Here is an 884,019-nt window from a genome sequence, read left to right as displayed (position 1 = left end):
GGGTCTGGCATGGATTCACATGCTCATGAATATCCCCTGTCGTCAGGCTGGGAATCCTCAGTAAAGAAAAAATCAGTTTGTTTCATTTATGAACTGTCTTTCTCCTAACAACCAATCACTGAGCTCTGGGTCATACTGCCCCCAGCCAATGACTGCCCTCTACCTAAGCCCCTCCTCTGGCAGCCATCTTCAGATTTATATTGCACGTTCAAGTGTTGGGAGTCCTCCTGCTTAGCTCCCAAGCTTTTTTCTGCGTTTTCGCTTTTTGGAAGAGTTGTACTCTATTTTTTGGTCAATTGAGCCTTGTACTCAATCGATCATCCTTCCGATTAACTGGGACCATTTTTCAGATTCTTTTATGCCCCTCAAAGGTGAATTTCATCGAGTTTCTTTGTGGGTGCTTCCAGAAGACTCTTCAGGCCTACGCCGCGTGGGCCGTGTCGAACGAGAAGAGTGGTCCCCCCTCTCCAAGATTTGGTCCGACTGCAGCCTACGGAATGTTTTCACGGAGGACAAACATTCCCAGTGCCTTTACTGCCTGCACCCGCACAACAAGGAAGATGTGTCTGCCATGAATTCAGGCTGCGCACTTTGAAGGATCAGCGAAGACGAAGACGATTGAATGAGTGGCTACAGACCAAGGCCTCTTCGCTGGGTGGAACCCAGGAACAGGCCGGGAAGTCCTTTGAGGGCGCCAAGCTGGACAAGGGTCCTGGCCTGACCGTGAAGGCCCAAGTACACCAGACGAAGATGCCCTCCATCGAGGTGGTGGTAGCGTCCCTCTCGAAGTCCCTCAGGATGACCCTCTGAAGACAAGAGTTTCTCTCCCACCTAGGAAGGAAACAGCGTTCCAGCCCATCGAGAAGACCCCAGAGAAGAAGATGCCAGTCATCTCCCCTAGACCGTCCCCTCTGGACGCGAACAAAGGGGGGGAGGCGGTGAATTCCTGGAGGATGAGGAGCTCGCCTCTCTCCAGATCATCCAGGAGGTCGGCAACGATGAGGAAAATGTCGGGATCATGCCCTACGACGAGGGCGCTGAGGAAGGAGACAGAGGGCGACAACGAGGGAACCATTGAGGAAGACGTGTCTCTGGATCCTGCATCCTTGCCCCAGAAGCCTCCTACACCACTGCCTCCTCCTATACCGCCCAGAAGCCTCCTACACTACTGCCTCCTCCTAAAACGCTGCTGCCTCACAGAGATTTGTCGGTGGACATTCTGCAAACCATCCATACCCCAGTGACGGAGATACAATCGAGGATGCCGGCGAGGCTGCTTCCCATTACCCCAGCGGCGCCAGTGCTACTCACTCTCTGTCAGGAGAACCGGTGTCCAAGAAAAGGAAGAGGCACCCGGTGAGCCTTGCCACCTGTCGCCTCCCTCCCCTTTGCCCTCTACTGTGGATACAGGATCGGACACTGCGATGACGACTGGCACGGAAGATGACGGCGGCGGCGGCATGGGGGTCCTACTATCGCCCCCGCCCAGATCCTCGCCACCGGACGAGATCGGCTCGTTCCATGCTATGATTTCCAGGGCTTCAGAGCTCTTCCAGCTCGCTCCTGAGGAAAAGGGATTTTTATACCAGCGCTGCGAGGCGAAGGGAAAGACCATCCTGTCAGTCCCACTCTTGGATGATATTTGAGACAAAGGACTGGAGCTGATGAAGAACCCTGCCACAGCACCTGGGAAGCGGGACGGCTTTGAGAAGAAATATAGGGTTCCGGACTCTGCACCCAAGTGCTTGCGGGCCCAACCGTCACCAGACTCGGTGGTATCAACAGCAGCCAAGAAGATGTCGTCCAGTTCTTCATCTTTGGCAGCTTCGGCCCTACCGGACAACGAGGGGAAGAAGTTGGATGCGATGGGACGAGCAATCTACTCTGCAGCGATGACCATCAAGGCCGCTAACGCCCTCGCTATTGTATCGCGCTACATCCGGGAGCTGTGGTTCAAGCTCGCACCTCTGCTAGACTTCCTCCCCAACGACAAGAGGTCAGAAGCGTTGGAGATTCTGCAAAAGGGCTAGGTGGCATCGGAACACGCCATCACAGTGGCTACGAACATCGCCGACACAGGTTTCTGCTAGATGGGCAACAGCATTTGCCTTTGTTGCCGTGGCTGGCTCAAGGCCACAAACTTTTGACAATGGGTCCAGACAAGGGTTTTGGACATGCCCTTCAAGACAATCTGTTCGGGAAGGCAGTAGATGAGTGTCTTCAAGCCACCAAGGCGGACACAGAGACGGCATGTGCATTGGGCACGCTACAGCAACGGCGGGTGTCTTTTCGGCCCTCAGGAGGCAAGTCACACCATTCTTCGAAGGGTTACGGCGGGGGCTCTTCTTTGTACCGCCAGCCCTCCCAATTCTCACCCCAGGAGACCAACAGGGGCCACTCCAAGACTTTTGGTGGTGGACACTGTTGCCAAGGACCCGCAGCCGGCCCATCGACCTCCAAGCAGGAATGAACCGGCCGTGATGTCGGGGCCCCCACCCGTGCACCCCTGTGGGAGGCCGGCTGGCAAACTTCATCAGCGTGTAGAAGACCATCTCCACCAACCGTTGGGTCACACACTAGAGTTTCAACGGAAGTGTCCTCCAATACCATCGGTGGGCCGGCAGGAAAATCGCGTCCCTCAACTGCTGTTGGAGGTTCAGGCCATGCTAAAGAAGGGGGCGATAGAGCTAGTTCCAAAGCGACTCCGGGGCTCCAGAGTTTACTCACAATACTTTCTAGTGCAAAAGAAGACCAGGGGCTGGAGGCCCATTCTCGACCTATGACGGCTGAACAAATATATGAAGTCTCAAAATGTCTGCATGGTCACGCTTCAACACGTGCTGGGACAGCTAGAAGAGACTTTCTGTCGTTGTTGGACCTGGAGGATGCGTACTTTCACATCCCCATTCACAAGGGACACTGCAAGTTTCTGCGCCTTGTCATCCAAGGGAAGCACTACCAATTCAAGGCCCTTCCCTGCGGACTGAAGTCAGCGCCAAGAGTCTTCACCAAGTGCCTGGCGCCGGTGGCGGCTCATCTGCGACTGCAAGGGATCCATGTATACCCTTACTTGGATGACTGGCTCATCAGGGCCAGCTCACAGAGCAACGCCGTTGACCACACAGCAAAGACTGTCCACCTACTGATGGATCTGGGGTTCTCAGTGAACTATGCAAAGTCCTGATTGACTCCCTCGCAGGACGTGATATTCCTTGGATCACGGCTCAACACAGTGTCATGCCTAGCGTCACCGTCTGAGGAGACCGTAGCGGCCATCTTGGTCAAGGTGCAACGGCTGCTCGCTCTGAAGATCGCCACAGTGAGGGCCATCAAGTCCCTGCTCGGCATGATGTTGTCATGCATTTACCTCATCCGACTCTGCAGCTTACGGGTGCGCCCACTGCAGGAGTTCCTCAACGCCCGTTGGATCCAAGTGTCCAGAAGCTTCCAGGACAAGATCGCTCTCGACGAGGGGTTCCGTCGGGCAATACGGTGGCACAGATTTCCAGGCCCCACTGCACCAGGAGACGGTAACGACGGACGCTTCCCTGGAAGGATGGGGAGCCCACACCGGAAGTCTCCACGCCAGAGGCCTGTGGCTGCCAGAGGAGAAGTCCTTGCACATCATCGTTCTGGAGCTACAGGTAGTCTTCTGGGGCCTCAAATCGTTCCTGCCATCCCTCAAGGGCAAAGTGGTGAGGGTCTTCACAGACAATACCACCACAATATTTTACATCAGGAAACGGGGACACAAGGTCCCCTGTGCTCTCCAAAGAGGTGCAGGACCTATGGCATTGGGCTGTCGCCCAAGGGATGTTCATCCTGTTTCATGTGGCAGGAGAAAAGAACATTGTCGCCGACTCCCTGAGCAGGGAGCTTCGCTCTTGTCATGAGTGGGAGCTTCGGCGGGACCTAGTGGAGAATCTGTTCCTCAGATGGGGCAATCCCCAGATCGACTTGTTACGTCGAGTCATCAGTCAACAAAAACAGTGCTGGTGCACCGGCGTGGCTGAGGCAGATCTGGTTCCCGGATCTTCTCAGCATGTCAGCTTCCCCACCAGTCAAGCTGCCAGTGGTCGCGGATCTTCTCGCCAGGGAAGGAGGCGCCATTCTTCACCACGATCCAGGGTCTCTGAACCTGAAGGCATGGATCCTGCTGTGCTAGAATTTGGTGGCTACGATCTCCCGGCAGACTGCAAGGAAGTTCTTGCCAATGATAGAGCATTGTCTACTTTGAAATGCTACGGACTCAAGAGATTTACTGTTTGGTGCCGTTCCAAGAAGATCGACCCTCTGAAGATCAAGGCCCCTCAGGTGCTTCCATATTTGCTGTCGTTGGCCAAATCGGGACTGGCACACGCCTCCAAGGTTCATCTGGCGGATATCTCCTGCTACACTAGATCCCCATCCTTGTGGTTGCACCGATTGGTCAAGGAATTCATCAAGGGACTATTCTGCTTGTTCCTGCCAGTGAAGGCTCCGGCCCCGGCGTGGGAGCTCAATGTGGTGCTTAATAGGCTAATGGAACTGCCATTCGAGCCTATGCATTCTGTACCACTTAATTATTTTTGCGGAAAACAGAGTTTCTTGTGGCCGTCACCTCTGCATGACGAGTGGGGGAGATCCAGGCCCTCTCCTGTAAACAACCTTACTTGACTTTCCATGAGATGAGGGTGATGTTGCGGACGCACCCCTCCTTTATGCCCAAGGTGCCGTTGGACTTTCATCTAAACGAGCCCTTGGTGTTGCCTGTGTTTTTTCCGACGCCTTAGTCGCCGTGTAAAAGGACTTTGCACTCGCTGGATGTGGCTAGAGCGCTGAAGTTCTATATGGACCGCACAAAAAGTTTCCGGACGACATCGCAACGTTTTGTGAACTTTGGCCCTGTGAACCATGGGAAGGCCCTCTCCAAGGCTTCCATTTCCAGGTGGCTCTCCGGCTGCATCACTCATTGTCACCGTTTGGCAAACCAACCGTTGCATGGCAGTCCGAGAGCCCATTCGACCAGAGCGATCGCTGCTACAATGGTGTTCCTGTCTGGTGTGCCCCTGCTGGACATCTGCAGGGCTGCTGCGTGGAGGTCGATGCATACCTTCACAAAGTTCTACTGCGTCGACAGGGATTCCAGGGAGGAGTTCAGAGTCGGCCACGCAGTGCTGTGCAACCTGTTTGCTTGAAGGTGAGCCTGGTGAGGAGGTAAGAGATGCTTGTGTTGAGCCTTGCCACCTCCCGTGGTTGTGCATGTCTCGGGAGGATAGCTCAGTGGCAATGTGCTCGCCTTGGAAGCAAGACGACGTGGAGCAACACAGGTTCGATCCCCGCGTCCATGCTTAGAAACCTCTGGATATTAAGTGTGTTATAAATAACCTATCATATCATATCATGTGTGTACTGATATGTATTCTTTATTCATGAGCCTGTGAATTCATGCCAGACCCCATGCTGGAGAAGGAACAAGTTATTTACCTGTAACTGTTGTTCTCCAGCATGGGTCTGGCATGCATTCACATGCAAATCCTCCTGCCTACCCCTCTGTGGCTCTGCTCTCGGTCCTACTTCCACTTTACGTGCTACCAAATCTGAAGATGGCTGCCAGAGGAGGGGCTTAGGTAGAGGGCAGTCATTGGCTGGGGGCAGTATGACCCAGAGCTCAGTGATTGGTTGTTAGGAGAAATACAGTTTAGAAATTAAACTGAAACTGATTTTTTCTTTACTGAGGATTCCCAGCCTGACGGGGAATATTCATGAGCATGTGAATCCATGACAGACTTATGCTGGAGAACAAGAGTTACAGGTACTTGAAACTGTGGTACCCCAATTACTCTTTGACTCCATTAAAATGCACCAACTGCCGACAGTTTCAAATGGCATACAAATCAATAGCAAAAGGTATCCACCATAGACTTGGGAGAAAAACAAGTTGATTAAACAATTGGCAGAATACTGTGCAACATGTAAATAAGATATTAAACAAGCCCAGTCCATCTATTGTTTAGCTACTCTATAAATGTTCTACTACCCCAGTGTAACTGGTTTAGCAGAGTTAGTCGACGGGTCGTCGACGGATCCTTCTTGAGTGAACTCTGTTTAAGGCAGGAGCCACGGATTGTCGAGATTCCTCGAAGAAAAGGGTGAACTATTGTTTCGAGGCAGCAGCGTCGGTTCTTGCGGTGTTCGTCGACAATCGGTCGTGGATGTCCTGCGAAAATGAGGCGTGTGTTGCACCTGGACGACGAAAGTTTGTTGCTGCAAAGCGTCAATGAAGAACGTAGGCCCACCGGCAGATTCTTCTCGGTCCGGCAGCGACCTTGACATTCTTCGGCGGGACATTGCGGTCGAAGTGATGAGCAAGGGAATCCTTGATTCAAAGTGTTCTTGGGCAATGCAGCATTGCGGCTCTGGTCGACGATGATGGTTGTCGACGGCGATGGACTTCAATGTCTGGGTGCTTCGCTTCAGATTCCTCTGCGGTCCTCGTTTCCAGTCGGCAGCCTTTTGATGACTGACTTCCAGGGAGCCTTGGTGAAGGTTAGCTGGTGCACGGTGATCCCTCGTAGCTCAGGAAGTGGTCTCGTAGCCAGGTCCTCTCTTGGATCAGTCCTCAAAAGCACGACAGCTATCAGATTGCGTCGAAGGAAAGCAGCAGTAATTCTTCTTCCGGCTCGGCTTTGAGAGTAAGCATCAAGTTTTGACTTCAGCTTCTGAATGATTTCCATCAGCGAGAGGTTCCCAGATATACTGTTTGGTCGCCCATTCACTCTGCTGGGTCACACCCGGGCAACCAATCATTCAGAAGGGCATTCAGGTAGGCAGGCAGCCAATCAGACTCACAGTACATTCAGGCCATTCACTTCCCTCCAGAAACTCACAACAAGGAATGTGTATTGGGACAAGCACCCTTCCTTTCAGCACTCCACACTGCATTCATACCAGTTTCAGGCAGGGCTGTCTCATTCATTGTGTCATACACCAGAAACCGGACACCCATAACATGAAGTGCATATTTGTCATACACTCCATTCACCCAGGTCCCACCCCAAAGGTGTACTCACAACATACAGTCACTGGGAAGGCTCCAGCCAGTCTTGCCTGGACTTCCCCCACAATACCATATATGGAACTTCTCCACCCAACAGCCAGTCAGGGGAAGGGACAGGGGATGGGGCTTCCCAGGTCTTTGGGAACACAAGGTAGCCGGTAATAAAAAGCAAGAGGTCATGGGGGCCATATTGTCTCCTATCAGGAATCAACTGATTCCAATGGCAGGGCCTTGGTATCCCAAAATGGAGGATACTCGGGGCACCTGTCAAATTCAGCATGGAGCTACCACCAGCCCATACCCTGCTCTGTGGGCCACACACAGGTGCCCAAAAACATACACTAGGGGTACAGGGTTGTACCCCCACCCATGGGTGCCATAAGGTTATCCCAAGGGTCTGTTCACCATGACCAAAAAGAGGAAGAGCTGCACTGCCAAGAGTCCAACATGGACTCCTGTGCAGAAAACAACACAGTACACCACATGAAAAAGGACTACAAGGACAGGGGGGCCCTGTCCCTCCAATGCAGTTCCAGCATCACACTCGGACACCGGCAACATACTGAAAAAAATATAAACGAAAAATTGTAGTGTTTATCATCAATACGCACTTTGTCCTCTCAGTGTGTTTATATATCATGTTTTTGTAATCAAAACATCTCTTATATGTTTTTTGACAAATTACATTGTTTATTCATTCTTTTCACTTGTTTACGAGTTTTAGACTGGCTTTATTTCAGAGGTTTTTTGGGGATACAATTCCATGAATAATAGGCCTGCTCCCTTGTTTTACCTGGTGTCTTGAAGTATAAATGTACAATATATGAGACACCTCCAATGCCCACCTAGAAACCAGTAAGTTAGTTCCTTCTAAATACAGGGCAGGATGCAATACCCATATAAAAGCCTGGACATTATATTCTTATTACAGGCTATTTGTGACATCACTACTGACCTGTAATAAGGAAATGATGTCACCAATGCTCTGTAAATAGTTATTACATTTGAGTTGTGACATCACAGTGCCTGCTACTTGAGCCACCACAGAGCATATTTCCAGGTGTCATCACAGCACTTAATTAAAGCCAGGACTAGCTTTTTATATTTCTTTGTTGTAAAATAGCTTTGTGTGACACTTTACAGCAATTAACATATAGGAAACTGTTTATGGTAGTATGTTTATTTTGGGCACTGATGGAGTTAAACAAATAAGAGCATTTTATTATTTACTTTAACACACAAAGGGCCTCATTACAAGTACGGCGATGCAGTAATAAAACGGCGGTAACGGAGTGGTAATTCCATTACCGCCACATTAGTGCACCACCGTACTAGAAGTATAGCAGTGAAGTGAAGGATTCACTGGAAGTGCACGAAAGTGTGCTGTTGGGCTCAAACTACTTGTCGTTCTGTCCTGCTGCTCCTGCTTGGTTTTCTTCATTTGCCTGCAGCTCTAGTCGCTGAGATCAAGGGCACTGTTTGCTGCTGGCCGCTTGCTGCCGTAGCACGGCAAAATCCATTTGGTCAACTTCCAAATTTTCTTTTGGTCCCGCCTCCTGGTGGCCGCCTCCTGTCTCCCAGAAGCCCTTATCAGCCTGGTGCACGCGCACCAGCGCGCATGCGCCCGAAGTGCACCAAAGTGTGCTGTTTGGAGGTGTGGTGGTGCGTCTAAAGGTGTAACCTTTATTAGTGAGCATTCTCTTTGGTTGCCAACTTGACTAAATGTATATTACTTGTTTTCCTGTAAACGCAGTTACTGTGTCACCTAGCGCATGTTTTTGTTCTTCTAGTAGGTGGCAGACTACTAGAAACAGTGTACGCAGCAATCACGTAGTAACTTTCTTTGATTGGTGGGCTCTGTGTTTTGTTTTTTAAGAACTGGGGCTTGGAGACTGTGCCACACGGCTCTGACGTGTACTGCTTGTTTCTTAGGTCTATACCATAAATGCATGTTACTTGGGCCTCATTACGACCCTGCCGTTCCGGAAAGAACGGTGGCGGTAAAAATGCTGCCACCGTTCTTTCCGGACCGGCTGATTCAGAGTCCTGCAGGCGGGAGGTGTCACTTCCGCCAGATCTGACCTGGCGGGAGTAACGCCACCCGCCTGCAGGCGCAAATGGAAACACCGGCTCCGTCATAGACGGAACCAGTGTTTCCATTGTCCCCACCCCCATGGAGTCCTATGTGACTCCATGGGAATGGGGACTTGCAGAATTCCGCCTCTGGAATTCCCGGGTCATCGGGGTCATAATGCCCCAGTGATTCTGGGAATCAAGGAAGTGGAATGGTAATACGGGTCCAGCGGTAGCCTGCCAGTTTTTCCGGCACGGTTACCGCCGGACTCGTAATGAGGCCGACTGTGTTTTCATTTAGTGGCAACGTGTACATTTAGTGTCGTACAGCATCACCTCAATGGCGTGACCGCCACCAGTTGAGTCAGAGTCAACAATGGTAGGCAGTCTACACAGCGTTAAGTGTGTTCAAATGCGTTCAACTCGAACCGAAATGAGCACTCCTCCCCCTACTCAATTGTATGATTCCAGGGCTGATTTAGGTATTTAGAGTTTCTCCATTCCACTGCCGACACAACGAGCCATGCACTCCACTACTACTCCCTATAGACAGCAATCCTTGGCCGTTGAACCTAATGATAGCATTTGTACACATACTATTCCTGCATCTGTGTGAAATCACGTTCAATTTCTCAATCACACTCCAACTTCGAATCACTCATTCTCAGGTCATGCTCGTTTTGGGGGAAGGGTGGAATCTGGATTGGCCACCTCAAAGTCTGATTAATGTGCTGATGAGCCCTTCAACAATAGTATTTCCGATGTTTCCATTTTGGCTCCCACCTTACAAACTGAATGGGGCAAACGCTGCAGAATTTCTCTGGGGGCTGCATCCCCTGCCTTGATTTTGCCCTCTGAGGTTGCGGAAATCTGTGCACATAACATGCGTGGGGGGGGAAAGCTGAGGACTATTGCACTCTTCAGGGCAGACCGCCCCCATCCATGGGGGAGCACCCCTGAACAAGTTCTCCAACTCTCCCGAGCAAAGCTTCCTCTTCTAGAATCGTCTCCCAAGTTTATGTCTATTCACAAGGGGGAGCAAATGATGCGGCATAGGTCCTTTTTGTAATAATTCTGCACCTAACACATCGGTATGTCCCAGCGGCAGCCCCGAATCTTGTGTAAATTCTGATGCTCTTTCCTTTCCTGTTATTTCTCAGATTCTGAATCTTCTCGATAAGGGCCACGACCAGACTCATGTTTGGCTGTACAACATCCAATCCTCCATTTCAGATCTCACAGCTAAATTAGGTAAACTGGAGGGTTTTATGTTGGTGCAATCAAACTCTCAGGCTGAAAGGTTCTTTATCTTGGATTCCCTTATCGAAAAACTCAGGGTGAAGACTGCTATGACAAACACGTGTAAATCTACTCAAACATCCAATGACACTGTCTTGAGTGCACCACCTACGAGATCTTATGCCGATGCACTGTCTGTCAGTCAACCAGATATTGTCTCACTGAAAAAATCTTCTACATCTGCTCTACTGTCTGCAGTGCAATTGAATGCTGTCAAGTTAGACAATGTATTTAGATATTTAATTACACAAAAATCCAACTCTCAGGTTGACTCCAACGCACCTGAGTTTGATAATGATGAGTTTGGTACCACAAGCAAAGCGCAAGACTACTCTTCCTGATAGCCCGTCATCCGTTATGGAGATTTTGGATCAAATTGGATCTACAACAGGGGAAGATAAAATCCAAAATGAGACTTGTGCTGCTATCGACTCTTCCGACTCTTGGGCGCACTTATTTTTGTGCAAAATGAGAGGAGCGCACGCAAGGGCTCTTAAATGAAAGAATGTGTTCAAAGCAACAAAAAAAACTAAAATAATGTATCGGTACAAGAACATTTTTTTTTTTTTACCACCAAGTAAAGTGCTAGGCTGCAATTCCAGTACAAAAAAATCTATGTAACATTTCAAAGGATGATGTGGTCATCGATGTAAATAAACTAAACAAAGAGTCTAAAACCATACTCCATATTGACCCTCAGGCCAGTGAATGTAAAAGACACCTCATCAATGAACTGGCTGAGGCTTTGACCTCAAATTATCCGTTTACGTTGGGTAATAGATTCTGGGCCTCATCACGACTTTGGCGGTAACCCTTAAATCTGGCGGTCATGCTATTACCGCCGGATTTAAGGGTCTGCCAAATCAGGGCTTCGGCGGATTTCACCCCAGGTCTGAGCTGGGGGAAATCCGCCGAAAATGTGCGCTATTACTGCTGGCGGGAAATCCGCCGGCGGTAAAAGCGCGAAAATGCCCCATTGAGCCCAATGGGGAATGGGGCATTCCCGAATGTGCTCTATGGGGTATGGGGATTAACATTACCGCCGAACTCGTGATCCGGCGCTATTAGCGCCGGGGGAGTTCGGCGGTAGGGGTAATACCGCCGGCGGTAATACCGCCAGCGGTAACGCCCAAGTCGTGATGAGCCCCTCTGTCTGGTAAAAACTCATCCATCCTCTCAATCAAAACAACGCCAACTATCTCACTTTTACCCGATGGCTAGCAATTAACATACAAGCGTTTCATCCTCTCATCACGCTTTTGATGTGAGAGTGCTGGCTACCCCCTCACATAGCATCCATGATCAACAAACAACACTAGATACCTAAAAGGTTCCTTTGCAGGTTAGCATGACGACTATCCTGGCCCCGAAAACTGACTCACTGAATTCGCAAGCCACAAATCTGGGGTTCGTTGGAGCACCTATCCCCTTGGTGCAAGTTGATCCCCAAACTCGTAGCCGAGAGCGTGACGCTGCGCAATTACCTCCTATGGCTAATACCTGTATTGATTCCAATGTAACATTTACTTTTGTTAGAACTCAGGTTGTCGGTCAAACTGGTTACTACCAACATGATGCATCAAACAAGGATGAACCTCTTTTAGATACACCCAGTATTTTGGGATGGATCAGCGACCCCAAAAAAAATGGTCCCCAGAGACTAAATCAATAATTTCTATTCAAAACCTTTCTTAAAATCAGATCCACATTTCTGGGCAGCTATTTTGTATACCAAATTTGATTATATTCTCAGAACCAACATCTTTCCTGCTTGGCGCAATGCTATAATCATCCCCATTTTAAAAAAAGGTGACCCTCAGGACCTTGCAAATTACCGGCTCATTGCCCTTATGGATACATCAGCAAAGGTGTTCGCAATTCTCAGAAAACATCTTGGCAACTTCATTCATGAAAATGACATCCTCTCAAAATTCCGGGTAGGAATTCGGAAGGCATTGGGAATTTTTCTCAATGCATTCATTGTTGCTCACATTATCACGAAGTGGAAAACTTTTCATTATGGTCCCATTTACATCTCTGCTTTAGGTTTATCCTCTGCCTTTGATTCAGTCAAACGGGAACTGTTGTGGAGTAAGATGCTCAAGTTTGGTTTTCCTTGCTGGCTTGTAAAGTTGATTGCGATGCTACATCTTAACACCACTTTCCAAGTTTGGGTAATGCAAGATGGGGCCCTCTCTCCACAGATTCCAATAATGACCAGTGTTGAACAAAGGTTCAATCTTGCCGCAACGCTCTTTAATTTATACATCTGTGACATGGATATTCTGTGGTACGATTCTTCTATGTACTCAGTAAGACTAGGCATGTTAAACCTACATTGTTTGTGTTAAGCGGATGACGTCATCTTATTCGATAGGACCCCTTCTGGCCTGCAGGCGAAACTCAACAAATTTCAAGAATATGCCATGATTTATAATCTTCGGGCGAATTCTGTTAAATCGAAAATCATTACCTTCGCAAATGGGAAAAAGAAGAGGTCTTATCGATGGAAAATTGCTGGCATCCCAGGAGATTCGGTGAATACTCAGATATGTAGGCTAGTCCTTGTCCGACTCAAACTCAATCAAGTCTTGATCCACTCATCTTAAAGAAAAAGCGCACCCATTGACGTCTCAGATGAAAGTTATATTTAACAAATACTGCACATTTTCTCTCTTACCAATCATTGATTTTTATCTAATGAAGGTGGAACCAACTTTGTTTGGGTTGGACTTATGCCTCCTTAACTTGGATACAGTTCTTAACTGCATCCAATCACAACTATGGAAACACACTCTGGGTTTGGCTGCTGCTGGTTCCATGTCATTTCATAGCGGGATGTTTTTTCGCTGGGTTTTTTACCGTGATTTTTTCTTTCAAAAAAACCCATCGAATTATTTATTTTTGGGGGGGGACCCCCCCCAACTCTCCCGTTTTCTAAAAAATGCGATGGGTTTTTCCGGCAAAAAATTTGCAGTAAAAAACCCCACGAAAAAACATCGTACCCTGCTGCCGTGCCCCAATCGATTATACGGCACAAATTGGGATTTTCATCTCGCTCTTCCAGACTATTATGGCGTCGACTATCAACGTATGCTAAAATTCTGGTTCCTGCCCGTAATTCTCTTTACCGCGACCTTAATAAATTACTGGTAGATGGCAATCCTCTGTCTATAGTATCATTTGCAGTGCAAATGAACCAAATACCGGCAAATATTGACTCATCACTCGACAACCTGAGTCAAGGTCTCCCGAGCGTAAAACGCAAATTGTATGAGTGGGTCTGGATTAAAACCATTAATTCCAATAACTCATATAATCATATAACACCTACACTGAGTATGTGATGTTTCAAAGAAAAAGAGAAGATCGTTCATCGTATATCTTACATTTTCCTTGTCACAAGGCAAGAATGTCTTACATGTGTTTTAAATTAAACCAATTTCCCACTCGTGAACGTTCCAAACACTGGCATGAGGCCTCTAGGTCTGTCGCGGCAAATAGTTTTTTTTTTTTTGCATGGATTGTGATCACCCTGAAACATTAAAACATCTTGTTTTATACTGTCACTATTTTGAAGACGTCAGACAGACGCTACTAGGGATGTTTTATCCCGTAGCCACGGAACTCACACGAGAAGCATTTTGGGAAAGATGCCTACAAGGAGACAGCACTCGGCTGCTCTTATCTTTAATCAAACTATTGCATAAGATTGAAGAAGCCTTGAGTGAGGCAAACGTAATTTCATCATAACCCACTTAAAGGGGCATAATTAACTTTATTATTGTCAAACGAATTGTAAATTGTGTACTGCATGGAGGTGGAACATGGACTTGCTTTTACTGTGAGCCTCATTGTAAATAAAATTAGTATGAACATTGGTCTGAACAAGTTCTAGGAAGATTTAGTCATGTATCTAACGCCTCTTTCTCGAGGTAGTACTGGATGGTAGGATGTTTTGATGTTGTATTTTTTACACAATCTGGTTACCAGTGGTGATCTCATTCGCGGTAACCCTTTTAACATTTGTTATGTTCTGTATTTCCCTGCGCACAATGTGTATCTGATGCTGTGACATCCTTAGGAAAGAACAACGGCTGATATATTTCATGATGTTCATGTAACCCCTTGAGAAATGTAATGATTATTACCTTTTAATTTAATGTTTTTATTTTTACTATACAACGTATGTTTCATGTCATTATATTCCTTGTTATGGACAATGTTGTTGTATTTCGTGATGTAAATGTAAATTGAAAAAATAGTCCATAGGCGCCCTTCTGCGAGAACAAACATGGCTAAATGACCTGTTCTTTTCTAAGGTACCCACTCGAGAGTCTGCAGCCACACTTTAGCTCACTGTACCTTTCACATTAGGGAAATTACCATTTGCATATCAGTCTTTGCAGTCCAGCACCAAAATGCTATGGCAATTCTCTTCTGAACAAGAGTACCAACAGCAACCCCATACACGTGTTTCAGCCTTGTTGGGCCTCATCAGTGAGGTGGAGCTGTGCCTCAGAGCTCCACCTCACTGATGAGGCCTGAATTTCAAATACATTTCATGGTGAACTTTGATTGTTCTACTTTTCACAGTTTGTCATTAGTTCATATAACTTTTATTGCTCGCTAGAAAAAAGTACCCCTTCTCTGAACGGTTTCTGTGGACAGACATGACAGCATTTTCATCAGTTGTTGAAAATCAATGATCCTGTAGGTCTACGTTGCTGTTCCAATTCGCTGATCACTTGATGTGCCTTGCACTCTGAAGTAAACTACACTGAGAATGGGCGTGTGTGGCTAGCTGACATACTCTGGAGCAGACGTTGAGGGGAGGCAAGATTTGGTATGCTGCTGTATACTGGGACCTACTGTGCTTTCTGCCCACCTGTTGCCTCACTCTGGCGTGGTGCAGTTTGTTTAGGTGCGTTGCGGTGGAAATGTTGCAGAAACTGTGCATTCTAGGGTTGAGGTCCGGCCCTTCTACAACCACATTGATGTTTCGCCGATTTCAGGCAACCATCTCATGTGTGAAGGTGCTGGAATCCGGGAAAAGGGTTGGGGCAGTCCAAATGTCATTTAATGTGTTGTAGATTTGTGAAACAGTGTGGAATTGTGGCGTTTGTGATCTTTTTCAGGTGCCCTTCACTGCCACACGCTCGTACTCCCTCCATCCATCTACGTTCCACACGACTGCAGTGCACAGATAAGCACAGCTGCTCAGTCTACTCACTACAATTCAGCCACCAGCCACCGAAGAACTGTCAGCCTTGCCTCTGTGCATCCCTCATCTTTGGTCTTCTGACTTGCCCTTTCTGTATCGCTGCTAGAGATACTAGCATTGCATGCAGGACACTTTCACGCCACAGCCCGCCTGGCCACCCGTTTCATCTGGCATTGGTCAAATCTCTTAACCTGCTATTTCGAGCTCACCCCTGCCGCCGGACTCTCTCCACTGGCTGGACTTCCCTCTCGTGCTTCTGACTTGTCTGCTCCTTCCCTGCTGCTAAGTCGCCTTTTCCCCCCGCACCTCCAGCTGTTGCCCTCATCCTCTGTTGCTGGAGCAATGCAATACCCCGCTTGGCAACCTGGGTGACGTTGTGCACTGATTCGTCTGCACCTGTCTTGCTGCTAGGCTGCCTGGTTAGTTCATCGTGCTTTGTGAAGTTTCTCCTTCTCTCTCCCCCTCTCCCATCTCCCTGCCCTCTCCCTCCATGGTGCTCTCAATTTCCCCTATTTACTATAACTGCTACTCTATCACCTATCCTACCTCTCTTTTGAAAAAGCCTGGAAAGAAAAAGTTCCAAAAAGATCTCCTGGTCTCCAACCCAGGACTGCCCATCGCAGACACCTATGTCAACACTTCTTCCAGGCAGACTGTCTCAGGCATCCTCTTTGTCGTTCTCTCTCCGGACCTATGGACTCCCCACATGATCTCTGTCCTCTCCCCTTTCTCTTCATCGCCCTTTAATGGTGGCACCAGATCGGACGTACTCTTGGCATGCTTCTTATCCTCTAGGTGCATCATTAATGTCTATCAGAATGCCACTCTCATGGCTCAGGGCTCTCAGCCCAACCTCCTCCTTCTTGATAGTAGTCTTTCGTGTCTCATCTACTTCCTCCCTTCACCTGGCAGTCCTCTGTCTGCCACCCCTCTTGCCCCACCCCTTCACAGATGGGCATACCACATGCCAGTAGCCCTTCTCGGAAGACCTCCAAAGGTGGTAAGCAGCTTATCCTAGCTACCTTCCACTCTTGCTCTGCTGTTAAGCACTCATCTGAGATCTGTCTTCGTCTTGAAGACTTTGACGTTCTCACTCTCACTGAGACATTGTTCACTGCAAGCTCTGTCACTGCTTTTGACACACTTCTCCCTGAGGGCTACAAGATCCTCTCTAAGCCCAGACCTAACCGGTCTGGAGGTGGAGTGGCCTTGATCTTCCCTGATTGGGTCCCTGCTACCATCATTCCCACTCAGACCTACTATTCCTTTGAATGCCTGCAGGAGCCCTGGTCTGGTCTTCCTCTTCCTCTCTGAGTGGTCTAACCTCTCCTCTTCTTACCTCCACCTCCAAGCTTCTCCTTAGAGACTTCAATGTTCACCTTGACACTCCTGATTCTGCCACTGGATTCTTCCGCAGCCTCTGTGACTTTCCCTCACCATTTGTCCCTCCGGTCCGACGCACTCAGCCAGACATACCTTAGATGCTCTCATCCCAGCAGACATCCCCATCTCCAACCCTCTTGCTACACCTCTCTCCTGGTGTGACCATGTTCTCCTGTCCTCTCACCTGGGTCTCTTAGGTCCCCTGCATAGCCTCTGCCTGTATTGCCAGTCTCCTTCTCCGTCATTTGACTGATGAAGCGAGTGTCAGTTGCTGCTTTTGCCACCACTTTCATTCCCCCTCCCACACTGTCTCTGCCCTTGCAAATCTTCACCTCTCCATCACCAACACCCTGCACATCAATGCCCCTATCATGAGGATCCGCATGAAGCCTGCCTCTAAGCGCAACACCTGGTATGACTCCAATCTAGCCTCTCTGAAACGCAAGTGCAGAGTTGCTGAGTGGAAGTGGTGGGCATCAAGCACATCCTCTGACAGACTGGCCTGCTGCCTGCTCTAAAGGCAATACAGACTCTCCATCCGCTCGAAGAAGAGGGCCCATATCCAAGCCTGCTTTGCTGGGGCAACTAATGGCACGGGCAAACTGTTTAAAGTCTGCAAGGAACTTGCCAATCTTTCTGCATTTTCCACTTCTCCCCTGCTATCCCTGACCCTCTGTACTTCACTGGCCTCCCACGTCTCAACCAGAACTCAGGACATCCTGTCCTCGCTCTCCTCTACTCCCATACACCTTCCCTCCCCAGCTCTCAGGCCTCCCTTGGCCCCCCTTTCCCCTTCCCCCTTCCCTCTTCTCTCCTACTCTCCTCTTTCTTACCCATAGCACCGGATAAGATCTACAACTCCGCTATGATCTTCCGGAACCATCAAGGACAACAATGCCTCCTATGCGCCAGCCTTGGCCAATTTCTGTAGTAACTCCTTTGCGATAGGCTCCTTCCCATTACTCCTCAAGCACTCCCTTCTGCATCCTCTCCTCAAAAAGCCCTCTGCAGACCCCTCCTGCCCTGTCAAATACCACCCTATCTCAATTACCCCCTTCCTGGGGAATCCCCTGCAGAAGATGGTCATCTCTCAACTGATCCAACCCACTGAATCTATTGATTGTCTCCACAACCACCAGTTTGGCTTCAGATCAGCCAGAGGCACGCAAACTGCTCTACTGAACACCCATGAAGACTTGCTCTCAAATCTCGATTTTAACTCTTTCCGTTCTTATCCTTTCGGAGCTTTCCTCTGCCTTCGACACTGTCAATCATACCATCCTGACAAATCAGCTCGGTGACACCGTTGACGGCACAGGCCTGGCACTTTCGGTTGATCGCATTCCTCAACGACTGTCCTTCCCAGTTTCAACTGGGCCCTTTTCTCTCGCCTATCACACTCTCTGCCTATGGCATTCCCCAAGGCTCTCTCCACTTCCCCTGGCTCTTCAACATCTACCTTGCCCCTCTGGCCCACCTGATCTCCTCCTTCTCTCCTCACTTCCAGTGTTATGCAGACGACACGCTGCTCTCCTTCAAGTTTACCTCAACTGCCTCCTCTCCCGCCCCCCCTCTCATCCCTGACTGTCTGATGGCTATTCAGGCATGGTGTCCTGCCAATGATCTCTGCCTTAATGCCAGTAAAATTGAGATCCTTCTCATTGGGACCCCTGCTCCTTCCTTCCCTCCTACCCTCTGGCTGCCCTCTATGGGTCCCCTCCCCTCACCCTCCTGTGAGGCAAAAAACCTTGGCGTCATCTTTGACTCTTCTCTCTCCTGCTCTCCTCACATCGAGGACCTTGCTAAGAAGGCCCACTATCCGCTGCACCTCCTCGGAGGTATTCTCCCTTTCCTCACCTTCCCCCAGAAACTCAATGTCTCCAGAGCTCTGGTCCTCTCTAGGCTGGACTACTGCAAAAGCCTCCTCCTCAATCTCCCTTTATCCTCCCTTCGCCCCCTTCAACTAATCCACAATAGGACTGTGAGACTTATCCATGGCTTCATGCCCATGGACCGCATCTCTCCACCCCTAAATATCTCCACTGGCCCCTGGTTGCTGCTAGGATCGAATTCAAGGCCCCCTGCATCATCCACAAGGCTTTCTGGGGCCTGCGACCCTGTTAAATTCAACTCTATCTCGCTAAATACCTCCTTGCTAGAGCCTTTCTGTCTTCTAGCTCGAACTCTCTGCAGTTGCTTCTCTAAGCAGAGAGTAGAGGGTAGATCTCTCTCTCTAGATGCCGGGAGAAGACACCCCCACTACCAGCATATCGACCACCCAACCAACAAGCGACCGCAAGGAGATTCAAGCCGCGAGCTGCCGAGACCGTTCAACCCAAGACCATACCCGGAACGAGAGCACGCCAAGCCCGCCACCAACTCCAGACCACTGAACAATTCCGGATTCATCAGAGCGGTCGAAAACCTGCAGGTGGACCAGGCAGACGAAACATATGCCAACCAAGAACAAATATACCACATGCAAGCATATCCCGAAGAAGAACGCCAGAGAGAGGATGTCGCCAGGGACCCATACGAAAACCCGCTGATTGAAGAACACCTAATGGAACAGGCACACTATGCAGAATACGACCAATACAGCAGGGAATACGTTCGACTCATCTCAGAGGCCTCAGACAACAGCACGGCACCCAGAGTGACGGTACACCAAGGAGGAATAGACACACCATTCCTGGTAGACACGGGCGCAACTCTTAACGTCATGAGCCACCTGACATACGAACATATAGCAAACAAGTTCCCGTTGCAGCCGTCTCACGCCCAAATATTCCAATGGGGTGCAACACAGCCACTGACTTCAAAAGGACAATTTGCATGTGACCTCATCCACAGGGGCAAGAGAGCGCAGACAACGATACACGTCATCCACAGTCCGGCAACGGGCAGATGCCTCCTGAGCCACAAAACAGCCATCGCCCTATGCCTCATTGACATTCACTACGACGAATCGGAAGCGATTCAGGGTGTACCGCCCAACTCCTAACTCATACAGGCCATCCACCACAGTGCCCTAAACATCAAAGACCTGAAATCTGCCTATCCGACCCTATTTGAGGGAGTGGGCATGCTCAAGAACAATGTCATCAAACTACACATCGACCCAAAGATACAGCCAATACCACAGCACCCCAGACGAGTGGGGTTCCACATACAAGCGAAGGTATCCCACGAGCTGCAGACATTACTGGACCACCATATCATAGAAAGGGCAACAGGACCCACGCCATGGGTGTCTCCACTTGTGGTCGTCCCCAAAGCAGACGGACGCCTCCGCCTCTGCGTGGACATGAGGATCCCCAACACAGCCATACAGCGGGAGAGACCCCCTGACCCAAATATCGAGGATATGTTAATAAGACTCAACCAAGCCACAAAATTTTCAAAATTGGATCTCAACCAGGGATATCACCTCTTGTCATCGACCCCGCATCCAGACCTATTACCACATTCACAACCCACAATGGCCTATTTCGCTACAAACGGCTCAACTTCGGGATCTCGTCCGCTGCCGAAATCTTCAAGGAAACCATCCACAGACTAATCTGCCCTGTCACCAACGCGTTCAACTACAGCGACGACATCCTCATATTTGGTGTCACCCAAGATCAACACGACACAGCTTTACACCAGGTTTGCAGCATCCTGCAAGACGCCAGACTCACACTAAACAGCCAGAAGTGCGAAATCAACACACGCACCCTATGTTTTGTCGGCCACATTTTTTCAGACCAAGGAATCAAGGCGGATCCAGACAAGATCTGCGCCATAACGAACCTGCCCAGTCCAAAGGACGTCTCTGAACTCCGCTCATTCCTGGGCATGGCAGGATACTGCGCGCGTTACCTCCCAGAATACGCCTCACTCACGTGCCCACTACGGCAGCTACTAAAAAAAGACCAACCCTTCCTGTGGACAGATCAATGCCAACAGGCCGTCTCCACCATAAAACGAGAGCTGGCTGCCAATCGCCAACTAGCGTACTTCAATCCTCAATGGCGGACCGAAATCACTGTGGACGCCAGCCCAGTGGGGCTCGGTGCGATTCTAGCTCAATCGGATCCACAAAACAACGCCAAAACCCACATCGTAGCGTACGCCAGCCGTACGCTCCACCCCACCGAACAAGCATACTCGCAGGCGGAGAGGGAGAGCCTGGCGGCCGTATGGGCATGCGAGAAGTTCCACCATTTCATCATCGGACAAACCTTCACCCTTATAACAGACAACCAGGCCCGGCTGGCCCACTTTGGCAATCCAAGAATCAAAATGCCTCTGCGCATTGAACCTTCCCTTTAAAAAAATATCCTAAATGCGATTGGCTGGGGGGCCAACTGGGCCAGGTCATAGGATAGGTTTGCGCTTGTGCGCGGACTGTGAGAGGTGCACTGTGTGATCTTTGTGTGAGATGTTTATCTTATTATAGCTTTTTCTCGGTGTTGGAGAAGAATTTAAGAAGCAGGCACTGAGCCTTCACTAACCAAAAGCAGGTGACTTGGTATTCTCTCCATAGCCATCACATAGCTCTCAACCTTTTTTGCCAGCAAGGCAGGTGAAAATACCCGATTTTCTTTTTGGCGGTGGTTGAAAGGCCCATAGAAGTGAATGGGCGTATGAGGGACTTGGCAGTTGATTCATCTGCTTTCAAGGCGAGTGACACCCGCCAAACGTGGGTGAGTTGAGAGCTATGCTTATCAGCATTAAGTTGCTGTAGGGTCACAGCTTCTGAACGGGAGGAGGAGAAGCGAAATGTAGAGATAGAAGAAAGACTGACCGTATGTCCCGGGATTAGAAAGGAAGATAACTACAGGAAGATTGCTGCGGGGGGTTGGGCTGATGTTCATTGGCAGCTGAGGGGATTGGGCCATAGGAGCAGAGAATGTGAAGATCCATGGTGAGAGGTGGACAAGGGCACCAAAAGGGGAAGAAGGGCATAGATAGGTGGTGAAGTACACAAACTAAAAGACGTTTACACAGGGAGATAGGGGATGAAAGGGGGATACTGGGCGGGTCGGGTGTACAATCAGACAGACACACAGGAGCGATTAAACAGGAGATGACAGATGGGGCAGAGAGAGAAATGGTCTAAGTAATGGAAATAGGGAGTGGGTTACAAAAAGAAGCCCAGAGTGACCTATGCAGACGGCAAGAGAGAGGAGAACAGAGAAGAGAAAGTGCAAGTTAGGGAGAAGGAACAGGTGGGTAGCGGGTCGATAGGCAAGTATGACAAGGTCTCATGTTTGCCCAAAGGGTGAGACTAAGGAACTCTGGTGGGTCGGGGGGGGTGAGGGGAGTCACATGCTCAATAATGCAATTCCTGCAAGTGTTGAATAGAGGGGATCGCCAAATACCCCGGTCTTCCTCAGGAGATTCAGTTGGTAAGCGGCTGTAAGGTAGGACCATTATATTGGCTAAGGAAAGATGAGCCTAGTGAAGAGGGTGTAGGGTCCTGTTCAGGTTAGCCTTTCGTTCCCAAAGGGGAAAAACACAAAGAAATGAGATGCCACGAGGATTTGGAAAGTTTCTAAATGTTAAGCAAGTTATTCCCTGGACTCTACTCTATTTGCCTTTCTGTGCGCTGAGCAAGTTTGTTGATTCAGAGCACATTTTGTATGCACGCCTGGCATTAACCTCAAATGGGAGCTGAAAGTAAATCCTTCAACAGCGAGGGAAATTACAGAACCTTGCGTACATTCTCACAGCGTGCTTGTGAACAGCTGGAGATCCTGCTTACCCATTTACCCATGAACTAAGGGTTTGGAACGCAGGTTCCTCGGAAGGCCATCATGACATACCCACCGGACCTTTACATGGTGCATTTTAGGGAGAATTTTCATTTCCGTGGCAATTCCCTTTAACCTTAGAGACCCCCAGCAATTTTGCTGGACTCAGGGCTTTTTAAGTTGTACTCCTTAGAGAGTGGGGCCTTTTTCTCACTCACTCATTTGTTTTCCTGATTATGATTTTCTACGTTTCTTACTGTTTTATGCAGTCTGGTAATCTCCATAGGCATTTACTTTTGCATTGTGACACACAGCACCTTTTGTGCAGTGCCACTGAGAAGTCCCATTGACTTCTCTTAAATGTTGAACTACATTTTCTTGGGTGAACTACTGTTCCCAAGAATAGTAAGATGATCCCTGTGTTACTTGACATTACTTTATGGGTCCAGCACACACCGCCCTATGTGGAGTGCTGGGGCGGTTACATAGTAATTCCATTGACCCATTCCTCATGTAACATTTTGTTAGACTAACTCACTTGATTGGCTGGTGGCAGTGGTTTCTTTTTTTCTACCAAGTGACATGTATCTGCAGGCGCAGGCTGATACCTCAGCTGCAGTGCTGCACCCAAGGGTGACCATTTATCACAAAATGGCCCCTGTCTTCTTCTTTCGCCATTGCTTCTTAGTTAGTTTCTTCTAGGCTTTTACTCTGTTGTTTGCAGCAGGTTTGAGTCCTTTGTGTAGTTTGGCTTCGGCAGGCTTCAGCCCTGAAGCCCGCCCAGTTTCCAGTGTGTCTGGAAAGGCAGGAAGTGAGGGGGGAGGGGGGTTGGGGGGTCCTGAAACTTCCCAGTCCTTTTGTCTCTAGGTGTGTCTGAGTGAAACTAGTTCCAATTGACAACCCTGCTGTGTGATGTGACAGCCTAAGGCTGTGAATGAATGGGAACTTGCATAGTGAGGTTTTTGGGACTAGAAGCTGTCTACCATCCGAAGCAGAAGATGAGAGAAGCCGCCAGTAGCACCCTTCTAGACCGCTAAGTGCCTGGTGAAGCCCTGCAGCTGTGCTGACCCCTGAATCGACAGGGAAGACCCGTAAAGGACGACTTCCTCCTTTAGGTTCGTGGGACCAACCAGCCTCGGGACACACTCTATTATGCCGCAATCCCCGACTTGCTGAGACTTTACAAGGCTGCAAAAGCCCAATACCTGGGGTACCTCAACCACTTGTGAGTGCATTGTCTTCTGACGTCCGAATCCGGACAGATCTTCATGGGCATCCAGAGGACCCTACAGAAGGAAGAAATCCACGTCCAGAATCTCCCCACCAGAGTCCAGGACCAAGGGATCAAAGAAATCATAACCAGAGCTTTTCATTCTTCGTTGGCACTGAGAAAAAGGCGCCAAAACCACAAAGAGCTGCTGAATCGATGGAAATACATTGCTGCCGAGTCCCTCTCTTGAGTGCTGCCACAGGAGCCCGCCAGACGTCCTCCCTTTTGTCACCATGACAAAGGACCAAGAACAAGGGTCTACTGCATTGCAGCTGGAACACTTTCTTCATTTTCATGGCACTGTGGGGTTTGGGGTATTTGATCCTTTTGCCATTTGGGGTTCTTCCTATCTTGGGGAGTGCGATTTAACCCTACACTAAGTTGACCTCAACTTACCTGCATTGGCCTTACAGCTTGTGCTTTCTAAAGGTGACTCCTCTTGCGTTGCTGTGATTTCTCTTTTGAACACTGACTATTTGAGAACGTTTTTCTAAGATGAAGAGCATCAGAACTTTGGCTTTGTCCATTGACTTTGGCTGTCCTGGCTCCCTAAAGGCCTCCTTCTGAACCTATTGGCTTTGGCAGTGCGTGTTGCCTTACAGGTTTTAAATGTTGAACTCTTTAATGCTGGGATAATAGACTGCCTGCATTCCTCTGCATCACTTATCAGTCTGTTCTGATCTAATCCTAACCTTTCCTTCCTTGGCAAACTCAATATTGCAAAGGTGTTACTATATAAATGCTATACTGACCTCAAATGATGTCACCTCAAGGTACTGGTACATGTGGAACATATGAATGAATTACTCACCTGTTTTATTGTTCACTTTTTTAATCGAATCCTAACTGAGAATTAATGTTACAGCTAATTACTGCTTTTTAAAGACTGCTTTAAATATCTTTGTGTATAAATAAATAAATATTTATTATATAACGTGTTTAATTGGATACTTGTATTTACTGGTTTCATTGCACAGCTCTACAGCACACAATACCCCTCTTAAGATAAGCCTGGATGCTCAGTCATACTACCAACTTGTGTAGTACAGGCCTATATTAAAATCTGAGTTACCTATTACCAAGAGATAAGTCTTGTGTAGTCCCACACCAGTTGGACTGCACTAATTCTTATCTAACACTGGTGGCAGCGGTGGGATTGGTGTAGAGAGGTTGCAGTGACTACTGGTTGTACTTGTGCCCAAATAAACCATCTACAAAGTTGTTAAATCACCAAAACACTGGGAGTAGGCCCATAACCCATATTCCCAAACTTGATATGGAAATTGATGAAACTGATCTTCAGCCTGGTCATGTAAGTCAACAGTCTCCTATCGTGACCCCTGTGGGTCACAATCTAAGCCCAGAATATCTATCTCTTGTGAAAGAATGAGACTGGAACTAGAAATCAAGAACATTGCAGTACAATCTAAAGACAAAGAGAGAAGGCTCAGAGAGAGGGAAATGCAGCATGAGTATGATGTGAAAAAGATGTCAATTTATTGTGCTTCCTTCACAGGGTCCTCTCGGTCTACTAGTCTCAGGAGACCTCACCTACCAAAAGAGGCTGCAAGTATGTATGTATGGTCCTAAACTTGATGTGTTGGGAATCTGTGGGAATGATTTAGTTGCATGGATCATGTCTGGGCTCCCCCAGAATGGTTGTGATGCTATTATGGAATTGAGTGCTACAGAGAGGAAAGATTATGAACTAGTCAAACAGGCACTTGATACCAGATTTGGGAAGACTCCTTCTCAATACCTTAAAAGGTTTAGAGACCATAAATGAAAGATGGTACCCATTGGGCTACCTGGGTTTGTGAAAGCCTGAAGAACTAAGATTGTTGGGTGAAAGGATACAAAGTAAACTCATTTGAAGAAATGAGGAATTTGTTTTTACTAGAGAATAGTTTTGATGCCTGTTCTCCTGAGCTGAGATAGCACTTGGCTGACTCTAAGGAACTTTATCCCAATGACTAGCTGAAGCTACTGATTTATGGGTAGCCAACAGGGCCACTCATAAAGATTCCGCTGCAACTCAGAAAAAGGATGAGGGGGAAAAGCACAAGAAAGATAGTAAAGACAAGTCTAATCCTCCACCACCTAAAGAGGGCCACAAAAACAATAATGGTACATTTCATGGAAAAACCTATAGGGCTAGTGAAGCCTCTGGGGCCAAACCAGAGGAAGGTTACCATAGACCCCCATTCCAGAAAAGCTTTGGTAAATGTGTGGTTTACAGGTTTAGTTACCATGTGAAAGGGGATCCCAGATGTAAGGGTAAACCTTCAGGGGCCCACACTGTCTCCTTAGCCTTCACTCCAGAGGAGGAAGCTCCTATGACAGGTGCTCACTTGTACTCACTAGCTGATGACCCCATTGGAGTTCAAGCTAGTGTTACTTTAGTGTCTTTGGGTCTATGGGAGCAGCAGAATATAGATGTGTATAACACCATACCTGACAACACAAAAGAATATTATAAGGACAGTGTACTTGTAAATGGCCAGGATACTCTTGCCATCAGAGACAATGGGGCCAACATTACAGTGGTTGATGAAAGCTTCTTCAAACCTGAGGATGTAGCTAAGGTACCCAAAAGTGTCACTAAACTTGCTGGAGGCCCTATCCAAACGGTTCCTATTTTGCCAGCCCTCATCCAGTGCAATAACATGACTGTATGAATTCCTGTTCGTGTGCAATCTGAAGTACCTAGGAAAGTTCTGTTGGGGAATGACTTAAAAACTCTTGGAGTAGTCTCCAGTATCCCAGGCCTCGCCAGCAAAAAGAAACAGGAGCTAACAAGATTAGCCAGAGAGGCAACCTTAAGAGACTCTCAGTTGGAGGTCAGGGAGGAATCCAGTACCTCGAACCAGCAGACAAGCCAACCTTCCACTTCTAGACAGAAGAGAGAGACCAAGGAGAAATCCAGAGTCTCTGGAAAGAAAAAGGGCTTCACACCCAAACCTGCTCTGAAGACGAGGACTTCCCCGAGAGGACAGTCGCAGGTCACCCCAGTGACCCCATCCCCAGTTTGGACTGAGTGGATGGACGAACCAACTCCTGAAAATCCAGCTACCGGTGAAACAGAATGGGAGGAGATCCTTCCCTGCTTAGAAGATCTGGATCCTAGAGACCAGCCTGAGCTGCAGACTTTGCTTGCAGATGGTGGACCTTCTAGGGCAGATTTCAGCAGAGGACTAAGAGTGTTCCTCTCTACAAGGTCTGAGACAACAGACAGCTTCTCAGCTGGAAGGGCAAGAGCCAGGGAAGGATGGACTCCTCTACAGCGAGCCTGCAGAATCTACCCCAGGGGACTTTAGGTGACTGGTAGTACCCCAGGAGGCGAGATTTAAGCTACTACAACTACCACACGAGATACCTCTGGCTGGTCACTTGAGCGCCAAGAAGACCAATGAGAGGCTTTCTCTGTACATCTACAAGCCGAAGATGGGTGCAGATGCTGGCATACATTGTAGAAGCTGCCACACCTGCCAGACCTCTGGCAAAAGCGAATCCAAGAATGTGGCACCTTTTAGTGCCCCTCCCAGTGGTGGGAGTTCCTTTTGATAGGGTGGGGATTGACATTGTTGGTCCCCTAGAACCTCCTACTTCCTCAGAAAATTGATTTATATTGGTTGTGGTAGACCATGCTACCAGGTACCCTGAGGCTATACCTATGAGCACTGTTACTGCCCAAGCAGTGGCTAAGGCTCTCCTTTGTATTTTTACTAGGGTTGGGTTTCCTAAGGAAGTTATCTCTGACAGGGGAACTAATTGTATGTCCCACTACATGCAGACCATGTGGAAGAACTGTGGAGTAACTTACAAGTTCTCAACTGCCTACCACCCTCAAACAAATGGGTTTGCAGAGAGGTTTAACAGAACAATGAAGAACATGATTGGTGCCTTAGAAGAACTACTGAGAATAAAGTGGGACCTTCTACTGCCATGCCTTTTATTTGCTTACAGAGAGGTGCCTCAAGCTGGAGGGGGTTTCAGCCCCTTTGAGCTCCTCTATTGTCATCCAGTCAGAGGTCCTTTGACCCTGATTAAAGAGGGTTTGGAGACTCCCCTATCTCTGAAGCCAGTCTGTGTCACTGACTATATGCTAAACCTGAGGAGGCGGATGGTACCTTTGATGACAGAAGCAACAGAAAACCTGAAAGCTGGTCAGGCTCTGGTCAAACATTGGCATGACCAGAAGGCCAACATGGTGGAGTGTACTCCAAACCAGTTAGTATTGGTTATGGTTCCTACAAGGCAGAGGGCCTCACAGGACAAATGGATAGGACCCGTCAAGGTTGTAGGCAAACTTGGAGAGGTGAATTATTTAGTGAACTTGGGCAACCCCAAGGAGGCCCCTAGGGTCTTTCACACTAATCGTCTGAAGACCTATGTCTCTAGACCAGAACTGGGAGCTTTGCTTCCAGCCCCTGGTCAAGAGGAGGAGGAGAGTGAGCCTCTCTCTGATCTCCTCAGGGGACACCCTTCAGATGAGACAATTTAAGGAGTCCAACTCTCTTCAGATCGGACTCTGCAGCAACAGGAGGAGTTTAAAGTGTTTTCTCTGACACCAGGCTTGACCGCTTGGGGCCAGCAGGATATTCTCACTGGTGACAGTCTTCCAGTTAAAAGCAGGGGCTACAGAATGTTTGATCATGTCAGAACTCATATTATTGAAGAGGTTAACAAAAAGCTTGACCTCAGGGTTATAGAGCCATATACAAGTCCATGGGCTAGTCCAGTTGTACTAGTACCAAAAGCAGGAACCAATGAATTGAGATTCTGTGTGGATTATAGAGCTCTAAATGCAGTCACAAAGACCGATTCCCATCCTTTACCAAGGACAGATGAGCTGGTGGACAAACTTGAATCTGCCAAGTTCCTCAGCACATTTGACTTGACTTCATGCTATTGGCAAATGGCACTGACAGACCATGCCAAGGAGAAAAGTGCATTTTCCGCCCCAGGAGGCTTACACCAGTATAATGTTATGCCTTTTGAACTAACAAATGCACCTGCTGCGTTCCAAAGATGGTGAACCAGGTTCTGAATGGGTTAGAGGACGTCTGCATGGCATACTTGGATGACATAGCAGTGTTCAGCCCCACTTAGGAAGACCGTCTTCATCACCTTGGATATGTATTACAGGCTCTTGAACAGGCCCATCTGACCATAAAGGCAAGTAAATGTCAAATTGGTCTGAGCAAAGTGATAGAGGTAGAGGTAGGAGGTGGTGAGATTAGGCCCCTGTCTAGCAAAGTACAAGCTGTACAGGACTGGGCCACCCCCAACTCAAACTCAAATGAGCCTTTCTTGGTCTCACTGTGTACTACAGAAATTTCATTGGGAACTATGAGACCATAGCTTCTCCCCTGAATGTCATCTCCTCTCCACAATTTCCTAAGAAGGTCAGATGGAATGAGGAGTGTGCCAGGGCATTCGCAGGGCTGAAACAAGCTATCTGCAAAGCTCCAGTTTTACAAGCTCCTGATTACAACCAATCCTTTATAGTACAAAAATATGCTTGTAATACTGGGATAAGTGCAGTCTTCAGTCAACTGGATGAGCAAGGCAGAGAACTCCCTATTTGCCTCATCAGTAGGAAAGTGAAGAACTGTGAAACAAGGTGGGAAACTATAGAACGTGAGTGTTTTGCCATTGTGTGGTCTTTGAAGAAGTTTAGGCCATACTTGTACGGTTCTACTTTCCTTATTCAAACAGACCACCAACCCTTGAGATGGTTAATGCAAATGAAGGGGGGAAATCCTAAATTACTTAGATGGTCTGTCAGCCTCCAAGGGTTTAATTTGACCATTGGGCATTGGTCAGAATGCAATCACCCAAAATGATGATGGTCTCTCAAAGTATGAACGAATGGAACAAGAGATTCAGCCAGGAGTAAATTAAATCCTCCTGTGCCTTAGTCTGGGGGGGGGACGAGTGTTAGGGAGAATGTTCATGTCTGTGCCTATTCCCTTTAACCTTAGAGACACCAGCTCTTTTGCTGGACTCGGGGCTTTTTAATTTTTACTCCTGAGTGAGTGGGGCCTTTTTCTAACGCACTCAAGGCCTAACTCTTTCCCAATCCCAAAAGGAACGCAAGTCCAGACAAGTAGTAAGTTCAACTGAGGTTTATTACAACCAACAAACCACAGGGATCAAATGCACGGAGGTGATTCCAGGCACAGCTCAAAGAGCTCTGGTTCGCAGGCCAGTTTTCATAGCTTGTGGCGTCACAAAAGCATCATCCCCTGAGCCCTTCTACAAAATCCTATCTCCATTCCGGATAGGCTGCAGCGTGGGCGTTCCCTTATAGCAGCCCTATAGAGGTTAATAGATTGGCCCGAACCATGTCAGGTGTCATGCCTGGATTTTGCCTTAAAATTGTTACTTACTAAATGTTACCGTATGTGGACCCACTGATTGGTCAGTGACCCCAGCTACCCTCTCCTAGGGCCATAAACTGTGATCGGCTTAGCCGTGAGTCCCCACCCCCGGGACAAAATCAATTCCCAGCTCGGACTGCATCTGTTCACAGTGCTGTGTGCAACTTTGTATCTACGATGTATCCGTGTGTGGACCATTGTCGCCGTACGAGTGCTCCATTCCCATCGCACAACTGTAGCTCGCATGTAACAATTTTGTTACGATCACCGTCTGGTCCGTGAGACGGTTGTGCTTCTCAGCCACCAACTCTTGGGTCGCTCTCAGTTCAGCTGGGTCACGTGCCCAGAGACCGTGCCTGTGAATTATTCTGAATTTAAGGAGAATTATGCTTCTCCACTGCCGGCATTACTTCATTTCAGGGTAAAAAATGTCACTTTGCAACAGTGCAACCTTGGCAGTGGCCTTGTACCTCACTGCGGTACTTCTGCTTGCACAGCACTCCGCGGGCTTTACGTTTTCCGAGACGATTATGGCCTACTATGATTTCCTAAACCATGGCCTGGTTTTTGCTGTTTGTGTCTTCCATATAGCATCCATAGATTAGTGCATCATGGCTCTGTCTGGTCCCGTGGGTGCTCCTGCCATTCCATGGAATTAGGTGCATGTAAGCATCTGCAAGCCTGTAGACGTGATCTTCTTGCTTCTGGAGTTTCTGCATTGCTGTGATAAGCTAGTGGCAAAATAAACATGCAGGCTGTATGTAAATGTTACCGTCCTCTAACTCCTAGAACTGTACGCATGTGTTCTTCATGTATTTGGGTGCAAGTGTGTGTCCCGAATGTGCGGATGGCACGTGTGCTTCATGTCTGTTAGGCTGCTAGGTCGTGTAGTCTCTAACGACTTGAGGCATGGCTTCTCAGCACTTTTGTCGATTCTGTCCATATAGCTGTCTTTGGTTCCGTCTTGCGCATCTTCATCCACCCTGGGTAATGCTCGTACCGCTCCAGGGTTGTAAGGACGGCTGAGAGGATAGTTCTCATGGTACTTGAGGAATCGGCAGCCATATTGTCTTTGGTTCTTCTGTCAGTTGGGGTGTCTCTCGGGACAGGGGGAATAGTTTGATCTCCTCTCTTCAGTCCCCCCTCTGGTCGACTTGTCGACCACACCACCATCATTTCCTCTATCATCCATCAACCGCCACACCTTTGTTATTCCTGCGAGATATCCATAGTAGTTGACATGATCTTCAAAGGACCAGGACATGTAAACAAATCCACCTTCGGGCTTGCACCATACCCATTTCCGTACGTACTTCTTGGGTTTGCGTGGGTTGTCTACCTTTATTCCAGGCTGAAATAGGTCAGATTCTGCTATCTTTTGTCTTCGCCTTTCTTTTTCTTTTACAATATTGTCCATTGCTTCTCCTGTCTCCATTTCCATTAGGAATTGCATTCCTATTGCTTCTTCTACCGTCTTCTTGCACCTGCCAATACATATCTTGATCCTAGACAGGGATGCTACTCCCAGTGCTAGGGCTCCAGCTATCACCTTCAGCCCATCCGCCAGCCAGGACGGCATCCATGACCAGAGATATGCGAACCAGCTCTTGTCCGTCCCTGTTCCTTTCGCATCTTCTTACATCTTTGCATGCATCTTGGCCAATTGGGTAACTGTCTGAGAGTGTTCTGTTGTCTTCTTCGTTGGCGAGTATGAATGTGTAACAGGAACTTTCTATTTTTGCACAAACTCCTCCTTCCATAGCTGTGAGGAAAACCAGAACATATCTATTTTGGAGCGCCACCAACCGTATCGCTCTGAGCTCTTCCTTGATTGCGCCAGAACCCATTCACTGTTGAGTTTATGGTTACCATCAACTCCAAGTGAGTGACCTGCAACCATTTGCCATTTGCATATGTCTGTACTCCGGGTATTAGTGATGCAAAGAACATTTGTGTTCTGCTGAACAGTCTGTGGGATGCGGGTACTTCGTCCAGTGCTGCTTCTGATCTTCCCCATAAGTAATTCTCTTTCTCCTCACCCTGCTGAGTGTTTTCTGCTGGGGGGACGTTGCTTGTTTGGACCGACAACATAACTTGCAGTGATCTTTTCTTCCTCTTATTGTTTTCCATTTCCAGAAACTCATTTAGCTTAACGTACTTCCTCTGTGCCACTAAAGAGGGCATGTTGACGTGCGCTAGGGAGCACACTCCTCCCCAGTCGGTGGCAGCTTGTCGTGTGCTTTGCACCCGCATGCCAAGTAATTGTTGTCCATCAGCGCTGCTGTTCCTGTACCCATTTTCGGTACCGGCTCTATCCTCTGGCATCCAACATGTTCCCCACTTCTTCAACTCCGTTGTGTTGATAGCAGAGAGCGGATGTTTTCAGGGGAACTATAGGCAGTGGGGCAGCTTCATTGTCTACCCATGTCACTAGGGCTGGCTGCGCTTCTTTCCCATTCATTGAGACATCTCTCATTCTCTTCTTGCACCTTATTCACTGCTGCTTTTGCCAGTGTCAGCGCCTTGATTCCCACTACCCTGTCTTCCCATCCATCCTTTGTATATACTCTTCCATAGATCAGTATCTGTGGTCTTTCCCGGCAACGAGGTTCTCCTCCCACTTCCTTTACTCTTGATCAGTGTGATAGTCTTTGTTTCTCCTTTCTCTTGTCCTTCAGTTATGTATTGCAACCCCTCACTGAGCTTCCAGTAATTGTTCATCATGGGTAATGTTTTGATATAGTTATCTTGATATGGAAAAGTCCCCTTGGACAACCATCGCAATGTGGCGCTTCTCCCTTGAAACCTTACTCGCGCCTGGAACATTGCTGAATACACCAAGCATTGCGCTCTTGCTGCAGGAATTTATGTTGCTAGGGAGGTTCTGGAGGCACTCGTGGCATAGGGAATTAAAGACCAGACATAGCAGCTTTCCCTTGTCGTATCCTTACCAATTTTAAACATGTGCGTCTACCACATGTTATTCGTTATGTGTGCTGTGTCTGAGAGATACGTGTTGACTCCCTTCATGTCTGCGGCAAAACACTGCTCTTACCTCTCCTTACCTTATCAGCAGTGTTTTCTTGTCCATCTGACATGGTTGTCCTTGCTGCTTGGATTGAGGTAATGTTAGTAAGGGAAACAGCAGTTGCATGCACAGAAGAATAGCACTGTACAAAAACAGTATACAACAGTCCAATGGGTATTAGGAATCCCACAACAATTATTTCAATTTTTATTTCATTCATTTTAACCACTTATACTGTCTTGTGAGCAGCTGAAGAGATGATAAAGTTGCCCACCTGAAATTCGCAATAAAAGCGTTATTTTGTTAGTATTTGTGAGTATAAGTCAAGCTCCACTAACTAAATAATAGTTAAGTGCCCATTTAAAGACCTCATCCTCCCTAATTTTCTGTATGGATGAGTGATGTAATGTGGCCAGGACGGGATATGCCCTACGTTCAATTTGATGGTATGCTTGGCCCAAATATTCTATGAATGCCAGATAGTATAACTCAGGGGATTGTGCTCTGAAGTGTTTGGGTCTTCTTATAGCATGGATAAATTGATTGGAAAATACTTGAGGATGATCAATGGGAGGTTGTCATGATGCCCGCTCCCGGGGAGCCGGTTCAAGTCCTGCGTCCCCGAAAGCGGACATCCAGTCCCCAAGCAAGGACCCAGCAACCCCATATAGGGGCCCTTTGGACAGTGTCCTGTCGCCTATGGCGCCAGGCTCATAAAAGACATCAGTCCTGGTGCCATAGGCGCCAGGCTCATTATGGGAGTGCTTGGGTGCACTTACCTGATGCAGACCATGCTGCAGGATCCCGGCCTCCTTGAGGCCTGAAAGGAACTACTTTACCTGTGGGACTAATTTACCATCCGGGCGTGGTCGGGGAAGGATACATACCTGATTGGAGGAAGGATACATACCTGGAACTTCTTCCAAGGCTATTTAAACCCCACCCGAACAGCCACACGTGCTTTGTGTTGTTCTGCATCTAGCAGCTGGACGCTCACCGTGTCTGCTCCTGCATCCTGACTTCTGCCACGCCTGCCAGCATCCTGGATCACCAGCAAAGGAAGAGAAGAAGAGAACAGAAGAAGGAAAAGTCCTTACCTGCTAAATCCGCATCCCGGAGACATCTCGCCGACAATCCTGAAAAGGAAGACTTTTATTTAAAAGCTCATCACGTCGATCGCTGCAGCGCCGCATTCCACTCACCTTTACAGGGCGCCTCCATGTTCAGCAGCGATCATCCGGATTTGCAGTCACGCCCCAGCGCCTAGGGAAAAAAAGACCAGAACAAAAGGTGAGAGAGAGAAGGGAATAAGGAAAGCTAAATCTCCATGTTAAGACTTACCTGTTGATTCATTCCCTCTTCATTTCGGGTCCGCGCCGCATCCTGGCATTTCCGGACCCCGGCCCCTAAGGGGAAAAAGAGACGACAGCGTTAATGAGCGAATGAAAAGACATTACCAAAAAACGCTCATTAAAGACTTACCTGATTTCTACATGGATTTCACCTCTCATTTCGGGTCGGTGCCTGTTCCCCGGCATTCCGTACCCCGGCCCCTATGGGGAAAAAGACACTAGCATTAGTACATTAATGCATGGACACAAGGGGAACCTCTTATCAAAAAACTAACCTGGAAGTCAAGCAAGTTTGGTTCTCACCAATCCGAAAATCCAGTGAAGTAACTGGATACCAACGGGCCCCTGCATCAGAAGCAGGATGGAGAGCTCGTCCTTCCAGACCCTAAGGTGAGACGCTACGAGGAATCACAGAAGGGTTTCAAGGAGGGTGAGAGGGAAAAGTGGGAGGCCGATTGCATTACCCCGCAGACAGTTAACCCCCTATTTTCGCCTACAGAAGGATACTTCTGCGAGCCAGACGAGCCAGATTTGGGGGCCCGGTCCAGTCCGTCTTCCGAACCCTGCGCATCACCTTAGAAGAGGTCACAGCAGCGCGAACCAGGCCAGCACCTCCGTGGGAGTCAGGTGAGCGTTACAGAGGTAACATCAAGCTACTTCTCTAACACTTATCAATAGTCGCAACAACCTGCATGTGCGAAAAAAATGAAAAAGGGTTAAATCGTGTTACAGCTGTCAAAGGTGCATAATCTACGTGTGCGGGAAAAGAGACAGTTTAAACGTGTTACTGCTGTTGTATGTGCACACGTAGTCAGGTTGTGGCGTTGGCTTGGGCATACATTTGGGTGCGGAATGGGCAGTGTTTCTTAGGGAGAAAGTTGCACCAATAATGGTATTTCGGTAGTTTAGGAGCGTCTGACCATAGGATGGCCAGTAGTCTCTAGTTCAGGGGTATTTGCTGCATTTGCGCTTTCTTGTGGATCGTTGGTAGGTGTAGCGTTGGCCATGTCGATCTCTGCAGTTGTGCTTCTGGGTGAGGCTGGTGCTTTGTAGGGCTTGATGTTGTGTAGGTGGTGCCAAGTAGTCTTCCACTCAAGGCGTACTGCTCTGTTGGTGACCGCTTCAACAACGTGAGGTCCGGTGAACCGGGGTGCGTTCCAGCGCCGGGTAAAATTGTGTAACAGGACAACGTCCCCTACTTGCACTAAGGGGTCTGTGGGGGTTTCCTCCTCTGTGTCCTCAGTGTTCTCCTGCATGCTGTTCTTGGGCCTGCCCTGGATCTGCTACATATTCATACATTTCCTGACCTAAAACTTCGGCAGCATTCTCACAATCTTTCAGGGCCCTAGTGGCAGGAACCAATGGGAGATGCTTGCACCGCCCCATCACCACCTCATAGGGCGTTAAGTGGTGGTTGGACCCTGGCTTGTTGCGCAATTCGAATAGTGCTGGTGGCAAACATTGAAGCCAGTTTTTCTTGGTGCTCTGCTGGTTTTTAGCAATGCACTCCTTTAGGAGGCCGTTGAGTCATTCCCATGTTCCATTTGCTTGCGGGTGGTACGCACATGCAAATTTGTGTTTTATTCCCAGTAAGGACATGATATGTTGGCCATTGTCAGACCTCAAAACCTCAAACGCCCCATGTTGGGAACACTTCCCAGACCAGAAATGTAGTAGCTCGGAGGGTGTCAGCATAGGAACAGGGTCCAGCTTCTATCCATCTTGAAAATGGGCAGACAACTACAATCCTGTATCGGTACCCTTGACATACCTGGAGCATGTCTACGTAGTCAACATGGAGATGTAGGAATGGGCCTTCAGGTTTAGGTATGGCTCCTCTCACAACTCTCGGGATGTGTCCAGCTGTGAACTGCTGACACGTCAGACAGTTACTGGAAAAATTTGCCACATGTTCACTCAAATTTGGACAGAACCAATTTTCTCCAATGTGTGTTGAAATGACTTCCTTCTCTGTGTGTGTTGGGTGGTTTAACTGTGTCAATGCTGTTTTCAGTAGTGTAAGTGGCATGACCACCTTTACAGTGTTGTTTTGTCACCATAGGGCGTCTGTAGGGGACATCGAGCATCCCCTCTTTTCCCAGAGTTCCTTTTCCTCCCTGGGTGCAGCTCCTTGCAACTCCATAATTTGTGTCTCTTGTAAGTGACACAAATTATTCAATACCATTTGCCTTAATTCTCATGAGCTCCGTGTTCTCTCCTTCAACTCCCACAGCTCTCCGAAATATGATGCACATTGTGCCTCATAATCTGCTGCCTCGTTTCCTTTGGATATTGGCACTTCACCAACGCTAGCTCCTGTGGGTATGTGATCACTTCAATCAGTTCTCCCAACAATAGTGCATGCTGTACTGGTGTTCCATCTGCCTTCCTGAACCCCCTCCTGAGCCATCGGGCCAAGCCAGAATGGACTGTGGACGTGACGTATGCATTGTCCGAATATACTGTCAATCTGTTGTTTATACTGTTTTGTAGGGCTAATATGAGAGCCACTAGTTCTGCTTGTGCTGAATAATGGGGTGGCAGCCTGGTACTCACCACTACCTCACTTTTCCCATCATCTTAGTCTAACCACAGCAGCTCCTGTTCTCCTAATCCCATCACTTTGATCAATTGTCGATGAACCATCAATATAAAGGACGTCTCCCCCCTCCAGTGCATCTTTCTCCACCTTGTGTGTTTCGCTGAACAGTTCTATGTTTTTGGTGCAATCATGTGACCAATCTCCTGGTTGGTATACATCTGCCATGAAAAGTGCTGGATTTACAGTTTTGCATCTTACTATCTTCAACTCTGGTTTGATAGTATGATCTCGTATCCTGATGCTCTTTGGGTTGTCAATGTGCTCTTTGGCTTGTGTAGTATTGCAAATAGTGCATGTTCCACATAAGGGTTTGTGCAGCACCCCATTGTTATTGTTGATGCCTGCGCTACTGTAAAAGCTGCGGCAGCCAATGATTGTTCGCACTGATAGTGTCCTCTCATTACTAGATCAAGCTGTCCACTGTAGTAAGCAATTGGCTTATGGCCCATGTTCATTTTCTGCGTCAGTACTGCTTCCATAACCACACCGTTGGTGTGTGAAAACAGGAAGAATTCTCTTTTGTAATCTGGGGTAATCTGGGGTCCCTAATACTGGAGACTTTGTGCTGAAGACGGGCCATCAGATCATGCAAACAAAATTGAGTCAACTGAATGTGTTTCTAAGTTGGGACCCAGAAACAGTTTACTGTTGACGAATTTAAGGGAGAAAAACAAAGAGGGTGTATTTACATTGAAAGTGTATCCCTCACCTCCCCACTAACTCTCTTGCTTTGTGATGACACAATCCAACTCAGATACTTTCTTATGTCATTGCTTCAGCTATTAAGAGCTTGAATAAATGGTATATTCTGCATTGTTTTTTTAAGTGTTTTATAATGCTTTTTTTATATTGTGTACATTATGATTAAAATATGTATTATATGTGAAATCTCTGTCTAAATAATTTATGACAGCTCCCTAATGTTGTTGAGTGTGGACTTTCACACCATGTGCGTGTAAAGGTGGGCAGCTGTTTTGTGGAACCCTTTGTATATTACTGTAGTTTGGTCCTCCTCCACACAGCCCCCTAAAAAAGAGGACCACCCAGCTCTGTATCAGTATATTCGGTACATAACGCTGGTCAAATCTTGTGAGTCTGGGTGTAAGGGTACTGAAAAGAAGGCGTTCTTTAAGTCGATCATAGTGAAGCAGGTGGCTTCCGCTGGAATGCCACACAAGATTGTTGCACGGTTCGCTGCTCCTGGGTACTCTGCTTCTACAACATCGTTAAGAGGGCGCAAGTCTTGTATAAAACGCCATGACCCCCCAGTTCGCCTTGTGTACGTGGTACACTGCAGTGTTGCATAGAAAATCTGATGGTAACAAGATGCCTCTCTCAATGAGGGCTCTGATCGTTTCATAGATGCCCTGATCTACCTCCTTGGTTTAGGTGTATTGCTTTGCTCGTGGTAAGATTGCTCCAGATTTGAGTTTTATCTTCACTCCTCCTATGCTCTTGATGCACCCCACATCATAGGGACTTGTGGTCCATAAACTGTCGGGTACCTTTGCCAAATCCTCCTCCCAAAATGGTGGCGGTGCTTCTAGTGCCATTGCCATTTTCTGTGCAACTTGTCTGTACGTAATCTTCAACCAGAACTTCACACTCATTTCCAACACCATCTCTGTCTCCACCCTTTCGTCCAAGAACAGCTCCTCATCTGTTACTGTGGTGAGTCTACATGATATGATATAGCATTTATAATGTGCCTATACACAAATGTTTCAAGGCGCATTTCTGCCACTGCAATTATTGCCCTCCATGCTCTCTCTTGCGTGCACTGCAACCCAGTCTTCCCTTGCCACAACTGCTTCAATGTCTATAGGCACGATTGTTCCTCCTTTCTCATCTAGTGGTGTCTCTGGTCTAAACAGGTACTCACCTGGCATTCTCCATGCCTTCCCTGCTATTCCTGGTATCCAAGCAAGTGCCACGTCTGTCCCATACTGTAATATTTCTGGGTCTACTGGCACCCCCCTCTGTATTGTGTTCCCACAATATGCTTGGACGATCTGTCTTGCTGTTAGAATGTGTATTCCTGGTGTGGAACATATTATGCCCTTCTCTTTGAAGGAAATGGTCATGTTCAGCCTGCTCATTATGGCCCATCCCAGTATGTTTACAGGTGCTTGTTGGGAATAGAGTAAGGGTAAAGATAAGTCGTGATCCCTGATAGATAAGATGTTATCAGGGAATGGAACCACTTCTCGAGCCCCAGAGAATCCTTGAGTGTTCATGGCATTGTCGGACAACGCAAATGTCCCTTCCCGAATGCATGACCTATTTGCACCAGTGTCAACAAGAAAGGAAAAGGTGTTGTCCCCTATTGCTACCCTTATGCAAGGTTCCTCCACAGGATTAGGTGTGACCAACAGGATGGGACACAACAAGCTTGCAAGAATAGTAAGATGACACCTGTCTTACTTACCTTTACTTTATGGCTGGTGGTGGTGTTTTCTTTTTTACTATCAAGTGGCATGTATCTGCGGGCTCATACCTCAGCTGCAGGGCTGCACCCAAGGATGACAATTGTCCCAAAATGGCCTATGCCGCCAGGCTCATACACCATGAAAAACAATGTGCTTGGGATCTACTTTATTGTATTGTCAGCCAACATGGAGGCATCCACATAGCTTGGTTCCTAAGAACCAAGCTATGCGGTCTAGTGTTTTGGGTGTGGTAGCCTAGGACTACTTTGCTTGGACTATTTTGTTGGGGCTATTTAAATCATACCTGAGCAAGACAACACGCTTCGCGTTACTTTGCAGCTTGCAACATGACGCTCACCGTGTCCAGCTATTCCCTCGAACCTCGGAGAAGCAGAACCTGCAAGGAAACAAAAGGAACATCATTAGCAGCAGCATCTTACCTGCAGTCTTCATCTTTAAACACTCGCATCTACTGAGAACAGCTTCCTCGAATCTGCACGCCTCCCGGATAGAACGACCTGAAAGAGGAAGATAGAGGCAACATTAAAGAAAGCAGTAGAGACATTTACAAATTACAAACTGCTCAAAAGGCTTACCTGGCTGGGCGCCTCTCCGCTGGCACCACTCCGGACATTCCACTCGCGCTGAAGAACACCGCGACCTACAAGGAAGGAAAACACAGGTTAGCAAAGGCAAGACTTTGCAGCGCTGCGCATAGCGCTTACTTACCGCATCATAGTGCTCTTAATGGGCCATCATTTACCAGCGGGGCTCAACCAAGCCAGTTCGCTGCGCTGAAGCTCCGCATACCTAAGGGAGAAAAAAGAGACATTTTAAACAAAGAAAGGCATGCATGATAGCAACAAAACTAAAGAACAGCAATAAGACCTACCTGAACAATATCAAACGGCCGGCGTCAGTGAAGTAACTGGACTGCACTCGCCCATGAAAGACAATGTGCCCCTGCAAAGAAGGCAGGACGGAGAGCACGCCTATTTCTACCACAAGACAGAACCTTCCCCGCAGACCACATCAGGGCAAAGCTGAGAAGCATACCAGCGAGTAACCCGGCTGGGTGGTGTCCCTGTGGATACCAGGTGAGCGTAACTGATACTGGGCATACCGAGTGGAGGAGAGGGAGCACACAAGAAACCCCAGAGGAGGCTCAAGGGGCCAAATCAGCAGGAGGGGTGGGAGACGGTCCACAAGAAAGGAAGCGACAGGAAGGTCTGGTCGGCTGGGGGGAATGCCAAGCGATCCACAAACTCAGAATAAGTTAAAGATCGCCACTGCAAACGCCAATTGGAGAAGAAGGAGGTGGTTGACTCGCCCGATAGACTATCAGCAGGCTGAGGAGAGGAAGCAGAAGGAACCCAATGGAATCTCCAAGGGGGTTTAGGACTCCCCACAACGTGTTTATATGGGGAAATACGAGCCGGGAGCACTGGACACTTCGTCCTAGGGCATGTAGCAACCCGGTTCTGACCTCAGGGTTTTTTAAAATTTATTATTTTATTTTGGGGGAGAGAATAGGGGGGGCTTACCAGTTAGAGGCGACGAGATGGCCTTTCGGTAGAACACAGAGCGCAACAGGAAAATGGGGCGACCACAAGGAGCCCACCCATCAATCATTCAATGGACACACTAAATAAGATCCTGGTGACAGTACTCTCGCAGAATGTAAGAGGCATGAACACCCCCATAAAAAGATCCAAACTGGACAGGCAAGCCTGGAAGCAGAAAGCAAACATCCTACTATACCAGGAAACACACACATAAAGAAAAGTGAAAAAAACTTGTTTGAAGATAAAAGGGCCGAAACATATCTTCCAGTCAAATGCGGAGGGAAAGAGGGCAGGGGTCCTGGTGGCCATAAAAGACATCCTGAAAGCACAGATCCATGGCCACAAAACCGACAAGGAAGGGTGATATGTCTTCCTGAACATAACGGTGGAGGGGAGGCGGATCACCCTGGCGTCGGTCTACGCCCCCAATACGGGCCAAGAGGCATTCCTAAAGGACATGTTGGCAGCTCTCGAAGAATTTGCGATGGGTGATATTGTATTGGGAGGAGATCTGAACCTGGCTTGGAACCCCACTCAGGATAGGACGGGTAGAACTAGCGAAGGCTCAAAGGCCCCCTCGTAGGCACTGAAGAAGTCATTAGACTCCCTCTCCCTCTTTGACGCCTGGCGAGCAAAACAGGGGGATCGGCAAGGCTTCACGCACTACTCTCATGTACACAAATCTCTATTGAGAATAGACTATAAATGGGTCTCCACTGACCTTCTAGGTACAATCGGGGAGGTGGAGTTGGGCCCCATTGTCCTCTCGGATCACTCCCCAATAACTTTGTCCTTAGCTCTCAAAACCAGGGGGGGTGGAGTATGGGCCTGGCGGTTCCCCTCGGAGCTCCTACAAGACCCATTACTGGCGGAGGAAATCCAAGAGAAGATAGATACGTACTTCAACGAAAACGACAGGGGGGAGACCCCGCAAGACACTGTGTGGGACGCCTTCAAGGCAGTTCTGCGAGGTGAATTAATAGCCTTGAAATCCAAGAGAGATAAACAACTTGCGCAATGGGAAAGGGACCTCGAATCACAATTGCGAGACGCGCAGAGGGAGGCAGCGGCCAACCCCAATAGAGCCAAGAGGCTGGCCATGTAGCACATCCAGGGCCAACTGGAGCTCCTTCATACTCGGAAGGTGGGCCATTCACTCATGAGAGCGGAACAAGATATTACATCCTCGCCAACAAGGCGGATGCTCTACTCGCTCGCCAGCTCCGGGAGATGACCAGGAAGAGATCCATAATGGCGCTGGTGGATCCCTCTGGTGCCCGGAAAACGACCAACGACGAAATGGGCGAGGTTATGAGCCAGTAATCCAAAACAAGAGGACCAAGAAATATATCTCCAGAATGTACCCCTTCCGCAACTGTCTGAGGAGGCCCGCGAGGCATTAGACCAGGACATCTCATTGGAGGAAGTGCTGCAGGCACTCCCCAACGCGTGGGACTCCCCAAGAACAAGGCACCGGGCCCGGATGGGTACACCGACGTATTTTATAAGAAATTCCGACATACCCTGGCCCCCAGACTTACAAGATTGTTCAACACCTTCAAATCTCGGGGTAATATCACACCGTCAATGAACGAAGCAAAACTAGTGCTCTTTCTGAAGCCGGATAATGATCCCACCCTTCCAGGATCATATAGACCGATTGCTCTAATAAACCTGGATGCAAAGCTCTTTACTAAAGTCTTAGCTAACAGACTGACAGTACACTTGCCCTCTCTGGTGGATGCGGTCCAGTCAGGTTTCGTCCCCACAAGGCAAACCGCGGGCAACACTAGAAGAGTGTGCCACATAATAGAAAAGGCCGAGCGCACGGACATAGAGGCTATACTAGTCGTCCTAGACGCCGAAAAGGCGTTCGACCAAGGCAAATGGTCACAGCTCTTCCGAACAATGGCACTCATGGGCTTTGGAGACTCCTACATGAGGATGATGAAGTCAAATTACAAAAGTCCCTCTCTACGAATCGCCGTCAACAGCTTCCTGTCCAAGACTGTCACGCAGACGAGAGGCACTAAGCAGGGGTGCCCGCTGTCCCCCCTTCTGTACGCCCTGTTCCTAGAACCTCTCTTAGCGAGGATACGACAACAGCATCTAATTAAGGGAATGCAGATTGGCGGGCTGGAACACAAAACCATGGCATTTGCCGACGACATGTTGTGGGCTCTGACGGACCCCGCCCAATCCCTACCCACACATATGAGCGAGTTGGAGGAATTCGGAGCCATCTCAGGCCTCAAAATAAACAAAGGCAAATCAGAGGTATTGAACTTGTCGGCTGACGCCGTGACCATTTTAAGCCTGACTCAGGAACAAGGAGAGAAGCTGGCACGGGACAGTATAACCTACCTCTGCGTCAAAGTCACCTCCAGGACAAGGCAACTGTACACTGCAAATTATCCGGAATTTCTCACCCACCTTCAAAAACTGCTGACAAATGGACGCCACTATCTACCTCGTGGTGGGGGCGCATCGCGGCGGTTAAGATAACGATTCCCCCTAAAGTCCTGTATTACTTCCAGGCCCTCCCAATTAGGCTCCCCAGGTCATTTTTTCGCTCATTAAACAAGTTGGCATCCGCATACGTGTGGCAGCGCAGGAGACCGAGGGTAGCAATGGCCACTTTGACAGCAGCAGTGAAGGAAGGGGGTCTGGCTTTCCCTCACTTTAAGAGGTACTATGAAGCGGCGCAGCTGCAAGTCATCAAGGAGTGGGTGGCAGATTTCCCACAGTCCAAATGGGCAAAGCAGGACATAGCTGTGGCCGGGGGCCCGCTCTCGAACCTCCTGTGGTCCCACAAAAGGTACAGACACGCGAATACCCGATTAAGCGAGATATTGAGCACTCCTCTCAATGCGTGGGACTCGGCAGTAAAGAGGGGAAATCTGACGACACATCCATCTCCATTTACGCCGCTTTTCCACAACCCTGACTTTCCACCGGGGATGGACCCGAAGGCCTTCATGTCCTGGAAACAGGAAGGCTGTACTAGGATTGGCAATATGTACAAAGACAGGTCACTCAGGTCGTTTGAAGACTGTGTTCAAGAACTAGGTGTGGCGAGGGCAGAGAGGTACTGATATGTCCAACTGAGTCACTGGCTATCCACCCCGATCAATGAAGAAGCGGGAACGAGAGACCTTATGAAATTTGAGACCTATTTGATATCAGATCCAGGTACGTGCAAATTGATATCCAGTCTGTACGCTCACCTGAACTCGCAAGGGGAAGAAGTTAGATGGCTATTTATGAAGAGGTGGGAGGGGACGCTGGGGATGAAAATTCCACGATCCCACTGGGAAGAGACATGGAAAAGCGTCACTACACTGACAAGATCCATTCACCTGAGGGAAATGTGGCAAAAAATTCTGCTGCAATGGCATCTAACACCAAAGAGACTGAAAGACATGTATTCTAATATGGATGGTTTATGCTGCCGTGGATGTCGCCAGGAAGGAGATTGGAAGCACATCTGGAGAACCTGCCCGAATATCACCAGTTTCTGGAAAGAGTTCAAGGCTCAAGCCGGGAAAATGGTCCAAGGGTCTGAAAAACTTCGGGGACAGAGTATGCCTGGCCGGCATATGGGACCCCACGCAAAAAAAGCACACCAAGCGCCAACGGAAGGTGGTCATGGTCCTGGTGGTGGCTGCCTGGCTGGTGATAGCCCAAGGTTGGAAGCAACAGATGCCCCCGACACAACTCCAATGGCTTAGAAAGGTATGGCACTTTGTAACTATGGAGTGGATGTCATGTAAACTGCAGGGAGTCACCGAGAACTTTTAACTGGACTGGGGCCCAGTTCTCCAATACTTACAGAGTGACTATATGCTCCAATGGTGCCCCCATAACATTTGTATCCTTAATATGTTTTAAAAGTGTAACTCTGTGCTGATTTCAAAAGACTGGTAGCTATGTTCTAGTCGTCTCGTGCGTTAGGGAAAAAGGGGGAGGGGAGGTTGGAGGAAGGGGTTAGGGGGGGGGTTTATCGATGTTGATTCATGTTATGTCATAAAACCAATAAAAAGATTTTTTTTAAAAAGTATATCTCTCCACAGAAACTCACAAAGGCTAGTGGCAGATCCCACTGCCCCGGAAGACCATGAGAAACCTGTGTGTCACTCTGATGGGGCTGTACCAGTTCACCGTGCTAGCATTTGGATTGCGTGTCATGTGTGCTACTTTGCAAAGAGTGAGGAGTGTAGTGTACCAGATCCATCAAGCATACATGGGAGGAGTGGGGGGGAGAGGCAAGGGAGGCGGTTACGTCGATTACTTTGTCATCTACATTCACACCTGGCCAGACCCCAAAATCATCTCTACCTGGTCGCTTGCAGTTTTAGGAAAGGATGGCTCACTGCTAACCCAGCAAAATGTCATCTAGCCATGTTATCAGTAAATAGCCGGGCTCCCTGTTAGGTTTAGAAGCAGTGCATCACCTTTCATGTTCATCTTTCATGTTCATTGCCTTTTTATTACTGTTCATGTTTTGCTAAAAGAATCTCTAGCCATACATCATGATGCCTGAGGTTCTAGTTCTGTGAATGTTTACCCCTGACCTGGGTTCTAGAATGGTTTTAAGTTAGTTGCAGTTGGAGAGAGCAGCCAGGAAAGCTGTGTCTACTGTTTCTTGGATTTTACTCAAGAAACTCCTTTCTTCTGTTTCTACCACCTCCGCCTTCATTTAACATTGGTGACGAGGACTTCAGCTTGGCGTGCGGCACCTTGGAGCTACTACCCCGCTTCATTATTTGTCCCCAGCTGTGTTTGCGACCCTGCGAAGGAGTAGGAGGAACCGAGAGGAACGAGAAGGAAGGAGCCCAAACAGCAGACACTGGACCACGACCCTGCCCTCACGTCCAGGGTGCGCGAGAGATCAAAACCGCTTGGCAGGAGGGGCTCGCTCATGCTCGCGTGTGGCCGGCGAGTAGAGGAGGGGCTTGCTCTTCATCAAGATCTCTCGTGTGCGGCTGTACGAGGCCTGCACCAATCTGCAGGAAGGAGGGGCTCGCTCACGTGCGGTCACGCGAGGCCCCTCACCTCATCTGCTTCAACTGCTGCCCCAATCTGCTATGCACCACGTTGGAGTACTGGAAGGGGGCCTGGCTTATCTCACACACAGTCACCAGCCTGCCATTCTGGGTATTGTGACCTCAGTTGCCTAGCAGCAACTGTTTACAAAGGAAAGTCTTCTCTAATCAGCTACACTGGGGGAGTGACCTCATAAAGGCTAAGACAGCCCCATCCTGTAGAGGCTGCAGGATGTTCCTTCACCATTGTGACATCACAAAGCAATCTTTTCTTCTGGCATAAGGGACTACTAGTGCAATTGAAGCCAGATTATTTTACTGTGATAGTATATCAAGAAAGGACACACACACACCCTGTTAGCCAGTGAGTCAGAGGTGATGGCTGCAGCCATCCCCCCACCTGCTCCTTTCCTGGCCGAACCAGGCCGACCTCCCATCAGATGGGATAAATGGAAGGGCATATTTGAAAACTATGTGATAGCCATAGGAGGGGACAGATTTAGTGCAGCGAGAAAAAAAGCCCTGCTACTGCACAACTTGGGACCGGAAGGACGTAGCGTATTTGATGGACTTTCAAGAAATCAGAATAAGGTTGCAGGAGAGACAGATGAGTACTCAATAGCTCTTAAACAAATAGAAGAACACTTCAAGCCTAAGAAAAGCGTAACATTTGAACGTCACACATTTTTTCAACTGACTCAGAGAGGCATCAGAGTCTGTCGAGTCGTATATTGCATCACTCAGAACATTAAGTCATACCTGTGACTTTGAGACATTGACTGATTCCTTGATAAGGGACCAGTTGTGAGGTGTACTTACAGCATGATAGTACAAGAAAAGTTATTGGCCAAAGATGTTACCCTGGAACAGGCGGTTGAACTTGCTAGGAGGATTGAGCAGACCACACAATATATTAAAGAGATTAAAGTAGATAAACAAGCGTCACACGCCATGTGTGCAGTCGGACCAAGGAAGAAGTCGACTCCTGTCACAAACAGAAAAGAATGGTGGAACCAAAGATGCAACACGTGTGGTAGTCCCAAATATGGTTCCAATTTTCCAACCTGTCTTGCCAGATTTGTGGATTGGTTTTAAATGCAAATGTCACTTTGCCAATGTGTGTAGAGACTCTTCAATTAACATGTTGGAGCAGAGGGAACAATATCGTGAGATGAACTGGGCAAGTACGAGTGCGCCAACTGCAGCACCAACTCAGGAAGTAACACCGAGATATGTTTTTCAAATTTCTGCTGTGTCAGGAGAACAGAGTGGACCTGTTGATGAATTCACAGTTGATGGGTATCATATAAAAATGAAGGTTGACTCATGAACCATTATATCAGAAGATACCATGAAGAACAAGTTAAAAAAGGAGCTGAACATTCTTAAACCAGCCAATGTTCAGCCGTGTGGGTATGGTGAATCTGCCATTAAAATAGTAGGACAATTCCAAGGAGAAGTATCATACAAGGGCAGGAAGTGCACAGCGGACATTCTGGTTGCAAGAAAGGGTGCCTCACTACTTGGTTGGGATGAGCAGAGGAAGCTAGGAGTGAGGATACAAGCAAGTGCGTTAGAACCTGTGACCATAGCGGAAATGGACGACAGGTGGTCAAGAGAGTTTGCGGAAGTCTTCACAGATAAACTAGGAAAGCTCAAGAACTTTGAACACAACATTAAACTCAAAGTGAATGCCCAACCAATGATACATAAAGTGAGACCGGTTCCCCTGAACATGAAGGAACAACTTCGGGAGAATTGAGTGATCTGGTTCAGAAGGGGGTGATTGAACGCATTGGTGGTACAGAATGGCTTTCCCCTGTTGTTGTTGTGATGAAGAGCAACGGTAAATTGAGACTCTGTGTGGACCTTAGGGGGTTGAACAAGAACATCCTTGTTGAGAGACATGCACTCCCCATCATAGCAGAGACTCTGGCCACACTGGGAGAGCCCAAATGGTTTTCCATAATCGTAATTTACTTGTCTGCTTCATACCATCAAGTGCCTCTCTCTGAGCAATGTCATCATTTACCAACATTTGTTATGCCTGAAGGCACATTTAAGTTTTTCCGAATGCCTTTTGGATTGGCTTCGGCCGCTTCCATTTTTCAAAAAGTGATGGAAGAGGTTCTGAGAGGCATATAAAAAGTGACAGGGTTTCAGGATGACATTTTAGTATATGCTGAGAATGAGAATGAGCATGACAGGGTTCTAAGATGTGTATTGGTAAGATTGAGAGAGGCAGGACTCACAGTAAAAAGGAATAAATGCAAGATTGGTGTCAAAGAGGTATAGTATTTGGGACACAAAATTTCCTGTCATGGTATATCCCCGAAGAGCACATTGGTGGAGAGTATATGTAAAGCCCCAGCACCAATTGACAAAGATCAGTTAAGATCATTTATCGGACTAGAAGAATTTTACCACAAATTTGTGAACAGATTTACCTTCATTTCGTCTCCTTTAAGATATTTGCTCAAGAAAGGTGTCAACTTTAAATGGTCGGAGGATTGTCAATTAGCTTTTACAACCATAAAAGAGGGCATTGCCAAGGCTCCATCATTAGGTGGTTTTGTGTCAGGAAGAAAGACCACACTGTCGGTAGATGCCAGCCTCTTAGGTTTGGGTGCCACATTGTCAATTTGACTCAGGAAAAACGGAGCATGTTATAGCATTTGCTTCAATGACCATTGAGGGGGGCAGAAAGGAACTATTCAGTAATAGAGAGAGAAGCACTAGCAGAATCTTGGGCGATACTTCATTTCAAGTTTTTTTTATGGGGCCAAGAATTTCAAGTGAAAACGGATCATAAACCTTTGGTTCAACTCATGAGCAGCTCTGATTGGGCCAAGGGTTCGCCCAGGATTGCCAGGTGGATGGTAGGTTTGCTGAGTTACAATTTTAGAATTGGCTATATACCGGGTAGAGAGAATGTAGTTGCCAACTGCCTATCTAGACCTCCTGTGGAGAATGAGGACATGGGTGACATATCCAGAGAACAGGATTTGATTATAGCTGAGGTTGCGTGTGATGCGGTAAGCAAGAGTGAGTGGTTGGAAGCAGACAAAGATGATGCTGTTTTGAGCAAACTGAAGATGTGGACTACCTGGGGGTGGCCCAATAAGGACAATTTGTTGAGGTGTTATGACAGATATTTTGAAAGGAAATTGGAATTAAGCCTATCTGAGGATGGTTGTAGGCTTAGGAGGGGAAGGACGGTAGTACCCCCTTGTGACATTAGACCCTGTTTGGTTAATTTAGCTCACCAAGGACATTTGGGCATGGGGGGCCCCAAGAGATTAAGACAGTCATTCTGGGCCAGGCATGGATAGCGATGTTGAAAAAAAAGTCTGGTTTTGTAAGGAGTGCGAAAAAAGTGACAAAGGGAAATGTGTGAGAGAAGTACCTCTTTCTCCTGTGCAAGTACCCGGTGAACCATGGGAAAAAGTGACCGTTGATTTGGTGGGTCCTCTACAAGGACTTGTGATGGATACAAATATTTGGTGGTGATGGTAGATTATCATACCAAATGGCTGGAGAGGAGAGCACTTAGAGAGGCTACTACCATGGAAATGATTACATTTTTTGAGGACATATTTTACAGGGAGGGATTTCCCACAGAAATAATAACTGACAGCGGAGTACAATTTTGCTCTGACAGGATGATGGAATTTCTAGGGAAGTTTGGTATCAAACATCTTTGCATTCCACTATAATCATCCTAGGGCCAATGGTTTAGTCGAGAGAGCCAACAGGTTTATACAAGGGGGAGTACAACTAACGTTCAGTGCAGGGTTGGAGTGGATGAAGGTTCTCAAGGAAATGTTATGGAGTTACTGTACAACTCCTCACTCTACAACAAAGATATCTCCTTTTGTGTCATTAAAAGGTAGACAACCTGGCACCAAGCTATGTCCGGGTTGGCTGGAGATGGCAGCATGTGTGGCTGTGGATCGTCAAGAAGTTAAGAGACTGATATTGGAGGCACAAAATGCATACAGAGATTTGATGATGTTTCAAGAGTTAAGGAAGTAGAGTTTGAGGTAGGTGATTTTGTTTTGATAAAAAAAATCATCGGTTAGGCTCCAAATGTGTGGAGAGTAAGTACTTGGGACCTAGAAGGATTGCGGCAGTGCGTGGAAATGTGGTGATTTTAGAGGGAGGCGAGTGTTGGTCTAAGTCAAGGTTGGTCAAAAGTTCATCCAATGTCGGTGAGGGTGATGTTATGGATAGGGGTGAAGCTGACTTTAATGATGAGACCATGGTGTTAGGGAGAATTCTCTGTTTAGGCTGAATTTCCTAACCTAGTGAGTCCCCCAGCAGCTTTGCTGGATTTCTTGGGTTTATTTTTTTTTTCTCCTGCCAAGAGTGAGACTCTTTTTCCCTCACTCTTGGACATGATTTGAGTGTGTTTCCTTGACTCTAAATGTGTTTAATGGGCTATGGGGTCTTTTACTCCATAGGGCTTCATATGTTTTTGTGATATGTGTTACACAGCACCCTCAGTGCCGTAACACAAGGGTGTCCTAGAGACCCCCAAACATAGACTCCATACCCTGGGACTGACTACTGTCTCCCAGGGCATGTAAAGTCACCATTGACTTTACTAGTCTTAAATTCTCAACAGAACCAGTACAAACCATCTTATTGTGGACGTACTGGTCGGGGCAATTTGATTGCCCCGGGGTCTGTTGTATGAGGGGGCACGTCTACGTCCCCTCTGATCGAGTTTTGGCTGGTGGCAGTGAATACTACTTGTTATATTCGACCGCGAATATTTCTCTATGGGATTTTCCCATTGTTCGAGGCTAATACTTTTTACCATAGCCTCGGACATACCGCCGGGTTGTTTAATTAATATTAATTCTCCGGTTGGTAGTTTTTGCTGAAACTCTGTTCTAAAATGGCGTATGTGTTCGCTTCTGTGACTCTAACCCAAAGTTGAGCCCATTGTTCCACTTTTGGCAGGCTTCTACACAGAAGCCCTCCAAAGTGGTGCCATTCCGTCTGGGTACCACAGGGGGTGTGGGAGGGGGTTTTAGGCAGCCTGGACTGAGTTGCCTTGCCAACTCATGTCGCACTCTGGTGTGATTGGCCCAAGTGGTGAGCCGCCCCGCTCACCACTTAACATGTTTGAGTGACAGCTAGGCTGAATGAATAGGGGTTTGCTGCATAAAAGCAGGGTCTTTGGGACTGGTTCTTCAGAAGTCGCCACAGGACCTAAGAATCCGACGAGGGAGCTGCTGAGCCGGCCTGCAACGACGACACCACCGGTGGAGCCCTGCTGAACCGACTCTTCACTCCCAACGACAAAAGAGATCTCCATTCCGGAGAGTCTTCTTCCTTCGACTGGTGGGGATAACCAGTTTTTCTTCCTTTTTCGCTTCCTGGAACATCTCGTGGCCGTCCTACCTGTGCCCAGCACTCTTGGTAGCTGGAATACCATGTTTTTACCGCAACTGCGAACAAAGGGTTCTACCCTGTGGCTGGGTAACTCCATGGCTGGCCTCATCCCTGGCAGTGCAACGACCTTCATCTTTCCTCTTCGTTGAGACCTTCTCTTCCTCGAGACGACGCTGTGACTTGCACCCACTGCCAGGAACATCTGCCCCCGCTGGAGGATCCTTTCCACTTAAGGTACTGTGTTCCGCCCGGCTTCCCTTGCAACCGATTGTACGAGGTAGTTTTAGCCCTCGGCTCTCGATCCTAGTTAGCCTGGGACACCCTAACTAATCTTTTCTAAAAGTTCACTTCCTTCTTTAAAAACTATTTGCAAGACTTTTTGACTCTGTCTAACCGTGTGATCCTGCACACATTTGTGCCTAACTCTCTCTAAGAGCGGGCCCGGCCTTTGGACTTTGGCCCACCGATAGACTATGCCTTTCTTGCCTTGCTCTAAACGTTCTAAAGTCTGTGTGTTGTGTGTTTTCCAAAATCTCTGCCTTTTTCCTCCCAATTCGTTAACTTATCAGAGTGCCATCTTTAGTTAAGCGCTCACCTCTGTCTGGAAATAAGTGGTGTTAACTAAGACTTGTCTGATAGGGAATTTGTGGAGTTATAGTAATAGTAACAGTGTTTTTGAAGTGGTTTACAATATTAGTGCTGGAGTGTTTCTATAAGTGTGTCTTTTTAAATAAATAATTATATACCTTTTGATACCAAAGCTCTTGTCCGTGTTTGCTTGTGCTATTGTATCTGAGTGCCTATTGTGTATACTTTACATACTGCCTAACACTTCTTGAGGGAAGTCTGACTGCTCAGCCACAGCTACCAACAGTGAATCTGTGTGGTGCAGACTGCTACCAAGTGGGTTTACTGCCAACACCTGTAGTCCTAAATCTTTTGCAGTGTTCCCAAAGGGAACTGCACAGGTTTCTGCCTAACACTGGTGTACAGCGGTGGGATTGGTATTGAGTATACATTTTAGTGTGCTTTAAGATACCTTAGTGCAACTAACCACAAAGCTTAGCACTGAAAAAGTAATCTTCTAACCTGTTAACTATGGAAAGTTATAGTCAAGAGTCCCTTGCTACAAAAACTGCTGATTGTTTAATAGTTCTCTGTAAGCATAAGAATCTCCTGACTAAGGGCACAAAAATGGAGTTAATAGAAAGGTTGTTAGCTAACAAAAGTCTGGATGGTGGTTCAGAGGAATCTAGCACCCCAGCAAATGTAGATCACAGTGAAGAAATTGATATTGACCAAATTATTGATAATCTTGAGTCAGAACCAGAAGGGGAGGAGGATAATGAAGTTGTCTCTCCAGGGCTCCTGTCTGCTCTGCCTGCTGTACCTACTGGGCCTTTGCCAGGTCCCACACTTAGTCCTCAATACTTTGAACTGGAAAAATGAAGCTAGAATTAGAGTATAAAAGGATAAATGCTCAAACAGAACAAAAGCAACAAGAACTGAGGCTAAGGGAAATGGAGCTCAAGCATGAGCTAGAAATGAAGAAACTGTCGAAAATTCTTCTCTCTCTGGCTCCTCTAGAAATTCCAGTCCTAAAAGACCCCAGATGCCAAAGGAGTTGATTAGTATGTATGATCCTAAGTTGGATGTGTTGGATTGGTTGTCTCTGTTTGAATATAATCATGGGCTCCAGAACATCACAGGCAATGCTTTACTTACCTGGTTGTTCTCTAGGCTTCCCCCTGTTGCAACTGATGTGGTAATGGAATTGGGGGAGGAGGATAAGCAAGAGTATGAAAGTGTGAAACTAGCTTTAATAGCTAGGTTTGGGAAGACCCCTTCCCAGTATCTTAAGAGGTTTAGAACCCTCAAAATGCATGATGGTACCCCTTGGGCTACCTGGGTGAGTGAAGGGTTGAAAAACTTAGAGGGATGGATTAAGGGTTACAAAGTGAACACTTATGAGGGTATGAGAAATCTGTTTATGTTGGAGTCAATTTATGATGCCTGCTCTCCTGAGCTCAGACAGCACTTGGCTGATTCAAAGGAACTAGATTCCAGAAAGCTAGCTAAGGCTGCTGACTTGTGGGTTGCCAACAGGGCTACTCACAAGGATTCTGAGGTAACTCAGAAAAAGGACGGGGAGAAACAGCCTAAAAAGGACTCCAAAGAGAATTCTAATACTGCAAATTCCAAAGAGGGCCCCAAACAAAACCATAAGGGTAAGCCACAGGGAAAACTGAATCAGGCTAGTGTACCTTCTGGTCCAAGACCAGAAGGAGGTCAGAACAAGCCTCCATTCCAGCGAGCCTTTGGCTCATGCTATGTTTGTAAGGCCACTGACCATGTGAAAGGAGATCCCAGATGTAAGGGTAAACCTTCAGGGGTCCAACTTGTCTCCTTAGCCTTCGCTCAAGAAGAGGAAGTCCAAATGGCAAGTGGAAACTTTCTATTACTAGCTGATGAACCCATTGGAGTCTCAGCCAGTGTTTCTTTAGTCTCTCTGGGGTTGTGGGAACAACAGAATTTAGATGTGTATAATTCTATCCCAGATAATACTAAAGAGTATTATAAGGACAGTGTCCAGGTGAATGGTCAGGAGACTCCTGCCATTAGGGACACTGGGGCCAGCATAACTGTGGTGGATGAACCATTTTTCTAGGCAGAGGATGTTGCTAAGGCACCCAAATGCCTCACCAAGTTAGCTGGTGGGCCTGTGCAGATGTGTCCCCAGTTACCAGTTCTCATCCAGTGCAATGATTTGACTGTCAAAATACCTGTCAGTGTACAATGTGAGGTGCCAGGGAGGGTACTGTTGGGTAATGACCTGAAAGCTCTTGGAGTTGTGTCACATACCCCCAGACCCCCTAGTAAACGGTTAAGGGAGTTAACTCAAACTGCAAGGGAGAAAACCTTAAGAGGTTGTTCTGAGGAGATGATGAAGAGAGATATCACTCCTTCTCCACTGGAGAAAACTACTGCAGTCGTAACCAGATCAGGAGCCAAGGGACAACCCAAGACTCCAAGGAAACAGCCAGCAGCAAGCACTCCAGTGCTCCCAACAAGGACTTCCCCCAGGTTGTCCAAAGTTACACCAGTAACTCCCCCTCCAGCTGAGGCTGAGAGGGTGGTCCAACCCTGTGTGGTTGAACTAGACTCTGAAGAAGAGCTGGTAGGAGGCCCAGACCTTATTGGAGATTTGGATCCAGCTGACCATCCTGAGCTGCAGTCTTTACTGGCAGAAGGTGGATCCAGCAGATCAGCTTTTCGTAAGGGCCAAAGAGAATGTCCAACTCTAGAGGGTCTCCGCCACCAGGCAGCTTCTCAGGCTGATGGGCAAGAGCCTGGGAAGTACAGGTTGCACTGGGAAGATGGCCTCTTCTACAGTGAACCAACTGAGTCTGAACCTGGAGACTACAAGCGCCTTGTAGTACCTCAAGAAAACAGACAACAGTTCTTACAACTAGCCCATGAGATACCTTTGGCTGGTCACTTAAGTTTTAAGAAGACCAAGGAAAGGCTCTCTCTCTACTTTTATTGGCCAAAGATGGGGGCTGAAGTATAGAAGTATTGTAAGAGCTGCCATACCTGCGAGACTTCTGGTAAGGTTGGTTCCAAGAATGTGGCACCTTTAGTGCCTCTCCCAGTTGTGGGAGTCCCATTTGAGAGGGTATGGATTGACATTGTTGGTCCCCTTGATCCCCCAAGTTCCTCAGGCAACAGGTTTATACTTGTTGTAGTAGACCATGCTACTAGATACCCTGAGGCAATCCCTATGAGGACTGTCGCAGCCCCGGCTGTGGCTAAGGCCCTCCTTGGTATTTTTACCAGGGTTGGGTTTCCTAAGGAAGTAATCTCCGACAGAGGATCTAACTTTATGTCCAACTACATGAAAGCCATGCGGAAAACCTGTGGAGTTACTTACAAGTTCTCGACTGCTTACCACCCTCAAACCAATGGGTTGGTTGAAAGGTTCAACAGAACCATGAAGAGCATGATAGGTGCTTTAGAAGAACCCCTTAAAAGAAAGTGGGACCTTCTACTGCCATGCCTTCTCTTTGCTTATAGAGAAGTCCCTCAGGAGGGAGTAGGTTATTCTCCCTTTGAACTTCTCTATGGTCATCCGGTCAGAGGTCCATTGGCCCTGATCAAGGAGGGGTTGGAGAGTGCTCCTTCCCCCAAGCCAGTCAGAGTGACTGACTATGTGATAGGTCTCCAGAGGAGAATGTCACACATGATGGCAGAAGCAAGTGACAACTTGAAAGCTGGACAAGCCCTGGTCAAACATTGGCATGATCAGAAGGCTAACATGGTTGAGTTTACTCAGGACCAGCTAGTTCTAGTTATGCTTCCAACAAGGCAGAGGGCCTTGCAAGATAAATGGATGGGACCCTTCAAGGTTGTGGGAAAACTTGGAGAGGTCAACTATCTGGTGGATCTGGGCAAACCAAGGGAAGCTCCCAGAGTCTCCCACACCAACCGCCTCAAAGCCTATGTCTCTAGACCTGAAGTAGGAGCCTTGCTTCTAGCTTCATCAGAAAGGGTGGAGGAGAGTGAAGCTCTACCTGACCTTCTTAGAGGCTTACCTTTGGACGAAAAGGTTGAAGCAGTTAATCTCTCTTCAGATCTGACCCCTGAGCAACAGGAGGAGTGCAAATCTATGTTAAATCAGTTTGCCCCCCTGTTCTCACTTTCACCAGGCTTGACCCCTTGGGGACAACATGATATTTTCACTGGTGACTGTCTGCCAGTCAAAAGCAGAGGGTACAGGATGTCAGAACATGTCAGAACCCACCTCAAAGGTGAGGTCAAGAAGATGCTTGATCTCGGGGTAATAGAGCCCTTTACTAGTCCATGGTCTAGCCCAGTGGTGTTAGTACCAAAGGCAGGATCCAAAGAGTTGAGATTATGTGTGGACTATAGAGCTCTTAATGCAGTCACTAAGATTGATGCCCACCCTTTGCCAAGGACAGATGAGCTGGTGGATAGACTTGGCTCAGCCAAGTACCTCAGCACATTTGACCTTACGTCAGGCTATTGGCAAATAGCCCTGACACAGACCATGCCAAGGAGAAAACTGCATTTACGACCCCAGTTGGCTTATACCAATTCAAGGTTATGCCTTTTGGACTGAAGAATGCAACTGCTACATTTCAGAGGATGGTAAACCAAGTTCTAGCTGGGATGGAGGACTTCTGCATGGCATACTTGGATGACATTGCAGTCTTCAGCCACTCCTGGGGGGAACATGTGAACCACCTTGGACATGTTTTGCAGGCTCTTGAACAGGCCCATCTGACCATAAAGGCTAGTAAATGCCAGATTGGACAGAGTAAAGTGGTCTACCTTCGGCATGAGGTAGGAGGTGGAGAAATAAGGCTTCTGCTTAGCAAGATAGAAGCTGTGCAGAATTGGACAACACCTACTACTCAAACTCAAGTGAGAGCCTTCCTAGGCCTCACTGGGTACTATAGGAATTTCATTGAGAACTATGGGACCATAGCTTCTCCACTGAATGTCATCTTCTCTCCTAAATTCCCCAAAAAGGTAAAATGGAATGAGGAGTGCAATCAGGCATTTGAAAACCTAAAGAAAGCTCTGTGCCAAGCACCAGTACTGGGAGCCCCTGACTACCACCAAACGTTCATTGTACAAACTGATGCTTCCAATGTAGGTATAGGTGCAGTCCTTAGCCAACTGGATGAGAAAGGTAGGGAGCACCCCATTTGCTTCATCAGCAGAAAGCTGAAGGATCCTGAGACAAGGTGGGCAACAATCAAAAGAGAATGCTTTGCTATTGTGTTGGCTCTGAAGAAGTTTAGGCCATACTTGTATGGTTCTACTTTTGTCATTCAGACAGACCACCAACCCTTGAGATGGTTAATGCAAATGAAAGGGGAAAATCCAAAACTATTGAGATGTTCAATCTGCCTGCAAGGGTTTGATTTCACCATTGAGCACCGGTCAGGGTGTCACCACCAAAATGCTGATGGTCTCTCTAGGATGTATGTCATCGACTAGAGGTATGAGATTCATCCAGGAGTGGATTAAATCCTCCTGTCCCTTAGTCTGGGGGGGGCGAGTGTTAGGGAGAATTCTCTGTTTAGGCTGAATTACCTAACCTAGTGAGTCCCCCAGCAGCTTTGCTGGATTTCTTGGGTTTATTTTTTTTCTCCTGCCAAGAGTGAGACTCTTTAACCCTCACTCTTGGACATGATTTGAGTGTGTTTCCTTGACTCTAGATGTGTTTAATGGGCTATGGGGTCTTTTACTCCATAGGGCTTCATATGTTTTTGTGATGTGTTACACAGCACCCTCAGTGCCGTAACACAGGGGTGTCCTAGAGACCCTCAAACATAGACTCCATACCCTGGGACTGACTACTGTCTCCCAGGGCATGTAAAGTCACCATTGACTTTACTAGTCTTAAATTCTCAACAGAACCAGTACAAATCATCTTATTGTGGACGTACTGGCCTGTTGTTCGAGGGGGCACGTCTCCGTCCCCCCTGATCGAGTTTTGGCTGGTGGCAGTGGAGACTACTTGTTATATTCGACCGCAAATATTTCTCTATGGGATTTTCCCATTGTTCGAGGCTAATACTTTTTACCATAGCCTCGGACATACCCCGGGTTATTTAAAAATATTAATTCTCCGGTTGGTAGTTTTTGCCGAAACTCGGTTCTAAAATGGCGTATGTGTTCGCTTCTGTGACTCTAACCCAAAGTTGAGCCCTTTGTTCCACTTTTGGCGGGCTTCTACACAGAAGCCCTCCAAAGTGGTGCCATTCCGTCTGGGTACCAGAGGGGTTGTGGGAGGGGGTTTTAGGCACCCTGGACTGATTTGCCTTGCCAACTCATGTCGCACTCTGGTGTGATTGGCCAAAGTGGTGAGCCGCCCCGCTCACCACTTAACATGTTTGAGTGACAGCTAGGCTGAATGAATGGGGGTTTGCTGCATAAAAGCAGGCTCTTTGGGACTGGTTCTTCAGAAGTCGCCACAGGACCTAAGAATCCGACGAGGGAGCTGCTGAGCCGACCTGCAACGACGACACCACCGGTGGAGCCCTGCTGAACTGACTCTTCCCTCCCAACGACAGAGGAGATCTCCATTCCGGAGAGTCTTCTTCCTTCGACTGGTGGGGATAACCAGTTTTTCTTCCTTTTTCGCTTCCTGGAAAATCTCGTGGCTGTCCTACCTGTGCCCAGCACTCTTGGTAGCCGGAATACCACGTTTTTACCGCAACCGCGAACAAAGGGTTGTACCCTGTGGCTGGGTAACTCCACGGCTGGCCTCATCCCTGGCAGTGCAACAACCTTCATCTTTCCTCTTCATTGAGACCTTCTCTTCCTCGAGACGACGCTGCGACTTGCACCCACTGCCAGGAATATCTGCCCCCGCTGGAGGATCCTTTCCACTTAAGGTACTGTGTTCCGCCCGGCTTCCCTTGCAACCGATTGTACAAGGTAGTTTTAGCCCTCGGCTCTCGAACCTGGTTAGCCTGGGGCACCCTAACTAATCTTTTCTAAAAGTTCACTTCCTTCTTTAAGAGCTATTTGCAAGACTTTTTGACTCTGTCTAACCGTGTGATCCTGGACACATTTGTGCCTAACTCTCTCTAAGAGCGGGCCCGGCCTTTGGACTTTGGCCCACCGATAGACTCTGCCTTTCTTGCCTTGCTCTAAACGTTCTAAAGTCTGTGTGTTGTGTGCTTTCCAAAATCTCTGCCTTTTCCCTCCCAATTCGTTAACTTATCAGAGTGCCATCTTTAGTTAAGCGCTCACCTCTGTCTGGAAATAAGTGGTGTTAACTAAGACTTGTCTGATAGGGAATTTGTGGAGTATATAGTAATAGTAACAGTGTTTTTGAAGTGGTTTACAATATTAGTGCTGGAGTGTTTCTATAAGTATGTCTTTTTAAATAAATCATTATATACCTTTTGATACCAAAGCTCTTGTCCGTGTTTGCTTGTGCTATTGTATCTGAGTGCCTATTGTGTATACTTTACATACTGCCTAACTCTTCTTGAGGGAAGTCTGACTGCTCAGCCACAGCTACCAACAGTGAATCTGTGTGGTGCAGTCTGCTACCAAGTGGGTTTACTGCCAACACCTGTAGTCCTAAATCTTTTGCAGTGTTCCCAAAGGGAACTGCACAGGTTTCTGCCTAACACATGGGAAGAGAGGCATATGTGAGTGGAATGAAATGAATGCTAATGAATGCAATGAGGATGGTGTAAGCGCAGGATTAGAAACGTGTAAAGGTAGAGCTAGGAAAAGGCCAATACGTTTCAAAGATTATTGTTGTGAGTGAAATACTTAATTCGTTGTAAATGTAAAGGGAGGAGATGTTAGGTTTTGAAGCAGTGCATCAGCTTTCATGTTCATCTTTCATGTTCATTGCCTTTGTATTACTGTTCAAGGTTTGCTAAAAGAATCTCTAGCCATACATTATGATGCCTGAGGTTCTAGTTCTGTGAATGTTAACCCCTGATCGGGGTTCTAGAATGGTTTTAAGTTAGTTAGAGTTGGAGAGAGCAGCCAGGAAAGCTGTGTCTGCTGTTTCTTGGATTTTACTCAATAAACTCCTTTCTCCTGTTTCTACCACCTCCACCTTCATTTAACACTCCCCAACTGTGGAAAGGAATGATACAACCTAAGAAGCCAAAGTGGAATGTATCCAGGAAATTCCCAACCACAAGACTGAAAAGGCGCTGCATGTCTTTTTGGGCCTTGTCGGGAAATACAGGTGCTTCAGGCAAGCAATGCTCATATAAAAGGCTGTAAATAATGTTCTTATTACAGGCTAGTTGTGACATCACTACTGAACTATAATAAGAAAATGACATGACTACTGCTCTGGAATGGGTTATTACAGTTGGGTTATGACATGACAATGCCTGCGACTTGAGCCAGCCTAAAGCAGAATTCCCATTGTCCCTGCAGCACATCATTAAAACCACAGCACACTTTTCAAATTCCTTTCTTGGAAAATGGCTTTCTGTGACACCTTACAGCCATTAATGCATAGGGAACTGTTTACAATGGTATGTTTATTTTTTGCACTGCTAGAGTTAAACACAAGAGCAAGAATAGATCTGCATGTTACTACTTATTTTAAAGCACAAAACCATTTTTGGATTCATTAAATTCAACTGCTTTAACAATTTTTCTCCAGCACATTAGAAGCTGCATATTCGCTTTTTTTAAAACCCAGATTCTAAATTGATCAAAGATGAGAGGTAGCTGTGGTAGATAAAGCCCAATCTCAGAGAGACAGGTTGTTGGGAGAGGCGAGTGTGGATCTTTGTAGCATTCGTGCTACACGGAAGACGCTTGCCTGGTTGTTGAGACCTGCCTGGCTGCACCATGGTGTCCTGCATTCGAGCCTGGTGTTGACGGAGCGAGCATGAGTTCCATGCTCGAGGGATCGAACTGGAATGTGGGTTTAAGTTACAACAGTTCCCAGCCGCTGTTGTTATGAGCTGCCTCCCTCCTCTTTCTCCCCCATACTATTATATATATATTCCTTGTTAATAAACACCTTAATTATATAACAACCTGGTGTCACGTCCTCTACCATCCCCATATTACATTTGGCGACGAGGAGCAACTCACCGTCGGTCTGCTGGCTGCTGTTCCGCCTCATCCCGTGCCACTCCGCTCATGCCCGAGCGTCGTAGCGGCCCCAAGCAGATGTAAATGGAGGTAACGCGCATTTCATTTAGTACTTTCGTGTGAAGTGCCTCGCCTGCGCCTGTTCTGCTGCACAAATTCACCCACTTCGCCATGCACGCCCGTCCAGCTCTGCAATCCGCTTACAGTTATTTCCTTGTTTAATCACATCGTCCGCCATGCGCGCATGCGCGATGATGCATTTCGTTTAAAGAGTGTGTTCATCACGTGTTTTCCGACACGATTGAGTTAAAGTGATACACACATCATTGATTCACGCTGACTCTGGCTCCCAATAGTGAATCACTGTGTATACGCTGCACTATTGATTTTTTTTTTTCAAGCAGTCACAAGGGAAGTCTTAGTGATATTGCAGCTGGAAAGCAACTTTTGAATGTGGATGTGCATACAGTGAACTTTTCAGTGCTTTTGTAGTTTGCATAAAGATCACCCCAACAAAGTACACCACAGTGATATACAATTATGGCATTTAGCAGTGTTCCCCCGCCTGCATTTTTCATGCCTGACACTGATGAACCAGGCATTCCATGGAAAAGATGGATTAAATCATTTGAGCACTATGCTGGAGTGGTTTGTGGCCCCAATTGTAGTGCAGAAAAGAGGAAATCACTCTTGTTGCATTGTTTAGGCCCGGCAGGCCAAGAAAAATATGAGACTTTGCCAGAATTGTCAGCAGAGGAAGGCGCAGACATAAGTGAATTTGAACGAGCAGTCATGAAGATTAGCAAACATTTTGAAAAGAAGATAAGTATCATTTTGGAAAGATACACATTTGGTAAGAGGACACAAGAGGAGGGAGAGAGTGTCGAGAAATTCATAACTGCGTTGAGGAAACTTGCCAAGTCATGTAATTTCAACGAACAGCTCGATGAGAGATTAAGGGACCAGTTCATGCTGGAGTGTCGAAGTGCAAAGGTCAGAGAGAAGCTCTGGTCAGAAAATGATCCACCCCGGATGTTGTACTTCGTGTAGCGAAAGAGGTGGAACATACTGAAGAATGTGTGAAAGAATTCGAGAACAAGATGAAACATATGCAGATGGAGGCCAATAATGGTAAACCCGCCAAAGTGCTCTGCAATGTCGCGGAAGAAACTGAGTCCATATCTATGATTAATAATGCTTCTGGCAAACGGAAGATGCCAACTAGACAGTACAGTCCGTCTCAGCCTGACAAAGAGAAGCATAAGACTAATCAAAGGGGATCCTTTAATGACTGCACCAGGAAGGATAGTCCTGATAAACAATCAACAAATTCAAGAAGAAGACGACAAGGGAGATGCTACAGGTGTGACAGCGTCAATCATTGGGCAGATGATCCAGAATGCCCAGCCCTAAAAATTATATGCAGCAAATGTAGAGGTAAAGGTCATTATTCAAGGTGTTGCAGATTCTGCATTACTTCCACTAATTGTATAGGAGGTAATTCGGACAGTGATAATAATTGTGGAGAGGAAGGTGAAGAATGTGTATTTGTCAAAACTGGTGATGATGATGAAAAAGTCTTGGAAAGTCCCAAAGCCATGGTTTCAGTTGATGGTGTTGAATTGAATATGCTGATTGACACCGGTGCAAAGTACACATTACTGCCCCAACATTTATGGAACAAGGAGAAGCATGAATATCTGCATGAGACTGATATCAACCCTAGAGTTTATGGCTGAGTGAGAATTGAGACCATAGGTTGGTTCTGGGGGAAGTTGAAATTTAAAGATAGGATGGCCAAAGGCAAAGTTTACATCACTAGCGTGGGCAGGACGCCACTTTTGAATTGGACTCACCAGAGTAAATTACAAGTCCAGGTGGATTCTACTGCTGAAGAATCTGTTTTTGCCATTAACAATGATGTGAGCGAACCGGGAAATAGCCGTAGCAAAGCTAAAGACAACACCATGGGTGTCATGCAAGCTGTTTTTCGTGATGGTGTGGGATGCCTTCATGGTTATGTACACAAAATACAATTGAGACCAAATCATAATCCAGTTGCCCAGAAATTGAGGAACGTTCCCTTGTCCATGCGTGATGAAGTCAGAAAAGAGATAAGAAACATGGTGGAACAAGGAATCATTGAAGGGATTGATGCTAGCGAATGGGTTTCGCCACTTATGGTCATAAGAAAGAAGTCAGGAAAACTCAGAATTTGTGTAGATATGCGGGAATTGAACAAGTGTGTTGTTCCTGACCGACATCCGCTCCCCAACATACAAGAAGTAATATCCACAATTGGGCCGTCAAAGTTTTTTTCCACTTTGGACTTGAATTCTGCATATCACCAGATTAAATTACATAAGCAATCCAGGCATCTCACAGCCTTTATTACGCCGGATGGCCTTTATCAATTCAAGAGAATGCCATTCGGTTTGGTGTCTGCCGCATCGGTTTTCCAGAAGATAATGCACAACCTGTTTGAGGGCGTACCTGGTGTAATTTGCTTCCAAGATGACATCCTGGTATATGCTGACAATCAAAAGTCACATGATGAGAGACTTGAGTATGTATGCGAGAAGTTATGCAGGGCAGGGATGACTTTGAGCAAGGATAAGTGTAAAATCAACTGCTCGGAAATTGAATATTTAGGGCACAAGATCTCTGCTGATGGAATTTCTCCTAAACCTCAATTAGTCAATACCATAAATGAGATGCCCAGACCATGCAACAAGGAAGAGGTTCACACATTTATCGGAATGGCGGAATACTACTCCAAGTTTGTTTGTGACTTTGCAATTCACACTGTTCCTTTACGTGAACTACTCAAAGGGAAAGGTTTTGAGTGGAACAGCGACTGCGAAGAAGAGTTTAATTTCATTAAAGCTGCGATAGGTTCAGCTCCAGCGTTGAAGAACTTCTGCAGTGACAGGAAAACGATTATCACAACCGATGCCAGTTATGTTGGCCTGGGAGCTGTTGTCACACAAGAAAATAAAGGGTGTGAAGTTTTAATTGCGTTCGCTTCAAGGTTGCTGAAAGGAGCTGAATTATCATATGCTGCAATTGAGAAAGAAGCGTTGGCGATAAAAATGGCAGCTGAAAAATTCAGGAGTTTTATATGGGGCAGCGAAGTGGAATTTCACACTGACCATAAACCGCTGTTCAATGTGTTCATGTCAAAAGGCTTGGACAAGGTTTCTAACAGAATCAGGAGGTGGATGATGCTTCTTCAGGAGTACAATTACACAGTATGTTACGTGCCTGGAGCTAAGAATGTCACAGCTGACCGTCTGTCCCGTCTAACAAATATTTCTGAAATCACTGATGGGGAAGATGACATGGAAGTTGTACTAAGCATAGAAGCAGCATTGATTTCGAAAATGGAATGGGACAATGCTGAAATTGAAGATGAAACATTTAAATGCTTGAAGGATCTACTCAACAGTCAGGGTCCATAGAACAAGGCTAAATTCTAAGAGGCAAACCTGATGGCATATTGGTCAGTTGCTGAAGAATTACATGTGCACGATAAATTTGTCATGAGAGGAGATAAGATAATTGCTCCTCCAAGTCTACGCCAGAGAGTGATTGAACTGGGACATGAAGGCCACCACGGTATTATAAAAACTAAACAAAGGATAAGGAATGATTTCTGGTGGCCTGAATGCGATCTGCAGATAGAACGCTACATCAGAGACTATATCCTTTGCAGTAATAGTGAAAATAGCTGTATAGGTGTGAAACATCCTATGGTGATTACTGAGATTCCAAATGGAATGTGGAAGGATGTGGGCATGGATATTCTAGGCCCTGTGAGTAGCAATGGAGTGCAGAAATTGGTTTTGGTTGTTATTGAACTACTCACCAGGTGGGTGGAAGTGTTGATTGCACCAAGCATTACGGGGAGAACTGTGATTGAATTTCTTTCCACTGTGTGTGAGAGAGAGGGGTACCCAGGAAGTATTCTCACTGACAATGGTACACAATTTAAACCTAAAGAGATGGCAGAATTCTGCAATAAATATTCAATTGAACATAAAAAAGCGCTATATACCACCCCCAGACTAATGGAACTGTAGAGTGTTTCAACAAGATATTGAAAGAGACTATTAGAATGGCTTGGTCTAATGGTATGAACTGGGAGGAAGCAGTCAAGGAAAGGATAATTGCCCATCGTTTCACACCACATTTCACCACAGGTCTTTCTCCTTTCGAGTTAAGTAGAGGAAGGAAGGCTGACACTAAGTTAGCACCATTGTGGTTAGACAACAAAGGTAATGGGGTGGAGAAGGATAAGATTAGAGAGACACAATGGAAGAATAAATATCCATGATAAGGGAAGAAATTGCTGACAAGTATGATAAGGCCTCTGTGGTGGGAAAGTTGGTCAGGATATATCTTCCTCCTGCTCTTAGGGAAGGCCCTTGTAAGTGGTCCAGGCCAGCCAGAGTCATAGAGGCATTCAAACATGCTGTCAGAACGGAAGATGGTAGAATCTGGAATGTTGAGAGGATATGGGTATGTGGGGGCAGTAAAGTTGGCGGTGGTGGTGACAATGTCTGTTTGGGTGTGAAGGAATTGAGTGAAGGGTTCAACTGTCGTGGAAATGTTTGTGGAGTGAAAAGTATGAGAAATGTGAATAGGTCAAAAGTTGTACTACTGGAGCGGTGACGTGCGCGGATGTTCTTTGCGTTTTTCCACGTACATGTAGTACTGTACTTGTAGTCTTCCGCACAAGATTGGCATTACTTGGGTACTTCCTCGATTGACTCTTGAAGTGTCTAGGATTGAAGCTGGACCTTTCCTGATTGCTTCAGCTGTAACCCCGAATATCTTAATACAATTAAGCGACTGCAGCTCAATTTTGCTGTTTATGACCTTGAAAAAAGTTTATTTGCACCTCAGCAGTTTGTGGATTCTTCTCCACACAGCACCGCTGTACATCAGATTCAGTACGACCGTGTTTATTTCAGATTACTTTGCTCCTGAAGAAGGGGTTATTCCCCGAAACGCGTAGAGCATCTGATCATCTGAGTTCACTACCACGAAATTCATCATTTGAAAATTTGGATTGTATATTATTATTTCAGTTGCTAATTTGTATGTATTCTTCTCATGATCAATGGCTTATTTCTATGTATTGAATGCCTTTATTCCTTTATGTTGATTTGAAGTGATTTTTACAGTACTTAGAACTGTTTGCTTTGATTAAAGTCTGACTTATTAGAAGATTACACTCTTTTTTCATTATTATTGACTGATAGTGTATCAGTATCAATAGTGTGCAGGGGACGGGAGTGTCTCTAGATGTAGACACTTTTCCTTGTTTTAGTTTTTGCACAAACCCCGTGTCAGGGTTTGTATTCCTCCCCAGCACCCGTACTTTCTGAAGTTGTTCAATCTTTAATGTACATTTGTTAATTTGGTGTGCACCTATCTAAACCCTTCGTTGTTGGCTGCACCATGATGTCCTGCATTCGAGCCTAGTGTTGACGGAGCGAGAATGAGTTCCATGCTCGAGGGATCGAACTGGAATGCAGGTTTAAGTTACAACAGTTCCCAACCGCTGTTGTTATGAGCGGCCTCCCTCCTCTTTCTCCCCCATACTATTATATATATATTCCGTGTTAATAAACACCTTAATTATATAACAATCTGGTGTCACGTCCTCTTCGATCCCCATACTATAATATTTCATGAAGGATCAGAACCTGTGAGGAGTTTAGTCGGTAGGAGCTGGGATTGGCTGGCTTCCTGGAGTACCCTAGACACTGAACTATATCAGGGGTTGTGACCATTCCTATATCTGGCCTGCCGGCATTTTGGATTGTAGTTGTGTCCCTCTAACCATCCAGACAATGATTGTCCTGACCTGTTGGCTGTGTGGCGTCCAGCATCTGAGTTATGGGTTGGAAAGACCTTGGGTAAGCTTTCTGTTATTTCATGTTCATTGTTGGCAGTGTGCAAGCAGGGAGTATGGTAGCTAGCTTGCTTATTTTCTTTTGCTGGGGGAATACAGGAGTACGAACACTACTTCCTATATCAACCTCTCTGAGTTTGTGAAGCTGTTACTGAAAACATTATACCCGTTGACCGCTGAGTACAGTCCCTTTGATGTGCTGGGTGAGCTGGAAATAGTAGAACTGTTCACACTGCCATCGTTCAGCAAGTGTAAAGGATTTCCTTTAAAGGGAGAGTCTATCTTTTTGATCTTGCTGGTACGAGCTTCAGGGACTGTCTAGGCTGGGCGAGGTGACTCTTTTCCTTTCACCTGCAGACTCTTGCCAGGAAATAGTTGAGTTTTTAAGGACCCCAGGACAGTTTGCCCTAATGAGCCAGCATGATGGGGAGGGAATGAACCCTTGGCACTGGCCTGCAGAGTGGCAATGTAACTCTCCCCTACTATGTGTTGGGGACCAGGGCACAGTGACCAATGGGTGTTCCCCATACTACCCCCAGGTCCAACTTGTGCTAGCCTAGGGTGACACTCAGTCCGCTAAATCATTCTGGGGTCTCCCAAGTAAAGCAGTGGGCCTCGTCTTATATCTCCTCAATTTCCCACTGCCCCCCCCCCCACCCCCAACCCCTGGTTTTTGTCAGCCAGGTAACTGCTGAGGTAGTCTACATTGGTTTAATGGAATGATTATCTGCTCACTACCTAGAATGTATAGGGCTGGAGGACCAAGAACCCCCATGACCCATTGTTTGGTATCCTTGCCTCTTGCTAGCCAAGTCAAAAGTACCTTTTCAGATTATATTTTAGGGTAGCAATGTCCTAGCGGATGGCCAAACCTAGTTCCACAGCAGCTTAATATTCCTCACGCTCGGTTTGAGCTTCCTGCTAATAAACAGCAGCAGGGATTTCTCCAGCCTTGCCCTCAATCCCAGTTGTGAAGCATCCATCTGCAGGATGAATGGATCTTCAAAATTTGGCATGATCAATTCGGGGGGGGGTGCTGGCATAGGTTGCTCTTCAACTGGCCAAAGACTTTCTCGGTCGCATCAGTGCAAGTATCCAGTTAAACTTCAAGCCTTTAAGTTGGTCTCTGAGGGGTTCAGCTATAGTTGAAAGGTTAGGCATGAAGCACCTATTTAAGCCGACAAGGCCCAGGAAGGCATGTAGTGCCTTTTTTTTGTTGGGAATTTTCTGGATACGCTTGATGTAAGACCATCGTTTTCCCCAGAACTCAAGATTTTGCCAGTGACAAGGTCAGATGACATTTTCCTTGCTTGACGGCGAGACCTGTGTTCTGCAAACTATGACCGATGAGGTAGAGATGATTTTGGGGGTCTTCCCAGGTCTGACGGTCATCAAGGTAGGCTGCTGAGCATGCCTGGTGAGACTGGAGCACTACACCATCACAGAATCAAAACACCAGCACAGTGAACTGGTACAACCCCATCAGATTGACCAAAGCTGTTTTCTCTTGATCTTCCATCCATTCGATCATTTTGTCTACCTGTGGCTTGAGGTACATAGTAAACTTTCAAATCTCATTGACCTTGTGGAAGTCCATGCTGAAATGCCAGTTTACATAGGACTTAGACACATGATCAATTGTTGATGACCAATGGATCCGTGGCAGTTTAATGACAGACAGTTGAAGCAGCTTCTGCACCTTTCCACAGGCTTCTGGCAGGTGGCATTGTTGGTGCCTGACAGATTTTCCTGCAGCGTTCTCAATTTGATGGATGAAGGCATGGGCATCCCTGGCCATTCACAGAGGACAACTGAGGAATTGTGGATAAAAGTCCAGAGATCTTCTCTTCTGCTGGGAAGTCTTCTGGAATACGCTGCTCCAGATTGTCAAGCACTGGTGGGTTATTGGGGTGTAGAGCTGTCCTGAACAAGAGTTCCTTGGGCTTCTGCCAGTCCTTCAACTAGGTCACATGGTTCACTTGACTGGTCGTCAGCCAGTTCCCTTGTGTGGTTGTGATTGCTGAGTACTTTGGTGTTCTCATGACAAGCACCAGGACTTCCATGTTAAGCATCTCTGCTGAATGCCCCGGGGATAGAGGCATTTCCTCTTTTCTTTGCTGACTCACAGCTCCTGTTTGGCACAAAGGTAGATGGCCCACAACTGAGCTTGGGTGGCTTGATTTATTCTTCAGACACACTGCCATGGTCATCGCTGCCATCCCAGCCTCTATTCAGGACATCCAAGATATTGTAGGGGTTCTGGCTGCATACCAACTTAAAAAGGGAAAGCACCAGTCAATGCCTCTGTGTATTTCTGTCAGCAAAGAGGGCCAACTGGGGTAGCTCATCAGTTTAATTTGCATTCAGACACCAGCTTCCTAAGAAATTTCTTTAAGGTCTTGTTTAAATGTCTTTCAAGGCTATTGATTTGGGGTTGGTAAATGGAGTTGTGAATGGTCTCAGCCTGTAACAATCATTTCAGCTCAGACATGACTCTGAACATGAAAGAAGTTCCCTGGTCAGTAAAGCTCTCCTTGGGTGACCCTACCTGTGAGAAGTAGGGCATCAAATGTTTGATCCTGCTTTGTGCTGTATTACTCCTTGTGGGAAAGGCCTCGGTATCCTGGGTAGCATCGTTGAGTATGACTACAATATAATGGATCCTGGACTTGGATGGGGGGGGAGGACCTATCCCATCCAATTCTATTCAGTAGAAGGCAACATGAGTGATGGGCATAGATTGGAGGGAAGACAACATCGTAGCATGAGATCTAAAGGTATTCAGGGCACTGTGAACAGAACTTCAGAATATCTTGATCTATGCTGGGCCAGCAATACCAATAATCAGCAGGGGGTAGTAGGTCTACCAGGGAGGAATTCAGAGCCCGTCCAACCCATGAGGTGGACAGTGGCAGCAAAGCAGGCCCCAATTCCTGCCCCTCCCCCTTGTGACAGCATGTATGTTTGTAGACCCTTCTCTCCAGCCTCACCTCATAGTTCAGTTCAGGAGCCACCAGCCTGATGCAGAACACCGTGAACAAAGTCAGAGCAAGAGAGACAACACCAGTGCCCCTCAAGCAGACCGGCAAAGAAAAACCACAACGAGAAGCCACAACACTGCAGAGCAATGGTAGAAGAGAGAAGATGCACACAGACACAGTGCAGAGACCCATGGCCTGGGACCAGCAGAGTTACCGCTCCACTAACCCACCAGGGAAAAAAAAGAGGGAAAGGGTGAACTCTCACTTCCCAAACTTATGGGGAATAAAGCCAGGAGCACGAACTGGGATACTGAACTTTCTACACCGCCATCTCTGGTACACAGCAAGCCGGTGCTGGGTCAGGATCTGGGGCTTAACCCCCAAATGTATCAATTTTCCTCACACAAACACACCCCAGGTGGGCTAGACGGGACCAGATTGACCAAGTAAACTGTCCAATCCTCCCAGGTGGAGGGAGATTTAAGCAGTGAACCGGAGCTGTAGGAAGTTTAGGTTTTTCGGGTGGAGTCAGCGTTGGGCAGACTGCAACCAAGACACCAGCAGGAGGAAGAAGGGAGGGGTTGCATGTGGAGTAGATTCACTGAGCATAGCCAGTATTCACTTAGTAGTGGAAGTGGTTCTGCAGAGTGAGTGTGCATGTTTGTATGGCGAGTGAGTAGAGAAGGGAGTGTCAGGAGGGAATGTGAAGTTAATGGGACAGAGTGTGAAAGAAGTGTTTGTGTAGTTGGTCGGAGGAGAGTAGTATTGGGAGTAGGAGAATAGTTGTGGGAGGAGGACAGTAGTAGTGTAAGCAGAGGAGAGGAGTAGTGTGCAGAATGAAAGTAGTGTGTAGGAGCAGAGTAGGAGTGGGGAACAAGGGGAAAGCAGAAGAGAGGTTGGGTGAGTGGATTACTGTGGAGGGTGAGCAGTAAGAATAGAAGACAAAAAGTGAATGTGGGCAAGAGTGAACAAGCCTGAGTACAAAGCTCTATCCCAAGTCCCTATTAGAATGTTAACCCTTGGATAGAGCAGGGAATTAGGAAGCCCCTAAAGGAGTTTAGATGGCCTGCACTTAGGGTACCACCCGTCATCTAAAATAGTGATTAGACAGTAGAGATCAATGTTCGGTAGCACTAACCGGGATTTATGGACACCTGTGTTAGGGAAAAGGTTCAATACAAGACGAGAGAGAGCGAGAGAGAGGGCTTCACTAAGAAAATAAAATCCCTTGAACTGTCTCTAAGACTAGTAGTGATTTCTGTGCCATCTGTGACAGCATGCGCAAAAAGGTGCATGGGAAGAACAAGCAATAGCAAAGCCAATAGAATAAGGGAATTTCTACAGAGTCCAATAGGAAAATACACTTTAGGCGTTTTGCGGCTGAGACATAATAAGGGTGTGGTCAACGTTATTCATGTTTATTGTCCATTATAGTTAATTTTCTTTATTTCATTTGTTCCTCATGCTTCCCAGGCACATCACAATGCAACACAACATATCCAAATCATACTTTACTATAATAATTTTTAGTCTATAACCTTGGCTACAAAAGATACGGAATTCATGGGAACTAGGCCTATGCAGACTTGCCTTTCATTTTCCCCTGCATTACAATCTAAAAGTCAGTATTCATCAGCAGGGCCGGTCTTTGCGTCAGACAGCTCAGGCGGCTGCCTGACATCAGTCACCCTCTAGGGGAGCTGCACCAGCAGTCCGCAGTGCCAGTGCTAGAATACACATGTAACACGTTCGTTTCCTAACATTATAAAAGTGAATGTGCCTGTTTATTTTTATAATGTTAGGAAACAAACGTGTTACACATGTATTCTACCACTGGCACTGCTGCAGGCTGCAGCTTCGGCCCTCAGACATGGACGTCATTTAGGGGTCGCCAGAGGTCGGGTGGCTTGCTTGCAACCCCTGGCTTTGGCTTTGCGACCCCAACTATATTGAAGAAAAAAAACGAACGAAAACGGAAGCTCGGATCTTCTGTTTTTGTGTCTGTTTTTTAAAAATCAATATTAGGGATCCTACTGCCAGGTCTGCAACGCTGGGGCAGGCGCCGGTGTGTCTGATTTCAAGAGTCCTGTTACTTTTAATGGTTGCCTAGCAACCACGAAAATTACAGAGCCCCTGAAAGCACGTGGGGGAAGGGGGGCAGCAACTTAGAGAGGGGCCACCTGCCTTGGACTCACTCACTCAGCTACTCGTACTAGGGCATAGCATTAACAGTACAGCCTCACCCACCCTCAGGCACAGGGACATGGCACCTGGCATTATGGTGCCTCTGGACAAAATGAGTCAAGGACTAAACGTATACGGTATGTAGCGGTTCATTGCTGAATGCATTGATGCACTTGAAGGCCTTCTTGTTGCATGATGGTAGTATTAATGTGCAGTTCAGCTGTGGTGAGGAGGGTGTTAATGTACGACCGAGTCCATCTATCGCACACATTAATAAGTGCATTTGTTGCAGCTGCCGTTTTAATCAAGTTTTACAAAATGTATCTTACTCCAGAAACTTGGGTCTTATTTTTTCATCAAGTGTTGCGTAGCTTGACAGCCAAACGAGCTGCTTTTCAGTACATAGTTTGAAAGAACAAGAGGTGACTGACGCTTGCAGGCATCTCGAAGAAGGTCATTTTTGTAGGTCTCATTCCTGACATTTTTATATTCTTGTATCTTTCACCCCAAAAACATATTAGAGAAAGTGTTGGTGGGTGTTGGTTTCGCTTTTCTGCTTTCTCCAGTGAAACCAAGGTATTCTCGATCCTCCGTACACTGACTGAAATCAGAGCTCACAATAGCCACTTTCTCAGCAAGAGGCAAACACTAATTGATTGGGGGGCCTTACACATGTGGTATGTTTACACACAGGTCCTGATTACATGGTGGCTCACATTTAGGTATACGCTTTCTATAGCACCCACTATTTACATCTGCTGATATGCAGCAAGAACCACAGCCAGCTGAATATGTGTGAGCCAAAAATGTTTGTGGGTGTGAGAGAAGTAGGGAACCCTAAAGCAGAATGCTCCAAAGACAGCTCAGCAAGTTAGGTGACTGTTGCTGAGATCTTATATGTTTAGACCTGCCTGTTAAGCCTATGGCTTTTTAACAATTCCTGCTGTAAAATGTGTTGTTTTGACATAGAGATGGGTAAGGCTTGCTCACCGCTCAGTGTAGGAATTTCTGCCACATACTGAAAATCACTATTTGGTTCTTCCCCTGTAGTGGAAATCAAAAGTTGGTTCCCATGAGTAGGGGGAGGGTGGTTGAGGGCCTAGTGTCTGAGAAGCTGTCATGGTAGATGGGGGTGGGTTACACCTCCCAAAAAGTACAATGGTATCTGGGCTTGTGGGGGTGTCGGTGCTGGGTGGGGTTGCACACTGCCAGCAGAAGCCTATTGTATGGCCCAATGCAAGTTAAAGTGGGACATCACTATTACTACTGCCAGGGCTTCGGTAGCGAATCAAATGCAATTTGCAGTGCAGTCTTCAGTGAACTGCTTTTTTGGCTGCATGTATTTATACAGAGGCATACTGACACAATGCCATTTAAAACGTCTCCCATTTTTAAAACACAATCTAATTCTCAGTTGTGATTTCACATAATTGCAATATTGATTGCATTGCAGCATTAGCATACAAATTACTTAATATCTCATATTATTTATGTGGCAAGACTATGGCAGCCATCAAGCAGTGTGTGACAGTTGTGTGAGACCTCCTGCTGTGTTTGGGTTTATGTATTCAGAATGCTTAGTAAAGGGATAGACAGCAGACTATAGAAACTATAATGAACTACAGAATTGTAGCCAGATTGCAGAAATGTTGCGCAAGTGTAAATTTGCAGGGTACTAACAGTAGGGCAACCTTTGCCCTTGGGCACAAACCCATTATTTAAATGCATGTTTTGCACCAGGGCAAAGTTTGCTGTATTGCTAATACGGAATGGTATTAGCACTAGGGCAAACTTTGCCCTGGTGCAAACATGCATTGAAAGTATGTTTTTGCAATAGGGCAATTATTGCCATAGTGTTCATACCTTGCAAAATTGCACTTCTCATGGTGCACATTTGCTTTGTCTGCATTGCTAGGCTGGAGTCTTTATTTGGCCAGGCCACATTACTGCATATGTCCAACATTAATTTTGCAGCTATCACTCTGGCATCTGCTGTGATGCAGCCTAGCGGCAGGCCTGGCCTGGCTTTCTGTCAGTCAGCCGGCTGTGGCCATCTTCATTTGGTCTGGAAGCCTCAGCTTGCCTTTCACGAGCCGCCCTGCTGACTTCAGTGAGAGGGATAGGAAGGTGCAGCCCAGTCATTGGTTGGCAAACTATAAACAGCAGAGGGTGGTTCTATGTCTAGGCTAAACCAACCATTAGCTCTGCAACATGTATAAGATAGATCAGTGGGTTGAGTGCTCGCTGCTACAATGTGTGTGATCTGCAAGTTGCGGGTTCAAATCCACGCTAGGACAAGTCAGTCTTTCATCCTTCTGAGGTCAATAAATGAGTACCAACTCAGGTTGGGTGGTATTGTATGTATATTTGTTCTTTATAAAGCGCTTAGGCATAAGTGTTATATATTAACATATTATCATTACCTCTTATTAACCCACCACTTCTAACCAGCCACACCATCTTACGTTCTCCACCAATTGTCCATTAATTACTACATTTTTTCCCCCTTTCCCATTTTGGATTATTTTGTACTACACATTTCTGCCAAGAACTCTAAAGCTCCCTTGGACATTGATTTGTAGCTCGGAAAGTAAATCAGGCAGGATGTTATGTGGGACTACTAGCATACTGGCAGAGCCAGCTTGGACATGTTTTACTATAGTATGATTACTGGCATTAAAGCCAACATGAGTATGTTCTTATATGGGAACACACCACATATTTTTGCAGTCACCATGGACCCCACACAATTGCTAGTGAGGAATGTGGGCTAGTGGAGGCCTTGGCTCATTATGTTGGCTCAGTCTCCATGTGGCCTGGAGCCAAAGGGAGGAAATTAATGAGGGTATCTCTCTCTCTCTGCGTTCCTTGCCACACTTAATTATGTGAGAACTGTCTAACAAATGAAAATGCTTCACAAACCTTCCAACAGTGCTATGAATGTGAGTGGATGCCATGGGTGAAAGAGACTATGAGTGTCGGACGGCCACAGATCTGGACGGAGACACGGAGATGCCTGTGTGGCCCACCTGGAGAGAATACAGAGGTTTATCGCCTTGCTTCCAGAAAGCAATGCCAATTAACCAATTAACCAATCCACTAACAATTCGCCCCTCTGCATACACCTCTGAAACCCTAACCAAACACAACCACAAGCCTACAACACAACAATCCGCACAAATTTCACTACACTGCAACAAACAAACAAACCACACATAGATTCGCACAACAGCACACGACTTCCAACATTTGTTGCTTTATTCACTTCCCCTGGCCCCGAGTGACGCAGGTGCCGCTGGCGTGCCCTCCTCAAGGTTATGCGCGCGCACTGACACTGACAGTGAAGTGAGGATTGATTGGGGCTGGCTGGTGTTGTCGGGCGCGGCCAGCAGTAACTACAGCCTGCCGAGGCAAGCACACTTCTTTCCTCCTGCTCCCGTCCTCGGAGATATTGCTGCATAGGCATTTTATTTCTTTTAAAATGGTATTGCGGAGAAGATTGGGCCAACCAAGAACAGCCTCTGAAGGCCACAAAGCTAGACACTTTTGTCAAGGCTCAAGTAGTCATGAAAAAGGAAGCGAGCACTGGTGGTGGACTCTCCTCAGGAGATCAAAGGGCCGGTTCATGGAAGACCTGGGCAGAGTGTCACCGTCAGCACATCTTAGACAGTTGCAAGTTCCAGTGGGGTTGGATTGGTCTGTCTGTCGGCCATTCGGCCCTGTCCGGGCTGAGCCGAAATCACTACGAGGGTGAGGCCCTGGGCGCCCGTACCACGCTTGGGCCGGTTTGGGGTTTACTACGCCCCCCCTAGTTCCCGCTCCCGAGCATATTATTTGTCGTTCCCTCTTTCCTGGGCATGCACTGCTGACTGTATTTAAGTGCAGGCGTTTCATACATTTCACAATTCGCTCAGACTTGTCTTATACTCTTCTTTGTCGTTGTGCTTCTTTTGTTTGGAATAGCAATCACGCTAGTCTAACGAAATAAACAAACACCTACACGAACGCACCTCCCGAATGATGGTGCGAAGGATGGATACAAGCGCTGGACCTAAAGCTGAGCGAAGTCTGCACAGCAGCTGGCTTAGGAAAGCGACCCAGGAACTACAGTAGAAAGACTCAGCAACTACAGTAGAAACCGTCTCCATGGACGGTTGGCCCGTCTTCCGTATAATGCAAATACCCAGACTTGCAGAATGCATGCTTCACTTTCTTTCTTCCAGTGGGGGCGACATGCTGTAGCATCAATTCATGCCCTTTAAAATACCCAGCACAGTGCAGCTTCTGATATCCTTTAACACAAACGCTGGGAAATGGCCATGACTAGCTAACAACTTATTAATTAAAGCCAGTTCTCTAAAGAATGGTTCAAGTGTTGGGGAATCACCTGCTCACACTTTCTGTCGTGTGACCAACCTGTGCTCAAAAGATGTTTCCGAGCGTGGGGCTCTTGATGCCATTTGATACACCAGCAGCTAAACACACCTCGGGCAGGCAGCTCCTTCTGCATAGTCCATTTCTCTCCCAAGCTCGGGACAATGCTCTTTACCATAATGGAGAATGTGAAAAAGCGCAGGGCTGCAAGGCTGGGGATTGGGGGTGGAGGGCAAAGCGCACTACGCTTGGGGTACACTGGAGATGCTGCCCCTGATACCCGCAGTACTCCAAGTCCCTTGAAATGAAATTCGACTATACACTGCACAATGTGCACGGGCCGCTGTTATTCAAACAGCATGCAACTAGTCATTTGCATTAAGTAAACTTAACGATTCCTAAGAAAAGGTTGCCTTGCACCCTATAAGAATTTGATTGGTTTTTGTTTATGTTGGGATGGTAGACATCATTTTTGTTTGCGATCTTACTGTTTCATGGTGCTGTCAGGAGCTAAAATGAGTGATCACGAAGGAAACATTTAAGAATTTTGAGAGTTCACGAGCATGAGTGAAACAACCCCAATACTCGAACTACCATTTCTCTGCCGCGGTAATGCACTGCAGTGTGTTTCAATGTAAAGTCCACATTATAATGTCATAATTTTAGAACACCACCTCTCCAACATTTACATTGGGAGCTATGTTGAATTCTACATGAATGTCAACTCTCTGCATATGTTTAAAGTTGATTTTACCACTCACATGGAGTAGTGATATTGTTTACGTGTGTCCCTCCTAAATATATTTAACTTCCTGTGAAATATTTGATGCAATACATATTGCATAAATGCATGCATTTTAATGCTGAGATAGACGGGCTTGTACAGCTATCGGTGGGTAGGTTGCTGGTGCTTGTTCTTGGAGGTTCGAGTAACACTGTTCAAAACCAGTTCATCGCCTTTTAAGGGTGGCTAAATGTCTGAGGTCATACGAATGACATTATTGTAGATCTGAAATTGTCGATTCTCTGACCTGAGTCACAGCAGCAAACTGGTCAGTGTTACTAAAAATGAAGAGCAAAAGCAAACTAACATAACCAGGCCTGTTCAGGTTTGACCCTCTTATTGCCGTTTTCTGAGGTTCATGAAATTCAGCAGATGCCAGCATTGAAAATTATGTTAACTCATAGTCCCCACTCCCGCTGCTCAGCTCATGACACATGCATGAGATCACAGGTCGGGGAGTGCCAACGATGCTTCCCGCCTGGGGTGCAATCTGGTGCAAGACCGGCCCTCGCTACTGCACTCACCCATACTCAAAAACCTCAAAATTATACACGTCTTGCATTGATAGAACCAAACATGATGCATCAGCTTAACTTCTATCATATTCTACAATGGCCTAAAATCATTCAAAATACATTGTTGAAATAAGAGTCCTAACAGTCCATGTTGCAACTATACAACATAAGCATCCTGCAAAGCCTAAAAATGTTAGTTCTAACCTTCCAGCTAACATAATGCAGGATAACCTACACAAAATCAGCACTTCCCATCTTTAGTCCAACGCACAAGGCCACTTCTTGCAACCACTACCATTTCTGAAATTCCTCAAATGGTTAAACCTCCCCAAGCATAGGTATCTCAATACCACAACAGTTATACATGTTAAATGATTTAAACGTCCTCCAACACACCCACAGCAACCTTCCATCCACAGACACTGTCTGACTCACACAGAAACACTGTTTGCTCATGTCCCATTTTGCTACATTCCCAAACATACCACTGAATGACACTTTACATTGCTAATACACATGTACCATCATGCCTCACGCCAAAACCCGGGTACTACTCTCACACATACTCACAACCACAGGAGGCATGCACACCAACATACCTTACACAGGAACAGATGAACCTCCGGCGACCTGATGGAAAAGAAAGCACAATTGCCCCATTATCAAAAGAAAAACACCATTCTAATTGACATTCACTGTGAACAAATTGAAAGCACAAGAAATCAGAAAACCTATGTTGACATGGGGGAGAACAGTACTAGGGAAGCTATGACAACATAGGTTTTCTGATTTCTTGTTCCCCCAGGGAATAAACCCAGGGGGGAGTAAAAGACACTGCCCTGGTAGGCACCCAAGGGGAAGTAGAGAGACTGTCCTGGCAGGATGTAAGAGAGACTGTCCTGGCAGGCACCCAGAGCAAGCAGAGTCGCCATCCAAGGGAAGCAAAGGTGCCAACTATTGGTTGGTGATGCACCCATGTCAAGGAAAGGTGCCAAAGACTGTTTAGTTGCTTTCCAGGAGAAGTGAGGGTGCCAGAGACATTTGCCAGAGACTAGCATTCATTCTACTGGGAAGTAAAGGTACCATGGATCTGAGTTAAATACCCAGGGCAGACAGTTGTGTCATGAACCTTCTCTGTCGAGACACACCGACTGGAGGTTCCGGACACAAAGCAGCAATATAAAGCAGCTCACTATTGCGGTAGGCTTGTAATTGGAAAGAGCCGTATTTGCGGTATGGGTATTCGTGTGGGTTTGCAGAGCTATCCGGACAACGCTGGGGGCTCCAGAGACGCAGCTGCAATAAAACGTCAGGCCCAACAGTTATTGGAAATACTCGTGTTTGTGCTCTCAAGCATTAGTTATATTATATTCAAAGTGTTACTGTTGTGTCGTATTTCCATGTGATGTAACCCAAGATGCACTATGTATATTTAGAGAGCAAAGGTGATACCACTGAATGACACTTTTTATCGTTTGAGGATTTGCAGGATACGAATGCAACATGGACTTTTAGGAGTTTTATGTGAACAATGGAATCTCTATAATTTTAGGTCACTGTAGAGTATTGTAAGAAACAATAATAGGATGTTGAAGTGTTTATGGTTCCACACTGCAAGTCATGCGCTAAGTTTTGAAGTGTAAGGCATTGGTGGATATCTATGATGTGTTGAGTATGGGTGGGAGAAGTGACCCATTATTCTGGTGTCTGTGGGGTGCATGCCTTTTGAGGTTGCGAGAGTAGTACCCATTTGATGTTGTGTAGTTATGCTGAGTTTGGGTGAGAGTAGCAACCCATATTTTTGGTGGGAGGCATGTAGGTGCATGTTTATCATGTTGTTGAGTACGGGTGAGAGTGTTAGCCCATTGAAGTAACAGCTGTGGACAGGGCCCTGCCCGCATGCTGTTGGTAGTACGGCTGTGGTTGGGACGCCTTCACATCACGTTGTCAGTTTTTACAGTGTCCAGTGGTGAGACCGTTGGGTTTAGCTGGACGGGAGTGGTTCTCATTCCCAAGAGTTGTAATAAGTATACAGCTCCAGAGTTGGAGTACCTGGATGGAGTGTATTTGGGGGGGGGGGGGAGAGTTAGCCCCACCATGTCAATATAGGAGTTCTGACTTTTTTTGTGCTTTCAATTTGTTCACAGTGTTTGCCAATTTGACGGGTCTATTCTTTGTTATAATGGGGACATTTTAGTTTCTTCCATCAGATCGCAGACGTTCATTTTTGTGTGTAGAAGTGTTGGATTTAGTTTGAGATCCAAAGTGCCATGGCTCAGTTTGTGTGGCCACCCAACTGAGGTTTGTGAGTGTTTTCTTTTGATTGGAATACTACTGTGTCTGTTGCCCAGGTGCGTGTGTAGTGCATTTGGGTCTGGGTATGCATCATGAGTGTATGTGGGTTGTGAGTCTCAGATGTTCATTGTCAGAACCTCTTGGATTGGTTGTATCTGGAAACTAGTTAGATTTCTTGTTTTGGTGCAGTGCGACTACGTGTCAGTCCATATAGGGACCATTTGTGCTTGTAGGTGGCAGCTCCAAGATCCATTAGTGGCAGTGGTGGATACAAGGTGTTCGGTGTTGTTTTGAGGGTTCCTGGTTGTATGTTTGGTCACCCAAGGTGGGGCAGGCAGTGTTCAAACGTGGCAGGTTTGAGGCTTTCCGGTGGCAGCGGTGAGTGGGAGGAGTTCTGTTTTGTTATGTTGGTTTGGGATGGTAGTTCTGTTGGTGTGGTCCCTCTGCCAGTGCGTTAGTTACGCCTGTTTGAGTAACCCTCCTTTGTATTTGGAATCGGGTTGAGCGCGTGTTTTGAGGTATGTGTCCGTTGTTTGGAAGAAAGCGAGGTGTGTTGTGTTGTGTCTGGTTAGGTGGAAGGAAGGGAGGTGCTAGGAATCGTATTCCTATTATATGTTTATTCCCTGCTTTATCCTTTTCCCCTGAATGAATGCTGTGTGTCTGCAGGTGTGAGGTCATGAATTGAATGCCTGGAGTGTGAATGACTGGTGTGTTGAGTGTATGAGATTCCACCCAGGGCAGTTGATAATGATGTAATCTGGGTGGTGGGAGCCAGTGGGCTTCCCTAGTACTGTACTTCCTATCTCCTTGTGGTGAAACCTGATTAAAGTAACCTGAAGATCGCAGCCTGGCTACCTGAGTATCCTTCATTAGCACCCTGACAGCAGGTCATAGCACTTTCCTAACTAGTCAGTAGCAGCATTTTGTACACATGACTTTGATCATGGTTAGATTGGGTGTTGGTAAGAGAGGAGTGTGTGTACTGGATACCACAGCTGATGTATCGGCTTCATTTGCGGTTGGATTGTTGATGCACTGGTGGATGTAGGTTACGTAGGTTGTGCTGATCATCTTCTATACAAGGAATGGGCCCCATGCATTTTTTTTCTTTTGTGATGTTCATGTGCTTTACGATAGTCATCATCGACCTCATTCCAATGGATTTGCACTAGATGGTTATTCAATATAAATGTTCCCAGACTTTGAGATGGAACATCTGAAGGTACATGCATGGAGTTTTATTGAAGAAGGTGCGTAGTATCTACTGTGGCTCTTTTCTGGCCAGTGTACTTTCACTTCAAAGAAATGCCAACTGTCATCTGTTTTTTCATTTTTGTGCACTTCTTCCTTTATAGTGATGGATTGTCGACCCAAATGATGATGTCGTCACTACTCAAGCTTTTTCTTTTCAAAAAGACAAGTGAAAAAAGACAATGCTGCAAAAAATGGAAAAGTAAAAAAAAAAGAAAAGAAGTTTGATAAACTTTATCTGTTTGGTGACTTGTTCTCCAGGTTTACCTATTATACCCTATTTTCTCTTGTTCTCCAAGCTTACTTGACCTTCCCATCCTTTGTTTTGCATGCAACTATTATAATGTTCTTTGTTTATTTTCACCCAGTTTATATATTCCTGTTTTTGTTTTTTGTAGTGGTATTTTCTTATAGTTTTATATATTGCTGTTTTTTTTTCAATCCAGGTTGGATGAGGGTCATAAAAATGTGTATCAAATTGTGCTTATTAAAGTGTGGGTGTCATTGAACTGATTCTGTTTTCTTTTTTTCAGATAGAAGGATATTGTTAAAAATACATGTAGAGCCGTGACTACGATCCAGCCCAATGAGCATTGGCATTTGGAGACGCGTGCAACCGCAGCAATGACCGGGGGTGTCCTAGGAGCAATTTCGATGACGCATACCCGGGGCTAAAGCTGTAATGTGTGAAAAGTGCATTCTTCACGTACTTCCTTTTTACTGTGTCTTTTGCTATAAAGATTTTTGATTTTTTTGGTAGCCGCGGCTAAACATATTTATTGGAGAAAAAAGGTAAAATGTGGAAAAGTTTTTAAATATGTATTGAGTGTAATGTTTGCAAACAGTGTAATATTCTAAATACTTTTTAATCAATAATAATGCATAGAAGTGTACATACTTGAAAAGGGTAAATAAATATTCAAACACAGTTTGTTGAAAACAGGTTTATTTGGAAGGGGATGTGGTTGTGGGTTTACTTTCTGTTTTAGTTAGAACCCATGATACATCTTGTTCTATAGCCACATTTTCTGGATTTTTACTGTCCATGATTACTCTTAAATGTTCAGTGTTCTTTTTCATTGTTTGCATGTCTTTTTTTGAATATTCACCATTCATTCTTTTCATTCTGTCAAGGAATCCATAATTAGATTGGGGGTCCTTGTTGTGGTGTTTCCTTTTTGAATCTTCTAGAGACTTGCATCACTTCTTCATCTGTTTGAAAATATATGAAATATTTTTCAACAATTGAAGATATAATACACTTTCAAAATATGTGTGTTGGTTGTATACACATTTGATAGTTTGATAATAGGTAGATAAATGTGTTTGGTGACTGATATTTGTTCCTGTAAATGTAATTGTTAGACTCATTTTACATAAATATATAGAATGTACTTACACAATCCTGATTGTGGTGTATTTTCTTCTGGAGCATTGTTTTCAGTGTCTTCTTTTTTAATCTTTCTCTCTAGTGTAATTCTCCTCCAGTCATTCCATGTACTGTTCCATTTTTGTAGTGGTACAGAGAATCACTTCTTTTGAGTTCAGAGTTAGAATTTGGAATGGAGGAAGATTAATGAAGAGAGAAGGTGGAATGTTTGTGTTTGCTTTTTGATTGGTTGTTCATTGTTTGTGTGGTGGGTGGCTGCCAATAGGATCTCAAGTACCTCAGATGCTGTTAAATTTTATAGAGCCTTTGTGTATAATGTATTTTCTTTGAGTGATGTTGATATATTGCAATACAATTGTAGATAATATTGTATATTAAGAGTTTTTGTACATAGTACATTTTTATTTTGAGAGGGTGAGGTGTACCCTTAGGAAATAGTGCCGTTTTGGGGTATATGTATTGCTTCATTTGATATTTGAAACATGGAGCCAATTTCAGAAGGAGCGGAATCTCTTTGACCAGAAGATTGTGGAAACATTTTTCGGAATGGGGTTAATAGTGATGTTGAGGACGTAGGTGATCAGTTCTCAAAGCATTGGCATACAAGGTTATTTTGGTTTTATAATAATATTTTAGATGGAGTGTTTGAAATGAGAGGTATATGCTATGATTGTGGAGACATTTTTGACAGGGAACACAGGTTTTTTTCTTTTTGGGAAAAGACAATCATCTAAAGAAAGAGCGCAGACAAGTTTTTCAAAATGTTTTGGATCATCATAGAGGTGAAGAATATTTTGCTGATTGAAAATGTTGGTGATATGTTGGTAAAAGAACCCAAAGGGTCTTTTAAGAGCCACCCAGAGAACTGTTTAAGTATATTGGAAAAGGAAAATACATTTGATGCCCTTTTTTAAAGTAGCTGCAGTTACCGTAGTAGCCAATGGAACGTTGTGTCGTGTCAGGCCTATTGCAGCCGCAGGTACCAACCACGGTAGAGGCTATAACTGTGGTTACAAGTAAGCAAATGGCACGTCGTGTATTTATGGTGGGTGTAGCCGCGTTTGCGACTATCACGCTTTAGCTGCAGGTATAACCATTCCAATTTCGGTGCATCGATCATGTTGTTACATCGATTGTATACTACAGAATTTCACATGTGTTTCTGATTTCATGCCCTCATGTGTACCTTTATGATGTTTGAATTGTTAGAGCTTGTCAATATGTCCTTTTGAATCTGTAAAAATGGTACAGATATCCGCGACTACTGGCAGTTGACGCGATTCGTGGCTATGAACAAGCCAATCGCATGTCGTGTTTTTTGGCTGTCTTTGATAGCCGCAGGTACCAATCGCAAGACAGATCATAGCCAAGGGTGCGGTCAAACAAATGGCACGTCGTGTATGTTTGGTGGATGCAGCCACGGCCATAACTATCGTCTTTTTGGCTGCGAGAATAACCATTCCAATTTCTATGCATTCATCATGTTGTTCCATTGATTTTACACCACACAATTTCACATGTGTTTCTGATTCCATGCCCTCATGTGTACCTTTATGTTGTTTGACTAGTTACAGCTTGTCAATATGTCCTTTTGAATCTGTAAAAATGGTACAGGTAGCCGCGACTACTGGCAGTTGACGTGATTCACGGCTTTGAATGAACAAATCGCACGTTGTTTTTGGCGGTCTTTCATAGCCGCGTGTATGGATCCTTCACTATACCAGCGACTATATCGGGTTGTATTTTGGTGCAGTGATCACATTATATTATGGATGTTATGGATGTTTTAGCTCAGATTTGTACATGTGTTTCTGTTTAGATGTTCTCACCTGAAGGCTAATGTGAATTGATTTTGAAATCTTTGTAATATGTGTTTTTGAGCACATTAGAAAAATGTTCGTGTAACTGCGTCTATAGGTGGGTTTTCATTGTGTAACTGGGGCTATAGCCGCCGTTATGTTATTGTGAAAAATTAGGAAAAAAATAAGTTTTCTTTTAATGTAGTCTGTAAATATTGTATAAAGTATTCTTTGAAGGATTGTGTTGGGATTTATTGATTGATATAGCTTGTAATAGAAATGTGTTTGTCATTTTACTTGTTTGCTTTCTACAATCCCTTTTTTGTGCCAAAGCTATGAGTGACATTTGTGTGAAGTTGTGACAGTATGATTCGAGAACTCAGAGTGTACACATGTTCTGTGTTTGACTATGGTGAAAGTCTATTTATTATTTGGAGCAGCTGAAGGTGAGTCATAGTGTGTTTGTATATATTTTATGTACAGTTTGAATTATTGTATTTGTAAGATAACTGAAGTATGTTTAGGTGTCTCATTTGATCAAGTTCATGAGTATTGTCTGCAAAGTAGGGTTCTCTATATTTTAGTTCAGTGTTTATAGGAGAGTGATGAAGCAGCATGACATGGGATGCTATGCCTATGTTTGCCCGAAAATATATTTGCAAATAAAGGTTGTTTCTCAGTGACATTGGAAGATGTGCTATGAATGAGGGTGCATAAGAAATCCTAGTGTGAACCAAGCAGTATAACTCTACGCTTGACAACTATTGTTGCTGTGTGTGTGCTTTGCAGTTGGATGTTAAGCGTTTTTTTGTGACCCTATATTGGTGATTTTCAACTGTGTTAGAACTGTGGAAGTGTGAAATTACGAAGTGAAGATGGTGAACTTATAGTGGCTAAGTGGATAAGGTTTCATAGTATATGGCCATTTTTTTATACTGCAGGATTGTCACTGTCATGTAATTGTCAGTAGTGATTTAGAAATAATAATGAACAATCATATTTGGCATTTTTCCAATTTGCTTGCAAACGGTGTGCTTTGGAAATACAGGAATCTATTTGGGTTCCATGCTATGCAATGCAATATGTTGTTATGCACGGCACTGACATAGAGAAATGTAAAATTAATGGGGAAGCACAGGGGGCTGGAGCAAACAGTAGTATGGATGAGGTTTGCTAACATGGTTTTCTGGGTCTGCTTAGGTCACATGGCCTTTGCAAGTTTAGTGCAGTGGGGATGGGCAGGGAAGGGAGGACATACATGTTGATATGTTTTGTTGATTAGTAGTAGTGATTAGTTTGTTGTTGAAATGTAGGATAATGGGTCTGGCTGTTGGCCCAATGATAGTTGAATAGATAGAAACGGGTGAGGCATTTGACTTTACATGTTATTGGAGGAGGATGTCTAAGAAGGACTGATTAAATGGGTGTTAGGAGGATGAAGGTTGTGACAGAGCACAGTTATGTGAGTAGCAGTAGACTGAATGTTGTATATCTGGAGTTGACCTACAGTCCTTAAGCAGAGGGTTGTGAAGTGTGAAAACTGGAGCTGGGTGGAGTAACTCTTTTCCAATGCATTATTTTGCAGTTTGTTTTCTATTGATGCATTCTTTATGAATGGTTTATTTAGTGCTTGTAATATGTGTATGCTTTATTAATTATGTTATGTAAGAAATGGGTAGTGTGGTGTATACGATTAGCTCATTTTTCATGTAGGTTTATCATTGAAAAATATATGGTCCTAAGCACAGATATATTCAAAGTTGGCAAAGTTAATGGTCAGAGACACCTCTGCTTCCTTGGAGAGCATGTGGCAGTCATGCCCCACCTACTTAGTGGTGGAGGTTATTTTTGTGGTTTAATGTGCTATATTTGGCATTGCAGGCAGACCAAATGGCTGATTTTCCAGCATCTGTTGTGTCAGGTTATCTACATCCTGTTTTTTCTAAATCCAGTTTTCTCTGTTATGGCATGTATTGGGTTTTGACATATCACACCCTTTTATTCTGGATGTGGTGTGGATGTCGAATGATTATGGTATGTAAGAAATGGGTAATGTGGTGTATAAGATGGCAAATTAATGGGGGTGCATAGTGGGTTGGGGAAATAGTATTATTGATGAGGTTTGTTAAGAACGTTTTCTGGGGCTCGTTAGGGCATATGGTAATTGAAACTTTAGTATAGTGGGGATGGACAGTGAAGGGAGGACATACATGCTGATATCTTTTTGCTGATTAGAGGTAGTAGCTATTAGTTTTTAGGGGAAAGGCAGGATAGTGCATTAGGCTATTGTAGTACTATGCTGAAATTGGTGGAATCAGGTGAGGTAGTTAATTGTGCATGCTTTTTGTTGAGGATGGCTAAGGAGGAGTAATAAAAATGGTGCTGGGAGAAGCAAGAGTGTGGTAGGGCTTAATATATTGTACAACAAATAATTCTTTATATTGTATTTGTCAATGTGGAACAGGGGTGTGTACGATGGGCATAGAGGCTTTAACCATACATGTCATCCTAAACAGTTCTTATTTAATGTACGCTTGCTAATCACAGGCATCTAAGCAGACCATCCTGAAAAATTGACGCTTTTCCCTGGCTGTTATTATTGATGGATTGAACTCCTATGCTGGCTGCCCTCTGAGGTGTCTACTACAGCATATGTGGTATTTCTGCTTCTGGTACGAGCATTACTGGAATCAATGGTACATTACTGGTTTTCTCAAATTCAATTTTGTTATTTTTTACATCCAGTAATTACTGTTACTGCATGGGTGGCAGCAAAGGTCTTATCATCCAGTACAACATATGGTATTAGTATCTAGCGCCTAGATGCCTTCAGGCCATAGTTTGCGCTTAATTACAATTTAATAATAATAATAATTTACCAGATTGATTTTCTGCAGACATTTTATCACCATCATCTTTGAGTAAAGCTCTGAGTACATTGTTTTCACCTCTCTTCATGAATAGGTGACAACATTCCTGAGAATAAAAGCAGCGTAGTTGAAAGAGGATAAGCAGTCAGTAGTCTCCTTGTACTACCCAGAGCTGCGCTGCCCTGTCTGCACTTACTCAGAGCATTTGTGCCCTGTTTTCCCCTCCCCTCCCCTCTCTTGCACTTCCTCCCTCCTTTTCTGTTTGCACTTTTCGTTCTTGGACTTGCATGATCTGAATGACGCAAGGCCTAGTAAGATATTTTGTCTCGTCTTCCCACTGTCTTCCCTCCCTTGTCTTGTCGTGCCTTGAAACACTTGTGTATAGGCGCGTTATAAATGCCATATCATATCACTTGAGCCCTCCACCTTAAGCAGGCACTCACTCTTGAACCTCAGAGTCACTCCTGCGTCACTAACTAGGTTTCACTTACCAAGGACACATGCCAGTTGTCCCATGTGTGTGGCCATGAATGCATCCAGGGTACTGTTTCACAGTACTATGAAGCCCTGTGTGGACCTAGGGATACTGCTGAAACAGGGTGTTCAGGTCATGTCTGCATCACATGTAATCTGTACTTTTAGGGTTTGCTATTGTTTACAGTTCTGGAAGACAGGCTTCCTCCAATGGGTGACACACATGGCATATCACACGTGTGCAGTTCAGGAAAACCTTGGTGTTTGTGAACTGGTCAATGATGTAAAATCATCTTTTTATATCATCTGTTGTCCCTGGGATTTTGGGTAGCCATGTGTGCTGTTGCATGGTGTAGGGAAGCTATTACCACCTTTGTCATTATGTGTGGAAATGTTAGCTGTATCAGGTCATGAACCATGCCAACAGTGTATTGGGAGGAGTCTGTTTAAAACAATGGTGTGTAGCTACCAACTTCAAATGGTGTGACATGGCAGTGTGTATATTTCCTTTGCATTCAAGGTCTCTCTCAATGAGTTGAAGTATGTAGATGATGGTGGGCTTGTCCAGCTAATACGGTTTCCTGATTTCTTTACTCTGTTTGTCCCTATGGGGACAGTCTGACCCATAGTATGTGTGGCCATCATGTTCTCCTCCTTACTTGCAGGGCCTTCTGTTGCATGAATGTTACCTCTACCTTTACTTCTAACTTTCAGTATTATGCTGATGACACACGGCTCTCTCTCAGGCTACCCTTAGCCGCCTCCTCCTCTTCCTCACTCATCCCTGACTGTCTATCCGCAATTCAGTCCTGGTGTGCTGCTAATGGTCTCTGCCTGAACGCCAGTAAGACAGAGATTGTACTCATTGGGACCCCTGCTCCCTCATTCATACTGGCTGGCCTACCTTGGCCCTGCACCCTCACCTACCAATGAGGCAATACATCTTGGAGTCATCTTCAACTCCACTCTCTCCTTCTCTTTGCACGTCTCAGCCATCTCTAAAAAGTCCCCCTATCAACTGCACCTCCTCCAAGGTATTCTAGCCTTTCTCACTTTCCTCCAGAGGCTCACCACCTCAAGAGCACTGGTTCTCTCTAGGCTAGACTATTGCAACAGCCTCTTTCTCAACCTTCCTACTTCTACTCTTGGTCCTCTACAACTCATGCAGAACAGAACCGCAAGACGTATCCTTGGCCTAAAGCCCAGGGACTGCATCTCTCCTGCATTGAAACCCCTCCACTGGCTCCCTGTGGCTGCAAGGATCAAGTTCAAGACCCTCTGCATTATCCACAAGGCTTTCTGGGGCAGGGTACAGCACTATATACAATGCTCTCTTCCTAAATACTCTCCCTCTAGAGTCCTGCGCTCCTCCTCCAACTCTCTGCGGGTGAGCCGCTTTCACAAACAGAGATTTGGGGGTAGATCTTTATCCTCTGCAGGCCCCTCCCCCTGGAACAGTCTCCTTGCCTCTCTCCATCTTGAGCTGGAGCACCTTAAGTTCTGGAAACTCCTCAATACCTTCCTCTTCTTGTCCTCCTCTCTCCCCCCCCTGCTAACCTCCTTCTGATCTCTCCGCCCTCCTTCTCCTCCCTAACTCTGTTCAGCTTTTTCTGACTGGTTGCCTGGTTCACCTCCAGGGCCTTACAGGTCCCAGGCGCCCGCACCGGTCCTTGAACTTGCCTCCACGCCACGGCACTATGTTTTGCATTATTGCACTTCTGCTTGCGCTCCTGAGCGAGGCAACCCATCTGCACATAACCCCAGTTGGACTGTATGTGTTGCTCCCCGACCCCCTCTTCCTCACAGCTCTGTCTGTACGCATACATGACCAAATATATTAGGACTAGTATGTTTGTTTTTCCTGTCCCCCCGCTTGTCCCCCCTCTGTAGCTTGGTCGCAACTGTAACACTTCATGCACTTGCACTAGGAGAAATGCAGTCAGGCCAGGCCTAGTATGCTAGTTCTCTGTTCAGATCATTCAGAAACTTCAAGGCCTAAGAATGCTTCCTGTACTCCTTTGTTCCCTTCCCGCCTTGAAGCACTTTGAAGCACTCCACCTGTGTAAAAGTGCTGTATCAATAAACAATTACAATTCTGCCTTCGAATCAGTAGGGACAGCTGCACAAGATACAGCAGGAGGGTTCCACCAGTTTGTATGGTACTCTGAGTCTTCTCTGAGGTGCAGGTAGGCTTCTCAAGTCCGCAGCAGGTCAAGTGAATGCACCTCTGCTGCTTCGTTTTACAGCATGTGACAGTCCTGCTCACCTCCTTAGTGGTGGAGGTTATTTTGGAGGTTTATTGTGCTATATTTGGCATTGCAGGTAGACCAAATGGCTGACTTTCCAGCATCTGTTGTCAGGTTATCTATATCCTTGTTTTTTCCAAATCCTGTTTTCTGTGTTATGGCATGTATTGGGTTTCAACATATCGCACCCTTTTTTAATGTGGTGTGGATGTCGAATTATTATGGTATGTAAGAAATGGGTAGCATGGTGTATACAGTGTCAAATTAGTGGGGGGGTCATAGTGGGTTGGGGGAAAGAGTATTATTGATGAGGTTTGTTGAGAAAACCTTCTGGGGCTGGTTAGGGCATATGGCCATTGAAACTTTAGTAGAGTGGGGATGGACAGTGAAGGGAGGACATACATGCTGATATCTTTTGCTGATTTCCAGTAGTAGTTATTAGTTTGTAGGGGGAAGGCAGGATAGTGCATTAGGCCATTATTATGCTGAAATGGGTTGAATCAGGACACATAGTTAATTGTTCCTGGTTTTTGTGGAAGATGGCTAATGAGTAATTAAATGGATGCTGGGAGAAGCAAGGGTGAGGTAGGGCCTAGTTATGTGACTACTAATATACTTAATCCTGTGTACTTGGAGTTGTCGTTTAGCTCTGAGTAGAGGTTTGTGAGGGGGCGTGACTAGGCAGCCATGGAGTAGGCTGCAATCCCGGAGAGCTCCATGATCCGTTTCATAGATCCGTGCAAGCGAGTGCAGCTGGAAATCGGATTGCAGCCCACAAAGGTACACTAAGAGTGTATGAACATGCCGGGAGGAGATTAAACTCCGGCGGGATGTTTGAGACAAAGTAGGAATAGTTAAGCTACTTTGATTCTCGGACAAAATCGACATCAAAATGGCGGAAGCGGCACACAAAGAACATCTGAGGGAAGCGCCCCGAGAACGAAGAGGCAGGCAACTGTGACACAGAGCAGCCGTCAGCCCAGGAGCGGATGGACAAGGCAGCTCTGATCAGTGACACAACGTACGGCTTGCACCGTGCAGCTCTGGCGAATCGGGAAGGCTGGGAGCCCCCAGGGAGCATAACAAAGGACCGCCACTGCCTCAATGGTAAAATGCAGCGCGGGCGGGGGCAGCGCTGAAATTACGGGATGATCGCGAGCCAGTGGAGTGCAGAAAGGGACCGCTGCAGCTGGAGGCAGAGCCTACACACAGCGCAAGCTCCGACACCGCAACTCACATAAAGTGAGCAGCTCCGGTGACGGGGGATGGTCGGGAGCCCCCACGAAGATAAAGGGCCGCGGCCGCGAGGCAGCACAGCCGGACAACAGCCGCGGTCAGAACCCCGTGGTCCGGCCATGACATTGAAGCATTTACAATAATGGCTGCTGGCTCACAGGGAGTACGCCGCAGCGTCAGCATCCACTACGTGAAGCGGGCAGCTCCGGGGGCATGGGGTGACATGGGGCCCCTAAAAACATTATAAAGCACCGTAGCTGGAGGCCATTTGCAACGCGAATGAGGAGCAGTTGCCAGCCCATAAGCAGCACATTGTGGCAGAGGAATACAGGACAAGGCACATGCAGCTTTGGGAGCAAGGGACAGCTAGGAGCACCAACAACATCACAATAGACCACGGCTGGGGGCAATATAAAGCATAAATAGCAAGAGGTCCCAACTGGGGTGAGCTGGACAACGGACCTGCGGCTGCCTCGGAGGGAGGCTCAGGGGCCCCCGTCAGCGATCTGTAGCTGGGCACCAGTGCAGCACAGGAGCCCAGTGGAAGCGCACGCACAACTGGGCCCCGATGCAGACCTAGGACCCTCATAACATGTGGACATGGCAGCAGTGGGCGAACCGGCCCTGAGTGCGGTCATTGGGCTGCGGGCACGGGTGTGACTCTACTGGCACCATGGCACCGATGAGGACGTGCCCCACTTGATTGAAGGCCAAAAGAGGAGGACACAGGTGCTGGGTGCAGACGGTACTCTCTGGCCCACGCAAGAGCTGGAAAGAAGGGGAGGGAGACGCACCCAGAGGATAGCGCCGCAGAACACCGTACGGGTGGGCAGGCAGCACCCGTGACCAGGCGGTATCCGGGGCGGATGATACCGATCCCACCACGTCACCCAGCAAGGCCCACAAGCACCTGCGGGCGCGGCCACTGATCTACACCAGCAGGAGCCGGGGCACATAGTCAAAACAGAACTGCCAGGGCATAATCACGTGGGAGGGCACAATCCACTCCAGACACAGATCAAGCAGCATCAGGAACCCCCCCCAAGTTGGCTTGCTTGGGACCCTTCACCGACTGGGGTCTGATCCGTTGGGGGCTCGCACAAGCAAGCCCCGTAACATTAAGATGGCCAACAAACTGGCTAAAACAAAGGGCAAACAGCCCACGCTGGATGAATACACCAGAACATCGCCAGTGGCAGAGGGGGCCAGGAGCAAGGACAGAATCCCTACAGTGGGCACGGAGGCCACAGGCAGGGATCAGCAGATCCTCGCAGCAAACGCAGACCTGAAAGTGGCATGGGAAACCAAACTGGAGTCGGCCATGGCCGAGCTGAAGGCGGCTCTGGATCTCAAAGTTGGGGCAGTACAGGAGGAGGTGAATCTCCTCCGGCAAGACGTTAGAGCGCTGGCAGAACGTACAGGTGACTTAGAGAAGGAGGTGGCCCCGAATACAGCTGCATGCACCTCTCACAAATCCTTGCTCCACGTCCTGGAACAACGCGTGGGCAACCTGGAAAGCAGGGCAGAGAAGGCAGAGGGACGCGCCTGGAGGAACAACATCCGCATCGTAGGATTGCCGGAGGGAGCCGAGGGACACAACCCCACGGAGTGCATAGAATCAATGCTGCTGCAAGAGATAACTGGAGGAGCGCTGACTCAGGAGTTTGCAGTGGAACGGGCGCATAGGGCCCTCATGAGGAAGCCACTACCGGGGCCCCCCCACCAGGCCAGTAACTGCCAAGATCCTGAATTACCAAGACCGAGAAAAAATCCTCGAGCATTTCCGGAAGGGAGGCACGATACAAAGGGCGTCGGCAAATATAACGGCATACCCGGATTACACCCTGCAGGTGTAACGCAGACGCATGAACTTTGGTGCAGTGAAGAGAAGATTGCGAGAAGCAGGCTATAAGAACATGCTGATCTAGCCTGCTAATCTGAAAGTGTTCCACAAAAATAGAGCACTGTTTTTTGATACCCCGGAGGATACGAAAGACTGGCTGGATGCGCAGAGTTGTCCCCTGGAATCGGGGATCCAGGAAGAAGGAGATGCAGATAAGTGACATGGAGACTGCGGTACCCAGGGTGTTGCAGGCTCAAACCTTGGGACTAGAATATAGGACAGGATATAGTCTGCTGATGCAGTGCGACCTGGGCTGCGCACATATGATACTTTGAGCAGGGGCACTCAGAATAACACATAGGAGCCTAACGGGACCAGCCCTCACACCCCCACGAATAGACCAGTTAGGTTACCGGTAGGACGGTGATGCCCTGCTGGGTTCCTGACCTGGGCTTTCCGAGGCAGGACCAAATGCGGGGGAGCCTGAGATCGACGGGATGGAGCTGGGCACCAGTTGGGGTCGGGCAGGGATAGGGGAGGGAAGGGGCGGTGTGCAGTGTTTTTAGTTGGGATGGGAGGGGGGGGGGTTAGTCGGGGAGTTTATGTTGGGGGAGGGAGGGAAACGAGCCCAGGTTCATGTCAAACTAGACGGGAGAGAGAAACCGGGAGGGGAGGATGGGGAACAAACTAAGCATGGCGATGGGTAGCCTTAAAGTTGTAACCTGGAACGTGAGGGGCCTCAATAGTTACCTGAAGAGGAACAAAGTGATGATGTACTTGAGAAGGCTGAAAGTGGATATTGCACTGATACAGAAGACCCACCTTACTCAGGAGTAATTAGAAGTGGTCAAGAGGAAGTGGAGAGGGACTACCTTGGGAGCCATATATTCAGCTTATGCGAGGGGGGGTGGTCACCTCATGTACCGTTGCAGTTGCTTCAGTCCACAGAGGACCCAGATGGTAGAATGATAGTGGTGCACGGGATGCTGGAGAATAGAGAAGTGAGCATTATAAACTCATACTCCCCTAACCAAGACACGGCGGCCTATTTTAGGGCCCTATATGGCAAAATTAGCCCCTTACTGGGTGTAGCGATTATATGGGGCGGGGACTTTATTGCACGTTACACCCCAAAATGGACAGGTCGGATAGCAAGCTAAGTAGGCCCACCCCCGCAGTGAGAGAATTACATGCCCTGCTGGGAGACTTCGGCTGGAGGATATCTGGAGACAGCTACACCCAGAAGACAGGCAGTACTCACACTACGCGGCCCCCACACAACCTGCATACAAGACTGGACTATATGTTTGTTGCTTCAGAGCTGGTAGGAGAAATTATAGGCTCGGAATACAAGGCCAGGGTGCTTTTGGACCTCAACACGGGGAGTGTGCCATCAGAGGGAACCTTATGGGAAGCGTTCAAAGTGGTAGTACGGGGTACAGCCATATCCAAATCCAGAGGGCTTCAAGGGGGCATAGAGCGTGAGCTGCAGGAGACAGAGACGGAGTTGGAAGAAATAATGCAAAAGGGGAGCGCCTCACAGGAGGATGCCGAACGAGTGAATTTGTTACAACAAACTAGCAGGGAGCACTGGGACAGACTATGTAACTTGAACTACAAAAAATATATCAAAAGGCAACACGCGGGTGGTGACAAACCAGGAAGGCTGCTAGCATGGCTATACAAAAATGAAACACGAAGACCAGTGGTCGGGGAGATAAAAGGGGAAGATGGCCAGACATGGGATACCCAGGAGGGAGTTAACGAAGGGTTCCTTAGATTCTATAAACGCCTCTATGAGGACACGGGGGAGGAGATGGGCCCGGAGATTCAAGAAACACTGGAAGACATAGGTTTGCCTAAACTAAATGATGAGGAACGGGAGGACCTCAATGCCCCAATCACACTAGAAGAATTAGAGACAGTGTTACAGCACCTACCCACGTGTAAGGCTCCGGGGTCGGACGGGCTCCCAAGTTAATTCTACAAGACATACAGGCAGAAGGTACTCCCCCCGCTGCTCGCCATGTTAAATGAGGCGCTTGAAAGAGGGAGGCTGCCGGAGTCCCTGAGGGAGGTGGTGGTCATACCGCTCCTGAAACCGGGCAAGCATAGCACAGACTGTGGGTCATACAGACCCCTATCGATGCTCAACCAAGATAGCAAAATCCTTACAGCTACGCTGGTGTTGGGGAGAATTCTCATTCTATGGCTAATTTCCCTTACCTATAGAGTCCCCCAGCAGCTTTGCTGGATTTGAAGGGTTGTTTCTTTTTACCTGCTACGAGTGAGACTCTTTTTCCCACTCTTAGGCATTTCTGCTATGTGTGTTCTAGGCTATTTTTGTGTTTAATGCCTATGGGATTTTCTCTCACCCATAGGAACCATCTATATTCACATGTGTTACACAGCACCCTCAGTGCAGTGACACAGGGGTGTCGTAGCGACCCCCAAACATAGACTCCATACCCCGGGACTGACTACTGTCTCCCAGGGCATGTTAAGTCCCCATTGACTTTACTAGTCAAATCTTATGAACTTAACCAGTCCAGCCCATCTTACTATGGAAGTACTGGAAAGGGTTAATAGTTTTTCCCTTGGGTTCATTTTCGAGGGGCTACCTTAAACTCAGGTCGCACTCTAACCTGATAGTGTGGAGGGTCTCCCGCCAAGAAGACCACTCCACTGTGTGAGTGACAGCTATGCTGTATGAATGGGTCTCTTTCTACATAAAAGCAGGGTCCTGAGGACTGGAAGAGCAAGACGCCGCCACTGGAACTATGGAACCGAAGGGGAGAGAAGCCATAGACATCTTCAGCATCTACACCACAGGTGAAGCCCTGCCAGATCGTCTCACCACTTTTCTTCCACACGACGAGAGGAGATCTTCATCGAAAGAGCCTTCTTCCTTTGAGCTGGTGGGACCAACCAGTTCACCTATCGCTTCCCCGTACCTGCCTTGGTCGAATCGACAGTGCCCAGCACTTGGAGACCGGATAGCCAGGCAGCTATCGACCCGGACCGCGATTAAAAGGAGCGTACCTTTTAAACTTCGTTTGGCAGCACCGCGGTTGGTTTCATCCCTGGGTAGTGCAGTGACTAGAACCTTCCTCCACGATGAGAGCCTCTCTTCCTCTGCTGGACCCCTCGACCTGCAGGAACTACCAGGAACAACCGCCACCGCAGGAGTCACTTCTTCACGTTTAAGGTATATTGTTCCACCAGGCCTCCCTTTCCCCGTGGTAGCCCTAAAGGTGTTTTAAATCCTTTATCTACTTGTTGGGTTGGCCGCCCTCTCTCTTAACATTGTCTTTCGCCTCGCATCTACCTTTTCAATATTCGTCTACCAAAGACTTGACTTCAGCTACAGAACATTTTTGCTCCTAAGCTCTTGGTCCTGTACCACTGACTCTGGCCTATTGACTCTGGCTGATTTGTTAGATCTGCTCTCACTAGATTGATTTTCAATGAGAAATGTGTTGCTGCACCTGAATCTTCTAAACCCCTCTTCCTTCCTACTGTTTTAACTTGTGGAATGCCATTTTGCTCATTTTTCATTCACTTATCTTTCTGCTAAAGTGTTACTGTGCATTACTTGTTCCCAAAACTTCAGGGAAGTGTTGCTAGGAGTTGTCTGAAGATATTTTGGTTTAACTTGTGCTTTCCCTCCCTTTCATTAAATTGCTAGAGTGCCATTTGTAGTTGGTTTTCACTGTGCCGTTTTGCTCAGTTTTCACTCTACCGCAAACTTGTCTACAATTGAATAGGGAGTTGGATATTCTTTTCCTTGACTAAACTTAACTTGCTTTATTAACTGTGATTCATGTGTTGAACTAGATGTGTATAAAATAAATATATATTCTCTTTTTGATACAAAAGCGTTGGTCAGTGTTTCCTTGTTGCATAGTCCTGTGATACCTATTGTGTAAACCCTGTATACTGCTCATCTCCCTCTGACTGCTTAGCCACAGCTACCAACTAAATCTTTGTGGTACAGACTGATACCAAAGGGGATTTATTGCTCTCACCTGTAGTCCTAATCTGGGTAGTGCTCCCTGAGGGAGCTACACAGGATTCTGCCAATCAGCTGGCAAACAGACTCAAACGAGTCATAGGCAAACTGATACACCCTGATCAAACAGGCTATGTCCCGGGTAGGAATATAACCGACAATCCTAGGAGACTCCACCACATTATTGAACAGACAGAGAAGAACCCCAGGGAATCACTGGACACCATTAAATACTTCGACTCTGTGAGATGGCCGTGGTTATTAGCGGCGCTGAAAGAATACGGGGTGGGGCCGGGGTATCTGAGGTAGGTCAAAATGGTATACAGCTCCCCGATCGCAAGGGTTAAAACTGGTGCAACAATCTCTGACGAGTGGCAACTTAGTAGGGGCACTAAACAGGGCTGCCCCTGGTCGCCCATGCTTTACATCCTCGCTCTGGAACCTCTGGCAATCTGCCTCAGACAACAGTATGGGGAGATAGGGATCCCAACGAAGGGAGGATCACACCTCATATCATTGTATGCCGATGACATGCTGCTATACTTGCGCTTCCCAGAGGAGAACCTACAATATGTCCTGGAGGTGATGGAACGCTACGCCACCCTCTCGGGCATCGCTGTAAACCCCAAGAAATTGAGCAAGATCCCCTTGGGTAGATACAGGGGGGCTTCGCATAGGAACCTACTGGTCTTGCCGATACCTTGGCAGACCAGGACATTCTGATATCTGGGAATCGAAATATATCACACGGCCGAGGAGGAGCACAAACACAATACGGAGAGGGCAATGGAAGGCATCAAGAACAGCAATGGCTTTTAGTCCAAACTACCTCTAGCCATGGTGGGTAGGGCGGCCTTGATCAAGATGGTGGTCCTTCCGAGATTGTTACACTATTTTATGAACATACCGTACATGCCCCCCAAACGCTTTTTTGTGAAACTCCATAGCCTATGTAGGGGCTTCATATGGCATAACTCCAGGAATAGGGTGGCCCTTTGGAAGTTGCAAAACTTGTGTGAAAGGGGGGGTATTAATTTACCTACCTTCGAGATATACTACCTGGCGGGACAGCTCTAGTATGTGGCCAGATGGCTGTCCGAAGAAGAGATGGCGGAATCCAGGCTTTTGTGCAGGGATACCGCTCCCTTCTTTCTAAGAGAGGTGGTGTGGTTGCCCAAACCAATGTTGCAGGGATGGGCAAGACTGCTGACACTGGGCTGGGAAATATGGAGCAAAACATAGCTAAGGGTGGGGAACCTGACCCCATGCTCCCTGCAGGTGCCGCTAGTGGCGCTATGTGGGGAGGACTCGCAAATAATAAAAAGGATTTGCAGATACTTGGTGCCGATGGGCCTTGTGACCCTTGGAGATTTAGGGCAAGAGGGGGAGGCACAGGATTTCCAGAGATTAATGGAGGATACCCTGGTGCACACAGGTCAATATATCGCCCATACAAGAATTGTCAAACGAGTGCGAGAGAGGTGGCCTGGGGCAGCGCAAGCGGAGCAACCTGATACAGCCATCGAGACGATGCATGATGTATCGGAGGGTGGGCACAAAATGTCCTGCATATATGAGCTATTGATGACTAGGGTGGGCAATGAGCTACTCCATCTGAGGCGGGACTGGGAGGAGGAGGTGGGAGAACCTATGCTGGATGGACAATGGGCTAGGGCACAAAGGTACCACAAGAAGGTGTCCCAAAACACGAGGTTGCAGCAGATCCAGTTATACGTTACCCACAGGGCATATATGACCCCTAGAAAAATTGCCAGATTTGGAAGTTCAGTGATACAGAAATGCCCAAGGTGCGGGGAGGTGGAAGCTGGGATGTTACACATGTTTTGGACTTGCCCAGAGGTAGGGAGATTCTGGATAGAGGTTAAGCTACACCTGGCCGGAAAAGGGATCATACTGGAGGTGGAGTCAGCGTGGGCATGCATGTTGGGGGGTTTTGCCAGACCACGCAACCTTAAGCACATTAGTAAGATGAAGGACCTGGCCTACATCCTGGCCAAACGAAGAATTGCAATGGGCTGGAAGGCAGCCCAACAACCTAGAATAGAGACATGGTGGGCTGACCTCCTAAAGTGGGCAGATGCAGAAACGGCAGTCTGGTATGAAGCAATCAGTAGGGGAGGGGAGGAGGAAGTAGGACCCCTGATAGCTTGGAGACAACTGGTAGCCACGATGGTGGGACCCTCCCAAGCCGAACTTAGTGAGGACAGCATGAGGGAGAGTGATGAGGAAGATAATCCCGGAGACACACAAGCAGTTGGCATTGAATCAGGGGCTCAAGTTAAAGGGGGCGGGAGGAGGAAGGACTGTGACGCACTACCTGTGAATTTAACGATGTGATACAAATGTCCTCATTGGTTGAAATGTTTTGTGTTGTTTATAAAAATAATAAAAATTGTTAAAAAAATAACATTTTTTTTTTTTAAAGTAGAGGTTTGGGAGGCGTTTAAGGGCGCTACTAGGGGACTTAGCTATTCAAACTGTAGTGATAGTGGGGATGGGTAGTGGGAGGAAGGGTGGACATGCAGATATCTTTTTTTGAGGAGTAGTAGTCATTTTATTTTAAAGGTTACTTTTTTAATTATGGTGGTCAATTTGGAACCGTTTTCTTTATGTTTGCTGTCATCTAAAAAGGAACCATTGTCTTTTTGATTTAAATCGTGGTGGTATATTTTATTCTGGTGGGAGGTGTACTCACTTTAGTATATATCTGGTCAGGAATAAAAATTAAAACAAATAAAATTATCTGCACCCAGAAAAATTCCCATGGTGTTAATAACTATTACACTTGCGCTGGCGGGCAGAGACAGGCTTTTCTGTTCTGCAGCTTTGAGTGAGTGTCTTGTTTCGCTTCGCCTTACAAATCCTGGGGTTGGAGCCGTTAAAGTCCATCTCCACCCGTAAGCCTGGGCTTGAAACTTATATTTTATATTGAAAATGCAAAGAAACACAATGCGTGAACATCATTTTTTTTAAAAAAGGTTATACAGCTTTATTGTAAGATGCCAACAACAAGCTATAGGAACGGGTCATCTGCAGGGAAGTAGAGTTACACAGTCTCATTTTTTTTTTAAAGTAGTGTTTTTAAATCTGTAGCTACAAATCCTGCAGATAATGCAACAATTTCTAGTGTTGAGTATAGTTTTTAAAATGTTGAAGTTGAAACAAGAGATATGCTAACACAAAGTTTTGCTGGAACCGATAATGTTTGTATTGAAAGTAAAAAAAGAAAAAAGGTTTCAAATGTGTTACTAGCTAGTAAAAAAAGAAAGATATTTAGAAAAAAGGCAGCAAATGTACTTTGAATTTGAAAGAAAGAGAGGAATAAGGAGATATATATATATATATATATATATATATATATATATATATATATATATATATATATATATATATATATATATATATATATAGATATATATATATATATATAGGAAAATGTATCACCCCTGAGTTTTTACCAATCTTTGGAGAAGCGTGAAACCAAAATCTAAATATGTGATAAAACGTTTTTTGCAAAAGAAAAAAGTAGTTGTAATCATTGGGAAAGCTATTGATAAGAAAAGAAAATTGTTCATTTTCGTAATTAGATAAACTTAAGAAATTGCTTAAGGTGAATACACCATTCTATACAAATATACAAACAGTTAATGTGTTTACACGTGACAACTTTTGTGACATCTTTGGTGGAGAGCGGAAACACACTTATTACACTGAAAGATTTTTTAATGAAGAGAGTTACATTCAAGGAAAGAATGTTCCAGTCGCTATTGATGAGAGTAGCTATGAAGTCTGAAATGGTGTGATTTCTAAAAAAGAAGAAATCATACAGTGTAATAATACAGAAATGGAAACTGTAGATTAGTCAAAAATGAAACGAAAGAAGGATTGTGAGGTATGGACTTGCACTCTTTTGTTCCATATTGATACGTTTTCTTGTAAAGTTTTAAAGAGATTTTTACAAGTATTGCACAAAAATGATAACAATCAAAGTCAGATCAAGATGCTATAAAGAATAGATGACTGTGAAATTTGTGAAAAAACGAGCATTGTGGGTCACTCTCTAGCTTGTCTTTTTATAAAAGTATATGTAAGAGTCAGTTTAATCATATACGGATGCTCGCTGCACATCATACTAAAATGAGATACTTCTAGTTAAACTGTATGAGTGTAAAACTCCAAGTATGTCTCTTGCAGTTTTAAATCAAATACTTTTAGCTGGAACTGTAGAAAGTTTGTCTCTACAATGCAAATGATAAATAGGATGCATTTAAGAGTATGTGTACATAGATAAAACACTTACAGGAAGGGGAAATGATGATCCTATGCTTTCAAAGGATCAGATTTTTCAACAGTATAAAAGAAGTATTGCAAATGTTGGAGTTATTTTCTACTGAAAGACCTGATGTTGTTTGTGTATCCTGTTGACACACTTTGTATAATTCTCAAGTGTAAGTAGTGCATGTTGAGAACAAAATGAAACACACTATAGAAGATGTTTGGAAAGAACTTTATCTGCATTTGTTTCTAGAAGAACGATTTGACACAATTGAGCAACTTTATGTTTGTAGACATTGTGTTGGATTTTATAATCAAACACGTATTCTGCCAAGAAGTGTCTTAAACAATATAGTAGTGCCCGATATCCCTCTTGTGCTTCAAAAATTGAACATGTTTGAAGTGATTACATTGCATCCTTTTCAAGGTATTGTTAGACTGCAAACAAAGATGTCCAATCTGCTTAAGAAGTCATTAGTTCTTTAGTGCAAGGTGTGAGAGGCAAAGTTGTGTATTTACCTCTGAATTTGGAAGAAAATGTTGATACTCTATGAATGAACCATGACATTGCAGATTCTTTGTTTTAGTAAATGGTGTTGCCACTAAAGATAAGAGAATTTGGCAACAGTTTATCGATATTGGAAAAGTGAAAAACGCATTGGCATTTCTATTGGAGCACAATGATTTATACAAAGGCAGTCTGATTGTACCAGACTGGTCTGTTTGATCAGTCAACAAACAAAAGTAGTGAAGGTCAGTTTCAACGTCTATCTGTTGCAGAAGAGAATAGTTTGTATGAACATTACACTATTCATCCTCTAAACTCATGTGAAGTCATGGGTGACAGTTTCGAATTGTATCAAATGAAAGTAATGAAAGGTGCACCAATTAGTATCTGGGAAAAGACATTAGAAGCCCATTGTTTTCCTATGCTTTTCCAACTAGAACTGGATGGATATTGGATGATTGGAAGGTGTGAATCTCGCTTCAGAATGTCGTTGTTTTTGAATGTATTCAGAAGATTCACGATTCAGCACCAATGTTGAATATATTTTTCACTTTTTGTATGAAAGTGAATTTTCAACATTGTCATGCTGTTGCTCATATACTTCAGACCAGAACTAGATTTCCACATCTTTCTGCATGTGAGATGCTGCAACAGGTGAAAGAAAAAAATGAAGTTTTAGAGGTCAAACTTACAAATATTCTTGCTACAATGAGAGGAACTAGATGCATGCAGGTTAGTCTATCTACCACTCTGCTATTCATACCCTCTGTCTCCTTACCTCCCGCGACTCTAGCTCGGCTTCCCTCTGCTCCCTTGGCTGGCTTCCATTTCACTCTCAACTTAAATTTCACTTTCTCTGCCTTGTCTTCAAATCTCTCCATGGTCTTGCCCCTACCTCTCCTCCCTCCTCTCTTTCTACACTTCCTCCCGCTCCCTTCGCTCAGCTGATCACTTCCTTCTGATTGTACCTCCGTCCCCTTGTGCCCCCTCCCGTTTCCGCTCCTTCCAGCTCCTAGCTCCCCTGCACTGGAACTCCCTACCTCTCGCAATTCATTCTATTCCTACTTTCTCCTCATTTCGTAGCTCCCTTAAATCTCTACTTCTCCATCCCCGCCTTGAAACTCCCTCCCCTTCTTGCTTCCCCTACTTGCTTTCTGCTTCCCTTGATTTTCTCCCTCCACTCCCTAACCACCGCACACTCACCCTTTCCCCTCTCTCCTCCTTCTCCTCCCCACCTCTCCTTCTCCCTCACATTCCCATTGCTCTTCTCTCCCCATTCCCTTCAGTTTAATTGCTCTTCTTACTGGTTTGTTGATTGATTCATACTGTAATTTGCTTCTACCGTTATATTGTTTTATGTACCAAGTTGTTCAATTGTGCAGCGCTTTGGCATAAAGCGCTATATAAACAAATAAATACAAATACAAATCATCAGAAACTTGGGATCTCCAACCTGGTTTGTGACTTTAAGTTGCACTGAGTATGGTTGGGATGATCTTGCAGAGTGGATTCGGGAAACTAATGCAGAGAATAAAAACATAGAACACCTGACACCAGGAGAATTGTGTTCTATGGACCCTGTAAGTGCATCACAGTTTTTTAATCACAGATTCTTAGCCATTACACTTTATAGGTAATAAAGAAAATGGTCCACTAGGCCCGGTAGAATATTGCTTTTGGAGGCAAGAGTACCAGGCATGTGGGGTTCCACATATACATATCCTGTTGTGGATTAAATATGCTCCTCAGTTTGGTAAGGAAAATTAGGCTTTGTGGTGGAGTTCATTGAAAAATATGTTCTATTCCAGCTCAGCACGTGAATGCTGATCTATGGAATAAGGTGGAAAGGTTTCAAAAGCATTCATGTGGAAAGTATTGTCAAAGAAAATACAAACGTAAAGACAAGTACTATGCTCAGTGCAGATTCGACTTTCCAAGGCTTGTGATACCAGTTGCTCGAGTGAATAGTTTAATGTCATCTGTTCGACACCACGTTACTCGTAAGTCACAGAGAAATACCTATCATTTAAAAAGAAATAAGGAATGCCAATGTATTAATGATTACAATCCTGTCATTGCTCGGCTATGTAATGCAAATAGTGATGTATAGTTTATTGCTGATAATTCAACAGCTGTGCTCGTTATGTTACAGCATACATGACAAAAGCAGAAAAGAGCAATGCAGCTGAAGTATGGGCAAATTTATCATCAGATAAGTCTCAGTCAGAAACTTGTAAGTTTTGATTTGAAGATGCGTTCACATAGAGAGTGTGGTAGCTATGATGCTGCAGATCAGCTAACTAGTTTGCCTCAGGATGGACATAGCGTTAATGTAGTTTGGCTAAGTCTTGGAGCAGCTAGTACTAGAAATCGGGTATTGAAGCCTTTGACTGAAATTAAGCAGTTTGCTGAATCAGCACCTGACAGTACAGAGATTTTGAAAATCAACTTGATTGATACATATTATCCAAATCGATCTGAATTGTTGGAGGCTCTTTGTTTATATGAAGTAGCACAACGCTATTCACATAGAAATATTGACGCAAACAGTGACAGAGGATGGTTTAAAGTGCATGCATATAGTGGTTGTCTAGTGAGACATGAAAAGGCAAGTCTTTTTAACACATGAAACTGTTTGCCAAAGTGCAGAGGAAAAGGAATTTATTTTTGGTATTTTGCAGTTGTTCTTTCATGGCGTGCAGAGAGTGATTTACTTGGAAGTTTTGAAACTTTTCAAAAATCATTTTTTGCTAATGAAATGCTTAATTACATATCCAAAATTTGAGCAGTATTTTGAGTTGCTGGAGAAAGAACTAGGCCACGAACAACTTTTGGCTACTGAATTGGCAAAAGACACTCCTAAGGGCAGTCAAGATTCTGCAGCAGGAAGTCAAAATGTTCTTGGTGGGGCAATTATTCCAACTGATGTTGAGTTTGCTATGGATGAAGTAAAAATTGTAATGCAACAAAGTTGCAGATGTGAATTGTGATGAAATTGTTAGTAAACTTAATGTATTGCAAAAAGAAGTTTATAATAAAATTAAAGATAGGTTCTTAAATGGTTTACTGCATGACAAGCGTGAATGCTCTTACAAAGCGTGAATGCAATACAAACATGTATTGTTGTATGTTAGTGGACAAGCACAAACGGGTACATCTTTTTTAATTAATGCAATAAGGGTTATGATCTAAAATGTAACAGATTCCTCTTTTTCATGTATTGTAACTGCTCCAACAGGTTTAGCAGCATTTAATGTAGGAGGTGTTAATTTACATCGCCTAGTTAATGTTACTAGTGGAGCATGACAACAAACTAAAGTATCAAAAACTTGTATCAAGTGCAGCACAAAACGTAGGAAAAGTTCTTAGAACATTAAATACCTTGATTGTAGATGAAGTAAGTATGGTGGCTAACTTGATGCTAGCTTTCATTCACTTACAAATGCAAGAAGTTTTGAAGACTGACTACAACATTTTGTTTGGAGGTAAACATGTACCTCTTTTTGTAGACTTGTTACAATTATCTCCTGTGAAAGGTCAACCAGTTTTTAGAATGCTGAAATCTAAGGATTCTCAAAAGAGTATAGAAAGGTAATTTTAACCTTTTGGAATTGTTTTGAATTCCAAGAACTTAGCATCAATAGGAGGCAATCTGGAGACTTAGAGTATGCAGAAAAGCCTAATAAGTTTTGTATAGGTATTCTTGAGGAACATGTGAAAGCAGTCTTAAAGGGAAGACTGATTTCTAACATGTTTCCTGTAGATTGCAGTCTGTCTGATGTTCTGTTGACTCTGAAGGAAAGACTTTTGTTTGTGTTCCTTTGATGTGTAACACGTTTAACTCTACAATGCTACTATCAGAGAAGCAAAATATTGTAGAGATAAAATCATGTGATGTTTTAGATGTCATGTTACGCCGTTAGTGTTGGCTAAGAGAGCAAAAGCTCGATTAGGTCAACTAGAGAATTCAATTTCTAAAACAGCAGTTCTGTAAAGATTTTTAAAACTGCATCAATGCTCGAGTAATGTTGAAGAGGAACTTGAATGTGGAAATTGGTCTAGTCAATGGAGTGATGGGAAGAGAGATTGCATTTTACACTTTTCCTCACAGTAAAAGTATTGAACATGTTGAAGTTAAGCTTGATTGATCGTGTAGAAGGAACTCAGTTGATTTCTTGGAGCTCTGCACGTTTCATGCTTTTTAAGTATACCTTTGTGAAAAAAAGCACAGTTTCCATTTTGCTCTGCTTATGCAATAACTATTCATACATCACAAGGGTTGACTTTAGAAGCAGCACTTATTGACACTGATCATAAAGTGTTTAAAGATGGAATGTCAAATGTAGCTTTGTCACGTGTGAAAAATATAGGTTCATTTTTAATAAACTTTGATGAAAGAAAGTGACAGCTGACATTTCTTGCAATGAAGAATTTAATAGGTTGTGTGTACTGTATGCTCCTCACCTGAACCTTATACCTGTACCTGTGAAGGACAATCAGTCCTTGTAAGACTAAAAAACAAAAGAATTTAATGGAGTTGGAGAGTCGTTCAGCTGTAACATACTCTCATTGCAGCGTTAGTAATGAAACAGGAGTTGAGCGCTATTGTAATGCAGCTTTGTGTATGTTGTTTCAAATGACTCCATTGATGCAAGAAATAGCTTCCACGGCAGAGAAGCAGCTATGTGTTGAAATTAAAATATCTGTAGATGAAAATCCACAAAGTTTACATTCAGCAATGTCAATCCGAAATGTAGTAGCTGTTGCAAGTGGAAATCAACAATTTTCTCAAAATAATTTAATTTATTATTAATGTGTTATAGCTTAATATAAGCTTTTCACATAACATAAAAAATTACATTTACAAACAGTTAATCATTAAAACAGATAAATAAAGAAATTAGTATAATAAAATTAAAAAAAAAAAGTGGATAGATATGAAAGAAAAATAAAAAAGAATAATGAGAATAAGAAAAAGAAAGCAAGAAAAATACAAATTCAAAATTAAGAATGTTTGTCTAAAAAGAAAAATATGTGCATAAGTCCTTAAGACCACCAATAGATGAGTGTTGGTTCTTTTATGAATCAGAACTTCAAGCCCAGAGAGCGATTGCTGATGGTAAATTAGTAAACTATTTTTTCCCTAGAAATAGCATTCCCATGGAAAACATCCCTGAATTAGCAGTTTGCTATTTGTTTATGCCCAATAATTTCTCAACATTCGTCCAGACATTATACATTGCAGTGTATAATTTCATTCCTTTTCCCTTTGCATTAACGGCTCTTTGCCAGAATTCGTTACTGCCAACATGTTCCAAGTTATGGACATAATCTACATAGAATATTGTATAGACCTTTATCATAGCAACACATCTAGTAAGGACATGTTTGCCCGTTTCAGATTCCATTCTGTCCTTGCACAACCTGCAGTAACGTTCAGGTGGGGGAAGATTATACTTAATCCCACTTATAGCCAGTACAGGTAACTGGTCAAGCCTTAGCAGTAGAATGAATCGTCGTAGATGTGGCAAGGGGCATGGATTCAGATATGGTAGTGGTTTCTTGAAAGTGTAGTTCATGAATTGCACAAATTTATAGCGCTTTAGGTCTTTCAAATGCGCAAAGTTGCTGATCCAATCATGTAATTCTGTTTTCTTGGCTAGCGCTCTCAGCAAAGGAGTGGAGACCACTTGTTGTTTTTGGGTCCAGCCAATCGCTTCAAGATAGTTGATGATGTTCTTTTTCATAAGAAAGTATGAAGACGCTTTGTTGATTTCACAATGAATCGCTGCTAGCAATAGATTGGCTGTATCAGATGTTGCTTTTAGATATAATTCAGCTCTTTTCCTAAGTACTAGAGACTTCCAGGAGATGAGGCCGAGCTCTAGTCTAAGGATGGCCATTGGAATACAGCCCGGGAGACCCAGTATTTCTTTCCAGAATTTTCCTTCAAGGATTTGAAGCCAGTCAAGGTCTATCAGTTGCAATGCCTCAAGGCCGTAGATTATCATTGGCGTTAAGACCTGAAGGTAAAGTTGGCGTGCTGCCCAGATAGTATAACCACAGTGGGATGTAGAAAAACGATGGATAAGTGCTGTGACTTGGGCCGCTCTTGTGATTCTGGTTTGTTTGCATATAGTGTAGTGCCCCTTGGGCTCAAGCTCGACACCCAAATATCTATAAAATGGGGTATAGTTAATTGCCGTCCCATATATGTTTAGACCGACTCGTGCTGTCTTCTTGGAACTGAACATCACCATCTGAGTTTTGTTCAAATTAATAATCAACCCATTTGATTGAGTATAGGACCATAATGCCTCTGCTGATCTTCGGATACCGCTAATAGTGTGGTCCAAAATGACTAAGTCATCAGCATATGCTAGCACCACGCAGTGATCAGATCCAAAGTTTCTCAAAATACACAGGATAGTCAAGAATTTTTAATGAATGTCTTTGAGATATTAGTGAAAGAAACTGTTAATGTAGATAGGTATGTAGGAATTAGTTACGAGTGGAATCATATGTGTCCAAAATGTGAGAAAGGGTATTCTACTCCAGATCTTTGTGAAAGATTTGTGTATATACATGTGCCTGATTAGAAAAGTGTAAAATGTTCTGATCTTGTAACTAAGCATTCCATGACATGCAATGCAGTGACTGTGGTTGTAATTTACAATCAACACTGCAAAATGAAGTTTTAAATAAGTATGTATTGATTATGTTTCAAAGATAAAAAGTAGATGGTAGGAAAATTACCTTGTCAATAATTAATTTTGTAAATAGTCAAGTTTCTGTTAGTAAGAACACTTTTAAAACATGTGCAATTATGTTTCATGAGGGGTTCCATTGAATCTGGACATTTCACAACATAGGTGCATACAGAAGTAGATTGGCTTGTTTGTAATGACTCTATAGTCACACACCAACTAGATTGCCAAATGGTTCAAAGAATGCTTACTTAATGTTGTTAGAAGCAATGATTTAAAATACATGTGCAATAGTCTTTGTGAATCATTTACAATATGTGGACGACCTCATCCTAATAGACCAGACTCAGATTCGTCTACAGCACCAACTCAACGACTTGGAACGTTACATTGAAGCTAATGGCTTAAACATCAATATAACCAAGTCAAAGTTATTGACCCTGGGAGGAAGCACAGGCTGGAAACCTTAGCGACACATTTGGCACTTGGAAAAGGAAACAATTCTGGAGGTGGCCTCACTGAAATTCCTAGGTGTGGAACTGAGTAATAGTGAGATGGGTGTGTCTCTTGAAAATATGCTGTAGAGCCGAGTAAAGAAAACAGGTAATACCAGTTTTGAGCTGTGGTTCAGAAGCACTCTTGGCATTACCTTACACCATCTGTCCCAAACTCGGAGGGCTTTTTTGGAGGCAGGTTCTCAGCCTGACTATTGCCACGCCTGTTCAAGCCGTAAGAGTAGAACTAGGCATTTACCCATTCAATGTGGCTGTGGTGTGGAAGTCCTTGGCCCTTTTCAGTATATGCTTGAGTGCTGAAGAAGAAGGCATCTTTGCAACATTGAGAAAGGTCTATGAGGGTCCTACAGAGCTGTTTCTAGACGAATGGAGTAGGATATGCACTCTACACCTAGAGAGTGTCAACGCTACTGTACATGTCCTTCTGGAAAATCCAACATTAGTGAAGAAAAAATGGATGGACTTAGATTGGATTACCTCATTGGAGGCAAGGAGCAAATGTAAAGTCTATGGAAGGCCTATCCCGGAAAATAGGGCAAGAGGTATATTAGCAATATACTTGACTAAATTCCCTAGTGCATACCTTTGACAGCAATCTTTGCGCTTCAGACATAATTTCCTACCTACAAGAGCAGTTATATAAGTTAGGAAACAAACTGCAGAGAGAAACTTCAAATGCAGAGTGTGTGGCGCAGACAATGAAACCCTCAACCACTTAGTTATGTTCTGCCAAGCCTTAAGGGACCATTGCACTCGACTGCTGGAAACATTCTTTATGGACTACAGATCACTGGATGCTGACGCATTGTGGTACACACTGACAACGGGGATAAAACTATCATTGACATTGGCCTTACTTACATTTCTAAAAACTGTCTTTGAAATCATAGAGGGCTACGATGTATGACCTGTGTACCAGCAGAACCCTCAGGAAAAACGGGCGGTTGCTCTAGGGAGATTGTGTGATGTGAAACCGTAGAACACTATTGCTTCACACCCCGCCCGGGCAATAAGGCCTGTTTTGATCGTTTTGATCTCTTGAACTCCGTTGTTAACTTCTTTTTTTTTTAAACTTTCAAATTTCTGTATTTTTTTTCATTTGTTTTTTTTGTTTGTTGTAGAATCGTATATATGTTCCAATGGTAAAGGTTTGGTTTCAAACTAAATGCCAAATTTAAAAAAAATTGTTTAAAAAGATCCATTCTCAAAATAATGTTACAATGTTGGCATGTATTCATTTATTTCTTTTTAAAACTGAAGACATAGTTATGTTATATGTCTTGGTTTCCTGGTGAAGGTTGCATAAAGTAATCTGTAAATTAGTCATCATGTATACATAAAGTAATCTTTCTGTAATGTTGTAACATCTGTACATTATAGTGAAATGCATTTATTGGTGTACAAACTATGGGTGTTGTAGGCAATTCTTTTTCGAATTTGCTGATGCAAAAAGTAGTTTGTAATGACTTAAATGTTAAGTATTTAAAATAACAGAACAGAGTTTTTTTTCTCTATAGCATGATTTATTAACACAACTTCGTAATGGTTGTATACTTGGAATACAATCAGTATTCATTTCGTATCATAATGAGAAAAAAACCAAATAATTTTGTATTTATTTTGTTATAATGAACACAATAGTATCAATGCAGTGGTGATAGTGCATGGTATGAATGGACTTTACCATTAATATTAAGTACATTTAATTTTTGTTCAGAGTTCATATATGGAAGAAAGAGGCAAGGACATAGAAAGGTATTTGGTAGGACTTTGCATAAATATATATGTGTAATTTATATATGCGCACACAAAGAATTGTTTATTTTTTATAATATTATTTCTAGCTGCGGTTACGGTATTAGCCAATGAATAGTGGGATTTTTTTGGGCGCAGTTAATGTAACAACTAGAGAGTGTTTAATCGCAGCTCTGATAACCATGGCTACAGGCAACAATTGACAATTTTGAGTATGGAAATTGCAAAAAATAAATTACAATAGCTGTTGTGATATATTTTAGCAGTCTGTGTTTAATTTTACCTATTTTTGTAACATAAAAGGTGGCCTTGAAAGGGCCGTTTTGGGGGCTGGAAAGAGGTGATTGGAATTGGGGAGGAAAATACATAAGGATGAAACATTGCAAAGGGAATTAAGTAAAATCCAACATATAGTTGTTTTTTTAATGTTATTTTTTTTTAGAAAAAGGGGGAAAAAAATGTGCCACTTAAAAAAAAAAATACTAAGCATGACAGGTAATCTGATGTTCAGCGATTAACTTTAGCCATTGCTCAATTGTGGGATCATCCTTGACTACCCATTTGCAGCATCTTTTATACATGACTTGCATCCTGGAATGTTTGGGTGTCGGTAACAGAGGAGTCATTGTAGTGGATACCACTGCTTATGTTGAGGCTTCATTTCCACTTGGCGTTGTTGCTGTACTGATGGATGGAGGTTAATCAGGTGGTGCTGATACAAGGAATGGATCCCATACATTTTTCTTTTGTGATGTTCATGGGCTTTACTATATTCATCATCGACATTGTCCCAGTGGACCCTCACTAGATAGTTAATCATTATCGATGTTCCCAGACTTTGAGACAGAATAATGGAAGGCCCACAGTATCGAGTCTCATTTCAGAAGATGCACAGTACCTCCTCCACCTCTTTCCTGGAGTGGTGTTCCTTCACTTTAAAGAAGTGCCAACTGTCATTGTGGTCATAGGCTGCGCAACAGGGGGCGCAAAGCTAAAGTGGCTTTAGCTGAATTTCCAGGGTTTTGTTGCATTAAGTTCTCACCTGAACATCCCTCCAACTAAAAATGTTTTCCTTGACTTTCAAGGGTTTTGTTACAATGTATTGCTCACCTAACGTCCCTGCAACTAAAGTTCTTTTCTTGAGAAAAAAAAGATATATATATTACACAGCCACGCTAGTGACTGTGTAGTTATGGTTAAGTTGCTGTTTCCATAGGAGGAGCACTTTTTGGGCATGTTATAACTCTGCTCCCCCTGGACGAATCCAGACCAAACTTTGCAAAAAAAAAGTATATGGCCCACTATGAATTTGTTTACAATGTTTGGTGATGTTTGGTCCAGAGGGGGGAAAAGTTATAGGGGGGCAGGGGGTGGAGTCCAAAAACGTATTTTTTCCCATAGACTGAATGGGGGGAAAACTTTGCGTATGCCTACAGCCCAAACCGCTGGACGGATTTTCACCACATTTGCGGCAGGGGCTTGGTCCTGAAAGCGTGCTTTTGTAAATTTGGTGCCAATCCATCCAGTAGTTTTCTTTAAAATGACCAGAAAGTGTGTCTCAAAAATTAGTGATATCTATGTCCGCTCCGTGGACACACTTCCCTGTTCGCTCTGCGGATAAGATACCAATTGGCTAATCCGTAGCGTCATGTCTAATCCGTAGCGTCATGTCTGCGGACATGTGGGGGCTTCACTGATTAGATGTTGAACGGCGTGAAGTGCGTCAGATTCTTTTGCTGCGCCTGCCATCTTTCATTCGTGTTTTGGTGTACGCGGACATCGCCGCAAACACATATTTGCACTTGTTAACCTTATGAAATACTGTTTCAGAAGGTGAGGGTTAATGAGGCTTGGATGGGATGTGGCAGCAGGAAGTCAAAAAGTGGGGTTTATTGTCACCAAAGTCATACGGTAAGTTGGAAGTTGCTGGTCAATATAGTGTCCACTAAGTACAGGCGAAGATTTACTGTGTCTGTGGTACAATGTATTTAAAATAATATTGCAGTCAGACTGGCGTCCTAGAGTTTGAAATCTGAGGCAGTCACCTGCACTGTTTGATGAAAATAGCGGGTCTACAAGTCTATGGGAGTACCAGTTCTCATGCATGCATTCAGATATGTTGTTGCAAAGTCAGAATGTGTTTTCATTCCGAGTGAAGGTCACTTCGTTTGCTTTTTTGGTTGCGAGCTCAGTAGGCCCACGCATCTGACTGAACCCATAAGGGTCAATTGTTTTTTGACCTTGAGCCACAGGGAAAATTCAGTAAGAATGCAGGGAGTGAAAGTTTGGAAAAAATACCATTTAATAAGGTTATGTATTCAAAACGTGTGTAAGACTCACGTAATATCAGTTCAAGAAGATTCTTTGGTGCACGTACATTGCTGTCTGAGTTTAACGAAGACCATGGAGACAGTAAATATCGTGTACGTTTATTTTTGACGACTCTACACCGGAACAAGTTTTAATTTTGTATTACCACAATAATAATTTGGCATTGTAACTGAGGTACTATATTTCTGTGTAGTTGTCATTTTTTTTTCTTACTTATGGAGAGTGCAGATTCTCACCGTTTGTAGACTATCACTAGGTTCACTCATGTTCACCGCTATTATTTCTTTAAAATGTCATGTATGACCACATCGATTTTTGTGTAGCAGTTTACACGTTATTTTGGTCTTTTTTGAAATTGTATGATGAAGGTTGGGTATTGATACGTATTTTCTGTTACGTTTTACGAACAGCTACATTCTGCCGTACTGTGATTGCCATGGATTCCAAATGCTAAGTGATGGTTTCTTTGCACACCAGATGCACGTACTCATGACCGGCTGCCTAACCGTTACGGTTTTGTGGGACGACCGGCCCGGCCCCATTTGTCCATACGCTGGAGTGGCCATTAGGAGTAACATAACATGTTTTATGGTGGTGTAGGCCGAAGTTCATGCCGACGTCTTAGAAATCACTGTGCGCCCGAAGCGGTTGCTTTATCGAAAGCAAATACTTTGCGTATGCGAAAAGAACAACGTGTGCATCACGATTAACATTTTCAAAGACGACCCAAGAAACAAAGTTACTATTTGATTGAAAATGGGAATAGTCAGATGGTGTCAAACAGTTTATTGTGAAATAAAAGTACTTTACAAAATCTAAAATGTTAATGTTTTCTTTTAAAAAGCAGTTTATTATTTCAAAATGTAACGTGCTATGTTGTATGTCGCTGTGTGTTCATTTTCAGGTTCTGCGTCATGGCACATAGTTTTGCTTTTTGCAGGCTGCCATGGAAAGTGAAGAGGGGCCATGTATGGAACAACCGCCTTCCCTTTCTATGGTGGCCATCTTGGAAAAGGATTTTGTTTTGTAATATGGGATGCCACAGGCGTCCCGGATTATAACGCGAAATCCTATTTTTTAGTAGCACACATTACTGCGTTGCAAATCTAGATTGTTAATGGCAAATCTTATTGCATCTATGTCCTTTACTGGGAAATATAAAGTAGATGGAGTGTATGCGACTTTTTAAAAAATATATGTTTATACTGTGAAAGGTGGTTCTTAAAGGAACATTTACTTTGTTTACGGATGGCTTTTATTTTTGGAAGGACAGCTAATAAGGACATTTGCAAACGGAAATGAGGAAAGAGGCACCAAACAGTAATATGAGGGGGTAGGTGGACGGGGAAAATGTTGTGCGTTTATTATTTGAAAGGTAGGGGCAGTGTTTCTGATGCTCCTTCATTACAGCAGTGGTGCTGTTTCTTGGGGAGGAGGGATGGGCTTAGCTCATGTCGTTTTCAGATAACAAGACCTTTTGCTAAAAGTATGTAATGTGTACTGCATTGCTAATGGCTGACTACGAATAAGTGTTGGAGCTGTGCAAGGGAAATGTTGAAGGTGGACGTTCCTACATCAATATAAAATGTATTTCCGCACTGTCCACGAGGCATATATCTTATTGTTAAGTGTGTACGGATTCTCGGACACGTCACCGAACTGTATGCCAGCATATGGTCATGTGGCATTCTCCTCAAGGTGTGCAATTAAGTCAGAAGTTACTTTACATTATGGTTACGTGCCACTACTACAAACCGATGACCTTTAGCAAAAAAACTTTGTTAAAGGGACGGTATGGTTAAGTTGCCCTACTAAAAACCTGTGAAATTCAGTAAAAAAAACGTTGTTAACAGGACGTTATGGTTCGCAGTAAAACCAAAAAAAACCTGAAATTCGCCAGTAATGGTAAGCTAAGCAACCATAACTCACACCACCACCGTGCACTGCTAAGACTACCACCCAGGACATCAAAGATGACATCACAAATGTCATTGATGACATGACTGATGACATCACATGTGCATTTAGTTTTCATGCACAGCCTCCACAAGGGATTGTCATTATAATATTGGCAGAAAAGTGTATGCCAAATAGTTCATTAAGCAATGCATTGCTATAAATACCATTGCATTACTGAGTTCTTTCAGTACATGAAGGAAATCATGAAGAAACATAGGCATTGTCTGCTGCATGCACCATAGAGGTGCAATATTCAAAATCTTCCCATGTTGAATAGTACAATGACAAATGCTTCCATTACATATTTTTGCATACTGTGCAACATAGGTTCCTATGAATGCTTCCCTTACTGCACAATTGTACTATTACACACAAAACATAAAGAGACCACAATGCATACAAATAGAAGCATATACAGGGACCGTAAAGTAAGCAAAGAAAACTGCAGTATTACCAGAAAGTGTTCATAACCAAACTAATTAACTTCATGTACAGAAAAGATTCTTGTGTTTCAAGATTCCTTTTTCTCCTATGTATATGTGTCATATGACGTAACTGTACCGTAAAGATGTGTTGTAAGAACATATGAGAAGGGTATGGTCTACAAATATAGTATTTTTTATTTTTTTAATTCCTGACTGACAGTGAAGAAAGCCACCTGGCTTAGATATGTCAGTAAAAGCAAAAGGATGAAGCTACACATGTGATGTCATCAGTCATGTCATCAATTACATTTGTGATGTAATCTTTGATGTCCTGGGTGTTAGTCTTAGCAGTGCACGGCGGTGGCGCGAGTTATGGTTGCTTAGCTTACCATAACTGGCGAATTTCAGGGGGTTTTCGGTTTTACTCCGAACCATAACGTCCCGTTAACAAAGTTTTTTTTTTGTAAATTTCATATGTTTTTAGTAGTACAACGTAACCATAACGTCCCTTTAACAAAGATTTTTGTTTACTGAATATATATCTAAATATATTACACGGCCTGCAGTAGCAGCCATGTAGTTATGGTTAAAGAAGAGCACTTTTTGGGTGGTTTATAACTTTGTCCCCCCTGAATGAATCCTCATCAAACTTTGCAAAGAAAGTATATGGCCCGTTAGATTGATTATGCAAAGCTTAGTGAGGTTTCATGCCGGGAGGGCAAAGTTATGGGGGGGGGTCCAAAACTGTGTGTTTTTTTCCCTTAGACGCAATGGAAAAAATGTTGATCATGCCTACAGCCCAAACTGCTGGATGGATTTTCATCAAATTCACGGCAGGAGCAGTGGTTTGGTCCCGAAAGTGTGCTTTTGTAAATTTGGTGTAGATTCGTTCAGTAGTTTTTTTTTAAAAAGGCCAAAAAAGTAGGTATGAAAAATTAGTGACATCTGGGTTCGGTCCGTGGACTCCCTTCCCTGTTCAGTCTGTGGAAGAGCCTCTGATTGGCCCAGAGGGCGATTTGAGGTCCACGGACATGTCCGCTGATCGGGTGGTGAAAAGCATGAGATGCGTCAAATTTTCTGAAACGCCCGCCATGTTTTATCCGCAGACAGTCGCAGCTGACTGCGGACATGGCGGTGGGGAAAAAGTCTGGAAAACACTTTTGGGACTGTCTGGTGGTGGAAAGAGGGGCTGGGAAGGGTGGTGGAGTGGAAAAAAGATGATATGGGGCTATTTTTATAGGTAGAAAAAGGGCGTGCAGCTGTCCTGGTAGTTCGCGGACACTGAGGTAGTCTGCGGACAGCACCGTGAACGAGCAGCTTGGAAAACACATTTGAGGTTATTTGATGGCTGAAAGAGGGCATAGAAAGGGTAGGGGAATACAAAGAAGATGACGTTGAGCTGTTTTTACAGATGAAACTAGGGTTTGGAGATGCTGCTGAGTCTGCAGTCAATTTCGGGGTCCGCAGACATCATTTCAATTGCAGGAGGTTCTGGACGAGTTTTATTAGTTAGCAGTGTATTGTTCGTACTTGTTATATGGTTAATTGTATTGTGGTGGTGGTGGGAAGTGGCCAGATTCTGGGGGGCATGGCTGTAGGCCATAACACCAAGAATATGTCCACTGGCCACAACCACCATGGTAATATTATGTGTATAGTAAGTATAGGTAATGTAGTAGGAGTATGGCCAGAATCACCACAGTAGTAATATTTGTATAGTAATTATAGGTAATGTAGTGGGAGTGTTTATAATATGGTTGAATGATACCATTGAACTGTATATGGCACTTATGATTGTAGTACAATTGAGGATAGTGCTTATACAATATGTATTTGATTATACTTGTTATGGTTGCTTAGTTCCATAGCGTTATGAAGCTGGAATCTCTGGTCATTTTTTGTGGAAAAAACAGTATAATGTGTTAAGCAGCTAAAGAACGGAATGGGCTATGTTTGGAAGAATACATGTACTGTCTATACATTAAACTGGGACACTCTGAGTGGCAATGAAAAAGTGGTCTACAAATGTATTTTTTCTGCTTTTACTTTCTTTTATGAAAAAGGGACAAAGTGCTGCTTTTTACTTTCATCAAAATGTTTCTGAAAATATTTTTTTCAGAAACATTTTGAAACGCACAGCATTTAATGTTTATTTGATATAAATATGAATTTTTGAATCATTAATCCAGTCCTGTTTTTTTTTTTAATTCTGGGACATGTAGTTTTAGTTTTATAATGGGAAAAGTGGAATTGGAAGAATGCAAAGGATAAAATGACTTCATAAGCACCTTCATAAGATTGGAGTGGGTGTTGTTGGGATGTATGCATGTTTTGCCAACATATTAAAGTGGCACACACTAAGTGGCATTTGAAAATGGTCTACAAATCTATTTTATCTGCTGTTACTTTGTTATATGAAAAAGGGATGCAGTGCTGCTACAAACGGACATATGCATGTTTTAACTTTCATGAAAATCTTGTAAAGTAGAAACATTTTGAAACGCACAGCATGTTATAGGTTTCATTTGATATAAATGGCACAGTTTTGAATGTTGAAGTCCAGTACTGTTTGTTTATTTGTATTCTGGGGCTTGTAGTTAGAGTTTTAGAATGGGAGAAATGGAATTGGAAGTCAAAGCACAAAGGAAAAAATGAAGACTTGATAGGGAACTACAGATTGGAATACGTGATGTTGGGATCTATGCATGTACTGGCAATTTATTAAACTGGTATACAGTATGTGCCACTTAAAAATGGTGTATAAATGTATTCTGCTTTTCATTTATTTTATGGAAAAGTAACACAGGGTGGTGCTATGAATGCCCATATGGATTATTTAACTTTTATGAAATTGCTTTGAAAAAGAAACCTAACCTGTTTAAAGGTAGTGCATTGCAATTGTTTACTGCTTTATGTGAGCAGGTGCTGATGAATGCTGCAATGGATGGCATTTGAAAGAGAGGTTAAAAAATAATATACTTATTGAGAAGCCTATTACAAGGTAAGTAGCAGAAACCCTGTATATATTTGTGAAAGAGTTGAAGAAAAAAATATAAGCATACCTCCACTATGTTTTCTTAGATGTAGATCTTGTTGTTTCCAAATACATTTTTTCTCGATTTGCTCAGAAACCGATGTGGATGTGCTTGCGTTTATTTGGTTTGCAAATGGAAAAAGCGAGGCGCAATGTCAATAAAGCTATGTGTGCTTCTTTGGGAGATGTTGGCACGACATCTTTTCATAAAGAGAACATTCATTCGATATTGTCAACATTTTTCTGAGAGATGGAGTGCATCTAACTGATTTGGGCAATCAGATTTTTCTGGTAAACGTTCAAAGTGCATTGAAGCAATTTTTGTGAATACACCAGTGTTTTGTTTTGAAGAATCTTTGTTTGTTTAGTATATAAAAACAAAAAAAGACAAAACCAAGAAACCACAAAAAAGGTTCTTTTAAGAGCCACCATTTTTGCGCGAAAAACAATTAAAATGATTTTCATGCCCCCCCCCGCCTGGAATTTTCAAGATGTCTTTGGACTACCGCACTGTCCATGGACTCTACAGGCTGTGAAGGGGCCTGTAATTATTTTTCTCAGTTCTATTTTTTAACAGTGAAAGGCGGCTCCTAAAGGAACCTCTTTTTGTGTTGTTTTGGTTTTGTATTTTCAGGGGCTTTTTTTGCAACAGAGGCAAGGTAGGGGAGGGAAGGGACACCAAGCACAGGGACGAAGGGGCAGGTGGCAAGAAGATGATGTTGGGTGGGCCTTAATCAGGTAGGTGGCAGAGATTCTCATGCACCTTGACTGCGACTCGAAAGCCCTCCAAAACTGCTCCCCCTACAGAAAGTGGCAGTTGGTGTGTGGAAGTTTAATATTTATAGGGTTACATGTAAGGTTCTAAAATGTTATTGCTGGATGGATGTGTGACTGTTCAAAAGCAGGTAATGATGCAGTGTTGTAAATATAAATGTAAAAAGGGTAGAAGGGCTATATTGTGCAATGGTGTGAACGTGCTATCTGATGCCTGGTGTGGAAAGGGGGCTGGCTGCAGAGACTGTTGATAGTTCCATTGATTATGGTCGTTGTTGTATGCTAGAGAAAGGTATTTGGGACAGAACACAGTTTTTATGCTTTTTTCTTTTTCTCTAGTATACAATTGTCTATTATTTCCATTAGCATAGTGTATAATGCTTATGTTACGCTCACTCAGTCTCTGCGGAGGCGTTGAGGCACGGTTGCAGCCCTCCCAGGAAGGTGATCCTCCCCGTCTGATCTCTCCCCCTGCGGATAGGCTGTGGACTGCAACAATTGGTGACTCTGCTCCTGCGCGGATATGAGAAAATGTGAGTCCGCTGCTCAGTGACTCTGGTACCTCTCAAACCCTTCTACCCAAGGTGCGATTTCTGTGGGCATGTACCAACCCATAAAGCTCACCTGGTAATTATTGATGGTGAGCTCTCCGTCCTGCTACTTCTGGCGGGGCGCTTGTTGATGGGATCTTGTTCCTTCACTGATCCCTGGTGAGTAATAGTCCAGTCCAACTGCAACTATTCTTCTCTTGATTGGTAGTAAGTGTTTCTCAATGTCTCTTGTCTTTTCCTCTTTCTTGTCTTTTCCTCTTTCTGTTTTCCCCTTCCTGCTTTCAGTCTTGTATTATTGCTCTCAATTTTGTCGTTATTTCCTTAATAACGTTTTCTCTTCTGTTTTCTTCCCAATAGATGGAATTGCGGCTCAACAGCAGCTGTGGAGGTGCGGAATGCGGCCGGGAGGAAGATAGATGAAACCGCGATGTCCGACAAAAGGTGAGTGATGGTTTAAGGAAAAGCGCGAGATGAGATGGGTGCGTAACCTTAAACTCCATGTCTTTTTAATGTCTAACCTTGCTTTTTGCTTTTTCTTGCAGGTGTTGCGGTCACGGACGACGCGCGTAGTGCTGCAGTGCCTAGAAGAAGATTTCAACATCCCTGAAGTCTTGAAGGTGAGCTGCAGTGTTAAGATGCAGAGTTCGGTGCTCCGGAAGATTTGAAGGTGAGCTGCGGTGCCAGGATGAAGAGTTCAGCGCTCCGGAAGATTTGAAGAAGACGTGCACAGGTGAGAGTAGATTGTGAAGTATGGAGGCAGGAAGCAGGATTTCCAAGGTAAATTCAAATCCCAGGCGGCGGTGAGCGTTACGCTGCATGGATGTGCAGAATAACCCAAATGTCTACCTCGTGGATTGTATTTCAAATTTGTTTATTGGCATTTATCATAAAATCAGTAGCACATAGCCGGTCAATCGTGCCAAATGAAGCTAACTCTTTGCAGTAATATCTTAGTGAACAAAGGTGAGGGGGGGATGGGAGGAGGGGGGGAAGGGCGAAAAGAAAAAAGGGGGGGGGGGGAAAGTAGGGGGGGAGGATAGAGAGTGAGAGGGGAGAGGGAGGGCGCAGGGAAGAGGGGGGGGTGTTCCAAACAATAAACAGTAAACCAATAACATTAACATAAACCGTCTCCGCATCTAGTCTTCTTCGTGCTTTTGCCAAGGCTTCTGTAGAGGGTGGTATGGGGGGGGGGGCTCTTGAGTGCAGCAGTTTCCATAGGTGTTTGGGGGCCTCCCACATGAGTTTCTAGGTTTTGCAGTTCAGCACAATCTAGCTAGTGCCTGTTCACGGGGGTTTATCGTCCGAGGGGTATGTGATAGTTCTAACTATCTCCCTCCATGCTTCTAGGGTGGAGCTGGAGTCATCGGTAGATTTGGAAACGCTGTCCTCCCAAGCCTTAGTTTCTGCATCGGCCCATCTGATAAGTTCGCTGTGCCAGGCGCCATGTCTGGGGCCTGTTGGTTTTTTCCAGGACATGGCGATATGTCTTTTGGCCAGAAGGCACGATAGGTCCATTAGTTTCACCATGTGCTTAAGTTTGGCCGGTCTAGAGTACGTTCCTAGGATGCATTCTTCAGGAGTCCATCTGTATTTGGAGGCTCCTGCCTTCTCAAGTGTTAGCTTGACTTTTGCCCAGAAGGATTGTACTTTGTTGCACTTCCAGAACATATGTGTGAGGTCAGCCCCTTCTGCCCTGCACCATGGACAGTCGGAGCTCGCATTCCTGTTGAATGTCGCCAGTCTGTGCGGGGTGAGATATGTCCGATGCAGGACATTTAGTTGTATAAAGCGGAATCTGTGGTTTCTCGACACAGCCTTAGGGAATATTAGCGCCCTGGACCATTCTGCCTCCGAGAGTTCTCGGCCAATGTCCGTTTCCCATTTGTTTTTCAGGGCCTCTCCCTTTGGGTTGGGATTATCGTTGAGGTGGCTGTATATTTGGGAGACCGGCCGTTGCCCCTCGCCTAGGTTATATAATAAAGTTGTGAGAGGATCAGACTCAGGTTCTTCTGGCCAGGTGTCCCATTTGTGTCTTGCTGTTTCGCGTATCTTTCGGTACCACAAGTATTGACTGGTGGGTATTCCGTCTACATTGTGTAGTGTGTTGAACTCTTTAAAGGAGCCTTCTTCATAGAGATCTCCCCACGTGTAAACCCCCTTCTTCTCCCAGGTCCTGAGATGTAACAAGTCCAAGTCTGACCTACACAGGTCCCAGATCAGTGGTATCTCTGGGGAGTACAGGTGTGTTAGATTCCTTAGTGATTTCGTTCTATGCCAGATTTGTTTCCCCAGAGTGGCTATGAAGGGTGTGTCTTTCAGCAGGTGTTGTGGCGCCCAAATGAGTTCTTTAAGTTGCAGTGGAGGAATCAGGGACTGTAGCAGGGGAGTCTCGGATGTGATCTCGTCAGCTAGCCATTTGGACACAAAGCTAAGCTGGGCTGCTAAGTAATATTTTTCGAAGTGCGGGAGTTGGGTTCCACCTTGAGCGTGTTGCAGAACTAGTGTGGAGTGTGCTATTCTGTGCCTGCCCCGCCCCCAAATAAAATCTCGTGTTATGGACCCCAAGAGGCGGAAAAATGAGCTCTTGATGTAATATTGCACATTTTGGAACCTATACAAGAGCCTAGGGAGGACTATCATTTTGGTCACCGAAATTCTCCCCATTGCCGACAGTGGGAGCTTTGCCCAGAAGGACATTGATCTTCGCAGCGCGGGTATTGCTGCATTAGTGTTATTTTCGTGCATCAATTGGGGGGTGTGCATAATCTGGATGCCCAAGTAGCGGAACCTGGTGGTCTGCCACTGTATCCCTAGTGTTGGAAGCTCCTCCGAGCATCTGTCCCTAAGGCCAGCTAGTGGGAATAGGCAGGATTTTGCCCTGTTGAATTGTATGCCTGAGACTTTGGAAAAGTTATCAAGGACGTCCAGCATGGTTGGGACGTTGAGGTGGGGGTCCCTGACGTACAAAAGCACATCGTCCGCGTACAGTGAGATTATGTGATCTGTCGTCCCTAGCCTTATTCCAGCATCGAAAAATTGTTTCCGAAAATAGATAGCTATGGGTTCTAGTCCCAGTATGTAAAGCATGGGGGACAGCGGACAGCCCTGACGGGTACCTCTGCATATCTCCCAAACTTCTGACACATGTCTCCCAGTTTTTACCCGTGCTCTTGGTTCGGTGTATAGTATTCGGATCCACCTGATAAAGCGTGGGCCAAACCCGAATTCCTTCAGAACTGCTAATAACCACTCCCAGTATATGGAATCGAACGCCTTGATGGCGTCTAGTGACAGCAGGGCGTAGGGTTCAGTGATCGTATCAGTTTGTGCAATAACATGTTGAAGTCTGCGTAAATTCATGGTTGTATTTCGGCCTGGGACAAACCCACACTGATCTGAGTGTACGATGTCTCCTATCTGTCTGGACAGTCTCTGAGCCAGGATTGTGGTTAACAATTTAACATCGTGGTTGAGCATGGCCAGCGGGCGGTATGAATCGCAGTGCTCCGCTGGCTTGTTCGGCTTAAGAACTGGGACCACTAGGGTTTCCTTCATGCTGTCGGGTAAGATACCTCGCTCGTATATTTCCTGGAAGACCTCATGTAAGAGTGGTGTCAAAGAGGAGCTATAAGTTTTGTAGAATTCCGAGGGCAACCCATCGCTCCCCGGGGCTTTAGCCGCAGCTTGTGCCTTGATCGCTTCGGCAATGTCCTCTGTTGTAATATCTGCCTCTAGTTCCTCGGCCTGCTCAGGGGAGAGCCTAGGCAGCCCTATCTCGTCTAAGGTGTCCGCTATGTAGTCCCCAGATATTTCTGTTTCGTGGGAGTATAGGTGTTCGTAGTAATTCTTGAAGGTGTCATTTATTTCCTGTTGAGTCTGGTGTGTATTGCCCTGTTCATCTTGGATCAGGGTAATGGTGTGTCTGGGGTGCTCCTTCCTGCAGAGCCAGGCCAGGAGCCTACTAGGTCTATCTGCTTCCGTGTGCGTCCTGTTCGTTCTGGTGGCAAAGTCGAACTTAGCGAGCCTATTCCAAGCATTCGAGCATTCTCCGCGGAGTGTACGAAGTCTGCCTTCATGCTGTTGTTGGTCTATGGGGTCCGTGCTAAGCTTCTGAATCTCCGCCTCGCCCAGCTCTAATTCCTTGCGTAGCGATCTTCTGATGCCACCCGCTTTCGCCAGTATCTCTCCCCTGGTCACCACCTTTAGGGCCTCCCATGTCGTGCTTACATATTCTACGCTTCCCTTATTTAGCTCTATGTAGTCGTCTATCGTGTCCTGCAGTTCATCTCTGAATGCCTGGTCCTTCAGGGCCGTTATTGGCATGCGCCACATAGGGATGGGGGGCCTGGGGCCAGCACGATTCCAATTTACAGTTAGGGGGGAGTGGTCTGAGATCGTTCTTCCTAAGTATTCTGCTTCTTCCATCTGGGATAGGTGTTCCCTGCCGACAAAAATGTAGTCTAGCCTTGTGTGGAGGCCATGTGGGGATGAGAAGTAGGAATAATTCCGTGTATGGGGGTGTAGTTCTCTCCATATATCAGCCAGTTCTAGTCTGTCTATCAGTGTGTTTAGTGCTGTCGAGGCTGCCATAGTGGTGGTGGGCGGTGGTAGCGACCTATCTAGCATGGGATCTCGTACACAGTTGAAGTCACCACCCCAAATAAAAAGGCAGTCTCTGTGTAGGGTGGTTATGTCGTACATCGAGGCCAGGTATGCCGGGATGCTAATGTTGGGTAAGTAAGAGTTCACTATGCATAGCTCTTGTTGTTCGATGTGTCCCCATACAATCACATACCTGCCCTCAGGATCGGTAATAAATTTGGATAGGCGGAAAGGGAGCTGGGGGTGGATCCATGTGTATACCCCTCTAGCATATTTCGAGTAGGCCGTACCAAATCCCTGTCCCCCCCAGTGCTCCTGGAGTTTGCCCATAGATGTCGTTGTGCAGTGCGTCTCCTGTAAGAGCGCTATCCCAACCTTCTTCCTCTGTATATATGACTTAATTCTATTCCTTCGGAGGTAAGTACCGAGGCCCCTTACGTTCCATGTCATTATTTTCGTGTTTCCCGCCATTCTGTTTTAGGTTGGAGGTTACTGATCTCAATGTTTCGCAGGGAGGCTACCCCCAGGGTGTTGCCCCCTCCAGCCCACTCCCCCTCATTCAGGTTGATACATTCTGGAGACTTACCAACGGTTGTAACTTTCATCTGAACGGATGAATAACCAAAAATGTCTAACTGCAAACTGCCCCCAGCAGTTGCTTCTAACTTGCAGCGCTCAGGGGCTCCCGGGCCTTCTGGGCCTCTCCAGGCCTTTCTGCGCGGGTGGTGTGTAGGCATTTGACCTGCACTTGCCGTGGAGGGGCGTGTCAGCGGTGTGTTTGCTCGTGGTTCTTCGTGGTCCTGCCCGACGTAGCTATAATCTCAGTGCGGTCCCTTGTAGTATCCGGTTGAGTGTCTCATCATCAATGTGGGACATTTCATGGGTGTACATTTTGTTGTCCATTTCGCTCCTATCTGTTTTCTTGAGGGTCCTCTCCATTCCCGGCCAAGTTGTTGTGCTCCATCCACATGGTTGCCGCCTCCGGGGTCTCCAAGAAGATTGCCTTCCCTTTGTATAAGACTTTAAGGCGAGATGGGTAGAGCAGCATGTATTTTATGTTAAGTGTTCGTAGCCTGGCTTTCACTGGTATAAAGGAATTCCTGGCTCGTTGTACCGTAGGGGTGTAATCAGGGTATACGACTATTCTGGAGTCCTGTCTTCTAATCGCTTCGCCTTCCCTGGAGTGGCGTAGTATTGTTTCCCTGTCGCGGAAGTTGAGGATTTTTGCTATTATCGGGCGCGGGTGCGACCCCGGGGGGGGACGCTTTTGGAGAGATCTGTGGGCACGCTCCACTGAGAACCCCTGGGAAAGTTTCCCAGCTCCGATTTCTTGTAGGAGCAATGTCTCTACAAAGTCTGTGGGGTCCGAGCCTTCCATGTCTTCCGGGACCCCCAGGATCCTGACATTATTGCGTCGTGCGCGGCCCTCCGCATCCTCAGATCTCGCCTCCAGCCTCGCTACTTTCAGCTCCAATTCCGTTACCTTTGCCTTTAGGTCTGAGGTGTTAGTGACGTTGTCTCGCAGGGTAGCTTCATTCGTGTTTACTCTCTCCGTTAGGTTGCGGGCATCTTGTCGCATGAGTTGCATGTCCGCCCTCATTTCCCCTATTTTGGTTTCGATAGAGGTGCGCAGTGCTGCAATTGCTTGAAGGACCACTGTGTCCTTGGGTTCCGCCTCCGGCTGCGACTGCGCTGCATTGGGGTCTGGGGCCTGTTGTAACGGCTGTTTGGGCCTGACCGTCGTGTAGGAGTCCATTGTCGTTGACAGTTTTGTCTTCGCTTTAGTTGGGGGCATCTCTGCCTGTAGATCCAGTGTTAAGTAGGGTACAAGCTTGCTTTGAGCCACGATTTAGTTCCTGTCGTGGGCTTATGCGTCGCCTCAGATTGCGGCTGTGGGGTGCAATCTTCGTCTGCGTGTGCAGCCACCCAGTTGCAGTGGGGAGAAGTTGCTCCGTAGGTGTCGCGAGCCTTTTCCTGCTCGCGGCAGTCAAGGGATAAAGTGTGGCCTCACTGGGGGTGGGAGTGGCGGGGGCCGCAGCTTGACCTCCTCGGCGGCCGCACGGACCCTGGACTCACCTCCCTGCGCGGTAGGCCTCCGCGGACGCCACAGTCTGCGTTCCGTTCTCCAGCTCCAGGCGCCTCTCCTGCTCCTCCTCTGGCTCAGCACGACGGGGTCGCGTGGTGTGTCTCCCAGTCTTTCCAAGCGGTACCGTTGTTTCGCCGCCTTTCGCTCGTGGTAAGGCTTCCGAGGACGCCGGCCGAGGAGAGGGGCACCCGCTCGCCCAGGTGTCCGCCTCTCGCTCTCAATTCGCACCGCGGCCCAGCCACACACTCAGCCAAATCTCCAGCAGTTCGGGGGTGGGTCTTCACAGCGTTAGGATAGGGCAAGCGGGAGGCGGTCTCCGCTGGTCCGTCCGGGTCTCAGAGTCTCTTCGTCCGGGAGCTCCAGTCCCCCTCCCCCATCAGCGCCACGGGCGCCGCCATCTTGTGGGGCCGAGGGGCGCCTCTTCGCCGGTCCCGTTCTTAGGCTTGCCCGGCTCGGTTTTTCTTGGGAGCAGGTTCCGGGTAGGGGGGAGAGGCTCCCCTTTCCAGATATGTTGTTTTTGGGCGCTTATGGGGTAGTTAGATCGGCGCAATTTCACCCGTACCAGGATCGCGGGCAGGAGCTTCTCGAGCACACGTCTTCACGGCATGCTCGCTGGCCACGCCCCATACCTCGTGGATTGTAGCCGCTTATATAGCTGTGAGCGTGGGCACGCCCACTAGGCCTGGCTTGCCTGCCACTCCCTAGTGAGTCAGCACGTGCAAGGCAACCCAGTAAATGGCAGCCCCACCCAAGAGTACACGTGGGGCTGCTTTAAATGATGAAAGTGCCCATGTTAAATGCACCTTGCACCCGGAATGAGGTGCTATGCTTATAATAAAAGCATTTTGTCCCCAATAAAGTTTTCTTGTTGTCTGTTATTTATGAGCCTGGCGCCAAAGGCGCCAGGACTGTTTCCATCCGGGCCCTGTGTGTTCTTGGCCTGATGACCATGACAGCTAATGAGAATGTTGGGATTTTCTTAAGTTTTACTACTTTACTGAAAAATGGAAAGTAGATGGACTCTAAAAATAGAAGTAAAAAAATAAGCTTATAAACTGTGAAATGTGGTGCTTTTTTGTGTTAAAACTTTTTTCTGCAGGAAGAGGTTAGGAAGTAGGGTGTGTGAGGGGAAATAAGAGAAGGGACACCAACCAGAGATATAGAAGGGCAGGTGGATAAGGGAAGATGATGGGCGTGTGTCTTGTCTATTATCCTGCTCAAGATATTAGACAAGATAGCCTACCAACAAATCCAAAAATTCCTTGAAATAAACCATCTCTTCGGTATTCGGCAATCAGGCTTCAGACCCCAACACGGGACAGAAACAGCCCTTATCGACCTGAAGGCTCAAATTGACACTCTTAGAGACAATTGGAAAACTGCGTTATTGCTTCTCCTTGACCTCTCCGCGGTATTTGATCTAGTTGATCATAAAATCTTATGCAATCACCTGGACTCAGCTGCCCACTTTTCCCATGAAGCCATCGGCTGGATCGAGTCATTCCTCAGAAACAGATCCATGCGTATCGTCTCCACCACAGCTGCCGCTGACCCCATCCCCATTACATGCAGAGTCCCCCAGGGTTCATGCATCTCCCCTACACTGTACAACGTGTTCACAAAGCCCTTGTTTGATGATCTAGATGGTCTGGGTATCACGTACACTAATTATGCCGATGATACCCAGATCCTCATCCCGTTGATGGGAGATTACAACCATGATTTGGCCTTGGTGAACAAGGTGTACCTCATCATCCAGGCATGGATGGCTTCCCACAGTCTATGCCTGAATGATGACAAGACTGAACTCATCATACTTGGCTCCACTGCAAACCTAACCAAATTGGACCACAACTACACCAGTTTCATTATAGACGGGGACCCGATCAGAGTAGGTAAGGAAGTGAAAACCTTAGGGATTTATATTGACTCCTCCCTCACCTTCCACAAATAGGATAGCACCATAGCATCCTCCACGGCCTACACATGTAAGCTTATAAGGGCAGCCAAATCCTTATCCACCCAGAGCTGCATTACATTAGCCAGAGCCCTTGTACTATCTAAACTGGACTATTGCAACGCCCTCTACGTAGGAGCTAGCAAACAGGTTACTAACAAAATACAGACGCTACAAAACAACGCTCTCAGAGCAGCGCTCAGCATCCCCAAGAGAGAACACACCTCTACTTTAGGAGAGCCCATAACTGGCTTAACACCACAGACAAAATCCTGCTCAAAGTAGCTTCACTAACACACAAATGCCTCAACAACGCTGCCCCCGCTACTTAGTCGATAGAATAAGCAAACACACTTCCATTAGACCCACCAGAACTTCCAACGCCAATCTACTCACAGTCCCCAGGTTCAAACGCACCAAAATGGGTCGCAACAGTTTCCAGGTGAAAGCAGCCCAACATTGGAACTCCCTACCACCCTCTCTAAGGACACCCCAAACCTACACACACTTTAGACGCATATATTGGATAAAGAGCAATGACCGCTAAGACCATCCAACCCACCACTGCTACCCAATATGTAAATATGTATATGTGTAAATTTGCAAACTCTTGCCTTCATCATGACTACTGTAACCTTCTTTGATCTCATTGTAATTACTGTATTGCATTGTAATGTGTAACCAAGCTGTGAATAAGCTTGTTGCTCCTGCGCCCTCATACCCTTGGGTCTGGTGCGCAATACAAATGAATAAACAAAACGTACTAAACTCATGCTACTTCATTACAGCCTCGAAAGCACTTCGAAACTGCCCCCCCGCACAGGGGTGTATTGCAGTAACTACATAGTACTGTTGTCTTGGCAAGACATGGATCTATTGCTTCTTTCATGGCTTACACAATAGCTGGTGGAATGTTATGCCCCACACGAGTAGCCTGTGTCGTGGTAGTGTGGGTTGAGGAAGATGAGGTAGTGGAAAACAGCCTACTAATTACTGAGAAAGAAGAACAAGTTACTCTCTTACCTGGTAACGTTCTTTCGATGGGATGGTCCGATGACGTATTCCATATCTATGACAGTAATCACCACAGCTGTGCTTCTTCGCAAAATGTTTCTGCGTCCTGCATCGATGACGTTGATACGCCGTCCTCGAGGGCCTCCGTCGAGCTGATGTCACCGGATGTTAGAAGTAGGACGCATGACGCCTGTAGCCTCAACTGTAGTTTTTTCCCCAGAACGTGTGGCACCAAACCACTGCCAGTATGACCACACAAAGCCTTGCGGAAACGTAAGCTGCAATCGCATACGAAATTCTGTAGCGGGGCAGGTAGGGAGGGAGCGATATGGAATACGTCGTCGGACCATCCCATCGAAAGAACATTACCAGGTAAGAGAGTAACTTGTTCTTCGAGGGGATTGGGTCCTCCGACGTATTCCATATCTATGACAGACTCCCAAAGCAGTACCAACGTATGGAGGAGGGAAAAAGAATTTAGAAATTTAGAATGCCCAATCAAATTGCAGAGTAAAGGACCGGCTTGCCAAAGGCCAGATCCTGCCCATGGATAGAATCTAGGGAGTAGTGTTGTACAAAAGTATGGACCGAAGCCCACGTGGCTGCTTCACAGATGTTACGAATAGGAACACCCCTCTGCAGGGCAGTAGAGGCAGCCATACCCCTAGTAGAATGGGCCCGTAAGCCTACCGGAGGGTCCTTACCTGCCAGGTGGTAACATTCAGAAATTGCCAAGATAATCCATCTAGACAAAGTCTGCTTAGTCACAGCTTGTCCCAAACGCCTTCCAGCGTAACCAATAAAGAGCTGATCGTCCACTCTGACCCGGGACATGCGTGAAATGTAGAAACTTAAAGCTCTCCTAGGATCCAACCTATGGAGCCTCTCATCTTCCTTAACAGGATGTGGAGGAGGCTAAAATGCCAGAAGAACAACCTTCTGGCTTAAATGAAATTCCGACACCACCTTCGGAAGAAAGGAAGGACGAACTCTAAGGACAACCCTGTCCATATGAAACACAGTGAAGGGTGGCTTAACTGAAAGTTCCTGCAACTCACTCACTCTGCGAGCGGAAGTGACTGCAACTAAAAACATAGTTTTAAGGGTTACCAGCCTCAAAGGACAAGAATGTAAAGGCTCAAACGGAGCACCCATAAGAAATTTCAGAACAAGGTTCAAATCCTAACGAGGCATCTGGAAAGGTGACGGCGGAAACATATTAGTGAGTCCTTTGAGAAACTGAGAAATTAAAGGAATTTTGAAATAGGAACACTCCTCAGACGAGCACTTAAATATAGACAGCGCTGCCAGGTAACCTTTAACAGTACCCACTTGCAGGCCCCTGTGGGCCAACGAAAGCAAAAAAGACAGAACCACAGGAATGTCACATGAAAAACGATCCACATTCTGAACCCTGCACCAGTCGCAGAACTTTCTCCAATGGCAACGGTACAGGGACTTAGTCGCCGGCCAACTGGCCGAAAGCAACACCTCCATCACGTCTTCAGGGAGGTCCCGATCCTTGTACCTCAACCTTTCAGAAGCCAAGCGTTAAGGTTGAGGGACCTGACCTCTGGATGGAGAACCTGACCCCCCTCCCGTGAGAGCAGATGATCTCGGTAGGGAAGATGACGTGGAGGGCAGATGGACAAGTCGAGAAGGTCCGGGTACCACGTACTCCGGGCCCATGCCGGAGCAATGAGGATCATCCGGGAACCGAACCTCTGTAGCCGCCGCAGCACTTGCGGGATGATGGGGACTGGAGGAAAACGCATACTACAGTGGGAAGGACCACCCCACCACGAACGTGTCTCCTAAGGCTCCTTTTGGAGGAAATTCCCATGAGCAGAACCTTTCGCACTTCCGGTTGACACTGGAAGCGAAAAGATCCACTTGAGGGGTCCCCCAAATGGCGAAGTTCTCCAGGAGAATCTCCTGAGCCAGCTCCCACTCGTGAGAGATCACGATCTGCCTGCTCAGAGCGTCCGCCGTCTCGTTTTCGTCTCCGGCCAGATGAACTGCCGAGATCGAAACTTCCTGCTGGATGGCCCAGAACCCAAGCTGCATCGCCTCCCTGCACAGAGGAAGTGACCCTGCCCCCCCTTTTTGTTGAGGTAGTGCATGGCCACTGTGTTGTCCGTCAGAATCAGGCCATTCTTCCCTCGCACAGTCGGCAGAAAAGCTTTCAGGGCAAGCCTGATGGGCCGCAGCTCCAACAGATTGATATGGAGTCTGGACTCCGACGGAGACCAACGACCGCTGACTGTCAACTTGTTGGCATGAGCTCCCCATCCCGTGAGGGATGCCTCCGTCACGATCGTCACCTCTGGCCAGGGCAGCCAAAATGGAGCCCCCCTCATCAGATTGCCTTCGACGGCCCACCACAGAAGGTCCCGAGCGACCGAGGGTGGCACCTGGACGGGGTCCGACATCCTGCTGGAGGACTGTGACCACTGCAGTTTGAGGGTCCATTGCAGAGATCTCATCCGCAACCTGGCCTCTGGCTCCAGAAGAATGCAGGATGCCATGAGGCCGAGACAACCTCGAAAACTTGTGCATCATCTGCTGAATGTGAAGAGCCCTCACCTGGGGAGGGAAACACTGCCCCAGGGATGTGTCAAGCACTGCTCAGATGTACTGGAGCCGCTGTGTTGGCATCAAGTGGGACTTCTTTAAGTTGAGGGAGAAGCCCAGCTTGTGAAGGGAGTGGCAGGTGACGGACATATGATCCAGGACCTGCTCGGGTGAGCGCGTCCTGATCAACCAATCGTCCAAGTAGGGATAAACGTGAATCCCCCCTTTCCTGAGATACGCTGCCACCACCACCATGAGCTTGGTGAAGACCCTCGGGGCGGAGGTCAATCCGAACGGCAGGACAGGAAACTGAAAGTGCGAGTCACCAACCGTGAACCTCAGGTATTTCTTGTGCTTTGGATGGATCGGCACATGAAAATAAACGTCCTTGAGGTCGAGAGACACCAACCAGTCTTGAGGTTGAAGGGCCTGGAGGACTTGAGAAAGAGTAACCATCTTAAACTTGTCCTTCCTGAGGAGTTTGTTCAAACCGCGCAAGTCCATGATGGGTCTCAATCCCCCGTCTTTCTTCGAAATCAAAAATTAAGGGGAATACCATCCCTTGTTCCTCTCCGTTATAGGCACCAGTTCTATAGTGCCTTTCTCCAGCAGGGATTGAATTTCCTGCGCAAGGAGCGGATCCGGACTCTTCAAAGAGAGATTCCCTGGTGGATTGTCGTGAGGCCTCTGCCGGAAAGGAAGACAGTAGCCGTGGGCTATAATCTCCAGAACCCACAAATCCGAAGTAATGGCACGCCACTCTACCAGAGGCTGCGCCAGCCTTCCCCCAACCGGCGAACCATGGGACATGGCCTCATGACTGAGCTGAAGTGGCTGCAGCAGTGCCTGAGGGCAAAGAGGCAACTGCCCGAGCGGCCTTGGCACCTCGAGTACCCTGTTTTCCACCACTGGCACTCCTACGGTGGCCCCTTTGACTAGCAGCTCCTCTCGATTTACTAAAGGACGAGTAATATCGAAAGAAACCTCCCATCCATTGTTGTCCCCTAGGACGAAAAGGCAGAGGTTGGCGAACTACAGCGCCCAACGACTTCGCTGGAGCTTTGGAGGTCTGCAACCTCTCAAGGCTCTCGTCAGCCTTGCTGCCAAAAAGATGTTCACCATCAGAGGGCATGTTGAGGAGCCGAGCTTGCACATCAGGAGCAAACCCCGACTTCCACAACCACGCAAACCTGCGTGTTACGGTGCTCGCCGCCATGGACCGGCTGACGCAATCAACCATGTCCAGACCCGACTGAACGGACTCACACCTGGCGTCCTTGCCATCCTGCAGGATAGCAAGAAAACCATCCCGGTCCTCGCTGTCATGACCGCAGCCTCTGAGGAGTCAGGTTTAGCCCAACTGCCTCGGAAGCTGGGTCACAACTTCATTTCCAGGCACCCATCGGCTCCCATAGGGGCCTTATGGACCTTGTCCTGGCGCCAGTGGCGCCAGGCTCATAAGGGGACCCAGTCCCGGCACAGGATGTGCCGGGCTCATGATGTAAGGAATGGTGCTTGGGTGGACCTACCTGCTGCAGACCATGCTGCTCACTCACCTGCAGGATGAAATCCTCATCCATCCATGGCTGGAACTACTTTACCTTCTGGGTGAGCCAGCACCACTCCCTGGGACTGGATACTGGAACTATTCTGGAAGCTGGGACTTCTTACCTGGGCGAGGCTGCCGTGGAAGGAGACACCTAAGCACTCCAGTAAGCTATTTAAACCACGCCCGATCAGAGCAACGTGCTTCGCGTTATTCTGCAATAGCAGCAGGACGCTCACCGTGTCAGCTCCAGAGAATCTTCAACTTCTGCATCTGGGGAAGAGAAATCCGCAATCTTACCTTCTGAAATACCATCTTTGTCTTCAGCAGCATCTGAAAAGGGAAAAGAACACCAGGTTAGCACGAGATAAAAACCAGCGCAGCACTTACCCAGTCCATCGGTGCATCTCAAGCCACGGGCTGCAGCTTTCCATTTTTCCGGCACCCTGTGGAAGCAAAGACATTGGTTAGTAAACCTCCGTGAAACTTTCCTTACCTGCGCTGCATTCTTCTCGCCTCCGCCGACGCTGCTACTCGCATCTGCAAAACAAAAGGACATCATTAAGAAATACAAAACTCCATCTATAAGCACGTGTTTTGGGCAGCGCTCATCTTTCTCACTCCTCGGCGCATTCCTCGACATCCATTTTTCTACCCAGCTGCTTCTGCGACCTGAAAAAGGAAAAGAGACATTAAGAAGTGCTGTTAACTTCGAATTGACATTTTCTACTTACTTTCCTGCAATACCTTCGCCATTCCAGCGCTCTCCGGACCTCCATATTCAAGCAACCGCCGTTCGTGCTGCTAACAACGGCCTAGCTCCAAATCTTCATCCTCTGCAACCAAGAGGCTGGACAATTAACCAGTGAAGTAACTGGCTTCGGCGCCCCTGCACAGACGCAGGATGGAGAGCTCCGCTTTCACCTACATAAGGTGAGCACATTTAGCCTACGAACTACTTGGGAGTACCAGGAAGGGGAGGCAGCTTACCCAGTCAGGCTTATATATCCATATTAACCCCTTGCTCTCATAATTGCAGACACCTCACCCTTCAGATCAAGATCTCAGTGAGGAAAGGGCCTTTCCAAGGTGGCATTCGAGGCCTGCGCGTGACCCTAGAAGACTCCGAGAACCCCCAGCCCAGACCTGCGCCTTCGAGGGATTCAGGTGAGCGTTACAGAATGCGAAGCCTACCGCAATTTTCCCACCCAGGCGCAATGGAAACCTCGGACACAGATCAATTGGCTCAATTGCTTGGGGAACTTAGGGCAGAAGTACACGCATCTCGCCAAGAAAAAAACTCTTTACGAAGGGAGTTGATCATTGCCAAGGAACGGACGGATGATCTGGCCAGACAGTTGCTACAGGCTCAAGCGGGACAGACGCCACTGCCTACCTATGGAGGGGGCGGCACTCCTACAACCTCAAGTAATCCGGTGCAAATTAATCTGCCAGGGAATGTGCCTTTGGCCCCGCCCGAACGTTTTTCCGGTGATCCAAAGCGATATGCAGTATTCATCAATCAATGCCGCTTGCACTTTCTGTGTAGACCCGCCGCATTCCCAACGGACCAAGCCAAGGTAGCGTTTGTACTTTCCTATCTTAGCGGTAGTGCTGCAGATTGGTCCATTCCTCTCGTCACACAGGATGACCCGCTCCTCTATAACTTTCAAGACTTTCAGACCAGTATGGAAAAGTTGTTCGCAAGACATTCACAGGGGCAGGCCTTGGACAATGAACTCCTGTCACTCAGACAAGGTAATCAGGATCTCCTGGCTTACATAGCGTCCTTTAATAGACTGGTGGTTGAGACCAGGTGGCCTGAAGATAAGAGAATCACGCTCTTCTACAGAGGTCTACGTGGGGAACTTAAAGACGTTTTAGCACAGGTGGTTAATCCGCCGCAAGACTGTTCAGATTATATCGACCTAGTCCAATTAGATCATCGGCTACAGAACAGGAAGACCGATCGATCCAGATTTGAAACCCGGGTACTTTCAAGACCTCAGAGCTCCGCTAAAGGGAATGACTCCGTGGAACCAATGCAAATAGGAGTAGTAAAAGGACCATTAACTCAGAAAGAACGGGAAAGAAGAAGGCAATTACAGCTGTGCCTATACTGTGGGAATTCTGGACATTTCCTCCGTGATTGCTCAGTGAAATCGGTCAAGAAGACCGTAGGAGTTTCTGATAAAAATGCTGAGAAACCGGAATCGGGAAACGACCTCGCCCGACAAGCGTAGAGGTCCGCTTGCCGAGCGTTAAAACCAGTTCCTTGACCTCGCATTTGGTAATGCCTATGGTCCTCATAAGTCCCAATAGACCAGATCGCATGCATGCTATCAAAGTATACATTGATAGCGGAGTAATCGGTAATTATGTGGACCAAGACTTGGCTACCAGGATGGATCTTCCCCTACGTCCCAAGATGGTAAAGGACGTAATCACTACAGTGGATGGTACTGAAATAGCTTCCGGACCAGTTTCTCATACCACCATGGAGGTAACGTTGTTATGTCAAGACGGACATCAGGAGAAGATCGTGTTTGATGTAATCAAGGCCCCGCAGTTTCAGGTGATTCTGGGAATGCCTTGGTTGGAAAAGCACAATCCTCAGATAGACTGGCGAGCCAAGGTAATTCGGTTTCCAGAATGCGCTTCAACCTGTTATCCTCAGCCCGAAATCAAGCTAGCAGCCATCACTTCCGAGGACCCGCGATTACCTCTGGAATACCAAGAGTTCAGCGACGTCTTTCAGAAAGATCAAGCCAACACCCTGCCTCCGCATCGGTCATACGACTGCCAGATAGACCTAATACCTGGGTCCACCCCTCCGTGAAGTAGAATATATGCCCTCACTGAACCAGAAAACCTCCATCTCAGGTAATACTTGGACCAGTACTTGGCTAACGGATTCATCCGCCCCTCGAAATCCCCGGCTTCCTCAGCTTTGTTCTTCGTCCCGAAAAAGGAAGGTGACCTAAGAACTTGTATCGATTATCGCGCCCTGAACCAGATTACAGTCAAAAACCGATACCCGTTGCCCTTGATTCCTGAATTATTGGACCAGGTAAAAGGCGCCTGCATATACACAAAGTTAGACCTCAGAGGAGCTTACCATTTGGTACGCATTAAGGAGGGCGACGAATGGAAGACGGCCTTTCGCACTAAATATGGATTATTTGAGTATCAAGTAATGCCCTTCGGACTATGTAACGCACCGGCCGCTTTCCAGTTTTTCATGAATGATGTCCTCAGAGAACTTATTGATGTGTGCGTAGTCGTTTATATAGACGACATCCTGGTATACTCAGCCTCAGAAACTGATCATCGTAGACACGTCACAGCGGTTTTACAGAGACTTCGCCAACACCGCTTGTTTGCTAAACTGGAGAAGTGCACCTTTCACGCAAAGGAAGTGGAATTTTTAGGGTTCATCTTATCACCCAACGGAGTTCACATGGACTCAAGAAAAGTGGATGCTATCACCAAATGGCCTTCCCCAACTTCCGTGAAAGGTGTACAGAGCATGCTGGGCTTCGCTAATTTTTACCGAAGGTTCATTCCTGAATTCTCTCGGGTAGTCCAACCTATCACGGCTCTTCTGAAAAAGAATAAAAAATTCGAGTGGACTCCAGAAGCCGAACAAGCCTTCCAAGAATTAAAAGCCAAATTTATCTCTGCTCCAGTCTTAAGGCATCCCCGTCCAGAACTTCCCTACATCGTCGAGACAGACGCTTCCAGTCTTGCAATGGGGGCAGTGCTGTCACAAAGAGACCCCGAAACACACCAGTTACACCCTGTAGCCTTTTGGTCTCGCAAATTTTCGGCTCCTGAGATCAACTACACAATTACAGACACAGAACTCTTGGCAATTAAGTCCGCCTTTAAGGCCTGGCAGCATTATCTTTTGGGAGCCCGGCACATAGTAACTGTAATCACGGATCACCGTAACCTCCAGTACCTGAAGTCAGCTAAAGCTCAATCTTCGAGGCAACTACGCTGGGCTTTATTCTTCGCAGAATTCGATTTTGTAATCACATATCGACCAGGCGTTAGGAACGGAAAAGCAGACGCCCTTTCCCGGATAGGGGTAGACGAACTTACAGCTAATCCGGAGCCGGTGCCAATAATTCCTGAACAAAAGATACTAGGAGCAATCAACACACTATCCCTCGAAGAGATTAAAGCAAGGGTCAATCAACTCATAACTCCCGAAGATTCATCGAATTGGCAATTGAAAGGAAAGGATTTTACAATAGATCAGAACCTATTGTATTTCCAAGGAAGACTATTCTTACCCTGCGCCGACTTACAAAAACAGGTCATCATTGCTACCATGATTCTCTAATGGAAGGACATCCTGGAGTTGCCAAAACCTCAGAGAAAATTAAAAGGCATTTTTGGTGGCCATCTTGGAGGAAAGATGTTAAAAAGTTTGTGGCTTCTTGTGGTATCTGCGCACAAAACAAGAGTCAGAAGGAAAAACCAGCAGGATTACTACGTCCAATAGACATTCCACCAGGCCCTTGGCACACGCTCTCGATGGATTTTATCACGGATTTACCCCCTTGCTCCGGATACAACACAATTCTAGTGATCGTGGACCTTTTTTCAAAAATGGCTCATTTTATCCCACTGAAGGGTTTACCTACAGCTTCCATTCTAGCCCGAGAATTTCTTGAAAACATTGTCCGGTTGCACGGTTTCCCTTCAGTACTAATCTCTGACCGAGGGAGCCAATTTATTTCCCATTTTTGGCTGAGTTGTTGTCGTTTAGCACAAATTGATGTACGACTTTCCACCAGCCATCACCCTCAAACCGACGGGCAGACCGAGAGAACTAACCAAACTTTAGAACAATATCTGCGCTGCATGTTGCATCAATCCGAGGGTACTTGGAAGGATGTCCTTTGGATTGCTGAATACGCTTACAATAATTCAATCCATTCTGGGACGGGAAAAACCCCTTTTTTCCTGCTGTATGGAAGTCATCCTCGAACCTCAAATCTGGACCCACCTCAAGCTCTCGGAACACCTGCTGTTGACCATCTGCATTTGACGATAACCCAAGCATTTAAAGAAGCCACAGCTCATCTTCAACGAGCTAAAGAATCATACAAAAAAGGAGCAGACCAACATCGAAAAGAGGCTCCTCAATATCAAAAAGGAGATCAAGTCTGGCTGTCCACTAAACATTTATCTTTAAAAGGGCCACGCACCTTCAACCCAAGATATTTAGGACCCTACTCGATCACGGCCGTGATTAACCCAGTGGCTGTCAAACTAGAATTACCTACTCGAATGAAGATACATCCTGTCTTCCATGTTTCTCTCCTGAAACCTGTGCAACCCGGAACCCGTTTGACTAAACCTCCTGAGCCAATCCAAGTTGACGGAGAATCCGAATTTGAAATTCGAGACATCTTGGACTCCAAAATTTCCAAATCAAAACTATACTACCTGATTGATTGGAAGGGATATGGACCCCAGGAGAGATCTTGGGAACCCTCAGAATATGTACATGCACCTCGTCTAGTCCGAAAATTTCATCGGGCTTTTCCCAACAAGCCAAAACCCCCGGAAAAGACAAGCTTGAGAGGGGCCTTGAGGGGGGGTGCTGTCATGACCGCAGCCTCCGAGGAGTCAGGTTTAGCCCAACTGCCTCGGAAGCTGGGTCACAACTTCATTTCCAGGCACCCATCGGCTCCCATAGGGGCCTTATGGACCTTGTCCTGGCGCCAGTGGCGCCAGGCTCATAAGGGGACCCAGTCCCGGCACAGGATGTGCCGGGCTCATGATGTAAGGAATGGTGCTTGGGTGGACCTACCTGCTGCAGACCATGCTGCTCACTCACCTGCAGGATGAAATCCTCATCCATCCATGGCTGGAACTACTTTACCTTCTGGGTGTGGCCAGCACCACTCCCTGGGACTGGATACTGGAACTATTCTGGAAGCTGGGACTTCTTACCTGGGCGAGGCTGCTGTGGAAGGAGACACCTAAGCACTCCAGTAAGCTATTTAAACCACGCCCGATCAGAGCAACGTGCTTCGCGTTATCCTGCAATAGCAGCAGGACGCTCACCGTGTCAGCTCCAGAGAATCTTCAACTTCTGCATCTGGGGAAGAGAAATCCGCAATCTTACCTTCTGAAATACCATCTTCGTCTTCAGCAGCATCTGAAAAGGGAAAAGAACACCAGGTTAGCACGAGATAAAAACCAGCGCAGCACTTACCCAGTCCATCGGTGCATCTCAAGCCACGGGCTGCAGCTTTCCATTTTTCCGGCACCCTGTGGAAGCAAAGACATTGGTTAGTAAACCTCCGTGAAACTTTCCTTACCTGCGCTGCATTCTTCTCGCCTCCGCCGACGCTGCTACTCGCATCTGCAAAACAAAAGGACATCATTAAGAAATACAAAACTCCATCTATACGCACGTGTTTTGGGCAGCGCTCATCTTTCTCACTCCTCGGCGCATTCCTCGACATCCATTTTTCTACCCAGCTGCTTCTGCGACCTGAAAAAGGAAAAGAGACATTAAGAAGTGCTGTTAACTTCGAATTGACATTTTCTACTTACTTTCCTGCAATACCTTCGCCATTCCAGCGCTCTCCGGACCTCCATATTCAAGCAACCGCCGTTCGTGCTGCTAACAACGGCCTAGCTCCAAATCTTCATCCTCTGCAACCAAGAGGCTGGACAATTAACCAGTGAAGTAACTGGCTTCGGCGCCCCTGCACAGACGCAGGATGGAGAGCTCCGCTTTCACCTACATAAGGTGAGCACATTTAGCCTACGAACTACTTGGGAGTACCAGGAAGGGGAGGCAGCTTACCCAGTCAGGCTTATATATCCATATTAACCCCTTGCTCTCATAATTGCAGACACCTCACCCTTCAGATCAAGATCTCAGTGAGGAAAGGGCCTTTCCAGGGTGGCATTCGAGGCCTGCGCGTGACCCTAGAAGACTCCGAGAACCCCCAGCCCAGACCTGCGCCTCCGAGGGATTCAGGTGAGCGTTACACTCCCCTTCGGGAATATGATCATCCGCTAAGGAGATACAGTTCCACAGAGTGTGCGGGAAACGAGACAAGGCACAAATGGAGTTGGCAGCCTGAAGCGCCATACCCCCAGAAGAAAACGCCTTCTTCGCCCAGGCGTCAAAACGTTTGTCGTTCCTATCAGGAGGGATGTTAGGGTATGACGCCTGCTTTGCGGGGGCCATAGCCACCTGCACCACCAAACTCTCTGGAGTGGGGTGCGTGGTCAAGTAGCAGGGGTCGCACTGGCTGGGCGATATTTCTTTGGCAAGGACTTGCTCACTGCCGGGAGACTCACCGGAGAAGTCCAAGCCGCAGCCATCCTTCTCTGCAAGGCCATTTGGAATGGCAGTACTGGGTCAGTTGGTGGACCTTGGTCGAGGATATCAGTCAGATCATCCTGCTGAAAATCCCCAGGGGCGGCAGACCACCCTAGGTAATCCATGACCCTCGACATCAGGCACCGGTAAGAGGTGTCAGCATGCTGCCAGGCTCAGGCCTACCAAACCTCACCTCCAGAGAGGTGTCCAGCCCACTGGCGTCGAGCAACGACTGGCACAGGTCCTCAAGTTGGCTATGACCAGAAAGGAGGCCATCAGTAACCTCTGCAGGAACCTCACCTTCCTCAGACCCCTCAGAAATATAATCCAAAGGCTGGAAAAGGAACAAAGACATGTTTAGCCTTGGCCAGAGCCTTTCTGGGGGTTCCACCGTGCCACGTGGTACCCCCGACAAAGCTGCCTCGAAAGGCGTCGATGGAATCGGCGTCGAGCACGGCGCCAACAGCTTCGGCGGCGTCAACACAGGCCTCGAGGGCGGGGACCTGGAACGGGCATGCCTAGAGCAACCATCCTTGTCCAACCGGGACCTCGAAGGCACCCGGTGGTCGCGACGACTGTTCAAGCCCGAAGGCGGATGAGCGGTGTCTCTAGTACGGCCACGGCCGGCGTCCTCAGACTTGAAAAATCGCCAACATCTCCTTTCGGAAGGAATCCCATTCCTCAGGAGGGGAATGCTTGTTGGGACAAACAACCCGCCGATGGGCAGAGTCCTCGGACGAGGGCGGGGAAGGTGACCTGTGATAGCGCTTCCTGGAGTGCCTCGAAGAGGCAGAGGAATGGTGGGACCGACTCCCAGACCGAGAACCCCCGGACTCACCACGACGATGTGGAGAGTCACCCCCCGAATCATCCATCGACAGACCAGTGGAACGCGACTTCCGGGGCTTGGCCACCTTACCGACCGACAGCTTCTTCTTATGCTCCAGCAAGGCCTTCGATGTGAGCGATTGGCAGTCGACACAGTCATCCGTATCATGGGCCTCCCGGAGGCACCAGAGGCAAGCGTTGTGCGTATCCGTCAGCGACATCTTGTAGCCGCACACCCGACACTTCTTAAACCCAGACCGCAGGGTTGAAGAAGCTGAAGACATCATACAATGAAGAAACAGGTTCGAAGAACCGAAAGAACAGGATTCAGTAGAATCGAGGCGCGCTGAGATCTCTGAAGCGAACACGTTCACAGAAAAAACGGAACTGAGGCTACGGGTGTCGTGAGTCCTACTTATAACATCCGGTGACGTCGGCTCGACGTAGGCCCTCGAGGACGGGGTATCAACGTCATTGACGCAGACTCCGAAAGATTTTCCGAAGCAGCACAGCTGTGGTGATTACTGTCATACATATGGAATACGTCGGAGGACCCAATCCCCTCAAACTAGCTTTTCTCAGAGCATCACAGTGGTTTGATTTAGTGTGGCAGCGCATAGAGGTGGTCCCGAAGAAGTACTTCCCAGGTTGTTCGTGACTGAGTATAGCTTTGCAATCAGTGTATTTATTTCACTTTGGTAGCTTGAGCCTTTTGTACATCACCAACAGTGGTAAAGAACTGCCACACCCATGATTTTTTCTGGGCACTAGAGGTAGGTGTTTCCTCTACTTGGTCTTCTCGGTGGTCTTTGATTTGTGCATGGCTGTGCATCTTTCGTTGTGTAGGTCCTGCAGCTGGTGGTGGTGGCTCCTGTGGAAAAGGGATGGGAATAACATGCCATTTTGGAAGTAAAATAGCAGTTCTGCTAATATTGTTTAAGGATGTGTTTTCTTCTGGATTGCAGCTCACAAATCTGTAAGAAGAGGCCTAGGAGCTGTGCAAGTGTAAACTTTCACCTTGAAACTTCCCAGATCAGCTGAAAATGCAGTTAGGAACTCTTAGTGAAGTGCGGCCACGCTCGCAAACACGTCATCATGCCACCTGCGTGGTCATGTGACACTGTCCGGAAAGTCCACGGCGAACACAAAAACTGTGGAAAAAGTTGCAACAAGTATATGTAGAAGTGTTAAAGAGGATGCTAGAAGAACTAGTTACTCTTACCTTGTAACGTTCTTTCGATGGGATGTTCCTCCGACGTATTCCTTATCTTAGATAGAAATCCTTCAGCTTTGCTGGCCTCGGAAAATTTTTTTCGCCAGAGGGCGCTGCGCGTCGATGATCGCCGAGTCGATGACCCTCGACGGCCTCCGTGCCGACGTCGACGTCATCCTGCCTATAAAGGCCGCGCGCAGCGTCCGTTGCTCAGTTCCGTTTTGTAGTCCCCAGTAATGTTTTTGGATTAGACTAATCACCTTGAAGGAGCATAGGCTGCAAACCCACAGGAAGTCATACTGCGGGGATGGATGGGAGGGTCGATAAGGAATACGTCGGAGGAACATCCCATCGAAAGAACGTTACAAGGTAAGAGTAACTAGTTCTTCGAAGGGATTGTGTCCTCCGACGTATTCCTTATCTTAGACTCCCATAGCAGTGGTATTGTGACTGGAGGCGGGAGTAATAAAAGTTATGTTACCCTTCCAGAATGGACAGAGTGTAACACAGCCTTGCCGAATCTAGTTTCTTGACTAGAGGAGGAATCCAGGCTATAGAATTTGGTAAATGTATGTGCGGACGACCATGTGGCAGCCGCACATATATCTCGAATTGGCACCCCTCTTTGAAGGGCTGAGGATGTTGCGATACCCCTGGTAGAATGAGCCCTTAGATTTTGAGGAGGCTCCTTTCCTGCCAATTTGTAGCACTCCAGAATGGCTAAAATAATCCATCTGGAGATGGTTTGTTTTGTTATTGGAAGGCCCAACTTATGTCCTGCATAACCTACAAAGAGTTGGTCTGCTTGTCTGATCTTAGCCAATCTGCTGATATAGAAGCTCAAGGCTCGCTTAGGGTCCAGCCTGTGCAGTCTCTCTTCCTCCTTCCCCGGATGAGGAGGAGGGTAGAAAGAAGGTAATATAATCTTCTGAGTGATGTGAAACTCCGAGACTACCTTCGGGAGGAAGTTAGGCTTCACCTGAAGAACAACTTTGTCCTTGTAAAAGATTGTATGTGGAGGTTTACACGATAAGGCTTGCAACTCGCTAACCCTTCTAGCAGATGTCAATGCTATTAGCAAAACAGTTTTGAAGGTGAGAAGCTTCAATGAACAAGAGTGTAGTGGTTCAAAAGGGGCACCCTTTAGGAAGTTTAAAATTAGGTTTAAATCCCATAAGGGAACTTGAAAAGGTTTCGGGGGATAAACATTAGTTAATCCTTTTAGGTATTGTATTACCAATGGAATTTTGAAGTATGAAGGCTCCTCTGCAGTGCGCTTAAAGATTGATAGCGCTGCGAGATAGCCCTTAATTGTGCCAACCTGTAGGCCTGAATTAGCCAGGTAAAGTAAGAATGACAACACCATAGGTGTACCACAAGAAAAGGGTTCAATATTCTTTTCTCTGCACCAGCTGCAAAATTTGTTCCAACGGCAGCGGTATAGAGTTTTAGTTGCCGGCCTTCTGGCCGAAAGCAACACCTCCATAACATCATCCGGAAGGTCCCAATCCTTGTACCTCAACCTTTCAGACACCAAGCGTGAAGGTTGAGGGTCTTGATGGCTGGATGGAGAACCTGACCTTCCTTCTGCGAGAGAAGATCCTCTCTGTATGGCAGTCGAATTGGAGGGCAGATGGACATGTCTAGAAGGTCCGGGTACCACGTTCTCCTGGCCCAATCCGGGGCAATTAGGATCATGGTCTTCCGAAACCTTCTCAACCTCCTGATCATTTGAGGAATGACAGGGACCGGAGGGAACGCGTACAGAAGTGGGAACTCCCAGTCCACTACGAACGCATCTCCTAGAGCTCCTCTCGGGGGAAATTCCCTTGAGCAAAATCTGTCGCACTTCCTGTTGATACTGGTGGCGAACAGATCCACTTGAGGGGTTCCCCAAAGGGCGAAGATCTCTTGAAGGACTTCCTGAGCTATCTCCCACTCGTGAGAGACTGTGCTCTGCCTGCTCAGAGCGTCCGCTGTCAAGTTCTTCTCTCCGGCTAGGTGAATTGCCGATAGAGAGATTCCTTCCTGAATTGCCCAAAACCAGAGCTGCATCGCCTCTCTGCACAGTGGTAGTGAGCCTACGCCTCCTCTTTTGTTGAGGTAGTGCATGGCCACTGTATTGTCCGTCATTATTAGGACGTTTCTTCCCCGTACAGACGGCAGAAAAGCCTTCAGCGCTAGTCTGATGGCTCTCAGCTCCAACAGGTTGATATGTAGTCTGGACTCCGATGGAGACCAACGACCGCTGATGGTCAAGTCGTTGGCGTGAGCTCCCCACCCCGTGAGTGAGGCATCCGTGACTACTGTTATCTCCGGCCATGGTTGCCAAAACATTTCTCCTTTCAGGATGTTCTCCCGACAGGCCCACCACTGAAGGTCTCGGGCTACTTTGACCGGGATCCGAAGGAGATCTGTCATCCTTCCTGAGAACTGTGACCACTGAGTTCTCAGTGCCCACTGGAGGGATCTCATTCTCAGGCGAGCCTCCGGCACGAGGAATATGCAGGATGCCATGAGGCCTAGCAACCTCAGAAAGTCGTAGGCTGGGAGATATTGGGCATTCTGAAATCTGATGACCATCTGCAGAATATCTCGAGCCCTCACCTCTGGTGGCAAGGCTTTTCCCAGGGAAGTGTCCAGGACTGCTCCAATGAATTGGAGTCTCTGTGATGGTATCATCTGTGACTTCTTTAAATTGAGGGAGAAGCCCAGCTTGTGAAGGAAGTGGCCAACATAATCTAGTTGTCTCTGAGCCTGTTCCGAAGATACAGCTCTGATCAACCAATCGTCTAGGTAAGGGTAGACATGAATCCCTTCCCTCCTTAGACTTGCAGCCACAACCGACATTAGCTTGGTAAAGACCCTCGGGGCGGAGGTTAGCCCAAATGGCAGAACTCGAAATTGATAATGAGAGCTGCCAATTGCGAACCTCAGGTATCTCCTGTGCCTGGGATGGATCGGCACATGGAAATAAGCGTCCTGGAGGTCTAGAGATACCAACCAGTCCTGAAGCTGGAGGGCCTGAAGGATCTGAGAGAGAGTCACCATCTTGAACTTGTCCTTTCGGAGGAATTTGTTCAATTCCCGTAAGTCTAAGATGGGTCTCAGTCCTCCGTCCTTCTTCGGTATTATGAAGTAGGGGGAGTACCAACCCTTGTTCCTTTCCGCTACAGGTACCAGTTCTATGGCACCTTTCTCTAGCAGGTCTAAAACCTCCTGCAAGAGGAGCGGATCTGGAAGCTTCAAAGGGTTGTTCCCCGGTGGATGACTCTGAGGGATATGTAGGAAGGGCAGGCAGTAACCTTGGGCCACTGTCTCCAGAGCCCAAGCATCTGACGTAATAGCCTGCCATTCCGTCAGATGGTGAGTTAACCTGCCCCCTACTGGTGTTCTGTGAGGGGAGACCTCAGAGTGGTTTTGAAGCGGCTGATGCAGTTGCCGAAGGTAAAGTGGCTCCTGCTCCTGCGGGTGCGGCTTTCTTTCCCCTACCCCGTCCACCACGGGTAAATCTTCCTTGGCCTCTTTGAGCCGGTCGTCCCCTGCCCCTTCCATATGAGGAATAGTAACGAAAGGACCGTCCTCTCCACGATGATCCCGAAGGACGAAAGGTATTCTGACGGATAGCAGCTCCCAATGACTTGGCTGCTGCCTTGGACGTTTGCAGTTTCTCCAAACTGTCATCCGCCTTCTTTCCAAAGAGGGTAGAACCGTCAAAGGGCATATTCAAAAGCCTGGTCTGCACGTCAGAGGCAAAACCAGACTTCCTCAACCACGCATGCCTGCGGATTGTGGTACTTGCCGCCATGGCCCTGCTGATACTGTCAGCAGAATCTAGGCCAGTTTGTAGGGTCTCGCACATCGCATCTTTACCATCCCTGATGATGTTTAAAAATGCGTCCCTTTCCTCTCCTTCTTGGAGGCAGTCAGCCGCTGATGAAGCGCACTCCCAAAGGGTGTGGCTGAACCTAGCGAGCGTACAGGTCGCGTTAATAGACTTTAACGCCATGCTACAGGCAGAAAAAACCTTCTTAGCCATGGCATCATACTTTTTGTCATCCCTATCCTGCGGAGCAGTGGGGTATGCAGATGTGCTGCCTGATGAGGTTGCAGCCTGTACAACCAAGCTCTCAGGAGTAGGGTGTTTTGACAAATATTCAGGGTCAGAACTAGCCACCCTGTATTTTGTTGACAGTTTTTTATTTACTGCCGGGATAATTTCTGGCGTTTCCCAGTTTGTCAAAATCCTTCTCTGTAGAGCAGAGTGAAATGGAACCACAGGATCCTCCTGTGGGCCCTTGTCCAGTATGTCAGTGAGGTCATCCTGCTGAAAGGCAGGAGAAGGTGCAGACCAACCCATAAATTCTATGATTCTAGACATCAGAGCTCTATATGGAGTCTCCGCATGTTCTCCTGGGTCTGGTTTGATAAATTCTGCTTCAGGAGAAGTGTCCAAGCCACTAGCTTCCTGAAGTGCATCCTGAAGATTTTTTAATCTTCCTTCCTCAGAGGCGAAAGTCTCTGGCTCTGGTGATGTGGTCCTCTGTAAATCAATATCTTGGTCTGAATCCTCCCTTTCCTCAAAAATCGAGGTTAAAGGGGGATACATTGGTTTTTGGAATGGTATAAACCCCATTTCCAATGCAGAAGGAGCCATCATCACAGGCCTTGAAAACGTCGATGTCGTCGACACCGACGTGAAAGTACTCGAAGGCGCCGTGAAAAGCGTCGAGAAATGTGTACTAGGCCTCGAAGAACTCGAAAGGATCGGAGTCCTGCTCGAGAACGACGTCGACGTTCTCGGCGTCGAGTCGGAGGTCTTTTGTCTAACCGTTGGCTGTGGAGTAGCCGTGGTTCTTTCCTTCACCGGCGTCGATATCGGCGTCGACGTCGGCGTCGACTCGATCGACTGATGCGCCGATGAATCCTTCGACAACGGCGTCGATGGCGCCGACCTCTGTTTCGAAGGAGTTTTCGACGATGGCGTCGATGATGCTTTATCTCCCGATGGCTCGAGGCGCTTTCGGGTTGACTTTTCCGCCGGGTACTGCGACTCGCGGCGTTTAGATTTTTTGGGTTTTTTACCCGGGGTATCACCCTCAGCTGTCTTCGAGGGGGACGAGGCCGCTTTCTCGAAGACGCTTAGCATCTTTTTCCTGAATTCCTCCCACTCAGCTTGCGAGCTGCGTTTTGTGGGGCAATGAACTCTCTCAGGAGAACTCGACGAAGATGACGAAGGGGATCTCCTACGTCTCTTCTTCGAGTGTCTCGATGTCGACGAGTGGTGGGAGCCACTTCGTGATCTAGATCGAGAGTGTTTTTTATGGTGAGGAGACGAACGTCTCGACTCTACCGAAGAAGCTTTCGAGGAAGTTAAAGTTGACCTACCTCTCTCGAGCTTCCCCCTACGCTCCTTCAAGGCTTTCGCCGTCATGGAAAGGCATTCCTCACACTCCGAACTCTGGTGCGTGATTCCCAGACACCACAAACAGACCCTGTGAGGGTCCGTCAACGACATTTTCTTCCCGCAGTCTCGGCACTTTTTGAAACCGGACCGAGGGGTCGTCGGGTCGGAGGAGGATGCCATCGATATCGAGGTAAATAGTAGTTATTATATACGTTATCTTGACGAGAACTGAGCAACGGTGTTCCGAGGCACAACGAAGCGCGGAAAAACGGAACTAAGCAACGGACGCTGCGCGCGGCCTTTATAGGCAGGATGACGTCGACGTCGGCACGGAGGCCGTCGAGGGTCATCGACTCGGCGATCATCGACGCGCAGCGCCCTCTGGCGAAAAAAATTTTCCGAGGCCAGCAAAGCTGAAGGATTTCTATCTAAGATAAGGAATACGTCGGAGGACACAATCCCTTCGAAGGTGAGGAATGGCAGAGTTTTAAGGTGAAACTTTCTAAACTGGAGAAAAATGTTCCTTTATTGGGGTAAGTATGATATTAGTAAGTAGTGGCAAATTAGGGTGCACTGGTAAAACCCATGAAATTCACTGAAAAACCTTTGTTAAAGGGACGTTATGGTTTCAATTAAAACTGAAAAACCCCAGAAATTTGCCAGTTATGGTAAGCTAAGCAACTCTAAATCGCGCCACCACCGTGCACTGCTAAGACAAACACCCAGTACATGAGACATCACTGATGACATCACATATTGAAATAATTTTGATGAACAGTCCCTACAAGGGGTAGTGTTTATAATGTTGGTAACAAGATGTCAGGGTTGATCAGGAGATCTGTATTAAAGAACGTTCTCATCTAAAGAAAACATTGGGCCTCATGAGATCGGCGGTAGCCGTGCCGGTATCATTTTTTTTACTAGTGCCCACGAATGGGCAATTATCGGGTCATTACGGCCCCGCCGGACCCGGTAATTGCCTATTCGTGGGCACCAGAATAAAATGCTCCCTGTTCCCATTTGAGCCCAATAGGGCAATGGGAATGGGGAGGTCAGATGCACCGGCGCCATTCGTCAATGGCGGCGGTGCATCCGACATGTTTTGCTCGCGGGTGCCGGCACGCCCGCCAGGTCAAACCTGGCGGGCGGGAAGGCACTCGCGAGCAGAACTCGTAGTTTGCCGGTCTGGTAACAACGGTACCAGCAAGCATACCAGTATCGTTGTTACCGGACTGGCAAACTTATGAGGCCCATTTTATTCGAGTGGTGTTGTTAATACAGGAATCTAATCATACATACACACTGGCAATGGTTGCAGCATGTACCAAAGAAGTACAATATTTTTAATCTGGTAATTTCCAATAGTACAATAATAAATGCTACCTTAAAGTTTTGTGTAATGTTAAACATTGAATAAATAGTAAACAATTTCAAACTCTCGACACACTTGTGTTAGTATATAAAATACATATAAAAACACAGAATGCATCCAATGTTAGAGCCACTTAAAGAGAAACTAAAGTAAGGTGTTGATTATCATGTACACAAACGAATTGTGTGTCTGAGGCCTGCTTATTGCCCCATGTATGTGCATGATAAGGTCAAATCATACTCTCTAAATAGTCCTTTAAGAAGATATAACAAGGTTAATATGTATATGTGTAGCACCTTCTCAATGTTTAAAATTCTCATTGACAGTAAAAAGAAAACCTAGCTTATACATATGTAAAGAACTCATGGTGGCAACACTAAAGACTGACACAAGGCGGGATTCCGGAGCACAACACATGCTCAAGCTTTCCCAGCACGAGACTACAGTTCCGCCCTCAGGTATCAGAACCGTCTGTGGTTAAGTCTCTTTCCCACAAAAAGTGTCTTGCCTCCAAGGACCTGATGTGTTCAAAATAACTAACCAAAAAGTTCCTTTCCGTATGTACGTTTGGTGATGACTTTTCACGCCTGGATCTTCCGGGCTCAGACCCTTCTCGAATGTAGGCTTCCCTCTGTCAGGTTCTATATGGCCTTTCGTTGTACAATTTCACCTGTTGCATTCGTAAGTCTTAATGTCTTTTCAAACAATTCACTGTGGACATCCCTCTTTCGGGTTCACTCTTTGTCAACACTATGTTCATTGTGGCATCATGCTTCGCCCTGTTTGGTAGGCATCCCTTAGTCGGGTTCACGTTTGCCAGCCTCAAAGTTCCAGCTACTTTCAACCTATTCGGGATTCACTTCCCTTCGTCTTCCAATTACTTGCTGGTCAAAGACTTTCGACTGTACAGGGGGGTTTTGCAAGACCCCTGTATGACCACTTTGACAGTTTCCCGACGGATCTCCTAAGGCCTTCTGGTATCGGTAGTTTCACGCAAAGGGTAATCAACCAGTATCTCGCCAGTGAGCACTCACGTGGTGCCGTACCCCTCTGCAGCTGGTTTTCCCATAAAATGTTAAGTTCTTTGGACTTCTCTTAATTTGTCCTTTGCCACTTTCATTCAACACAGTTCGGTTTCTTATCGGTTCTCTCCTCGACTCATGGGCTATGATGAACCACTTGGCTTTTCTCGTCTCTGGAGTCCAGGATGGTACCACGGTAGCAAGCGCCTCTCCCGGTCCTTCTTATCAGTGTAGGAGGGCTTTGTGTACCGTTGACATCTGCTGCAACACACGCGGGCCATTGTTAGTGGTCTTATAATTACTTCCAGAGAGGCTTTGCAGGTTTGGGTCAGAAAGGGCAAGGTTACTTCTCTCTTTGTCACCCCTTCAGTTCTTGCCGCCTTTCTCCTCATCTTGAACTGCCTTACTGGGATAGCTGTGTCATTGTGAGGCCTGCTTTGCTCATGGTGTGCTCTCATGCTCCACCTTTTATCCCTGTGGGGAAGAGAAAGGGCCATCGGATGTCTGTGATTCTGGTAGATTGCCTGACCCTTGTGTTTTGACATGTCAGGTAAACAGCTCTGGTGTTAGTCAGTTGTCTTTCATGGTGTGAGAAAGTGTTTGTGTCGGGAAAGGGAGGGGGGGCTAGAGTTAGAATATCCTACGTGGTAGGATGGGGAAAAGGTGTTATGAGAAGGGGAATACCGCGTCTCATCCGTCGGTGTCCCACTTCCACTCCCCTAGGTCCTCCCACACTGGTCCACCCCAGGAACTGGATCCAATACTGATAGCCGTGTCCTGGCCACCTGGGTGACAGATCCCGGGGACAAGTCAGGGAAACACCTTCAGGTTTCTCACACGTCAGTGAACAAAAACAAGTGGCCCAGATATGTGATGTCATCAATGACATTTGTAATGTCATCTTTCATATACTGGGTGTTTGTCTAAACAGTGCACGGTGGTGGCGCGAGTTATGGTTGCTTAGCTTACCATAACTGGTGAATTTCTGTCGGTTTTTGGTTTTACTTGTAACTAACATCCTTTTCACAAAGTTATTTCATTGAATTTCATTGGTTTTTATTAGTACAACTTAACCATAATGTCCCTTTAACAAAGTTTTTTCAGTAAATATATATATGACATGCATTACTCACCGTAATAGCATTTCTGATGATTGTATCTACTTAGATTCACATGATGTGTATATAGTCCGACATCAACGATCTTCCTCCCCCAATTTATTGCAAGAATTCAAAACCAAAAGAGCCAGAGGATTAGGCAGATCTTTCCAGGCATTTGCTCCTTCCTTCTGAAACGCCCTTCCACCATCTGTCAGAGGGATTTCAAACTTGAGTCATTTGCAGAAACTCACTGAAGACACATCTATCCAGCTAAACCTGTGGACTTTATTCTTTTTCACCCAGGGCACTCTAGATTGCCTATTGTCCTGTTACTTTGTCCACTTTGCATCCATGTCTTGCCCTGATGCCTGCAAATTTTCAGCGCTATAGAAATAAATAAATAAGATAGTGGAAATCGCAGAGTATTGCATCTTTCAAAGATCAAAATGGGATGTCAACATAGGCGTGACTGTAATACTATTCCTAACGTGACGTGTAGTGTACCCAAAATCCCTCGCGTGTCGAGGTCCCTCTCATTGTGTTTTTTTCTGCTGTGAAGGAGCCTATAGTCAGCGTGAACGAGTACAGAAGAGAGAATGTGTAAGAAGTCCATGTTCCTTCTATTCCACGAGGGGAGGAACAGGTGGGCGCATGTGAATCTAAGCAGATACAATCATCAGAAAGGCTATTACGATGAGTAATGCATTTACTTCTGATGATTGTGAATCTGCTTAGAATCACATGCTGTCCATAGACTAGCGAGCAGCACCCAGAGATGGTGGTGGGATGTGGAAGGAACAGTAGCAAAGAGATGAGATATCTTAGCCCCGCTTGTCCCACCTGAGAATCAGACCTAGAGTGTGTGTATATAGGCGGTAGTGTTGTGTAATGGTGTGTACAGAACTCCAGGTTGCTTCTTTGCAAATGGAATCAAGAGGAACATTTGCAATGAATGCTATGGTAGCCCCTGTGCTTCGAGTAGAGTGCGCTCTAGGCATGAAGGGTAGATTTCTCTTGGCAAGAGTGTAACAGTGTGGTGCAGTTTACAATCCACTTACAAATAGCTGATTTAGAGATATGGGTCCCTTCTCGACCAGCTGCCACTGAGATAGATTACCGCTCTCCTTACATCCAGTGTGTGGAGGATTCTTTGCACCACGTTAGTGGGGTTCTGGAAAAAGGTGGGTAGTTCTATGGACTGGTTTACATGGAACTTGAAGATAAATGTGGGAGCAAAGTAAGGGTGTGTGCGCAAAACCACCTTGTCTTTGTGAATCGTGACAAATAGGTCTTCAACTGAAAGGGCCTGCAGTTCACTAACTCTCCTTATAGAAGTGATAGCCACCAGAAATGTGGTCTTGTAGTTGAGTGCTTTAAGGCTAGCCTTGTGCATAGGTTCAAAGGGAGGTCCCATTAGTCTGGAAAGAACAACATTCAGGTCCTACCCGGGAGCTGGGTTGGAAAAAGGGGGATGAAGTCTTTTTACCCCTTCCATAAAGGCTTTGATTACAGGAATTTTCCACCATGAAACCTTGCTCTGGGACGTGGTGTATGCCGAAAGCGTGGCTAAGTGGACTTTAAGAGAATTGAAAACGAGTCCTGAATCTAACAGGTGAGTTAGGTAGAGGATGATTTATTTAGGTGAGCATTCAATAGCATTGATGCCCTTGCCATTACACCAGATGACAAAGCGCTTCCATTTGCTGGAGTAACAATGCCTGTGTTAGGTTTCTGTGCTTCTCCGAGTATGTCCAAGCATCTTTGAGGGAGCTGAAGGTGCCCAAACTCTATGACATCAGGAGCCAGGCTGCTAAATTGAGAGTTTGAGGGCATGGATGTAGTGTTTCCCCCTGGTCTTGAGACAGCACGTTGTACGGCATGGCAGCTTCCTGGGAGGGGAGACTGACATTGCCATGAGATGGAAGAACCAAGGCTGGCGGGCCGACATAGGGGCCAGCAGAATTATCCTGACTGGTTCTTGGTGCATCTTGTGCACTACTCTGTTGAGCAGGGGAATCGGAGGAAAAGTGTAGACAAATTTCCCGGACCATGTTATCAAGACTGTTTCCCTTGGAACGTTTCTGAGGGCACCTGGAGGCGTAATCTGGGCACTTGGTGTTCTCCAGAGTGGCAAATAATTTGATCTCTGGGAAGCGCCATTCGTGATCTTCGGGTAGGGGGAAGTCTCTGCTGAGTATGTCCGCCAGAAGATTGAGTTCCCCTGGAACATATTGTGAAAGGAGGAACATGTTGTGTTTGAGAGCCCACTTGTATATGTTCTGGGGCATTTTAGACAGCCCTATAGAGTGAGTTCACCCTGATTTGTTTAAGTAATACATGGCGCGAGGACTAGAACTGTCTTCCGCTGGAGGTGTGTCTGGAAGGCCTTCAGGGCCTTGAACACTGCTAGCAGTTACAACGGGTTGATGTGATTGGATGCTACCGCTGGGGACCACACGCTGTCTTTTGAGGGAGGTGGGCGCCCTGCCCCGGCAGCGATGCGTCTTTGGTGAGAGTGACTTCTACTGCGGGGTGGTGAAGGTTTTCCCAGGCAGAAGGTTTCCCCTTGACCACCACTGCAGAAACTGAAAAAGGGCTGCCGAGACAACCACTATTGTCCCGCTGGCCTTACACCATTGGCTCGAGAGCCACTCTTGCATGGGTCATGCGCAGGTGAGTGTGAGGAACTAGGTAGACGCAGGAAGCCATCATCCCCAACAGTCGCATGGCTTTGTGAATGGTCACCTGGTGACTGGCTATTTAGTGAGGGGTCTGGAACAGCACGTTTTGAACCCTCTCGTTGGAGGGAAAGACAAGGCTGTCTTTGGTCCAGATTAGAGGCCCCAGAAACTGTTTGACTTGATTGGGGTCTAGACTGGATTTTTTCTTGTTGATAGAGAAATCTAGATTTAAGAGATCTACCGTCTTCTGGGTATTTGTTTGGCATGTTCTGTACGAATCCTCTGTTATGAGCCAGTCGTCGAGGTAAGGATAGACTTTGATGGGCTGCCTGCAGAGGTGAGCAGCTTCTACTGCCAGTACCTTTGTGAATACCCGTGGTGTTGAGCCAATACCGAAGGGAAAGAACCTTGAATTGATAGTGGGTGTCCTCTATCATGAACCTGAGGTACTTTCTGTGTGCTAGCAACATTGAAATATGAAAGTATGCATATTTCAAGTCCAATGTGGCCATGTAATCCCCCTGCTGCAGCAGTGGGATTACCTCCTGCAGTGTTGTCATCCTGAACTTTTGAGGTTTGACATACTTGTTTGCCGGGCGCAGGTCTATAACAGGGCGCATGGTGAGATCCTTTTTGGGTACAAGGAAGTACACTGAATAAATAACGTGTTTACCTGGAGAATGGGGATGACTTCTATGGCGCCTTTTCCAGCAAGACCAGAACTTCGTCCAGCAGGATGTGCAGGTGTTCTGGCAACAGGCGTCTGCTTCTTGGTGGGTGGTATTGAGGTGGCCAGAGAAAAATCGATACAGTACCTGTGGGCAAAGGTCTTTAGTACCCACCGGTCTGATGTAATCCCCTCACAGGAGTGGATGAATGATGACAAGCAACCCCTGACCAGGAAAGCATGGAAGGGGACCCAAACCAGCGATTCATTCTGAGGTGGAGGCCGGGGAGCCTCTAGGAGTACAGTTCCTGCCTATGTAAGCACCTCTTTGTTGATATTGGCTGTTACCAGAAGAGCCATATTGTCCCCGGGGAGAGTGGGAAAAAGATTGCCCACGAAAGGACAGGTGGGAGTTAGAGCCGCCACGCTGGTGGAAGGGTTTAGCAGTGATCTCGCTAAGCGACTTTAGTGTTTTGTGTTCTTTCTTTGTCGTCCCCAGGGCATCATCAACAGCCTTCCCAAAAAGGTTGGAGTCCTTCACTTGCTTGCTGATCAGAAGGCCTGAATTTCAGGTTTAAAGCCAGAGTTCTTGAGCCAAGCGTGTCTTTTAAGTAAGGTCCCCTGGGCTAGGATGCGTCCAGCAGTCTCAGCCGAGTCCAGAGTGTTCTTCAATATGTTAGGGGTGACTTGTCTGGCTTCAGCAGGTGTGATCGGGTGGGTTCTGGAACATCTTGAAGGCCATTCTGGACTAGGCTCTATTGCACAACACTGTAACTTGCCAGGAGAGTGATATTATTTGCAATCCTTGTGGAGTAGGCCGCAGAGGCGGTGATCAGTTTACCGAGGGCATAAAGCTTTTTACAGCCTTTGTCCGGAGGGGCTTCTGCCAAATACAGTGGAACCCTCGCCCTATTCAGAGTGGTAGTGACCACCAAGGAATCTGGTGTAGCATGACCCCTCATGTAGAGTGGTCAGGGACTACACCGAGGCCTTAGGTGCTTGTGCGCCCCTGGACGGTGTGTCAACTGTGTGTTTTTTAGGGTGAACACCCTTTCCAGAGAGATGCCGAGTCGCATGCCGCGAAGAAAGATGCGCGGAGGGTGCCCAAGCGCGAGGTTCGGAAGTCGCCGAAGTTTTCAGCAGCCCTGTTGCCGTTGTGCGCTTCTTCGAAGAGGGCTTAGGGGTTGTGTGTTTTTGTATTTGTGGGGCGTGGGTGCCCTTGTCGCCAGGGTAAGAACTCCCCTGTCTGTCGGGTATGGGCATTTGGGAGCCTGAAGGCTCTGCCGAAAGGTCGATGGCTTCCCGTTCAGAGCCATGGCTGCCAATGGATTCTTTGTTGTCCGAAGCGATGGCGCCAACGGCGGAATGGCTTTCGGCGTGCATAGCATAGGCCACCCACTATTTAGTCCGCCCGTCTTTCAACGTTTTCGGTCAAAAGAGCTTACACGACTTGCATGAGTGGTCTTGAGGAAGATACCGATTGCAACGGCGATGGATGTCCTTCCAAGGAAGCTTGCTGTTACACGACGGGCAAAATTTAAAGGGCGTCCTCTCTATAGCAGAGGGTAACGTCAGCCATACCAAAAGAGAAAGAGAGAGGAAAAGGAAATACATTCTTAGAGAAGAATAAACCCAGGTTCCCACTCTCCCAACTGTAAGTGCCTGGCCGGTCGTCGAGCAGTTCAAAATGTCTTCGGTGGCAGGAAGCCCACGAGGAAGTAGTCGAGAAGATTAGTCAGGATACTAGACGACCGTAGGTCACGGGGACAAAGTTAGCAATATTAACTCTTGCGAGCTCCGCATAGGCAACCAACTTGGTTGGCGGAAAAAAACAATCTGAGAGACCTCAATGCGTGAGGGATTTTGGGTACACTACACATCACGTTAGGGATAGTGTTACTGTCAAGCCCATGTCGATGTTCCCTTTTGATCTTCGAAAGAAAGATTCAATAGTCCGCAATTTCCACTAGATGGACTATATACACAGCATGTGATTCAAAGCAGATTCACATGCATCAGAAATATACATATTCACTGAAAAAATGTTAAAGTTTAGTTAAGTTGCCCAAATTGATTGCAAAAAAAAACCCTAAAATTCAGCGCATTTGGGAAGTTATGACCAGCTTAACTCGGCAAAATGTCAGCCAAAACCCATCGTACGAGTCAAAAGTTATTAGCAAATAATATTTCGGATTTCCTATGGTACTCAACATGACACTTAAATATAGTGCCTTGGTTGCTGCACTATAATATATGGTCTAAATTATGAGTCTGATGCTTTAGTGTAGCAATGGGTACTATATGCTTGGATTCCATTAGCCTTCAATGAAGCATGATATCACTGCATGTGAGGATTTCAGGTATATGAATCAATTATAAAGATATGTAGTTTATGTGCCTCTCTCATGTAAAGTATCAAAACATGCTGTTGTTGGCTAAGTAATGTCACCATTATTAATTGCATTAAAATGTTGTATAATATTCCAGTCAGACTGCTGTCCCGCACAAAAAGACAACTAATTTCTCAGTGCGTCCCTTAAAAGCTACTTAAATACATTAACAATAAGACAATGAAATGAGAAGTCATTTTAAAAAGAAGCATAATACTCTTGGTTAATGAGCCGGAAAAAACTGTCTTGAAGCTGTAGTTAGGATTAATGTCTTTAATAGGAAACATAATACTTTGAATAAAGAGAGGTAAACGTTGTTTTTCAAAAAAGCACACCGGCAGTAAACAATCATCAAAGATTGTATCTTTATTAGCCTACCACATATTCTCCTTTGCAAGGTTTCATGACAACACAAGTAGGCTCTTATTTCATTAAAGGCATGGTCTAGTAAAAAAATGTATTTAAAAAATAGATAGGCAACATAAAAAAAAAATACTAGCATTCTCTTTTTTAAAACTTCCTATGTAAAATTTTGAGCTATTCAAGCTCAAAATTCGCAAAAGCAAGCACATGGGCGCATCCATTTTGTGAAATGGATGCCCTCCTGTGCTGGCTTTTGCTTTTGCGGCACTAATGAAGGAAAAGCCAGCCAGCTGTAGTAAACAAAAGCTACCGCTGGGTGGCTTTCCCTTCATTAGTGCTGTACGCGGAGGACGGGGACCGGAGACCAGAGCAGGAAAGCTGCAGCTGAATCTCGGTAAGTGCTATTTATTTAAAAAAAAAAAATAAGCACTAGCTGCGTTTTTTTTTCTAAGTTTTCCGGGCTGGAGGAGCCCGGAAAACTTAGAAATAAAACCGCAGCTTTAAAAACGTTGTATTTATGTTTGCGGTCGCTTTTGAAGCGACTGCAAACATAAATACGTTATTGTGTTGGAAAACGCTGCGGTTTTTCTTTCCAAGTTTCTCAGGCTCCTCTGGCTCGGAGGAGCCTGAGAAACTCGGAAAGAAAAACCGCAGCGTTTTCCAACACAACCGCGTTGTTTCTGCCTGAATCTGCTTTCCCATTTGGGGCTCTCGGGCTCCTCCGAGAGCCCCAAATGGGAAATCAGCTGTAGGCAGAAACACTATGCGGCATGTAAACACAACCGCGTTGTGTTTCTGCCTGCTGTGGCTATCGCTTTGGGTCTCCGGTGCTCCCCAAAGTGATAGCCACAGCAGGCAGAAACACAACGCGGTTGTGTTGGAAAACGCTGCGGTTTTTCTTTCCGTGTTTCTCAGGCTCCTCCAAGCCGGAGGAGCCTGAGAAACTTGGAAAGAAAAACCGCAGCGTTTTCCAACATAAATGCAACGTTTTTAAAGCTGCGGTTTTATTTCTAAGTTTTCCGGCTCCTCCAGCCCAGAAAACTTAGAAAAAAAACCACAGCTAGTGCTTATTTTTTAAAAAAATAAATAGCACTTACCGAGATTCAGCTGCAGCTTTCCTGCTCTGGTCTCCGGTCCCCGTCTTCCGCGTACAGCACTAATGAAGGGAAAGCCACCCAGCGGTAGCTTTTGTTTACTACAGCTGGCTGGCTTTTCCTTCATTAGTGCCGCAAAAGCAAAAGCCAGCACAGTAGGGCATCCATTTCACAAAATGGATGCGCCCATGTGCTTGCGTTTGCGAATTTTGAGCTTGAATAGCTCAAATTTTACATAGGAAGTTTTAAAAAAGAGAATGCTAGCATTTTTTTTTTATGTTGCCTATCTATTTTTTAAATAAAAATGTTTACTAGACCATGTCTTTAAGCTCATTCAACTGAGAGAAGTCTGAGAGAAGTCAGCCATGAATGCACTGTTTATAGAAAGGAATAGCTGTGGAACTGTGGCAGGAAAGATGGCAATGTGCCACATGACTAGAAATAGAAGAGACGTTTGTCATCAAAAGCAGAATCAGCCCAGTGTCAGCATTTCCGAGCAAGTTGTAGCAGCAATTCTAACGTGCGCTTATAGCAGATCAAAATCCCAATGTTTTTTCCGTTATTTAAACTAATAAGGACTGAAGTTGTTTCTGCCTACTGGTCGGTTGGCTACGGCGGCTTTCATTCACTTACGGCTGGACATAGGAACATGATATTTTCATCTGCTGCTTCAAGTCCTATGGCAAAGAAAGCACTGGTCAAGTGTACATAGTAATCAGGGAGTCACAGTCACTATGGGAGAGGAGAATTAGCAGGCCCTTCAGTAGACCCGGAGGTATTAGCTCACCTGGACTGTGCTGGGTGATCTTATACCTTGAAGAGTCTTTGGTATCATAATACACCATAAAGATGAAAGGGGTTTGTGCGAGAACACATGTGCGTGGATGTGTGCTTGCACTTGTGTTGGAGTGAGTGATAAGATTGCCATGTAAACAGTAAACATTAAAACATAATATTGCAAGTCAGGCAACCCCTAGTGGTCTATGTTCCTGGAACACAGGTTGCAGCAGACATAGTGGACGTTGGCCACTTCCCTCTATGGCTTTGCGTGGTGTAAACAAATAGAAATCATAGCCTAATCTCCAGACAGGGAGATTCCAATACTACAACCCCAAAACCCCAGATCGATGAATAACTTAAATGGCTTAGTTAGGAAAACATTGCTCATTGCTTTTGTGAATCTGAGGTACGTAGCTCTCTGGCAGTCAGGAGTGATCCACAGGATTATCCTGGTAATGCTGGCAGTTTAAATATTGGGAGGAAATGCAGTGTGGCTAAATATGTTCAGTTTTGAATGGGGAAGGGTTGGACTGTCGATCATGCATCGCACTCTGGATGATATCAGGACATGTAATCAAAGCACCTCATACCATTTCAGCCTCTACTATGAGATAGAGGCAACTATTATCAGTCCCTGTACACCGAGGAGAGCAGGGGCACTTTAAAAACACGGCCTACAGAGTACTCGTCCCACATTCAGAACAGCTATGAAGTGCAGTGTATGAGTGCTTGATTGGCCTCCCCTGTCCAGTCACTGGTGGTGATTCAGATACAAGAATGTTCTCACCAATAACATTTATAGAATGCGTATCTAAGCTTAAAGGTCGCAATATAATCTAACATTTGTGGTCAAAATTAAGCAAATGCACCCAGCAATAATTTTCCTACTTGTGGAAAGTAGCAGAAAGGTTTTACATCAGTCCCGATCACATAAGGTTTTTTGAAATGCCATGAAATGGTTTTCCCAGTTTCTTGTCAGTTTTAAAGGGACCAGAACAAATGGGCTTGGCTGCAAATGTATTAGAGGCCCTATTATTAAGCAGCTTAAACCAAGACAACAAAACCGAGCACACATACAGATTCTGTTTTCTGTTTGTGCAAACAGGACCAAAGAAAACATGTATTTCTACTTTGTCATTATGAAAGATGGGACTGAGTCTAAATCAATTTCTTTTTATGTCATCGAATAAACATAGGTATAACAGTACAGGGATCCCGTACACCAGTAAGGAACTTGGGAGCAAATCGTTATAAAAACAAAACTGTTGCTTCTGTATATAAAAATTTAAACTAAAATGATTTATACCTTTATGGTGAAGGTTAATAGCATTAATTGGCACTCGGGGGGGGGGGGGGGGGGGGGGGGGGGGGAATGGGGCGCAGCAAATCAGGTTCCACGGATTACAGGCTAAAAGCTGCAATCTCAGCCTGCGTTCCACAGAACCTGCAGGCTGCCATCTTTCCCGTGTCTTCTAGCCATATCAATTTGTTTTTAAAATCCTAACCCCCCTCCCCACTTACCTGACTGATGCTGCGGCACCTGCTGGTGCAGCAGCTTCCCTTTTCTAGGTCATCATGGTCATAGAAGAGGGGCTCTGTACGGAGTCCCGCCTTCTATTGCCATGGCAGCCATCTTGGTAAAGTATTTTCCTTCATTTAATGGGATGCGCAAGGTGTCCTGTTGAATGAAGGAAAATGCTTTTTTTAGCACCACGGGTTACCGTTTTGGTAACCTGGGGTGCTAAAGGCATTGTTCCCTTGTTCCAAGGGCTGAACGTGGGGTAACGGCCCAGTGGCCTCGGTATAGGCCCTTGCTTCGCTTGGGCCTATAACTTGGGCTGCTGGGCTGTTACCCCCTGTTCCAGCCCTTGGAACAGGGATTAACATCATATTAATCTTTCTTTAATTCAAGCTCTAAGAGTCTAACGAAGAATCTGACAATCACTACTTCATTAATAGTTTCTTGAATTTAATTCATGGTATAGCAAATGTTAATTCAGTGTATACAAAGGTCCATCTATCTCACAAAGATAAGAGAAAAATTATATCCAAAAGTGCACACATCACATCTAAAAACATCCAAACATTCCAAAAGAAAAAGGCAAACGATAAAAGTCTGGTTGATTCTATAATGCTATCTAATTCCTTTATAACTATGTTTTGACATAATCTAATTAACCTGTGAACGCTGTGTAACAAATAATGGCACAAGAGTAATTTAGTTACAAGGCGTATAACATTCAAGAAACTATTGATTGTCAGATTCTTTGTTTCACTCTTCGGGATTGAATTAAAGGAATAATGAATGCTATTAACCAGTGAATTGGTTGAATTTTTTATATTCAGTAGGAACAGTTCTTTGTTTTTACCGAATAAACACAGAACACAAATTAGACTGCTTCATGTTTGTCCCAATGCAAAAATCTTCATGTAGTAGGGACTGGAGTGAAACAAATATGCCCCATTCCTACAGCAAAACTGCTGTGAAGTGTAATTGCTCAATTTGTTTGCACTTGTGCAAATGAGATAATCTCGCCTGGTTTGCCCTCAGGGAACCTCGGTCAAGAAAATATATCCACTTCATTTCACACAGAATCGCGAGTAAATGCACTAGACACTATGCCAGTTTGTAAAAGCAAAAGTTTGGCAAAGTTGCGAATTTAGACCTTTGACAATGAATGTACAGGGTCTAAATTCACAATTTTGTCAAACATTTGCTTTTATAACCTTTGACACTTCGTTACAGGCATGATGCTGCATTTGATTGGGAAGTGCTGTGTGCCTCAAAAGATGCTTCTCTTGCCATTGTTTTATTGCCATTGTTACCATGCTGTGATTGGTTTTGAGAAATAGTTCTCTGGAAGTTCCTGTTTCTGGATAGTTGCTCTGAACATTATACTGTGATCCATGGTGAGAGAGGCTGTGCCCTTCATGCCATAGAAAAACATATCCTCTTTGACTAGGAGACAAAAGCAGATCTGATGGTAATGCAAATCTTAATTGACAATCACATTATGATAAAGAAGCAAAGGTGGGCCCTTAGCAAAGAGGTCAAAAGCATCACAGATAGTCAAAGCAAATGAAAAGCGTAGTGCGCAAGTGTAGAGATGACGGTCAAGCCAAGCAACGATGAAACCACACTGGAAGTGGTCTTGTGAAGCATGACCCTCGCTTTGCTTTAGCACTTGAACATTGTTCATCCTGTGGGCACTTGGCTTGAGAAGATGGCAACATCCAACTAGCTTGGCACCATTTTGTTCACCTCTGTTCTTACACTCGTTGAACTCTTCGGACCTTGTTAGTCGTGAGGTTAGTTTGAGTCATGGCTGAAATGAGAAATCAATAAAACTGTTATAGTTACACACTGAGGTACAAAATAATGCATGTTACACAAAATATATTTACACACATTAAACCAACCTGATGTGTGGCCAATTAGAAATGTAGCACATATGACAAGGAAAAGCATTGCTAGGTCACTGAAAAAAGACACAATGTGTTGTGTATGGAATTACCCGCCTAAAGCCATGGATACACAACAGGGCTGCATCCTCGCAACCCTCTCTACAAAGCCACGTCGCTGCACTCATCTGTGTTTTGTGCACTTTGACCGATCTGCCTGCCTCTCTGGACTGAAGCCTGACTTGCGTGGAGTGCAGGAGCAGAGTGTGGTCTGTTGTGGCTAATTCGAAAATGCAGCGTGAAGCAGTGTTTCTTCAGTGGTTACTATGGCTCAGGTGGAGCCATTCTCCAGACAAGCTTCATTAGTGCAACTCCAGAGGTTTGAGCGTGGAGTGCAGGAGCAGAGTGTGGTCCACTGGGTACCAGAGGACATTTGAATTGTAACCTCCATTCCCTTGACCCTAGCGAGTTGAGTTTGTGAATAACGGACCCACGGTTAGTTCAAGCGGTGGGACCAACGGACGACAGGTGCTCGGGAGCTTGATTGGTGTGTGAGAAAGAAAAAACTATGGACGTGGCAGGGGCTTCCCGTACCAGGTATAAGTTACGCTTGCTAAGTGATAGTATTTATTTTTATTTTTTTTATTTAACATTTATCAAGCGCTCACACAGCCAGCAGGCATCGAGGCGCTGTTACAGGAATTGTTTGTTTTTCTTAGTTGCGTAATTGTGGGGTTTTTTTTGTCTTAGTTACGTATTTATAACGCGCTTAAACACCCAGAGGTTTCTAAGCGCGGACCCGGGGATCGAACCGGTTGTTGCTTCGTGTCGTCTTGCTTCCAAGAAGCGCACGCTTCCGCTGAGCTATCCTTCCGGGACGTCATCAAAGCACCCCAAAACTAGTATAGCAAGCAACTCGAGATGCCAGCATACAATTTGCAGTGGCAAGTCTATTGTTCAGGTAGAGGAAGCTGAGCTCCATTGTGCCCCTTTGAACAGTAAGGATACAGCGGACACAGTTGGTGGCGTGTTCAATGAGATTAGTCAGCTTCCCAACACGGCTAACGCTACTAGCAAAGAGGTGGTGGTGGTGGGAAGGTCTCTTGATTCCCGCAAGTGACTCCAGCGTTGTGGGGAGCATTGGTAACATTGTGACGCATGCTCAAATAGCTTGTGTGAGGGACAAGACTTTGTATACAAGCGACAAGGGTGTAACAAACTCATTGCCATTTCAAAGATAGATTTGAAATGGGGGACAATTGCAGCTTCTATTGCACATCCAGCCTTATCTGATTGGGTATCTCTGAGGCCAATATTGCACAATGAGGCAAAGACTGGCTTTGATCTTGAGACTTGGGTACAGGTGTGAGCCACAAAACTTGTGGCTGCCTCTTACCTCGACTGTTCACAAAAATCTAAATCCTCCTCTGTCTAAGAGGACAATGGAGTTACCCCCAAAACAACACTTCTTTTATAAAGGTGCCAACGAGAATGGCAAGAAGGCCATCTCAACGAAACTGCCAATGATGTCCAAACCAGCAGAAGGTCCGGCTTTAGAGATTGCAGACTCAGTTATGCCAGAAACTATGCAGCAAATGAAACATCAAATAGGAGAGGCATGTTACCTACAGCTATCCCCTTGCACGCTAGTCCTACTATTAATCTAGATCCAGCAACGCGCCCCGCAAGTGCTTTAATTGGGGAGGAGGGACAGTGTAGAAGTGAATCCTAAAGCCTGCAGAACACAGGCAACCATGGGCTGGCGGCCTCTTTGATAGAAGAGATTGTGAGGATTACGGAAATAATGGAATCTGACTTAAACTCATTGTGAGATCTGAACAATAGGCCCTGTACTGGCGAAAGAGAATTAATATTTTCCTCATGGCACTGTCTGAGGGCCCTCATCGGGGGAATATTGTCACAAACAAGAAAGGGATCAAGATGGAATTCCCGCCATAGGACAGCTGACTTCAGCCCGTTGGACCACATGAGAACGGGTATTGACGCAGGGATTAAGTCTACACTGGCTCCATTCCTCAAATTAGATGAAGCACTGAATGAAAATGTAAAGGATCACTCAGCCATGCTGGCCATGCTCCACACCAAGCTGATTTTCATCGAAGGCTTTGTATCGGCAGTGCAGGGAAACCTTGATAAAAACTCGGAACAGACTCCCGTTCCAAAGTCTTTTGGACCCTATAATGCAGGAGCGCAATGATCGAAAAGAGCACAGATTGTGCTCAGAGGAGTCAAAAAGAGTGGAATCTACCTCTTCAAAGCCCATGTCTAATTCTTTGAATCCAAACTCACATGAATCTGAGCAGAGCGTTAGACAACCCTGTTGTGGGAGAATCAAACCTCCATTGACTAAGATCAGAAGGGGATGCTATAACCACTGCACCGCCTATCTCAATTGTTGACGCTCTCCAAGAACTCCCATCTATTGAGACACTGACTCATGAAATGGGTTTAATAATCACGGTTGATTCGCCTCATAATACATCAATAGTGAGAGACTATCCCATTTTTATGGGGGAAGAAAAAGGAAATGAGTGTCAAAACAACCTCAATCAAATGATTCAAGGACATTTTTAAAGGAGTCTGAGGATCCTTTAAGTCCGAAAGAACCATCGATGAGTAAAGGAAAGTCAGCTAAACTGATTGAGGGAGTGTTCGACCTTGTGGGTAGAGATGAAAACCTCAGGCTCTAACCACAAGAACGGTAACAAAAAGGTCAACTCACCCACGGCTTAGATGCCGATCCAATTGAACCTTTAAACCCATTCAATTGAGGAGGAAATTGAGAGGGGCTTGATCGTGCAAGATCGACAAATTGCACTGCTAGAGTTAGATGTTCAGTTGTGTTCAACATCTGAAGAAGACATCCAGCCAAAGGCTGTAATTCACAAAGTAGAATCAGCTAAACACAATGCAACATTTAAAACACTGGAACAAAAATGACAGGCTGTAACCAAATTGCTGATTACTCAAGGAAAATGCAAATGCTTAATAACTGGCCTTAATGTGACATTTGAAACCCTAGAGCAAAAACACCCGGTGACAATGAAGTTATGTGCGGGAAAATAAATAAATCCATCAAGACCTGGCTGCATAGAGGATCCAGGTTACCAACAAAGATTGGGACGAAAGCCGCATATTTCAAAATTGTTGCATTAGGTCAAAAAGATAGTTAAATATAAAGGATGCTCTAGTGTTAAATTGTGGAAATGTCTTGAGGTTGCTCCACCATATGCCTAAATTAAGGTCAATAGGTACTAGGGATAACGAGTTGGTGGAATGTCCTAACGATAACCAGCAAATAGGGTGTTGCTGCATTTGTCATCTAATTTGATAAAATAAATACTTTTGCAGGAAGCAGCAGGGTTACTCCACTTGGTTTTTACTTGAGGAAGCGTTACCCAGAATTGCACCCGGTCTTAGATAAGGAACAAGTTACTTACCTGTAACTGTTGTTCTCCAGCATGGGTCTGGCATGGATTCACATGCTCATGAATATTCCCCGTCGTCAGGCTGGGAATCCTCGGTAAAGAAAAAATCAGTATCAGTTTAGTTTCTGATCTGTCTTTCGTAGTAGTAACCAATCACTGATCTCTGCGTCATACTGACCACAGCCAATGACTGCCCTCTACCTAAGCCCCGCCTCTAGCAGCCATCTTCAGATTTGGTAGCACATGAAGTGGCAGTATGACCAAGTGAAGAGCCGGAGAGGGGTAGGCGGGAGGGTTCGCATGTGAATCCATGCCAGACCCATGCTGGAGAACAACAGTTACAGGTAAGTAACTTGTTCCTTCTCCAGCATGGGGTCTGGCATGGATTCACATGCTCATGAATAAAGAATACATAGCAGTGCACACATGCACAACCACGGGAGGTGGCAAAGGCTCAACATTAAGCATTACATCAAACTCAACATTAAGCAATTCTTACCTCCTCACCAGGCTCACCTTAGGCGAACAGGTTGCGCAGCACTGCTTGGCCGACCCTGGACTCCTCCCTGGAATCCCGATCGACGCAGTAGAATTTCGTGAAGGTGTGCGTCGACCTCCACGTAGCAGCCCTGCAGATGTCCAGCAAGGGCACACCAGATAGGAACGCCGTGGTAGCTGCGATCGCTCTGGTGGAATGGGCTCTCGGACGGCCAGGCAGCGGTCGGTTTGCCAACCGATGACAGTACATGATACAGCCGGAGAGCCATCTGGAAATGGAAGCCTTCGAGAGAGCCTTCCCCTGATTGACAGGTCCAAAGTTCACAAAGAGTTGTGACGTCTTCCGAAAACACTTCGTGCGGTCCACGTAGAACTTCAGCGCTCTAGCCACATCCAGCGAGTGCAAAGTCCTTTCAGCCGGCGACGAAGGCGACGGGAAGAAAACAGGCAACACCAAGGGTTCATTGAGGTGGAAGTCCGACGGCACCTTGGGCATGAAGGAGGGGTGCGTCCTGAGCACTACCCTCGTGTCGTGAAAAGTCAAGTACGGGGCCTTGCAGGAAAGGGCCTGGATCTCTCCCACCCGTCGTGCGGAGGTGATGGCCACAAGAAATGCTGTTTTCCACGACAAGAACTTCAACGGAGCCGAGTGCAGAGGCTCGAACGGAGGTCCCATGAGCTTGGTCAGCACCACGTTGAGCTCCCACGCCGGGGCCGGAGCCTTCACCGGCGGGAACGATCTGAACAGTCCCTTCATGAACTCTTTCACCAGACGATGAGACCACAAAGACGTCCGCCCCGTGGTTCTGGTGTATCGGGAGATCGCAGCAAGATGAATCTTGATGGACGCGTGCGCCAGTCCAGCTTTGGCCAGCGTCAGTAGGTACGGCAGTACTTGGGGAGCCGTAATCCGTAGAGGGTTAATCTTCTGTGCGTGGCACCAGACAGAGAACCTCTTCCATTTGTGCCCGTAGCATTTAAGAGTTGAGGACGCCCTGGCCTTTGCAAGAACCTCTCTGCAGTCGGCGGTATGTCGTATCCTCCAAACTCTAACGCTGCAGGAGCCAGGCCTGCAAGTTCAGCGACTTCAGGTCGTGATGGCGCCTCCTTCCCTGGAGAGAAGATCCGCGTCCACTGGCAGCTTGATTGACGGGGACGCTGACAAGTCCAGAAGGTCCGGGAACCATATCTGCCTCGGCCACGCAGGTGCGACGAGGATCATCCTGCACCGTGACCTCTTGAGCTGGTTGATGAGCCGGATCAGCAATGGCAATGGAGGGAACGGGTATAGAAACAGGCCCTCCCAGTGGAACGAGAAAGCATCGCCCATGCTCCTCGGCTGGGGAAACCTGCTGGCGAACCTCCGGCACTTGGAGTTCGTCGCCGTCGCGAACAGATCGATCTGGGGAGTGCCCCACCATCGGAAGAGGCGGTCCACTAGATCCTGTCGTAGTTCCCACTCGTGGCACGAGCGCAGCTCCCTGCTGAGTGAGTCGGCGATGGTGTTTTTTATCCCTGCCAGATGAAACGGCACCAGAAACATCCCTTGGGCGACGGCCCAATGCCACAGATCCTGCGCCTCCATGGACAGGGCTGGGGACCTGGTTCCGCCCTGTTTCCTGATGTAGAACATGGTGGTGGTGTTGTCGGTGAAGATCCTCACCACCTTGCCCTTGAGAGACGGAAGAAAGGACCTGAGGGCCCAAAACACTGCACGGAGCTCCAGGACGTTGATATGGAGAGACTTCTCCGTCGGGAGCCAAAGGCCTCTCGCGTGCAGATTTTCGGTGTGCGCTCCCCACCCTTCCAGGGAGGCATCCGTGGTCACTGTCTCCTGGTGGCCGGGGGTCTGGAAGTCCATGCCCGCCGTCAGATGCGCGCGGGTGCCCCACCACCGGATCGCTCGTCGGAAACTCTCGTCGAGTGTGATCCTCTCCTCGAAGCTGCCCATCGTCTGGATCCAGCGCGCGTCCAGGAACTCCTGCAACGGGCGCATCCGGAGCCTGCACAGGCGGATGAGTTAAATGCAAGAAGACATCATTCCGAGGAGGGACTTGATGGACCTCACTCTGGCCGCGTCCGCAACCAGCCTCCGCTGCACCTTGCCCAAGATGGCCCTCGTCCTTTCCTCCGACGGAGAGGCCAGAAGCGACACTGTGTCGAGCTTCGCTCCCAGAAACAGTGCGTCTTGCGCGGGCACCAGGTGGGACTTGGCGTAGTTTATGGAGAATCCCAGGTCCGTGAGAAGTTGGACGGTCCTTGCCGTGTGCTCCACGGCGAGTTCCTTCGTCTTTGCTCGGATGAGCCAGTTGTCCAGGTAGGGGTAGACGTGGCTCCCCTCTCGGCACAGCTGCGCCGCCACCGGTGCGAGGCACTTGGTGAACACCCTGGGTGCCGACCTCAATCCGAAGGGAAGGGCTTTGAACTGGTAGTGACGCCCTTGGACCACGAACCTGAGAAACTTTCGGTGTCCCTTTAGGATGGTAATATGGAAGTAGGCATCCTCCAAATCCAACGACGACAGGAAATCGCCCTCCTCCAGTTGACCCAGGACGTGTTGGAGGGTGACCATTCGGAACTTCTGTGCCTTGATGAATTTGTTCAGTCGTCGTAGGTCCAGGATGGGACGCCATCCTCCCGTCTTCTTCTTCACGAGGAAGTATCTTGAGTAAACTCCGGAGCCCCGAAGCCTCTTTGGGACGAGCTCGATGGCGCCCTTCTTGAGCATCGCCTTTACCTCCAAGAGAAGTTGAGGGACGTGATGTTCTTTCCTGGCCACAGGGGGGACGCGCGGGCACCTCTTTAGAAACTCGAGCGCGGGACCCTGAGCTAGGGCGTCCAGCACCCAACGGTCGGTGGAGATGGACTCCCACACGCTGACGAAGCTCGCCAGCCGGCCTCCCACCGGGGTGCTTCGGTGGGGGCCCGACCCCAGGGCCGGTTCAGTCCTGCTTCGACGAGGCCTTGCCGCCTTGTCCTCCTTGGCGACGACGGCGGGGTCTGCCTGACTTGCCTCGTCCCCTGTAAGCTTCCTGCGACGACGAACGGGCCGCTTGACGGTAGGTGGAAAATCCGCCGCCGGAACCTTTGGAGGCACCCTGTTTGCCTCTGCCGCTCCGAAAGGGCGGCCGCCGTTGCTGGGGAACCCCAAGAGCCCGGGCCGTCTCCGTGTCTGCCTTGATGGCTTGAAGGGAATCGTCCACTGTTTTCCCAAACAGGTTGTTTCCGTCGAACGGCATGTCCAAGACTCTGGTCTGCACGTCCTGACGGAAGTCAGTAGCCTTGAGCCATCCACGCCGCCTAAGGCACACGCCGTTGCCCAACTGGCGAAATCCAGTGTCAGCGATGTCCGTCGCAATCGTAATGGCGTGGTCCGACGCCACCTCTCCTTCCTGCAAGATCTCTAGGGCTTCCGCCCTCTTGCCGTCCGGTAGGAAGTCCAGCAGGGGGGCCAGTTTGTACCACAACTCCCTGTCGTAGCGGGCTACGATAGCCAAGGCGTTGGCCGCCTTAATCGTCGTCGCTGCAGACGAGATGACTCTGCGTCCCATCGTATCTAATTTCTTTCCCTCGCCGTCCGGCGGGGAGGTCGACGTAGAGGCCGCGCCCCCCCCCCGCTTTCTTCCTGGCCGCCGTGGAGACGACCGAGTCCGGGGTCGGCTGTGCCCGAAGGCACAAGGGGGCCGCGTCCGGGACCCGGTACTTCTTCTCGTACCGATCCCTTCTAGCCGGCGTCGTGGATGGGTTCTTGAGGAGGGCGAGGCCCTCATCCCAAATATCGTCCAGTAGAAGTACAGAGAGGACCGTCTTCCTCTTGGCCTCGCGCCGTTGATAAAGGAAACCTTCCTTCTTCTTCTCTTCCGGGCAGAGCTGGAAAAGCTCGGATACCCTGGCGATCATGGAGTGAAACGATCCAATCTCGTCGGGCCGGGAAGCCCGGGTGGGAGGTGACGACGGCAGATCCTCGTCGTAAACCTCGTTGTCCGTACCCGTCGCGGCCGTGTCAGTCCCCGTATCATCCCCACGAGTCGTGGACGGGGAGGAGGGCTGAACAGGGCGCGATGGCTGAAAAGGTGGTGGAGGATGAATCCTTCTTCTCTTAGGGGGAGGGCTCCCAGAAGGGCCTGGCTCCGGGTCCCCCGTCGGGAGCGGTTCCTCCGCTGGTGGTAACGGCAGTCTCGTCCTTATCTCCGAGCACAAGGACTGTATAGCCAATAAAATGGCCGCCGAGTTGTCTTGCGGCACTGGTTGAGGGGAGTCCGACGGGCGGTCAGGGGCCCCGTCGGCACCCTCGACGTTATTGTCGTCTCCTACGTCGGGGTCCCTCCCGACGGGCTGGTCTTCTTCCACGCCAACGCCGTGGCTTAAGACTTCGATCAGCTCTTCCTCAGAGGTTGAGGCCGAATCCACGACGACCTCCTGCCCCCCCTTTTTCTTCTCCGTCGGAGGTTTCACGGGGGTCCTGTCGATGGGCATAAAAGAGGACTCCCTCCGCGGTGGCAGGGAGACTCTGAGCCCCGAGGTCGCCACCACTGGTGTAGCCTCCACAGGCTGAGCCAGGGCCGCCGCGACTGTCTCGATAGAGGCCTTGGCCGGATGGATTAAGGCTTTCACCACCTTAGGTGCGCTCACCGCCTTCTCCTTGGGGGGAGGGTCACTGCCTCGCTCCCCCTCCGATGGGGCCTTCGAGCTCGACCGGGGTCTCTCCAGGAGCTTCGCCGGGTGCTCGGCCTTCCTCTTACCCGAACCAGAGCGTTGGCTCGTGGTTGATGGCGCCGGGGAGGATGCGCCCTGCCTGGCGTGGTAGAGCCCGACCGTTCGGCGCTCCCGGTGCCAGCGGACTCGCGGTGCTTGGCCTTGTGTTGGACCCCCGTAGCCGGGGCGTCCTCAAAGGTCTTAGAAGACCGCTCGGAGTTCTTCTTCTTCTTCTCGCCTGACGGGCTCTTCCCTTCCAGCCAGTTGGCGAGACGTTGATGGCGGTCCTTCATGGTCCGCTCCGACATATTGCCGCAAAACGCACAGTCCTTCTCCACATGCGTCTTGTCCTCATGTAGGCAGTAAAGACAAAGGGAGTGTTCGTCCTCCTTAAAGACATTCTGAAGCTGGCATCCAGGGCAGACCCTGAACAGCTTTCCGGGCGTCGAACTTCCCTTCTCCTGGGCCATGTCCGAGATGGGCCTGAGAAACTTCTGGAGTCCTGAGTCCTCCAAAAGCGTGGCTCGACGAAATCTTCACCCTTGAGGGGCGTAGATGAATCCGACACGGGTCCCCGTTGATCGGATGAAGAAACGGTGGAGCTTGAGGCTCTTTTGACCGAAAAATAGAAGTTTTTTGAGAAAAAACGTGAAAAAATAGCACTAACGCTCGAGAGCAATAGCACGAGGATCCCAACACTTGAACGTGCGGTAAAAATCTGAAGATGGCTGCCAGAGGCAGGGCTTAGGTAGAGGGCAGTCATTGGCTGTGGTCAGTATGACGCAGAGATCAGTGATTGGTTACTACTACGAAAGACAGATCAGAAACGAAACTGATACTGATTTTTTCTTTACCAAGGATTCCCAGCCTGACGACGGGGAATATTCATGAGCATGTGAATCCATGCCAGACCCCATGCTGGAGAAGAAGGGGTTTTATGATAAAGAAAAGGAAGAGTTGACCAGAGTTTTAGCGGCTTAAGAAGATGATATGCCCCTTAACATAAGGTAAGGGTTGGCATAGGAGAATAGCTAAGGATGATATACTGAGTGAGAGAATTCCCTTTACCATAACAGTGCGTGGGATCATGATGGTGCACAAAGAATGGTGGAATGTAAGGGAGAAGATCACAGAGAATTAAATGGTGAAGAATCCTGGTTATGGTTACGTCAGGCCTTGTAATTGAACAAGAATACAAATCAACTAAAGGCCATTTCGGACACCTGAGCAGGTTAGTTTGGCATCCTGGAACATAAGTGGCTTCAAGCATTTGTTTGCTTGGGCTGAATTCCAATTCAAGTTTTTTGCGATCTTGTGTTTCCAGGAAACCTCTCTTTGAGCTCTGCCACTTGTCGACAGAAACTCTGTTTGGCTTCGAAACGCTGCGTAGAATTGGAGGAAGTCTCGATCCACCAGCCCAACCGGTTTATACAAATACTGGTTATTAGGAAAAGTTACCACGCCCAATAAGGGTGTATGGTACGTAATCTGTAATCTATATTGGAATCCCAGTGGTATTACTTATCAAGACTTTATCGAATCCTTTACGGATACTCTAGATAAGTGTATTGAGCTTTTACATGCTCTGAATATTGTAATTTGTGGTGATTTAACTATTGCATGCATATCGGTAAAAAATTAGATAAAGGAGGATGATTAGGTTCCTTTAAGTAAAGGTGATAAAAGGAGAGCGTTGTGGTTGAGAAAAGTGGGTAGCAGAAACCAGCACATGCTAAATGGGTCAACTGAAGGCGATATCTGGATCATTCGAAGTGGGAAAACCAGAGCGCAGTACTTGATTATATTTTTGTGAGAAGGAATTCTTTACCTATGGTATCTAAATTCGAAGTGCTACAGTCAAATATCAGTGATCACACCATATTAAAGAAGACTTAGCCCTTTGGGAGAGTGGCTGTGAGATTTGTCTATGCAGCAAACATGGACGTGACAAAAGGGTGCAATCAACGAAAGATAAATTCACAGGGCATTGCTTCTGTTGTTCAGAAAATGTTGATAGGTTTCAGGGGAGCTACGAGCCTGAACCCACTATTTTCCATTGAATAAGCACCATTTGTGGTAGACTTTAATTGTCTCTATGGGTTTGAGCAATAGGAAATAGTTAATCTATAAGCATACTTACAACCTTGCCCTGATTACAGCTAGAAGGGAATTTGAAGCTGATTTAAAGCAGATAAAACTGGATTGGGGCCCTGAGAGGCCAGGCCTCTTAAAAAGCCCAAGTCATATTTACATAAATTGGGTAATAGCTCATAGGAGCATTATGGCACAGGATGATGCAGAAATCGTGCTAATGAGTTTGAGATATAAACTTGAGAGATCGGCAAAATGATCAATTCCATTGGAACGCCCAAACAGGCTATACAATTGAATGTAGTTAAGGAGGAGGCTTGGAAAAGCACTTCTCTGATTTTGTTTGGTATACCGAAAGCATCTTGTAAACCTTTGGGGGATGCAGGTTTGGCTGATTGGTCTTTCCGATACGATAAGGATAATCTTATAAGAAGAGCTAGAAACTCAAAGGTTCTTGGCCCTGACGGAATAACCAATGTGTTGCTAAAGGCTCTGGCTTGGGCAGACTTCATTATGGCACTGTACATGGAGATCATTGGGGTCAAGAATGTCCCAGTTTCGTGGAAGACATCCATCATTGTCCCAATCTTCAAGCAGGGGGTTAGGAAGGATCCCAAGAACTACCGCCCTTCTTGATGTGGTGGGCAAGCCGTTAGCTTCCCTCCTTTTGGAGAGATTGTCAGAATGGGTTTTGATCTCCAAGCAATATGATCAACACTAGTCAGGATTTAAAGATTAAATGTCTTCCTATTAAACATCTTCAAAAGAGAGAGAGAGAGGACATATTTTGCTTTTGGCGACCTCGAAGAACCGTTTGACTCGGTAGTCAGACATCCTCTGGGCAAAATTAATGAATTGGAGGTGCCCTTTGTGCCTTGTACAGGCGATTAGGGATACCTCTCTTAGGGTAAAGCTAGATAGTGTGGGATATATATCACGGTCTATAGAGATTATGAGAGGACTGAAACAGGGATGTCCACTAGCTTCTGCGCTTTTCAACGTATTTATATCCAAGGACGGATGTTCTAACCTTTTCTTCTTCGCAGGGTCCGAGTTCGTGGATGCGGAGTGCGGTGCTCCGGCGTCGCAATCAAGATCACTGATGTCAGGAGATGAGTCTGCAGATGAAGTGATGAAGCACCGGTTTCCTGGAGGTGAGTGGTGAAACATTTATATTAAGCCAAACACCTAATACAAATAAAAAAGAAGCCCCACCTACTGCAGTGCACTGCGTCTGTATAATCCCAACCTACATGCACTGTAGCCTCACTAAATGCTTCCCCCAGCCTGAGCACTGTTACCTGGCTGCACACTGTCACCTTATATAGACTGCTGTCTGATTGCACTTCCTCATTCTTTGCGCACTAGGTCCAATTGCATCCCCACATCCTATCTGGTCTGAAACATGACTCCCCTTTCCTCAACCTCTGCAGTGCAAACTGAAAAACTATTTCCAAGATCTGGGCACTGGAGTGTCTTGGTTGCACTCTCCCATCTTCAGTACGTTACAGAATTACTGCAAGCGCCAATCCGCCGTACAGTGCAGATTAGCTGCACAGTGTGTGGGCATCAGGCTGCAGGTTCCCAACCTCTTTTCACTGCCATCTGTATTCTGCCATACTTTGCACAATTATATCTTTCTTTCTGTGCACTGCAGATTAGTTACAGTCACTGCATCTTCCAGCCTGGCTGCACTTTACAGCTGTATGAGCTCCTCTGGGTGCAGATTTAAACTCTCTTTGGACAACTACCTGTTTTCTTCTATACCCTGGGCATTACCCAGCGGAACACATTTCTATAGTATGTTGAGAAGAATTCGAACAATTTGTCCCTTCTCCCAGGAGGGGAGTCACTCCCTTTGAGGCTAGTTAGGTGAGCTTGCTAAGCAAGACCCTCCCTAGGGGTTTGGGCAAGTGGGAACTCACTGGGAGTGACTCCCCTCTTGAGAACAAGGACTCCCATTCCAGCATGTGACTCCCATGTAATTAAGGTAATGGTGAACCTCACCTGAGTGCCATATTTATGAAAGACGGACATCGTTTCGATAATTCGAATGACGTGTATATGACACGAGCGTCTTGTGGCTGGAGAGGTAACTCCCTCGGTGAAAGGAGAGCAAGTGATATGCAGAGGCGAGCCCCTGAAGCACCTATGTCCTGGGGAGTAGAGCTATTTTAAAGCCACAAAGCCAGCGCTGATGAGCTTAGTGCGAAACTAGCTAGCTGGAGGCTTGTCGGGAGGTGTCTTGACTAAGCAAGAGGTTCCGGTCAATGCGAGACAGAGGACAGAAAGACACCGCCTTCCCGGGTGGCGTGACCTCTGAAGACCAGTGCTGGGCCTGGTGGCCAGCAACCAACTCCAATACACGAAAGGAAAGCGGAACGCGATCTCCTGTTGACAAGCGTTTCTTCCCACCACGAGAGACTCTACAGACCAGTGGAGGCAAACGAAATACATGACGGCGGGTTTCCAGAAGCATAGTTTGAGGAGCCAGGTTAACGCGGATACAGAGGATTCATGTTTTGGCTATAAACTTTTATTGAAAATAAAAGGGGTTGGGAAAATGCCTTGCTATCCTTAATCTAGGAGTAGTTTCCCTACCTCAACAAAAACGAATGATCTGTCCTTTGTCAAGATGTCCAAAAATAAGTATATGTCCTGTGTCTATAATCCTATTCTAGCCCTCACACTCTAAAACGGATTCTAAGGTGCAAAGGAAAGTGCCTCTGTTCTTTAAAGTGCACAAATATTCCAATCCAACACAAAAGTATACCTCCAAACAAAAATGATCAAGTTCTTTAAATCCCAAGAGGACAACTCCCTCCTCTTGCTAATTCCACAATTCCGTGGAATAGCTCCCTTACCTAGGTCTCTCTTTATATTTAAGACCGTAAAAAAAAACACTCAAGGATATGTGTTCTGTGATGAATCCTACAGACTCCCACTAAACCCTGCCTAAATCCTCCTCCCAGGTGACCAGGGAAAGGCAGACGCTTTCTGATCCTGACCTGGGGGGTGGTGTTCTGTGGGAGGATAACCTGGGAGGAGACAGGGCCCGGGGGAATGAGGAGGACTCTGTGGGGTGGGACACGTTATTGATCTTCCTCTAAGGAAGACATCTCCTCCACACCAAAGTCTGTAATGGCTTGCTGTCATAACAAACCTTTTGTTCCACACATTATACATCTACATGTGAGTAAAAACCATCACAAATCCCTAGGCATTGGAAGAAATAAAAACCCTTCCCAAGCCCTGGAGACTTAAAAAGCTAAAAACTCCCCCAATTCCCAAAGGTACAGTGAAAGGAAGTCTGTGAATGTAAACTCTAAAGAACTTTATTCCTATTTACAACCAATGCTGATCCTTATGATATTTCTTTAAGAATAATATGGGGAACAGAAATGAGTTTAAGAATATAAATCAAGCCAGAAAAACTAACTTTGCCATTAAGGACTTCAAGTACCATAATTTCCTAAGTACTGGGAAGAAGAAGAGGGCTAAAGAGGAACCATGCTGCAGGAGTGGTCAGATTAATAGAAATTACCCACACCATAGGGAGACAGAGGCTTAAAAGTCCCCCTCAGGAGCAGGCCATTGTTGAGCAGCTCGGGCAAAGCAAACAGTGTGATTTGTGTATGCAGCCAATACAGAAACTGGAGGAGGCAGAAGACACTGGGGCCACTGTTAAGCAGCAAATAGTAGCCGGTCCTGAGAGGGCCTTTGCCTCCAGAAGACTGCAGAGGCTGCGGGAAGCGAAAGCAAGGGAAGCTTCCTCCCAAAGAGGCTGTCTGTGTCTGTGGTGGCTGGCAAGCATCAGAGAACCTCCAGAGCAGCGGCGCTGATAGTGGGGCTGAGGTGGCTATAGCCCTGGGTCTTTTTGTTGTAGCCCTGGATAGAAGCTCAGGGGTGACAACCAAGGACTAGCTAGGCCCAAGTCCTGACATTCCCAACAGTGGGGTAGTCCAGGAACTTTTCCAGACCTAGCAACACCCCTGCTCCAGCGCAAAGGAAGCTTGTTTTCCAAGTGGCGTGGGTGACGGGAGACCAGGAGTAGAACTTTGCTGGGTTGTGAGGAGCCACTGAAGCAGAACACCTGTGAGCAGCAAGGGGATTGGACATGCACGTCTTTCCCACTGATCGTGTCCGCGGAGCGCTCCCAGACCGCTCGCGTGCTCAAGGCAGGGGGTTACCAAGTAGAAAACACTTGCGTATGAGTGGAAGTGATACTGAAAGTAGTTTTGAATACCGAACTATCAGAAAGCAGTGAAAGCAATATTGGTTAAAGCCAAATGACTGACTTTACACGTGGGAGTTTGTTGAGATCCCAGCTACCCGATGGGGCAAAGCTAATGCATACAACCCTTGCCCAAGCCAAAAGAAACCAAAAGCAAAGCAAAGCAAATCTAACATATATTGCCAAACGGCAGAATGGGACTAATGAGAGGCCCAAAGTTTGTTAAGCTTGTTGCCCATATTTTAAGAAGCATATAACAAAGCTGGTATAAACCCACATTGCTAAAGCCAAGGAAGAAGCAAAATAAGAGCTTATCATTGTCAGTGTTTGGCTACTTATGCAGTGGGAAAACAAGAGTGGCAAGAAGGCTGCCTTTCTGGAAAAGGTTATTTAGAAGGAGATGAGCATAATTTGAAGAGGAGTGTTAAATAGCACTAATGTAAATCTTGTTTACCATTTGGAATTGTTAAAAGTTTGATGTCGCAAAATAATGAACATTTTAAAGTTGTTGTAAAGCTGGTGATCCTAACCACAGAGGCACTTACTGTTTGTAAATTGCTGTTTGGGCAGGGGAGTATACCTGAGTGGCAAATCTTTGAAGTCATATGCCTGGCATGGGAGTAAACCAGGTAGAGATTGATAAAGTGCTGTAAAAGTGGTGCTGACAAAGAATGTATGTGGCAAACATCCTGACAAAGACAATTTATGTTGCTGAAGAAATAACTGTATAAAACTGCTGCAGAGGAGTTACATTGACAGACTAAGAAAATGGGCCTCATCACAAGTCCAGCGGTAACCGTGGCGGTAAAACTGGCAGGTTGCCGCCGGACCTGTGAATTCTACCGACGCCTGGCTTGCTGGAAACACCAGGGCATTAATTGTAAGTCCCATTCCCATTTGAGTCCCATTGGACTCAATGGGAACCACGGAAGCACCGGCACCGTTAATAACAGTGCTTCCGTGAAACTCTGCGGGCGGGTGCCTTTCGGCCCACCAGGTCAGGCCCTGCCCGGTGGGACGGCACCCACACGCAGAGTTGTACTGTGCCAGTCCAGTAACAACAGTGCTGGTAGGTTTACTGGAACCGTTGTTACCGGACCGGCATAGTTAGAATGATGCCTAATGTCCCTTATGTGAAGAGGATACGCGTGAATCTTATTTTTCTCAAGGAAGAGAAAGAACCTTCTATTTTCTTTGTTGAATCACTGGAGTGTTGGAACTTTCTGTTGTCGAGTTGTAGTAAAAAAGAACTGTGTTGAAACTTTGTTACAAACTGGGATTTCCTTGTTTCTTTTGGGAACTGTGGAGCAGAATCTTGCTTGAATCTGTGGAAGGGGAATTCACCCAGATCATAAGGAGAGACTGTTGTCATATTGTGTAAGTGTGTAGGACAGTTATCCTTTGTTATAGTGTTTCCTTTAGCTTGTTTCCGGCAGGGAGTTTGTCAGGATAAAAGGACATCTTTTGAAAAACCTTCACTAAATTGTCCGCCTCACATTTCGGACCCCTCACAGTTCCCCTTGGGTTACTCCTTTTTACTGAATTCACAATTTAGTTGCAGGTTTCAGATTCACAGGTTACTTGGTATATACTCCTCTGCTAGGTTCCTTTCTTTGACAATTTACAATGTCAAAAGGTATGATTCTTCCTTGTGATTCCTTCCATACTCTTCACTGTGTTTCACATGCTTGACTTTGCCTGGTTCACTACCCTCTCAGAACTCAGAGGTAGTCTCTTTTCCACTTATTGCAATCTTCAGGTCCTGTACCTTCTGCCAGGACTTGTTTTCAGCCACCTTTTCTTTTTATCCAAGAAATAATGTAATTATATGGTTGGCATAATAAACCTGGTTTCAAAAAGTTAAGAGTCAATATTTCTTGGGTCTTTTATGTACCAGGTTCCTCCTCCACTCTCAAGACCTTCTTAGTTCTGTGCTAGTGGTTCAACAACCCGTTCAGCAAAAGGGTTCTAATTATCTCACCCTCTCTGCAGGCTTCGTTCGGTGTCTTGCGTTTGTTTTTTCAATGTGTTGCACTCCGCTCGGTAATCTAGTAACCCGTTTAACTAACACAGGCTTACCGGTTGGTTGGAGTGTTTACTCTGCTTCTCCGGTCCTTATCTCCTCTGCAGTTTGGCTTGGCAAGCCGTTGTTTAACCGCCATACTCTTCGCTGTCAGGTAGGTTCCTGCTACATCACACAGTGTGGTGGCGGGCTTCTAGCTCTTTGGTTTCTTGTTCAACGGGCAGGTTTCTTCTCTGTACCAGTTCCTACAGTGCTTCCACCTCCAGCAGGCTGACTGACATCTGCCTCAACTGAGGCACAGTCCAGCCTCTGCAGCTCTCCTCATTTATTGGATATTTGTAAGGGGCCTATACAAGTGGTGTTTTTTAGGTGCAACAAGACAACAAAAGGGGGGGGGACAAGGGAGAAAGAAACAATAACGGCCCTACTAGGCCTTGTGACATTCGGATTGTGCAAGTGCAGAACAAGAAGTGCGAGGGAGGGGGTAGGTGGGATGTGCAGGTCAGTACAGAAGGAATGCTAAGGTGGTAAGGGAAGTGTGAAGGGGCGGGCTGCAGGTGTAACTGGGAGGCCCAAGGACAAGTTCAATGAAATGCAGGTAGAGCGCCAGGAAGGGTGGGGAGTGGACTTGGCCGAGAGGGCGTGGGGCCCTGTATGACCTATAAGGGAACCACTCATAGATAAGGAGGAAGGAGGAAGAGAAAAGAGGGTCTTGAGGAGCTTTCGGAACTTAAGGAGATCTGGCTCAAGCCTGAGAGGGGCAGGGAGACCATTCTAGAGGGAGGCTCCTGCAGAGGTGAGACGTCTACCCCCCACTCTTTGCATAGAGAAGCAACAGATTTGCAGAGAGTTGGAGAGAGCAGACCGAAGGGATTATGCGGGAGGTATTTAGGGAGAGAGAGTTGGATGTAACAGGGTACCAGGCCCCAGAAAGCCTTGTGGATGACACAGAGGGTGTTGAATTTGATCCTAGTAGCAACCCGGGAGCCAGTAGAAAGAAATTAGGGCTGGAGAGATGTGGTTTCTGGGCTTGAGGCCAAGAATAAGTCTTGCATTCATATTCTGGATTAGTTGAAGGGACAAAGGGAGGAAGAAGGAAGATTGAGGAAGAAGATGTTACAGTAGTAAAGCCTAGAAAGGACCAGAGGTCTGGGGCAAGGTGAAGAAAGGGAGAATACCTTTGAGGAGGTGAAGATGATAGTGGGTCTTCTTGGCAAGGTCTGTGATGTGAGGCGAGAAGGAGAGAGAGGAATCAAAGATGACACAAAGGTGCCTCACAGGAGGGAAAATGGAGGGGGCCCATAGAGGGCAGCCAGAGGGAAGGAGGGAACAGGGATCCCAATGGAAAGGATCTCAGTCTTACTGCCATTAAGGCAGAGATCACTGGCAGCGCACCAAGACTGAATGGCAGTCAATGGAAGTAAGGAGAGAAAGAAGAGATCAGATACGGAAAAGGGACAAGGTGGATATTGAAACATCAGCTTGTACCTCAGCTGTCGCAAGTTTACATCTCCAGGCACAATAGAAAAGCTTCTAGAGAGTAGACCATGGAGATGGCTTCCCGGTTCTAGTCATCTGCATTACTCCGTTCCTCTTCCTCATGTCAGTCAATATTTCATGCCTTTTAGGAGGATGCTGCTGTTGTGACTCCCAGTGAATGGTTACTCCCTACCTCTTCCTCGTCTCAGCAGAGGATTTTTAATTCCTAGTGTGATATTGTGCAATGCCTTCAGTGGGTCTAATAAGTGGCCTAGGGGGGAGTCACAATACACCATTAGGGCATGGGGGATAGAGGGAACATTCCTAATAAGAAATGGAGGGTATGTGGTTTCCTCCAATGATGTTACGTCTTCCCCTGAGGGTCACCTCCCCCATGTGATCCTCCCTCATATAGCCGCCTGAAGTAAAGGGGACTATAATTAGAAGTAATAATGTATGTTTATTTTCCATACAATATATAAATGAACTAGTAACTGTTAATAAGTAAAGTACATATAATAGGGGACATGAAATGCAAACGTCTCTTTCCTCCTTCGCCTTTCCAACTGTCTTCCTTAGTGTTCCACACTGGAATCCTTTCTCCTCCACCTCGCTCTCGTCCTTCGTGCATTCTTCATGTGCTAGACAATGTACACATGCTGTGTAATGTAGATGAAGACACTACACCACCCCAGGGTCAGGATCAGGTAGCAGCTGCCGTCCCCTGCCACATGGGGAGAGGTTACCCCCGGGAAAGAAGTGATGAAAACATCAGATTCATCACAATAGAAACCGACACAGGTACAGAACCCAAAGCAAATGTAACGGGCACAAAGCCCCATTGAACAAGAGAGCAAACAATATGAACATTGCACTGAAAGGCTGGAATAACCGCCTATACTCCGAACAGTTTAAAGAACATCACGGGCACATGTCCCTTCTGATACATAGAGAAAAGGGATATGAACAATATAATACAAGGCTGGATTAGCCGACAAAGCACGCCAAGCTAAGAGAATGAGATAGGCACACAACCCTCACTAAATAAGAGTGGGAAAAGACACAAACTGTATATTAAAGTTAAAGTCACCGCCAAGAGTGTCAAGGGGGCACAGCCAGAGGACCCAGGTTGAGATAAAAGTACAACAGACATCATAGAGCATAAATCACAGCGAGCGGTGTTACTCGACTGGGCAAGAACCCTTATGTTAAATTGTATATTGAAAGATAAGACTTTTTTAAAATCACAGAGCTAACAGATTTTGGAAAGTCCTATCGTTACAAAGATGGGAAAGAAAGAGGTGTAATTTCCAGTCGTCTTGTAGAGATTGGAACATTTATCAATAAGAAACGGTTCCCTCATAAGATGGAGAGAGAAACCCTTACAGATGGTTGTTTTTCCAAAGGAAGTTTTGGTAAAAAAATTGTGAAGACAATCTACCAGCACTTTAAGACTGAAAAATAGTCAACTAAAATTGGGACAGGAAGAAGTCCATACCGAGGAATTTTTATAAAGTGGTAGGGCCACTTAGGATTCAGACAGAAGACTTTATGGACTTGACGAGCACCCTAGTTTTACTTTTGTTAGGTAGGGAATTTCCCTCATATTTATAGGGTTAGGCTTTTTACTTTTTATTTAAATAAAACCACAATTAGTCTGAGTCCTTCTGGTTCACCACACTGCACAACCGCATCCTGACTGCAATCTTCGAACCTCTTTGCACTTACACCTGGCTTCATAATCTGTTAATCTCAGCATCTTTGTGGCACACTCACACACTTTGTACCACCCCCACCCTCTACACTAGGACTGTGTTTAAGTCTCACATTCTCTGAGCACTGCACCACAGTACGCAGAGCGTGGCAGAGCACATCCAGTCTATACTGGATGTGCTCTGCCACCCTCTGCATACTGTATTGGCTTTTCTCTCCTACCAGATGACACACTCACATTCTGTAGGGTTGACACCTATCCTGATCAAAAGAAAATCTACAAAAAAAAACGTAGAGTTTTCAGCCAGCATCTTCTGTCCCATACAGTTCAGTAGCAGTTTAGGTTGTCTAAAATGATCCCAGAATGCAACAACTTTTGAACATGGCAACTGTGGAGTTCTGTGATTTGCAGCCTGGCTGGATTCCCCCTCGCCCCTGTACAGTTCAGCCTGGAAGTACTTAAAAATAGTTAGCAGGTTAAACAAGGTTTCTGTGCACTGCTCCAAATTTCTTTTTGGAATTATGTCGTGAATGCTGCAATCCCTCTCTCTGTGGGATTCCTGCTCAACAATACTGACATTTCCACAAAATGTGACTATTGTGGGTGCCCTTGCACAATCACTCCATAGAGTATTCAATATGTTAATTCATGTATAATGTTATTAATGCTGAAAGCAAAACTTTCCTTCAATTACATTTACTATGAACTTTTAGTCTTTAGTGGAGTTCATCAAAGTTAATATAACAAGAAGGGGTGGGCAATCTTATCTATCCGATTGACCAGAATGGTACAACAAGGAGAAAGCTAAACTCAATTGATAAAAGATATATACCAAATAAAATGTAATAAACAAGGAATGTAAAGTTGATATTGGTTAAATTATGAATTAACTGATCGTGCAAGTTTGCAGGAACTTTGACGCACTAAAAGTTAATTACAAAGAAAAAATGGAATTGAAATAAAATGTTGCTTTCAGGCATTATATTTGAACTTTGATGGACTCAATGAAAGACTAAAAGTTAATTGAAAATTCAATTAAAGGAACGGTTTGCGTTCAGCATAACACAATTATACATTAACATATTGAATTATCTATGAAGTGATGGCACAAACCCCCCACCCCAATAGTCAATGTTCAGTTTGTAAGTACTTTGCCAAAGCCTTGAAGTACTTTACAACTCCCTCTCTATTTGAAGCCTAGCAGCAATAGCCCATTCCCAGTCCACTGCCGCAGCATGAAATCAGCATTTCAGCCACACAGCAAGGCAGACTAAGTGCCTGCTAAGAGTTAAGATGGATTTCCAAAATCAATCATAGAGGTGCATTTTGGGAGGCCAACGTAACAGGGAGACACTGAAGCCTAACCAAACCCAATCCAGGTAAGGTAGCAGAGCAGGTAGGTTTGGACTCCGAAGGGGGGTGGGGGTGGTCTAGGGCGATGAGTCCACAAAAAACACCACCATTAATTACAGGTACACAGGTAAGTACAACATATACAATGATTTATTACACCTTTAAAATACACACTAAGCAACTAAAACCTCTAGGCAAATATTGCCACACACTTAATATAAAACACAGATATATATACATTCACCCTTATAAGAAAGACAACCTTTGATTCAACAATTACTGTAGCACAGGTTAGTACTAAGAAGCATGAAATTCAGTAAAGTCACTTTAGAATAACAATAAAACAGTTTCTTAACTCTTAGTAAGCCAAACCCCAAGCTGGTTTGGGGCCTTGTGCCCTACAGTTCTCAATTTCAAAGATATACTTTTCAGGAAGGTTTACTATGTGACTGGACAAGGACAGTGGTTATGAAACAGTTCAAAAAGGTATGTTGAGTTCACCCAAGTAACTCACTCAATCAATCCCAGAGATTAGGATAGGCCTTGAACGGTATCCTTGAATAGGCCTCCATTGACCAAAGTCAGGACAGAGTGAGATGGGGACTTTACACCCACGTAACCCTATGGAAAACAAGAGGGGGGCGAAAGGACAGGGCATGTTAACTTACACCCCGTCCCCCCGCCGCCGAATCCCATTTGTCCAGAGACCACTGCTGAGGTTCCGAATTCCGTTGGTGACACATTCCTCTGTGCTTAGTCCCATCAAGAGGTCACTGTTGGCGTTGGGATTTAGCTTCGTTCGGTCGCAATGCTTGAATCAATCTCAGTCCCAAGCATTCAACTGAACACCCAGACGAGGAAAAGATTACGACTTCTGCAGATCAGGCGACCCCGGGATATCTCCAGGGAGTGAAGAAGACAGGTTGGAACGGGAGTTACAAAGGGTCAGGTGGTGACAGGCGATATTCAATGGACGAACAAAGGAGCAGCAACTGCACGGCTTCCGTTATACAAAAGGTTGAAAATGCAGGATAAGGCGTTTTGTGATACAAGCTGAAGATCCTCCAAGTCTCAAAAATGAACTTGGAACAGCGACTGTTGCAGTGTGGTAGCCCAGGAGGAAGCTGGCCAGTCCACTAGTTGGTCCAGGGACACCTTCCATTGGCTAAGAAGGCATGGATTCTAGAGCAAGGGTTGAGACTGGTTGTTGCAACCGGTCTAGGAGTCGAAGCACAGACGAGGGCCTTTTGAGAGGAGGACAGAGGAGCATATTAGGAGTTATAAAGATACAACGGGATAGGGCCCAGCGCTACTTGCGTTACCGCAACTCGGTTCGGCACCGATAAATGGCCACAAATTGAGAATTTTACCCAAAAGAATAAGCCAAAAGACATGGGAAGAAAAGCAGAAGGCTTGACTTACCTCCAAAAAGTCAGATCTGACACACAAAGAAAGAAGGTTCCATATAAGTCGATGGGGGAAAATCAGCAAAAAGAAAATCTTTCCTAACACTCTCACCCCACCCTTAGGAACAGGGGGGGGGGTCTAATCCATCCATGGATGGTATCCCTGTTCCAGTGGGTTAAAGATCCCCGACAGCCCATCAGCATTGCTATGTTGAGGACCTGGCCTATGCTCAATAGTGACATCAAAGCCTTGAAGACATATGGATCCCTTGACCAATTTTGGACTCTTCCCCCCCTTCATGGTCATCAGCCACTTTACCAGTTTATGGAAAGTGTGTGTATGGTGGCGTCCCAAAGTGGTAGGGTCTCGGCTTCTTAAAGGCCCATACAATGGCAAAACACTCCCTTTCCACCTTGGCCCACCTTAACTTCCGATCCTAAAGCTGGTGGCTGATGAAACGTATAGGGTTTTGCTTGCCTTTGTAATCTAACAGGGATTACTGCCCTTATCAGAGGCATCAGTGTGTACAATAAAGTGTCTCTGGTAGCCAGGTGACCTGATAACTGGGTCCTTAAGCCCCGAAAGGTTTTAGGCTTCTTTGTAGTGGCGAGTGCAGTTCAAGTGGAAGCTATGGGGCCATAGAATATCATGAAGTGCCTGTAATACCCAGTGAAGCCTAGAAAAGCTCTCATCTGTGTTTTTGCCTTGTGGAGGTTTCCCTGTCCTGTAAAACTTGTACTTTATTGGGTAGAGAATCTTAACAAATGTGGCATTTGGTAGACTCTATGGTCAAGTGGGTCTGTTGAAGAGCCTGCAACACAATCTTAAGGTGGTTCAAAGTATGGCTCAAGACTACAATATCATCCAGATATGCCATTTAGAAATAATCTAACCCATTCTGAAAGTGGTTAACCAACCTTTGGGAAGTGCCAGGTACATTCATTAAGCCAAAGAGCATTACCCTGAACTGGTAAAGTCCCACAGATGTTAAGAATGCTCCCTTCTCCTTGGCATTTTCTGTTAGGTATATTTGACAATAACCAGCAGTAAGAGCAAAAGTAGCAAGATACTTCCAGGTTGTCCAGTAAATCATCGGTTTGTGGAGGGGATGAATATCTATCTTGGTGACAGCATTAAGAGCTCTATAGTCCACAGAACCTCAAATCTGTGGTGTCTGCTTTTGGTACCAGTAGCACTAGACTTGACCTTGCACTGTTAGAGAGCTCGATCACCCCTAGATCCAACATCTTAATGGCCTCTGACTTGATGTGTGTTCTGAACCTGCTGGACATCCTATATCCCCTACATTTGGTAGGCCCACTATCCCCAGTGTCTATTTCATGCTCACACAAAGGAGTCAGGCTTGGAGTTGGTGAGGACAAGGGGGCACATTGTTTAAGCAAAGTTTGCACCCCTCCTTGATGTTGCAGAGTCAGTTGAGGGGACAACTTGACACCCTCAATGGAGCCATCTTAAAGGCTGCCTTGGAACAGTTCAGGGAGAGGTTCAGGTTCTGATTCCTCTTCCTGCCTGTCTGAAGCCAGGAGCAGGGCTCTTATTTCAACTCTTGGGATGAAGCCTTCAATCTATTTATGTGGAACACTTTAGGAGACTGGTTAGGTTTTCCCAAGATTCACCCAATAGTTAGCCGCAGCCTTTCAACTATCCGGTAAGTACCTGTCAACTCTACCGTTAAACAGTATTAATCAGAAATGCATTACTCAACGTAATAGCATTTCTGATGATTGTATCTGCTTAGATTCACATGCTGTGCATATGGTCCGACATCCAGTGGTAACCTCAGAGTATTGCATCTCATCTTTCGGGGACCGAAAGGGGACGTCGGCATAGGCGTGTCTGTAACAATATCTCTATCGTGACGTGTAGTGTACCCAAAATCCCTCACGCGCCAAGGTCCCTCCGATTGTATTTTTTCTGCTATGAGGGAGCCCCAGGCTATTGTGAGTGAGTACATAAAGGGAGAAAATAGTAAGACGTCTATGTTCCTTCCACCCCGAGCAGGGAGGTAGGGGGGGCGCATGTGAATCTAAGCAGATGCAATCATCAGAAATGCTATTACGGTGAGTAATGCAGGTCTTCTGATGCTTGTTAATCTGCTTAGAATCACATTCTGTGCATAGACTAGTGAGCAGTAGCCCGAGTTTGGTTGGGTTACAAGAAGGAACAGTAGAGAAAAGATGTCTTAATACTGCTTGTCCCACCTGAGAGTCAGATCTAGAATGAGTGTCTAGGCAATAGTGTTTTGTAAAGGTGTGTACAGAACTCCAGGTTGCCGCTTTGCAAATAGACTTGAGGGGAACATTTGCAATGAATGCTATGGAAGCCCCAGTGCCCGGAGTAGAGTGTGCTCTAGGCTTGAAGGGCAGTTCTCTCTTAGCAAGAGTGTAACACAGTGTGATACATTTGACAATCCACCTTGAGATCATTGATTTAGAGACCGGATCTCCTTCTTTGCCAGCTGCCAATGTAACGAAAAATTGGTTTGTTTTCCTCAGTGGTTTAGTTCTTTCCACGTAGAACATGACTTCCCTGCGCACATCTAGTGTGTGTAGGCTTCTTTCGGCCATGCTCGTGGGATTCTGGAAGAAAGTGGGTAGTTCGATCGATTGGTTCACATGGAACTTCGAGATGAATTTAGACACAAATTTGGGATGAGTGCGCAGAACTACCTTATCCCTGTGGACTGTAACTAAAGGGTCTAGGACAGAAAGGGCCTGTAGTTCGCTAACCCTTCTAACAGAAATGATAGCCACTAAGAAGGCTGCCTTGTAAGTAAGGTTTTTTAGACTTGTTTATGCATTGGCTCAAAGGGAGTCTGGTTAAAACCACATTTAGATCCCATCCAGGAGCTGGGTGAGAAATGGGGGGAGGGATTCTCTTAACCTCTTCCATAAAGGCCTTAATAACTAGTATTTTTCACTATGAGACTTTCTGTTGTGACGTGGTGTAAGCTGAGAGAGCAGCAATATGAACCTTTAGGGAATTGAAGACCAGTCCTGCGTCTAACAAATGGGTTAGGTACAACACGATGTGTGTGGGTGAGCAATCAATGGGATTGACGCCCTTGGTATTACACCAGATGGCCAAGCGTTTCCATTTACTGGAATAGCAACATCGGGTGTTAGGTTTCCTAGCTTCCCTGAGTATGTCGATGCATCTCTAAGGGAGCTGTAGGTGTCCAAACTCTATGACCGAAGGAGCTAGGCTGCTAAGTTCAGAGTTGGTTCGCATGGGTGTAGGGTCTCCCCCCTGTCCCGAGACAACATGTTGTACAGGCAGGGTAGTTTTCCTGGTGGGGAGAGGGACATTTCCATTAGATGAGCGAACCAGGGTTGGCGGGCCACATGGGGGCCACCAATATCATGGTGACTGGTTCCTGGTGCATCTTGTGCACTATCTTGTTGAGTAGGGGAGTCGGGGGGGGGGGGGGGGGGGGAAGGGGGGCAGGGGAGCGTAGACAAATTTCCCTGACCATGTTATCCAGAGTTCGTTCCCTTTTGGAGCGGTTCTGGGGGTACCTGGAGGCGTAGTCTTGGCATTGGGCGTTCTCCTGAGTTGCGAACATGTCGATCTCCGGGAAGACCCATTCTGCAGAGACATTGGAGACGATGGGCCTCATTACGAGTCTGGCGGTAACCGTGGCGGTAAAACCACCTGGTTACCGCCGGACTCATTACCATTCCGCCTCCGTGACTCCCGGAAATACCAGGGCATTAGGACCCTGGTGTCCCGGGAATTCCGGAGGCGGAATTCGGTAAGCCCCCATTCCCATTGAGTCCGATAGGACTCAATGGGAATGGGGAAGTGGAAACACTGGCACCATCTCGTGATGGTGCTGGTGTTTCCATGTCTGCCTGCAGGCGGGAGGTTTTCAACCCGCCAGGTCAGACCGGGCGGGAAGATCACCTCCCGCCTGCAGGACTCGGGATCGGGCAGTCCGGAATTAACAGTGGCGGCGGGTTTACCGCCACTGTTAATTCCGGACCGCCCGACCTGTAATGAGGCCTGATGTCTTGTTGCAGATGGCGTTTGTATTCGTATGTCTCAGGCCAACAGTGTTTCAGTGCCACCATCCTCGCCTCTGTGGGTAGCTTCATACAATACTGCTGTTTCAGTTTCAGCCCATTTCAGAAGGTCATGCCACCACACTTCTAACCTAGGTCTTTTGCTCGTTTTCCACCCCATAGCTATTTTGCATTTGACCAGAATATAGGCCAAGTCTTTAAGTTTACAGACATGCTTCATTTTACGTTGCCTAACAAATCCCCCCCAGCATGCACGCCCATATTGATTCTACATTCACATTAATTCCTTTCTCAAATAAGCGATGGGACACCTCCTCCCAGAATATCCGAGATACATGTTACACTTGTGACAAATATTATCTGACAAAACGTGCACGTGACCCTCCAGGACAATAAACACAACATTTTTTCCAAACCCAACAAAGGTGTCAACTATCATTGATGAAAGAACCTTGAGTACTAGAAATTGAAATAGGTGAAAACCGGATCCAGCACCATTGTACAACAGGGTTCCAACCCCCAGAAAAGTATATGTTTCCAAAACTGGGACTGCAGGAGCTCTGTCCCTTGGAACCCTATACACAGGCAGCAGGATATAGGTTTCCAAAACTGGGACTGCAGTAGCTCTGTCCCTTGGAACCCTATAAACAGGCAGCAGGAGTGACAACAAGCAGCTGATAAATATCTGTAATTGATGGATAAACACAAGTGCTTATACTAGCACAGAGATCCACAGTTCTGTTAAGATCCAACCACACAACTTAACTACCTGTCAACTTATCATGTAAAGCTCTAGGCCTTATGGGGTTCCGGATCTGGATTTCTTGGTCTGGGGTAAAATGAACAAGAGAAGCTTCTGGTCAAACCAGTGTTTCACAAGTTCTTGAGCAGCCTTCAGCTTATCATTGGCCTGAGCCATAAGGGCCATCCTCTTCCTCAGTCCTAGCACATAGTCCACCAAATTGAAGGTTTTAGAAGGAGTGGGGGCTTCCCATTCTTCCTTTACTATGGCTAGGGATCCCCTAACATGGTGACTAAAAATAAGTTCAAAGGGGCTAAAGCCAACCCCTCTCTGTAGGCAAAAATTAAGCATGGTATCAGAAGCTCCCACTTCCTACTGTGGGGCACCTCAAGAGAACAAATCATGCTTTTGGAAGTTCGATTGAATCTCTCTACTGGATCATTGGTTTATTGATGGTAGGCAGATGAAAATGTATACAACGCCCCATGCTCCTTTCACATGACCTGCATATTGTTAAATATAAAGTTGCTGCCTCCATCAGACACAACTTCTTTAGGGAAGCCAACCATAGTAAAGATACCTTACAATGCTCTAGTAACTGACTTGGCAGTCACTGTTTTAAGTGGGAGGGCTTCAGGGTATCTGGTGACATGTTCAGCAACCACCAGGATAAAACTGCTGCCAGGTAATGTTGGAGTATCAAGTTGACCAACAATGTCAATCCCTACCTTGTCAACTGGTACCCACACTACAGTGAGTGGTACCAGTGGTGCCTTGATCTTTGCTCCACTCTTGACAGACAACTAGCAAGTAGTGCAACTCCTGCAATTACCAATCTGGACCCCCTTCTCAGGTGGGTAGAAATGCATGGCTGACCTCCCCTTAGACCTATTGATCCTAAGATGGCCTGCAAGGGAGACTTGATACACAACCTCCAGGAAGAAGGGTCTCACATACTGAGGGAACCACCAACTTCATATGGTCCTCTCCTGTGGACTGTATGGTTTCACTATACAGTAACTCACCTTGCCAGTAGATCCTATTTTTCTCAAGGTATTCATCCTCCAACCTGGTGTAACGCTCACCTGGTTCCCACAGGGGCGCTGGTCTAGTCTGGATTGCTGTGGCCTCTTCTAGCGTGATGCGCAGGACCCGGAACACTGATTGGACAGGACCTCCAAATCGTGCTTGCCTGGCCCGTAGGAATATCCTTCTGCAGATGAGAAAGGGGATTAACAGTCTGCAGAATAGTGTGCTAGCTCCCCCCTTTCCCCCTTCGTTCCTCTCTAACTTCCTCCAAACCCCGGTTTAAGCTCACCTTATGGTTTGGAAGGATGAACTCTCCATCCTGCTTCTGGTGTAGGGGCGCGCGTTCGTCCAGTTACTTCACTGGTTTTCAGAATGGCGCTGGCAAAATCCACTTGACTTTCCTGAGCGATGCGCCGTAAGTATGAAAGTTCAAAGTTCAAGTGAGGCCCCCTTTATGTTGTCTTTCTAAACTGTGATCTGTCCTTTATTTCAGGTGCAGAATGAAGGCGATGCGTCGAGGGGTTAGACTGCCGAGGTGAGTAGTGATGAGGGCGATCCCTCTAAATGTCCTTATCATTCCCCAGAAATGTCTCTTGTCCTTACCCCATAGGGGCCGGGGTATGGTACCTGCCAACGGGACGGCGCCGACCCGAAATGTGGAAGAAAAGCCGGTAAGTATTATGGCTGTTAATCGGGCTTTCCTTCTGTGTTCCTTCTGCTCACCTTTTGTTTCTTCCTCTCTCCCCTAGGTGCAGAGATGTGGCGTCCGATGCTGACAGCCGCGATGGAGCCGGGAGATGTCTCGAGGACAGCTGAGTGAAGCGTGGCGCTGCAGCGAGCAACGCGATGCTTTTAAATGGAAGTCTTTCTTCAGGGATGCTGGCGAGAAGATTCCGGATGCAGGTAAGAAGTTTGAAATAGTCCTTGGTTTTCACCTTTCTCTTCTCTTCCTTCCTTGCAGGTCTTCCAGGTTCGAGGTGGGCGTGGCTGGAGTCCAGGAGCAGGAGCAGACACGGTGAGCGTTAAGCTGCAGGAAGCAGAACAACGCGAAGCATGAGCTGCTGTCTGGGCGTGGCTTAAATAGCCTCCAAAGAAGTCCCAGGTATGTATCCTTCACCAACTAGGTATGTATCCTTCCCTGGCCACGCCCGAGTGAAAAAATAGTCCCTATGAAAAAATAGTCCCTTTCAGGTCTCAGGGAGGCCTGAAGCGTGCAGCATGGTCTGCATCAGGTAAGTGCACAAAACGCCTCCCTTTATGAGCCTGGCACCTATGGCGCCAGGACTGATGTCCAACATGAGCCTGGCGCCAAAGGCGCCAGGACTGAGTCCAAAGAGCCCCTATAAGGGGCCGCTGGGCTTTTACCCGAGGGCATGATGCCTGCTTCCGGGGGTGCTGGGCCTGGCCTGGTGCTCCGGGGGTAGGCATCATGACAGCACTCCCCCCCCAAGGCCCCTCCCAAGGTCGTTCCTTCTGGAGGTTTTGGTTTGTTTGGGAAATTCCGATGGAACCTTTTTACCAGCCGAGGTGCATGTACGTGATCACTGGGTTCCCAAGACCTTTCCTGAGGCCCATACCCTTTCCAATCAATTAGATAGAAAAGTTTTGATTTTGAGATCTTAGAATCCAAAATGTTCTTCACCTCGAATTCAGGCTCCCCATCTATCTGAATCGGTTCTGGTGGCTTTGTTAATCTAGTTCCTGGGTGCACTGGTTTCAAAAGTGACACATGAAAAACGGGGTGAATCCGCATGTTAGCTGGTAGATCGAGCTTGACTGCCACTGGGTTGATTATAGCTTTGATCGAGTAAGGGCCTAAATACCTTGGATTAAAAGTTCGAGGCCCCTTGAGTGATAGGTGTTTGGTAGCCAACCATACTTGATCCCCTATTTGGTATGGAGGCGCCTCTCTTCGATTCAGATCCGCATTCTTTTTGTATTTCCCTTTCGCATGTTGCAAATGTGCAGTTGCATCCTTGAAGGCTTGAGTAATCGTAGAATGCAAATGTTCCACTGCGGGCATTTCAAGGCTCAGAGGTGAGTCCAAGTCTGAAGTACGAGGGTGATGTCCATATAGAGTATAAAAGGGGCTCTGACCAGTTCCAGAGTGTATCGAGTTATTGTATGCATATTCAGCCACCCATAAAATGTCCTTCCAATTACCCTCCGATTGGTGCAACATACATCGTAGATATTGTTCAAGGGTCTGGTTCGTTCTCTCCGTCTGACCATCGGTCTGTGGGTGGTGGCTGGTCGAGAGTCTTACGTCAATTTGTGCCAGTTGACAACACTTTTTCCAAAAATGAGAAATAAACTGGCTTCCCCGATCGGAGACTAGTATGGATGGGAATCCAGGCAAACGGATGATATTTCCGAGGAATTCCTTGGCAAGAACAAAGGCTGAAGGTAATCCTTTCAACGGAATAAAGTGGGCCATTTTGGAAAATAAATCCACCACGACCAGAATATTATTGTAACCATTACAAGAGGGCAGGTCCGTGATAAAATCTAGTGACAGGGTGTGCCAAGGTGCTGGTGGAATGTCTAAGGGCTGAAGAAGACCGGCGGGTCTTGTCTTTTGACCTTTGTTTTGGGCACAAACTCCACAGGACATCACGAAAGATTTAATATCCTTTCGCCAGGAAGGCCACCAGAATTGTCGTTTAACCTTTTCCTCTGTTTTGGCAATGCCAGGATGTCCTTCCATCAGGGTATCATGATGACGGGAAATAACCATTTCTTGCAATTCCTTTTCTGGCAAAAATAAGCGTCCTTGGAAGTAAGGTAAGCCATCCTTGACTGAAAAGTTAGACCCCCTTTTGATCCAATCCTGCAAGGCTGAAGAGTCCAGGAATTGTTTCACTCGTGCTTGAATGTCTTCAAGGGTTTGTAAAGTGGTTATCCCCAAAATTCTTTGTTCGGGAATTATCGGCACAGGTTCTGAGTTTGTGTCTATTTCTTCCATTCCAATTCGGGATAGAGCGTCCGCCTTACCATTCTTATAGCCGGGGCGGTAGGTGATTACAAAATCGAACTCAGCAAAGAACAAAGCCCACCGGAGCTGTCGAGACGATTGAGCCTTGGCAGTTTTTAAATATTGTAAATTTCGGTGATCAGTGATCACGGTGATGGTATGCCGGGCGCTGAGGAGATAATGCCGCCAAGCCTTAAAGGCGGACTTAATGGCTAATAGTTCCTTAACGGTGATCGCATAATTTATCTCCGGCGGTGAGAACTTTCTGGACCAAAATGCTACGGGGTGCAGTTGATTGGTTTCAGGGTCTCTCTGAGACAGGACAGCTCCCATGGCTAAGCTGGACGCGTCGGTTTCGACTATATATGGGAGATCGGGACGCGACTGCTTCAAAATAGGTGCGGACGTGAACTTAGCTTTCAACTCCTGAAAGGCCTGTTCGGCTTCCTTGGTCCATTCAAAACGTTTATTTTTTCGCAAGAGTGCAGTGATGGGTTGCACCACACGTGAAAACTCCGGGATAAACCTGCGATAAAAGTTGGCAAAAGCAAGCATGCTTTGGACACCTTTCACCGAACTAGGTGATGGCCATTTGAGGATGGCATCCACTTTCCGTGAATCCATTCGGACCCCTTTAGGTGTCAGGATGAATCCGGGAAACTCAACCTCGATGGTATGGAAAACACATTTTTCCAGCTTGGCAAACAGTTTGTGCTGGCGCAGTTTCTCTAGGACGGCCCTGACATGCTTTCTGTGATCAGATTCCGAAGAGGAGTACACAAGAATGTCATCGATATACACGACAACACAGACATCGATGAGTTCCCGAAGGACATCGTTCATGAAGAATTGGAAGGCTGCAGGCGCGTTGCACAACCCGAAAGGCATCACCTGGTATTCGAATAGTCCATATTTTGTACGGAAGGCCGTTTTCCATGCGTCGCCTTCTTTTACTCGTCCCAGATGATAAGCCCCCCGGAGATCTAACTTGGTGTATACGCTAGCGTCCTTCACCTGGTCAAGGAGTTCAGGGATCAGAGGCAGAGGGTAACGATTTTTAACAGTTATCTGATTCAATGCGCTGTAATCGATACAAGTTCTAAGGTCGCCTTCTTTTTTAGGCACGAAGAACAAAGCTGAGGATGCCGGGGACTTTGACGGGCGAATGAAACCATTGGCGAGGTATTGATCTAAATATTGTCTCAAATGCAGATTCTCTGGTTCAGTAAGGGCGTAAATCCTGCTACAAGGGGGTTGTGCTCCGGGCACCAGATCGATTTGGCAATCGTACGATCTGTGGGGAGGTAACGTGTTGGCCCGTTCCTTTTGGAAGACGTCCTGAAAGTCTTGGTACTCTGGAGGTAGTTGCACGGGGACAGAGGTAACTGATGCTAGATTAATCTTTGGATTTTCTGGGTAGCAGGTTTGTGCACAATCCGGGAAGGTTATTCTCTTCGCTCGCCAATCAATTTGAGGATTATGTGTCTCTAACCAAGGGATTCCGAGAATAAGCTGAAACTGTGGAGCCTTGATTACATCAAACACAACTGCCTCCCGATGGCCATCCGGACCTACAAGTGTCGCCTCAGCTGTGGAATGTGTTACCGGTCCAGAGGCAATTTCGGTTCCATCTACTGGTGATGACATCTTTGTTGGTTTTAGGACGCAGAGGGAGGTTTATCCTAGAGACCAATTCTCGATCCACATAGTTTCCTATAGCCCCGCTATCGATGTATGCCTTTATAGCATGCAACCGTTTAGGCTGTTCCGGATCTACGAGGACCATTGGCACAATGAAATGCGAGGTCTGAGAGTTCGTTTTCAAGCTCGGCAAGCGGACCCCTACACTTGCCGGGCGTGGTCGTTTCCCGATACAGAGTTTCCATGGATCTTATCAGCGGCTCCTACCACCTTCTTGGGCGGCTTAACCGGGCAATCTCGTAGAAGGTGTCCAGAGGACCCACAATAAAGGCATAATTGCATCTGTCGTCTTCTTTCCCGTTCTTTTTGAGTTAGGGGTCCTTTAACCCCTCCGATTTGCATAGGCTCCGAGCCATCAGCCCCCTTGGGGTTAGCGTGGGTCTTGGCCAACACCCGGGTTTCAAACTTGGACCGATCTGCTTTTCTGTTTTGCAGCCTGTGATCCAATTGGACCACTAAGTCTATATATTCAGTGCATTCTTGGGGTGGATTTACAACTTGTGCCAGGACATCTTTAAGTTCTCCGCGTAGACCTTGATAGAATAACGTGATTCTTTTATCCTCTGGCCAACCAGTTTCCACAATTAGTCTATTGAAGGTTGCAATGTAGGATAGAAGGTCTTGATTGCCCTGTCGCAGAGATAGAAGTTCGTCATCCAGAGCCTGTCCCTGGGAGTGTCGAGCGAATAACCTTTCCATGCTTGTTTGAAATCCTTGAAAATCACGAAGAATCGGGTCATCTTGAGTTACCAGTGGGACTGACCAATCAGCAGCACAGCCGCTGAGATATGACAACACAAAGGCTACCTTGGTCTGATCATTAGGGAAGGCCCCAGGTCTGCATAAGAAGTGCAAACGACACTGATTCATGAATACGGCGAATTGTTTGGGGTCCCCAGCAAAGCGTTCAGGTGGGGCCAGCGGAATGTTTCCAGGTAGATTAATCTGCACCGGGTTACTGGAAACCACAGGAGCGGGGTTCCCCCAGGAACCGGGTAAAGGAGTTTGTCCAGCTTGACCTTGCAAAAGCTGTCTAGCCAGGTCCTCAGCTCTATCCTTTATTACAATCGCTTCCCTCCTGAGGGCACTAGTCTCTTGACGAGCGGCGTGTACTTCGGCCCGTAATTCCCCCAGTAATTGGGCCAACTGGTCAGTTTCGGAAGTTTCCATAGCGCCTGGGTGGGAATTTGTAGGAAGGCTTCGCGTTCTGTAACGCTCACCTGGTTCCCACGGGGGCGCTGGTCTAGTCTGGATTGCTGTGGCCTCTTCTAGCGTGATGCGCAGGACCCGGAACACCGATTGGACAGGACCTTCAAATCGTGTTAGCCTGGCACGTAGGAATATCCTTCTGCAGATGAGAAAGGGGATTAACAGTCTGCAGAATAGTGTGCTAGCTCCCCCCTTTCCCCCTTCGTTCCTCTCTAACTTCCTCCAAACCCCGGTTTAAGCTCACATTATGGTTTGGAAGGATGAACTCTCCATCCTGCTTCTGGTGCAGGGGCGCGCGTTCGTCCAGTTACTTCCCTGGTTTTCAGAATGGCGCTGGCAAAATCCACTTGACTTTCCTGAGCGATGCGCCGTAAGTATGAAAGTTCAAAGTTCAAGTGAGGCCCCCTTTATGTTGTCTTTCTAACCTGTGATCTGTCCTTTATTTCAGGTGCAGAATGAAGGCGATGCTTCGAGGGGTTAAACTGCTGAGGTGTGTAGTGATGAGGGCGATCCCTCTAAATGTCCTTATCATTCCCCAGAAATGTCTCTTGTCCTTTCCCCATAGGGGCCGGGGTATGGTACCTGCCAACGGGGCGGCGCCGATCCGAAATGTGGAAGAAAAGCCGGTAAGTATTATGGCTGTTAATCAGGCTTTCCTTCTGTGTTCCTTCTGCTCACCTTTTGTTTCTTCCTCTCTCCCCTAGGTGCAGAGATGTGGCGTCCGATGCTGACAGCCGCGATGGAGCCGGGAGATGTCTCGAGGACAGGTGAGTGAAGCGTGGCGCTGCAGCGAGCAACGCGATGCTTTTAAATGGAAGTCTTTCTTCAGGGATGCTGGCGAGAAGATTCCGGATGCAGGTAAGAAGTTTGAAATAGTCCTTGGTTTTCACCTTTCTCTTCTCTTCCTTCCTTGCAGGTCTTCCAGGTTCGAGGCGGGCGTGGCTGGAGTCCAGGAGCAGGAGCAGACACGGTGAGCGTTAAGCTGCAGGAAGCAGAACAACGCGAAGCATGAGCTGCTGTCTGGGCGTGGCTTAAATAGCCTCCAAAGAAGTCCCAGGTATGTATCCTTCCCCAACTAGGTATGTATCCTTCCCTGGCCACGCCCGAGTGAAAAAATAGTCCGTATGAAAAAATAGTCCCTTTCAGGTCTCAGGGAGGCCTGAAGCGTGCAGCATGGTCTGCATCAGGTAAGTGCACAAAACGCCTCCTTTTATGAGCCTGGCACCTATGGCGCCAGGACTGATGTCCAACATGAGCCTGGCGCCAAAGGCGCCAGGACTGAGTCCAAAGAGCCCCTATAAGGGGCCGCTGGGCTTTTACCCGAGGGCATGATGCCTGCTTCCGGGGGTGCTGGGCCTGGCCTGGTGCTCCGGGAGTAGGCATCATGACACCTGGGAACAGGACTCTCTTCTAAGGCCTTCCAGAGATGGACAACCTGCCTGACTCTGATCAAATTGTTCCCTAGAGTGTCTCCCGTCTTCAAGTAAACTCTTCAGTTGTGGGTGATCTTGGGGACTGAATACTTCAGACAACCCTTCTTCCTCATCAGATTCAAGGGTTTGGTCCGATACCCCAAGTTGCTTAGTTGTAGGTATGCTAGGAGAGGAACTCTTCTTCCCCTTGTCAGGGGTTTTGACCCATGTTCGAGTTATTATGCTGCAACATTTGGTGCTGTGGGCTTAGGAAATCCAAGATGGCGGAAAAGCCCACATTTGCGCCAGGATCCAGGAAAACCGTGCAATTTTTGCGCACACCAAAATGGTCGCCTGACCTACAACCCACCAGTGCGAGCGTGATGGGCCAGGAGTGCCATGGGTGAAATGTGTGCAAAAGGAAAAACAGCAGTGCCGGTTGGCTCAAAAAGCGCTTTGAAATCACCTTTGTTTCTCTGAAAGGCAAGCTAAAAATGCCTATTTTAAACATTGCAAGATATTCAAAAATCTCACTGAACACCAGCAGACATTTGGCAGAATGTATTCTTGTGTGCATACAAAATCTGGAAAGATGAAGAGCCCTAAATAATGTTCATAATGAAACTGGCTGAGCCGTGGATGTCAGCAGCTGAAGTGAAATTGGACTGAAAGACACTAAAATCTAAATGTTTAAAATAAATGAGTGACCTACTGTTGAGTGTCACATAGTTTGCAACTGTTAAATGTCATAGTTTTGAACTTAGAATCAGCGTTCTAGCTGCATGTGTAAACATTCTAAGTTTGATTTGGATGAAGAAAAACTGGGAACAAAAGTGACATTTAGCTGAAGCCTGGCTTAAAGAGATTGAATTCTGCCTGGCAACTACCCCCGACAGGAGTTGAAACTTGCTCAGCCACTCTTTTCAGGCCTGGCTGCATTCTGCTGCCCCCACCAAAAGGAGATGACACCTCCCTGATTGGATTAGGGGAGGAGCAGCTGGGGACTGCAGGAAACTGAACAATTAGCCTTGCTTGGCTCAGGCAAATGTTAAATTAGGGGGGGGGGGGGCGTAAGTGGCTTCCTCTTGAGAGAAACGGGGAGGGGCAGTGCCTCTGTGAGCAACTTGAGTTGGAGGAAGTGGACAAACCAGAAATTCCACCATGTGCTTTGGGAAACCACACCCCTCTGGGCCAGAGCATAATTTTAAAAAAGATGGATAATTCATGGTACAGACTTGTCAAAATTATACAATTAATATAATTATTCTTGTGATTTTTCTGTGCACATTTTAGGAGGTGTTAGAACTCTGTACCATGTTCTGAGGCAAAACCCCATGAACTATGGAGATTGCAGACACGATGTTCACACTAGAAAAATGAAAATTTACTGGAATATGTGTAGAGAGGCGGTGTACATCTGTGTCATTTTTGGTAAAAATCCAATATTGGTAAACCAACCAAAAAGCGCAAAATGTTGTCATTTCTTAATCCAAGCTCTTGGAAACATCAGAGTTGGAACAGAAACTACCTTATGTGATATATGATGTGTATATGTAATGTCAACCACTTGTGTATCTGGGAAATGTGTTTAGTTATGAAAATGATTTTCTAAGGTAAAAGCAAAGGGGAGTGTTCTTTCTGTTTGCCATAAAGATGATACCTGATGACTCACTGCTCCCTTCTCAAATCAGGTCAAAGAGAAATCCTTGACCTATCAAATCATGAGTGGGGTGGGCAAAGAAAGTTAGCATCCACACCCATTTTCAAAAGACATCAAAAGAGCCACTGGAAGCCAGACAGGGACATTCATTTTCCAACCTTCAACTGAATTTCTGCACAGCACTCTGAAGGAGAACTCCAAGATCCAGAACCTCACTCCAGAACTTAAAGCAGAGAGGCCTGGACCACCAGCTAAATCCTTTTTCAGCAGGCCTTCAGAATCCAGCAATCCAACCAAACTATTCTACAGCCGGACGAGCTGTTGTATTCTTGCCAAGAACTTTTGCCGGAACCGGTAGCAGACCCAGAAAGAAGTGCCGACAGCAGAACCACAGACCAGATCAGAACCAGAGAGACCAGAACAGGAGAACCACAGACCAGACCGCAGTGAAGTGCAGAGAGAGCTGAGCTGAACCAGAGAGCTGTGACTTCAGAACCACCCACCCAGAGTCCAGTCCAACCTGCTGACCAGACCCTGACGGCCTATTTCAAATTCATAGTGTGAGTACTTAGCCAGAACTGTGCAAAACCAATCTCTTAGCTTAAAATAATCTGATTCAAAACATTTAACCTGTCCAAAACTGCATCATAAAATCATGTGTCCCTTCTCCGATTTTAAACTTGTAAAAGTGTCATTTGCCATTTTGAATCATTATTTCATTTCTGAAAATCTACCTTCACAAAATCGTCCGTATCTCTTGTGCTAGAAGCGAGATTTAACTTTCATTTGGAAACTATTCATTATACCTTTTCCGTAATAACGCTCGACGCACTCGGAAAAAGTGCCGCGATTTGCGATTTGGCTCAAATTTCTTCACTTGTCAAAATAGCAGCTTCTTGCTTTCCTTTGCTGAAATTCGTTTGCAACCTGACAATCATTCATAGAGCATTGCTAAAGTGATCCTGAACTAATTTAAAGTGGCTATCACCCACCCATAATCTCTTATAGGGAATTAAAAATCATTTTTAGCATATCTTTCTCTTCTTTGCAAACCACATTTAAAGTATTTTGCCTGTGTTTCAAAATCATCCCTGGTGCTATAAGCTTGCTAGGGGGGAACTGAATTCGTATTGTACTGTGATTGTATTCCTGAAGACTGTGTGTGTTACTTCCATCTCCTTACATTGCATAGGGGGGGGAGTGAATTGTCAGAGAAAAAGTGATCATATTATCTTTTGCTGAAATCATATCAAGTTTATTTCTGTACTGCCTTTTATTCATCTTTGCATCTCCTTGAAACCAAAAAGCATTCTCAGTTACCTTTTCCACCCTATACTAACTCTTGAGTAATTAAATCAGTGTGTTAGTGTAACATCACCCAGTGTTGATCACTGTCATATTCTTAAGCGTGATATCAAATATTAATTTATTATAAAAGTGCAATATATATATATATTGTTTAATTTTTCCAATAAATCTTTTAAATTGCAAAACAAACCTACTTCTTGGCTCAGTGAGGTCAGGGGGATTCAAAGAGAGGGGCGTTATATAAGGGTTTATCATCCAGAGTATAACTTGTCATAAAAATATATAAATAAGGGCTTCCCTTGGGCGTCCCAGACGAGGCACTGACTTAGTGGGATTGCTGAATTGAAGTCATTTAACACCCTTTATAGGAACCTTTAACTGCTTAGCCTTGGGTTTCCCCTTGGGCTTAGGCTGCCCCTTACGCTTGGCTAAGGTACTGTTCTTTGTCTGAGATCTTGAACCAAGGGACACTAGACTAACCTCTTAACCAACACCACTGGGAAAAGAATCTGAAGAGAAGGATTCTCCTTGAGAATCTATCTCTCTTCATAAGGGAATGCCAGATTCACAGAATTGATCCCTAAGGTCTTACCCTTAATCAACATCTGGGGTCCCCCTTCACATGGTCACTTGCTCCACCCTCAGGTCCTTTGTGTGTAGGAAGCTTACTGTGACCAGATTCCTGTTTGGAAAGATAAGGCCCACTACCCTTCACATGAGCCCCATGTGACGTATTCCCCTTACCTTTTGTGGGCCTTATGGGATGCAGGTTTTTCAGTAGCCCACCCTCTTTCTCTTTCCGCTTTCTTCCCTCCTAATGCTTAACAGAAGCACTCTTGTCCTTGTGGGACACCCAGAGGTCAGCAGCATTGGCTAGTTTGTCTAGGTCTAACTCCATCAAATCTGCCAATGCTGTTTTAGCTCAGGGAAAGAAGCAAAAACATGTTCTACCATAACAAAGTGGTTACTTATTACCTTCAACCCAGCCACATCAGTTCTTCAGAGAATCATTTACATGCAGGTCTCAGGAGGATAGCTCAGCAGCAACGTGCTCGCCTTGGAAGCAAGATGACACGGAGCAACATGGGCTCGATCCCTGGGTCCGCGCTTAGAAACCTCTGGGTATTAAGCGCGGTATAAATAACCTATCATATCATATATCATAGGTGACCCAAGTGATTTTCTTTTCTCTTGCGTTCTCTAAACCTCTTTAAGTACTGGGCAGGAGCCTTCCCACACTTTAAGAGCAGAGCCTGCTTTAAATTTTCAAATTATTTCAGTCTTCGACAACTTTATAATAGCACGGCAGCCATTTTGGGACAGTCTGCTGGCTGAGAATACAAGCCATCTTGTCAGACTGATTCACCTCTTGTACATTACAAGCATACTCAAATGGAGTTAACAAATCAATAATGCCATTTTTCTCATCATAATTATTCAACAGATCCTTAGGAAATCTTGAATGAGGAGGAGGAAGACGACAACCCAGGACCGTACACAGGCCCTTTGCATTAGCCTGAAGACCCATTCAGTCTGGCCATCTCCAGCTGAAATGCTTTGTTGTTCTCTTTCACAATTGTATCTGACTCCATCTTCGACATCCTATATTTGAGTTCTGTTCCTTTAGCCTCAGCTCCCCCTTCTCAAGCCTAATATAACCTCAGCCTCATAAGAAGTAATAGAGGATTGAGAAGCCCCCTCTTCAGATTCACTAGTGCTTTCTGTGGTTTCCAAAACAAGAGGGCCTACTGCTAGGCCCTGCCCCAGCATCATCTACACCACTAGCAACAGGTAAAGCACTTTTCCTAGCTTCTTGGTGCTCCATCAGTTTCTCCACTAAGTCACTTTTGTTACCAAAGGTAGGTAAACCCTTCTCTGCACACAACATTTTCCAATATTCAACTTTGTGCATGCCAAGAGTAGAACTACTGTATGTCTACTTACTGTAATATAGGTTATGTAACTTTAACAGGCCTACAACTTTCAAAGACTAGAGTTTTGTATACCAAGATTTATGTTATAACTCCAGTGAATCTACACTTAGTGCAAAAGACTGTATCCCACTTTACCACCAATTGTTGGGATGGATTTCCAAAATCGACTCTAGGGTGGATTTTGGGAGGCCCACCTATCATGATGAACAGGGAGACACTGAAGTCTAGCCAAACCCAATCAAGGTAAGGTTGTTAGGAAAGATTTCGTAATTGTAGGTAATTTTCCTTCCATGTGGCAACCCCTAAACTTTTTGCTGTTGTTTTTCACCTTGTTCTCGACTTTGCCAGAGAAGTGCAGCCTTCTGCCGCACTCCTCTGGGCTTTCGCTCCATTCTTACGGGGAAACTGACATGCCCTTAAGACAGTCAGTACCGGGAAACGCTGTTTTCCGTAGTTTCTTTTATCATGTTGCGGCTTTTGTGCAACATGAAACAGGAGGGCACTGTAAGCTAAGTTACTGCTCTCTTGGGTCTCTAGCCTTCTACAGGCCCTAGATACTCGTTTAGGATTGTAACTGATCGGTGCAAGTGATTCACGGACAGGAATGGTGGCAGCGATCGTTTGTGTTTTGAGCTCCTTTTGGCGTTTTAAGCATGTTTCTCGCGCTTAGCCCAAAATGGTGGCCTGGCTCCCAAAATGGCCAGACCACGAGGCTCCTTTGTCCTGTCCGCTGACCGTCTTGCTCCCTTCACCTTCCCCAGGTCGAGCTTGGGCATGTACTTTCCCACAAAACATGGATGCTTTTGCGGGCTTCTACAGGCCTTGTGTGTGCCTCCAGGTTGTGGGCTGGGATGTCTGGTCCCAATACACATCCTGGGTGCCAGAGAGTCTAGGGTGGTGTGAATGCCTGGGACCACCGTGGTCCGTGATAGGTCCACGTATGGTGTGAGTGTTGATGAGCGGATCTCCCATTGGGTCCCCTCCGTTTTGGCGCGAAGGGAACCGTGGATAAGAGGGGGCTGGAAACACCACTACCATGTCGATCTCCTGAGTTCTCACAAACGAAGGAATACAGGAGCCAAGTATCCTGCAACCACGAGGCTGAACCGAGGAATCGCTGGTGACCCGCTGAAGGACTGCTCCTCTGCACTGCTGTCGCCTTGTGAAACCCTTTTTACCTCTGATCGAACCAGAAGGCCTGTACTGGTACTTCGACCCTTGGAATAGCGGGGACAGCTATACTCGGCTTCTTCACCATCTCCTGCTCGTAAGCCTTCGGAAGTGTCTCTGGGCCATCCAGCAGACTGACCAGCCTACACAGGAGTCTTGCTCTGTAACCGCCGCCAGGTTGTGTAGTATTTCGAGTCCTTGTCACTCTCACACGATTCGTACACTTGGCGTTCCCAGGTCTGAAGTGAGTAGTGTACATTTGGCTCAGATGCACACGGCCGCTCCGTTGCCCTGCTGTGGTAACAAACTGTGCGGGTTCACTTCGTTTGGGACATCTTCAACTCAACTCTGCTGCTGCAGACTCAACACGACGACGAGACGTCCCCTGCTCTCCTGAACCTGCCAGCGACTGAAACTGACGCAGAGAAGCCTGGGTCTGCTTGCATCGGGGACCGGTGAGTAGCATAGCTAGGAACTGGTCGCCCTCCTGCAGGAGCCCATAGCTTTTCCCCGCTGTGTCAAAACAGCACGCCGTTCCGTACTCGCGCTCTGCTTCTGCCCACAGTGGAGGCTGCGCTTGAGTCGCGGAACTCTGTTCTTCTTCATTTGTGCACTAAACTGAACTGCCTGATTTCCCTCGAAGAGACTCCCCTTTTTGCCCGTTGGCACCAGCGTGTGCAGGTACTTTTGAGCACAAGGCTCCACTCTTCGTAGGGCTCGGACTTCCTTTTAGTTAGGTGCCTCTGAAGGCGGACTGGGTCTAAGCATTATTTCGCACTGCCTGTTTTCCATCCCTTTTAGGTGGACTACACATTTCGTGCATCTAACGCTTGAGACTTGTTTGTATTTGTATATATATTGTATTGGTATGGTATGTGTTGGTTTACTAGAGTTGTATTGTGATTTCTCGCTACGGTCATTGTTTTAAAGGCCTTGGAATAAATGTGTATATATTTTTAATATAACACCTGTTTGGAGTAGTTTGTAAGTGTCCTTGCTTTGTGTGCTCATTGCGGGCTTTCAGTCACCCTCACCCCTCTTGAGACCTAGTCTTGACCGCCGCGATCGCTACCCTGATTGGTCTGGCTTGTCCAGAGGTTACCCTGTTCCAAGTAATTAGGTTGGCCATTAGGTTGGCCTTCTGAACTTCGGCGCCGCCAGGACAGAGTTCAGAAATCCGTCTTAACAAAGGTAGCAGAGCAGCAAGACTTAGACTCAGGAGAGGCGTAAGAGTGGTCCAGTGCCAAAATTAGTACATGCAGAGAAAAGAACATCACCAATAATTCTGGTTAGCCAGGTAAATTCAAAAATATACACAGATTAGGCCTTTTAAATACACACTAAGCAAATAAAACCTCTAGGCAAATACTTTCTCACACATACTATAAAACATATTTACATGCGCCTTTAGGTGAAGAAGGAAACCATTTGATTCAATAAGGAACAAGTTCTTTACCTGTAACTATTGTTCTCCAGCATGGATCTGGCATGGATTCACATGCTCATGAATATTCCGTCATCAGGCTGGGAATCCTCAGTAAAAGAAAAAACAGTTTCACTTTCACTTACAAACTGTATTTCTCTTCTAAACCAATCACTGTACTCTGAGTCATAATGCCCCCAGCCAATGACTGCCCTCTCCCTAAGCCCCTCCTCTGGCAGCCATCTTCAGATTTGGTAAGCATGTAAAGTGGCAGTATGACCAAGAAGACCCACAGAGAGGTAGGAGGGAGGGTTTGCATATGAATCCATGCCAGACCCATGTTGGAGAACAATAGTTACAGGTAAGTAACTTGTTCCTTCTCCAGCATGGGGTCTGGCATGGATCCACATGCTCATGAATAAAGAATACATAGCAGTACAACATTACACAACCATTGGAGGTGGCAAGGCTCAACAGAAGCAATTACTCTTACCACCGGAACAGAATCACCTCAAGCGAATAGGTTGCGTAGCACTGCTTGGCCGACTCTGGACTCCTCCCTGGAATCCCTTTCAACGCAGCAGAGCTTCGTGAAGGTGTGCGTGGACCTCCACATAGCAGCCCTGCAGATGTCTAGCAGGGGCACACCAGATAGGTATGCCATCGTTGCAGCGATTACTCTGGTTGAGTGGGCTCTCGGACGGCCGGGCAGTGGTTAGTTTGCCAACCAATGAGTGTGTGATGCACCCAGAGAGCCACCTTGAAATGGAAGCCTTGGACAACGCCTTCCCACGGTTCACAGGACCAAAGTTTACAAACGTTGAGATGTTTTCTGAAAAATCTTTGTGCGTGCCACAGAGTACTTCAGAGCACAAGCAACATCCAGTGAGTGCAAGGCCCTTTCAGCCGGTGACTAAGACTTCGGAAAAAACACAGGCAACACCAAAGGCTTGTTGAGGTGGAATTCCGAATGAACCTTTGGCATGAAGGAGGGGTGCGTCCGCAGCACCACCCTCGATTCGCGGAAAGTCAGATATGGTGGTTTGCAGGGTAGGGCCTGGATCTCACCCACCCACCTGGTAGAGTTGATGGCCATGAGAAAAGCAGTTTTCCACAACTGCAACTTGAGAGGGGCCTGATGCATAGGCTCGAAGGGAGCTCCCATGAGCCTGGTCAGCACAGCGTTGAGTTCCCATGCCAGGGAAGGCACCTTCACGGGCAGGAAAGATCGAAACCTCCTTGAAGAGACGATGGGACCAAAGAAAAGATCTTCCTGGAGACAAGGAGTAGAGGGAGATAGCCGCCAGATGCACCTTGATAGAGGTGTGCGCCAACCCTGTCCTGGCCAAGAAAAGCAAGTACGGAAGAATCTGCGGGGCCGGGACCCTCAGCGGGTTGATCTTCTGAGACCGGCACCACGTAGCAAAACGTTTCCACTTATGACCATAGCATTTAAGAGTTGATTACGATTTGGCCTTGGCAAGGACCTCCATGCAGTCCGCCGGCAACTTTGTATCCTCCAAACTCTAGGGCTGCAGGAACCAAGCCCTCAGGTTCAGCAATCCTGGGTCGTGATGAAGGATTGCACCTCCTTCTCTGGTGAGTAGATCTCTGGCAGCTTGACCGGAGGGGATGCCGACAGGCTGAGAAGGTCTGGGTACCAAATCTGCCTCGGCTACGCCGGGGCGATGAGTATATTCCTGCCTCTGCACTGTTTGAGTTGATTGATGGCTTGCAGCAGGAGAGTCAATGGAAGGAACGCGTACAGAAACAGGTCTTCCTACGGGAAGGAGAACACGTCCCCCATGCTCCTCGGCTGGTGGAACCTGCTTGCAAATTTCTGGTATTTGGAGTTCGCCGCCGTCGCAAACAGAACGAACTGGGACTTTTCCCACTTGATGAAGACGCAGTCCACCTGGTCCTGCCGAAGTTCCCACTCATGGCAGGAGTGGAACACCCTGCTGAGAGAGTCTGCAATGGTGTTCTTGACTCCCACCAGGTTAAATGGGGTGAGGAATATCTCTTGGTTGATGGCCCAGTGCCACAAGGTCTGCACCTCTTTGGAGAGCGCTGCCCCCCTGCTTCCTGATGTAGAATATCGTGGTGGTGTTGTCCGTGAAGATCCTCACCACCTTGCCCTGCAGGGATGGAAGAAATGACTTGAGGGTTCAGAATACTGCTCGCAGCTCCAGGATATTGATGTGGAGAGCCTTCTCCTCCGGCAGCCACAGGCCTCTGGTATGCAGACGTCCGGAGTGGGCTCGCCAGCCCTCCAGGGAAGGGTCCGTGGAGACCATCTCCTGGTATGGGGGTTTTGAAACCCTGTGCCCCGGACGATGTTGGATTGTACGCTCACCACCTTATCGCCTGACGGAACTCCGCGTCAAGAGGGATCTTGACCTTGAAGCTTCCGGACACTTGTATCCAGCGAGCGTCCAGGAACTCCTCAAGGGGTTGCATCCACAACCTGCAGAGCCGGATAAGGTAGATGTTTATGTTTTAAAATGTATAAAGCACTTCGCTGACTAAAATACAAAGAACACCACAACATGGACAGGCGTAAGGAATAATATGATCATGTAGGATCAGTAGGATAGCTTTAATTTCCTGTTCCTGGGAGAAAAGAGCAGTCTTCAATTTCTTCTTAAAAACCTCTGTCAAGGCTATGGTTCTCAATGCCGGCATAAGGGCATTCCAAGCTAATGGGGCCTCTATGCTAAATGCTCTGTTGCGTGCTTTATTGGTGTTGCAGCACGCTGTGTTAAGGAGGTTAGTGTTATCCGATCTTAAAGACTGTGTGCTAGGTTATTTTTACAATGGCTTCCATTAAATAGGATGGCATTTGGCCCACAAGGCATTTGTGGGTTAAAATTAATAGCCTAAACTGCACAATGGCCTGTATAGGGAGCCAGTGAAGACTCCTCCTTGCTTCGGACATATGGTCCCTCCTGTGAAGGCCCTTGACGACCCTAACCGCCTGTTTTGAATGACCTGGAGGTGTTGAAGTTCTGTTTGAGAAATGCCCACTAGCAAGCTACAACAATAATCCAGTTTGGAGTCTATGATGGCCTTGGCTAGTGTCTCTGAATTTTTCTCAAGAGATTAGAGGGCGGAGATGGCGAAACAGTTTGATGAAATAAGAGGATGACGAAATCCAACTATTCACCTGGGCCTTCATATTTACGTTCTTATCAAGAAGAATACCCAAGGTCTTTACCTTACTCTTCACCTCAATATTGCAACTATCTATGTTGAAATTCTTGTATGTCAGACCCAACTTCTCAAGTTTAGAATCTGAGCCAACAAACATGAGTTCTGTTTTTGAACTATTGAGGGCCAGACCATTGGCCACCATACAGTATTGTTTCTTTTGGTACACCTTGTTAATATAAATTTCATCATCACAATGCGAACCTGAGATGGGAATGACGCATTGCGTGTCGTCAGCGTAGTTCGCAAAAACAATCCCTTCACCTTCCAGCATATCAAAGAATGGGATCATAAAAATATTATAAAAACACGGGGAGACACATGCTCCCTGTGGAACCCCATATAACAGAGTGGTTGGTTTGGCTTCTGCCAGGTCACTTACGACTCTCACCTGTCTGCCACACAAAAATGAGGACATCCATTGAATCGCCTTGGTGGAAAAATTGGCAGTATCCCTTAGCCTGGTGGACAAGATGGTATGGTCCACCAGGCCGAAGTGCCGAGCAGCGACTTGATGGTCCGCACCGTGGCGGTCTTCAGTGACAACAGCCGTTGAACTCTCCCCAGCATGGCTGCTACCCACTCCTCCGAAGGCGATGATAGACAGGAGACCGCGTAGAGCTTGTCTCCCAGGAACAGTGCGTTCTGTGATGGTGTCAAGCAGGACTTTGGATAGTTGATGGAGAACCCCAGATCCGTCAGTAGTTGTATGGTCCTCCTTGTGTGTTCGACGGCTACCTCCCTTGCCTTGGCCCAGACGAGCTAGTCGAGGTACGGGTACACGCATATCCCTCGTAGACGCAGATGGGCTGCCACTGGTGCCAGGCACTTTGTGTACACCCTGGTCGCCGAATTTAGGCTGAAAGGGAGGGCCTTGAATTGGTAGTGTCTCCCCTGCACTACAAAGCATTAAAAACTTTAGATGGTTCCGGTGGATGGGACGTGGAAGTAGGCGTCCTCCAGATCCAACAACGTCAAGAAGGAACAAGTTACTTACCTGTAACTGTTGTTCTCCAGCATGGGTCTGGCATGGATTCACATGCTCATGAATATTCCCCGTCGTCAGGCTGGGAATCCTCGGTAAAGAAAAATCAGTATCAGTTTCGTTTCTGATCTGTCTTTCGTAGTAGTAACCAATCACTGATCTCTGCGTCATACTGACCACAGCCAATGACTGCCATCTCCCTAAGCCCCGCCTCTGGCAGCCATCTTCAGATTTGGTAGCATGTGAAGTGGCAGTATGACCAAGTGAAGAGCCGCAGAGGGGAAGGCGGGAGGGTTCGCATGTGAATCCATGCCAGACCCATGCTGGAGAACAACAGTTACAGGTAAGTAACTTGTTCCTTCTCCAGCATGGGGTCTGGCATGGATTAACATGCTCATGAATAAAGAATACATAGCAGTACACACATGCACAACCACGGGAGGTGGCAACAGGCTCAACATTAAGCAATACAACAACTCAACATTAAGCATCTCTTACCTTCTCAGCAGGCTCACCTTAGGCGAACAGGTTGCGTAGCACTGCTTGGCCGACCCTGGACTCCTCCCTGGAATCCCGGTCGACGCAGTAGAATTTCGTGAAGGTGTGCGTCGACCTCCACGTAGCAGCCCTGCAGATGTCCAGCAGGGGCACACCAGATAGGAACGCCGTGCTAGATGCGATCGCTCTGGTGGAATGGGCTCTCGGACGGCCGGGCAGCGGTCGGTTTGCCAACCGATGACAGTACATGATACAGCCGGAGAGCCATCTGGAAATGGAAGCCTTTGAGAGAGCCTTCCCCTGATTGACAGGTCCAAAGTTCACAAAAAGTTGTGACATCTTCCGAAAACTCTTCGTGCGGTCCACGCAGAACTTCAGCGCTCTAGCCACATCCAGCGAGTGCAAAGTCCTTTCAGCCGGCGACGAAGGTGACGGGAAGAAAACAGGCAACACCAAGGGTTCGTTGAGGTGGAAGTCCGACGGCACCTTGGGCATGAAGGAGGGGTGCGTCCTGAGCACTACCCTTGTGTTGTGAAAAGTCAAGTACGGGGGCTTGCAGGAAAGGGCCTGGATCTCTCCCACTCGTCGTGCGGAGGTGATGGCCACAAGAAATGCTGTTTTCCACGACAAGAACTTCAACGGAGCTGAGTGCAGAGGCTCGAACGGAGGTCCCATGAGCTTGGTCAGCACCACGTTGAGCTCCAACGCCGGGGCCGGAGCCTTCACCGGCGGGAACGATCTGAACAGTCCCTTCATGAATTCTTTCACCAGACGATGAGACCACAAAGACGTCCGTCCCGTGGTTCTGGTGTATCGGGAGATCGCAGCAAGATGAATCTTGATGGAAGCGTGCGTCAGTCCAGCCTTGGCCAGCGTCAGTAATTACGGCAGTACTTGAGGAGCCGTAATCCGTAGAGGGTTAATCTTCTGTGCATGGCACCAGACAGAGAACCTCTTCCATTTGTGTCCGTAGCATTTAAGAGTTGAGGACGCCCTGGCCTTTGCAAGAACCTCTCTGCAGTCGGCCGGTATGTCGTAGCCTCCAAACTCTAACGCTGCAGGAGCCAGGCCTGCAAGTTCAGCGACTTCGGGTCGTGATGGAGGATGGCGCCTCCTTCCCTGGAGAGAAGATCCGCGTCCACTGGCAGCTTGATTGACAAGGACGCTGACAAGTCCAGAAGGTCCGGGAACCATATCTGCCTCGGCCACGCAGGTGCGACGAGGATCATCCTGCACCGTGACCTCTTGAGCTGGTTGATGAGCCGGATCAGCAACGGCAATGGAGGGAACGCGTAAAGAAACAGGCCCTCCCAGGGGAATGAGAAAGCATCGCCCATGCTCCTCGGCTGGGGAAACCTGCTGGCGAACCTCTGGCACTTGGAGTTCGTCGCCATCGCGAACAGATCGATCTGGGGAGTGCCCAACCGTCGGAAGAGGCGGTCCACTAGATCCTGTTGTAGCTCCCACTCGTGGCACGAGCGGAGCACTCTGCTGAGCGAGTCGGCGATGGTGTTTTTTATTCCTGCCAGATGAAACGGCACCAGAAAAATCCCTTGGGCGACGGCCCAATGCCACAGATCCTGCGCCTCCTTGGACAGGGCTGGGGATCTGGTACCGCCCTGCTTCCTGATGTAGAACATGGTGGTGGTGTTGTCGGTGAAGATCCTCACCACCTTGCCCTTGAGGGATGGAAGAAAGGACCTGAGGGCCCAAAACACTGCCCGGAGCTCCAGGACGTTGATATGGAGGGACTTCTCCGTCGGGAGCCAAAGGCCTCTCGCGTGCAGATTTTCGGTGTGCACTCCCCACCCTTCCAGGGAGGCATCCGTGGTCACTGTCTTCTGGTGGCCCGGGGTCTGGAAGTCCATGCCCGCCGTCAGATGCGCGCGGGTGCCCCACCACCGGATCGCTCGTCGGAAGCTCTCGTCGAGTGTGATCCTGTCCTCGAAGCTGCCCGTCGTCTGAATCCAGCGAGCTTCCAGGAACTCCTGTAACGGGCGCATCCGAATCCTGCACAGGCGGATGAGATAAATGCAAGAAGACATCATTCCGAGGAGGGATTTGATGGACCCCACCCTGGCCGCGTCCGCAACAAGCATCCGCTGCACCATGCCCAAGATGGCCCTCGTCCTTTCCTCCGACGGAGAGGCTAGAAGCGCCACTGTGTCGAGTTTCGCTCCCAGAAACAGCGCGTCTTGCGCGGGCACCAGGTGGGACTTGGCGTAGTTTATGGAGAATCCCAGGTCCGTGAGTAGTTGGACGGTCCTCGCCGTGTGCTCCGCGGCGAGTTCCCTTGTCTTTGCTCGGATGAGCCAGTCGTCCAGGTAGGGGTAGATGTGGATCCCCTCCAGACGCAGCCGCGCCGCCACCGGTGCGAGGCACTTGGTGAACACCCTTGGTGGCGACCTCAATCCGAAGGGAAGGGCTCTGAACTGGTAGTGACGCCCTTGGACCACGAATCTGAGAAACTTTCGGTGTCCCTTTAGGATGGGGATATGGAAGTAAGCATCCTCCAAATCCAACGACGACAGGAAATCGCCCTCCTCCAGCTGACCCAGGACGTGCTGGAGGGTGACCATCCGGAACTTCTGTGCCTTGATGAATTTGTTCAGTCGTCGTAGGTCCAGGATGGGACGCCATCCTCCCGTCTTCTTCTTCATGAGGAAGTATCTTGAGTAAACTCCGGAGCCCCGAAGCCTCTTTGGGACGAGCTCGATGGCGCCTTTCTTGAGCATCGCCATCGCCTTTACCTCCAAGAGAAGTTGAGGGACGTGATGTTCCTTCCTGGCCACGGGGGGGACGCGCGGGCACTTCTTTAGAAACTCGAGCGCGTGACCCTGGGCCAGGGCGTCCAGCACCCATCGGTCGGTGGAGATGGACTCCCACACGCTGACGAAGCTCGCCAGCCGGCCTCCCACCGGGGTGCTTCGGTGGGGGCCCGACCCCACGGCCGGTTCAGTCCTGCTTCGACGAGGCTTTGCCGCCTTGTCCTCCCTGGCGACGACGGCGGGGTCTCCCCGACTTGCCTCGTCCCCTGTAGGCTTCCTGTGACGACGAACGGGCCGCTTTACAATAGGTGGAAAATCCGCCGCCAAAACCTTTGGAGGCACCCTGCTTGCCTCCGCCGCTCCGAAAGGGCGGCCGTCGTTGCTGGAGAACACCAAGATCCCGGGCCGTCTCCGTGTCCGTCTTGATGGCTTGTAGGGAATCGTCCAGTGTTTTCCCAAACAGGTTGCTCCCGTCGAACGGCATGTCCAAGACTCTGGTCTGCACGTCCTGCCGGAAGTCCGTTGCCTTAAGCCATCCACGCCGTCTAAGGCACACGCCGTTGCCCAACTGGCGAAATCCAGTGTCAGTGATGTCCGTCGCTATCGTAATGGCGTGGTCCGACGCCACTTCTCCTTCCTGCAAGATCTCTAGGGCCTCCGCCCTCTTGTCGTCTGGTAGGAAGTCCAGCAGGGGGGCGATTTTGTACCACAACTCCCTGTCGTAGCGGGCTACGATAGCCAAGGCTTTGGCAGCCTTAATCGTCGTCGCTGCCGATGAGATGACTCTGCGTCCCATCGTGTCCAATTTCTTTCCCTCGCCGTCCGGCGGGGAGGTTGACGTAGAGGCCGAGGCCCCCCCCGCTTTCTCCCTGGCCGCCGCTGAGATGACCGAGTCCGGGGTCGGCTGTGCCCGAAGGCACAAGGGGGCCGCGTCCGGGACCCGGTACTTCTTCTCGTACCGATCCCTTCTTGCAGGCGTTGTGGATGGGTTCTTGAGGAGGGCGAGACCCTCATCCCAGATATCGTCCAGTAGAGGTACAGCGAGGACCGTCTTCCTCTTGGTCTCGCACCGTTGATAAAGGAAACCTTCCTTCTTCTTCTCTTCCGGGCAGAGCTGGAAAAGCTCGGATGCCCTGGCGATCATGGCATGAAACGATCCAATCTCGTCGGGCGGGGAAGCCCGGGGAGAAGGTGACGACGGGAGATCCTCGTCGTAAACCTCGTCATCTGTACCCGTCGCGGCCGTGTCCGTCCCCGTATCATCCCCACGGGTCGTGCACGGGGAGGAGGGCAGAGCAGGGTGCGATGGTTGAAAAGGAGGTGGAGGATGAATCCTTCTTCTCTTAGGAGGAGGGCTCCCAGAAGGGCCTGGCTCCGGGTCCCCCGTCGGGAGCGGTTCCTCCGTTGGTGGTAACGGCAATCTCATCCTTATCTCCGAGCATAAGGACTGTATAGCCAACAAAATGGCAGCCGAGTTGTCTTGCGGCACTGGTTGAGGGGATTCCTACGGGCGGTCAGGAGCCCCGTCGGCACCCTCGACGTTATCGTCGTCTCCGACGTCGGGGTCCCTCCCGACAGGCTAGTCTTCTTCCACGCCAACGCCGTGGCATACGACTTCGATCAGCTCCTCTTCAGAGGTTGAGGCCGAATCGACGACAACCTCCTGCCCCCCCTTTTTCTTCTCCGTCGGAGGTTTCACGGGGTCCTGTCGATGGGCATGAAAGAGGACTCCCTCCGCGGTGGCAGGGAGACTCTGGGCCCCGAGGTCGCCACCACTGGTGTAGCCTCCACAGGCTGAGCCAGGGCCGCCGCGACTGTCACGATAGAGGTCTTGGCCGGGTGGATCACGGCTTTCACCACCTTAGGTGCGCTCACCGCCTTCTCCTTGGGGGGAGGGTCACCGCCTCGCTCCCCCTCCGATGGGGCCTTCGAGCTCGACCGGGGTCTCTCCAGGAGCTTCGCCGGGTGCTCGGCCTTCCTATTACCCGAGCCAGAGCGTTGGCTCGTGGTTGATGGTGCCGGGGAGGATGCGCCCTGCCTGGCACCCGTAGAGCCCGACCGTTCGGCGCTCCCGGTGCCAGCGGACTCGCGGTGCTTGGCCTTCTGTTGGGCCCCCGTCGCCGGGGCGCCCTCAAAGGTCTTAGAAGACCGCTCGGACTTCTTCTTCTTTTTCTCGCCTGACGGGCTCTTCCCTTCCAGCCAGTTGGCGAGACGCAGATGGCGGTCCTTCATGATCCGCTCCGACATATTGCCGCAAAACGCACAGTCCTTCTCCACGTGCGTCTTGTCCTCATGCAGGCAGTGGAGGCAAAGGGAGTGTTCATCCTCCTTAAAGACATTCTGAAGCTGGCATCCAGGGCAGACCCTGAACAGCTTTCCGGGCGTCGAGCTTCCCTTCTCCTGGGCCATGTCCGAGATGGGCCTGAGAAACTTCTGGAGTCCTCCAAAAGCGTGGCTCGACGAAATCTTCACCCTTGAGGGGCGTAGAAGAATCCGACACGGGTCCCCGTTGATCGGATAAAGAAACGGTAGAGCTTGAGGCTCTTTTGACCGAAAAAGAGAACATTTTCCCATGAAAAAAGCGCGAAAAAAGCACTAAAGCTCGAGAGCAATAGCACGAGGATCCCAACACTTGAACGTGCGGTAAAAATCTGAAGATGGCTGCCAGAGGCGGGGCTTAGGGAGATGGCAGTCATTGGCTGTGGTCAGTATGACGCAGAGATCAGTGATTGGTTACTACTACGAAAGACAGATTAGAAACGAAACTGATACTGATTTTTCTTTACCGAGGATTCCCAGCCTGACGACGGGGAATATTCATGAGCATGTGAATCCATGCCAGACCCCATGCTGGAGAAGTCTCCTTTCTCCGGTTGGCTGAGTATGTGATGCAATGTGACCATCCTGAATTTTTGGGACTTGCGGTACCTGTTGAGATGCTGCAGGTCCAGAATGGGCCTACAGCCCCTGGTCTTTTTTTACTAAGAAGTATCTGCAGTAGACTCCGGAGCCCCAGAGTCGTCGTGGGACTAGCTCTATCGCCCCCTTTCTTAGCATGGCCCATAACTCCCGTAGGAGCTGAGGGATGTGCTGCTCCTGCCTGGTGACTGGGCGGGGGGTATCCACCGACACTATTGCTGAAACTCCATGGTATGCCCGTGGGCGAGAGCGTCCAGCACCCATCTGTCGGTGGAGATCTTTTCCCACACGCTGACGAATCCCGTCAGCCGGCCTCCCACCGGGGTGCATGGGTGAGGGCCCGACGCCCTGGCCGGTTCAGTGCTGCTTCGGCGCCTGCATACCGCCTTGGGGGCAACAACGGCACTGACCACCTCCACCGAAAGCTGGAATGGCCTCTCTAGGCTTCCTGGGTCGTGGACCGGGAGGGCTGACGGTACGAAAAGGAGCCTCCACCAAAACCTTTTGTCGATCTGACTGACTTTCCTCCAGAGGAGCGAAAGGAAGAGCGGTGCTTTTGGAGAGTACCCAGGGCACAAGCCGTCTCCGTATCCATCTTGTTGGCCAGCAAGGACTCGTCAACGGCCTTCCCGAAGAGGTTGTCTCCATCGAAAGGCATGTCCAGCACCCTCGTCTGGACCTCCTGGCAGAAATGTGTGGCCTTCAGCCAGCCTCGACGACAGAGGCAGACACCGTTTCCCATCTGTCAGAAACTGGTGTTGGCGGTGTCTATGGCCACTGTTATGGCATGGTCCATAGCCACTTCCCCCTCCTGGAGGCGTGCGATGGCCTCCACCCGCTTCTCTTCGGGCAGTAACTCCAGAAGAGTAGATGACCTTTTTCACCATGGCATCCAACTTCTTCCCCTCGCTGATCGGGGGGACTGAGGATGATGACGAGGGGTTAGACCATCTGTTCCTCACAGCCGCCAACACCACAGAGTCCGGCGACGGTTGTGACCGTAGGCACTTGGGAGCGGACTAGGGCACCCAGTACTTTTTCTATAGCCTATCCCGCTTGACCGGGGCCGTGGCAGAAATCTTCAACAGGGCCAGGCCTTCCTCCCACATGTCATCCAGGAGGGGCACCGCCATGATGGTCTTCCTCTTGGCCTCGCGCCTCTGGTATAGGAGTATTTATTTTTGGTCTCCTCGGTTGTCAGCTGGAAGAGAGTGGAAGCCTGGCAACCATGGCATGAAACAACCCCACCTCATCCAGTGGGGATGTTCTCGGCTGCGGCGATCTGCCTGCCGTGACGATGTCCTCGTCCATTGTCGCTGTGGCAGTGTTCGTCCCCGTGTCCGGATCCCTCAGGGGGCAGGGCACCTGGCGTGGGTGTGGAGGTTTATCAAGGGGCATTGGATGGTGCGTCCTCTTTTTTTTCCGTCAGAGGCTGATTCCAGGGCCACAGATGCCAGGCCCTGCAGCATCCTTTTCTGTATTTCTGACACCAACATGTGTAGGGTCGAAAGGATGTCCAGAGATGCATCCCTCGGCTGAGCAGGAGCGGTCGGCATACTAGGCCCTGTGACGTCGTCGTTTCCGCTGTCGTCATCCTCCACGTTCTCGTGAATCGTGTGCACAGACTCCTGGTCTTCCTCGTCTGAGGACGAAACATCCATGTCTTGTGGCTGGACTGGGACCTCATTAACCCCCCTCGTTTTGCACCCTGAGTGGTCGGAACTGGGCTCAGCGACTGCCTCCCGGCTCGAGGGTAGGGACACCCTGGGCGCAACCGGGGGATTCCTTCACAGGTTCAGCCGCTTTGGCCTTCGATAGAGCAGCCGCCACCATGTCAATCACCGACTACTATTTGTCCTGTGCTGCCTGGGCCTTCTTGGGCAGGTCGGCCACCTTTTCTTCCACCCTAGGCTTCTCAGGCTTCTCCCGCATCTTAGCCGGGTTGGCCGATTAACTTTTTAAGGAGGAGCTTGATCGATGGCTGAAGATGGAGGCAAATGGTGAGGTAGATCGCGACCTGCCCATCGCGGGACGCGCTTGCAGAGTGATCCCGACGGAAACTGACTTGCGGTGCTTGGCCTTGTCTTGGGGCCCCACGGATGGAGCGCCCTCAAAGGACTTAGAAACCCGCTCCTCGGACCGGCCGGTCCTGGGTTAGGCATGACCTTGCTTTGGGCACAGGGCAGAGGCCTTGACGCTTAGACATGCCGCCAGTCTACTGTGACGATCCTGCATCGTTCTCTTGGAGAACCCGAGGCAGATCTCTCAATCCCCTTCTTTGTGGTCTGGGTGGAGACAGTAGAGGCATTGAAGGTGTTTGTCCTCCACAAACAAGTTCCGCTGTCTGCATTTAGAGCAGAGCTTGAAGAAGGAACTTCCCTCCTTCTCCTCCATCATGGTCGGAGGTGCAGAGTAGGCCTGATGGACTTCTGTAAACTTAGGAGAAAACTTGATGATACTTGCCCTTGAAGTGCGTTGAAATGCACTGACAACAGGTTCCCCGCTTGTCGGCCGATGAAGAGAAGAGTTCACAGGCTCAGTTTTGAATAAAATAGGACTTATTCCTCGGAAAAACCATGAAAACCGTAGAATAGCTCACAGAGCAAAACTTGAGGACTGCCAACGCTTGAATGTGCGGTAAAAGCCTGAAGAGGAGGTGCTTGGGGAGAGGGCAGTCATTGGCTGGGGGCAGTATGACTCAGAATACAGTGATTGGTTTAGAGGAGAAATACAGTTTGCAAGTGAAAGTCAAACTGTTTTTTCTTTTACCGAGGATTCCCAGCCTGACGACAGACAATATTCATGAGCATGTGAATCCATGCCAGACCCCATGCTGGAGAACCAGTGTTACACAGGTGAGTACTCAGAAATGACATTCAGTACAGAGAATTTGGAATAACAATAAAAGAGTTCCTTAACACTTTGTAAGACAGGAAAGAGTGAGATAGGGACAGGACGTTACGCCTATGTAACCCTAAGGAGAACATGGGATGGGAGAGGGGGTCCGTATTCCGTTGGGGATAAAATCTTCTGTGGTAGGTCCAGTCGAGGTAGGGCAAGGGTTTGCGGGAGCAAAGGTCACTTTCATTGTCAGGATTTAGTTTCGATCAGTCACAATGCTCGCGTCTCGATTCCAGATACCAAACACCCAGGTGATAAAAATTTGACCTCAGGACACCAAGGAGCGAGTAAGACGGATTGCAATGGAGTCACCACAGTCAGTCAATCAGTGACAGGTGATCTTCAATGGACGAACAAAGCAGCAGGCTCTGCACGCTTACATTTCTGCAAAAAGGCTGAAAATGCAGGAGCAGGCATCTTGTAGTACAAGTGTGAAGATCCTCAAAGTCCAAGGATGCACTAAGAACGGCAACGGCCACAGCGAGGTACCCAGGAGAGAGCTGGTCAGTCCAATGGTTGGCCAGGGACACTTCCTAGGGCTAAGAAGGCACGGGTCCTCGAGCAGGGGGTCGAGACTGGTTGTTCACACAGTCCAGGGGTCCAATCACCGTCAAGTGATTTCAACTGAGAGTCTGCCCAGTTTCACCTTGGTAAGGATCTGCACTATTCAAAGTGGCAATGGCTAATGCCTCAGACTGGGAAAGCAGGAGCTTTCCCTGGGAAAGGGCTTTCCATACTATGTCAATTCCTGACCCGAGAGAGCAGGAAGAAGGCCAAAATACAGGTAAAAACCTAGTAGCATGGCCGTCTTCGAGTTGTAGACTCTCTTAGTAGTCGTCATTTGTGGTTAATGCAAAAGTGCACAGGTAAAAAGAATAAAACACAGTAGAACAATATACGCTGCCTCCAGCCTATCTTAGGCACATTGTAAAAGTAACCAAAAAGCCAACACAGAAAAAGTTAAGGATACAAAGTATCCTAATCGCACTTCATTTTAGGGTGATGTGTGCAATTATAACAATACAAGAAATCCATAAAGAGAGTATCTTAGTCTCTCAGTATTGATAGTCTTATAGACTGATCAGTTTCCTCAAAAAATTCCAAGAGCCAAAGACAAGGAAAGTAAAGCAGAAGGCTTTACTTACTTCCAGTAAGTCAGGTCAGGAGTGCGAACAAACAGAAAGCATGCCACATAGAACCTATGGGAGGAAAGTAGTAAGAAGAAAATAATTCCTATACACTGCAGCCTGGCTGTACTCTCACCCCCGTCATGCTGCAACACCACGGCACTAGCGTCCTCGCATCTGTGCACTGCAGAATATAAGTGCGCGCCCACACACCCATCAATTCAGACTGACGGCACATTCTCAGACCCAGTTCATGGCAGCAGCTTGATTGCAGTATCCCAGCCTCTGTGGACTGCAGCCTAATTGTATTCTCCCACTCACCCCTCTCATTATTCCGAAATCGGGAATCGAGTTGGGTAAATGCAAAACCTGTTTCCGCGGTACTTAAAAACAATGTTTTTTTTTTAATATTGGAAAAGCTAAAAGTTTCAGCGTTTGCATAAGCATGGGGTAAGAATTTCCCAGGCACCACAATAATGGTACTATATATGGTCATTCAATGGCAAGCGATAGCAAATGATGTTACTACCTGGGAATATTATTACAGTGCCTAACACATGCCCATACATTGCCAATGCACATGCCAAAACTGTTGGCTTTGATAATGCTTGTTTTTATAAGAAATTCCGTGCAAGAACAGTAGCAAGGACACGCACATTGCTAATAAATCAAGAGGCTAAAGGCACAATTGGTTAAGACTATTTTTATTACACGAGGAACTGGTTTATCGCTCCAATTAAACTATTACCCTTCAAAAGACTGCTAAGAAATCTCTTGAGAATCGCTTTAAAAGCAAAACAATAGATCAAAGAGATGCCAGGGGGATTGTTTTGGGCTGGGGAGGATCAGGAGTGGAGGGGGCGTGGAAGTGAAGCAGCCGGCAGTGGAAGGGAATGGACATTAGGATTAACACGGCTATGTGCGGCCAATGGATAGGTGAAAACAAACACCCACAGGCTGTGTTCACTCTGCTCACATCCCATCTCCCCCCCATTGTTCACTTACCAGATCTGTAGTTTTGATTTAAAGGTAGCGTTTAGAGTGCCACCTAAAAGCCAAAACTGAAAATGTTTGACTATTCCCCGTTGCCACTGTTTGTCAGGGCACAATCTGCTCAAACCTGTGAAACCTGAAAGTTGCATGCCTAAATCACACGGTTTGGCAATCTGCTTCTTTCATCCTTTCGGAGGTTGATCAAAGAAGGTCCTCTAAACAGGGAATATTAAGATACCTCATGTTCACAATGCAAAAACAACACAATTGTGGCAGTAAGTGCTTTAAAATACTGTGTATGATTATTGATCACAGAATTTCATTACATTTTGGTGGAAAGGCCAGAACCTGTAGGTGATGTGGCCACTTCCTCAATAAAGCAACACATCATCTAGAATGTCGAATGCGGACTTCGAACACACCTGCAAAGTCCAGTTGGTACTGGTGGCTGCGAATTGAAAATGTGATCGATCCATGGGTGTTGTTCTGATATTCATTTTCGATGTAGTCACTGGTCACTGACCCGGACGTCCCCTGCAGAATAAAACATATCGTCAAGCAATTTCATTATAATAGTTTCCCCCTTATTCTTAGGCTGGAAAAAAAAAAAGTTTAGAAGGTACCCTTTAAAACACTATTGACTTTTATAAAACTACACACAAAAGGTATTTTACTTCTAAATGGAGGGAAGACGGATATGTGACAACTCATTGGCTGCCGACTCATTGACTGACCACAACGCACAGCCATCTCACTGCATGTCATATCACTGATGCATTTTTCTGTTCTGTCTTTAATGCCAGACTACTGCTTTCGCAGCCAAGGGTTTGCTCGTTCTTTTTATGTTACAGGCTCAATGCGGGCACCCCTTCTGTGTACTGTCCCACCTTTTTTCTCAGACAGCTTTCTTTGGCATGCTGCCTCCAAACCCCTGTTTTGACATCTCTATCCCCATACCCTTCTTTGCCACATTATCATTGGAGCCAAGACCCCTACAAAGAAGTGCAGCCCCCTTAAGAGTCCAAAGCGACCGCTGCAGCCAACAAGCATTGCCTCCAGCCAAGTCCTGGTGAAGCACGACTCCTCTGTCCTGATCTCATGAAAGCACTCGTTGTTGCTTTGACCCCTGGACAGGTTGGAACAATCGTTCTCGATCCCTGCCGAAGGATCCGTGCCTGCTGAGCGGCCTTTTTTTTTTGTTGAAACTTTATTTATTGATGTTAATGTTAAAGGATATTTGTACCGCCCACTATCACCACCGAAGTGGTCCCCTGGCGCTCTGGCGGCTCTGAAAAAGGGGTAGAGGGGTGAGTTAGTGGGAATAAGCTGGAAAAGTGCAAGAGAGCAGTGATGTGCTGTTGGCAGCCTCAGCCCGGTGGGTCCGTTGGCTGGGCTTGGGGTGTTTTACGGTCGGAAGTCGTCGTGTGCTGTTGTGCGAGTCTATGTGTGGTTTGTTTTGTTGTTGCAGTGTAGTGAAGTTTGTGCGGATTGTTGTGTAGTAGGTTTGTGGTTGTGTTTGGTTAGAGTTTGAGAGGTGTATGCAGAAGGGTGAAATTGTTAGTGGATTGTTTTATTGGCATTGCTGTCCTTGCAGTTATGTCTAGGTGTGATGCTTGCTATCTTTCACCATTCCATCCGAGTGTGGCACTTGCTAATCTTCAATATCATATCTATATGTGAGGCAGGCTAGTGATCACGATTCCATCCAAGTGTGGCACATGCTAACATTCATAATCCTATCCAGATCCGGTGCAGGCTAAAGTTAAGAATTCCATCTAAGTGTGGCACATGCTAACATTCATAATCCTATATAGATGCGGTGCAGGCCAAAAGTTAAGAATTCCATCTAAGTGTGGCACATGCTAACATTCATAATCCTATCTAGATGCGGCGCAGGCCAAAGTTAAGAATTCCATCTAAGTGTGCACATGCTAACATTAATAATCTTATCCAGATGCGGCACAGGCTAAAGTTAAACACATTTACAGTCCAGCCATGAATAGAATTGGGCTGGTGGTAACAAATCTCTCTAAGTATGCATGGTGTAAGTCTAAGGTAGTCTACATTATGGAAAGGTAAGGTAGAGTGGCAGGGCTTTCTGGAGTAGAGTAATTGCTCTACACCCCACCCACGCCACACTTACAGTTTTTTGTTGGTGTCTGTTGGCTTCATTGGCCTCCCCTGCAGACACCTGTAGACACATCTTGGAGCCGCCTCAGCTGGAGCCGCCCTTTGCCTTGGGGCCCTTAGCCGCAGAGGGCTGCATATGGTCGGTGAGTTTTGAGTAGTCACCCGACCAATGCAAGGGGGAGGTTACAGGGGGCGGGACAAGCAGAGGGGAAGCAAGCTGCCGCGGGTGTTAGGGTGCAGCGAGGGGCTCGCAGCCCTAAAATGGTGGCATGGGGGGCAGGGGCACGAGAAACACACATACTTACCTGGGCCAATATGGAAATGGCCCAGGAAGCGAAAATGCCCAGGGTTAGGCCCTCCATGGCATCCTACTGCACATGGCCAATAAGGGCCAGGGGAGATCACAGGGGGCGGGACAAGCAGAGGCGAAGCTGCCGCGGGTGTTCGGTGTAGCGAGGGGCTCACAGCCCTAAAACGGTGGCATGGGGGGCAGGGGCACGAGAAACACACATGCTTACCTGGGCCAATATGGAAATGGCCCAGGAAGCGAAAATGCCAGGGGTTAGGCCCTCCATGGCATCCTACTGCACACGACCAATAAGGGCCAGGGGGAGGTCACAGGGGGCAGGACAAGCAGAGGGGAAGCTACCGTCAGTGTTAGGGTGCAGCGAGGGGCTCACAGCCCTAAAATGGTGGCATGGGGGGGCAGGCGCACGAGAAACACACATGCTTACCTGGGCCAAGATGGAAATGGCCCAGGAAGCTAAAAACTGCCCAGGGTTAGGCCCTCCATGGCATCCTACTGCACACGGCCAATAAGGGCCAGGGGGAGGTCACAGGGGGCGGGACAAGCAGAGGGGGAACTGCTGCGGGTGTTAGGGTGCAGCGAGGGCTCACAGCCCTAAAATGGTGGCTTGGGGGGGCAGGGGCACGAGAAACACACATGCTTACCTGGGCCAGGATGACAGTTACAGATGACATTCTCTGACAGGTTTGTTAACATGCATTTACAAACATTTTTTACAGTTACATTTTACACATTTGGCATAGGCCTAGGAGAGAGGCTTTATGGTCTGATACCATATCACACAAATACATTCTGAATGGAGCCCAAATGTCCTTGGGGCGACTGGTTTTTGATAGTATTAACACATTGTTCCTCACATTCATTTACAAATGCCAATTCCCGAAGGAACTGTTCTGATTTTGGCGCCAAGGGGCTTTTCCAATTTTGCAGAATACATTTTTAGCTCTTATACAAGAAACATTAAAAAGTCTTCTAGTGGTTTCTGCCATTTTTCCAATGTCTCTGAACAGATATTTCGGTGGGGTGAGAGGCTGGTATTTGTGGTATCCCTTCAATAATATCTGCCACATCTCTCCAAAATCGAGTAACTACTGGGCATGACCAATACATATGGAATGATCCGGCCTGTTACTCCCCACATTTTGGACACTCCCCTGTACAATCTTCCGTAAAAATTTAGCAATCTGACGGGTGTATAGTGAAGCCTGTTCAACAGTTTGAATTGGATCAGACGGAGACCTGCATTTAGCGCTACAGCTTTGGTAAACTGACAATGCTTGGACGATTTCTCCTCTGTTATTGTCCCCCCTGCCCCCATGTCCCTCTCCCATTTACTTTTGACGTTATTCATTGTCGGGGTATGTGTCTGTATTAATGAGTATAATGTTGAAACTCTGGAGCTTCTACCAGATGTCGCAGCTTGCAGGCATGCATGTGGGGGGGAGTCCATCAGGGAACAGTGGCCATCAAGCATTGAACACAGCTCTCATACAATGATATTGGAGCACCTTTAGTGGTCCCCTGCCAACTGCATTTCTGAAGTCAGTCACAATTACATACTTCCCATTGGGGAACATGTCTCGCATTTTGAATTCTTTATTTGGATCCCATGTTTTTTGAAGCGCTTCGTCGAATGTGGGGGAGATATCTGGGAAGTTCCACAATGGGACTTCCGGGTCATAGGGTGTCTCTCTCTGCAATCTTCTATAGATCGCCCTCCAAGGCCGCACCGTCACACTCACTGGGTCAAATTGGCAATGGTCTTTATGGCATGAGCTGAACAGAACGGACTGAGGTCAATCGGGGATGCTACATAGCGTTCTATACATATGTGGGGCAAAGTATCTGCTGGGTTGTACCAGTGCTTAACCAATTGAGCCTGTGCAACTAAATAATAAAGTTCAAAGTCCGGAGCTGCAATGCCCCCGGTGCCATAGGGCTCCACCATCTTCTCCCATTTCATTTTAGCTGTCTTTCCATTCCACACGAACTCAGAGGCCATAGAGCGGAGTCTTCCAAAGAAAGTTCTGCCCAGCCATATAGGTATGTTGCTAAAGAAATAAAGACGCTTGGGAAGAGCCACAATTTTTAGGATGGCTATTCGGCCGTATAGTGAGATGGGAAGTTTGGTCCAGATCGGAAATTTTGTAGTGAATGATTGCAACAATTGCTCGTAGTTGTCTGTATATAACATATGCTTCTCCTTGGAAATCAATATACCCAGGTATCGGATGTGTTGTGTAGACTACTTAAGCCCACAGGTGTTTGCCGGGCATTTAGTAGTTGGGGTTAGTGGGAATATTTCGGATTTGGAATTAATAATTCTATACCCTGAAAATTCAGCAAAATTATGTACATCTTTCATAATAGGTGCCAAGTTTGATTCAATGTTCCGGATATATAAAGGTGTGTAATCTGCATATAGTGATATTGATTTGGTCGGACCTGTCATTCTTATACTCTTATTGCCGTGTTTTTGTCTTATAAATGCCGGCATTGGTTTAATAGTTAAAGCAAATAATATTGGAGAGAATGGGCAGCCCTGTCTTTTACCCCTTCCTAGTAAAAACATTTCAGAAATCGTTTGGTTCGTGAGAACCCTAGCTCTAGGCGCTGTGTATAATAATCAAACACACTTAATAAAGTAAGGGCCCCCTCCAAACGCTTTCCGTACTGCAAATAGGTATCCCCACGATACAGAGTCAAAAGGCTTTTCAGCATCCAGGGAGATCACAGCAGCACTTGCACCCTAATCTATTTGTGCCATGACCCCGAAGAGTCTACGCAGGTTCAGGGCAGTGGATCGAGTTGGTACAAACCCACACTGATATGGGTGCACCAGGATAGGCATACTGGGTAGCAACCTGGTAGCCAGTACCTTCGCAAATATCTTGGAATCGGAGTTGATTAATTATTAAGGTCTGTAGGAGGACATGTCCTGCATCGGTCATCTGGGTTTTAATAATACAATGCTTACGGCCTCTCTCATAGATTCCGGTAGTATATTACATTCCAATGCCTCCTCCCATACCTCCCATACCTTTAGCAATACAGGGGCGAGCTTAGTCTGGAACTCTTTATAGAGCTGAGCTCCCAGACCGTCTGAGCCCAGTGATTTTCCCCAATGATAGGTCTTTAATCGCTTTAACTATCTCCTCACAAGTAACCGGCTGTTCGAGAGCCAACTTGACCTTTGAGGGTAGCTTCAGGAGTTTCAGCTCGTTAAGATAATCGCGTATTTCAGCAATTGATTTAGTGTCCTGATTAGAATATAGTTTGGTATAAAACTTTGTGAATTCCCGGTTTATCCCATCTTCCCTCGTGATCACAGTACCATCCGTAGCCAGGATGCTTGTTGCCTTTCCTTTTTAATTAAGTTGGCCAATGCCGTCCTGCTTTATTCCCCTCCCCATATCTACGTGGCCTGGCGGGGCTGCGATATACTGCATTTCCCTGGAGGCCAGTGTATTGAACTCTTGTAGTGATTTATTAATATCAGCTAATATGTCTTTATTGTGAGTGTAATTGTAAATGATCTCTAGGATCCGCAGCCGTGATTCGACCCCTGCAAGTTCTAGTCTCAGACTTCAAAAGGCCTGCAGTTTCAGATAGAAGGACCCTTCTCACCCAGACCTTAAATGTCTCCCAAAGATTGGAATACTGAGCAACCGACCCCTCATTGTTAGTAAAGAATTCTGCAATCTCAATGTATAAGGCTTCCGCTATATTCGGGTCAGTCAGGATATTCGCCAGCATCCTCCATCTTCTAGCTGGCTTGGGAGATTCAACCAGCTCCAAAGTTAGTGCTATCGGGGAGTGATCTGAGAGTGCGCGGGGGTAAATATCACATTTCATCAATTAGTTCAGAATAGAGGAGGAGAGGAGCCAGTAATCAATCGGTGATTCTGAATCATGGACAGAGGAATAGTACGTGTATTGTTTCTCGTGTGGGTGTAATGTTCTCCATGCATTGATCAGTGATAACCGTGTTTGCATTTGTTTAAGGGTGATGGCTGCCTTAGTGGGTGGCCTTTTAACCATGGAGGATCTGTCACAAGTAGTATCCAGCACTGTGTTGAAATCACCACCCCATATTATCCATGCTTCATTTAATGTGGTGAGTATATCAAGGATACCGATGTAAATCGTCTATATTAGGGCCATAGGTATTAACCAGGGTGATAGGTTGCCCTGCTACTGCACCCAAAACAACCACATATCATCCCTGTGGATCTATTTCGCTACCTGCGTATTGAAATTCCAACGATGGATGCATCAGAGTGAGTACCCCTCTGGCCTGTGTGGAGTAATCTGTGTGATAACGTTGTCTGCCCCATTTCGGAAGAATATTGGCATTGGATTTCCCCTGCACATGCGTTTCCTGCAACATTAATATATGTGGGAAGTGCCAGGTAATGTAGCCCACGCACATTCCAGGACAAAAGGTTAATTTTTAGTCCCTCGCCTGTCGATGATCTGCGTGTCATTGTATTCAGTAAATACCTCTGTGTCTATGTACCAATTTTTAAAGGAGTTGCCCTCCACACTGACATGACCATATTTTTTAGAACCTTTAATTCCCACTACTTGGCTTGGAGTTCCCATCACATTCACTCCCCCCCTGAAAACCATATACAGAACTCCCATCCCAAACTCCCCCCCCCCTCCACCACCCGCATCATCTGTCCCAACTAGACGATGGTCCCATTTAAACTTGTGGAGCTTTCCTGAGGTTGCCATGTTGCTGCTACATGGCTGTCCCAACCAGGGCCCCAGACCTGATTCTAAGGATCAGGCATAGAGCCACCTACTAAGAAGTATTTCAACCAGTGTGAAGGATATTGTTATTGATATTGTTCATGCCACTGGGTCTCGTCCTTCCTCTTCAGATCCGGTCTGTGGTCTCTGGGGGGGAGGTTTATAGAGGCATCAATGTAGGCCATAGCAGCAGTGGGAGTCTCAAAGAAGTGCACTCTTCCCCCGTGTTGGATCCTTATTTTTGCAGGGAAAATTAGGGCGTATGGTAACTGGCACGGCCGAAGTAGCCTCTTCACTGGCTTGTAGTATCTTCTATTAGCTTGAACACCTGCAGCGAAGTAAGGGTATGTGTGTATACGGTTCTCCTCATAATGGAGGGTGCCCTGTTCCATAGCCATTTTAAGTATCGTGTCTCTGTCTCTATAGTTGAGGAGGCGGGCAATGATCGTGCGGGGTGGCGCCCCAGGTCTGGGCACAGGGGCTAGGGTGCGGTGGGCCCATTCAACCACGAATTGTTCCGAAAAGGATTCTGCGCCAAAGAGAGATTTGAGGAAGACTCAATATGGACTTCCATTGTGCCTTTGCCAAATTTCTCCGATACACCCACAATACGAATATTGTTTCTTCTAGATCTAGATTCAAGATCATTGCATTTATTCTGCATCTTAGAGAGGGCACCTTTTAATTGTGTAATGTCTCGGCTGTGTTGAGTAATCGGGTCTTCATTGGAGCTGATTCTGCCCTCCGCTTCTGTAATGCGTGAGCTTTCCTTGTCCACCCTAGCCTTGAGGGAGCCGATGGTAGCAACAATGTCGTCCAGTTTGACGATAACAGCTAAGAATCCGTTCTGTACAATCATTGTTAGGCGATCCTCCCTGTCACCACCTCCATTTTCAGTTTGGGTGTTGGATGCTTGTGATGTTTCTCCCACAGAATCATGTAACTGATTGCTCGTAAACAAGTCTATTGGCCCTTTCTTCTTTGCACCTGCTCAGTTCGTCATTGCTTCTGTCATGGCACACTTCTGTACTTTGTATTACGAAGCAGGTGGGCAATGGGTGTTTCAGTATCAATTATTCCTGCGTCGGGAAGGGTGTCCCTCTGTTGCCGCCCGTATTCCGCCTGCAATAGGGTCTTGCCGAAATGTAGAATTGTCTCCGGTCAGCGGGCAGATATTACCAGTGTTAGTGGGCTAATTGTGTCTCTCCGCAACCCTGTCCACTGGTGGTTTCAACGTGTTTTGTACAGTAGCCTAGGATTATATATGTCCATCTGGATTCTACTAATATATATTGTCTTTGACACAGCAGTCTACAATGTACCTTTCAACCCAAGAGTCCATACGAGGAGGTTCAATGTTGTCCTTCTATGTGTATTGCGAATCAGGGGCCCTCCGCGGTGACCACATGTCGGGATTCACCCTGCCCCTGGTCTGAAGTGGCTGAACCTTGTTCTCTCTATTTCCAGGTGTAGAGAATGGATTGTATTCTCCCACGTCACACGGTCAACCAGATCTTTGCTATGTGTTTGCGCCACAATTAATCGTTGCGTTCTCGTGGTTATTATTGCGCCATTGGTTGTCACTGATTTCCAGAATATTATGCCATCGGATTTCTCATTCCTCTCATTTACTTCTGTTGTTTCAGCACTTCGCGTTAGCAGACTCCCGTGTATCAATGCTATGCCTCTCCTCTATCCATAGGGATTAGACAGTTAGTCGAGTTGAGGTTCAGCCAAGGTGCCCAGCGTGTCGAAAACCTTTCACTAGGTATTTGGTTGTCTTGACCACCAACAGTTTTATTAATGTTGAGTCAGGCACACCATGCAGCCATCTGTCGTTTCAGCCCCAAGGACAGGATAATAATAATAATATATCTCCAATGGTGTTGTAGCCTCTGCGGAAGGGCCGTTCCGCAGTCCCCTCACCAGTGTCTCAGCTCGGCCTCAGCTCGTCTCTGCCCGCGTATCATTTGTTTTCTCGCAGCAGAGATTAGGGTTGTTCGGGCAGTATCAGTGTTGCGGTACCACAGTTTACAAAGGTTTATTGTGCAAGTATGGCAGTAGGAGTACTTTACCCTACGTTGTTCTCACTCTCCTCTTTACGCCGGGTGTCAGCGTTTTGTCTGAGGTGCACCGCTCCTCCAGCAGCGACCAGTGTCTGGGCTACACCGATCTCCACCGTTCGGCGGCCTGCAGTCAGCAAAACAGATGATAAGTTGGGGCGTTGCAAAAGGCTGCCGGCAGTTCACAAACTCCCGCAGAGCGAGCCGAGGCTTGGTTTGTCGATTGTGTGTCCGCACTATGCTCCGCCCGCCCTTTCAGCAGTGGCACAACGGGCCTTACCACAAGGCCGCCGCCAAACTCCTTCTTACTGTACCGGGCGGCTGTGCCAACGGTCACCGTGATTCTCCCCTCACTCCGCACAGTGGGATGCGTTCGAGTCACTTGGTGCAGACAGTGTCAGCCATGTTGCTCCAGTGGCGGTCGGCCCATCCAGATACCAGGGCGTAGACCGGTACGGACATCGCTTTGTGCTCTTATCTAGGGGATGGGGGCACGGTGGCCACACAGGAGTTTCTTTGTTCCGCTGACTGGTGTTGCCAACGGTCAGTGCTATGCACACAATGTTCACTGTTTCTAATGGGGCATTCCAGTCGATTGGCCGCGCAGCAGAGTCGGCATCGCTACTTGCTTGTAGCTCCTCCCCCTTACGGCCTGTTGCCGGGTATTTTCAGCAGCCGCTGGTGCTACACTGCTTGGTTACCGCAGACGGATCGCGTTACACTGCAGGTCCGGTCAAATGTTTCCACAGAGTTTCTCGGTCGTATCTCTCTGATTTTCCCCAGGATTTCTGCACGTTGTACCTTAAGATCTCAGTTGTTAGTGCATATAAGATTTTAGCTTGTAGGTGGCTCCAAAGAAGGGTAAATATTAATAGGATTAATGTCGGGACGGAGCTCTGAGATTTAGGCAGCCATCAGCTCAGCGCGGAACAGTGCCCTGTGCCTGATGAGCCTTCTGATGTTTCCCTGCACCATCCAGGGACAGGCCAGCTCTCTCATGGGCTACTTCGCCACAGCCATCACTGTTCCTAGTGTATCCTTGGAACTTGGAGAATTTTCAACTTGTGCTACAAGACGCCTCATTTTTCATTAGTTTTAGTTTGTTAGACAGGGACACATCCTTGTTAGGTTAGGGTAAGAAAGGAGTTTGTCTCTGTTAGGGAGAATTCTCAATTCTGTGTTAATTCCCTTCTACCTTAGAGACCCCCAGCTCTTTTGCTGGACTTTAGGACTTTTCATTTTTATCCTGGAGAGAGTGAGACCTTTTTCCCACTCGCTCATGTATTTTTCTTTGATTTGAACCCTGTGTTTCTTTCGGTTTTGGAGTCTGACAAACTCCATAGGTATAATCTTTTTGTTTTGTGGCACACAGCACCCTCAGTGCAGTGTCACAGAGAAATCCTTTGGATTTCTGCTAAGGTTTAAATACCTTCTCTTGGATAAACTACTGTTTCAAAGAGTAGTAAAGTGAAATTGACTTTAATCACTTTTTCTCTTTGTAGACCCAGCACACACCATCTTAGATAGAGTGCTGGATGGGTTACTTAGTATACCGTTTGTCTACCTTCTCAAGTAACATTTTTATGTTACCCTTTCTACAATTAATGGCTGGTGGCAGTGGTTTACTTTTTCCTACCATTGTGCGTTTCTACCGCAGGCTGCATTCGCAGCTGCAGTATTGCACCCACGGGTGCCCATTTTGTCAAAATGGCCCCGGTCTGGTTGTTTTTTCACTATTTCTTGTTGGAAAGGTCCTTCTTGAGATTTACTCTGCGTGCCAAACCAGGTTTGGTCCCTTTGTTCATTTTGTCTTTGGCGGGATTCACTGGTGAAACACACCTATGGTTCCAGTGTGTCTGGCAGGGCAGGTTCCCAAAGCTCCCTGTGCTTAGTATCCTTGTTTACAGGAATGCACCCAAAAGGTGATTGGCTGGCTTGCTGTCCATGGAGGACAACCACCCAGCTGTGTGAGTGACAGCTAGGATGTGAATGAATGGGAGAGACTTGCAAAAAAGGCTAGGTCTTTTGCAATGAAGTCAGAGTCAAGCACTGGATGAAGGAACCGAAGAAGTATTTGGAAGAGAAGCTTAAAGCACCCTCCTGGACTGTTGGTTTGCCCGGTGTAGCCCTGCTGCAGTGCTGCACCTCCGAATTCCTAATCGACTAGAAAAGCCCGGAAAGGACTTGGGTTGGTGGGACCAATCAGCCCCAAGATGAACTCGACTGGAACCTCTCTCGGCTGGCTGTACTTCTTTGCTGCTGCAGGAACCGAGTGCCAGGGGACGGGAACACCAGAATAGAGGGCATCGCCTTTAATCCGGACCCGAGCTCCAGGAAGATCTTCAAGACTCCCTTGAAGGAGGACTATCCAAGCCTTAGCCACCTCAACAGATTTCTGGACCCCAGAAGCAAGTAAAGTCCACAAGGTGTCCAAGAACTGCAGTGGTGCTATTTGTGAGTAGCTGAAACCACAAAGTGCTGCTGATCTGAATTGTGCTCATTGCTGCTGCCGATCTTCAAACCGTAGTACAGGAGTCCCCAGACATCCTCCCTCTTGTCCCCACGAGTGAGGCCAAGGTACAACAGGATCTGCAGGACTACAACAGGAACAGAAGCCAGCTGGAACCTTTTCTTCAGACTCAAGGTATTGTGTAACTAGGGGTACTTACCTCTTGTTGTTTGTAGCTTGCTTGCTCTCACTGGAGACTAGCATTTGCTGTCCTTTGCAGAGTTGCTTGCAGCTTTGCCCATCACAAGCCTCCCAGCTTGTGGCCCAACAGTGATTCTTTTTACAACAAAACTCTTTAACATTGTGCAAGACTTTTGTGCTATCTTCAAGAAGTGCCTCAGTTTCCCTAGACTTTGCTCAATTGACTTTGACTGTCCTGGCTCCCTGCAGGCTCTTCTTACCCTCTGACTTTGTGTTTAACTGTTCCTCCAAAAGGAGGGTGTGCTTGAACATTGCAGGTAGGCTGCAACTGCTTGTCTTGGCACGCATTAAGAGTGAATTAACATTGTATTAGTAATCGATTGCAGTCAGGATACTGGGATACTATATTGCACAATATATCATGAAAACCCAAAATATGGTGCTATACATCATTTCAGATTTGACGGCTGCTTTGGCGGTGGGTACATGCGTGTGTTTAGCATGCACGCAATGAAACACCAATGTATTTGAATGTTCACAATGTATATTGCATCAATGACATCCAAAATTGGCTAATATAAGGTTATTCCTGTCAACACTTTTTTCTTTTTCTTCCATTTGTTCTTCTCAATGTATGGCCAACTTCACCCGATTGGGATGATACTTTGTATCCTTTACAAAATTGCAATCTAAATCTCCTGCATTATGTGCTGTCTTTATTTTGGTAATTTGTATATTGGTTTTTATACAACTGTATCATTGAATTAATTTATACTACTGTTGGCTAAAACTACTTCACCCCATATGCCTTTGGATTGTCTTGTGACTATATATTTACGACTTTTTGTTTTAAACACATAATTGCAAATTTGTATGTAACCTATGATTTTGTGAATAGTAGCCTGGAGGAAGACCGTTGGGTCAAAACACGTGTCAGCTATAGTCATCCTGATATTTTGTTCTTTGTGCATATTAAAGCCATTGCAATTGCGCAGTGTGGCTGTGTAACTTTCTACATGTATGCTTACTTTGGATACTGAGGGCGCAGGTTCCATCAGCTCACAACCACCTGCAGCAGGCATCTACCTTTTGGTCGAACTGAATTACGGTTAACTAATTGCCTTTGGCACAGACCAGCGCACTGGGCTCCAGCGTGTTGCCCTGTATGGTTTCTATTATTTGAATACATGTCACTGTGAAACTATGTTGCAACCGTACAGCTCACTTTGACCCCTCTTGAGATAAGTCTGGCTGTTCAGTTACTCTACCAACTTGTGTAGTACAGACCTATACCAAAGGTTGGGTTGCCCATTGCCAAGAGGACAAGGCTGATGTAGTCTCCCACAGGGTTACTACATACAATCTTGCCTAACAGTCTCACCCCTTTTTATTTAATAAAATGGCAATTTGTGAATTAAACTCGTGTCCGTCTCTTGTTTCTGACCCCTAACAATTCCCACAACCTGTCCGGCCACCGTTTTGTGCCTCAGGGTCAAAGCAGTGTGCACAGATGTTTTGAGTTTCGGTGTTAAAACTGATTTTTTAGATATATGCTTGCTTAGAGACACATTCGATTTTGTCTTTGACTTGTGTTTGTTGTGGGCAGCCTTGGGGATGCCAGGGGTCATTGTCACAGCTCGACCTGATTTTAATGATAAATCCTGCCCTTATGTGCTACTTTTGAAGCGGATGCCCACTTCTACGGCCTGAAATATTCTGCTGTAATGGTAGATTCACCCAACCTCTTTTTCGCCAGCATTGCGTAGGCTGCCCACCATTTCGTTTGACACTCCTTAAGGGTAAATAGTGGTGGGGTTAAAGGCAGTCTCTAATCAAAAGGGACTAAGAATGCAATCTATTTGCCCTGCCAACTATCCCTACTGCTTTGCATTTCGACGTGATACTGGTGTCCAGCGCTGCTATCTTCACTGATCTTCTTGATACACCAAATAGGCCTTGATGGCTAAGGTCGGTTAAATCAAATAACAGGGACAGAATGTTTTGCATCCAACCTTAATGGTGTAAAGAAACAATCTGAGGACGTTGGCACATGCAGGATCATGGTTACCCGAACACAGAGTTGGGATAGTGTTGCAGGTAAGCCCCTGTTGATGCCCATTTTTGAATTAAAAAACAAAACACAATGTAATACTCTGCACCACCCACTAGGTGGCAGCCTATGCAAAGCATGCGAATGTAATCAGATTTGAAAGCATCAGAAATACATATATGGCAAATATACTTACCAGTAATATTATTTCTGTTGCTTGTTTCTGCTTAGAATCCAGTAAATTGTAGGTAAGTTGCATGCGCCGGACAGGGAGGCATGGGGACACAGACGGCACTGGACTTGTGCGGAGGCCTTTGGTGAAAGGCCCCGGCTACACATGCTGGCTTGACGCTGGTGGGCGGGATATAGTTGTTGTAGGCCAAACAATGGCTGCATCAGGAGCAGTAGAGGCAGGGCATAGGTCCAACAGATTCAGTAGGCAGATGACCACTTCTTTTGCTTAACAATTTATTGATCAGTTTCTGGTAATACCAGATTACAAATATTTTCCACTTGTTGAAATAACAGTGTCTGGTTTTAGGCTTCCTTGCTTCTCGTAATAATCCATACATCATGTCAGTAACTAAGTGTCAAACCTCCAGAGCCAGGCTGCTTAGATGGTTATCGAAAGGTTTAGGTATGTTATTTGTTTGTTCTTGTGCGTGAGAAGATCTTGGATTCGAGGCAGTTTGATTAGTGGGCATGGAGTTGTCAGTACCAAGGTTGCCTTGCTCACATTGCTCCAATGAGTACTGTGTCATTTGAGAATTAACTTGCGGAGCAGCAGTATAAAAGTATGCAAATATCCCTGACCAGCTCATTCACAGAACATTACATAGGTACCCTGATTGTGGGTACCTGGATGCAAGGTATGGGAATTTTTTGTTCTCGCCTGTTGCAAACAAGCCAATTCATGGTTGTTCCCTTGTTGGAAAAATCAGTTTGAGTATACTGCTGTTGAGTTCTGGGATGAATCAAAGGAGTTTGTCACCTCTCCTGCATTGGGCAACCTCCTTTGGGGCTAGGGAGCGAAGCCTGTCTAAATATGCAGGTGCAACGTCCTAAATTTAAGAGTAAATATAGGTTTCACGAATGTTATTAACATGAGTGTTTCTGGCATTTTATTGAATTAGGTTTCGTTTCTGCCGCACTCTAGAGAGTCTGAGACTGCCAAGCACGCGGCAGAGTAGATGGGCAGCACAAATAGTAGTCATTGTCTAAAGAATTAGGTCTCTGCTATACTTTCTCATGATACCTTTCCCAAGAGATTCGAACACACTATGAAATAACTGTTTGCGTCCTTGGCATAGGCAGACCAGTATGCGATAGTCACGAAGACATTGGGCTTCATTACGGGTCTGGCGGTAGGCGTGCCGGTAAAACCGGCAGGTAGCCACCGGACCCGTAATGAATTACAGGCACCTGAGTTCCCAGTGCCACAGGGTAATTCCAAGTCCGGTGGCAGGGAAGTTAGGTGCCGGTAATTCTGTTAGTCCCCATCCCCATGGAGTCACGTAGGACTCCATGGGAATGGGCACTGGCACCGGCCGGTGCTCCTGTTAGAACTCTGCGAATGGGTGCCGTCCCGCCTGGCAGGTCTGACGATGGCAGGCGGGACAGCACCCACCCGCAGAGTCGTACTGTGCCGGTCCGGCAACCACAGTGCCGGTAGCTCCTTAAGAGTTTTATGTCGAAAGAGTCTACATGCCGCGCACCGCGCTTCATCGTGGTCAAGGGCTAGACAATGATTGCACTTATCGTGCTTGTCCTTCCATGGGTATCTGACCGTGCAAGAGGGGCAAAACCTAAATGGTGTCCTTTCCATAGCAAATTAAAATGATGACCAGACCTAGAGGGTAAAGAGGGGGAAAGAGGAGACCTAGCGAATGATATGACCACCCCTACCCCACTCTCCCTACTGTGTAGGCCGGCCAGAGGGCCCGGCCTCTTGCTTGACTCTGCTGCCGGATCTTAGGTGTCGAGGTCCACTGCCGTCGAAAGTTCCCACAGTCTTAGTCGCAGTATTTGAAGCACTGTCGAAGTGACTTTAGGGAAAATAACCGACAAAGTCAGTAAACAAGGATAAACAATGTCTCTTATGAAGAACTCCGCAATGGGGCGACCAGTTATCTGGGTGGAAAAAAACAATCTGAGGGACCTGGGCGCATGAGGGATTTTGGGTACACTAAACGTCACGATAAGGATAGTGTTACAGACATGCCTATGCCGACGTCCCCTTTCTGTCAAGATGCAATACTCTGCGGTTACCACTGGATGTCGTACCATAGGCACAGCATGTGATTTTAAGCAGATTAACAAACATCAGAAGTTGAGTATACGTTTTGTATGAAATACATTGTTTTTATTTTTTTTATTGTTTGTGAATTGTTGTGGAAAACCTTCTCTTGGGGGTAAATACAAAGTTGTATATGAAGTAATAGTCCTATGATGAAAGGACAGGATATCCCTCAGTTCTAGAACGAAGGGACCTTGAGGAGGTTTGAATAACCTTGTCTCGAGGTAAGGAGACATAATTGTGTAAATACATGTGTTTTATTGTGATATTATTAGCAGCTGTGCACATACAGGTGGTTGCTGTCAGGTATTGTTAGTAATTGTGTACATAAAGGTGTTTGTTGGCAGGTATTGTTGGCAATAATGTAAACAAAGGTGTTCAGAGTTTGGTGGTGTTAGCAGTTGTGTGAATAAACAGGTTCGCTATTAGGTTGTGAGTCTTGGAGATAAGAGCGATTGATGTATTTGGTAAGAGGAAGGCCACTGAGCCTGTGCTAGTAGACTTTGTTTGAGCTCGGTTAGAGCCTCATGGTAGTATGGAGATGCCATTGGGGAATATGTGTAAAGTGCTTCCAAAATATAAGGAAAGGATTTTAAGTATCATAAGGAATGGGCTCAGGGTACTGTAAGTAAAATATCTATACCATGGCCAGAGGAGGGCACGCACGACAAGAGCTTATTAGAACATGTGCATACATACATGCTATCAACCTATAAGGGAAACAATTACAAAATAGATAGGGCATTTTAGATTTATGAAAAATGTTTGTGGAAGAAGACAGTGTCCTCGATAGTGGTGGGGAGGGGTCCACCCTGCAGACAGAAAAGTAACCGCTCCACCACCCCCATATGGGTCCTATTCCCAGCAGTCTGCTGTATGGTATACCAACCCTCAGTTTTCTCCCCCAACCGAAGATGGGAAGGGGACACCAGGGACGCCTCATGACGCCACCAGAGACCCAATGAATTTAGGAATTGAGAACAAGGCTCACCGGCAAGTAGAGACAGCAGTGCAAAAGGCAGAGCAGGAGCCGACACTTGTTAGGCAAGAAATTATGTAGTAACCCTGTGGGAGACTACACAACCCTTGTCCTCTTGGTATTAGGTAACCCATCTATTGGTGCAGGCCTGTACTACACAGGTTGGTAGAGTGACCGAGCAGCCAGGCTTATCTCAAGAGGGGTAAATGTAGAGCTGTAGCAATAAAATCCACAAATACAAGTATCCAAGTAACACCTACACCTACACTCAAGGTTTCTAGTAAAATAATTATTTATTTAACTGTCAGTTTTAAATAAGCATTCTTTAAAAATGGCAATATATGCAGCAATCAAGTCAACTTTAAAATACTTTCTTAGAATCAACACAAAGCAAGTAGATACGCTTTAGAGATGCTTCATACACATGTCCTACACCCTGAGGTGACTTCACTAGCTAGGACAGTAATGGCATTTATATACACTTGTGCACTTTGTAAATTCTGAGGTTGGTGGAAAGGTTAAAAGGAAGGAAACAGGTTAAACAGGTCCTCAGAGCATGTGAGCTCTTTAACGGGCCGATTCATGGAATAAATGTGCGCCGAAAAGGGGAGCGCAAGCGTGAAAATCGCAGCGCAAGCGTGAAAATCGCAGCGAACGCGTGCCAAAGCCGCGCACATCGATTAATGGATTTTAGTGCGCGTGTAAATCCTGGCATGTGCGCTAAATTCGTGGGTGGCGCACGCGGGCGCACACGTCATTAAACGGCGTGCGCTATGCGCACAGGGAAAGCGCACATAGCGCAGCGCACCCAACAAAAATGGGCGGACACGAGCCGTAACACGCGGGATGGGGAACAACGCGTGAAAATGTGGGCGTTTCGGGGGAAGTACAGGAGGTAAATGCTCGCAACGCTCACACGCGCACCAACAACACGTATTCATGGAATCGAACAAGGGAAAGGCGTGCGCCAAAAAAGACGCGCTAATCCGGAAACACGTACGCCAGCAGGAAGCAGGCGTAAGCGGCCCCGCGCAGCATAAAAGTGCGCGCAAACAACAAACAAGCTCAGACGCTACGATGAATATACCGTTCCTCGCAGCAGTGGTCGTGGGACACCGCAGGAGGAGGAGGATAGCCAGGCCCCGCATTTTTTTACCCAGGACCAGCCTTTTTGGGATGCCTTATGACCAGGTGTATAGGAGGTACAGGTTTCCACCACACATAATCCTAGACCTGGTGAGGGAGTGGGAGGATGACCTCACATCACCCACCCTGTGCTTGCAAGCACTGAGCCCCTTGGAAAAGGTGCTCAATGTACTGCACTTCTTGGCTACTGGTTCATTTCAGCGGACAAGTGCCATAGTGGGGGGGGGGGGTCTCACAGGCCACACAGTCACGGTGCCTACACCAGGTGCTGGCAATCATCACTGCGCGCCTCTCAGTCCGCAGGCACATATACATGCCCAGAACACCTGAAGAAAGGCAGGCTATTGTCCAGCAATTTTACGGGGTGGCACACTTCCCCAAAGTCCTAGGTGCCATTGATTGCACCCATGTGGCTCTATGTCCACCCAGGGCCACTGAGCACATCTATGAGAACCGCAAGCACTGGTATTCCATCAACGTGCAGGTTGTATGTGATGCCAAGGGAATCATCACCTCAGTATATGCCAACTATCCAGGGTCCAGCCATGATAGTTTCATATTCAGAATGTCACCCCTAAACCGGGACCTGGAAGCTGGCCGGCATGGCGACACATGGCTAATTGGTGAGTATAAATGCCTCTGCACATGCATGCATGTCAGAAACTGAGAAATGGGAAAACCCCACTAATGACAACCATTATCACCTCCCCAGGGGACAGTGCCTACCCTCTGAGCGCCTACACGATGATGCCAATTCGGAACCCCACCACACCACCCGAGGTAAGATAGAACACAGCCCATATTGCAACCCGGGGCATAGTGGAGCGCACATTCGGAGTGCTCAAGTCACGTTTTCGCTCCCTTGACCACTCTGGTGGGCAGCTGCTATATGCGCCCCCAGTAGTGTGCAGGATCATAGTGGCAGCATGTGTCCTGCACAATGTTGCAACCCGCCGGGGTGTGCCGGTGGACATGGTGGTGCCCCCACATCCCCAACCACATGCACGGCCGCTGCACGCGGGAGGTGAAAGGGCACATGGTGAGGCAGCCCGTACCCAGCTTGTGGCAAATTACTTCACCTAAAATCCCACCCCTGCGGAGTGCACACAGGCCTGGCACATACCAGCTGACAATCAATGATGATGACAAAAGGGACAGTCAAATGTCACAACCATACCAGCCTGAGATTGTTCACCTGGAAGTGTTACATTGTGTGCATCCCTACCTACTTAAAAACACCCAATGCTGTGTCACAAAAAGACACATATTCATGCAGAAGGAATGACTACCCCCTTGCAAAATACCACATCAAAATAGTACCATGTCACCCAACCCCTCCCCATCTCAGCGACCCAACACACCATGCCATGGCATGCAATGTGAAAGCAACCAAATGAATGCACAACACATGACACAAGTGTCACAAAGTGCACTGTCCATAAAGTAAACAGGCCACAGACAATATGCGCTCAGCAATTAATAAGAAACAGCACACATGAAAAAATACTTACCAGTAACACAAAACATCAGTTCAGGATGAAACCGTGTCAATATGTGACAGTAAAAAATTGAAGTAGTGCAAGTCTCACAACGCGACTAAGGCAGCACATCGATCCCTTCCAACTGCAGAGTGTTGCTGTCAGGCAAATGTCTCAGTGTACTGCATACAACATGAACTGCATCTGCAAACGAGGTGGCCTTGTGAAGACATGAAGAACCTACATGTAAATAAGGAGAAAGACATGGATGCACAAGCACATATCAATACAACATGCAGTGTAGAATCCAACAACAATCCCCACTAGGGATGTACACACAGTTTTGACTACAGACTGCCCACACAACTCATGGGAGCCCAATGTCACTGTGTAAGTTACTGTCACTTGGTCACACCCTTTGCAAGCCCATGGAAAGGGGAAGAAGGAGGGGTGTGTGTGTGTCAGGAAACCGCCTTGAAACACTCGCGCCTTGAAACACTTGTGTATAGGCGCGTTACAAATGCCTTATCATATCATATTATCATATCATAACCAAGCATCTAACCCAAAGACAGGACAAGCCTGCATGTGCCCAGCTGGAATACACAGTGGATGCCCACGAGAGCCACACACTGTAAAAAAAATATATAAAAAAGAAATGGCCATGTGTGGACCAGGGGGGGGAAGGCCACCCAGGAGGTTCGAGGTACAGGGTGCACCCCAACACCCACATACGTGGATGTTGAGAAAAAAATAAATACCTCCATGGGCTCATGGTCTGCACGGCTACACTACAGTGGGAGAACTGCCGTTGCTCTCTTCACCCTCTGCTGCTATATCAGGAGGTGGCCGTGATATGGGAGGCAGCCCATGCAAAGCCCTGGTATGGTCCTCCATGGCAGCAAGCATGCGGGTCTGGAAGGTTTGGTTCTGCAGGATGATGGTACAGAGATCCCCATGCAGCACCTCACGGGTTGCCCGCATTTCTGCCTGCATGACCTCGCGTGATGCCCGGATCTCCGCACGGATTGCCTGGAGCTCAGCCGAGAGTGAACGTGTGAGCTGCTCCAGCTGCTGTTCTGACCTAAAATTCCGGGAAGCCTCAAGTTCACCCAGAGTATCTCTGAGGAACCTGTGTTCTAACCTCACGGCTTCCCTGTGGGCCTGTGACTCTACAGATATGGCTTCGCGCAGAGCCTCCAGTCCAGCCAACATGGATGCCAACATGTCCTTCCAGTGTGAGTGGCAAATGGAGTCTGTTGCCTGCTGCTGGAGCACCATCTGCCTTTCAGGGGGGAGAATGGAAGTGGCCACCCTATCCATTGCCTGAGCCATCATTTCACACAATGCTCCCTGTTGTGCTGCAATACTGTACATGGAGTTCTCCCACACTGTATTGCCTGGTGGCGCACGGCCACCGCGTTGACGGGCACCACACCTGTTTGGGGCAAGGCGATCTGCAACTTGCTGTGCTGGCACTGCCTGAGGCTGCAGGACTGCATTCCTCCTTTGATCTGCTGGCCCAGGAACAGGAGCAAATATTGTGGAGTGTGACCCTGCATCTGTAACCGCCAAAGGCGGATTTACCAACACTGAAATCCCCATAGAGGGGTCTACCCCCGGTGCAGGTGGGATGGACAGAACAGCATCCCTGCCAGAAACACTCACCTGCGACGGCACATATGTCTCACTGTCCGATTCAGCACCTGATTCATAGAGGTCTGCGGAGGTGTACCCAGAGACACCCCTGGACACCACGTCCTCCAGTGGTGCCTGGTTGTGGCTGTGATTCCTCCTGGGTCTGCACCATCTCCTCCCCCTCAACAGCATCAAGTGCCTCATCACCTGCAAAAACATGAAAGAGAACAAATGGAAACAGGCATGGGTACCATAGCACACACATAGGCCTGACGTGGCAGAGATCCAGTACATAAATTACACATGTCCCACATGACTATAACCATGGCATGCATGCACTGTCAATGAGTTGGAAGGGGAGGCAAGAAGCAGACACTGAGGACTCCAAGATGGAAAAGCAACACATGTGCTGCATGCTGGATAGCACTGGCATCACACATTAGCCTGTGAGTGGCATGTCCAATACACATATGACACATGCCAGCACACAGATGGCACATAGCATAGCCATGGTACATTTGACAAGTACAGCCATATGGTAGGAAATAAGTACCGTCACCCATCCATGTGAGATGGACATCATGAGATACAACATGCAAAATAGTGTAACAAAACACGCATGTTATCCAAAAAACAGAGTGACTACACTCTGTTAGGAAAGGCGTTTCTCAGTTAGCCCCAATTAGGTTGCTTATCTTAGATTCACTGTAGAGTATATCAAAAAATGTTAATCAAAAAATTCTCAAAGTAATGTTTCATAGCAGGAAATGTTTAATGCACATTCCTGAAGTATCTGCTGTTACAGTATATCTTTGTAAATCACACAATGAGTGTTCATCTGAGATTGCCCATAATACTCTGTTGCCAATGCATTTCGGTTAAAACCTTCTTCAGGGCGGTATTATAGCAAAACTGATATTACATGACTTATATAGCAACATTATTAACAAAATGTATCACAATGCACACAAAGCGATCAAATAAGAAAAGTATTTACAAAAACACATACCGGTTCGTGTACCACATCCGCATATATAGATAGTGGGGAGAATAAAACAAAAAAGCATTCTAATTAGTTTACTGTCATGATTATGCCTGTTCCGTTTACATTTCAGCCTTAAAATGCAAGTCATACCTTAGTCATGCCAAGAAACGTTAGGATCGTGAAGTTGTACAGTTGCACAACGAGTAAATCTACAAGAAAAGAATAGATGTAACTCTAAGTGGCCCTCGCGGACATCAAAGGATAAAGCTTATTTAATGCTGTGGATAGCTGTGCTTACCGAGCAGCTTCAAAGACGTGTGTGCCGAGAGAGCTGGATCTAATGCGCTCGCAATTGCTTTCGTTTTAACCGTTTCCATGGAGACGGTGCGAGGCGTCGCGGTCCGGTTGGAGCACGTACACCTCGCGCCCCACCCCCGGGTGTAAGCCCTGGGGCGGGGATGTCTCCATGGTAACTGGCGTTTGGACGAAGCCCACGTGTCTCTGGCCTACATGTGCTGTTAGTAACTGATTTGCGTTCAGATTGAAACGCGTATACGAATCGTTTCGAATGCATTTACTGAGGGATACACGCATCAGGGTAATTCAAATGGTGACAATGATAGCGTTATAAGTATAATAGGCCCTGTTAGAACAAATCAAGGTGCCTGGGGTATGTGCGCTATATTGTGAAAGGGAGACAAGTTGCTGTCAAATTGTGTACACAAGGTTCAGCGACCAAAACTAAGTCTGCCCCAATTCGAAAATGTTAGGTAAATGTAAATACTATCTGGAAAAGCAGATAGATATTACCAATTTTACATTAAGCTAATATATTTTACTTAGATCTATAATGGGCCAACAAGTAGATAAAAATATGTGCAAGTGAAGTAAAAGTTGTTTACAACGTGTGCAACCATAGTGACAGAGGTAACAATGTTCATTCAGAAAGTTCAAAAGTTGCAACGCAAATAAGGTAAATATACATCTGGCATATAACTGGGAGCCTTAGAAACAAGAGACAGAGGGTCCACATTTACATGAAAGAATGTCAACAATATTGTTTAGTTAATTCAATTACTCCGAATGGTTCTACAGAAAACACATGTAGTTTATTTCTTCATTGAGTCCCTTTGGAGTAAGGGAGCCAAGGCGGTCAATCCAGAAGGTTTCTCTCTGGTCCATCTTCCTTTGGAAATTCTCATGCGTATCGCTTTTAGAAACCACTTCTAAAATTACAAAACGGATCTGGGCCAAGTTATGTTTCCTCTCATCCCAATGTCTTGATACCGCTGAGTTCGGATTGTGGTTCCTTATGCATGATCTGTGTTCATTCCATCTAGTTTTGGCTACTCTTAATGTCTGACCCACATAGTACAGTCCACAAGGACATTTAATGGCATAAATTACATTGAAGGAATCACATGTAGCAAAATTCTTGAGTCTGATTGTCTCCCCTGTATGGGGATGTTTAATTGTTTCTCCTTTAGTTACTTTTTATTCTCCCCATTATCTATATATGCGGATGTGGTACACGAATCGGTACGTGTTTTTGTAAATACTTTTCTTATTTGATCGCTTTGTGTGCATTGTGATACATTTTGTTAATAATGTTACTATATAAGTCATGTAATATCAGTTTTGCAATAATACCGCCCTGAAGAAGGTTTTAACCGAAATGCATTGGCAACAGAGTATTATGGGCAATCTCAGATGAACACTCATTGTGTGATTTACAAAGATATACTGTAACAGCAGATACTTCAGGAATGTGCATTAAACATTTCCTGCTATGAAACTTATTACTTTTTGAGAATTTTTTGATTAACATTTTTTGATATACTCTACAGTGAATCTGAGATAAGCAACCTAATTGGGGCTAACTGAGAAGCGCCTTTCCTAACAGAGTGTAGTCACTCTGTTTTTTGGATATTTTGTGTTTGAATAGGTCCTAGTGCTACAGGACCTTTTATGGAATGGCTGCTCCAGGCAAAAATATCTTGTGAATATACTTCAACATATTTTTTCATCATCAAATACAACTACTAAGAGGGCGCTAGAGGGCCATCCAAGATGGCTGCCTAAGTCTCAGCTCCCGTGTAGCCCCGCGTCAATCCTGCCTGATCCTGCGGTTCCTGGCTCTGCTGTGCCCCGGAACCCCTGTTCCTGAAGTGCCTGCCTCCTTAACAACACTCTCATGAAATCTGGAGAAAAATCGGCGCTCCCTGCCCGAAAATCGGCCCAAGCGGCCCGACCGCCGAACTACGCAGGGCCGGCCCACTCGACTCCACGCTCCCAGGACCGGCCAGTCTAACTACATCGAGCACCTCCCGTGCCGTTTACGGAGAGTGTGACCAGAGAGAGGGAGAAGAGCAGCAGCGGGCCCCCCCCGGCCGGTGACGAACCATCGGGTGAGCCTGACCTTCCTCTCTCCCCCACGTGCAGCGGAGACAACAGTCGGTGGACTGGACTGCCTCATCGTCCGCCCCCATCGGCTCCGGCAGCCGGCTTCCCAGCCGTGGGCCGTGGAGCGTAACCTCACCCCCCCGCTGAAGAAGGCGGTGAAGAACCAGAGGGAGCAGCAGCGACACGAGGACATCTGAGCCCGGCCTCCTCCACCGAGCCCGTCCGGCGATCGGTGCCCGATCAAGAGAAGCACTGGAAGTGTGAGCCCAGTGCAAATCGAATACAGTTGGCGGCGTCCCAGGGCTGCCGGGAGGTAAGGAGGGGTGGAGAAACTGCGACTCTCCCCAGGAGCTGCCCCGAGTGGTGGGGGCCCGCTCCCCCAGCTAAACTTCCACAACAGTCCCCGCAAGTCAAGGATTGTCGCTCGGAGCCCTTGAGGTACCCTGTACTACTACACAAGGGTAAGGGCACTAGACTATCCCCCCTCCTCCTCCTGCGCTAGATTTACCCAACGGTAAACATCCCGGTCATCTATCAAAGGCACCCTATGACTGTCGGCCCCCCATTCTAAGAAGCCCATAGGCGGGCATCCCTCGTCACACATCAGCCCCACAACGAAGCTATTCGTGGAATCTGCGCCACCGGAGGAGGGCTCCAAATCCTGTATTGCCGCAAATTTTACACCCAAAGGTAGTCCCCAAGAGAGGTGAAAGGACACAGCAAGACCCCCGCATCCCAAATTTAAGCTGCTTAGATCCCGCAGCCGTGATGGGGAAATACGATAAATCACAGAGGAAGCTGAACTTCGAAAGTGGCACGTCCCCTAGGGCTCTACCCCCCCCAAGAAGACCAAGCTTCTTCATCTGTTTGCCCCCAACAGGAAGAAATCGAGGAGAACCCCTTTGAAATAAAAGAAATCCTTCTGGACCTGAAAGATGGCATCGGCAGTTTGAGTAACAAAATGGACGGCCTAGCGTCCAAGGTCGATCTCCTACAACATCACATGGACTCCCATGCCGAACGCATGAACGAGATGGAGCAAAGGGTGTCGGATCTCGACGATAGATCGGCAACCCTAACCAACAGAGTCTCTCAGCTGGAAACACAGATGAAACTAACCACTGCCAAGTGTGAGGACCTAGAGGGTCGATCGAGGCGGAACAACCTGCGGATAGTCGGAGTGAGAGAACAGCAAACGCAGGAGAAAATGGAAGACTTTGTGGAATCTCTATGCTCCAATCTATTTGGCCGGGAGGCCTTGTCCCAACTATTTATCATTGAGAGAGCCCACAGGATTCCCGCAACGAGACCAGCACCAGGCGCCCCTCCCAGGCCAATAATTGCGAGGGTGTTGAATTACAGGGATCGCGACGCCCTGCTCCGCCTCGCCAGGGAAAAGGGCGAGTTATGCTACGACGGGGACACAATCCACCTCTATCCCGACTTTTCCCCAGCAGTACAGCTACAAAGGAAAACATTTGCTAGTGTCAAACAGAGACTCCGTAACAACCAACTGCCGTATTCAATGCTCTATCCAGCACGCTTGAGAATCCAGCACGGGGGGAGGGTCCAGTTCTTCCAAACCCCGGACGAAGCAAATCTGTTCCTCGATCGCCTAGGTCTCCCAGATCAGAACCAGGCTCGCCCTAGACCTCAAAGAGACAGGAACCCCAGGAATCCTCCTTAAAAGGCACTTCAAAGCTATGCACAAAATGCGGCACAGCAGCGCAGAGTAAACCAGTTCATTTACAGCAGTACGAGTCGGGGCATGGCCACTTGGGAGGCCCCAGGTGCCCCCAGCACAGCTACTGTTCAGTTACTGTTTGCCTACGTTGAGTCGATACATTCGGGTTGTGATTTAACGCCTCGGCATGGTGACTCCATGGGCCTATTTGGTTTTGGGTTGGGTAATGCAGAAACTCCCGGCGGGCCAGTTTGAGGTTGCCCGCCCAGGGGAGAGTTACGTCTCGGGCCTGTTGAGGTTAGCCCGTTGTTCGAGCCCCTCGATGCCAAGGGGAAAGTTAAGCGCCACCGGATCTCGTCTGTCCGGCTCCTCGCCCGCTCCCTACCCGCTGCCGAACCCGTCGCCACACCGAGGCCCACAGCCCGGAAGCAGGGACCCCAACGAAAAAACGCAAATACCGCCAGTCCTCCGCAACCCATGTATCCAGAAACACGGCTCGATATAAAATCTAAGTCGCCCCATTCAATGTTGTAACATGGAATATAAGAGGCGGCAACATTCCGGCTAAATCCAGAAAAATTCTGCAATACCTAAGGCGCCACGAAGTGGACGTAGCATTGATTCAAGAGACTCATTTTGCTCATGGGAAGGACCACCAGTGGGCCAGAAGCTGGGGCTGCCACAGATACTTTTCATCTTACTCCATATACTCGAGAGGAGTCGCTATCCTTATACGCAGGCGGCTCAGCTTCCGGCTACTACACACGGCAAAAGACGATGAAGGCAGAGCACTATTGGTGAGCGGCATTATCGCAGGTCAGAAAGTGACATTTGTTAATTCGTATGCACCGAATATAGATGGCCCCGACAACTTTGGCTGGGTGCTAACACAGCTCTCGTCGCTCAACCTGGCAACAATCGTCTGGGGCGGAGACATGAACACAGCGTTAGATCCTGTAAGGGACAGATCGATGACCACTCAACATCCACCCTCCAAGGCCAGTCTCCAGATAAAAGAAATTTGTAGAGCATTTGACTTACAAGACTCGTGGAGAGTCTCCAATGGGGAACAGCGCGAATACACCTTTCACTCGACAGTCCACAATACAAGCTCCAGGATTGACTACTTCTTCACCTCAACAAACACCCCTCTATCATGCGGCCGGTGTTCCATCCACCCGAGAACACTCTCAGACCACTCGCCAATCCTTCTTAAGCTCAAACCTGCCAACCCCGCTCCACCGCTACAGCGTTGGCGCTTTAAGCAGGGATCACTAAGGGACGAGGTCTTTGCTTCCGAGCTAAGAGAGGAGATCGACATGTTCCTGGAGGCCAACCTGGGGTCGGTCCCCTTAGCAGGCACAATCTGGGAATCCTTAAAATGCTTCATCAGAGGAGTCTTCCTCGCCAAAGAAAATGGCATTCTCAAACTTATTTGAAGCGAGCTTACAACCAACAAAAATAAATTGAAGCAACTCGAGATCCAGAATCCGAACAAAACCAACCCGCAGTCAGCAGCAGCCATAAAAACGGAACTACAGAAATTCAACGCAACAGCGGAACGTGAGGTTAAGTTTCTATACCGCACCAGCCAAGTCCGTCAATACGGTGAGGGCCAGAAACCAGGAGCTCTACTGGCAAATCTAATCAGAGCCGACAACAAGCAGTCCCAAATAGAAAAGATCAGAACCAGGCAAGGAGAGGAAGTCCACACGGATGAAAAGATAGCAGAAGAATTTAGGCTCTTTTATCAAGATCTCTACAGCGCCAGGCTCCCGAAAGACTCGAACCTCCCGCTGAAATACTTAGAAGACACCGAACTCTATTGGGTCGAGCACCAACTACGCGAACCTCTGAATGAACTGATTTCACAGGAAGAGATCCAAGCAGCTATAAAAACCCTACCATCCTCCAAGGCACCAGGCCCTGACGGCCTAACGGGTGAATTCTATAAAGCCTTTGCAGAAACCCTGGCCCCCCTGTTGGCAGCTGTATATGAGGAAGCATTGGAGTGTGGGTCCCTTCCTCACTCCTCCCGCGAAGCCAATGTCATTCTACTACACAAATCAGGAAAACCTCCGGAAGAATGCGCCTCGTACCGCCCGATCTCATTGCTTAATCTGGACAATAAAATCCTTGCCAAAATCCTAGCGAATAGATTGATGCCCCCGATGCCTGCCCTGGTGCTAGCTGACCAAGCGGGCTTCATACCAGGCCGCAATACGACCTTCGGCATCCGAAGAATGTTTGGAATCATCGAGGCTCTTGACCCAGCAGACCAAGCAATCGCAGTCCTGTTAGACACAGAAAAGGCATTTTATTCGGTAGAGTGGCCGTTTATGTTCCTGGTTCTCATCAGGATGGGGTTGGGGGCTCGCTTCATCAAGCTGGTCTCCCTCCTATATACCAATCCACAAGCTAATATCATAGTGGGCTCGGCAAAATCATCCTTAATAAACCTACAGCGTGGCACAAGACAAGGTTGTCCTCTTTCGGCACTAATATTCGCTCTGGTAATGGAGCCACTAGCCTCCAATCTGCGGAAACTCTGTCAACAGAGGGGTCTCATAATCGGCCCACACAAGCTCATAGTATCCCTATACGCCGATGACGTGGCCCTATATATACGAGACCCAGAGGTTAATCTGAACCCAGTCATGCGGGAAGTCATCAAATTTGGGGCGGCCTCCGGATTGAAAATTAATCATTCAAAATCAGTCGTCTTCCCACTGACCCGAGACACAAAACCATTTGCCGACGACTTCGGACTCATGTGGAGAACCACCGGGGTTCGATATCTGGGGATCCAACTGTCACTAGACCATCAAGCAGTGTTCCGGGATAACTATGAAGAGGTGCTCAAATCCCTGCACGACAAGGTCTCTCGCTGGAAGACACTACCATTGACACTCTGGGGCAGAACCTAATTAGTCAAAATGGTAGTATTGCCAAAACTGCTGTACCTCTTCAACAATATACCGCTGTTACTACCACAAACCTTCTTGAAAAGGCTCAAAAGCTTGGTTCTTGAGTTACTCTGGGCTGGCAAACCAGCTAGAGTGGCGTATACGATACTGACACTCCCTGTGTCCAGCGGCGGCCTGGCCCTCCCCGATCTTGAAAAATATTTTTGGGTAGCCCAGGCGCAATACCTCAGCCACTGGTATGCAACGCAAACAATCCGCCCTCATGTACTGGTGGAACGAGCCCTGACGACTCCCAACTTCCTAACTGCAGTGGTCTTCGCCCAGATCCCCGTTCCCATTCGCACGATGAACGTGATGCTCACAACTTACAAGGTCTGGAGGACCGTGGCAAAGAAGTTGGGGGTGCACACAAGGTACTCTCCCCTCTTGCCAGTCAAATTTATCCCTGGGATCCCTCTGACATCAGAAAAAGTGTTTCACCAGTGGGTTGATAAACTGCACATAAGATCCCTAGGGGACCTATTCACAGAAGAAGGTTTCATGGCACCAGACCAAGCCAAACAGAAAGGGGGCAACACTGCGCTAGATGTGTTCCTCTACTTCCGAACTCGCTACACCCTGCAGACCCACCTGCCAAACTTCCCGCGTCAACCACCTACATGGCAATTGTTGCACGATGTCATTCAAGCGCAAGGAGACGGCAGGTTGGTGTCGCAAATATACAAAACTCTGACCACTGGAACACCCCCCGTCAACACTGGGGCGAAAAACAGATGGGAAAAAGCGCTAAACACAAATATACCAGAAGCAGATTGGAGCTACATATTGAATCAGACTCAGAAAATTGCACTTAATTCCCGGCTCAAACTTATTCATTTCAATTTCCTTCACCAAACATACTACACACTGGAAAAAGCTACCAAACACCATCCCGTAATCCAGTCAGAGTGCAAGAGATGCAGAACCATAGCCGCGAGCTTTATACACATGGCTTGGGAATGCCCCGAGGTAGCGCCCTTCTGGAACAGGGTGCTAGATACGTCAACGGCAATCCTGGGAGAAGCAATACAACCGAGATGCACGGCTGCCCTGCTGGGGATGACCAGGCTGCTAACAGCTCCTTCGAGGAAACTGGCCGGAGACCTACTAACACTAGCCCGCAGGAGAGTCGCCCTGACATGGGGCCGCGGCCCCCCGCCAACCTACACAGCCTGGAGAAAGGATCTACTCTACTACCAGGATGTTAAGGCAGACTTCATTAAACTCCTTCCTCAGCACGCGTGCCCGCCCGACATCTGGGGCCCGCTGATAACTTTTCTGATAAACGAAGATGAAACCTCCTCAACTGACACTTCGGAGTCCGGCAACACACCCTGATACAGTCTGAAGTCAGGCCAATAATCCCCGGAGCGAGGACCCAGTGGGGCGAACTGTTGCTAACCAGCATATCTGCCTTGAGGCGGGGGGGGGGGGGGCGGGCGGGGGGAACGTGGGGGCAGGGATGGAGGGGATCTAAGTTAACGGCGCAAAGTTGATAATCCACCCTAATGTGGGTGTGTATTTGTTCGGTTTGTTAAATACCAAAAATAAAGGTTTTAAAAAATACAACTACTAAAAAGACAATTCATAAGTGGTGCCCTCCTCTCTCACTTCATTTTACAAAACACGCATGTGCCACATGCTGCTACAGATCCAGTGTTCAATTATACAGTGATGGCAGGCAGATGGATAGATCAATGGTTGGTCACTTCAACAAGACAGAAGACAACAGTCATGTTCAACATTCAAACAGGGCCCAACAATGATTGTGTGCAGGCCATTACTCAATCAGCCTGAATGGTTAAATCATTCCCATAACAAGGTAATAAATGTGGGCCATTGTGGGGTGTAATCTATGACAGAAGCATGTCACATTTGTGGCAGTAGGGCAGAAAAATGCATTGTAAAAATGGCAAGGATTGAAACAATCAGGCTGAAAGAACAGGAAAACATTTTGAACAATGTTGTTGCAAGATGACAGTTGAAGGGCAACTGCAGTAATCTGGTGCAAATTGGCTACTTTGGTCAGAACGGATACTGTCATACCCAAACCCAAGGCCGGGGAATGGTTTGGAGGAACCACATGGGTGACCCATACCAGTTATGACTACACACCCTCACCTGGCACTCAATCCGAACACATCACCCAAGCAACATACATATGGATTACACACACATGCATCACACACATGTATGGGCACTCACCGGACAATGCTTCAAGATCTGGTAGGTCTCCCACGCCTCGGATCTGTTCCTCTGTGACGAAGGTTCCTGCGACAGACTCATGTTCAGTGAGTTGGTCGTCCTCTGGTGGAGACCCACCGCCAGTCACCAGAGTAGAGGCATGATTGGAAGCCAGCTTGTTCTTTGCTCTGTGTTTCAGGTCATTCAACCGCTTGTAGCAATCATCAGCTGTGCGCCTCACAAATCCAAGGGCGCTAATGTGGTCCGCGATGGTCTGCCAGTGTTCACGTACCAAATCACTCCGTATCAAGCTGGCCACGCAACAACACACGGAAGACCACGCTCCTGCCCAGAAGGCCGAATTACTGCCCTCCAGAGCCCCGAGCACGCTCCCACCTGCCATCTGCTGCTGCCCCTGAAGCTTGGCCAGTTCCAACTGGTGATCCCTGTCTTTCTGTTTTTCTGCCTGTTCGATTTTTAGTTTGGCTATGCTGAATTCAAGCTCCTTCTGCCTAAACCGCAGCTCTTGCTTCTTGAATTCAAGCATAGCCTCCCCATCAGCACTGGCAGAGGAAACATTAGACATCTCATCCTCCCTGTCCTCGTGGTCGCGGTGGATCAGTGCAGCGGCAGAACCGTCGGTTCTACCAATGAGAGCAGCCCCACCTCCTTCCGCACTGTCCTCAGAAGTTATAGCATCAAGCTGTGCTTCTTGCCACGCCATGATTCTTTGGATCATATCCAATTTCGTGCCTTGAGAGGAAACACCTCTCTCCGCACACATCTTTTTCAATGTTTCTGATTTGGAAGCATTTAAAGTTAACAATGTATTTGTTTCCATACTGTTAGATAGGACTATGGCCTTTTTAAAGTTATACTACAACAATTCACTACGTGTCCTGGTAGGAATAACTTGAAATGCCTTAGTTCATGCGCAACACTGGATACCTTCAGTCGTATCCCACCGCTGTACACCAATTGAGCACCACATAGGCCACAAGTGCATCTAGTTCGGTGTCATTGAAGCTAGGCTTCCTTGACGTGCCGGAGTGTGTAGCCGTGTCTGGGGTCCCAGCCTGTACCGCAAGAGCACCCTTCTTCCTCTTGAGAGGTGGTGCGGATCCTGAGTGGCTTACGCCACTCTGGTTGGTAGGGGCAGAAGCTCAGGTGGACTGGATACTGTAAGTTTACGAAGGCACAATGACCAAAGGTCTCGGAGCAGGCATTGGCTGCAGGGTGATGTTGGCAGGACCAACGTCGGTGTGATGGACTTGGACAGACACAGTCCCGGCTGGGAGACTCGGAGCTGGGGTGGATTGAGCTGCAGCTGCCCCTGCAGCCTCCTCACTGTGGCTACTTGGGGCAGCAGATGTCATTGCTGCCCCAGATACACGTGGCCTGGTGACAGCAACTTTCACCACCACACGTGGCTTAGACTTGGTGACCTGGAAGTCAGCCTGGGAGCCATCCTGTGCCGGTTCAGTTGACAATATGGGCCGGTTTAACAAGTTAACCAGGGCTGAGCTGGGATGGTGTCAGCTACATTTCCCACAACCATTTGGGGGTGGGGGGCATAGGTGGCCCCCATTAGTCCTTCACACACTGCCCGCTTGGGCCACCCTGCACATCCTGGCCCCCACCTTTTGGAGGTCGGCCACCTTTGCCTCCCTTACTGCTTGGTCGCCTCCCAACCATGGCACTGATGATGTTGTGCATATGGGAGTTGCAGTAAACAATTGTTCTGGGCAATTGGGGTGAAAGGGGTAGGGTACTAGATGGTATTCGTACCCTAGTGCTCTAGCAAGGCTGTCTTTGACCCCTGGGGGAAGATGATGGGTCACGCAACGGACAGGCACCCGGAAAACAATATCAAACGTGCATGCAACCCCTGGTACACTACGTGCATGGAAAAATGAACCCGCACTACGCTGTGGCACCCAGAAACACAAAAATAAGCGTACGCGTGATACACGCAGCCTACAATGACCTCTGAAGGGGTACGCAACACACGGGGGCAACCACAGTTGGAAAATAAGTGATCGACTCACCGTCTGCCTGGAAAAAGAACGTGAAAAAGACATGCGTGTGTGCGTTGGCAACACCCCCGCCAAAAGAAAAAAAGTACGCAGTCTGAGGAAACAGGGAGTACGAACTGGAACCGTTGTGAAGTAATCGCGTGTGAACTGACAAGAAGTACAAGAATCACCCGCTCGCTCTCCACAAATAGCATGTATGAGAAAATGGCGTCATACGCGTGCCTTTTGAGCCAGCCCACACGTGCAACGTCACTTAAGCGCGTACGCGCTAAGGCCTTTTCCTCCAATAGCACGCTGACATGCAGTTTTCTCACGTGCTGATTCAGTATGCACCCGTGTTGTGGGAAACGCCCGTGCGTGTAACATCGCAGACGCGCTTACGCGCTAAGGGCCTTTCCTCAAATTACACGCTAACGTGCAGTTTGTTCACGTACCAAATCACTCCGTATCAAGCTGGCCACGCAACAACACACGGAAGACCACGCTCCTGCCCAGAAGGCTGAATTACTGCCCCCCAGAGTCCCGAGCACGCTCCCACCTGCCATCTGCTGCTGCCCCTGAAGCTTGGCCAGTTCCAACTGGTGATCCCTGTCTTTCTGTTTTTCTGCCTGTTCGATTTTTAGTTTGGCTATGCTGAATTCAAGCTCCTTCTGCCTAAACTGCAGCTCTTGCTTCTTGAATTCAAGCATAGCCTCCCCATCAGCACTGGCAGAGGAAACATTAGACATCTCATCCTCCCTGTCCTCGTGGTCGCGGTGGATCAGTGCAGCGGCAGAACCGTCGGTTCTACCAATGAGAGCAGCCCCACCTCCTTCCGCACTGTGCTCAGAAGTTATAGCATCAAGCTGCGCTTCTTGCCACGCCACGATTCTTTGGATCATATCCAATTTCGTGCCTTGAGAGGAAACGCCTCTCTCCGCACACATCTTTTTCAATGTTTCTGATTTGGAAGCATTTAAAGTTAACAATGTATTTGTTTCCATACTGTTAGATAGGACTATGGCCTTTTTAAAGTTATACTACAACAATTCACTACGTGTCCTGGTAGGAATAACTTGAAATGCCTTAGTTCATGTGCAACACTGGATACCTTCAGTCGTATCCCACCGCTGTACACCAATTTGTTAAGACGGATTTCTGAACTCTGTCCTGGCGGCGCAGAAGTTCAGAAGGCCAACCTAATTACTTGGAACAGGGTAACCTCTGGACAAGCCAGACCAATCAGGGTAGCGATCGCGGCGGTCAAGACTAGGTCTCAAGAGGGGTGAGGGTGACTGAAAGCCCGCAACGAGCACACAAAGCAAGGACACTTACAAACTACTCCAAACAGGTGTTATATTAAAAATATATACACATTTATTCCAAGGCCTTTAAAACAATGACCGTAGCGAGAAATCACAATACAACTCTAGTAAACCAACACATACCATACCAAAACAATATATATACAAATACAAACAAGTCTCAAGCGTTAGATGCACGAAATGTGTAGTCCACATAAAAGGGAAGGAAAACAGGCAGTGCAAAATAATGCTTAGACCCAGTCCGCCTTCAGAGGCACCTAACTAAAAGGAAGTCCGAGCCCTACGAAGAGTGGAGCCTTGTGCTCAAAAGTACCTGCACACGCTGGTGCCAACGGGCAAAAGGGGGAGTCTCTTCGAGGGAAATCAGGCAGTTCAGTTTAGTGCACTAATGAAGAAGAACAGAGTTCCGCGACTCAAGCTCAGCCTCCACTGTGGGCAGAAGCAGAGCGCGAGTACGGAAAGGCGTGCTGTTTTGACACAGCGGGGAAAAGCTATGGGCTCCTGCAGGAGGGAGACCAGTTCCTAGCTATGCTACTCACCGGTCCCCGATGCAAGCAGACCCAGGCTTCTCCGCGTCAGTTGCAGTCGCTGGCAGGTTCAGGAGAGCAGGGGACGTCTCGTCATCGTGTTGATTCTGCAGCAGCAGAGTTGAGTTAAAGATGTCCCAAACGAAGTGAACCCGCACAGTTTGTTACCACAGCAGGGCAACAGAGCGGCCGTGTGTATCTGAGCCAAATGTACACTACTCACTTCAGACCTGGGAACGCCAAGTGTACGAATCGTGTGAGAGTGACAAGGACTCAAAATACTACACAACCTGGTGGCGGTTACAGAGCAAGACTCCTGTGTAGGCTGGTCAGTCTGCTGGATGGCCCAGAGACACTTCCGAAGGCTTACGAGCAGGAGATGGTGAAGATGCCGAGAATAGCTGTTCCCGCTATTCCAAGGGTCGAAGTACCAGTACAGGCCTTCTGGTTCGATCAGAGGTAAAAAGGGTTTCACAAGGCGACAGTAGTGCAGAGGAGCAGTCCTTCAGCGGGTCACCAGCGATTCCTCGGTTCAGCCTCTTGGTTGCAGGATACTTGGCTCCTGTATTCCTTCGTTCGTGAGAACTCAGGAGATCGACATGGTAGTGGTGTTTCCAGCCCCCTCTTATCCACGGTTCCCTTCGCGCCAAAACGGAGGGGACCCAATGGGAGATCCGCTCATCAAAACTCACACCATACGTGGACCTATCACGGACCACGGTGGTCCCAGGCATTCACACCACCCTAGACTCTCTGGCACCCAGGATGTGTATTGGGACCAGACATCCCAGCCCACTTCCTGGAGGCACACACAAGGCCTGTAGAAGCCCGCGAAAGCATCCGTGTTTCGCGGGAAAGTACATGCCCAAATAAGGAAGGCCCTGGGTCGGCTCGACCTGGGGAAGGTGAAGGGAGCAAGACGGTCAGCGGACAGGACAAAGGAGCCTCGTGGTCTGGCCATTTTGGGAGCCAGGCCACCATTTTGGGCTAAGCGCGAGAAACGCGCTTAAAACGCCAAAAGGAGCTCAAAACACAAGAAACGATCGCTGCCACCATTCCTGTCCGTGAATCACTTGCACCGATCAGTTACAATCCTAAACGAGTATCTAGGGCCTGTAGAAGGCTAGAGACCCAAGAGAGCAGTAACTTAGCTTACAGTGCCCTCTTGTGTCATGTTGCACGAAAGCCGCAACATGATAAAAGAAACTACGGAAAACAGCGTTTCCCGGTACTGACTGTCTTAAGGGCATGTCAGTTTCCCCGTAAGAATGGAGCGAAAGCCCAGAGAAGTGCGGCAGAAGGCTGCACTTTTCTGGCAAAGTCGAGAACAAGGTGAAAAACAACAGCAAAAAGTTTAGGGGTTGCCACATGGAAGGAAAGTTACCTACAATTACGAAATCTTTCCTAACACCCACGTGCCCTGCTATTTGGTGCCTGCACGTCAGCCATCTGCAGGGGTCCAGTTGCTGTGACCACCCCTGCTGGAACAGAAGAGGCAGGGGGCTACCAGCTTCAGTGCTGCAGAAGTTGGTATCCTGGTGGAGCAAGGCCTGGGGCATTATGATGCCCTCTTTGGAAGTTCACGTGCCGACAATGAAGGACGGAAGAGGATGTGGACGGACATCGTGGCCTGCCATCAACGTGGAGGAGGTGGCAGCCCGCGACTTGTAACACGTCCGGAAGCGCTGGGAGGACTTCAGGTCCAGGACCCTCAGCAAGGCCCGGCGTCTCCTGAAGGCAAAGCATGCAAAGGGGCGCCGGGTCCGCCTTACCAACATGCAGATGAGGGTCCTGGAACACATACACCCAGCGCTCCACCTCCAGGTCCTTGGGAGGCAGACCCGTCCAGAGTCGAGCGGTAAGTGTGCATGCGTACTGATTGGATGCTGTGCATGTTGAGGTGTGGCAGGTGTGTGCAGGTTGCACATATGTCTTGGAAGGCCCATGTATGGATGTGTATGTACAGGGACATGAGCCTGCCTCCTGAGAGTCCAGTCATGTGTGAGGCACATCAACGGTGTATGAGTACAAAAGCATTATGGGCAAATGCATGTTGGGGTGCACACATGTTTACATATCTGTGTATGTACCATGGCATGGTTGGGGTGTGACACATGGATGCGGGTTCCACCTTCATGTACGTGCATGGTGTACATGTGTGTGTGAGGGTATTTGACATGTGTGCCACTGTGATACACCATGGATGCATGTGACACTGACATGTAGGAGGCTGATTGGCAGATGTGACATGGATGCCGAGGATTTGACTGCAACAGGTGGTGTAGATGTACAGATGTATGTATGTCTGGTGGCGTGTGTGCGTGTGTTTGCCAATCCCCGTGTTGCATGTGACGTCAGGCTAACCTTCGGATGGTCATGGTGTTGTATGTGTATGGATGGTGCTGGCTGCTGCAACATTCCTGTTCATTTGCATGTGTTTGTCGCTTGAAATGATATGTGTGTTGGGGAGTGTGATGCCATGTGTGAAGTTTGAGACTGCCACTTATCTGCAACTGCCATGTGTGTATCAGACCATTGTACAGTGCCCGGATGCCTGTGTTCTGTCTCTCCCTGTCTGCAGCGTCAACTGATGAAGAGGGCGGAGACGGTGCTGTGGAGCACGCAGGCAGGGATACAACCGCTAGCCGGAGAGGCAAGGCCCAGCTCCCCTCCCAGGTTGCCATCTGGTCGGGGAGTGAGGAGTCTGGTGCCGCCTCCGCGGCCGCAGCTGCCGGGGGTAGGTCCAAGAGGCGGAGGTCGCAGGTGGACTCCTCGGCAGCAGATGGGGCAGCTGAGACCCCACAGGGTCCTACGCAGGAAGATGGCACAGAGTCATCCAGGTTGGTGGGGGGTTTGGTTGAGCAGGCGGCCATGGAAGTCACACACACACGGGGCCTGGAAGGGCGGATTCCACTGGTGCCAGTGGTGCAGTCCAGGGGCAGGGAAAGGAGGCAGCACAGGCCACCGCGGAGGTGCCTGTGTGTAATCCTGTTCCCAATCCTGTGACTGCATCATCCGGCACCAGCAGGGATGCCTTCGTCCAGACCCATTTTCGGGGAGGGGATAGCCGCACAACAACTGGCCTTCCTCTCCCTGCGGACATGGCAATCCGGGACCGGCTTGAGCCTGTCCTGGGTGGGGTGGCGTTGCGAGTTCGTGACATTCAGGATGACATGCGGGGTTCTCGCAAGGACAGCGCACGTCATTTTGAATGTCTCGAAGACCACGTCAACCTACTGGGCGGGGTCACAAGTGCTGGGTTCCTCCGTGTGCTGGAGCTTCTGCCGACCCCCTCCTCAACTGAACACCATATGCGCCGGTCGTCCTGTGTGCCATCTTCCTGCCCAAGTGTCACCCGGGCACCTTGTGGAGCTGTCCGTGACCCAGCAGCCAGGCTGGTGGAGGACACATCCCTGCCACAGTCGGGAGTCTGAGGTCCAGCAGGGGTGGCCACCCCAACAACTGGACCCCAGCAGGAGGATGACATGCAGGCAACAACAGGCAGGGCACATGCACGGCAGCAGCAGGCTGAAGGTGGGAGCGATGATGTCTCAGGGCCAACAACATCAGAGGGGCAGGCATCGGCCGTAGGGCCGGAGGACCCTGGATTGGGAGCGTCTTCCGTGTGGCATCGTTTGGAACAGCAAATAGATGCGGAGCGGCGGTGGGCCGAAGAGGCACGGCTCACAATGGTCAGGGCAGAGAACTCCATGCGCAGGGTGCTGAGGCGGGCCGAGTGCCTCGAGGCAATTCGCAGGGAGTTGGACATGGCATTGTCCCTGCGAAACCTCTGGGCCATGGAAGAGGCCCGCCTCCAGAACATAGACGAGGAGTTTGATGATGCCCTGCCCCGGGAAATCGAAAAGTGAGCTGTCAGACTAGCCCGCCACCATTGTATGTAGTTTGTAGTGTTAGTTTTCATTTTTGTTTTGCTTTATTTTGGGGTGATTGGACTATGCCCCACACTTTTGTATATAGTTATTTCCTAGGTCGTTTTTTTATAGGTTTCATTTCTTTCGTTGGGCTCATGGACCCTGGATGAAATGGTTGTACATAGTTGAACAGTGGATTTATGAGGGAATTTTATTTTTTTACTCCACATGGATCAATGGATTTTACAATTTGCGTTTCCTTTGGATTTGGTTTGGTGGACCGAGAGTTTGGACACATTTTCTTTTGGATTGGTTCTTCATATTTTTTTAGTTCTGTTTTAGACATGCATTTCATTTCATGTTTGAAATATTTTTCATGCTTTCATTTAATTTCATTCATTTATTTCATAATACATTTTGATTTATTACTTCCATGTGTGGTATTCGCTCATTGGGTTACTGCATGTGAAAATGTGGATTTACACAATCACTGGCACCCAGTGTGTGTGTGTGAGGGACATGTATTGATATGATATATGATATGATATGGCATTTGTAACGCGCCTATACACAAGTGTTGACTTTTGGTTTGTGTCATGAAATAGGCATTTCAGTGTGGGGTGGATTGAGGACTTGATTGCCTCTCAAGACTGGGGTGGCATGCTTTGGGATTTTGGTGGACATAAGGCCCATGATTGTGCATCTTTGAGGTGTTGGGGGTGGGGGGGTCATGAGTCGGGGCCTGCTGACAGGTGCCCGTCAATGCTGGGTGGGTGGGGGTGCAGGGGGACATGAGTTGGGGCCTGCTGGCAGGTGCCCGTCAATGCTGGGTGGGTGGGGGTGCAGGGGGACATGAGTCGGGGCCTGCTGACAGGTGCCCGTCAATGCTGGGTGGGTGGGGGTGCAGGGGGACATGAGTCGGGGCCTGCTGACAGGTGCCCGTCAATGCTGGGTGGGTGGGGGTGCAGGGGGACATGAGTCGGGGCCTGCTGGCAGGTGCCCGTCAATGCTGGTAGGGTGGGGGTGCAGGGGGACATGAGTTGGTGATCACTAGTGCAAGGTGACATGTGGGCTGGCTGGGGGGCATGCCCATGGTGGATGGGCTGCCTGCGGGACATGACCAGGGGTGCAGGGTAGTCCCCTGTGGTGTGGGCTGCCTGCAGGGGCTGGGGAGGGGATGGAGGGCACACCTGGGAGGACCCACACTGCCAATTCACGTGTGAATCTCCCTGCGCACCCCACTGGATTCACGTACCCCGCTCAGACAGCGAAATCACATGTGAAACTCCACGTGCACCCCTGAAATACACATACCCAGCTCGCCCAAGGCCTATCGCGTGTGAAACTCCCCGCGCACCCCAGAAATACACGTACCCCGCTCTGCAAGTGAAATCGTGTGTGAAACTCCCCGCGCACCCCAGAAATACACGTACCCAGCTCGCCCCAGGCCTATCGCGTGTGAAACTCCCTGCGCACCCCACTGGATACACGTACCCCGCTCTGCAAGCGAAATCACGTGTGAAACTCCCTGCGCACCCCAGAAATACACGTACCCCGCTCGGTCAAGGCCTATCGTGTGTGAAACTCCCCGCGCACCCCACTGGATACACGTACCCCGCTCTGCAAGCAGAATCGTGTGTGAAAGTACTCACGCACCCCTCAGAATACACGTACCCCGCTCTGCAAGCGGAATCGCATGTGAAAGTACCCGCGCACCTCTCAGAATACACGTACCCCGCTCTGCAAGCGCAATCGTGTGTGAGACTTCCCGCGCACCCCAGAAATACACGTACCCCGCTCACCCAAGGCCTATCGCGTGTGAAACTTCCCGCGCCCCCCAGAAATACTCGTTCCCCGCTCGCACGATTGCAGTGTAGCAGCCCTGTTAGCTGGTCCAGGGTTAGCGCGTCCCCTTTGCGCTGCATTGGGGATTCCAATGGTTTTTCCTTGCGCAAGGGGTGTTCTTGGGGGCGTAACTGCCGCGGCGGGATGTTCTCTGCGCCAGCGCTCAAAATGGCTTGGCAATTCCATGAATACGTGGTGCGCCAGAATGCTGTTTAGCGCACACGGCTGGCGCACGCTGGCGCACGCTCCCTCTCTGCGCTGCTTGCGTGCACTGCCTCTGCGCTGAAATCTATGAATTACCCTGTAAATCTTCCAATGAAGTCTAGACAAAAACCTTTCCCACCAAATATTAGTTTAAAACCAATGTTTAACCTATGAGGGACAGTAAGAAAGAACACGTTACTTACCTGTAACTGTTGTTCTCCAGCATGGGTCTGGCATGGATTCACATGCTCATGAATATTCCCCGTCGTCAGGCTGGGAATCCTCGGTAAAGAAAAATCAGTATCAGTTTCGTTTCTGATCTGTCTTTCGTAGTAGTAACCAATCACTGATCTCTGTGTCATACTGACCACAGCCAATGACTGCCATCTCCGTAAGCCCCGCCTCTGGCAGCCATCTTCAGATTTGGCAGCACGTGAAGTGGCAGTATGACCAAGTGAAGAGCCGCAGAGGGGTAGGCGGGAGGGTTTGCATGGATTCACATGCTCATGAATAAAAGAATACATAGCAGTACACACATGCACAACCACGGGAGGTGGCAACAGGCTCAACATTAAGCAATACAACAACTCAACATTAAGCATCTCTTACCTTTTCACCAGGCTCACCTTAGGCGAACAGGTTGCGCAGCACTGCTTGGCCGACCCTGGACTCCTCCCTGGAATCCCGGTCGACGCAGTAGAATTTCGTGAAGGTGTGCGTCGACCTCCACGTAGCAGCCCTGCAGATGTCCAGCAGGGGCACACCAGATAGGAACGCCGTGGTAGCTGTGATCGCTCTGGGGGAATGGGCTCTCAGCCGGAGAGCCATCTGGAAATGGAAGCCTTTGAGAGAGCCTTCCCCTGATTGACAGGTCCAAAGTTCACAAAAAGTTGTGACGTCTTCCGAAAACTCTTTGTGCGGTCCACGTAGAACTTCAGCGCTCTAGCCACATCCAGCGAGTGCAAAGTCCTTTCAGCCGGCGACGAAGGCGACGGGAAGAAAACAGGCAACACCAAGGGTTCGTTGAGGTGGAAGTCCAACGGCACCTTGGGCATGAAGGAGGGGTGCATCCTGAGCACTACCCTCGTGTCGTGAAAAGTCAAGTACGGGGGTTGCAGGAAAGGGCCTGGATCTCTCCCACCCGTCGTGCGGAGGTGATGGCCACAAGAAACGCTGTTTTCCACGACAAGAACTTCAACGGAGCTGAGTGCAGAGGCTCGAACGGAGGTCCCATGAGCTTGGTCAGCACCACGTTGAGCTCCCACGCCGGGGCCGGAGCCTTCACCGGGGGGAACGATCTGAACAGTCCCTTCATGAATTCTTTCACCAGACGATGAGACCACAAAGACGTCCATCCCGTGGTTCTGGTGTATCAGGAGATCGCAGCAAGATGAATCTTGATGGAAGCGTGCGCCAGTCCAGCCTTGGCCAGCGTCAGTAGGTACGGCAGTACTTGAGGAGCCGTAATCCGTAGAGGGTTAATCTTCTGTGCGTGGCATCAGACAGAGAACCTCTTCCATTTGTGTCCGTAGCATTTAAGAGTTGAGGACGCCCTGGCCTTTGCAAGAACCTCTCTGCAGTCGGCCGGTATGTCGTAACCTCCAAACTCTAACGCTGCAGGAGCCAGGCCTGCAAGTTCAGCGACTTCGGGTCGTGATGGAGGATGGCGCCTCCTTCCCTGGAGAGAAGATCCCCGTCCACTTGCAGTTTGATTGACGGGGACGCTGACAAGTCCAGAAGGTCCCGGAACCATATCTGCCTCGGCCACGCAGGTGCAACGAGGATCATCCTACACCGTGACCTCTTGAGCTGGTTGATGAGCCGGATCAGCAACGGCAATGGAAGGAACGCGTATAGAAACAAGCCCTCCCAGGGGAACGAGAAAGCATCGCCCATGCTCCTCGGCTGGGGAAACCTGCTGGCGAACCTCCGGCACTTGGAGTTCGTTGCCGTTGCGAACAGATCGATCTGGGGTGTGCCCCACCGTCGGAAGAGGCGGTCCACTAGATCCTGTCGTAGTTCCCACTCATGGCACGAGCGCAGGTCTCTGCTGAGCGAGTCGGGATGGTGTTTTTTATCCCTGCCGGATGAAACGGCACCAGAAACATCCCTTGGGCGACGGCCCAATGCCACAGATCCTGCGCCTCCTTGGACAGGGCTGGGGATCTGGTACCGCCCTGCTTCCTGATGTAGAACATGGTGGTGGTGTTGTCGGTGAAGATCCTCACCACCTTGCCCTTGAGGGACGGAAGAAAGCACCTGAGGGCCCAAAACACTGCACGGAGCTCCAGGACGTTGATATGGAGGGACTTCTCCGTCGGAAGCCAAAGGCCTCTCGCGTGCAGATTTTCGGTGTGCGCTCCCCACCCTTCCAGGGAGGCATCCGTGGTCACTGTCGGCTGGTGGCCGGAGGTCTGGAAGTCCATGCCCGCCGTCAGAGGCACGCGTATGCCCCACCACCGGATCGCTCGTCGGAAACTCTCGTCGAGTGTGATCCTCTCCTCGAAGCTGCCTGTCGTCTGGATCCAACGCGCGTCCAGGAACTCCTGCAACGGGCGCATCCGGAGCCTGCACAGGCGGATGAGATAAATGCAAGAAGACATCATTCCGAGGAGGGACTTGATGGACCTCACCCTGGCCGCGTCCGCAGCCAGCATCCGCTGCACCTTGCCCAAGATGGCCCTCGTCCTTTCCTCCGACGGAGAGGCCAGAAGCGACACTGTGTCGAGCTTCGCTCCCAGAAACAGTGCGTCTTGCGCGGGCACCAGGTGGGACTTGGCGTAGTTTATGGAGAATCCCAGGTCCGTGAGTAGTTGGACGGTCCTTGCCGTGTGCTCCACGGCGAGTTCCTTCGTCTTTGCTCGGATGAGCCAGTCGTCCAGGTAGGGGTAGACGTGGCTCCCCTCTCGGCACAGCTGCGCCGCCACCGGTGCGAGGCACTTGGTGAACTCCCTGGGTGCCGACCTCAATCCGAAGGGAAGGGCTTTGAACTGGTAGAGACGCCCTTGGACCACGAACCTGAGAAACTTTCGGTGTCCCTTTAGGATGGTAATATGGAAGTAGGCATCCTCCAAATCCAACGACGACAGGAAATCGCCCTCCTCCAGTTGACCCAGGACGTGTTGGAGGGTGACCATTCGGAACTTCTGTGCCTTGATGAATTTGTTCAGTCGTCGTAGGTCCAGGATGGGACGCCATCCTCCCGTCTTCTTCTTCACGAGGAAGTATCTTGAGTAAACTCCGGAGCCCCGAAGCCTCTTTGGGACGAGCTCGATGGCGCCCTTCTTGAGCATCGCCTTTACCTCCAAGAGAAGTTGAGGGACGTGATGTTCTTTCCTGGCCACAGGGGGGACGCGTGGGCACCTCTTTAGAAACTCGAGCGCGGGACCCTGAGCTAGGGCATCCAGCACCCAACGGTCGGTGGAGATGGACTCCCACACGCTGACGAAGCTCGCCAGCCGGCCTCCCACTGGGGTGCTTCGGTGGGGGCCCGACCCCACGGCCGGTTCAGTCCTGCTTCGACGAGGCTTTGCCGCCTTGTCCTCCTTGGCGACGACGGCGGGGTCCGCCTGACTTGCCTCGTCCCCTGTAAACTTCCTGTGACGACGAACGGGCCGCTTGACGGTAGGTGGAAAATCCGCCGCTGGAACCTTTGGAGGCACCCTGTTTGCCTCCGCCGCTCCGAAAGGGCGGCCGCCGTTGCTGGAGAACCCCAAGAGCCCGGGCCGTCTCCGTGTCCGCCTTGATGGCTTGAAGGGAATCGTCCACTGTTTTCCCAAACAGGTTGTTTCCGTCGAACGGCATGTCCAAGACTCTGGTCTGCACGTCCTGACGGAAGTCAGTAGCCTTGAGCCATCCACGCCGCCTAAGGCACACGCCGTTGCCCAACTGGCGAAATCCAGTGTCAGCGATGTCCGTCGCAATCGTAATGGCGTGGTCCGACGCCACCTCTCCCTCCTGCAAGATCTCTAGGGCTTCCGCCCTCTTGTCGCCTGGTAGGAAGTCCAGCAGGGGGGGCCAGTTTGTACCACAACTCCCTGTCGTAGCGGGCTACGATAGCCAAGGCGTTGGCCGCCTTAATCGTCGTCGCTGCCGACGAGATGACTCTGCGTCCCATCGTGTCTAATTTCTTTCCCTCGCCGTAGAGGCCGCACCCCCCCCCCCCCGCTTTCTTCCTGGCCGCGGCGGAGACGACCGAGTCCGGGGTCGGCTGTGCCCAAAGGCACAAGGGGGCCGCGTCCGGGACCCGGTACTTCTTCTCGTACCGATCCCTTCTAGCCGGCGTCGTGGATGGGTTCTTGAGGAGGGCGAGGCCCTCATCCCAAATATCGTCTAGTAGAGGTACAGCGAGGACCGTCTTCCTCTTGGTCTCGCGCCGTTGATAAAGGAAACCTTCCTTCTTCTTCTCTTCCGGGCAGAGCTGGAAAAGCTCGGATGCCCTGGCGATCATGGAGTGAAACGATCCAATCTCGTCGGGCGGGGAAGCCCGGGTGGGAGGTGACGACGGGAGATCCTCGTCGTAAACCTCGTCGTCTGTACCCATCGCGGCCGTGTCAGTCCCCGTATCATCCCCACGTGTCGTGGACGGGGAGGAGGGCTGAACAGGGCGCGATGGCTGAAAAGGAGGTGGAGGATGAATCCTTCTTCTCTTAGGGGGAGGGCTCCCAGAAGGGCCTGGCTCCGGGTCCCCTGTCGGGAGCGGTTCCTCCGTTGGTGGTAACGGCAGTCTCGTCCTTATCTCCGAGCATAAGGACTGTATAGCCAACAAAATGGCCGCCGAGTTGTCTTGCGGCACTGGTTGAGGGGAGTCCGACGGGCGGTCAGGAGCCCCGTCGGCACCCTCGACGTTCTCGTCTCCTACGTCGGGGTCCCTCCCGACGGGCTGGTCTTCTTCCACGCCAACGCCGTGGCTTAAGACTTCGATCAGCTCCTCCTCAGAGGTTGAGGCCGAATCCACGACGACCTCCTGCCCCCCCTTTTTCTTCTCCGTCGGAGGTTTCACGGGGGTCCTGTCGATGGGCATGAAAGAGGACTCCCTCTGCGGTGGCAGGGAGACTCTGGGCCCCGAGGTCGCCACCACTGGTGTAGCCTCCACAGGCTGAGCCAGGGCCGCCGCGACTGTCTTGATAGAGGCCTTGGCCGGGTGGATTAAGGCTTTCACCACCTTAGGTGCGCTCACTGCCTTCTCCTTGGGGGGAGGGTCACCGCCTCGCTCCCCCTCCGATGGGGCCTTCGAGCTCGACCGGGGTCTCTCCAGGAGCTTCGCCGGGTGCTCGGCCTTCCTCTTACCCGAGCCAGAGCATTGGCTCGTGGTTGATGGCGCCAGGGAGGATGCGCCTTGCCTGGCGCCCGTAGAGCCCGACCGTTCGGCGCTCCCGGTGCCAGCGGACTCGCGGTGCTTGGCCTTCTGTTGGACCCCCGTCGCCGGGGCGCCCTCAAAGGTCTTAGAAGACCGCTCGGACTTCTTCTTCTTCTCGCCTGACGGGCTCTTTCCTTCCAGCCAGTTGGCGAGACGTTGATGGCGGTCCTTCATGGTCCGCTCCGACATATTGCCGCAAAACGCACAGTCCTTGTACACGTGCGTCTTGTCCTCATGTAGGCAGTAAAGGCAAAGGGAGTGTTCGTCCTCCTTAAAGACATTCTGAAGCTGGCATCCAGGGCAGACCCTGAACAGCTTTCCGGGCGTCGAGCTTCCCTTCTCCTGGGCCATGTCCGAGATGGGCCTGAGAAACTTCTGGAGTCCTCCAAAAGCGTGGCTCGACGAAATCTTCACCCTTGAGGGGCGTAGACGAATCCGACACGGGTCCCCGTTGATCGGATGAAGAAACGGTGGAGCTTGAGGCTCTTTTGACCGAAAAAAGAGAAATTTTTCTGAGAAAAAACGTGAAAAAAGCACTAACGCTCGAGAGCAATAGCACGAGGATCCCAACACTTGAACGTGCAGTAAAAATCCGAAGATGGCTGCCAGAGGCGGGGCTTAGGTAGAGGGCAGTCATTGGCTGTGGTCACTATGACGCAGAAATCAGTGATTGGTTACTACTACGAAAGACAGACCAGAAACGAAACTGATACTGATTTTTTCTTTACCGAGGATTCCCAGCCTGACGACGGGGAATATTCATGAGCATGTGAATCCATGCCAGACCCCATGCTGGAGAACTTTGACTTATTCCATTGACTTTGGCTGTCCTGGCTCCCTAAAGACCTCCTTCTGAACCTATTGAATTTGGCAGTGCTTGTTCCCTTACAGGTTTTAAATGTTGAACACTTGAATGCTGGTATAATTGACTGCCTACATCCCTTTGGGAGAATCTAACTGTTCTTATAACCCATCAGTATGTTCTGATCTAACCCCAACCTTTCCTTCCTTGACAAACTCAATATCGCAAGGGTGATACTATATAACTGCTTTACTGACCTCAAATGACATTAGCTCCGTGTGCATGTGTAACATATGAATGAATTACTCACCTGCTTTATTGTTTACTTTTTTAATTGAATCCTACATTGAGATTAATGTTACAGCTAATTACTGCTTTTTAAAGAATGCTTTAAATATCTTTGTGTATAAATAATTAATTAATGTATTATAACTTTTAAGTGTGTAAGCCTTTACTTGGATAAATGTATTTACTGATTTAATTGCACAGCTCTACAGCACACATTACCCCTCTTAAGACGAGCCTGGCTGCTCAGTCACACTACCAACTTGTGTAGTACAGGCCTATATCAAAAGATGGGTTACCTATTACCAAGAGATAGTCTTGCGTAGACCCACACCAGTTGGACCTCACGAATTTATACCAAACGATGGTGGCAGGCGGTGGGATTGGTTTAGAGTGGAATATTGGAAGATACTCTGTGACTCTGCGCCAAAATATTCAAGCTTAGCTTGAATTGTATAACAGACCCTTGATTTTTCAACCTTGGTTAGATTTTATTGCATTTCTAGCCCTTGATAACATGTGTTTGGAGTAGACAATGAGAGTAGAGCCAACTCGAGTGACATAGGAGCACTGAGGAAGGAAGTCTGGGATTAAGCCCAAGATAATTATCCACCACCATATTGACTAAATATATCATGAACAATCTGGAAACATTGTGATACAATTTGATTGGTTAAATACAGTTTGTTTCGTCAGCCCAGATTTGAAAAAGGCTCTGAAGCCGAAACACGTGTTATCAAGGGCTAGAAATGCAATACAATCTAACCAAGGTTGAAAAAACAAGGGTCTGTTATACAATTCAATACAACTAAGCGTGAATATTTTGGCGCAGAGTCACAGAGTATCTTCCAATATTCCATTATAACTTACAACGGTTTAGGCTTTGTACCGTTGACTCCGATGAACTACGACAATTGATAACGGTATTATGAATACCAGATTTTGGATTAACTTCAACTAATATGGAGAATAAGGAGTCGCCCACAGGACCAGCTGTATCAAAAAGCCAAACTCCCATGATTGGTGTAGAGTGGTTGCAGTGACTACTGGGTGTGCTTGTGCTCAAATAAACCATCCAAAAGGCTAGCTCCACCAAAAAGAAAAGTAATATTGGAACTGAAAAAGGGGACTGAGTTTAAAGGTATAAATAATGAGGGGATTTAAAAGTTGTTAAATCACCAAAACCTGGCAGTAGGCCCATAACCCCTATTCCCAATCTTGATATGGAAATTGATGAAACTGATAGTTTAGAGCTTAGCTCCAATCTGCCAAATGGGTCGGAAGATGAGGAGGATCCCCAAGGAGTGAGCAACTCCCCTCTTCAGTCTGGTCCTGTAATTCAACAGTCCCCTATGACAACCACTGTGGGTTACAATCTAAGCCCAGAATATCTATCTCTTGAAAGAATGAGACTGGAACTAGAATTCAAGAAACTTGCAGTACAATCTGAAGACAAAGAGAGAAGGCTCAGAGAGAGGGAAATGCAGCATGAGTGCGATATGAAAAAGATGTCCATTGATTTTGCTTCCTTCACATGGTCCTCTCGGTCTGCTAGTCCCAAGAAAACTCACTTACCAAAAGAGGCTGTAAGTATGTGTGATCCTAAACTTGATGTGTTGGATTGGTTGAGTACATTTGAATTCACTAATGGTTTGCAGAATATTTGTGGGAATGATTTAGTTGCATGGATCATGACGAGGCTCCCCCAGAAGAACAAGTTACTTACCAACTGGTAACGTTCTTACGATTGGATGTTCCTCCAACGTATTCCACATCTTTGACATGTAATTTCCACAGCTGTGTACTTCGGAAACTTTTTCGGCAGAGGGCGTCCTGCGTCGATGGCGTGGGGTCGATGTCCCTCAAAGGCCTCCATCGAGGACGACATCACTGGATGTTATAAGTAGGACGCATTGCGCCCGTATCCTCAGTTTTTTTTCCCCCCAGAACGTGTGGCACCAATCCAATGCCTGCTTGACTGCACATAGCCTTGCGGAAACGTAAGCTGCAAACGCATAGGCAATTCTCCAGAGGGGCAGGCTGGGAGAGCGATGTGGAATACGTTGGAGGAATATCCAATTGAAAGAACGTTACCAGTTGGTAAGTAACCTGTTCTTCGAATGGACTGTGTCCTCCAACGTATTCCACATCTTTAAGACTCCCAAAGCAGTACTAGAAAATGGAGGAGAGAAAAGAATTTAGAGTACCCAATCAGATGGCGGAATAAAGAACCGCCTTACCAAAGGCCATATCTTGACCATGGATCGTATCCAGGGAGTAATGTTTAACAAAGACGTGGATAGAAGCCTATGCATCACAAATATTCCTAATGGGAACTCCACGTTGGAGGGCTGTGGAGGGAGCCACGCCCCCAGTGAAATGAGCTCGCAACCCTTCAGGAGGGTCCTTAACCGCCAATTGGGAACACTCAGTAATGGTGAGGATAACCTACCTGGACAAGGTCTGTTTGGTAACAGCCTGACCCAATCGGTGTCCAGCATATCCCACAAAAAGTTGATCATCCACTCTGACCCTGGACACTCTAGAAATATAAAAGCTCAGAGCTCTCCTAGAATCCAACCTATGGAGTTGCTCCTCTTCCTTACCAAGATGAGGAGGATAGAAAGAAAGAAGAACCACTTTCTGGCTCAAATGAAATTCAGATACTACCTTAGGTAGAAAGGAAGGACGTACCCTAGTACAACCCTGTCCTTGTGGAACACAGTAAAGGGCGGCTTAGATGAAAGTGCCCGCAACCAAGAACACTGTTTTGAAGGACAATAACCTCAAAGGACAAGAGGTGTCAGATGAGACTTCTTGAAATTGAGGGAGAAGCCCAGCCTGTGGAGAAGTGGCAGGTGAGACCAAGGAGATCCAATGCTTGCTCACGAGAAGGCGCACAGATCAACCAGTCATTCAGGTAGGGGTAGACGTGAATCCCCCCTTGCCTGAGATACGCTGCCCGCACCACTATTAGCTTGGTGAAGACCCTCGGGCTGAGGTCAATCCGAATGGCAGGACCCGAAACTGAAAGTGCGAGTCGCCAGCCGCAAACCCCAGGTACTTTCTGTGCTTGGGATGAATCGGCACATGAAAGTAAGCATCCTGTAGGTCCAGAGACACCAACCAATCCTGAAGTTGAAGGGCCTGGAGGACTTGAGAAAGAGTGCCCATCTTGAACTTGTCCTTCCTGAGAAGTTTGTTCTACCAACGCAAGTCCAGGATGGGTCTCAATCCCCCGTCTTTCTTCGGGATAAAAAAATAAGGGGAATACCAACCGTTGTTCCTCTCCGCCACAGGCACCAGTTTTGTAGCGCCTTTCTCTAGCAGGGTCAAGATCTCCTGCACAGGGAGCGGGTCCGGAAGCTTCAAAGAGAGATTCCCCGGTGGATTGTCGTGAGGCCGCTTTAGGAAGGGAAGACAGTAGCCGTGGGCGATTGCATCCAGAACCCACGCATCTGAAGTAATGGCTCGCCACTCTTCGAGATGCTAAGACAGTCTGCCCCCAACCGGCAAACAATGGGACATGGCCTCATGACTGTTTAGGAGCGGCTGCAGCAGTGCCTGAAGGCAAAGAGGCAGCTGCCTAAGCGGCTTTGGCACCTCTATTTCCCCGACCACCACAGGTACTTTTACGCTGACCCCTTTGACTGGCGGCTCCTCTCGTTCTACCAAAGGAGGAGTAGTAACGAAAAGAACCTACCCTTCACTGCTGTCCCCCTAGGACGAAAAGGCAGAGGTTGACGCACGGCTGCGCTTAAAGATTTTGCTGCCGCTGTTGAGGTCTGCAACCTCTCGAGGCTCTCGTCAGCCTTGTTGCCAAACAAATGCGCACCATCAAAGGGCCTGTGAAAAAGACGGGCTTGCACATCCGGAGCAAAACCGACTTCCGCAACCACGCAAATCTGCGTATAACGGTGCTCGCAGCCATGGACCGGCTAACACTGTCGGCCGTCTCCAAACCCGACTGAAGGGATTCACACATGGCATCCTTGCCATCCTGCACGAGAGCAAGGAACCCATCCCTTTCTTCCTCCTTCGTAAATATGCTTAGCCGCAAGAGAAAACACAGTTCCACAGAGTGTGTGAAAATCTTGCCAAGGCACAACTGGAGTTGGCTGATTTCAGCGCCATACTCCCCGCAGAAAACACCTTGCGTGCCCAACTGTCGAAGCATTTGTCGTCCCTATACGGAGGGATGGTAGGGTACCCCACCTACCTCGAGGTGGCCGTAGCTGCCTGAACCACCAAACTCTCAGGAGTGGGGTGAGTGGATAGGTGGCTGGGGTCGCTACCGGAAGGGCGGTATTTCTTGGTTAACGATTTGTTAACAGCCGGAAGAGATTCCGGCAACTGCCAAGCAGCCACCACCCTTTTCTGTAAGGTTAGATGAAAAGGTAACACCAGGTCAAAGGAAGGACCATGATCTAAAATGTCCGTGAGATCATCTTGCACAAAATCTTCGGGAGGACTGGACCAGCCCAGATACTCCGAGACCCTAGCCATGAGTCTCCTGTAGGACGAATCAGCAGGATTCCCAGGCTCAGGCCTGCCAAATTTCACTTCCGGAGAAGTGTCCAAGCCACTACCATAATGAAGAGTTTGTCTCAACTCTTCCAGTTGGCTATCCCCTGAAAAGACAGGAGCCCCATCAGGCTCAACAGGGTCAAGATCAAAATCTGACCTCTCCTCCTCCTCATAGATGTCATCCAGTTGGAGCAAAAAGTCCTACCTCGGAACAGCCGTGGGCCTGGAGTCCATAACAGGCCTCACAGCAGGCCTCACAGACTTGGACACAGCCTTCCTAGGAGGATCCACAGCAGTAGGGATCTCCAACGGCAAATTTCGGGCAAAAGACCTCAAAGTCATTGAGGGTGCCGATGGCTTCGGCGTTGACAGTTTCGGCGTTGATGTCGACACTGGTGCCGACGGCGCCGTGGGCTGGCCCAATGGCAAAGCTTCGACCTCTGTATCCAACAGACGTGGCGCCGACGGAGTAGACGCTGACCTTGAGCCCTTAACAGGTTTCTACGGTCTCACTGGGGACGAGGACCGAGACCTGGAAGCACGTCTCTTGCGACCATCCTTGTCCGAACGGGACCTCGAAGGTTCCCGAAGAGGATTGCGCTGAGGACCCAAGCCCAAAGGTGTGCTAGCCAAGGATCGAGACCATTCCTTGCCAGCTTCGTCAGAAGGCGTGGACGGAACTGTGCCTTGCAATTGGAAAATCACCAACATCTGCTGCCGGAAAGCAGCCCATTCCTCGGGGGTCGAGGACTTAGTCGGGCAAACCACTTTCCTCGCAGCGCCATCCTCAGAGGAGGACGGGGAAGGCGACCGGTGATGGCGCTTCCTAGACGAGGAGGATGAATGGCGGGAACCACTCCGGGACCGAGACCCCCCAGGAACCTTCCGACACACAGTCACCCCTCGAATCATCAGTGGACATACCCTTGGACTTGGATTTACGGGACTTACTGGGCTTGGAACACCTACCTACCTGAAGCTTCCCTTTATGCTACCGCAAGGCCTTAGCAGTCAGCGACTTGCATTTGGAACAGTCGTCGGTGTTGTGACTCTCGCGCAAGCACCACAAACAAATGCGATGCGGGTCGGTGATCGACATTTTAGACTTGCCGTCCCGGCAAGTCTTGAAGCCAAACCGCGGAGTCGGAGGGGTCGAAGAAGAAGACATCTTCACAAGGAATATCGTGAGGCGCGCTGAGTCTCTGAAGCAGACACGTTTCCATAAAAAACAGAACTGAGGCTACGGGCGCCGTGCATCCTATTTATAACATCCAGTGACGTCGTCCACGACGGAGGCATTCGAGAGACATCGACCCGACGCCTTCGATGCAGGACGCCCTCTGCCGAAAAAGTTTCCCCAAATACACAGCTGTGGACGTTACATGTCAAAGATGTGGTATACGTTGGAGGACACAATACATTCAAATGGTTGTGATGCTATTATGGAATTGAGTGCTACTGACAGCAAAGATTATGAACTAGACAAACAGGCTCCTTCTCAATACCTTAAAAGGTTTAGAGACCATAAAAAGAAAGATGGTACCCCTTGCGCTACCTGGTTTTGTGAATGCCTGAAAAACTTAGATGGTTGGGTGAAATGATACAAAGTAAACTCCTTTGAAGGCATGAGGAATTTGTTTTTACTAGAGAATATTTTTGATGCCTGCTCTCCTGAGCGGACACAGTACCTGGCTGACTCTGAGGAACTTGATCCCAAGAGACTAGCTCAAGTTGCTGATTTATGGGTAGTCAACAGGGCCACTCATAAGGATTCTGGGGCAACTCAGAAAAAGGAGGAGGGCAAAAAGCACAAGAAAGATAGTAAAGCTTAATTCCCACCATCCAAAAGAGGGCCACAAACATAGCAAGGGTAAATTCCATGGGAAACCTGGTAGGTCTAGTGAACCCTCTGGTGCCAAACTAGAGGGAAGTCAACAAAAACCCCCATTCCAGAGAACATTGGGGAAAATTATAAGTTACTCACTGTAGTGACTAATGTACTCTTAGTCCATACTCCCCTTTCCTCCATACTTATGGGCGTGTACGGGAGACGGAACCTTTTTCACCAGAAAACACCTTCTTCCCCTTTAAATTTAGAGGTGCGCGGGGGTGCGGCCCAGGGAGCATGCGCTTCCCTGACTCCGCCCTCCGGTGCCACACCTCAGGCCCCATTGACGCGTCGACAATAGATTTAACATTGCCTAATGACACCAGTATTATTAGGGGGGAGGTTGGTGGGACGTATGGAGGAAAGGGCACTATGGACTAAGAGTACGTTAGTCACTACGGTGAGTAACTTATAATTACTCTTACGTCCCGTCCCCTTTCCTCCATACTGTATGGGCGATTACAACTGATTGTAGCCCCAGGGTGGAGAGGAGACCCTCCTCTTAAGCAAATAGGTTCCTGAGAACTGCCTGTCCGAATGCCGCATCAGATCTAGAGCCAGCATCCAAACAGTAATGCTTATAGAAAGCCGAGGGAGGCCGCCCTGCTTATGACTTGCCAAGGGACATGGCACTGGAATGCGATGGCCGTTGCCTTGGCCCTGACTGCGTGGGCATGCATGTTGGCCGGAAGCGGCTTGTGCTGGCCTTCGTAGGTTTCTGTGATGACAGAGACCATCCAGCGGGATATGGAAGCCTTAGAGGCCTGATAGCCTGGTCTTGTACCTCCAAAAGTGACAAGCAGGGAGTCTGATTTGCAGAAGCCCTTGGTCCTGTTCAAGTAGAATTTCAGGGCACGGCTGACATCCAGGCAGTGCAGCACTCTGTGCTTCGTCCTTGGGATCGGGAAAAAACATAGGAAGGACTATTTCCTCGTTCAGGTGGAAAGCAGACAAAACCTTGGGTAGAAATGCCGGGTGCGTCTGCATGACTACTTTGTCCTTGTGAAAGGTGGTATATGGCTCGGAGGCGACGAGCGCCTGGATCTCGCTGACTCTACGAGCCGAGGTAAGGCCGTCTTGATGGTGACCAGCCTGATGTCCACGGACACCATTGGCTTGAATGGTTTGTGCGCCCAAGACTATGTTAAGGGCCCACACAGGGTGCGGCCTCTTGATGGGCGGGAAGAGCCTAGTGAGACCCGTCAGATGTTTCTTTACAATAGGGTTGGAGGAGGAGAAAATGCCTTCCTCTGAGTTTCTGTAAGCCCCAATGGCTGCAAGCTATGTGCGGCAGGTGTCAACCTGCACCCCTGAATGAGCGAGGTGCGCCGAAAGGGAGAGCACGTTGTCCAAAGTGAATGCCAAACGGGTCAATTCCCTTGGAGTCTGCCCAGTGGCAGAATCTGGTCCATTTGCTTTTGTACTGGGCCCTGGTAGCTTTGCTCCTGGTGCCCTGTATGATCTTCAGATTGGCCTGTGAGAGGCTAAGGTGCCGAAGCGTTATCTGCTCAGGTACCACGCTGTGAGGGCTTGTTTCCCTGGCGCAGGGTGGATGACTCTGCCCCCCCTGCTATGCCAGAAGATGTGCTGGGCCTGTCGGAATGTGAATCAGGGGCACCTCCGAGAGGCTGATTAGCTCCGAAAACCATGGCCTGTCCGGCCACCATGGAGCTATCAGAATGATGAGGAGTCGGCGAGACTCCTTGATTTTGCAAAATACACTGTGGATCAGGGGAGTATGCGGAAAGGCGTAGGCTTTCATGCCGGTCCACTGGAGGTGAAATGCATCGCCCAGAGAGCCGGGGCCCTGACCTTGCCAGGATGCGAACTGGGGACACTTCTTGTTCTGCCAGGTGGCAAAGAGATCCATGTGGGGGTGACCCCACCTGTTGAAGATCTCCTGAACAACAAGGTCGTTTAGCTGCCACTCGTAATTGTCCGCTCCCAGCCTGCTGAGCCTGTCCGCTTCCACGTTGGATTCCCCTGGGAGGTGGACTGCCGTGAGGTAAAACATGCATTACTTACCGTAATAGCATTTCTGATAATTGTATCTGCTTAGATTCACATGCTGTGCATATGGTCTGACATCCAGTGGTAACCGCGGAGTATTGCATCTTGTCTTTCGGGGACCGAATGGGGACGTCAGCATAGGTGTGTCTGTAACACTATCCCTATCGTGACGTGTGTAGTACCCAAAATCCATCACGCGCAGAGGTCCCTCCGATTGTATTTTTTCTGCCATGAGGGAGCCCAAGGCTATAGCGAGTGTGTACATAAAGAGAGAAAATAGTAAGACGTCTATGTTCCTTCCACCCCGAGCGGGGAGGTAGGGAGGGCGCATGTGAATCTACGCAGATACAATTATCAGAAATGCTATTACAGTAAGTAATGCATGTCTTCTGATGCTTGTTAACCTGCTTCGAATCACATGCTGTGCATAGACTAGCGAGCAGTACCCGGAGTTGGAGGTGGGTTGTGAGAAGGAACAGTAGAGAAAAGATGTCTTAGTACTGCTTGTCCCACCTGAGAATCGGACCTAGAAAGAGTGTCTAGGGAATAGCGTTTTGTAAAGCTGTGTACAGAACTCCAGGTTGCCGCTTTGCAAATGGACTCTAGGGGAACATTTGCAATGAATGCTATGGATGCCCCAGTGCCTCGAGTACAGTGTGCCCTAGACTTGAAGGGCAGTTCTCTCTTCGCAAGAGTGTAACATAGTGTGATGCATTTGACAATCCACCTTGAGATTGCTGATTTAGAGACAGGATCCCCTTCTCTACCAGCTGCCACTAAAACAAAGAATTGTTTATTTTCCCTCAGTGGTTTAGTTCTTTCCATGTAAAACATGACTGCCCTGCGCACGTCTAGTGTGTGAAGGCTTCATTCGGCCATGTTAGTAGGTTTCTGGAAGAACGTGGGTAGTTCGATTGACTGGTTCACATGGAACATGGCGCAAACCTGGGGTGTGTGCGCAGAATTACCTCATCTTTGTGGTCTGTAACAAAGGGGTCTAAAACAGAAAGAGCCTGTAGTTCGCTAACCCTTCTGATAGAAGTGATAGCCACTAGGAAGGCTGTCTTATAAGTCAAATCTTTCAGACTTTCTTTATGCATAGGCTCAAAGGGAGCTCCCATGAGCCTGGTCAAAACCACATTCAGATCCCACCCAGGGGCTGGATGAGAGATGGGAGATGGGAGGATAAATCCTCATAACCCCTTCCATAAAGGCTTTAATTACTGGTATCTTCCACCACGACACTTTTTGCTGTGATGTGGTGTAGGCTGACAGAGCAGCCAAATTAACCTTTAAGGAATTGAAAACTAACCCAGAGTCCAACAGGTGGGTTAGATATAACACAATGTGTGAGGGTGAGCAATCGATGGGATTGACACCCTTGGAATTGCACCAAATGACAAACCGTTTCCATTTGCTGGCATAGCAATAATGTGTATTAGGCTTTCTCGCTTCCCTGAGTATGTCCATGCATCTCTGAGAGAGTTGCAGGTGTCCAAACTCTATGATCCCAGGAGCCAGGCTGCTAAGTTCAGAGTTTGTGGGCATGGGTGGAGGGTCTCCCCTCTGTCCTGAGACATGTTGTACGGGCAGGGCAGTTTGACTGGTGGGGAGAGGGACATCTCCATCAGGTGAGCAAACCAGGGTTGGTGGGCCCACATAGGGGCCACCAGTATCATGGTAACTGGTTCCTGGTGCATCTTGTGCACTATCTTGTTGAGAAGGGGAGTCTGGGGAAAAGCGTAGAGAAATTTCCCCGACCAAGTTATCCAGAGACCGTAACCCTTGGATCGGTTCTGGGGGTATCTGGAGGGGTAGTCTTGGCATTGGGCGTTCTCCTGAGTAGCGAATAGGTCAATCTCTGGAAAACCCCATTCTGCAAAGACGTTGGACAGAATGTCTTTGTGCAGTCGCCTTTCGTATTCTTCTGGCAGAGGAAAATATTTGCTGAGTACGTCTGACAGAAGATTGAGTTCCCCTGGAACATGTTGGGACAACAAAAACATCTTGTGTTTGAGAGCCCATATCCAAATGTTTTGGGACAGCTTGGATAGCCCGGGAGAGTGTGTGCCCCCCTGTTTGTTCAAGTAATTCATTGCTGTAGTGCTGTCAGTTAGGATCAGCACTGTCTTCCCTTGCAGTTGCAACTGAAAGGCTTTCAATGCTTTGAACACCGCTAGTAGCTCCAGTAAGTTTATATGGTTGGATGCTACTTGAGGGGACCACGCTCTGTGTGCTGTCTGCTGAAGCAGGTGAGCCCCCCACCCTGTGAGAGATGCGACTGTCGTGAGAGTGGCTTCCACTGCAGGGGTGGTGAAGGTCTTCCCCTTCAAGAGGTTTTCTCTTGACCACCACTGCAGAGAGAGAACGAGGGCTGGTGAGACAACTATCAGATCTTCCCATTGTCCGCTGGCCTGACACCACTGGCTGTTGCGCCACTCTTGCATGGGACGCATTTGCAGCCGCGCGTGGGGCGCCAAGTATATACATGACGCCATCATCCCTAGCAAATGCATCGCTTTGCGTACCGTCACCTCCCGACTGGCTACATATTGAGGAATCAGAGAGCATGTTCTGAACCCTCTCGCTGGAGGGGAAGACAAGGCCGTCTTCCGTCCGAATTAGCGCTCCCAGAAATTGTTTTACTCGGCTGGGGACTAAGCTGGATTTCTTTTCGTTGATTGAAAAACCGAGGCTGAAGAGGAGATATACTGTTTTTTGGGTGTTCGAAAAACAAGCGTCGAAGGAGTCCTCCGTAATGAGCCAGTCGTCGAGGTAAGGGTAAACTGGGACTGATAGTCTGCGCAGGTGTGCTGCTGCCACTGCCAGGACTTTGGTAAACAGCCTTGGCGTTGAGGCGATGCCGAAGGGGAGCACTTTGAACTGGTAGTGTTTGTCCTGAATCATGAACCTTAGGTATTTTCTGTGCGCTGGCAACATTGAAATATGAAAGTATGCATCTTTCATATCCAATGTTGCCATGAAGTCCCCTTGTTTCAGCAGTGGGATCACCTCCTGCAGTGTTACCATGCAAAACTTCTGGGGTTTTATAAACTTGTCGCTGGGCGCAGATCCACAACAGGACGCATGGCGAGATCCTTTTTGGGTACAAGGAAGTGCACTGAATAAATACCCTTGTTTACCTGAAGAATGGGGACGGCTTCTATGGCGTCCTTTCCCAGCAGTGCTTCCACCTCTTGGATCAGGATCTCCAGATGGTCCGGTGAAAGGCGCCGTGAGCACAGCAGTCTGAACTGTGGAGGTCGGGCGAATTCCACACAATAACCGTGGGCGACCGTCTTTAAGACCGACTGGTCAGAAGTTATCCCCTCCCATGCCTTGAGAAAAGATGTTAATCGCCCCCCGACCGGGGAGACATGGGAGGGGACCTGGACTTGGTGGTCATTTCTGACCAGAGCCTGAGGCTCCTCTGGGATTGGGGCCTCTGACTCTACCTGTGCCGCGTTTCTGACCCCTTGGGGGGTAGTAGGTAGGGCTTTCGGATGCCTAATTCATGTTGAAGTTACCCGTGCCGTAGTTGTTCTGACCGGCACGGGCTTGTCCTCGAAAGGACCGCCAAGAATTATTACCCCTCTGGGAGGAGGGTTTTGGTGTAATCTGGTGCAAAGACCTTATAGTCTTGTGCTCCTTCTTGGCTGTCTCCAACGCTACATCCACTGCTTTCCCGAAGAGGTTAGTCCCCTCAATGGGTTTGTTAATAAGAGAGGCCTGGGTCTCAGGTCTGAAGCCCGACGTGCGCAGCCATGCGTGTCTTTTTGGAAGAGTACCTTGTGCTAGAGTCCTGCCTGCTGTTTCTGCAGTGTCCAGGGTGTTCTTCACCACATTCTGATTAACCAGTTTTCCCCCCGGAACAATGGCAAGAAGCTTTGTTCTGGCTGGTTCAGGAACCTCCTGGGGGCCTTCTTGAAGCAAGTTCCATTAGGCATCATCATAGCTTGCTAATAGCGTAGTATTATTAGCAACCCCAATAGTGTATGCAGCTGCTGACGTGACACGTTTGCCCAGGGCATACAAACTTTTAGACTCCTTGTCCGGTGGTGATTCTCCCGTGGCAAGGGGTACCCCTGCCCTCTTTCGAGTGGTAGTCACTACAAGTGAGTCAGGGATGCCATTCCCCTTGATATAGAGAGGGTCGGTAAGGGAAGGCCAAAATAGTTTTTCGACTCTTGGGTTCACTGCTCGTGTCTGAGCAGGTGTGACCAAAGATGGAGCTACCCGTCTCCGAACAGAGTTAAGGAGGGGGATGGATTGACTCGCTGGAGGTTTTTCTTTAATAATATCCTCCACAAAATCCTGCTCCGGTACCGCCTCTTGAGTGGCAATTTTGAAGAATTCTGCCGCTTTTTTCAACGTGGAGTTGAAAGCCATTTGATCATCCACAGGGAGGCCTGGCGAGCCGGAGTGGATGGAGGAGAGTCCAGGACCAAAATATCAGAGTCCTGATCTTGTTGTGTCCAAGGGTTTTCACCCTCCTGCTGGGTCTCCTCCAAGTTGTCTGTCGTGTCCTGTTGATCCTCCTCATAGTTTTCGAGAGAGGACGTTTCTTCTTCCTCATTATAGATATCTCTATAAGTATCCATATGGATCAAGTCTTCTTGTTGGAAAACCTGAAACTGATCTACTTGAATATGAGGGTTAGGGTCTACCTGTGCTTTTTTTCAGGGCCGGATGATCTGAAGAAGTGATGATCCGCTCCAGCCGATCCATACAACCTTCAAACTTTTTTGTAGTCCATTTAGAGGACCCGAACGGGCCGGCGCGAGGAGAAGTGACATTCTCCGCACTTTGGCCTCGACGGGAACCTCTAAGGGTGTAGGAGAGAGTTTCTTGACTATCTACGTAAGTCTAATCGGAATCGGGGACATAATCCGCTGAAAACGTTCCCGCGGATTGACCCATAATCTTTGGCGGAACCGGGATAAGACCCACCGCCGCTGCGATCCTTCCGATGCTACTTTGGATAGTCGCTGAATCGAGAGACAAAGGCTGCGATGATTTGTCAGCAGCAGAAGGACCGTCCGTGCCATCAGGAGGTTTAGCGGACGGGTTTCCGGGTAGAGGCCTAGTCGTATTTTTCGGGCCTATAGAGGCCTTGGAACTCGTCGAAGTGTCGGGCTCCTGACTTTCGATGTGTGTAGGATTAGGAGTAGAGCCCTTGGTCTTTTTTGTTTGCCCAGTCGCCATGCGCTGCTGCGAATGCGGGGAAGGCTGTGGAACAGAGCGATCTGGGGGAACCGGCGAAGTTTTCGGCAGCCCCGTTGGCGCTTTCACCTTTTTCGACGCAACCATCGAAATTGGTGTAGGGCTTGTGTGCTTAGTGTTACGGTGCGATTATACGCCCCTGTCACCGGGTGTGGTCCCTGTAGCAAGACCAGAGTCGAGCCTGGAAGGGTCGGGCGTGGCGGTCCTAGAAGTGTCCGCCTCAAGGTCTATAACATCCACATTGGACGTTTGGTCATCCGAAGTACCCCCGTCACTTTCGGTTGGTGTGGCGGTGGGGGAGGGGGGGCTCCACACGTGACATGCCGTAGACGGCCCACTGCTTTACACAGCGCTCCTTAAGGGTCTTGGGCCTAAGGAGTTTGCATGCCGCACACCGCTTCTCGTCGTGCTCTAGGGGGAGACGAGCGTTACACGTCCTGTGCTCGTCCTTCAAAGGATATCTGACCCTACACTTAGGGCAGAATCTAAAGGGAGTCCTTTCCATAGCAAAAGGGAAGGATGACCAGACCAAAAGGGAAAGGAGGGGAAAGGAGGAAAGACATACTAAAACAATATGGCCACCCTGACCCCACTCTCCCTACTGTATAGGTCGGCCAGAGGGCCCGACCACGTGGACAATCCGGCCGCCGGATCTTAGGCGCCGAAATCCACAGCCGTAGACGATTCCCCTGTAGTCTTCGTCGAAGATGTTGTTATTGGCGAAGTGACTTAACGGGGAATAAACCGACAATTCGGTAAAATAAACAATGTCTCTAGTAAGAGCTCCGCTATAGGGCGACCAGTTTTCTGGGTGGAAAAAAAAAATCTGAGGGACCTCGGCACCTGAGGGATTTTGGGTACTACACACGTCACGATAGAGTGTGTTACAGACACGCCTATGCCAACGTCCCCTTACGGTCCCCGAAAGACAAGATGCAATACTCTATGGTTACCACTGGATGTCGGACCATATGCACAGCATGTGATTCTAAGCAGATTAACAAGCATCAGAAATGTCGTTTTCCAGGGCACACTCCCACATGCTGATCGCCAGTCTGCACAGAGAAGGGTATCTGGTGCCCCCCTGTATGTTGACATAGTACATGCTGGTCGAGTTGTCTGTCTGGATGAGGACAACCATGCCCCTGAGAAGAGGTAGGAATGCTCGGAGCGCTAGCCGGATGGCGTTCAGCTCCAATCAACCGATGTGGTATTCCTGCTCCTGTCGAGTCCAGGTGGCGTGGACCGAGAGATCATCCAGTGTGGCTCCCCAGCCCTCGAGCGAGGAGTCTGTGGTGATGGTGGCCTGCGGAGAGGGCGGTCGAAAGGGCTTGCCCGTCCATAGGTTGCAGTCCCTGGACCACCATGATATGTCTGGGTGGAGAGATGGAGGAACGTTGATCATCTTGGATTGCGAGCCCCACTCCCGATTCCATGAGGCCGCGAAGTGCAGCTGAATCCTCCTCATCCTTAGTCTTGTGAGCGGCAAGGCTAATAGGAACGCTGCCAGTAGACCCAGGAGATGTTGGTACCACCATGGCGAGGTCACTTCTGTGCTGAGGAAGTGGGCGGTGGCCCTCTTGATGGCTGAGATTTTGTCCTCCGACAGAAATACCTTCTCCGAGCACGTGTCCCAGATGAGGCCAGGAATGTCAGAGTCTGCGTAGGCTGCAACTGTGACTTCTTGAGATTGAGCAAGAAGTCCAGATTGTGCATTGTGTTCATAAGGGCATGGGAAGAGTGGCGAACTGCTTCCGGAGAGGTAGACCTGACGAGCCAGACATCGAGGTATGGGTAGATGTGGAGGCCCTGCGCTCTGAGGAGGGCCGTCACAGCATTTGCGAGTCTGGTAAAGAACCTGGGGGCCGAGTTGAGGCCAAAAGAAAGGACCTTGTATTGAAAATGGAATCCCATGATCCTGAACCGTAGGAAAGAACGATGGGGCTGGCAAATCGGGACGTGTGGGTACGCGTCCTTCAGATCCAGGGAGCACATCCAGTCTCCCTTGTCCAATGTCTCTGCTATAAAAGCTGGCGTAACCATCTTGAATTTTTGCAGGGGTAAGGAGAGGTTGAGAAAAGGTCCAGCACAACTCTCAGGCCCGCCTGGTTCTTCTTCTTCTGCATGTTGAAAATCCAGGAGTAAAAGCCAAAGCCTCGCTGGGAGGTTGGGACTTCCTCCACTCCCTGGCTCTCTATGAGCGACTGGATCTCCGCCAAAAGAGTTGCTGTCTCAACCTGTGGGAGTGGAGGGGAGGAGAGGCTGGGATAGGAAGGCGGTACCCCGTGGATACTACAGAGAGGCTCCAGGGGTCCGTGAAATTCTGGCGCCAGAAGTGTGCATGGAGAGCAAGCCTGCCCCCCACCGGAGACACGTGGACCCGAAGGGGCGTGTCATGCTTTCTTTCCCTCGGAGGCTGTCGCTGAGGAGGGCGACTGGAAAAAGCACTTACTGCCCCCTGCCCCCCCCCCTATTTTGTTGTTTGCGCCGGCTCTGGGACAGCAAGCGGTCCGGCTTCCTGGATCTGCTTTCCTGGAAGCTGCGGATCCCTTCATATGTATGACCCCTTTCTGAGCGCTGCTGAGATTGGATGTACGATTTGGGCGTGGTCTTTGTAAGGCTGGATAAAGACTTAGCTGTTTGTGAGCTGTTTTTCTTCTTGTCCAGCTTTTCGTCCGATGAGGAGTGGAAGAGGCTCCCCCCCTCCCCTCGAACGGTAGATCTAGTATGCGTTCCTGGACATCGGGGTTGAATTCTGTTGCCCGGAGCCAGGCTGTTCTTCTCATGTCCGTGGCCATACAGATGGCATGGCTCGAGGTATCAATATGAGCCACTGTGGATTCCATGAGGTCATGCTCCACCAGCTTGGCTTCAGCTAGCCCCGCCTTAAAGCGTGACTGGCTCTGGGTGGGGAGTTCCTCCTGCAATTTCCCGCCATGATCTTTGGTTGGCGGCTGCCAGCGCGGCATTGGCGTTGGCTTGAAGTAGATGAAAAGAGGCGTTGGAATAGAGTTTCTTGCCATACCCCTCTTCTCCTCCTTGTCTAGCAGCGCCACAGAGGAAGAGGCTGAGGATGACTGGGGCTTGGAGTATAGTGATGCTGCAGCGATCACTGAAGAGTGTGGCTGAGGATGGGCCGAGAGCAAGAGTGTATCCCCCTCCACCTTCTGTACTTGGCATCCAGGCGTCGATTGACCGGCTGGGCTGAGTGGGGTTTGCACCAGCCCTTCTTGGCCAGGGAGACTACATCAGTCTGCAAAGGAATCCGTGATTTGGCAGAGGGGCGTTGCGTGAGGACTTCAGCCAGAACCCCCTCTGCCGGCTGCTCGACCTCGGGTTGGGGAAGGCCCAGGTACTCTGCCAGACCAGCAAGACGTTCGTGGAAGGCCCTAGCTGAGGATGGCGTGTTTGGAGGCTGGGGTATTAGAACTGCAGCCGGAGGCTGAGGAGGCGGCGGAGGTTGCAGAGTTTGCTGTGGAGCCGAAGGAGGCGGCTGCTCCGGGGCCCCGACGGAGGCGTCTGTGGTGCCGCTAGCATGGTGGGAATGACTTCCCTGATGCAGTCTTTGAAGATAGCCCCCATCTGAGGTGACCTCAAGAGGCCGCTGAACTTCTCGAAGAGGTGGCAGGGAGTGCCGAAAGGGTAGCGGGGGCTGCTGGAGCGGCTGCATACCCTGTCCATATGGAGGCAAAGGAAAGCTGCCCTGCGCAAATGAGGGGTAGACTGTAGGCCACGTACCTGGTTGAGGCCAGTCCCACCTTGACACTCGTTCTTTGCTGAATTCCTGAAATGGCGTCGGACAAGTGCCTCTTTCTGGCGCGGCAGCCATTTTGTCGAGCTGCCTGCCATGTACCTGCCACGTGGTGCTCGGCCCGCTGGGCCTGGCCTCGTCCAAGACTCTTGCGTGTGGATCATGAGGCGTACCCCGCTCCTCGGGCCTCGGCCCGGTAGGTGTGACACCCTCGACCAGGGGGTCGGTAGAGCTGAGTCTGGGCGTAACCCCTCGGATGTATTGCCGGTATTAGGGCATAGCCCCTCGGCCATAGTGCTGGTAAAAGGGCGGAACCCCTCGGCAATAGTGCTGCTAAAAGAACCTTCTGGTTCCTCAACACTGCGCCCGGGAGGATCAAAGGATCCCTCAACCCGAAGTCCGGTAGCTGAAGCAGCCTCGGTGCACGTGTCGGTAGAAGGACCTGGCCGGTCCCTCCCACACGGAGAGTCCCTGGGAAGGAGTCTCCCTTGCGGGAAGGACCTGGCCGGTCCCTCCTGCGAGGGAGAGTCCCTGGGAAGGAGTCTCCCTTGCGGGGTGCGCTGGAAAATATCAGCCCTACCTTGGGCCTGGTTCGATGCTTCACGAAGTTCTTGAGATCCTCTGGAGGCGACCTCTGGAAGAGCTCCCTCCACCTGGCTAGTCTGTTCTTCAGCGCCTTTGAGGACAGCGAGTCACACGCTGAGCATGATTGCCAACCGTGGTCTGGGCCAAGGCAACGTAGGCAGAGGGCGAGGGGGTCGGACGTTGGGAAGAGCCCGTTGCAGGATGGACACCTGCTGAACCCTTTAGAAGTCGACATGCGCCGGGGAGGAGCATGACGCCTGAGGACCGAGTACCTGAATGATAGATAAGACAAAAAAGAAGCATCCGCGTGTGGAATTAAATGGCCGAAGCCAAACCCAGGATCGCTGGTGAATTTGGCCCGTTCGTGTCGACACGGAAAGGGGGACTGAGGTGTGGCGCTTTAAAGAGGAAGACGTTTTTTTCTGGTGAAAAAGGGTCCGTCTCCCATCCCTTGGAAGGGACGCCCATGCAGTATGGAGGAAAGGGGACGGAACGTAAGAGTATGTTTTGTGTGTGGGTCTGTAGATCATGTGAAAGGGGACCCCAAATGTAAAGGTAAACCTTCAGTTGGCCACACTGCCTCCTTAGCCTTCATCCCTGAGAGAGAAGCACAAATGGCAAGTACACACTTTCAACTACTGGCTGAAGACCCCATTGGAGTGCAAGCCAGTGTATCTTTAGTGTCCCTGGGTCTGTGGGAACAGCATGTGGATGTTTAGAACTCCATTCCAGAAAACACTAACACATATTATAAGGACAGTGTTCTTGTAAATGGTCCAGAAACCCCTGCCATCAAAGACACTGGGGCAAGCATTACAGTGGTTGATGAAAGCTTTTTCAAACGCGAGTATGTAGCTAAGGCACCCAAAGGCCCTATCGAAATGATGCCTATTCTGCCAGCTCTCATCCAGTGCAATAACATGACTGTTAGGATCCCCGTTAGTGTACAGAATGAATTGCCAGGGAGAGTCCTCCTGGGAAAAGAGTCTAGTACTCCCAGGCCTCCCTGCAAAAAGAAGCAGGAGCAAACAAGATTGGGGTGAGAGGCAACCTTAAGAGACTCTCAGTTTGAGGTTAAAGAGATTTCCAATACCTCCAGTCCACAGGAAGGCCACCTTTCAAATTTCAACACAAGAAAAGAGACCAAGGAGAAATCCAAGATCTCTGGGAAAAAGAAAGGTCTTAAACCTAAACCTGTACATAGGACAAGGACATCCCTGAGAGGACTGTCCCAGGTCACACCAGTGACCCCTTCCCCAGCTGATGCTGAGTGAGAGGACCAACCAAATCCTATGGAATCAGCTACTGGTGACACAGAGCTGGAAGAAAACCTTCCCTGTATTGGAGATCTGGATCCCAGAAACCCTCCTCAGCTGCAAACTTTACTTGCAGAAGGTGGACCCTCTAGGGCAGACTTCAGCAGAGGACAAAGAGAGTGTCCCTCTCTAGAAGGTCTGCGCCAGCAGACAGCTTCCAAGCTGGAAGGGCAAGAGCCAGGGAAGTATAGGCTTTACTGGGAGGATGGCCTCCTCTACAGTAAACCTATTGAGTCTACCACAAGGGACTACAGGAGACTGGTAGTGCCCCAGGAGTCGATAGGTTCCTACAGTTAGCACATGAAAGCCCTTTGGCTGGTCACGTGAGTTTCAAGAAGACCAAAGAGAGGCTATCTCGGTACTTCTACTGCCCAAAGCGGGGGCTGATGTAGATACATTCTGTAGGAGCTGCCACACTTGTCAGACTTCTGGCAAGAGTGGAACCAAAAATGTGGCACCCTTAGTGCCCCTACCTGTGGTGGGAGTTCCTTTTGAGAGGGTGGGGATTGAAATTGTTGGTCCCCTAGACCCTCCAACTTCCTCAGGCAACCGATTTATATTAGTTGTGATAGACCATGCCACCAGTTATCCTGAGGCCATACCTATGAGAACTGTTACTGCTCAGGCAGTGGCTAAGGCCCTCCTTGGTATTTTTACCAGGGTAGGGTTTTCCTAAGGAAGTCATCTCTGACAGGGGATCACACGTATTGTCCCACTACATGCAGACCATGTGGAAAAACTGTGGAGTGACTTACAAGTTCTCAACAGCCAACCATCCCCAAACCAATGTGTTGGTGGAGAGGTTTAACCGTACTATGAAGAGCATGATAGGTGCTTTAGATGAACCCCTTAGAAGAAAGTGGGACCCTCTACTGCCATGCCTTCTCTTTGCTTATAGAGAAGTCCCTCAAGCAGGGGTTGGTTTTAGCCCCTTTGAATTTCTTTATGGTCATCCAGTCAGAGGCCCTTTGGCCCTGATCAAGGATGGGTTGGAGAGTGTTCCTTCCCTACAGCCAGTGAGAGTAACTGACTATGTGCTGGGCCACAGGAAGAGGATGGCACTGATGATAGAAGAGTCAGAAAACCTGAAAGGAGGTCAGGCTCTGGTCAAGCATTGGCATGACCAGAAGGCCAACACGATATGATATGGCATTTATAACGCGCCTATACACAAGTGTTTCAAGGTGCGACGAGGCAAGGGCAGGGAACAAAGGGAGGACGGACAACGATCCTACTATGCCAGGTGTCATTCAGTGTGCAGTACATGGGAATAGATAACAATAAGTAAAGTAACGGCTAGCAAGTGTCAAGTGCATGGTTTACTTCAGACCAGCTTGTATTGGTTATGGTACCTACAAGGCAGAGGGATTTACAGGACAAGTGGATTGGACCCTTCAAGATTGTAGGCAAGCTTGGAGAGGTCAACTATTTAGTGTAGTTGGACAACCCCAAGGAGGCCCCTAGGGTCTATCACACTAACCGCCGAAAGGCTTATGTTTCCAGGCCAGAACTACGAGCTTTGCTTCTAGCCTCTGATCAAGAGGAAGAGGAGGAGGAGGAGGAGGAGGAGCGAGCCTCTCCCTGATCTCCTCAGGGGACAACCTTCAGATGAGACAACTGAAGGAATGAAACTCTCTACAGATTTGACTCTGCAACAACAGGAGGAGTGCAAGGCTCTGTTGAATCAGTTTGCCTCCCTGCTTTCACTGACACCAGGCGTGACCCCTTGAAGCTAGCATGATATCCTCACTGGTGACAGTACAGTCTCCCTGTCAAGAATAGGGGCTACAAAATGTCAGATCATGTCAGATCTCACATAAAGGAAGTGGTCAAGAAGATGCTTGACCTTGGGGTTAAGGAGCCATCTACAAGTCCTTGGGCTAGTCAGTTGTGCTAGTGCCAAAAGCAGGAACCAAAGAGTTGAGATTCTGTGTAGACTATAGAGCTCTTAATGCAGTCACCACGACTGATGCCCATCCTTTACCCAGGACAGATGAACTGGTGGACAAACTTGGTTCAGCCATGTTCCTCAGTACATCTGATTTGACCTCAGGCTATTGGAAAATAGCTGTGACAGACCATGCCACGGAGAACACTGCATTATCCATCCCAGGAGGCTTATACAAGTTTAAAGTTATGCTTTTTGGACTTAAGAATGCACCTGCTAAATTTCGGAGGATGGTGAATCATGTTCTGAATGGGTTAGAGGACGTCTGCATGGCATACTTGGATGACATTGCAGTGTTCAGCCCCCACTTGGCACGAGCATCTTTAACACCTAGGATATGTTTTGCAGGCTCTGGAACAGGCCCATCTGACAATAAAGGCTAGTAAATGTCAAATTGGTCAGAGTAAAGTGGTCTACCTTGGACATGAGGTAGGAGGAGGTGAAATTAGGCCATTGCCACGCAAAGTACAAGCTGTACAAGACTGGGCCACTCCTACTACTTAGACTCAAGTGAGAGCCTTTCTAGGTCTCACTGGATATAATAGGAACTTCATAGAGAACTATGGGACCATAGCTTCTCCCTTAAATGTGATCTCCTCACCCAGAAGGTCAGGTGGAATGAGGAGTGCACTAAGGCCTTTGAAGGACTGAAGAATACCCTATGTCAACCACAGGTCTTGAGAGCTCCTTATTACAACCAATCCTTCACTGTACAGACAGATGCTTCTAATGCAGTGATTGGTGCCGTTTCGAGCCAGCTGGATGAGAAAGGCAGGGTACACCCTATCTGCTTCATCAGCGCAGGAAGCTGAAGAACCGCAAGACAAGGTGGGCAACTATAGAATGTGAATGTTTCGCCATTGTGTGGTCTCTGAAGAAGTTTAGGCCACACTTGTATGGTTCTTCTTTCATTATTCAGACAGACCACCAACCCTTGAGATGGTTAATGCAGATGAAGGGGGAGAATCCAAATGTTGAGATGGTCAATCAGACTCCAAGGGTTTGATTTTACCATAGAACAGAGGTCAGAGTGTAATCACCAAAATGCTGATGGCCTCTCCAGAAAGTATGACAGACTAGAATAAAAGATTCATCCAGGAGTGGATTAAATCCTCCTGTCCCTTAATCTGGGGGCGGGTGACGAGTGTTAGGGAGAATACTCATTTCTATGCCAATTCCCTTCAATCCTAGAGACCCCCAGCTCTTTTGCTGAACATAGGACTTTTTAATTTTAATCCTGGAGTGAGTGAGACCTTTTTCTCACTCTCTCATGTGTTTTGACCTGATTTGGATTTTATGTTTTAACTGTTTTTGGAGTCTAACAAACTCCATTGGCATCTACTTTTTGTATGGTGACACACAGTACCTTCAGTGCAGTGACCCAGAGAAATCCTTCATAAGGTTTAAATACCTTTTCTTGGGTGTACTACAGTTCCCAAGAACAGTAAAGTGAAATTGACTTTACTTAACTTTTCTCTTTGTAGGTCCAGCACACACCATTTTATGTGGAGTACTGGGGGGTTACCTAGTTGCCCCTAATCCTACATCCTCATGTAAAATGTGTATGTTACCCTCACTACTTTAAATTGCTGGTGGCAGAGGTTTCATTTTTCCTACCATTGTGCTTTCCTACCGCAGGCTGAACCCTCAGCTGCAGTACAGCACCAATGGGTGATCATTTCGTCAAAATGACCCTGGTCTTCTTTTCTTGCCATTTTCTGTTTGTGAGGTCTTTCTTGGGTTTTACTCTGTGCGTCGAGGCAGATTTGAGCTCTTTGTTCGTTTTGCCTTTGGCAGGCTTCAGCCCTGAAGCCTGCTTCTGGCTCCAGTGTGTCTGGGAAGGCAGGATGTGAGGGAGGTTCCCGAAACACCCCTGTCCTTTGTCTCTAGGAATGCCTGAATGCAACCAGTCCTGATTGGCTGGATGGCTGTCCTTGCTGGACAGCGACCCTGCTGTGTGATTGATAGCCTAGGCTGTTCATGAATGGGAGAAACCTGCTTAAAAGGCAAGGATTTTGGGACTAGAGGCTCAGTTGACCACTGGGAGAAAGACATGGCGAAGAAACCGTGAACGAAGCTTACTGCATCCTCCTGAACCTTTGAATTGCCTGGTGAAGCCCTGCTGCTGTGCTGAAACTCCTTTTTCAATTCGACAGAGAAGCTCTGGAGGGGATGACTTCTCACCTTGGGTTAGTGGGACCAACTAACCCTGAAATGAACTCCACTGGACCATCTTCCCCAACTGGCTGTACTTCTTCATTGCTGCAAGAGCCGAGTGCCATGGGTCGAATAATCAGTAGTCGAGTGAAACGTCTGAAATCTGGCTAGAAGCTCCAGGAGTCTCCTAAGCACCCTCCACAAGCATGACGGCCAGAGCTCGAGTCCCCCTCCCCAGAGTGCAGGACCCAAAGAGTGAAGGAAGCCCAACCGGTATCCGAGATCCGCGACGGTGCTGTTTGGTAAGCGCTGTAACCGCAAAGTGCAGCTGAACCGAAAAGAGCCCGTAGCTGCCAACGACCTCCAGATGTCCTCCCTTTTGTCCCCACGACTGAGGCTCAGAAACATGGGGTCTGCACTGCTGTAGCAAGACAGGATCCAGCTGGACCACTCTTCTTCAAACCAGAGGTACAGTTTAGACTTGGGGTACTTAACTCATTGGGCCTCATTACGAGTATGGAGGTAGCCATGGTGCTATTAGCGCCATGGCTACCCCCATACCGCATACCGGGTCCGGGTTCCTTGAATGAAGAATTACCAGGTCATTCCAACCTTGGAGGACCCGGTAATTCCTCATTCAAAATACCAATCCCCATCCCCATTCGAGCCCCATAGGGCTCAATGGAAATGGGGAGGGAGCTAATAATGGGCCCGTTAATAACGGGCCCGCTATTAGCTCCCTGGTCCTTCAGCGGCTCCCACTAAACCAGCCGCCCTCAGCGGGACCCGCTAAAGGACCTCGTAATGCGGTGGTAAGGGGTTAACGGCATCGGCATCCTTACCGGCGCCGTTAACCCCTTACCGCCGACCTCGTAATGAGGCCCATTGTCTTTTAGCTGTGCTATTCTCAGTTGGGAATTGCAGTGGCTTACCTTTAGAGTTGATTCTTTGCACAGGCTTAACCGCTTGTAACCATACAAGTGGTTTTCTACAAACTCTAACTTTGTGTAAGACTGTTTCTAATCTAAGAAGTGCCTCAGCTCCATAAACTGTGTTCCAATTGACTTTGGCTGTCCTGGCTCCCTGAAGACTCTTCTAGTCCATTGACTCATAGGTGGTAACTTGTTTTAGACTGCTACTGCTGAGAAAGGCTTGTCTAACCTTCATTGGAAAATGTAGTTGTCCTCACTTATACTGAGAACCTGTTTAACCTTTTCCTTCCTTAAATCTTTCCTTTCTGCAACCTCAGAATCTTCAAAGTAACTAGTGTGATATATAAATGCCATTACTGTCCTTGTGATTGAAGTCACCTCAGGGTGTAGGAAGTGTGTAAGAAGCATATCCAAAGAGTATCCACTAACTTGTTCTGATTCTGAAAAGTAATTTTAAATTATATTTACATTTTTACATGAATTGCCTTTTTAAAGAACACTCATTTAACCCCTTAAATGCCAAGGGCGAGCTATCTCGTCCTTGACATTACGTACGCAGTGCCAAGGACGAGATAGCTAGTCCTTTTTGGCACTCTGTCGTTTTGAGCGATCCCTGCAAAGCAGGGATCGCTCAAAACTGTAATCCAACCCCCGGGCTGTGTGAGGGGGAGGTCCCCCCTCACTGCCAGGGGGCTGGATTGCCTTCAGTTTCACGTCGGCTTGCGTAATGCACGCTGGCGTGAAACAAAGTAAATTCACAGCGGCAGCCATTTTCGGCTGCTGCGGTGAAGAGAGAAGGTGAGTGCCCTTCTCCCTCTGCCTCGCTCTCCGGCTGTATTTCAAGCCGGAGATCGAGGTAGGTATTGTTGGAAAGGGGAGATTCTCCCCTTTCCAACCATACCCTTTGTGTAGCATTGCTGCTCACGGATCGGGCGCAGGGACTCAAGATGGACTCAAGGGGAACATTTGCAATGAATGCTATGGATGCCCCAGTGCCTCAAGTAGAATGTGCTCTTGGCTTGAAGGGTAGTTCTCTCTTAGCAAGAGTGTAACAGAGAGTGATGCATTGAACAATCCATCTAGATATAGTGGATTTTGAAACTGCATCTCCTTCTCTTCCTGCTGCCACTGAGACAAAGAACTGATTAGTCTTTCTCAGTGGTCTGGTTCTTTCCATGTAGAACATGACAGCTCTGCACACATCAAGTGTATGCAGACTTTTTTCTCCCAAATTGGAAGGGTTTTGAAAGAACGTTGGTAGTTCTATTGACTGGTTTACATGGTATTTTGAGATGAATTTCGGCGAAAACCTTGGGTGCGTGCGTAGAACCACTTTATCTTTGTGAACTGCTAAAAACGGGTCTAAAACATAAAGAGCCTGTAGTTCACTTACTCTCCTAATGGAGGTGATAGCTATTAGGAAAGCGGTCTTAAGAGTGAGGTCTTTAAGAGTTGCTTTGTGCATGGGTTCAAAGGGTGAGCCCATGAGTTTGGTAAGTACCACATTCAGGTCCCAGCCGGGAGCTGGGTTTGCTATCGGAGGGTGTATTCTCTTTACTCCCTCCATGAAGGCTTTGATAACTGGGACTTTCCACCACGACACTTTAAGCTGGGAAGTGGTGTATGCAGAAAGTGCCGCTAGGTGGACTTTAATGGAATTGAACACTAGACCTGAGTCCAGTAAATGGGTTAGGTACAGGACAATGTGCGTGGGGGAGCAGTCAACCGGGTCGATGCTTCTTCCTCTACACCAGATGACAAATCTCTTCCATTTGCTAGAATAACAGTGACGAGTGTTAGGCTTTCTAGCCTTCCTGAGGATGTCCATGCATCTCTGCGGGAGTTGTAAGTGTCCAAATTCTATGATCTCAGGAGCCAGGCTGCTAAATTCATGGTCTGAGGGCATGGATGCAGTGTCCTGCCCTTGTCCTGTGACAGCATGTTGTGCGGGCAGGGAAGTTTCACTGGGGGAGATAGAGACATCTCCATCAAGTGAGCGAACCATGGCTGCCGGGCCCACATAGGGGCCACTAGTATCATGGTAACTTGTTCCTGGTGCATCTTGTGCACAATCTTGTTGAGAAGGGGAGTCGGGGGGAAAGGCGTAAGCAAATTTCCCTGACCATGGAATCGATAGACCGTTCCCCTTGGATTGGTTCTGGGGGTACCTGGAGGCGTAATCTTGGCCTTGTGAGTTCTCCAGAGTTGCGAACAGGTCTATTTCTAGGAATCCCCATTGTGTGAAGACGATGTCTTCCTGCAACTGCCATTCGTACTCTGAGGGAAGTCTCTGCTGAGTTCGTCTGCTAGCAGATTGAGTTCCCCTGGTACATGTTGCGACAGTAGGAACATGTTGTGTTTGAGAGCCCACTTCCAGATATTCTGGGACAGCTTGGACAGTCCTGGAGAGTGGGTGCCCCCTTGCTTGTTGAGGTAGTACATGGCTGTGGTGCTGTCCGTAAGGACCATCACTGTCTTCCCTTGTAGGTGTTCCTGGAAGGCTTTTAGTGCCTTGAACACAGCCAGTAGCTCCAGTAGGTTTATGTGCATGGATGCTACGCTCGGAGTCCACACTCCGTGAGCAGTCTGATGGGATAGGTGAGCCCCCCATCCTGTGAGGGATGCGTCTGTGGTTAGAGTGGCTTCCACTGCGGGTGTGGCAAAGGGTTTCCCTCTTACCAGGTTTTCCTTTGTCCACCACCGTAGCGAGAGAACCAAGGCCTGCGAGACCACCACTAGATCGTCCCATTGTCCGCTGGCCTAACACCACTGGCTGTTGAGCCACTCTTACATTGGGCGCATGCGCAGGCGCGAGTGAGGTACCAAATAAATACATGACGCCATCATTCCTAGCAAGCGCATCGCTTTGCGCACCGTCACCTCCCGACCTGCCACATATTGGGGGATCTGAAACAGCATGTTTTGGACCCTCTCGTTGGAGGGGAAGACAAGGCCGTCCTTTGTTCGAATTAGAGCCCCTAGTGACTTGGCTGGGGTCTAAGCTGGACTTCTTCTCATTGATGGAGAAGCCCAGTTGGAACAAAAGGTCTACAATCTTTTGGGTGTTTGAGAAGCATGTCTCGTAAGAATCCCCTGTTATGAGCCAGTCGTCGAGGTAAGGGTATACTGTGATGGATAACCTGCGCAGGTGGGCCGCTGCCACTGCCAGTACTTTCGTGAATACCCTTGGTGCAGGTGCTATGCCGAAGGGTAGCACTCTGAACTGGTAGTGTTTGCCCTCTATCATGAACCTGAGGTATTTTCTGTGCGCTGGCAACATTAAAATATGAAAGTATGCATCTTTCATGTCCAGATTTGTCATGTAATCTCCTTGTGATAGCAGTGGGATCACTTCCTGTAAGGTCACCATACAAAACTTTTGGGGTTTGACAAACTTGTTCGGTGGGCGCAGATCTAATACAGGGCGCATGGTTCGATCCTTTTTGGGTACAAGGAAGTACACTGAATAAATACCTTCCGTTACCTGAGATAGAGGCACGACCTCTATAGCTCCTTTTTCCAGTAGCTGGTCCACTTCTTGGAGAAGGATGGCGAGGTGTTCTGGTGTCATGCGTCGTCCCCTCGGGGGTCTGTATGTTGGGGAACTGTTGAACTCTATACAGTAGCCGCGGGCTACGGTGGATAGTACCAAGCGGTCTGTTGTTATTCCCTCCCATGCTGGAAGAAAGGATGTTAACCGGCCCCCGACCGGCGATGCATGGGAGGGGACCCGAATCTTCGCGTCACTTGGTGTTGTGGTGGCTTGGGACCCTCTAGGGGTGGAACCCCGGCCTCTCCCCTTGCCACGGCGTTGACCTCTCTGATTGTACTGGCCACTATTAATTTGGTAGTTGTTGGCAGAATATTGAAGTTGTTGATTCTGTTGCTGGCGTTGGCCACGAAAAGAATGCTTGTTGCCAAATCCCCGTCTGTTAGGGGGCTTTGAGATTTGGTCCAAGGTCTTTATGGTATCAAATTCTTTTTTCGCATTTTCCAGTGCATCGTCCACTGCCTTTCCAAAGAGGTTAGACTCTTCAATAGGCTTGTTAATGAGCGCTGCTTGCGTTTCCGCCTTAAACCCGGAATTGCGAAGCCAGACGTGGCGCTTCAGCAGAATTCCCTGTACCAAAGAGCGGCCAGCTGTTTCCGCTGCATCGAGGGTATTCTTAACGATGCATTGGTTGACCAGAGACCCTTTATTAACTGTAGCCAGCAATCTAGTTTTTAGGGGTTCAGGGACTTCCTCAATGTCCTGCTTAAGCTTTCCCCATTGCACATCAGCGTAGCTTGCCAGCAATGTGTTATTATTGGCAATTCTAGTTGAGAACGCTGCCGAGGTGGTAATTCTTTTGGCTAGGGCATAAAGCTTTTTCCCCTCTTTATCCGGGGGTGCCTCTCTGGTAGACAGTGGAATCCCAGCCCTTTTCCTAGTGTTAGTCACCACTAAGGAGTCCGGGATTGAGTGACCCTTAATATATAGTGGGTCTGATTGAGAGGGTGAGAACAATTTTTCGATTCTTGGATTAACCCCTCTTACTAGTGCAGGGGTGGCCAGTGAAGGGTTGATTCGTCTCTTAACAGAGGCGAGTATTGGAATTGTTTGGCTTTGTGGGGTTTTTTTCTTTGATAATCCTTTCCACGAAGTCAGTGTCTGGGGTGACCTCCCCAGTTTCGACCTCAAAATGTGCTGCTGCCTTCCTCAGCAGCGCGTTAAAGGTGGGCTGATCGTCAACAGGCGAAGGGTTCCTAACTGGTGTGGTCTGAGGAGACCTGATGTCTATAATGTCTGGCTCTGTAGACCCTGATGGTGACTGCCAGGGATTGGGGTCACCCTCACCTGGGTCTTCTTCGTACCCTTTCTCACTTATGTTAGTGTCCTCATGGAAGCCTTCTCCCTCTTGTTGGTTTTCATCATTAATGAACTCCTCTCCTTCCTGGAAGTTCATATCCTCCTGAAAGGGGTTATAGAACAACTTCGGGTATTTAGCCCTTGGACTTTCTAGGAGTACCTCCCTAGGTCTTTTAGGTGTCCTATTTTCTGGAATGGCCATGAATATGTCTAACTTGTCCATACAGGACTGGAACTTCTCTAAGGTCCACTGAGGTAGGCCAGAGCGGTCTGGGAGTGGAAAATGAGTTTCTTCTCCTTGTATTCGCCTAGATCTGTCCCATAGCGCCAAAGATAAGGTGCCTTCGCCTTCTGAGAAGTGTTCTGGTAAGCTAGGGCTTTCCGTCGACGGTGGGAGCTGTCCCAGCCTACTTTCCGGGGCCTTCGGCGTTTCTTTGGCCTTGTGCGCGGTTTTCGGCGTGTCACTTGTCGTCCGTCTCTGGCCGTCCTTAAAAGATATACGTGCAAGGCTTTCCGCGATCATTCTGTCTGCCGAGGGATTGCTCGCCGTCGCGCTAGGTACCGTCAAGTCTTTACTGGCAACGTGAGCACTCTTACGAGGCGCGTCGCCGCCTGAGGGTTTGGGGTTAGCGCCCTTATTACCAGAGTGCCCAGTCGCCTGTCGTGGGAGCGGTGGCGGGGAGGGCTGGCGACCCTTACGGTCGGCGGAACACGCCGGTGGGCCCGGCGCCTCCGTTGGCGCTATGGCTGCCTTTGTCTTCGACAAATGCGTGCCGTGGGGTATGTGTTTATGAGATTTCTTGTGTGCGTCCTTGTCGCCGGGGTGTTCATCCCCATAAGCTGGGCGTGAGCCGGGCTTGTCGGGGATGGGGACGGACGAAGAGGAGCGAGAACGCTCCCTCGAGACGTCTACAACCTTCGTTACGGAGGCCGTGTAATCACTGTCCTCGTCACATTCAGCGGCGGCAGCGGGCGGGGAATCTGACCTAGACATGGCGTAGGCCGCCCACCTTTTGACCCTGCTGTCCTTTATCGTTTTGGGCTTAAGTAACTTACAGGCCGCACAGCCGTCCTCCTTGTGATCGAGGGGCAAGCAACAGTTGCACCGTTTGTGCTTGTCCTTCCAGGTATATTTGCCTTTGCAAAGTGGGCAAAACCTAAAGGGCGTCCTCTCCATAGCTGAGGGCAAGAAGTGTGATTACGACCTCGAAAGAGAGGGAGGGGAAAGAGAAAGGCATTCTCGGAGTGAAAAGAAAAGATCACACAACCCCACTCTGACTACTGTGTAAGGCCGGCGAGGCCAGGCCACGTGTTCGGCGACGCTGAAGGATCTCCTCCGCTCGTCCTTCCGTCAAAGATCTTGCTCGGCGGAGAAACAGCGTGCAGCTTCGTCGAGGGAGGGATCTATGTGTTAGATATTAATAATAATAAACGACCAAGGGTCGAAGAAATGATTTCGCAATGTCTCTCGAGGAGCTCCGCATAGAGGCGACCAATAACTGGGCGGAAAAAAACAATCTGAGGGACCTCGACGCGTGAGGGATTGTGGGTACAATGCACGTCACTATAGGGATAGTGTTACAGACACGCCTTGTCGACGTCCCCTTTTCGACTACGAAAAACAAAATGCAATACTCCGCAGTGACCACTGGATGTCGGACTATGCACAGCATGTGATTCTAAGCAGATTAACAAACATCAGAATGTTTTTTATTATTCTATAGTTAGGGCCGACTGTCAGTGGGGTGGGTGAGACTGGGGCTGGATTGTTGGTGGTGTGGGTAGGAATGGGCCGTCTGGGCAGATATGTTAGTGGACTGGGACACAATTGCAGGGGCAGGCCACAAATTGCCCCCCATGACAGCAGAACATTGGTGTTTCCCTGGGAGCGGATCCCTCCCATGTGGGTTGTACATCTGCAAGCCAGGCTCCACCTCTGGCTGTGCTATGTTACAGATGTCACCTCCGGGGAGGAATGGGGATCCTGCCGGGGCTCTCTGGAGCTGCTGCTGTGCTTAGGGGACGGTACACCCACATGGTACATGGATGTCCAAGGCCAGGAACATCACCTCCAACCGTCCTGGAGTTGCGGCTGGGCTGCATTACAGCGTTTCCCTTCGGGGAGAAGCTGTAACGCAGGGCAGCCAGGGCTCCAGCAAAGTCGGCGGTAATATCCCTGGCCTTGGGCACCCTTCTCCCATGTGGGTCTTTGCTGGGGGTTCTGGGTAATAAATTCTGGGCCGATTTGTGCAAGTCAGACCTCTGTGGATTCCCACGGGTGTCTTATTTTCAGAAATGCATGGGGTTCCCTGTTTTCCTTGCTGGCTTTGCCACCCTAGGCCCAAATCTGTAGGTTGCCCACATGAACAAAATGTGCTGTGCCGATAGGCTTAGGGTTAGCAGTGGGTTACTCTTTTCCTTTTGCGCCCCCGGTAGGTGCACCCACACATGTGATGTACCGTTTTCATCTGGACACATGTGGGGACGCGGGAAGGTAGGCGATGTGTTATTGGCGGTGTGTTTCGGTGGGTGGCCAGAGCGAAATGTCTGAGAATTGTCTTCCAGCCAATTTCAGAGACATTTCTCTGTGTTCACTCACCGAAACACGTCACCAACAACTGATGTCATACCTTCTCGCATTCCCACAGGTGTCCCAACGAAAACGGTACCTCATGTGTGTGGGTAAGGTCGATGGCATCCGGTACGGATGCTTGGTCATCACTAGTGCCCACGTCACTTTCGGCGGGTGCGGCGGTGGGGGAAGACGATCCAGCCCGTGACATGCCATAGGCGGCCTACCGCTTAACGCGGTGCTCCTTAAGTGTTTTAGGTCGAAGGAGTCTACCGGCCGCGCAGCGCGCTTCGTCGTGGTCAAGGGGCAGACAGTTATTGCACTTATCTTGCTCGTCCTTCCACGGGTATCTGACCCTGCAAGAGGGGCAAAACCTAAATGGTGTCCTTTACATAGCGAAAGGTAATGAAGGTGATGACCAGACCTAGAGGGTAAAGAGGGGGAAAGAGGAGAGACACAGCGGAAGATATGACCACCCCAACCCCACTCTCCCTATTGTGCAGGCCGGGTAAAGGGCCCGGCCACGTAGATGGCTCTGCTGCCGGATCTTTAGGCGTTGAAGTCCACCGCCGTCGAAAGTTCCTGCAGTCTTCGTCGTAGTATCTGAACACTGTCGAAGTCGGAAACCATGATTAACAATGAAGAGCTCTGCAATAGGGTGACTAGTTATCTGGGCGGAAAAAAAGAATCTAAGGGACCTCGGTGCGTGAGGGATTTTGGGTACACTACACGTCACGATAGCGATAGTGTTACAGACACCCCTATGCCGACATCCCCTTTCGGTCCCCGAAAGACAAGATGCAATATTCTGCGGTTACCACTGGATGTCGGACCATATGCACAGCATGTGATTCTAAACAGATTAACAAGCATCAGAATTGCATTTATATATTACACTGTTATACTTTGCAGATTCAGAGTTGTAGAAAGGAAAGTTTAAGGTAAGTAAAAAGGTTAGAACAGTTTCTCAGTAAATGTGAGGCCAACTAAATCCTCCAATGAAGTCTAGATAAGACTTTCTCAGCAGAACAAGTACACAACAAGCTACCACCTATGAGGGACAAGCAATATCAAAGTCACTGGATTTAGAAGAGTGCCTTTAAGGAGCAAGGACAGCCAACGTCATTTGGAACACAGTCTATGGATCTGATGCACTTCTTGGAAGGGAGTTGAAGTCAACTCGAAAAAAGGTAGCCAATGCAATTCCCAAGTGAGAAGAGTGTGGCTAAAGGCAATGAGGTAAGTACCCCAAGCCTAAACAGTACATCTGGTTAGAAGAAGAGTGGTCCAGCTGGATTTCGTCTTGCCACAGCGGTGCGGACACTAGTTCCTGAGCCTGAGTCGTGGGCACAAGAGGGACAACGTCTGGAGTGCTCCTGCGGCGGTACGTGGGAGAGTCGGCAGCTACGGGCCCTTTTTGGTTCAGCGGCACTTTGTGGTTTCAGCGCTTAGCAAACAACACTGATGCGGATCTTGCACACCGGTTGGACTCTCTTCGCTCCCTCGGTCCTGCACTCTGGTGAGGGGACTCTGGATCTGGAGGTCCTGCTTCTGGAGGGTCCTTAAGAGTCTCCTGGAGCTTCTAGCCGGATTTGTTCTGCGGCAGACGTTGCACTCTACTTCGGACACTGGACCGCAGGCATTGGGCTCTCACAGCAACAGAGAGGCACAGCAAGTTGGGGATGGTGGTACAGTGGAGTTCGTCTCAGGGTTAGTTGGTCCCACTAACCCAAGGGAAGAAGTCGTTCCGTCCGTAGCTTCTCTGTCGAGGTGAAAAAGGAGATCAGCACAGCAGCAGGGCTTCACGGGGCAATTCAATGTTCCAGGAGGTTGTAGCCAGCTTCGTTCACAGTTTCTTCGTCGGGTGTTTCTCCCAGTGGTCGACTCTGCCTGTAGTCCCAAAACCCTCGCCTTTCAAGCAGGTTTCTCCCATTCATGCAAAGCCTAGGATGTCAATCACACAGCAGGGTTGCCAGCCAATCAGGACCAGTTGCATTCACGCATTCCTAGAGACAAAGGGATAGGGGATTTTCGGGGCCCTCCCTCACATCCTGTCCTTCCAGACACACTGGAGCCAGGGGCAGGCTTCAGGGCTGAAGCCCGCCAAAGGCAAGACAAACAAAGGGCTCAAACTTGTCTCAACGCACAGAGTAAAACCCAGGAAAGACCTCACAAACAGAAAATGCCAAAAAAAGAATACAGGGGCCATTTTGACAAAATGGTCACCCATGGGTGCTGTACTGCAGCTGAGGGTTCAGCCTGCGGTAGAAAAGCACAATGGTAGGAAAAAGTAAACCACTGCCACCAGCCATTTAAAGTAGTGAGGGTAACATACAAATGTTACATGGGAAGTAGGATCGGGGGCTACTAGGTAACCCCCCAGCACTCCACATACAATGGTCTGTGCTGGACTTACAAAGAGAAAAGGTAAGTGAAGTTAATTTCACGTTACTATTCTTGGGAACTGTAGTTCACACAAGAAAAGGTATTTAAACCTTATGAGTAATCTAAAGGATTTCTCGGTGACACTGCACTGAAGGTGCTGTGTGTCACCATACAAAAAGCAGATGCCTATGGAGTTTGTCAGACTCCAAAAACAGTGAAAACACAAAATCCAAATCAGGTAAAAACACGAGAGAGTGAGAAAAAGGTTTCACTCACTCCAGGGTTAAAATTAAATCCGAAATCCAGCAAAAGAGCTGGGGGTCTCTAAGGTGTGAGGAATTTAGCACTAAAATGAAAATTCTCTGTAACAACTGGGAAGACTGGTAGTAGCTTGGGAGGAGGAATTAGTAGTGGGAGAAGGAGTGTAGCAGTGGAAAGAGTAGTAATATTGTGGAAGGAGTAGAAAAACAGGGTAGGAGGAGTGTGTCAGTGAGAAGAGTAACAAAAGTGTGGGAGAAGGCGTAGAAGTGGAGGGGGAGGAGTAGCCATAGAGCATAAGAGTACAAGGAAGAGAGTTAACATCAAGGTGTGGGTTAGGTGGGGTGTAACATCAGATTTAAAGGAGATTGACGAGAAGAGAAGGAGGAGGGGTGTAGTAGTTAGAGTAGAGGAAGGGAGCAAGCAAATTGCGGGCATGAGTGAACGAAATAGATTACAACAGAGCAAAATGCATTAGGTTGCTAACAACGGGATAAAGCATCGACAGCTAAATCGCTTATATAAAGAAATTAGACAGCTGGTGTTTATGAAGGCATCTCTAGCATCAGACAAGTGTTTAGAAAGCATGTGTCCCAGATCTGTTACAGTAATCTGGAGTTATGGACCCCTAGGGTAGGGTGGGAATCACCAGGAAGACCAGAGAGAGTGAGATGTCCCTAGGATCCCACAAAAAATTAAATAAAACCACTGAAACTGTTCTGGGGTCTCAGTGTGTTCTTGTGCCAACTGTGACACTGCATATCTTTGACAGATTCTTTTGGGTTTTCCTGGTGGTGCCACATGGAACAGTCTATGTCAGGATGACATCCTCTAGAGGAATGCATAGCTGGCAACACTTTGTGCTCATCTGTGCATTGACTTTTGAGTGTGGATTTCAGATTCCTGGCCAGATCCCAAGATTCAGATTTTTTTGCCGGATCTGAATTCCTACTGTCATGTTGAAGGCAGGTCTTCCTTATCAGTAAGCACCAATCACACAATTTCCTGGATCATTTTAGCATTTCCCACAGACCTGCGAAAATCAGCAACTGCATTTATCTTTGGGTATAAAAAACGAATTTACTTCGATATAAATATCTTACCCGTACCTTATAATTGTGCCATTGTCCGCTGTCACCCAAAAACTGCCAGACTGGTCCAGAAATTCTTATGTTCTGCAGTGGAACACTGCAAAAGAAAGATGGGAAGAAAAAATATAAAAGGTTATATGGGGCATATTAGATTATTATCGCCCTATGACAGATTAGGGACTCAGTTACCATGGAGGTCTAAGTCCTCCTGACACAGTCCCAGCCTTTCTCCAATTCGAGGTTGATTTAAAGTGCACAACTAAACCCTGCAATAATGACACCCATTTTGTAGCATATACCACATAATGAATAGCGGAATGGTTGTTAAATAATAGCTGTAAATATAAAGCAATATCATAATTACTTCATCTACCTCTGACATACGAAAGGAGGAGTCGGTCTTAGAACCTGCATGTTGCATACACATCTTTTCCAGACATGCTCCATACACAAAGGTGTTTTACTAGCTGACATGATGAATGTACATGTGAGAAAATTTCTAATTTTGAACTGTAAGGGGGATTTTACTCAACCCTATGCCTGCAGCAAAACAGAACGACACACAAATTGTTAGGACAGAATTGAATTTCTGGGTATAAAGCAGTCCTTTTGCTTTGCTTTTTCCCCTTGAATGTTCAATGATCTCTGACCTCTTTGGTCCGAGTGATTGCTACTGAAGTCCTCAAGACAACTTTACTGGCACACCATAGGCTACAGTCAATTACACAAACATTATACATAACATTTCATACAAATATTTCAAAGAAATCAGATATTAAAGTATCATACATAATTAATGTAAATGTGAGTTTTCCGATCCAGTATACAGTATTTCCAAGCCTTACATCAACATGATTTTTAAATATATAAGTGTCATAACGTATAAATGAATAGAGTTGGACGTCTGCAACCATGCTCTCTTAATATACTAACAGCGCACAGTTTTAAGTTCAGTAAGACCGAATTCATAGGCTGAAGCTAAATATCTTATTTGAAACTCAATTAAAAATGGGTTGTGATAGCTTGATTTAATACTGCACTAATCAAAACATGAAGTGAAAAATAGTTTCCACACACTGAAAAGGCCAGTCGTATACAAATCTGACGTACTAAGCTTTTTCCATCTGCTTACAACAGCTAAAACTGGCAGCGTAGCTAGATTACATTTTAGATGTAATACACGTATCTGTTTGTGTCTCCTTTGATCAACTTAACACTTTGGAGTAGATTTATTGGGAAGATGGTTAATTGAAGTATGTGATTTGAACAACTCATCAATTGATCCTGGACAAAATTTCAAAAAGATTTGTCACCAATACTTGTATCTCTGTTCATACCATGCTCTGGAAAAAAAAACACTGTTGGAACAGACCCAGTCGCAAAAGCAAGGCTTTAACATGACGGAACCAAGGCATACAGACAAGCATTCTATACACATCCAAAAGAAAGAAGAAGGGGATCCAACTCAGATCGTCTCCACACCGAAAGCCAATGTAAAATAGATTTGAAAGCCAATCGTCCATCAATCCTTCTTTTGACAAATTCTAGGCAGAGATGTAAATTTGGAATGGAAGTCAGAGATTTTACCATACCCTTTCAAATGTATTTTTATTTCTGACCATGTCAAATTACCATGCCCCCCTTAATTCAGCACCATAACCTGTTTCTGATACAGCTTTAGATGCACAAGCCTTCAGTGCCCGGACACAATTTGGCTATCAAGCAGTTAGCCAATTGCTATTGATTATCTACTGAAAAAGACACTTGGTCTTCCGGACTCTGCTCCAAACCCATCTATACACAGTGAGATGAACAAGTTACTTACCAAATCTGGTAACGTTCTTTCAATGGGATGTTCCTCCGACGTATTCCACATCTATGAAATGTAATGTCCACAGCTGTGCTGCTTCGGAAAATTTTTGGCAGAGGGCGTCCTGCGTCTATGGCATCCAGCCGATGTCCCTCAAGGGCCTCCGTCGAGGGTCGACGTCACCGGTGTTGGGGAGAATTCTCTCTTTAGGCTGAATTTCCTAACCTACTGAGTCCCCCAGCAGCGTTGCTGGATTTCTGGAGTTTGTTTTTTTCTCCTGCCAAGAGTGAGACTCTTTTTCTCCCACTCTTGGATATGATTTGTGGTGTTCCTTTGACTGTTAATGTGTTTTATGGGCTATGGGGTCCTTTACTCCATAGGGTCTCATGTGTTTTTACTATGTGTGTTACACAGCACCCTCCGTGCGGTGACACTGGGGTGTCATAGTGACACCCCACCATAGACTCCATAACCTGGGACTGACTACTGTCTCCCAGGGCATGTAAAGTCACCATTGGCTTTACTAGTCCCAAATTATTAACAGAAACCGGTACAAACCATCAAATTGTGGACGTACTGGTCGGGGCAATTCGATTGCCCCGGGGTCTGTTAGTCGAGGGGGCACGTCTCCGTCCCCCCTGATCGAGTTTTGGCTGGTGGCAGTGGATACAACTTTTTATATTCGACCGCGAATATATCCCTATGGGATTTTCCCATTGTTCCAGGCTACCAATTTTAATTATTTAATTCTCATAGCCTCGAACATACCGCCGGTTTATTTATTTAATATTAATTCGCCGGTTGGTATTTTTTGCCAGGACTCGATTCTAAAATGGCGTTTGTGTTCTCTTCTGTGACTCCAACCCAAGTCGAGCCCTTTGTTCCACTTTTTGGCAGGCTTCTCCACAGAAGCCTCCAAAAGTGGTGCCACTCTGTCTGGGTACCACAGGGGGTGTGGGAGAGGATTTAGGCACCCTGGACTGAGTTACCTTGGCAACTCAAGTCACACTCTGGTGCAATTGGCCCAAGTGGTGAGCCGGCCGGCTCACCACTTAGCATGTTTGATTGACAGCTGGGCTGAGTGAATGGGGTGTGCTGCATAAAAGCAGGGCTTTGGGGACTGGAACTTCAGAAGTCGCCACAGGACCTGAGAATCCGACGAGGGAGAAGCTGAGCCGACCTGCCACGACGACACCATCGGTGGAGCCCTGCGGAAACGACTCACCACTTCCCGACGACAGAGAAGATCTCCCGGCTGGAGAGGCTTCTTCCCCTGACTGGTGGGCACAACCAGTTTACCTTCTTTTCCTCGCATCCCAGGACGTCTTGTGGTCGAATTGCCCGTGCCAAGCACCCCGGCAACCGGATAGCCACTTACCACTGGACCGCGAATAAAAGGACCGCTCCCTTTACCTGAGAACTCTGCGGCTGGGTTCTTCCCTGGCAGTGCAACGGACTCCTGTCTTCCTCCCCGACGAGATCCTCTCTTCCCCCGGACGAAGCACCGACTTGCATCCGCTGCCAGGAACAACTGCCCCCGCTGGAGTATTCTCACCACTTTAAGGTACCGTGTCCGCCAGGCCTCCCTTTCTAAAGATTGCTACAAGGTAATAATAATCCCTTAACCTTCTGGACTGGGCTGGCCGCCTTGACCATCTAACTGGTCCCTTTCTTTTGGTCCAACTCTTTCTGAACCTTTGAGACTTTTGTGCGCTTCAACCGTGTGACCTTGGACACATTTCGTTCTGATCCTCTTAAAGTGGATCCGGCCTTCTGAACTCTAACGTCATGGTTTTACTTTGCCTTCCTCTCTTGTTGTGTTCTTGTGAAAGTATTGGGATCTGTTTCAAATTATACTCTGCTTTTCTCTCCCTTTTAAAACGAATTATTAGAGTGCCATCTGCGTTAAGCGCTCACCGCTGTCTGAAAATAAGTGGGGCTTTACTTAAGACTTGTCTAATATTCTTCTAAGGGAGTGTATATCTTTTAGTGACCGTGTTTTTGAACTGCTTAACATTAGTGCCTGTGTGTTTTACTAGATGTGGTTTTAAATAAATAATTATATCTCTTTTACACCAAGCTCTGGTCAGTGTTTACTTGTTCTACTGTGTTCTCTTGACCTATTGTGAATACTCTGTATACTGCCTAACTCTTCTTGAGGGAAGTCTGACTGCTCAGCCACAGCTACCAAGTGAATCTGTGTGGTACAGAATGCTACCAAGTGGGTTTACTGCCAAACACCTGTAGTTTTAAATCTTTTGCAGTGGTCCCAGAGGGAACTGCACAGGTTTCTGCCTAACAACCGGATGTTATATATAGGACGCACGACGCCCGTAGCCTCAGTTGTACTTTTCCCCCAGAACGTGTGGCACCAATCTCCTGCCAGTATGACTGCAGATAGCCTTGCGGAAACGTAAACTGCAATCGCATAGGAAATTCTCCAGAGGGGCAGGTTGGGAGGGCGACGTGGAATACGTCGGAGGAACATCCCATCGAAAGAACGTTACCAAATTTAGTAAGTAACTTGTTCTTCGAAGGGATTGTGTCCTTCGACGTATTCCACATCTATGACAGACTCCCAAAGCAGTACCAGACTATGGAGGTGGGAAAAGAATTTAGAATACCCAATCAAATGGGGTAATAAAGAACCGCCTTACCAAAGGCCAGATCCTGACCATGGATTGAATCCAGGGCGTAATGTTTGACAAAAGTATGTAGAGAAGCCCATGTGGCTGCTTCACAAATATTCTGAATAGGAACACCCCGCTGAAGGGCAGTGGAGGTAGCCACGCCCCTAGTAGAGTGAGCACGTAATCCTACCGAAGGGTCCTTACCCACCAAACGGTAACACTCGGTAATAGTGAGGATAATCCACCTGGACAAGGTCCGTTTGATAACAGCCTGGCCCAAACAGTGTCCAACATAACCGATAAAGAGCTGATTGTCCACTCTGACCCGGGACATCCGTGAAATATAAAAGCTCAGAGCTCTCCTAGGATCCAACCTATGGAGCCTCTCCTCTTCCTTGCCAGGATGCGGAGGAGGATAAAACGCCGGAAGAACTACCTTCTGGCCTAAATGAAATTCAGACATGACCTTCGGCAGAAAAGAAGGCCACACCCGAAGAACAACCCTGTCCTTATGGAAAACAGTAAAGGGTGACTTAGCTGAAAGTGCCTGCAATTCACTCACTCTGCGAGCAGAAGTAACCGCAACTAAAAACACTGTCTTGAAAGACAACAGTCTCAAAGGACAAGAGTGCAAGGGCTCAAACTGAGCACCCATCAGAAACTTCAAAACCAAATTCAAATCCCAAACCGGCACCTGGAAAGGGGACGGCGGAAACACGTTAGTCAGTCCTTTTAGAAACAGGGAAATCAAAGGTATTTTAAAGTAAGAACACTCTTCAGACGAGCGATTAAATATGGACAGCGCCGCCAGGTAACCCTTAATTGTACCCACTTGCAGGCCTTTGTGGGCTAACGAAAGCAGAAAAGACAAAACCATAGGAATGGAATATTGGAAAGGTTCAACATTCTGTCTCCCGCACCAGTCGCAGAACTTACGCCAATGGCAAAGGTACAGGGACTTAGTTGCTGGCCGAAAGCAACACCTCCATCACATCATCCGGGAGGTCCCAATCCTTGTATCTCAACCTTTCGGATACCAAGCGTGAAGGTTGAGCGTCCTGACCTCTGGATGGAGAACCTGACATCCCTCCCTCGAGAGCAGATCCTGTCGGTAAGGAAGACGGCATGGAGGGCAGATGGACAATTCTAGAAGGTCTGGGTACCACGCTCTCCTGGCCCAATCCGGAGCCACAAGGATCATGCGGTTCCCGAACCTCTGCAACCTCCGCAACACTCGAGGAATGACGGGGACTGGAGGAAACACGTACAGCAGCGGGAATGACCAATCCACCACAAACGGGTCTCCTAAGGCTCCTCTCGGAGGAAATTCCCGTGAGCAGAATCTCTCGCACTTCCGGTTGACACTGGTGGTGAAGAGATCCACTTGCGGGGATCCCCAAAGAGCGAAGATCTCTAGAAGGACTTCCAGAGCCAACTCCCACTCGTGAGAGACTGTGCTCTGCATGCTCAGAGCGTCTGCCGCCACGTTTTCGTCTCCGGCCAGATGAACTGCTGAGATTGAAAGACCTTGTCCGATGGCCCAGAACCAGAGCTGCTTCGTCTCCCTGCACAACGGGAGCGACCCTGCCCCCCCTTTTTTGTTGAGGTAATGCAAGGCCACTGTGTTGTCTGTCATGATCAGGATACTTTTCCCCCGTACAGTCGGCAGAAAAGCCTTCATGGCAAGCCTGATGGTTCTCAGCTCTAACAGGTTGATGTGGAGTCTGGACTCCGACGGAGACCAACCATCGCTGACTGTCAGTCCGTTGGCATGAGCACCCCATCCTGTGAGGAAAGCATCGTCGCAATCGTCACCTCCGGCCATGGTTGCCAAAATGGTTCCCCATTCAGCAGGTCCCTTTCGTTGGCCCACCACAGAGGATCCTGGGTGACCGAGAGTGGAATCTGCACGGGATCCGACATCTTGTCCGAGAACTGGGACCACTGCAGTTTGAGGGCCCATTGCAGGGATCTCATCCGCAGTCTGGACTCCTGCACCAGAAAGATGCAGGATGCCATGAGGCCCAGCAACCTTAGGAAGTCGAAAGCCGGGAGACAATGGGTTTGATGTTTGAAGTTTAGTTTATTTATAAAGCGCAGCCAGGCCCATGGGCAGCTGGACGCATAATCTTGGATACAGGTTACAGTATAAACAATATACACAAAATTACAATTTACAAGTTATAATACACGTACAATATAACGCATGTACATAGGTAAGATATATTACAAGTCAGTAGCAAATCTTAAGTGAAGGAGTTTCATAGGTTCTGCGTGAACAGCCAAGATTTGGTAATGTTCTTGAAAGTTAAGAACAAAGGCTCAGTTCTGATGGAGGTAGGCAGTGAGTTCCAGAGTTTTGAGGCTAGGACAGGGAAGCTCACACCACCTGCTTTTTGGAGTTTAAATCTATGCAGGATGAGGCTGGGCACTTTGAAACAAGTCCACCATCTGCACAATGTGATGAGCCCTGACCTGGGGAGGCGAACACTTCCCCAGGGACGTGTCTAGCACAGCACCAATGTACTGGAGCTGTTGGGAAGGTGTCAAATGCGACTTCTTGAAATTCAGGGAGAAGCCCAGCCAGTAGAGGGTGCAGCAGGTGAGACCGAGATGATCCAACACTTGCTCGGGAGAGCGCGGTCGGATCAGCCAGTCACCCAGGTAGGGGTAGATGTGAATCCCTCCTCGCCTGAGGTACGCTCCCACCACCACCATGAGCTTGGTGAAGACCCTTGGGGCGGAGGTCAAACCGAATGGCAGGACCTGAAACTGAAAGTGCGAGTCGCCAGATGCAAACCTCAGGTACTTCCTGTGCTTGGGATGAATCAGCATATTAAAGTATGCATCCTTGAGGTCGAGAGACACCAACCAATCCTGAAATTGAAGGGCCTGGAGGACCTGAGAAAGAGTAACCATCTTGAACTGTCCTTCCTGAGAAGTTTGTTCAACCAACGCAAGTCCATGATGGGTCTCAGCCCTCTGTCTTTCTTGTAAATCAAAAAATATGGGGAACACCATCCCTTGTTCCTCTCCGCCACAGGCACCAGTTCTATGGCGCCTTTCTCCAGCAGGGATAGGATTTCCTGCGCAAGGAGCGGATCTGGACGCTTCAATGAGAGCATCCACGGTGGATTGTCGTGAGGACGCTGAATGAAGGGAAGGCAGTAGCCGTGGGCTATGGTATCCAGAACCCACGCATCTGAAGTAATGGCACGCCATTCTCCGAGATGCTGTGCTAGCCTGCCCCCAACCGGCGAACCATGGGACATGGCCTCCTGACTGAGTTGTAGTGGCTGTGGCAGTGCCTGAAGGCAACGAGGCAACTGCCCGAGCGGCTTTGGCACCACGATTTCCCCGACCACCAAGGGTACTTTTTTGCTGCCCCCTTTGACTAGCAACCCCTCTCAATCTACCAAAAGAGGAGTAGTACCGAAAGGAACCTCCCCTCCATTTCTGTCTCCTAGGACGAAAAGGCGGAGGTTGCCGTACTGCAGCGCTCAAAGACTTTGCTGCAGCTTTGGAGGTCTGCAACTTCTCAAGGCTCTCATCAGCCTTGCAGCCAAACAAATGAACGCTGTCAAAGGGCATGTTCAGAAGACTGGATTGCACATCCGGGGCAACACAAGACTTCCGCAACCACGCAAACCTGCGTATCACGGTGCTCGCAGCCATGGACCGGCTGACAATATCTGCCGTGTCCAAACCCGACTGAAGGGATTCGCACATAGCATCCTTGCTGTCGTGCACAAGGGCCAGAAAGCCATCCCTTTCTTCCCCCTCGGGAATATGCTCAGCCGCCAAAGACGCACAGTTCCACAGAGTGTGTGTAAACTTTGCCAAGGCACAAGTGGAGTTGGCCTACTTCAACGCCATACTCCCTGCAGAAAATACCTTCCTTGCCCAACCATCGAAGCGCTTGTCGTCCCTATCCGGAGGGATGGTAGGGTATGCAGCCTGCTTCGAGGAGGCCGTAGCCGCCTGCACCACCAAACTCTCCGGAGTAGGGTGTGACGATAAGTACGAGGGGTAACTATTGGATGGGCAGTATTTTTTCGGGAACAACCTGTTAACTGCCGACAGACTCTCCAGAGCAGTCCAAGCCGCCGCCACCCTCTTTTGCAAAGCCATGTGAAACGGCAACACCGGGTCAGTGGATGGACCCTGATCCAGGATATCAGTCAAGTCATCCTGATCAAACTCCACTGGGGGGGGCAGACCACCCCATGTACTCCATCACCCTCGACATGAGACGCCAATAGGACGACTCAGCATGCGCCCCCGGTTCAGGTCAGCCAAACTCCAACTCCGGAGAGGTGTTGAGGCCACTAGCGTCATGCAATGACTGACGGAGTTCCTCCATTTGACTATGCCCAGACAAAAGGTCATCAGAGACGTCAGGATGCACAGGCAAGCCCATCTCCTGATGAGACAGTTCATCAACCTCTGAAAATTCTTGCAAAGGTTCGAAAAATCTAATCTAGGAGGAGGAACAGACCTGGGCTCAAAAACAGGCCTCACAGACTTACTGCGAGCCTTCCTCAGAGGTTCCACAGTCCTCAGGGGCACCTCTGACAAATCCTACCCAAACGGCGTCGGCGACGACGTTGATCGAGGTGCCGACGGCGTCGACGACTTCTTCGAGGGCGGAGCCCCGAGAGAGTCCTTCGAGGGACACAGCGCTGATGGCGTCGACGACTTCTTCGAAGGCCTACCCTCGAGATCGTCCATCAACTGACACGACGCCGATGGCGTTGACGTCTTCTTCGAAAGCTTCACAGGTTTCGACGGTCTCAATGGCGTTGAGGACCGGGACCTGGACTTGGCACGGCTATGGCGACCTCCCTTGTCCGATCGGGACCTCGACGGCTCCCGATGATCGCGCCAACTTCCCGAGCCCGAAGGCGTGCGAGTGGTGGACCAAGCCTGTTCCCTGCCGGCTTCTTTGGAAGGCGCAGACGGAACTGTGCCTTGCGACTGAAAAATCGCAAACATTTGCTGGCGGAATGAATCCCATTTGGCCGGCGACGAAGAATTGGTGGGACAAGTCAACGTCTGGCGGAGTCCTCCTCCGATGAGGACGCAGACTGGTGACGGCGCTTCCTAGAATGCATCGAGGCAGAGAAATGGTGGGAACCACTCCTAGACCGAGACCCCCTGGATTTTCGCTGACGTGGAGAGTCGCCCCTCAAGTCATCGGTCGAAAGCCCAGCGGACTTCGATTTACGTGGTTTGGACACCCTACCTGCCTTTAATTTCCCCTTGTGCCCCCACAAGGCCTTAGACGTCAGGGACTGGCAGTCCTCGTGGCGTGGCTTTCGCCGAGGCACCAGAGGCAGATGTCGTGCGGGTCACTGATGGACATTTTCGAACTGCAGTCCCGACATTTTTTAAAGCCCGACCTCGGGGTAGTAGAGGAAGATGAAGACATCGTTCGAAGAGAAGAATCGAGTGCGCCGAGATTCTGAAGCAAACACGTTTGCAGAAGAAACGGAAATGAGGCTACGGGCGTCGTGCGTCCTATATATAACATCCGGTGACGTCGACCCTCAACGGAGGCCCTTGAGGGACATCGACTCGACGTCATCGACGCAGGCTGCCCTCTGCCGAAAATTTTCCAAAGCAGCACAGCTGTGGACATTACAGGTCATAGATGTGGAATACGTCAGAGGGCACAATCCCTGCGAATGGGCTGTTTCTAGGGCATGGGCTTGTAAGGGTGCAGAAGGAACAAGTTACTTACCTGTAACTGTTGTTCTCCAGCATGGGTCTGGCATGGATTCACATGCTCATGAATATTCCCAGTCGTCAGGCTGGGAATCCTCGGTAAAGAAAAAATCAGTTTCACTTCTGAACTGTCTTTCTCCTAAAAACCAATCACTGAGCTATGGGTCATACTGCCCCCAGCCAATGACTGCCCTCTACCTAAGCCTCTTCTCTGGCAGCCATCTTCAGATTTGGTAGCATGTAAAGTGGTAGTAGGACCAAGAGAAGAGCCGCAGAGGGGTAGACAGGAGGGTTTGCATGTGAATCCATGCCAGACCCATGCTGGATAACAACAGGTAAGTAATTTGTTCCTTCTCCAGCATGGGGTCTGGCATGGATTCACATGCTCATGAATAAAGAATACATAGCAGTACAAACATGCACAACCATAGGAGGTGGCAAGGCTCAACATTAAGCAGCTCAACATTAAGCATCTCTTACCTCCTCACCAGGCTCACCTTCAAGTGAACCGGTTGCGCAGCACTGCTTGGCCGACTCTGGACTCCTCCCTGGAATCCCTGTCGACGCAGTAGAACTTCGTGAAGGTGTGTGTCGACCTCCAGGTAGCAGCCCTGCAGATGTCAAGCAGAGGCAAACCAGACAGGAATGCCGTAGTTGCAGCGATCGCGCTGGTCGAATGGGTTCTCGGACGGCCAGGCAACAGTCGGTTTGCCAACCGGTGACAATGGGTGATGCAGCCGCAGAGCCACCTGGAAATGGAAGCCTTGGAGAGGGCCTTCCCACGGTCCATAGGTCCAAAGTTCACAAAAAGTTTAGACGTCTTCCGGAAACTCTTTGTGCGGTCCACATAGAACTTCAGCGCTCTAGCCACATCCAGCGAGTGCAAAGTCCTCTTGGCCGGCGACGAAGGCGTCGGCAAAAATACAGGCAACACCAAAGGCTTGTTTAGATCGTCTGATGGCACCTTGGGCATGAAGGAGGGGTGCGTCCGTTGCACCACCCTCATCTTGTGGAATGTCAAGTAAGGTGGTCTACATGAGAGGGCCTGGATCTTTCCCTCTCGTGTGTAGGTGATAGCCACAAGAAAAGCTGTTGTCAATGACAAAAATTTCAATGGCGCTGAATGCATAGGTTCGAACGGAGGACCCATGAGCCTGGTAAGCACCACATTGAGATCCCATGTCGGGGCCTGAGGCTTCACCGGCAGGAACAAACTAAATAGTCCCTTGACGAACTCCTTGACCAATTGATGCAACCATAAGGATGATCGTCCTGGAGATCTGGCGTAGCGGGAAATCGCAGCCAGATTAACTTTGATGGATGCATGGGCCAGTCCTGCCTTGGCCAACAACAGCAAATACGGAAGCACCTGCGGAGCAATGACTCGTAGTGGGTCAATCTTCTGCATACAGCACCACACGGCGAACCTCTTCCACTTGTGCCTGTAGCATTTGAGAATAGATGACGCTCTGGCCTTGGCAAGCACCTCCTTGCAATCCGCTGAGAGATCGTAGCCCCCAAACTCTAGTGCTGCAGGAGCCAGGCCTTCAGGTTCAGCGATCCTGGGTCGTGGTGCAGAAACGCGCCTCCTTCTCTGGCGAGAAGATCTGCGACCGCCAGAACTTTGACTGGAGGGGACGCTGAAATGTCCAGAAGGTCCGGGTACCATATCTGTCTCGGTCGCGCTGGTGCGACGAGGATCATCCTGCACCGGGACCGTCTGAGTTGATTGACTAGTCGAAGAAGCAACGGCAATGGAGGGAACGCATACAGAAACAGGCTGTCCCAGGGGAAAGAGAATGCGTCCCCCATGCTCCCCGGGTGAGGAAACCTACTGGCGAACCTCCGGCACTTGGTGTTCAGCGCCGTCGCAAACAGATCGATCTGGGGATTGCCCCATCTGAAGAACAGATGATCCACTTGGTCCTGCCGAAGCTCCTACTCGTGGCAAAAGCACAGCTCCCTGCTGAGAGAGTCATCGATGGTGTTCTTCACTCCTGCCAGATGAAACGGGATGAGGAACATCCCCTGGGCTACGGCCCAGTGCCATAGGTCCTGCGCCTCTTTGGAGAGCGCCAAGGATCTGGTGCCCCCCTGCTTCCTGATGTAAAACATTGTGGTAGTATTGTCCGTGAAGACCCATACCACCTTGCCCTTGAGGGAAGGAAGGAAAGACTTAAGGGCCCAAAACACTGCTCGCAGCTCCACGACGTTGATGTGCAAGGTCTTCTCCTCCTGGAGCCACAGGCCTCTTGCATGAAGACTTCTGGTGTGCGCACCCCAACCTTCCAGCGAAGCGTCCGTCATGACCGTCTCCTGCTGCGGCAGGGTCTGGAAATCTGCACCTCCGGACAGATGTGAGCGAACTCTCCACCACTGTATGGCTCGATGGAAGCTCTCGTCGAGCTTGATCTTGCCCTGGAAGCTTCCCAACACTTGTATCCAACGGCCGTCGAGTAATTCCTGCAGTGGACGCATCCGCAGCCTGCATAGATGAATGAGGTATATGCATGACAACATCATGCTTAGCAGAGACTTGATGGATCTCACCGTGACGACCTTCAGTGACAACAGCCGTTGCACCTTGCCCAAAATAGCCGCTATCCTGTCCTCCGACGGAGACGCAAGACACAACACTGTGTTGAGTCGAGATCCCAGGAACAGTGTATCCTGCAATGGCGCCAAGCAGGACTTTGCATAGTTTATCGAGAACCCCAGATCCGTCAGGAGTTGGACGGTCCTCGGCGTGTGATCGACGGCGATGTCCTTTGAGTTTACCCAGATGAGCCGGTCGTCCAGGTAAGGGTATACATGGATCCCTCGTAGATGCAGCTGCGCCGCCACCGGTGCCAGACACTTGGTGAAAACCCTTGGCGCCGACTTCATCCCGAAGGGAAGGGCCTTGAACTTGTAATGTTGCCCTTGAACCACAAAGCGCAGGAACTTGTGGTGCCCCTTGTGGATGGGGATTTGAAATCCAGCGACGATAGAAAATCCCCCTCTTCTAGCTGTCCTAGCACGTGCTGAAGAATCACCATCTGGAACTTCTGGGACTTAATGGACTTGTTCAGACGACAGAGGTCTAGGATGGGCCTCTAACCGCCAGTCTTCTTTTTGACGAGGAAGTAACGAGAGTACACTCTGGAGCCCCGGAGCCTCTTCAGGACATGCTCTATCGTGCCCTTTTTTAGCATATCGTGCACCTCCAGCAGCAGCTGAGGCATGTGGTTTTCCTGCTGGGCCACTGGTGGTTTATGGGGACACTTCAGTTGGAACTCCAGGGTGTGTCCGTGGGCGAGAGCGGCAGCACCCAAGGGTCGGTGGAGATGGTCGTCCACATGCTGACGAAGTTCACCAGCCGGCCTCCCACCGAGGTGCACGGATGGGGGCCAAACGCCACGGCCGGTTCAATCCTATTTTGACATCGAAGCACCGCCTTGGGGACCTTGGCGACGAAGACGTCCTCCTCCAGATTTGGCACAACCCCTGTAGGTCTCCTCGGCCGAAGAGCGAGAGGGTTGGAGGTAGGATGAGGCACCCCCACCAAATCCTTTGGAAGAACCTCGGGATTTCCCGCCAGAACTCCGAAAAGACCGCCGTCGCTGCCGACGCGTGCCCAAGGCACGAGCCATCTCCATGTCCACCTTGATGGCTTGAAGCGACTTGCCCACGGTTTTCCCGAACAAATTGTCCCTGTCGAAGGGCATGTAGAACACCTTCGACTGAACATCCTGTCAAAAATGTGTGGCCCTCAGCCAGCCTCGCCGACGAAGGCAAACGCTGCTGCCCATTTGGTGGAATATCAGGTCGGCGATGTCTGTGGCCACTAATGGCGTGATCTGATGCCACCTCGCCTTCCTGTAGAATCTCCAAATCTTCCGCCCTCTTGGTCCAGGACAGGAGCGATCTTGAACCAAAGATCCCGGTCGTAACGTGCCACAATAGCAAGGGCGTTGGCGGCCTTGATGGTAGTCGCTGCCGACGTGATAATTGCTGTCCCATGGCATCCAACTTCTTCCCCTCACTGTTCGGGAGAGACAACGCCGCTGAAGCGGAGGAGCCCGAAGACTACTTCTTGGCTGCTGCCGAAACCAGAGTCTGGGGATGGTTGGGACCGCAAGCATTTAGGCGCAGAGTCCGGCAGCATGTAGTTCCTCTCATAACAGTCCCTCTTCGCAGGGGCCGAGGAAGGGTTCTTCATGAGGGACAACCCCTCGTCACAAAAGTCATCTAAGAGCGGGATCGAAAGTACAGTCTTCCTTTTCGCCTCGCAGCGCTGGAATAGGAAACGCTCCTTCTCATCAAGGACAAGCTGGAATAGCTCTGTGGCCCTGGAGATCATGGCGTGCAACGATCCTATCTCGTTGGGCGGTGAAGATCTGGGAGGCGGAAACGGGAGATCCCCCAATCCGCCGTTGTCGTCCGTGCCAGGACCCGTCGTCACCAGGTCTGGATCCGTCCCATCCCTGGGGGGGAAAGGAGGAGGAGAGGGAGGCAAGGGGTGGCAAGGAGGCGGAGGGTGAACTTTCCTCTTCTTGGATGGTGGTTTCCCTGCTGGTACAGGCGCCGCGGGAGGGTCCGTCGGCGCAAGAGGCATCCTTGTCCGGATCTCCGAGCATAGGGTGTGCAAAGCAGTGAGAATGTCCACCGAGATATCTCCAGGTGGCTGCTGGGGCTGAGGAGACGGCAGAGAAGGCGCGTGCAGCCTAGGCTGGTCCTCCAAGCGCTCAACGCCCTGCTGCTCCTCGGTGGTCTCCTCGTCGTCACCTTCATCATCGCCCTTGTCGGGATCCTTGCCGTAGGGCCTGCTCTCGATGCATCGTTCCTCCTGTAAGGTCTGGAGGTTGGTAAGTTCCTCCTCTGAGGAGATATCCATGCCCTGGAGGGCTACCGTGCCCCCTCCCCTTTCTCGTGACCAAGGGAGACGGTTTTGGTGAAATGATTGGCATCACCTTCTCCGGCGTCTTTTGGATGGGCTGAAACAAGGACTCCCTACAGGCAGTCAGGGATACTCTTGCCTTTGGGGACGTACCCTGCGGATCCGCTACGGCGGTCTTCGCGAGGGACGCCACGACTCCTTCGATGGAAGGTTGGGCCTTCTGTACCTGGGCCTTCATGGCCTTGGACGAGCCCGAGGCCTTCACCTTAGGGGGAGGGTCAGAGCCCCGCTCCCCCTTGGCCTTCTCCGGAGGGCCTGTCTGGGTCTTCTCCAAGAGCTTGACCGGATGGTCCGACTTCCTTTTCTTCGAAGATCCTTGTTAAGGGTTTCAAAGGCACGGTACACTCCAGACCAGGACTCTTTCTACTGGCCGGGATGCAGCGCACAATTAAAACACTTTTATTTTATTCATTACAAATTCAGTTTGAGAAGGCACCCAACCCGTCTCACACCCACCTTTACAGACACCCCGGGTCGCAATGGACCATGAACCAGGCGGTGTGTAATAAGACAATATTTATTTATTTTCAAATTCCAATGAACATCACACAAATTTAATATAGGGCAGCAATCACCAGCGTGGTGATAATTACACTATGAATTGATAGAATACACTTAGTTTGACTTTTTAACGTAAGATAGACAATGCACAATTGAATAAAAGCAAAATTACTTTTCAGGGATTAGGTAGAGGGCAGTAATTGGCTGGGGGCAGTATGACCCAGAGACCAGTGATTGGTTGTTAGGAGAAAGACAGTTCAGAAGTGAAACTGAAACTGATTTTTTATTTACCGAGGATTCCCAGCCTGACGACAGGGAATATTCATAAGCACGCGAATCCATGCCGGACCCCGTGCTGGAGAAGGAGATCACATCATCCAACGTGCACGTAAGGGACCTCCTTAGAGGCAGCCCAGTGATAGTACCTAGTCCATGTACTCTTGTACTGTTTCCTAGTAGCCTTGCTCCTAGCGCCCTGAATGATTTCTAGGTTAGCCTGCTCAGGAACCATGATGCAAGCACTAATTTGTGTGGAGCGGGTGGATGACCCGGCCCCCTGCTGCGACAGGAGAGGAGCTGGGCCCATCGACAAGTGAATGGGTGGCCTAGCCGAGAGGCTCAGAAGCTCGGAGAACCACGGTCTCGCCGGCCACCACAGAGCTATCAGATTGATCCAGAAGTGACAAGATTCCTTTATCTTACAGCTCACCCTGTGGACCAGGGGTGTGGGAGGGAAGGCATACGCTGTCATGCCGTTCCACTGTTTCTGGAATGCGTTGCCCAGGGAGCCGGGGCCCCGCCCTGCCAGGACGCAAACTGCTGGCACTTCCTGTTGTCCCAGGAGGCAAAAAGATACACCTGAGGGTGCCCCATCTGATGAAGATCTCCAGCAGCACCTGATCGTTCAATTTCCACTTGTAATTGTCCGCTCCCAGTCTGCTGAGCCTGTCCACCTCCAAGTTGGACTCCCCCGGCAGATGGACGGCCGTGAGGCAGATGTTGTTCTCCAGGGCCCATTCCCACATGCTGATCGCTAGGCTGCACAGTGCAGGGGACCTGGTACTCCCCTGCTTGTTGACATAGTACATGCTGGTGGAGTTGTCGGTCTGGATCAGGGCGACCTTGACCCCAATGAGCGGGAGGAAAGCCCTGCGAGCCAGCCAGATGCCTTTCAGTTACAGCCAGTTGATATGAGACTCCTGCTCCTGCCGGGTCCAGACCCCATGGATGCTGTGGTTGTCCAGAGTGGTGCCCCAGCCCTCTAGGGAGGAGTCTGTTTTGATGTTGACATGCGGAACTGGTTGCTGGAAGGGCTTGCCCGTCCGCAGACTGCTGTCCGGGAACCACCATGTGAGGTCCGTATGGAGAGAATGAGGAATGTTGACCAGCTGCGCTTGGGAGGCCTGCTCCTGATTTAATGAGGCTGCAAAGTGCAGCTGTAATCTCCTCATTTTGAGTCTTGTGTGGTGGTACGCCAGTAGGACAGCTGCCATGATACCCAGTATATGTTGGTACCACCAGGCCGACGTGACTCCTTGGGTGAGGAAGTGAGTAGTGGCCCTCTTGATGGCTGTGTTCTTGTCCTCCGAGGGGAACACTCTCTCAGAGATCGTGTCCCAGATGAGGCCCAGGAAGGTCAATCTCTGCGTAGGCTGCAACTGAGACTTGAGGTTCAGCGAAAATCCCAGCTTGTGGAGTGTTATGATAAGGGCAGAGGAAGTGTGGTGAACTGCCTCCAGAGATCTCGCTCTGACGAGCCAGTGGTCCAGGTACGGGCTGACATGGTGGCCTTTGGGCCCGAGGAGAGCTGCCAATGCATTCATGAGTCTGGTAAACACCCTGGGGGCCGAGTTGAGGCCGAAGGGTATCACCTTTGAAGGGGATCACCAGATGAAGGGGAGTAGGAGCCCCTTCATCTGCCGGAGCAGTCCCCTGCCTCCGGAGGGCCTGGGATCCACCTAGACGCAAGGTAGGACCCAGCGCGCACTCTGCACCTCATCTGTGCCCCCGCCCGCATCTACATTATTTTTCCGGCGGTCTCGCTGTAATTAACCTGCAGCAGCCTGTGACCGTCATGCAAGCTGAATCAACTTGCAATATCTGAAAATTCAATTTCTACGACCGACACAACCTAGAATCTCCATTGCAGCCCACGAGGTGCTGCTGCTTCCAAGATGGTCGACCGCACTTCGCGTAAGCAAACCCGACCTGGTGCTGATGTCTGAGTCTGCCGCGGCGCGTGATTGGCTGCCCTTGCCTTCTTCAAGCCAATCCATTGCCGGCAGGCAATAAGCCGGCCCACCCCCAAAGGCACACCCACTAAGGCTGGTGCCTGTCCTAGCCTGTCACAGCCATGCACGCCATCCGCCATGCGCCGGAAATGCTACGCAGCTCGCCTCAACCTGCTCTCAAGGTAACTCACCTGCATTTGACTCTCAAAGACTTGCATGAATTGCCAAACACATTAGCCTACGTGAGATACGTTCTACCTTGCACACTTGCCAAATTTGAATGCTCTAACCCATGCCAGCAATATCTCTTCATATACGATCTGTTTGTTTATCCCTCTGCCTAAATGACACTGCCATACTAAGCTGCGCATACAGAGTCATGGCGTAATCCTAACTAACTTCGCATACATATGATTGCACCCAAACCTGCCTATGATCCTGTAATTCTACTGCTTATCTGTGCATTCATCTTGCTCAGTAAATACCTGTACCAGCACTGTATTACCTATGCATACTGTCACGTTACTGTTGATACAATGTCTCACCGAGCTGTATACTAGCCTTCTGCATTACAGTTGGACTGAATCTAGGCATACCCAGTTTGTACCTGCATTTTAGCCATATTTTTGAATTTCGAATCTAGATATACCTTGCTTGCATTCGCTCTTAGGGTCTCAACAACCACTTTGACTTTGTTGTGCCTCATGGTCGCTAACGGACCATTCTGATTGTGTTGTGCCTTTTGGTCGCTAACGGACCACTCTGATTGTGTTGTGCCTTATGGTCGCTAACGGACCACTCTGATTGTGTTGTGCCCTGTGGTTATTAACAGACCATGCACTTTAGGTCACACTGTGATTCTTGAATATCATGCCCCATATTACTAGGTGAACATCTGGGCGACAACTAGCCACCCATTATCTACATTGCATTACCCTAGCCAGACATCCTAGCGAAGTAAGGGAAGTTAATGGTACCAGTTAACCACACCAACTACCATGTGCAGAAACCTGACCTCCCTGAGCCTCATAACCATAAACATGGCCTTTGCTACCTACAGCACTAGCCCCCCCCACATACAGAAACTTGAGACTTAGGGCAAGACTACCTTGTATATACGAACCCAAAAGAAACAGTACCAACCATACTGTTAGATCACCAACTATACAGATGCACTTGGACAAGCAAACCCAAGCCACGACACCCTTAACTCCGACTCCAAACCCCACTCATTCTCATAAAAAGAAACGCCCGAGTCAAAACAAGCACACTGATAAATCTGCAAGCTACCCCACCCCTAAGAAAACCATATCTCTTACTGGATCCCTAATCAATGCCAGATCCATGGTAGCCCATGCAACCGAAATTGCTGACATACTAAACAACAGCAGCATTGACCTCCTTGCCGTAACAGAAACATGGCTTCACGAGGCAGCAGGACCCTCCCTGATGTTAGCTGTACCTGACAATTACCAGATCCATAGAGTAGAGAGAGCGAATGCTAAAGGCGGTGGCCTAGCCATCATCGCTAAAACTACTCTGCCTATCAGACTCACCACCTCACCCCCATGTGCTTCCTGCGAAGTACTCTCAGCAAAAGTGCAACTCTCCAATAACCGCACGCTAACCATTCACCTGATCTATAGGCCCCCAGGCCCTTTGGGAACCTTCGAAGACGACCCTACCACCTTCATAGCGAACAATACCCAAAACCATTCGCAAACGTTGCTGCTGGGCGACTTCAACATCGGCTTCAATGAGCTAGACAACAAAAATGCCCTCTCTATAACAGCTATTCTAAATGACCACGGCCTCACCCAAAAAGTCCTCTCCCCTACACAAGCTAAAGGCAGAACCCTTGACTGGGTATCTGAACTTAACTGCAACAGTCATTACTGACATCACCCCTCAACCATGGACCGACCACTATCTAATAAACTTCACTGCCACACTTGACCTCCTCAGCCCTAAAATTATCAAAATGATACCACCACTTCCCACCAGAAGTAAAAAAGACATTACTACAGAAAAACTCATCCCCCTCCTCCTGCCTACTATCAATGGCCTGAAGGACAATACTGACCCAGACACCTTAGTAGACACCTTTAATAAAGCTATGTCTCATGCTCTAGATACGATTGCACCCCCAAAACTACGCAAAGCTAAACAAGAAGCCCACCTTAATGCTTGGTTCAACCCCCAGCTTAAAGACCTTAGAAAGCAGAAACGAAAACTCCAAACTATCTGGCGTAACGCGCCTACCGATGACAACAAAGCTAATTTAACCCAATTCACTAAACATTACAAGTCAGAAATCATCAATACTAAATAAAATGTATTCAACAACAGAATTAGCAATGTCAAATCCAATACCAAGGAACTCTTTGCCATCCTCCGGGAAATGGAATCTCCCATCCAATCTACTGACACGGTCCCCAAGGGCAAGACATGGTGCACTAATATACAGAATGCCCTATCACATAAAATCTCCACATTCCAACTTAAAATAACTAATAAAAAGGATGCCCTCTCTCCTGCTGATCAACAAGCACCTCTAGTGACTGAACCGAACACTATCCCCCCTTTTAGCTTCAAACCTATCTCCATCATCGACACTGAAAAGGTTATCCTCTCACTGAAGCCTTCCAACTGTAAGGGCGACAGTTGCTCAGCTCAAATAATAAAGGACGCAGCTAGAGATTTAGCCCCATTTATCTCGAAACTCATTAACTCCTCCTTCAAATCCAATACAGTGCCAGCCAACCTAAAAGAATCCTGGGTCCTCCCCCTTCTTAAAAAACAAACCCTCGATCCATCCATCCCGACTAACTATAGGCCTATCACCACTGTACCTTTTCTACTAAAAATTATCGATAGAGTAGCCGATCTCCAAATTCAAGATTACTTAGAAGCTAACCATCTACTAGGCTCGCGCCAATCGGGCTTCCGCCCCCTCCATGGCACTGAAACAGCCCTGATAGATCTTAAAACTAAAATGGAGGAATTTAAGGATTGTGGGAAAACAGCGCTGCTGCTCCTACTGGACTTGTCAGCAGCTTTTGATCTGGTGGATCATGCAGTCTTATGCAACCACCTCAAGCTCGCTGCCAATTTCACAGGAGAAGCTATAGCATGGGTCCAATCCTTTCTAGCCAACCGGACCATGAGAGTGTTTTCCACATCCACTTTGTGCCGATCCCATCCAAATTACATGTGGAGTCCCACAGGGCTCTTGTGTCTCACCCACCATGTACAACATTTTCACCAAGCCATTGTTCGACAAGTTGGACAGACTGGGCGTCACCTACACAAATTACGCAGATGACACCCAGATCCTCATACCCCTTTCGGGCAACTATGGTATGGAGCTGGCCTTGGTGAATAAAATGTACATCCTCATTCAGGCATGGATGGCCACCCATGGCCTCTGCCTGAACGACGATAAAACTGAAATCCTGCTCCTCGGATCAGACCATAACCTATCTAAACTCACCCCGGACTATGCCTCATTCAACATCGACAACAACACTATTAAGGTTATGCGAGAGGTTAAAACCCTAGGATTTTACCTCGACTCAGCTCTCACCCTCAAAAAGCAAGTGAACTCCCTCGCCTCCACAACCACTTACACATGTAAACTTATCCGTGCTGCCAGACCCTTCCTGTCCAGTGCCAACAGTCTTACCTTGGCCAATGCCCTTGTCATGTCTAGACTGGACTATTGCAACACCTTATATTCAGGTGCAAATAAGTCGGTCATTGACAAACTCCAAAGATTACAAAATAATGCTCTTAGAGCAGCTTTGAACATCCCACGCAGAGAGCATATCTCCAAACACCGGTCCGAGGCCCACTGGCTAAAGATAAAGGACAGAATCCTCCTTAAAACCATTTATCTCACAGCCAAATGCCTCAACAATCAAGCACCCCCCTACCTAGCTGAAAGAATCAACTGGAGACCTTCTAACCGACTGACAAGATCTGCCAACACTTTCTTACTTGAAGTCCCTAGATTCAAACTCACCACGGCGGGTGGTTCTAGCTTCCCAGTTAGAGCTGCACAATCATGGAACACTCTCCCACCTGACCTTAGATGCCCTCTACCCTACACTAGATTTAGATCTAATGCTCTCAAATGTCTGCACAACAACGATTTGTAACGATATTCACCCTTATCTAGCTGATCACGCTTTACACTTGTTAAGACAATATTCTTCTGTGTTTACCTATCTTGATCCTATATGTACTGCTCCTTCACCTGTATCATTTGTTGTAAGATACTACTGCTTTATAACAGCCTGTGTCAGGCACTGTAACTAAGTTTTGAGCCTACATGTACTGTTGCGCCCAGCTGCCCACGGGCTTGGAGCGCAGGACCAAATAAATAAACAAACAAACAAACAAACCTTGTATTGGAAATGGCAACCCATGATCCTGAATCTCAGAAAGGAACGATGTGGATGCCAAATCGGTACGTGTAGGTAAGCGTCCTTCAGATCCAGGGAGCACATCCAGTCTCCCTTGCACAATTTCTCCGCTATGAGCGCTGGCGTAACCATCTGGAATTTTTGAAGAGGGAGGGAGGGAGAGGTTGAGGGTGGAAAGGTCCAACACAACCCTCAGGCCAGCCTGGTTCTTCTTTTGTATGGTGAAAATCCTGGAGTAGAGCCCAATCCTCGCTGGGAGGCTGGGACTTCTTCCACTGCCTGGCTCTCGACGAGCGACCAAATTTCCGCGAACAGAGTTGCTGTCGCAATCTGTGGGAGGAGAGGAAGGGATCGGTAGGCGGTAGCCCGTGGATACTATGGAGAGGATCCAAGTGTCCGTGAACCTCTGATTCCAACACTGTTCGTGAAGGGCAAGCCTGCCCCCACGGAGACACATGGAGGACGCGTCATGCCTTCTTTCTGTAACGGATTTTAATCCAGCACACACCCAAGTCAAAGCCCAGCATGTAGTGCACAACTGAAACCCTGATTTATTTTTGTCTATAAGTTCAATATTCTGAACGATATACCAGTCATATCACACCCTTCTCCTGGAACCCCCCCCCCCCCGGTCACACTGAACCAGGAATCAGGCTAGTTTGCAAAGGTAAATATTTATTTATGTGTTTAAAATTTAATCACAATATATTTTAATAGATAAGCAACAATCACCAATGGGGTGACAGAACAATATATTTAATACACTAGGAATAAGTAAGGAGTAAAACAGATGCAGCACAGAAAATAATACTTTTGTGTTGGTTCAGATCAGATAGCACTATGGTTAGAGGTTCTCCCTGCAACACCCCACAACCCCCAATAGGCAATGTAAAGGGATAGGAGGAGAGAGCAGGTATTCAGGAATAACACAAATCAAACAGAATATCAGTCCCACCTTCCCCCCATAAAACACAAGAGAAAAACGGATTTTACTTTTCAGCTGTCAGAATGGCTTTTACAATTGTCTTTAGAATTGACTGGGCAAAACAACAGATGTGGTCAAAAATACAATTGTTATAAATTCTTATGGGAGCTGCTTTGAACAGTTGCACACAAGCACAAGGAATGATGTAGGTTAAAGAAAACATTGTAAATCTTAAAGTCCAAGTTGGAAGCAGTTTATAGCTATTTTACACGCGTAAACTTTTCAGATTTTTAAAATCGCAGCAAACTTTTCCTTGCGCGATTTTCGCTATAACGGGAGAGTTATAGGGGTTTTGTAAAGGTCGTTTTTATAAAATAGGCGCGAGAATGGAAAACAGAAATGCACTTTCAAAAATGACAAATGGGTTTGCTTACACTAGAGGATGACTATGAAAAAGCGAATACCGCACGTGGATCTTAAAGTCACATGATCAGTGTGACCCGCCTGCTAAGGAAACTCAACTTCTTCAGATGAGAAAAGGGTCAATGCAAAGATACGCCTAACAATACTGGTTCTGAATGAAAGATAGGATGGGTTTGAGATAGGGATAAGACCATGCAAATATACTATGGGCCACAGCTCTTCCTAATACTCACAGGATGCGTTTTTAAATGGGACCGTCAGCTGTGGTAATTGGATTGGGTCTGGTCTAGGAAAGACAGCACATCAGGCACGGTACTGGATCAGCGAGGGCGGTCGCCGGATTTGCACAGGATCTGCCCTCCTAGCCTGTGGGTATTTGAATCAGCTGGATGGCGAGTTCCTCAGGCAAGCCTAGTGGTGGCAAGCCAGCGGATTTCAGGATACTGGTTCAAAAGGCCTTCTCACACCAAACAGCGCATCACTGGGTGGAGAGAATAAATTTGAGGATTTGGGCCTTGCTGGAAATCAATAGTTATCTATTGCTGGCAAGAGATTTGGCCTCTGGATCTGGAAAAATATTAAGGCTGGATGTAGAATGCTGGATCGGAGTGCTTCCCCGGAATCAGGAAAGTGGCTGGATCAGTGAGTCCCTATGTGTTGTCAGCTGTCTCTATTTATGCTTTAAAATGGCATCACAAAGGGGGTGTATGGGCTGGCTTAGCTAAGCTTGCTCCTGTGAGCTGGAATAGGACCACACTTCATCTCTGCCTTGCAATTTGAGTGATTGTATCAAGGCCGGATGATGTCACATTTTATGATTTGCTTTACAATCTTTAGAAACCTCCCTTTAGCCACTGGTCTCAAAATCGGATTTGATACTAAATGTACATTTCTACATTGGTCACTTTTATACAAATCACACACAAAGATGCCATATTTTATGTAGCAGCTATTCCTCAAAACCCAGCAGCGGTGGGATCTTGTCTCAACTTTCTACAGAATTTTGTCCTTTTCGCTATGAACACAATTTCCAGATTTTATGCAACTTTCCACAAAGGTGCGTGTTTAACATAGGGATGTGCGTGTACATTTTCACAATTCTAACATGAATACATTTAGCATAAAAACATATATATTGCCATTCCTGTACAGAACATGTCACACAGTTCTACCACCTCTTCACACGTGCAGCCAAAACTTAAATTAACAACTCTGTCCTTTTTATATTTTTCACCCTTTTAGATTATGAGTCTTTTAAGACTTGTTCTTTTTCATGTTTAGCAACAGATGGTCCGCCTCTTTTTGTCTCCCTGCATTCCAGGGGCATCCCCCTCCTTGTTTGTTCCTTCCATAAGCCATTTACGACCCCCTTCACACCTCCAGTTTCCTGGGCTGAAGCTCTGTCATTTATCCTTCGCTTTCTGTAGACAAGATTCTGTTCTAACCCGCAATTAACACCTCCCAGTGAGTTTCTGCTGAGAGGAACCTGCTTTTACAGTTCTTGCAGCCCCAGTCAGGCTAATTAACTTCTTAAGGAGGATAGCTCAGCGGCAGCGTGCGCGTCTTGGAAGCAAGACGACACGAAGCAACAACGGGTTCGATCCCCGGGTCCGCGCTTAGAAACCTCTGGGTGTTTAAGCGCGTTATAAATACGTAACTAAGACAAAAAAAAACAACACAATTACACAACTAAGAAAAACAAACAATTCCTGTAACAGCGCCTCGATGCCTGTGGGCTGTGTGAGCGCTTTATAAATGTTAAATAAATAAATTAAATCCAGCCAAAACCACATTTGTTGCATCAAACATAATACATTTCTTTCTTAGCCTTAAAATCTGTGGGATCAACAACACAACTAAAATCTGTATTCCTTTTTGGCAACAATCCTTTTTATGTTTGTTAATCCAGCAGACTTTAGTTTTAGGTCATTTTAAAGTTTCATCAGTACTCCTCTGACAGCTGTCATTCAGGTAGCCCCGGGTATTGCACCAGATTTTGGCATATGCTGTCAGTTTTCAGGCAATCCAGTTTGTCTGGAGAATGTTTTGCTCTTCACATTAGGACTTTGTATGTTCACAAGGTTTCATTAGATACATGAATTTAGCACCAGGCAAGATTTTGAATGTTGAGAAGTGGTGTGTTATAGGCATTTTGGAGTTTTTAGCAACAAAGCAACTGTCATGTGTGGACACATTTTGGTGTTTCACTTGCAAAGTGCTGCTTCTCTCTCTGCACTCTGTTTGCTGGTCATGGAGCCCACTGGGACATTTTCTGCGGGGTGTGCTCCATTCCACCGCACATGCATCATGGGTGGCAGGTTGTGTATCCCTCTTTTTGTATGCTGAAGCACACGGTTTTTGTAGGTTTTTGGCACGCACAAGGGTTTTGCCGTCATTGTTGCTGTTTCTTTCCCCATAACTGGCAGGGTGATGCCGCATAGCATAGCGGAGTGGGTCAATACATCCCACATTTCCCTCGGAGGCTGTTGCGGAGGAGGGGGACTGGGCAAAAAGCCCTTACCCCCCCCCCCCTCTTTTGTTTTTTGCCCCGGTGTCGACTAGGCGAGAGTCGGGGTACCTGGACCTCTGTTCTTGGAAGCCACCGAACCCTCCAAACCGCCCCTTTTTGGAGCGCTGATGTGATTGGATGTAAGTCTTGAGTGTGGCCTTTGTAAGGATAAAGACTTCGCAGTTTGTGAACTGTTCTTTTTATGTAGCTCCGCAATGGTGGTGGAGTGAAAAAGGTTGCCACCCTCGAATGGAAGGTCCAATATGCATTCCTGGACGTCCGGGTTAAATTTAGTAGCCCGAAGCCAGGCAGTCCTTCTCATGTCCGTGGCTATGCATATGGCCCGGCCAGAGGTGTCAATGTGGGCCACTGTGGACTCCATGATGTCTTGCGCCACAATTTTAGCCTCTGCCAGTCCTGCCTTGAAACGTGACTGGCTCTGCACCGGAAGTTCCGGCAGCAAGTCAGCTATTTCCCACCAAAGCATCTGGCTAACGGCTGCCAACATGGCATCCGCATTGGATTGACTAAGATGTAGCGAAGCGTTGAAATAAAACTTCTTCCCGTACGCCTCCAAGACCTTCTCCTCCTTGCCTAGCAGAGCCAAGGACGAGGTGGCCGAGGACAACTGAGGCTTGAGTAGAGTGACGACGCAGCAATCACCAAAGAGTGCGGTTGAAGGTGTGCCGACAGCAAGAGTGGATCCCCCTCCATTTGCCTATACTTGACGTCTGGGCGCTGGTTGAAAGGCTGGGCCGTGTGGGGCTTGAGACACCTTTTCTTGGCCAAGGCGACAACGTCCTTCTGCATCGGGATCCCTGTTCTAGCCGAGGGGCATAGAGTGAGGACATTGGCCAGTACCCCCGCCTCCAGTTGTTAGACTTCGGGTTGAGGAAGGCCCAAATACTCTGCCAGGCCTGCAAGTCATTTGTGGAAGGCCTTGGCTGACGATGGTGTGTCAGGGTCCTCTTCCTTGTCTGTGTCCACCAGGGGGTCTGGCTGGTCCCGAGCAGGGGGAGGAGTGTTGGGAGCCGAGGGCTGCAGAGTGGAGACCAGAGCCAGAGGCTGCAGCGGAGGCTGGTACGGAACCGCCTGAACTGTGGGAGGCAGGAGAGCTGGAATCGAAGGAGACGGTGGGGGCAGCAGGGGCTGCACAAGGGCTTGCGGCGCTGCAGCCATAGGAGGAATGACTATTGGTAGGCATGCAGGGGCCGGAGGGAGCATGTCCCTGATCACATCCCTGAGGATGGACCCCATCTGAGGTGATCTCATGAGTGGGAGGAACTTTTCAAAGAACCTGTCCTCGCAGACCGGTGGGGTGGCAGGTGATATTGATGGGGTAGCAGGCGGCTGCGGGGCCCGGTGTGTACTCTGTTTAGATGGGTGTGGGGTAAACCTGCCATGCAATGCAGATGGATAAACTGTAGGCCACGTACACTGGTTGACACCAGTCCCACCTTGTAACTCGTTCTCCCCCCTGCTCCAATCCTCAGGGTGGTATTGGACGAGCGGCCATCTTGTCTGGCGTGGCAGCCATCTTGTCGAGCTGTATGCCACGTGCCGAAGTCGTGGTGCTTGGCTCACTGGGCCCAGCCTCATCCAGGACTCTTGGCGATGGAGCATGAGACCTACCCTGCAGCCCAGGCCGAGGCCTGGTAGGCGTGTCGCCCTCAGCCGTATTGACGGTAGTGCTGCGTGCAGGCGCCCCTTCGGACATGTTGCCGGCACTAGAGCATAGCTCCTCGGATTTAGACCCGGTAAAAGTACCTTGCGGTCCCTCAGCACAGTTTCCGGACAGATCCACAGACCCTTGGCCTGAAGGCGGGTAGCAGAGTTAGCCTCGGTACCGCTGCTGGTGTGAGAACTTGAGCGGTTCCTCCCGTCGGGGCGTTTCCTTGGAAAGGAGTGGCCCCTGCGGGGTGCACTGGAAAAGAGCGGTTCTCCTTTAGGCCTTGACCTATGTTTAACGAATTCCTTCAAGTACTCTGGAGGCGACTTCTCAAAGAGCTCCGTCCACCTAGCTAGTCTGTTCTTCAGAGAGCGGTACAACCTTCCCATCCATGGTCGGGGTCAAGACAGCGGAGGCAAAGAGCGTGAGGATCTGATGTAGGGAAGAGCCCCTCGCAGGCTGGAAACCTGCTGAAGCCCACTGAAGTCGACATGTGCCAGGGGCGGGCGTTGACGCCAGAGGACCGAGTACCTGTTTGGAAAAAGACAAAAAAGATAGAAGTACCTGGGGAAGAGCGCGTGGAATTACATGGCCGAAGCCAAACCCAGGAGCGCTGGTGAAATCGTCCCGTTCCCGTCGACGCGGAAAAAGGGACTGCGGAGTGGTGCTGGTGGGAGGAGTCAGGGGAGCGCATGCACCCAGGGCCGCTTCCCAGCGAGTCTCTAAATCTAAAGGGGAAGAAGGTTTTTTCCGGTGAAAAAGGTTCTGTCTCCCGTCCCTAGCGAGGGATTCCCATGCAGTTTGTAGTAAGAGTAAATAACTCCAAAAGTAGACAGTGTTCACTCAGCCAGGGGACTCGTCTCCCGTCCCTGGGCTTTCCAAGTGTTACTCATGGTTGTGTTGGCCAGGCCGGGGCGTTGCTCCCACCTCGAATCAACAGACAAGAGGGAGCGAAGTTGAATAGTTCAGCCCAAGCTGGGGTGATCCCACTAGGGGTTTCCCAGAACCAGACCTCCTCAACTTGAGGAGCTCTTTTAGGCAATACGCCCCTCTGTGTTAAGAAACCCAGACAGAGGAGTTGATTCCTCAAAAGAGCGGGGCTGTCCACACCACAGAAACAATGCTGTAAGAAAAATGCGAGATATTAGATATCAGGATGATATAACCTCTTCAATAGGATGCCCTAAAAGAGTGGCTCTACCTGATAGAGTGACAGAACAACAATAGGGTAGTGCCTTTTAGAAGAGCTGCAACTAAAAGAGAAAGGAAGATGGGTAAAGTCGTCTATCTAATAAGTCAGAAAGATAGTAATCAACACTGAATCAGCTTACCCAATGTAGAAAAAGGACTTAAAGAAACAACTGAGGTACAAAATAAAAAAAGGAAGGGTTAGTAAGGGTACTACTTCCCGGACGGCACGAGGGACGCCAACTAGAGTCAGGGTCGTGCACGAATCAGGGTAGCGTCCAGGAGTGCACGTTGGTTCCAAGAGTGTCTTTATCAAACAGCACAATCCAAATAAAGTATAGTATAGTTCCAAAGATGTAGGTATCCAAACAGAGCTGCAGCAGGGTTGGGTCGTATAATTACCACAGAAGAGGATGTCAAGGCAGGAGAGAAGAATTGGTTGGAGCGGAAGACAGTACTTAAATGGAAGGAGAGTTGTATACTGATCTAGATGTAGTGAAGTGGAATGGTTTCCCAGGTAGCAAGAACTTGTCACCAAGAGCGGAGTAGGGAGCCAACCGCCAGAGGGAACAGGAGGAAACCAGATCAGAGCGTCCCGAGAGACGCAGGTAATGAAAAGTGAGCGAAAGCTCGAATGCGTCAAAGACGCAAGTCCGGTTCGCCAAAACACAGAAGGAGCAGGCTGTAGCAAGTCCAAAATACAATGCAAAGGCAAGCAAAGTCCAAAATACAATGAATCAGTCCAAAACGAAGCAGGATAGAAGAACGCTAATTAGAAGCGGCGTCTTCCGGGAAGCGAACGCTTGTGTTTGTTAAGGGGCGGAGTCTGCCTCGCTGCGTCCCGATCAGCTGACTGGGCACGTGACCCATTCGAATCCTGGCCCGGGAAACGCTATGTCTCCACGGCAACTGCCAACGCTGCAGGAATGAAGCGGCAAGTCATCCATGCCTGCGGGGAGGAGACAGAGACGTAACACCGAGCTTTCCCAAAGGTGTGTAAAAGTTCTCTGCTGCTCCATGCTTTCTTGATTGACCTTATCCTTAGCCTTTCAAATGGGCGCGGGTCCGAGACTTGCACTGTGGTATTATACCAGCTTGGTGTACTCACCCGCCAAGCATATGTGTTTTTCCTGTCTTTCTAAGTTTCCCTCAGGGTCCCAGGCCCTCTTGTTCTCTGGCTTTCGTATGGGTGCTGGTCCCAGGCTAGCAATGCAGTTTCACAAAACCTGCCAAGCATGTTACCCTCTAGAATGCCTATGTTTCTCTCAGGGTCCCAGACCCTGTGATTCTCTGGCTCTTGTATGGGTGCAAATCTGAGACTCACAATAATGTCTCTTGCCTCCTTGGTTTACTCTCCTGCCGAGATACACTGGTTTCTTTCTTTCTGTGTTATTCGCGGGGTCCCAGACTGTTGGGCAAGATGTATGCAGTACCCTTTGGGTGCACTACAACAACCCTGACCTCCTGGCAATAGGAACCCAACCTTTGGTATAAGTCTGTACTGCACAGGTTGGTAGCGTGTTGGGCAGCCAGGCTTATCTCAAGAGGGGTCAATGTGAGCTGTGGGGAGTTACACATAGATTCACAGTGGCAAGTATTCAAATAAACTCTTACACACAAGGTTTCTTGATTAAACAATGAACAGTCAGTTAGAGTAAGCCTTCTTCAGAAGGGGGCAATATAGTAGTAACATACAAATACACTCCAAAATACACACTCTGAATATTTCTAAATCAGTAAGTACCCTTTTGGGATGGCACACAGACACTTCCTACACCGTCAGATGACTTTAGTAACTAAGACACTGTGGACATTAGTATACTAGTGTTGGCATTTAGAATCAGGCTTAAGAGTTTGTCAAAGAGAAAGGTTATTATGACACAACAAGAGATCTCACAAATATTCTCAAAGCAGGTAAGTACTTTTGTAAACCCACAATGCAAAGTTAGTTAATCCCTTCCTGGGCGGAAGACCAAACACTCTAGCAAAGGGAAGAAGAGTCATTCAGGGAGCCAGGCTAAGCCAAAGTCAAGTGGCCAAAAGTCTAGGTGAAACTGAAGCACTTCTCAGAGGTAGGTAAAAGTCTTGCACAATGTTTCAGAAGTCTTTGTAGAAAAGAGGAATTCAAAGTAGGACCACAAGCTGGTGAGGCATCTGAAGTAAAGAAGCTGTCAACAACTCTACATAGTAACCACAACAAGTCTCTCCAACAGAGAACAAGTGCAGCTACACGACAAGAGGCAAGTTCTCTTTAGGTTGAAGAAAAGTGCAGCAGATGACTTCTGTTCCTGTGCACCTCTGCAGATCCTGGTGTTCCTGGGCCTCAATCATGGGGACAAGAGGGATGACTTCTGGGGACTCCTGCACTGCAATGAGACGGTCACCGACCACAACCGGCAATCTTCAAACAACTGTCACTTCAGTGTTTCAGTGCCTCGCGTCTACTGCAAATAGCACCACCGCGGTCCTGGTTGTCAGGATGGGCTTTCCTTGCATCTGGGGTCCAGCACTCTGTTGAGGTGGCTCAGGCTCGGTCAGTCCTGCTTCCTGGGAGTCTCTTCCTGAAGATCTTGGCCAGCTTAAACGCAATTCACACAATCTGGTGATCCTCTCCCTGGCTTTTCGGTTCCAGCAGCAATTGCAGTGGAATTTCAACCAGCTCCGAGAGGATGTCCTCGTGGCTTACTTTGGAGTTGATTGGTCCCACCAACTCAAGGGGAGAAGTCATCCATGAAGAGGCTTCTCTGTCAATATGAATTTGGAGTTTCAGCACAGCAGCAGGGCTTCACCAGGCAAACCAACGATCCAGAAGTTGCAGCAGGCGTCCTCTTCAAGTTCTTCTTCGGATTCCGTCGTCCAGTGGTCGACTCTTCCTTCCAAGCCAAAAAGCCTTGCCTTTTATGTAGGTTTCTCCCATTCATTTCAGCCTAGCTGTCAGTCGCCCAGTAGGGTGGCTGTCCTTGCCGGACAGAGTGCATTCTTGTCTCATAGGAGACTAAGCACAGGGAGTTTTCAGGCACCTCCCTGGCTTCCTGCCCCCACCAGACACCATGGAGCCAGAGGCGAGCTTCACTCGTGAATCCCCCCAAAGGCGAAGCGCACAAAGGGACCAAACCTGGTTTGGCGCGCAGAGTAAATCTCAAGAAGGACCTCTCCAAGATGAAATGGCGAAAAAAAGACGACCATGGCCATTTTGACAAACATGGCACCCTTGGGTGCTTTACTGCAGCTGCAACTGCAGCCTGTGGTAAAAGCACACCACGTTAGTTAAAAGTAAACCACTGCCACCAGCCATTCATCAAGGAAAGGGTAACATAAAATTGTTACATGAGAAGCTAGACAAAGGGGATACTAAGTAACCCCTCCAGCACCCTATTGTAAGATTTGTGTGTGCTAGGTCTAGAAAGTTACAATGGTAAGTAAAGTCAATTTCACTTTACTACTCTTGGAAACAGTAGTTTATCCAAGAGAAGGTATTTAAACCTTTGGGAAATCTGAAAAGACTTCGCTGTGCCACTGCACTGAAGGTGCTGTGTGACACAATGTAAAAGATGATGCCTATGGAGGTTGTCAGACTCCATAACCAAAAGAAACAGTGTTCAAAATCACATTACAATACATGAGAGTGGGAAAAGGTTCTCACTCTCTCCAGGTTAAAAATAATCCAGTCCTCAAAATCCAGCAAAGTTGCTGGGGGTCTCTAAGGTGGTGGGAATTAGCACATTTCTTAGAATTCTCCCTAACACCGTCGCCGAAGATCTCGCGGTAGTTGGATATCAAAAAGACAGAAAGAATATACTAGGTTTAACTTTTCTAAGCAATGGCGATAACCAAGAAGGAACTCTGTGATATGCGACCAACTATGATGGCGGAAAAAAACAATCTGAGGGACCTCGACGCGTGAAGCACCATGGGTTCAGTAGACGTCACACTAGGGGCCTCATTACAAGTACTCCGGTCTGGACTTAACACTGCCGGTATAACCATACCGCTCCCGTTTCCGCGAGCGCCGAATTATGACCTGCGACCCCGGAAACAGTACTACCATAAACCGTCACTGTGGAGTGTAAACACCCGTAAATTTCGCATGCACGGAAACCCCTCTGTTACCGCCGACACTAAATACTGCAAGCATCACAAGTAGCATGGACATGGAAACACTGCCACAAAAATGGTGCTAAAACCGTGACCACACTGGCGGTATCGCCGCCACCGCAAACATGACGTTAAACAGTGCCTAGGTGACCTGAATCAGGCCACAGGTGCACCAAATGAGCCCAGCCTACAAAAGAGCCACACCCAGGCCAACTCCAAACAGAACCATGCAGGCAGCAGCTCTAGTAGCATTGGGACTGGGCGTACTCAACCAACAGGCAGCACTGCACATGATGTTAATAATGTTGCAGAGGAGGAGGCCTAGGCGTAAGAGGCGCAGGCGGCAACTAGCTAACCCTGTACCCATGGCAAACCCCATTGTCCAGCCGGCACCACCCCGCAGGCAGCCAGCAATACCACGCATCAGGGCCTCACCCTGGAACCTTACCCCAGGACAGATCCACACATTATACCGGCTGGACCATCCAACAATCCTGTACATCACCACCATGATAGAGGACGACATCAGCAGCCACATTGACATCCCCACCACCATCCCCCCGTCCTAAAGGTAGTGTCAGTACTGCATTTTCTTGGCACCGGAACCTATCAACACAAAGTTGGTGAGCTGCACGGCCTATCACAACACTGTTTCTCTTAAGTCTTGGTACAGGTACTGGATGCCCTGTTGCGCCATGTGTCTGAACAGATTGCCCTACCCTGTACCCTTCCCCAGGTCATTGGCACCAAGTTGGCATTCCATGCCATTGCAGGCATGCCAAATTGCATAGGTGCAGTCGACTGCACCCACATCGAGCTCACAGTACCACGTGCTATCGAGATGGTGTTCCGCAATAGGAAACTGTACCACTCACTGAATGTACAGATGGTATGTGATGCCGCACAAGTGATAACACATTGCTGCACACGTTTCCCGGGCTCAACACATGACTCAATGGTACTGCGGAATTCGACATTGCCACGGTACATGGAACGCTACGCTGGACAAAGCACATGGCTATTGGGTGAGTATAGCTGCCAATGCACCGGCCCTGTGGAAGGGGTGTGTGTGTGTGTGTCCAGGGCAATGAGCAATCTGAGTGGGCTGCTGCGACTGCACATGCATCACCCCCCCGGCCATTCACTGAATAGACAACACAACTCAAGCATCACAAAGCAATACATGACAGGTTGCCACAGTGTGTCCGTACACACCCTGCCACATGACACACACAGCCAATACTGCCACTGGCCCATACACCTGTAGCCACTGTATACCTCCACCCACAATATGCAGCACTGACCTCCCAATGCACATGGTGCCTGCACATGAGTCATCCTGCATCGACAACATCATCACAGTTGACTGATTGACTCTGCCATCTGTGCACATCACTGCACAATGCCATACTTACCAACCAATGTCACCCGCAGGGCAAAGTACACATGCACACCTATGCGTTGGTCAATGTCCAGATGCCAATGTCAACTACAATGATCAAGGAATGGTAATCACCCACCGGTCCAACCACTGCATGCCACATTTGCATGAATGAACAATGACACAAGATTGCACTGCATCTGATGAAGACATGATACATCAAACACTGACGTGTCCCCCACATCTACATCCCATGTAGGTGATGCTGGATATGCACTCACGCCATGGCTGATGATGCCTGTACGGAGGCCAAGGAACAGGCATGAAGATGCGTACAACAGGGCACACGTCTGCACACGTGGCATGATTGAGAGGACATTTGGACTACTGAAGGCCCGGCTCTGCTGTTTGAGCAGATCTGGCGGAGCACTGCTGTACAGCCCAGTGAAGACGGGTAAAATTACGCTTGTATGTGCCATGCTGCACAATCTGTGCCTGCGCAGGAACATTCCAATGCCCCCAGACGCAGATGATGAAGACGGGGATGGAGATGGAGACGGGGATGGGATGGCTCCACCTCCTCCTGGGGGTGCACTAGATGGACAACGAGCACGGGATGCACTGATTTGCATTTACTTCTGAGAAACTGCACATTAACAGCATTGCATGGATATGACGATGCCAGTAAAACAATTGATGTACTGCAAATGAAATGATGGATGTCCACTCATTAATGTTTTTTCAATGATGATATATTCATAACATTACAACAGGGAAGGAGATGCAATGGTTAGGGAAGCTGTACACCCGTGCCCACCCACCACCCAAACGTGCCCACCCCCAACCAGGCCCCAACACACTAACCCCCTTATGGACCTCCCCCCACCACCCAAACGTACCCACCCCCAACCAGGTCCAACACACTAACCCCCTAATGGACCCCCCCACCACCCAAAAGTACCCACCCCCTTACTTCCTTCTAGTCCACATGTGTCCTGCAGTGCCAAACACACATTCCATCATTTGCGTGTGCGCTTTGGCGCTTTTGCATTCTTGCCCGAGGGCCCTGTTAGCCGACTTGAGCGCCTCCGTGGACTGGCAGAGGTGGAGCTGGATGGGGTGGTACTAGTGGATAGCAGTGTAGCTGGCATTGGTGGCAAATGTGCAAGATATGCCTGGTGGGCAATGACCATGGACTCAGCCATTCTCAAAGTGTTGTCATTGCCCTCCCGCACATGGCGTGCCAGGGTCACTATTGTGGTGGCGAAGCGTCCAATCAACCTTGAGAGGCGACATACAGATGTGCTGTAGCTCTCCCTCTGCAGCCTGGATTCCTTGAGCTGCCTTTCCACCAGCTGGGTGAGGGTAGCCTGCTGCTCCTCCATCCGCTGCATGCAGGCATTGAGCTCAGCCATTGAGGGGGTAGGTGACCTCATTGGACTGAGGAGTGATGTGGGGCTGAACTCAAGTCATGGAACGATGCCAAGTCATCAAGGTTGGGCGCCTCCCCCTGTGGCCCTAAATCAGACTGCACTGCCGGGGCACTGTTGTCGCTACCTGCTGCCTCCTCTGCAGTGCATATACTTTCTGTGGTGGGTTGGGTAGGCATGATGGGTGCCCGTGGCACCTGTGTTGCATCAGGCAGCGTGGAGATGGTGGAGATGTTGGTGCTGGTGGCCGGCACATGTGTACCAGATGCTACTGGGGGCAGAGTTGCAGAACTGCTGGCAGCATCCTCCTGAGCAGGGGCACTGGCTTGCATATGTGCAGGAGCCGATTGCCTGGGATGTTGTGCGCGGTGTCACTGTTACTTGATATGGCTGTGGGGACACAGAGGGCATGCAATTAGTTGTGTGGTGGTGCCTGAAGGGTGCATCACATGCATCAGACAGGTTGATCAGTTAACATTAGAGTTTACATGCATATGCTTGGCGATGGTAATGTATTGTAGTGATGTGGATCGTCATCTGGATCATGATTGTGTCCTTTGGGCCACTCATGCACTGGCTGGGGGGAGGGTTGTTAATGGATCCTTTGGGCCACTCATGCACTGGCTGGGTGGCTGGGGGGCAGGGGGGTGTTAATGAGTCCTTTGGGCCACTCATGCACTGGCTGGGGGGGGGTCATTAATGGGTCCTTTGGCCCACTCCTGTCCTCAACATGTACTCATATGGCATTCATATTTGCGCACTTACCAGCATCTGCAGGTGGGCTCACTCCTGCCTCAGCATCCCCGATCCCATGGATGCCCTCAAGGTGGAGGACACTGCTGCAGCGCTCCTCCCATGTTTGCAGCCTCAGTGGGGAAGGGGGCCCTCCATCTGTCCCACTGCTGCATTCGCGGTGTGTAGAGATCAGGTTCCGCACCCTCAGCCTGAGGTCGTCCCACCTCTTGTGGCAGTCCTTGACACTCCTCGCAGTCACGCCCACAGCGGTGCACTTGCGTGCAGCTTCCGCCCACACTTCCTTCCTGCGCTTCTGTGTAGCACGCCGTTGATCAGCACTAAACAGCATCTCAGCATGCTGCACTATTTGGTCGACCAAAACAGTTTGCTCCGCCTCACTAAAGCACTGTTTGCGTTGCCTTTGGGCTGGAATCCTTTTGAAACAAAATGGTGGCGTCCTGCCACATACATTTACTTCAATTTGCATTTTAACTTTCTGCAAAGATTATCTCAATCGACATGCTGAATATCAAAAACATTGTATACTCATGATTAGCCGAGGTATAAATACAAAAAGAATCTCAAGGTTGACTTTTAGCTTATTTATTTGACTAAGGTCAAAGCACAAGAGGAAATAGGGGTTCAGTTTCCCTTAGTATTTAGTAATTTTTATGAACAACACTTGCTTTCAAGTTGGCAAACATATTGAAAATCGAACAAAACAAAAAGCAAATTTAAGACACACTTTTCAAGTTATTTGTACATGGTCCTAAAATTGCTAGTGCATGAACATAAGAGCAAGGCAATTTATTACAGCAATTATGATCCCATAGGTCGTGCAACGGTGAATAGTAAACCAGAATTAGGTTTTTACAAAGAGCATCCTGGTAGTTGTTTCCAAGGTGTGTTAAGTTCTTGAGGGAGGTAACCAAGTCTTTGAATCCTGGCAGACATGCTGGTGGTCCTTTTTGGCTTCTCACTGTGTGGATTCTGCTTGTGCTGACTCTGGATGGCAATGGATTGTGCTTTATTTGATGGCTGCCTCTCTGTTTCCGGCTTTCACGATCATGGTATTTCCACTTCCGTGTCCGTGGCCACGGTTTTTACACTACTTGTGGCGCCGCTATGTCCATTTCCGTGGGTGTTTCTGTGGCAACAGTGACACCGTTTCCGCGTCCATGTGGTGCGTGCGATCGACAGCCCGTGAATCGCCCGATCTTTCCGCAACCTTGCAGAAGCGGAAACTTTATTACCGTTGTCGCAGAATCACCGCATTCCGGACCGGAAAACTTGTAATGAGGCCCTAGGAATAGTATTACTGGCACGCCCTATCGACGTTGACTGCAATACTTTGTAGCTTGCACTAGATGTCGGCCTATGCAAAGCATGCAATCGAAGCAGATTCCACAAGCCTCAGAAGGAACAAGTTACTTACTTGTAACTGTTGTTCTCCAGCATGGGTCTGGCATGGATTCACATGCTCATGAATATTCCCCGTCGTCAGGCTGGGAATCCTCGGTAAAGAAAAAACCAGTATCAGTTTCGTTTCTGATCTGTCTTTCGTAGTAATAACCAATCACTGGTCTCTGCGTCATACTGACCACAGCCAATGACTGCCCTCTACCTAAGCCCCGCCTCTGGCAGCCATCTTCAGATTTGGAAGCACGTGAAGTGGCAGTATGACCAAGTGAAGAGCCGCAGAGGGGTAGGCGGGAGGGTTCGCATGTGAATCCATGCCAGACCAATGCTGGAGAACAACAGTTACAGGTAAGTAACTTGTTCCTTCTCCAGCATGGGGTCTGGCATGGATTCACATGCTCATGAATAAAGAATACATAGCAGTACACACATGCACAACCACGGGAGGTGGCAAAGGCTCAACATTAAGCATTACATCAAACTCAACATTAAGCATCTTACCTCCTCACCAGGCTCACCTCAGGCGAACAGGTTGCGCAGCACTGCTTGGCCGACCCTGGACTCCTCCCTGGAATCCCGATCGACGCAGTAGAATTTCGTGAAGGTGTGCGTCGACCTCCACGTAGCAGCCCTGCAGAAGTCCAGCAGGGGCACACCAGAAAGGAACGCCGTGGTAGCTGCGATCGCTCTGGTGGAAAGGGCTCTCGGACGGCCAGGCAGCGGTCGGTTTGCCAACCGATGACAGTACATGATACAGCCGGAGAGCCATCTGGAAATGGAAGCCTTCGAGAGTGCCTTCCCCTGATTGACAGGTCCAAAATTCACAAAGAGTTGTGACGTCTTCCGAAAACACTTCGTGCGGTCCACGTAGAACTTCAGCGCTCTAGCCACATCCAGCGAGTGCAAAGTCCTCTCAGCCGGCGACGGGAAGAACACAGGCAACACCAAGGGTTCGTTGAGGTGGAAGTCCGACGGCACCTTGGGCATGAAGGAGGGGTGCGTCCTGAGCACTACCCTCGTGTCGTGAAAAGTCAAGTACGGGGCCTTGCAGGAAAGGGCCTGGATCTCTCCCACTCGTCGTGCGGAGGTGATGGCCACAAGAAACGCTGTTTTCCACGACAGAAACTTCAACGGGGCCGAGTGCAGAGGCTCGAACGGAGGTCCCATGAGCTTGGTCAGCACCACGTTGAGCTCCCACGCCGGGGCCAGAGCCTTCACCGGCGGGAATGATCTGAACAGTCCCTTCATGAACTCTTTCACCAGACGATGAGACCACAAGGACGTCCGCCCCGTGGTTCTGGTGTATCGGGAGATCGCAGCAAGATGAATCTTGATGGACGCGTGTGCCAGTCCAGCTTTGGCCAGCGTCAGCAGGTACGGCAGTACTTGGGGAGCCGTAATCCGTAGAGGGTTAATCTTCTGTGCGTGGCACCAGACAGAGAACCTCTTCCATTTGTGTCCGTAGCATTTAAGAGTCGAGGACGCCCTGGCCTTTGCAAGAACCTCTCTGCAGTCGGCCGGTATGTCGTATCCTCCAAACTCTAGCGCTGCAGGAACCAGGCCTGCAAGTTCAGCGATTTCGGATCGTGGTGGAGGATGGCGCCTCCTTCCCTGGAGAGTAGATCCGCGTCCACCGGCAGCTTGATTGACGGGGACGCTGACAAGTCCAGAAGGTCCGGGAACCATATCTACCTCGGCCACGCAGGTGCGACGAGGATCATCCTGCACCGTGACCTCTTGAGCTGGTTGATGAGCCGGATTAGCAGTGGCAATGGAGGGAACGCGTAAAGGAACATGCCCTCCCAGGGGAACGAGAAAGCATCGCCCATGCTCCTCGCCTGGGGAAACCTGCTGGCGAACCTCCGGCACTTGGAGTTCGTCGCCGTCGCGAACAGGTCGATCTGGGGTGTGCCCCAACCTTCGGAAGAGGCGATCCACTAGATCCTGCCGTAGCTCCCACTCGTGGCACGAGCGCAGCTCCCTGCTGAGTGAGTCGGCGATGGTGTTTTTTATCCCTGCCAGATGAAACGGCACCAGAAGAACAAGTTACTTCTTACCTTGTAACGTTCTTTCGACGGGATGTTCCTCCGACGTATTCCTCATCTTAGATATATCCTTCCAGCTCTGCTGGCCTCGGAAAAATTTTTCTCCAGAGGGCGCTGCGCGTCGACGTCCCTCGAGTCGATGACCCTCGACAGCCGCCGTATCGACGCTCGACGTCATCTTGCCTATAAAGGCCGCGCGCAGCGTCCGTTGCTCAGTTCCGTTTTGTAGCCCACAGTATTACTGTCTGGACTAGACTAATCACCCTGAAGGAGCGTAAGCTGCAACAACAAGGGAAGTAGAACTGCGGGGATGGATGGGAGGGTCGATGAGGAATACGTCGGAGGAACATCCCGTCGAAAGAACGTTACAAGGTAAGAAGTAACTTGTTCTTCGAAGGGATTGTGTCCTCCGACGTATTCCTCATCTTAGATAGGCTCCCATAGCAGTATTCTATATTCGGAGGAGGGAGTACTGACTTCACGCTGTCTTCTATTGATGAATAGAATGTAGTACAGCCCTTCCAAACCTAGTCTCTTGACTAGAGGAGGAATCCAGATTGTAAAAACGTGTAAAGGTATGGACAGACGACCATGTAGCGGCCGCACATATGTCTTTAATCGGCACGCCTCTTTTGAGGGCCGATGAAGCTGCAATACCTCTGGTCGAATGAGCCCTAAGGTTTTGAGGGGGCTCTTTCCCTGCCAGTTTATAACATTCCAGAATGGCTAGAATGATCCATCTGGAAATGGTCTGCTTAGTTATTGGTAACTCCAGCTTGTGACCTGTGTAGCCTACAAATAGCTGGTCTGCCTGTCTTATCCTGGCTAGTCTACTAATATAAAAACTTAAAACCCTCCTAGGGTCTAGTCTGTGTAACCTCTCTTCCTCTTTCCCCGGGTGAGGAGGAGGATAGAAAGATGGTAGGGTAATCTTCTGAGAGATATGGAATTCAGAGACTACCTTTGGGAGGAAATTAGGCTTCACTTGCAGGACAACTTTGTCTTTGTGAAAGATTGTATGAGGGGGTTTACAAGAAAGAGCTTGTAATTCGCTCACCCTTCTAGCAGATGTAAGTGCTATTAATAAAACAGTCTTAAGGGTAAGGAATCTTAACGAACAAGAATGGAGAGGTTCGAAAGGTGTACCCATCAGGAAAGTTAATACCAAGTTTAAATCCCATAGGGGAACTTGGAATGGTCTTGGGGGATAAACATTGGTTAACCCCTTTAGAAACTGTATTACCAAGGGTAATTTGAAATAGGATGGTTCCTCCGCAGTACGCTTAAAGTTAGATAGCGCTGCGAGATAGCCCTTAATGGTGCCAACTTGAAGGCCTGAATTTGCTAAATATAGTAGGAAGGACAAAACCATTGGTGTACCACATGAAAATGGGTCGATATTCTGTTCTCTACACCAGCTGCAAAATCTGTTCCAACGGCAGCGGTATAAAGACTTTGTTGCTGGCCTCCTTGCCGAAAGCAACACCTCCATAACATCATCAGGGAGGTCCCAATCCTTGTACCTCATCCGTTCAGAAGCCAAGCGTGAAGGTTGAGGGTTTTGATGTCTGGATGGAGAACCTGACCTCCCTTCTGTGAGAGTAGGTTCTCTCTCTGAGAGGAAGTCGAATTGGAGGGCAGATGGACAAGTCTAGAAGGTCCGGGTACCACGTTCTCCTGGCCCAATCCGGGGCAATTAGGATCATGGTTCGCCGGAATCTTCTCAACCTCCTGATCATTTGAGGAATGACAGGGACCGGTGGGAACGCGTACAGAAGCGGAAACTCCCAGTCCACTATGAACGCGTCTCCCAGAGCTCCTCTCGGAGGAAATTCCCTTGAGCAGAACAGGTCGCATTTCCTGTTTAGGCTGGTGGCGAACAGATCTACCTGAGGGGTTCCCCAAAGGGTGAAGATCTCTTGAAGGACTTCCTGAGCTAGCTCCCACTCGTGGGAGACTGTGTTCTGCCTGCTCAGAGCGTCCGCTGTCAAGTTCTTCTCTCCGGCTAGGTGAACTGCCGATAGAGAGATTCCTTCTTGGATTGCCCAAAACCAGAGCTGCATCGCCTCTCTGCACAAGGTAGTGATCCTACGCCTCCTCTTTTGTTGAGGTAATGCATGGCCACCGTGTTGTCCGTCATTATCAGGACGTTCTTCCCTTGTACAACTGGCAGGAAAGCCTTCAACGCAAGTTTGATGGCTCTCAGCTCTAACAGGTTGATGTGTAGTCTGGACTCTGATGGAGACCAACGACCGCTGATGGTCAAGTCGTTGGCGTGGGCTCCCCACCCCGTGAGTGAGGCATCCGTGACTACTGTTATCTCCGGCCAGGGTTGCCAAAACTGTTCTCCTTTCAGAATGTTCTCCTGACAGGCCCACCACTGAAGGTCTCGAGCCACCCTGCCGGGAACCTGAAGAAGATTTGTCATTCTCCCTGAGAATTGTGACCACTGAGTCCTCAGTGCCCACTGGAGGGATCTCATTCTCAGGCGAGCCTCTGGCACAAGGAAAATGCAGGATGCCATGAGGCCTAGCAACCTCAAAAAGTCGAAAGCTGGGAGACGTTGGGCATGTTGGAACTTGGTAACCATCTGTAGAATATCTTGAGCCCTCACCTCTGGTGGCGAGGCTTTTCCCAGGGAAGTATCCAGGATCGCTCCTATGAACTGGAGTCTCTGCGATGGTATCATTTGAGACTTCTTTAAATTGAGGGAGAAGCCCAGCTTGTGAAGGGAGTAGCACACGTGATTTAGCTGGATCTGAGCTTGCTCCGGAGAAACAGCTCTGATCAGCCAATCGTCCAGGTAGGGGTAGACGTGAATCCCTTCCCTCCTTAGACTTGCAGCCACTACCGACATTAACTTGGTGAAGACCCTCGGGGCGGAGGTCAGCCCAAAAGGCAGTACTCGAAATTGATAGTGAGAGTTGCCAATTGCGAACCTCAGGTATTTCCTGTGTTTGAGATGGATAGGCACATGGAAATAAGCGTCCTGAAGGTCCAGAGATACCAACCAATCCTGAAACTGAAGGGCCTGGAGGATCTGAGAAAGAGTGACCATCTTGAATTTGTCTTTCCTGAGGAATTTGTTCAATTCTCGCAAGTCCAAGATGGGTCTCAGTCCCTTTCTTTGGAATGAGAAAGTAAGGGGAGTACCAGCCCTTGTTCCTCTCCGCTACAGGTACCGGTTCTATGGCACCTTTCTCTAGCAGGTCTATAATTTCCTGCAAGAGGAGAGGATTTGGAGCTTTCTGAGAGCTGATCCCCGGTGGATGACTCTGAGGAATACGTAGGAAAGGTAGGCAGTAACCTTGGGCAACTGTTTCCAATGCCCAAGCATCTGACGTGATAGCCTGCCATTCCGCCAGATGTTGAGTCAACCTGCCTCCTACAGGTGTCCTGTGAGGGAAGTCCTCAGAGTGGTTTTGGGGCGGCTGATGCAGATGCCGAAGGTAAAGAGGCACCTGCTGTTGCTGCGGCTTTAGAATATCTACCCCGTCCACCTCGGGTAGTCCTTCTTTGACCCCTTTGAGCCGGTCGTCCTCTACCTCTTCCGAATGAGGAGTAGAAGCGAAAGGACTTGCCCCTCGCAGAGGTTCCTGTGGGACGAAAAGGAGTCTGACGGATTGCAGCTCCTAGGGATTTTGCTGCTGCTTTTGAAGTTTGCAGTTTCTCTAAACTGTCATCCGCCTTTTTCCCGAACAAAGAAGAGCCATCAAATGGCATGTTCAAGAGCCTGGCTTGCACATCTGGGGCAAAACCCGACTTTCTCAACCAAGCGAACCGCCTGGTTGATGTACTTGCCGCCATTGCTCTGCTGATACTGTCAGCCGAATCAATGCCCGTCTGGAGGGATTCGCACATAGCGTCTTTACCGTCCTGTATAATATTCAGGAACGCATCCCTTTCTTCTCCCTCCGGGATGCAGTCAGCCGCTGTAGAAGCACACTCCCAAAGTGTATGGCTGAACCTGGCAAGGGTGCAAGTAGCATTAATAGACTTTAACGCCATGCTACATGCTGAAAAGACTTTCTTAGCCATAGCATCATATTTTTTATCGTCCCTGTCCTGTGGGACAGTAGGATAAGCCGTCTTGACGTCGGTAGAGGATGCTGCTTGTACCACCAGACTTTCTGGGGATGGATGTTTAGACAAGAACTCTGGGTCAGTGGAAGATACCCTGTACTTTGCAGACAGTTTCTTATTTACTGCTGGTATTACATCTGGGGTTTCCCAGTTTGTCATGATCTTTCTCTGAAGAGCTTTATGAAAGGGCACCACTGGATCCTCTTGTGGGCCTTTGTCAAGAATATCCGTGAGGTCATCTTGCTGGAAAGATTGTGAAGGTGTAGACCACCCCATGAACTCTGTAATCCTGGCCATTAAGGCTCTGTAGGGGGTTTCAGCATGCTCCCCCGGGTCTGGCTTAGCAAAATCCACCTCAGGGGAAGTGTCTAACCCACTTGCCTCATGTAAAGAATCATGAAGATCCTTTAATCTGCGCTCTTCAGAGGAAAATTCCTCTCTAACTGGGGTTACAGGTCCCTGTAACTCAAATGTGTCTTGTTCGGACAAATCACCCTCTTCTAAAATTGAGGATATAGTTCTCAATTGTTCTGAACTAATAAAGGGAGTAAATCCCATTTCCAAGGCAGAGGGTGCTGAACTTGTCATTATTGGCCTCGAAAACGTCGATGTCGTCGACGTCGAAGGCTTCGAGCGTGGCGTCGAAAACAGAGGTGGAGGCCTCGAGGACCTCGACAGAATTGGAATTTTACTCGACAATATCGACGCCATCGACGTCGAGGGCCTGGGGATCGTCACTGGATGTGTGGTCACCGTGACTTTTCTCGGCGTCGACGCCGGTGTCGAGGCCGGCGTCGAGTCGACAGACCTGTGTGTCGAAGGTCCCCTCGACAACGGCGGTGAAGACCTCGACGTCAACGGAACCTTCGTCGACGGCGTCGTCGGAACCTTCGAGGAAGGTTTGGAGGTCATGGTCCTACTCGAGGGTTCGCGACGCGCTCGAGAGGTTTCTTTCGCCGGGTACTGCGACTCGCGGCGTTTTTGACCTTCGGGTCTTTCGACCAGAGCATCGCTCTCGGCAGTCTTCGAGGGGGTCGAGGCCGCTTTCTCGAAGACGCTCATCATATTTTTTCTGAATTCCTCCCATTCAGCCCGGGAACTATGTTTCGTGGGGCAAGGGATTCTTTTTGGCGAAACAGAGGAAGAGGAAGACGGAGAAGGGGATCTTCGACGTCTCCTCTTCGAGTGTTTCGATCTCGAGGAGTGATGAGACCCACTCCGAGACCTGGAGCGTGAATGGTGACGAGGAGACGAATGTCTCGACTTCGTCGAAGAAGAAGAAGCTTTAAAAGTCTTACCTTTCTCCAGCTTCCCCCTACGCTCCTTCAGGGCCTTAGCTGTCATGGACATACAGTCCTCGCACTCCGAACAATGGTGTTCGGCTCCCAAGCACCACAGACAATTTCTGTGAGGATCGGTTAACGACATCTTTTTCCCACAATCTCGACATTTTTTGAAGCCGGATCGAGGAGTTGTCGGTTCCGACGAGGAAGCCATCGAGTACGGTATCGAATAACTCGAGGTAAATAGTACTAAGAACTGAGCAACGGTATTCCGAGGCACCGAGTAGCGCGGAAAAACGGAACTGAGCAACGGACGCTGCGCGCGGCCTTTATAGGCAAGATGACGTCGAGCGTCGATACGGCGGCTGTCGAGGGTCATCGACTCGAGGGACGTCGACGCGCAGCGCCCTCTGGAGAAAAAATTTTCCGAGGCCAGCAGAGCTGGAAGGATATATCTAAGATGAGGAATACGTCGGAGGACACAATCCCTTCGAAACATCCTTTGGGCGACGGCCCAATGCCACAGGTCCTGCGCCTCCTTGGACAGTGCTGGGGACCTGGTTCCGCCCTGTTTCCTGATGTAAAACATGGTGGTGGTGTTGTCGGTGAAGATCCTCACCACCTTGCCCTTGAGGGACGGAAGGAAGGACCTGAGGGCCCAAAACACTGCACGGAGCTCTAGGACGTTGATATGTAGTGATTTCGCCGTCGGGAGCCAAAGGCCTCTTGCGTGCAGATTTTCGGTGTGCGCTCCCCACCCTTCCAGGGAGGCATCCGTGATCACTGTCTCCTGCTGGGCTGGGGTCTGGAAGTCCATGCCCGCCGTCAGATGCGCGCGGGTGCCCCACCACCGGATCGCTCGTCGGAAACTCTCGTCGAGTGTGATCCTTTCCTCGAAGCTGCCCGTCGTTTGGATCCAGCGCGCGTCCAGGAACTCCTGCAACGGGCGCATCTGGAGCCTGCACAGGGGAATGAGGTAGATGCAGGAAGACATCATTCCGAGGAGGGACTTGATGGACCTCACCTTGGCCGCGTCGGCCACCAACATCCGTTGTACCTTGCCCAGGATGGCCCTGGTCCTCTCCTCCGACGGGGAGGCCAGAAGGGACACAGTGTCGAGCCTCGCTCCCAGAAACAGTGCGTCTTGCGCGGGTACCAGGTGGGATTTGGCGTAGTTCACGGAGAATCCCAGGTCCGTGAGAAGCTGGACGGTCCTTGCCGTGTGGTCCACGGCGAGCTCCCTCGTCTTGGCTCGGATGAGCCAGTCGTCCAGGTAGGGGTAGACGTGGATCCCCTCTCGGCGCAGCTGCGCCGCCACCGGTGCAAGGCACTTGGTGAAAACCCTGGGTGCCGACCGTAGTCCGAAGGGGAGGGCTTTGAACTGGTAGTCACGCCCTTGGACCACAAACCTGAGAAATTTTCGGTGCCCCCTTAGGATGGGAATATGGAAGTAGGCATCCTCCAAATCCAACGACGACAGGAAGTCTCCTTCCTCCAGCTGACCCAGGACGTGCTGGAGGGTGACCATCCGGAACTTCTGAGCCTTGATGAACTTGTTCAGACGTCGCAGGTCTAGGATGGGGCGCCATCCTCCCGTCTTCTTCTTCACGAGGAAGTATCTCGAGTAAACTCCGGAGCCCCGAAGCCTCTTTGGAACGAGTTCGATGACGCCCTTCCTGAGCATCGCCTTTACCTCCCGGAGAAGCTGCGGGGCGTGAAGCTCTTTCCTGGCCACGGGGGGGACGCGCGGGCACCTTCTTTGAAACTCGAGCGCGTGGCCCCGGGCTAAGGCGTCCAACACCCAACGGTCGGTGGAGATGGACTCCCACACGCTGACGAAGCTCGCCAGCCGGCCTCCCACCGGGGTGCTTCGGTGGGGGCCCGACCCCACGGTCGGTTCAATCCTGTTTCGACGAGGCTTTGCCGCCTTGAACTCCTTGGCGACGACAGCGGGGTCTGCCCGACTTGCCTCGTCCCCTATAGGCCTCCTGAGACGACGAGCGGGCCGCTTGACGGTAGGTGGAGAAACCGCCGCTGGAGCCTTTGGAGGCGCCCTTGCCTCCGCTGCTCCGAAAGGGCGGCCGTCGTTGTTGCAGAACCCCAAGGGCCCGGGCCGTCTCCATGTCCGCTTTAATGGCCTGAAGGGAATCGTCCACTGTTTTCCCAAACAGGTTGTTCCCATCGAACGGCATGTCCAGGACTCTGGTCTGTACGTCTTGACGGAAGTCTGTAGCCTTGAGCCATCCACGCCGCCTAAGGCACACGCCGTTGCCCAACTGGCGAAATCCTGTATCGGCGATGTCCATCGCAATAGTGATGGCGTGGTCCGACGCCACCTCACCTTCCTGTAGGATCTCCAGGGCGTCCGCCCTCTTGTCGTCCGGTAGGAAGTCCAGCAGGGGAGCCAGTTTGTACCATAGCTCCCTGTCGTAGCGGGCCATGATAGCCAAGGCGTTGGCCGCCTTAATCGTCGTCGCTGCAGACGAGATGACCCTGCGTCCCATAGAGTCCAATTTCTTTCCCTCGCCGTCCGGCGGGGAAGTCGATGTGGAGGCCGCACCCCCCCCTGCTTTCTTCCTGGCCGCCGCGGAGACGACGGAGTCCGGGGTAGGCTGCGCCCGGAGGCACAGGGGGGCCGCGTCCGGGACCCGGTACTTCTTTTCGTACCGGTCTCTTCTAGCTGGCGTCGTGGAAGGGTTCTTGAGGAGGGCGAGGCCCTCATCCCAAATGTCGTCCAGTAGAGGCACCGCGAGGACCGTCTTCCTCTTGGCCTCGCGCCGTTGATAAAGGAATCCTTCTTTTTTCTTCTCCTCAGGGCAGAGTTGGAAAAGTTCGGATGCCCTGGCGATCATGGAGTGGAACGATCCAATCTCGTCGGGCGGAGAAGCCCTGGTGGGAGGTGACGACGGAAGATCCTCGTTGTAGACCTCGTCGTCCGTACCCGTCGCGGCCGTGTCAGTCCCCGTATCATCCCCTCGAGTCGTGGACGGGGAGGAGGGCTGGACGGGGCGCGACGGCTGAAAAGGAGGTGGAGGGTGAATCCTTCTTTTCTTGGGAGGAGGAACGCCAGAAGGTCCCGGTTCTGGGTCCCCCGACGGGAGTGGTTCCTCCGCTGGCAACGGTAGTCTCGTCCTTATCTCCGAGCATAAGGACTGTATAGCCAACAAAATGGCCGCCGAGTTGTCTTGCGGCGCTGGCAGAGGGGAATCCGACGGGCGATCAGGGGCCCCGTCGGCGCCCTCGACGATGTCGTCGTCACCCGCGTCGGGATCCATCCCGACGGGCCGGTCTTCTTCCACGCCGAGGCCGTGGCTTAAGACCTCGATCAGCTCTTCCTCCGAGGTTGAAGCCGAGTCTACGACGACACCCTGCCCCCCTTTTTCTTCTCCGCCGGAGATTTCACGGGGGTCCTATCGATGGGCATAAAAGAGGACTCCCTCCGAGGTGGCAGGGAGACTCTGAGCCCCGAGGTCGCCACCACTGGCGTAGCCTCCACAGTCTGAGCCAGGGCCGCCGCGACAGTCTCGATACAGGCCTTGGCCGGATGGATTAAGGCCTTCACCACCTTAGGTGCGCTCACCGCCTTATCCTTGAGGGGGGGGGACACTGCCTCGCTCCCCCTCCGATGGGGCCTTCGAGCTCGACTGGGGCCTCTCCAGGAGCTTCGCCGGGTGCTCGGCCTTCCTCTTACCCGACCCAGAGCGTTGGCTCGTGGTTGATGGTACCGGGGAGGGTGCGCCCTGCCTGGCGCCCGTAGAGCCCGACCATTCGGCGCTCCCGGTGCCAGCGGACTCACGGTGCTTGGCCTTGTGTTGGACCCCCGTCGCCGGGGCGTCCTCAAAGGTCTTAGAAGACCGCTCGGATTTCTTCCTCTTCTTCTCGCCGGACGGGCTCTTCCCTTCCAGCCAGTTGGCGAGACGTTGATGGCGGTCCTTCATGGTCCGCTCCGACATGTTGCCGCAAAACGCACAGTCCTTCTCCACGTGCGTCTTGTCCTCATGTAAGCAGTAGAGACAAAAGGAGTGTTCTCCTCCTTAAAGACGTTCTGCAGCTGGCATCCAGGGCAGACCCTGAACAGCTTTCCGGGCGTCGAGCTTCCCTTCTCCTGGGCCATGTCCGGGACGGGCCTGCAAAAACTTCTGGAGTCCTCCAAAAGCGTAGCTCGACGAAATCTTCACCCTTGAGGGGCGCAGACGAATCCGACACGGGTCCCCGTTGATCGGAGGGAGAGTCGGTGGAGCTTGAGGCTCTTTTGACCGAAAAAAACGAAGTTTTTGAGAAAAACGTGAAAAAATAGCACTAACGCTCGAGAGCAATAGCACAAGGATCCCAACACATGAACGTGCGGTAAAAATCTGAAGATGGCTGCCAGAGGCGGGGCTTAGGTAGAGGGCAGTCATTGGCTGTGGTCAGTATGACGCAGAGACCAGTGATTGGTTATTACTACGAAAGACAGATCAGAAACGAAACTGATACTGGTTTTTTCTTTACCGAGGATTCCCAGCCTGACGACGGGGAATATTCATGAGCATGTGAATCCATGCCAGACCCCATGCTGGAGAAATATGATTACTCTACACTGCACTAACAACTAGGTTAATCCGAACCCTATCCTGTGCCAACATCACCAGCCCTCTCTAACCACCCTATCCCTTTCTTTAACACTTACCCAAAAACCATTATTCTATTAGCCCTAGCCTAACCATAAGCCCTACATTAACCCAAAACCAGGCAATCAGATGCCCATTAAAATAGCAGCAATGCATTTTTGACTACTTTTCAGCTACATTTTTTCTGACTACATTTGCTTGGTGACTTTCATTGCAGAGGTATTTTCACCACAATACTTTCACTGACTTTTCTGTTGGCAACGTGCTCACTGGATACCGTTATTTCGAGATAATTACATTCAGGGATCTCCATGGTCCTTGGGTTCTGCAGGTCCCATTCAACCGCACTTTAACAGAGACTTTAACAGAGACTTATTTTTGCCCAAATCCTGCTGCTGCATCTCTTCCTAGGGCTGCTGGGTCTCGAACCTGGCACTGTGGAGCTCTTCTTTGGGGTCTCCTCTGGTGTTGCCAGTGGCTGGTTTCTACAATCTCTGCACCTCTGATATAGAAGTGGCGCATAGCTTTCCTTTCCCCATAACTACTGCTCTGCCTGACATTGTGCTGTTTAATCCAAAGGGTAGTTTACTTGGAAATCTTCCAAAGTCACTCTTGAGGTATTTTCCTGGGTTCCTCTTAGGTCCCTGGAGTTATAAGCCTAAGACCAGAATTTTGACTCATGCCACTAAGGTCCTGTATTACACTACTGCCCCAGAGAAATCCCTTTATACGGCAAACATTACATAACTGTAATCGTCTTTATGATGCTTGTATCTGCTTAGATTCACATGCTTTACATAGGCCGACATCTAGTGGTTGGCGCAGAGTATTACATGACTTGTTTTCGAAATCGAAAAGGGACATCAACAGGGCGTGTTTGAAATACTATTCCTACTGTGACATGTACTGTACCCATGGTCCTTCACACGTAGAGGTCCAGATATTGTTTTGTTTCTGACCTGCATGAAGTGTATAGTCAAGTATAAAGAATAGTGAAGAAGGTGTAAGCTGTCTATGTACCTTCTATTCCCAACTGGGGTTTATGGATCTGCTTAGAATAAGATGCTTTGCATAGACTGCAAGCAGTATCCGGAGAAGAGGTGGGTTGTTCAAAGGGACAGAGGCAAAAAGATGTCTTAACATTGCTTGTCCTACTTGAGAGTTGCTCACAGTCTGTGTGTCCACACAGTAATGCTGAGTGAACATATGAAATGAGCTCCAAGTTGCTGCCCTGCAGATAGCCTCTAAGTTGCAATGAAGGCTAATGTGGCACCAGTACCACCGGTAGCGTGTGCTCTAGGTGTGAATGGTAGTTCTTTGTTAGATAACCTTTAGCATTGCTGTATGCATATTACAATTTATTTTAGAAATGGCTGATTTGGAGACAGGATCACCTTCTCTCCCTGCAGCTAGCGACACAACAAACTGGTCTGTTTTCCTGATTTTTCTTTTGTCTCTCCAGTTTTGTGGGTTTTGAAAAACGCTGGCAGTTCAATAGATTGGTTGACATGGAATCTAGAAGTGAACTTTGGTACAAATCGTGGGTATGTTTTTAAGACCACTTTGTTTTTATGTATGTTGACAAAAGGCTCTGAGACTGATAATGCTTGCAATACACATTCTTCTTATAGAGGTGATTGATATAAGAAAGTGATTTTGTTGGTGAGATCTCTGAATCTTGCGGCTTATGCACGAATTCGAAAGGCGGACCCATGACCATACTTAAAACAATGTTTAAATCCCACCATGGGGGTTGATTTGCAATCGGGGATACATTCTTTAAACCCCTTCCATGAAGGCTTTCACGATTGGAATCTTCCACCATGAAACCTTGCTTTGTGATGTTGTGTACGCAGAAAGAGCAGCCAAATGAACTTTAGGGAATTTAACACTAGACCTACAAGTTTAACAGATATTGTACTATGTCAGAAGAATAACAGTCAATGGGATTAATGTTGGGGAGAATTATCATTTCTGTGCTAATTCCCTTTAACCTTAGAGACCCCCAGCTCTTTTGCTGGACTTTAAGACTTTTTAATTTTTATCCTGGAGTGAAACCTTTTTCTCACTCTCTGATGTATTTTTTTAATCTAATTTAGATTATGTGTTTCCTTTGTTTTTGGAGTCTGACAAACTCCATAGGCATCTACTTTTTGTATGATGCAACACAGCACCTTCAGTGCAGCGTCTAAGAGAAATCCTTTAGATTTCTCCTAAGGTTTAAATACCTTCTCTTGGTTGAACTACAGTTCCCAAGAATAGTAAAGTGAAATTGACTTTACTTAACTTTTCTCTGTGTAGGTCTAGCACACCCCATCGTATGTGGAGTGCTGGGGTTTACTTAGTAGCCTCTTTTCCTACTTACTCATGTAACTTTTTTTTATGTTAGCCTCACTACTTTAAATGGCCTGTGGCAGTGGTTTAATTTTCTGACCATTGTGCTTTTCTACCGCAGGCTAAATTCTCAGCTGCGGTATAGCACCCATGGGTGACCATTGTGTCAAAATGGCCCTGCTCTTCTTTTTTCGACATTTCTCGTTTGCAAGGTCTTTCTTGGGTTTTACTCAAACCAGATTTGAGCCCTTTGTTCGTTATGCCTTTGGCTGTCTTCAGTACTGAAACCCGCCTCTGGCTCCAGTGTGTCTGGCAGGGCAGGAAGTGAGGCTGGCTGCTGTGTGAGTGACAGCTAGGCTGTGCATGAATGGGAGAAACCTGCTTAAAAGGCGAGGGTTTTGGGACTAGAGGCAGAGTCGACCACTGGGAAGAACACCCTGACGAAGACACCGTGAACAAAGCTTGCTGCATCCTCCTGGACCGTTTAACTGCCCGGTGAAGCCCTGCTGCTGTGCTGAAACTCCTTTTTCTGATTGACAAGAGAAGCTCCGGAAAGGACTTCTTCCCTTGAATTAGTGGGACCAACTAACTCAGAGACAAACTTTGCTGGAAGACCTTCCCCAACTGGCTGTACTTCTTTGCTGCTGCTGGAACCGAGTGCCAGGGGTCAAGAAATCCATAGTTGAGTGCAACGTCTGTAAGCTGGCCAAAAGCTCCAAGAGTTTCCTGAGAACCCTCCCGAAGCAGGACGACCCAAGCTTGAGTACACTCACCAGAGTCCAGGACTCAAGGAGTGAAGGATGTCCAACTGGTGTCCAAGATCCACAGTGGTGCTGTTTACCAGGCGCTGAAACCGCAAAGTGCAGCTGATCTGAAGAACGCCTGTAGCTGCCACCGACCTTTGATTTGCTGTGCAGGAGTCCTCCAGACGTCCTCCATCTTGTCCCCATGACTGAGGCCCAGGAACACAGGATCTGCAACACAGCAAACAGAAGCCAGCTGGATCATTCTACTAACCAAAGGTACTGTTCTGATGTTGGGGTACTTACCTCTGTGTCTGTAGTTCTGCTCTTCTCACTTGAGACTCGCAATAGCTGCTTTTCTAGAGTTGATTTCAGCTCTAACTTTCACAAGTGTAACAGCTTGTGACCCAACAGTAATTTTCTACAACCAACTCTCTAACTTTGTACAATACTTTCTGCTATCTAAGAAGTGCCTCAGCTCCATAGACTTTGCTCCAATTGACTTTGGCTGTCCTGGCTCCCTGCAGACTCTTCTGGTCCTTTGACTGATTCTTACTGTCCCTCATAGGTGATACATTGGTTTTCAACTACTATTGCTGGGAAAGGTTTTTATCTAGAAATAATTGGGAGATTTAACAGTGCTCACATGCTCTGAGAATCCTGTTAAACTTTTTCGTTCCTTTAACCTTTCCTTTCTACAACCTCAGAATTATCAACCTCAGAATTTTACAAAGTACAAAAGTGACCAATTGATCTGATCCACAGTGTGTTCCCCTTGGATTCGTTCTGTGGGATACCTGGAGGCATAGGTGTGGCATTTTGCATTTTCTTTTGTGGCAAACAGATCTATGTCTGGTGCACCCCATTGTGGGAAATTGTTGTTTAGAATGTCTGAATGTAGCTCCCACTCGAGTTCTGGGGGAAGGTCTGTATTTCTGCTTAGTGTGTCTACTAGTCAGTTGTGATTCCCCTGAAACGAGTTGCGACTCTAGGAAAATGTCCCTCTAGAGGGTCCATCTCCAGATCTTCTGTGGAGTCTGGGAAGATTTAGAGAATGTGTCCCGCCCTGCTTGTTGATATAAAATATGGCGGTTGTGCTGTCTGGAGAATTAGCGCAGTCTTCCCTGCCATGTGATGCTGGAATGCTTGTGGTGCTTTGTACAAAGCTATTCTTCTAGGACATTGATATGTTTCTTTGTCAGTGTATGTGTCCACATGCCGTGGGCTGTCTGGTGAAGGTAATGCACTCCCCAGCCTGAAAGCAACGAGTCTGCCAATATTGAGGCTTGTGTTGGTAGTGTGACAAAGGGTTTCCCCTTCTCTAGGTTTTCGGTTGTCCACCATTGAAGTGCTGACACCACAGTCTGCAAAACTACCACTAGATCATCTCACTCTCCTTGTGCTTGAGACTATTGTTTTACTAGGCATTCTTGTAATGGACGAATGCGCAACCTTGCTTGTGGCACAGTGAAGATGGATGAAGCCATCACACCAAGAGGATTCATTACCTTCCTCACAGTTAACTGGCAAACGGCTGTATAACAAGGGATCTGATGCAGAATGTTTTGGACCCTCTGATTGGAGAGGAAGACTAGGGCGTCTTCTGTCTGAATGATTGCCCCTAGGAACTGATTGACCTGGCTGGAGATTAGTCTTGATTTATTCTCATTGATGGAAAAATCGCATCCCTATGAACATCAAACAGGCATAGATCTCTCCCTTGATCAAAAAACGCTCCTTGGATGAGAGTGTGTCGGGTAACTGTCGGCTGATTACAAATGTCCCTTTTCTTTTAAAAATATCTGACAAGGTGGCCTATCTACAAATTGAGGAGTTTCTTCTTGGTCGTGATATCTTGGGACAGAAACAATCTTGGTTTCGATGTGCTCAAAGCACAGAGTCGACTCTACTAGATTTAAAAACCAACATATTTAAGATAAATATTTAAGATATTTTAGAAAGGGAATACAGCAATGCTCGTGCTACTGGATCTATCCGCGGCATTCGACTTAGTAGACCATTCCAAGCTGGCGGATAGACTATGTAGAAAACACATCTCTCCTCATTAGATACAGAGTGGTTAAAAATAATTTCTATCAGAACGCAATGCCAGGGTCTTCTTTAAGGAGGCCATGGCAGAAGCGTTCTCTGTAACCTGTGGGGTTCCGCAAGACTCGTGTGTGCCGATTTTGTTGTTCAACATCTTTATGCTCCCTTTATTTGAGCAACTGGAGGTAGCAGGTATAATTTACGCCAACTACGCCAATGACAAACAATACCTTGTTCCCCTTTCTGGGGACTACACCACTGGCTCCATTACCCTGAACTCGATCTATGGTCTGATTCAAACCTGGATGCAGGCGATTAAGCTTGCACTTAATGACTCAAAAACTGGCTCATGGTTATGGGTACCACACCACAATTACGGAAGTTAAGCTTAGAATACCAGCACTTCGACATTGCGGGCTGTACCATCAGCACTCAATCCAAGGTTAAGACCATAGGAGTCACCCTGGATCAAGAGTTTACCATGAAAGCCCAAGTTAACAGGTTGGTCCCCAGTACTTCATACCACTTGAAACTTTTGGCCCAGCTTCACCCCTTTCTGAATACCACCAACTTTTCTACTATCGCACGTGCCATGATAGGGGCAAACATTGATTATTGTTCTAGCCTACTACTGGGCATTGCCAAGGGTGAACTTCCTTGACTGCAGGTCATCCAGAACAATGCTGTTCACATTGTGGAAGGGCTGCACATATTTGAACACATGTCCGCGGCCTGGAGAGCACTACATTGGCGACCTGTCAGCAGTAGGATCTGCTTTGTGTACACTGCATCATGCACAGATGCCTCTACCAGCAGGGGGCTAGGTATCTGTCAAATTGCATCTCATGGCTTCCAGCCCGAAGAGCCTTATGGTCCAACAATGCCTGCCTTTTGTAAACACCACAGACTAGACTCTCCTGCATGGCTCAAGGATCTTTCCCACATGCAGCTCGCAAAATACTGGAACGCTCTGCCGCCAGACCTGAGAACATGTACCTCACTAGCTGTTTTTAAGCAAGGGCTGAAAAACCACTTTGTTTTTCTAAGCACTCCCGCTGTCTGATTTCCTCCCCCTCACCCTCCAGATTTCCGGTCTTATTGTTGCTTGTTGTGCTTCATCTTGTTAAATCGCCCCATGTCTCAGAGCCCTTGTATCGCGCTATACAAATAAAATAAATAAATAAAAACCCTAGTTGAAATAGGTTTATTGTTTCTTGTGTGTGCTGTCGACACATTTGTGGACTGTATCCTCTTATTAGCCAGTCATTCAGATGAGGGTACACTGAGATTGATTGCCTGCCGTTCGGTAAGAATTGGTGCAGTCACACTGTGTGGGACTACACAACACGTATCTGCTTGGTATTGGGTAACCCACCTTTTGGAATAGGTCTGTACTACACAAGATGGTAGTGTGACTGAGAAGCCAGGCCTATCTTAAGAGGAGTAAATGCGAGCTGTAGAGCTGTAGCAATGAAATGTGTCAATACAAGTAACACTTACACTCAATGGCTCAGTTATAAAAGATAATTTATTTAACATCAAGTTTTAAAAAAACATTTAAATACTTTGCAGAATCAGAACAAGTTTAGCGGATAATCTTTGGATATGCTTCTTACACAATCCTACACCCAGAGGTGACTTCATTCGCAAAGACAGTAATAGCATTTATATATCGCACTAGTTACTTGGCAGATTCTGAGGTTGCAGAAAGGAAAGGGTTAAGGAAGGAAAAAGGTTAAACAGGTTCTCAGTATATGTGAGGACACTTATATCTTTCAATTAAATCTAGAAAAGCCTTTCCCAGCAGTAACAGTTTAAAACAAGTTACCACCTATGAGGGACAAACAATATGAAAGTCAATGGGCTAGAAGGGAGCCAGGATAGCCTAGGTCCATTTGACAGAGTCTATGTAGCTGAGGCAGTTCTTAGAATCAATGTCTTGCACAAAATTAAAGAGTTTGTAGAAAAAAATCACTTGTAGGGCCAAAAGCTGTTAAGCCTGTGAAAGGAGAGTTTGAATCAACTTGCTAAGTAAGTCAATGCTATTCCCAACTGAGAAGAGCACAGCTAAAAGACAATGAGGTAAGTACCCAAAGTCTAAACAGTACCTCTGGTTTGAAGAGTGGTCTAGCTGGATCCTGTCTTGTTACAGTGGTGCAGACCCTGTGTTCCTGAGCCTCAGTCGTGGGGACAAGAGGGAGGACGTTTGGAGGACTACTGTGGCGGTAGTTGGGAGTTTGTCGGTGTTAAGCAAGAATTGATGTAGTAACCGTGTGGGAGCCTACACAACACGTGTCCTCTTGGTATTAGGTAACTCACCCTTTGATATAGGCCTGTACTACACAAGTTGGTAGGGTGACTGGGCATCCAGGCTTACCTCAAGAGGGGTAAATGTGAGCTGTAGAGCTGTAGCAATGAATTTCGCAAATACAAGTAACACTTACAACTCAAGGTTTTAGTTATACATATTTATTTATTTAACAGCAGTTTTTAAATAAGCATTCTTTAAAAAGGGGCAATATATGTAACAATCAAATGCACTTTAAAATACTTTTCCAGAATCAGCACCAAGCTAGTAGATACTCTTTAGAGATGCTTTTACACACCTCCTACACCCTGAGGTGATTTCACTAACTAGGACAGTAATGGCATCTATATATCACTAGTACACTTTGTAGATTCTGAGGTTTGTAGAAAGGGAAAAAAAGGTTAAAGGAAAATGGTTAAACAGTTTCTCAGAGCATGTGAGCACTTACATCTTCCAATGAAGTCCAGACAAAAACCTTTCCCAGCAATAACAGTTTCAAACCAAGTTGTCACCTCTGAGGGACAGTTAATATCAAAGTCAAGTGGACCAGAAGAGTCTGCAGGGAGCCAGAATAGCCAAAGTCAATTGGAGCACAGTCTATTGAGCTGAGGCACTTCTTAGATGACAAAGTCTTGCACAAAGTTGGAGAGTTTGTTGAAGAAAAATCACTGTAGGATCACAGGCTGTATTTTCACAGTTGTGCCACAAGTGATCGACACAGTTGTGTTTCGGCCACAATCGCTGGGTTGAAGCTAGTAGTTGTGGTGGCCTTCATCAGGAGAGACTAGTTGAAGAGTCTGTCCGTTCAATGGCTAATCATAAGCCCAGCGCCGTTTAAATCCGGTCTCCCCGGCACGGCCGATCCACACCAGACCTAGGATTACACCCGGGCCCCTTGACAGTTTTACCGCCTTGCTCCGGTCGGACGATCTTACCAACGGACAGACTCTTCAACTAGTCTCTCCTGATGAAGGCCACCACAACTACTAGCTTCAACCCAGCGATTGTGGCCGAAACACAACTGTGTCGATCACTTGTGGCACAACTGTGAAAATACCCTTTGTTGTATGTTTCGAATTTCGTTTTGTGTACACTGTTTTTGTTTGAAAACCACACCCGGGTTGAAAAACAACCACGGGCAGCACTGATCTGAGTCACCTATGTCACCAATGTCGTATACTCACATGTGCATGTTACTAGGGTACTCATCTTCTACATCCCGATGAGGGTGCACAATTGCACTTCCCTATGTTTTTATTGAAAATCTGTCCGGTATCGCTTTTGTGCTTAGCGAATGTTTGTATAAAAATAGAAGACACTGGTTTTTGAGATGGAAATAAATATATCTAAAAACCGTGGATTTTTGTGAGGATCTTGCATCCTGATTTTTTGTGTTATCAATATATGTACCCACCTGGGCATAATAGGGCCCTGCCAGGCGCCCTTTATTTTCTTTCCGGATCACAGGCTGTTACACTTAATCAACTCTAGCAAAGTAGTAGCTGCAAGTCTCAACTGAGAAGAGCAAAGCCACAAACACTGAGTTAAGTACCCCAAGTCGGAACAGTACCTTTGGTTAGAAGAAGAGTGGTCCAACTGGCTTTGGTCTGGTTGCAGTGATGCATATCCTGTGTTCCTGGGCCTCAGTGTGGAGACAAGATGGAGGACGTCTGGAGGACTCCTGCAGTAGCAATTCAGAGGTCGGTGGAAGATATGGGCTCTTTTCAGATCAGCGGCACTTTGCGGTTTCAGCGCTCGGTAAACAGCACCACCGTGAATCTCGGACACCGGTTGGGATTCTTTCACTCTTTGAGTCCTGCCCTCTGGTGAGGGGAATCAAGCTCTAGTCCTCCTGCTTCGGGTGGGTCCTGTGGAGATGCCTGGAGCTTCTGGTCAGCTTGTAGACGTGGCACTCGACTTATGGATACATAGCAGTACACACATGCACAACCACGGAAGGTGGCAAGGCTCAACAGAAGCAATCTCTTACCTCCTCACCAGGCTCACCTTCAAGCGAACAGGTTGCGCAGCACTGCTTGGCCGACCCTTGGCCGACCCTGGATTCCTCCCTGGAATCCCTGTCGATGCAGTAGAATTTCATGAAGGTGTGCGTCGACCTCCATGTAGCAGCCCTGCAGATGTCCAGCAGGGGCACACCACACAAAGCCGTCGTAGCAGCGATCGCTCTGGTAGAATAGGCTCTCGGAGAGCCAGGCAACGGTCGGTTTGCCCCGTGACAATGGGTGATGCAGCCAGAGAGCCACCTGGAAATAGAAGCCTTGGACAATGCCTTCCCATGGTTCACAGGACCAAAGTTCACAAAAAGCGGAGAAGTCTACCGGAATCTCTTTGTGCGGGCCACATAAAACGTCAGCGCTCGAGCCACATCCAGCGAGTGCAAAGTCCTCTCAGCCGGCGACAAAGGCATCGGAAAAAACACAGACAACACCAAGCGCTCGTTGAGATGAAATTACATAAATCTGAGGTAATAGCCAAATTACACCTTATACCCCAATTGCGAGTCAATCGTTCGGAGGACTTCTCCTTTGTTGAACCACTAAAGGTATGCAATCCCAATGTCTCGGTGCTGCACTGATTCGTGCACATAAGAAAAGCCTACTACAAGTTGGGTTGGAGGTGGACGCAGACAAGGAGAAGGAAGATCCCTCCCTACCCAGTAATACCCACCCCCCGTTCAAAAGCAAACCTGTTAAGCCAGCTGTGCCATCTGGAAAGAAGGTGCAGATGAGTAACATTCAGAGCACCTTGAAGTGGCTGGAAGACTCACCCCAATGGTACTGCAGCAACTGTGAGAATGCTCCTTTTTCACCTGGAATGCACGTGGCCACCAGCATTTATTAACAACTAAGGGCTCATTATCCCTTATTGATAATCAAAAGAAACATTTTCTTCAGGAGACGTGGCTACTCTTACCTATCGCTATGGATGGGTTTACTCTGTATCACACCCCGGCAAGAAAGGGGATGCGTGGGCGTCCATATGGGGGTCTACTTATTGGGATCACCAACAAGATTGCCGGTAGAAGGATTACAATCGAATATGATAACTATATTAGTGCTGTTGAAGTGACCATTATGATCAAATCGAAGTGGGAGAAAATGTTATTGATTAATGTTTATAACCCACCAGGGGCCAAACACAGAGTTGATTCAGGAGGCATTGCACAAATTATTGGGGAGATGGAGACATGATACCAAGAATTATTTTGTTGTACTGGCTGGTGATCTGAATTGTTATATCAAAGGTGGGACAGGCACGTGTAATAACCCCTCCCTTAACAATATTAGCATCCTGGAGCATAAAACACCTGATGCTAATGGTGATTGCTGGTCCAGATTCAAGTGTTGGGATCTTGAGATCATAAATGGTCGTACTAAGAGTGACAGACAGGGCAGGTTCACCTGGAGGTATGGGAGGGTGGGGAGTACCCTGGACTACATATTCACCAGTACTGAGGTTGCCTCGATTGTAGAAGATATGGGTGTCCTGGAGACCGAGTGGAGTGATCATGATCCGCTTATTATGAAAGTTGGGAGTACCTCTCTCCCTTCGGGGAATACTAAATTAGGGGACCTTACTACCAATCACACGCTTAATCGAATAATATGGTCAGAAAATAATATCCTGAAAGCAGCCAACTCAGCAGGTGAATGGGATTTGAATCATGCACATAGATTCAACTGCATGTCTCCTGAAGAAATTGAGAGGTGGATATGTACATTCTCAGGGACTCACGCAATCTGTAGATCCCCAATGGTGCTGGGGAAATCCCCGAACATGGCTCCTTATGACAGAGTTATTAGGGATAATAAACGGAGGCTTAGAAGAGACATTCGTAAACTTAAATCCGGGGCCTATTCCATTGTGGTAATCTTCAACAGTATTAGGAAACAAAAAAATAGATACCGTTCCTGGTTAAAAATATATAACAAACTTAGGAAACTGGAACGATGGCAGTATGCTGTTAAAATAATATGTGCTAGAAACACACGTACTATTTAGTCACTGTTGGGGGAAGCCAAGGGGTGTAGAACCTCCCGTTTTGATTAATCCTATAGGCATAGATGATAGGCCACCTTTCTGGAAAACCGCAATGGCACTGAGTTCTTTAAGGTTAGTGTACAAAATAGTATCAAATCTATCACTCCTCCCTTTGTAGTTACCACAGAGGAGCTTCTTCATAGAATTGGTAAGGTAAACTCATCTCGTGCACCTGGCCCAAATGGACTATCCAGTGTGGTAATGAGGAACAAGTCACAATTCTGGGCAGGTTTGCTGAAAATTCTATTTGATAAAATAATGGCAGAGGGTCGTATCCCTGCTTCATGGCAAGCTGTCATTCTTATCCCGGTATTTAAAAAAGGGAATAAAACTGAGCCTGGTAACTACCGGCTACTGTCTATGTTGGATTGCACGGGTAAAATGTTTGCTTCCTTGCTACTGAAGAAACTCCAGGAATGGACTAGAGTGGGAGTTTTAGACCGCGTTAAGAGCGGTTTTAGGGCGAGCTACTCCACATCTCATAATCTGCTCATTATGGACTCCTTGAGGAATAAGGCTCTTCAACATTCTAGCCCCCCCGCTATATGCCCTGTATGCTGATTTCAGGGCGGCTTTCGACTCTGTCAACAGAGCCATATTGTGGAGCAAATTGAGAACTCTAGCCTGCCAGAGCCCCTTTTGTACTATCTTGAGCTGCTCCATACCAACACCACGGTACAACTTAGATTAGATAACCGTGGGTGCATTACCACAGCTGAGAGGTATAAAACAGGGGTGTGTAACTGCCTGTACATTGTACAATTTATTTGTATCCGAGGCCCTGAGTATGTTCAGGGGATTAGTAAGTGCCCGCCAAAAATTGGTTCAAGACATTGTAAGATCTTGGCATATGCAGATGACCTCGTGATTTTAGATCCCACATTTAGTGGAATTCTTATATCGGCTGAGCGGCTTTGGCGCTACTCAGAGGTTAATGAACTAGTCATCAACCATAGTAAAACAGAACTTATTCTGTATACGGTGGGCAAGGTTGCCTGCCCCGTATGCGTTTGGAATTGATTGAAATAAAGTACACGCACTCCTATAAATACCTGGATGTGGATGTTGACAGTAAGAGTAACTATACCACCTGTATGCAGGTCTGTAAAATAAAGGCGGCACAACTCATTGCACTGATCTATAAATTTACCCGAGATCAGAGTGGATTTTCCATCTGGGCTGCACGTCAATTGTACATACAATGCCTTGTACTAATGGTAACCTATGGTCTTGATCCATTGATTAATATGAATTTGGGTTGGCTGCAGCCAATAGAGGGCACGTTTTGGAGAAGAATTCTCGGTCTCCCACAATGTATTCCTATGGCTGTTCTTAGGTTAGAGCTGGGAATTATTTCTCTTAAAGCAATTGTTCTGCGGAAGAGAGCAGAACTTTATATTAGAATCAAAAATAATCCCACTAAGCCTCTGCTAATGGCTGTTGAGGAAGATCTTCGTGCAGCTAGACAACATAGCTTAGAAATACAAATGAAAACTTTATTTGAGGCAATAAGCTGGTCCCCGGAGTGGGGACAGGACAATGAATACTTGTTTCAACTTCTGCATAAGCGTCTAAACTTGTGGGACTGGCAGAATAATTATGTACATTTAGAAAAGCTGAAAAGTTATACATTTATTGCACATGTTCCATTCACTTACAAAAAGTCTCAGCCATATTTAAATCTCTGCCCCTCTGAGTCGTTAAGGCGCTTTGTCCTGTTACTACGCATTAACCATTTGCCAACTTTGGAATCTATAGGCCCAGAATTGGGCCTATTGAAAATCGAAGGGTATTGTAGAATATGTTAATCACGTACGGAGCTAGAATAGAAACTGCCCGACATGTACTCACACAATGCCGATCAATGAGTAAAAGTTGTGCAAAAAACCTTAGGAAGTTTGTTAATTAATCTGAATATATAGGACAAGTGGAATTTTGCTATCAATGCATCAATACATTCAATCCCAAGTTACACTTAGCCTTGTTCCATGTTTGGTGTGCAGCAACAATTAGTATGAACCACTGCTTTAGGGTGGACTTGTTGACCCTACAGTCTCCCTGGAAGTAAAACTGGAGAGATAGGTTTTGATGTTTAGAACTAAACTAGGTGATTAACTGGTATGACAATGCATTACTTACCGTAAAAGCATTTCTGATGGTTGTATCTGCTTAGATTCACATGCTGTGCATAGGTCCGACATCCAGTGGTCACTGCGGAGTATTGCATTTTGTTTTTCGTAGTCGAAAAGGGGACGTCGACAAGGCGTGTCTGTAACACTATCCCTATAGTGACGTGCGTTGTACCCACAATCCCTCACGCGTCGAGGTCCCTCTGTTTGTATTTTTCTGCCCTAAGGGAGCCTTTTAGCCGTGAGTACAGAAAAGAGAGAAATATATATAAAAAGGATGTCTATGTTCCTTCCATCCGAGCGGGGAGGAAGGGTGGGCGCATGTGAATCTAAGCAGATACAACCATCAGAAATGCTTTTACGGTAAGTAATGCATTGTCTTCTGATGTTTGTTAATCTGCTTAGAATCACATGCTGTGCATAGACTAGCGAGCAGTACCCGGAGTTGGCGGTGGGTTATGAGAAGGAACAGTAGAGAAAAGATGTCTTAATACTGCCTGCCCAACCTGGGAATCAGATCTAGAGTGTGCATCTAGACAGTAGTGTTTTGTAAATGTGTGCACAGAACTCCAGGTTGCCGCTTTGCAGATGGACTCAAGGGGAACATTTGCAATGAATGCTATGGAAGCCCCCGTGCCTCGAGTGGAATGTGCTCTTGGCTTGAAGGGTAGTTCTCTCTTAGCAAGAGTGTAACAGAGAGTGATGCATTGAACAATCCATCTAGATATAGTGGATTTTGAGACCGCATCTCCTTCTCTTCCTGCTGCCACCGAGACAAAGAACTGATTAGTCTTTCTCAGTGGTCTGGTTCTTTCCATGTAGAACATGACAGCTCTGCGTACATCTAGTGTATGCAGACTTTTTTCTCCCGAGCTGGAAGGGTTTTGAAAGAACGTTGGTAGTTCTATAGTTTGGTTTACATGAAATTTCGAGATGAATTTAGGTGCAAACCTTGGGTGTGTGCGTAGAACCACCTTATCTTTGTGAACTGTTACGAAGGGGTCTAGTACAGAAAGAGCCTGTAGTTCACTTACTCTCCTAATGGAGGTGATAGCTATTAGGAAAGCAGTCTTAAGGGTGATATCTTTAAGAATTGCCTTGTGCATGGGTTCGAAGGGAGGGCCCATGAGTCTGGAAAGTACCACATTTAAGTCCCATCCGGGAGCTGGGTTAGCTATCGGAGGGTGTATCCTCTTTACCCCCTCCATGAAGGCTTTGATAACTGGTATCTTCCACCACGACACTTTAAGTTGGGAAGTGGTGTATGCAGAAAGTGCCGCTAGGTGGACTTTAATGGAATTGAACACTAAACCTGAATCCAGTAAATGGGTCAAGTATAGAATAATGTCAGTAGGAGAGCAGTCAACTGGGTTGATGCTAGTACCTCTACACCAGATAACGAATCTTTTCCATTTGCTAGAATAGCAGTGTCGAGTATTAGGTTTTCTGGCTTCCCTGAGGATGTCCATACATCTCTGTGGGAGTTGTAAATGTCCAAATTCTATGATCTCAGGAGCCAGGCTGCTAAGTTCATGGTCTGAGGGCATGGATGCAGTGTCCTGCCCTTGTCTTGTGACAGCATGTTGTACGGGCAGGGAAGTTTCATTGGGGGAGATAGGGACATCTCCATCAAGTGAGCGAACCATGGTTGCCGGGCCCACATTGGGGCCACTAGTATCATGGTAACCTGCTCCTGGTGCATCTTGTGCACCACTTTGTTGAGAAGGGGAGTCGGGGGAAAGGCGTAAACAAATTTCCCTGACCATTGAATCGACAGACCGTTCCCCTTGGACTGGTTCTGGGGGTACCTGGAGGCGTAACTTTGGCATTGTGAGTTCTCCAGGGTTGCGAACAGGTCTATTTCCGGGAATCCCCATTGCGTGAAGACGTCTAAGACGATGTCTTCGTGCAATTGCCATTCGTACTCTTCGGGCAGGGGGAAGTCTCTGCTGAGTTTGTCTGCTAGCAGATTGAGTTCCCCTGGTACATGTTGTGATAGTAGGAACATGTTGTGTTTGAGAGCCCACTTCCATATATTCTGGGACAGCTTGGACAGTCCTGGAGAGTGAGTGCCCCCTTGCTTGTTGAGGTAGTACATGGCTGTGGTGCTGTCTGTGAGGACCATCACTGTCTTTCCTTGTAAGTGTTCCTGAAAGGCTTTCAGTGCTTTGAACACCGCTAGTAGTTCCAGCAGGTTTATATGCTTGGATGCTAAACTCGGAGTCCACACTCCGTGTGCCGTCTGATGGGATAGGTGAGCCCCCCATCCTGTAAGGGATGCGTCTGTGGTTAGAGTGGCTTCCACTGCGGGTGTGGCAAAAGTTTTCCCTAATAACAGGTTTTCTTTTGTCCACCACCGTAGCGAGAGAACCAAGGCCTGCGAGACCACCACTAGATCGTCCCATTGTCCGCTGGCCTGACACCACTGGCTGTAGAGCCACTCTTGCATTGGGCGCATGCGCAGGCGCGCGTGAGGTACCAAATAAATACATGACGCCATCATCCCTAGCAAGCGCATTGCTTTGCGTACCGTCACCTCTCGGCCTGCTACATAATGGGGAATTTGAAACAGCATGTTTTGGACCCTCTCGTTGGAGGGGAATACGAGGCCGTCCTTTGTTCGAATTAGAGCCCCTAGGAATTGTTTGGTTTGGCTGGGGTCTAAGCTGGACTTCTTTTCGTTGATGGAGAAGCCCAGTTGGGACAAAAGGTCTACGGTCTTTTGGGTATTGGAGAAGCATGTTTCGTAAGAATCCCCTGTTATCAGCCAGTCGTCGAGGTAAGGGTATACCGGGATGGATAATCTGCGCAGGTGGGCCGCTGCCACTGCCAGTACTTTCATGAATACCCTTGGTGCAGATGCTATCCCGAAGGGTAGTATTCTGAACTGGTAGTGTTTGTCCTCTATTTTGAATCTGAGGTATTTTCTGTGCGATGTCAACATTAAAATATGAAAGTATGCATCTTTCATGTCCAGTGTTGTCATGTAATCCCCTTGTGATAACAGTGGGATTACCTCCTGTAAGGTCACCATATGAAACTTTTGGGGTTTGACAAATATGTTCGCTGGGCGCAGATCTAATACAGGGCGCATGGTTAAGTCCTTTTTGGGTACAAGGAAGTACACTGAATAAATACCTTCTGTTACCTGTGATAGGGGACGGGCTCTATAGCTTCTTTCTTCAGTAGTTCTTCCACCTCTTGAAGAAGAATGGAGAGGTGTTGCGGTGTCATGCGCCGGTTCCGTGGGGGTTTGTACTTCGGGGAACCGTTGAACTCGATGCAGTATCCGTGGGCTATGGTGGATAATACCCAACGGTCTGACGTGATTCCCTCCCATGCTGAAAGGAACGATGTTAGCCGGCCCCCGACCGGTGATGCATGGGAGGGGACCCGAATTTTCGGGTCATTTGCTGGTATTGGGCGTGGAACCTCTGGGGCTGGAGCCACGACCTCTTCCTTTGCCACGGCGTTGGCCTCTTTGACTGAACTGGGTGTTACCCTGGTTAGTGGGCCAGTTGGAGCCAGAGTAATATTGTTGTTGTTGGTTCTGCTGCTGTCTTTGGCCACGAAAGGAGCGTTTATTACCATAGCCTCGCCTGTTAGGGGGCCTAGAAATTTGATCAAGAGTCTTGATGGTATCAAACTCTTTTTTAGCATGTTCTAGGGCCTCATCTACTGCTTTCCCAAACAGATGCGTCTGTTCAATGGATTTATTTATGAGGGAGGCTTGGGTTTCGGGCTTAAAACCTGAATTGCGTAGCCAAACGTGGCGCTTGAGAAGTATTCCCTGCACTAGGGAGCGGCCAGCCGTCTCAGCGGCATCTAGGGAGTTCTTAACGATGCCCTGGTTTACCAGTGTGCCCTCTGATATTATAGCTAGCAGGCGAGAACGCAGAGGTTCAGGTGCTTCCTCTGCTTCGCTGCGCAGCTTGTTCCACTGTGCATCTGCGTAGCTAGCTAAAAGTGAGTTGTTATTAGCAATTCTAGTAGAGAAGGCGGCGGAGGTCGTGATTCTCTTCCCCAGTGCGTATAGTTTTTTGCCTTCTTTGTCTGGAGGTGCTTCACTAGTGGATAGTGGCACCCCTGCTCTTTTTCTTGTGTTGGTAACCACAAGGGAGTCCGGAATAGAGTGTCCTCTGATGTATAAAGGGTCAGAGGATGAAGGGCTGAAGAGCTTTTCTATTCTAGGGTTGACCCCTCTTACTAAAGCTGGGTTAGTAAGGGAAGGAGAAATTCTTCTTTTAATAGAAGCCAGGAGTGGAATAGATTGGCTAACAGGGGCTTTTTCTTTGATGACTTTTTCTACGAAGTCAATGTCTGGAAGAGTTTCCCCTGTATCAATCTCAAAATGCGCTGCTGCCTTGCGCAATAGTGCATTGAGGGAAGGTTGGTCATCTATGGGAGAGGAGTTCCCATGTGAATCCTTGAGAGGAGAAGGGAGAAAGGCATCAGGGTCTGAATGTACTGATGGGGATTGCCAAGGCTGCACTGACGGTGAATGCCAGGGCTGCGAGGTAGCTGTATCCTCTTCAAACCCTGTAGCAGTGGTGTAAGGATCTTCTTCGAACCCTTCTTCCTCAAGTTCTACCTCTTCTTCTCCACCCAAACACTCCTCATCTTCTTGGAGGTATTGCTCCTCCTCAGTGAGGTCAACCAGCCTAGGAATCTTGACTCTAGGGTCATCCTGTGGCCATTCTCTTTGTCTTTTGTGAGTGGGTGGGTCTTGGTTTCCTAGAAACCTTTCCATTTTCTCCATGCAAGAATGGAGTCTTTCAAGGGTCTCATGGGGTACCCCTGAATAGTCTAGAGGGGGGAAATTAGTGTTTTCGCCTTCGAATCGTTTCGAACGCTCCCACAACGTCGACGAGAGGTTCCCGTCTCCTTCTGAAAAGCCTTCAGGTAGTTCGGAAGCGTCCTTTGGAGAAAGGGGCAGTTCCTGGCTACTTTTATGTTTTTTCGACGCGGTATTCGACGTTTGTTTCGTCGTCCGCGTACGTTTGTCTTCGGCGACAATTCTCGCTAGGCTCTCGGCCACGATTTTGTCCGTCGAGGGCTCTGGTGTCGACGTTGTGTGCGTTGCGCGTTGTACCTCGACGGTCGCTCTATGGAGCGTTGCGTCGGATGTTTTTGGGGTAGCGCCCGTGTTAGATGGAAGCCCAATCGCTGGTCGCGGCTGCGTTTGCGGGTGGGGCTTGTGACCTTTACGGTCTGCGGTAGACGCCGGAGTGCCCTGCGTCCCCTTCGGCGCTGATGGATCCTTCGTTCTCGACGAAGAAGAGCCGTGGGTAGTGTGTTTAGCCTTATGGGGTTTGTGTGCGTCCTTGTCGCCGGGGTGTTCATCCCCATAAGCAGGGCGTGAGCCGAGCCCGTCGGGGCCGGGGACGGACGACGAGGAGCGGGAGCGCTCCTTCTGGGGGTTCATGACTTCCGTAACGGACGTCGAGTTATCGCACTCCTCGTCACTTTCAGTAACAGCGGCAGCGGGTGAGGAAACTGACTTCGACATCGCGTAGTCCGCCCACCTCTTAACCCTACGTTCTTTAAGAGTCCTGGGTTTTAAGAGCTTGCAGGCTGCGCAGCTGTTCTCTATGTGATCGAGGGGTAAGCAACGATTACAGAGCTTGTGCTTATCTTTCCAAGTATATTTGCCCCTGCAGCGTGGGCAAAACTTAAATGGTGTCCTCTCCATAGCTGAGGCAATAATAGCTGGCGATAACAACCCCAAGGGAAAGAAAAGGGAGAAAGAAAGACATTCTCAAAGAGAAGAGACAAAGTTCTAACCCCCACTCTCCCTACTGTAAGTTGGCCGTCGAGGCCAGACCACGTGTTCGGCAGCGCCGAAGGATCTCCTCCGCTCTTCCTCTCCGTCGAAAATCAGTTCGGCGGAGAAACAGCTTCACAGCTAACGTCGAGGGGGAGGGATCGTTATCAGTATATTAAGTTATGACAAAAGGACCGAGGTCCGTGGTAAGTATAGCAATGTCTCTCTAGGAGCTCCGCGAAAGGCGACCAGAAACTGGGCGGAAAAAAACAATCTGAGGGACCTCGACGCGTGAGGGATTGTGGGTACAACGCACGTCACTATAGGGATAGTGTTACAGACACGCCTTGTCGACGTCCCCTTTTCGACTACGAAAAACAAAATGCAATACTCCGCAGTGACCACTGGATGTCGGACCTATGCACAGCATGTGATTCTAAGCAGATTAACAAACATCAGAAATATATTTATTTGCCTGTTTGGTTCATTATTTCTTATCCCTAACTTATCTCTTTTTCTCTCCTTTTCTGTTTTCTGTTTTTGTTTCCGCTTATTCTTCTTTCCTGTGGGAATTGTTTCTGTAAATTTATAAGATGAATCGAAGTCTAGGTCTATGCAATATTGTATTAAGAAAAACATTTTCTTCTCTTTCTCTTGTTTCTTATATTGATTTGTTTGATTGTTTTATGTGTAAAGTTTTATTTATGTATAAAACTGTATCGCATTAATAAATAAATAAATGTCCGACAGCACCTTGGGCATGAAGAAGGGGTGCGTCCGCAGTACCACCCTCGTCTCATGGAAAGTCAAGTAAGGTGGTTTGCAGGCTAGGGCCTGGATCTCACCCACTCTTCTTGCAGAGGTGATGGCCACGAGAAAAGCAGTCTTCCTTAACAGGAACTTCAGCGGAGCTGTATGCATAGGTTTGAATGGAGCCCCCATGAGCCTAGTCAGCACCACATTGACTTCCCATGCCCGGCCCGCAGCTTTCACCGGGGGGAACGAGTGGAACAGTCCCTTGATGAATTAATTGACCAAACAGTGCAACCACGAGGAAGTGTCCTGGAGATCTGGTGTAGTGGGAGATAGCCGCCAGATGCACCTTGATGGAGGCGTGCGCCAGCCTCGATTTAGCCAAAGATAGTAAATACGGAAGTACCCGAGGGCCCGTGACCCTCAAAGGGTTGATATTCTGCGACCGGCACCAGGTCGCAAAGCGCTTCCATGTGTCCCTAGCACTTTAAAGTCGACGCCGCCCTGGCCTTGGCGAGTACCTCCCTGCAGTCCGCCGGATGCTCGTAACCACCAAACTCTAATGCTGCAGGAGCCAGGCCTTCAGGTTCAGCGACCCCGGATCGTGGTGCAGAATTGCGCCTCCTTCCCTGGCGAGGAGATCCGCGACCACTGGCAGCTTGCATGGCGGGATGTTGACACGCTGAGAAGGTCCGGGTACCAGATCTGCCTCAGCCACGCTGGTTCTACGAGGATCATCCTGCACCGGTATCGTCTGAGTTGACCGATGACTCAAAGTAACAGTGGTAACGGAGGGAATGCGTACAGAAACAGGCCTTCCCAAGGGAAGTAGAATATGTCCACCATGATCCCTGGCTGGGGGAACCTGCTGGCGAACCTCCGGCACTTGGTGTTCGTCGCCGTAGCAAACAGATCGATCCGGCGATTGCCCCACTTGAGGAACAGGCTGTCCACTTGATCCTGCTGAAGATCCCACTCGTGGCAAGAGCGTAGCTCCCTGCTGAGAGAGTCAGTGACAGTGTTCTTTACTCCTGCCAGGTGGAACGGAATGAGGAACATCCCCTGGGCAACGGCCCAGTACCACAAATCCTGTGCCTCCTTGGAGAGCGCTGGGGATCTGCTGCCCCCCTGCTTCCAGATGTAAACATCATGGTGGTATTATCCGTGAAGTCCCTCACCACATTGCCCTTGAGGGATGGCAAAAATGACCAGAGGGCACAAAATATCACCCGTAGTTCCAGAACGTGGATATGCAGTGTATTCTCTTCTGCCCGCCACAGGCCTCTGGAGCCTTCCAGAGAGGTGTCCGTCGTGTGCAGCTCCTTGTATGGGGGGTTTGAAAGTCCATGCCTCGGGCGATGTTGGAGCGCACCCCCCACCACCTTATTGCTCGACGGGTCGAGCAAGTTCCTGTCCTAAAAACTTCTGGACACTTGGACCCAACAGGCGTGGAGGAACTCCTGGAGCAGATGCATCCGAAGTCTGCAGAGCCGAATCAGGTATATGCACGACAACATCATGCTGAGCAGCGACCTGATGGTCCGTACTGTGGCGATCTTCAGTGCCAACAGCCGGTGTACCTTGCCCAGGATGGCCGATATCCTCTCCTCCGACAGAGCTGCCAGGCAAGCCACTGTGTTGAGTCTGGATCCCAGGAACAGAGCGTCCTGCGATGGAGTCAAGCAGGACTTTGCATAATTCAGAGAGAACCCTAGGTTCGTCAGCAGCTGGGCGGTCCTCGCTGTGTGATCGACAGCAATGTCCTTTGACTGGCCCGGATGAGCCAGTAGTCCAGATAAGGGTACACATGGATCTCCTGTAGTCGCAGATGGTCCTTTGGTGACAATTCTGGGTGCCGCCTCCAATGCGAAGGGAAGGGCCTTGAACTGGTAATGCTTCCCCTGGAGGACGAAGCGCAAGAACTTGCGATGCTTTACGTTAAGTACGCGTTCAAGATCCAACGACGACAGGAAGTCTCCCTGCTCCAGTTGGCCGAGCAGGTGTTGAAGGGTGACCATCCTCAACTTCAGGGACTTTATGTACTTGTTGAGTCTTCGTAGGTCGAGAATGGGCCTCCAGCCCCTGGTCTTCTTTCTTATGAGAAAATAACTTGAGTAAACTCTGGATCCCCGGAGTCGCTGAGGGACCAGCTCTATTGCCCCCTTTTTTAACATGGCCCAGACCTCCAGCAGCAGCTGAGGGATGTGTAGTTCCTGCCGGGCATCCGGTGGTATTCGCGGACACTTTGGTTTAAATTCTAAGATGTGTCCGTGGGCGAGAGCATCCAGCACCCATCTGTCAGTGCAGATGGTCTCCCATACGATAACAAAGTTCGCCAGCCGGCCTAGCACCGGGGTGCATGGGTGGGGGCCCGATGTCTTGGCCGGTTCAATCTTGCTTGGAGGTCGAGGTGCCGCCTTACGGTCCTTGACGACGACAGACACCCCCGAAAGCCTTGGAATGACTCCTGTTGGTTTCCTGGGAAATGGAACGGGAGGGTTGGTGGCAAGAGGATGAGCCCTTGCCAAATCCCTTAAGAGACCTGCCAGACTTCCCTCCTGAAGAATGAAAGGATGCCCATCGTTGTTGCAGAGTGCTCCTGTCTAAAGTTGGTGGCCTTGAGCCAGCCATGATGGCGCAGGCAAACTCTGTTTCCCATCTGGCGGAACCCTGTGTCTGCGATGTCAGACGCCACCTCGCCTTCCTGGAGGATGTCCAATGCCTCGACCCGCTTATCGGGGAGAAACTCCAGGAGCTGAGTCATCTTGTACCAAATCTCCCGGTCGTATCTGACCACGATAGCCAAAGCATTAGCGGCCCTGACCGCCATCGCCGCTGAGTAGATGACTTTTCTACCTATGGAATCCGATTTCTTTCCCTTGTTGTCTGGTGGCGTGGATGAAGAAGACACCGATCTGGACGATTTCTTCCTGGCGGCTGCCGAGACCACCAAGGCTGGAGACGGCTGAGATTGCAGGCACTTGGGTGCAGAGCCTGGCACCCTGTACTTCTTTTGAAGTCAGTCTCGTTTTGCCGGTGACGCGGGGATCCTCAGCAGCACCAGCCCCTCATCCCAAATGTCTAGGAGCAGGACCGAAAGGATGGTCTTCCTCTTCACCTCCCAGCGCTGGTACAAGAAACCTTCCTAAGGTGGAAAAGTTCTGATGCCCGGGCGATCATAGAATGGAAGGATCCCACTTCATCCGGTAGTGAAGCTCTCGGCGAAGGTGATGGGTGTTCTCCCATCCCGCCGCCGTCATCATCTGTGCCTGTTGTCACTGTGTCCGACTCCATCCCCCCATGGGGAGAGGGCAGCGATGGCTGGTATGGAGGTGTGGGATGTCTCCTCCTTTTCTTCGCCAGTGGTTCCCTCGTTGTGAACGGGGTGGTCGGTGCTGCTGCCGCAGGCAGGGCCAGTGGCGGCGCCGTCGGCATCCTCCTCTTTATCTCCGACACCAGCGTGTGAAGGGTCGAAAGGATGCCCAGAGAAAGGTCTTTAGGAGGCACTTGCGGGGGAGGAACGCTGGGCCCAGGGCCTTCGTTGTCGTCCCCATGGACAATATCACCGTCGCCGTCATCATCACCTCTGGAGGGTGACTCTCCGATGTTTCCCTCGACGTCATAACCATGGACGGTGTGGAAGGAAAAGAATCCCATCCTTGTTGGACGAAGAAATGTCAGTTCCTTGGAATTCTTCACCGCCACCCCCCCCCCTTTCTTCTGGTCCTGAGGGGTCGATCTCGAGGCTGAGGTCTGGCATCCTCTTCTCTGGAGTCTTCTCAACCGGCTTGATCGAAGCCTCCCTCCCGGTAGGAAGAGACACTCTGGCCGTCGTCGGCGTACCCTGGTCTGGGTCAGCCCCTATAGCCTTCGAGAGTGACACCACCACCAACTCGATGGAGGAGGAAGTCTTGGCCTGGTGCACTTGGGCCGGCTCCCTTGTCTTGCTTGGCCTTCTCCTTCAATGCTGGGTCAGACACCTTGTCCCGCTTCGCCTTCTCCTTCGGGGCCGGGCCGGACACCTTGTCCTGCTTGGCCTTCTCTTTTGCGGGTAGGTCAGGCACCTTGTCCTGCTTGGCCTTCTGCTTGGCCTAGTCTACCGTCTCCCGCAGCTTCCCTGGGGTAGCTGCCTTCCGCTTGGATGAAGAGCTAGAGCGGTGGCTGGAGACCGATGCAGAAGGAGATGATGATCGCGCCCTGACCATCGCGGGACCCTGAGCAGGTGCGACCCCGACGGAAGGAGACTCGCAGTGCGTGGCCTTGTGTTGGGCCCCCATGGGTGGGGCACCCTCAAAGGACTTAGAAGCCTGCTCAGGTTGGCTGGATCCGGAAGAGGCATGCCCCTGGGAACCACCCTGGGGTAGAGGCACTGGCCTTCAGCCACGTCTCCAACCGTTGGTGTCGATCCTTCATTGTGCGCTTAGTGAAGAAACGGCAAATCACACAATCATCTTTATGCGTCGGGTGGAGACAATACAGGCACTGGGAATGCTTGTCCTCAGTGAACACATTCCGCAAACCGCAGCCAGAGCAAAGCTTGAAGAGGGAAGCGCTGTCCTTTTTCTCCTCCAACATGATCCACGCGGTGTAGGCCTGAAGAACTCCTGGAAGCTTCCAAGAAGAACACTTGATGAAATCAGCCCTTGAGGGGCGTGAAAAGAAGAAAAACGGGTCCCCGTTGATCAGACGGTAGCACATGGGCTCGATTGACCGAAAAATTTAGTTTTCCTATAAAAAAGTGAAATACCGCAGAAAAGCTTGAAGAGCGAAACACGAGGACTCCCAACACTTGAACGTGTGGTAAAAATCTGAAGATGGCTGCCTGGGGAGGGGCTTAGGTAGAGGGCAGTCATTGGCTGGGGGCAGTATGACCAAGAGCTCAGTGATTCGTTTATAGGAGAAAGACAGTTCAGAATCAAAACAAACTTTTTTCTTTTACGACAGGGGATATTCATGAGCATGTGTATCCATGCCAGACCCCATGCTGGAGAAGGAACAAGTTACTTACCTGTAACTGTTGTTCTCCAGCATGGGTCTGGCATGGATTCACATGCTCATGAATATTCCCCGTCGTCAGGCTGGGAATCCTCGGTAAAGAAAAAACCAGTATCAGTTTCGTTTCTGATCTGTCTTTCGTAGTAATAACCAATCACTGGTCTCTGCGTCATACTGACCACAGCCAATGACTGCCCTCTACCTAAGCACCGCCTCTGGCAGCCATCTTCAGATTTGGAAGCACGTGAAGTGGCAGTATGACCAAGTGAAGAGCCGCAGAGGGGTAGGCGGGAGGGTTCGCATGTGAATCCATGCCAGACCCATGCTGGAGAACAACAGTTACAGGTAAGTAACTTGTTCCTTCTCCAGCATGGGGTCTGGCATGGATTCACATGCTCATGAATAAAGAATACATAGCAGTACACACATGCACAACCACGGGAGGTGGCAAAGGCTCAACATTAAGCATCACATCAACTCAACATTAAGCATCTTACCTCCTCACCAGGCTCACCTCAGGCGAACAGGTTGCGCAGCACTGCTTGGCCGACCCTGGACTCCTCCCTGGAATCCCGGTCGACGCAGTAGAATTTCGTGAAGGTGTGCGTCGACCTCCACGTAGCAGCCCTGCATATGTCCAGCAGGGGCACACCAGATAGGAACGCCGTGGTAGCTGCGATCGCTCTGGTGGAATGGGCTCTCGGACGGCCAGGCAGCGGTCGGTTTGCCAACCGGTGACAGTACATGATACAGCCGGAGAGCCATCTGGAGATGGAAGCCTTCGAGAGAGCCTTCCCCTGATTGACAGGTCCAAAGTTCACAAAGAGTTGTGACGTCTTCCGAAAACCTTTCGTGCGGTCCACGTAGAACTTCAGCGCTCTAGCTACATCCAGCGAGTGCAAAGTCCTCTCAGCCGGCGACGAAGGCGACGGGAAGAACACAGGTAACACCAAGGGTTCGTTGAGATGAAAGTCCGACGGTACCTTGGGCATGAAGGAGGGGTGCGTCCTGAGCACTACCCTCGTGTCGTGGAAAGTCAAGTACGGGGCCTTGCAGGAAAGGGCCTGGATCTCTCCCACTCGTCGTGCGGAGGTGATGGCCACGAGAAAAGCTGTTTTCCACGATAGAAACTTCAACGGGGCCGAGTGCAGAGGCTCGAACGGAGGTCCCATGAGTTTGGTCAGCACCACGTTGAGCTCCCACGCCGGGGCCGGAGCCTTCACCGGCGGGAACGATCTGAACAGTCCCTTCATGAACTCTTTCACCAGACGATGAGACCACAAGGACGTCCGGCCCGTGGTTCTGGTGTATCGGGAGATCGCAGCAAGATGAATCTTGATGGACGCGTGTGCCAGACCAGCTTTGGCCAGCGTCAGCAGGTACGGCAGCACTTGGGGAGCCGTAATCCGTAGAGGGTTAACCTTCTGTGCGTGGCACCAGACAGAGAACCTCTTCCATTTGTGTCCGTAGCATTTAAGAGTCGAGGACGCCCTGGCCTTTGCAAGAACCTCTCTGCAATCGGCCGGTATGTCGTATCCTCCAAACTCTAGCGCTGCAGGAGCCAGGCCTGCAAGTTCAGCGACTTCGGGTCGTGGTGGAGGATGGCGCCTCCTTCCCTGGAGAGTAGATCCGCGTCCGCCGGCAGCTTGATTGGCGGGGACGCCGACAAGTCCAGAAGGTCCGGGAACCATATCTGCCTCGGCCACGCAGGTGCGACGAGGATCATCCTGCACCGTGACCTCTTGAGCTGGTTGACGAGCCGGATTAGCAGAGGCAAGGGAGGGAACGCGTAGAGGAACAGGCCCTCCCAGGGGAACGAGAAAGCATCGCCCATGCTCCTCGTCTGGGGAAACCTGCTGGCGAACCTCCGGCACTTGGTGTTCGTCGCCGTCGCGAACAGGTCGATCTGGGGTGTGCCCCACCGTCGGAAGAGGCGATCCACCAGATCCTGCCGTAGTTCCCACTCGTGGCACGAGCGCAGCTCCCTGCTGAGTGAGTCGGCGATGGTGTTTTTTATCCCTGCCAGATGAAACGGCACCAGAAGAATCCCTTGGGCGACGGCCCAATGCCACAGGTCCTGCGCCTCCTTGGACAGCGCTGGGGACCTGGTTCCGCCCTGTTTCCTGATGTAAAACATGGTGGTGGTGTTGTCGGTGAAGATCCTCACCACCTTGCCCTTGAGGGACGGAAGGAAGGACCTGAGGGCCCAAAACACTGCACGGAGCTCCAGGACGTTGATATGCAGGGACTTCTCCGTCGGGAGCCAGAGTCCCCTTGCGTGCAGATTTTCGGTGTGCGCTCCCCACCCTTCTAGGGAGGCATCCGTGGTCACAGTCACCTGGTGGGCTGGGGTCTGGAAGTCCATGCCCGCCGTCAGATGCGCGCGGGTGCCCCACCACCGTATCGCTCGTCGGAAACTCTCGTCGAGCTTGATCCTTTCCTCGAAGCTGCCCGTCGTCTGGATCCAGCGCGCATCCAGGAACTCTTGCAACGGGCGCATCCGGAGCCTGCACATGGGAATGAGGTAGATGCAGGAAGACATCATCCCGAGGAGGGACTTGATGGACCTCACCTTGGCCGCGTCGGCCACCAACATCCGTTGCACCTTGCCCAAGATGGTCCTGGTCCTCTCCTCCGGCGGGGAGGCCAGAAGGGACACTGTGTCGAGCCTCGCTCCCAGAAACAGTGCGACTTGCGCGGGCACCAGGTGGGATTTGGCGTAGTTCACGGAGAATCCCAGGTCCGTGAGGAGTTGGACGGTCCTTGCCGTGTGGACCACGGCGAGCTCCCTCGTCTTGGCGCGGATGAGCCAGTCGTCCAGGTAGGGGTAGACGTGAATCCCCTCGCGGCGCAGCTGCGCCGCCACCGGTGCGAGGCACTTGGTGAAAACCCTGGGTGCCGACCGCAGTCCGAAGGGAAGGGCTTTGAACTGGTAATGACGCCCTTGGACCACGAATCTGAGGAATTTTCGGTGCCCCTTTAGGATGGGAATGTGGAAGTAGGCATCCTCCAAATCCAACGACGATAGGAAGTCTCCTTCCTCCAGCTGACCCAGGACGTGCTGGAGGGTGACCATCCGGAACTTCTGCGCCTTGATGAACTTGTTCAGGCGTCGCAGGTCCAGGATGGGGCGCCATCCTCCCGTCTTCTTCTTCACGAGGAAGTAACGCGAGTAGACTCCGGAGCCCCGAAGCCTCTTTGGGACGAGTTCGATGGCGCCCTTTCTGAGCATCGCCTTTACCTCCAGGAGAAGTTGAGGGACGTGAAGTTCTTTCCTGGCCACGGGGGGGACGCGCGGGCACCTTCTTTGAAACTCGAGCGCGTGGCCCCGGGCCAGGGCGTCCAGCACCCAACGGTCGGTGGAGATGGACTCCCACACGCTGACGAAGCCCGCCAGCCGGCCTCCCACCGGGGTGCTTCGGTGGGGGCCCGACCCCACGGCCGGTTCAATCCTGCTTGGACGCGGCCTTGCCGCCTTGGCCTCCTTGGCGACGACGGCGGGGGCCGCCAGACTTGCCTCGTCCTCTGTAGGCCTCTTGCGACGACGAGCGGGCCGCTTGACGGTAGGAAGCGAAACCGCCGCCGGAACCTTTGGAGGCGCCCTTGCCTCCGCCGCTCCGAAAGGGCGTCCGCCGTTGCTGCAGCACTCCAAGGGCCCGGGCCGTCTCAGTATCCGCCTTGATGGCCTGAAGGGAATCGTCCACTGTCTTCACAAACAGGTTGTTCCCGTCGAAGGGCATGTCCAGGACCCTGTTCTGGACGTCCTGCCGAAAGTCCGTAGCCTTGAGCCATCCGCGACGTCGAAGGCAAACGCCGTTGCCCATCTGGCGGAACCCAGTGTCGGCGATGTCCGTCGCCACGGTGATGGCGTGTCACCTTCCTGCAGGATCTCAAGGGCCTCCGCCCTCTTGTCGTCCGGCAGAAAATCCAGCAGGGGAGCTATCTTGTACCAGAGTTCCCTGTCGTAGCGGGCCACGATAGCCAAGGCGTTGGCCGCTTTAATCGTCGTCGCCGCCGACGAGATGACTCTGCGTCCCATGGCATCCAATTTCTTTCCCTCGCCGTCCGGCGGGGAAGTCGACGTGGAGGCCGCACCCCCCCCCGCTTTCTTCCTGGCTGCCGCGGAGACGACGGAGTCCGGGGTAGGCTGCGCCCGGAGGCATAGGGGGGCCGAGTCCGGGACCCGGTACTTTTTCTCGTACCGGTCTCTTTTCGCTGGCGTCGTGGAAGGGTTCTTGAGGAGGGAAAGGCCCTCATCCCAAATGTCGTCCAACAGAGGCACTGCGAGGACCGTCTTCCTCTTGGTCTCGCGCCGTTGGTAAAGGAAGCCTTCCTTTTTCTTCTCCTCAGGGCAGAGTTGGAAAAGCTCGGATGCCCTGGCGATCATTGAGTGGAACGATCCAATCTCGTCGGGCGGAGAAGCCCTGGGGGGAGGCGACGACGGAAAATCCTCGTCGTATGCCTCGTCGTCCGTACCCGTCGCTGCCGTGTCAGTCCCCGTATCATCCCCTCGGGTGGACGGGGAGGAGGGCTGGACGGGGCGCGACGGTTGAAAAGGAGGCGGTGGATGGATCCTTCTTTTCTTGGTAGGGGGAACACCAGAAGGTCCCGGTTCTGGATCCCCCGACGGGAGAGGTTCCTCCGTCGGTAACGGTAGTCTCGTCCTTATCTCGGAGCATAAGGACTGTATAGCCAACAAAATGGCCGCTGAGTTGTCTTGCGGCGCTGGCAGAGGGGAATCCGACGGGCGAGCAGGGGCCCCGTCGGTATCCTCGACGATGTCGTCGTCGTCACCTGCGTCGGGGCCCATTCCGACGGGCTGGTCTTGTTCCACGCCTAGGCCGTGGCTTAAGACCTCGATCAGTTCCTCTTCTGAGGTTGAGGCCGAATCTACGACGACGCCCTGCCCCCCCTTCTTCCCCACGGAGGGTTTCACGGGGGTCCTATCGATGGGCACGAAAGAAGACTCCCTCCGGGGAGGCAGGGAGATTCTGGGCCCCGAGGCCGCCACCACTGGTGCAGCCTCCACAGGCTGGGCCAGGGCCGCCGCGACCGTTTCGATAGAGGGCTTGGTCGAATGGATCAAGGCCTTCACCACCTTAGGTGCGCTCACCGCCTTATCCTTGAGGGAGGGGGCACTGCCACGCTCCTCCTCTGCCTTAGAGCTCGACCGGGGTCTCTCCAGGAGCTTCGCCGGGTGCTCGGCCTTCCTCTTACCCGACCCAGAGCGTTGGCTCGTGGTTGATGGTGCCGGGGAGGGTGCGCCCTGCCTGGCGCCCGTAGAGCCCGACCGTTCGGCGCTCCCGGTGCCAGCGGACTCGCGGTGCTTGGCCTTATGTTGGGCCCCCGTCGCCGGGGCGCCCTCAAAGGTCTTAGAAGACCGCTCAGATTTCTTCTTCTTCTCGCCAGACGGGCTCTTACCCTCCAGCCAGCTGGCGAGACGTTGATGGCGGTCCTTCATGGTCCGTTCCGACATGTTGCCGCAAAACGCACAGTCCTTCTCCACGTGCGTCTTGTCCCCATGAAGGCAGTAAAGGCAGAAAGAGTGTTCGTCCTCCTTGAAGACGTTCTGCAGCTGGCATCCAGGGCAGGCCCTGAACAGCTTTCCGGGCGTCGAGCTTCCCTTCTCCTGGGCCATCTCCGAGACCGGGCCTGAGAAGCTTCTGGAGTCCTCCGAAGTGTAGCTCGACGAAATCTTCACCCTTGAGGGGCACAGATGAATCCGACACGGGTCCCCGTTGATCGGATGTAGGATCGGTGGAGCTTGAGGCTCTTTTGACCGAAAATCGAAGTTTTTTGTGAAAAAGCGCGAAAAAATAGCACTAACGCTCGAGAGCAATAGCACGAGGATCCCAACACATGAACGTGCGGTAAAAATCTGAAGATGGCTGCCAGAGGCGGTGCTTAGGTAGAGGGCAGTCATTGGCTGTGGTCAGTATGACGCAGAGACCAGTGATTGGTTATTACTACGAAAGACAGATCAGAAACGAAACTGATACTGGTTTTTTCTTTACCGAGGATTCCCAGCCTGACGACGGGGAATATTCATGAGCATGTGAATCCATGCCAGACCCCATGCTGGAGAAATACCCTTCTTTACCTCTGACAGATGGACGTGTTCTTGTTAGGCAAGATTGTATGCAGTACCCTTTCGGTGCACTACAACAACCCTGACCTCCTGGCAATAGGAACCCAACCTTTGGTATAAGCTTGTACTACATAGGTTGGTAGCGTGTTGATCAGCCAGGCTTATCTCAAGAGGGGTCAATGTGAGCTGCAGGGGAGTTAAACAGAGATTCACACTGACAAGTATTCAAATACACTCTTACACACAATGTGTCTTGAATAAACAATTATTAATTTATCAATCAGTTAGGGTAAGCCTTCTTCAGAAGGGGCAATATAATAGTAACACACAAATACACTCCAAAATACACTCTCTTAATATTTCTAAACCAGTTAGTACCCTTTTGGGATAACACAAAGACACTTCCTACACCCTCAGGTGACTTGAGTAACTAGGACACTGGGGACATTAATATACCACTGTTGGCATTTAGAATCAGACTTAAGGGTTTGTCAAAGAGAAATGTTATTATGACACAACAAGAGATCTCACAATTATTCTTAAAGCAGGTAAGTACTTTCATAAAACCCCCCAATGCAAAGTTAGTTAACACCTTCCTTGAAGGAAGACCAAACACATTCACAGAGGGAAGAAGAGTCATTCAGTGAGCCAAGCTAAGCCAAAGTCAATTGAGCAAAAGCCTAGGTGAAACTGAAGCACTTCTCAGAGGTAGGTAAAAGTCTTGCACAATGTTTTTAGAAGTCTTTGTAGAACAGAATAGTTCAAAGTAGGGCCACAAGCTATTTAGGCTTGTGAAGTAAAGAAGCTATCAGCAACTCTACAGAGCAACCACAACAAGTCTCACCAACAGAGAACAAGTGTAGCTACACAACAAGAGGTAAATTCTCTTAGACTTAGAAAAATGCAGCAGACGACTTCTGTTCCTGTGCAGCTCTGCAGATCCTGGTGTTTCTGGGCCCCAGTCGTGGGGACAAGAGGGAGGACTTCTGGGGACTCCAGCACTGCAATTGGATGGTCACCGACCACAACCGTCAATTTTCAAACAAGTGGCACTTTGGTGTTTCAGCTCCTCGCGTCTACCGCAAACAGCACCACAGCGGTTTCTGGCTGCGAGATGGACTTTCCTTGCATCTGGGGTCCAGCACTCTGTTGAGGTGGCTCAGGCTCGGTCAGTCCTGCTTCCTGGCAGTCCCAACACACACAATCTGGTGTTCCTCTCCCTGGCATTTCCGTTTCCAGCAGCAACTCTGTGGAAATACAACCAACTCAGAGAGGATGTCCATGTGGCTTACTTTGGCATTGATTGGTCCCACCAGCTAAAAATGGAGATGTCGTCCTTGCAGGGGCTTCTCTGTCGATACGAATTTGGAGTTTGAGCACAGCAGCAGGGCTTCACCGGGCAAACCAATGGTCCAGGAGCTGGAGCAGGCGTCCTCTTCCAAGTTCTTCTTATGGTTCCTTCATCCAGTGGTCGACTGCCTTCCAAGCCAAACAGCCTTGCCTTTTATGTAAGTTTTTCCCATTCATTCCACCCTAGCTGTCAGTCACTGCCATGATCCGACCTTGAAGGGTCTATGATCATTGGCAGATACGCTAACAGCATGTAACCATTGCGTTACGTACTTTGAGGTACGGTCTAGTCTTTTCCAAGATGGCGGATGATGCTCCTCTATCCGCACACCTACGTATGGGCTCGGAGCGTTGCAACTCGCCTTCTGTGTTGCGGTGACACTTTGTGTCCAAAATGGCTTTCGGTCCTGTCCTGTTTTCCTTCTGCAGTTTGCCTCTCTCCTGGCACCGCCACTTCGGTGCATACTTTTCTTTCACCCTTTAGTCTTGCTTACTCGCTGTGGCTTGGACGGCTCCTTTTTACCTGCCATTGCTCAAGCGGCTCTTTGCTTCCTGCCTGCCTCTCGGGCGGCTCCTTTGTTCTTTGGTTCCACTGTTTGCTGCCCGCGTGGCTCCCTCTCTACTACCCATTGTTTCTGTGTATACGGAAAGCTACCTTTGCTCTCGGCGATTCTTTCAGCAGTTGCAGATACCTCCCTGTGATCGGCGACCCGCTGAAACGGACACACTTCACGTAGTGTGTATCTGCACCTCTGAGCTTGTTCGGAACTTGCCACTGCATTCCATCTCCGCCGGAGACTTACCTTATTCACACCTACTGGAAACACCACACCCGCTCCAGGCACATCACAGGGGTTTTTTGGCACTTGTTTTTCCCTGGCCTGGGTCGGGCTCCCTGGGGTGCCTGCTGCCGAGCAAGATTGCTAATTGGCAAAGTGGCCTCCAGGCGAGCTTGTTCCAATACCGACCAGAGGGAGACCTGGAGAGAAAGAAGGGACATCTCATCTGAGGAATTAGAGGAAGAACCCACCAGGACATCAGGTGAGGAGTGGGCTAGTAGGAGTGAGATTGAGTCAGTCACAAACCCAATTAGCTTACCATTGGAAGTAGGTATTTCGACTTCTGAGAGTTACCCAGCAGGGTGGCTGTCCTTGACCGGACAGTCAGCCAATCACCACAGAGTGCATTTGGGTCTCCTAGGAGACTAAGTACAGGGAGTTTCGGGCACCTCCCTCACTTCCTGCCACCACCAGACACCCTGGAGCCACAGGTGGGTTTCACTCATGAATCCCGCCAAAGGCAAATTGAACAAAGAGACCAAACCTGGTTTGGCGCACAGAGTAAATCTCAAGAAGGACCTTTCCAAAAGGAAATGGCGAAAAAAGATGACCTAATGTAAGATAGTGTGTGCTGGGTCTAGAAAGTTACAATGGTAAGTAAAGTCAATTTCACTTTACTACTCTTGGAAACAGTAGTTTATCCAAGAGGAAGTATTTAAACCTTTGGGAAATCTAGAAAGACTTCCCAGTGCCACTGCACTGAAGGTGCTGTGTGACAAAATGTAAAAGATGATGCCTATGTAGTTTGTCAGACTACATAACCAAAAGAAACACAGACTTCAAAATCACATTAAAATACATGACAGAGTGGGAAAAAGGGGCCACTCTCTCCAGGTAAAAAAGTAAAGTCCTCAAAATCCAGCAAAGTTTCTGGGGGTCTCTAAGGTAGAGGGAATTAGCACATTTCTGAGAATTCCACCCTAACAGTTCTATTGCTCCTTTTTTCCAGTAAAGCTTCTACCTCTGCCTGAAGGAGCTGCCGATGTTCCAGAGACATGTTCTTGTGTCTTGGAGGATGATTGCATGGCCTTTCATGGAACTCTATGCAATATCTGACTCTGGAAGTTGTTAGCACCCACTTGTCTGTTGTGATCCCCTCCCATGAGTGGGTGAAGAGAGAAATGCAGACATGGGAGGGGACATGTATCTGTGAGTTATTGCTTGGAGGGAGTAGCCAAACCTCTAGTGGACTGACTTCTACCCCTACTAGACCCTTGCTTGAACTGCCCCTGCAAATAGTATTGGGAGCCCGACAGTTGCCCTTGATTGGCATACCATGTGCTGGTGCGCACTCCTGGAGAAAAGCTGGACTGGGTTGAGCTTGTGTATCCTTGTGCATGACAAATGCACCCCTTTTTGCATGAAGGGCTTGTTGGTGATCTGACCTAAAGGCCTTAGTTTCTCATGTTCTTTTTTAGCTGTCTCCAGAGTGTCATTGACTGCTTTGCCGAACAGACATTGGGCCTCATTACGACCCTTGCGGAAATGGAAAAATGATGGCGGAAATGCAATACCGCCATCGAACACCGCTCGTTGCGATCATGACCCGTCACCGTAAAGTACGATGCCATTAGCGACACCGCAGTGAACGGCAACGCTAACTGCACCAAGTACGCGCACGCGCGCCTTGCAAAACCGGAATCACCGCCATGGCGCAACGGTACGCGAATTCTGACCCTAGCGGACATGTACTGAACGCCATCAAGCACGTCGTAAAGTACCATTCCGCCATGGCGAGAAATACGGCAACGCGAACCAACCGTAAATGGCCCACTGAGTGCCTGTACTCCACTCCCTGGCCTCATTGCACAACTCCTGGCAGGCGCAATGTACTCACACTATGCAACCAGTGAAATCCACGATTCACCCATGCATGCCAACGTAGAAAAGCATGCAGGGGCTCAAAGCGCCCCGTGAGTGGGCATCCATGTACGGCATGTCACCATAGCCGTACTGACGCAGCACAGGCATGTGAAGGTACAACACATCAAAATGAAAATCAAGAACACATGACACAAAACAACAGTAGTCCCCCATCGCTTGCCACCAGCGCAAGGCAACATCCACAACAGCATCCTGAGGGGGATTGCACCAGCCCTGTACTCATGCCAGTAAACAAACCAACCATCAGCAGAAGCATGTACCACACAAGTCGGCAGAGTGACTGAGCAGCCAGGCTCATCCCAAGAGGGGCCGATGGGAGCTGCAGGGCACAGATGGCATCAATACAGAAGCTATTCCAATGGACATGACCCCAGTCCCCCTCCAACAAACGCACGCAAACACAGTCACCTGTGACCAGCCACATTCTGAACAACCCATCATTCCACCAATCGACCTGGCTGACAGGCACCAGTCGGCCAAAAGCCAATCCCCCGCCCCTGAACAGCACATCATGTAAACAGACACAATGGCAGCCTCTATCCGTGACCATACTGTGCTACGTAGGCAAACGCGGCCAGTACTGTACCACACAACTCAACTCAGAAGGCGGAACACAAAGCAGATCAACACGCAATACATACCGCCACAAAGCGAAAATCGCCACATCACCTGCAAAGAACAACGCAACACGACAAATATCGGAATACAATTTAAATGCACATCCAAATGACAAAGGCCCCACATCAATTTGCAAAATCCCACCAAAACAACCATCATCACCGAGGGCTGCATCTGCAATAATTGACCGGCTTCCACTTGTGTGACGCCCTGTACCATCATGGCACACAGGGCTTACATCAACGTTCCAAAAGGCAACATGGAAGCGGCAAGAACCGCAGGTCCGTCCCATGAGGCAGGCACTAGTCGAGCTGAAAGGCCGAAATGTTGCACCTAGCCACCAGTACAGCGTAAGGGCATGTGGCCCATTGGCGATCGTCCCATATGATCGAAATGGTGCTCCACTGATTCACCCGAAGCTGCAGGAGTCGAGAGTAAAAACCATCTGGAGGAGTGGCGTAGAGATGGCATCTGCAATAGGGCAGGAGATACCTGTCACCCAAAAGAAACACAAATCAACCGATTGCATTACGGGACTCATGATGCATTACAATCTTCATTCAACACACCAAATCCACACCCATATGCATGCTAGCCCACTCCAAAGGAATATACACACCCCTAATCCAGTATCGAATCACAACGAAACCAATCGAGCTAAATACACCATTGGCAACGTCGGTTACTGTGCATGCGTCCGTCAAGATAGAACCCATGACATGGGATTAGTAACGTGCCTAGACACAAGTGTATGAAGGCGCGTCGAGACAGGGAGGATCCGACAAGGGCAGAGAGACGTATGTCCCACCATGGCAGCCTTGCATCACATAACGCAGGGCAAGGGGAGTGAACCAAAAAACCCATGTACATGGCAGACCCTAAACGGATTCATCAGTCCATGCATCCACACATCATTCCCTCATCCCGCAATGAAAACGCATGAATATTCACTCACATAATATGTGAAACTTCCATCGCGTCTGTGCGTAATGCAGTCCGCAAAAACCACTGTGCCCCTGGCCGGATCTGTAGTGTTGTGAAGCAAGATGGATTTGGGAACGTCCTGCCTCATCGTCCACTACGCTATTGCGCATCCCCTTCAATTCATATCATTCATTGCCTGCTCGTTATGGGCCATGTCCCAAGGACATTCTACAATAGAACGTTACATTTCCAGCCAGACCTGTGGGCGTATCCTCGCCGCTACTTCAAAACCCAAAATGCTGGCCTTCGAATTCCTCACTTGCAACATTACGTCGAAAAGGCTTCTGTGAACGCTTGCATTCACAATTACATCAATGTAGTGCGGCTGTGTGTCATGATGCTAACTGGCTGCAATCACAAATGGGACGCCACGCCCGTCGGTGAAGTACGTTACTGTGCTGCATGAGGGTCGGCCATCGATCGAGCCCTACATACCACTGACTCTTCACAGGTATGTAAGCGGCTGCAATCATAGCATGTGTAACAATGGGAGCATAGCATGAAAATCAGTCAAAGTACATCACACTGCCATCGGGATTTGATACATGATTCCAATCCCAAGATGCCATGCGGCCAAATGCAGCCTTACGTGCGGCCCGTGCTCGACCAGAAGGGATTGCATCTGCCACAGATTCATTCAATCAGCACAGGTGGAGGCCATACAGGCCGACAGCACATATATTGCAGACCCAAACCCCTCCCACAACCACTCCCACTCCAAAATGCTACCGGCAGGACTAGCGATGTTGGGCCTGGGGTACCAGATAGCACTGCAAGTGCTACAACTACAAGAAGACGACGAACAACAACAGGTACAACAACCGGGCGCACAGGGGAGACGGAGGAGGAGGAGGAGGAGGAGGGCAAGGCAGGGTCAGCAAGGCCCACAAGCACTGCCACTACCACCACGCAGGCGGCCCGCAATCCCACGCCTCCGAGCCGATCCGTTCAACCTCACTGCTGAGCAGATCCACACCCTCTACCGTTTGGACCGGGACACCATAATCGCCATTGTGGACATGACACATGCTGACCTCGTGAGCATGATAGATAGCCCAACCGCCATCCCACCCCTACTGAAGGTGGTGTCTGCACTCCACTTCCTGGCCACAGGCACCTACCAGCACACAGTGGGACAGTTGCATGGCATTTCACAGCCACTGTTCTCACGGACACTCTTCCAAGTGCACGATGCCCTCCTGAAGCACGCCGACGACCACATCACACTACCACGCACGTACCAGGAGATTACCAACGCTAAAGTGGGATTCCATGCACTTGGCGGCATCCCGGGTTGCATTGGTGCCATCGACTGCACCCATGTTGAATTGGTTGTCCCACATGCCATGGAGGTCCAGTACCGCAACCGGAAACAATTTCATTCAATCAATGTGCAAATGGTGTGTGACTCCAACAAGATATTTACGCATTGTTGTGCCAGATTTCCAGGATCTACCCATGATTCTATGGTCCTGAGGAACACAAGAATACCACGCTACATGGAGCGACACGCAGGGCACAGATCCTGGCTACTCGGTGAGTCTCATTCCATGCATGACATCGTGGCCCATTTGATGCGTCAATGACCTTGCAGGGGGGGGGGGGGGCTACTTAGCACTATCATTCCACTGACACCCTTTATTCGTCTCATACAGGTGATGCCGGGTATCCACTGAAGAGATGGCTCCTTACACCAATCCGGAACCCACAGAACGAGCATGAGGAGGACTACAACCATGCCCACTCACGTACCCGTGTGGTCATTGAACAGGCATTCGGCCTACTGAAGGCTCGTTTCCGCAGCCTCAGCAGGTCTGGCGGGGCACTCATATACAGCCATGAGAAGGTTTCTAAGATGGTCATGGCATGTGTCATGCTGCACAACATGTGCATACGTAGGAATGTGCCCATGCCCCCTGACGCTGTACTGCATGCACCTGAAGATGATGATGATGATGAGGGTGGGGATGTGGAGGCACCTCAAGGAGTCCATGAGGCACAGGATGCACGTGCAATCCGACAGAGCATCATAGATGCATGCTTCTAGCAACCACGCATGGTGCCTATTACACGGAAAGGGGACCTGTGGCACTGTGTGTGTGTAGTACAGGCACATTGTGGACTGTACGCCTATGAAGGCCTCGTACGCAAATATCAATGTCCACACATGTCATTGGATGATAATGAGGTGCTGTATTGTTGATGTGATTTGATTTATACACCCTATGGACCCGCCACCCAGTGAAGCCCAACACACCCCCTCCACCCTACTACCTCCCCCCCCCAACACCAGTGTCCAAATATGCATGCTGTCCGTGGGTAGACGCTATTGCAAGCCCCCTCTACGGGTATCAGGGGCACCCCTGCCCGTGGAGCGCAGGTTCCTGCCAGATCTGCGTTGGGGGCTGCCCTGGACGGAACTTGCCACGGATGAGGTCTCTGCCTGCTCGCGTCCATGCATGTCTCTGAGGGTTTGTGAGAGCTCCGAGAGCACACGGCGCACAGCAGCAAGTTCAGCACAGACGTCTTTGGACGTCGCATGCAGTTCCCCCCTCAGGCTCTCGGTGCTTTTCTCCATTTGTGCTCTCAGGCTCTCGGTGCTTCTCTCCATTTCTCCCCTGAGGCTCTCACTACTTTTCTCTATTTGTGCCCTGAGTGTCTCGGTGGATGTTTCCATGGCTGCCCTGGAACCCCCGCATTCATTTGCATGGTCCTTGAGTAGCGTGGACGCTTCCTGCTGTTGCTCGATCAGCAGGTCGAGGGACTGTTGCCTCTGCTGGGCCATGGACATTTGCGGTGGTGTGACAGGGGGGCTGCTCAACACATGTTGCCTTGGCACAGGACTTGTGGGGGTTGGCCAGTCGTCGTCTTCAGGGTGCCCCTGCGTGGTTTCGTCATGGTGTAGGGGATGGAACATGCAGGGGGATTGGGAAAGGTCATGGATGGTACCTACGTCGCCAGCACTGTTTTCCGTGTCGGAGCATGCTGGCATGACAGCTGTGTCACCTATGGTGCTGCTACCACCAGAGGCAGTGCCATCAGATACGTTCTTTGGGGGGACCTGTGGTGCTGGGGTTGTGGACTTGCTGGCTGCTGGGGTGCCTGTTGCAGTCCCCTCCAGTGTGCTGCCACTTGATTCCTGCTGCTGCCGTGTCTTGATCCTTGCACCTGAGGTGGAGGCTCTTGGGACGTTGGTCCTGGCCCTCTTTGCAGGCGTGCTGGTAGGGGTGTCCTGCAGCTCGTCGTTGGTATCGGACCCTGTGGTGGAGTAAAGAGGGGCGAGCGTTAGTTATGGGTCTGTCGGATTCGGAATGGCAACGTATCAAATGCATTGGGGTGGTACATGAGGCTGATTTGGGACTGGGCCTTGGAGGTGGTCTCATTTTCGTGTGGATTGAGGATGCATTCATTTGGCTGCCTGCAGTTAGGGGGTGCATGCTGCACATGTAGGGGTTGTTTATGGCTTCTTGATTGATTTGTTTGTTCATTCTGACTTTTAGAGGGCGCTGTCAGGGCTAAGTATGTATTGCACTATGGGGTCACATGGTACTGCACATGTTCGTGGTTTGTGGATTTCGCATTGTTTCTCTTGGCCAACCTACCTGATTCTCCGGATGTCGGCACTCCTTTCTCCATCCCTCCGACTCCCTCTATGCTCTCCATTCCTATGGTGGAGGCGCAGATTTCCTCCCAGGGGGTCAACTTGATGGGCGACTCTGAACCCCCCCCGGTAGCTGTGGCGATGTTCCTGTTCGCAGAAAGTATGCTGCGTACGCGGATCCGCAGGTCGTCCCACCGCTTGCGACATTGCTGTGGCGTGCGGGGTGTTGTCCCCACCGCACTTACGCGCTGTGCCACCAGGACCCATATGGCCTTCTTGTTGGCAAGGGCCGTCCTGGTCATTTGACTGGAGAAGACGACGGCGGAATTTTCCTGTAGGGTCTCGGTGAGCACGGTCAGTTCCTCTCGGGAGAAGTGTACCTGCCGCTTGCGGTCACACGCTTTCTTGGCTACCTTTCCCATATTTATTTTTTTAACTGGGGTTGCTAACGGGTTGGGATGTGTGTCAGGGTCGGATTTTTTATGGTTGTGTTGGGATTCGGATTTTATAGTTGTGCGGCGTGCTGTTTCCCGTTCCGGCCACATGCTTTTACTTCCGTTTCCGTATATTTACGGTGGCCGTAATTTGCGGTGCACGCTCGTTACGGTGACCGCTCATTACGGTGACCGCTAAGATGGGTGGCGGTATTGCACCTGGTGCAGCGTACGGCGGCGGTAAGGGCCGTTTTGGGGTCATTTCCGCCATCGCAGCCTTTCGGATTCCGCCATGGCGTAATGCTCGTGCCCGATGGGTCGTGATTGGCCGCACTTTGCTCCTTCGTGCTATGGCGGAAACGCTATTTACGCTGTTGCGGTCCGGTCAGTCAATTTCCGCCAGGGTCGTAATGAGGGCCATTGTTTTATATGGGCATGTTGATGAGAGTGGCTTGTGTCTCAGGTTTAACCCTGAGTTCTTAAGCCATACATAGACTTATGGATTTTTTTGCCTATGTTCCTGGGTGAGTGGGAACCTTATTCCCCACTCGCCCATTAATTTTCTCTAGCTACGGGAGTCATTTTTGTGTATCTCCATACTTTATTTTTGGAGTCATACTTTCCTCCAACTTTTGGGGCACCTGAAATGTACTTTTGCACCTAACAGCACTTTCTGTGCAGTGTTGCTGGGCAGCCCCTTGGACTTCCCTTTTTATTGTATTCTCCTTTTAAGAACACATGGAGATCTTTTATCCTACATTTTATATTGTGAGATCAGCACACACCACCTTATGTCGAGTGCTAATGGATTACACTGTATCCACTTTCTCACTGCTCCTGTAACATTTCTGTCACAGTGACAAGCATACCTGAGTGGCTGTGGCTGTGTTCTACCGACTTTTGTTTAATTTTTACTTGCAGGCTGTGCTCACAGTTGCGGTAATGCACAGAACGGTCACCACTGACCTAAAACAGTGACGGTTTTCTTTTTTTCGCCATTTCTTGGTTGCTTGTCCTTTGTCTGGGAGGTCCTGGTTCGACTTTGTCAGAGGGAATCCTTTCAGAAGCCCGCAAAGGCACGAGTGTGTCTGTGAGGACAGGAAGCAGGGGAGGATCCTGGAACTCTGATGGTCTTTGTCTTCTAGCATGCCTGCCTGGAACCAGTTCTAACTGGGAGGCTGCTGTCCCCCCAAAGTTACAATCTAGCATGAATGCAGATTGGTTGGGTTCCTGGATAAGGGGTTAGATTCCTGTTGCACAGTCAGCCGACCAGTGGAACTGAATCCAAAGAGAAAGAAGAGAAGACGTTCGCAGCTACTTCCAGCGACGGGAGATGCCTGCTGAGTGAACGCTGCTGTGCTGACCCCTTTTTCCATGTGACTGAGAAGCTCTGAAGAGGACAACTCCTTGCATTGGGCTGGTAGGCATAATCAGCCTAGAGACGACCTGCAATTTGAGCCATTCCACGACGACCAGGACATTCCTGTGCCGCAAACTGCCAATAACCTGGGACCTGCGACCATTGTGCAGTTAATCGTCTTAAGAAGATCAAATCTCCCGAAACTTTGGTGGAATCCCCTTGGACCTCCAGAGGCAAGGTTCCACTCCTTGAAGTCCCCTCACCAGAGTACTGGACAAAGAAAACGAGACTAGATCGACCGGGTGAGAACAGTTCTTCATCTGGCATCCTGAAAAGGCACAAAACCCATGTAGCCACGACAAGCTATGAAGAATCCTTCGGTCAGAGCTTTTCCACTCGAATGCTGCTGCTGCAAAATCCCTTTGTCCTTTCTTTCATCAGAAGATCAAGAATTTGATGACCGGATCCACCAGCTGCTGCATAGTGAGGCTGTCCACATGCATCATCATCTTCACTACAGAGGTACTGTGAGACTCGAGGTAATACTTACCGAGAGTCATTATGCCGCTCCAGTGTGAGTAGGGCAGTGATTCGTATATTTGGGTGGTCAAACATACATGATCGCCCAGGCCTAATGCTGGTGCGGATTCAGGGAGCCTTCTACAAAGTCCCTGAACACTTTTTACCTACAAGAAGCTTAGTACTTACTTGTTGCAGAGGAATCCTCTTGAACTGTTGACTTTTCTACAGCTTGTGCCTTATCCTGTTCTGCCTAAAACAGGTCACTGATGCCCATTGTCCCCCTCTGACTCTAAGACAATCGCATACCTAGATAGGGAAGGACATCTAATGCCTAAGGCCTCTCTAAATAAAGTATTACACAGGTTTTAAAGTGCTTATCTGCCAATGTTGGTCTTGTAACTTCATATTATCCCTGAACCAGAATATTCTACAATGTCTACTACAAAGTGGTTGTTACTTACCTTGAGTTACATACTGCCATTCTATAAGTCATTTTACACTGCGTATCACTTACCAGAAGTATTGCATTGGTTTTATAATGTGTTTGCTAATTTTGATAGTACTTAACTTTCTGAAGATTTGTCTTTCCCTGTGTATATATAATAACCATTATTTGCATCTAACTCCCCGAGTGTATAAGAGTTTATTTGGACCATATGTATGCTAAAAGGTATTTGTAACTTCCTACAGTCCTCTCTCTCCCTCCTAAGATAATCTTGACTGCACTGCCATAGCTACCCTTACCTTGAGTGGTACCGGCCTCTGCTAGAAGTTGGAGTTCTGTATTGCCAAGTGGAGAGAGTCATATAAAGTCCTATATCTATGGACTTAAAAACTCCCCAACAGCATTAGCTGTCTGCTTGCCCTTGGATAAGGTCTTAAGTATCTGAGAGCGCAACCACACTAACCTGTTCTTCCACCCCATACCAATGGGCCCTGTTAAAGATGGCCATAAGGGTCGTATTATTGGCTATCCGCATCTGGTGCGCCACAGACGTCGCGACTTTCTTTCCGAGTACATAAATCCTTTTGCCCTCCTTTTCAAGTGGCGCTTTGGAGGTAACTAGGGGAGTACCCGCCCTCTTGCGGATGGTTGTAATTACGAGAGAATCAGCCTTTAGGTGACCCTTTTTAAAGAGGGAGTCTGTTGGGGCAGGTTTAAAGTGCTTCTCAATGCTTGGGTTGACAGCTCTAGTAAGAGCAGGAGTAGACACCGAAGGAACCAGACGTCTTCAGACCGATTGTAACAGAGGAATGTATTACCCTACTTGTTTCTTCTGATTGAGGATATTATCCACAAAGTCAGTGTCTTCCTTCGACTCTTGAGTGTCTATTTTGAAAAAATATGCTGCTCTCTATAATACGCTGTTATAGAGCAGCTGGTCATCAATTGGTGACTTAGAAATGGGTTCTTGTGTGACATCTGGGGATGGTATAGAATAGTCATATTGCTCATCAGGGTCTGTGCCGGGGTCATCCTGTAAAAAGGTGTTATACTCCTAGTCTACCTCTAGCTCAATTACAGACCCTTATAGGGGACAGTCTGTTATACCCTGTCAACTTTAGCTGGAGGCTCCCCTTCACCCTGGGAAATGGGTCTGCGTTTGTTTAAAAAATCTATAAAAGATGCCATCTTGTTCATGGTGCTTTCGAATCTATGTCTAGTCCAGACGGGGTATTTTGTAGGGGAAACACTATTTCCTCCTGTTGTGATATGTTAGACTTTTTTTGGAGTACCTCTGACAATGGAGAAGTCGCTTCTGTGTACCCGGACTATTGTGTAATGATATTTGTTGTAACTGACTGTTTCAGCGGCTGCCCCTGGATAGATGTCTGTATGGGATCGGGAATCGTGGAACTTATCCTGCTCAGCGTGTGTCTGGATGGGCAAACATGTCTTCTGAGGTGCCGAACCAACTGCTGAAGGGCCAGGTTCCGCAGCAGATTTTCCACTTTTCAACGGGTGCACCGAACTATGAGCTGCGGGTGTAAGAAATGTGCGCTTGTGTTGCCACCTTGTGGGGCGCTACCCCCTCTGTGCATTTAGTGTGTATGCTCTTCTAATAAGAGGAACCATTCTTGGCAGAGCAGGACTCCTGCCTTCTGTGGCCGAGTATCCAGAAGTCTTCTGTCTCCAATTCTGACGTCTCTCCAGCATCACGTATGGCATTGGGGCGGTCTTGTTCAGCCACAGATTCCTTTGCGCTTGCAGGGTATTCCTATGATGCTTCAGCCTGCATCGCGTAGGCTGCCCAGCACTTTGACCATCAGTCCTTAAGGGTTTTCGGCCGAAAAAGCTTACACGCTCTACACTGAGTTTCCTGATGATCTCGAGGGAGGCAGTGCTTACACACGTCATGTGTGTCCTTCAGGGCAAATTTTCGGTTGCAAATGGGCAACATTTAAATGCAGTCTTCTCCATTATATGCACCAGAAGACAGTGAGATGGAAGGATTAAAGGGAAATGTAAATGGGGCATTCTCTAAATAATTATGTGAAATGTTATCCCCCCTCATGCTCCATACTGTGTAAGCTGAAACTTGAAGGTAGGCCACCGATAAAGCTTGTGGAAATCCCAACAGTTTGTCAAGCTTTGCTAGATGCATCGATCGAGAGCATCGAAACTAGTGAGAAGTACTACTATGCTATGCTATTGTTAATAAACAAGTAAGTCTTGGCGACTAATAACTATAGTGTAGAGCTCTGAGAAATGCGACCAACGTGATCGTGGAAAAAAAAAATCTGAGGACCTTGACACGCGAAGGACCACGAGTACCTTACACGTCACAGTAGGGATAGTATTACAGAAACGCTGTGTCAACGTCCCTTTTTGATTTCGGAAACAAGTCATTTAATACTCTGAAAAAACAAAGAGGTGATGGCTGGAAGGTTTGGAATTAATCTTAACCACTGGCATTGCTCTGGGCAACCCTCCAGACCATCGTTCTTTGCCTGCGAAGCCATTACAGATGGGGAACGACCATATGCAAATCAGGCTTGGTTCTGCCCCAAAAGGGGCAGTCCAGCCCCAACTGCTAGGTCACATCCCATCTGCACTAGACCCCATACATCCCCAAACATGTTTCGGCCTTGTTGGGCCTCATCAGTGAAGAGTAGCTTGGGTCTCTAGGCCCAGCAGGCACGCGACCCACGTCTGGGCATACCCGTCCCACTATGGGTGACAAAGTAAAAACAAAGAAGTGATGGCTGGAAGGTTTAGAATGAATCTTAACCACTGGCATTGCTCTGGGCAACCCTCCAGGTCATCATTCTTCGCCTGCCAAGCCATTACACAAGGGGAAAGACCATATGCAAATCAGGCTTGGTCCCACCCCAAAAGGGTAATACTCTGCGCCAACCAACTAGATGTCCCTTGGCTCTCATTAAACACCCTTGCTTCGCTCAGGCCTTTAACTCAGCCCCAGGGCCATTAACGCCTGTTCCAGCCCTTGGAACGGTGCTTAATGCTTAATTATATGCGTAACTTGTTCTCAAAGTGTATAATTTCTGTATGCCAGTGTGGTGTGTTTCTTTGCTTAAGTGTGTGGACACTTCACTACCAGCCCTCCTTCTCAATGAAGTTAAGCCTGATCATTCTCCCATTGCTCCTCCCTTGCAGAGGTTTGGTCTTTCTTTTTGGTTAGACTATTGAAAGCTTTTTAACGTGGTTAACAGGCTTAACATTTAAACATGGTTACACATCCGCCACATGAGGGTTGTGCAAAAAAATCCCTAAAAGGTACCCCACATAAAGCAGTCAGAAAGGGATGGCATAGCTCACATCCCTTCATTCTTCCTTTCAAATTGTTAAATAGATCTTAGGGAGAGGTAAGAAGTAAATGCGTAACAGAATAAAGCCAGTGAGGGGAAAACATTGCCATGCAGCTGGAAAGGTAGAATAACCAAAAGACGAGGTCACAGATCAGGTAGCTTTTTGGGCACATTTTTGTCAGCCCCTCTCCAGCCCGGCCACCCCTGCTCCAAATGAGCGGCAAGGATATGAGAATGAGCAGTAAGGTACAAGGAAGTGCAAACAGCAGTGAAGTTTGGCAACAGGGAACATGAGGTTAGCAGAGCAAACAGCACTAGCTGCTGCTTAGACCCAGCTTCTTGCACCTGCTCATTACTGTGTTAGGTAAGAATTGGTGCAGTCCAACTGGTGTGGGACTACACAAGACTTGTCTCCTTGGTATTAGACCCACCTTTTAACATAGGCCTGCACTACACAAGTTTGTAGTGTGACTGAGCAGCCAGGCTTATCTTAAGAGAGGTAATGTGAGCTGTAGATCTGTGCAATGAAACCAGTAAATATAGGTATCCAAGTAAACAATTACACACTTAAAGTTATAACACATTATTTATTTATACAAAAAGATATTTAAAACATTCTTTAAAAAGCAGCCACTGCTGGACATTAATTCCCATTTAGGATTCAGTTCAAATAGTGAACAATAAAGCAGGTGAGTAAATCAGTCATATGCTACACATGTTCCAGCAACCGGATGTGACGTCATTTGAGGTCAGCATAACATTTATATATTATCACCTTTGCAATATTTAGTTTCTCTGGAAGGAAAGGTTAGGGATAGATCAAACAGACTGGTAGGTTATGAGAAACGTTAGATTCTCCCAAAGGGGTGCAGACAGTCAATTATCCCAGCATTAAAATGTTCAATATTTAAGACCTGCAAAGGAACTAGCACTGCCGAAGCCAATAGGTTCAGAAGGAGGCCTTTAGGGAGCCGGGACAGACAAAGTCAAAGTTCTGATGCTCTTCTTCTTAGAAATGTTTCTTAAGTAGTCCGTGTTCAAAAGAGAAATCACAACAACTCAAGGGGAGTCACCATTAGAAAGCACAAGCTGTATGGCCAATGCAGGTAAGTTTAGACCAATGCAGGTACGTTTAGGTCAACTTGGTGGTGGGGGTAAAACACACTCCCAAAAGGTAGGAAGAATCCCAAATGGCAAAAGGAGAAAATACCCCAAGCCCCACAGTACCTTGAAAATGAAGAAAGTGTTCCAGCTGGTTGTCTTCAAGATGCAATGCAGTAGACCCTTGTTCCAGGTCCTTGGTTGTGCTGACGAAAGGGAGGACATCTGGTGGGCTCCTGCAGCAGCACTCGAGAGAGGGATTCTGCAGCAATGCATTTGCATCGATTCAGCAGCTCTTTGTGGTTTTGGCGCCCTTTCCTCTGTGCCAACGGAGAACGAAAATCTCTGCTTAGGATTTCCTTGATCCCTTGGTCCTGGACTCTGGTGAGGGGGCTCTGGACAAGTATTTCTTGCTTCTGTAGGGTCCTCTGGATGCCTAGGGATAGCTGTCCGTATTCTGACTTCGGAAGACAATGCACTCACAAGTGGTCGAGCTACCTCGGGTATTGGGCTTCTGCAGCCTTGGAAAGTCACAGCAAGTCGGGGGTTGTGCCAAAATAGAGGTTGTCTCGAGGCTAGTTGGTCCCACCAGCCTAAGGGAGGAAGTCGTCTTTTATGGGTCTTCCCTGTCAATTTGAAAACGGGTTCAGCACAGCTGCAGGGTTTCACTGAGCACTTCATCTTCCAGGAGGGTGCTGCTGGCGTATTCTCTTGTCTTCTGCTTCGTATTCTGTCCTCCAGTGGGCGACTCTACTCTTAGTTTCAAAAACCCTGCTTTTTATGCAAGTTCCCATTCATTCACAGCCCGAGGCTGTCAATCACACAGCAGGGTGGCTGTCCAGAAAATAGGAACTGGTTTCACTCAGGCACACCTAGAGACAAAGGACTGGGAGGTTTTGGGACCCCCCCTCACTCACTTCCTGCCTTCCCAGACACACTGGAGCCTGGGCGGGCTTCAGGGCTGAAGCCCACCAAAGGCAAACTATACAAAGGGATCAAACCTGATGCAAACAACAGAGTAAAAGCCTAGAATAAACTAACTAATAAGAAATAGTGAAAAAAGAAGACAGGGGCCATTTTGGGAAAATGGTCACCCTTGTGTGCAGCACTTCAGCTGAGGTATCAGCCTGCAGATACATGTCACTAGGCAGTAAAAAAGAAACCACTGCCACCAGCCATTCATGTGACTAATTGTAACAAAATGTTACATGAAAATGGGTTAAAGGAATTACTATGTAACCCTCCAGCACTCCACATAGGGTGGTGTGTTCTGGACCCATAAACTAAAGGTATGTAAGACAGGGGTCATCTTACTATTCTTGGGAACAGTAGTACACCCATGAACATGTAGTTAAACATTAAGAGAAGTGGCACTGCACAAAAGGTGCTGTGTGTCACAATGCAAAAGCAGATGCCTGTGGAGTTTACCAGACTCCATAAAACAGTAAGGAACACAGGAAATCATAGTCAGGAAAACACATGAGTGAGTGAGAAAAAGGTCCCACTCACTCAGGAGTACAATTTAAAAAGCCCCGAGTCCAGCAAAAGAGCTAGGGGTTTCTAAGGCTAAAGGGAATTGGCACAGAAATTAACATTCTCCCAAACACAGTGCCTGTCCAATCCTCTGGTGCATATTTTGTTCTGTTAAAGCTCTCACTTGTTCCACTGGTTACCCACCAGGGAAGGGAGGATAACCGGCCATGGGACACAGGCAACCCTCCACAACAATCCAGCAACAAGCTCTGTGACAGGTTCCGAAATCCCAATCACTTCCTGCAATCTCAGGATACGCAAACTGCACTGAATCTTTGAACTCGGTGTCAGCTGCTTACAAGACCTCCTTTAGTTTTCTCCTTGCTCCACCCCAACTCTGCACTACCTGGGCGCCTACTCAGGGTTCAATTTGCTGTCCTGTTTCACCCCATGATCCTTTTCTCCTCACTCCAATTTTTACAACTATACACCAAAGCTAAAGCTACTGACTTTGTCAATGTTTGTTGATAAGGGTGAATGATTGCAGACTCTCTAGATTTAATGCTCCATATGTATCTAGCGATATTCTTTGGTTGCTGTATTTTGTTTTCCTCCTCAGTAATAAATCAAATAGGCCCTGCAACTCAGCAGTGAACCGTATCTGAACCAGCCATGTCCTGCACCTTGCGTATCCTATTGTTCACGGAAAGGCCCTAGTGCGTTTGAGCAGCACTGTGCAATGAGTGTAAATGGAGAGATTCCTCCATTTACAAAAGCAGTAGAATACCTAATCTACAGGCATCTAACACTTCCTCGTGCACGTCCTCCTTTCCTGCAGGCATGCAGAACCTTGGGGTTCAAGACACCACCAAGTAAGCTGACATTCTTGTTTTTGTATATTTCTAGAAAGTACACCACAGACTGCATTTTCTGCTAGTGTATTAATAACATGTATTATTAATCCTACTGAATTCAAAAGGTATTCAAAATACTGGCCTCAGAAGAAGTGGCTAGTCTGCACTACTGAAATGTCAACCTGAGACATAGAAGATCTCATATTTTTCTAATGCGGATTGCAGTTGTTTGACCGAGGTAAAAATTATTGTGGCGAAATTGACCATAGCCGATTTCGCCGCAAATACATTTTTACTTTGGTAAAAAAAAAAATGTCCCCCCAAACTACCCATCGACCCACAACCCCTCCCTAATTACATTTTCTCCGTCTGCCGCCACCTCTCCTGTACCCTGCGGCATAAGTTAAGTCCCTCTAAAGCGGGTCGCAGCTGATGCTGCAGGGTCCCTTTTTCTTTGATTTTTTTGGGGATTACCCACTCCCAATGTCGAGGACGCGCTGTACACCCCTGCAACCCGAAGCCTAAAATACCGAACATGGGGGACACCGCCACACCTCAGGTTCGGTAATTTCGGCTTTGAACTAATGGTGGCCGAATTTGTCCAAATGTAGCATTTGAGAATTTCTTTTCTAACAATTTGGACGAAACGTTCTACAGCTCGGGGTAGTTTTACCAGCATCAAGATAAATCCTGCTATTTTTGCACACGGTCCTGTGGACTATACGATTCTAGGGACAAATTAGGACAACTTGGCATTAGAAGAAAAGTGTAGCAAAATTAATTCAACACCAGCTATTATACTTTTTTAATATTACTACAGGTTATGCCAGTGATATTTTGTATAGTGCCTACTGCCATTGTTATTGCCTTTAAGAACTGTGAAGTGAATGGCTCTTCCGCAGATGATAGCCTTAAACATGAAAATGAAAGAGCATTCTGTTGCATGCAAATAGTATTTCGCCTTTAGGTGACTGCTCAGTTACTAACAGAGATTACTAGTTTATTTAGTGTGCCTAGCATAATGTCTTTAGTGTTCAGGCGCAGAGAGGACTGCTAGGTCAGTGACTAAGCACATCACATATTCTACCCAGTGCATGTCACATACATGAAGGTACTTTTACCAGGTAAACACCGGAGCCAATGGATTTTGCTGCAGGTGCACAAAGAAGTGGATAAAATTACTTTTGCTCCGCAATCTCAATTTCACAGATTCTTTAAATTTGTGTTGCCATGTCAGAAAACATGCAAACCCCGTGTGCTCCCCTTATTGCTTAAGCGGCAAAAACTATACAAAAGAGATTACATTTTTTGCTCATTGCTGAAGGTTTTGGTGCTCGAGACACAATGTAGCAAGAATGTTTATGTAAAGGTTGGTGGTGGGTGAAAGGGTCATAGTAACTTCAGAAACCTTGAAGGAGAAGCTAAAACGTCTCTTATTAGATTGGAAGGCCTCGAACCTCCAGACTCCCCCACAATGAATTAGAGCGTTTCTCAGCCACCTCCATGGTTTGCGCACCAAAATCAATTCTCGTACAATGCACTTCTTATATGTGTGTTTCGTAACGTGTTTTCACAGACCAGTGAGCGCGTAACAAAAAAGCAGTTACAGGAAGAAAAAAAAACACTAACCAAATATATATATATACCTTAAGATACTCAACGTTGTCACTTAAATCGCTGAACTCTTGTTATGGTCAGATCGGAAATCCTACCTTGCAGAATCTATTTTCACCCCCAAAAACTTTGGGCGACGTCGGACTTTGCGGCGAGTGTTCGTGGCCAGATTGATTTGCTTCATCTCTATGTGGAGGGGAGGAACGATGAGCACGTTAGTAAATGCATCTCAATGGCGAAAAGGCAGTGCAAAGCGGTTCTGGCGTGAAAGGCGGGCCTTGCCTCTGAAGTCGATCTGGTACTGTTTGCCGTCCACGGTGAATGCAAAGGGGCGCTTCCCGCTCTGCTTGTACTGCTGCTCGATCGCCGCACTGTCCACAGATGCGCACTTTCCCTGAGAATCCTTTGGATAAAGCAACACAGAATAAAACGGGTCATCACAACCAGATTAAATAAATGGCACATGCAATCTGAATTCATTTTACTTTTTAATATTTTTCAATTAAGTACATCACAATAAAAAAATAATCAATTGAAGTACACGTCACCAAAAATGTGCTAATTCAGTTACACATTAAACTCCCAGACACGTCGAGGAACTAAATGAGTCAAACAAGCAGTGCGTAACCGCACTCAAATAAAAATAGTAATGCAGAAATGGGCATGAAAAAAAAAGGCAAGAAACAATGAAAGGAAAGTGAATATAAGAGGTTAAGTGGTGTGGCGACAACAGGTAGTATAGCAATTTACCTTTACAATCAATTCCTGTTATTTGTCTGAGGTGTTTTAGAACACCTGCATCACAGCGTTGAGTTGTATTTCAATGTGTTGTTCTGAGGTGAAATACCAGATCAAAACCAAACGGGGAAAACTATTGCATGTGATATACATTGCTCCTTATAATAATTACACCACAATGGTACTGCCCCAGAACCCTTTGTTGGGGGATATTGCCCCAGAATCAAGTAAGAGGCCATCTAAGGGCATGCAAGCATTCTCTGGGGAAAGCTTGATTTTTACAGTACCTGTGGAGACCTTTTAATCTCATAACCGTGGGACTTGGCCACTTCTTGGTTCATAGTCCCCCCTCCCCCGGGTATTTTTTCTGGCATTCATTTATTACTAACAACACTTCTTGCGGCATACCCTTTACAGTAATAACAAATGTCACAACCCAGCTTATTCTTTGCGGCTTAGAAAGGCCGCAGGTTTTATTACATATATACAATCACATTTATTCTGTTGTACTTCATGAATGTCCATACTGCAAATCCCTCCTTGGTTGCAAACACATGTTTGCAATAAAAACATTTCCCTTTAAGCAGCAACCGGCCAACTAAATCACGCTCGTCAAACTTCCCCCTCGAATTGTTCATCTCCATATTTTATTAGGCCAACACTCCCCAACCAAAATTCTCATTGCTCAGCCTGCCCTTGCAGGAGTTACCAATGGTAACTGGAGGGATAGCCCAACTACGGCAGAACAACGGGCTAGAGGTACTTGGTTAACAAATGGGGTCTGTTCTGACGTGTAACATTTAGGGGGGCTACTTATTAATTGTAGTAGGCCTAGGTAATTTCTATTGTGTCCAAGAAAATACAAAAAAACATTAAACGTGAAGATGTATTAGGTCACCCTCCAGCCTGGCTATAGACAACAAAGAGTTTCCGCATTTTTTGCTTCTGTTTGGATTGTCTTTTATTGAATACACATTAATCACTTGTCACAAGAGGTGGTGGTTACACAGTGCTCCTTATAGCATTATCTTGTTTTATCATTGCATTTTTGCAATTTACCTTGTCATAATAATTGTGTAAGGGCAAGGCTAAGACTGAGAATTAACCTCCCTGCACACCCAGTATTTGTGAAGAATTTGTTTGCATTTTTGTTTGTTATCTTTACAAATACCTCTTTTTGAATACCATTGATGCATGACTACTAAATGCATCCAGCAGCAAAATAAATTTAAAAGCTGTCTGAATGATATCTATTCTTGTCTGAACTCCTCATTGTACATCTTCACATTTAATGTGTTTTTGTATTTTCTTGGACACAATAGAAATTACCTAGAAATTACCTAGGCCTACTACAATTAATAAGTAGCCCCCCTAAATGTTACACGTCAGAACAGACCCCATTTGTTAACCAACTTGCAGGAGTTACCAGGCTGGGGGATCGCCGTTCCTGATGGGGGAAGCTGAGCTTTGTTCCTTTAACATCAAAAAATGTTAAAACCAAAAATGTGTCTTACTTCCCCCTTGCATCGGTCATCTCCATATTTTATTAGGCTAAAGATCTGCAACCAAAAGACTCATAGGTCTGCCTGCCCTTGCAGGAGATCCTTGCCTAGAGGAGCGCTGCTCCTGACAAGGGAAGCTGACCTTTATTCATTTATTAAAGCCCCCCTCGCCGCTGGGCTTCAGAGGGAGGCTCACCACAGGAGGGATGAAAAACCCTCCTGATTATTGCCAAGTCCACATGATAGTCTTTTGAGTCCAACTGGTCGCTTGCATACCGCCCCTGCGACTACAGCAGTTGCATCAACATGACAGTGGAACCTGCCATTGCTTGTAACATCCTATATGGTCGGGTGGGTATTGCTGGGTGGGTGGGAGGAAAACGCTGCGCTACATGGATCTCGGCGGCCGTGCAGTGGAAAAGAGGGTCCTGCAAAGGCATGTTGCCTTTTAATACCTAGAGAGCGGCAACCCCCTTTCCCACTTCCAGGCCTTGGTTCATTTCACAGGCTTACGCCCTTTCCATTGTTCATCCTCCAGGGCCACGGCTAAGCTTATGCCTCCTCGAGGGTCGGCTCTGCCTCCCATGTCGTCATCGCCAAATACATCCTACAAATTCCTAAGCAGGAAATTTTAAAAAAAGGAAAACACTAAAAAGATGCTAAAATACGCTTTTAAAAAAAAGTAGTGTTGGAATGGATTTTCAACACTGTTGGGGTAGGGGGCGCAGAGGGAGTTCCGATGCACTTTTTGTTGAGTGACCATTACGGGTGAAAGAAATAGGTTTGTGTGCTAATGTTAACAAAATTGAATGAAGCGTACAATGCATATGGCAATGGTGGCTATAGTGACTGGACATCACTCTTCCTGTTGCAATCGACACAAATAACTCACTGGTTTTGCGAATCCATTTTTTTTTGTCAAAATAGAACTTGGCCACCCTGCACACATCCAGTGTGTGAAGTGCCTGCCCCCCCGCCCCCCCCTTTTTAATAAGGAAAACCGGTATTTCAATTAATTGATTGACATGGCATTTTGAAATGAATCTGGAGGGAAAACTTGGATGAGTTCTAAAACCACCTTATGCTCCTGAATTGTGACATGGCTTGCCTGTGTTTCAAGTTTCCTTACCCTTGTTATTGATTTGATTGCACTGAAAAAACGACCTTATTGGTAATCTCGGGTGATGTCCCTCTGTAGAAAAGATTTAAAGTAAATGGAATACATGTTCGCAAACCCTCTATAATGTGCCTTTCCTAAGCAATATGTGTAGGCGAATGTTACACTTTACAGTGTGGCTTTTACACAAACGTGCATTTAAATGTGCAAGAGATCCAGCCATGTACATTGAAGTAACTTGCATTGCCAATTGTTACACCCAATAAGAAATACATCATTTCACTGTACACTGTGCTGCATGTCATTTTAAATGGACAAATAAGTGCACGTAAATACAGCTGGGCCTGAATACCTTTGAAGTTTGGTTCCCAGGGCAAGGATGTTCAAAGTTCAGTTTTCTGGTACAATAGGGAGCGATCATTAATGAGTAACTAATCCATTAAACTGAGCTGGACAAACAGACGAGGGGTCCCGAGCGATATTAAGTAGAAATATTGTTTTATTTTAATCGAGAAAAAAAAATGATCGATTTAGAAAGACCGATTCAAATCGATAATTCGGTCTTTCCCAGATCGATCATTAAAATCCCATTCACCCACCTCCCTAGCCCATAATCAAACTCCCTCTCCACTCCTAGCACTTAGCTTGCTCCATGCAACGCCGCCTTCCGCTCAGTGTGTAGCCATCTTTGGAATGACAGCAGCTCCCTGTGACGCACACGTGTGCGCGTGCAGGGCCGGACAGTGCATCTGTGTGCACGTGTTTGTGAGGGAGAGGTGGGTGAATGTTTCTGGAGGGAATGGGAAGTGTCAGGGGTGCTGGTAAAAATGTAACAGATGGTGTTGGTGTATGAGGGGAAGTGAGGTGCGGGCAGGAGGGGCATGAAAGGGGGGGCTCGGTTGGGTGAACCCCTCCACCCCCCCCCCATTAAGTAAAAAAACAAGTAGCACAGGAGAAGTTGAGGGGCGGGCCCAATACGTGACATTTCGGAATTTTGGAGGCAACACCAAAAACGACCAAATTAATTGGTCTTTTTGGACTCTGACCTTCAAAATGCAGAAATATCACAGAACCGTCCAGAGCACATGGTGGTTCTCAAATAATTTAACAAATACATCTTTTACATTCCATTATCCCTATTGCTGTGGTGTGTGAGCAATTTTATATACTAAGCCTGATCATAAGAAATCATCTGGTTTTTCAGAATACAATGAATCTAAGGGATTAAGTTTCAGGCCAGCCTCGAATGTTTGATTTATGACTGTCATAAGCGATCAACAATCTGTTTTGATGGCATGGATGTCAAGGGGCCCAAGACTGTCTTTTTAAGTTAATGGTTAATTCTCATAGAAATATCCAGTGCACAACAATACGAAAACAAATTGCAGTGAATTCATTTAGTATGGCACAACAATTAAATCACCTTGTCACCTATACATTCTCAATGCTCTGATTAAAAAAAGAATACAGGTTTGGATTCAGCATTCTTCATAATATAAATAGAGGCATGATATATTAATATATGTGAAATAATAACCAATTCTAAATATTTCGATAACTATCTCCTTTTACCAGTTATTGGGGCATGTAAGTGGTCTATCGACTCAGGAATCTTTTTCAGTTTTAAAAATATGCCACCATAATTGGATACATTCCTAACAGAAATTATGGAGGAAAAATGGATAAGTCCAAATCAAACCAGAAACTCCCATTGTCAAATGACAAAATACTTTGGACCTACGAAAAATGAGTGTCAGTATCTAAAGTGAACCAATTTGAAGACCAGTCCAAACAGACACTGTTGCATCAAATGATGCTACATGGGTGCATTTTATCAGCTATTTAAGCCCAACCACACAGAAAATAGTTTCTCCTTCCTGGCAATTCTGCAGTTGGAGAGACCTTTTCCAAAAGGAAAAGTACTGATGTGGGATTATATCATGGAGGTAGCTGAAAAGGATCCCCATTAGAAGGCATTTTCCAGAGGGAGACTGGTGCAGAAGCCTTGTCCACAAACGAACCAGATTTTGTGACAGGGATTTTGAAAGCCGAAGATGGACAGGTGGCAGAGCTGACTAGGTAAAGCTTCCTGGAGGTTTAAATACCACACATGTCCTGGGCTTTTAAAAGACAAACCAAAAGTGAGTATACTAAATCCCTGTGCTTTTAGAACTATATCTCTAGAACAAGTTATACCCCTCGTAGCAATTGAAATGCCTTCTGGGGATTACTTTACTAGCAAGCCAACTGAATGGGGACTGGGATGTAGATGTAGGGCAAACTGTCACTAACCAGCCTTAACTGTTATTGTCGATGCTTGAAGTTCTTCTGAGGTAAGGCTGATCTTCTGGGCATCCACTATGTTTCAGTGGTTGATGGGAATACCCTGAGACATATGTAACCAAGAAGGATCACGGATTTGAGGAAAATGCAACAGCAGCAGAAAAGAACTCCATGTCTGGATAAGTGGAATGCTCTGAATTGATGGCTGAGCGGACTATGCACCAGGAATGCTGAATTGTAAGCAGTGGCGGAAAAGGCGGAAGAAAATCCAGGAGCAGAGGACCAATGGTACCAAGGCAAACCCAAGCTAAGGATGCTCATTGGAAGGAAAGGGGATGAAGAACCATAGCAAGAAAAGGAGGGGAAAAGGAGGAATGGAAAGGAACTCGCAGGGAAATCTGAAGAAGCGCCTTTTCTACAATCCATGTAGAGTTGGGTCTGCGCTGCTGGCAGAGGTCTTCTTGGTAGCGTAGTGATTGGTTGCATCTGTACGTTGTGCTAGATGGCCAAAATGACACACAGAGTCTTGCTCTTACTTTAAGGGTTTTTATTAAGGCACACAGTAAAGGTATGGTGTGGCCCTTTTGCAATTTCTGTAGGATTGCAGAAAAAACAGCAATAATTGCAACACATGAGGCGTACCAGCGGGAAAAAGGGTGGGAAAGTGGCATTAGGGCTGACCCTCTGTCTCAACACCTGTGCGATTCACGCCCTAGCTCAGGCTTCCATAGCTCCAGTTAGTTCCTATGGTACGGTAACCCCTACAGACTCTTCACTACCTTGCTCCAAGCAGGACTCCCTGAGATGCTGGCTATCTCCCTCAGGGACCTAACTCTACACTACAAAGATGTTAGTTCTAGAGTGTGGTGTATGCGTGTCTTCTGGTCTTATAACCCCCTCTCTTCACTACCATACTCCTTCCCCCTACTCTCCTCTGTCCTAGCAACTGCACCCATTTGCTCTCCTTCCCACGTCCCTTTTCAATGTTACAGCCTTTCTCCCTGCCACTCTCTCCACTCTACTTTCTCTACTAATGCTTTTCTCTTTGATTTACCACTACAACTACTCCCTGCACTACTCCTAACAATTCCTCGCTCTCCAATTCTACCTCTTACCTACAGTTTTACAACTACTGCACCCCTTTGACTATGCTCTCTCTCCGCGACTATCCTCACAAGTACTGCTGTAAGCATACACGTCTCCACCCTTTGATGTGAATTCCTTGTTTGTTCCAATACCACTTCCTCACCAATATTACTGCTTTTCTCACTACTACTAACACCCTCAACACTTTTCTACTACACCCCACTTCTATATGCCTCTCTACACTCTCATCCCTCTCTAACTACTACACACACTACTCTACTACTATCTCCCACACCATCTTCAATCCCTCCCCAATTCCTACACTATAATATACTACATACCACTGATACCACTCTCTCTCAAATACCTTACCTTGTCTATGCTCTGCCGCCACCACTCCAATGCTCTGCCGTCCTTCCTACGCCTGGTCTCTTGAGCCTCTCCAGCTCAACCTGCGACCTCACCCAAACAACCTAGACCCTACCTGTGCTGTGGTCTGCTTTTATAGTGCAGGGCTGTGTATGCAGTGACGGTCTCCCCACCCCATTTGTTGAGGTGCTCAGCTGATCTCCTGCACCAATCAGTGGCTGCCTTTTTCCCAGAAGGAGGGCTACCCAGCTGGGAGGCTTTAACACCCCCTCTAGGCCCCTCTCACTTTTCAAGCACGGCTCTACAAACAGTCTGGTGTTTCTCTGTTGTGCTGTGGGCTGGAGATTGTGCTGTGGGTTGGAGATTCAATTTTCTGCATTGCTGGTGAGTTTTCTGCTCTTCTCGGATGTTGCTCTTTGTTGGGATATGTTGCTGCTTCACAGTCTCCTGGAATGACTGCATTTCTGGGATTACGGCTGTTTTGCTCTGGTTTGGGTTTTCTTGGCTGCCTGCTGTTGTACCGTGGGAGATATTTATCTATTTATTTTTTACATTTGTAGAGCGCAATAAGCTAGTGGGCATCAAGGTGCTGGTTACAGGACAAGAATTAGTCATTAGAAACAGTAGCGGTCGGTAGTGATTCGAAGGTCGTGATCCCCTATGTAAAGAGCCATGTTTTGAGGTGTTTGCAGAAGGTCCAGTACAACTGTTCAGATCTCAAGGCCAGTGGTAGATAGTTCCAAAGTTTAGCTGCAATGACCCGGAAACAGGATGTAGTTCTCGAAAGACGAAAAGAGAACTGTGGCGGGAGACTGTATTGAGTCTTATGAGTGGCATCAGTGTTGTTGTAAATGGCACAAGGTGGGGGGTTTTCGGGGACTGGTGAACACCCCCCTCCCTAACTCTCACTTTGCATACCTATAGGGCTTGTTTTGAGTTGTTTTATAATTGTTTTGAGTTGTTTTATAAAGCCTCCAGCTCAAAGCTGAGAAAGGTCACTCTCTCCACCTGACATGGTCAAGACACTGGCCACGTCCAAATTCTAGGACGTAGATGTAGACAACAGCAGTGGCCATGTTGGAATGCGACATTCCCATACCATTGATATAGGTCAATCCTATACTGGGGTGGTAAATCCAGGGAACACCCAGGCGAAACGTAAAAGTATGCCCCGTCTGGGTTCCCCTGGATCGGCTTCCCAGGATATCTTGGAGGGAACTGTCGCAGAGATGACACATTACTGGTAGGTTATCATGACTGGACACCGGGTTGATACCATTCCAATCAGGTACTGTAAACAATCATGGTGATAACAGGAATTCAGAGATGGCATTAATTTCATATTCCAGAGCATCACCCATTCCGACAGGAGATAAAGGTAGGCATCGCTGGGTTGGGAACTGCTTTCCACAAGTCGTCATAGTAAGTAGACATGGAAGCTAGGGTGCATCCTCTGCCAGTGCATCCTCTGCCAGGCAAACCAAAGACGGTAAGTGACTTGATTTATTTTGTTGGTTACCCGAAAGGGATAAAAATATCTGAGAGCAAGTTTGGTCGTGGCCAGATGCGATGGTAGGTACTTACAAGCCATCCATGCCTTCTGTCCCACCGAAATAGGTGGCACACTGGGCGTCTTCAAGCATTGCCATTGTCTTCTGATGTCCCTGATGGAGGATCTTGGAGTGTTCTTGGATGAAAGGCACACCAGTCTCGGTACTGTAATGTAATAGGAATGCTTGAGGATACTAGTCGTAGGTGTAGAAGGGGATGTTTTGCATGGAGTTATTAACATTGTTATCATAAGCAAATGGAAGCAGGGAAAATAGATTGTCCTGGGTGGTCAAAGAAAAGCAATGTAGATGCTTTTTCAACGTCTGACTAAGTTGTTCAGTAGAGTATTTAGATTGGAGATGATGCCCAGATGAGAGATTGCATGTGATGTCAAGAAGTTAACAGAAGGAAGTCAAAACTGGCTGGTGTACTGGAGGCCACGTTCAGAAATGGAGTCTGGGAGTTCGTGGAGATGGAAAATCTCTGTGGAATTCTTGAGCCATGACATCTTGTAGCAGGCTGTTAGAACAGGGGAGAGAAGTGTGCCAGTTTAGTAAAATGGTACACTGTCACCATGACATCCCGTTGACCGTGTGACAGTGGCAGGTCCACTATGATGCCTGTAGCAATATTCTTCCAAGCAGCAGAGGGGAGATTAGGTGGACATGATTTACCAACAGATAGACATTGGAGGTTCTTTTTGGACACAGATGGTCCAGGATGACACAGTCAAATACATCCATCCTCATCCAATACCCCCAAAAATATTGATTCACTAAATACCAGGTGGTGTGGAAACTACGATGCTGTGCTACAGGAGAGTTATGGCACAGGTGGAGGACCTGGTGCTGGCAATATGCAGTGGGTACATAAAGACTCTGGTCCTTAAAAAGGTAGATCTAATGTTGATGTAGACCCCAGGGCGTACTGTTCTGAAGCATTTTCTTCTGTGCCGTTTTGATGCCAGCCAAAAAGGAGTTGATATGATACAGGAAATGTTTGCCTTCAAGTATTGTCTCAGGAGGATAGCCTAGGGGCAACGTGCTCGCTCTGGAAGCAAGACGACATGCAGCAACACAGGTTTGATCCCTGGATCCATGCTTAGCAACCTCTGGGTATTAAGTGTGTTATAAATAACCTATCATATCGTATCATTCACCAGAAATACTGGTTCATTCATGTCAATACCATCCCTCCAGAAAAGTGTGTCAGCAATGATGTTGGCATAGCCAGGAAGGTATGTAACCTTGAAATCGTACTGGGCGACAAAAAAAAAGCACAATTGGCTTGGCGACTATTTGTACATTCAACTTGTTGAAGAAGCTGGGTGTTTAAATTTTTATTTTCACAGTAACAAACAAGAACAAAATGAACAGTATTCCATCAAAGTCACAAGTATCAACCAAGTGAAAGCAAAGTAATCAATTTGTCACAACCAATGCAAAACATCAAATAAATATTAAAAATAGAACAAGAAGGAAGAAAGGAAAAAAGAAAAAGAGAAAGAAAAGGAAGAAAGGAAATAAGAGCGTAAATGTAGGAGACAGTGACCAAGAAGGGTATTACCAACCATCACACAAACCATAGGTATCATACAGAATATGAGCGTTCAAAGGTATGTATATAATACCCTAGATCAAAGGTCAATTTTATCCATAGGCATCAAGAAAACAGCTCCAAATGTCCCACATTTTTTCAATAACACCAGTGAGTTTGTAAATGGCTCTTTCATACTTTGAAATAGTAAGAAGCTCCTCTACCCAGTCATCAATGTTAAACGAATTACTTGATTTCCAGGACCTTAAATGAATTTTTTAGCCACCATGCACGCACGTAGCAACCAAACTGTCTTACCAAAGTCAATTTCCTCCAGCGAAAAGTCATCACCCAAAATCAGTAATGAGGCTTTCATAGGGATTGTGATGTCCAAAACCAAACTCAACCTCTCACGAACCTTGTCCCAGAACTGCATCGTTTTGGGACAGGACCAAATCAAGTAACTCAGAGATCCCCTCCAACACTTACACTTCCAGCAAAGATTTTTGTCCAAAAGTTGCTGCCTGAATAGTTTCTCCGGCGTCCAATAGGCCCTAAACAACAACTTCGTTTGAGAAGCTCTGAGGGACCAATCTAAACTCACCAAACGAGTGTTTTCACAGCACCTCCGCCAACAACTGAAGGTCACATCTTCCCCCAATTCCTCCGCCCAAATCGCAGGCAATCTCGGATCACCTTTCCGAGTAGCTTATTTTTGAAGAATCTGGAGATTCCTATAGTCTGATCATACTTCAAAAGTTTACACCGTACCGTACCACTGAGATAACTGCCTCCATTCCTTGCACGCGCATTTGATAGCTAGCAACTCCTTTTCAATGACTGAGTAATGTTTCTCAGAATGTGGTAGTTTACAGGCTCTGTTTTAAAGGCACATTTCAATGTAAAAAAAAGCCTGTGCAGCGTCCTGGGTCCAGCGGAAGGCATTCTTTCCTTTCAATCGATTTGTCAGTGGCAAGGCGAGGGTTGAGAAATGGGGAATACACTTGCAGTAGAAATTAGTCAGTCCCAAAGACACTGTACATCTTTGGTGGAGGCAGGTTCCACCTTCTTACGAGCCATAGAAATGTCTTTGGATGATGCACAAAAGCCAAGATAGAGTACAGAAGATACATCAGAATGATGATGGAGCAGACATCTATGCAGGACCTCCTTTACATCAGACGGGTGTTGGGTTTCTGATTTAGAAAGCACCAGGATATCATCCAAATAGACTGAGGATTTGGCCAAATAAATCAGAGAACAAATTGTCCAAAAACCATTGAAAAACAGCAGGATGTTGGTAAGACCAAAGCACACAAAAACAAATGCAGTACCCCGTTCCTAAAAATAAGGTACCAACCGTCCAATTTAGGTAAGGATTGTGTGTTCGTATACAGTGAATACCCAAAATATGTGGAAAATGGGCTGTCAAAACAAAGTTTTTCCCTATGAGCTGCTACTACCATGTTGACAGGGTGGGAGAATTCAACAGTCAGTCCTGAGGATAAGGGGCGGCCATCCACTCCTTCCACCAAGACTGACATTTCCCTGTGGAGTGTAGATATGTGATGATTTTGGGCCTGCGCAGAATCCATACATTTACTAGTCGCTCCCGAATCTACCAATGTGGGTATCTTCCATCTCCACGTAGTGGGAATCAAGATTTCCACAAGGAGAAACAAAAGACATGTGTTGTTCTCTGTATGTTTAGTTGTATTAGATATAGGGCCGATTCCTGTTCCCATTCAAACGGCACTCTTAAAAGCAAGAACTGGCGTTTCCCGATTGACATGGGGGAGCGATGGGGCATCCCCTTACTAGATGGGCGCTAAAAGTACAATACATACAAAGGCCCAATGATTGTCTGCATAATCTTTCTTCTTCAGTAAGCAACCCGCACATGGCTCCTATTTCCATGGGCTCCCCAGCTTAGGTGGAGGAAGAAGATTCTGTTTCAGTCCCTAAGCGAGGTGGTATCATTGGCATGGCAGGCTTGTTTTTCTTTTCTCTAATCGTCTTTCTTACAATCAATACTCCAATTGTAAGACAAGTATAGTTAACACTGCAAATGTGGCATAATAAGGCACTGTCCCCCGTTAGTTCTTCTGATAATGCCCATCTAAATAGGGTAAAACTGGGCGTCATCTGGTCATCTAGTTTCGGAGGCCAACTGTTTGAATCTGGTGATACATGTCAGCACATCCGAAGAACCTTGGCTGTAGGCCAATAACGTTTCCTGTGCCATGTACAGAATCTCGTGTCTCTCAAACATTTGTTTAAAAGCTCAGAGAAACCCGTCATAGTTGACCAGTAAAGGATTTTTTTCAGTCACCAGTGGCATGGCCCTCTTAAAAGCACTGCCTGAAGGATTGGACATAAGATAGACCACTATCGGCTGGTTGTTTTAAAAAAGTCAGTGCTCGGACAATGAATTGTATATCACAAGCATCAACAAACTGCTGCATCTTCCTGGGTGAAGCATTATAAGGCTCTGCGCCAACATTGAGAAGGGAGCCTTACTATGTTTACAGTCCCTGGACGTGATGCACTGCCCCAGCGCAGCATTTTCTGGCCTCCAGTTCTTGAAATAGCTCCATCTTGCTTTGTTCCCTCTGGCATCTCAATCCATCACCGGCCTTACCTGTTCTTGTCCCGGCTTGGACATTCTTCCGAGGTAAGGCTGGTCCCTCTGGGAATCCGCAATGTCTCAGTGGTGGCTAGGAATGCCCTGAGACATGTGGTAAACCAAGAGGTATCACAGAGGTGTAGGAAAAAGATTACAGCAGCCGAGAAAAACTCCATTAATAATGTCTGGATAAGTGTAATCCTCTGAACTGTTGGATGAGCAGGCTATGCAGCAGGAAGACTGAATTGAAAACACCAGCTGGAAGGGTGTCAGGAATTTCAGGAGCAGAGGATGAATGGTACAAAGAAAACCACAGGTTAAGGCTGCTCGCCAGAAGGAAAGGAAAGGGGACGAAGAGGTCAGGAGCAAGAACAGCATGGAATAGGAAGATGAACAAAAACAAATGCAGGTAAGTCAGGAGGAGCATCTGCTCTACAATCCAGACTGTTAAGAGCTGCTGCTGCTGGCAGAAGTCTTCAAGGTAGAACAGCGATTGGTTGCATCGCCAATGGCAGTGGCCATGCTCGAAGGAGATGTTCCCATGCCATTGATATGGGTCGATCCTATACCTGGTGCCATAAATCGAGGGACCACCCAAGCAAATCATAGCAGAAACATTGGCGAGGTGCATTTAATAATAGAATGCCATAGCATTTTGAGTGTGAAATTAATATATATTATTTTCTGACACTAGTCAAATAAATAAATTCCTGAGTTTTTACAGGGATAACCTATGACTGGATTTGTGAAATAGTGTACAAAAATACATATTTGCAGGAGATTATTTAACTTTTGATCTGTGGAAACTACAGTATAAAAAAGTTATCCTGACCAAATCTATATTCTTAAAGTGAAGAGGAAGGAAGTTATTTTGTCTACTGTATTCTCAAGAAAAATGTGTCAATTTATATGTTCAATGTCCCTTTTACAAATAAAGTTACGATTGATTCCAAAATGAGTCTTGGGTGCCAGGCGTTTGGGGAGCCACCCTGTTATTGTGAACGGGGAAGACTCAGAGGTTAGCCAAACCCATTAAAGGTAAGGTAGCAGAGCAGCAAGGCAATCTCAGAAAGGGTGTGAGAGTGGTCTAGGGTTACGAGCCTTCACATAGCAACACCAGTAATTCATGTTAGACAGTAGTATGCAAAAAAGCATAGGCTTTAGGTTACACACAAAGCATATACAAATCTTAGATAAATATTGTCACACAAAACCTCAAAACATATAACGCATCCACCTTTAGGAGAATTAGAAAGGCATATGAATCATTTATCTGTGAAATACAGGTGAGAAGTCAGATGCACAAAAGATAGAACTCTTTAGAACCAACCCAAATAGCTTCCCTCAATCTTATAAATTCCAACCCTAAAATGGTTTGGGGCCTCTTTCCCAAATATCACCAGTTCCAAAGAATATCATTCTTCAGGTAAGTTTATATAGAGAATAGCAGTGCCACTTGTTACGTTTATTAAAAAGAGTGAAACAGTTAGATAAAAGTTCAAATAAAGTTCAGGCAAGTTCTCAACACACTAGGATAGGCCTAGGGAAGGATCCTTAACCCTGGTTCCACCACCATAGGCCAGGTCAGACTGAGTTAGGGGTCAGGACTTTACACCATAGACACTGTAAGAGGTGCAGATGTAAGACACTGAAACAGGGGGCATCGTGATTGGCATACACTTTTATTCAAGTGAGAAAATGAAAACAAAACCCTAACTTGCCCTATCTCTAAGAGGGGTTTCCCTGCCTCAACCAAAATACTAATGTCACTGTCAGGATGTCAAAAGTAAAAGTCCAAAGTCCTATGTCAGAATCATATCTCTGTCCCTCACACTACACTAAAAATATAAAGGATATCTTCCAGCTCCAGAGGAATAACTCCCTTGCCCTGGACAAAAGGCAGTTCTTCGTTTGAAAGTTCGCAAAGTTCAATCTCCACTAGTGGGGGAATGTCTCCCTTCTCCAGCCTTCCACAGGCTTCTGCTTCTGATACAGTTCATCCACTGTTGGGGGAATGTCTTCCTTCCCCAGCTTTCCTTAGGCTTATGGCACAGTTCAACAATGAGTGGGGAAAGGTCTCCCTTCCTCAACTGACCTTTCTCAGGCTTCTTCTATGACTCTGGGGGTCCCAGACCCTAGTTGGCAGACCTGGTTCCGTTCTACCAGGCACTGCGATAAAGAAGAGTAGTTTGGATGCATCTCCAAACTGTAGTGGGTCCCTGACCCTGGTTGGCAGACCTGAGTTTCCTCTCTACCAGGTACTTAATCTCAAAAACAGACTTGGTTTACTCACCTGCCAAGTTCTGTGTTTATATGTATTGCTTTCACAGTTCTTTTCACAGTCTCTTATTTTTATAGGCAGACTTGGTTTACTCTCCTGCCAAGTGCTGCGCTCACACACCCTCATCTCATTTTGGACAGCCCTGGGTCGCCTTCTCTCCAAGTACTGTCACAAAGATTAGGTAACTTTGTTACGTGGTATGTTCTTCCCTTAGTGGGGTCCCAAACTCTATTCTCTTTATAGTGTCTTAATGATATCCTTGTTAATGTCCCGTAGTGGTTATCCTTCTTCCCCTAGTTTTCATGCACTGTTGTCTTTAGGGCTTCTTGTACCATCTGGGGACACCCAACCATAGGCTCAGCCACCCAAATAACTTTAGGGTCTTGGCCACGGCCCTCCAGTCAATTGCAGGCTTCCCTTGTCTCTCTCATGCTCGCTGGTGCTCTGGGGCTCTTTACGGCATGCTGCAGTGACAATGCAGCTTCTGACCCTGTTCAGTGTCTCTCTCTCTCTGCCAGACCAAGAGGACCTCCCCCAGCCAGCCTCTCAGATCTCCGTCTCTTTGCATGTCTCCTCGACACTTTACTTCTCGCCCTCCGGCATTCCTGTTTCCCACATCGGGTCTCCATGGTGAATGTCAGCCATGCTCTCAGTTCCTCCAGGGAGGATATGGCTGCCGGGTTAAGTCAGTTGTCCGCTTTTATGTTGGTTTTCACTATGGTCTGTAGTTGGAGACTAGACCGTTCATTCAAGTTCTTCTGATAGATCCCTGCGGATCCGCACTTCTTCCTCGTCACAGTTTCTTGACAAGGATCTTCATTATAGCTACCCCTATTCTTCCTCATCCCAGTCCTTTCTACTTCTTGCATGTTACAGAAGGATATGGGATAGGAAGGTAGGTTTTGAGAGTGGGGGTGAAGAAGAGGTGTAGGTGTTAGGCGGATACTGCATTCTCCCACAATAGTCATCACTGGTCCCATAGGGGGCTTCCCCTCCGGTGAAATCCAGCCGCTGAGTACCACCCTCAGTGGGACTATCGGGTAGCAGCCTCGCCTCCCTGGCCTCATGGGAAGGGGCTCCGCCTACAGAAGCAGAGACAACATCCCAGGATTCGTCACAATACCCTATACGTGTCAGTTGGAGAAAGCAACAGGCAAGTAAACTAGCCACCCTGACTCAAGAGTACTCCAGACACCATGTTGGAGGTTCCAGACTTGATCTCAGTAACAGACTCTCTGGCACCAAAGTTGTGGATTGGGACAAGACAGACCCAGCCCCCTACTCTGGATCACACACACACACACACACACACACACACACACACAACGCCACCTTCTCAAGGTGTTGAACATGTTCTTCCAAAACAGGGCTGAAGACTGCAATATCAAGATATACCATGCAAAATGCATTTTACCCATTCAGGACATGGCTAACCAACCTTTTAAAAAAGTGACAGGTGAATGCTTTAAGCCAAAGAGCATTACCCTGAACAGAGAAGTGAAGTCCCTTAGTTATTGAGAATGTGGTCTTTTCATTGGCATTTTCGGTCAATCAGATTTGCCGATACCCTGCACTAAGGTCTGAGCTACTGAGGTACATTGCAGCACCCAGTTTGTCCACTAGCTCATAAGTTTGTGGAAAGGAATGAGCATCTCTCTTGGTGACAGCATTAAGAGCTCTATGGTCCATGCAGAACCTCACATATGTGGTTGCCTACCTTTGGTACCAATACCACTGGACTGAACCATGGATTGTTAGAGGGCTCTATCACCCCCTAGATCCAACATCTTGCTGACCTCAGACTCAGGCCATGAGTGTCATAGCCAGGCTTTTTAACGCATTAAAATCTTGCAAATACGACAGCTTTTATCTTTCTATGCGTACCATTTATGCACTAATTGAGAGCAGAGGCCACTGGAAAGGGCAGGTGGCTTACCAAACCAGAACACATGCTTTGGTCCTTATCTGCATGGATGAAAGTGCAGGCCATGTAGCAGCAGTTCAGAAATGTGTCTCTGAGCTGTGTGCTCTGAACTTGTCAGAGCACACAGTGAGATGAGAAATAGTTTATTTCTTTTCAACTGCTGCTGTGTTTGTGTCTGGAGGATACAGGGGCATTGTGCATGCATATTTATTTTCCTAGCATTTTAGGATTGTTGAAGTTCTAAGATGGACAATTTAATTACAAATGGGAAGTATCCTCTTAACAAACAAACATAGCTTTTTCAGTGAATGCTTGCAAACACATTAATTTGAAGGAGAACATTTTCCACAAATGTAATAATTAATTCGAAGCCAGACATCTTTTCTTTGCTACACAACAAACAAGTTTTCATTTCTGAACTGTTTCTCCTAACAACCAATCAATGAGCTCTGGGTCATACTGCCCCCAGCCAATGACTGCCCTCTACCTAAACCCCTCCTTTGACAGCCATCTTCAGATTTGGTAGCACGTAAAGTGGCAGTAGGACCAAGAGAAGAGCCGCAGAGGTGTATGCGGGAGGGTTCGCATGTGACTCCATGCCAGACCCATGCTGGAGAACAACAGTTACAGGTAAGTAACTTGTTCCTTCTCCAGCATGAGGTCTGGCATGGATTCACATGTTCATGAATAAACAATACATAGCAGTACACACACGCACAACCACAGGAGGTGGCAAGGCTCAACATAAGCATCTCTTACCTCCTCACCACGCTCACCAGGTTGCGCAGCACTGCTTGGCCGACTCTGGACTCCTCCTTGGAATCCCTGTCAACGCAGTAGAATTTTGTGAAGGTGTGCGTCAACCTCCACGTAGCAGCTCTACAGATGTCCAGCAGGGGCACATCACACAGGAATGCTGTTGTAGCAGCGATCGCCCTGATGGAATGGGCTTTCGGACGGCCAGGCAGCGGTCGTTTGGCCAACCGGTGACAGTGAGTGATACAGCCAGAGAGCCACCTGGAAATGGAAGCCTTGGACAGGGCCTTCCCATGGTTTACAGGACCAAAGTTCACAAAAAGGTGAGAGGTTTTCCGGAAACTCTTTGTGCGGGCCACATAAAACTTCAGCACTCTAGCCACATCCAGCGAGTGCAAAGTCCTTTCAGCCAGCGACAAAGGCGTCAGAAAAAATACAGGTAACACCAAGGGCTCATAAAGTCCGATGGCACCTTGGGCATGAAGGAGGGGTGCGTCCACAGCACCACCCTCGTATCGTGGAAAGTGAAGTAAGGGTGTTTACACGATAGGGCCTGGATCTCACCCACTTGTCGAGCAGTGGTGATGGCCACCAGAAAAGCTGTTTTCCACGACAGAAACTTGAGTGAAACAGAATGCATAGGCTCGAACGGGGGTCCCATGAGCCTAGTAAGTACCACATTTAACTCCCACGCCGGGGCCGGAACCTTCACCGGCGGGAACGAGCAGAATAGTCCCTTGACAAATTCCTTGACCAACCAGTGCAACCAAAAGGAGGGTCGTCCTGGGTATGTGGTGTAGCGAGAGATAGCCGCCAGATGAATCTTGATGGAGGCGTGAGCCATCCAATACAAAGAGAGGGGGAAGTGTCCCAGAAGCAGTAATGGAGAGGGACTGTAAACTAAGCAAAACCAATGGGGTCCATACTGCTGTGAATTCAATTAGAAAATTGCTTGAATGGTGAGTTATTTAATAAGTGTACCAAGGAGGTATCACTAAACCAATTAATTTAGGCTACTGCAGACTCAGAAAGCAATTAGGGTAGTCTCAAGTTAAAAACAGTAAACATTTATTTTACAAACAGACATCATAGACAATGCATAAATAACAAAGAAAAATGGATAAACGTATCTGTTGGTTAAACAGTTGAACATTGAAAACACAAAAACAGAAATAGTGGTCTTACTTTAAGAATTGCAAGAAAACAAACAAAAATTGCAAAAACTAAGTGGTGGCCTAAAACTGAGCCAACACTCTTAGATTTGGCTTGTATTCAACCAATACATAAGTTTTATTGGATTGGCAAGGTTGGATTATTCTATATTCTTTATTTTATTGTCAGGTCTGCCTACATGTATGTATCAAAAAATAATAACAGAAATAGCAGGTTAAATAGACATCTTAAACACGTTTCGGCAAAAGAGCCACATGTTTGGCAAATGATTCCAAGACATCATTAGAGTTGCCTTCCTCAGGGCCAGAAAACACACAACAACTGGACCCTGGGATGAACTGTAAACCAAATGTATTTTAAGCTCCTGATGTTTAATGGTCTGTTAATACACAACACTTCTTCGAATGGATACACAGCACACTAGGGCCGATCTGGTTCAAAATGCTCGATGGCGTACTGGCAGAAATGACTGCACTAGCCATCCCTGCTTTAGCCAACGACAGCAAATATGGAAGTACCTGAGGGGCCGTGACCCTCAGAGGGTCGATCCTCTGGGAACAGAACCAAATAGCAAATCTCTTCCACTTGAGTCTGTAGCACTTCAAAGTAGACATGCTCTTGCCTTGGCGAGAACTTCCTTGCAGTCCGCCGGGAGATCGTAGCCACCGAATTCTAGCGCTGCAGGAGCCAGGCCTTCAGGTTCAGAGACCCTGGATCGTGGTGAAGAATGGCACCTCCTTCTTCCCTGGCAAGAAGATTCGCAACCACTGGTAGCTTGACTGGTAGGGACGCTGACATGCTGTAACATGCTGAGAAGGTCCGGGTACAGATATGCCTCGGCCACGCCAGTGCGACAAGGATCAGCCGGCACTGGCACCATCTGAGTTGACTGATGACTCGAAGTAACAATGGCAACGGAGGAAACGCATACAGAAAGAGGCCATCCCAAGGGAATGAGAATGCGTCCCCCATGCTTCCTTGCTGGCGAAACCTGCTGGCAAACCTCTGGCACTTGGTGTTTGTCGCCGTCACAAACAAGTCGATCTGGGGATTGCCCCATTTGAGGAAAAAGTTCTCCACTAGGTCCTGCCGAAGTTCCCACTCGTGGCAAGAGTGAAGCTCCCTGCTCAGAGAGTCAGCGACTGTGTTCCTTACTCCTGCCAGATGAAACGCAATGAGGAACATCCCCTGGGCGACAGCCCAGTGCCTTAAGTCCTGCACCTCTTTGGAGAGCACTGGGGATCTGGTGACCGCCTTCTTCCCTTTTTTTCTGGCGTGAAGACTTCCGGTGTGGGCTCCCCATCCTTCCAGAGAAGCGTCCGTTGTGACCGTCTCCTGGTGCGGTGGGGCCTGGAAGTCTGGGCCTCCGGTCAGATGTGAGCGGTCAGATGAGAGCGCATGCTCCACCACCTTATCGCTCGACGGAAATCCTCGTAGAGCGCAATCCTGTCTTGGAAACTTCCGGACACCTGTACCCAGCGGGTAGCAAGGAACTCCTGCAGCGGGCGCATCCGTAGCCTGGAAAGTCAGATGAGGTAAATGCATGAAGACATCATACCGAGCAGAGACTTGATGGCCCTCACTGTGGAGATCTTCAGTGCTAGCAGCTGCTGCACCTTGCCCAGGATGGCCGCTATCCTCTCTTCCAATGGTGACGCCAGGCATGACACTGTGTTGAGTCGGGATCCCATGACTTTACATAGTTCACTGAGAACCCCAGATCTGTCAAAAGGCGGACGGTCCTCGCCGTGTGGTCGATGCAGAGCAGACTTTGCTTCATTTGGCCCGGATGAGCCATTCCTCCAAGTAAGGGTTGATGTGGATCCCTTGCAGTCGTAGATGGGCCGCCACCGGCCTCAGGCACTTGGTGAAGACTCTTGGCGTCGACTTCAGTCCGAAGGGAAGGGTCTTGACTTAGTAATGCTTCCCCTGAAAGACAAAGCACAGAAACGTGCAGTGTCCTTTGTGAATGGGGAAGTACGCATCCTCCAGGTCCAACGACAACAGAAAGTCTCCCTCTTCCAGCTGCCAGAGCATGTGTTGAAGAGTGACCATTCGGAACTTCTGTGACTTATGTATTTGTTCAGTCGTCGAAGGTCGAGAATGGGCCTCCAGACCCCTGTCTTTCGAATGAGGAAGTACCTGGAGTAAACTCCGGAGCCGCTTTGGAACCAGCTCTATCGCCCATTTCTTTAGCAGCAGCTGAAGGATGTGGATTTCCTGCCAGGCCACCGGTAGTATTTGGAGACACTTTCGTTGGCACTCTAGAGTGTGTCCGTGGGCGAGGGCGTCCAGCACCCAACGGTCAGTGGAGATTGTCTTCCACCCGCTGACGAAGTTCGCAAGCCTGCCTCCCACCGGGGTGCACGGGTGGGGGCCCGACTTCCTGGCTGGTTCATTCTTGCTTGGAGGTCGACAGGCAGCCTTGCGGTCCCCGACCTCCTCTGAAGGCCTTGGAGCGGCCCCTGTTGGTTTCTTGGGCCGAGGAGCGGGAGGGTTGGCAGTAAGAACAGGAGACCTCGCCGAAACCCCTCGATGATTGGGTAGGCTTGCCTCCTGAGGACCGAAAGGACGGCCGTCGCTGCTGTAGCGTGCCCAGGGCATGTGCCGTCTCCGTGTCCGCCTTGATGACCTGTAGGGACTCATCCACTGCTTTCCCAAAAAGATTGTCCCCGTCAAAAGGCATGTCCAAAACTCTGGTTTGGACCTCCTGTCGGAAGTTGGTAGCCTTGAGACAGCCGCGATGTCCGCGGCCTCCGTGACGGCGTGGTCCGACGCCACTTCGTCCTCTTCAAGACTCTCTAAAGGCTCTGACCTCTTATCATCGGGGAGGAAGTCCAGTAGGGGTGCAAGCTTGAACCACAGCTCACGGTCGTAGCGTGCCACGATAGCGAGGGCATTGGCGGCCTTGATGGTCCTTGCCACAGAGTCGATAACTCTCCTACCCATTGCATCCAACTTCTTCCCCTCCTTGTCAGGAGGTGTGGACGCTGCAGAAGACGTCAAGCCCGACGACGTCTTCTTGGCCGCTGCAGAAACCACTGACTCCGGTGACGGTTGGGCCGCAAGCACTTAGGCGCAGAGTCCGGCACCCTGTACTTCTTCTCTAGGCGGCCCCTCTTCGCTGGGGCTGTAGAAGGGTTCTTCGTGAGCGTCAGTCCTTCATCCCAAATGTCAAAGAAACGCGCACTGGGTTGGCGTCTGTACTCCTGCTCTCTATATGGCAGAGGAAAGGCACAGAGGACCCCAGCCAAGATTCTCTATTATTGGTATCGTGGTCGAGCAATCAAGGTCTAGCTCCTCAGGAGGTGATGCGGGCTGGTTCTTAAGTACAGTGTAGTCCCCAAGCACTCACAAAGAATGTCCACACACTGTATTAGTTAAAACAGTCTTTATATAAATAAGGTTCAATGTTATATAGACTATCACGATAATACACTTTGTGCTCCAACAATTCTAAAATGGTAAATATATACAGTTCTAGGTGGTAACACGATTACTCTGATTCCATTAAAATGCATGAACTGTACTCAGTTCAAATAGCATACGAATCAACACAGCAACACGATATCAACCATAGACTTAGGAGGAATACAAGTTGGTTAGACAATTGGCAGAATACTGAGCCCCTACCACTAGGCACAGTTCTGAATGAACATCCCCCCACTTGGGCAACCTGTAAATGAAGATGCTCTACAAGCCCAGTCCTTTTACTGTCTATTAGAGTCTTATCTTGTTCTATAGTTTTTCAACCCAAAGTACCTTGTGTTGTAGAGTTCTTCGTCTGGGAATCGACGGACCCTTCTTGAGTGCACTCCCTTTCAAGCAGGAGCCACGAGTCGTCAAACTTCCGAGATGAAGAAAGGGTGAACGTTGTTGTTGAGGCAGCAGCTTCGGTCCTTGCAGTGCTCGTTGACGAGTGATCAAAAACGTCCTGAAACAGGGGAGGCGTGCGGTGCACCTCGACGATGGTGGTTCGTTGCCGCAAAGAGTTAGTGAAGAACTTTGGCCCAGCAAGGGCTTCGAGTCGTCGGCGTCTGGTGTCGGCGAACGGGACGGGACCACGGCTGGCTTCCATAGCTTTGTCGGTGTCTCCGAGGTCTTCAGGTGGCGGGAAACCCACCAGCAGATTCTCCTCGGTCGTCAGCGGCCTTGACTTTCTCCGGCAGGACGATATCGGTCGACGATGTTGAACAAGGGAGTCCTTGGATCAAATGTTCTTAAGCAAACAGGAGCATGGCGGCTCCGGTCGTCGATGGCGTTCGTCGACTGTGGACGGCTGTCCGGTGCTTTTCTTTGTTCTCCTTTCGTAGGTCTGTCTCCCAGGGAGCTTTGGCAAAGATCAGCTGGTGCACAATGGTCCCTCGTAGCTCGGGGAGAGGTCTCCTTACCAGGTCCTCTCTTGGATCAGTTCTTGAAGACACAGCAGCTTTCATATTACATGGAAGGGAACAGCGGTTCACCTTCTTCTGGCTCGGCTTCGAGAATTAGCATCAAATATCAACTTCAGCTTCTGGACGATTTCTAGCAGTGAGAGGCCTCCAGATATACTGTTGATCTCCCATTCACTCTGCTGGGTCACATTCAGGCAACCAATCACTCAGAAGGGCATTCAGGCAATAAGTCAGCCAATCAGGTGCACAGTGCATTCAGATTAACTTACAAAGAGAAAATCCACATTTGAAACAATTTTCATTTCATTGTTATTTTTAAATACATTTAGGGAGAAGGGCTTTTTTTGGTGCTTGAAGAGTCACTAAAGGAACAACACAGCAAGAGTAAACTACAATAGAATCAAAGTTTATTGTTAATACAATTAATTAAAGAAAGAAAAACCAAAGAACAAAATAATACATCAAGGTATACAGTGCATTCAGGCCATTCTTCTCTATCCAGACACTTCCAACACAGAATGTGGATTCGGACAAGTACTCTGCCGTTCTGCACTACACACTGCATTCATACCAGTTTCGGGCAGGGCTGTCTCAGTCATTGTGTCAAACACCAGATACTAGACACCCATAACAGAATGCGTATTCGTTACACACTCTATTCACCTAGGTCCCACCCCATGGCCGTACCCACAACATACGGTCGTTGGGAAGGCTCCAGCCAGTCTGGCCGGCACTTCCCCACACTACCATATATGGAACTTCCACTGAACAGCCAGTCAGGGGGAAGGGACAGAGTCTGGGCTTCCCGGGACTTCGGGAAAACCAAGGTAACAGGCGATGGAAGGCAAGAGGCCACGGGGGCCATCTTGTCTCCATCAGGAATCTACTGATCCCAATGACAAGGCCTGGGCATCCCAAAATGGAGGACGCTCAGGGCACCCGTCAATTCAGCATGGAGCTGCCACCAGCCCGTACCCTGCTCTGTGGGCCACACACAGGTGCACAAAAACATACACTATGAGTACAGGGTCTTACTCCCACCAATGGGTGCCATAAAGGTATCCCAAGGGTCTGTTCACAATACCAAATACAGGAAGAGCCGCACCGCCAGGAGTCCAAAATGAACTTCTGCGCTGAAAACAAGTCACAACATACATGATAAAGCAATAAAGGACATGGATTCAGAGGCCCTGTCCCTCTTATGCATTTCCAGCATCACACTTCTCAGGCGTGAGCTGGAAAAGATCAGATGCTCTGGAGATCATCGCGTGGAATGATCCTATCTCGTCCAGTGGAGAAGATCTGGGCGGAGGCGACGGGAGGTCCCCCATCCTGCCGTCGTCACCTGTGCCTGTCGTCACTGTGTCTGACCCCCCATCTCACCTGCGCAGGGTGGTGGAAAAGGAGGCAAAGGTTGGCAGGGAGGTAGCGGGTGCCTCTTCATCTTCTTTGCAGGTGGTTCCCCCATGGACGGCCAGCACCGGAGCCACTTGGGGGGGCGGATGGCAGAGTCACTGGCATCCTATACTGTATCTCGGATACCAACGTAGGAGGCTTGACAAAAGACAAGAGTGGTTGAAAAGCGACCCTAAAGGAAAGTCAGTGTTAAAGGGAGACAAAGACATCTTTATATATAAAGCTGAATGTATGTATGTGTGTGTGTGTAGGTTTGTCCGGCTACAGAAATCCACACTGTTGAACCCACTGCTACCAAATTTTTCATGGATTCCTCATTGGTCTGGGGCAAGATTGAATGCAAAAAATGCACTCCGTAGACACCCTCATTTAGTGATGCTCACCCAGATTCACTACAGTAGCTACTAAAGGAGGCAAAATCTGGAAAACTGTCCGAAGGAAAATGTTCGATGTGTTGGTTATCCCTTTGAAATGTATTACTACTGTATACAGTTCGAAAGTGTTTATTAAAGCATTTTTAAAGGGAATTAAAACATTTTTAAATCTTTTTATTACACCACTCCAAATATGGGAAATGCCAAGGTTACAGATTACTTAAGTCCATTCACAACAAGAGAGCAATATCAATCAATCTTTCTTGGACATTTTCTCAAATGTGCTGAAGCCATTGAGTGAATGAAACATTCCACACAAAAAACGAACATCACTTGGAAAAGCTCCATCTGATGCAAAGCGAAAATCAATATCAAGAGCTTCTGAAACACAACAACAAACAGCAGCACGACTTGCCAACTAGAAGACAAGAGCAACTTTCTCCAGGGCAAATGAGATGCCAGAGCAAACTGAAGCAAGACTTGCTGACATGAGGACAAGAGCAACATCCTCCAAGGAACATGAGACATTACTCGATCAGGACACGGGCAACACTGGGTACCCCAGCTAGTTGCTTATACAGCAGAGTTAAAAAAAGTTATTGGTATAAATCTTGTCTTGTTTTTGCTATAACGTTGTGAAGAAATGTTTAAACCTGTTTGAAGTAGAAGAAGTGTTAATCTTTAAGTGTCAGTGGTACTGAAACTTCAAAAGCAGAGAAGTGAAAACTGCATGACGTACATCTGAAGGAGTTAAATCTGGCAGGAGAGTGGACCAGACAGAACAAGAGGTAGAAGACCAGGAGTGGGCCACCATAGTGAAAGTTGAAGTTGCTGTGTTTCATGGTGCCAAGAGAAAAGCACTTTGAGGAGAACCTTGTATAGAACCTTGCATTTCATGGTGCTAAGGGAAAAGCACTGTGAGGAGAATCCTGTGTTTCATGGTGCCCAGAGAAAAGCACTGTGATGGGAGCCGTCAAGAAAGTTGGTGTGTTTCATGGTGCCAAGAAGGAAGCACTGTGATATTATTGTGTCATGTGGTACTGTAAAAGAAGCACTACATGCTGTTTAAAGAACTTTTATTTTAACTGCAATTCCTCGAGGAGAAGGATCTTTTTGGGGTTGAACTGTGAAGTGTTAGAAGTTGCCTTAAACAAAACAGACTTCATTAAGAACTGTGTTGGAACGCTGTTTCAACCATGGCTTTCCTTGTTGTTTTGTGTTGAACTAGATTTTGAGTTAAAACCTGGGGATGGGGAATTCGCTCTGGTCACGTACACAGGATTTAAAGGTGTTACAATTTAAGTGTTTATTTTATGAAGCGCCATATACTTTCTTGTTTAAGTTTGAGTGTTAGGCAAGATTATATGCAGTACCCTTTGGGTGCACTACAACAACCCTGCCCTCCTGGCAATAGGATCCCAACCTTTGGTATAAGTCTGTACTACACACGTTGGTAGCGTGTTGGGCAGCCAGGCTTATCTCAAAAGGGGTCAATGTGAGCTGTAGGGGAGTTATACAGAGATTCACAGTGACAAGCATTCAAATAAACTCTTACGCACAAGGTTTCTTGATTAATCAATTATGAATTTATTTAACAGTCAGAATAAGCCTTCTTCAGAAGGGAGCAATATAAAAGCAACACACAAACACACTCCAAAACTACACACTTTTAGTTTCTAAATCAGTAAAGACCCTTTTGGGATGGCCCACAGTCACAACCTACACCCTCAGGTGACTTCAATAGCTAGGGTGCTGGGGACATTAATATCATACTGTTGAATTTAGAACATTCTTAGGAAAAGGTTATTAGAACAAACGAGAGAACACAAATAGTCTTAAGCAGGCAAATACTTTTTGGATTCCCTAAGCAGAGTCATTCAGTGTAATAGGCTAAGCCAAAGTCAATGGGCAAAAGTCTTATATGGGCTGAAGCACTTCTGGTAGGTAAGTAAGAAAGGACTTTGCACAATGTCTATTTAGAAGTCTTTGAAGAAAAGAAGAATCAATGTAGGGCTGCAAGCTCTTTAGGCTTGTGAGTAGTAGAAGATGCAAGCAACTCTACAATGAGAGGTAAGTTCTCTCAGACTTTACAGTTCCTTTGTATTGAAGAAAAAGAGCAGCAGATGACTCATGTTCCTGTGGAGCTCTGCAGATCTCACTATTCCTGGACCTCAGTCGTGGGGACAAGAGGGAGGACTTCTGGGGACTCCTGGACTGCAATGGGACAGTCACCGATCGCAACCAGCAATCTTTCCAACAAGTGGCACTTTGGTGTTTCAGCTCCTCGCGACTACCGCCACTAGCAACACCGTGGTTTCTGGCTGTCGAGATGGACTTTCCTTGTTTCTGGGTTCCCGCACTCTGCTGAGGGGGCCCAGGCTCAGTCAGCCCTGCTTTCTGGGAGTCCAGAGGATCTTCCTGGAGCTCTTGGCCAACTTAAAAGCAACGCACACAAACTGGTGTTCAGCTCTCTGGCGTTTCACTTTCCAGCAGCAACTCTGTAGAAATGCGACAAGCCGCAAGAGAATGTTCAGATGGGTTACTTTGGAGTTGATTGGTCCCACCAACTCAAAGTGAGAAGTCGTCCTTGAAGGGGCTTCTCTGTCAATACGAATTTGGGGTTTCAGCACAGCAGCAGGGCTTCACCAGGTAAACCAACGTTCCAGAAGTTGCAGCAGGCATCCTCTTCAAGTTCTTCTTCGGTTCCTTCGTCCAGTGGTCGACTCTGCCTTCCAAGTCAAAAGCCTTGCCTTTTATCCAGTTCTATCCATTCATCCCTAGGAGACTAAGCACACAGAGTGTCAGGTACCTCCCTCACTTCCTGCCCAACCCAGACACCCTGGAGCTAGAGGCAGGCTTCACTCATGAATACCGCCAAAGGCAAATAAAACAAAGGGAGCAAACAAGGTTTGGCACGTAGATTAAATCTCAAGAAGGAGCTTTGCACAAAGAAATGGCCAACAAAGAAGACCGGGGTCATTTTGACAAAAATGGCACCCTTGGGTGCTTTACTGCAGCTGCGAATGCAGCCCGCTGTAAATGCACACCACGGTAGTTAAAAGTAAACCACTGCCACCAGCCATTCAGAGAGGAAAGGGTAACATAAAAATGTTACATGAGAAGCTAGACAAAGGGGATACTAGGTAAGCCCTCCAGCACCGTATTGTAAGATAGTGTGTGCTTGATCTAGAAAGTTACAAATGTAAGTAAAGTCAATTTCACTTTACTGCTCTGGGAAACAGTAGTTTATCCCAGAGAAGGTATTTAAACCTTTGGGAAATCTGGAAGACTTCCCTGTGCCACTGCACTGAAGGTGCTGTGTGACAATGTAAAAGATGATGCCTATGGAGTTAGTCAGGCTTCATAACCAAAAGAAACAGAGTTAAAAAAATCACATTAAAATACAGGAGAGAGTGGGGAAAAAGGGTCTCACTCTTTCCAGGTTAAAAAAAATCAAGTCCTCAAAATCCAGCAAAGTTGCTGGGGGCCTCTAAGGTGGAGGGAATTAGCACATTTCTGAGAATTCTCCCTAAATTTGAGTAGAAGTGTGAGGGTCAGAAATGTTATGTTTTTCCTTAGTTTATTCAGGCAAGGAAATCCCCATTAGAGATGGGCAAGTGAGGTGTTGGATTTACATTTTCATTTAATAAAATGGCACAGTTTGAAAAACCCTCTAAACTGTGTCTGCCTCACATTTCTGACCCCTCACATGTGGTCATCTTGTATTGTTGAAACCTATGACGTTTCTGTTACACGTTGTTAGGCAGAATTGCATGCAGTACCCTCTGGGACCACCCCATAGTATTAGGACTACAGGTGTAAGCAAAACCAACCTTTGGTATAAGTCTGTACTACACATGTTTTTGGTAGCGGGCTGAGCAGCCAGGCTTATCTCAAGAGGGAATGTGAGCAGTAAAAGGATGTTACACAGAGGTCTTACAATCACAGTGGTTCAAGTAGACACTTGCACTCAAGGTTTCTTGGTAAAACACTTATTAATTTATTACAAAGTCATTTAGAAAACATTCACTAGAAGGAGGCAACTTAATATCATACACAAATATACTTCAATACCAAACCAATACGTTTCGGAGTAAATTAGGCTCCCCTGAAATAGGAGCCAAATGGCATTTCAGTCACTTTTAATAGGAGTCCAAAGGCACAGGTTAATAGAATAGATCACAAATACTTTTTTAGGCAGTGCAATTAGTTTCAGTTCACTAGAGGACTCGATTCAGTTCAATAGGCCTAGGCCAAAGTCAATGGGCTAGTGTCTTGAATAGGAAAGAGCAGTTCTTGTAGTAAACGGTCAAGTCTTTGCCAAAGTTCTCAGAAGTAGTTTTTACAAAAAAAAGGATCATATGTTGGGTCACAAGCTGATTAGGCCTGCAAGTTGGGAAAGTTTCACAAACTTTCACTGCGAGAGGTAAGTTCTTTCAATTGGGTTGGCACAGTATCTTAATTTGAAGAAAATATGCTGCTGAAGACAGTTCCTGCAGATCTCACTGTTCCTGAGCCTCAGTCATGGGGACAAGAGGGAGGACGTCGGGGGACTCCTGCAATGCACTGGGACGGGTCAAACAAGCTGGCAAATGGAAGATCTTCGGTTCGATAGCTGTAGTCAAGCACACAACCTGGTGTCCTTCCCCCTGGTTAATCCTAACCAGCTCCGAGAATGGTATCCAGGTGGCTTAAGAATTGATTGGTCCCACCAACTCAAAGGAAGAAGTCGTCCTTGAAGGGGCTTCTCTGTCGAGGTGAACGTGGCATTTCGGACCTGCGGCAGAGCTTCACCAGGCAAACCAATGGTCCAGGAGTTGCAGCAGCCATCCTCTTTCAGCTCGTCTTCAGTTCTTTCGTTCCAGTGGTCGACTAAGCTTTCCAGTCCAAGAGACTCGCCTTTTACACACTTTTCTCCCTTTCATTCCAGCCTAGCTGTCACTCACCCAGCAGGGTGGCTGTCCTTGACGGACAGTCAGCCAGCCAATCATACCAGAGTACATTTGGGTCTCCTAGGAGACTAAGCACAGGGAGTTTCGGGCACCTCCCTCACTTCCTGCCCACCCCAGACACTCAGGCGCCAGAGGCGGTCTTCAGTCCTGAAGCCTGCCAAAGGCGTACGAACAAAGGGATCAAACCTGGTATGTCGTGCAGAGACAAATTCTAGAAGGACCTTCCAAAAAGAAGTGGTGAAAAAAGAAGACCGGGACCGGTTTAAACAAAGGGGCTTAAGGCGCCATCTTGAAAAATATGGCTCCTGCAATTTTTACCTACCGGTGTTCGGTCGGGAAAAATCATGGTAGTTCATTGTAAAACCACTGCCACCAGCCATTTTGATAGGAAAGGGTAGCATTTGACTGCTACATGAGTTTCTAGACACAGGTAATACTAGGTAACCCCTCCAGCACTCTATAGGAAGATAGTGTGCTGGGTCTAGGAATTTAAAAAGACTAGTAAAGTCAATGTAACCCTACATACTCTGGGAAACAGTAGTTTATCCCAGAGAAGATATTTAAACCTTTTGGAAGTCTAAAAAGACATCCTTGTGTCACTGCACTGAGGGTGCTGTGTAACACACATGAAAAGATGATGCCTATGGAGTTATCTAAAACTCCATAATCAAAGAACACAAGAGTAAAACACATATCAAAATACATGAAAGAGTGGGAAAAAAGGCTCACACTCTTTCCAGGTAAAAAAAAATCAAGTCCTCAAAAAAGAAAGAAGGATCTACTGAGGTCCATGGCATAACGTTTCAATATTAGGAGGGGAGTGTACCCTCTTGAAGCCTATGTTGCACATGTTCTATAGACGCAGTTCTCATCTTTCATCTGTGTGGGTATCTCCTACCCTTGCTTAACCTGCATGGATCCACTCCACCTGCTCTGCATGTTAACAGCTTGCATTGCTGTTCTCCTGATTCGAATTTTCGGTTTGTGTTAGGGAAGTGTGATCAACACCTACTCAAGATCAAGTGTTCTGTGTGAGCGAAGCGTTCAAATGTTTCTGCTGCTGTTGTACCTATTCTTTGCATGCAGGGGAAGCTCACAGTGTTAATGCTTGTCTGCTCCATTTGTGAGAGGTCGTTTGTATTACTGCACACTGATTGGGAGAAACCTGCTATTCTGTCATGACGTGGACCGCTGCTACTCCTTTGAAATTGTATTTAATCTCAAAGTTTAAAAAGAGGGAGTAAACTACTTCCATCTCAAAATTGTTTCTGGAGCACTGCTCAGAATTGATGTGTGCTCAGATTTTATCCGTCATCCTGGAACTCCTACTTTTGGTATGCACACTTGTGAAAAATTGACTTCTGCACTGCAGGAGTACAAGGATAAGTAGAGGCTAAACCACCCACTCATCCCTCACAAGGCAAAACAGGCACAGTTAAGAGAAATATCTCATTTGCCTTTTGTGGTAAAGTGGGCAGAGGGAAGGCTATATACTCTTAACAGGGGTGTGAATGTGTTTCAGTAGTAACTCAAACAGCGAAGTAGAACAGTCCAAAATAAAGGAATGTCCAATAAAGGTTGTATAAAAATATACACTTTAATCTCAACACCATGTACAACAACAACTAAAAAAACTGTAAAAACCTAGTGCATGTGTACTTCAACATGGCAAGGCCCTGGGCAGCAGTGTGAATGTCAGAGTTGCACGTCTTGTTCCAGCAGCAGCTTCACTCCCAATGGTCCCTGGGAACAGTTAAAGGACAGAGCTTGTCTCTGCCCTCGAACACCTGTCTTCGCCTCACAACTGGAGGACATTGGAAAGGACTGCGCACCCAAAAGGTTCCAAAGAAATCCTCTTGAAGGTTTGAAGTCCAAAGACGATTCAAATAAATGGTGGCAGACCCATTATTTTAAAAGTAAAAGTCCACAGGTGGTTAGACTAAAGCTAGCCTTGTTTATATATCCAATCCCAGTTCTTGAAAGAAGTGGACTTTGCCTTTCTGATATCACACCCAAAGTGCTTTGTGCTACAGGAAAGAGGCAGAGAGAAACAAGATAGCAGAACCCTCCTCAACTGTACAGAGCTTCCCAGTTGTTAAGGAGCATGGGACTTTTTAATTTCAACTCCTGAGTGAGTGGGACCTTTTTCTTACTCTCTCATGTGTTTTTATCAGATTTGGATTTTGTGTTTTCACTGTTTTTGGAGTCTGACAAACTCCATAGGCATCTGATTTTTGTATGGTGACACACATCCCCTTCAGTGTAGTGTCACTGAGAAATCCTTTGGGTTTCTCGTAAGGTTTAAATACCCTTTCTTGGGTGAAGTACAGTTCCCAAGTATAGTAAATGGAAATTGACTTTACTTATATTTTCTCTTTGCAAGTCCAGCACAAACCATCTTATGTGGAGTGCTGGGGGGTTACTTAGTAGCCCCTTATCCTACTTTCCAATGTAACCTTTTTTTTGTTACTCTCACTACTTTAAATGGCTGGTGGCGATTGTTTATTTTTCCTACATGTTAGGGAGAATTCTCAGAAATCTGCTAATTCCCGCTACCTTAGAGACCCCCCCAGCAACTTTGCTGTATTTTGGGGGCTTGATTATTTAACCTGGAGAGAGTCAGACCCTTTTTCCCCATTCTCTCATGTATTTTAAGGAACAAGTTACGTACCTGTAATTGTTGTTCTCCAGCATGGGTCTGTCATGGATTCACATGCTCATGAATATTCCCCTTCGTCAGGCTGGGAATCCTCGGCAAAGAAAAAATCAGTATCACTTTCGTTTCTGATCTGTCTTTCTTAGTAGTAGTGTAATAATTAATTCGAAGCCAGACATCTTTTCTTTGCTACACAACAAACAAGTTTTCATTTCTGAACTGTGTTTCTCCTAACAACCAATCACTGGTCTCTGGGTCATACTGCCCCCAGCCAATGACTGCCCTCTCCCTAAGCCCCTCCCCCGGCAGCCATCCGCAGATTTGATAGCACGTAAAGTGGCAGTATGACCAAGTGAAGAGCCGCAGAGGGGAAGGAGGGAGGGTTCGCATGTGAATCCATGCCAGACCCATGCTGGAGAACAACAGTTACAGGTAAGTAACTTGTTCCTTCTCCAGCATGGGGTCTGGCATGGATTCACATGCTCATGAATATAAGAATACATAGCAGTATACACATGCACAACCACGGGCAGTGGCAAAAGGCTCAACATTAAGCATTACATAAACTCAACATTAAGCAACTCTTACCTCCTCACCAGGCCCACCTTCAGGCGAACAGGTTGCGCAGCACTGCTTGGCTGACTCTGGACTCCTCCCTGGAATCCTGGTCAACGCAATAGAATCTCGTGAAGGTGTGCGTCGACCTCCACGTAGCAGCCCTGCAGATGTCCAGCAGGGGAACACCAGACAAGAACGCCGTAGTAGCAGCGATCGCTCTGGTCGAATGGGCTCTCGGACGGCCGGGCAGCAGTCGGTTGGCCAACCGATGACAGTGCATGATGCAGCCGGAGAGCCATCTGGAAATGGAAGCCTTCGAGAGAGCCTTCCCTTGGTTCACAGGTCCAAAGTTCACAAACAGCTGTGATGTCTTCCGAAAACTCTTAGTTCGGTCCACGTAGAATTTAAGCGCTCTAGCCACATCCAGCGAGGGCAAAGTCCTCTCGGCCGGCGACGAAGGCGACGGGAAGAAAACTGGCAACACCAAGGGCTCGTTAAGATGGAAGTCCGACGGCACCTTTGGCATGAAAGAGGGGTGCGTCCTTAGCACCACCCTCGTATCGTGAAAAGTCAAGTATGGAGGCTTGCAGAATAGGGCCTGAATCTCTCCCACACGTCGTGCGGAGGTGATGGCCACAAGGAACGCTGTCTTCCATGACAGGAACTTCAACGGAGCCGAATGCAAAGGCTCGAATGGTGGCCCCATGAGCCTGGTCAGCACCACGTTGAGCTCCCACGCCTGGGCTGGAGCCTTCACCGGCGGGAACGATCGGAACAGTCCCTTCATAAATTCCTTCACCAGTCGATGAGACCACAAGGACGGCCGTCCTGCAGTTCTGGTGTATCCGGAGATCGCTGCCAGATGTATCTTGATGGAAGCGTGAGCTAGTCCAGCTTTGGCCAGCAACACTAGGTATGGTAGCACATGTGGTGCCGTAATCTGTAGAGGGTTGATCTTCTGTGGACGGCACCAGACAGAGAACCTCTTCCACTTATGTCCGTAGCACTTGAGAGTTGAGGACGCCCTGGCCTTCGCAAGAACCTCTCTGCAGTAAGCCAGGATATCGTACCCTCCAAACTCTAGTGCTGCAGGAGCCAGGCCTGCAAGTTCGGTGACTCCGGGTCATGATGAAGAATGGCGCCTCCCTCTCTGTAGAGAAGATCTGCGTCCATCGGCTGCTTGACCGGTGGGGACACCGAGAGGTCCAGAAGGTCTGTGAACCAGATCTGTCTCGGCCACGCTGGTGCAACGAGGATCATCCTGCACTGGGACCTCTTGAGCTGGCTGATGAGTCGAAGCAGCAGTGGCAACAGAGGAAACGCATACAGGAACAGGCCATCCCAGGGGAACGAGAAATTATCGCCCATGCTCCTCGGCTGGGGAACATGTCGATCTGGGGTTTGGCCCATCGTTGGAAGAGCCGATCCACTTGATCCTGGCGTAGTTCCCACTCGTGGCATGAGCGCAGCTCCCTGCTGAGTGAGTCGGCGATGGTGTTTTTTATTCCTGCCAGATGGAAGGGAACCAGAAACATCCCCTGGGCGACGGCCCAGTGCCACAGATCCTGGGCCTCCTTGGATAGGGCTGGGGATCTGGTGCCTCCCTGCTTCCGGATGTAGAACATTGTGGTGGTGTTGTCGGTGAAGATCCTCACGACCTTGCCCTTGAGGGACGGGAGGAACGACGTAAGTGCCCAGAACATGGCGTGGAGCTCCAAGATGTTGATGTGGAGAGACCTCTCCTCTGGGAGCCAAAGGCCTCTTGCGTGGAGATCTCCGGTGTGCGCACCCCATCACTCCAGGGAGGCGTCCGTCGTCACCGTCTCCTGATGTGCCTGGGTCTGGAAGTCTGTGCCCGCCGTGAGGTGTGCACGGGTGCCCCACCACTGAATGGCCCGACGAAAAACCTCGTTGAGAGGGATCTTGTCTTCGAAGCTGCCCACCGCTTGCATCCAGCGGGCGTCGAGGAACTCCTGTAGAGGACGCATCCGTAGCCTGCACAGGCGCACTAGATAGATGCATGAGGACATTATTCCGAGGAGGGACTTGATGGATCTCACCCTGGCCACGTCCGTGGCTAGCAGGCGCTGCACCTTGCCTAAGATGGCCTTCGTCCTTTCCGCCGACGGAGACGCCAATCGGTCCACTGTATCGAGCTTCGCTCCCAGAAACAGTGCCACCTGCGATGGAACCAAATGGGATTTCGGGTAGTTGATGGAGAAACCCAGCTCCTTGAGTAAGCGGACGGTCTTCGCCGTGTGGTCGACAGCGAGTTCTCTTGTCCTTGCACGGATGAGCCAGTCGTCCAGGTAGGGGTAGACGTGGATCCCCTGCAGGCGCAGCCGCGCCGCCACTGGTGCTAGGCACTTGGTGAACACCCTGGGTGCCGACTTCAATCCGAATGGCAGAGCTCTGAATTGGTAGTGGCGTCCTTGGACTACGAATCTGAGGAACTTTCGGTGTCCTTTTAGGATGGGGATGTGGAAGTAAGTATCCTCCAAGTCCAACGACGATAGGAAGTCGCCCTCCTCCAGCTGTCCCAGCACGTGCTGGAGAGTGACCATCCTGAACTTCTGTGCCTTGATGCATTTGTTCAACCGACGTAGGTCCAGGATGGGGCGCCATTCGCCTGTCTTCTTTCTGATGAGGAAGTATCTTGAGTATACTCCGGAGCCCCGGAGCCTCTTGGGGACGAGCTCGATGGAACCTTTCTTGAGCATCGCCTTTACCTCCAACAGCAGTTGAGGGACGTGATTTTCCTTCCTGGCCACGGGAGGAATGCAGGGACACTTCTTTTGGAATTCGTAGTGTGCCCGTGGGCCAGGGCATCCAGCACCCAATGGTCGGTGGAGATGGACTCCCACACACTGACGAACTTCGCCAGCCGGCCTATCACCGGGGTGCTTCGGTGGGGGCCCGACGCTACGGCTGGTTCAATCTTGCTTGGAGGCGGCCTTGCCGCCTTGGCCTCCTTGGCAATGACGCCAAGATCCTCCTTGCTTGCTGCGACCTCTGTAAGCCTCCTGGGATGAGGAGCGGGCCGCCTGGCGGTACGTAGAGGAGCCACCGCCTGATCCCTTGGAGGCCCCGACTGCCTCCGGCGCTCCGAAAGGTCCGTAGTTGCTGAAGGACTCCCAGCAACTCCCAGGGCTCGGGCCGTCTCTGTGTCGGCCTTGATGGCCTGCAGCGACTCATCCACTGTTTTCCCAAACAGGTTGTTGACGTCGAACGGCATGTCCAAAACCCTGGTCTGCACGTCCTGACGGAAGTCTGTCGCATTGAGCCAGCCTCGTCATCGAAGGCAAACACCGTTGCCTAACTGGCAAAACCCAGTGTCGGCAATGTCCGTTGCCACCGTTATGGCTGCAGAATCTCCAGGGCCTCCGCCCTCTTGTCCTCTGGTAGGAAGTCCAGTAGGGGGGCTATCTTGTACCATAGCTCCCTGTCGTAACGGGCCACAATCGCTAAGACGTTGGCCGCCTTAATTGTCATCGCCGCCGACGAGATGACCCGTCGCCCCATGGCGTCCAATTTCTTACACTCGCCGTCAGGTGGGGAAGTAGAGGTTGAGGCTGTCGCCCCCGCCGCCTTCTTCTTGGTCGCCGCTGAGATGACCGAATCCGGCGTAGGTTGAGCCCTGAGGCACAAAGGGGCGGCATCGGGGACCCGGTACTTCTTCTCGTACCTGTCCCTCTTGGCAGGCGTCGTGGACGGGTTCTTCAGGATCGCAAGTCCCTCGTCCCAGATATCGTCGAGTAACGGTACCGCGAGGACCGTCTTTCTCTTGGCCTCTCGCCGTTGATAGAGGAAACCCTCCTTCTGTTCCTCGGGGCAGAGCTGGAAGAGCTCGGATGCCATGGCATGAAAGGAGCCAATTCCCGACGGGCCTGGTTCTGGATCGTCCGCCGGGGTTCATGGTAATCTTGTCCTTATCTCCGTGCATAAGGTTTGGATTGCCATCAAAATGGCCGCCAAGTTGTCCAGAGGCTCGAGCAATGGCTGCAACAGGAGGGATGGCTGCTCCTCCACTGGGGCCTCGTCGGCGCCACCGTTGCTTTCTTCGACCACCTCTTCGGGATCCCTCCCGTGGGATCGCACCTTCTTGAACCTCTCGTTGAGGTTCTTCACGGTTTCCACCAGCTCCTCCTCAGAGGCTGAATCCGTGTCCGTGATGGCCACCACCCTCCCCCTCTTTAGGCTGGAAAGAGGATTCCTCCCTCGGTGGCAGGGAAACTCTGGGCCCCGAGATTGCCTCCACTGGTATAGCCTCCCCAGGCTTCGCCAGGACCACCGTGACTCCCTCGATAGAGGCCTTAGCCGGGTGAATCAAGGCCTTTGCTACCTTTGGCGCGCTTGAGGCCTTCACATTGGGGGGGAGGGTCATCGCCTCGCTCCCCCCTCAGCCGAATACTTCGAGATCGACCGGGGCCTCTCCAGAAGCTTACCCGGGTTCTCGGATTTCCTCTTCCCCGAACCAGAGCGTTGGCTCGTGGTCGATGGTGCCGGGGAAGGCGCGCCCTGCCTGTCAGCCGAAGAGCCCAACCGTTCGGCGCTCCCAGTGCCCGCGGACTCACGGTGCTTAGCCTTCTGTTGGGCCCCTGTCGCCGGGGCGCCCTCACAGGATTTGGAAGACCGCTCTGACCTTTTCTTCTTCTCACCTGCTGGGCCCTTCTCCAGCCAGCTGGCGAGGCGGGAACGACGATCCCTCAGGGTCCGTTGCGATAGGTTCCTACAGAATGCACAGTCCTTCTCCACGTGCGTCTTGTCCTCATGAAGGCAGTAGAGACATCTCGAATGCTCGTCCTCCTTGAAAACATTCTGTAACCCGCATCCAGGGCAGTTCCTGAACAGCTTGGATCCGGGCATCGAGCTTCCATTATCCTGGGCCATGTCCATGGTAGGCCTCAGATCTTCTGGAATCCTCCAAGAAGCGTAACTCGACGAAAACTTCACCCTTGAGGGGCGTAGAAAATTCCGAAACGGGTCCCCATTGATCGGAAGTAGAACGGTGGAGCTTGAGGCTCGATTTAACTGAAAAAAATGAGAAAATCTCTTTGAAAAAAGCACAAGGACTCCCAATACTTGAACTTGCGGTAAAAATCTGAGGATAGCTGCCGGGGGAGGGGCTTAGGGAGAGGGCAGTCATTGGCTGGGGGCAGTATGACCCAGAGACCAGTGATTGGTTACTACTAAGAAAGACAGATCAGAAACAAAACTGTTGATTTTTTCTTTACTGAGGATTCCCAGTCTGACGACGGGGAATATTCATGAGCATGTGAATCCACGACAGACCCCATTCTGGAGAATGTGGTTTTGTACACTGTGTTTCTTTTGGTTGTGGAGTCTGACAAACTTCATAGGCATCATCTTTTACATTGTATAACACAGCTGTCATGATGCCTACTCCCGGGGAACCAGACCAGGTCCAGCAACCCCGGAAACAGGCATCAAGCTATTTTGAGCAAGCCCAAAAACCCCTGCTAGGGGCTGTTTGGGTGCGGTCCTGGCGCCTATGCCGCTCATATGGAGTCAGTCCTGGCGCCATAGGCGCCAGGCTCATAGAGTAGAACTTAACTGATGCAGACCATGCTGCAGAGCTCCAAGCCAAATGAGGCTTGGAAGGGACTATTTTAGTTAGGGACTATTTTTTTACTCGGGTGGGGCTGGGGAGGAATACTTACCTGGGACTACTTTGGAGGCTATATAAACCACGCCCGAAGAGCAGCACACGCTTCGCATTATTCTGCATCCAGCAGCGTAACACTCACTGTGTCTGCAAGCCTGCATCCAGTCTTCTGCCACGCCCGCCTCGAGTCTGCAGCTCCTAGAAAAAGGGAGGTACAGAAGGAGAAGAGGTTAGAATAAGAGCAAAACCTTCGATCCTTACCTGAATTCCGGATTCACCGAGCCTTCGAGTTGGAAGAAAGAAGCATTTTATGCGCGCCGCCTCGCCTGCTGCAGCGCAGCGCTGAACTCACCGGCCTTCGCAGCATCCTCACGATCCACCGCATCCTTCTGCACGTTCCTGCCGCACACTGTCACCTAAGGGGAACACAAGAACAGCAAAGGTGAGCCAAGGGAATAAACAGAGGCAATAATAACTACCCCCATAGACTTACCTGATTACCGCTGGGGGTACTATTCCTCTTCACGGGTCGGCGCAGTCTCCATTGCATCCTCGCCGTACCCCGGCCCCTAAGGGGAACAAAAGGACAACAAGGTGAGACGAAGGGACAAACAAGGGGAACTCTTCTCCCCACAATAGACTTACCTAATTTTACCGCCGGAGGCATTATTCCCCGAACTTCATATTTTCTCTCCACACCTGAATAAGGGAGCAAGCCACAGGTTACATTCTGGCCTTATTTTATTGAACTGTGTAGGATAAGCCAAATCCTTACCTGAACTTCGTCAGCTACCACGAGGAACTCTTCGCTGGGGTCAAGCTGCAAACTGCAATGAATTAGACAAGAGTGAAAGTCAGACATGTGAACTCTTACGAACGACATACTTTTCGGAGTCAATATTGTTCTGGAACTCACCAATTCCTTCAAGCCAGTGAAGCAACTGGCTATCAACGCGCCCCTGCGCTCAATGCAGGATGGAGAGCTCATCTTCAAACCATCAGGTGACACTATAAGAGGGGACATCAAAGGTGCTCTGTGGGGAGAACAGTGGGGGTGGGGGGATTTACGCTCAACCCCACGGGTGGTTAATTCCCTTTCTCAATTTACAGAAGAATATTCCTACGGGCCAAGCAAACAAAGCTAGGTGGGCCAGTCCAGTCCATCATCTCGGCCCTACGCGTCACATTGGTGGAGACCGCAGCTGTCCAGTTCAGATCGACGCCTCTGTGGGAGCCAGGTGAGCGTAACAACAGCACCTTCAGTGCAGTGACGTCTTTTAGATTTCCCAAGGGTTTAAATAAACTACTGTTTCCCAAAGCAGTAAAGTGAAATTGACTTTACTTACATTTGTAACTTTCTAGACACAGCACACACTATCTTACAATAGGGTGCTGAAGGAGTTACTTAGTATCGCCTTTGTCTAGCCTCTCATGTAACATATTTATGTTACCCTTTCCTTACTGAAAGGCTGATGGCAGTGGTTTACTTTTTACTACCATTATGGGATTTTACCGCGGGCTGTGTTCGCAGCCACGGTAAAGCACCCGTGGGAGCCATGTTTGTCAAAATGGCCCCAGTCTTCTCTTTTCACCATTTCTTTGTGGAAAGGTCCTTCTTGAGATTTACTCTGCGTGCCAAACCAGGTTTGGTCCCTTTGTTTATTTTGCCTTTGGCGGGATTCACAAGTGAAACCCGCCTCTGGCTCCAGGGTGTCTGGCGGGGGCAGGAAGCAAGGTGCCCAAAATCCCTGTGCTTAGTCTCCTAGGAGACAGGAATGCACTCTTAGGTGATTGGCCGGCTGGCTCTCTGGCAAGGACAGCCACCCTGATGGGTGACTGACAGCTAGGCTGGAATGAATGGGAGCAAGCTGCATAAAAGGTGACGCTTTTTGGCTTGGAAGGCAGAGTCGACCACTGGACAAAGGAATCCGAAGAAGAACTTGAAGAGGACGCGTGCTGCAACTCCTGGACCGTTGGTTTGCCCAGTGAAGCCCTGCTGCTGAAACTCCAAATTTGTATCGACAGAGAAGCTCCTGCAAGGACGACTTCTCCCTTTGAAGTGGTGGGCCCAATCAACTCCAAAGTAAGCCACCTGGACATCCTCTCAAAGCTGGTCGAGTATCCACTGCAGTCGCTGCTAGAACGGGACAGCACAGGAGAGGAACACCAGTTTGTGTGCGTTGCTTTTAAGCTGGCCAAGACCTACAGGAAGATCCTCAGGACTCCCAGGAAGCAGGACTGTCCGAGCCTGAGCCTCCTCAACAGAGTGCGGTACCCCAGATGCAAGGAAAGCCCACCTCGACAGCCAGGAACCTCGGTGTGTCTATTTGCGGTAGACGCGAGGAGCTGAAACACCCAACAGCCACTTGTTTGCAGTTTGACGGTTGCGAGCGGTGTCCGGCCCATTGCAGTGCAGGTGTCCCCCTCTTGTCCCCACGACTGAGGCCCAGGAACAGCGAGATCTACAGAGCTGCACAGGAACAGATGTCATCTGCTGCACTTTTTCGTCAACCTAAGGGCACTGTACAGTCTCAGAGAACTTACCTCTTGTTGTGTGGCCACTTGTCCTTGTTGGGGACTTGCTTGGTTGCATGTGTAGAGTTGCTATCAGCTTCTTTACTTCACAAGCCTAATCAGCTTGTGGCCCTACTTTGTCGAATAGAAACAAATCAAAGACTTTTTAAACATTGGAAAATACTTTCTACTTACATGCAAGAAGAGCTTCAGTTCACCTTGACTTTTGCTAACTTAACATTGGCTGGCCTGACTCCCTGAATGACTCTTCTCTCTTCTGCTTATGTGTTTTGCCTTCCTTCTAGGAAAGGTTTAACTGACTTTGCATTGGGGAATTGTTTTGAAATTAATTACCTACTTAAGAATAACTGTGTGAATACTTCAACAGCACCCTAGCTATTGAAGTCACCTGAGGGTGTAGGTAGTGCCTGTGTGACATCCCAAATGGGTATTTGCTGACTTAGATAACTAAGAGTGTGTATTTTTGGAGTGTATTTGTGTGTTGCTTTATATTGCTCCCTTCTGAAGAAGGCTTATTCTGACTGATAAATTAATCATTGTTTCATCAAGAAACCTTGTGCGTAAGAGTTTATTTGAATACTTGTCACTGTGAAACTCTAACTCCCATACAGCTCACATTGGCCCCTCTTGAGATAAGCCTGGCTGCTCAACACACTACCAACCTGTGTAGTACAGACTTATACCAAAGGTTGGGTTCCTATTGGCAGGAGGTCAAGGTTGTAGTAGTGCACCCAAAGGGTACTGCATACAATCTTGCCTAACACTACCATTGTGCTTTTCTACCGCAGGCTGAACGCTCAGCTACAGTAAAGCACACATGGGTGACCGTTTTGTCAAAATGGCCCTTCTTTTTTTCGCCATTTTCCGTTTGTGAGGTCTTTCTTGGCTTTTAATCTGTGAGTTGAGACAGGTTTGAGCCCTTTGTTTGTTCTGCCTTTGGCAGGCTTCAGCCCTGAAGCCCGCCTTTGGCTCCAGTGTGTCTGGAGGACAGGATGTGAGGGAGGGTCCTGAAACTCCCCTGTCCTTTGTCTCTAGGAATGCCTGAATGAAACTGGTCCTGATTGGCTGGCTAGCTGTTCTTAAAGGACAGCCACCTTCCTGTGTGATTGACAGCCTAGGCTGTGCATGAATGCGAGAAACCTGCTTAAAAGGCGAGGGTTTTGGGACTGCAGGCAGAGTCGACCACTGGAAGAACCATCCGACTAAGAAACTGAGAAGAGAAGCCGCTCCAACCTCCTGGACTTTGAATTGCCAGTTGAAGCCCTGCTGCTGTGCTGACCTCCTTTTTCACCTCGACAGAGAAGCTCCGGACGGAACGGCTTCTCCCCTTGGGTTAGTGGGACCAACTAACCCTGAGACGAACTCCTCTTGTGCACCGTCCCCAAGCTGTGCCTCTCCGTTGCTGCAGAAGAACAAGTTACTTTCTTACCTGGTAACGTTCTTTCGATGGGATGGTCCGACAACGTATTCCATATCTATGACAGGTAATGTCCACATCTGTGCTGCTTCGGAAAATCTTCGGCGTCTGCGTCCTGCATCGATGACGTCGATGCGCCGTCCCCGAGGACCTCCTCCGACGGCCGACGTCACCCGATGTGATAAGTAGGACGCACGACGCGCGTAGCCTCAGTTGTAGTTTTTTCCCTCAGAACGTGTGCCACCAGTTTTCTGCCAGTCAGACACACAAGGCCTTGCGGAACGCAAGCTGCAATTGCAAAAGAAATTCTGCAGCGGGGAAGGTAGGGAGGGAGCGATATGGAATACGTCGTCGGACCATCCCATGGAAAGAACGTTACCAGGTAAGAAAGTAACTTGTTCTTCGAGGGGATTGTCTCCTCCGACGTATTCCATATCTATGACAGACTCCCAAAGCAGTACCAAGCAAGGAGGTGGTTAAAGAATTTAGAACACAAATTTAGCATACCCAATCAAATTGCGGAATAAGGACTGCCTTGCCAAAGGCCAGATCCTGCCCTCTGATGGAATCGAGGGAGTAGTGACGTACAAAAGTATGTACTGAAGCCCAGGTGGCTACATCACAGATGTGACGAATAGGAAGGAACAAGTTACTTACCTGTAACTGTTGTTCTCCAGCATGGGTCTGGCATGGATTCACATGCTCATGAATATTCCCCGTCGTCAGGCTGGGAATCCTCGGTAAAGAAAAACCCAGTATCAGTTTCGTTTCTGATCTGTCTTTCGTAGTAGTAACCAATCACTGATCTCTGCGTCATACTGACCACAGCCAATGACTGCCCTCTACCTAAGCCCCACCTCTGGCAGCCATCTTCAGATTTGGAAGCATGTGAAGTGGCAGCATGACCAAGTGAAGAGCCGCAGAGGGGTAGGAGGGAGGGTTCGCATGTGAATCCATGCCAGACCCATGCTGGAGAACAACAGTTACAGGTAAGTAACTTGTTCCTTTTCCAGCATGGGGTCTGGCATGGATTCACATGCTCATGAATAAAGAATACATAGCAGTACACACATGCACAACCACGGGAGGTGGCAAAGGCTCAACATTAAGCATTACATCAAACTCAACATTAAGCATCTTACCTCCTCACCAGGCTCACCTCAGGCGAACAGGTTGCGCAGCACTGCTTGGCCGACCCTGGACTCCTCCCTGGAATCCCGATCGACGCAGTAGAATTTCGTGAAGGTGTGCGTCGACCTCCACGTAGCAGCCCTGCATATGTCCAGCAGGGGCACACCAGAAAGGAACGCCGTGGTAGCTGCGATCGCTCTGGTGGAATGGGCTCTCGGACGGCCAGGCAGCGGTCGGTTTGCCAACCGATGACAGTACATGATACAGCCGGAGAGCCATCTGGAAATGGAAGCCTTCGAGAGAGCCTTCCCCTGATTGACAGGTCCAAAGTTCACAAAGAGTTGTGACGTCTTCCGAAAACACTTCGTGCGGTCCACGTAGAACTTCAGCGCTCTAGCCACATCCAGCGAGTGCAAAGTCCTCTCAGCCGGCGACGAAGGCGACGGGAAGAACACAGGTAACGCCAAGGGTTCGTTGAGGTGGAAGTCCGACGGCACCTTGGCCATGAAGGAGGGGTGCGTCCTGAGCACCACCCTCGTGTCGTGAAAAGTCAGGTACGGGGCCTTGCAGGAAAGGGCCTGGATCTCTCCCACCCGTCGTGCGGAGGTGATGGCCACAAGAAACGCTGCCTTCCACGACAGGAACTTCAACGGGGCCGAGTGCAGAGGCTCGAACGGAGGTCCCATGAGCTTGGTCAGCACCACGTTGAGCTCCCCTTCACCGGCAGGAACGATCTGAACAGTCCCTTCATGAACTCTTTCACCAGACGATGAGACCACAAGGACGTCCGCCCCGTGGTTCTGGTGTATCGGGAGATCGCAGCAAGATGAATCTTGATGGACGCGTGTGCCAGTCCAGCTTTGGCCAGCGTCAACAGGTACGGCAGTACTTGGGGAGCCGTAATCCTTAGAGGATTAATCTTCTGTGCGTGGCACAGGGGAACGAGGAAGCATCGCCCATGCTCCTCGGTTGGGGAAACCTGCTGGCGAACCTCCGGCACTTGGAGTTCGACGCCGTCGCGAACAGGTCGATCTGGGGTGTGCCCCACCGTCGGAAGAGGCGATCCATTAGATCCTGCCGTAGTTCCCACTCGTGGCACGGGCGCAGCTCCCTGCTGAGTGAGTCGGCGATGGTGTTTTTTATCCCTGCCAGATGAAACGGCACCAGAAACATCCTTTGGGCGACGGCCCAATGCCACAGGTCCTGCGCCTCCTTGGACAGTGCTGGGGACCTGGTTCCGCCCTGTTTCCTGATGTAAAACATGGTGGTGGTGTTGTCAGTGAAGATCCTCACCACCTTGCCCTTGAGGGATGGAAGGAAGGACCTGAGGGCCCAAAACACTGCACGGAGCTCCAGGACATTGATATGGAGGGACTTCTCCGTTGGGAGCCAAAGGCCTCTTGCGTGCAGTTTTTCGGTGTGCGCTCCCCACCCTTCCAGGGAGGCATCCGTGGTCACTGTCTCCTGGTGGCCTGGGGTCTGGAAGTCCATGCCCGCCGTCAGATGCGCGCGGGTGCCCCACCACCGGATCGCTCGTCGGAAACTCTCGTCGAGTGTGATCCTCCCCTCGAAGCTGCCCGTCGTTTGGATCCAGCGCGCGTCCAGGAACTCCTGCAACGGGCGCATCCGGAGCCTGCACAGGGGAATGAGGTAGATGCAAGAAGACATCATTCCGAGGAGGGACTTGATGGACCTCACCTTGGCCGCGTCGGCAACCAACATCCGCTGTACCTTGCCCAGGATGGCCCTGGTCCTTTCCTCCGACGGGGAGGCCAGAAGGGACACTGTGTCGAGCTTCGCTCCCAGAAACAGTGCGTCTTGCGCGGGTACCAGGTGGGACTTGGCGTAGTTCACGGAGAATCCCAGGTCCGTGAGAAGTTGGACGGTCCTTGCCGTGTGCTCCACGGCGAGCTCCCTCGTCTTGGCTCGGATGAGCCAGTCGTCCAGGTAGGGGTAGACGTGGATCCCCTCTCGGCGCAGCTGCGCCGCCACTGGTGCAAGGCACTTGGTGAATACCCTGGGTGCCGACCGTAGTCCGAAGGGAAGGGCTCTGAACTGATACTGACGCCCTTGGACCACGAACCTGAGAAATTTTCGGTGCCCCTTTAGGATGGGAATATGGAAGTAGGCATCCTCCAAATCCAACGACGACAGGAAGTCGCCCTCCTCCAGCTGACCCAGGACGTGCTGGAGGGTGACCATCCGGAACTTCTGTGCCTTGATGAACTTGTTCAGTCGTCGTAGGTCTAGGATGGGGCGCCATCCTCCCGTCTTCTTCTTCACAAGGAAGTATCTTGAGTAAACTCCGGAGCCCCGAAGCCTCTTTGGGACGAGTTCGATGGCGCCCTTCCTGAGCATCGCCTTTACCTCCAGGAGAAGCTGAGGGACGTGAAGCTCTTTCCTAGCCACAGGGGGGACGCGCGGACACCTTCTTTGAAACTCGAGCACGTTGCCCTGGGCTAGGGCGTCCAGCACCCAACGGTCGGTGGAGATGGACTCCCACACGCTGACGAAGCTCGCCAGCCGGCCTCCCACCGGGGTGCTTCGGTGGGGGCCCGACCCCACGGCCGGTTCAATCCTGCTTCGACAAAGCTTTGCCGCCTTGACCTCCTTGGCGACGACGGCGGGGTCCGCCTGACTTGCCTCGTCCCCTGTAAGCTTCCTGAGACGACGAACGGGCCGCTTGACGGTAGGTGGAAAATCCGCCGCCGGAACCTTTGGAGGCGCCCTTGCCTCCGCCGCTCCGAAAGGGCGGCCGCCGTTGCTGGAGAACCCCGAGAGCCCGGGCCGTCTCCGTGTCCGCTTTAATGGCTTGAAGGGAATCGTCCACTGTTTTCCCAAACAGGTTGTTCCCATCGAACGGCATGTCCAGGACTCTGGTCTGTACGTCTTGACGGAAGTCAGTAGCCTTGAGCCATCCACGCCGTCTAAGGCCCACGCCGTTGCCCAACTGGCGAAATCCAGTGTCGGCGATGTCCGTCGCAATCGTGATGGCGTGGTCCGACGCCACCTCACCTTCCTGCAAGATCTCCAGGGCCTCCGCCCTCTTGTCGTCCGGTAGGAAGTCCAGCAGGGCAGCCAGTTTGTACCACAGCTCCCTGTCGTAGCGGGCTACGATAGCCAAGGCGTTGGCCGCCTTAATCGTCGTCGCTGCAGACGAGATGACTCTGCGCCCCATCGTGTCCAATTTCTTTCCCTCGCCGTCCGGCGGGGAAGTCGACGTGGAGGCCGCCCCCCCCCGCTTTCTTCCTGGCCGCCGCAGAGACGACGGAGTCCGGCGTAGGCTGTGCCCGGAGGCACAAGGGGGCCGCGTCCGGGACCCGGTACTTCTTCTCGTACCGGTCTCTTCTAGCCGGCGTCGTGGATGGGTTCTTGAGGAGGGCGAGGCCCTCATCCCAAATATCGTCCAGTAGAGGAACCGCGAGGACCGTCTTCCTCTTGGCCTCGCGCCGTTGATAAAGGAAACCTTCCTTCTTCTTCTCCTCAGGGCAGAGCTGGAAGAGCTCGGATGCCCTGGCGATCATGGAGTGAAACGATCCAATCTCGTCGGGCGGGGAAGCCCGGGTGGGAGGTGACGACGGCAGATCCTTGTCGTACACCTCGTCGTCCGTACCCGTCGCGGCCGTGTCAGTCCCCGTATCATCCCCTCGAGTCGTGGACAGGGAGGAGGGCTGAACGGGGCGCGACGGCTGAAAAGGAGGTGGAGGGTGAATCCTTTTCTTGGGGGGAGGGCTGCCAGAAGGTCCTGATTCTGGGTCCCCCGACGGGAGTGGCTCCTCCACTGGTGGTAACGGTAGTCTCGTCCTTATCTCTGAGCATAAGGACTGTATAGCCAACAAAATGGCCGCCGAGTTGTCTTGCGGTGCTGGCAGAGGGGAGTCCGACGGGCGGTTAGGGGTCCCGTCGGCACCCTCGACGATATCGTCGTCTCCTGCGTCGGGATCCCTCCCGACGGGATGGTCTTCTTCCACGCCAAGGCCGTGGCTTAAGACCTCGATCAGCTCTTCCTCGGAGGTTGAGGCCGAATCCACGACGACCTCCTGCCCCCCCTTCTTCTTCTCCGCCGGAGGTTTCACGGGGGTCCTGTCGATGGGCATAAAAGAGGACTCCCTCCGCGGTGGCAGGGAGACTCTGAGCCCCGAGGTCGCCACCACTGGTGTAGCCTCCACAGGCTGAGCCAGGGCCGCCGCGACTGTCTCGATAGAGGCCTTGGCCGGATGGATTAAGGCTTTCACCACCTTAGATGCGCTCACCGCCTTCTCCTTGAGGGGGGGGACACTGCCTCGCTTCCCCCTCCGATGGGGCCTTCGAGCTCGACCGGGGCCTCTCCAGGAGCTTCGCCGGGTGCTCGGCCTTCCTCTTACCCGACCCAGAGCGTTGGCTCGTGGTTGATGGTGCCGGGGAGGATGCGCCCTGCCTGGTGCCCGTAGAGCCCGACCGTTCGGCGCTCCCGGTGCCAGCGGAGTCTCGGTGCTTGGCCTTGTGTTGGACCCCCATCGCCGGGGCGTCCTCAAAGGTCTTAGAAGACCGCTCGGATTTCTTCCTCCTCTTCTCGCCGGACGGGCTCTTCCCTTCCAGCCAGTTGGCGAGACGTTGATGGCGGTCCTTCATGGTCCGCTCCGACATGTTGCCGCAAAACGCACAGTCCTTCTCCACGTGCGTCTTGTCCTCATGTAGGCAGTAAAGACAAAAGGAGTGTTCGTCTTCCTTAAAGACATTCTGCAGCTGGCATCCAGGGCAGACCCTGAACAGCTTTCCGGGCGTCGAGCTTCCCTTCTCCTGGGCCATGTCCGAGATGGGCCTGAGAAACTTCTGGAGTCCTCCAAAAGCGTAGCTCGACGAAATCTTCACCCTTGAGGGGCGTAGACGAATCCGACACGGGTCCCCGTTGATCGGATGGAGAGTCGGTGGAGCTTGAGGCTCTTTTGACCGAAAAAACCGAAGTTTTTGAGACAAAACGTGAAAAAATAGCACTAACGCTCGAGAGCAATAGCACGAGGATCACAACACATGAACGTGCGGTAAAAATCTGAAGATGGCTGCCAGAGGTGGGGCTTAGGTAGAGGGCAGTCATTGGCTGTGGTCAGTATGACGCAGAGATCAGTGATTGGTTACTACTACGAAAGACAGATCAGAAACGAAACTGATACTGGTTTTTTCTTTACCGAGGATTCCCAGCCTGACGACGGTGAATATTCATGAGCATGTGAATCCATGCCAGACCCCATGCTGGAGAACACCCCTCTGCAGGGCAGTAGACGCAGCCACTCCCCTGGTAGAATGGGCCCGCAAGCCAGCCGGAGGGTCCTTACCCACCAAGCGGTAACACTCGGAGATAGCTAAAATAATCCAACGAGACAAAGTCTGTTTCGTCACAGCTTGTCCCAAACGCTTTCCAGCGTAACCAATGAAAAGTTGATCGTCCACTCTGACCCGGGACATGCGCGAAATATAAAAGCTCAACGCTCTCCTAGGATCAAGCCTATGGAGCCTCTCCTCTTCCTTACCAGGATGTGGAGGAGGATAGAACGCTGGAAGAACAACCTTCTGGCTCAAATGAAATTCCGAAACCACCTACGGAAGAAAGGAAGGACGAACTCTAAGGACAACCCTGTCCTTATGAAACACAGCGAAGGGTGGCTTAACTGAAAGTGCCTGTAACTCACTCACTCTGCGAGCGGAAGTCGCCGCAACCAAAAACACAGTTTTCAGAGTTAACAGTCTCAAAGGGCAAGAATGCAAAGGCTCAAACGGAGCACCCATAAGAAACTTAAGAACAAGGTTCAAATCCCAACCGGGCACCAGAAAAGGTGACTCAGGAAACGCATTAGTGAGCCCTTTCAAAAACTGAGAAATTAAAGGAATCTTAAAATAGGAACATTCTTCAGACGAGCGCTTAAAGATGGACAGCGCCGCCAGGTAACCTTTAATGGTCCCCACTTGCAAGCCCCTGTGGGCCAAGGAAAGCAAAAAAGACAGAACCATGGGAATGTCACACTCAAAAGGATCCACATTCTTAACTCTGCACCAGTCGCAGAACTTTCTCCAACGGCAACGGTACAGAGACTTTGTTGCCGGCCGCCTGGCCGAGAGCAACACCTCCATCACGTCTTCAGGAAGGTCCCAATCCTTCTACCTCAACCTATCAGAAGCCAAGCGTGAAGGTTGAGGGATCTGACCTCTGGATGGAGAACCTGATCCCCCTCCCGTGAAAGCAGATCGTCTCGGTAGGGAAGACGACGTGGAGGGCAGATGGACAAGTCGAGAAGGTCCGGGTACCACGTCCTCCGGGCCCACGCCGGAGCAATGAGGATCATCCAGAAACCGAACCTCCGTAACCTCCGCAGTACTTGCGGGATGACGGGGACTGGAGGAAACGCGTACAGCAGTGGGAATGACCACTCCACCACGAACGCGTCTCCTAAGGCTCCTTTTGGAGGAAATTCCCGCGAGCAGAACCTTTCGCACTTCCGGTTGACACTGGAGGCGAAGTGATCCACTTGAGGGGTCCCCCAAAGAGCGAAGATCTCCAGGAGAATCTCCTGAGCCAGCTCCCACTCGTGAGAGATCGTGCTCTGCCTGCTCAGAGCGTCTGCCGTCTCGTTGTCGTCTCCGGCCAGATGAACAGCCGAGATCGAATCTTCCTGCTGGATGGCCCAGAACTCGGGCTGCATCGCCTCCCTGCACAGAGGAAATGACCCTGTACCCCCCTTTTGTTGAGGTAGTGCATGGCCACCGTGTTGTCGTTAGAATCAGGACACTCTTTCCTCACACAGTCGGCAGAAAAGCCTTCAGGGCAAGCCTGACGGCCCTCAGCTCCAACAGATTGATATGGAGTTTGGACTCCGACGGAGACCAACGACCGCTGTCAACTCGTTGGCATGAGCTCCCCATCCTGTGAGGGATGCGTCCATCACGATCGTCACCTCCGGCCAGGGCAGCCAAAACAGGGCCCCCTTCATCAGATTGCCTTCAACGGCCCACCACAGAAGGTCCTGGGCGACCGAGGGCGGCACCTGAACAGGGTCCGACAGCCTGCCGGAGGACTGAGACCATTGGAGCTTGAGTGCCCACTGCAAAGATCTCATCCGCAGACAAGCCTCTGGCACCTGAAGAATGCAGGATGCCATGAGGCCGAGCAGTCTCAAGAACTCGGACGCTGGGAGATTCTGGGCAAGTTGAAACTTGTGCACCATCTGCTGAATGTGAAGAGCCCTCACCTGGGGAGGAAAACACCTCCCCAGGGATGTGTCGAGCACTGCTCCGATGTACTGGAGCCGCTGTGTTGGTGTCAAATGGGACTTCTTTAAATTGAGGGAGAAGCCCAGCTTGTGAAGGGAGTGGCAGGTGACGGACAGATGATCCAGGACTTGCTCAGGAGAGCTCCCCCTGATCAACCAATCGTCCAAGTAGGGGTAGACGTGAATCCCCCCTTTCCTGAGATGCCACCACCACCATGAGCTTGGTGAAAACACTTGGGCGGAGGTCAATCTGAATGGCAGGACCTGAAACTGAAAGTGCGAGTCGCCAACCACAAACCTCAGGTACCTCTTGTGCTTGGGATGGATCGGCACATGGAAGTAAGTGCCCTTGAGGTCAAGAGACTCCAACCAGTCCTGAAGTTGAAAGGTCTGGAGGACTTGAGAGAGAGTAACCATCTTGAACTTGTCTTTCCCGAGGAGTTTGTTCAAACCGCGCAAGTCCATGATGGGTCTCAAACCCCCGTCTTTACCATCCCTTATTCCTCTGCGCTACAGGCACCAGTTCTATGGCGCCTTCCTCCAGCAGGGCTTGAATTTCCTGCGCAAGGAGCAGATCCGGACTCTTCAAAGAGAGGTTCCCAGGTGGATTGTCGTGAGGCCTCTGCCGAAAGGGAAGACAGTAGCCGTGGGTTATGATCTCCAGAAACCACACATCTGAAGTAATGGCTCGCCACTCTACAAGATGCTGCGCCAGCCTTCCCCCAACCGGCGAACCATGGGACCTGGCCTCATGACTGAGTGGTAGCGGCTGCGGCGTTGCCTGAGGGCAAAGAGGCAACTGCCCGAGCGGCCTTGGCACCTCGAGTACCCTGTTTTCCACCTCTGGCACTCTTACGGTGGCCTCTTTGACTGCTAGCTCCTCTCGCTTTACTGAAGGACGAGTAATAGCGAAAGGAACCTCCCCTCCATTGTTGTCCCCTAGGACGAAAAGGCGGAGGTTGTCGAACTGCAGCGCCCAACGACTTTGCTGCAGCTTTGGAGGTCTGCAACCTCTCAAGGCTCTCGTCAGCCTTGCTGCCAAAAAGATGTTCACCGTCAAAGGGCATGTTGAGGAGCCGGGACTGCACATCAGGAGCGAACCCAGACTTCCGCAACCACGCAAACCTACGTATTACGGTGCTCGCCGTCATGGACCGGCTGACACAATCTGCCATGTCCAAACCTGACTGAACGGTCTCACACATGGCATCCTTGCCATCCTGAACCATAGCAAGGAAACCATCCCGTTCATCCCCTTCGGGAACATGTTCAGCTGCTAATGCAACACAGTTCCACAGAGTGTGTGTGAAACGAGACAAGGCACATATGGAGTTGGCCGCCTGAAGCATCATACCCCCTGAAGAAAACTCTTTCTTCGCCCAGTCGTCAAAACGTTTGTCGTCCCTATCCGGAGGGATGGTAGGATACGACGCCTGCTTTGACGGGGCCTTAGCCGCCTGCACCACCGAACTCTCCGGAGTGGGGTGCCTGGACAAGTAGCAGGGGTCGCTACTGGCTGGACGGTATTTTCGCGACAAAGACTTTCCCACTGCCGGGAGACTCTCCGGAGCAGTCCAAGCCGCTGCCACCCTTCTCTGCAGAGCCATATGAAACGGCAGTACCGGGTCAGTGGGGGGACCAAGAACAAGGATGTCGGTTAGATCATCCTGAACGAACTCCCCTGGGGGAGCCGACCATCCCAAGTACTCTGTGACCCGAGACATAAGGCGCCGGTATGAAGAATCGGCATGAGTGCCAGGCTCCAGCCTTCAAAACTCCACCTCCGGAGAGGTGTCCAGTCCACTGGCATCATGCAGTGACTGCCTCAGGTCATCAAACTGGCTATGGCCCGAGAGAAGCTCATCTGGTACCGTAACCGGAACCAAGCCTTCATCAGAGCCTTCATCACCCTCTGAAACGTACTCCAGGCGGTGAGAGGAAGACACCTGGGGACCAAAGCTATGCCTGACCTTAACCAGAGCCTTTCTAGGGGCTAACCCCGTGCCACGGGGCCCCTCTGACACCACCGTCTCGAAAGGCGTCGAGGGCGCCCAACGAGTCGGTGCCGGCGTCGACAGAAACGGCGTCGAGCAAGTCGACGTCAGCTGTAGCGCCGCCAGCATCGACGGCGTCGACAGAGGCCTCGAAGCCGGAGCTCTGAGTGTGTCTCTCGACGACCTAGGCGCCGACAGCGTCGACGACCCCCTCGGAGGCGGAGCCTCGAGAGAAATCGTCGACAAACTCGGCGCCACAGGCGTTGTCTTCTTCAAAGACGGCACAGGATCACGCGGCCTCGAGCGCGTCGAGGACCGGGACCTGGAACGGGCATGGCGAGAACGGCTACCCTTGTCCGAGCGGGACCTTTCCCGCGACCCGTGCCGACCACCCGAGCCCGAAGGCATACGAGCGGTGTCTCTCGACCGGTGCCGACCGACACCACTCGGAGGCGCGGACGGACCGGTGCCCTGCGATTCAAGAATCGCTAACATCTGCTTCCCGAAGGAAGCCCATTCCTCCGGTGTCGCTTGCATGGTGGGATAAGCGCCCCGCCGACGGGCGGAGTCCTCAGAAGAGGACGAGGAAGGCGACCGATGCCGGCGCTTCCTGGAATGCCTCAAAGAGGCGGAGGAGTGGCGAGGCCGACTCCTGGAAGGAGACCCACTGGACTTCCGACGATGATGCGGAGAGTTGCCTCTCGAGTCATCCGTCGAAAACCCCATAGACCTCGACTACCGGGGCTTAGACACCCGCCCTACCGACAGCTTCTTCTTGCGTTCCCGCAAGGCCTTGGCCGTGAGCGACTGGCAGTCGACACAGTCGTCCGTATCGTGGGCCTCCCCGAGGCACCAGAGGCAGGCATCGTGCGAGTCCGTGACCGACATCTTGGACTCACAGTCCCTGCATTTCTTGAATCCCGGACGCGGGGGTGAAGACGAAGTAGACATCGCCACGAACAGGTCTTCACAAAAACGGAACAGGTTCAACGAACCGAGAAGAATACAGCAAACTCCAAAGAGTCGAGGAGTACCGAGATTCACGAAGCGAACACGTTCGCGGAAAAAACGGAACTGAGGCTACGGGCGTCATGCGTCCTACTTATCACATCGGGTGACGTCGGCCATCGGAGGAGGTCCTCAGGGACGGCGCATCGACGTCATCGACGCAGGACGCAGACGCCGAAGATTTTCCGAAGCAGCACAGCTGTGGCCATTACCTGTCATAGATATGGAATACGTCAGAGGACCCAATCCCCTCGAAGCCCAATGCCAGGGGTCGAGTGTCCATAGTCGAGTGCAACGTCTGCCGCGGAACAAATCCGGCTAAAAGCTCCAGGAGCCTCCCAAGGACCCTCCAGAAGCAAAAACTCCATATCCAGACTCCCCTCACTAGAGTGCAGGACTGAGGGAACACGGAAAGTCCAAACGTGTCAATTGTTACGCATCAGTGTTGTTTGCTAAGCGCTGAAACCGTGAAGTGCCGCTGACCGAAGAAAACCCGTAGCTGCCGACGACGATCCCGAGTACCGCCGCAGGAGCCCTCCAGACGTCCTCCCTCTTGTTCCCATGACTGAGGCTCTGGAACCAGGGCCTGCTTGGCTGTAGCAAGACGAAATCCAGATGGACTCCTTTCATCTAATCAAAGGTACTTTTTCAGGCTTGGGGGTACTTACCTTCCCGCATTAAGTCGTGTGGTCTCACTTGAGATTTTAACCTGCTTAAGTTGATTTCAACTCCCTTTGCACAGGCTTAACTGCATGTGTTCCTTCAAGTGATTTTCCTGAACTCTAACTTTGTGCAAGACTTTTATACAAGAAGTGCATCAGAATCATAGACTTTGTCCGAATGACTTTGGCTGTCCTGGCTCCCTAAAGGCACTCTTCCAAATCCATTGACTTTGATATTGCTTGTCCCTCATAGGTTGTAGCTTGTTGTATACTGTTACTGCTGGGATAGGATTATCTAGAATTCATTGAGGGATTCAGTTGTCCTCGCATGTTCCGAGAAACTGTTCTAACCTTTTTACTTCCCTTAAACCTTTCTTTCTGCAACTCAAAATTTACAAAAGTATTGGTGTGATATATAAATGCAAATACTATCCCTGTGATTGAAGTCACCTCAGGGTGAAGGAAAAGTGTATGAAGCCTATCCAAAGATTATCCACTAGCTTGACGAAGTAATTTCAAAGTTCACTTGAATTGTTACAATCAATTGCCTTTTTAAAGAATGCTTATTTAAAACTGATGTTAAATAAATATGTATAACTGAAACCTTGAGTATAAGGATTACTTGGCTACTTGTATTGACTGATTTCATCTGTACAGCTCTACAGCTCACATTTACCCCTCTTGAGATAGGCCTGGCTGCTCGGTCACACTACCAACTTGTGTAGTACAGACCTATACCAAAAGGTGGGTTACAGAATACCAAACAGATAAGTCTTGTGTAGTCTCACACAGTGCGACTGCACCAATTCTTATTTAACACCAGTCTACATTAATCTCGCCCCCTTCTCTCTCAATAGGATCAAAGGCCTTTACATATGCAGCACCGTGGTGGTGTGAGGCCAAGCCTTTTGTGAATGGGTATGCCCTTTTGAGTACTGTTCACAGGTCAGCTTCCTGTGGAGCGGCTGTCCCTGTGAAAGTGTCTTACCTGCCATTACAAAGGAACAAAGACGATGCCCTCAGGCTACATTCCTGCCTGTAGAGCAAGGTCCAGCATGTCTGGAGAAAATCCACTTAACCCTTCCACACAGCGGACACGTGTGATATCAATTTGATGTGGCTTGGATAACTATGAAAGATGCTGGCCATCATATCCTAAAGTCAGGTATGGCTTATATTTACAGCTTGAGCATCTATGTGGACCAAGGCCAAGAAGCCCACGGTGCGGGTTGCACACCCTTAGTCTAAATCAAAGTCTAGAAAAACATTCAATTTAGGTATCGCTACTTTGTTCCGTTATAAATAACGTTACTGACTCCGATATCTCGTGAAAAAAACAGCTGTGTTTTTATTTCAACAAAGACTCCACTCGGTAGCCTGTGCCAAAAAATGCAAAAAATACCAATGCATTTCAGATAACTCATCCATTATCTGGGCAAATAGCTATAAAAATTAATGTAATCATTCACCAAGATCACATATAGATACAGGAAATCAAAATGACCGAACCATGTTATTGTCAAAGTCATCAAGACCCGAAGTAAGTCATTCATGTAAAGCACTCAGTGACATAGGTGCGTGTGACTGGTCCGTAGCTACCATCACCATAAGTACACCATAAGATTCAATTAGGTTAAGCCATGTTCCACAGTTGTACCAGTTCAAAACAGGACATCCTTATTAGAAAAAGCAAATACCACCACATTACTTTATAACCAACAATCGTCTCACAAAAGTATTGATGTATGTAGAAATAAGGATGATAAAACAATGAACAAAAAAACTATGAGAAAAGAAAAACAGTAAAGAAAAAAAGGGTAAAAAGAGAAGAGAAATAAAAGATTATTAGGATCTTAGAAGTTGTTGCTAAAACCTCTTAAATGACTCCCCACCCTAAAGTTGTGTCTATCAGAGTGAATCACCTCACCAAACTGTACCGTTCTCATGCAAACTATCACCATGTCCCTGATTAAATCATGTTGTGAACAATTGCACCCTCTGTATAATAAATAGTATGAAGAATTTAAAAACAGTACCTGGTTTAGCTGAAAGAAACTATCACCCCCTTCTCTCTGAATAAGATCAAAGGCCTTTAGATATGCTGCACCCTGGTGGTGTGATGCCAAGCCTTTTGTGAATGGTTATGCCCCTTTGATTCCTGTTCCCAGGCCAGCTTCCTGTGGAGTGGCTGTCCCTGGGAAAGCGTGTTACCTGCCATTACAAAGGAACAAAGAGAGGGAATGCCCCCAGGTTACATTCCTGCCTGTAGGGCAAGGTCCAGCCTGTCTGGGGTGAATCCACTTAACCCTTCCACACAGCTGAATTGGGCCTACAGAGTTGACACATGTGATATCAATTTGATGTGGCTTGGATAACTATGAAAGATTTTGGCTATCATAATCTAAAGTCAGGTATGGCTTATATTTACAGCACTGTAGAGCAGGATACTGATGCTGCAGGGCATAGGTACTGTTAGAGAAAGTTTGTATGCAGTACCCTCTGGGAACACTACAAACAATTATGACTACAGGTATAGGCAACCCAACCTTTGGTATAAGCTTGTACCTCACAGTTTTGGTAGCGTGTTGAGCAGCCAGGCTTATCTCAAGAAGGGAAATGTGAGCTGTAGTGGAGTTACACAAAGATTCACAGTTGCAGGTATTCAAATAAACTCTTACACTCAAGTTTTCTTGCATAAACAATCAATAATGTATTTATCAGTCAGTTATAAAGTCTTCTTCAGAAGGGAGCAATAGAATAGTAACACAAATATACTTCAATACTGTACACTTTGAGTTTCTGAATCAAACCAGGCCCTTTTGGGATGGCCCACAGACGCAACCTACACCCACAGGTGACTTCAGTAACAAGGAGGCTGGGGAGGGTAATACCTTACTGTTGGCATTCAGAATACTTTTTCAAAAGTAAGTAAAAGGCAAAGATTAGTAGAATTCAAGAATTTACACATTTTCATAAGCAGCGCAAATACTTTCAGATAGTACTTAGAAGAGTCATTCAATACAGTAGGCTAAGCCAAAGTCAAAAGGCCAAAGTCAAAAGGCCAAAGTCTTTGTATAGGATGCAGCACTTCAGGTAAGTAAACGGAAAAATCTTTGCACAAGTTCTTAGGAGTCTTTGATAAAAAGAAGAACCAAATGGAGGGCCACAGGCTGATTAGACTTGTGAGTTCCAGAAGTTACAAGCACTTCCACAGTAAGAGGTAAGCTCTCTTTGGCTAGTTTTACAGTACCTTAGTAAAGAAGAAAAAGATGCAGCTGAAGACTTCTGTTCCTGTAAGGCTCTGCAGATCTCATTGTTTCTGGGCCTCAGTCATGGGGACAAGAGGGAGGACGTCGGGGGACTGCGGCACTGTATTGGCACCGTCAAAGCTGGCAATCGGCAAACTTTACTTTCAGTGGCTGTTTCGCGTTTCAGCTCCTTGCGGTACAGCAAATAGCAATATGCACGGTTCCTGGCTGTCAAGGTGGCATTTCCTCACATCTGAGGTCCCGCACTCAACTGAGTGGGGTCAGGCTTGGTCAGTCCTGCTTCCTGGGAGTCCAGAGGATCTTCCAGAAGCTTTAGGCCAGCTTAGAAGTAACGCACACAATCCTGTGACCCTCTCTCTGGCTCTACGGGTTCCTGCAGCAACTCTGAGGAAATTCAACAAGCTCCGAGATGGGTGTACAGGTGGTTAACTTGGGAGTTGATTGGTCCCGCCAACTCAAAGGGAGAAGTTGTCCTTGCAGGGCTTCTCTGTCTAAGTTTAGTTTAGTTTATTTATTTATACCGCGCGCCGAACCCTGAGGTAACTGGGCGCCAGAGACTTAGACAACATCAACAGGTTACATGCAGTTACATAGTATGCAGGCATGGATAATAGTGATAAGTGCAAGTGACCAGGGTTACAAGATGGTCGCAGAGAAGGTACATGGTAACATACAGTACAGGTGAGATACAGAGATTGGTCAGACACGTGAGCAATTCTTGTTAGCAAGCCAAGACTTTGTTTTTGCTTTAAAGGTCCAGAACAAAGGTTCCATTCTTAGGGTCAGGGGCATAGTATTCCATTGTTTGGCCGCTAGGATTGGGAACCTGGAGCCACCCGCTTTTTTTAGGTTGAATTTCGGAATGGTGAGACATTGCCTGTACATTGACTGGGTTGGTCTATTTGATAGCCGTAGGTTGAATTTGTCTGCCAAATACTTAGGGACAGTATTCAATATGCATTTGTGGAAGACGACAAGTGATCTCAGGGTGATTCTGTCCCATACTAGGAGCCAGTGTGCATCCTGTTTGAAGCTTGATATGTGCTTAGTGCAGCTCTGAGGGCATTGTTCTGCAGAACCTGGAGTTTGTTTAAGTTACGTGCTGAGGTGCCTAAGAAAAGGGTATTACAATAATCAATTTTTGATAGTATAAGTGCCCTGGCTAGGGTGATGCAACTCGTAGGTGAGATGAATGCTTTGCAGGCATTGATAAGTTTGTTTGTGTAGGCTGTGGACGAAGCCGTGGCGTTCACTTGTCTTTTAGGGATAGGGTAGAGTCCAGGTATACCCCTAGAGTTTTGATCTCTTTAGCCACTTTGATCAGGTTTCCATCGATGTTGATGGAGGCATAGCGCGGGTCAAGTTTGTTAAGGTGTAATTGGGAGCCGACGATAAGAAGCTCCGTTTTCTAGTCATTGAGGCAAAAGCTGTGTTCAGCCATCCATGCCTGAATTTCTAAGTATAGGGCGTTAATCAATTTGGAGTCCTTTTTGTAGCATCCTGAAAACTCGATGAGGATCTGGGTATCGTCAGCATACTTTGTATATGTGACACCCAGATTGTCAAGGCAGTCGAACAGGAGCTTTGTAAAGATATTGTATAAGTTGGTGATACGCATGTGCCTTGTGGGACTCCGCAGTAGATAGGGAGAGGGTCAGCTGAGGCCGCTGGTGAGAAGACCCTCGTGGTCCGGTTAGAGAGGAAGGACTGTACTCAAGTTGTGGCCTCGCTCAAAAAGGCGGCTGCTGATACCAAGTGATCAGTGAGGATTCGGTGGTCGACGAGGTCGAACGCTGCAGAGAGGGTGAGCAGCATAAGTATGGCTAGTTTGCCATTGTCTTTTGCTTCATCCATCTGGATTTTAAGGTCCAGAAGGGCAGTTTCTGTGCCGTGCCTGGGCCTAAAGCCCGATTGTCTGAGGACCAGGAGGTTATCTTCCAAATGTTTTTGTATTTGTGGATAGGCCACTCTGTCTAAAATCTTAAGGATGTAAGGGACAGTAGTAATCGGTCTATAGTTAGAGGGGTTGTTTGGGACCAGTGTGTTTTTTTAAAGTTTTTTTTTTAGGAGGGGCATGAGCCAGGCCTCCTTGAGGTTGCTGGGTAATGAGTTAGTTTTGAAGGAGGAGTTGATTAGGGCTGTTATGAAGGGGGCCAGTTCGTTGGCGCCTTCTTGGATGATGGCGGCAGGGCAGAAATCCCCTTGGCATCTGGATGGTTTAAGACCCTTGATAATGTTTTCTCCTTCTTTGTCCGAAACCGGTGAGAAGGAGAAGGGAGGGCAGTTAAGAGTCTTGTGAGTTGGATGTCGAAAGAGGTTGGGGTTTCTAACCAGAGAGGTCTTTTTGTGCTTGATTCTGGATTGGAGCAGGGCTATTTTATCTGCAAGCAATTTTTGTATTTTTTCACACCAGACTGATTCTTTCACGCAGGATTCCGTGGGTGTAGCCGGAGGTCGTAAATCGTTCTTGGCAAAGAGGATGGCTGTTTTATAGGTGGAAGCAGCTGCAGTAAAGAGTACTTTGTTAGAAGAGTTAGGTGTTTTTCTCCAGGTGGATTCCTCGGTCCGTTTAGCGTTCCCGAAGGAGTTTCAATTCAGGGGTAAACCATTTGTTAAGATGGGCTACCGGCTTAGCTTTAGTGGGTTTGACGGGAGCAATATTGTCAACTGCTGCCTCCAGCGTTTTGTTATAGAGGTCCACTAGTTTATTTGCATCTAGGTGTGCGTAGATTTCAGGGGTAAGGATGTTATGGATTAGGGGGCGAAAGTTTTGCATTGTTATGTTGAGGTTATTCCTGGTGAGGGTTTGTGTTACGATGACTGGAGTGGTGTTAGGATTGGCGTTACTTTGGATGGAGAAGGTGATGACATGATGACCAAGCAATAGGTTAGTTTTGTTAGTCAGGCAGGAACTCTAGAATAGGCTCCAGCTTGTACCACAGCTCCCGGTTGTACCTGGCTAGGATCGTCAGTGCTTTGGCCGGCTTGATGGTGGACACTGCAGTGTAAATTACCTTCCTGCCCATGGCGTCCGCTTCTTGCCCTCACTGTCAGGAGGGATGGAAGACGAGGACGGGTTAGATAACCGCTTCCTCGCGGTCGCCGAAACTCACTGAATCCGGCAATGGTTGCGACCTCAGGTACTTATTCTGCAGCCTATCTCTCTTGGCCGGAGCCATGCAAGTTTTCTTCTAGCGGCCTTCCTCTCACACGTTGTCGAGGAAGGATACTGTCACGACCCCCATCCAGAAGACCCCCTGGCAAGCCCATGGGCCAGGAAGGGTCTTGACTCGGGTCTCCACTAAAACCAGGCATCCTTGACCTAGGCCTTCTTGGGGCCAGTCATGGCGCCTTTGGCGCCAGGCTCATACTTGATAAAGGACTTGTATTGGGAACTACTTTATTTCAGTGCCAATCAACATGGAGGCATCCACATAGCTTGGCTCCTTGGAACCAAGCTATGCGGTATAGTATCTTTGGGTGTGGTACCATAGGAACTATTTTACCTGGACTACTTTCTTGAAGCTATTTAAACCACGCCCGCCTGGGATAACACGCTTCGCGTTACTTTGCAATTCTGCAACGTGACGCTCACCGTGTTTAGCCGGTCAAGTGGCACAGCGAGTAGAGCGCTTGCTTTGACATTCGTGCAGAGCCAGCTAACGCGGGGCCAAACTCAGCCTTTCATCCTTCCGAGGTCGATAAATGAGCACCACACACTGTGGGTAATAATAAGCAGCGCTCAGATACCTGAGGGTTCGTAGCACTATATAAATGCCAAATTATTATTATTGCACCCGCGAACCTCGGAAGAACAGCATCTGTTAAGGAGGAAAAGGACATCGTTAGCATGAGCAGCTTACCTGTAATTTAATCGTTCGCTGTCCACGGCTCTTGCGATCTGCATCCCGGAACCTGCGCTCCTCCCGAACCGACAGATCTGCAAAAAAGGAAGAAACAAGGCATTGGACATTTTTACAATTTAACGAACGGTGCTGAAAAACGTACCTCGCAAACCGCTCCTCGACCAGCATCGCCTCAGGAATTCCATGCACCGGGTGAGCACCACGACCTGTGGGGAAGACAAGACAACAGGTTAGCAAAAGGCAAGGCATCATAGCGCTGCGCTTAGCGCCTACTCACCGCATCAAGGCGCTCTAAAAACGCCATTACTGACCGGCAAGACCCAATTCAGTCTATGCCACATATTGGACTTCCGTGCACCTAAGGAAGAGAAAAGACATTAGTTAAACCAAAAAGGCATGCAAGGACAACAATATACCACAGCAATAAGATCTACCTGAAAGACTCAAAGCGGGCCGGCATCAATGAAGTAACTTGATCGCAATCGCCCACCAAGCACAACGCGCCCCTGCCAAGAAGGCAGGATGGAGAACACACCTGCATTAAAAACAAGGTAAGGAGAGGTCCAGAGAGGCCGCGGGTATACGGGGTGGTGGGGTCTGTTTACCCCAGTTGCCCAGTCTTGAACATTGCCCACCTGTATTCCAGGCAGAACCCTCCCGCAGGTCACACCTGGGAACCGCAGAGAAGGATACCCGAGTCCCAACTGCTGGGTGGCGTCCCTGTGGAACCAGGTGAGCGTGACAGATACTGCCATAATTGTCTTCCTCTTGGCCTCGCGCCTCCGCTACAGGAAATCCTCCTTCCTGGTCTCCTCGGGCACGAGCTGCAACAGCTTGGAGGCTTTGGCGATCATAGATTGGAATGATCCTACCTTGTCCGGTGGGGGTCGCCCTAGGCTGCGGGGACCCGATGCGACAATATCGTCTTTGGTGTCTGTCATCATGGCTGTTCCGTCCCAGTACCCATGTCTGGGTATGCTGGGGGAGATGGGATCCGACACGGGAGTGGAGGCTAAAAAGGGGGCGTCGGATGGCGCTTTCTTTTCTTTGTAGGTGGTTTATTGGAGGCCTGGGGGACCGTTGGAACAGGCCCTTGTGGCATCCTCTTCTGGATCTCCGACACCAAGGTGTGGAGGGTTGATAGGATGTCCAGAGACACATCCCTTGGTGGAACTGGCATGATCGGAACACTGGGCCCTGCACCCTCGTCACTTTCGTCGACCTCTTCCATGTCCTCGTGGACCGTGTGCAGGGACTCCATATCCTCGTCCTCTGTGGATGAAATTTCCAAGGCTTGGGCCCCGGCTTGGGACTGATCCGGGGCCTCTTTGCCCCTATCCCGCCCTTTTTTTCCACCCTGATGTGCTGGAACCAGGTTCTGAGATGGTGTCCCCTTCTCCAGAGGGCCGGTAGACCTTGTCAAAGTCACCACTGCAGCTTCACGCCTCGGAGGGAGGGAAACCTTCAGCGCTGTGTGGGTTACCCTCTCAGGGTCAGCCCCTTTAGCTTTCGAAAGAGCAGCCGCCACCAGCTCCATCTTCGGCAAAGACTTTTCTTGTGCCGCCTGGGCCTTCTTGGGCAGCTCGGCCTTCTTCTCCGTCCGCGGCTTCTCGAGCTTCTCCCACAGCTTAGCCGGGTTAGACGACTTCCTCTTGGAGGAGGAGCTCGATTATTGCTGGCAATGGAGGCGGATGGTGATGTTGATCGCACCCCGACTGCCTTAGGACCCGCTTCCGCTGTGACCTCGGAGGACCCGGACTTGCGGTGCTTGGCCTCATCTTGGGCCCCCATGGATGAGGCGCCCTCACAGGACTTAGAAGCCTGCTCCTCGGACCGACCGGTCTTGGGTGAGGCATGACCCTACTCGGGGCAGAGGCCTTGGCGTTCAGACACGCCGCCAGTCTACTATGCCTGTCCTTTGTCGTCTTCTTGGAGAATCCACAACAAATCTCAAAATCCTCTTCCCTGTGGTCTGGATGCAGGCAGTAGAGGCATTGTAGGTGCTTGTCCTCCACAAATACGTTCCGGAGCCAGCACTTGATACAGGGCTTGAAGAGGAATCTTCCTTCTTCTCCTCCGTCATGGTCGGAGGGCGCGAAATAGGACTGATGGCCTTTTAGAAACTTGAACGATCTTCGTCCTTGAGAGGCGCTCAACTTCACCGACAACGGATCCGCACTGTCGGCAGATGGAGTGAAGAGCACACAGGCTTTTTTGGAACAAAAATAGAAAATTTTTCTGTGAAATAACACAAAAAAACCTAGAAGTAGCTTGCAGAGCATAACTCGAGGACTCCGAACACTGAAACGCGTGGTAAAAATCTGAAGATGGCTGCCAGAGGGAGGGGCTTAGGGAGAGGGCTGTCATTGGCGGGGGCAGTATGACCAAGAGGACAGTGATTGGTTTATGGGAAAAATACATTTTTGTAAGTGAAAGTGAAACTGTTTTTTCTTTTTCCGAGGATTCCCAGCCTGACGACAGGGAATATTCATGAGCATGTGAATCCATGCCAGACCCCATGATGGAGAAATTAAATTGCTACAAAAAAGTAAAACCCACTATAAAAATGTAAGGTTAAACATCATAGAACCGTCCCAGAGGGTGGAGGAAGTGAAATCCCACAGGCTCATCATCTCCACCAAGGAGCAGTAGAGCACCCACATGGGTGCTGATGTTATGTGTTGTAAAAATAGGAAAGTATACCATCAGTGGTTGTTCTGAATGCCCCAATACAAACTGACCTATGCTGATGTCTGGAAGGAAACTGAAGTGGAAGCCCTCAACCAGCCCCCTGGTAGAACCCATTGCTAGGGCTGAAGAGAAGTTATCTGTGTTGTGTTATTAGTTTAGGGTTGGACATTTTAGATTGAAAATAGTGGACACTTTCTTTGTTTGAGCCTAGGATAGCCTGGAGGCTAAGGACTTGTGATAATGAGGGTTGGAACTTTCTGTTGGCCACATCATTGAACACTGTTTTGTAGAGTAGGGTGTCCCAAAGACAAGAAAGAACTTAAAAAATAGGCAAAAACCTTTATTGTTACGTTTTTGATCCTCATCCAAGAAGGTGTTGGATACCAGAGAAAGATCAATTTTGTATTGGCCTATCCCTGACATTATTTTGGAGATAAATTCTTTAAGTGTAGATTAAACCCTATATCCTAAAAAGGTGTTTATCTAACCTCTTCCTTATAGATAATCGAGCAGGAAACACCATCTTTGAACCAGACCGTAAAAGTCATGCATGTCATTGCTCAGCTTTGTCACAGCACTAACAAAAATAGTGGCCTTTGTTGCATTACTATTCCCTAGACACATTCACATGTAGCAACCACACAAAGAACCTATGCTTTCTTCATAGCCCTCTCTGCCTCAGAATGCTTTTTAAAAACAGTCTCTGGACGTTCCTGACCTTTTTTCCATAGGCAGCCCAGTGACCATCGCAGCGGCAGTACCACACCCACTGGTCATGTTGGCCATTCCAACGTCTCACTTTAATAGCCTTCCCTCGAATTTTCATCCGCTTGAAGTCAATGGAGAGTGCTCTAAAACAATTGCATAGAACAATTAGTATCAAACCAGTATTTGGAGTTTTAGATATAAAATACACAGCATTAGAAAGAGATACATACATCTAGATCCATGCTTTAGGACTCCAGTAAAAATGTTTTTGGTATGGTATGGCTTCATTAAGCACTACTATTATGAAAACTGTAAATCTTGAAAAGGGAACAAGCATCAAACTACCTCGTTTTGGTACGAAGGAGTTGATTAAATAGGACACTATACATTTTTTAAATTGCGCTACATGTTGTATTTCTTTTGCTTTTAAGTGTGGTGAAGATATTTATTTGTATTTATTTATTGTAGCATGCTCATTTTAGACTGAAAACATATCCCCAGAACACTTCAGACACAAAGTGAAAGTGGGGGGCAGTAATAAGAAATTGAGTAGTCAAAATACAAAAAGGGGAGTTTCAATCTTTGCTCTGAAAATGGAGTTGGCCTTTCATGGCAAGGAAGAGTCCTAGCCAACCTGTGTACGTACTGTGACAAAACAAACAAAAATGATGGTCACATTTGTAACCGGAATAAAACTAAGCAAGACATGTCCCAGTAAAGGTAATCCTGGCAGGTACTTAACTTTATGCAGTCAGTCATGCAGTCTTCCTTCAACTTCTCAGCACTGTGATTATTATTGCCTTGGTCAATATGTACTGACCTATGAAGGATGCAAGGTAACCGTCCAGCCAGCATTTGACCATGAGACTTGTTACATGCAAGGAAAGTTCAGAGTGTTAGCTCTCATCTTTTCCACTGATGAGAGGGTGCTTTTGCTACTGCACTCTGTGCTTTATCTATTAATTGTGAGCAAAACCTGCTTTTCTGTCACAGTGTGGACGCTATCGCGTGAGAATGATTTCCATACAGTTAACTTTTTGCACGTGTCGTCTGGATGACACATACTTTTTACTCTGAGAAGGAGAAAACACATTTTTAATCCCTTGAAATTGCATTTACTCTCAAAGTTTAAAAATAGGGAGTAAACTACCCCCACCTCAAAATCTTATTTGTAGCACTGGGTGGAACCACAGGCGCAGAGGTCTTCATTACAGCCAAACCGCTCGATCCACTTTTCGGCGGTTTCACCGAAGTGTGGCTGGGGGTACTTATGTGATTACTGTGTTTGTGTTGTGTCCCCCCATGTTTGTGTTTATGATTCAGTGTGCTCCTCCCATTAGGGGTTGCCTCCACAACAGTGTCCTAGCCCCCACATCCGGGCTCGCACACAAACCGCCTCTTAGCCTGGGAAAGCAACAGCTTTCCCAGGAAAGGTCTTCCCATATATGTCTATTCTGTACCCAAGAAGGCGGCCAATGAACAATATGGCCAAAGGTCAGGCAAAAACCGGTTTCTAGTCTTTGCATCAAATTTATTCCATCGAAGATTAGTTGCATCGAATTATTTCCATCGAAAAATAATTAATCGAATTCCCATACATAAAGTGCAAAATGCCAAAACCCTTCCATCGAATAGGGTTTCGTTATATAAACACTTTATATTTTTTGCATGGAAATTCGATGAAACATGCCTAACGTTGAAATCGTTAAAGTATTTCAGCACTGGCCAGCTTCCTCTAACTTTATTGAGGGGGGTTCCCCCCAACCCCAAGGGCACCCCCCAATCCTAACTCTAACCCTAACTTTATTAGTGGGGTACCCCCACCCTCCAAAGGCACCACCCTAACCCTAACTCTAACCCTACTCCTAACCCTAAAAATCCATCGAAATTCATTCAATGAATATGCTTTTCGATGGAAAAGCATGTCAATGAATACATTTCAATGGATAATGATTTGATGCAAATTATTTCGATGCAAAGACTGCATACCCAAAAACCTTGTGGCATGGCCATCTTGGGGTGTTAGCCACCTTTTATAGCCAGTTACGGTAAAATCCAACAGTGCACAAGTAAAAAGTATAAGAAACATTACAAAAATGTCCGCTGCCACCAGCCCACCCTAAACACATTGTCAATGTAACCAAAAGTATCCTAACAGCACTTCACTTTAGGGTGATATGTGCAATAGTAAAACTAAACAAAACCCCAAAAGAGAGACAGTCTCTCAGTAGTGCAGTGGTAAAGCAAAAAGAAAGCAGGTCCAATAGACGTCTGTGGGGGAAAGCTGCAAAAAAGAAAATCTTTCCTAACACTCGGTGGTCCGCCCCTCATAGACCCTAACTCGGTTGACTCAGTCTAACTGTTTCAAGAGCTTTCAAGGTCAATGATTACACCCTTTCCTTTAAGGAACAAATCTCATTGGTTACTCGTACTTATAGATTCTAACTTTTTAACATCCACAAGATTTAGATATTTACAGACTTTTCCATCCACTACGTTATTAATCCAATATTTTGTATTGTCTCGACTAAATTACTGCTGTTATATTTATGTTGGACTCCTTAAATATTCTATTCTTCCCCTACAATCAATTCTACACTTTGTAGTTCAGATTCTCTTTTAATTAAGTTACTCGGATCACATCACCCCTTAAGCACATATGCAGTGGCTGCCTATTCACCTAAGATTTCAATGTAATTATCAATGTATTATTTTTTATTTTATGCATGGAATTGCCCCCCTCATAATTATTTGATTTAACTATACTAACCACCCAGAAAACTGCACTCTTCTACCCAATTTCTATTAACTACACATTGTGCCCTTTCAATTATAAGTTCCAAAAATGTGGAATGATCCATCCTTAAATATACGCTCGTGCAGGACCCTACATTTGTTTAAGAAAGGCTTGAAACAACACCTTTTAGATTCAGTCATTGTTAACAATTTATTGTAATTGTTTACTTGTAAAGCACTTATACACAAGTGAAGCACTTCAAGGCAGGAAGGGAACAAGGGAATACAGTAGTCATTCTTAGGCCTTGACGTTTCCGAATGATCTAACAAAATTAACTAGCATACTAGGCCTGAGGCATTTCTACTAGTGCAAGTGCATGACAGTAGGGAAGGAGATAACGGGGGGATAAGGAAGGAACATACAATGAATGGGCTGCTATACTAGGCCTAATGACTTGTCCGATAGTACAAGTGCATGAGAAAGAGTGTGGAAAGAAGGAGGCAGGAAGAGAAAAAGGACAAACAGAACAGTAAACTACCGTACTAGGTCTGGCGCCATTCAGATTGACTAATGATAGGTCATCATCAATAATGCGCCTATGCACAAGTGTTTCATGGGCAACCAAGCTAGGGAGGGAGACAAAGGGAGGACGGGACAAACGATCTTGCTAGGCCTTGTGCATTCAATGTGGTGTAAGTGTGCAGGCAGGAAGTGCGAGGGAGAGGTAGGCGAACAAGTGCGCCCAGTCCATCAGGGCCTGTGTTAAGTGCAGTGAGGTTACCCCTCACATGGAACGTATTCGGAATGCATGAGTGCAAGGCAGAGTACAGAGGCCCCGAGGCAAGTGTGGGACTGGCAGGGGAGCTTGGGACCTGTGAGGCTCTGAAGGTGCACCAGGCGACCGGTCAGCTAAACTGAGCAGAGTTGGGGAGCATAAAGGATGAGGGAAGCAGGAGGAAGAAGAAGGAGGTTAGCAAAGGAGAGGGAGAGAGAAAGAGGATGGTCTTGAGGAGTTTCCGGAAACCTGAGGAGGACCGGCTCAAGACGCAGATGGGCAGAGAGACCGTTCCAGAGGTAGGCTCCTGCAGAGGATAAAGGCCTAGCCCCAAATCTCTGTTTGGACAAACGCTCACCCGCAGAGAGTTGGAGGAGGCCGAGCGGATGGCTCTAGAAGGACAGTATTTAGGAAGAGAGCGTTGTAGGTAGCGGGGACCCCGGCCCCAGAAAGCCTTGTTGACTATGCAGAGGGACTTGAAATTGATCCTTGCAGCCATGGGGAGCCAGTGGAGGGATTTCAGCGCCAAAAAGATGCGGTCCCTGTGCTTGAGGCCAAGGATAAGTCTTGCGGTTCTGTACTGGATAAGTTGAAGAGGTCGGAGAGTAGAAGTAAGAAGATTGAGAAAGAGACTGTTGCAGTAGTCCAGCCTAGAGAGAACCAGGGCTCTGGAGACGGCGAGCCTCTGGGGGAAAGTGAGAAGAACAAGTTACTTACCTTATCTGGGAACGTTCTTTCAATGGGATGTTCCTCCGACGTATTCCACATCTATGACAGGTAATGACCACAGCTGTGCTGCTTTGGAAAATTTTTGGCAGAGGGCGACCTGCGTCGATACGTTGTCCCTCGAGGGCCTTCGTCGAGGGTCGACGTCACCGAATGTTATATATAGGACGCACAGCGCCCGTAGCCTCAGTTGTAGTTTTTTCCTAGAACGTGTGGCACCAATCTCCTGCCAGTATGACTGCAGAAAGCCTTGCGGAAACGTAAGCTGCAATTGCATAAGAAATTCTGTAGAGGGGCAAGCTGGGAGGGTTCGATGTGGAATACGTAGGAGGAACATTCCATCGAAGGAACGTTACCAGATAAGATAAGTAACTTGTTCTTCGAGGGGATTGTGTCCTCTGACGTATTCCACATCTATGACAAACTCCGAAAGCAGCACCAACGTATGGAGGTGGGAAAAGTATTTACAATTTTAGAATTTTAGAATGCCCAATCAAATGGCTGAATAGAGGACTACCTTACCAAAGTCCAAATCCTGCCCATGGCTGGAGTCCAAGGAATAGTGTCTCACAAAAGTATGGACAGAGGCCTATGTGGCTGCCTCACAAATATTGCGAATAGGAACACCCCTCTGCAGAGCAGTGTAGGCAGCCACACCCCTAGTAGAGTGAGCCCGTAAGCCTACTGCAGGGCCTTTCCCACCAAACGGTAACACTCAGAGATCGTCAAAATGATCCATCTGGACAAGGTCTGCTTGGAAACAGCCTGACCCAAGCGTCTTCCAGCATAACCAACAAAGAGCTGATCGTCCACTCTGACCCGGGACATCCGTGAGAGATAGAAACTCAAAGCTCTCCTAGGATCCAACCTATGTAGCCTCTCCTCTTCCTTACCAGGATGTGGAGGAGGATAAAACGCCGGAAGAATTACCTTCTGGCTCAAATGGAATTGCGACACAACCTTCGGAAGAAAAGAAGGCAGCAACGCAAGGACAACCATGTCCTTATGGAAAACAGTAAAGGGTGACTTGGCGGAAAGTGCCTGCAACTCACTCACTCTGCGTGCGGAAGTAACCACAACCAAAAACACGGTTTTAAAGGACAACAGTCGCAACGGACAAGAATGTAAGGGCTCAAACGAAGCTCCGATTAGGAACTTTAACACCAAATTCAAATCCCATCCCGGCACCTGGAAAGGCGACGGTGGAAACACATTAGTTAGCCCTTTTAGAAACTGAGAAATCAAAGGAATCTTAAAATAAGAACATTCCTCAGGCAAGCGCTCAAATATGTACAGCGCCGCCAGGTAACCCTTAATGGTACCCATTTGCAGGCCCTTGTGGGCTAAAGAAAGCAAAAAAGACAAAACCAAAGGAATGGAACATTGGAAAGGATTCACATTCTGTACCCTGCATCAGTCACAGAACTTTCTCCAATGGCAACGGTACAGGGATTTCGTTGCGGGTCTTCTGGCCGAAAGCAACACCTTCATCACGTCTTCGGGGAGGTCCCAATCTTTATACCGCAACCTTTCAGATACCAAGCATGAAGGCTGAGAGACTTGACCTCTGGATGGAGAACCCGACCCCCCTCCCGTGAGAGCAGATCGTCTCGATAGGGAAGACGGCGTGGAGGGCAGATGGACATGTCTAGAAGGTCCGGGTACCACGCTCTCCTGGCCCATGCCGGAGCAATGAGGATAATTCGGGAACCGAACCTCCGTAACCTCTGCAACACTTGCGGAATGACGGGGACCGGAGGAAATGCGTCCAGCAGTGGGAAGGACCACTCCACTACGAACGCGTCCCCTAAGGCTCCTCTTGGAGGAAATTCCCGCAAGCAGTATCTCTCGCACTTCCGGTTGACACTGGTAGCGAAGAGATCCACTTGTGGGGTTCCCCAAAGGGCAAAGATCTCCAAAAGAACTTCCTGAGCCAGCTCCCACTCTTGAGAGACCGTGCTCTGCCTGCTCAGAGCGTCCGCCGCTGCGTTTTCGTCTCCGGCCAGATGAACTGCTGAGATCGAAAGTTCCTGCTGGATGGCCCAGAACCAGAGCTGCATCGCCTCCCTGCACAACGGGAGTGACCCTGCCCCCACCTTTTTTGTTGAGATAGTGCATGGCCACTGTATTGTCCGTCAAAATCAGGACATTCTTACTCCGCACAGACGGCAGAAAAGCCTTCAGGGCTAGCCTGACGGCCCGCAGCTCTAACAGATTGATGTGGAGTCTGGACTTCGACGGAGACCAACGTCCGCTGGCTGTCAACTCGTTGGCATGAGCTCCCCAACCCGTGAGTCCGTCACGATCGTCACCTCCGGCCATGGTTGCCAAAATGGAGCTACGTTCATCAGATTGCCTTCGACGGCCCACCACAGAAGATCCTGGGCGACCGAGGGCGGAATCTGAACGGGATCTGACATCCTGCCAGAGAACTGCGACCACTGCATCTTGAGAGCCCACTGCAGAGATATCATCCGCAACCTGGCCTCTGGCACCAGGAAAATGCAGGATGCCATGAGGCTGATCAACCTCAAGAACTCAAACGCCGGGAGACTCTGGGCACGTTGAAACTTAACCACCATCTGCAGAATGTGATGAGCCCTCACCTGGGGAGGCAAACACTGCCCCAGAGATGTGTCGAGCACTGTTCCGACGTATTGGAGCCGCTGGGTAGGTGTCAAATGAGACTTCTTTAAGTTGAGGGAGAAGCCCAGCTTGTGAAGGGAGTGGCAGGTGACGGACAGATGATCCAGGGCTTGCTCGGGAGAGCGCGACCTGATCAAGCAATCGTCCAGATAGGGGTAGATGTGAATCCCCCTTTCCTGAGATACGCTGCCACCACCACCATCAGCTTGATGAAGACCCTCTGGGCGGAGGTCAATCCGAACGGCAGGACCCGAAACTGAAAATGCGAGTCGCCAACCGCGAACCTCAGGTACTTTCTGTGCTTGGGAGGAATCGGCACATGAAAGTAAGCATCCTTGAGGTCTAGAGACACCAACCAATCCTGAAGTTGAAGGGCCTGGAGGACTTGAGAAAGAGTCACCATCTTGAACTTGTCCTTCCTGAGGAGCTTGTTCAACCCACGCAAGTCCATGATGGGTCTCAATCCTCTGTCTTTTTCGCGATAAAAAATAAGGTGAATACCATCCCTTGTTCCTCTCCGCTACAGGCACCAGTTCTATGGCGCCTTTCTCCAGCAGGGATAGGATTTCCTGCGCAAGGAGCGGATCCGGACTCTTCAAAAGAGAGCTTCCCCGGTGGATTGTCGCAAGGCCTCTGCCGGAAAGGAAGACAGTAGCCGTGGGCAATGATCTCCAGAACCCACACATCTGAAGTAATGGCTCGCCATTATTTAAGATGCTGCGCAAGTCTGCCCCCAAACGGCGAACCATGGGACATGGCCTCATGACTGAGCGGACACGGCTGCGGCAGTGCCTCAGGGCAAAGAGGCAACTGCCCGAGCGGCTTTGGCACCTTGAGTACCTTGCTTTCCACCTCTGGTAATCCTATGGTGGCCCCTTTGACTGGCAGCCCCTCTCGATCTGCCAAAGATAGAGTAGTGCCAAAAGGAACCTCCCCTCCATTGCTGTCCCCTAGAACGAAAAGGCGGAGGTTGACGTACTGCAGCTCTCAAAGACTTTGCTGCAGCTTTTGAGGTCTGCAACCTCTCAAGGCTCTCGTCAGCCTTGCTGCCAAACAGATGAACTCCATCAAAGGGCATGTTCAGAAGCCGGGATTGCACATCAAGAGCAAACCCCGACTTCCGCAACCACGCAAACCTGCGTATCACGGTGCTCGCAGCCATGGACCGGCTGACGCAGTCTGCCATGTCCAAACCTGACTGAACGGATTTGCACATGGCGTCCTTGCCATCTTGCACGAGGGCTAGAAAACCATCCCGTTCTTCCCCTTCTGGAACATGCTCAGGCACCAAAGATGCACAGTTCCACAGAGTGTGAGTGAATCTCGCCAAGGCACAAGCGGAGTTGGCCGCCTTCAAAGCCATTCCCCCAGATGAAAATACCTTCTTCACCCAACCATCAAAGCGCTTGTCGTCCCTATCAGGAGGGATGGTAGGGTACGTAGCCTGCTTCGCGGGGGCCGTAGCCGCATGCACCACCAAACTCTCCGGAGTAGGGTGCGTCGACAAGTAGCAGGGGTAACTACTGGCTGGGCGGTATCTTTTTCGGAAGAGACTTATTAACTGCCAGGAGACTCTCCGGAGCAGTCCAAGCCTCTGCCACCCTCCTTTGCAAAGCCATGTGAAATGGCAACACCGGGTCAGTAGGTGGACCTTGGTCCAGGATGTCCGTCAGATCATCCTGATCAAAATCAACAGGTGGAGCAGACCACCCCAAGTATTCCGTCACCCTTGACATGAGACACCTATGGGAGGATTCGGCATGCGACCCAGGCTCAGGCCTGCCAAACTCCACCTCCGGAGAGGTGTCAAGACCACTGGCGTCATGCAAGGACTGACAGAGTTCCTCCATCTGACTGTGCCCAGACAAAAGGTCATCAGGGACATCAGGAGGCACAGCCATCTCCTCATCAGACCCTTCCTCCACCTCCGAAATATACGCCAAAGGTTGGAACAAATCCAATCTGGGAGAAGGAACAGAGTAGGGCTCAAAAACAGGCCCTCAGGGACTTTCTGAGAGCCTTCCTCGGAGGTTCCACAACCCTCTGGGGCACCTCCGGCAAATCCTCCACAAACAGCATTGAGGGCACCCAGGGAATCGGTGTCGACCAAGCTGTTGACGGCGTCAACAACTTCTTCGAGGGTGGAGCCCCGAGAGAGCCCCTCGACAGACACAGCGCCGATGGCAACGACGCCTTCCTCGAAGGCTTCACAGGTTCCGACGGTCTCGATGGCGTCGAGGACCGGGACCGGGACCTGGATCTGGCACGGCTATGGTGATCTCCCTTGTCCAATCAGGACCTCAACGGCTCCCGAGGATCGCGCTGGACCGAGCCCGTTCTCTGCCAGCTTCTTTCGAAGGCACGGACGGAACTGTGCCTTGTGATTGGAAAATTGCCATCATCTGCTGGCGGAATGCATCCCATTCGGCCGGAGACGAAGACATGGTGGGACAAGTCAACCGTCTGGCGGAGTCCTCCTCCGACGAGGATGGGGAAGGCGACCAGTGACGGCGCTTCCTAGAATGCCTCGAAGAGGCAGAGGAATGACGGAAACCACTCTGAGACTGAGACCCCTGGACTTACGCCGACGCGGAGAATCGCCCTCGAGTCATCGGTCGAAAGCCCAGCAGACTTCGATTTATGGGGCTTAGACACCCTACCTATCTTCAATTTCTTCTTATGTTCCCGCAAGGCCTTAGATGTCAGGGACTAGCAATCATCGCATTCGTCGTTGGCGTGGCTTTCGCCGAAGTGTTGTGCGGATCCGTGATGGACATTTTTGAACCAGAGTCCCGACATTTTTTAAAGCCCGACTTCAGGGTAGTAGAAGACGAAGACATCTTTCGAAGAGAAGAATCGAGCGTGCCGAGATTCCGAAGCAAATAAGTTTGCGGAAAAAACGGAACTGAGACTACGGGCGCCGTGCGTCCTATATATAACATCCGGTGACGTCGACCCTCGACGGAGGCCCTCGAGGAAAAGAAGGATGAGGAAAGAGGGATAGGTAGAGTCAAGATTGAGGCAGTTCTTCACGGGTGGTCAGAATACAGTTTCTGTGCCTCTGCATGCTCTAAAGCCAGACTGATGGTCATAGAGGCAGCCAACAGATTCGGTGTGGACGGTAAGCTTAGAGGTAGCTAGCTTCTCCAAGAGTTTGCCCAGGAAAGGAGTGACAGGGCTCGGGCGATAGTTTGCCGGAATGGTTGAAGAGTCGGCAGAGGGTTTCTTGAGCAGAGTGTGCACAAGAGAGTGCTTGAGAGAAGTGGGGAAAACTCCAGTGGCAAAGGAGAGGTTGCAGAGGTTTGCCAAGGCCAGAGCGAGAGAGTCGGTGTTGTCTTGATGGTTTTGGAGGGGCAGGGGTCCACCTGTTTGGAAGAGGCTTTCATAGACCGGACTAGTCTGGAATACTCCTCAGGTGTGACAGGGGAGAGGGAGGAGAGAAGAGAGTGAGGTGGGGGGTGATGGGAGCCCAAGAGATGATGGTGCATGAGTGGGTGCCAAGGAGAGAGAGGACAGGATGTCCTGTGTTTTGGCGATGAACTGTGCAGCCAGGGGCGAGCAAAGGGCCTGGATGGGTGCAATGGAGGATGAGGCTGCAGTAGGGTTGGCTAGTTCCTTGCAGACTTTGAAAAAAACGTTTGGCCGTGTTGTTGTATACCATGGAGATGAGGGCTTGAATATGGACTCTTATTATTTTTCTTGGACCGGATGCAGAGTCTGTATTGCTTATGCAGAAGGTGGCAGGCTAGCTTGTCAGAGGGAGCACCTGAAGATCCCCATTTCCATTCTGCTACCCTGCACTTGTGTTTAAGGTCAGCCAAATCAGAGTTGTACCAAGAGTTGCATTTTTTGGCAGGCTTCAGTCGGACCTTCATGACAGGAGCGAGGATGTCGAGAGTGTTGGAGATGGAAAGGTGAAAGTTAGAGAGGGCTGTGTCAGGGTGGGAATCAGCCGCAAGAGTAGGAGGAGGAGAGTAGGTAGAGGCATCGGTAGCCACTGACACTCTTTTCATGGGTCGGGGGACCTTGAAGGTGGTAGGCAATGCAGGGTGGGCCAGTGTTAAAGGTGAAGAAAGCTTCAAGTGAGAAGAGAGTGATCAGTCCAGGAGAGTGAGGTAGAGAAAGGGATGTCTGTGGCGATGAGAGCATCCAAGGTGTGGTCAGCAGTGTGCGTCGGACCAGAGGGTAGAATGGAGAGAGAGAGAGTGGCATAGGTTGCGGAAAGATCCTGAAGAGTCGGGAGAATCAAGATGGATGTTACGATCTCCCAGCAGGAGGAATTGGGAGGAGAAGGAAAGGAGAGAAGATGCCAGGTCAGCCAATTCCGAGAGGAAGAGGGTGGACATTCCCGACAGCCGATTGCAAGTGGCCATAGTAAGAGAGGAGACAGGCGAGAGAGAGAGAGCCTGCAGACCAGGCATTCAAAAGAAGAATAGGCCTGAGTGGGAATGATGGAAACGGGGATCCACTCAGGAAAGATCAGGGCTACTCCCCCTCCTGGCCTGTGCTCAGAGAGGATCTTGAAGCCTTCGGGGTGAAGTGTGTCAAAACTCGTGACAGAGCTGTCCATAAACCATGCCTCGGTGGGAGCAAGAACATCAAGGTCCAGGTTGTTAGGGAGAATTCTCAGAAATGTGCTAATTCCCTCCACCTTAGAGACTCCCAGCAACTTTGCTGGATTTTGAGGACTTGATTTTTTTAACCTGGAGAGTGTGGCCCTTTTTCTACACTCTCTCATGCATTTTATTGTGATTATGAACACTGGGTTTCTTTTGGTTGTGGAGTCTGACAAACCTTCAGTGCAGTGGCACAGGGAAGTCTTTCAGATTTCCCAAAGGTATAAATACCTTCTCTTGGATAAACTACTGTTTCCAAGAGCAGTAAAGTGAAATGGACTTTACTTACCATTGTAACATTCTAGACCCAGCACACCCTATCTTACAATTGAGTGCTGGAGGGGTTACCTAGTATCCCCTTGGTCCAGTTTTACATGTAAAAATAATGCATGCTACCTTTTTCGCACTGAATTGCTGGTGGCAGTGGTTTTGTTTGAACTACCATGGTGTGCCTTTACTGCGGGCTGCGTTCACAGCTACAGTAAAGCACCCACGGGAGCCATCTTTGTCAAAATGGTACCCTGGTCGTCTTTTTTCGCCATTTCTTTGTGAAAAGGTTCTTCTTGAGATTTGCTCTGCGCGCCAAACCAGGTCTGGTCTCTTTGTTAATTTTGCCTTTGGGGGGATTCACAAGTGAAGCCCGCCTCTGGCTCAAGGGTGTCTGGGGTAGGCAGGAAGTGAGGGAGGTGCCCGAAACTCCCTGTGTGTAGTCTCCTGGGAGACCCAAATGCACTCTGTGATGATTGGCCGGCTGACTGTCCGGCAAGGACAGCCACCCTGCTGGGTGACTGACAGCTGGGCTGGAATTAATGGGAGAGAACTGAATAAAAGGCAAGTCTTTTGGCTTGGAAGGCAGAGTCGACCACTGGACGAAGGAACCGAAGAAGAACTTAAAGAGGACGCCTGCTGCAACTCCTACACCGTTGGTTTGCCTGGTGAAGCCCTGCTGCAGTGCCTGAAACGCCAAGTTCGCAATCGACAGAGAAGCCCCTGAGTGGGACCAATCAACTCCAAAATAAGCCACCTGGACCTCCATCTCGGAGCTGGTTGAATTTCCACAGAGTTGCTGCTGGAAACCGTACAGCCAGGGAGAGGAACACCAGATTGTGTGCGTTGCTTTTAAGCTGGCCTAGAGCTTTTGGAAGATTTTCCGGACTCCCAGGAAGCAGGACTGACTGAGCCTGAGCCCCCTCAACAAAGTGTGGGACCCCAGAAGCAAGGAAAGTTCATCTCGACAGCCAGAAACTGCAGTGTTGCTATTTGCGGTAGGCGCGAGGAGATGAAACACTGAACAGCCACCGTCAGTGAAGTTTGTGAGTTTTGACCGTCACAGTGCATTACAGGAGTCCCCCCACATCCCCCCTCTTGTCCCCACGACTGAGGCCCAGGAACAGCGAGATATGCAGAGCTGCACAGAAATAGAGGTCATCAGCTGCATCTTTTTCTTCATTTCTAAAGTACTGTAAAAAGTCTGAGAGAACTTACCTCTTACTGTAGCGTGCTTGCCACTTCTGCAACTCACAAGTCTAATCAGCTTGTGGCCCTACATTTGATTCTTCTTTTCATCAAAGACTCCTAAGAACTTGTGCAAAGACTTTTCCATTTACTTACCAGAAGTGCTTCATCCTATACAAGACTTTTGCCCATTGACTTTGGCTTAGCCTATTGAACTGAATGGCTCTTCTAGGAAAATCTGAAAGTATTTGCCTGCTTAAGAATATTTGTGGACTCTTGTTTTTCTAATAACCTTTGCCTTTTACCAACTTTTAAAAGTATTCTAAATGCCAACAGTACGATATTAATGTCCCCAGCCCTGTGGAGTGAAGAGCTGTGAACTTTTCTGGCTGTTAGGCTGTGGCGAGTGCCTGCTGGAGATACTATTACTGGAGCCTATTCTTCCTATTCATTACCATCTGAGGTGTGTGTGCCTTTAACATTTGTAGTAGCTGAGGGTCAGCTGACTACTTAAGGCCGCCTCAAGCGCCCTTGTGGCGTTAAGCCCTGTGGAGTGAAGGGCTGTGAACTTTTCTGGCTGTTAGGCTGTGGCGAGTGGTGAGCTGGTGGCACTCTAAGCTCCGTGGAAGGCTATGCCGGATTCAACATCATTATCATCAGCTTCAAGGACCCGCGCTCAAAAGAAGCGAGAAGGTGCTGGCAGCACTGCGATTGATGTATTCATCCAGCGTGGGCCAGCCAACAAAGTAAGTCGTTACTTTTCGTGTGTATCGACGACAGATGAACATGCGCTCCCTTCCCCTCTCCCTGGTACCCTTGACTGCAGCAAAGCCAGTAATTCACATACTATAACGGCTGCAGCTGACTCGTTCCAAGAGGCAGATTTACTACCGATTGACTGTGTTTTAGCTGAAGGGACGGGGACAGGGGATGATGCATATGACAATGCATTACTTACCGTAAAAGCATTTCTGATGGTTGTATCTGCTTAGATTCACATGCTGTGCATAGGTCCGACATCCAGTGGTCACTGCGGAGTATTGCATTTTGTTTTTCGTAGTCGAAAAGGGGACGTCGACAAGGCGTGTCTCTAACACTATCCCTATAGTGACGTGCGTTGTACCCACAATCCCTCACGCGTCGAGGTCCCTCTGTTTGTATTTTTATGCCCTGAGGGAGCCTTATAGACGTGAGTGAGTACAGAAAAGAGAGATATAAAAGGAAGTCTATGTTCCTTCCATCCGAGCGGGGAGGAAGGGTGGGCGCATGCGAATCTAAGCAGATACAACCATCAGAAATGCTTTTACGGTAAGTAATGCATTGTCTTCTGATGTTTGTTAATCTGCTTAGAATCACATGCTGTGCATAGACTAGCGAGCAGTACCCGGAGTTGGCGGTGGGTTATGAGAAGGAACAGTAGAGAAAAGATGTCTTAATACTGCCAGTCCCACCTGGGAGTCAGATCTAGAGTGTGCATCTAGACAGTAGTGTTTTGTAAAGGTGTGCACAGAACTCCAGGTAGCCGCTTTGCAGATGGACTCAAGGGGAACATTTGCAATGAATGCTATGGAAGCCCCAGTGCCTCGAGTGGAATGTGCTCTTGGCTTGAAGGGTAGTTCTCTCTTAGCAAGAGTGTAACAGAGAGTGATGCATTGAACAATCCATCTAGATATAGTGGTGTTTGAGACCGCATCTCCTTCTCTTCCTGCTGCCACCGAGACAAAGAACTGATTAGTCTTTCTCAGTGGTCTGGTTCTTTCCATGTAGAACATGACAGCTCTGCGTACATCTAGTGTATGCAGACTTTTTTCTCCCGAGTTGGAAGGGTTTTGAAAGAACGTTGGTAGTTCTATAGTTTGGTTTACATGAAATTTCGAGATGAATTTAGGTGCAAACCTTGGGTGTGTGCGTAGAACCACCTTATCTTTGTGAACTGTTACAAAGGGGTCTAGTACAGAAAGAGCCTGTAGTTCACTTACTCTCCTAATGGAGGTGATAGCTATTAGGAAAGCAGTCTTAAGGGTGATATCTTTAAGAGTTGCCTTGTGCATGGGTTCGAAGGGAGGGCCCCATGAGTCTGGAAAGTACCACATTTAAGTCCCATCCGGGAGCTGAGTTAGCTATCGGAGGGTGTATCCTCTTTACCCCCTCCATGAAGGCTTTGATAACTGGTATCTTCCACCACGACACTTTAAGTTGGGAAGTGGTGTATGCAGAAAGTGCCGCTAGGTGGACTTTAATGGAATTGAACACTAAACCTGAATCCAGTAAATGGGTCAAGTATAGAATAATGTCAGTAGGAGAGCAGTCAACTGGGTTGATGCTAGTACCTCTACACCAGATAACGAATCTTTTCCATTTGCTAGAATAGCAGTGTCGAGTATTAGGTTTTCTGGCTTCCCCGAGGATGTCCATACATCTCTGTGGGAGTTGTAAATGTCCAAATTCTATGATCTCAGGAGCCAGGCTGCTAAGTTCATGGTCTGAGGGCATGGATGCAGTGTCCTGCCCTTGTCTTGTGACAGCATGTTGTACGGGCAGGGAAGTTTCATTTGGGGAGATAGGGACATCTCCATCAAGTGAGCGAACCATGGCTGCCGGGCCCACATTGGGGCCACTAGTATCATGGTAACCTGCTCCTGGTGCATCTTGTGCACCACTTTGTTGAGAAGGGGAGTCGGGGGAAAGGCGTAAACAAATTTCCCTGACCATTGAATCGACAGACCGTTCCCCTTGGACTGGTTCTGGGGGTACCTGGAGGCGTAACTTTGGCATTGTGAGTTCTCCAGGGTTGCGAACAGGTCTATTTCCGGGAATCCCCATTGCGTGAAGACGTCTAAGACGATGTCTTCGTGCAATTGCCATTCGTACTCTTCGGGCAGGGGGAAGTCTCTGCTGAGTTTGTCTGCTAGCAGATTGAGTTCCCCTGGTACATGTTGTGATAGTAGGAACATGTTGTGTTTGAGAGCCCACTTCCATATATTCTGGGACAGTTTGGACAGTCCTGGAGAGTGAGTGCCCCCTTGCTTGTTGAGGTAGTACATGGCTGTGGTGCTGTCTGTGAGGACCATCACTGTCTTTCCTTGTAAGTGTTCCTGAAAGGCTTTCAGTGCTTTGAACACCGCTAGTAGTTCCAGCAGGTTTATATGCTTGGATGTTAAACTCGGAGTCCACACTCCGTGTGCCGTCTGATGGGATAGGTGAGCCCCCCATCCTGTAAGGGATGCGTCTGTGGTTAGAGTGGCTTCCACTGTGGGTGTGGCAAAAGTTTTCCCTAATAACAGGTTTTCTTTTGTCCACCACCGTAGCGAGAGAACCAAGGCCTGCGAGACCACCCCTAGATCGTCCCATTGTCCGCTGGCCTGACACCACTGGCTGTAGAGCCACTCTTGCATTGGGCGCATGCGCAGGCGCGCGTGAGGTACCAAATAAATACATGACGCCATCATCCCTAGCAAGCGCATTGCTTTGCGTACCGTCACCTCTCGGCCTGCTACATAATGGGGAATTTGAAACAGCATGTTTTGGACCCTCTCGTTGGAGGGGAATACGAGGCCGTCCTTTGTTCGAATTAGAGCCCCTAGGAATTGTTTGGTTTGGCTGGGGTCTAAGCTGGACTTCTTTTCGTTGATGGAGAAGCCCAGTTGGGACAAAAGGTCTACGGTCTTTTGGGTATTGGAGAAGCATGTTTCGTAAGAATCCCCTGTTATGAGCCAGTCGTCGAGGTAAGGGTATACCGGGATGGATAATCTGCGCAGGTGGGCCGCTGCCACTGCCAGTACTTTCGTGAATACCCTTGGTGCAGATGCTATCCCGAAGGGTAGTACTCTGAACTGGTAGTGTTTGTCCTCTATTTTGAACCTGAGGTATTTTCTGTGCGATGTCAACATTAAAATATGAAAGTATGCATCTTTCATGTCCAGTGTTGTCATGTAATCCCCTTGTGATAACAGTGGGATTACCTCCTGTAAGGTCACCATACGAAACTTTTGGGGTTTGACAAATATGTTCGCTGGGCGCAGATCTAATACAGGGCGCATGGTTAAGTCCTTTTTGGGTACAAGGAAGTACACTGAATAAATACCTTCTGTTACCTGTGATAGGGGGACGGGCTCTATAGCTTCTTTCTTCAGTAGTTCTTCCACCTCTTGAAGAAGAATGGAGAGGTGTTGCGGTGTCATGCGTCGGTTCCGTGGGGGTTTGTACTTTGGGGAACCGTTGAACTCGATGCAGTATCCGTGGGCTATGGTGGATAATACCCAACGGTCTGACGTGATTCCCTCCCATGCTGAAAGGAACGATGTTAGCCGGCCCCCGACCGGTGATGCATGGGAGGGGACCCGAATTTTCGGGTCATTTGCTGGTATTGGGCGTGGAACCTCTGGGGCTGGAGCCACGACCTCTTCCTTTGCCACGGCGTTGGCCTCTTTGACTGAACTGGGTGTTACCCTGGTTAGTGGGCCAGTTGGAGCCAGAGTAATATTGTTGTTGTTGGTTCTGCTGCTGTCTTTGGCCACGAAAGGAGCGTTTATTACCATAGCCTCGCCTGTTAGGGGGCCTAGAAATTTGATCAAGAGTCTTGATGGTATCAAACTCTTTTTTAGCATGTTCTAGGGCCTCATCTACTGCTTTCCCAAACAGATGCGTCTGTTCAATGGGTTTATTTATGAGGGAGGCTTGGGTTTCGGGCTTAAAACCTGAATTGCGTAGCCAAACGTGGCGCTTGAGAAGTATTCCCTGCACTAGGGAGCGGCCAGCCGTCTCAGCGGCATCTAGGGAGTTCTTAACGATGCCCTGGTTTACCAGTGTGCCCTCTGATATTATAGCTAGCAGGCGAGAACGCAGAGGTTCAGGTGCTTCCTCTGCTTCGCTGCGCAGCTTGTTCCACTGTGCATCTGCGTAGCTAGCTAAAAGTGAGTTGTTATTAGCAATTCTAGTAGAGAAGGCGGCGGAGGTCGTGATTCTCTTCCCCAGTGCGTAGAGTTTTTTGCCTTCTTTGTCTGGAGGTGCTTCACTAGTGGATAGTGGTACCCCTGCTCTTTTTCTTGTGTTGGTAACCACAAGGGAGTCCGGAATAGAGTGTCCTCTGATGTATAAAGGGTCAGAGGATGAAGGGCTGAAGAGCTTTTCTATTCTAGGGTTGACCCCTCTTACTAAAGCTGGGTTAGTAAGGGAAGGAGAAATTCTTCTTTTAATAGAAGCCAGGAGTGGAATAGATTGGCTAACAGGGGCTTTTTCTTTGATGACTTTTTCTACAAAGTCAATGTCTGGAAGAGTTTCCCCTGTATCAATCTCAAAATGCGCTGCTGCCTTGCGCAATAGTGCATTGAGGGAAGGTTGGTCATCTATGGGAGAGGAGTTCCCATGTGAATCCTTGAGAGGAGAAGGGAGAAAGACATCAGGGTCTGAATGTACTGATGGGGATTGCCAAGGCTGCACTGACGGTGAATGCCAGGGCTGCGAGGTAGCTGTATCCTCTTCAAACCCTGTAGCAGTGGTGTAAGGATCTTCTTCGAACCCCTCTTCCTCAAGTTCTACCTCTTCTTCTCCACCCAAACACTCCTCATCTTCTTGGAGGTATTGCTCCTCCTCAGTGAGGTCAACCAGCCTAGGAATCTTGCCTCTAGGGTCATCCTGTGGCCATTCTCTTTGTCTTTTGTGAGTGGGTGGGTCTTGGTTTCCTAGAAACCTTTCCATTTTCTCCATGCAAGAATGGAGTCTCTCAAGGGTCTCATGGGGTACCCCTGAATAGTCTAGAGGGGGGAAATTAGTGTTTTCGCCTTCGAATCGTTTAGAACGCTCCCACAACGTCGACGAGAGGTTCCCGTCTCCTTCTGAAAAGCCTTCAGGTAGTTCGGAAGCGTCCTTTGGAGAAAGGGGCAGTTCCTGGCTACTTTTATGTTTTTTCGACGCGGTATTCGACGTTTGTTTCGTCGTCCGCGTACGTTTGTCTTCGGCGACAATTCTCGCTAGGCTCTCGGCCACGATTTTGTCCGTCGAGGGCTCTGGTGTCGACGTTGTGTGCGTTGCGCGTTGTACCTCGACGGTCGCTCTATGGAGCGTTGCGTCGGATGTTTTTGGGGTAGCGCCCGTGTTAGATGGAAGCCCAATCGCTGGTCGCGGCTGCGTTTGCGGGTGGGGCTTATGACCTTTACGGTCTGCGGTAGACGCCGGAGTGCCCTGCGTCCCCTTCGGCGCTGATGGATCCTTCGTTCTCGACGAAGAAGAGCCGTGGGTAGTGTGTTTAGCCTCATGGGGTTTGTGTGCGTCCTTGTTGCCGGGGTGTTCATCCCCATAAGCAGGGCGTGAGCCGAGCCCGTCGGGGCCGGGGACGGACGACGAGGAGCGGGAGTGCTCCTTCTGGGGGTTCATGACTTCCGTAACGGACGTCGAGTTATCGCACTCCTCGTCACTTTCAGTAACAGCGGCAGCGGGTGAGGAAACTGACTTCGACATCGCGTAGTCCGCCCACCTCTTAACCCTACGTTCTTTAAGAGTCCTGGGTTTTAAGAGCTTGCAGGCTGCGCAGCTGTTCTCTATGTGATCGAGGGGTAAGCAACGATTACAGAGCTTGTGCTTATCTTTCCAAGTATATTTGCCCCTGCAGCGTGGGCAAAACTTAAATGGTGTCCTCTCCATAGCTGAGGCAATAATAGCTGGCGATAACAACCCCAAGGGAAAGAAAGGGAGAAAGAAAGACATTCTCAAAGAGAAGAGACAAAGTTCTAACCCCCACTCTCCCTACTGTAAGTTGGCCGTCGAGGCCAGGCCACGTGTTCGGCAGCGCCGAAGGATCTCCTCCGCTCTTCCTCTCCGTCGAAAATCAGTTCGGCGGAGAAACAGCTTCACAGCTAACGTCGAGGGGGAGGGATCGTTATCAGTATATTAAGTTATGACAAAAGGACCGAGGTCCGTGGTAAGTATAGCAATGTCTCTCTAGGAGCTCCGCGAAAGGCGACCAGAAACTGGGCGGAAAAAAACAATCTGAGGGACCTCGACGCGTGAGGGATTGTGGGTACAACGCACGTCACTATAGGGATAGTGTTACAGACATGCCTTGTCGACGTCCCCTTTTCGACTACGAAAAACAAAATGCAATACTCCGCAGTGACCACTGGATGTCGGACCTATGCACAGCATGTGATTCTAAGCAGATTAACAAACATCAGAAACTCAGTTTATACTGCAAAATAAGGCTCAAACTGTACCAAGCGAACTTTCACATGAAAACGCCTCTAATAAAGACAAAGCTGCCGTCGTTCACTCTGAACTTACCGCGCGACGGCCCCGCCTCCTGCGTGGCTGCCGTGGGAGTCCTGGGGGCTGGTGGCTACGGTGGGGGGGCTTGTGGCGCCTTTGCCGCGAGTGGATGCGCCCGATCCGACGCTACCATGGCTCGGCTCGTCGAGCGGGGGGAGGTGCAGGGGGGGCTGAAGCTGGTGCCAATGGAGGAGCATTTGTGCCCTGGGGGTGGTGGCCTCGGGGTTGGGGGAGATTCCGGCGTTGTGATGGGTGCAGAGACTGGCGTCGGTGCTCTCCCGCTGGGGCCTCTGGGAGCCTGCCGCGCTGGTGTCCTTCCTCGTGGGTCTCCACTAGACGCCAGCTCACCGGTTGCAACGCTCGGCAGCCCCCAGTGTGAGGCGCTGCTGGATGACGTGTTTGCACTCCCAATCCCTCTTACAGTCAGCAGTGATCAAGAATACATCACAGACACACAAGAAATCGAGCTACTTGAGGTTGATCTCACGCAAAAGGAAAACAGAAGAGACTCTTTGGGAATTGCAAATAAAGTGCTGGCAAACTTGTTAGCAATGAACAAAACATGTAACGAGTACGCCCATAGAGGGTGTTTGCATTCACCAATTAAAATGAACAGACATCCAGCCAAAAAGCTAAATTGCCAATTAACAGGAGCTAACGAGGACATTTGGCACAAAGTGTGTTATAAACGAACAAAAACTGATGGCCATATTGATAATAGCTTTAATCTTGACGACATATCTACCCACTTGCTATCCTCTCAAAAGAGGTAAGTATCGAGACAACACAAAACAACTGTTGACAACGAATTGTCAATGGTTATTCCACCGTCTCCTGGAATAAATGGGTCATGCTTGGAGGACTCTCAGGATTCTTCTCTTATGGAACGTCCATTCCCAAAAATTCATAAAGGCAGGGAAGTTCCTATTATAAACACTCAGGTCCACGAGTCCTCTCCTAATAAAATCATCCCTGTTTTACCCCATGATCTTCAAGCAATCTTGATTTCATCAACGGCAATTTCCTTGGCACCGTTCATGAAATTATATGAAAGTATGCACGAAGCAACCAGGGATCTATCGACAACGGTGGCCTTAGTGCTATCAAAATGAATCCATCTGGAACAATTGTGCGACCGATCATATCATGAACAATACGAAGGAATAAAGAGGCTTGATGCATCCTTCCGTTTTTTAAACGATCAAAGGAAAAATGACACCCTTGATAAAAAATTGCTGGTGGAAGTTGCAAAAGAGACTCTCGCGTTATTTAAATCCGAGGGCCATCTCCCAAATAGAGAACGTCACCTTGAAACATCTGTGCCTGATACTACCTCATTTCATCAAAAAGCTGACCAACGAGGTACACAGGCCCCTCAATCAACTTCTTTAGAAAAGGCGGACTCTACGGCCATTGACCTTAGACCATTGTCAAGATTGAGTGACGTGCCTGTGTCACAGTCCGTAACTTCTCTCGCCTTAATCGAGCTGAGGACTCCTTCCTTGACAGTAATAAATGAACAAACATCTTTTCCAAGAACCGCAGGTTTACCAACCGCTGCAAGTGCTGAAACTGCTCCAACTGCAGACATCTATTTCAATACTGCATTTGAACAAGCGCAGAGCAGCTCAAATCAGGCACAGATGGACTTGCAGGTGGCCTCTTCCTCACGGTTGGAGCAGAGCGTGGCCGTGGTCAGCAACATTCTTTCAAAGGATCCCGAGGTGACGCAACAGTCCGTTTATTCAATATTTAATGGGGGCCCCCAAATTCCAACAATTCCCGTCTTACCAAAACGGGTTATCACGCAACCACCAAAGCAAATGAAAAAAACAAAAAATCAAATAAGTCGGAAAAACAAGTCTCTACAAGGGGCCCGAAAATTCTTGCAGAATATAAACGTAGTACAGAACGTGGCTAGCAGCATAAATAAATGTATAATGTCGGCATCTCAACCCAATAATCCACGGCTACAAGTATCTGCTGCACAGGCTGCCCCTATAGACAACATCAAAGCGGCCTTAATGGACACAGCACAGGACATACCTAGTGAGTTGTTAAATTTGTCAACTTACGAAGACACTGACTATATAGACTTGGAAAACGATCCTGTAATGCCTGGGATTGCTGAGCCGATCAGCACCAAGGGCATGACGAACCTAAATGCACAAGGCTGCTCAAAGGAGCCTCAGGTATCCAGCATGGCCTCAAGAGGGCACGATAACGCTTACAATTCAAAGGAGTCCTCGCAAGCATCTCGAGAGGCCCTAATCCCACATGGCAGAATCTGTCGTATTATCAGCAAGGACGACAGTTTGCTGCCACAACCAACGTGTTCAGCCAGTCCAGTCTCCCTAACCTTACAAGAAAAAAGGATGCGGAATTCAGTATCCCAGCATCTTGAGTGTACCAATACTTTAGGGCTCAATTCTCGCGTGTCCGCCAGTTTGGTGCCATGGGAGAAAAAAGGGGACCAAAAATGTTCTGCCGGAGTGCGTGAAACTGGCCGATGCCTCGGCCGACCTCAAGAGCTAAAAGGCCCGCCAAAGCGTGTGCAATTCATTAAAGGTTCGTCCCCCAGAAGCACCATTTCGTCAATCTCGGTTCAAAAATTGATAATTGAGAGGCTGGAACCCTCTGCTAATTTAATATTGAACTGAGGTAATGTCATTAGGCTACTTCATTTGGTGCCATCATTGCGAGCAATAAGCTCCAATGACTTGAAGATTGTGAAATTCTTTGACGAGAACAGAAACGACAAAGTCGTCCTCCATGTTTTATCTTCCTTGATTGCGTCAACTATCATGGACGCCAATGTAGCGTTGTTCTCTCTAGGCTTTGATGTCTACAAGTTTGATGAAACATATCGCTCATTGGACTCTAAAGAGGATGACGTTTCTCGTACGCCTTCAGCGGGAGCCGCTACCTTTAAAACATTGTCAGTCAATAACTTGACTGAATGTAAAATAAAAACAAGCTCTCGCCTTGGAACTAACAAGGTCATAATGGTAGACAAAAATCACATATATTCAAAGCATTCTGTTCAAGAACCATCCGTGCCACTTATGGAAACAGCTCAGCAAAAAGACAAGATAACAATAACAATAAATGGAATCATATGCCCGCCCTCAATTGAAGGTTCGAGAGCCCTTCTCGAGAAACCCACCATGGAAACTAATGAGTGGTTTTGGTTGTCTGAAGCTCTGAGCATCAAATCCCAACAATAATGCCAAAAAGCAATAGTCCAGGACATGTGCAGTCTGGCATCTTGGAATACCCGTGGTTTCCTGCATCTATTTAACTCAAATTGGATTGATCAACTGCAGATTGTCTGCTTACAGGAAACGTGGCTAACGGAAGCCCCGGTCACCAATGACTTTGAGGTTGCGTTAAATCCTGCAATTAAACCTTTAAAGGGTCGTCCAATGGCAGGCTTACTCACCATGACAAGAAGATCTTCAGGCTGGAGGATTGTAAATTCAATTAACCATTCCCCATTTATTCAGATTACCTGCATAGAATTTTTGGGCCCCTTAGGTATGTGTACTGATTCAATAACGTTGGTAAACACGTATTGGAATCATAAAAGGGCCGGAAAACAAGTCTTTATAGACAAAGTAATGGAAATATTGGATTCTCTGATGGAGGATTCTGGATGGCCGAACATAATCATTTGTGGTAATTTGAACATTGATCTGTTTAAACCGTCGGATACAGAAAAAAAGTTATTAATACAATCATGGACAGAAGAGATGGCTGTACGCAACTTTCAGATGTTAAATGGGAACACCCGCAACGATATGCCACCTTCTAACACCTGGCATCGGGCAAGCCTGGTCTCAACAATTGACTATATGTTTGTTTCGGAATCCTTACATCCGCGAATAAGCTCATTGATGGTCATAAAGAAAAATGGGAGCGACCATGACATGCTGGTAGCAGAATTTCTAACGAGGCCAAAAGCCCCAACACCGACGTGGCAGCACAAAATCCAGGCTGAATCAAACAGAGTTCGCCTGAGACTGGACTTGCTTGAGCATCTTACAAGTGAGTACTGTAATGTTAGTAAATCTATGGAATATGACCAATATGACCAGCTATTGATGCAATTTAAACCTAAAAAGGCAGGCCTTAATAACAAGTCCTACGTACGTACTCATTGCTTTGATTTGGAGCTCTTGAAACACAAGCGTTTGTTACATAGTGAGTTAAGACACTCTAAGACGCTAGAAGAACACGTCCGTCTGCAAGCAGCTAAGGATGCAAAGCAAAGGTACAAAAACTGGGTAAAATCGCACAAGGATATCATGTTGCAAAATGACGCTGAACGAATGTTGTGGATCTTGCAAAACAAAAACACAAAGAACTTCTGGTGCCTTATTAATAACTTGCATGCCCCACAAAATGCTATTCAAGCATGTATGTGTCAGAAGCTGATTGAATAATGCATTTTGGAGTCTTGTATCATTCATCTGAGTCCTCGGAAATTCCAGCAAAGGAAATGTTCAAACCGTGGGACCTAGAGTTTCCAAAAGATGACATAGTAGACATTATCAAAAAAGCAAACGATTTGCGAGCACCAGGCCCCGACGGGCTCACAAACTTCACCATCAAATAGTTCTCAGAGATATGGGCAGTGTTTTGTGAGACACTCTTTAAAAGGATAGTCCAAAACCGTCAGACGCCTAAATCTTGGAAGTGTGCGATCATCGTACCTAGGGCGATAGATCCAACCCGAAAAACTACCAGCCTGTCGCATTGTTGGATGTGCTAGGCAAAATCTACGCCACAATGCTACAGAAAAAATTACTAGCCTGGTCGATAACATCATCCCATGTGGACAAACGCCAGTCAGGCTTTGTAAAGCAGGTGGGTTGCTCGTTAAATCTATTATTGCTAAATATAATCAAAATGGAGGCTATTAAATCAAACACAAAGGTGTATTTAGCATTCATAGATTTCTCGTATGCATTTGACACCATTGATAGAACGCTCTTGTGGGCTAAACTGAAGAATTGGGGGTGTCCACTGGACTTGGCTGCAGCCATTAGAGAACTCCACACAAAGACCTCCATTTGAGTTCGCCTGGATCAATCTGGCCTTTTATCTGTCTCCATTGACACCTTTAAAGGAGTGAAGGAACAAGTTACTTACCTGTAACTGTTGTTCTCCAGCATGGGTCTGGCATGGATTCACATGCTCATGAATATTCCCCGTCGTCAGGCTGGGAATCCTCGGTAAAGAAAAAACCAGTATCAGTTTTGTTTCTGATCTGTCTTTCGTAGTAGTAACCAATCACTGGTCTCTGCGTCATACTGACCACAGCCAATGACTGCCCTCTACCTAAGCACCGCCTCTGGCAGCCATCTTCAGATTTGGTAGCACGTGAAGTGGCAGTATGACCAAGTGAAGAGCCGCAGAGGGGTAGGCGGGAGGGTTCGCATGTGAATCCATGCCAGACCCATGCTGGAGAACAACAGTTACAGGTAAGTAACTTGTTCCTTCTCCAGCATGGGGTCTGGCATGGATTCACATGCTCATGAATAAAGAATACATAGCAGTACACACATGCACAACCACGGGAGGTGGCAAAGGCTCAACATTAAGCATCACATCAAACTCAACATTAAGCATCTTACCTCCTCACCAGGCTCACCTCAGGCGAACAGGTTGCGCAGCACTGCTTGGCCGACCCTGGACTCCTCCCTGGAATCCCGATCGACGCAGTAGAATTTCGTGAAGGTGTGCGTCGACCTCCACGTAGCAGCCCTACATATGTCCAGCAGGGGCACACCAGAAAGGAACGCTGTGGTAGCTGCGATCGCTCTGGTGGAATGGGCTCTCGGACGGCCAGGCAGCGGTCGGTTTGCCAACCGGTGACAGTACATGATACAGCCGGAGAGCCATCTGGAAATGGAAGCCTTCGAGAGAGCCTTCCCCTGATTGACAGGTCCAAAGTTCACAAAGAGTTGTGACGTCTTCCGAAAACACTTTGTGCGGTCCACGTAGAACTTCAGCACTCTAGCCACATCCAGCGAGTGCAAAGTCCTCTCAGCCGGCGACGAAGGCGACGGGAAGAACACAGGCAACACCAAGGGTTCGTTGAGATGGAAGTCCGACGGTACCTTGGGCATGAAGGAGGGGTGCGTCCTGAGCACTACCCTCGTGTCGTGAAAAGTCAAGTACGGGGCCTTGCAGGAAAGGGCCTGGATCTCTCCCACCCGTCGTGCGGAGGTGATGGCCACAAGAAACGCTGTTTTCCACGACAGAAACTTCAACGGGGCCGAGTGCAGAGGCTCGAACGGAGGTCCCATGAGCTTGGTCAGCACCACGTTGAGCTCCCACGCCGGGGCCGGAGCCTTCACCGGCGGGAACGATCTGAACAGTCCCTTCATGAACTCTTTCACCAGACGATGAGACCACAAGGACGTCCGCCCCGTGGTTCTGGTGTATCGGGAGATCGCAGCAAGATGAATCTTGATGGACGCGTGTGCCAGTCCAGCTTTGGCCAGCGTCAGCAGGTACGGCAGTACCTGGGGAGCCGTAATCCGTAGAGGGTTAATCTTCTGTGCGTGGCACCAGACAGAGAACCTCTTCCATTTGTGTCTGTAGCATTTAAGAGTCGAGGACGCCCTGGCCTTTGCAAGAACCTCTCTGCAGTCGGCCGGTATGTCGTATCCTCCAAACTCTAGCGCTGCAGGAGCCAGGCCTGCAAGTTCAGCGATTTCGGATCGTGGTGGAGGATGGCGCCTCCTTCCCTGGAGAGTAGATCCGCGTCCACCGGCAGCTTGATTGGCGGGGACATTGACAAGTCCAGAAGGTCCGGGAACCATATCTGCCTCGGCCACGCAGGTGCGACGAGGATCATCCTGCACCGTGACCTCTTGAGCTGGTTGACGAGCCGGATTAGCAGTGGCAAAGGAGGGAACGCGTAGAGGAACAGGCCCTCCCAGGGGAACGAGAAAGCATCGCCCATGCTCCTCGCCTGGGGAAACCTGCTGGCGAACCTCCGGCACTTGGAGTTCGTCGCCGTCGCGAACAGGTCGATCTGGGGTGTGCCCCACCGTCGGAAGAGGCGATCCACTAGATCCTGCCGTAGTTCCCACTCGTGGCACGAGCGCAGCTCCCTGCTGAGTGAGTCGGCGATGGTGTTTTTTATCCCTGCCAGATGAAACGGCACCAGAAACATCCTTTGGGCGACGGCCCAATGCCACAGGTCCTGCACCTCCTTGGACAGTGTTGGGGACCTGGTTCCGCCCTGTTTCCTGATGTAAAACATGGTGGTGGTGTTGTCGGTGAAGATCCTCACCACCTTGCCCTTGAGGGACGGAAGGAAGGACCTGAGGGCCCAGAACACTGCACGGAGCTCCAGGACGTTGATATGGAGGGACTTCTCCGTCGGGAGCCAAAGGCCTCTCGCGTGCAGATTTTCTGTGTGCGCTCCCCACCCTTCCAGGGAGGCATCCGTGGTCACTGTCTCCTGGTGGTCTGGGGTCTGGAAGTCCATGCCCGCCGTCAGATGCGTGCGGGTGCCCCACCACCGGACCGCTCGGCGGAAATTCTCGTCGAGTGTGATCCTCTCCTCGAAGCCGCCCGTCGTTTGGATCCAGCGCGCGTCCAGGAACTCCTGCAACGGGCGCATCCGGAGCCTGCACATGGGAATGAGGTAGATGCAAGAAGACATCATTCCGAGGAGGGACTTGATGGACCTCACCTTGGCCGCGTCGGAAGCCAACATCCGCTGTACCTTGCTCAGGATGGACCTGGTCCTTTCCTCCGAAGGGGAGGCCAGAAGGGACACTGTGTCGAGCTTCGCTCCCAGAAACAGTGCGTTTTGCGCGGGTACCAGGTGGGACTTGGCGTAGTTCACGGAGAATCCCAGGTCCGTGAGAAGTTGGACGGTCCTTGCCGTGTGCTCCACGGCAAGCTCCCTCGTCTTGGCTCGGATGAGCCAGTCGTCCAGGTAGGGGTAGACGTGGATCCCCTCGCGGCGCAGCTGCGCCGCCACCGGTGCAAGGCACTTGGTGAATACCCTGGGTGCCGACCGTAGTCCGAAGGGGAGGGCTTTGAACTGGTAGTGACGCCCTTGGACCACAAACCTGAGGAATTTTCGGTGCCCCTTTAGGATGGGAATATGGAAGTAGGCATCCTCCAAATCCAACGACGACAGGAAGTCTCCTTCCTCCAGCTGACCCAGGACGTGCTGGAGGGTGACCATCCGGAACTTCTGCGCCTTGATGAATTTGTTCAGACGTCGCAGGTCTAGGATGGGGCGCCATCCTCCCGTCTTCTTCTTCACGAGGAAGTATCTCGAGTAAACTCCGGAGCCCCGAAGCCTCTTTGGGACGAGTTCGATGGCGCCCTTCCTGAGCATCGCCCTTACCTCCAGGAGAAGCTGAGGGACGTGAAGCTCTTTCCTGGCCACGGGGGGGACGCGCGGGCACCTTCTTTGAAACTCGAGCGCGTGGCCCCGGGCTAAGGCGTTCAGCACCCAACGGTCGGTGGAGATGGACTCCCACACGCTGACGAAGCTCGCCAGCCGGCCTCCCACCGGGGTGCATCGGTGGGGGCCCGACCCCACGGTCGGTTCAATCCTGTTTCGATGAGGCTTTGCCGCCTTGACCTCCTTGGCGACGACGGCGGGGTCCGCCGGACTTGCCTCGTCCTCTGTAGGCCTCCTGAGACGACGAGCGGGCCGCTTGACGGTAGGTGGAGAAACCGCCGCCGGAACCTTTGGAGGCGCCCTTGCCTCCGCTGCTCCGAAAGGGCGTCCGTCGTTGCTGCAGAACCCCAAGGGCCCGGGCCGTCTCAGTGTCCGCTTTAATGGCCTGAAGGGAATCGTCCACTGTTTTCCCAAACAGGTTGTTCCCATCGAACGGCATGTCCAGGACTCTGGTCTGTACGTCTTGACGGAAGTCCGTAGCCTTGAGCCATCCACGCCGCCTAAGGCACACGCCGTTGCCCAACTGGCGAAACCCAGTGTCGGCGATGTCCGTCGCAATAGTGATGGCGTGGTCCGACGCCAACCACACCTTCCTGTAGGATCTCCAGGGCATCCGCCCTCTTGTCGTCCGGTAGGAAGTCCAGCAGGGGAGCCAGTTTGTACCATAGCTCCCTGTCGTAGCGGGCCACGATAGCCAAGGCGTTGGCCGCTTTAATCGTCGTCGCTGCAGACGAGATGACCCTGCGTCCCATAGTGTCCAATTTCTTTCCCTCGCCGTCCGGTGGGGAAGTCGATGTGGAGGCCGCACCCCCCCGCTTTCTTCCTGGCCGCCGCGGAGACGACGGAGTCCGGGGTAGGCTGCGCCCGGAGGCACAGGGGGGCCGCGTCCGGGACCCGGTACTTCTTCTCGTACCGGTCTCTTCTAGCTGGCGTAGTGGAAGGGTTCTTGAGGAGGGCGAGGCCCTCATCCCAAATGTCGTCCAGTAGAGGCACCGCGAGGACCGTCTTCCTCTTGGCCTCGCGCCGTTGATAAAGGAATCCTTCCTTTTTCTTCTCCTCAGGGCAGAGTTGGAAAAGCTCGGATGCCCTGGCGATCATGGAGTGGAACGAACCAATCTCGTCGGGCGGAGAAGCCCTGGTGGGAGGTGACGACGGTAGATCCTCGTCGTATACCTCGTCGTCCGTACCCGTCGCTGCCGTGTCAGTCCCCGTATCATCCCCTCGGGTGGACGGGGAGGAGGGCTGGACGGTGCGCGACGGCTGAAAAGGAGGTGGAGGGTGAATCCTTCTTTTCTTGTGCGGGGGAATGCCAGAAGGTCCCGGTTCAGGCTCCCCCGACGGGAGAGGTTCCTCCGTCGGCAACGGTAGTCTCGTCCTTATCTCTGAGCATAAGGACTGTATAGCCAACAAAATGGCCGCCGAGTTGTCCTGCGGCGCTGGCAGAGGGGAATCCCGACGGGCCGGTCTTCTTCCACGCCAAGGCAGTGGCTTAAGACCTCGATCAGCTCTTCCTCCGAGGTTGAAGCCGAATCTACGACGACGCCCTGCCCCCCCTTCTTCTTCCCCGCCGGGGATTTCACGGGGGTCCTATCGGTGGGCACAAAAGAGGACTCCCTCCGAGGTGGCAGGGAGACTCTGAGCCCCGAGGTCGCCACCACTGGTGTAGCCTCCACAGGCTGAGCCAGGGTCGCCGCGACAGTATCGATAGAGGGCTTGGCCGGATGGATTAAGGCCTTCACCACCTTAGGTGCCCTTGAGGGGGGGGGACACTGCCTCGCTCCCCCTCCGATGGGGCCTTCGAGCTCGACCGGGGCCTCTCCAGGAGCTTTGCCGGGTGCTTGCCCTTCCTCTTACCCGACCCAGAGCGTTGGCTCGTGGTTGATGGTGCCGGGGAGGGTGCGCCCTACCTGGCGCCCGTAGAGCCCGACCGTTCGGCGCTCCCGGTGCCAGCAGACTCGCGGTGCTTGGCCTTGTGTTGGACCCCCGTCGCCGGGGCGTCCTCAAAGGTCTTAGAAGACCGCTCGGATTTCTTCCTCTTCTTCTCGCCTGACGGGCTCTTCCCTTCCAGCCAGTTGGCGAGACGTTGATGGCGGTCCTTCATGGTCCGCTCCGACATATTGCCGCAAAACGCACAGTCCTTCTCCACATGCGTCTTGTCCTCATGTAAGCAGTAGAGACAAAAGGAGTGCTCGTCCTCCTTAAAGACGTTCTGCAGCTGGCATCCAGGGCAGACCCTGAACAGCTTTCCGGGCGTCGAGCTTCCCTTCTCCTGGGCCATGTCCGGACCTGAGAAGCTTCTGGAGTCCTCCAAAGCGTAGCTCGACGAAATCTTCACCCTTGAGGGGCGCAGACGAATCCGACACGGGTCCCCGTTGATCGGATAGAGAGTCGGTGGAGCTTGAGGCTCTTTTGACCGAAAAAACGAAGTTTTTGAGCAAAAAACGTGAAAAAATAGCACTAACGCTCGAGAGCAATAGCACGAGGATCCCAACACATGAACGTGCGGTAAAAATCTGAAGATGGCTGCCAGAGGCGGTGCTTAGGTAGAGGGCAGTCATTGGCTGTGGTCAGTATGACGCAGAGACCAGTGATTGGTTACTACTACGAAAGACAGATCAGAAACGAAACTGATACTGGTTTTTTCTTTACCGAGGATTCCCAGCCTGACGACGGGGAATATTCATGAGCATGTGAATCCATGCCAGACCCCATGCTGGAGAAACAGGGTTATCCTTTGGCCGCAGCTATATTTAGCCTCTTTATTTCTGACATAGGCGACTCAATCAACGAGATAACGTCCTTCCCGCCAAAAGTCGCCAATACACACTTAAGCTGGCTGCTCTATGCAGACGACCTGATCGTTGTGGATGTGACGTCTATCGGGTTGCAAAGAAAATTAAATGCTGTGCAACGATACGTCACATCCAACAAGCTAGCGATCAACACTAAGAAATGTGAAATATTGGTCCTGCAGAACCTGAACGGCGGTGGAGTGTCCAATAGAAAAAACATAAAATGGTCCCTAGGACAAGAAACGCTTCAGATCTCTCAAAATGTCAAATATCTTGGGATGACAATACGCTCTGCCATTAATGACGGGCCCTGGCTTGCGGAAACTAAAAGGAAATGTAATCAACTAGCAAGCCAGGCATTGATAATCCATAAGAAATTTGGTAAATTTTCATTATGACCCGTCTTGTCTTTTTATCAACAGAAGGTCATCGCGGTTGTGACATATGGGGCAGAAAATGCCCTTGGTTGTCCTTATGAGACCTGGGCCTCTTTAGAAAATTGCTTTTGGACCAAGGTACTAACCCTCCCTAGGGGTGTGAAGACGTCTTGTATAAGACAGGAGCTTGCACTAATATCGATGCGGGCAAGAATATGTTGGAGTCTGTTGAATCTTTATCGAAAGACCTGCATTCGTACGCAGATCCCACAATTCGATATCTTTCACAACGTCTTTCCCGTTAACTCCAAAATTGTCAACATGTGGACAAACAGATGTGAGGCAATCTTAAAAAAATATGACATCAAAGTTGACATGCTTCATGAGAATCCGGATGCAGCCAATCTTAAAATCTGGCGTACAGATTGGGAAGAAACTTGTGTGGAGAGATCAGCCGCTAGTCGAATGAGTGATGTTCCATTAAAGGCACGTACCTTTAACACTCTTCAGAACTACGTGGCATTATTTCCCAATCTGCAGGCACGCAGACTTTTCATGTTGTTCAGACTGAATATGTTTAAAACCGTTGATTGGCTTTGCCTATGGAAGGGTTATGATCATCTGACACCTGACTGTAGGTTGTGTTCTAGCAAAAACGAATCACTTAAACATTTCGTGCTATTTTGTACTAAACTAAGATCTGAGAGGACAATTCACCTGGGTCCCTGGAGCCTAAACCATCCATCCTTGTGTGCAGACGACTGGTGGAAGTTGATGTTTCAGGGGACTGATTTAAAACTAATACTTCCTTTAACACGGTTGTTGGAAATAATTGAAACACGTCTGACACCAACAGAAGGAATATTCCTCGTAAACAGTAACATTGGATGAAATAACATATGTTGATGTTAGATGTGGAAGTCATGGAAATGGATGGTTTGTTGGAGTTTGTGATATGATATATGTTAATATATGTGTGTACATGTTCTACTTATTTTAAAGGTTTGTAAAAGCCAATAAAATTATAAAAACTAAAAAAAAATAATGTCCCCAGCACCCTAGTTATTGAAGTCACCTGTGGGTGTAGGTTGTGTCTGTGGGCCATCCCAAAGGGGTCTTTACTGATTTAGAAACTAAGAGTGTACAGTACTGACGTGTATTTGTGTGTTACTATTATATTGCTCCCTTCTGAAGAAGGCTTATTCTAACTGACTGATAAATGAATTAATAATTGTTTATGCAAGAAACTTTGAGTGTAAGAGTTTATTTGAATACCTGTAACTGTGAATCTCTGTGTAACTGCACTACAGCTCACATTGACCCCTCTTGAGATAAGCCTGGCTGATCAACACGCTACCAAAACTGTGTAGTACAAGCTTATACCAGAGGTTGGGTTTCCCATACCTGTAGTCATCTCAGAGGGTACTCGTCCCAGAGGGTACTGCATACAATCTTTGCCTAACACAGGTGTTCAAGGAGGTGACAGATGTCAGAAGAGTGCTTGACTGAAGAGTGAGAGTTAAGCGTGACAACGTGGAGCTGATTGCCTATTTTGAAAGACTTACGAGGGGCTGTGTTGGGGACAGAGGGTCCCCCCGTAAGCGGCGCAAGTGCCTGCGAGATAGAGGCAGGAGAAGGCAGAGGGGCCGAAGAGGACTAAGACGTTAGTGAGGAAAGTGCAGGCAAGGGAGCTGAGACAGTGGTAGATGGCAAGAGAGCCAGAGAATGAGGGGCCGCAGGGGAAAGGGGGCCCCAAATGCATTGGCAGTGTGTGGCAAGGGCACCAGCAAGGGAGAGGCTGAAGAGATTGTCTGTGCAGAGAGTGTGCGGCAAGGGAGCTACGGTGGCCTTACCAAGCCAGGGAGGTCGTAGGGGCAGATGGCAAGGGGGGCAGTGAGGAAGAAGAAGGAAAGTTGATAAGGCGTGGGATGAGCCTATCAAAGAGAAGGAGGTTGGGTTGAGGCCATGTACCAAGATGGTAGCATTTCGACAGACATTTATGATGACCGTGGAGGTCGAGAAGAGGGCAAAAAGTACCTCCCAGCGGGTGCCACCATTGATGTGTGAGGAAGAGTAGGGAGAGAGCAGAGCGACCATATGTAGAGTCCATAGGTCAGGAGAAGGAACGACAAAGAGGATGTTGTTAAGAGTCTCTCTGGCGGAAGCACTGACGTAGGTGTCAGCGATAGGAAGACCTAGGTTGGAACCAAGTGTGTCCTTCTCAAGTTTCTTCCTGCCAGACTTAGTGAGCGGTGAGGGATAGGAGATAGAGAAACAGTTAGAGAAGATAGGAGGGATAGAAAGCGCCATTGTGAGGAGGCACATAGTTTGGTGCACTTAACCAAGCTGAACAGCTGAGGCACAGGGGAGGGAGTTGACAGGAGGGCGCAAGCGCACAGGAAGTACCCAAAAGGGGCTGGGAAAAAACAGTGAGGGCTAAGAGGGGGAGGGGTGGCGGTGCAAGGGAGCAAAACAGAAACAATACAGAGGGCAAGGGAATACGTTAGCTTTTTGACTGGCATACACACAAAACCTAAATTCGATTTTTGACTAGCATACACACAAAACGTAAATTCGATTCTGACTAGCATACACAAGATACCTAAATCCGATTTTTGACTTGCATACACAAAACAGTGCAAGATGAGAGCACGGCTAGATCTGGTTTTAAGACAAGGGTAATGCAGTACAGCAATGCAGTAGGGGAGGCAGTGGGAGCTCTGGGAGGGAAGACCAAGTAAAATGTTTTAAGCATGTAGTAAAGGGGAGAATATCAGCTGGGATAGAACAGTGACAATGTCAGGAGTGGCACAGGTACAGGGTCAAAGGAGAGGTGGGCCAGCCAACAGAGCAAACAGTCAACACTCACGTAATATCAGGCAGGGGGGATGCCATAGTCAGAGTGTGCTTGGAAGATGTACCCAGCATCATGATGAATTTCATAACCTGTAGAACGATGCGGGGCCCAGAGCCCAGCCAGGCACAGACGGGGGCCTTGGGAGTGGGCTGACGTTCGCTGCCGGCTTCCCTGATTGGCTGGGATCTGTGGGGGGATCCGCCAATCACAAGGGCTCACATGCAAGAACACGAAGCACTCCAGTGCACGTTGGCCATTTTTGAATGGTCGAGGGTCAGAGATTACAATGCGCCTCAAGTTGTGAAAAGGATGTTGCAGACACTGCGGAATGCAGATATCACACATTTGGGTTTACACAACTCCAGTTAAAGTAGTGCAAACAAGGAATGGGAGCACTCACCCTAAATAGTGCACAGCCCAAGTGGGCTTACCGGATGATGTGGGTGCGTCTCCTGAAGCCACGTGGGATCAGACACCGTGGCGCACTGCTTCGTGTTGTACATTAAGACATGCATTACTTACCGTAAAAGCATTTCTGATGATTGTATCTGCTTAGATTCACATGGTGTGCATATGGTCCGACATCCAGTGGTAACCGCAGAGTATTGCATCTTGTCTTTCGGGGGACCGAAAGGGGACGTCGGCATAGGCGTGTCTGAAACACTATCCCTATCGTGACGTGTGTAGTCCCCAAAATCCCTCACGCGCCGAGGTCCCTCCGATTGTATTTTTTCTGCCATGAGGGAGCCCAAGGCTATAGTGAGTGAGTACATGAAGAGAGAAAGTAGTAAGAAGTCTATGGCCCTCATTACGACCCTTGCGGAAAGGGGTTTACGCCGGCGTAAACCATGGCGCACCTTTCCGCCTGACTACGAGTTCCCGTAGCGCCATGGTGATTTTTACGCCTGCTTTTTGCAGGCGGAAAAATCCATGACGCTACGGGACTTGTTGTTAATTACGCCACCGTAATTTACGGTGGCGTAATTAACGCCTTCCCCACTCCCATTATACCCTATGGGGCAAAAATGGGAATGGGGAAGGGTAAATGGGGATTGGGGACTTACCACCCCGCCAAGGTCGGAATGGGGCGGTAAGTCCGCCAACCACCATGGCGGAGTTGGCAGCTTAGCGCCATGGACCATGGTGCAAATTGCACCATGGTTCTCCGCCAGGGTCGTAATGAGGGCCAATGTTCCTTCCACCCCGAGCGGGGAGGCAGGGAGGGAGCATGTGAATCTAAGCAGATACAATCATCAGAAATGCTTTTACGGTAAGTAATGCATGTCTTCTGATGCTTGTTAATCTGCTTAGAATCACATGCTGTGCATAGACTAGCGAGCAGTACCCGGAGTTGGAGGTGGGTTGTGAGAAGGAACAGTAGAAAAAAGATGTCTTAGTACTGCTTGTCCCACCTGAGAATCAGACCTAGAATGAGTGTCTAGGCAATAGTGTTTTGTAAAGGTGTGTACAGAACTCCAGGTTGCTGCTTTGCAAATGGACTCTAGGGGAACATTTGCAATGAATGCTATGGAAGCCCCAGTGCCTCGAGTAGAATGTGCTCTAGGCTTGAAGGGCAGTTCTCTCTTTGCAAGAGTGTAACATAGTGTGATGCATTTGACAATCCACCTTGATATTGCTGATTTAGAGACAGGGTCCCCTTCTCTACCAGCTGCCACTGAAACAAAGAATTGTTTAGTTTTCCTCAGTGGTTTAGTTCTATCCATGTAGAACATGACTGCCCTGCGCACATCTAGTGTGTGAAGGCTTCTTTCGGCCATGTTAGTAGGTCTCTGGAAGAACGTGGGTAGTTCGATTGACTGGTTCACATGGAACTTCGAAATACATTTCGGCGCAAATCTGGGATGAGTGCGTAGAACTACTTTATCTTTGTGGACTGTAACAAAGGGGTCCAAGACCGAGAGGGTCTGTAGTTCACTAACTCTTCTGATAGAAGTGATAGCTACTAGAAAGGCTGTCTTGTAAGTCAGGTTTTCAGACTAGCTTTATGCATAGGCTCAAAAGGGGGTCCCAAGAGCCTAGTTAAAACCACATTTAGATCCCACCCAGGGGCTGGGTGAGTGATGGGGGGATACATTCTTTTAACCCCTTCCATAAAGGCTTTAATCACAGGTATTTTCCACCACAACACCTTCTGCTGTGATGTGGTGTAGGCTGACAACGCCGCTAGGTAAACCTTTAAGGAATTGAAGACTAACCCAGAGTCCAACAGATGGGTTAGATATAACACAATGTGTGAAGGCGAACAATCGGTGGGATTGATGCCTTTGGAACTGCACCAAATGACAAAATGTTTCCATTCGCTGGCATAGCAATAACGTGTGTAAGGCTTTCTTGCCATCCTCAGTATGTCCATGCATCTTTGAGGGAGTTGCAGATGTCCAAACTCTATGACTTCAGGAGCCAGGCTGCTAAATTCAGAGTTTGTGGGCATGGGTGCAGAGTCTCCCCCCTGTCCTGAGACAACATGTTGTACGGGCAGGGCATCTTGACTGGTGGGGAGAGGGACATTTCCATCAGGTGCGCGAACCAGGGTTAGCAGGCCCACATGGGAGCCACCAGAATCATGGTGACTGGTTCCTGGTGCATCTTGTGCACTATCTTGTTCAGAAGGGGAGTCGGGGGAAAAGCTTAAACAAATTTCCCCGACCAAGTTATCAAGAGACCGTTCCCCTTGGATCGGTTCTGGGGGTACCTGGAGGCGTAATCTGGGCATTGGGCGTTCTCCTGAGTAGCCAACAAGTCAATCTCTGGAAACCCCCATTCTGCGAAGACGTTGGATACAATGTCTTCGTGCAGACCCCATTCGTATTCTTCTGGCAGAGGAAAATCTCTGCTGAGTACGTCTGCCAGAAGATTGAGTTCCCCTGGAACATGTTGGGATATCAGGAACATCTTGTGTTTGAGAGCCCATATCCAGATGTTTTGGGACAGCTTGGATAGCCCTGGAGAGTGAGTGCCCCCTGCTTGTTCAGATAATACATTGCTGTTGTGCTGTCGGTTAGGACCAGCACTATCTTCCCTTGCAGTTTCTCTTGAAAGGCTTTCAATGCTTTGAACACTGCTAGTAGCTCCAGTAGGTTTATATGGTTGGACGATACCTGAGGGGACCATACTCCGTGCGCTGTCTGTTGAAGCAGGTGAGCCCCCCTCCCCTGTGAGAGATGCGTCTGTCGTGAGAGTGGCTTCCACTGCAGGGGTGGTGAAGGTTTTCCCCTTCAAGAGGTTCTCCCTCTACCACCACTGCAGAGAGAGAACGAGGGCTGGCGAGACAACCAACAGATCATCCCATTGTCCGCTGGCCTGACGCCACTGGCTGTTGAGCCACTCCTGCATGAGACGCATGCGCAGCCGCGCGTGGGGGACCAAGTATATGCATGACGCCATCATCCCTAGCAAAAGCATAGCTTTGCGTACCGTTACCTTCCGACTGGCTACATACTGAGGAACTTGAGAGAGCATGTTCTGAACCCTCTCGCTGGAAGGGAAGACTAGACCGTCTTCTGTGCGAATTAGAGCCCCCAGGAACTGTTTTACTTGGCTGGGGACTAAGCTGGATTTCTTTTCGTTGATAGAAAATCCTAGGCTGAACAGTAGGACTACTGTCTTTTGGGTGTTCGAAAAACAAACGTCGAACGAGTCCCCCGTGATGAGCCAATCGTCGAGGTAAGGGTAAACTGGAACTGAAAGTCTGCGCAGGTGTGCTCCTGCCACTGCCAGGACCTTGGTAAACACCCGTGGCGAAGAGGCTATGCCGAAGGGGAGTACCTTGAACTGGTAGTGTTTGTCCTGAATCACGAACCTTAGGAATTTTCTGTGTGCTGGCAGCATTGAAATATGAAAGTATGCATCTTTCATATCCAATGTTGTCATGAAGTCCCCTTGTTTTAGCAATGGGATCACCTCTTGAAGTGTTACCATGCAAAACTTCTGGGGCTTTATGAACTTGTTCGCTGGGCGCAGGTCTAGAACAGGACGCATGGTGAGATCCTTTTCGGGTACAAGGAAGTATATTGAATAAATACCCTCCTTTACCTGAAGAATCGGGACGGCTTCTATGGCGTCCTTTCCCAGCAGCGCCTCCACCTCTTGGACCAGGATCTGCAGATGTTCCGGTGAAAGGCGTTGATGTTTCGGCGGTCTGAACTGTGGGGGTCCGGCGAATTCCACGCAAAAACCGTGGGCGACCGTCTTTAATACCCACTGGTCTGAAGTTATCCCCTCCCATGCCTTGAGGAAAGATGTTAATCACCCCCCGACCGGGGAGACATGGGAGGGGACCTGAACTTGGTGGTCATTTCTGATCCGAGGTTGACGCACCTCTGGAATTGGAGCCTCTGCCTCTATTCTTTCCGCGCTTCCGTCCCCTCTGGGGGTAGTAAGTGGGGCTTGCAGCCGGTTGACTTGCGTTGAAGTTGCCCGTGCCGAAATTATTTTGAGCGGCACGGGCTTGTCCTCGAAAGGACCGCCGAGAATTGCTGCCCCTCTGTGAAGAGGGTTTTTGGGAAATCTGGTGCAGCGACTTAATAGTCTCATGCTCCTTCTTGGCTGTCTCCAACGCATCGTCTACCGCCTTCCCAAAGAGGTTGGCCTCTTCTATGGGTTTATTGGTGATGGATGCCTGGGTCTCAGGCCTGAAACCCGACGTGCGCAGCCACGCGTGTCTCTTTAGGAGAGTACCCTGTGCGAGAGACCTGCCTGCTGTCTCTGCGGAGTCCAGGGTATTCTTTACAACATTTTGATTGGCAAGTTTACCCTCTGAGACAATGGCGAGAAGCTTGGCTCTGGTTGGTTCCGGAATATCCTGGAGACCTTCCTGGAGTAGGTTCAATTTGGCGTCGACGTAGCTTGCCAGTAACGTTGTGTTATTGGCAATCCGGACGGTATAAGCAGCCGCCGACGTGACCCGTTTGCCTAAGGCATACAACCTTTTGGACTCCTTGTCCGGGGGTGACTCTCCCGTGGCAAGGGGAATCCCTGCTCCCTTGCGAGTGTTGGTCACCACCAGCGAGTCTGGGATTGCGTGCCCTTTGATGTAAAGCGGGTCGGTGGGTGAGGGCCAGAAGAGTTTTTCGACCCTTGTGTTCACAGCCCTCGTCTGAGCGGGTGTGAGTAAAGAAGGGGCCAGCCGTCTCTTTACAGAGCTCAGGAGAGGGATAGACTGGCTAGCCGGAGGCTTGTCATTAATAATGTTTTCCGCGAAATCCTGTTCAGGCAATGCCGCAATCGTGGCAATTTTAAAGAATTCCGCTGCTTTTTTCAACGTGTTGTTGAAAGCCATTTGATCATCCACCGGGGGAGGCTGCCTAACCAGTGTGGATGGGGAAGAGTCGAGGCAAACGATATCAGAATTGTGATCGTCCTGCTGGGTGTCCTCCCAGTTGTCCGTTGCACCTTGATCTTCCCCATAATTGTCCAGAAAAGAAGTCTCCTCTTCTTCTGTATAGATGTCTCTATACGCGTCCTTCTGGACATCTTCTTGATAATCAACATAGTGTTGAACATCTAGGTGTTAGGCAACTTGTGTATGAGGGTTAGGGTCTACCCGAGCTTTTTTCGGCGGAGGTTGATCAGAAGCCCCGAAAACCTGCTGCAGCCGATCCATATACCCCTCAAATTGCTCCGTGGTCCACTTGGATGACCCAAATGGACCCAGCTGAGCAGGAACCGGGTCCTCCGCCCTAAGGCGTTCAGAGGATCTCCTCAGGGTGCTTGAGAGGGGTACCTGGCTCTCTTCGTAAGAGTCCTCAGGATCGTCTTCCAAAATCGTGGAAAACCTTTCGGCGGATTGGCCCATAACTGTGGGCGAAACCGGTACTAGGCCCACCGCCGTAGCAATCCTGTTGATGCTCTTACTGATAGTTACCGAATTTTCGGGGGACAACGCCTCCGATGATGGCTTCCCGGGTAGAGGCCTAGTTAGAGGACTACTCGTAGTTTTTGGGCCTGCACGGGCCTTGGAAACCTTGAAACTCGTCGAAGTTTCTTGTTCAGAAACTTCGGCATGTGTAGTTTGGGGAGAAGCGCCTTTGTTATGTTTATTAAGCCCAGTCGTCATGCGCTGCTGCGGATGCGGGGAAGGCTTCGGATCAGATCGATCCAATGGCGCTTGCGCCTTCTTCGTCGTCATCGAGGAGGGCGCTTGGGTTGTGTGTTTTGTGTGGTGCGATTGTACACCCCTGTCACCGGGTGTGGTCCCTGTAGCAAGACCGGAGTCGAGCCTGTAAGGGTCGGGGACGGGCGTGGCGGCTCTAAAATCGTCCGCCTCAAGGTCTACAACGTCCGCGTTGAACGTTTGGTCATCCGATGTACCCCCGTCACTCTCGGCTGGTGTCGCGGCAGGGGAGGGAGGCTCCACGCGTGACATACCGCACGCGGCCCACCGCTTCAACCGGCGCTCCTTAAGGGATTAGGTTTAGGAGTTTATACGCCGAACACCGCTTTAGTGCTCTAGGGGGAGACAAGCGTACACGAAGTGTGCTCGTCTTTCCACGGATATCTGACCCTTCACAGAGGGCAGAATCTAAATGGAGTCCTTTCCATAGCAGAAGGGAAGGGTGACCAGACCAAAAAGGAAAGAAGTGGAAAAGAGGAAAGACATCATAGCAGTATGGAAAACCCCAAGCCCACTCTCCCTACTGTGTAGGCCGGCCAGAAGGCCCGACCACGTGGAGGTCCGAATCCCGGATCTTAGGTGCCGGAATCCACAGCCGTAGATGGTTCCCCCGTAGTCTTCGTCGAAGATGTTCTTGATAGACGAAGTGCTTAACGGGGATTAAACCGACAATTCGGTAAGATAAACCATGTCTCATGAAGAGCTCCGCTATAGGGCGACCAGTTATCTGGGCGGAAAAAAACAATCTGAGGAACCTCGGCGCGTGAGGGATTTTGGGTACTACACACGTCACGATAGGGATAGTGTTTCAGACACGCCTATGCCGACGTCCCCTTTCGGTCCCCCGAAAGACAAGATGCAATACTCTGCGGTTACCACTGGATGTCGGACCATATGCACAGCATGTGATTCTAAGCAGATTAACAAGCATCAGAAATTAATTTATATTTGCTTCGTGATATGATTTTGTAAACCACCTTATTATACTGCTATAATTACTATTCTCAACGAAAATATATGTTGTCAAGCCCAACAATGTCGCCAAGAACTCCGGAGGGTGGGGGGAAATCAAGGCTTGTTAGGTAAGATTTTCATAGCAATGGTAAATCTTCATGACCTGTGTCAAACCTGGCACTTTTAGCTTTTACTGGTGGATTATTTTTCTTTATACCTCTGTGAGTGGGAACCTTTTTCCACACTCACAGAATCTTTTACACTTTTTATGGGTGTAATTTGTAAGTTATCATCTTTGACAACTTTTTGTCAATAAGTGCCTATTATTGCTGAGTTGCCCTAGGGGCTCCCCATTTAACTTTCTGTGGCTAACCTTGTGAGAACTACAGTTCCCAAAGGGAGAAAGGATCTTTGGATCCCTTTTACATTTTATTAGGTGAGACCAGCACCCCCCACCTTGTGCGGAGTGCTAGGGAGATACTGGGCATCCCCTTTCTCATTTCAAAATGTAACATTTATGTTACAAGGAAAAACTTACCTTTAATGGCTGGTGGCAGTGAACCTTTTTTTATTAATTTGGTGCACTGTTAACGTGGGCTGTTTGCACAGTCCTGGTAAAGGCACCCATGGGTGCTCATTTTACCAAAATGTTCCCAGTCTTCTTTTTGTGCCACTTTCGTGTTCCTTGCCCTTTCTTGTTCCTTCCCCTGACCGCCATGGCAGGAACTTCCTTTGTGTGATTTTTGTATTCGGCGGGAGTCCTGTGGACTCCCCGCCCAGAGTGTCTGAAGGCAGGAAGCGAGGGAGGAGTCCAAAACTCTGCAGCCCTTTGTCTTCCAGCCTGCCTGTGAGAATCCAGTTCAAACTGGGCGGCTTGCTCTCCTGAAAGGTCTGCCAACCCCCCCACCCCCCCAAGTTTGAATGTTGCAAGGTTGTTTGTTTGGGTAAGTCAGATCCTGGAAGTTGAATAGGTAGTCGACCACTGGAACCAAAATCGAAGAGGATGATGAAGGAAACGCAAACACAGTTGAGATGATTTCCAGTGACCGGAAAGCCTGCTGTGTAACCGGAAACTGCTGTAGCCCTTCGTTCCAATCAACCCAGAGCCTAGTGAGACCCACTAGACTCAAGAAGATCTGCATTTTGAGCCATCTCACATCGTGCTGCGACTTTGCGAGGCTGCAATGCCTCAATACCCTGGGACCTCGAGCCATTGTGCGGTGTACGGTCTTCCGAATTCTGAATCTTGCTGAAACTTTGTGGGCATCCTGCTGGACCTCCAGAGATGTGAATCGAGTCTGAAAAGTCCCCTTAACCAGAGTGCTGGACCTTGCAAACAATGAGAATCCGACTGGCGATATTCTTCTGGGCTCCTGAAAAAGGCGCCAAATCCACATAGCCACATCCAGCTGCGAGAAAAACGTTGCCTAGAGCCTTCCCTGTGATACTTGCTGCAAAAGACCTTCCAGTGTCCTGTCTTCTTAATGAAGCAATTCAACGACCAGGTTTTTGGCTGCAGATCCTGAAGTACTCCTGCTACAAAATCGTCTTGTGTGCTGAGGTACTGTGCTGGCTTGGGTATTTACTTACCTTAAGTCTCTTGTGATTCCTGTGTAGTTTTGGGGTGTTTTCAGTGATTGGGAGGTCTCTCGTCCAGTTCACCCAGGCCCACTGCTGGAATCCTCCTCGGATGTCTTCTGTGAAGTCCCTCAACCCTCAACTAAATCTTGAGTAAAATACTTCTTTGTTTGAACAGTCTTCCCCTGGAATGCTGAACTTTTCCTGCAACTGAGCCCTATCTCACCCTGCCTAAAGCTAGCTCCTAGACCACTAGGCTCCCTCTTCCACCTCTGAAAGATCTCATGTACTAGAATTGGGAAGGGCTGGATACTTTAAGGGGTCTGCCTTGAAAGGAAAAACAAGTGTTGAAAAGTTACTTACTTGTAAATGAATTACTTGCTAACTGTTGCTCTGAGAGTGTATAGTTACAAAATGTTATTACTTTTTATTTTTTTTATTTGTATTTGTTTTTGGTAGTAAAATTGAATGTACACCTTTACAAAAATGTTTCAATAAAACAATTTACATATAAAAATTGAACATTACATAAAACATTAAATAAAACAAAGCTGTAAAATCACAATATAGCATAGAATGAATATTACAAATCATCACACAAATCATCGCACAGTTACTAACACAAATCATAATCATAATACAGTTTCTAGCCCCACGTCACTAAGTGCCTCGCTTGACACATCCCACATACAAGGAGGAAACACCCAGATGGCATGGGGTCGCAGTACTTCTAGTGTGTAATATTTTCCACAAGCAATTCAAATTTCTACCTTCAGAGAAGTAAGGAAGCAAAAGAGCAACAAACATAACATGTGATAGAATCGCCTGGTTGTTGTCGGTTTCAGCAGTGCCAACATCCCTATGTGTGATGTTCGGGGAAGTGGGTCGCATTTGGAAGCACTACGTCCTTCACAGTGTGGAGACTGTCATTTATAAACTGGAGGTCATCCTCGATTATGTTCACAAGTCACACAGTCGCCAATATAATGGAGTTACACCGGCCTGACATACAACGCAGCCAAACCATTTGCGTTCATAACAGGACTTGGATCCCAAAAGTGATCCCAAACAAAGAAGCCTTTGTGATTCGAAATGCACACAATACATAAACAAATGTTCAAGGTATTCGGGCTCCTTGGCTCTTACACAAAACCTACAGTGCTCCCAAGTCCTGGCCTCTTTGTACCCTGACCAGGTCCTAATACGAGCGCCTGCGTGGATAAGGTCCAGACGGAATCTCATATAAGTCCTTCTGGCATTCTTGTCCGGAAAACACAGTATGTATGGCAGACGTGGAGAGAAGACATGTCTAAATTTGGCATACGAGCTAAATGATGAGTAACCTGCAATTAGGTCAGAGTTTCGTGCCCATGCATTCCTAAAGAACCTTAGTTTGGATTTCCCCGGGGAGTCAATTAAATCCTGCTTCGACATGTTCAAGGAGCTTAGGACTAGGATCATGTGTTTTTGAAATGCAGAGCTGGAAGCCGGGTGGTCTGCATGAAGCATTGACCTTAAATCCTCATAAAGGGAGTTGGCTGGTGGCGAAAGCATTTTGCTGCAGAGGTTAAACATGCGCCATTCATACTTATCAGCCAAGGGGTATAGGCCTAATTCATGTAACAAGATGGCGTTAGGCAAAATACCCCAGGAGACCCAAGAACCCTTTCCAGATTTTGACCTGGAGTAGATTTAGTGAGGGGCCCAAGTTCAACAAACAAGCATCCAAACTGTACAGTAGGATACACTTCTATACTATGAAAGTAGAGTGTATCAGGGGCATGAGGGAATACTTGCAATGCCTAGAGAAGATTATTCTCATCTGAGCAGACAGATGATTATGTTTATTACTTACCTTAGATATGTCCTGCCATTCTGAAAACTATATATAGGATTTACTTACCTTGACTAAGCTGTGTGCCTTCTGTAAGGAAGGCATGGTATCAAAGTAAGACGGACAAAAGTGATCACAGTTCAAGGGAGTTTATTAAACTGTAAAATGGGTGTGGTAAACGCCTAACCTAAATCTAAAATGGGAGCAAGCTATGACCATCAAATAATAATAACAGAGTCCTGTCAAATAAAAAGGGCCTATACTAAAAAAAAAGAAAAAACTATAGCCAATCCTTACAGTTAAACTACAAAATAGTGTGGGATAATGTTCACAAGAAAAGAAAGCAGTGTTCACAAAATGATAAGTCAGGATGTTATGGCCGGGGTCTCCCTTCCCCAACTTATTAGCACAAGACAAGGCGGGACTCTTGAGCACAGCACACTCCTGGGCTTCTCTGGCACAAGCTTACAGTTCCTTTTCTATATATCAGGGCCTTCTGTGCCCAAGTCTCTTCTCATGCAAAGTGTCTTGCTTCAAAGGGGCCTGATGTGCCTTAAACAACAAAACAAACAGTTCCTTCTGGTAACCTTCACGTTGGGTGATTACTCTTCAGCCTAGGATCTCCCTCTGCCGGGGTCCGATCCCTCTCTCAGCGTTAGCCTCCCAAAAGCACTTGCCAATTTAAACAGAGACTTTCGAAGGGCGATCACAACTCGCTGGGTCACTCTGTTAGCCTATGGCAAGCGCATTCTTCACAAAATCACAGTTCACATGGCGTTCCCTCAGACGGGTACAAACGCCAGTTTCACAATTCCCTCAGTTGGGTTCACACTTTCCACAGTTCACAATTTTAAAATCTCATCAGAAAGCGGGGGTTCCCTTTCCCTATCTTTCTCTCGGCATCCCTCCGTCGGGTTCATATTTGCCACACTTCATATTTCAACAAAAAGTCATTCTAGACCTTAGGTCATTGCCTTTACCCAAGTCCGGTTCTCTGCCCCCAGTCAGGCTTTCCCTTAAGGCAGGGTCTCTGCCCCCAGTCAGGCTCTCTCTAAAAGCCCCCAGTCAGGCTTCGCACAGTTCATTCATCACAATGTTATAGGGTGTGTTAGGGTTTTCCCCAATTCGCAGTTTGCTTCCACAACGTGTCAAAGACCAACTGTACAAGGGGTTTGGTTTTACCCTTGTATGACCACCTTGACACCTCACGCCGGCCTCCCCTAAGGCCTCTTGGTACTTGGTACTGGTTCAGGAGAGGGTGCACCAGCCAGAGATCTTCGAATGAACGCCTACGTGGCGCCGGACCACTATCGCTGGCGCCAGTTTCTCTCACAAAAGTTCACAAGGGTCTTCCTCTGCCAGGCTTGGACCCTTCCCACAAAGTTCACAGGGGTCTCCCTCTGCCGACCATTCTCACAAAGTTCACAATCTTCCAAAGTATATTTTTGGACTGCCAGTCCCAGAATGCACTTGTGATAATTTTGCTCCCACTTCACAGCTCCCCAAAACGCCATTCCATGTTTTGGGAGCGGTAGGTGCCACAAGGGGAATGTTTCAATGAGGTCAGGGTCTTACCTCCTGCCCCTCATGAACATGCGTTTTCCTGTCTGGCCCCAGGGGAGGAGTTCTGCTGTAGGTACCGCCAGGCAACCACAGCTTCCACATGTCCTGACTTCTGAAAGTACAGCTCCCTCCTCCACACTGAAGTCCCCTCTCAAATAGCAGGACCAGTGTTTGTGTGGCTTTCTCCTCCTCCAGGTCTTCCAGGGCTTCTGCAGCTCACTAGGGCGTTCTCCTTCTCTCGGGCACCTTGCAGTATCCCTGTCTCGCTCAAAGTGTGCTTTCCTGCTCCGCTTTTTATGCTCCCTGGGAGAGACAAGTGCGAATAATTAAAGAGGGAGGCCCCCGTCTTAGCCTGGCCACATGAATGGGACAGTCTGCTGTAGAAAGGGGAGAGTGTTTTCTGTATATGTGGTTCTCTGTTGGTAATCTTCATCCTCCCAATCTCTCTCCTCCTCGTCTCAGTGACTTTAGGGGAGGAAAATGTCTGTGTCGGTAAGGAGGTTGGGGGGTGTTAGGCAAAGTTTGTATGCAGTACCCTTTGGGTGCACTACACACAACTTTGACTACAGGTATAGGAAACACAACCTTTGGTATAAGCTTGTACTACACAGTTTTGGTAGCGTGTTGAGCAGCCAGGCTTATCTCAAGGGGGGTCAATGTGAGCTGTAGGGGATTTGCACAGAGATTCACAGTGACAAGTATTCAAATAAACTCTGACACACAAGGTTTCTTGAATAAACGATTATTAATTTATCAGTCAGTTAGAATAAGCCTTTTTCAGAAGGGACCAATATAATAGCAACACACAAATACACTTCAATACTATACACTCTTATTTCTAAATCAGTAAAGACCCTTTTGGGATGGCCCACAGACACAACCTACACCCTCAGGTGACTTCAATAGCTAGGGCGCTGGGGACATTAATATCTTACTGTTGGCATTTAGAATGCTCTTTGAAGTTGGTAAAAGGAAAAGGTTATTAGAACAACAAGAGACCACAAATATTCTTAAGCAGGCCAATACTTTTGGATCCCCCAAGAAGAGTTGTTCAGTACATTAGGCTAAGCCAAAGTCAATGGGCTAAAGTCTTATATAGGGTGAAGCACTTCTGGTAGGTAAGTAGAAAAGTCTTTGCACAATGTTTTAGAAGTCTTTGAAGAAGAGAATGATCAAATGTAGGGCCACAAGCTGATTAGACCTGTGAGAAGTAGAAGATGCAAGCAACTCTACAGTGAGAAGTAAGTTCTCTCAGACTTTACAGTACCTTTGCATTGAAGAAAAAGTGCAGCAGATGACTTCTGTTCCTGAGCAGCTCTGCAGATCTCACTGTTCCTGGGCCTCAGTCGTGGGGACAAGAGGGAGGACTTCTGGGGACTCCTGCACTGCAAGGGGGCGGTCACTGCTCGCAACCAGCAATCTTAAAATCAGTGGCTGTTCAGTGTTTCAGCTCCTTGCATCTACTGCAAACAGCAATACTGCGGTTCCTGGCTGTCGAGGTGGACGTTCCTTGCTTCTGGGGTCCCGCACTCTGTTCAGGGGGTCCAGGCTTGGTCAATCCTGCTTCCTGGGAGTCCGGCGGATCTTCCTGGAGCTCTAGGCCAGCTTAAAAGCAACGCACACAATCTGGTGTTCCTCTCCCTGGCTATACGGTTTCCAGCAGCAACTCTTGTGGAAATTCAACCAGCTCCAAGATGGATGCCCAGGTGGCTTACTTTGGAGTTGATTGGTCCCACCAACTCAAGGAGAGAAGTCTTCCTTGCAGGGGCTTCTCTGTCAATACGAAATTGGAGTTTCAGCACAGCAGAAGGGCTTCACCGGGCAAGCCAACGGTCCAGGAGTTGCAGCAGGCGTCCTCTTCAAGTTCTTCTGCCGTTCCTTCGTCCAGTGGTCGACCCTGCCTTCCAAGCCAAAAGACTCGCCTTTTATTCAGTTCTCTCCCATTAATTCCAGCCTATCCGTCAGTCACCCAGCAGGGTGGCTGTCCTTGCTGGACAGTCAGCCAGCCAATCACCTCAGAGTGCATTTGGGTCTCCTAGGAGACTAAGCACAGGGAGTTTCGGGCACCTCCCTCACTTCCTTCCTACCCCAGACACCCTGGAGCCAGAGGCAGGATTCACTCGTGAATCCCGCCAAAGGCAAAACGAACGATGGGACCAAACCTGGTTTGGCACGCAGTGTAAATCTCAAGAAGGACCTTTCCACAAAGAAATGGCGAAAATAGAAGACCAGGGCCAAAAATGGCACCCTTGGGTGCTTTACTGCAGCTGCTTCCCCTGACTTGCTGCTAGCCTATACAGAATAAGACTGCTTAGGTCATACTTACCTTTTAGGTTGTTGGTAGCTCCTTAGAAAAGTATAGAGATATTACCTACTTTGTGTTAGCTGTGTGCCTTCCAAAAATAAGTTAACAAGTTATTGTTTTCCTTAGTCTGTGCACTGAAAAGCAACTGTAAGTAAAGATTACACAAAAGGGTTTACTTACCTTGAGTATAACTGTTATCCCAAAATAAGTTATAGGGTTTTACTGTTCCTAGAATAAGTGTGTCACTAATCTTCAAAGTATATTGTCCAGTTAATATTAGTATGTGATTTCTTTTTGAGCGTCACAGTACAACTGCTAGGGTCTATTACCCTGTATTACTAAAATTAATCTAAAAGTAACTATTGGTTTTGACTTCTCTAGAACTACTGTTAAGTGTTATATCCTTTGGTTTGTGTTCCTTCAAGCATAGTGTTATGTTTTTCTATAAAGTGTTTGCATTATCTGTGATAGTACTTACTTGCCCCCAAGACACATCTGGGTCTACTTGTATTTAAATAAAACATTTATTTTTACAATACATAGTGTTTCAGTCTTTCTTTGGACCATTTGTATTACAATTTCTTTGTACTGATTCTACAGCCCTCTCTCTCCCTCCTTCTCCCTCCTAAGATAAGCCTGGCTGCTCGGTCTACGCTACCAAATAATCAGGTGGTACAGCCTTATACTAAGAGTGGAGTCATGTACTGTTTCAGTTGAATGGTTTTACTAAGCTCTTAGTTGGACTTTAGAAAAACTGTCCAAACAAGGCTTATCATAACAAAAAAAGAACAAAGAGGGCCCCCAGCGATTTATACTGACAACTTCAAAAAGGGTCTAATAATTGCAATTGAGAAAAAATGTTTCATACAAATGTATTCAATGTAGGATAACACACATAGATTTGAAATTGAATGCAATTTTACAATTGGCAATACATTCATCCATAAGTACAATGTTGATGAAATAATAGATCAGTTATAAAGTGCAAATACTAAAGTACAGCACTCTATCGGACTAACCCAGAGCACAATTTCTCCACATTCGTTACTCTTATACACAATCATACCATACTCAATATCCAACAGACATACAGAACTGATGGGTCAATGAAATCACCTCCTGTGCAAAAAAACTGTTAAAAACAAACTGCACTAATCCTTTACCCCAGAGGCCTGTATCATGTTTTAGGATACATTTAGACCCTTCTAGTTTTGTAAACAAATCCATTCAATTAAATCCTGATGGAAATGATGGTATTGTCGATTTGAGTTTCGGCTGTTGAAGGTCTTAAGTGTAACAAGGACCAGCCATCTTCACGACAGTGCAAATTTGGTTGATGGGGTTGCATAACAATTTCAGTGCCTCCAGTCGTAGTGCATCAATGGGGTGGAGTACTTAGAGGTGCAGGTGTCTATACGTCATATTTACTATGGTCAACACTTAGGACAAAGGCGCTACATAAGTCCAATAAATAAAATGACAGCAGTGATTGGCGGGAACAATGGAAGCTCGAGTTTCAGTAGGATGGAAAATGTGGATGTGCAGAGGGGCCGGGTTTAGAGATGATGAATATGGGATGTGTTCAGGGGTTACTGAAGCTACATAGCCACTGGACATACTGGAAGTCTTGCCATGGCGTTTTAATGCTTATATCAAACAATTGACCACTTTAATGGAATTCTTCCCCCTCAATGTCCAACTTTATGCTGATGAGCCTCAGATCTCCTGGGCAAAAACATAGCCGATAATGCTATCTAGGTTCATACAAAACATCCCGGATTGGATGACGAACAATTACCTTTCTTTTTACTCAAGATGGTCTTATATTTTTTTAGGAAGACCTACCTTCACATATTGGTCATTCTAATGCCCAGAATCTATGGGTCTCCCGATGTCCATTAGGTCTTCTGCTTGAACAAAACAAATTGAGGTAATCTGTGACCTGGACATCATTTACATGTCACAAATGAATGAGATCAATAAGAGATCACATAGGTTAGAAAAAGGATTCCATGTCTTGGTATGTCCCTTAAGGTTGACCTGGCAAGTGCCTTTGGGCTCTGTGGTAGATCAAAAGAAGGAGTAAGATACATACTTTACATTTTAAAGGATGTTTATTGAAACAATGAAGATAATGCCCGACTTTCCCTATGCTAAGGGTTTCCCTACTTAACAGAACAAAACTAGGGTGCTCCTCGTCTTTCCTCCGTCCAAAAGCTAATACTCACAGACCCTACCACTTAGAGTAAATAACAAAAGTCAAGGATAATGACTCCCTGGAGCTGCTTAGCCAGCAAGTTATTTTTAGTATAGGAATGTGAAATCGCTTCTTGCTATTTCCTGTACCAGTTCGCTCAGTTCTTTCAAAGGATTTCTCCATGTTTTCTTTTCTTTAGTGCTGTTTGAAGTTCCAAGTTCCTCTTTAGAGATGCTCGGGCCTCTGAATGTTTATTTACTCTCGATCTATCACTTATTATAGGAAACTGTTCTTTTCCTGATACCAGTTCTTCCAGTTTCTTATCTCCTTGATTACTACTAGTTACCCGTTGTTTTATCCCGGTCTTCATAATGGGATCTGCGTAATGTACCCAGTGACCTGTTTCGCTAACTTTGTAGGTTTTCCATTCACTGGGACAAATTGCTGCAGTTCCTGAACAAGCCTCACACCACTTATTTTTTTACAATCACTGGGACGAGTATACTGCTCTCCTGCGTAATTCTCCCTCTTCTTAAAGTATTCCCTTTCACTGGGACAACTAAGCCGAGTCCCTCTGTGATTCTCTCTTCTTAATGTACTCACATTCACTGGGACAAATAGGCTGAGTCCTTTTGTGGTTCTCCCTCTTTGTATTCACATTCACTGGGACAAGTAGACCGACCTGTTTCTTTATATTCACTTTCGTGCTTATTAAGATGGATGATATTGGGTTTCTTCTTACATGTGCCTTGTCCCCCAGGTCTAGCACTCTCTCAGTCACCTGCTATGAAATAGGGCAGCATCACTGCTGGATGAGCCAAGCACACTGCTGCCCTTGGGATTTGATGAAATTGCCTATTGGTTTAAAGTTTCCAAGTAGCGACTTTCAGACGAGGGTTAGAACATCAGAGTTGCCAATGGGGAGAGGAAGGAGGAGGTTACTTTAAGCCCACTTACCTCTGTAGTCAGAGTTAATCATTAAAATAAGAGAAGAGTGGTAATTCAACAGGAGATATGAAACAACAAAGCGCAAGATAGCTGTACTTGGCAAGCAGAAGCTTTGGCCATGAAAAAAAGAAGAGCCTAAATGATCCAAACAAAACCATCAAAGGACTTTATTCTGGGAAGTTGGAATACAAGATGGTTTAGTTATATGTTTGGGAATGGCGATTTGGAATATGACTTGTTTGATATTATTTGTCATCAAGAGACCTGGTTGAGAAAGACCCCTGTATTGGATGGATATACAATCTATCTAAATCCGGCATTAAAGGGTCCCAAGGGTAGACCGATGTCAGGCTTGCTGATAGCTATACATAAAATTGAAGTAGATTGAGTGTAGTGGCGATGTATAATGCTAATGCCCACATTCAAATCCTAACGATTCGGGTTAAGGGATCTAGACTCAACAACCAAAAATGGGTGGTCCTATTTAACCTACATTGGAATCAAGGTGCAGATAGGGCACTACATTTTCAGTTGATAATCATGGGTATCTTAGAAAGTGTTGGGATGGAAATGAGCCTATCGCAGCCCCCTATGCGCTTCCAAATAAGGCGGACCCCATATGAGGCAATATAACCTAGAAGGGGGGGGAGCACTATACATCAGATACCATACCAAGACCCCGCAGCACATACAAGTAGGTGCTCAGCACTAGAAATGCCCTCTCCCTTCTGCTCCATTTTGTATTAGGCCTAGAAAGGACAACCTGCACACTCGGGCTGCTTGCGTTCTGAGGTCAACAAGGGTTACAACGCCCAAATCTTTGAACAACATGCGGCCTCCGCTTGAGCCCTGTTCCCACGGAAGTCCATTTCCCTCTCGTCCCTTCAGTGTTGCAAATAAGTTAGTATCGCCTCAAGGAATGTGCCCTGCAAAGAGCGTGAGACAGCACCATGCTCGGCGCTGCGTCCATTCATCTCCACTAACCTACCATCGGGCCGCTAACCACCACCCAGCCAGGCCGGAGCCGGCCTCACACCACTGACTCCGTCCCCCACACCTTTGCATTTCTGATAGGTCCAAGAACCCCAGGTCCCAACCCCCATAAAGTGTCCAACAACGATCTAAAACCAAAGCAGACGTATTTCTCTCTAGAAGCAACACACAACCCCTGTAACATGAGGTACCAGGTTGGGTAAATCAAAGATCAAACACCAGGGGAAGACATTGGGTGCAAGAACTGCAGTATTAATGAAGCCCTGAATGTATGGGTCAGCATGACTGTATTTTATCCTCCCTTCCCGCTGGCACCCTTTCCCATGCTAACCCAGGTGCCTACCACAATGAATAGTCCGTCTCAGTTTAAATAGGAATTTTGTAGTTTATGCATGCCATGACCTACACCGCGAAGATGAGACCAGCTGACCCACGTGGGCCCAGATCGACGGGGAAGAACCAGCCAATTACTGCTTGACATCCCCTATGGAACAAGCCCATGTGTAGGGGGCCTCCAATCAGTTGCCCCGGATTGTACCCTATGTTGTGTTGTGTTGTTTTTTATGGTTATAAGCCATTGTTTTCAAACGTAAGAGCAGAGCGCTCTCAAACAGCAGAGTTCTTTACTGGCACTTTTTTTTGTACGAGTAAACCTTGTTATCCTTGCAAAACTATCTCTTGGCTTATTTCGCTAGCAGGTTGTATTTACTCTGGAGTGTGCGTATAGAGGGACGTGCCTTCAGCAGGTCCTTTGAAATTTGCTCAGATCCAATAAGAATAATAATGTGTGGTGATTTAAATATTAATTGCTTTGATCACAATTATGTTTTGATAAAAGACATTCATGTGTCATCGACCATGGCAGAAAAGAGGGGGCATGCCTGGCGAGAAGACCGGAGTTGGAATATTCATCTGCTAAATGGTCAAAATATGGGCGATATACCGGCAAAAGCTAAGTGGAAAAGGGGTTGTGAAATAAATGTTTTGGATTATATTTTTGTATTAGGTAACATGCTTATGCAATCTTAATTTTAGAAATTGCCCAGACATAATATAGTGATCATAACATTTTCAAATTGACTTGTAAGGAATTGGGGATTGAGACAATTGAGATTTACCCTATGGCGGTAGATGCCACAGCGGGGAGAAATAGGTTGATCATGAACCAATCAAGAATTGCTTGGTTTACTGAGAGATTCGTAAAAGCAAGTGGAGGCTGTACCAAAGGGACAAGTATCCACTGTACTGGAAAACACTAGGTTTTTGGTGGATTTGGTCTAAGTCAAGAAACCAGGGCTAGATAACTCATTCTCTCAATCGCATGCATATGATGTGGCATTGATAAATGCAAAGTGAAGTGTGAGGTTTAGTCTGAGAAGGCTTAAGCGAAATAAGGTGTGGGTTTCAATGGCTGACATAAAAAAATTAAAACAACAATATCATAACTGGGTTAGATCGAGAAAGTATGTGATGCTGCAGCAGGATACAGAACTTATGCTCCAGAGGATTGCACCAAAAAAGACAGGTGAAATTTGGCAGTTGATTAATTCATTGAATGCACCTCAGAGGGCGTTGATAATTAATGCAGTTATCAGCAGGGCGGTGGGTTAAACATTTCTCCTCTTTATTTGCGGGAAAAGTGTAGCTGTGATGGAAGATGATGACCAGTCTTATAATGAGTGGACATTTTCCATTGATAAAGACAATATTGCTGAATTGATTACAAAGGCCAGCAATTCTCGGGCCCCTGGACCAGATGAGATGACAAATGTGATCTTGAATAAGGATCTCGAATTGTGGGCTTTATTTTTTGGGAAATTAATTGATTATACAAGAAAAACTAAAAGGGTCCCTCAGTCATGGAAGTCTTCCGTAGTGGTGGCGATTTTCAAGAAGGGCGATAGATCTGATCCCAAAAATTATAGGCTCATCACCCGTCTTGATGTGGCCGGAAAGATTTTTGCATCATTGGTGCTAAAAGCACTTTCAAGGTAAATTATGACATCTGGGAATTACGATCTCTTACAGTCGGGTTTCTTAAAAGAGGTGGGTACATCATTGAAAGTGCTCTTGATAAATATACTGAAGATACGTGCAGTGAGAAATAAAAATAAGATGTATTTAGACTTTATAGATCTGGCTCAGTCCTTCGATACCGTAGATCGTAAAAAGCTCTGGACAAAGCTAAAGCTATGGGAGTGGCCGAATGACATCGTAGAAGCGATGAAAGAGTTGCATTTGGGTACATCATTAAGAGTAAGATTAGATTTGAGGGGGGCACTCTCTGACTATATACCAACAGAGAAAGGTCATAAACAAGGGTGTCCATTGGCGCCAGCCCTCTTTAATTTATTAATCTATGATTTATGTAAAACACTGAAGGGTGCGAGAAGTTTTCCCCCACAAGAATTGATGGAAAGCCCTTGTACGCAGACAATTTAGTCCTAATTGACCAAACTCCAATTGGGTTGCAAAGAAAACTATATGCACTGCAGGCCTACATCCTAGAAAACGGATTTAAGATAAACGCTGCAAAATCTAGTATTTTATTCTTGCAGTCAGTAAAAGGTAAGAAAAGCTGAAAATACTCATAGTATTTGGACAATGAGAGCCTGATAAAAGTTAATTCCATTGTATATTTGGGGATGTACTTGAACAACTGTCTGAGGGATACCCCCACGGGATCATCCTTGGTGGAGAAAACAAAGCATCTGGCAGCTCAAGGGCGAGTAATATTAAAAGAGATATGGGAGATTTTCTCTTTCACCTGTTGTCTTATTTTATCGTATGAAGGTGATTCCCAAACTTATGATGCAGAGTCTTTTTTTTCACAAACAGCAAAGGTGTAGACAGTTCTTGAGGGCTTGTTTTGGAAAAGGTTGTGGAATTGTTAGGGAGAATTCCAATTTCTGTGCTAAATCCCTTCAACCTTAGAGGACTTTGGGACTTTTACATTTTTTATTTTAACCTTGGAGTGAGCAAGCCCTTTTTCTATCTCTCTCATGTGTTTTGACCTGATTTGGATTATGTATTTCCATTGTTTTTGGAGTCTGACAAACTCCATAGACATTTACTTCTTGCATGGTGTAAGTGATTTCAATCCAGCACTCCAACAAAGTCAATGCCTAGTATGGGATGCCCAATGGAAACCCTTATTTATATATTTTTATGTCAAAAGTTCATTTAATTCTGGATGATATACCCTTATATAACACCCCTCTCTTTGAATCCCCCCGGCCTCACTGAGCCAAGAAATAGGTTGTTTTGCAAAGTTAAAAGATTTATTTGAAGAATTGAACAATATATATATCACACTTTTATAAATATGGATAATATTGGAATATCACACTTATTAATATTTCTACAATGATCAGCAATGGGTAATATTACAATATCAACAACCTCTTTAATCAATTAGGAGTAGGAATAGGAAGAATAAGCTAGAAGAGAATACTTTGTATGGGTTCAAGAGATTGCAAAGATGGGAAGAAATGCAACACAGAAATAAAACTTGATATGACTTCAATCAAAAGACAATATGATCACTCTTTCCCCTGTTACTACTCACTCCCCCCTAATATGCGATATGGAGATATGGAAAGAGGACACACAGGTATCAGGAATAACAATCAACCATGCAGTTCAATCCCAATTCCCCCAGCAAGCTTAGAGAGAACAGGTATGATTTTAAACAGGTCAATTGCTTTTAAATGTGGTTTGAATTGAATGGGAAAAATGCTAAAAATGATTTTAATTCACTAAATGGATTCAGAACTAGTGAGAGTTACTTGGGATTGGTTCAGGTCAACACTAGCAATGATTGTAGAATGGTTAGCAGATGGAAAACGAAATTCAAAAGTTGAAAGCAAGAAACAGCTATTTTACATGGAGTGAATTTGAGCCAAATTGCAAATTCCCTGCAGGTTTTCCGCGTGCAGGAAACGCGATTACAGCAAAACTATCATGAAATGTTTGAAAGCTGAGGATGCTAGCTTCAAAATGACATTTAAATTTCGTCTCTAGGACGTACGGTTCAAAAGTTAGAGGTTTTTGTGAAGGTAGATTTTTCAGAAACAGAGTCAAGATTTAAAAATGAAAGATGCGCTTTAAAGATTTAGGAACCAATATGGACTTATGCTAAGGGGCTATGAAAGTACAAGATACCCAACGGGACAATCACCAGAACACGGCGCCTTCCACTCTGATTGTTGTGCGCCAGGACACTTTACTTTCTTCAGAAAATATCAGCGCACAGATGATTATCGCTACAATTATCACAGACTGTATAATGAGAAGAATTCAGGATGGACACAAGATTCTATAAAGCAGTTCTGGATAGGTTGAAATGGATTGAATAGGATTACTTTAACTAAGAGATGACTATGGACAGTTCTAGACTAAATACTCACTCCTGTGGCTTTGGAATGGAATGGACCCGTCAAAGATCTGGTCAAGGGTTTGGCTGGGATTCTCTCGCCACTGGGCAGGTCTCAGGCACTGGGTTCTGCTCTCAGCACGACACTCTGGTCTGCGCAGCCTCTTGGACTGGATCTGACAGGTTCTGGATACAGCTCTGCTCTATGGGTCTGGAGTGGCCTCCTCTGGGGTTCCAGAGGACTCCTCCAGCTGCTGCAGAGAGTGCCTAGGATGGCAACACTTGAGTTGATTAATATGGACCCACTTATCTTCCCCTTCTGCCAAACTGCCTTTGGGGATGCAGATCTTGTAGGCGACTGGTGAGATTTTGTCTACAATTTCAAAAGGTCCCCTCCAGGTAGGCAAAAATTTGCGTTGTTTGGCCTGGTTCCTTTTGAAATTGTATAAGTAGACCCGGTCTCCTACATTGTATTCTTTTCTGGTAGTCTTCAAGTCATAGTGGGTCTTCATGCTGTCGGCTGATCTTTCTAGATTTCGCTGAGCATAGGCAAAAGCATGTTGAAGGTGTTTCCTTAGGTTTTCAACATACTCATGTGTTGTGGAGGCATTGATCAATGTCTGCTCTTGGGTTCTGTAGAGCAGATGCTGGGGAAACACCATCCTGCGTCCAGTCATCAGCTCAAACTGTGACATTTTAGTTGCAGATGAAGGGGTAGATCTGATGGCCATTAGGATAAGAAGTAATGGAATATCACAACTGGGCCCAGAATCTGCCACAAACTTTTTTAATATGCTCACAATTGTTCGATTATATCTCTCTACTGCACCACTAGAGGCTGGCCGGTAAGCAATATGTAGCTTCCTTTTAACCCCAATATCTCCCACATCTTTGTCATTACTTAGCTGGTGAAATGGCTACCTTGGTCTGACTCGAACCTTTGGGGTAGACCAAAACGCGAAAAGATGTGGTTGATCATCAGGGCAGCTGCTGTTTCTGCCTTGCATTTTGGGGCCGGAAGACATTCCACCCATTTAGTAAACAAGCATGTCACAGTCAACATGTACTTGTTCCCCCTAGAGGAGCGAATCACAGGCCCGATAAAGTCGACTAGCAAATCTGACCATGGCAGTGTCATCCCCCTCTTTTGGAGAGGCGCACGGTGTGTGAGGGATGTTGGCTGAAATTGTGCACACACAAGACACCCCTTCAAGTATTGGTCGAGGTCCTGCCCCATGTGTGGCCAGTATGCAACCTCTCTTAAGATTTCAAGTGTTGTATGAAACCCCCTACGACCGGCTGTGGCTGCATCATGGGCGTGACTTAACATCAGGCTTCGGAATGAGGTAGGAACCACCCACTGATCGTGGCCAGCTATGGATTTCCTCACCAACAAACCGTCTTGGATTCGGAACATTTTTGGACATTTCATCAAAACTCTGAGGTCCTCTTTCCCTATGTAATCGGTATCCGTCAGGGGAAAGTTCTCAGGGTCCTCAATGTGTTGATAAAACGTACCAATTATTGGATCCCCTTTTTGAGCCGTAATCAAATCAACATCTGGGGTCTCCTTACTCCATTGTGCAGTTGAGAGATCATTGTGAGCATTTGTCTGGGACCTAGTGATAGCAGTGACCTGGATTTCCCCCAACAGGGACTCGATCTCTTTTAGATCCCCTTGGATGGCCCCAGTTTTGGCCAGCTGATCAGCCAAGTCATTTCCAGTTTTGTCTGGTCCCTCTACTTTGGAATGAGCCTTGATCTTTTTCCAGTAGATGGTCATCCCATTCGAGGTGACCAGATCATCAATATTTTGAATTAACTTCCCATGTTTCAAGGGTTTGTTATTAGCACATAACATGCCTCTGGTTTTCCAATTAACCAGGTGCTCCACAAACCCGTTCCGTACATAATCTGAATCTGTGATTATGACCAGTTCGTGGAGTTGATGTTGGACAGCAGTGAGGATGGCTTGATGCACAGCCATCAACTCTGCCACTTGTCTACTTCAGGGACCAATCTTGTACCCAGCGGAGGGTTCTGGGGTCTCATTCACCCATGCATTCTCCACGCCGTCCACAAGTTATTTTTCCCCGTTGTTGTCAACATGGTAAGAGCATCCATCCACATAGACAGTGGGCATTCCCTCACACTGGTCTTCTTCAAAGACTTTGTGTGGGGAATTGAGGTATACCTCCATGTTGTCCTTGATTCTTAGACTTTCGTCCTCAAGACAGTTTTCTATGGCACAATCATGCAAGTCAGCCATACCTTGCGCGAGGGGACTCTTCTTGTTTTGGCCATATCCGACCTCCACAGAAAAGCCTTGCATTGACAGAATCCAGGAAGTAATTCGGGAATTACTCACATTTCCGGCCAGGATTCTGTCACTTTGCAGATATTGCAGAGGCTGGTGTTGGGTCTCCACTATGATGTGTTCCCCCTGGATATATGGGCGGTAATTCTTCAATGCCCACACCGTTGCCAGGAGTGCCTTCTCACAATCGTTGAATTTTTCCTCCACAGAGGATAACGTTTTGCTCGCATTTATTGATCTTGTCATGCTTTTGGTATAATACTGCAGTCAAGCATGCATTAGAGAACCCTGTCTCCAAGAAGAACTCCTTGTTTCTGACAGGGTAAGCTAGGCAAGGCGCTTGTGAGAGGCTTCTTTTGAGTTGTCTTACTGCCTCGGCTTGTTCTGGACCCCATTCCCACTTGATCCCCCCCCTTCAAAAGATGAATCAGGGGTCTGGTGATCTCTGCGTAGCCCTCAATGAACTTTCTACTCTAATTAGTCAGTCCAAGGAGGCTCCTGAGTTCCCGCAGAGTTGTGGGGTCTTTCAGTTTCTGGAGTGCTTCCACTTTCTTTTCCTGGGGACAGAGACCCTGAGGAGTAATACCATGCCCCAAGAAATTGACACGTGTTCTACACCACTGTGCCTTTTGAAAGGAAAGTTTTACTCCGGCGGCCCTCAACTGTGTCAGAACATAACGGATCTCCGCTATGAGTTCCCCCACAGTTGAGCTTTTGATGAGAACATCATCTACATAGGCAAGGTTACCCCTCTCACCCAGGTCGGGCATGACCTTATGTAGGAAAATGTTGAATTCATTGCCGGAGTTGATGTATCCGAAGGGAGTCTGGGTCCATGTGTACTGCTGGCCCCCAAAGGTAAAAGCCAGCTTGTATTGGTCCTCCCTACTGACAGGTACAGTCTAGTATCCATTGGTCAGGTATATTGCAGTGAATACCTGTGACCCCTGGATCTGGGCCAGCCCTTGGTCAATGTAGGGAAGAGGCCATCGGGAAGTATGGACCTGTTTGTTGAGCTCCCTGAGGTCGGCGCAGAGTCTCCACTGGCCGTTTGGCTTCAATATCCCCAGCACCGGATTATTGAAGGTGCTGTGGACTGGATGGATTATCCCACGGGACTCAAGGTTCTTAATTATTTCGGTAAGGGTCTCCATTGATGCGAGAGGCAAGCGATATTGCTTCACAAACACTGGAGTCATGCCAGGGTCCGTGGGAATTGTTGTTGTGTGGATGTCGGTGCGACCACAGTCATACGATGCCACCGCAAAGAGATCTTGAAAATCCAAGAAAACTTGTTTCAACTTTTGCTTCTGCTCCAGAGTCTCGCAGGCATCAGCTAGGTTGACTCTCTCTTCAACCCTCTGCCTGAAGCCTGGGAAGACTTCTGGTTTCGCTATCTTAGCGGACTCCTCCAGCTTGGTGGAGAAGTCCCTGGTCAAAGTGCTGATTTGGACTGGTGGCTTCAGGTGGGAAAGGCAGCCCTCATAGTCCTGGAAAATCACCTCATCCCTGCTGAAGTCACAAGTCACATCTTCCTTACCATAAGGGCAGGAAGTGTACACCAGGAAGTTCCCCCATGCCGGGTGAAGATCCTGTCTGGTGTTGTGTTGTCATCACTGTCACTGTCAAAACAGTCCTTGGGGATTGGTCCTAACAGTTCATTGCCTAAATCAATGGAAAAATGTTGGTCATCAACCGCCATTCCAATAATGGTGCCTGCGGCTAGAGTGATACTCTTTAAGTCGCTGTTATCCACCTCTATTGGAATGGTGTCATGTTCCATATTGACTAATGGTGTTGAGTTTACCCCCAACCCTTGCTGTTGGAGAGAAGCATTTAGATGAATATAAGCATCAGGGTTCTTCAATTTCTGTCCTCTTTTAACTTTCACTGCCAGAGAGATTTGTCGGGTCCTTTCTGGGATGGTGACTTGCTCTCCAATCTGAATTTCAACTACATAAGGCAGCAGTTGAGCTGACCTAAATGCTTTCTCTGGATCATCAAAGCCCATGGGATTATCCCCTAATCGGGACCAAGCTTTGAAGTTTATTAGGTCCAAACTAATGGCAAAGCGATTGAGAATATCAATGCCTAGGTAAAAGGCGGCAGTGACGTCTCGCACGACCCAACAATTATGAACTATGCTCTTGTTGCCTATGGAGATTTTGAGCATACACCTGCTTGGCAGGAGATGTTTGGAATTGGGTTTTTCCAGATCCATTTCCCATTTGTCTATCAGTCTAAATGTGGGAATGGTTGGATCTTTTGGGAGTTGGCGGAACATGGCTTCGCTGATGAAGCTCTTACCGTTGTTCACACACACTCTTGCGAGAACAGAGTCCTTCCCTTCATTTAACTGAACAGGGATGAACAACTGCTCTCCAATTGGATGAATATCAGCCAGGCTCTGAGCTGATTTCTCATCTTTCTGGACTATAGGAGTGGGAATGTCTGATTGTGGATTGGTAAAGAATTTCAGAGTGTTTCCTTCCAGTGTGGAATGCCACCTTAGACTGGAAGGAAGGTTGATTTTCAGAAATAGAGAGGACCCCCCCATCACCAGTCTGTTGTCCTACTGCTATTACTGTGACGTCTGGAATTTGGTTGTTCTGGAAGTGAAATTCTACTTGGTCAGATTTTTGTTCAACCATGTGGCATGTGCCGTTTAAACTAACATGGTTGATGCTCTGTTTCAGTTTTATTGGTCGGCTAGTCTGGGTCAAGAGGACCTTGTTTACACAGTCTATTAGGGGTGACAAGCTTCCCAGGAGGTCATTCCCTAGTAAACAAGGGGTGCCCTCTGGAGTGACAACTGTGAAAGGGTGCTTCACCTTGTGTTGCCCAATTTTAATGTCCAAATTCGCAGTCCCCTCGACGGGAATTTCCTTCACGTCAAAGTTCTGAAGTTGTCCAGGAAGAGAGGTAAGAGGAATTTGATAATTCTCCCCCCTTCCTGAATTCAGTTCATCAAAGGCCTTTTTGGACAGAAGGGTAGCTTGGGATCCAGTGTCTACCAGTGCCAAAATTGTACCCTGCCCCTGTACTTGAACCGGGACATAGCATCTTCCCTCCTTCTCCGCAAGGGGGCACAGATAATGCACAATTCTGGACAACTGGTGGGTTAATTTTCTAGTTTTGGACAAAGAGAGAGAAGAGATTTGGGCAGAATTGTGTGGGGAGTCTTGGGAATCTGATAGAAAAAGGTGGCAACTAGAGATGGGAGAAGTTTTGAGTTCCCCTGGTTCCAGTTCTGGGCACCCCCTCCCCCTTTTTGGAGGCAGTCACCAGGACGGGTTTGAACCAGGGGATTTTGATGCTGTTGGTTCTGGGATGGGATGATGGGCGGCGCTAGATCAGTCCCCACATCTACCCAGTCTGGATTTGAATCCCTGGGGACCCAACTTTCTTTGGGAGGAGTTCCCCCATCTCGGAAGGAGAAGATCCTTTTCCCAGGATCCTCTGAGGATCCCTCTCCTTCAAATTGGAAGATCTGTACCTCCTCCTTAAAATGGGTCTGTTTGGGTCCTTTGTTTCTCCTACCCCCCTTCTGCTCCTTGGGTGGCAGACTTTCAGGGGCAGAAGATTTTGTTTCCGGTTCCTGGGTTTCCAGGGGCTGTTTACAAGTGGGGAAGGAAGCTTCCTCCAAGACTTTACACCCCCCCCATCCCCTTGTGCCTCCTCCCTGGGAACAGGTGGGTTGTCGGGGTGCTGCCCCGTCATTGTTCTGGAGCACCAGTTCCAGCGTTGGAGGCATTCTGTGCCGGCATGCTCATCTGAGGGTTCTGCTGAGCCCTCAGCATGCGACCCAGATCCTGTGCCATGTTTTGGACCTGGCGCTCTAGCTGTGAAACATGCTCAGGCTGATACAGGGTTCTGTTTTCTCCCCTGGGCTGATCCCGGGAAGGGCAGCTATCCCTTCTCTGGTAATACCCCGGGTTGGGAAGAATGGGTACCCCTCCACCCTTGGCCTCCCCTCTCCTGGATTCGGTTGTCTGGGTTCAGGAAAGTGGGGAAAGAAAGATGGATGAAAAAGTTCTGCCCCGGATTTGGGGAATTTCTGCCCTCCTGGGGGATGTTAGGAGGGAAGTTCCCTGGGTTAGGTGCCTGGTTCAATCCCCCCCTTGGGCTGGAGGAGTCCACACATAACCCAGGATGGGTCTGTTCCCCTTGTAGCGGGAACTTACATAGTCAGGGGAGTGAGGGACCCCATTTGTGGGACTACCTCCTTGGCTCCCTGTCTGTGACTGGCCCGAGGGCCTTCTGGGCTTGGAATTATTCTGTTGTGCAGGCTAGTTTTTAGGCCCTCCCCCCCATCTCCAAATCCAAAATGGGGGCAACCTTTACCTCTGCCACCTTAGCAGCAGCAGGCGTGTTGGTTGGTTTGGGGCTTTTCTGAGCATTCTTGTTTTCTATGGGCTTTTGCACCTCATAGATTCGGGTGGCCTGTTCAATGACCCAGTCTAGTGATCTTTTCTCATGAAAATCTCTCACTAGCTGGGTCATGATGTACTTTGGTAAGACATGGAAAAAAGTATTAACAAATTATTTGCTGTCCGTGCGCACCCTTCTGGTAGTCTGCGCAAAGGCATGCTTTAACTCCTGCACAAATTCTTGTGGGGCCTGATCCTCCCCACATTGCAAGTTGTAGGCTGCCTTGCGAGCCTCTTGGGGATTTCTGTGAACAGAAAAATGCTTTAGGATGGCCGCCCTCTTGAATGATTTTGGTCCTCCAGCCCCGCAAAGAAACTGGAGTATTCTGGGGAGAATGTCCATTTCACATACTGAATGCAGCTACTGCTGTCTTTCAAATGGAAAGTCTGCATCATTTGCTCAAAGAGCTCTAAGTGTTCCCAAACAGAATACTTAGCGTTCTTATGATACGGCGTGATGACGCTCCTTATTGCCTTGATTTGATTTAAGGGGTCCTTAAGCAAGACCCTTTTTTCCTTATTGGCCTTCTTAGTTCGGGTAATGCTGGTCCATTCATCCTCTGACTCAGAGGCACTGCTCCCAGAGGTGCCTGTCTGGTCTTCCAGGTTCTCCCGGATTCTGCGAGCCTGGCAGAATGTGGGGACCTAATCTCCTGTGTCCTGGGGTGCTCAGGAGTCTTCTGATTCCTCCTTGCTGCCAGGATTTGATGGGTACCCCCCACTGTCCTAGCTGGGCAGAGGTTTTTAGGATGCCCTTAGTGGGCCTACTCTCCTGGAGTTCCCAACTAAATTTCACTGTACTTGGGTGCCCATACCCAGATGTCCGCCCATCCATGCCTGGGAGGTACTGGTCTATGAGCCCCATACTTCTAACTGGATAGTAATCTGCCATCCCCGTGGCCCTGGGCTCATGTGCGCCAGGGATATGGGGGTGGCAGAGTCCAGGGACTGGGAGAGATGAAGGCCTCTGGTACTAGGGTTCCTGAGGTTATTCTCAGGTGTTCCCCTTTCCCAGCGAGCCTCATCTCTATCAGCCCCTGCTCCGTTTTGCCATGCAAGAACCTGAGCTTTCTGTTCCTCAATCAAGGCCTTACTAATCTCTATCAGTCTCTCTTGCATGGCTATCTGTCTAAGGAGCCTATCATTGTTCTCACAGAGAGCCTCATTTCCTCTCTGTGCTTCCTGGTTTATCTTTGAGGACTGGGCCAGTCTTTGCTGCAGGAGGGTTACCTCCTGAGTCCTTTCCATACTGGCCTGCTCCTACCTTGCTAGAGCATCTTCCACCCTCCTGGTGTGCTATAACAAGTTTTGATGCTCTTTTTGTAGGTCACCCAGTCCCTGGAGGGCCAGGTGATTTTCTTCCAGTTTCCTTTTTAAGTGACATACTTCCTGACCTAAGGTGTCCCTTTCCTGAGTAAGAGCCTGCCTCTGTGCCACCAGGTCGTCCCTCTGCCTTTGAAGGGCATCAGCTTTCTGGCGCTCTTCATCAAACTCTGCCTGGGTATCCAGGTCTTTCAAAATCAATTTATTGCTCTCTGCCTTCTCTCTATCTAGGTGGCTTTGCAGGGTGGCTACCTGCTCTGTGCATGCCCTGTTGAAATCCAGTTGCTGCTCCAGCTTTTTCTGCCTCTGCAGTAGAGAGTCCCAAACCTTCTTGGTACTCCTTCTGCAAGGACAGAATTCTGGTTTCCTGGTCTGCTTTTTCCTGCTGCAGGATACCCATATCCTCTTTGATTTTAACTAGATACTGCCTGCTTTCATTTTCTGACTCCTGGCTCCTCTGCAGCTTCAACTCAGAAGAGTCCAGATCAGATTGGGTCTTTTCTAATGCCATCATTTGCCTACTCGCCAGATCTTGGTCTTCAGCATATTTATCCTGTATGGCTCCCATAGATAAATATAGATATGCCGCTATTTTGGCAATCTTATTTTGCTAATCCTTGGCCTTAGGGGCCATATATAGTTCACTCAGGGCCACATGTAAGGGACCCTGATCTCTCCATATATCTAACCCTGTTGCAGTGATCTGTTGTGTGATTGCCTGCAACCACACATTCTGGTCCTGCTCAGTCCACTCACCTCTCACAAATAACTTATGTAAAAGGTGTTCTCTAGCTATCTTGATGTATACCAATGTCGCCATTTTGTAAATATTGATTTCCTTCCTGACTTACAGAAGTTTATTATTTTATCTATGCAAAACAGACCGTTTCCTTAGAGCGTTCCCTTTTGAGGGGTGCTTTTACAGCGTAACACAGCGTGGTAGCCCAACACGATTTATGTATCCTGTCAGTTAGCACACTGTACTAAGATGCACAAGTGGTAGATCTAATCCAGAAATCCCAGACGAGCCCCCAATCTGTAAATGATTTCAATCCAGCACTCCAACTAAGTCAATGCCTAGTATGGGATGCCCAATGGAAACCCTTATTTATATATTTTTATGTCAAAAGTTTGTTTAATTCTGGATGATGTACCCTTATATAACGCCCCTCTCTTTGAATTCCCCCGGTCTCACTGAACCAAGAAATAGGTTTGTTTTGCAAATTAAAAGATTTATTTGAAGAATTGAACAATATATATATCACACTTTTATAAATATGGACAATATCTGAATATCACACTTATGAATATGAACAATGGTCAGCAATGGGTAATATTGCAATATCAACAATCTCTTTAATCAATTAGGAGTAGGAATAGGAAGAAAAATGTAGCAGAGAATACTTTGTAAGGGTTCAAGAAATTGCAATGATAGGAAGGAATGCAACACAGAAATAAAACTTGATATGACTTCAATCAAAAGACAATATGATCACTCTTTTCCCTGTTACTACTCACTCCCCCCTAATATGCAATATGGAGATATGGAATGAGGACACACAGGTATCAGGAATAACAATCAACCATGCAGTTCAATCCCAATTCCCCCAGCAAGCTTAGAGCGAACAGGTATGATTTTAAACAGGTCAATTGCTTTTAAATGTGGTTTGAGTTGAATGGGAAAAATGCTAAAAATGATTTTAATTCACTAAATGGATTCAGAACTAGTGAGAGTTGCTTGGGATTGGTTCAGGTCAACACCAGCAATGATTGTAGAATGGTTAGCAGATAGAAAACGAAATTCAGAAGTTGAAAGCATCAAACAGCTATTTTACATGGAGTGAATTTGAGACAAATTGCAAATTCGCGGCAATTTTTCCGCGTGCGGGAAACGTGATTACAGCAAAACTATCAGGGATTGGGTTTGTTTGAAAGCTGAGGATGCTAGCTTCAAAATGGCATTTAAATTTCGTCTCTAGGACGTACGGTTCAAAAGTTCAAACAATTTCTTACTGCAAGCCTTTTTAGAATATAGTTTTGAATTGTATCCACCTCTCAGGCGTCTGATAGCAAGTCTTTCTTTGGCATAGTTTGAGTTCAATGTACAACCTTACACATGACAGGTTTTAAATCGCCGGCTTCTGACGGACGTGAGTAACGGTACTACACCCTTTTTTGACAGATTTCTTCCAGCTCAACCATCCTCAAAAGTGGACTTTTTTCAGATAATATATACGTCTGTGGACATTGTATTTATGTGGATTCTTGAGGTAGTATGATGTTCAGCACCCAACAAGGAGGTTGGATCTTTTTGGGTGGTTTGTGAGCCATGATTTTTGCAAATTTGACAGCCAGGAAAAAAAAACAGATTTTTAAAACAGCTCTGTGTTTTCCTTTGCAATGATTTTGCTCTGTGGGCAGCCAAATGATGGGTTTTGGCAGTGGTCTCCTGTGTTCCCACTGACATAGGAAAAAGTGGATGGCAGCCTATTTTTCAGATTTTTACTGCATACTTTCTGGTGATTTTTAGCGAGCAGCATGCTTTCCGGCAGCCATTCTGATGTTTCTGCTGCAAGCTATGCACAGTTATGTTGCAGGGCTTGGACTAGTGGGTTGAAACATCCCACAATGGTGACACACAGCACCGTCAGTGTAGTGTCACAGAGAAGTCCTTTGGATTTCTCATAAGGTTTAAATACCTTTTCTTTTGCGAACTACTGTTCCAAGAATAATAAAGTGAAATTGACGTTACTTACCTTTTCTCTTTGTGGGTCCAGCACACACCATTTTATGTGGAGTGCTGGGGGGTTACTTAGTAGCCCCTTATCTTACCTACTCATGTAACCATTTTTATGTTACACTCACTACTATAAATTGCTGGTGGCAGTGGTTTAATTTTCCAACCATTGTGCCTTTCTACCGCAGGCTGACTCCTCAGCTGCAGTATAGCACCCATGGGTGACCATTTTGTCAAACTGGCCCCAGTCTTCTTTTTTTCACGATTTTCTGTTTGTGAGGTCTTTCTTGGGGTTTACTATGCGCATCAAGCCAGGTTTGAGCCCTTTGTTAATTTTGCCTTTGGCGGGCTTCAGTACTGAAACTAGCCTCTGGTTCCAGTGTGTCTGGAAGGGCAGGAAGTGAGGGAGGTGCCGAAAACTCCCCTGTCCTTTGTCTTTATGAATGCCTGAATGCACCCAGTCCCGATTGGCTGGCTGGCTGTCCTTTGAGGACAGCCACCCTGCTGTTTGAGTGACAGCTAGGTGACCACTGGGAAGAACAACCCAACGAAGAAACCGTGAACGAAGCTTGCTGCATCCTCTTGGGCCTTCAAATTGCCCAGCAAGCCCTGCTGCTGTGCTGAAACTCCTTTTTCTGATCGACAAGAGAAGTTCCAGAAGGGGCGACTTCTTCCCTTGGGTTAGTGGGACCAACTAACCCAAGAGATGAACTCCACTGGACAATCTTCCCCGACTGGCTGTACTTCTTTGCTGCTGCCAGGGGTCGAGAAATCCATAGTCAAGTGCAACATCTGTGATCTGGCCAGAAGCTCCAGGAGTCTCCCCAGGACCCTCCAGAAGCCGGACGACCAGAGCTCGAGTCCCCTCACCAGAGTGCAGGACTCAAGGAGTAAAGGAAGCTCTACCGATGTCCAAGATCCGCGGTGGTGCTTTTTAACGAGCTCTGAAACCGCTAAGTGCTGCTGATCTGAAAACAGTCTGTAGCTGCCGCTGACCTCCGAATTGCTGCTGCTGGAGTTCTCCAGAACACAGGATCTGCATCACTGCAACCAGACAGAAGCTAGCTCTAACCAAAGGTACTGTTCCGACTTGGGGTACTTACCTCAGTGTCTTTAGTTGTGCTCTTCTCAGTTGAGACTTGCAGTAGCTACTTTGCTAGAGTGGTTTCAGCTCTACCCTCCACAAGTGTAAAAGCTTGTGACCCCCTACAGAGATTTTTCTTCAACCAACTCCCTAACTTTGTGCAAGAATTTTTTATCCAAGAAGTGCCTCAGCTCCACAGACTATGCTCCAATTGACTTTGGCTGACCGGGCTGCCTGCAGACTCTTCTAGTCCATATGACTGATATTTACTGCCACTCAGAGGTGATAACGTGTTTAACTATTATTGCTGGGAAAGGTTTTTGTCTAGGCTTAATTGGAAGAAGTGCTCTCATGCACTAGGCAGATAGGGAGCAGGTGCAAGTGGATCTAGGTCACCTGGCCTAAGCCCCGCCCACCTGGTGCCTTCCTGCCTGCTGCTCTTTTTCACCACTTAGCAAGCCCCGCCCACCTGGTGGCTTCCTGCTTCCCGCTCTTTTTCACCACTTAGCAAGCCACGCCCACCTGGTGCCTTCCTGCTTGCAGCTCTGTTTCCCTACTTAAGGAGCCCTCCAGCTTCCTTTCCTTTGCAGATGGGGAGCAGGTGCAAGTGGATCTAGGTCACCTGGCCTAAGCCCGCCCACCTGGTACCTTCCTGCCTGCTGCTCTCTTTGACCACTTAGCAAGGCCTGCCCACCTGGTGCCTTCCTTCACCATCACTGTCTTGTGGCCAATGCTGGATTTGACTTTTATGGAATTCATTCATTCACGGTGCGTCACTCTTTCTCAACTCTCATGCTGGACTTCCTTTGCATCTTGTACTCATGGTGGCCCTGAATCATGCTGTTCCCATCTTCATCTTGTATCCTGGCTTGCAACATTATGTGTTACTACTGACTTCTGAAATTGTATTCGCTATCCACTCTTGCTTCTCCACTCTTTTTGACTGCTTACTCTCTTTTCTCGCCTCCTTTCCCTTCTCCCTTTTCCTATCTCCTCCCCTTACTTTCTTCTATGCACTTACTCTATCTGAATTGTCCCTGGACCTATATTGATAGCAACCTCGTCTGTTTTCTCCACCCTCCCATTACTGTTTTTTTCCTCCCCACCACCCCTCCAGCACTGTCTGCAATGTCGTCAGGCCTGGTATGATAGTCGCTGGTTTTGTTCCTCCCCTCCCTTTCTGCACCCCTCTCCCTCACCTTTCGTTTTTCTCCGGCTCTACCAGAAATGTCGTCTGGCCTAGTACGGTAGTCGCCTGTCTGTTTCCATTTCCTTCCCACTCTCCCCCTCCCTTCCTTATCTATGTCTTAGCTCTTGCACTATCTGAAATGTCGTCAAGCCGAGTACGATAGTTAATTTCACATCCTTACTGTTCATAGCCTGTAAGAATGTGGTTGTATTTTCCCTTGTTCCCTCCCTTGCCTTGAAGCGCTTTGAAACACATTGTGTATAGGCGCTATATAAATAAACAATCATATCATAAACGATCATATGCTCCGAGAACATGTTTAACCTTTTTCTTTCCCTTAACCTTTCCTTTCTACAAACCTCAGAATCTACAAAGTGTACTAGTGCTATATAAATGCCATTACTGTCCTAGTTAGTGCAGTCACCGCAGGGTGTGGGAAGTGTGTAAAAAGCATCTGTAAAGAGTATCTACTAGCTTTGTGTTGATTCTGGAAAAGTATTTTAAAGTATATTTGATTGTTACATATATTGCCCTTTTTAAAGAATGCTCATTTAGAAAATACTGTAAAAATAAATAAATAATTATTTATAACTGAAACCTTGAGTGTAAGTGTTACTTGTAACTGTGGATTTCATTGCTACAGCTCACATTTACCCCTCTTGAGATAAGCCTGGCTGCTAAGTCCAACTTGGGTAGTACAGGCCTATAACAAAAGGTGGTTTACCTAATACCAAGAGGCCATGGGTTGTGTAGTCTCCCACAGGGTTATTACATGCATGCTTACCTAACAGGAGTATGCCGAAATGTGTTCCGATACAAGTAGTAAGGATGGAGCTTGGCCTTATATCAATGTATGCAATGGTGACATGGAAGAGCTTAGCACTGTATCGTAAATGTGTATTACCAGACCCAGTACAAGGTTTCAATACGATAAAGGGTGCTATAGTTTAAGAGAGTGAACCAATACTAACAGAATGGAAGAAATCTTGCTGTGCACATTTGACGAATTTGGATGTCTCGGAGGAAACTTTGTTGGTATCTAATCCAGTTTCTCTTCAGCACAAATGATGGTCTAAATACTGGATAGAGATTCAACAACAAAGGCAGTCTTATAAACGGTATTCACAACTGATTCCAGGCTAGGCGATATAACAACTTGACCACATTTTTGGCAACATTCCCAAAAAGCTACTTCCGTGCACAGTATATGCGTTTCAGATTAAATCTTTACCCCACGAGAGATATACTGGCTACACGAAGCAGAACCGAAAAGGCCGAAGTAACATGTAGACTGCAAACATGAGGAATCTAAAGAATCTCTGCAACACCTTTTATTTTTCTGTACTGCAATAACAGAATTAAGGTTGAGGGTATTCGGTAATTTTATTAATGAACAAAGCTCCTTGTGCGCTGATCAATGGTGGCTGGCGTTCATGTATGGAGAACGAACATCGTTGATCTTAGCGTTGGTTAATTTTTTAAAAGAGATATTTATACTAACAGAATAATTCGGTTTAGAGGAGAGGAATGACATCTTTTTTACTTTTTGTTATAGATGAATTTCTGAATGTGATTTTAATGATGAATATGAATTTGGTGAAGGTAGGAGGAGGTAATGTCTGAATGGATTATGTGATATTTGTGTATGTGCCTACTTGGAAATATGGAAAAGTAAAGAGGTTCCCTATTAGGGAACCCGTGTCCCCTGCACACTATCTATGGCCAAAGCCTTTGGGTATTCAAAAGCTTGTTACCTGCCCTCTATATACAAGGGTGGTAGCTGGGGCTCATGGGTATTTCAGGTGTTTGCTAGACATTTACAAGTAGTCACAATTCTAGAAATATAAATGTAAGTAAACATTCAAATGACAGTTAAGGTCAAGGTAAACAAAATGTATTGTACAGTATTATAAGTAGCCCAACGTGTTTCGAGTTGTTCCACTCTTCATCGGGGGCAAAAAATGATTTCAACACTTTCAGAGAAGGTGTGGTCGCTTGTGTTATAAGCAAGTGTCCGCCACTGTAGAATATTCCAATCCTGTGTCTGGTAGATAGGACCTCTTAGGTCTGTGGATCCTCCTGTATGTGCAGTGCTCTTAGTTCGGTGCATGAGTAGTACACCCCCAAAGGAGTGGGGTCTTTAGGATATATGCAACTAAGGGTACTGCCAACCCCTGCTGTAGTAGGGCTCAGTCACAGAAAGTGGTATGCTCTTCTGATATGAAAATTGTATTGCTCGAATTTAACCACCTTTTGTGCATTGGGCTAGAAGAACATTTTGGAGGCACTGTCCGTGTCTCAGCATTCTTAATTTACCAAATTATTTAAAAAGGTCCAGCTATACAGAGGATTTTAAAGATCCTTGATCAAGTGTCAACCGCCTCTGCCGTTAGAACAGAAGCAATAGTCTCCTTGTGCGTGAAAAAAGGGTAAAAATATTTGTATACACTCTTACTATTATTATGGTATTTATTGAGCACACACCTAGCTTCTAGAAGCAGCAGAGAGCTTTACAGGGTTATAAAACAGAACAAATATACAGCGGGCGTATGATACAGAGGGGCGCGGCTGTACAGGTTGGTGGGGCAGGCGGCATCCAGCGAGTCAGGTGGTGTGGGGGCGACGGGATGGCCTACGTGTTGAGGAGAGACTCCTTGAAGAGGTCGGTCTTGAGTTCCTTTCTGAATTGTTGTAGCATGGGGCCAGGTCTGATGCTGACGGGGAGGAGGTTCCATAGTCCTGGGGCATAGGCAGAGAAGGTACGTTTTCTAGTCCTTTCCTTTTTTGCAGCAGTGGATTTCAAGACTGCATGTGTCCTGGCTTCTGGTGGTGCACTGTCCACCGGAGATGCTGGGTTTCACTGCGAGGTAGCTGGGTGACTTGAGGGCGACTGCCTTACAAATGATGCAGCAAGACTTGAAGGTGATTTGTGCGTACAGTGGGAGCCAGTCAAGGTCGATGAGGGCCAGAGTGATGTGGTCATATCTGCATAGACCCTTGATTAGGCGTGCAGCCGCATTTAGGATACTTCTCAGGGACACAAGGAAGGAGGCCTTCGAGGAGGGCATTGCCCCCATCAAGGTGGGATTGTTAAGGATTCTAATCGGGTGTCACACACGACCAGGACTCTTGCCCTTAGCCTATGAGGTAGCACTCAATTAAAATACTTTCTTTATTTCCTAGAATTCAGATTGAGCTGGCACCCAACCCGTCTCACACCCCCTTTTACAATGGACCATGAACTAGGCCGGTGGATGGTAATACAATATTTATTTATTTTAAATTCAAAGAAAATCACACAAGTTTAATATTGGGCAGCAATCACCAATGGGGTGATAATTACAAGGCAAAATGATGAAATACACTTAGTTTGACCTTCTACTATAACATATCCAAAGCACAAATGAATGGGAGCAATTTTACGGTTCGGGTAGATAGCACCCGAGTTAAGATTTTCACCCTGCAATGCTCCCTCAAAACCCCTATTTGAATTTTGAGTGGATAGAAAGCAACAATGAGTCAGGAATACTAGGCAGCAAACAGATTTAAAATCTGACCTTCCCCCACGAAATGAGAGGCAAAACCTTTGCAATTGTATAACTAGCGCTCAGAATTACTAAATATTTAATTAAATGCGCGGTTGAATAAATGAGGTAAATATGAGTTCTAACAGTATTAGGGATATGGGAACACTAGCAACTACAAGGCAAGATACTAACAACGGACATACAGTTCAAAAATCAACTTTGAAATGAAAACACAGTGCAGCCAAATCACACGTTGGAAAATTGCAGTTTCTTCATTTTACAGGTTTCCACGTCAAAACGGTTTGAAAAACGGATGAAATAGACACAATCGGAATGCGGTTTTTAGGCTGGGTCATAGATGCACATCACAGGGATAATATGAAAGTGAAGAGTGTCTCTGGCTGAATAACTGGATGAGATTTTCAATGTAAAAGGAAATTCGGTTTTAAAAATAAAAGCAGTTAATAGAGAAAATCAGTTTAAAAAGGGAAGGACAAGGCTTACAGAAACTATATGTTAATGGCTAGAAAAGAGATGCCATCTGCGACACAGGTTACTTTGCAAGTGTAACCCCTTCGCGCCGTGTGGCTCTTTATGTGGGAATTAATTAGTTTAATCAAGAATAGGACCAAGGACTTACACAGGACAGAAATGAGTGAAAGAATTGCGCTAACACTAGAAAATCAAGGAACAGAATACACATTGGATTCAGACTATCTTAAACAAGTGATCATGGCATGGATGGGATTACAACCAAGACAAGGTATCAGATTGGGGTATACTATGTGTTGCTATGGGATGGGGAGATAATCACAATCAGCGCTTGAGTTTGAGATTTGGGAAAGCCAACCGGGTTTCTTAATTAAAATAGTCTTTTAAGCCAGATGGGCTGGCCTTTGTCTTCCAAATATGGTCATTTCTTTCAGGGCCAGAAGCAAATGTCAGTTTAGCCCAGTGCTGCTTGGAGTTTGTCTTTGAAGCTCCCCAGTTTAATTTGAGGGGAGGTACTTTCTTGAAATTTCACACCCAAGTGTACCAGAAATCTATTGTACCAGGCTCGAGCCCAGTCACTAAGTCTAACGAGCGTGTGAGATGCTTCCTCTTGGTCCATTCATAGTTTCCAAGGGGCGGGCCCTTTGGGGGAAGGCAAATCCTGTTCACAGAAAGCAAATGTCCTTTGAAGCCTGCAATGTCGTCAGGCCTGGTATGATAGTCGCTGATTTTGTTCCTCCCCTCACTTTCTGCACCCCTCTCCCTCACCTTTTGTTTTTCTCCGGCTCTACCAGAAATGTCGTCTGGCCTAGTACGGTAGTCGCCTGTCTGTTTCCATTTCCTTCCCACTCTCCCCCTCCCTTCCTTATCTATGTCTTAGCTCTTGCACTATCTGAAATGTCGTCAAGCCGAGTACGATAGTTAATTTCACATCCTTACTGTTCATAGCCTGTAAGAATGTGGTTGTATTTTCCCTTGTTCCCTCCCTTGCCTTGAAGCGCTTTGAAACACATTGTGTATAGGCGCTATATAAATAAACAATCATATCATAAACGATCATATGCTCCGAGAACATGTTTAACCTTTTTCCTTCCCTTAACCTTTCCTTTCTACAAACCTCAGAATCTACAAAGTGTACTAGTGCTATATAAATGCCATTACTGTCCTAGTTAGTGCAGTCACCGCAGGGTGTGGGAAGTGTGTAAAAAGCATCTGTAAAGAGTATCTACTAGCTTTGTGTTGATTCTGGAAAAGTATATTTGATTGTTACATATATTGCCCTTTTTAAAGAATGCTCATTTAGAAAATACTGTAAAAATAAATAATTATTTATAACTGAAACCTTGAGTGTAAGTGTTACTTGTAACTGTGGATTTCATTGCTACAGCTCACATTTACCCCTCTTGAGATAAGCCTGGCTGCTAAGTCCAACTTGGGTAGTACAGGCCTATAACAAAAGGTGGTTTACCTAATACCAAGAGGCCATGGGTTGTGTAGTCTCCCACAGGGTTATTACATGCATTCTTACCTAACAGGAGTATACCGAAATGTGTTCCGATACAAGTAGTAAGGATGGAGCTTGGCCTTATATCAATGTATGCAATGGTGACATGGAAGAGCTTAGCACTGTATCGTAAATGTGTATTACCAGACCCAGTACAAGGTTTCAATACGATAAAGGGTGCTATAGTTTAAGAGAGTGAACCAATACTAACAGAATGGAAGAAATCTTGCTGTGCACATTTGACGAATTTGGATGTCTCGGAGGAAACTTTGTTGGTATCTAATCCAGTTTCTCTTCAGCACAAATGATGGTCTAAATACTGGATAGAGATTCAACAACAAAGGCAGTCTTATAAACGGTATTCACAACTGATTCCAGGCTAGGCGATATAACAACTTGACCACATTTTTGGCAACATTCCCAAAAAGCTACTTCCGTGCACAGTATATGCGTTTCAGATTAAATCTTTACCCCACGAGAGATATACTGGCTACACGAAGCAGAACCGAAAAGGCCGAAGTAACATGTAGACTGCAAACATGAGGAATCTAAAGAATCTCTGCAACACCTTTTATTTTTCTGTACTGCAATAACAGAATTAAGGTTGAGGGTATTCGGTAATTTTATTAATGAACAAAGCTCCTTGTGCGCTGATCAATGGTGGCTGGCGTTCATGTATGGAGAACGAACATCGTTGATCTTAGCGTTGGTTAATTTTTTAAAAGAGATATTTATACTAACAGAATAATTCGTTTTAGAGGAGAGGAATGACATCTTTTTTACTTTTTATTATAGATGAATTTCTTCATGTGATTTTAATGATGAATATGAATTTGGTGAAGGTAGGAGGAGGTAATGTCTGAATGGATTATGTGATATTTGTGTATGTGCCTACTTGGAAATATGGAAAAGTAAAGAGGTTCCCTATTAGGGAACCCGTGTCCCCTGCACACTATCTATGGCCAAAGCCTTTGGGTATTCAAAAGCTTGTTACCTGCCCTCTATATACAAGGGTGGTAGCTGAGGCTCATGGGTATTTCAGGTGTTTGCTAGACATTTACAAGTAGTCACAATTCTAGAAATATAAATGTAAGTAAACATTCAAATGACAGTTAAGGTCAAGGTAAACAAAATGTATTGTACAGTATTATAAGTAGCCCAACGTGTTTCGAGTTGTTCCACTCTTCATCGGGGGCAAAAAATGATTTCAACACTTTCAGAGAAGGTGTGGTCGCTTGTGTTATAAGCAAGTGTCCGCCACTGTAGAATATTCCAATCCTGTGTCTGGTAGATAGGACCTCTTAGGTCTGTGGATCCTCCTGTATGTGCAGTGCTCTTAGTTCGGTGCATGAGTAGTACACCCCCAAAGGAGTGGGGTCTTTAGGATATATGCAACTAAGGGTACTGCCAACCCCTGCTGTAGTAGGGCTCAGTCACAGAAAGTGGTATGCTCTTCTGATATGAAAATTGTGTTGCTCGAATTTAACCACCTTTTGTGCATTGGGCTAGAAGAACATTTTGGAGGCACTGTCCGTGTCTCAGCATTCTTAATTTACCAAATTATTTAAAAAGGTCCAGCTATACAGAGGATTTTAAAGATCCTTGATCAAGTGTCAACCGCCTCTGCCGTTAGAACAGAAGCAATAGTCTCCTTGTGCGTGAAAAAAGGGTAAAAATATTTGTATACACTCTTACTATTATTATGGTATTTATTGAGCACACACCTAGCTTCTAGAAGCAGCAGAGAGCTTTACAGGGTTATAAAACAGAACAAATATACAGCGGGCGTATGATACAGAGGGGCGCGGCTGTACAGGTTGGCGGGGCAGGCGGCATCCAGCGAGTCAGGTGGTGTGGGGGCGACGGGATGGCCTACGTGTTGAGGAGAGACTCCTTGAAGAGGTCGGTCTTGAGTTCCTTTCTGAATTGTTGTAGCATGGGGCCAGGTCTGATGCTGACGGGGAGGAGGTTCCATAGTCCTGGGGCATAGGCAGAGAAGGTACGTTTTCTAGTCCTTTCCTTTTTTGCAGCAGTGGATTTCAAGACTGCATGTGTCCTGGCTTCTGGTGGTGCACTGTCCACCGGAGATGCTGGGTTTCACTGCGAGGTAGCTGGGTGACTTGAGGGCGACTGCCTTATAAATGATGCAGCAAGACTTGAAGGTGATTTGTGCGTACAGTGGGAGCCAGTCAAGGTCGATGAGGGCCAGAGTGATGTGGTCATATCTGCATAGACCCTTGATTAGGCGTGCAGCCGCATTTAGGATACTTCTCAGGGACACAAGGAAGGAGGCCTTCGAGGAGGGCATTGCCCCCATCAAGGTGGGATTGTTAAGGATTCTAATCGGGTGTCACACACGACCAGGACTCTTGCCCTTAGCCTATGAGGTAGCACTCAATTAAAATACTTTCTTTATTTCCTAGAATTCAGATTGAGCTGGCACCCAACCCGTTTCACACCCCCTTTTACAATGGACCATGAACTAGGCCGGTGGATGGTAATACAATATTTATTTATTTTAAATTCAAAGAAAATCACACAAGTTTAATATTGGGCAGCAATCACCAATGGGGTGATAATTACAAGGCAAAATGATGAAATACACTTAGTTTGACCTTCTACTATAACATATCCAAAGCACAAATGAATGGGAGCAATTTTACTGTTCGGGTAGATAGCACCCGAGTTAAGATTTTCACCCTGCAATGCTCCCTCAAAACCCCTATTTGAATTTTGAGTGGATAGAAAGCAACAATGAGTCAGGAATACTAGGCAGCAAACAGATTTAAAATCTGACCTTCCCCCACGAAATGAGAGGCAAAACCGTTGCAATTGTATAACTAGCGCTCAGAATTACTAAATATTTAATTAAATGCGCGGTTGAATAAATGAGGTAAATATGAGTTCTAACAGTATTAGGGATATGGGAACACTAGCAACTACAAGGCAAGATACTAACAACGGACATACAGTTCAAAAATCAACTTTGAAATGAAAACACAGTGCAGCCAAATCACACGTTGGAAAATTGCAGTTTCTTCATTTTACAGGTTTCCACGTCAAAACGGTTTGAAAAACGGATGAAATAGACACAATCGGAATGCGGTTTTTAGGCTGGGTCATAGATGCACATCACAGGGATAATATGAAAGTGAAGAGTGACTCTAGCTGAATAACTGGATGAGATTTTCAATGTAAAAGGAAATTCGGTTTTAAAAATAAAAGCAGTTAATAGAGAAAATCAGTTTAAAAAGGGAAGGACAAGGCTTACAGAAACTATATGTTAATGGCTAGAAAAAAGATGCCACCTGCGACACAGGTTACTTTGCAAGTGTAACCCCTTCGCGCCGTGTGGCTCTTTATGTGGGAATTAATTAGTTTAATCAAAAATAGGACCAAGGACTTACACAGGACAGAAATGAGTGAAAGAATTGCGCTAACACTAGAAAATCAAGGAACAGAATACGCATTGGATTCAGACTATCTTAAACAATTGATCATGGCATGGATGGGATTACAACCAAGACAAGGTATCAGATTGGGGTATACTATGTGTTGCTATGGGATGGGGAGATAATCACAATCAGCGCTTGAGTTTGAGATTTGGGAAAGCCAACCGGGTTTCTTAATTAAAATAGTCTTTTAAGCCAGATGGGCTGGCCTTTGTCTTCCAAATATGGTCATTTCTTTCAGGGCCAGAACCAAATGTCAGTTTAGCCCAGTGCTGCTTGGAGTTTGTCTTTGAAGCTCCCCAGTTTAATTTGAGGGGAGGTACTTTCTTGAAATTTCACACCCAAGTGTACCAGAAATCTATTGTACCAGGCTCGAGCCCAGTCACTAAGTCTAACGAGCGTGTGAGATGCTTCCTCTTGGTCCATTCATAGTTTCCAAGGGGCGGGCCCTTTGGGGGAAGGCAAATCCTGTTCACAGAAAGCAAATGTCCTTTGAAGCCTGCAATGTCGTCAGGCCTGGTATGATAGTCGCTGGTTTTGTTCCTCCCCTCCCTTTCTGCACCCCTCTCCCTCACCTTTTGTTTTTCTCCGGCTCTACCAGAAATGTCGTCTGGCCTAGTACGGTAGTCGCCTGTCTGTTTCCATTTCCTTCCCACTCTCCCCCTCCCTTCCTTATCTATGTCTTAGCTCTTGCACTATCTGAAATGTCGTCAAGCCGAGTACGATAGTTAATTTCACATCCTTACTGTTCATAGCCTGTAAGAATGTGGTTGTATTTTCCCTTGTTCCCTCCCTTGCCTTGAAGCGCTTTGAAACACATTGTGTATAGGCGCTATATAAATAAACAATCATATCATAAACGATCATATGCTCCGAGAACATGTTTAACCTTTTTCCTTCCCTTAACCTTTCCTTTCTACAAACCTCAGAATCTACAAAGTGTACTAGTGCTATATAAATGCCATTACTGTCCTAGTTAGTGCAGTCACCGCAGGGTGTGGGAAGTGTGTAAAAAGCATCTGTAAAGAGTATCTACTAGCTTTGTGTTGATTCTGGAAAAGTATTTTAAAGTATATTTGATTGTTACATATATTGCCCTTTTTAAAGAATGCTCATTTAGAAAATACTGTAAAAATAAATAAATAATTATTTATAACTGAAACCTTGAGTGTAAGTGTTACTTGTAACTGTGGATTTCATTGCTACAGCTCACATTTACCCCTCTTGAGATAAGCCTGGCTGCTAAGTCCAACTTGGGTAGTACAGGCCTATAACAAAAGGTGGTTTACCTAATACCAAGAGGCCATGGGTTGTGTAGTCTCCCACAGGGTTATTACATGCATTCTTACCTAACAGGAGTATACCGGAATGTGTTCCGATACAAGTAGTAAGGATGGAGCTTGGCCTTATATCAATGTATGCAATGGTGACATGGAAGAGCTTAGCACTGTATCGTAAATGTGTATTACCAGGCCCAGTACAAGGTTTCAATACGATAAAGGGTGCTATAGTTTAAGAGAGTGAACCAATACTAACAGAATGGAAGAAATCTTGCTGTGCACATTTGACGAATTTGGATGTCTCGGAGGAAACTTTGTTGGTATCTAATCCAGTTTCTCTTCAGCACAAATGATGGTCTAAATACTGGATAGAGATTCAAAAACAAAGGCAGTCTTATAAACGGTATTCACAACTGCTTCCAGGCTAGGCGATATAACAACTTGACCACATTTTTGGCAACATTCCCAAAAAGCTACTTCCGTGCACAGTATATGCGTTTCAGATTAAATCTTTACCCCACGAGAGATATACTGGCTACACGAAGCAGAACCGAAAAGGCCGAAGTAACATGTAGACTGCAAACATGAGGAATCTAAAGAATCTCTGCAACTCCTTTTATTTTTCTGTACTGCAATAACAGAATTAAGGTTGAGGGTATTCGGTAATTTTATTAATGAACAAAGCTCCTTGTGCGCTGATCAATGGTGGCTGGCGTTCATGTATGGAGAACGAACATCGTTGATCTTAGCGTTGGTTAATTTTTTAAAAGAGATATTTATACTAACAGAATAATTCGTTTTAGAGGAGAGGAATGACATCTTTTTTACTTTTTGTTATAGATGAATTTCTTCATGTGATTTTAATGATGAATATGAATTTGGTGAAGGTAGGAGGAGGTAATGTCTGAATGGATTATGTGATATTTGTGTATGTGCCTACTTGGAAATGTGGAAAAGTAAAGAGGTTCCCTATTAGGGAACCCGTGTCCCCTGCACACTATCTATGGCCAAAGCCTTTGGGTATTCAAAAGCTTGTTACCTGCCCTCTATATACAAGGGTGGTAGCTGAGGCTCATGGGTATTTCAGGTGTTTGCTAGACATTTACAAGTAGTCACAATTCTAGAAATATAAATGTAAGTAAACATTCAAATGACAGTTAAGGTCAAGGTAAACAAAATGTATTGTACAGTATTATAAGTAGCCCAACGTGTTTCGAGTTGTTCCACTCTTCATCGGGGGCAAAAAATGATTTCAACACTTTCAGAGAAGGTGTGGTCGCTTGTGTTATAAGCAAGTGTCCGCCACTGTAGAATATTCCAATCCTGTGTCTGGTAGATAGGACCTCTTAGGTCTGTGGATCCTCCTGTATGTGCAGTGCTCTTAGTTCGGTGCATGAGTAGTACACCCCCAAAGGAGTGGGGTCTTTAGGATATATGCAACTAAGGGTACTGCCAACCCCTGCTGTAGTAGGGCTCAGTCACAGAAAGTGGTATGCTCTTCTGATATGAAAATTGTGTTGCTCGAATTTAACCACCTTTTGTGCATTGGGCTAGAAGAACATTTTGGAGGCACTGTCCGTGTCTCAGCATTCTTAATTTACCAAATTATTTAAAAAGGTCCAGCTATACAGAGGATTTTAAAGATCCTTGATCAAGTGTCAACCGCCTCTGCCGTTAGAACAGAAGCAATAGTCTCCTTGTGCGTGAAAAAAGGGTAAAAATATTTGTATACACTCTTACTATTATTATGGTATTTATTGAGCACACACCTAGCTTCTAGAAGCAGCAGAGAGCTTTACAGGGTTATAAAACAGAACAAATATACAGCGGGCGTATGATACAGAGGGGCGCGGCTGTACAGGTTGGCGGGGCAGGCGGCATCCAGCGAGTCAGGTGGTGTGGGGGCGACGGGATGGCCTACGTGTTGAGGAGAGACTCCTTGAAGAGGTCGGTCTTGAGTTCCTTTCTGAATTGTTGTAGCATGGGGCCAGGTCTGATGCTGACGGGGAGGAGGTTCCATAGTCCTGGGGCATAGGCAGAGAAGGTACGTTTTCTAGTCCTTTCCTTTTTTGCAGCAGTGGATTTCAAGACTGCATGTGTCCTGGCTTCTGGTGGTGCACTGTCCACCGGAGATGCTGGGTTTCACTGCGAGGTAGCTGGGTGACTTGAGGGCGACTGCCTTATAAATGATGCAGCAAGACTTGAAGGTGATTTGTGCGTACAGTGGGAGCCAGTCAAGGTCGATGAGGGCCAGAGTGATGTGGTCATATCTGCATAGACCCTTGATTAGGCGTGCAGCCGCATTTAGGATACTTCTCAGGGACACAAGGAAGGAGGCCTTCGAGGAGGGCATTGCCCCCATCAAGGTGGGATTGTTAAGGATTCTAATCGGGTGTCACACACGACCAGGACTCTTGCCCTTAGCCTATGAGGTAGCACTCAATTAAAATACTTTCTTTATTTCCTAGAATTCAGATTGAGCTGGCACCCAACCCGTCTCACACCCCCTTTTACAATGGACCATGAACTAGGCCGGTGGATGGTAATACAATATTTATTTATTTTAAATTCAAAGAAAATCACACAAGTTTAATATTGGGCAGCAATCACCAATGGGGTGATAATTACAAGGCAAAATGATGAAATACACTTAGTTTGACCTTCTACTATAACATATCCAAAGCACAAATGAATGGGAGCAATTTTACTGTTCGGGTAGATAGCACCCGAGTTAAGATTTTCACCCTGCAATGCTCCCTCAAAACCCCTATTTGAATTTTGAGTGGATAGAAAGCAACAATGAGTCAGGAATACTAGGCAGCAAACAGATTTAAAATCTGACCTTCCCCCACGAAATGAGAGGCAAAACCTTTGCAATTGTATAACTAGCGCTCAGAATTACTAAATATTTAATTAAATGCGCGGTTGAATAAATGAGGTAAATATGAGTTCTAACAGTATTAGGGATATGGGAACACTAGCAACTACAAGGCAAGATACTAACAACGGACATACAGTTCAAAAATCAACTTTGAAATGAAAACACAGTGCAGCCAAATCACACGTTGGAAAATTGCAGTTTCTTCATTTTACAGGTTTCCACGTCAAAACGGTTTGAAAAACGGATGAAATAGACACAATCGGAATGCGGTTTTTAGGCTGGGTCATAGATGCACATCACAGGGATAATATGAAAGTGAAGAGTGACTCTAGCTGAATAACTGGATGAGATTTTCAATGTAAAAGGAAATTCGGTTTTAAAAATAAAAGCAGTTAATAGAGAAAATCAGTTTAAAAAGGGAAGGACAAGGCTTACAGAAACTATATGTTAATGGCTAGAAAAAAGATGCCACCTGCGACACAGGTTACTTTGCAAGTGTAACCCCTTCGCGCCGTGTGGCTCTTTATGTGGGAATTAATTAGTTTAATCAAAAATAGGACCAAGGACTTACACAGGACAGAAATGAGTGAAAGAATTGCGCTAACACTAGAAAATCAAGGAACAGAATACGCATTGGATTAGACTATCTTAAACAAGTGATCATGGCATGGATGGGATTACAACCAAGACAAGGTATCAGATTGGGGTATACTATGTGTTGCTATGGGATGGGGAGATAATCACAATCACTGCTTGAGTTTGAGATTTGGGAAAGCCAACCGGGTTTCTTAATTAAAATAGTCTTTTAAGCCAGATGGGCTGGCCTTTGTCTTCCAAATATGGTCATTTCTTTCAGGGCCAGAACCAAATGTCAGTTTAGCCCAGTGCTGCTTGGAGTTTGTCTTTGAAGCTCCCCAGTTTAATTTGAGGGGAGGTACTTTCTTGAAATTTCACACCCAAGTGTACCAGAAATCTATTGTACCAGGCTCGAGCCCAGTCACTAAGTCAAACGAGCGTGTGAGATGCTTCCTCTTGGTCCATTCATAGTTTCCAAGGGGCGGGCCCTTTGGGGGAAGGCAAATCCTGTTCACAGAAAGCAAATGTCCTTTGAAGCCAGGACAGGAAAACTGTTCTGTGGCTTCAGCACAGTTAATACATTTATTTATTTTCTTATTTATTTTTTCTGGATCAAAAGCAAGTCTGTTGAAATAAAGCATCCTCTATTTGTTGTTCAAAACCCCCTTACATTTCTAGGCAAGGACAGGGCCTAATTCAACAATTTACTTTTAAACAGACATTTTCTTATGTGCAAAAAGCAACCCTTTTTACACGTGGTGAATTTTCCTTTTGCTGCCCCTTCCAATGCGGTTTTCTCTTCCATCAAGATTCTAAACATTATTTGCAGCCCTAGTCAATTTCTCAAACACAGCAGTCTGTTCAAGGCAAAGGTCCACTGACACTAACATAAGCACAGAGAAATAGGGCTTCTTTTTGAAGAGTTCATCTGTGATATTTTGTTGCAAAGTACAGCATTTTTCCGTACTGCTGAGAGTAAAGTTTTGGTGATTTCACAGATCTTGCCTGACACAGCCTGTCATTCAATGAGAAATGCCCCTTTTGTTGGAGCACAACCTGAATATGTCTGGGCATAGCTGGGTCCCACTGGAACAGACTGTGTACTGCTGAACACGGTGGAAGAGAGCATCAGGACGCCATCATATTAATGCAAAATATATCCTTTTTCAATAGGAAATTTTGAGCTAGAAGCAAAGCAGCGCGGCTTTTCTATTCTCTTCTTTGGAGCACATAAGGAAACACAGGGGGGTGTAGACTGTCAGAAGTCCATGTCACACAGGCAGCAAGCAAGGAACAAGTTACTTACCTGTAACTGTTGTTCTCCAGCATGGGTCTGGCATGGATTCACATGCTCATGAATATTCCCCGTCGTCAGGCTGGGAAACCTCGGTAAAGAAAAAATCAGTATCAGTTTCGTTTCTGATCCGTCTTTCTTAGTAGTAACCAATCACTGATCTCTGGGTCATACTGCCCCCAGCCAATGACTGCCCTCTCCCTTATCCCCGCCTCTGGCAGCCATCCTCAGATTTGGTAGCACGCCAAGTGGCAGTATGACCAAGTGAAGAGCTGCAGAGGGGTAGGTGGGAGGGTTCTCATGTGAATCCATGCCAGACCCATGCTGGAGAAGAACAGTTACAGGTAAGTAACTTGTTCCTTCTCCAGCATGGGGTCTGGCATGGATTCACATGCTCATGAATAAAAGAATACATAGCAGTATACGCATGCACAACCACGGGAGGTGGCAACAGGCTCAACATTAAGCAATACAACAACTCAACATTAAGCATTTCTTACCTCCTCACCAGGCTCACCGTAAACGAACAGGTTGCGCAGCACTACTTGGCCGAACCTGGACTCCTCCCTGGAGTCCCAATCGACGCAGTAGAATCTTGTGAAGGTGTGCGTCGACCTCCACGTAGCAGCCCTGCAGATGTCCAGCAGGGGCACACCAGACAGGAACGCCGTGGTAGCAGCGATCGCTTTGGTCGAATCGGCTCTCGGACGGCAGGGCAGCGGTCGGTTTGCCAACCGGTGACCATGCATGATGCAGCCAGAGAGCCTGGAAGTCTTCGAGAGAGCCTCCCCTTGATTCACAGACCCAAAGTTCACAAACAGTTGTGACGTCTTCCAAAAACTCTTCATGCGGTCCACGTAGAACTTCAGCGCCCTAGCTACACCAAGCGAGTGCAAAGTCCTCTCAGCCGGCATCGAAGGCGACGGAAAGAAAACTGGTAACACCAAGGGCTCGTTGAGGTGGAAGTCCGACGGCACCTTGGGCATGAAGGAGGGGTGCGTCCTCAGCACCACCCTCGTGTCATGAAAGTCAAGTATGGAGGCTTGCAAGATAGGGCCTGAATCTCTCCCATTCGTCGTGCAGAGGTGATGGCCACGAGGAACGCTGTCTTCCATGAGAGGAACTTCAAAGGCGCCGAATGCATAGGCTCGAATGGGGCTCCCATGAGCCTGGTCAGCACCACATTAAGCTCCCACGCCGGGGCAGGAGCCTTCACCGGCGGGAATGAACAGAATAGTCCCTTCATAAATTCCTTCACCAGGCGATGAGACCACAAGGACGCCCGTCCCGTCGTCCTGGTATAGAACCTCTTCAATTTATGACCGTAATACTTGAGAGTTGAGGACGCTCTGGCCTTTGCAAGAACCTCTCTGCAATCAGCCGGGATATCGTACCCTCCAAACTCTAGTGCTGCAGGAGCCAGGCCTGCAAGTTCAGCGACTGTGGGTTGTGGTGGAGAATGGCACCTCCTTCTCTGGAGAGAAGATCTGCGTCCGCCGGCAGCCTGACTGGTGGGGACGTTGACAAGTCCAGAAGGTCCGGGAACCAGATCTGCCTCGGCCACGCCGGTGCGACGAGGATCATCCTGCACCTGGACTTCTTGAGCTGGTTGATGAGGCGGAGCAGCAACGGCAATGGAGGGAACGCGTATAGAAACAGGCCGTCCCAAGGGAACGAGAAAGCATCGCCCATGCTCCTCGGCTGTGGGAACCTGCTGGCGAACCTCTGGCACTTGGAGTTCGTCGCCGTCGCGAACAGGTCGATCCGGGGTTTGCCCCATCGTTGGAAGAGTCGATCCACTTGATCCTGGCGCAGTTCCCACTCATGGCACGAGCGCAGCTCCCTGTTGAGTGAGTCGGCAATGGTGTTTTTTATTCCTGCCAGGTGGAAGGGAACCAGAAACATCCCCTGGGCGACGGCCCAGTGCCACAGATCCTGTGCCTCCTTGGATAGGGCTGGGGATCTGGTGCCCCCCTGCTTCCGTATGTAGAACATCGTGGTGGTGTTGTCGGTGAAGATCCTCACCACTTTGTCCTTGAGGGACGGGAGGAACGACTTGAGCGCCCAGAACACTGCTCGGAGCTCCAAGATGTTGATGTGAAGAGACCTCTCCTCCTGGAGCCAAAGGCCTCTTGCGTGGAGATCTCCGGTGTGGGCCCCCCAACCCTCCAAAGAGGCGTCCGTAGTCACCGTCTCCTGAAACGCTGGGGTTTGAAAGTCCGTGCCTGTAGTGTAGAGCCCGGGTGCCCCACCATAGGTTCGCCCGACGGAACTCCTCGTAGAGAGGGATCCTGTCCTCGAAGCAGTCCCTCGCCTGAAACCAGCGGGCGTCGAGGAACTCCTGTAGCGGACGCATCCAAAGTCTGCAAAGGGGCACAAGGTAGATGCATGAGGACATCATCCCGAGAAGGGACTTGATGGACCTCACCCTGGCCACGTCCGTGGCTAACAGGCGCCGCACCTTGCCCAGGATGGTCTTGGTCCTCTCCTCTGAAGGGGAGGCCAATTGCTCCACTGTATCGAGCTTCGCTCCCAAAAGCAGTGCTACTTGCGATGGAACCAGGTGGGATTTGGGGTAGTTGATGGCGAACCCCAGCTCCGTGAGCAACCGGACGGTCCTCGCTGTATGATCGACGGCGAGTTCCCTTGACCTTGCCCGGATTAGCCAGTCATCCAGATAGGGGTAGACGTGGATCCCCAGCAGGCGCAGCCGCGCCGCCACTGGTGCCAGGCACTTGGTAAAAACCCTGGTTGCCGACTTTAATCCGAACGGTAGGGCTCTGAATTGGTAGTGGCGTCCCTGAACCACGAACCGGAGGAACTTCCTGTGCCTTTTTAGAATGGGGATGTGGAAGTAAGCATCCTCCAGGTCCAACGACGATAGGAAGTCACCTTCCTCCAGCTGTCCCAGCACGTGCTGGAGGGTGACCATCCTGAATTTCTGCGCCTTGATGTATTTGTTTAACTGATGCAGGTCCAGGATGGGGCGCCAACCGCCTGTCTTCTTTCTGACGAGGAAGTACCTTGAGTACACTCCGGAGCCCCGGAGCCTCCTGGGGACGAGCTCGATGGCACCTTTCGCCTTTACTTCCAACAGCAGTTGAGGGATGTGATTCTCCTTCCTGGCCACGGGAGGAATGCGAGGTCACTTCTTTAGGAATTCCAGCGAGTGCCCGTTGGCCAGGGTGTCCAACACCCAACGATCGGTGGAGATGGACTCCCACGCTCCGACGAACTTCGTCAGCCGGCCTCCCACCGGGGTGCTTCGGTGGGGGCCCCCGACAACCCGGCCGGGTCAGTCTTGCTTGGAAGCGGCCTGTCGCCTTGGCCTCCTTGGCGACAACGGCGGGAACCCCCTTGCTTGCCGCGACCTCTGTAGGCCTCCTGGGAAGAGGAGCGGGCCACCTGGCGGTAAGCAGAGGAGCCACCGCTGGTTCCTTTGGAGGCACCCTGTCTGCCTCTGGGGGTCCGAAAGGGCTGTCGCTGCTGAAGCACCCCAAGGGCCCGGGCCATCTCCGAGTCGGTCTTGATGGCCTGTAGATACTCATCCGCCTTACCAAAAATGGTTGTTGCCGTGGAACGGCATGTCCAACACTCTGGTCTGGACGTCCTGGCGAAAGTCTGTCGCCCTGAGCCATCCTCGTCGTCTGAGGCAAACTCTGTTGCCCAGTTGGCGAAATCCGGTATCGGCAATGTCCGTTGCCACCGTTATGGCGTGATCCGACGCCACCTCGCCCTCCTGCAGAATTTCTAGGGCCTCCGCCCTTTTGTCATCAGGCAGGAAATCTAGCAGGGGAGCTATCTTGAACCAGACCTCCCTGTCGTAGCGGGCCACGATCGCTAAGGCATTGGCCGCCTTAATAGTCGTCGCCGCCGACGAGATGACTCGTCGTCCCATAGAGTCCAACTTCTTGCCCTCGCTGTCCGGCGGGTAAGTGGAAGTTGAAGCCGCCGCGCCCGCTGCCTTCTTCTTAGCCGCTGCCGAGACGACCGAGTCCGGTGTCGGCTGGGCCCTGAGGCACAAGGGGGCGGCATCGGGGACTCGGTACTTCTTCTCGTACCTGTCCCTCTTGGCCGGTGTCGTGGCAGGGTTCTTGAGGACAGCAAGCCCCTCGTCCCAGATGTCGTCGAGTAAAGGCACCGCGAGGACCGTCTTCCTCTTAGCCTCTCACCGTTGGTACAGAAACCCCTCCTTTTTCTGTTCTTCAGGGCAGAGCTGGAAGAGCTCGGATGCCCTGGTTATCATGCCGTGGAAAGAGCCAACCTCGTCGGCTGGGGACGCCCGCGGGCGGTGGGGGGGTGACGACGGGATGTCCGCTGTGTCATCGCCGCCGTCATCGTCCGTCCTGGTCACCGTATCCGTCGCCGTATCCTCTCTAGGGTCCGGCGAGGGGGATGAGGGGTCCACCGGTCTCGCAGGCATGAAGGGCGGAGCGGGGTGGACTCTCCTCCGCTTGTTCGGAGGGCTTCCCGACGGGCCTGATTCCGGCTCCTCCGTCGGGGTGCGTGGTAATCTCGTCCTTATCTCGGTACATAAGGATTGGATTGCCAACAAAATGGCCGCCGAGCTATCCTGGGGCTCGGGCAATGGCTGCGACGGACGGGATGGTCGCTCCACTGGGCCCTGTTCGTCGTCGTCGCCGCTATCTTCGATCACGTCAGCAGGGACCGTCCCCTGGGATCGACCCTTCTCGAACCTCGTTGAGGTTTATGAACCTCTCGTTGAGGCCTATGGACCTTTCGTTGAGGCCCTTCTCGGTCTCCACCAGTTCCTCCTCAGAGGCTGATTCCGAGTCTGTATTGGCCATCTGCCCCCCCCCCCCCCCCTCTTTTTCAGCCGGGGCTTTCAAGGGGGTCTTAGCGATGGGCTGGAAAGAGGATTCCCTCCGCGGCGGCAGGGATACTCTGGGCCCAGAGGCCGTTTCCATTGGCGTAGTCTCAGCCGGCTCCGCCAGGGTCGCAGCGACCACTTCGGTAGAGGCCTTAGCCGGGTGGATCAAAGCCCTCACCACCATAGGTGCGTCCTGGGTCTTCGCCTTGGGGGGAGGGTCAGCGCCTCGCTCCCCCTTCGAGATCGACCGGGTCCACTCCAGCGGCCTACCCAGGTTCTCGGACTTCCTCTTCCCCGAACTAGAGCGCTGGCTCGTGGTCGAACGTGCCAGGGAAGTAGCGCCCTGCTTGGCAACCGAAGAGCCCGACCTTTCGGCGCTCCCGGAGCCCGCGGACTCACGCTGCTTGGCCTTCTGTTGGGCCCCCGTCGCCGGGGCGCCCTCAAAGGACTTAGAAGCCCGCTCAGACTTCTTCTTCGCCTTCTCAACTGCTGTGCCCTTCTCCAGCCAGGTGGCGAGGCGGGAACGACAATCTTGTTTGGTCCATTCCGAAAGGTTTTTGCAGAACGCACAGTCCTTCTCCCCGTGCGTCTTGTCCCCATGGAGGCAGTAGAGACATCGCGAATGCTCGTCCTCCTTGAAAACGTTATATAATCCGCATCCAGGGCAGTTCCTGAACAGCTTGGATCCGGGCGTCGAGCTTCCCTTGTCCTGGGCCATGTCCGTTGAGGTAGGCCGCAGATCTTCCGGAATCCTCCAAGAAGTGTAAACCCGACGAAAACTTCACCCTTGAGGGGCGTAGAAGAATTCCGAAACGGGTCCCCGTTATCGGAAGTAGAAACGGTGGAGCTTGTGGCTCGATTAAACCGAAAAAATGAGAAATTCTCCTGAAAAAACGTGAAAACGCAGTAAAAAACTCGAGAGCTAAACACGAGGACTCCCAACACTTGAGCGTGCGGTAAAAATCTGAGGATGGCTGCCAGAGGCGGGGCTTAGGGAGAGGGCAGTCATTGGCTGGGGGCAGTATGACCCAGAGATCAGTGATTGGTTACTACTAAGAAAGACAGATCAGAAACGAAACTGATACTGATTTTTTCTTTACCGAGGATTCCCAGCCTGACGATGGGGAATATTCATGAGCATGTGAATCCATGCCAGACCCCATGCTGGAGAAAGGCAGTAACCCACTTGCATGCTTGAGTGACTGACCATGACAAGCACGTACTACCTGGGTGTGTTGAGGGCCGCAACAGCACAAACTGGTGTAAGGAACTCAAGGTGGCAACAGTAAAGACAGACACAAGTGATCACAGTTCAAGGGTGTTTACTGAACAATTAATGCAGGGTGGAAAAACAACCAACCTAAATCTAAGATGGGAGCAAGCGTCGACCATCAAATGAAAAATAAAGCAGTCCTAGTGTCGTTGTGTCAAATGAAAGGGCCTATACTAAAAAAAAAAAAAGGAGTGCCAAATCCTTACAATTATTCTCAGAAAGAGTGTGGGATAGGGTTTCAATAAAGAAAGAAGTGTTCACAAATAATAAGTCAGGATGTGATTGCCAGGGGGGTCTCCTATCCCCATGTTTTGAGCACAGGACAAAGTAGATCTACTGAGCACAGCAAACACTCAAGCTTTCCCAGCACGAGCTAACAGTTCTGTATCAGCAGTCAGGTTTTTTGATGGCCAAATCTCTTTTCAATAAAAAGTCTTTTGCCTTTGAGGCCTGGTGTATCCAACAAACAAACAAACACAAAGTTCTGCTTCACGTCTACCTTGGGTGATGGCTTCAGCCCTGGGTACCCCTCTTCTGGGTGTAGACCCTTCACAAAATCATATTCAACAAATCGATTAAACACTTCCATTTCAATGCACTTTGGGTGACAACTTTCCACCCCAGATCTCCCTCTTTCAGACTCGGGCCCCTTTCAGACGCTGGTCTCCCTCCTTTGGGTTCACTGTGGCTTTTCTTACTTTCACAAATTTTAATGTCTTTTTAAACAGCTCATTCGGGCTTCACCCTTTTTGTCAGCTTCCCTCTGCCGAGTCCACTCTTGCCAACTTTTACAACACACTGTTCATATGCTCATTTCACCAAACGGGACTCATGTCTCTTAGCTTCGCGATCATCTGTTGGTCAAAGACTTTCGACAATAGAGGATTTTACAAGACCCCTGTATGCCCACTTTGACATCTTCTCGCCTCTTCCCAAAGGCTTCTGGTTACGGTAGTTTCTACCATCGGGTAATCACCCAGTTTCCTGCCCGAACACCCACATGGTGTCAGAGTCCTCTGCTGCTGGTTTACCCCCTCTTTCTCACCAGTATCTTTAAGTTCTATAAAAGTTCTGTTAGGCAAGATTGTATGCAGTACCCTTTGGGTGCACTACAATAACCTTGACCTCCTGGCAATAGGGACCAAACCTTTGGTATAAGTCTGAACTACACCGGTTGGTAGTGTGGTTGAGCAGCCAGGCTTATCTCAAGAGGGGTCAAAGTGAACAGTAATGTTGTGACACAGAGTTTTACAATGCAGTTATCCAAATAAACACTTATACTCAAGGTTTCTTGATAAAACAATTATTAATTAATTTCACAGTCAGTTATATAAGCCTTCTTTAGAAAGGGAGCAAAACATGTAACACTTAAATATACTTCAAAACACACTCTTAGTTTCTCTAAATCAGATGACACCCATTGGGGATGGCATACAGACACTTCCTACACCCTCAGGTGACTTAAATAGCTAGGACACTGTGGACATTGATTTATCACTTGTACATTTAGATAAATAGTGAGTTCGGTGAAAAAGATAGAATAGAGGAATAAAACAAAGGTTAACAAATAACTCATAACAGGCAAGTACTTTTAAACACCTTCCAAAGCACAAAGTCAGAGGTAAAAAGGACTCTCGCAGGGAGCCAGGACAGCCAATGTTAATAGCACAATTTCAAGGGGAGCTGAAGATCTTCTTTTGCAGGTAGGTAAAAAGTCTTGCAAAATGTTTGTAGAAATGTTTGTTGAAAATTAGAACACTTGCTTGTGAGGGGCAAAGCTTTAGCAACTCTGCAAGGTAACCAAGACAGGTCTCAATTGAGAGCAAGTAAGGTTACACAACAAGAGATAGGTTCTGTTAGAGTTTACAGTACCTCTTGTTAGAAGAAATGGTTCCAGCTGGCTTCGGTTCCTGTACAGCTCTGCAGATCCTGTTGTTCCTGAGCCTCAGTCGTGGGGATAAGAGGGAGACTGTCTGGGGACTCCTGCTCTGCAATGGGACGGTCAGCGGCAGCAATGGGAAAACTTCAGTTCAGCGGTTCTTCAGTGTTTCAGCTCCTCGCGTATGACAGCAAATAGCAACACTGCGGTTCTTGGATACCACTTCAGACTTTCCTTGCTTCTGGGGTCCAGCACTCTGTTGAGGTGGCTGAGGCTTGGTCAGTCCTGCTTCAGGGAAGTCCGTAGGATCTTACTGGCGCTCAGGTCCAACTTAAAAACAATGCACACAATCTGGCGTTCCTCTCCCTGGCTCTTCGGTTCCAGCAGCAACTGCAGTGGAAATACAACCAGCTTCGAGAGGATGTCCAGACGAGCTCACTTTGGAGTTGATTGGTCCCACCAACTGAAGGGGAGAAGTCGTCCTTGCAGGGGCTTCTCTGTCGATATGAATTTGGAGTTTCAGCAAAGCAGCAGGCCGAAAAAAGAAGACCGAGGCCATTTTGACAAAAATGGCACCTTACTGCAGCAGCGAATGCAGCCTGCAGTAAATGCACACCACAGTATTTATAACGAAACCACTGCCACGAGCCATTCAGCGAGAAGAACAAGTTACTCTCTTACCTGGTAACGTTCTTTCGATGGGATGGTCCAACGACGTATTCCACATGTATGACAGTAATCACCACAGCTGTGCTGCTTCGGAAAATCTTTCAGCGTCTGTGTCGATGACGTCGATACGCCGTCCTCGAGGACCTCCTCCGACGGCCGACATCACTGGATGTTATAAGTAGGACGCACGACGCCCGTAGCCTCAGTTGTAGTTTTTTCCCAGAATGTGTGGCACCAGTCTTCTGCCAGTCTGACCACACAAAGCCTTGCGGAAACGCAAGTTGCAACCGCATAAGAAATTCTGTAGCGGGGAAGGCAGGGAGAGATCGATATGGAATACGTCGTCGGACCATCCCATCGAAAGAACATTACAGGTAAGAGAGTAACTTGTTCTTCGAGAGGATTGGGTCCTCCTACGTATTCCATATCTATGACAGACTCCCAAAGCAGTACTAATGCAAGGAGGTAGGAAAAGAATTTAGAATACAGAAATTTAGAATGCCCAATCAAATTGCGGAGCAAAGGACCGCCTTGCCAAAGGCCAGATCCTGCCCACGGATGGAATCGAGGGAGTAGTGACGTACAAAAGTATGGACCAAAGCCCAGGTGGCGGCATCACAGATGTTACGAATAGGAACACCCCTCGGTAGGGCAGTAGAGGCAGCCATACCCCTGGTAGAATGGGCCCGCAAGCCGACCGGTGGGTCCTTACCCGCCAAGCGGTAACATTCCGAAATTGCCAGAATAATCCAGCGAGACAAAGACTGCTTAGTCACAGCTTGTCCCAAACGCTTTCCAGCATAACCAATGAAGAGTTGATCATCCACTCTGACCCGGGACATGCGTGAAATATAAAAGCTTAAAGCTCTCCTAGGATCGAGCCTATGGAGCCTTTCCTCTTCCTTACCAGGATGCGGAGGAGGATAAAATGCCAGAAGAATAACCTTCTGGTCTAAATGAAATTCCGACACCACCTTCGGAAGAAAGGAAGGACAAACTCCAAGGACAACCCTGTCCTTATGAAATACAGTGAAGGGTGGCTTAACTGAAAGTGCCTGTAACTCACTCACTCTGCGAGCGGAAGTGACCGCAACCAAAAGTACAGTTTTAAGAGTTAACTGTCTCAAAGGGCATGAATGCAAAGGCTCAAACGGAGCACCCATCAGAAACTTGAGGACAAGGTTAAAATCCCAACCGGGCACCTGGAAAGGTGACGGAGGGAACACATTAGTGAGCCCTTTTAGAAACTGAGAAATTAAAGGGATTTTAAAATAAGAACACTCTTCAGGCGAGCACCTAAATATGGACAGCGCCGCCAGGTAACCTTTAACGGTACCCACTTGCAAGCCCCTGTGGGCTAAAGAAAGCAAAAAAGACAGAACCACAGGAATGTCACGTGAAAACAGATCCACATTCTTAACCCTGCACCAGTCGCAGAACTTTCGCCAACGGCAACAGTACAGGGACTTTGTTGTGGGCCTTCTGGCTGAAAGCAACACCTCCATCACGTCTTCAGGGAGGTCCCAATCCTTATACCTCAACCTTTCAGAAGCCAAGCGTAAAGGTTGAGGGATCTGACCTCTGGATGGAAAACCTGACCCCCCCTCCCGTGAGAGCAGATCGTCTCGGTAGGGAAGACGACGTGGAGGGCAGATGGACAAGTCGAGAAGGTCCGGGTACCACGTCCTCCGGGCCCATGCCGGAGCAATGAGGATCATCTGGGAACCGAACCTTCGTAACCTCCGCAGCACTTGTGGGATGACGGGGACTGGAGGAAACGCGTACAGCAGTGGGAATGACCACTCCACCACAAACGCATCTCCTAAGGCTCCTCTTGGAGGAAATTCCCGCGAGCAGAACCTTTCGCACTTCCGGTTGACACTAAAGGCGAAGAGATCTACTTGAGGGGTCCCCCAAAGGGCGAAGATCTCCAGGAGAATCTCCTGAGCCAACTCCCACTCGTGAGAGATCGCGCTCTGCCTGCTCAGAGCGTCCGCCGTCTCGTTTTCGTCTCCGGCCAGATGAACTGCCGAGATCGAAATTTCCTGCGGGATTGCCCATCCCTGCACAGAGGAAGTGACCCTGTCCCCCCCTTTTTGTTGAGGTAGTGCATGGCCACTGTGTTGTCCGTCAGGATCAGGACATTCTTTCCTCGCACAGTCGGCAGAAAAGCCTTCAGGGCAAGCCTGACGGCCCTCAGCTCCGGCAGATTGATATGGAGTCTGGACTCCGACAGAGACCAACGACCGCTGACTGTCAACTCATTGGCATGAGCTCCCCATCCCATGAGGGATGCGTCCGTCATGATCGTCAGGGTAGCCAAAATGGAGCCCCCTTCATCAGATTGCCTTCGACGGCCCACCACAGAAGGTCCCGGGCGACCGAGGACGGCATCTGAACAGGGTCCGACATCCTGCCGGAGGACTGAGACCAATGGAGCTTGAGTGCCCATTGCAAAGATCTCATCCGCAACCTGGCCTCTGGCACCAGAAGAATGCAGGATGCCATGAGGCCGAGCAATCTCAAGAACTGGAACGCTGGGAGACTCTGGGCATACTGAAACTTGTGCACCATCTGCTGAATGTGATGAGCCCTCACCTGGGGAGGAAAACACTGCCCCAGGGACGTGTCGAGCACTGCTCCGATGTACTGGAGCCTCTGAGTTGGCGTCAAGTGGGACTTCTTTAAGTTGAGGGAGAAACCCAGCCTGTGGAGGGAGCGGCAGGTGACGGACAGATGATCCAGGACTTGCTCGGGAGAGCGCGCCCTGATCAACCAATCGTCCAGGTAGGGGTAGACGTGAATCCCCCCTTTCCTGAGATACACTGCCACCGCCACCATGAGCTTGGTGAAAACCCTCGGGGCAGAGGTCAATTCGAACGGCAGGACCCGAAACTGAAAGTGCGAGTCGCCAACCGCTAACCTCAGGTACTTCTTGTGCTTGGGATGGATCGGCTCAAAATCCAGCAAAGTTGCTGGGGGTCTCTAAGGTGGAGGGAATTGGCACATTTCTGATAATTCTCCCTAACACAGCAAGGAAAATCTATCTCGACAGCCAGGAACCGCGTCATTGCTATTTGTGGTAGACACAAGGAGCTGAAACACTGAACAGCCACTGATTTGAAGATTGCCTGTTGCGAGCGGTGACCGTCCCATTGCAGAGCAGGAGTCCCCACGACTGAGGCCCAGGAACAGTGAGATCTGCAGAGCTACACAGGAACAGAAGTCATCTGCTGCCCTTTTTGTTCCATTCAAAGGTACTGTACAAAGTCTGAGAGAACTTACCTCTCATTGTAGAGTTGCTTGCATCTTCTACCACTCACAAGTCTAATCAGCTTGTGGCCCTACATTTGATTCTTCTTTTCTTCAAAGACTTCTAAAACATTGTGCAAAGACTTTCTACTTACCTACCAGAAGTGCTTCATCCTATATAAGACTTTTGCCCATTGACTTTGGCTTAGTCTATTATACTGAATGACTCTGCTTAAGGTATCCGAAAGTATTTGCGTGCTTAAGAATATTTGTGGTCTCTTGTTGCTCTAATAACCTTTTCCTTTTACCAATTTATAACAGTATTCTGAATGCAAACAGTAAGATATTAATGTCCCCAGCACCCTAGCTTTGCACCCTAGCTATTGAAGTCACCTGAGGGTGTAGGTTGTGTCTGTGGGCCATCCCAAAAGGGTCTTTACTGGTTTAGAAACTAAGTGTGTACAGTACTGACGTGTATTTGTGTGTTGCTATTACATTTCTCCCTTCTGAAGAAGGCTTATTCTAACTGACTGATAAAATAAATTGATAATTGTTTATTCAAGAAACCTTGAGTGTAAGAGTTATTTGGATACTTGTCACTGTGCATCTCTGTGTAACTCCCCTACAGCTCACAATGACCCCTCTTGAGATAAGCCTGGCTGCTCAACACGCTACCAAAACTGTGTAGTACAGGCTTCTACCAAAGGTTAGGTTTCCTATACCTGTAGTCAGAGTTGTTTGTAGTGTTTCTAGAGGGTACTGCATACAAACTTTGCCCAACAGGCTGCCGTTGTTGTGGATGTTGAGGCACGGTAGGCACACATGCCATGAGTGGTACCAGACGGCCTTGCGTCTGTGGGACATGAAATTCCTCTTGACAGCACAGGGTGCCTGTGCAGTGTCCATCAGGGATTTCTGGCACAGTTTCATGTCCAGAAGCTTGGCCGAATGCCAGAAACAGTGCCCTAGGTGTCGTTTTCGGTGTGTTGGAGTGTGCCCACAGGTTGTGGGTATGTCACAGTGTGCAGGTGACACAGTGAGGTGGCTTGGTCTGTGGGTGGGATTGGGGCAGGCATGGAAGACAGGGCATGTTACTTGGGTGGCACAGGATTGGACATGTTTTGCAGGGGGTGCTGGTGCAGGGTGGGAGTTGGGAGATGGGGACTGTGGAATTGACAGATCAGTACTGTTGTGGTACGGTGAGTTTGGCAGGGTGGGCGGGGGTGGTTTGTGTTGGGCTGAACAGTAAATTGAGTTGGTTAATATGTCCCAACAAAGTTGGAGGGGTGATGTTGTGGACTGGGTAGGGTGACATCTCACTTGGCCGTGAGTTTATGGCAGCTGGCCCACAGTACTTGTCCAGCCGTGGTCAGTCAGGGCACCCTTGGTGCGTGCATGGCTGTGGGTGTCTGTTCAGTGCACATTGCTCCTGGCGGTGGCACAGCGGAGGGGGGGGACTCGTGTATGGGTTAGGTGTGGTGTTATGCATTTCCATGGGACGCAGTACAGGGCTGCCGGGCTGGGTATGAGGGTGCTGGTGGCATCGTTCCAGCGCCCTTTCCAGGCCTCCACACTCCCGGTGTGTGTGTTGCAGTGTCCGTTGCTCCCGGCTGCTCTGGTCTTCCAGGGCACCGGCACCTGCAGGCATGGTATAATACAGGGTGGCACAGCCACAGTTGTGGCCGGTACTGGTGATTCTGTGTCCCCATGCCCATTGTTTCCTGTGTGCCTCTACGGGAATGTGGATTTAGGTTTCCTGTGCCTGACATCCCCGGGGCACAGGGCAGGAGCTGTCAAGCACAGACACCTTTTGGGCAACTTCCTATCAGATAGTATTTTTTCTTTGCTGGGTGCTGCGGTGGTGGTCAGTAGCAAAAATCTCCCCAGCATGTTGGACAATGGTGTCTGTGAGCATGTTCAGCTCGGCCTGTATAAAGCGCGACACTGGCGTCTCTCTGGTATCCTTGATGCCACTGCTGGTGATGGACTTGCACAGTCAGGAGGTGTGGATGGCTACTGGAACCTGCCGATTTTTAATGGATTATGTTGTCCAAAATGGCCGCCAGCGAGTTTCCTGTTCCGGCAAACACATTGTTTTGGGACATGGTGTTTCCGGTGCCGTTATATCCGTTGCTGCTGTTGCCGGTGCCGTTGGCCCTGGAATGGATGTGCTGGAGACGGTTGCACCGGCACTGTGAGTTACGGTGCAGCCGGATTCTGCTCATTTTCACAGTGATTCCGTGGTGCCGGTGTCAACATTTCCAGCATGCCGGAATGCGTGCGGCCGACAGGTCCTAGTTTGCAGTTGGCTACGGGTGATGGAAAAGGTGCCACCAGCAACACGGAATCACTGTATATTTACCGGCAGACTTGTAATGAGGCCCAAAGTTTGCTGATGGCACTCAATGGCAAGTCCCTGGCAAGCACCTGCAAAGAGTGTGGTGGAACCGGGGGTCCTCCTTATATCAACCCCGGGTCCTGCATCACTTAGGAGGTGATGGTATCTGGACCCCATTATCACCCCATCCTTAAACCCTAGAGACAGGCGGGCAACTTTGTCACACACTGAAAACAGAACATTCTAGTTATTATTAATAAGCAGATGATAAAGAGGTCTATTGATAAACGGGGCCAATGAACACTTTGACGTTCCGACAAATAGACTGGAAATTATGAGTGATTGGATTAAGGGGAATGGCCTGAAGCTGAACGCCTCTTACAATTGAGCTTCTGCTTCTTAGGCAATAGCAACAACTGCACACATCAGCCCAACCTCCTATCAGCCTGGACATTTTTGGCATTGCCCCGCCTTTGCTGATAAAGTGAAGAAACATGAAGTGCATAAGGAGGACAATCAGTCTTTGAATTCTAAGGTCAGTGATATCATCAGAGATGGTTTCCATGAGCTCTCACAATTAGAAATAACCCTCCATTTTATTTCCACAGAACACAACCTTTTGACAGGAGGCTTACTGTTAACACAGACTTCTAAAGTCTGGCCTGTTGGGACAGATTTCAGAAGACCACCCTAGTTATAGTGAACAGAGGAACTGAGAAGTTAGCCAAACTCAATCAATGTAAGTGTGGAGAGTGGTCAAGCCTAGTCTCTTGAGAGGCGAGGTCAGGGGGCCACAATGAGTCCACCCAGTGAAAAACAGAATGATTCTACTTAGACAGGTAAGTACAAATATACTCTAGTGTATGCCCATAACATACTAGAAAAATGAAACAAGCAGGTAATAATATCACACAACACTCAGTTATAAAACACATATACAGTCACTCTTGGTTTGTAGAAATGCCTAGTTCACTTAAACAACTAAAAGAAGGTAAGTAATGATGCAGTAAGGAAAAACAGTTCAATCCCTATGTTGAATGGAGACTTGTGCCCAAAAGTGACAAAGTTCCTTCTAGAAGAGGGGACAAAGGCAGGAAGAGTTCTTGTGGTGGTGAAAAATGTTCAGAAGACTTCAAAGATTTTACAGGTAAGAAAGATACTTTTTCTATCTCTTAGAACAGCTTTTACAAAAACCGTTTAAAAAGCAAAGGAATTGAATACATTAAAGTTATTTACAAAGTTTATTATAGGGACAATAGGGGCAGCTGTAAGTATTGTAATTGCTCACCACCCTTACTCCGATTTTCCCAAGTGACTTGGCAGGATGATTGTGAGTCACTGGATTTAGGTTTTCCTACCATTGGATCCAGTAGAAGATGCCAAGGAGCTGAGGGTGCAAGGATGATTTTGGTCGGGTCCAGGAGCGGAGTGCAACCCTTTCCGATAAAAGAAATACAGAAAGCACTGATGCAGGTCTCTTCAGGACACTCAAACAGATGCGGGATGACTGTTTTCAGCGACAGTCACCGCACACAGGCAACAGCAGGCGTCTCGCCATTCGTGAAAGTAGATGGCATTCCAGGGCAGAATCCCTTGATGCTGCGAAGTTGAACCTGGCAGGATGGTGACCACCAAAGTTCCAGGCGAAAATATGGAATGCTGACGCTTCTGACGCAGTAGCCCAATTCCGAGCTGGTTGGTCTACTGGGTGGTCCAGGGACAATCTGAGGGCTCAAGGCTGCAGAAACATGAAAAGACGTTGAGACTGGTTGGTCCCACCAGTCCAAGGGTCGAAGCAGCGCGATGGGGCCTTCTAAGATCAAGTAGTCCAGCAGGGCTTCACCGGGACAGTTGCAGGAAAGGTCGCCAGGCCTCTTCAGGATTCATACAAGGGTCTTCAGTCAGCTGCACAGCTACACACGGATCTGCTAGAATGGCTGCAGGAGTCCTATTCTTATCCCAAATCCAGGCTCATGGCAAAAACCAGCCCACCAATGGTAATGATATGCACCACTCAGTCAGCAGTGGTCCAATCAGGGACCACTGTGGGTTTCACTCATGCATGCACACTAGACTTTCAGGCACCTCAGTTGTGGAATGGGACTAGACACTTCCTGGGCCCAGGGACACATGGCATGCACTAGCCTGCGAAAAAACTTTCCTGAGCAAATGCATGACCATATTAGGGTTTTCCTGACCTGAGAAAGCCAAAAGAAGGCTAGAAAACAAAATGGCCAAAGGACAAGCGACAAACCTTGTGTCATGGCCATTTTAGGATACTAGCAATGTTTAGTAGCTAGACACGGTAAACACGAATGTGCACACTAAAATAACAAAAATGGTTAAAAAAAAGTCTTATTGCTGCCACCAGCTAGTCCTTAGGCATTGTAAGGGTGCAGAAGAAGGAGGCTGACCTAATGGTGGCATGTTTGGGATTAAAGATATTTATTTCAAAGAAAAAGAGGAAAGAAACCCCACCTATCCCTATTCCTGAGAGGACGATTCCTGCCTCAACTAAAAGATTTAAGGTGATTGTCAGGATGTCTGTGAAACTTAAAATTTCCACCGTCCTGCGTCACCAAAACCGTACTTCTGTCCCTCACACTAAAAACTATACTATGGCTCTAAAAGCTTCAGGGATAACGACTCCCTTTTCCTGGGTTCTTGTTGCTGGCTTCTCAAAACAGTTCTCACAGTTCAAAAATAGTCGTGTCTCACACGTTGTCAGGTGGGAATAACTCCCTTTCCCTGATAGTAAACATTCCAAGCAATATTCCCTCCGGTCTTCCCCGGGGGGACTGGCACCTTTCCCCTGATAGTAAAGTTCCAAATACCTTGTTCCTTCTGCCTAGTGGCTCAGGAGAATGACTCCCGTCTACTGATGTTTGGTTCCAGATAGCCTGGGGGAATGACTCCCTTCCCCCAGGCCCTTTTGGACCTTATAGACAATTCTGGTTACCAGGAGAATGACTCCCTTCTCCTGGTCTCTTGCTCTCAGTTCAACACAACCAGGGGGGGGGGGATGACTTCCTTCTCCTGGTATTCTTTTAATTAGGTTTCACACTTATAATATTTAGATATAGTTTCACCTCTTCTTTGGATTGGCCCACTTGGTTCACTACCCTGCCAAGTATTTCCGCGCGATGCCTCGGTATCACAATCAGGGGGTTTGGTTCCATTTCCCTGATCTCCATTTTATCATAGTCTCTGGTTACTGACTCCCCGATTCCTCTCTGGTGGTTAATGTTTCCTCAATACTACTGTGTCGAGGGAGCTTCACTATGAGGAAGTCTTCTTTGAACCTTCGGTCCCTGACCCCTCTCTGCTGGCTAGTGTTTTTTTCCCTACCACGAGGAAGATTACATCTGATGCTTCGTCCTTTATCTCGTGGTCTCTAACTTTCTCTGGTGGCTAGTGGTCTTCTGGACCACTATGCCGAGGAATTTCCTCTCTGATGCTTCCTCCTTTATGGTTTGGGTACCGGACCCTTCTCAAGATCCTCTCCGATGCTTCCCTCTTTATGCTTTGGGTCTCAGACCCTTCTCTGCAGCTAGTGGTTTCTTTGGGACAACTGTGCAAAGGAAGATCCTCTCAGATGCTTTCCCCTTTATATTGTGGGTCCCAGACCCTTTTCTGGTGACTTTCTATAGCCCACCCGAGGCTTTGGGGTCTTGAAGCAGAATTTGGTGGTTTCCCAACTATCCGTGCCGACCCACCCATGCTTCCCGTTACCTTCTGGGAGCTCCTTACATAGTGGTGGCTCTTCCTGGGACTGGGGCCGGAGTCCTGCACTCGTTGGCGACCGTCTGTTTCTCCTGCTTTGCTGGCTCTGCGGTTGCTGGTGCTCCACAGTATTGGCACGGCTTATGGACCGCTCGGTCCATCTACCCTCTGAGGGCCTGAAACTGTCGCCACGGTTTGCCTGGGCTCACCGGTCGTGGATCCTCTGGGAATGCCTCCAGCTTCATGCTCGTGTCTCCGGTCGACTGGCCTCCACTCATTCAAATCTCCCGCGTCTGAGAGCTTCCTCTCTTGCTGTCCATTGGTCTCTTCTCTCTTTTTATGTTCACAGTTCTCATTGAAGTTCTATGAAAGTCCTTTGTTTCCACAATGCGCTCTTCGTGCTGCTGCACATCTTCCTCGTTGCGGTACGGAGCTCAGGCATGATCCTCTTGTAACACACATTCTTCTTGGTCATAGTACTGGTCTGTGTTATACAGCTAGTACTACAATAACAAATTGAAGTTTCAAGAGGAAAGGTGCGAGAAGGAGGGAAGACTATAGAGAGTTTAGGGTTATAGGTAGGGTTGTTGTGATGATGGGCACCCTGGTATTCGTCCTTCTCCTCAGGAGGGGTGCATGAGTTTGGGGGGGGGGGTGAATAGATATCGTTCCAGTTCAGATGGTCCCTTCACTGTCATCTGTTGCACTGTCTTTAACATCTTGTGTGTGGTGTTTTAGTTACCTTCATAACCTAGCACAACCTTATTTAGCAGACAAAATTAATCTCTACCAAACTGGTGTATTACAGAGATCTATAGGATATCGTTCATTAGAACTATGACCAGCCACATTGAAAAAAATATCTGGCTCCTAGGCTGTGGAACACTTTCCCAGCTGAAATCTGCCTTATTACACATTTTATGACGTTGGAAGGTGGTAGAGGCTTCACTTTTCAACTAATCTACCTAAGCTGGGCAGTCCTAAAGCAGAATCTTATTATTACACCTAAAAGGAACTAAGTGTGCAGTGTCGCACATTCCAAAAATTAAACTCAATCAAGGCCCCCACTGCTTATTAGGGCGAGCCCAGCTCTTCCTGGTTGTGAGCAGAGCCCAGGTCCTTTGAATCACATTCGGTTTTCCCGTAGTGACCAGCCGAGGCTGGTGGAGGGTCTACGTTTGTTCCCAACATCAGCCAGATGCCACTGCCTGGTCCTGTGATAAGCAAAGAACCCAGGGTACAGCCTTGGGAGGAGAAGCACATACAATGCAGTTAGGGACCGCAGCAATCGGAGGAATGTGGGAGGGAGTTCAGAATAATTTCAGTAGGAGAGCTAGGTTCTCATTCACACACTGGATACCAATGAATCGCTACACAGTTTGCAAATTGAGTAACACACTGCAGGACAATGTACATTAGACACAGACACAGACACAGACACACACACAAAATGTACTTAACGTTTACAGATAAATATAAGGTAGAAAAACACTTACCCAAACTTAGTATTGTAGATTTTAATTCCTACTACTCCCGGCTGGGAATACTGAGCTTCAATTAGCCAGTCATGGTTAATGGAAAGCCATCTTGCATCTTTCCGCACCTGCCAGTGGTAGTCTGCATCTGGAGGTCCATCAATTTGTTCTTAAAACAAAAAAGATTGAGGATTGTACTGTTGCCAGTAGTAGCGAGTGGCAGTTTGACATAAAAAGATATTTTTGAATACAGGGATCAAGATTGCTGGGAGCTTACAGCAATATAACTTCTACCTGTACCCTAGAAGAGGTTGGCTAGCTTGAAACAAACTGATAGCATGCACTACTATTTCCACTTTCGGACAAATGGTGCAACACACACATTGGGGTATTACTTATAACCCAATATGCTTTAAATGTCTTCTAGAGTTTTTCTAATGTACCCTTTTATACAACCCCAAACACAGTTAACGTAAGCTAGATGTATGATGTAATCGTGTGACATCAAGTGTTTGAGGATTCGTATTGTGTGCATTAGGAAACCTCTAGAAGACATTAATAGAACAATGAGTCATAAGTGCCTCTTATGCAGAAGTTAAAATTTGACAAATACTATACATTTGATCCTTGTTCTCAAGACAGTAGCTCCTGCTCCTTGTTTGATGCTGAATACTGTGAGAAACCAGAAGTTGTCTCACCCACTAGGCCCCAGGGATCGATCGATCTCTCTCTCTCTCTCTCTCTCTCTCTCTCTCAGGTGACCAGGGCATGGCCATCACCTTTGTTTCCACACCCTGGGGGTAGACCAGTGCGGGAGGATCACCTGGGTGAGGGGTCTTCGGAGAGAGGGGGTGGGACACCAGATGGCGAGACGCAGTATCCCTCCCCCTGTAACACATTAACCCCATCCTACCAGGTAGGATACATGGGAACTTTACCCCCCCACCCCCTTTTCCTACACAAACACTTCCACACGGACAGCCAGTTCTGGGAGGAAACAGACTCACACCTGAGCAGTGTAACCGACATGTCCTGCTAGTAGTGTCAGACTAAGTCAGGCAATTACTGACAATAACTCACGCCTGAGTTCCATTAGACGTCCCCACATGAATAAAAGGCGGAGCATGAGAACACACTCTGAGCGAGGCAAAGCACACGAAGGAGCAGCAGTTTCGAGAAGGCAGCTGAACAAGGTGAGAAAGAAAGCAAACTAAGAAGGGTTCACAAGGAGGGAAATACCCTTGACCTTTCCGACATGAAACCGTTACTTTCAAAAACCTTGTAGATCAGAAAAAGTAAGGCCAAGAAACCAGGCTAAAGAATCCTGCATTGTGTGTCTGAGATCCCAATGGCTGTCCTGCGTAGCTGACCAATTCGGGGAGGAGCAGCAGCCACTGGGGTATCGTCCTTGGCTCGAAGAACAAAGTAACGCCACAGAGATCAAGACAGCCAGTGAGTTGGGGAGGACGTTGAAAGACCGGTCTGTGTTGAAATCAAGGTTGCAAGCAGCAACATTGTATAACGAGTGCTGGAACAAACATTGTTAAACGTGCATCATGAAAGACGCAAGTAAAGCTAACTTGCTGATGAATGTTTGAACTTTGAGAAGGAAAGATACGATACCAATGACAAAGTGGTCTGGCGCCGCATGGGTGCTCAATCGAAGGTCTCTGTAAAGGTATCCAGCCAAGAGGTGGCAGAAACGAAAGTAAGAACATTGTGTGAAGTGAATGGAAGTGGTCCTTCGACGGTTAAGCAAAACCCATCGCACAATCAATTCAATTTGTGATATCAAGTGGAAAACGTAGAAAGTGAGATTGTATGGTCCGAGCCTGACAAGGGAGATCCATGGTCCGACCCCGAAACAACTTGGCGCTACAAGGCGGACCACTGGAACTTAATCAACTTCCACAAATTGTTTGCATATGCATGGGTGAATAGTTCACCATTTTCCTTATCGATAGCCAAACCACCTAGTCCATATAACTGTTTTAAACATCTTATCCCACCAAGTGGACACATGCACAAGGACAACGAGAACAAACCTACTTCAAAGTGTAAAACACAAAAACATTTAGCTGCTATTCTTCGAATCAGTCAAGCCATTTGACCGGAATACCTTCTGTTCCAACCTCTAGCCTTCTTCTGCAGGTCGTTCCGGCAAAGTACTCAGAAGCTCTTCAGCCATCTCAGCGCCCCAGAACAAGTATTCTTTCCCTTTCCAGGATACCCTGAGTTGTGCAGGGTGCAAAATGCCTGCCTTTGCGCCACAGTCAAGAAGTCGCTTTTTTAAAGCGTTTAAGAGTCTCCTTCTCTTTTCCGTGTCTGTGGCCAGGTCTGGGAATAGATAAATCCTCTTCTCTTGATATTCCAGGCTCACCTTCTCTTTAGAAGCTTTTAAGATTCTTTCTGGTCTGTGGCGTCGGACAGTGTGACAATAAGCGTTCACCTCATTGCAGGATCACCTCTTTTTTATCAATTTTGTGTTGCTTGATTTTATAACATTTGTCAATGTATAATAGGTCTTCTTCAATGTCCAAGTCTAACAGGAGGAGACATTGAGCCATCACCTTCTGCACCCAGCGTGGGTCAAGCTCTCTAATCTGCTGGGCCTGCACAGCATTTTCAAGTTATTCTACTCTCCTTTCCATGGCCTTGATCCCCTGTATCACTGCCTCTACTTGCTTGCTTATCTGCCTCACCACTGGGACTGTCTGAATATTCTGCTATTCTATCTCCAAGGTTTTCAGCTCCAGAATTGTCGTTCTTGTTTCTAACTGGGCCACCTTATCACTACGGCGATCAAGCTTGCCTTCTAGTCATGTCACTGTTTTTTCAATGTGCCCAAGAACTGACATGAGGCTTTCTTGAGATGGGGACGACGCCTGAGACGGATGCTGCGAGGAGCGCGGCTTGCTTGTTGAGCAACGTGGAGCAAAGAAATACCCATCTGCAAGTTTCTTTTTTCTTCTTTTTCGAAGCCGCAATCCAGGAGTACTTCACGGTCCCAATGTGGGGTGCCGATGCACGGTTTAAGCAAAAATAGAAACTTGCCCTACAGTGTTCACTTTTATTCATAGCTCAATCCCCATGAAAATCATGGTGGTTATTCCAAGAGCAAACCAGAATCATAACAGTGGGTACTGCTGCAAGTATCACTACCATTCCTTGTCTTAGCGCTTCTCCGAGATGGCTCAAAATGACATTTAAATTATATATATCTGCTTCTTAGAATTCCCATAGCTAAGTGTGTTCAACAGTACACATCAAGTCACACTGCTCTGCATATCAAAACTCTTGTTCCAGCAAGTTGCCTGAGCCTAACATGGCCGCCGAGAGGTGACAGTCTATGCCCCTTTTCTATTTTGATTACTTTGTGGCCTTCCATTAACAGAAATGATTGTTTCACTTGTGGCTTCTGTTCATGTGTGTGAGGAAACTTGGTAGTATGCCCACATCAAGGATGACCGCCCTCGACTCGGCTGGGCCACGAGAGCGCCCCTGCAGTGCCTCTGGATCCCTCTAACATATCAGGGCCTTAGGACATCTCGCAGGTAAGTCTGGAGGAGAGGGTTTGCTGCTCCTCTTGCTACATGCCCACCACCACGAAGTTTGCTCCTGGTCCGCTCTTCCAACCTGACATGCGGCGCTCAGAAGCGTCTCCCGGGCAAGTACCACCACGCATTAAGCACAGTTGTTCCTCACTCCCGCCAGATAGCAAGCACCACTGTGTTGTGGAGTCTTTCCCCTCCTTAACAGGCCCCATACAGTGCCGACAGGCTCCTGGGGACCGTCTTCCCCACCTCCATGAGTCCAGAGCTCACCAAGGAGTCTCCTGCACTGCCGCCATCTCAGCCACACCCCCCAGAATAAATAAGCTTTTTTAAAAAGGGATTACTCACATATCTTTTATGGCTGGTGTTGATGGCTTCTCAGAACCAGCCGTGTGGGTGGGTTCTGCAAGGTCACACGAGTTAATGAACAGTGAATTGACACTGCGGTCTAGACAAACTCAATCAAGGTAATGTAATGTGGCAGAGCAGTAAGGCAAGACTTCAGGAGAATGTGGTGTAATGGCACAGGGAGACACACACAGAGAACTAAAAGAATTCAAATTTGACTGAATGTCCAAAAATACTATATTTATTAGGCCTCAACACACTCTAGACAAGTAAAATCACAGGTGAGTAATTATCACTAAAGCAAAACCATGACATATTTGAAAAAAATATTTGCAAAAGAGTTAAGGTTAAACAAACAAAAACCTTATTTCACAAAAAGGTATGAAAGCCCCTCTACCGAGAACGAACACGGCCGAATAACCTGTTCTATGGGAAGGTCTACATCCACGTTTTAGCTCAGTGTACCTTTCACAGAGAAGAAATATCCATTTGCATATCAGTATGGTCCCACCCAATTGGGCAGTCCAGCATCGAAATGCTGGGCAATTCTCCTCTGAACGAGAGTACCAACTGCAGCCTCAGACAGGTGTTTTGGCCTTGCTGGGCCTCATCAGTGAGGTGAAGCTGTGCCTCTCTAAGCACAGTGAGCATGGGTTCCATGTCTGAATTACAGTGGGTAATTTAGGGTGAGCCCCTCTGCCGAGAACAAACAGGCCAAATAACCTGTTCTGTGAGAAGCTGTCCACTTGGGAGGGACTACAACCACGTTTTAGCTCACTGTACGTTTCACCTCACTAAGTCTCGGGTTGCTGATGGTACTGTAAGGAAGGCATGGTATCAAACAGTAAGACAGACACGCGTGATCTCAGTTCAAGGGTGTTTATTGAACTTCAATTAGGTTTGAAAAGCGCCCATCTAAGCCTAAATATAAGGATGGGAGCAAGCTACGACCATCAAATAATAATAACGGCGTCGTAGTCGAGTCTGTCAAAATAAAAAGGGACCATACTAATATATTGCCAATCCTTACTTTTAACTACAAATAGTGCTGGAAAGAATGTTATGCAATAGGAATGTGTTCAAGAAATATGTCAGGATATTCAAGCCGTTGGCTTCCCTTCCCCACGTTTTCAGCAAGGGACAAGACGGCACACTCAATCTTAGCAAAATCTCTGGCTTCTCTAGCATGGGGATGCAGTTCAAAGCTTCCACATCATGGCCTTCTGTGCCAAAGTCTCTTTGCCATTCAAAGTCTCTTGTTTCAGAGGGCCTGATGCAACACGATAAACGTCAAAGTTCCTTAAGGATTTCATATGTACAAATTCTCGGGTGATTTTCGCTTGATCCCGGGTCGCCCTCCGCCAGGCTCAGACCCACGTTATCTACTTTGCCAAGCTTTCCTTACCTCAAAAATCTAAGACTTTCAACTGTGCACTGGATTTTGCTCAACCCGTCAAAGGACCACTTTGATTCACAATTACTCGCTCTTTTTTTATATGCTCTCTTTCTCACTTTCGCTATGGCAATTCTCAGCTGGATACCTTACAGAGACTTTCGACTGAGCAGCCACGCAGCGCCAGACCACTCTGTCAAGGGTAGTGTACCTTGCTTTAAAAGTTTAATCGCACATCAGTAGTTCAACTTACTTCCCTCCTTTATCACACGCGTTTCAATAATGTTCGTTCCAGGGCTCGCCATACAATGTTGCTGCTTGCAACCTTGGCTTCAACACAGACCGGTCTTGTATCGGTCTCCCCAACTTACCGGCTGTGTTGATTTCAATGATGCTGCTTTGTTCTTGGAGCCAAGGACAGTACCACACAAGCTGGTGCTTCTTCCTGCCTTAATTATTGACACGGCAGAGCCCCGGGTACCTCTGACACACAATACCAGATTCTTCAGCCTGGTTTCCTGGTCTTACGCTTTCTATTCTCGAGGTTTCATGAAAGTAATGGTTCCTTTTCGAAAAGGTCAAGGGAACTTCCCTCCTTGCGACCCCCTTCTGCTTTGCCATCTTTCTTCTCTCGTTAAACTGCCATCTTGGAACTGCTGCTTCCTCGTGTGCTTTGCCTCACTCAGTGTGCTCTTGTGCCCCGCCTTTTATTTGTGTGTGGTAGTGTACTGGAAGTCAGGTGTGTGTGTGATAGTCATTAATTGCCTGACCACGCATAACCATTGTATTGGGACACGTCAGGTACACTGCTCGGGTGTTAGTCTGTTTTCTCTCATAGCGGGCTGACCGTGAGAAAAATATTGTGTTGTAAAAGGGGGCGTGGGGGTGAGTTCCTAAATATCCTGGTCCACCCCCAGGAACTGGATCCAAAAGCAATGGCCATGTCCTGGCCACCTGGATGACAGATCCCCGGGGGCTAGTGGGTGAGGCACCTTCTGATTTCTTACAGTACTCTTGTTCAGAGGAGAATTGCCTAGCATTTCGGTGCTGGACTGTCCTTTTGAGTGTGACCAGACAGATAAGCAAATGGTTATTTCTCCTCTGTGAAGAGTGCAGTGAGCCAAAACGTGGTTGTAGACCCTCCTCAGTGGAAGAAATTCCATAGAACAGGATATTTGACCCATATTTGTTCACCGTAGATGGGCTCCCACACTCAATGTTTAATCAATAAAAACCTTAGTCTATAAACATTGGAAATAAAAGTTGGGTAACATGAAAAATATTTATACATTTTAAAAAATACATTCAAATCAAATATCATGGCATCCTTAACTCACCCTGTTTTTGTTTGTAACATTTAGCTTGGGATATACATTTCTTTTTACAGTGAAGGTAATTTGTTTTATGAATATTTGTGTTTGATAAAAACGAGGGACCATTTTTATTGATTTATGTTTTTCATGTACATTATGTTTGAGCTAGTTTTATTACTATTTACATTATTTAGTAAATACTTTTTAGCATTAATTAGATGTTTGTATTTTGTTCATGTAAAGTATGACCGTTGTAATTTAAATGTTAATAATTTTGTAAATTGTGTGTAAATATGTAATTTGTGAAATTAAATGTTACTAAATAGTGTTTATATTGTAATAGATTTTTGTTTAGTGTAGGTTTAATTTGTATGTCTACTGTATGTTGTATTTTAGATGTTTAAGTCATATAAATGTAATTTTAAAAAAACGTAGTTTATTTTTTATAATGCAAATTATAAAATTGAAAATGTTTATGTACATAGTATTTTAATATGCAAGTTACTTTTTGATTAAGAATGTGCTGTGTTTTAGTTAAGGTTACCATAATATGTTATTTTACTATAATATGTTTTTAATGTAATGATAACATTTTTCATGTTACCTTTACTTCTATTGTTTGAAGACTAGATTTTGTTTGTTTAACCTTATCTTGTTTTTACATTAATTTTTGTCAAATAATTTCCTTTTTTATTTTCACATAATTGTTTGTGTTTTTAAGCTTTATTCGGAATGGTCCTTTAGCACAAAACAACACAATCACAATAAAATCACTTTCAATGGACATAAAATACAATCAAAACCACAAACAATACTTCCACAAGAGGCAAGACTATGCACTTGGTAGGGGGAAATAATACAAGTTAAAAGGACATCTGTAGAGTTAGATTTGAATCTTGGGAGGAGAGCAACGCTAGCAGCCTCGAAAATACATCTTCAGAATTGGATTAGACTGCAAGAGAAGAGTGAGCCTAGCTCGCAGCCTTGAAAATAACCTACAAATGGTACATAGTTTGTTACCCGTCAACCTGCTTCTTAAATGCCAGGTGCGATGGACATACCTGGCAGAAGCAAATACCACTTTCCACTTCAGTGTATTGATGAGGAACTGCATTGTTTCCCTCGTACTTCTTAGCCCCATATCCAGTAGAAGTGGTAATAAGTAGCTACGCCTGAACCCCATTAAAAATGGGCATAGCAACGCTAAGTGTGTTAGAGTTTCTTCAGCTTTTTTGCAGAGTGGGCATACACCAGTGTTCTGGGGGGACCAATCACACGCATACCAGGCACTATGCAGTAAGCCCAATCTAAAACACACATATAAAGAATGCTCGGAGCTGTCGAAAAAAAGGTTTACTATTCCCCAATGAATTGGGTAAAAGAAATACAGTGCCATTTTTCAGGGCATGCCTTTGGTTCTCTAGGTTCCGGAAAACATTACATTTAGCAGTTGTCTTGAGCTCGGCCATAAATGAAGGGCGACACTCACTGGGGTTTTCCTAGAAGTGTCTAGCACCTAGGCCACACAACATCGTTTTCACATGTAAGACCAAGCCCTGGTTTTTTGCATCTTTGTAGGAGGCCAAGCTCAAGGAAGCCCACAGTCTCACACAGTGCAGGGCTGGCCTGAGGGCTATCAAATCAGCCAGAGGCAATACCTGGAAGTTCTAGGTGAATCAGCACAGTTGAGGCACTCTTAGGAAGGAGCAATCATTTCCTTAAGAAGATATTCTCGACTGGCGATAGTAATTTTGTATTTGCAAAACCCCAGATCTCTGTGCCATAGAGGGCCGCAGGCAGTGCTTGTTTATAAAGTAGTGCTAAGGCTGGTGAAATTGCCCCATAGGGAATCTATAAATTTACTAAAAAGAACAGGAAATAGCCAAAAGTATTGAGGCTTAGGGATCCTAGTGTGTATTAGCTACACGTTGTGACCCTTAAAAAGTACTTTATTAGGACCTACTCATGTTGGTTTCACTTGTGTTGTTTTAAGTTTTTGTAATTTGTTTTATGCTATATGATCATTTTTATGATTGTTTTTAAGAAACATGATGTTTGTGTAATTAATAAAATTGATACATTTTTGTGAATAAGAAACATAAATAATTTAGTATTATTGGAATTGTTTGAGAGGATACTCGCAGACACTTTTTGATACATTGGAACTTCTTTTTGTATATGACATAGAAATTACCCCACTACCATGGCCCGAGAAGAAGGACCAAATTGCCCCACTATATTTGCTTAAGCTTACTTTGGATTTGACAAGTTGGTCCGTAACCCCTCTCCACCCCCCGCCTCATTAAACCTAATACCCAGGTAGTCAAAATGCCCAACTTGGTCCAATATAAGGCCATCGACTACCATCTTCACCTGGCATGACTTGGAAAAGGGGGGTTTAAAGACCATGACTTTAGTGTTGAAGCTATTAAGCTCAAAACCAAGCTCCTTGCATTTTGCCAAGAAGATGTTAACGGCCACTTTCAGCCCAGCTGGACTAGTGGCGAGAATGGCTGCGTCATCGGCAAAAAAATAGGGTGGGCCACTCCAATGCATCCACAATTTCCTGGATGTATAACAAAAAGATAAGCGGGTCAAGGACACATCCCTGTCGGACCCCTTTCCTCACATCAAACCGAATGGTCAGATCCCCTCCCTAATCATATTGCACAGTAGCCTGATTGTGCACCTGTAGTAATCTAATAGGATCAAGCAACTCTTTTGGGACTTCTCGCTTCTTAAAGATTTGCCACAGTACTGCGTTTGGCATGGAATTGAACGCCGTTTTGAGGTCCAGAAAGATGACATACAATTTCATTTTTTGTAGTTCTGTGCATTTCTGGATTAACAAAAACAGTAAGAAGCAGTAATCCACCATACCCCTGCCTTACTAATAGGCCCTGTGTCATACACCCATTTTTAAAGTTTTCCCAAAAGGACTTTGCTGAAGGTTTTCCTGGCACAAATGAGTAGGGAAATCATCATTTTCAGGTTGATCTTCAGGCCCTTTTTTATATATTGTACTATTGTGGCTTCCCGCCAAGTTCCTGGTACTTCTTTGGCACCAATGGCAGCGTTAAATACTCTACATCGAATCGACACCCTGATGACCATTTCATCTCAGTAGAAGTCTAAGGGAATGCTGCTTTCAACCTTTTTTGAGAACCCAGTGCCTCTTCCACCTCCTTATATGTTATGACCAAGACTGCATCTAGGGGGTTTATGGCTAAGTCCTCAACACTATGCTGTACAGCCTGCCTTACCCTACTTGTATAGAGATTTTAGAAATGCCTTCTCAAGGCAGTACCCGAGATACAGCATTGTGGTGACTGATCACCATCCAATTCACAAGGGGACGCCAGTTCCAAAACCACACCATGTCTCCTTCTTCCATCGCCTCATTGAGAGCGGCCCCAGTAGCTTGGGCATATGCTCTTTTCGTTGCGCGCAAAAGAGCTTTGTGGTTTGCCCACAGTTGAGGTGGGGCCCCTTTGTCCACATGATTCGCAGTTCTGGCATGGAGCACTAGATCTTTTTTTGATCTACAACATTCAGAATTGTACCAAGGATTTTTTCCTGCAGCCCTACGTTTGGTCTTTGCCTTTATTGTGGACACAAAGGGTACCACATTTTTACCTAGGGTCTCAAACTCTGCAGTTATGGTGTATGCTGGCGCACTAGAATTGCAAATGTTGCCCAAATTACCCACTATTGCTGCATATTCCTTAAGCTTTACGCCTCTCTCAATCCAATATGGCCACTTTATTGATTTTCTAATGTGTCCCTCAACCACTATTTGATGGCTTGCGACTGCCCCCCTAGTTCCACCAATCCCAATACAGCCAAAGAGAGGGACAGGGGTTTGTGGTCAGCCTCCATCCTGTCAATAATAGTCAGGTTCCAGGTTGTGGGCCAATGGCTGGCCAAAATAAATATATAATCAATACGGGAGGTTCCCTTCGGGCCACTAAGTCATGGCCGCTGGTTGGACACCTGACAATCTGCCATTGCATGCTCTAAGATTCAAACTAGAAATCATGCACATTGACTCAACCGCAGCATTACAGACTTTTTCTGGAGGGGCAGATGATATTGGCGGAATCGACTATGCAAGGTCTTGGTCTTCCCAAAGATCTTCTGTTACCGGCAGGAGATCCACCTGGCGATGGAAATCCCCCGCTACCAATGTGAAGTGGCTTTTCAAAATCAAGGGAGAATTGAGATTGCACAGGTCTTGTAACTTCAATAAGGTCTCCAGACCAGTCTTCCCACTCGGCCTTTTGTAATAAAGAGGAGAAATCACCCCCCGCCCCTTCACAGTCACAGCTAGCAGTTGTAGATCAGGGGAGCCAGTTTCAACAGATACCCCTTCCCAGGCGAGCCCAACATCATGCCAAATCTGAGGCCCGCCCATTGGTCTTCCTTGGGGACCTTTGGTTGCTGGGATTGTAGTAGTCACATAACCTTCAAAGGCAACTGCCTCTAGACCCCATGTTTTCATGGAACAATATGACCTGGTGTTCTCTAACAAAGTTACACCAGGCCGGGTCGGTGGTCATTCGATTCAGGACAGCTACTTCCCAGGAGAGGACTTTTAGGGGTGTTGCTGACGTCTCCCCTGGGCCATCCCCCGGTAGTCAATCCAACAGGTCTGAGACGAGTAGAATCAGAAATGGAGGCTACGTCACATGAGGGGGCCAACGGGTCTCCTTCTCCAGCAACCTCCCCCGTGGAGAGAACCAAACGAGTATGTGGCTGCGAGAAAGGGCATACGTGCCGAAGGCTGGATTCGAAGAATTGCTGTGAGCATACCAAAATGTTTACCCCCTTGGGAGGGGTGGCGCGCAAATCAATACCTAAAATGCCTTCCACTAAGTCCCATGAGTCCAAATGGACCACAATGTAATCTGTGGGAGAGTTCGCCAAGGAACCCCTGGCACATTTTAGGAGGTCCTTCGTGATTACCGACAGGCACCGCCTAGTCTCCCAAAAACAATTTAGGCCTTTATTTCTAAGTGATTCCGCATCCTCAAAATCCCCTCTTGCCAAACGTGGAACGTTAGTCAGGTAGACCTTGGGTACCAGCACGCCTTTCGGTGCACTGTTCCTCGGATGATGGAGAGCCTGTCCCCTGGTGGCCCCCAGGGGGAGCAAGATCGGGCCCAAGAAGGGGGTGGGGGTCCAAGGCCACAAATCGAGGTACTGCACGGACGGGCCTGGAGACAGAGTGGTTGTCCTAGGTGGATGGGGGGCTTGTGCACCCGCGACCACCACACACCCCTCTGCTGGGGGTGGTCTCCACTGGTCACCAGCAACCTCGCCGTTGCCCAAAGCAAGAGGTCTAGTCAGGCCTTTGGAACGATCCAAGATCGTACCCCCTACTCCACTGGAGGTGGTCGCTGTATTGGCTTGCTCCTGGGACCTTCATACAACACCCCTCTTATTAGGCCCCTTGATAGAAGTGCATTATCCTCCGTGGCAGACCTAGAGCCCTACACATTGCCACCAAGGGAAGCAATCACTCCCCTAAGAACCCTTATTTCTTCTACAATGGAGTGAAGCTGTTTACCAAAAGTCGTGGCATGGGCTGGAACACACTGGTTAGCCAAATTGGTCTCTAAATTGCCTGCAAGGCTATGGGCAGAGGGGCAGTTAGGGGATTCCGGGACTGTGTTCTGGAAATCTGTCTTGGTGCTCATGTCTCTGGAAATGGAAGGTTGTAGTCCCCTCTTCGTAGTCTGCTTATCCAATAGGGATGCCCTAGGTTTTCTCCCCTTGCCCCTTCCACAACGAGTCACCATTTTCCAGGGGGCCTCCCGGCCACTTGCTGTGGGTGAGAGTGACAATGTTTAATTTGAGGGGGCAATAGCATCAAGATCAATTGGGGCCTGCCGGGGGCCGTCTGTACTTTGAAGCAGTCGCCCTCCACAATCAACATTCGCTCCCAATACTCCACTGCAGATATCAGTGGCCCTAATTGTCCCAGACGCTACACCTTCTTTTATGGGGGCTGGTGGGTGGATCTCCACGATGCTGATCGAGGATGCCCCTAGTTTCCTACCTAGCTGCTTCGTACAAAGCACCTATGTAGAGGAAGGGGGAATTTAAAAGGGTGCAAAACGGTCCACCCCTGATATGTGCAAGACCAACCACCCTCTTCTCCATGGGCGAGATATCGTGAAAGGTGATCAAGTCCCCAAGGCCTTCCGCCATGAAATCTTGAGGCTGGGTTCAGTGGCGCCCTTGGCCCCCACCCTTTTTTTTTACCATGCCCACCGGTCCTCCCTCAGGCCGCTCAATATCGCCCAGGAACCCTTTAATTTCTGTGATTAATAAGTTATCCTCATTTATGAGTTTAAAGAGCCTGGAGATTTTTGTTTGCACCCCTGCCCTTAGTGTCACTCCTTCGCCCTTCAGTTTGCACATGGCCAACGTTACAACTGCACAATGTGCCACAAATTTAACACAGGTTTAACAAATGATTAGCAATGTATATGTAAATATGCTCAATATGTGCAAAAGGAACTAAAAATCATCTAAATAATGTCTTAAAAAAGGTTCAACAAAATAATGATTCACAGTTTATTTTCACTAACAAATTATCAGGCATGCAGGGATAGCAGCAGAGATTCTGAGGAAAAGGATTGGTGCTAACCCACCACTGTACCCCGGAGGGTTGGTAACAGTAAAACAGTGAAGCAAGTAGGGCCAAAGACTACGTTCAGGCATGCCAACATTGTGGAGTCCCTGAGAGGGAGATTTCACAACAGAAATCGGGAGAATGCAGTTTTCCCACAAGTCTGCATTGGGGTTCTAATGATTTTAGGCGGGAGACAGTTAAAAATAACATTATTTTTAATTGAAAAATCTGGAGTCTCCTGCCTAAATCGGGAGGGTTGGCATGTATGTATGTTAAACAAATCAAGTGGACAGGGCACGCCTGACAGCTCAAGAGGCAGCCAGAGTCCGTCTCCTCCCCCCTGTTCCACTTGGCCTCAAAATACAAGGCAGCGCACTAGAGGCACTAGAGGGAATAATTTAATGGGCCAGCAAGGTAATCAAAGGAGGGGTCGAGGCTTAGAAGTCATAAAGTCATAAGAATCATATGATCTTGCAAACACTTTTCCACTTCCTGCACCAACACTTGCCTTGCACCTTATTGCGCTTCCAAGTCACCACCCTCTGCATGTTTTCCTATGCCGACTGGGGCTTTGTTCCTCCTTCAAGATGTCGCAATCCAAGGTCTCCATAGTGGTTTTTCGGCAATCGAGCCCCCTCACCCCAGGAACCCTCAGACAGCAGCACCCTTCCGCCAGTGGGCTTACGCTGCAAGGGCGGGCTGCTGGTAGTTTTGAGGCGAGTGCTTCCTCCCTTCTCTCCAAGGGGGCGTAGCCAACAGCGCCCGACAGCAGCGCCTTTAATTGTTTATGAAATGCTTTAAAAGTGCTATTACATTTGGTAAATTATGTGTAATAATGTATTGAATTAAAATATATTAATGTTGGGTGCAATTGGATTTTTATCTAGTTGTGTAAAATAGTGATATTTTTGAAAAATGTAATTTACATTTTATGACAGCCTCCACATCACCACTTACAGCGGTCTCTTACCCTCAATATTAACAAGAACCTTTGACAAAGAGTCACATTTGGAAAGAAATTTAATTTCTATTATATTTGATTCATGTTAAGGAAATCGCAGCAATGAAGAGTGTGGCCACAGCTGAGAGTTAAAACAAGTTATTATTAGAGAAAGGCAAACAGCAACATACAGTAATACAGAATGACAAGGGACGGCTGCAATCAGTTGTCAGCCGGTGAGCTCTTCCTGTGTTAGGTCAGAGTGTTTTTATATATAGCATGGCAAGTTTCCATGATGTTTGTAGACATTTGCTAATACTAGGAAGCAGACATTTGTGAAAAAGCCTTGCGGTTGCATGCAGGGTAAATTGTGTAGCAAGATCAGTAAGCAACTTTGGCGTAAACAACTGAATATTCATTATTATTTTTTTTTAAATTAATGTTTTTATTGGCATTTGTCAAATATACAAATCAAACAGATTCATAGCATTAGCATTGTAATATCATTGCCTTTTTTTACTTTTAAACTGTCAACAATTAAACAACAACAAACATTAACTGTCTTTGTTCCTCCAGTTATGTCTTCAGTTTGTTCTTTGGGTGTGGGGGAGTGGGTCTAGGTCAGTTTCTTGCATTGTAGAGGATTTTCTGTCCTATGTCCTCTTGTGATATGTTAAACGTATTATATATTTCTCATGCATTCTCAGGGAGGCATATCATCAGATGGGAGAAACATGTCTCTTATCAGTGCTTTCCATGCCTCATACGTGATGCTTATCTCTCCCTCCGCTCCAATGAGGCCACCTCCCCAAGTTTCTTTTTCCGCTGCAGCCCAGCGCTCCATTTCCCTGCTCCATCCCACAAATTGTGGGCCCGCCTTTAACTTCCATGCCATTGCAATTGCCTTTTTTGCCAGCACACATACCATATCCATGAGCTTCACTACATGTTTAAGTTTACTTAGCCTGGGGTATATGCCCAGGATGCACTCCTTCGGGGACCAGTCGTACCTATTAACTCCATCTTTTTTACATGTTTGCTCTATTTTGGCCAAATAAATTCCCACTTTCTCACATCCCCGAAACATGTGCATCAGGCCAGCTCCTTCTTGACCACACCATGGGCATATTGGCCTTGTCTGCTTGTTGAAGCCTGCCACCCGGAGTGGGGTCATATATGTTCTGTATACAACGTTTATCTGTATCAATCGGAATCTGACGCTCCTGGACACTTCTATAGGGTGCATCAGTGACCTCTTCCATTCTTTGTCCGTAATGGCTTCTCCCAGGTCCTTTTCCCAACTCATCTTGAATGTAGTGCTTCGGGGGTTGTTCCTATTAGTTAGCTGATGGTACAGTCTGGAGACTGGCTTCCAACCATCACTGAAGTTATACAATACTAACGACAGGGGGGTCACCTCCGGTTCTTCTCGCCTCTCATCCCATTTCCCTTTGGCTACTTGTCTTATTCTCTGGTACCATAAAAAATGCCCTTTTGGAAGCCCCTCCTTTTCATGCAGTGATTCCAATTCTCTGAAAGTTCCCTCCTCGTACATGTCTCCCCAGGTATACAGCCCCAATCTTTCCCAGTGTCTCATGACGGGGAGGTCAATATCTACTTCTGCCATGATTGGAATATCAGGCGAGTAGGGTTGGCTCAGTTGCAGCAGAGTCTAAGCTCTGTTCCATACCCGCCTTCCCAACCCTATCAGCATGGGGGTGCTCTCCAAGTAAGTTAACGGGTTCCACAATATTTCTTTTAGCTGTGCCGGGGCTATCAGGTGTTGTAAAACCCCTGTCTCGGGTGTGACATCATCCAACAGCCACCTGGCCACGTGGCTAAGTTGCGCCGCCAAATAATACTTTTCCAAATCTGGAGTATTCCCCCTTCCTTATGGTGTAGTGTCAGTGTGGCTAATGATAGTTTATGGCGGGACCTCCTCCATAGGAACTCACTGATCAGGGCCTGGAGTGTGCGAAAAAATGTTGACCTAATATAGTAGCAGACATTTTGAAAATAATATAGGAACCTCGGTAGGATGATTATTTTTGTAATTGATGCTCTGCCCATCATTGAAAGGGGCAGTTTGGACCAAAACTTCATTGAGTTACGCAGACCCTTTATCACAGCCACAGTGTTGTGCTCATGCGTTAGTTCTAGCGTGTGCCTAATTTTGACCCCTAGGTACCTGAACGTGTGTAGTTGCCATTGTATTCACACCTCCGGCAGATCCTCGATTTTCATGCTCCTTAGGCCCACCAGCGGGTATATGCAGGACTTCTGCCTACTAAAGTGTATCCGGGAATAGCGTGCATAGTTATCTAGCACCTCCAACACTGTCGGAGCATTAATTTGGGGGTCCCTCAGGTTGAGCAGGATTTCATCGGCATACAATGAGATCACATGGTATCTCCCGCCCACTCATATCCCTGCGTCACCAAACTGCTTCCTTATGTAAATTGCGATTGGTTCCAGCCCCAGAATGTAGAGCATGGGTGATAATGGGCAGCCCTGCCTAGTACCTCTCCTTATGTACCAGGCTGACAACACTATCCACATGTTTTAACCCTGGCTGTCAGGTCCTTGTATAAAACTTTGATCCATCTCATAAATCCTTCCCCAAACCCAAACTGTCTCCGTACCTCTGTCAGCCATTCCCAGTATATGGAGTCGAATGCTTTGATGGCGTCAAGCGACATCACCGCCAAGTGTTCTTCTTCCTCCTCCGTCTGTACCATAATATGTAGTAGCCTACGTAAATTGGCCTTCGTGTTGCGGCCAGGTACAAAGCCGTTCTGGTCTTCGTGTACAAAGCTCCCTATTACTCTAGACAACCTTTTGGCCAGTATGGTGGTGAATATCTTAATATCATAGTTGAGCATAGCCAATGGGCGATATGAACCACAGTCATCTGCCAGTTTATTTGGTTTGAGGATTGGGCATATTAGGGTTTCCCTCATGCTTTTTGGTAGGATCCCCTCCTCATACGCCTCTGTGAACACCTCATGTAGTAGTGGGGTCAGGGTCGGCTCATACGCCTTATAAAATTCTGGAGGGAGTCCATCGCTTCCTGGGATTTTGCAGGTGGCTAATGATCCGATGGCCTCTGTCACATCCTCTGGGGTGATTTCGTCTAATGCCTCTCTCTGTGCTGCATCTAATCTTGGCAGTTCTATCTCTTCTAATATATCACGGATGTCTGCCAGCGGTATTGTGGTATCGTGTGCATACAGCTTGGCGTAGAAAGCTGCAAAAGTGTCATTTATTGATAGTTGTGTCCTGTGCAATACCCCATCCTCATCCCTGAGCGCAGTTGTTAGGTGTCTCGGGTGCTCCCTCTTACATAGCCATGACAAAGGTCTGCCAGGTTTGTCCATTTCTCTATGTGCCCTTGTAGTGTGCGTCATGTGATCAAACTTAGAAAGCCGTCCCCACTGAATACTCTTTATAGGGTGGTATTTGTACACAGCTACGGAAAGGTACTGGGAGCTGGTGTCTCATGGGTCCCGAGGGCAGCATTAGGTTATGGCCAGTCGAGCCAAGGCGGGTGTGGGCATGACAGGACATCCGGGTGTAGCAAGAGGCCTCATGCTAAGCCATGGTGAAGGATCTGGGGCCTAGGAGGGGAGGGTGATTGCTAGGAAGCATAGTATCAGGACAATCCTGCCACATCAATATCTGATAGGTTTTTGAAAAATACCAAAAAAAGGTTACTTTTATATACAAGTTATAATATGACTATTTCTATGTACTTGTGCTAACCTTTTCTGGGTATCACTACGAAAATCATCAGAAATGGAGGAAGTCCATAGAAGTATACTTGACATTGATAAATTCATATATATTTGGAACTTTTTATTTGTTTAATTATTTTATAAAATAGATTAAATGGTTTGGAAACTACTCACAGAAAACATTCAATGATGGTAAGTGTATGATTCATAGTGTTTGTTTACGTTTATTGTGAAAAGTTTGGAGTTCTTTACTGCATCAAATGTTTTGCAGAATGAGGCAAACACTTTTAATACTTAATTTTAAAAATCATGTTTCCTTTTACAAAGAAAGGGTGTAGTAACATTTTCTAAAATAGTTTGTACTGGTTTCCAAACAAACATGTCTTTTAGTAACTGCCTTTTAAATACATTTGAACTTTTAAACGGTTGGTAGTTACACAGCATTTGAAGATATGTAACATTCGTTTACTTATAATACTTACACGTTTAAAATTGATTTTTTAAAGTGTTTTGCAAATGACATGTGCACGATTTGCTTTTAAGCATATTTAATAAATATTGTAAAACATGTAGTATTTTTAATTTTGCTATTTTGTAATGAGGTAATTGTTCTATTTTTGTATATGTTGCACATGTTTTCATATTTATAATATGTTAAAGTAACGTTACTTTCTTAAAATCATTTTTTTAGTTCTTAAACTGTGCATATACCTTGTATTATAAAAAACTAAAAAAGATATGTGTTTAATACATATTTACTTTTCCAAGTAGGTCTCAATTGAGGATTCTTTATTTTTTGCACACGAGTAGCAGCATTTGTTTCTCCTACTGCGTTAGGGACTTTTACTTAAGTCGACCGATGGTAGGACTTCAGAAGACTCGCTCTTAGATGTACAGGGCTCCAACATTTAGGTTTGGCCTGAACTACCCAAAAGGTTTGGTAGCTATGAGCAAGCAGCCAAGCTTAGTCTAGGAGGGAGAAGGGCTGTAGGAGTATGAATACCTTTGAGCACACTTTCAGTCAAGGAAACACTTACAGGCTGTAGTTATATAAAAAAATATGGTTATTATATATACTTGTACATGTTAAAATCACTGAAGTTAAGTAAAAATAGTTCACTGCGATAGACATATTCATTAGATATTTGCTGTTGCAATCGTAGAGATTTAGATGATAAACAGGTAAGAAAAGAGTAGCTTCAGGATAGCACATTATTCATCACCCAACATTTACTTAATTGGCAATACTGGTTTTTAGGGAAACCTTATCTTTAGGAGTCCAACCTTAACTGGGGAATCAGTGTCTCAAAAGTCAGATGCAGACACTGGAGGACCAGTGACCCTTGGGCGGCAGAACTAAGGAAAGCAGATACTGTCAAAGTTGTCAAATATCAGAAGAAGCGTTTTTTGTAACGTAATGGAATTGGATTCAAAGGTTTCACAGGGGTTAGATATGCCACCTGAAGGATTTCAGCCTCCAGGACAGTTGTTCTTAGGCCTGGGAGTACACAGTTGGGTTGTCTATACCAACGTGACTCGGGAAGCTCAGGAGGAGCGAACAGCAGCCCAACAACTGCCCCGGAATCAGACAGCACCTTCTATGATGAAGAACAATGATGTCACTGGAAGGTCCCCACGGGAAGACGACAGCAACCCCAGTTTGGGTCTTTGGCCTTGGTGGCTGGAGGAGGAACTTTTGGTGGGAGCAGACGGTCACACTCTATCACAGCGATTCCCAGCAGACTATCTTCGCGGCACTTGGTTGTGGAGGCTCCACACAGGCTACGTAGCAGCAACGGTTGTCACCCAGCCAACTTTCTTCCTTGCCTCAGTCCTCTACTCTTTTGAGGGGACTTCTATGATCAGGATGGAGTCTCTGTAGGGCCAGACAGATGGCCACGAATTTTCAGCCGGAACCGTGCTGGATGAGACGATGCACCACAGCAGTGCCAGATGTCCCAGGTTATTCGGGTGTTGCAGGCCTGGAAGGGTGCAGCACTTCGTGGGATGGCTCAAACTGTAGCTGGTCTCGAGACTGGCGAGGTTCACCAGTCCAAGGGAGGATGTCGTCCGGTCTGGATCTTCCCTGTCAGACAGAAGAGAGGGTTGGAACAGCAGTGGTCACTCAGTCGGCTTTGGCGGTTGCTGGAGGTAGCTGCAGACATCCTCTTCTTCTTCGGAATGGATCTTCCAATCGTCAACTCTCGCTTCATCGTCAAGACCCTTGCCTTTTATGCAGGAACCCAGACAATCATCATGAATGCAACATTCAATCTTTGGGTGATGGCTGTCCCAAGTGGACAGCCGGGCACCCAGTGAGAGCTGGATGCAAGCAGGCATACTGGAGGACAACAGCCCAAGGAGTTGCAGTCCCAGCTACCTGTCCTCCCAGACAAACTGGCACCTCCGGGCTGGCTGCTCAATGTAAGCGTGTCAAAGAGTGAACGGGACTTCCCCTACCCAGGTTAGCCAAGAAAGTCTCCCAAAAAGGCAAGCCATCGTGAATTGGTGAAAAAAAGAAGACAGGCAACATTTTAGGCCAATGGTGACCCATGTATCCCTTAATGCAGCTGCAACAGCAGCCTGCGTGCAATATTCACAAAAGTCGGTAGAAAATATCCACTGCCACCAGTCATTCAAATTAACTTGCCACTGTAACAGGAGAAGTGGAAAAAGGGATACATTGTGTCCCCTCGGCACTCCAAATAATCCTGGGTGTGCTGAGTGCACAATACAAAAGTCAGGTAGGATAAAATGTATCCCCTGTCTTTGGAAACGTTTTTTATCACAAGAGAAAACAAAAGGGTAGCACAAGGAGCTCCCAACAACTCTGCACAGAAAGTGCTATGTGCTGCAAAAATACATTGCTGATGCCTTAAAGGTTGCAGGAAAGCACGACTCCAAAAAGATACAATGAAAAAGGGTTGAAAAAGGTTCCCAAGGGTAGAATAAAAGACTAAGTGAGTCTGGAAAAAGGTACACATTCACTAAAGATAACTGGTAAAAAATCCAAGAGTCCAGCAAAAAAGCTGGGGTACTCAAGTGGAGAGAATTACACCCAAAAAAGGAAATTCTACCTAACATACTGAAATGATTGCTCCACATTCCAAGCATCCTAAATAAGAATAGGAATACTATGGGTCAATGTTTGTTAAAGTTGGAAGTACCACAGAATCAACAATCTGATACTTTGTGGAACATTTTGAAGGTACAGGTGTTCATGTATTTTTTTCAACTGTTGCACTTTCTATGTTTTCTTTTAGTACAGTGCATTTTACTTGTTTATAAGGGAGGCCCTGCTTGCCTTTTGAGAAGGGTACCCTGAGCCAGGGCCAGCCCCGCTGTTTCTTCTGTTTCTTCTGCATCCAATGTTCTTCAGGATATTCGGGTGGTGACCTGTCTCCCTTCCGAGACAACCGCCAGCAGGCGTGATAGTACCGGTTCTGGTACTTCTTGTAGCCCCCCCTGAAGTAAGTTCCATTGTACGTCACTATAACTTGCCAGCAATGTAGTGTTATTGGCAATTCTAGTGGAATATGCCGCAGACGTAGTGATGCAATTTCCGAGCGAGTACAACTTTTTACAGTCCTTGTCCTGTGGTGCATCTGCCGTAGACAACAGCACTGCAGCTCTCTTCCTGGTAGTAGTGACTAACAGGGAGTCTGGGGTGGCATGGCCCGGATATACAGTAGATCAGAAGGGGAGGGGCGAAAAGTTTTTTCTACTGACCGTTCTTGTAAGAGATGGTGACAACAATGAGTGTGCGAGGCGCTGCTTGATAGAGTTAAGCAGTGGGATCGCCTGACTTGTGGGGGGTTTCTCTTTTAGGATGTCGTCCACAAAGTCTGTGTCCTGTACTGGCTCTTGTGTGACAATTCGAAAATGGTCTGCAGCCCTCTTTAGTATTGCGTTGAAGGCCATTTGATCATCAATGGGTGAGGGCGAGGAGGGAGGGTCTAGACAAAGGGCGTCTGGATCTGGAGTTGTAGAGTGGGGGAAAGCCAGGGTGTTTCCTCTATCGGCTGTTCCTGACCACAGTCTGAGCACTGGTCTGGTGTCTCCTGAAAAGGATTTTCTTCCTGATTATAGGGGACCTCATAGACCTCTTCAGGGTCTGAGAATTCTAAAACGTCTTCCTGGGGAAAAGAACTGGAAAGTTTTTATACTTTAAAAAGAGTAGGGCTGGAATCCTCCTCCCTAGATCTTTTTGGGGTAATACATTTCTAAGAGAAGTCAACAAACTTTGAAAGATTGTCCATGTAACCTTCAACCTTCTAACTTTGGTCCAAAGGGATGAACCAGAGGGGTCTGGAGGGGGGGGGAGAGGGCTCTCCTGGAGGTCAGGAGTCTTTAGGAGGTCGAGATTTATCAGCCATAGCCTTTGAGAGGGGCAGTGACCCTTCTGAATACTCCTCTCAATGTTTGGACGTGTCTTTAGATTTATTAGCCGCCGAAACAAAGGCTGTGAGGCTCTCGCGTAGCTCTGGTGGTTCGGGGAGTGTTTGACGTGCCTGTAGGCTTTGTCGAGGTTTGCAGCACCGCCGATACCCTTGGGGCTGATGTGCTTTTAGGAAGCGCACCAGCGCTCGTGTTGTTTGGTAGAGAAGCCCTTATGGGAATGCCTGGACGCATGCCGTGACGAAGGTTGTGGGGAGGGCGGCCGATCATGAGGATTGGTGGGCATCATCGAAACTTCCGACTGGCCCGTTGGCGTCTGTAGCTTCCTCGATGTATACGTCGAGGGAGCTCGTGGGGTTGTGTGCTTTACCTTTTGTGGTGCGGGTGGGCCCGTGTCACTGGGATGTTGTCGCCCCATAGCAGAACCGGTGGCCTGGCTGTCGGGCTGGGGACGGGCACTTCGGAACCTGATGGTTCCGCGAAAAGGTCATGGCTGCCGCTTGAATCCTCGTCACTGGAGGCGCCTGTGCTGACGGGGGGTGGGGGGTGGAATCACTCTCGGCCTGCATGGCGTAGGCTGCCCACTGCTTCGTCCGCTGTTCGTTTAGTGTCTTTGGATGAAAAAGTTGGCAAGACTTGCAGGATCGCTCGTAGTGAGCACAGGGCAGGCACTTGTTACACTTTCGATAGCAAGACTAGAAGGGAAAAGAGGGGGGAAAAGGAAATGCATTCTAAAAAGAATCAAACCCTGGGGCCCCACGCTCCCTACTGTACAGGCCTGGTCAGAAGGCCACGCAGTCCACAGCGTCGACCGAAGCACCAGTCGCCGAAATCCATAGTCGTCTTCGGCTTAGGTCCAGAAGTAGTCGTCGATGATGAAAGGTCGAAAACTAAACGACCAACGGTCATGGATGTTAGGAAAGATTTCGTAATTGTAGGTAATTTTCCTTCCATGTGGCAACCCCTAAACTTTTTGCTGTTGTTTTTCACCTTGTTCTCGACTTTGCCAGAGAAGTGCAGCCTTCTGCCGCACTCCTCTGGGCTTTCGCTCCATTCTTACGGGGAAACTGACATGCCCTTAAGACAATCAGTACCGGGAAACGCTGTTTTCCGTAGTTTCTTTTATCATGTTGCGGCTTTCGTGCAACATGACACAAGAGGGCACTGTAAGCTAAGTTACTGCTCTCTTGGGTCTCTAGCCGTCTACAGGCCCTAGATACTCTTTTAGGATTGTAACTGATCGGTGCAAGTGATTCACGGACGGGAATGGTGGCAGCGATTTCTTGTGTTTTGAGCTCCTTTTGGCGTTTTAAGCGCGTTTCTCGCACTTAGCCCAAAATAGTGGCCTGGCTCCCAAAATGGCCAGACCACGAGGCTCCTTTGTCCTGTCCGCTGACCGTCTTGCTCCCTTCACCTTCCCCAGGTCAAGCCGACCCGGGGCCTTCCTTATTTGGGCATGTACTTTCCCGCGAAACACGGATGCTTTCGCGGGCTTCTACATGCCTGGTATGTGCCTCCAGGATGTGGGCTGGGATGTCTGGTCCCAATACACATCCTGGGTGCCAGAGAGTCTAGGGTGGTGTGAATGCCTGGGACCACTGTGGTACGTGATAGGTCCACATATGGTGTGAGTGTTGATGAGCGGATCTCCCATTGGGTCCCCTCCGTTTTGGCGCGAAGGGAACCGTGGATAAGAGGGGGCTGGAAACACCACTACCATGTCGATCTCCTGAGTTCTCACGAAAGAAGGAATACAGGAGCCAAGTATCCTGCAACCAAGAGGCTGAACCGAGGAATCGCTGGTGACCTGCTGAAGGACTGCTCCTCTGCACTGCTGTCGCCTTGTGAAACCCTTTTTACCTTTGATCGAACCAGAAGGCCTGTACTGGTACTTCGACCCTTGGAATAGCGGGAACAGCTATTCTCGGCATCTTCACCATCTCCTGCTCGTAAGCCTTCGGAAGCGTCTCTGGGCCATCCAGAAGACTGACCAGCCTACACTGGAGTCTTGCTCTGTAACCGCCGCCAGGTTGTGTAGTATTTCGAGTCCTTGTCACTCTCACACGCTTCGTACACTTGGCGTTCCCAGGTCTGAAGTGAGTAGTGTACATTTGGCTCAGATACACACGGCCGCTCCGTTGCCCTGCTGTGGTAACAAACTGTGCGGGTTCCTTCGTTTGGGACGTCTTTTACTCAACTCTGCTGCTGCAGACTCAACACGACGACGAGACGTCCCCTGCTCTTCTGAACCTGCCAGCGACTGAAACTGACGCGGAGAAGCCTGGGTCTGCTTGCATCAGGGACCGGTGAGTAGCATAGCTAGGAACTGGTCGCCCTCCTGCAGGAGCCCATAGCTTTTCCCCGCTGTGTCAAAACAGCACACCTTTCCGTACTCGCGCTCTGCTTCTGCCCACAGTGGAGGCTGCGCTTGAGTCGCGGAATTCTGTTCTTCTTCATTTGTGCACTAAACTGAACTGCCTGAGTCCCTCGAAGAGACTCCCCCTTTTGCCCGTTGGCACCAGCGTGTGCAGGTACTTTAGAGCACAAGGCTCCACTCTTCGTAGGGCTTGGACTTCCTTTTAGTTAGGTGCCTCTGAAGGCGGACTGGGTCTAAGCATTATTTCGCACTGCCTGTTTTCCTTCCCTTTTAGGTGGACTACACATTTCGTGCATCTAACGCTTGAGACTTGTTAGTGTTTGTATATATATTGTATTGGTATGGTATGTGTTGGTTTACTAGAGTTGTGATTTCTCGCTACGGTCATTGTTTTAAAGGCCTTGGAATAAACGTGTATATATTTTTAATATAACACCTGTTTGGAGTAGTTTGTAAGTGTCCTTGCTTTGTGTGCTCATTGCGGGCTTTCAGTCACCCTCACCCCTCTTGAGACCTAGTCTTGACCGCCGCGATCGCTACCCTGATTGGTCTGGCTTGTCCAGAGGTTACCCTGTTCCAAGTAATTAGGTTGGCCTTCTGAACTTCTGCGCCACCAGGACAGAGTTCAGAAATCCGTCTTAACAATGGATAATGAAGTTCTAACTTTGCAATGTACAAGCTCTGCATAGGGTGACCAGCTAGCTGGGTGGAAAAAAACAATCTGAGGGACCTCGACGCGTGAAGGATTTTGGGTACATTACACGTCACGTTAGGGATAGTGTTACAAGCACGCCCATGTCGACGTCCCCCTTTCGATCCTCGAAAGACAAGATGCAATACTCTGCAATTACCACTAGATGTCGGACTGTATGCACAGCAGTTGATTCTAAGCAGATTCACAAGTATCAGAAATGATGTTATGCAGCATAACGCACCTGTACGACATGCATTACTCACCGTAATAGCATTTCTGATTATTGTATCTGCTTAGATTCACATGCTGTGCATATGGTCCGACATCCAGTGGTAACCGCAGAGTATTGCATCGTGTCTTTCGGGGACCGAAAGGGGCCGGACGTTGGCATTGGAGTGTCTGTAACACTATCCCTATCGTGACGTGTGTAGTACCCAAAATCCCTCACGCGCCGAGGTCCCTCCGATTGTATTTTTTCTGCCTTGGGGGAGCCCAAGGCTATAGTGAGTGAGTACATAAGAGAGAAAGTAGTAAGACGTCTATGTTCCTTCCACCCCGAGCGGGGAGGCAGGGAGGGAGCATGTGAATCTAAGCAGATACAATCATTAGAGATGCTATTACGGTGAGTAATACCTATCGTGACGTGTGTAGTACCCAAAATCCCTCACGCGCCGAGGTCCCTCCGATTGTATTTTTTCTGCCTTGGGGGAGCCCAAGGCTATAGTGAGTGAGTACATAAGAGAGAAAGTAGTAAGACGTCTATGTTCCTTCCACCCCGAGCGGGGAGGCAGGGAGGGCGCATGTGAATCTAAGCAGATACAATCATTAGAAATGCTATTATGGTGAGTAATGCATGTCTTCTGATGCTTGTTAATCTGCTTAGAATCACATGTTGTGCGTAGACTAGCTAGCAGTACCTGGAGTTGGAGGTGGGTTGTAAGAAGGAACAGTAGAGAAAAGATGTCTTAGTACTGCTTGTCCCACCTGAGAATCAGACCTAGAATGAGTGTGTAGGCAATAGTCTTTTGTAAAGGTGTGTACAGAACTCCAGGTTGCCGCTTTGCAAATGGACTCAAGAGGAACATTTGCAATGAATGCTATGGATGCCCCAGTGCCTCGAGTAGAGTGTGCTCTAGGCTTGAAGGGCAGTTCTCTCTTAGCAAGAGTGTAACATAGTGTGATGCATTTGACAATGCACCTTGAGATAGCTGATTTAGAGACAGGATCCCCTTCTCTACCAGCTGCCACTGATGTCTTCTTTAGTGGTTTAGTTCTTTCCAGGTAAAACATGACTGCCCTGCACACGTCTAGTGTGTAAAGGCTTCTTTTGGCCATGTTAGTAGGGTTCTGGAAGAAAGTGGGTAGTTCGACTGACTGGTTCACATGGAACTTCAAAATTAATTTGGGCGCAAACCTGGGATGTGTGCGCAGAACTACCTTATCTTTGTGGACTGTAACAAAGGGGTCTAAAACAGAAAGAGCCTGTAGTTTGCTAACCCTTCTGATAGAAGTGATAGCCACTAGGAAGGGTGTCTTATAAGTCAGGTCTTTCAGACTTGCTTTATGCATAGGCTCGAAGGGAGCTCCCATGAGCCTGGTCAAAACCACATTCAGATCCCATCCAGGGGCTGGGTGAGAGATGGGAGGATAAATCCTCATAACCCCTTCCATAAAGGCTTTAATTACTGGTATTTTCCACCATGATACTTTTTGTTGTGATGTGGTGTAGGCTGACAGAGCAGCCAGCCAGATGAACATTTAGGGAATCGAAGACTAACCCAGAGTCCAACAGGTGGGTTAGATACAACACAATGTGTGAGGGTGAGCAATCGATGGGATTGATGCCCTTGGAATTGCACCAGATGACAAAACATTTCCATTTGCTGGCATAGCAATAACATGCATTAGGTTTCCTCGCTTCCCTGAGTATGTCCATGCATCTCTGAGGGAGTTGCAGGTGTCCAAACTCTATGATCTCAGGAGCCAGGCTGCCAAGTTCAGAGTTTGTGGGCATGGGTGTAGGGTCTCCCCCCCTGTCCTGAGACAACATGTTGTACGGGTAGGGCAGCTTGACTGGTGGGGAGAGGGACATTTCCATCAGGTGAGCGAACCAGGGTTGGCGGGCCCACAAAGGGGCCACCAGTATCATGGTAACTGGTTCCTGGTGCATCTTGTGCACTATCTTGTTGAGAAGGGGAGTCTGGGGAAAAGCGTAGAGAAATTTCCCCGACCAAGTTATCCAGAGACCGTTCCCCTTGGATCGGTTCTGGGGGTATCTGGAGGGGTAGTCTTGGCATTGGGCGTTCTTCTGAGTAGCGAATAGGTCAATCTCTGGAAAACCCCATTCTGCGAAGACGTTGGACAGAATGTCTTTGTGCAGTCGCCATTCGTATTCTTCTGGCAGAGGAAAATATTTGCTGAGTACGTCTGACAGAAGATTGAGTTCCCCTGGAACATGTTGGGACAACAAAAACATCTTGTGTTTGAGAGCCCATATCCAAATGTTTTGGGACAGCTTGGATAGCCCTGGAGAGTGTGTGCCCCCCTGTTTGTTCAAGTAATACATTGCTGTAGTGCTGTCAGTTAGGATCAGCACTGTCTTCCCTTGCAGTTGCAACTGAAAGGCTTTCAATGCTTTGAACACCGCTAGTAGCTCCAGTAAGTTTATATAGTTGGATGCTACTTGAGGGGACCACGCTCTGTGTGCTGTCTGCTGAAGCAGGTGAGCCCCCCACCCTGTGAGAGATGCAACTGTCGTGAGAGTGGCTTCCACTGCAGGGGTGGTGAAGGTCTTCCTCTTCAAGAGGTTTTCTCTTGACCACCACTGCAGAGAGAGAACGAGGGCTGGTGAGACAACTAACAGATCTTCCCATTGTCCGCTGGCCTGACACCACTAGCTGTTGAGCCACTCTTGCATGGGACGCATGCGCAGCCGCGCGTGGGGAACCAAGTATATACATGACGCCATCATCCCTAGCAAACGCATGGCCTTGCGTACCGTCACCTCCCGACTGGCTACATATTGAGGAATCTGAGAGAGCATGTTCTGAACCCTCTCGCTGAAGGGGAAGACAAGGCTGTCTTCCGTCCGAATTAGCGCTCCCAGAAATTGTTTTACTTGGCTGGGGACTAAGCTGGATTTCTTTTCGTTGATTGAAAAACCCATGCTGAAGAGGAGATCTACTGTTTCTTGGGTGTTCGAAAAACAAGCGTCGAACAAGTCCCCCGTAATGAGCCAGTCGCCGAGGTAAGGGTAAACTGGGACTGATAAGTCTGCGCAGGTGTGCTGCTGCCACTGCCAGGACTTTGGTAAACACCCTTGGCGCCGAGGCGATGCCCAAGGGGAGTACCTTGAATTGGTAGTGTTTGGCCTGGATCATGAACCTTAGGTATTTTCTGTGCGCTGGCAACATTGAAATATGAGAGTATGCATCTTTCATGTCCAATGTTGCCATAAAGTCCCCTGTTTCAGCAATGGGATCACCTCCTGCAGTGTTAACCTGCAAAACTTCTGGGGTTTTATAAACTTGTTTGCTGGGTGCAGATCTAGAACAGGACGCATGGTAAGATCCTTTTTGGGTACAAGGAAGTACACTGAATAGATACCCTTGTTAACCTGAAGAATAGGGACGGCTTCTATGGCGTCCTTTCCCAGCAGTGCTTCCACCTCTTGAATCAGGATCTCCGGATGGTCCGGTGAAAGGCGCCGTGAGCGCAGCAGTCTGAACTGTGGGGGTCGGGCGAATTCCATGCAATAACCATGGGCGACTGTCTTTAAAGCCCACTGGTCGGAAGTTATCCCCTCCCATGCCTTGAGGAAAGATTTTAATCACCCCCCGACCGGGGAGACATGGGAGGGGACCTGGACTTGGTCGTCATTTCTGACCAGAGGCTGTGGCTCCTCTGGGATTTAGGTCTCTGCCTCTACCTTTGCTGAGTTTCTGACCCCTTGAGGGGTAGTAAGTAGGGCTTCCAGATGCTTGATTTGTGTTGAAGTTACCCGTGTCGTAGTTGTTCTGACCAGCACGGGCTTGTCCTTGAAAGGACGGAGGGTTTCTGTGTAATCTGGTGCAAAGACCTTATAGTCTTGTGCTCCTTCTTGGCCGTCTCCAACGCTTCATCCACTGCTTTCCCGAAGAGGTTAGTCTCCTCAATGGGTTTATTAATGAGGGAGGCCTGAATCTCAGGTCTGAAGCCCGATGTACGCAGCCATGCGTGTCTTTTCAGAAGAGTACCTTGTGCAAGAGACCTGCCTGCTGTTTCTGCAGTGTCCAGTGTGTTCTCTACCAGATTCTGGTTAACCTTTTTTCCCTCCGAAACAATGGCGAGAAGCTTTGTTCTGGTGGGTTCAGGAACCTCCTGGAGGCCTTCTTGGAGTAAGTTCCATTGGGCATCAGCATAGCTTGCTATTAACGTAGTATTATTAGCAACCTGAATGGTGTATGCAACTGCTGATGTGACACGTTTGCCCAGGGCATATAACCTTTTAGACTCCTTGTCCGGTGGTGATTCTCCCGTGGCAAGGGGTACCTCTGCCCTCTAACGGGTGGTAGTCACTACAAGTGAGTCTGGGATGGCGTGCCCTTTGATATACAGAGGGTCGGTAGGAGAAGGCCGAAATAATTTTTCGACTCTCGGGTTCACTGCCCGTCTCTGAGCAGGTGTGACCAATGAGGGAGCTACCCGTCTCTTAACAGAGTTAGGAGGGGGATGGATTGACTCGCCAGAGGTTTTTCCTTAATAATATCCTCCACGAAATCCCGCTCCGGTACCGCCTCTTGAGTGGCAATTTTGAAGTATTCTGCCGCTTTTTTCAACATGGAGTTGAAAGCCATTTGGTCATCCACAGGGGAGGCCTGACGAGCCGGGGTGGACGGAGGAGAGTCTAGGCACAAAATATCAGAGTCTTGATCTTGCTGTGTATAAGGGTATTGACCTGCCTGCTGGGTTTCCTCCCAGTTGTCTGTCGTATCCTGTTGATCTTCCTCATAGTTTTTGAGAAAAGAAGCTTCTTCTTCTTCTTCTTCTTCTTCATTGTAGATGTCTCTATAAGTATCCATATGGATCACGTCTTCTTGTTGGAAAACCTGAGACTGATATACTTGAATTTGGGGGTTAGGGTCTTCCCGAGCCCTTTTCGGGGGCGGATGATCAGAAGAACTGATAATCCGCTCCAGCCGATCCATACAACCCTCAAATTTTTCTGTAGTCCATTTAGAGGACCCAAACGGGCCTACGCGAGGAGAAGCGACGTTCTCCGCACTGTGGCGTCGACGGGAACCTCTAAGGGTGTCGGAGAGAGGCTCTTGACTGTCTACGTAGCCTCATCGGAATCAGGAATCCAATCCGCCGAAATCTTTACCGCGGATTGACCCATAACCTTAGGCGGAACCGGAATAAGGCCCACCGCCGCTGCAATTCTTCTGATGCTACTTTGGATAGTCGCCAAATCGTCGTGAGACAAAGGCTCCGATGATTTGTCGGCAGTAGAAATACCGTCCGCGCTACCAGGAAGCTTAGCGGTCGGGTTTCCGGGTAGAGGCCTAGCCGTAGTTTTCGGGCCTACTGAGGCCTTGGAAATCGTCGAAGCGTCGGGCTCCCGACTTTCGATGAGTGTAGGTTTTGGAGTAGCGCCCTTGGTTTGTTTTGATTGCCCAGACGCTGCTGCGGATGCGGGGAAGGCTTTGGATCAGAGCGATCCGAGGGAACCGGCGTTGGCGTTTTCGCCTTTTTCGACGAAGGCGTCGAAATTGGCGGAGGGGTTGTGTGCTTAGTGCAATGCGCTTGTACGACCCTGTCGCCGGGTGTAGTCCCTGTAGCAAGACCAGAGTTGAGCCTGGAAGGGTCGGGGACAGGCGTGGCAGACCTAGAAGTCTCCGCCTCAAGGTCTATAACATCCGCGTTGGACGTTTGGTCATCCAAAGTACCCCCATCACTTTCGGCTGGTGTGGCAGTGGGAGAGAGGGGGCTCCAGGCGTGACATACCGTACGTGGCCCACCACTTTACATGGCGCTCCTTAAGGGTCTTGGGCCGAAGGAGTTTGCACGCCACACACCGCTTCTCGTCGTGCTATAGGGGGAGACAGGCGTTACACGTCCTGTGTTTGTCCTTCCAAGGATATCTGACCCTACATTTAGGGCAGAATCTAAAAGGAGTCCTTTCCATAGCAAAAGGGAAGGATGACCAGACCGAAAGGGAAAAGAGGGGAAAGGAGGAAAGACATACTAAACAATATGGCCACCTCGACCCCACTCTCCCTACTGTATAGGTCGGCCAGAGGGCCCGACCACACGGACAATCCAGCCGCTGGATCTTAGGCACCGGAATCCACAGCCGTAGACGATTCCCCCGTAGTCTTCGTCGAAGATGTTGTTATTGGCGAAGTGACTTAACGGGGAATAAACCGACAATTCGGTAAAGATAAACAATGTCTCTAGTAAGAGCTCCGCTATAGGCCGACCAGTTATCTGGGCGGAAAAAAACAATCTGACGGACGTCGGCACGTGAGGGATTTTAGGTACTACACACGTCACAATAGGGATAGTGTTACAGACACGCCTATGCCGACGTCCCTTTTCGAGCCCTAAAAGACAAGATGCAATACTCTGCGGTTACCACTGGATGTCGGACCATATGCACAGCATGTGATTCTAAGCAGATTAACAAGCATCAGAAACATGTGTTTCTAGGCGCTTCAAAACAAGGAGGGGGAAACGGGAGGACAAAACAGCGATCTTACTAGGCCTTGCGTCATTCATATCGCACAAATGCAGGGAAGTGGAAGGGGAGAAGTGCCAAGGGAGACAAGGGGAGGAAAGAGAAGTGCAGATAGTCAGAGGTGCAGCCAAAGGGTGGCTCATAAGTGAAGAGAGAAGGGACTGTAGGGTTTTAGATACAGAGCAAGGTGCAACTAGTCTTGCAGGGACCTGGGCCCAAGTTCAGAGGGTGGTAGGGGAGAGGAAGAGAGAAGGCGGAAGCGAAGAGGAAGGTCCTTCCGGAACCGGAGGTGGTTCTGCTCAAGTTTGAGAGAGGCAGAGAAACTGTTCCAGAGGGAGGCCCCAGCCGAAGATAGAGATCTGCCCCCAATTCTCTGCTTGGAAAAGCAACTGACCCTTAGAGAGTTGGAGGTGGATGAGCGGAGAGGTCAAGAAGGGAGATGTTTAGGAAGAGAGAGAGAGTTGGAGGTAGTACGGTCCCAGGCCCCAGAAAGCCTTGTGTATAATGCAGAGGGTCTCGAGCTGGCAGCCAATGAAGAGACTACAGAGCTGGAGAGATACAATCCCTTGGCTTGAGGCAAGGACACGTCTCGCAGTCCTATTTCGGATAAGGTGAAGAGGACAGAGAGTAGAGGCAGGAAGATTTAGAAAGAGGCTGTTGCAATAGTCCAGCCTACAGAGGACCAGAGCTCTGCAGACTGTGATCTTCTGGGGGAAAGTGAGGCAAGGCAGAATACCTCTGAGGAGACTTCTTAGAGATGTCAGAGATGTGAGGAGAGAAGGAGAGAGAGAGAGAGAGAGAGAGAGAGAGAGAAGGAGAGAGAGAGAGAGAGAGAGAGAGAGAGAGAGAGAGAGAGAGAGGAAATGACAAATATTACATACCTACAATAGTCTTTGACGCTTGTATCTGCCTAGATTGACATGCTTTGCGTAGACCGACATCTAATGGTTGGTGCAAAGCATTGCAGGATTTGTTTTCAAAATGCAAACGACAGGGCATGCAACGTGTACTGTACAGGGTCCTTCATGCGTCGAGGTACTCAGATTGTTTTGTTTCTGACATGAGAGAGCATGAAGTGTATGTGTGAGTACAGGAAGGTGAAGAAAGGTTAAAAGCTCAGGTCGGTCACAAAGTCTTGTCAAAAGAAAAGGTTTATGTCCTGGTCAAAACTCCTATTCTATGCCTACCACTTAAACATGAATAACTAAGCCAAACAAAGGGTTTTCAATCACAATCCAGGAGAATGACTCCCTTCTCGTGGGTACAAGTCTCTCCAAGTTCAGGTTTATCAAAGTTCGAGGACTATCATGGGACTAGAATAATGACTGCCTTCTCCTAGTTGCTCTCCAGGTATTGACAAACTTTACTCGATTCACTTTATATTCAACTTCTTCACTAAAACTTGTTCAACTCTCTCCATGGACTTTGTGCAGTCTCCAATTGAACAGTGGCTACAGTTGGACCGCAGTGGGGAAAGGGAGAGACTACCCGAGCCCTCCTTGACTTTCCAACTCTTAACAATCTTCTTCAAGTTTCCCCGACCGGGACGAGGAAAAGACTCCCCAAGTCCTTCTTGACTTTTCAATACCACAGTCATATGGAATTGGCTAGGGAGTTGCCTCCCAAAGTGATCTACTTCTCTGTTGTGTTCTTGTTTCACCTTGTCAAGTATTCCCGGACCCCTCTCAGACTTATCACTGTGGCATTGGGGAACTTTTCACCGGTTTCAACAGGGGTCGGGCGTCAATTCTTTCTCCTCCTACTCCTCTTCAGTCTGCTTGGCTTTATGGTCGTTACGGTTGGCGGTCTCGCAGTAATTCTTGGACTGCACAGTCCGCCCACCACAGGTCACGCCACCACCACAGATCCTCATACTTCCCATACAATTGCCTACGCGGCTCCACAGTAGAGTAGTGTTGGCGGTCTTGGCGTATTTCTTGGACCGCATGGTCCACCCACTAAAGGTCACAGCACCATCACACTGACTCTCAGCTTCAGAGCTGTCAGCCTCCCGTCGACTGACTAGATGCTTTCCTCGCATGGCTCGATTAATTCTCGTCACTTCACAAGGCAGACTCGGTACAACCTTCAAACGCCTTGTTTCAGACTCATGGGCTTCTTGGTTGCCTCCTAGCTCATCGACTTCTCCTTCTGGATGTCATGCTTCTCTTGGGTATTGCACTCCTTGTCCTTCTTTACAGTTTAGCTTAAGTAGTCGGGACTGCCCCAGTGTAACATCTGCACAACTGACAACAGCTGATTGAGTAGTCCTTGTGCTTTTTTCAAGCATTCTTACTTGCTTCCTCGTCCCAGTTCTTGTCATGGAGATATTTGATATACTACAATAGCACATCGTTTCTGTTTCAACTATATGTTCATAAGGTTTGGGTAATGATCTTATCCTGGGGTTTGGGGATTTAAGTGGTCTCGCTCCAGACTCGCGTCCTTGTCCCCAGGAGGAAATTCCTCCCCATGAGGCCCTCCTGCCTGTTACCACCTTTAAGAGGATTATAGGTTAGCGACCCCACCACCCTAGCCTCGTTGAAAGGGGCTACCTCCTGGGGAAAACTGACACCATCTGTAGGATCATCATAGTATGTACCTTCAGCTCCAAAGAGGGGGGGGGGGGTGGGCGCATGTGAATCAAAGCAGATACTCAGAAAGACGATTACATAGAAGTAATGTGTCTTCTGAGGCTTGTGAATCTGCTTAGAATCACATGCTTTACATAGCCTACCGAGCAGTACCTGGAGAAGGAGGTGGGTTGTTAGAAGGTACAGCGGCAAAAAGATTTCTTAACACTGCCTGTCCCACCTAAGAATCAATCCTTGTATGAGCCTCTACGCAGTAATGCTACCTAAAAGTGTGAATTGAACTCCATGTTGCTACTTTGCAAATAGCCTCGAATGGCACATTTGCAATGAAAGCTAGAGTAGAACCGATACCTTGAGTTGAGTGCGCTCTAGGTATGAATGGTAAAGTTCTCTTGGACAGAGATTAGCGAAGTTGGATGCAATTTACAATCCATATTGAAATGGCTGATTCAGAGACAGAATCCCCCTCTCTTCCAGCAGCTAAGGAGACCAATAATTGATCTGTCTTTTTGCAGAATTCTTATGAAACCAAGAGTGTAGACTGCAGTTAAGAATAGTTATGATTCAATAATAAAAAACTGAATTGAAAAAGTAACAGCAAACAGGATGTATTATGCGTTGAATTAGTGTATTGGAAAATAAACGTTGTTAGATTTAAGTGTGAAAGAGGAGGGTTTAGAAATTGAATATTTTTTATTTCAGATGGTACTTTGGAAATAAGAACAGAACGGAAAGAAGGATTAGAATTATTTGAGATATGTTGGAGAGGGTAAATTCATGGAATTGAATCAATGATGATTGTAAATAAATGTAGGTGAAATAATCAGAGCAAGAGAAAATTCTAAGATTTGGACTGTTATGTTCAGGGCTGATTGAGTAAATACTAAAAAATAATTCTAGTATATGGGGTGTACGGGTTGAAAAGGAAAAAGTCTGTATATAAAAATACTGTAAATATTGCAAGAATATGTCTACATTGGGTGACATTCATTGTTTTTTGTTCACAGATTATAAATGAAGAAATAAATAGTGGAATCGGAAAGTTATGGATGCATACTATATATATTCTATAGGAATAATGGCCTTGAAGAAGCTCATTTTGACGCCATAATAACATTAATTTGGGTGCAAATCGAGGGTGAGTGCGCAGAACCACTTTATCTCTGTGAACTGTAACAAAAGGGTCTAGAACTGAGAAGGGCTGTAGTTCACTGACTCTTCTTATTGAAGTGATTGCCACTAGGAAGGCGTTCTTGTAGGTAAGAGCTTTGAGACTTGCTTTATGCATAGGCTCAAAAGGATACCCCATACGTCTAGTCAATAACACATTTAGGTCCCATCTGCAATCCGGTTTAGAAATGGGGGCAATGAATTCTTTTAACCCCTTCCATGATCTGCTTCAAACCTTGACTCTAACATTCCCTCTGTCCTCATCCTCCTCGATCTCTCTTCTGCCTTCGACACGGTCAACCATACCATTGTGCTCAACAGTCTCTGTGAAAACCTGGGTATCACTGATCAGGCTCTGGCCTGGCTGACATCTTTCCTCTCAGATCGATCCTCCCAGGTCCAACTTGGGTCCTTCCTATCAACTATCTTCCTCTCTACCTATGGTGTTCCCCACGGGTCTAACCTCTCGCCCTGGCTTTTCAACCAATAACCGGCAACTCTCGGCCACTGCATTGCCATTTTCTGCTCAAATTTCTAGTGCTACACTTACTACACAACTCATTTTTAGGCTGCCCTCTGCCACCTCCTCTCCTTCTCTCATCTCCGATTGCCTAACTGCCATTCAAGATTGGTGTGCCGCCAATGATCTTTGTATGAATGCCAGCAAAACGGAAATGCTCCTCATCGGCACACCTTCCCCATCCTTTCCCCTCACCCTCTGGCCGGCTTCCCTTGGCCCACCTCCTACCCCCACCTGCGAGGCTAAGAACCTCGGAGTCATCTTTGACGCCACCCTTTCCTTCTCCGCCCACATCTCTGAGGTCTCTAAAAAGTCAAATTTCCTACTGCACCTCCTCAGAAGTACTCTGTCTTTACTCTCCTTCCCCCAGAAGCTCATGGTATCCCAAGCTCTGGTTCTCTCTAGGTTGGACTATTGTAACAGCCTCTTTCTAAATCTACCTGCCTCTACTATCCACCCTCTGCAACTAATCCAGAACAGGACTGCGAGACTTATCCTTGGCCTCAAGCCCTGGGATCGTATCTCTCCAGCTCTGAAATCTCTCCATTGGCTCCCAGTGTATGCAAGGATTAAATTCAAAACCCTCTGCATTGTCCACAAGGCTTTCTGGGGACTGGGTCCAAAATACCTTCAGCTATCCCTACGCAAATACCTCCCCACCCCGAGCTCTTCGCTCCTCTACCTCTAACTGCCTCAGGGTCCGTCGTTTTTCAAAGAAACCAGCTGGGTGTAGATCTCGGTCTTCGTCTGGGGCCTCCCTCTGGAACAGCCTCCCTGCCACTCTAAAACTTGAGGAGAACCATCTCCGGTTCCGGAAGCACCTCAAGACCTTCCTCTTTTCTTCTGCCTTCGCTCCCCCTCTCCCCTGCTGATCTGTTCTTTCTTGGCACTGTGCACCTGGCCACCCTCTGTCCTCCGGGCCCAGGTACCTGCTCACCCTGCCACCCTCCCGCACTGCCTCCGTGCCACCCGTTGCACTGGGGTCTGTATCTGTACCCATACAGCCCCTCTTTTTTGTTTCTGCACTTATCAGACCTACCCTGTCTGCTGCCTTAAACCTAGCACTTGCAGATTGCTGGCTGCACTGCCATTGTTTTTTGCCTTTATTATTTATTTATGGTTATTTATCCGTTTCTCCTCTGCTTCGCACTTTCCACTTCTCCCCCCTTCCATGCACTTTTCCCCTACACCTCTCCCATGCACTTGCGCATTCTCAATGTCACTGGGCCTAGTAAGATCGCTGTTTTGTTCTCCCCTGTTCCCCTCCCTTGCCTTGTCGCACTCTGAAACACTTGTGTTCGAGCGCGATAGTAATAAAATATCAATATCATGAAAGCCTTAATAACTGGAATTTTCCACCACAACACTTTTTGTTGTGATGTAGTGTAGGCTGAGAGTGCAGCTAAGTGAACCTTCAGTGAATTAAAAACCAGGTCGAGTCTAGTAAATGTGTCAGGTACAACACAATATGTGTAGGTGAGCAGTCAATGGGATTGATGCTCTTGGAATTACACCAGATAAACTGGAGTAGCAGTATCGGGTATTAGGTTTTCTTGCCTCCCTAAGTATGTTTATGCATCTCTGAGGAAGTTGGCGGTGCCCAAACTCTAGGACTCAGGAGCCAGGCCGCTAAGTTCAGAGTTTGCAGGCATGGATGAAGTGTTTCCCCCCACTTGTCCTGAGATAACATGTTGTAAGGGCAAGGCAGGTTCATTGGAGGAAATAGAGCCATTTCCATCAGATGCGAAAACCAGGGTTGGCGGGCCCACATGGGGGCTACCAATATCATGGTGACTGGTTCCTGGTGCATCTTGTGCACAATCTTGTTGATTAGTAGGAGTCGGGGGGAAAAGCGTAAACAAATTTCCCTGGCCATGTTATCCAGTGACTGTTCCCCTTGGATCGGTTCTGTGGGTACCTGGAGGCGTAATCTTGGCATTGTGCGTTCTCCAGAGGTGCGAACAGGTCAATCTCTGGGAAGCCCCATTCTGCGAAAACGTTGGAGACGATGTCTTTGTGTAGTTGCCATTCATTCTCTAAGGGCAGAAGCAAGTCTCTGCTTAGTTCGTTCGCCAGATGTTTGAGTTCCCCCGGAACATGTTGGGACAACAGGAACATCTTGTGTCTGAGAGCCCATTTCCAAATCTTCTAGGACAGTTTGGATAGCCCTGGAGAGTGAGTGGCCCCTTGCTTGTTCAGGTAGTACATGGCTGTGCTGCTGTCTGTGAGGATCAGAACCGTCTTCCCTGCAACTGTGTTTGAAAGTCTTTCAGTGCTTTGAATATGGCTAAGAGCTTGAACAGATTTATATGGTTGGGTGCTACCTCTGGTGAACAAATCCCATGCGCGGTCTGCGGGAGCAGGTGAGCCCCTCCCATCCCCCACCCTGTGAGAGCTGCGTCTGTTGTGAGAGTGGCTTCTACTGCAGGGGTGGTGAAGGCTTTCCCCTTCAAGAGGTTGTCCCTCGACCACCACTGCAGAGAGAGAACAAGGGCTGCCGAGACAACCACTAGATCATCCTATTGTCCGCTGGACTGACGCCACTGGCTGCTGAGCCACTCTTGCATGGGACGCATTCGCAGATGCACGTGAGGCTACAAGTAAATGCATGATGCCATCATACCTAGCAGTCGCATGGCCTTGCGTACCATAACCTCTCGACTGGCTACATACTGAGGGATCTGAAACAGCATGTTTTGAACCCTCTCGTTGGAGGAGCAGACGAGGCCGTCTTCTGTCCGAATTAAAGCTCCCAGAAACTGCTTGACTTGACTGGGGTCTAGGCTGGATTTCTTCTCGTTGACCGAGAATCCCAGACTGAATAAGAGGTCTATTGTCTTGAGTATTTGACAGGCATGTTTTGTAGGAGTCCCCTGTTATGAGCCAGTCGTCGAGGTAGGGATAAACTGGAATGGCTTGCCTGCGCCGATGTGCTGCTGCAACTGCCAGTACCTTCTTAAATACCCTTGGGGCTGAGGCAATGCCGAAGGGAAGTACTTTGAACTGATAGTGTTTGTCCTCCATCACGAACCTTAGGTATTTTCTGTGTACCAGCAACAATGAAATATGAAAGTATGCATCTTTCATGTCCATTGTTGCCATGTAATCCTCCTGTGTCAGCAGAGGAATTACTTCTTGCAGTGTGACCATACGAAACAGCTGAGGTTTGACAAATCTGTTCGCTGGGTGCAAGTCTAGCATTGAGCGCATGGCGAGATCCTTTTTGGGTACAAGGAAGTACACTGAATAAATAACCTTGTTTACCTGTAGAAGAGGGACGACTTCGATAGCGCCCTTTTCCTTCAGGATCTCGACCTCTTGAAGCAGGATACTGAGGTGTTCTGATGTTAGGCGTCTTGATCTTGGAGGTCTGAATCGAGGTGGTCGTCTGAACTCGATGCAGTACCCATGGGCGATGGTCTTCAGCACCCACTGGTCTGATGAAGGAATGATGGTAAACGTCCCCCGACCGGGGAGGCATGGGAGGGGACCCAGATCTGGAAGTCATTTTCGAATGGAGGACCGGGAGCCTATCGGGGTGGAATTACGCCCCCTTCCCTTTCCACGGCGTTGTCCCCTAGGTGGGCACGTGGTGGTGGAGGTAGATCCCTGACCTGAGGATCAATTGTTTCCAGAATTGTACTGGTTTTGAGGAGAGCAGGAGTAGGACTTCCCACGGAAAGAGCAACGAGAACCTCCACCTCTTTGCTGAAAAGGCCTCTGAGTAATTTGGTTCAAACTTTTCAGAGTCTCATGCACTTTTTTTGCTGTCTCTAGTGCCTCGTCAACAGCCTTGCCGAACAAGTTGGCTTCTTCCACTGGTTTGTTGATTAAAGATGCCTGGTTTTCTGCCTTGAACCCAGAGTTCTTAACCAGGCATGTCGTTTTAGTAGGGTGCCCTGGGCTAACGTCCTTAACGGTGTTTCAGCAGCATCCAAAGTATTCTTTAGAATGTTGTGATTCACCCGCTTTCCCTCAGATACAATTGCAAGCAAGCTAGTACGCACAGGTTCAGGGACCTCTTGAAGGCCCTCCTGCAGTAGGTTCCATTGTATGTCTGAGTAGCTAGCCAACAGTGTTGGCTATGCGTGTGGAGTATGCTGCCCTCACCTGCCCTCTTTCTTATCGTGGTCACTACTAGCGAATCTGGAGTGGCATGACCCCTAAATGGGGAAGGTCGAAACAGCTTCTCCACTCGTGGCTTAACCACCCTGGTCTGAGCGGGCGTTAACAATGAAGGTGCAAGGTGCCTTGTTATAGAATTTAACAATGGGATAGCTTGGCTGGCAGGAGGCTTTTCTTTGAGAATGTTCTCAACTAAGTCTGAATCTGGCACTGCCTCCTGTGTGGCAATTTGGAAGTGTTCCGCTGCCTTCTTTAAGATAGCGTTAACCCCCATCTGGTCGTCAACAGGTTATGCCTGGGCAACTTGTGGGGAGTGAGGGGAGTCCATATACAAGGCGTCGGGGTCCGGAATAGGGGCAGGGGACGCCCAAGATTGATCATCAACTGATGTCCCATCCCGGATTGGGATCAGAAGGATCATCAGCAGGATCACCAAAGGGAGCATCATCCTGTACATATGGGTCAACATGGAATTCATCATCAGTGATGTCCAAAATTTCTTCTTCATGATGTGGATCAAGTCCTTTGAAATTTGGCCAAACGCGTATAAGGGTTCTCTTCACAAGGCCTCTTTGGTGCAAACTTTTCCGAAAATTCAACAAACTTTTCTAGTCTGTTCATGCACCCCTCAAACTTCTCTCTGGTCCATGATGAGGCACCAGGGCGACCTAGATGAGGAAAGGGCTCTTCTGGATGATCTTCCCTAGAACGTCAAGATTTCTCACCTAGAGGTACAGGGCTCTCAGAGTAATCTTTTCATCCCTCCTGGCCTTTCGACGTGTCCTTCGACACATCTTTCGCCCGTTCTTTGAGTTTCACCACCGAAACGATACTATTGATGCACGGCATCACAGGGAGGTGTACGGACTGTGTAGGCGGTTGCGCCATGTATATCGGCGCAACCGGACCCTTGTGCGGCATCGACGCACTCTTCTGAGGCGTTTCGACAGCCGCATGGCTTGTAGTGCTGGCGCCCTCACTCTTGGACTGCCCAGACGCACGCCGCTGACGCGGTTGCGGGGAGGGTTGCCGATCACGGGGACCGGCGGGTACTGCCGAACTGGCCGACGTATCTGTTGGCGCCTGAACTGAACTGTCAAAGCAGAACCGGGGGTTGTGTACTTTGTGTGGGGATCGTGTCCATCCCTGTCGCCGGGATGTTTATTCCCCATAGTGGAACTCTCGTTGCGCCTATTGCGGCCAGGAACGGACGGCGAGGAGCGAGAAGGCTCCTGCGTAAGGTCAATGGCATTCGGGGTGGAGCCTTGGTCGTCACTTGTATCCTCATCACACCCGGCGGTTCTGGCGGTAGGGGAGTTACTCTCAGCACGCAATATCGCATAGACCGCCCACTGCTTTAATCGATGCTCCTTCAAGGTCTTAGTACGTGGAAGCTTACAGGCCTCACAGGACGCCTCGTGATCAAGGGGGAGACACTTATTGCACCAGCGGTGCTGGTCTTTCCACAGGAATTTTGCCTTACAGGAAGGACAAAATCTAAATGGTGTCCTGTTCATAGCTCAGGATCACAAAAAAGTGACGGCAAAACCAAAGGAAGGGACAAGTAAAGACATTCTCTAAAGAATACAACACCCCTAGGCCCCACTCTCCCTACTGTCTAGGTCGGTCGTTAGCGGTCTTCGGCGGTGGTACTGGAATCAGCCGTCGAAGGGGGTGAGCATGATGAAAAGAAACGACCGGAGGTGGGGAAATATAACAATATTGCAATTATTTGGACGAGCTCTGCATAAGGCGACCAGCCAGCTGGGCAGAAAAAAACCATCAGAGTGACCTCAACACGTGAGGGATTTTGGGTACACTACACATCACGTTAGGGATAGTGTTACAGGCACGCCCATGTCGACATCCCCTTTCGATCCTCGAAAGACAAGATGCAATACTCTGCGGTTACCACTAGATGTCGGACTGTATGCACAGCATTTGATTCTAAGCAGATTAACAAGCATCAGAAACAGTTAGTTCCTGTGACATAAGAATCCTGAAGACAAAATTATAATGAAACCAAAGGAATCAGCAGCAACATACAATCAAAATACGTTTCCTCAGTGACAATGAAGGTTTTTATAAACAAATTAAACCCTCCCCCACCCTAATAAAACTTCAAAAACCCCAAGGAAAGAAAAAAGGAAAAACAACAAGTGCGGCATAACCTCAGACCCTCATGGCTCAGCATTCCTTTATACCGTCCTCTACTCCTGAAAGTGTCTATCCCTTTTCCTCAAAGTACGGTGAAACTTTTAAGCCCCCCTGGTTTAGGGAATTGCTGTTCCTGCTCTTTAACATATTTGTGAAAGGAAAACCAAACTAAGGAATTTCTGGTATGTACCAGTGTCTCAGGAGGATAGCTCAGGGGCAACGTGCTCGCCCTGGAAGCAAGACGACAAGGAGCACCACAGGTTCGATCCCCGGGTCCGCGCTTAGAAACCTTTGAGTATTAATCACATAAAATAAACCTATCATATCATATCATACCAGTAGTTAGTGTGCATACCTTCTCCATAGCCAAGACCCACCCCAAATGTTGACCCACCACAAGTCTAGAACAGGGCCCTCTTCCATTTTCCAACCCTGGGCTAGGGTCGTTCTAGCCACCATCAGCAAATGTGTTATAAGGGTCGCCTTGGCTCCACTTGCAGTGTATATGCCTTCTGCAATCGCACCAAGCAGAATCACCGCCGGGGATTCAGGAAGTTGCACCCCTGTTATCTTTTTGATGTGCCCCAATATTTCTTCCCAGCTATTAGGGTATTTTTTTTAATTTTTTTAATACATCTGTTTATTGGTTTACTAAAGGAATCAAGGTAGACAAATCAAGCAACAAACATCAACAAAGCAAGGTCACATTGCAGAGATACAGTATATCGCATAATTAAAACTCTAAGCAGGGATGGGGAACCAGGTGAGAAAGGGTCCCAAAGGCGGGAGGGGGACATAGGGTCTCTGGACCCACACACCTATGCCCCGTGAATCCGACAACATAGGAGATACCCAAGCTAGGTGTTTACACATTTCCAGTCCATTTCCCCCAGACATTCAAGAACTTCCCATGGCAGCCCCTGGCGTTATATATGCGTTTCTCTGGGGACGCACAGCAGTCAATGTCATTGAAACATTGGCTAAGGCTCAGCCCATCTGAGGATCCCCACGTAGAGGCTACGAGTCTTTTCCCTAGTCCCATTGCCACTGAGAGGAACGTCTTTTCCCACTTGGTATACTCCACTTACCCCCAGATCCCGAGTATTAACATCTTTGGGTCCTGCGTGGCTGGGGGCCCCAAGACCCCAATGATCTTACATCTGCATCTGCTCCAGAAGTCTTAAATAATGTCAAAGATCCCAGATAAAATGTAAGTGTGTTCCCTTAGCCTTTCGGCACCGCAGACAGTCTCCATCCTCCACCGCCCCCCACTTCATCATAGAGCCGCAAGAGTAATAGCCCTGGTGCAATATTTTAAACTGTATTAGAGTTTGGTGTCTATGTCAATCTCTCGTGGGAACATTAGTGCCTCAACCCATTCCTCGGATTCTAGCAGGCCCACTACCCTTTCCCATGTCTCACGGAGCCGGGAGAGTTCCTGAGCCGCAAAAGCGTTTATTACCTGGTAGAGGGCTGATGTGACCTGGATCACGACCTGGAGAATGTTTGCCTCCAGAGGAGAACCCTTTGGAATATCGGCCAAGACCGGGAATCGGACACAGATAGCATGTGTTAATTGCAGGTGTCTGTAGCGCTCTCCAGTAGGTAATGCAAACCTGTACTGCATATCTGTCACCGGAATCAGTGATCTCTTTGTCAGATGAATCAGACTCTGAAGTTACCCCCTCCCCTAACTCCTCACTTTCTTCTTCTTTCCAGGTACCCTTCTTTTCTCTTCTCCGTGAAGGTTCCTTTTTTTTATGGAGGTAGGGACGACTCCGAAAGGAAGCCACCGTGTCTCCAATAAGGAAGACCAGGGGGCTCCTCTCCCGGAATCGCCCAGGAGGGGAAAAAGCCTACGAGGCACAAAAAACCCCAGAATTCTACAATGTTCGCTGGTTGTGGTACCGCTGGGAATCTCTGGAAGGGTGTGTAGAACAGGAGATCTGGGGGTACTCCGTGGAATGGTACCCGGGAAGGGCATTAGTCCAAGGCCAGCCAAGAACAAACAAAGGCGCCTGATATCAACCAATTTTCCCAAACGGTAAGCGAAGGCAGTCCAAAAAGGCAGGCAGGAATCCGGTACACGGTAAGCAAAAAGGGAGGTATCCAAGACGGCAAGAAGAGGCAGTCCAGAGAACAGGCAAGGATCCGGTACCCTGTAGGGCAAGGGCAGAGGTATCCAGAAAACAGGAGAGTCTGGCGGGAGAAAAAACCCCGAAGAGAAAACAAGGAAACCAGAAAGGGAAGAAAGGAAAGCGTAGAACGGAGAAGGGAGGAAGGGAGGTAAAAGGCTGAAAGGAGAAGAAGAAGGCGGGTACGAGAAAAGATACGGGAAAGGAGAAAAAGAAAAGACTGGTGCAGTGGGGAACCAGACGGGAGGAGAGGCGCCAGGAAAAGGCGCGAGGTTCCACACAGGGGAAAGTGCTGAAGGCACGAACAAAAGGGAGGCGAACGGGAACAGCAGGCAAGGCGCTGAAGGTCCGAAACCCGGAAGCGTTGCGACGCATCCCCGACCCGGAAAGAGCTGGTAAAGACTCCGAGCCGGGGAGCGTCACAACCAATGGAATCAGGGCAGAAGAGAGAAACACAGGAAAAGGGGGCGTGGCTAAGCGGAGGCTGAACGGAACGAAACTAGCGTCCGCGTCGCCATCGGCTCCACAAACGCCAGGTACTACATGGTATGACAGTATGCCCCCTCCGATAGGCCCCACCCCCCGGCTTCCCCGGGTGAAAAAAGTGGTACTTGCGAAGCAAGGAAGGTGCATTTATGTGAGTGATGGGTTCCCAGGAATTTTCCGAGGAGGGATAGCCTTTCCACTTGACCAAATACTCTAATCTACCCCTACGATATCTTGAGTCACAGAGTTGGGCAACTTCAAACTCCGTCTGTGAGGAACCCCGAGGGATCGGGTTTTGACTTGCCTGACGTGCCCAGGGGTCAGCCTGGAAAGACTTGAGTTGAGAGGCATGGAATACAGGGTGAACCCTCTTTAGGTTTGTGGGTAATCGCAAACGAAAGGCCACTGGGTTGATCTTTTGTATTATCTCATATGGCCCTAGGAACTTGGGAGACAGCTTGGAGGGATGGACCCAACGAGGGAGGTATCTAGTGGAAAGCATGACTCTGGTTCCTACCTCCCACCCCGGAACTGGCCGACGATGTTTATTGGCTTGAACGCAATAGCGCGCTTGAGCCGATCGAAGGCCCTCCTGTGCCTTCTTGTGAGTTTCCTTGAGAAGAGAGAGGGATGAATCGACAGCTGGCAAATCAGAAGAAAGACCAGAGACAGGGAGAATAGAACGAGGATGGTATCCATAGGTGCAAAAAAAAGGACTACACCCAATAGCAGAATGTACAGAATTATTATAGGAGAATTCTGCGAGTGGGAGTAATGTGTACCAGTTATCCTGTTGGGAATTGATAAAGCACCGTAGGTACTGCTCTAGAGTCCCGTTCAAACGTTCAGTTTGGCCGTTGGATTGCGGGTGAAATCCTGAAGTGAGAGCTCTTTCAATCCCCAGTCTGACACATAATGCCTTCCAGAACCGGGAGGTGTACTGGCTACCGCGGTCTGATATTATCTTGTTTGGCATACCATGCAACCGAAAGATGTCCTGGAGAAATACACCCGCCATCTTGTCCGCTGTGGGAACCCCTGGTAATGGGGAAAAGTGAGCCAGCTTGGTGAACGAGTCCACCACTACCATGATACATGTGCAACCTTGAGATGGGGGTAAGTCCACAATAAAGTCAGTAGAGATGGTGCTCCAAGGACTCTTGGGCACTTCACATGGTTCGAGGAGACCGATTGGCCGTTGGCGTGAAGACTTGCTCCGAAGACAAACGATGCAGTACTGAACATAACGATCCACATCCTCTCTCATCTTTGGCCAGTAAAAGTGTCGTTGAAGATACTCGAAAGTGTTGGTTCCGCCTCGATGTCCCGCTAGTTTGGAGTCATGGCACCAGTTCAGTGCCATTTTGCGGAAAGATTGTGTGGGTAGGTACAGTCTTCCCTTGACTAGATAAAGACCGTCTCTGACTTCATAAAACAAGTCTTTGGGGTGTTTTTCCAACTCGAAGCGACCTCCAGAGTCCTCCTGTACTTGTCTGAGGAATGTTGAAACCACTCCGATGGTTCTTGTTTTGGGGAACATGAATCGGAAAGATGTCTCTGTCTCTGGCAGATAGTCGCTTCGGCGGGAAAGTGAGTCTGCTACCAGGTTCAGTTTGCCTGGGATGTATGTGATATGAAAATCAAATTGTGCGAAGAAGTGGGCCCATCGTGCCTGTCGGGTGTTGTAGCACTCGAATTGTCTTAGGACCTGTAAGTTTTTATGGTCCGTCCGAATGGTGAATGGAAACTCACCTCCCTGGAGGAGGTGACGCCATTCCAAACAAGCCGCTTTCATAGCTAATAACTCCCTTTCTATGACCGAGTAATTCCTTTGACTAGGGGTTAAGGTCTTGGAGAAGTAAGCCACCGGATGTTCAACATTCCGTATTTCTTGAAGCAGAACAGCTCCTATAGCTGCTGAGGAAGCGTCTGTCTCCAGAATGAAGGGCCAGTGTTGGTTAGGTTGTTGTAGGATGGGGGCTGAGCAGAAAGCTTTCTTGAGGATCTTGAAACTGTCTTCGGCCTCAATTGACCATTTGAATGATGTTGTCGTCTTCTTTAGGAGAGAAGTGATAGGCAGAATTTTTTGAGAAAAGTTGGGGATAAACCTCCTATAGAAGTTCGCCAGACCCAAAAACCGTTGGACCTCTTTGACTGAAGTCGGAGAAGGCCAGTCCAGGATGGAAGACACCTTGTAAGGATCCATGGCGATTCCGTGGTCCGAAAGTATGAACCCGAGATAAGGGATGGAGGAGGCTGCGAACACGCACTTGGCAAGCTTGACGGACAAATGGTTGGTTTGAAGCCTGCGAAAATCTTCCTTGACGTGTTTTTTATGGTCTTCAGGAGTTTTGGAGAAGATAAGAATGTCGTCTAGGTACACCAACGTGGTTTGGCACAGTAGATCAGAAAATAGCCGGTCCATGAATCGTTGGAATATCGATGGAGCGTTAACTAACCCAAAAGGCATTACTCTATACTCAAAAAGGCCAAATGGAGTCCGGAATGCCGTTTTCCATTCGTCCCCGTCTTGAACCCGGAGGAGGTGGTAAGCGTTTCTTAGGTCAAGTTTAGTGAAGATCTTGGCTCCGTGAACTGCTTGTAAGATTTCGGTGATCAAAGGCATGGGGTACCTATCCTTTATGGTGACTTTGTTGAGACCGCGATAATCAATACACGGCCTCAGTTCCTTAGATCCCTTCTTGGATATGAAGAACAGTGAAGCTCCGGCGGGTGATTTCGATGGTCTTATGAGTCCGTTTTCCATATTGCGATCCAGATATTCGCGGAGGTATTGTTTTTCTTCCAGTGTAAGGGAAAACATCCTCCCAAAAGGCACCAATGCTCCTGGGTTTATATCTATGCAGCAATCTTCAGGCCGATGTGGTGGGAGTTCGATGGGTGTCTTTTCCGTTACTACCTCGTTGAATTCCTCAAGGTAGTGTGGTAGACAGTGTACTGTTCGGACTTCACAGCTATTGGAGGTCTTTACCATCTCGAACTTGGGTTCGGGTAAGCATTCTGTCTCGCAATACGAAGATTGAAAATCCAACATATTACTAGACCAGTCGATTCTGGGATTGTGTCTGCGTAACCAGCAGATACCCAAAATAATGGGGAAGTGGGCCGCTCTGATGATGTCAAACGCGATACTTTCAACGTGTTGTTGGATAGACAAATTGAGGGCTATGGTGGTGTGAGTAATCATGCCCGAACTCAGGGGCTTGCCATCCACCCCTTCGACTTTCTGATTTTCTTGTTTAGCGATTCTCTTAATTCCTTGTCTGTCTGCCCAGTGGATGTCCATGAAATTTCCTGCAGCTCCACAATCAAGTAGGGCTAAAGTGGTGACTTTCTTAGAGTCGATTCTGAGTGTGACTGTGAGCACCATCAACCGGGAATCCTCAGAGACCTCTGTCGAGGATACCGAGATAGGAGCATAGGGACTGTGAACGGCCCCTCGGTTATGTGTCCCAACATTTACAGAGGGCGCACGTTTCCCGACTTTCTGAGTGGTACATCCGGACAATCTCTGAGTAAGTGGGAAGCAGACCCACAGTACATACACAGGGAGTTCTCCCTTCGCCGTTTTCGCTCCTCTGGGGTAAGTGGTGCTCGAGCCGTTCCGATCTGCATGGGTTCTTCTTTCGCGGACCGTTGGAAGGGTACCGATGAGGCTGAAGGATCCCAGAGGGGGGGTGCGCTTGACTTAATTCTTTTCTTCTCTTGACGTCTTTCCGACATCCTGAAATCGATTCGCAGGGTAGCGGTTAGAAGCTCTGCAAAAGACCCAGGCCTTTCTATCCGTGCTAGTTCGTCCTTGAGGTCTTCCCTTAAACCCCGCCGGAATATGGCATACTGGGCCTGCTCCTGCCAAACTGCTTCAGCGGCCACTTGTTTAAAGGTGGTGATGTAGGTTAGGAGGTCTGAGCTACCCTGTCTAATATCAAGCAGGTCTTCTGAGGCTAGGAAGGTGCTTTCAGTTCGTAGAAAGGTTTGTTGTAGCAGATTTTTAAAGGCATTGAGATCTTGCAGTACAGGGTCCGGTAGGTTAACAAGTGGGGTAGCCCAGGCTAGGGCGTTCCCGGTCATATGCGTAATCATAAATCCTACCTTTGCGTGGTCAGAGGCAAAGGTCTGTGTGCGAAAAGCGAAATGTAAATTGCATGCATCCAAAAACTCCTTGACCTTTTTTGGGGAGCCGTCAAACTTTCCTGACACAAGGGGAAGCGGAGGTAAGTCAGGGGAGAGTCTTTCTCGGTCCGTCAGCCGCTGTTGTAGGGTGGCATTAGCGGCCTTTAGGTTCTGCATTTCCAGATTTAAGCTTTGTACAGCAGCTACTAGCTCTTGTACCTGCTGCGGGGTGGCCATCACTTTCTTTGGGCGTCGCAAACTGTCACCGGAATCAGTGATCTCTTTGTCAGATGAATCAGACTCTGAAGTTACCCCCTCCCCTAACTCCTCACCTTCTTCTTCTTTCCAGGTACCCTTCTTTTCTCTTCTCCGTGAAGGTTCCTTTTTTTTATGGAGGTAGGGACGACTCTGAAAGGAAGCCACCGTGTCTCCAATAAGGAAGACCAGGGGGCTCCTCTCCCGGAATCGCCCAGGAGGGGAAAAAGCCTACGAGGCACAAAAAACCCCTGAATTCTACAATGTTCGCTGGTTGTGGTACCGCTGGGAATCTCTGGAAGGGTGTGTAGAACAGGAGATCTTGGGGTACTCCGTGGAATGGTACCCGGGAAGGGCAATAGTCCAAGGCCAGCCAAGAACAAACAAAGGCGCCTGATATCAACCAATTTTCCCAAACGGTAAGCGAAGGCAGTCCAAAAAGGCAGGCAGGAATCCGGTACACGGTAAGCAAATAGGCAGGTATCCAAGACGGCAAGAAGAGGCAGTCCAGAGAACAGGCAAGGATCCGGTACACTGTAGGGCAAGGGCAGAGGTATCCAGAAAACAGGAGAGTCTGGCGGGAGAAAAAACCCCGAAAGGAAGAATAAGAGAAAACAAGGAAACCAGAAAGGGAAGAAAGGAAAGCGTAGAACGGAGAAGGGAGGAAGGGAGGTAAAAGGCTGAAAGGAGAAGAAGAAGGCGGGTACGAGAAAAGATACGGGAAAGGAGAAAAAGAAAAGACTGGTGCAGTGGGGAACCAGACGGGAGGAGAGGCGCCAGGAAAAGGCGCGAGGTTCCACACAGGGGAAAGTGCTGAAGGCACGAACAAAAGGGAGGCGAACGGGAAAAGCAGGCAAGGCGCTGAAGGTCCGAAACCCGGAAGCGTTGCGACGCATCCCCGACCCGGAAAGAGCTGGTAAAGACTCCGAGCCGGGGAGCGTCACAACCAATGGAATCAGGGCAGAAGAGAGAAACACAGGAAAAGGGGGCGTGGCTAAGCGGAGGCTGAACGGAACGAAACTAGCGTCCGCGTCGCCATCGGCTCCACAAACGCCACGTACTACATGGTATGACAATATCACTAAATGATGATAGGTGCCCGTCCTGCATCACATCCGCAAGGGTCCGTATCCCCAGTTCCACCCACCTGATGCAGTGCCCCATTTTCAGATCTTCAGAGATGTGCATATTGTTCCATAGGGGTTGGTCAAGCGTATGTCTCCCGCCCCAGCCTATATGGTGGAGAGCTTCTGCCAAGACTTTGCGAATATGTCATATCATTCCGGACACATCGGATACCTCTCTTTCCGTCCCATACAACACTCGGAGGGGAGTGTTAGGGAGAATTCTCAGAAATGTGCTAATTCCTCTCTACCTTAGAGACCCCCTTCAACTTTGCTGGATTTTAGGACTTTTAATTTTTAACCGGAGAGAGAGACCCTTTTTTCCCCCACTCTCTCATGTATTTTAATGCGATTTTGAACACTGCGTTTCTTTTGGTTGTGGAGTCTGACAAACTCCATAGGCATCATCTTTTACATTGTGTCACACAGCACCTTCAGTGTGGTGGCACAGGGAAGTCTTTCAGATTTCCCAAAGGTTTAAATACCTTCTCTTGGATAAACTACTTTTTCCAAGAGCAGTAAAGTGAAATTGACTTTACTTAAATTTGTAGCTTTCTAGACCCAGCAGACACATGAATGGCTGGTGGCAGTGGTTTACTTTCAACTACCGTGGTGTGCTTTTACCACGGGCTGCTTTCGCAGTTGCAGTAATGCACCCAAGGGTGCAATTTTTGTCAAAATGGCCCAGGTCTTCTTTTTTCGCCATTTCTTTGTGGAAAGGTCCTTCTTGAGATTTACTCACGAATGAAGCCTGTCTCTGGCTCCAGGGTGTCTGGCAGGGGCAGGAAGCAAGGGAGGGGGCAGGAAGCAAGGGAGGAGCCCGAAACTCCCTGTGCTTAGACTCCTAGGTGACAGGAATGCACTCCTAGGAGATTGGCCGGCTGGCTGACTGACAGCTAGGCTGGAATGAATGGGAGAAACCTGCATAAAAGGCAAGGCTTTTTGGCTTGGAAGGCAGAGTCGACCACTGGACGAATTTGGAAGAGATGCCTGTTGCAACTCTTGAAACCGTTGATTTACACAGTAAAGCCCTGCTGCTGTGCTGAAGCTCTGAATGTGTAGCGACAGAGAAGCCCCGCAAGGACGACTTCTGCCTTTGAATTGGTGGTACCAATCAACTCCACAGTAAGCCACCTGGACATCCTCTGGAAGCTGGTTGAATTTCCACTGCAGTCACTGCTGGAACCTAATAGCCAGGGAGAGGAACACCAGATTGTGTGCGTGGCTTTTAAGCTGGCCAAGAGCTCCAGCAAGATCCTCCGGACTCCCAGGAAGCAGGACTGACCAAGCCTGAGTCACCTCAACAGAGTGCTGGACCCCAGATGCAAGGAAAGACCATCTCGACAGCCAGGAACTGCAATGTTGCTATTTGCGGAAGATGCGAGGAGCTGGAACACCGAAGTGCCACTTGTTTGAAGATTGCCGGTTGCGGTCGGTGACCGTCCCATTGCAGTGCAGGAGTCCCCAGAAGTCCCCCCTCTTGTCCCCACGACTGAGGCACAGGAACACCAGGAGCTGCAGAGCTGCACAGGAAAAGAAGCCATCTGCTGCACTTTTCTTCAACCTAAAGGTACTGTACAGTCTAAGAGAACGTGCCTCTTGTTGTGCCACCTTGATTGATCTCAGTTGAGACTTGTCTCGGTTGCTCTCGTAGAGTTGCTTGCATCTTCTACTACTCACATGCCTAACAGCTTGTGACCCTACATTCGATTCTACTTTTGCTACAAAGATTTTTAAAACATTGTGCAAGACTTTTTACTTCCCTGCAAAAGTTCACCTTGACTTTTGCTAACTTAACATTGGCTGGCCTGGCTCCCTGAATGACTCGTCTCTCGTCTGCTTATGTGTTTTGCCTTCCTTCAAGGAAAGGGTTAACTGACTTTGCATTTTTGGTTTTTTAAAGGACTTACCTGGTTAAGAATAATTGTGTCAACACTGGTCTTATTCTGAAACCTTTTTCTTTGGCACTCCTCTCAAGTATATTCTAAATGCAACAGTGATATATTAATGTCCACATTAATGTGTGCCTTGAAACACGTGTGCATAGGCGCATTATAAATGCCATATTATATCACAACACCCTAGCTATTGAAGTCCTCTAAGTCATCTGAGGGTGTAGGTATCGTCTGTGAGCCATCCTAAATGGGAATTTGCTGATTTAGAAAACTAAGAGTGTATTTTTGAAGTGCATTTGTGTGTTGCTTTATATTGCTCCCTTCTGAAGAAGGCTTATTCAAACTGACTGTTAAATAAATTAATTATTGTTTAATCAAGAAACCTTGTGTGTGTTTATTTGAATACTTTTCACTGAATCTCTGTAACTCCACTACAGCTCACATTGACCCCTCTTGAGATAAGCCTGGCTACCCAACCAACCTGTGTAGTACAGAACTATACCAAAGGTTGGGTTCCTATTGCCAGTAGGTCAGGGTGGTTGTAGTGCACCCAAAGGGTACTGCATACAATCTTGCCTAACAGAGTGATTGCGCCCATACTTCTGATCTCTCCCCCTGTGTGTGGGAGCCCTGGATCCCCGTGAAGCCAGTCATTCCCCACTCCCAACTGTGCGCCCCAGTAATAAGTCAGAGGGCACGGTAAACCTATTCCCCCTTCCCAGACAGAGCGCTGTAGGGTTTTTAATGCTATGCAGGGCTGTTAAGAGGAGTCTCCGAAGAATGACTTCTATGGATGCGGAGGTCGTGTGGGGGATGTGAAGCGGGGCGTTCGAGGACATACAAAAATCTAGGAAGAGAGCATTTTAAAGAGGGACGCTTTGCCCATTAACGTCAGTGGGAGGGATTGACAGTGGGTAACATCTACTTCAAATCTATCCACTACCGGTTGCAGTTTGAGGCGAATGAAGTCGTTGGAGTTGGGCTCACGCTGATACCTAGGTAAACAAGGCTCCGAATAGAGACCAAGTAGGGGCAGCTCCGCGGGATCGCGCCGACCCCGCCCTGGAGGGGGAAGAGCACCGTTTTCGGTTTGTTCACTTTGAGTCCACTGAAGTCCTGATATTCGTGAAGGATATTCGTTACCAACGGACAAGAGATCCTAGGGTTGCTCAAGTAGATGAGCAGGTCATCCGCGTAGAGTAAAACCGGTCTTCCCCTCCCCACGGCCATACAAATCCAGACCACTCCATTGACAACCTTAGCCTAATTCAAAGCAGTTCTATGGCCAGTGTGAATAGCAGCGGGGAAAGTGGGCAGCCCTGCCTGGTACCCCGCCCTAGCCTGAACCCCTGGAGGAGGTCCCATTAACCCATACCACTGCTTCAGGAAGTCAGAGCATCTTGACCTGGGACATCTAGTTGGCTCTGAATCCCATGCGGTCCATGATATCCCATAAGGCCGCCCACCCCACCGAGTCAAAAGCTTTTTCAAAATCAACCACCAGTAGTGTGAGTGGGTCTTTTATCACGGCAGCCTGGTCAATAGCGAACTGCACCCTTCGTAGATTCATCCGGGTGGATCTGGATGGCATAAATCCACAGTGGTCTGGGTGAACCAGGGAGTGTATAACCCCAAGCAATCCATTGGCTAAAACTCGGGCGAGAACCTTGGCTTCCCCCTTAATAAGTGAGATTGGCCTGTAGGAGGTGCTTAGCTTAAGTGGATTCCCAGGCTTGGGGATCACTACAATGGCTGCCTGCCTGAGATCTTGAGGAAGCCAGCCTTCTTTCCGGGAGTGCACCAGCATGTGGTGCATGTGGCCTATAACTGGTTCCCCAACTCTATTCCATGTATTCACCGGGAAACCATTCGGTCCCGTAGAGTTCCCGAATTGGAGTTGGGACAGGGCCGCCGCCACCTCCTCCTCCTCCTCCTCCTCCTCCTCTGTTATCTCAGCCTCTAGTTTACCTGTCTGGTGCTCTGATAGTCTGGGTATTCAGACAGAGTCTAGAAAGTGTGAGCCCCTTATTTCCTGGCGATGCCAACTGGGGGGAATAAAGACGCTCGTAAAAGGTGGCAAATGCCTCTGCAATCTTGCCATCTTCGGAGAGTGATTCCCCACAAGCCTCCTTTATGGCACGTACATGCCCTTTGTTCCTATCTCGTCTTTCCAGCCACGCAAGGGTTTTCCCAGCTTTGTCCCCAGTTTCCTATATCTGACTACGCATTGCCCAATAGGCAGTCCTAGCATTGACTAATGCCCAGTTCCTCAGAGCCTCCTGAGCCGTAGCCAGATCATCCTTTAAAGCCCCCGTCCCTGCTGCAAGGAACTCATCTTCTGCCCTAGCTGCACTCTCCTCCGCCTCTGCTATTTCCTGGGCTTGTAGCCTGTGATGTGCTGACACAAGAGAGGGCCCTTCCCCCGGAGCTCCGCCTTGTAACCATCCCATAGTGTTATTGGACTGTTGGCCGAGCCTTCATTTGGGAAGAAACATTCCTCTGTTTTTAGGGCGAGTCACTCTGCCACTCCCAGTACCCCAAGACAGTACGCCAGGTGGGTTTGGTTGTGTTTTCCCGCCATGTTTTATCCTCATGATCAGAGGGGAGTGATTCGAAATACTCTTGGCCAGATACATGGCAGTCAGCAGCATGTGTGTCATGTCGTGCAGGACAAAGAAGTAATCTATGCGACACAGGGACTTGTGTGCACTAGAGAAGAAGGAGAACCCAGCGTTTGAAGAGTGTAGAGTTCGCCATACATCCACCCACCCAAGTGCCTTCGCAAAAGAGTTTAGTTTGGCCGGGTGGTCAGGATTCCTAGTGCCCATGTGCGTTCTGTCCCTCACCACGTTCAACACCTCATTGAAATCCCTGCCCAAAACACCCAGGAATCTGTTTGTCCAGAATTACCGCTTGGAGGTCATTCAGGAGTTCAAGTGGGGGGGGGCGGGGGGGGTGGATACACTGCTACTATCCCCCAGGTGTTGCCCCCTATGTCCCCAGTTACCGCAACAAAGTGCCCCCTCCGATCTGTTTGGACCCCTGGAATGGGACCCTTTTGTGTATAAGGATCATCGTTCCCCGTGACCCACTAGAGAATCCAGCGTGAAAGGCTGTTGTGTAATAGGATCGCCGAAAAAACGTTCAATACCTGCCCATACGATGTGTCTCGGTTAGCAGTGCGATATCGGGTGAGTGCCTATTCAGGTATTGAACACCAGCCTGTGTTTAACATTCCCTGTGAGCAGGGTTAGTTGTCCCTCATGTACCGTTGGCATCAAAGGGAGTGTTTACACAGTGCGTACATGGTTCTCCCCCCCTCATGTGTGCCATGTCCCCCACTGCTGCAACTGTATAGCCATCAAACCTAGACCGTGGCATTGTGCATATTAAAACAAAACAGTAGGAAAAAACAACAACTTCAGTTTCCTGATCATCTATCCCCTTATCTGACTGTGGTTTATGCGGGTCGAGTGTTGCTTCCGGGTCTCCCTCAGTGAAGCACAGCACGACGCTGAACAACTTTCTGTGTGGCCTCTTGCCAAACCAACAGTCCCGCAACCCTCCCTGTACTTCCCCCCCCCCAACCAGAATAACCTGTAGCCCGAACTGTGCACCAACAAGGAACGGAACTACAATAATTAACATTGATGGGTCATAACCCCGGACTGCGGATACCACATTGGTAGCCGGTGGCCACATTGTCCCGTCCCCATATATCATTGATCTATTATGGAAGACTGAATGACGGTGCTGGTGGTCATTCATTTCCGTCTCGGTCCTCCGCAAACCGTGGTGACCACAGTGTTTCGGCAGCTTGAGAGTCCAACTGTGGCTGGAGTCGGTTGCTTCCTGGTTTTTGCCGATGGCCCTTTTGGTGACCGCCTCTGGGATCCGTTAAGGATTTGGGTTTCCTATCATGCCTATGCTTCCTTAGGTGAGTAAAACAGATGGGTTACCCCCTCATGGTGCACCTTGAGTATTTCGTAGACAAGGACTGTAGCTTCTTTTTCACTGAGTCAAAGGACTGTCGGGCCTTTTGGACTGCTTTAGTATAGTCAGGGTAGAAGCTGATGCAGTACCCATTGTAGGTGATGGGGATAGTGTCCTGAGCCATTTGGAGTATAGCATCCCGATACCGAAAGTTCAGGAGTCTGGCAATTATTGTGCGTGGCGGCGCCCCAGGGACTGGGCACCCTGTCGGGAGTCTGTGTGCTCGCTCTATTGATTAAAACGTGGAGTTTTAGGGGCAAAAGGGTTTTTGAGCCATTGCTCGAGGAAGAGCTTGACACTGGGAGCATCCTCCCTCTCCGGTACCTCAAGGATGCATATGTTATTGCGGCGTGCCTGCCCCTCATTGTCCTCTGATCTGTTCTCAAGTTGAGTCACCTTTTGGGTGATCGCGGCCAACTGCTTTTCCATCCGTTGGACAGTGTCTTCCGTAGTCGAGATTCGTTGCTCCGACCCCCCCACCCCCACTCTCGAGGCCAGGTTGCGGAGATCTTGCCTGAGGAAGGAGACCTCAGTGGATAAGCCCCCAATCTTCTCTTCCAGAGATGTTCTCGAATTGCTTTCATGATGTCAGTCAGTGAGGGCGAGGGGTTGTTCTGCAGTTCATCACTTATGTCCGGAGTCTCTAGGGCCTGGGGCCTCTGGGGGGCTCCCACCATGAAGAGGTCCATTTTACTTTGCTGGGTCTGTCGCTTGGCTTTGTCCTTGACCATCGCGTGTGGCCGACTATGGTCTCAGGTGGGGACCACTATCAAGCAACCAGTGAAGTCCCTGGTAGGTCCTCAGAGCAGCGAGGGCAGTAGCACTAGTTAGCTTCTACTGTTTACAAGGGTAACCCCACACAAACACTGTATGGGCAGAAGCCGTGGGGCGGCTCCTTCAGCTTTTCTGAGGTGTCCAGGTGTTGCTATGTCTCTGCCCTATGGTGTTGGTGCGCTGTCGAGCAAGCGTTTTGCTTTCCTACTCCTACAAGAAAGTGATGGTCTGGCGCCTGCCTGGTACGTTGGGCAGGGTCTCTTTAGGCCCCTGAGGTGTCTTGCCCCCACAGTGGTTACTCAGCCTGAACCATGAGCCTGCCGTGTTGTGCGGGTTGTCCCGTTGCTGGCCAGATATGGATGCTGCGTTGTTTGGTAGCGATAGGGCCCGACAGCACCTTATTGTATGCTGGGGCTCCTCACAGCCCTTTCAGGATATGTAGAGCCACCACAGATGCTCCCCCGCCAAAACAGTAGATGCCCCCGCCCCTCCTGACCTCAGGTGCGGCGTCCCGCTGGGTATGTAAGTGTAGTAGAGAGCTTGTGTTAGCCACCCTCAGCGGCAAGCACCCGGCAGCAACACCGTCCCAATTCAAAGCGCTATCGGCAGGGGAGGGATTAATCTCCGGTCCACTTCGCGCACGTAGCCGGATCATTAGGGAAGAGGAAGCCATGCGCGGGGCACTCTGTGTCCCTCACTGGACCAGCCCAACAGTCCGCCTCAGGAGCACACAGAGGGGGCTGCCCGCTCCTCTATCCCGGTCGGGGGGGGCCAGGCCCCAGCCACATGCCCCAGCAAGTATTTCGTTCAGCCACGTGCATCGTCCTCACAGCCGCACCCCCTCCGTGCTCCCTCTGATGTCCGTTGCACAAAGGGGTGCCAGCAGCAGGGCACCGGTCCGACTGCTGGAGTTGCTTGCACCGCAGGGCTGCTGGGCAGACAGCACCCACTCTGTCCGGGTTGGAGGTCTCCTGACCAACAGCAGATGTGTGGGCAGAAATGGCGTTACATTGCCGACCCACCAGCACAATCCGATGCTGTGTCACAGGCTTCCCGGCACCGATTCGTGCCGGGAAGGCAGCAGGATGTAGCCCCATGATTCTGCGGTTGAGGCGTATGTCTTTGGAGGAATTAAATACTGCGGTGGACCAGGATAATGGAGGAGAATGCTGGCAGCCACCGGGAGCGAGAAGGCTCGCTCATGCACAGTCCATTTTGGTATTCTTGCAGGCCAAAGGGGTTTTGGTAATTGCCGTTATGGTCGTCCCACTCTCACGATTCCCTCTGTTTATCTCGACCCTAGCCAAGGCGTCCCAAAACCAGGTCAGTGACACCTACTACTTAAGCTTGGTCTTCTACTCGGGTGGATTCCCCGAGTTGTTGGCTTATTGACTCCCTAGGGGCTTCCTAGCTGTCCTCTTCTTTGTGTTCTTGTGGGAGTTAGGGAATGGTGCCTTATACTCAACCCGCTGTAGTTACTACTCAATCACGCACAGCCGTACCTTGCCCTTTTCCTTTAATTTTTCTCTTCCCCCACTACACTTCTGTCACTCCGATGTTACACTCTGCCTTCCTACCTCCACCCTTCAATAATAAACCTTCCTCTTCTTTTTTTCCTCCTACGGCTTCTACCACTCTTCTTACCACTAGAACCACCTCCTACAACTTCTACTACCTCTCCTCTAACACCACTTTCCAGTACTGCTCCAGCAGCCACTTCGGACTCACTACGACTACTATCTCCTCTCTGCAAGTACCGCTATCACCTCACTACTTTACTACTATCTCTTCCTCTCTCTACTACCTCTCATCACTACCGCCACCACCTCTCCCTACTCTGTGCTGCTGCCATTACTGCTGCTCGTACTTCCAACGATTAATACCTCTCCTCTACAACTACTCTACTGCTACCCCACTCTCTCTTGTCACTCATGAACACTTACTCAACAGAGCCCCTCTATCCAACCACCTCCACACTCCTTTCCGTCCTCCCCTGGTCTGGTGGTCATCCTCCTTCCACCTCCTGACCTCCACCTACTAACCCACACTGAGCACTTCCTGCTTCCTTTTAAATAACCCTCCACCCTCCCAGGACTGGACATCGGCCACTAGCCAATCAGGTCACCTTACCTGAGGGGGTGTGACTGGGGAGTGCTTGGGCAGCGTCAAAGGGGGCTTAAGTCTGACCCCTTTTTTGTGTCGCACAGATCACTGCGTTCATGGCACAAAAGGGGGGGGGGAACCAACGCCTTGGAAACCACGATCTCCATTAAGAGTGGCCTTTCTGTGGGCCTCTTTATCTTCATGTTTCCCTGGTGGGCTAGTGTGTTCATCCTTAAGCATGGTCTCCAGCTGACTCAGCCGGCCGGAGCCGCGCTGCCCTTAATGATACTGTGCCAGCTTGCAGCTCTTGCTCTGTGCACTTCTCTGCTCTGGCGCCGCCCCCTCCTCACTGAGGTCCACCGTCGATGCTCATGCATCCCGTGATGCAGCACTGGCCCCCCTTTTCCGTCTGCTGGCATCACCCGGCGATCCAGATCCACGATGGGCCAATGCCACAGCCATATCCCAGTTGCCTTTGTCTCCCGGCTGAGGACGGGAAGCCCAGGTAAGGAGGAGGTTTGGGAGGGTCGCCCAGATCTCAGGCACCTTAAGAGGGGGGGAAGGGGTTGGGATCCTCCCTCTCTACCCCGACAGAGTCTGGAAACAGGCCCGGTCACATAGAAGATAGAGTAAGGGAACTCCCTTGTAGCCTTGCATAATTTTAATAAAAACCCTTGTACCATGTGTGGGAGTTAGCGGGGTCTTTAGGCCATCTGTAACAATTGTTGTTTTCTAGCGAAAGAGGCTGCGACTAGCAGAGATCCAGAGGAACATTGCTCACTACGGACCAGCAATCAAGACGCTCCGGCACAGCAAACTATGAACTCTGACACTGACATCCACTGTAATGGGCTTCAATTGCCAAACACTGGCGGACACGTGTTTGAAAAGGTGGCTTAATGGCTTCTCACTTGTGTAATCCGGCCCCTGAGTGAAAGCAAGTCAGAGATTGGCTGGGGAATCCATGTGGGCCTGAAATCAAATGGAATGGGGCAGGAGGATGATAAAAAGGGACGCGAAAGAGGAGGACCAAGAGACCAGGCCATGGCAGGACGGTGGAGAACAGAGTGGAGGCGACTAGCAAAGAGAGAATTGAAGATGAGGTATTGGTCGGTGAGATAAAGTGGTACTTAGCTCTGAGAGTGTGTGTGTGTAGTGGGAGAGTAGGGGATTAAGTGACATTGAGCGAGCAAGGTTAGCATGGGAGTGAAATGAGTGTGGGAGGTGGAGGGGTGGAATATAGGAGAGAATGGTAGTAGAGAGAGGTAGGAAGGGAGAGTAGTAGAGAACTACAGGGGGGGAGTAGGAAAAAGCAGAATGGTGCATTGGCCTAAAGAGTAGAGGGGAGACAGAATACCAGAGGGTCAAAGGAGAGAGAGGGAAAGAACAGACTGAAAGAGAAGAAGGCAAGTAGAATGAATGGATAGGAAGGAAGGAAGGAACTGCAGGGTGAGTAATAGGAGGACATAAGAGACATAAGGACAAGTGGGATCTGGCTGGTTGGACGGCACCAGTTCCTGGATTAAAGGCTATTACAGTTTCTGTGAGACCCCAGGCTAGAATCCACCTAGAAGCCCCCAGAGGAAGTCAGACTGATAAGGCTGTTGTCTATAAGCCCTCAATGATAGGCAGTTAGACTTTAGATAGTAGGGTTACTGATGGCTATTGACCATCTTGGGGATTAGGGGGATCTGGGCTAGTGTGGAGTGAGTCCAAGGGCAGTCAAGAGAAAGAGAGAGGGATGCCCTGCCCCTCCCTTAGCTGGACCCCCTTTATATCAGATAATACAATTCCTTGAACCTTTTTGAGAGTTGATGTGTATTTGAGGCCTGCTCTGAAAGTATATTTATACTCCTACTCATGACACCTCATTAGTTCAAGATCAATATCCTAAAAATAAAGAGAAGGAGATTACAGGAAACAAGGAAGAATGTAAGACATATATTACTCACCGTAATCGTATTTCTGATGGTTGTATCTGCTTAGATTCACATGCTGCGAATATAGTCTGACATCTAGTGGTAATCTCAAAGTATTGTACCTTTTTTTTTCGAAGATCGAAAAGGGACATAGACATGGGCGTGTCTCTAACACTATCCCCAACGCAACGTGTAGTCTAACCAGAAGCCCACACGCGTCGAGGTCCCACCGGTTGTTTTTCTTCTGCTGTGAGGGAGCCTTGCAGAATGCATGAGTGAGTACAGACAAGAGAAGGTGTAATATGTCTAGGTTCCTTCTACTCCAAAAGGGGACGAAGGGTGGGCGCATGTGAATCTAAGCAAATACAACATCAGAAATACGATTACAGTGAGTAATGTATGACTTCTGATGCTTGTGAATCTGTTTAGATTCACTACCGAGCAGTACCCGGACATGGTGGTGGGATGTGTAAAGGAACAGTAGCAAAGAGGTGTCTTGGCACTCCTTGTCCCGCCTGAGAATCAGACTTGGAGTGTGTGTCTAAGCAGTATTTTTGGGTGAAAGTGTGAGCAGAACTCCAGGTTGCTCCTTTGCAAATAGAATCTAGCGGAACATTTGCAATGATTGCTATGGTAGCACCTGTGCCTCAAGTACAGTGGGCTTGAGTGGTAAAGCGTAGATGTCTCTTGGCAAGTGTGTAACAAAGTGTGATGCAATTTACAATCCACTTGGAAATAGCTGATTAAGAGACAGGGTCACCGACTCTACCAGTTGCCACAGAGACAAAGAACTGATATGTTTTTCTTAGTGGCTACATCGTCTGAAGGTAGTACATCACACCCCTCCCCACATCCAGTGTATGGAGGCTTCTTTCTGCCATGTTAGTGGGGTTTTGAAGAAAGTGGAAAGTTCGACTGATTGATTCACATGGAACTTTCAGATCAATTTAAGCGCAAAGTGGGGGTGTGCGCGCAAAACCACCTTGTCTTTGTGAATAGTTATGAAAGGGTCTTGAACTGAAAGGGCCTGCAGTTCACTAACCCTTCTCACTGTAGTAATGGCCATAGGAAGACAGCCTTATATGTGAGGGACTTGAGGCTAGAATTGTGCCTGAATTCGAAAGGAGGACCCATTAACCTTGTGCAGACAACATTCAAGTCCCATCCAGGAGTTGAGTTGGAAACAGGGGGGCGGCAGGGGAGTCTTTTGACCTCTTCCATGAAGGCTTTAATGACAGGAATTTTCCACCATGAAACTTTGGGATGAGGTGTACGCAGAGAGAGCAGCGAGGTGGCCCTTTATGGAATTGAAAACAAGTCCTGAGTCTAATAAGTGTGTTACATAAAGGACAATATCTTTAGGGGAGCAGCCAATGGGATTGACATTCTTGGAATAGCACCAGATAACAAAGCGCTTCCACTTGTTGGAGTAGCAGTGCCTGGTGTTGGGTTTTTGTGCTTCCCCGAGTATGTCTGTGCATCTCTGTCGGAGTTAAAGTGCCCAAACTCTAGGACTTCTAGTTGAATGTTTGTGGGTATGGATGCAGTGTTTCTCCCTGGTCCTAACAGCAAGTTGTGCGGACATGGCAGCTTCCTGGGAGGGTGTTAGGCAGAATTGCAGGCAGTACCCTCTGGGAACAACACACACAATTAGGACTACAGGTGTAAGCACAAACCAACCTTTGGTATAAGTCTGTACCACACACATTTGGTAGCAAGCTGAGCAGCCAGGCTCATCTCAAGAGGGAATGTGAGCAGTAGAAGAAGTTACACAGAAGTATCACAATCACAGTGGTTCAAGTAGACACTTACACTCAAGGTTTCTTGGTAAAAAATACCTAAACATTTATTTACACAGTCATTTAGAAAACCTTCACTAGTAGAAATCAACTCCATATTAAACACCAATATACTACAGTATAAAGCTCTAAGTTATAAAGACAGTTTGAGCTCCCCTGAAAAAGGAGCCAAATGGCACTTCAGTACTTTTAAATAGGAGAAAAAAAGCATAGGTGTGTACAAAGGGTTAGAAAACACTTCTTTTAGATAATACAAAGGTTCAATGTACCAGGAGGGTCAGTTCAATTCAATCGGGCAGGCCAAAGTCAATAGTCTAGTGTTCTTGGATAGGATAGCAAACTTCTGGTACAAATGGAGAAGTATTTGTAAAAGTTTTTAGAAGTAGTTCAGATGATAAAAGAAAGATATGCTGGGTCACAAGCTGATTAGGCCTGCGAGTTGGGAAAGTTTCACAAACTTCCATACGAGAGTTAGGATCTCTCAACCGGATGGCACAGTACCCTAAAGTGGAGCAAAAAGATGCAGCTGAAGACGTTGGTTCGTGGCAGGTCCCGCAGGTCTCGCTATTCCTGAGCCTCAGTCGTGGGGACAAGAGGGAGGACATCGGGGGACTCCTGCACTGCACGGGATTGTCGTCGGAACAAATAAAATGGCGTCACTTCAGCTCAAATAGCTGTGGCTTCCAAACACAAACTGGTGTCCTTCTCCCTGGTTAACCTTAACCAACTCAGAGAATGGTATCCAGGCGTTTGCTCAGTTGATTGGTCCCACCAACTCAAAGGAAGAAGCCGTCCTTGAAGGAGCTTCTCTGTCGATTGGAGATCTGGCAATTCGGGGTTGCAGCAGAGCTTCACCGGGCAAACCAATGGTCCAGTGGTTGCCTTCAGCTCGTCTTTGGTTCTTTCGTTCCAGTAGTCGACTCTGCCTTCCAGTCCTGGAGACTCGCCTTTTAAACAGTTTTCTCCCATTCATTTGAGCCTAGCGGTCACTCCCCCAGCAGGGTGGCTTCCCCTTGCCGGACAGTCAGCCAGCCAATCACGCCAGAGTGCATTTGGGTCTCCTAGGAGACCAAGCACGGGGAGTATCGGGCACCTCCCTCACTTCCTGCCCACCCCAGACACTCAGACGCCATGGGTGGACTTCAGTCCTGAAGCCCGCCAAAGGCTCATGAACAAAGGGACCAAACCTGGTTTGGCGTGCAGAGTTTAACACCAGAAGGACCTTTCAACAAAGAAACTTCGATAAAAGATGACCGGAGTCTGTTTTTACAGAGGGGTCTGGGGTTCCATATTGAAAAACATTGCGCCCCTGATTTTTAGCTACCGGTGTTCGCTGTCGGGAAAAATCATGGTAGTTCGTTATAAAACCCATGCCACCAGCCATTTCAATAGGAAAGGGTAGCATTTGACAGCTACGAGAGTGTTTAGACATAGGGCATACTAAGTAACCCCTCCAGCACTCTATAGGAAGATAGTTTGTACTGGGTCTATGAATTTAAAAAGAGTAGTAAAGTCAATTTAACTTTACATTCTCTGGGGAACAGTAGTTCATCCCAGAGAAGGTATTTAAACCTTGGGGAGTCCAAAGGACACCCCTGTGCCACTGCACTGAGGGTGCTGTGTGACACAAATAAAAAAAGATGATGCCTATGGGGTTGGTTAAAACTCCATAACACAGAAAACAAACAGAATTCAAAAGTACAGAGTCCCAAAGTACAGCAAAAGAGCTGGGGATCTATAAGGTAAAGAGGAATTAGCACATTTTGAGAACTCTCCCTAACAGAGGGGAGATTGACATTGACATGAGATGAAGAACCATAGCTGTCCGGCCCACATTGGAGCCACCAGGATCATTATGACTTGCTCCTGGTGCATCATGTGCACTATCCTGTTGAAAAGGGGAATTGGCTGGGGGGGAGGGCTGTTTGGGGGGCATAACCATGTTATCCATAGACAGTTCCCTTTGGAGCGATTTTGTGGGTACCAGGAGGCGTAATCTGGGCATTGGGCAGTTCCAACAGGTTGATGTGATTGGACACTGCTGATGGGGACCACACGCTGTGCGCAGTGTGTTGAAGGAGGTGAGTCCCCCACCCCGACAGAGATACATCTGTGGCGAGATTGGCCTCTATTGCAGAGGTGGTAAAGGTGTTCCCCTGCAGAAGGTTTTCCCTTCACCACCACTGCAGAGACTGAACGAGGGCTGTCGAAACAACCGCTAGATCGTCCAACTGGCCGGACACAATTGGCTTGAGAGCCACTCCTGCATAGGGCGAATGCTCAGACGAGCGTGAGGAACTAGGAAGACGCAGGAAGCCATCATCCCCAGCAACCGCAAGGCCTTGCGAATGGTTACCCGGGGACTGGCTACATAGTGTCATGATCACTGCCAGGGTTTCTGTTTTCGGTTCAGGCTTCCGGGCCAGGAGGGATTCTTTGTACAGATCTGTAGGTTCTAGATGGGTTTTAGCATGGCAAACATGGCATTCTCATATTCCCCAGCATCAAAGTAACCATGGGCTCCCATACATATTCAATTGTGTCCTATTCTCCCCCCCCCTAAAATGGCCGCCCTGTGTGTCACTGTTTCAGTTATCATAGAGAACCAGACGTGGGCATAGAAGGCTATATAAGCCCCGCCTCTGCAGTAACGCACGCTTCGTGTTAGTTCCGCTGACAGCGGTGTAACACTACCGGCGCTCAGCTCAAAGAACCTGCAGAATAAAAGAAAAATTCATGTTAAGAACTTGAATCGTTCACAGAATATTCACAGACCACAGACTTAAAGTTTCCGCAGCCGCAGTCCTCCGACAGGTGATTTCTTCCTTCGTAGTCCGCAGTTCAGTCAACAGTCTTCCTCTACGGCTGCAGAATCATTCTGAGATCTTCCGACCTCCGAAAACCTGCAAAGACAAAAAGGTACCATAGTTAACTAACGAACATTACAGAATAAGGGTGTAGGAAAATAACTATACCTGAAGCTCCGACAAGCTTTTTCCTCACTTTCCACCGCTGCGCTTCACAGAAGAAAGCTACAGCTTCAAAACGAACACACGCTGTGCCGCACTCCTTACCCTATTACGTGCGCATACTTACAAGAGAAAACCCATAGCTGGGTACCGAAGGAACTCCGTTCCGCGCGCTTTCATGAACGCAAGCGCGCCTACATACCTCAAGAAAGGCTTCATGTTTTTTCCCCTCGAGAATGCCCAAGTTCTTCAGTGAACGTTTTTGTCTTCTGAAAACCTGCAAAAGCAAAGGAGAATTATTAAAGTCAGCAAGAGAGATCTCTACAACCACAGAACGTTTTTTCTTTGAGACATCAGGGCCTTTTTTCTGACTAAAGACTTCTTTCAAAAGTAAAGACACTTCCCGTCAGAGGCTTTACCCGTTTAACAGCATTATTGTCTTCTGAGTCGTGACACCTACGCACCTCTGCGTGAAAGCAGGACAGAGAGCTCCCGAACAACAAAACACAGGTGAGGAGAGTGTGGGTCTTAGAAGTAAAAAGGGAAGCCAGTCAGGGTGGGAAAGCAGGGGAGAGCCCTAATAGAATTACCATTTAGATCGATTACAGTTCCCCCTTCCCGTTTTCTCTCTCTTTTATGATAGGGAGAAAACCCTAAAAAAACAGTATAGCAGATCAACAGGGGATTTGATCATTTACGCTCCTGCGGAGACAAGGTAAGCGTTACACATAGTGAGGGCTCTGGAACAGCACATTTTGGACCCTCTTGTTGGAGGGAAAGACTTGGCTGGGCACTAGACATTATTTCTTCTCGTTGTTAGAGAATCCTAGGTTGAATAGGAGATCTATTGTTTTCTGGGTATTCTCCAGGCGTGTTAGGTTGAATACGGTTTTCTGGGTATTCTCCAGGCATGTTCCGTACGGGACCGCTGTTATTAGCCAGTCATCGATATGTACTGCTTGCGCAGAAGAGCCACCACTACCGCCGTTGGTGCTGAGGCAATGCCGAAGGGGAGAACCTTGAACCGAAAGTGCATTTCCACTATTATGATCCTGAGGTACTTTCTATGCGCTGACAACATTGAAATATGAAAGTATGTATCTTTCATGTCTAACGTGGCAATGTAATTTATTTATTTCTATTTGTTTGTTGGGCGCCGAAAGCCCGCGGGAATCGGGGCGTCAACATTAAGACAGGACAGCAGGGACAAGACACAGAGACAGGACACTTGGTCTGAGGAGGAAGACCAAACAGTGCTGTGTTCAGTATATATTACTAACGGTCTAGTAGTCCAATTTATTTAAACAGGAGTGTTTTCAGCTTTTTTCTGAAAACAAGGCGTTTTGTCTCTAATCTTAGATTTATGGGCAGGCCATTCCATTTTGTGGCTGTACGGATCGGAAAGGCTCTGACTAGGCCATTTGCTTTCTTGTGTGGTTTTACTATGATGAGTCCTAGTGCTTCTGACCTGAGTGAACGTGCTGGCAAGTATTGGGTAATCTTTGATTTCAGATATGCTGGAGCTTTCCCATGTAGGCACTTGTGAACTAGTAGATCAACAGTGGGGGGCTGTTCTGTCGTATAACATTTTTAGGGCCTATTATTTGACTTAAGTAGGCCTGGGTTATTTTTATTATGTCAGGAAAGAAACACTATAAATGTGAGAATGTACCAAAGGGAGTTTCAGACACAAATAGATAGCAATTTTACAGCTTTTTTTAAAATTTATTTTGCTGCTGGATGCAATTGGTAATCCTGCATCAGTAGTTTTTTTAAATAAAAGAAAAAAAGGGGAAAAGAAGGGAAAAACATTTGTTGAAAGAACACAATCAGAAAATGCACAAAGGGTTCATTTAAAAAATACAGAGTTTGTAAGGAGATTGATTATTAATCTTAACTTTTCCTTAAGCATCTGTTTATGACAAGGTAAATTTTCAAAACACGACAAAATAGTGTTTAAGAAGAAACACTGTGAAACCACCACCTTAGTGACAGGTGATTAGCATGTAATCTATACATGACAACCAAGACACAAGCACTTAATGAGAAAGCTCTTGGGTAGGTGTAGCCAGGCTGGAGGGTGACCTAACAAGTGGTCAGGACATTCAACGATGTAAATTACATTGGCCGTTTTGCAGTTAGTGAACTGCCTAAGTTCCCAGTCTTTTTCGCCAATCTTAAAAGAAGACATTTTTCTGGTAAAGCGACAGACTGTGCAGGTGCCACAGGGGTGGTGCCCTCTTATTTCCCGCATGTTCCAGAGTGTTGATCTTTGTGTTTTCTTCTCCAGTCTTGCATGTGTTAGTATGTCTTTCAAGTTTTTGGATCGTTTTAATGCCATTCTAGGTGTTATCTCTTCTGGCAGGCTTAATTGAACCAGGGGCCAAAATTTCTTCAGAATTCCTTTAAGTTTGGTTGTGTCAGGGCCGAAGGTGGAGACAAAAGTGATGGTATCCTCTTGCTCCGGATTTCTTGTTTTGGGTGTTAATAAACTTTCCCTGGGAGTATATTTGGCTCTTTTAGTCGTCCGGCTGACAAGTTTTTTGGGGTATCCTCTGTCTTGTAGTTTGTTTTTGAGTTTTTTTGCATGTTCTTGAAATGTGTTCATTTCAGTGCAATTTCGCCTTAATCTTAAAAAATGGCCATATGGGAGGTTATCCCTTAGGTTATTTGGGTGATGACTTTTGTAATGAAGTAAGGTATTCCTCTCAGTCTCCTTTGTGAAAAGGTCGCATTGCAGTACACCATTCTTAACTAAGATAGTCAAGTCCAAAAAGTTAATGGCACATCTGCTATTTTGCATAGTGAATTTTATCTCCTGGGTCTGGATATTAATCCACTCAAAAAATGTGAACTAGTGTCATGGATTTAAACAGCACTTAGTCTTCAATCGACAACCAATGTATCTCTTTCCGTTCTCTGCTTCCGTTTGATTATTCTGACTGCGTCGTTTTGTACTAGCTGATATTTGTACATACTTTGCTTGTTGGCTCCAAGTAGTAGAGAATTACCATAGTCAAAACAGGACAGTATGGTTGCTCTCTCGGTAGTAGTGCAGTTGCTTCGTTAAGAAGGGGCATGATTGCTCTGAGCAGTCTAAGATAGTATGTACAGTTTTTATTCACATAGGTTGCTTGAGCTTCAGAGCTTAAGGAGGCCTCTAGTGTCATGTCCAGGGTTTTAACCTTGTTCACTGATTACATCCTGAAGAGTAGTCATCCTGAACCTCTGTGGTTTGAAATACTTGTTCGCAGGACATGGATCTAAAACAGGGCACATGGTTAGATCCTTTTTGAGATTCAAGGAAGTACACTGAATAAATACCCTTGTTTACCTCAAGTAGAGGGACGACTTTGATGGTGCTCTTTTCCAGAAGGACCTGAAAAACATCTTCCAACAGGATGCACAGATGTTCTGACGACAGGCGTCTGCTTCTGGGTGGATGGTAGAGGGGTGATTGGAGGAACTCGATTCAGTCACCGTGGGCAACGGTCTTGAGTACCCACTGATCTGACATGATCCCCTCTCAAGCGTGGGAAAATGATGTTAGACGCCACCCAACTGGGGAAGTTTTGGAGGGGACCCGTACCGACGAGTCACTTGGTGGGGGAGGCGGGGAGCCTCTGGAAGCAGAGTTTCTGCCTCTGCCCTTACACCAACAGAAGCCTCTTTGTTGGGATTAGAAGTTGCAGCAGGAGCCCTGTCCGGAAGCCCAGTTGGAACCTCCCGAGCCATATTGTACATGGGGAGAGCGGGAGAAGGACTGCCCGCGAAAGAACCAGCGGGCGTTGGAGCTGCCGCGTTGAACAAAAGGTTTAGCCGAGATCTGGTTGAGTGACTTGAGTGACTTGAGAGTCTTGTGCTCTTTTTTAACTGTCTCCAGGTCTTCGTCAACCACTTTCCTGAAGAGGTTGGCCTCCACCACTGGCTTGTTGATTAAAGAAACTTGATTCTCTGGCTCGAACACTGAGTTTTTTTAACTAGGTGTTGCATTTGAGCAGGGTTCAATGGGCAAGGGTACGCCCCCGCAGTCTCGGCAGAGTCCAGTGTGTTCTTGAGGATATTGTAAGAAACCGGAGGGTATTCTCCCAAGCAGTCCTCTGGAAGCCCTAATTCAGGTGGCATGGGAAGGGCTGACATTCTCAGACCGCAGCCATAGGAGTGAACGAGCAAGAGAGGATCACCTGGATGGAGAAGCCCGGGTTGTTTTCAGGAAAATAGCTCAGGTGAGACGCGGCATGGCACCAAAGAGAAAGAAGGTGAGGAGGACGAAATCCCTATGATCTTGACAGGTTATAATACATCTGCCTCGCTCCCTCCCATTAAAACTCTTGCCTAGATCCAACAACCCCATCGTACACGGAACCTACCTATGTAGATAACCAGGACAGAGAGCTTGCTACCGTGGTACCGTCCTTCACTCCGGATGTTAAAGAAGCCAAGCAGATCATCACAATCGGTGAGTGTTGAATGAAAGTTGCAAAGTGGCTAAAGAAGGGAAGTTCAAAGAACATTTAACACTAAGGGAAAACCAGCTGCAAGAGGGGTCCGGCACCACGTGGGTGCTCACTCGAGCTACTCTGATGAATCCTGCACTTTTGGAATTATCAATACCAGAAGGCATTTAACCAAAAGGGGTCAAAGTGGTCATACAGGGGTCTTGTAAAATCTTCTGTACCGTCGAAGGTCTTTGACCAGCAAAGTAGCGAGAAGGAAGAAGGAACTCTATTGACCGTAGTGAACCCGGCTGACGGAGGGGGAGAAGTATCCGCTGAGTGTTGTTTAAAAAGATATTAAGACCTGTGAATACAACAGGAACAAGTGTTGCCACGAAACGCTGTGGTGAACCCGATAGACGAAGGCGAACAGTCAAGAAGGGGTCTGAGCCTGGCCGAGGAGGATCCGAAGGTGAAAAGTAGTCACCTAAAGACTGGAGAATATAAAAGTAGGAAACAAGTGAATAAGAGCCATAGTGAACCCGACCAAGGAAGGCTGAGTTAAGATGGGTACCCAGTAAAGGAGAGCCAAGTGGACCTGACCGAGGGAGGCTAATAATTGAGAAAGGTCTACACTCAGAAGGAGGTGGAGGGGTCAATCATTATCATACTACCTACTATTTTGAAAGGAACTTTAAGTTTTGGCACAAGAACCGAGTCTGAGCCCGGAAGAGGGGGACCCGAGGGTGAACCCATCACCCTAAAAGTGCCATAAGAAGGGAACTTTCTTTTTGTTAAAGTCGTTGTATGAGAATCGAGAGAGGTCTGCACCCAGAAGAGAGGGACCCAGGGGTGAACCACTATCACACTAAACTATCGTTTACAAGGAACTTTGAATTTGTGCAATATCAGGTCCTCGAAGGAAAGGGACATTTGTGCCAAGAGACTCAACCATCGGAAGAGCCCGATAGCTTGAAAGCAGAACCATCAGCTCGTGCTGGGTAAAGCTTGAGTGTGCTGTGCTCAGAAGTGCCACCTTAGCACGTGCACAAAACATTGGGAAGGCAGACCCCTGGCTAGCCACAACCAGACTATCATTTGTGAACACATCTTTTCTTTATTGTACCGCTTATCCCACACTCTTTCTATATTGGTGTAAGGACTGGCAATAGTTGTAGTATAGGCCCTTTTATTTTGACCAGACTCCACAAGTACTGCCTTATTTTGCATTTGATGGTCGAAGCTTGCTCCCATCTTAGATTTAGGTTAGATTAGGCGGTTTAACAACCTGCATACTTTTAAAATAAACACCCTTGAAACATATCACTTGTGTCTGTTTTAGCTGTTGCCACCATGAATTCCTTACAATATTCTGGGTGACCTGTCTGCCTTCAGCGACCACCGCCAACACAAGTAGGTTCTGGGACATCCTGAAGGCCGTCCTGAACAAGGCCCCACTGAACGGGTCTATAGCTTGCGAGGAGCATGGTGTTGTTGGCAATCCTGATGGAATACCCTGCAGAAGTGGTAACAAGCTAGCCAAGGGCGTATAGCTTTTTGCATTCCTTGTCGTGAGGAGATTCTGATGAGGACAGCAGTACACCCGCTCTCTTGCGAGTAGTGGCGACAACAAAGGAGTCTGGGGTAGCGTGGCCCCTAATGTAGAGTGGGTCCGAAGGAGATGGGCGAAACTTCTTTTCCACATGGGAGTTCACCGCGCATGTGAGAGATGGTGTAAGTACTGAAGGGGCCAGGTGCTTCTTTATGCCATTCAGCAAAAGGACGGCTTGACTGACCGGTGTCTTTTCCGTAAGAATATTTTCCACCAACTCCGAATCAGGGGTGGCTTTGTGTGTGATAATCTTGAAGTGGTCAGCAGCTTTTTTCAGAAAAGTGTTGAACATCATCTGGTCGTCTATAGGCGACAAGTCCTTAGGTAGAGAGGCAGAAGGCGCATCCAGAAAGAGGTCAGCATCAGTGTCATGTGGCAGAGTACGCCAACTGCCCTGGTCCTCCGCAAGGTTCCAGTTTGGAGCCTGGTAGGTGAGATCCTGGTCAACCTGGCCATGGTCCAGGATATAACAAACATCCTGGCTAGGATCATCTGGGTCATCCCCAAAGACATCGACTGGGGTATCCTGATGGGATTCGTCCGAGGAGGGAAATTGGGCACCCAGAGAGTGGAGTCTCTGGGACTTAGAAGGGATGGGGCACGGATCCACATTCATATGTCTTTTCAAAATGTCCCCAAATTAGCCTGAGAAATCAATGAACTCAGCCATTTTGTTCATATAGGCGGCTGAAGGATCAGGAGGGGGAAAGGGCTGTGCAGGAGGAGGCGAGTCATGATATAGGGAAGGGGAGCCTGGAGAATAGCCCTCAGGTAAAGAGGGAATCCTCCTGGGGTGCAAAACGGGCAAATCAGCCTTTGAGAGATTCTCCAGAAGCTTCGGAAGTGTTTTTGCCAAATCGGTACGTTTTGGCACGTCTTCCGTCGCTGCTGTGGTTGTCGGCGCTACTGCGTCATTCAGCACTACTGCGCCTTTCGACTGTAACATGTCACAAGTGGAAGGTTTAGAGGCAGCACCCGCTACAGGAGGAGTTTTAGCCTCATGCCTAGGATGCAAAAGCGGTTGCGCAGAGGTCGCTGAACCGCGAGGTTCGAAAGTCCTAGTCGAAGACTGCGACGGGCCTGCAGGCTTTGAAACTTTTCTCAACGGATCCGCTGACAGTTTGGGGGTTCTGTGCTTAGAAGCATGTGGTGTGTGTGTGTCCCTGTTGCCGGAGTGCAACTTCCCCCGCCTAGCACTGCCGGCAGCATGCCCGTCGGGCCCAGGGACGGTCACGTGGGAGCGCAGAAGCTCAACAGGTCAACGGCCTCCAAATCGGAGCCACGACTGCCAACGGATGTCTCGTCTGAGGCGACGGAGCCACCAGGGGAGTGACTCTCGGCCTGCATGGCGTAGACCACCCACTGTTTCGCACACCTGTCTTTCAGGGTTTTAGGCCGAAAGAGCTTACAGGCTTCACACCAACGCTTGTCGTGGTCACATGGAAGATACCTATTGTATTGGTGATGGGTGTCCTTCCAGGGAAATTTGCTATTGCAAGACGTGCAAAACTTAAAGGAAGTCTTCTCTACAGCAGAGGGAAGTGACAGCCAGACCAAGAGAAAAGGAAGAGAAGTGGTAAGAGAAAGGCATTCTCAGAGGAGAACGAACCAACAGGGCCCCACACTCCCTACAGTAAAAGCTGGGCTGGAGGGCCAAGACCACGCGGTCAACAGTCTCAGAGCAGGCCAGCATGGAACGTCGGTGAACATGACCAAGCGTGAACAGCCATCGAGAAGTTGTCAAGGGCAGTCTAACCACCGACAAGCAGTGGAATCATCAACAATGGCAAAAGCAATATAAACTCTTACGAGCTCCGCATTATGTGCGACCAACTCGGTAGGTGGAAAAAAACAATCTGGTGGGACCTCGACGCGTGAGTGATTCTGGGTTCACTACATGTCACATTAGGGATAGTGTTACAGTCACGCCCATTTCGATGTCTGCTAGGGAGAATTCTCATAAATGTGTTAATTCCCTTCACCTTAGAGACCCCCAGCAACCATACTGGATTTTGAGGACTTGATTTTTTTTACCTGGAGAGAGTGTGAGCCTTTTTTTTCCCCCCACTCTCCCATGTATTTTGAATGTGTTTTACTCTTGTGTTCTTTGATTATAGAGTTTTAGACAACTCCATAGGCATCATCTTTTCATTTTGTGTCACTTAGCACCCTCAGTGCATGACACAGGGAAGCCTTTTAGGCTGTCCCAATGTTTAAATACCTTCTCTGGGATAAACTAATGTTTCCCAGAGAATGTAAAGTGAAATTGACTTTACTAGTCTTTTCAAATTGCTAGACCCAGCACACCCTATCTTACAATAGAGTGCTGGAGGGGTTACCTAGCATCCCCTATGCCTAGAAACTCATGTAGCAGTCAAATGCTACCCTTTCCTCTCGAAATGGCCGGTGGCAGTGGTTTTCAACCGAACTATCAAGATTTTTACCGACCGCGAACACCGGTAGCGTTAAATCACGGCAGTCATGTTTTTCAAGATGACGTCTGAGCCCCCTTTGTTTAAACAGGTCCCGGTCTTCTTTTTTCACCATTTCTTTTTGGAAAGGTCCTTCTAGGGTTTGTCTCTGCACGCCAAACCAGGTTTGGTCCCTTTGTTCCTACGCCTTTGGCAGGCTTCAGGACTGAAGACCGCCTCTGGCGCCAGAGTGTCTGTGGTGGGCAGGAAGTGAGGGAGGTGCCCGAAACTCCCTGTGCTTAGTCTCCTAGGAGACCCAAATGCACTCTGGCGTGACTGGCTGACTGTCCGGCAAGGACAGCCACCCTGCTGGGTTAGTGGCAGCTAGGCTGGAATGAATGGGAGGAAACTGGATAAAAGGCGAGTCTCTTGGCTTGGAAGGCTGAGTCGACCACTGGAACGAAAGAACCAAAGAAGAGCTGGAAGAGGACGGCTGCTGCAACTCCTGGACCGTTGGTTTGCCCGGTGAAGTCTTGCTGCAGTTCATCTCGAAAGAGAATCCCTGCAAGGATGACTTCTCTGTTTGAGTTGGTGGGACCAATCAACTCGTAAGCCACCTGTATACCATTCTCGGAGCTGGTTGTATTTTCCTCAGAGTGCTGCAGGAAAAACGAATAACCAGGGAGAGGGACACCCGTTTGTGTGCTTGACAACAGCTACCGGAATTGAAGATTTGCCATTTGCCAGCTTTTTGACCAGTCCCAGTGCAGAGCAGGAGTCTCCCGACGTCCTCCCTCTTGTCCCCACGACTTAGGATCAGGAACAGCGAGATCTGCAGGAACTGCCAGGAACAGACGTCTTCAGCTGCATCTTTTTCTTCATTGTAAGGTACTGTGAAAACCCGACCGAGAGAACTTACACTTGGAAAGTGCTTGAAACTTTGGCAACTTGCAGGCCTAGTCAGCTTGTGACCCGAAATATGAATCTTTCTTTTACAAACTACTTCTGAGTACTTTGGCAAAGTCCTCTTCCGTTGAACTACCAGAACTGCCTATCCTACACAAAAATTTAGCCATTGACGTTGGCCTAACCTATTGTATTTGAATTGACTCCTCTGGTGAACTCAAACTATTTGCACTATCTAAGAATAACAGTAAGCTTCTTTTTATTAACCTATGCCTTTTTGCTCCTCCTTCAAAGTAGTTTAAATGCCTCAGAAACTGATAGTGTGAAGTACGAAGTATATTTTTGTAGGATATATATTGCCTCCTTCTAGTGAATGTTTTATAACGGACTGTGAAATAAATTAATAAGTGTTTTATCAAGAAACCTTGAGTATAAGAGTCTATTTGAATACTTGTGATTGTAGACCTCTGTGTAAGTTTACATCTCACATTCCCTCTTGAGATAAGCCTAGCTGCTCAGCTCTGCTACCAAAAACTGTGTAGTACAGACTTATACCAAAGGTTGGTTTTGCTTACACCTGTAGTCATAGTTGTGTGTAGTGGTCCCAAAGGGTACTGCATACAAACTCTGCCTAACAATGTCCCGTTTCGATCTTCGAAAAAAAGATGCAATACTCAGCGATTACCACTAGATGTCGGTCTACATGCACAGCATGTGATTCTAAGCAGATTCACAAGAATCAGAACTCTGTCTTTTGGGAAAATACGCTGCAAACTATGGTACAAAAATATAATTTATTTTTTTATTTTTTTTATTTTTATTGTTGTATGATTAGTTTACATAAAACCTTATACAACATATAGTGCATCACAAACAAATAATAAAAAAAAATACATTTCATTTTATAAACAAATATACAAATATACAAATATCTATGTATAAAAAGATTTCAACGCATTTATCAGTCTTTAAAATCGTTCCCAGACATAAAATCAAATTCCCTGCATATTATATACAGTTTACATTTCATATACCATAGATCATTTCATATACCATTTCCTATACCATAAGTCCGCTCTAATCTCTCTGCTCGTTAAATTCCTTATTTTTTACTTCCAATTCCTCCTGTATGTTAAGTAGGAGTGAATTCAATGCGAGGATTAGGGAGATATTTACACCCCACATGCAGCGACTCCAGAACAGATTCTTCGACATTTCCCAATCCCCATCGAATCTATCTGTAAAGTAGAGAGATCGTTTAGCCCCAAAATGGGTGCATGTAAGGAGTAGGTGCCTAAGGGTTTCTATCATGTCAGTCGCTCCACAAAATCGACATGAGGGATTTTTAGACTTTTCATTTGACCCTTTTTCTTTATGGGTCCAATAGAAAATTCTTTTTAGAGTGGGCATCTGGTTAAGTCTGAAACGCATAAATGTGATTCTCACCCTCTGGCAAGGAAATCTTTGAATATATAGAGGAATCGATTCCCTTGCATGCAAAAATTTAGCATACTCCTTGTATGTTACATGGGACTCTATATCATTTACTGTGTCTACCCAGTCTGACCTAAATAAAAATTTTTTAACTAATCCCGGTCGTTGAATCAAATCATCTAAGCAAAGTCCCAGAGATTCCAACAGAGAAAACATTCTATCGCTAAAACTCTTGATAGATAGTACCGCCCCCGATTTAACTACCTTATTTACCAGCTCATATAAGGTATTTATCGGAGGATCATGTATTTTTCTAAATGAAGAGAGTTGCCTCCACAAGTATCTGGCTTTAAGTGATATGAGACATAACTCGTGCCGAATAATGGAATTGGGGACTGCCATAGAAAGGCCCATTACTTCCTTCCACAGTTTCCCCTGGATCACATTTAGATAGGAACTCAAGTCCTTTGTACAAATGTCCAAACCGTACAAAAGAACCGGTTCACATTTCGCAAGATAGAAACGTCTAATAGGCAAGAGCGAGAATTTACATACTTTAGCCCTCAAAAATTTCATCTGAATCTTTAGTTTAGCTACTTTATCCCCAAGATTCAATTTCCACATCTTTAGGCTAGATTTGTTGGAAAAATTATAACCTAGATAGGTTATGGCCTGGACCTGTTCCACCAAATTATCTCCCATCTTCCAGATACATGGTTTGACAACTCTCTTCCTAGAAATTACAATCGTTTGGGATTTCGAAGCGTTGGGGGAAAGATTATTCGCCAGTGCATATTGATAAAAAATATCCATCCTTCTGCGAAGGTCTCTCGGGGTACGATCAAAAAGGATAAAGTCATCTGCAAAGGCCATCCACTCTATAGCCAAGCTCCCCAACCTGACCGGAGCAATGGAAGGGCCCTGCCACATGTCCTCCACATCACTGACGTACAGGTTAAAGAGAGTGGGAGCAAGGGAACAGCCCTGCTTGACCCCAACCTCCGTATCTACAGCATCGGATAGGAAACCTTCTTGTGATAAACGTACCCTAACGGAGGTATTACTATGTAGAAGAGCCAAGAGTTGGACAATATTGCGTGGAACATTCATAGCTAACATTTTTGTCCACAATCTTGCTCTAATGACCCCATCAAAGGCATTAGAGAGGTCCAGGGAAGCCATATATACATCTCCCATTTTAGTTTGGTGTACTGTATCTCTTAAGTGAGCCAAAATCATCGCATTCAGGTCGGTTCCCAAGCCCTCTCTGAAACCAACCTGAAATTTACTATAGCAAGCCTTCCTTCTAATAACCTTATTAAGGTCCCTCAAAAGCAAAATACCAAAGACTTTACTCGCTGCATCTAACAGTGCTATAGGCCTGTAATTCTGTGGATTAAGGGCGTCCCCTTTTTTATAGATAGGGACTATGATGCTTTGCGACCAGGTTTTAGGGATGATATGATATTTAAATACATCATCATATATGGGTTTGAGTAACTTAGCCCACATTTCCGGGGCCGACTTTATAACGAAAGGGGGAATGCCATCAGGGCCCGGTGCTCTAGAAGATTTGAGCTTGTTGATGGCCCATTTAATATCCTCTATATCCCACAGACACTCACCTACAACCGGAAGGCCTAAATTCGCATCCTGTTCCCTGGAGAGATTAGAGGATAGAGCGAACTTTTCCTTATAGAAGAGAGTCCACACATCCGCTTGAATGGGGCAGTCTAATTGGTTTTTAGAAGGCGTGAGTATAGAGTTAACGGTAGACCAAAATTTGACATCTCTGCCCTTGCATAAATTATACATCATCAGTTGGTGTGTTTCGTGATAGTGATCCATTCTCAGAGACTTGATAAAGTTTTTGTGTTTCTGAATTATTTTTTTCTTTCTCAGCCTAAGTTCCGAGAAAGGAATGGACAATTTATTCAAGGCTTTGATTTCCCTATATTTAGTACGCTTAGCATTTTGAATTCTGGGATCAGCCGCCCGCACCCTTGGTTTCGGCACCCCCAGATCTCTGGCCATACTAATTTTATAGACACATGACAGTATGATATTATAGTAGGAACCTCCCAACTCAATGTCATCTCCCCTAATAATTTGAAGCTGCACCTTGGACAAATTTTCCAACACCAAGGTATTAAATTTCATAATTATTTTCTTGTTCCAAGTACCCCTTCTCCCATTGTTTCCCACCTCCATACCCTGCAACATGGGATTGATATAAATACCCGTGTCGGGGATGGAGAGAGAAAAACATAAGGGAGCATGATCACTGAACTCACCCTCCATAAGTGACAATTTTCCACAAGCTTGCTTCCAGCCGTTAGATACATAGAAGAAGTCAATTCTAGAGCTATTGCTTCCTCTTTTCCAAGTATATTTCGGAAGATTCCAATCTAGGGCATGATCTAAGAGACCCAAATCCCAATTGTCCAAATAATTATCCCACCTTATACCTCTTTTAATAATCGTCCTGAGGAGTCTAGGTAATACCCCTCTTTCGTTGAGCACCGCACCATCGGCACAGGCTGAGTTAAAATCCCCTCCCAAGATAATGCGATTTCCGAACCCTTTCTCAAACCAGCTTCCCAGGATCATATCAAGAGAGTCCTCCACTTCCTCAATGTCTACTTTTAGCGGATTCCAATAGAGATTCAGGAGGAGTATCGGCTCTACGTTATTCTCCGTTGAGAGCATAATAGCCAAAAGCCAGTTACTCCTAAAGATCACCTCCCCTAGGAACCCCAAGTTACAATCAATGGCAATAATCAGACCGCCACTAGGTCTGCCCAACTGACCCCTAATAGCTACCGAAGAAAAGGTATAGAAGCCTTCTATGTGCATATCCGACAGCATCATAGTTTCCTGAAAGAAGTAGATACGGGGGCGTACATAATTTTCCCTTTTATTCAAAAACATGTTAAGATGGGTTCCCCCACAAGAATTCCAAGAGATCACCTCGATCTCTATATTGTTAGGAACACCCCTTATCCTGTCTAAATATTTCCAAGGTTTTGAGTGCCGGCTGTAGCCATGACCAATCCTGATTATTATTCAGGAGACTTGAAATAAGTGCCAATCCTGGACCCAAATTTTCTGATTTAATATTATTAAATTGTGTAATTTGTTTATTTTAAATATTATTCGGTTCCTTATATTCAAGAAAGTTGTTGGCCTCTTTATCATCTACTAGTGAGAATAGATCGTAGCCCAAAGAGTTAAGGTTTTTTTCTTGGGCACGCACCATATCTGCTACCATCACCGAATGAAAACAACTTACCATTCTGTGATTGTTACAGTTAGGAAGAGATATGGCATCTATATCGTCTGTTGTTATAGCTCGTAACACGGGGATCTTTTTAAACAGATTTAGGAGATGAGTTCTATTCAAGCTAACCTGTGAGTCTGTTATATTATTTTTAATCCAACCCACGATTTTCCCTGTACAGATCTTAGTAGGGGCCTCAATCACAGAAGATTGCTTCTTTGTGTGAACTGCTCCAGAAGTGATCATAACATTACCTTCCAGATCTTGTTTGGAAGGTTGTATATTTTGGGGATTTCCTCCCATGATATTAATGATTGAATCACTATCCCTCCCTAACAATTCAGTTGGCCCCTTAACGGAAAGGGTAGTATTACTTGTAGCTGGCAGTGTTTCTTGGGAAGACGTAGGGAATTTGACTTGTTGAGTTCCTACGGATGTTCTGGCGTGTTTGGTACTAATTATTGTGCCAAAAGCTGTCATCTTTGTTTGTTTGGTTTCAGTGAGCTCACAGCCACATTTCAGCAAGTTATTCTTTTCCTTATTGGAGTCTATAGTAGTTTCCCCACTAGCCACAAGGCCTTTCTTGTTCGGCTCGCCCAGGGCAGGACTATCTTCCTTATGAGCATCCTTAGGACCTCCCCTAACTTCCCGCTCTTCCTGGAGCGGGATGTTTCTAATTCCTTTCAGGTTGGCATTTCTACCTTTAATTTTTGTGTTGGGCATGTTTTTGCTTTTTTTAAGTATCCTACCCTGCTTTTTTGATTTTTTGCATCTACCAACTGGGGATTGGGGCACCTCATTTATATTATAGTCGGAAATATTCACAGGGACTATTCCATCATTATTACTTTTTACCTCTGATTCCAGATCCTGATTTACTGGTTTTTTTCTCTATGTTTGATCTTTTGTTTACATTTTAGCCCTTTTATTGGTGTAGTGTGTAGAGGAGATCTTGTGTCTTCACTACTGATGTTCAAGGGTTCTTCGTCATTAAGAGATACACTCACGTGCGTTTGTGCTCTGAGGTTATCCAACTCCTGTTCTTCGGAGCACCCTTCAGTTGCCATCATTATGACATCTAAGAGGATAGAAGGACTATCGGGAGAAACCATTTTCTTTCCGTAATTATTATTATTATCCTCATTATATCTTTGGCCCTGGGAATCAAGTTCCCCTAGCTCTCTCTTAGATGAAGTAGGACGATCTCCTGTAAGCATAACTTCTAACAGAGTGGTAATTTTTGTATCCATGGTAGTTAACTTTATATCTTGATCCTTTCTATATTGGTCACATCGACTCTGTTCTTTAATAATCTGTTCATTCATGGTCTTACCCTCTACTATTCCCTCCAAAAATGCCAGACGAGTCACCAGCTGATTAAAAGCCGCTTGTTGACCTATCATGGAGCCAACAATAGTCTCTTGAGACTCCCCCAGAGTTTTCAAGGCCAAATTTAGACTAATATGTAAGTTGGATAGGAGTGGTAACAGATAATCACCTCTCTCCTTCCTACTTGAACCAGATATTTCTTGTTTATCTTCCTCTACTACATGGTTTTCTCGTAGAAATTGCTGAGGATCCGTTGCTTTGTCCTCCATTTCCACTGTATAATCCTCCCCTTTGTCAGTTTGAGTAGAGGCTATTTTATTATGTATAAACGAGCTAGCTGTTTCCATAATCGGTTTAACCAGAGATTGTTTCATACCCACTTGTTGATTCCCAGATATGTAGTTGTTTTCATCACATGGGTGTAGGTTAGAAGGCGCACCCTCTGATAGACTCCTTGTCCCCTTTTCATTACGCACAGATCTACATACTGGTATCTCTAAATCCACAATTTCTTTAAGCAAAACACCTGTAGCATCTGCCATAATAAAAAAAGAGTCATCTAAATCGCTTTCCCCAATAGGTTGATTGGGGTTATACTTAGGGCGACGAGAAGTCCCTTTGGAATGATCCCCCCAATCACTTTGCTTAAGGGTTTCTAACCTTGGAGAATCTAGCAAAGACTGCGCGTTATCCTTATTCTCCTTTCCGAAAATGAATGTAGCTGGCGAAATATGAGAAAATTGCATAAGTCCGGATGGGTTTGTTCCCTTCCAAGTTAACGATTCTAAACCTTCTCCAGCTTGTATTTTACCATTCAAAATCCTCCTCTGAAGAGGGGTGGAAGCGTGATAGCGAACTACCCTTTTAGTACCAATAAAACTTTGTTGGAGGCATTCTTCATCTGTAAGGTCCTGTCTAAAGTCAGGGATATCCCTAAGAACCCCATTAGATTCAGAATCTGCTAACTCCCTATCCCTATTGCTAGGAGCCACAACATCTGACACTACGGGGTCGATAAAAGAGGAGTCCCTCTGACCCCCTTCAGCACTAAGAATGGGATTTTCTTTATTCTTACCCACAGCTAAAACAAGGTTGGACATATTTCCAGTAGAATTTATGTACACGGGTGCCTCACTCTGCATCCCGGAGCCTAGTTGAACCTCTACTATTATGGGTGCTTGATTCTCAACAGTTTCAAACCCACTTCTAAGTGCGGGCATATTAAAAGTAAAGGCACAGATACTATGTTACTTACAGAGGGGAGATCAACTCGCAGCCTCTAGGTAATAAAAGATAATATCTCCAAAATGTATATTAGCAAAATCAATGAAAATAATAGCTGGGAACGAGAGATATGCGGTTAAAATAGTATATAGTGCGTATCGATTATTTTTAAAATTGCTATCACAAATACTTTCTTTTTTTTTTCTTTTTTTTTAAAGTATGAATTTGTATTTAGTATAATTGCATCACCTTGGGAACGCCCGATGGCTTGAGGAGCAGCCAGAGTCCGTCTCTCCTCCCCAGTGTCCAGCTAAGAACAACAGTTGGCCCCTGTTGTTTCTCCTTAGTGAGCAGAACCCAGCAGGACTTCCTGCGCCACCCAGAGCCAAACAGCAGCAAAACAGTGCAGCTAATGATGGTCTGCACCGCCCTTTACTCCGCAGACGGGCTTAACGCCGCAAGGGTGGTTTGGGCTGCTCTATGAGGCTGCACAAAGTCACGTGATTGCCCACGTGATCGCCAGTTGGCTCCGCCTCCTCCAGGAAGCGAGCGTGCCTCGGCAAGAGCCCTCAGTGGCTCGCAGTGCCGAGGTAAATGTTTCAGCAGATGAAAGTTCTGTCAGAAAAGGCAGCTCTCTCCTCCAGCAACAAGATACACCGCTCGGGCGGTTTGGGCTGCTCGATGAGGCTGCACAAAGTCACGTGATTGCCCACGTGATCGCCAGTTGGCTCCGCCTCCTCCAGGAAGCGAGCGTGCCTCGGCAAGAGCCCTCAGTGGCTCGCAGTGCCGAGGTAAATGTTTCAGCAGATGAATGTTCTGTCAGAAAAGGCAGCTCTCTCCTCCAGCAACAAGATAATAGAGGTGCTGGTAAGGTAAACTAAGAAAGGGATGGGGAGCCCAGAGAAATAAGTGGAACAATACATGAGGTGGCAGTCAATTCACAGAGGAACATATTGTTATCATGAGGCAGTCACTTTGGTGATGAATAAAATGGTAGGTTTCATAGTCACTACGCATTCCCAAGTGTGATGTGTAGTAGGTCTTGAGGAATGGCTTAAAACAGTGGAGGGAAGTATTCTCACAGACATTACAGGGTAGGACCAATTCCAGTGGGATAGTGCTAGAAGGGCAAAGGGTGTGAATGACGTTTAGCACTTTGGGGGTAGAGGGTTATTGCCAGTGACTTGCATCCATGAATTGTCTTTTGCAACCAGCAAAATACTGTAAACTTAGGGTGCACAACTCGTGATAAAAATGTGCATTCACTGGCTCCAAATGGCAACAGCTTACATGTGTTGCAGTTATCCTGGGAAGGCGGATGGGTTTGTAGGTTTAAGGGCCATAGTTCAGCACCAATGCTATAGACCAGGTTCTGTACATGAAAGTGTAAAGAAAATATAAGACCTTATCGCTCACCTTCATCACCATCGCTTTCGGAATTGATGGGTGCCACTGTGCTGTCATGGCTGAATTTACATTCTTTTCCATACTTGCAGTTCCCATTAAAGTAGTAAGCGCATACATGCAGGTAGTCACACTTTGCCCCATTCCGGCAGTCTCCTTTATTGTAGTATTTGCATGGCTGTGGAAAATTACAATTTTAAATTAGTGGAACAAGTCAATGATGACAATCACAGATAATGGGTAACCGATGCATTAGCTCAACGTGTCCGAGCTGAGAGCTCCATTTAGTGGTTTTCTCTATGCCTAAGGTGGACATGATCAGGCGGAGGACACAATCTTTTGAGGTTGGAGAAACATAACCAGGCTGAGGATCACTCTCTGAGTGTAGTGGTGAAAGCCACTTTATGGAGTTATTGATAGGTTATCTGAACAAATATTGGTTGGGGATTCTGACATCGGGGTTAATGTAACATGATTTGACGGAGGGCAAGAGTTTCGGACTTATTGGTAGTTTAGTGAAACACATTCAGACAGGGGCCCCAAGGTATTGATTAATGTCCAACAGGAAAGACTAAAAGCAGTGGCAAGTGACAATAATATTAAACAACAAATTCTACAATTTAAGTACAAATGCAATGGTTTGCATAGAATCACAATATTACAGAATGCCACAAAAAGGCCATAGTTTGATTACAAAAAAATGATTCTCTCATTGTTCTCACTTCCTGGGTCTGATCACTAAGAAAACAGAAATCGTATTTTTTCCCGAATCCTCCAAGATTTCTCCTCTATTTATTTACTTCCCGCCACTGCATCTACCCAGGTCTTCGCGAGCATGTAACCTTTGACCCTTCTCTTTCCAATCTCAAAATTACACTGGTGGTTCACTACTGTCACTTTCACATGCTCAACATTAGGAAAATTCATCACCTCTTTACCTTTTCTTCAACCAAAACTAATGTTCCCTCTGCTGCAACTGCTTTTTCTATTGCATAGCCCTTCTCACGTCTACTACCAATTAGACCTGGGGGAGCCGGAGATTTCATGTGAAGGGCCGAGCCAGGGCCAAGACTGAGGGTCTGGCCAGGCTCTAAGGGCCCGGAAATGACGGCGCAAATGAAGGTCAGAGGGGGCGGGGTTATGGGGGGGTCTGTATCAGGGTACAAAAGGGGCTGTGTGGATGGAAAGGGATTGGGGCAATAAAAGAGGCCAAAGAGGATTGGGGGCAACAAAAGGAATTGGGGTGAGAAAAGGAGGCTAAAGGGAGCAACAAAAGTGGATAAACAGTACTGGGGCAACACAATTGGCTGAAGGGGGGTGGAGGCAAAAAGGGACCAGAACAGGGTCAGAAGGAGGCAAGAACAGGTGCTAGGGGCAACAAAAGATGACTAAACGGGACAGGTGGCCAACAATTGGCTAAAGGGTTTGGGAGATACAAAAGGGGCATGAACAGGGGCTTAAGTGTGTCGGGCCAACAAAAGGGTCTGGGGCAACAAAATGGGGCTAAAGGGGGAAAGAACATGTAGTAAAAGGTATACGAACAGGGGCTGGGGCAACAAAAGGGGCTAAATAGGACTGGGGGTTCAGAAAAAAGGGGCACAATGGGCATGGGGGCCGCTAAAAGGTTTAAGGGGCACCAAAGGGTCTGGAGGCAGCTAAAATGGTTAAGGGGCAACAAAGGGTCTGTGGGTTGGTGGTGTGGGAGATCAGAGTGCTTTCAAAGGGCTCACACAGTGAGCATGTAGAAGAGAGCTCAGGGGCAACTTTACACTTCCGATTTTAAGTAAAGTGTGGAAAATGCATTCTGCGGCTAAAAATAGATCATCATTAACAATGGCCTGGGGAAGACACAATGGAACAAACATGCAACTTAGCACATGAAAAGCCCCACAGTGGCTCCATACAATGAACGAAAGTTGTACTTGGGCAGAATGAATGAGCCCAGCATTGTTTGGCTATCGCCACGTTCTCAACGGAAGTGTAGATAACATCGAGGGACACAAGACCGGGCTACCTGTGGAGTAAATACATGCCTGCTTTCTTCTTCTCTGGGTCACGGTTTCATCGTTATCGCTATCGCTATCATCTTCTTCTTCAGATGCAGAGCGATCGCTGTTGTCCAGCTCTTCATCCTCGTCTGGGCTATAATCTGGAGAACAGAGCCGCAATACCACATTACAATATAGCAAATTTGGTGAGCTGAAAATTATGTCACGGTAGTCAAACAGGAACAAATGGCCAACATGGTAATTATTTAGTAAATTCTGCAAAAATTTGATGTGAATCTTTCAGCGCAAACTATTCCGATCCATTAGAACTGTTAAAAGGTGCTCTTTTGTATACAAGAGTACAATTAGATTCCAGGTTAGTAGACATGAGGTCTAATTGAAAGAACTAGTGGCATTTGTTTGTTTATTTATTCACTTCTAATGCGCACCAAACCCATAGGTAACTGGGTGCAGCAGTAAGATAATGCTAGACTTACAGAGTTACAAATTTGTGCAGGTTACAATATAGTGCACAGATACCTAAAATAACAGAATACATTACACATATTATTTCAGACAATGTAGCTTTGTTCAACTAGAAATCTAGGAATACTGGTAGTGTAAGGTGGAGGTGGAACGGGCAAGAGGGCAGAAACAGGGTGGAAGATAGGGAGACTAGGGGTCATTAGAGATGATGTATCTCATTTATTTATTTATTTATTTGTTACACGCCCAGACACTGAGGTATCACGGCGAGGTTAAAAGACAGCTTAAAGAATAATACAAACATCATTACATTATTAGTGAAAAGTTGGTACTAAGAAGTAATATACAAAATTCACGAAGGTGTGCAAAGGTAGAGGAGACTTATTTATAGATACTAATATTGGTTGAATAACCAGGTTTTTAGCAGTTTCTTGTAGGCAGTGAAAGAGGGCTCTTTTTTGATATTGGTGGGTAGGGTGTTCCAGTGTTTGGGGGCAAGTGTGGTGAAGCTGCTTCCCCCGCTCTGGTGGCTTTAAAGCGAGGGAGGGTCAGGAGGAGTTTGTCGTTGGATCTTAGTGGTCTCCTATCCACTTTGGGATGTAGAGTGTTGTGGAGATAGATGGGTCCTTTTTTGGTCAGGCATTTGTATGTGATACATAGTGTTTTGAAGATAATTCTGGCATTGATGGGGAGCCAATAGGCGTCTTTTCTAGTCTTGGAGATATGGTCTATGCCTAGAGCTGCCCTCAGGGCTTTATTTTGCAGTAGTTGCATTTTGGCTAGGTTGGTGTTGGAAGTGCCTAGTAGTAATACATTGCAATAATCCAATTTCGATAGTACCAGAGCCCTTGCTAGGGTGAGGCAGTTAGCTGGGGTAAGAAATTGTCGGCTGAGAGCAATTAGTTTGGCAGTGTATGCCGTGGAGGAGGAGAGCGCATTGATCCGTTTGGTCATAGTCAGGCTGGCGTCAATGTACACGCCCAGTGTTTTGACTTGCTTCAGCACGGGGATATTGGTGCCATCAATGTTGATAGTTGAGTATTCTGGGTTAAGGGTTGCTATTTTAGCTGGAGATCCTACGATGAGGACTTCAGTCTTCTCGTCGTTAAGACACAGGCTATTTAGTGCCATCCAGCTTTGTATGATGGTGTACATTTTATTGATTGTTGCAGTGTCTTGCTTATAGTTGCCTGTGAGAGGTATGAGGATCTGGGTGTCATCCGCAAAATTTGTGTATATGACACCCATATCATCTAATGCTGAGAACAGTAGTTAAGTGTATGCGTTGTACAATGTAGGGGAGAGGCAAGAGCCTTGGGGTACTCCTATGGGGACTGGAATGGGGTTGGCTGCTTCTTTGCTTATGGACACTCTGGAACTACGGTCGGTTAAGAAAGATTTTACCCAAGCAGTAGCTTCGCTAGAGAAGTTCAACTCCCTGATGAGTGAGTTGCATAGTTTGTCATGGTCAGGTCAAACGCGGCAGAGAGGTCCAGCAGTAGGAGAATGCAGAGTTTCCCAGCATCTCTGATGGCATCCATCTGGATTTTGAGGTCCAAGAGGGCTGTTTCAGTGCTGTGGTTAGGCCTGAAGCCTGATTGTCTGGTGCCGAGGAGGTGGTTAGATTCCAGGTGGGTTTGAATTTGGTTATAGGCTAGTTTGTCGATGATTTTGAGTAGAAACGGGACCGTGGTTATTGGGCGATAATTGGTCGGAATGGTGGGGTCTAGATTTGTTTTTTTTTAGAAGCAGTGTGACCCAGGCTTCTTTAATGCAGGTTGGAACTGTATTGGAGTTAAAGCAGGCATTGACAAATTTGATGATGATGGGGGTCAGAGTAGGGGCACAGGCTTTGACTAATTTGGCTGGGACAGAGTCTCCTTTGCAATTGGACGCTTTTAACTTAGAGATCGTGTCAAGTACAAGATCTTGGGAGATAGGTGTGAATTTGAACGGGGGGTTGGGGTTGTCACTGGGAGAGGCACAGGGGTTCGGGGTGGGGGAGTTTTTGACTGCTAGGAGTAGTCTTTTGGGGTTAATTTTATTTTATTTAGTTCTCCATAAAGTTATTTCTAAGTTGTAGGTAGGGTTGGTCTACTCGTTTTGTGGCAGTGAATTCCAGAGTTTAGCAAACTTCACCGGAAAGCTGTTGCCACCAATCGTTGTGAGCCTGTATCTAGGTACTACAAGGCAATTGCGTTGCCAGCTCTGGTTGGTCTAGTTGATGTTCTTCTATGTAGTTTATCCGAGAGGTAGCTAGGGGCAGCATTGTTTAAGGCTTTGTGGGTCAATTAAATCATTTTTAGCTGTATTTTGTTGTCAGTGGAGAGCCATTTATGTTGGCGTCTAATGGAAGAGATATGTACTCTTATTTATGCCAAGCGCCTTTCCTAAGGAATTGTTTTATAAGGTTTGGAGACCCTGGATGGTCATTGTTAGCGCCGCTGTAAAGGGCATTACAGTAATCAATTCTGGAGAGTTTTAAGGCTCTAGCCAGGATCATGCAACTGTCATTAGAGAGGAATGGCTTACCAGCTCTTATCAATTTACAAGTGTAGGCAGTGGTCGAGGCCAAAGATTTTACTTGTTTGTCAAAGGACATAGTGGAGTCAAGGTAGAAGCCAAGGGTTTTCGTAGCCTTTGAGCCGCTCAATTACAATATTGCTGTACATCTTCATGCACCCTACTGAATGGGTGTTGCACGGAGCTTATTGTCATTTGCAGCAACTGCGCTAGTTGAACCCATTGGGAATTGTCTTTCTGTTGCAATAAGGGTTGAAGTCTTGAGGGCACGTTTAAACAGCGCATCACACGAGTTGTCTCCTTTGCAAACTACATTTTCACGTCAAAAGAATTATGAAATTGAGGAGCACCCCATTACAGGATGATCTAAGAGCCCCTGAATGGGAGGACTCTGAATCGAATAGTAGCCGATTGATTAGTGGCTCTACATGTATTGCAGACGAGCATAATAGCAGCAAAGTGATGGAGGTGGGGGGTTTGCAGATTGACGCTCAAGCAATGGTGCATATAAACTCATGTATTCCTCTCGTCTCCACGCCTGTTAGATATGGAGGGGCCCTAAATTCAGCACCCACCCTAGCCGACAGGTGGAAAAAAGGACTAGAATATACCACAACAACAATAAAAATTCAGAAGAGAATAGAGGAGCATTTTGGGGCAAACAAAATGCTACATGACAAATTAACACATGGACCAGGCAATATGTCATCGAGCTGCTTAGAAGATGGTGTTCAATCAGATAAACGTGATAACTGCCATTTAGTTGTGAGCACTGGTGACCCAACCACGAGTCATCCGAATCCTACAAACATGGAGGATAATCAAGAACTGAGAAGTCCAATGCAGGCCAATCAACCGGTTGAGACATCTGCTGTCATGGACACAAACGCAGCACAGGAAGAAACTTTGGCTGAGGGGCCTGACTTGAATGTCAACACACTAACCGCACTTAGTTATGTGCTGAATTCGCTGGTCTCTGTTTTTGAAGTACTAAAAACTGAAGTCCAAGTTCAATCTGGATCCATGATGGAACTCACAAAGGAAGTAGCAGCGTTGGACAGCTCAGTGGCAGGCTGTTGCAACGCTGTTAATTCATGTGTGTTACCAAAATTGCAGTTGATGCAACTGGAATGCACAAAACAAGGTTTAGACATCTCTGCAATACAGAGAACCATGGCGGACATTCACAATTCTGAACAGGCTGATAGAACCCTTAAACAGGATCTTCTTACTCAATTGCAACTGTACAATCAAAACGTACAGGAACAGAAGAAAAAAGGGCCTGAAGAGGCAGATCCTACAATTGACTGTGAATCATCTCTTTCAGCCTCCATTCTGGAAGAATTCATGAGATTGGCAAATGTGAATGTGGAGCTTTTCCCTGGAAGCGTAATGGAGAAGCCCGCAGCAAAAAACATTAGCAGCCAGCTGGACTCACAAGAGGCTTCAGTAGAAGATGTGGGAACCATAAGCCCCCAACAAAGCAGGAAGAAATTGAGAAAGAGAGCAGCAAGACGGGCAAAAAGAAGGAAAGAAATGAAATCTCAAAGGAAAAGGGCAAACTTGGAAAAAAAGACAAAAAATCAGAGTAGAACAAAACAAAATAATTCAGCCACTAACTTATTCATAAAGAAAGTTGGAAATAAGCAATTGGCACTGAATGAGGATGTCAATGAGATTGTGGAAGTAATGACCCCCATTAGCACACCAGCTAAGAAGGGGGATCCACAAATGAATTGCAAGCAGGCCAAAGCCACTCAACCTATTGATGAATGCACTAAAAAAGCTGGCACCAATAAAAAGATGATCGATCAAAGCATGCATACAAAGGCTTCACAAACTGAAAAGCTTTTTGAGAGTTCGCAGATGGCCCAAGCTTCGTCTAGACCAAGGAAGTCAATCCCTCTGGCCCCCATCTTTCTGATAGGTAAACAAAAGAAGAAATCCAATGTATTGCTAGATGATGGTGTTTCCAAAGTGGCGAGGAACTCTAATTTGAAGATCGCGCCTATCTTTTTGAAAAAGTCAAATGGTGCCCAACAGCACTTCGTGGCACCCAGCGATCATGAGTCAATGGATAGCACAAATACAAACAAGTGAATCAGAGTCCACCCACATTCACCATTGGATGCACTGATAAAAGAAATCTCACATAGTGAGCTACAGAAATCACAGTGTTTGGGAACAAATTTGCCTCCTAAAAAAAGCAACATTTCTGGTACCATCGATGTGAACCGGAATAGTGGGGAAGATGTAATAGCCCAGAGATCTGAAATTAGGAGTGCAGTAGATGCTTATATGCAAGGCCTTGTCATTCCTCCACTCATAGCCTCGGCGCCCACATCCGCCATCTATAATACACTTGATGGTGTTGATAAGGCTGCGGAGAATGTAAAACAAGCCCAGAAAAAGCCCAATATTGGAGGGTCTCTCCCCGTAATCCAAGGTTTAGCAGCACCAGTGGTTCCCGCCGCAGATATTGATGCAAATACCCAAGGGGTGTCCTTTTCTGTGGCTCACTCTGATTTAGTCGCACCATCACAATTGAGCCTACCCAGTGACTTTACAAAAGGCGTATTGGCCTTGATCAAAGATGCCTTAGGGGACTTAGTCCCCAATCTAAAAGAGAAAAGAAATAACGTGACCTCGATTAAGGACAACAAAACACAAGGAAGCCTGGGCACGGGGAAGGTTACCCCCCGAGTTGCACTGTGCTCCATGATTTTGAAATGTCGACCTACCCCCTGCATACAATGCGACCTGAACCGAAGTGCTATTTTAGCGATCTTCTCGGACATACCATTGCTGGAAGATATAACTTCAGCTGATCTGACTTTAGTGGAATTTACATCCAATCACAACCTAAACACAGTACGGGTATGGATGCAATCCAGAGTAATTCGTAATCTGGTTTGGCAAGCAAAAAACTCACTATTTGATTTAGGTTTTCTAATCGAATTAGAAATGGACAATGAATCTGAGCCGGAGATGGCAAGCAACCCGATCTCTATGCCGAGAGAGAATATTGTTACAGCGAATGGCCAAGATTTAAAATATCCTTCGAAGGATAGATCTCTGTGTTCTTGCAATTGCAGTAGTAATTCGAATTAGCTGACCAAGATGAAAAAACTGCTTCCCACTACCTTGGTCAGCTGGAACTCAAGAGGTTTTAAACACTTGCTAAACAACGATACGAGTGGCCTAGGTAAATTTCACATCATTCTGTTGCAAGAGGCCTGGTTGCTAAGTCCCATTGTCTGGGCAGGCTATCAAATACACCTGAATCCGGCACGGAAGCCCATAATAGGCAGACCTTCCGCCGGACTATTGGTGGCGTTAAAAGATGATCCGGGATCATCGTCAAGGCTGTGGGCTATGCCAAATGCACATATGCTGCTTGTAAGGGCAGTAATCAATGATGACATCTATGCCATCCTTAACATTTACTGGAACCCAGTGGCAGTCACAACTGAGTCCTTCTTTAATGATCTGAACAAACTATTTGACATAGTATCTGCAGATGACAAGATTTTGTATTTTATCTTGGCGGGTGATCTGAATATGAATTGTCTTGCAACAGATGGGGCGCAAAAGAGTAGAAAACTACAACAATGGAACACAATGATTTCCTACAGAAATTTGCATATGTTGAATGGAGCCTTTAAAGAAGACATTCCACCTGCACCAACATGGAAAAGAGGAAACTCTACATCAATAATTGACTTCATCTATGTGAATGGTGCTTTATGGTCATCAGTATGCTCCTTTTGTGTGTCTCCATCTGTAACAAGTGATCATAATATGTTGTGTGCCACTTGGCAAACCATGGTAAATGCTATTGATGTGAAACACAGGTCATTGGAAGGTGGTTGCCTTGTGGTAAATAGCGGTAAAAACCGCCTATGATGGTCGGAGAATGCCTTGTGGCATTTTAATCAAATTTTATATGATTCCAATGCCTCATCCAACTGGCAAGCATCAGATATAGGTCTTACGTATAGCAATGTAATGCAATCGTATAGTCAACAAAACACTGGGAATACCAAAAAAGAAAGGCATATCCATGTCTTTGATACCACCGTACTTACTCGGAAGAGAATTTATCGTGCAGAAGTACGAAGTTTGGCAAAACTTCCTCTGTCCATTAGACTGCCCCTTATTAAAAAAATGTGCCTACATTATAATAACTGGGTTAAAAGTTATAGAGCCAGTCTCTATCAAAAAGACGGAGCAATTATGCTGTCGACTCTAGCGAATAAAAACATCACAAAAATGTGGGCGATAATTAATCAAACCAATAATGCCCAACAATTAGATCTCCAGACATCGATAGTCGAGGCACATCAATGGGTAGATTACTTCCAATCTGTATATGCTTTACCGCCAAATGCGATTTCGATATTAGAGACACGTGAGGCACTGAGGTTTTGGCTACACATTGATCACAAGGAAATAAAACATCTAATTATGACCTCAAGTAATTCATGTGCAGTGGGCCCGGATGGAATATCGAACTCTTTAATGAAAAAACACCCTGAAGTTTGGAGCTCAATTCTCTACAAAATATTTTCTGCAATAAACAAACATCAAAGATTACCTAAAACATGGACGGAAGCTATTACAGTTCCAATTTACAAAAAGGGTGATCGCCAATCACCAACGAGCTATCGCCCAATCTCTTTGTTGGATGCCCCTGCGAAAATATTTTGTAGAATAATATTAAAGGAGCTCAACGAGTGGGTAGACCAAAAGAGTCTAAGAGACCGATTCCAGTCAGGATTTGTAAAGGGCATGGGCACAATACCAAACATCTTAGCACTCTCAATGATACAATCAGAGCAGGTTGATGGTGGACTCCCCTTATATTTGGGGTTCATTGATTTTAAATCTGCCTTTGACTACATTGATAGACATATGCTGATAACTAAGCTTAGATTACATCGGTGCCCGGTATCCCTTGTAAATCTAGTGTCACTGCTACACTCCACTACTACGATGCGTGTAAAACTAAATATGAATGGCAAATTATCACCAGCCATTCACACGTATAGAGGAGTGAAGCAGGGTTGTGCTCTTGCTTCATTTTTATTTAACTTCTTTATTTTCGATCTGGGCCCTGTACTAATGAACTGCATAGTAGATGCGCCTCGTATAGGATCTCAAAAGGTTGCTTATTTATTATACGCAGATGATTTGGTACTATTGTCCCGCACTCCCATAGGTTTACAGAACATGTTAACTCAATTAGGGTCATATGCAACATCAAATAACCTTGTGATCAACACGACCAAATCTCAAATTTTGATTTGCCACAATAAGTTCACTAAAAAACATCACTTGGAATGGTCGTTGCAAAACTGTATACTAAACATAGTTCCTAGATATAAATATCTTGGAGTTTATATTGAACATAAGAAAACCTTGAGTACTCTGACATCTGAAATTTGGGTGAAACTAAGCTCCCTGATATCTCAATCCAAAATTATGTTAAGAAGGTATGGGAAGTTTACAGTTAAACATATAGTGCTATTCTATAAGACCAAAGTAATCCCAATTTTACTCTATGGAGTTGAGGCCTTGGTACCACAAAATCGCAAATTCTGGGATAGCATAGAAGCTAGGTTTTGGAAAAAAGTTCTATCACTTTCCCCAGGAACTCCACTTGCGATGCTGAGATTTGAACTAGGTTTGGTTTCCCTATATGCCCATGTAGTATGGAAGCAGTGTGCCCTTCTACGGAAAATGCTAGATGGCCTAGGGAAACCGACCTTTATAAATGCATTAGCTCAAAATCTATTAACTGCTAAAACTGGTATGTCAAGGTTGTGGAAAAATCATACATTGAATGCAGCTGCTGATGCTTCTGTGTCAATAGAGCTTCTGTTGAATAACCCTGATCATGCTAAAAATAAAATTCATCAGGCAGATTGGATCTCAAACCTGGAACTTTGTAACAATCTCAAAGACTTCAATCCTGAGGCTTTTGGCCACAAAAGGTATGGGGCAATAGCAGAATATTTGCTTAAATTTCCGTCGCATGCATGCAGACGGAAATATTTAAAATTTAGATTTAACCAATATGAAACAAACGAGATCTTGTTCAGAAGAAAGTTAATATCAAAGGAGCAGAATTATTGCCGTTACTGTAAAGTTGAGGGACAATGTGAATCACTACAACATCTTATAATTGAATGCCCAATTTTAAATGATATTAGAGTGAAATGCTTCGGGGATAAATTGTTGGTACAAAATGGCACCAGTTCTGCGCAAATATGGAATTGTTTGTTTTCTAATCCAAGATTGACTATACAGCTTGCAATTGTGCAATTTCTAAATCTAATCTTCCCCGATCCGAATTCAACCTCAAACACTGCTCACACTAATTTAAAGTGAACGGTGAATGTTGACTCAAAATGAGAACATGGAGGATCTTATCTGTCGACAATTTAATTACTTTGTGGCATTTTGTTTTGTTTAGTCATAGTGTTCAAAAATGTGTCATTTAACTTTCTTTTTTCATGTGTTTCACATTTGTCCTGACGTTGATGGGTTGTAGATATTGTTTTAATTATTCTTCTTTCTTTTCTTCTTAAAATGAGGAATAATGTATGTATAACAGTGTATACAAAACATTTGAAAAGTTGGTTTTCCAGCTATGACAAATAAATTTAAAAAAAAGAAGCCAAGGGTTTTTACTTCCTTGGATACCTTGATGATGTTTCCGTCGATATTGAATGAGGAATATTCCTGGCCTAGTTTGTTAATGTTAGCATGCGTGCCCAAGATTATCAACTCTGTCTTATCATCATTCAGGCATAGGCCAACAGCAACTGAACTGCTGCTTGTAGGATTGGCACATTTCGCACCAATTCAAATGCAGAACATCAAAATAATGAACATTTTAAAGAACCACAGCGAAACCCTGGAGAATCTCATCAGACGCTAGATGCTGAAACATGCAGAGAACAGGCGTTTGGGTCAGAGAGAATAGCAGAGTAAAGGTGTACTCAGAGTACATATTCAAATAAACATTATACCAACAGAAACCACAGATAACTGCAAGACACTACTTACACAAACAAGTCTCACTTAATTATGCTAATTACATACACAGTTAAACAATTACGCTCAGTTGCCACACACCTGAACAAAGTACCTCGACCACCGGGGACAGGCGCTCAGTGAATGTCTCAGCTAAGAGAAAAGAATGAAGAGCGGCTCTGCCTGCACTGCCCATCTGTGCCGTTAAAATTCAAAATATCCTAAGACCTGGGCAGGCATGATCTACCGCTCTTTTGCCCCACCATCTCCAACAGGACCAACACCGTTCTTCTACATCAATGGGCTCTTTGGGGAGGGGAGGAGGGATTTGCCAAACACTTCCATGAGGATTCCCCGATGGATATATCCCTTCTCGGCTGCCATCTATGTTGATGCAAGTCCTGAAACAGCACAGTGTCTTCCTAACAGTAATGCTGTATAAAGCCATCGTCTGCTGCCCTAGTCGGCATCTATCTTGTCATATAGAAAGAGGGGATCAGAAACACAAAATGAAGACTAGACCTGTCGGAGGGCCATGTTAAACAGAGGTTCCAAGAACAATTGGAAACAGGATTGGGTGAAGTTCAACTTGTTTATTACTATTAAATTATAAAGTAACCACATATATTGCGCATCATTTTTGATAAATCTGCTTTATTAGTTCCGATTTAATCACATATCCATAAGAAAAACATTTTCTTTTGTTTATAACCCAAAACATTATTTTCAGATTTCCATATTTTGCATTAAAACGCGGGTACAAAGAAACACTCAGCCTTCAATGCTGATTGCTGCCGTCGGCTCCGCCTATGCTTTAAAAGTGTAATTTTTCAGAAGCTCGCTGCTTCTGATTGTAGCGTGTAGTAGTTCTGAAGTGCTCTTCCTTAGATGCTTAATCCAAAGAAAATATAAATGTTCTTGATTATAACAATTCTATTCAAAAAACGTTGTGAAACACTTATGTTTTCAGATTCAACTGACTCGTATCACTCGCGAGGTCCAACACCATTTAAGACCTCTGGTGAGCTGCTTCAGGGCAATGACTAACATTATTAATTTGATAACTAAGTGACAAATCTGCCCAGTGATGTACAGAGAGCAGTATTCGTTGTTGCTGATATTCAGGGTGTGAAAGGAGCACCCGCAGCGCCAGCAAGTACTTTACATTCCAGTCCATACATGGCTAACCATCACATTGCCCCAAAGGGAGTTGGCTTTCCTTCAACAAATGGGCATAAAAGCAGGAACGGTATCATCACAAAAAGAAAAAAAGGGAAATGAACTATAAAGAGCTCTAGGAAATGTCTGAGAAATCTCCATGTGAAGTCGGGTTAACAAATGTTTATTTTGTATGTATTTTATTAACATTTTCCATAACTTACAGACATGCTCTTGAATGTACTTAACGCACATGAACCCCCCCCGCCCTCAATCCCCCCCATTTGCCAGTTCCATTATTGTCAGTGTTGACTATTCTTGGCCTTGTTCCCTCGCCATCTCTGACAGCAGGTTTCCAGTTTCCTTTTGTGTTTCGCTATGTGCAGAAGCCGACATTTCCTGAAGCGAATTTCTCCAAGAGTCCAAGCCTGCATTCTGTTCCCCTCTCCCATGGCGTGCTTCTTCCTGCCACACTGAGGTCCCCGCCAATGACCACCTCTGGAGATCTCTCCACCAGAGTCGTGCCTCCGGGCCTCTGTGTGCTTTCCAGCCCATTGCTACCCTTGTTTTGCCAGAATATATGCCAGGTCTTTCAGTTTGCTTACATGTTTCGCCTTTTTTGGACATGCGAAGATACCCAGCAGGCAGGCTGTAGGGGAACGTATGTCTAGTATTATATCTCCCTTTGGCTTGCATTTGAGCTATGTTCTCCCAGTACTGCTGGATTGTACCGCAAGATCAGAACATATGCACCAGTTCTGCAACAATTAGGCTGCCTTGCTGAATTTAGCCATTTTATGAGGGGTCAAGTACACCCTGTGGGTCACGTATAGCTGTATTAGTTGAAGTTTTGCGTTTCTTTTTTTTGTTGTACGTCATCGCTCTTTCCCACTCCTTGTCCATCATGGGCTCCTGTAGGTCCTCTTCCCAGCTCTATCGGGCGCGCACCAGGTCGTGCCCTGGCTGAGACATGATTAGTTTGTATATTCGATACTGCATGTCCTCCCTCTGAAATGTTATACAGTGTTTCAAATGTTACATCTTGGTTTAGATCCTTGGCCACTTCTGGCCATTTAAGTTTCAGGCTTGTGAGGAGGGAGGCGTGTAGTATATGTTGTCCCGCCTGTAATCCGGTTTCAGCTATAAGTGAGCTGAAGTCTCTTGGTTTCCCTTCTTGCAGCAGGTCCCCTATTGTCGCCACCCCGCGTGGTTTCCAATATTCCCTCACATTTAGTCTGGTCTGCGGATCATCTGCTCTTAATTTATTTTCAAATTTCTTTATTGGCATTTATATAAGAGACAGTTGCATCGTAACATTGTGCGATCACATTGGTATAAGTCAGGATTAAACAAAATAAGCCAAATAGAAATTAACAATTAAACAGAAACAACAAAACGTAAACAACATTAACAAGTCTCGGTATGGTCAGTGGCGTAAGCAACGTGGGGAGATCAGGCAACAAATAAGTTCAGGTTAGGGACTGCGCAAATATTCCGTGTCAGATATCATGTATCAATAGGGGCAAGTTACTCAAGGGGGTTTATCGTCATTGGGGGGGTTAAGTAAGGCCCAGGTGAGAGTTTTCCAGGCAGAAAGTGCCAAGCTCGTGTCTTCGGGGGATGTGGTAACACCATCCTCCCAAGCAGAGGTTTCTGCCCCTATCCAGCGCTCCAGTTCGTTACGCCATACCTGGTATCGTGGGCCTCCAGGTCGCTTCCAGGCCATAGCAATGGTCCTTTTGACCAGAATGCATACTAGGTCCATGAGCTTAACTGAGTGTTTGAACTTGGCCAGTCTGGGATACGTTCCAAGAAGGCACTCCTTTGGGGTCCACTCATATCTGGTCATGCCTGCCTCGCTACAGAGGAGTTCCACTCTCGCCCAGAGTTGCCGGACCTGGACGCATCCCCAGAACATGTGTAAAAGATTTGCTTCATCTCTGCCGCACCAAGGGCAGTTATGTTGGGGTAGCTCATATATTTTGGCTATTCTAAGTGGTGTCAGGTACGAGCGATATAACATATTAAGCTGAATCAATTTAAATCTAGAGTTTCTAGATACCACGTTGGGAAACGCTAGTGCTCTGCCCCATTCTGCTTCAGACAATTCATGTCCCAAGTCTCCTTCCCATTTGAGTTTGAGATCCCGACTGCGGGGATTGGGCCTATCGATTAGGTGGCTGTATATACGGGACACAGGCCTCCATCCATCTCCCAAACTATATAGGAGTGTTATGAAGGGGTCAGTTTCAGGTTCTTCTGGCCACGCGTCCCATTTGGTCCGAGCAAATTTACGGATCTTTAAGTACCAAAGGAATTGGCCAGCCAGGACGCCATCGACTGATTGCAAGGAGGAAAAATCCCGGAAGGAGCCCTCGTTATATAGATCCCCCCAAGTGTACACTCCCAGCCTTTCCCAGTATCTAATGGAAGCAAGGTCTACAGAGTTCTGACACAGGTCGGCAAGGAGCGGTGTGTCCGGAGTATATCTATGTTTCAAGTGGAGAAGAATTTTAACCCTTTGCCATATCTGACGACCCAGGGTAGCTAACAAGACATTGAGGGGCCCAGATGAGTTCGTTTAGCCGGATCGGAGCAATTGAGCGTTGTAAAAGCATTGTTTCGGGGGTGTCATCATCGGCTAGCCATTTAGCCACGAAGCTTAGTTGGGCAGCCAGGTAGTATCGTTCCAGATCAGGGAGCCGAATGCCTCCCTGCTCATAGGGTAGGGTCAGCGTGGATAATGCAAATTTGTGCCTACTAATTCCCCACAGGAAGTCTTTAAGTATCTTCCCCAAAAGGCGAAAGAAGGGTGTCCTAATATAATAAAAAATGTTTTGGAAACCATAAAGAAATCTGGGGAGAACAATCATCTTGATGATGGAAGCCCTGCCCATCATGGATAGAGGGAGGCGGGCCCAAAACCTAATCGACTTGCGCAAGGGAGGCAGCGCCGCTGCCGTGTTATTGACGTGCATAAGTTCGGGCGTGTGATAGATATTAATGCCCAGATAGCGGAACGTGATGGGGCGCCAACTTATATCCAGCATGGGGAGGTCATCGACGTGTGTGTTTTGGAGGGCACCCAACGGAAACAGACAAGACTTATGTCTGCTGAAGTGTATGCCTGATACCTTGGCAAAGTTGCCGAGGACCTCCAGCATGGTTGGGACATTCAACTGCGGGTCCCTCACATAAAGGAGGACATCATCTGCATACAGGGAAATTATGTGGTCCACCCCGTCTAGCCTTATACCAGCATCGAAGAACTGTTTCCTAAAAAAAATGGCGATGGGTTCGAGCCCAAGTATATATAACATAGGGGAGAGCGGGCAGCCCTGCCTTGTGCCCCTTTGTATGTCCCATGCCGTGGAGATGAGCCGGCCAGATTTTACTCGTGCTCGTGGTTTAGTGTAGAGAACTGTGATCCATCTAACGAATCGTTCTCCAAAGCCAAACTCCCGAAGCACCGCAATTAGCCATTCCCAGAAAATAGAATCGAACGCCTTGATGGCGTCCAAAGAGAGCAAAGCATAAGATTCCCCTACATGAGTGGAATGTGATAATACATGTTGTAGCCTACGAAGATTGGCAGTGGTGTTGCGGCCCGGCACAAAGCCGCTCTGGTTGGGGTGCACCACTCCTCCGATCACCCTGGACAGCCGCTTAGCCAGAATGGTTGTAAGAATTTTAACATCATAATTGAGCATCGCAAGAGGGCGATAGGAGTCACAGTCATCTGCAGGTTTACCTGGCTTGAGGAGCGGAACCACCAATGTCTCACGCATGCTCCCAGGCAGGATACCCGACTCATAGGCTTCTAGGAACACCTCGTGCAGCAGCGGAGTCAATTCCGGCTCGTAGGTTTTGTAAAATTCGGCAGGTAGCCCATCACTGCCCGGGGCCTTACAAGTGGCCAGAGACTTGATGGCATCGGTTATATCATCTATGGTGATATCAGCATCCAAAGCCTCCTTATGTGACAGCGGGAGTAGGGGCAGGCCAATTTCATCCAAGGTGTTTGAAATTTCCTCAGGGGGCACCACGTCTTTATGGGAGTATAGTTGGGCATAAAACTGCCCGAAAGTGTCGTTAATCCCATGTTGGGTCCGATGTAGCGTGCCATCGGCATCTCTTAAGGCTGTAGTCGAATGTTTAGGGTGTTCTTTCCTACACAGCCAGGCGAGCAGTCTACCAGGTTTATCAGCGTGGGCGTGTGCTTTATTGGTTCTGGTGATGTAATCAAATTTGGCCAGTCTGTCCCAAGCTTCCTTGCAGGTGGCCCTAGTACTGGCAAGCCTGTCTTCCTGCGGTTGGGGGTCCAGGGTGTTGGATTCTAGCTGTTCTATTTCAGTTTCTAGTAATTCAAGTTCAGTTCTTAGGCGTTTCCTCATTCCTCCAGCCTTTGCTATGACCTCTCCCCTTACAACCACTTTGAGAGCATCCCAGACTGTGCTTAGGTGGTCAACACTGTCTTTATTCTCACAAATGTAGTTCTCTAGGGATTCCCTGAGATCTTCCCTGAACTCCGAATCTTTAAGTGCCTCGGTGGGCATCCTCCATGTAGGTATAGGAGGTCTGGGGCCAGTGATGTTCCATTCAATTACCAGGGGAGAGTGATCAGAGATGGTGCGGCCCAAATAATTGGATGAAGCAATCTGGGGAAAGCTTTCTCTGCCGGTAAAGAGGTAGTCAATTCTGGTGTGAAGATTATGTGGCGAGGAGTAGAAGGAATAGCCTCGATCCCCTGGGTGTTGCTCCCGCCAGATGTCTACCAGGTCTAGGCGGTTCAGCATAACATTCATGGCGGTGGTAGCGGTCGACGGGCCCCCCAAAGGAGGAGCAGATCTGTCAAGCACTGAGTCACTGACGCAATTAAAATCGCCTCCCCAGATAAAGAATGTGTCTCTATACAGTGTAATCTTTGTGTACAACATAGCGAGGTGCGCAGGGATATTGTTGTTGGGGAGGTATGAATTGACAATGCATATCTCTGTTTGTTCGATGTGGCCCCAGAGTATCACGTACCTTCCTTCCGGGTCCAGTTGGGCTTTGATAGGTATAAATGAGTTCCTGGCGCGCTGCACTTGCGGGGTATAATCTGGGTAGATAACGATCTTGGAGCCATTGCGTCTGATCTCGCCTCCGTCCCTCGAGAATTTGAGGATCGTCTCTCTATCGCGAAAGTTTAAGATCTTGGCTATCATCGGGCGTGGGTGTGATCCCGGTGGGGGTCGTTTCTGTAGGGAGCGGTGGGCTCTCTCGACGAAGAATCCCTGTGTAAGCTTGCCAGCTCCAACCTCTTGCATTAATAGGGACTCAATAAATTCCGTGGGGTCAGTACCTTCCATCCCTTCCGGAACGCCAAGGACTCGGATGTTACTGCGGCGGGCCCTTCCCTCTGCTTCCTCAGACCTCGCCTCGAGATGAGCCACTTGTTTCTCAAGTGCGATAACTTTGTGCTTTAAGTCATCATCTGCTCTTAATGCCACCAGCGGGATATGAGGGGAATAAGGTGTCTTTTTCCCTAATAAGCGACAAGCTTCATTCCATATCGACTTTCCCAGCAAAAGCAAGTGTGGGGGTTTAGGTCGTCATTGTATCTTTATCCATATTACTTCTTTCAGAAAGAATGGAGTGCACGCAGGCTGCAATAATGGAGTATCTTAAGTCTGTTCGTCTGCCAGCCACTTTGTGACAAACTGTAGTTGGCTTGCCACAAAATATGCCTCAAAGTTTGGCGCTTTTATACCCCCGTGCTCGTATGGTTTCTGTAGTTTTGTTAGCGCTAGCCTACAGCTGGAGTTGCGCCATAGGAATCCTCTGCATGCTGTGTCTATTTTCCTAAAGAAGCTCCTGGGGATGTCGTTCAGAACATTGGTAAATTAATGCAGAAGCCTAGGGAGCACCACCCTCTTCAATAGCGCGGCTCTGCCCATCACTGACAATGGTAATCTAGCCCAAAAGTCCATGGATTTCACAGCCCTGTCCACAGCCCTCTGAGTATTTTGTATGTGTTCTGTCTTAGTGTCGTGATATATTTCCAGTCCCAGGTATCTAAATGAGTCTACCTCCCATCTCATTGGTAGCACCGGTAGTGTGTCCTGTGATTTCTCTCTGTAGCCCGTCAAAGGGAACAAGCACAATTTCTGTTTTCTAACTGCGATGCCTGACAGTTCAGCGTAGCACTCAAACACATCTGGTATATATTGCAGGTTGGCCTCTGGCGGTTGTAAGTATAAGAGCATGTGATCTTCACATAAGGAAATCAGGTTCCATTTGCCATATGTGTCTTTACCTACTTCTTGGTACTCTTTACGTAGATACACTGCCAGGGGTTCTAGGGCCAGGATAAATAACATGGGGGACCATGGACATACCTGCCGCGTACCTTTCTCTAACACAAATTGCGTTGAGATATTACCTGTCTTGACATTTGCTACCGGCGTGCTGTACAGCAGCCGTACCCATTTAATATATGTGGTCCCCATGCTGAATCTTTCAAGTGTGGACAGTAACCATGGCCATCTGACTGAGTCAAATGCTTTGACCGCATCTAGTGAAACTATTGCGTAATGGTTTGCGCTTTCCTTAGTGTGATCAATGTTCGTAGGTTCAATGTAATGTTCCTGTCTGGCACATAACCTGTTGGTCGGGGTGCATGAGCTTAGATATTACACTCCTGTGACGGTTGGCCATTAGGGCTGTGAGTATTTTCCCATCTTGGTTGAGCAACGACACAGGTCTGTAGGACCCACAGTCTGTGTCAGGTTTATTCGGTTTCAGCAGTGGTATAATGATAGATTGCCTAAGCGACACTGGGAGGGCTCCCGTATCAAATGATTTGTTCAACATTGCCTGCAGTGGGGGCGTAATATCTGCGATGTATTCTTTAAAGAACTCACTGGGTAACCGATCCATCCCCAGTGTCTTTCCGGATGGTAGCCCTCTAATAGAGGATTCTAGTTCCTCTAGCCTTATGGGGGTCTCGAGCCACTGCGCTGTATTGAGATCTAATCTTGGGAGGTCTATCTGAGCTAGGGCTTCATCTATCTCAGAGGGGTGTCTCTCGGCTGTCTCTGTGTATAGCTCTCTGTAATAGTCTAGGAAACACTTGTTTATCTCCTCTTGGGTCATTCTTTGAACTCCATTGCTTCCATTAATTGACCGTATCATACCCCTCTTTGTTTCTTTTTTATAGGCCAGCATATGTCCTGGTTTATCCCCCTCTGCGCGTTGCCTTTCTACGTATTACGTGTAACTCAAGGTGCGTAGCCTATCCCAGTGTCTGAAACATTGGTGCTTCAGCCGGGTGATTTCTTGGGCTTGCTCCTTTGTCTTTTCTTCTATATTGTCTATATATTCAAGTGTGGTTTCTGCTTTTGTTACGTCCTCTATTGTGGCTTGTATTGCAACTACCTTGGCTATTGCTATTCCCCTTATTAGTACCTTAAAGGCTTCCCACAATGTCCCTGCGGACTCTACACTGCCTCCGTTATGCTTGAAATCATCTTTAATGGCTTCCAGTAGGTGTTCCCGGAACAATTAATCTTTTAATGATTCACTTCTAAGTTTCCAGGTTGGAATTCTTGCTGTGGGAGGGATAACCCGCCATGTGACTTATCTGCGGTGCATGGTCTGACAGTACCCATGCTTTATATTCCGCCATAGTAAATTCACTTAGGGTTTCCTGCCCTGTGAAAACGTAATCTATCCTGGTGTAAAGGTTGTTCGGGGCTGTGTAGTGCGAGTAACCACGAGCCTGTAAGTGGAGAGTCCTCCAGAAAACGGCCAGATTAAACTCCTGTAGCAAGGTGTTCAGGGCTTTAGCTGAGGGGCTGGGTGCGCTATTTTGTTATCTGATATAATTTAGGATTAAGTGTGCACTTGAAGTCTCCGCCCCATATTAGTGTGCTATTCCTATAAGGGCCAATTTGTGAATATAGTGAGCGGAAATAAGCTGCGGTGTCACGATTTGGGGCATAAATGTTGATAATGCACAATTCTCTTTTCACAAGGAAGCCTTGCACTACCACCATCCTGCCCTCTCCATCTTTGACCGTTTTGAGAACCCTGAATGGTACTGATAGCGCTATCCATATTAATACCCCTCTAGCATATGCAAAGTATGCCAAGCCCAAAGTAATGCCATTCCATCTTTTGGAGAGAGCGGATAGCTTCTCTATGGTAAGGTGTGTCTCTTGTATGAATGCTGTGTCAATCTTCTGGCGGTGCAGGTTTGTCATTATCCTATTACTCTTAGTGTAACTGTTGTGCCCTCTGACGTTCCAGGAGGCTATCCTAAGGTCTTCTGTCATAGGTGCAATCTTGTGTATGTCTTCTTGGATTGCTGTGTATATTTTGTGCACTCTGTGTGGCTGTATGGGCTGTTTCCCATCGGTCAACCCTCCGCCCCCAGTAACCCCCAAACTCCAACAATTGCCCAGCTCTGTACCTTGTGCTCAGGCATTCCCACTTCTCACTCCCGTCCCAGTTGTCCTGTCCACTGGTGTGTGACGTGCAGCAGGCGGATATGTAACTGCTTGTATGCGGAAACTAAAAGTCTATCTTGGGTAAGAACGCCTCTTTGCAACGTGATCCAGTTCTACCAGAGTCTACCTTGTTGCTCCTGCCGCAAATGAAATTTACTATCACCACAAGTGGCTCTCTGTATGGGTTGAATCTCTCTTCCGATGGATCACAGGTGATCCTGTACTGCCCTTTATAGTTTTAGTGTGGAACTCGCATCATGTGTCCACCATGTCCACCTGTTGTCGGTCGGTTCCAGTTGGTATGTTCTCCGAGTCCTTCCCTTTGTGCGGTTCTTCCAGGGTGTCAAAGAAAATGGCTTGGCCATTGCATATGATCTTCAGCCTCACCGGGTACAACACCATGTATTCGAGATTTGATTCCCGGACCTCCTTTTCACCGCAGTGAAATGCATCCTTTGTTTCTGCACCTGCAGAATTTAATCTGGGTATGCTGTAATTTTTGCCGATGCTCTTTGTATTGTGCCTCCTTTCCTTAAGTGTTCTAGGGTCTTTACCCTGTCTTTGTAGTGTAATATCCGGGCTATGATGGGACGTGGCAGGGCCCCCGGCGGCTTTTTCCTGGCTAAGGATCTATGTGCTCTATCAACTGTGAAGCCTTGAGTGAGGGTGCCCAGGCCAATTTCTTGCAATAGCATATTTTTGACAAAGTTTGTTGGGTTCGTACCTTCTTCTCCTTCAGGGAGACCGATGATTCTGACATGATTCCTTCGCGCATGGCCGTCTGCATCCTTAACCCTTCCTTCCAGGTTCCTCATTTGCTGTTGCAATGTTGTTGTGTCTTTCATGGCATTTTTCACGTTTACCACATTTTCTGCGACTTGCTTTTCGAGGGTCCCTGTATGTTCTGCCGATGCTCTGACATCCTGTCTCAACAGGCTCACATCTAGGCTGATGGCAACCATTTTGGCCTCTAGTGTTATTTTTAAGGCCGCTATTGCCTCCAGGACTTGCTGTTCTCCCTTCATATGTTCTTGCTCCCCCTGTTGTGTTAGGACCGCCTGTGTAGGGACTTCACTGGGGTTTATTGATTTCGCAAATCTGTCCAGCGTTGACTGCTTGGATCTGCTCTTCGTCGCTTTGTCTGACATGTGTAATCCCTTCTCAGTTTCTTGTGCTCTGTCCGCTGGTGTTATTTACACCTTTTCACATCGGGTTTGTGTCTACCCGTTCTACCTGTCTAATCACACTGGTTGCTCTGCTGATTGGGCACAGGTAGTGTACTATGAGCGACACGGCCAGGGGTTGACGTTCCTCCTGTATCCCTGTAATGATGAGCTCTCCTTTGCGTTTATCAACTCGCATGGGTAATCAGGGCTTCTGCCTTTATATTTGATTACTCTAGTTATGCACGTTGTGATTACCTCTTCTTTGTTGCTTTGTGTATCTGGCCCAGCTCCTGGGTAGTTGCAGCTCTCTATCTCCTGCTGCATATGCGTTCTTCACGTGGCTGCAGCATGCCCCCATGTGTCTCTGGGCACTTCTCTTATGATGGGGGGCTGTCGCTCTGACTGCAATCGTAGCGATGTTCACTGTATCTTATTTCCTCATGCACTTTCTTCAATGCCTTATCAGCGCTTCCTGCAGTTGTTCCCAGCGCTCACCAAATCTCGAACTCCCCGCTTGGTACCGGCCCTGTCGCAGATCTAATGGGGGCGCTGCCCATCTTCAAATGTCCTCGTGGCCGCCCAGCCTTTCTTTCTGCGGTCAGTTCCACTGGTACGCATCTCTCTCGCCCGTTCACATCAGGCGTTTGCTTTTTGTTTGTTGGCTTTCCGCTGCTATCCACATCAGCTTTAGTGCATCCCTCTCTCTGTAGTGTCGGGCCGGGTCGCTGCGTCCGCACTTACCACCATCTTGGGTATTACACTGCCGGCTCATTTACGTGTTACATCAGCCTCGTTCTCTGCTATGCAGCCTCTTATTTTCCAACGAATTTCACTTGCGTGTGCCTGCGCTTTCCTCCACTGGATTTGCACACCGTCAGGTATTCCAAATGCTTTCAATCCGCTACTTTTGGTCAGGATTATGCCAGATCATGCAAGAGGGATGGAAGAGACATCCTCACTGCATGGCTGCTTAGCCACGCCCCCCTGGTGAACAAATGGTTACCCCGGGAGAGGAGCATATGAACAAGCTACAAACGAAGGATGAAGAACGTTCAAAAAAGTAGAAAGGTACTATCAATATGGGCGCAAAGGACACAAAAATGTGTTACGACCAGCGAAACAAGAAACAGCCACACAATCAATCCTTCCTTTTTTTACTAAAACACACTGGGAATGGTATTCAGGAGGCCAGTCCTTTGTGGTCGGATGATCACGCAAAGTCATGCAATATGATAATGGAGGAGCCTTTGAAGTTAGTTGAAGATAGTGAACATGTTATGTTGGTAAACGACAAGTGCATGTCAGCTGTTATCCAACTCACTCCAAATGAGGCATGGTCAATACCCTCCTAGCGGTTCAAAGGAAGTCTGTACACATTTTATTTCAAAAGAAGTAGGTAGAGATCGGCCCCATGAACAGATGGATTTCCCGGAGATTGAACACATTTTCCGTGACCTTGCTGAACTAACTCTTAATAGAGCCACGATATTTAAACTTCTGGCAACTATGCCGAAACTGCAAACTGTTAGATCTTCAGACATTAAGCTGGTTGACTTTATTTGGCAAGAACGTACTGATTTTGTGGCAGTTCATTTCAATAGTAGAATTGCTAGTAGTATAATACAGGGTTCAAAATTGAGATTCGATTAGCTGGAGCTAAAACCAGCTACTAAGTGTCGGGTATCACCAAAGAGACACCAGCAATCCACTTCCACATGAGATGCACATGTTAATTTTTGCACATACGGCTTGAGTCATTGTGTTTTAATGTGTACTATATGTCCTAATTCTTCTATCAGAGCATGCTCAAATACTCAAAGTTAATGTCACGTATGCATGTTTGTTAGGCACACATTTCCTGGGGAACCAAAAGTAGCTCTTGGTAGCTGTTGCTTTCAAACTAACCAGTTTGGCTCGAAGCAGGAGCTAAATTGCTCCCAGCTTCCATCAATTTCAAACCCTGCTAATATTGAAAGAGGTAAACTCTTTATAGATTTTGTGTTTTGACGTGTAACTAAAGATTCGGGACGGTAGTCGAGACAGATGCCGCTCATGTCTGTAAGTACAGAATGTCTGAATTTATATTTAATAACAAAAGCGAACCTATAATTTATTCCGTCGTACCTGGTGGGTCTAGGAATGTAATCCTTAAAACAAGGAAATCGTACTGAAGACTGGAGCTGGATTGCAGTCTCACTCCCCACCTTGTCCAAGACGATGTTTGGTCATTTGAACATTTAGGGATCATTTTATACGACTACGGAGATGGAACTCTCTAGGCTTCAATAGATTTCTCTCAAAAGATCTTCAGCCAGTGAATGTCATGAAATATTTGATTATACTGCTTCAAGAAGTATGGTTGACGAGCACCAAGATATTTGATGGCTTCTCAATCTTCTTTAAAAAGCAAAAAAAGGCTAAAAAGGGAAGCCCTTCAGGGGCTAAATAATGGAGTAACATATGGGGCAGAGAGCCAAAGACTGGGTGACCTATTTGATCCTAGCCGTCAAATTGAATGTTTTCTTCTACTTTAATTGTTTAAAACGTAATGAGAGAAAGCTTTCTGAGGCACTAAATACCCTTCTGACTCGCACATTTGACGGAAAATTGGAATCTTGGTAAACTGAATGGTAATACTGTGGGGGATATCCCTGTTCAACCAATGTGGAGAAGAGGCAAGAGTTTATCTCATATTGATTACATATACATAGGTCCAAAACCTGGTTCAGTAATGTAGTTTCATTATCAGTAGTGGTTACCCCCAAAAGCGACCACGCCCACCATATTATGAGCATGAAGATACCCTTGCAGCCATCTGCTCACTTAACCAGCTTTACAAATTTAAAAGTATGCTCTCAGGGGAATAGTTATGCGCATGCATTAGGTATATATAGTGTGGTAGGAATTGAAAGAATGTGTAACTTTATTAACCATCAAAAGGGAAGATCAATGGATGGCATGTCTCTCATTGACAATTACACCATGAACGTTGAATGGCTTGTAAAAACGCACCCAATATCGACAACCACAAGAGATTCAGAGTTACGTTGTCGCTAAAGGAAACATCTGTCAAGAAAAGTTATTAAAAGTATTATGACTGGTAAAGAAGCGCAGAATGTGTATTTTTGAGAACACATGAGGTGCTCAAACAAAAATATAAGAATTGGGTTAAATACACAGAGATCACTCTGCACCTGAGAGATGGAGCGAATATGCAGTTAGCAGTAGCTACAAATAATTATAAAACCTTTTGGGATTACCCAAGTGAGCAGGAAAGGAAAAGTACAACAAATTCAATTGCACATGTACTGTGGGCATGCCACTACAGTGGTTTATTCTTCAAACTACCCTCAACAGAGGAGATTACTATGGAAGGGTCTCCCACGTTTTGGAGGGGTTCTTTTGGATTAAAAGATATAGCGATGAAGATACTCAAAGTACAAACTCAAGGGCTATGGGCCCAGATGGCCTTTCTAACGCGAAGCTTAAAAAGAATTCTTGGCATTGAGCACACTGGTTGTTTCCTCTCTTCCTGAGCATTTTATGGTCAAACGAGATTCCTGAATCCTGGTTTCAAAGTTACGTCATTCCCATTTTCAAGAAGTGAAACTCAAATTCCCCTGAAAACTATCGGCCAATAGCCCTACTAGATTCTTCTAGTAAGATTGTTACCTCTCAGATAATCGATGAACTAGTGACCTGGGCTACAGATGCCAATATTCTATCTATTTTTCAAACAGGGTTCAAGAAGGGAGTGGGAACAGATTTGAACGGGCTTATGATTAAACTACTTAAAGATGAAATTCAGTTAAGCAGAGAGGATTCCCTGCATGTGGCCTTTTTAGACCTGCATGCCGCTTTGGATTGTGTGGCTCACCATTGACTAGGTAAAAAGTTATAGAGTATGAATAGGATTGTTGAACATATTGATGCATTTGCATTCTAATACGTCTGTTTGCATTAGAACCAATCTGGTTTCACTGATTAAATCAATACCATAGTAGGGCTGAGACAGGGGTGCGTAGTAGCCCCCTGTCTTTTTAACCTTTACATGTGCGATCTGGGGAAAGACCTCAGTAAAGAACTGGAGAGTGTTACATCTTTAAAAAAAAAAATTGGACATCTTCATCTTAAGTACTTGGCTTTTGCAGACAACGTTATTCTTCTTGATAAAACCAGCATTGGTTTACAGAGAAGTCTTCACTAAAATGGTAAGTTTTGCTGACTCTAACAATCTAAAGATAAGGAACAAGTTACTTACCTGTAACTGTTGTTCTCCAGCATGGGTCTGGCATGGATTCACATGCTCATGAATATTCCCCGTCGTCAGGCTGGGAATCCTCGGTAAAGAAAAAATCAGTATCAGTTTCGTTTCTGATCTGTCTTTCTTAGTAGTAACCAATCACTGGTCTCTGGGTCATACTGCCCCCATCCAATGACTGCCCTCTCCCTAAGTCTCGCCTCTGGCAGCCATCTTCAGATTTGGTAGCACGTAAAGTGGTAGTATGACCAAGTGAAGAGCTGCAGAGGGGTGGGAGGGTTCGCATGTGAATCCATGCCAGACCCATGCTGGAGAACAACAGTTACAGGTAAGTAACTTGTTCCTTCTCCAGCATGGGATCTGGCATGGATTCACATGCTCATGAATATAAGAATACATAGCAGTACACACATGCACAACCACGGGAGGTGGCAAAAGGCTCAACATTAAGCATTACATAAACTCAACATTAAGCAACTCTTACCTCCCCACCAGGCCCACCTTCAGGCAAACAGGTTGCGCAGCACTGCTTGGCCGACTCTGGACTCCTCCCTGGAATCCCGGTCGACGCAGTAGAATCTCGTGGCAGGTGTGCGTCGACCTCCACGTAGCAGCCCTGCAGATGTCCAGCAGGGGCACACCAGACAAGAACGCCGTGGTAGCACCGATCGCTCTGGTCGAATGGGCTCTCGGACGGCCGGGCAACGGTCGGTTTGCCAACCAGTGACAATGCATGATGCAGCCGGAGAGCTATCTGGAAATGGAAGCCTTCGAGAGAGCCTTCCCTTGGTTCACAGGTCCAAAGTTCACAAACATCTGTGGCGTCTTCCGAAAACTCTTCGTGCGGTCCACGTAGAACTTCAGCGCTCTAGCCACATCCAGCGAGTGCAAAGTCCTCTCGGCCGGCGACGAAGGCGACGGGAAGAAAACTGGTAACACCAAGGGCTCGTTGAGGTGGAAGTCCGACGGCACCTTGGGCATAAAGGAGGGGTGCGTCCTCAGCACCACCCTCATGTCGTGAAAAGTCAAGTATGGAGGTCTGCAGGATAGGGCCTGGATCTCTCCCACTCGTCCTGCGGAGGTGATGGCCACAAGGAAAGCTGTCTTCCACGACAGGAACTTCAACGGCGCCAAATGCAGAGGCTCGAATGGCGCCCCCATGAACCTAGACAGCACCACGTCGAGTTCCCGCGCTGGGGCAGGAGCCGTCACCGGCGGGAACGATCGGAACAGTCCCTTCATAAATTCCTTCACCAGGCGATGAGACCCCAAGGACGCCCGTCCCGTAGTTCTGGTGTATCGGGAGATCGCAGCCAGATGTATCTTGATGGAAGCGTGAGCTAGTCCAGCCTTGGCCAGCAACAGTAGGTACGGCAGTACTTGAGGGGCCGTAATCCGCAGAGGGTTAATCTTCTGTGCACAGCACTAGACAGAGAACCTCTTCCACTTATGTCCGTAGCACTTGAGAGTTGAGGACGCCCTGGCCTTTGCAAGAACCTCTCTGCAATCAGCCGGGATATCGTACCCTCCAAACTCTAGTGCTGCAGGAGCCAGGCCTGCAAGTTCAGTGACTCCGGGTCGTGATGAAGGATGGCGCCTCCTTCTCTGGAAAGAAGATCTGCGTCCGTCGGCAGCTTGACCGGTAGGGATGCCGACAAGTCCAGAAGGTCCGGGAACCAGATCTGCCTCGGCCACGCCGGTGCGACGAGGATCATCCTGCACCGGGACCTCTTGAGCTGGTTGATGAGTCGGAGCAGCAACGGCAACGGAGGAAACGCATATAAGAACAGGCCGTCCCAGGAGAACGAGAAAGAATCGCCCATGCTCCTCGGTTGGGGAAACCTGCTGGCGAACCTCTGGCACTTCGTCGCCGTCGCAAACAGGTCGATCTGGGGTTTGCCCCATCGCTGAAAGAGTCGGTCCACTTGATCCTGGCGTAGTTCCCACTCGTGGCACGAGCGTAGCTCTCTGCTGAGTGAGTTGGCGATGGTGTTTTTTATCCCTGCCAGATGAAACGGCACCAGAAACATCCCTTGGGCAACGGCCCAATGCCACAGATCCTGGGCTTCCTTGCATAGGGCTGGGGATCTGGTTCCGCCCTGCTTCCGGATGTAGAACATCGTGGTGGTGTTGTCGGTGAAGATCCTCACCACCTTGCCCTTGAGGGATGGGAGACAAGACCCGAAGGCCCAGAACACTGCCCGGAGCTCCAGAATGTTGATGTGGAGCGGCTTCTCCTCCGGGAGCCAAAGGCCTCTCGCGTGAAGATCTCCGGTGTGCGCTCCCCACCCCTCCAGGGAGGCATCCATCATCACCGTCGCCTGGTGGGCCGGGGTCTGAAAGTCTGTCCCTGCCGCTAGATGAGCGCGGATCGCTCCACCACCGGATCGCTCGTCGGAAGGTCTCGTTGAGAGGGATCCTGTCCTCGAAGCTGCCCGTCGCTTGGATCCAGCGGGCGTCGAGGAACTCCTGTAGAGGGCGCATCCGCAGCCTGCACAGGCACACGAGATAAATGCAAGAGGACATCATCCCGAGGAGGGACTTGATGGACCTCACCCTGGCCACATCCGTGGCCAGCAGACGCTGCACCTTGCCTAGGATGGCCTTTGTCCTTTCCTCCGACGGCGAGGCCAGACGCGCTACTGTGTCGAGCTTGGCTCCCAGAAACAGTGCGACTTGAGAGGGGACCAGGTGGGAATTGGGGAAGTTGATGGAGAACCACAGGTCCGTGAGCAGCTGGACGGTCTTCGCTGTTTGTTCTACGGCAAGCTCCCTTGTCCTTGCGCGGATGAGCCAATCGTCCAGGTAGGGGTAGATGTGGATCCCCTGCAGGCGCAGCCGCGCCGCCACTGGAGCGAGGCCCTTGGTGAAAACCCTGGGTGCTGACTTCAATCCGAACGGGAGGGCCTTGAACTGGTAGTGCTGCCCTTGGACCACGAACCTGAGGAACTTCCGATGTCCTTTTAGAATGGGAATGTGAAAGTATGCATCCTCCAAATCCAACGACGACAGGAAATCGCCCTCCTCCAGCTGTCCCAGCACGTGCTGGAGGGTGACCATCCGGAACTTCTGTGCCTTGATGTACTTGTTCAGTCGTCGCAGGTCCGGGATGGGTCGCCACCTTCCTGTCTTCTTTTTCACGAGGAAGTACCTTGAGTATACTACGGAGCCCATGAGCCTCTTTGGGACGAGCTCGATGGCACCTTTCTTGAGCATCGCCCTTACCTCCAACAGTAGTTTAGGGATGTGGTTTTCCTTCCTGGCCACGGGAGGAATGTAGGGGCACTTTTTTAGAAATTCGAGGGCGTGCCCCTGGGCCAGGGCGTCCAGCACCCAACAGTTGGTGGAGATGGACTCCCACACGCTGACGAACTTCGCCAGCCGGCCTCCCACCGGGGTGCTTCGGTGGGGGCCCGACGCCACGGTCGGTTCAATCTTGATTGGAGGACGCCTTGCCGCCTTGGCCTCCCTGGCGAGGACGGCGGGGTCCACCCGACTTGCCTCGTCCTCTATAGGCTTCCTGCGACGAGGAGCGGGCCGCTTGGCGGTATGTAGAGGAGCCACCGCCGAATCCCTTGGAGGCACCCTGCTTGCCTCCGGAGCTCCGAAAGGACGGCCTTCGTTGCTGGAGAACTCCTAGGGCCTTAGCTGTCTCCATGTCCGCCTTGATGGCTTGGAGGGACTCATCCACCGTTTTCCCAAACAGGTTGTTCCCGTCGAACGGCATGTCCAAAACCTTGGCTTGGACGTCCTGGCGGAAATCCATCGCCTTAAGCCGCCCTCGTCGTCTGAGGTAAACGCCGTTGCCTAGCTGGCGGAAACCGGTGTCAGCAATGTCCGTTGCCACCGTTATGGCGTGGTCCGACGCAACCTCACCTTCCTGCAAGATCTCCAAGCCGTCAGCCCTCTTGTCGTCCGGTAGGAAGTCCAACAGGGGGGCGATCTTGTACCATAACTCCCTGTCATAGCGGGCCACGATCGCGAGGGCATTGGCCGCCTTAATCGTTGTTGCCGCCAACGAGATAACTCGTCGTCCCATTGCATCCAGCTTCTTTCCTTCTCCGTCCGGCGGGGAAGTTGACGTTGAGGCCGATGCCCCCCGCTTTCTTCTTTGCCGCCGCTGAGACGACCGAGTTCGGGGTCGGCTGCGCCCTAAGGCACAAAGGGGCCGCGTCGGGGACCCGGTACTTCTTCTCGTACCGATCCCTCTTGGCAGGCGTCGTAGACGGGTTCTTGAGAAGGGTGAGACCTTCGTCCCAGATGTCATCCAACAGAGGCACGGCGAGGACTGTCTTCCTCTTGGCCTTGCGCCGTTGGTACAGTAAACCTTCCTTCTTCTTCTCTTCGGGGCAGAGCTGAAAAAGCTCAGATGCCCTGGCGATCATAGCGTGGAAAGACCCAATCTCGTAGGGCGGGGAGGCCCGGGCTGGAGGCGATGGGAGCTCCGTCCCGTCATCACCGCCGTCGTCGTCATCCATACCTGTCGTGGCCGTGTCCGTTCCCGTGTCATCCCCAGGTACGGGGACATGGGCAAAGGTTGAGCAGGCCGGGAGGGCTGAAAAGGCGGGGCTGGATGGGTCCGTCTTCTCTTGTTTGGGGGACTTCCCGACGGGCCTGGCTCTGGCTCCTCCGCCGGGCCTGGTTCCGGCTCCTCCGTCGGTGGTAGGGGCAATCTCGTCCTTATCTCCGAACATAAGGATTGTATTGCCAACAAAATGGCCACCGAGTTGTCCTGCAGCTCCGGAAGCGACGGTTGACTAGGAACCTCGCCGGCGTCGCCGGCGCTCTCGTCGTCCCCTTCGTCGGGATCCCTCCCGTGGGACCGGGCCTCTTCGACTCCCTCGTCGAGGCCCTCCAAGACTTCAACCAGTTCCTCCTCGGAGGCTGTGTCCGTGTCCACAATGGCCACTGGCTCCCACCCCCCCTCTTTTTCCACCAGGGTCTTCACTGGGGTCTTCTCGATGGGCCTGAAAGAGGCTTCCCTCCGCGGTGGCAGAGAAACTCTGGGCCCCATGGTCGCCTCCACTGGCGTAGCCTCCCCAGGCAGCGCCAGGGCCGCTGCGACTTCCTCGATAGAGGCCTTAGCCGGGTGAATCAAGGCCTTCACCACCTTCTGTGGGCCTGCAGCCTTCACCGTGGGGGGAGGGTCACCGCCTCGGTCCCCCTCGGCTGGATCCTTCGAGACCGACTGGGGCCTCTCCAGAAGCTTCGCCGGGTTCTCGGCTTTCCTCTTCCCTAAGCCAGAGCGTTGCCTTGTGGTTGATGGCGCTGGGGAGGATGCGCCCTGCCTGGCAGCCGAGGAGCCTGACCGTTCGGCGCTCCCGGTGCCCGCGGACTCGCGGTGCTTTGCCTTCTGTTGGGCCCCCATCGCCGGGGCGCCCTCACAGGACTTAGAAGACCGCTCAGACTTCTTCTTCTTCTTCTCACCCGATGGGCTCTTTCCTTCCAGCCAGTTGGAGAGACGAAGATGTCGATCCTTGATGGTCCGTGCGACATGTTCCCGCAAAACGCACAGTCCTTCTCCATGTGCGTTTTGTCCTCATGAAGGCAGGAGAGGCACTTCGAATGCTCGTCCTCTTTGAACACATTCTGCAGCTGGCATCCAGGGCAAACCCTGAACAGCTTTCCGGGCGTCGAGCTTCCTTTCTCCTGGGCCATGTCCGGGGTAGGCCATAGAAACTTCTGGACTCCTCCAAGAAGCCTAACTCGACGAAAACTTCACCCTTGAGGGGCGCAGAAAAAAATCTGAAACGGGTCCCCGTTGATCGGATGTAGAAACGGTGGAGCTTGAGGCTCTATTTGACTGAAAAATGAGAAAATCTCTTTGAAAAAGCGCGGAAACGCAGCAAAAGCTCGAGAGCTAAACACGAGGACTCCCACACTTGAGCGTGCGGTAAAAATCTGAAGATGGCTGCCAGAGGCGGGACTTAGGGAGAGGGCAGTCATTGGCTGGGGGCAGTATGACCCAGAGACCAGTGATTGGTTACTACTAAGAAAGACAGATCAGAAACGAAACTGATGCTGATTTTTCCTTTACAGAGGATTCCCAGCCTGACGACGGGGAATATTCATAAGCATGTGAATTCATGCCAGACCCCATGCTGGAGAATAGGTTCTTTTGCTGGTTTCGTGTAAATGCGCAGAGTGTTTTTTTTTTTTTTTTTTTTAAAGATTAAGTAGAAAACGCAGTGCACCAAAATCTTTCATACATCTTCCATGATGCAGTGCTGGAGCAAACGCTTTTCATTTTCAAAAATACTCCATCGTTCTTTGTTGTGTTTTAAATATAACAAAACACGGAAGTTGGACCATTAGAACATGCTCAAATGATTTACGGAGGAGGCAAAGATATGTTTGACTCTAGGGAGGATGAGGAGCTTTAAAGCAGAATTCCATTGTAGGTGCTTCTGCTGTCCCCTTTCAGCGAGCCCCTAAACTTTTAGCTTTTCCCCTATGGTTTTCTTGGTTCTTTGGCCTTATTTATGTGGTCAGGTGGGCTTCCACTAAAGTGCTTCTGCTACAGCAACCTTTTTTGATATGCTGTCCTGTGGTAGCCCATACTGCTCCTGGGTGAGGCATGTTTTTTAAGCACCTAGGTTTGTCCCTGGGGAGACTAGATCACCCTACAATAATGTTGTGTACAGTAGGCTAGTGAGATACGTAATTAGGTTTTGGCTTCACCCAGAGTGCAGCTACTTTTAGTTTTACTGCATCAGTAGTCCATCGGACACTTGCTACACCAAACAAACAGCCAATGTCTTCAACTTACAACCCTGCTCACACGCTCATTATACCTTATTTTGTCTTGTGCTTCTGTTACACCACCCTGTTTACACTCCGTTCCATTATTCTCCACCTAATTACACTTTTCCCCCTATCTTCTCCCCTCCTCTACTCCTCCAGCAGACTGCGGTCTGGTTATCAATACCCTGGGTGGGGGTCACAAATCGCTCATCCACGGTCAAGGACTCAGCGCTTTGAGCCCACTACGGTACAATAAAACCAGTTAACATGACATTACATTGTACCGTTATGGTAGCCATTGCAGTAGTAATGCTTTATGTAGGCCCTACTACGGCCCACTTGTTAGTCTGTTGGGGCCACAACGCAGGCCTAAAATGTCCATTGTGCAGTGCTTGGCTAATCCTGTGCCAAGCACTGAAGCCTCTTCAGTGGTTTAGGCTGGCTTAAGATGGGTTATTGCCCCCGACACCACCAGTGGTTGGATCCGAGTGGAGTGTTCTATGATTTTTAAGGCAATCGTGATAGGATGGCCGGCAAAACATTTGTGTCTGGATGGTGTGTGATTAGTGGGGTTGCTTAGGCCAGTCCATGATCGAATTTGCATATGTCGGGGAGAACATGTGCATTCCGCTGACCAGTTCAGTAGTTCATGAATTTCTCGAGGATTTCCCAAGAAGATGGGCTGCTAAAGTTCTAAGATCATGGTTGGCCATACTGGATGTGTGCTGTGTCTTAGCTCCAAGTTCACCTTTTTTCTGCTGGACGTCTTTCCTGGCTACTACACTTCCTCCACCTGGTCATCCTCGCTAGCTAGCCAGAATGCCAGATGCTGGGACGGTTTCTGGGCCATTCTCGTGTTGCCTCCCAATGCAACCCTTTTCAATCTAGCATCTCAAGGTAGGGCGTCTCCGTCATCCAGAAGATTTGTGGGGTGCCACTACTCCACCTCTACTCCTTTCTTGGCAGTCTTGGATCAACTTCAATGTTGTCAGCAGAAAGCACCCCACAGCCTGCTAAGCTTAATTCCCACTAGGGGACAGGAAACGTGGGGTCCCACTGTAAGTGACTCGCCTTTAGAGGACTGGAAATTCCCAGAGAGAGATGTCAGTTAGCCTCCTTGGTGTGAAGATCCCAAAATCTTTGTTGGCTATATGGGAATTAAACTGTGTGATGACTTTAATCTGCCTGTACAAATGGCTGGTATAGTTTCAGACCCTCTGTGTACTCCTTCCTCGCCCAAAACGAGGGAGTAGGGGGAAAGGGGGGAGAATTGCCATCTGGAAAGGGTGCAAAACCCTGACATTTTGATTTTTAGTATTTAAAATGGTGCGGGCGATTCCTTCTCCAAAGGGGAAATCTACTACCCAGATCCCCCTTTGTCACAACTCCATGCCAAAAGCATAGTGAACTTGTGCACTGCTGCAGCAGTAGCCTGACCCGCAGCACCTGTTCTGCTGTTGGCGCAGAGCAGGTTCAAAGGTCACAAGATTCCCACTCGACCTCTACAGTGACAGCAAAGTCAATGCAGCACAGGGCCGACATAAGATATGCCCTCTGTATCTGAACTACAATGATCATGAGTACCCCAGCTGGTGAGAGGGTAATCTCTAAGAATAATTATGCCTGAGTTTAGGCATAGTGCATGGCGATACTTATGATCGTGGCCGCCACAAACCAATTGATACAGCAAATGTTTCAGCTCCTGTGAGTCAGCTTTGCTGTGGAAGGGAATGTGTATTAGGGTCAGACAGGCCTATAGACCCACTCGGCAGGACAGAAACCCAGAAATCCCAGCCTCACCTTGATTCTCTTTGTGAGGGTCGATAACCCCCTCCCCCAAGAAAGCGTTGCACAGCCGGCATCAGCCCTGGACCCAGGTATTGAGGAGGAGTAGCCTCACACCAGGGTGCTGCATGTCTAAAGGTCTCGTTATCAGTAGGAGGCGACCGGGCTGGGAGTGGGATAGGCAGGAGTGCTCTGGACAATGGAAGAAGCCTTCCACCATCTTGTTTCTCACCGTCTCTCTTTCCCTTTCTTGTCTACTCCACTTCCCCTGGAGCAAAGCACTTTGGGTGCAAGATCAGGAGCAGTGATTGGTCCCCTAAAGCAGGCAAGCTTTAGACCAATCACCTGAGGACTTGTGCACTTAAAAGAAGGAATCTCGCACCCCTTCAACAGAATACCTTCAGTTCCTCTGGATCCTTCAAGTCCCAAATGATGGCCAGATGAGAGTCAGGGGACTCTCATCTGGCCATCTTTTGGGACAGTTGCACTGTGCAAAGCACTCCGCTGGAGTTGAAGAAGGAGCCGTCAAAGACAGAAGGAAGATCTGTCCCCTAAGCACTCCCAGGACTATCGGGAGTGAACAATGCTGTGGCACAGGACCAGCCAATCTACAACAGATTTTCTGTGCCAGAAGAGCGGACCCTGAAGTGGAGTATCTTGTTTGTTTGTTTGTTTATTTATTTGTAATGCGCCAGAATACCCTGAGGTAACAGGGCGCAGCCGTTACATGAATTTGTGAAGCTTAGTTACAGCAATAACGATATATACATACACAGGATCAAAGTAATAAAAGCAGGATAATATACAAATATACAGATTAGCGCAGGTAAATACAGTATGAACAGAAGGCGAGAGTATGCAGGGCTTAGGGATTCAGTATGTTAGAGAACTTTCATTTGCAACCATGAAATAATCTTAGATTGGAAGTTTTGGTAGGGTAAGTCCGTTCTGAGAGTTGGTGGAAGGGAGTTCCACAGTTTAGCTGCTTTTACTGGGAAGCTGTTGCCCCCTATAGTGGAGCGTTTATAGTTGGGGACGGAAAGGCAGTCTCTATATGCTGTTCTTGTGGGTCTCAGGGAGGTCTGACTATGAAATTTGTCAATCAGGTAAATAGGAGCAGCGTTATTAAGGGACTTGTGGGTGAGTGATGCAGTTTTTAGGAAGATTTTGTCTTTAATAGGGAGCCAGTTGTTCTGTTGGCTGTATGCTGAGATATGATCTCTTCTGGAGATGCCCAGTGCTGCTCTAAGAGCATTATTTTGGAGAGTTTGTAGTTTGCTACTGGTGGCTTTGGAGGATCCAAGATATAGGGCGTTGCAGTATTCCAGACGGGACAGTATAAGGGCTCTGGCGAGGGTCAAGCAACTAGTGTCAGATAGAAAGGGTTTGGCTGCACGGATCAATTTGCACGTGTAAGCCGTGGAAGAGGCTAGAGAGTTCACCTGTCTAGTGAAGGAGAAGTTGGAGTCCAGATAGAATCCCAATGTTTTGACTTCATGACCCACCCTATCTTGTCCTCGAGCCCTTTGCGAAGGCCTCATAGCAATCCGGAGGGCCAGGCCAAACGTAGCTCCCTGTTCATCCGCACCAAACCGGTCTCATCATGGAGAGCGGGAAGGCGCTGGTGCTGGTAGTCGCGTTCCGCCAACCACCCTAAGAATTACACTGCATCTCCATCAGCCCGACACGGAATTGAGCCCTAGCAGAGCCAGTGAACTGCCAGTCCCGAACCGTCTGCTCAACGCCGGAAACCAAACCAAATCTCTGGAGTGGCACTTGGTGATTCTACCCGGACGTTAACACGTGGCTAATCCCAGCTAGCTAAGACCCGCTGCCTCATTTCTTGCACCTAGACGCCCCCTTGATCACTTCATCAGTGCCGCCCGCCGACTCGACCCACTGGCGCATAACTCACCAACCTCTGCCAGCGTCTAAAGCCTGACACGGCCAGGCCAACATTTATACATTCTGGGACTGCTCCAACCTGCAGCACTTGAACCACTGCCGTTGGAATGCACCAAGCACCCGCAATCGACCCTGCTCGGCACCCTCTTGCTGCCAGGGCCTCCATGACCCTACATGCCGGACTGAGCCTGATCAGCTTGTATTAACTTTCAACCTTTACCTACCACCCCTGGAGTTAAGCACAAAGTGCTACTTTCTCTGGTCTGTCACATCTTCTCTGTCTTTCTTCTAGGGTGGGCTTTTGTACAGTAATCCCTTTATGTTCTACTTGCAGATAGCGTGTTTTAAAGTGTTTATATTTTTATTGAACCTTGATTGGACATTCCATTTATTTCGGACTGTGATACTGTGTTTGGGTCACTACTAGTTCACCTTCACATCCCTCTTATGAGTAAAGCCTGCCCATGGCATGCGTTACCTTAAAAGGCACAGGAGGCATATCTCATAACTTTACTTGTTTTTCCTTGATGATTGTGTTGTGTTTTGATTTGTAGACGTGTGAGGTTTGAATGAGCCATTTGGTCCTTGCTCACCCTTTTACTCCTACGAGGCAGAATCCAATTTGTCACAAGTGGATAGTCCCAACCCCTAACAGAGCGAAAGATAAAGAGCCAATCAGAGCACAGCAGGAGGAGAGAATCCCATATAGCTGCAAAGGCAGGGAAACCTCCTCCTGGTAGGTATGGCAAGAGAGCAGACGCACCCGCCAGGCATGGCGAACCCAGCCGTCATCCAGCCCGTGGGACACCCAAACTTCCGACCAGGCCAGGAGCTTGAAGCACCTGGCCCAGAAGGACAGAGGAGCGAATGCCGCTAGAGGAGCGGACAACCACAGTGCTGAAGAGCCAACACCAATGTCCCGTGGGAGAAAGGACAAGTTCTGCCCGACGCAGAACACTGAGTAGAAGTCACGGAAGCAGTACTGCGTCGCTGGACCTCCACGACACTCCAGTGGAGCACCGCCCAGCAACCACAGGTAGGCAGTGACTCCGGGGGCTCCGGGAGGAGTGCATGGTGAGAGAAACCAGACCCTGGAGGCCGGGTCAGTGAAACCAGACCACCAATGCTGGGTGAGGGGAAACGAGACCCCAAGTTGGGGTGAAAGAAGCTAGACTGGCACAGACGACTGAGGCCTTGGGGCATGCTGCGCTTTATTAAAAAATCAATAACGTAACATTAACCTTTATCTCCAGGATGAAACGCGCTATGGGGCAACAGACCTACACCTCCCACCCTCACCTGAGTGAAACGTGACTGGAAGTTATCAGCGGCATTTCGATGAACCAGAAGAAGACAGACACGCAACAAGAGGAGGATGAAAAGCGGTGATGGACTAATTCGGTTTATGAAAGGATGTTATTGAAATTAGTAAAACAGGATTTCGGCTCTATTCAGCATGTGTTGCGCACGGACTTAATAGAAATAAGTGTAAGTACTGCTTGGGCCGGTGTACTACGGCTGGTCCAGAGCATGTAGGAGTATAAGCGAGTATCTATGCTGCACCAAATTATAGTGTGGAATCGGGTTAAGTGCCCCCTTATATGGTGAAAGTAGTGGGATGCATATTCAGTTCAAACCACAACCAAAAGGGAGGTATACATAGTTCAGATTGCTAGAAACGATTGTCAATAATGGATAATCTCAATGTAAATAAATGACGTGGCATGCAGCTCGCATGGCGCGTGATGTCATTATCTAAATAAATACAGAAACCAATATGGCGGCCGCTGCGAAAGCACACGAACCGCAACTGTAAGAGGGGCCTTAAATAATGTTGCCAAGCCTGCTGCCCATAACAGGAATGGGCGAGTTCTGTATTATTTGTAAACCTATAACAACCTTTATTTAATAATTGACAGTCAAAGATAGAATAAATCCATAATTGATTTATCTTGCAGCGAGGATAACCAACTAGAAAAATTCCATAACTCGAATTCTTTCATCTTAAATCAAAAAGAATATTGAATGGTAAGGGCCATTATTATTTCAACTTTTTACTGACTAATTCAAGCCAAATTATGCCACTAAATAAGGAAATACTTTTTTTAATAGGTTTCAATTCAGAAGCTCATTAATCAGGATACTATACAAGTGCAAGGTGCACATATTGTTATCAGGCGAGATTATATCTCAAACCACCGATAGATAAGTCTTGCCAATAGACAACTAGTTGTAATTAGGTCATACTGACTACTTAGGGGATGACTACCTAATCTATATAATATCTTATTTTCAGAGGCAAATCCATAGACAATGGATAACTAATCCTATCTAGGGGATAGATTAATCACCTTAATAAGGTGAGTGTGTAACTCTAGAAGAGTTTCAACTATTAAATCATGCCCTAGCTATTTTTGATATCAATAAATTCAATTATTTATTATGTATGATCAAAGAGAAAAAGGCATTCTTTGGCAAGTCTCAATGGGGTGGACACACATCACCAAGCATGATTTCCATGTTAAGCACAAGGATTATCAGCATGGTGTGACAAGAGTGATCACTTACCTATAGGGGTGATTTCATACCTAAATAGGTATGGCTAACATAGGTATATGAGTGAAATCTCACCAATATGAATCAGTTATCAGCACTCGTAATCAGTGGTGACAGAACATTGTCAGCCAATATTTAATTTGCCATCAGCCTAGTTTGATTCCTTATTTGTCCTTAATACTACTCTTTGTTCCCTATCTGCAGGCAAACTTGCTCTTTCTATTTGCAAAAAATATAGCCCAGCCTTGAAAAGGACCAAAAGAAGGTCGAAACACATGTTTTGGTGAGAGGGCAATATTAGGATGCATATCAAGGGCTACTTTATGATATGTATGAACAGCAGGATTTGAAGTTGAACAAAATACTATGGTTTGGGGCTCAAATCTAAGCTAACTGTTCAAAAATATCTGTGAGATATGAATAATGGTCAACCAATTATTACAAAGTATTTGAGAAATATGATTCATGTGTTATTGATTTTTGTAGCTAGCACTCATTTTAGAGCACTCACTTTGAGATATAGGACTTGTGAATGCTGTGGATTAATCCAAATTGAAGCAGAATCATGGTACAACAACAATTGAATACATTACTTTATGCTTGTCATTGAGATCATAACAAAGTTATGGGAACTTTGGGATTAAAGCAAAGTGAAAAACCAGTACCTTTGGATCTTTAGTCTCATTTAGCCCACCAAGATTGTGACATTAGGATACACATTTAGGGTGATAATACCAACAAATGTCTGCATGGTGCATGTTGTAGCATAGATACTCTGTTATTGAAATTAGGTTGCTACTGATGGGGTCAATCCACTGTGGAGGTATAATGGAAGGTCAATTGGAGGACTGGGTTGGGTTGGCTTTAGATGCGCGGAAGCACTACGTGTTTATCTTGCAAGCAAACAGGGACTGCTTGTCCATCCCCGAGGCGGGTGTGCGACTTATTTAGGCGACGCTAACAGATGGTTCACATGCATCGGGACCAGTCACACAACGCTACCTGCTAACAGACCCTGGGCTGCCTCCTCCCAAAGACCCACAAACAAGCTACAGAGAAGGTAAGGAGTCCTTATTTTAAAAAAGCTTCACGGGTGGGGAGTTTGGGGGTGGGGAGGTTTTGGGAGGTATTTCACGAGGATGACACTGGGGTTGGTAAGCGGTCATGAGGACCACACTGAGAGCAGACTGCCAGTTAAAGGACAAAGGGAGAGGCAAAATGAGAAGAGATTTATGCTGCAATGGGATTTATTTCTTTTATTTAATTCTTGTGAACGCGCCAGATCGCCCGGAGGCCTCAAGGTGCACAAGTTTTGGATGGAAGTTTTGGGCTGGATAGGTTGTCCTCATTGCAGGTTTTACTTGTATTATAGCAGTGGTGTTTTTCTTCCTCGCTTACGTTTACCCAGAGATAAATCTGGCAAAATACATGGAGTAGGTTATGTGCAGGGTCAGAAGAAGGAGACAGACTAGAGTTTGCCATTCTTAGAAGCTTTTATCCAAAATGCTAAGAAAAATGCCTTCCTTGCCCTAAGCTATGGGTTTCCCTACCTAACACAACTAACTAAGGTGCTCGTTGTCAGTTGTGAAGACTAAAGTAAAGTCTGTCCTCTGTCCAAAACGTACTTATGCTTACCCTAGTACTAATAAAAAAACAACTAAAGTCCAGGAGAAGAAGGACTCCATTTCTCCTGGGAAGGCTTCTTAGCCCTATTATCTTAATAGACAATCTTCAGATAGTTCTTGGCTATCCGTTGCATAAGTGTGTTGTTCAGTTCACTTAGGGGTCTTTCCCAAATTCCTGGCTTCCCCTTATCTTGGGTTTGCAGGTTCCCTTTGATCAGCGTTCCTGGTGTTTGACCTTCATTCCTTTTGCCTTCCTCAGATATATTAAAAAAAGTCTCTCTTTCTCCGATAACCCAACTTCTCTTTTCAGAATTATAACCTCAATTCTCTTGTTCCGGTGCCTGGTCTCACTGAGACGACTATTATGACCACAGAAATTATTTTCATTCTCTTGGTCACTTGCTCTCTTACTGGGATGAGTATTGTTAAGATGGATTTCTGAACTCTGACCTGGTGGGCAAAGGTTCAGAAGTACAGCCTAGTTTCTTGGAACAGGGTAACCTCCTGGGCAAGCAAGACCAAACAAGGTAGCTTGGCTGCGGTCAAGACTAGGTCTCAGGAGAGGTGAGGGTGACTGAAAGACCTCAATGAGCACACAGAGTAAAGGACACTTACAAATCACTCCCAGTCAGGTGTATATATATTAAAAATACAAATACATTTATTTCAAGGCCTTTGAGTTTCAACACACAAATCAAATCACAGTAATACTATTAAGCCAACACAATCAGTGTTCAAAAGAATGAATGTAGTTGAACCAGCTCTCCTCCCCACGTTAGACCTCACTGAGTAAGGCAATCACTGTAGGCAGGATGACACACTCCGGCTCGGCTTCCCACACAAAAAAACAGTTCCAAAACGTGGATCGAAGCCCGTCTGGCCTTCTACAGTTAAGTCTCTTTTCTTGACTTCCAAAATAATGTTTCACCCAAAAGGTTCACAAAGGTCCCCCTCTGTCAGGCTCAGACCTCTCACGATAAAGTTCAACACAAACTTGCAAGGGAGCTCTACTTTTGGATGTCGAAGACTGTCGAATGTGCATGCCTTTCTTACAGACCAATGCAGGACCACTTCGACTTAAAAGTTTACAGTTCAACTTTCACTCTCCTCTTCTCTAGGAGTTATACTTCTTCATTTCACTTTTGCTGTTCATTCGCTTTATCGCTTCAAACTATTTACTTTTCACAGAGACTTTCGAGTGGGCTACTTCCTTTCACCGGACCACTTAGTATCCCTGATTTCGCAGCGATATATTTTAGCTTCAAAGTTAATTCAACGGTATGCCTTTCCTCGCGTCTCATTCACACGCATGCAGCCTTTACTTGCAATATAGTGTGCGGCCCAGCGAGAGGAGCCACAAACAGCCTGAGCGGCACCAGGGCAGCGAGAATGGACGCGGTGCACCGGAGCCGAGGAAACCTGCCGGCGCGCACATCCTCTTCCCCCCCAGCCCGCTTGAGTGGACACTGGTGAAAGCAGCGAGGAATCCACTAGCGGAGGCCGGCGTCGCTGGGGGACGGCGCCAGCGTGAAGCGGGTGCCCCTCCCCCCAGGCGGCAGCGCTCTACGCTGCAGGCACGGACCCGTTGACGGCGAGGACGCCTGCCCAACTCGGGCCCGGAGCATGGAGGAGACCAACAGGGGCACTGGAACCCCGTCCTATGAACCCTTGAGAGGGCCTGCGAAACGGAGACACCGCTGTCCTAGGCCCCTAGGCCTATCGGGGCCTGCATAGCGCCGGAAGGGGGCAGGGGGGACCCGCCCCCGTCCCCCCCCACACTGGTGCGGCCGCGGCGGGAAGACGCCTGTGCCCGCGGAGCCCTCTCGGACACGGTAGGGTAGTCGGAGGGACACCGCGGCTGTTGGGCTCCCAGCCCCCCTCCTCCCAAGGGGGCAATTAAAGGGCGAAAACCCCACAGAATAACAGGAACCCGAAGGGGGGGGGAGACTCCGAGAACGGTATCTGCATAGGTGGTGGCCCCTGAGTTCCTTCCCAGTGTGTGTGCCCGCCTGGAGCCGGAACTAGAGGGGTGTACGGACAGCCGGAACAGGCCGGTGCGGCACAAACTCTGATGGCGCATCTCGGGGCTCTTCCCGGGCGGCGTCCTCCACATCTTGTCACCCCCCCACCACAGGAGCAACAGGGGGACCCAGACGAACACAGAGCAACGGATAGGGTGTGTGGCCCCCGCCAGAGGCCGGTGGGGCGTGTGCCCGCCCAAAGGCCGTCCACTAGAGGCGGCCAGGACTGAAGGAGAGAGGGCGGCCTCCCAGCTGGGTCCTCTCATTTGCCCCCCCGGGGGTGCCGGCCGGAGGGAGGAGTAGGGAAGCCTGATAAACTGGCGAAAAACTCTCCAGGAATATCGATACCAGGAGCCCAGAGGAGAGAACGGCGGCCCGGGCCGAAAGAGTGAAATGGCCCAATTGGAGACTTCGCCCCCATCTACCTTAACAATGAAGAAGTGTTTCGCCTCGGTCCTACAGATGATCTGGGACATGCGTGCGGACATTGCCCAGAAAATGGATAAAATGGACCAAAGGGTGGACAAGGTTGAGGATAGACTGCTGCAGCTAGAGACCAACCAATCTTCATCAGCGACCCAAGAGATGGACATGGCCCTGAGACTGCAGCTAGAGACCAACCAATCTTCATCAGCGACCCAAGAGATGGACATGGCCCTGAGACTGTCTGCCTTAGAGAAGAGTTATGAGGAGAGAGCCAGGCAAATGGACGATTTTGAAAATAGGGAACGGAGGAACAATCTCAGAATTTTCGGGGTTCCGGAGACGGAGGGAGAAACGAAGAGGGATTTGGCCCGGGCGGTGAGAGACATCATCAGTCTCCTCTTCTCAGAAGGGATGACAACGGAACCAACGTTCGATCGGGTTCACAGAGCGGGAGGTAGAGCAGGGGGCCCCCGGTCCATTTTGGTCCAGTTTCACTATTACACTGAAAAAGCGAAGGTGCTGGAGGAGGCCAGAAGGCCCAGGAGATAGCATACAACAATGCACAGGTGTCCGTCTTCCAGAGACGAGTGAATTTCGACATCAGCCCAGCCGAAGGCGGTAGGCTGGTGGTCCGGCCAGTCACCAGTAATGGTGGAACTATTTGGCTGGACGCCGGGGAAGGGGGAGGAGGTTGAGGGGAAAGTTGGGGTTGTTAAATTTGAAGGGGGGGAACAGGGGGCAGTTAGGGGAAAGTTTAAGGCCCACCTGTGGGGAGGAGGAGGGGGTAAAGGGGAACCGAATACAATTCAAACGGAGCCGGGAGGGAACGGTTCTGGGAGGATGCTATCTGGAAAAAAGGAAAATCTGGACAATGGCTGAAAATCTGCCTGCCCTGGGCGTGGGTTCCCTTAATGTGCGGGGGCTGAACACCCCAACCAAGAGGTCCTTAGTCTGTAGGGAATTTAGGAGGGCACAACTTGACCTGCTCTTTCTCCAAGAAACGCACTGGGCGCGGGGGAAGGAACCAAAACTGCAAGGGGGGGGAATCGGGGAGGTGCACAGTGCATCGCACAGGACCAAGGAAAGGGGGTAGCCATATTGCTGGCAAAGGACGTTGGCTTCGAAGTAGAAGCCATGTTGAAGGACCCGGAGGGCCGATATCTGTTGGTGAGGGGCTCCCTGCGGGGCTCCCCTCTGACGCTTGTGGTGGTGTATAGCCCAAACGAAGGCCAGGCCCAATTCTGGGAAGAAGTGAAGGACAGATTGAAGCTTTTTGTTCACGGGATGATGGTGGTTGGGGGGAATTTCAATATGGTCCTGGACCCGGCCGCGGATAGGAAACGCTTGGGGCCCCAGTCCACCAGGGTTGCGGACGAAGCCATGGCCCGAATCTTCCACAGGGTCAACACGGAGCTGGGCCTGGTGGACACTATTCCGAGTCCCAGGACTGGACTCCCCTCTTTCACATACTTCTCAGCAATCCACACGTCATACTTCTGAATAGACTATATTGTAGTTGATGAGCTCCTACTCCCATATGTCTCTGGCCACAGGGTCGACCCAGTCCCTTGGTCTGACCATGACCTGGTCCGTGCTACCATATCGGGGGGATGGCGGAAGTGGCAGTAAAGGGCGATGGAAATGCAACGACTCCCTGTTAAAAGATGAAGTCCTGGCACAGGAGGTGCTGGACGCCATCACGGAGTATTTCGAGCTAAACGACAATGGCGAGGTGGACACGCATGTACTGTGGGACGCCTTCAAGGCGACCATGCGAGGAGTCCTTATTAAGATGGGAGCCCAGAAAAAAAGGGAGAGAGAAGCCCAGGAAAGGTCCCGGAGAGAAAAATAGCCCAACTCCAGCCCAGAGGCCCCCAGAGGAGCCCCTAGAGAGGGAGCGGGTGGCCTCCTTGGAAGACTATAAGCTCCAGCTGAAAGACCTCCTGCTGCATAAGACTGAGTGGAGTCTACAACTGGTGGAACAAAAGTATTATGAGAAGGGGGACAGAGCGGACAGAATCCTAGCCTGTAAGTTGAGGGAGGTGCAGAAAAGCAGGACGGTGAAGGCAGTGAGAAATGAACGGGGGTCATTAGATCATGGTACCCCAAACATAGGAGCGGCCTTTCGCAGCTATTACGAACAGTTATACTCGTCCGAATACGACGGGGACGACGTTCATATTGAGGGTTTCCTGAACTCCATTCGGGTCCCGGCCTTGTCAGGAGAAATGGCAGAGGGTCTGGAGGGCCTGGTGACAGAGGAGGAAGTGGAGCATGCGATTAGCAGGATGAAGGTGGGGACGTCCCCTGGAGAGGACGGCTTCTCAGTATACTTTTACAAAAGGTTTCGGTCCACCCTGGCCCCACACCTGGTGAGGGTTTTCAGCGCGGTATTAGAGGGGGGTACATTACCGGAAACCATGATGAGGGCCATAGTAGTGGTACTACCCAAAGAGGGCAAAGACCTTTCAGTTTTCGAATATCTGCGCCTAAAGGGCATCCTCTGTGACCAGTCATGGGGCCAAAACCTGCTGAGACAGCTGACACCCTTTGAAAAGTTATTGGAAACAGCTACAACAAGGAAGGGGGCAGTGTCCAAGATGTACCAAATTTTGAACACTGACAACTTAGAGGGGAGGAGAGGATTTCGAGGGTTTTGGAATGACTTAGCGGGAGAGGCTCTTACAGAGGATGCATGGTCCAGGACATTCAAAATAGCATTCCATGGGAACCTATTTACGGCAGACATGGAGCATAACTTTAAGATCTTGCAGGGGTGGCATAGGGACCCGCTGAAACTGTCAAAGATGTTCCCTGGGGTGTCCCCCAGATGCCCAAGAGGATGCGGCCAAGTGGGAACAAGGGGTCACATGTGGTGGTTCTGCCCAAAAGTACAGAAGTTCTGGGAGAGTGTACGGGGGTGGATGGCGGAGGTCACCGACGAACTACTCCCACAAAACCCATTAACGATGTTGTTGGGCCTCCCCCGGGAGGAAGCGGAAATATATAGGTACCCAAGAATGTGGGAAACAATGTTGCTGGCAGGAAGGGTAGCCCTGGCACAGAGGTGGAAGAGCCTGGAGACCCCCTCTAAGGAAGACTCGCTGAAAAAGCTAAAGAACATGTTCCTCATGGACAAACCGACGGCCATGGTCAACAACGAATTTGGCTCCTTCCAGGCAAACTGGTATGGTGTACACCAGGCATGGGGGTGGGACGCCCACTGAAACCATGGGGACACTCTGGCGTGGGAGGGGCGGGGTGCCCAAGGAGTGCCACACAAAGACAATGGTGTAACCCACAGACCGAGGGAAAGCGGACGTAATACATCCAACACTGATGTGAACGTACAGTACAGCTCCCAGGCACCGAGCGGATGAGTACCGATGAAAGCTCCTGTGGTTGAAGTTTTGATTGGACATTGATCGGGGGGGGAGGGTCGGAGTTGGGGTGGGGGGGGTAGTCGGGGGTGGGAGGGGTTGGGGTCTGGGGTTTGTTGATGGTGTTAATTCTATATTCACAATGTACCCGGTTTGTCTTATTGGAAAATGATAATAAAACCAAAGTTAAAAAAAAAACTATTATATCACAATGTTCATTTTGGTAAATCACTGTGTTCTGTGTTTTCTCACATGGCCAAATATTTTCTTACAGAGGAAATCGAGGTCTCCCAATACCTACAGGAGAGAATTCCTTAGGGGGGAAACTATCAAACCTGAACGATCTGTGGGAACTACCACATGCTAGGCAATCGGATCACTGGCCACCTTCAGATGTAGACTGTTGGGTAAATTGTCAACTTAAACGGATTACCTTAGAACAATACATTTTGGTAAAACGGAGGTGCTTAGGAAAACAGCTGGATACTAGTAAAACAGATAAAACCACAGACACCACCCTAGAGAAAAGTGGGCTCCCCATTTCCACAGTCTTACAAAATAGTAAAGAAAACTCAGGCGACAATCTTTCAGCATCTTGGCAGTGATAAATAATGAAGGTTTACATTCCCAATGTGAAGAAAATAGTGCCGATTCAGTGTCTGGAACCACCAGTATCACGAATGTTGAGGATACTCACCACTCCTCTCTTGGACGGACCACTTTCTTCACTCCTCTCACCTTTCCCTCTCTACCCCTCAGTTTAAGCCGACCCCAGCACTGCCACCCACCGTATCGGTCATCTGGCTTATGAAGCATGTGTCAGTGGAGGCCTTTGCCACTTATTCCCATCTTCTACACCTTGGGCTGGCTCACACTCTGACACAGCCCTCGCCAACCTTCATCTTACTATCACTAACACTCTGGATGCCCTTGCCCATGTCATGAGGATCCGTTTGAAGCCTGCATCCTAGAGCAAGTCTTGGTACGAGTCTGACCTTGTCACCCTTAAGCGCAAGTGTATTGATACTGATATTTTATTTGTATCACGCTCATACACACGTGTTTCAGAGCGCAATAAGGCAAGGGAGGGGAACAAGGGAGGACCTAACAACGATCTTACTAGGCCCAGTGACATCGAGAATGCGCAAGTACTGGGGAGAGGGATGGGGGAAAGTGCAAGGGAGAGGGGAGAAGTGGCAAGTGCGGAGAAAGGTATAACACAACAAATGGCAGTGCAGCCAGCAGGGTAGCAAGTGTGGGGTCTCTGGCACAAACAAGGGGTGTCTGGTGAGTGCAGTTAAGGGGTCTGTAGGGTTATAGATACAGACCCAAGTGAAGGGGTTGCGAAGAGGCAGTGTGAGTGTGTGGCTGGGTGGGCAGGGACCTGGGCCCGAAAACAGAGGGTAGCCAGGAGCACAGAGCTGAAGCAGAACAGATCAGCAGGGCAGAGGAAGAGTGAAGGCAGAAGCAAAGAGGAAGGTCTTAAGGTGCTTTCAGAACCGGAGATGGTTCTCCTCAAGTTTGAGAGTGGCAGGGAGGCTGTTTCAGAGGGAGGCCCCAGCCGAGGAAAGAGATCTACCCTCAACTCGTTGCTTAGAGAAGTGACTGACCACCAGTGAGTTGGAGGTGGAGGAGCGAAGAGCTCGAGCGGGAAGGTATTTACAGGGGGAGAGCTGAAGGTATTTAGGACCCAAGCCCCAGAAAGCTTTGTGGACAATACAGAGAGTCTTGAATTTAACCTTTGCAGCCAGTGAGAGCCAATGAAGAGATTGTATGGCTGGAGAGATACGATCCCAGGGCTTGAGGCCAAGGACAAGCCTTGCAGTCCTGTTCTGGATGAGTTGCAGAGGGTGGCGGGTAGAAGCAGGCAGATTTAGAAAGAGGCTGTTGCAGTAGTCTAGCCTACAGAGAGCCAGAGCTCTAGAGACAGAAAGCTTCTGGGGAAGGAGAGGAAAGGAAGAATACCTCTGAGAAGGTGCAGTTGATAGTTTGACTTCTTAGAGACGTCAGAGATGTGAGGGGAAAAGGAGTGTGTGGAGTCGAAGATGACCCTGAAGTTCTTAGCCTCACAGGTGGGGCAGGGAGAGGGCCAATGGAGGCTGGCCCGAGGGTGACAGGAAAGGAGGGTGCTTGTGTGCCGATGAGGAGAATCTCAGTCTTACTGGCATTAAGGCAGAGATCATTGGCAGCACACCATTCCTGAATGGCAGACAGACAGTCAGAGATGAGGGAGGGAGAAGAGGTAGCAGAGGGAAGCTTGAAAATGAGCTGAGTGTCATCCGCATAGCACTGAAAGTTGGAGCAGAGAGCGACAATGAGGTAGGCAAGGAGTGCCAGGAGTGTAGGGTGGCTGATAATGGAGGTCATCAAGCGCACTCTCGGACAAACTGGCCTGCCGCCTGCTCCAAAGGCAAAACAGACTCTCTGTCCGCTTTAAGAAGAGAGCCTACATCAAAGCGTGCGTCTCCGCAACATCTAACAACTCGGACGAACCTTTCAAAATCTGCAAGGAGTTGGCCAATCCTGCTGCAGTTACTACCTCTCCTGTTCCCTCCCAGGCCCTCTGCACGGCTTTGGCATCTCATTTCACCACTAAAGCTCTGGACATCCTGCAGACTCTCTCTGCCTCTACCTCCTCTTCCTCTCCCTCTACCATTCCAGGCCCCTCTCCTGTCGTTTCTCCACTGCCTTTCTCCGCTTTCCCCCTGATCACTCCCGAGGATGTTTCTAGACAAGTCTGGTCTATGAAAGTCTCATCAAAACAGATGCTCCCCTGTTCCTCCAAAACTATTAAGGACCACAGACACCCTTGGTCCAGCCTTGGCCAATTTCTGCAATCACTCTAGCCATTGGAACCTTCCCCCTCCCCCCTTAAGCACTCCCATGTGCACCCCCTTGTTAAGAAGCCCTCTGCCGATTCCTCCTCTCCGGTACACTATCGCCCGATCTCCATCACTTCTTTCCTAGGCAAACTCCTGGAAAGGCTGGTCATCTCCCAGCTTAATCTACATACTGAATATGTTGATTGGCTCCATGACCACCAGTCTAGCTTCAGAGTAGCCAGAAGTACAGAAAGTGTTCTCCTGAACACCCGTGAAGACATGCTCTCCAATCCTGACTCTAACCTTCCTTCTGTCCTCATTATCCTTGATCTATCCTCTGCTTTTGACATGGTCAACAACTCCATCCTGCTCAATCGTCTCCGACAACCTGGGCATCTCTGGTCAGGCCCTCACCTGGTTGATCTCCTTTCTCACTGATCGACCCTCCCAGGTCCAACTTGCGACTTTCCTATCTTCCATCTCTCTATCTACTTATGGTGTTCCCCAGGAGTCTAACATCTCTCCTTGGCTATTTAACCACTACCTGCCACCTCTGGCCAACCGCATCTCTACTTTCTGCTCTAACTTTCAGTGTTCTGGAGAGGACATCCAGCTCTCCCTACGGCCTCTTCTGCTCCTTCTCTCATACCAGACTGTCTGTCCACAATTCAGGAATGGTGTACCTCCAATGATATCTGCCTTAATGCCAGTAAGACTTTGGGACACCTGCTTCCGCCTTCCCTCTCTCACGCTGGCCGCCCACCCTGGGCCCTTTACCTGCTCCTTCATGTGAGCCTAAGAACCTTGGGGTCAACTTCAACTCCATCCTCGCCTTCTTTCCTCACATCTCCGATGTTTCTAAGAAGTCACATCATCAGCTGCACCTCCTCCGAGGTATTCTTCCCTTTCTCACTTTCCCCCAGAGGCTCACCGTTTCCAGAGCCCTCGTCCTCTCTAGGCTGGACTACCACAACAGCCGCTTTCTAACTCTGACTGCCTCTACTCTTCGCCCTTTATAACTTATCAAGAAAAGGACAGCAAGACTTGTCCCTGGCATCAAGCCCAGGGATCGTACCTCTCCAGCACTGAAATCTCTCCATTGGCGCCCGGTGCCTGCAAGGATCAAGTTCAAGACCCTCTGCATTGTCCACAAGGCTTTCTGGGGCCAGAGACCACACTACATCCAACTTTCTCTTCCTAAACATCTTCCTTCTCGAGCCCTCCGCTCATCCACCTCCAACTCTCTGAGCGTCAGATGCTTCTCCAGGTAGAGTGTGGGGGTAGATCGCTCTCTTCGGCTGGGGCCTCCTCTGGAACAGCCTCTATGCCTCTCTCAAACTTAAGCAGGACCGTCTAAGATTCTGGAAGCAACTCAAGGCCTTCCTTTTCGCTTTCTCTCTCCCTTGCTTATGTCCCTGTCTGCTTAGCACTCCGATTACCTGGCCACCCGCTGAACTTACGGGTCCAGGTTCCTGCATGACCAGTTGCCCCTGCACTGCCTCCGGGCCTCCCAACCACTTAAGGGACTGTATCTGCAACCCTACAGTCCCCTGACTCTCTGCACTTATGGGCTACCTACCCAAGCACTTACAAGCTACTTGCACTCTCCTCCCCCTGTCCCCCTCCTGGCACTTCTCTCTCTCCGTCCCCCCAGCACTTGCATAATCTGAATGGCACAAGGCATAGTAAGATATTTGTTATGACCGCCTTCTGTCCCGCTTCCTTGTCTTGTCACGACTAGAAACACTTGTGTACCGGCGCATTATAAATGACCAATCATATCATATAGTGGTTAGAACGTAAACGGACTGCAGGTGACGGTGCCTGATCTCCGCCCCACCGGAAAACACATGACAGCAAGAGGAAAGAATCAGGATCAAGTTTCCAAAGAAGCACAGCACAATCAATCGGGAGTGAAAGTAATTTGTATCCAACTGTTGCATGGGGCTTCAGTCAGGAGCGAAACATTACAAGGGGATGTCTAGGTGTAGTTTAGGTGCCAGTGTGTAGGGCAGGGCTTTAATGTCACCAGGTAGAGTCCACGCGATGGAGCCCGTATTGGTGAGGAGCGGGGCAATATAAAGGAAATATAACATGCAAGAGCAAGATCCTTGGAAGTGGTCCAATTGGCCGGATTTGGCTCGAATGAGTAATGAGTGAATAGTGGTCTCTTTTTCGTTATCATTTTCACTCTGTTCTTCTACTATATATTACCATTCCTATTTTTTTAATGTGATTGTTTTTAATTAGAAAGTGTATGAGTATACGTTTTTAAATGTACTTTTATTGTTATTTTTGTTTGTTTTTATTTTGTATGTTATGTGACAAGTTCTATGTTGAACTGACTCGCATTTAGGTAATAATAAGGAACAAGTTACTTACCTGTAACTGTTGTTCTCCAGCATGGGTCTGGCATGGATTCACATGCTCATGAATATTCCCCGTCGTCAGGCTGGGAATCCTCGGTAAAGAAAAAACCAGTATCAGTTTCGTTTCTGATCTGTCTTTCGTAGTAATAACCAATCACTGGTCTCTGCGTCATACTGACCACAGCCAATGACTGCCCTCTACCTAAGCACCGCCTCTGGCAGCCATCTTCAGATTTGGAAGCACGTGAAGTGGCAGTATGACCAAGTGAAGAGCCGCAGAGGGGTAGGCGGGAGGGTTCGCATGTGAATCCATGCCAGACCCATGCTGGAGAACAACAGTTACAGGTAAGTAACTTGTTCCTTCTCCAGCATGGGGTCTGGCATGGATTCACATGCTCATGAATAAAGAATACATAGCAGTACACACATGCACAACCACGGGAGGTGGCAAAGGCTCAACATTAAGCATCACATCAACTCAACATTAAGCATCTTACCTCCTCACCAGGCTCACCTCAGGCGAACAGGTTGCGCAGCACTGCTTGGCCGACCCTGGACTCCTCCCTGGAATCCCGGTCGACGCAGTAGAATTTCGTGAAGGTGTGCGTCGACCTCCACGTAGCAGCCCTGCATATGTCCAGCAGGGGCACACCAGATAGGAACGCCGTGGTAGCTGCGATCGCTCTGGTGGAATGGGCTCTCGGACGGCCAGGCAGCGGTCGGTTTGCCAACCGGTGACAGTACATGATACAGCCGGAGAGCCATCTGGAGATGGAAGCCTTCGAGAGAGCCTTCCCCTGATTGACAGGTCCAAAGTTCACAAAGAGTTGTGACGTCTTCCGAAAACCTTTCGTGCGGTCCACGTAGAACTTCAGCGCTCTAGCTACATCCAGCGAGTGCAAAGTCCTCTCAGCCGGCGACGAAGGCGACGGGAAGAACACAGGTAACACCAAGGGTTCGTTGAGATGAAAGTCCGACGGTACCTTGGGCATGAAGGAGGGGTGCGTCCTGAGCACTACCCTCGTGTCGTGGAAAGTCAAGTACGGGGCCTTGCAGGAAAGGGCCTGGATCTCTCCCACTCGTCGTGCGGAGGTGATGGCCACGAGAAAAGCTGTTTTCCACGATAGAAACTTCAACGGGGCCGAGTGCAGAGGCTCGAACGGAGGTCCCATGAGTTTGGTCAGCACCACGTTGAGCTCCCACGCCGGGGCCGGAGCCTTCACCGGCGGGAACGATCTGAACAGTCCCTTCATGAACTCTTTCACCAGACGATGAGACCACAAGGACGTCCGGCCCGTGGTTCTGGTGTATCGGGAGATCGCAGCAAGATGAATCTTGATGGACGCGTGTGCCAGACCAGCTTTGGCCAGCGTCAGCAGGTACGGCAGCACTTGGGGAGCCGTAATCCGTAGAGGGTTAACCTTCTGTGCGTGGCACCAGACAGAGAACCTCTTCCATTTGTGTCCGTAGCATTTAAGAGTCGAGGACGCCCTGGCCTTTGCAAGAACCTCTCTGCAATCGGCCGGTATGTCGTATCCTCCAAACTCTAGCGCTGCAGGAGCCAGGCCTGCAAGTTCAGCGACTTCGGGTCGTGGTGGAGGATGGCGCCTCCTTCCCTGGAGAGTAGATCCGCGTCCGCCGGCAGCTTGATTGGCGGGGACGCCGACAAGTCCAGAAGGTCCGGGAACCATATCTGCCTCGGCCACGCAGGTGCGACGAGGATCATCCTGCACCGTGACCTCTTGAGCTGGTTGACGAGCCGGATTAGCAGAGGCAAGGGAGGGAACGCGTAGAGGAACAGGCCCTCCCAGGGGAACGAGAAAGCATCGCCCATGCTCCTCGTCTGGGGAAACCTGCTGGCGAACCTCCGGCACTTGGTGTTCGTCGCCGTCGCGAACAGGTCGATCTGGGGTGTGCCCCACCGTCGGAAGAGGCGATCCACCAGATCCTGCCGTAGTTCCCACTCGTGGCACGAGCGCAGCTCCCTGCTGAGTGAGTCGGCGATGGTGTTTTTTATCCCTGCCAGATGAAACGGCACCAGAAGAATCCCTTGGGCGACGGCCCAATGCCACAGGTCCTGCGCCTCCTTGGACAGCGCTGGGGACCTGGTTCCGCCCTGTTTCCTGATGTAAAACATGGTGGTGGTGTTGTCGGTGAAGATCCTCACCACCTTGCCCTTGAGGGACGGAAGGAAGGACCTGAGGGCCCAAAACACTGCACGGAGCTCCAGGACGTTGATATGCAGGGACTTCTCCGTCGGGAGCCAGAGTCCCCTTGCGTGCAGATTTTCGGTGTGCGCTCCCCACCCTTCTAGGGAGGCATCCGTGGTCACAGTCACCTGGTGGGCTGGGGTCTGGAAGTCCATGCCCGCCGTCAGATGCGCGCGGGTGCCCCACCACCGTATCGCTCGTCGGAAACTCTCGTCGAGCTTGATCCTTTCCTCGAAGCTGCCCGTCGTCTGGATCCAGCGCGCATCCAGGAACTCTTGCAACGGGCGCATCCGGAGCCTGCACATGGGAATGAGGTAGATGCAGGAAGACATCATCCCGAGGAGGGACTTGATGGACCTCACCTTGGCCGCGTCGGCCACCAACATCCGTTGCACCTTGCCCAAGATGGTCCTGGTCCTCTCCTCCGACGGGGAGGCCAGAAGGGACACTGTGTCGAGCCTCGCTCCCAGAAACAGTGCGACTTGCGCGGGCACCAGGTGGGATTTGGCGTAGTTCACGGAGAATCCCAGGTCCGTGAGGAGTTGGACGGTCCTTGCCGTGTGGACCACGGCGAGCTCCCTCGTCTTGGCGCGGATGAGCCAGTCGTCCAGGTAGGGGTAGACGTGAATCCCCTCGCGGCGCAGCTGCGCCGCCACCGGTGCGAGGCACTTGGTGAAAACCCTGGGTGCCGACCGCAGTCCGAAGGGAAGGGCTTTGAACTGGTAATGACGCCCTTGGACCACGAATCTGAGGAATTTTCGGTGCCCCTTTAGGATGGGAATGTGGAAGTAGGCATCCTCCAAATCCAACGACGATAGGAAGTCTCCTTCCTCCAGCTGACCCAGGACGTGCTGGAGGGTGACCATCCGGAACTTCTGCGCCTTGATGAACTTGTTCAGGCGTCGCAGGTCCAGGATGGGGCGCCATCCTCCCGTCTTCTTCTTCACGAGGAAGTAACGCGAGTAGACTCCGGAGCCCCGAAGCCTCTTTGGGACGAGTTCGATGGCGCCCTTTCTGAGCATCGCCTTTACCTCCAGGAGAAGTTGAGGGACGTGAAGTTCTTTCCTGGCCACGGGGGGGACGCGCGGGCACCTTCTTTGAAACTCGAGCGCGTGGCCCCGGGCCAGGGCGTCCAGCACCCAACGGTCGGTGGAGATGGACTCCCACACGCTGACGAAGCCCGCCAGCCGGCCTCCCACCGGGGTGCTTCGGTGGGGGCCCGACCCCACGGCCGGTTCAATCCTGCTTGGACGCGGCCTTGCCGCCTTGGCCTCCTTGGCGACGACGGCGGGGGCCGCCAGACTTGCCTCGTCCTCTGTAGGCCTCTTGCGACGACGAGCGGGCCGCTTGACGGTAGGAAGCGAAACCGCCGCCGGAACCTTTGGAGGCGCCCTTGCCTCCGCCGCTCCGAAAGGGTGTCCGCCGTTGCTGCAGTACTCCAAGGGCCCGGGCCGTCTCAGTATCCGCCTTGATGGCCTGAAGGGAATCGTCCACTGTCTTCCCAAACAGGTTGTTCCCGTCGAAGGGCATGTCCAGGACCCTGGTCTGGACGTCCTGCCGAAAGTCCGTAGCCTTGAGCCATCCGCGACGTCGAAGGCAAACGCCGTTGCCCATCTGGCGGAACCCAGTGTCGGCGATGTCCGTCGCCACGGTGATGGCGTGGTCCGAGGCCACCTCACCTTCCTGCAGGATCTCAAGGGCCTCCGCCCTCTTGTCGTCCGGCAGAAAATCCAGCAGGGGAGCTATCTTGTACCAGAGTTCCCTGTCGTAGCGGGCCACGATAGCCAAGGCGTTGGCCGCTTTAATCGTCGTCGCCGCCGACGAGATGACTCTGCGTCCCATGGCATCCAATTTCTTTCCCTCGCCGTCCGGCGGGGAAGTCGACGTGGAGGCCGCACCCCCCCCCGCTTTCTTCCTGGCTGCCGCGGAGACGACGGAGTCCGGGGTAGGCTGCGCCCGGAGGCATAGGGGGGCCGAGTCCGGGACCCGGTACTTTTTCTCGTACCGGTCTCTTTTCGCTGGCGTCGTGGAAGGGTTCTTGAGGAGGGAAAGGCCCTCATCCCAAATGTCGTCCAACAGAGGCACTGCGAGGACCGTCTTCCTCTTGGTCTCGCGCCGTTGGTAAAGGAAGCCTTCCTTTTTCTTCTCCTCAGGGCAGAGTTGGAAAAGCTCGGATGCCCTGGCGATCATTGAGTGGAACGATCCAATCTCGTCGGGCGGAGAAGCCCTGGTGGGAGGCGACGACGGAAAATCCTCGTCGTATGCCTCGTCGTCCGTACCCGTCGCTGCCGTGTCAGTCCCCGTATCATCCCCTCGGGTGGACGGGGAGGAGGGCTGGACGGGGCGCGACGGTTGAAAAGGAGGCGGTGGATGGATCCTTCTTTTCTTGGTAGGGGGAACACCAGAAGGTCCCGGTTCTGGATCCCCCGACGGGAGAGGTTCCTCCGTCGGTAACGGTAGTCTCGTCCTTATCTCGGAGCATAAGGACTGTATAGCCAACAAAATGGCCGCTGAGTTGTCTTGCGGCGCTGGCAGAGGGGAATCCGACGGGCGAGCAGGGGCCCCGTCGGTATCCTCGACGATGTCGTCGTCGTCACCTGCGTCGGGGCCCATTCCGACGGGCTGGTCTTGTTCCACGCCTAGGCCGTGGCTTAAGACCTCGATCAGTTCCTCTTCTGAGGTTGAGGCCGAATCTACGACGACGCCCTGCCCCCCTTTCTTCCCCACGGAGGGTTTCACGGGGGTCCTATCGATGGGCACGAAAGAAGACTCCCTCCGAGGAGGCAGGGAGATTCTGGGCCCCGAGGCCGCCACCACTGGTGCAGCCTCCACAGGCTGGGCCAGGGCCGCCGCGACCGTTTCGATAGAGGGCTTGGTCGAATGGATCAAGGCCTTCACCACCTTAGGTGCGCTCACCGCCTTATCCTTGAGGGAGGGGGCACTGCCACGCTCCTCCTCTGCCTTAGAGCTCGACCGGGGTCTCTATAGGAGCTTCGCTGGGTGCTCGGCCTTCCTCTTACCCGACCCAGAGCGTTGGCTCGTGGTTGATGGTGCCGGGGAGGGTGCGCCCTGCCTGGCGCCCGTAGAGCCCAACCGTTCGGCGCTCCCGGTGCCAGCGGACTCGCGGTGCTTGGCCTTATGTTGGGCCCCCGTCGCCGGGGCGCCCTCAAAGGTCTTAGAAGACCGCTCAGATTTCTTCTTCTTCTCGCCAGACGGGCTCTTACCCTCCAGCCAGCTGGCGAGACGTTGATGGCGGTCCTTCATGGTCCGTTCCGACATGTTGCCGCAAAACGCACAGTCCTTCTCCACGTGCGTCTTGTCCCCATGAAGGCAGTAAAGGCAGAAAGAGTGTTCGTCCTCCTTGAAGACGTTCTGCAGCTGGCATCCAGGGCAGGCCCTGAACAGCTTTCCGGGCGTCGAGCTTCCCTTCTCCTGGGCCATCTCCGAGACCGGGCCTGAGAAGCTTCTGGAGTCCTCCGAAGTGTAGCTCGACGAAATCTTCACCCTTGAGGGGCACAGATGAATCCGACACGGGTCCCCGTTGATCGGATGTAGGATCGGTGGAGCTTGAGGCTCTTTTGACCGAAAGAATCGAAGTTTTTGTGAAAAAGCGCGAAAAAATAGCACTAACGCTCGAGAGCAATAGCACGAGGATCCCAACACATGAACGTGCGGTAAAAATCTGAAGATGGCTGCCAGAGGCGGTGCTTAGGTAGAGGGCAGTCATTGGCTGTGGTCAGTATGACGCAGAGACCAGTGATTGGTTATTACTACGAAAGACAGATCAGAAACGAAACTGATACTGGTTTTTTCTTTACCGAGGATTCCCAGCCTGACGACGGGGAATATTCATGAGCATGTGAATCCATGCCAGACCCCATGCTGGAGAATGAAGATTGCCCCTGCATACTGCACAGGGAGTCTTGATTCCATTAAAGAAAAGGAGGCAAGCATTATGCTTCAACTTACCACTCTTCAGCTGTTTCAACAAAATAAGAAAAAAACACAGAAAATCCTTTCAACTACTCATTTTCTTTCTTTTTAAACTACATTTCCCTCTGTCCTTGTAGTCTTTGACAGTGCCTGCCCAGTATATATGTGACTTCCTTTCTTCTAACTCCTCCTCTTCTTCTTTGAATGCTCTGAACTGATCCATCACTGTAACTTTAAATCGAACGAAAAAAGTCCCAACAACTTCTGGCTTTTAACTGCCATAGCTCCTCTGCATGTCTGCTGCTGCTTAATGCGTGTCCTGCCTCAAGACGCCTCTTCATCCTAGCCACTCAGCTAGCCTTCTGGTCCTCTCCTGTGGGGCATACAAGGCAATCTCTTTAGGGTGGAGTCAACGTACTGTCTATCACATCATAATTATCATTCTTATTTCATGATTCGTACAATAGAATCAAGACTCCCTGCACAGTATGCAGGGGTAATCTTCCTTCTATGTCAAGGCAGGAGGCAAATATTGTGCTTGTTGAAAGCTTCCAATTACTACGGTCGCTGACCCTTGAATGGGCTTAAAGTAAAAGGCCTTAAATGCGCCATCACTAGCCCAGTCAGCTGCTTGCATAATATCTTGCAGTGTGACACCCACTACAAATACTTTCAAGGCCATTGCCCCTCTTACAGAATGTGCTCCAAACCTACTCCAATCAATACCTGCTAGATGCATGTTCTCTCGTACCGATCTGGCGATGGTGGCTGTTGCCACCACTTGGTAAGGTTTCTTAAGCGCTATTAGCAGCTGAGTAACGCCTGCTGGTCTGATCTCCTCTGTTATACACCCATACTCTCTGATGCATGCCGCTACGCACCATTTTGGGTGTTCTGCTAAGTAGTGATATGAAATAGACATGGAGTTCATCTTCGTTCTCCTAGTTAGAGTAAACATCACCCCTTCTGGTCCGAACGTCTTCCTGTGCACTTCTAGTGCTCTGACGTCTGCTACTCTCCTGCATGATACTAGGCATAATAGCATGGGTAGCTTGCCTGATAGCTGTTTCGGGGACAGGTACATGTTTGTTGGCCAACCCGCCAAAAGACGCAAGACTACTGTTACATCCCACAACTGTAAGTATTTTGGTTCGGGGGGGGTGGGTGCTTAAAATGGGCCTCCTGATATCCTGCACGCTATCAATGGGAGAGTCCCTTTCACTCTCAGAGGATGATACGACCCCGCTGGGTCCTTGAGTAGGCGTTCTCCATCTGGCAGCAACCGTGGGAGGTCTGCAGTCAGCTCCATCAGGGTTCGAAACCACACTTAGGACTTCCACATCGGAGTTATGAGCACAAGCTCCGCTCTGTCTCGTCTCATTTTCGCTAGGACCCTGCTCATCATCACGAAGGGGAAAAACGCATAGTGTAGTTTCCCTCTTCAATCTTGCAGAAAAGCACTGGTCCCTAGAGCCGATGGATCTAACCTCCAGCTGCAGTAGCTGTCTTTCTGTGTGTTCAGCCGTGACGCAAATTGGTCTGTGTGTATTGGCCCCCATAGTCGGTCCAGCCGCTGGAATCTCTCTCAATACAGCTTCCAGTTGCTGGAATCCGTCAAGTATCGTGAGTTCCAGTCCGCTATTACGTTGAGGGCGCCTGGCAGGTATTCCGCTGTGACCGACGTCCCAGACTGGAGACAAAAATGCCAAAAGTCCTTTGCCAGCTCTGCAAGGAGTTTGGATCTGGCTCCTCCTAGGTGATTAATGTACTTCACTGCTGAGATGTTGTCCATATTCAGCAGAAAGCACGAGTACACTTTCCCTTTCATAAATGTCTTGATCGCGAAGGATCCCTCTAGCAGTTCCAAGCAGTTTATGTGAAGCTGCAGTTCTTCTGTGCTCCATTTTCCTCCTGTTTCTAACGAGCCGCAACATGCTCCCCATCCTATTCTGCTGGCGTCTGACTCTATAACTAGATCTGGTCGGTCTACGGAGATGGCATGCCCGTTCCAGGCGTCCATGTGCTTCAACCACCATTCCAGTTATGTGATGGATTTGTGATCCAACGGTACTGTTTCATGATTTTTCAGTCCCCATCGGAGGGGTCTTATTTTGAGCCTCTGTAGAGCTTGCTAATGTAGGCTTGAATGAATGACGCTAGTAGTCCTACTATCCTCACAAAGACTCTCAGGAATACTACTTGTTTGGATAAGCATACTTTGATCTCCTTGATGTCGCAAATCTTGGTGGCTGGTAACTCTAGTGTCAATAGCTTGGTGTCTAGCACAAACTCTAAGAAGTCCAATCTTCTCGCAGGGGTCATATCGGACTTCTCCCGATTCACCAGGAACCCCAGCGAGGGGAGAAGCTCCGTCAACCATGTCTGATATTTCAGAGTCTCTGTTGGCGGCTAATAGCAGTATGCCGTCTTGGTAGATGATATATGGATCCTTTCTCCCTGATCGCTGCTGCAACTGGTTTCATGAGCTTGGTGAACGCCCATTGTGCCAATGCTAAGCCAAAGGGCATCATCTTGAATTTCCAGAACCATCCGTCCCAGATGAATGCTAGGAATGGTCAGAAATTCTCTTGGACAGTTAGAGAGAGGTAGGCATCTTTCAAGTCTATCCTTGTTAGCCAGTTTCCTTCCCTTAGAGTGTCTCTCAGCTGGTGTATGCCTTCCATTTTGAAACATTGATACAGTACCCAGCTGTTCAACTCTTTCAAGATTATGACCGGCCTCACTTTCTCTTTCCTGTGTACCAGGAACATATTGCTTATGAAACGCGGTGTTGCAGAGCATAGTTCGATGGCTCTTTTCTGTTCGAGCTGTTAAAGCTTGTGGTGTAAGCTTTCCCTCTCAGTCTGCGCCATGTGGATTGCTTCCGGGGTGCTTGCTTGCATTGGGTCTTGCACGAATTCTGTATGTAACACCGACTGTTTGCAGAACCCATGCATCGCTGGAAAGCACATGCGTACTCTGCCAAAAATCCCATGTCCTCTCCCCTACGGAGGGGATATGTGTGTGCTCTCACCTGTGGCGGGCCTTGACCTCTTCCTGGTCCTCTACCTCTACAACTTCTGGGGAAACGTCCTCTGGTGGGAAAGAACAAGTCTTGTTGCCTACTTCCCCAATACTGTGCTCTGTTTTGAGGTCTCCTTGTACCTCAGAATCAACCAGCTGCGCAATCTCTATAGCGGCCAGTCCCGGCAAAAACACTGCTCGGGAATATTTTTCTTATTGAGGCTTGAGCCTTTTTTAGTGAGGTGTAGGTTCCTACGAACCTTCTAATTTCTTCGCCAAAAGTGTCTCCTGCTTCGTACGTGGCTAGGTATCCTAGTTTTGCATCTTTCTTCAGCAGGAGGCCTCTCCTCCTTTCTAAGGATATTGCGCAGTTTGCATGTCCTAGTAGGCACCCTGCTCTCTGCGCCCAGTTTGCTAGTGTGTCCGGGTTAATTTCTTCTCCGGTGTCTCTTGCTCGTTCTGCTAAAACCATTATTTTCGCTAAAGGGCCTGCGAGATCTAGCACTTTTTATTGGCAGCTCTTCCAGGACCTGTCTGTTCCTTTGCGTGGGTCCCTATTCGTCTTGGTGACAAAGGCCAGCATTTTTGGGTCTAGCTCTGGTGTTTCTGCTACCTTGCACGGTAGCTCTGGGCCTGGGCACTCTGCTCTCATGCGTTGCCTTGCGTCCTTGTCTAGGGCCTTTCTGAGCCTATGGGACATTTATTTCAATGCCCTGGGCGATGGTTTCCAGTCTGTCAACCTGGGGTTCCTGATGTTCTCAAGCTCAAACAGGTCTGCCATTTCTTCTGCGCCCTCTAGGTGATTTTCTTTCTGGGCTTTGTTGCCCCCGGCCAGCTTCGACCAGTCTTCTGGCTTATCGTCTTCCTCTTGCAAGGACAGGGCAGTCTCTGGTGACTCTTCTGATTCTTCCACTGCTGTTCCCATATTGTCTTCCCCTGGGCAGGGGGTCATGAGGCTCGGCACCGCTGACTTTTTAATTGAAGCATCTTAGTTTTCCGAAGGCGTCAGCCATCTCTGGGACTTCACTGCTTGCCCCTTGATTATGACCAGGGGGAGAGTCAGTAGAGGATTTCCTCTTACGGGTCACTGTACACCCCTTATTGCCTCTATCGGAGGTCTTAGTGGGCGTGCTTTGTGCTCCTTCAGTGCTCTAACAGGGCTGGTTTAGCATAGATTCTAGTGTAGCCAGTTTATCTTGTAAGGGTTATACCCCTTGCGCCACTGCATCCACCAACAAGCTCACTAGCACCTCTTTAAAGCTTTCAGCTAGGTATTGTGCTTGCTCCTCTTCGCTCCATTCGTACTCCGGCATGCTGTCTGGGTGCTTAGTGCCGGTACTTGGACTTGCAGGTTCAGTGGCACGCCCAGTGCTGGTTGTGTTGGATGCTACTATTTTATTATTATGATATTTACTCTCTTTTTTTTGTGGCTGGCACCTTTCTTTTCTTGTTTTTCTGGAGGCTTCAAGTGTCTCTCTTGAGGGTATTGTGTCCTGTAGGTAGTCTTTGCCTCTGTGTGATGGCACGCATTTTCTGGGGCGGTCAGTGCTGGTCTGCACGCTCTTGTAGCGTTGCTTTCGCTCGGCAAGCTAATTGCTCTGCGTTTTTTTGTGGCCGATTTTCAGCTAATCACTGCTGCAGCCCGGTCCGTTATCATATCGTGTAACTTTCCCTGATCTCTATTCGTCATTCCTGTTATGCCGGTCGCTTAAGCTCTGCCCCCACGGTGGGGGAGTTGCTCGCTCCTTCGTCAGTCCGGCCCTACCCCAGCGAGGGAGGGGGCCCGGGCGCTCTACTCTGGATGGGAGACCTGCTGTGTTGGTAATGTGACGCGGGGCCCATCTCCTTTCCTTCGTTGATCGTTGTTCCTTGCTTGCGCTCCCAATCTGAATGATAATCCTACACACTGCTCGCTCTGCGCTCCCCAAATTGTGGACTAATCTACCATGCAATGTGATCTACTATTGCAAAAGCGTTATTTCGAGGGAACGAGTGGTCACTATTTCACGTTTTACATAAATACATGTGCTACTTCTTCGAACGGGATCTCCGTTTGTTACGAAAACTATTAATTTATATACCTTCTATCCTTCAATCGCTCTGAGATAAAGAAAAGTGCACTTATCTTGCTGAAGAGCAGGAAAAGAAGAGCAGTTAGAAGACAGGAAGTGACATATAGACTGAGCAGGTACTGTCAAAGACTACAAGGACAGAGGGAAATGTAGTTTAAAAAGAAAGAAAAAAGAAAATGAGTAGTTGAAAGCACATTCAGTGTTTTTTCTCTTATTTTGTTGAAACTGCTGAAGAGATTCGGCCGGGATTCGAGTGCACTCTGAGGAAACAGGTCTGCGGCAGTGTTCCTGGTAGTTGTGTTTGTTTTAATGAGTCACCCAGTCAGGTCAAAGGCGCCTTCCAGGATGGAACAGCAATATATATCTGCAGTGCAGGAGCATTAAAGCATTGGCCTCTTTCCAGGACGCTGCACTGCCGGTTAGAGGAATGCGCAGGCCAAGCATGCCAATGGTTCTCAAATCTCACTGGCCGTGCAGCACATTCCCCCGAGACATACATGTTCCGCTGAAACACAACCCACGGACGACTGAGGTTTTGAACCGCATCCAATTTTTTCTCAATGCCTTAAATTAATGGTTGACTCGTCGCGTGAATGCTAGTGAAAAATACCGCCCTTGTGTAGACACTGGCCGCTCCCACCTGCATGCACAGCACAATCCCCTTCTGAAGCACACGAAGACTTAAACACAGGCAACAACTTTTTTTAACGGATAGTAATCCAGAGCAATGTATTGGCGTAGCAGAACAAATACTCTGTCATATGTTTTGCAACGCCAGTGCCCAGCCAGTTTCAAAACACTCACATTTGGCAGATAAGAAAACAGAGCAGAGGGAGATTAAATATTTTGCCCAAGATCACACTATTTTGAGACAAGATTAGAATCCAAACCTAGTTCCTACTTCTGCAATTTAACCACTAGAGTGCGTATCGTCGACTCTCTCGCCACTATAGCTGGTTTGCTGCTCATATTCGACTTAACCCATCCTTCTGTGGTTGTGTGCCCTCTGTGTGTGCCAGTGACGACCAACAGCCAACAAAATGGAGGAGGCACCCCGATATACCCGGGCAGTGTCCTCCTCTTCTGTCCTCCCCCCTTTCGGGACGAAGGGGAGGCGCCGGCAAAAAGCGCAGCGAAAAAGGAAAAAGCCTGCGAAGGGCAACAAAGAAAAGGGGAGGGGCTACCCCTTTATAACGGGCGGGCTCTTTACTGCAGGCAGCATCCAGCCTCGGCAGAAGGATGCCCGTCCATCATCAGGAAGAGGATTTCGTTTTTCCACCCACCCACCCTACAAACATAGTAAAGCAGAGAGGCCTGGTCGTCGACGTCGCAGGACGACAAGGCGGTGTGGCGGGGGTTTGGGCGACCAAACACAAGAGACAGACTCCGGATGAGCCAAGAGAAAACCGGAAGGGTCTTCGCTCTTCTCAGACCAGCGCCCCGTGGGAGCCTAAGCGGCAGGGGCGTCTGGGGGGTGGGAGGGGACAACAAGGGCCCAGCTTCCCCCAAGGAAACGGCACTCTCCCCGCCCAGGAGCACCTGCAGGGGCAGGAGAGGCTCGGACGCAAAGGGTTGGGAGAGTTGGGCCTATTCTGGACTCTTTGGAAGCAAAGGGGGAAGCAGGTTATTTGGACACAGAGCAGTCGCATCTTATGAGCAATTTCCACTAATGTGTGCAGTGTGGTTTTTTATGATATTGTGTAAATAAATCTGCGGCCTTTTATGCCAAAAACAAAGCAAGACTCATTCTACACATTTCTGGGGGGGAAGGGGAATGAGCTATTACTATGTGATGGGTCCAAAATGGACAGATGCACGGGTTATGGCAAGAGTATTTAGGAAGAGGGTTTGCTTGCTATTGTGGCGATGCAGATGGGCAGCGATGTGGTGCTGTGCATGTGGGGATTGTTGGGTGGATGAACGAGTGGTGCCATGCCTGTTAGGTTGAGGTCTTGAATGCAGCTGTGACTACATGGGAGCTGGTGGTGGTGGATGGACCCGTGGTGGCTGTGTGCTGGGGATGAAGTGTGGGGGTTTGGGCTCTGTTGAGGTGTCAGGATGTCTTCGTCCTTCTTGGTCCGGAGAAAAGATGAGCCTTCTCCAGGGTCGGATTGGCCCCTCGGCCTTTCCGTGGCCGGGCCGAAATCGTCCCTGGGGAGTGGGGGCCGGTTTCTGGCCATGCCAGGGCCGGTTTGGAAGAAAAAAAAATTGAAAGAAATATATTTTCTCTTTCAAATTTCTTTTTTTTTTTCAAAAAGCCTTTCATCCTTCTTCGATAAATGAGTACCATCACAGGTTGGGTGATATTGTATGCCTATTTGTTCTATAAAAAAAGAGCTTAAGCGTAAGTGCTATACAATAACATATTATCATTTGGCCTTGGACGTTGGCCTGGATTCACAGTCATTTAGTGTACTTAGGGACAATGCTATTTGATGCCACTTCATGTTTTTTCAAGGGGTGAAAAGTCGTGTTTCATTCCTTCCTGGGATGTCACTTTGGGTTGGGGTCAAATGACATCACGTCTGGTGATGTCATCAGAGGTCAAGAGTCGTGAGGCGAGGGGTGGGCCACTTTTTTGAGGCGAGGGGTGGGCAACTTCTTTTGGGTGACCGGGCCTATTTCTTGTCCCAGTCCGACCCTGGCCTTCTTTGTATTCACCCTACCGGCTTTACAATAGACTCGAGCTGCAGATTGAACACTAGGGAAAAAGCACAAAGAGAAAAGAAGGAGACGTGGATAGAATCTGACCGCAGCAAACAGGAAAGCTGCTACAGCTGCAATATCCCGCCATCCTGCCCTGGCAGTTACAGTACTCTGTTGCAGCCATGTGACATGAAAAGAAGATCCACAGAATCGTCCATCTTGGACTAGAATAACACCATGCAGAATACCTAGTGCAGAGGAAAAAAAACAAAACATTGCAACCACCTTTGTATTTGGACCACTTGCAAAAGCTTCTGCCACGCCTAGCCCCACCCAAGGGTCCAATCGCCAATCTATGCCATAAACGGAGGAACGTTACCAAATACCCACACTGCGAAGTTGGACCACACTTCGTGGGCACCATGAATAGAAGATGAACTCTGGGCGCCATGACTAACAGAATCACTCCAAACACCAAGCAGAAGACGATAGACAGTCATGACAGGAGGTGACTGCAGAGTATCTAGAGAGGGTGTGATGATGTGCCTGTGTGGGGATTCAAACGTGGATGCAGCGTGGTGTTAGGACTTAGAGGGGGTGCGGGGGGGGGAGTGGGCCAAATTGGGGACAGCCAAATTGGGAATTACTGGGAAATCCAGAGAGGAGCGTCAGTCTGGCAGGCTGTGAAGGGCAGCGATATTGGGATTAACTGCAGAAGGCAAAATGTGACATTTGCAGGAGTGGGGTCGGGGGAGGATGTCCAAAAATCCTCATACAAGTAGTTTGCCTCACAATAGAGACGTTTTGCTGAGGCATTTATTTTACAGTGATCGAGTTTGTAGGACATTTACTTCCGAGGACCATTGTTGCTGTAAGATCACCTGATGGGGGACCAGTGCTCCAGGTAAAGATTTAGACGGGGGAGTATTTTAATCCCTATTTTTTACAGTTGGGAGTAAAACCTTTTTTCTAGGGAGTAAAAAAGTAAGTTCGATGCCCAATGCGAGTATTTTTTAAGTTTGATAAATATGTATTTTAACTGTTATTTCTTTGCGCCTAATTATTCATGCCCATTAAAGATACATGCTTCCCTCGTGTGGTACTATATGCACTAGTGGTCCAATCATTTTTTGTTGAGAGTAGCTTTGCTCCCTATTTACATTTTCTGGGAGTAGAAGTGGCCGATACACCCCTTATCTGTAGGGCTGGGGTTCTGGTCCTTTGAGAGCTTTTCTAATAAAAGGCGTTTTGTGCGATGGAAATATAGGAGGTGCTGTCACCCTCCTCCCGGAAATTCAGGTTTTACAGAAACTTGGACTAGGAGAGCAGTCTCTTTAGGCAGAAATATTTTCGCCTAATTAGTTGGAACACACGGGGTCCTAACACTTTTACATCTAAAAAAATGAGAGATTTAATATTTGGTGACACCGATATTATAATATTGCAGGAAACCTGGTTGGTTAATGAAATTGGAATTGAGGCCTATACAGTGTACACCTTGCCAACCTCACAAAAGGCTAAAGGCAGGACATCAGGGGGTCTACTGATGGCCCTTAAAAACGCCACATTTAGAGAAGCTTCTCTCATTTTTAATAATAATATGGGCATCCAAACCTGTAAAGTAAGTTTAAGATCTGCAAAGCCACAGGATCAGGTTTTTAAAATTAATGTGTATTGGAACCCCGCGTGGATCGACCTTCAGGCTTTCTTAAGAATACTATCATCACTGCTAGAAAAGATTAAACTCTCATATGGGGGAGCACACATAATTCTCACAGGGGATTTGAACACCCACTGTGCAACATCAATACAGGAGAAGGATGTACTGAGAAAGAGGAGAATCACAAACAAGGGTATACAATGGGTGGATTTTATGGAGACTTGGGGGCTGAAGATAGTAAGGGGTCGATTGCAGGGAACACCCTACCGGCCCCGGCATGGCATCAAGGGAGGTCCTTTTCGACTACAGATTTCATCTTCATGTCAACAGACCAATTCCCCGTAGCACATCAATGACCATCAAGCCGGAGGGAGGTAGTGATCACGCCAGGCTGGACTTGGTGCTCTCTAAGATCGCTATTAGACAGCAAGATAAACAGCCCCAGGACCTAACATATAAAACGTGTAAAGTACGACTCTTGAAATACAGATTGGAGGGTAGAACTCTTAATGACAATCTGTCGAAAATACCAGTCAGTGTCCAGTAAAAAAAAACTGTAATCCGGATTTATTTGTAAAATGTGTCTGGACAATTTCCCCACCAAGTTTGGGAGGGGGTGAAGCGAAGTTTCCATTGTTATACATTTGATGGAGACCTGGGTGCAAAAAAAAGCAATGAAATCAGAAGCCGAGAAAGCTGAGGAGCTTACATTCAAGTCTGGAAGAATATAAGCTTGCGGCTAGGTTCCTTTTTCTGGAGTACAAGCACTAGTCAGTGGGTAGAAGGATGCAACGCTTGCAAAGGATCGGGAATGGCTGTTAAATATTATCTCCAATAACTCAAGAAACTTTTGGTCAGTTATCCATGAGTTGGAAAAAAACTCTTTAACAGTTCTCAATGTCATTTGGTGTCGGAGGAAAGATGGTTAGATTATTTAACTGACCATTTTGCTAATTCCACTAAGCTTCAACGCACTGTAGACCAGGATGTCGTTTGGCATCTTCCTTTTGTAGAACAGGACCTTGTGGACCTGATCTCTAGCTCTTCCTACTCAAAAGTAGCCAGACCTAATAGCTTGACGTACCAAGTCCTAAAGACCAATGCTGTTTTGTGGTCCAAAATGTTATTCTGGCTCTTTAAGGAGATTCTGGAAAGGAAATCGTTCCCCTCTGAGTGGAAGACTGCTACCATCATTCCTTTGTTCAAGGGGGGGCGACTGTTTAGAACTGTCTAATTGCCGCCCGATTGCCCTCCTTGACATTGAAAGCAAATTATTCATACAGATCCTGTTAAATGAATTGGAAAGATGGGTAGAAAGCGCACAAATTCTCTCGAAGCTTCAAACAGGTTCCAGAAAAGCTCTGTCCACTGCCCTGAAAGGGTTGGCCTTCAATATTATGAGCAAGAACACCAAGAGTAAGGGTGAGCTACAACTCTTCGGGGCATGGGTAGACTTCTCAAAGGCATTTGATCAGGTTAACAGTGAACGCCTTTGGCTCAAGTTCAGAAGTTGGGGCATTCCAGAGGGCATCCTATCAATGCTAGTCAAGCTGCATAAAAACACCACTCAGAGTGAGAGTCGTTGAGGAAGGCCATCTGTCAGATCCCATTAGGGTAGAGAAAGGGGTCAGTCAAGGCTGTAAGGGCGCACCTCTTTTCTTCAACTTATACTTAGCAGATCTGGGGGCTTTTTTGGCATCGTCGGCCTTGGCCAGTCCGGTAATCAATGGGACCAAGATTTGCTGGCTGGCCCATACCGATGATATTGTCCTGTTGGACAATACAGTGGTGGGACTAGAGCGTCTGCTGAACAGGCTAGGCGACTATGCCAAGGAAAACAACCTCTCCATAAAACCAGCTAAATCTAAAATAGTGGTCTTTAGGCATCCACGTAAGAGAGTGGTGTTCGCTCAATGGATTTTGGATACTCAGGTGATTCCGAGAGTGGAGGATGTCGTCTATTTGGGGTACACGGCTTATGCGTCCCCTTCTGTATGTAAGGTGGAGGCAGATGGTCAAGGTAAAATGACACAGCTAGTCCCCCAAATGAAAAAGGTACTGTACAAATACTGCACATTTTCCCTCATTCTCCTAACCAAATATTACATAGCAAAAGTTATTCCAGTCATTTTGTACGGCTTGGAGGCCAAACCATTTCTGTGGCGTACAAACTGGAAAAGGCTGGAAGGTCTAGTCTGGAAGCAAGTACTTGGAACCCCGATGAGCCTTCCCATATCCTGTCTTAGATTTGAATTGGGTTTGCTGTTACAGAGTGTGGGCAGAGTCACGATTGGCATCTCTTTTCCATTTAATTATAACAGCACAAGAAAATACTTTGTATGCAGACATTAAGGCACAGTTAGAACACTCGAGATCTAAATTGCTGTCTACCTTGGAATTAAGGGTTAAAGAGTCATTAGTCAAAGCAGATACTGATCTCGAGATGTTGATTAGTAATCCTCTAAAGGCAAAATAATCTTTAGAGGAGACGGACTGGATCACGACGACTGATAACATGCGTGCCTCAGCGCCAACAAATTCCTTCCTGAAAGTAGACAATAAACTGGGGACCCTTCCTAGATATCTTGTGAAGTTCCCGAGTTGGAAAGTCAGGAAATAATTTTTCAGAACTCGTTTGAAACTGTTACTTACAGGAGAAGTCCTGGCTAAAAGAGAGCAAGGGGAGGCAGCTCTCATCCTATGCAACAGATGCAAAAATCGGATTAATCAAACATTAAAACACCTACTGATGGAATGCGAGGGGACCTGGCCAGTCAGAGTAACCTAATTTGCGAAATTAGTGGTCAATGAAGCGAGGATCACTTCTGAAATGCTTTGGGACAGATTGAGATCTGGACATGAAACAGAGTGAACGATTACTGTAGTTCAGGTATTGGAAAGATGTTTGGGGCATCCTGCGGAAGAGGTCGCCTCAAAATTATGATCAGAAGAGAAGTGTCGGAGTGATTCACTAATCTGATATGATTGTGGGTCCTTCGGCCTTCTCGCTTGCCTTCTGCTTTCATCTTTCTTTGCATTAGGATAATACTTTTAAAGTTAAAAATGTTTCTTTCCATGTGTTTTCCTCTTCTTTTTGTTTTGGAAAGTTTTATGTGTGGTAGAGTGTTATGTCAGATAGTTTGTTATTTAGTTCTTTTTTTCCATTTTGGTTGTGTTGTTAATGCAGAAGAATGTATTGTGTTTTTTCTTTTCACCTTGTTATAAAAGGTTCTTGTAACTAGATACAAATAAAATAAAAAATAAAAATATAGGAGGTTATTAGGGGTGCTGCAGGTGTCTGGCAAGAGCAGGTCTTAACTGTGCAATTTCGGGAAAGGGCTTGGCTGTTTCAAGCCAGAGGCTGTTATGAGCTATAATGGCAGTTCGGATTTTGCAAGGGTCGGTTCCAGTTATTGCCACAGTTTCAATGTACCCTTGATTCTGGTACGAAGGGTGCTGGCTTTTTGAAGGTGCTTTGACTTCTTACACGGTTCATCCATTTCCCAGGTCTCTTGACCACTTATACAATTCCCCATTGCCCAGGTGTCTTGAACTCTTACACCTCTTACTCCCATCTCCAGGTGTCTTGACCTCTTACTCATTTCACCAGTCTCTGGACCTCTTACACCCTTCCCCCGTTACCTAGGTGCCTTGACCTCATACCCAGTGCCGAATTCCCCAGGTTTCTTGTCATCTTACCCAGTTGCTCCTTCCCTGAAGTTCCCCATGTGCCCTGCACTCGCCCCTTAATGTTTCCCCCGGGGGCTTTTAGGCAAAGTTTGCATGCAGTACCCTCTGGGACCACTAAACACAACTACGATTACAGGCGTAAGCAAAACCAACCTTTGGTACAAGTTTGTACCACACAGTTTTCGGTAGCGAGCTGAGCAGCCAGGCTTATCTCAAAAGGGAATGTGAGCTGTAAGGATGTTACAAAGAGGTCTACAATCACAAGTATTCAAATAGTGTTTTATACTCAAGGTTTCTTGGAAAAACACTTATTAATTTATAACACAGTCAGTTAGAAAACATTCACTAAAAGGAAACCATCAATATCACACAAAAATATACTACAATACTTCACACTATTCGGTTCTGAGGCATTTAAACTACTTTGAAGGAGTTGCAAAATGGCATTCAGAGCATTTGAAGTAGGAGCAAAAAGGCATAAGTTAATAAAACTAATAGTAGAATTATTCTTAAACAGTGCAAATAGTATTTTTTTTTTTATTCTTTTTTTTTTTAGTTCACCAGAGGAGTTGTTTCAATCCAATAGGTAGGCCAAAGTCAATGGGCAGAGTCTTGTATAAGTAAAAACGGTTCTGGTAGTTAAACGGAAAAGTCTTTGCCACGGTTCTCAGAAGAGGTTCATAGAAGAAAGCTTTATATGTCTGGTCACAAGCTGACTAGACCTGCAAGTTGCCAACGTTTCACGCACTTTCGCAGTCAGAGGTAAGTTCTCAAGGTCGGTTTTCACAGTACCTTATATTGAAGAAAAAGATGCAGCTGAGGACTTCTGTTCCTGGCAGTTCCTGCAGATCTCGCAGTTCCTGAGCCTCAGTCGTGGTGACAGAAGGGAGGATGTCGGGGGACTCTTGCACTGCACGGACACTGGTCACAAAGCTGGCAAACTGGCAAATCTTCGATTCCGGTAGCTGTAGTCAAGCACACAAACTGGTGTCCTTCTCCCTGGCTATTCGATTTTCCTGCAGCACTCTTAGGAAAATACAACCATCTCCGAGAATGGTATCCAGGTGGCTTACGAGTGGTTTGGTCCCACCAACTCAAAAGGGAGAAGTCGTCCTTCAAGGGCTTCTCTGTTGAGATGAACTTGGCGATTCGGACCTGCAGACGGGCTTCACCGGGCAAATCAACGGTCCAGGAGTTGCAGCAGCCGTCCTCTTCCAGCTCGTCTTCGGTTCTTTCATTCCAGTGCTCGACTGTGCCTTCCAAGCAAAGAGACTCGCCTTTAAACAGTTTCTCCCATTCATTCCAGCCTAGCTGCCACTCACCCAGCAGGGTGGCTGTCCTTGCCGGACAGTCAGCCAGCCAAACACGCCAAAGTGCATTTTGGTCTCCTAGGAGACTAAGCACAGGGAGTTTCGGGCACCTCCCTCCCTTCCTGCCCACCCCAGACACTCGGGCGCCAGAGGCGGTATTCAGTCCTGAAGCCCGCCAAAGGCGTAGGAACAAAGGGACCAAACCTAGTTTGGCGCGCAGAGGCAAACTCTAGAAGGACCTTTCCAAAAAGAAATGGTGAAAAAAGAAGACCGGGACCCGTTGAAACAAAGGAGGCTCAGACACCATCTTGAAAAACATGGTGTGATGCTGGAAATGCATTGGAGGGACAGGGCCTCACTGTCCTTGTCCTGTAGTCCTTTTTCATTTGTGTTCTGTATTGTTTTCTACCTAGGAGTCCATGTGGGACTCCTGGCAGTGCAGCTCTTCCTATTTTTGGTTTGGTGTACAGACCCTCGACAGGCTGCCGACCGTAGACGGGGACCGCCGAGGAGAACGAAGATAAGCACCGGACATTCCGTCCACCACCGTCGACCAGGGTTCGCAGATTTGCTATAACTGCTGGAGGCCCGTCAAAGCCGTGTTGCCCAGAAGCGGGGACCGCTTGACGCCATGCCACTGACGACCGGAGCCGCACGCTCCATTCATTAAGACATTTTGATTCCAGGACGCGCTCGTCCGCCGACCGCCTTATCCCACCGAAGAAGGCCAGGCCGTCGACGCGCCGAGGAGCATTCGCCGGTGGGTTTCCCGCCACCCAAAGACGTAGAGACGCCGGACAACTCGACGCCCTTGCTGGGCCACAGTTCTTCACAAACTCTTTGCGGTCCTGAACCATCGTCACTGAGGTGCCCCACACGCCTCTTCGTTGCAGGACGTCTTCGATCCGTCGTCGACGAGCACCACCGGGACCGAAGCTGCCGCCTCGACGCCGAGTTCACTTTCTTCGAGGGATCTCGAAAATCCGTGGCTCCTGCTTTAAAGGGAGCCGCTCAAGAAGGATCCGTCGACGACTTGTCGTCGAACTCTGCTATTCCAGGTACATTGGGGTGGTAGAAACATTGTAGAAGGAAATAAGACTAATTGAACAATATATGGACTGGGCTTGTAGTGTATCTTTATTTTACAGGTTGCCCAGGTGGGGGGAATCTCCACACAGAACTGTGTCTAGATAACAGGGCCAGTATTCTGCCAATTGTTCTAACCAACTGCTTTCCTCCTATATCGATTGTTGGTTACCTTTATTAAGTGATTTGTGTGACATTTGACCAGAGTACAGTTGATGCACTTTAATGAAATCTGATAATAATTGTGGTACCACTTAGACCTGTATACATTTGCCATTGTAGATTAACTGAGCACAAAGTGAGTTATTGTGATTGTGTATATAACCTTGAACCTTAATTATATAAAGACTGTGTTTTAACCAATACAGTGTGTGGACATTCCTTTGTGGGGGCTTGGGGACTACACTGTACTTAAGAACCAGCCTGCATCACCTTCTGAGAATCTAGGCCTCGATTGCTCATCAATTGCTACCGTAATAGAGAATCATGGCTGGGGTCCTCTCTGTCTCTCCTCTACCATATAGAGAGCAGGAATATAGACACTCCCTCCAGTCTTTACACATGGCTCCCGCGATTTAATGCTACTGGTGTTCGCGTTCGGGAAAAACCATGGTAGTTTGTTGTAAAACCACTGCCACCAGCCATTTCAAGAGGAAAGGGTAGCATTGGACTGCTACATGCGTTTCTAGACATAGGGGATACTAGGTAACCCCTTCAGCACTCTATTATAAGATAGGGTGTGCTGGGTCTAGGAATTTAAAAAGACTAGTAAAGTCAATTTAACTTTACTTTCTCTGGGAAACAGTAGTTTATCCCAGAGAAGGTATCTAAACCTTGGGACAGCCTAAAAGGCCTCCCTGTGTCACCATACTGAGGGTGCTGTGTAACACACATGAAAAGATGATGCCTATGGAGTTGTCTAAAACCCCTTAATCAGAAAACACCAGAGTAAAACACACATCAAAATACATGAGTGGGAAAAAAGGCTCACACTCTCTCCAGGTAAAAAATCAAGTCCTCAAAATCCAGCAAAGTTGCAGGGGGTCTCTAAGGTGAAGGGAATTAGCACATTTATGAGAATTCTCCCTAACAGGGGCTTGTCATCTTCCCACTTGCTTGCCCCCCCGTGGAGTTACCTTCTTCCTCATCGCTCCCCAGAACCTTCGTCCTCTTCTATGCTTTCCTTTCATCTCCGGGTCTCTGGACCTTGCACCTGATCCTTGGGTTCCTTCGTTTCTGGACCTCTTCCCCCCCTCCCTTGGTTTCCCCTGCTCTCCCCCTCTCTCTTAGTCCCTTTCCCAGTCTCCTTTGTTTCCAACCTCTATGTCCTCTACTACTTCCCCAGCTGACGTATCCTTTTGCTGTGCCTTTGGACCCCTGCCCCAACCTAACTTGTTTCCCTGCACACTTCTACTTTTATGCTTGCTAGCCCCTTCCGCGTCCCGCCACTTTACTTACTTTTTTTCTAAATTGCTTTTCCTTATTTTTATTTTTTTAACCCTTTCCAACCCTCCACCTACCACCCACCACGTGTCCGATGGCTCTTCGAAGGTTATGACCCTGCCGCCGTTAATTTCAGTAACTGCAAAGTCCCTTGTGGTTTTTGACAGCCCTTCCAACCTGGATGCACCATGTACCTTCACTGCGACTGTTCCGCTGTAAAATTAGACAGATAATTTAAACAATGATAATTCTTAACATTCTCCATGGTGTGGGCAGGCCTCCATTGTCCACCGCTGCATGGCTGGAAAAGAGGGTGTCTGCTGGATGTGCTGCATTCATAAACCCCTTTTGTGGGTTGGGCAAGCCTTCCTTCCATTCCCATTTCCTGTCCTTTTCTCACCTTGGGTCCCCTCTGTCCTCCCTCCTTTCCTGTTACCTGGCTCCCCCTTGTCTGCCTTGGATGCTTGGGGGAAGGGTCCTCCCGTGGCGTGTTGTGCGCCGCGGCTAAGGCAGCAACCACTCAGGGCTCACGTTGCTCTGCGTGTTCCCTGCCAGATTATCCAAGGTCAGCTGCCATGACTGACCAAAACCTGTGGCTTGCCCCGTTTCAATGGCTGCGAGGAGAGAGCAACTTTCATTGTCCTTTCGAAGACTGGGACAGCTCCTACCTAGTCTACTAAGAGAGGGAGAGAGGAAGGGAGGAGGGAGTGTTAGCCCTTTTCTTTAAATGCTTGATAGCTGCACAGTTTCCCGCACTGCATGTACGTCTTGCTGGCCGTGCACTGGATTTTTTTGATTGCCTCCCAATGACTACTGAAGTTTATACTGTTGAAGCGGTTTTCGTCTACTTTCCCCTCATTGTCCATTAAGAGGAACAGGTACTTAGCTGAAGGATTGAACTTTAGCGGTGGTGCCACAAATAAATGGATCCAGTTGCAGGCAAGGGGATGAGGGGGAGACGGACTCTGGCTGCCCCTCTAACAGTCAAACATGCCTCTCCTGGACTGGTGGGGGTGTACCCCTGAAGTCAGTGGTTTTAAACTGCCCGAGTGCCTTCAACGTTCGTCTTTTATTGTTTTCTATTTTGTTTGGCAGTGCTGTCTTTTAGCTCAATTGCACAAGTTTTAATTGGCTTATTTGTAATTTCATTGTGTACACAGGGCACTTTGGAGTGTAGGTTTGGTACCACCGCTCTAGTGAATATTTTTAGAAGGAGGCTCCTTGAGCTGGGTTTTAGTACTGGTCACCATGACTAAACGCAAGGCAACCAAATCCCACCCCCTAAAATCGACTGTCTCGTTCCCACACATGAGGAAGTGAATGCTATGATCAATTAAATCCTCCTTGTCATACGATATCGAGCCCACGCTTGTACGCCCGGCTAGCTCGAATGTTAAATCCTTTTCCAGTAGGAAAAAACGTCCAATGAGCATGAAGACAAGCCAACTAACAATTGCGTTCACAACCTCATCCTCCTCTTCCTCCTGCAGCAAGGGCTTCTAATGCCCCAAGTGTGCTTACTTCTAAGTCCATGTATCCCTAATGGATATGAACAAATTGGCACAGGATAAATAGGCCGAAGACCTCCCTTCCTGGACTTGTGGGCGTTGGCAAGATCTTATCGGAATACGAGGTCCCCACCTCTCTAGCACAATGTCAAGTGAAAAAGTATAATATTCCTGTGGAATTAAATGGTCCTGCCCAATGGGAGAAGGAAGGAAGACTAATAATATTCTAAATGTCAGCAATATTCCCGAGGTTTCTGAACCCCTGGAATTGCTGATTTTTTCCCCTTGCCGGTTCCCAAATATTTCCACTTCAAACAGACTTAACCCCCTGCTAAGCCTGGCTACTTCCCCTTCATATAGTCAGGGCAAAGCAAACGGGTTAGCATTGGTAACTGGTAGCAAGGTTAACAGTGAGAATTCAAAACAGTACTGTGGGTTAACTGGGTGCAGGCAGCTACATGATGTTGAGTGTCTGAGCTGTAGTCGCTTGGGCTATCCGGCTAAGGAACTCCAGGCAGACCATAAGGCCCTGTATACTGAATTGAATAACTTAAGGTCTGTTGTAGGGGAACTGAGGGAGGCCCAGTGATTTAGGATTGGTCCAAAGTTGACTAATCCTAATCATGCCCCGACCAACGCAGCATACTCTACCCCCAAATCCAAGCTCCACGGCATCCCTGTGGAAAGTAGTGTGGGAGTAATTAAAGATCATGAGACTAGACACCCTCTTGTAAGATCTATTGTAAGATCTAGCAAACCCCCAAGTGCCATAGGTAAGGCTGCAAAGTTCCTGCCACCTAGTGCAAGACCCAGCGGACCTAGTGCTAAACGACCATGCTTCTACCTGCTTAATGTGCCTACACTGGCAACTAAGCATGGAGAATCAAGGCATAGCCTAATAAGGTGATCCATTGGATTAGAGCAGAAAGGTGATGCTACTCCAACATCAGAGAGGACATCATTGCTTGCCAGCGGGTGTCCTGCTCCCCTGATAGGGATAGCATTGAACTGTACCTGGCATCAGAACTGCAATTGGAGGGCCTCCTGGCCATGGAGCAGAGAGTTCTTCCACCATTGGGGTTGGAGATAACGATCACTTTCTCTTGCCCAACGACGGAGTCGATCATGTTCCCACGCAAAGGAAGAGGGGAGACTTTGGGCATCAGAGGTAGTGGGACCTTAGGGTCTCTGCCAAAGGGAAGGGTGACTCAGTATTCTTCCACCCACTATCCAGGGTTTGAAACGTGGGCGTTAGTAGCCCCTAACATCCAGGGATATGTGCGTTTCTCCATTCCGGCAGTACAGAGAAAATGTGGTACACCAAGTGGGGGCTTACTCTTCTGGGTGATTACATCTGCCTATAGGGATATTCGGGTTGTCGAGACTGGCCCACAGGATTTTTTGGAACTCCATATGAAATGCATTGATGGCACAAATATGTTTTTAATCAATATCTATAATCGTGAGGCAGCTCACAGAGGGTTATGCCTCTTTGCGCACCTGCAGGAGCGTGTTGATGAGTGGAGGCTTAATCATGAAGACACTGCAAAGGTTATAGTTATGTTTGACTAATCACAATATGAGCCTGCAGAGATTATGGCTGATATCTCTGAAGAATAGAATAGAGTCTGAGGCTTTGGGGAGCTAGTGGCTGCTAAACCAAGAAGGAAGTAGAAAAACTCAGAGGAAGTGGCAAATGTAATGTTGGCTGCTAGTCTGAGGTCCTGCAATGACAGGTTCTCAAGTGACTCACCAGCTAGTCAAACGTGTGATTGCATGAATCGTTCAATCCCGATACATTACGTCTTGCTGAACCTGGAGGTTTGGTCGTCTATTATCGACTTTAAGGTTCAACCCCTGGTCAAGAGTGATCATTATCCCCCAATTTTTGCCACGTTATTTGGGGCCAGGTAGGAGCAGGAGGACAGTCCCACGACGGGCCTATCGATTAGGGGCATTCCATATGTGCATTGAAGTGGATGAAAATCAATCAGGAAGTTGTTCTCCCAGAGAACTATAAGGCCATCCTACTAACACTTGCGAGCAGTCCTCCAGATAAGATTTGGAAGTGAGAGTATTTTGCTTCCTATTTTTTAAAGTTGGGAGTAAAATTATTTTTAGGGAGAAAACATCTAAGTGCAATTCCCAATGAGAGTATTTTCTAAGCAAGTAAAAATGTTAACTAAAAAATGGAAATGTTATTGTAATATTTATTTCCTTGCACGTAGTTATTCATGCACATTAAAAGATACAGGTTTACTTCTTCCAATCAGGCAGTTAAAATGTTAATGATAGCGTCACGAGGGCGCTGCGTACCTGTTCGTCCGGTTTGGGGCCTCGAAGATGATGCCAGACTCTCTGATGATTTGTGGAGATGTGACTGGTGGCGCGGGAAACCAGCCCAGCTCCCGCCCGAATGGAACCGGATTGGAGGTGAACCGGCTCCCAACGCCACGGGTTCGCTCACCCCCGATTAGGGTGGCGTCGGCACAGTGCAAGCACTGACAGGGGGAGCCTCCTAATCGATAGTTCTGGGTCCACAGAAGGCAATAGGATCCGGATGGAAGCTGACGAAGACCAGAAGGGTTGTGGTAGAATAGTTCTTCCAAGTAGCAGCAACAAGGCAGCTAGAGACACAGGCAGGCAGGCAAGGAGAACCAGAAGGAGCAGTTGGACCCAGGACCAATGGGAAAAGGCCTGCGGGGGGGGAACCACCCCAAAACCAGAATGGGAGCCAGGAAGAACAAGGATCCCCAACCCCAGGAACGGAAGGAGAAGGGAACAGGGGAAGAGACTAGAAGGGAACCAGGAGGGATAACAGGCAGGAACAAGGGCAAGGCAGAAGGACTCAGGAAAACAGGCAAGTAGAACTAGGAACCAGCGTAGACACGGTCCGAAACAAACCGCGTTGAGACGCGGTTTGAATAAGGACCGGGGCTCCTTATATGTAGCCACCAACACCTGGGAGGCTTGCCACGCAAGCCGTGCTGTTTCCCAGGAATTGGTCTGCCCACAACGAGGCTTGGGCCGCAGGATCCCCCGAAACGAGCACTCTGCGCACTGCGCATGCGCGGAGAGCGGCCGCCCGCGCATGCGCCGAGCAACGCGCACAGAAGACCAGGAAGCGCCCGAGACCCAGGACAGCCCCGGGCCCCGAAGACGGAAGCGCGGGTACACCCTCCAGGACGGGGAGCGCCGCAGCAGGTAAGGGAGCCTCAAGACAGGCGGCGTGACACTATGCCCCCTCCCAGAAAGACCCGGGGCCCCAGGCCTACAAGGAAAACGAAGGAAAAAGTCACAGACAAGCCGGGGTGCATGCACATTACAGCGCGGCTCCCACGTGCGATCACACGCAGGGTAACCCTTCCAATCAATCAGGAATTGGAGCACACCCCGATGAATCCGTGAATCACAAATTTCCTGAACTTCAAACTCAGGAACCCCCCGTACCTGAACAGAAGTGGGACGTGGACCAGAGCGCCTAAAGACATCCTCTACATAGGGCTTCAAAAGGGAGACATGAAATACAGGATGTACTCGCCAAGAGTGGGGTAATACTAGCCGAAAAGCCACCGAGGACAAGCGCTTGGCAACCTTGAAAGGCCCATAGAACCGGGGTGCCAACTTAGTGGGTAAATTACGCACTGGCAGGTTCTTAGAGGATAACCAAACCAAATCGGCCACCTGGAAATCAGGCTCTGCGGTCCGGCCCTTATCTGCCTACTCCTTCATGCACTCTCGTGCCTCCGCAAGGGTACCCCGGGCCAGGTCGTGTTGTTTCTGGATGTTGAAGACCAATTGATCTGCAGACGGAACAGCGCTGGATAACACAGGAGAGAAGGGAACAAGCTTGGGATGTAGTCCGGCCGAACAAAAAAAAAGGACTTATACCGGTGGCGGCATGGGTCGCATTATTATAGGACACTTCAGCCAGATCCAGGTACCTCATCCAGTTGGACTGAGTGGCATTGGCATAGCATCGTAAGTACTGCTCCAGGGTTTGATTAGTCCTCTCACTCTGACCATTGGTGTGTGGGTGATAGCCTGAGCTCAAGGCTCTGCGGATACCAAGATGATTGCACAACTGATGCCAGAAAGAAGAAAGAAATTGTGAACCGCGATCTGAGATGATCTTCTCTGGTAGACCATGTAACTGATAGATGTTGTGTAGAAATGCCAGAGCCATCTGGGAGGAAGTCGGGATCTTAGAAAAAGGAATAAAGTGTGCATACTTCGTGAAACAATCCACAACCACCATAACACATGTGTAACCCTCAGAAGGTGGAAGCTCGACAATAAAGTCAGTGGCGATAGTATGCCAGGGGTAGGGTGGTTTTTCAGTAGGCTTAAGTAAACCCAAAGGCTTTCTCCTGGGCGTCTTGGTCCGAGCGCAGATTGGACAACTCTCCACATACTGTTTAACTTCTTTGGCCCATCCGGGCCACCAGAATTGTCTGGAAATCAACTCTTGGGTAGCCTTGATACCGCGATGACCAGCTATCTGCGAATCGTGAAACCCATGTAGAATGTCCAACCGAAGAGTACTCGTTGGTATGTATAATCGGTTAAAAAAAAACAGAAAACCATCGCGTTCAGTGACCTGTAGTCTTTTCAGTAGGTTAACTCGTTCTGGGTCCACCAAGGTCTCTTGCATGATTCTCTGCAGATGCGGAGTTATGGTCAGTAGGAAATGTTTGGAAGATATCATCGGAGTGTTCAAACCAATACCTTCTTCTTCCTTCTCCAGAGAGCGGGATAAGGCATCAGCCTTCTGGTTCTGAGAGCTAGGAATGTAGGTGATGCTGAAGTCATAGTGGGAAAAGAAGAAGGCCCATTTGGCTTGGCGAGCAGTGCGACACTGCAAAGATCGCAAGAACTGCAAGTTGCGATGATCTGTACGGACTTCTACGGGGAAACGGCCACCAAGCAAATGGTGCCTCAACTCCTCAAACGCTGTCTTGATGGCCAATAGTTCTTTTTCTATGACTGCGTAATTCTGCTCACTAGAAGTGAGTTTCCGTGAGAAATAGGCCACAGGGTGTTCATCGTCGGATGTAGGGTGTTTCTGTAAGAGGACAGCGCCAACAGCGAAGTTGGAAGCATCAGCCTCGATGACATAGGGCATCTCGTCGTTAGGATGGCGCAAAACGGGAGCTGTACTGAACGCCGTCTTTAAACGATCAAAAGCTGCTGACGCCTCTTGATTCCAAAGGAAAGGTATCTTGACACTGGTCAAACGTGTCAATGGAGCCGTGACACGCGAAAAGTGTGGGATAAAACGCCGATAAAAATTGACAAACCCCAAGAACCGCTGGAGAGACTTCAAGTCGTGCGGTTGTTTCCAGTTCCGGATAGCCTTTACCTTGTCAGAATCCATGTGTATTCCTGCATTGCTAATCATGTATCCCAGGAACTCCATACTACTCCGATGAAAAGAACATTTTTCGGCCTTGGCGTACAATTGATTTTGTGATAGTCGTTGAAGTACTTCTCGGACATGCGAGACATGTTCCTTCAGATTGCCCGAGAAGATCAGGATGTCGTCCAGGTAAACCCAGACCGAGATGCCAATCAAGTCGCCGAAGACGTTGTCCATAAACCGTTGGAAGACGGCTGGGGCATTACACAACCCGAAGGGCATTACCCTGTATTCGTAATGCCCAAAGGGTGTCTTGAAGGCCGTCTTCCACTCATCGCCCTCTTTAATTCTGACCAGGTGGTAGGCTCCACGGAGATCCAATTTGGTGAAGACATTGGCCGAACGCAAGGACTCCATGATGTTCCGAATCAAAGGTAATGGGTACCTGTCCTTTAGGGTTATGTCATTCAATTGGCGATAATCGATACAGGGCCGCAAGGTCCCTTCCTTTTTGTTGACAAAAAACAGCGGGAATCCGGCGGAGGATCTGGAAGGTACGATGTACCCCTTCCTTACACAATCATCAAGGTAGTCCCGGAGTACCTGTCTTTCGGACTGAGTCAGAGCGTATATCTTCCCATGAGGAATCACTGCACCAGGAATCAGGTCAATAGAACAATCAAAAGTCCTGTGAGGTGGAAGAGGTATGTCTCCGGGCTCAGAAAATACGGTACTCAGGTCGGCATACACGTTAGGAATCTGGGACAAAGAACATAGACCAGATGAGTCCCTTCCGGGAACTAGAGGGATCGGAATTGGAGATTCCAAAGACGTACTGCGACAGCAACATTCTCGAAGGCAAAGAGCAGAAGCAAACACCAAAGTGCGGGACTCCCAATTAATCGTGGGATTGTGTCGCAAAAGCCAAGGCAGTCCCAACACCACTGGATATGAAGGTGACTTGCTAACGTCGAGAGCTAATCTTTCTTCATGTCCCTCGATCCGTAATAGCATGCCGACTGTATGCAACCGTATGGGACCGGAAGCCAAAGGAGTACCATCAATGACCTCCACCGGTATGGCAGTTCTTCTGGTAAGTAATGGCATGCCAATGTTGATGGCGAAATCCTCATCTATGTAATTTCCGGAAGCCCCACAATCTAATAGACCATGGATATCAATCGTCTTGTTAAGTCATTTTAAAGTGATCTTCAAAATCATCAAGACGGCCGGCTGCATAGGAGGCAGTTCAAAACTGGGACAGGAAAGGTCTGGAAGCAAAACATGACCTGTCGTAGCCTTTCCCTTTAACGACAGGTCTCCTAGTTTCCCCCTTTCTTGATAGGACGCAGAGGACAGGTACCCAGATAGTGACCAGCACCTCCACAGTACAAACACAGTCGCTGACTTCTCCTGCGCTTCTTCTCTTCTTCGGATAAGGGACCCCTTACAGATCCCAGTTGCATTGGCTCCGGGGATGAATCCGAAGGAGCTGACATCCCAGTTGGTAGAGTCAGCGGTCTGGGGTAGGACTTCTCAAACCGACGTCTCTCTCCTCTTCTCTCGGCCAATCTCTGGTCTATCCTCAAAACTTGTTCGATAAGTTTCTGAAGATCTTCAGGTTCAGGAATGTGTAACAATTCATCCTTGTATTCTTCTCTTAATCCCCGGCGAAACAAGGTCTTTTGCGTTATCTCTGGCCATAGGGAGTCAGTCGCCAATTGACGGAAACGGCTAATGTATGTGATGATATTGGTATTGGCTTGTTGTAGATCCATCAATTGGTTCTGCGCTGCTGATGCCAGATTAGGAGATTGAAACACTTCCAGGAATGCCTTCTCAAAGGCTATGAAATCACTCAGAATAGGGCTATTGGTAACAACCAAATGGGTTGCCCAAGCTAAAGCGTTTCCAGACAAGTTGCCCAGTATGTATCCGATCTTGGCCTTATCATTGTTAAAGTGAGATGAACGGTAGAGAAAATGTATGCGACAATGGTTGCAGAATTCACCCACACGTCTGGAATCTCCATCGAACTTGATTGGTGCGGTGTGAGCCATGGAACTTTCAGGCTGTGGAATAGCTCCAACGTTCTGTGTCACCATTTGGCGTAATGTTAGATTCTCCTGACGGAGTGCAGTCATCTCAGCACGAAGCGCTTGAACCTCATTACGAAGACCCTGATCCTCTTCCATCTCAGAGTCCGAGGAATCCGAAGACAGGCGTCTCAATCTGTTAATGATAGCGTCACGAGGGCGCTGCGTACCTGTTCGTCCGGTTTGGGGCCTCGAAGATGATGCCAGACTGTCTGATGATTTGTGGAGATGTGACTGATGGCGCGGGAAACCAGCCCTGCTCCCGCCCGAATGGAACCGGATTGGAGGTGAACCGGCTCCCAACGTCACGGGTTCGCTCACCCCTGATTAGCGTGGCGTCGGCACAGTGCAAGCACTGACAGGGGGAGCCTCCTAGTCGATAGTTCTGGGTCCACAGAAGGCAATAGGATCCGGATGGAAGCTGACGAAGACCAGAAGGGTTGTGGTAGAATAGTTCTTCCAAGTAGCAGCAACAAGGCAGCTAGAGACAGAGGCAGGCAGGCAAGGAGAACCAGAAGGAGCAGTTGGACCCAGGACCAATGGGAAAAGGCCTGTGGGGGGGAACCACCCCAAAACCAGAATGGGAGCCAGGAAGAACAAGGATCCCCAACCCCAGGAACGGAAGGAGAAGGGAACAGGGGAAGAGACTAGAAGGGAACCAGGAGGGATAACAGGCAGGAACAAGGGTAAGGCAGAAGGACTCAGGAAAACAGGTAAGTAGAACTAGGAACCAGCGTAGACACGTTCCGAAACAAACCGCGTTGAGACGCGGTTTGAATAAGGACCGGGGCTCCTTATATGTGGCCAGCAACACCTGGGAGGCTTGCCACGCAAGCCGTGCTGTTTCCCAGGCATTGGTCTGCCCACAACGAGGCTTGGGCCGCAGGATCCCCCGAACCGAGCACTCTGCGCACTGCGCATGCGCGGAGAGCAGAGAACGGCCGCCCGCGCATGCGCCGAGCAACGTGCACAGAAGACCCGGAAGCTGCCGAGACCCAGGGCAGCCCCGGGCCCCGAAGACGGAAGCGCGGGTACACCCTCCAGGACGGGGAGCGCCGCAGCAGGTAAGGGAGCCTCAAGACAGGCGGCGTGACATAAAATAGTAGTTTCTTCCTGTGGTACTATATGCACTACTGGTCCAAACATATCCATGGGGCTGTTGAGTGTGAAAGCAGGGGTGCAAGATTCTACATGTCTTTTTCCTAGTTATTTTTACTCCCCATTTTAATTTTTGGGGAGTATTTGCCAATTGTTAGTGAGTAAAAGTGGCCGATACACCCCTTATCTCTGTAGGGCTGCTTGCGAGCCCCGTCGGTATTCAAGAGGACCAAAAAGATGCCATTATGCAGGCCCATGTTGATCTGGGGAAGACTGTGGGGGGATCTTTCTCCAAGACAAAGAAGAGCCTTAAGGTTCAATCCCTTCGTAGAACCCCATGGTACGACGTGGATTGCCGATGGGCAAAAGACGCTCTTGCAAGACAGGCCAAAGCTGTGGCCACTGAAGGGGTAGCAGCATTATGGAATTCAAGGAAAAAATATGAGATTTCCAAGGCCAAAAAACAAGGATTTTTGGGGGACCTATGGGACTCTCTGCTCCAGGCAATAAACAATGGAAATATGGCAAGGTTCTGGGAGATCATGGACAGTGGCCGGCCAATGGAGTGCAACCATTTGGAGGGGTCCATACCGCAAGCTGTATGGGTTAAACATTTCGAGGACCTATACGAGGAGAGATGAATATTCGATGCTGGGAATCCTAGCAGGACCATTGCAGGGCAAAAAGATCCCATTTTGATTCTTGAGAAGTTAGGCTTGCTCTGGAGAGCCAGAAAAAAGGTAAGGCCCCGGGACAAAATAGGATTCCGGTGGATTTTTTGGTTGATTGATAAACCAGTGGTCTGGGTACCATATGTGGCATTGTGCTTGAATAGGGTACCGGAATCCTGGACGCAGGCGGTTATAATAGCCATCTTCAAGAAGGGGGAAAGGTCTTTGCTAGCGTTATCCTGAGGCATCTTAAAGCATGGGTGAAAGATGGGGGAGTTTTGAGCCACTTGCAGTCGGGTTTTCAAAAAAAAGGGAGTTAATACGGTGGACCAGTGCTTAAGCCTACACCTGCTAAGCAACAACATTTACCTAAGAAAAATGCCCATCTATGCTATCTTTATTGATCTAAAGTCGGCATGCGATACTGTTCCAAGAACATGACTATGGTCTATTTTGTTGCAGCTGGATATCCCCAAAGAGCTGTTAAATGCTACCAAGTCATTTCATGGGGTTAATGACATAAGAACCGCTAGGGTGTGGATGGTGCTATGTCCGAGGTATTCACAAAGACAATGGGGCACTGGATTTCAAGTGAACAGGGTAATGCCCTAACTTGTCAGTAGTTTAACACAACAGAGGGGCAAAACATATCTGTGTATTAGTTGTTTCTCTACAGCACAGAGATTTACTCAATCTCAAAATAGCCTTGAAGGACAAGATTTTTGTAAAAGACAGAAAGGATAGAGTGATTTTCTTAGTAATACTGCCTAATCCGTGCCCAATACTAGAATGCGCTGGTGTACCGCGTATCTAATAGGGACAATATAAGAAAATAAAGGGATGTTTTTAACAATTATTAACTCATTCAACCTTGCCGTCATTGACCTCACTCTTCCAAGCGTGTTAATGCGTAGAGAGACAAAAAGTGTCACTAAAAGACACTACTAACATCTTAAACATGTAGAGAAACAACTATACACAGATGTGTTTTGCCCCCGTGTTGTGGTGCTATGTCTGAGACAGTGAAAATAGAAATGGGTGTCCGGCAGGGTTGTGCGAGTTCATCAACTGAGGAATCGACGATTTGCTGAGTGTCCCGACAGATGCACCATCCCCTGCTCGTGATAAGATCCCAATTCTTACATTTGCTGATGATGCAGTCCTGCTTGCATTGACAAAGATGGGACTGCGTCGCCAGCTGGTCATTTTTGCTAGCTTCTGCCGGGCAAAAGGCTTTTCGATTAATACTGAAAAGACTAAGGCAATGGTTCACAGAGGGAGCAAGGCCAAAAAACATCCTAGACTCCAACTTGCCCTAACGAATGGCCCAATTGAACAGGTTTCTGCCTACGACTACCCGGGTGAATAAAAGCGGATCGTACCTGGAAGGAGCAGCTGGGCAAAGCCAGCCTAACACTGGCTAGGTACAGTGGTGCCCTAGCGCAATTCACTAGAGAGCATGAGGGAGAGGGGGGCTACCGGGAGGGTTGTTCTAGCGGCCTACAAGGCCCAGGCCAGGCAGACAGCCCTCTATGGTGACAAGCTTTGGGGCCGGACTAACAGTGCACATCTCAGTGATAGAAAACAAATTCCTGAGTAATCTTTTGTGTCTGCCCCCGTGTGCACCTAATTTATCCGTTAGCCTTGAATTGAATTTGCAGCCGACTGAGGTGGCTTGCCGGGCTAAGCCACTGTACTACTGGTTAAGGGTCTGGACCAATGAAGAGTTATCCAAATACAGACAGGCTGTGAGGGACATGATGTCCCAGGAAGGAGCCATGCACCTGCCCTGGTTCCTAAATTCAAGGAAGGAATGCCGAACTATTAGGCTCTTCAATTACTGGGATAACCCTAATACCACAGATAGTGGTTCCAAATCTTGCATTGTTAATGCTCTCATGGTAGCAAGAGATGAGGAAATTTGTGTGGGGCTGGCGCGTACCAACCATTTTTTAAGATACGGGTCACTAAAGCATACTGTGGGATACAAAGATTACCTAGACCAAAGGCATTCAAAACAACTGAGATCTTGGTTTACTAAAGCACATATGGGCATTCTCCCCTTGGCTGCCACAAAGAGCAAGTGGAAGCAAAACGTTACTCCAGCATGCCCGTTCCGTCCTGATGTAATCGAGGACATGTTTCATTTCATTCTGCTCTGTCCACATTATGGTGATTTGAGAAGAGGATCCTTGAAGCCTCTCTCCAAGGCCTGCAGAGTCAATGGTACTGTCGAGGCTATGATCCTATGCTTAGAGGTTAAAGATAGCCTTGCAACGGGTTGGTATTTGGTGAGGGCGTGGAGAAGAAGATCGAACCAGGTCCTCTGATTTAAGGGGGCTGGTGAGGCTCCTACAGAATTGGTGGCGCACATATGACCCATGCTCTCCCTGCTGGCGCTACTCCTAGAACCACCGAAGATTGTGGGCAAGGAGCGACTATTTTAATAAATCCCATGGCAACATTTTTTATTTTATTTCTAATCTATCCAATGCATTGCACTTTATGATTGTGACAGAATCACCCCAATGCACTAGTACGGAACACATCTTCTTGCATCTTTGCACGTTATAAAGATTTTACTGTGTCCAATGCATACTTGTTCCAGTGGAATGGCAGAACAATTCTTGTAGTAAGCCATGAAGACTTGCCCACCAATGGGCATGAATTGACTCGGGTGCTTTTATTGCCACTCCCTGTGGTTCTAACTCTTGCCCTTGGTGTCCTTTATGTTTCGGATCCTATGTGTATTAACTCAAGGGGGCCGATGATGGCTCTATAGAACTGGTAATACATTTAAAGATTCCGAAAAGAATGAGGGCAGTGAATGATTATTATGAATAGCATCTACTGTTGAATCTCTATTTCATTCTATACTCTGCGCTTTAAGATCATGTGTGATTTTCCCAGTGGTGCTAGTACTCTAGGCACCTTTTTCATTTCTGTATTTCGTAGTGGTTTTATTAGGAAAAATGAACAATGTCGCAGAATATTTTCAGAGTATGCCCTGAAGATCTGGTCAGTAATGTGTACTAATCGACTTAATTGTTTTTACTGTTATTATTGTTGTTTTAAATCGTGTTTTTACTGTGTATTGTATGTGTTGGCTTTTATGGCAAATTGCCGAAATAAAGCATGAACGAATGGAACGGCAAAAAAAGTATGGAGAACAGCAAAATGATTTCCCAGCATGCAATCGCCTTTCAAATGACGGTAGCCCTGAGGCAGATCTTGAAATATGCTTCACTGCTCTGAAGGGTATGGATACACCTACATGCCAACACACTGATGCCAAAAATGTGGTAAAATACCCTCACTAGCATTTTCAGGCCAATCTGCAAAATCTTGAATTGAAAATGCTTCCTTCAAACATGATATTAAGCATCCCATAGATCCAAATGCGGATAAACACGCGGTTGGATCACTGGAAAGAACTGTTGCAAGGTCATCATTTTGTAGTGCCTTGTCAAAATCTGCTTGTTCAAAGCCTTGAGGTTTAACAAGACAGAAATGTCCCGGAGGATTTGACCACCAGAAACAACAGCGAATAATCAATCCTTCCAGAAGGTCAGATATTACGGCCCTCATTACAACTCGGGCATTAAGGGTTAACGCCGGTTAACGCCGTCGTTAACCGTAACGCCTGATTCCAATTTTAACGCCTGCTTTTAGCAGGCGTTAAAATCCATGGCGCTAAACCGCCTTGGTGCTAATTACGGCACCGTAATTTACGGTGCCGTAATTAGCGCCTTCCCCACTCCCATTATGCCCTATGGGGCAAAAATGGGAATGGTGAAGGGTAAATGGGAAATGGGGATTTACCGCCCCACTCACCTTGGAATGGGGCGGTAAATCCGCCATCCACCATGGTGTAAACGTAGTTTACACCATGGTGGTAAAGTTGGTGTACTTACCGCCTGGGTCGTAATGACCTCCTACATCTTCCAAGGCTTTCAGTGGCGCCTGGATAATGGGATCAATATTAATTTGGCTTTCACAGGGAGAGAGGAAGGGATTCAATGCGGTAACCCTGATCTATGAAACACTGATACCAACAGTTGGATATTGTCCTATTCCTCACTTCCAGGAAAAACTAATCTGACAAGCTGCAACAGATGCCAACTGGTGAGGGTAGGCTAGCCCAATCTTTTTTTATTTGTTTATTCACATACAATTATGTAGGTAATGCTGTTTCTGAAAGGGATGTTTGCTAATCAGGCCCTCCTCTTGCTTTTAAAAAATGTTTTAATTATGTTTCAGCCGAATTATCAACTTTCACAACCAACAATATAAAATCACGTAGAACAAGCAAAGAAAATCCAAACAATGTAAAATCATTCATGAATCGATTTTTACTTATCAATCAGTCCCAAGAAAAAGAGTTGGATAATGGGATTTAGTTTGTTTTTTAAATTGGCCATTTGTATGTTTTATAAAACCCAATGATTCTACCACCCTGATAACACCGATGTGCAACTGAACTTCATGCCCTGCTACCAGCCGCTCCCAAAACTCAGAAGCCTTGTTCTCATCTCCCATTATCATTTACATTCAACCATTATGTGCCTGAGATATTGTTTACCATCTACTTCACATAGGGGACAAACTAGGACAGCCTGAGAATTCCTGTTGTGACATCTCATGATCTCTCCCGTGATAACCAGATTCAAGCTAAATCTTAAACATTCCTGTTTATATCTCGAATTTGGGAAGAGTCTTAAGTAGCTTGTCAAAAAGCCTCTCGCTTATCATATATTGAGAGAGGTTTGGCCTGCTTTAACTTGCACATATTGCGATTGTGCGAATCCAGTCCATCCTTCCCACCCATTAGATTAGAAATAAGATCTTCCACCCCACACTCGCATTCGCACAAGATTCTAATCACCAAGCGCTTTAGATTTGTCAGGACTGTGCTTCAATCTCTGTCCATACAATGCCCTACATCAACATATAAAGAGGTTTCTTGTGGGGCCATTATCAGTCTACAGATCAGGATAAGCCACCACTCCAATTACATCTGCATATAGTAGAGGCCCAGCTCATATATTAGACTGACAATTGGGAGGCTCTGCTAGAGCTTTAGCGCCCTCTTCCAGATTGACCCTTCGATCTTATTCCAATTTACTTTCCCAGATAACGGCCTTACGTCGACACCATACAGAAGTGCTGGGAGCACCTTTGTGGAGTAGAATCTTATAAGCAGGGAAAGCAAGAATTTACAGTATATGTTCATTAACTTGGACATCTGCCATGATAGTTGAAGCACTATCCCGCTCAAGTCCTGCTCAAATTGTGCCAATGTAGGAAATTAGTACAGTCTAAAACCCAAATAAATCATTTCCTTTTCTACTGGGATCACTTGCTCTTGAGTGTGAAACAGATATACCAGGTCTTTTAAAAAAGGCACAATTTTAGATTTACTCTAGCGAAATGACAGAGCATTTCATGAATTGCTGGAGGACGACTGCAGTACAGTCCTTAAGGACTATATTGTCGCCATACTCTAGCCACATCATTGGTGGTCCCCCGATCTTTGGGCTTCCCAATGAGTGTGATGCCAAGTATTCATCTATATGATATTTTATTTATAGAACGCCTATACACAATGTGTTTCAAAGCACCAGGTATAAATTAAAGAGAAGGGGTGCAATTATGCAACCCTGTCTTGCTCCCCTTTTTACCGGAATCCCAGGGGAGAGGAGTCCCTGCACATTTAATCTGACCTGCAAACTGTTATTCTCATGCAGGGAGATTAGAATTACGAATAACGACTTTGGGATCCCCCAGTTTGCCAGCTTTGTCCACAGGCACTCCCTATTGATCGTATTGAACGCCTTGGACAGATCTATCCATGCACCAGACCACCCTTTTCCACTAACTTGTATACAGCAGATTCATGGTCATGCCATTCAATGATGTGGATAAGCCTCTTCTAAATCCTATTTGGTGTTTCGATAAGATGCTATTGTCCCTAGCGCAGGTTTCCAGTTCTCTTAATATTACTCCTGAAAATAATTTGCTATCTACATCCAGAAGGGAGATCGAGCGGATCCAGTGAATTAACGCCTGATTGCCACTCTTATAAACAGGGACTACTATTGAAATCTTCCAGGAGGCTGGAATACACCTGTTAACAGGATTCTCTCAAACAACGTTAATAGGATTTCGGACCACAAATCAACATCCCCTTTGGTATTTGATTGGTCAAGCCATTGGGCCCAGCCGCTCTTGATACTGAAGAACGGTGAATGAGCTCTGCAATGAGTTCCTGTGTTAAATCCAGCTTCCAAGTGATGTTTAGCTCCTTGCTACTATCATTCCACTCTAATTTACCATTCAGGGCACTAAAATGCTCACACCGAGCGCTGTCCGTCATTACATTAACTTGTATGATGGCTTAACTCGCTTTCTGTTGGTTGATAAGTGACCAGAAATTACAGGAATTTTTATTTCTCAATGCTTCCAACATCAACTCCCCATCTTTTTGGTGGCGAAGAGATCTGTGAGCGTGTGTCCAAGTTCTATCCTTGCTCCTCAAGATCTAAACTTCTTGCTCATAATCTCCAGAGTCTCCCAGCTCCACCTTTAAATGCCTTGTGGCCTTCCTCAATACTCGCTTCCTGCAGTAGGTCTCCTCATCAAAGTTGTGATTATGCATTGGCCTATTCGAGTAGGCAATTGATTGTGGAGGATCAGAATCCCTCAGAAATTTCAAGAAATGTGTTGGGCCACAAGCTACCCCTATGTGCGTACCAAACATGTTTTCTGCAGGTTCCTATTCAACACCATACCCCTCTTTCTGTATTTCACCACTCTTCATTATTGACCCACAAATCGTTACGCAGACCTCGTTCTCCATGGAATGGTTTCAATGAGAAGTTTACAATAAGGGCTTTGTGGTCACTACTGCCCACTTCTATAATCTGAAAGTTATTACAGCTATCTAACATATCTGGGGACAAAAAAAAGAGAATCTAAAGTTGAGCCTGAGGAACCTCTCCTCCAAGTTATAGCAGGTGGGAGATCTCCCTCCACATTTCCATTTGCCATTTTTAGATTCCATTCTTTCATAAAGGTCAACCATCTTCTTCCCTTTTTCAGTATTTTTTTAGCACAATCTTGCCCCCTAAATTCAAAGAAGTAATACATTGAGCATTAAAGTCTCCTGCAATGATAATACTAACTGACTCAGATAGGCTTCCAATCCTCGATTGTATGGCTGACAGGGACTCCAAGAAGAACAATAAAAAGGAAGAACAAGCAGGATTCTAATATATGTTTACAATTACCAGTGGCTTCTGGATTGAATTACCTTTTATTGATAATTGTACAGCCTGAATTGCTCCAATTTCTGAGGAACTGAATTCCACGCCTAATATTTTGGCATTCCCAATTGCTCTCAGGAGGCTTCCCGGCCACTTTTACAGTGAAATGCCAGCTGAATGCCAGCTGATGGAATGTGGCAAAATCTTCCAGCTGGAAGCCCTCGATCAGCCATGTCTCTTGGAGGAGGATTAGATAGATATAGCCAAATACCACCCTTTTCATTATGGCATTTCTAAACGAATTGGAATCTTGCATATTCCAACTTAATAGTCGGAGGTCGCCCCTGACTCCCCCAACTGAAGTACATCCTCAGGGATCCCCAACTTCTGAAAAATTTGAGTCAAAATATCTGGCAACAATGAGCACACCTGTCACACCTATCATACTTGGAAGCTTAGGACCACCCAAACCCACAAGAGATTCCTTGTTATCGGAGGAAGTAGGGAGACAAGGCATTCCGTCCTGGGACTTTACCCTGTTTTCCCCCACATTGTCCACTCCTCTGTGATCCCCCGATTATAGATAACTGTTGAAATCTCATGACCCAATTTTAACAGCTTGTCACCAACTGCCAATAGAGCATCTGCACCTAATTTGGATTTCAAGCCCATTTCAGTTATCGAAACACAATCCTTAGAAGGAAATTCTACATATTCAATATCATCAGATGAGAAGAGTAAGAGCTCAGGGATTCTTTTGAAGATGGTCAGGTTTGCACTTTGATTAACCACATCTCAGGCATACCTCTTAAATGTCTTTCTCAGCCAAACCTTTGGAATAGCAAAAGGATGGGAGTCCCCCTCTTCCTGAGTCTGCTCCAACTGCTTCGAGCACCTCCCTTCTTTGGGGGCTCCAATCTCTGCTGCTACAAATTTCGAAATAGATGGGTCAGCGACCTGTCTCTCTCTGCTGTCCCCTCTTCCGAGTCACCAGTTAGAGGATGTTCAGATACAAGATTTTCAGCGTTTCCTATGTAGGGGTTCCTTGTTTCCCCTCGGTAGAAAATCGGTTCCAATTTTTTGGGTGCCCCAGGGTCAACCATTTGCACACCAGTTTCTTATCTTACCGACGTCTGAGTTGTCTGGAGAAGCTGAGGATGCTCGTGGCCAGGTTGGACCCCACACCAGATGATCAGCTCTCCTATGCATAAAGCCAGATTCTCATCGGTTTGTACCTCCATATTGATCATTTTGACCGTTTGGGTCAAATCAATAGTGACAAGTTGATTGACTGACATGGGCCTATTCAGGGTCGTGGAGCTACGAGTTTCCAAAACCAAGATTGGCTGAGCCTGCTGCTTTTTTCCCTCCACTCTGTGGGCTTGGTCATGGACTTGCCTATGGGCTTTGCTAACGGACATGGAGATTGCATGGAAAAAATGAGAGGATACAGAGTTCTTAATTCTCTGTGGGGTTTTGTTTCTTTGATTTCGGCCCTTCTCCGGTTGTTAATCTGCATTATTCATGGTTTAGTTAGCGTGGGCTAACCCATTCATTCATTTATTATGAACTATGTTATTATATGATATGATATGGCATTCATAACGCGCCTATACACAGGTGTTTCAAGGCACGACGAGGCAAGGGAGGGGGAACCGATGGAAGACAGACAACGATCTTACTAGGCCAGGTGTCATTCAGATCGCGCAAGTGCAAGGGAGGAGGAAAAAGAAAAGTGCGGGGGGAAGGGGGAGGGGAAAGTGCAGTACATGGGATAATAATAAACAAGATGAATAAAAGAGCGGCCAGCGGCCAGCAGGTGGCAAGTGCAGGGTGAGTGCTGAAATAAGTGCTGGTGGGGGGACTTTAGGGTTACAGAAAACAGTCCCCAGGTGCAGGAGTTGCCAGGGAGGCAGTGCAGGCGTGCAACTGGCAGGGCTTGGGCTCGAGATCAGAAGGGGCCAGGTAATCAGTGCAGTCTCAGTATCAGCCGGGAATTCAGCAGGGGAGAGGAGAGAAAGCAGAAGCAAAGAGCAACGTTTTAAGGTGCTTCCGGAACCGAAGGGGGTTCTCCTCAAGTTTCAGGGAGGCTGTTCCAGAGGGAGGCCCCAGCCGAAGAGAGAGATCTACCACCAACTCGTTGCTTGGAGAAGCGACTGACCCTGAGGGTGTTGGAGGCAGATGAGCGAAGAGCTCGAGAAGGAAGATATTTAGGAAGAGAGAGTTGAAGGTATTGAGGCCCCAGAAGGCCTTGTGGACGATGCAGAGTGTTTTGAACTTAATCCTCGCAGCCACTGTGAGCCAGTGCAGAGACTTCAGTCCTGGAGAGATACAATCCCTGGGCTTGAGGCCAAGGCTAAGTCTCGCAGTCCTGTTCTGGATGAGTTGCAGAGGGCAGAGAGTAGAAGCAGGCAGATTTAGAAAGAGGCTGTTGCAATCGTCCAGACTAGAGAGAATCAGAGCTCTGGAGACGGTGAGCTTCTGGGGGAAGGAGAGGAAAGGAAGAATACCTCTGAGGAGGTGCAGCTGCTAGTGTGACTTCTTGGAGACATCAGAGATGTGAGGAGAGAAAGAGTGTGGAGTGGAAGATGACCCCGAGGTTTTGGGCCTTGCAGGTGGGAGCAGAAAGAGGGCCAAGAGAGGCTGGCCAGAGAGTTACAGGAAAGGAGGGAGTGGGTGTGCCGATGAGGAGAATCTCAGTCTTACTGGCATTAAGGCAGAGGTCCTTGGCGGCACACCACTCCTGGATAGACAGAAGGTCAGAGATGAGTGGCGGAGAAGAGGTGGCCGAAGGAAGCCTGAAAATGAGCCGAGTGTCGTCCGCAAAGCACTGAAATTTGGGGCAGAGAGCAGCAATGCGGTGGGCAAGGAGAGCCAGGCATTGGTTGAACAGCGAGGGGGAGAGGTTAGACCCCTGGGGAACACCACAGGTGGAGAAAAAGATAGAGAGGAAGGACCCAAGTTGGACCTGGGAGGGTCGGTCAGAGAGGAAGGGAGTCAGCCAGGCCACGCCAGGGCCTGACCCGTGATACCAGGTTATCACAGAGACAATTTAGCAGGATGGAATGGTTGACAGTGTCTAAGGCAGAAGAGAGATCAAGCAAGATGATGACACATGGGGTGTGAAGAGTCAAGGTTGGAGAGCAGGTCTTCACGGATGTTCAGGAGAGCAGTTTCCGTGCTTCTGGCAGCTCTGAAGCCAGACTGATGGTCGTGAAGACAACCAACAGATTTAGTGTGGAGATTAAGCTAGGAGATGGGCAGTTTCTCCAGGAGCTTGCCCAGAAAAGGAGTGATGGAGATTGGGCTATAGTTAGCCAGGCAGGAGGGATCGGCAGAGGGTTTCTTAAGAAGAGGGTGCACAAGGGAATGCTTCAGGGGGGATGGGAAGACGCCAGTGGCGAAGGAGTAGTTGCAGAAGTCAGCCAGGGCAGGAGCCAGGGTGTCAATGTGGTCCTTGATGATTTTGGAGGAACAGGGGTGAACCTGTTTTGACGATACCATCAAAGATCGGACTTGTCCAGAAACCTCATCTGGGGAGAGCAGGGGAAAGGCAGAGAAGGGGGGGGGGAGAGGTGGCTGCAGAAGGGCCAGAGGAAGAGCAGGGAGTAGAGGGAGGAAGGGGAGAGGAGGAGAGTGAGGACAGGATGTCCTGAGTTTTAGAGATGAAGAGAGAAGCCAGTGCCTTGCAGAGGGTCTGGGAAGGGACAGGAGAGGTAGAGACTGCAGCAGGACTGGCCAGTTCCTTGCAGATTTTTAAGAGTTCAGCCGAGTTGTTAGATGCCGCAGAGACGCAGGCTTGGATATGAGCTCTCTTCTTGGTGAGGACAGAGAGGCGGTAATGCCTTTGGAACAGGCGGCAGGCTAGTTTGTCAGAGGGTGTACAGCAAGCACGCCGTTTCCTCTCGGCCACCCTGCACTTGCGTTTAAGGGTGACGAGGTCTGAGTCGTACCAGAAGTTGCACTTGGCTTTGGGCTTCAGGCGAATCCTCATGACAGGGGCAAGGATGTCATGAGTATCAGATATAGCAGAGTGGAGCGTGGAGAGGGCTGTGTCAGGCTGAGAGTCAGCCAAAGGGGGAGGGAGGTTGAGAAAGTGGTGACGAAAGCCTCAACTGATACGCGCTTCATGGGTCAGATGACCGAGAAGGTGGGTGGCAGTGATGGAAGTGGCTTGGCCTGTGGGGTAGAGAGGGTGAGATGGAAGGAAAGGAGAAAGTGATCACTCCAGGAGAGAGGAGTGGTGAGAGGTAAAGAAAGGGGAAGGTCTGATAAGATCAGAACATCCAGAGTGTGTCCTGCAGAGTGAGTCGGACCAGAGGGGAGGAGAAAGAAAGAAAGAAAGAAAGAAAGAAAGAAAGAAAGAAAGAAAGAAAGAAAGAAAGAAAGAAAGAAAGAAAGAAAGAAAGAAAGAAAGAAAGAAAGAAAGAAAGAAAGAAAGAAAGAAAGAAAGAAAGAAAGAAAGAAAGAAAGAAAGAAAGAGGTTGCAGGGGTTGCAAAAGAGTCCAGACGGAGTACAGGAGGCATCCAGGTGGATGTTGAAGTCTCCAAGAAGGAGGAGTTGAGTGGTTGAGGCCAGGAGTGAGGAGGAGAGGTCTGCCCACTCAGAGAGGAAGGAGGAAATCTGACCAAGTGGCCGATTGATAGTAGCCACAGTAAGTGAATGGCTAGGGGAGAGAGAGAGAGAGAGCCTGCAGACAAGGCATTCAAAAGAGGAGTAGGCCTGCCTAGGCAGGAATCCACTCGGGGAAGATCAGGGCTACACTCCCTCCGGAGCGGTTGGAACTGGGCGCAGAGAGGATCTTGTAGCCATCAGGGAGGAGCGTGTCCAAGCTTGTGACAGAGCTGGCCGTGAACCATGTCTCAGTGAGATCGAAGACAAGTTCTTCCAGAAGGGAGCAGATGTCGCAGGGGTGTTTGACAGCTGAGCGAGAGTTAAGAGTGGCAATGTGGCAAAGGTTGGCATCCTTGAAGGACTTCCGGGGAGGGGTACAGATCAGAGGTATGCCCTGTGGAGGTGTGGAAGGAGCCCAAGGAGGGGCAGAGTGAATAAGAGGGCAAGGTAGCCAAGGAGGAGGCAGCAGGGGGAGAGGGGACAGCAGGAGAAGAAAGGAAATTGATGGAGGTGCGGGACACGTCTATCAAAGAGGTGAAGGTTGGCCTGAGGTCCCATTCGAATAAACATTAATGATGACCTTAGAGGAATGGAAGGAGGCCAGGAGGGCATCCCACCAGGTGCCGCAATTAATGGGAAAGGAAGAGAAAGGAGAGAGCACAGAGACCATATGTAGGGTCCATAGGTCTGGCAAAGGGAACGACAAAGAGGATGTCAGTGAGAGTTTCCTTGGAGGAGGCACTGGTATAGGTGTCAGCGATAGGGAGGCCTGGGTTGGAGACCAGAATGTCCTTTTTAAACTTCTTCCTACCAGATTTAGTGAGGAGAGCAGGATAGTAAATAAAGAAGCAGTTAGAAAAGATAGGCGAGACGGAGAGCACCATGGAGTAGGTAGGGAGAGGGGAGAAGAGGATGGGAAAGGGCTGTGGGGGGAAACACTAGGTAAAGGCCACCGGGCAGGGCGCAGGCAGACGAGACAGCGAGAGGCAAGAAGGTTGAGCAACAGGACAAGATGACAACACTCAGGATTAAAAGAACTATCCAAAATGCACACTTTAAGACAGGAGGAGAAAACCACACCTAAGTTTGAGAATCCTGAATAGAGGGAGAAAGGCCTAGGTTTCACAATGCAATTTTAGATACTGATACAGTGCAATTATAAACACAGGGGGGGGGGGACAACACCTGCAGGTGTAAGGGGGTAAGCAGGGAAGCCTGAGGGACGGTGACTGGCAACTGGCGTCACCTGCGGACACAACCAGGAGCCGCCTGGATGGGAGCCACCCTTTGCCTAGTGGCCCTTAGACGTGGGGCTGCTGGGCAGGGCGCTGCCCTGGAGGGCTCCTAAGAGGGCCCAACGGGAAGTGCTGCATGGGATGCGAAGCGGGTGGAGAGTGGAATGGGTGACGGGATTGGAGGGAGGCTAACAGGGGGGAGAGAGGGACAGGAAACAAACAAAACACAAAGAAGGAAGGAAGGAACAGGCGAGAGGAGAACCTACCGCACGGCCACTGTGATCTAGGGCACACAGAAGTACGGCCTCACAGGCGGCGCTGCAGTGCTGCATGTGTAGAACACACTGCGTCAGGAGCAGCAATGGGGGACTCTAGCCGGGCACACGGGCCAATGTGAAGTGCTGCGCGGGATGGGAGGCCGGTGGAGAGGGGACTTGGCGACGGGATTGGAGGGAGGCTAACGGGGGGGGGGGGAGAGGGCCAGGAAACAAACAAAACACAAAAAAAGGAAGGAACAAGCGGGAGGAGAACCTACCGCACGACCACAGTGATCCAGGGCACACAGAAGTATGGCCTCACAGGCAGCGCTGCAGTGCTGCGTATGTAGAACACACAGCGTCAGGAGCACTATAGTTTGTTTTGATCATAGATCGATATTTGCTGAGAGCCATGCGGAATTATATTTAGCTTGTTATTTTGTAGAGCGCACATTGTAGTGTTCGAAGCGCTACTGTGTTTCGTCCATCATGAATCCGGCTTTTTCTGAGCGCAGAGAGGGGAATGAGTTGACTCTGAACACAGTGTAAGAGATGTTTTTATAATAAAGTGTCTCTTGGCAGACTGTTAGAAATAGCTTCAACTACAAGATAGCATGAATTCTTTCATTCCTGCAGTTAGACTGTCTTGTGCGAAAAGACAGGAATGTTAGCTATATGTTTGCTGTTCTTAGAATAGAATGTAGAAGATCCACTGTCATCATGTTCCAGTACACGGCTATGTTGAAATTATGTATGCACGCACATAGCCATAGAATGCTTTCTACGCATTTAATTGTAAAATGCGTCATCGCTACAATGCTATTCTGTATAAACAGTGGATTTCTTTCCAGTGTTAGAGAGAGAGAGAGAGAGAGAGAGAGAGAGAGAGAGAGAGAGAGAGAGAGAGAGTGTGTGTGTGTGTGGGTGTGTGCGCTCATTGCTAAGGAGTAGATTAGAGTGAGGTTCAGGGCTGTGAATTCAGTAGAGTAGACTGTTGGGAGGGGGCTGGTGAGCTCTTTTTGCTAGAGGCTCATTGCTGGGTGCTTTCATTACTAGATTGGTTCTCATTGCTTGATTACATTCTGCCATGTATAAATGCATTTTGTTTATTACGATTTCTGTGTCTTGTGATCCGTCTGTGCCTGTGTGTCTTATATTTTGTTTCCTCAGTATAGTATTTTTAGAGTCTTACATGGGGACCCCCGGGTTTGGGAGTCTTGCGTTTCTTTTTCCTTTTACTCTTCTTCCACCGGGTTTCTGTTTGTTTCGTACTTGCTCCCTCGACTCAAGTGCCGTAATGCTGACTATTTGTGGTGATGATGCATACATTCTTACGTGTGCCAGATATCTGAATTCCTCCAAAACTGACCCTGATAGAGGGGCATCGTCAAATAATAAGCTGGTATTTGCCTACTTTTGATGAACAGGGCAATTATTTGACCCTGAGACCTCAGTCGCCATATTAACAATCAGCCTAGATACTCCAATTTTTAGTTTCTCCGCTTCTTGATGCAAAACCACGGATTGATTCTGCAGGTCTTTCAGATCCACAGCCTGCTTTTTAGCTTCTTGCTTGCGCTCCTGCAGGACATTCATTATGGTAGAATTCCCCACTGTGTTTAGACCCATCAGAAATGAGTCACAGGCACCGCACTAGTAAGTGCCATCAGAATCCCTGAAGTAATCTGCACTTCCTCTTGAAGAAGTTCAAAAACATTAGCTAGTGAATTAAGGACAAAATTAAGGGTGGGAAAAGTGACTTCACCTGATACTATCCCCTTTCCTGCATTCACCTCTGGGGGCTGTGTGGAGTTATATAAATGGGCAATGCTGCAGCGTGCCTGTGTTTGACTGAAAACGTTGTGCTGGTGCCAGAGCGGGACTTGAGTACCAGGCATTGACTGAAGAATGCAAGGGTAACACAGCTGATCAACAAAACTTCAAACAACATCCCCCCTCTCACCCCCCCCCCAGTGCCCACGGAAAAACACTCTACAATGCATGACAAGACGACAGTTACCTGAACTACAGGTTTGTAATGGCGAACACTACAATGATCTTCCGCATATGACGGACAACAGTTCAGAGGTCCCGGGTTCTGTCTACGGGAGGCCCGAGTCGCAGACAGGCATCCACTCAATAGCCAGTATCCCCAACACCTCAGCATCCACCCGCCCCCCACTCTTTTGACCAGGTATAGTTCTAGCGACCAGACACCTGAAGAGCAGTTGACAATTTCGTGTGGCGAAGGGGGCACAGCGTCCCCAGCCTTTGATTGATTGAGTAAATATGGCATGTACGCATCCCACATTTGTCTGTCCCCCCAGCGATCTCCCTGCAGAGCCTCCCATCTTGACTCATGTAATTACAATACAGAATATCCTCTGCCCATTGATAACCTTGGGCCCGCCTTTCTTACCCCACCCCAAGGCCACTCTCCGTTTCGCTAAGATCAGAAGGAGACCAATCAGCTTCCTGGTACCCCTGGGTATCTGCTTGGTGTACCCCAGTAAAGCCAACACTGGATCTGGAGCAATACTGTTCCCTACTATCTCACCAACCTCCGCAAAGACCTGCTTCCAGTAATTCTGCAGTTCCACGCATTCCCACGCCACATGGAGGAAGTCCACTGCAGCATGCCCACATCTTATACAGGCACCTGTACGTTGAGAAAAATATTCTTTTAGCTGAGTAATAATACGATGTAGAAACTTAAAATGAATCCGTTTAAATCTAGCGTAGATCGCCCTCTTCCTGGTCATCCCACAGCAGTATCCCCACGTGGCTACCGATATCTCCCTGCCCAGAGTCCGCTCCCACACCTCCCATGATGACGCTGCCAGTGCCATCGCATACAATACCAACGTTACTCGCTACCCCACACCCCCCTGTATCATCTGGTCAAGCATATCCACCGCGCAGGGTTGCTCAGGAAAAGATGAGAACAGTCGCTTCAGCGTCACTCGCAACCTGTGATATAGAAACACATCTAGCGCGGACATGGCCCCTCGCTCCTTCAGTTGATCAGAAGTTACAAACCTCCCATTTGGAAACAGGTTGCCAAACTTGGACACCGCTAACCTTTTCATCATATCTACAAAGCCCTTTTCGCTGGACAAGGTTACATCGGGGATATACGTAACTGGGAGTATAATACCTCCCCCTTAGACTTCTGTTCCAAAAGGGTCCAGGCCCTGCAAGTCAGGTCCACCATATTTCAGGGCCTTGCCTAGTCGGTTCGGCCTAGTAAGAACCACTGCACGTAGCAGCACCGGAGATGCTATAGACCTCTCTAGCTCCACGTGTCGGCGCTCAGCCACCATTCCGTACCAATATCGTAGAAAGCTAGCCTGTGTGACCGTATAATATAGTTCAAAGTCCAGCAGAGCCAGGACCCCCCTCCCGAACGGGTGCCATCAGTTTGTCCCAAGAGATCCTTGCTCGCTTACCAGCCCAAATAAAGCTTGTCACCGCTGAGCGGCGCTCCCCAAAGCATTTCCTAGGAACTGCAATGGGCGCATTAAGGAACACAAAGAAACCGGGATAGAATGGTCATCTTGACCACAGAGATCCTACCAAGCAAATTGAGCGGGAGTGGATTCCACCTGAGCATTGCCGATTTAGCTACTTCAAGTGCAACCAGATAATTCCTACGATACACCACCTCTTCCCTCCCTGGCTATCGTGATCCCCAAATATCGCGTACTCTCTAGTTCCCATTGGAATCCCCATTTATCTTGAAATTGAACCGACGCCTCCGTTAACGGGAATATGACAGATTTACTAGGGTTCACTGTGAGCCCCGACAATTCCCCGAACAGCTGGACATCGGCCGTGATCGGATCCAGATTGACCTCAAGATGACGAATAAATAGGGCCATATCATCTGCATACAGAGAAATGACCACTCAGTGTGTATGTAGCTAGACTACTCGATGCAGATGCAGTTCCCTTACCCGTTCAGCCCATGGCTCTATTGCCAAGGCAAACAACAGAGAGGATAGCGCACACCCCTGGCGTGTTCCGCGCTCCAACAGTATCAACTCTGTCATCTGTCCGTTCACCCTTACCCTGGCCATCGGACCTTCGTATAGCAGAGATACCAGGTAGATAAACAGTGCACCCAACTCTATCCGTCGCAACACCATGAACATGAACGGCCACTCGACGGAATCGAACGCTTTAGTGGCGTCCAATAGGGCTGCGATCATCGACTCGCTGTCCGGGAGTGCCGCCATCAGGCCGAACATTCTGCGCAGCCCAAGCGATGTCGACCGCCCCGGGATAAACCCTGCTTGATCAGCCCTAACCAAGGTCGACATCAACGGCGCCAGTCTAGCCGCCAACACTTTGGCCAATATTTTATTATCTAGATTGATGAGCGATATCGGCCGATACGAAGAGCAATCACCGGGAGGTTTGCCAGCTTTTAGCAGCACCACCACCACAGCTTGCCTGAGGGAGTCTGGGAGACGTCCCTCATCCACCGCCTGTTGGTAAACTTGCAGTAAGTATGGGGCCAGTTTGGTCGCATAGGTTTTATAAAATTCGGCTGTGGAGTCGTCCGTCCGGGAGACTTTCTGCCCGGTAGTGACTTAATAGCTTCGACCACCTCCTCCAGGGTCAGTGGCCTGTTCAACCATTCCCGTTGCTCATCAGAGCACCAGTATAAACCCACCTCGTCCAGATATATGTCGATATCCGTTTGTGTGGCCTGTGACTGTGTGGAGTACAGGCGACTGTAGAATTTATGGAATTCGAGGACTATTTTCTCATCCTCAAACTGATCCACCCACATAGCGTCCGTGATTACTGTAATTCTGCTTTCCTGCCCACTCATTCGAGTAGCCTTAGCAAGCGACTTTCCCGGGACCTGACCCTCCCCATATTGATGAGGAGCTACCCTGTCCCACAGATACTTCACCTCCCTCTGGGCAAGAGCATGAAACTCCTGAAGCCTATGCATTATTTCCCATTGCTGAAATTTAGTAGGCGTGGGGGCAACTGCCTGTAAGTTACGAATCTCTTCCTCCTTGTCAGCCAGTTCTTTCCGAATCCGTCTGATGATGCCCAATTCCTTGGCTATGCATACCCCCCGGTACCACACATTTAAACCCCTCGCACAGAGTGGACACAGATGATACCGACCCCTCATTATCCACAAAGTATGAATCTATGGCAGCTGACAGTTCCTCCCTAAAAACTGCATCCGAAAGGGCCTCACTCTTAAACCTCCAGGGAGGTCTTGTCCCGGCTCTCCCCTTTAGCACGATGGTTAACTGTTAGGATATCAATGTTACATAGATGGAAACAAGTTGCCAGAGTTATGGCATATTATAATGTTAGTATGTTGCTGTTTGTCCGTGCGCTCGGAATGTGGATCCTTAACCTCAGGGGTTCTGGGTTCCGAGTGCGCGAGTGAGACAGGGATAAGACAAGGCTGTGGACGTTGGTGGAGTCCCTCCCGGGGGTCGTCACCGGATATAAATAAAAGACCTTATTTATAAAACTACTGAATCCTGGTGATCATTGAACATAACAACTGGCGACGAGGATAAAGGATTTTTCAGACGACCCCCGGTACGATCAGCTAGAAAGGCTACGGATCGTAAAAGAAGAGTGAGCGGCCACGCATCGACATACGCTTGGGAGAACTGTTTGGATTACAGGCACCCGAACTGGAATACAGGTACCGGCGATAATTATTTATCACAGAAAATTACAGTATGAAAGACTGGTAGAAAAGAAGCCAACACGCGAAGTGTTTACATTTAAAGCTGAAACACTTGCGTGCGCATTCTAATGCGGATCCGCTATACGCACCGGTAGCGTTCTACAGCAGGACCCAACGACGCACTGAGTCAGCTGAAAAGAGGACCCTACGGCGTGACGAACGCCGTGATCGACGTCTACACGCAACAAAAGAGAACGCACATACGGAGTGGCAGCCAAAAGTAAACAACGAAGAACAAATCAGCACAGCGGAACGCTTATCGACGCATCGCTAGACGATCAACAGAGAGAGGAAACCAGCCGGACGCCGGGCGAATTTACGCTCCAACGAACGTTGCAAGACTGGCAGAACGAGCGGACAGCCCACATACTATAATCTAGCTGGTGAGTTACAAATTTCACAGTATTTACAAGAGTGAAAGAGGGAAAGTTGACAAAAGAATAAACCAATCGTACCACAGCATAGTAACTACAGTCACTGGCATCATTAAATAATGGCAAATGTTCCAGCTCCGGTGTTTTTCTTATCTTCACCTGGAGAACCCAGAGTACGATGGATAGATTGGAAAGAAGGTTTCCACAAATATGCGTTAGCAGTGTTTGGGCCTAATTATTCTAATGAAAGGAAAGAAGCCTTGTTATTTCATTGTCTTGGGACAGCAGGTCAGGAAGTTCTAAGAAAATTACCAGAACCTATAGATATACCAGACACAGGCCCATATGAGAAGGCATTAGCCAAGCTGGACAAACATTATAAAATAGAGGAAAACATCATTTTAGAGAGGTACAAATTTGCCACCAGGGGGCAAAAGAATGGAGAGAACATAGAAGATTTTATTACAGCTCTGAGGGGATTAGCGGTGAAATGTAGATTTAATCACTGTCAGGAAGAACATATACGCGATCAATTAATGATCAAATGCAACAACGACAATATTAGAAAAGAACTATGGAAGGAGAAAGATCCCACATTGGATAGAGCTATAGAGATTGCAAAGATGGTGGAACACACTGATAAATGTATAAAGTTACTCCAAGCAGACAATCATTCAAACATTGAGAAACCCAAGTTGGAGGAAAATGAGGGAGCAGTTCAGAAAGTATCAAAAGTTAATCCGAGGATGAGCTCAAGTTTTCCAAGGAAACAGTTCCAGGCTGGGAAAAAAGGCGAAGATCGGCAAGAGAGTAGACCTCCAGTGGGGAAAAGTTGGAATCGTCAAGGGTTAGTCAAAGACAACAAGAATTTTTCCTGAGGTGTTATTCTATACTGGAATGTCCTTTCCATCGCTGTCCTAAACCAATCCCCACCGGTAGCTACCGCTATCCTTATGGCTTCCATCAGTGTCCTATTGAAGCGTTCAACGCAACCATTACTTTGGGGATGATAGAGAGAGGTGTTTGCCTGTTCAATTCCATTCTTATCCAAAAATTCTCTAAATTCCTTGGATACTAATTGGGATCCATTATCCGACAAACAGACATAATATTACCAGTACAATGTAAGATATTTTCACTTAGTCAGAGGTCTACCTTATCTTAAGTTTATAGCACATATGTTTCAGTTATATGTTTAGACATTGTTTTTCAATCATTAGTTCAAGGAAAGGAAGGAGGTGTTAGGATATCAATGTTACATAGACGGAAACAAGTTGCCAGAGTTATGGCATATTATAATGTTAGTATGTTGCTGTTTGTCCGTGCGCTCGGAATGTGGATCCTTAACCTCAGGGGTTCTGGGTTCCGAGTGCGCGAGTGAGACAGGGATAAGACAAGGCTGTGGACGTTGGTGGAGTCCCTCCCGGGGGTCGTCACCGGATATAAATAAAAGACCTCATTTATAAAACTACTGAATCCTGGTGATCATTGAACATAACATTAACACCACAGGGGCATGATCCGCGAGGGTACGAGCCAATATCCCCACATCCCTTGTCAGCCCCAGAAGCGCCTGGGATACCAAGAAATAAACTAGGCACGCAGCCGAATTGTGCGGCGCAGAGTGGTGTGTGAACTGATTTACTTTCGGATTTCCCACTCTCCATACATCCTCCAGCCCCCACACTTCAAGCATTCCCCGAACCCAATCAGGGCTCCTACTACCCAAGCGCGGGGCATTACCCGTCTGATCCCAAGATGAATCCAAGACCATATTAAAGTCTCCCGCCCACACGATCTCGCCCCAGCTGCTTCTCGATCCACAAAAGAGAATCCGTTGTGTCCCGACTGGGACCATAATAACAAATTAATGTATATAGCTTCCCTTGGATCACCCCTTGTACTATTAATGCCTTACCCTCCCGGCCCTTCAAAACCGTGGACAATATAAACCCTACCGAGCTATGCACCATGATGACCACAACCCTAGAATATGACGAGAAAGACGAAAAATACCTATGGTACCCCCAGCCCCAGCCAAATTTAGACTCAGTATCCGCCGTCAGGTGGGTCTCCTGGATAAAGACCACCCCCACCTGATGGCGCCTCAAGTATTGCAAAACCTTCCTACATTTAGGCGGGCTATTAAGACCTCTGATATTCCTCGTCATAAGATTAAGTGCCACCATCGTGAAATAATCTATCAAAGGTGTTCAGGTCGCCTCCTGCCAGTCTATGTTCCAGTGTCATCCGTGTTACTATCCCTCCTCCCCCCTACCAACAACCCCCCCCCAACTTTTCGGTGTCTCAAAACCCTCCACCAGTCCCCCCCTTGCACTCAGGCCGGAGCCTGTAAACTCCCCCTCCACCCCTTCAGAAAACCCCCACACTCCCCTCCAAAAACAACCCCAACCATAAAGTATTGCCCAGCTCTCGCTTTGGGGGCGGTTAGAAGCCGACCCTCCCCGCACACATTAAACATACTGTAACCAGATCCAACCATTGCCGCGGACACCGGCACCTACAAGCAGCCAAGATCACGCCACGAGCCCAGGTATACATCACATTTCTTCATCCCAAGGACTGGGGGATCGTGGCAGCATATTCAGAGTTTGGAAAAAGATGGACTTGCCGTTATGTTCCACTCTCAATTTGGCCGGGAATAACATAGCATACTTCATGCCCTTCTCCCTCAGTCTCTTCTTGACAGCAATAAATGTTCTTTTAAGACGCTTGTACTTTGTCGAAAAAGTCAGGGAAAAACCTTATCACTTCCTCTTTGTAGCAGACCGTGCCTTTCAGAGGACCGTGTCCCTGTCCCGATAGTTTAACAGGCGAGCTATTAGCGGGCAGGGCTGAGCCCCCGGGAACGGCTTCCTGCCACCCAGAACTGTGCGCCCTCTCCACCACACAGAATGAGAAACCCTCAGGGCCCAGCGCCACCCGGAGGATCTCTTCCACCAACTCCTACATGTTTTTCCTGTCCACGGACTCCGACAGACCCACAATCCTGACGTTGTTCCATCTGGAGCGCGACTCCAAATCTTCCTGTTTCTCCGCAAGTTCCTTCAAAGTCCTCTTAACAGCAGTCATGTCTCTGGATGTGGAAGCCGCCTCATCCTCCACTCTTGAGACCCCGCCCACAGCCTCATCCAGTCTCTCCCCATGCTTATCAAGCCTCACTTGCATATGATCCACCTTGCACGTCAGCGAGTCTCGTTTCCCATCCAGGGACTGTATTCCCGACTACAGCTGCGTGAACATCGCGTTAATATCCTGAAAGGCTGAGGCATGATCTGCGGGAAATGACGAGTTTTGGGTCTCCAGTGCCTCCTCAGCGGGCTTACCACCTTTCCCTTGTGGCACCATATCGAAGTTCAGTTTGGCGTGCAGTTTAACACTTTTGCCAGTCTTGGACATATTGCGCTGTTCACACCAGGGAGGGGCCTTAGTGATACCGGGAAGGTGCCAGGCACCACCACCGGATCCTTAGCTAGGCTTCCAGATCTCCTCAAGTACAAGACATTGTCTGTCCACTGCCCCCACAACCTTCAACTCCGCACAACAGGGCGTACCGAGTGTCCAGGCTCCGTGGATGAGTAGAGCAGACAGAACCTCACTGTCCAGGGACGAGTTAACACCTGAACAGCGGGGTCATCGGCCCTAGAGCCAAGTTCTCGCCAAGCCCAGTCCACCGCCACCTTCCATTGTCCCCGACGCCCAATCCGCCAGGATACATCCTCGACCAGTCATGTGTCTCTGGCCCCCCCAGTTGGCACCCACGAAAGGTGAACTTTCACCACCCCCGAAGCTGCCACAGGCCGCAGTCTCCTCCACTTTATGTCCACAGGCTGCAAGCTCCCTCTCCCAGTCAAGGCGGTTTGCCCCTCGAGCACCTCCAGCTAACGGGCGCCCCCAGGAGTTCTAAATGTCAGAAATCCTTCCAAGCTGCACAGATTACCCGGGGGCTCCATCCACAACCAAAAAGAGACCACAGTGCAGGCAACCAGCTCCAACCAGGGGGATCACCCCAGCACCCCTCGCAGATCACAGGGAGCCCCACCCAAGTACCAGCTCCCCCAGGGGCCCTGGGGCGGTCACCAGCCACTGGATCCTGTACGTGGGTGACTCACCATGGGCCGCGCAGGCTCCGCGTCCAGACTGGAGAGCAGTGCTGCACAGGCAATGACCATCAGCGAAGGCGCATTGTCAGGCCCCCCCCTCCTCCTCACCGCCGGCTCTCTGCGCTCCCGCGAGCTGCCGCCCGCACTGTCTCAGAGGCGCATAAGGCCGAGCCCGTCCCCAGCCCCGTGCCTCAGTCCGGGGTGGCACCATCTAGGGAGGAGCGCCTGGGTCGCAGGGACTCTTCGTCCGCGGGCTGCCAAGCCCGCCGCCCGCCCGCGGTCCAGATGGGAGCGCAGGTCCACACACGCGCCAAACCAGCACTGGGCGAGTTCCACAGTCCGGGGGGCCACCGCACAGATACACAGTTGATCAGCACCCGCACAGTGCTACAAATGGGCCGCACCGCCTGGAACTGCTGCAGCCCTTCCCCCACTCGGCCGCAGCTCGCAGTCTCCTCCAGCTTCCCGCCACACACAGAGTTTTGGGCTTCCCAAGCTCCGATCTGCAAAAGAAGAACACCCTCCGGGTCCGGGCACTCTCCGCACCGCGGCACCGACGTCCATTCACCAATGGAGATCTGGACAACATATGGATTTACGACCGGATTTGTGTGTGCATCGGAGCTCTACGGGCTTGCGGCCATTTTGGTTAGGCTCGCTAGCGCCCCCAGCTGATCTGACTTTGTGGACATCGTTCATTGAGTGATCTATTGAAGCGCCCAAATCCAGGGCCTCCACATAGACCTCTTTGCCCCCCCCCCACCCTAGATCTTCCAGGTTTTCAAAGTCACCCACACTCCAACTTTTTTTTCTTTTGAGTAAAATATGTTTTTTTCTTCATAGTTGTGGCAGTAAAAATATATTCTATGCCTTTCTCAAGTGCTGCTTTGAAGACACATGATGTTTAAGCAGCATTTCACACATATCAAAGGGCGCTCCCTGCTCTCCGTTTAAAACCACATTATGAATTAGGGCACTAGTCTTGATTATTGATACCCTGTTCGGTAAACCCCAATGGCTCAGCGGATTGGTGGGATGACCCATTCAATGACTCGAGCTGGCAAATCATCTTGTAATGGGTAGCTTCTTAGATAATACATGCTGGCCATCTCCAAGATAGTGGGTGGACAGAGGAAAATGTCTCTGAAATTTGATGGAAAATACACAATTTTCAGACATTTCACTCTGGCCACCCACCAAAACACGCCGCCAACAACACATGTCCTACCTTCCCGCGTTCCCACACATGTCCCGATGAAAACTGTAGCTCACATGTGTGGGTGCACCTACCTGGGCGCAAAGGTAGATAAAGTAGATAAAAAGGTGGCTGTGGCTTTAAGGAAGATCTATGGAAGAGCCAATCTATCCTTGAGAGCTGGAATTTATGGTGCATAAACAGTCCAACAGATCATTAAGGATTTCAAGCAAGGGTTGAACAGGACTGCATTGAAGTGCTGCAGGTGATGCCCGAACAGCTTCTATACAGGAAATCTGTGTGAGTGGGCGCATTGACTGGACATATAGCAGTGAAAAGTCGTCATAAATGTCTTGGTTGGGACCTGGAAGCAGGCCCAAGCGAAATAACTATGGTTTTATGCGTCATTCAGGGGACATAAGCCGCTTGGCAACAACGTGAGGTCATTGGTGAAACTAGTTGTAAAGGACTACCAATAGTCATATCAAATCAAGGGCAAAGCTCCCCTTAATAACTATAACTCAAGAATCCCAGAGGTTCAGGCTCAATTCTACAAGGCTCTGATGAAGCCATACTTAAAAGTCTCTGACCAGGCCCACAAAAGCTTTGCATCATTCCTGTCTCATCTCTTGCAGTTGGTGGTATGATGAAATAACTACTGCTCTGCACATGTACAGGGACGAGTAGTGGATAAACCGCATACTTATTCACACACTACTACTAAACGAGCTCTAATCCCAACCATAAAGTTGAAACGGGCACAGCCCCACAAGACATTCCTCCTTCGTTTTTGTGTGTTCGCTCTCAGGCAAAGAGCAGGCTATATCTTCAGGAGAGGTGTGAGCTAATAACAATGTGTCATAATCACGTGCATGGGGTTGGGCGCGTGTGATGTGCATGCAGGTGATTGTGACGTGAATGGGTCTGCAGCGCGATACTGAGAGTGGAGTTGGAGCTTGAGTGAGTGGAGGTAGCTGCAGGGGTGTGGGGAGCCGTTTTTCTGTCGTCCCTTCGTGTCTCGTGTAACCTGGTGTGATGACTGAACTTCAACAATAAACGTAATAACATAAGTACCGGAGCGGCAGTACTTTATTTACGTCACTGGCGACGAGGATTTGTAAGGACACACGTGACCAACGATCTACATCGCTGCTGTGGGGGGGTGCAGCTGGGACAGGACACCGCCCCCCTGTTAGTATTCCCCACACCCCAGGGAATTTAGGAGGCCGCTCGGGGCTGCTACTTACCGTGCCGCTGCCAGCCAAGGCGTTGGCAGTTTCCGGAAAAAGACGGCGGCCAACGTTCTACACGGTAAAGCTCTGAAGGGAAGGTGGCGGGCTAAATAGGGAGTCGCTGTCCATCAAGAAGAGCAGATCTTGGGAACTTGGCACTCCTATTTGCTTCTTGCCAGTGTATGACACAGTGTTGTCAGCCAGCAAGGAGGATTTGTTTACCTGACAGGTCGGTGTACCGCCCATGTTGCTAAGGGGCGGGGAGGCAACGCTCTACACCGTTGGCTCCTGATTGGCGGAGGGAAAAAGTGGCCGTCAAGGCGTACAGTGGGGCCGTATTGGCAAGAGCGGCTCCATTTGTTCTGGAAATTGAATTGCCTCAGTGACTATTGGGACTTGCAGTACCCAAGGTGTTCCCAGTCAGGTACACACTCATTTGTTGGTACTGGGAAGGGATACACAGTGCGCAGTGCCTGATGGTAATGATGCCGGCTGTGGCACTGGCGTAACAGGGGCCCCCGCAGCCCCCGCGGTGCGGGGGGGCCGCGGTGTGGGGGGCCCCACCAGCACATGGCTGGGAGGGGGCCCCAGTAAAAAAAAAAAAAAAAAAAAGTGTTTCTAAAAAAAAAAAGTTTCTTTTGAAATTCACTCTGCACTCATAAAGAACATTTCTGTAACAGAAATAATTTCTTTATGAAGGCAGAGTGACTACAAAAAGAAACTTTCTTTTTGAAGTCTGAGGGCCCCCGTACCCCATGACATGGAAGACCCTAGGCTGGAGGCCTCCATGTCATGGGGTGGGGGGGGGGGGGGACGGTAACCCTATGCCTTCAAAAAGAAATTGTTTGTTTTTGAAGCCACTCAGCCATCATAAAGAAATTATTTTGATTATGGTTCGGTCCTTAACTGAAATAATTTCTTAATGAAGTTATAGTGACTTAAAAAAGAAACAATGGGGCTCATTCTGACCATACCGGTCCGGAAACAACGGTGCTGGTAAGCTTACAGGCACTGTTTCCGGACCGGCATATTACAGGTCTGCCTGGTGGGGCTGCCATGCCCGACAGGTCTGACCCTGCCAGGCACAGCAGCCACGGTAGGCAGACCTGTCACGGAAGCACCGGCACCGTTAACAATGGTGCAGGTGCTTCTGTGTCCCCATTCCCGTGGAGTCTGGGGTTTAACGAAATTACCGGCACCTGATTTCCCAGCCGTCGGACTTGAAATAGCACGGTGGCACCGGGAAGTCAGGCCATAGTAATTTTTTATGGGTCTGGCGGCAACCCGCCGGTAGCACCGGCACGGTTACCGCTGGACCCGTAATGAGCCCCAATTTCTTTTTTAAGTTATAGGGCCCCCCCCCTCAACTCCATGAGGTGTGCGTGTATGAGTCTATGGTGAAAGGGTGCACACTCAAATGTATAGCCGGCTGCCTGTGTGTGTATGGTGAAAGGGTGCACACTTAAATGTATGGGTGGCTGTGGGGGTGTGCCTGCATGGTGAAAGGGTGCACACATAAATGTATAGGTGGCTACCTGTGTGAGTGTATGGTGAAAGGGTGCACACTTAAATGTGTGGATGACTGGGTGTGTATAAGGTAAATGGTGTGTGTGCTTGTGTACAGGGGCACAAGAAAACCTTCATTTCGGGGGGCTAACCCTTCAAATGTTGGGAGAGGCGCTAACTTCACATGCGGTGGGGAGGGGGAAACTTATTTGTGTGGGCGCATCCAAATTATTTACGCATTTTAATGAGACTATTCTAGTGCAGATTCAATGTTACAAGCAGTTAACTCTCTCCTATAAGTCTCCTGTTCCCTCTCTACCCTTCCAATCACTCCCCTGGCATGCAAGTACTAAACCCACATCACGATTTCAATCGCCTAAACAATGTGGCATTTGAATGCAGGTACTAACAGTGAAATGCTTTACGTTGGTAATTGCTGGGTTCTTGTTAACAGCAAAAACCAGGCGCTGTTTAAAATCTGTGTCCTGTTCGGTCTGGCAACTGCTCTAAAGGTTAGCCAAGTTGAGTCAATATAGCCCAAAATGTCAGGGGGGGTAGTGCTGAATACCAGTCAACTCAATGGTGTTGCGCTACTACTTGTGTTTAATGTCTTGCTTACTCCTAGCCCTATTCTTCCTCGTCCCAGTACTTATATACGAGGCAGTACGTGTGTTTGAGGCACTCTGCCTCATACAAAAGTACTGGGAAGAGGTAGAGGTACATGGAGGTAATGCCTGATTTAGCTACCTGTAATCTTCATCACTCCTAGTCCCACTGTTCCTCATCCCAGTACTTACCTATGAGGCAAGGAGCCTCATACGAAAGCTCTGGGACAAGGAAGAGGGACGCAGAGGTAATTCTGGGCCAAGGAGCTGATTGTGGAGGTTGGGGTGGTGGGTGGGAGGGAGAGTGGATGTGTGGGGGGCAGGATTGTGTGATAAATCATAATGGTTGTCCATGTCCAGGCTAAGCAGGCATGATATGTGGTATTAGTGGCTAGAGAGGCATTTTGATTTAGCCAGTCTAGTCATTCCTCAGTTTGGTATGACTTTCTTTTAACTGGACATTTCTGATAAAGTAGTCCTGCTAACTTTAATTACCTGGATAGATTGGCATTTGGGTGCTGCCAGTCTAGCCATTTCTTACTGCGGCATTGTATATTTTTTTGGGCATCTGTGATAAAATGATATGATGTGATTCAAGTCATTTATAATGCGCCTGTACACAAGTGTACACAAGGGAGGGATGATAGAGGGAGGACAAGAGAAACGATCTCACTAGGCCTTGTGTCATTGTGAGAACGAGAAGTGCAAGGGAAAAGGGAGCAGGGAAGTGCAAGTGAGAGGGGAGGGGAAAACAGGGCAGCAATGCTCTCAGTAAGTGCAGCCAGGGCAGAGCAGCTATTGGTTGTGCAAGGAGAACAATGGACTGCAGGGTTACAGTTACAGCCCCTAAGTGCATGGTAGGCCCGGAGGCAGTGCAAGGGTGACCAATCAAGAAAGAGCCTGGACTCAGAGAGACTCTGAGGGTAGCCAAGCAGCCAGTCAGTACAGCAGACAGGTAGGTCAGGTAGGTCAGCAGGGGGGGAGAGAGAGCAAAAGCAGCAGAGAAGAGGAAAGCTTTTAGCTGCTTCCGAAACTTCAGGTTGTCCGCCTCAAGTTTGAGAGGGGCAGGGAGGCCATTCCAGTTGGAGGCACCAGCAGAGGAGAGAGGTCTACCCCCACTCTCTGCCTGGAGAAATGTCTAAGCCTTAGAGAGTTGGAGGTAGCTGAGTGAAGGGTTAGAGAAAGAAGGTATTTTGGAAGAGAGCATTGGATTTAGTGTTGGCACTGGCCCCAGAAAGCCTTGTGGGCAATGTAAAGGTTCTTGAACTTGATCCTTGCAGCCAGTGGAGAGATTTCAGGGCTGGAGAAATACAATCCCAGGGCTTGAGGCCAAGGCTAAGTCTTGCAGTCCTGTTCTGGATTATTTGCAGATGACGGAGACTAGAGGAAGACAGATTGAGAAAGTGGCTGTTGCAGTAGTCCAGCTTAGAGACAGTGAGCTTCTGGTGGAGAGTGAGAAAGGGAAGAGTCCCTTTGAGGAGGAGCAGCTGGTAGTGGGACTTCTTGGTGATGTCCGAGATGTTAGGAGAGAAAGAGAGTGTGGCGTTGAAGATGACACCAAGGTTTTTTGCCTCGCAGGAAGGCAAAGGAAGAGGGCCCAAGGTGGTCTGCTATAGTGAGAGAGGAAACACAGTGGCAAGGGTCCCAATGAGAAGGATCTCTGTCTTACTGGCATTAAGGCAGAGATTGTTGGAGGCGCACCAATCCTGAATCGTGGATAGACAGTCAGGAATGAGCAAGAGAGGAGAGGAGAGGAGGATGAGGGGAGCCTGAAGGAAAGCTGAGTCATCCACACAACACTGAAAGTTAGAGGATAAGGTAGAGATCAGGGAGGCCAAAGTGGCCAAGTAGAGGTTGAAAAACCAGCGTGAGAGGATAGAGCCCTGGGGAATGCCACAGGTAGAGAGAGGTGGCGGAGAGAATGGGACCACGATCGACCTGGGAGCGGAGTGGCGGTCCAAGTGGAAGTAGGTCAGTCACTCTAGGGTCTGATCTGTGATGCCCAGGTTCTCACAGAGTCGATTGATCAGGATGGCGATGTTGACCCTGTCGAAAGCAGAGGAAAGATGAAGGATGAGAATAGAAGGAATGCTGGAATCAAGGTTAGAGAGCAGCACAGGTGTTAAGGAGAGCAGTTTCCATGCCTCTGGCAGCTCTGAAGCCAGACTGATGGTCATGGAGACAACCAACAGATTCAGTGTGGAGAGTAAGCTGGGAGATGGCAAGCTTTTCCAAGAGTTTGCTCAGGAAAGGTGGAGATTGAGCGATAGTTTTCCAGCAGGTAGGATCAGCAGACTGCTTCTTGAGGAGTGGGTGCACAAGGGAGTGCTCAAAGGGAGAGGGGAACATTGCAGTGGCGAAAGAGTGATTACAGAAATCGGCCAAGGCTGGAGTGAGGGTGTCAATATGGGCTTTGATGGTTCTGGAGGAGCAGCGGAGCACCTGTTTAGACGACACTTTCATAGATCGGACTTGTCTAGAAACCTCGTCAGGTGTTGTCAGAGAGAAAGAGGAAAAAGGAGGAGGAGAGAAGAGATGGCCAAAATGGGCCGAGAGAGGAAGAGGACATAGAGGACAGGATGTCCTGAGATTTAGCAGAGAAATGAGAGGCCAGAGCTGTACAGAGGGCATGGGAGGGAACAGAAGAGGTATAGACCACAACAGGATTGACCAGTTCCTTGCAGATTTTAAAGAGTTTGGCCGTGTTGTTCGAGGCCATGGAGACACATGCTTTATTGTGTGCTCTCTTCTTGATGAGTGTTATTGCTTTGACTGGCATTTTGCTGAAAACAGTCTAGGTATGTCTAAATGTGGCCTGGCATTCTGTACTATAATGTTATTACGTGTTTACACTGGTCTACATTGTGCAGCCAGTTGGAAGCATTAATGTTCCTGTGCACTGTTGGTGACTTGCATGTATTGGATTGTGTTACCCTACAAAACAATTGCAAACACTCTGGTTTTATAGCCAATTTATCTCAGAAAGTGTGCTGTATATTGCATTAAAACACATATTTATATCTTTTCCCTAGTGCAGTGTGCGGCATACCCCTTCAGCAGCACGTTCATGCGTATTGTGCAAGCGTGACAGTCTAGGCCGGCCCAGAGTGTGGCGCAACCCGTGATTTGTTGCCGAGTTGGGGGGCCCCCTCAGCATGGCTCGCAGGGGGGCCCCCACATTTTGTGTTACGCCACTGGGCTGTGGAGGGCACGGGCAACCGCAATGGATGGCATGGCTTGTACGATGCGTGTGGTATCTGGACAATGCGAGGTGCGGACATCATGATGGAGGTGTCGTGTCGGAGCAGTGGAGGTGCTGCTCAATGGTCGGTGCACGCTTTGGGGAGAAGGATGGAGAGAAGGCGCTTGTGCAGTGGAGAGGCGGTCCATGGTGGTGTGGATTGTGAACATTCGTTCCAATGGTGCCCTGGAGATGGTGGTGATCGTTGTTTCTTGAACTGTTTTGGTGACGTACAACCCTGTGAGGATCCTGGAGGAGGCATTATCGCAATATGATGTTTCAAGTGACTACGGGGAGGTAGGTGTTGTTCGGGCCGTGTTGATGTTGGCATGCTTGAGATGTAGTACTTTGTCCACGTTTATGTTTGTGTGTGGCCCGTCTGTTTAGGGGTTAGGCGTTTCAGTCCCCGGTTGGGGGGCTAGTTGTGGCGGCTGTTGTCGTGTGGATGTGAAGTTTATGTGGTAGCCGCGAGTGTTAGGTCCTGTGTTTTTCCTTAAATGTAACAGCGTATTTTATGTAACTTGCTGTTTTCTTTTCAGGCATGGGTTTGGGTAAGGGCTGCCTTCCAGCTTGAAGGGCTCATCACTTCTTTCGCGGTCCGGAGTATCAAGATGTGAGAATAATCTTGGGGCACTTTGGGTTTATTAAATGTGTTTTTGTGGGTTTTGCAAGGAAACCGGGATTTTCGGAGCATACATTCGGTGCCGTTTCTTTTTGCAGGAACGCACTGATTATTGGGGACACCAAATAAGTGGGCTATGTCTATATTAGTTATTAGGGTGCAGAGGCAATTATTGTCTCTGTCAACTATGCACGGTTTTGGGGTGGATCTCGGACATGTGGTCGGGGGGTGGCTACATGATTATATGTATTGGAGTTCAAATTTTGTTTGATTCATTACCAACACGGTGCGCAGTGTTCAGGTGTTCAATGTTGAGCTGCTGGTTGGGTAATGTAGTGTGGTGCAGCTGTATGGGTATGGCTGTGTTTGGTGTAGCTTGAGCAGGGGCCTGCTGAAGTTGTTTTATTTTGCTGTTAGTGTCAGTGCAGTGGTGTTGCCTTGAGGACATCTATTTGTGGTTGTGCGACTGATACGGGTGGCATTGTTAGGTTAGGTGCAGAAGAGTTTTCCATTAAGGGTGTTAGGTTGCTGTTGTGCAACATAACATAATATTGTGGGGTGTTTTAGGTTATAGGTATATTTGTTTTGGTTTTGTTCATTGGGTATGTGATAGCATGGACGTTGGGGTTAGTTGCATTTAAGCGGTTGCTGGGGAGGAGTGTTACTGTGGTCTGCACTTATGGCTTAGGTTGTAGGTGTTACCTCTGGTTGGTGTTTGTGTGAAATTGTGCTATTGTGTTATTGGTGCTGTGGAGTTGGGTTCCCGGATGACGTGGCAGGAAGTGCTGGATGTGCTCGTGGCAAGCTGGTTTGCGCTTGGGCGTGGCAGGCCTGAGGCCCTGGGGGGGAGACCAGGGCGGAAGGAGCAAGGTGCTTGGAAGGGTTAGATTGTTAGTTTGGTGCCCTGGGTGGGCGTGCGGAATGTCCAGGTGTGGCAGACCTGGGGTCTTGGGGTAGGGCTTAGGACCGGTGGTTGTGCTTTGTTTGTTGTTTTTGGTCCTCGAGGGTACATGTAGTCCGGGATGTTTTAGGTGACATTGAGGCCCTTTTACTAATTCGGTGAGTCTTATCGCTGTTCATATTTTCCTCTTTGGGATTATTTGGGGATGGAAGGTGGTGTCTGGTTAGTTAATGTTAATGTTAAAGGACATTTGTACCACGCACTATCACCACCAGAGTGGTCCCCTGGCGCTCTGGCGACTCTGAAAGAGGGAGGGAGAGGTGGGTTAGTGGGTGAAGGCTGGAAAAGTGCAAGATTGCAGTGATGTGCTGTTGGCAGCCTCAGCCCGGTGGTTCCGTCGGCTGGGCCTGTGGTGTATGCGGCCGGTAGTCGTCGTGTGCTGATGTGCGAGTCTATGTGTGTTTTTGTTTTGTTGTTGCAGTGTAGTGAAGTTCGTGCGGTTTGTTGTGCTGGAGGTTTGTGGTTGTGTTTGGTTTGGAGTTTGAGAGGTGTATGCAGAGAAGGAAATTGTTAGTGGTATTGGTTAGTTGGTATCCCTACCCTGGATTGACCAGTTGGGCTCGTGTAATCATACATGTACTTGATAGACCTGTATAGTGAGAGAAAGGCCTATCAATGCAGTTTGGAGAACAGACAGTGCAATTTGGGCACGGCGGCCCTGCTATCAATGCAGTTTGGAGAACAGACAATGCAATTTGGGCACGGCGGCCCTGCTAAGTTTGAGGCACCTGTATAGTGGGAGAGAGGCCTATCAATGCAGTTTGGAGAACAGACAATGCAATTTGGGCACGGCGGCCCTGCTAAGTTTGAGACGCCTGTATAGTGGGCATTAGTTGTTGTGCATGGATTGCAGTTGTGGGGCTACTTGGTTGGGTGAATGAGTTAGTTGTTTACCATGTTAGCTGAGAGTAGGTTATTGAGAATGGTAGTGAAGTTAGCTACTTTGGTACCACATCTTGGCTAGTTGTTGTGTCTGGTTGGGTTCAGTGAAGGTTTTGTCTACTTCCTTTGTGCTTCAGGTCTGTTGCTTGGTTGGCCACTTGGTGATAGGGCTGGAGTGTTTAATGTTGTCATGGTGTGTGGTACATTGGTGGTTGGTGTTCCATTCATTTGTTTTGTTGGTGTATAAGAGAGGAGGATGTGTCATAATCGCGTGCACGGGTTGGGCGCGTGTGTGATGTGCGTGCAGGTGATTGTGACGTGAATGGGTCTGCAGCGCGATACTGAGAGTGGAGTTGGAGCTTGAGTGAGTGGAGGTAGCTGCAGGGGTGTGGGGAGCCGGTGTTTTTCTGTCGTCCCTTCGTGTCTCGTGTAACCTGGTGTGATGACTGAAATTCAACAATAAACATAATAACATAAGTACCGGAGCGGCAGTACTTTATTTACGTCACAATAGCAACCCAAACAGCAAAGGTACAATTGTAAAATAAAAGCATTTCCATTCTGGGGTCTATAACTATAAATAAAACATAATCGAAAACCGACCCTGTAAAGAAATACAGAAAATGTAAGCTGATATGCAATAGGACCTTGGGAAGTTGAGTAGGGCTGTTTGGACACTCAATTGTCACAATGTCAATGTTCAAAAAGGTGTCTTGGTAGGAAAAACGCAGAGAAGGGGGTTTCAAATTCACTACAGTCCCAAAAGTGGAACTGGGGGGACAGGGCCTCTTCACAGTACCTTATTTGTCTTGTGTGCTCGACAAGTGTAGAGAATGGGGCTTGTCGTGCTGATTCACCGATGAGTCTGGGCTCTGTCTGGATCAAGACTGTGCTTGAGATGGTCCCCACATATTGAAGTCGGCAGATGAGTTAGGTTGAAAAGATGCCTCTAATGGGTTGAGTCTGCGAGTGACACAATGGCTTCCAGTGGGTTGAATCTGGTTAAGATGTGGTTCTGTTGGGTTGATGTGCTGATCTGGATGCGATGAGTCTGACGCTTCACAGCAGTGAACCAGAGTTCGGGTTTAGGCGGCAGTGATCTTCACTGGTGCGAGATAGCTTTGAGACGGCTTGAAGAAACGAGAAAGCAGCTAGAGTTTTGTGGAGAACCAAAAGCAGCACTGCAGGCTCTATGTTGGCTTGAAGAGCGTTGAACGTAGTCAAAGTGGCTCGGCAGCAGCTCAAGGTGGTGAAACAAACTTCCAGCTGCTCTTGGGTCAGGAGCTCCAGGACAAAGGGATGTCTTCGGCTGTAATACCAGAGAGTTTGGCTGGCATCTACAGAGGTTCCTTCACCTCTAGTGGCAGGATAATGGTTCCAGTGCAGGTACAGTAAGGCCTTAGTCCAACACCAGTCACCCCCACTGTTTCCAGGAGATGGTTAGGGGATATAGTTATCTTCTTTGCCTTGGATGCCTTCTGCCTTCCTCACCCTGGGAGAGGACTTGGGATAGACTGTGTCCTTAACAGATGTCCATTGATTTCTTCTTGTCCAGAGGTGAATCGAAGAATGAGGGGGGTGCCCCGTTTAAAAAAAAAAAATGTTAAAGGCAGATTGCCTCAGGGAACTGTTCCAGCAAGCCTACTGTAAGGGATCCAATCCCTGTTGTTCTAACAAGTGTCCTTTGCCTCATGACCTCACAACCAGAATACCTTGCTTGCTAGAAATGGAGTGGACACGAAAAGGAAGAGAAAACAAGCTGGTGAGACACTCTGGCTACTCTGCTTCTGCCCACACCTGCTGGTTTCAAAAGTAACTCTTGTGATCGCAACCCTGGTGTAATGCTGGTTTTTATGTCCATGCCTGCCTTTGAAGGGTGTTGTCCTTACTGCTGGAGAATCACATGGGGCAGCATTCAGGCTATTGTTCGACATGTCCCTGGTTTAATATTAAATTGATGATGATTTATAATTGTGTGTCCTTATTAGTCACCATGCCATAACCAGGGAGGGATCACTTTTATTTAATAACCCCTTAACTGCCATGGGTCGCCGCCCCAGTGCCAAGGACTTTTTTGGAGATTCCGGTATGTCGCCATTCAATCCCTTGTAACCTTTTTGTTACATGAGATATCTCAGCGAAATGTGGCCCCTTTTTTCCCCACATGTTGGTGGTCGTAACGCCACCAAAGAATCCTATTTTGCTATAGGGGGCTGAGAGAAAATAACCAAAAAGGGAGAAAATGTTTATTTTTTTCTTCAGTAAATGCCAATAAAATGATGTACAAAGAAGCCTGTGTTTTTTTTCCTTGTACGTGCTAGGAACAAATGGTTTGAATTACCCATTTTCCATGGTTTCAAGAACAGGTTGAGTGGAAACCAAAAAAACACATATTTTTACCAACCATTTTGTGAGAGGTAGGCGATTTTGGCATTTTTTTTCTAATAGGACATGCGTGGACGGAATGGAAGGAAAGGGTAGGAAAGCCGAATGGAAGGACTGAAAGGCATACATTTCTGAAAAGTAGACAAAATCCCAAGTTTAGGAAGGGGTGATTTGCGCAGGTCAGGCAACAACTATGTAGGGCAAAATACCATAGTTTGGCGAAAAAAATAGGGAAAATGACCTAAAAAAAAAGATATGTGGTGGACATGGTTGGCCCGGTAAGGCAATGGCTTCTGTGAATTTTGAGAAAAACAATGCTCCGCTCCATTCCCGACTCTTCAGTTAGGAAATCACATGTTTCACAAAACAAGCAATACCTCAAGCCAAAAACGGAGCCATGGTACACAGGAGTTTTATGCTTACGCCCTAAACAGACGTATTTAGCAGGGGTAAATAAGGAAAATAAATGTGGTGAGGAAGGGCAAGCATACATTTTTTGACAGAGCACAGGCAGACCTTTTGAAGGGTCGGTGACTTGTGCAGGTTACAAAAGTGTATAGTACCTAAAGCAGGGACTAAATGTAGGTCACATTTGGGAAATGAAAGGGTTGTGGGACAAAGGGCAGCTGCAAATGGGTCAAAACGTTATGAACACCACGCAAACACAACAAATGTCGTACCTTCTCGCGTTCCCACAGGTGTCTCGATGGAAACGGTACCTCACATGTGTGGGTGTACCTACCTGGGCGCAAAGGGAAAAGGCTAAAACACGGGTAACCCCAAGTCTTTAGGCAGAGCAGATTTTCAGGAATTTTGCTCATGCGGACAACCTGCAGATTTGGGCCTAGGGTGTCGAAGCCACCAAGGAAAACAGGGAACCCATGCATTTCCGAAAAGAGGACACCCATGGGAATCCAGAGGTCTGACTTGCGCGAATCGCCCCAGAATGTGTTACCCACAATCCCTGGGTTCACACCGATTCCTCAAGGTCAGACGGAGAGAACGACCAAATGGACACAGTACCTTATTCGGCTGAAGAAAGCTGGTGCTACGGCAGTTGTTCCTGGTAGTTCCTGCAAATGGAAAAGGCTAACCATCTGGTAGCTCCAAGCCTTTTGGCAGAGCAGATTTTGCAGAGCAGACTCACGGTTCCTGAAGCTTCAGTCGTGGTGACAAGAAGTAGGACGTCTGGAGCGATCTGCACTACCCAGGGATGAAGCCAGCAGCAGCAAAGCAACGATGAATAAAAGGTGCGCTCCTTAAAAAAACAGCAGAGGGCTCTTCTGATGGCTATCCGGACCACTACAGCTCAGTGCAGCTATTTCGACCCAGAAGAGGATTCTCTGGCTGTAGAAGGTGAGCTGGTTTATCCCACCAGGCTCAAGGAAAGAAGACTCCGGACTGGATCTTCTCTGTCGTTGAAGGGTAGATAGCTCAGGTCTGCAGCAGGGCTTCACCGGGATCCAGGAGTTGCAGCAGCCGTCTTCTTCTCCACTTCTCTTCGGTTCCAGCCCGGACAACCACCTCAGCCAATCGAAACAAAGTGCGACTTGGGTCTCCAAGGAGACCCTGTGCAGGGGATTACTAAACCCCTCCCTCACATTCAGCCCACCTAGACACCCAGACGCCAAAGGAGGGCTTCTTTGCAGAAGCCTGCCAAAGGACGGAGAACAAGGAAACCAAACCTGGTTTGGCGCGAAAAGCAAACAACAAGAAAGACGTTTCCAACTTGAAATGGCGAAAAACCACGCTAGGACCCAAGATAAAAATGATATGGGGGTAGCGGGTTTTATGTTCACGTCTGCCACCACAGCCAGAACACTAACACAGGAATCTGTGTAAAAATGATAGTTACCACTGTCACCAGCCAACTCGAGTCGGGAAGGGGGACACAAAGTGCCCCTTGGGGTACAGAAGGACAGGAGAAAGATATTCCCCTCCAGTACTCCATTGTAAGATGGCTTGTACGGGATATGTATTTTAAAAGGACTAGTAACGCCAATGGTGACTTTACAGGTTTCTGGGGGACAGTAGTCATCCCCAGAAATGGAGTTCACAAGGGAAGTCTAAAAGACATCCCTGGGTCACTGCACTAAAGGTGCTGTCTGACACACAAGTAAAAGGATGATGCCTACGGAGTTGGTGATACTAGCCTACCTATGCAATTGATACTAGCCTACCTGTGCAACTTACTTCTATGCCCACCTAAACCCACTAGTGCAATTGCTGCACTATCAATACTAACCTGTTACTAGCCTGCTAAGTGAATCCCACCTGTCTCAAAAACACCATCTGAGATCCCACAGCATAGCCCGGAACATGCTCGACAACCTGAGAACCCTACCTTTAGTACTTACACTTAGCTTCGTAGTCACTATGTCTCTAGCCACCCCCCTAACGTGCCCTCCTCTGGATAGAAATATGAGACTCAGATCCAGACTATCCCGGCTCTATGATCCTAAAACTACCAACAACCGTACAGTGCTATCCATTCCTAATAACCGGATTACGTCCAATATAGGAAAAAACCCTGCTAGTCCCAATAAACCTGAAACCAAACCTCCCCCCCACCGCACAAATAAAGGCACACTATCCCTATCTGGATCACTCATCAACGCCAGATCCCTAGTAGCCCATGCCTCTGAAATTGCAGATACTTTGCACAATGAGAATCTAGACCTACTAGCCGTAACTGAAACTTGGCTCCATGAAGCGGCAGGTCCTGCCCTCATGATAGCAATACCCGATGGCTACCATGAGTGGATAGGTCTAACTCTCGCGGTGGCGGCCTAGCTATCATCGCCAAAACTAACCTCTCCATTAGACTTGCCACTCCAACTACATGTCCCTCATGTGAAGTTCTCACAGCTAAACTTCCCCTATCCAATAACCGTACTCTAACAATCCATCTGATATACAGACCCCCTGGCCCTCTAGGAACCTTTGAGGAGGACCTTATAGATATCATAACTAGCAAGACTAAAAACCACTCTCAAACCCTGCTACTGGGGGATTTCAACCTCGACTTCAAGGAGGCTGGAAACAAACACACCCAAACTATAGCTGCACTTCTCAAAGATTATGGACTCTCACAAAAAGTCCTATCCCCCACCCACACCAAAGGTAGAACTTTGGATTGGGTGGCTGACTCGAACTGCAACATTATTATTACAGATATGGTACCACAATTATGGTCTGACCATCACCTCATTACTTTCTCAGCCACACTCGACCTCCTTAGTCCTAAAACTATTGAAATGGCACCCTCACTCCCCACAAGAAGTAAAAAGGACATCACAGTAGAAAAACGACTCCCGCACCTCCTCCCTTCTCTGAATAACATTAACAATAATGCTGACCCTAAATCTCTAGTGGAAATCTTCAATACTGCAATGTCCCAAGCCTTGGACCCCACCGCCCCACTAAAAATGCGCAAAGCCAAACAAAAATCCCACCTCAACGCATGGTTCACACCTCAATTTAAAGAGTTAAGATTACAGAAAAGAAAATTGCAAACGATCTGGCGCCACTCCCCAACTACTGTCAATAAAGCTAAATTAACAGAACTCTCCAAATACTACAAAAAAGAAATAACCAATACCAAAAAAAATATATTCAATGATAGAATTGCAAAAGCTAGCTCCAATACTAAGTAACTGTTCTCCATCCTCCGCAAAATGGAAGCCCCATCTCCACCGGCAGACACTGTCCCGAAGGACAAGCCGTGGTGCACTGCAATTCAAAAGGCCTCTCTGCCCCTTTCTGAGCAACAACCATCCCCCGACACAGGGTGTAACACAACTACACCATTTACCTTTAAAGAAATCTCTATTCTGGACACGGAAAAAATCATTCTCTCCCTAAAACCATCTAACTGGAAGGGCGACAGTTGCCCAGCACAAATTATAAAGGATGCGGCTAGAGACCTTGCCCCATTCATCTCCAAGCTCATAAACGCCTCCTTTAAAACCAAAACAGTACCTAATAACCTCAAAGAATCCTGGGTCCTCCCCTGCTTAAAAAACAAACATTAGACCCTACCATTCCTACCAATTATAGACCAATCACCATTGTCCCCTTTCTACTTAAAATTATTGATAGAGTAGCCTATATTCAAATTCAGGAATACCTAGAAGCTAACCACCTATTAGGAGCACGACAGTCTGGCTTCCGCCCACTTCACTGAACGGAAACTGCCCTGCTAGACCTTAAGACTCAAATTGACGAGTTGAAGGACAAGGGACAAACAGCTATGCTACTTCTCCTGGACCTCTCTGCAGCGTTCGACCTAGTGGATCATGCAGTTTTATGTAACCATCTTAGGTCGGCGGCGCACTTCTCAGGGGAAGCCATAGGCTGGGTCCAATCCTTCCTGGCCAACAGGACAATGCGAGTCTTTTCCCCACTAACGGCTGCTGACCCAACTCAAATTCCCTGTGGAGTACCCCAAGGATCCTGTGTCTCACCCACTATGTATAAAATCTTTACTAAGCCTTTGTTCGACAAATTGGACAGACTGGGTATCACTTACACAAATTATGCAGATGATACCCAGATCCTCATTCCCCTTTCGGGCAACATTCTGGAGGACACAGCCTTAGTAAACAGAGTATACCTCCTCATTCAGTCATGGATGGCATCTCATGGCCTCTGCATGAATGACGATAAAACTGATATACTAATTCTAGGCTCTGAAACGAACATAAAAAAACTCAGCCCTAACTATACCGCCTTCAATATCGACAACAATCTCATCAAGGTGATGCCAGCGGTCAAAACATTAGGCTTCTATCTTGATGCCACTCTCTCGCTTAAGAAACAAATCAACTCACTTGCATCCTCTACAGCTTATACCTGTAAGCTTATCCGAGCCTGCAGACCATTTCTCTCCACCTCGAGTTGCATCACCCTCGCCAATGCCCTTGTAATGTCGAGATTAGACTACTGTAACGCTCTCTACTCAGGCACCAACAAAAATATCATTGACAAAATACAAAGAATGCAAAATAACGCCCTAAGAGCGGCCCTAAATATCCCCAGGAGAGAACAGATTTCTAATGCAAGAAGAGAGGTTTGTTGGCTAAACATATCTGACAGGATACTTCTAAAACAGCCTCCCCTACCTCCAAATGCTTAAACAACCTGGCCCCACCCTACCTTGCTGAAAGGATAAATAGAAGATCGTCCACACGCCCAACAAGAACAGCCAATGCCAATACCCTGGAAACACCTAAATTTAAACGTGTCACAGCTGGAGGATCTAGCTTCCGAGTTATTGCAGCACAAACTTGGAATGCACTACCGCATGACCTCAGAAAGGAACAACCATATCCTAAATTTAGACTCAATGTAATTAAATGGCTACGAACGAATGACTGCTAGCTTACCTTCCCGGTACCTTACACTACTATCTCTGCTGCATGTCTCTTAACCTGCTTCCTTCTGTATGCCACTGTAACTATCCTGGCAGCCTATCTTCAAATTGTTTTGTATATTATATGCTTCTTTGTACACATTATGTAACCAAGTTTAAGTTGTCTTGACCTCTACTGCGCCCGGCTACCTAATGGGTTTGGCACGCAATACCAAATAAATAAACAAACAAACAAACAAACAAACTCCATAGCCCATGAGCACAAAAAGTACAACACACACAAAAAAATACACTGTAAGAGTGGGAAAAAGGCTCACACTCTTACCAGGTGGAAAAAATAAACCCCAGAATTCCAGCAAAGCTGCTGAGGGACTCACTAGGTAGGGGAAATTAGCCATAAATGAGAATTCTCCCTAACATGCAGCAGGGCATATTTGTGACTATGCTTTTGGCATGGAGATTTATTTAAAAAAAAACAAAAAGGGGGGGGGCGTCTGGTTAGGGGACCATATCTTCCTGAGATGGAATTAGCCACATCACTTTATTAATTAATAGAAAATCAAAAGCAAGGGCTGCTACATCCTTGCCAGATAACAATTCCTCACACTGCCTGAAATTCAAACTCCCATGCAATTCTCCTATTTCCATCCTCAGACAGTCTGTATTGGCTCCCATTAAACAAAAAATACTGTGTATGGTGCTCACATGTCTTTACGGTTTGGCCCCCAGCTTGCTCGACGATAAAAATCCACTCCTACCACCTAGCTCAAATTCTTCACATCTGCATCTCTTGGGGATTTCCTGCCTTACTTTGTTTTACTAGAGATGACAGGTGGTTCCTAGTGCTCAGTCTCAGGCTATGGAATAATCTCCCTCTTCGTCTCTGTTCTTTGAATTTTTTGGCAACCTTTTGGAAACAACTGAAATAATTTCTGCTTTTCAAAACTCTGTTGCTTTACTGCACTCTGTACTGAAGGTAGTTTCAGCTGCGCCTAGAAGCAGTTAACTCTGCCTGGTACTGTAGTTTTGCATCTATACATTTTACGCAATCCTAGTTCACCTTCCACTTCACCTCCACTGAATTTCTCCAGGCATGTATAGCCTAGTGCAGTAATTTTCAATAGCATCGATTAGTGTTGATGTGCTAAAGGTTGGGCCTATGGGGATTTGTGTGTGTAGTATAATGCGGTATGAGATTTTAGATAGGAGTTGACTAGCTGGGACAAGGGAGAGTGGGAAGAGGGGCATAGGCCTTACAAGGCAAAACAAGCTGGTGTCCACCCTGCACTCATACCACCGGTCTGCATTGCTCTGGTACGCACAATCCGAAATCCATGAAGACACAGCCCAGGAGGGGGGACCAACATAAGGCTCACGCCGGGACATAATACATTTGCATTTCAACTGCGAATAGGCAGAGGCAGACAGAACAGCGCCGTAAATCACAATATACCCCAAGTAAGGAGGTGTAAGCTGTAAATAAGAGCCGACTACTTTGTCAAACAGTGAGCCTGGCTGAGTGTATGAGACTGCATGCACAACGCAACAGCATACACATTTCTGCCAGTGATGTGAGCTAAACGAACAACATTTGGTGTTGATAGTGGTCCACGAGACACTTGCCAGTCTTCGTTAGGCATGTGGTAACCTGGTAGGGAGAGACCTAAACCGAAACACGCTCCACTGTGTATATTGGCGCATGGGTGCACATGGGCAAATGCTGACCCACCTGTGACGGTTTACATCAGGCAGCATTACGAATGCAGTATAAGTATGGGCAGGTAGCTACCTTCTTAAAAGAAAACAAAAAAAAAACAGTGAGACAGCATTACAGCTGACGACAAGAGGAGCAAGCTGTAGGCAAGTGCGGGACTAAAAGAGGGTGGGAAACTGACATTGTGAGTACCAACCATGGCATCCAAATCTCAAAAGAACAAGTCTAGACAACCCACATTGGATACTTTCACTAAAACTATGAGCTCAACTGAGAGAACCATGTCAGGGACCACATCTACGAAAGCAGAGCAGACCCAAGTAAAGGGGACCAGCAGGTCCCGGACACGATAGCAGCCCTGAAGGTTGCGCTATGGATGCCATCAGTCTGGACGTAAAACTCCTGTGGCAAGTTGTTCGGTCACTGGTGGAAGGTACAGGAATTCTCGAAAAGGAAGTCGCAGTGAACACAGCCAGCTCGAAGGACCCCTCACGAGATTTGATAGTACAACAACAACTGCGGAATCTAGAGGGCAGAGTTGATGATGCATAAGGGTGGGCCAGATGCAATAACGTATGAATCATCGGACTCCCTGAAAGTGAAGAGAGTACGAACCCTACCAACTTTATAGAAAAAATGCTGCTACAAAAAGTCGGCCCGGGCACCCTCACTCAGGGCTTCACAGTAGAAATAGGTCCCTGATGAGGAAACCGCCACCAGGAGCCCCGCCACAGCTCATTATCGGCCGGATACTGAATTACAAAGACAAAAAAGATTCTCGAGCACTTTCGGAAAGGCGGCACGATACAGCAAGCATCAGCCACCATCACTGCATACCCGGACTATATACCAGGTGCATAAACAGAAGATGCACTTCACATCGGTTTAGAGGAGGCTGCGGGCGGGGAAATTTAAGTATATGCTACTATACCCGGCACGGCTGAAAATAATAAGTAAAGGCAGAGCCATCTTCTTCGACACCCCTGCCTGAGGATGCACATACTTGAAGATACAGAAAATTGTCAACCAAAGTGGTCAATCAGAAGACAGGCGCAGCAGATACACGCTGGAGGCCGGCGGGATATCCGTAAAGATATGGCTGGATACGGCTGACTGATTGCAATGAGGAGAGCCCTTCTTGCAAAACCTTAGGCACAGACACCTCTGTGGACTGCAGGAGCCAGCAGTGTAGCCACCACCCAGGAGTGCACTGTGTAGAAACGTCCTTCACCTAATAGGAGATTGGTTCACGGATACTAGTGGTTACGTATCCTCCTGCTTCACCCCAGGCACCAGGACAATCAACTGGGCGGGGGGTGAGAAGCGGGGATCCCTGAGCACAAGGTTTTGAGCTGGGCAATTGTTGGGGTAGTAAGTGGGGAGTTAGCCTATAGATCCACACAAGAAATGTATAACTTGTGCATCAGACTGTCAAGGTATGTAGGAATGCTTGAATGTGATGGGGGAACTTAGGATAGACTTGTGGAATGTCAGGGGGTTAAATAGTTATATCAAACGGAATAGGATTATCACATATTTACGGCGCCAAAAAATTGACATAGCACTCCTTCAGGAAACGCACCTCTCAGGGGAGAAGTTTCTTGCCCTAGCTAAGAAATGGAGTGGTACAACCCTGGGCTCACCATACTCGCCATATGCTAGAGGAGTCTTGATGTGGGTGGAGCCGTCAGTACCATTCAAGGTCCTTAAGATTTTTAAGGATGTTGAGGGGAGGCTGATTATAGTGCAGGGACTAGTGAAGCATAGAGAAATCTGTATTTTCAATACTTATGCACCAAACCATGATACAGTAGCCTACTTCCGTTCGTTATACTCCCAAATGGGTACACATAGAGATGGTACATTAGTTTGGGAGTTCGGGGGGGGGGGCGGCTGTAATTACAGGCTGAACCTGCTACTCGATAGATCAAAATGATAGATCCATGCATCCGGGCCCTTCAGCCAAAGCCTTGAATACACTGCTGAGAGTCTTCAAATTGTCTGACATATGGAGGGCCCTACACCCGCAGGCCCAGGGATATTCTCATTACACTGCCCCCAAAGAGTTATACACTAAATTGGATTACTTCTTCACAGGGGGGGAGACCGTAGGGGAATTCACAGTGGCAGATTACAGTGCCATCAGACCATGCTCCCCTGGTGGTCCCATGGCAAAACCACCCTCCTAGGGCACGCCTACCGACTTGGAAGCTCAGATGTGAATCGCAGAGAGATGCAGGGTTCTGGGAACAACTAGGAAAAGCGGTGAAGGACTACTTTAAAAACAACACAGGGAGTTTAGATGCCTCCGGTACACTATGGGAAGCCTTTAAAGTAGTAATTAGGGGGACGGCGATAGCTACGGCAAGGGGAGTGCAGGCCAGGATAGAAAGGGATTTATACGAGGCTGAAACCAAGCTAGTGCCCATAGATGGCACTGGAGACATGATCAGGGATCGAGCCTGTGAAGTCACCCAGCTGTAGCAGGAATGTTTAGGACACTGGGAAAGACTGGGCAAGCTGAGTTATAAGAAATACGTATAGATAAGCCGGGACGCTTGCTGGCCTGGCTATATAGAAGTGAATCTAAGTGAAAGATGATACGATCGATTGCAATGGACAATGGGGAGGTTTGTATGATGCAAGAAGGCATAAACAAATGTTTTCACAATTACTACAAGGAGCTGTATGCAGAGAAATCAGGTACACAGTTGTCAGAAATAAACAGGGACTATATATGGGACAGGATGATAGGGGGATGATAGCGGAGGGGCAATATTGGTCTTGAAAAAAAGAAGAAAAAAAAAAAGACAACGCTGAGCAGCTCGGGTTCTATCGGCTGCCGTGCACTTTGGGAGAGCGTAATATAAATTAGACATTTATTTTTTCAAATATATATCAGTTGGGAATACAAGCATTATCACACATCTTTACTAGGATTAAGAGATCCCCCTCATAAAAAACAGAGATACAGAGGGAAGCAGCCCACATTCCAAAACTATGTTGCATATCCCATGCCACAAATGAGTCATGACATTATGGTATTACCCAAATTGGTCGTTTACAATTCTTCGAATGAACAATTGACCGAATTTAAAGGGTCACAATTGACCTTTTCACAATTGACTGAATATATATATATATATATATATGGGTTTTGGGGGGTTTGGCGTTGGGTGGGGGGTTTCCCCCCACATATATGGTACAATTGACCTTCACAATTCGGTCAATTGTGAAAAGGTCAATTGTCATTCGAGCAGTTGTAAAACGATCAATTTGTATACAACCGACATTATGACCTTAGGGTTTTCCTCTGGTGCAGCTGGTTCCCACTCCATCTCTTGCTACTCCGGCCAAACAACCCCTTTCATTTGTTTGGACCCGGAGACTGTCTGCCTAGAATTTTTGTTTTTGCCAGAGACAGGCCGAACAGCTAGAGACCTGGCAGAGATTTATCTTACTGGCTGTGGTATGACTGGGCGGGCCAGAAGCGTAGGACCCACCCTTAGGTTGTAAAAAAGAAGAGGTTTTAGAAACACAATGAAGAGTCTGCCAACTCATAGTATTGGAGGCACTGGAAGAGGACTTTTGCACAAAAATGTTGAACATATTAAAAACAGTATGAATTTCACATCACACAGACGCCAAGATTGTACACAATTGCTAGCTCATTTGGGGGCCCTGGACCTTACACAACAGCCTTAGCAAGGTACAACTGCAAGGCTAAAAGGGACAGCTTTGTCAGCTGCCTAAAACAAATACCAAATGCTGACCTGCACACTCCAAAATTCATGTTTCTTAAAATGTAGAGAAGTTGCTTTTACTTGTTGGAATGCCAGACAAAACAATACATAATGTCGAACGATCTCAATTTCAGTGGAGCAAAATGGGCATCAACGATCAATAAGCTCTCTCCACAATCATTTCACTACCACTGGTGCTAAGCGAAGCACATTAAATGAAGCATGCATAATGTAAAAACGTTGTCTCACTTGAACAAACCAGGGAAGATAAGACACAATTTGTGTCGGGTTATTATAATCGAATGTTTTGGCCAATTCCACAGACTCCTTGGTAGTTTTTAACTCCGTAAGCACTAACAGTTTATCCTGCCATTAAGCACTGTTAGGAATTGGGTCCAGGCAGTGAAACAATTCTGAGTTGGGTAATATTACATAGGTCTCCTCCCAACGTTACTCTGCCATGACACACAAGTGGGTAATTCACCAATAACAAGTGTTTCCCCCACAGCCCTCAATATTTCCCTCGTTTGTATTGCATGGTCATTTCACCATGCAGAAAGGCACAGTAACATCAGTCCCATCCCCAGAACACTGTATAGATATTAAAGGCTCACTTAACCATGCATTCCATATGCTTGAAGTGATTTTGGGAAGGCCAGAATGTTATCACAAAATGCGTTTCCCACTTTCCGAAATACTGGTAGATCGCCAAAGCCTATACTGCTGAGCATACGAGGCCAGTGACTGCACTTTGGCATCATAAGCCTGGAGTAGGATTTCCACTGGCTGACATCCCGGTTGTTGCTTAAGCCTCGTCATGCTGTTGGCTGCCTGCCCCATCCTTTCCACTCACCTCGCCAGGTGAATCTGAGTCTTAATATCGCCAAGTATACTGGACCGCCGTTATGGTAGCAAACAGGGTCGGACTGGGACATAAAATTGTCTCGAACACCAGTGAAAAACTGTCCCACAGTTGCGCATGCCAATTGTTTCCTTTAGTAACTGCAACGATTTACTAGATGTCGTCACTCCTCCCCTAGGTGGAACCCTTTTCCATTAGGCCAGAGAGGTGAGGCCGCTACCTGATAGTCCCCCTGGGGGTGTTATAATGCGGGAAGATCTCCAGGGGAGGGACTCCCCCTCGGGGGATAAGGACAACCATCTAGGGTACAGTCCTTATGAGAACATCACACCCCCTGAGAACATCACACCCCCACATACTCTGGCCCCTCCTTCTTCTGCTTTGAAGAAAGTAGAGGTATGTACTGTTATAAGGAGAGTACCTTACCTCAAGGTTCTTGAAAGTACTGAAACAAAGAAGAACGGCAGGAACCTCGGTAATCAAAATACTGGAACAAGTTGGACCCATGGAGCAATGAAGCGTGAACCAGTAAAAGTGACAAAGGACTGATGCAATGTGCATAGACACTGCTGGCAACATTGTATACAGATCGACAATGGACACTTGGTCTCTTGCAGCCGTTGAAGACTGCAGGTATAATGCGCATCGAAAGTGGGAGATTCAACAAGAGTCGCTGATCCGAAGGGAGAGAAGCTCGAAGGGCGCCTGCAGTCCACAGCGTCCGATTGGAAGGTCCATGTGAGCAGAACTGTGCACAGCATTATCGAGAGGAGGAAGGAACGTAGACGGCACCAGCGAACACCATTGCACAGCAGCAGGGAAAGCAAGACGCTAGAGAAGCCGAACCAAACACCCGCAATCCCAGGAAGCCCCAGCGATGTGCCAAAAACCCGACAAGATAAAGGGTGTCACAGGAGAACCATAGGGGACGCAGGACGGCTCACCAAGAGGGTGCATGCAGTTGCACCTAGGCCCCTTTGCAATCATAACACTTGGGTGGCAAGGGCACAGACAGAAACCTTACAAACCGTCTCCTCCTCATTGCAGTGGTGGAACGAAGCCAGTTGACCACCAGTAAGGGTCGAGAACCCCAAGCAGCATAAAGAGAACTTGAAAGGGTGAATCCCTCACAACAGTCAAAGGAGGGTCAGGGGCCCAAAACAAGAAAGTGATACGAGTCATCTTCCTCGTAGAAGTACTTGGCAGGGAAGTGGACAAAGTGGGTCAGTACAAAGAAGAGAAACCAGGGCCTGGGAGCCACAGTAATATAGTGGTACGAGTATCTTCCTCGTCACAGTGGTTGGCAAAGTAGTGAACCAAGAGAGAACATGCAAAGAAGAAGAGAAACCAGGCTCGTGGACCCTCCTAACACTGAGAATTGGGCGTTTATAGATCTGAAGCCAAAGTAAAAAGACCAGTGACAGGGAGTAATTCCCCCAGTTAGAAGGAACTGAGAACAAAAGAACCAGGATAATGGAGTCATTCTCCTGGTAAACAAGACAGCAAGTAAGGTCTAAAAGCCTGGGGGAAGGGAGTCATTCACCCGGACTATGCGAGACCAAACACCAGGAGAAGGGAGACATTATCCTGGCCCATCCAAAAGAAGAGTAGAAGTATTGTTTGGAACTTTACTATCATGGGAAGGGAGTCATTCCCCCTGACAACGTGTGGAGACACAATACTGTTCTAAGACTTGGCAATTGTTTTACCAAACCAGGAACCTTAACCCAGGCGAAGGGAGGCATTCTCCTGGGACAAGAACAGTGCTGCCTTATTCTTTAGTTTCTAGTAAAAGGGACAGAAGTAAGGTTTTCTTGACACAGGACGGTGGACACTTTTGAGTTGACAGACATCCTGACAGTAACCTTATCTATTTGGCTGAGGCAGGGATACCGCCATTAGGAATAGGGATAGCTAGGTTTTCTTTTTCTTTCCTATTCAATAAAAGTGTTTATCCCCAGACATGCCACCATTGTGTCAACCTCTTTCTTCTGCATCCTTAGATAACATACTATCAGTATTACTCAAATGGGAATTTTTAGGTAAAATGTTTTACAAATAGAATATTTAAATAAAAGCTTTCATGTACCATCTAATAAAGATACAGGTGCATAGGATTTCAGAAGTGACTTGCGCCTTTCTATAAATGGGTCAATATTACCCCATTTCCTGCTTTGGGCAATCAGATTAGTACTGGCAATTAAAATGAATAGGATGCCAAACAGTCAGTGGTTCTGATAAATCGGGTGGAGAAATATGCTCAATGTCCCCCTCTTTGGCTCAACAATCAATTTAGTTGTGGCCAACTTGCCACTCCAATGATTTGGTGACATTAAAATGATCATTCGAATATTGGAATAGGACTCTAGCACTAATAGCTGTCAAAATGTAAAGGGATTCACCTCTTTGGCTGCCGGAGACTCAACCATCTAATGTTGCTCAGCCATCTCCATACTTTAGTCCATGAGGGCCCTACAATACCCCCTCTTCACTATAAGTCAATGTATATCTTTCTTATTCTCAGTTATAGGTCGAAATTAGGATTTGTTGAACAGGTGCAAAACGCAGCTCCTGGTTATGAGGCATAATCCATTACGCAGGAGCTATGCGGGGAGCTAGTACATAGTGCACAGCAAATATAACATTTGCGTAAGATGCAAACTAACTTTTTGTCCATTTATATGTTATCCAATATGCTTTAAATGTCTCTCGTGTGTCCTTTATTCTCTTTCATACACATATCCAAACCTACACAGTTAATATTACATAGATATGCTTGTATGGCACTACTTGCCTGGGAAGTCATAAGTAGCTCCTGGTAGATCGTTTTCAAGGTAACCAAGCTCTCCTTAGCTAGAAGCAGAAGCTAAATAGCTCCCAGCTCCTGGCAATTTCGAACTCTGTCAGTGCGTCCTAGCACACGTTTGCATTCCTACAGTGGTTGATAAACCAACCCTTGACCATTGGCCCTGCCTGATCTGTGCCCCTTTTAGTTATTAGGATGCACCACAGCTTTCAAGTTATTTTCCGGAAAGAGCCTATGAGCACGGCTGGACCAAGCTCACTTGTCAAAGGGTGCTTACAAATCATACCCAAGATTATCACTGGAGGCCTAGCCTTTTCCCCCACTGCCCAATACTATAAAGTTGATCACGGGGACGAATAGCCCATCTTCATTGGAGCATTATTACAGTTAATCAAAGAAATGGAAGCCCGACCTTGGTTTTCAAATGTGTTGACCAATTCCCATGCCACCTAGCCAGACGTGCACAAGGCTAACTGAAACTGCATAATATTTGAACACACACACACAGGAACCCTCACAAGGAAGATGAGAACAGACACCTATGTTCTGATGAAGTACTTTGTAATAAGAGTAGCATTCAGCAGCTCATGAGTCTGAAACACTGTTGTGTCGACATGTTGATATGGCAGTGCAATATATAAACACTGCTCAACCATCCGAGTAAAGAAGGCAGATGGAGTTAGATAGCCCTAGTTTAGTAATAGGGTCTTTATTTTGTGAATGTATCACAATCTGAATTACAAATTGACTGCACATCTAATGTACAGCACTTTCACTCCTGTGTAACACTGTATTGGTTATGGTCTTGTTTGAATGACTGACTTATTTTTGATAAATGAATTGTACATAATAAAACTACAACAATCTGTGTTGAGAAAAGTTGAATGGGTCTAGATGTATCTGGAATCTCCCTGATCAATTTGTGATTGATATGTATTGATGCCTGGGTAGATCAAGGAATAGCCAGGTGCCCCGTTTTGAGTAAAGTCCACCCAGTGGTCCAGAACATTTCCGAAGGCTCCAGACTACAGGATCGTGAGAAGGCATTGAGACTGGTTGGTCCCACCAGTGCAAAGGGTCAAAGCACCAACAAGGGTCTTCATTTGAATTCAAAGGTGTATATTGGTTAGATGGATTGCATCATCAATGATTGCGCCCCCCATACTGGCCATTTAGGGAACTTGATAATGCACTTATCTGCAAGGAGCTGGCCAACCCTGCTGCAGTCTATACCTCTCCTGTCCCCTCCCAGGCCCTCTGCACGGCCCTGTCTTCTCATTTCATCTCTAAAACTCAGGACATCCTGTCCTCTCCCTCTTCCTCTTCCCCCTCCTCCCTCTACTAACTGCTCATCCTCTGGCCACCTCTCCTCCCTCATTCTCTGCCTTTCCCAGTTTCTCCTCAGACAAGGTTTCCAGACAAGTCTGAGCTATGAAAGTCTCGTCAAAACAGGTTCACCCCTGTTCCTCCAAAACCATCAAGCACCACATTGACACTCTGGCTTCTGCTCTGGCTGATTTCTGCAACCACGCGTTCTCCACTGGTGTCTCCCCCCACCAAAGCACTCCCTTGTGCACCCTCTTCTAAAGAAACCCTCCGCCGACCCGTCCTGCCCGGCTAACTATCGTCCAATCTCCATCACTCCTTTGCTGGGAAAACTCCCGGAAAAGCTGGTCATCTCCCAGCTTAATCTTCACACTGAATCTATTGGTTGTCTCCATGACCATCAGCCTGGCTACAGAGCTGCCAGAAGCATGGAAACCGCTCTCTGGAACATCCCTGAAGACCTGCTCTACAACCTCGATTCCAACACCCCCTGTGTCCTCATCTTACTTGATCTCTCTTCTGCCTGTGACACGGTCAACCATGCCATCCTGCTCAACCGTCTCCGTGATAACCTGGGTATCACTGATCAGGCTCTGGCTTGGCTGACCCGCTTCCTCTCTGATCGACCCTCCCAGGTCCAACTTGGGTCCGTCCTCTCCTCTCTCGATCTCCACCTGTGGTGTTCCCCAGGGGGTCTAACCTCTCTCCCTGGCTGTTCAACCAATACCTGGCACTTCTTGCTCACTGCATTGCCGCTCTCTGCCCCAACTTTCAGTGATATGTGGGTGACACTCAACTCATCTTCAGGCTCCCTTCTGCCACCTCTTCTCCTTCTCTCATCTCGGATTGTCTGTCCGCCATCCAGGAGTGGTGTGCCGCCAATGATCTCTGCCTTAATGCCAGTAAAACCTAGATTGTCCTCATCCGAACACCTGCTCCCTCCTTTCCTGCTACTCTCTGGCCGGCCTCTCTTAGCCCTCTCCCTGCTCCCACCTGTGAGGCTAAAAACCTCGGGGTCATCTTAGACTCCACACTTTCCTTCTCTCCTCACATCTCTGACGTCTCTAAGAAGTCACACTACCAGCTGCACCTCCTGAGAGGTATTCTTCCTTGGCTTGACTACTGCAACAGCCTCTTTCTAAATCTGCCTGCTTCTACTCTGCGCCCTCTGCAACTCATCAAAAACAGGACTGCAAGACTTGTCCTTGGCCTCAAGCCCAGGGATCGTATCTCTCCAGGACTGAAATCTCTGCACTGGCTTCCAGTGGCAGCGAGGATTATGTTCAAAACCCTCTGCATTGTCCACAAGACCTTCTGGGGCCTGGAACCTCAATACCTTCAACTCTCTCTTCCTAAATATCTTCCCTCTAAAGCTCTTCGCTCATCCACCTCCAACTGCGTCAGGGTCAGTCGCTTCTCCAAACAGCGAGTTGGTGGTAGATCTTTCTTCTGCTGAGGCCTCCCTCCGGAACAGCCTCCATGCCTCTCTCAAACTTGAGGAGAACCATCTCCGGTTCTGGAAGCACCTCAAGACCTTTCACTTTGCTTCTGCTTGCTCTCCTCCTCTCCCCTGCTGATCTCCTGGCTGAATCTGAAACTGCACTGGTTACCTGGCTACCCTCTGATCTCTGGCCCAGGTCCCCTCTCTGCCAGTTGTACACCTGCACTGCCCCCTCCCCCCCCAGCAACCCTTGCACTCAGGGACTGTTCTGTATCCCTACAACCCCTACTAGCACTTGACACCCAATGTCTGCACTTACCCTTGCACTTGGCACCAGCTGGCCACAGTTTTACTTATTGTCCTTATTTATCTTACTGTTATCCTATGTACTGCACTGTCCGCACCCTTCCCCTCGCACTCCCCTCCAGCCCTGCACTTGCGCAATCTCAATGTCACCTGGCCTTGTAGGATGGTTGTCTCTGTCTTCCCTCCGTTTCCCCTCACTTGCTTCGTCGCGTCTTGAAACACTGGTGTATAGGCGTATTATAAATGCCATATCATAAATAATTCTATGTACGCCAATAATTTGCATATATGTCTTTGACGCGTTTGAGTAACACTTATATTGCTGCTTTTGAGTAACTTTTACTTGATGAAGCTATTTGCACTTTATGGAGCATTTTCACCTGTACAATTTGCTGTATGATCGATTACTTGAAGCTACTCTACACATGAGTGTTTACAAATTGTATGTGATCTTTTGTCTGCTGTAGAGATTTACTGGAGATAATAGAGGGATCTTTCCCCAAGATTTGAATGATTATATATCTACTGTGAATTATTTCTATTTGAGTTACATTCTACAAAGTGGTCTGTGTAATTGTGATGGTCTTCATAGTAATTCCAGGAGCTGAAAGATGTTTTGTGCAATACAAAAAAGTTACCCAAACAGGTAACAAGTCAAAAGACAAAAGGGAAAAAAGTTTCCCAGTATGGACAGTCTGAAGGACCAGTCAGTTTCCTAATAACAAATGAGCAAAAGGCAGTGGAGTGAAGCTGTAGGTTTCACCTCACTCTAAAACGTCAGGACAAGGGGTAAAACCAAAACAAAACTCTTGGGAGTCCATGGAATATGGAGGGGAAGCTGCCTAAAAGAGAAATCTTTCCTAACAGTAGCCAGCATCTCTCATAGTTATCCCTGCCACATTAAAATGCTATCAATTGTGTCAGCCCTCTAGGACCAGTTCAGCTGTGGAAGGGTTATGTATATTCTCCCCACACAGGCTGGACCTTGCCCTATTGGTAGGAATGTAGCCTGGTGGGGATTGCCCCTGTTTTCCTATGTAAAAGGCAGGTAACGCCCTTTCCCAGGGACAGACTCTCCTGTTGTGATTGACTTTCCTTCTTGTTTCCTGCATCCTGCTTGCATGAGGTGTATGCAAGGTGTGAGGTCATGTGTGGAATGTTAGCAGATGATTGAAATGTTTGTGTGTGAATGGAGTTCCACCCAGGGCAGTTGGAAGATGTAGCCTGGGTGGTGGGAGCCAGTGGGTTCCTGTCTGTATTTCCTTATCTCCTAATGTACCTAATGAGATCTGATGAATTGAGCTACCTGAATAAAGTAACCTTAAGAATACCTACAGCCTGACAGTGTATACTTTGAGCGTAATCCTGCAAGATCCTGTCATAACATTTTGGTGACAAGGCCTGGTCTCGGAAGGACCTTGATGAAGGACCCTGGAAAGGACAGGTACCTGTGTGCGAGACCCTGTGAGAGGAGAGGAGACTGCTGCCGGGGTGCGGGGGGGAGTGCAGAGCAGGAGGTGGTTAAGAGACCAAGGTAAAAGAGAGGGAACCCACTGCCCCCATGATGAGTCCCACCACCCAGGGAGAAATAAAGGAGGCTGCTCTGGTAGACACCCAGGAGAAAGCATAAGAGACTGTCTTGGTGCCGACGCCTTGTACTGTCCAACGGTGACTTCAGAGTAAAGCACCTAGAACGTGATGCCAATGTGACTGGGAAGTATCCGACGCCTCGTACTGTCCAACAGTGATTTCAAAGTAAAACAGCTAGAATGTGATGCTAACGTGACCAGGATGTCAACCGTGGTCTGAGTGTAGTTACCGAACGATCAGTGAGGGACCCCATGAGTGAGTGACTAATGAGATGAAGTACTGGTCACAGGGTTTCGTATATGCAGCAATTACATTGAGTCGGCATTAAAGGAAGGAGAAGGTCACGCGTGCCAAAGTAAAGTAGCCTTTGTATCATGCTGCTGTTGGGCATGATTTTAAATGTTGCTGTGCTTGTTGGAAGTGAGGCGAAGGAGTGTGCGGTCTTGGGTAAAGAGGTGCGATTTACCCATAAAGTAAGTCCAGTGCTGAGAAGAAAAGAGAGGCTAACTGCCTTGATGGTGCGGGAAGCTGCAAGTTGTCTGCCATCTTGTTTTGCTCCTCCCACGTGGCAATGACATTGTTGGAGCCAGGTAAATAATGCAGGTTATGGACACTATGCTGTCTCGGTCACTGAGTTTGTTGTTTCACTTTTCACTCATTTTCCATTTAGGTAGTAATGGGAAGAGGAAGGGCTGTGAGGATGTCAATGCTGTGAATAGAGTGTGTGGTGATTGTCCTTAGAAGAGCTTTGGTGTATGCTTAATCAGCATGTATATTGCAAGGATATTGGCATGTACAGTTGCAAGGAGGCAGAAGTGTGACTAATGATGGGAAGTGCTGGTTATTGAGTGGATCATCCTGCATAATGTTAAGTGGGAAGTTAGAGCTAATCTTTCTTGAGGATTTGCAGGATGTTTAGGCTGCAAGTAAGCAACATGGACTCTTAGATTTGGACTCTTAGTTTGAATGTTTAGAACCTTACTAAGAAGTGTTAATTCTGTTTGAGGTTTTGCAGCAAGGTTTAGGTGTGGACAATTCCCATGCTGACTTGTAGAACAGTAGGTGTTATTACTGTTTTAGTAATGGGGATGTCATGATGCCTACCCCCGAGGACCCAGACCAAGTCTAGCAACCCCGGAAGCAGGCATCAAGTTATCCCAAGCAAGCCCAACAACCCCTGCTAGGGGCTATTTGGGTGCAGTCCTGGCACCTATGGCGCCAGGCTCATATGGAGAATCAGTCCTGGCGCCATAGGCGCCAAGCTAATAGATTAAAACTTACCTGATGAAGACCATGCTGCAAACTTACCTGATGCAGACCATGCTGCAAGAGCTCCAAGCCAAAAGAGGCTTGGAAGGGACTACTTTACCTAGGGACTATTTTTTACTCGGGTGGGGCTGGGGAGGAATACTTACCTGGGACTACCTTGGAGGCTATTTAAACCACGCCCGAAGAGCAGCACACGCTTCGCGTTATTCTGCATCCAGCAGCGCAACGCTCACCGTGCCTGCAAGTCTGCATCCAGCCTTCTGCCACGCCCGCCTCGAGTTTGGAGCTCCTCGAAAAAGGGAGAAGGAAGGAGAAAAGGTAAGTACAAGAGCAATACCTTTGATCCTTACCTGAATTCCCGATCCATCGCGCCTTCGAGCTGGAAGAAAGAAGTTATTTTATGCGCGTCGCCTCGCCTGCTGCAGCGCCGCGCTCAACTCACCGGCCTTCGCAGCATCTTCAATTTCCGCCGCATCCTCCTGCATGTTCCCGCCGCACTCCGGCACCTAAGGAGAAGACAAGAACACCAAGGTGAGCCAAGGGAATACACAGAGGAATATTAGTTACCCCCCATAGACTTACCTGATTTTACGACCGGGGGTACTATTCCTCTTCACGGGTCGGCGCAGCTTCCACTGCATCTTCGCCGAACCCCGGCCCCTAAGGGGAAACAAAAGGACAGCAAGGTGAAACAAAGGGACTAACAAGGGGAACCCTCCTCACCACAATAGACTTACCTGATTTTACCGCCGGAGGTATTATTCCCCGAGACTTCATACTTTCTCTCAGCGCCTGAATAAGGGAGAAAGCAACAGGTTACATATTGACATTATTCTATCGAACTGTGTTGGATAATACAAATCCTTACCAGAATATTACCGGTTGTCACGAGGAACTCTTTACTAGGGTCAAGCTGCAACCTGCAAGGAATCGGACAAGAGTGAAAGTCAGGCATTTGAACTCTTACGAACTACATACTTACGGCGTCTTGCCGGGAATCTCGGAGTCAATATTGTTCTGGAACTCAACAATTCCTTCGAGCCAGTGAAGGAACTGGTTATCTACGCGCCCCTGCTCCCAATGCAGGATGAAGAGCTCATCTTTTCAAACCATCTGGTGAGACTATAAGAGGGGACATCAGAGAACAGCGGGGGTGGGGGGATTTACGCTCAACTCCACGGGTGGTTAATTCCCTTTCTCCATTTGCAGAAGAATATTCCTACGGGCCAAGCAAACGAAGTTAGGTGGGCCAGTCCAGTCTGTCATCTCGGCCCTATGCGTCACATTGGTGGAGACCGCAGCTGTCCAGTTCAGATCGACGCCTCTGTGGGAGCCAGGTGAGCGTATAAGGGAACTTGATTTCGCCATATTTTATGATGACGTTTGTTATTGTGCAAGTATGGATGAGGTGTGGGTAGGGCCTTGTCCACATCTCGCAGTTCAATATGAGGATGTGTTATGCATGTTGTTGCACCGTGTGAGTGTTCAAGTATCCAGTTTAAGCAACTACAGCGCTTGGTTGGATGTTGTTAGAGAAAGAGACTCTGGTGCAGAGTTTGTGGTGATGCAGGGTGTGTTTGCAGCCACAGGAGTTGTGTTTTTTTTAGTGATCAGTGGTGGTCTGGTCAAGGGACTCTGGTGCAGAGTTTGTGGTGATGCAAGGTGTATTTGCAGCCACAGGAGTTGATGTGGGTCAAGATACTCTGGGTTCAGGGTCTGTGGTGATGCATGGGGTGTGCAGCCACGGGGGTTGATGTGTAGTGACCCGTTGTTATGCGTACAGTGGTTGTGTGCCAGCATCCCACCTAGGATTTGTTTTGCTTATTCAAGTCAGAGTTCTTCTGGAACCATTCCTGGATTAATTTTGATGTGGTTATGGGAGTCTGGGCAACCCCAACATCTTTGTGGCAGTGCCCGGCCAGTCTGGTTCAATGCTTGTTTTGAGGGCTCAGGGTGTCTGATCAACACTTTGGGGCTGGTGTTTTGCAAGATGGTTGACCGGTGTGTTTTTCGTCGCACAAGTTGGTTGCTGGTGTGTATGTGCATGTTGAGAATCGTTTGGGTTAGAATGTGCATTTTAGTGGTGTGGAGAGTATGCGCCTGATCCATTTAGCCTTGGTCTTGGTCTGCCTCAGTAGGTTAGAGATGTTCTCTCGCAGTGGTGTAGTGGGCCACGTGCCAGCCCATATAGGTGGTCGTTTGTGCTCAGGTGTGGCAGCCCTTGGGTTTGCCTGTGGCAGTGGTGGACAGGAGGTGTTTAGTTTTCCAGGATGGTTTGGGTTTTGTAGTTTGGTAGTCCAGAGGGGCAGGGAGCGCTCCAGTGTGGCAGGCTGGTGATCCGCCAGTGGCAGTGTTGGGTGGAAGGTGCTTCAGTGGTTGTTGAGATGGCGGTGTTTGGTTGCAATGTTGGTATGGTGCCGTTACATGAAGGTTAGTTACGCCTGGTTGGTCAACCATTTCCCCATGGTTTAACTATTTGTTCTGGTGCCAGAGGTTCCACAGTTGAGAGGTTGAGGGTGGTGCTGTCTGATTGTGATGCACGTTTGTTTCGCGGTAACAGAAGGAGATGTTGAGGTGTTCTTTGATTGTGAGTTGTGCTGAGACGTTCCTGGATTGTGTGGTGTGCTTGTTGTGGTAACGGAAGAGGTGTTGTGATTGACTTTCCTTCTTGTTTCCTGCATCCTGCTTGCATTAGGTGTATGCATGGTGTGACGTCATGCGTGGAATGTTAGCAGAATGATTGGAATGTTTGTGTGTGAATGGAGTTCCACCCAAGGCAGTTGGAAGATGTAGCCTGGATGGTGGAAGCCATTGGGTTCCTGTCTGTACTTCCTCATCTCCAAATGTACCCGATGAGATCTGATGAATTGAGCTACCTGAATAAAGTAACCTCAAGAATACCTACAGCCTGACAGTGTAGCCTTTGAGCGTAATCCTGCAAAATCCTGGTCATAACTCCACAGGAAGCTGGCCTGGGAACAAAAATAAAAGGGTACATCCATTCACAAAAGGCTAGGCCTCAAAATAGTGTGCTGCATTTCTAAAGGCCTCCATACTATTGAGACGGGTGGGGGGGGGGGTTGGAAAATTGTCAACAAAGTAATGTAGGCACTCTGCAAAAGGAGTTAACATTAGTTCTATAATGTTGTCATTCTGTGCGCACGACCACAGTATGCTTGCCTTGCAGTCAAAACCTTTTGCTCTGCACGTACGCATTTATTCTTGGAGCAGGCTCCAGGAGTGGAGATAAATCAGAAAGCAGCTGCACTAACAGTATCCAGAGACCCTGACTCTGTGTTTGTTTTTAGCTTCTGATTTAATACCGGTCATGAAGAAACGTAACACCAAGTGTATAAAAGTTGATTTTTGTTTTCAAAATAACCTCATAGGTACAGACAAAGCCTTTGCTGTCATTTTGCTCTCCGCTTAAGCACTTTCTGAATGAATAAACCTTTGACTGCCAAAATAGCACTTTGCCGGTATCTCATTCTTGGTGTGTGTCCACGAGCGGGCATTATGAATGGTTCATTTCCCACAGGGGCACAGTTAGAGTAGCCAGGGAGGAATCTGTACGTTTGGGCGAAGATTCTGCCATCTTGTTTCTCTCTGCCTCCTTCTATTCTTCCTGTCCCCTCCACTTCCTCTAGCACAAAGCACTTGGGTGTGATGTCAGAAGGGCAAAGTCCACTTCTGACAACAACAGGGATTAGACCCCTAAAGCAGGCTAGCTTTAATTCAATCACCTGTGGTTTTTACCTTTAAAAGAAGGGGTCTCAAACAGTGCTGCAGATAAGATTTTGGAGGTGGGAGTATTTTAATCCCTATTTTTAAACTTTGAGAGTAAAAATGACTTTTCTCCTTTGCAAGAGTAAAATGCATGTGACCTACAGCCGACGTATGCAAAAACTGTTATGGAAATCATTACTATGCGGCAGCTTTCTGCATTGCGACAGAATACACCTTTCATTATTTCTCTAAGGTCTGGCCATTTGATCTCCTGTATATATTTAAATGTTGAAAACACAAAAACCTAGCCAATTACATAGTAAAGCAAGCATGAATTGTATTGGGTGTTTTGAGATTCGATAGCTGAATTGTATTTTGATGTTTGATGAAAGCCCTCGTTTCCTGGAACTATGCCAATGTTATGATACAACAGTACTGAGAGGCAAGGACTCCATACTAAATTCTATATCTAATATCATGGTCAAATGGTTATTTATATAGCACTTTCAGCAAAACACTGTACACAGAACACATTTATCACAATTATCACCAAACTGAAGTCGGTACTCCTTTATTGACCTTGAAAGGATGAAAGGCTGAGTTGGCCTTGCCGGGATTCAAACCTGCAACCTACAGATCGCAGCAACGAGTGCTCAACTGGCTGAGCTATCTTATTGGCTTACATCCTTCAGAGGTCGGTTAACCGAGTATCGACTGATGTATAATAATCACAGTGCCTAGATGTTGGACGAACCATGTATGAAGCACAACAAAAGTTAAATACCTATCTGTATTATCACAGGGAGAGGTTTTGCTGTGTTTCTATTTCAATTACAAATGTAACATTTGTTTTTGAACAGCGCTTGCACTTCCTGGAGAGTCAGGTTTTGGATGATTTAATTGTAGTCTTGAAGATGAGAGGTTAGAACACCTGTGATTGGTGTAATGGCAATCACACACCCTTGAACAGAGACTCTGCTACCACTGACCATTTATAGTAATGTACCCCTTTGACTGCAAGGTTGAATGGATGTGAACTAGACCGTGCATAGTCATCATTTTACACACTGTTTTTATAATTAGAGTGTAAACATTATCTGCCTCCGCTTGATTATGCGCACAGCACAAGAATACAACTGTGCAATTCTGGTTTGCTTTCACTGGAAAATAAAGCATAATAATTTGTTACAAAATATTAATTCTCAATTGCAAGTTTTCCATGTTATTAATTTTATAATTTAAAATGCTAGGAAAATAAATACGCACAGTGCTTCTGTTTGCTCCATGAGCAGCAACACAGCAGAAGCGGAATGTAAAGAAACCATTCCTTTTAACCCAGTGTGCAGTTTCTTTTTTTGAAAGGTTTCAGAGAAATACATTTTGTTTCAGAGGCATTTATCCATGGCTTGCAATTACATCCATGTAGATAAAAATCAAAATAAGCCTTCTGGTTTGTGTCAAGTAACCTGACCTTTGCACTGCCCTCTGCTCTAAACTTGGGTGTAAATATACGCAGGAAAATAAAGCTGTTGTATTTACAAGATTTTCATGCGTAAAAAGGCCTCGTACACACCTTATCTGGAGGCCTGGTCTCACACCACTTATTTGAATCATCTTTGGATTCCAACCCATGAAGAAGACATGAATGGTCTCACCTGGGAGAGCAATCCTTTCTGATGTCCTCCACTTGTGTGGTGAAGGCAGGTGTTCCAAAGTGGAAGTGAGCTCTGCCCCGTAACCATCCCCACGGACCACTGTTGCCCACGCAGGGCCTCACTGTGCTGCAGGACCCCTGAAGGTGTGTGCCAGCCCCCCCACTATTGGGGGGGAAAAAAAGACTGCTCTTGGCCTTTGAGACTCACAGCTCCTGAAAAATGAGAACAGCCTGGGAGTTGAGCATGTTAGACCCTGAGCGAACCATAAGAACCCATCGACCCCGTCTATTGTGTTCATCATTCCTCAAACTACCATTTTCCTGCTCGACTCAGTTCACCATTGATGCGCGCCGTAGCCTCAGGTCGAACCAAAGAACTGCTGCCTTGCATATTCCAAAGCATATTCCAAAGCAATGCTCAAACTGCCAGCTTCTTCCTCGCCGCTCCCATAAATTGATCAAACTGGCCCTTGTGTGTCCCTGAACAGCGATCTTCAAGCCTCTGCATCGAACCAACTTGCCTGCACATCCTGATAACAGCTTGCCACCATCGAACCTCGACCGCCAAATCGAAGTACGGCTCAAGTAGATACTTAGAGACCGCAGCTACCTTCCATTTAACCCCGACTCAACACCAGCTTCCCACTCAATCATCGCGACTGCCGCATCCTCAAATCGAAACTAACCCTGGTTCAACAGTGTTGAACCACCAAGACATTTGCAAAGGTATAACTGACATGTGACACCTGGTCCATCTTTGGACCCTAGAGACTGGATAGGTCTTTGTAATCCCTTTTGTAACCTCCAGAAAATATCCTTTGAAAATTGTGATCTTTAATTGCCTTTTCTCCCCGGTCTCATTACCCAGCATGCTGCACCAGCTATCTTTAACATAGTCTGTGTCATTTCTAAAGGAGTGGGCTTTTGCAGTGTTTTCCAGTTAGTTAATTGTACATGGTGTGTTTATATATATATATTTGCATAGAACCTCGATTGGACATTCCTTTATTTTGGACTGTTATACTTCACTGTTTGGGTTGCTACTACACCGCATTCACAACCCTTGCAGTATAGCCTTCCCTCAGCCCACATTACCTACCACAAAAGGCAAAGGAGGTAGATCTCTCAACTGTGCCGGTTTCAAATTTATGATTGTGTTGCCTCTTGGTTTGTAAAACGGTGAGGGTTGAGTGGGCGCTTAATTTGTCACATAAGTACATTCAAGGAAAAGAAATATCATTAGACAAAGCAATACAAAACAGTTAGGGCAGCAAAAGAAAATGCCCATTAACGAAAAGAACAAGTGAATGTACAAAGCGCAGGACAAGTGAACTTCCTTCATCTTAAGAACAGAAATTAAAGACAATTAAAATACACAAATTCAGAAAGGGAGCCACAACCGCCATCCAAGGCAGTAAAGGGCCACCGACGAGGCAATTACCACCTAGCCAATGACCCCTTGTGTCCAGAAAAATACCAAAAAGAATGTGCCTGTTGTTAGATGTCAGACCACTGAGCAAAAAAATGTGTAAACAAAGAAATGAAAAAAGCCTCAAGAGTTGTCATCCGCAAACCAGAGGAGAAACTCCTTCAGGAGATGAAGATATGACCAAATTGATGGTCAACTATGTGAATGGGAGATGGTCCAAACCGCTCTGTGGAGTAAGTAGACAAAATAGAGACTACCCTCTAGACTGACTCTGGAACGGACTTAATCCCAATTCCCATAGAAACCCACAAGCAAATGGTCAAGCTAGTCACTTTGACTCTCTGAAAAACAATAGAATCCACAACATACAGAAGTTACATATTTAAGCTATTGGGGCGAGTTCAATCTAGAGTTCAAAAGGAAGGAAAGCAACCACAAAAAAAAGATATACTTTGCAGAAAAAGGCACAGCCGTGATAGGTTTGGGGAATCAGGCAAATCTCAACTTTAAAAGTCCATCCGCCTGAAGTACAAATGTTAGCAGTTGTAAATGAAGAACAAGCTATTAAACAAATATGGAACTTTGTTTTCCGAAGATGTGGATGCCTCAAGGATTATGAACACCGCGTCACACTTAAATTCAATGCCATAAACATAAAGCACAATGTCTGCCCAATACGTGCTACAGCCAGTCAAGCCCTGTAAGGTAAGCTGAACAAACTGCAAGAAGGTACAATTGAACCTATGGAGGCATCAGCATTGCTCAGCCCCGTGGTCTATCAAGAGGGCAACGTTCAACAAGTTGAGTGGGCATTGACCTTTGCAGTGAAAACGAAGAAAGACTGACGAATCACTACCCATTACTGGGTAAACGCAGAGGTAATTTTCATGTTGCAAGATGCCATTACCTTCTACACACTCGACATGTGTGAAACGTACCACTTGGTGAGATTACATAAATCATCAAGGCATCTCAAGGCCTTCGTAACACCTGATGGCATATTTCAAAACACTGGTATACCATTTAGTCGGTCGTTGGAAACTTCAGTGTTCCAGGGATTGCTGGATAGGATAGGATACTAAGAGGAACATGCAATGCACTAGATTTCCAAGAAGACATACTAGCTTACAGATAAAATGCATAAGATCATGATTCAGCCCTGTGTTAGGTAGCCCAAACTTACCAGAATCCGGAGTAAAGCTCAAGAAAGAGAAAGGAACATTCAAATCCGACACAGTAGACTACCTAGACTATGCCTTTACACCCACAGGAATACACCTCCTCAAGACATCAACCAAGCTCCAGAACTAACTAAAAAAGAAGAACTTGGATTGTTCTTGGGACTTTCAGATTATGATGCCAGGTTTGTCCCCACCTTTTCAGAATGCCCCCCCAAAAAAGCCAACTTCTCAAGATGGGGAGTATCTCTAGAGGAGTGAGCAAGGAGCTGGATTCAAGGACAATGAAGAAGGCATAACCAAGGCTCCTTGCCCGCATTTTTTCCACCCAGGATGCAACATGTGCATTGCCACAGATGTCAGTGCTGATGACTTTGGAGACACATTTATGCAAGAATACAAAGGCGACAAAATGTGTTGTGGCTTTTGCTTCCAAAACCTTATCCATACAGAAAGAAACTGCTCAGCAATAGAGAAAGAACGTGTGTCCTGTATATAGACAGCAGAACAAACATATGGAAACAACATTGTTCATATTGACAAACAATAAGCTCTTTGGGAAATTCCTTATACCAGGCGAGACCAAAACATCAATCCCAGGAAAGCACGGCTGGGAGCTAGACTGCAAGAACACTACTTCCACATTGAATACATAACAAAGGGGGTGGAGGGTGGGGGAGAACATCCATGCTGATGCATTTTCCACCTTCCTCTCGGAGATGGAAAACAAGCATTGGCAATGCCAATAGTTTTGGCCTTTACTGATGTTCTTTGCATTTATAGGCACCAGGGTGCAAGGAGAGTGTAAAGTTGTAAAGGAGGATGCAATAAGGAGTGCAGGTCTGCAAGAGAATGAGAAGGAAGGAGGAATAGAGCAAGGGAGGAAACAATAGAGAGAAGCTGCCATCGATGACAAGCAAGAGGAAATATGAGCAAGAAAGGTTGAGAGTGAGAGGGTAATAATGGGATAATGTGAGAAGAAGGATGACTGGGTAGAGAGTGCGGCTGGGGTGGGTTGTCGAGAGTTGGGTGGGTGGAGGTAGGTGGGTGGAGGTAGAGAGAGTTGGGAGGGTGGGTGGAGGTAGAGAGTGTGGGGCTAGGGTGGGTGGGTCGGGGGTATAGAGAATGGGGGTAGGGTGAGGGGGTAGAGAAAGTGGGGGGAGGGTGGGTGTACAGAGAGTGGGGGTAGGACAACAGAGTGGGAGTAGGGTGGGATAGAGAGTGGTGGGTAGGGGTACTGAGAGTGGGGTTGGGTGGGGGTACAGAGATTGGTGTTAGAGTGGGTGTAGAGATAGTAGGTATAAGGTAGAGAGAGTGGGGGTAGGGTGAGATGGGGTATTGTGGGTGAGTGGGGGTAGAGAGAGTGGGGGTAGGGTGGGTGAGGCCAAAACCATAAGAGAAGTAGCCCAAAATAGTCCATACAAAACCCAACAAGCACAAGTATTGGGGTGTAGAGAGAGGTGACATGGGGTTGGTGGGTGGGTGTGTGTAGAAAGGCAGCCTCAGGAGGACAAAAAAAAAAAAGATCTGCAGTCAAAAGTAGACCAAAAATAGCCCTATATGAAATCACTGCGCAGCTAGGAAATGGAAAGCCCAGCACCCAACTTGCTTCTTACAAAGCTGCTGATTGGAGCAAGCGCCACAATACTAAAACAAAACAAGAAAAATTACCCCTTAGGGAAGGATAATGCATAGCAGAGGATACGTTGAAGAAAGATCTGATGTCGGAACAATTGATGACATTTCTAAGTTTGAGTGAGAAGAAGCTGTGAAACAGGACGAAGCCTTGGTGCGCATTGAATAATTTGTGAAAGGAGGAAGCCAGATGAGAGGGCATTCACTGCACTGCTCCAACTATTTAAAAAAATTGTCACAGATGAAACATATGTTGAAAATACACTATTCATAGAAAAAAAGTAGTTTCCACCGTAAACATTGCCTGTCGATAACTGAAAAAGCACATCATGGTCACATGGGGACCACCTTAACTAAGAGGGGAGTTAAAGAATGCTATTGGTGGCCCCAAAAAGGCCAGAAAACCAAACAGGCTCTAATCATGTGTCACGTGTGCTGACAGCGGCAAAAGGCTACATGCTCATCATGGTCCTCTCACCAGTGAGAAGGCTCCCACTGCACCGCAGAAGAAGATTGCATTAGACTTCAGCCGAACCCTAGAACGCTTGCAGGCCAACGGTCGCTTTGCATAGAGATGGCAGACTATTTGTCCAAATGCACTGAACCCGGCTTTTGTTTTCAACAGCGCCACAAGCACGGTCATAGAACATTACTCAACCAAGCTTTTAACCAAAAATAACTATGTTTTTTAAAAAACTGTCAAAGATAATGGAGTACAACTCACATTACATGAAATGCTACGATTTCTTAACTCAAAACAGTCGTGGATCTATCACCTGCAAGCCAACAGGCTAGTCGATAGAGCCCAACTGGTTCACTAAAGGGAGCATACAATTGGCACTAGCTTCAACCTTGACAGAGTCAAGCCTGACCTAGAAGCAACATCTGCCCATCATCTTAGCCACAATACAGTAATGGGCGCGAGTCTCCCTTTCAAGTAATGCGAGACCAAAGAGCCCGTTTTTCCCTTCGCTCATTCCTCCATGACTCTGCGATACTAGAGAAGATGCGGCAATCAATGTAAAAGCGATGCTGTGGCACAGCTCTAGGAATGACATGACAGTAAAAAGGCTGTCAAAACTCCCATCCTGGTGAAAATAAGACTCAACCACACACATTTCTCCTGTGTCCACATCAGTGAGCCTTTATGGGTAATTAAAAGAGGCCAAATCATGCAGTGACCAATAATGTCGAACATGGAATGTAGAGCTGGTAGCCCAATACACGCCTGGAGAAAACAACAAAGAAAAAGCAGTAAAAGGCATGATGAGACCATCAGCAAAGGGATAAACATACTTCTGGGTACCCCAAGAACCTAAAATGATTATGGATCTATTATACGACATTTCCAATGGACACTAAAGTGATGCTAGACACGAAGAAGAGATTGCAAGACCTGCAGGGAACAACACTGAAGAGAACAAGCCCCGTAGAAGAATGCCTGACGGCAGCACTAGAGCACAAGAAACAGATTAGAACCTTGCAAGCTCAAGAACCAGCCGAGTTGTAAGGTTCCAAAGAAGATACAGACTGTGGGCCCCATTATGAGGTCGGCGGGTTGCCGCTGACCCCGTAACACCAGATCTGCCGCCTGGCTTCCCGCTGCTACCGGGACATTACAAGTCCCGGCAAAGCAGGAAGTCAGGCTGCAGATTATGTAAGTCCCCATTCCCATGGAGTCCCATATGGGAATGGGGACTCGGAAGTACCAGCCCCGTCGCTGACGGAGCCACTGCTTCCATGGCAACACTGCCTGCCGGGACTGCCTGCTGCGCCCGGCAAGGTCAGACCTGCCGGGTGCAGCGGCCCCGGCAGGCAGACTCGTTAGTATGGCGGTCCAGAACCAAGGGTGCCGGTAAGCTTACCGGCACCCTTGTTTCCGGACCGCCACACTTGTAATGAGGCCTTATGACATGAACATGCTGCAGAGAGTCAGATTGGTTATAAAAAGGAGGGAGGAATGTGGAATCCTGATCTTGCGCTAGTTCAGATATATGCACGGGAGCATAAACGGTCTCAGCCAGAGTTTTACTGAAAACAGACCATTTAGGTACAATACTGGCAAAGCCTTTGTTTTCTCTGGAAAAGACACGTCACCTGCCTGCATGACAAGATTGGCCACCCTGGGGCAAGGAGTGGCACAGTGCTTCAAAGAATAGGCTCTGCCAGCAAGAAGGAAGTCGCAGAAGTACAAATTACTGGAGTCTCTTTGATGCAGACGAGCGATACACGACTGGGAGAGGTATGCAGTACCTATGCAAGGAAAGGATCGTCCTGCTGGCGGCCGGATGGTCTGTGACATAGCGCTACGCTGTTCGTCCTAAAAGAAATAGCCAAAATAGGAGCCTATTCATGGGGATTAGCCTTCAATAAGGCGAGAGTGGATTAATTCACATCCTCTACGACATAAAGTGAACAAATGATACCCGCATGCCAAACAACAAGAGGGAACTAATCAGGTCCAAAGTCATTTGAGCGACATCTGCTGCTCATTTTCCGGTCCCTGCCCTGCTCACCTCACTGAGAATGAAGAAAAGTATCACCAAGGTCAGAAGTTAAGCGATCCCACTATATAATTCATTTTCCATCCTGATGAAGGCCCGGCACGGATAAAAGAGAAGACCAAGGATGGATGCAGTCTATGTCTTGCCATATGGGGCGAAACGCACAGCGTTGACACAATCCTGCAATTTCATCCACTGCTTGGTTTTGTCCCGAGAGGTGATAGGCTGTGAATAACCCAAAACATCAAATTTAAGAGGTGTCAAAAATAATCCAACACAAAATTATGCAATTTGAATAATGTGGTACCTTGTTTTACACCACATATTGTTGTGATACGTTTAGAATGTACATATTTAGATATGTGTTTGACAAAATTGTGTTGTATGTTACCCTTGTCTTTGGAGATATGTTTTTATACAGTGAATAATGTTTACATTGCAAAGAGAGATGATAAATAGGAACTAAAGATAAACAGGTAATAAAATATTGTATCCTGTTGGTTCCAAAAAACCACAGTCTGAATAAGGTCTGTTTTTTGTAAGAAGTTGGGCCTGCTTGCAAACTTTTGGGTGGAAGCTCTGTTGGGAAACAAGAAACCTCAGTTTTTCCAATACATAATACAGGAGTAGGAGGTAGTCTGTGTTCGCCCTTCCTTTTTTCATTGGTCTCTTTGATGCAGGCAGACAAGAGAGAGAGAGCATAAGAAGTTACAACCCAGGAAGGGACCCACCATATTGGAATCACCCAGGGCCCCCGCATTTCATGTGCACACTCCCCACGTCCATCACACTGACATTACCAGGAAAAAAGACACTGATCACCACAGCTCAGAGTGGATGAGTGAAATGGACCAATCCGCTGTGACAGATTGACTAGATTAAGGAGGCAAGAATCCTCCTGCTCTTTAATTGGATCATTCTTAGACATCACAAGAAGGATTTCGCCTGATCTGCTATCTGAGTATAGTCTGCCCAAAGTCCTCTGCCATAGAGAGGAAGATAAAAGCTCAAAGAAGGTAAAAAGACTCCTCCCTCACCTCTCCCAGAGAAACATTTGGGGTGAACAGCTGTGTGGACAAGGCCTATCTGCTGCCTGAACACTGGAATTAGGATCCTCCTCACTGGAGGGGATGATCCCTGAAGGTTTTCTCTGGTAACCTTACTGACTGAGAAGGGCAGAGTGAGCAGCACCCTTATGCCTGGAGACCCTGGACTGGGTCCCTGTTACGCTCACCTGGTATCCACTGGGGCAACTCACGATATTGGATGGAGGTCTAAGCGCTATCCTGGACCCCTCTCTGCTTGGTTATGTGCCAGACATTGGGTAGCGCCTATGACAGGAGAATAGAGGGTTAAGATACTGGTTCTGTGATGGGTGGCCTCCCACCTCCCTCTGGTCCAAATCCCCTCTCTTGGGGTTATTGCTCACCTTAGGTTTTTGTGCGTTGAACTCTCTGTCCTGCGTCTCTGTGCAGGGGCGCGTGGTTGGTGCAGGCGTTCCATGGACCTAGTTGCTTCATTGGTCCGTGTGCCCTTATGTCGGGTCCGGACCGGCTGTGACTCAGACTCTGCTTGCTCTCTTCCAGGTGAGTTATAATTTCTTTTCTGTCTTTATTCTGTCTCTTTTTTTCCCTCCGTTTTCTCTGTCTTCTCAGCGTCTTGCTCCACTACGCTGTTCTCTAACAATGTCTCTGTTTTCACAGGGATGGTTGCGATCTCGGAGTTGCCGCGCCGATGTCGAAGACCACGGTGAGTTATTGATGCGCGGAGCGCTGCGCTGTTTATTGGTGATATTTGCTAACCTGTGTTCTCTTCTCTTTGTACAGGTTGCGGTGATGTTCCGCAGTGATGAGTGATCGAAGCGCTGCTTGCCCAGGTAAGTGCTTTGTTAATGCTGACCTTGTTCCTTCTCCCTTGCAGGTTGAAGTGAAACCTGGAGATGGGCGAGGTAAGAGAAGCGCAGGGTGCTGCCAGGACTCGTTGCTTGCCAAGGTAAGAAATGTTATTAATGCTGTCCTTGTTTCTTTACCTTTGCAGCTTGCAGCGAACTCCGGAGATGGGCGAGGTAAGCGAAGTGCAGGATGGATTCAAGACTGGTTACTTCACAGTTAAGTGTTCTTGCTCGCTAATGCTCTTCTTGTTTTTCCAGGTTATTAATGGAATCCGGATCTAGGGCTTCAGGATCGTGCCGCCGGAGAAGCAGATGACCAGCAGCTGGACACGGTGAGCATTACGCTGCAGGAGTGCAGAATAACGCGAAGCGTGTTCTGCTGTTTGGGTGTGGTTTAAATAGCCCAGGTAAAGTAGTTCCAGGCCAAGTAGTTCCAGGCCCAGCCACGCCCAAAACACTAGACCGCATGGCTTGGTGCTAAAGAACTGAGCTGTGTAATAGGCCTCCATGTTGGATTAAGGTCCAAAACTGCTATTGCTTTATACTCCATGTATGTTTCTGATGCAGTTTTAAGGCCCTTGGGGCCAGTGTGAAGGGCTTTAGCTCCACTGCTGCCAGGGGGCTGTTATACCTGAGGGGGGTCAGGGGCATGGATCGTGACAGTCCCCAAGCAACCAAGAAGCAAAGGAACAGCTTTGGGATCTGTTTCCTGCCTTTACACTCTCTTCCAGCTGACTCAACTGTGCTGGAGTCATTCAGAGATACTGAAAGACCCCCGCAGCTGCCTTTGTCAGTCTATGCACTTCAAGCTGCTGTGAAGCAGTCTGATCTTTCAGCGCCAAATCAACCAACTGGTAGCATTCGTGTCGCACCCCCTCGACCACGGATTGAGCCCATCTCAACACTGAATCGAACTGCAGGAAATCACCTAGAAGCCGTCTTGATACTTTTGAGACCCAAGAATTGGCCTGGAAGGTATTTGTGGTGGTTCTGTCAACCTGGCCTGCCTTTAAGAGCCCTAGTGACACTCAGGAACCCCCTCTTTACCCTTTTAAAGTCATAGCATTCAACTTGAACATTGCTACTCAAAATAGTGCCTATAATCTACTTGTCTTCAGATCTAAAGTGCTTCATTCATCTTAAGGTCTCCATGTTCTGTGTCTTCTCTTACAGGGGTGGGTTATAGTGTTAAACTAAAAGTACAAACACACTAAAGTCTTCTATTTGTTAAAGAACCTTGATTGAACTGTGCCAGTTTCAGCTTTATTATTGGGATTACTACTGATTTAGTAGTGTGGGGGTGAGTGGGAGTTGCATACCCTACTCACTCCTGTACTGCTGCAGAGCAGTAGTTCCCTCATCACAACTTTCCACAAAGGTAAGTTGAGTCAAGCGTTTGAGAGATCACATCTGCACAATGCTTTAAATTCACATCTGCAGGGAGCCAGGAGGGATTGTGATAATCTGGCATGTATACTCTCCCCTAATAAACAAGATGTGTGGTGTGAAAAATTGGCGTATGCACTGCAGAAGTGCAAGGATGAGTAGAAGCTAAAAAGCCCACTCAACCCTCACACTTCTACAAACCAAGAGCAACACAATTATAAAGATAAAACATGCACAGCCAAGAGATATACCTCATTCACCTTTTGTGGCAACATTGGCAGAGGAAAGACTATACTTCAAGAGGATGTGAATGTGAAACCCAAACAGCAAAGTACAACAGTCTAAAATAAAGAAATGTCCAATCAAGGTTCCAAAAAATCATATATTTTAATTAAACAACCCATTATGCAATTATAACTAAATAGAAAACACTACAAAAACCCACCCCTGTAGAACGAACATGCAAGATAGCAAGATGCAGCACTTTGGGTAATGAGACAGGGTGAGAAAAGGTAATAAAAACCACAATGATCTTGTAAAGCATATTTTCCTGAAGGGCAATAGGTATTAAAGTTACCTAGCCAGTCTTCAGGGAGGTAGTTATCACGCAAGAATACCTTTCCAGTGTCTTGGCGGTTTGACAACTGCAGTGGTTCGAAAGGCAGCACTCCCTGTAGCCCAGTTGCAAGCAGATGTCGAGGCATGGTCCAACTCAAGAAGGTTCCAGTTCAAAGCGACGCAGATAACGGGTGTCAGAAAGTTTGGTTCGATGGAGGACGGGGTGATGACGTGATTGCATGCAAATTGGTTTGAAGTTGGTCTCGAAGGATGCGGTTCAGCGAAAACATCACAGTTCTTTGGATCATTGACTGGATTGGCGATGAAGAGGCTGGCAGTTTGAACGGTGGTACGAGAGTTGCAGGTACAGTAATGCTTTGTTTGAGCCGAGGCAATGATGCCCTTCAGCTAGCACAAAGCGGCAGCTAATTTGTTTGGGCGTAAGGACTACGGTTCAAAAATCGGTGAGTGTCAAAGGCAGCTCTGGAGGGTTCTATTGGTTCGAACAGTGTTGGACATGCTGGAATCATGGCTCGGAAGGGTTCGATAGCAAACGTGCAGGGATTCTGGCTGTCTGGTCTCTCGGGAGCTGAGAGTCCATCTTCGGGATCTCAGGGGCAAAAACAGTCGCTATTCGCTGCACTCAACCATGCGGGGGGCTGGCACACACCTGCAGGGGTCCTTCAGCACAGTGAAGCCATGGGTAATAGTATGGCTGGCAGAGAGTTAGGTCTTGCTCCAGCAACAAATCACCCCCAGTGTTCCCTGGGGATTTTTAGGGGCCAGAGTTTGCCTCTGCCTCAGCCTGATGGTCTTCACTTCACAACTGGAAGGCTTTGGAAAGGACTGCTCTCCCAACAAGGTCTAAACTAAATCTTCTTCAAGGGATGAAGCCGAAACAGAATTCAAAGGAGGGGTGGGATCCCCCTGATTTTTAAGGCAAACCCCTACAGGTTATTGGACAAAAGTAAGCTTGCTTTAAGAGTCCAATCCCTGTTCTTGGAACAAGTGGGCATTGCCTTCTGGCATCCCACCCAAAGTGCTTTGTGTTAAAGGAGTGGAAGGAACAGGAAGGAAGAGAGAGGGGGGAAAAAGATGGCAGAACCTTCCTCCGGCTGGTCTGACCTCACTCTCTACTATGACAAATCAGAGAAGATAGTCTAGGGAGGTGAGGCTGCTACACTTCATACCTCTCCCACCCCCCGGGGGCAGGTTAAGCAGGTTTCCTTTGAAGGTGATCTCCCCATAGGAGACAGAAAAAGTCCTGAGAGGGACTTTAATTTTCCCTTCCCCCTCCAGGTACTAACATCTTTATGCATTATATAGGGGTTAAAAGGTGTATGAAAATTCCATCCTCTAGTCCCTATAACCATGGCTGACTGACAAGAAAGGCTGTGGGAGAACAAACAAACCAACCCACAGGAGGGACTTGCTGGGGAGAGTCAATTAGGGGAGATCCTCTGTGATGCATGCAGAACCCAATTGCACCGCCTCGAACAGAGGGGGTGTGACTGGTGAGAGGGAGAGTACGCCCATTGGGGCGACCCAGCCAGCGCCTGCACCAGGAGTGTGCAACAAACCTATGCAGATGGGTAACGTGGCCCATCTGGTGCAACTGCCATAATGAGGTCGAAATCCTTGGAAGGCAGAGGCAAGGCTGCAAAGTGGAGTAGTGCGCTGCAAGAATAGGCACTAGAATGGGACGCAGGCAGCAAGGTGAGGAAAAGAAAAGGAAACCTTAGAGTGGAGAAAACAGGAGAATCAACCACTGGTGTGGGGAGAGAAAGAAAGAGCCCCAGAGTGGTGAAAGAGAGAACCGAGCCCCAAGAGAACCTAGCCACAGTGGGGGAAAAAGCAAAGAGCAAACATTAGTGTGAAGAGAGAAGCAAAGAGCCCCAGAGTAGGAAAAAGAGAGAACCAAGTCCTAGTGTGGGGAGAGAACCAAGAGGTCAAAGAGTGAGGCAGTAAGAAAGGGGGGAGCACAGATAGAATAGAAAAGCGACTGAAAGGCCCCCCTGGAGAGTGGGGAAGATAAAAAGAAAGGAAAAACGACTGAGACTCTGAAGTGTTATCAAGACACTCAGAAACCTAGCTGGAGACCCAGGATGTAGCCATCGCTTATATTGGGTAAAATATCCAAAGGCATATCTTGTTTTTTTCGTATCTTTCTGTTGAAGAGCAGGGGAAGAAACTAGGTTAGAGTAGGTTTCTAGACAGAGGGCTTATATTTAGTTTAAAGCCATTCTGACAAGCACCTTTTGATTCTTCTTTTGTACAGACTAGGGCTTAGAATCACAGGTTTAGGGAGAGATTAGGTTTCTTTTCTTTGAAAACAGATAAACATGTGTGAAAAAGCATGCCTCCTTGAGCGTCTCCAGATTCTGAACTACCACACTACACTAACCTCGCTCCCTTCCCTTGTCAACAGCATCAAACGCCCTTTTGGTATACAGGACCCTGGTGTGAGGCTAGTCCTTTTCTAGAGGGAGTGCCCTTCGATTCCTGTTCCCAGGACAGCTTCCTGTGTAGTGGTTAACTCTCCAGGGCTACAGTCTTGCGGGGAGCAGCAGACAGTCTGGCTGGGGAATGCACATAACCCTTCCACAGTTAATCTGGGCTCACAGGGCTGACACATGTGTGATCTCAATTTGATGTGACTTGAATAATTATGAGAGATACTAGCCACTGCACCTTAAACACAGACATGGCTTATTTTTTTACAGTTTAACGTGCCACAGGATAGAAACTCTCATCATCATGTTGTTTTTGGAACAGAGGAGCATCTCTTAAATGCAGCGCCTGGGCTGTAGCGACTTGGCTTTCACTGCATTTGTCAAGAGAACATCAGTGATTTTTGAGCCTGCTCTGTGCCACTGGAGTGCAGGTTCTGTAGATCGGGGTACTGACCCAGCAGGGCACATGTGTACACTATGCTTTTGGCATGGATTTTCACAAAGAGGGACCGGATTGGCAGGTCAGCCTTTCTGAGATGGAATAAGAGCATCATTTTAATAGTTAATAAAAATGCAGGACTTCTACACCCTTGCCAAATGGCAATTGCCCATAGGTGCTCGGTCGGAGATCAGCATAATGTTTTCTTTATATGTCAGCAAAGGGGTGCCTGTCTCGGCAGGGAGAAGTCCACAATGAACAAGGGAGAGAACGAGGAAGTAAAGCGTACCTCTATGTGCAGTAGAGTTGCTACCCATCCTGATTTTGACCAGATTAAGCATATGTTTAGACAATACATCCAGATTTTATCTCTCCAATGGGTCAACCTCAGTGTAAAAAAAGACTCAGAAGCCAAGGGCAGCCAGAGGAGTAGCAGCAGAACCAGCCTTTGGGGTTTTAAAGCGTGTGTCAGCCTGCCAAGATGTCAATTGCATATGAATTGTGTGGGGTTCTCCTTGGACCTGTAATTTATAACTCCTTTGTCAGATAAGGGCTGCCAAGTAGGCAGCAATTAATGGAAAATCGGTCATGTTGGCAAGTTCACCTTCAGTGACCCCTTCATTTGCAACATTCCAACTTTTCCTGCAAAGTACAAATGTAAGAACTGTTTTTTGATCGCTCATATACATTTTAAAGCAAAGCCCCAACAGACCTCGCCAGCTATTTGGTGTATTTGTGCAAGAAAACGTAAACTGTTCATTTAAAGACATTTACAAAAGTAGTGTGCTTGTTTGAAAGCAAAATTAAATTGAAGAGGGAGAATCAAAACATGCCATCCATCCCGGAAGACGAATCGGTTACAATATGGCCGTCGGACATATGAACTTGCATCCATTCCCACTGCTCCCACAATGGGTTATAGTGAGAGATCTCAGAGCAGACCCTACAATCCAGCAGTAGTGCGTATCTTACCCAGAGTGAACAAGGAGACACAAGACGGAGCTGGAGACGGTTACATGGACAGACTTGACTAAGCACTAAGAAACCAAGCCACTTGTCGTTAGAGACACCATGATGACTTAGCTACGTTAGACATGAAGCACATGTGCTATCCGCACACCCTGGACAGACACACACATTCCACTACACGAAGAACAGAGGTATACAGCGCTATAGTTAGAGGACAGTGACATATACATACTGTCTGCACGTTTATTATTTTGACATTAGGCCTGCTACAGAACTGCAGTAACGCAAGAGTTTATGTGAAGGCTTGCAGATGCTCATATGTAAATAACCCCATGGTGCGGCAGGAGCACTCAAAGAGACCTGACAGCCATAACGCACTAATTTACAGACTATAAGAAGACGTGTACAGTAGAAGCCAGACTATGGCTTAGGAAATCTAGCAGGCCTCGATCGGGTTAGGAAGGGGACTCCAAGCCACTTAGAATTATGTGCAACGCGAACTACTGTGGCGGGAGCAGTGTCGCAAGTGACATTCCTCACTCTGTACCCCAGTAACACCGGCTGCAGGAGAGGTGAGCTCTACGACAAAATACAGAATAGTTCGAAGGTCCTGGGCTCATAGATGTGGTCTCCAAGCATGTGATCTGGCCAAGCTGAGGGTCTGCCAAGATTGGGGCCTGAGAAGAGTAACCTGTTCCGCCGTCCATACAATAGCTGCAACAAAGTTGTTACAGTCACGTTACAGTTCTACGTTGGGAACCGGAGTGCACTCATTGCAGAGATGGGCTACACACATGATGCCGACACATAGTTGCACCTTGCAGATACATAATTGCACAAGACACCATTCACAGGTGTTCCGCGGGCTGGGAACAGTTTGTCCCAGGCTTGGGGCCTCACGGCTCACCCAATCACAAACACGGACCCTCGGGTGGACAGTGGGGGTCCTCGACCAATCATGAGGCTTGCTCACTGTAACAAATTTAGTGTAACAACTTTTTGGGGATGGCCAAGCTTACCACCTGACACTGCATTGTCCAATAACACACCACCTCCATAAATTCCTATATCGGACCCACCACTCAACAGCCTATCCCGAGTGAAGATAGGTTTTTGAGACGGTTCCCGAGAATGACGGTAATCGTGATGTCAGATGCCATCAAAACTGGCCTGCGCGCCAGGTTCCGTTGAGAGATGTGTGAACGTTCTTCCGTGTATGTGATCCCTGTGGTGCTTTGGCTATAATAAAGCGCAGTAACTCCTTGCCTTTTGTGTGGACCTGGTGTTCTTGATTGGGCAAAGGGAAGGACTTATGCCTTCCACGGGCTCGCACCTGCGGGCACACAGAGCGGCTCGGCCGGACCAGGGGGCCCGCCCCTAACAAAATAAAAGCACCTTTTATTTCCTATCCGCCAACTCCCTCTCCACCTGTGGTGTTCCCCAGGGGTCTAACCTCTCGCCCTGCCTTTTCAACCAATACCTGGCAGCTCTCGCCTGCTGCATTTCCATCTTCTGCTCAAACTGCCAGTGCTATGCTGATGACACCCAACTCATTTTCAGGCTTCCCTCAGCCACCTTCTCTCCTTCCCTCATCTCTGATTGCCTAATCGCCATTCAAAAATTGGTGTGCGCCAATGATCTCTGTCTAAATACCAAAAAGGCTGAGATCCTCCTCCTTGGTACACCTTCACCATCTTTTCCCCTCACTCTCTGGCCCGCCTCCCTTGGCCCTCCTCCTACCCCTACCTGCGAGGCTAAGAATCTTTGGGTCATCTTTGACTCCACACTTTCCTACTCCGCACACATCTCAGACGTCTCTAAAAAGTCAAACTTCTTACTGCACCTCCTTAGAGGTACTCTGCCTTTCCTCTCCTTCCCTCAGAAGCTCACTGTCTCCCAAGCTCTGGTTCTCTCCAGGTTGGACTACTGTAACAGCCTCTTTCTAAATCTACCTGCCTCCACTCTCTGCCCTCTACAACTAATCCAGAACAGGACTGCAAGACTTGTCCTGGGCCTCAAGCCCTGGGATCGTATCTCTCCAGCTCTGAAATCAATTCACTGGCTCCCAGTGGATGCAAGGATTACATTTAAAACCTTCTGCATTGTCCATAAGGCTTTCTTGGGCGTGGGTCCAAAATACCTTCAACTATCCCTCTGCAAATACCTCCCCTCTCGAGCCCTTCGCTCCTCTACTTCTAACTCCCTCAGGATCAGTCGTTTTTCAAAGAAACAAGCTGGGGGCAGATATCGTTCTTTGGCTGGGGCCTCCCTTTGGAACAGCCTCCCGACCACTCTGCAACTTGAGGAGAACCATCTCCGGTTCCGGAAACAACTCAAGACCTTCCTCTTCGCTTCCGCCTTTGCCCCTCTTCTCCCCTGCTGACCTGTTTTTCTCTCTCTGCACTGTCCACCTGGACACCCTCTGTCCTTCGGGCACAGGTACCTGCTCACCCTGCCTACATCCAGAACTGCCTCAGGGCCACCCCTTGCACTGGGATTCTGTATCTGTACCCATACAGTCCCCCACTCTTCTTCTGCACTTATCAGATATACACTATCTGACTAATCTTGCATTTGTCATTTGCTGGCTGCACTACCACTTTTCACTGCCTTTATTTATTTACTGCACTTATCTTTCATTCTGTTCTCTCCTCTGTCCCGCATATTCCACTTCTCCCCCTTCCACCCACTTTCTCCCCTTTTTCCCTTTTCCATGCACTTGCGCGATCTTAATGTCACTGGGCCTAGTAAGATTGTTGTTTATTTTGTTCTCCCTTGGTCCCCTCCCTTTGCTTAGTAGCGCTCTGAAACATTTGTGTATGAGCACGATATAAATAAAATATATCATAATCCTATTCACAACACTATGCTGGATGCCTGTTTTCAACAAAAAAAAAGTAATGTTTACTTATAATGCAAGCAGGTTCGTTGGTGGAGTTGAAAGGAAAGGCGGTCCCCTGCGCTACCAACAAAGCTTTAGCTGAAGGGCATAATGGTACCTGCGTCCTGACACATGGTTTGTCGGGGAACCGGAACTCCAATGTTCCCCAGGGGGAAGGTCTGGGGTGGTATTGACAAACCTTGTTTATAGATGGCGCTGGCGATTGGTTGTTGACCAAAGGTTTGTAGCTGTTAATTCTTGCAGTTTGTGGATGCTTGAAGTAAAGTAGGACGGACTCCTGACTTGTTGTCATCAAAAAGATTTAATGTAGTGGACACATACTTCATGGGTCTGGCAAACACATGCCAGGTGAAGGTGAAACAAGAGCCGACGGCCATTTCGACTGTAGTCTTTATCAAGGCTGTGATGTGAAGTGTGGAGATGTGATTGTTGTGCAAAGCATATTGGTGCAGCAGTTATAGGTCATTCATTATATACAAAGTAGTATACAGAATTATTGGTTACACACCCGCCCCAGCCAGGCGTTCTCCTCAGGCATAACGCAGCCACACTCGGTCTGGATAAATCCTGCCAGAACGAACACATACTCCTGATCTCTCAACCACCACACCTACCGCTAAGAAGCAGCTATTACACGAATACCGCACCAGCTGCACACATAGCCGGTGCTCACACGCACCTTTTGACTCTCTCTACTTTCTCTACTGATCTGAACTTCGGTTCCCAAGGGCGTTCAAGCTACCAGCGCCTTCAGACCATACCAATGGTATATAAGGCGCTACATAAATGAAAAATAACATAACATAACATCATTACTGTAGGCCTTGAAATCCAAACTATTTGTACTGAGTAATGCTTGGAAGGTATGTGGTCAAATTTGCAGAGTGGATTAAAATCCCTGCTTCACTGTTCAGCCAAGGTTTGTGATCCTGGTCCCCTATCCCCATACTCCACCCTGCCTCCCACCCCATCTGTCCGGCCATCCTACTCCCTCCTTTTTTGATGCAACCAGAGGACCACTAGTTCCTTTTTTCCACTTCCACCACTGATGCGATTAGCGGTCATGGGCTGAATTTGCTGTGATGCGTGTTATGTCCGAGATGCAGATTCTTGGCTATCTAGGAGGAAACATATCAGGCAATCAAATCAAGACTGCTCTCCTAGGATGGAAGTAGAAGATGGGGGAAGGTACAGACACATCTTTAATACTCGAGGAGTTCATGTGAAGTTATATTAAACAAGCAGCAAGGAGTAAGCCAAGAGACATAAACTTTGTCATTTGCATTATATAAATGGTCACTACTATTAATGCTACAGGTCGAACAGTGGAACAGAGGCCAGTCAGGCTTTTTTAGTAGTAACTAGTTGGAAATAAATCACTTGTAGTAGCAATTTCTATTTTTGCTAAAAAGGCACAGTGGCAAAAGTATTTGTCCAGGATCACACACTTTAGTGTTGAAGTAGGGCTTTGGGACCAGTCTTCTACTTATGCACTTGCCTGCATTTCTTCCCAACTGTAATTGCCAGAATTATGGTTTTTGGCTTTGTACACAAACAATAAACCAGAAAAACTATAAATATGCCTACCATAATGCAATTCAGCTTGCATGCACTTTTGGTTATTTGAAGTGATATTGATAACTAGTGTCTGGCGATCCTTATTAATTTCCTGCAGCAGACAGCGGGAAAGGTAGATTAGCAGTTTGTGACTTTTGCTAAGATTATGTGTTCAGGTTCCTGTAAGTAAATCATATGCCATCAATTGCTTACTCACACTCCCTCTGCAGGCAATACATCAGTCTCAATCTATAGTAGTTCTTAACAGAGTTTCTAGGCTCTAGAATTTTGAAAATGAAGCTATGAAAGTACCAGGTACTTGTAAGTTATTTTATGGCAGAATATTTTCCACAAGTGTAATAAAATGGTTAAAGCCAAGCCAGACAACTACAACTCTTTTGGGCTACGCGTCTGATTTTACGTATGCATTGGGTGTATGTTGGATACGTTTTACTCTCTTGCAGAGCAGAAAACTAATTTTTACTCTCTTGAATTTGCATTTACGCCCTAATTTGAAAAATCATGCGTAAAATACTCCCACCTCAAAATCTTATCTGGAGCACTGTGTGTAAGGAAAGGATTTTCCATTTGCTTTCAACCGTTTGCGGCACGGACGATGTAATAACATAGTGTTACCTGAATGCAATGTTTTAACAGGTTGATAAATGGTTATCAGGGGCTGCGCAATAGATGGCCTTATGAATAAAGGCCGCCATTTTGAATTGGATTCTGGCTCTTATAGGGAGCCAGTGAAGGCACTTTCTATGTAAATTCATGTGCCCACCTCGTGGCACGTGTTTTATAATGCGAAAAGCATTATTTTGTATCACTTGAAGGGCGTGCCGCCCAGCAGGGCATTGCAATAATCCATTCTTGATAGGACAGTAGCCCTCACCGATGTTTCACAGTTATCTGAAATCAACGGTCTAATTTTCCTCAAAAGTTTCAGATGGTATTGTGTGTTATGCATTATGCTATTCATTTGGGCATCAGGGCTAACATTACAATCCAAGACTGTGCCCAGGGTTTTGATTTTTGTCTCTGTTTTAATCACGTATCCATCTAAGATTAAGTTGTTATATCTGTGATTTAGTTTAGATCTCTGATAAGGTGAGCATAAAAGGACAGCTCTGATTTAGCATCCACTGTTTTAAAGACATCAATTAGTCTAATAGTATCCCGATGATAGTCGCCATCCAACCTTAGCAAAAGCGGAGTTTAATGAGCATAGATGGTAAAACGGATATTCATGTCCTTCAGCAAATCACAGACAGGGTTAATGTAAAGATTGAACAAGGCAGGGGACAGACATGACCCCTGTGGTACTTCGAAGGTGATGGGGGGTAAATCTGACAGGTCCTCCCCCCAGTGGACAGCCTAAACCCTTTCTGACAAGGAATGAATCCACTTTATAGCGTTGGGTGAACACTTACCAGTTTTATCCAATGCTGCCATTAAAGCGGCATGGTCCAGTAAGTCAAATTCTGCTGACGGGTCCAAAAGGACCCGCAAGCCACATCCGCCTGAGTACATAGTGTCCAACATGTCTGACTGCAAATCCAGGAGAGCACTTTCCGTACTATGGTACTAAAGCCAGACTGTTTTTGACGGAGGAAATGTTTGTGTTTTAAAAAGTCTTGGAATTGTTTTGTGGCTACTTTGTCAAGAATGTTTAGGAAAAAAAAAAAGGCGCATTTGTGATTGGTCTCAGGTTGGATATATCATTAGGATCTTTCCCCAGTTTTTTGACGAGGGGAGTGGCCCTAACTCGCTTGAGGTTTCTAGCAACCTCCTCTTATCTAAAAAGGAGTTTATAATGCGAATGAGGAAAGGACAGAACATTTTTCCGTTAGCCAAGATTATCTTGGAGGGAAGGAGGTCACGTAAACAAGAAGTGGGGTGCATACTCTCCATAATTTCCAGGAGTCCTGCTGTGTTTATATATTGGAAAGCAAACTCCTTTTCTTTGACCACAGCGATTCCAATAGGGTCACTAATCGTTTTACAATTGTTCACAGATGCGAAAGTATTGCCTGAGAAAGCCCATAGAACTTTATCGGCGAAAAGGTTTTTGTATTCGATTACAGTCATTTTTGAAATGTATGAAGGAAATTGGCTGTTGTCTGGGATTTTTGATCTTCTTTCGTATAATAAAGAGTTCTTTAACTCTGTCATCGGCCCTGGCAATTTGATTCTCAAAGAAGTCTATCTCAGCATTATATGTAGCGCTCTTGTAACTTTTCTCAAGTTCCTTCCAGGCCGATTTGTGAAAGTCGGACTTAGTTTTCAACCAAAGGCGTTCAGCCTACCTTTTAGATCTGTTAATGTCTTTACATTTTTTGGTAAAACAGACGTTTAATCTCGAAAATAGCAGTTTTCAAGGGGGCAACCTGGTTTAGCATTTAGGTCATGATTGAACTCCAGCTTATCTTCATCATATGTAAGTTTCATTACCGACATGATCCCCTTATTCATATCTTTTGCGGTAACCTTTTTAAAATTCCTGGTATGGATTTTCTTGAGTAGAGCATGAGAGTTTACAAAAGTCTGCATGAGTATAGTGCAGTGATCTGACCAAATGCAAGGCTTAGGCTCCAAAATCTCTTCTGGGATGTTTCTAGAAGCCACCCAGTCCAGGATTTTACCTTTAGAATGGGTAGGCTCTGTATTTAAGGTTACAAATTCTGCACTCCTCAGATTGTGATCGAGTTGCGCTGTTTCCTGATCTTTTGGGTCCTGGAACCAACGATTAAAATCGCCCAAAATTAGTGTGGCATTTCCGGTTTTATTTATGGGCTTTAAGATTCAAATCTGGCATGTTTTTAGGTGTCAGATATAGCAGCCACAGGTAAAGACAAGGGGCCTCATTACGAGAAGGGCGGTAAGGGGTTAATGGCAGATGGGGAGCAGGTGCAAGTGGATCTAGGTCACCTGGCCTAAGCCCCGCCCACCTGGTGCCTTCCTGCCTGCCGCTCTTTTTCACCGCTTAGCAAGCCCCGCCCACCTGGTGCCTTCCTGCCGCCCGCTCTTTTTCACCACTTAGCAAGCCCAGCCCACCTGGTGCCTTCCTGCCTGCTGCTCTTTTTCACCACTTAGCAAGCCCTGCACACCTGGTGCCTTCCTGCTTGACGCTCTTTTTCACCACTTAGCATGCCCCGCCCACCTGGTGCCTTCCTGATTCCCGCTCTTTTTCACCACTTAGCAACCCCCGCCCACCTGGTGCCTTCCTGCTTCCTGCTCTTTTTCACCACTTAGCAAGCCACGCCCACCTGGTGCCTTCCTACTTGCCGCTCCGTTTCCCTACTTAAGGAGCCCTCCAGCTTCTTTTTCTTTGCAGATGGGGAGCAGGTGCAAGTGGATCTAGGTCACCTGGCCTAAGCCCTACCCACCTGGTGCCTTCCTGCATGCTGCTCTTTTTCACCACTTAGCAAGCCCTGCCCACCTGGTGCCTTCCTGCTTCCCGCTCCTTTTCACCACTTAGCAAGCCACGCCCACTTGGTGCCTTCCTGCTTGCCGCTCCGTTTCCCTACTTAAGGAGCCCTCCAGCTTCTTTTCCTTTGCAGATGGGGAGCAGGTGCAAGTGGATCTAGGTCACCTGGCCTAAGCCCCACCCACCTGGTACCTTCCTGCCTGCTGCTCTTTTTCACCACTTAGCAAGCCCCGCCCACTTGGTGCCTTCCTTCACCATCACTGTCTTGTGGCCAATGCTGGATTTGACTTTTATGGACTTCATTCATTCACGGTGCGTCACTCTTTCTCAACTCTCATGCTGGACTTCCTTTGCATCTTGTACTCATGGTGGCCCTGAATCATGCTGTTCCCTTCTTCATCTTGTATCCTGGCTTGCAACATTATGTGTTACTACTGACTTCTGCAATTGTGTTCGCTCTCCACTCTTGCGTCTCAACTCTTTTTGACTGTTTACTCTCTTTTCTCTCCTCCTTTCCCTTCTCCCTTTTCCCATCTCCTCCCCTTACTTTCTTCTATGCACTTACTCTATCAGAATCATCCCTGGACCTAATATGATAGCAACCTTGTCGGTTTCCTCCACCCTCCCATTACTGTTTTTTTCCTCCCCACCACTATCTGAAATGTCGTCAGGCCTAGTATGATAGTCGCTTGTTTTGTTCCTCCCCTTCCTTTCTGCACCCATCTCCCTCACCTTTTGTTTTTCTCCGGCTCTACCAGAAATGTCGTCAAGCCTAGTACGGTAGTCGCCTGTCGGTTTCCATTTCCTTCCCACTGTCCCCCTCCCTTCCTTATCTATGTCTTAGCTCTTGCACTATCTGAAATGTCGTCAGGCCGAGTACGATAATTAATTTCACATCCTTACTGTTCATAGCCTGTAAGAATGTGGTTGTATTTTCCCTTGTTCCCTCCCTTGCCTTGAAGTGCTTTGAAACACATTGTGTATAGGCGCTATATAAATAAACGATCATATCATATCATATCAATGGCACCGGTAAAGGTGCTGGAGCCGTTAACCCCTTACCGGCTTAGTACGAGGTCTGCTCGCGGGACCCGCTAAGGACGCCTGGTTTTACCAAGCGCCCTTAGCGGGTCCCGCGAGCAGCCCAGAATGCTAACAACGGGCCCATCATTAACGGGCCCGTTGTTAGCATGCTCCCCATTCCCATTGAGCCCTATGGGGGCTCAAATGGGAATGGGGATGGACCGGGTCCGGGTTCCCTGAATGGGGAAATACCAGGCCCTCCAAGGTCAGAAAGGCCCGGTATTTCCCCATTCAGGGAACCTGGATCCGAGTTTGGAGGCAGCCCAAACTCGTAATGAGGCCCAATTTATTGGATCAAGTTTCACTCTTAAATGTAAGATCTCATGTCCTCTGCAGATAACAGGAATCTGATAAAAAGGATACTCTTCTCTGCGGTTGTCTGAAAAGAACATATAGTTTGCTGGTACGGCTATCTGTAACGCTCACCTGATTCCCGTAGAGGCGCCGGTCTTGACTGGGCGTATACCGTATCTGCAAAGGTGATGTGTAACACACGGCTGGCTCTTTGGGCTGGACCTCTGTGCACTGTATGTCTGACTTGAAGGGTAAGATGTCTGCAGATAGAAAATATGGGATTAAGGAACTGGGTTATTGAATGTCTCTCTCTTCTTCCCTTTCTCTTCTCCTGTAGAACCCCAAAGGTTAACGCTCTCACCTTAGGTAAGTGAACGCCGTGCTCTCCATCTGCCTCGGGGCAGGGTGCTGTAACCAGTTTCTTCACTGGATAAGGGGAGCAGGCCTCTTGACTTCAGAGGACTGCTGTCCGTCGTTTACTGCACGAACGGTAAGTTTCGAGTAATTCTAATGTCTTTAAAGTCTTTAGTAATGATGTTTCTTGTTTTGCAGGGTTCCGGCGATGGCGGATGATGGGCTGAAGTGAGTTGAAGATGGAGCCCGTGTGATGAATAGAAGCGCCTGGAAGCACGTAAGTAAGCGCTTGTTGCCTGCTTCACGATGCACTCTAACTGTCTTTTTATTTTGCAGGTACAAGTTCGGAGCGGCTGCAGGGTGCCAGATGCGGGATGCAGCGCCGAAGGCCTCGGAGCGTGCGAAGAGTTGGTAAGCTTTTGTCTTTCAGATGCCGGAATGCAGCGCGAGGCGTTGGTGACAGCCGATGGACCAGGTAAGTGAAGAGCTGTCACTGAAGACCGTAATGCTAACCTGTTCTTTCTTGTCTTTATAGGTGTTGCTGAAGACTGGATTCAGGATGGTAAGCCTTTTTCCTTAGGCCCAGGATCAGATGCAGAAGACACGATGAGCGTTCTGCTGCAGAGGATGCAGAATAACGCAAAGCAAGATTCATCCATCGGGTGTGGTTTAAATAGCCTCCTGTAGTGCTTAGGTGTCTCCTTCCACAGCCACGCCTAGGTAAGAAAAGAGTTCCTGCTTTCCAGAAGAGTTCCAGTGTTCTGAATCGAGGGAGTGGCTCCTGCCCCACCCAACAGGAAAAGTAGTTCCAAACAGAAGAGGATCAGAGGCTCAACTGGCAGGCAATTAAGCAGCATGGTCTGCTGCAGGTAAGTCCACCCAAGCATTATGAGCCCGGCGCTTCCAGCGCTGGGACTGGGCATATTTATGAGCCTGGTGCCACTGGCGCCAGGACTGGGTCCAAAAGGTCCCAATTGGGACTGGTTGGCACTCGGAACCTGGGTTATGGATCTGCTTCCAAGGGAGTTGGGAAAACCCTGACCTTTTGGAAGCAGAGATCATGACACTATCTCCCCAAAAGGGCCCTAAGGGTCTTGTAACTAGGTTTCCATGAGACATATCTAGGTAATGTTCCAAAATAAAATCATGCACATCTATTGCATGAGCACTAAGTGATCTTGTGTTTAGTAACACAATATTAAACAGGCATTGGCTCCGATTGTCATTGGACTGATCGAAAGTCTTCGAATTGATAATATTACTTTTGAGGTTAGCTTGGCTGTCCAGATTGTTTATGGGGAGAAAGTTGCCAGTGTTATCGGTGGCATTTAAATTATTTGTGCAGGGGGGTCCACTTTTAATAAATCTGGATTTGCAATATTTATGCCGTCCTCATGAGCAGGTGTACTTCATGGATGGGCCTGAATTCTTGTAGATATTTAAGCACAATGGCTTCCTGTGCCATTTTACGAGCAGATAAGGCTAATTCTAGAGTAGGAGGACAGGCCATAATGAAAGTTACTGGTAAAAGAAGGCAGTATAAGCTAGAGCAGGGTATATACTAGAAGAAAAAAAGGAGTGTCTAACTAAATAAAACCTAGAGAGCTGCAGCATCCAGCGCCCCAACGCGTCCCCAACCGGCACTAGCCGGCTTCTTGTTGTTGTGCTTGCCGGCAAGGAAAAGGCCTAAAGAACTACAATTGATGCTGCAAAATGTAGTTTTTACAGATAAAGCATGCAGAGGTGTTAAAGCACCATGTTAACTATTCGCAGAACGAAGGTGCAATATGCATTTTTGAGGCAAGTACAAATGTTACTATATCTAATAATAAGTTCCACAGATAACAGTAACTTGAGGGTGCACACTTGGATGAGGAGGGTTCAATAAATTGCTAAATCCATATTCAAATGCACCTTGCAGATACTACAAGCATACCAGCCATAACGTTTTCATTATTTTAATTGTGTTGTTCTTTTGATTTTATTTCCTCCATTTGGTGGGTATGCAGATGCCTCTCCTGCAGTGGGGGGGGTCGCACTGAACTGAGGTGGGTGGCCATTGGATGTATATATTTAGAGAAATAAGGGAAGGAATTATGAAGAGTTTGAGAAAACTCATTTAGCAGCAGTGGAATAGAGGCTCAGTAACCCTTTTCTTTTTCTATCCCTATTAGATAGGCAGCACATCAGCACTCTGCAAGATAAGAAGATTCCTCCATAGGGATAGCGCAGTTCTTCCTTGAGGAAGAGCAGTGTAATCAAAGGTAATTTATTGCTTTAATTGGAATCACTCTACCCAGTGCTTCACCTGTGTGTATTAAAGGAATTGGGAAAAGCCATCTTAATGCTGGATATGCCTAAAGTAGGTTTTAAACTTTTGTGCTCATATAAAATGAATTAGGTTATGCTTTAATGACAATGTTTCTTAAAAATTGAAACATACCATTCAGCAATTGGTGTGCACTTTATAAAATGGTTAAAGAAGCCTGCTCACCTTTTCTCCAAGTGAGATTCTTTTGGGATGTCGACTTGTTGTGCTAATGTGCCTGTTGCAGTGATTAATGTAAAACCTGCAGCTACAGTTCTGGAGCAGGTTCTTAACCGACAGAGCTATTCCAAGGATTCACTGGCTTCAAAATCTTAAACCAATTCTTATATGAATGATTTTACTGCTCCTTTTAAAACAAATTAAATGATCAATGTCATCTATTGATCTGGCAAAATGGTCACGTGAGTTAATACACATGTTTTTATTGTTATTTAGCTGACTCAGCTTTCAAAAAAGATACTTTCAAAGAAAATAAAAAAATAACAGAATTTAAAAAAAAATATACAGTAAAATTAACATGGTTATTAAAATTCACAAATCGAAAAAAAAGAACATACAATGTTCCTGGGCAGAGAAGAAAAAGAAAATTGATACTAATTCTTAAAACAACTGATATTCCAAACTTAACCTAAGTTAATAGCCCCAAAGAAAACCCACCACCGCAATTATGTCAGAAGTTACATGGACAGTCAAATATCAGGTCCACCCCTCTGTTTCATCCAAGATAGCACCATCAGCAAATTGTCTGTTGAGATACTTGTATCGGACGGAATTCAGAGAGAGACATTCCATTAGTAAATGTCTTGATGTTTCTATCGAAACGCCCTCACAAAACCAGCATTTGGCATCTCCTGTTTTAATCATTTTGTAGCTCAACAGAGTCTCCCTGGTACTCAAGAGATTCCACCAAAATCTGCTAAATTCATTCCTTGCCGTACTTGATGGGTAAACTTATAGAAAAGGTGACAAAACACTGGGTTTCTTATGATCTGCACTCAAGTGGGCAAGAGATGGCAAAGGAATTGTACAAAAATGTCGACCTGAGAAATGTGTTGGCCGAAAATGCCGACTTTTTTTTTTTAAACCCCCCCTTAAACCACATATATATGTGGGGGGATATGGGATATTATAGTAGTATGTGGGGTTGCGGGGGGTCTCCCCCTGCATATCTATGTGGTGCAAAGAGGGTTTAATTAACAACAACAAAAAGTCGGCATTTTCGGCCCTCACATTTATGTGTGGTCTCAGTGATCACATAGATCCATGGCAAAGAGTGTAATAGATCGATTGTTTGAGCCCAATCCCAAAGTTTCAACCAATGGTTGGTGTCTTGAGGTCTGTTCATTAATTCTTCACGAGAAGATATCATTAGTAAGAGAAAGTCTTTGCATTCTTTCTGAAACTTAAAACTGGGCTAGTATGGGTCGACAAGACAGAGAAGCCCAAACATCTTCAGAGTGTGGAAACATCGGCAGTAAGGATCTTATAGTACAGATTAATAAAACTCCATATTCCCTTTGATACATATTTTGTTAAAATCTGAACAGCTTGACAGTCACCCAATCCGATTTTGTCAAAACAGCTCAGTTATTCATCTGTTCTAGGTCAAACAATGTATGGAATATTGAAGCATCTGGGGAACCTCAGGTATGCCAGCCAGCACGCAGGAACAACGCAGAGTCAGGTAAGTACAAATAGGAAATGTACTTTATTACATCGATCTCAGGTAAAAAGGTTACATGGGAGAACAGGGATTAGGCATCCTTCTAGATCAGGTTTCCATCTCCAAGTCCCACCAACATTCCTCCCTGGAATCCCCAACACTCAACATTCTACATTCCATCTGGGTTTCCCAAGAGAGCTGACACTCGCATAGCAAGAGGTGCATCCACAGAGCATACAACAAGCCAGATCCCACACACCTTCCTTCCTGAAGTACAAAAGAAAACCCTAACACAGTACACGCAACCACTCAGAACCAAACAGTACAACTAAATCATACATCACGGGTTATTCACGCTCAAAATAAACCAATCATCCTCCTGCTCTGGGTTGCCACACCAGAGCCTCAGGCCTGCCGTGCCTTAGCACAGACTGCTCTCAACCGAGCACAACCTGCTACCACAGAAGCAGTAAACTTACCCACAAACACACAACCCTCAACATACACTAAACCTCCTGCCAGAACCTGCCACGCTCGCCACATCTGAGAAAAACCCTGCTCAACAAACAATACAAAAACGTAACCAGTCATGCCACCAAGACTAAAATTAAATCCTGAGAATGCAGCAAAACCAACAATCACCACAAAGCCACTAAAATCTGAACCGACCAACACAACCTAAGAAAACTTAACAGAAGGTAGAAAGAAAAGCGACAAGACAAAGAATACATTTCAAACGTGACTGCAAGGAAGCAGAACGTCAAGAACCAGGGCCATGGTTGACTAGTCCATGTTAACGTGAACCAAACTACTCACCCACAGGGAAGTCAATCCCATGCCCAGGTTACTCTTGGTTAGGAATGATTTCCAGGTCATAGGTAATTTTCCCTCCAGTTGTGTACCCCCCAACTTTTTGCTTTGTTTAAACACCATAGTCTGACTTTACCAGAGGAGCACAGCCTTCTGCTGCACTCCCATGGACTTTTCACTCACTTTGTTATGGGGATACTGACATGCCCTTAAAGACAGTCAGTACTGGGAGACTGTGTTTCCCTTAGTCCTTGTCAATGTTGCAACTTTTCTGCAACATGTTGCAAGTGCACAATGTACCTTACAGTACAGTGCACTTGGGTCTTACTGTCATTTCTAAAGGCCCTAGATACTCTTGAAGGATTTTTTAGGAGAAGTGCAGGTGTGCATTGGACAGGGTTGGTGGCAGCTTATCTTTTCATGTATTTTTAACCCTTTCCTGCCATGTAAACCGCAGTTATTGTGTTTGGCACAAAAAGGTGGCCTGGCTCCAAAATGGCCATGCCACGAGGTTCTTTGTCCTGTCCTTTGGCCATCTTGCCCCTTCACTTTCCCCAGGTTGAGCCGACCGGGGTCAGTCCTTATTTGGGCATGCATTTTCCAATATAGTTACAAGGTATATATGCTTCCATACTCAACTTTTCATCTACCTGCACAACAGTGCCTTCATGCCTACCCCTAGACACTAACCAACACCTACAAGCACAAAACTACAACTACAAACCTCTTGCGCAAGAGTGCATTAATGTCTACTCCCTGACATTATCCACTTAAAAACTTCCTGCACACAAGTGCTCTAATGCCCACTCCCTGACAACTACTACAAACTTCACTCACTAACGTCGATTCCCTGATATTGATAACCTCCAAAGCACCTACTACTATCTGGTGTGAAAACCCCAACAACAGCTACTCATACCCGGTGCACAAACTCCAGACTACACCCAGGGAACGCCTCAACCCTAACCAGTGGTTTGCTAGGGCACTGGCCAGGTGATCATCTCACAACTCCTACTCTTACCTTATTCCAAAACTTCACCCCAGGACCGCCTCAACCTAACCAGTGGTTTGCTAGGTCACCGGCTACGCTAAAAATTCACAAAACCTACACTTACTTGGTGTCACCAATAACCACAAAATAAACAACACCGAACACCTACTCATAACCAGTGTATTAAACTCCTAATATAAACCACAAAGATCCTAATCTAATGACGCACCACTAAAACCCCAGAATGACATCCACTCTAATCCCTCCACCCCTCAACACTCACGTATAAGTTGCAAAAACAAACACACATGTATTCTGGGTAAGAATGCAATATGAAAATAAGGAGAAGTGTTGATCAAGCACCCCACCCTCCTGTGTCTCCACGATAAAACCCAGTGATTCTCAGGCAAACCCATACAAAGGGTACAGTAAAATACATGTTGATGGTATACTATTGTACACCCAACACATTACTAATGGTGCACTAATTACACCCCAAACATACCTACATGGTGTACTTAACACACACACACAATGGGGGTCATTCCGAGCATGGAGGTAAGGTCCAAACCATGCCGGTAATGATTTACCGGCATGGTTTTCCGCTCCATGCCATTCCAACCCCAGACTGTAAATTACGGCACCGTAAATTACACTGCCGTAATTTACGTTCCTGGGACGCGCACGCACCCCACCATGGCGAAATTAACGGCATGGCGTAAACCGGAGCTGATTCCAAGTAAGGAGCACACGTAAATTACGGCCTCCTCAAGGCCGTAAAGTACCTTACCGGCATGGAGTACATACAGGCATCTCAGAGAAGGAGTAAAGAACCCTGAGCAGTGGGACCCAGAGCCACAGGTGCACACATGCAACACAGACAGAGGCCAGGAGTCTGCCACAGCAGAAAAGGAACACACCCACACACCACCCCCTCCCACACCAAGACGACACCTATCGAACAAGCAAGGCCACAACCACACAAACCCCTACAACAACACCACGCCCCCCCACTGAGGGGACACAGGGAATAGAAGGAGGGGGGAGACAGGCCCTGCATGCAGCACCAGTGCAGCCTCCGTTACCACCCCAGCAGCCCCCATGCACACGCAGCATGTCCGGCCGCTCTAGGAGAAGTCCTACCAGATAGACACCCCTGACCACCTAGACTGTGACACCGTCACCACCATATTGCGCCACAGACACAAGAAAAGCGAGCACTATACAAATGTACAGTGCCAACCCGGCACAAGTGATGGTGTTGCCTGTGCCCCACACCCATGCCAAAGGCACCCACCAGCACACAGTGGCATGTCACAACCGTCCTTCATGCGGCCACATATACAAGTGACGTTACACGTCCCCAAGCACACAAGGGTCCACCAATCCCCAACATGGACCACCCATGAGATACACAACAGTAAAGCTGGACCTAATGCAAATGGAGGCATGCCAAATGACAATGGTGCCCCTGACAGCACCCATAGGTCGTATGTGGACCAGCTTGGCATGCACGTTGCGGACAGCAACTGCAAACAATACCACTCCCCCTACGTGCAGATGGAATGCAACGCTACCAAGAACCGCACACATGGGTGGGCCCGACACCAAACAACTACACATGACTCAAAGGGCCAGCTGATCACCACGCCACCGCGCAACATGGCCCAACATGCAGGACGACCTGTCTGGCTGGCTGTTGAGTCGTCTGACTGTGTCATGCAAGTGCACTGGTGCCACGGGGTGGGTGCCCACATGAACCAACTGCGTTGAAACGATGAAGCCATTGTACGGTGTTCACCCCGACAACAAACCTGCCACAGAACCAGTGCAACGGCACATGTGAACAGATTCCCACTTTGCCAGAACAAGGCACCCACATCACACTACATCTCCACCAACTGACAAGGGCTAAGCACACTACACCAGCACCACCCATTGGCGGACACCACAACCGTAAGCGCATATCGGAGGACACACTGCACATGCACAATGTGGCATCCCCCAGCCTTGCACCACATTGGAGACCCATCCCTGGGAGTGGAATTCACGGAGGGCAGCAGGGGTACGATAACACGTCACCGGCATGGCACCCCCATAGGAGTGTTGGGAATCACCATAGAATGGATCAGAGCAGGATGAATACCATGCTCCACAGACTACAGCCATCACACCAAAATAAGAATGAACACAGTACACATCACCACAATGATCCGACGCCAGGACAGCAGCATGCTGTCATGCCCGCGCCGCTGGCGCACGCATTTGCAACCATCATGGACTACTTGGTACTCATTTATCCTCCTAATACTCCTTGAACAACTCCTTTTCACGCCTTGGTCTTTTATTTCCATTTGCTCAACTTTGGTTCCTTCTTATTTTATTCAATTAACTACATTTACCATAATGCACCTGGCTTCAGTCCTCAAATCCTGGCTATTCTCATTCCTCGTTATTGGGACCACAATCCCCAGAAGCCCTAGCGGCCAGTGCTACTTCCACCTGCTCAGGACCAGAGAGGGAGGAGGAAGATTGTCTTCAGGTGTGCTGCTACAGGTGCTGTCAATTAGCCTGCCTCAGAACAGGGCAGGGCTGTATATAAGCAGTTGCCTGAGCACAGTGTCTTGCTTCTTGAGTTCTCCCCGCTCCTGTTTGCCTTGACCCTTTACTTTGTATGCTGTTCCTGTTGCTGCTTTATCCTGTTTTGTTCCAGTGCCCGTTCCAGGCTCCCTGCCTTGAAGCCGATCATGCTCCGCTGCCTTCTACCTACAGCCCTTGTCCTCTGGGCTTCCTGCCTAGTGGCCCTTTCTTTTGGGCTCTCTGTCTGTCGCCTACTACTATTCTCTCTCTGTCCTGTTCTTCTGGACTCCCTGCCTTTCAGCCTACTACAGTCCTCCGCAGTCCAATACAGTTTGCCTGCACCTAGTGCCACTCTTGACTGCAGACCTGCTTCCTACTTTGCAGCCTTCTGTTTTCCTGACTGCTGCTCCTTGTTCTCTTCCTTGAGTCCGCTGTACTCCACCTTAGGTTATCTATTTCAGTCTAACTGCCTTTCCTTCATTTCCTTCTGCTAGATTGCTCATTGACTTCCTTTTCGCTGGATATATCTGTTCTTGTCTTCTCATGTGTCTTATGTAATCCCTTTGTACAGAGCTTGCCTGTTGGTTTCCGGCAGGCAACCTCTGCCCCTTCCCTTGTCCCGTTTTCAGTGTTACAGACACCCACTGCTGTTGTTCCCAGCCATGAGCATACAGCATGGGCCTCTGTCATAGCAATCAGTGCAGAAGGCTGGATTTTCCTATGATTCGTGGAACACTCTTTCCCATTTCGGCATACACCCCAAGAGGGAATCCAGTTTGTTTGTACCTTTGTATCTTTTGCCCCTTTTGGCTCACAGCTACTGTTTCCTACTCTTCTTTCTTGTTGAACTTCCTGCTGTGTGTGCTTATCTGCTACCTCACCTCAGCACAGCCACCCAAACCCTACCTGGGTACCCTGTGCCACTCTTGACAGAGTGCCATTCCTGACACATGCAACAAAGGAACATGTACCTCAAGATGTCCACACCATCGTTCACGGACCATCATGTAGAGACAACACCCCACTGCATTACATTTCATCGTACACATATTTGTGTCCCTGACCGTGCCCAATACATCCATGGACATGTCCAGATGGCCATCATAGAAACCCTGCCATTACATCCGAGTACTGTCCTACACCATGACAGTCCACACACCAACCTCATTTGGCAACACATGCAGCTGTTGTTGGCTGTCCCTTGACAGCAAGCCACATGACCCCTGTCATGAACCCCCTGAACAGGGCCATGGGGCAACCAGACTATGGCCATACACGTGCATGCTTGTAGATGAAGCAGTCACCAGGCTTGCGTGATGCACATATGTGCCGGCGAACCAGGACTGGTGGCTGACCCCTCCAATGATATTTGTTGTCAAATGTGCCCATGCCATATGTGCAGATGGACAAAAAGTGCATCCCTACGTGTGCCGCTATCACCCCTGACATGGTACTGCTACAACCACAGGACGATGCGGTGAAGGCGGAGGGTGAAGTGCCAACAAAGGTCCATTGAGGCTGTGCACTTGAGGGCCATGTAATGCTCTGTACTTACAGTGGACAAGGTCTCCAGGACACAAGTCAGTAGAGGGTGTCATGACATGGGCACACAGGGCAACAGATTTGTGCATACTTGTACACCATGTACTGGCAGTAGTCAATGAACAAATGTGCAATGATGAATGTCCACAACGGTTGAACTTTGCAACACCAATTGTGTATTGTGATTAAAAAAAGGAAAACAAAATAGTGCTTCCATCAGCAACTGTCCATGCCCCCTCCCCCCTCCCCCCAACTCCAGAACAAACCATCACCCACCTCTCCCCTCCCCCCCAACTCCAGAACAAACCATAACCCACCTCCCCCCTCCCCCCCAACTCCAGAACAAACCATCACCAACCTCCCCCCACCCCCCAAATCAAGTGCAGTCGTCCCATGTAGGGTGTGGGGCCCACATGTGGCAGGATTGGCGAATGGCTAATGTCTCTTGCCCCCCTTGTCTGGGGGAGGCAAATCCCGGTGACGCAAGGAACGCCGAGTGCGTCTCTCCGGGCTGCGTTGCGTGGCCTCACTTGTCGCGGATGTGCCCTCCTCGGTATTGTTTTGGCCTGCCTCAAGGGCATTTGCAATGCGATTCAGGACATGGCATAGCCGGGTAGTGTTGTCCGTCAGGGAGTCGCACAATCTGGTGGTGCATTCAGTGAGGGACTGCCGCATTTGATTTAGTTCCTCATGTAGTTCAGCCCGGGCCTGGCGATTGTCCTCAATATAGTTATCAATGAGATGGCTCAACTGGCGCACTTGGTGCTGGTCATGGGAAGGGGGACCATCTGAGGATCCACTGGCACCAGCATGCCCTGCAGGGGGTGGTATGGGTGGACTTGGGGGAACGACGTCATACCCCTGCGGGTCAAGTTCAACACTGTGCACAGGTGATTGTGCATCCCCGGAGTCACTGCATGACGCAAGGGTCACGGGGCATGGCTCCGGCATGTGCATGCTGTCCTGGTCGTCCTCCAACATGGGCCCCTGGATGGGTGGCGGGCTGGGCTCCCACTCATCCGGTGCGGTAGCAGCAGCCTCCCCTGAGACGCTCGACTGTGCTGAGCTAGGGGTTTGCACAGTTTCTGCCGCCGATGCTGGGTGGGTTGCTGGTCTGCCAGCTTCAAGTGGCCTTTCCGTAGGCTGGGGGGTGGTTTTTTTGGCTGCTGGCTTCGGCCTGGCCCTGCCAGTACCCGCAGAGGTGCTTGGGCGGCTTCCTTGGGGCTCTGTGCTGTCATGGTCTGTGCCTGTGGGGGTAGGAGAGAGGGACAACATTAGTGTATGTGCAATGTCCTGTTTGCATACATGGTTGCATGGACATTTCGGTCATTTACAGTTTGTTCTGTTTGGGGGGTAGCTATAACACGGGCGAGTACCGGTCTGAGTACCACTTACCCGCACTACCCGCTGTTCCCGTTTCTGCTCTTTGAGGACTTTTGAAGTTGGACTGCTTTTCTACCAAGAGTGAATCTCTGTTTGTTTCAGCTTCTCCACTGCCAGTTCCGCCTAGTCCAGGCTGGGCTCAACAACCCCGCCCCTATCACGGCGATTGGCCGTGCGAGGAGTCACTCACCTCTACAAATTGTTCGCGCACGCGCACAGTGCGTGCGCACACGGGCGAGTACCGGTCTGAGTACCGCTTACCCGCACTACCCGCTGTTCCTGTTTCTGCTCTTTGAGGACTTTTGAAGTTGGACTGCTTTTCTACCAAGGTGATGAATCGACTTTATCAAGCCGAACTTTATTGACTCACAAACACTATCCAAGTGAAAGTGACAGCGTGTTTTCTGTTTGTTTTCAGAGTGAATCTCTGTTTGTTTCGGCTTCTCCACTGCCAGTTCCGCCTAGTCCAGGCTGGGCTCAACAACTCCGCCCCTATCACGGCGATTGGCCGTGCGAGGAGTCACTCACCTCTACAAATTGTTCGCGCACAGCGCGCGCGCACACGGGCGAGTACCGGTCTGAGTACCGCTTACCCGCTTTGCCGCTTTTACGGTGGAGGTGGCCCTTTTCATTAACTTTATAGAAAAGTAAGTGCCCTTCAAGATCAGCTTCTTTTCTTCCTTTTACTGCTGCCCAGTGTTGCCCAGTGGTCTAAGATCCATCTCGTGGCCCTTGATTCAGCACAGGCCTGTGTGCCTGTGAGTGTGTGAGTCATGTCAAAGCGTAGACAGGTTTATTCTTTAAAATCTGACATGCCTCCCATGATAATTACTAGCTACAGCCCCAATGACAACCCGAACACTGCACCCAAAAATTTGCTCTCTCATAAATCCATTATGTTGACTCCATGTCCTCGACCCACGAAAGACCCGGGCATACTATTATTTAAACCAACCTCCTTATCCACACCGAAACCAAATGTTCAGTTGAAATCACAGGCTTTTCAGCCACATAAATCAAACACTAGCTCTGGCCTACCAATACAACGACCATTCAATAGGCCCATTGCGGGACTAATGGCACTTGGTGAACTATCTGATAACACCATGTTAAATTCACTTTGCCAACAACTCCCGCAATTGGTTGTAAGTTCTTCTGACTCTTCTATGTCAACTGACTACACCGCTGATTCCCCAGACAATCAAGAGGTTTCTCTTTATGCAAGCCAGTGCGAGTCTCCAATACCGATTCGCATTTCTCATAACTCACTACATAATTCATACTCTGACCCCCCCCATCCCCAGACCACTCCATATCCGCTATTTCTTATGTACACCCAACCCTGCGGCGCCCTGCAATACAATCAAAGTGTGAGTCAGCTAAAATTCATCCACAACTGTTACAAACCACCCTGGCAGCAATTAACACAACCTTATTATCCATGTTTAAACTCTTTGAAGTTCTGGATGCTAAAATAACGAAACAAGAATCAAAGTTGGATGAATTATTAGTATGGACTCAAAAAGTTAACCTGGCTCCTCATGCTTTTCTCCCTGTAGGCCCAGGCATACCGTGCATCGATTTAACCAATAAAACGATTGCATCAAGGTCACCTCTACCGTGCATTCCAACTCATTCTGTATTGCCTGCTGTCCCTCACATTATTACAACAAGCCCTCCAAAACAGTCTCTTGCTCGCATGACCCCAACAAATAACTCATGGGTCAGTGTGCAAGAATCAACTGAGAACGATCCTGTGACGGCCCCTGTGATGGACTTTATTCCCACCCTCATGTCTGTACCAAATATTACGCATAGCACAGTCCCTGGCTCGGATCCAAAAATTAAGAAGATCAGAGCTACCACTAAACAACAACCACACAAAAAAAGGAAAACCAAAAATATGCCTATTCCACGCGTGACTAAAGCATCACTAAATGCTTTTTTCAAGAAAATTACCATTCCAAGTGCTGATGCTCTACCTGTCCCAAAAAGCATTTCAGCTGCCCCAACTAGCCTGCCATTGCATCCCAATGACCAAGCTCCCTCTGCTATCATCGAAGCCTATGAACCACTGGATCCTTTGGTCAACGCTTTTAGTGCTGACTCAAATATCAAACATCATGACCTAGTGATAACTGAGCAGCCAATTCCCCACATGGTTAACGTGCCACCTGTGACCAAACCCACTGAATCCGAATGTCAAAGATCCCTGATTTTGAAGGAAATGCGAAAGGCGTTGGATGCCTATATGGACGAGTGTAACCATGGGCAACCCCAACAACTAACGAAGTTAACCACTGATATTTCATCAAAATCAGTATCTTGGTCCTCCCCGGTGGCCCAACAGGCAAAATCATCAAATTCTGCAACTCACGGTGATGCGCACGTTCTCACACGCCCTTCGTGCCTGACTCCACTGATTTCAAAATACACCCCGGAACGACATATACATACACGCCATGATAACGGCTTGAAGCCTAACAAAAATACCCTTTCCCGGCACTCAATTCCTAAGGCCTCTACCTGTCATACATTGATTCTGCAATGCCGTGAAGGTGACTATCCAACCTACAATCTAAACAGACAAAGCGTACTTAATATCTTCAGTGATGTCCGAGAATTAGAAGACTTGACTTCCCAGGACATAGCCCAAGTGGAATATTTGAATGACGATACCACAGCTATTGTGAGGCTTTGGATTCCTTCGGGCATTGTTTTGAATACGATTTGGTTAGCCAAGAGGACCCTTTTTAATATGGGATTCTTATTGGCGCAAGACCCAGCCCGTTTAAAGGAATGTGTTGAGGCCCCTCCACACCATCTATCACAAATATATTACAGTTCCGGTGATGACCTCCAATCCCCTAATAATTAACCACCAATTGCACCTCAGTTTCATGTCATTAAAATAGCCTCTTGGAACACCCGAGGCTACACTCATTTGCACACTTCTGTACAATCTTTGACGGACTATGCTATAATTGCACTTCAGGAGACCTGGTATTTGGTCCCCCCTACTTGGGACAACTTTGATGTTATTTTGTTACCAGCAAAGATGGGACTACGTGGTCGCCCTTCATCGGGTTTAATGGTTGCAGTTAATAAGAAACTTGGCTTCAAAATTGAGGCGTGGTAAAATGTTAATATCTTTTTGCAACTAGTAAGGATCACCCACAGTGACCACACCATAGCCCTTATTAACATCTATCGCAATCCGGCAGGTCTATCTGACATAGCCTTCTTTGCGGGGTTAACGGTCCTGTTATATGAAATTTCGGCAACTCCTGGTATCACTGATACCCTGATCATGGGTGACTTAAATATGGACTGTTTATCCCCTGGTAACCAAAACAAGACAAGGGCCTTATCCACCTGGTCCCATCTTATGTATGAGCGCAACATGCGAGTAATCAATGGCTCAGTGGAACGTGATATCCCCCCGAAACCCACATGGCAGCGTGGCAAGAGTCAAAGTATCATTGATTACATGTACATTGACCAATCTATGTATAGTAGTGTTATCTCATTTGAAATAATTGCACAAGCTGCAAGTGATCACCATCTTCTTTCATTACATCTTAACTGGTCAGGTACCCCCTCATCAAACAATGGATGACCCAACACCTAACGGTTAATAATGCAAAAAACCGCCTAAAATGGTCTGAGAGAACCCTTACACAGTTCTCAAATGCATTGTTTGCAGTTGATAACTCATATGACTTAATTGAGTATACCGATCTTCTTGAACCATACCGGAATACAATTGTACTAAACCCAAAGATAAAAAAACACAAACATCTTTACGACCCTGTAATCAAAGCACGCAGGGCCGAATATCGCAAGGAAAAGAGACTCATCCTTAAGTTAAATAATACCGATACTCACAGGGCATTAAGATCTATTAAATGTAAATATTCGAATTGGATTCGTGGACGTCGAGCATGGATGTTTCAACAAGACAGCGAAGCCATGCTGCGTTCAATCGAGTCCAAGAATTCGGCTGAAATATGGCGCCTCCTCAATTCGAATTCTAACCTATCACAGGCACATGCTCAAACTGGTGCGGTTACCGAAGCTGCTTGGATCGCACATTTTTCAGACTTATATTGTGATCCGCTCTTCCATCATAACGCATATAAGCCCCAATCCAAAACTCAGTGGAACCTTACCTGCTCTCCGGCCTTACTTGAAGAGCTGATCACAAAGTTGAGCTCTTCACGTGCCGCTGGGCCTGACGGCCTACACAATGCCATCCTGAAAGAAAACCCGAGGCTATGGGCAAAAAATCTCCATGCCATTTTTTCCGAAATTATGAAACGCCGTATTTTACCAACTTCGTGGCTATGCTCTGTCATAGTCCCGATTTATAAGAAGGGTGATCATGCTGATCCTTGTAATTATCGCCCTATTGCCCTTCTGGATGTCCCGGGCAAACTTTTTGCTAAACTAGTTCTAAATGAATTCAATCTTTGGACAGACCTCGCTGCCAAGCGAGATCGGCAACAAACGGGATTTGTCGCAGGTATGGGTACCTGTATAAACCTGTTAACTTTAAATGCAATAAAAGCCCACAGTCAGTCTCACAAACAATCCATTTATTTCGCATTCATTGATCTACATGCTGCCTTTGACTCTGTCTCACGTGCCCTGCTTATGATGAAACTAACAAGAGACAACTGCCCCCCAGATCTTCACGATATTATCCACGCATTTCATGCAGCCACTTCGATTCGTGTAAGGCTCACTTTAGATGGCTTGTTGTCTGCCCCGATTAAGACAGACCGGGGCCTAAAGCAAGGGTGTTTATTAGCTGCAGCAATTTTTAATTATTTCATCCATGATCTAACTCCAATTTTTCTACAGATTGCCTCTGATGCTCCAGTCCTTAAAGGACAAAAAGTTACTAATTTAAACTATGCGGATGACATAGTCCTCATCTCAAAAACGCTGCAGGGCTTACAGAACCTCATCGATGCATTTAACGTGTACCTAATTGAGAACCAATTGATAATCAACATTAAAAAAACCCAGATTGTAGTTTATAAGGCAAATCGGCTACATAAATTTAAACCCAAATGGTCATTTAATTATACTCCACTGGAAGTTGTGCAATCATATACTTACCTGGGTTGTGAATTTAGTGGCTCGCTCAAACCGCACCATCAAATTGACCGCATGGAGGCAAAATTGACTTCAGCAATTTCGCAATCTAAAATCATCTTACATAAATTTGGAAAATTTACAATTCAACCAGTAATAACTTACTGGTCCATGAAAGCAATCCCTTCTATTCTGTATGGGGCTGAAACCCTATTGAATTTCAATCACGTGCATCTGGAGAGATTTGAGGGAAAGTTTTGGAGGGCTGTGCTCAACCTCCCCCATTGTGTTCCAAGTGCTTGGTTGCGATATGAAGTAGGCCTTGTCTCCATACATGCGGTCTATACTTGGCGATGTTGTATGTTATTTCGTAAATGTCTTATGGCAAACCAAAAAATGAATATGTTATCTGTAATAGGTGTCTACATGCTAACAACCGACAAGAACTTTGTAAAATTGTGGATTAATCTTTGTTTGGAAGCCTTAGCATCTGCTAACATTTCAATTTACAAGTTAATAGCTAATCCTGTGGGTTCCAAAACAGCATTTTATAATCTAGATTGGTCAAATACCATCGATAAATGCCAAAAGTATCGCCAACCATGTAAGTTTCGCTTCTGGCCCAAACCAATGAAATGCCCTGAATCTTATCTTTTAAAATTCCCTTCTGCTAAATTAAGAGCAGGCTTCTTGAGAGCACGATTCGATTTATGGCCCACTTACCAGGTTCAGGCAAGGCGAAATCTGCGATCACGAGCCCTACAAGCATGTCGATTCTGTATGCAAGATAATACAATAGAATCCTTGGAACATTTAGTCTGTTACTGTCCTAAATTGAATGCCCTAAGGTTAATACATTTCTTGAAAGTACTGCCTTGCATAGAAACTGTCGACCAAGAAATGAGATGGACCTTCTTATTGTGCTCTAATACTTACCTTTTGCAGATTGCACTAACCAACTTTTTATTATCCTTAAGCTTAGATAAAAGTTAAACGAGATGTAATCTAAGTCTCAAGCAGCTTGAAAACTAAAAGTTAAGGAAAAGAGGAAATCCCTCCTTTTCTCTCTTAATCTTATTTTCTATAATGTTAGGGAATTATTTATCTCTGAAGTGTATCTATTTTACTTTAATTCTATTATGTATTAGTTAAATGTTTGTATATTTGTTAGATGAAGGGCAACAACACTTGTGCTGCTTGAGTCTGTACATTCTATCATGAAATTCTTCTAAAACTGATGTTATTTCTATGACTATAACAAAAATCAATCAAAATATTATGTTTGTGTATTGAAAAGTTGTTTCAACAGAAAAAAATAAAAAAAATAGCAGATGTGCATGGTGATGACATATACACATGTCTGGGAGTGATTCATTGTGCCCTGTTCATGTACATTTTGGCTGCTACTATGCCTACCACGCTGGACAATGTGCATGATGGCCTGTGCAAGTCAATGCACTATGGTAGATGTGCGTTATGTACTCGCACTTGGCCCAGCGTTAGGCGGCACTTGCCTCAGCATTTGTTGGATGGGAGGAGGGCAACACGAGAGGGTGCCTTTGATGGCCCCTGGGTCAGTTTACATCATGCAATGGACATTGGCAGTGTACACTGTCGACACTCACCTCCTTCTCCAGAAGTCGTTCCCCTGCACTCCATGGTCCCCACACCCTCAATGGATTCCGTGCCAATGAGCTCCGCACAGGTCTCCTCCCAGGGCTCGAGTTGTACTGCGGCGCTTGGCCCACCTCCCGTCTACAGGGCCTGACTGCGGTTGCTGGATAGGAGGCCCCGCACCCGCACCCGTAATTTCCGGTTCCTTTTTTTTTCAGTTACCGTAATTTACGGTCAACGTAAATTACGGTCTACGTAATTTACGGTCACCGTTATACTTGCTTACAGGGCGGTGTTGTACTTTACGTGTCTCTGCATGCCGGTAGCGGTTTTTCGGGGGGTTTTGCGGCAGGTCGCGCGTGTCCGAGAGCTCGGAATGGGTTGTAATTTTCGTCCTACAACCAGCACGGTGTCGGACTTTAGGCAATGCCGGAAAATTCCGATACTTACCGACATGACTCGCAATGAGGCCCAATGTGCTTAAATGGTGTACCAACTGCACCCCAAACACACCCACTACAGTCAGCTGCAAGACACATCACACAGTCTGACACGTTTCTAAAACATATATTGACTTACTGTTTTTTTTCCCCTTCACTAACAGCACTTTCCCACACTTGACTAAAATGCAACATTTCTCTTCAAAATAGCATGTGAAATCTTTTTCTTTAAATCCCACACGATGTACTAATTACACCCAACATGTGCAAAGGTACCGGGAAATTTGACATTTCCCAATATATATATTGCCTCCTCCCCATACAAATACATGTTAATCTTCTTTTATCACTCTGCTCTTTCCCATCTCCAAAATGGAGTATCTTGGAACCGCAGGTTTGCAGAGAGTCGGGGAAGTACAAATAGGAAATGTACTTTATTACATAGATCTCGGGTAGAAGGTTACATGGGAGAACAGGCTTAGGCATCCTTCTAGATCAGGTTCCCTTCTCCAAGTTCCACCCATGATATTCCCTGCAATCCCCAGCACTCCAAAACAGCTGACACACAGCACAGGCCACACAAACCAGATCCCACAAATATAAATTAGAGAAATAATTTCGGCGTTATATAAATATTTATGCTAATAATTCAGACTGCTTTTTAAAAAACGAATATAGGTACAATAAACAAACTAGCTCCATGCATAATCTGGTTCAAATTGTACTCGTTTTCAAATCTATAAAAAGGGTCGTGTCGGGGGTGCGTCTTCCACAATATGGGCGGGGCATCAAGCTCGGGTTTTGCTTCAAAGGTGGCAACCATAATAAGCAGAGGGATTCGAACTTTCTAGAACATTGGGCCTCGTTCCACGCACGGTCCTATCACTTCTGATGGATAACATATATCAGCAAGAAGAGGAAAGAAGCTCGAGCACGCACGGGCAGCCTAATAGCGATTTTATGTGGTCTATAAAGACAATGTCACGTCACGTGTGGGCCCTTTCGGACCCGTTTAAATTACCCACGAAGTTCACCGTTAGCTCATGGGTGGATACACTTTTCTTTTGAATGTACTACCCACTGTACAAGCACAAAGCTATGACATTTTGGGCGAGTGCAGCCACAATATATTTTCTTTTAACATTTTAAATTAAAACTGACAAAGTCGTCAACAGTGTTACTACAATTAGAGAGCATAATTTTGAACCCAGAAGAAAACTCGTTATTTTAACTGTGTAAAGCGCTAAATAAACTCAATACACATAAAATGTACTGACTAGACAAGGCAACAGTGGGGTCTCTGCATGGTGTTGCTCGGTGACTTGCTTATGCCCCATGGATGAGTGAATATGTAAAGGCCGACGGAACAGGAACCAGACGGCTCCTCTCCCACCAGGGCACTTAGCTGTTTTAATGCGCGGCTGACCGAAGCCTTATGCCTACCTGGGTGGTCGGCCTCTGCCATGGTCCCTCCGAGCACGTAATTCCTCGCCCGTAGTCGTTGCTTCTTTCTGGCCAAAGTCGCCTCGCTTTCAGCAGAGACGGTCACAGCAGCTTATTGTAAAACGAAACTGAAAGTGAAAATGTTTAAACAGAGCCAACCCCGCCCTGCTCAAGAGCACCGAGGCTCCCAGCCGAGAATTCCAGTCTCTCTGCACTTTGCAAATGGTAATTTGACGTGTATTTTTCGTGCGCACTAATTATGTTTGAAAATAAGTTGCAAAATACTTTTGTTTGGGCCTCGGCATAGCATATCTTTTCAATAGATCACTATCCATTATAGTCAATACGCGACACTGCGAAAATCCCTATAAAACACAATGACAGTAAAACGTATTATTAACAATTGCTTTTCCAGCGAGGCCAGGGCCAGGTAAGGAGTCTCCTGACCCCCACCTCCCCCAAAAAAAGCAATATCACTTTGTAAAGGTGCTTAAAAGCACCATAGCGCACTCGGCGCTTGGTCCCTCTCCCCCTTCCCACCTCTTCCTGGTTTCCCTCTGCCCGCCTCCCAACACTCTCACTCCATCTCTCCATGACCTGGCGCCCCCCTACCTTTCCTCCCTCCTATCATTTTACTCCCCTGCCCGCTCTCTCCGCTCAGCAAACCTCTACCTCCTCACTGTACCCCCAGCCCCATGTGCCTCCTCACGCTTCCGCTCCTTCCAACTCTTGGCTCCGCTACACTGGAACTCCCTCCCGCTCTCCATCCGCTCCACCCCTACCTACTCATCCTTCCCCAACTCCCTGAAAGCCCATCTTCTTCACTCCCCCCTGACTTTCCTTCCCCTCTGACCTTAAATTGGTAACAAATACTACTTAAGGGCAATGAGGACACCAGATCACTCCCCCCTCCCTTCCCCCCCTCCCTCGCCCTTCCCCTACCTCAAATCCTACACTGTAACTCCCTTCACCTACCCCCTCCTCTACCCTGCCTCCACCCTCTCCCCCCATTGTAAATAGTTCTACTTATTGTTCTAATGACCTGTTCATGTTTGTAAATATGCTTCTCTCACTTTTTGTACCAGTTGTTATATTGTAAAGCGCTTTGGCTTAAAGCGCTATATAAATTCAATAAACATAAACACATTCAGTTTTCACCCAACCTGGAACATAAAAATGAAAAACCTAGTCATTTCCCCTGCAGCTACATGTGCCTCACAGCTCTAATCCTCCAGGAAACTCAGGCCGCCAGTGAAATGTAGGCAAAACTAAATGTCAAAGCCACTTGTATAACGTATGTTAATTTAGAAATGATGAGTGAGGCTGTTGACACGCTGTGCTGGAATGGAGAATATTTAATGATTCATGTGACATGGGGGGAGGAAGGGGCGGGGCTAATACATTGCCTTAGGCTGCACACTGTCCCAACTGTTTACCACCCAGATACATTTTAAAAAGGTAATGATTGTGCAAACAAGGATGGAAAAAGAAAGCACTTTAGTAATGTGGCTTAAACTCTTGTAAGAAAATGAAAACAATATTAGATTAAAACTGTCAACAGCCGATACACTCCTACTTACCCGCTACAAAAAAGTTGTGAGGAATTGCCATCTTGCAAAGGTGAGAAAGCCCTGGCTTTTTTATTTTTATTAATTAATAAAATGTTGCGGGTAATCAGCTGATCAGATCCGCTTTCATTAGTTCCATGGCAAAAGCATAGTGTGTATCTGTGACCTGCTGCATCAGTCTCCTGAGCTGCAGCGCCTGCTCAATCAGTGGCACGGGCAGGTTTCCCAGCTGGCTGCTGCAGTGACAGCCAAGTTATGCACCCCAATACTAAAAATATGATGATCATGAGTAGCCCATGATCGGGGCAGGGTAAACTGTAAATATAAGCTATGCCCAAATTCAGGAATACTGTATGGCTCTACTCATGATCATGGCAGCCACATCCAATTTGATATCACAAGTGTGTCCGCTCAGCTGTGGTGGAAGGTAATGTCTATTCTGGTCTGACAGTCTGACCCTGCCAACTGACATGACCGGGAACTGAATGGCCAGGTATTTTCATTGATCTCTTTGTGAGGGTAAGTAAAGCTCTCTGCCAGAGACAGCAATTCTACAGGAAGCTGTCTTTGGCCCAGGCATCAAAGGAGCACACCCATTCAAAGAGAGTAGCATCACACCAGGGTGCTGCATTTCTAAAGGCTTTTGATCCCAGTGAGAAGGGAAGTGGCAAGGTTAGTGTAGACAGAGAAGCTCTGTACAGTGGAGGAAGACTTCCACCATGTTGTTTTGTTCTACCTCTCTCTCTCCCTCCTTCCTGTCCCCCCTTCTTCCTCTAGAGCAAGGCAATTTGGGTGTGATGTCAGAAGGGCAAAGTCCACTTCTTACAAGCGCAGGGATTGTACCCCTAAATCAGACTAGCTTTAGTCAATCACCTACAAGCTTTTGCCTTTAAAAGAAGGCGTCTCCCACCACTTTTTCAGATAATCTTTTGGACTCCAACCCTGGAAGAAGATTTCATTGGACATCTGTTGGGAGAGTTTACTTTCCAGAGCCCTCCACCTGTGAGATGAAGACTGAGCGTCCAATGCAGAGGTGAGCTCTGTTTCCTTCCCATCACCAGGGCAAATTGGGGTGAACCTGCTGCTGGAACTGTTAGGGAGAATTCTCATAAATGGCTGATTTCCCATAACTAATGAGTCCCTCAGCAGCTTTGCTGGATTTCTAGGATTCATTATTTTCACCTGGTAAGAGTGTGAGCCTTTTTTCCCACTCTTACATGTGTTTTGCTGTGTATGTTTTCACTTTTTGTGTGATCTTGAGCACTGGAGCCTCACCTACTCCATGCCTCATATTTTTCATGTGTGTTACACAGCACCTTCAGTGCAGTGACACAGGGTTGTCTTTCAGACTTCCCACTGACTCCATTTTCTGGGGCTGACTACTGTCCCCCAGAAAAGGTAAAGTTGCCATTAACTTTATTATTAGTCACTTTAAACCACAGACCCAGTACACCCCATCTTACATGGAGTATTGGAAAGGGTTCATTCTTATCCCTTTTTGTCTGTGTCTCTTGGAGCCTTGTTTTCGCTCCCTTTACATCAAGACTTGACTGGTGGCAGTGGTAACTACCCTAACTTTTCTACCGCGGTTATCTTATATAACCATGGTATTGTTTCAGGCTATTATATTAGCCTCGAACATAAACCCGCTCGACCAAATACATTTTATTTTGGCTCCGGCTGGATTTATTCGCCATTTCTTTTTGTTAAAGTCTTTCTTGTGTTTTTCTCTGCGCGCCAAACCGGGGTTGATTCCTTTGTTTGCCGTCTTTTCACAGGCTTCTGCACAGAAGACCTCCTAAAGGCGCCTGAAAGTTTAGGTAGGCAATATGTGAGGGAGGGATCTTTGGACCCCTGCCATGGGTTCCCTTGGTAACCCAAGTCGCACTCCTGTTTGATTGGCTGAGGGGACTGTCCTTGCCAGGACAGCCACCCTGCTGTGTGATTGACAGCCAGGCTGTATGAATGGGGAAAACTGCATAAAAAGCAGGTCTCTGGGACTGGAAAGGCAGAGTCGCCAATGGAACGAAAGAACCAATGAGGAGCTGATGGAAGAGGACCCCTACAACGACTGAACCGCCCGGTGAAGCCCTGCTGCAGGTCTGAATCTTCAAAATCCGACGACAGAGAAGATCCTCCAGGAAACTTCTTCCCTTGAGCTGGTGGGACCAACCAGTTCACCCAAACTGCAAGCCATGACCCATCCTCTGGTTGAATTCGCTGTACAAAGCTACAGTGGGCCAGATAGCCAGGAAGGTCGGACCCTGCTTGGGTTTTAAGGAGTGCACCTTTTATTTGTTGCTTTGCTCTGCTGCTGGTTTCTTCCCTGGGTAGTGCAGGACCCTCCAGTCTTCCTACTTCTTGTCAGTCCGACAGTCGCTTCAGGAACCGTGAGCCTGCAGGAACTACCAGGAACGTCCGCCTCAGCTACAGCTTCCTCTCCGTTTTAAAGTACTGTGCAAATCCGGTTGCTCGTTTCGTTCAGCCGCGGTGAAAGTGTTTGAAATCTTTCTCCAATCCGAGGGCTTGTCCTTCTCTTCTCTTTGAACTAACCTTTCTATCAACCAACCTCGTCCGGAATCCGTGCCACGAACTTTACAGCAAACTACCCTGAGCTGTATGATCTTGAGCAAAAGACTTTTGACCCATTGACTTTGGCCCTAAGCCTTTTCTGCCTGATTCTATCTCTGTAGTTCCTCTTGTTTAATTGCCCTGAGTACTTACCTGTTGGTTTGATTTAATTTCTATTAAGTTTGTCTTTCGCTCCCTTTTAAATTGCTGAGTGCCATTTTGCTCCCACTTCATTTTGTGAGCTTAACTTGTCTGGAATTTAAGGGAAGTGGTGTGGTGTATTAAGAGTGTGATTTTTAGACGGCTTATAATAGTGTAATGTTATACAACTGAAGAGTAAAATAAATGTATATTCCTTTACTTGAAAACCTTGAGTAAGTGTTTGCCTGAATCATAGTAATTGCTGTCCTTTGTGTAACTATCTTGTACTGCTCACTTACTCTTGAGATAAGTCTGGCTGCTCACCCATCGCTACCACTTTAACTGTGTACCAGGCTTGTACCAAAGGTGAATTTGTACTGTCACTTATAGTCTTAATTGTGTGTGGTGTTTCCCAAAGGGTACTACATATAATTCTTCCTAACAGGAACAAGCCCTGCCTCTCTGCTAGCCACACTCCTGTCTGGACCTCAACTTGGTGAAGGACCCTTGAAGGTGAACACAAGTCTCCCTTACTGGGAGCCAAAGAAAAAGGACTGAACTTGTCCCCGAGACCCCTGAGCTGGACACACATCATCCAGAGAAGCGAAACAGCTCAGATCCCTCTGCTTCCTCACTTCAAACCGTCCAAACTGTCATCGACTCGGGTTCACTGCATTTTGAACCAGCAGGATCCTCCGGAGCTGCCTTTGGCACTCACCAAGTATTTCAAACGACTCGTTTGACCCAGTTTGCCGCTGTCCTGCATTCGCTGAGCAAGTTGTTGCCTTAGCTCAAACAACAAGCGCCATTGTTGTATCTGCTGCCACCGAATCTCTGCTCATTCCGCCAGTATCTTTGCTACTGAACATCATCACCAATCAAACTGACCCTCATGGATTTTTCAGCCCCGACCATCAGACGCTGCATTTAAAAGCTTGAACCAAACCTTCACATCTAGTTGCCAGCGTTTTCTTTGTCTACTCGACCATTGAACCAACCCTGGTAAACTTCACGATCTGCATCGCCTCGAGCGCTTCATCAAACTCATCTAGCTGACCAGCATATCCAGTCACCAGCTTCTTCGAACAGACCATTGAACCAACTCTGGTGGCCCTCATGATCTTCTCGTCTCCCCGCATCACCTTCAAAGCACATCAAACTCTGTTGACCCCTGCTCGACACTGCTTCCCATTTAGGACACCGCGACCTGCACTTGAACTAACTTGAACCGCACGTACACCACTGAATAGCATGGTTTGCTGTAGTCGTACCGCCAAGAAGGTACTGTTGAATCATTACTGCCCCCTTCATCCATTTTGGGCCTTAAAGACTGGTTAGTGCACCTGGGCACCTTTTTACCAAGGCATTTCATATTACAAAGAACATTGTGGTTGTTGAAACTAGCCTTTTCACCACTGTATTCTTGCTCCTAGGGTTGCAGTCTCTCTATTCTTGCATATCCTCTGTCCTTTCCACATGGGTGGTTTTTTGTACAGCTTTTCTGTTTAGTTTTCTTGCAGCTGGTCTGTTAATTAAAGTACATATATTTGCTTAGAACCTTGATTGGACATTCGCTTTATTTTGAACTGGGATGCTTTGCTGTTTGGGTCACTACTGAATCACATTTAGACCCCTCTTAGGAGTATAGCCTTCCCTCTGCCCACAAAAGGCGAAGGAGATATATCTCTTAACTGCGCCTGTTTTACATTCATGAGTGTGTTGGTTTCTGGTTTTTAGAAGTGCGAGGACTGAGTGAGCGCTTTAACCTTACTCATCCTTGTACTCCTGCAGCGCAGAACTCGTCACACAAGTGGAGTAACTCTGTGAATACATTACCAGACACAACACTAACAATCATGGCTGCTTTCTCTATCCAGAGCTGGGAGGGTGCTCGAAAAGGAAACCTATGTTTTCAAAATCTCATTTGCAAAAGATTTGCTTTTTTCATAATTCCCTGACTCATTGAGACTTTGCACAGTGCAGCCACCAGCCGATCAGGACAAACACTTCACTCCTCTTTAATCTCTTTAATAAAGATGGGTGGGAGGCCCAGTGGGGGTGGGTGAGGGGCCATGGGCGCACAGCAATCATTTCTTTTATGCGTCACCCCTCCCTTTGTTTTGTAGTTGTACCACCACTAACACCCCTGCAGGGCAGCTTTAGACTGATGCAGCTATTCAACAGCATCTGTATGGTGGGGGGCTGAAAGAGAGATCAATCATCTCTCCTCCAAGCCTTTCCCACCAAACAGAAGCACAAGCATCACACCTACAGCCTGAAACACCATGCACGCTTGAATGCTGGATATGGCTAGTGAGGGGCTCATGTGAGCCCCGGGAAGGCACAGACACAAAAGAATTTGTTTGAGACTGCCAGGGCTCCCACCCTGCTGGCCGCGGCCTATTTAAAGCGATGGCATCAGCCTACATTTCGGGTAATGTCATGGATTCTGCACCCATGCTAACTGATTTGTAATCAGTAATAAATAATTATTTAATTCAGTATATAACAAGATCTCATATGTTAGTACAGCTGCTTCACAAATGAGGAAACCTGTGTCACAGTTGTTCAAAGTTGCTGAAAGATGTACTTATTACGGATATAAGTGTGCTTCAGCGATAAATGAACCACTGGTGCAGTAGGGTGTGCACAGGAATCTGATCACTTGGCTCCATGCTAAAAATTCTGTATGCCTGCCCCACCAGAGCTGCCATTATTGATTCCTGCATCACCATGCGTGCAACACAGCGATCTAGAGAAGCGCATGCCAGGACCAAGTCCTTTGCAAGTTCACATGGATATGTTGTCAAGGAGTTCCCCCCTTCTCACCTGAGTCCGGTCTTTGCTGGATTTCTTGGTCGATGCCTTCTTGCGGACGGATCGGGTCTTGAATAAGGCTGCACGAGTCTCTTCCGACTCCAGCGTGCGTTCAAAGTTCCGGGATGGATACAACGATCCAGGAATCCGGGAAAGTAAGAGGGTGCACTACACAGCACACAAGTCCAGGAAGTAAGAAGGAAAGGAGAGGGACTAGGAATGGAGTTTAGAAGGGACAGAATCAGGGAAAACAATACCGCGAGCTACGGAGCACACATCTGGTCGCTACTTCGCAATAGCATTGAGACGTGCTGAGCCGCGGGGGGCGTGGTCTATTAATAGAACATGCTACGTCCAAAGTGTGGAGCGAGTAAGGTGTTTCACGCTGGACGGCCATGTTGGGAGTACCAGGGAGTGTAAGCCCCGCTGAGACAAGGACCAGGAAGTCCAAAAGGGGAGCGTTCTGTAGGTCATGATAGCATGCCTCCTCTGAAGACCCGTTCCTCCAGGTTTGCCCGGGTGTATGAGGTGAAACTTTCTGAGCAGTCGAGGGGTCTTGAGATTAGAAAGTGGTTCCCAGGTTCTTTCACTAGGAGGATATCCCTTCCATTCAACCAAGTATTGAAGCTGACCCCGTTTATAACTGGAGTCGCATATTCTGGACACTTCATATTCCAGTTGGTTGTCGACCAGTAGAGGAGTGGGTCTGCAGGATTTCTGGGCGGATTGGATGTAGGGTTTTAATAAGGACATGTGGAAAACTGGGTGAATTTTCTTCCAGGAGTCTCTAAGTTTGAGCCGGTATGAGACTGGATTTATAATTTCTTTGATGGGAAATGGACCATTGTACCGAGGGACCAATTTGTTTGGCCGTAGATGTCGGGGTAGTAATTTCAAGGACAACCAGACTTGATCACCAATTGCATAAGAAGGCCCTGGTCTTCTTTTGGAATCCGCATACCTCTTAGTCTGTGTTCTGGCCTTCTCTAAGTTTTCTTTGGCCTCCTGGTGTACCTTGATGAGGGTTTCGATCCAGGAGTCGACAGTAGGTACCGGCGTGGGATGAGGCAGAACAGAGGGTAGAACCGATGGATGGAAACCTTGGCTACAATAAAAGGGACTGGTTTTAAGTGCTGAATGATCGGAATTGTTGTAGGCGAATTCAGCCACGGGTATCAGGAGCGACCAGTCATCCTGAACCTTGGTGGCGAAACATTGAAGATACTGTTCCAGGGTCTGATTAGCATGTTCTGTGGCCCTGTTGGTTTGGGGATGATAACCTGATGAGAGGGTGCGTTGGATTCCCAAAATGCGACAAAGATGTCTCCAGAATTGTGAGACGCATTGAGGTCCTCGATCAGAAATGATCTTGGAAGGAAGTCCATGCAGACGGAATATGTGTTCCAGAAAGATTCCAGCAAGTTCGGACGAGGATGGTAACTTACACAGGGGTGTAAAATGAGCCATATGAGTGAGCAAGTCAATGGTAACCATGATGGTCGTGTATCCTCGGGAAGGTGGTAATTCCACAATGAAGTCTGTAGCAAATGATTCCCATGGCCTTGTTTGCAGTGTAGGTTGCAGTAGAAGACCCGCCGGTCTCTTGTTATCATGTTTATTTTGACTACAGATAGCACAAACATGGACGTACTGCTGTACGTCGGTCTTCATTCCAGGCCACCAAAACTGTCTTTATATGAGGTGGAGGGTGTTGGTTATGCCACGATGTCCGGAGTGAAGGGTATCATGACAGAGGTTTATTATTCTTTGTTGTAATTTCTGTGTGGGAATGACGAGTGCACTGTCCTTAAATAAATATCCTTCCTTGACTCTTAGATTCCATTGATTCTTCCTTGAAATATCCTTCCACAGATCAGAGGATTGGGTTTGCACTCGAATTTCTTCCAGGAGATTGACTGCTTGAGCTACAAAGATCGTGTGGGGAAACATCTTAGGGTAGGCCCTATCTTCAGTAGTTACATAGTCAGGACGTCGAGATAAGGCATCAGCAATCAGGTTTTGTGATCAGGGAACATGAGCAATGTGGAACTGGTACTGGGCAAAGAAGTAGGCCCAACGAGCCTGACGACTGTTCCTACACTCCAATGACTGTAGAATTTGAAGATTCCGATGGTCCGTGCGGACCTTAACTGGATGTCTAGCACCCAGAAGTAGATGTCGCTATTCAGTGAAGGCTTGGCGGATGGCTAACAGTTCCTTTTCCAGAACGGAGTAGTGTGTCTCACTGGGAGTCAGGGTTTGTGAAAGGTAAGCAATGGGGTGTTCCAGTTTATCCTCAAATTCCTGCTTCAAAACCGCTCCTATGGCGTAGTTAGAGGCATCTGTTTACACTAGGAATGGTCGATTTATGTCGGGTTGGGCTAAGATGGGGGCTTGCGTAAACTCTGCCTTTAAACGTTGGAATGCCTTATCTTGCGGTGTAGACCAGATAAAGGGGGTGTCTTTCTTCAAGAGAGCAACGATCGGCTGAACGATCTCGGAAAAGGGGGATATGAACTGCCGGTAGAAATTGCCAAGCCCCAGGAAGGATTGAATTTCTTTCACAGACATGGGAGCGGGCCATGCCAGTATGGCCTTTACCTTTGAAGGGTCCATACCAATTCCTTCTGGGCTAAGGATGAATCCTAGGTAGTGAACAGAAGTAATGTGAAACAAGCATTTTTCGGGTTTGGCAACAAGTTTGTGTTCACGGAGTTGTTGCAATACTGCCTTTACGTGTTCTTCATGCTTTAGAAGGTCCTTGGAAAAGATCAATATGTCATCCAGATAGACAATGACGAAGAGGAATAACATGTCTGAGAACACCCTATCCATGAAACGTTGAAAAACTGCGGGGGCATTAGCTAGTCCAAAGGGCATGACTAGATATTCATAGTGACCAAAGGGTGTTCTAAAGGCTGTTTTCCATTCGTCTCCTTCGCGGACACGGATCAAATGGTAGGCACCCAGGAGATCCAACTTTGTGAATATTTCGGCCCCTCTCACAGCTTCCAGGGTATCCGAGATCAAGGGCAATGGGTACCGGTCTTTGAGGGTGCATTGATTCAAGCCACGATAGTCGAGGCAAGGTCTGAGTTCCTTGGTGTCCTTCTTGGGAACAAAGAACAACAAAGCACCCGCTGGAGATTTAGAAGGTCTTATGGTGCCATTTTCGAGGTTGGTATCCAGGTATTCTCGGAGGGCCTTCTTTTCAGGTTCGGAAAGGATGAACATTCTGCCAAAGGGAATCACTGCTGAGGGATCTGTATCTATGGCGCAGTCTTCAGGTCTGTGAGGGGGTAAGGCCTGGACTATGGCAGTTGAAAATACATCAGCATATCCTTGATAGGCCTCAGGGACTTGTATGATATTGGAAACCATGAGCGGTGTTTGCTGGTCTCTTGGTGATTCTTTAGGGGGTGTCAAGGAGGGATCCAGGAATACAGGAATAGGCAGTGAGACATACAAAACTCTGAGTCTAGGAATAGTGATCCTGCTGTCCAGTTGATATACAGATTGTGCTTCTGTAACCTGGGCATACCCAAAACCACGGGGTAATGAGCTGACTTAATGATGTCGAATCTGATCCGCTCTTGATGATGGTTTATGGAAAGCTGGATCTCTTTAGTCTGCAAGCTTATGGGCCCTGAAGTGAGGGGTCTTCCGTCGATTGCTTCCACTGGCTGCATGGTGCTTCGTGGCTCGTATGGAATATGATGACTAACAACCCAATCTTGATCAATGAAAATTCCCATAGCTCCACAGTCTACCAAGGCCAAGATGGAATAGGTCTTATTCTTGGAGGGCGATAGGAAGGCCTGCAGTATCACCAAATTGTTTTGTCCAGGAGAGTTCAAGGATGGAATTGATGTGGAGCAAACATCTCTCTCCCGAAGCTCTGCTCCATCTAGGATCGGGAGCTGGCATTTCCCGAACGCCGAGGAGGAGCTAGAGGACACTCCCTAACCAAGTGTTTATCTGAGGCACAATACATGCACAACCCCGTATGGATCCTTCTCATCCTTTCTTGCGGGGATATAGGTCCACGGAAGGCTCCTATCTGCATGGGTTCTGGTTCAGTGACTGAGCCTGGGTTTGTGTCCGTCTTGGTGGTACTCTCAAAGGACACTTTCGGAGGATTTCCTCTGGATTTCTTCTTCTCTGCCTTCCTTTCCTGGATTCGAAAGTCTATTTGCATGGCAAGGCCCATTAGTGCCTGGAATGAGTTTGGGCGAGCCACTCGGGCCAACTCATCCTTAATCTCCTCATTCAGTCCTCTCCTGAAAAGGGTAAAACTCGCCTCAGGGGACCAATCAGCTTCCTTGGCTAATTGCTTGAATCGTGTTACAAAGGTGAACATATCCTGGGATCCCTGCTGGAAGTCTAACAGGCGTTCCTGGGCACTATAGACCTGCTCTGGGCGATCAAACATGGTTTTAAGGGCCTGTATGAACCCATCATAGTCATCTAGGAGGGCATCGCCGGAATTAACGAGGGGCGTCCTGAAAGGTGAGAAATTATGAAACCCACTTTAGCTCTGGGAGTCGAAAAGTAGTAGGGCTGAAAGGTAAAGTGGACCAAACATGAATCCAGGAATCCACGAAGGGTTTTTGCCGACCCATCGTATTTGTCAACTATGCCGCCCAGCAACACACTTTCTTTTGTGGCAGAATCACGGGATACAACCAATTGCTTAAGAGCAGCGTTTTCCGCTTTGAGATTCTGTACCTCGTTGATAGTTCTTGCATGCCACGCATCAGGTCCTGAACGGCCGCTTCCATGTCCATATCGAGTTCGGTCGGGTGGCGTCTCAAACTGTCAAGGAGTTCCCCCCTTCTCACCTGAGTCCGGTCTTTGCTGGATTTCTTGGTCGATGCCTTCTTGCGGACAGATCGGGTCTTGAATAAGGCTGCACGAGTCTCTTCCAACTCCAGCGTGCGTTCAAAGTTCCAGGATGCAATTATCCAGGAATCCGGGAAAGTAAGAGGGTGCACTACACAGCACACGAGTCCAGGAAGTAAGAAGGAAAGGAGAGGGACTAGGAATGGAGTTTAGAAGGGACAGAATCAGGGAAAACAATACCGCGAGCTACGGAGCACACGTCTGGTCGCTACTTCGCAATAGCATTGAGACGCGTGGAGCCGCGGGGGGCGTGGTCTATTAATAGAACACGCTACGTCCAACGTGTGGAGCGAGTAAGGTGTTTCACGCTGGACGGCCATGTTGGGAGTACCAGGGAGTGTAAGCCCCGCTGAGACAAGGACCAGGAAGTCCAAAAGGGGCGTGTTCTGTAGGTCATGACATATGTTTCACATACATGGCAACATTTTGTATCACCTGGGCAGATTTTGTCTTGGAAGGAATATAAAATGTTCCCGTTGGATTGAATTAGGATTATTTTTGGAGGTAGAAAGTAAAAAATAACAATATATTTTTTAGAAAATCGTGAGTCTCCTGCCGAAGGGTTGGCATGTATAGTTTCAGAGACCACACTTTCAACATCAAGCCAAACCTCATATTGGTCCTAGCACTATCCATTACCCTTTAATGTTCCTGGTTCCACCCCAGAGGATCCTTCCTGAGCTTCTCCGATCTAGGATGACATGCCTGCACCTCATCTTGTTGACGTGGTCGGCCTTGGATGGTGGGGAGGGCAAAATCATGGTTGCTTCCTTGCTACAATGCTACCATTTCCATGTTCCACACCCTCTCATCTTCCATGACTACATGGTTTGTTCCTACCCACATCACTCTCCAACTGGGACCGTATTTAGATAACTTCCCACAAATCTTGCCGTTCTTCTTTGCTTTGACCCGTTTCCCTATTTTGAAAATCAGGCACACCACTGTTTTCTTTTCATCATAACAATGTTTCTGAGATTGTGTGTATTCTTCACTCTCCATAAGATATCTTAAACTATATTGATTGACTTTTCTAATATCTAGTTGCCATAGTGGAATCAAAATGGAGTATGCCCTTCTCCTCATCAGCTGAAATGGGGCGACACTCGTAATGGAGCTAGGTGCAATTTATGAGCTACCACAGCATCCATGGATGTTTCATGGGGATCTTTGTTGGAGGTGTTAGCAAGCTGTAGGCTGCCCTTTATAAACGCATTAACCCTTTCTAATTGGCTGCTGGCTTGGGGGTGGTACACAGCTGCTTTATACTGAGTTAGGAATCAAATACACATAGACCTAGCAACCAAATACATCATTTTATAGAGTATGTACTACAAAGCTATCTCATGCTATAGGAAGGGTCTCAGGTTTGGAATGGGAAGGAGTTGGATATCACATCTCAGGCTATAGTTAGGATCTCAGGTTTGGTATTAGAAGCATTGAGATATCACATCTCATGTTATATGAAGGATCTCAGGTTTGGTATTAGAAGCATTGAGATATCACATCTCATGCTATAGGGAGGGTCTCAGGTTTGGAATGGGAAGGAGTTGGATATCACATCTCATGTTATAGGAAGGGTCTCAGGTTTGGTAGAAGCATTGAGATATCACATCTCATGCAATAGGAAGGGTCTCAGGATTGGAATGGGAAGGAGTTGGATATCACATCTCATGCTATAGGAAGGATCTCAGGTTTGGTATTTGAAGCATTGAGATATCACATCTCATGCTATAGGAAGGGTCTCAGGATTGGAATGGGAAGGAGTTGGATATCACATCTCATGCTATAGGAAGGGTCTCAGGTTTGGAATGGGAAGGAGTTGGATATCACATCTCATGTTATAGGAAGGATCTCAGGTTTGGTATTAGAAGCATTGAGATATCACATCTCATGTTATAGGAAGGGTCTCAGGATTGGAATGGGAAGGAGTTGGATATCACATCTCATGCTATAGGAAGGGTCTCAGGTTTGGTAGAAGCATTGAGATATCACATCTCATGCTATAGGAAGGGTCTCAGGATTGGAATGGGAAGGAGTTGGATATCACATCTCATGCCATAGGAAGGGTCTCAGATTTGGTATAAGCATTGAGATATCACATCTCTGCTATCGTAAGGGTCTCAGGATTGGAATAGGAAGGAGTTGGATATCCCATCTCATGGTATAGGAAGGGTCTCAGGAATGGAATGGGAAGGAGTTGGATATCACATCTCATGTTATAGGAAGGGTCTCAGGTTTGGTATTAGAAGTATTGAGATATCACATCTCATGCTATAGGAAGGGTCTCAGAATTGGAATGGGAAGGACTTGGATATCACATCTCATGCTATAGGGAGGGTCTCAGGTTTGATATTAGAGGCATTGAGATATCACATCTCATGCTATCGGAAGGGTCTCAGGATTGGAATGGGAAGGAGTTGGATATCCCATCTCATGCTAAAGGGAGGGTCTCAGGTTTGGAAGGGGAAGGATTTGGATATCACATCTCATGTTATAGGATGGATCTCAAGTTTGGTATTAGAAGCATTGAGATATCACATCTCATGGTATATGAAGGGTCCTAGGATTGGAATGGGAAGGAGTTGAATATCACATCTCATGTTATAGGAAGGGTCTCAGGTTTGGTATTAGAAGCATTGAGATATCAAATCTAATGCTGTAGGAAGGGACGCAGAATTGGAATGGGAAAGAGTTGGCTATCACATCTCATGCTATAGGAAGGGTCCAGGTTTGGTATTAGAAGCATTGAGATATCACATCTCATGCTATAGGAAGGGTCTCAGGTTTGGAATGGGAAGGAGTTGGATATCACATCTCATGTTATAGGAAGGATCTCAGGTTTCGTATTAGAAGCATTGAGATATCACATCTCGTGCTATAGGAAGGGTCACAGGATTGGAATGGGAAGGAGTTGGATATCACATCTCATGCTATAGGAAGGGTCTCAGGTTTGGTATTAGAAGCATTGAGATATCACATCTCATGCTATAGGAAGGGCCTCAGGATTGGAATGAGAAGGAGTTGGATATCACATCTCATGCTAAAGGAATGGTCTCAGGTTTAGAAAGGGAAGGATTTGGATATAACATCTCATGTTATAGGACGGGTCTCAGGTTTGGTATTAGAAGCATTGAGATATCACATCTCATGCTATAGGAAGGGTCTCAGGATTGGAATGGGAATGAGTTGGATATCACATCTCATGCCATAGGAAGGGTCTCAGGTTTGGTATAAGCATTGAGATATCACATCTCATGCTATCGTAAGGGTCTCAGGATTGGAATAGGAAGGAGTTGGATATCCCATCTCATGCTATAAGAAGGGTCTCATGAATGGAATGGGAAGGAGTTGGATATCACATCTCATGTTATAGGAAGGGTCTCAGGTTTAATATTAGAAGCATTGAGATATCACATCTCATGCTATAGGAAGGGTCTCAGAATTGGAATGGGAAGGACTTGGATATCACATCTCATGCTATAGGGAGGGTCTCAGGTTTGATATTAGAGGCATTGAGATATCACATCTCATGCTATCGGAAGGGTCTCAGGATTGGAATGGGAAGGAGTTGGATATCCCATCTCATGCTAAAGGGAGGGTCTCAGGTTTGGAAGGGGAAGGATTTGGATATCACATCTCATGTTATAGGATGGATCTCAAGTTTGGTATTAGAAGCATTGAGATATCACATCTCATGGTATATGAAGGGTCCTAGGATTGGAATGGGAAGGAGTTGAATATCACATCTCATGTTATAGGAAGGGTCTCAGGTTTGGTATTAGAAGCATTGAGATATCAAATCTAATGCTGTAGGAAGGGACGCAGAATTGGAATGGGAAAGAGTTGGCTATCACATCTCATGCTATAGGAAGGGTCCAGGTTTGGTATTAGAAGCATTGAGATATCACATCTCATGCTATAGGAAGGGTCTCAGGTTTGGAATGGGAAGGAGTTGGATATCACATCTCATGTTATAGGAAGGATCTCAGGTTTCGTATTAGAAGCATTGAGATATCACATCTCGTGCTATAGGAAGGGTCACAGGATTGGAATGGGAAGGAGTTGGATATCACATCTCATGCTATAGGAAGGGTCTCAAGTTTGGTATTAGAAGCATTGAGATATCACATCTCATGCTATAGGAAGGGCCTCAGGATTGGAATGAGAAGGAGTTGGATATCACATCTCATGCTAAAGGAATGGTCTCAGGTTTAGAAAGGGAAGGATTTGGATATAACATCTCATGTTATAGGACGGGTCTCAGGTTTGGTATTAGAAGCATTGAGATATCACATCTCATGCTATAGGAAGGGTCTCGGGATTGGAATGGGAATGAGTTGGATATCACATCTCATGCCATAGGAAGGGTCTCAGGTTTGGTATAAGCATTGAGATATCACATCTCATGCTATCGTAAGGGTCTCAGGATTGGAATAGGAAGGAGTTGGATATCCCATCTCATGCTATAAGAAGGGTCTCATGAATGGAATGGGAAGGAGTTGGATATCACATCTCATGTTATAGGAAGGGTCTCAGGTTTAGTATTAGAAGCATTGAGATATCACATCTGATGCTATAGGAAGGGTCTCAGAATTGGAATGGGAAGGACTTGGATATCACATCTCATGCTATAGGGAGGGTCTCAGGTTTGATATTAGAGGCATTGAGATATCACATCTCATGATATCGGAAGGGTCTTAGGATTGGAATGGGAAGTTGTTGGATATCACATCTCATGCTAAAGGGAGGGTCTCAGGTTTGGAAGGGGAAGGATTTGGATATCACATCTCATGTTATAGGACAGGTCTCAAGTTTGGTATTAGAAGCATTGAGATATCACATCTCATGGTATAGGAAGGGTCTCAGGATTGGAATGGGAAGGAGTTGAATATCACATCTCATGTTATAGGAAGGGTCTCAGGTTTGGTATTAGAAGTATTGAGATATCAAATCTCATGCTGTAGGAAGGGACACAGGATTGGAATGGGAAGGAGTTGGCTGTCACATCTCATGCTATAGGAAGGGTCCAGGTTTGGTATTAGAAGCATTGAGATATCACATCTCATGCTATAGGAAGGGTCTCGGGTTTGGAATGGGAAGGAGTTGGATATCACATCTCATGTTATAGGAAGGATCTCAGGTTTCATATTAGAAGCATTGAGATATCACATCTCATGCTATAGGAAGGGTCTCAGGTTTGGAATGGGAAGGAGTTGGATATCACATCTCATGCTATAGGAAGGGTCTCAGGTTTGGTATTAGAAGCATTGAGATATCACATCTCATGCTATCGGAAGGGTCTCAGGATTGGAATGGGAAGGAGTTGGCTATCACATCTCATGCTATAGGAAGGGTCTCAGGTTTGGAACGGGAAGGAGTTGGATATCACATCTCATGTTATAGGAAGAGTCTCAGGTTTGGTATAAGCATTGAGATATCACATCTCTGCTATCGGAAGGGTCTCAGGATTGGAATGGGAAGGAGTTGGATATCCCATCTAATGTTATAGGAAGGATCTCAGGTTTGGTATTGGAAGCATTGAGATATCACATCTCATGCTATAGGAAGGGTCACAGGATTGGAATGGGAAGGCGTTGGATATCACATCTCATGCTATAGGAAGGGTCTCAGGTTTGGTATTAGAAGCATTGAGATATCACATCTCATGCTATCGGAAGGATCTCAGGATTGGAATGGGAAGGAGTTGGATATGACATCTCATGCTATAGGAAGGGTCTCAGGTTTGGAACGGGAAGGAGTTGGATATCACATCTCATGTTATAGGAAGGGTCTCATGTTTGGTATAAGCATTGAGATATCACATCTCTGCTATCGGAAGGGTCTCAGGATTGGAATGGGAAGGAGTTGGATATCCCATCTCATGTTATAGGACGGGTCTCAGGTTTGGTATTAGAAGCATTGAGATATCACATCTCATGGTATAGGGAGGGTCTCAGGATTGGAATGGCAAGGAGTTGGATATCACATCTCATGTTATAGGAAGGGTCTCAGGTTTGGTATTAGAAGCATTGAGATATCAAATCTCATGCTGTAGGAAGGGACGCAGGATTGGAATGGGAAGGAGTAGGCTATCACATCTCATGCTATAGGAAGGGTCCAGGTTTGGTATTAGAAGCATTGAGATATCACATCGCATGCTGTAGGAAGGGTCTCAGTTTTGGAATGGGAAGGAGTTGGATATCACATCTCATGTTATAGGAAGGATCTCAGGTTTGGTATTAGAAGCATTGAGATATCACATCTCATGCTATAGGAAGGGTCACAGGATTGGAATGGGAAGGAGTTGGATATCACATCTCATGCTATAGGAAGGGTCTCAGGTTTGGTATTAGAAGCATTGAGATATCACATCTCATGCTATCGGAAGGATCTCAGGATTGGAATGGGAAGGAGTTGGATATGACATCTCATGCTATAGGAAGGGTCTCAGGTTTGGAACGGGAAGGAGTTGGATATCACATCTCATGTTATAGGAAGGGTCTCATGTTTGGTATAAGCATTGAGATATCACATCTCTGCTATCGGAAGGATCTCAGATTTGGAATGGGAAGGAGTTGGATATCCCATCTCATGTTATAGGACGGGTCTCAGGTTTGGTATTAGAAGCATTGAGATATCACATCTCATGGTATAGGAAGGGTCTCAGGATTGGAATGGGAAGGAGTTGGATATCACATCTCATGTTATAGGAAGGGTCTCAGGTTTCGTATTAGAAGCATTGAGATATCAAATCTCATGCTGTAGGAAGGGACGCAGGATTGGAATGGGAAGGAGTTGGCTATCACATCTCATGCTATAGGAAGGGTCCAGGTTTGGTATTAGAAGCATTGAGATATCACATCGCATGCTGTAGGAAGGGTCTCAGTTTTGGAATGGGAAGGAGTTGGATATCACATCTCATGTATAGGAAGGATCTCAGGTTTGGTATTAGAAGCATCGAGATATCACATCTCATGCTATAGGAAGGGTCACAGGATTGGAATGGGAAGGAGTTGGATATCACATCTCATGCTATAGGAAGGGTCTCTGGTTTGGTATTAGAAGCATTGAGATATCACATCTCATGCTATCGGAAGGGTCTCAGGATTGGAATGGGAAGGATTTGGCTATCACATCTCATGCTATAGGAAGGGTCTCAGGTTTGGAACGGGAAGGAGTTGGATATCACATCTCATGTTATAGGAAGAGTCTCAGGTTTGGTATAAGCATTGAGATATCACATCTCTGCTATCGGAAGGGTCTCAGGATTTGAATGGGAAGGAGTTGGATATCCCATCTCATGTTATAGAACGGGTCTCAGGTTTGGTATTAGAAGAATTGAGATATCACATCTCATGGTATAGGACGGGTCTCAGGATTGGAATGGGAAGGGGTTGGATATCACATCTCATGTTATAGGAAGGTTCTCAGGTTTGGTATTAGAAGCATTGAGATATCAAATATCATGCTGTAGGAAGGGACGCAGGATTGGAATGGGAAGGAGTTGGCTATCACATCTCATGCTATAGGAAGGGTCCAGGTTTGGTATTAGAAGCATTGAGATATCACATCGCATGCTGTAGGAAGGGTCTCAGGTTTGGAATGGGAAGGAGTTGGATGTCACATCTCATGTTATAGGAAGGATCTCAGGTTTCATATTAGAAGCATTGAGATATCACATCTCATGCTATAGGAAGGGTCTCAGGTTTGAAATGGGAAGGAGTTGGATATCACATCTCATGCCATAGGAAGGGTCTCAGGTTTGGTATAAGCATTGAGATATCACATCTCTGCTATCGTAAGGGTCTCAGGATTGGAATAGGAAGGAGTTGGATATCCCATCTCATGCTATAAGAAGGGTGTCAGGAATGGAATGGGAAGGAGTTGGATATCACATCTCATGTTATAGGAAGGGTCTCAGGTTTGGTATTAGAAGCATTCAGATATCACATCTCATGCTATAGGAAGGGTCTCAGGATTGGAATGGGAAGTTGTTGGATAATCACATCTCATGCTAAAGGGACGGTCTCAGGTTTGTAAGGGGAAGGATTTGGATATCACATCTCATGTTATAGGACGGGTCTCAAGTTTGGTATTAGAAGCATTGAGATATCACATCTCATGGTATAGGAAGGGTCTCAGGATTGGAATGGGAAGGAGTTGAATATCCCATCTCATGTTATAGGAAGGGTCTCAGGTTTGGTATTAGAAGCATTGAGATATCAAATCTCATGCTGTAGGAAGGGACGCGGGATTGGAATGGGAAGGAGTTGGCTATCATAACTCATGCTATAGGAAGGGTCCAGGTTTGGTATTAGAAGCATTGAGATATCACATCTCATGCTATAGGAAGGGTCTCAGGTTTGGAATGGGAAGGAGTTGGATATCACATCTCATGCTATAGTTAGGATCTCAGGTTTGGTATTAGAAGCATTGAGATATCACATCTCATGTTATAGGAAGGATCTCAGGTTTGGTATTAGAAGCATTGAGATATCACATCTCATGCTATAGGAAGGGTCACAGGATTGGAATGGGAAGGAGTTGGATATCACATCTCATGCTATAGTTAGGATCTCAGGTTTGGTATTAGAAGCATTGAGATATCACATCTCATGTTATAGGAAGGATCTCAGGTTTGGAATTAGAAGCATTGAGATATCAAATCTCCTGCTGTAGGAAGGGACGCAGGATTGGAATGGGAAGGAGTTGGCTATCACATCTCATGCTTTAGGAAGGGTCCAGGTTTGGTATTAGAAGCATTGAGATATCACATCTCATGCTATAGGAAGGGTCTCAGGTTTGGAATGGGAAGTAGTTGGATATCACATCTCATGTTATAGGAAGGATCTCAGGTTTCATATTAGAAGCATTGAAATATCACATCTCATGCTATAGGAAGGGTCTCAGGTTTGGAATGGGAAGGAGTTGGATATCACATTTCATGTTATAGGAAGGATCTCAGATATGGTATTAGAAGCATTGAGATATCACATCTCATGCTATACGAAGGGTCACAGGATTGGAATGGGAAGGAGTTGGATATCACATCTCATGCTATAGTTAGGATCTCAGGTTTGGTATTAGAAGCATTGAGATATCACATCTCATGTTATAGGAAGGATCTAAGGTTTGGTATTAGAAGCATTGAGATATCACATCTCATGCTATAGGAAGGGTCTCAGGTTTGTAATGGGAAGGAGTTGGATATCACATCTCATGCTATAGGAAGGATCTCAGGTTTGGTATTAGAAGCATTGAGATATCACATCTCATGGTATAGGAAGGGCCTCAGGATTGGAATGGGAAGGAGTTGAATATCACATCTCATGTTATAGGAAGGGTCTCAGGTTTGGTATTAGAAGCATTGAGATATCAAATCTCCTGCTGTAGGAAGGGACGCAGGATTGGAATGGGAAGGAGTTGGCTATCACATCACATGCTTTAGGAAGGGTCCAGGTTTGGTATTAGAAGCATTGAGATATCACATCTCATGCTATAGGAAGGGTCTCAGGTTTGGAATGGGAAGGAGTTGGATATCACATCTCATGTTATAGGAAGGATCTCAGGTTTCATATTAGAAGCATTGAGATATCACATCTCATGCTATAGGAAGGGTCTTGGGTTTGGAATGGGAAGGAGTTGGATATCACATTTCATGTTATAGGAAGGATCTCAGGTTTGGTATTAGAAGCATTGAGATATCACATCTCATGCTATAGGAAGGGTCTCAGGATTGGAATGGGAAGGAGTTGGATATCACATCTCAGGCTATAGTTAGGATCTCAGGTTTGGTATTAGAAGCATTGAGATATCACATCTCATGTTATAGGAAGGATCTCAGGTTTGGTATTAGAAGCATTGAGATATCACATCTCATGCTATAGGAAGGGCCTCAGGTTTGGAATGGGAAGGAGTTGGATATCACATCTCATGTTATAGGAAGGATCTCAGTTTTGGTATTAGAAGCATTGAGATATCACATCTCATGCAATAGGAAGGGTCTCAGGATTGGAATGGGAAGGAGTTGGATATCACATCTCATGCTAAAGGAACGGTCTCAGGTTTGGATAGGGAAGGATTTGGATATCACATCTCATGTTATAGGACGGGTCTCAGGTTTGGTATTAGAAGCATTGAGATATCACATCTCATGGTATAGGAAGGGTCTCGGGATTGGAATGGGAAGGAGTTGGATATCACATCTCATGTTATAGGAAGGATCTCAGGTTTGGTATTAGAAGCATTGAGATATCACATCTCATGCTATAGGAAGGGTCTCAGGATTGGAATGGGAAGCAGTTGGATATCACATCTCATGCTATAGGAAGGGTCTCAGGTTTGGTAAAAGCATTGAGATATCACATCTCTTGCTATAGGAAGGGTCTCAGGATTGGAATGGGAAGGAGTTGGATATCCCATCTCATGCTATAAGAAGGGTCTCAGGTTTGGAATGGGAAGGAGTTGGATATCACATCTCATGTTATAGGAAGGATCTCAGGTTTGGTATTAGAAGCATTGAGATATCACATCTCATGCTATAGGAAGGGTCTCAGGATTGGAATGGGAAGGAGTTGGATATCACATCTCATGCTATAGGAAGGGTCTCAGGTTTGGTAGAAGCATTGAGATATCACATCTCACGCTATAGGAAGGGTCTCAGGATTGGAATGGGAAGGAGTTGGATATCACATCTCATGCCATAGGAAGGGTCACAGATTTGGTATAAGCATTGAGATATCACATCTCTGCTATCGTAAGGGTCTGAGGATTGGAATAGGAAGGAGTTGGATATCCCATCTCATGGTATAGGAAGGGTCTCAGGAATGGAATGGGAAGGAGTTGGATATCACATCTCATGCTATAGGGAGGGTCTCAGGTTTGATATTAGAGGCATTGAGATATCACATCTCATGCTATCGGAAGGGTCTCAGGATTGGAATGGGAAGGAGTTGGATATCCCATCTCATGCTAAAGGGAGGGTCTCAGGTTTGGAAGGGGAAGGATTTGGATATAACATCTCATGTTATAGGATGGGTCTCAAGTTTGGTATTAGAAGCATTGAGTTTTCACATCTCATGGTATATGAAGGGTCTCAGGATTGGAATGGGAAGGAGTTGAATATCACATCTCATGTTATAGGAAGGGTCTCAGGTTTGGTAATAGAAGCATTGAGATATCAAATCTAATGCTGTAGGAAGGGACTCAGAATTGGAATGGGAAGGAGTGTCATGCATGCTGGACGCTACGCTCGTAGAACAGCTAGACCGTTCTATTCCAAATGGAGGTTATTCGATACGTTACCGGGAAAACGACGTTTGCACTTTGCACGTCGCTAACTTCACGTGACTTTTGCTTCGTCACGTGAACTACGGTATTACGTATTTAAGCAGCGTAGAAATTTCACTCGCTGCTTCTGATCGAATCTATTGGCGTTGTGTAGCTGAACCTCTGATCTGCATCCTGGCATATTTCTACAGCTACTTATGGACCTTCTATAGCGTGTGTTCCGCCGCACGCTGATTCCTGGAGCTATTCCTACAGGCCGTGATAATTCACACACGTTCTCTGTCTTCAAGCGTGGCTGGTCCTGATTGCGGGAATCCCGCCCGCGTGTACATCCACACGTACACTCTGTCTTCATACGCGGCTGGCCCGGACTGCGTAAATCCTGCCCGCGTGTAAATCCACACGCACTCTCTGTCTTCAAGCGTGGCTGGCCCAGACTGCGTGAATCCTGCCCGCGTGTAATCCCACACGCGCACGTTGTCATTAAACGCGGCTGTTCCGGACTGCGGGAACACCGCCCGCGTGTAATTCCACACGCGCACTCTGTCTTCAAGTGCGGCTGGCCAAGACTGCGTAAATCCTGCCCGCGTGTAAATCCACACGCGCACGTTGTCTTCACACGCGACTGCCAAGACTGCGTGAATCCTGCCCGCGTGTAAATCCACACGCGCACGTTGTCTTCACACGCGACTGCCAAGACTGCGTGAATCCTGCCCGCGTGTAAATCCACACGCGCACTCTGTCTTCAAGCGCAGCTGCCAAGACTGCGTGAATCCTGCCCGCGTGTAATCCACACGCACACGTTATTTTCTTCGCGGCTGTTTATAACCGCGTGTACTTTGTTTTTTCCTCAAAAAGAGCGCTATTTCTAACTCCTGCATCTGTGAGATTAACAGAAGGATTGATCCCTACATTTAGACATTACTTTACGTGGGAAGGAAGCTTTTCAAGGATTATTGGAAGGTGACATTGAACTGAACTTTTGGACGCTATCCTGTGGTGAATTCAACCCGTATCTAGCGTGAGCCTCGTTCCGTTCGGGATAAGTCTCCCTTACTAATTTTCCCTTCCTTGCCGTTTGTTCTACTTTCATTTTCATCAAGAGACTTCTGGATTCTTCTACCCTAAACTAAAGGTCAGTGTGAACATTCCTGTCATTATCTAATTCATCATACTCAGGTTGGAGCAGTTATTCATGATACTTTAATTTGTTCTAGGCTGGCTTTCTATACCTTACCCACGCCCTTTCCAGTGATCCATCGCTCTGCCTGTTTTATCAGCCAGAGGGTTGTATCATTTGGAAGGTCTTCAATTGACTTCACAACTATCAAATCGTGTGAACAGGGATCCGGAAGACCCTACCTCCTGTATCCTTTTGAGTATTGTATCCTTTTCAGTTAATACTTTGGTACATTCTGACAGAATCAGAAGCCATGGAGGGTACGGATCCTTTAGCTGTTTTGACACAGTTGATCAGCGATTTGAGAAACGAAATGGTTACAGCACAGGACATGTTACGGCACCATATGGACGTTATGCAAGACGCCTTGCATGGTAGTCCTCAGGGAGCACAGGTGCCAATGGCTACGGCATCTGGATCTGGGACTACGGCACCCCCACAGGAAACTATTAACGTGGTTATGCCCACTCAGTTTCCCTTGGCCCCTCCGGAACAGTTCACGGGTGATCCCAAAACCTATAGAACCTTTGTAAATCAGTGCCGACTCCATTTTCTTTGCCGTCCTACATCTTTTCCTGATCTAACCACAAAAGCAGCCTTCGTGCTTTCCCATTTAGGGGGCACAGCTGCTGCTTGGGCTAACCCTTTGTTAGAAACGAATAGCCCTTTGTTGTACGATTGTGACGATCTCTTGACTGCTATGAGTAAAGTCTTTGACATGCGTTATTCTACCCAAGCCACAAATTTAGAGTTGCTTAACCTACAACAAGGCAACCAACCTCTTATGTCTTACGTTGCCCGGTTCAATCAACTGACGGCGGAAACCCAATGGCCTGACAGCAAGAAAACGGCTGTTTTCTACAAGGGTCTTTCTGAAGAACTGAAAGATGCATTATCTACAGTTCCTGTGGTTCCTACGGGTTTTCCAGAGTTGCTCGATTTGGTTCTACAAATCGACGCCCGAAGGAATGCTCGAAAGGGAGAGAAAAAGCCCTTCATGCCAGTCTCGGGGCGTTCAGAGACACCAGCAGTCATCTCTAACGACCCTGAACCCATGCAGATTGGCGCCGTGAGAGGCCGATTGTCCAATGCAGAACGGGAGAACCGAAGAAAAAACCACTTATGTATGTACTGTGGTTCTTCCGAGCATTTATTGGCGGCATGTCCTAAAAAACCCATCAAGCGTTCGGGAAACGCCAAAACTCGACAATAGCAGGAGTCCCTATGTCGAGTGTTTCATCGGACTCCAGTACCATTCCTAAACATGCACCTGTAATAGTTCAGGTGACGTTACGTTGTGATGAGCGAGAAGTGGTTTCCAAGGCCATGGTTGATTCTGGAGCCACCAACAATTATATAGACATCACTTATGCCAAGAACTGTTCCTTACCCCTTGTAAACAAAAAAAAACCTGAAACGGTGAACACCGTGGACGGATCTGTTTTGACTTCTGGTATGGTAACCCAGGAGACGGTACCTGTTCAGATGACATTATCGAATAACCATTCAGAAGAAATCATCTTCGATGTTATTGCTGCTCCACAGTACGAAATCATACTTGGTCTTGCATGGTTAACCCTTCACAATCCTGCTGTTGACTGGGTTTCGGGATCGCTCCAATATCCTTCGATTCATTGCAATGAACATTGCTTTACCAGTCAGGAGGTGTCAAATAAACAACACATATTGGCCTCTATGGTGGAGGATTCAACTATCAGCGTAGTACATCAATGCGACAATACCATACCATGCGAATACGCTGATTATGCTGATGTCTTTGATAAAGGCCAGGCAGAACAATTACCTCCCCATCGACAGTACGACTGTCCTATCGAATTGATTCCTGGTGCCAACATTCCTACAGGCCGTGTTTATTCACTAACACCTAAAGAAGATGTTGTGTTAAAAGAATACATTGATAAAGCGCTAGCAATGGGCTTTATACGGCCTTCACAATCACCTGCTGCATCTCCTCTATTCTTTGTTCCTAAGAAAGAGGGAGATCTCAGGCCTTGCATTGATTACAGGGCACTTAATGATATCACCATCAAAAACCAATACCCCTTACCACTGATAAACGTTCTATTGGATCAATTAGGCACTTCCAGTTATTTCACCAAATTGGACTTGCGGGGTGCATACAATTTGGTTCGCATTCGTGAAGGCGACGAATGGAAGACCGCTTTTAAGACACGGTATGGTCTTTACGAGTATTTGGTGATGCCTTTTGGTCTGTGCAATGCTCCCGCCACATTTCAATTCTTCATGAATGATATATTCAGAGACATAATGGACCAATTTGTGGTTATCTATCTGGATGACATTCTGATCTACTCATCATCTTTATCGGAACACGTCAAACATGTTTCTACAGTCCTACAAAGACTCAGGGAGAACCATCTTTATGTGAAAGCCGAAAAATGCGTCTTTCATTCACAGGAAGTGGAATTCCTTGGTTACGACATTACCAATCTAGGTGCTCGAATGAGTCGTTCCAAGGTGAAGGCCATCTTGAATTGGCCGATTCCGCATAATGTCAAGTCACTACAGTCTTTCTTAGGCTTTGCGAATTTCTATCGCAGATTTATTCATTCCTTTTCCAAAACAGTAGCTCCTTTGACGGCTCTAACTAGTTCTAAAGTTCCTTTCTGTTGGAACCAACATGCCCAAGCAGCATTCGAAAAGCTGAAGGAAGCATTTACCACTGCACCCGTGCTTCAACATCCGGATCCAGATCGCCAGTTTCTAGTTGAAGCGGATGCATCCAGTGTCGCTATTGGTGCAGTACTCTCACAAGTTTGCACAGAAACCAAGGAGGAACACCCAGTGGCTTTCTTCTCTCGCAAACTTACCTCATATGAACGAAACTACACCGTCACTGAGCGGGAACTACTGGCTATCAAGGATGCTTTCTGAGAATGGCGTCATCATCTTCTTGGGGCCAAACATCAGGTGTTGGTGTACTCTGACCATAGAAATCTCCAAGCATTCAAATCCATGAAATGCCTTACGGCCCGTCAGGCCAGATGGCATGTCTTTTTTGCCCAATACGATTTCCAGGTCACCTATCGTCCTGCCCGAGAACATGTTAAGTCGGACGCCTTGTCCCGTATGAGTGAAGAGGCGCAGGAAGAAAAACAAGTACAGATTCAGCTGTTGGCAGACCATGTGATATGTAGTTGTTCGGTTCAACCATCCTTAAAAACCGAAGTACGAGAGTGGGTAAAAAATCATCCACAAGTTGTCCAGGATATGAATCTGGACGTACATAACGGTTTACCATTTACACAAGGAGTACTTTATCTACCAACACCTTCAATGCGGAATAAAGCCCTCAAATGGAATCATGATTCCTTGATTGCAGCCCATCCTGGACGGAAGAAAACACTGGAGCTGCTCAAAAGGTGGTGCTGGTGGCCATCCATGGCAAAAGATGTTATAGAATATGTATCTTCTTGTTCTATATGCACCCAATGTAAAAATACTCCTGGTAAACCAGTGGGCTTACTCCAGTCCCTACCTGTCCCTAACAAACCATGGGACATGATATCTATGGACTTTGTGGTAGAACTCCCCCCAAATCAGGGATATGATACCGTATGGGTCGTAGTGGATTATTTCACTAAATTGGCTCTTTTTATTCCCTGTATTGGTTTACCAACTGCTGCTGTTCTGGCTGATCTATTCATCCAACATATATTTCGTTTCTTTGGTCTACCATCAGTAATCATTACAGACAGGGGCTCACAGTTTGCATCCCGCTTTTGGAGAGCTTTAACATCTGCATTACTGATTGATGATAGAATGTCCAGTGCATATCATCCTCAAACTGACGGACAGACTGAAAGGGTCAACTGCACTATGGAACAATATCTGCGGTGTCTGTGTTTGCAATACCAATCGGATTGGCTCACGGTACTGCCGGCGGCTGAATTCCCCTATAACAACTCTTATCATAGTGCCATAAGCACTTCACCGTTCTATGCTCTCTATGGACAACACCCCCGATCAATACCTCTGGATTCCGGTCTATCCTTGGACACGCCTGCCGCAGGCCGTACTTTTCGTGATCTGAAGAGATTACAGAGAAATGTGAAGCAGCAATTGGAGCGGGCTAAACGA

General features: G+C 47.9%; 1 protein-coding gene across 1 annotated transcript; it reads right to left on the bottom strand.

Annotated features, from left to right (window-relative positions):
* Nucleotides 1-161,711: 161,711 nt before the first annotated feature.
* On the bottom strand, nt 161,712-855,581 carry LOC138521214 (protein mono-ADP-ribosyltransferase PARP12-like). The gene is made up of 10 exons (XM_069633866.1): nt 855,427-855,581; nt 664,902-665,017; nt 662,881-663,046; nt 578,593-578,740; nt 473,492-473,624; nt 408,324-408,444; nt 408,140-408,227; nt 306,370-306,448; nt 223,331-223,442; nt 161,712-163,880 (listed from the first exon to the last, which is right to left on the bottom strand). Exons 1-10 carry the CDS (start codon nt 855,446-855,448, stop codon nt 163,825-163,827), a joined length of 1,041 nt encoding a protein of 346 aa, XP_069489967.1. The 5' UTR covers nt 855,449-855,581; the 3' UTR covers nt 161,712-163,824.
* Between the last annotated feature and the right edge of the window lie 28,438 nt (nt 855,582-884,019).

The sequence above is a fragment of the Ambystoma mexicanum genome, chromosome 13 (genome assembly GCF_040938575.1).
Source record: "Ambystoma mexicanum isolate Mex_15411 chromosome 13, UKY_AmexF1_1, whole genome shotgun sequence".
NCBI classification, from domain to species: domain Eukaryota; kingdom Metazoa; phylum Chordata; class Amphibia; order Caudata; family Ambystomatidae; genus Ambystoma; species Ambystoma mexicanum.
This window is presented reverse-complemented; position numbering and strand designations above follow the sequence as displayed.

What these genes read in the sequence shown, in the direction of transcription:
- LOC138521214 (XM_069633866.1), bottom strand. Translation starts at nt 855,448, where the DNA reads ATGGCAGAGGCCGACCACCCAG. An exon ending in CCCAGAGAAGAAGAAAGCAG is followed by an intron (nt 663,047 to 664,901) that starts GCATGTATTTAC and finishes AATTTTCCACAG; the next exon opens with CCATGCAAATACTACAATAA. An exon ending in CGAAAGCGATGGTGATGAAG is followed by an intron (nt 578,741 to 662,880) that starts GTGAGCGATAAG and finishes TTTTGTTTTAAG; the next exon opens with AACAAATTGATGGACCTCCA.